This window comes from Phalacrocorax carbo, chromosome 3 (genome assembly GCF_963921805.1).
Source record: "Phalacrocorax carbo chromosome 3, bPhaCar2.1, whole genome shotgun sequence".
In the NCBI taxonomy this organism is placed as follows: domain Eukaryota; kingdom Metazoa; phylum Chordata; class Aves; order Suliformes; family Phalacrocoracidae; genus Phalacrocorax; species Phalacrocorax carbo.
Genome location: NC_087515.1, coordinates 42,344 through 1,188,398, shown reverse-complemented (window position 1 = coordinate 1,188,398; position 1,146,055 = coordinate 42,344). Strand labels below are relative to the sequence as shown.

Here is a 1,146,055-nt window from a genome sequence, read left to right as displayed (position 1 = left end):
CGCTGGCAGGGCTCGTCCTGCAAAGAGCGCAGCCTTGGCCGAGCGGGGTCCGTCTGCACGTACAGGAGCCCAGCGAGGTGCTGGAGCAGGGGGCGGGTTGGGAAGGGAAACCTGTGATTTCCACCCGGTTTTATAGGGTGGTTGCTCAGCTGGGATGCAAATGGACAGAGGAAGAGAAGGAGCGGAGAGGCATCCCATGCTTGCTTTTCTCCCTAAAACCATGACTCTCAGACCCTGGGGTGGGTAACTGGGCATGGGGGAGCCCTGGATTTGTCCCAGAAGCAGCCTCTCTGCAGTAAGGGATACCTTGCGGCATGCCGTGGTTGCTCCTGCTCGCTCAGTTTACACATAGCCGTGGACACCGAGGTTTGGGCTGACCCCAAACGGAGCACATTATCCAATAGCACATTCCCCCTTGGCTCAGTCTGTAATGAATCGTAGGGAGAGAGGCACCACTGGAGAATGAGGGGCATTGTGGCAGCATCGCATGTATCCCAAAAAATGAAATAAAATCAGGCTGTATTATAACAACTGTATTATATCAGGCTGATTTTTAATTAGGGCTATTAGAGGGATAGTCCTGCAGTCATTGAAATAAACGGGAACTATCTTTAAGCCTTAACCTTTTTAATCATCCCCGCATGGCATACCGGAGCTTGTGAATAGGAGCCTTTTGTTCCTCCAAAAACATCTAGCAGACAATTGCATGTGAAGGCATCATCTATATTTAATAGACAACCTGTCAAGAACCAGGCAGCTTGTTACCCTCAAGCCACATGCCTAGATAAAGGAGAGGGTGTCAGGCCAGATTTTCGAAGGCAACTGTGCTCACAAAGGCGAATTAAAGGCCTTGGGAGCTGTGTTTACTCAGCACCTCTGAAAATGGTGGCCTGGTGGCCACGATCCAGGTGCTATTGAATTCCCTGGAAGGGCTCCACTGGGCGTCAATGGGCGTTGGATCAGGCCCCATGGAGGCAGCGATGTCTCGAGGGAAATGTGACCTGAATTAATACAAATAAATAAATCTCTCTCTCTCTTTAACAGAAACCCAACTGTTTAAACTGTAAATGAACTATTTGGGACTTAATGTGTATTCATGAGTCAGGCAACAGTGTGAAGGCTAACAACTAAACTATGCTGGTAAACCACAAATCCTCTGAATCAATATTGTTCAGTTTACTGTACTAATAACGGCGAGTGGTGCTATATGCAGTGTTACTGGGACGGTGCTACAGCAGGTTGGGGTTTTTTTGCCCTTTGCATGTCCACAGTCAAAACAGACATAAAACACACCTTCAAAGTAAGGTGGGGTCCGACAAAAACATTTGAAGCACCACCATGTCCTCCGCAAGAGCACGGAGCTGCCAGCGCCTTGCTGGATGGGTGGTGCATCCCAGCTAGCTCCTGCTTAGGCTCCTTCTCTCCATCACACCCCTACCAGTGAGCATTTATCCCCAAAAAGTGAGGTGATCTACCTCTGATAGAAAAGGAGAGGTCGGTGGTCTTCCAGAGGAGAAAGGCTGATCACACGCTTTCTCCGAGCACTCCTGTTAAACGGTCTGAAACCTTTCTCTTTGCTCTTCCCTTTTCCTGGTGATACAGGGTGCCACAGCCCAAGAAGCGGTGTTTGGGGGTGCTGCCCACAAATTTTCGAGCCCAGAGGGGCAGCTGGAGCAGCAGAGGCATTCGCAGAGATAAGCCAGCAGTGAGGCTTACAGGCTCCAGGGGTGGAAGACCTTGCTGGCACCAAGGAGAGGGCTTCCATCCAGTATCCAGTTCACACACCCAAAGCACATTTTGGGCACAACAGCTAAAAGGCAGACTGTGAAAGCCATTTAAGTACCTGGAGAGGTGGGCAAACGCTGGAAGAAATTTGGAGGAACAGCAGGCTTTGCAAAAGATCTGGCACCTCACGATGTCCCGGTGGGAGGACGCAGGATTCCGTGTGTGTCGTGGTCAGCATCACTCGGCGCTTCCCAGCACCGATGCCTCCGCGCAGGAGGGTCCTGAGGGCTGCACCTGGGGAGGACAGGGATGCTCGGGGTGCGTAAGAAGGAGTCTGGGGCGTGAGTGACAAGGTGTGACTCTGGCAGGGTGTTTCTCATCTTCTCTTATTTTTCCTTCATGTCACTGGGATTTTGAGCCCCACCAGGGACATGACAGTAAGAGTGAGGACCAGCACATAGTTCTGCCTTACCACTAGATAAAACTGAAGCGTATGTTAACATGTGGCTCACCAAAAGTGCTTGGAAAATATTGAAATTATACAAGTTCCCCAGCACAGGAGTCAGTGATTTCCATAGCTCCACCAGGATTTCAGCTGGTTTCATTATATCTATGTATATACATTTCATTTACTTGAAAATCAAGGTAACTGTGTTGAGTTATAAACTAAATTAAGGGGAGGCTCCATGATGTGCCTGGAGTTTCCCGCCCGACTGCCTTCCCTGTAGGAAAAGCTCTTTGAAAGGCAAGAAATCAGAGCCCAGAATTAAACAAATCGTGCTTCTCTCCGGTTTTAACTTTTAAAAATATTTTTCTTTGGCTTGAGCAAGATCTAGCCACGCTCCCCTAGTCCTCGTTTAAATGCAAACCTATTTCAAACCCGTGTCCCCTGTATCGAATCTTTTGCCATATGCTCCCTCCAATGGGCAAAGGGCCTCAAAGCAAAGGCAGCAGAAAGGCTCCGACTTTCTGCTCTGGGACCCTATGGCAAACCTTACCTGGCCAAAAGAGCTGGGGCCAGTTTGGCTTTGACACCCAAGGGCTCAGCCGGCTTTTCCCTGCTTGCCCTGCTAAAAATCCACCTGAAAATGGTACTTTAATTGCAGAAGGAAGGATAAGTTTTGCTGGAGCTTGTTTAACCTCGGCCAATTCGTCCCGATGCAAGCTCAGGAGGTCTCAGGCCACTCACTTCTCTGTTTATTCTCCCGGGCTGGTTTTAGGGTACCTTTTTAGGATCCCTTGCCCACCCATCCCCATGATCACCTTCAAAGCCTTAGCCAGGACTTTCACTGCCTAAATAAACCATGACAAACCAGTTCTTCCTTTGAGAGCCAATATTTTATATATATTTAAAAAATCTGATGTGCAATCTTCATACGGCTACAAAATCACCTTGTACCTCCTGCCTCAGCCATAACTAACTTTTCAACACCCACAGCTGCAAAATGGGAACCTTTGGTTAATGAACAATGGGAAACCCATTGTTTGGCAGTTTTAGAGGCTAGGCAGAAAGAATGCACACTGTCAGCGTGGCTCTGGGTCTCAGGGGGAACAGATTAAGAGCACAGTGACCCACAAGCCGCCATCCAAAGCCAGCTTTCCTGTTAAAGCAACACGTGTGCTCGGACCGGTGCTTTTACCCCTCTGGGTTGCTCAGGTTTGTAATTTATGGCGCACTCAGAGCTTGAAATTTGGCTTGCAGAGGCGTCACGGTGCCTAAGGAGGCTGAATATAATCCCCAATCAATGTTATATCCTGGAAAGGGGGTGCACTTCTGAGATCCCCCCCAGACACAGGCGTGGGGTGGGGAAGAGCACATCACCCTGACCTGCCCATATGTTTGTTTGGCCAAGACATTATCCCATCCTCTTCCAAACTGCTGATGTATTTGACCTCTTCAGCATCCCGTGGCAGCAGAGTTCCTAATTCCTCATCGATACTGAAAGCGTATTTTTTCAGCGCTCCCCCCGGTTCGGTGTGGATTTGAAAGGCTCCTTTCTCCGGGCTGCTCTGCCCATGTGGCTAGATGTCTGCAGACAGACGGGTTTAATTGCGGGATCACGGCCTGTGTCATTACTCCTGGCATCCCGCGCTCCCAGGAACAATAGAGCTCCCTCTGCTAAAACAAGCACCTACAGCATTAGTTAAATCAAAGCCCTTTCAAACTGACCAATTCCCCCCAAGAAAATGCAGTTTTCCTATTAAGCCTGAAAGCAATTATCTGGGATTAGCATCAGATCAAAAGGGATTACTTCCAGTATTGTTTTCAAAACCCTCAGGGCTGGCAGAATTATGATACCGCACCGCCGGCGGCGGCGTGCCGAGCTGCAGCACCCCATCCGGCACCCCACCACGGCGGGGGGCTTTGGGTGTCCTGGGACAGCGGCGGGGTGATCCGGGGCACCTCAGCAGGCTCAGCTCTGATCCCTGTCCCCTCCCCTGGCGTCTTTGGCAAAGGATGAATCAGGATTTCTCAGGCATCTCTGCCCGACGGCTTGCCTAGCCTGCCCCCCCCGTGGAGGGTGTGATAGCAGCAGCAGCTACCGGGTACCCGCTGCGGGGGGGCATCGCTCTCGGTCCCAGCACCCGGGTGTGAAACCCCTGCCCTGGAGACCCCAGAGCTGCCCCCAGCTCTTCTGTCGAGCAGCTGGGCCCATCATGCTGACTGCCTCAGTTTCCCCACCTGTGAAAGGGTCAGGGGCTGTCGCAATCACCTCTGTGAAGCCCCTTGGGAACACCCGCTGAAGCACAGCACATAAAAGCCAAGTGTTTAACTTGCTGTACCTCAGAAGTGTAATTAAGACACCAGAATGTAATGGAAGGCTTCAGCAAGCAAAGGAGCCAAAGGTACTTTATAACATCTGCATCTCTCCTTAATCCTACCTGCAGCTCCTGGTGGCTGGTTATTGCATTGCCAAAATAACGTAAAAAGCAAGATCTGGGAAGCTGTGAAAGCTAAAATGGACGCAAGCATTACTTCAGGTAAGGCGCAGAGGGGCAGCGTGATCTCGGGGGCGAGGGGGCCTGGACCCCTGGCACCTCGCAGCCCACCGGCCCCGCACAGCAGCTCTCCTGGCTGATGCCCCTCGCGTCGCCTGCACGATTCGGTGGGGCAGGTCCCCGCAGGAGCCGTAGCTCCGCCGCAGGCTCGCTGGCTGGCGCGGGGCAGCTTTTCATCCTCCTTTCCCCGCCGCGGAGCAGGAGGCGAGGCTGGCTCGGGGCGATGCGGCGGGAGGGCGACCTGTGAGCGAAGCCCCCCCGGCAAGGCAGCGCCGCGAAGGAGAGGGTGTTGGGGTGGCACAGTGCAAAGGGTTATTATTAAACCAGCAGTGTCACGGCGCCTGCAGAGGTCTGGAGATAGAAGCCACACAGGCTCTGTGCAGGGAGGGGGATATTTTTTATTGGGCAGTTGGAAGAAAGGCAGGCTTTTGGGCTGGGTGAGCTGGGAAACTCCCGATTTCTCTGTTTGTATCGAGCAGGCTAATGAGACGGCTCAACTCTTAATATTTGGCCAATTTTATTTTTAGAGTTTGTTCCTTCTTTCCAACGTGAACAAACTCCCCTTGGCCGCACAAAGCAAGCCTGCATTTTAAAGGTTTGGGCGATACCACATTTGAAAACAGTTATTTTAGGAGCTTCCTGTGAATGCTATATAATTCAGCATTTTTGAGGCAAGGTTTAGTCTCGTCTTTATTAAACTTCTGGAAGTAAACAGAATACTATTAACTGCTGCAGTACAGCTCCTGCTGCATGTGCGAACCAGAGGATGCCAGCAGTGTGGGTGTCCGAGCCGCAGTGACGACCGGAGGGAGGACCCGGCGGGTCTTCGCCCCTGAGGCAGTCAGGGGCAATTTTCTAATGCCATGAATCTCGCTCAAGGCAGGCCAGAGCAGTACAGGGCAGGGCTTTAGGCCCCAGGACCCTGGAGGACCATCCAGAGGTTTGCAGCAGCCCAGAAGTCCTGGCGAGGAAGGCAGCCGCTACTCTGCGATGCTTTGGGAGGTGGGAAAGGGCTTTGCCTGTGACCTCCCGCTTTCTTCTTTCCTCTGAATCAGCAGATCGGGTTTTTTCCTGTTTTTAAGAAGTGTGCTTCTCTAGAAAAAAAGCTTTAAAAAAAAAATACTGCCCTTTGAGGCTCAACAGGGAGAGACTCGAAGGCCCAGGACATGCAGGGCTGCTAAAAGAAAAATAGGGAAATATCACACCTGCTTATAGATGGGTCAGAACTAACCTTTCTGAGTCAGGTTTAACGGCAAGGCCGCCGGGTCCTCTTCTCCTATCCCACCCTGCTATTTAGCAGTTCCTAGTCATGTGTGCCGGCACAGTTAGAGATCTCTAATTTTATTTCTCTCACAGAAAAGGAATGGTTCTTCTTTGCCCGGTGCCAGCAAGGTAATGAAAGTCAGTCTAATTTTTGTTTTAGAAAAAGCAATTTTCATAAATGGTGTTCCACTAATGGCTCATGATCACATATAAGCCCCACAGCAAATTACTCTTAATCCAGTTTGTCTGTGTTATGTTACCTGAGGGAAATAATATCAATCCTTTCTCTTTGCTAGCAAACTGTTCGCCGGGACTTCTCCAATATATATTAATCCCATCATTTATCTTTGTCAACTGAGAACAAAAATAATTTGTGGGAGAGTAAACAGAAGAGCATACAAGACAGGAGCTCAGCATTATTAAACAGCGGAAAGCAGGTGTTCACAAAACCGAGCTTATTTTTATTGCAAAAACTTGAGTAATTCTCCTTCTGCATCCGTGCATAGTAAACAAGAGTTGAGGGAGATTCTAGTATTTTAGGGGAGACCGAAATTTCATCACTGCAGGAGCAACGTACGAACAACCAAATACTTTGTGCAGCCTTTTTATTCGCCGTGAAATTTTTTCAGGGCGAAGGAACGAGCCGCCTCCTCTCCTGGCACCCTCGCTGGGCATCACTTGTTGGAAGAGATGCCTGGTCCCGACGCGGGGGAGGGCGGGAGGAGCCCCCCGGGTCGCAGCAGGGCTCTGAGCAGGGAGCGTTGGTGGTTCGAGTGCTTTTCGGTGCCGGGGGGGTGACGCCTCTGGTTGTCCCACGTGCTGGGAGCACTCCTGAGACAGGGCCCAGGGAACGGACCCCCGCCCTTCTCTGCCCTCCTCCCACAGCTCCTGTTTGGAGGCCGAGCCCATCCCCGGTGCTCTGGTGACAGTGCTGGGTGTCAGCGTGCTCCAACCCCGCCGAGATCTCCCCAGGGACACAAGCTCTTGGCTTCCTCTCCTCCCCCAGCATCCCCCACGTATTAAAGCATCACATCGCTTCTCATTCCCCATCCGTCCCAGGCAGGTGCACCGAGGAACCCTGTTTGGGAGCTTTTGTCTTATTTTCTCTGTTTTCTCTGGCACGGTGTCTCTGGATGATTGCTTCCCGTGACTTTGGAGATAACTTGTTTGGGTTTCTGTTGTTTTTTGGAGGAGGAAGCCCTGCCGTTAGCAGCACGCCTCTAATTGGGGCCGTTGACCTGCTCCGTGCTGCAGAAAGAGCTATTTTTCGTCTGGCTTAAATGGGGCTTTAAATAGAGTTTCATAATGAGCCTCATTACAGCAGGTACTCCAATGTAGTGGGGATTAAATTACCCGCGGCAGGTATTCCCCCCGGCCGCAGGCTGCCCGTGCGGCTGACGGCTCGCATGCCCGTGCACACCCGGACAGGGAGGACAGCCCAGGCGTCACCCCTCGCCCCATAAAGCATGGGCGAGGAATGAGCTTTCTCACGGGGTTGTCACCGGCAGTGTAGGGGAGCTGAGGGTGCTGTCAGGCCATGGGAGTTATGGGGTGCCGGACAGCAGTGGGTCACACACCCCTCATTCACCGATGGGGACATGCACCCCCTCCCCGAACAAATAAATTAAAAAACCCGTGGCCGTTCCTGGGGCATAAAGGCCGCTTTATTAAGCAGCAGCATCCATCAGCGCGTTTGATTAACTGCATCGGGGAGGGCGACCGAGCTGAGCACGCAGCCAGCAGGGACACGTCTCCGCAGCGCCGTTGGCTCGGGGACGCAGTGGGCATCTCGCACAAGCTGAGATGCCATGAGAAAATCCCAGAGCTCCCCCCTCTGACACGTCTTTTTTTTTTTTCCCCCCCCCTCTTGCCGGTTACGTTCATCCAAAACCTTGTCAAACAAACCATAATGCAAAATCAGAATGATCTCTTTCATACCTAGCCGGCTGTTTCGTGCAGCTGGAGGTGCAGTGCTCAGCACCGCATAGTTCCAGGCTCTTAAATAACAGAGCGAAGAAAGGTTTTGAAATGAAAACTCCTTTGCCAAACTTTTATTATCATTTTTTTGCCAAAAGACGTTTTCTCCAGCTGTCCGCTCCCGCGCCCCGGCAGCCCGCGTGCTCCAGCCAGGGTGGCTGGAGGCAGAGCTGCCCAGCCCGGCTTCCCCTGCGTGGCTGGGGCCAGGGTGTCCCCGGGCCACCGGGTGCCACCGGGCTGCAGGTCGGCGCTGGCAGCCCTGGCAGGGGCCGGGTGGCCCCGGGTGCGGCCGAAGGGCATCGCCTCTAGGACTGCAGCGCTGAAGCTGAGCGGCCTTGCGTGCCAAGGACAAGGTCTCGGGGGGGACCCGGAGCGGTGGCTCTGGCTTCCAGAGCTCGCTCCTGGGCCTGGGCTCATCAGGCGGCTGAGATTTAAGGGGGGGCGGGCAGCTGCCGCTCCGCGGGCCGGGCTCTGTTGCCTCGTGGGCTCCGGGAGCACAGGGGGGTCTGGGAGATGCTGTGCTCCCCCCACCTGGGGCCCGCAGGCTCACCCAACGTGTGCGCAAGGCGGCCGCTCTGAGCGTGCTGGTCCTTCGCCCTCGGAGTCACTAGGTGGCAACCTAAGGCATCCTTTGTGTTTGGAGAAGTCTTGCGGAAGATGGAAATGCCTCTGCTTCTGCCTCCGATCCGCTCCCCCTCCTTTTCTCTCCTTTTTTTTTTTTTTTTTTTTTTTAAATCCTGAATTACTGACAGACACCATAAAAACATCTCTTCCCCCTGCTCTCCATCGGCCGAGGGTGGAGGATGGTTCTGGATCTGCTTTATCCCAAGATTGCGCCCAGCAACGAGGCAAAGGCAAGCAGGTGACCACATGCTGTGCAAAGCCCAGAAACGATGAGGTTTCTGAGAGGAAAAATGTGATTGAGGGTAGAAAAGGGGGAGAAGAGTCCTTGGCTGGTCTCGCTGGCGAGGTAACAAACACTGGAAATCCCGGATTTGGGTCGTGTTGGGGAAGTCTGTGGCCAGCTTAATAGGAATCACTGGTTGGGTACACATTTTCAGTGTGGTTTTGCCTTTATTCCTTGCCCATATTTTGTGGGTTCTTTTTCAGGGCCTTTTCATAGAAATATCTGAAAATACTGACCTTTTTTTCTCCCCCCTCTAAAAAAGGATGGGCTTCTCTTCTAAAAGAGGATGTTCTGCCCAGGAGCACAGAGCTCATCACGCATTTGCAGCCTATAAAATGCAGCCAGGATTACAAGGAGGAATGCTTTTCCCCCCAAATTTCCTGTCAGCACTGACATAATTATCTTTCTTATCCCTGTAAGGGACGGTGACTCCTTTTAGTTAACTTGGACATGGAGAAGCCCCTTCCAGCTCAAACAGCAACCACCTCTCCACCCCACCAGCCACCAGCTGTGTCCCCCGAAGGGGAAGCTGCAGCTCCATCGCTCAATGACCCTTTGTTTATCCCACGGCCTGTCACTGCTTAATCCATCCACTCTCATGACTTCCCCCCTCCCCGTTGCTCTATTTGAAGCTTCAAATTTGTCCTGCCGTCACCTCGTGTGAGGAAAACACACAGAGCTGATCCTTGGTGCTGCGAAAGGCACGTGCTCCTGCATCGCCGCATCCTCCCTTAATCCCCTCCTGGTGCCCTTCTCTTAACTTCTGCTGGACACCGAGTCCTTCTCCCCAAAACACGGAGCCCCTTTGCAGTTCCCAGTCGCACCAGCCTTGACAATCATGAGCAGAAGGGAAACATCTCTCTTTGGCCAGGCCAGGTGGGAGGCAGGAGACGCGCTGCCCATCCCAGGACCCGCTGGCCAGGGGACGAAATCGCGGTCCCTCGGCAGCACATCCTTCCTGGGCATCGCCTGCCAGCAGGAGCTGAGCCGCTGCTTCCCTGCGAACCAGGCTGGAAAAACTCCACTGGCTTTACCATTTCTCCAGGCAGAGAAAGGAATCTATTTACACCTTCCTCTTATTTAATTTGGCTCCCAGCAGATCTGTTTTATAGGACTGTCTACTCTGGGAACAGGGATTTTTCAGAGGTTTTATTCTCTCCAGATGTTCTGACTGTCTTTGGTAACCCTGTTCTGGTGTGAATGTTAGGCAGCGTCCTCCCTCTTCACAGGGTGTGATTAGGTAAGACAGCTTGCTCCTGGGTAGAAACGTTAATCGCAAATGAGAGGGAGTTGTGATTCAGTGCGAAAGCTGGGCACAAAGTTTTACGAGACCTCAGACACTTCCCCTGTCCTCTGAACTGCGCTGAGAAGTCAAAATCTCAAAGGAAAAAGTTGGAGGGGACCGACAGCTTGAAAAGATTTTCGGATTCAACCAAAAAAAGGTTTGTTTTGAAGAGTTTCATTTGGCATTCAACCCCTTGAAAATATAATTAGGATGGTCACAATAATTCAGATTTTAGAAGAGAATAGCTTGGGCCGGCTGGTTTCCAACACCCTCGCCATACCTGTACTTAGCAGAAGCACGGCCAGCTATCGGGTATCACCCGAGTTGAGGGGACGGTTGGCTCAGTTACCCTATTGAAGAATAACCATCTTAAGGAAAACAACAACTCAATACTTTTACCCTGGCATGATCTGCTGCTTTTTTTTTTTTCTATCAGCCTTCATTGCCCAGAGGAGCCGACGCTCCACACAGGTGAGATGAGGTGGTTTGCTCCCGGGCCACGCGATGGCTTGATGGCAGGGCTAGGAGCCCCACCCGGCACGGCTCCAGCTTTCCGTCCCACCGCTTGTCCCAGCAGCGCGGTGAAAGCCCGTCTCTCGCTCGTGCCTCCGGTTCATGCCTCAGTGGCCGGTGCTCCTGGCCAAACCCGAGCCCCGGTGTAGACAAGACGAGGCACAACCGGAGCCGAGAGCTCCGGCCAGAGAAAACAGCCTTTGCTGGAGCACGGAGAGAGAATGGCCATTTATGGGTTTCAGGCTACAGAAATATGATCTTTTACTGGGTTTATAATGTGGAAATAGCCCGAAAAGACTGGATCTCTCAGACTGGGCATTTGGCTTTCGGACAAAGAGCCCCACACATCGTTACTTTGGCTTTGATTCCTCCCCCGATACAAAGGGCTGCTTTCTTAGTGTGTCTCTTGCTCCAGGATGGCCACCTCAACGTGCCGACCACTGTCCGGTTTCTCATGGTAATTAAGTGTGAGAGCGAAGAGGTTTTGGTCTGTTATCAGCCAAATGCCTCTTAGGCTTCATTCCTTGGTTGTTTAACTATGGTTCCCTCCCACACAAGCTGGGGAAGAACACAATAAGTAAGACACCCCCATATCCTTTCTGCCTCAGCCTTAGCCCTCAGTCATGTCTAGCTGGAGTTTCTAAGCCTTGCAGGCTTCGTCCCTGGGTCTTTACTCCCTCCATGCAGTCCAGGTTAGGAAAGGGCATGAAGGACCATGGTGAGATCTTCATCTGCCAAGGGAGTACAGAGTCCCCTGGCCCAACAGAGACAATCCTGCTCCTGGCTGCTGTAGGTGGGAGCTCAGCACCCTGCAGGAACACGTCGATGCTGGGACCCGCAGCTCTGCATCCTCACCCAGCACCTTCTCCCAGCTCTCAGACACCTGCAGCTGTGGACCAAGGACTCTGCTCCTCCCTGGTGCTCCCCTGCCCTGTTTAGAGCTCAAACGTTTCGCAAGAGGCACCATCTCTCTGGCACATGTGAGGACCGTCAGATTTAGGAGACGAAAGCTGGCAGCAAACAGGATCCTGGAAACTGAGTTGAATTTGCCTGGTTTTGGATCAGTTCACTCATTAACAAGCTGGAGCTTGTTTCTGGTGATACTGTACGCTTGCTCGTTCAGTATCACCCAATCTTTCTCCTGCTGCTACAGCACGAATATTTCTGTTTCCCTTCCCTGTACAGACCTGACTCCGTACCTCAAAGGACTATTTATTTTATAGGTTTTTTTCCAGGCAGATCACTGAAAAATATTCCCCAGCAGTTGTGCCAGGTTTCGATCACCAATCCTCGGGCAGAAGCACAGACAGCAGCTGTGGGACAATATAAACGATGTGCCGGAGTCCGGGCACGTTAGACAAAGCCCAGGGTGTGCCGTCCTTGGGACGATGTGATGTCCTTGGGATGATGCGATGTCCAAGTCCCTGGGCTGGACCAGAGCAGGTTTATTGAGCCCAGTGGAGGAGCCTCTCCATCTGCAAGTAAAAATCTAGTTCGTATGGGCTCTACGCTCGGAAGGCTGTCCTCGCTTCTTTCAACAGTAACGTTAACAGGGGGGTTTCAGCTGTTGGGATGCAAATAGAAAGATTTGTTATTTTCTGAAGATGCTATTTTTTATTAGAAACACATCACAGGGCAGGCTTCCTACGCAAAGACTTCTCATAACCCGCTTTAGCTTTGGGAAGAGTTGAAGTAATTTGTAGCTGGGTTAATAAAGAGCTGGCCAAGATCTTAAAATGATTCAGTTTTGCTTTATGCACTCATATTTATCTGACCTCAAAATACTGGCACGTGTGTGTATTGCATTGATAATTGTCGAATAGTTGTGTTTACAGAACCGCATAATCCTGGGGCCCCTCTTCTCCTTTCTGCTGATGTGCTGCTTCCACTAGGATCTAGACGTGATTGGCTTCGAACAAAGACGTGTACAAAGTACGCTGATTTTCTTTGTGAAACAGCTTCATATTCTTTTACGTCCTTCGGAGAGTCAGCCAGCTGCTTGCGATGCAGACGAATCCCTTCGCTGAAGCTTTCCTATGGCTAAAATTCATGTCAGATTTTGAAGCCGGCAGCTGCAGGTTAAGTATTTAGAAATACAGGTCTTCAGCACGGCTAAACAGGGGAAGAGCTCAAATATGCACAACGAAGGTGGCAGCCGCATTATCAAGCCGCAGTGCACGAGGCAGCACAGCGCACGGGGGGCTGAAAGCCTCACATCCCCTTTATTTGTATTTTTGGCAATTTTATTGCAGCCCATTTGGCTGGTGGGAAGACTGAGAGGGAGTCCAGGAGGAACCACAGAGAGCAGGCGTGATCCAGAAAGCACAACCTGTAAGGAAAGCTCCAACCCATCAGCGATGGTTCCTCAGTGGGCTGAAAAAAGACACGATAAACACGTAAGAAATTAATATGTCTGGTGGGTTCAGGAGCATCGCCCCTTCTCCCATTGCTCCTATGAGGACGGCAACCCGCAGCTGACAGGCAGACCACAGTACTGAGGCAGGGAAATTTTTATCCAGAGCTAAAATAACCCCTCGGGGAGTGCAGAAGGTGGGCTGGAGCCCTGGTGCATGGCCTGGGGGCTGCTGCCCGCTGACCCCCCCCCGGCCGGCTGCTCCTGGGCGCCTGTGCAGCAGCCCAGCCTCAGCAAGCATTTCAGGGCTCAGGGTTTCATATGAACTTTATTAGCTTCAGACAAGTTTTATTTCCTTTTGAATTTAGGAGACGGAATAAAACGTGATAAGCAGAATACAGGAAACTCTTGCGGCAGGAGGAAAAACTCTGGGAAGAAGTGGAGTTCAGGGTAATGAAACAGCTAGCGGGTGTTAGCACCAGCCCCAAACCAAAACCAGCCCCTTCCCCAGGGCCACGAGCCTGCAGAGGCTTTCCAGAGCGGCTGCTCCCCAGATCGCTCCCACCTGCAGGAAGCTTTCGGGGACGCCCGGTGGGGTTTGGGGTTTGTGGGGAGCCCGCTTTCCCGGGGCGACGTCCTGAGACCTCAGGCTGCCCCGAAGCCCGGCGGGCAGAGGGATGGGGACAGCGGGGTGGCACCTCCCTCCCCGTGCCCTTGCCTGGAGAAGGGGGGGGGGGGGGGGCGAGGCGGGTGGGTGACGCCCCTCCCCGCACACGCTCAGGCTGTTTCTCGGGGTAGAGGTATTTTTCGATGTTTTCAGCCTTTCTCAGCATAATCTCATTCCCACAAGTTCGCCCAGCCTCTCCTTGAAGCTGCATGAAGCTTCAGCAGCCGCGATGCCCGAGGGTCCCAGGTCACCAGCCGTCTCTTCAGCTCTGTGTGAAGTTGGGTCACCTCTTTTGTAGCTTCTCTGGTGTCTGGTGCTAGGGCTGAGCTCACGCTGCGTGGCTGGACTACCCCTCTTCAGCTCCTCCGAAGCCGCTGGGCACATCATCCGTCTCAGACACCAGCTCCTCTAATTTACTTGCACCAAAAGGTCCGGGAGTTATTTGGGGCAGGGGCAGGGGAATTACAGGAAAGCAGGCAGCGTGATCGCCAAAGCCGTGCTTCCTTTGGAGACCCAGCGAGCAAATCTTGGGGTGATGAACTCGGGGTTTCTCTCTACTTCCAAATCGATAGGTATGTGCGCTCTGAATCATATTCCTCAGCACAAAAGCGAAAAAGATGTGTCCTATCTTTGGCCAAAGAGAGAATGAAAATGAAAAAAAAAAAAAAAGAGTCAGTGATGTGCCAGAACTTTTACTTTTTATTAAAAACTTAAGTGCAGATGACGAGGAACCCACCTGTTTTTCATTTTTTTAATAAAAAGTCAAATAATCCCCACAAACAATTCCTTTGCAATGGTTTCAATATCGGAACCATAAAGATGAACTTTAAAGGCGCTTGTAAAAGAAAGAATATTACAATAATTTTAGTGCAAAACTCCAATATCATATTTTCTTTTATTTGAAAGAAAAAGGGGAAAGTACAGAAGATTTCTTTTTTCCTTTCTCAGGATGCAGCAGTTTCAGATAATCTATTTACTTACGAGAAGGGAAAAGAGAAGAGGAGGAGGAGGAGCGGGAAGCCGGGGACGCGGGCAGATGCTGAGTGGGAGGCGTGCTGCCCGCCTCGCACCAGCAGCATCCTCTCCCTCTCCTAAATCAGGAACCGGGTCCTCGGCTTCGCTGTGACCATGTGCTGCCTAATAAGGGCTGTGCTCCTTCCTCAGCCTCGCCCTCAGCGAAGGCAGAAATAGCATCTCCCTTGCCCGCCCACCTCCATGGGCTCACAGGTCTGGAGTGAATCGGTATTTCGAGATGCTCAGGTTCTGTACATGGGGAAAAGGGGCTCGAAATTGCTGGGGGAGGTGGGCAGAGAGAGAGATCACGGGGGCTGTGGTGGCTCACCTCCCTGTCCCGAGCAGGGCAGGCTAGAAAGCTTAACTGCCTGAAATTCCTCCCTAAACTCGAATCAATCCGAAACACAACCCAGCTCCCCATAAAAGCGCACTACTATTGCTTCTTTTTTTTTTTTTTTAAAAAAAAGGAAAATAAATTCATAACACTGAGAGAAAACAGCGTTACCCTAATCTGAACTTTTCCTCCCAAAGTGCCAGAAACATCATAAAATTTCTTGGGGATTATTGTGGACGGGGGATGCTCAGACCCCACCACCCACCTGGGATGCCGACAGGCAGCCGGAGACGGGGACAGGCTCTGCCGAGGGCACAGAGCAGGGGCTCGGTGGGGCCAAAGCCCCACGAGGAGCAGCAGGGCTGCCGACGAGGGGCTGCTCGCCCGCAGCATCCTCTGCAGCTCCCTGCCCGGGGCCGCGGGCAGTCGGCCTTACTCTGACACCAGAATTTTAAAACATATGAGAAACGATAAAGTAAACTTTAATCTTCTTTAAAATTTATTCCAAACTGAGGAATTAAAGCTGGTGAGGATTAGGAGGTGGTCAAAGGGTGCGTTTCAAAACTGCTGGAAATCCGAGGATTTAAAATATATTAGCAAACAGAAGCGAAGCTTTGGGAAAGCTGCGCGGGAGGGACCAGAGCCGGGAGCAAGCAGCATCCTCGCGCTGGCTGTGCCTGGCGTGAGGGACCACAGGAGGTGCGGGAGATGCTGGGCAGAGGGGCTTTTGCCAGCTCTGGCATGGTGCGTAAAGGGAGAAACGAGAATACGGGCTTAACTGGGGCAGAAATTCAGGCAGAAACAGAAAAGTGAGCCTGAACTGAGCGGCATAAGGGATCTAGGCTCGGAGAAAAAATGCAAGGCTGACCAGCAAAACGTGTTTTTGCCAGTGGCGGCAGAGGGTTTCTCTCTGTTTTATTCCCCAGTTCTCTAAATTTCTTTTTCTCTGTCCAAAATTGGTTTACCAGCTCTGATTTCCTGTTTCCATTTTGGCAAAAGAAACACTCACACAAAAATTCCTCTGCCAGGAGTCACGCTGAAAGCATCTTCAGGCAGAGGCTTGCTCAGCTCTCTCTGCTGGGGTGAGCTGGCAGTCGTGCCAGAGCAGCCTTTTTCATCTCCTCTGGAGGCTCCGAGGCCGAACAAGCGATGGTTTATAGACGTGTAAAATCACGGCAGCAGGCCGCCGGGCGCTTTGGGAGCTCGCCGTCCCCAAGCATCGCCGTAGGGCTGCAGAGGGGAGCCGCGCAGCGTGGGCGCACGCACAGCTGGACCTCCGCAGCACAGCCCCTGCCTGGGGGGGACCCCCCCGCTCCCCGCTCGTGCCACCCCTGCCCTGGGACCTGCGCTCGGGGCGCTCATAAACCGGTCCTGGAAGCTCAGTCAGCGGGGGAGGACGGGAGCTGGAGGAGGCTACGGGGTGGAGGCAAGAGGAAAGCGCTCTGCAGCCCCCGCACATCAGGAAGGGGCTGGTCAGAAACCTGCCGAGGATGGCTGGGCTGAGGAACAGTTAACGAGTCCTTGCAGTTTGGTCCAATTCCCTCATGTGCTTGAAAATGTGAAGCAATTTGCCTCCAGTGGTTTTGGGGCTATTCTCGTGATGTCCAGCTTTTTCCCAGATTTCCCGCTCCCGGAGTCGTGGGACGATGTGTGAACTCCTGCCTTCAGACACAGCGATGTTTTCCACCCTGTGGGTTGTGCAGGAAATTCTGGAAATAATTGAGGATGACAAGCATGAATTTTGCCAATGTGATTTATGCATATATATTTTTTTTTAAATCCTCCTGATCTCCAGCCCTCCCAGAAGCGTTTTACTGCCCTGAGGGCACTGGTGGGGATGAAGGCTGCCGCTCCAGCGGTGATGATAACTAACTGCGCGCTCCTTCTTACCCTTTCAACCTGCCCAGGCACCTGCGTTGTCCCGCCAGCAGCGAGCACAGCCATCCCGCCAAAATCATTCAATTAGGGACCCTGTGGAGATGTGTCAGCGAGCGGGGGGAGCCCGGCCCCCCCTTTGGGGGAGCCCGCTGCCAGGGAGGAGCGGGGCTCTTCCCCCCAGCCCCTCTCTGCTCACCACTTGTCCAAATAGTCGTAAATCACCAGCAAATTCCTGGGTCTGCTGCGGGGGTTTGGGCTTCAAAGGCGGTGAGGGGCAAACAGGAACCTTTCATTAACTGTGGGAAAAGCCTTCCTGAGCCTCGGACAGGGTTGAAAGTCCTTGCCAGGTATTTGAAGCAGTGGGAAAAAAGGGGGGGAACATAAAGAAGGGTACCAGCGACACCGTAACCTGCTTGTCTGGAGGTCTCGTCTGGTTTGCACGCCCGATAGTTTGTGGAAGGTGGCAAGGCGAGAGAGACGGGGCTCCACGTTTCTTGTACTGATGTGTTTGCATGCGTGTCATCCAGCTAAGCAGGAAGCTATCCAGCAGCACTTAGCTGCTCTTCATTGTTTTTTCATCCTTGGTTTTCCTCGTTTTGTTTTTATTTTTCAATATTAGGCTTTTTAATACTGCAGAGGAAGCACACGTTTCAACAGGAGTCTTAACCTCGAAGGGGCAACGTGGCGTCTTCAGCTGGGATTGTCATTTCCTTCCAGTGTGACCCCGGCCTCAGCTGTTTGACTTTTCAGGAATCAAGGTGAAGAAGAACAAACACGCGCCCAGACCAGGAAAATAAAAAAAAAAACAACTTAGAGTGCCTGAACTGTGCGGGTGCTGGAGGCCGATCTCCCTAGCTGCCAGCGAGCTGCTGGGGTTTGGAAAACTCATCAGTGGGCGGTCTGCCAGGGCTAAACCTTGGCGATGGGTGGTCACCAACAAAAAGCAGAGAAAGAGAAAGGAAAACGTCTACAAGCAGATGATTTTCCATGAGGTGATGGGTATCTGTTTTACTACACGGCGTAACTGCCGCCCTCCTGTTGAAAGATTAAATTATAGCGATGTAATGAGGAGCTGGAGGAGGGTCGGCTTTGGCCAGGGGCAGGATGCCTGCAGGTCCTCGATGTGTCCCCAGGCCACGTGCAGCTCAGCTGCAGCGGGCTCCGTGTGTCCAGGAGGCTTTGACATTGTCCCTGTAAAGGAGCGGCGGCACCTCCGTCAGGTGCATCTCCAGGGCCACCCGAAGCAGCTGATCGGTGATGGGGAAGGGCTGGCAGCCACCTGCCTGTGCCCCTGCTCTGCCGTGGCTGTAACACCTCCCGCAACTGCCTGTGCTCCATATATTTACTCCTTATATACGTTGTCCTATATATACACCCTGCCTACCCCCACCCCTGCTGCAAGCTGACCCTCTTTTGACCTAAGAAATAAAATCAACAGCCTTGAGGAAACTGCGAAGAAGGAAAACTTAAAAAGGAGAGCAAAATCCAGTGTGTTTCCCAAAATGTTGGGCTTTAAACATGGTGCCTGCTGCCCCCCTGCATGTGTGCGGCAAAGCGACTTCCGTAACCCCCCGGATACACAAAGGTTTTGGGTGTAGATGGTCTGGAGTTAGCAGAGGGTGCACAGCTGCCTGCGATTGCACTGAACAGAGCTTGGAGCAAATTAGCACCTGGAGTTACAAAAGGCATCAAGCACGTTCACGCCTCTGGACTGGGATTAACTTCATCAGCCCCTAAACTCCCAGCCACCTGGAGTTAGTCTGGATTTAGGGAAAGGCCCAGACTCCTCAAACTCTCCTGGGAAAAACCTAGCCTAAGTGTCAGGGAAGGGGTTAATCCTCCCACTCACCACACCTGTGCCTAATTCACCTTGTGCCAGGTTGCCTTGGAGCCTACTTAAACCCTCCCCAAGGTGCTCCCTGCTTGCTGTTGGTCTTAATGTTGGTGGCCATCCTCTGTGGAGGCTGGCTGTCCTCTGTGGAGGCTGGCTGTCCTCTGTGGAGGCTGGCTGTCCTCTGTGGAGGCTGGCTGTCCTCTGTGAGGCTGGCTGTCCTGCCTTGCGATGCCAGGGCTCAGCTGAACTGCCTCTGCTGCAGCTTTCCTTCGGTGAGGCACACTAAGAGCTGCAAAGCTGTGAGTGGAGGCTGCTGAAGGTGGTGCTGGCTCAGCAGGAGGAAAGGTTTTGAGGGAGATGATCCTGAAGTAGAGCCTGAGCAAAGGTAAGATGTGAAGATACAGGAAAAGGGAGATGCAGGTACAGGGAGGCTGCAAAAGGGCTGGTGACTAGGCTGCTGCTTGCAGCCAGGCTGGCTAAGAAAGTCTGAGCACGGCTTGCTGGAGAGGCAGTCACTGTGCTGCCTCCATGGAGCTGGTCTTGCCTCTAAAAACAGCATTGAAGAGCTGCTGGCTTGCTAGTTAAGGGGGCTGCAGCTCCTCTGTGTAGATGTGTGTAGTAGGTGTCAATGCTGGTGTTGCTCTGTGCTGCGAGGAGCCTGGCAGCGTGGTCCTACGGCTTGCAGGGAGGGGAGATGTGTAATAAAGCCACAGTGCTTCATGTGTTAGTCCAGGTTAGACTAAAGGTGCTGGCCTGGCTTAGCTGGGGTCTCCCCTTCTGCCTTTCCTCCAACAAACAGGCAGTTTTTCACCACAAGCCCCTGACACTTAAGAAAAGCTTCAGGCTCCCGTCTTGCAGATGGTAGAGCTTAAGTCATCTCTTCTTGCTAACGCAGCCCCGTTTGCAAAGTGCTTCAGTACCGAGGGCTTGCTGGTAGCGTCGGGAGGACACTGGCATGTGGTGGGGACACTGGGAGTGCGCAGAGGGCGTCTGCGCAGCCCAGCAAGGGGCATCGTGTCTGGATGGAGCACTGAGCTGTGCCGAGGGACGATGCTGCTGAGGCCTTCGTCCCCTCGCTGTCACCTCTGCAGGGGATGACCTGGAGGGGCAAGGCCACCACGAGCATCTGGAAATCCTGCTGCACTGTGCGTGGTGCTCCTGGGTTTAGGCTTACTTTTGTTAGCAAGCAATGGTGCTGTGGGTACGCTCGCTATTTTTTGTTTTTCTGGAAATAAGGAACAGCGACTTGCACTGAGTTTTTTGGAAGCTGGCCCAGGGTCTCCAGAGGACCTGGCTCTCAAATGCAGTGTTGTACAGTATAACTGAGTTTATTTTAGCAGACCCTATTCTCTGGGAAGTCTGGAGCCCTGTGCACTTGCACGCATGTGTATAAGGGCACCGGTTCCTGCAGCTCAGCTGTCTCGCTGCATCATGTTTCTTCCTGGCTCTGGGATTTTTGCCCTTGTTGGGGAGGGGGGGGAAGCATGCTACAAGGTGTAACCTTTCTGCTCTGGCTGCTGAGATTCCCCTTCCTGCCCGATGGATACTGTGGCTCGGCCGCTGCCTGCAGCAGGCACAGGGAAAACACCGCGCTTGGGGCGGCAGGACTAAGGAAGCCCTGTTTTGCAGAGATTTTGTGGCTTCGGAGGGACAGGGAGCAGGAACCACAGGCTGCTTTTCCTCTCCCTCCAGCAAACCCGTGTGATATCTCACTGAGTGGGGCGTGGGGTGTGCTGGGCTAATGGCCATGGTGTGGATGCTGTCGGCTCTCCGGGATGCGAACTGAGCATCCACCTGGTGCAGGCACGCAGCGTCCCTCCCCTTTTAGTAGGAACACTAATATAGGCTCTCTTCTCTGGACAATGGCTGGTTTGAGTTTTATTCCCCCCTAATTTGTTGAGCTCTAATTCTCTTTTCTGTCTGGCTAGAGCTGAACAGCAGACTGAAAAGCTACGGGGAGAGACTTTGGTTTCGGTGGAGAGATGTACACTTGAGAGATTACACAAACCTCATTTCTTTGGGAAGCCAGGCTGAAAACCCACAATACTTATTTTCTTAGAAAATAAACCACTCCAATACATCAACTGTCTGCGCATAGGCGGGACAATCACTGTTTAGCAAAATAACTATAATTTTCCCTTTTCTGTCCTTCCAAAATGACTCTTGTAGGCTTGGACCTCAAGCAGCCTATAAAATGCAGCTACCAAAAAAGCTCAGCATATGCAGATGCTGTTTATTACATTACTGCTGAGTGCTTCTGTGTCAGAGCTCCGAGTTCAGGGAAATCGGGCAATTGGGATTTTTATTCCAGATGTGTTTAACACCAGCTGCGGGGGCTGAGCCCCCTCGGTGGGGGGGGTGGGGGGGGGTAGGGCAGCGTGGCGGCTCCCTGCCCTCAGGGTTTGCACCCGAGGTGTGGTTAACGTGCAGATATGACACAATCGCTCGGTTCCTGAGGGATTTATTCAGGCGGGAGCGGCGCCATGCAATGTGGCTGCACTGCTGACAGCTCTGCTGACTGTCACGGAGGGCCTTCCCTGCCATGTGCAGACCAGGAGCTGCTCAGAGTTATCTTTCTGGGAGAAAGGGGTGGTCCAGGTCAGGAGAAAGTGATTGTCAGGACTCACAAAATCCTGATGCTGATCCTCTTGTGTGAGAATTAATTTAACTTGCCACTAAGCATGGGTATACTTGCGCAGACTTCTAGTTTCCCATTAAATACTTGTAGTAAAGGTTAGGAATTCAGTGCAAGGTGTCTTTAAAAAAAGCCCAACGACATTTATTACTGGTTTGAATGCAACTGGGAACAACAACTTCTGGCTCTTCACTTCAAGCTTGTATTTCTGATTGCTCTCTAGAAAAGAAACGGTGTTTTTGTTAGGTTTTGTGTCAGTTTTGCATTGCTCTAAGGGCCAGCACAAGGGGTTACCTTGCTCTGGGGGGGGGGGGGGGGTGGGAAAAAGGGTTTCAGACCGGCCAGGTTTGGAGGGGAGCCGAACTCAGCTCTGCCACCTCCTGGCTGCCGAACTTCACCCACAGCCTTGCTTCGAAGTCACGTCGATCAGCAATTTCTGACCCCGTTTGTGCCGACCCCGTCCTGTGCCTGATCCAGTGGCAACTGGCTTTGGCTTATTGCTCGCCAGCTCTGTCCTCGGCCACGGCCCGTGTCCCACAGCCCAGGCAAGAGCCGTGCCTGCGGGTGCCCATGGGAGCAAGGCGTGTGGAGAGCGTCCCGCTAAGCTCCCCAGGTGCCATGAAAATCTGTCTTTGGCTTTATTCTAGGCGTCAGGGCCCCCAAATTTAGGTGCTTGAACCCTTATGTACGTAAGAAATGGATCTCGCCCCAGATGAGGAAGGTTAAATGGGCTCCTCTGACTTTATGAGCTTGTAATATTCTAGGTTGCTTTCTGGTCCCTGATGACTTAATCGTGTTTTGTATTTGGTATAGAATTTGCAGGCAGTTAATGTTATTGGCAAAAGAGTAAATAAAAGGTAAATGGTGCCTGTGTTCTAAAAACAAATGCCACGCTGTTCAAAAAAGCACATAGGCACCCCAAAAATCTGCGTTTGCCTATGCAGAGGCTGAAGCTCTGCCCGGCCGCCTCCTCTTGAGCTGCGTTTTGTACCTATTCTCATTTGCCCAATTTAACCACAGTTATTCACTAGCCCAGGGGCAGCTGGTTAATGGCAGCGTGAAATCAGACTCTCCCCGCTGTCAGAGGAGGAATGTCTCCAGCGCTGGAGGTGGGATTAGGGTTTGCTATAGTCCTGCCTGGTAGGAAACCTCCTTCCTGGCAGCTCCCACCACCCCGCTCGGCTGCGTTCGTAAAAGTTGTTCCTATTATTTATACCGCTGAGCTTGGAGGGTAGTTGCTGTGCAGGCTGCTGAAGAGACCCAAGAGGCTCCAGTACTTTAAAAAGAGGGGGGGGGGGAGGGAAGAGGGGGGTGGGTGGGATGTCATCTAAGAAAGTGCAAGTCTGGCAAGAGATTTGAAAACAAGACAAATAAAAATAAGTGCTACTCCTGGTAAATCTGTCTATTAAAATTTCAATTTACCGGCCTGCATCCTTAGTTAGGGCTAATGGAGAAAACCATCTCAGTCCTTTCTGAGCTCCTTGTTTAGTGCGTATGTAGGCTTTTTTATTAGGTACCCCCATTGCAGTACTAAAACCTGAATTTTCCATGTGTGGAGGTCCCTTTGTGTTAAGCGTGAGACTGCGGCCTGTTGACGTCAGTAGCCAACTTGCCATTGATCTCAATAAAGCTGGGATTTCACCCAAAACAGCATTCTATACTCTCTGGATTTCGCAAACAGGAACTCATATATATATATATATAGAGAGAGAGAGAGAGAGCGCTTATTAGCTGGCATTGGTGTATTGAAGCCTAACCTTTATTTCTGAGGGCGTTCAGGACGCAGACGAGGTACAGGAATGCAGGCACGCAGTCGTGCCCAGCCTCTTCTGCTGCTTAGGCTCGCGTGCTCCGAGCCAGCTCTCCAGCATCAAGCCTGATGGGTGCCACAGCGAGAGCAGCTCAGCTTCTGCTCAAGCAGAATAAATAGGGCTGTAGCCACGCAGTCTGAGGGCCGGAGTGTTTCTAGATGTTCAGAGTTAGGTGGTGACTTCCACTGGGGGCTGAAGGGGGAAGAGGATCTGATCTGCTTGCTGCTCCATCATCCAGCTAGACTTCTGTTCAACCCAAGAGATATTGCTCATATTCACCTTTAGAACCTCATATATCTGAGTAGAAAAAAACCCAACACATTTACGCCTTGCCCAGGACGGGGCGGATCAGGGGTACAGCTTGCAGACCTGGTCCCTGCCTCGGAGACGTGCCCTTCATTTTTATCTCGATTTGAATGCTCGGAGGAGCAGGCTGGGGCTTGAGGTATGCGGTGTGCGTGTGCCTGCAGGAAATCGGTGTCAGAGCTGGGTTATGAAACAAGAGCTGCGTCCCAGCCTAGCGCTTTAACCACAAACCCGCAATCTCCAATAGACTATTTTTTTCCCTTGTGTCCAAAACCTATTCAAGTGTCTGGAGCAGCTGAACATCTGGTATCAACTGCTCATCCCAGCACTGGGTTTTGGAAAGAGGCGAAACCGCTGGAGTAGTCATATTCCAAACAGATGAGTTTATCCCTCTAACTGACCGTTTCGTTCCAGTTTCTTCTACATTTCTCACTCTTTTGCTGTCTGTCCTCTTCCAGGACCAGCCAAGCAATGTTTCTGAACAACTGGGGCTTTGTGCTGGACGAGGGGTAGGAGAGGATCACCGCTGGAGGTATAGTCGTTACGGAGATCAGGTAAGGGTTTCTCTCTCATGTTTTTGCTGCTGTTGTCTTTGTACCATGTTAAAAAAAAATAGCTCTGGCTTAGAGCAATGATTGGTTCAGCCCAGCCTCCCGTGACTGATACTGGTTGGTAATAAAAAAAATCAGGGACCGTGCATGAGACACATCAGATCCAGGGGCTCTACCTCTCCAGCTCCACACGACGGGCTACAGGCAGGAGCTGCTGCTCCCCTCTGCCTCGGGCTGCCCACCGCAGCCGGCTGGGGTCCAGGAGCGGCGGGAGCTACCGTGGGCGCATGCCTGGGGTGATACCCCCAGCCTCCGAGCGCATCCCCCGGCCGCTGCTGCTGCAAAGCCTAATGCTTGCGGGCGGGAGCAACCGCAGAGAGGGGTGTCGGCGTCGGTCCGCCCCGGTTTGGGGAGCGCGGGGCACGTGCCGCCAGCGCCCGGCGCTCCGGCCCTGCGCGCAGCCCGAGACCTTCAGCAGCCTGAAGGAATGACAGCGGGGCTGGGGCGTTACCGTACAGCCAGCAGCGTCCTTTCCACCTGGGGGAAACGTTTGCATCTTGATGTCTTTCACCCTAGTCCGGAGTGGAACGTCAGGCCACGCTTGTTTGGTGGCACAAGAAGTTCAGAATTATGTATGCTATAGGAAAGTCACCCGGTTCTCTGAACAAAATATTTAGGAGTATTCAAGCCTGAAACGCTCGGGCTCCAGGGACGTTTCTAAGTGAAATATTTCATTTTAAAATATCTTCTCATAAAATAAAGATAAAACATGGTTGAAGTTGGGTTTTTCCTGCAGAGATGTTGATTTTGATGGAACCGCCTATTCGTATTTTTTTAAAAAAGTGTTTTTCAGCAGAAAATGTCCCACCAACGGGACCGTTAGGAAATGACACCTGCGCTTCTGTGGGCACGCGCTGTTTGAGTGCGAAATCGATCTGTATTCTGTATTCAAACATCATCTCACCCAGGCAATGCTGCACGTGGGTTGTGTCTTAGGGAGCTGGAAGGGAGCGTTGCACTGAATTGTAGCTTAACAAGCTATAGCAGGGCTGGAACTGTGGCTGGTGGCTGTTACACAAATGCGATTCCGTGTTGTGAATATTACTGTAAGGATGCACAGGGGTGTCGGGGATCAAATAAGAATTAAAATTTTTTGCCTTGATTTCTTTTTTTTTTTAATATACCTTGCTTTGAAATAGGCGTCCTCCCATCTTCAGTCAGGGTCTCAGATTTAGGTATCTCCATTCATCGGTTTCAAAGTAAGAAGGTGGGAAAACAGCTCTGCTAAAATCTGCCTTGGGTTTTCTGTGGACTGTTACGGGGTCAGGATTTCGCCCTCTGCTGTGAGGCCACGCGAGCAGGACCCCCAGGGGCAGCTTCTGAGGCAGGAGGTTCATTGCTGCTTTACCTTGACCTTTGTTAGAGCCGAGGCTTGACTGCATCTCACCCGGAGCTCTCCAAGCCCAGTTTCTTGGTGTCGTCTGCCTGGTGCTTCCTCCTGGCTAGGTTCCACCAGCAAACAGCAGAGCGTGGGTGGAAGGAGGCTGCCTGAGGGTTGCACCACCGTCAGGTGGGGTTTTTGGGGCAGTAGATGCCGCAGCACGGAGCTGCGTGCAGCCCGGCTAGGAGGAGCAGACTTACGCGTGGGGTAACGGGGCGGTATCCTCCCGTCCCCATTTAAGGGGTGGGGACCATATGTTGATGTGACTCTTGCAGCCCTTCTGCCACGTCCCAGCTGTGCCCAGTGACCCTGGATGAGCAAGCTCAAAGCCAAGAGCAGGTATAGGATTGCATTGCTCTACCTGTGACTCCCTTCTCAAAACAAGGACCAGTCTTAATGCTGATAGACTGGAAGACCTCAAAGACACCAGTAAATAATCCTCCCCACATCAGTGTCCCTGTGCAGATGCTTAAGCCTCTGGGAGGGAGGAGATGAGGCTTTATTTAGAAGTGAATTAAGACCATGGTCTGGGCAGAAAGTGCAGCTGAGAGAATGAAGAGTGATTCGGGAAGCAAGATCCACCGGTGCCTCTCTTGGAAAACAGTTTTTATTTAACTTGAAAAACATGCCAATAACAGAAAGCATAACTCATCTCGTGAAAGTTATGGTTGGCTGTAAAAGAGAATACAGAAAATTTTCCTACTCAAGCTGAAATGTTTTTCTTTTAATTCTTTGGTATTCTCTCTGCAGTACTATAAACTCTAATTCATGTCTTGGCCTGGGCTGTAAGATCTAGCTGTGCTTAGCAGAACGGAGTCCGCTTTCAAAATTTTCAAGATTTCAAGTCACACACCTTCCACAGCATTAAAAACCACCATATGCCAGTTGGGGTTTTTTGCGTTTATGAGGCCTATGGCTTAGGGGAAAGGCAAAGAGGAAGATTGGAAGGTAAATAGCTAACTAAATGGGGTTTAAATGCTGCATGTTGTTTTAAATATCCCTTTTTTTAAAAAAAAAACACACCCTAATATTGTAAACTGAGATGGGTTCCAAGTTCAGGGGATTGCAGATGTCATTTATTTTCTTTCCAGGTAGTTCTCTTAGACCATGTAGTTCCGGCCGTGATTTAACGTCGCGAGGTTAAATGGAACCGTATGCAATTAGCCATTGGGCAATATAATGATGTGGATTTCAAAGCACATGGAGCCTCCCCCAATTTTTGTTAGGAAACGACTTCCTGTGAAGGTCCCTTACGTTTTTTAGGGCTACATAACCCATCCGCCTCATTTCCCCCTGGACCCCTGCCGTATGAAAAAGGAGTCTCTGCAGATCCTGGGCTTTCCTTGCCGGGCAGGGCTTGCTGCTGCGGGGGCCGGGGGGACCCGGGGCCGGGGGGACCCGGGGCCGGGGGCCAGGTCTGCTCGCGGAGCTGGATGAGGTGCTGCCCTGCCTTCCCGCCCCAGCCCCCGTGCGCCCCGCCATCTCGGGGTGGACCTGGCACTTTGGACGTGTCACCATCTTGGGCGTTGTTTTTGTTCTGAAACAGTGTGAAACAAATGCTTTGGAAACTTCCAAGAGAGTGAAAATAAATAAATCCCAGTTATGTTTTCATTCTGGTGTCTTGAAACCCACAGCATCATCTTAGATTTTTTTTTTTTTGCTTTCTTCAAACCATTGCATATCAGGATATCGCTTCCACTGGAGCATCTACTCCCTTTTGTGAGACACTAATTCCATGAAAAACTCTTTTTTTTTTTTTTTTTTCCCCCCCCCCCGAAAACAGGCTCTGACCCACACTTTCCAGTCCGCTCCGCATACAATATGTAACGTACTTACTGGGTGTATTGAGTAGAACTGCAGTGCCCTGGACAAATAAACACAGAGCACTAGATGTGGCTCGCTCTCTAGGTGGATGTTAGTTGCACATTATTACCGTGCTTGCAAAGTCAAAAGCTTGGACGTTTACTCTACAGGGTAACAGGACTTATTCCGCAGACTCATAATAAATCTTTTATAACCACATGTGGCTGAGTTATAAATATCTGCAAAGAGCGGGGGGGCGGAGAAAAGGCAGCCAGCATATAGAAAGGTGTCTTCGTGACTTTAAGGGCTTGATATTATTTTTAAGCATTTGATAGTGTTTTTGAGATGGGATACTTATTTTAGTGGGAAGGGTATATTTCAGAAGCGAAGGGGAATTACCTCAGAACCGGGAATATCGACAAACAGCCGGAAGAAACAGAAAACTATAGTATATAAGCCTTCAAAACATAAACCCCTTTAATTCTAGTTATGCGAAGAAACCTCTCTAGCACTTCTAGCCTCAAAGCCACAAGTTTAAAACCTTGGTGAGGCGCAAGTCTGACGGCCCCAGAGCCCCTTCCTTCCCCGGTCTGGGGTTTTCTGCCTCCAGCAACAGGCGGCTGCTGCAAGCCCTTGCCCTGGCTCCAGCGCGGCAAGAGCCGCTCGGCGAGCCCGTAAATGCTTTACTGGTAGACGGGGGAGAGGCACCAACAAAAGCTCAGGGGTGTTGAAGCACTTGGGGAAATTAGAATAACATAAGTAAATACCGAATTTTTTTTTTCATGGGGCTTGTTCTCAGGCTTCCTTCTCCGGGGCTGGGTGACCCTGGGCGCGTTTTGCGTCGGGGCAGGGGCAGCGCCCGCCTGAGCTGAGCGTTTGGGCGAGCACAAACATGATGCTCTCCGCCTTGCAGGAGCCCCCCATCCAGGGGAGATATCTGACCATAAGGTTTCCTAGAAGCTTGCCTGGACCCGGACCCTTTTGGGGTATAAAACTGGCATAGTTCTGATTATTTTATTTGTAGTCCTGGCTAAAAACGTGGTCTGTTTGCTTTCAGGAGATAGGCTGCCCTTGCGGACGCTCTCCTGGACGTGCTGCATCTCCGCTGCTGGATGGCCAGACCGTTGTTTTTCCAGCGACAGCTCATAGTTAATAATAACAAAATGAATGCAACAAAGAGCTCTCCTATGAGAAAAAAGAAAGAGCGCAGGCGAATGCTAGACAGCTATTCATCTGATGTTCATAATTCATAAAATATAGATCGTTTGCAAAGTAAATGATTTATCATAGAAAAATAAAGCATGGTTTCCTATAGGCTCCTTTTCAGAAACCTTGCATTTATTTACCTTCACAGCATGGCTGTTTGGAAAGCGTGTATCTCATGAAATATTAAACACGCTTTCTATTTTTGAAGAACTGTCAAGGTTTTGGGGGAATAGAAATAGAATTAGCTGAAAAGGAATCTGCCAAAGCTGCAAGTGAAGAGGAAAGTTACAGGTTTCTCTGTCTTCTAACGGGTCGGGGGAAACATTTTGCAAGTGTCGGTGAAACGTTGTGTGGTTTGGCGGTTGTCCCTGATCAGCCGCAGTCCAAAAGGCCGAGCCGCGTTGGTGCGGGATGGCTTCCCCGAGCTCCCGGGTTAGGACCCTGTGCTGGAGCGGCGTCGGGCCAAGGTCCCCGGTTGCTCCCGCGGGGGACGTGCCGCGGGAGGATTTACGGCCCGCGCTGCCTGCCGGCGTTGGGCTGAGCGTTCCTCTCGTTTCAGAGGCTAGCTGGGCTCATCTTACCCAAAGTATTTCAATATTAAAAACACAACAGCGCGTGATACCTTTCACTTGGCAGTGGAGCAGTCGGGGCTTTTAAAAGGCAGAGAAGTTTTGTTTCGGTGAGTCGGGCACTCGCTCGTTTCCAGGTGAACAAAATGCTTTTACAAGGGCCGATTTTAGCAAACCAGTTACTTAATTACGGAGAAAAGCGGCACCGCGAGCAGGACGCAATTTAATTTGGACAAACAGCTGTATGGTTTATTTGGGTTTTTTTTTTTTTTGTGAAGATATTTCCTCGCACATACTGAGTTTGTATTTGCACAGTGTTACATACCTAATTGACGAGCCGTAAGGAGCTCAGCGGTGTGAAATAAATACCACACGCTGTTAATGTTTGCCTTCCCGTATGGTCAGAAATGTCCTTTCTGGGCTGTTCGGATAAGCCCCTCTGATTGGAGCTTAATAGCTCCCCGTCCTTAATAAATGTTTATTTTTATAATTTTTAAAATTACTTTTTTATGTTTATAACACCTGGAAATGGCACCTTTTGCCGAATAAGACAGTCACCCTCTTTCTGGAGCGCGGGGCTCTCTGCCTCACCAAGGCACGAGCGGCGCTGGCGGACACAGGAATTTCTTCCAGAACTGGGAATTTCCTGGCAGTGGCTGGTTTAAGCGGCTTTATTCGGTGTATAAGTATCGTGGATTTACGTAGTGGAGTGTGGATTTTTTTTTTCAGTCTCTCAGATAAATGAAAACAGTATCTGATCGCCAACAGCCTCTGGAAACGTACGGGAGGCTGCATTTCTGTGATGGGGTTTGCATCAGGCAATGCGGTGCCAGGCTGCTAAATCAGAGTTTTGAGACTTCCAGCATAGCCATTAACTTCTTTTATACCCGTTGTATTAAGCGATGCTAATTGCTGTCAGCGTATCTTTGTTCTGCCAACTGCAGGCTGTCAATGGCAAGTGGTTTCAGAGTTTTTAGAGACTTTTCACGTCCGGTTGGATTCAGAATTGCTCAGAGCAGTGTTTTCCAAAGCACCTTAGTGTGCCTGCCTGCGGATTTAGTTTTTCTCATGAGCATTGTAATACCGTTCTGCTGAAGCCCCAGGTCTTGGAGTCGTGTTATCTGAGATTTTTCTCCTTTCAATTTAAAGTAATTTTCTAGTAATTTTGGTTAATAGAAATATGAAAAATGGGGAGGTTGGACAAGCTGAGCCTCTTCTATTTGAAGTTGAGCTGAACCCTTCGGGGGACGATGGATGTGCTGCTGTGGCCGGGAGAGTAACACAAGCGCGCTGCCCGACCTGCCTGTCGGAACCAGCACCGCCGGCGACGGGGGCGCATGGAGGGGTTGCCCTGGAGCAGGAGGGTGGTTTCTCCTGGAGGAAGGCTGGTCCTGTATAGCCTTCATCAGGACCGGTGTAGTTTCTAATTACTTTATATTGGGACTGGCACGTCTCCAGTGAGCGAGGGAGCTCAGGCTGGCCAATATCAGTTATTTATTAAGTGCTGGTATTAGGAGCTTGCGTGCCTCGGTCCCCCCCGAAATGGGGGTGGGCTCTGAAATTTGGCAATGGGCTTCCAGATGAAGCTGCCAAAATAATTCCATCGTTTCCCAGTGAATATGACATCCCGAATATCAGTGCGCCCTTCGGCCCGGGGGTCCCTTATGCTCTGTGCGTTATCGCCCAGGATACGACCCAGAAGACCAGTGCCCAATACTCTGTAATCAGTGCTGCCAGTTCATTCCCGGCTGTAACTCTGTGTATGTTTGTTTCTTACAGTGCAAAAACAATGTCTCTGCTGCCTTAATCACTCTTAGATATGCTGTTACGTGCTGAGGAAGAGGAGGGACTGCTAAGCCACTGTAGGAGGGACCGTTGTTGATATTTTTCCTATGCTAATCTTACATCTGGCTTTGCACAGCTTAAAATCCTCAGGAATAGGAAGGGGAAAGATTGAAAAATAAAATGAAATGACTGAAAAGCAGCTTTCCCCCCAAATTGCAGAGAGGATGGTCCGTTCCCAGGACCTCGTTTGTGCGGTTTCCTCAGTGGAACGTGAATGTTTGCCCAGGTCCTCTCTGTGCTGGCCAGCTGTCTGATGGGTTGGCCTGTACCGCCCGTCTGCGACTTCTCGGTAATGAACCGTCTGGTCCTCGGGGCAAAGCTTCCCTTAAAGCCGCTGAGAGTCTCTTGGGAGCGTGCCCTGCACATCTCCTTGGGGCTGCCGCAGCCACTGGGCACGACGCGAAGCCGTTCCTGAGCGCTCATAGCTTGGAGCTGGTGCACTGAAGTAAACTGGCTCTGATTTCAGTTTATTTTAAGACTCCGGGCTGCAAACCGAAGCTGTTAAGGTTTAATCTACTGACAGATGTGAATCAACGCCCTAGAAGGCTGGGCTCTGCGCTGGGACGGCTGAGGTACGAGCTCTCTGCTTCCAGGACGTCACCTCTGCCCACAGCGGGGATGGAGCCCCGGCTCCGCCACCCTCGGCGTCCTGCTGAGCACGGGGCTGCAAAAAGATGCCCTGCTGCCAAATCCCCCTCACAGGCAGGGAAAACCTCCCCGTGGGGTGCGAGAAGGGCTGATGAGCCTTTAGCCGCCCCAGTTCGTCAGGCCTGAATCCTGTTGCTCCTGGGAAGCGGCTGCTCCAGCCCTGAGTTTGCCATTATGGCACAGGCGGAGGGCTCTGGTTTTATTTTAAATGCAACTATTAGCTGGGTGTCAATGAGATCTGGATGATGCTTTGGAGAGAGGCTGGTTTCTGTAGGAGCAGGCTTAAGTCAAAGCAGTATGCCAGAAGGTCTGGTACTGAAGGCACCCACCCGGCCCTGCGGCGGGGGGTGGACGTGCTTAGCCTGTCATGTACAGTCATTGCCATGCGTGTCTTCCTACCTAAACTGATTTGTAATATGAAAAAGCAGAGTCAGGGTTTAGCCTTAGAGTTTCTCGTGTGCTGCGTTCAAAGGGATTCACTATGTGAGCCCAAACATGTGTTTCCTGCACCTGGTGGTCTTTAACTGGTTAAAACCCCTAAATGTTAAGTTATTGGTGGTAGTAACAAAAAAGTATTCTCCCTCTTCTACCAACGAGCATTCAGCCTGGAAGGCTGCGAGGGGGTGCGTGTTTCAGTCACCCTTATTGCGTCTGTCAGGCAAAGGCACGAGGTGTGTTTTACAGTCGAGCTGTGCCCGGAAAGAGAGGCTGCTCGACACCCGTTAGCACATGCAAAGCAGGGGAGGTGACACATCTGTCTGCACAAATTTGGATGTTTCCTGTGTCTGCGGAGATAAGCATCAAACGGGTAAAGCTCGACCCCTTTGGATAAAGGCGAAATTGCTGAAGTTGGAGGTGACGGACAAGGGGGGGGCGCGGGTACCTCGGCTGCGCCCGCGGCTTTGTCTTCGCGCCTGGAGCACCACCGCGAGCCAAGGCTTCAGCAAGGTGCCGCCTCGGCTCCCCGCTCTGGCAGGCAGACAGGGAGCCGTGCTTTATGCAATCTGGAAAGCTGTGCTAATGAAGATCTCTCCGGGCATATGGATCCCATTTGTAAGCAGCGGTGAGAATATCCAGGTCAGCCTGTATATGCTGGGGTGTCTGTCCGTCCATCTGTTTTCACACGACTGGCGAATGATGGAACCCTCCAGACCCAAAGGATCGTAAATCTCCGCGACGAGCGTGGCCGCTTTTCCCATCCGTCATAAAACAATGAATTAAATTCATGCCTGTCAAAATACGCCGCTGCGAGCTCGCCTTCTCCTGCGGCTGGAGGAATACAAAGCCCCATCTCATTGCCGTAATTTATGGCCTCCCGGGGAGATTTGGGTGATTAGGGCTTGGCCCACCAACACGCAGAAAAACAGTAGGAACTCCAATAACTCCAAATGGAAATCTTGGGTCAAATTTATCAAACAAATCAGAGAGAAATCTATTTCTGTTTGGAGAAGGAGGAGATATATTACATGTTTAGTAGACGAGTACAGCTCTGGAACATTTGGCTATTCGGTATTTGTGAGTTTTGGAATTTCTAGCTTAAATAGTATCACCAGAGGACATGTGATGTATTAGACATGAGCACATTTTTAGCCAAATAAAATATACAACTGCAAGCAAAGAGGTTTTTCAATGTTAACAACAACATATTTGTGCAAATGATGTAACCGAAAATTTTCTAGGTAGGACTTAAAAAAGCAGAGTTTTTTTTAATACTGGAAAAATACATCGGGGGGGGAAGGTAAAATATGTTAGAAGTGGATGACAACAAAACCAGAGCTTGGGGGGAGGAGAAGGTGATAAGGTGCTGTTATTCCACTTAGAATTATCCTGCCGGTTAATATTTGATATTTGGATAGACTCTTTTTTTAGATCAATCCTCTTTTTTTTTTTATCCTGAACAAGACCATTAATCTGAAACACGCACTGGCCGTCCAGCTTGCTGTTAGAGATGTGCTGAAAAACAAACACAGATAAGTGAGGGCGTGTGATGAAAGGCACGCGTGCTCCCACTCCGCCGGGGGCTCTTGGCACCCACCCCGGTGCCGGGGCTCCTTTGCGACCCCCGAGGATGCTCCTGGCACGTCGAAGCCCCCCCTTTCCCCGTAGGCGGGCAGCACAGTGATGCTCCCGGATGATAAGCTGGTGTGATAGCTGCCGTGCTGCAGCCTCGCTTGTCTGCCAGGCGCAGGGATGTTATTTATATGTGTTTTAACGGCAATGCCTGTGTGCGCCAGCAGCTGGAAGGGGGGAATCTGGTGGTTCCTGCTGCGGTAGGAACGAGTTATGGGGGGGGAACAGCGGAAGGAGAGGGAGCCTGGGGCAGTGCCGAGGCACGGCGTGTGCTGCAGGGACCCGGGGTGCACCGGGGGACGCGCCGTGCGCACGCATGTGCACGTGTGTATTTGCCTTAAGAAATTATTTAGCTGGTGGGACTGCCTGCCATGAGGCATGCAAGAACCAAGTGAGGTTTTACGGAGGATTTGCTATTCAAAGAGGCTGCAAGGATGTCCGTATCACCAAAAAAAAAAAAAAAATGTTAAGAGGGTTCTGGGAAGATGTTTGTTTGTTAGAGATTTATTGCTCTCTGTTGTGCTGTACCTGGGCTGGTGTCTCTGATCCATAACCTGTTGAAAACGCCCCACTGGGTTTTCTCTAAAGCCCGTGGACCTCAGAGACAGGCAGTGCCGCTTCTGTGCGACTCCAGCATCCCCATCAAGGGGCTCGCTGGCGTAGCCCCTCCGTAACAGGAGGCAGGGCTTGCCCAGCATCTGCAAGGATTGCAAGCACTTTACAGTAACACTCGAGTGCTGGGGCGGGGGATCCCAGCCCTAATTGCACTCCATTAGCCTCTGTAGGAGAAGTAAGCTGTGTAATCTAAAAGCACTGGTTTATTGGTTCACACTTCATAAACTAAGTTGCTGTTAGTTTTATTGCAGCCTGGGTTTTTCTCTTTAATGGGAGGGAAAGGTAGTTCTTTACATGACAGCCTCCATTACCTGTCCAAACTGCGCACAGGCTCCGCGCTGCAGCCTGCCCAGCTGCTTGTAAGGCTCTCTTAAATAGGAACACATGTTTGGAGGGGGGGAAGATTGCTGTTGCTCTTTCTGCAAGGCTGCTTTTTTTTTTTTTTCCTTTTTGCAAAGGCAGGGGTTATACAAGCTACTGTGCTTGCACCTCAGCAAAACCACAACAGGGGACCCGGGCAGGGTTCTGGGACTTAAGAAACAGCAGGAAAAAAGCTGGATGCATAAAGAAATGCTGCCCTAACGCAGATGGGAGCGTAGGGTAAGGCTATGAACAGCGCGGAGGATGTGCCGGCTCCCGCTGAGTTGCCGGGGCTCAGCCTTTTGGCAATATAGGCTGCTTATTTATATTTTATTTATGCAAGGCAGGAAATGCATTTTTCACTGTAGAAATATTTAATATTAAAAAGTTGTTCTTGTCCCAAACTGGGACAGAAAGTTGATTTCCAAAGAGCGCGCACACCCAAAACTTTTGGAGAGTAATGGTTCTGGGTTACTTCAACTGCTCGGTTTTGATCAGGTTAAAGTGTCTCCCTTCGCCCACCCCACATTATCATTTTTAGCACGTGTAATCGCCTTGCATCTAAAAAGGAAAATCCTTTGAACGCCAAATGATGTTTTTGGAAAGTAATGAAATAAATAAGATCAACATTTTTATTTTCAGAAGTTGTTTGTACCGGGGGTGGGGGGGGGGGGGGGAGGAAAAGTGTTGAAACTAACCCTTCGTCCTGAAAAACATGGATTTCAACAAATTGCAGATTCCTTCTGAAGTCCCGTCTTGTTGGGTGACCTTCCTCGTTCAGGAAGATGGCACAAAAACTGTTAGGAAGGGAACAGAAAACCACGCTGCAGAGGCGCAGGTAACCCGGGGAGCAGCGGTCGGCTCGTGGCTGAGGTGCTGTACGTATACCCTCTGCCTTCCAGTCCACAAAACCTGCCCCAAACTGGATACTGAACCGATCAGTGCGACGTGCGGGAGGAGAGGCTGAGGTGGTGCTGAGCAGATGCCACCAGGTTCTTTCAGGGCCTTTCTATACTCCAGAAAAGCCTCCCTGGGCCCACCCCACTGAGCCCCCGAGTACCCCTTCCCAGGTGGGGTGTTTTCCATCACGGGGCTCTGGCTCAGCTGTCGGTCGCTCTGCGCAGCTCGTGGCTCGCTTGCTGCAGTCGTCACAAAACCGCTTGGTAGGCGTCGTCTCTGCATGTGCTCCCTCCTTGTTCCCTCCCTCCCATCAGCAGAGGAAGGCAGCCGCGGGATTTTTTTTGCTGGTAGTGGGATGGAGCTTCGCAAGCAGACAGGGGTGATGAAGAAGAGCCCTAGGTTATCTGGGAAGGAGTATTTGCCTAGAGAGCGCTCCCAGTGCCAGTGGGAAAGCGTATTGAGGGGTGGTGGGGGAGTGACGTTGCTGCGGAAGACCAATGCAATTAATTTATACGGCAAAAGGAATTATTTGCAGTAGCGAGGAGAGGGAGGAACGGACGGAGAGCCATGCCTCTGATGAAAGAGTAGGTATTAATACAGAAAATAATTACAAGCACTATCAGGAAAGCAGACCGACCTCTGCGTGGCTTGAAATCCTGCTCGGTGTCTCGTGTACCCGTGAGGCGGGGCACCTCGCGGGGCTGCGGCGCACGGGAGCACCTGGCAGCTAACCTGCGAGTTACGTTACACAAGGCATCGGTTATTTACGACAGGCGTCTCCGAAAACGAAGGCAAGGGTCCCACGCCTGGCAGTAATTCCAGTATTTCGGAAATCGTTTAAGTGGGTGGTAGCCACGTGGAATCAAAGCTGCCACAAATCATTTCCAGCCGCCCCGAGCAGCAACCTGTGCCGACACCTCCGGCAAAGGTGTCCTGCTTGCGGGCGCCCGCCGGCCCCGCCGCGGGGCGTGCGGGGGGTGCGAGCGAGCGGCGCTGGGCGCGGTCCCAGGGGCGTCAAGGTCGGGGTGAAAGCAAACTAACTCTGAAACTGGCATGCTTTGAGTATCTCCCCTCTTTTTTTCTTTTTTTTTTTTTTTGACTCAACTGAAGTTCAAGCCGGTGGGAATTGCAGAAGACAAAGTTTTGGGAATGCAAAATGCAACGTGTTCCCTATTTCCGTAGAGTTGTTTGATGTAAATATCTCTTATTCTTCGCAACAGCCCACTGAGGGAACCAAAAAGCCCTTTTTAAATAGACGCAGATTTGTTTGTGACCTTTAAATTAATCCTTTAAGGATTTTGGGAAGGCACCAAACAAGGAAAAAGAGGTTCACAGCCTTTGAAGATGCTGAGGCAGTTCTTTAGCACAGATCTGTGAGGCGGCACCCAGCAAACCACCCTGGTGTATCTCGGTTCAGTGCCTGATGCGCCAGCGAACGGGACGAAAGCCCACGATTTAAAAATCATTATCCTGGATGAGAGCTTACAGCCTTTTAGTGATTTTGCTTTGCGCTTGCTTTGGGCACCCACAGTGCAAAATAGGCGAGTGCCGGCTCTGTTCGCGGGTGCCTGGAGTTCCAGGTCCTCCTGGGGGGTGCAGAAGCTCCAGGAGAACCTGCAAGACCCCGTGGTGAAACCCCAGCATCTGCAGAGTTTTTCTTTACTGAACAGACCGCGTAGCCAGAGGGGCACTGGGGAACCTCTTATCCAACATCTTTGCATTCATATTTGTTTAGATTGTCTTTTTTTCTTTTTTTCCTGGCAACGGTGTGATTTTAGCATCGCTCGTGCCACCACAACGCTTGCTAACTTTCCCATGCTAATGAAGCCACGGTGTAAATGGCTTTCTGAGCCTGCCTCCCGCTGGATTTTCAGATCCTTAGCTGGGAGAGAGAGCTTTGCGTAGCTTCCCTTCATGCTTTTTCTATAAATTCAGACAAATATGTCTAAGGTCTCCCATGCCGAGGGAGCAACACGGGCCTGCGTTGTCTAGACCTTCCCTGCCCACATAGACAATGTAGATGCTTTAGAGCATCAAGGATGCTTTATGTTCAGGGTAAAGCCCTCTGAAGCCAAGAGAGATAAAAACAAGGCAGCAAGGCTCCCAGAGTTCATTCTGACAGTTATTTTTAAAAATAACTCCTTATATTTACCTTTCTTACGTTAAACCACAGCAGAAAACACTTGTAACTCAATGTAAGACACTTACACTGTTCAGCTTCAGTCATGCAGCTCAGCCATACAAACGAGCTCCAGGTTTTATATGCAGTTCATTCTTCATGTTGCCTTTCTTGGCTTGTTTATGTTAGCTTAGCCTCCATCAAAATGATGTCTTAATTAAATCTGAAAAATGGACATTTGACTTTATTTTAAGTGATGATTTCATTCTGCCATGGGTATAAATTTAAGTTATACATAACAGACATGCACTCTGCACAGCTCATTCCTGTTTTATATATAGTATTTAAACGATAGCATTTTTTTTCCCCCCATATTTTTCAACTATTTGTTTGGAGAGAGGGGAAAAAAAAAAAAAGGCAAAACCCCAGCCAACCACCGCACTTTCAGCTCACATTGAAAGGAAAATCTGTACGCGATTTCTAGCCCCGTACCTGAGCGAGGAGTCTGTAATATATAACGTAATTCAGTATTTCTTTTGGAGAGTTAATGCTGGGAGTAACGGTACGTGTTCAAGCTGTCTCTGCTTGTGAACCTCAGCTTCTCCTGCGCGGGGCGTTAGCACCAAGGTGCCAGGTCTCACGGGCAGCGGGGAGCCCCGAAACACTGGGCCTGAGCTGCCCGTTCGGCTGTGGGTCACCGTCGCGCTCCCCCCGGCCACGAGGCTAATCCTCATACCGGGATTTTCCATGTCCTGCAAGGAAGGACACGTCCGCGGACCTCGGTGAGTGGCTAGGGGAGGAGGCGCAGCCTTGCACCCCTGTCGAGGGCTGCCGTTTAGCCCTGGGTTTTGTTTAAAGACGGTGTCATTTCAAAGCAAGCGCCAGGCTACAGGCTTCGCTTTACTGTTGGCGGAATTTGTGCATTTATGAGAAAATAAATGGCCCAGCTACAAAGTGCCTCCTCCTTCCTCCCGCAACTGTCCAAGTCCTGTTTGTGGGCATTCTGGATTATACGTTTCCAGCAACTGTGTCTGCTGTGCCTCTTGAACGATCCCTCCTCCGCCAAATAGAGAACAGAGGCCTTTAAAATGTGGAAAATTAAGAAAATGCAGAACACATCATTAAATCATATACTCAGGAAGCTGTGGCAATCTTTCCTTCCACTCACAGAAGGTCCACTATAAATGAAATCTATATTTTAATGATTTCCAGTTTGGATGCCCCCAATGTGCAATAGAGAACCTCCACTGTTTGCCGTAGAATGAAAGGGAAAATTGGGTGGTAAAAAGAAGAATGCTGCAGCTAATGCGGAACAGTTGCACGTTTATATTCCACATTGCCCTGAGCAAAACTCTTCCTTTTATTTTGGAGAAAAAGCAATTGCTTTCCTCCCTGGGTACAGCGGCTGCACTCACATTATGTTTACTCATCGGCTCTGACAGGTTTACCCGGAGCGACTTTTTGAACCAGCTGCTCTCCCAGCATCCACTGGCCTCGTGACTCTCGTAAGTGGCGGGGCAAAGGCATGTGACGCTCCTCTGGCCTCTCGAGATGCTAAGCAGGCCGGGGGGGGACCGCCGGCGATTTATTTTTTGCATAGCATTGCCAAGTGCAGGGGGCTGGAGTAACTCCGAACCCGGCTTTGCTGAGGTGCGTTGCAGGGTGCAGCATCCCTTAAGCCCTGCCGGCCGCTCCCCGGGGCAAAGCTGCTGCCCTGCAGGCGCAGCTCTGGCTTCTGCCGAGCAAGAACATCGGCACGTCCTACGCCGGGCGTTCAGGGCGAGACGTGGTTCATCGCTTCGTGTATTTGCCGCTTCAATGCGTTCGCTAGTCAAGTGCAGCGGGTCTGTGTTATGGGCTTGTTGCTGTCAACACTGGTTTTTATTTTTATTTGGCTGGCTAATAGGCTATTTGATTTTCTTCTAGAAGCATCAGATCTCACCAAAGATTTCCCTTGGAAAACTAGGGGCACAAAAAGCTAATTTCTTTATCTGTTTTCAGACAAAACAATTTGGTAGTCCTGTAACTATATATTTAGGTACGTGTACATACACGCATTTCCACGCTCCTTTTCCTAAACAAATGAGCTCACGAACATGTATCTTCTACTAAATTATCAGATATATGAACACTGTGTCTGACAAGGAATGGGCGTCATGTTGACATGTGCCACTAGCTGAGGAAAGGCTGCCAACAGGAAAAGAATGTAAACTGGAGCACTGAACGTTAAATACTCTTTCACTAAGTTTAAGCATTAACATATATTTAATACAAAAAAGTAAAAATCAAACTGTGGTCACAGGAACATGGTTTATTCGGTTTTTCTCAGTGTTTCAGTGCAAACTGATGGCGGTCTGGCGAAATGGCGTTTCTGGGGTCATTAGCCAGGCTAACGGTGGCAATGGGGCGCGGGGGCTCGGAGCCTGGGGAGCAGCCTGTGCCTCCTCCCCAAGGGGCAAGGACCTGCCCCCTCCGGGTCCCTCGGCTGCTGCCGGGTGCTGGCACGAGCCAGAGCTCTTCTGCTGAGGGCGTTGGTCACCCACCACGCCGGGCAGGAGCTGGGCTTCTCTGGCTTTGCTCTTTCCCAGCACAAACCACGTGAATTTTACTCGGCCGGTTGTGTCCGTTTTCCTTACTTCCCTGTTACCAGGCGCGCGGTTGCAGCTTTCCTCCGCTGGTTCGGGGCTGGCAGGGAAAGGATGCAGAGAGCAGCGAGCGCCCGTGGGTGTTTCTGCTGTATCTCCGCATCTTTGGGGCAAATCCTTCCCTTTGGGAAGGTACGGTTAGATTTAAGGCTTCCTCACTGCTGTGTGCTCTCCCAGCCTCGAGGACGCAGTCTCGATTTCTAGCCTGCTCCCTAAAAAGAAAATACTAAAAAAGGAAAAGGCAACACTTTTTTTTTTTATCGGTGCTGTTATGTCTAAGTCCATCGCGATAACCGTGCTGCGTAACGCGTTTCCAAAGGTTTTGTGGGCACACACGCGTCGCATCGCTCTTGGAACATACAATTATCCATCTTGGCCACTATTTCCCTTACTGGAAACACCACGATTCAGCCTCGTCTCTCTGAGCCTGTTGGTTTCCAGCCTCTGGTTTGGGATGGAATCACTCACTTCCCTACAGCCACGTCATCCTTGTGCTCAGCCCCTCGGGATTATTCCCCGGGTGAAGAGGGTGTAAATGCTGTGTGGGCGCGTTCCTGCCCTATTTCTGCAGCTCGGAGCTGGGCTTAGGTGTATGGCTTTGCGGGGAAGGTGTCTCAGGCTTTTCCCTGCTAACCAGTCTCGCATGCAAGTTATGGGACTGTGATGCTGCCCTCCCAGGGGGATCCAAGGGGAGGGATCCCACCCCAGGGAGGTTGTTCCCAGTATTTATTATTTGCATTGCAGTAATGCCTTGAAACCTCCTTCGTGGCATGTTGGGCTTTGTTTTTCATTCCAGGCAGCTTGGTGAGGGCAAGCACGCTCTGCTGAAAAAATAAGGAGGGGGGCAGGGGGAAAAAACAGCCAAACGACTCAGCGGTTGGACCTTGACTAGTCAGAATAAATTGATTTATATCAGCTGAATTGCATTGCTTTGGGTCCTGGGCAGGTGTAAATCAGCCCGATGCCAGCATGAAGGCATGGCATGGCATGTTCTGGGCTGCATGCGATGGGTCTTGCTGAGCCCTTGGCTTTCTTCCTCCTCTCTATTTCGGTTTCATTCACTCACATGCAAAATCCGGTGGGAAGCTGAAATGTTCAGAGACTCCAGAAATGTCCAGGAGTAACCTCTTGATGAGCAAAGTACTCCTTAACTCCATAAAGGAAGAAAAAAGAGTTGGGTTTTTGGGACGAGAGGTTACTAAATAGGAGGGAGGAGTGTGGATGTCATCTTGATTCAGGGGTTTGGATATTTTTTATAGTATTTCTGCTGAAAACCACTCAAGAAATCCAAGCTCTGTCGCACTGTTTGAAACTTGTTGTCTTCTGTTTTCAGGTCGATTGAATTATTTCTTGTTGAGTCCCTAACCTTCCTCTGAAGGGCAAACGGAATAAAGACTCTCTCTTCTGTCCTGTGGAAAATTACACAAAACCCAGAAAAGTGATTTTCTGGGGCTTGTGCGGTTTTGTGTAAAAGCCAGACAGTTTTCATTTACCCTGGCCCTCGGCGACTGGAGCTTGGTCCTGAATGACATGATTTAATGCCGATTGCTCAGTAGCATCTCTTCCTTGGCCAGTGGAAATCAGCGATTCCCCACTGGAGTCAGTGGGTTGTGGTTCCACACCAGCTGAAATATGGCCCTTGGAGAGTTCTGTAAGATGGGGGAAAAGACTTTGTAGGTGGTGGGTTGCCATTTGGAGGGGAGGAGAAGACCTCGGCGCTCTCCTGCAATGGGCAGTAGTGGTGGCCCTGGTGGGAGCGAAGCTCCTGTGATGGTCCTGAGCCCCCCCGGGGTGGGGTGTCCCCCCAGCGCTGCCGGTGGTCATAACGGGGAGGCCGTATTACTTCACAGCGGGAATAAGAAAGAAACTGGGGAAAGCATATAGCTTCAGATCTAGGCTCCTGGTGTATTTTCCAGCATGTCTTTGGAATTCCACCAAGTACAGAAAATCTATTCTCCCCCAGCTCACGCAAGGTGTTTGAGGTGGGGACCCGAATTTGCTAGCGATTCTGAAAGTGGGGCTAATTATTTTGGCAAATAGCAGGTGATGCAACACGCATTTTTTAGATCTAGATTAAAAGCAAAGCACCAGTCGTCCTAACTCAGAGTTAACAGAATTAGGTTGGACCTGGGGGGCTGGACTTCTGCATTCAGTTGCAAACAAAAATAAAGGCGTCTGTACACAAAGACGCTGTGTTTTGCTCTGTTTGAGGTCTGTAAGAGTCACTGTAGGAAAAAACAGGAGATAAGATTTTGATCGAGGCAGAGCATCTTGGTGTTTTCACCTCTCTCTGCTTCCGTCTTCCTTATAAAAGACTACCAGCTGCTCTTTGGCCAGGTAAGCTGCTGGTCTGCGGGTTAGCTCTGCCTGCTGGTGCCTGCTCTTCACCAGGCTTGACCCTGAAAGGTCCTTCCAAACACCAGATAGTTTTAGCTCTAGAAAAACCACTGGCCTGGGTGTGACCGTTTTAAAAACTGTGATTTTGTTTTTGGGGTTTTTTGGGGGTGGGGTATTTTTTAATTAATTTGAAAAGTGTAGACAAAATTATATCGGTCAGTGACTTAAGTCTAGCACCTCAAATCTCTTTCTTTTTTGTCTGAGTGGTTGCTAGAAAACTTTGGATTTGAAAACAAAACCTTGGTTTAGTGTTATTTCCTCTGCTTTTTTTATGACCAAAAAGGGAAACATTCAAAGGAAAGAGAGGGAGAGGAGGCAACGCAGAGGAAAAATTATGTAGCTTTTGTCCATAAGAAAACAGACTTTTTTTTTTTTTTTCGTTAAAATCACTTTTTTTGTAGCTCAAAGACTTCGGGCTGTGCTGAGGTCCAGAGACATTTGCAGTCGTACTGGTGCACTGTTCCCTTTTCTGTGGCTGCTCACAGGCGAATCCCCTTAACTGGAAACACAGCAACTAGACAATAATGGGGAACAGAGCCAAAAATTATCCAATGACAAAATATTTAGTAGCAGATAAAAAAACCCAAGGAACGCCTCAAAGGAACGCCTCATCTTAAACTTATTTTGGCCCAAATGCCATCCGCTTCACGAAGTCTTTTATGTTGCGGTTGTTTTCTCGTGTCGTTCCTTCTGGCAGATGTAAGAATTTCTCTATTCCATCTCGAGCGTGTTATCTAGCCTGCAAGCTCCGTCCGTGCTCTCTGACGTGTCCGCTTCTGCCACGGAACTTCATTGGAGTTGAGTGATGCATTAATTTTGTTGGCCAGATTTTGTTCTTTCCCTTGTAAAACCCGTCTCCTCCCGCGCTCGGCACGCGGCGCGGTACCTGCTGAATATCTGAGAGGCTGGGGATAAATCTAGCCTTTGATCTTCCACTTGTCGGAGGGGTATCGTGTGGTTCCTCCAGATTCAAGACAGATCCCTTTGCTTGGCAAACTGCTGTCCTACACGGGGTTAAAAAGATGATAGCACAACTGCACGGACTTGAAGGCGAGGGAGGGCTGAGCGCTTGCGTAACCAGAAGGGCAACATGTTCACAGGGATTAAAAAAGTAACCGAGGCGTTTATGACTTGAATTTCGCAGTGTCACCGGGATCTGTTCCTGACTTACTGGTTTAATGTAGGAAAAAGTCTCCGCGCCCTGGCTTGTGACACAGGGTCTCTCAGCTTTGCCCGGGGCAGCTCAGTAAATGATTTTCCCCAGCAGTCGGTCTCCTCCGCTGCACGGAGCGCCTTCCCTGCGCTCCTGGGGCGCGCGGTTCGGCCACGCTGCCTTCAGCAGGAGGAGCTGGTGAGATGCAGAGCGGGGCTGTCCGAGGAGGCGCTGAATTAGCCCAACCTAAAAGTGCCCAGGGCTGAGTAAAGCAAAGCTGCGGGTTTGCCTTAGGTGAGGATTTTCAAGAGCTGCCGCAAGGCGAGGAATTTTCTCCAGCCGATGCCGTGGCTGGAGCGGGCGTATGTTGCGGTGATGGAGGAAGCAGCAATGCCCCCAGGTGTCAGCTTTGGCTGGGATGCTCCTGTCCTGGCACCCACCCCAAAACTTCAGGATGCTGTTATTGTTCCGGGTCTGTATGGAGACAGCAGGGTGTCCTGTAGGGGTATCTCACACCGGTGCTACAAAGTGGGAGCAGCAGGCAGCAAACTTGGTCCCAGCCCCAGCCTTTTCCACCAGGACATCCAACTCTCAGTGCATGAGGCATCTTCCAGCGCAGGCGGCTGCAGCCACGTCCCCCTTTTTGACTAACAATCCTGGAGCACGTAGGCTTATAAGCGAACCACTATACATTGGACTTTGCATGAAGTAGAGAAGAGGAAAACCTCTGATTCCCTAGTCTGGACTTTTCAGAGGTTGGTGGTGTGATAAAAAGGCATGGGCTACTCCCTAACCCAGCCCTGGAAACGACACCCAAAGTGAGGGTGAGGAAGATGGTGACAAATAAGACTGATGCTTTTGTAGAGGTAGTGTAATTTATGGCTTGTCTCCAAGGGTCTGGGTATCTCAGAGGTGTGCAGGATAGTTTGCATCCTGCCTCCTGAGCTCCACAGCAGGGCAAAGGGCTCTGGGAGAATCGCTGCTTGCGAAAACTTTCAGCTCAACAGCTCGGACGGCGTGGACGCCAGGGGACACGAGGTGAGCAACTGCTGGAGCTTTTACCTCCCTGCGTTTTGCTCCGCAAAGTCCCGCCATCGTTTGCAACTCTGCTGCCTCTCCAAGTCATTAAGGCTCTTTTAATGGCATTAAGCCTGAGCTGGAAAGGTGTAACCTGGTCCAACAGTAATGCAGTCGGATGAAACCTGGGTGGAAAGCTGCCGCCGAGAGCGCAGCTGTGGAGCAGGGGTGCCAAGCGGTACAGGAGGTTTCCAGCGGCTACCAGGAGAGCAGCCCTCTGCGCTGATGAATATCTGCTCCAAAACACCGTCGGGAAGGCACGTGCCAAGATATTTGCACGTGACTGGGCAGCAGGTGTTGCTTAGAGGAAAGGTGACGCTTCAGAGCCAAGAGCAACAGCGGAGGCAGGGAAGAGCCCGTCCTTCCTCAATGCGTGCCAGTGTGTCAGCGACAGACGTGGCGGGGCGTCCCAGCAGCCCACCAGCACCACCTCGCCCCCCGTGCTCTGCTAGCTGCGGACACAGACGGACGCGATGCCAAGGAGCCGCGTAACAAACGGCGCTCGCAGGGCAGCCGCTCATTTCCACATTCCTTCCACCTTATTTTTCCGCGCCGTGGTGACCAAGAAGTGCACGATGTGCCCTAGCACGTGTTTCAAAGGCTCGGGTTTCCGTTTGGTGCTGCAGGTGTAGAAACCAAGACACTGGAGGAGGTTAAGCGGCTTGTCCCAGAGCAAGCCAGGAGGCAAGAAGCGACCCCTCGCTTGCTGGGTCCCTGCCTGATGCACCACGCACGAGACCCCGCCGTCACCGCTGCGCTGCAGGTGGAGCTGTGCCCCGCGGAGGCACCTGCGGTCGCATCGTTAACGCTAGTGGTGCTATTTCAGGGGACTGGACTTAACCAAACCGGTGCAAACCATTGCACTGACCCTATTAAAAATAACCACGCTTAAATACACGCACACAAGCATTCCCGTGCCCGAGTGCTCTTGGGAACGCTGCAGTCCAAGCTTTTGCAACTTTAGAAAGTGCCTTGACAACATTGGGTGTATTTTTTCTTAAAGCCCTGGTTTTTGAGTCATGTTGTTACACACAACTGGGTTTTTAACAAATGAAAGCCTCCAGGCTTCGTAGCTGTAGAGGAAAGCTTGAAAAGATCCGGAGTCAAAAATGGGAAGGAAAACGAAAAGAGCCCAGGATTTATTATTTTTCTTATTATTATTTGCCTGGTTTCTGAGCTTGTCTTCTATTTTCTTTGGAGCTAGCTCATGATTTTTGAACTCCTGGGGCTGACAGTACTAGAGCTGTGCTCCAGCAAAAGTGCCTGACAGCTGCATTTCTGCTCAAGCAGCTTTTACAGCCTGTGAGCAGGACAAAACAAACACATTTGTATTATTTCTGTTTTACTAGAGGCTGTACAAGGGAGTTGGTTTGTTTCCTCGGGGCTTTCTTTCCTGGTTGTAACACCCATTTTCCATCCCTGCTTCTCCACATTGAACGCAAGTCTCCTCATCCCACCGTGACGGAAGGGAGTAAATCCCTTTAAAGCTTTGAGCCTTTTTCCTGCAGGATGCTGAATGTAAGCAGGTAACACTCCCAGAGCTGAGAATTAAACCAGCAGCCCCTAAGCCCAAAAACGAGCTGCAGAGGCGTCGCCTTGGGCCGGCGCTGTGGGGTGGAGGGAGCTGTAGCCCGAAGCCCTTCCTGGGGGTACCCAAGCACCCCCAGCTGCGACGTGCCCAGCTTTGCATCGTCTGGGCAGGGTCCCGCGGTGTGAGTTGGTAGATGAATCTCGTGGCACAGTTCCTCCCCGACTGGGGACCTGGCTTGCTCCTTTGCCCATCCACACATCTTGAGATGAACCTATATTTTCCTACACTTAAACATGGTTAACCTGGACCTAAGCCCAAAAGTACATAATGTTACAAAATCTGCCAGTAATGCGGGGGAGAATTAAGCAAATCTACTACTTTCTTCTGGTATTTTTGTTATGAATCATGTTCATTACAGGACTGCTCACTGGAAGGCTTTAGGCTTTTTTCTTTTTTGGCCACTTTGTAGGTTTGGCAAACATCAGCGTCTATTGGGAGGGTGGGAGGGTCAGAGAAGACCAGTTGCTGCCCCTGGAGCTGTAGGAGATAAGACGTGATGGAGAAACGCAGCGAGGGCTCAGCTCAGAATTGGCAAAACGATTAAAATCCCAGTTTGTTACCAAAATGACTTTTCAAAGGCCACCTCCCAGCAAGATGGGAGGTGGATGCATTGACTTTCCGGAGGCTGGATAACGGCACCTGGAAACGCAGGGGCTCGGCTGGGTTTGAAGACATCTCTTGCAGTCGTGGGGCTCAGGCAGCTGGCGCTTTCACAAGGACACCAGACAGTCGGAGGTGCTCTGCAGAATTATTTAACGCTGGATGCGTTCGTCTTGGTGTCCTGACTTATGTGCTGAGCACGCGATGCGGGAGATATTGTGGTGTGGGAACTGGTTTGCAGAGGGATGCCTGCGCTTTGGGTCTAGTGAAGTAGTGTGGGGTTTAGAGCAATATTTGGTTTGGCAGCCTCTAGATCCATGTGATCCCTTGGATCCCCTTAAGAAACCATCTCAGCTGGCTGCCTGGTCTCACGAAGGGCTGACCCGGGTGCTTTTGGAGCAGCAAAACCCATCTCTAGGTCAGCTTTGTATTATTTCCCTTGTGTGTCAGTATGACAGATGGCATTTAAACGGAGGAAAAGAACCCAAGTGAAGGCTAAGTGAGAAGTTCATTGATTTTTATTTTTTTTTTCTTAAATTCTCCAAGAAAAAGCCTGGAGCTACAGGAGCATCATGCCAGAATGTCTTTTTACCACCTCCAGACCTAGATGTATGCTTGGCCCAGCAAAAGACATATTAAGTGCAATCAAGGAGCCGTCCCTCTACAAAAGACCATTGGAGGGGCAGGGGAGGATGCGCCCAAAGGCAGATGCCCAGGGAGGCACAGCAGCGCAATAGTTCATGCTACACCCCTGCGTTTAAGTGTTGCCGGAGTCCGTAGGAGACAATTCTGTGCCTGTGGATTGTATGGTTTGGGGAGTGACGGAGGAAAACGGCGAGCGTGTGATCAGAACTGCCAGCAGCAATTTAGACCCCGGTGGATGAAGTGGCAAAGCTTGGAGCCCGCTCGCTCCAGCGCCCGCTCTCGGCTGCGTCGGGCTAATTGAGGCGTCGCGGTTGACAGTGGCACGTATGGAATCAGTTATTGCAGATGCTAAAAATCAATTATTGGGTGTTTTTGCAGCTCTGAGCCCGGCTTGGCGTTGGGATCCTTTCTTTGGACTTTGTCTACACTAATCATTTTTATTGTCACAGCGAGGGAGGAGGAGGAAGAAAAATGAGTCCTTTACTACTGGTGGTGGGGATTTCTTAAAATATTAAGCTGATGCAAAAATGCCAAGCATCACAGCAGTAAAAATGTAAGCCACTAATAAAATAGAGTTAATGTTTCACAGCGCATAGGTTTCTCAGGGTTTCCTGCTGATTTCAAGTGACTTTGCTTTGGCCCGTAAATTTAGCCTTAAAGCAACATTCAGCGATTGTGTCATGACGAAGGTATTGGTGTATAACAATAAGCGATATAGTTGTGAAAGTAACTAATATCAATTACTTTGTCAATGCCAGGAGCTTTGCTAAAAGCTCAGAAGCCCTTTGTAGAAGACCCTGATCCCGGGGTGGTTTTGATTGACTCTGGGTGTTGTGATTTGCCTCCAGGGAAATCCACAGGCACCGGCACAGGAGCGGGTCCACTCGCAATGGGTAGAGGCACACTGATGAAATATAGGGCAAAAAAAGGCTATTTGCTTATTTTAATCATGTGGTTACCTTAATCTGCCCCTATCTAGGTAATAAGTGTGGAGTTCTCTTTAAGATCATGAAGTATATTCTTATGGCAGGTCCTGAGGTGAATAGTTACCCTCAACATCTATTTTTGCTTCCATTACTGAGATCTTTACCCGTCATTTAATTCGCAGTAGGCTGCAATCTGGCAGCCCAGATGTATTTCTTCTAATAGGGCAGAAAGTTTCTTAAAAAAAATCCTAAGCATGTTCTCTTAGATTTCCAGCTTCTTTCAAGGATTTGAAAACAAAACAAGAAACAACAACAACAACAAAAAACCCCCTTGTGCCCCTTGTTCATGCAGTAACTGGCTAATTTAATAAATTTGATCCTCCCTCGGGAGGGTTATAATTTTGTATTAATTTTAAGGAGGCTTGATGTGCTGCGGCTACTTCTAATAATACCGTGTCCTGTGAGATGTGGCAGCGGCCGAGCAAGGCGGGGGCTTTGGGGCAGCCTGGAGCAAAAAGAGACCTGAAACTGCATCGTGGGGGGGAAGATGGGGCATCGCCGGCCAGGCGTGACGGCGGGTCCCCGTGCGGCTCCCACCCTGCGGCGGGGGCTGCTCGGAGCATGGAGCTTCAAGGTGGCGTCTCCATCCGGGTAAGAGAGTTGAGGGCTTGGGGAGGAGCAGAGTGAAAGATGGAGTTTCCAGCTGATGGGAAATACCGTTTTCTTTCTTTTTATGTTTTTTTTTTTTTTTGGTGGGGTTCTTTTTTTGGGACAAGAAGTCAAACCATCGCACCCATTTGCCAAATGGAAACTCTCTTCCTTCCCAAAAGCAGAATTAATTTCGGAAAGACTGAAATGTTTTGCTTCGGCATTTCTGATCACTGTAAAGCGCTCTGACGTCTCCCCGCAGGAGGGGTTTTCTCTTGGATTTTTCCCTGATTGCGTTGGGTGGAATTTTCCATCCAGTACCACAGGATTAAAAAAAAAAAAAAAAATCAACTTTGGAAAAAAGCAAGGCTGGCCCCGGGAGCAGCATCTGGCTGAGGCTGGAGACCCGCTCCCCTGGGGAGGCCCTGGAGAAGGAGCTGGCCCAGGAGGGCAGCGAGGTCCGCGAGCCCCATGGGGACACCTCGGCCCAGGGGAAGCCGTGGCAGCTGCCTGCTGCTTCCCAAGCATCCCCGTCGTGCGCCTTAAATTCAGAAAATCCTTACCTTTTCTGAAGCTTCGTGTTTGCTGTGAGCAGTGGGCGCTGCCAGGCAGTGCCCATCTCTTCCCCTTCTCCGTGGGCTTCCTGTGGAGCGGGATGGGATGGGGTCCTTAGCAGGTGCGAGCAGATGTAGCTTCATTTCACCTTCACAGCTTCTGCCAGCACATCCTTTTTAGTCATTTTGTAAATAAGTAGATACACATCCACAAAATGACTTCATTAAAATCATTACTAGCCCAACTCATTTGTCAGAAGCAATGTGGACGTGCGCTTTTTTTTTACTAAGGTAAAATTGCAGGGTCTACCGTTCTCAAAAGGAAAAAAATAGCTTTTTAATTTTTTCTTAAAATAATGCATTCAGAAAAGATCCTCTGGTAATAAGGGTATTTTTTCCACTAAGATTGTATTTTCATTTTGTTTCCTGATCAAATCGTTTAGGAATCTCAATCAGCCCGCTTCAAAGCCCTTTCTGCCTCCTTCGGCTGCCCTGGCATATTAATGAATTTGAAGGAAATTGCTAGAGGCTGAGCTTTGTGTGTTATTGCTCTAGATCGGTTAAATTTTTGCTTTATTTGCTACCAACGGAAGAAATAGAAATACCAAATCATGATCAGACTGTGGTTTTAAAACATACCAGGGAGGTGAGAAGGTGTTTAGCTTTCCAGTGCGATGCCAGGCTCCGTTTCTTTCCTTTCCATCGCAGTCGCCGATGGTGAGCTCGGGATGCTTTAAAGCAGCAAGAAGTAAAACGTGGTGAATTATCTTTGCAAAAAGCCTGCGGGTGTTGTGTTGGCCACGGCCTTTCAGCTGTGTCCGTCCTGCAGAGGTGGCATCTGGCGCGTGGAGAGGTCGAGCTGAGCGTCCCTGTCCCGTTTAACTGTGCTGCTCTCGCCCAGCTCCATCAGCCCCTCGGCAGGTCCAAGGCTGGTCCCTCCAAGGTGATTTGCAAGGTGACCTGCTGGATGCTTTCTCTTGAAACACTGGGCTCTTCAAGAGCTGGCTGGGTTCTCATGTATCCAGCCATTATTTCACATTACTTGGCATCCGATTAAGAGAAGCAAAACTATAGGGGATAAAAAAATCCCATTAAGATACAAAAGAAATGTAAAGGAGAGACATTCTGAGCATGTAACTTTGTCTGAAATAATGATATGGAGCATCTTCTGTGAAGTCTCGGCTCCTTCTGGACAGGTTTCAGAGGCGAGAGCTGAAAATCATCAAAGAGCTTGAGACAAGTTCCTCTGCGGGGAGCACGGGACCCTCGGCGCTGTTAACCTGGAAAGGGAGGCGAGCTGCGCAGCAAAAGCACGCTCAGGGGGATTGGTCGGGAGGAAGCATCCCTCGTGCTTTTCACGGCGCCTGGGCTGTTTCTCCTTCTGGAGCATCGGTCTGTCTGCCCCGATAGGGTTCGCGTCGGGCTGTGAAGGCGTACGCAGAGGCTTTGGGAAATAGCCCCATGCTGCCAGCATCAGCCCCCGCTGCTGTGCTGCGATCGCCTCCGCAGCACCTCCCTTCGCCTCCGCCATCGCAGCCCTACCCAACCCACCCCAGGCACGCCAGGAGATACGGTGGGTGGCAAACAGGAGGGAACGAAGCCCGTGGATGAATGCCTCTGCTTTCTCTGGGCTCAGCTGAAGTGGGGAATTTCCAGACAAAAGCATCAGGTTTAGGCTTGTATAACGAGGTAAAAGGCTGAGTACTTTGGGGAAAATCAGAAAAAGTCCATCAGGGCTGGATTTAAACCAGCCGAGAGCCTCATTTAGCTCCCTCCACTGCAAAAATCACACTCTTGCCTTCTACCATTGCCATGGCTCTAGCTGTAAAAACTAATTATTTGGGGGTTGTGGAGCAAACCTAATCCACTAACCTCGAGAGCTGATGTCACGTCCCAGTTGTCCAAAATGTGCATTACTGGGTTGAGCAGCACCTCCAGGCACGTTCTGCTGTTCCTTTATCCCTTCTGGCATCTCAAATATTTACTTTCCTTTGCAGGTGGGAGGTAGGGAAGCCTCTGGCTGCACTGGGGGGCAGCGAAGAGGAGGAATAGCGTGTCTGCAAGCTGTGCGTTGCAGCTGGTACGGTGGGATGCGGACGTCCAGCGCAAACCACTCTTGGCGCGGCCTTTCCCCGGCCCTGTTCGTGTTTCCATATTATTTTCTGCAGTGGTCAGGCACCGCCGCGTTTTTGTACCTGGAACGGGTTTGTGCAGCGCTTTGAGCTTCTGGATGTACAAGTCACGTTGCAGATCAGAGCGCGACATCTCTGCAGTCACGTGTCTGCTCCTCTCATGGTCAACCTTCCTCCAAAAGCTGAGCTGCTCAGAGATAAAATTTAATTTTTCCCTGCAAAATGTTTCTTAAGCGCGCTTTGACATTTTTAGATAAAATCCTGGCTAGGTACTCTTTGGAGACACTGGGAAGTTCTGCTCGGATTTCAGTGGTGTCCTTCTGGAGCGACCTGTCTCGAGTTGGGGACAAAATGTGGGTGCTCTCGGCAGGTGTGTGTTGCTACCCTGTACTTTGAAAATGCCCAGCCAGAGCTCACCCCATAGCCTGTGGGCTTAGATGAGAAACGCAGTCTCCGTTTCAACAGAGTTTGGATCAGTCCCCAAAACAGCACATTTCTTGTTTGCATTTCACTTCCTCGCTGAAGATTAATCGATATAGTTCCCTGCTCAGCACAGGAATGAGGGTGGAAGGGAGAACTCAACTCAGCTTAACCCCCAGTGTTGAAATCCGTGTGAGGAATGCCTCGTTTTATTTTCCTAGCCTTTCTTATCCTGCTTTGCTCCTCCTGGGAGCTGTTTGCATGAGTGTTTTGGTGTCGTTCTATTTTTGCTAGCCTTCTCCTAATCCACCCAGCTCTGTGGGGTATATGAACATTTAACATAGTTTCATGTCATTTCCATGTTGATCTTGCACACTGGAATTTTATTTTAATGAATTACATGTATATTTTACTCATGAAAGCAGGCAAAATGCAGCTTAAAAGCGAGGAAAAAAACTATCAAAAACTCTAGATAGGCAAAGTGGGCAAAGCCTGCATGGTTTTGAGCACGCCACCATTGCCATCGATATTTTATCACTTACATCGTGGTTACAGTTAAAGGCATCTGCTGAGATCAACCTTTGGACGCATTGAATATGTAGTAATTCCCACACCGAAGAAAAGAAAACTATGGAGGGAACTTGCTCGCGCCATGGTACGTGCTGCCGAAGCGTAGGCGTTTTCAGGCACGGGCCAAGACCGGGGCCGATTTATAAGACGTTGTAATACAGTAGAGAATCGATAAAGGAAGGAGAAGAATATAGGTTTCTGTGGTCCCAAACCTATCTGAATAGTGGAAGTCCTCATGCTGACTCCAACCTGGCTGTGAATCAGAGCTACTCGCTAACGCCCGCACGGCAGCGCCTGCTTGTGGGGGTCTCCTGTCCTCGTGACGAGCAGAACCTCTTTGCAGTTGCCCCCGTGTCTGGCGGTCATGGCTGCATTGGAAGCCTACAGTCAGGAGAACAGTCCCCTGGCATGAGATGTTTCGAGTGCGTTCCGCTTCTCTTTCCCCCAGATGAGGAAGAGGAGGCATGTGGAAGCGTGGGTAATGTAAGCGGCTCATTTTTAGCTCTTGGGCGGAACGTCGTAGCGAGGCATCCGTGCTGCTTGAGGGTTTCGAGTGAAGAGCCCCGCTCCACGTGGGCTTGGCGGTACCATGACAGCATCCGTCCTCGTGATGCGCAGCATCCTTCCTCTGTGCCTGGGTGCCCGCAATGCCTTGTGGGACTCACAGGTGATAACGTGAGTTATGGATAAAAATACTGGGGGGGGGTGTTTCTTGTTGGTCACTTTGACTTTTTACGGCAAATCCAGGACCCCCAAAGTATTCGAGTCTCCTCAGCCTCTCCTCGCTCTTGCATTGTTCAAAAGGGAGATGGCAATGACAGTGCAGTGATCTGTGTTAATGTTAAGTTAATGAGAAAACATCTCCTGTCAAAACTCTTCGCATCCTGTTGTGAAAATCAATTCAACAAGATCACTTAAAGATTTTTTTCAAGCTTGATTGGGGTTTGTCGTTCTGCATTCATGCCTCATTTCCTAATAAAAGTCGCTGTAAAGACAATTTTCAGGAGCTTGTGCATAGTTTGAGCCAATAAACACAACCGGCATGAGCAGAATGGGAAAGTGAAATGCAAATCAAAGAGGGACGGATGGGAAAGAGCATTGTTTTGTTTGCTGGAGACGGGAGAGCTGGGATATTAATTGGAGAGGAATGCTTGGTCCTTGCCTGCTTCCCCTTCTCCGAATTTTGGAGTTTTAGCACTCTGTCTCATTCAAATCAGTAAGGCAGGAGTGGTACGTGATGCTCTAGTACCCCCTGGACAGCATCCACCGCATGTTTGAAGCTATTTCACACACGGCAGCTCTGAGTCTGTGCACTCCTCGTGGCCCCAGGCACCTTTGTCTTTCACGCATTTTCCCTCCCAAAAGTCCCGTGGGAAGGGGACATGCTGCCACCCATCTCACGGGCGAGCTGGTACCCGAGCCTAGTACTCCATCCATGGCACCCCTTTTCCTCCTCCACGTGTAAGCAACACACCAGCTGGCCAGGCTTATCCCACATTTCTGCCCTAGAGCCCCTTTTCTGGCCTTAGTAAGAACTCTCTGAGCTTTCCTGCTCTGTTGTCTTGGCAGTGTTGAAGATGCTCACGTTTATCCTTTGCTGCCCTCTTTTGCTTTCCAACAACCCAATACTTCAGCAGATTTATTTGATGTGACCCCTGAAGCGCACTTTTCTGACAGGGTGATAAACAGAATTTAAAAACAAAAAGAAAAAAAATCGGACACTGGCAGTGCTTTTAATTTAAAATTGCCAGATTACCCTAACGGAGCTGCCTGGGACACCTGCGTTATGTTGAGACCTTGAACGAGAGCATCTTCGTTTCAAAATCTGCCCAAACCAGCTTAACGCATTGGTGACACCAATATTGGCGTGTTGCAAATTCTGTGGTCAAAATCTATCCCAGTCTCCAGGTACCAAACCCAGCCAGGGCACCTGGGCTCAGGCTCCTCTGCAAGCCCTTGCTTGCCCTGCCAACACACACAGTGTTGGGCTGCTTTGCTGGGGAGGCTTTGAAAAGCGTTTATTGCCAATGGTCCAATTATTTTTTGCAAATCATGAATAGCAATGGCATTTTTGGCTTGTGACTCGACTGTAGCCATGAGAATTTTGGAAGACACCTCGCTCGTGCTAAGGCTGCTTACTTGCCTCACTGTCGAACAGGCAATGTGCCTGAAGCCTTCTAAACCTGGTTAGTTTAGTTTTTTTCTTTTTTAATAAATTTGATGTTTGTACCTCCATTGCTTTGTTCCTGGAAAGGGTTTGTCCCTTAACTGAACTGTGAAAACACAAAGTATTCTCAAGAGAAAGACAAACAGCCCCAGCGAAGAGAGTTGGGGTTGGACACAGCGGCTCAGAGAAAGGCATTTCAACCGGGTGTAATTACAGTTTCCTCTGGGGCTTGGGAGGGGTGGGTTTGCTGCCGGCCCCTTTGGGTGACCTGGCTCCCAAACTCTCCGCCTGCTACATGGGGACAGTAAGGCTGGAGCTGCTGGGGACCGCTTCCCGGGTGGCAGCTTCTCGTGTCGTGCAGCCCTGGCGATGTAACCTTGGGTACCGTCCTGCGGGGATGCAGGCATTTGCTGAAATATTACGGGAGTATTAAAACTACTGTCATTTGCACCTCCGTACTATAGGAAATTTTGTTTAATGATTAAAAAAAGGTCATTAAATGGCATCAAAATGCCCTTTTAATGCCTAAGTGGGCGCGCTATCGCTTACCCAGCTCATGAGTCGCTGGTTTTTTGCTGCTCCCTGTTTTGCAGGCTGGATGAAGACATTTGGTACCTGTTGGGGTAATTTACTGTCGCTGTGTTTGCTTTGGGTTCAGGCTGAGGTGACCCATGAAAGGCTGTGGCTCTCTTGGGGCAGTGGAATAATAAAGTACAGCCCTTCCTAAAGCTTTTTTTTTTTTTATCATCCAGTTATTTCTCACCATCCAGCACCATCTTGGAGAAGGCAGCTAGTTCTCCTGCATGACGTACTGTGTTTCTCTTCCTCCTTTTTCATTTTTCCTCCCTTTTTCCCATTTGCTGGATGAGTTGCTTCTTCCTCAGGTTTCTCTGACTTTTTATTTGCATTTCCCATCCTCCACAGGCCGTGCTTTTCCCTTGCAATACGAAAGGGCGCTTTGCAATACTGAAGATTTGGGCTGGTTTCTGCAAAAATACACCTGTGTTAAACATAACTGTACACTTGTAAGGACGGGAGGTTGGCTCTGAGGTCATGGATAAGCAGGCAGGTATGTTTTTGCAGCATAAATGCTCAAAAGTGCAAAACAGAATAAGCAACACTTCTTCTGTTGGCGTGTGGTAATTTGGGAGGACTCAACAGTGGCTTCCACAGCGCTTTCCAGGGGTTGCGGCCCCAAGGTTGTGAGAAAGGGCAGCGGGGAGAGGCCAACCTCCCCTTCCAGAGGCAGAGACAAGCCTGCGGCATCTGCTTCTGAAAGGCAGCAGCACTCCCAGGTGGAGTAAAATGTTTAAGGTGTTTAAAAAAAACCCAAAAAACCATTCACCATCCTGGTTGAAAATAAATCATCTTTAAGGCAGAGCTTAAGTGTTTAACCTTCGTCCTCCCCACACTACGGCCCCACGAGCAGCTTTGGAAAGAAATCAGGGAAGCTGCACTCTCACATGGAGGCAGGTGTCAGGAGAGTCTTCGCTGCACTGAACGATAAGTTGCTTCACAACATCTAGAAATGGTACAGCAATTTTACCGGTGAGCTCCTACAGATAATTGTAGAAGGGGTCTCCTTGCAGAGGCACGTGCTTGAGTTCTGCCCATAAAGCAGAGAGGGATGTTCCTGTCCCTGGACATAACACATGAGGTTTTGTCCGCTGGTGCTCCAGGGAGAGGGATTTTATGGTGTGAAACTCTAAGCGGGGCTCAAATAGTATTTTTAAACCCTTCCATATATTTATTGGAACCAGATTTTCCAATATTTCCAATATTTCCAACTGCAGTTGTACCTCTGTAGCAGGAAGCATGTCTTCGTTTGGCCTTTGCAAGCCCTTTTGTTGATGGGGCAGGCTGGATGTTTGTGGGTTGTTTTGTGGGGTTTTGTTTTGTTTGGTTGGGTTTTTTTCGAGAGACCAGATGGGGCGATTCAACAAAGTCGGTAAAGTTGCAACAGCGTCTGAAAATTATGCATCCGTCCTACTGAGCAGGCATGGAATGAGCTGCTTTTCTGTTCGCAAGAGAAAACAAAGCCCTTTCTGCATGTTTCTGTTATATTTGCGTGGAGCAAAATATGTATTTTTATCCGTGTTTAAAGGCGTCGTGGCAACAAAGGGTGGAACAAGTTTTGAGGTCACCGTGCAATGCTGCAGACCTTGCAACGGGAGCTAACTGTAACATCTTTCAAAGTGTTCTCCTGGGGTCCATATGTGTAGACTGGTAAAGCTGTTAACGTTCCCAATTAGGTTTTAATTTATCTTAGTTTCCTCAGCGTTGCCATTAAAAGTCACACCATACAGCCATTAAACCTTAACATTACAGTCGCAGAGTTTTGTCAGGTGCTGGCCAGCAAGTCTGTCTATAGATGGGCGGCAGAAACTGGACTTTAATTCCAGCTTTTAAAAAAAAAAACCTGTTTAAATGGGTCAGGAGAATTTACCCTGGACATCTGTTTGACGTATAATGTGAGGATATTTAAAAGTCTTTTAAGAAAAACAAATAAAGGCTTCCACATTCCCAAGGACAGAAACCATTTAATCTACTTGTACAGTCCTTTCAAGAATTTACCATTTTGGCAGGAGATATATGTCATTAAAGAAACAACCAATAAGATTTATTACGGCTAATTTATGTCTGTAACAGCTAAGACATGGTTTTGGGTAGTAGAGCTCACCACGGGCAGTATTTTCCTTCCTGCACATTCTTATTGTTTTAGTTTATTACAGCAGCACGTCTTGTGAGATCATTTATTGCTTAGCATGATGGTACGACGAAGCCATTTATTACTGGAAGACATCAACACATTGAGTGAGATCACTCCTTTTCCTTGGGGTCGGTGTACTGGAGGTGATGAAATCATGTATTTATCTACAACTTATTAGATGCATTTGATTGACTGGGGATCCGTTTTTGTTTAACCAACTGTGCTGATGAGGAAGTTTCTCGGTGTACCACCACAATGTTTCAAAACAGCCGTTAAAATAATTATCATAATATGGGACCACGGGGCAGCCCTGTAACACATGTTTGCAGCAAGAAGAGGACAGTTCTAGCAACTAAAAATATAAGCCAGATGGAAAACTCATCCAGCTCCAAGGGGGGAAAAAAGCTCAACCTGTTGTAGGTTTTTTTATAAATTGGGAATGGTACAGTAAATGTTTGGGATAACCCAAGTCACCAGTAGGTCTTTCCTGCCATTGCTGAACTTCTGACCTTATTTCCTTGGAGGGCTGTTAAAATGAAGTCAGAGGGCAAGCAGAGTTATTTGCCAGCACCGTTTTCACTTGTGTGGTCTAGAAAGTTAACAGATTTTTCCCCCCCTGCCCCCTTCCAAGAGACAGACGTGGTGATGAGGGGAAAGAAGAGATAGCTTAATTAACCTTGCCAAGTTATTCAGGGAGTCGGGAGCAGGGGAGACGAGCCTTTTGCAGCATCCTGTGGGATGCCAGGCTTCTCCGTGATGGTTTCAGCACGCAGGCTGGCTGGGTGACATACGTTACTGGGATGGAAATTGCTGCCTCTGCTGCTTCCCAAACAGCGTTTCCATCCCGCTGAGGAAGTCTTGTTTGTGGGTGGCTGAGGACAGCATTTTATGAGATTTTGGGTCTCCCTGCTGGTGTGACGGTAAATAGTGGCAGAGGGAGAGATTCGCTGCTCTGGTGTTTCAAATAGATGGGGAGAAGTCTGTGGTCAGGAGAGAGTTAATTCCCTTTGTGCTCCCCCTCAACTTGCAGACTGGCCAGGAGGGTGGTTTGCAGGATGCCGAGCATCTCGAGGCAGGAAAAGAGCACCACGAAGGAAACGGTTCCGCTTCTGGAGCAAGACTAGAGCCGGCAATATTTTTGACAACTTGGCACTTAAAGTGACCGTTTACTTGGCAGCTGGGCAACGAGTCAAAATAGAGAAAAACAAGCAAATAAGCTGGAGCACATCTCACGATGTCAGAAGATCATCTGAGGGCAAGGTCCTGTGAGCTGGAGCTGGCCTGGAGGCTGCACCAGACGTCAGTGTCTTCACCCCCTTGACCGTACACTGCAACCTCTCCTTACGTCTCCTTCCTGCTGATTGCGCTGCAAAGTCTTTTATGTGATCCTGGCATTCCTGGGACCTTGTCTGGAAACAAGCCGTGAGTGTTTCCAGGGTGCCACATTAATAATGATGGCTATCAAACCCTAGGTCATGCTTTTGGTGACTCTTTGGGAAGACGGCAGAGCGTGGAGATGGTGTTTCTGTATGGTCTTCTGGAAGGTGACACCTCTGGCGCCTCAATCAGATCCATAACCATCCCGCTCCTTTGCAGGTCGGTGTCTCTGACTCAGCTTCTGGGAAAAATGCCGCCAGCTGCCTTTTTCGCCTTGTTAGCATTACGTGGTGTCTCCCTAGGAAAATAGAGACCAAAGAGCAAGTGTCCGTAGTTCTTCTGTTTTGCAAGTACTCGTTACTCCAGGCTTCTCTAGAAATAGAGAGTTGTTGATGGCCATGGGTGAGCTGTGATAGTCTGTACTTGGGTACTGTTCAGTGCACCTGCTGCTGCAGAAAGAATGGGACCTTGTTTCTGGAGGCCAGAGATGTGGGCAGAAGGAAATGAGGCTGAGATCACCCCACACTGGGTTAAGCGGGTGCCTTTCCTAGGGGACACTGGGGCAAAGCAATAAAAGGAAGGCAGATGCCTACTGATGCCTCCATTCCCATGGCAAACCCAGTGAAGGAGAACACTTGAAGAAGACATCATCAGCCATTAGCTTTCCTTATTCCCTTCGTTCTGCTCTCAAAGCCATGCCCTGGGAGCCACCTTGGGCTTTTATGTCATTTGGAGGGAACCTGCTGGAAACCCGAACCGCTGCGTGCCATGGCTGGCGCCAGGTTCACCTGGGCTTTTTTTTTACCTCTTCATTTTCTGGCACAGTAGGTTTCCCTGTCAGTGCTCTGATATTCAAAATAATCATTATTAGCCTCTCTCAAACGGGCATGCTGCAGTTGCGTGGACCTCTCTGCTTAAACCCTTCTTAACAGGAGGGCGTTGCTTTTCCTTTTTAAGAGACTTTTTTTTCCATACTAAAATTGGATCGTAATTAAAGAATCCACATGTGCATACCATTCTGCAGATTGATTCATGAACTGCTACATTAATTGTTTCCTACCAACATCCGAGTTCGTTGTCTTTTCACTGCATCCCAACCTTGCTCTGAGCTCATTCCCCAGGTTACGAGCGTGGGAAGGCGACATTCCCAGGGCCGGAATTACCGCGCCGGCAGTATCAGGCACCCGTCGCTGGGAGGATGCTCGCATCCAGCCAGCCCGTGCACAGGTTAATATACTGCTCATCTGCGTCTAATCGCACGCGATGGTGATGAATTAGCATGAAAAGCGGCGGCAGCAGGCAATCCGAAATGGAGCTGAAGGGTAAATAACAGGCAGCATGTTTCATTTTATCGCTGCGCTCCGGCAAACAACAGACATATGTTCCCTGGCATGATACAGCTCCACGGCCCGAGGTAGATCATACGAACCACCAACTACTTTCAGCTGTGCCGGTGCGATGAAATGTTTCAGACATATGGTCCCAGGGCTAATCTGTACATAGACAATGCCTGGAAACAGGGAGAAGGCGTTTGGGAATGAATGGTACATGTAAGCGGATTCCCGGAGTCTGAGGCACGTGGGGGGCGCTGGGTATGGGATTGGGAGGGGGATACTGCTAGGATCCGGGTTCAGCAATTTGGGGATTCGGTGGCAAGCTTCAGTATTTCCCCCCCCAAAAAATCAAACCAAACAAAAACCCAAAACACCCCAAAAAACTATGCCCTTTGCAAAGGATGAGTTCTCTCCCCCTCTCCCAGCGTTTCAGCCCTGGGTCAATTCCCTTTGGAGCGATGCGATCGAGTGACAGCTCACCAGGACATGTGAGAAGTCCAAAGGTATCCCAGTGCCTTGCCTCTGGGTGTCACCAAAACATTGCAGTCCCGGTACTGACACCATGCATCGCACCTTCTTCGTGCACATCATTTGCTAGGGATTTGGGGAAAATCCTGGTGATCTGGCGATCTGTTGCATAAAAGGGAAGGCTTTTCCAAGGGTTTGCAGAATTATAATGGAAAGCCCAACCTGTCCATCTGTAGCAACTGGTGTTGGGGTGATTTGATGTCGCAAGGAAATGAAGCAGAGCCAAGGAGTTGGTCTGGAGCGGGAGCCCTCCTGGGCTAGCCCATCTAGGCCAGAGGGCTGGCTTAGGTGGGAGTGGAAGGACCACAGGAGCAACATCCCATTGTGTGAAGGTTTTGGGAAGAGTGTGAAAACTGAGCAAGTAAATAGGATATTTTTTTTTTCTCTCATGTTTTCCCAGCTTCTAGGTAATAAGCTAGTGTATATGTACTCTCCCAGCTGCATCAGACAAAAGGTCCTACTGTAATACTCTAATGGTCCCTTGGGACCTCAAAAATCACTGGTGTTACCTGGTTTGGGGTGGGTGGTTACAAATTTGGCTGTCTGTGTGCAGACCTCTCCTCGTAGCTTTGTAAATCCAAGGGTTTTGTGGCCTGAAGGTCTCAGCCATGCTTTGATGAATCTAATTTCTCATCCAGATGCAGTGATGCTCATGGGTCTGAAGGCAAGTTCTTAAATCAGGGTAGCTCAATATTCCTGGGGCGCACTTAAATCAGCTTTAAGTGACTTAATTCAACTCAGGCTGATTCCTTATCGATTTAAATGACTCATTTAATCTAAACTTTAATGTCAATCAATCTTTCTACCTTGCTGCTCTCATCTTCTGAGGCCAGAGAAATGGGATCCAGCTGTTTGTGTTTAGGTCTGTGAATGGCTGCCAAGGCGGAGAAATGTGGGTTTTTTCGGTGTGCAGTTATCCAAACATTCCAGAAGGTTAGCTTCCCGCGCAGGGAGGCGCACGGCATGGCATCCCTGACAAATAGGGCTGGAAGGGGTGTGGAGAGGTCTTCTCATCCAGCCCCACCGCAGAGCGGGCTCAGCGGCACCAAGCCCCTTCCTGGCACCCAGGGTCTTCTGCCGCCACAAGTGGTGGAGACCCAGGCAAGCTCTTGCTGAGTTTCTCTAACCCTTACAGCAGGTAGCTGCGTATCAAATCCGTATCCTCCTTGCTGCAACTTAAAACCATTATTTTTTTCTCTTCTCCATAGTGACGTGCAGAAGCTTCGTCCGTGCTGTTTTGCCGTAGCCTTTAATGCTTAACTGCTGTCCTGTCTCATCCCGGCTTTCTCTAAGCTGCACAACACCATTTGCTCTTCCCTACCTTCCTCGGGGGTCATGTTTTCCAGACCTCTGAGTGGTGCTGGTACGCTTCACCAGCTGTCTCCAATGGGTCCCTACCTTTCTCGAAGCCCAGGGCTTTGCAGAGCATGCAGTACTAGCCTCACCGTTGGTTTGAAAACTGAGCTGTGCAAAAGGGTAAGGACAAAACCACCACAAATACAAACGCGAAATGAAGCATTAGGGCTTTTAGTGAAGTATGGAAGCAACATATATCCCCAGAAACTCTTCCCTGGGTGGATTCAGCTGGTTCACAATTCTTAACCTCCAAAGTGTCGATGTCCAACACTAGACACCCGCATCTCAAATGTTTTGGGTAGATGGGCGACGGTGGGGTCCCTGGCCGGAGGTCAGTGCTCAGCCTAGCAGGCTGTACACCCTTCTCGCTGCTGAATATTGTGGGACAGACAATCGGAAACTTGTTGAGTGTTCCCGTTGGCATCTTGAATCGCGTTACCCACTGGCACAGGTGGCAACTGTTGGAGAATATCCAGAACCCTTCACGGAAACAGCTGATAAACCCATCCCAAAACGGGGACTCAGCTGTGTAGTTCCAATTCCAAGGAAAACAGCAAATGAGGAAATTACCTCCATAACTGGTGTAAAGAATTAGCAACAAGTGGCCGTATACATCATAGCTCAGGAAAAAAAAAGAACCCTAGGGATGAATTCATCCCGGGTCTCGTGTCAGCCAAGAGCTGAACCATTATGTCGGCGTTGCTCCTGGGGGGGTCTGAGAGGGCGTGCTGGAGACCATGGGATGGCACGCATGCCTCCAGCTCTGCACCATCCCGTGTACCTCCCTGAACGGGGCTGTCCTGAAACCTGAGAGCTCCCTTTCTGTTTCTCGGACGTGTGGCAGACCTCCTGAAGCCGGTTTCAATTGTGGTTGCAGCAAGAAGCACGCCTGAGTTGCAGCGCCCTGCCAGCCCAGCTCAGATACTTCTGAGATGGCACTTCTACTATAAATCTTCAACTCCCATCCTCTTTCTCCAGCATCCAAAAATTCCTTCTGAGCTGAAAATTGGCACATATGGTCTTGGCTGGGTAAGAACATTTTTCCACCAAATTTGAAAGGGGAAAAAATATTAGGTTCAGCTGGTTTTAATTTAGGAAATCAGTGGAGGGGGTGTACGTAGGTACTGAAATGTTCAAAATCTCTTGCCTACACACACCTTTTTGTTTGGTTGGTTTTTTTGTCCTCTGGGCCATTGAAACACGAAATATTCCCTTGTTCAGCCCAAGAAAAGAGCCAGGTAAGGTGAATCCACACCATCCCTCTGCGTTGTGACTTCGGGGCAATGTAAATCCTCCTGTTGCCCATACAGTTGCTGAAGCATTTCAAGGTGTTATTTTGTTTTTACGCAGGCAGGGCTGTACAGTTCTCCTTAATGGATACGTGGCATTTGTTTGTTAGTGCTGGCTGATTATGCATTTCTTGGGACAAAGGTCGGAATTTTAGTTCCTTGTGCCCTGTAGGAGCGCTTGCCTGTGGTACCAACCTCTGACCAGGTCTCGGGTTTTGTGGCCTCTTGGAAATTTAATTTTGGCTAAAAAACAGGCTGTGGGAAAGTCATCAAAGCACCCCTGTGAGCCGGCACGGTTGGGATGCTCACGGAGCATGAGCAGTTCCTGGATTCAGGGCTTCAGGGTAAACCAGCCATGTCCTGGAGCAATGATCTCGGGCTATTTCAGGGCATCAGGACCCTAAGGAGAGGGCTGGTGGGGTTTACTGGGGTCATAGCCCCTTCTCCCCGCAGGCTATAGATGCCTTCTGGCTGTTGCCAACAGCCTGCTGCTTTCCCATCCCGTCTCCTCCTCATTAAACGATGGAGGCTCACCACCTTCCCCAGCCCACGTCTTCTGTTGCTTCTCCGTCCTCAGCTTGCAGTCTCACCTGTGATTTATTGTCCTATCAGCTGTGGACCTAAAAACGGATGGTTGCCCCCCTGTCTGCATCCAGCATTCGCATCTCTGGAGGTTTATTGCCAGGGTCACACTCGGGTTGCTCTTGAAGAAGATCGTTTCTGTCATCCAGCAGGTCTCGCACTCTTCTCCCTCCGTTCCCTGGTTCTCAGTAGCACGTCTCGGACCTCTCCGGTCTCGAGCAGAGCCACATGCCTTGTGTCAGCGCTCTCAGTGATGGATGCAAATGTGATCACCTGGTTTTTTGTGGGTTTTCTTGTTTGTTTTGCTTTGGCTTTAAGCAGTAGCAAGGTACACTCCACCGAGGCTCCGTCAGCTCTTGGTTTTGGCTCTTCTGCAGACCTGCCGCTCTGCCAGATGCGTCCCTTCCCAAATTTCTGCAAATGACCTTGAAAAACTGGAGTAATGGATTTTTAAAAATGGCACTTGGTTGGGTCCTTCAGGCCCAGGTGCTGGGTACCGATGCAACGTGCAAGCCTGGCCAGCGGCAGGAGTTTGGCCAAGCTGGAGCTCGGCCAGCGCAGAGGAGTCTTGGCAATTTCATTTTTGGCACGGGCAATTAAAATAGTCTGTGTAATTCTAATAGTTTCCAAGCTATATCGGATTTTATTTGTGAGCTCTTAAAATTTTAGACTCTTTTGTCTCCAGTCCATGTGAAAAGTGGACAGTGCTGTATTTTAAGTATAATTATGTGGATTTGAAAGTTTCCTTTTTCATTCTTTTTACAGTCAGAGCCTTAAACGCTGCATGGGCTATAATCAGCTGCAAAACATATCCATGTGCGATGCACATGGCGAAAGTATTTCTGACTGCATCTCCGTCCCAACAGCACCGCTGCGCTCCGGAGCAGCCGGAACTTGGATTTCCGCTCCAGGAGAAATTCTTGCCTTTCACATGTTGTTTGCATGCTCGATCACAAAACGGCGCGTTTTTTGTTGGGTTTACTCCTTTCCTCCCACAAAACTATATTATAAAAATTGGATCAGTGAGAGCATTGTTTAGACAAAAAGTGAATCTTTCAAATTTTTGTGTTGGCTTAATTTTTATTTAGATATTTCAAAATGGTTTCCAAGGAGACCATCAAGGCATCCTGCTCTGATACACCCTCTTTCTTCTGGTGTTTTATAACAAACTTTGCAAAGGCAGCCTGGTCTCCTAGAAAGTTTCATTTTTTAACGAAAAGGCAGTCACTAATGGAAAACACTCCATCAAAATAATCTCGACAAACTTTGGCTGTATTCTCCCCAATTGCTGCTTCTGGTTTTAGATTACCACTGGTATCATAACTGGTATTTATTTAATATGGTGCTGTGTTTCTGAATAGCTAGTGGAAGAAAACCCCTGTCTGGGAGAAGAGCGTAGTAAAATAAGAGGAATTATTTGCTTTTTTTAAAAAAAAAAAAGAATGGATTAAAATAGAGGCATGTGGGTATGTCACTTGGGGAATCCTTATGCTCTAGACACACACGTATGTGTGCTCGGTCTCCCTTGGAAAGAAGGAAGTTCCCAAACTATTTAAAACCTTCCCAACAGACCTCCCACAAATGATAACTTCTTGAAAGCCCAAACATCTCCAAAGATGTACATGGCTTCAAAAGGGAATCCCCTCCAATGATTAGAACCGTACAGGCTCCCATCTGGATTCGAGCTCCAATAATAAGGGTCAGGACCTTGTCCATACATAGTAAAAAAAAATACTGTAAGAAAGCACTTTTTTAGTACTTCCAGATGTAGGGAGAACATTTTTCTTTTTGAAATACAATGAGAAAGCTTTGTCAGGCTTTTTTGGAAACAAATATATAGGCAAGCCCAGCGAAGAAAAACATTTTGCCAAATAGTAAAGACACGTTAGGGCAGGTGAGCTGAGGAGTTGGCAGCGTGACGACGTACCAAAGGCCAGCATATTTTTGAACTGTACTGTAAATGGGATTTATTTAAATCAAATGGGGAATCACATTTTAAATAGATTCATAGATTTTTCAGGCCAGAAGGGATCATTAAATTTTCTAGGCTTTTCTCCAGTCTAACCTAACCCATTGAATTTCCCCCCTCAGTTATTCCTGAGGGAAAAAAAAGAATAAGGAAAGGAAAAACCCCAATAACTTGCATTTGGATGACATCTTGGAAGACCTGCTTTAATCAGGCTTGGTATCGTGGCATCACAACTTCAAAAGCTGCAAGGTCCGCCACTCCAGCCGTCGTTCAGGTGGTGCGTCCCCACGTGCTTTGTCCCACGTTTGGGTTTGCCTGGCTTTAGCCTTCAGCCATTACTACTTTTTATCCCTTTTTCTTCATGCTAAACAAAAAGACCCAACCCAACCCTTTAAGCACACGGTATTTTCATTTCACAAAGGTATTTATCCACCGTAATCAAATCGCAGCCTGATCTTCTTTTTGATAAATGAAACAGCTTATGTTGCTTGAATCTCTCTGGTTTTAACTTAAGCCCTTGAATAATTCTTCTGGCTGTCCCACAAACTAAACCATTCAGGCGTGATCTGAAGCTCAGGTATGACTTCCTTTCAAAATGTGCCATGAGGAACACAATTAAATGAAAAGGGCACTTTCCGGAGAAAAAAGAACGTGTGTGTGTGTGTCTGCGGACAAGACAACATTGCATGCATTCGCAGTTTCAAACGTGGATAACTGGATGCACATGGAAAATAATTCCATTTTCTAGAAAAATTAAAATAAGCAAAAAATTTTTCTACACATTTGGAATTTGTCCTTGATTTTTTTTCAAAGCAGCTGAAGTAGAAGCATTTCTCTTTTTTTAGTTTCATTTTTATGAGGTTTTATATTTCATTATATACCACATGTTTTGCTTGGATTTTTTTCGTTCATGGGGTTTCCCTCTGCCTTTTTTCCTTTATTCCTATTTCAAGAATAGGAAAAGGAAAGGAAAGAAGAAAAGGAAATATTTTGTGCATTTTTAAGGGAAAGAAAAAGGACTTTATGCCTCTTTAAAAAAAAAAAAAAAGGCACTGGTTTCTTTAAAAGCTGCTTTGGTTGAAGGAGAAAGAGCATCTTAAGGGATTTTTTAAAATTTCCCCCGTTGTGGCTCCCCTAATCATACTGTGAAGCCCAGCAGCAGGGTGGCAGGCTTGCTGGGGTTTGATCATCACACCGGCAGGACAAGAGGGCTGGTCCCTGCGGAGGGATGGCATTCACCTTTCCCCTTCGGTCACCTTGCCTGGAGCATCCTCTTGCCCTTAACACCAAGCTTGAGCCAGAACACGGGAGATTTTGTCTGATGTGGGCTGGTTAAGGTCGTGGAAAGTTCCATGCGAGCTGAGTTCTACCACTTTTGCTCCCCTGGAGCGTAGCTCTGGGGCCGGACCGTGTTTGCAGGGTTGAGGTGGGACCAGGATGGCACATCACCAGGAGCACATCCCGGCAGCATCACCCAGCTCCATCCCCTGCTTCACAGGAGGAAACAAAGCTGGGATGCTGCAGCAGCTGGAGCCAAGGGAGCACCACGGTTGGTGCTGATCGCATGGTTGGTAGAACTGCTGCAGGTCAAAATATCCCCAGCTTTATCCAATTTTTTTGGCCTGGGAATTAGGATGGAGGCTTTATGCATGCGATTATGAGTTCACGTATGTCCAGGGCAGTAATAATTCCTGAAAGGGCTGCGAATCTGGAAAACTCAAGTATATACACAACACAAGGGTGCTGAAGAAGGATGACGTGTACTCTACAGGCAAATCTAGGTCAATTTGCTTAGCTCTGGAATTCAACTGCTCGCTTCGATGTCATCGATGTGATCAGCTCTGCCTGCCGGCTCTGGGAGCTTTGTGCCCTATTGCCGTAGGTGGGGATTTGTCGGGACAGCTGGTGGGGCGCAGTCGTGACGGTGAGACGAGAAAATGTTGTTGCAACTGCTGAAGGACAGGTTAAAAATGCTTGTTTTTCATGAGTCTAGTTAACCTCTCTCTCTTTATAAGGCAAGAGCAACAGGAGTGAAAGGGCCCGCCAGGTCACGGTGTGTTTGTGAAAGCTCAATTTCCTGGAAGCGTGGGACCTTATGAGACTTTTGGTTTTCATTTGTAAAAACACCGTGTTTCTAGCCCGCGTGACGGCCGAGCAAAGCTCGACAATATCATCTCTGTGGATTAGTGAGGCTCAAAAGGCATTGGGGAGTGAAAAGAGGAGCCTTTCAGGTGCCTTCGCTCTGCAGCCGATTCCACAAATGTTTGGGTCTTGACTCACCATTTTGAATGTTTTTAGACTTGGCAGTGCACATCTAGTAAGCGCCTTGTGGGATCCAATTCTTTCAGAGACGGTCTAGACTTTGCTGGTGTTTTGCTTGGTTTTGGTTGGATTGCTTTTTTTCGGTTGAATTTCTCTCTCCCCCACCCTCACCCCCCCCTTTATTTTTTTAACTGAAATGATCCTTGAAGATTCCTTGCTGTCGTCAGCCAAATACTGTCTTGGTTACTGACAAGTACTAGCAGAATATCTAAAGGAATATCAAAACCGATGGGCGCCTTTTGCAGCCTAGAATGAGGAGTGGTAACCTGCAGTGGATAGTCCAAGAGTTTATTGCAAATGGTTCATTTGTCTTGCCCGTTTCAGATTGAATGGTGTTCAGGAAAAAAACTGTAATTAGTGATGAATAGCTACTTGCATTTAACAGAAAACGTGCCTGAAAAATTAGTGCGCCGTTTAAAGGTACAATTCCCCTTACCTGAGATCTTCTCTGCCCCTGCCCATCCTGGGCTGGGAGAAGAATCACAGAATCCCAGACTGGCAGGGACTGGAAGGCACCTCTGGAGCCCATCCCGTCCCACCCCTGCTGGAGCAGGCACCCCCAGAGCAGGGGCACAGGGCTGCGTCCAGGCGGGGGGTGAATGTCCCCAGGGAAGGGACCCCACAGCCTCTCTGGGCAGCCTGTGCCCCTGCTCTGGCACCCGCACAGGGAAGGGGTTTGTCCTCATGTTCAGGGGGAACTTCCCGTGTCCCAGCTTGTGCCCGTGGCCCCTTGGCCTGGCGTTGGGCACCTCTGAAAAGAGCCCGGCCCCATCCCCCTGACACCCGCCCCTCAGATATTTATAGCCATTGATGAGATCCCCCCTCAGCCTTCTCTTCTCCAGGCTGAACAGACCCAGGTCTCTCAGCCTTTCCTCCCAAGGGAGGTGCTCCAGCCCCTGATCCCCTTGGCAGCTCTGCGCTGGCCTTGCTCCAGCAGCTCCCTGCCCTTCTTGCACTGGGGGGCCCAGACCTGGCCGCAGCCCCCCAGATGTGGCCTCATCCATCGCTTTCTGTGCAACTGCTAAGGGGAAGCACACTGCGGGACCCCGAGGCTCCCCGCCCGCGCCGGGGTGCTGCAGTGCCCCAAACCCTGCAGCCTCTTGCTGTGCAGGGATATTTTTATATAAAAAAAAGCCTGTACCACTTTCTGGCCTTTTTCTTCATCACAGTCCTGCCGATTCTGCTATAACCCGCATGCTAGTTTACTTAGTTTTGCTCTATCTTGGTTATCTGGGACAGTTTTATGCTGATTTTAAAAAAATAGCTTTTTAAATAATTAGCTTTTTTTTAATTGTGAGGGTTTTAGCTTTTCTTTACCTTTTCTGTTACCTTGAAGAGGAATTCTGAACTACCAATTCTGTAGATATTTTTAAATTTATACCCGTGCGTTGTATATGGTCTATATAGTCTTTAAAATTTGTACCTTATCCCAGGTCTTAAAATCAATTTTAGTTTAGTTTCCAGATGGAAACCAATGCAACCATGTTAGCGCCGTATCAATTCATAATATAAACTATTGCACGCCAGTTATACATGCATGTGATACAGCGTGCCTGCGTGTACACACGTGACCATTTAGAGCGTATCTCAAAAATGCGATTCGGTGTAGGAACGCGAGCAGCTTCCCCAGGAGAGGGGGGTTACCGCTTCCCCTCGCCGCCTTCTCCACGGGGCAGAGTTCCTTCTAACCGGGCCCCTGAGCAGAGCTCTCGCCGCTGTCGGGCCGCGGGCGGTAAAGGAGGCAGTGATGGAGAGCAACGACCGGCGCGGTGCCGCAGTCACCGTCCTTCCCTGCTTCGCTGAGATAAAAGGGTCAGGGTGCCAGCCGCCACACCTGCCCGAGCTGCAGCTCCTTCAGGCAATGCCCACTTCTGCCGGGGTCTCCTCATCTGCACCGAAACCTTGCAAGTCCTGCCTGCCCTGCCTTGCACCGCAGCCAGCCCCCCTTGCTTATCCAGGGAATTAACCCTCCCACCCAGGCTACCCACATCGTGCGCCTCGGTGACCGCAGCATCTTTCCCCCTCGGAGGAGCCCAGGCTTCCCTGCCTGCCTCCCTTCCCCAGCCCCATCCCTCTGCGCTCCTGCGGCTGCCTTCTCCCTCACGTCCAAAGTCTTGGTGACGGTGAGGCTCTTTTCCTGGCCTTCCCCCATCCGCTCCCTCCTCTCCTGTTCAGGGTCAGGTGGACTCATGCACCATCGCTTCCCGATTACCTTTTGTGCTTTCTCTTCGCCCTTGGAGGGGTTGGTTCCTACAAACAAGCACCAAGCTACCCTGCTACAACCTTCTGAGACCCTCCTTAAAACACACTGCGATACCTGCAGGGCACTTAGCGTGTTGTACAGCTTTTTAAAATGCAGTTAGAGCTGGTCTCAGATGCTCCTTTATTGCTTTTTATGTTATTTAGGAAAGCAAAAAAGGAAGCAAAGACCTAGCTGTGTAGATTCGCATTGCACTTGCAGTGCAGCTTTTGAGCTGGGAATTTGGTCTGCTGAGTCCAAAAGGTAAAATACCACACAGAAATAGTTTATACCCGCATTGTTGCATCTAATATTTAATTATGGAGTAGTTATGTTTGCTAAAAGCTCAAACCGTGCATCAGACAAGACCACACTGGCTAAGAAATGGAAAGGTGTGTTGTCTAGTGATGAATCCATGGAAGAGGCAGCATTTGCACACCCAGCTGGGGCAGCAGGTGCCATGGGAAGAGGCCACCGGTCCCGTGACCCCCACCACTGGCCATGGAGGCTGTCTGCTGCTCCAGTCTGGCACCACAACTGCTCTTTGGAGGCTGGATCAGCTCAATAGCTCTAGATTGCCGTAAGACCTCGTGAGTTGTGCCTTTGCCAACGAGATCTGCTTGGAGTAACCAGGAGGAGCTACGGTGGTGGATCTCAGCAGGCAGCAGCTACGTTAGCTACGGATTAACCTTGGCAAAACCACCCCAGCTCCCATGAAACACATCAGCCTGACTTTGCCTGGTAGGGAGGCCCCATCTCCAGCAAGTAACTCTCCAAATAGACTAAATGTCACTCAACGCAAGGAATTGACAGCAAATTTGCCTCTTCTAGCAGCAGTAACGGCTGCGAGCGTTTGGAATGGTCCTTACCCAGACTCTGTCCAGACCTAAACCAAACACATGCGGTTCAGTGGGAAGTGCTCGCCTCTTCTGTTCATGCTTTCTGACCTCTATTGCTGTCAGTCCCTATTACTGGAAAGGCCCTTACCTCTCCAGAAGCAGCTACTTTAGCTCAAACTCCTCTCTCAGAGGTAGCTGTAAAGCAGTAGAGGTTTTTTAGCGTAGCCTTTCACCACGAATACCATGGCTTATTTTTCTGAAGCCTCCCAAGCCTCCATGAATCAGCAGCTTTGCAATGCAGAGGGCAGATAATTGCAAAGGAAGTGTGTTTTTTCTATACCCATGCTGCTGTTTTGCATGCACGGAGCTGAGGTTTTAAAGCAAATGGTGGAGACGCAGTTGTTTCATCAACAAGTAGCTTGATTCTGCAAGAGTTAAAAGAAATACCCAGATTTTCTGCATTCCACTTCTTCAGCTTGATTTCAGCCTGTCTGGTTGCCTAGTCATGGATGGATTTCAAACTTTTGATTGAAATATGGACGGTATGTGATTTAATCGGTACTTGTTTTATCTGCAATGCTCCGTTTGAACTCTTTGTAGCATGCTGTATCTTGGCATGTTCAGACATGCTTCAAATTTGCCATCTGGTTTTGGAACCGAGTACCTGTTTCTTTTATGGTTGCAATCCATATCCCTCGGGGGGGTCTGTTTGTTTGCTTTACTGTTTTTTGATTTGGGATTCCGCTAAGGACAGAGCCCTCCTCTATCGCACCCGGGGAAGCAGCACAAGGGCAGCAAAGAGCTGCACGCAGACCGACGGGCAAAACTCAAAACCTTTTTGAAGCGTGGTTCGGATCTGCGTCCAAAAGTTTGGGACGCTTTTCTGAAACTCATCCAAACATATCTGAGACTCTTTGCGTTAGGAATTGGGTTAAAACCCAGGAGAATAGTCACTTTTTATTTTCTAATCCCCTCTCCAGAGTCGCTGTACTTACTGATTCTTGCAAAGCCCAGACTCCAGTGAAAAATCGTAATTCATGGGGGAGCTCAGTAACTCTCCCTCCGCTCTTGGAAGAAGTTGAGGTGGCCAGATGTATGCAGCCATTGTGGATGGGAGAATAGGGTGAAGTTAGGCCAACAGTCTTCCCCCACCATCTGGACTGTAAGTGGGACCTAAGCCACGGCAGTAGGACACAGAGATGTCACCCAACATAAGCCATCATCTCCTCTTTCTCTGCAAGCTGTGTGTTTTCTTTTGGTGTTTTACCACCAATAAATCACTCTCCTCTAGTTACGTCATATATGCACACACGTGCGCAGGCCTTAGATCTGCCCTGACACCTGCAGATCATCCAACCTGGTGATCTGGAGGTCCTCCACCCCTGGGGTTGCCCCTCCACACCTTGCTGGGGGAACGTGTTTATCAAACACGAGCGGCGTGATGCCTCATGGAGGAAACCTGCTGGCCTGCCCCGGGGTCCCCGGTGCCACCGGCAGGCTCGGAGCTCAGCAGGACCTGCTCCATCCGATCGGCAAACCTCAAAACCTTTGCCTGCCCTGGCTAAAAAGAAGCATAACTTGGAGCCGAACCGCACAGCCAAACCCAGAAATTAAATCAGGTAGGAAACAAGCTGTAATTTTCTCCAAGACTATGACCCAAGGAGCATCTGTGCGATGCTAAAATTTTATACTAAATCCTATGGTACTGATATATTAGCCTACGGTACTGAAATATTAGCCCCAGGCAGCGTAAATCAGAGCTGCGTTGCCAAAGCTCCCCGAGCCCTGCTGATTTACCCCATTATTGCCCGGCACGCTGACCTGCCCGAGGGTTTTAATCAGGTCTGAAGCAGCTGAAGTATATAGCCAATAAATTACCGTGTGTTCTTTGATAGCGTGGCAAAGGTTTCCTGGTTGAAGAGGTAGAATAGCTGAAATCAAACCATCAAAATACGGCCTCGCCGGCATTTTACCCCTTCAGCCTCAGTTCATCAAAAAGCCAGTAAAAGCCTCTGTGGATACTGCCTGGCTGCTACTTATTCTCCTCCTAATGAATGTGGAAATATCTATGGCACGTGGAATTTATGGATGAAGGAATTCCAGTTACCATCATTTCATCTCCGCTGTAATAAGGTGGGTTGCGGCTGACAGCCCTGTAAAATACTGCCAGCTCGCCAAAAAAACCATGAAAAAGGGTCGTCGGAGCCCGTCCAGCCTGCGTCCAGGGGGGGAAACCACCTTTAAACCTCCAGAAGATGTTTATAACATAGTACAGCTCCTGTTCCTCCACAGGCCTCTTCTGGAAGCCAAATGAAGGCGAACCAAATACTTTATTGAGTGGGCTCTGATGACCTTCGCTTATTTCTTTTTTTTTTTTTTTAAATGAGCAGATCTGTTTAAGGGAAAAAAAAAGTATATGAAAAACACAAACTAACTTCAGATGGTGAGTTTAACCTCCAGTGGTCTCATAGATTAAAAAACATTAAATCTTTTTATCTAAATTCTAATAAAAATCATGTCTCCCATGGTTTTAGTGACTGCTTCCAACTACACTTAAAAGCTTATTATTTTCAGGTCAGGTAGTGTGCGCTGCAAAACTTTTTGTACTCTTTTTTTTTTTCGTATTTTAAACTATTAATTTAAGGTTTGCTCTTACTGTAAACAAATACTTTGTTAAATATTCTTGCTTGTCACAATTCCAGCCAGGAAAATCTTCATGTTTAAAACGAAGCAACATCAAGTTTTAACTAAGAGAGGAGAAAATTTTAATGGCAAATCAAATCCATTGCACATTTACTTACTTTCTTTTGTACAGTGTAATAAATTGACCGTATTTTAATGTATTAGCTGAGAAAAACGATTTTTTTTTTTTAAAAAAATCTTCTAAAATTAATAAAGTATGGAAAGGGTCGAGGCAGCTTGACTTCATCCTCAGGTAGAAGCGTCCCCAGGGGTGATGCCGAGTTGTTGATTTCACCGGCTGGAAATGTCTCCGGAGCCGAAGGAAAACACACGCGTTCTCCAATAAAGGGAAATTCTGAAGGTTTTAGGGGAATTAACTGCAGATCCTGGCAAAGCTGAGATGGGCACAACTCGCTGGCTGAGTAGGCTTATTTTCAGATGAAAACCTGAAAGTTTCAGGTGACCACAGCTATTCATTAATTTGGTCTGGATTCAGCACAGCCTGATGGCAAAGGGGGTAAAATGAGAAAGGCAGTTTCAAGTTGTCAGTCTGGGGTGGGGGTTTTGCCTTTTTTTTTTTTTTTTAATATGTTTTGAAACACATATTGGTATCTTGAATTGTAATTCCAAAATGATGTTTTGAGTGAAAATGTAGTTAAAGTGAACGTTTTTGTTTGCTTGATTGTTTGCTTTTAGCATGCAAATGGGGAAAAACAATCCCCAATACAAAATTACTTTGTTTCATTTGGGTTGAAACAAGGCATTTAATCCAATTTAAACTCAAATGTTGCTTTTCTCCTTTTTTTCTTCTTTTTTTTTTTTTTTAAACCCACCGCTTTTTTTGCTTCTGGTTGGTGCAAAATAATTTCGGGCACGCCTGAGGTTTCATTTATTATTGTTCTCCTGGTTTGCCCACTCAACCGAAAATGCGATTATTCCTGTGGCTTTGTCGGGCGCAGTTTCGGGATGCGGGTGGGAGGGAGCAGCATCGCTCAGGAGAGCTGCGCTTGAGCCTGCCGGGGTGGGAGCCTGGTGGAGTTAAAAAAACCCCCAATGCTGCTGGATGGGGGAGGAAATCCATCCAGCTCTCTGGGCCAGCAAATCCCACGCGCCTCGGCCGGGGTCTCTGGTGGGTCCCTTACCCCTCTTGGCCTTGTCCGTTCCTCCCCTCGGCTAGCGGCGATGCTCTGGCGCTACGTCGAAATCATCATTAGGAGCTGGAGTGGCTCCGCAGCCGGCTCCTTCCACACCGCCGCTCCCCAGTTAGCCTACTGGTTGTGCAACGCTGCGTTGGAGCAGCCCCCGCTCAGCGCCCCGGCCTGGGATGGAAAGCCTTCCATCGCCATCCCCTGCCCTGACCGTGTTTTCTGGCCATTGCCAGAAGGCAAAAGGAAACGTCTCTTCTCGCTCTCCCCCGGTTCTACATTATTATTGACAATTTTCAACTGAACGGAACAGCCCAATTAATGGATTTAGATTCGTTCCCCACCTACTTAAAAAAAAATGCCTTTTTAATGGCCGTAGCCCCACTGGACAGGGAATTTTCCTTGAGTCCTGCTTTTCAGGTTGGTTTTGTGCAGTCCTGAGAGTGCTGATGTACCTCGCTTGCATGCATTGCTTCTCCCTTTTTCTTTTGCGGTAGCTAAAATCAGAACGTAACGAGGGGCGGCAAGAAGCCACGCGGTGCGCCGAGCTGTGTTTGACTTCCATCAAATACGTGACCCCCGTGTGGGTTATACGGAAAATACGGTATCAGGTCCATAACACCAGCAAGTGTTATTCGGCTGATAAATCTGGAGCTATCTGAACCTCGCCAGAGGTGTTCACCTAACGGGGCCGCGCCAGCGTAAGCCGCGTGGTGCCTCTCGGAGCAGCCCGCGGTCGGGGCAGGAGCAGGTTGCGGTGACACCTCCCGCCCTCCCTTCACAGCAGGGTGTCCCCAGACCTCTTGAAATCCTCTGGGCTCCATAAAACAAGAGCTAAACCAGGCTGTTTGGAGCCTCTCTTTACTCGAAAGGAAGCAAAAGTTAGCAGGAATAATGAAAATCTTAAAATAATTGGGTAAAAACACCAGCTGAGGTCCAGACCCCCTCTTTGGTGCAAATTCTGACCATTTCGGGAACCCATATTTCCCTCTTTAAACGTCGCTATTCCAACAACTAAACAACCCTTGCACTCAACAGAGGCATTTTACTGCCAGAAATATTGGGTAAAAAATTCTGACTTTCCATTCACGAGAGCATTTAAACAACACTTTACATCAAAGCCCTTTCATTCCCCGGCCGGAGGAGTTATAAATGGGGCTCGGAGCAATCGGTGCGGCTCCTGCCGCGGGACAGAGCGCTTCAAGCGCCTCGTGCTTTCAAATGCCACAACATTAATATCCACCATCCTGGAAGTTAAAAGAATATTTATACACGTACACATCACATTAATAATGCATCGATTGACTGCTCTTATATTTAGAAACTAATATATTAAAACAAATTACCAAGTGACAAAACTTTCTTGACAGGGGATGAAATATGTTGGTCTGCTTTATTGTACATTATATATATTATTTGAAATCAAGTAAATTCTTCCCATACTGGGACTTTTTAAAATAAAGCCTTCGTGTCTGATTCTCATTTATGCCCTGAGCTCTGTATACTCCCCTGTTCGTGTGAAGTGGCAACAGGGCAGATAAGAGCGATGTCTTTCAAAACTGAAGACTTTAAATCTCCTTATTTAGGATGTACTTGATGGGAGAAAATAACCTTCCGCCCTGCGTGTAGCCATGGCGAGGGCTGGATAGAAACGCTAAGATTTCAGGACCCCAATACTAAAATTTTGAAAGGTCTTTAGCGTAATCCTTTAATCTGTTTACTGTTAGATACAAGAGAAAATGCTTATTTACAAGAGTAAACATCTACTTCCATTTCAAATAGGAGTTTAATCTGTTTAGAGAAAGGCTTGGGAGGAAATAATTCAAAGTGCTTTAAAGATTAAGGTTATAATCTTTTTTTTTTTTTTTCCCTTCAAAGGAGATCACAGGCAACCTTCAGAGGAACCTGTATTCATTGAAATTAGCCTGAAAGTGTTTAAAATGCTCAATTATTTAACCTCGTCGCAGTAAACCTAAATGCGAGGTGGGCCAGTTTCTGCCTATTTCAGAGGGCCCGTAAGGGAGGCTGTGAAGCGTGTGGCCCCGCGGCGGGGGCGGTTTCCAGCCTGCAAACGTGTGCACGGTTCCAGCTGGTCACTTAAGCTTTATGGGCGGCTCTAACAGCCTAATTTTCAGAAGACTGCATGATTATGATATTATATTCCATTTTCAGTCCTGTATTTCAGTCATTAATATGTTCTGCAGCAAACATTAGTGATACTTTTGAAAGGGCTTAGTGCTTAAATGCTTGGTTTTCTTTTGAGTCTTTATTTAAATATACTTTTGATTAAAACCACCTGTCCTACCTGACAGCCCTTCCTCGCACCGCACATCGATTTCCGTGCAACACCTTCACCTGAGGACAGAATAAATCGACTCCCATTTACTGTAAATCTGCTTACCCTGGTGAAAACTGGGATAAAACCTGTTTTTAGAAGCAAAGGTGGGTGCGGAGCTCCCAGTGGCTCGGCGGGGGACCGGGACGGTGCGAAGCGGAGCTGCAGCGCCGGCCGGGTGGGAAGGATTTGGGCTTAACGTAGCCGCTTTCCTGCCCAGCCTCCTTCAAGGAGGCAGAGGGAGTAAGTGGCCAGCTCCAGAAATTTCTTGCCAGATGTGCCGGCACCTCCTGCCCTTGAGCTGCTGGAGCACTTGAGCACAGGCTTAACGTTTGGCTTCGGTGGTCCCGCTCACGCGCCCGCGGCCAAGCGCGTGCTTTCGCCACCTCCGCCAGGCTGAATCCTCCCAGAGCTAAACTCAAGCTCTCAAAGTCCGGGTTGGTGCTTCCTCCTTTCCATCCCCACCTAAGGGAATTTTACCTTCTCCTGAAAGGTCCTCCAGAAATGATCCTTTCAGGCTTAAGGGGTGTTCTCCCTCAGGCCCCAGGGCTCGGGCTGGGTGGTGAAGGCTGCCCGCTGCCTGTGAAGGGGCTTTTCACTACCCGGGAAGGTCTCTGAAGTTTTGGAGTGAGAAGGCTTGGTAACTCTGCGGGACTGAAACACAAACCTTGCTCCTCTTCTCCAAAACACCACGTCGGCAACGTGAAACATCAGCAGTGGGAACGTCACCATCTCCCACAGGAAAGCGGTATCGCATCAAGTGGCAAGGCTCAGAATTAAACCACCCATGAGAAAGGGTTCAGAGGCTGCGATAACGTGACTTGTCTCCCGTATTGACCAGCATCACATACCTTTTGCGTGCATGTTCTAAGCGATTCCCTTTAACCCTACTCACCGTGGGAGATACAGCAGCGTGGACAAGCGCCTGCCCACGGAGGTTCCGCAACCTTTTGTTACGACCCTTCTCTCATGCAGTCCAGATATTGTCCTCAGGCTTCTTAACCCTGTTGAAGCCGACAGCAAAACTGTCAGGAGTCTTAGTAGAACCAAGCGTTTATCAGGATCTCGGCAGCAGCGGCCACGTTATGATCTCATGGACCTACATTCAGCAGAAGCAGTCGCGTCCCTTTGCATTACGTCTGAATTTATCCCTGAATTTGCAGTCCTCGAGGTGCAAGTCGAGCGCTCCTGCCTCTTGGGTAGCTCCCTGCTCTCTGTGCTCCACGGAAGCGCCTCATCCCACAGCAAAGCTCAGGGAGCTTTAAAGAAAAAAATCAGGTTTTCCCCACACACACACTTCCTTTAGGTCAAAAAATTGGTGGTTATAAAAATAAACAGGGAGCACTGATGCCGAAGCGTCCCAGATATCTCAGTTATCTCCCAGCTTGCTCCTCTTGGCAAACCCAAAGATCAGGGCAGTCTTCCTCCAAGAGCCTTTGGGAGGAGGACACGGGCGGTTACGCGGATGTGGTGTTCACTGCTGATGCAGAGACACCCGCTGTGTCAGGTTTCGGGCTTTTGTGATGGACGAACACCTGTGTTCTTCTGGGGCAGTTGTAAAGCAGAAAGAATGAAACCCGGTCTGATCTCCATCCTTAAAAAAGTGATTTCCTTTCCTTTTTTCTTCAGGGGAGGTAAGATTGGAATAGGGGGGGACACCAGAAAACATACTCAATAAAACGTTCAATAAAGAATGTTTTGATTTGTTTGATTGAATTTTTATAGGCATGGGAGGTAGCAGCTTTGTTTTATTCGGTGTATGAAATGCCTTTTGATTTCTGCTCTGAATGGAGTGTTGTTCCTCCCCCTGCAGAGAGAGGCCATTGAGCACCACCAAGGGAAAACCACGGCCGAGGATGGGACCGTCAGGTGGACTTCCCTCCCCTCAGGTAAGCGTGGCTTTCTCCTCAATGCCGGCATTGCTCGATGTATGTGTTGCACCCAAGGATGGCTCACGGTGTTTACCTTCCCACGAGCCTTGGATGCGGTAATCCTGCGGCTTTCATTATTTTACTCCCATTGTAGTTACCCTGCGCTTGTAACGGGAGTCAGCACCGCGCAGAGATGGGAAACCCTGAGGAACGGCGGTGAATTCTTGGTAGAATCAGATAGTTTTATCTATTCCCACCCTGAACATGGACAACAAAAATAACCAGTGGAAGCAATGTCAAAAGCAAAATGAAACTCAGACAAAGTTTGAAATTAGTTTGACAAGAATGAAATTCAACATATTGCTACCAACGCCGCTGGAATTACAGAAGCATTTTGAACCGCTTCCCTGCCAGTCTGGGCTGAGGAGGGAATCTGGGCTGGGCAGGTAGAGCAGAGGTGCGCCAGGTCTGGCACCCCTGCGGATGCTTCACCCGCGCCCCTCGCCCGGCTTCCCTGCGCGCCCCGCAACTCACCCTCAGCTTTCACAGACACGGCAAGGAAGCACAGCGTTTTTAAGCAAGAAATTTTGGCGAACAGAGTTAGGTGAACAATCGAGAAACATCTGAAAATTCCGGCTGGGTATAACCACGGAGAGTTTTCACCGTACGAACCTGGGAAATGCAGTACGTGGAACAAACGTGTGAGGTTTGGTGGTACCGTTTTTGCAAAAAGCCCCCAATTTCAGCTTTCCTTTTTGATGGAAATTTCAATAATTCATGCCCATGTCAAAGGAGTGCAGTCCTCACTTTCCAACTGTGAAGAATTCCCCCGCTGAAGTGTGATCTAGCTCTTCCAGACTAAGTGATGGAGTCAGCAAGGTGAAAGTTAATTTCTTTGTAGTGAGGGTATAATTTAGAATCATTCTGGCTATGCTGAAGAAGCGGTGCCCTCCATTATTTACTTACAACATGCACATTAACATGCTTAACTAGAGCTCAACTTTATTAAACCAAGCTGCAGCACCAGCATATTCTTTAGTAAGTTTTGCAGCCTCCTCAGAGAGAATGATCCCACTTTATATTTTTTTTAACGCAGACCCAAAGTCACACTGATGTCAGTGAGGGATTTCTTACAAGGCAGTGAGTGAAGCTGTTATTCGCGCTCTTATCTGGGCCTAAAATCAGAGCAGAGCAGCAACGCACTTTTAAAATGTGCGAATATGGAATATTCACATGTAAGAAAGCATGGCCGGGAGCATGTGCCAGGTTTCATTTTGGTTTTGGAGTCAAATAGGAGCGATTACAGGGTGTGTGGTATTGTGGAACACGTCCAGATTTTTTTTAAGAGGGGCTGCTGATGCTTTTTTAAGACACAATCCCGCCCTGCGAAACGAGCGCCTTTCTTCACCACCTCTCCTGTAAAGCGAAGGGCTTCATCTCTGGACAGTGCCAGCAACAGGGCAGCGGGGTCTGGCCTCAGCTCCCTTTACCAGAAGAAATGAAACACGAGCCTGCATAAGACTTTAACATTTGGGGACAGGCTGAAGGAATGTTAACCATTTTAGATAAGTTTGTGTTGAAGAGCATCCTCAGTTTTATCAAGGAAAGTAAAGTGCCCTGGAACAGCCTAACAGTCCCAAAACACAGGACCCTGGAAGAGCGTTCGGCATGCTATTTTTGGCTGATTTTTCCTTTCTCCCCATTACAAACCACGGTCCTGAGCATTCACCCTTCCAGCCTCACGGCAAGCAATGGTGAGATCATGAAACTCACCCTGTGCCCCCCCCCATAGCGAGTACAGGAGGCTCAGGACAGGGCAAGGTCCCCTCCGTGGGAATCACTGCAGAAAGCGGGCCAGGTTTTCTCTTGGAGTTTGGCTTTAATCTCGTCGCTCCAAACACTGAGGTTATTTCCAACATCGCAATGAGCACTACAGGCAAAGCACGCAGGCTTACCTCTTATCTACCTGGGGAATGGATATGCGGGTTTCTATCGCACTCACCCTCCTTTTGTGGTAGCTTAATTAACATGCAAGGCAAAAGCCTGCACCTCTGCTCTGCAGAAATGATTTTTCAGTGAGCATAAATCGGTGGCTTGTGACAACCACGAGGGACAGGTGGCATTGCAGGCACCGAGAAGGGGCGCAGGCGGGTTTGCGTGTGGCGGGGTATGGGGTCAACGGTACCCTCAACATATGGAAAAGCCCATGTGGCGCGAAGTCCAGCGTTCCTTACTGCAGCTTCCAGATGAAGTGGGGCCGGGGCTGCAGCTTGTCCGGCGGCTGGGCAGCAGCATGCAGGAGGTGCTGATGCACAGCTGAGAAGCCCAAGGCACCCATCCTGCCCACGGGGACGGGGCTGCCTGGCAGGTACGGGAACAGGTTTTCCACCGTGGATGGGAAGAGGAGAAACCAATTACAGCAAGAACAGTTCCTACTGGAAACGGGTAGCAGCTTGCCAACAGCAGTGGAGAGGGGCACGTACGGAAGCTGTGACATTTCCAGCTAACCATTCAGTTAGTCCTTGAGGGTTGTTAAGCCCTATCGGGAATGACAAAGGGTATAGCTGGTCCTGGTTTGCAGCTGAGGGATAAACCCCCTGGTTTCTGGATGCCTTCTGGCATCCCGCCGCCGCAGGGAATGCGGAGCCACCGCCACCCCCCTGGTCAACACCAGCACATAGGGGGAGTTCAAGTGGTGCCTCTTGGCTTCTCCAGCGCCGCCTTGGCATGCTTAGGACACTTGGTGATTCTGCGTGATATAAAGACCCTGTAAAACGTCAGATTCTGCAGGGAGTCCACCTGTCCTAACGGGAGCAAAGCATACTGTAAAATAGCAAGATTCCCATGAGCCTCCGGCTCTCACCCCAGCCAGGGAGTTAATTCTCTGCGTCCTTCGGACCTATGCTCCTTCTACCCAGGCTCACTGCCTGCTTACTGAGGGCTAACTCAGAATCTCAGACCTCAGTATCTCAAGAGCGTTTCTTCAGCAGTGGCTGGAGCACAGGAAACCCGTGCTTGGTCCGCCTGGGTTTTTCCCCAACGTTTGACAAAGTGCATTTGTGGCCTTGCATTAGTCGCAGAATTAATCACGCCTGACAGGCCAAGTGCAGCCCCGTGCAAAAGGGCAGAGCTCCAGCGAGGCCAGCGGCTCCTGCCAGCTCTGCCCCGGCCTCGTCCATCTGAAGCCATTCTTTGCAAACTCTAATTTATTTTCTAGGCAGAGCGGGGGGGACTCATTTTTGGTGTGTCCCCTGGGCAGGTTTTTCATTTTTTAATCTGACTGGCAGGGTCAAGTGACAGAAATGCTTTTCTTTGGTGATGGACAGCAGAGAAAGGAAGCCTTTGTCAGCATGGAGCTGCCACTCTGTTTTGGTGACACCTTTCTTCCAGGCCTGCCAGCGAGGGTGAAAATGGCAGTGATTTGTTTGGTAACTCCTTATGGACATGCCTGTATTTCCACCGGGCAGGCCTATTTATAACCTGAGTTTATAACCCTCAGTTAGCCCCCAGCTGTACATAGCCTACCTATGCCATTAGGCTTGGAAAGGGTTGCAGCAATAGTTGTTGGATTTATTTTTTTTTTTTTAATTTGGCTGAAATTTTAACAGTGCCAGTGCAGTGTTGTTATTCTTTCCCTCCTTATTTGAATTGCATAACTCCCATTCCCTGTGTGCGTGTATCTGGTTTCTCTTGCCTGCCCAGAAGCCCGCAAGGTGGACAGGCTTTGCCACAACAACGTCCTGCAGCAAGAGCAACTTGGACCACGCTCTTCTTTCTTCCCTGCTCCCTGAAACGGGACGCGTGCAGTCCTGGAGCCTGCGTCCTGCAGCGGCTGCCACAAGCCCCAGCATCCGCCGGCTCTGACGCCCTGCGTGCCCCCAGGCCTGCCCTCCTGGCTTCCCTCTCCAGGGAATGCCTGCATCAAATCCGGGGTTTCCAAACGTCTAAAAACCCAGCGATAAGAATTACTTTTCCATGATCATGGGCTTTGATCAGAGTTGGGATGGTGGGTCCGGTGGGTTGGGTTTGCTGAGCAGATGTGGAGGACTTCTGCAAGAGCTGGCTCTGGAGTGGTCACCAAACTGGCCCTCCTGGCCACCAGGAATGGCCAGAGGTGTCACGCTCCTCGCACGCAAAGGCTCAGTGCGTGGTTCTTGTGTTTAACTTGAAATTACAGGGCTTTAAGTGCACACCCCCGGCAAAGCGTGTGTTAAAGCTGAGAAAGGATCATGACAGAAGCAATGCCTCAAGTGCATAATCCATTACTTCAGCTCAATTTTCCCTGAAATAAAACTTTCTTCAAGAAAAAATGGAACCTCTCTCACCTTCTGTGCAACAGGGAGCGTGATTTTTCTCACATGCCAAACATCAATAAAACCGAGAAGTCTTAGGAAAAACACCCTCTGAGTTCTCTGTAAATGTCCTCCCTTCAAGTGTGCCTGCCTTTTTTAAATGCCTGCTAAACCCACCTCCCTGCTTTTCTTCATCACGCTCCCAGTCCCTTTCCTTCTCCAGAAATAAATCTGAATGTCTCTTGAACTCATTTATACTGCTCGGTTGCCTTCCCCAGCCTAACTCGTTCCATATGGCTATTGCTCTTTGCGCGGAGCAGTTCTGCCTGGGTTCCCTCGTTTACTTCCAAGATTCTTAATTTTATGAACAATTTCCTAACAATCAGATCAATTAGAATGTGGAAAAGTCCTCCAAGGGAAGCGGTAGGATCCCTGTCACTGGTATAATGCAAATTTGGGCCAGACAAAGCAATTCCGCCCATCCTCTGCGGAACAATCCCTTGGATGGGCTGATCTAATAAAGCAGATATTTTCCATCTTTGCATTCCTGGGGCCTGATCCTCCTCCCAGTGACACCAGTGGCCACGCTTTCCCGGCTCTCCGGGGGAGAGGCTGGGTTCCCTCTGCCCATCACGCCAGGGCTTTGCCTTCTGCGCGCAGCTCTGCCTTTTTCCAGAGCGAGGGCCACGTGACGTGAAATCACTTTGGGTTATTTAGGCTTGCTTTCACAATTATAGCTGCTGCTGCTTTGCCATTCCTGGGGTTTTTTTTTTTCCTTATTTATTCTGAGTAATGCCTGACACATGCTTATTTCATGCTTCGTACCGATATATTTCAACGAAAGGCAAACATAAAGAATGAAACCAATACAGTTTTAATGGATCAAATACCATCTTACTAAAAACCACAATTTTCGAATCAACGTTTTTATTGAAACAGACTTTCATTTAGAGCAAAGCATCCTACTGAAACCCAACATTTTTTCAAACTCGTGTCCAACAGTCTCTTTTATTTTCCCATCTCAAACAGGTAATTTTCGAATCAGACCTATTATACCAAATCAATTTACATTTACCAAAAATATATAATTACAAGAATTAGCCCAAACCAACGTATTTTTTTAATCCTTCGCCTGTTAACGCAAACCACATATATCTGCAAGTAGGCATTCTTTCAGAGACCAGTGGAAATGTATTCCAAACAATGCATTCTTATTCAAATTCTTATACATTTTAATCAAAAAAATCTTGTATTATCTGCAACCAATATCTTCGAAGTCAGCCCATTTTATTTTGTTTAAGTCAGACCACTTTTACTAACCCCCTCGTTTATATGGAATTAATATAGTATGCGTATTGAATGTGATGCCTAATGACTTTGATATAATAACACAAGCAAGTTATTTTCAGTATATACATAACGAATGGCTCTATTGATGATATTTACCAAACCAAAACACATTTTTATTGAAGCCAGGAGGGATACCCAGCTTTTTTCCTGGCCTTGCATGGCCGAAGGGGATCGGGGTGGAAGACCAAAGGGCAGTGCTCGGGAAAGCCTATTCCCACCCTCCAAACGCCTGCTGTCTCAAGTAGCGCACAGGAGCACAGGGCGGTGATAGCGTATTTGCGCTGGAGACTCCCACGCGGTGTTACACCTTCCATAACCTCCAAAAAACCCACAAATGTGGGAGTTTCTGTGGCCACAGCTTGTACAGGAAAATTCTTATAGGACCACCTCCGTGGATGGTTGGGAGTTGTCTTCCAGCTGTGGGCCAGCAGAGATCGAGGCACTGGCCTCGCTGGACCTTCTCCATCCCTGAGATGTGGTGGTTGACAGGAGTTATATCTGCTCTCACCTTTCACTTCTTCTGGCTAAGAGGCAGCCTCTCCTTTCTCCGGGGTATCTTGGAGCTCTTCTCTGTCCCGGCTCTAGCCCCAGCTGAGCTTCCTTGCACGTGGATGACCAAATGCCTAAATTCTCTATTAAAGAAGGTCTCAACAGAGTCTTATAAAGCGCAATAAAATCTTCCTGTCCCGGGTAGGTTTGCGCCACATGATCTGTCCCCTCAGCTGTCTGCCTTTTGCTGCCTACGGCTGAAATTCAAGCCGTCACTTCCCATGACCAGGCTGATCTCGCCTAGCCTTGGCAGCCGTCTCAGAGTGAAATATTGGGTCTCACCTAGCACAGGAAGGACAGGCGCCTCCACAGGACGGGTCTTCTGGTCTTACCGTGCCTTGGGTCACCCTCGGGAGATGCTGGTCCTCCTCTAGGATGGCGAGAGGGAGCGGGCAGCAAGAGGTGCCTGCAGCTGGGTGGGCGGCCGCGCACCGCGGCACCCGGGGGTGAGCCGGCCCCTGGCTAGCTGGCACACGGGTGGTCCCAGCCACGCGGTACCCGGGGAGGGGGCGAGGGGCAGGCGGCTTCACGGCACCGGCAAGGCCCGGTCTCCATCCCTGCCGTGGCTTTTCCCGGTGGCTGATGAGGGTCTTGGCCTGGGGCTGGCGTTTCGGCCCCGGCCAGGCAGCGGGGAGGCTGGGAAGCTGGCCTGGCTAAATTCATTTACTCCTCTGCTTACTCCTTTATTATTTGAGGGGCTGAGCAGGCTTGGCAGTATTCTGGTATTTCAGCAAAATTAGATATTAATTTTCTCCTAAATGCTCTATAATTTTATTTTATTAAAACTTTTACAAGGAGAGAGAGAGAGTTTTCTTGCGCCATCCCAAATGGGTGCCAATAAAATCTTTATACCCTACCGCAGTCTCAGGTACTCCACGTTTGCAAAGGAAAATACGCTATGCAGAGAAATTGTGTTTTTTTAAATATATATTAGAGAAAGGATATAAAACTTTATTGGTGCTATATTTCCTATCCCTCTACTTCAGAAAGCCAACCTTCTCAAGTATTACACACCAAGTGCACAGTCCTGAAAGGGAGGAAAAGGGAAATAAACCTTTAGGTGAATGTGGGGATCTCTGAGAGCACTTCCAATAATTTTTACTGTGAAAATAATACCCTGATTTTAAGGTCTGGTGCCTTAGGAACCGAGACGGGTTTAAAGGAGAGCAGCCCAGGCATCTGCCCCTGCTTTGAGGGCTGGGAAGACCGTGCTGGGAAGGCAGCGCCACTTGGAAGGTGATGGGACTTTCCAAAGTACCTGCGCAAGCAGCGGGATTTTCCTCCTGCTTTTTAATCCCAGAGCTTTTGACACTGCTTAGGACAAACCGTCCCTTTCCCGTCGCCTCTTTCAGGCTGCGGGGGGGTTTTGCACAAAAAGGCTAATTCCCAGCTTGGATAGAGCTGGATGGTGGCGCTTGACTGAAACTAGCCAAGAATCTGGTCCTGCTTTCTAGTCTTTATTGGGAAAATTTGTTTACAGCTATATACAGGGTAAAGGAAGCTTGTGCAGCTCTTCTACAGCAGTTATTCACACAAAGCTTTAATATTTGATAATGTTATTTAATAAAATCTGTTACAAGGTTCTTAAATAACTCTTTATGACCCTTTTATGATTTATGTCATGACACATAACCTCGGGTGTATATATTTTATGTTATTACAGATGTGTAAACCGATATTAATTGTAGACATTTTCCCCTGAAGTATAAGAACTTTTTTTTTTCCCTCTTTTTCCCTTGGCCATATAACTAGACATATAATAATTTCTACAGAAGGTAAAACCAGCACATATAGTAAAAAATGGATGAAAAATGTTTGTGCAGCTCTGCCTTTCATTTTAAATGAATATAAATGTTCGTATATGTCATAAATTTAAGCTGCAAGTAAATTACTGCCAAGTTCTGAGCCCATCTCATGTTTGAATCCTGGAGTAAAATAGAAAACATTTGTTGAATCAGTCTGCTGAAAGCAGCAAGGAAATGATGTAATGTTTATGAAATATGCAGTTTTGATACAATCCAATTAGCACTCCTGGTTGCTCTCTAGCAGGCTTGCGGCAGGTTTGCTGGGGGGGCTGACCCCGCAGTCCCGTGCGACAGGGACGGCGCAGCATCCCCTCTCTCCAGGGGCTTTTACGGAGCGAACCCAGGAAGCTCACCTGGCGTGGCCGTGCCCGGCAAAACAGGGTCGGGACACGCCATAACGCCCCAGAGTAGAACTGCAGCATCAGGAGCTGCACCCCGGCTTTCTGAACCTACAGGATTTCCCATCCCGAAGTCCTCTCTGCAAATGATAACCCCAGCTGAGGAAGCCACAGCATCAAAAAGAAGGAGAATAAAGCCAAGATACCTTTCTCTTCAAATGCGATTTACAAAACATTTCAGCATCTGGAACAAGGGACATTAGTTTTGATTATTTCCTTATGATATTTATTCAATTTGTTATACTTAAAACTATTATTGTTTTCTATTCTATCTCTCCCTCACTCTGTTCTTCTCTTTCATCCCCATATTTCTGTTCATTTGTCAAGCATAGCTAAAGGGAAAAAAAAATCAGCGGCAGGGAAAAACAAAAATCAAAATATGTCATCATTGTGGCCTTTTTCGGTTTATGGCATTAAATGAACTGCCTGTCCAGGCATAAAAAATAAAGCAAGTATTTGAAGTTTGACATTATAACGACCAAAGGCAAAGCATGAAAGTGAGCCAGTAATCAAATAGTCGGGTAGAGCATTTACCCAAACCTCTGCTAATGACGGTGTAATACCGCTGACGGATGCGCTCGCGTGGCTGCCGTGCCATGGGCTGCACGCTGATGTGACGATAACCTGAACTCACGCTAAATATTGAATAAAAAGCAGCCATGCTCGGATGGCACCGGGAGACGAGCCTCACTGGGAGCTTCATAAACCAAAGCTGCTGAAATCAGCCTGATGCTGGCAGATGTGCTCAGCAGCTGGGTCCGGTGGCCGCCAGCCGCCTTGCTCGCCGCCCTGCACGGGTTCTACTGCATTGTCCCATCGGCCAAGAGGGCTCCTCTTGCCCTTCAGCGTGCCCGTCCTGAGGAAGGAGTGTCGGGGTCCTTCCCCACCAGGGAGTCTGCGGAAAAGCTCCTCAACAACCTGGGCCCATAATGGATTTTTCTGGCTCCCTGGCCAAACCAGACCAAAACCAAAACAAAACAAAAATTTAAAAAGCACATGTTGAATATCAGCTTTTGGGGCAAAAATATAAAACCCAAAACATGTCATGTTGGGTCAACCTGAATCATCATCTTTGATTCAAATCCGAAGCACTTTGTTTTGCTTTGCTGAGTTATTTAACTCTTTTGTTCTAACTTTTGTCTCTTAATTTGGGTCAGTTCAGAAATAAACAAATGCTGTTTGGAAACAAAAGGCCTAAAGGTTTTGCTTGGGAAATGTCAAATGTTTTAGCAAGTCTAAAGTGAAATGTTTTGACATTTTACAAAAGAAGAAGAAAGATACGTGCTCTTTTTTCAAGCTGAAATCAATAGTTGAATTTGACTTGAAAGTGCGACTAGTTTCTCTTTTCTTCTAAAACTCCATTTTTAAATTAAATTACTTTCAGTGGCAAAAAAAAAAAAAAAAAAAAAACCCACCCAAAAACCTCTGCTCAAGCGTAGGTCTTTTCTCCTGTTGCAAGGGAAGCCTCCAGAAAGCCCGTGCTCTCCTGCTCAGGTGCCCGAGCTGGACGCATGCTTCCTGCAGGACCAGGGCACTTACGGATCTTCCTTGTCCATCCAACAGCATTTCAGACCTAACAAAAAAACCCATCTCTCAATAACCACACGGGAGATGGCTCGTCTTTTTGGAGTGCGGACCTTGGCCGACACATCACCTGCAAATCACTGCAAATCCCTTCTTTCTCCTCCCGCGTGCCCTTGTTAACCCCTGCTCTCGTGAGACGGCCAGCTGTTTTGCCCAGGGAATAGCCAAGGTCTGCTAAGGTCGGTGCTGACTCTGGTGGCGTTTGCTACTTAAATGCATCTCGAATGTGCTCCTCTCTTTGCTGTTTTCTCCTCTTCACCGCCTGCACTTAGTGCAAGTTGGCCGGCTGCTCCATCCTGAGCGAGCAGTGTTTATTCAAGTCGGTTTACAGTGGCATGGGATAGAGCTGGGTGTTACAGCACACACTTAATAAATTACCAGCTGGTAAGAAATGTGTTTGGACAATGGGGAGAGACAAAAGCTGAGATAAAAAAGAGAAAAGTCATGCACGCTTTGGGGAAAGCAAACACAGTGCTGCCAGCATCCATCCCACGCGGGTCTAGGCTTGTGTTTTCTGCATCTCCCGCTCCTGGTCCAGCTAACCCTTTCTCTGGGCATTACCGTGGCAGAACAGGCCGAGAACATGTGAGAAACCCCTCTCAGGGTCAGGCCAGTCCCTGTTGCTATACAAATGCAGAAGAAAAGTCCAGCCGGGCTGGCACGGGTGGCCATCAGCCTACCTAGTCCCATGGGACCACACATCTCTCCAACCTCACCTGGTGCAACGCAGCGAGATTTGGTTTTTACAGCCCCAGGTGGGATTTGTAGTGAAAGAGCAGCAAAACTGTTGCAAACTAGTTAAGTCTGGCACCATGAAACACCGGTGCTGGTGCTCCGTCTCACCCTCCGGGTTAGCCCAGGTGCTGCAACGGGCTCTGGAGCTCTTTCATGCCTGCTGAAGCCATGCGTGAGGCTTCTTTGCTCCCCACCCAGGCAGAAGTGCAATTCCTCAGCTCCCGGCCGCTGGGAAAGTTTACTGTGGAACCTGATACCCTCCTAAAAGTCCTCCTTCGCCCCGGTGTCACTGCAGGTAGGGCTGGGTCAGAGGATTACTCTGGGGCTGGCCGCCACGCTCATTGTCCTCCGAAACATGATTGAATGGGGTAATTTAACCCTGAGGAGATAACAAACCATTGCGTCTGTACCAACAGCCATTATTAGCATTTCCCATGAAGCTGCCGGGTGTTGGTTTAAAGGGTCTTTTAACAAATTATCAGGATATCTGGCTCCTTCCAGGTGCTGAGTGTCCCTGTGACTCGGCTTCTCTCTGGTCATCGACTAAGAACAGGCAGGAAAGCGTTCATTGACACACCTGTCGGGCATTTGGAGGAGGGCTGGCGGGTGGTGGTACCACGTCTTGCACTCCAACGCACGTGGTCCATCCCGCTGGAGCAATTTTGCTCCTCAGATAATAGCTGCACTCAGGGAGCTTTATGAAGCATTTCTGCACCTTTCTGGGTACGTGCCAATGTTTTTCCTTCGAAGTGGGATTTAAATAGGTAGTAATTGCACCGGTTAAGGCTAATATTGATCATGCTGTACCAATCCATACCAAGAATTATGAAAAATACATCAGTCTAAGATTATACCTGTTAGCTCAGCTGGAAATCAGTCATCCCCTTTGCCAACTTTTATAGGTGGATGTCTTCCACAAGCAGCTGGGCATGTTAATCCGGGCTGCCTGATTATGATACGCCAGCAAATTTCCCAGCTGATGATAAGAAAGAGGCTAGCTGGAACTCCTTGACGGGTTAGCTGCAAAGTTATTTGCTCCTTATGCAAAACATGAGCATCGGCATCACACCCTCACTCTCTCTCATTTACTGCATCTGCCCAATCTTCCTTGACTGCCACCACTCCGGAGCGGAGAAGAACCAGCCGTGGCTAGACGGGATGGGGGCTCAGCCCCCCTGAGCTCACCAGCAGCAGCGGTGGGCTTTGGGTCTCACGCTGCAGTGGAATAACTGGGTTTGGTGGGCACCTTTTGGCCACCTGAAATAGCAGAGCTATTACAGCGGTCCCCACCTGTTCTCCCTCTCATTTCGGGAGGGCACCTACTCATGGCTCGAGCAGGCGCAGTGCAGCAGGTCTTTTTTGGGCTTTCATGAAGGCAGCTTTTTTCCCATGGATGGGTCTCCGTTGTGTAATTTCCCCAGGAATAACAGCCTCACCTTTTCTGCCTTCATAGCTGTGTCATTTTTGCGCATGTCCAGGAGAGGCTGGGTGCAACTGGTGGGGTGAAACGTGCAGGCTGTGACTGCCCTATACGGCCCCTTATCCTAAAGGGCAGCATCGCCTATGCCCTGGGGCTCCGAGCCCAGGCAAGACACCCGGCAGCAGGCACGGAGCGCTGGATACTTCGTTTCTCTGGAGGCAGAGGATTCACCAGCACCTATCTTCACAAAAGCCTGCAGACCTTAGATGAGAATTTTAATTTTGGCTCGCCTCAGATTCCCCAGCAGAAGAAATGCATTCTGCTCTGGGCAGCCATCGACCAGTGCAAATGTCCAGCATAAAACAGCATATCAGCATTATTAAGCAGGATGCTAGGCAACTTAATGGCCTGCTTTAATTAGGTAGAATTCGTCCAGCTTAAGTATTTTTCCATCTTCTGCTCAACCCATTTTATGATTTATCAATTACCTACTTCACGTATATCATGGGTTTCACTTTTTCACTCTGTAAATCATATTCCTGGCTGAAGAAATGGGTTGGGTTTTTTTTGCAATTGAAATTAAAAAAAAAAACCCAGCTCGTCTCTCTATATAAAAGGCAAAACACTGTCTGTGAAATATTAAAAACATTATTTACTATAGATGCAATTCAGCAATGAGTCAAGATCTGCAGGATGTCCGTGAGGTTATAGTGACCTTTCAAGGATAAACTGTATTAGGTATTAATCTTTCCTACAAATAGACCTGATTTCCATCAATAGGCAGTTCTTTTTCTTTTTCCCCTGCTAAGTATGCCACCCCTTTTGGAGAGAGCCTCTCCCCGTGGCACTGCTGGCATCTCATGGGTTGAGAGGAGCTGCCCTCCCATTCAAACACGGAGATGACTTTTCATTGACGATGGGAGGTTTCTGGGTGTCTCCCCCCGAGCCTTATTTTGTAAAGCACTTACTGAAACGCTGCCTGAAAAAACAAACACGGAGCTTAAATCCCTCGCCCGCATCCCGAGGGGACATCTCCATTCACTCCGGAGGGCACCGGCCCAGACTCCTGCTGTGCAAAGGCACGGCAACATAATTGCAATAGGCCCTGCAACAGCACTGCCAAATTAAAATTAAAATTTTGTAATTCTTTTCTTCTAATCGTCCATTGTATCCGATCCTGACCGAAGGCTTTAAAAAAAACCAGACCGCTGGGTAAAATCCTGGCTTCACGGAGGTCAACGGCAGAAAACGGAAGAAGCGGCTTAATGAGGTCACGGGCTCTCCCCATGTCTGTCACGGCATTATTTATGTTGTGGTTTAATGAGTGATTGTCTAATGCAGATGTGTAAATGACTCCAAATGAGACCGAGATCCCTGCGGTGGTTGGTGCTGTATGGAAATGTGGTATTCGGCTGCCTCTGTCCCAAAGACCTGGGCTTTAAGAGAAAAGACAGGGAGAAAATGCAATGACTCACGCATGAATTTTGAGCCAGGTGGTAAATTTTGCCAGTTTTCTGGTGCCACTCCTCTGGCTCGAACCCACCGCATCGGCGGGCAAAAGGGAATTATTACTTTGCAGAAATACCCCAAAACCAACAACGTCGCACAAGAACCCTGCACCAGAAGGGGCTAAAGGCTGAAGCCCACCACAAAAGCCCTCTACGTGGTGATTACAGCTCCATTTTATGGTCAGCAGGGTTATTGATCCATCAGCGTCTAATCAATAGGGACCAATTTAATGAACTGATGTGATAATTAAGTGGGGCTTTATGGGTTCAGTCCGGAACGTGACCGCTGGCGAAAATGGTTTTGACTCGAGGTTTTAAGATGGAGAATAAACCTTTCGCAAGAACAGAATCGCCCATTAAAGTTGCTGATATTGTGAAAAATGTTCATCCCATCCTCAGAAACGTACGTCCTTTACGTTTTAAAGAAGAATAACAGAAAACATTATCAAGAGCATTAGGGGGGCGTTCTCTGCCAGGAACCAGCCGGTTGCAAACACTTTCAAATGGAAACAACTCAGAAATTTCAAAAATGTTTGCAAAAAAAGACATTTTCACTTTTCAACCAACTCTGTTATTGATTTTCCTGGCTGAATGAGGAATGCTTGTTGAATTTTATGGAAACTGATAGTGGGACTATATGAAACTGGCCATAAAAGATAACAGATTTTGTTTTAAAGTCAGATAAAAGTTATAGTCCCATGTTATTTGGCATATGAATTTCCTATGATACCAATAAAAATGTTAGTTATAAAGCATTTCCTGAGGAATGGTTGTAACCCCAAATGATCATGGTTATTTGCTGAGGAAAATAGGTTTTATTCCGAACAATAAACCTATGCAGATTTATTAACCTGGGAAACACACGGCCATTTCATGTACCAATCCGGTTCGAGCTGATGGAATTAATAACACTGATATAATGAAAAATATCTTTTACACTCCGAAACCATTGCCTGCATAATGTCACACATAAAAGAGTTTACTTAGCAGCCCTTTAGCTCTATTTTCCCATTCTTCGCAGAAGTCTTCATTCACAATGGATTGGTGATATTTGCTGTGTATCAGATTACTGCAGCGCTATTCCCTGCAGATGAATGAAAGCCGAGCATGCACTAACAAGAAAAATACTCAGAAGATGAAAATTCGAAACAACCAAAAATGCCTTTCATGCTTTCGAGGTGACGGCAAGCGAGCCCGATGGGTGCTCGTGGTACCGCCAAACCCTCCCCGGCGAGCGGGCGGCGAGTGCCTCAGCCCGGCCCTGCTGCAAGCGTAGGTAGCCTGAGCCCCCCTGCAGCCCAACTCAGAAAATAGCTGGGGAGGAGACTGCAAGAAGAGTTAAGCCGCGCTTGTGCTGCGGCTCTGCGCTCACCTGGGAACCCGCCCGCTGGCTCGGCAGAGGGCTGGAGCGGGGCTGCGATAAATCTGTGGAGGCCGAGCCCTGACGGTAGGCGTCAGGAGCAGCGCGGCGGGTCTCTCCTGCTAAGATCTGTATTTTCCCTCCCCTATGAGGCCGCAGCCCTGACTGCAAAGCATAACTCTATTAATAAAGCCGCGCCGGAGGACGCACAGCCATAAAAGCTTCAGCCATCAGCGTCATCTCTTCTGATCAGCGGGCGGCAGGACTAGCTCCTGTCCTCCCGCGGGTTGGGGCGGCTGTGCTGTAAAGGGCTCCCAAGGCGCCTACGAAGGCTCGCCGTCGCCTGCCACCGGCTGCCTCCTGCCAGGGTTGCTCAGCATCGCCCGCCCCAGCTCGGGCAGCTCCGTCCTCTACAGCGACGTGTGGGTCCCAGGCGGCCGCCGAGCAAACTTCCCGCCGTGTGGGGACAGAGCTCCCCGAGTTGTTCTCCTGAGCCAATGAAGTCCTGCACGTTATCATGCAATTTTATCTTTTTTTTTTAAAAATGTAGGAATAGCTGTCTTTAAGAGACGCTGCAAACAGGCTTGCCCACTCAGTGGCTATCAGCTGCTGGCAGGGGGATATTTTTGGAGGGCAAAACCTAAAGCTAGGATGAGGACCCCCCCTTCGGGAAAGGGGCGATGGGTAAATCCTGAAATGGCCAGCTGAACGTAAGGCTTGCTGTAATTGGGCATTAAAGCCAGTGCAAAGATAAGAGTCAATTGGAAGAATAAGGCATTTTTTTCCCCAACAGCGCTTCTTTTAATTTTCCTTTGTTTCACCCTGAAACCGGCTACCACTGTTTAATTCATTCCACATTTCCCAAGGTTGAAGGCTGCCATCCCGAGCAGCAGCGTGCTCCACAAATGTTATTTCTTTCAGAGCACAGAACAGTAAGTGTTTTATCCCATCCTCAGGATGGTTGGAAGCGGTGTCAGTGGGATGGCAGAGAGCAGTTTTTTCCCCTGGGTTATCTCTCTTTTCAGAATAATTCACCTTAAAAACACCTCTGAAGCCATCACTGGAAAATCAGGTGGGAAACTCTATTTTACCTGATTTTCATACCTCCTTTCAGAACCCATCAGCTCTACTGAAGGCTGTGTTTACAGCGACCGGCGTTTTCTCCACGCGATTAGCCGAGCAGCCTTTAAAGCAGGGCTGCCCCGCGTGCAGGCAGAGCACTGACGCTCTCATCCCATGGACCTGGGGCGGGTAGGAGGACGCGTGGGGCACAGCTCCCGCCTGGCCCCATGGCCCAGCCCAGCTGAGGTCCTCTGATGCAGCAGGCACCTCCGCAGCCGGAGCCAACACACAGCGTCACCGAACACCCCCCAAAAAATACTATAGTCTCACCTGCCACGTGATGCCGGCAAACGGGAGGGAGAGGGTTAACAGAGGAATTTGGGTTTTGTACAAATCAACACGTTCTGCTTTTAAAAATGTATCTATATATAAAGAAAGGGGTGATCATGCTGGCTAAATTTCGCCTTTTCATAAAGCAGAGCCTAAGTCTACAGGCCACGTATTAAGCCAAACAGCATGTTTTCAGGTAATTAGTGTTTATAATCAGTTTGTAAAGCTAAAGTGACTCCAGATCACAATGCACTCAAGAAAAAAACACGTAGAAGAGATTTTTTTCTTTGCACATGCATGCAAATGCCAAATTAACATCTGCATACAATATATGCTCTGGTCAGACCCAAAATATTGTTGTGGTTATGGCCAATTCACTTAAAAGCCTATATGTTTAAAACCTCACATTAGTATGGATGAAATGTTTTCTGTTCCTTTAACTTTTTTTAGGGTTGGGGTTTTTTTTAAGTTAAAGTTTCACATTAATGGTACTTATAAACCACAGCTGTTTCACTGTACTGTATAACAATAGTGTTTTGTATCTGAGCAAGTTTGGAAATCTTCATGCTTACTCAATTCTTCCAAAACCAAAAGCAACCCCACTTGTTCCTTGAAATGGAAGAGGTATCTGTAGTGTTTGCAAAACAATTAGATTCTTGACAAGTTTTCATAAAGGCGATGTTTTGTTATTGCTTTGGAGATGAGATGAAATTCAATCTCAGAGTCAGATGAAATTTGACAATTTTGGCTCTGGGACCTTTTTTTTATTTCTTGTTATTGCTGCGGAGGAGGGAAGGCTGCGAGGGCTACTTCACTTGCACTGGAGGGTCTCTCCAGGGACGGAGGCACACCTCAGGTGCTGCAGAAAGGTGAGCAGTGACCCTGTCCTCGCCGGGGAGTGCAGCCGAGCCGCAGCCCGTTGGCTCATCCTGTACTGATTATAGCACCTACGTGTATTTTCACAGCGAAAGCATGAATCCTAGGAGCTCAAGCCCTGGGTGAAGCCAGCAGGTGAACTGCCTGCAGGTCCCCTCTGAGGAGCTTTAGCAGCAGGGACGAAAGGTCTGCAAAGACCCAGTGACTAATGGGTTTGTAATGCAAGGGTTTTTCCTGCATGGTCATCCTCACGAATGTGGTTTTCGGATGAGGGCTTGGAAGAGCACTTTGCCCTCCCAGGCTGTTTCCATTACGCCGTGTTTACTTTTCCCTGTCCTCTCGTGCCCCTGGCCGGCCTGTTTGCAGTGCCCGAGCTAGCATAGCAGGGTCTGCAGGGAGTTACCCTGTGTCCTGCCAGGCCACTGCGCTGCTGCCCGTCTCCAGCAGCGGGAGGTGTGCGTGCACACCCGCGTGCGACCCTGACCCACCCGCCTACCCCATTTATCCTGCGGGTAACCTCCAGCTTGGCTACTGGCCGTGGGTAGCCCTCGGCAAGGTCCAGCTTTGGCCAGCAAAGGTGGCTCGTTTCTTCCTTGCGGTGAAACGTCCATGCTAGGAGCAGCGAAGGGGACTTTAATGAGGTGGGGAAGCCGCTGGTGGCGCAAAAACAAATGTCTGTGCCAAGCGCCGCAAAAGCATCTTGGGAACGACCCAGCAGTAAAATGGCAGATGAAATTCATCAAACCTCTGCTAAGACCATCCTTAGGCGGGCACACAGGCGGCTACGGTTAGCATAGCAGTTTCCTACCGTCATGCCCAGACTTGCTGGTGACCTCTAGGCCACCCTGTAAGACCCACCCAGGACCCAGGTTGGGAAGGCCTTGTGTACGTACTGCTAAACCCTGAGTGCCTTTGCAAGCCCATGCAGCTACGGGACTCTTTGCTGCAGATTCTGGGTGTAGAGCTTGGCTTTGAGAGGCGTTGCTTGTGCTCGGCGGCCTTGGAGGTCTCTGGTTGACTCCACTGGTGACCACGGAAAGCGACAGGCATGCGTGAGGATGCATGCAGACAGGACACGTGCCACTCTTCCGCCAAAAACAGAGAGCAGATGAAGATCCTGACAGAGGGTATTTTATTCTCACATTCAAGGAGATTATAAAGCAGTTTGTTGGGTGGTTGGTTTTGGTTTGTTTTTTTCCCCAGCACATTTCATCTCTTTCTTCAAACCTCCAGTTTTCTGGGAGAGGTTTTGAAGTGGCCTCATTTGTAATCTGACCTCGCTTCTTGTCATATTTGCGTCATCGGCTCTGGGGGCCGTGCTAGGATGCTGACAAGTATTTCTAACTTTAAAATATGACTCTTTGGCAACCCAAAGAAGAAAAAAAGAAAAATACCCCGCTGTCTGACGAGTGTTTGTGCAGAAAAGGGAAGGGGGTTCATGGCACAACACAACTGTGACCAAGATTGTCCAAAGTTGCCTGGATCTCACCCTGGTTTATTCTTATTGCAGGCCCAGTTATTTTCTCCCATGGGCGAGCCCCTAGGGGCCAGCAGAAACTGCATCCCAGGAAATGTGAGGAGCTGGTGTTGCCGCTTGCTGCACAGGGAGCCGTGGGTCTGAACCCTGCGCATCTCCACAAGCCTCCGGTCTTCTTCTGGGCGTCAAGTGGGACAAGAAAAAGGCTACAGTCCTCTCCCAGCAGGTACCACCCCGCAGGACACGGGTGCAATCGGACCCTGTGGATGGCCCCACAGTCCTGCTGGGTCATGGCTGGCCCTTGGGTGTTGCAAATCCCAGGAGCAGCCCTGGGGCTTTATGTAAATGCATGAGGTTTAGGCAGGTCCAGCCAAGGCCACCGCAGCTGGGATCTGCTGGCCAGACCTCCTTTTTGGCAAAGGGAGGTCTTCCCTGTGGGAAGGGGCACAGAAACAGCGCTGGGTCAGAGCGGAGGCAATTACAGCTCCTAAGAAATAAGCAGGGACTATTTTAAGGCCACTTCCCATGGCTTAAAAAACCAACCCTGCCCATCCATCCCTCCCACCTCCCCTTCCTCGTGCAAATACCTTCTGGCCATCACAGCCCATGTGCCTGAGCAAGTGGTCTCAGAGAGGTCTCCTTTTCCATCTCTCATGAAGACCAGCTGCCCGATGGCTGAGACTGACCCAAATTAGCATCACCAAGGACACAGGCAGGCAGGGCTCGGCCACTGTGCGCCGCGCTCAGCAACAGCACGTAGCCCTGCCTTGGCTTTACAGGAGGAGAGCAGACAGGGACCAGCACAGCTCTTAAGGGCATATAATAGCAATCAGACACACAGGGTGGTCCTTTGATCTTCTCACGTGCTCACCTGTGAGCACTGCCCAGGTGGGGCTGCTTTCTGACCTGCCAAAGCCATAGCAGGCCTGTCTTGTAGCTTACAGCCACCACAGAGCTTTGTGTTTATCTTCCCCTCAAGACTATATGAAATTTTACATGATAAGTAACACTTTCTTGTAGTTTTCTCAACCATGAAGGGAAATCTGTTAGGGCTTTGTCAGAAACATTCTTTGTAATAAAGTTGAAATACCTGACGTTAGATCTCGTGCTCATAAGAAGGGATGCATCCTCACTGACTCGGTGGAGCTACGTGGATTTCTGTAGTCTTGATGATTAAAAAAAAATCAGTCCTATGTAAATTTACAAGTAATCTCTATTAATCCCTCTGTTCTTCAAGAGCCTCTTCACGAGCTGAGGGCTTTACATGCATGTAAGCATCTGCAAGGTTGAAACCGAAAGATGTTTCAGCCAGCCCCAAAATGAAAAACGTAAATATGGAATATTAAAAACAGATCTGCTCTAGAGAAGAACTTTGACATTGCCACAAATCTGAAGAAGAAAGGGAAAACTCTGGCATATAAATTCAGGATGACATCACTTTCTGAGAACCTGCTGCCAAAACAGTGCTATCTCTGGGAGAGCTTCAGTGAAAGCTTTTGTCGTCTTTGCCAGGTGAATATAACTTTGAGATAAAAAGGATAATAAGCTTTCATATTTAAACTGCAGGATGGGGGGCAGGGGGAGGGGGTATTACATTCATATCTGTAGCATCAAGTCAAGGAACAGAAGACTTGCCATCTTTGCACAAGTCATTGACCTTCCTTCCCCAACTTGCTCCAAAATCCGTTGACACACGATGCTTCTAAAAGGAGACCGAAAACCACAGCGCTCCTTGGTGGCTGAGTAACACCATACTTAGGGTTCAGCAAATTTTTCGCTTCAATTTATCAGCACCAACTTTCTACAAATTACTGAGAGGAGCCTTTTGTCAAAACTCTGACACTGCTGCTCTGCTTTAGTTCTTTCCCTGCATCAAGCAGCTTGGGAAGGGGGTGTCCAAAAAGGTAGAATGAAATGCAAAATTTCATTCTTTGCTGGAAAAGACCTTCTTATCGCGTGCAATCTTCGTAACTCGCTTCCTGCGGGAACCCTGCCTCAGCCCTGAGGGTGTTCCCTTGCAGCACTCTCCGTCCTCAGGAGCAAGCGGTCCGAGGTCCGTCGTGAGCCACTGCGGTTGCCTCCAGCACGGCGCAGCGAGCTGGCGGGGCAAGGCAGCCCCGGGGTCACCGCTGGGAGCACGCCCCTGCTGCAACAAGGTCTGAGGCTTCTATGTTGGGGGAGTCACGGAGAAAACAGCGGCTCACCTCTTTACCCTGGAATCCAGGGAGGAAACTGGGTTTTCTCTAGTTGTCCGCAGTGGACAGAGCTCGCACGTGTGCACAGTCTATACGCAGTCCCAGAGAACCCAAAGCAAAGGAAAGAAAAGCTACAAAAAGCTTATGGATCCCCTAACAACAGCATTCAAATAAAGGCTAATGCACGTGGTGGATTTGCAGCCACGCTCGGTTCAATCCTGGGCTGTTTTCTGTGACTACCTTTGCTGACCTCCACACACCACAGACCGATTCCTGATGGTGGTAGTTCCTTTCCCTCCAAAGCTTCAGATTATAAACATCTCTCAGCACCTCCAGGAAATAAAAGCCTGTTCTCCAGCCTCTCACTGTCAGAGCGGACGTCTTGGATACCAAGCAAGCAACATAAATATTGCAGCTGTACTAAGTGCTGATGTTAGCGGGGGCTTACATGAGCAGAATTACAACAGCAGAGATTATCACGGTCGCCCTTGGGACTCTCTGGGTAACACATCTGGTCCAGCAACATGCTTTTCTCTCCATGTAGGGGCTATATCAGCAGGGCTGCAGGCTCCGGGGATTTCTGTCCTAGAGCTGTCCCGCAGAGCTCAGCAGGGAGACACCAGGTGAAAGCTCTCCTGGGGTGACACGCAGCACCACGGTCATCTCTTTCTTGGGAAACTCTGGGTCTGCTCAATCTAATGCCAAAATTCCTGATGGTGTCCAAGGGGGCTAGGCTTTCACCCAGAGCTCTCTTCTCCTCTGAGATCTTGCTCAGGAGTGGTGAGGAGGCTGGGTTTTGGCTGCTCCAAGGAGACGAAGATTTAAGGTGTCAGCCAGCGTATTGCTGTCATGCAGAGCTCCGACGGAGAGCCAGGGGATCGGGCTGGTCCTGCTGCTGAGAGCAGGGGTTGCCGGAGCGATGGTAGCAGGGAACAGACGGGATGTTAAATCCACTGTACGCAGCAGCAGATGCCGCTTTACAACCAGCCCCTACACACAGGTATTGGTGGTGCTTCTTGTCACGGGCCAGCAGCAAAACCAGAGAGGACTTTGCAGAGCAGCTTTTGGAGAAACCGCTACGGGCGCTGTAAAGCTTTGGATGGAAAAGCCATCCAAGATACCTGCCCAAGACAAATCCCCCATCAGAAACGACAACCTCGGGAACGCTGAAGCAGGGATGCCAAAGGTGGATTGCCTGAAGTGAGGCAGAGATCCTGCTCGCTGTGCAAATGCCTTCGCTTTCTGGCAGAGCGCAGCCGGCCCAGGCACACGGGAGGAGGGTTTGTAACCAGAGCTGCCAGGGAGATGGACAGCCCAGGCAAGAGGGACCCAAGAGCAGGGGCCAGGTTTCAGAGGCATGAGCTTTCATGGGCTGTAGCCCAGCCTGGATAGTGTAAAGCTCGTCCTTGACTATCAGTGCTTTTAGCAATGCTTGTCTGAGGCACGTTTAGGTTTCATCACCTCACATGTTTGGATTCTCCCCCTGTCAAATATATTTGCTGTTCATTAAGGCAATTCAAATGAGGCTGGGTGACTGTCAGGGCAGGGATACGCTGGGATAGCCCCCAGCGTGGGAGACACATCTGCCGTAGTCGCGTTACTGAAGAAGTGAAAACCTGACGAGTGGAAAGCGCTGGAGGCTGCGAGGCATGGCTACGTGTGCCAGCAGGGCTTTACCTGTGGTCTGGCTGCAATCTGGCCGAGCTCACAAATCAAAGGGGTGAGAGGGAACTGCCTGGGAGGAGGATGAAAATTGCAGGCATACGGGTTTCTGGGGGAGGAAAAAATGATTTATTCATTTGGTTCGGGTCTCGAGTACAGGCTTCCCATGATGCAATCATTTTAAAGTCCATATTATTTTATTTACACTGCTGAGCTCCCACTCTGGAGCGCCCAAGCTCTGCCCAGAGATCTACCAGACCTGGGTGCAGCCTAAGAGTTAACCACTAGACTGGTGGCTCCTAACCTCAGTACTCTCTCAATGTAGAATCATAGTATCATAGAATTGTTAAGGTTGGAAAAGACCTCTGAGATCATCAAGACCAACTGTCAACCCAGCTCCTGCAGGCTTCCTAAACCATGCCCTGAAGTGCCACGTCTACACTTCTTTTAAATACCCCCAGGGACTGCGACTCCCCCACCTCTCCAGGCGGTCTGTGCCGGTGCCTGGCTGCTCTGTCAGTGAAGACATTTTTCCTAGTTTCCTCTATGTATATCTCTCAATGGATCTTCTCGAAGACTGATTTGGCTTGGAACAGTTATTAGGCATCTGAAGCTGTGTAAAATGAGGAGCTGAGCTGGGATTTTCCCCTTCGGCCATGGGCTGTGAGCAGCAAGGAAGGGTTACGGGGAAGGTCTCCACGGCAGTCGGCACCAGTGGAAACCTGCTGTTGGTCTAGGCTGGGTCCAGTCCAGTCCCCCATCTAAACCAAGCGAGCCGACTGCCTGAAGGGCTATTTATTAAGAGGAAACGTTACAAAGTGCCTGAGTGATCTGGGAATCAAAGTCCCATTTTCAAAAATGACTTAAGCAATTGTGGGAAGGTTTATAAATTCACAAATAATGGTTTGGTTTATAACTTCTGTCGAGAGCCAGTGAGAGCTGGGCACGTATTCTGTGTGTTCGCCTGGAAATGCTCCTCTAGGAGGATGAGGATTTAGTTACAAAGAACGCAAAGCATTTGAACCAATCTGATTTCGAAAATAGTATATGTAGGCTGTTTTCAAGCATAACTAGCATTTACTGAAAACTGACCCCGGTTTGAGGGCCAGCATGATCTCTGACGGTGCTGCTCAGCCAGGTGTCCATGGGCCTCCCCGGTGAGTTGCTAACATAGCCACACAAAGGAAAAAAAAGCTGCTGCAGGGAAGGTGCCTACAAAACCTCTCATAAAGAGAAAAGGTTACAGTCTAGAAAATAACAGTTCTAGCAAATCTATATCATCAGTCTAAAGCTTCTCTCCTTTGGTTATCTTCCAAGACCATCTGTATTTTCCTGTTGGTGCAATAGGATGACCGTAAGCGCATGGAGGCAAACACGGGGATTGTCACAAGTTGCATAGGCAGGGACTGGATCTGTGTGCATAAGTATCTGTAGAGATGTGTGTATATACACACACATATGTGTGTATGCAAATGTATGTGTACATGTCCGAGTATTTGCAGATGTAGATGTATGTGTATGTATATATATACACATGTATATTTGCATATGTATATATGTGTATATGTATCTATATATGTATGGATATAAGCATATCTGTGTGCATGTATGCGTGTATGTGTATTTATACGCTTCCCTAAGCACCCGCCACTGCTGCGGTCGGAGCCCGAGCAGGGAAGCAGCTGGATCTTGGAGCACATCAACCCCTGGCTCTTAACAACGAGCAAAACTCTGACTGTCACCTGCTGCTGGTGACCTGGGCTCGCCAGCCCGGACCTGGGACACCTGGGGTTATGAAGGGAAGGGGGTCCTGTTCTTTCCTGGGGTAACATCAGCACCGCTTGCTCTCCGCGGGCACCGCCTCTCCGCCAGGCAGGAGGGCGACGGGGAGGCAGACCTTGCGAGAGCGGCCGCGGCCTGTACGTATGCCAAACATCTGCTAGCCCCACTTCCACGGCACGGCTTCTTTCCAACCAGAGTGATGTTTTTAAATCTTTACAATTCTTAACATGCTAAAAAGAAAATAAATATGTGGTCCACCAGCGAGTCTCCAGTAACAAAGTACAGGTCTTTGAACGAGGTCTGTAACGTTCTCCATCCTGCTCCGCGCTCTCAAAAGAAACAGTGCTAAAGATATATGGGGCAGGTATAGCTGATGGAAACAGTTTCAACCTCATTTTTTTTCCCGTCAGAAAATGCCATTTCCTCAAAATTGACATGTTCTGAGGCATGGTATCGATTTTGACAAAACCGTCGCTGAAAAAGTGTCAGCGCGGATTGTTTCCACCCTCTCGCTTTGTTCGGATAAATTCAAAAAGTTCTGCTCCGATCAAGTCCAATTTTCTCTGGATTATGTCAGTCTGCCTGCTGCAGAGAGGAATTTGCTGTGAGGCCGGATTGCAGAGCGGCAGAGCAGGACTTCATGTTGCCCTGCTTGAGAGACTGATTTTATTTTGGGATTTGCCTGGGGTCTTTGCTCCCAGCTTATTTGTGGTGGGGAACGGATCAGCTGAGGTGTGCGGAGTGGACACTGAGCTCTCCCAGTTCCCCTGGAGATCCTCCACGTGGCCGCTGGCCTCAAGGCAGGACTCCACCAAAACACAGAATAACATCTTGCTGTTGGCAGTCTTGCAGCCAAACCCTGCGAATTCGCCAGAAGAGGAGTGATCCCCCTTCGCTGCTGGCCCGGGGAGCCAGGCAGCAGCTGGCCAGCAACAGGCTGCCTGTGCAGCATGTATGCAGCACGTCCAGCCCATTACCATGCATTAGGCACGTTGGAGGTTGCACTTTCACTAGAGAACTGACCTGTGTATGTACAGAGGCTGGTTTGCAGCCTGAAGCCGGGCAAAGCCGCTGCAGACGAGTGGCCACAACCTTCCTTTGCCATTCAAAAATGCTGTCTTCTTCCCTTTTCTTTTTCTGGAGCAAGCTAGGCAACGAGCCATCCTCCCAACTTTGGTAGGACACGGTCCTTGCAAGAGAAATTATCTATGAGCTATAGCCCGGGGGCCGGTTTCAAGGTATGAATTATCCACCTCGCAGCAACTTCCAGTCCCTCCACCCCTCAGAGCCCCTGTAAGTCCCACCCAGTCCCTCTAAGTTCCCCTTTCGTGCCATCTGTGTTCGGACCAGCCTGATTCCCCTCTGGACACAAGAAGGAAAGGCTGAGCGCTGGGTGGGGGGTGGCTTTCCCCTCCTCAGTTTCGATGTCCAGACCAGGCTTTGAACCCTGAACATCCTGGACTTCCAACTTGAGACAGCCATGCCCAGCTCCAAGGAATCTTCAGGGGCAATGATTATCATCATTACCACTATCAACATGGGCAAAACGATGTATTTTTTCCCTCATTTTCTCAGAACTCAGTGATCTACTGCAGCTGAAGCTCATTTTCCTTCCTCGTCACACTGTTTTTCTCCACTGCTAAAACATCAGCCTTAGGAAAGTGCTTGTTGTGGCAAATTTCCCCTGAAATAATGTATCATCCATTACATTTCCAGCTGGAAATACCTAAATTTCTAACTGGGAGTACCTGGTAATCTCAGTAGCACCTCTTGCTGCCAGAGCCATCAGCGCTCGTGTCCTGCTGCCAGCAGCAGCACCAGGACGCCCATTTTGCTCTGATAAATGCATCGGTGATTCAGAGAGCTCTGCTCAGACCAGGTGCAGCTGTCCCCCCTCGGCTGGGCTGGGCTGAGCCGGGTGCTGCTGTTTATGTAGCCGACAAGACGCAGCCTGTGCCGCAAGGCTCGCATCCCTGCGGCAGCGCAAGGCAGGAGTGTGGGGCTTGCTCCTGGGGGGACGCAGCAGGTACCAAGAGCATTTTCCCACCCAACAAGGTTTCTCCTTAACCCTCCTCGCTGGGGACACCAAGCCATGGTGTCCTTGACCTGCCGCAACAGGCACCAGCAGATCTGTATGGGGACTGGCCACTGGGTTGTGCTTTTCGATTGCTCCACCAGCACCACAGATTCTGCCTGGCAGGGAGATGGGGCGACAGGCTTCAGGGTGAGCTGCTGCAGGTCTGTACATGTATGCGGACAGCTGGTCCCAGACAGAGCCCGTCCAGCAATAGCATCAGTCAGGATGGCAAACTGATCCACTGCTTCCCTGTGAAAGCTCCTCTCTCACAGCAAAGCAGGGGGAGGAAAGGAAGACAGCTACCAGCTTTCAAAGACCTGAGTTAAATTCAATGGCCGAAACAATCCTCCCAAAAGTTGGGGTTTTTTTAATGAGAAAGTCCCTTCCCTAATCATAATTGTTAAAATTGCGTTTTTAATAAAGGCTACCGACAGTCAAACAGTCAAGAAAAGAACAGAAACCAGAAGCTTGGCTGCACGAAAGCCACTCCGCTGTTACCTGGCATGCTTCGCTCTGCTCCCCCGCCTGCCTGTCTTTGAGCAGCATCCCATGGATTGGTAAAGCACCTCTTCACAGCACCTCAGCTCTAAACACCTGCAGAAGAGCAGGTTTCTGCTGTGGCTGGGAATACACTCTGCGTGTCCCTCTGTTCCCGGCTGGAAAAGTGGCGGCTTCCCCGCCGGCTGCAGCAGGCTGCTGTTACGTGTTTGTGGAACAATAGGGTCTCCCTCTGGTGGCAAATTCCACCCGAGGTGAGCTGACATCGCAGGCAGGGATGGGGCTGCAGGACAGCAGAGCAGGCTTGCAGCCGGCTGCCCTGCTAGCGTGCGGCTGCGCAGCCCCGGCTCTCCGGCTGTGGGGTCAAAGGGGCTCATGGCCCCACTTGCCACTGGGTTCTGCCTGGGAACAGAGTGCCCAGGACGCCCCGGGCAACACCACTGGCACGAGCTTCCTGCAGAAGCCTCTGGAGGACCCGGCACATGATGCATCACATCACACGATGCATGCCATCACATGATGCATGCCATCACCGCACAGAAGCAGCCCAACCAGCCTCAGCCCCGGCTCCCTGCCCATACGCAGCGCTCCTTCGGCTGCCCGCGCCAGGCAAGTGCTTGCAAAGGGATGCGTTTGCCTTGGGGCTGCGGCGGATGCTAAGCATCAAGTTGTTGTTCGGGTTTTTGGCAGGTTCATGACAGCCTTGGAAGGGAATAACTCGGGCACTCGCACACCATCCCAGCAGTACACTAATTAAAAGGATCGGACTCTGCGCTGCATCTGTGTCTGACTCCAGCACTCATGTCTTGCTCACCCCAGACGTCCGTCCAACCCCCCCGGTCCCATCTCCATGGGGTGCGGGAGCACTGCCCCATCCCGCAGGGCCTGGGAGAGATGAGGGCTCACAGCTGGGTCCCCACACAACAGGGTGCTGTGAACAGAGCTAATACCAACGTGAGCATGGGGCGCTGGCAGGCAGGGGGGTTAGGGTGCATCCAGCCCTGAAGCACCCCAAGGATCTGGGCTGCAGGAGCCAGAAAGCGCTGCAGGGCTAGACACAGCTGGCAGAACAGAACAGACACCTATGGGACACGACACAGAATTTTCAGGCTATTTCAGCCTTTTTACGACATGCCGTCACCACAGTGGTGGGCATTCCCACTTACCCAGACCCCTCCGCAGCGTGGGAGCTCAGCACGGGTAAGCAGCTTCTCCCAGCTCCCCAGCAGAAGGGCTTTTTGGCAGCCCTATACAGATGATACACTAGTTTCTTCAGGCTTGTGAGCAGTAAGGTTTCAGCGCTGGGGATGTGAAGGGATCCTCTGACCTCCCAGACCAGCAGAGTCCGAGAGAGACAAGGCTTGGGCAGTCCCCATGTTCCCCTCTTCCCTGGGAGGGGTTGTATTTCCCCAGCTGCCACGGCGTTGGAGTGGACAGAGAGGCCGTGCGTGCTGTGTTCCAGCTTTAAGGGAGTTGCTGTCAGTCATCTGTTCCAAAGCTGCTCTGCCACATACTCGTATGTAGGATAAACCTGGCAGGGGACTAGCCAGAGCTGCGTGTCATCTGTTTCAGGTGACTCGTCCATCCTCGCATCCTCTAAAATGTAGTCAGTGACGGTTTGGTGGCAGATCTTGCCCTGGGACAGTAGTCTCGCCTACTTAAAATTCCCTCCTTTTCCCCCGTGCTTTGTAGTCGGTTGCAAAGACCAGCTCTAGCTGGAGACTTTGCAGCAGCAGAGGCAAAACTGAATTTTGCCACCCCGAGGTTGAAGGCAAAATAATTTCCTGGGGTGGGATGTCAAATCTGGCATCCTGCTCACTCACTCCCTCCCTCCCACAAAGACACACTCTGCGGAAAGCCAGGCGTGTATTCTCCTGCCAGGATATTTTCTCCCTGCCCTGCTGTAGGACCTTCCCCTTCTCCAGACAATGAAGGGACCGAAGCCAATGGCAGCGGCTGGTGGAGCCAGGGAATGCAAAAGCCCAGCGGAGCCCATCCTGAACGCGCCCCAGCCAGCTGGACAGGAGGGGGATAACGAACCCCGGTGTGTGGGCTGCGAGGGCCAGCCCTGCCGCCGGCCCCCTGCTCGCCCACGGCCAGGTGAGGCAGGTGGGAGCTGGCCCAGGGCTGGGAGGCAGCCACCAACCTCCCCTCCTGCACCCAGAGCCAGCATCAGGAGTGACGCAGCGGGGCCGCAGCATCCCCAGTGCAGGAGAACCCCAAATCTGCACATGCAATTAGGCATGGGGACAGGGCCCCCGGGCGGGTGGGTGCACAAATCCAGACCCTGACAGGTCTCTGCTGCTCACAGGCAACGGGCAGATGCCATCTGAGGCGGGGGGACACCAGGAGAAGCAGCGGTGCTCAGCCGGCCCCCAAGGGAAGGAGGTCAGCAGCATGTGCCCACGGTAGTCACTTTTTATTAAGGTTTGTTATTATAAAAATATATCATAAAACGTTGTGGCACATTTGTCCGTTTCCACTGTGGGGCAGAGGCACTGGAAGGCTCGGACGGAGCGGGCTCCATCACACGGCTGCTCTGACTGCGGCGTGGGGAAGCCAGAAACTGCTCCCTGGGGGAAAACGTGCTCCCTTGGGCTGGGACAGAGCTGGGGACGCTCCGAGCAATGGCTGGGGACGAGAGGCATTTGCTGCCCTGCATCCAACGGTCTTCGGGGACATGGGAAGGAGAAAGAAAAACTGAAAGCAAGGGGAAAAAAAAGGACAAAATAAAGAAGGAACGCTGAGTCTCTTCTGTCGCCCCTTTCCGACACGATGGAGGTAAAGCATCCCTCCGGGCAGCGTGCGTGAACGTCCCGACCGCGCTCCCCTGCGCGGGGATTTGCCGTGGGAGGATGTCACCTCTCACCGCCCGCACTGACTCCTCGTCCCGCAGGCACCTGCCGGAGGCGGCCGCGCTTCGGGTACAGTTCGGAGGCACTTCGGGCTTCGGTTACAGTTTGCAGGTGCTTATTCCAAGAGTCACTGTCTCTGGACTGCTGCTCCGCGGCTCTAGGAAGAGGAGGCTGGGATAGAGAGTCCATGGATGGCGTTTAGAGGGTCTGGAGATTTCCCCACAGGGCTGGCAGGCTTTCTGTCCACGGCTGCAAGATGGGTAGAGGGGGAGAAAAAACACCAGCAAGGCAGTGAATTTGTGGACTCGAAGCACGCCGCTGCAGCTAGGCATGTCCCACGTCTGCACACACAGATCTTCCTCCGACAGCCCCCCAACAGGCCCCCCCGTCCGCCTGCCCCCAGGAAAGCCACCCCTTCAGAAAGGGGCTGCCAGGCTCAGCATATTTGTCCCCTCCAGGGGAAACGGAGGGGAAAGGGGGGATGCGTTCCCTGAGCGAGAGGGACCACAGTGGTGACAGACACCCTCCGCAATCACCAGGGATCCGGGTCCGCCTGGGGAGGCGACCCGGCCCCATCCCAGCCGCACAGAGACCACGTCCCATGCCTGTGGTTGGGGTGCCCTGGGAGAGGGCTGTGCCGCGAAGGGGAAGGGCTCTGCGCAGCTCTAGGTGAATTCCTGGTGAGCTTCTCCCCCAGCCCAGCTCATCCCAGGCACAGCCTGGCCCGGGGAGCAGCGGGGTGCAGGGCCCCAGGCCGGGCCAGGCTCCGTGTGAGCCCGCACCTCCCACGCACCGGCCTCCGTGGGGAGGGGCTGCCAAGTGTCCCGGGGCGGCTCTGGGAGATTTTTCTGGGGACATAACGGCTGTGAAATCGGGAAAAGATATGAACCGGCGGGCGGAACTGCCCGGCCGAGGTCGTCCTTTTTTCCCTCTATTTCTTTCTTTCTTTGCTTCTCTCTCTTCCTCTCGCTTTCTTCTCTCTCTCCCCCTCCCCCCCCCCACCCCCCTCCGCCGTCTCCCCGGCGATGAGGGGCCCGGAAAGCGGCGAGCCCCGGCCGGAGCAGTGCGGGAGGGGTGCGGGGCCGCCCGCCGGCTCCGCCGCTCCCCCCGCGCCGGGTGACCGCCCGCCTCCCCCTGCTCCCCCAGCCCCCCCGCTCCGGGCGGGGAGCGGGGGTCGCTTCGCCGGAGAGTCCGATATTTGGTTTGTCCCTGATAAGAAGCGGCATCAGAAAACCGGTCCGAACGAAATGAAAAAGAAAAAAAGCTTTTAAAGGAAACAAAACAAAACAAAAACCCAAAACAAAACAAACAAGCAACAAAAAAAAAAAAACCAGAAAAACCCTGAATCAAACCCAAAAAAATTCGGAGACGTTTAAAGAAAGTCTGTGGGCCTTTCGGCAGAGGCAGCTTGAAAATTGGCAAGCCAGAAAACTCACACTCCAAGTCACTTAAAATACCTGGAAAAATGTACTAATTACGCGCAGGTCATCTTTTCTCCTTCCTTCGTTTTCTTTCCTTCCTTCTCTCTCTCTTTCCTTTTCCTTTCCTGCCTCTACCTCGCTTTCTCGCGCTCCGTTTCTCTATTTTTTCTAAACAACTGGTTTACAATTATCAATTTTCACCCATGGATACTCGCAACAACTCATTCCCGAGACAGCTGACGTTATAACACGCAGCAGGTTGTCGTCGTTAGATAGAAACGGTGACGGGTCGTATTGAAAAAAAAAAAAAAAACAACAAACAAACAAAAAACCAAATTTTAAAAAAAGGAAAAAAACCCAAAACCAACAATAACGGGATTGACTAATAAGTGGGAAATGAATTGCAAATGCGAAAAAAGAATAGAAAGTCTAATACCACGGAAAAGGAGAAACATATCGGCGGGGATTTTATATCCAGAACAGAGCTGGGATTTTTAAAACGAAACTGCCTATCAAGGAAATAAAGCTTCCATCAACGAAGGGGAACAATTAGCAGGCCGTAAAAGCAACGGCCCAATTAAGAGCCTCCAGCGCACACGTTCAGCTCGAACCCGGGCCGTTCGCGCAGGGAGTTCATCGTTAAACGCTCCCCACGGCGGGGGATTTTTAATGTTAATAATTCCTAGTCGGGGCTTCTGCCTCCCTGCGAGGCTCCTCGGGGAGATGGATGCCCGTAGTGCCTCCTCTTACCGGTGTGAATATTCGGAGGACCTGGGAAGAGCCGCGGGTCCTGCCCTGTCCCCCCGCACCCCGCAAATTCCGCCGAGAAACCCCTCTCTGTCGGGGGGGGGGGCGGTGAAAAGCGGAGGATTCGCCGTAAATCGTCGCCTTTCTCTGGCAGTTTCCAGCCAGTACGAGCGCAAACGACGAGGGAAAAAATTATTTCCAGTTTATAAACCCGATGTGCTGGGTGGGGGGGCCTGGACAGGGACCCACAGAATACTGCGGCGGGGAGCTCCTAGGGAGGACCGAGGGGTGGGCGAACCCGGGCCGGGGGGGGGGGGAGGAATTATGGCTATTTAAAATATTCAGCGAGGTAACCTCTGCCCGCCAAGACCCAGGGGAGGGAGTGGAGGGGATCCGCAGCCGCCCCCCGCCCCGCTCCGGGGGTGCCCCTGCTATCCCGCCCCCCCGTCCCGTCTCACCTTCCCTCCCGGGCTGCTTGAACGCCATCGCCGTGGCCAGGTCGCCGCCGTGCATCGCCACGCCGGGCCCGTGGTGGGCCAGGGGGCTCCCCTGGGGCGGCCAGGGGTGGCCCGGGGGGATGTAGCCGCCGGCAGGGCCGCCGTAGACGCCGTGCTGGTTGGAGGGGGGGTAGGCACAGGCCGGGAGAAAGGTGCCCACCGAGGAGAGCCCCGGGGCGGGCTGGGGGGACAGGCACAAAGAGACATGGAGGGTACGCGGGGAAATATCGCTCTGCGGGGACGGGGCATCGCCCAGCTGCGGGGGTGGGGGTCCGAACAACCCGCCCGGCTCTGGGGGCCCGCCTTGTGACCCCTCGGAGGGGGCGGCTAGCCCGGAGGGGGAATGGGGAGCAGCGAGAAATCGCAATACCACCCGCCGCGCCTTGTCCCCCTCGTCCCCCTCCCTCGTCTCTTCCTGCCCCCCCCCCCCCAGCGCGCCCCCTCCCCGTCCCCTCCTGCCCCCCCCCCCCAGCAGTTACCTGCGGGTATTTGATATCTCCTTCCATGGCAGCCTTGTCGATGCCGTTGACTGCCTGGGCCGGGGGGAAGGCCGCCCTGTTCACGCTGGGCCAGTCTTCCATTTTGGGGGGGTAGGCAGACCCCTCTGTGCCAGCCAGAGCCCCTGGGGGGGGGAAAGCCGGCCCCTCCGTTAGCATTAGCCCTCGCCCCCCCTCCTTGGACCCAGCTGCGGCCCGAGCAGGTTTCCTATCCCGGAGAGGGAACTGGGGTGAAACGGGGGGAAAAGCCGGGGTTTGCAAGTCCTTGTTAGTATAAACAAAAGTTGGGGGTGTGGGGATGGGGACACACAGATCCGCCAGCACCCCGGGGACACAGCCCTCACACCCTCACCCCGGGGCGGCCCGGGAAAGGCTCTGTCTTTACCTCCGAAATTAACTGTACCCCGGTTGGTACCGCACCGGGGGGAGAGGCTGCCCCCCCCCGCCCAAAGCCGGTCCCCCTGCCCGCCTTTCTACGCCCCCCCGTCATTTCCATGCTCCCGATAATTTAGGAGGCCCAATTTCTCTTCTGACGAAGGAGATTTATAAAAGTGACATCGGAATTTTAAAGATAAGTGATTGCACGGAGGGGAAACGCATGCGGTTGATTTACTTGGGAGTTTTGAAGGATAAAAGGACTCGCCCCCCCCCTCGCCGCGTCCCGTCCATCCCCCCCTCGGGGGCCGGCGCTCCCTTTGGCCCCCGCGGCCGCAGCCCGGCCGCCCTGCGCCTCTCCGCTCCTCCCGTCCTCCTCGGCTCGCTTTTTAAGAAAACTGGGGCGATTTCTCGGGGGGAGCTGTGTCCTTTTCCCGAGGTGGCTTCCTGCCTGCCTCCTTTCTTCTTTTTTGCCCCTTTTGCCTCTTCCCTGGATTGTTTTCTCCCCTTTTTAACCCCCTGCCATAATTTTTTTCTCCTTTCGCAAAGGGAAAGTCAGGGCTCCGAATTTGCGGTCGGCAATCTATCATCCCTACGAAAATATTTTCCACATTTTTCATAAAAAGTTCAAGATGTCTGAGCCTCGCCGCATCTGGCCCCACCGCCCCGTCCTGCCGAAGCGGGGTGCGGCGAGCAAAAAGAAAAAAAAACCAAACAAAAAAACCCCTACCTAATAAAGCAAAAAACGCGCCCCAAAACCCGGGTGGGGCGGGGAGGGAGCTGCTCGGCGGGAGGGCAAGGGGCCATCCCCCCCGCCCGGGTTTCGGGGGGCGCGGGTTTGGGCGCGGGGCCGGGGCGCGGTACCCACCCGTCTGCTCCACGAAGGTGCGGATGCCCAGGATGTTGGTGACGGAATGCGCCGAGGGCCAGGAGCGGGGCAGGCTGACGTGGGCCGCCGCCACGGGGGCAGCGGGGTGGCCCCCCACCTTGGCGGCCGGCGGGGCCATGGGGCCGGGATAGGGGTACTGGTAGATGTGGTTGTAGGGCAGGGCGGGCTGGGGGGGCGGCTGCTTGCCGCCGTCGTAGGGGCCGGGCTGGGAGAGGCTGCCGATTTTGTTGCGCAGGATCCTGCTGATGGAGCTGACCGAGGGCACGTTGTACTTGTCGCAGACGCCGTCCGCCAGCAGCCGGTCGCGGATCTCCCAGGCGAAGATGCCGGGGTCGCCCTGTTTGTAGTCTCGGATGTGCTTGACCACGTTGGGGGTGGTGACCCGCGGCTTGCTGCCGCCGATGGCCCCGGGCAGGATGGAGCCCGTCTCGTTGTACCGGGCCAGGATCTTGCTGACGCAGCCGTGGGAGACGCGGAGCTGGCGGCTGATGTCGCAGGGCCGGATGCCGAGCTGCGCCAGCTCCACGATCCGCAGCCGGATGGCGTTGGGCAGCGGCCGCCCGTTGACGAAGACGCCGCCCAGCTGGTTCACCTCCCCGTACGTGTGCTCTGCGGCGGGCCGGCGGGGCCGTTACCGGCCGGCGGCCCGCGGGGCGGCGGCGGAGGGATGCAGGGGTGGCGGGATGCAGGGGTGGCGGGATGGAGGGGTGGCGGGATGCAGGGGTGGCGGGATGCAGGGGTGGCGGGATGGACGGACAGAGGGATGGAGGGGTGGCGGGATGGAGGGATGGGGACGCGCCGCCGCGCAAGTCGTGGCCCCCGCGGGCAGCCCGGCCGGTGAGCGGGCGTGGGACAGAGACGGGGCTGTGGTGGGGAGGGGAAAGGGAAAGGAGAAGGAAAAGGGGGAGAAGGAGTGAAAAAGAAAGGGGAAGAGAAAGGGGAAGAAGGAGTGAAAAAAAAGAGAAAGGGGAAGAGAAAGGGGAAGAGAAAGGGGAAAAGAAAGGGGAAAAGAAAGGGGAAAAGAAAGGGGAAGAGAAAGGGGAAGAGAAAGGGGAAGAGAAAGGAAGATCAGGACGAGAGAGAAAGGAGAAAGACAAAACAGAAAAAGGGAGAAAGAAAGAAAGCAATAAAAGAGAAAGAAAAGGAGAAAGAAAGAAAACGCAAAAGGCAGAAAGAAAAAAGGAGAAACAAAGGGAAAAAAGAAGACGAGTTGGGAAAGAGAGCAACAACGAGAAGGGAAGAAAGAACCGAAAGAAGTTCCTCGCAGAGCAACGAAGAGGGACAGCAGCGGCGAGGAATGGGGGAGCCGAGAGCCTTCCCAGCCGGGCACGTCGTGCCGGACCCCCGCCCGCCGCCACCCCCGCCCGGAGGGCCGCGCCGCCGCCGGGCCGCTCGCCGGGGCCGGGTCGGGGTGTCGGGGCCCCGGCGGGCGGGGACGGGGGAGTTCGGCCCGGCAGCCCCCCCCCCCCCTCCCCGGGCCGGTCGCCCCCCCACAGCCCCCCACCCACACACACCCCTCTGCGAAGCGACCCGGCGGAGCCCGTCCCGCAGCCCACCCCGCGGCCGCCCGCGCTTACCCATCGCCCGGCGCCGGGGGAGCGCCGCTCCGCCCGGGGAGGGGGCACCGCCTGCCCGCCGCGCCGCAGCCCCAGCCCCAGCCCCGGCCCCGGCCCCGGCCGCCGCCGGCCCGGCATAGAGGGCCCGGGGAGCGGCGGAGGGCGGGCCGGCTGGGCGGGAGCCGGCGGCGGGGCGGCGGGGGTGTCCTGGCGGCGCCGGGCCGGTTCCCCGCTCGCGGGGAGCCCCCGCCGCTACTTGGGATCAATTTGACGTGGGAAACACGTCAATCTCGGCCGTCACGGTGGAGGCGCCGCCGCGGGCCGCCCATTGGCTCCCGCGCCGCTCCTAAATGGCCGCGGCCGCCGCTCCCCGCTGCGGAGGGAGGGGGGGGGATCAGAGGGGAGGGGGGGGACATAGCACCCTCCTCCCGCCCCCGCGGGGCCGGCGTCCCGCCACGGCCGGGGCTGCCCGCACCGTCCCCACGGGACCCCCCCACACACACCCACGGGCCCGTTTGAGGGATGCGGGAAGGCGGAGCGGGATCGGCCGAGGGGGTCCCCACGCCCCCTTCCCCCCCTCCTTGAGATGGCAAGGTGTGTCCCCCCCAGACCCCCTCTCCCCGCGCTCGGTCCCACGCAAGACGCGGACACGCGGGCCGGAACGCTTCACGGGCACCTGCCCCGCCTCCAGCCCCGACGGCAGCCGCGGGGCCGGGACCCACGGGCGGGGGGATAGCGCCGGGGGCTCCGGGGGAGGGGAGGTTGTGCTTTCGGGGGGAGCGGGCGGCTGCCGGTTGGCCCGGCGGCGAGGGACTGCTCCGGGCCGGGGCCGGACACCTTCCCCTGCAAACCTCCTGCCGCCCACCCGGCATCGAAATCCACGCATTTCTCACCCGAATAAGAACGCACGAAGGCAGCCTCGTAAAACGTGGATGGGGCGAGTGTTTGGGGGTTTTCCGTGTGGTCCCCTCCCCCCCAAGAAATGTCGATGGGAAGATCGTGAGTGTTTCTCTGCAAACGACTGAAAGGTGGCGGGGGGCGGGCGGGGGGAGAGGGGACAACCACCGCGCAGCCGGGCGCGGGCATCGCCTTTGCACCCGCATCGAAAAGTCGCTCCTCCTCGGGTTTTAAGTTGGGAGTGCGGGGGGGAGAGGCGGGCAGCGGCGGCGGGCAGCGGCGGGCGGGCAGCGCCCATCGCCCCGGCGTCCGGCCTCCCCGTCGGCAGCGCGGGCAGCGGCGGGCAGGAGAGGCAAACGGCGTCTCCTGCCAGGGCAGGGCATCCGTGGGGGGGCGGGCACGGGGAGAAGCCCCCACGCCGTGCCCACCCGGCCGCCCCATCCTCTCCTCTCGCACTCCCGCCCACCCCCGAGACCTGGGACCCCGCCGGGGTCGGGGCAGACGGCACCGCCTGAGCGTAGGAAATTGGTCATTGGGAAAAGAGAGGATCGATTAAAAAGCACCTGAGAACGGCAAAGGGGTGGGTGCCTCGCGTTTGCCTTCCACCCCACCCCGCCCGGTCCCCCCGGCTCCAGCCCCCTGGGGAGCGCCGTGGCGATGAGTTTGCCGTCCTCAGCCTCCGGCGGAGCGGGGCGGGAGCGGCTGCCGGCAGCCTGCGGGAAGGAGGCGATCGAAAGGCGGCCGAGGAAACTACATCTCCTTCTCCCTGCTTTGGTAATCCAACGGGACGATTTTTTCGGGGCGTTTGGAGGTCCCCCTCACGCCCGCGGATGAGCGTTTTTCCCCCGGGGGCCGTGCCCAGCCAGCAGCCGGGCTCGCCCGCCGCCGCCCCCCACCCGCCGCCGGGGGAGCTGCCCCCGCCGGGGTGAGGAGGAGGCCTGCCGGGGCACGGCGGGACTGGGGCTCCTGTAGCCCCCCGGTCCCCCCCACCGCCACTGCTTGCTGCTCGGGGGAGGCCCGGCGCAGCGGCAGCGTCCCCGGGCGACCCGACGGCGCGGCGGGGCCAGTAGCCCGTGGGCCTCCCGGGGACCCCCAGCCCGGACCCCCCACCCCAAGCCCACCCGCCCCTCCTCGGCCGAGCTAATCTTTTGTCTCCCTCTGTTGGAAAGCGCGGAGGAATCCGCCGGCTGCGGCTGGGCCCGCGGTGAGGGGCGGAGGGAGGGCAGGAGCCGCGGGAGCCGTGGGAGCCGTGGGAGCCCTCGGGAAAAGCCGCGGGACGAGCCCGGGCCGTGGGGGGCTCCGGCGCTGAGCTGCCCACCGCGCCCGCAGTGATGAACGAACGCGCGTGGCTGCGCCGGCTGAAGCCGCGCGCGCTCGGCCCCACGGCCCCGTGCACACGCCGCGTCCGGGTGGGTTTGTGCGCGCTCCTTCTCCTCCCGAGGGCCTCCCACCGTGAGGCGCACACGCACATCCGTGACCACAGCCAGCTCGCAGCCCTGCTCCGTGGGGATGGGGTGCTGGGGTGGGGGGGGGCTTTCCCTAGGTGCTTAAAGAAAAAAATACACCCACGCGGCAGCAGAAGCCGCCCCTCCGGCCGGCACCTGCTGCGGGAGAGCACCGCCCGGCGTGCGGCTCCCGCTCCTAGCCGCATCCCCCCGTGGCTCTTCCCCGCTCCCGTGGGCCGCGGGGAGGGGGTGAGGAGCTGCCCCGGTGGCCTTCGGCTCCGCAGGCTTCGAGCCGGGAAGACCAAGAGGATTTCGGCTTCGTTAGAGGGGTCGGGAGACGTGGCGGCGGGGCAGCCTTGTCCCGGCGGGAGGGTGTCCCCCCGGGCCGGCCGGGTGCGGGCGGGCGGGCGTGGAAACAGCGGGGAGGGAGCGGAGAGAGGAGAAAACGAGGAAGGAAAAGGAGAATAACATGAAGAGCGGAAAATAGAGAAGAAAACGAAGAAGAAGGAAAAGAAGAATCAAAAGAAAACGAAGAAGGAAAAGAAGAAGAAGGAAGAGAAGAGGTAGAAGAAGAAGGGAAAGAAAGAAAAAAAGAGACTAAAATAAAGAAAGAAAAAGGAAAAGAAAGAAAAAAAGAAGATAAACAGAAAAAGTAAGAAGAAAAGGGAAAAGAAAAAGAAAAGGAAAAACGAAAAGGAAAAAAGTAATAGGAAAAGGAGAAGGGACGAAGGAAGGGCAGGGGCTGGGGGAGCAGGGCCGGGCGGGGGCGGCGGGGCAGCCGGCGGGCAGGGATGCGGGCGGGGGGGATTTCTCTTCTCCCCCTCGCAGAGGGAAGGGGAAGGAGCCCCCACGAGCCACGGGCGGGTGGGCCCCATGTTCAGCCTAGCTGAGCCGAGCCGAGCCGAGCCGAGCCGGGCCCGCGGCGGGGCCGGCAGCCCCGGGGAGCCGCTCTCCCGCTGCTGATGCAGACCCGGCCCCGCAACGCCCCGCAGAGTCATTCCCAATATGCCCCAAATGCCCTTCGCGGTGCTCAGCGCCCTGCGGGCAGACGGGGTCCTCCAGCACCCCCAGACCCGCCAGCCCTCCCCGCCCGCCCCCCGACCTTGCTCCGAGATGGTTTTAATTTGCTCCGGCTCCTTTTTTCCCCTTGCACCCCCTCACCCTCCACTCCTCTCTCGGCCCTCTCGCTCTATCGGCGTTCCCTCCCGCCTCCGGTCTGCATTTAGCGCCGAGAGCTCCTGGAAAATATTAGGCTGGGGGTAAAGCCCTGGGTGGGGGGGAGTCCCCGTCCCCCGCGGAGCGGGGGCAGCAGCCCCGGGAGCCCCCAGCTCGGGAGGGTGGGCTGCCGCGATCCTCCGCCAGCGCCTCGCTCCTCGGCTCACAAACACATCAGCACCCGTTTGGTTTTTTTAAAAATAATTTTCTTTGCTCGCTGCTGCTGTGACGAAAAGCTCCGAAAAATCCCCTTATTCTAACCCTATTTGCAAAAGCCACTGGACATTTCTGTTTATTTTTATGCTGTGCCTTCCAAGGGGCTGAGCTTCGTCTGACAGATGCTCGAGTTTGCATCGTTGGTTTTGCTGGATAAAAATACGTATCAGCAGCGAAGCAGGTAGCTCCGAACGCTTTTTTTTTATTTATTTCAAATAGAAATATCAAGGATTATCGCTCTACTGCGGCAGCTGGCAATTAGTACAGTTAAAGGTAGAGGTTGCCGTGCGTTTCCCCATTATTTATTCCGCGCTCACTAATGAATCAGAAATGCCGCGGCTCTTAGAGGGGCTATTCAGTTTAGTCATGGTTATGGAGCTCATTTTCTGTCACGAGCAATCAAAACTGGAAAATCCTATTGCAGCGGGTTCAAAACGAGCGCCTGTTCACAAAAGGCACGCTGCAGAGCATAATGTTTCTCCCTCGCAAAGTGCAGTGCAATATTATCTGGGAGGCTGTGCGTGTGCTTTTTGTGTCAGAAGGATCACAAAATTACTTCTGACAATTTTTTTTTTTCTCGAGCCTTTTGGCGTTGGCTAAATATAGGGAGTTGAACAATCCCGCTGTCACGACAAAAAATGCTTTCTGTTTTCTGAAGGGAAGGCTTTGAGAGCTCAAAAAATAAAATAATTCTTCAAAGCTTAATGTGCTGTCTGAGCCATTTTGTTTAATCATGTATTTCAGTTTGGGAAAGGCCACAGGTTGAGTAATTAACAATTACTTGGTTTCATTTGTCAAAAGCAATTTAGCTGTGGAAAATATACTCTACTGCAAGCCAGAAGGCTCCTCAATTCCACGTGGGGAGAAAAAAAAATACCAAACCCCATGGATTTTTAGCTTTGGATTTTTTTTCCTAAAGACCAGATTTTTGATCACAGATTCTTAACCCGAAAATGAGAGCAGGGTCCTGGATCCTTCATAAAGGATGTGTAAATCATTGTTGGTCTGAGGACAACACAGATCATTTAGAATGACTGCCATCGCTTAAATAAATAGCAGTGGATATACCCCACCTTTTTTTTACTGACAGTATCATTATTTTCTTCTCCTTTTCTGCCCGTAAACAATTTCAGATCACTTGAAAGTCACTGCATGTGGATTTGAAATCTTCTAATGCCCTGAGAAGCACGTAGGCAGTGGGAAGATTTTTTTCAGCTACAGTCTGAATCCGCCTGTCTCCCGTCGGCTGTAGAGGTGCACAGTTGCAGGCCATCACCTTAGCTTGCTAGGTATTGAAATTCTAAAAATACAAAGCGATTTGAGAACCATATTAAACAACTCTCAAGGTCAGCGGCGTGCAGAGGTCTCGCTGGAGGGGAGGTTGGAGGGCTGTCAGTAGAAGCGAGCAAGTGGGATGGGGGCTGCCGGCTCTGGCTGTGTCTCAAAGAAGGGAGCAAACTGAACCCTCTTCCTTGCAAAGGCTTAATACTGCAAAAAAGACATCTGTCAGACGTATGCGAGGGGGACTGGCTCGCAGGAACGGCTTCATTAAACGGCAGGGTCGGTACTGAAATTCAGTTCAGCTGCCTGGGGATGGACCGGGCTGGACTGCCCCGGCTGCTCGCTGCAGGGAGGGAGGATGCAGCGGAGGGTCTCCGAGGACAGGAGCAAAGCACCACCGCATCGCAGCCTGGCAGCTCTGCGCTGTCTTCCCAGCAGAGGAGTGTGGGGAGGATGAAAGTGTGCACCCGTCCTTTAAAAAGCAGGTACGAAACCCTGATTCTGCACAGGACGGTGCTGCCCTCCCCACGCTCACACAGTCTCACACTGCCGGCCACAGTGGCATGGCGTGAGGGGCAAAAATCCCAAGCCCAGCAGCTGAGCGTCTCTCTTTTCTGCCTTTGTTAAGACTTAGATTCAAACCATTGTGGAAGCCACGCTCTGGCACGTAACATCGTTGCGCAGGCTCTGGGCAGGTGCCGTATCTGCTCGCAAGCAGTGGAGTTTGTCCCCGGGTCCTCGTCGTGTATGGCAGCGCCTGCCCTGCTTCCGTGGGTAGGAAAGGAGGTCTTGCTCCACAGCCACGCTGGCTGCAGGCCAGGAGGCTGTCCTTTTGTGTTATACAGCCGTCACGGGGGAATTCAGAGCTGAGGGTGTCACTCGGCTTCTTAATTTCCTCGGTGTGCTGAGCCCGTCATAAAAAGGCACCTTTCAACTTCTGCATTCCGGCCCTTTCTTCCCATCTTGTCTTTAGGACATACTGAAGACGTCGCCTGCACAGCCCCCTCCCGTGCTCTTCCTGGGGCAAGAGCAAACCTCCATCCCTCTTCTGCAAATGCTCATCCAGCCCCAGCACCACACTGTGCTGAGAACCCACAATCCTTGTGACTTGGGTGGGACCTGTAGGTGCTGTGAGAGACGACCAGCACCCTCTCAGATGAAGTCCTTGTCTCCTGGCTGGTCCCAACACCCCTGGAGTTGGCATCTGTCTCTGTTCACTTTGGTGAATATTTCTTTGGTCCCACAGTGCACTGAAAGAGAAACAAACAACAAAAAAAAAACCTAACCAAAACCCCAAATATCTTCCTTCAGATTAAGCTCTTGCTTAAAGTTGAGCCCCTATAGAAGGCTTTGCCTGACCGTAAATCTCTGCAATATCAGCTTATTAGCTTATGCCCAGCTTTGCAAACAAACACCGCACATGCTCGCTGACAGAGGGGATGAAGGGCTGCTAAACCTATTCCTTTGTTTTCTTATTGAAATGGTTTTCTCATGACCATAATGAAGTGGGAAGGCCGCACACTTGGCAAAGAGATGGATGTTAAGTTGTGCTGGTGGAAAAACACATCGAGTAGGCTGAAATAGCACCGGGTTGGCTTGTTGCATTTGGCACCGCGCATACAGAGAGCGGCTGCACGCTGAACGGAGCGCACGTGGCCCTGGGGGAAGAGGGGGGAATCTCCTCCTCATGGAAAATATTTCAGATGAGGTTCAGATACCTTTACTCACGCTTAAGTCAGCCAGGCTTTATGGCATGTGCCCTTCCAGCACATCACCCCTGGCTCTCAGAGATGGTCCTCCATCAGTTTTGTGCGGGAGCTTCTCATCCCTAGGGAGCCCTGGAGAAGGACCACAGTAGGAAAAGGAGGGGATGTACATCAGGATGACCCAAGCTAATGGTTTGGAAGAAAGGCAGGATAAATAATCCATCCAGACCCTACAGAGGAATAACATGTCCTGCCTTTCAGGCAGCAATGTGCTCCACGAACCTGAAGACGAGGTCTCACCTGGTAGCCAGGCTCTCCTCCTGGTGCAAGAGTCTGTGTCCATCTGAGGGGCAGCAAACACCAGCGGGACAGCTTCAGGGGGCAATCCTGGCACCTACCTCGCATGTCACCTCCTCTGCCGGCTGCAAAGACGAGCCTCAGGCCACTCGCTGGCAGCCGGGGCACAAGAAGGCGCCCTCCAGGTTAGTTTGCCTCCTGCGTCTTGCTCAGTGTCTGGCTTGGCGTTAGGGGTGGTGAAGGATGCAAAAGGTTAAATTTTGTACTGCTGGGCTATGAAAATAACGTATCTTCTGCAGCTCTTTATGACCTGGTGCCACATTTAATAGCTCTTAACAAGGGCGCTGTATGAGGCATGCACTCAGCGTGTTGTTCCAGCAAGCCAAGAGCTGTGTTTCACGGTGTTGTACCAAAGCGTTTCACAGAGTTCAGAGCCATTTAGTGGCAGGTAAACTCTTTTCAGGGATCATTTCACAGCAGAAACTTGTATCAATATGAAAATGCGCCGAGGTAGCAGGGCAAGAGCGAGGTGAGCGGCAGAGAACATTATAACCATCATAAAGACTCTGAGTAATCATCACAAAACTCTGTTTATTTCTCCCTGTATGTGGCACGGGGGATATAAAATGGGATTTATGGCACGTAAAGCTGTGAAGAGCTGCCTTGTCCATTCTAGCGGACTCCTTCAGCCCTGAAGCACCTCTGTGGGAACCGCTCCGGTGATGCTCCTTCTCCTCCTCCTCCCATGGGTGCAGCAGCTAAATCCTGCAGGCAGCATTTCACCCAACAGAGCCACGGGGAAGATGCGCTCACTGACCTGTAGTATTCGTTTCACACATCCCTAATGAAATACTGCCAGCTCCTAGAGCTGATTTGCCAGGTTTGCCCGTATTCTCCCTCCCTGCCGCCAGCCACAGCCACGCACCATGACCTGGGCACAAAGCTCCTGGGGGCAGCAGGATTTTTCTCCAGGTTTCATCTCAGCCAGGAACTCTGCATCGGGTTGCTCAGTGCAGCTCCAACACGGCACGGCTGGAGGGATGAGCTGCAGGTTGTAGGAGGGAAACCCAAACCCTCTGGCAGGAGGAAGGACCATCAGCTCCTCCCATCCCCTTTGCTCCGAGGGACATATTGTACATCGCGGTCCTTGGCCAGGCAAAGGTGGGGCTGGTGGCACAACCGTGGTCCTCTTCGCTGCCACAGAAGAGGGGAAGCCTGTGAAGAGTGATAATGCAGCTTCTGAGGAACTACTTTGAATGAGACTGGCAACAGCTGGAGCCCAATATGAGGAGATGAGCCTGTGTAAGACACTTTCCTACCCTTCCTGGTGACGCCAGCGTTTGTCCCAGTCTGATACACTGGGTTTATGCCCTGCTCCCTTAACAAAAGCACCCACAGATAGTGGCGGGTGCTGCACAGCTCTGGTACCAAACAGGGTCACACTTAGGCATTAATTATTTTGGAATAGAAGCAATTTCTCAGTTCTCCTTGTCTCCCTGACTCTACAGGGCTGGCAAGAGATGATAAAAGTAACCCCCCCCCCAAAAAATAGGGATTTATGTCCCTATGAATTGTTTTCATTGAAGTCCTTCTCCAGGGGAAAAAAAATACTTTGAGCAAAATGGGTCTTTTTGCAGGGTGTGGCTGTGAGTAGGAATGTTTTGAGATGCAAAAGATGGTTTTCTGACTGTGGGTTTTGGTTTTTTTTTTTTTACAGATGAGATAAGAGAAAATTACTAGTCCTGTATGGCTGGGAAAATTTTCTTTTAATTTCAGGGAAAAGCCAAAATATTTTTTGATCTCCCTGGTTTGGGTTTGATGGGGGGTGCTCAGTTAGTTTGCTCTGAAAGAGGGAAAAAATCCTCCTAGCTTGTTTCATTTCAAAATGTCCTGGAAAACAGACACAACATTTTGCAGTAAGCTTTTATAAAAACTATATTTGTGGCACCAGTCTGCAGCTGTGAGGGCATATGGAGTGGGAGAAGAGCTACTGAATAACATGATAGTGTTTTCACAGCCACTTCTTCAAACCACGATCTCACCTTCAATCATGCCCTGAAATGTTCCATCTCCTCCTGGCCCCTCCTCACCTCTGCCTCAGCTTTCATCCCTGCCAGGCAGAACCCAACCTCAGAGCTGGTTTCACTGGAAAATCTTGGAATATGATAAATACAGATATCATTTGAAATCAGATGTTGTGTGAGACTGGTTGCATCAGGTCAGATAAAAGGCCCTTAGCTCCCTGTCCCCAGAAATGGGCATAAAAAGACCCTTTCTCACTCTCTACCCTCCCAAGCAAGCTCCAGAATAGAGGGACTTGCTGATCTTTTTTGCATAACGCACCAATGGTTTTAACCTCCACAGATTTGTCTAATCCTATGAGCACCGGCGGCAGGAGGGGAGCTGGGAGATGAAAGCAGACCCGACCAGGACCTGACTGGGACTTGCAGTAATTTCATCGTGCAGGAAGCCAGGGACCTTCCAGGGAGCCTGCAATGACCTGGCAGCTCCCTCTTTCTGTTGAGCCCACGCCTGTGATACCAGCTCCTAAAGATTTCAAAAGAAACTTATTGTACATTACGCAAATGCTGCCGCTGCTCTCTGGTAACTTTCCTGGAACGGCGGCAGCGGGAAGGAGCGGCGGGCGTTGGAACGGGAACTTCTGCATCGCCGGCTGCCGTCGTCGGGATGGGGACCGCGGGCCGCAAGGGAAGAGCGGCTCCCTTCTGGAATCCCCCCTCTAAATCAAACACTGCTCCTGTAGGGAAAGCACACAGGTTGAGTTATGGCGTGTTATTGGCCATATGCAATGCCAGAAGGAACAACAGCGTAGCCATTTGCTGTTCCCTGATCTAACCTGGACAGCTCTGCTCTCCATGTTAAGGTTTACTTGCATGGTACGTATGGTCCCGTCTTCTGGCACAGACCTTATTTCCCTCCACTCTCCCTCTGCCTTTGCTCAATCCTCCTTCCCCAACAAAGCTTTAGCGGGTTAGCAGCAGCCCAGCCTCGCTGGCCCCATCGCCACCGGGACAGGCAGCTGCTGGCTCGGGCAAGGCCAGCCCCTGGCCCCCATGATGCGCCGAGTGCCAAACCCTGCCCGCTCCTCCCCACCCGAGGAAGCCGGCATCGCTATTGCAGAGCGGGGCTCCCCCTCAGCCCGGGCCAGCGAGATCCTCGTGGACAGCCGGGCCAGTAATTTGGATAAAATGTGAATGAAACAATGTAAGAAGAAAATATAAATACAATTTGTAAGGGCTGCACACAAACAATGCTTCCTGCTATTAATTCAAAGGCATCAATAGCTGAGTGCTTTCAGGGCACAGTATCTATTCTGTTTCCCATTTATATGCTAGAATTGTGGTAGATGTCAGGAGAATTTAATACACATGATGTAGGCATATGAATAAGCTGGATCCTTTTCTGGGAACAAGTATTCATAAGTCTCCATGTGGTTCCACATCTACAAAGACATGGGTATTTATTTCATGAGATCTGGACTCCATTTCAGGCAAGAAAAATCCCACTGAAGCCAATGGGGAATCTTTCTGTTCACGTCAATGGATCTCAGAGCCCTGATTCAGGAATGCACTTAAAACACATGCTTAACTTTAAAGCCAGGCTTAAGTCTCACTGAAGTCCATTAGATGTAAGCGTATGCTTTTGCTGAAAGATGAGGAATTTAGCCAATCATTTATGTGCTTACCTGAATCAGAGCTTGGCTCGTGCTCACAGCAGAGCAAAGCTGAGGCTCGTAAAAGAAATATTACAGAAATAGCACACATTTGAAGTTTTACGGGTCCAGGTTGTCGGTCTGTGTTATCCGGCCAGCCAGCGTTGGGGGAAAGGCTCTTTCACAGACGAAGGCAGGGTTCGACACGCATTTGCATCTGCTCCGATTTCCCTGAATTGCGTGGGTAAACACTGCCGGTTTGCATGGCCAGCAGCGAGCCTCTCGGTGCATGGCCCCGTGCCCGAGCCAGCAGCCCAGCCCGTTTCTGGGGAGGCTGCCTTGCCCTGCCCTTCCCCTCTCGGCCATCGTTTCCCCCACGTAAGTGAAGCCCAGTGGGTGATTTTCAGCACTCCCACCACAGCTCCCAGTTGCCCTTCTCTTGCCTTTAGGGTTTGGCCATGCTTTTTCACCAGAAAAAAGGCAATTTGCCCAAATGGCAGCACTTCCCCACAAACTACTGGGGTTTTTGGGGAGGGAGAAGGCCCTGCTGCGCAGGCTCCCGCCCCACCAGCACCTCGTGCCTCCCCACCACGTGGCCACTCCACACTTGCACCGGCTCTGCCCCACCGCTTCAGGGAGTAAGACACCTCTGCCTTCCACCAACAAGCACCCAGGTGTCGCAGGTTCACTCCTTGTTGGTGTGAAAGCACCAGTTCCTCCCCAAAACCCTTCCTCCAAAGCCAGCTGGCTTTGCCCGGGGAGCTGAGGGAAGCCCCAGCAGGTGTCACAGCCCCCCAGGGTAACAGTCCGGAGCAAGTTATTGCCCCCCCATGCACACGATATGATTTTGGGTGCACAAATGCAAGTCCAACCGGAGCCCGATGGCTTTGCACCCCGCCTTGGGTGCAAGCTGCTGCCAGCCAGGTTGCAGAGAAAGGGTGCGTGATTGGTAGCAAATAACAACTGCAGGTCAAAGAAACAAGTCTCCAGCTCAGGCAGGGTGAGGAGGGGGATTCCCTGGGCTGGCTGCGGGGTTGGACAGAGGGACTGGGAGAGCACAGGAGGGGAAACTCTCCGCAGAGATGGACATCACCTTGACCACTTCTGCTGTGTATATATTTTCCCTCTCCCAAGCCCTCACTCTGCCTTTTAGCAGCCTGCAGCTGACTGAGTGACCTGCTCTGGGCTCCAAGATTCAACATCTGCAGTGATTAATTTCCTCAGGATTAAGTTCCTCTGATTTAAAACAACAGATAATGGCTAATAAGGGGAAACATCCCTATCATAAACACTGCTTTGGCATTTACCATTTGAAATAATTTATATTCTCTGGTCTAGTGGGTTTGTATCACCAGACTTAATGACTGTTTCTGTTTAATTTTCAGATGCTTAATTGCAGTAGAACACTTCAACACCATTAAATTAAAACAAGCTACCAGCTTTTCCTTGCCTATGCTGCTGGCCTGGCTCCAAGTGACATTTAAAGCGATCTCAGATGTTTTATTCCTGCCACACAGGCTGCTCGCTTACGAACAAAAAGTGTGTGCGCGCATCGGGGCGGGGGGGTGCATAAAGCCACCAACATGGGACCATTAAAAACAATGTCCAGGCAGAAGAGAATTGGGATGAGGCTTGGTAGCCACAACTGCTGCCTCTTCTCCGGAGCGGACCTGCGGTACCCGGCCATGCTGATGGACGAGCTGCCACCGGGCAAAGGGTTTGGGGGCACGGAAGGACCCCAAAATGGGAGCAGACCCCAGAAAGGAGCCATCAGCCCCCTGCCTTGGCAGACCCCCCCCCCCCTTTGGCCTGATACAAGCCCTACTGGGACTTTGCTGGAAAAGATCCTCTTAAGGGGCTTTATCTCGGGCAATTTCACATCTTTGAGCAAATTTTCCAATGTGGAAGTACTTTGGGTTTCAGGTACCTATTAAAAAGGAGTAAGAGGAAATGGAGTTCCTCTATAAGTTAATATTCTTCGGTAATGGATGTTTAGAGTTAGTATGTGTCTTTACAACATCATTCATAGGGGTATTGTTTGCTTCTGACAGTTTTTCTTTTAAGATTAATGTGCTTATGAAAACCTTGTGCACTGCTCTATGAGGCAAGCTTGAAATCCATCAGCAATACCATCGCCATGACACAATGCTGGGAGAGCAAAGCAAATGACAAACAGAATCTGGTTTTTCAGAAACCAGTGTGTGTTGAAGAGAAATGATCTGAGGCAAAATTTGGCCTCTCTCCAGCCACCCTTCCTGTTCTGCTGTTGGCACTACCAGAGAAAAGGGAGAGAGTAAAAATACATGCGAGGGAGTGAAAGAAAACAAAATTAATTGGGGGGAAAAATAACTCAAACCTGCTAGTGTTTGGTCCCTTTTTAGCAAACAAGCATATGGAAAATTCATATAAAGTTTAAAGACTATTTCAGTCAAACATGCTTGTTACACATATAAATAATTTCATCAGAGATCAGCGGAAACAATGCAATTAGAGGCGAGTTGCATTTAGCATGTTGGGATCGCATCCAGTTGACGCGCATCCTTGCGAAAATTCAAACATCATGGACCAGGCCCTGAGCTACTCCAATTGCCAAAGCTGTGTTGATTTCTTTTTTTTTTTTTTTTTTTGCTGGGTTTTTAAATATTTGCTCACCCGACCCTGATTAGATGAGACAAGAGCCTGGCCTCACTGCTGCAGGAGACAAAGCGGCGGGCAGCACGAACACGCTGCGTTACATGTTACATGCTGTAGTTGGATGCAGGGAAGCTGAAAGCCTCGCAGGAGGTATGAAACCATCACTGGTAGGCAATGGTGGGACTCAGCCTGCCTAGCAGGGAACCGCAGGAGGAGGGCATGCCAATGTGCTGCTCTGTGGGGCCAAGTCCTTCCCATGCCCCCCACAACCATTCAGAGGCTTTGGGTGAAAATAGGTGAGTTAAGAAGAAAGTTAAATGTTGCTCTTACTTGGGCAAATGTGGCCTTGTATTCACACCTGCGTCCTGGTCATCTGTAGGAAGGAGACGACCATCCATGTCCCAGACAACCAGGGGCCTAGGTGAAGGCAGCACCCTCTGCTCAGTCCTCTCAGGGCTGGGAGAGACAGAAAAAGCCTTAAAATATTATTTGTGCCAGGTTACCTGATCCCAGCACCGGGTTGAATGTAAGAACAGCCTGGATTCAGCCTCTCGCACTCCTGTTTTCATCATTACCTCAAGAGGAGACAGAATACTCTCTTCTTCTTTCTATTACAGCTATCTGAAAAATAACACTTAAAACTAATTTCATTCTCCCGTATCCTTTAGCAGAGCAACAAGACAACACAGGAGGCGCAGATCTTGTCCTGTGCAGCCTCTCGCAATGAATCTGCTTTCCTGATGAAGGCTTGTGACACTGTATTTAATAAAGCCTCTAATAAACCCAAAAGTGATTAATTTTCCTCAGAAAGCCCAACAGTTGAAATCACCTGGGATCACCTCCCCATCTCCTCTAGGAACCTGAGCAGCTCTTTCAGCTTTCCAAGGGAAGGAGACTAGCAGGGGTAGGCCATCCATCCATCCCTCCCCTCTGTCTTTGTGATCCCCCACCGCTCAGTGCTCACCCACACACTTCACCATCCACTGGCAAACGTCAGCAGCAGCCTCAAAAATACTCATTTTTCTACCAGTGAGATGCAGGGGCTGGGGGAAACCCTGAGCTGTGCCCCCAGCCTGAGAAAGGGGCTCCCCCGAGCAGCGATGAGGACAAGGGAAAAGCCCCCAGAACTGCTTCTTACTGCTCTGTCCGCAGCAATTTTCATCAGACCAGGTTCACAGCTCCTGGCTGTGGGTGCCATCCACAGCCCTACCGAGGAGGAGGCTCCGCGCCAGAGAGCTTGCCCTGGCCAGCCAAAGAGGGAAGATGAGCAGAGAACCAAAAGCCCAGGAAGGGTGAACAAGTGCCCCAGGGTCGTTTATTAGACCAAAAAAAAAAAAAAAAAAAGGAAACTGGGAAAACTCCCTTTCCACCAGCCCGTTTTTTTTCCTCCATGGTCAGCTGCTACTACCTTGCACAGCACCAACACCATTGTCTCTTATTTAGGATGCTTGAGTCCCCAAACACAATCTGGTGCAGTCACAATGCCTGGTTCCCAGGGTAGATCAGTTGTGTGAGGGCTCTGGCTTCTGTTCTTCATGAGCCGCTCTGACCCTTCTCACTGCCCCGATCATCACTACTAGGATGGACGTTTGGAAAGCCGGACTGGCGCAGGCAGGGGGAGCACTGGATGAGAGCCACCACATCCACGCCTCCAGCTTCTGCTAAAAAATAACAGCAAGCAAATGCTGATTTGGTAGGAAAGGGACTCCTGAAGGGGATATCTTTCACCTTTTTGTGACTTCTTCCACAAATACGTTGTCCTTCAACACCTTTTTGTTGGCAAAAATCTCTGTCAATATAGCCTGAACTTCAAACTTGATACCATCGCCGTAGCAAGAGGAACCGGTTGCGCCAGAAGTGCCGTTGTAAGAGGTGTCTGTGTGGAAATCCAGCCTCCTGCCCCCAGCCCTGAGAGTGGGGCTTGGCTTGTGCTTTGCTTGGTGGAAGGGCATCTCTTATTGCATACATGCACAGATTCAGCCCGCTTGGGTGCAGGGTGGCCACGGTTCTCACAAGTGGCGGGTGATGTTGTGTTGCTCCATGAGGGGATTTCTAACATGAAATGCCTTTAAAGTACCCTGTTTCTGCCATATAGCAGAGCACAGAGAATTAGCCCATGGCTATGAAGATCCTATTGCCATGAAGGTGCTTTCTAGGGCCCTGGGACAGATGCCTAACCCGCCGACAGCATCTGTAGCCTTCCTTTCAAAAAGCAGAAGCCGGCAGCAAGTTCAAATGCATCCATGTAAAGAAGGAGGCAGCAGAAAGCTTATCCAGGGAAGAGCAGCCCTCAGTATACCAAACATTACAATACACTAAAAAACAGGCTCTAACATACTGCTTGAGTCCATTCTGGAACAAAAATACCTGTATGCTGCAGCACCTTTAGTCGTTGGGCAAATCTGGGCAGCCTGAAGGGAGCCACAACCCAAACCATACCTACAGGAGCTCAGAAAGCCACAGCTGGTAACAGCTGTGTGCTACACATCCAAAGTCTTGCACTGGCCTCAGTGCACACCACGGCCACATAACCATGAAGGAGCTTTTTGTCCAACAAAGCACACCTCTACGCTGGATCCCAGCCTGTTTAGTCCAGCGGTACAGGGGAAACCTTGCTAACCACCTAGTGACAAGGTCGGACAATGGCTGGACACCACAGCGAGCCCTCGAGGGACAAGAGCAATGCCAGGGGAAAAAGTCCAATGAGCAGAAAAAATGTTGTTCATTTCTTTAAACACTCACTCAAAAAGCTGCTGAAAAAAAAAGTATATAGATTTGCATTATAGCTTTTTTCATTTTGGTAATGTTACTGGACTTAAGGGGAAATGAAAAGCAGAGATGAAGGAGGTACCTTTATCTTATCAGCCATCATTTTTAGAAATGCAAAGGTCTGAAGTTTGAAAACGGAGATAAAGTTCAGCGGGGTTTCTTTGGCAAAAATTAGAAACATTAATGGATTGTCAGCACTACCCCCCACATGTGTATTTTCAGCAAAGATTTACATTTTTAAAATAAAGGGAAAAAAGTAATTTTTCACCAAAAATATATTTTGTCAGATTAAAAAAACTTGCGGATGGAGTTTTGGGTCTTTTTGTTGTTTGGGGGAGTGTCTTTGGGATGGTTACCAGCCCTGTGAGCCAGGCTTTCTCCCCACACAAACCTTCGGAGCAGGTCAGGGCACGTCGAGCCGGTTGTCAGAATCGACCGGAAAGTCTTGAAAGTCTTCTGAACTGGGAAAAGAGGTAAAAAAGAAAGGGCAGAAGCGTGCTGACAGCCTGGCCCGGGGCTGCGGCGCGGAGGGGCCGGCTGCGGCTCCCTCTAGCGCCGCTCCCCGAGAGGTGCCGGCCGGGCGCTGGGTACCAGGGGATGCTCTGAGCTGGCATCTTGGAGCAGGAAAGCTTCCTTTGCAGGGAACAATAAGCAGAGCTCACCCCAAGGAGCGTGCAGATGCGATTGCTATGCCCTGCTGGCAGTCTGCTCACGTCCACCCCTCAAAAACTCTGTTTCATTGACCCATTTGCAACGTTGTGCAAGAAGATCAGCCGGACTAGACCCTGCAGGGCGGCCAGGGCCTTCTCCAGCTCCTCCTGAGGACCCTGAGAGGTGATGGGCGGCACAGTTCTCATCCAACACCCACTCCCTGCCATGGTCTTTCTGTGGCGATTCCAAGAAAGGGTTAAAAACCATAGGAAATGAGAAGTCCAGGCCTCAGTTTACATACCTTATTATATACCTGTGTACTTGCCAACACACACAGAAGTGCTACATATCAAATATTTGCCCAGGGAATCCGATTCCATTCATCTGCAAAAAGGAACTGAAATAAATGAGAGGGGCTCATGTGTGCAGCCAATCCGAACCGCAATCAACGCCTGCACCAAAACGAATGCAACTCTGCTGGTTTACTTCTGCCAGACTCAAACCCAGCAAAATCAAACCAGGCTGCTTTGCTCTGCTCCACATGCAGCCTCTTCAGCCCCATCAACATCCCCTCCAAGGGAGAATTTTACAGCCACTGAGACCATCATCTTGGAGCAAGGGATGGTGTCAGGTACTAAAGCACAAGTCCTCATGGGCAAAGCATTTGTCCAGCAGGTCGGAGACTGCCCCAGGCCCTAAATCTCCTTCCTGGCGAGCAGCAGCTCCAGCCCACCGTCGCCTGGCTGGCGCTCACACGGCGAGGGCTGCCCGAAGGCCAGAGCTCACAGAGCATGCAGAGCTGCCTTGTTACAGGATCAACCTCCCTACACGGTGCCATCTCTACCCCTCCCCACACACACCCTGTACCACACAGCTCTCCAGGACAGGAGCTGGTCACAGGTTTAAGTGAGGGATGCCACGCTGAAACAGAGAGGTCCTTGCAGCAAGCCACCACCCTTCCCCACTCCCAAAAGCACTCCTGACCTCTCCCGCTGAGCCCGGCTGGCGTCCGCCTACACAGGAGCAGAAAAGCTCAGGGGCAGAAGATGAAGCCAAGATGAGAAATGATGGGCATCAAGAGAGCTCCTCACATCCCAGAGAGGAGCTGAGATAAACACAACCACGTGTGGCAGGTGGGGATAAAACACAGGAGAGGGACACCGAGGCCTCCCGGACCGTGGGGTGGGGAAGGTGGGTGCCCCTGTGGGACCTGGGCCCTGTGAGGGTGCTTCGCCCGCCAGCGATGCCGCAGCAGCACCGTGCAGCTTCGCAGCGTGCCGGGAGATGGCAATCTTCATCTTCCCTCCCCCTCCACCCAGGAAGGGAGCTGCAGGCCTGCTACAGAAACACGCAGGGAATAAAGCTATTAAACTCAATAGCCTTGCAGATAAGTCCTGCACAGAGAAACACCTCTTAAACATTTTTAAATGAATGGGGATTTATTTTTGTATTTAAAGCAATAACGTGTATTTGCCCTGCAGTGCATTATCTTCCTCTATATTCTCAAATAAACTACAGAAAATTAGAGTGTCTCTGTTATCTGTTTGCTATCTGCGGTAGGATTAGAGGCGTCATGAACTAAGCTTTGAATCAACAATGTTTTATTGGTTCATGTCACTAAAGGCTGGTTACAACCGAGCTAAATAAGACATCAAGCCTCCCTCCCACCTGCAGCCCGGGCTAAAGCACTGCGGACCCTTGTGCAGGCAGTTGTGGCTCCTCTTATTGGGTAGGGGAGAGGAAAAAGAGGTTTGCACCACGTTTTCCAGCATTCCCTCCCTTCCACGGGGGCAGGAAGGGCAGATGGCATTTCCCCTCCTGGGGAAGAAGGGGATGGCCACAGCACGCTTGTAACTGCCATGGCCAGGCTGAAAAAGCTTTAGTTTAATCACTGCTTCTCTGTCATGTTTCTAAAAATACTTAAATACAAAAAAGAAAGAAGGAACCTGGCTTCTGTACCCTGCCTTTTGGAGCCCCCCCCCAACACCACGGGTCCCTCTTACCTCTGGAGGGTGGAGGAGAGGGATAGGTTGCAGACACAACCACTCCACAAGTAAATGTTTGAGTCACAGCAAAACAGGAGGGCAAAGGTATGGGTTTGTAACCTCTGGAGATCTCTCTGACCATTGGCAGGCATCAGGACCAGCAGGAGCAGGTCTGCCAAAGCCCAGGGCCATTGGCAAGCTGATCTCCTTACCCTGCTCACCTCAGAGCAAGCTTTGGGCATATTAAAAATATGGTGAAAGGGTCATCCTTTTACCAGGCAACACCAGGCACCAGCCCCGACCTGCCTTCAGCAGCCACGGCTCCTGAGCAGGCTCCTTTTTGCCCCATAGTAAACTCATGTCTGGTTATTTCCAACCACTCAGAAACAGGGAGATGGCCCAAAAAGGGCAGCTGGGTCTGGGGCCAGGATGAAGATCTCCAGCAGCACCAGCGCTGCACGGACCTCGTGGTCCAGAAGCAGGGAAGTGATAAGCAGCGTGTTTGATTTATTCATCCCTGTTTGAGCAGCTTCCTGGCTTGGCTGCATGCCCCCCTGCCCCACTCTCCTGAGTTTCCAAGGAGAAAAGAAATATGGAGATTTAACTATTTTCACCTCCAGCTATTGAGTTGACTTCTCTTCTAGAAAGAGAGATGAGCAAAAAGCATCTTAATGGGAAAAAAAATTGGCAAATAAGCTGACTGCTATAGATTTTCCAGAATTATAAAGCAAAAGCACAAGTTTTTTAAAAAGGAAACAACATCTCTACAAGGGAGCCCTGAATTCCTCCCCCAGCTGGACTGCCAGGGATGCTGATTACTATAATGCTCTAAAAGAAATCTGATTTGCAGCTCCGATGGATACAGCCCACCGCTGCACTCACGTGAGAACACCCAGTGATGTGTTTGGTACCAGCTTTACTTTCCAGTCCCGTTTCTCCCAGCAGCTCCCAGAGCTGATGGCTGCAGCGCAGCAGGAAAAGTCACTAAGGACATTTGGGAAAGGAAACAGACAGATCATGACAAAAAGAAGGGGGAGAAGGAAAACGAAGAGAGAGGAGAGACATGCCCGACAAGCCTGGCAGAGCTGCCATCGTTTTGGTGCCGATCCCAGCTGGAGGTGCCCTTCCTCCCTCCTGTGCCACCCTGGTCCCATTTTCAGGCCCAACGAGGACAAACGATGCTTCATGCACAGCACAACACCCACCTCAGTGAGACCCCAGCTCCCCCCTGCCTGTCCCCATGCCCAGCCAGGGCAGCCCCTCGCTTCCCCACGTCCAAGCCCCAGGAGGAGTTTGCTAACCCACTGCCTTGCAACCAGAGCATCCCCCTCCCAGCAAAATGAGGCTCGCGGTGGTTGCAAATATAAGTTATACATCTTCCTCACCTGGCTGGCGAGGGGAAAGGGGGCACTTATTCCCAAAAACCTGGTCCCAAACACGTTGGTGGGGTTGTCCTTTCCGCCTTCCTACTAACTTTTTTTTTCTTTTAATTGCATAAATGCCATCCCATGACCCCATAAGCCACCCGGAAAACCAAGTCAGCTGAGCCGTGACGATTATGCACAAGAACCACAGTACTACTGTTCGGTATTTGGGCTCGGTGCATCGCTCTAGATAGTGAGTTTTCCTTCGCACTAAATAACCTTTGGTTCTGTGTGTATAAGAAATGCAGCTGGGCTGTTTCCTCAATAAGATGTCCTTACTTAGTTTTTCTATTACTGTTATCAGAGAGCATCAAAACAGACAGATGCATTTACTGTTTTCCATCAAAAGATAATAAAAAGAAACAGTTTATAAAATCAGATTATATGAAAAATTGCCTAATGATTATAATTTCTAAACCCACTGCTGAATAATGATGTATTCAAGAGTTGTCATCGAATGATGAAAGAAACCTAATATGAAAGATTTTCTCTATGAAGAATGACTACAGATGAATTGCACAGAGATACAATCCTCTGATAAAGGACAATAAGAGCCTCTAGAACACTTAATAATAGACTACTCAGGATGAATTGAGTATTGCAATAAAAGCCCATAAATTAAAAAGTTTCAAAATGATTTCTGATAAAAGACATGCCAAGGTGAAATAAAAAAAATTCCTTGAAATCAACAGATATACTGGCTACAGCACATTAGGTAACAGAAAATGCACTCTATAAACTGAGAATAATTGATTTTAAAGAGAATGCTATCACACTCTATACACAGCAAGCTTTTCCTCGCCAAAATCTTTTTCTGTAAGTCAAATCAGGGCTCAACATACGTGCGCTGGCTGCCTGGGGGGTGGCTGCTCCCGTGGGTGGGAGTGGATGCATTTCCACGTGCTTCTGAGCGCCCTGCACGAGCTGGCGCCGAGCTGGGAGCTCCGGGGCTCTGCGAGGAAGAGCCCGAGGGTGAGGGTTAGATCTGCAAACAAGGAGGAAAGCGGGGTTTAGGCATCCGAGAGTCCCTTCTCAGCGCAGGGCCCCCCGCACAGCTCCAACCTATGCTTAGATCGATGGAGCCCATTAGGCTTCTCTGGCTTTTAACACCAAAGGTCTTCCCAGCTTCCTGAAGCTTTCCAGCATCACCTCAGGCAGCAGCCGGGCACGGCAGGGCTCCCCCAGGTCATGGTGTGCCCCAGCACTGGCAAAAAGCCAAATGCAGCTGCATCCATGACCCCTGCACCGGTGATGGACCCTCCTGGCAGTGACGGCCAGGGAAAGGCCAGCGCCAGGCGAGGAGGCAGAGCCAGGACCCCGCGCTCTTCGTTCTCAGAGGCAAAGAAACCCAAAAAATGGGATTGAAGGTCTGCCCTTCCCTTGGACATCTCCTGCTAGGCTGATGGGCTGATCCCAGCACGGCAGAGGTCTGGAGGCACCTGGCTGCAACCCAGCTCGAGTGCCATGCTTGCAGCTGGTAGGCCTGCCAGGAGGAAGGTAGAGAACAGTTTTAGGATGTTAGACATGGTCTGTAATGCAGATGGCTGTACTTAAAATAGCCCTGCTCACTCGCTGTTGCACAGGGAACCGAGATGATTTATTATAAGCTGTGCCAGCATATATTATTCGTGTTGGAAGCAAGGAAAGGTCTTTGATATGTATCTGAAAAAGCTTCAAATCCATAAAAGAGATAAACTTGTATGAATAGTGTCACCCAGAGTATAGATGAAACTCTCAGACACATCTTCATATCACATAACGGAGTGTAGGACTACTATACTTATACAATCTGTGCATTAATTTCACTTAGAAGAGAAATTCATTACCATATCTCTACTGAGGAAGAGCTGACCCAGCTGGGGCTTTCCAGGCATGTTATTAAGGCTTTGTTTGCTTTTGATGTGCACCACAGCCCATGCTGGTGTGGACACCCTGGGAGCCCTGCTTACTGCAAACTTCCCTTTCAAACCCACTGGTTTTGGCTCAAAACGACATCAGGCCGCCCCAAATCCCACATCATTTAGGCAGTGAGTGAAGGAATGACAGGATCTGTCAAGGACCCCCTTGCTCCAGACTGAGCAGTTACATCCCCACAGGTCTCCTGCCAGCACTGGGATTAGACTGTGACTAATTACGGCTTTATTTCCTTTAATAAAGAGACACCCAAGTGTTCAGCACAATTGCAGCAGAAAACAATAATCATAAAGTCTCCCACTAAATGTCTGCAATTAGAGCATTCACTATTAATCGCGCTAATTAACCTCGCATGCTGGTGGAGCGGGCGCCGGGAGAAGTGGCTCCGGGGAGTTCCCCCGGCTGGCGGGAGCACGGTCCGCCGGGGCTGGCAGCATCGCGGAGCAAAGCCCCCTAAAGCATCCCGCTGCCACGCAGGACCAAAGCAGCCCCCGGAGAGCGATGGCAGCATCTTCCCCAGATTCCCCAAACTGCACAAACAATAAAGTTATGGCCAGGTGATTTTGCTGTCACTGGTTGCATGGGGAAAGCGATCGCTTGCCCATGACCATTCGATTAAAAGCAATTATTTGTGGAGACAAACTCAGGCCTAGGATACCTGAAAATGGGCTGGAGGCCTTACAGAAACCAAACCCCAGAGGAAGCGGAGCAGGTCAGTTCATCTCCGGCCAGCACACGCCCACGTCAGACACCCTACATCTTCAGCTCTACCTTCCTAGCTTGGATCTTGTTCAATTTTGGTTTGCTCGAGTTTTTTTTAATTTCTCTCAAATTATTTCTATTTTTAACTTACTAAACTCCAGGGGAAAAAAATCCTTTAACTTTCCTGTAGGCTCTCCAATTCTCACAGCTCATTCCCAGAGTATACAACACAATAAAAAAAGACGACAAACAAAAGTCGGGGAGACCAAGAGCCCGAGCATATCTCAGTAAAGCAGCCATTGTGCTTCAAGTAAGAGCACAGGCCTGCTTCATCTGGCAGCCAGGGACAGAATTAGAGAAGGAAATGTTTTCCAATTTCTCCTGTCTCCAGAAGAATCTAGCTTTATGTCACCTCGTTATTGCTCCTGCACTAACTGCTACCAAACCCCACTGAGCAGGCAGCAGAACAACACGGAAAGGGGACAGGAGAGCCCAGAACATTCTCATCCCAAACTTTCTGCACTAGCTTGCCTTAATTCACTCACAGCACACGGCCACAGGATTTGCTCCAGCCAAACACTCTTAATCCAGGGGTTCCCGAGACACAGATACCCCGGCACCCCCCAGCCGGTTGGGAAACACACTCTGCAAAAAGTGCTGGGCACAGATTTCAGCTTTCCAGCCTGCGCTGACTCCACCACATCCCTCCCAAGACCCCAGTGCTCGGGGAGAGGGGCTGCCTCAGCTCTCCAGCTTTGGACCAGTCTTGGAGCCATTTCTGGGAGAGGTTCAGTCCCTTTCTGCTTGGCTTTCTTAGGCAGAATATTCATATTTTCCCATCTGTGCCCTATTTTAAAGCCCTTTCTCTCCCTTCCTTCCTTTTTGACAGCAAATGTGAGGCTTTTGTTCCCATTCATTCTCTGGCCCTGATCCTGTGAAAAAAAAAAAAAATGCCACAGCATCTGAAGTGGCTGCACAGTGGGTAAAATCCTGGCTCCCTTGAAACCGAGAGTAAAACACCCATTCATTCCCCTCCGCCGTAGCGCTCACCCCGTGACTTCAATGGGACAAACTCACAGGGCATAAAGTTGTTTGTTGTCCCTTAAATGGCTCCATTGTCTATTGTTGGGGCTCTTTCCTGAGCTCTAAATCTTCCTTTAGCTCTGCTCTCCGCCTGTCCGAGGGCCCTAAGAGGAGAGGCACCCTCCAAACACAGCAAGTGCCTTCGCAGGGTCCTGGCGTTGCTCTGAGCAAGATGATATTTGTTTCCCTAAATACATTTTCTGCGCCCTCTGTGAGGGCCGTGAAAGGCCTTCCTCCCTTTATTAATGGTTTTGTGTTGTAGCAATAACAACGGTTTTTTCTTCGCCCCCCCCCCCCGAAGAATAGGGGCTATTTCGGCAGCCGGCTCAGCGACTCCCCACCGGCCTTGCTGCCCCCCAGCCCTGCCATCCACCTGCCAGGCAGGGCAGGCTGGCTGCGGCAGGGCTGCCAGAGAATTGCTCTGCTCCTCGAGCCCCAAAACAGGCAGAGCTGAGCTTTACAGTGCCAAATCCTGGTGACTGGAAGGGACTAAGGAAAAAGAGCTTTTACTAAGAGTACATGTAGTTGAATACATTAGGCATGGTTCCTCTCCAGAGCCTCGTGCCTGACGAAATCAGAGATAAAAGGTCCCGGTCCTTCAGAAATCAGCGTGCTTTCAAGAATGTGGCACTTGTGATAATTGCAGGAAGGGGGAAATAAAAATATCCCGGATCAGCTGGGATGATCCAGGCAGGTCTTTCTGGGAAATGCCTGAATCCGATTCGTTTCGAGGCACTCGGGAAGCGGGCAGAGTTGGCGTCAGCAGAGCCGCAGGGGAGCGGGAGGAAGGGGCGCGCAGCCCCCGCAGCCCGCACCGCACGCCCCGCGCCCTGCGACACTCGCCTGCGCCCAGAAGGTGTTTGGAGAGGATTCGGGGGAGGGGGGTTAAATGCCCGTTGTTGGGCGGCTGCAGCTGCCGGGCGGAGATGCGGGGACCTGCCACACGGTGTCAGCGGAGATCGCCGCATCGCCGGCCCCGCACCGGGCCCGCACCGGCCCTCCTCACCCACAGCCTGGGCGACGCCATCGGCGGGTGCAAGAGGGGTTTTGCTGTTTCCGCGCTCCCGATGAGCTTCCCGGCCCCACCTGCTGCGTCTCTTCTCTGACATCCCTTCGGCTTCGCTCCAGCTGCCCTGAAAACCCAGGGGTCCCACCGATCTCCTTCGCCGGGGTGCGGAGGCAGAGGCTTCCGGCAGCTTCCCAGTGTCTGGTCCTGTCCCAGGCAGTCCCAAAATGGAAAGGGTAAGGGACCAGCAAGGCTGTCCCAGACGGAGCTTTTCGGCCCCAGGCTATGCTGCACCAGTGACCCAAACCAGGTAACAAGCACTTGGCAATGCACAGGTAACCTCTGGCGGTGCTGCCTCCTCTCTGGTGTTTCCCCCTCACCCCTTTCCCTTTTTCTGCCCACTTCTTTCTATTCATTCCTTCTCCTCCGTACTTCTCGTCCCACCCATCTTCCGCTGCCAGCATCCCCAGAGCATCCCCAGCCTGGCCTTGCCCCCATGCTCCAAAAGGCTCCTTAGCATGGGGACACAGCCCAGGCAGCACAGCACAGCCGGGGCTGCTCTAGTTGCTGGGCAGTCTTAATTCAGTGCTTCTATTTCAATTCTTGCGTACTTACGTTTTTAGCTGACTGGTCAGTTAGATTGAGCCAAACAATTTTAATGGTGCTACAGCGGCATTAGGAGTGCTAAAGATGTAGCCCTCTGTGTAAAATAAACCATTATTGATTTACTCCAGGACTGTGTGGAAATACAGGTTTGAAACATAGCTTCCCAGTATTTCTTCTTGCCGACCTCACATTGAGAAACTGTAAGAGACGTTACCAAACAGACAGACCTTTTCAAGCAAAGTGTTGCTTTATACACTGGCTTTATCCTGGCACCACCAAGGCAGCGCTAAGAGAAAAGGTCAGAATGGTACCATGATACTTTTTTCTGTACAGAAGGGACTACAGAGCTGGCAGCATGGGTTTCACCGGGTATTTTCCTTAAATGAGATTTTTAGTAGCACTGAGCATTCACTACCACAAGCACTGACTCAAAGCAGCCCATAGGAAAGCTCTCCTGATGCCTACAGGAGTGCGGGCAGGACAATGTCAACATCCAAAAATTCATACCCAGTTTGAGCCTGGCTGCGCTGCCGGCGAGGTCTGAATCCCACAGCCCAGTACGCTCACCGAGACAGGCCAGGCTGCCAGCGAGGTCTGACGCCTGTGGTCCCACACCCTCACCCAAGCGGGTCACGCTCGCTGCCGAGCGCTGGGAGCATCCATCTCAGCCAAGGAGACCACACCATCAAGGGATTTCCCCTCGGCAGCCACAAAGGGCTCCTCCCCAGGCTCCTGCTTTGCATCCTGCACCACGACTGAAGCCACATCCAAAATCAGCCCCACGTATTGCCCTGACCTACTGAAGCGACCAGAGCCATTCCTGATACGTGGAGAGGAGGCGGCTGAGCCCCGACCCATGCGGGCGCCTGCACTGCCTGTGCTTTCACACCACTCCAGCTTCATCCCTCACCAGACACCTCATCCTGCACTGGCCTCCAGTGAGCGGTGAACAGCCAGGTCCCACCCTCTGCTGTCATGGGAGATGCTCAGAGAAGCCCCACGGCAGCTGAGGGTGGGCTGCATTCACAGCCTCCTGTGGCTTTGCACAGCCAGGGCTTGCCACAGGCCAGACAGTGCCTGCCTCTTCCATCTCACTCTTGTCCAAACAAGTAATAGAAAGCCCTGAAAAATAATGAGTTCTGCTGCAAACATAACACAGTTTTTAAAATGCAGTAGGTTTCTCTACACTCATCTTCAGGTGTCCATGCCCTTTGAATGCACCTACTTCAGCTTTCCACTACAGGCAGAGCTAGCAATTTCTCTCCCCTGTTAAACCAGAGCAGAGATCACACAAGAATATAATAGCAAAAATCCAACAAATGAGGCTCTAAAACTAGATGTGTATTCTGCGGTTTCCAATAAAAGGGATTAATAAGCCCCAGGTATTATTTTTATGGCCTTCAGGAATATGGAACTGGTTGAGCTGGGGCATCTGAACAGACACTTTGCCATCATAGAGACACAATGACTAAGAACAATTTCAGAGATTAAGTAAAGGCTAGAACTGCACCACCTCCAGCACAGTGAGGTCCCAGTTCATACCTTGATTCCCAAGTATTGACAAATACAAAAGCCGTTAGAGCAAACACGGTGACAAACAGCAATCAGCAGCATAACCCCACGCCTGGCTATAATGAAGCAGCACACATTTATGTCAGGTAGGAGTGTCTGGTGAACTTGTTTTGGAAGTTTGGAGTTTTCCTTCCATCCAAACTCCCCTTTGCTTTCCTGCCTCTGCCTTCCTTTCTCTGCCAGCTGCCTTCCCCTGCACCCCCGTTGTTTTCAGAGTCTGGTATTGGCCAAAACTCTGTTTTCCTGTAAAAGGGACCTGAGCTGCTCCAGGGAGAGTGAAATGCTGAGATCTCAGCCCACCCTTTGTCTGCCTGGGAGAGGCCAGGGCACTAAAGGCACTTAAAAAGAGCTGGGCACAAAATGCGCCATATCAGAGACTCCATCAGCTCTTCCCCCTGCGTTACTGCTGTCCAAACAGCCCCCTGCGGAACAAACCAAGATCCATGACACAACCACCAAACCCAGAGGTGGGCTGCGTCAGGATTTCCCTCCCGGCTATGTTATTGCTGACGGCTCAGGGCGCAGGTGGGTTAGGAGGGATGGGAGAGCACGGCCGTGCAGGGCCCAGGGGAGCCACACCGGGCAGCGGCTCTGTGCTGCCAAGGGCTCCCCACCTGAGTGTGGAGGGAAAGGGGACCAGCTGGCTTTGAAACATTCACTAGAAACTGAAAGAAAAAAGCCTGCATCTCTTTCCAGAGCAAAGAGCGGATGTTTTGCAGCAAACCAATTCTGTTTGGTTTCAACAAGAATGTATATATACTTTTGGTTGGAAAAGTTCTCCCCACACAGAATCTCAGTGGGCTAAATTGGAATTTTCACCTTGGGGCAGGCGAGCAGTTGGGATGGTGTGAAACGCTGCAAAGGGAGACAGGTGGAAAACCAGGCTAAGCCACGGCAGAATAATCTTTTGGCGTATCCACTGGGACTCTCTTCTCTCCAACGCCAGCATAAACACACTTCACATAATGCTATTCTCAGCCAGATTATTATCGGTGCACTCGCGCAGGCATAAAGAGGAGGTCTGCTCCACAACGAGACACCTTGAACAAACAGCGCGCTGAACCCTAACCTCCGCCAGCACAGCGCGCCGAGGGCAGGTCAGCACCGCTCCCCTGCCACCGGCACTGCTCCAACACAGAAGTTACAGCTCTGGCTTGTTACTGAGCCAACCAGCAGGAAAACATTTACACCAGCGAGCGTGAAAACGAGCTGCACCCCTTTGAGGCAGGCCGGTGTGATAGGAGTTAGGTTATTGTGGCCTTTTCGGTTAAAAAGAAGTGCTCTCCAAATCAAAATTGTTATAGCACTACAAAAACAACATCCAGAACATATACCTGTTTATAGGGGGCAAGAATTAAATCAAAGTGTGCTGCCTTTGCCTTGCAGAAAGCTGTTGAGATGCTGGAATTAAATCCAAACAATCTCCCAGACAGTAAAACAGTATCTTCAGTTATTAAGAAAGATTATAGCGTTACAAAGCCTATATTGTACAACGGGGCACTGGGGCTGGGTGATGGTCAGAGCTGACGGCAGGAGAGTCGTGCCATCTGACGGACCCTGTATAGCTTCTTACGGAGCAGTTACACACCTACTAGGGGAAAAAAATTTAATGTGCAGTGATTAACAGGCAGCAGGACTGCTATCAGTTTCCTTCTGCCTAAACGAGCGGGCTCCTGGTCACATGCCATCCCTCCTCTTCCTCCCACCGCCAGCCCATGCCTGAGCCCCCCACTGCCCCCCCCTTTCCCCACCGCCTTCCCAGCAGCGGCGACTTACGGAGAATGTGTCAAAGCACATTTCAGAGTAATATGGCTGGAGAGCCGCATTCAGATCGGCATGTTGTAATGTGTCTGACAACATTATATTCTGATCCAGCTCTTCACGTAACCTTCAATTTATTTCTAAGCCCCTGTGTTTATTTAACCGAATCTGTCTTCCGTCGTTTGGAGCAGTAGCACTCAACCTTTAAACAGCCCAAGAGCCACTTCAGCCTCGAACAGATGCAGAGAGCTCCTGAGTCAGGGAGTCACAAAAGAGCCCGGCGCATTGTGCCGCAGGCGCCGAGGCACACCGAGCCCCGTATTATTCATCGCGCCAGCGCTGGCACCTCGGCAGAGGTTGCGAATCGCACGGCTTTGCTCAGGGCCAGGAAGGGAGTGGGCGTTTCAAGGCTGGACCGTGTCAGCAAAGCAGCAGGCGAGGGTGGGCTCCAGCACAACAGCAGCCAGGTAGCGAGGTGCAGGACCTCTGCAGCTGGAGGGCTGTAAGGCTGGGGCTTCGATGCGGTGCCACGGATCTCTCCTGCAGCCTTGGAGAGCCAGGCTTTGGTGTTTGGGCATGCTAACCCATCCTTCACACGGTTACAGCTCCGGTCCCACCAAGGCACCCTCAGCGGCTACCAGCCCCAGTGTGCCAACACCAACCCACAGGCAGCTTTTGCAGAGGTGAGCTGCAGTATCACCATCTCTAACAGCAGGGAAGAAGATTGCTCAATTATCTGTGAGCATCATCACATCCTTGCAACACATTCGCCTCAGGAAAGGCCCCCTTTCCCCAAGCTTCTCGTTCTGCTACACAATACTTCCCAGCTACAAGAGGAACCCAAGACATACGCTGGACTGGTCTCAAGCGTGGTGCCATGGCCTCACTGATGCCCTGACATCCAGCAGTCCTCCCACGCCGCTGAGGCACCCCACCTGCCAGCAGCTACCTCCTAAGCATCATCCACATCCATGTGGCACAATCCATCAGGATTTTGGTCATTTGCTGCTGCGTTCCCTGAGAGGAGAGTCCCAAAAAGCTGGGAACCCTCCCCAGGTGCTTTCCAAAGCCAGGGCCTTTGGGAACCAGGATCAGCCCTTCCTTTGGCAGGGGCTGGGGAGGGGAAAGGAAAACTTCAGCTGTGACAAATCCACCTGCCCGTGTCTGTGCACTTGCCACCCAGAGAACAAAACCCCAATGATTTCCTATTGCTTTCTCTTTCAATTCACCAGAGTTTTGTGCTGGCTTTGGGTTCACCATGTATCGTTTAGAAACCTAACGCAATTTATAGGAAAGAACCTTGGCTTGCTTTTCTGTTTACTGTTCCCAAGCATAATGAAAATGTTAAAATGCTAAGTCACTTGACACCTGCCACCCCGGTAATGCACTTGCTTTACTTTTTTTGTAGTTACAAGAGTTTGTGAATATATTTAAAGCTCTTCAATTCACTTAAGTCGAGAAAGACATGCTGCATATTCAATGAAATGCCACAGTTGTGACATGTTCCATATCCTCCGCTGTGTTAAGTCTCTTCATTTATTCTTTTACAGACAGTCACAGAATTTATTCTGTTATGAATAAAATTATCTCTGATGTCCTTCAGAAAATAATGTAGGGCTTTTGACTGAATGCAGGTAGTTCAAGGAAAATATTCCAGGTGTCCAGGACATGAAGAACAAGTCATTGAACCTCTTTCATTGAGTCGTCATCTCTTCCTCTGCCTTGCACGCTGCACCCCCAGTTCCAGACAGGCTTCTGCTTTGGTGAATAATGATTAACAGCACCAAAGCCTCTAGTCTGCTGAATGCCAGTCCCATGCACCGGAGTGATGTGGGCTGCTGCATAAAAAAAAACGATGCCTGTGGTCCAAATTCTCCTCTGCTACCCGTGAAGCAAGTTGCCCAGTGAAACCACAGGGATTTGTAAGGACGAAGGAACCGCCTCTGCCCCGCTGCACATGACAGCTAATGTTTTCATGCTCTGGGTTGGCTCATTTCTTCTAAACCTTTCTAAGAGGCAGCCTGAGCTTCCTGGCCCCGGGTGGGAGTCAGCCAGGTTGCCGCTTTACCCGACGTACTGCATACCTCTAGCTTTGGTTTGGGTTTAGTGCTGGCACAATATGAAGCACCCCGGGAACCAGAGACGGGGGAGGCATCCCGAGGTGGGGAGCAAACCCCCGGGAAGAGGAGCGAGTGGGAGCTGGGTAGCTAGGGGAAGGCTGCCAGCTCAGCACACCACGCTAATTCCTGTTCAGCTGGCCAGGCAGAGCACATCAGGTGAGCAATTTGCTGCTGACTCATGCAAGTCTGTCTCTCCAGGGCAGCAGAGACCACAGCACATAATGAGGTACCCACCTGGGGAGCCTGGGATGCAGGGATAGGGTGGGAAGCAAAGGGCCAGGCTCCCCAAGGACTACAGCTGCCCAGCTGTAAGCGCGGTCACCCGCGATGTAGGTATTGCAGGAGGGAGGAGGCCGAAGTTGTGCGGTTTTGCTTCAGTCAGCAGCTCTGAGCCCTACAAGCACAAGCGACTCAAGGCAAGCCTTGCCTGGTGACTCTGCAGAGGGTGAGGGAAGTGATGCCTTTCCTTTGGCTTCTTGGGGTCTTGGTGGGCTTTTTTTATTTGATTTTTAGATATATTTTTTTTAAAGTAAGGATCCTGAACCTGTTTATGAGTTCGGTGGCAGCCAGGAGGGTAGAGTAACCCCCCGAACAAGCACCTACCTCCCCCGAGGGTGCCCCTACTAGGGATGCGCTGGATAAAACAGTGTCTAAATGCCTTTAATCTTGGACCAGCTTTATAACCAGGAAAAGCAACACTTCCAAGTACATTTACACTGATGCCTGAAGACTTCCCTCCACCCGCAGCTTCAGTTGCAGCTGCCAGCAGCTCCAGCCTCCTGGAAGTCAGAGCAAGAGTGGCTGGAGAAATGGGGGCCAATGAGCCTGATTTTCAGCCCTGGCCTTTAGAAACACCAGCCATTTTTTGCTGCTGCCTGAAGCATCCCCCTCTCCCAGGCTGCCTCTGCTTTACACACTTGAAATCATGCGCTCTCCTACCTGAGGTCACAAGTCCCACGGTGCTTCCAATTGTTTAATGTGACTAGGTACTTCTGTCTTTTGTAAGAATCTGAGCAAAAATAGCCCAAAAGTTGATCGTTGTATTAATTTGGAGTACAGATACATAGATGCTCTCTGAACAGCAGAATAAAAATGGGATATGGACTCATTTTTCTGTGCCTCACAATGTAATTTTTTCCTCTATTGTCAGCATCATTGTTGATCCTGAAATTATAGTGTCTGAGGAGTTATTCAACAGGAGACGTTCAACATGAAAAAAGAGTCTCAGAAAATAACTGCAACGAGAACATTTAAATAAACCCAGAGATTACAGAGGCAAAATACAAAAGTGACTCCAAGAAGCTCATTGGGTTTCATTCCACTATATTTGAGTGTTATCTGAGAGTGGGAGGAAAAAAATTCCAGATTGGGTAGGTACGATGAGAAAAAGCCCAGGCATCTCTCTCCCTACATCACAGCCTATTAATTACCCTCAGATTATAATGTGGGTCAGGCATTCAGCATTCAACTAAACCACTAGTCAAAAGCTTTATCAGCTTGCCTGCATCTCTGCTGCATGGAAGAGCTTGACTTTTGTGGAGGACTAGAGTAGAATTGCTCTTGTGTAGCTGACAGAGTGCTGGTGGATGGTTGGGTTTTATTTTCCTCCCCCCTTTTCTAGTTAATCTCCTCATTTTTAAGGTTGCCTGCTGATTTTCTTTGCACACTTAGCAGTAGAAGTAGAAGTAGGACACAATTCCCAGTTTCCCCCTACACCCCAAACAGTTGCAGCAAACTGATTCAGTAAGCCAAGCCCTGGAGATGAAGCCAGGCTTGCCAATGCCACGCTCCTCCCAGCAAAGCCAAGCAACCAGCACCTCCGCACACCCAGCAAGGAGCGTTTTAAAGGCACCCGGTTTTCTGAAGAACCTCTAAGCCAAAGTCCCCTGTCTGGCCAGTTTCTACCCAACAGCAGTTTCCCTCCTCTCTGCCTGTCACTTGAATCAGGGTTTTTTGAGACCACAGAATACCTTCCAGTCTGCCATGGGGGAGGAAATCCGACTGCTGTTGGTGTGAATAATATTTTGTGATAAGTAAATCTTTTAGGTTTACTTCCAATTTTTTTTTTTAAACATCAGGCTTTTATCTTAAAAAGAATCAACATTTCTCTGCCTTTGAAGAGCAGAACCCTCCTGATACTCATTACTTGACTCAGCTGTTCACTCAGGTCTTTTTCTTTGATGAAAAACTTTGGTTTACAGACAGTATTTAGCAACCTGATTAGTACATAATGTGACCTACTATTGGAATAAATGGGCTATGTAGCACTATCTCATAAGCAAAAGAGTTTGCTTAGCTGTACTAAGTGGGAAAAAAAAACCCCTTGAGAATCGTTACTGAACATAACTACTTTAAAAAAAGGGTAGGGGTAAAAACAACCAAAAACGGCATTTTCTCATTCCCACCTTGTTTCAAAGAAAAGGAGGATCAGACCACAACTTAGCACCTGCCCAAGACCTGCCAGCCTGTGGCTTGTCCTACTTCTTCCTGGGCTTGAAGTCCCAGCTACTTAAGTCTTAGCAGGGGGGAAAAAGTGCAAATCAATAAAGGCATCTCTACAGGAAAAAAGTCGGAGTTACCCCAAGGAGAAGGACCAATCAATATATCTTTCAATTATCACTGTGGCAAGGCTATGGTTAGCAATAGCTACAGCAACACTATTAGTTTCAATGTGTGTATAAACAAGAACCGCACAACACCTTGAGCCTGAGCATCCCAAGGAAGCAGCACAAGCTCACCACACCACTCAACTCCAGCAGCTCTATGTTTGCAGTTCCACCCGAAATGTGACCCCCACGGACCAGGCAGCAGCAGCCACGATATCTCAGGCAGCCCCACCAAGCAGGCAGGGGACACACTAGGGTCTTGTCAGCCAGGTTTTAGCAGGAAAAGAGACTTGGTATAAGTTGACTTTGGTGCAAAAGCTCCCCAGGGTTGCTTTATGCCTACAAGGAAGCATTTTGGGGCACTAGAAAAATATCCATCCATAAAGATGAAGAACATCAAATAGCCTCGCTAGCACATGCCACCTACCTCCACAGGCACAGCCCCCACCTCACTGAGCCACCCTAGCTACTGGGACATCCTCGTGGAAAGGAGCAGCAAATATCTGGGATTACACATTAGCCAGAGCAGCCGCACCAAGGTCCCCAGCAATAGGAACGGTTACGAGACAGAAGGAAAAAGCAGTCGGTCACACTGTTAATGTGTAACATCTGTGCCACCTTTACCTTGCCTTCTGCTCGCCTGCTTTTGGGTGTCAGCACTTGTCAGAAACCCCAGGGAGACAGCAGCTCAGGGAACAAAGCCTGAGCAAGTCCCGAGGCAGGGCTTATGTACCTCTCGGGCTTGTGGGTGGGCAGAGGGCAGGTGGCGAGGGAGGGGTGGGCAGCCTCGTTTGGCACCTGGCCGTGCCCTGCGTGCAAGGAGGACCCTTCCCCTGGGCTCAGGAGAGCCCTTGATAAGGGACACCTGGTGAAGTTTGCTCTCATGGAAGGTCCTTCTAATGCTCTTCTCAAGATGGTCCTGAGTCTGCAAACTCCTGCCAGGGCTGTCATAGACCTCAGAACCCCCTCTCTCCCTCTTTCCCCTGTTTGCAGACCCTTCTGCTCCCCACCCCCTCCCCAGATCAGCTCTCCTAGTGTTGGGCTTCAAGGTGCCGAGCTGTAGGGAACAGGGTTTGTCCATCCCCCCATCAAGGCAGCCCCTGCAAAAGCTGCACTGTTCCACCAGGCACAGAGCACAACTTTTCTTATCACTAGATTTGTATCCCGTTTCCATGGAAACAAAAGAAACCAGGCAGTAAGCCCCCTCCCAACCCAACTTTGAACAACCCTTGCAGTATTCTCTGTCATGTTGTTGCTTTGGATGTGTCATGTTTTTTCCCAGGGAGGTCCTTGAAACCCATGGCACTGTGGACCTGCTCCGGCCAGGGTTTCACTGCTGCCCGCCAGCATGCCGAGCACTGGACATGCCCAGGAGGGTCGGCAGTCGGTGCTTCCACTGTCACTGAGGTTTTGCTAAGGGAAGCCCAGGAAACGTCATTAGTGATGGGCAAGTTCAGCTGAAAAGTTATGAGAACAGATCAAAAATAAGCTAAGCAGCACTTTATTTCAGCTCCCAGATCCCTCAGAGTAGCCCTGTAGCCAGCCAGTCCCACCTCCACCAGCATTTTGGGGATATTAGGTCAAATCCTCCCTGGACACTTCCTGGGAAGCCACTGAAATGGGTGATGCCACTCCCATCTTACCAGCCACTCCTGCAATTTCTCCTTTGATGCCAGCCAGCACCGCAACCCACGTCAGCAGCATTCCCACCAACAGCCTCCCTGATCCCTACTGACAGTGATGCCACAGCCACGCTCCCATCCGCTCCTGCCGCGCCGGGGTCTGGGCGCCTGGAGATGGACGAGTGATTGATGGGGCGCCCGCGATACGCCACGGTGCGCTCCTTATCTGTGGCTTCCCGGTTGGTTCCCATGTCGCTCATGGAGTTTACGGCATCAATGTCATTTTCTTTCCCTTGGCTTTCTTTTTTTTAAACCTGTTTTTGTTCTTTCACGCCTATTCACGCACCTCGGTGAATCTATTTCATCTTCAGGATTAGTAAAATTGGGCAAACTATTCTGGGCAAGACCCATCTTTCCCAACTGTCCAGGGGAACCAGGTGAGTTTGAAGAGGTGGGTGCCTATTTTTCATGGCGGGTCTGCTGAGATCTAAATCTACCTAAAGCATCTTCCATAGGAATTTTTAGTCAAAAGTTGCAATGGCAAGTGTCATCCAAAAACTTGGGTGCACATAGAAGGACCAAGGTTAGCTATGGACAAAGAGAAGCGGATGGATGGGCTTTGTTAAGAGGGGAGTAGAAATTCAGTCTGGGTGGGAATATGATGGGCATCACCGTGAGATCCCTCCCTCTCCCCCTTTTTGAGCTGACAGCTCCTCCTCGCCATCGACATGGACCTTCACTTGAAAATACTGGGAGCCTTCCCCCGGTATGTGCTATGAGCAGCACTGGCTTTGCCAGGCAGGTGGGACCACCAGGACAAGCCAGCAGCATCCCCAGGGAGTCCCCAGCGCCTGTGCAAAGCTGCTGATGTTACAGAACCCCCTCCACTTCCCACCAGCCCCCCAGCACACCATATCCGATCACCAAGGGCTGGTGTGTGAGCACAGACGTCGTGACTTGAGGCTGCTATGTCCTCATCAGTCCCCCCAGCACCAGCCTCTGCATCCCACCAGCTCCCACCAATGCTTGCTCCTGCTCCTCCCCATTGCAACCCCCAGGAAAAAATAATATAAGAAAACAAAGGATGGATGCCCACTTCCAAACCAGACTTGGCCAAAAAGGGCAATTCACATCTACCTGTCCATAGGCTTCATTTTTCCCCTCCCCTCTTCCATCCAGCCAAGACACTATGAAAAAGAGCCAGAGTGACCCCCCGTCCCAGAGTGCGGGCTCTGCTGCTGCCAGATTGCGCTGTGTGCTCAAACCCGCAGGGACAGCCCGCAGCCATCTGTTAATCCCAGGTGTGTACACGCCGTGGCTCTGCTGGCAGAGATAGTCTGCTGGCTCCTCAAACACACCGGTCACCCGACTCGGCATGCGTGGGGGTTGTTAAAGCGGCGTGTGGATGTGCTGCCCTCTCCCATCTCCTCCATCACTGTCCCTGGCATCAAAGGCGTGAACATGTTGTCTTTTTTATTCATTATAAAAAAACCAGGCTGGAACAAGGGACAACTCAGACCAGACTCGACAGAAACTGCTCCTGTTCTTCACCAAAACCCGGCATGTCCTGACACACAGTGCCATATGAGCACTGAGCTCTCATCCTCTCCAGGAGAGAACGTCCTTCTGGTCTTTTTGAATTCCTTCACATTTGTGAAAGGAGTGTGTGTATGTACCAAAAGTGGAAATACATTCCTCCAGCCAGGGAAGCCGGGTTTATTTCAGCCTGAGCATCCCAAGCCCAGGCACCAACACTTTGATTTGCAAGAAAAGATTTGTCCCCACGTTTAGGGACCTCTCGGGAATGCTTGGGCTCACATCTGACCCAGCCTGTGCAGCCACCCCAGTCTCCAAATCTGGTCTTAACTGGCACAGATGCCCACAATCTCCAGGGACCACAGCCCAAAGTTCAGCTCCTGAGAAGGGGTTCCCCCGGAGCCCGTGGTTGCATGACAGCAGCCCACATGTCTTTAGGTCCCTTGGCTATACCCAAGGCTTCCCCTCCATGAGACCATCCTCTGTCCAGAGACCAGCCTCTGGACAGGCCAAAGCAATATGAGCTGGCTCAGAAACGCTGGGGATGGGCCCGCAGGAGCACAAGCCCACCCTGCGTGTTGTGCCGGTGCCATGCCCTGACTGCTTCAACCCAGCCTCCAGACATTGCTTCCCAGGGGCACTGGGGATCAGGCACGTGAAATGCTGGAAAGGTGTTATTAACAGGGCCAAGGTAGCCTGAAGTGGCTCAAAATCAGCACCAGCAGTAGCCAAGGGTTGTCACCTTACCCTTTGAGCAATGAGCAGGAGGAGGGCAGGCGGCCCCCCCACCCCTGCAGCTGGATGAGCCTGCTGAGAAGTTGGCTAAGCCTTGAAACAGGAGGAGGCCTTTCCCCTCCCCTGGGGTACACAGAGACACGTAACTCACAGCCCACCCAGAGCTAGGGGCACAAGGAGGTGCTGGTGAACTCTGCACAAGAGAAGTTGAGGCCTTCGCTGTAGATACTTGGAAATAACCATCCTGTAACAAGGTGGAGCCCGTCCCAACCTCTCCAAACTGGGGCCAGACCGTCCACCTCTCCGAGAGACTCTGCACAGGATATTTTAGGAGCAGGGTTTTCCACTCTTGCCTCCTTGAAATGGGCAGTGCATTGGGTGCGGGGAGGCAGGGCGATGGGAATGGGTGGGGGAAGCAGACAACTGCTCTCCAACGGAGCTGCTGAAGGAGGAGGGGATGGGGAGGGCTGAGCAGCAGCTTATCACTGGTTCACTGCCATTTATTCTCTCCCTGGAGCTGGAAGGGATCTGGCACCTCTTCCCAATGCATCCTCATGATTTGAGAGTCCAGCCTTCTCCAAAAAAAACATTACAGTTGTTGGGGCTGTTTAAGGAAAAGAACAATCCCACATAGAAAAGGTATCCTGGCCTCTGCTCTTCCACTTTTTTCCTGAAGCAACATTTCTTGACAATCCTACAACCAAATAAATATCTAAAAAGCTTCCCCTACCCATGAAACATACCCTCCGACAAAACCTCCCGGCCTGTTTTTACTCACCAATAAAGACTTAATTCCCACGATTGAGCAAAACGAGGCCCTGTGGGTTTGGTGTGGAAATCTCCATCGGTTTGGCTTTCAGCAGTCCTAGAGGACGGTGGGACACACACATCAGGTGCCAAAAAGCCCTCCAAAAAGGTTAACTTTCAGTAACGAACACAAAATGATTTTATTAATAAACCAGTGACTGCATGTTTACAGTACCATCGGAGCAACAACTTGTCACTGTCAGCAGGGACATCTGTGGGGCCCAGTCCCCCGCACTCCGTTGGGCGCTGCTTTGCCACTGGAACACCATCAGTAGGCAGGTGCAGAGTCACCAGCATCGCTGGGGCTGAGAGCCGTACCTCGCCAGGAGGTTTGCCGTCAGTGACCGGGCAGGGGCAGCAGCCTGAAGCCCAGGCTCGAATCAGGGTCCTGAAGGTGCAGCTTGCTGCTCCTGTAGCTATGTACCATCCTTCTCCTCCCCCATCTCCCCATCCAGCTGCTCCCAGCCTCATTCTCCCTCCCTCCTCAGGTCCCAGTTTGCTCCCCTTTGACCCTCCCTCACCTGCCTCAAATCCAGCTGTTGCACCCTTGCCTGTTTCCCACGCTCCTCCTCCTCCTCCTGCTGTATGTGTGGTGCTGGGGAGGCGGTGGGACCCGCTTCCCAGCCCGGGGCACAGCAGGCTCTGCCGCAGGGGACCTGCACGCCCCGTGCCTCTGCAAGCTCACACCTCTTACACAGATTTATAACCAAACATATAGCAGTGCAAGCTCAGATCCCTCTGCGCAGCTTTACCTGGGGATGTAGTGAGACACGTCCTGGACATCCGGGCTGAATTTCTTGTTATGAAACCTGAAGACTTTGCAGGTATGTAAATGAAGAAGTAGTTATTTACCTTTGTATTTTTATGTGGGCAACAGGATTTCCTCCCCCCCCCCCCCCCCCCCGCAGTTTCCCTCCCTCAGTCAGCAATCCGGGCACTTCTTTATCCAAGCAAAACAAGCTTGGCAAAGTTATTAATTGCTCTGAACAAGATCTGTATTGATTAGTGTAAGGATCAATCACTTTATCTGTGGGCAGCTCTGTTAGAGCTGCCTGTGACTGGGGTATTTAGCTGAGAGATATCTGCCCTGGGCCCTGGGGAGTTTCACAGAGGAGTCCAAGGTCTATCCAGTGCTTTTAAAAATACGGCAGGTGGTGGAGAGAATTCAGATGAGGTGAGATGGAGAAGGGCCCCCATGACCTTCCCTCTACCCCCAGCAGTCACCAGCAATGCCCCTTCAAGAGGACTTTGCACGTCGCCCTGGAGAGATGCGGGGAGCTTTCCTGAAAATGGAAAGCCGCAAGGGTTACGCCATTTGCAGACCCGCGGGGTTAAAATGAGGCAGTACAACCTTTTGGTGCATGGGGTTTGACTCCCAAGGAGCTGTGCTGGCTTCGCCCAGGCCCGGTGCAATGGACGGCTCCTGGGGGTGAGCAGCGGCCGCAGGGCTCACCTTGCAGCGGGGCTGCACTGGTGGCGTTTACCCCAGGCACAGCCTTTGGAAGGGAGATGGACTGCCAGGCTCGGATGCCCAGAAAGCCCTTCCAGCCAGCTGTAACCTCCTTGCATTCATGGGGGGTCATACCTTTCACAGAAGCCTCTTGCAGCCAGGTACCACTTTTCACCCCCAGCTTCAGGAAAGTCGGACAGCGCCGCCCCGCCCCCCCCCCCCGGCAGCTGAATCGACCCCCCTTTAGAAAAAAACCAAACACGTAAATAAATAAAATTACAATTTAAAAAAATGAAAACCAAAAAGGGGCAGCGGAGGGGGGCTGCAGCTGGAGCTGTCTCTGGCAACCCAGCTCTAATCTCTCGCAAACCCCCGCTATCAAAGCTTGGATCAGCATATCTAATGTAAACGAGCTTTCACACATAAATAACGTGCCACATCTGGCTATTTGGGTTTTATAGCGTCTTAGCTACCGAGCGATTTATAGAGGGCGAGCTTGTTAAAGAGCAGCCCGGGCTGGGCCGGGGGAAGTTGCGGGCTGCCCGAGGCGGTGCGGGGCGGGAGGTGTGAAGGAGCGAGGTGGGAGCGGTGGCCGAGTGCGGCTTTGGGCAGCGCACGCAGAAAGCGGCTTCTCCGCATCTTTGGGGAAGGGAGGGGGGGCGGGAGGAGGGCTCTGCCCCCCGGGGGAAGAGGGGCCGGCTCAGCGGCAGGGCCGGGGCAGGCTTAAAAGAGCCATCCAGGAACCGGCGTGTTTGCGCTTATAACCAATTTATTACCGCTGAACATATGGCCAGTATTTCGCCTGGCGTCACCCGCCGGGGAGGAAAGCAAACAGACCGCGCGATGTAAAGCCGGAGGAAGGAGCGGCCGCCCTGCACACGGCGGAGACAATGCGAGCGGCGGGGAGCGCCCAGCCCCCGCCCGCCTAGGGACCCCCGGCCCCCAGGTGAGCCCCGCCGCGGGGGGCAGGGGGGCGCCGCGCCCTCGCAGCCTAGGGGGTGTCGGGGGGACCCGCGGGAGAGCCGGGGCTCGGGAGCAGCAGGTGTGAAGGGGCTTGCGCGGGGGCGGGGGGGGGGTTGTCCGTGGGGGACGTGGGTCGAGCGGCGGCGCAGGTAGAAGTTGGTGCTGAGCGGCCGCCCGAGGAGCGGGGAAGGGCGGGGGGGACACATGGGGACGCGTCCCCCTGCCCCGACGGCGGGGTCCGCCGGCCCGGCCCGCCCACGCCCCCGGCCCCGGGTGGGCGCCCGGCCACCCCCGTGCGCGGCGGGGCCGGGGGAAAGCGCGGCCCCGCCGGGGCGCTCCGCCCGCCTGGCCCGGGGAGGGGGCAGCCGGGGGCGCTCCCCCCGCCGCCCCGGCGGCGGGACACTTCTCGGCTGCGACGGCAGAGTACGCCAGAGGACCGGGAATGGCCCCGGCCCCCGGCCCCCGCCGGCCCCGGCTCTGCCCGCCGCCCCGCTCCCTCCTCCGTGACTCCTTCTCTTCGCTTCCCCGGCGTTGCCCACGCCGCGCGTGTGCGCCACGACTCGGGCCCGAGCACCTGGGTCGGCTCCCCCCGGGTGGACCCTTCCCTAACCCTCTCCCGAAAAGGGCCTGACACACCCCACCCCCCTTCCCCCCGGTGCGGGCACCGGAGCATTCTTCGGAGGCTTCACACTAACCGCCGGCCCCCCCACTCGCGACGCACACCCACCAGCTACCTGCGCGCACGGCCGGGCTCCTCGCTAAGCCCTCCATGTTGTGCGTGCGGGTGCGAGAAGTAAATTCAGATAAGAAAGTGCTCCCGAGCACTAAATCCGCCGCATTCCCACCGCCCGCGGCGCCCGGGCCGGGCTTCCCCTCCCGAGGAGGAACGTCCCTGACAAAGCTTAATCTCGTTGGGACCCGCTTAATCATTAGAGAGACGAGAACGAATGCAGCCGGGGGGCTCCGGGGGGGTGGGGGGGAGCGAAACGTTTGCCCGGCAAATAAAACAGTTTATAATAGCCTGGAAAGGGAAGGGAGGCCCCGGGCCGGGCTTACAGCTTTCCCCGGGGGCGGGTTGGCGGGGGGGGGGAGGAATATAATAAGACAAATACCTGGGTCGGGGGGCTACGAGATGCGGGGGGCTCCCGGCTTTGTGCTCGCACGCATGGCCTTAACAAACTGCCTCCGCCACTATTGGCAATATTTTCAAAGATCTCATTAAAGTGCATTTATCAAAGCCCTAACATGTGCCCTCCGGCTCTGACATAACCCCGCTAGCCCCCAGGGAGGAGGGGGAAAAATCCCAATTTCTATTACAATTCGCCACCTCGGGAGGTTGGTTGGAGGGCAGGCTAGATCTAGATCTACAAATTTATAAGTAATATCGGTGAATTGGAAGGATTTCTCCGCCTTTGAAGCTTCGGGGAGAAGGAGATAGAGTAATCGTGAGAATAGGAAAGCTCATTTAGATTCCTATGTCCTGGAGAAGATTTAATTGTCTGTGGGAGAAAGGCAGGCCGGCGCCGGGATTTTGGGGGATGGCAGGGGCTTTCTCCTGAGCCTCGATGGGAAGGCTGGGGCCGGCTCCCTTTCTGCGTCCGGGGAAATCTTCTCCCCCTTTTTTTTCCCCCTTCTTTTTTTCTCTTTTCCCCCAAAACATCCTTAACGCCTTTGTCAATGCCATTTTTCCAGACATGAAAAGAGCTGGGAATTTCACCCCGCAGAAACTCCGAGCCCCGCACGTTACAATTAAGTTCTTGAAAGCGACGGAGGATTCAGAAGGCCCTGATTCCCCCTGATTTCAAGAAATATGATTTTTTTTTTTTCCCCTCCCCACTCCCTCCCTCCCGCGGCCGGGACGCCGGAACGCAGGGCAACCGGTCGGCGTGGGTCCCCGCTCTCTTTCCCACGGCCTGGCGTGGACGCGGCCCCGCCGAGCTGGCGGCATCTCCGCGGAGCTGCCGCTTTATCGCTGGGGGAAAAAAAAAAAAAAAAGGCAATTAAAAACCCTTCGTGCGGGGTTCTCGGAGGGTATATTTAGAAGCGAGAGTTCTATTTTGATTTTGGCGTTTCTGGTTGGTTTTTTAAATTATTTTTTATTTCATCACGACCCAAAGCCGCCGCTGTAAGGACGCGGCTCTCCTTTCCCCCGCCACACTTTAAAACAAAGAGAGTGTTGCTTACAGGAGATGCTCCTGGGGTGAATCTCCTAATAACAATTACCAGGAGCGACATCGGCTGCGCTTCCCTTTCCCTATTTATTTCAAGTGTAGCTCACGCTAAGAGATAAAATAAACCTGTCCCCCTAACAAAGGCTTTGTGTGGGCTTCGCTAATCCGTACCGAGCGGCAAGGTGCCGTCCTTTCTGTTTGTTTATTTGTGGTCTGGAGTGAAGGAAAACAATAGCTCGCACCTTTGGTCTAATCAAACAATAAACTAATCCACTTGACGGCTGTTATCGGAGATGGGATGCGGGGATGGCTTCGGGGTCAGAGCGGGGAGGGGCGGGATCACGGAAGACTCCGGTTTATATATCCCCCCAGTTATGTATTATTATATAGAACACACGTATAGCAGAGGGAGCGGCAGGCAGCGGGACGAAGGAGAAAGGCGGCGAAGCAAGCCAAGGCACCTCGCCGCTTAAAAACGCGACCCTGGTCCCGCCCGTGGCGTGGGGAGGCCCCGCACCGCCGGCCCGCCCGGCGCCCCGCACACGCCGCTGCCTCCCCGGGCCCCGCACTGCGGGGAGCCGCTCCCACGGGCCCTTCGCCCTCATCGGGCGTCTCATCCCCGGTCTTCAAACAGAAAAATCAAACCACCAATAAGCCTGAATGCCGTTGGGATGAACACCCGCCGTCCGGGGGGGGGGGAGGGGGGGGGGCGCTTCCCACGCAGCTCGGGGCGTGGGGGGGCAAACAGCGGGAGAGAGCGGGGGCGAACGGCAGGTGTTTAAGCTACCTGCGAAAGTAAACAGTTAAACACCCCCCCGCTGGCGGCGGCACTCGGCTTCAAGTGCAGCCACTCGGGCTGCCTACACGCACCGCGCCGCGGTCTCCCGTGGGCTTGTGCAAACAACCCTGCCGCCTGCGGGCCCCGCGGAACGGAGCTGGGGGGGACCCCCGGCAGTCTCTGCGGGCCCCCCCCGCCCGGCCACTCCCTCCGCGACGTGGCGCTGGAGCATCGCCCACGCACACACACACCCACCCGGCTGGTCCCGCGCGTGGGGAGGGCCGGGCAGGGCGGCCGGTGGGCTTCCAGCGGGGTGCCGGGAGGGGGACACGGCGGGGGAAGACACGAAGGCGGCAGGGGTGGACTGTCGCGATAGCCGCCGGGCTGCCGTCTGGTGTTCCCACACACACACCCCACGCAGCGCGGCCCCGGGCACGACCGGCGTGGGGCTGCGTCCCGGCCCCGCGACCCCTCCTGACGTCAAAGGCCCCGAGCGGCCCTCACGTCAGACCCCGCCGGTGACGTCACGGCGTCCCGGGCCGCGGAGGGGCGAGTGGCCTCGTCCCGTGGCGTTACCCGCGCGTGGGACCCCCCACATCCCCACCACCACCGGGCGGCGCGGAGCCGTGGGGAGGGGGGCCGCGGCCTCCGGGGCTTTGTGTGCCCACAAGGGACCATTGTTCCCGCGGGTTAGTGGGTGGCTGAACGGCCCGGCATCCTCCCGTGGGCACCCCCCGATCCCGCCGCCGTCGGGCCCCACGTCGCGAGGGGTTCGCAGGGCGCTGTGCCCTCGGCGTGACATTTCCGCGCCTGCCGCGGCTTGCGTGGGGGTCCTTTTCAGTTACTTTTTAAAAATTATTATTTATTACATTTATTATTATTATTATTATTACTACTCTTATTATTACTATTATTCCTGTTAAAGTCCGGCTGCTCAGCGCGGCCCAGGAGCGGAGCGGGCCGCCAGCCCCGCCGCCCCCGGGGACGCTCTGCCCGCCCCTCCGGCCTTGCCTTAGGCCGGGGTTCTTTAATTCGGGACGTTGTATCGTCGCCCTGTCGCCGTCGCGACTGTCACCGTTACGACGGCTATTTCACACACACACCCCCACACCCCCACGCCCCCCGTCCCCTCGCCGTCCAAGAAGGAATTAAAGCCCCATCCGAGCGAAACGCCGCCATCCCCTCTCTACGGGGTGACGGTGGGGGATAAATCCATCGATAAGCGCGAGATTTGCTGGAAATTAAAGCGATATGCCTGGTGCGCGCCCCAAGCCCCTCCCCCGGGAAAGGGGAGCGGGGGGGGGGAGCGCCCGCCCGAAGGGGTTCCCTCGATGTGGAGGAAGAACTCCGAAATGGATGAAGAGATAGCCATTGAGTGTGGTTGAATACCATGACAACTAGGAACAACCTCAGATTTATTCCCAACAGTTAGGACACATTGAAAGAGGGCGTCAATCACGTATTATTTCCCCACTGAAATAAATGCAAAAACTGCGCCGAGACAAAGGGTTCCAACAGAAGCCGGACATTTGTCTACATTGCGGACATTGTTTCCAGCTTAGCCATAGGGTTGTATTTGTGTTTGCGCGGGGCCGACCACCCAGGATGTGCTCAGGGGCTCGCTTAAAAAAAAAGGGGGGGGGGGAGAGAAAAAAAATCCCTGGGCATTGTCAGCCACATCACATACTTTATGGGAGGCAGGCTGGGGGCTGGGGACGGGAAGATGGGGGGAGCGGGGAGGGAGAGGAGGAGAAGGTGAGAATACATTGACGGGCGAACGGGAGGATCTCTGAGGGACCGTGTTCCTCCTCTTCCCACCGCCGCCAGCCCCAGTCCCGCTCCCTCCTCCTCGAAAGGAAAGTCGGTCAACTTTTCTTTCCCAGAAATAAAGGCGGTGGTGAGAAACCCCTTCCCAGACCTTAGACCACCCCCCTCTTGCTCCCCGCCCCGCACACCACCAGCATCCCCACGCACAAGCCCGTCCCGGGCCGCGTTCCGGCTGTGGGGCAGTTCGGGGAAGGGGAAAAGAAGGGGAAAGGGAAAAGGGAAGGGAAGAATGGAAAAGGAAGGGGGAAGGGAAAAGGGAGAGGGGAAAAGGGAGAGGGGAAAAGGGAGAGGGGAAAAGGGAGAGGGGAAAAGGGAGAGGGGAAAAGGGAGAGGGGAAAAGGGAGAGGGGGAAAGGGAGAGGGGGAAAGGGAAAGGGGGAAAGGGAAAGGGGGAAAGGGAAAGGGGGAAAGGGGGAAGGGGGAAAGGGAAAGGGGGAAGGGAAAGGGGGAAGGGAAAGGGGGAAAGGGAAAGGGGGAAAGGGAAAGGGGGAAAGGGAAAGGGGGAAAGGGGAAGGGGGAAAGGGGAAGGGGGAAAGGGGAAGGGGGAAAGGGGAAGGGGGAAAGGGGAAGGGGGAAAGGGAAAGGGGGAAAGGGAAAGGGGAAAAGGGAAAGGGGAAAAGGGAAAGGGGAAAAGGGAAAAGGGAAAGGAAAAGGTCCTTGGCCGGCGCAGGAAAGGGGAGGAAAAGGAAAATGAAAATAAAAGTTGGTGGCAGACAGATAGAGAGGGAAGAAGTTGAGGAGGGGGTGCTTGCAGCTCCGCGCCGGGCAGGGGGAGCCTCCGCGGCCGCGCAGCGCTGCTCCACTCCGCGCCGCTCGCCGGGACCCGCGGCCGGGGATGCTCCGGGGTTCCGCGGCTGTCGGCGCCGTGGGTGCGGGAACCTGGAGATCCGGCCTGCCAAAAGGCCCTTTTGGGAGGCAGACCCTCCTTTATCCCCCTCCTTCCCCAGGTCCTGAAAAAGAGAGAGCGGAAAAAACAGAAAAGGAGAAAAATGAATTCGGTTGTATTTGAAAGTCCGTTGGGCTCCAGCCCCTTAAATTAACCAAACGGGCTGGGTTTTATTCCCCTGGAAAAAGGAGACAAAATCAATGAGACCTCTTCAAATAAAGCCCCCACCCCCAGGTAATCACCTCCCGGATCTCTCCGGGTCGTGACTGACGATCGCATTTTGCCAGTTCGGTTAATTTCGGAGCAAACTAGAATCAATTACTCGCTGTTTAATTTCCAGCGTTCATCCTTAAGCCTCAACCAAAATATTGACCTAGGCGGTTTAGATAAGTTGGTCTCTTGCCATCTGAGCCGCCTCTCGTTTCGGTCCCGCGCGGGGCTTTGAGCGCGTCCCCGCGCAAAAAACCCGCTGCTCTCGGGGTTTGCGAGGGCGCGCAGGCTGCGCGGGAGGGGTGGGAAACCGCGCAAGCCGCCTCCCTTGCTCCTTATCACCCCCACCCCCCCCCATATATTTTTTTTTCCCACCTCCCTGCTTTTTAAGGCAATCGCTGGAAAACACACTTTGGAGTGTGCGGAATACCGGGCTGGTGTGCGAGGCTCTTTGTATGTAAATACCGTGGTTAAAAAAAAAGGAGAATCGCACCCTCCCTCTCCCGCCGACACACACACACACACACCCGCGGAAGGGCCCTCCCCACGCCGGTAATTAACTGACACGTTATACCACTCATCACCAATGGTGGAAGCTCGGAGCTCGCCCAAAACCCGCAATTTCACATCTGCAAACACTGTCTTCATCCACTTGACTTCCAAGACCCGCCCACACGTGGCCAACCTTTCGCGGGTTTAATGTATTTTTTTTTCTCCCTCCTCTCGGCAGGTTCATGTGTGGGGACCAGCCTTATATGGACTCTTCGCTCCAGCAATGGCTCGGTGGTTTCAAGCGGCAGGCACGGGTTCGGGGTGTTTAAACAAGATCCAGAAGTGATCTTTTTTTTCCTTTTCTTTTCTTTTTTTTTTTTTTTCATTTTTTTCCTTTTTTTTTTTTTTTTTTTTTTTGGCGTGTCTTTCCCCCTTTCCCCTGGAGTTACAAACTATTTCCGAAGCCAGCTGCTTCTCCCGCTCTCTGAATTTCCCCCGTGGCAGAACAAGCCCCTGAAAACCACCACCACAGACATCCACCGCGGTGGCCGGCGCTCCGCTTTTTTTTTTTTTCTGGCAAAAACCGCTTCGGTTATTTTCCAACATACCTATATTATTCTTTTTTGTTTTGTTTTGTTTTCCCCGCTCCACGCGTGCCGCCGCCCCGCAGCCTCCTCCCCCGGCTGCCGTGTGCGTGCGCGGCGTTACTGCCACCGCCGTTCCGCGTGTGCGCCCGTGACACGGCGGATCGGCGAAACTGCTCCTCCAGGGTCCCCCCCGTAAATTTGGCCGGAACATGTCTCTGACCAACACAAAGACGGGCTTTTCGGTGAAGGACATTCTGGACCTCCCCGACACCAACGATGAGGACGGCTCCGCCGCGGAGGGCGGCGAGGAGGAGAGCGAGGCGCCGGAGCCGCCCAAGAAAGCGGGAGTTTTGGGACAAACCCCCTTGGACACTGTTCAGACGCTGCCTTTGAAGAACCCTTTCTATGATAATAGCGATAATCCCTACACGCGCTGGCTGGCGAGCGCCGAGGGCATCCAATACTCCCGTGAGTACCGCGCAGCCCCGCGGACACGGCGAGCGGGCAGCCCCGCGCCCACCGCCCCACGCCCCGCGGGGGCTGCCCGGCGTAGGGGGGGGGGGGTCCCGCTGGCCACGGCTGGCTGAGCCCCGGCCGGAGCCCCCCGCACCCACTCACTCCCCACGGGGGGGGGAGGGAGGGAGCGGGGCTGCCCCGCGGGGCCGGGCGGCGGGAGGGCGGCGGGGGGGGCGGCGGGAGGGGGGGGGCGCAGCTCCGGCCCCCTCCCCACGCTGACCGGGGGCTCTCGGCCGGGCTCTCCGCAGTGCACGGACTGACGGCCGGCGCCGGCGGCCAGGACCCCTCCGCCAAATCGCCGGAACCGTCGGCTGACGAGTCTCCCGACAACGAGAAGGAGGCGGCGGGCGGCGGGGACGCGGGGAAGAAGAGGAAGAGGAGGGTGCTCTTCTCCAAGGCGCAGACCTACGAGCTGGAGCGGCGGTTCCGGCAGCAGCGGTACCTGTCGGCGCCGGAGCGGGAGCACCTGGCCAGCCTGATCCGCCTCACCCCCACCCAGGTGAAGATCTGGTTCCAGAACCACCGCTACAAGATGAAGCGGGCCCGGGCCGAGAAAGGTATGGAAGTGACTCCTCTTCCCTCCCCGCGGCGGGTGGCCGTGCCGGTCTTAGTCAGGGACGGCAAGCCCTGCCACACGCTCAAAGCTCAGGACTTGGCAGCCGCGACTTTCCAGACGGGAATCCCCTTCTCCGCCTATAGCGCCCAGTCTCTACAGCATATGCAATACAACGCCCAGTACAGCGCTACCAGCAACCCCCAGTACCCCACAGCACACCATTTGGTACAAGCTCAGCAATGGACTTGGTGAACGCTGGAGGGGAGCGCGCACGCACGCACACACGGCCCCCGCACACCCACGCAGATAAAAAAGGAGGAAAAACAAAAATAATACAAAAAAGAGAGAGAGAGAGAAAGAGACAGACTGATGCTCCAAAAATAAAATCAAAACTGCGGGGGGGAAGGAATGGAGAGGGAAACGCTATTATTATTATTATTATTATTGCTATTATTATTATTATTATGTTTTTTTTTCCCTCTCCCGTTTCTTTTCCCCTCCTTTTTTTTTGGGGGGGGGGGCTCGGTTTCATTTCGGGGGGAGGCGGGGGGAAGGGAGGGGAGGTGTTTTTGTGCGTCATTGTTTACAGAAATTTTTGCGCCATTCAGAGTGGTCCTGTCTACCTACAACTAAAATAAAAGGCGGGGGGGAGGGGTGGGGGGGAATCGTCACAATTACAAAAAAAAAAATAAAGAATAAAACCCCCCCGCTGCTCCTGTGGTTTTGTGAGGAACGTGCGTGCGCCCGGAGCGCGGCCCCGCAACGCCGCGCAGGGCACCCCGACACCACCGCCGCTCCCCTCCCGGGGCGATTTGCGGCGCCCCGGAACCCCCGACAACTATTAGCGGGCCTATTTTTATATCTCGTTGTGCTTATTGCTGCCGCCAGCAGCAGCCAAGGCTTTTATTTTGGTTTCTGGTTGGGGTTTTTTTTCTTTATTTGGGGTTTGCGCGCAACTATTCCCGAGTAACCACGAGCAGAGGAAAAAGAATCGCAGATTAAACCCTCCCCGCTCACCGCCGCGGGAAAGCGGGCTCATTGTGCGGGCTTTCCTAAGAATTTGAATTTTTTTTTTTAAAAGCTGCGTTTCACGGAAAAAAAAAAAAAAAGAAAAGCGAAGGTACCGCTAACAACGACGAACCGGTTTTGTTCGATTCCTCGGCAGGGCCGGCGCCCGCGGCCGCCTCCCCGCATCCCCCGGCGGCGTTTCGGCGGGGCTCAGCCCGGCTTGCGGCTGGGGGGGCCCGCGGGGAGACACGGCCGAGCAGGGCCCCACGGACACCCACACCCGCCGCCCCCCGCAACTTCTTTTTTTTCTCGAGGGAAAACGGCTTTTTTTTTTTTTTTCGGGGCAGCCGGGTTGAGCGAAGAACGGGGCGGAGCGGGGCGGAAGTATTTTAAATCTGTGATTGTGCTTTTATACACCCCAGCGCCCCCCGGTGCAGCTGGACCCCTCCGGCTGCGGAGTTTGGGGTACCACCTCACCACGATGCCCCCCTCCCCGGGCCGGGGGCCGTTTGCGCGGGGTTAGCCATGGGGGACGCGCCGGCGGCTAAGGAAAGTCGTGGGAAAGGGTTAACACCTGGGGCACCCCAAAAAAAAACCGGGTGAAGGGCGGGGATAAGGGAGAAGAAAGGGGTGGGCCGGGGTGAGGCGGGGACCCAGCCCAGCCCGGATGAAGTTAAGACCGGGTTCGGGCAGGCGCAGCCCCCGGCTCGGAGCGGGGTTAGGCAGAGCCGGGACAGCTGTGCGCTCCCCGCCCCGCCCTCCCCTGCCATTTTAGGGTGGGAAAGGTGCTTAAAAAGACCAAAGAAAAACAAAAACAAAAAACAACGGGGGGGGGGCTTGTCCGGTGTGATGGGGCCGGGGCCGGGGCCGGGGCCGGGGCCGAGCCGACCGTGGCCGGTTCGGTTCAACACCCGGAGCAAAGCCTCGGCCGGTACCGGCCGCCCGCACCCCGCCTCGCTGCAGCCGCCGCCGGCCACAAAGCCCGGGCCCAGCCTCCGCGCTCGGGATGGTTTGTTTTGTTGTGGTTTTTTTTTAATTCTTCCTTTTCCTCTTTTTTGTTTGTTTGTTTCCCCCATCCCGCCTCCCGCTCCTGCTCCCCGCCGGGTGAGCCCGCATCCGAACGGGCCGGGCCCGGGCAGCTGCTGAGCTCCGCGGCGGGGGCGGCGCCGGCAGCTCGGCTGCGCACCGGCGGAGCGCCCGCGGCTCCTGCCCGGGCCGGGCCCGCCGAGCAAGCCCGGGGGCCGCCTTTCCGTGCCCCAGCCGCGGGGCTACGCGGACGTGCGCAGGTTTTCCCCTCTCCAGCCCCGGCGTGCGAGCCAGGAGCGGGAGAGGGGGAAAAATGTCACCACCCCCCCTTTTTTTTTTTCTCCCCAGGCTCTGCTAAGTCTATAAAACCAGTTGTGTGGCCCTAACCTCCGTGGCCTTATATCTCCCATGCTGCCGGGCCAGCTCCGGGCAGTCTATCTTTGCACAATATACAGTAGACTTCACAAAACAGCACAATGGGGGAGGCAGGGAGGTGAGCATGTTAGAGGCGTGCATATTAAAGAGACGGAGGCAAAGGCAGCCAGGGCTGGGCCGGGCCGGGAGAGGAGGGGAAAAAAAAAAAAGGAGAGACACTTTGGGGGGGATGGACCCCTTCCCTGTGCCTCCCCCGCCTCGTTTTAGGGCTATTCAATTCATTTACGGGAGGCAGTCCATCTCGGAGTCAGGGAGCAGTGTCCTTTGCGTTTTGTTAGGGCTGTCACTCGTGCTCATTGTTAGGCATGTTCTACATGTTGTATCCCATATGGCCAGCTGGGCCGGGGGACCCCTCACAAAACCCAAATTGTGCCCAGCTTTCAAAACCAGCATTGTTGTCTGTGAAAGGAAGACGAATTAAAAATTCGTGCTATATCTATTCTGGAAAAAAAACGGGGGGGGGGGGGGGGAGACACAGGGAAAAAGAATCCCTCTCTCTTTCTCTCCCTCTCTCCTCTCTCCCTCTCTCTCTTTGAAGACTAACAGAGGCCCTCCTCTTCTCCCAGTTCCCGCTGACAAGTTTCTCTCTGATTTCACAGGAAATTAGCGTCCCCCCCGCCCCCAAAGGCCCAAGCGCGTCTCCCCCCGTAAAACACCAGGCGATGCCCGCTCCTGCGCCTCCGGCCCGCCGGCGGAGCTCCGCTGCCCGCCCTGCCCGCGGTGCCCGCCCTGCCCGCCCTGCCCGCGCTGCCCGCCCTGCCCGCGGCGCCCGCCCTGCCCGCGCTGCCCGCGGTGCCCGCCCTGCCCGCAATGCCCGCCCTGCCCGCGGGCTGCGGCGGGCAGCAGAACAAGGCTGCATTCAGGGCCGGTAATGTCATGCAGAGGCTGCCTCCCTGCGCGGCCCGGCCGTACCGCGCGGCGGGCTGGCACGTCCCGCTTCGCCCCCGGAGAAACGGCTCTTTCTTGTCGTAGCTCCTCGTTGTGCAAGGCAGGCCGTCGGGGGGGACGGAGGGGGGGACGGAGAGAGAGAAAGAGAGGCCAAAACAGAAAAAAAAAAAAAAAAAAAAAAAAGAAAAGGAAAAGAGAAGAAAGAAAGAAGAAAGAAGAAAGAAAAAGGAAAAGATAAAGGAAAATAAAAAGGAAAAAATAAAGTAAAAAGAAAAAAGCAAGAAAGGAAAAGAAAGAAGAAAGAACAAAAGAAAGAAAGAAAAAGAAGAGAAGAAAAAGACAAAGGATGAAAAAGAAATTTTAAAAAAGAAAGAAAAAATAGGAAAAAAGAAATATAAAAAAAGAAAGAAAAAGAGAACGAAAAAAGATAAAAAGAAAAAGAGAAAAGAAAAAGAAGAACTATAAAGAAAGAAAAAAGAGGAAAAAATAAAAAGAAAAAAAAAAAAGGAAAAAGGGGGAGACCGCCCCCCAGCCCGAGCCTCCCCGGCGGGTTCAGCAGCTCGGGCAGAGGCGGGGGGATGCGCGGCGCTGCGCGGGGACCTTGGCGGCACCTGCAGTATCTGCTGTCGGAGCGGGCCCGCAGCGCAGGGACGAGGCTTCGCCTGGGGGTCCGGCGCCTCGCCCGCCCCCTCCCCTCCCCGGGCGCCGCCAGAGCCGCCCGCGGGTTCGGATCGCGCTGCGAGGCACAGCCAACCTTTGGAGCTATTTCCCACCACCCTCCGCTCCCTGCCCTTCTTTTTCCCCCATTTTTCCCCCCCTTTTCTCCTTCCTCCACCCTCTTGTAGGGAAGAAACTATTTAGGCGCCTCAGATAACCTGATAATGAGCTGGAAGCCCCCTTAAGCCCTGGAAATAACTTACTTTCGTCACCTATTGACTGTTTGGCTTAGTTTGGAACCGGTGTGGATTTTTCGGGTCTTTTCAAGAGAGCCGGTCAATGAAAAGCTAATCCAATATTTACAAAGTATAAGGGCAATTCTCGGCGGTGTTTATTAAGGGGCCGGTGGGGAAGGGCTGCGGGGGGACACGGAGGGGGAGGGGGCTCCCCCCCCTTCCCCGGTGCGGCTGGAGAGGCGAGATAGGGCCCTGGGCGGCGATTTCAGGAAATCCGCACTTGTGGCTTCAGGAGCGCGATGGATGCTCTCCCCGCATCGCGTCCGTTATCCCGCATCTGCAAACAACCCCCCGCACCGCCCCCGCCAAGCGGCCCGCCGCTATCTCACCGAAAAGGAGAGCGTTTAAGGATTTATTGCTTTCCGCAGGGGGAGGGATTTATTTGATATTGGGTGTCCGTCCGTCCCCCTGCTCCTTCCCGCCGCGGTGCGGTGCGGTGCGGGGCCGGCGGCCGCGGGGAGGCAGCAGAGCCCCGCGCAGCCCGGCGGAGGGGTAGGGGGTGGGGGACCCACCGCCCCTCCGCGCGCCCCCCCCCCCCGGGGCCGGGGGTGTGGGTGGGTGGGGAACCCGGGGGAGGCGAGGCGATGTGCCCTGGCCCCCCTCCTTCCCGCCGGGGCCGCAGGAGGGCGCTGCCGGATAAGGGACGCGCCGTGGGGACCCCCCCCCCCACCCCCACCCCCGAGGGGTCCCACCCGTGGCCCGGAGCCCGCTCACAGCGTCACCCCGGGCGAAAGGCCCCTCCGACCACCCCCCGGTGACACGGCGGCGGTACGGGGAGTACGGACGGACACGGAGCAGCCCAGGGTTTGAGGGGCAACATCCCGCCAGCACCCCACCTCTCCCCACGGCACAGGGGGAGCATCACTCTGAGGGGCCCCGAGCCATGGCTTGGAAATACAGCGCAGAGCTCAAGGTGCGAAATCACAAGGTGAAAATATGCATCCTGTAATCCTTATGTGGGGCAAGAGAGCACGAGGTGGGGACCCCTGCCCCACACGGTGGTGGTACTGCTGCCCCTTCTGCCCCCACTGCCCCCAGGGGTCACGCAGACCCTTGAGACCCAGGAACCCATCTTTTTGGCAAACACTGTGTCTGCAAGTCCTAGGCAGGGTTTGGTGCAAAGCATTCACCACACCAGAAGAACAAACAAGCCCACGAGGGGTAGCACAGTGCTTCAGAGAGCTGAAGATGAAGTGATGGTGCAGACACAGTTTCCACCCAGCACTCCTGTCTCTTCTCACCCCTGCATGAAGACAGGGCGTGGGCAGTGCCAGGGACAGCTGCAGCTGCCTTGCTGCTTTTGAGCGCACCGGGGGCACCTGTGGCTCGCACGCTCAAAGAGAGAGTGGCACCTAAGCATGGCAGGTAGGTGCTTAAGGACAGCCCCTTTTATTTGAATGATCCAACTCAAAAGTGCTTTGGGAAAGGCCTAGTAAACAGTAGCCACTGGCTCCCCTTGCTGTGCCTTTAGCAAGTCTCCCCGCCACCAGCAGGTAGCCCGCTGCACCGTGCAATAGCCACAGGGATGCTCAGCTGTGATTTTTTCCTCCCTGTGCTACTTGGCTCATTGCGTTAGCCAAAACAAGCTTTAAAAGAGCATCAATACTCACGTTTTGTGTCAGAAAACAGGAGTCCAAGATATGGTTTTGTCCCTGCTTCTGTCTGAGCAGCAGGTTAAAAGCTCATAGCAAGCAAGTTCTGACACCTTTGTAAGAAAAAAAAATCCAGTCCTGGGAAAGTGTCAACTCTCAGTCCCACCAGCAGCGTTGTGTGCTCGCTCCTCCTTACAGTGACCTCCCCAGTAGGAAAGGCTTCAGGAGAAACAGATACAGCCTTCAAATAAAGTGCCGGGGCACGGGTTGGCACTGCTCCCCTCCATGCTACAGCCTCACTGAGGCATGGCCAGGGTTGCTCCACCATTCTCTCTGGGGCGGAGCATGACAAGCACTCTCCGAGACAGAGGTCTCCATTTCTTCCCCAGGACGTAATCCATTTCCAGCCCCAGAAAGATCCATTTTTCTTCACAGGCTCAACCATTCTGTGCTTATTTCTCACCAGGTGATGCATCACTAAATTCTGCATTTAATTCAGTGAACAGCAAGACTTTCATTCAGCAGGTTCACCATCCAGTGATGGAGAAATTGCTGGTTTTTGCAAAACAACCATTAACTAATGATACTTCCATATTAAAAAGCCAACAATTCTGGCTCTCTTAATTTTTTTTTTATATACATATATACACACACACACAAGAACACCTAGGAACACACAGAGAAGTGCCTGCTGGCTGGGGACACTGGGGTGAAGATGGGGTGAAGACTTCCCTGGCCAGCCACCCTCAAAGGTGTTCCCACCCACGATCCCTCCCCACGCAGCGCTGCTCCCACCTCGCGCAGCCGGTGCTGTGGCTTTGCAGAGGAGCTGGCCTGGCAGCCATCACTCACTGGGGGTGAAACTCAAGCATTTCGTCTTCTGCTGCTCCAGGGTGCTCGGACCTTACCTGAGGGGCAGCTGTCACCCCACTTCCCAACACAAAAAGCTTCAGAGGCAGCTTCCAGCACCAGCTCACCAGCCCAGGTTTCTTCATGCAGCCCACACCAGCTGGCCCAGGCGGTTGGACAGGAGGGACCTCCCCTCAGGGGTTCCCCCCACTCCTTTCAGGCAGCAGCCCCCTCCCTCTCCTCCTGGCCATAGCCACAGCTGGGACAGGTTGGTCCCCCAACACATTTGGATGACCAGCAGGTTGCACCTGGGGTGCTCCAGGTGCAAAGGACAAGTGCGTGGTTGGAAACCCAATGGGATTTAAGCCTGAGGAGTGGGTATGAGCTTGGGCACAGCATCTCCTGCAGGTGCCCAGGCCGAGCCCCAGCGCTCTGCGCATCTGTCCTGTGGATCAAAATGGGCACCAACACGCAGTACCCCTTGAGGTGCCACAGGGCCATACTGGCACACAAACCTGACAAATTATTTAAAGAAAGGTTTTATGCATTCAGCAAAAAATTTAAAACATGAGTTACCACATCTCCATTTTAGCGTTTAACATATTTTATTATTTTAACACAAATAATGTTTGAGCAGGTTGAGGTAAATGTGGGACACATAATAAGCCCTAGTTCCACTCCCATGTTTGGGATTTAACTGCTAGAAATCATGTCAATGCTATCAACAGAAAACATTCAAAATGTGACATAAAAATCCAAGAGCCCAGAGAAACTTGCCTTGAATTGTTGCAGATTCACTCAGAGTCCCTTGATTCTGCAGAGAAATCTGCTGTATTTCATGGGGTTGAGCACCATTTCAGGGAGAAAGTTATCCATGAGATAAAAACTTCAAGCAAAGCTGCTTAGAATAAATTGTGTAAAATCATATTATCACCACCACAGCTTGGTCTGGTCAAGTGGGCTGAACTATTTCAACTCTTTATGGAAAGAACAGGTGAAACAAGCCAGTGTATGTCTATTCTGATTGATTGTGGCTTTTTTTTAGCACAAAGAACACAAACCAAAAGTATATCAATCTAACTCAGAAACAAACATGCGAGGAATTAAAACATCTTAACATATCAAAACCCACTCTGACGACATGGCATACATAGGATGGGGGACTTAAAAGCACAGGATCCCAGTAGCACCTAAGGCTGTATCTGTAACTAGTAAACTACGCAGTACTGGTGGTCATTCCTTGGTACAGTGTGCCGTACAGCACCAGACTGCCAGGAGCGGCCCTGCCTCTTCCCTGGGTTACCGCAGCATCATTTCAGTGCCATCCCCGAGGTCGTGGCAGAGGCTGTGTCCCCCTGCCCTGCGGTCACACTGCCGATGTGAGCACTGACCAAGGGCGATGGAGGGGACACACAGGAGAGCTGCTCTCTCCCCACGACCTTCAGGACGCATTGTGGGCATCTAGCAGGAGAGAGTCTTTTGCAGGAAAAGTTTGTCTCCTGTCGTCCCAGACTGTAAAACCTGTCCCTGGAAAAATTCCCCAGTCACGGAGCTTCCCAGCTATTTTCTTATTCAGACTTTTTTTTCCCTGCTTCTTCATTTAAAGTTGTCCCGGAAAAGCCTGAAAGTCACTGACTCCTAAAAGAGACAAAGACACACCTGATTTGTTACCTAAGATCAGACCGAGTAATTCAGCTTCAATACCCTTTTGATAAAAATGGCCTTAAATCCCTCATATCCTCTATCCAAGGCTCAGCCCAGTCTTCATCCTCTCCTACACCACAGAGGACTTGGCACCATATCTCGCAGGGTAAAACAAGCTCCTGACCCTCTTTTGGTGCAGTTGTGACCTGCCCTGCTCTGTGTTCAGCAAGCCAAAGGGGTGCGGTGCTGCTCCCCAGGGAGCGCAGAGCCAGGTAACACTGCAAGTGAGGGATGCAACAGCAACGGCGTGGGACAGAGGAGGTGCCTGCAGTGAACTCAATGGGAGAGACGTGCTCTTTAAAAACATCTCACTGCTGCCTGGGCACAGACCAGACCCAGTCCCAACAGGCCCGTGGCAGCCCAGCACGTGGCTCTCCGCTGCATCTGCAGTGACAACCCCCCCACTTGTCAGATAAGGAAGCTCATGTCGTGCAGCGGCCATTGGGTTTGTTTATTCCTCTTCCTCCCCTTTACGCTTCTGCTTCCATAATCGCTCCAGTGGCTGAGAAAGTCCAGTCCGAGGTGCAGCTTTCCTTCCACAACCTGAGCACAAGCAGAAACATGCTCAAGTTCAGAAGATATGTCAGGAAATGTCCTGAAACATGTGCTTTTAAATAAAGCTGCAGCAAAGCAACCCTGGAGGTTTTTTCCCCCCAGGTATATTCCCACAAGCCAGCAGCAGCCGTAAGAGCCCAGTTAAAAGTATGTTGTAGCCCCCTTAACTGAACTGGGTGTAAATCACAGCCCACAGAGTGATCCTAGAAGGCCCATTTATATACAAAACAAGTGATTTCTAACTTGACCTTACTTTGCTCTAGAAGTGAGAAGAGATGCTGCCTTTGCCGAGATGTACGCAGAGCCTGGCATGCACCCAAGATTTTTGAGATTCCCACACTGCCTTCCTGCCGGGTGGGGAGAGGCAGTGGCTACATGTCAGACCCTCAAGTACCATGACAATAGGTGAGGAAGGAAAGGGAATTACTGGTGATTTTAGAGGTTTTCGCAGAGCCCAGATCAAGGGTTCTGTCCCGCCTCATGTTGCTTACGCTTCCATGCCAGGTAACGACACCTTTAGCATCCCCCAGCAAACCGTTAGAGATATTTAGGAAAAACCTTGCCTCTGCCAAGAACCGGCCCATGATTTGGAGAACTGAGATCTCTTCTTTCCTTCAACCCACCTCCTGGGCCGGTGTAGCAGCCAGTGGAAAGGGGACACTGGCAAGCAGCGTCACCTTACCCTGCGTCCCCACACTCAGCTCACATTGCCAGCGGTGGCCTGAAGCCCCTGGGGAGCCGAGCATGCCCTCCCAGGCAGGAGGTGGGAAAGGGTGACCTCAAACCCACCAAGTGGGCTGAGGAAGGGGAAAATGGTGTTGTGCATTCATTGCGGTCCGTTCCACCCGCACAGATCCTTTGCCACACTGATGCTGCCTTCACATGCTCGTCCATCATGACCACCAATAATATAAATTGCTATGTGCTTGTCTGTGTGACAGACATGGATTTACATACACATTGGAGAAAGGCAAGGAGAGCGGTGCTGGCAGCGCCGGACACCTCATTAACTTACTCCTGCCATGGCAGCATTGCAGCCAGGGTGAAAATACATTAGGTTCATGCAATTTTTGCCACCGATTGCCAAAGAGAAAGGTTTTAAATGTCAAAAGAGAGACTCACTCATGGCTTATGTGCTGCTTTTTGAAGTAATGGATAAATGCAGACCTTGCCTTTGATGGTCCCTTTCAGAGTTAGGTAACAGCTGGATGGAAATCCACTACAAAAGAAAATTCAATGTTATCATTAGTGGTGACTTTGGATAGCGGCTGTTCCCTGCATTTTTCAGAAGACTACTTGATTTGTCCCTCTCAAATGAGGCCACTTAAAACTCTATATTATGGACAAAACAGCAACTGAAACATCCCCAGCTTTTTGTATTTTGGCTCTCTTAAGGCAAGCGTTTCAGAATGAGGCAAAAATAAAACTCAAGCCAGAGTCAAAGAATGATCAAACTGATTAAGATGAGAAGAGAAAGAAAAACCAAGAGGGGATGGTCACCCAGTTGGTACCAGCAGGCATCCAACCACTCTTGGTGCATTTTGTGCTGGGTACTGCCCATATACAGTAACCATGTGACCCCTGCTTCCTAGATAAAGGCTTGGGAAACATAAATCGGTGAAGATAGATGGACTACAAAATTAATCTAAAATGACAAAGGAATGGTAATATTGAAAGTAATTTTGCCTTTTTGCAGTCCGGGACATTCAGGATTACTTCTTCTTCTCCATTCTTCTTGAACCAAGCACCTTTGTCTTTGCCTGTAAATAATAACAACCCAATTATTAAACTGCAGCCTCAGTGCTGCATGGTCCAATTTGACAGAAACCTGGCCAAAATTTGGTCTGTCCAAACTCACTCTGGAACAAATTAGTAGCAAATTAGTGACCGCCAGCTAGTACACGTGATCACAAAATCATGACATTGTCTCCACTGTGAGTATAAATTTTCAGAAGGGATTTAAAGAAGAAAAGGATTATGGCAGTGGTGTATCAGCTCTGTGAAAATGTTTCAAAGAGCATAGGAACATCAAGCTTGACCTATACCGATACGTATGGGTCCATCTCCTGCTGATCCCAAGTCCACCAAAGTCAGGACACCTATTACCAACATTCAAGAACACTATTGTCTTTGAACCACTTAGGAAAATATTTTTTTTCTGGACACCCCAGCATCCGTGAAGGAATAAATCGACTCAATGGCATGTTTTAAGCCATCTGGCCCAACATATCATTGGGTTTTTACCACTGTCATAAAACCCCTAAACCAGTCTAGACCTTCCATTCAGCTAAAACCACTGTGTAAGGATTTAAATAGGAACCTAAAAGTAATCACTGTTAAACTTTATTCCCCTTTCAGCTCAAACGTAAAGCTGAAGCTTGGCAGTAAACAAGATAAGACTGTTTTTCCGTAACCAGTCAATTTTGTTTGGCTTAAACTAAAATTCTAGGGCTGTCTTTTCATTTATAGCCATGCTTTGTATCTAGGTTAAGGACTTTAAAGTATGCTAAAGATAGGCTTTTGTTCTCCATCTACTTGCTTTTACCTCTCAGTTACTACTGAGGTCAGATCTTCAGCTAGTGGAAACCAGCATCTCTCCATTAGAGCCCGTGGGGTGTAACACTTGCTTCAGCTGAGAGCAAACTGCTACGAACGTGCTCTCTTCTTCACAAATCACCAGAGGTCACAGCTCCGGAGGAGCTCCTGGACAACTTTCTGTATAATTCACGATCGCTTCCTGGAGTAAATAACGCTTTCTGCCCTCCCCATATGCCTTCTGTTATTGTGCTCCTGCAAAGGCCCAGACAAATAAAAGTTTGATGTTTATTTTATTTTAAGAATGACTATTTACCCATCTTCCCTATTCTGCCCTTATCTTGTTTACTACCTCTTACAATAGCAAGAAGTCACTGCCGGGTAACCCCTTTCATTTCAGCCCTCTCCTTGGTAAGTAAGGATGCGTAGCCTTTGGTCACACCGTTTGCTCTGCAGCCGAGCTACGCAGTTTCACTGCGAGGAAAATGTGTCACACTTTCTTCAATTCTTCAGATAAAGTGCTGACATCTGACCCTTGTCACATCTCCAGCCTTCCATTGGGTTTGATCTGCCTCCTTAGCCTTAAATCACAGTCACCACGTGCACCGGTCAGGACTCATTTGCCGAACATCCTTCATCGGAGAGGGGCAACATGCCTGGTCACGGGCAGCAGGGGCCAGCTTTGTGCTGGTGGTGGAGGGGACCAGCCACCAGGGACACAGGGCTGGGGGTGCTGGGAGGGGATCCAGGACCAGCTCAGACTAAGAACAGTTCATCAGGCGAGGGCAGCTCCACCAACACAGTCATTATTCAGCTGTGTTTCATGCAATATAATTATTAATATAACAAAGAAACTGAAGCAAATGGGTCTTTGCTCATATTTAAAACAAAGGTTTTGGAAGTGTGAAAGACCTGGTTTTCAGGAGCACCACCAATAAAGCTTAAGTCATTGCATCGTCTGAAGAGACACTTGGCTATGCAAATCATGAGAAGTTTAGTCCCAGTGTCATCCCCTGTTCACACTATGGCTACATCAGGTAAATGCAGACAGTGGCACCCACCTGGGTTTTGGGAGGTTCCTGGTTCCATCTCAGCCACAGAAGAGCTGAGGAACTTTGTTGTTCCTCCTCCAGAGCAACATCAGAGCAGAGCTTGGGTTCACCCTCAAGCAGGTTCCTTGGCTGCCGCTGTGCTGATGCGACTGTGGCTCTCACCATGTCTCTTGGGATCACAAGAACAGGATAAGCAGCCTTCTCAGGATAAAGATTATCTGTGTGTGTTTACACCCTGCAACCATACCCATCTCCAGAACGTTTTTGTCAAAGCCTGTAGAACACATTAAAAAGCAATCAGGGAAAATAGCCCTCTCCTTGACAAGAAGGATCTTAGTCAACCCCACTACGGAGGGGATCAGCACTATGCTGTGGCCCCTTGCCAGAAACATAAACATAACTGGTTTCCTCCCCCACCTCCAAGAACTGGTAGTGGAGGGGGCTAAGCAGTGCTGTCAGGTGCCTTTTGCTCACATTAAATGGCTCTTCTGAGTTGGCTGGGTAGGATGCAAGTGTCCCCAGTGTTTCGGCAGGATGCAGCCCTCTGTGGTTTCCAGTCAGGCAATGCTGCAGGTGTTGAAGCTATCCTATCTCCTTAGCTTGGCTGCTTACAGCCTATGCGAGGGGATGTAGGACCCAATCAGCAGTTTGTGCTGCCTTGTGAAGCCCCAGTACCTCTGCTTTGGAAGTTATCCAAGCTGCAGACACATCCCCACGACTGTGAAAGGGTCAGTTATTTACAGAACTTGGCTAGACCGAGTGCAAGTAACCTTACTTAATTTACAATAAGCCATTACTGGAGCCAGGCTGGGGGAGATCCCACATGCTCTCTTCCATCAGCTCCTGCTTCTGGTCACCACCAGGGACAGTGGTAGGCTGTGGGGACCTCTCATGTGACTCATGCAAATAGCAATTATGCTCCTAAATATTCAGTTTCTACTTTCTTCAGCTTGGTTTTAAAGGCAAACAACAGCCTTTCTAGTTTTCATCAATTATTCATGGGCCACTTTAGATAGCCATCAAATATACAATCAAATTAAATTAACATATCTTGAGTTTTGTAACCCAAGATTTCCTGTTTCAGCCCACAGGATGCCTGCTTCTGTTTGGGTTGCCACTTAATCACGGTATAATATTTGTTTTGGCTTGGTTGTGTGTAAGAAGAGATTTATACGATTCCATCTGGCTGCAGCATGTTTGTCATCAGAGGATAAAAGCTACCCTTAACTCCTCTATAGGCTCTGTTAGTGTAACACCGTGCTGCTTTATGAAGCTTTGGAAATGAACACCAGAGTGGAGTAACTAAAAATACATGTAGCTATCTAGTTTGCTACACTGTTTATCAACCTTTTTAGTCTTTAACAAATAATACACGTCACTTGAGTCTTCTCCCACCTCTTAAATTGCCTACACAAAAACACACCGCTCTCAAAGAGGTAACTTGCAGTTACAGTAATCCTAGTTTTGTCTATGCCTCTCCAAAAACAAAATACAAGATGTGGTGCGATACAAGAGTTTCATCTGACTTTATTTAGGATGACTTCACCATCATTGTCAATATAGCTCTTTGGGGTCCCAAGATGAATAAGGGTCCCATCGTACTAGGTGTACGACACTCACAGCCGATTCAAAGACAGTGCCTGCCATCTTAGTCTAAAGAAGAGCTTGACTTGACATCCACTGGAATCAATGGAAAGACTCACATTGACTTCAGGAGACACTGAGTCAGGCTCTCAAAGGAAGACAAGGTACAAAAAGTGACTGATGGATACAGGCTTCACATTTATTGGCACTTGCAGATGTAACAAGGAGTTCTGAGAAGTCACAGATGGAAAAAAAATCAACAATAAAACTCTACAACATCATCTATAATCAAGTGTAAAATAAGTGGAAATAGCAGCAGTTTCAACACAAAGTACTTCCAGTGGTACTTGTTGGAGATCTGCTATCAACACGTTGGGGTTACAAAGGATAAGAGCAGAGACATTCACACAGCAGAGCTGGATTTGCAATGATTCAGTCATTGCAACAGCTCCTCTGGGAGGGAAAAAAAACCAAGAGGGAATGCGCCTTCCTGTTAATCCTACCTGCCACTCCTGACCGATGCCCCAGCGTGACTGCCTTGCTACCACCCCCCAATGGCCAGCTGGCACTCGTGTAACTGAGACGCTCTTCCACAGACATCCTCAAAAGGTCCTTCAGACCCAGTGAGACCTGAGGGTGAGGGGTACATCTCCCTGTTTGTAGGGGTCGTTTTTCCTGCGTACCTGTCATCAGCAGATTCCAGGCACACCTGTGACACAAGGGAGAGGACAGACACCCATTAGCATGATGTCCCTTCAAGCCAGTTCTCTTCTGACCAACAGCAGCACTCACCATGTCCCCGATGTCCGCACAGTGCACTTGCGGGATGCTTTTCCCTCCCCCCACAACATGCATGACTGTGACTGTGACATGCATGAGTGTGACAGCACTCTCGTGTCACCTGAAGGCATCACATCGTCCTCTCCTGTCACTGGCCGGAGAACCATGGTGTTTGCCATCAGGTCTGCAGCAGCACGAACGTGTCTCCCCTCCAACTCCTGCCAAGGCAGGCTTCTCCTGCTGACACCTGCTAGCAGCACGGTTGTGGGGTACTTTGGATAGCATCTTCCTCCTAGCATCAGCTCTGCCTTCCACCAAAGAGGCTCCTCAAATGTGAAGTTGAGCCTGGGACTTTGACTGCAGCCACATACAGAGACCAGGACCGCTCCTTCTAGCGGATCACCAGCAGACTCCTGCAAGTAAACATGTTAGCTTTCCATGCAGCAAGTCAAACCCCCCCACCCCACATGCCAGAGCAGTCCAGCCCTTACAAAGCCACAGGCTGTGAGACACGGTGCACATCTTTGCGTGCCACACACAGGCTCCCTTTCCTTTGCTGTGAGAACTGGGGTAATCCACAGCGCGTTCAAGAATAGCTGGTCTCCAGCGATAGGCAATAGTGACCACCCTCCTTCACCTGCATTCCCAGCAGGAGACCATGGGTCAGGAGGTTGCACCACCCAAGCTTCCCCTCCAACCTCTCAGCACCATATAGATGGGGCTTCAGCTTCCTCACCCACCCACATCACTGGCTTGGGGACTTGCAGTAGCCGTTGCATTGCATGGATGTACATCTGATAAAAGGGGGAGAAAGTCAATCCTTATCCATCTGTCAGGTCAAGTACAGAGGATGAACCAGCCTCCAAATAATAAGTGCAAAGAAACAGTGGGGCAGGTACCCTGGTACTTTCTCCTGTGGGACCACCAACACCTTCCTCGGAGGCTTTGCATGTCAACTCTGTGCTAGGTATTGCACCTATGTGCAGATAGAAAAGTTCCTGGAAAACCTCTTATCCTCAGTATTTTTGCATGGGTCCTTGCAACCAGCATGATTTCCTAGGGGAGAAAGAAAAAAAATAAAGTAAATTTAAAGTGTTATTTTAAAGAAGGGGAAGTAGATACCATCAGAAGGCAATTCGCTGAGCTGAGTAACAGCTGAACAGGAGAAGCTGTTTTACTCATTGAGTGGCATTTTAGGCACAATGGTTTACATTTTAGATAATTCAGCGTATCAACTGTGCAACAAAAGTAATTCAATGATACCATTTTCAGCCTTTGAGCAGAATGGATCTTAATTGCCAAAGAGACATTTTCCTTCATATCTCTGGATCTGTAGTTCATGATTTTTGTACTTTGAGCCTCAGAAAATTGCAGCTCTCTCCTGATTAAGTGCTTAATTGTGGTCAGTGCTTTTCAAAGTATTTTCAGCAGTTAGCTTAAGTTCCACTTCAGACACGCACTGTTATCGACTTCTTTATCAACTCGCACAATTTCCCTGCATCAAATGCTTTCTGAAGTATACTTGGTGGGCCTTGATCACATCCCTGTTTCACAGGGACTCAAGTGGAGAGCCACATGCCCGGAGAGCCGGACAGCACTCGCTAGCTCATGCTCCAGCAAGATGTTTTTCTACCTTCCTTCAAGGCCCTTTCTCATCTGAAGTGGCAGAGTTGCACTTCACCCTGGGAGGCACAGGCAGAATTGGCAGGCAGCTGCCTGAAACGCTGCCTGCCCAGCACCCACCGCAGGATCACACCGGGCACTGAGCCCTCGCCTGCCCTCTGCACGCAGAGCAGCAGCAGCCGAATCCCAACCATTTAGCTGGATTTGCCAGGAAACCAAAGGAATTTAACCATGATTTTAAGCCAGGAAACACAGGCTAGCATGGGATGTGCTGGACAGCAGCTAAAGTCTATGGATGCAGTGCTGAAAACATTCCCCTAGTTTTAAGACCTTGCTGTAAACTAGAAAATATAAGGGCTAAACCCCTCTTTTCCTCAACTCTGAAGCAGGTGACCAGTTAATACTATCAGTTCCTCACAGTGCAGGAGCTTTTGCAGATGCCCAGCAAGTCCAGTCTCCAGCTGCAAAAGGTCTACATGGGCTTGGAGTGCCCTTTGGACAAGGGTATGGGTAACCCTCACCCGAGAGCCTCTCCCAAGATAAACAATCGCCGTTTTCCCCATTAGTTTCAGACTAATGGGAGAGAATAGGCAAGGTAGCATTCACCTTGGTATAAAGAGGTACCTACCCCTTTGGCCAGGGTGTTGCTCCCAGAGCCATTCACCCCTGCAATGAATGCATTCCTGCTGTCACTGGCTTCATTGCAACAGTCCAGCTGCAGCCGAGGGTGATCTGGAGCTGCCCAAACGGCAAAGTCTGGTTAGTGCCAGCCTTTCAGACCAATAGCCAGAATGCCGGCTTGACCACAGTAGATCGGGTTGCATCAATATTGTTCCTACGTTTCGGCGCTGCAAATGTCTTCCTCCACAGCAAAGATAAGCCACAGCCGCTTACTGAACAGCGGCCAAGGGCAGCACACGCGGCGTGCTCTGCAAGCGCCGACGCAGGATCCCATTGGCAGGGCCTAATCACTGCTGCGCATCGGTAGGTGCCAACAAGGACTCAACGGCTTTGTCCCGGCCTCTTACGAGACCATGGGAACACGTTGGTGAAGGGTTTGAATTTCTAGCTTCACAGCACTGGGAAATTAAACCTGGTGTTCGAAGTCTGTTTAGAAACCTCGCAACAGGTCTCTGCAGATCACTGTCACATTTTAAAACGCGCGTTGTGTATTGTACCACTGGAAACTACCAAGTGCAGGTTACTGTTGGGGTAGAGCTCTCGCAAGGTTTTTCACAGCTGTGATAAAAGTCACACCGGCTGGTACATGTCAGACCTTAAAAACAGAGTATCTCAGCAGTCTAGAACTGCTTATGTTTGGGCAAATGTATTACAAATCAGCCTGGATCCTTACCTGCAGATGTTTGAGCAATCACCTTGCAACTGAGAGAAGTGGAAACAGTTCCTCATATCCCCCCAGAAACTCACATGAAACTGGACCCCTTCGGCAAGAAAATTGTTCCAGTTATTTATCCACCATGAAAGCCAGTACTTTCCTCTATTTCAAACCCAGTATAGTCTGGCAGCTTTTTGCTTTCAAGCAGCATGAAAGCCATCAACGCACAGGAGTGCTCAGGAACACACGACAGGGTCAAGCCTTGCATGACCAGAACTTAAAGCCCTTGTTTAAGCTCAGTCCCATGTCCCTGGTTTGCATAAGCAACAGCTATGATTGCTGAGGTAAACCGAACCCTTGCCCATGCAAGCAGCCAGGAACGACCACTGACAGGTTTTCTCTTCATTTGGACGGGCTTTGGCTCAGGAACTAAAAAGCCATTTTATATGGAAATACAACAGCTACTCACAGCCCAGAGTGAAACGCTGGATCTCTGCAGCACAGGGCTTATGCTGTAGTGATGGCTGGTTGTATCCAAGCTCCACCTTGGCTGGAGACAGGCTGCGCCTTGCACCACCGTGTGAGCAACACCATGCAGACAGGCACGCAACGGCTGGGAACAGCCCCAGCCTTGCCACACAATTAATTGCCTTCTCTATCCCCATTTTATGTGAATTTGCAAGAAGCTTTTGAAAAGTTTAATGGCTTCTCTGCACCATGGTTTTGAATTTAGTGTGTCAAGAAAAAGTCCCAGCACAGTTCAAGTCTCTCTGTGGGTACCCCACTGTGTCCTGAGCGGCTCAGTTCAACTGCACAGCTCCAAAAAGCTTTCCATAAATCAGATGTCAGGAATGGAGTTAACCAGACCTTATCTACATGTTCAGCCATGAAGTCAAAGAGCCTCAGCCTCATCACTTCATGGACACTTCATTATACCTGAGTCAATGATCACCTGCTAGGAAGAGCTGTGCATCTCATACGTCATGGTTCCTGAACAAGGATCACCCACAGCTCCCCAGAAAGTTTCCAGCTATGGGAAAACTTGTGAGGTTTAAGTCTACAGAAGCAGCAGATGACATTGCAAGTGGTGCCACAGGCTGACACTGAGATGATAGAGCTGCTAATGGTTAATATAATAATTTTTTCATTTCATTGTACATGAGAAAAGATAATTACTTTCAGGGTTTAAGAACTGAATGTGTTGATCCAAATGTAATCTCTGTATTTTAGCATTTGATTATTACATTAGAAATACAAATGTCAATGGGCTGTAGTAACCTAAGTTACCAGAATAAAAAAACCCCAGATGAGTTACTTAAATCACAGTACAGAGGGAAGAGCAGAAGCCAACAAGGGACTTGTAACATTTGTTAATTAAAAAAAAAAAAATTACTTCTGAAAAGCATTTCAGGAGCAGAGTTTTTGTTTTTCTTAAGTGATCCTTTTGCTGCCCCCAGAACAAGTAAAGGCCAGGACAACGCAGCCAGAAGGGAGAACTACAGACAGTTTCTGTTTCTTGATTGCCTGAACCAGAGATGAAGACTTGAATGGGTCATCTTCCACAGTGAGGAAGGTCCATGTTTTACAGCCCTTTAGCGACAGCCTAGCTGTAGCTGCTGACTCAGTCGTCACAAGTTAATACAAGAAATCCAAAATGCAGTCTTGGAGAGCAAGGTCTGAAAAATGCTTCACTGACGCTTCTCATGGGCTCAAAGACTGAAGATGGTTTTCTGTTTCTGTTCTCTTTTTTTTTCCAATCCATTTGGTATCTTGCTCTGGCGCCTCCTTTCATCTGGGTAAGCCCAAATGTGCTTGTTTGTCCCTCTTATCCTGAACCTTCTCTAATGGATCTGGCATGCAGAGAACCTTCTTTACACCCCAGCCCAATCCAGTGCAAAACCGACACAAATCTAATCAGCGGCCCCAACAGAGCAAAGCCCATCCATTAACTAGTTCAGAAATGAAGCATTGTCCTCCAGGAAGAGATTCCCTATTCTGAACTTCTTGCTAAAAGCCCCTAACACAAACTGGAAGCCAAGACTGTGTGTAATAGTTAATAACAAGAGCGTGCTGCCAAGAATTGATTCAAATTGTTATGATTTGCTGTTGAACAAGCTATTGCCTTGATTTCTCAGCAAAGTTCAAGTTTACAGCAGACTGATTAGTCCTGCTAACATTCCTGAAGCACCTACCGTTGTATGAAATTTTATTAAATTGCCAGCATCAACGGCTGTTCAAAGTTTGTGTGCCTTATTGCAATTGATGACAGCAAAATAAGGAAATAAAGAAAGGGGGAGGGAGGGGAACTCTGTTTGTTAAGGTTTTTTCTTTTTCCTTTTCAATAAAATGTCAACTCCATTATATAGATGTCAACTCCATTACTGTAATGCTCCTTCGGTAACCTCAACATGTAACTATCTGCTAATAAAACAAGTTTCTCAAAGGGAGTGCTGAGGGCAAGCATACCCGCTGTAGGTTTCAATCTGTTTAAGAAAATGCCTGTTTATCCCTGTAGGCACAAATACCATTTTCATTATTCTGTTTTTCTGCTTGTCCTTGTTGCCCAAAAATAAAAACTGCTCCTTATCCCAGGGAGCCTGTAGCGGGCACAGACCTGTTTTTGTTACAGGAGAAGCCAGAAAATATGAAGAGCAATGCCCAGCATGCTGGCAGGGCCGTAAAAAAAAGCTGCATTAGACAGCAGCAAAGATGGGAGAAACAGGAGCAGCTGCCCCAGGGTCCTGCTCCAGGCAGGACACCCCGTGATGTGCTGCCAAACCCTCTCAGGAACCTGCCCCAGGCAAACACCCCCCAGAAGCAGCAAGATCCAAAAGCCTGGGCAGCCCTACAGGCAGGACGCACCGTAACCATCAGCCCAGGAGCAATTTCAGCCATGTCACCAAACCCCTCGAGGGGCTTGGACAGGTTTGTGTGTTCGTGAGGTCAGGATACTTTCAGGAAGAGAAGACCAGGGGCATATGAAACCAGAGGCCATTTGTAAGCACCTTTCCCCCATAGCTCTTTTTTTTTTTTCTTTAAAAATCTGTTTTTAAATTAAAAAAAAACATGATGGGGAAGACCCTCACTCACCCTTTCCCAGGAAATAGCTGCAAGAAGCCTGGAGGTTGAGAGATTTCCTCCCTCAGTCTCAGGTTTGTTGGCTGTACACATCAATATGAAGACAAAGATGAGTACATATTTAAAGAAGAATAAAGAAATCCATTCCAGAACAGGAGTTGTTTAGATAATTGATTTCCCTTGGACTTACAAGCACTAAATAACACCCACTGAGCCACATCTCTGAGATAACCTTTTCCTTCAAATCTCTCTTCCAAAGGATTGGCCTTTGACAGAGGCATCTTTCAAAGTGCAAATCTAGCAAGCTTTAAGCCAGCTCATAGGTAAGACCTTTCTGAAAGAACGCGAAGATGATTCCTCAAGCAATTATTTTTCCTTAGTATCCTTTGCATAGAGAGAGCTAATTAACTGCCTGCCAGGTTCTGCAGATTCACAGTGAAAAATGAAGTAGTACAAATGTCATAATTAATTAGCAGTTTAATGCTAGAATGAACATAGCAAAGGTGTTATAAATATTCAAGCGGCAGGACCTCCACACCAGCATGCACTTGCTGTGCAAGCCTGCCCCGGCAGGGATGTTGTGTGGCATTTTGGATGCCAGGGACCACATGACAGGGCCCCAAATCACCATTCCTTAGCAGTAAGCTCAGCAGGAATCACAGAGGAATGAGAAATAACCTGTTATCTCCCACCTTGATGCTGTTGGCCACCTTCTCCCGAGGAGCCATGCGGGGGAAGCCCACGCCAGGCAGCGATCTCGCTGCTTGGACCCATACACCACCACAGGCTCTGCCCTGGTGGGTGCCAGCGCTCACGCTGGCTTGCACAGCCCCAAACCCCACTGCTTTCCAGAGAGGTAAGGTCAGTCCCACCTTCCCCCCCGGCCCTGGCTATCAGGTCATTTTGTTTCTGTATTTTTAGCGAGCACAATGGTGACGTGGACATCAGCAGCTTCCCAGCACCTCTTGCAACTCAGTTCCCACTTTGCATGGGGTAGATAGGAGGACACAGCCAGTTTTTGCACGTAAACCTGAAGCCTTCAAAAACCTCACATGGGAGGCAATTCCATCCCACAGACAGAAAAGGAGCACATCAGCACGCAGAGTTACCAGCTTCCCCATGGACTAACGCAGACAGGTTTTAGACCTGGGTCAAACCCAGTGCCTTACACCAGACATACAATGTGAATTAAAAACAAAAATAAAATAATGAAGACTGGCTCTTGGTAAGAGTGAGTACAAACACAAGAAACCCCCTGAGAAGACACTCACCCCTACCCTTGCCCTTGAGCAGGTATGCCCAGCCGCTTGCAGGCACTGGGGAGCATACTCACCCATATTGGGAGCCCAGCACAGGACAGCCCTGCATGGGACACCCTGCTGTGGGCTCTGGACCAGCCCTCATAAGCCTACAAGGCATGATGGAGCAGCCCAGGCACAGTTCCCATGCTAAAAATAAACAGCCCTGGGACTCAGGCACAGTTCCCACCCCGAATGGCCCAAGAACCCTGGAGCAGAGCAGGTTCCTGCAGAAAAAAAAAAATAAAAGTAAGAGGGGGGAATTTACAGGTGTCTGTTGCTCCTTTCAGGCATGGTGCTCAGGCACCCATGGCTCCCTCAGCCCCCCCCTCTTCCCCATCCACATGCAGATCTTCAGGGGTAAAGAATAAGCAGGTAAACAAAGGCACTCCGCCAGGCACCCACCTCCAGAGCATCCCAGGCAGTTGTGCCATCGTTGCCACCTGCTCTGCTCTGCTGGTTGTTGAAGGCAATGCTTCTTTTTAATGGCACTATCGCTTTGCAAACTGCAACTCCATGGTGACAAGCACCACCAGGAAACCTGTGACACTCATGGGTCAGAGCCTGCACATCACGTGTGGCAGCAAGGGAAGAAAACAATGAACTGGAGCAGTAACCCAGGGTATGAAAAAGAGGATAACCTTGAGGACGAGAAAACACACAGCAGAGAAGAGAAGGTCCTTAACTTAAGTTTCCTCTTTTTTAACCTAATGAAATCTTTTATTAACACAATCTGGAAGAGGCCAGCACCTCTTAAACATCTGCTTGGATGCCTTGTTCAAGTATCAAACTTCTCTTTCCTTTGCCTCTGCTGTTTTAACATACCTGGCCCATCAATTGCGTATTTCAGTACTTCAAAAATGTGACATTTCCAGCTTTTTTTTTTTCCCCCAAAGTGCTGCCTCCTGCAGGTGAGAGCAGTGAAATAATGGCTCGGTTGCATTCATCGTCATCAGGGTACCACACACCGTGAAGCTTAGCCTGTGAACGCCACTCTTCGGGATGCAGCAGCCTATTCCAGACACTAGGAAGGCATCAGCAGGGCACTCACCCCTCTGCAGCCTTCCAAACCCCAAAGCTCATTTCCCTGTGCAGCAGCTTTCTAGGCAGAGGTGGCTACAACAATAGGGATTCCTGTGGAGGGAACCTGGGAGATGCTTTTCCAGAGTGCCTTTTACCACCGCTTGCTCCTTTGAGAGCAGAACTAGTCTCCTCCAGGTCCACATAATTCATAAAACCAGTTTAACCAACTCCTCCTGACTCAGTCTTGAGCTGGCCAGTTACTGGCTCTGCTCCCCTCGATGCGGATCACCTCCATACCAGGCTGTCCCATAAACTTTCATATACATTGAGAGCCTCAAGATGCTGAACTACAGGCTCGCTGGATATAGAAGTCAGATTTAAAGAATGCCTGCGTGGCCTTTGCTGGCTCTGTGCAAGAGGCTGACCGAGGAACAGCACGGTGCTGTAATCGAGCTACTAGTCCTGTTCTGGCTGAGCCAGGCAGGGCAGCACAGCAGAGAATGGCGAGAGGGTAGCGTGGCTGCCCCGTGCTCAAACCAGAGCTGGCTTCACCCCAGGGGGATTTATGAAGTTATTCCAGTACCTGGAGGTGCTGACAGGCACCCAAGAAGGAAAGATGAGTCGGTACCTGGCTGCAGAGTGCACGGATGCTCTGGGTGGGTTGGAGAGGTCCAGCAGCACGAGACAGCAGCCTGAAGCGCCCAATGCCCTTGAAGAAAATACCTCCCAGTTAGGAACACGACTCCCATTGATTTTTCACCAGGGTTTATGGTCCTTCATGAGGTCTAAAGAACCCCACTCATACCACACAAACTGTTGGACAGGCCAGACACCTCCGAGCAGGCGCAGGGTAGCCTAAAGGCAAACCTTCCTCTGCACAGAAGGGCAGAGAAATGAGGTCACCAGGGCACAGAGACTCCCTCTCCCAGCCAAAGGGCACCTTGCACCCCACCGCCAGCCACCCCTGCTCTGCTCTGTCCATGTGACAGCACTCGGATGCAAGCTCACTTCGGTTAATATCAAGTGTTGCCTCTTGATTCCTAATAGCCAATACTGTAAGTCATCTCTACATGCATTGGCTTCCCTCAGTGTAATTTAATTAAAAGAAATAGCTCAGACATGGTTTCTTCTTCAGAAAACTGTCTTTCTGGTGCCTCCATTATCCCCTTCTGATTTCTTGAGAATATTTGTTCTTTTGTTGTGTATATTCCAGTCCTCCCACCGTAGGGAGTCAGAAGAACTGACTGGGGTGCCAGCACGCCACATGCATGCTCAGGTGCCCTTTGCAAGGTCCTGACTTGAGGTGGTCCAGCAGCAGAGCTGGCTGTCACATCACAGCTCCCGCAGGTCTGTCCCAGCAGGAAAGCCCTGCCATGTCACATCCCCAGCTCCTGCCACGCCAGGGGACAGGGCAGCAAGCCCCAGCGCTGCCGTGGGAGGTGCTGCTCTGCTGTGTGCTCCCCATCTCCCAAAACAGCCGAACCCCCGTTGCCACCAGGGAGGCAGCCTCACCTCACACCCTGTGGAAACGGCTACGTCCTCATCTCCTTGGTGGGACCAGCAGGAGCTGCTCCTCAGCTCCCCTTCACTTTGTCAGACCAGACAGGTGAGCCCCCCCCTTCACAGACAATTGTCACGGGGATAAACACCCTTAAAGCCCAGCTTCACAGCTGAGTGCCATCACCAGCACCCGCAGCCACGCTACTGATAAACGAAGCCCCACGGACCAGCTTCCCTCACTCTCCACATCACTGGGAATGCAATTCCATTTCCCCGTGCCAGGTCTTGCACCTATGCTGCCTGTCAGACATGCTCCTGCTCCACAGGGCTGGCACAGAAACCCTTCCTCCAAAAGAGGCGTTTTCTCCCCACTCTGGTAACCCCCTTGCCCTGCTCAGCCTCCTGGAGCCAGGGCTCCGAATAACTATGATTACTTCTAATTTTACAAGGAATATTTATTATTCTGGCTTCAAAAGTAATGGAGAGGATCCTTCAGAAAGTCCCTCTGCTTTGCGATTTCCTCACACGGTACCTAAATCTAACCCAAAGAGTCACCCTGACCACGTGCTAACCTAAGGGTGCCAACAAAGAAAACCAGGAGGTGTCATCAAATGAGCACGGAGGGGTTCTCATCTTTTTTTCCACTTCCAAAGAAAACTCATGCATTGTTAAATGCCTGTCTGGGTTTTGTTTAGAGCCAGCTCTGTGCCTGAAGACTGTCTAACTTCTCAACCTACTATCCAGGCTGGATATAGGCAGCCTTTGACTCCCAAGTAAAAAGCAATAAAATGAGAGGAAAAGGCTTCAAGCTGTGTCGGGGAGGTTTAGGTTGAATATTAGGAAAAATGTCTTCCCTGCCAGAGCGGTCAGGCCCTGGCACAGGCTGCCCAGAGAGGTGGGGGAGTCACCGTCCCAGGGGGTATTTATAAGACGTGTAGACGTACCACTTCAGGGCATGGTTTAGGAGGCCTGGGGGTGTTGGACTGATGGTTGGACTTGGTGATCCTAAAGGTCTTTTCCAACCTTAATGATTCTGTGATTCTTTAATCCTCCCTGGGTAACAAATCTTTTTGCAGTTTGCTAAATAAGTTGTTTGCATCATGGACTCCTGAGCATGCACAGAGGCCAGCGGCTGAGGGCCTCCCTCCACTCCAGAAGAGTTTAGCCTCCTCAATGGAAAGCAAGCCACAGCCATGAAACCCTCGGGCAGACGAGGGCCCAGCAGCTCCAGCAAACCTCAGGACAAACTGGGGGTCAGCGTTTTGCAAATCAGCAATGGTGTCAGACCTGACAGAGAGCTCAGCTCAGGTCTCTGGCCTGGGCACAAGAGAGAATGGATATGGTGAGACAAAAAAATTGGTGTTAAATTAGTAAAATACTTAAGTAAGGGGGCTCAGGGGAAACACTGAGCCTTTGTCAACAGAGGGAAGAAGCCACATGGATTTGGGTAGCCCTCACATCAGCAGAAAGCTCTCTCCTGGGTGAGAGAGCAGGACAGGAGAGGCAGCATTAAAATTCACCCCAACGTCTCAGAAGTGTATTAAAGCCCCCGCATCCTGTGCGCGCATCTAATCGAGCTGCTAAGGAGCATGAAGGTGTGTGATAATCCCTCTGCCATCTCTAAGCACAGCCCGGGCCAGGTACAACATCTGGACAGACAAACAGCCACGTCCCATGTCAAAGGGCTCCTCTTCCAGAGCCAGAAGCAGTTATAAGCAGCATGCAGCAGGAGGAAATGTCAAACAGCAACAGAAAATAACCCAAGCAGTAACACGGGCACCCAGATTTTACTGGCGTTCCCTTGCAGAGAAGTCATCGAGCCCCACACACTGCGGTGATGAGGAAAGCCAGCCTTGCTATTCAACCCTACTAATTAAAAAGGAAAGGAAAACAATATGGAATAAAAGAACACTGTATCAACAAAGAGAGAAGGGGAAGTTGGCCAGGAGGCTGCGGCACAGCACAAAGGAGCCAGCAGCAGCACAAGCCCGCTGCTAGCCAGAAGCGGTGCAGGGTTCAGTGAACCTTGCAGAAAAGGCTGGAACACCAAATAAATATTTACGTTCTGCTATTTGAGGAAAAGTGGGACAAGATGCTACTGTCCACAGCACTGGAATATTTTCTACTGCATCAATAATTAGGAAAACATTAGAAGTAGCTCTTGGATATTTCATTTAACTCAGAGGACCAACGTCCTCTGCACCCGAGAGCCCCACAGGAGACAGCTCTGTTCACTTCACCACATGTCACCATGCTTCTCTTGCCAGAAACTTTTCCCAGCCTGATCTGAGGACACAAAACATTTACCTGGAACCTCTGCAGCTGGAAACATCCCCTCCCACAGGCAGGAGGAAAACCGGCTTGTACTCCCTCGGCTGCAGAAGCTGCCACCCAAGCCCTGCACCAGGCAAAGCAGAAGGGGGCAGAGCCCACAGCAGGTCCTGGGGAGCACCTTGCCTGCCCATGGGCCTTAATAAACCTGTGTGTCTCCAGGCAGGAGTCAATCAAGGCACCTAATAACAGCCCACATCTGTGCGAGCTGCTAGCAGCCGGCCACAGCGACTCATCCCTGCGGGCTGCCAGCTCAGCGGCGCTCCACGGCAGGGCACCAACAGCTGGCCAGAAACACAAGGACCGGGAGCTGGCAGCCGAGTCGGGGCCCGTGAATGTGCAAAACACATCGGGGTGAACAATCTTGTCATTATTTCAATGAAAGGAAAACATGCTTAGTGGAGGTAACTGCTGATACCATCTACCCCAGGCCCAAGGGATTCACTGACTACAGGATCAGTGCCGGATGAAATCAATGTAATCCTCGTTAACAGGATCAGCAACCGAGCCCAGGCGATAGCTGTACCTACTGCCAACCCACAGGGTGTTTCTAGAGGGGTCTTGTGCTGCTCAGCATCTTTTCCAGTGGTTCAGAAGAAAATCTGAAAGGAATACTAGTATTTTCAGCCACCCTCCAAATTAACAGCATAGTAGATGGCTACAGGAAGAGTTTATTACCAAAAGGTGATCAGAGCCGTGCAACACCCAGCTGTGGCTGCACACCGTGGGCTTAAGGCAGCCAAATGCAGCACCCATGTGCCTGGGCACCAAGGGCAGAGGGGGGATGAACCCTCCTGGGCTCTCTCGAGGGCTCAGCCAGCCTATCCCACCACCCAGGTGATGGGATAGGCACTGCCCAAGCCATCAGCGAGGATGGGACAGGCACAGACAGCCAGATAGACATGTCCTCGCCCTGCAAGGCCGTGCCTGCTGGGAGCAGCAGGTGATGGGATGGATAGTTCAGGGCTCAGGAGGCAATTTCAGCACAACACACAGCATCTGTGAGGCACTGCAGACACCCTGCCTGCTGCAGGTGCTGGGAAAGGGCAAGAAAGGTTCCTCAGGGAAAAAGGCCCAAGGAAAAAAAACCCATCTGGCAAGCAGGACTTTCAGGGAAGGACTTGAGAAGTCCAATATGTTTAGTGGGTTTTTTGCCCAAAGAGTAACGTAAGGAAAACCTACAGTCGCAAGGAAAAATATTGTAAATGGTAACAGTCTGATGGTCATTGTCCTCATGGAAGGAAGGGAACCGCAGGGGTGGATAGATGTCCGGTGCAGTGAGAATAATGCGCGCCCCCCCGTAAGCCTGCCGGTGGCTTTAGTACAGCAAACCCCCCAAATCTGCAACAGCGTCTCCTGCAGCGGCCGGGCCCCGTGCGGCGGCACCGCCAGCCGTTCCTGCCGGCAAGCACCGCTCCCCCCGAGCAAACGCCCTCCCTGGCCATTAATTCCTGCCCACAATTACTTTTTAAGTGCTCGATTTCCCCTGGAAAGGGGGACGCGCACCCACCCGGGCACAGGCAGCGAGACCAACATCTGCAGCAGGAGCAGAGATCTCTTTATGTCGCATAAATATCTTTCTTTCCCTGTGAACAAGCCATTTAGTGACACTTAAAACTACTAAATCTGGGGTTTATGTGGAAATGATTTTAGAGTGCACTGGAAACCCCAGGTTCCTTTTTCAATCTAACAACGTCTTTAGAAAGCAATTCTTTAAGCCTCCATTTCCAAGACCCTTTTAATCTCTGCAAATTATTGGTAAGAGCTGAATCAAGGCAAACTGCCATCAACTGTGATCACAACACTGTAACTCGGCAATGAGCGACTATCGCTGATTATTTAGAAGAAACTATTGCTTTTAGGCAAGCTGCCACAGAAATAAATTAGCATTTATACTGGATTACTGAAAAACGCCAAAAAAAAATCAGCCTCTATCTATATGTCAATTGTGTCTTGCCAAGGTCAATATCTTTACTGTAATAGGCACGGTCTCAAATAGCAAGAACAACTTATGTGTGGAAATGAGCACCGTACGGCCAAAATGCGTCATTATTATCAGAAAGACAAACTGATCTCTGAAATAACATCTGCACTCCCGCAGCTTTAAATAAAGGTGACCTTCTGTGGAAGGTGTGTAATCAGGAAGCTAGGAAAATAATTCAAAAAAATTAAAACCTAATAGTTTGACTTCTCAGTAGGTTCTTCCCTATCACTGTCAGCGTTATTGCATTTGTTATGTCTTGTTTGAAAAAAAAATCTTCTTTTGAAACTACTTTGCTTGAAATCTGCAGCTTGATCCTCCCAGGCTATGGAAGGACATGGTCCATTTTTGCATGGCACTTCCACGTAACAACCGATTAAGTTAGAAAAATATACGTTCTGTAAATGAGGATGATTTTAAGAGATTGGTTTTTTGTGAAACACTTGCCATATCAACAGGGATTTCTTTACCACCAGTCCAGCACATTCTAATGAAATCAAACGCCTTCTCCCCATCAGAAAATCCAGTCACTAAAGTTGAACTGGAACAAAGGAGCGTGCTGGGTTTCTGCTAGAGTACAACAGCAAAGGGGAAAAAATCACCACGATACTTCGTTTTAATGGGGACCAAATATTTGATACTGGCCCTGCCGAAAGGAAAGGGCCAGTTTCAAGACAGTTCGGATGCCCGGTTTAAGAAATGAGGAAAGCCTCCATTACAATGTTACGCTTTTTATATAAAAAACACATGCTGCTGATGTGGGAAAAATTCTGGGGTGTTTTCAGAGGAAAACAAACAGGAGGAATTTTGTTGGCTGCATTTCTTTCAGCTCCCCCCAGGCTGTGCTTCCCCTTTAGCTCTGTGAGGGGATGCAGGGAGGGGCGGCCTCTGCCCCCCAGGAATTGGGGCCAGGGGTGTCCCCCAGTGGGCAGGGGACCAGGTCAGTCCCCGCTGCGCCCCCAGAGACCCGCCACAGACCTTGAGAGCCACTCCCAGCCCCGTCACTGGTGAAACGCCCCGCATCGCTCCTCGTCCCAGCTCCTCCAGCAGGAGTTTGGCCGTGGCTGCTGTGTTCAGGGTCATTCCTCTACCGGCTCCCCCTTCCTGGGCCGCTCTCTGGCTGAGCAGACCCGTAGTATTTCAATCCTTGCGCACAAGGTCCCCAGTTAAATGCTTCGGTGCATAAGCAGAGGCCACAGGTGCTTAAGCTGTGCCCATTGTGCGAGTCCTTACGGGCCACCTTCTTTGTGCCAGACCCTGAAGACCTGGGTCACACCTGCCAGGCTCATGGGTGTGGGGCCAGTCCTGCTCATCCCTTTACCTTATTTCTGTCTGGTTTGTTCCGAAAGCAGCGCTAAGGCCTCAGTGAGATCCCAAACACCCTGCCTGCCCCAGCAGCTTACACGGAATCATCCCCAGGCACCAGGAGCAGCCTGTCCCCTCCCTGACAAGGAGTGGGAGCGCCGCTCACCACCTCTCCCAGCCAGTCTCCATCCATCACCTCCCAGAGGTCTCACCTGCACGGAGCCCGGGGCGCTGCAGGGTCCTTGGTTTGCCAAGCTGCAGGTTAACCCCAGGGCTCTTTCCCCACAGGGCTGATGGGGGTCCCCCTCCCTCCTTCTGCAGGCTGGGGGTCCCGGGGGAGGCTCAGGCCCCGATCCCCATCCATCAGGGTGATGCCACCCACCCCGACAACAAAAGGGCACCTCTAAGTCCAGAGAAGACACAGTTTCCAGCAGCTCCAAAAGGGATGAAAAACTCTCTTCAAGGAAAAAAAAAAACCAACCAACAAACCCAAAATACAAGTATAAGAGTCAACCTTTTGAGGAAGACTCTGGTGAAGTAAGAGTTGAGCTCAGACGATGCTCAGCGCTGCAGGGTGCAGCACAGCTGTACCCTCAGCACCTGGAAATGCCCGGGATGGTGGGCATGGGCAGCGGGGGCTCTGCAGCAGGGCCCCGTCCCTCAGGGCGAGCGGGCAGAGCTGTGTCCCCCCGGGGTGCCCCGACGGGCAGGCGGGTCTCACTGGTGGGTCACCTGCCGCAGGGACAGAGTGCAGGGACAGAGGAGTGGCAGCAGGCCCTCTGCGCAGCAAACAACGGTGGGCAGCGACGCAGGGCAGGGGTTTTAAACATTTTTTTTGAAGCAGGGAGGGGGGAAACAGGCACAGGAAAAAATAAGGCAGGCACCAGGAATTCTGTCTGAACTGTGGGAAAATTGCAACTGAATAAAACGTTGCAGATAAAATTGATGGGGAGCGGGAGTATCAGACAGATGAGCAGCCAGAGCAGTAGTGCTTGCAGAGGTCTGAACTTGTGTAACTTCTGCCCTGCATCAGGGGTCTTCAGCATTTAAGGGGGGACAGCACAAACTTTAAGAAGCAGAACTGTCCTTGCCCTGATTTTTTCTGGTTTATTTTTCTCTGATGATCACCCTAGTGCTGGAGGTGCTTTGCCCAGCATCTTTCACCAAAGGGGTCAGGGAGAGGATGGGGCTCGGGGAGGGGAAGTGTCCGGCCCCAAGGTGTGGGACATTTCTGGCTCCCCAAAACGGGGCTCAGCCCCTCCTGGAGCAGGGCGAACATGGGGAATGGACAGATGGATGCACGCCCAGGGGGGTGCGGTGCAGGTGCTGCTTATTGCACACCCCAAGTTTTATCTGTTTGTACAGACAGCGCAGCTCTGCCGGTCCCCACTCGCAAGGGCTGTGCGTGGGCTCCTGCGGTGTTCGTGCAGGATCAGCTCGCCGCTGCTGCGGGGCTCGCCACCCGCCCCTACAGCGCTGGATAGGTGGAGCGCGGGGGATCCGCGCAGAGGTGCCGGGGGCTCTGGCTGCCCCCCGAGGGTCGGCACCGCCCGGCCGCCCCGTCGCGTCGCCCCCGGGGCAGTGAAAGCAGCGGCGGCCGGCAGCACCCCGCGGCTCCCCGCAGCGGGCGAGCCCCCGGCCCCGCGTCCGGGGTGGGGGAAGAAGGCAAGCCCGGCCTGCAAAGGGACCCCGGACCGCCCCCGCCGCTCCCTCCCGCCCGCCGGGAGCAGGAGGCAGCCCCGGCCGCAGCCCGCGACGGTCGCCGGGTCCCGCCGCAGGAGCCGCCGCAGCCGCAGCCCGGGGAAGGGGGAGCGCGTCCCGCCTGCCCCCCGGCCCCCAGCCACCGGGACGGGCGGCCCCGAGGGAGCATTTCGTTGTCTCAAAACCAGCGAACAAACGAACAACGACCGACCTCCCCCAGACAAACAAAAATACAAAGCCGCAAACGAAGCATCCCCCCTGAAAGGGCTCCCGGCGTCGCGCAGGTCCCCCGCCCCGGGCCCGCACCCCGGAGGCAGCGGCTCCGGCTGCGGGGCGCGGCAGCCCGGGGGTCCCTCCCGCCGCCCGAGGGGCCGGGACCAGCCCGCTGCCTCTCCCGGCCCGAGGCCGCCCGCCCCCGGGGAATCCGCCCGGCAGAGGGGTTTCCCCGGTTCCCGCCGTCGGGGCCGCCCCGTCGGGTTCGGGTCCGCGCCGCGGCCGTCCCGCTGCCCCGGGGACGGTGTATTTTGGGGGACACACACGACAGACAGGCAGGCAGGCAGGCAGGTGCGGTCCGCGCCCCCCCCCGCCTGTGCCGCGCAGCCCACCGCGGGTTGGGGGGGGGGGGAGGAGGGGGGTGCGGGCAGGTACTTACGGGCGAGGGCCGCGGGGCTCGGCCCGGGCCGGGGCCGCTCCGGCGCTGCCCCGGGGTGGCCGGGCTTAAGAGCCGTCGGTCGGGCGCAGGACAATGGCCGGGAGGAGGGGGCCGGGGAGGGCGGCGGGAGGCGGGGAGGGGACGGGGCCGCCCGCCGCCGCTCTCCCCCGCCGGGCTCGCTCGCTCCGCCCCCCCGCGTCTGGCGTAAACCCGGCGCCGGGCTAAAAGAAACGGCGAGCTACCGGCGCCCGGGGCTGGTGGCCGCCGCGCCTCGCCCGCGCACGGCTCGCCGGTGGCGGCGGCAGCGCCCGGCCCGTCCCGGCCCGCCGCGCCATGTCGCTGAGCCCCAAGCACACGACGCCCTTCTCGGTCACCGACATCCTCAGCCCCATGGAGGAGAGCTACAAGAAGTTCGGCGGCATGGACGGGGCGGGCGGGCTGGGCGCGCCCCTCGGGCCCTACCGCCAGCCGCCCGTGCCCCCCCCCGCCGCCGCCGCCGCCGCCGTGCCCCAGCACGTCGTGGCGGGCCCCACCGGGGCGGCCGCCTACCACATGCCCCACGGCGTGTCCCAGTTCCCGCACGGCGCCGTCGGGGGCTACTGCAACGGCGGGTTGGGCAACATGGGCGAGCTGCCCGCCTACCCCGAGGGGATGCGGAGCGGCGCGGCGGCGGGCGGCGGCTGGTACGGGGCCGGCGGCGACCCCCGCTACTCCAGCAGTAAGTGGGGGCGCGGGGCGGCGGGCGGCGGGCGGGCGGGGGGAGCCCCGAGGGGGCGGCCGCCGGCGCTGAGCCCCCTGTCCCGCTCAGTCTCCAGGTTCATGGGCCCGTCGGCAGGGATGAACGTGGCCGGGATGGGCGGCCTGAGCGGCATCGCCGAGGGCGCCAAGGCCATCGTGCCGCTCCACGCGGCCCCGCGGAGGAAGAGGAGGGTGCTCTTCTCCCAGGCGCAGGTCTACGAGCTGGAGCGGCGCTTCAAGCAGCAGAAGTACCTGTCGGCGCCGGAGCGGGAGCACCTGGCCAGCCTGATCCACCTCACCCCCACCCAGGTGAAGATCTGGTTCCAGAACCACCGCTACAAGATGAAGCGCCAGGCCAAGGACAAGGCGGCCGCCCAGCAGCTGCACCCCGACGGCGGCCTCTGCCAGCAGCACTCGCCGCGCCGCGTCGCCGTGCCCGTGCTGGTGAAGGACGGCAAGCCCTGCCCGCCGCCGGGCAGCGGCACCCCGGCCCCCGGGCAGCCCGCCGCCCCCCCGCCGCCCCCCGCCGCCCCCGCCGCCGCCCACCCGCACCCCGGCTCGCTGGGGCAGGCGGCCGACCTGGAGGAGCTCTCGCCCAGCCCGCCGGCCCTGCACGGCCCGGTCCCCCCCCTGGCCCCCATGGACTCGGCCGGCGTCGACTACAACGGCGGCATGGTCAGCCCCAACCTGCTCTACGGCAGGACGTGGTAATCCGTGGGCGTGGGGGTGTGTGTGTGTCCCGTGTGTCCCCCCCCAGCCCTCCGGGACAGGACCCTCCCGGCCCCGACGGCCGCGCCGGCCCGGCCCGGCGCCTGCTGGGAGCCCAGACGGCTGCCCGTGGGCCACCGCCTCCTCCGCGCCCCCACCCCGCCCGCGCCCTCCGGCTTCGCTTCGGGTTATTTTGCCTTTTTTTTTTTTTTTTTCTTTTTCTTTTTTTTTAACTTTCCGCGGTTTTGGAAACTTGGACCCGAAGGCAGAGCCGCAGCGGGGCGGGCGCGCAGACTCGTGGGCGCTGGGCTGCGGGCCTTGGTCTGCGCGGCTGCTTGCGGGTGTCCGTGGGTGTGTGGGGGGGTGTACGTGTTGGGGGGGGTGCGGGGGTGTGTGCGTGTGCGTGTCCGCGGCTCCGTGTCCCGTCCGCCTTCGCGCCGGTGTGCGCGGCCCCGGGACAGCCGCCCCGACGGGGCGCCCGGCAGGCGGGGGGGAGCTCGGAGGGGGTGCGGGGGGGGGGGGGGCACGGGGTTCCTCCCCCCCCGATGTCGGCTCCGGCCCCCCTCTTCTGGGCCGGGCACCGGCACCCAAACCCGACCGCACCCGGGAGCCCCCGCCGGTGCGCCTATACCTGACAGACCCCGTTGAACGCCAACAATAAATCTTCTGAAGTGCAACTTATCTCGGCAGAATTAATTTTATAAGGGTGCCCCTGAAGTGCAATTTCATTATTATTTGATTGAAGGGAAATTGAGTCGTAGCTCGAGGTGGCGGCGGCGGCCGCTGCCTTTCGGAGGACGGGGAGCGGCTGGAGCAAGAACATAAAGCAAACCGAAGCCTGGCAGCGGCGGGGGCCGCTCCGGCAGAAGAGCTCTCGGACGCCGGTGCTCAGATTTAAGGGGCAAAACCGTTTTTATCGTTATTATTAATTACCGCTTAGTAAATGAACGTACGCGCCCGGAGGCGCCGCAAAGCCCGGCACTTCGCGAAGCTTCCGACGAGCTGCCGCGATCCCGGAGACCCCCGGGACCCGCCGGGACCCCGCCGGGGCCGGGCACCGCTTCCCGCGGGGGAGGGGATCGGGCCCCGCCGCGGCCGCCGGCGGGAGGAGAAGGACGGCGAGCGGCGGGACAGCCCGGGGCCGCGGGGCTCGTCCCCTCGCCGCCTCCCCGAGGAAATCCAGCACACCGGGAAACCCCTCTCGGAAGTTTCCGTCAATTTTTCTCTCTTTTATTTTTTTTTTTTTTTCTACAATAAAAGGAAACCTTCTCAAGAGTTGGCTGCTTCGTTCTCGATGTACGCACAGATGCGGTTCCACCGCCCCGGGACAACCCCAAACCCCCGTTTTTCTGCATCTCTCTCTCTCCGCCGCCAAGGGGATTCCGTTCCGCGCTCCCCGCCGCCGCCCCGGCCCCGCCACCCCCGAGGGGCTCTGCTAGAGCCCGGCCCCTCCGGGGGCTCCCCGGCCCCGGAGCTCCACGCCGTGAAGGAGCGATTCTGGGGTGGAAAAACCCGGATTTGGGCCGCTGCGAGCCTCGGGGACCGGTTCAGGGGAAGCAGGGAATCCCCGCCGCTCCGAACCCAGGAGCCGTGGGGGGGTCCCCAAGGGGTCTGCTCCCTCGGGGGGATGGGGCGATGCGCAGGGCCCGCCGCAGCTCTCCCTGCTTCCACGGCCCGGCTCCCACGGCGGTCGGTTTGCAGGATGGGGATGGCCCCTGGGAAGGGGATGGGTCTGAGTCCCGTGGGGTGGGCGAGCCGCCCCCTCCAACCCCGGTAATGCAAGGTGGGAGCTTCAGGCTCAGCTCCGACTTGAAAAACATATATATATATAGAGGTAGAGTAGCTTCAGGAGTGCCAGGGACATCCTGTCCCCAAGGGCCATCCCCAAACACCCCAGCGGCCGCGGGTTCTGGGAGCTCTGGGACGCAGCAGGGCCATGCACCTGGGCAGGGGGATGCACAGGCAGCCGAAGCAAACGGCTCGTGGAGGGGCAGTGCCCCAGGGCCAGGCACCGCGTCCCACCCCTGTGCCACAGCGCAGAGGAACAGAAGCCCCCGGCCGCACACATTGCTCCAAGCCCTGCTCTGAGGGTCCAGGCGGGCACTGCTTCTCGCAGGGCCAAGGCAGGCTCCGCTCGGGAACGGCAGCCGGCTTTGAGACTCGCAGCTGTCAGCTGAGGAGGTGAAGAACTGGGCAAGGGGGAACCTGCAGGGACAAGCCCTTCCCAAAGCTGCCCCCCAGAATGTTTATCCAGCCCCATTTTTGCACCCTCTGCCCCAAAAAGCGGCAAGTGTGGGACAAAAGCCCACTCGCACGCCGGGTTTGTCCTTGGGAGCACGGGGCACCCTCGGCGGCACAAGGACAAGCCACCCAGCTCCTTCCTCCAGCCTCGCACTCAACCACCGCATTTGCATGAAAATTCACGTTCGCTGCTGGTTTTGTTCTGCTCGAAAAGCAAAATTACTTTTTTTGAGACCCAAATATTTTCCCCACAGAGCGAGAAGGCCATTGGCAAGGGCTGATGGCGTTTCCCAGCTCCGGGCAGGATGGCAACTCTTTGCATTACAATGAAGGATTCTGCTCCACCCTCAATCACTTGAAAATAATGAATCCAGTTTCATGATTTCTTCCTCCCAAGGTTACGTTGGTCTGGTCTTTTTCCTCGTTGCTGGTGATTAACATCTGGGCCCTCCAAGGAAGGGGCTGAAAAACTACTCACGGGAGCGCCGTGCCTTGCAACCCTGCGCAGGGGCAACAGCAAAGCTCTGAAGTTTACTGATGTATGAGATACGTGTGTTTAACAGAAGTCCGAGCGTGGCACAAGGGAAAGATGTTATATTAGCGCTAACGCTGATCATGTAACTGGAGGATCTCGTCTTTTTTTTTTTTTGTTTGATTAAACAAAGATTTTAAACGCTAGCGTAGAGGCTCTGTGGAATTATTTCCCAAGAAATTAACAGAAACCTGTGCACACAGGTATGGAAAAAGCAAATAAACCACTCGATACTGCTCAGAATTTCAAAAGCCACTTTATAAAGCAAATAAAAATATTTACTGATTTGGTACACGCACACAGAAAATCCCTAGAAAGAGTGCTAAAAATGAATGGAAACTGTCATTGGCAGCTATTTTAAATTATATATCAAAACAGACAAATACACCTTCCGTGCTTGTTTATGTTACAGTAACAGTCAAAAACAGGCACAAGTTGTAAAAGTTGAAATGTTTTACTTCAAAGTCCAAAAAAAACCCCAACAAAACCTCCCCTCTGTGAGAAATTCAAGGAAGCATCCGACACGGAATACCGACAGACGTGTCTTTAAACACCATGCTCTGCAGGCTGCCTGCTGTGTCTTCCCCAAGAGTTAATAAAATCCGATTTCTATGCATTCTTTAAAACTCCGGTCTGGTTTCAGGCTCTTATGCGTGAAGTAAAGGATGTTTGGAGTTCAGATTGACAGGCACGGCTAAGCACAGCTTGTATATGTAATAAAGACAAAACAGCACTTCTACCTCATCAAAAGTCTCACAGGCAAATTAGCAAGTCTAGTTTACTTGTATTTTGCCATACGCTATTTCCAAGCGACGTAGCCCCCCCCCCCCCCCCCCCCCCAATAATCAGTTTGGTAAGAAATGTGCACATTTAAAACAAGTATCATAGTTTAAAAACTACAAGGATATTTCTTAAGGATTCCATGCCCCCCGCCCCCCAATTAATAAAAGAACAAAACCAAAAATCCCAGACTTTTTCTATACTTAAAAAGAAAAAAAAAAAAGACAGAAATTAAAACTACAACAACAACAAAAACCCAAGTCAAGAGCTAATTCCAGCTGTATCTTCCTGAGGTAGGTGGTAGCGGGTAGGGCCTCCCGGGGCCGTATGCCTGCAAACAAACAAAAGCAAGCATTTATTTTTTGGATTAACATCACAGTAAACAAGTTAGCCGAGCTTGAGGCGCCATACGAAAATGAAACAATACATCCTTTGCACAGAAAGGTACCACAGGCCGAGCTGAACGGCTCTTATCGGATGCTCTCCTGAAAACACAAGCTTTAGCCTCCACCAGCGGAGAGCGGTTCTGTACGGCCTCAGCCGCGCCACGGGAGGAGCCACGCTTCTAAATCGGAAATAAATTCCCCAAAAGAGAGCACCGAGGGCAAGTTACTGCCGCGCTGTAACTCCTCTGCACGTTCTCTGCTTTCAGCAGTGCTGGAGGCAAAAAGGTACAGGGCGTTGAAGCCACACACGCACACACGAAGGGCAGGTCTGAAACGCAAGTTGCTAGTTCCTGCAGAAGCGCGGGGCTTTGCAGGACCCACGCTTACGCTTTACACCGAGTAACGATGCCTTTTTTGTGGACTAACGACAGCACCGATTTGAGATGCCCGATGCCTGCACACTGTTCGCAGCATTAGTCAGGTTTAGTTTTTGAGAAGAAAAAAATTATTTTCCCTCAACTACCAGCTTTCTGGTTTAGCTGTGAGTAATCTCACGCAAAAGCAGGGCAGATGTTTTTACAGAGAAGCATTTTAAGGAAAAAAAGAAAAAAACCAACCACCAAAAAACCCCAAACCCAACTGTATTTGTTACAGAAGCAGCATTTTTCAACACATTAATTTAAAAAAAAAACCTAATGTAAAAGATGTCTAAATTCCACCTTAGACTGTATTTTTGTATTTAAGTTTAGATGAGGCGTTCTGTACCTCAACTATTTGGTGAAAAATCTCTCAGAAAATTTCATAAGAAGCCCCCTTGAAACATTTAAAATTATTTCAAAGCCTGATATACCGCAGAGACCAGGAAGTTAATTAAACGAGATGCACCAACAACAGCTATAGGGCTCGCTTTGTTTCGTTTCTTACTCGAAGGGTTTTTCTGGTGGTGGGGGAAGAGGGGCTTCCCTTTATTTCTTTAAAAGAGAGATCCATCTCAGCCTGTCCTACGGGGAAACGGAAGAGGCAGCGAGGAGCAAACCTGTGACGGGAGGCTCGCCTCAGCCTGCCCATTAGACCCCGCTTGCAAAGGGCTCGCAGACGCGCGGAACACACCGCTTCCAGTACCAGGAAGGTTTTAAGTTTGTTTCCAGTTTGATTGTAATCAGTTATAAAGGGAAACAAATTGACTATACCCCTTGAAAGAAATCCTTCTAGTTACATAAATAGCACCAATTGCTGTAAGAATCACAATTCAGAGGCAGTGTGAGAGCTGCGCAGGACATCTATCTGGACATTCAGTTGTGTATTACTACAGACTAAAATAAAAATGTCAAACACCTGCACGACACCATCAAGACTATGAGTTTTCTGGAACAGCTGGAAGACACCAACAAATCCCCACTACCACTGAGCGACCCATATCCATGGCGGTTGCATTAATTTTGTAAGCACTTTGTAGCGGCGTGTTTATTAACCTCTTCAGACCATGTTGTGTATGCTGTAAAAAAAGAATTCAGAGGTGAAAGGGACCAAAGATAATTATTTATGCTGCTATGTGTCACCACTTCCACTTGAATCCCTTTTCAAGGCTTTAAAGCTTTGAAATTTACAGGCAGCAGCGCTAGATTCAATTATTGGTTTTGCACCCTAAACCCTTTAAGGTAGCTTCTAATTTTACTCCAGTGCTGCCAGCCCCGAGGGAATAATGACATCTAGAAGTTCATTTAAAAATAACAAAAAAAAGAGGCAACAAAAATTTAAAAGGCGCTTAAAAAAAACAGTTGGAAAGCAGCCCAACGGCCAAGGAGAATTTTGAAGGAACAAACTGACTTGAGCTGAAAGATTTGTCCTTAATGACCATCACATATCTGAATACAAATAAAACCGTCGTCACCACCCGGTTTTAACTTTGTTTGGTGATCCAGCAGACACATCCCGCACTAGTGACAGGTGGATCGCGTTTTGGGCAAGACTGCAGTGTTAGCAAACGGCAATATGCCTCCTACTTAATCATTCAGGTGGCAAACAGCTGGAGCTGGGAGGGCGGAGGTCCTCTGTCACTGCCAGGCTGCAGACGGCCGCGGTGCTGCCAGAGCCCACAGTTAGGGGAGAGCTTTCCAAACGAGAACTAACAGGGGATGCCCTCCCTGAGCCCACGCTGTGCTGGAACACAGCCGCCCATCACCTTTGTGATTCCGGCTGTAGCTGCTACACATGAAGATTTAAGGTTGGGAATGAACTAGTTTAAGCACCAATTCCTTTTGCAAATACATCCACCTAGGCAGCCCTGGGTAAAGGCTAGAGCAGAGTACAGCGTAGCAGACAGACTTTTTTCAAGTATCTATTCTCCAGCCCTAATTAAATACCACCCAGACTCCACCAGCACCAAAATCCTCCACTGATTTTTCTACATTATGACAGCAGCCCCTGTTACAGATTAGTGCAATTATGCATTTATTCCTTTGTCTCCAGTGTTTCGGGTAAACCTGTGTAACACAAAATGAAAGATTTCTGAAAACTGATCCTATCAATACACCTCATCCAAATTCGAAATACACTTCTAAAAAAAACCAAACCAACCACTGGGGAGTAGTTGGGCAGCACAGCCAGGATTCAAGCCCCACTGTTTCCCCAGGGTGGGATCACAATCCACCACATCCAGTTTTGCTTATAGCCAAACCAGTCCTAAAAGGATCCGTACTGGTAATGCCTCCCCTCTATACCTGGAGCAAGAGTGCACGATGGCATACTTGCCTCTCTTTTCCCTGTTTCTTGCTGCAAAACCAATACAACAACTGAACAAGCTGAAGACAATTCTTACTCCAGTCTTAAAAAAAGCCTCCTCTGCACTAAAAGCGCTTCAGGGTAGGAGTCGGGGCGGGGGGAGAAGGGACTCTCACTGCTGCTGCCAAGGCTTCAGCCGAACAAGAGTTTAAGAGTTGGGAGCGCTGGGGCAGCCTGCTTGCTGGCTATAGATCTTTTCAGCAGCACCATGTAATCCCGCAGTCGGCAGACAATGCTGAGAACGGTATTAGCAGCTCACAGGCTGCTTCTGCTGGGCTTCGGTCCTCACGAGCTGAACCAGGGAGAGAAGCACACGGCACTCTGCAACAAGCTTCCCCAGGAAAGGCCAAAGGCTCTTCTCTTACAAACTTGGTTCGACAGTACCTGTGTTTATTGTGTTAGCTGCCTCAAAGCCCCCACACCATAACAATGCCATGGTGCAAAAGTGGTTGTGACAGACAGCGCTACCTGAGTCTCCCGACCAGAACAGAAGAGAAAAACATAAAGCAGACAAAGAAATCAGAGAAGTGGTAAAAATGCTGTAAGGTGGCTTTCACAAATGCTTTATGACATTATGATTTAAATGGATTGTACTCGCAGTCCCCGCTGTATAAGCGAAGGAGACTGGGATATTATCCAATACGCACACTGCGGGACAGAATTTATACCTCTGTGAAAATGACCACGTGCTGCCAATAGCATGGAGAAACAGTCCCAGAAATCAAACACCAAATTTGACCACGTTTGTGCTGTACCGTGTAACATAAATGTTTGTGTACTCGGGAGATGGGCAGGCTGGGAAGAAGAGAAGAAAAAGAAGAGCGGACACTAAAAAGTGTCTTGTCTTGACCGCGTTTGTGAGAGGTGGCTGGACCAGGTCTCAACAGAAGGCAGATTTCAAACAGTCTGTGCCTTAGTTTCCATATAAAGGATTGGGAAACAGTGCTGTTACCAAGCAGCTGCGCACTCTTCCTCCTCTTTCCCCATTGCTGGTCAGTAACCTTCCCACCTCTGAGTAATTGTTCTGACTTACCAAAACAGCTACAGCACTTAAAAGTTAATATAGATACCTGAAATTTATTTTAAGCTAGTATATAGCATAGTACACATTCAAATTTCTAGTACAAGTGTATTTGCAGATTACGTTTTTACTGGGAATATACACACACAAAAATCACATAAGCAAAATCACCTGCTGTTTTCAAGAAGCATTTTAATTCTCTGGCATTTTCATAAACTGATGACAAAGTCACCTATAATTTCAGATGAGGTTCTCCTATCACGCTCACTTATTTTCATTTAACCGCACAAAGCTATTTTCACGTGTACTTTCACAGGCGTGTTTATTTCTCTGGCTACTAGAATCTAACATTTGCATTCAAGTAGTTTTTCAGCTAAGAGAAAGCCAATAAACACTCCAGGGGAAAAAAAATTAATGAAGTCCTAAGAATCTACATTTCCAACATACTGGGGAGAAACCCTTCTATCCCCAAAATCTGTAGTTGATAGATTTGCTTACAGAAGAGGAAGACTCTGGTTGAAATACTTGCCTTCAGATTATGTTTTCTCAGGCTGCAAGAAGTGCATGACTTGGTAGCATGTTTGATCTATGTACTTTTAACGAAAAGCAGTGGCAGGGCAGTCACAGCATGGGCCATTTGCCAGGGGTACCCACGGAGAGGCTGGACAAGGCTGGGAAGCTTACCTGTCAGTGCTCCTGCTGGTGACACAGCTACTGGGCTAAAACCAGCTCAGGAACGCCTACCAGTGCGGCATTCGCTCTCCATGGCCACACGTGAAGGCAGCCTTACTCAGGAGGAGAACAAAACCTGCATATGGGGCAATGTTTTCCTACCTGTCTTCCCCTGTCCATCCGATCTTCAGGCCTCTGTGGGTAGCTCATTGGTCCGCCCAGCCCCTGGTACTGGCTCGGCTGGTACTGATTTTGGGATTGCAGCATGCGGTTCCAGGCAAGAAGAGGAGCAGCCCCGGCAGTTCTGTGTAAAGAAGAAACATGCTGCAGCATGAACTTAGCTTCTAGAGAGTTTCACACCACAAAATCCAGATTTCTATGGTCTTCTATGATAAATGATTCAATCTCTTTCTGAGCGAAACACTGTCACATCAACTATGCCTGCAGCGGTACCGCAGATGGCCAAGTCGTTAGACATAAATCGGGGAGGGGGGAATATCTCCCAAGATTCTCCTACCAAAAGGCCACGTTTGCTTACTGCTTCCTTCACCACAGCTTGAAAGCTACAGAACCAGGTACAAGCGGGAAATTCAATTTTACAAATCAGAGGTTTTTCAAACTCCTTGGAAGGACCCCGTCCGGCTTTTATTTTAGGGGCAAATTTGCCAATTCATCCGCACTGATCTTGAACGTAGATTAAAACCCAGATACCTCCAAGTCAGCTAAATGTAACACACCATCCAGAGAGTAAACATGTGCGATACAGGAGAATGAGGCTTTCTTTTCTAAATGTCCAGACTCTTTCTGGGAGTCCATTCTTTCTAGTTAATTGCAGGTTGCAAATGAATTCTTACTGCGAGTATTCTGAATCTAGGGTAGGGGCCTTGGCTGTTTTTTCCCATCCATTATTCTGCTCAATATGTCAGAAGGTCTGATCGGGAAGAAACCTTTTCAAGTTCTATTGATGCCGTTTTCAATTGACCACGGTGACCTAGCAACATAAGCACTAATTGGCATGGACTGACTGACATTTGGTGTACAGTTTATATGGGAACGCAAATTCAACATCCATTATAACCCAGTTTGCCATCCCAGATTACTAACAGCAAGAAATGTTTTAATTGCCTTCAAGTACCTATTCTAACATTACAATTATAAAGCAACAGGTATAATACATCAAATCATTGTCTGATTAAAAATATTTAGAAAAATGACACAGCCATGATATAGTCTTTAAAGCTGAGGACGGGTAAGGGTACAATCCCTTACAGAATTCATAGCAGTTATGGTTTGCAGTACAAGGTATTGTTGTAAAGGAAAAACATTGGATAGTCGAGACAGTTAATCTTTTCTGACCCCTGTTTAAGACTGAGTCAGCTGAAGAGTGTGCTGCCAGCCTGCTAAGAGACAGGAGCAGCAGAGAGCACGAGCACTGCATTTCAGATGTACCTGCTGTGCCGCTGAACTGCAAGTTACTCTGTACGTCTTCATAGAGCCTTGCCTAGATTTGCTGGGTTAAACTGGCGGGACTTCAGCCTCGGAGGAGTAACCCTACCCAGAGGCTGATATATTCTTTGAAACACACCCGCAGGTCAGAGGGGAGGTGTGACTTTCCTGACCAAGGGAGGATTCGCAGCCAGCTGTACAATGTTGGGCAACCTGAGCTTGGGGCAACTGAGGGAGTGATGCTGGGAGAGGAAGGACTTTTAAACACACATTTCACCAGCTGGAACAGAGCCACAGCTGGAATCAAGACAGGTAAACTTAAGATTAAAATGAATGAGAACAGTCATTTTGGATGTGAAGGCTTTTGGTTTGGGATGCAGATTGCTTTTGGCTTCACACTAAAGCCTGCAAGACGGCTGCTCCACCTGGTCAGATTAAGACCTGCCTGAATTTTAGAAAGGCAAAGAAGCTCCTACCATCTCTAGAAGTGAAGTGCCTCAATCCCCGTTTATAAAAGTACAAGTCTTACCTGATGAATATGCAATTGGTAAATACGATGTGCAATACACGTACTAAAATTGAACATGCACAAAGGCTAAGTGGTAACACTGAACCGTGTGGTTTTTAGTTTTAGCTTCAGACGTATGTCTAGAAATGCACAATGTTGTCCAAATCGTTCCATTACAAGGAGCAACACTGTATTTAAAGTTAACAGCACATGACACTTTCAGGGACTAAACACTCAAGATCAGTATTCTAAGTAAGATATTCCTTCTGATTAAGTGTTTTGAGCACTAACTCCCCCCACCCCCATTATTTCTAGAAACCAGCAGACTCTCCAGGAAGAATACATTGCTCAGCCTTAAGGAAAACTACAGGGAATTACCTCTACAGCCCCAGCTCTAGGACTTCCATCAACAGTCACTCTGCCTCTACAACTCTGCTAACGTGCTCATGATAAATACCCTCAGCGACTGGTGATCACAGGCCAACACTTGCTACATGCCTGGAACGGGAAAGTTTGACACAAATTTCATTTTACATTAGTATGTTTTTGGCAGAGTTTAAACTTTTCGTTTAATGAAGTGCTGCTTAGTGAAAAGTTGGGATATTTAACAAATGAAACACATTAACACTAATAGCACTATTATGTCGGGGCATTTTTGCTTTGAGGCCATCTGAAAGAGCAAGATTGGTGACTTTCCGTTGGAACCACTACATATTCTAGAGGATAAACCTAGCAGGAAAGAAAAAATGAAAAGCTGCAACGCATTTTCTGATCTTAAAGCCGGAGAAGCAGCTTATACCTTTTTGCAGCTCTTAATTCACAGAACTATGTACTACTTTTAAAAAACAAGAATTTAGATTTTCATTTGGTGAACAGAAATCAGGAAATTACAGTCCCCGCAGCACTTGACTTCAGGTTCGTCTAGTGGATGCATTAATTGGTGATTCAAATTCCCCGAGGGTGGAGATTTGTACGCAGCAAAGTCGTGCCTCACGGGTAACAAAGAAAGAATTCTGCCACTTGGAATATCACACGAGTTGATATTGGCAAAGTCACTCAAGTGCACTATGCAGAGTTACGTTAACTTACGATTAAACCAAAGCACATACATAAAGGACAGCTAAAATACAACCTCAGGAAACTTTGCATAGTAACATATTTATTTGTTCCAACCTCTGCCCCTTTGGAAATCTCTTCTACAAGCAGGCTAAGCAAAAGGCTTTGCTTAACCAGAGTACAAATTTCCGTCAGCCAGGAAAGCAGGTAGCCAATATTATATAGATAACCTCTGAAAGATATCAGATCACCAGCACTGAAGGCAAAAGCATGAAATAAATCATCTGCAATCTCCAGTAACGCACCCCAGTCAGACCAGGGCCTGAACAGGACATGATGAAAGGTGTCCTCTTCAATGGCAACCCACCAATTTTATTTTATTTGTTGCACGCTGAATTGCATCACTAAATTTAAAAGTAAGAATTCTTATGCAGGAGACGAGATCATCTGGGTTCTGACGAAGCAGCAGCCTTATGCTGTTGGGTTTTTCCCACCCAGGCCTGTGAAGCAAGAGCTAGTATAGCCCCCACTGCTATACACTATCCCTGAAATAGCACAAAGGCTCAAAGCTTTCCTGGCAGGGGCAGGGCTCCTTGTTTATCCCATGCTTGATGTCGCAAATCAAGGATATCGTAGCCTCCTGTCAACCCACTTCATCTGAAAAGGCTGGAGCAGGGGCTGGCCTCTCCCTCAGTTACTTTCTTCCTGGGAGCAGAGGTGATGGAGAACAGAAATTCCTCGCTTGCTCTCCCCAGCAGCACCTTGTTGCTTGTGGAGCACCTGAAGCTGCAGCAGCAAGCGGGGACAGCCTTGGGGGTAGCAGTACAGGACACTGGCAGCTCCCAGGGAATTAACTGGGACACTGAAAAACCTCTTGTGGGTGGGGGTGGGGGCGGTTTCCAGTTCAACAGGTTCAGCCATTTTTTCCTGCACCAAGCCTATCTATATCCTTATGTTTCTGTTTAAACTTTTGCTTAAGTCTGCATGCTTATCTCTGTATGGCAACTAACTCAGTATCAGCCCTAAGCATCTGTTTGATTTGTTTCCCAAATCAAACACCTTCCAGGAACATGGCAAAATTACTCCTCCTCAGCACTGAAGCCATCAAGTTAGTGATTCTCATAAACCATCTGAGGTGTAACAAAGCACCGCCAGGGAGGTAAAGCACTGCAAATATACTGTCATCCCTCGAAAGCTAGAATGGCATTCTCCAAGCTTCTCTAAAGCTTATTTTCTAGGTGAAGATGATACACCTTCAATTTACAGTCACCCCAGGGGACACCAGTTCCCTCAAGGTTGGGAACTGAATGGTGAAGTCAGCACCGCAACACTAGAAGCACACTGGACGGGTCAGGAGATCGGATCGCAAACACCATCTGTCTGCAAAAATGCTCTAGAGTACTTGGGCAGCGTGCGGTCACTTCTAAAAATATTTGCACAAGCCAAGCACAGTAACCTCGTGACAGGAGTCTGATTAGAGACCCAGTCGATTATTACAATTGTAATAAAAATGTGTATTTCAAGTGAGAAACAAACAGAATTTCTAGCTGAAAAAAGTTATTTGTATGTGAATTGAGAAACTCTTCTGCTTTGCAAAAATCAACAGCCGGGTACAATGATAAAAGTATAGCACTGTAAAAGTAACAACAAGTTACAGACCAGTAGCGATATTTCACAAAATGGTAGCACGTAAATTGGATTTAATTAAGGTGTGGGAATAGCAGCTTCCATGGACAAAGTAATATTAAAGTTTGTAACGCAAGATTCATTTATAATGCAATATTCCACATTGACGTGGCACAGGACAAGGGAGCCAGACTTATTTCAATAGGGATCAAAATGGTTGCCATGGAAAGTGTGATTGCGGAGAGCTCAATAAATTCTCCCAAAGCTGATATTTTCAATGGTTAACATTTGCAAATAAAACCATGAAAAAAAAAACCCCCGTTGTGCCTCAGAGCAGAAACTTCAAAGATCTCATATACGCTCTCATTCCTCCATAAATATAAATAAATGTCATTATTCATGGCTTTCACAGGTACGCTGGAGTTTATAAAGTCCATCTGACTTAAGGACATACAACCTATCAATGAAGGAGCGCATGTAAAACATCCCTTATTATCAAACCATGTCACATTCCTTCTATTCGATGGCACTTATTGGACTGCAGATTCCATAATCCTTCCCTGAGTCCCTTCTGCATTTAATTCAGTTCAGTCTTAAGTAGTTAAAGAAACTGTTTTCAGTGGCAACTAATAACTACTGACCTACAGTGACACTGCCCTACAATAGGCTTGTCAGGCCTGAAAAACTTGTACCAAAGAAGCTGATTAGGACTTCAAGAGGTTTGTAGCAAGAATCAATGGCTAGTCTGTACTAATGCTGCGGTTGCGGCACAGAAATGATAAAAGTGGAACACCATTAGTTATGCCTCATTAAGCTCCACAGCCCTCCTAAAAAGAAATTTGTTTAGCCTGTCCAAAATCTAATGCAGTTTTAAGCTCTCTGTGTTCAATTTCATAGTATCTCAAAAGCTTCAATAAGATAAAGGCCAAACAACCAAGAACGGTACCAAAGCACCAACAGTAAAGTTAATTTTGAAGTCTGAGTTTTAATGGAAAGTGTTTTTGCCTTTTTTTAAAAATACAAACTACTCAAGCCTTTTAAAGGATGAACACCACATAGTGCACCCACAAAATATAAATAAATCATGGACATTAACTTAAAAAAAACAACCCTGCTGTACAGCATGATTTCAAATTTAAAGCACCAAAGTTCAAAACAAAGAAAATAAAATCTGTGAAGCCTGGCAGAACCCAGTACATCCTCCTGGCCACATTTCCCAAAACTTCAATCCCTCCTGCCTTACCTTTGTGGTGCCTGTTGAAACAAGGGCGTAGGACCTCGCCAAGACTCCTGGGGTCTAAGATCTAGAGGGTAAAAAAACCATTAAAATAAAAAGGAGCAAGTATACTTAAGGAGCTGTGCTCCGCTTACTCTTACACACGCCTGAGAACGTCTTTTAAGAAGTCAGACAGAAAAGCTCAAACTGGATATACATTTCACCAAGTCGTTGGTTACTCTTGCTGATTTCGATACAGCCCTTATGCCCATCAGTGGCAAGCTCAGTATTAAAGGCAACTTTTTTTTTTTTTAAAATATGTCCAATAAGCTTCAAGTTATAAGAAGAATGAATTTTATTTGCTAGAAGTAGCGCTGGTTAGTGCTTGGACACTTCACAGGTATCTTCTCTTGAGTTTTTAAAAATGCAGACCCATGTCTGTTACTGTAACAAGTGAAGACTTCATTTAACAATTACATTTCTTACAAGTACATTCATCACTACGCTGTATGAAAAAATATAGATACATACACTGCTGTGTCATCAACACACACCATGTTCATGAGCAACAAATACTTAATACTCAAAATATGTGCAAGTTTCCCTCTGATTAGGCTAAATTATTCTGTAAAGCAAATTAAACGAATGACCAGGGCATGTAATAAAGCGAGCAGTTCCACTTTATTAATATTTAAAAATAAATATATATATTCAAACTAGTTTATCCATATATAGTTAGGATATATTTAAAGATATTTAAAAGTTGACCTAGACAATGACAATAAAAATCAATTAATGATCTCTCAGATAATGTAATCAGACTGAATTAAACCTTTTCGGGTAAAAACTTGGCCAGAGACCTAGCACTGCCGTAATAAGAAGCTGCAGTGAAAAAGACCACCCACTTCTCAATTGTTTCTTCTACCCAAACTCACTCCTCACAAAGACATAGCAGTAACAACATTGCTTTAACAGGACATGCAATTAAACGGTTGTTGTTGTTCTAAATAAACTGGTCAGTAAACAGGATAAAAGAAACAGCTAATCAATAGCTCCCCGGCCAGCCCACAACACTCAAATTGTGCATCCATCAAAAGCTTCAGTTTCAGTGACACCTTTGATTATTTTCAATGGTGTTTAAGTGTGACCTAATTTCAACAGCTGGTTCCAGAAGTTGTCTAATGGACCTACTGGGATGGGACAGTAACGCCCTGTTAAACTGCCAATATTCAAGTACACGAAAGCTTCGCAATAATTTGAAAGAAGGCGGGGGGAGAGACAGAGTAAAAAAATCTGTGCCTCTCAACTCTGCGTGGATTGTCTGCAGGCTGTAATGGTCCGACCCGGACAGAAGCCTTTCAGGGCAGCACCCGAGCGCGCAGGGGAGCGTGCAGGCAGCCCCCGCTCAGGATAACACCGCTTCGTCAGGGGAAATAAATTCTGACCCCAGCAGCTCCGCTGTTCCCCCCGGGCCTCCTCTGGGCACAGCTAATCCAGCCTACCCAGCCCAGCAACCCCTGAGCTGCAGAGGGGCACAGCCTGCACCTTATTTATTAAACACTGCATGTATATACACACACACACATCAACCTATATACCTCTCCCTCTTTATATACACACAGACACCTATATACTGTTATCAGCTGGTGCTCATCATCAGGTACAACTGGTTATTTCATGTACACTGTGACCAAACCAGTCTAACGTCACAAGGACCGAAGGTGGATAGGTGGCACTTTTATACCGACCAGCCTGTGAATTACAAGGACTTTCATGTGCATAAATAGGTTGCACTAACACAATGCTTCAGTGATGCTGTGTTTGCTTTCCAATACAAGATTAGTGCAACACATGAAAACCCAGGCCCATAACACTGTCTTCAGCTACTTTGGGGGAAATGAGCAATTAAGCCACAAGATTAAACTGATGCTTAAGAAAAAAGTATAAAGATGAAATTGCTTTAAAAAATTTAAAAAATTTGGCAAAGCCCAAGCGTGTCACCATTTTCAATCAAAAAGTCTGAAGACTTTATTTCTAATAATTTCGAAGTTTCACAGACACCAGCACCACAGAAATATGTGCAATACAGAAGAACGGAGTTCTGCTAAAAATGTTTACAGATGCACAAACCCCCTCTATCTGTAGTTACTAACACCTGTAGTTCTTCACCTGCAGCCGCCAGGATCAGGGCTAGGTTTTGGCTGTCACCACAACCCGACCTGGCTTAGCTCTCCTTTTGCTTGCTGGGAGGCACACACTTCCAGAAAAACACCTCTCTATATTCCAGGAAGAATAACTGCCCCGTTTCCCCACCCTTCTCCTCTGTGCAGGCTGAGCTAGGCAAGACCCCCAAGCATCTGGGCAATTATACAGACTAATACAGCCTCTCCCTCGCTGACCCTCCCTGGTCAGAACTTCACAGTTTAATTGAAGTTTAACAACACACTTCCCATTCCACTGCCAGGGTCAAATGGTGCTCTGGTGAGAAACCCAGTGAGATGATACTGGTCTCGCTCCCGTACAGTGTTTGCGATTCATACAGACCCCTGCCTGAGGGCTAGTTAAAAACTTGTGTCCTATTTAATCCACTTTCCACCTGAAAATGAAAGGACCCAGCTCTCCTGCTGTAACCACATCTTTTTGCAGCTCTAGGGAACAGTTTAAGAAAGAGTTTAATGAAATCATCATAAAAACATTTAAAGCCACCTTATTACTGTTCATTTTTATGGCTTTGACAGAGAACAATCTTTGAGGGAAAAAGTGTGGAGCAGTGAATTACACTTCAAAAAGGTACAAAATTGGAGAAGAAATGACAATTAATATTTTCTTCAGTCTTCAAAACTTAGGCATTTCCTAGACCTATAAGGCCAAATAAACTGCCTTCTCTAGCAGCTCCTCAAGTAACAATTTATCTAATCAGTGTGGCAATCAAAGACGAGATTTTGTGTTTACTGATTGCACTAATCAAAATCACTTTTCAAATGCAGCTAATTGACAAGTTTACTGACTGAAATGAAAGTCACAAATCAGATACCCCGTGCTGCAGAAACCAAATATGCCATTCACAGAGTACTGCCATACTGCACTTGACTCCCCAAGTTATCAGCACAGACAATTATTCATCAACTGAAAATTGGCACATCACAGTCAAATCAGAGAACAACAGTAAGGAACACCCACAGCAGCCTCTTGAGGAAGAGATGGCACTTTGGTTGACCGCATTGCCCTTCTAGAGTCTAATTTTACTTCGTCATACATATAAAAACATAATACATAAAATGAAAAGTTGCTCTGAAGCAATCCTGCAAAATGCGGGAATTTTAACCGTATCAGCTCTAGTTTTTCAGGAATGTGTGGGTTCCGGATGCTTCCCAGTCCAAGTATGCCACAACATACAGCTGTTCTCTCACAGTTAAATAGCTGATGAATGCGACTCTGACACAAGAAATGACCTGCTCCATTAAAACTCAGCATATGCCTTCCCATTCCTTCTAATTTGATTTTCTAGTTGAAGATATCTGTGCTTGACAGAGACGTTTGTTCTTGAACTGAAGGGGGTGACTGCAAAAGACAAGATAGCTGTGCTGTCAGGTCTAGGACACCTTTTGGTCCTCCTAGACAGAACTCTGTCTGGGTGAAATTGGCCCACGTGCTCAATTCTGACCACAAATTTCTGCTGGAGCAAACGCACTGTCCGTGCAGACTGTTCCTGTTTAGTGAGATGACCACCACCTACTGCAGTGAGGTTCACAGAGCTGCTGACACGCTCCTGTCTTGACAGGTTTGCCTGACACTCGACCCACGCAATCCATAACCCAGGATGAGTAACCGTGTCCAGGTGTGGTCCCATTTGCAAAAGTGTCCTTCAGCGTCCATGTCAGGAAGACTAATTTCAGCAAAAATTTTGGGCTGTGACACTTGGAAGTATTCTTCTAACAGGGGTTTAAGCAAGGCTTTAACCCTTTTACCAGGGTCTCTACCTGGTAAAGGAGGAGTTAAGACACATGTGGCCACTAGGCACCGTACTTAGCTGTAAAGACTTCACATTGCAGTCAGTTTAAATCAGAAGTTAATTAAAGTTTAAGACTAATCTCCTAGGACAGCTTGGTATCATTAGTAGAGGAGGAGAAACACAACAAAATTAACTGACAAAGAACGCATCTGCAGCATGTTGCACTGCGCTCTCCCATGAAAACAGAGTGTGCCAGGAACCAGCCCTGGAGAGCAACGGCAGGCGCACAACCCCTGCTTGGTGAAAGCGCCTTTGTACGACGACTGCCGGCGGTGTGCGAGGCACCGCGCCGCAACGGCGGCCGGAGGGACCAGCAGGTTGACCTGGCACCTCTTTTTGCTGCACGAACAGGAAAGCACGAGATCAACCTCTGCCTAATGGAGAAAGCAGCATTAAAGGAAGCGACACAACAAGAGAAAGGGGGCAGGGGGTGCAGAAATAGAAAGCCTTGCTTTCAGATTTGCCAGGCACACCTGCAGAACAGCAACAGTGGATGCCCGAGGCAATCTGAGGGTAAGGATGGGGTAAGAGACATGGGGAGGAAGGGATGTGTGAAAGAAAGCCACCAGACAGTTTTTCTGAGGCCAACAGATGGACTGGGATTTCATATCAATCAGTGGATTCAAGCCTCCTCAATTTGAAAGAATGATGGCATTGGGGCATATTTGCATGTGGAGTGCTTCCTATACAACACAAGGTGCTCGGATGCCACGAGGACGAGAGCTTTCTAAGTACCTAATTGGCAAGATCAGCCCCATGTACGTACATAAGGCAGAGAAAACTGCTTTGAAATAAGTATTTCCCCGCGAAGTGTCAAGACTCGAGCTTCAGAAGATTTGAACAGCAGTACAGGGACTGATGGGTTCACAAATACTTTCTCTCTTACAAAAACCATGCACACATTTGCTTTTTGGAGAATAACACAAAAATGTGATGCCTGTCTGGTAGTTCTGCCTTCCCTTTCCCCGCATTGTTCTTTTTAGATCATATCTGGATCATCTAGATAATTTCTTGTTTGTTTAAAAAGAACGCACTTGTTTTCCTTTAATCAAAGTTAATAGCTCCAGGCTCTCATATTCAATCCACCTCTGCACTTAAACCAATCTGATTCCTCACACGCTACTCAACTGCACACTACACACTATTCCTGCACCCACTACTCAGCTACACTTCATCTACTTTGGGACTGGACAACAAGTTTAATTTAGAGTGTCCATCAATATTATTTATTTGCTGTTTCATATGCACCAAAAAAATGCAAGTCAAGTACAAAAAGGCCGACAGCTTTGCTATGCAGTAATCTGGTCTTCTCTATATGACAAACTGTTGGAGTTCAAACTTTATCTGTCAGCTGTTTAAACTTCAAAATATGTGCATAATTCAATATTGCAAGAATTCAGTTGAACAGTGAGACATTCTTCCTTTAGAGCACCTTTTTAGGCAGTTTAGCCAAGTTTCCTCCTGCCTCAATCCCACCATCACAAAAATGCAGCTCCTGGTCACAGGTGAAGAGACAGGACTCTTAACTAGCGTCCTTTTTGGGAGCCCTTCGCAAAAGCAATTTCTTCCCAGGATGAAGAACTCCACCTCAGGTTGCACAGGATTTTTATTTTCCTGCTTCCAGCAACCCACTTGTTCACCAAGCCAACAGCAGCAGCATCCCTGACCTCCTGACCATCTCCTGCCAGCTCCTTGCCAGAAGTTACAACACCTACTGCAGGCAGGAGAAGCCAGTACAGGACTGTGAGTTAGCAGTTTTGGTTCAGCCTGGTATCTGGGTCCTACAATCTCTCCGGATCCACCACCACACCTTATGCATTAGTTATTTTCTGTGGTCAGCATTCCCCTCTTGTTCTCTTCAGACACAAAGCACCAACCTCCTGCTAAGTCTGCTGATGCTGGTGGGGTTGAGATTCAGCCACATCCTGAAAACATTTGGATAACAGACACCAGGAATCCTTAGCAGACAAAGTGCTATTTTTCCTATTGCGTTTGAATACTGGGAGCAGTAATCAAAATGGAATCCCACTTACAGGCACATAATTACATTTTAGTACCTTTCACTATAGCAATTCCATAAAGGAAGAGCAACAGAGAACAGCAACACAAAGTTAATGAAGAGGGATGCCTGAATCCACTTTTTATTTGTAGTAGTGCAACAAACCAAGATGAAACCACAGTATTTTTCCAACCCCAAAATGTAGAAAGCAGAACCTACTTACTTGACAACAGTTTAGGAATCTGCTGCTGCCCACTCAGAAGCGGCCTGGCGTACGGGCTCCCGTAAGTTCCAAGAGGTACTGCATTGGCATACATCCCTGGCATCCCTCTTTCCCTTGGCATCGTATGGCTATTATGTGTAGAAATGGAAAGGAAAAAGAATAGGGTGTTTTTATGAATGCCACCTTACAGCACAGCTGCTCCCCAGCCCAGCTCTCTCCAGTGTGTCAGTGGAGATGTGCAAGCACAACGCAGTGACTCGCTTACAGATCAGGGCCCCAGGCACACCACAGACAAAGCACACGCTTTGTGAGCTGGGCCCAGCAAAAATTCTGAAGTTTCCATAGCAAACCGCAATAAGCGGAAAAACATGTACTTCCTGCAAACTGCGTAAGAGTCCAGTAAAACTGAACTGCTGTCACGTTTCCTAATGAGTGAGAGCTGATAGATGCGGGACCTGCCAATGTCGGTGCGTCAACGTCTGCCAGGCCTGTGCTGTTTTTCCTGTGCAGAACTGCATTCGTGTTAACACTTTGATGATTGTGCTTGCCACGCTGGACAGCAATTTAATGAGACATCGTATGTGATCAATAATGCAACTATACTTTTTTTTTATATAACTATGACATTGAAGAACAGAACATGGTTCACAAGCGTAGCGCTGGAACAATTATGCTTTCCAACACACAACTGGAGGGAAGGGTGTTGCTTTTTCTTCTTCCAGCTCCTCCAGAGCCATACGATGAAGAAGGGATTTTCTCTTCCCAAAAAGGCGCTCAGGTTCAGTTGCTCACAGGGTTTAGTTTTATTTGCTAGTATTACAGCCTCCTTTAAAACATTCTCTTTTCTGGCTCTGATAAACATATGGCTCCTTGCACCCCCCAGTAAGGAAAAGCATTTCATTTTATCTGTAATATATAACCCCAGTTCGTTCTCTCATCCTGCGCTCAGAAGCATCCTCGTACTACACTGCAGCTCCTGAGAAAGTTACTCAGACTTTTGGAGAACCTGTAAAAACTGGCAATGCCTTGAAAAATGGCAATCAAATGGCTCGTATGGTGTAACACGTGCTTCAAATAAGGGTTTTTAAAACCCATTTTTAAAAATGTAAAAGACATTACCGTCTTCATAATAATTTTAATTAATTATCACTTGTGTTCAACATTCTCATTGTACCTTCTGTACTTCAAGCGAGTATCCACAAAACACGTTGAAAAACCCCAATGGAAAAGCTAGTAAGATTTATTTAGTAGAAAAAAGCCAAACCCAAAAGCAAGAAGAATGCAAGGCATTATGGCAAAATCATTGTAACACACAGTTTTCATTGATACTGAATTTAAATATCACATGCACCTTATCTCTGACAGTCCAGCCCCACACTCTGCTGCTTTTTTTTTTTTTAATTAAAAAAAGCAATAAAGGAGTATAGCCACCCCAGTGAGGCAGTCAATAACAGTGCTGCCAGTCTTACCCTAAAGTTCTGAACACTGACTGGTCCAAATGGACTGGTTTTCTGTCTCGATTAAAACCCAGCTGCGGTCTCCAAGGCCTGCCATCATTGTTGTTTTTTTCCCAGTCTCCTGGCTTCAGAACTGGAGCAGGTTTCCTTAATATTAAAAATAGTTCCATAAATACTTATCAGTGCAAACACTCAGATTAATGAAGAAAATGGAATTATTTGAAAACTGACAACTAATACTTACTTTGCACCAGGTAACACAATAGCCTTGAAAACAAAGTCTTCATCAAACTGTGGATCTTTGAAAGAGATACTAGGAGAAAGTATTTGAGGATTAGCTTTACATGATAATTAAGACAAGCAAGATTAAAAAGTTTATTAACAGTGATGTACACAACAGAAAAGGTAAGATTCTAGAACCCACGACTTAAACTGCAAAATGCATTTCTTGCACATGGATATACTGGACTTGGATGTCTCAATTATTTTCCACAGGGTGTCCTTTTGCCTCCTCTCTATCAACAGCCAGTCCAAAAGAAAGTTTAATGCCCAGAAACAGTTAGTCTTATGTATGGTAACGAAAGCATCTTCTGCAGACCCTTGAGAACAAATCCTCTAGTCAAAGCACTGATGGTACTTAAGTTCAAAGGCTGCCACACTACAGACAGGAAGGATGCCAGCTTGCTGTGCAGTCTAGTCAGATTTGTACAGAACTTAGAAATGGGATTTCCTGGGCCAGGGAGTTTTTATCCTGAAAGGCAGCTTTGCAGTTGCATGCAGTTCCTGTGAAGGGATATACACCTATTTTCAGTGACACCTCGCAGACCCTGCATTTTGAGCTGTCCAGTATTAGACAAACTAAATAATACTAGAGTAAAAAGTGGCTGAAAGCTTAATTTCTGCTGGTACAATGCATTATGTAGCAGTTTGGGTTTGCTCTAGGAAAATTCATCCACACTCCTAGCAATTCCAGTCTCCTGGTGTAAGTACCCAGGTCTCAGATAGGTCCCACCAGGGACATGTTTGAAGTACACGGCACAACCTGCTTCCTGTTCTCTCTCTACCTACCGTTTGATATAGAAGAATGCTTGGGATGCCAAGAAAGATAAAAGCAAACTACTAAGCAGAACAATCTCACTCTTCCAGCTGAAATACATCTGCTTTTCAGCAGAGAATGAATGAGTCTCGACGGAAAGAAAATAATGGTCCCTTGGAAAATTCAGCCAAAGTCACAAGAACTGAAGAGCAGAATCATGACTGGTCATATTATCTCAAAGGACAGGATGAAAAATCCTTGCAATAGAGGAATGGACAGAAGCGCAAAACAATTCAAACCTCCTGACAGTGGCAGATGGAAAGCCAAAAACTACCTTTACCTCATCACTCAAAGTAACTAAATCCCCATTTCAGAACATCCTTTCCACAATACTCTGACAGGCCACAACGTAGCATTTCTTACTGCCTGTAGATAGGTGCGCTGGCTGAACCAAGTTTTTCCTCCAAGGAGGCAGACGGATCACAAGTGATTTTCAGTGTCTCAGGTATCTTATGTCGCTCAAGAAGCAAGACGTTACAGGCTCAAGCATCACATACCTGTTACACTGTGCGAGAAAGACCCTAAGCGAGAAAGACACACAACACTAGAGCTACAGGAATTTGCTGTCAAGTGCAAGAGTAATTAAAACCTTTGACCACAAGATTTACTCCTGGAAACTCTGCATTTTTTTTTATTCATTATGAAGTGTCTTATTATCCTCCCAAACATCACATTCAGGCAAAGTTAGTATTACTCCTTTACTTCTTAAGGACATGAAGCTTATGTTCTCAGGTATCCTCTGGGAATTGTTAGGAATAAAGATGGATAAAAATCCAAGAGACAGAAATGAAGAACTGGGAGACTTTCAATCAATACCCAGTTCTGTCTCAGAGACTTGCTCTCACAAACGTTTGGTTTTCTTTAATTTAAAAGGCTTGATACAGACTACCAAGTTCTGCAGGTGCTGTTCTTTGCTTGCCAAAGACCCAGCTGAGAGCAAGGAGAACAGCAACAGCAGGAAAGATGAGGTATTTCTGCAGAGATGAAACACGCTGGGTTTGATGCACTGAGAAACGACCACTTCAGACACCTGTGCAGGGCATGTCACCCCACGCACCGCTTAACCGCCCTAACCCAAGCCTGCTGTGTTACAACGCATCTTGGATTCAATTCTCACCAAAAACCAGAAATGTTTGAAGTAAAGCTTTATTTTTATGAGGAGATGGATTCTGTTGCAAATTCAACAACACAAAACACCAGAATAAACTGAGTTCTGACTGCTGTATTTTGTATGTCGTTGCATTAAAACCCAGACTTTACTTACCTGACCGCAGAATTCTGTGCGAGATCACGCAGCATTGGAACAGGAGACTCCACTGTCCTGGTAAAGAGAAAAACCTCTGTCAAAACATTGAGTAACATATGTCTCCCCATTTGCTCCACTTCCTCGATTGCTACCAATCTTGTTTCCCTATCAACTAAGCCTGGGACACATAAAAGAGATTTCAAAATTAACTTGCCTTTCCCCTAAATCAAACGTTTCTATAAGCAATGGAATTACTGAATCCTTTTCTTAACGTCATGACTTCTGCAGCTGAACTGTGTGGATTCTCCTGTGTCTAACAGTGGGTTCATACGCTTCCCACTATCCAGTGGCCTGTTTACAAACCTCAGTGCTATTCTGCACCTTGGGAACTTCCAGGTACTGCTAGGGTTTGACTGAAACAAGCCAACAGGTTCTAAGAAGGCAGGAGAGGACCAGAAAGACAGACGCACATGCAGACACCATGAAGACACAAACCTGCTTCACTAGGAAGAAAAAGGCTTTAAAAACAAATTCAGCAGCTGTCTTCCACAGCACTTAGAGTGTCCTTTCTAATTGAGATTTAACAGGCTGACATGCAGTTGCATCTTAACCCTTTCCTTCTTTCCTCCAGAAAACTTTACCCCTTCAATTCAAGCAAACACCACGCTCGAGAAAATGGCTCTTATCAACCAGAAACCAGCTTCCTTTGCCCACCCTGCTGAGCACACCTGTCACGACTCATCTCTCCCAGGGGTCCCAAGCTATATGCACGCTGGCTGAATTCAATACAAATCTGTTTAGCAAAGTAAGACTTATTCTGAAGTAGTGCTCTAAACGCCTGCTCACCTTCACAGAATTCCTAGCAAACTACTTCTCTAGGTAAAAAAAAAAATAAAATACCCATTTCTCAAGCCCTATCCAGGGAAGACAATGCCAGAAGAGTGTTCTGTTTCCTGCATTGCTATTCCCTCCAAAAACAGCTCTGACTTGCTCATATTCTTCGCAAGCCATGACAAGAATAGAGCAATGTATATTAGTAAGTGTGCACTAGGATACATTATCTGCCCAACAAAATAGGCACGTTTGTGCATTTAATGCAAATGAGTTACTGAACACCTGCTTATGCCCCTAAGCAAAGTTAGATAAATGAATGCATATCCTACAATGTGAAGATTAAACGAATAATTTCTCAAACTAAATGCATTACCTAGAAAACAAAAAATATTAGCATTTTTTGTATGTGTAGCTGGTAGCAGTCCTGAATTTAGTGCCACTGCCTAAATGGAAAGTGGCAAAAATATATCGCTCTGGATCTTCCTTTAATGCAATTAAGATTAGCATATAGAAAGCAGAATTGTTGGATTATTTTTTTTTAAACAGCACGCACTACTGTAAGTTACATCAGACTGCATTAAATTAACATTTGTACAGAAGCAGAGAAGCCAAAACAACACGACCATAGTGAATAGGGCCGCTGATCATGGCTGCTTTTACCTATTCAAGTTCAAACATTTCTAAATACATAAAAATCAGTCCCCCATAGATTAAATGACAAACAGCAAAAGATTCAGCAGCAACTAAATACACATATCAGAGCACTTTAAAGATTTCTGATGCTGCTTTAAAAACGTAGTTCTGAAATAAAAAAAATATAGGACTGTGGAATGAAAGGTTTACTTGCTTGGTTTTTCACCCGTGCTGATGATACTACACACCTACTACAAGCTAGCGGAAACCACGTTTAGCCTCAGAAGTAAATGCATTGCTTTGTCAGGAGTTTTAGGTTTCTCATTGTGGGCATAAAGATATTTTTATTTAAATGCAGACATAACTGAAAGAAATTCCCCTTAGCATCAAACAACCCGTACCAAAAGCCATACTCACTGGTCCGGAAGAACAGCATTTTCATTCAGTGTCAGCTTTCCCTGGATTCCATAGCACAGCTCTGGGGGTATATCCACTGGCTATGGAATAAAAACCAACTTTTCAGCTGAAGCACTTTATTAGACCTCCACCCTCACCATTTACACAGTCCCTTAAGAACAAGCACAGCCTACCTCTGTATTTTTGGTCTTGTACTGTTCTACGATAAAGTCACAAAGCGGATGGTGTTTTCCAACAAAGAGAACATCACCACCAAGGCTATTTCTTCTGCCTAGAAAAGGTGAAGAGAATGGGATAAGAGTTCAGAGCAAAGAGGGGAAGAAGGAATACAGCAGACCAGCACACCGTCCTGTTGACATCTCCACAAAAGAAAAGCCTTTCTGTGATTTAGGAGAAAGCTCTGAATGTTCCTTGACAGCATTGGAAAGAGTGTCTCTGCCCAGAACAGGACATTTCTGGTCACAAGGGTAGCTGGCAGACAGTAAAACAAGAGGAATCTTGTGTTCAATGGCAGGAACGTTGGATTTAGAACAGAGTAATGCTGAAGATACAGACAGGCTGGGTAAAAAAAGCCCCAACCCAACCTAAACCCCCCCAAAACCCACACAACTCCCAAGCAGTTTACCTGCAAGAACCAGATATTATTTTTGTACAAGGGAGAAAGTAACACGTACATTTGCCTATATAATCTGAACACAAAGCTTCACACATCATAACTGGACACAGCGAGCCTACTGGTCAGAATAGCCAATACACCGACCAAGTTTTACCATCAACTCTAACCTTGGAAACAGAGTTTATTCTTTTGATTGCAACATGTTAATTTAACAAATACTTGACAGTGTATACTGGTAGAAGCTTTTCATATGATTAATCTGCCATCTAATTTTCAGGTTAAATCTTACGCAGGTCTACTTGCGTAAAAGAGAAGTAAGTGAAAGCTACAAAACGAAACCCATCAAGGATCATTCCAATTAAGAGCACCATATAGGAAAAAGAGGCTACAGCCTGCCATAATTCAGTTCAACCAAACATCCCTTACACCTTGCACGTTTAGGGGGAAACACACTGGTAATAACAAGTTGTAACAAAATATCACAATCCTTACTTTCTTCAGGGGTGAGGTCAGGGTAGACTTCCTCCAGGGCAGCTCTAAGGCGTCGCTCATCAACAAATGGCAGTAATGCAACACCTGGTAAAACCAAAACATGATTTTTTTCACACTTGTTGGGGAAAAAAAGGAAGAAAAAAAAAAAAAAGAGAAGACACTAGCATGGAAAGCTCCAAGAAATTATTTACCCAAAAACCAAATGTTGCATCAGCCACAGAAAAGAAAACCCTACGCTTTCAGAGGTTGAGACCCTGCAGGCTGTTTAGAGAAAAGCAGTTCAGTGGTAGTGCAGGCTGCAAAGGGAAGCTTATCTCCAAGCACCCCTCCATCCTCCTCCTCCCCAGTCCTGGGTAGGCACTGGGAAGCAGTAACCTCTACCCACACCTGCCTCATTTAGAACAAGATGAGCTCAGTAAGAGAGTCACTATTTGTCTCGTTTGCTACAGATACTCCCCTGGCAGAACTCAACGCTACTTTATTCAAATTAATTTATTAAGAGACAACAATGGAAGAAATCACTCCCAGTTCAGCAATGAGGCAATACAGATATTATCCATCAGGGACTATTCCCACCAGCTATTAATTTCACTCTGAGATAACATGGAGGGTCCTCTCAGGATCAAAATCCCTCACTAGGCAGCACATCTCAGAGCCCGCTCAGTAATATCAGATGAAGCTGGAGAACAGCCTTCCCTGGTACACTCCAGTATATATTTTCTTCTATTATAAAATCCAAAAAAGCACTAACAAATTTACTATGAAAATTCTTCAAAGATTTACTTTGGTCACCTTTATTATCAGTTGGAATCTGGAATAATTATTTTAGTTTTTATTTTATTTCACAGAATCACAGGTTGTAAGGGACCTCAGGGATCACCTAGTCCAACCTTTCTAGGAAGAGCCCAGCCTAGACAAGACGGCCCAGCACCCTGTCCAGACGGCTCTTGAAGGTGCCCAACATGGCCGAGCCAACCCCTTCCCTGGGGAGATTATTCCAGTGGTGACTGGCCTCATTGTGAAAAATGTCCCCCTCATGCCCAATTGGAATCTCCCCAAGAGCAACTTGTGTCCATCCCCCTTGTCCTCTCCATGCGACTCCGTGTAAAAAGGGAGTCTCCATCTTCTTTGTAGCTGCCCCTCAAGTACTGGTACACCGTGATGAGATCCCCTCTGAGCCTCCTTTTCTCAAGGCTGAACAAACCCAGCTCTCCCAGCCTATCCTCATATGGCAGGCTTCCCAGCCCTTGGATCATCCTGGTGGCCCTTCTCTGGACCCCCTCCAGCCTGTCCACATCCTTTTTGTACAGCGGGGACCAGAACTGCACACAGGACTCCAGGTGTGGCCTGGCAAGCGCTGAGTAGAGCGGGATGATGACTCCTTTCTCTCTGCTGGCGATGCCCTTTTTGATGCAGCCCAGCATCCTGTTGGCCTTCTTGGCTGCAGCAGCCACTGTTAGCTCATGTTGAGCTTTCTGTCCCACCAGGACCCCCAGGTCCCTTCCCACAGAGCTGCTCTCCAGCCAGGGGGATCCCAGTCTGTGAACACTACCATGAACACTTACCATGAACACTAGAGCTTTTCCTGACCAAGATGACAGCAAAGGCTTTCTACTAAACTGATATTCACAGTTTCACATTTGTGCCTATACCAGCTCTACCAGCAGGCAGGTCTCAGACACATTTGTCATCACTCTAAAGTACAATATTCACAGAGACTTTGGACTCCCACGGACAGAGTCCCAATCTAGAACTTGGTCTGCCTGAAACACTTTTGCTCCGGAAGTTAGATCTTTACGTGGCTTTATAAGAACAAAAGCTTGTCCTGGAGCTGAAGGAAAGGGGACAACTTAAAACTTTACCTGAAGTGTAATTACACCAGAAGCTCGTACCCTCTCCTAACAAAACCAGTTTGGAACAAACCATAAAATGTTAGATGTGTCAGAAGTTTAACCGAATCGGAATTTTACTTTGCCTACTGTAAAATAACAAGGAGCAGAGCTGTACAGCCTGCTGTTGCCAACCTCACCAAACAAGAAATCTGCCCTGTCCCTGCTTATGAAGTATGAGGATAATCTTCACGCAGACTGACTGCTGCTTTATCAAAGACAGCACCAGACCTCAGCCATGTTCAGATTTTGGCTGGAACATCGCTACTTGTTAAGGGAAGCAGCGATAAGCCTACACTGGAAAACAAACAATTTATTTTCACCTTCACAACACACTGGTGGAATGACAACAAAACGGGAAGTGTTCATAACCCCAGAGATTGCAAAAAGGATCAATGCTGAGCCTCCAGAAGCATAATCACATCTCTGAAAGGAAGATCTTCAAACATTTCATTAAGGGGACAAGGTATACTAGATGCTTTTTAACCGTGATAGCCTGTACTTCCAGCTTGGAAAATATTTCTTGTCTCACAACTGCCTCTTAAGCATGAGAATTCCAGATGATAGTCCAGAACAGAGAATATATAACACAGTTAAGCACTAAATGAATCAAAAGTAACGTTACAGGTTGCTGAAGGCAACCTTGCTGAAGGGAGCTTTAGACTGCTTTAGACTGCTTGAGACTGCTTGAGACTGGAGGTGTGGTAACTGGACAAAAGGACCAAGGAAAGTTGCCAGAATTACAACAGGGGTAAGAGAGGGCTTCAAGTTATAGAGGGAAAACCTGCTATGCAACACGTCTCGTAATGCCTAGGAATACTCTCTTTGATTTGGGAACACTGTCCCAAGGTAAGATACTTGTGTATCTAACTGTGGCTATTTCAAAACATAGGTGAGCTGCCTTTGGGGAAGAACCACAGAATCATTGGTGGCAGCAGGAGCCTCTGGAGATCATCCACCCCTCTGCTCCAGCACGGTCACAGGCTGCTCAGGTTGCCCAGGACTGTGGCCAGCGGGGCTTGGAACATCTCCAAGGACAGGGAGACTCCACAGCCTCTCTGGGCAATGTGTTCCAGTGTCTGGCCACCCTCAGAGCAAAAATGTGCTTTCCTATGGCTCAGATGGAATTTCATGTGTTTCGTTTTGTGCCCCAATAATTATACCTATAATTGAGATGTTTACACTATTTAGCCAATAGTGTACCCAGCCACAAAATTTGGCAGAACTTTGAAATTAATATTCTCTAAAGAAAGAAGCTACATTAAACACTGTAGCTGGTTTTTCATTCTTTGTATGCATCCAAATATTTCTATATTCCCCAAAGCACTTTTTGCAAGGTACTAATGCATCAGAGGTACTAATCAGAACCTTCTGTTCTGATTGAACAGAACAAGAACCATTAATTAAATGCAAAGGAGACAAAATACAATTACACACTAAGGCAAATAAAAAAAAAATTAATCTAGTTCAGGACAAATTAACAAATCTAGAATGCTGAAATTACAAACAATCATTGCCAAACCTCAGCTACTGAACCATAAGAAATTACTCTGAAGAACAAATTATCAAAAACACACCTGCTGCAAAATACTTCTCCCCCACACCAAGTAACACAAGTTACCTGTGTGACTTGGTGTGTCACTATCTCACTAAGATAATTTTCCATTTTCTTCCTATTTTTACATAGTTTCTTAAGACTAAGGTCCATATAATATAGCTCAAAAAAGAAGAAACTTTAAATTTCACCTTGCCAAGCGTATTTCTTCCCATTTAAATCGATAGCAAAATCTTCAGGGTAGAAGTCAATTATGCTTGATTCCTGTATTTGAGAAATTAAAAAAACAGAACATGAAAGCCAATTATGACATTGATTCAGAATGCCATGGAGCACGGCGCTTCACAGAGGGCGAGCAAACACAAAGCTAAGGAGAGCACAAAGAACTTTGACTAACAGAAACAACTTTTATTAAATGCCACTTAAACACGAAGGTGGTAGGGCATTCCCATTACACAGAGTAGCAAAACAAGAAATTCAGCAGGATAGAATCATTCCAGATAACTGGGGAGCAGATACCCTAACCAGGTTAAGTTTTACGAGGTTTCTATGAGAAAGGAAACAATCGTACTAAACTGAGGAAATAATTTTTCCTCACTGAAACATCTGAATTCAAAGAATCACTTTTGAAGACCTTTGAAGAATCTCCATGGTCTACCAAAAAGCAGCAAGTCATGCTCACACAACTGCAGGACGGCATAACCTTATGGAGAGGAACACAACAAGGATTCTTACCGGATCTGTCATGAGCTTCCTCCACGTTGGTGGCAGAAAATTTCCACTTGCAGCTGGAAATACTCCCATAAGTTGTTCAAGAGGCTTAAACTGTTGAAATTGAACAAGATGATGTAGGACACTTCTAACGAGCTGTTAAGTCTTAAATAAATAAAGATGTCCTACCGGTTTTGAGCCTTTCTCAAAATCCGAAGGCATGTCTGCAATACCCTCAAAGTCAGAAGCAAATGGAGCGTAGTGAAAAGGGTAATACCAGTTCCAGGATGCACAGCCCTAGGATAAAGAAACAAAAAAACCAGACAAATCAGAAAAGTAAAAGAAAAAAAATAAAAATCACATAGCCCAGTCACTAAGGATGACAAAATTTAGCCCAGCATCAACTGGGAGAAAGGGGAGTCCCCATGATTAGAAAAGAAAGAGCTCTTGCCTCTAAAGGTACTCTGGACTTCAGGTTGGGACTTAACTTTTCATAGCCAGACTAGAGCGAGTGAGTTCACTGGACAGTGAATGGAGACCTCGGGCATTTCCTCGGCAGCACAGAACAGCAGATAGACTTCTATGCCAATACTCTTGCTATGTGCTAGGTCTGAGTCACTAAGGGAGACAGCCAAAGAGACAGGACCTAGCACCATAACGACACAACAGACCTTACAGCAGCATCTTAACCTTAGCTTCAGGACACTGTAACGTACCTCATGCCTTTTTCCTCCCCCTTGAGAAAAAACACACGAGCATGTGCACAAAGTCCAACACAACCGAGCACAAAAATTTATTGCAAAGGGTAGGAAATCACAGTCTATCCATACAGTTAACCAGTCGCTGGGGCTAAGCTGAGGAGCCTGTAAGAACTGGACACATTTTCAATTTGTGTAGAGTTGCTACCACATCCTGAGCAGGGAAGTACACAGAGATGACACAGAGGAGGAACTTCCAAGCTTTCCGTAATTGTACGGACGGCAGAAATCAAGCTGGGCAGAAAGCCATTACAGAGGTCTCAATAGGAACAGAAGTTGTGTTTTTCTGGCAGCACCCACTTTGCACTACTGTTTTTTCAATGCAAAATCCTACCGCTAACTTGGGAATGTGGGGGAGCAGAGAACCCTGATATGATACACTCTACAAGGTGTGAAAATGTGAACACTCTTTGTTGCAGGTTGAAAAGTATTCTGGTGTTAACTGTTGCTTTTCTAGTACAAGCACTAATACACACTTTGAGTAATATTTTGCGTCCGCCCCCCCCCCCCCCATTATTCATCTGTCTTGAATATCAGGAAATATAAAGTGCATTCACCTGAAAGACGCAAGATAATCCTCAAAAGGAGAAAAAGAGTAAACTCAAACACACCAGAACACAATGAGCTTTGTAAAGGAAACGTGGCTCTAGAAGGTTTAAGTCAAGTTTTCACCTCCTCAGCTATTTTTCTTAGCAGTACCACTTGAAAAAGCAGCCTACTATTTTGACTTCCAATTCTGCATAAGTAAATGCCAATGAAGCTCCTCCAGCAATATTTTTGGTATAAAATTACAGAGTCATTTGATGCAATTCTTCAGATGGTTTCAGTATGTTTCATGAGCCAGGTGGATTGGCTTCTCTTTTTTTTTTTCCCCTCTCCAAACAGATGTTCCCACCAGTGGAACATGCTCTGCATTATTAGCTTTTTATAAGAATAGAAAAGCACATGTATTCTGTCAGAAGTTTTATGGACCACAAGCAGTAGTTATTGGAAACAATTCGTATATGGTAAAAAGAAAAAAAAAAACCACACAACCAAAGAAAAACCCTCAAGCAAACCTATTTTGAAATTCCCCCGGTCCAACAGCTCCCTAATCTAACTTCCATATGGCACGAAGTGATTCCACTGCTGCGCCGCACCCATAGACTGCCCATGTATAGCAGGGTACAGAACCTTGCCCGCACATAGTCTGTTGTGCGGGTACAAACAGCAGACCGTGCAAGTATTCCATTGCTGCACTATTTTAAGTCTGCAATATAATTTTTACAAGGACTAGAGAGACTCTCCTTCTTTTTAGACTAATCTGAATATGAAGCAAAACAGCAAAAACAAAGCCCTAAACATTCGTGTACTTTCATCAAGTCTTCCTTTGGAGCACTTCTAAACTAGAAAATATTTCCTGTACAGTCACTTTTCCTCGAGTTCTTATTGGCACTCCGCCTCAATTTTCTTGGGAGCACTCTGGCACTCCCTGAAGTTGTCAACCTCACCGATTTATTTTCTTTGCAACTGTAACCATCTATCACTTCTATATGCATCAGTTGCTTCAGCCAGAATGTCTACAAACCCAGAAGGACAAGGAGTCTCCCTCATACACCTCAATAACTAGTTTGGTTTTACAAGCTGATCTGTTCATATTGTTTTAAGACAGGCATATGCCTCTCTTCCAGCTCCTATGCTTTTAAAGCCACAAGTCTCTCGACAGTGCAACTGCAGATGCAACCCCGGTTTGAACAGTTATAAAAGCACATGATATCTGCACAAGGCCATGGCCACTGACCAAAGCAATGAAGGCACAGCCCATGCATGCGTCTTTGAATAAAACAAACTTAATTCTACCATCTTCAAACGAGCATAAATAGTTCTGCCATATACTCCCCTCCTCTAAGCCCTTCAGTTTCCCTTAAACTCCAGACTGCCTTTTGCAGTGGTGTTGTACTACTATGACACCAAAGGTCACAGCAACAGTTTTCCAGAAAGTAAGACACCTACAGCTGATCTGAAGATTCATTTACACACTTGGGAGGCATGTGGGCACATACAGAGTTCTAGGACTATATTCAGCCACCCTTAACAGGAACACAGTTTGCCTTCAGCAGACCTCAACTGTGCGCAGGATAAGGGGCATTTCCACCTACAGAGGTGTCCAGGCGACATTTGTCCTTTGCAAAAGGAGACACTCAGGGATGTGGAGGCTCACATCTCCTGCAGATCAACTGCAACAGACTTACAAACCTTAAACTCTACGAATTTCCTCCACCATAACACGGAAGTCGGAGCCCAAACTCAGCTAATTAATACAGTGGAAGGAAATGGGACACAGTCCCTTTTTGTTCCCGGGGGGACAGGGGGAGGAAGAGTACACATTAAATAAACTCACTTTGAGGCTGCACAGGTTTTTGCAGGCACGCAAGGTATTTGCCCTGCCTGGCTCTAAGTTGGACAGGTGTGAGCCACCTATGCAAAAATGTGCCAATTTATCTCTGTGGCACTGCGTTCAAGCTACAAAGCCCTGCTGAAACAGATAAACTTTATCAGCTCGAGCACATTCTATTCCCAGGCCACACACAAAATGTAACTTACTTTGTCTTCAGGGCACGGAGCTAGTTATTAGCCATCGGTGCAACAAACCCCAATATGTCTAACTAATCTCTTGCCAATCTGACATCTCAATTATCAAAAGATTTAGATCAGATACAGATTACTTCAATCACAATACACTTCATGGAACATCATTACAATATATGAAGGAGACTGACAACTCTGTTCCTTTCAAATTCTTCCTAAGATTTCACAGGCTTTGCCCTTTGTTCACTCATTTAGTCATCTGCAATTTCACCGCGCATGGCTATGTATTGCAAAGGAAAAATATGCATCAGTCCTTAATAAGCTAACAAGCGCTGTTACTCTACAGTGAGAAACAAAAACTGCATTCAAATCTTGAGCATCAAATAGAATGGGCACCCATTTGTTTCAGACCTGTCTTAAAAAAACGCCACTGCTTTTCAAAAATGAGCAATGGATAATTATGATTTCCTGAAAAGAAACAGGGTGCAAGACACAGAAAGAAAACTGAAGTGTCAGAGAAGAAATTTTGAAGTACCTGGTAATAGTATCTGAGAACCCAGCAAAGCCCTTCCACATAGGACTGTACAACTTTACGACGGAATTTATCATCAGATGCATCAACATCAAATTTGTTTTTATAGTAGCGCTGTTTCCAACCAGTTTCCCATAACCTGGATAACAAACACAGATGTCAATACATGTTAATAAATGCACATTTACGTATCTGAATTACAATATAAGCCAAACTCACTTGCTACTTCAAGTTCCATTTTTATACAATTTAAATGAAAGCATAAAAACTGATAATCAGCAGCAAGAGAACAAAATCTGATGGCTGGCATCACAGAAAACCCAGATGAAATTCTGAAGCTACCATCCTGATATACACATCTTCAGAATACTTGTTAGGAGCAGGGTAGATGTGCCTGCTGCTGCCATCAGGATTTTTCAAAACAGCATTGTTCCTCAACAGCAATTTCATCCTTCTTATCGGGAACCTACTACCAAAACTGCCATTTGAACTTTGTTCTTTAACCCTTCCAACTACTAGAAAGAGAACAAACTCTCCCCCTTCATTCTTTTGTCTAATCTACCCTAGGCCAGAAATCTTTATCTTACTGGAATACCTTCTCATATCAAGTTTATTCCTCTCTTCTTAATATCCCTGTCAAGCAGAAAAGTGGTACAGTTTCTTTGCTACTCAAAGGAAAAAAAAAGTAAGCAAGTTAAAATAAGCAGTAGCAGCAGCTTGATTTCTATATTTTATTGCTGTTCAGACAAGCTATGATTTCCAGCAGCTATCTGCAACTCGGGAATCCCATGCTTGCTGACTCACGTCTGATGAGTTCCTTTTTACACAGGGATTTTCAATCTTTCATTTCAGAGATGGATGTTGGAGTCAAAAGAGCAATCTCAGACACCATTTATCCTTACTTCACACAGCTCCCCCTTATGTCTGTCTACAGATGGGGCAGGGGAAAACAACCATCTGAAACCCTCACTTCTAATGTGCAAAGTTAGGAAAAAAGTAGATAGCGTGCTATATTGTGCCACATTCCTAGCAAGAATATTCTGTGAAGATAAGTGGCAAACACAGACCATAGGTTCCTCTAAAAACTGAGTGGGCAGGGGAACACAGCTGCAGTGGGCACAGGCAGCAACAGGAATCACCGCCAACAAATGCCAGAGCTTTTCTTCCTTGGATGTTTTATCCGCTCACAACATCTGCGCGGTCCCTGTCATTCAACTGGTGACACGTCGGTTTGAGAGGACAGCTGTGCGGCAAGCAAGGAGCTGTTAGCACGCACATAAAACTTCGAGTTGTTAGTCCTAACAGACACAACATAATCGGGGGGAAATTCCAGTTCAGTTCAGAGACTGCCACTAAACAGGCAGCTTAAGTAATGGAAAGAGTAAGATCTACTTAACATTTGGTTCAATCTTGATATGCTTCAGAACTGACTTCCCATTAAAATTGTCTGGGTTGGTTTTGGGGGGTGTTTTCAGTTTTTTTGTTGGGGTTTTTGGTTTGCTTGTTTTAAATTTAAACCTATTATTCACCATAGTGCATGTATTTTACACACACGTATCTCAAAATTCACGTGAATTTCAGTATTTGAGTGAACCAGAGTAAAGCAAATTACAAATCTGATTTAGAAACGGATTAAATCAGATAATCCCTTAATTTTTTTTTTAAATCAGAATTTTATTCTCAACAATTCAAAACTTAGCATTGATTGTCACATCTGAAAATCATCATGCAAGATCCCTTTCCACAAAGGCTGTGACCACTTTAAATTACGTTCAGAATCTGAAGCACACACGTAGCCCGCAAGGTCAACTCAAACGTACACTTGTCAGAATCCCACAGAGCAGTGTATATATAGCATGCGAAGCCTTTAAGGGAGAACAAAGATCGATTCAGGCTTTTTTACATCTTTTTGGTTTTGTAAACCTTGCTTCTGTTTCAAGGTACCTTCCCAGTACAGGGATATTTTTTTAAAATCTGACCTGAGCTAGTTCAAAGATGATTCAAACTGATGAGGAGACAGAGAAGCCAAGAGATGTTTTCATGACTAAGAAAGCCAGGTGAGCAAGGACAGAGCGACTTGTGCTAAAGTCTTGAAGGACAGAGTCAAGATGATCTACAGTCTATGAGCATCTCACCCTAGATGCTCCCTGGCAGCTAGACACTTGCATAGATTTCACAAACCTTTTCTGTAACATAACAAAACCCAATCTGCTAGCTGACTAGAACTATTTGTTCTGGTTTTGAGGTCCTTCTAAATACAAAATATATTTTCACAAACAACTTTGTTGCATCTAGTACATTTATGCAGTTACAATGAGAAGCATAACATTATTTTCCACTCAGAAAAGGATCTGAATAAATATTCAGAGCTACAAAAGAGCTTAAATAACTGTGGATGAACGCAGCACATCTTTTGCTTGACAACACCAACCCTGTCAAAAATATTGCTACTCGTAAGTCACCATGATTCATTCACCCTAGTTGCTATAAAACGGTTAAGGCTTCTTTTGGAACGTCTGCTAAAATTCAAATGGAAAGCCACATTAAAATTTATCCTAATTTTAGATAAAAATTCTGCTTGCTTGATTAAAAAAACAAAACAATCCACTCAGATCTGCACATACAGGATAGAAAATAAGAATGAGAGCTTGAACACCTGCTATTTTAAGATCTGATGGGCTAGATGTCACAAATATGCCACCACAACAGTGCTGGACACTAGCAATCAGCACTTCACAGTGAAGCAACCCTTACTGTTCTGCCATGTCCACCTACGGCCCCTGACTCTACAGAACACAAAAACCTCCTGGTTGCATTTATCAGGGCAGAACCTTTAACAAAAAAATTATAAGGGCCTTCACCCTCAGCTTAGAGGGTGATAGCTTGATTTAGACCTTTGATAAACGCAGACTAGTGAGTCTGGTAATTCACTGTCAGTTAATTCTCATAAATTCCTATCCCTTAATCATCCAGGGATCAGCCGTCCTAAGACATTTAAAGAACTTGTCATAGACAAAACAGGGCCTGCTACAAATCGAAGATGGAGGAAAACATATTGCGATAGTCAAGATAAATAATGCTGCACACGTGAATGTAGCTGAATTTTATGGGTTAAATAGCTCAAAAATTCAACGGCAAAACAGTGGCATTCAGCTCACATAATCAAAGCTGAACAGTGAATGTCTAGCCAATCTAGTGCTTGGTCTCAAAGGACGTAGTGGCTTGGAGGATGAAAACCTGCACGCATACTAATCTAGATACTTAGATTTAACAGCTATAGCTTACACATCTCACTGGAATTTACTGAATATTCTAGCCCTCCACATTAATTACCGGTGGATAAAAAGATCATAGAAAAGCATCTGAAGGCACTGCTGCTCTAAGCTAAATGGCATTAATTAGACTGCATCTATTTCAGCAATTTGCTAACAAAGTGCTACAAAAAATGGCTTCACCTGATATTATCCTCTGGCTCAGGTTCGCTGTCACTATCTTCAGTTTTTCTCTTAATTCCTCCTGCCAGAGATGGGCTGCCATCAGAATTGAGGCTGGTATTTGGAGATGAAGTTGTCTAGGGTCAGAATTATTACAGATAAATAGAGGTGGGGGGAAAGTATTCATTAGGCATTTTAAATTCAAGTTAATTTTAACAGCTTTGTGACAATTACATGCATTATTTTTAGTTCCCCAAATACTCAAGGCAAAAGCTACACAACCTTTAAGCTATCAAGTCAAGTAGCAAAAGAAAAGAATAACACATCTTTGTATTACAAGGCAGGCATTGATACATACAGGCAAAAAATGCACTGTATTTGAGAAAGAAAAACGTGCAATAAACAAGACAGTATAAATTGATGAAACATGCAATTTTGGAATACTACTGGAGTCTCTAGTCCTACAGCTTATGTTACAGCTTCATTTCGCAGCAACAGTGAAAGACGCATATGCAGACTACTGTAAAAATGCTGCTTGTAATTCAGAACTGCCAGAAATACTCTAAGTTGCTTCACAACAGATCTTTTAAACTCCTTTCAAATTGATCTATCTTAATGTTACAGAGTCTAAAAGAAAATTCTCCCATTCCATAAAGGAACTCATTTGCTTACCCCATCTGCAAAAGTTTCAAGATTAAAAGGGAAGAATAACTGAAGTTATACTTCGAAAAAGCATATTGTATTTATTTAGACTTAAGAGACAGAACACACATCTTTATGAGGAAAAGGCCCTTTAATTTATTCACTGTTTGGATGAGGATTTATGCCCAGAAAGAAAATATTTGTCATAATTGTTACTTAAAGCTAACTTTAAATCAAGACTTCTAACAGAGCACTCAACTTATTTCAAGTCTTCCCTCACTTTTTAATACCTTTCCAAAAACTTCATCTAAGTTTCTCCTCTTCCCAGTGAAAAGCAGTGCTTTGGAAAGTGAAAGCAGCTGACATACACATCGCTATGCAAGCCACAAATTTCCAGAACAGATATCTATGTCTCCGTGTATATATAAATTCCAAAAAGAATATTACAAGACCTCTGGCTCAGGTATTTGGTTTGTGTCTCTCTCAAACCTAATGAGGAAGCTCCTAAACGCGTACTCACAAGGAGGTTTGACTCCACAAGCACCCAACAAGTTTGGGGAGAAGAGCTGCTGTATGAGACTCGGATGCATTCCCCTCACACGTGCCATCCCAGAACTATTTAACAAGCAGTATCATACCAAACATTAAAATAAAGAACAACATTTTATTTGAGCAGTCACACAAAAATTGGTTATTAAAAGTCACTTCCTTGAAAAATAAGTGTTTTGTTGTCCACTTCTCAAGACAGCTTGATGGGGTAGAGAAAAAGGTGTCCACGGTAACACAAGATGTGATTATTTCCCCTTCTATGTGTAAATACCTTTGAACATCTACTTACGGAGTTCTGTCTGTCATGCATTCTCATCTCAAAGGCGGCTTGTCTGGGGTTACTGATTGCCTGAGGACTAGATCGATTTCCCAGAGCTTGAGGGGAAAACTGTCCACCAGGAATGAAAGAAGGTTGATCCCTCTAAAAGATAAATACATACAAGTACACTGAAAATGCTGTGTAATCTCCGCAGCAGTGAGATGATGCTGTCTCACAACTTTCAGGTTAACATGTTATATAAAACAAGCATAATTTACTCAGTTCAGATTGCATTAGTTATGTTTAACATCTCAACCAGATATAACACTTACAAGTGAGACCCTTATATTCCTATAATTTATTAAGCTCTTAAAAACAAAACTAAACACCCAGACCAAACAAACCCTGCATTGTGTGCCCATGTTCTTTCTATGTGGGCTGAAAGGCAGTTTTTCAGGCACGTGAGACTTCATCTAACCTGCTGGGAAGAACGTGTTCTTTGTAAGCAAAGTGAATAACCTCTTCCGTTCTAATAAGGATAGTCAGAAAACATGCGATTTGTGAGTAGAAGAAAACTCAACATCATTCCAATAACAGAAGTTTAAAGAATTGGGCTTACATGGGTCAGAAAGGGCAAATCATTCCCACAACAGCTAATGCTTCTCTACTGCATTTGAGAGACATTTGGCAACACTGACTTGCTTGCAGGCAGAGCGTAAGATAACTAGTTTGGGGTAAGCCTTCCTTGCTCTTTTAGAAACATCTCTAATCGAGCAAATCCATTTAATGCAAACCGATGTAACGTATTCAAACCTAAACTCTTATGCCAAACTCCGTTGCCCTCAGCAACGTAACTGCTGAGATGACTTGTGTCAATGCATGGAAAAGCAATTTCTGTAATCATGGAAGTTCAGAGTTGTGTAGATTTGAAGGACACAACACACAGCTATCATCCAGTGCATTCAACACTCTCCCTCCTTTCCCTTTTAAGAAACCTTTAATATGCAATTCCTTCTTTCAAAGCTCAAGTCTACAAAAAAACCCGTGAAAAAATCCTTTAAAATAGTTTACACAGTTAAAATACAATGATTAAACTGCAGTTTCAACAGACACATCCACTGAAAGCTACAGTATATGTTTGAATTCTTGCTAGTTTTTGCATTGTGAAAGGAATTAATTTACCTTCATTCTTTTTCTTTTTTCTTTTTGCCGTCTTTTAAAGTTATCCTAAATAGAGAATAAAGAGAAATAAAGTCAGTCAAGCGTACAGATTTCTTGGAAAAATATTTCATTATAATCCTCTACCGACCAGAAGGCCACAAGGTTCTTACATAATGTTCTGAATAAGACAAAGGTAAATTCTTGTGTCTGTAAATCCAACAGAAACGAGATAGAATTTTATACCCTACCCTGAAAACCTGGGGCGGGGGGGGCGGAATATACCACCCATGTATTCAAAGTGCCACAATTTTGGTAATGGCTTATATCATCTACTAAGTTTAGCTATAGCCTTACTTGAAGGTGGAGGTAACAGCAGTGTCAAGGGACACAAGCTCCTTGCCTGCACTGGAACAGCCACCAGGGGAAAAAAAAAAAAGGTAGTAGGAGACACATTAAAGTCATAGAAACGGGAGAAAAAGAGGCTCAAGGAAAGATATTTCTTATTCCTGGGCTATGGAAACTGGAAACTTGATCATCAAATTGGCATTCCCACTTCAAGAGAGGTGCAGGCTGGGGCAATCGTAAATAAAACATTTTGCCAGCACTGACACGGTATTTTTTGACTGGAAAGTAAATACAACTCTGCTCTTTCTTTCACAAGGTGTTTTATCCCCCGTACTGAAAAGAATAAACTGGAATATGTCTGCAAAAACTGTAGAGACAGACCAAAAGAACAACAATTTATGGACATATTTCAAATGGCAGGCGGTACTGCAAGGCAAGAATGCACCTGGAATTCAAATTTAGTATTCCACCTACTCATGGCTTGCACTTCCACAGGTTGCAGCAAATTACAAAACAATTCCTTCTTCAGTTTTCATACCAGCTATTGAAAAAGACGCAGGCAGTAACAGAGTTCACATACACTTTTCACTTTGGCTAACAATTAGAAAAGCAGGCCTTGCAGTCCAGGAGAAGAAAATCAATGGGAAGTATGCGATTCTTTTTTGGGTATGGAGAAACTCACTAGAGATTATAACAAAAAAATTACAATGTTTGGGTTTTTTCTTATTCTGTTAAAAGAGTGTTACAGTCTAACAGTAACACATGTGATTAAAAGCGAACTCCAAGAACGTAACAAAAATTACATCATCATCTTTTCTCTTTTTGAAAATACTATCTTCAACTTCTCCAACAGCTAACATGATCATCTGGACCCGCTGCAGGTTGACAAAACCGCTTTCTGTGAGGTACCCCTGAAAATTAGAAAATAATATAGTTGAAAAGCAAGCCTATTTTTGTAGCAAACACCCACATATTTTTAAAGAAAAAGCAAAAAAATTTACCCCAGTTTTGTGCACCACATTTTTATATATGTTAACCAAGCGATCAATTGCTCCCTCCCTAAAAACAAACAAAAAAGCATGAGATTCTTGTAATTTAAGACCACAGAAGGTATACTTGCAGGAACAGAAAACATATATTCTCACCTACCTGATCTCCAAAGATGGCAGATGAGGAAGAAAGTCATTTCCCACAAAGAAGCACATAAAGACCCAGTCATCAACACTTCTTTCAAAATCAAAAGTGAAAGGCAAACTGGCCATAGTGAGTTCTCTTTCCAAATACTGCAACACACAAAATAAAGGACATTAGAAAACACTGTGTATCGAGTTTAAAAATATTATTTATATTATCAGACATAGTAACTGCTTCAACATACCTCTCGTAAAACACATAACCTGATGAAGATAAATTCTTGTTCAGCAACAGGAAGACTGTCTGCAAACTCATCGTGCTAAAATAAAAGGGAAGAGTTGCATTACATCCAAGCTCACCTCAAAGTTTCTCCAGCTCAGTTTTAAAGGCTTACTTTGAGAGGAGTTAAGAGATATACAAGTACGGTTTCTCAAGTTCTTACGACAAGCATGCATTTTGCTACTTTGCATATCTGTTAAGTTACTGACCATTGCCTCTCGCCAATGGAAATAAGAACAAAAAACCCAACAAAACACCACAGGCAAGGATGTCAGGTTTGGCGTAATACTTTTATGCTACGGAAGTACAATTTTTACTTATTAATGTAAGAGGAGAGCTAGGTAGTTTCAATAATATAATTGGCATTAAGTTTCAGCCAAAACCAACAGCAAGAACAATTTGAGGATCTCATTAAAACATAAATTAGCTTACAGACAAAAAGAATTTCTAGAAATAGCAGAATCCTTACCTTGCCTTGTTTTTCTCTGGGCAAACCTTGGCAATCCTTAACCTCGTGACCCATCTGGTTACAAAGACCACATGGCTTGGGTTTATTTGGTTTAAACTCTTCCCTAATTATGGTGAAGTTTGGTTCATGTGTAGCTAACCCAAGCATAATCAGATCAGCTACCAATCAAAAGAGAAAATATAATGAAGGATAAACATTGTCAAGCTTTTTAAAAAGTTCAGAAGCAAGGTATGTGCTGCCTTAAGCATGCATGAACACTGGTGTGCTTACCCACAAACTACCCCGCTAGCACCACTAAGTGGAAGTTAGCCCTTCAGCTACGGACAGGGCTAGATCTTTCCCCACGCGTTACACAAAGCTTTCAAAAACCTAACAAATACACTGGATTATTTACACAAATACAAGTGAAAGCTTACAAACTACAGCCCAACCCAATCACAAAACAGCACAAGCAAGCTTAATAGGGCATATTGCGAGCAAGACAGAACTCACCATCAGCCCCACACAGACAATGATGAGTGTTTGGGTCATGGTTTGGTTGAGCTATACAAAAGAAAATTACATTTAGTCAGAGCCAAGTAAAATAAATTATTACTGACCACATCTTAATTTAAAACAAAATGTTTACATTTATTTGAATGTTACCTCTTTGTCTTCTAATGTAATCCATAATTTTATGTTCACCTTCACCAGGAGCACTAGCATCAGACAAAATAACCTGTGAATAATTTAAAATAATGTAAACAATTTATGCCAGCACAGTAAAAAAACCCCAATTTATGTAGTTCATATACTGGATCTGACTTACGAATAGTTGAAATTCTAATCTGTAGTTTTAACTAAAATACTGTGATTCAAAATTGAAATTATTGAAGAGTTTGGAACCAGTGAATAGACCTTCATTTTTCTCTACTAATTCCAGGAGGAAGCTGACATATTGGTTCAAAGACCACTGAAATTATCACATCAATAACTAACATATTTGAAGTTTCCTGATAAATAATCAGGGCAATCGAAATACACACTAGAGAACTAGCAGACAAAGCAGATGTATGCCTCCTTCCCTTTAGATCTTCTAAACTCATAGATACACTGATACATTATCACGTTATACACTTCCTTACACCGATGTCCAGATGAACATTAGCGTTTATAAACTCATGTCTGACAGAGGGAATTAAGCAGAGTCAACTGCCCTCTAATTAGGCCACTTTAACAGTCAGCTTATGGAAAACAAAACAGACAGCTGCATCTGAGAAGACTGACCATTCTGCCCTCTCGCACAGAGCAAACACAGGGTTGTCAGAAATAAAACTCAGTGGGAGTGGAGTGGTTGGGGAACAGGAGGAGAGAATTTCAAAGTCCGTAAAGGCAAGAAAGCTAATGTGTATTATTTGTGTTGCCTGTGATCTATTGTCTCCCACCGTTAGGGTAACAGAGAAAATGCAGCCTACCTGAGATAGCAAACGAGTTAAAACAGTGAAAAGAACATATATACAGTCTATCTTGATGCTTCGCCCCAAAAAGAAGAAAAAGTATTCCTAAAACCCTGTCTCCTGTTATATCAAATTGTGGCTTCTACTATCAAATCTTTCCTTTGCTCTTAAATGAAATGAAAACAAATGGTGCTGTTAGATTGTGTTATTAGGATGAAATGTATCTATGAAGTCCCAGCAGAACGTGCAAGTTGGTCCGCTGTTAGTAACAGCACAGTGCCAGAAGATGAGACAAATCTGTTAAATTTATACACTTCAATCATATCCCAACCCAGCATAACACATCACCTTAATTTTCCTGAAGTATGAAACTGTGAAACTTACTGTCAAATTTTTCCACCCTGGGTCACTGTTCAAACGGTCAGCAATGTAATAGCGGAGACATTTAGCAAGATTGTCCATAAACTCAGTTCCCTAAAAAGTGACAGAAGAAAATAAATTAAACCTTCACTCAGACACTGGCAATTGCTGGTTAAAGTGCAAGATTACTTACCGGGGTAATGCAGTTGCTGTCAAATCTCTCTTTCACTTCTTCTGGAGGAAGAATGCCACCTAGAGCAATAAAAATATTTGACAGAAGTAAACCAATATGGAACATTAAAAACATTTTTGCATTATAAAAACCCAGATGGCTCCCCTGATAACAAGTAACACTCATTGAAAGTTAGTTTGTTTAAAAACAAATAAAAAAAACCCAAACAAAACCCAATCCCAAACAACAACAAAACTAGAACAGCTCTTACCATTACATTATCTCCATCTTAAAATAAGGTATTAGTACATTTGTCAATGTTGTTACTTCAGAAAAGTGATTTCACTACCTATTCTGTCAAAAGACTGAGAGAAATCTCAAAGAAACTGAGCTTGCTAAATGAGATAAAACATTAGGAAATAATTATTTTCTTACATATTCTCCCCTATGTTTCCACTATCTATTCACTTGGGCTCACAAACAGGGTTACACCAACTTCTCTCATCTCTGAGCTTCATAAAGGGTCTTCATAGTCTAGAAATGCTACAGGAAGAAGTGTTAAAAAAGTCTTTGTCCTCCCTTTTTAATCTCTGCCTAGGTCACACAATGGCCCTCTCGCTTGGGCTGCAACATTCATTCCTCTTACAGTCACCTGAATTAATTGCTCCAGCCCAGACAGCATGCTTCAGCTACACACACTCCTTTCACTCCAGTCATGTCACTGCCACCCCTACAGAGTTGCACTGACTTTGCTTCCTCATTGAGTTAGAGTTTCTGCTGTCAAGTAACTACCCTTGCCTGCAGTTCCTTATTCCTGTGCAGCAGTATTTTAATTCAATCCTTGCTTTTAAGCCTCAGCTCTCCTTTCATCAAGCCCTACAAATTTGTACTTCCTTCCATAAGAGTTTTGGTTAGTTTTCCGCTACTACATCTACATTTTTTTCTAAAGCAATGAGGAGTACTCTAAACAAATCCCTTTCAGGCAGGAGACAATAGAAATAAAAAAAAAAGTGATATTTTGTTTTATCTTAGATCTTAACTTTGAAAAACACGGATGCATGCTTCTGAGGTTTGCTATTCCCCCCCTTCTCCTAGTAATGCACAAATACATCCACTAAGCAAGACATCCCTTTTCCAGACCTTACTGAAGCATTCAAAACAAACAAGGTGACTCCCACTTGAAAAACGTCAGATATGGGCACAGTTCTACCTTTTGCCAGAATTTCTTGTCTTATTTTTTGCTTCTCTTCAGCAGCTTCCATGCCCTCCTTTGATGCTCTGAATCTTCTTGACCGCTGTTGATTCATTTTTGCACGTGGAGCCTAAAAAAGGGTATCATAATGCTTGGTTCAGTTGTTGCATCTGGACAATTGTTTCCTCTCTGGACAAGTCCTTTGAAATTGGCTGATCTGTGATTATACAGCCATTTAGCAAGACATCAGTCTGAACTATAACCAAAATGGGGATTTCTGTTGTCCCTCCCTCGTGTCACCACTAGCTCTCATACGGCAGCACAGGGAGCTGGACGTGCTTCTAAATAGGTAATAGTTTCTCCATGACGTAAGGCAGCAACACGCACAGCTGTACGCCCATCTCAAAAATGCACAATGCTTAAGGGTTCAAAGTTCCCCTCGCAAAATAAATGAAACTTACAGTGACATGTATCTGAGAAGCATTATTTATTACACACCCATTCTCCAACAAGAAACTCCTACAATTGTATTTGTAACTCTTTTGAAAATAAAAAAGACTAAAGCAGAGAGTAGTTAGCTATTACTTCTGGCAGGTATGTTGGGGTTTTTAAAAGGATACATCAATGTTCAGTTGTGATTACGTCTATGTACACACAGACCTTAGGAACTCCTACCCTTGAACTCACGTTAAAAATCTTTTTGCTTAATGATACTCATTTTACCTTTGAGAAACTGAAAAGCCTAAAGAAACCCCAAAGCTTAAGAGGCCCACCAGCAGCGCGCTAGGCCGTTTTGGCATCTCTCAGTGAGACTATGCAATCTGGGTAGAAAATACTCGGTAAAGCAAAGTTATTAAGAAAAGGTGGTAACTTTTATTAGACCGCTGATGTAGCACGGTGACATGGGATCAGGTATGGGGAAAGACAAGCTTTCAGCTTCAAACATGCCTTAAGGCTGGCCTGTGAAATATTCCACAGCACAATTCAGTCACTGCCCATTTTAAGTGCATCTGCTTAAACAGTTTTCTGGTCTTCCCCAGCCTATGGCATAAATTATTACTAAAGCCACAGAACAGTGGAACAGAAGTAGCTTCAGTGCGTTACTGTCTTACGGAAGTTTTCCGCTTTTCAGAAGCAAAGGTCAGACTGCAGTAGACTACGTTAGCCAGCTCATATAACCCTGTGGACAACAAAACCCATGAATACTTTGAATTACCCTCACCAAAATTAAACTAACAGTATAATTTACCAGTAGATTTTCATTTTAGAAAACTGTTTCCCAGAGGATCTTATCAGAGTGGATGGCATCAACCCTAACTTTACAAACAGCCATTACTGGGAACCAACTGTATCAATACTTACTACTCCATCTATGGCCATGTAAAGAAGTCGCCTTGGTCTTACAATGTTGAAGATCCTGTCAATATACTCAAAAATCGCAACCATCATTTCATCTTCATTTTTGGGCGCTGGCCTAAAACACAGAGCACTCAATTTAACATCTGAAATGCTATCAATAAATCCTATTTGTAAAGAGACAAAAAATCGCCTTACTTGTCTTCTGGGTGTGTACAGGGGTGAATTATACCGTTCATATCCAGATACAGGTTATCAAACTCCACCTCATTAGGGTTAGGTTTGCTTGTATCAATTGGAGCCTTGACGCCATTGCACTCTTTAGCCTGCGAACGCAGTCAAAACAAATATTTCGGTACTTGATTAGAGAAGTATCACAAATAACCAATATTAATGTACAGACTCATAAAAGTTTTTTCTACTGCCCTTGAGAAAAATAAAAATAGCAACAAGCTACCCACATAATTACCCAAAGATGCATGCTTTCACTACTAAAATAGCAGCTTTTTAAAAAGATGTTTATAAAATAGCACAACCAGAAGATATTATAATGAGTTACAGCAGAATTGGTTCATTTCTGTTGACCAGCTTGTATTGTAAAGAATAAGTCTCCATACCCCATATTGTTCAAGAAGGCAACTCCTTCTACTGCCAGGACCATACTGACTCCCTCAAAATCCAGCAAAAGGGACTTAGCAAAGTTTATAATATGATGCTATAACTTTAACATGAGAACCAAGAAGCATAAAAATCTTTCTGCTTTAAACACTTAGTTGCCCAGATTGACACATCCAAACAAACTTGCACCTCTGCCCTTTCTCACTGCAATCCGATTTTGAGTCACACAGCTCAGGGAGGCAGGGCAGTAAAAGTGATCCACCTACGGCTGATGACATGACAAGCTTCCCAAAGTATATCAGCACATCCTGGTGAGCAAAGGACAATGAGATTTAACTAGAAAGAGGCCTTTCCCCAAGATCGCTCTACACAAGGAAAGGAGATCCTTTCAGATCCCACCAGCGAAACCTCCAGTTTGGGTATATCTGTATTACTTTTCCTGCTGACTATCAAATGCACCGAGATGCTCAAACCTCTGGACCCTTCAACTCCTGCCTCTGAGTCTGTCCGTGGGTATATTTGAAATGCTAAATAAAACCCAGTCCTTACCTTCCACTTCCGCAAATAAGTAAACTTTTTACTCTAATGCTTCACTTCTACCAGTAGGCTTCTGCCTAATGAACATGAAACCCAGGCCCCACTGCAGATGGTAAACTTGACACTAAATTACAATCACCTTTAACCACCTATAGCCACCTATGTTCCCGTCCGTCTTTGACATTCCTGAACACTTACAACAAGCTATACAAGGTAAACCCAGAAATACAAAGAAAACAAATCTCAGCTGAACTGGAAGTAATAAATAATCCCACATTATTTTGTGTATGCTGTCATGTCAATTGCAAGTCACTGTTTGGTGGAAGAGGACAGCCTCTCTAATCAGCCCAGGGCAGAGATTGGCTTTGGCTCTGGAATACCTGTGTAACAAAAAAGCCCCATCCCCTTCTCTCAAGCTGTCAAAGCAAGCAGTTTTGAAACACTGCTGAGTGTTTCAAAGACTGGCTCCTCTACACAGCAGAGTAGCCAGCATGTTCAATTTTGTTTCCTCACCATACAGTCTTTTTTTTTTTTTTTAACATAAAAACCTCTGCATTAAACACCAACAGCATCAGTGATGGATGAGACATGAGCTGATCACAAGAAGTCAAATGCATTTTCAGAGACATTATGACTGGAAAGGGTTTTAACAGATCGCAGAGCTGGAATGAAAAGTACTCTTGAATAACTTGGCATAAAGAAAAAAGTGAATGTCATGTTATTATGTAAAGGTTGTGATCACAGGATTACGTGAGACAGGAGGGAAGCACGCGATACTGCTGGTCCTCTGATTCACGTGAAACTTCTCAGCAGCTGATGAACAAGCATCGAGCACTTCCTCTGAACTTGTATTTGCAGACTTGCTGCTTGCTACCTTTTTTTTAAATGAGTTTCCCACATCTCTTATACAGAGTCAAATCAATTGGATTTAAAAGGACTTCAATACAATTTCCCTGCTTAGAGTAGCAGCAGAACTAGCTGAACTTGTCCCAGTTTTAAAAGGCAAAATTTAAAACCTCTAAAGCTTTAAAGTAAGTCTTAATTCAGTATTCACATTTTTTATAGCCATAGGCATACAGAATTCTTGCAGGGCAATTTTTTGAAGTCATTTTTAAACAACTGAACACTAAGTCCCTCTGTTTCATTTTAAAACAGGTGAAATTTCTGCTAATTCACATCTTTGTTACACTACTCATCCAAACTAGTCAAATCCTGACAGACAAAACCTTGACCAGTGTTGGCTTTCTTTACTGAACTTTCTAGAACACGCAGACAGACAAAACCACATGGTTTTAGCAGAAACTAATTGTCAGGTGCAAACACTGTACTGTGGCTTGCAGTTCTAATAAAGTTACTCTGGGCAACCAAGACTTACAGTTTTAAAAGAAGAGCATGCATGCTGGTTTACATCAGATAACGGGACAAGAAGCTTGCCTTGTGTTCTACTTGATCTTTCGTCAAGCCTCTTGCCAGAGCTAACTGTGACTCAGAAGATATCAAAGGCTTATAACTATGTGATATGGAAAATAAAACTGCCCATCACAGATCTTATTTTCCGTTGTGAAGGTAAGGCAAAATGAGTATGATCTCTTTCAGATGGCTTCGAAAGCCATTCAGTTTTCATCTGCATACTGCTATGCCAGCAACTTTACCTCATAAACCTATCAGATTTTTAATGTAACAGCCTTGTAAAAGGTTTAAGTATCTGGGAGTGATATCTCTTGTGATATAACTAAACTGTTCGCTTTCAATCTACAGCCTCTTTTGAAACCATTGAAAATAGATCTTCAAATACGATACTTTAGTTGCAGCTTTATTAATTCGTATGAATTTGATTAAGAATATTCTCTCCTGGATTTTATATTATCTTCAAGATCTTCCTCTTATTCTTCCTGCTCAGCTTAAGAAGAAGATTAATCAGATTTAAGGAAAAGAAATCATCTAGTAAGGTAAGAGAACAAGGATCAACTTTTTAATATTTCAAAGAGACAAGCTACCAGGAGATACAGAATTTCTGATTAGAGAGATTTATAAGCAATCCTAAAATACACATAAAGCTGATTACATCATGAGAGAAGTTTAAATTCATCTAGAGTAAGACAAACTACAGCTTCTCACTACTGTCCCAGTCCTCTCTCACATTTATGACTAGATTTGAATATAAAATGGTAATGAATATGATTTATCCATGTGCTGTCCTTACCGTAATTGCAACCTGCTCTTAAGCTGGAGCAGAGCAACATGGATGAGGACATCAGGATCTGACACTTCAGTTATTTTATATGTCATATTTTTTTCTTTTTATTTTAGTAAAGAACATTTGCTATTACAAGCTCAATTAGTAAAAACCCCGCAGGACATACAATCACAAACTCAGTAAAACCAAGACTATGTATGCCTTTATTTTACCTTAACACTGGAGCAGTTTTGATTTAATAAAGATTAATCTAAATGTTTACAGATGTAATGAAAAAGTAAGTCTTCCACTCTTGGAGAAAACCATAGTTAATTGTTACAGACTGTAGATAGATCTGCTGCTCAAATTGTGACTGCTTTTAAATAGACAGGTCTTAAAGCATTATCCAGAAACAGCTGGATAGGCCTGTAAGACAAAAATATAAATCAGCTATTTGCAGTAAAGACAAAACTGTAAGAGGATCTACTTGATATTGCCAAAACTTTATTTGCACCCTTTTGATCAGAACACTGCTTCAAAACATCACAACTAAACTTCACCTCCGGGCCTCTGCTGTTACTGAGCGCCGAGGCTATCCTGCCAGCGGGGTCATAAAAGCGACAGAGCTGCTGCCTCCACAGTCTAACTTTACTACTGGAATGGACTTGATGAAGGAAAGGGGGGGTTTGGAGAACGAAGGGCTTGGACTGTACAGCCAGCCAATTGTGATGCTGAGTATAAGCAAAAGACCAAATAATTCATCTTTGTGAGTTCCCCACTTTGGCGAGAAGGGGATAAGGAAAATCAACTGGCATGATTTGAAGACAACAGGTAGGGTATGTGCACACACCTTCAAACGCTAGTTCTGTGAAGATCCACAGCCCCAGCTGGGAGAAGGCAGACTCCATGTCGAAATTCACATGCTCGATACGTGTAGCTGGTAGAGACCCATCATCCTCTAATTCTCCTCAACACCCTTGCCACCCACTTTTCCCTGGCAGACGTGACTCTGACACAGTGTCCCCGAAAGCCCTTTAAACTGAGGGTTACCCAGATCCTCAGAAGAGATTGCATCAGGGGCACAAAAACCAGGAGTTCAGTAAAGCTACCAGAACAATCACTGCTAGCTGCCAACAGCTTATTCCAAAGCAAGCATCCATATGAGTGGCTAATAAGCTATACTTGTAAACCCACAAACCGCCTTTTTCTGTAATAGTTCCCCCAGGCAAACAAATCCTCACATCTTATCTATCCACTGAAGTAAAAAATTCTCTTCTTGCAGCCACAGGTAAAATAAACTTCACACATCATGCTGAGAGAGGCTAACCAAAACCACAATTGTAATAAAAACAAGAGTAACTCAGTTTTAACTGTGTGACATTAGATTAAGCCAAATCTACGATTCAGTTTCATGACCTGAATCTGAAATGCAAACACCCTGACTGTAACAAGAACTGAATACTAAAACTCACCTGCCTACCATTTGCATACATTGACTTCTTGCTGAAGGCAGGCAGGTAATAACATGCAAAATAACAGTCAAAAAATCCCAGTGTCAATACATAATTATTCCTCTTTTCCCTTATCTTCTCTACCTTGCCCACACAATCCCATCTCCTTCACAGTACGGTGTTTCCCAAACATGAGGCACGTCTCTCCCAGGGAAGGATAGGGGATAGCAAAAAGGCAGAAGCCACAGCGCATGCTCAGCAGCAGGAAAATGAACTTTCAAAAACAGTATTACAAAGAAAAGCAGAACACAGCTAGTACAACCTGAGAAAAGATGACACAAATTATTTGGAAAAGTGTTCAGGAAAAGCATTTTGGGAAGCACGAACTCAAGAGTTCATCTTCTCAGAAAAACTTTGGCAAAGTTAGCCCTGAGGAGAATAACTTGTGGTGTTCACTGCCCTGTAAAGCTACTGCAGTGCAGCTGTCCAAATCCAACGCAAGTCTGTGCTGCCGCTGAAGGGAGGCACCCCGTCCTCCCTGTCGCCTTCCACCTCCTACCGCGTCCCTTAGGACGGCACAAGCATTCACGTGGCTGCAGAGACGTGCATGAAGGAACCAGCCTATCTGGTAACTGCCTAGCAAAAACAAAACCAAACATTATTTCACCTGCGTGACTTCCTTGAAAGGGCTCCCCAGATAACCACACAGACCTCAGTGCTGGTGCAAGGAAGACGATAAATATAAACCATCTGACCAGCCAGCTTAAAGCTATCAACAGACCCTATCTATTGTGAGTTATGGGTTAGTGAAGACCACCTGTGGAGTCCAGCAGCTAGCTTGCGACTAAGTCTTCACCAAAAAACATCCTCTGTTCCTACAAAAAGCCAGATTTTAGAGGATATCTTTGGAAAAATCAGCTCCCTGTTCGGGCAGGAGATATTTCTCCTATACTAGGAAATACAAGCAACAAGACAAGAAAAGCTGAAGCTGCTCAGGGTTAAAGAGCACAACTACAGACTTCTTTTAAGTCTTGGATGCAAGCATGCTATCCTGTGTTGGTGGCCACACACACAAAAAATAATCAGAGTAAAGTATGAAGCTGTGGAAAGACTAATACGTGAAAGAAGAAACTGACAAAAACAATTAGTAAGACCTGAAAATTATACAACTGAGAAGTAGTCAAATGCTAGGAGAATGAGCGCCATACGTACACCAAGATAGCACCTAGATCTCACAGAACACCATGCAGCTACAAAGGCCAGCCCAGCTCCTCCTCAGACACCTCACTCCTGCCCTCAACTCTTGCGTTGGCACAGTCTTTCCGGGGCCTGTATCACAAGCAGGGTCACAGAACCGATCTGCTTGCAGACAGGGTGGTTTCAGCGAGACAGGCGAGTTTCCAGACCCACAAGTATTTTTAACCATTTTCACTTGGATTTCCTTACTCTTTTCAAGACTTGCAGTTGCACTTTTACTTTCAACGAGTCCTAAAGCTTGCTTCAGCTTGTATTTTACAAAAGAGTTCTTGAAAAGGAGGAACTATGAAGAACATGCACAGAAACAAAACAAGAAACGGCAAAAAGCATCCCCACTACTCCCCATTCAATGCCAGTTTTGCCAAACACGTTCCTAAAACCCACTCTTTTTGCCTGAAGCAACGCAAAGGCGGAGGCCGGCATGCCGGGAGGGGCTCACGCTTCACTGAAGTGGCTGAAGGCTAGAGAATTGTGGGAGAAATAGAATCACAGCATGCCCTGAGCTGGAAGGGACCCACAAGGACCATCGAGCCCAGCTCCTGTCCCTGCACAGGACACCCCAAATTCACACCGTGTCTCTGAGGGCCTTGTCCAAGTGCTTCTGGAATATCGCCAGGCTGGTGCCGTGATGCCTCCCTGGGGAGCCTGTGCCAGGGCTCCACCACCCTCGGGGGGAAGAGCCTTCTCCTAATGCCCAGCCTAACCCTCCCCTGGCACATCTCCCTGCCATTCCCTCGGGGCCTAGGGAGCAATTGTAGCACAAGCCCGCCGTGGCACAAGCCCCCTTCCCTGCTCCAAAACCCCATTCCTCCCAGCTTGCTGCGTGCAGGAGTGTTAATTTCTCCTTCACACCGACTGCTTCCACCGAAATTAAAAGCACCCTGTCAGAAAAAAAACCCAAACTAGCAACTGAAAAAAACGAAACCAAAACACGCCCCCCCCCCCCCCAAAACCCAAACAAACCACAAACAAACCACAACAACCCCCCAACCCCTTTGAAAAGGCTCCCGGCGCGCCCGAGGGCGCAGGGAGGGGGCTGGCGGCAGCAGGGCCCAGCCAGGCGCTCGGTCCCAGCCAGCAACACCTCCCGAACCGCTCCGGCCCGGTGCAACGCCCGGGTGGTCGTCAGAGGGCCGGCGCCGGGGCGCGGCCCGCCTCACCTTCTCCTCCACGCAGTTGACGATGATGGAGGGGTACTTGCGGCTAAGCCAGCGGAAGAAGGCCGGGACCCCCATGGCAGCCCGGGGCGCGGCGGCGGCGGCGGCGGCGGCGGCGGCGGCACCTGGCGAGGCGGCGGGCAGCGCTTCCGGGGCAGGGAGCGGCGCGGGGCACCATGGGTGCGGGCGGCGCGTGCGCAGGCGGTGCGGCCGCCATCTTAGGGGTGCGCAGGCGCGGGGCGAGGGCAGCATGGCGGGTTGAGGGGAGGGTGGCCTGGCCCGGCTGTCCTTCGGGGGACACACACCCCCCCCCCGCCGCCTCACGGCGTGCCCTCAGGGCCCGCCGCCGCGCTTCGCCCCCAAACGTGTCGGGGAACAACTTATGGGCAAAGGTGGCAGCCTTAAGGCAGGCAGAAGGCAAAAGCTGGAGACCAGGCTGCTGTCGTAGCACTGCGTGCTCTCCTTGCCCTCACGCACTGCTCTGTGTGAAAACTTACCTTTGAATGACAGAAAACCGTGTTAAAAAATAGTCGCCTGCCAGTATGGGCTGGTTCCCTACTTCAGTGGGATGGTTTAGGCAGAAGACAGATGACAAAAGCAATGGAGAGCATGGCTGCTCTCCCACAGCTAATGCCACAGCTCATAAGTTCCCGTAGGCCTGCCTCCACAGTGAGGAAGCCAGGCTGGAGGGCGAGACACTGGAAGAGGCCTCTTCGCCTTGGGAAGGAGAAAGGGGACTGCTGGCAGGAGGGCGGAGGTGCAGCAGCGGAGGAGGGGACGGTGCCAGAAGCAGCGAGGGTCAAATTGGTCTGTGAGATTTCGTGACAATTGCAAGAGGCACCGTAAAGAACCCTGTCCCATCGCTTTGCCCATTGCATAAACAAATACTATTAAGTTAGCCATCTGACAGTGTTGAAATGGACTTAAACTGTCGGGTATTAAATGGGATTAACGTGAAGATTTTGTGCGCTGCTGTGTCCTGTCACTCTGCACCAGTTTCATTAGGAGGGCAGCGATGGGGGCGAGGACATGAAAAAGCAGCCTGGGAATCATTAACAAAAATAACAAAACCTCCGCAGTGCTTATGGAGTCAGTGCTGATGATTTTGGCAGGGGAGGGGAACCTTGCTAATTTGCTGTAGAACAAATTAACCCAATATTATATTTCTCATTATTCTTGGCCTCGCTTAGCTGTTGTTAGGCCGTTTTCTGTTGTCATTCCTCTTAACAAAATCTGTGACTTGAATGAATTTCCCTAGCAACTTTGTGTTGGCACCACATCTTGGTATCAGCCAAAGATTGTCCTTTATCTGTTCCTTATAAAACATACCCTGATTGAAGTTGCCTATTGTAGCATTCCTCCTCCTGGAATTTAGTGTAGAGTAAGACCGCTTAGTGTGAATGTTTTGTTTGTATTGTTTTTCTGATAATGCTAAAGAAAACAGAAGACAGTGGCACTGGCAAATGCAAATGAAACATGATCATCTTATCTTATAATTACTTGCGTAAACAAGTGCTGAAAAAAATTAATACTGCACCAAACATTTCCTTGAAAAGCCAATCTATATTTTGCTTAAAAACCAAAACAAACCATTACAAGTGTCCTAAAGCAAAACTGGTGCTGCGGAAGCTCAGGCCCTGGCGTCCCCGGTGAAGGAGCATACCTGGAAGGCACCAGGCGAACGCACAGCTGCTTGAAAGCAGGAGAGGGGAGGCAGAGGCAGCCGAGCAGGAGGGCTGCTGGTGGTCCAGGGTGTGCTGGCAAACTGAAAAAGACGAGTCTTGTGCAAGAAGCAGTAGCGGAAGCAACATAATCTGGTTGACACCCAGCAGGAACAGTGTCTGCCTAACATCCGATGTGGCGCAGGGGTGAGCGGCTCTCTCAGTCTGACCTTCTCTCCTGGGAAGTGACCGCCAGCGCCATTGGTTTCCCCGTCAGCGGCTGGTCTCTGCGCCCCGAGATCTCCTGAGTACAGCCACCACCTCTGTGCGTCTCACTGCTCTCCGCAGGGTCTCGGAGTCAGGGCTGCGTGCCCATGCGGACTCCATTTCAGCTCACCAGATAACGGCACTCATCTGGCGGTTTTTGTCAGCCCCTACGTGCTAACGTGTTTTTTGTGAGCAGATGCGCAGAGGCACAACCTGAAGGTTCAATTCACAGACATGTGCATATGATGTGCGAATAAAAAGAGCATAGCACCGAGTTGTTGCACAGGCACAGCGGGAACACGGGAAGACTTTTCGTTACAGTATTTCCATAGATGAGTGGCATGCTGATTTAAATCTGTCAGGGCTGTATTGGTTACAGTCCCCCTGTCCATCACCATCATCTGTCATCATCTTCGGGCTGCCAGTATGACAGCTGTGAAGGAGCGGAATAAAGTTGACTGGCAGAATGTTTTGCATCTAATGAGTCTGTGCACAATAAGAGTATAATAAATAATGCTCTGGAGGAACTCAGCTATCGCTAAACACCAAAAGAGAGATATTGCCTCAGCAGAAGCTCCCAAAGCCATCTGTCATCTGTCATGAGTTGCATGTCTGTGGCTGAGCTGGCCTGAGGGAACGGCAAGCACCAAAGGCTGCTGAGGGCGCCTTGTATTGTGCAAGGAGCTATAAAGTGCGCTGACATCAAGAACCCGGAATCACTCAGGAAGAGCTTAAAACTACAAAGGCACCGCGGATTTGGTGCAGTGTTACTTAGCAGCACGGGCTGCTGGAGGGGCTTTTTCCAGATGAACCTTGGTCTGACATTCACTGAAATATCCTGTAGCACTAGCCTCTGTGGTGTGCCGTACAGGCGCGCTTACGCATTGTGGATAGCTAGGGCCGTCAGGAGCGAGTTACCGTGGCTCCAGGACGATTGGGAAAAAGCAGCAAGGTGAGGTGCCCCAGGCGCAGCCCTTGGCGGTGGGTTCTGATACAGGTCTGCTGCGTGACCCTGCCTGCCGCATGCAAACGAAACCAAGCCTCCAACAAGACTACTGAGAAGGCCCTAAACCTACCTGGTGGCCTAACAAGAACAGTGGTGTGACAGGGTGCCAGCCCTTCTTGTCATATTGCCGTCACATTGCCAAGCTCGTTTTGGAGTGTCGCAATTCGCAGGACAGTCCTGGCATTCTCGCCCGCCCACCCCCTGAGGCTCCGATATCCAAGCTTGACCGGGGCTGGCCATAGCAGTGAAGAGCTGGGAGCTGTGCCAGCCCCTCCAGCAGCCCGGCCTGGCCCGTGCCATTGCCTGGCACGTGGGAATTGCTGCTTCGGGAAGCAGGAGAGCTCTGTGGTCCCCACAGGCTGCCTTCTCCGCGCCTCCTTGTGCACCTCCTGTCCCTTGACCAACTCGGCCATCCCACGGCACAGGGGCAGTGGTCCCACAGACATGGGGAGCTGGTGTGGTAAAACTGGGGAGGGCAGAGGGAGCTTTGCTGGTTTTCTGGCCGGGGCTGTATCAGCTAGCGAGCCTCCAAAGGGAGGGAGCGCAGGATCTTTCATCCAAAATAGCCTGTGGTTGAACGGGCACAGAAACTCCAGCATGGGGCAGGGGAGGACATTAAAGCCCTCAGTGAAGTCCAGCTTTTGTCCTTAAGTCGAGCCCAGCTGCCTGACATGACACCAGCCTGGTCACGCACGCACCCAGCTCCCTCCTTCCCGCAGCGGATGTTCCCGCTGCTGGGACATTCAGCACTGCACCATTGCCAACGTCTGGCTGAAACCCGCGAGATGAGGTGAGCCCACAGACACCCCTACTAAGGGTTTCTTCTCATTTTCAAGCTTTCCACAAGCCTTTATTTCATATTCTTGAGCCTGTTTCAGACTACTCGCGCTTTTCATTAAATTGGATAGTTTCCATTTTAAAATTGTTTTTGATGGACTGGGCCTGAAAGTTGGTGGCTGTACTCAAAGCTGCAGTGCTGCTTTGCAGTGGGGCTTAATTGGGGGGCTGTTTTCTGCTTTTCAACTTACCGTAATTATGAACAGATTTTTTTTTTTTTTAATACGTCCCCTGGTTTCTCCCTTCAGAAAGAAGATCTCGTGTTTAATGAACTTAATTTTAGATAAAAGGAATTAAAAGAAGAAAATTAAAAATGCATGAAGCTCCTAGAGTCATCCAATTACTGTGATGTCCATACAGCAATGCCAGCATGGATTTTACAAAGCAAGTAAAAGCAGAAAATCACTGGGACTCACCACATGTAAATGCCGCTCTGTTGCGAAACGTGCCAAATTAGAGATGTACATTTTATGCATTTCTTCTTCTTCATCTGTTGCAGAAGATAAAGATCAAACATGCCAGCCCGCCCCAGTAGCATATGTATGCATACCCAGAATGCTTGCTTGCTTTTTTCAAAACCACAGCTAGCTCTGGCCTTGAAATATTAGATTACATGCAGGCATCAGAAGGAGATGGTCTTTGCAGTCACAGTGCAACAAAAGCAGCGGCCAGGCTGGCCGGAGGAGGTGGCACCACTGAGCAGCTGCCAGGGAGATAGAGGCGTTAAATACTGCTCTCAATTAGTATAATTAAATACAATTCCAGATCGCTGCTGATCAGCTCCTCACCTGCGACGGCCCCTTCACCTCTGCCATGCAGAAGGGCTGCCCAGCACCCGCTGCGTCCCGTACTGGAGGGGCTCGCTGCGAGCGGGGGACTGCAGCCGTGTAGCTCCCAGCCCCAGCAACAAGGAGGGGGGACACTGAGGGACCCGGCACCCTCCCCGCAGACGGGGTTGTTTTATAGACAGCCCCCACCCTCTGAGGCGGTAATGCTCAGAGACGAACGCTGCACGAGCATCTCGGAGCAAGTGGGTGTTCTTGGGATGTACCTTCATTTCCCCCTCTGCCCCCAAAACGAATGTATCACAAAAGGCTCGGTCTCACAGGGCCGGATTGCCGTCAGATCAGGGAAACGCTTCGCAGTTAGGAGACAGCACACACGCAAGGAGGCCGGGGACAGTACCAAGTAATATTTATTTTGCATTTAAATTTTCTTTTACTATAAAGTGGTGAGCCGCACTTTAGAGAGTGGCACTCTCAATATGTACAAGATGATATTGCTCATTTCTTCCCAAAAGTGAAGGGGGGAGTCTTAATCATAGAAGTCATCAAATTCGTCTGCTTCGGTGCTGTGAGTTTGTGGGCGCAAAGCAGCCTCAATCTCGGAGCTGCTGTCGTCAGATTCACCCCAGAAAGCTGAAGGGGAGGAGAAAAACAAAATTACTAAATCATTTCTGTGTTTGCATCATTTATGCCAGAGATGTGGTCATTTTACAGCTCTCTGGAGGCAGGAGGACACCATGGCTGATAGAGGAGGCCAGAGTTGGGAAGACTGCAAGATCCAGGTGTGCGCTTCCATCGCAGCGTGCTGCCAACGCGTCACGGGCCGCGATGACAGAGCTGCTGCGGCTGCACAGTGGGCTCATTCAGAGGTCCCACTTCATTGTTCCTCAAGGTAGCTGGAGAGAACATTTCCACTCCAAGCAATTTACTTGACCAGCTGCTGCCTGAATTACAGCTTTGTCTATTATGTTCCACTTTCTCCCTCTACTTGACCCTGTGGTGAAGTCACAGTCAGAGCATGACATCACAGAGTTGGCATAAAAATGGCAATGATGTCACAAGTGAAAAATCACCACTTTGTGACAGGATCAACTATGGGCAAGACTGACTCCAAGGAACTGCATGGCTTTAACAAGCAGCTATGGGAAGCAGTGAACAGTTGCACCAAAATAAACAGAATCACATTTAAAGTCGGAGTGCCCGAGAGATTCCTCAAAATGCAAAGTCATTTGACCCACAGAGGAAAGTGAAAAGCGTGGCATGGGGGGAAGCAAGAGTCAAGGCCATGGTCACTTGCCGAGCTGCGCTGTCTGTTTGTCCAGACCGTGTTCAGAGGGCTGCACAATAGCTGCGACGCCCCAACTGAGGCGTAAGCCTCAGAAATAGGGAGAGGAAGGCTGTCATACCTCATACAGAAATTTCAGCTCGTGTTTGACTGAGGCACTCTTAACGCGCTCGGTGCTTTTGATGGCACAAGCTATATAAATATCTTATCTACAAATGCAGCAGCTGCATCTTTCATCCTATATCCCCGGCCCCCCGGGCTGCAGGTCTGCCCTCTGCCTGGCCAGGAACGGCAGAGCGGCGCCAGCTGAACACACAGGAAGAGAGCGGACAGGCCGAAAGGCTTCAAAACCCAAAACTCCCCAGTGGAGAAGGAAACGGGCTGGGGATGCGAGAGCACCTTTCAAGTGGCACCAAAGCAGCCATCGTTTATGGCGTCCTTCAGTCAGCTCAGATGCCACATCTCTAAAACACGTCCTGTGCCGTTCGGCACTGCAGAGCTCCCAAAGCCGAGCTCCAGGCAGAGCGCTCCCTGCTCCCCGCGCCGACTTCGCTTGCGGGAGGCTCCATTAGAGGGGGCTTCAGACACCAGTGGTTGTTACAGCGCTTAAACGAGAAAAATGAACCACGGGAGAATGAAAACAGGCAGGGCCCGAGCACCCAACCAATTTAAGGTAAAGCCTGGGCACTTGTGAAAAAACTTGTTCTGGATGCGCACGTGGGGTGTGCAGGCACCTTCGTGTGCCCACCTGCTCTAACTGTGCAACACACGCTGCTGCCACCCACTTCTGCAACCCGTGTTGGAAAGGGAGGTTAAGAAAACGCTGGGCTTTTCCTTCTCTAGGTTTTCTCCTACCTGCTGTTTGCTACTGTTTGATTTAAACGCTGAAGCAAAGATCACTGCTCCTTCCAAGTCATATGCAAAGACCACCACTCCTTCCACACCATATGTGCTACAAAACACATCCAGAATTTGTTGTCATCAACCATTTTCTGGCTCCTGTGCTGAGACAGGGAAATTCCACGCTTTCCCATCTCCTCATGCTCTTATTTCATACAGTTCCGTTGTGTCGTCCTTAACAATATAAATTACACTTGGACATGGATTTTAAATAGCATAGCATTCGCTTCTTACCTTTGGATCTGATAGCAGTTACCACTCCCTTCCTGGCTGCGGTCCTGTGAAAGACAAAGATTTCAAATAATAAGCACAATGTCACAAAATTAAAAGAACGTAAGTTGACTTTTAAAAAACAACAAACCTGTGAGATGGTTTAAAAAAAATATCAGTAACTTCTGTAACCACTTGGTTTTTTAAATAACTGTTTTAATCAAAGGTCTCTTCACCTTTGTGTCTTCTGAAAGGTGCAGAAATTAACATGCAGCAGGGATGCTGGTCCAGATGTTCAGGCAGCGTGAACTGGAGTCATTCCTTGGTAAGAGCGCCGATTTACACCGGCAGTGAATTAACGGTACAAAGGGTCAGAGCTCTGTCTATCTTTTGCAGCCTTTCAGATTAATGCAAAGAAAGTAAAGAAACCATCCAAACAAAAATAAAAGCACCCCCCACCGGCGCTGGCTGAACTTCCCCATCCCCTTCCTGCCAGCGCGCTCCTCCCGCCCAGCCGCTGGGTTCCCATAGCATCGCCCGCGCCCCTATGTAAATGTGCAATCTCCCAGCTGCCTTTGATCTACCTTGATGTATATGCAGTTGCGACTCTGCTCTGTTAAATGACGGCTCTTGTGTCTGGAGCATCACAGGCCCTTTTGAATCTCTCAAACAAGCTGGAATCATTTTGATCTTTTGTGTGTAGCGTGTGTATTGTGTTGGTGCTGTGAAATAATCACACAGGGGCAACGATGTAGGAGAATTAACTGTTGTATTAACAATCCCGCAATAAGCTCTAAAAATAAAGCTTTGGCTGATTTTAATAAGGAAGATCAAATAGGAGATATTTGTGACATTACTGGGCAAAGTAGTAAAATATAAGCATGTGTCAAGCTGCAATTTGAAGCTGTTGCCACAGTCAAAACAGGACTCGATCAGCTGTCAAAAGTTTCATACCATTTGCTGCATTTCATTTAAAGACGTGGCAGCCAGTACATAATTGCTTAAAGCGGGGATTTAAAAATATCCTAACTACTGTTGTGGAGGCATTTGTGAAGGAGATGCACAAAAAAAAAAAACCACCAGAGGTGATTTGTTTTGTGTCTTATACCACTGCATTCAGTAAGGATTTGGGACTGCAGCTGGAAAGCTAAAAAAGCGGGGGAAGTTTCATTACATTACAGCTACCTATGTTACGGAAGCTTGTCCCTTTACATAAGAGAAAGCTCATACTGTTTAAATCATACTCCTTCTCTGCAAGCCGTGAATGCCGTTAGCACACAGCCTCCCTCTTTGCAGATATACAAAAATTCCCAGACATCGAATATTAAATGTGGCCGAAGTTCAACCAAGTTACCAAACTGAGGCTTAAGTACTGGTAACAAGTAACAGTACTGAGTATGAACAGTGACAGAACTAATTATTAACTGAAGTAAAAAACTTTAAAATGTTAGCCTTCAAATGTCTGATGTTTTGTTAGTGTGCCATCAACACGCCCTTCCACTTTATTCAGAGCCAAGCCCTACGCTGCATTACCCTTCAACTTCTCGTTCAAATACATTTACTCGACTGTATTTTAACTCGGAGCCTCTGGGTTGAGTCCTGCAATATGTGAACGCCCTTAACTCTTGCTCACTTTGGTGAGATTTCATGACCCTCGGCATTTCCCAGGAGGTGCTCCAAGTATCCCAGGCTTAGCCCATAAAAATGTGCTCAAGAGGCTGCAACTCTGGTGGCTGCATCATTTTTCCCCTGGGTGTAGAGCAAGAAACCACTTGTTGCTGAGCTACAAATTGAGAGGTGACTCCTGTGGCAGACTGCACAAGAACCATTTTATCTTCAAGTAGTTCAGTAAAACAAGATCAGGCAGCTGGCGGCTACCGCTGCCACTGCCTGCTGCCTTGTCTCCCGTTGTCAAGAAGGGAGACACAGGAGGCTTCGTTATTCAGCCCTGCTGCGAGGTCCCGAGAAGGGATTTTTTTGCTCCGCTTCTCTCCGCGGTTCAAGCAAGCCCAGATCAAACATGAGAGTGTTAGTCACTTGGGCCCAGAGCCTCCGCCGTGCCGAGGACCGCCACACGCACAGCGTGGAGTGTGGGACTGCCAGCGGAGGACGACTGCCCGGGGCTCGGGTAGCTCAGACCTCTTGCGCAACTCGAAGCACTGCAAGGCACGCTAGGTCCAGCTGAAGGCAGGCGGTCGCACGGAGAAGTTGTGGACAAAGATCCCCACCGCTGCAGAAAGGTCTGGAAACTGTCCCTCGGCTGCCCCAGCTTCCCATGAAGGAAAAGGTCAATGCTGACAGGAAAGGGGGGAAGACAGATGTTTGTATTCTACCAAACCCCATCCATTTGTTGGGGTTCATCCTCCCAGGGCTAATCCTCTGTAGAATAGGACTCACACAACAGCACAGGGCTAGTGCTGCACACCGGGAGCCGGGCGTTAGTGCGACACAGCGGCCCATACTGGGAGGGATGGGGAACGAAGGCTGCCGCACACAGCGAAGCGCCTGGGGGGACAGGGAAGATGGAGCTAGGACGTCAGAAAGACCAGACTGGAAATTGCAGCTCTGCCAGACCAAGCCTGGAAAATGCTGCAAGATATCTTTTTAACAGGGAATAAAATCCTTGAATTATGTCTGAAGTGTTAGTCAAGGCTGCTAAGATGCAAGGAGACCTCTACATTGCAAAACGTTTGTATTCAGAAATCGACAAATTCAATCATGAAAGTTATCATCTGGCACACTGAGCGCACAATAACCGCACAGACCTCCGAGGAGAAATTTCAGGAGTATAAATGAAGTAAGGCCAGTTTCACTGCCTCGACTAATCCCCCGCCGTGACCCTTCGATATCCATTTACACATTTGCTTCTTCCCTAAAATAATTCCAAACTCAGCCCAGGCTCTAACAAAGAAAAAACCCAAACTAGTTTAACTTCAAAGGGCCTTTTAATCTCTCCTTTACTCTGATGAAATGGGCTTTTTGTACTGAAGATGCTGGCAGCAATAAGAAATGAAAAACCTCCGAGAAAATATTTTTCCCTCCACAAGGAAAATTAATATTAAGAGGAAAATACCAGACCAACAAGAGCCAAGTTAATAGAGGTGGCTCACTGAAAAATAGCAGAAAATGTTTGCTTTAGCCCAAATATCTTTTTGCTAAAGCACCTGTTGAACCTCTCTGTTTTAGTGTCAAGTGAAAAAAAGACTGCCAAACATTGGGGGTGGTGGGGGACACGATGGACACCCAGTTGCCAAAAAAAAGACAGACAGAAAAAAGACAAAGAAAACTACCAAAGCATCAGGGGGAAATAAAACCCCAACCAACGGACAAAACACACCCAAGCAGCAAGAGAGAAAAGCCCACCATCCAAATGCCAAGTTTTATCAGAAAAGCAAACACAATGCTGAGTGCAGCGGCCTCGGGGACACTGATACTCCGGCAGACCTTGTGAGAGGCTCGAAGCCGGTGCGCCTCCGTCCTGCACACGCGTTGCTGAGGCGGCACGCCACGCAACACAACTCCAGCATTTCTCTTTTGCAGGGGTGTGCTTATTAACCCTCGGAGAGAGAAGCGATGGAGCTTCTCCCCAGCAATACGTGAGGGTGCAGAGCCGCAGACCCATCTACCCATCTTTCAAAATCATATTTTGAAAACGTGTAAAAGCCTGGTGGTAGCGAGCGAGCCGGGCTGCTGGGCGGCACTGCCTCGGGTGTGACAGTCTCAGCTGGGTATCCCCCGTGATCGCACGCTTCCCTGCCAGTTCCCGCAGAAGCCTGGCAGCTCTGTCATTTTCTGCTGATTGTCTACTAGAAGTTGGGCGTCACGGAAGCATTCCCCGCCCTGGAAAGTCAGTATAAACTAAAACAATCCATTTGTCACACTAGAACTGGAGTAATAATATTGAATGTAAGTAATTACACTGCACATAGGACGACCTTTATTTTAGGATACAAAGATCTATACCGAGCTGCATTTAAGACCATTCTCTGTTTAGATATCATAGGCTGAAGAAAAAAAAAAAAAAATTCTTGCCTGGAGAAGCCTCTAACACAAAGACTGTATCACCGTGCTGTGATGAAACCGTGTCGGAAGAGCATAGGGCATTGCCGCAAAAATGAGCTCCCCATTTCCTCTGTGCTACAAAGGCAGTGAATTTAGGCCGGCGTTGCTGCCTCTCCCCACAAACCCTTCCTCACCCATATTCATAGAGCATCGCCACTGCAACATTACTATTTCAGCAACACCTGGATGTTCGGATTTAGGAAACAAAGCTCACAGAAATATCTGTAACATCAGAAAAACCTGCTGGAATTTGCAGCCAGCTTCGTACAGAAGTGCTCTGACCACGGGAAGAGCGGCAGGAGCGTAAAGCGGCCAGAGAGAGGCTGTTCCCGGGCGCCTCTCGGGCACGCCGTGCCCCTGCTCTCCCTGGATGCCCTGGTAAACGCCTCTCCCGAGCACTGCCAGCCCCAAACCCGGGGCGTCTCCCCCGAGCACCCCTCGGCACCGAAGCGGGCGGTGCCCCCAAAGCAGGGCCGGGCCGGTTTGCGGGGCGCGGGGGTTGCGCGGAGCCGGAGTGCCCCCCGATGGCCAGCCCGCTCGGCGCGGCAGCGGGCCCGGGCACGCATCGCCCCCGGCCTAGCGCGGAGGGCGAGTTATCAGCCGCCAACGTTTATTTGCATGTCATTACATCCGTGCTCAGTAAAGGCGGCTTTCGACTGAAAAACAGCCTTCGGAGACTGGACGGGATTGCTTCCAGAAGACGGGTTAATCAAAGTTTGAAATGCTTTACACCCTGTTTACGTCCTGGCAGGTTAAAATTGTTCTTTGGTTCTCAGTCAATAACACATCTTTGATCTCCAGATTATTTTGAAACAAGACAGCGCAAACAAGTCACAGGAAAATAAACTGCTTGCATCAAAAATTCGAATTACCCAGAAAGCTAGTGACCTCCACCGGCTGCATCCATCGCTACAGGACCGCGAAATGCCACACACATCGCCTGCTGCCCGCTCTCGCGGAGAGATTCAGTCCTGACTTCTGATACCTTTTCCCCCCAAGTAACCGTGTAATTTAACACGCTCTTTCCCACTGCAAAACACTAACTCTTCAAATGAAAGTTGCGTCTCCGTGCATGTAAATATTCCCTCGGTAAAGTAAGCGAAGCCAGGATAAAGTAGTTTTCTGGCTAAACGCGGAGCGGGACAATATCTGCGGGAGAAGAGGAAGCTCTGGCATGCACCTCAGAACAAAAGGGAACAAGTGGTCTTTACTCGGAGAGCAGCTTCCTATTAAGACTCACTCCTTCGTACATTATGCCTTTCATCCCCACTCAACCACAAAATGATTTTGCTGTAGGAAATACAATGGCAGAAAAAGATTTACATTGAAAGAATCTTTAATAATAAACTGTTGCAGATCTGCCTACTTCCCCGCGATTTATAATACAATAAACATCGGATTCTATTAAGTCTCATGCACTGAAGACATGCACTGAAAAACCGAATATGAAAGCCCTCAATTCTTCCCGTCTCCAGTACCATAATAGTGAAATGAGCATGTATAAATGTGCTAAGAGTATCTCTTTGCATCTTTTATAGCTTGTGTGTATTAATCTGTAAAGCTTATTAAGAAAGTCATTGCTATGCAAAGCAGCACCCAATCTCTTTCTCTTGCTTTTCAACAGAGCGCAGTGTTTAGCCAATAGGACCGGTCCCCGGCCCCTCATTCGGCATTCATAACATGCAACATTTACACAATGTATCTCTCAAAGGCTGCTGAATAGAAAGCCTTAATACTCATGTAAACAACTGCAAACCAATTACTTAATGAATCAGGCCCACACATAATGAGGTGCCAGACAAAGAGCTATAAATGCATTTTTGCGCCCGAGCCTCTGCTTTAAAGTAAAATCCCTCAGCTGTAGTTTGGGCTTAACTGGCACATCATAATTATTGTCTGGAGGACATCAGAGGAAGCCATTTTTTTATTTAGGTCCAGCAGGGTCTTTCGCGAGGTCACTCATCAGCTCAGTGACAAAACGGAGCAAAGAAGAATTTATAAAAAGTACCACGGCAGCGCCACACAGTTATGTTTATTCTCAAGTAGTGGGTTTCGAGACCACTTGTAAAAGCAATAAAGCCCGAGGAGTGACTGCGGTAAGCAGAGCGCTTACGTGTCGGCGGCGAAGGCCTCGCGCTTCGCCCTGGCCGCCCTCCCGTCCCTCCGTCTTCCTCACGGCTTTCGCCGCTCTCCGGCTTGGCGGAGTGGATGCCGGGCGGCCAAAAGCAAGGGTTGTTAATAAACTTCGGGTTTAGAAGGGCCAAACTATTTTTCACTCATTTAGAAAAAAAACCCCACGAACTTTAAGCCGTTATGATTTTTTTTTTTAAAGCGGCATCATCGTGTGCGTCAGCGCATGAATTGCACTTGCTTCGCAGCGCTGAAAGGCATGGAACTACAGGGCAGAATGAATTGTTTTTAAATCTATCACAAATAAGAATTTGAAAAAACGGCAAAAAAACGTACGCCGTATGAACAGCACCTGAAAAACGCAGCAGTCGCCAAACGCATTATTAGCGGGCATTTATACCCATTTTATTCGGACGCATAGCAGTGATCCTGGGAGCACGTTCTTCAGGGCCCGATCCTTCTCTTCCTGCTGACCTGGGCTTCAGCGAATGACTAAAATTTAGCATTTAAAAATTCATTTACAGAGGCACCCTTGCAATTCATAGCACTAGGTAGTATGACTTGGAACATAATTTTCAAACAAAGTTTCAGAAAATTTAAAAAGAAAAAAAAGAAGAAAAAAAGAGTTTGAACATAAGACTCTAAGAATTAATCCCGAACAACATCGCGAATGCCATTCATCAGTACCGTATTACAACTTGTATTTACGGTACTCAAAGACTTACAGAAATACTGGGATTTTAACACAAAGAGCAGAAGGACACTTGCAAAATCGGATAAAAGCAGCTAGAGAAAGATGGCGACGCCGTGCAAACAGGAGGAGTTAAAAATTTACCAAAATGCTGTGAAGTCTCTTGCTGAGCGCTACTGTCGGCAGTTCTCAGGCCGGGAGCCACGCCGCAGCCGCACCCACTTGCTGGGCTGTTCTAGTAAGAGCAGATAAGGATCTAAAGCCCAGCCAATATTTCACGAGATGGCTGTGTTATATCCGATTTTCTGCTGCTTCTTGACCACTAATTTGATTGCTGCTGTTTGATTACCGTTACATGCCAACGAAGAACACAAGGAACATCCAACAGAAGTGCTCAGGGACCCAAGCCAACTTTTTTATTTTTTTTATTTCCTTATGAAAAAAAACCAAACCCAAACTCAAACAAACCCCAAAAAACAAAACCAAACAAAAACCCCAAACCAAACAAAAACAAAAAAGAGCAAACGGCACCCTTTAGGTATATGTAAGATGATTAATTAAACATACTCAGTTTGGAAGCAAGACAGGCATGTTATAAATACCCCAGCATCAAACACTAAAAAAACCCCCGAACCCATGAGAAGTGTTATCCAGTTACAGCCAGTTTACATCTCGGATACACGGAGAAGAAACCCACCACTTTATTTCTTGGAGACTTTATGTTTTATGTCTGCCCCTTTCCTGACAACTCCTATTGTCTGGGCCCTGAGTAGCCCTACTGAGAGCAGCTGTACACGCTAATTTGTGGTTCACTGAGATGTCAATTGAGTCTTAAAATGAAAAAACAACAGCTGCAAAACAATACTTGGCTTTGGCACAAATATTTTCTAAGGTGTACTAAAGTTTAAGATGTTTTATTAGATAAACATAAATGTGAACCTTAACCTAGACCAAGTAAAAAAAATAAAATAATCGGAGCTTCAGCCATTTTCTCTTGGTGCTTCTCATTCTACAGAAGCATTTCGAATGTTAAAGGATTTAACAACTTTACCTTGAGAAGGGAGGAGTTCTTTCATTCGAAGAAGAACTAGTTTCTGAGTGCGTGTCTTGGCTTGCTTTTGCTTTGGAACTATTATTGCCACTGTCCCGACCTGTTAAGTAAAAACAGGAAAAACAGATTTTCAAATAATAATGGCTGGAGCCCACAGCAGTGTGCAGTCCCTGTCAGCAACACGCTCTTGCTTTCTCATAGATGCAACGAGGGCCACGCTCTTGGTTTGATGACAAAGTCGATAGGGGAGCGCGCACCACGCAGTTAACGGCATCTGCCTCAAGACTGTTTGCTCGCGGTTAGGTGGGAGCTAGGTAAAAACACAAGAAAACAAGACTCCCTCGCTATCAGTTAAGTTCTCCGATGATGATTTCTTGTGAGTAGTGACATTTGCACAAGTTTTACCTCATTTTAGAAAAAAAGAGAATCTCAATGTTTGCTCCAAGAGCAGTATTGCATCATGGCAGCTTTAAGCAAAACCTAAACGGGTCTTTTTACTTTTTTCTTCTATTACCCCTGAGTTCTCATTTACTTTAGTTAGTCAGGAAGCAAGGTTATTTTTATTCTCCTTCCCCTTAAATGTAGATATTTCAGAGAGTTACAGTTCTCTTAATATTATTTGATAGATCAGTATTTTCAACCTTTATCCTGAAACAGAGCTGCGTTTGGGAGACACAAATCTTGGGATTTTTATGACTTAAACAGCCAAACACCCAACTCTTTCAAAATCTTTTATCCACGCCTTCCTTTCCTTTCTCCCCACTCTGTGTATCTCATTTCCCTCCCGTAGAGATTTAAAATTGGGGGGGGGGGGGGGGGGGGGGGAAGAAGAGGTAAATTAATTCACTAAATTGTACAATTGCTCGTCTTTGTACTCATTTCCAAAGAACATGATGCTCAAGTACAAATCCCACTTTAAAAGGCTACTTTGCATATTTTATATATATATAGAGGGAGAGTACTGAACTTATAAACAAGCCTGAATTGTTACCAACTTCATTCCGACCCAGGACAATTCAGTATTTCTGTACATCTTGGACACTCCTACTTTCTAACTGGCTGTGTGCTTTACAGCCCACCCCAGCGGATCACACCGCTCTGCTCTCGGATTTCAGCGGCCGAGATCCTGCTCAGCCTCGGGCGCTTCCAGCAAAGAGGTGCAAGACGTCCGCTGGCACAGGAGGCGGCGGATCGCGGGCACAGGAGCTGCCCTGGCAGCGGCGTGCCGCTTTGCAGGAGCCTGACTGCTTCCAGAGAACGCATGAAGGAAAAAAGAAAAGTCAAGAATGGATGGGAAAAAATGAAAACAAGGGGGAAAAAGGGGGGGATGCCCCCCTTTCTCGTGATGTACACATGCAGAGGAGCAGAGACCTGCGGAGATCATGGAGGACGTCCTGGATGCAAGACTGATGGCAGCTCAGAGCTGCAGACTGAGCGACGTGGGCATGGACTGAGAAACCATGACCACAAAGGGATGAACGTTCATGCTTGTTTGTACACTACTTTGGGAATGCAAAAAAAAAAAAAGCTAATTTATTCTAATCGGGTCAGAACTCCCAGAAACTACTTTTCACTCCACAAGTAAAGCACTTAAACATAGGTGTATTTTTCAGGGGTCCTCCCGCTGGGATTCAAACTACAACACACAACGCAGCTGAGATTACGTGCTCACTTCTTGCCTGGGGATAGAGCAGGCTTTTCTCCAGGAGGGCATCCCTCTGCCTCGAGAAAGCCTTGCACAAAGCGAGTTGTGCCCGGCTAACAGAACCATAGGCCATAGACTCTGCAAACGTTCAAAATGCAGTTACGCGTGCCCTCAGACGTGGCTCCGGCGTGGCCAGGGTGCGCTCCTTGTGCGAAGGAGAACGTGAAGCAAACGCCTTCCGCACAAGTCATCAGCTCTAACCACCCTTCCCATTTCAGCCCTGCACGTGCAGTGGGACACATCCACCTCGTTACAGTCTGCGAATGGACTGGATGCTTCTCCCCCTTCCCAGGGGAGAGGGCTTCCAGAGCAGGTGGTGGCTTCAGAGGGTGCTGGCACGCCGGTTAAACGGCTGCATCTGATGTGTGCCTCTCAGCCTTTGCTTCAGGCTAAGCCTGGGAACCCCAGCCTGAGCAGTGACCCGATACCTAGCTTGCCGTTGACGGGTCCCCCGCAGCAGGGACGTATCTGCAAACACAGGAAAGTGCTTCTACCTGTGCAGAGTAACTGTCTGTGTTGCTGTTAAAGGCTCTTCCCATCCCTCAGGGCAGCTTCATGGAGCCCGTCTTTGATCCAGGCATACTCGCCATACCTTTCGAGCTGGCACTTCAAAGTCTGGGTCTTTGCCAGCTCTACCAACATGCGAGCTGGGCCACTGTTGTCGTGCAGCTCTCCTTATGGCTTTTGCACACGTGCCAGCCTCAAAAGAGCATTCCCCCATGCCTTCCGTGCCTGTGCTGGCTCCCCTCCCTTCACTACATCAAACAGTAGCACAAACTACTTGTTCGTCACCTTTAAGACCCTTCAGAGCCCAGCTTTGCCCTACCTGTCAATTACTATACAATGCTGGGCTATCAGTCCCCACTTCTGCCTTCGTTACACCAGGCTGCCTTGCCAATTAATCCAGTTGTTTCCCTTGAGCATCTTTTTGCTGACTTACATCCTATGTGCCCTACAGAAATGGGAGATCCTGCTAGGAACTCCTAAGCCCAGCAGCTCACCTCCCTGGAAAGCCTGCCGTGGCAATTCACCCGGGTTGTGGCACCCACAAAGCGCCTGACAACACGCAAGCAGTCAGTGTGCAGCGGCTGCTGCTTTGTGTGCTGAGCAGTCACCTGGCTCTTACCTCCTCTTCCCCACTCATTGCTTAATCCCCGTGCCTTCAACAACACGTCCGCCTTGTAAGCTGGCGGAAAGGAAGAGTCTCGGTTACAGACGTGCAGCACCAACAACAAAACCAGCCCAACCTGGGCGCACGGCAATACTTGCTTCACCCTTGTGAGAAAGCACCAGCCACTGGCGCAACGTGCAGGGCAGAGAAGGGAAGGTACAAGAAATATGCTGCTGGGAGGGAAAACTGTTAAGCACTTTGCTCCTGATAGAGCTGCATCGTGCCAGAAAACCCTTATGCAGATCAGTGTATTTCCTTCATAAAACAGATCGCCACGTTTAAGGTTAAATGCAACTTAGTTCAAAAAGACGCTTTTATTCTGGGGCGCACGTGTGTTTCTGTTGTTTGCTTTGCCAGAAGCATCTCCCTCGCCGTGCAGTAACAGCAAGGGCAGTCTCCCTGTCGCAGGCTGGGGACAGTGAGAGGCGTGTGGTGCTGAAACACAAATACACGTTTTGCCCTGACTGTGCAGCAGAACACGATAACCCTGGCGAGAAAGATGCATCAAGTGGAGAAGAGGGGAAAAAAACCCGGAAAGAAAGATGTGTTCAGAGCACAACGGCAGCGTGCAGACTGAAACCCTTGGATAAAAGAATTGCCAGCGCCACAGAAATCATTCAGGGGGGAGCAGCGGCACTGGGAAGCAGAAGCGGAGGCAGGAGGAGGGCTGCGGGCTGTGACAATGCTGCTCTGCTCCTGATGGCCGTCTCTCAACACCTCCTGGGCTGTACACAGGCTTGCTAAAAAGCACCTCTCCCTTCCCATCCGAATTTGGTAAATTCTTGATACAACGGGTAAGAGACAGATGCCATCTGCTTGACGTTCTCTTCCCAAGCGGCTTTTGGAAGGAGGGGCCTCACCACAGCACCAGCTCTTGTATTCCAGCGACACCCCAGAAGCAAGATAGGCGTGCAGGGGTGATGCTGTCTGGATGGGGTACTGCAAGCGTTTGCTCAGTCTGAAGGGCCCGCCCGTACTGCACGGCCACAACAGAAGAAGCTTGTTAAAACTCCATCTTTAAACTCAAACTGGGATGTTAATAATGGGAAGTTCTCAATCCAGCCGTCTGAGCAATACTGCGGCAGAATTGGGGCTGGCGTGTCCCAGGCGACACAGCTGTCCTCGCACCTTTTTCCCCTGTGCACTGTTCCTTCCACTCAGAACCAGCAAAGGATCCACAGTACCACTATTAATTAACACTCTTCAACTTTGAATAAATTGTGCAGTTGGCATGGGTCAAGGCAGCCTTCATGTCAGGTTTACAATTTTGTTCTGAACAAAATGGGTGTAGTTTTCTTCATTAGCCAACAATTCCGGGTAAAAAACCGCCACCGTTGCATAATGAACCACTATTATTTTGTTCTGCGGAACAGTTGAGGTGATCTTTAACCCAGAACATAGCGTACCAGCACAGAACTGAAAAGATATTTTCTGCATGCGTCCCTCCTGTGGCCGAGGTTGAAGCACCTATCAATTCATAGCCAAACATCTCAGCGGCTAAGAAGTGATGTAGTTTTCTGCAGATGAAAAGATGGAACGCTCTTGGCCTCGTACCTGCAATGTTTATATCTTGCCAATTGTATTACCTCTCTCGCAGAGGAAGAAGCTCACACTTTTTGAACATCAAAACCAGCATTAAAGCCCCTGACTGCAGCTAGAGTCCCAGCACAGAGAAGTCATCTGCAGACACCAAGTCATCTTTCTATGGACAACCTCCAAGTGCTTGACTCCGCCTGTCTGGAAGAGGGAAACCTAATTCACAAGGCTGCTGGTTTTTGGAATGCAGACTGGGAAAACAGAAATACCAGTGTGTTCACCCACAGCCTGAACGGTTTGTGAGAAAAACTGAAGTCTTCGACCTAAGCAACAAGGCACGTAAGCAAGCAGTAGGAATAGCGTAGTAGGTGATGCTCTACCAGGAAAGGAACAAAAGCACGTTGTTTGCCACTCAGAAGCTGTGAAGAGCTATCACCCATTATGTCCAATAACAATCAATAATTTCGTATGCAAACGGGGGTGGTTGGGGGGCAAACAGACCCCAGTGCTTTCGCAGACTCAGCCCAGACACGTGTCTGCATCTCCCCTCCGTACGCAAGTGAGAGCCCACACCAAAAGGAACTTTGCTTTTTCTCTGTACATTTATCAACAATAAAATAGTTAGCAGCTTGGGTATTTCAGCTGTCACTAGACTTCAAAGTCACTAATGCCTTGAAAGGAATTTTATCAGGATCAGCGGAGCCCACAAGCTGTGTAGTTTTACAGTTACCGCGGCAATAGTTATTGCATCCGCATTCAGAAGTCCTGGCAGGTCTGGGCTGCTGTACTGCTTGGTCCCGTACCGACACAGAGAACTGAATCATTCCTGCCCAGAGGAACTTGACATCGGAACAAGCTCCTCCACCACATTAACACTAATTACTGCGCTTGCTGATAATCTACAAAGAGCTATGGCGGATTAAAGGTGTGCTGTCAGCTGCCGTGCCTCGCAGAGGCTGCGCACACCGCTGCCTTGGGACCAGAGGCGTGAGTGCCGGCTGCATACGGGCTTGTAAACGCAGCGATTTCCCTCGCGATAGCACAAAAAACTTGCATACAGAGAGCAGAGAAAGGCTACCTGCAAATGTGATAGATGGATGTGCTTTTTCAGGAGCAAACAGATGGGAAAAATTGCCAAAATAAAACCTGAGCAGAACACTGCAGTAACCAGTATCCAGAAGTAGGTCAAATACTAACAAATATCTTCCCCCTTCCCTTAAATGGGGGGGAAAAGGCTAAATACTCTTACAATAAGATACCACGGTACGATGCTATCCTGTCAAGAGCAGACACTGGGGTGACCAGTGGAGTCAGGGAATCCCCGTGGGGCAAGCCATCCAGTGAGGATACTTCTAGAAGCTGCTGCCTCTGTTTAAAGTTCGAAGAACAATTTTCACGCAGAATTCATAACTATAAAAAGACTCTGAGGTTTTTCAGGAACTTAAGTGGAGCAGCGTAAAAATATCACCTCCTGGAGTACATAATCCAAACTAATTTAAGCAAAACGTACGATCTTTACGCTGTCCCAAGGTCAGGCCCCGCCAGCAGCAGCAATTAATCACGTACAGATGAACTTTTTCGTAACAGCAGCTGCAAATGGGTTGATATCAAATGAAGCGAAAAGTTGGGCAGACTTATTAACGCCTTTATTAGCGCACTCCAAGTGGAACCTCGGGAACCTTTTAACTTCAAGCTCAAAGGAGGACCTCACCGGGAAGGACGTGTGGGCGTGGGAAAAGTGCTGGCAGGATTATTGGCTCATTAAAGGTGACCTAAAAAGGAAAGCAGAATTGGATTTGCGTTCTTCCACGTTCCCTTATGATACACAAAGAAAGGTTAAATTTTTTTTCTCTTCTGAAGAGAGTTTTTCCTCCTTATTTCTACATTAGAGGTTTTATACCTGGAGAGTAGCTGGAAGGTGACATTCAAGACGTTGTGAAAGCAAAGCCTGATGAGCGGAAAAGTAACGCCGTTTTTATTCAAATGCTTTATAGCTTTAACGTCTGTTTAAATCACAGACATAAATGAAGGGTAGGGAGAGAATCTGGTTTTGTTAAAGATTTAACCAACCTCCCCCTTCAATAAAATCAGCAGTTCCCTACTCATAAATGAGACTCTTAAACAGTCATCCAGCAAAACAAAAAATAACGGATTTTTATCCTTTCTTTTTAATCTCGCGTTATTCACCTGCCTCAGGAACAGCAAAAGCACTGAACAATATATTTGCATGTCTTCCCAAGATAAAAAACAAAGCACCCATGAAGAAACTGAGAACGAGTCCACATATCCTCCCCTCTATCCTCATGTAACCTGGCATAAAATGAGATTGCTATTAACAGCTAACTCCTCTCTGGGCGAGACCATACACAAAACGCAATCCTTTTACAGACAATTATCACAACACGGCCTTCCGCAAGCTTAGGACAGGGTGCTAAGAAAGAAACCATCTTTAGGCTACGAGCCACGTTCCCCTGCGCCCCCAGTTGACTGTGGGTTTGAGAAGCTCACGTGTCCTGCCACGGATGGGAACAGCCCAGCAGAGGTTTCAGTCCAAGCCGAGCTCCGAGTGAAGTCAGCCCTCGCAGGGGCAGTTTCAGGTACCAGCACAGGCTGTCTCTAAGGGACATGTGACACCCCATCCCAGCTATGACTCTAAGCCCTCTTCCCCAAAGCCACGCAGCCATCTCCTTCCTCCCCTACAGGCATTGCAGAAAAAAATATAAATTATTTCTGGAATATTTAACAGAAAATTAAAATAAATGTTTTGGTTCTTTTTCTCTGTAACAGAAGTGAAAGAAAAAAACCACAGAACTAGAGAAGCCCTTGTAAAGCGCCATCCCAGAAGGCTGCTTGGAAGCACATCCACCCAGCTCTCACAACAAAGCCCACCAAAACCCAAAATGGTGTTCACACCAACACTTAACGCCCTTAAAGAATGCAGGAAGTACTGAAAAAAACCCAAAATTTGCATCCCTTAAGCTTAGAAAAAGTTGTATAGCAAAATGAGCGTGTATAGAATGGACATGAAGTATCAGTTGATCTAAAACCACAAGGCCAAGCCCTCAAACAAATCATCTGAGCCCAAAAGACAACGTGCGGAGATATTGCCTGTTTTAGGCACAGAACAATTTCAGAGCTCCAGGGCCACAGTCGACAGCAAATAATGGTGAGCAAAAAGGAAAAAAGCGCCAGGCTGGAAGGGCGAGGAGCCAGAAGGGAACGAGGAGCCCGGAGAAGATCATGGGCTGAAGATGAATGGAGATGAATCGCGCCTGAAAGGAGCAACTTTGCTTTCAAGTGAGATATGAAAAAGCCTCACCCCTAGAGACAACGCGACTGCTGGCTACCGGAAACACGCTGCAACGGAACAGTAAATACAGCAGGCTCAGAAAGAACGGATTTCAGGTTACTCGCTTCAGTGTTTAGGTTAGAGAGAGCTTCTCAGCATTTTTACAAATAGGAAGTATTAGTATTTGCATGCCCTTCGGTAAGAAAGCCACGGGAGAAGCAGGGAAGGGGGATGTCCGTGGAGGCTTGGCTTTTGACTAACTGACATCTAACACAGCAACCGGCCCCACAGACTGTCGGGGTCCCCCGCGGGAAAAACTGCAATAGAGACTCCCCTGACAAACCTGTGTGCAAAATGATAGCGAAAACCAGTACTGGTAAGTGATGAAATTCAGGGTGGGGAGAAGGAAACCAAAAGCACTGGCAGCTACAGAGATCCAAACTCAGGGGCCAGTATTCTTAAAAAAAAAAAAAAAAAAAAGAAAAAAATGCGTACGGGCGATGGCATTAGTCGAGGGAGTCCCCGTTCCTGACACTGTTCTCGCTGGCCCTTCTCTGCACTTTAGCCAACTTAAACCCCAATCCTCAAATTTGAATCCTCTTAAATTACAAACAAAACCGAACCAATCTCAAGATTTTGCAAAATTTTAGATTAATTTTCAAACAAGGAGTGTGTTTTGTTCCATGAAAAAGATTTAGGTGGCTTTCAGTTCCTCTGGAAATCAATGCAATTCATGCTTTAAAATACATTGCCGTACGTGACTGAAGGACATTTTAAGAAATGGGAAAATGGAAAGCATTCCACTCTCTAGGAAAAAAAAAAGATAAAGTCTAAGTTTTATTGGCTAACATAGGAATATTAGTGCTGCACTGTAATTCAGGAATACAAGAAGCACATTTTTATATTTTAGCTGCAAATTAGGCTCAAAAAGCAGCAGAGGAAAACCTCTATAGAGAAATGAATTGCTCTTCGAAAGACAGGTTATTCTGAAGCCGTAAAAGAGCAGAAAAGCAACAGCGAGCGTTGCATAAGCAGATGCCCTCGCACCTTTCTGTGGGAGTACACACCTGCATAAATAAACATTTAGCCAAACATCAAAATTTATAAGGAAGCAGCCCACCACTTTACAAAATCAGGCAAAAGCAAATTGAGACTCATTGCAAAGAGCCCTGCCCTGAATACTAATGTGCTATTGATACCCCAGGACCGAAAGGCAGCGACACCTCGGGATCCTAAGCCAGCCTCGTACATCTGCTGCGGGAGGATCTGAACACGTCTTGATAAAACCTTATTGCTAAAAATTTTGTGTTATCAGGCAGCTTTTGTAACAGAGGCAAAGGCACGGCTTCCTGGCTAGCAGGGTTTTTCCCTGCGCTTATTCTAATGATACACATTCAATTACTCGAGAAAAGAAAAGAATCAAATCAGGAACATCTGTAGTTTGCCATATAATTACTGGATCTTCCCCATGGAGACTGACCTTTGTAACACTGATACTGGGACCTGAAAGGCTAAATGACAGGATATTCACATGGTTTAAATGTATAACATGATTACAAGGAATTAAATAGGCGCTGTTATTTTCCATCTTGGTTTATGTTAACGTAAGCATGGACTTTATGATCTTACGTTTAATCTTTGCGCTCAGTATGTAGTAGCTGAATTTACTCACTATTAGTGGACCCAAACCACTAAAATGCCATGTTTTGATTATATAATCAAGTTGAATACTGGATTCGAGGTTAATATGCAGCCATTACTTTTACCTGTAATAGGAATCTTTTCGACCGCGCTTTCTTCCTTGCTCTCATCTTCACACCAGCTTGTGACTTCTGGATGTGAACACACCATAATGAAACACATTTCAAAGTCGCAGTGATCAGACTGGTTTGTTTGCTTTTAAGCCCTACTCCCTTTAATTTCTCACTTTTGTTATCTCTTGTTTATTGATCTAAACTATCCATTACCGTCCTTAAAAGAGGCGCCTACTGTGAACTTTCCTCGCATGCGAGGCTAGCCTGCCTCTCTGTAGCTTCCAGAGAAAAGGACAAGCTAACCAAATGTCTTAAATTATTTAAGACCCAATGGGATTTAGGAAACAAACAGCCCACAGTAACTCTGCGATCTCGTCCGGCAGCCCGACAGCAGCAGCGTATATCATACCGACTGCGGAAAATTAGTTTAAATCAAAGTCTCTGTCTCCTCCGTGGATAAAAGTCGCGTGAATTTAGGAGGCCTAAAGCAGTTTGTTTACATCTGCTGTGTAAAGAGCATTGCAACCTAATTGCCTGTCTCTTCCGGACTTTGATGTAAGGGATGCTCTGAGAGCAGACCGAGCAAGTTGCCATCGCCGGTTATTACGCCGGTCTAATATATTACTTCCTTATCTAAAGAAATTAACCAGGTTTTCACAAACGCGTTCACCTTCTAAGCTCTGAAACGGCACTGTGCCCCTTTCTCAGCACGAACCCTTTTATTTTTGAACATTTATTCTGCGGTCTGGCTTTATAATAAAAGGTGACAAATATATCCCACGATTTCTAAACAGCAGACATTTTTAAAATACATGCACACCTATATATCCTGTCTTAATAACTGCCACAAGCCTTGCTTTTCTACTCCTGCAGAAAACAGACAGTCACAACAGGCATCGCTCGTTTTAAGAAGTAACAAGAGTGACAACGATACCGAGACATTTAGGAAAATCCCCTGAAGTTCATGACAAATATACATTAATTTGGCAGTCGCTATAACCCGGTCCCCTGCAGATTTGGACAGAAAACACATCCGTACAGAGAAGGACAATAACTTGGAGCACGCAGCCAGCCCTTTTAACACTTGTTACCTTGTTCTCCCGCGCTGGTGAGCCGGGGAGCGTGTTTTGCCTGCTTTATTTCCCCACCGCCGTTTGGGATCGATGGCGAGCTGTAAGATGATTCATTACTCTGAATAGATGACCTATCCCCACACTCTTCTGGAAGCACCTCTCTCAACACCGGTAGAGCCTGCAGCATTAAAAAAAAAAAAAAAAAAAATAGCCGCAGCCCTATTATCCTTCGTCTCCAGCGTTTTCCAACATACATTTAGGCTAATCTATACTTCACGGTGTAATCTGTTTCCAGGGTGTTTTTTGTTAGATGTTAAATTACCTCCGAGTTAAATCGGCGCTAGCTCAGGAATTGCGTTCTGCCTTGAAGTAACACAAACTTTGAATTATTCTTTTAGTCACCAGTTTTTCTGGAAATTCTCAGTATTCCCTGCCTCATGCATTCAGGATAAGCCAAACAGAAGGGTCTATCAAATATGCTGCAACAGCAACAGCCTGAAAAGAAATCTCTCCGTTTCAGGCAGGCAGCAGTAAGGCAAGTCAACCCACAGCGTTAGCAACAGCTGCAGCGTACAACACCCCCGAGCGCGGTGAACCTGGAGGCAGAGAACCCGACGCCCAGCTTGCCCAGGCTAGCCTCAGCCAGGCACGGCTCCGGTTTTGAGCTGCGTTATTCCTGCATGTTTGTAAAGTTTGTTCTCCACTGCCTGTGCGTGCAGCCCTCTGCAGCAGCGCTCTTCAGACCTCCGCACCTAAACGTATCTTGGATGTAAAAAATTCAGTTGGAAGCCAGGACCTTTATGGGGAGCTGAACGTACCGTACATATGGCCGAGTTAAAAGCAGGCTTAAAATAAAGCAAGCACTTCTTAGGTTATCATTGACCTGTGCTAAAGTACCATGTGTGGCTTTATAAGGCTGTTCCTGAGAGCAGGAGAAATCACCCCTCCTGGCGTTTATTATTTCACAAAGAGCAGCAAAGGCTTTTTGGGCACCCTTCCTACCGTTTTCTTCCTCTTGGTTTTATTTTGTAACACAAAATATGGACTTGAGTCTTGAAAATCTACTGATTTTCTGCTCTAATTATCTAATAGTTTAATAAAAACAATTGTTTAATAAAACAATAAGCCTTCAGCGATGAGGACCAACCTCTCAGAGAGAACTCCAGGTTTCGTAACTTATTTCATATGTACAGACCCGAGAGTATGGAACAGCTTCAAGGCAGAACATTTTGGACTCAGGAAAAAAAATCTATTCTCGTACATCTGCCCCCTCCTCATGAACCCATATTTATTCAGGAGGCCAGAATGGCAGCTTTTCAGTCTTACACAAGCAGCTCACCAAGTTTTTTTTTTTCCTATTAAATTTATGTAGAGGAAGTCTCTATACAAAACCAATGCGAGCAAGCTGCTACTTCATCCAAACCCAGGGATTTTAAGTCTCATTTTCTTAATGTAAAGAATGCCTTAAATTACAGGCAGGGTTGGGAAGTCTTTGCTATTAAAAGGAATTAATTCCCATGTAGCAGTTTATCTCAGAGTGGATTTCTCACACCAGAAGTACTTTGTTTACTTATCTGCAGTACCATTTAACATCCAAATAGGCATGAAACGCCACCAACAGATATAAGCAACCCGTGTAAACTCTAACACCATAATTAATCCAGGCAGAAGGAAGGTTCCCACTGGGAGAACCGAAGCTCGGTGTTCGGCGGCACAGGGAGCAGGGTGACCCTGGGGTGGCCGACACTGCCATCAGGCCACGAGGACGTCTAACATGCTGCACCAGCCACGCAGGTCTTAATCTTACAGGAGCGCAACTGGGCTGAAAAGGGCACTGGGTTCCATGGCTTCCACAGCTAAGAGACTGTCCCACTGCCCAGAAAAGGTGTTCCTACCACGCCAGCTCCCTCTGGCCGCCCCACATCCACAGGAACAACGCCTGGTTTTCTTAACAGGGGTAATGGGAGAGGTCCATGAGAGAAGAGAAAAAATGATACTACGATGTAAGAGAATGGAAGACAGACATAATTTAGCGAGGAGAACAGGCAGGTGGCCAGACAGGCTCTGCAGACTGCTGGAATGGGCGAGACACTGAGGGCACTGGAGGTGGCCCTGCTGCGAACCTCCATGGACCACCAGCGCCGATGGGGATGGAGCTGACCCACTTGACGGGTCTGTTTGCACGGTCAGGAGCTCAAAGCTCCCCCCACGCCGCCACCCCCCTGCCTGGCTGCGCAGTACCATCAGCCAGCAGGGCTCTTGACAGATCTTTAAGCCCTGAGAGAATGAAGTCATCGACATGGGCCAAAATTCAAACTTTGGAGTTTAAATATTTAACTCCTTTGGCGCAGATCGCTTATGAGTTCACTACTACATTATATACATCTTTATGGTAAAGCAACTGTTCCTGTACATGCACATTGTGTAATTGATATTGATCCTGTTCTGTGCAACCTGCTTGGAAATAAGGGGTTTCAGCATAGGGGGTGCATCCTGGCATTACTTTTAATTGACTGGATCCACTTGGTAGGGAATATAAATGTTAAATGCATATGTGTGGGCCACAGTAACATGTAGCAATAAACAGATTAAGACTGCATATATTCACCCATAAAGCTTGCATTACTGAGCTTTGACTTTGTAAAAGTTTTTACGTGTAATTATAAATTTATTTTTGGTATTTGTTTATCTGTCACCAGTGCAATGATACCTTCCTCGCTCGTCTCTCCTACTTGCCTGAATGTTTTAAGGGCAGAATACAAATTACCTATCTACATACAGAAAAAGAAGTTACCCTGGGTATTACTGAAAGTGTACAACTGACTGAAATATTACATCTTCATTATTTGTTTCAAATGGTATTAAAACTAGAATATGGCAAAGCAGATCAAACTGCTTTTTAATTTCTCATTAAAAATTAGCAGAAAAATATTTTTTGCAAATATTTTCTGGAGCAGAGCACAGGGCCAGCTCCTTACCGGGGGCTGCCTGGTCGAGCTCCTGGCTCCCACCACAGGGGCAGTGCAGAAGCAGCTGGGACGTCACCCTGGTGCCAGAGTGCCAGCCCTCCTGGCACGGCTGCAGCTGGAGGCAGCGGGGTCGGAGCCCTGCCCTCCCCGGCCAGCCGGCCGCTCGCGGCTTGCTGTAAAAGACATCGGGGCACTCACAGGTCTGCTGAATGCCAGGGGTTTTTTTTTGTTGTTTTGTTTTGTTTAAGAGTTGGTTTATAACCTTTTGCATTAATGTTTAAAAAAAAAGAGCATGCTACTATTTGTAAAATGCTCTGTGTCTTCAGTGGATCAAACATAACTCTTTTTTTTTTTAAATATAATACATCATTCATGATAAAAAGCTACTAAGCCACAGAGAAAGACAGATGATATAAGCCTTGTGATAAATTTGCACCACAGCAAACGTGTGAGCTTGTTTAAATAAATAACTGGTTTGAAGGGCAGAAAGCAGACACCCTCCTGGAGACCTTAAAGAGACTGTTTTCTTCGTGGGATGGAGCGCTGTGCGTGTTTGCCCGAGACAACTAAAGAACTCCTATTCTCTCCTCACCCACCTCCTAAGCGCCTCCAAGGCTGATTAATGAGCACAGACTGCTTATCATTCCCCTTAGAGCCCACACGCCGGATCACCTCAGCAGCACAGGGCCCGTCTCGCCTTAACAGTGCAAATTAGTCTCTAGGTGTCATCGATTTAGATATTATTAGATGCAAGTGCCAACCTGGCCGTCCTGCGCCTTCTTGCTGGAAACCAGCAGGCTTTCAAACATCTCGGCCACTTCTTCCGTGAGCTGAACCTGGTGCTTTTTCAAGAACAAGGCATGGTTGCTCAGGCGAGTCTGCAGCACCTCCACATCCCACTGCTGGTCTGGCCTGAGAACAAACCCATACACCGTTAGTGGGACACCCCACGTACACGAGACTCGTGCAGGTGTCACGCTGCTCATTTATCTGGACAGGCGGGTCAACGTGCCGTGGGAAAAGCCATCACATATTTTGTCCTTAATTCCCAGGTTTTCTTTTAAAAATGTCCAAAGTGGAAAATATAAGAAGTCACCTGTGACTGCTGCAAATGTGGGGAGGACGGGCAGGGGCAATCAGCATCGTGTCTGTCCCCTGGGTCCGTCCTGAGACTCAGGATCAGGAGACATTAAACCTTCTCTGCAGCCGCTAGTCTCAGCCTTGGGCAGACCTCACTTACTCCATCAGGAACTCTGCTGGGCACCCACTTCCCCAGGCTTGTCTTTCCCCCCCCCCCAGAATTCTTTTTATTATTTTTGAGCAAAAGTGCCTTTTCTTTTAACACAGAAAATATAAATACTGCAGTCTTGTTTGCCAAAGATGTTTGTTTTTCCAGTTGCTCCAGTGAAGTTTCACAAACAGAGGAGTGAATTCCAATTAACTCCACAAGTGTTTGTCCCTAAGAAACCATTCAGGAAATACAACAACGTATTAGTGCTCGCAGGCATATCAGCCTCGAAAGGAGAACCAGGTATAGTTAAATAGACCATTCTTCAGCGCTTACAAGTGCCCCGATCCTGCTAACACTTGAGCATTGCTGAGCCTGTAACAGGGAGGAAGGTCTAGACAGAAGCTAAGTAAGAAAGAATGGAAATTGTTTTCATTACTGTATTAAAGAGACCTTAAAAAAAAAAAATCAATTCTCGCTTGTCCTTGTGGCATACGCACAGGAAAGAAAAAACCTATTTTGAATAACTGCAGTTTATTGGGTTTTTAAAGGCTATATGCATCTTCTGCTTCACAGAAAAATAATTTGCTTCTCAAAATTACATTCCCCATCCTTACGTGCCTGAGACTAGTGTTGAAGATCACAGAAATTACTGGCTAAGAGATCTCTGAAGTTAATATGTTTCCTTCCCTGCCAGAGCAGCCTGGGGTGGGCGATGCTGTGGACCGGGGAAGATGGGGGGACCTGGCCCAAGTCTGCCCAGCGGAATAAGATTCACTATCAGTGAATGAAAAGGAAAAAATAAATGAATTTGCTTAGCATTCTCATTTCGAGTCGCGCGGCTGCTGCCAAGATGCGTAAAGATCAGCACTCAGACGTCTTTATTTTCCAGCGCGATCGGAGGTCTGGCCCTGGGCCCGCTTTCTCTGCGCCAGAGAGGCAGAGCAGACTTGGGGAGGAAAGAAAAGAATGTTAATCACACCCACACACAAGTTTTGTGTCTGCGATACCTGCTTTGGTTTTCATCCGCCGCTCTACCGTTAGCGTTGAGTGTTTTCTCAGGTAGGAGGCATCCGTTCAGCACGCTCTGTAATAAAGCCCGAAGCTGATGAAGGACGACTGCTTCACAGGCTTCAAGGTCGTCGTCTTTCAGACTGCCAGCCCGATTACAAAAGCTACAAAATAAAGCAGGTATTACATGCAGTGTTTGCTTAAAGCCCAGACAGCCAGCATCGGTCTGGAGGCAGAACCTGTAACACCTCTCCTGGCTAATGGGATAACTGGTGGGACAGCCCAGAGGGACAAACGGCCGCGACACTCTCTGCGAAAGGTGCAGAGCAGGACAGGAAGGTCAAACCCAGGGCTTAGAAAATGCCAGGTTTAATCTCACACCTTCGCTTTTTGACAGGGAGAGAGGAACCTGTGCACGTCCACTCGGTGAAAGCGGTTCTGTGCCGTGGCCAAAGCGGTTATGCCGCAGGAACCCATCTCCAGCAGGAGGCTGGAGGGACCCGGTCGGTTTGGCAGCCCTTCCTCCCGATTCCCTGAAAATCCTCTAACCATCAAGTGCTTACGAGGATCCCAGTCTGCGGAGGCTGACATATAATTTTAGATAAAATTACAAAGCCATTCCCAGGTGTTGTAATGAAGAGCCCATGCTGCGGAGGGACAGCGAGGGCTCTCTGACCGCAGTTCTGTTAACACGTGCATTTTGGTGATTCTCTTTGCTCTTTTACCTCAATGAAGAAATTAATTTTTTAGGTATTGTTGTCTACCTCAGTAAATCATATTAGCATTACTAGCTAAGGGGATGCTGTCATTCTTGGAAATCAGTATTTACTTCACCTAAGGGATCTGTGGAGCAAGGCTGCAAAAAGTGCTACATTTAGGAAAGAGTATTTGTTGGAGTAATTTGTGTATGCGCTTCTAAGTGCCATATTTCAGCTCTCCGATGACATTAAAACGGTGGAAGGGGAGGGAGGCCTCTTAGCAACTAGGAATGTTTGTTTGCAGGAGCCCGCTTGCTCTTTGCACTGGCCATTTGTCACCGCAAGAGCGAGGACCCCGGCTCAAATCTCAACAGGCTCCTGCAGAGCTGCTCGGTAACAGCCCCTTGCCATTGCTCACCTGAATTCAATTAGCGGCGGTGTAAGCAATCAACAAAATTATTGCAAGCAAGCAAACAAGAATAAAGGGGATGGGGTTAAGGCGTAGGCAGCACTGCCCTCCCTCCTCCCCAGTTCCTGCCTGCTCTGCGAGGGCAGCAGAGAGGAGCAGCGTTAACCTGAGCAGCTCCGCCATCCCCATCGTCCCCACGTGCTCGCCCTGGTACAGCGCCCGGTGCTGGGGGCTCGTCCTCGTCACCACGTCTTCTATCAGCTGCAGCGCCCGGGGGAGCCCCAGTCCCGCCAGCATCCCACGGTGCCTGCGGATGGACGGCAAACAGGGCTTGAAGGGGCTTGAGCTGCGACAGGTACTTCAAACGCGTTCGCATCACATCGGTTGGAAAAACAAACACCCTCATTTCAGCTCTTCAAAACAAACAGCAAGCACCACATTGCTTGAGCTCTGTAGAAAGACAAAAGCACATGAGCAAACAAACCATCCGAAAACCAGCCAAGGCCTGAGATGCTGCATTGAAATTACCCTGCTGTGAGTTGTTTAATTCCTTCACCTCCACAGTCAGAATAAATCTGGTGACCACCTACAGGTACAGGGACATAACTGGGACCTCAGAGGGGTTTTGATGAAGCTGCACCTCTATAATGATGCAAATCAGGACTTAAACATTGAAACAATACAGCAGGCTAATCCTAGAACAGAGGTGTAGATGGCTATTCAGGTCCAGGCCGGCTGCCTGCTTTGTTGGGGACTTTCCAGGCCAGGTCTCCACCAGCGATGCCCCAGCTGGGCCTGCCCCCGCAGCGCCCCGCAGGCAACAAAGATTTTTTTTTTTTTTTTGTCAAATGAAGAAGCTGACACTTACAGAGTTAACCTCGGTTTACGCTCCCTCAAGTGAAAAGCTCTGCGCACGAAAACACGCGTCACTTTTGCAATCGTGTTAAGCTGTACTGAAAGTTGCGTTTTGCATCGGACTGTTGGGCAACAGCGAACAATTAAGCGGGAGCTGCTGTGCATTTAGTCCAGTTTCCTAGACATTTAATAAGCAAAACAATACCAGGGAGATCACATATGCAGTTAAACAGTGCTTTTTCTTTTCCCCCAGCCTTACAAACCCTGTATTTTAGCGGCCGGCTCGTTTCCCATTGTTTTCCTCCCGCTGGGTGGTCCTTCCAGGGTGCCACTCGAGAGGGATACAATAATAAAAAGGGAAGGGGAAGGAAGGGACACCAACATAAAGAAAAACAAAATGTATGACAATCTGCAGCAGGCTACGGATCAGAGGTCAGCAAACAAGAGGTCCTTCTCTTTTACAGGTTGCTTCCTGGAAACAGTCTGATTAAGCTGACAGCTTGAATTATGTGTTACATTTTGTAATGCACAATCCATCTGTGCTAAGTCCTCTTCAATGCAGCTGAAGCAGCACAGGCATAAGCTCTGCCTTTTTCCACCCCCTCAGCACAGGCCTTAAAATAGTCATCATCTTTCTCTGCGCTAATTCTCCGAGACCCTCTCCCCCCCTCCCGCTCCCCGGGTTTAAGCCCTTAAAGAAAAGGCTGGGTGCTGTAAGGAATGGTAAGAGGATACGGAGCCTTTCACCTCTGGCTCAGCAGCTCAGACCGGCAACAAGCAGCCAAGGACCGGAGCTATCGGGTGGCTTCACCCGGCGGGTGGGGAAATCGGGTGCCTTTACAGTGCCACTCAAACAGGGCAGGCAAGCCCCCCGCTCCCCAGTGGGCTCCCGGGCTGCAGACCTGAACGGATCGGGCTCTCGCAGGGGTCTGAGCTGGCAGGACGAGCCCGACGAGGCGCGTGTACAACCTCCAATCCACGCACCCACCAGTGGTCCTCCGGAACACAAATTCAGTTATCAAAAATGAGGTGGTTAGAAAATAAGGTAACAAAATCACAGCACCCCACCGACCTGCGACCAAGGCGCAAAGCTTATACTGAATAACCTTTCAGAGCAACGTCACCTTTCTTTGGTTAATAACCTGATAACGTTATCATGATAACCATTCCTCGGGCTGGAAAGGACAGTTTGAAATCAGGCTGAACTCACCCAGAAGTAAAATATAACCTGCAAACATTTACTGCAGGGAAAAAAACCCAACACTTAAAAAAAAAGACAACGGTATTTCTGCAGCAAGGTAGGAAAGGTGTTTTCTCCAAAAATATACACTTGTGACTGCCTGACCCGCAACAAGGATTTTGCTTTGCCTTTCGAGGGAGCTATGATCCCTGCGCACGAGCCCTCCGTTCCCCTCCGTCACTCGTACTAATTTCAAGGAAGGCACCAAAAGCATACGGATGGCCCAAAGACGACGGGCGAGGAACGGCGCTTTGCTCGGACGCCACAGCAACACCACTGCTGCGCTGGGAAAGTCCAAGCTACAGATATTTTAATTCAGAACAATAAATGTAAGTATTTGACAAGATTTCTGCCTATTCCTTCAGCCAGCGTAGGCATTTTGTAAGAGAAAAATCCACACGGGCTGAAGGGACATCGCAAGGCCTGTGAAATTATTTCTGTGAATCTGTGGCATGATATATTCAGACCAAAATAAAAGCTGCGTTCTCAGTTTGTGTAATTTATATAATTGAAATTCATGTACTAATTACTTGGAAACTCTTCCAAGTTTTCAGCTCGCGAATGATTTTGCAAGACGCGAGCGTGCGCGCTGCATTTCACAGCACTGGAAAGAGGGACTTGGAAAGCCCACCTGGCTACAAGCACAACAACGGAAGGGGCTGCTTAAACCTCCACAAGGCCTTCCGTGCCTGATATCTGTGAAATTTTTTCTGTGTTTTAATTTTCAGGCAAAACAAATTAAATTTGTTTCTTCTCTGCAGAAACAACTAACAATTCCATGGCCTTGAGAAACAGAGGTGTTCAGCCTGGGATAACATGAGAGGAAACCTGCACGCTCTGGTTTCAGTCCTGCTTCCAGCGCTAATGCGAGCAGTGAAACCTTTCGTATAATTTAGCTGGGCTTCAAGAGCATTGCACAATATTTTCATCAGTTTCTGAACAGCGAGGCATCACTAGCATCGACAGGGAGAGAACAAAAGGTTAAATTACCACCGCTCAGCTATGACTTCTCCAGCAAAGGCAGGCACTCTATGCAACTTCCCTACAAAGTGTTATGATTAACAGGTGTTATACAAAAGAAAAACTGGGTAAAAGCTATTTAGATGTAAATTAGATGATGTTTCCATAGCAAACAACAGACTGATGCAAATGCGAAATGATAAAGTTACAGAAGTGTATATTGATAGCCACGAGTTTCTGCTCAACTGTCAGCTATTAAAATACAGACTAATATTGAAATCAGAACCGAAGACGACATGAACATGAATGTAGGAGGAATAGATGCGTTAGGCAGATTAAGAAGCTGCAAACCACCAAAAAGGAAGAAAAACCCAACCGGCAAGAGTACTCCTCATTCTCCAGGGGTAAAAACGCTGCCAGGGGCGGCGCTTCCTGCCTTATGAGGGCATTGCAAGGCTGAAAATCCAGCCTAAACTGGTAATACAGCCCTCACTCCGGTGTTGCTGTTGGCAATAAAGCCCCACCACTTTCACACGATAGCGGAGGACAAGCCGTGCATCTGCGTCGCACTTTCCTCATTCTTTCTCTTGTTCTCTCTGCTCTTTCCAAACGAAATGCTCAAGAAATTTAACCAACTGGAAATTTTAATCCACACACAATATACTGTTTAGTAAATGATAAGTACTATTATATAAACTTGTTGAAATAAGAGTTGTGTACATTTAACACACATCTATTGCATTTTAACAACAAACATACTTAACTTGTCCAAGTCTGACCTGAATGAGTTACCTGAGGCTGTTTAGCACAGAGACAGCGAGATACCAAATAAATAGATAAGAAGCTTGCCCACCTGTATGGGACCTTGAGTGCCACGCATCAGCCCAGCTGTGAAAACAGCCTCCAGGGCACATGCTAACAAATGAGTACCAGCAGGGAGAACACAAGTAAGGACATACCCGTCTGGTGCTGAGCTGACTGAGGGCTCCTCCTGTGCTGTGGGGGGGCTTGGAGGTTGCAGCGGGGAGCCCTCCGCAGTGTGGGCACCCCCGCCCCGCTCCCAGCCGCTGCCTGGTGAGGCCGTTCCCTGCAGCATCACCTCCTTGGTGCTTGCGGGGACTGGGAGCTCAGCACTGCTCTCCCAGCTCGCCTCCTTACAAGTCCACCGGTTACTCAGGAGAGGCTTTGGTCCTGAAAGAGAAAAAACCTAAACCAATGTTATTCCCCAACTTCAGCAGGACCAAGGAGTACGTTGTAGCACAGGGAATTAAACTAAGATTACTTATGCTGTTTGTTCACCTCTTTCACATTACACGCATGAGGGAGCATCCCTCTGCTCTCCCTTCACTTTGGGTTTCCCTGCCTGCGGCCCCGTGTCCTTCTACGCTCCTCTCGCAAGGGGGAGTCCGGGGAGGCTCTGGGCCTCCACGCTCAGGCCTTCTGGGTTTGCAGCTCCCAGCGGGTGGGAGAAACTCGGCACTCCTCAATAAGCCATCACTGGCATGAAGACTACTTCACTAAATTGCCTCTGGAGGAACGACAAAACAGGAAAGCTGGAAAAAGCTTTTCTTAGGGAAAAAAAAGTGCACCCAAAGAGGATACCATCATTTACATTTTTAAACCCTGCAGAAGAAATACATGCCTGGAGGCTTTTAAACTCTGCACATTAATTGCCTTCTCTAGAAGAAGAGAGTACAGGGCTGAATCATGCTTCTAAGACAACAGATACATGCTACTTATCTTTTTATAGAATGCCAAAAGTTAATGGACCAGCTAGTGCTGTAACAAATTAGTATTGCTACAGAAATTCCCAGTTTTCCATAAAATTTACCACGGGTTTAAATTAACCAGCCTTCACGCACCTGCTAACGCTACAGCACCAGCATTTCCGCTTGTCTTGGTCACGGAGTTTCACTGGAACCGAATCGCTTAAGGCTTATGCCAAAGAGTAGCTGGTGCCGGGATGGGCTCCCTTCGCCTTGCTTCCAAATGCGTGAAGCAACTACATGCAACAGAAATGTCACCCACTACTGCACTTACTGGGAAGGGAGGATGGGGAGGAGCGGAGGGGTTTGCCCTCCAGTTTGGGGGGTGGGGAGAAAGGGGCCATTTTCTTGCTTCGTTAACCTGAGGGAAATGGGGTTTGTTCCTCCCTACGTTTTGTGCTGCCACCGCCGAGCAGGGGCCGGGGAGCAGCAGCAGAGGCTGGCGAGTGCCCCTGGGCAGCAGAGCGGGCAGCTCCAGGCACGGCGCAGCCAGGCGTCTCATCAGCTGCCATCGTTTGCAGCGCGGAAGGTCAAGCTTAGGAGAGCTGGAACAAGCCAGTCCCCTCCACACATTCAAACCTGGCCCACATTAGCCTGTTCACTTCACAACATGCGTTTGGCAGCAGAGACACATAAAAAGCCCCCCGGGCGGTCTGAGGTGATTACCGTGCCGTTTGACAAATAGCTCATTTTGATTTTGAGCCCAACCGTACAGTTTCTCTGAAGGCAGAGATACCGCATTCCAGAAATTAAATGGGTATTTCTTTCCCAGACACGATGCTGGCCACCTCAGCCTTCCCGTGGGGAGGAAGCGGCGCGCTGCAGAGCCGCAGGCAGAGCCCGGGGCTAACGTGAGCCAGGCTGGACCGGTCTCCTTCCCGTGCCAGTAGGACAGCCTTTCATTAAAACGGGAAAGTGGCAAATGCATCAGATGGAAGAAAATGAGAGGCAAATAAATTCTTTAGAGAAAAAAAAAAGGAATGGAAGAAAACCTCAAGACAGACTGCCAGAAAAACCCCAAGAAGCAGCACAGAAGATTGTCTGATGGGGATGCCGGCCCTCCTGTACAAAGAGAGCCACGATCATCACGGGAGAGCGGGAGTCCCTGCGTCGTTAGGGTTGCCATCGGTTTCTATTATAAAGAGCTCCATCTTAGCAATTGTCACGGGGCTTGGAAAACTAGCTGAAGTTGGAAATTGCTACGTTAACTGGCAAAGCAGGGGAGAATATTTCTGCAAGGTCTTAAAAAAAGGAATAAACTATTACTTAGCGACAAATCTTTGTCACTGCGACTTCAAACACACCACCATTATCATACTTCAAAGTAAGAAACCAAGCCAGTAAAATGGGAGAGAACATGTTTAGCCAAGATGGTGGGGAAAAAAAAAAGGAAAGAAAGAAAAGGCAGAGAAGTTGGGATGCAGCTTTCAAGGGAAGTGCATCTTGTCCCAGAGCAAGAGCATCTCGGCCAGGTCTGCACCGCCTTTCTCAGGAAAGCTGGGAACAAGGCAGAGAACCACCACCCTGGAGGAGTTAATCCAGCCACACGCGGGGACATACTGATCCTCAGCCCATGTTGCCAAATCCTGTGTTCAGAAATGGATGAGCTGTTGTGCACAAGCCTCTGAGGGAGAAGGAAACCAGCCCGAAATAGAAGTGATGTACTCTGCCAGTGAAGTAGGTTCACATTAAACCTCTTAAAACGAGGCTTAGACCACTTCAGGACAACTGTGGGCACAGCAGCAAAGAAATCTTTACTTTCTAATAGTGAACCTGCACAGCTCAGCCCCTAGCAAGCCTCACCAGACGAGCAGCTTGGAGGAAACAGAGCAAAGAAAAAAAAAAAGAGAAAAAAGAGTGTGCTGCTGTGCTTCAACTGAAGCACAACACACAAAGGGGAAACCAGCAGCCGTGGGCATCACTCTAGTTGGGATGAGCGTGGCACATGCCCTGCCGTACCTGGGACGCTTCCGTGTGGCCGTTCAGCCTCGGGAGCAGCTGCTTCGGGGCCAGATGCTGAGGAGATGAACTGCTCGGAGCCTTCCTCGCTGGCCACCAGGTCCTCGCGTCTCACGGCTCCCTCCACTGATGCATCACTCTCTAAATCGGCGCTTCTGCTCTCTGGACCAAGTCCTTCAAGTGCTGAAGAGCACGAAGGCCGGTTGGGCACCCAGCGGCTCGCTGTGGGCTGGGGGGGTTTCTGCTGCATGCCCAAGCCTCCGGCAGCCGAGACGGCTGATGTGGGGCGGCCCATAAAGACTGTTGCTGGATGATACAGTCCTCTTGGCACGGCTGGCCCGGTGCTAATTCCTGCCTGTCTTCCAACCCGTGGCATCTGAAACACACAGGTGGGGAGATGCCTTAAGGAAACAAACGGGCAGCGTGTTGCAAATGGAGCTTCTGGAGGATCACGTTAGTTTCTGGAGAGAAAAAGGTCACAGAATTCAAGTGGTTTGTATAGTATTAATATTACACAAATACTTGGCCTGCATTTCTTGCATCCTAGTGTGAAAACAAGGGCCCGGACCTCAGCTGAAGCTCTGTGAGCTAAAACAGCTGATGGCAAAAGCACACTGCACCCCCGGCCCGACTAAAAGGGACCGAAATAAACAAAGGACTCAAGCGAATCTAAAGAGCAACTGGTTTTTACCAACAGGCAAGCTTTTAAGATCAGATTCCTGCAAAGGCTTTTAAGACCCTGGACCAAAGCACAACATTTAGATCTACCCAGCAAAGTCACTGAAAACACCTTGAAGTTCCTGACTCGAGTGGAACCCTTGTACTCCACCTGAGCATGACCTCGCACAGCCACCAGCAGCCTGTGGTTTAGGTACCGCAGCACCCTGAAGCCAAGGCATGATCACTAGGACCCCGCTGCAGTGTCCGTGGCACAGCTGGCCTTTCTGGAGCCACCCGCAGCAGCTGCTCTGAGCAACCTCCTCCTGCCGCTCTTCTCATGGTCTTCTCTAGAAGACAGCAAGATGAGGAAGGGTCTCCAGAGAGCTTGAAATGTACATCTGCCATCACTTACTTGCCTATATATCCAGCTTTGCTCACAGCATCTCAACAAAGCAAATAAGAATGAGGCAAATCACCACTGTATTTATTCACTGTATTCCTTCTGCTCTTTCCTGTCTGTTAAATCACACCAAAGAGGAAGAACCGGCTACTCAGCTAACACCATGTAGATGAAATCGCATTTTCCACACGGCAACTTTGGGCACCGAGCAGAAACGTTTTAAATGGCACTTTCCTCCAAGAACTGTTGAACTTGCATAAAAATAGTTCCAACAGCATAGCCACTCCGCTTCTAAATCCCAGGGTTTTAATACTTGCCTTTTTTTCTTTGTAAACCTACTCAATCAGAACAATTTAGGAGGAGTGGCTACTGCCACCACTACTACTAAAAGGTCACCGCCAGTTTATGCAAAGCCAAAATTAGCTATCGTAATACCATTGTTCATACTAAGCAGGGCTTACTTTTCAGCCCCAAATCACAGCAGGACAATTTACAGTCACCTCCACACCTCTCTCCTCTCTTTCATTGCCTGACCTCTTCCCACCATACAAAGTCAGCTGCCAAGCCCAGCTTAAAGGAAACAAAGGCATCTTGTCTAGTCTGTGGCCAAGTTTCATTAAAAAAGCTCAAATTCCACGTAACAAGAAGCAGAACAAAAAGCCATGAAGTTATTTTAAGAAGGAGTAAAGGTTTGCTACTCAGATTAAGTTCACAGCTTATTCCATCACCACTGCTCTCGGGTTCCTCCTAATTACTTTTCGGGTCTTGGATTTGCTGCTTTAAAATGCATCTAGCAAGTACTTTTTGGATTTAGCAGCTCCTGGATGTAGTGTTCCAAAACAAATGCAATCCAAACAGGTATGAGTGCTTGGCAGAGTCATAGCAGACGCACATCTTTAAGAAGCTCTTTGATTGCAGAAAAAAAATAAGTCTCTTCACTGCCTTTGCATTCTCAAAGCAAAAGTATGACAGATAACGTTGGTCTAAGCACTGTTTTTACCACCAGAAACAAAACGGTAAAAGAAGTGTAGATGACTTACCTAAAACAGTCAACAAAATCACTGAACTTCATGGCACTCCAGCTGGGAGTTAAATGAAACCTCTGCACGAAGCACACTTACGATCCTCTTTTTGGTTGTGGAGCATGCAAGCTCCCCACTTCTTCCTCCAGTAACAAGTAGTCTTTTTTATTATCATTAAAGTGTTCTGAAGAGACCAAAGATAAGACAAAAATCCCTTCCATTAGGACTCAGGGAAGGGCCCAGTCGCCCCCAGCAGTTGACGCCCATGTGAAAGCTCAGGAGGTGAAGTTGAGCCAGAGGCTTGTCTCTTCCAGGTGACAGGTGCTACTCGCACCTGGTAAGAGCCCCCTCCTCAGGGAAGGATGCTCTGCCGCCCACAGGGGGTCCTGCGAGCTGCCCCCTGCCCCGTGTCCAACAGACATGGCAGTGCCAAGATGCACAAGTCCAAAACCTTCAAAAGACTTCAAGAAAGTGCTTTGAGGCTGAAGGAGCCAGACTGTGTTGCACGAAGGCTGCAGAAGCCCAGGTGACAGAGCTCTGCCAGCTGAGAAGGACCTCTTCAGTACGGGACCTCTCCTCCAACTTGTAACAGCAGGCTGCCGTTACACCAGGCTTCGGACTGGTGCTCAAGTCCCTTCCATGGAGGATCGTGGTTTTCTGGACAAACAGTGTCTGGGTGTATGATTTCTGAGCTTAAGGACTCCCATACAAACTGGGAGTCCAAAGGTATATATCCCGCGGCCCAGAGGAGTACCAGGTAGTCACGCTGTGTTTTGGGGGCACTGCGACACGGACCATCTCTGGCAGATCGGCTCTGTGATTGTCCTTCTCGGTCTCCGGGGCACACCACTGACGAGCTTACCACACCATCACTGGGGTCCTGACTAGCCTGAAGGAAACCGTTACGATACCGCTGCTGGGAAATAAAACCAGGTCCAAGCTGCGCTGATTTGCATTCTGGATATACCACCCGCTTGCTGCGACTGACTCGGTGCCACATCCCCGAGAACAAACTCCCATATTTTGGACGTAAGAATGAGCAGCTTTCAAGTGAGGTGAAGATGGTGGGAAATGGGCACGATCAGTCCGGAAAAAAATTGGAGTTACAGAGTGTGATCTGAGACACAGCACACAGACAAGGCAAACGCGACAAATTTAGTTGAAGTTACCTTTGTATTTAAGGAGGGAGATGAGAAGGAGGAAGACGGGAACAGGGCATGAGAGTCCGCTATCAAGCTATTAACTGCAATTCGACATAAAGTGACACATCTGGGTACGCGCCGAGTTCTTGTACTGTCCAAAACCCACTAACAGTTTTAAAAATCTAAGTCGCACCGTGAGCCTTTGATGTTCTGGTGTTCACGTAAACTATTCCATAGGTTAGAAATCACGTCTCCGACACAGACTGCTTTTAATTGAAGAATGCAGCATTCAGAAATAAACTCACCTTTTCACATACATCTGAATTGAAAACATAATTCACAAACTGCTGGAGGCCTGCTTATATAGGTCAAGGTTGCTTGGGTTCATTGCTTTGTGTATTACAGTTTAAAGAATGCTCTAAATTCAAGGTTTTTAACTTTTTAATCTATGGGGAAAACTTCCTATAAACTCAGATTAACGACTGCTAATGCACTGAAGAAAGAAAACCCCAAACCTTCCTCCTACTATAAAAACAAAATAGTGTGGCCTCTGTTTCTTTTCTGATAAGAGTCTTAAATACCAGACATTTAACTGCATAATAACATTTACTGGCAGCCAGGCAGGCTGCTTAGCAGATATATAAAGCAGGTAAAAGGAGAAAAAGTTAATTTCTTGGCTGAATGATTCCATCGGTAGCTATAGGGCAAACTAGAAAGTCTTTTAGTAAAGTAGCAGTTGATTCTTCTATCAATCTGCAGCACACATACTCTTCCAAGGAATGCATTAAATATGAAAATCATATCCCGTTATCATCTGTTTCCAGCTTTCAGCCCAGTAAGCTTTTCTTAATGAATGCTGTAGCCTAAGGGACAAGCATGCTGTTGGCTTTTCTGAATAATGGAGTGATGCTACCATTTTTGCTTATTACAATATCGACTAGCTGAGGGGGTTTCACACAGTCACAAGTGACTACTCTTGCCAGCATGCTCCAAGTTATTACAAGATGTTTTTAGACATTTCATCTAAAAGAGCTTTACTGCTTTTAGTGAAGAAAACAGCTATGGTCTTGAACTGTATCATTTATATGGAGATAGGAGGAGGGATTAGAAGCCTGCATTACTGCAGATATATAGCAGAATATATTTAAGTATTCCTTGTCAGTCTTTTTGTCTGTTGCTTAGATATGCAATCTCTTTCTGCTTCTTCTGAGAAAAGGTCAAAACGCACAAAATTATAAATACACCGTATGAATCGACTGCTGCATTTTTAAAAATATCGTTCATTAAGAATATTTCCTCCTCGGTCAAGACCATTTTCACACTGTTCGGCATAGGAATTATAAAAACCAACAGGGAGATGAATATAAACACTTAGAGTTCTCCCCCTTTTTAATTCTAGTTCTTTGGTTGGAGTAATTGCACTTTTTAGCCAGGTTGTTCTACTTCACTCAGGCACCAAACAGTATTTCACACTACAAATGCCACAGCAAAAATCCCCCCGCAAAGGCTGCTTAGCAATGCCTGCCTCTTCATGCAGCAGCTCAGAGGAAAGCGCATCGGTGGAATAAAACACATCCCCCCGACACACACACGCTTCTTTTGCGTTACCTGCTCGTTGCATTCTTCTTCCTCATCACCTTCTGCTGACAAGTTAGCCTCTTGAAGTGATAACACACTTTTAATTTCTCTTCCATACCATACCTAAACGTGAACAAATCCATTATATGAAATTGAAGGCCAAAAAAAAAACCACCCCAGAACAAATCAACAAACACTACTTTGCAAATTGTGCACTTTAACGTGTAATGTCCTGGCAGCTTTTTTTACTCGGACTAGATTTGAAAAGCCAGAGATCCCATTTTCTCCGATTTTTTCCACTCCCCTGAACAAATGACGTGGCCTGTACACAATCTGCGGCAGGTTTTTAATAGGCATTTATTCATTCACGTAATTTAGAATCCTACAAAAGAGTAATAACTTGTTGACTCAAATTTATTTCATCCCAACAAGTATTTGTAACGCCAAATTATTTCAGCTGTATCCAGACAACGACTCCACTGCTTTGGGGCGAAACGAGCGTTAGGATTTGCTTTTGTTTCACAAACATCATCTTACAACTCATTGAGCTGTTACGAGGAAAAGTATATGGCAGATGTTATAAAGAGCAACCCAGCATGAAAAGCAACTTGCTGTAGTGTTACTAACAAACAACTGCATAAACCAGCTTCACCTCCACTACATTGTTTAATTGACCAAATGTAATGCATTCATAGTAGGACTACTGCTTAAAAGCCAAGCACATGCAGCACCTATAATTAATGTTGTTTGTTAGTAATTGTAAACCCCAATAACAAGTTACATCGGCCCTGAATGAAAGCACTTCAATACCTATTCTGCATCAGGTAATATGCATGAAAATAAATCTTTAAAACAATTAACTTAACCAGCTCTGCACTTCACTCTGGTGGTCAATTCAGCAAGTCTGCTACTTCCCAGGTAACAGAAGCTGTTCATAAAATTGTAAACATGAAATCTGAAGACACACAAACTAACCACATGAGAATTAAAGGTGCTCAAAATGAACTCAAATGTAACTACTGGGTTTTCCCAAAAGCTTAAGTGATTTAATTTATAGTCCCAGAAATTACAGAACAAATTACAGACAAAAACACTGGGGGAAAAAAAGGCAATTCTTTCAGAAACAAAAGAACTTTTGTCAGCTACGGCCTGTAATAAACTGTGCACATAGTTAAGCACTCCTAAAGGGCATTCTCTCTCTCTCTCTCTCAAAAAAAAAAAGGAAATAGTAATAACTTCTTTCTGTGTACTTCCATGATAGATTAAACGATTACATGCTCCATAATTCTTACTCAGTCCACAATGAGGGGCCTTTTCATAACTGTTAACATAGAGGATATGCAATCTGTGCTTTGTTCAACAGCTCAGGAAAAGAAGTCTAACCTGGCAAAAATAAAATGGATGGCATAGAAACATCAAAATGGAAGCAACAAATGAAAACCCTGCATGCAGATCAGTCCATGGCACAACTGTGACTCACACCAGTATGTTGTAACAACCTACCACCAGTCAAACTGGCGTGCATTAGGGAAAAAATAATCTTTAAAAACAACACAGGAAACCTAGCATCTCGGCATACCCCCAGTCCTGCTCTGCTTTAAATAAAAACAAACAAAAAACAAAAAAAGAGGGTGTGTGTGTGGAAATCACACACACACAGGGCCAGGGCCAGTCTCTAAACTCTGTTACTAAGCCGAAGCACGGAAAAGCTGCTCTGAATGTCACCAGGCCCAACAGGCTTAAAAGAATTCCCAGGCACCATGGGATGCAACCACGGGATGCCAGCCAGCCCATTGGTTTATTAGAGTAAAATCAATTGCCACCGCAAGAAATAGCTACATCTTTTCCAGAGTGCTTCCAAAGGCAGGGAGGTCAGCTAACAGCCCCCCACGTCACCGGCTCGCTGCGCTGAAGCCAAGGACAGCACCTCCCAAATAGGAAACGTACGGGCAAACCTGCTGTTTCAGAGGGAGCGTTAACTGACACGAACGGGTCTCGCCACCCCATCTCAAATACCGCGCACAACAATCCTCCACGCGAACAGAGAAAAGCAGAGATTGGGCCGTTTACTTTCCTACGAACAACGGAAGGTTAACACATTGCAAGTCACAGCTGACACGGGGAGAGCTCTCTGGGGCCAGCGAGTTGTTGTTGTTCTTAATAAAAAAAGCAAGGAGATTTTCAATGAAATAAAAGACAACTAATTAAAAACCAATACAGTTTGAGGGTGGCATCGTTTTGGTTGGCTGGGTGTGTTGTTTTAACCACAGTACAAAATTACTGTATCGGGGCTGTTGTCGCATTACACTGATTTGACAAAAAGCTACAAGGATTCCGAAAGGACCAGACACCGCATTAGCGTTGACATCCATAGCTACAAGGACTGAAGATTTTTAGGAAGGACAAAGGCTCACACTTCAGGTCTTACATTCATCTACCGAAAGAAAGGAACTCTTCTAATGTAGGAACTGCATACAAAGGGTTTCTCGCCCTGTACTGTGAGGCAGCCAGTGAAAGCCAAACCAGACAGTAGGAAAAACAAAATACAAGATCAAGTACGTTGCTGCTTCTACATCCCCACTTCAGGCTAAGCTCTAATAACACTTCCTAGTGCAGTGTTTCCAGGGTGCATTAAGAGAAATGTTCAAAAAAGTATTTTAAAGTAAGGTTTGCTCATTTGTTTTTGAACTTCTACATCATTTTATACTTCTTCCCCTCCCGCTCCCCATTTTCATGTTGCAATCCCGTTGTTTCCTCCTCTTAGCTTTTTTCAGAAGTGCTTCCGTATTTCTTTTCACTTACTCGCTGCATCCAAGAACCTCAGCCACCCCGTGCTTTTCTTTCAGTCCCGTACCGCTGCCACACCTTCGTGTTTTCTGGACCCAGGCTTTTTAGACACCTCCTTTTAAGAGGCTCGCAGTCTAAGTTTTACTGTCTCAGATCAAGCTGTGTGTGCCCCTGGGCAGAATAAAGCAAACTGCATTCCAGAAATAAAATAGAATCATACCTGAGTTCTAGGCAGCCACACAAAAATAGGTGCTGTGTCAGTGCCACATCATGGGGGCTTAAAATGCCTCAAATAATTTGTTTCCTTCCCTCCTTACTGGAAGAAAGTTACAAAGGGGAGCAGCAGAGGGACAGAAACATCCCCTACCAAATATTTCTGGAGAATGCTACTGGTCTTAGAAAGCCGATATAAACACATTTCCCTCCCAGTTTTTGCCTCCTTGGAAACCTGACTCCATATATTATGGTGGCCTGAGCACGTCAGAACTTTATTTTTTTACAGCTGAGATCACTATCAGCTGAAATCACGTTGCAACACCCCAAATTCTTCTTCAGGGAACAACAAGGCAACGTATTAATAACATGATTCAGAAATCCTCAAAGCATGGCTGTTTCTTAGAGTAGCCTATTAAATTGAAAGTACTGGAAAATTAAGAGTCACCAAATTTTACTTTACCCTGAAAAAAAAAAAATCATAGCAATTCAGGCCCAGGGGTAACTGATCTTTTATCTCAACAGGAACAAAATTACTATAAATGCTTTTTTTACTTCCACAACTTTGTTTTTTCCCCTCCCGTGCTATTTGAGATATTAAGGTAGCCTGACTACACACTGGAGGTACAGAAATCCCACTGCATTACCACTTCTAGTCATCCCGGGGAGCAGGGGCTTGCCAGAAGACCAAGACTTTCCTCCAAAGAGAAAACACTGCAGAGTCGAGCTGACTTTTGCCAGCTGTTTCCACAAGGAGAATTACAGACCGAACCAACTGAAACAGGCGGGACAAATAGCAGAGGGCAGCTAATGTAGTTATTGAATGGTCACTTCCATTTGTCCTCCTGAGTGCTCTTATCCTTTCTTTTAAAACATAATGACCGTGCATATTTTCTACCCGTTGCAGTAATTTTTTAAGAAATGAGCCATTTCTAAACAGAACAGGCATGTATTAGTTCGACAGCCTCCTTCATACAGCTAGTTCATCCCAGTGTGAGCCCTCAAACTGATGACGCTCGGTGAGGCCGGCAGTAAGACCCCCTCTTTGCAAACGTAGGCCTTTGGGCTGACAGCAGTCAAAGCTGTGAGCAGAGAAAGGAAAAGCAGCTCATTTGCAGTCGTCTTTGTTAACAAAGAAGCTACAAAGATGACAGCAAGACGTACGTTCTGTTGGGTTTTAGCTCTTTTAAAGCAGCCATTTGGTACAACCACACTCCCACCACGTCAGCTGTGAGGCACAGTTCAAGTCTATGAGGTGATGAAACACTCATTGGGTTTTGCTTTCCCAGCCCAGGAGGTAAGTTTAAAACTTCCAGCTCTGAAGGCACATGAATCAAATGTCTTCGAGTAAATACAAAAACGTTACCAACGGCAAATTTCTGAGTGATGGAACAGGATGCTGGAGGAAGCAGTTCTTTCTCTTACCACTCTTCAAGTATTGCTAGTTGACGGCTTAGTAATAGAGCTAAGCAGGACCTCATTCTAGCTCAGCTTCAGTCCAGATAGTTCAAACACAGTAATTTGTTGTAGCAGAAGTTATTTACTCTTACACTTCCTCTGCTGATGAAGGCAGAGCGATCAGCATGGGCAAAGACTGACTATGGCTATTTAGGGCATTCACACCAGCAAAATGAAAAACAGGTCCTGAAATGACCTCCATGGAATGTATTTGGGTATTTTTAAGTAAAAAAAGCCTTACTAAAATACAGTTTTATAACAAGGTCTTTATGAAGATATTATAACTCAAGTCATCTTTTCGTCCTAACCTAGATACTGCTGGTTTATTATCTTATCACTAACGCTCCAAACACATGATCCATTTCCACATTTTTTTGATCTTGGCTCTCCCTCGCTTCCAAGGGACTCAGAAGCAACGCACGCTTTACTGTGGGCTAAACGTAGAGTTCTGTGAAGCGTTGCTGACTACCTCTGCAGCTACAGCAGGGTCTATTACATCATCTGTTGGCAGAGTTTGGGTTCATTTCAAATTCCCAAACATTACCGCTTTAAGCGCTCCAAAACATATGATGAGGTTTCACTAACACCTGAAGTCTCGATGTGCATAATACTCGGTCAAAACCAATTTGGCAACCCTGTAATAATAGTAAACACTAATGTATTAAGTCTTATAGAAAGTTACTTCCATCTTCCGAATCATCTCTGAGCTTGAAGTTTTCATATGAGCTTCAAAGTGGTCGAATTCCTGTAAAAAGGCCTGGTTTCGCCGAAGAGCTCCTTTTTGTCGTTCATCTATTTCTTTCAAATATTTTTTCAGCTTCATGTATTTTAGTTTCATTCTACAGGGGAAAAAGAAACCGTACTTTAAGAGTATGAAAATAAAACAAATGAATCTGCTACAATCACTTTTCTTCAGACACATACACACTAACACTAATGGAGGAGTTGCCCCTCCAGCCCCCCAGAAAGGAGGGGACACATTCTCCTGCACGACTGTCTAAAGCTGCATTATACAACTGACAGGATGGCCTCTGTGTAACCTCAGGTTTAAACAGGGGGTTTGGTGTTCAAAAGGATAAGTGTATTAAAAAACTCTTGTAAGTTTGTTTTAAGTAATTATGTTGTAGTGAATTCTATCACATTAAATCAATATGAAAATTGTATTTAGAAGAACGTGCTCTGAAAGTCACACAAATTGTAACATTAAGGCTGAGGTTTCACAACTGCTTTAAGCCAACCTAAACCCATGCTGCCACCACAAGGGGCATCTCACACCAAGCCTTTCTTTTTTTGTGCCAGTGCTAACTGCTACATGGCCACAGGGCAAATTAGGCCAAGAGTAATCCAGCTGAAAATCCATCTAAACCAGTTCTCACCCACCCAAAAACCAGACTCACTTTCAGCCAGACCTATTTGCTTATCTGATGACAGGACAGCCACCCAAGCAGCAGTGCCAACATAGGGAAATGTGAACCAGGGGCAGTCAGGAGCATCTTTTGGTCCCAATCTGCCTGCAGGCCTGCTTAAATCAGTAGTGAAATTGCAGCCTAAATTCCCTGAGCTGCCAATACTTTCAGAGAAACTCCAGTTTAAAACCTGTTAGTTTAAAATAAATCAAATAAAAACAGAAAACAAAGTACACGTGATGTTTCCCCACCTGTTCAGGCGTTTGTTTTTTTTTTTTCTTCTAAAATTTACATCTTAATTTTCTAACCAAAAGGCCCTCTTTCAGAAGAGGAGTTCCTAAGGCATTGGCCATTATTGCACCTAGCCCTCAGTCCCCTGAGCCAAGACAGAAAAGTCACCTCTGTGAGGTTTACAAAACCCAGTTGAGGAAAGGAACACTGGATGAGATACTTTTCTGCCCTCTTTTGTTGTTGGTTGTGACTTTTTTTTCTTTGGCTTATTGTTTAGGGCTTGGGGTTGTTGTTTTTTTTTCTTTTTTTTTCCCCAAACAGACTGTGTATGCAACTTACATTAAATAGATGATGCAGAAACAATCCAAGGCGCAGGACCAGAACCTGGAATATCCTCTAGGAACTGCTAAAACTTTCAGTCTGTAAGACCCTAGGAGTTTCTAGCATGAACTATGCTGCAGTGATTTTGCAAAAGTTGCATCAAACCAACTTACTTGCTAGTTATTACTAAGATAGTAACACTTCAGTATTAATAGAGTAAGGTAGTTATGTTACTGCTGAAGTTATTTCATAATTAACTTAGAGACACAAATCTTATGAACATAAATTTATTGTTATTTAAAAAACCCTTCAAGATAACACTCTAAAAGTATTCCATGCACCAAAGTCTTTGTAATAATAATAAAAAAAAACTTAAGAAGCTTTTAAATAGGCTTACAGGTATGCATCAGACTTTCTGTATTCCATCAGTTTTCTTTCTAATTCCAGCCTTTTGGCTTCACTGGAAGAAAGCAAAAAACATATAGTAAGATACAACCATTTCTCAACTGAAATTCTCAAAATGCAATAAATAAAGCATTTCCCAGAACATAAGCTTTTCAGAGCAGAGAGCACATTTTCGCTAGAGTGGTAGCCTTACAGACTGATCTGCCAGCCAAGCCTGTTAAAAAACCACTCCACCAAACCCTCAAAGCTTTTACTCCTCTCACTGTTCCTCACTGGAACAAGAGCTAGGTTGTTCTAAAGGGAAAAGATGCCTAAAAGTGTATACATGCACACAAGACCCACCAAAATAGCCAGAGACTTCTGCCCAGCTTCAGCTGCTTTTTCAAGTCCCTTCTCCAGCAGCCCCAGGAAGGGCTCAAAGCCCTGGGACTGGCAGTTCAGGAGCTCATCTCTCCCCATCTTCCCCACTCTGAGCCCCAGAGCAGACCACTTTCAGTGCAGGAAATACACAGCTGAACTTGCTCAAACGGCCAGCTCCCCAGAACCTCTCATAGGAATGCATCAACACGCTAAAACAGATTTCCAGAAAGTCCCACATCTTTCCTGGCTTACAGACCCACTGTGCTATCCCCGTATTCTATTTAACGATTAGAACTTATAATCAAGTACATACTTCACACTTGTGCATTAAAGCCAAATACATCTAGAGGCACACTAGCACTACCTGCCAGAACTTAAAGGGTAACAGATATAAGTAACCATCAAAAACATTTATGGTCGTGAAAATGCTATGAGGCCATCTGTATCAGCAAAGAGGGCAAGGGCATAGGCCCATGGGGATGATCAGACTGCTTAAGAACAAACTCCACACCTCGCCTACAATCTATTTCACAGAATCTATCTTCAAGAAGAGAAAGAGTAAAGCTGATATTATTTAGTAATTACAAATTGCATCTGAAGATGAGCAACCATCCCATGAGCAAAAATAATAATCAACTGGTGAAACAGAGGCTTCCAGCAGATTCACATCACAAACCCTGCAACCAAAGCAAGTACCCCAAGTTGCTTATTAAAAAATGATATCAAATTCTTATTAGCCAGGAAGGCTGTACTTGTGTGAGTGATACAGGCAGATACCCGGGATTGCATGCACCCATACGGCTAGGCATGCTTATCTACGGATTCGCACGCTCCCCTACAAACGTGTCCATGTCACAGCCACACGCATTTGCCTCCTCCTGCTTGCCCTCACAGAGGAAAGCAAGAGGAAACCAAAACAAACCCTTTCTGCTTCTTAGTCTGAGATCAAGGCATCCATTTTACCCATCTGATCCTGCCACTGCCTGAAACAAGATTAGGTTTTCATGTCATGTATGCAATTTAAAAGCCACGCTTCATCTGGGATCTCATCCTTTCAATTTCCTTTTACATGATGGACAGCTCAGCAAAAGCAGATTTCAAGATCTTGTTTTTACACTTCTAGAAGTAATTTTCATGACTCAATGAAGAACACTGATAGCCCAATGGATGTAGAAGCCGATGGATGTGAACTGCCATTGGCCCCAATCCCGTTTCTCATTCTCTGATACCACAGGTAGCACATCACACTCCTCAGCTCCTGGAAGATCGTTCCCTTTCTACCAGCTTGGCTTTTCAGAATCCCATTCGCGGGTCTGTTACACCTGTTTAGACAGCACATGAATATATAAGCAAGGTCTTCAAGAGACAAAGTGGGATAAAAAACATCAGGTAAGAGCCTCTCAGCACTTGAGTGTCGTCATTATGGATGCCTAGAAGGGTTACGCACAGCTTGTGGTGTTTTACAACGTGGCTCTGTCCAAGCACTGAATTAGAGGCAATCAAGACTTGACTTGTGGATTTGCTTGCCCAGGTTCTGGCAAGGTTCCAGCGGAGTTTCTTTGTGTCAGTGACAGAAGCGAAGCTTGCAGCAGTACAGGGATCATCCTTGGCTACTCCACTGCACCACCACCTCCTTTTTTACATGAAAAAGCTCTCAGCCTGAAACTTTTATTTGTTGATGCAGTTTTGCATTAGGTTACAGTGGTGCAAACAGGCAGTTATCTTTTTTTTTCTTAAATGGGCAAAAATAGCACACTTCAGAACTTTTTAAGGATCCAGGTGGCTCATTTTCAAACAACCCTGAATCTTCAGTCTGCAGAGAAAGAGTGTTACTTTGGGATCTGAGAGCAGAATTAAATTCCCTGGTCAGCCACAAGCTCTCTCTAATCTCTGGCATTTCACCAGGCATCGATCTGCAGGGATATCTGATCCCTCACCTCCCGTGTAAACCAGCAGGACTAAGATGCCTCAATATTTTTTTAAGATACCAGGCCTTAGTCTCTTTGTGCTTTGGTTCCGCTTCCATAATGTAGGAATAACAGTACTCCTGTCACGATACCCTGTTGAGATAAGTACATAGATGGTTGCACAACACTCGGGCACAATGCAACCTTCCCACGAAAGTAAGAAATGTTATTTTTACAGTTGCTTTTCTATACCAGCCTGACATTAAAATCAACTGTCAAGCACTGAGCTGCATCCACCTTACCAGCCTGGAGCCTGGCCAGAGCCTGCTCAAGCCTTAGCCAGCTGTGCTGGTCACCTGGGCGGGTTAGAGGAGGCCTGTTCAGCACCATCTACAGACAACCAACACCAGAAGATACTTCTGAAATCAATAATCCTACCCAGTTTACATTCTCTGTTCAGGACATCTCAGCCTTTGTACACCCTTACTGCAAATCACCCTTAGCGAAATATCTGGCCTCACTGTCTGAAAAGTGAAGCTAATTGCAAAGTTAGCCGCAGTGTTAAGTCCAGTACTTAATGATGTAAGCCGTTTACTTCATCGCCCACACCGCTCAAACACTGCCTTTCTCACCAGCAGCCACCGAGGATGAAGTGCTGAGTAATCACAGCATGGTCAGGTCTGTATAAAACACAGAAGGCAAACTGCCTACCCCATCTCGCTTACCTTAGAGACCTCAAACCTAATCCTCTATAATTCTGCACACAACAGACATCACTGACCTGCATACAGAGACCTACCATGCAGTACCCTCTACATTTAGATTGGACAAAGTACCAGTGTTAGGAAATAAAACATTGTCTAACAGAATTTACGTACATTTATGGGGTTTTTGCACAAGTCTCAAGGCAGTCCATGCTGACTATTTATCAGAAGCTTAATATGTGGTGGCTAATTTCTCAAGAACTTTGATATTTAAAGGAAAAAGAAAAGAGATTTATGAGAACAGGTGGAAAAGAAATATTCGTGAGAACTCCCTTCTAGTTGACCAAGTCAGATGGGGGACATAACCAAGCAGCAGCTTCCTCAAGCTCATGCACATACGGCTTGTTAGTAGCAGCTGATTGTTTGCTGAAGCACAACTGCACACTGAAAGCAGGACTGCAGTCAGCAGTGACACACCGTCGGGTACTTTGGGTCCGAGAACAGCCAGCCTCACATCAGATCAGCGCAGAACTCCAAAGCGGGACTTAAAAAGCTGAAATGCTCCAGTGATTTAACAAAAGTTTTTATATTTCACAGTTGAAAAAGTTGTTTAGATGAAAGGTATCACTTCGAGAAATTCTGAAGAGGCAACTGCCTCTGCAGCATCGTTCCCAGGGGCAAAAGCAGCGTGCAACTTGCAGCGTGGCATAAAAACTACTCTTTGCTTGTCAACACCACCAAGTACAAATACATCTTTTATTTTATATTTTAAAGGACGTACAACTGAAGTGTGCCAGGAAGAAAAGGTCTGTTTATTATCACAAGACCTGTTAAGCTGCGCCTCCAAAGGAAGCACAGCTTATGCAGTCATGCTGTCTTGCCTGCCTGTAACTCCCCTTTGCCAAGTAACTCCTGACTCTCTTGGTGCAGCTGAATCAGACAGGGGAGCTGACATCTGAAGTGCACTACATTCCCAGAGGCTTCAGAGGAGCTGAAGAGGGGTAGCACATTTGCGCAGCGTGAGCTCAGCCCTAGCTCAGGCAACAGAGAAGCTACAAAAGAGGTGGCCCAGCTTCACGAAGACAGGGCTTCCGGGAAGCACAAGACATCCCTGCTCCGAACGTGAGGGATATCTGCACACAAAGACAGAGTTTAAAGCAGCGTGCAGTCCAGATCGCTCAGATTTTAATCTGCCCTCTCCATTTTCTAACGCCACAATTTAGATAAAGTACCCTCCCCATCTAGGGCCCACATCTCTAATAATTCCTAGACAATAAAAGTATACTTTGTATATTCTTATCCGGTCTTGTGAACCGCAAGCTATTCCTGTTTTGTTTGCCAGTGGCCTTCCAGAGCAGAACAGGATATTGGTGAAGACATACACAGCGTTTCTGTAAAAACACTATCTAGATGTGAGGTTAGATTATTACGGCCATGGTGTTATTTTTTTCTGCTACTACTGTACGTTTGAGATGCCCGCACATGACCCAGAAACCAAAGCCTCCTGCTTTAGGCAGAAAACAGGTACTGCTTAAAAAAGGCCTTTGTAACAGCATGCCATACATGATCTCAGGAGACTTCCTCTAGCCAGGAAAAAACAACCACACCGATCACTGTGGTTATTGCAGTGAGTAACGGTCCGGGAGCATCACTAATCGCGCACGGCTTCAGAGGAGCTGACGGGTGGCCGAGACCCCCCAGGCCAAAGCCCTTCGGCGAGCTCGCCCCGCCACGCACGCTTGCTTTTTTCCTGAAAGTCAGGCCCGCCCTGCAAAGTGAAGCACCTGAAATAACTTTTAAAAAAAGAAAAGATTAAAAAGGTGTCTGTGGGAGGAACATCTGAATGCATCCACTCATCGACCAGCCAGCTCTGAAACACCACCATTTACATGATTCGCTTAAGCTGACAGGTACCCCTGCGAACACGGCCGGGGTGCTTCAGAAGGGCTCCTCAGGCCGCCAGAACAGGCCTGCGGCGCTCCCCGCGCCGCCCCGCAGGGAAGCCGCACAGCAGGGCGGCTGCCAACACAGGTGCCGGTGTTACCGATAAGCCGGGCTTAAGGACCCCCTCCTCCCGCCCCCCAAACCCAGCGAGCCGGCAGAGGATGGCGGAGTGCGGGAGGTGACATGGGCACCCGGGACGAGCCCCCCCCGCCCTGCGGACGGCTCCCGGGGCCGGCACCCCACCCCTCCGCCCCAGCCCGCTCTCTCCCAGCCCGCTATCGCGTTCCCAGGAGGGCGGGAACCCGCCCCCCCTACCCGGGGCGGGCTGAGGGAGGGGGCCGGGCCCGGCGGCGGGGCGGCCCGCGGTCTGCTCACCTGAGGCGGAGGCGGTGGAGGGAGCTGCCAGCGGGAGCGGGCCGGGGGTCCGGAGGCGGCCCAGGCCCGCTCATGCCGCCCTGTTTACGGCGGTGGCCACAGCGACGGCTCCCGCCCTGCACCGCGGCGGCCCCGCCCCGGAACTCCCCGCCCCGCGCGCGCGTCGCGTGGAGACGGGACGGGGCGGGGCGGGGCGCTTCCCGCCGCCCCGAGGCGCGGGCGGGGCTCGAGCCTTTCCCGCCCTCCCGCCTCAGGGGGCGGCGGGCTGCGGTACCTGTGCGCGTATAGAGGCGTGCACGCCCCCGCCCCTCTGTGCACCCGCACGCGGCGGGGCCGCCCCCGGGGCTGCAGCCGCGCCGCCCCGGCCGGGCCCGCTGGGCCTGCAGTGCCGGGGAGGGCGGCGCCTCTGTGTCCCTCGGAGGCTGCCCCGGCCCCAGCCCTTAAGGCGTTTTTAAGCCTTTAATGGCTTAAAACACAGCAGAGGACTAATGAGAGCGTGCCAGCGCGGGAGAGGGCAGGCGCGTGTCCGAGAGCTGCGAGAGGGCTCCCCACCCTCGCGTCGGAAACCTGCGGCATGAGTAGTCTGGGGACTGTTGGGATTTAAAGCATTTATTCCTAAATTGTTACTTCACCTGTTCATATAATATTACAAAATCTGTTACTTTAGGCATTACTGCGGCAGTTAAAATGACCGTAATGCCCAGTCAAGCCTCCGCGCTGGTGCTGGGCCCCAGCCTGTTCGGTAACCTGGGGTGAGGCAGCCATCTCCGTGTCTCTGGAAAAGGGGGGGAATAAGGACTTTGCAAGGCGCTAGGACGTTAATCCTAAAAATAATTGGGAGCTGCTGAACAGCTACACTAACAGAAGCCCCCCTTTAATGGTCTGTTTTACTGAGTTTATCGCATGCTCTGTTTTTCAGGAAAAAACTAACCAGAAAATGCAAATGGCTTATTTCTATATGTAGAGAAACCAAACATCTCAGGAAAATTCCCAGATTCCTCCTCCTCTGAATTGCCACTGTGTCTACCAGCAGAGCCTATTGAGGTCCTCTCACCAAAACCCATCGGTCAGTGGGAAAAGCCACACCGCCTCCAGGGAGCACTGGACCAGCCCCAACAAACCCCGCACTTACACTGAACAAAGTGGAAAAGAAAACCACAATTTTTAATTTTCAGATAAGAACTTGGATCCCTTCGAAAGGAAGTTGCCAAGTTAGTGCTCAGGTTCTAAGGCCCCAGTAAAGAAAGCTCAGTCGCCTACCAGAGGTTATTTGAATTTAAGGAGAAAAAACAGTACATCAATAGACAGAATTGCGGATAGCTATGAAACGCTTGAGCGTAATTAGAACAGCAGTCAGCATACAATTAGTACGAGACCATCATCGTAATTACCCTTGTGTCTGATGACTGCATCAGCTGTGGTTGCGGGGTAGCAGCAGCACGGCTGAGGACATGGCTCAAGCCACATGCCGGCGCTGGGGGGCTCCGGGGGCTCAAGAGCATCAGGAGGAGCTTTTGGACTCCTGTGGCGCTGCCCCATCCTGCGGGTTGGGGTTCCTCTGCCAGGTTTTGGTGTCATGTGATAGCGTTCCTTAGTGTTTTTCAACACCTTCAGCCTCAAACTCGGATAAACCAAATTTAAATGTAAAGCAAAAAGCTTTGTTGAATTGATGCAGCGGTACTTAACAGTCCCCAAATTGGCTTCTGTCACTTGAATAACTATAGCTGCTGCCTGGCTTAGCCTTCGCATATCCGCTATAAATAAATGCCTCAATAAGGTATGGAAGGCTTTAGCTCATGTAAGAGCTTACCTACTCAAGAAAACACATATACAAAGGCTTTGCAGATTTGGGAGCCTTTTATTATTGAATTCACATAAAGCGCACTCATAATAAAAGATGCACTCTTCTTTCTCACTTTTCTGTTTATTGAAAGCAAAGGCGTGTTATGGAGACCTCCATCACGGTGCGAATTCACATCTTCACAAGAACTGAGAGGTGAAATCTGGGTCTCAGCTCGCCTAAATTTCCAAATTGGGCATTTTTCCCCCCAGATCCTGACTTTGCAACCCAGGTCCATCACAGCGTGCCCTTTCCTTTAAAAATATGTGGGGGGAAAATAATGAGGGTTTGGCATCTTGGCTGCGGACACGATCCCCCGCCCTCTGCGAGAGTTACTTGTGGTACTATGCCTTCTCCGGAGCCTCTGTGCCAGCATGATGTTCCTGCTCAGTCATGGGGGCAGGTAAAATGGAAATAAAAAGGTTTTCAAGGTTGCTTCATAGTTAAATTGCCTTTTTTTTTTTTTTTTCCCCAGGAGGTCCCTCATAACAGCTCCCATTGCTAATATCGACATCAAAATAAATAGTCTCCCCTGTGACACCGAGGTGAGACACTAAAAACTTGTTATTTCAGAACGTCGGCCATGAACCGCGCTCTGTCAGGCTGAGGCGTACTTTGAATGCATCGCTGATTGTCCGTGCAGGGAACTGTCAAATGCTGTATGGTGTTTGAACAAGAAAACACTTTCATATACGACAATTTTGTTATTTTTCAAAACAGGCAAAGAATCTGGCTTTCTTAAGCCTCTACCAGTGACATACCAGGTTTGGTTCTGGAAGACTAAACGGCTTTTGAAAATATTTGTGCTCGCTAAAATAATATCAAAACTTTCAAACGCTTCTGGTGCTATCTAAAATTACGAGCACGTTATATTTACATACTGGAAAACCTTATTCCCAAACTAAGATTTGCAGGTTCCAGCTGAAAGGCATTGCTCTCCGCCTGACAGCTCAGCGCGGGAGGGGAGATTCACAGACCGCACAGTTTATTGCTTTAGGGGACTTTCCCAACCCCGGTAGTTTTGGTTTTGTTGGTTTTTTTAATTGCGGACCGCGGTGGAGCAGATGTGAGGGGCAGGGGTCTCCCGGGCGCTCGGTTGCTCGGTGGCCAGCGCTGCTGCTCGGGAGGAGGTGGGCTGCTCAGCATCTCCCGGCCGAGGGCCGTGCTTGGAGAGGCTGCCCGCCTCCCGCAGCATCTCCTGCTCCGAGCCTCTTCGCCGGGGAAACGAGGGTCGCCTCGCTGCGGAGGAGCTGGGCGGGAGCGCTGGGGGTCACCGTGACAGAGGAGATGGCGGCAAAACGGTCCTGGTGGGGAAGAGGGGGCGGGAGGGCTGCTCGGGAGGGGGGTCGGGCTGTAACGCTAGCGGGGAGGGCGTGGACGTGGCCTCGCCAGTGCCAGCTCTGCGGGCAACGGAGAGGGAAACCAGTGGAAGGAAAGCCGAAGTGGAAGAAAGAACAGCAGACAGGGCCAAACACCCTGAGGTTTTATTGCGCAAAAAAATAAGGAGATAAGAAGCCTTAGCCTGGGCCGCCCGAATATTTCCCATTTTGTTCCTCTCGCCCTTCGGTTCCGTGTCTCGGCGCAGGGCACGCGCCCACCCGCTGCCGCCCCGGGCCTGCGGCGTGATCCCCCGCGCCGACACTGACGGGCTCAAGAATAATCTTATTACTGACATCCCTGATAACTAACATCAGTGCCCCATCCCTGAAAGCCTACAAAGAGTGTTTTGTTTGTGCTCTCCCTTCAGTACTTAACACTCCTTTTAGATTGTTTTAATTTAATTTTAATGTAATCTGATAAGAGCTGTAAAACTGTCAAAGAAATCTGTCTCCTTCTGTCTTATTAAATACACTTTGAATTAAATTATGTTTTTTTCCCCAATAGCTGCCAAACGAAAGTAGCTCTTGATTCAGACGCAGGGATTGATGTGCACTAATCTTAACAGCTTTACACACTCTTTTTAATTTAGGGAGGAAGCCACGTGTGCTTTTAGCGTCCTGCTCCCCTCTGGAGCTGTAACAGTATCCCAGAAGGTGCAGAATTCACCTCATTGTGACGAGCATCTGGCCGCAGGGCGCTCACCTGCAGGAGAAAAAGGGAAGAAAGTGGAAAATAATATATCTTTGTAGGGGGAAAATGAAGGGGGCGAGGGACTGACAACGCCTCCAGGGCCGGCCCGCGTTGCTCCCTGCCGGCGGAAGGCTCGGCGGCCAGGTGCCACCCTGTGTCCCCACACTGCAGGGCACCGTCACGCTGCAGGGCACCGTCACGCTGCGCCCCACGGCGCCTGTGGCGGTTTGTGGGTGCCCTCCCTGCCACGAGAGCCTCACGGGTTCTGCACGCCGAAAGGGGCTGGCCCGGCCTCAGGCTACGTCCGCAGGACCCACAGGCTGGGGCCGCACCGTGGGAAACCGGGGTTAAAAATCATACATTTCTGCCTCTTCGGCTGTTGGGATCTTTCCAAAGATTTCTGCTGTAGTTTTTTCTGCCCTACTTATCTGCTCCATGCTTTTCCTTCCCAGGTGCTACAGACCGCCTGCCTGTCTCACCCTTGGTCTCTCCCCTCTCACCTGTCACCGACCCTCGGCTACATCTACCGGAGATCGCCGTCACGGGGTTCGCCGGTTCTTCTCCCAAGCACAGTATGTATCTGCTGCACATTGTCAGCCACGGCCTCTGATCTGAAGCCAGAAGAGGGAGGGGATGCTACTTGTTCCAGAAAAGATGGGAAACTCTTCATATAAAGCAGAAATTGTGGGTGCCCTCATGTAGGGTGCTTGGGACAGAGCCTCCCCCCGGTAGCCTCTGCATAACCCCCCCGCCTCGCACTGCTGCCGGAACGGTAACGATGGGGTTTTGCAGATGAAGGGCCCTCTCTGATTTTAGCCGAGTTTCACTTAATCTGAGAAACCCAAATGTTGCTTGACAATGTCTGGGTGAGAATAAACCAAATCACGGCTTCAAAAGCATTTAAGAGAAATCAGTGATGAAAAACAAAAGGGGCGATTAGCTGCAAGCACCGACGTGCGCAGCAGATGCGCGGATGAGACAGACGAGAGCCGGAACGTTTCAGCTTAGCTCCTTGCCACCATTTTGCTATTTCTGCCAAAGAGCAAACAGCAGGCTGGGGTTTGTGCGTGCCTTCGCTGGAAAGGGATTTGCTGAAACGCAGACTGTGATGCACTGGGAAGAGGTTTTTCCTCTCTGCGCTTGTTCAGTTTGTGAGAGCGACTGTCCGTCTAGCTAGCGCTTGCCCACAAGTCAGCACAGAACTGAATGCATTTTCTTTCTCTCTCTTTTTTTTTTCCCCCCTTTTCAATTAGATTCATAATACATGCCCTGGTAGCTATGTAAAAGACATAAAAAAATTTACATAATGCCCATATAAGTCTCTTTGTTAATGAATCAAGTCCCAAATGAAGAGCACTAATAATAGATTAGTAATCAAAGAGCAAATAACACCAGTGAACATATCTCAGCAGAGCAGTTGTGTGGATCCATTTCCGACTGTCGGTGTCGATGCATGGAAATCGTAATTAGCATGTTGAATTCAATGTTTAAATTTTAATAAATTTTAATATAATAAAATGCTTGTATTAAACGTTACAGTTCCTTGAAACCTGTTATTACTCGTCTCTGAGGCATACATAGAAAATACATTGTCTTACTGAAGACGGCGGTTTTTGCTGTTGACAGGACAGGTGAAACGAGTTCCTCCAGCAAGAACTTAACACAGAAGCCAACGATAATGGCTGATTAAATAAAAAACTTAAGAACAAGACTAGAGCATTTGAAACTATATAACGTTTATTAAGAATGTAAGGGTCCTATTCAAAGCCTATTGACATAATTGAAAAGTCTCTAGTAATGTCATTGTCAATGAATTTTGAATTAATCCTGGAGAATTTAGACACAAGCACATGCCATTGTTTACGGCTCCGTGTTGTTAATGAGCAACAGAAATGCCGTGGCACGGGGAGGGGAGCAGATTAGAGACCCTTTGCCGGGAAGTATTCTCCTCCCCAGCCACCTCAAAGTGCTTTTCGGGCCTCCTACACAGCACAGGAGGCTCCAGGACCAGAAGGGACCAGGTATGACCTGACTCAGGCTTTTCCAAGGCCAAGGATCTGGAGAGGATGTCTGGGAGACTTTGGGTCTCTCCTTCCCCAATAATTCACGGCCACTTCTGCTCCTAAGATGTAGACAGGAGGAATTAACCAGTCTCCATTTAAGTGTCTGCTGTTGTCTGAAGAGGAAAGAGGAGATTGACAGTGTTGAGTTTCCCCGTCCCTGGAGAAATGAGAACTGAATTTAGGCTTTCTCAGACGCGAGACAAGAGGCTGAATTGGAACGAGACCACTCAGAGCAGACCGTCAAAAGGCTCTATTCCCGTATTCTCTGAAATCACCTACGCCTTTCGCACCGGAGTGCCCGCACAACCACTGCTTCAATTTCTGTTGCGCAACCTGAAACAGTTCTGATGTATTTCTGTGCAGGAGGGACTCTTTTGTGCTGTTTTAGGTCACTATAGAACGTCTCTTTCAGGCCTGCAGTAACCAAAAAGGAAGCAGGAGGAAGATGATGGCTCACAAATGCGTGGCCAAACCCAGTCCCACAGCCGCCCGTTCGGGTCCTGCAGCGGGGAGCACTACGCCGCTGTGCAGGCTGCGGCTCCACCAGCCAACGCGCCGTAGCCCAGTGCGAGGCCGGGCCTGCCACGCATCGCAGACCTCGGCCACCGAGAGTTCAATTCCATTGCAAATCATGGGACGGAGAACATCCCTCAGGGGGCTCCCATTGGCCTCTGCCAGGCTCCCCAAATGGACAAAGGGCTGCGTGCCCGAGTGTCTCGCTGCCTGCTCTGTGCCCGCGCCCGCGGTGCTGCAGCAAGCCTACAGAGGCAACGTGGGGATTTTGCACCTGGGCATTTGCCTAGCCGCAGAAGCATCCCACCTCGCCTTCAACCCGCGGTCCTTTGCACCAAGTCGAGATCGTGACGCGTTTTTGCCAGCATCCTCTGTGTGGAAGCCAGCAGCTTCGTGGCCGCATCACTCCCAGCTCCCCGTCCCTTCCCCATCTCCAACGAGCGAGGCAGGCAGCGCAACCGCGGGTTGGCCAGTCGGCTCCATCTTCCTCCATCTCAGCGCTTGCTGCTGCTGCTGTTTGAAAGGACAGAGATCTGCCAGGCTCTTTCGTGGGCATTTTAACAAATGGGTGGATTAATCTCATGTACCAACTGAAATACTGAAAAAGTTTTTCTTCTGCAAGTCATAAAAAATTGAACGGAAAATATAAAATAACGGGGAAATTCTTTCAACTGAATTAGATAATGTTTTCCTTTTAGCGCCACATTTTATAGCGATCTGTTTTGAAGAGGTGCTTTCTGCGTTGACAGGGACGAGGCATTCAGTCAAGGTAAAAAGCCCGGAAGATCCAAAACCCCAGACTCAAAGGGAGAGCGTCTGGCCTATTGTCTGTTTTGATTAATGAAGCCTTTTGCATAGTGAGATAATACGATGTTTGCTGAGCAGGGAACGCTGCTGCGCAGCAGAAATATCAGAAGTATGAATAATATTCAATACGATAACGACATCAATAAGCTAATCTATGCATTACTGGATTCTGCTCAAAACCGCCTCAAATGATATTTGTTTATTTCATAATTGTCAGCCACTTTGATGCACTTGTCGTCAGGTTCAACAAGTGCTCCAAGCTACAAGGGTTTGAAACAAAGGGAAGCACTTGGGCGAGCCTTGCAGTTTAGTGCCGTTCGGGGCAAGGGAAACAAGATCCGGCGGCGGCTCCTCACCGCCGGCACGGGTAGCGAGGCGCTGCTCTTTAGGCAGACGTTGACAAACACAGAGTCCCTTGAGGACCCCTCTTTACTGTACACCAAAATATTTAAACCCTGAGAAGGACGTTTGTATTTCAGCACGAACGTTCGCAAGTCGTCAGTGACTCTTTAAAATAAAAGTGAGCAAATTGGTGAAACGGCAGTAGCAGCACACCCGGAAAATAAATGCCTCCCACTGAGCTAGAATTATGCGCAACCCTGAACTAACTGCTGGTCGCGTGTCATCTCCATTTTATTTTTACTTCTGCCTGAGGTTTGGGGCTGGACGGCTGGAGCCCATGAGGTGACGGAGAAGCTGGCTTCTCTTTCAGCAAGCGCTGCCTGCAGAGCCAGGCCAGATTTCACGGGGGGTAATAACGATACGCTGCTTCTCTGTCGCTGCCGTTTCTTTGAAACCCAGTTTCAAGCGGACACGGTATTTTTCACTTCCTGTCCCAAACCACCGTGGTTTATTAAGCATTTCCCCCTCTGTCCTGCGCAGATTGTTCTGGTGATGAACAAAAGGATGCATACGCATAAACCTTTTATTCATTTGCAAAGCAGGAGAACGAGCATAAGACAAATTAATTAAACCACGTCTGCTCAGAGCTCGGCATCGCTGGGCCCTGCCCTCTGCACTCCATTTAGCGTGTGCCACGGTAAATAATCATGCCAAAGAGAAACAGGAACCTGAAGCAGAAGCTGGCAAAAAAGCTTGCAAAGAGGTGGAAAATATTCCAACAGTGCATTTAGATAGTGCCCAAAATCTCATTTCAAACCTACTCTTGAGGAAATACGCGCGCCAGCTGGGTCAGCAGGTGGGCTCTGCGAGCAGCGAGGGCTCCAGGCTGAGTTTCGGGCTCCAGGTCCACACTGTTCTCACTGTTGGCAGACACACGTACCCTACGCGAGCCCTCCGAGCGCAGGGTGGCGGCCCGGAGGGTGCCCCGTTTCCCTTAGGAGGGTGCCCACGCTTCCTGAGCACCCCGACGCGGCCCTAAGCACTCGCCCCTCCAGCTGCCCCCCCTCGTGCAGCAGCCCCCGCCCCGAGTAACGTCGGGTGTTACACGGGGCAGGGCAAGGTGTCCCCCGGGGCAGCACAGAGAGGTGCAGCCTGCCACTGAACTTCTTAACGAGCAAGCCTTTATTCTTGCTCAATTAATACACTCCGCTCGCCTTTTTATGTTTTTTGTTTGCAGAAGTGCACGGATTTGCTGCGCCCCGAAGCGCCCGAGCCGCTAATCGCGAGTATCGCAAGGCCGGGGCGAAACGCGGGCTGGCCCCGCTCCGCCGCGGGAGCCGGGCCCCAGCGAGCCCCGGCCTGGGCGAGGGGGCTTGAAAAGAAAGGGGCGGGGGGGGGGGGGGGGGGGGAAGGAAAAGGAAAAAAGCAAACAGCCCAGGAACCCTCCCAGCTCCGAGCGAGCGACCGGAGGAAACCCTCCCCTCCCCGAGCGGCGCCGATGGCGTTTTGGGGAGCTGCTGGAGGAGAGCTCCCCTTCCCACCCGGGCTGCTCAAGGCTCTCGGGGTGAGGCAACCGGAGCCTTCATCCCCTCCTCCTCCTCCTCCTGCTGCACCGGCGGGGACCGAGCCGCGCCCGCCGGGCCGGGCTGGGCTCGGGCAGCGGCTCAGGTAGGTCCCGCTTGCTTTGCCTCCCCCTCCCGCCCTCACGTCTTGGGGTTCCCCCCCTCGTCGTTTCCCTCGAGTGATCGAATTCTGGTGATTTTATCGTTTCGGCAGCGCGGGCCCCGAGCAGGCAGCGAAAGACGCTCGCTCCCCTTCGGCAGGCGGGGGTTTAACAAAACCCGGGTGCGGCGGCGTTCCGGAGAGCGTCGCCTAACGCCGCGCCTACCCGGCTGGTCGCGGCTGCTCTCCCGGCGCCGGACGGGACCCACGATAATTCACGAACTGAGGCAGCGGATACGCGGGGAGCCGAGGGCTGGCCGGGGGGGCTTGAAAGTGGGGTGGGGGCGAGGGCACCCCCAAAGCTGCTCGGGGAGGGGGACACACGGCACGACGCCCGGCAGGCTGGGCTTTGGGGGGAAAACGATGGAGGATGGGCCGGTGCTCCGGGAGGGACCAGCTCTTCCCTCCGCCACCGAGGCGGGAGGGGGGTCGCGGCCCGGGCCCCCCTGGCTCCCCGCGGCAGAGCCCCAGCCCCCGCCGGCCGGGCAGCCCCGCCGCTGCCCCCCGCGCCGGGGCTCCCCGCCGAGGGGACGGGGCTCGGGCAGGGCTGGCTCCGCTCGTGCTGCCAGCAAAGCCCCCCGGGGGTCCCCCCGCCCGCTCCGTACCTGGGCTCCGGCGCGGCAGCTCCCCCGGCACGGCCAGCGGCGGTAACGCGGGGGTAGGGCTCTTCCCGAAGCCCTCCTGCAGAGCCCCCGGGGTGCTGGGGGGGGGGGGGCGGGCTGACCCCCACCTCGGCCCGGCCCCGGGACCCCCCCTCCCCCCGAGGGTGCGGGCGGTGGGGGTCCCACCGGTCCGGGGCGGGGGAGCCCGTCCTTCCCCGGTATCGATTCCAGCCCGGCGCTGATGGCGTTTAGGCCGGGATTGGGGTATAATGGAAATATCATCAGGAGACAATTACCTTTTCAGAGCATTCACTTCTCCTCCCAGACACTGTTATTTGAGAAATAGGATCATTTGATTTCATATTGCACTAAATAACACCCAGCCGTCTCAAATTGCCAGCTTCTTAAAAGCCACCCATTGGAATAAATTGCAGAGCGACTCTTTTGGCTCTGGCTTCTTTTTTTTCTCCCCCCCCTTCTCCTCTCCAGACCAGCCTTAGGGGGACGGGGCCGGGCACCGCGGCTGAGCCGCGCTCAGCAAAGCGCCGGCGCCCTTAATAGGCGCTTGAGTCGCTAAGCCCGACCTGCGCGGGTTTTGCTCGTCTTTTTCTCCCCCCCCCCCAACGCCGTGTTGATGCGTTTTCTTTTTTTTTCTTTTTTTTCTCTCCCATTTTAAAGCAAGATCTCCCCAGTCCCGCTGACGCCAAGGTGCGATGTGCCTTTAAAGCCATCAGTGCGCGCCTGCTAATCTGGTCATCACAGGCTTCATTATATCGGTATTAATGTCATCCGCGGATTACTAATTAGATTTGCGGGATAAATGAAATTACCCGAATGGGCTGCCCTGGGAGGGGGGGAGCGGAGAATCCGGCACTTCCCGGGATTTACGGCGGAAAAAAGAAGGAGAAAAAAAAAGGGAGGGGGAAATTTCCTTTTATTCCCCCCTCCCCGATTTTTTATTATTTTTGCTCCCCCGGGCCAGGCCCCCCCATCCCCGCGGCGGGGCTGGGACCCGCGTCCTAATCGTGTTCTCCTCCGACAGACACTAATCAAGTAATTTCCCAATCCCAGCCCCATCAAATTGCTCTTTAGCTGTTGAACTGTGGAGTTTTGCTCCTCTTTTCTCATGCTAATCAAGCCCATTCAGCATCTCTCTGTGAGGCTATTTGTAGTGGAATAAATCTCCTTGTTTGCCTGCTGCATGATTAATTGATATTGTTGTATGGCTTTTGTTTGGGCCGCGGAGAGCTGAAAGGCAGCGCATATTGGATGTGACGAAAGGAGCTTGAAACATCATTTCGCTGCTGAGGTCTCCCGGAGGTCGAGGGATAGACCGATCGCATTATTCACCCTATTTATTTATCCTTATTAGAAAATATGATGAAAGAATAAGGCCCGGAGTCTTTTTTAAACATTGACTAAACAGCGCATACACAACCCCAATTAAAAAAAGTGCCCAAGATGAGGCCTTTTCTCCATATTAGAAAAATAGCTCTTTTAAACGAGGACCAATTAAACCGTACTTCATTTTACCTGGGACCTCACAATGGACTTGACAACAAATTGCCTTTCTTCTTCGCTGTTAATTACCGGCGGGGTCCGCCACGCTCCGGCGGCCCGAAACCCTGCCCGGGTAGCCCACGCAAAGCCCACCGGACCCCGTCCCGCCCCCAGCAAAGCCCACCCCAGACTGGTGCAGGCCTCCAGCTGAAGGTGGCGGGAGCCAAGTCGGGCCCCTCCGTCCCCTCCTACCCAAGCGTGTGGAGCTATTTCAGCCTGGCCCTGGCCTCTGCGCCCCGGCCTCCATTCCCAGGCCTCCCCCGCGCCCCCCTGCCATTTTAAATACTGCATCTGTACTCCCAGGGGACACCGCTGCAACCAGGAGATTCAATTAAATAATCCCGCTCCTTTGCTTCTCCCACAAATGGCTTTTTTCCTCACCCAAATATTTCCAAGTTCCTTTTCAAAAAGGAGAAAAAAAAAAAAAAGAAACCAAAAAACCAAAGTGAAGAACAACAGGGAAAAAAAGAATGGGGGGGGGGGAGAAGAAGAAAAGAAAGAAACTGTTCTCCTTTCTTTTCCCTGTATGCAGGGTAATTGATAGGCTCTATCAGAGGTCAGGATTTGCATAAGAATTAAGAGCAGTAAATTAATTTAATATTCCATGCACATCTCCAATTATTCCTGCAGACCTTTGTCTCCACGGCTGGCAGAGAGAAGGTTCAGCTGCTCTTCAACCAAACAACATCTGTGCAGTTAATAATTTGATAAACAGCTCATACAAATAGTTTCTGAATTATCTGCCAACCCAATGACTATTCAGTTTTGAAACACTTGGCAAGGTCTGTGACGTGCGGTCGGGGCTTTGTAGCCCTGTTCCAGTGATTTAGCCGCCCGGGCAGACATTTTCCCTCCTTATCTCTCAAATATAATCAGCTACTCACAAAACATCCCCCCCCCATCAAAACCAATATGTAAAATAAGTAATTACCAGTAATTAATAAAAGCCCCCCGCCCCACCGCAGCGGAGGCGGAGGGGTGCTGGTGTGCGGGAGGGGGCTCGCACGTGCTGAGCGAACAGCCCGGTGCGTGCTGGGGCTGCCGCGGGGCCGGGGTCCGCGCCCCACCTCCGGGCTCCAGGTCTCCGTCGGGCTGCGTAAGGCTGTGTGGTTAGCGTGGGTGCCCGCCCGGGTGGGAGATGAATAGCTCTTGCCAGGTTTGGGCTCGGGCCCCCTTCCCTGGCGGCAGGACTGGCAGCCCCTCGGCTGCTTCCTTTCCTACACAGCAAACTGGGAAGGGGACAGGTTTTTCTGGAAGCCCTGGCTGTCCCCCTGCCTGGGTCTCGAAGGAGGAACAGCTGAAGGTAGCCCTGCTAAATCCAACTTTCAGCCTCAGGAGGGCATCCTGATTTTCACCCGCTGATTTCCAGGGGGAATCCAACCTCGCAAGACTGAGGTGGCTCCTTCATCCATCCCAGCACGGATGTAGAGGTCCAACTCCACGTTGGCCAACCACCACGCCTTCCGATACAACCCACGGGGATGCATCAAACCGCTGCGACAGCGCTAGACTCACCCGATTTATTGTTAAATGCGCACATTTAATGCACAACCAAAAACAATAATTACAGGCGTAATACCCAAACGCTCCGCTCTCCGCGGCGTAATCGGGACGTAACCTTGCACAGACACAGGCGGCCCTCGCTAATTTCCTCTTCTGCATGGCTTGTACTTTTAGCATTGCTTCTGGTACCTACTAATAAACGTGAGTGAATATGTGTAGAAAGAGAAGGATTTACATAGATATTGGGAACCCACTTGTAGTGAGCTCGGATCCAGTGAAACCGCGTGGCTAATGAAGATGAATGGAAGGGCTAATTTGTTCCAGTGTATTGCAATCTGCCGCCTTCATTTGCGGCGGGAGCGGAGCGGGCTGAGGAGCAGGTGCCGGCCGCCCGGCAGGATCCTGCCCGCCCCACCGCTGGTCTTTTAAACAAATTACCTTCCCAGCACAGCGGCCACGCTGTATTTCAAATTGCTGTTCCAGCGCCTGCATTCACGGGGCTAAATTGAACGTACAGAACTATTCCTTTTTCTGGTTAATGCAACACGCGCAGCAAAAGTGCTCGAAGCAATTGAAAACTACGCCCAAGTTTTGAGTAGGCTTGGCAAGAAGTGCTAGGCTCAGCGCCCTTGCACTGCAACCAGCGTACCTAGCACTGATCTTTAAATGCTGCAAACATTTTTCAGCGCAGGAGCCCAAATACCCGCTGTGCAACAGGGCTGTGTGCTGCCAGGGCAGCACACCCAGCAAGGCGAGCTGGGCGATGGCCACCCAAAACCCACGAGCGTCCGTGCGAGGAGAATTTGAGGAAGAGTTGCACTTCACACACTCGCACATTTGCTTTTCGGCCGTGCACTGTCGAGGGGGTCGTCCCCTGGGGTGGGCCGCAGGGAGCACGTTTCCAGCTCATGCTCCAGGAGCGCGGGTGGTTTTTTACACAGGGCAAGACACAGCCAGGGAATGCGGTTTCCAAACCTCTCCTCAGAGCTACGTGTAATTGTATTTGCCAGACAAATAACTGACCTTGTCCTTTGTCCCTGCCCCGGACTGTACATCCAATTACTCTGCTGGAGTGCAGTGGGAAGGAAAATTAAATTTGCACACTGGGTGCTGTTAATAAATCCCGTGGCCACCTCATTTTTCTGCTAATGAGCCTCTTGGTGAGGCCACCAAGGGGTAGCGTGTGGCATCTCCTGATGTGGTTCAGCTTCTCCCCTCTGCTCCCCCGGCCCCGAGGGAAGCCCTACCCCACCATCAGAGCTGCAGCACCCAGTCCCAAGAACACCGCCACGCCACCTGCCCCGAGCACCCAGCGGGTGCTGCCTGCGCAGGCGGGCTCCTGGCAGCGACGTGCTGCGAGGAGAGCTCCGAACGGCGGGCTGGTTTTCAAGTCCCTTCCAGTCGCTGGTGCGTCTGAAGAAGCTGCAGCTGGCCCGCGGGCACGGGAACGTTAGGAGCGGCCACGCAGAAGGATGGGCGTCCTCCCCAGCAGGACCACGGCAGAGCCGGTGGCCTCAGACAGCTCCCCTCGCCGCCACGCGCTGCTGCTCGACTGCCTTGAGTCGCTGCTGGTTCCTACGAGCCCCTGCCTATGCTTGCATTGCACAGCTTTGACAGCAGCTGGGGTAGCGTGGAGAGGCCAAAACCAGCCTACGCACTGCAGGAGGCACTGCTGAGTTTCAGAAGGGCAAAAAACTGCTGAAGGTGGGATGCAGGACTGCAGACTTGACAGTTCAGACCCTGCTAGAGGCATCAGTGTGCAAGTGCAACAGGGCAGGTGCTCCCACCTGGGCGGAGGGCGATGCTGCGATCCCCGCAGCACCCACAGGCACGCTCAGTTTAGGTGTGACCTTAAATGATACACGTGAGAAGATGCAAAGCGTTCCCTTGGTGATGCCGCTGCTTCTCACTGCCTTCAGGCATTAAACATCACTCCAAAATTAATAAAAAATTGATTTTAAAAAGATTATGAAGTTCTTCAGGCTAAAGGAAAGGTTAATGCTCCTCTCCATAGTCATGCAACTTTCATGTTTTGCTGTCATAAAGAGGAGCTGATTTTTCTCTCCCTTTTAAAGAGAAAATTTACACGATGAATAGGAATCCAGAAATAGTGACATAAACAGAAATGAAGGCATCAAGTGCCAAATTCAGACGGATGTCTGGGGCTTGATAAACCACTGCAGGCTTATCCCAGCATAAATAACGCCAGACTCAAGGCGACATTCGCCGGCTGTGTAGGACAGGCCAACTAGGGAACGACCTGGGGGAGGGAGACCCCAGCGCCGCAGGGGAGACCCTGCATTGAGGTTCAGCGGTCGCAGACCCAGTTCCTGCTGCTGACGGCTCATGCCAGGGCACGGTGCTACCCGACTGCAGCGCTGGATTCAGCAGCATCGCGCCAGCATAAGCCCCAAAGCTCACCGTGGTGAATCAGCCCCTTCAATATTCAGCACCTGCAGCTTCAGGGCTGCTCAGACCCGGGGATTTGCTGGTAAATGGATGCTTTTTTTTCTCCTTTCCAAAATTCAGATTCAAATCAATGCACTGTGCTGCCCCCAGAGCCCAAGGCCATTCTGACCTGAGACGGTGTTTTGTCCCAGCTCTAATTAAAAAACCACACATGCAAACCCTGTTTTTATTTTGGAAGCTAAACGTGCTGTTTTAAGAAATTCAAATCCCCAGTTTACAGCCCCGAATTCTGAACGCTCCGTGTTTAAGGAGGTAACCAGACCCCTAGCTGCTTTCTGTCACCCCAACAAGGGGCAACCCCCAGCTTCTCATACACTTCTGGTGGCACAGGGCAAGGTTTTAAGGCAGCCTTGGGCCTGGCACGGTGGGCTTTAAGGTCAGGAGGATGCAATGCTGGTTCCTGAGAGCCAGGACGCTGGAGACCCTGCTTCTTTGCTGTCGTCAGTTCACCCTTGAAGCTCTTAAGCCCCTTTGGTCCCTCAATTTAACCACAGCAAGAGGATTTCAACATTAACACTTGCCAAGCGGTATTAGGCAACTTAATTAATGTTTGCAGAGCTTTGAGCAGACAGTGCTATTCGTGCATAAATTTTGTCTTATCCCAGCCAGGCCACAAAACCCATGGAAATCCCGGCACTGCCACAGCAGCCAGATCCGTGGATGCACGGACGCACCACCTCTGCAAGGGGCTTCCTTCGGCACCTCAGGGGTGATGCATCCCGGGCAGCCGGAGCCCGAGGACAGCAGCGACGCTCAGGCTCCAGGAGCACAACTGCCCCCCAGCTCCTCCAGGAACCCCTCGGAGAGGCACCCACGCGCTGGCAGGCCCTGCACACCTTCCCTGTTTAAGATAATTGAGCAGAAACCAACTTTGCTCTGCTGGTCAAATATGCTCCATCACAGCTAATTCGAATAGGAAATACTTTTAAAGACAACCAGCTGTGAGGTGCAGATACAAAATAAACAAGCTACCGAACAGCTTCAGGTGCTGGGTTTTTTTTTTTGTTTGTTTGTTTGGTTTGTTTTAAAACCAATGCTCAGCCTGCAAAGGCGGGATAAGATGCTGCAGGGACACACCGTGGGATAAGGTACCGTGGGGACGCACAGCCTCTCACTCGCCCAACTCGACCATTCTGCACCAGCTCAAAAAAACAAACTCAATGTAAGGTCACCGCGGGTCTGGTTCAGGGGAGCATCCCCGGGCAGGCGAACACCCAACGGCTCTTTTGGGCAGCTCCGAGTTCACTCTCAAGTGTTTCCCCCAGAGAGACATTTAAGCAAGGCAACTGCGCGGGGAGCGAGTCCTTGGAGCGGTGCTCCTGGCACGGCGTGCCATTTGCACGCCCATCCGCATCGTCACCGAAGGCTGCTGACAACCAGCAGCAGAGGCAGTAAAAAGCAAATCAGGTCCGTGCCGACGGGTGCGCGTTAAGCCGCTTCCTCAGTGCCACTTTTTGGAGCAGTCTCTCTTTACAGACTTGCTAATCGAGTTGCGGTGCCACTCTTTTTTTATTGAGCCATAGAAGTGTCTGTAATGAGAGATTAAAATAGTAGTCGTGCCCTGTGATTTATTTTTTAAATTCTTCTGTCTACGCGCGTGTAAACTACACCAAGTCACCCGGCTGTAGAGCGCAGATAAATAATGCGTCGCAATATATTAAGCGAATGAGAATGCAAACCACAGAAAAATATGTAGAAGAGGAAAATGCATTTGCTGGGCGGTAAGTTATTGGACCTTTAGAGGCAGGGAAGGGAGAGGCTGGGGGGAGGTGGGTGGTGTTCGCTCCTGCCTTCCCTCCCGCAAATAAATCACCAGCCTCGCAGCGCTCGCGCCGAATAAAATATGACAGGTCTCTCTCGCAAGGCCGGCACGCAGCTCTGTAACAAGTCGCACCGCTCGCCATGCATACTGACTGCAAATTGGGTGGGTTATCAGACGCTGCCATAAAAAAAAAAACAAACCGCAAACCTCTTCCCCCAACTGATTATGAACCTCATGCATAGCAAATGACAGAGCAATAACGCTCGCATTGCCTGCAGCAGAGGTAAAAAAAAAAATAAAATATTTACAGACTGACAGGCTAATGGACACTTTCCCAAAGAGCGGTTAGAAAGAAGTAGTAAATGGGCCTGTGCTGATGCAGGGCAGCGGGCCTGGTCAGGGATCAAGACACACAGCACCATATCGGATAACATATAATTGGCAGGTCACATCCAAATGAGTGTAGTCATGCATCATCCGGAAGGCTTTTGCTGGTTATAAAGACACTTGTAAACAATTCAGCCGCTGAACATGGCAATAATATGTTGATCCGGCATGTAATGAGGTGTTCCTGGAATCAATAAACTAGTCATGAAGAGCAGGGAGCAAGGTCAGCGCCTGCCTTTTTGATGACCTTTCCTGGCTGGTAAGGACATCATATACTCTGAAGAGGACTTTTCTCATATTGCAGAAGGCGCCGAGTGTCAGAACTTCCATTCGCAGCAAGCAAATGAACAGCCGGGCTCTGCATGCTAATGAAGTCCAGGCTATTTTCCACCTTTTCATCTGCACATTATGCTCTTGACTTTGGAGAAGGTGGGAATTAGGTTGGACCCTCGTGTCAGACTGCCTGATGGCTCAGCTCCGGAAAACTGGTAATTGAAGCTGATGACTGATGCGGAGGAGGCCTGAATTTGGAAATAAACAGTTTCAAGCACTGCATGTCATTTCTAGAGAGACTGCTGAGTGAATGGAAATGAGCTCTGTTTCTCCAATCTAATGCAGTTTCTCAGCAGGAAAAACACCGTCTTTGAGACAACAATGCCAGTCATTAAGATTTAAATGTTCTGGCGATAACGTAAGGAATAGCACCTGCCTTCGCAAACAGCACTTATGGAAATGCCGCCCCACGCCAGGGTCTGGGCTTAATCTCCAGCCCCCCAGCGCCGGTCCTGGAGGAGCCGTGAGGCTCTGGACACCAGCGGCGGGGAGGGCACGCATGGCACTCGGCTGTCGGTAGCTGGGTCAAAACCCTGGAAAAAACACCAGCGACACCGAAAGCGTGGGTTTGGAAAATCCGTAACTGAAACACAACACTTACTGCGCGGCATCTGCGCGGTTTAACTGCTCTTCCCAAGCACATTTAGCAGCAGGCCTGCTGGCCTCGTCCTCCGCTGCTGCTGCTGCTCATGGGGCTGGCCTTAATTCACGTCAGCCCAGCCGCCAGCCCCGGAAAGATAAAAAAAATGGAGTTTCTAGACAAGGCACTTAACGGCCAATATTTTCAGACTCGAATATGAACGCTCTGCCATCCTAGCTGTTGGGAAATAACACTAAAAATGTTATGACCCCTTTCAAAATCCTACCTGGTGGTGTGAAACTGAGCAGAGCACCTTGTTTGCTGGGGCAGGGGCAGCGCGGCAGCCTCGCAAAGGTTTCCAGGGATTTGGAGCGTTGCTGTTGGGACACGACCGTTAGTTACCTATTCGTTACCTAAGGACATGCCTGGATCTGAATAAGCAGCTAGCTGTTTTTCTGCTGCCAGGGGAGCAATATTTTGGGTCTTGTTTGAAACAAGGATGAGCAGAGGCTCTGTCTGCCCCCTGAGGCCAGGCAGGATGGGGACCCACAGGCTCAGGGTTTCTCCACGCCAAGGTAACGCTGCTGGTATAAGCTGGGGCACGCTGCAGACTCCCCTTGGCACCCCGTGCAGAGGCCACTGTGCTCACCATCCCCGCACAAGCCCACCGGGCCGCTTCCCACTCCCCCAAACGGCTGCTCGCTGCCGAAAGTGGCCGTCTTTCCCCTCGGAGGTGGCTCCATCTCAGGAGTGGGTCTGTTTGTATAATAGTTTGCAACCCTTCAACATGAAAGGATATAGAAGGATGCAAGTTATTATTATGAAAATGAACCGAGCAACAGACAAAAATATTCAGAAGATGTAATCTGCCATCCCTACAATGCACTCGCGGAGAAGAGCACTTGGCAGGCAGAAGAGTAGTCGCCAGATACATTGCCTTTTGTTAAATTGCTTTTGCTCTGACAATGCCTTTTAAAACCACATGCAATCTTAATTTAAAATACCTAATACCTAAAGGTATAGGGGCCCAACGCTGGTCTCCAGTTTGGGATTTGTCCAAAGCAATTCCACTGGCTTAAGCACCACCATTCCTCATTTTAATCACACAACAAATGTGGGAGGCTGAGTTCCGCTTGTAAAGAAACTGTGGACCTGATCCAAACATCACCAAAAATCAATTGAGCAAATATTTATTTCTTTTAAGCAGCGAAGCCTGCCGGCCACCTCACGTTTGTCCAAACCTTTGTCATGTTCAGCCAGTAAGAAAGGCCCCCTCCCCAGGTAGTGAGCTTTATCACGCAAGATGGGGGCAAATGCAAAATTCAGCCTTTTTATTTTCGCATAGTTTTAGAAAATGGTTAAAAGTAAGGCATTCCTAAATACAGTAACGCAAGAAACTATTGCGTTATTTTCCAAGGACTGAGCAGTGGGGAAACAAAACCCAAAATAAACCAACCAGCGCTTTCACACCAGTTGGTCTTTCTCTCTTCTTGCCCTGTCGGGCTGCGCATCGTTGCCAACTCTTCACCAAAACACTGAGGCCGAGATCTCTAAAGACTGAAAGGTCCTGAAGGGTGCAGGAGCCAGTTCTGCACCCCTTAACCCAGTGCTTAATTAAACAGCCCCCAGCCCCCCACGGAGGCCCGTTAGGTGCCAGTTTTATCCCCCGACCACCTGAAGGGAGCCGAGAGGCTAGGAGCGAGCGGCAGCATCGCCGGCGGTGTCCGTCACGACGCGCAGGTGTGTGTCGAGGCAGGGAGGCGCCGCCTCTGGGCTCACCCCATCCATCGGCGCTCCTCCCGGCCTCCCAACTTCATTAATACCCCCCTTCCCTATGCTAATACCATCACAAAATTATGCAGACTGTTTATATTTCTTTACAGCCAGAACAGGCTGCTGACACGAATCAGCCATTAGCGATTCACACTGAGGAGTCTCCACTAATTGTGCAGAATGTAATTAGTGATTATGTAATATCTAAGCTCTTGCAACTGTCATTAATGTCCACTATTCACCAGAGATAGTTCTTACTGAATTAGAGAATGATTACTGCATGGTAAATCTACTTAATCCTAAATATGCTAATTAACACTGTATGCACTTTAGACAGTGGTTAAAAGCACTAGTAACCTCAAAAAAAGGTTGCAATACACCAGAATCTAAATTGCTTGCAATGGATTTTTCCTTCAAAAGGTAAATTTGTTTAATTAAACGGTATAGCAAACTGTTAGGCACAGCTATTGATTAGCGCAACCCAAGCAAGGGTTTTCTGTAACGGATCTAGTGAGGTGGCACCGCAGGAGCGCGATGCTTCGGCAGCACCCCCCGGGCCCGACACGGCCTCGGCAGCGCCTCGCGGCGAGGGGGGCTCCGCGCGTGCCCCTACACACGTGGGTGCTCCCGAACGGGCACGAGATCGCCGGCGGAGCCTGATGTAAAATAGCTTTCTGAAAGCTCTCCCTCCAGGATTAAATACCCTATTCCTTCGGTCATAAACCATAATATTACTGCAGGCAGATACAGTAGCCTCCCTCAATAAATTCTCACTTAGATCTTAATTTTAAGATTTATTTGTGTAAAACAGACTTTAGATATTAAATGCTACCTACTAAACAAACGGAATAAATAGAGAAATTGTACAGTTTTTTGAAACGCCCCTTTCGAATGCCTGGGGTGTTTAATGTATTCTGGTTTTCCATTTAAAAAAAAAAAAAAAAAAGATATGGCTGTCATGAACCCGGAGGATAATAGCATTTTGTGATTTATGAAGATTCTTCCTGCTTATATATTTTATATAAATAATACTCCTGCGTGTATCTCTGCACTCATTCATAATCAAAAGCTGCACAGGCTGTAAAAAGAGTTTGCGTAGTAACATATTTAAAATCAGCTTACAAAAATTGGATAACTAATATATCAGACGCAAAATAAGTCACTGTAGCAAGCATACCAAAAGGCAAATTAACAGCACAATGCAATCCACGACACACTTTTATCAGCAGAATGACACAACAAAAGAACACAAAACAAAAACTCCCACAAAAGGAAGTTCCTCAATAAAAAATAAGAAGTGAAAAGTATGATAAGAAATTAAGCACACTTCATTTACCTGGGCGTACTGAAGGCTTGCAGCCGATAAGGAGATTGCAAGGGCTCTTTGAAAGCTGTGCACCGCGGCGCGCACCGGCCCGACACCGCCTGGCTGATGCGGGGGACACCCGGTGGGAGCCGGGGGCCGGTCCTCGCTGCGCGGGCGGGCGCCGCGGGAGGGCCAGGCGCCCGCCCTGCCAGACCCGACGTTTTAGGGGGTGCAGATTCCACCCTAACAGCCGCTTTCTTCTGCGGGGGTCAGCAGCACCCCGTGCTAGCAGGAGCCAACGTGGGAAGCGCTGGCGGAGGGTGCCCCTGGGGTCAGGGCCTGGGTGAGGAGCGGACAACACTTTCTCCATGCGGAGGGAGATGCTCGACACCCAGGGAGCCACCCCGCCACGGCCACGCGACACCTCCGGCAGCACCCAGCCTGCGTCGATGTCAGCCCGTGCTGTCCAGATGCCGGGAGCACATGCCGGTCGCTGGGGACGAGGGGACACCCCCGGGAGCTGCCGCGTTCCTCAGCTGCGCTCACCCAGGGCGGCTGGAGGGGCTCTGCTCCCGCAGCACCTCCACCTCCCTGGGAAGGGCCTCCCGCTGCTCGCGGGAGACGACCAAAGGGGAGCTGCTCCGTGAAGCGACTCCAAAACCACCGCCCTGGGATTCGGGGCTTACGGTCCTTCTCACCCGGAGGAAAAAAAAATTGCTCTAGATTCAAATTCAGAACGCAGAACTTCAGACCGGTACGACGGCTTTAAAAGCTACGGCCTGGACCTCTGGCGATACTTTTGGATTCGTTCGTGTCTATTTAATTAAAAATACTTTAAAGCCCCACTAGTTTTGAACTCATGTCATCGCTGTTCTTAGCCACCGATCCACCTTGGGTCAAAGCCAGCCGGAGGATGCTCACGGGCCCTGTGGTGCCTGGTGGCTTTGTATATTTCAAATGGCCCGCTTCGGTGGGTTATGAGTGCGTTGAACATTTATATTCATTTTTTAATGAAAGTTTCAGGAAGGTTTAGACTAAGCAGACTCAGTAGGTATGGGTGACAGCCTTATAATCCAGTGACTTAACAGTCCCTACACATTCACTTTATATAGGAGCTATTACAGCCTATGGCATTGAAAAGGAGTCATCTCTGGCGCCTAAATAAAGATTTACACAGAAGGCCCGACCCTAATATTGAGTTAGAGGATTATTTTCAATCATCATTGTCAATACCATGGGCCCTGAACTCAGCAAACCCTCCCTGCCCTGGAAGAGGCTTGCAGGGTCAGCTCCATGTGTTTTAAATGCCCCTATACATACGGCAGCCTGTAATTACAAGATAAAAATATATGGGCAGAAGGGGGAAGGAACGCGGGTTAAGTCTGCGCGTTCACACATGGCATCCGTGAGCCACGGATGGCTCTTGCGTGGCTTTGAAAACCTGGGTGGCCTCTGCCCTGTTCCTCCTTCCCACGGGGGCTCACACAAGCCTCCCTTAAATCCCGCCACCCTCTGGGCAATGAGGTTTGTTGGGACTTTGTTGGCTTTCCCAAGATCCCCAGCTGCTGGAGCAGCACCTCCTGAGAAACTCAGCTTTTCTTTCTTTTTTAAAAAGAGAATTGCTAGCATGTGCAGGGATGCTAAAGTCCTCAACAGCCAACCAGGCAGCAAATACAAAAATAGCTTAAGTGTTTCAAAGTTACTATTTTTTTTTTTTAAATGCCATAAGCCCCGCTCCCAAATCCTGGATGCCGCCAGGAGAGGAAGCACTTCACTGTCATTAGCGGCACCAGCAGGCGAGTGAAGCAGAGTGCCCGAAGGCTCTCCGAAACACCTCGTTCCCCTCGCACATGCTCCCGCGCATCACTTTCCCGCTCCCCATGCTGCTGCAGTATCATCTCATTAACGCAGCACTTCCCAACTGGTAATAGTAACCCTGGCCTTAAATACCTCCGTGTAGCTACATTAATTCCTCAAACAGCGCTCTCACCTTTTAGAACGGTAAGCCACAGAAGACAGTCAATAGATGACGAGATAACGGTTGTTATTTCAGTCCCCCGTATGGCTGACGGGCTTTCTCCGCCACAACACAGCTCACTCCAAGGCGATAAGGCAAGCCCGTTATCGCAGCATCGCGCTCTCCTCGCCGGCGCCCGGGACTCCGGCTGCTGCTCCCCGTGCTGAGCCCTGCCGCTGGCTCCCGGGGAGGCGCGGCCGGCCGCGGGGGACAGATCCAGCCCAGGCATGACCAAGGTTAGCACCACCATCGCACGGGCAGCTGCAGGAATCCCGAGGGGACATCAGGGCTCCACATTGCCACCTGCGGGAACAGCCTCAGCACCTGGAGAGGACGCCTGGCTGCACCCAGAGGGCTTCCCCCCGCTCCAGCTTATTTGGCAAAACTTGTGTCTACTTCTGCCATTGCACGTCTCCAGCAGCGGCAGCCAACCCCGCTGCGAAGGCCAGCCAAGAAGCACTCTGCACCAGGGCTGGGTGCAGGGGGGGACCCCACCAGCAGCAGCTTGAGCAGTGCCTCTAAGCTGCTTCTAGCTCAGGGCTCCTGCTGCCTCCAGCACGCGAGGGACACATGCTCTGCATCCAGAGCTTGCTCAGCCACATAGCACATGCTGGATTAAGGAGCAGGGCTTGCTCAGGTCCGAGTTACCACACTCACCCTGGCTCCCAGCACCGCTGCAAACCCTCCTGCCCTTTGCTGATGCAGCTTCCCAACTCCAGCAGCACCTTCCAGTACTCGTGCCCTCCCTGAAGCCTGCTCGAGCCCCCCAGCAAAAGCCCTGCTGGCTTGCTCCCCTGGCTCGTACAAAACACAGCAGCACAGCCCTGCAGCTCCACGGTCCCCGGGAGCCCTGGACAGGGTCACAACAGCTACGCTACTCCTAGGAAAGAGGCTCAGACTATCCTAGCCCTGCCTGCTGGGCTGGCTTAAATAACTTTGCCATTTGCACCTGCTGATGCTCACCTGGGACTGAATTACACCTGCTCTAGAGACGCCCAGGCCCCCAGCCCCCTCCTCCTTCCCACCTGGAAGGCCTGGTGGGGCTGGAACTGAGCAAGAGCATCCCTCTTCCCAGCCTGGGGGCTGGCCTGCCCCCAGGTGAGGGGCTTCATGCCGGTCACGGGCCGAGCTAGCGAACGCTGGGGCAGGTCCTGAGCTCGCCTCGGCAAAGCTGGCGCTTGCTGCGCCGCTGGGCTGCAGTCCGGTGCAGCATGCACTGGCAGGGGTGTCGGGTCCCGCCTCCTGCTCCCCCCGGCTCGCTCGGGGGCATTGCACTAATGGCATTTGCTCCTTCGCCAATTTGTGGTCTCATCGCTGCCCACCAGAAAATCTCATCCTTCTACAGCTCTGCCTTTAGGTGTTTCGGCCAGAAGCCTTTCAGCAGGAAAGGCCAAATACTGTATTTCAGCTAAAGCTTGTACCCTATTGGTATTTTTCATTAGCAACCCCTAATTACTGCCAGAGCAACTTACAGGGGAACTGAGCAGTAGTATCACCAAAAAAGAGGAAACGGCCCAGCAGCACGGGTCTAACGCAGGCGGTGCAGGTGGGGGATGCTCTGAGGAAGGATGCCTTGGCTGGGGCTGGGCGAGCATGGGGACGCTGGCAGTGAGCGGGGGGACGCTGGCAGCAAGCAGGGGGATGCTGGCGGTGAGTACCCATGGCAGTGGTTCTCCCACTGTCTCAGCGTGCCCCCACCTGGCAGATCCACGGAGGGCTGCGGGGAGCAGCCCACACCTCTGGATGTGGCCTGGGGGGGATGATGGCACCCAAACCGCGAGGGGCCAGGGAAGGCACTGCCACAAGCACCGTCCCCGCCACGGTGTCCCAGCCAGATTTGCCAAGCCCCAGCGCTCGCAGAGGCTCGGTGCTGCCGGGCACGCTGCACCTCCCCACTGCCAGGAAGGGTTTCTCTCCTCTTTGCAGGGGGCGGGGGGCTGCAGAGCCCACCCCAGCCCTGGCCCCTGCTGCTCAGGAGCTGGCGATGCCTGTCCGCAGGAGCCATGCGGATGCAGAGCCCTGGGCAAGTCTGCGCCCTGAAAATGTCCAGTTTAGCCAACGTTTATTTTTCAGCAAAGTAAAATATTTCAGTGAGAAAAATGTGAATAATTTTTGGCTGTAAAATCACAGCCAGCACCTTCCCCTGGAAAGCCCAGCCCGCTCCTTCTCCCCGGAGGGCACCAGCATGGGCTCTGGATCAAGCAGCCCACACCGCTCCGAAGGAGGCAGGGAGGGACGAGGGACAACACGCGCTGTCCCAGCCCTCCAGCCAAGCTGCCATCCCACCAGCCTCTGGAGGCAGACCCGGGGATCGGGGCCCAAGGCAGGCAGTTTGCAAGACAGATAACAAGCGAGGAGGGGATCAAACCGACCGTGTGTGCCAGGCCTCTGCAGCTGTCCGCACACTTGGCGACAGCGACAAACGCAGAAGTCAGCTGGGGAAAGAAATGGAGCCTCCTCCTCCTGAAAATCTGCCACAGCTGCCGTAGCTGGTGGCCAGGCGTGTCCCTGGTGCGGGGGGCGGCGGGCACCGTGCACCAAGCACAGAGCCTGTGCCCTCCCTCCCCTGTATTCCCCTGCTGAGACGGGGCAGTGGTGCACGGGGAACCCGGGGCTCCCGCAATGGAGGCGCAGGACGGGTGTTGTGGGCAGCCTCACGGACAGGGCTGACCGGTACGGACAGGGCTGACCGGTACGGACAGGGCTCAGCAGTACGGACAGGGCTCACCAGTACGGACAGGGCTCACCAGTACGGATAGGGCTCACCAGTACGGACAGGGCTCACCAGTACGGACAGGGCTCAGCAGTACGGACAGGGCTCACCAGTATGGACAGGGCTGACCGGTACGGACAGGGCTGACCGGTACGGACAGGGCTCAGCAGTATGGACAGGGCTGACTGGTACGGATAGGGCTCACCAGTACGGACAGGGCTCACCGGTACGGACAGGGCTCAGCAGTACGGACAGGGCTGACTGGTACGGATAGGGCTCACCAGTACGGACAGGGCTCACCAGTACGGACAGGGATCAGCAGTACGGACAGGGCTGACTGGTACGGATAGGGCTCACCAGTACGGACAGGGCTCACCAGTACGGACAGGGCTCAGCAGTACGGACAGGGCTGACTGGTACGGATAGGGCTCAGCAGTACGGACAGGGCTCACCAGTACGGACAGGGCTCACCAGTACGGACAGGGCTGACTGGTACGGATAGGGCTCACCAGTACGGAAAGGGCTGACTGGTACGGATAGGGCTCAGCAGTACGGACAGGGCTCACCAGTACGGACAGGGCTGACTGGTACGGATAGGGCTCACCAGTACGGACAGGGCTCACCAGTACGGACAGGGCTGACTGGTACGGATAGGGCTCACCAGTACGGACAGGGCTCACCAGTACGGACAGGGCTGACCGGTACGGACAGGGCTCAGCAGTACGGACAGGGCTCAGCAGTACGGACAGGGCTCACCAGTACGGACAGGGCTGACTGGTACGGATAGGGCTCACCAGTACGGACAGGGCTCAGCAGTACGGACAGGGCTCACCAGTACGGACAGGGCTCACCAGTACGGATAGGGCTCACCAGTACGGACAGGGCTCACCAGTACGGACAGGGCTCAGCAGTACGGACAGGGCTCAGCAGTACGGACAGGGCTCACCAGAATGGACAGGGCTCAGCAGTACGGACAGGGCTCAGCAGTACGGACAGGGCTCACCAGAACGGACAGGGCTGACTGGTATGGATAGGGCTCACCAGTACGGACAGGGCTCACCAGTACGGACAGGGCTCACCAGAACGGACAGGGCTGACTGGTACGGATAGGGCTCACCAGTACGGACAGGGCTCAGCAGTACGGACAGGGCTCACCAGTACGGACAGGGCTGACTGGTACGGACAGGGCTCACCAGTATGGACAGGGCTCACCAGTACGGACAGGGCTCACCAGTACGGACAGGGCTCAGCAGTACGGACAGGGCTCACCAGAATGGACAGGGCTCAGCAGTACGGACAGGGCTCAGCAGTACGGACAGGGCTCACCAGTACAGACAGGGCTGACTGGTACGGATAGGGCTCACCAGTACGGACAGGGCTCAGCAGTACGGACAGGGCTCACCAGTACGGACAGGGCTGACTGGTACGGATAGGGCTCACCAGTACGGACAGGGCTCACCAGTACGGACAGGGCTGACTGGTACGGATAGGGCTCAGCAGTACGGACAGGGCTCACCAGTACGGACAGGGCTGACTGGTACGGACAGGGCTCACCAGTACGGACAGGGCTCAGCAGTACGGACAGGGCTCACCAGTACGGACAGGGCTGACTGGTACGGATAGGGCTCAGCAGTACGGACAGGGCTCACCAGTACAGACAGGGCTGACTGGTACGGATAGGGCTCACCAGTACGGACAGGGCTCAGCAGTACGGACAGGGCTCACCAGTACGGACAGGGCTCACCAGTACGGACAGGGCTGACTGGTACGGATAGGGCTCACCAGTACGGACAGGGCTGACTGGTACGGACAGGGCTCACCAGTATGGACAGGGCTCACCAGTACGGACAGGGCTCAGCAGTACGGACAGGGCTCACCAGTATGGACAGGGCTCACCAGAACGGACAGGGCTCACCAGTACGGACAGGGCTCAGCAGTACGGACAGGGCTCAGCAGTACGGACAGGGCTCACCAGTACGGACAGGGCTGACTGGTACGGACAGGGCTCACCAGTATGGACAGGGCTCACCAGTACGGACAGGGCTCACCAGAACGGACAGGGCTGACTGGTACGGATAGGGCTCACCAGTACGGACAGGGCTCAGCAGTATGGACAGGGCTGACTGGTACGGATAGGGCTCACCAGTACGGACAGGGCTCAGCAGTATGGACAGGGCTCAGCAGTACGGACAGGGCTCACCAGTACGGACAGGGCTCAGCAGTACGGACAGGGCTGACTGGTACGGATAGGGCTCAGCAGTATGGACAGGGCTCACCAGTACGGACAGGGCTGACTGGTACGGATAGGGCTCAGCAGTATGGACAGGGCTCACCAGTACGGACAGGGCTGACCAGTATGGATAGGGCTCACCAGTACGGAAAGGGCTGACTGGTACGGATAGGGCTCACCAGTACGGACAGGGCTCACCAGTACGGACAGGGCTGACTGGTACGGATAGGGCTCACCAGTACGGACAGGGCTCACCAGTACGGACAGGGCTCAGCAGTACGGACAGGGCTGACTGGTACGGATAGGGCTCAGCAGTATGGACAGGGCTCACCAGTACGGACAGGGCTGACCAGTATGGATAGGGCTCACCAGTACGGAAAGGGCTGACTGGTACGGATAGGGCTCAGCAGTACGGACAGGGCTCACCAGTACGGACAGGGCTGACTGGTACGGATAGGGCTCACCAGTACGGACAGGGCTCACCAGTACGGACAGGGCTGACTGGTACGGATAGGGCTCACCAGTACGGACAGGGCTCACCAGTACGGACAGGGCTGACTGGTACGGACAGGGCTCAGCAGTACGGACAGGGCTCACCAGTACGGACAGGGCTCACCAGAACGGACAGGGCTGACTGGTACGGATAGGGCTCACCAGTACGGACAGGGCTCACCAGTACGGACAGGGCTCACCAGTACGGACAGGGCTCAGCAGTACGGACAGGGCTCACCAGTACGGACAGGGCTCACCAGAACGGACAGGGCTGACTGGTACGGACAGGGCAACAGGCGGTTTTGAAGGCGAAGCATGAGCCACGTCGCTCACTGTAAACCACGGCTGTGCAAATACGCACATACACACACAGAGCTGTAGGTGTGCGTACATGCGCGGACGTATACACAGGTGCACACGCGTGTGCCTATGTGTCAACACAGGCTCTCGGCGGAGGGGACAGCTCATGGCTCCTGTGTTTTGTAATGACAATCACCAGTGAGGGAAATGAAAGAATTAGCCACACAATAAACCCCTAATTGCCTGGCAACAACATTTAGGCCCCATTAGGTAGATTTGTAACTGCTTCCAGAGAAATAAACTCCTGTGTCATTAGATAACAAGGAAAGAAATAGGTTATTTCCTTTTTGAAAGGTATGAAAGCTTCCAATTGCCTGATGTATTCGCTTAGTAGATTATTTTCTGTCATCTCAGTTAATTGAATTTTATCCATTGCTCTTAGAATTCCTCCCTTTCGTGTAAGGTTAAAAAGTTCAGAGGAGTCATATTTTTGAACCTCGTCCATTTATCGCATAAGTCAACTCCAGCTGCACAAAGTACGCCGGGGAAAACAGAGTAACAAAAAACTATGCAATAATTGCTTTTTAGCGTCCGGGTGAATTGGTGTCCGAAAAATTGTAACACATCGCTTTGCAAAACGGCATCCAGCTGGGATGTGTTGGGAGGAACTGGAAGATGTTTACTGCACCGGGCAACGCACTGCCTTTGGGAGGTCCCACGGACCGGCTGGTTGCATGACGGCCTTCACCTCTTCCACCAGAACACCAAACTGGAGACGCAGAATTAAATTAATTCCCTAAATGCCCCAAGGGCAGAGACCCCTCCCCACTGGCAGCCGACCCCGCGAGGTGCAGCGCCGGCTCTTCTCGCTGCTGAGACGGAGTGGCTGTGCATGCGGCTGGGAAGAGTGACAGCTTGGCAGCGCTTATCTCCCCGCATCGGCCGAGCGGCAGGTCACCGCCGGCACGCGGGTGCCTGGGGGGAGGATTTTCTCCTCGCCCTCATTGTTGGCCTCCATAGGACCAATTTCAAACCCGTCAAAATGTATTATGGCAAACCTCCTCTGAACAAAACCCGACATGCAGCCCTTCCAGGATGTCTCCTTGACATCCCTCAGCCCGGGAAGCCCTTCCCAGCACACACCATCACACATCATTCCGGCTCAGCTCTTCATGACAGCATTTCTCAGCTCCCTCACTTCTTTTTCCTTTGGTAGCAACATCAGCAATGCTCAGGCTTGCTTTTAAACACTGTGCAATCCCTTTCCCTCAAAATAACTGAGGAAAGAGACTGAGAAATCAGCTGGGCTGGCGATCACCCTTCCCAGCTGAGACCTGCCTGTGGGAAGTAACGCGGCTCCGGGCCGGCAGCCGTTCCGCCTGCCCCCCATCCCTCCTCTGCTGCTCCCGGAGCAGCGGGCAGCCATAAGCCGTGCCCCCCGAGGACGGGGAGTGCTGTTCCCTGCACAAGGCGGGGTATTTTTCCCCCTGCAGAATAAGCTGGTCTGAGGTAGTGGCATGGCACCCCTGAGCATGAGATGTGCGCACCAGAAACACATCCCAGGAACGTGTGCTAGGCAGGATGCTGAGCTGGCGGCAGCTCCTCTCCCTTCCCAGCGAGCAGAGCAGCTCATCCTGGCTAACGCCTTTGGAGTCGCTGCGCCCCGCAAGAGGCCACTTTTCTGCCAGGCCTTGTATCTCCGCCGGGGTAAAAGTCCCGGGGAAGAGCGAACGTGCACACAGATTAGACGTGCTGCCCCGTACCACATCAATAATATCACATTACGTGCCCACCTACGGGATGCAGACGAGACAGAGCGAGGGGGTGCCTGCGCCTGCTCTGTGGCCATACCGAAGCAGAGGTGTGGGTGTGCGTGAGGGGTGCCCCTGCCTAACACGCAGACACGGCGAGGTGGGTTTACTCTAGTCCCGCTCCTCTGGCAGCTGTGTCACCCCGTGCCATGCTCCCACCCCTCGCCCTGAGCACGGGCAGCGATGCCCAGCCCTCGCTTTCACACAGCCCCCTCACTTCTTTCTTTGCAAAGCATACCTAGGCAGGTGATCTTTATTTCTGAATAAATCCATAAGTCATTCCTCTCATTATCACTCAGGCCGCTGCTCTTAAACTTCCCCACTTTCTCCCCCCAGTTGCTCCCAGGTACTCCTGCGGAGCACCGGCACCTTCACAGCCTCCAGCCAGCGCTTCCTTGCGGGGAGCTGATAAGCAAAGTTAAAGTTTAATGGGGACGATGGGGAAGAGGCTGCTTCATTTTGATCATGTGCAATATTTGCTCTGCAGAACAGCACCGCCCTTAATGAAATGGAATTGCTTGGCCGCCGAAAGATTACCTAAATGATCGGTTGGTGACTCCAGAGCCGCTTGATTTTAAACACTTCTGAAAAGCCAGCTCCATTTTCTGCTTTGGTGCATACCAATTCCCCGCGCTGGCATATTAGAATAAATCAGCTCTGTCGGTAGGGCATTGTTATCCAGTTCCCAACTATTATAACATAGTTTCTATCAGAGCAGCTTTCTTCTCAGCCAGTCGAGTGGAATGATCCCTGAAAGCAGCGGTTTGTGGCAGAAACGTGCTCGCCTTTCTCCCCCCAAAGTCTCAGCATCGTCATAAATTTGTGATTGCCCACATGCACGGCAGCGGACAACGGGGCGGCTTAGGAGAGCTCGCGACTGGATAACAAGGACGTGGTAAAGTGCCTGGAAAGAGAGCGGGGCTTTGAAGTGCTGGGGAGGGAAGAAGCAACAGAAAGCCCAAAGAGGGGAAGAAAAAAATAAGTATGGAAAGATAACTAATCTGGAGCAGCCAAGCCCAAGGTAACACATCTTCCCAAAGGCTTTTCTGGGTCCTGCATGCATGCACGGGAGGCAGCAGTGCAGAAGAGCACCCTCCCCTGCCTGCCTTGACTGCTGGCATCCCACCCTTGCTCTTGTGCCCTGCTCCTGTGCCTGGTGCCCCTGCACCGACGCACAAGCAAACCTCCCGGTTATCACAGGTGAAGCTCAACTCTCAGGACGTTCAGGGCTCAGAGCCTTGATTTGCCACCACTTAGGGCTGGCAGGGCAGCAGCCATCACGCCCGGTCCCCAGGACTGGGTCTTTCAGGCTTAGGAGACCTGTTTTGGAGAGCTGGACCCCGGTCTGGTCTCTTTTTCAGCTGGTTTATTAAACTGCTGATGGGGACAGGGGAGACCCCACGGCACCGCCAGGCTTATGCGCATGGATGTGACCCGCTGCGTGCGTGGGATGGACGCCTGCTCCTCCCGTGCAGGGGGACAGAAGCGGGGCAGCAGGTCTGGGCTGAAAAGGTGACACAAAAACCAGACAGAGAAGGGGGAAAAGTGGAAGGAAAGAGCAGGGCTGCACTTTTCCAAGCTGTCTTGTTATTTTATTTGTTTTTAATTACACCCCAGAGCGCTGTGTATTGAGCATCCTTAATTAAAGAGGGAAGTGAAGAGCTGCAGGCGCTGGGGGAGCAGGAGAGCAAGGGGCGACGGCCGGACCCTGCTCTCCCCGTCGGCGCAGGCGGGAGGCCGGCTCGGCCCACGCCAGGGAAGACCCCATACCTCTGCCAGCACAGCCATTTGTGGGGATAACCCTGTAATCTACAGAAATCTGGGAATTATTATGGATATTACATAAATCAACTCCCCTGTGTCAATAAGGAAAAAACATTTTTAAAAGAAAAGCAGCTCAAAATTAACCCTGAGAGCATGGTTTTAACCCAGATCACCTTGGAAAAAGCAGCAGAGACAATGGTATGCATTCATTCCCTGTCCTTTATCATTTAAATAACCTGGCCTTCATTAGCTTCTGATGGATTGCTTTAAAATTGCTAAAACGGAGGTTTGTTTTTGATGTGTAGTTGCATTGATTCCTCCCCACCCCATTTTAATAAAAGGCATTTTATAGAGCGCCGAAGTGAACCAGGGTAAAACACCCTGGAGCTCCCAGTTTGGCCAACAGTGGGGTGTTTGCAAACCCGCGGGGGGTGCAGACCCACCCCGGACAGGCAGGAGCGGGCCCTGCCCGCACGCTGCAGGGGTCAGAGGGAGTTTGGGGAGGTGACACCGAGTCCACAGCAGCGAGACCCCCATGTCAGCGGCTGCGCTTTTACCACACAGCGGGTCCCAAAGCATGTGGGGCTCCTCGAGTCACACCAGAACAGAAAAGCAAAATAATGGCTGTCCAAGGCCCCATCCACAGCCACCGACATCGTCCTTGCAGGTGCTGCCAGCTCCGCTGACATCTCCAAGCGGATGGACTTGAAGGATGCATCTAAGCGGGATCACCAGCTCGTTGCTTGTTAGGAATAACGTGCTAAGCCCAGGGCAGCGCAGCAAAGCTAAGCTCACGGCGCCTTGCTGAGGAGCCCTGCCGGCTCCAGTGGGCTGCGGCTGGCACCCACCGGGGAGTAAAAACAGGTCATCAAACCTGGCCCAAGGCTGCCCAAAGCCTAGGGATCAAGAAATACAAATAACTGGCAGGAAAAACTGGTGGATATCACCAGCATGGGACTGTAAGCGCAGATGGGAAAATAGGGGCCTGGGGTTTCTCTCCTTGCAGCAGCGGGCTGCCCCAAACCCGTGGGCCTTCCCAAAGCCCACGGCCAACTGCACCTTCCCACTGTGAAAAAGTGCATCAGAATATTAAAATTCCTTCAACTCCCTGGCCCAGCCCTGCAGATCTTTCCAATAATGGGTGCTGAAGGCAGCAAAAGGCTTCTGCCGCGGGGATTTTGAGCAGTAAGCGAGAGGGCTGCCTTTTGGCTTCCCACAGAGGCCTTTGCAGGAGCCCGCGGGTTCCTGGTGTAGGTGGAACACGCGGGAAGGAGCAGCCGCCGCCAGCAGCCCTGCAGCTCCCTGGAAAAACTAAATACATCACCTAGCCCAAGGCTGCCTTTTAAACGTTTTATTAAGGAGTGAGCCCGGTGTCAGTAACTCAGTGTAACCTGCTAGAGCTGCGTGTCCACATTAACACACACAAAGCTGATAAACTCCCAGGGCTGGCTTATAAATCTGGACCAGCATTTGCATACAAGCAATCTGAAATCTGACCACTGGAATACATGTACATTTCTTTCTTAAAGGAGAAGGCCTGAGTTAATTAAAAATGTTTCTTTTACAAACAGCTCTGTTTTAAAGTCCTACTATATTTTCTTAGTTCATAGTTAACAAACATCTGGCCAGTTTTGCTCTCATATTAAGTAAACAGCAAACTTGCCAGCATCTTCAAGCCGGTCAGAATCAGGTCCCTGGGGAAGTGTCTCTGGACTAGCTCTTGCTACCCCACACTGTTTTTCCTTCTTAACACTCCTTCCTTTTCCTCTACATCCATCACTATTTGCAACGGCGCTGCCCTGCTGCCCGGGCCCCGGGAGAGGACGTCCCCATGCTGTGCCACCCTGTGGGTCGGGAGTCGGGGGGTAACTCCTGACCGTGGGCAGCTACACCTCCGAATGACAAAATGCTCCTTCTTCTCCTACCTGCTGACGGAAAACCTGGCTAGTTAAAGCCAGGGATGCTCCTGTGCGCGACTCTGCGACACCTGCGCACCAGGCACACCTCCAGCGGCGGGGCCAGTTGGCTCAGCCCGTGCTGTGGGCCTTCCCCGAGCCTCGGGCAGCTCCTCCCTTCGAAAACAGGCTCCTTCGGACGTGCCTTTCTGCCGGCTGCAGACCCAGCTCTGTTTTTCAGAGGAGGTAGTGGTACTACCTAAATAAAAAAACCAAAACAAAATAAAATTAAAAAAACTAAATTAAAATAGAATAAACTATCACCCCTTAGACCAGAAGCGGGTGCCCCCAGCAGCAAGGCGAGGGCAGGCGCTGGCCGGGCAGGGTGTTTGCCAACGGGCAGGGTGTTCGCGCGGAGCCCGGCGGGCAGCTCATGAGCAGGGTTTAACAGGGGCCGCACGCGTTGGCCAGAGAAGCCGCGCACACAGCCATCAAAGGGAGGGCACGCAACCTGCCTGAGTCGCCTAACGCTGCTCAAATAGGATTGCTGCCGGTGATGGACAGATCCTTATTTGTAAGTATTTAATGTTTCTTAGGAAGCACTTCTAAAAGAAATTGGTATGTAATGACAGCACTCACTGGAAAACAGGCCGATTATAAAATGCACTAACTTATCTGGTATTCATTTGAAAAGTAAATGGATGCAAGTAAAGGTGAGAGTTCACTACCAATTCAAATATTTTGCTTTAACAGGCTCTAGCACTCCTACTTTAATTCAAGCAGAAGCACAAGTATGAATAATCAAACTGGATGATGCTCATCAAAACCTTTGTGCCTTGCACCATTTCAAATGGTCATTGAAGCTTAATGGCAAAAAATTTACATTATTCCTTTAATTTGTATTCTGTTCCTTCCTTCTGAGTGATGTGATTGTGATTTTCTGTTGCCGGCTGTATTATTTTGATGCAAATGTTATGTGCTGCTACAGTCCAATTTCCTGCTTTGCCCTCCCCTTTTCTTCCCCCAGTAAAGAAACAACAGCTAAAATAGTTCAAAATTGGGGAGGGATTTTGAAATAGTTCCTTAACTACTGCTCCTAATTAAAGCAAACAATGCAGGGTCTTGAAGCACCCTGAAAAGCAGAAAATTAATTATTAGCTGAAGGGGGAGGGAAGTGGTTTTGCTCCCTGGACCTTCAAAAAAAAAAAAAGAAAGAAAAAAGAAAAAAGTGAGGGATCCCAATTCTGCCTACAAAAGAATTAGAAAAGAAAATTTGTAATTCAGTTAAAAACTCCTTTTGCTGGAACATAATCACCCAGGGATGAATGCTTTATTGAGAGGCATGGGGTTGCAAACCAAAGCCTTGCAAACAGGAGGCCCCCGGGGTGCTCACGGCACGTAATATATGCACCGACTAATTTATTGCGCTGTGACTAATTTCCATTCCTTGTGCTTAGAGTTGCCTTGCTAATTACAGGGATGTTTTCTTAACTTGGGTAATTGCGCTGCCCATGCGCCGCCCCCCGTACGCACCCCACGCGGGCTTTGATGCGCCCCCACGGGGCTGCTGCGGCGGGCGCCGCCCTAATTAGATTGGCTGCCTTAATTAAGGGAGATGTGGGGGTGTGTGTGGGGGTGGCGGCGCTGAGCCCCCCGCCATGCAGGCATGCGTGGGGCTTGTGCATCCCAAGGCTGCCCAGGCGTGCGGGGCAAAGCCAGGCCCAAGCCAGGCTTGCAAGGATGTACCCAAAACCAGAGCAGCCCCGTACCCCACATGCCACCATCACCCAAGCATCCGTCCCAGTCTCACATCCGTCCCAGCCTAGCATCCGTCCCAGCCTCGCATCCGTCCCAGCCTCACAACCATCCCAGCCTCACATCCGTCCCAGCCTCACATCCGTCCCAGCCTCACATCCGTCCCAGCCTAGCATCCATCCCAGCCTCACATCCGTCCCAGACTCACATCCGTCCCAGCCTCACATCCGTCCCAGCCTAGCATCCATCCCAGCCTCACATCCGTCCCAGCCTCACATCCGTCCCAGCCTCACATCCGTCCCAGCCTCGCATCCGTCCCAGCCTCGCATCCATCCCAGCCTCACATCCATCCCAGCCTCGCATCCTTCCCAGCCTCACATCCGTCCCAGCCTAGCATCCATCCCAGCCTCGCATCCATCCCAGCCTCGCATCCGTCCCAGCCTCACATCCGTCCCAGCCTCACATCCATCCCAGCCTCACATCCATCCCAGCCTAGCATCCATCCCAGCCTAGCATCCGTCCCAGCCTCGCATCCGTCCCAGCCTCACAACCATCCCAGCCTCACATCCGTCCCAGCCTCACATCCGTCCCAGCCTCACATCCGTCCCAGCCTAGCATCCATCCCAGCCTCACATCCGTCCCAGACTCACATCCGTCCCAGCCTCACATCCGTCCCAGCCTAGCATCCATCCCAGCCTCACATCCGTCCCAGCCTCACATCCGTCCCAGCCTCACATCCGTCCCAGCCTCGCATCCGTCCCAGCCTCGCATCCATCCCAGCCTCACATCCATCCCAGCCTCGCATCCTTCCCAGCCTCACATCCGTCCCAGCCTAGCATCCATCCCAGCCTCGCATCCATCCCAGCCTCGCATCCGTCCCAGCCTCACATCCGTCCCAGCCTCACATCCATCCCAGCCTCACATCCATCCCAGCCTAGCATCCATCCCAGCCTCGCATCCATCCCAGCCTCACATCCGTCCCAGCCTCACATCCGTCCCAGCCTCACATCCGTCCCAGCCTCGCATCCGTCCCAGTCTCACATCCATCCCAGCCTCACATCCGTCCCAGCCTCGCATCCATCCCAGCCTCACATCCATCCCAGCCTAGCATCCATCCCAGCCTCACATCCGTCCCAGCCTCACATCCGTCCCAGCCTAGCATCCGTCCCAGCCTCGCATCCGTCCCAGCCTCGCATCCGTCCCAGCCTCACATCCGTCCCAGCCTCGCATCCGTCCCAGCCTCGCATCCGTCCCAGCCTCGCATCCATCCCAGCCTCACATCCGTCCCAGCCTCGCATCCGTCCCAGCCTCGCATCCGTCCCAGCCTCACATCCATCCCAGCCTAGCATCCGTCCCAGCCTCACATCCGTCCCAGCCTCACATCCGTCCCAGCCTAGCATCCGTCCCAGCCTCACATCCATCCCAGCCTCACATCCATCCCAGCCTCACATCCGTCCCAGCCTCACATCCATCCCAGCCTCACATCCATCCCAGCCTCACATCCATCCCAGCCTCACATCCGTCCCAGCCTCACATCCATCCCAGCCTCACATCCATCCCAGCCTCACATCCATCCCAGCCTCACATCCGTCCCAGCCTCACATCCGTCCCAGCCTCACATCCGTCCCAGCCTCGCATCCATCCCAGCCTCACATCCATCCCAGCCTCACATCCGTCCCAGCCTCGCATCCGTCCCAGCCTCACATCCGTCCCAGCCTCACATCCATCCCAGCCTCACATCCGTCCCAGCCTCACATCCGTCCCAGCCTCACATCCGTCCCAGCCTCACATCCATCCCAGCCTCACATTCGTCCCAGCCTCACATCCGTCCCAGCCTAGCATCCGTCCCAGCCTCACATCCGTCCCAGCCTCACATCCGTCCCAGCCTCACATCCGTCCCAGCCTAGCATCCGTCCCAGACTCACATCCGTCCCAGCCTCGCATCCGTCCCAGACTCACATCCGTCCCAGCCTCGCATCCATCCCAGCCTAGCATCCGTCCCAGCCTCGCATCCATCCCAGCCTCGCATCCATCCCAGCCTCACATCCATCCCAGCCTCACATCCATCCCAGCCTAGCATCCATCCCAGCCTCACATCCGTCCCAGACTCACATCCGTCCCAGCCTCACATCCGTCCCAGCCTCACATCCATCCCAGCCTCACATCCATCCCAGCCTAGCATCCATCCCAGCCTCACATCCATCCCAGCCTCACATCCATCCCAGCCTAGCATCCATCCCAGCCTCACATCCATCCCAGCCTCGCATCCATCCCAGCCTCACATCCATCCCAGCCTCGCATCCATCCCAGCCTCACATCCGTCCCAGCCTCATATCCGTCCCAGCCTCACATGCATCCCAGCCTCACATCCATCCCAGCCTCGCATCCATCCCAGCCTCGCATCCGTCCCAGCCTCACATCCGTCCCAGCCTCACATCCGTCCCAGCCTCGCATCCATCCCAGCCTCGCATCCGTCCCAGCCTCACATCCGTCCCAGACTCACATCCGTCCCAGCCTAGCATCCATCCCAGCCTCACATCCGTCCCAGCCTCACATCCATCCCAGCCTCACATCCGTCCCAGACTCACATCCGTCCCAGCCTAGCATCCATCCCAGCCTCACATCCGTCGCAGCCTCACATCCATCCCAGCCTAGCATCCGTCCCAGCCTCACATCCGTCCCAGCCTCACATCCGTCCCAGCCTCACATCCATCCCAGCCTCACATCCGTCCCAGACTCACATCCGTCCCAGACTCACATCCGTCCCAGCCTCACATCCGTCCCAGCCTCACATCCATCCCAGCCTCGCATCCGTCCCAGCCTCACATCCGTCCCAGCCTCGCATCCGTCCCAGCCTCGCATCCGTCCCAGCCTCACATCCGTCCCAGCCTCACATCCATCCCAGCCTCACATCCATCCCAGCCTCACATCCATCCCAGCCTCGCATCCGTCCCAGCCTCGCATCCGTCCCAGCCTCACATCCGTCCCAGCCTCACATCCATTCCAGCCTCACATCCGTCCCAGCCTCACATCCGTCCCAGACTCACATCTGTCCCAGCCTAGCATCCATCCCAGCCTCACATCCGTCCCAGCCTCACATCCATCCCAGCCTCACATCCGTCCCAGACTCACATCCGTCCCAGCCTAGCATCCATCCCAGCCTCACATCCGTCGCAGCCTCACATCCATCCCAGCCTAGCATCCGTCCCAGCCTCACATCCGTCCCAGCCTCACATCCGTCCCAGCCTCACATCCATCCCAGCCTCACATCCGTCCCAGACTCACATCCGTCCCAGCCTCACATCCGTCCCAGACTCACATCCGTCCCAGCCTCGCATCCGTCCCAGCCTCACATCCATCCCAGCCTCGCATCCGTCCCAGCCTCGCATCCGTCCCAGCCTCACATCCGTCCCAGCCTCACATCCGTCCCAGCCTCACATCCATCCCAGCCTCGCATCCGTCCCAGCCTCGCATCCGTCCCAGCCTCACATCCGTCCCAGCCTCACATCCATCCCAGCCTCACATCCATCCCAGCCTCGCATCCGTCCCAGCCTCACATCCGTCCCAGCCTCACATCCATCCCAGCCTCACATCCATCCCAGCCTCGCATCCGTCCCAGCCTCGCATCCGTCCCAGCCTCACATCCGTCCCAGCCTCACATCCATCCCAGCCTCACATCCATCCCAGCCTCACATCCATCCCAGCCTCGCATCCGTCCCAGCCTAGCATCCATCCCAGCCTCACATCCGTCCCAGCCTCACATCCGTCCCAGCCTCACATCCGTCCCAGCCTAGCATCCATCCCAGCCTCACATCCGTCCCAGACTCACATCCGTCCCAGCCTCACATCCGTCCCAGCCTAGCATCCATCCCAGCCTCACATCCGTCCCAGCCTCACATCCGTCCCAGCCTCACATCCGTCCCAGCCTCGCATCCGTCCCAGCCTCGCATCCATCCCAGCCTCACATCCATCCCAGCCTCGCATCCTTCCCAGCCTCACATCCGTCCCAGCCTAGCATCCATCCCAGCCTCGCATCCATCCCAGCCTCGCATCCGTCCCAGCCTCACATCCGTCCCAGCCTCACATCCATCCCAGCCTCACATCCATCCCAGCCTAGCATCCATCCCAGCCTCGCATCCATCCCAGCCTCACATCCGTCCCAGCCTCACATCCGTCCCAGCCTCACATCCGTCCCAGCCTCGCATCCGTCCCAGTCTCACATCCATCCCAGCCTCACATCCGTCCCAGCCTCGCATCCATCCCAGCCTCACATCCATCCCAGCCTAGCATCCATCCCAGCCTCACATCCGTCCCAGCCTCACATCCGTCCCAGCCTAGCATCCGTCCCAGCCTCGCATCCGTCCCAGCCTCGCATCCGTCCCAGCCTCACATCCGTCCCAGCCTCGCATCCGTCCCAGCCTCGCATCCGTCCCAGCCTCGCATCCATCCCAGCCTCACATCCGTCCCAGCCTCGCATCCGTCCCAGCCTCGCATCCATCCCAGCCTCACATCCATCCCAGCCTAGCATCCATCCCAGCCTCACATTCGTCCCAGCCTCACATCCGTCCCAGCCTAGCATCCGTCCCAGCCTCACATCCATCCCAGCCTCACATCCATCCCAGCCTCACATCCGTCCCAGCCTCACATCCATCCCAGCCTCACATCCATCCCAGCCTCACATCCATCCCAGCCTCACATCCGTCCCAGCCTAGCATCCATCCCAGCCTCACATCCGTCCCAGCCTCACATCCGTCCCAGCCTAGCATCCATCCCAGCCTCACATCCGTCCCAGCCTCGCATCCGTCCCAGCCTCACATCCGTCCCAGCCTCACATCCGTCCCAGCCTCACATCCGTCCCAGCCTAGCATCCATCCCAGCCTCACATCCGTCCCAGCCTCACATCCATCCCAGCCTCACATCCGTCCCAGACTCACATCCGTCCCAGCCTAGCATCCATCCCAGCCTCACATCCGTCGCAGCCTCACATCCATCCCAGCCTAGCATCCGTCCCAGCCTCACATCCGTCCCAGCCTCACATCCGTCCCAGCCTCGCATCCATCCCAGCCTCACATCCATCCCAGCCTCACATCCGTCCCAGCCTCACATCCGTCCCAGCCTCACATCCGTCCCAGCCTCACATCCATCCCAGCCTCACATTCGTCCCAGCCTCACATCCGTCCCAGCCTAGCATCCGTCCCAGCCTCACATCCGTCCCAGCCTCACATCCGTCCCAGCCTCACATCCGTCCCAGCCTCACATCCGTCCCAGCCTAGCATCCGTCCCAGACTCACATCCGTCCCAGCCTCGCATCCGTCCCAGACTCACATCCGTCCCAGCCTCGCATCCATCCCAGCCTAGCATCCGTCCCAGCCTCGCATCCATCCCAGCCTCGCATCCATCCCAGCCTCACATCCATCCCAGCCTCACATCCATCCCAGCCTAGCATCCATCCCAGCCTCACATCCGTCCCAGACTCACATCCGTCCCAGCCTCACATCCGTCCCAGCCTCACATCCATCCCAGCCTCACATCCATCCCAGCCTAGCATCCATCCCAGCCTCACATCCATCCCAGCCTCACATCCATCCCAGCCTAGCATCCATCCCAGCCTCACATCCATCCCAGCCTCGCATCCATCCCAGCCTCACATCCGTCCCAGCCTCATATCCGTCCCAGCCTCACATGCATCCCAGCCTCACATCCATCCCAGCCTCGCATCCATCCCAGCCTCGCATCCGTCCCAGCCTCACATCCGTCCCAGCCTCACATCCGTCCCAGCCTCGCATCCATCCCAGCCTCGCATCCGTCCCAGCCTCACATCCGTCCCAGACTCACATCCGTCCCAGCCTAGCATCCATCCCAGCCTCACATCCGTCCCAGCCTCACATCCATCCCAGCCTCACATCCGTCCCAGACTCACATCCGTCCCAGCCTAGCATCCATCCCAGCCTCACATCCGTCGCAGCCTCACATCCATCCCAGCCTAGCATCCGTCCCAGCCTCACATCCGTCCCAGCCTCACATCCGTCCCAGCCTCACATCCATCCCAGCCTCACATCCGTCCCAGACTCACATCCGTCCCAGACTCACATCCGTCCCAGCCTCACATCCGTCCCAGCCTCACATCCATCCCAGCCTCGCATCCGTCCCAGCCTCACATCCATCCCAGCCTCGCATCCGTCCCAGCCTCGCATCCGTCCCAGCCTCACATCCATCCCAGCCTCACATCCATCCCAGCCTCACATCCATCCCAGCCTCGCATCCGTCCCAGCCTCGCATCCGTCCCAGCCTCACATCCGTCCCAGCCTCACATCCGTCCCAGCCTCACATCCGTCCCAGACTCACATCTGTCCCAGCCTAGCATCCATCCCAGCCTCACATCCGTCCCAGCCTCACATCCGTCCCAGCCTCACATCCGTCCCAGACTCACATCCGTCCCAGCCTAGCATCCATCCCAGCCTCACATCCGTCCCAGCCTCACATCCATCCCAGCCTAGCATCCGTCCCAGCCTCACATCCGTCCCAGCCTCACATCCGTCCCAGCCTCACATCCATCCCAGCCTCACATCCGTCCCAGACTCACATCCGTCCCAGCCTCACATCCGTCCCAGACTCACATCCGTCCCAGCCTCGCATCCGTCCCAGCCTCACATCCATCCCAGCCTCGCATCCGTCCCAGCCTCGCATCCGTCCCAGCCTCACATCCGTCCCAGCCTCACATCCGTCCCAGCCTCACATCCATCCCAGCCTCGCATCCGTCCCAGCCTCGCATCCGTCCCAGCCTCACATCCGTCCCAGCCTCACATCCATCCCAGCCTCACATCCATCCCAGCCTCGCATCCGTCCCAGCCTCGCATCCGTCCCAGCCTCACATCCGTCCCAGCCTCACATCCATCCCAGCCTCACATCCATCCCAGCCTCACATCCATCCCAGCCTCGCATCCGTCCCAGCCTCACACCTGTCCCAGCCTCACATCCGTCCCAGCCTCGCATCCGTCCCAGCCTCACATCCGTCCCAGCCTCACATCCGTCCCAGCCTCACATCCATCCCAGCCTCACATCCATCCCAGCCTCACATCCGTCCCAGCCTCACATCCATCCCAGCCTAGCATCCGTCCCAGCCTCACATCCGTCCCAGCCTCACATCCGTCCCAGCCTCACATCCGTCCCAGCCTCGCATCCGTCCCAGCCTCACATCCGTCCCAGCCTCACATCCGTCCCAGCCTCGCATCCGTCCCCTCCAACTTCATCCCCACGAGAGTGACTATGCAGGGCAGGGCTCCAGCCAGGAGCATCCCTAAAAATCAAACACGTGGGGGACGACCCATAGCATTTGTGCCACCATGTCGCTTGCTGTGTGTTAAGCCTATCTCCAAATCCACTGCCTTGGGCTGCCTTAATTTTATATGTGGAAGTCACTCATGCATTTAAAATTATTAGACAGATAATCACTTCCTTGAAATAATTTCAGCACTCATCTATAATAAAAAAGATTTCTTTCAAAGGACCCTTAGTTAAATGGGCTCAGTGCTACTTTCTGTATCACACAGGTCAATTTGATTCTGCTCTATACTCTCTATACAGCTAAACAATTGCTTTTCATAAACTGAAGAGCAGAGTGAAAGCAGCCTGTAATATCCATCCAGCGATGGCCTTGAACACTTTCGTTAATAAAAGCTTGACATCTGAATTTCTACTTCTTTATTCCTCCCTTATCAAAGAGTTGGTCAAGATTTCAGAAATTTAATGTCATATTAATAAATACTAATAACCTGGCAGTGAATGCCAGCAGGAAGACGACGAAGAAAAGGCACGAGCCCGCGGGGTGCAGCATCCCCTTGCCCGGCCCACGGGGTACCGCAGCTCGATGCCAGAGGATGGGCCGGGAGCTGGGGAAGCCTCGCGTGGAGGGATGGCAATGGAGACCGCACGGGACGCACCGCTTCCAGCCGGGACTCTCGCATCTCTGCAGGATTGGGCCACATCCATGTCACCCACCTCCCAAACGACTTTGCCAGGGAGGGACCACCCGCCAGGCAGCCCCGAGGCGTGGAGGGCCCCCAGATCTCACTCCAACCAGTGCAATTCCAGCCGTGGGCACCTGTGCTTTTCCAAGGTGACTTTAAGCCCTCATTAAGTCTGAAGATGCATTCCCCCACGAGTCTGGGAACTCCAACAGCTTGACGAAATGTAGTTATTTTCCTTTTACATTAAAATAAATAATTAAAGCATTTCAGCTCATCTTTAATGGCAACACGCTCTGCACCTAGGGTGAGACCTGGCTTCAGAGACCGCTGACATTAGAGACGCAGCCACTTGGGAAGGAAGAGATTCAGTTTCTCTACGACAAAATTAATTGAAATCAACACACAGGTAGGAATCACACGTGTGACACCCCACGCCTCGTGGGACTCTCTCCATCGCTGCCGGGCCTGCCCCCAGCGCGCATCCCCTCGCCACCCCCCGGGCAGCCGATCCGCTCGCCTCCCCATTAATTAACCCAACTCATGAACAGACCGGAGGGACTACCCATGTCTTCTAACAGGATTTGGTGCTTGGTTTTTTAAGTTAGACGGACTTCAAGCTCCCTGAAGCGTGTTGTGCAAACACAGAGATTCAGAAGTGCATTTTGCATACGATGGGCTGGGCAGGAAAGTTTTTTCTGGCTGGGCACATTTTCTTGTCTTTGCTATTTGTGACAAATCACAGTCCAAGGAAGGGGAAATTGCTTTGAGCTTGAGTTTTTAGAGAAAAAGATAACACCCCAGGCGATGGCCCACTGCCTGCTCCTGCCCCTGCGGTGTCCCGAGCCAGCACCCCTGCTCCTGCCCCTGCTGCAGTGCTGCTCATCTGTCCTTTGGGCTGGTGAAGATAAACCAAGATCAGCACAGCTCCCACCAGCGATGCGGAGCAGCAGACACCCTCCTCAAGAGCTCAGAGGTTTCCCTGAAGGCAAATTCAGCAGCCAGCCCTGCCCTCCAGTACAGGCACGTTAACTACAGTTGCTCAACCTGGTGCACCGACCTTACACCGGAGCGGCCCGCCGGCACCGAGCCGGCTGCCCGCTGGCACAGCCAAGCATTGCCGGCACGTGCTGGGCTTTGCCCACGAGGCGAGGGGGTGCCTCGCCCGCTCCCGCTCTGCCCTCGCACCGTGCTGCACCAACAAGCCGCCGAGGACCGAGCCGTGCTCGTGGCGCCGCGCTGTCGGGGCGGGGGATGCGCCCGCATCCGTCCTCGCACCCGTCCTGGGGTAGCAGCCTTGGCGCTAGCGCCGGAGGAGCGTACAACGCACCGAGGACGACACGGCGGCCCCGGGGCACGTGCGCTTGGGGGCACCCGGGGGTGCGGCGAGGCGCCTGCAGCTGTGTGCGTGCTGCTGCTGGGGCCCACGGAGGCGTGCGAGATGCTCACGTGTGTAAAGCATCTTCTCAGGCTCATGCTTTGCTGTGAAAAAGGAAATAAAAAGAGTCTCCCCCCACGAAGCTGCCTTCAGCGTCTCCTGTCTAATAACTTGGCATATTCACTTAATACAGCCCGGCTCCTTCCAAGTCGTTAGCGGCGGCAGGAGACACAGCCTGAACATTGACCTGGTTTGCTTGCCAAGACAGAGCAAAGAGAAACCTTCACATAATCATTTCCAAACATTAAAATGGCTCCATTGTCATTATAGCTGAGAGATTGAATTCGCCTCATCAAAGCGGCGTATGACAGGTGACTCAATAGGATGGTGCCAAGCGCGGAGGCAAGGAGATTAGCAGGGCACTGATATCATTATTTCCGCCTATCACAGATTCGGCAGGGAGGCAATTGTAATTTCTGGGCTTATTAGTCTGCATTCGGAGGAAAAAACCTAGTGATAAACCTCAGTGTGACAGCCAGGCATTTGTGCAGCAAGTGCTGTCATAGTGACACTTAGAAAATGCCAATGTGGATACGTTCTCATAATCCCCCCTAATAGAGGTTAAAGCATGGCACAAAGGCACTCTTATCAATGATCGGGACACTAATAACATTTGCATTTTTAAGTTAAATATAGTAAGTAAAGAGTAAGTCTCCTCTTTGCGGCTTTGGCAATTAACTCGGCACTGGAAGAATAAAAGCAAAGCAGACATTTCAGCCAGCCCGCTTCCTCCGTGGCGGGCGAGGATCCTCGGCGGGCTGGCGCTGCTGGGACGGCCACCGGCAGGCGAGGCGCCCCACAGCTCCCCACCTCGGCCCTCCGCGCTCGGGAGCAGATGACGAGGCCGGGGATGGGACCTGGCACAGCTGGGGGACAGGCAGCGCGTGGGGACCGCCGCTGAGCCGGGACGGGCAGAGGGATGCTCGCCCAGGGTGGGGGCTCCCGGGAGCTGGGGGGCAGCTTGCCCCGGGTGCTGCCCTTTCCCCCGAGGAGGGGAGATTATTCGGGTGCTTTTACAGACTTTTACAAGTGGTTTTGCTTTGGAGGGACAAAACTTTTGTGGGGGATTTTCCGCTCTGCAGCGCACGGTGGGCTTGGGTGTTCCATAATTGCCCCCGGACACAGCCCCAGCATGCGTGCTCTCCGCAGGAATTTCTTAAGGAAAAAAAAAATTACAGGTGGTAAACTGTTACTTTTCCACATTTAAATAAGAGACCAATTAAGAAGACTATGTAATTCGATTCTTGAGTGAGTGCCACTGAATTCAATTTGTTTCAGGTCAATGAATATAATGTGAAGTTATTAACAAAAAGGTCAGGGACTGCATATAAAATATACACACATGACACAGGCAGGAGTAATTAGTACACATTTCACATGTTCTGTTGCTCAGACATATGGTGTAGAAAATCTTAACAGGATTAGATGTTAATAAATGTTCCCCTCTCCCTCCCCCCCGCTCCCTATTTAAATGGGGTTTAGAGCTATTCCCCCCGGTGTTCCCGGAATCCACCGGAGGTTAAGGACCCACGGCTCGCACGCCAGTCCCGTGGCCAGCGCCGGTACCGGATCCTCGGCTCGCCAAACCCGGGCCTCTTTGGGACCTGCCCTGGATACCATCTCCTAGAAGCCAGTTCATGGCGTCTCCCACGGTGGGGGCTGAGCGGCGGGGACCTGCAGCACCCGCAGGCTGAGGAAGAAGAGGGGGAGAGCAGTGCCTCAGCTTTAACAACAGCTCTGACAGCGCGTCTACTATTCTGCTTCCTGGAAACGCAGGCTATTTTACCGCCCTTCCTCTCCCTGCCCTCAGCACGGCGGAGGACGAAGCCAGGAGGAAGGGGCGCGGGACTGCGACGGAGCCGGGCCCCTCTGCGCAGGCGCATCGCTCGGGGCCGGACTGACTCGATCCACGTGCCAGCACGTGCTGCGGCAGCGACACCCGCTCGGGGAGCCGGCGCCCCGCACCGTCCCCGTCCCCCGCTCCGCTGGCCGACAGGGTTACGCCGCTGTGGCATCTCACCTGCCCCCCACCGCCAGAGCCGCACGTGCGAGGCATTCGAACGCAGCGCGCAGGAGGGGACGCCGGCATGGCCTGGGCGAGAGAGGGGGCACCGCCGCGGTGGTGACGGAGGAGGGGGAGTCCCCTCTACATGCACAGGCAGGACAGTCCCTGCGGGAAGGGCTCTGCCTGCTCCTTCCACGCCCTCGGGGACCCTGCAGGCACTCCTGCACCAAGAATCACTACATTTCCCCAGGCAAATTTGCTACAAGTGCATATTTAATATGAAATTATTACATAAATAATAAACATTTGAAATTATTAGATGAACACTATGTTGAAGCAGTGATTGAAGTCACAAAAGTCTACGACACAGGAAAAAAAACAGAGGGATACAAAGCCCTACATGTTTTTGTGACTCCAAGCCTAAGTATCAAACACCTAGATCCTCTCTCAGGTAAGAAAGCAAGGATTTGGGCAAAACTCTCCTGGAAGTTACAGGAAGAAATCCCAAGATATGAGAACTCTGCTCAGCTTCTGTATCATATAAAGGGCTTTTTAAAAAACTTAACAAAGACAGAAAACACTGGAAAAATTCTGATTTGTGGCAGTCCTGCCCCATCTCCACAGCGAGGGAGGAAGGAGTCCCACTTATGCGCTGGTAGAGAGCCAACATCTCTGATTCTGCCTCTAATGTGCAGCACCTCCTCTCAGTTAGGCTCGAGTTAATATTCTTGAAAATTTTCAAACAGAAGATAATGTAAAGCTAAGTGCTTGAAGGAATAACCGCGTTGTTCTTTTTTAATGCAAACTAGCCTACCCACAGAAACCTAGAGATTTTCCAAACAGCCAAAGCTCAGTGAAGCCTTGCGAGCAGGCTGTACGTAAGGGACACACTGCAATGAAGCGAGGGTGTCCACAGGTACCCCTCCCCCTTACCCCCCCCAGGCAGGAGAGTCCCTGTGGTTACAGGTGCTGCGACTGCATGAGCCGAGCATCCCCAGCGAGTCCGGCGATCGGCCGCTTCCCTCACCCCTCCGCACCCCTTCGCACACCACACCCCTCCACATACTACACTCCTCACCCCTCACCACCCGCACCCCTCCACATGGTCGTCCCCTTCGGTCCGGCGGCTCCGAGCGCCCGCGGTCGCTTTGCTTGAGCCAGATCTCACGGCTCCTGCCAGGCGGTGAGCTGCACGGTGGCACTGGGAAAAGACAGTACTGTTTGCCGTCGGAAACATCATGTGAGAGCACACATCTCCATGCGTCAATTTTTTAAAAGTAAATTTTAGAGGCCAGGTCTGGGTTCAGACTAATTCAGCGAGATGCTGTCCTAAGCCGTGGCACAGAGCTGAATTTCTTTTTTATCACTCATGATCGAAATTAAACATCTTGGCATTGTGCACAGACCTGGAGAGTTGACATAATTTAGCTGGATGCTCCTCTGCACTTCTATTGATCACAGATAACAAAAAGTCGTGCTAATCATTTTTCAGATGAACGACCTTCCTGTGTTATGTGCCAAGTGCATCTCCCTTCCTCTCCCAGCCCCTGACGCAAGGGGGAAAGCCACAGCTCCCAGGCTGTCACCCCGCGGGAAAGCTGCTGCACGGCGAGTCCCCGTGGGGTGGGGAGATGCTCTCGGAGCTAGTGGCCCTTCGCCGCCTTCTCCCCGTCAAGGGACCACACACGCGCCCCTACAAAAGCCCTTCTAAAAGCCTGCTGAGCTGCATCTACACGTGTACATATTAACAGCAAAAAAACCCAACCCCGGCGGCCGCCTGGACCACGGGCACACCCCTAACACATGCGCTAAGAGCTGCCTCCCCCAGCCGAGGGCGCGCTCCCTGCGTCAGGCCAACACCCCCGTGTTGTACTACATATACGGTACGGCACGTAGGTGCCCTCATTTTTCCCCACTGGACAGACTCCTCCATTTAAGCCAACATTCATCTTAAGTCAGCAACACACCTATTTTTCTACTTACAGAGACTTAAGTTCCTCTTTTTTCACCAGATGCCAGAAGCTTAATCCATGCCTGGTTCCAGTATCAGGCTTGGGAAGCGAGATGTATTTGGGACTATGGAAACATCTTTACACGTGAATCGCTGCGATGGTTTTGGCATTAGCAGTGAGAGAAACGTTGCGAAGGACAGGTTAACTGATGCCTGGCAGCTTCCCCAGCACTTGCTGTGGGGAGCTAAATCTGATTTATAGAGATGCTCTGGTGTCCATTCAAATCTGCTTGAGATTCTTTACTGGGAAAAGATAATCGCGTTAATGAGCCAGATGTGTTTGCTTGCTCTGACATTTTTCTTCACATCTTCTGTTCAGAATGAAATATGCAACCAATTTCCCAAGTTATACTTTATCTCCAGTGTTGCCTGACGTGGTAAAAGAATTAAGTCATTTGTATATATTGGCTAATAATTGTTGTTTATTACTGACCTCGTTAACATAATCCTCAACTGGAGATATTTGTTTATTTTATTTTGCCCATGCATTGCTGTGTTGTTTCAGTATAACCGACTGCAGAAAGCAACAGGAACATGCATGAGCAAGAAACGGGGAGCTTCGATAATGGATCTGAAACACGCTACCGTACGGGTACAGCCCCACATATATAAGGCTTTAATATTTGTATGTAAAGAGTGACCTTTAAAGCAAGATTAGCTCATACAGGTTCAAGGGTGAATTAAACCTGAGACAAGTGTGTTGTTCAACATTGCCGTGGCCAGGTATTCAAGACAGGATCCTGTCTCCACAGCAATCCGCAGAACTCCTTGGATTTGCTCAGAGGAGACCCAAGTCAGTGCCTGTGACACATTTTGTCCTTCGCAAAAAAGGGAAAGGTGCATCGCTAGTTGTGGGGCAGCTGCCTCAGCACATCACACGCCGCCACCCACCCTGCCGCCGCCCCTCGCTTTTTGCGTCCGCTTCCCAGGTACCTTTTCCCGCGCCGTCCTCCCCATGAGGACGTGGAGGTGCCCATCAACACCCAGGAACAGCAGCCGCCGGGCTTCGCCCCGGGACTCCTGCCACGTGTCAGCCTCGCGGCACGGCGAAGCGTACAAAGCGCGGCTAGGCCAGGGCAAGGCTTTAATCAGCCACTGATTTCCCCCTCCTTCCAAAAATTGCAACATCACACGCTCATCTGTAAGAACAGAAGTGGGTGGAGAGGGAGAGGAAGGGCCAGCTCAGCAGTTTACTGAATATACCAGGGGCAGAGGTGGGGGGAAAAAGGCAAACGAATAATAAAAAAAAGATATTTTCTTTTTAATTAAGCAGTGACACCCCACCCCCCCCAAGTGGCCCATTTTCGCTCCCCATGATTTCCTGGTTTAAAAAGAAAAAAGAAGTAATTTATTTTTAGTTTTAGTTTGTCTTGAATATTGGAAGAAAATAAATAAAAAGAACAAATAAAAGCCAAATATCGATGCAAAGCCTTTGGATTTGATTCCCCCTCCCCTTTTCTCTTGTGTTTTCTTTTCTCACTGAAAAACACAACCAGCTTTTCACTAACTTGCGACGGGGCTCCCAGAACCTCTCCGTGACTTGAGCGAACCCGGAACGTCGCCCCTGACCCCTTCTGACAGCCCTACGTCTCAAGCCGGATTTTCAGTGAACGCCACTGGGATTTGCTCAGCGTTTCTGCAAACTGCCCTTAAAAGCCCGCGGCGAGCCCCCAGCCCCCCGCCGGCGGACAGAGGTGGACGCAGACCTCCCACGCGTCGGCCGCCGCTGCACGGTGCTGGTGCCGGCGGGGCTCCGGCCGCCGCCGCCGCTCCTAAGCCCCCTGGGCAGCCCCGCAGGCACGTGCGCCGCCGTCGGGGGGGCTCGAGGCTGGGGGCACTCAGCTCCCAGCAGCCGCGGGGTCAGCGCCTCCCAGCTCGGCAGGCTCTTACCACTCCTGTTCCCCGGCATTTCCATTAACTGAAGATTGCGAATGGGTCAGCAGATCTATACACTTTTTGTATTCCCTCTGCTTGGTTTATTTATTTCTTTTTTTTGCAGGATGCTGAATAACTAACCTTTTCTTCAATAGATAGATTTAAAAAAAAATAGGATCCATCGCACGGCAGCAGGATAGCCTTGCTCTGTTTTGACCTTTCTGAAATTAATTTCCCAATCTTAGCTTTCAAAATCAGAGATTGAAAAGACCTATTAGATCAGCCAATCCATCTTATCACTAGCACGGCAGCAAGCAGAGACCCCAGCTAAGTGCTCCTCTACACAGCGAAAATATTCTGGAATAAGATGGGGCATGAATTTAAAGCAAAACACCTGTTCCAGAATATTCTGCACGTGGACGCGTACTCTGGAGTAACCGCGGCTCTTCCTGAGTTTGCCCGGTTGACACCTGGAGGCAGTCACCGTAACAGAGACTGGGGGGGGAACAAAAATCCCATTTTAGGATAAGAGTACCTACCTCCAGAGCTTTTTTCTGGGGTAGCTAGGGGGGAATAACTCACCTGATCCCTTCTCCCCAGCCGGGGCTGTTGCTCAGAGGGCAGCATGCACCTGGGGAGGGGAGGGGAGGGGAGGCAAGGCAAGGCTGCTAACCCAGCTGCTCAGGGGAGAGCTGCCCCCAGCCCCTGCAGGTAAATTCACTCTCCACCTGCAGAATCAGTGATCACCTTAAAGGATTTAGGCCAGAAGGATGAAGTTCTAGTCTGCCGCTACTTAAAGAGCCTGTGATGTTACAACACACCTCTCCCAGGTTGCCATTTAGTACCTTTGCCACGTGGCACAGGTCTTCTCAGAGGATTGGAACTTCTCCATATAGCAAATAACTCAGCGCTTTGGGGTAAAACCCCAAAGCTCAAGGGTCTGCACTGCCCGTCCCTGGTGCCAGGAACCCAACGGCATGGCCAGGTCCTGCTGCCCTGACCAGCACTCCTGGCCTGGAGTGGGGCCCCCCGGGGAGGCCCCTCAGGGCAAGGGAGGGCTCCTGGAGCCCAGCAACCCTCTCCTCCTATTCCCCTTGTTTTACTAAATACCTCCTTACGCCACTTTTTGCAGCATTCCTCATTCTGCAGTCAGTATTGCTCTGTCCCAGCCCAGGGCTCTGGGGTTGCGTTTCAATGCCAACACTGCCAACCCTTGGGGAATACCCTGAGGGGACCCCGAAACACAGCTCTGGCCTGCAGACAGCCGGGGCGGGGGCGAGGGCAACGTCCCGCGGTGAAAGCGCCTGCCAGGACAGGGTTTAAGAGAAAGTGGTAACAGATTTCATAGGGGAGAGTTATAAAATGAGACACCCGAAGGAGATTTCTGGCTGGCTGACTGCCAGAACAATGAGGTTTTATGAAATGCCTTTAACCACACTAATACAACAATCTAATCCTTTTTTTAGAATCCTACAGAACTCTGCTCCAGCGACACTGTGCGAGCATCACGAGTGAGCCACCGCAGTACAGAACAGTGTTTTCCTCTCCATCCTCAGACGCCGTTGCTTTTCACGCGACAGGTCGGTGGTTATTTCACAGGCGGCGGTGCCCATCGGGGGGATCTGGCGGGGTCAGGCTGGGAAGCACCACGACCCACCACCCAGCAGCAGGGCGGGGCTGTCGCTATTGAAGGATGATAAACCTCTGGGTGGTGAAAAGGCAGCAGGGTTCGATAACGCCTCCGCTGGGGACTCACGGCAGTCAGGGATGACGAAGCCCTTTCTCGTCCGCGGCCTGGAGCTGAGCCTTGCTGCCGAAAGCAGGGCAGCAGCCGGCTCATCCCTCCGCGGCCGGCGGGACGCGGGTGCTCGCCAAGAGCGTGAGAGCCCACCCATCCGCAGCGGGGATGGGTCACCCTCCGCAGACCTTAGTCGCCGCCTCCAGCCTCTGCAAGCCCACCACCCGCCCTAGACGGCTGCAGCTGACACGAATCCTGCCCTTCCCTGCCCGACTGCGCCTGCGCGGCTCCAGCGTCCAAGCTGCGGCCTCCCAGGCAGCGTGCCTCCCCCGGCTCTCGGGAGCGGCTGCGGATGGCTGATGGCCTTTCAGAAGAGCAGAGCAGCGCCGAGGGGCATCCTGCTTCTCACGCAGAGCAAAACAATCTAGGCCAACGTAGCCTTGTGGTAAATCAGGTCTGGTCAAACCAACCGGGTTCTGACTTTGATGATGCTACAACTGTGGTTGATTAATAAAAAATCCCCAAATCGCCCCTGCCAGCCCAGAGCCGATGTGCGTGAAGCGTTTCACAGCAGCCTTGGGGGAAAATTTGCGCTGTAACGAACCGATTCATGTGCTGCGCACATTAAACAAGAGACACCTAGCAGACCTTGGAAAGTCGTCGAGGGGAGGAAATTGTTAGGAGGTCAGTGCCTTCTGGAGGGCCCTCGAGGATCGGCACAAAGCCTGGAGCCAGGGGTGCCGTCACCCAGGCCGGAGGGAAATCCTTTGGTGCAGACGGCAGAGGGGATCCCTCCAGCGGTACCGCGCCGAGCCCAGGTACGGCGCTTCCTCGTCAAAGGGATGCCACAGACACACACGTAAGGGAGGGGAGCCACCAGCGACGCGATTTATGCTGCCGGTAGTAAATGATATCAATGCTACCACGGGCCTCGGTCTGGGGGAGAGGAGAATGCATTCAAAAGTATTTGAAAGTGAGTTTCTTTCTATCAAATTAGATGGGAACAAGCCTCTGCCTAAACCTGCAGTAAGTGTATTCACAAAGAAGCTGTAAAATTTATATAAATAAATATATATATCAGTTTAAAGCCTTTTTACATTTTCTATCAAGCATTGCAGTTTGGTTGACAACTGCAAGTCTTTTTCCATTAAAATGCCTCTATTATGCCTCTGCAGTTACTGCCCTTCTTAAACATCATTGCATTGTGAGGAGCTGCCACTATATCCATACAATGGGGAGAATCAAGAGCACACAGATAAACTGGAGCTGCAAACTTTGCGCACTCAACAAGTCCTCTCCGCAGACAATTAGGGCCAAAAGATAAATATTGACACATTAGACTATTTTCCTCAATTTGTTTTTTTGTTGATCATCTGAGCGATCTGATGGGGCAAAATTCCACTTTTCCGATATCTCAGATTCTTGGCTAATAGAAACAAATAAAGTGAAAGCTTCTGTCCACAATGGGTTAGGAGAATCTATTGTCAGGAGGCACTAATCGGATTAAATTGGCTCCTGGCTCTATTGCTAGGAGGCTAACTCGTTCCTAAATTTCTCCCATCTCAAGGGGATGTGTCATTGTTGCCTTTTTTTTTTTTTTTTAACTGTTTAAATCTGACAGATAGAGAAATAAGGAACAGCTTGAGATGACGGCGGTGCCCGCTGCCCTGCGAACAAAGAGCGGGGCTGGTAGAGGTGCGGGCCTGGCGCCGTGGTCCGTGCTGGCCGGAGGGGCCGGCGGGGGCTGTGGTGGCTCCCGCAAGCCCCTTCTCCCGGCAGGAGCCGGCCTGGCACCCCCGCCGCCGTTCCCCTCTGGAAATGCCATTTAGACCCAAAAGCTAATGCACCCGGGCAGGGAAAAACCTCCCGCTTTCCATGCCGGGCTGGGCTCAGGTTGTTTCCCATTAGCATTTTAATATGCACCTCTGGCATCAGCCCCTTAAAAGAAGCAAACACGTTTATGCAAGCAGCCGAAAAAGACGGCCTTAAATAACGCCGCCTTTGGAGGGAGGCCCACGAGCCGCGAGGTACATTTTTGCCCACAGTCTGATAATTTTCAAAGCTATTGGCAACCTGGGAATTTTCCTGCCTTATCACCAGGGCTCAGCTAACTTCACTAACACTAATCAGAGCTGGAATCATTCATTCAAGGATTGCATGATCATGTTTTTCTTTAGCAGTGACAGCTGCCTGAGCCGTATTAGCAATGCAGATGAGTCAGCCTAATAGGTTAATGCAGAACACGCGAAAATTAGGTTTAATCCCCAGTGAAATAATCTAACATTTTCACATTTCTTGATGTTGGGATAGAGACATTGGTGGTGACTCAATTAGGTGTAATGTAGATCAAAGCAAATTTACCTTCTGGCTGAACCTTCCCCATAGTTTAGATAGAAGAATATAAGGGTTCTTTACTAATTGGGCAATGGCTGTGGGGAAAATTATATTAAAAGCGTGCGTACTGCAAGAATTGCGTTTCAGATTTGGACCAAGTAATGGCTGGGCTTGACAAACACCCAGGCACGTCCTTTTGCCAGAAACCAGCGTTCTGCGCGCAGCACCTTCCAACTCCCAGCTCTTTTCGATGCAACGCTTACAAATGAAGACATTTGGGTTGGGTTTGTGGTTTTTTTGTTTTTTTTTTTTACTCTATTCATTTTTAATGTCCCGTACTGAAATATCCCCAGTGAGGTTTGAAAGAGCTTGTATCATAAAAGAAGCATAAAGGAAAAAAAAAAAAAACCCACCAGTGTGTGTCTATCTAATGTTTTCATTCTTGGGGAATAACATATCAAACAGCAATCTCTTTCAGTCATAAAGGGAAGGAAACAAAAAATTACATGCCCTCAGTTGCCAAATTATTTTTTTGCCTTGACATCTTAATTCTTAATCCTTGTGTGTGGTCAAATCAGTCTACTATAGACAACCAATCAAGCAATTATTCCTAAATTATATTTGCCCAACTCACATTGATTGGTTATTCTTTTCTTATTGGGTAAGCTCATTAATTCTGAGCAGCTTGCTTATTATGCTTTCCACATCATTTTCTTTCTGAGCCTATCTACTCACACCAGCCTGCTGATGTTTCAAGATGCCATACAGAAAAAAAAGGCCGAGTGATCTATTGCATTGTCTCTTCCAGCAATTACAATTCACATTGCTGATTAACTTTGATGTGAAAACTAATGAGATAAGGCAAGTTATCAAGGCGGACCTGATCGTCATCTCATTTATAGAGCATTTGCCATCGGTGAATGACAAAAACTAATGAAGATGTATCTGACAGCAGGCTGAGCCGAGGCAGAATTTCGTTTCTCATCAGCAAGTGCTCTGCTTCGAACTCATCAGTCTATCTGAAACATGTGGAAATTAGCTTAATAATGAAAACACTTCATCCAAATAGACAAATGTTTACATTAAAATAGCTACATGATAAATAGATGTTAAAGATTTTATGCCTTCTTGAGTCTAAACAATGGAGCACAAAATATGTTCTCGTATTCACTAAATCATCCCTACAAACCTCCACACGTGCTGCTGTACCTGCAAGTTCCCCGCTTTATGGCTCAAAAATATTTCCGGGCTGCGCTTCGCCCTTTTGGAAACGTACGCTTTGGGCTGCAATTCATTACCTCCTGCGCAACGGTAGCTGGCAGAAAAAAGGCAGAAGGACCCGGCGACGACAGCAGAGGGTAATTGTCTCTGTTCGGTAGGGACCAGGACGAGGTCTGGGGGCGCGGAGCTCCCAAACGCACCTTTTTAACAGGAGTGTAAGAGAAGCAAAAGACGATGTACGCGGTGCCTCAGGAACAAATTTACACAATGTATAAAAGGTATAATTTTTTCCCAGACATAAAAATATAGTGCACGGATATAATTCATGTAAATACATCGACATTTCTTGCCCGAGCCACGGCTGCCAAAAAGTCTCCTGTAATATCAGTGTAGTTTAGGAATGTTCCTGATAAAAGGGAGGCGGGCAGAGCTACTCCCATTTTTAATATTGTGGCTTTGGTATCTTTATTTATGAGAGACTATTTCATATTTGTTGTGCATTATTTCACAGGCTTATACAATGTGCAAACGTATCCCCAGTCCATTTTTGTATGTGGAATAAAATATTCATTAATCACCTGGGATCAAAAAAACTGTTTTTAATAAAAAAATAAGGAAGACGTGCATCTGTAAGGCAGAACGGTGAAACTTGCGCTTTAAAAATTATTTTAGAAATTGTGTATGCTTCAGTTAAAATAAACAGTTGGTAAAAGATCCTTTTCCATTATGATCCCCCCCACCCCCGAAAAATAAAAAATACGGACACCCTATGCCACTGCCTCCTCCAGGAAAAACAACCCAAACACGTTACTACCAACGTAAGAGGAATTTAAAAATTGATTAAAAAAATTACTATTCAAGTGGACCGAAAAAAAATTACAGACTTTCCAGAAAAGCTGCGGGAGCACCTATAAATAATGTACACCGACAGCTCCGTGCACGCAGGCGGAGAAAGCTCAGACCCTGACCGAGTCACAAACGTAACGCCCGTGCAAGAGGCATCACGCCGGGGCCGTGCCGGGGCTTCCCGAGCCGCCGATGGGCGCAGCCCCCCCGAGCCCCCCAGCGCCGCTGCCAGAGCATCCCCACCCGCCCGGCCCGATCACAACACACTCACCAACTTTCGTTCCTTGTATTTTAAGGACATCTGAGGTCCAAACCCGAGATACCTTGAGCAGATTGGCATTGTGTGTCACAGATTAGCCCGCACAAAGAGCCCGCATCCCGGGAAAGTTAAAAGAAAAGCCTGTTATAAAGCGCTGGCAACAAATTACTACTTCAACACTGGATTAAATTTAAAAGCCCTTCACAGAGCCGCAGATAAATCCTATATATTAGAAGAAACCATAAAAGTACTTGTTCGAGAGCTAAAGGCACAAGTGGAAAGTTGACCCCAAAGATTTTTTTTTAATAGCCTGCTAAGTTTATAAAATTTCTCAAGATGTAGCGAGAGGGTTACGTTACTTCTATAACACTCAACAGCACAGAGCGAACACGAGCTGGTTCAGCCAATTAATGAAGTCAGACAAATCTGCAGCAATCAATGCAATTCATTAAATAAAATGACAGCCAGGTTTGTTGTCTGGTTTTTGTTGTGTTTTTTTGTTTGTTTGTTTGTTTGCCTTTTTTAAAATTTTTTTTTTTGCTTTTGCCCAGCCCAAGTGAAGCAGGAGGGCTTCTCTTTCACCAGTCACGCAAGCGGTGGGAAAAGCCTCGATCCCACCCCTGTTTTCCTTTTCGCAGGGAGCCATAAGCACAGGTACAGAGTGGCACATTCCTCCCAGCCTGGCGCCAGGCATTTACATGGAAATCCCCAGCAGCCTCACTGGACGCTGGGGATGCTCCCTCCGTGGTCGGCGCCCAGCATCTTCCTTTCGGTACATAAAAATACACGTGGTCTGTTTGTGTTTTATCTTTTCTTACGGCGCATCCATTATTTCATGTTTCTAAAATGCAGGGCTTGGGCACTGCAACCACTTCACTTGGTCGCCGGGTATGTATACATCCGTATATCTGCATGGAGGGACGTACAGAGAAAGGAATGCTGCTCCTCCCTCCCCCTCCCCGTCCTTTATCCCGGCAGCCTATTTTAATAAATAATTATAGGCAGCTAAAGGATTTGTTAATTCCAAAAGGTCTCCCCTTCACATTTCTCAGAGGTTCAGCTCAAGGAGACACCATGATAATAAGGCTGACTCGGGATCCCTACTTCACAATGTCATTCTGAGCTAGCATTTAAAATGAAAAAATATGTATATTATACCTAAAAGCATTACAAGGTTACAGGCTTGTCTCCGAGAATATTTAATGCTGCTGGGAAAGCAGCGCCGTTGCACTGAGGAGGAGGTAAAGGGGGAAAAGAAACGAGAGAAAAATCCTTTCTGAAATACAAGCTTAGAAAAAAGATGTTGGGCGCGAGCATGGAGTTCATTTGCATTTCCAATGACTAGCACTAATCCTCCGCTACCACGTTTATATTTTCTTATTACTTTCCCTAATTATCTTCTTTTTTTGTTGGTAGCTTTTTCTCCTCTCTCCATTCCCCACTCCTCCCCAGTCCCAAATACCCAGCGCATTGTTGTCTGGCTTGGGGCCGGACGACCAAGGGCTAACTGTGGCCCGCCCGCGCCGGTCCGTACGGTCCCTTAAAAACAGGGGGTGGGGGCAGGAGGCCCCCCCGTGCCACTGCCGCCAGCCCACCCCGGCCCCCGCAGCACCCCTCCCAGAGCCTGGGTGCCTGCCGCGGCAGCAGGGAGGCTCGCTTTGTCAGGGTCTGGTTTCGGGGGTCGAGTGAGAGCAGAGGATTTTTTGCCAGGTCCTTGGGGCTCGGTCCAGGCAGCGGGCCCCGTCCCGCTGGGGTTGGGGGGGGTGCCCCCCGGCCAGGGCTCAGGGACCTCCCCGGGACAGGGGAGGCTGCAGCTGCCCCGCAGCCCCCCGACAGCCGCCGCCGCCCCGGGAGCTGCCCCGGTAACTGCAGGTGGCACCACCGACTGAGGCTGGAAAGCAAACCAAACCAAACCCCGGCACAAAAGAGACAGCCGCCCAGCGCGGCTGTTACTGAAAAATTTAGCTTTATCGTCATATTGAGACCTTGCTAAAAACTAACGCAGTTTAATCTTTAAAGCCCTATTCAAAATGGCACTTAGCTAAGAGTTAGACATGAAACTGGAGCTATATCTTAACGTTAATATACATCCTCTATCTCTGACAAGTAAATTACATTACTAAATGCCTGTTTGAGACCAGCTACTAAACTGCTATTTCAATATTATCCTAAAATTTGTTAATAGCAGCTCTTTCAAATAAATTAAGCGATAATGAAAAAAAGTCCCGCTTTGAATTTATATATATTTCAGCAGAGAATAATGTTTTATTTAAAATAGTTACAGTGCGCCTTTTGATTTAGAGTTTAAAGTAAATAATATTTGTACATCTAAAACATACTCAAGACAAATGAAAAGCCTCTAGATGCTTTTGTATGAGATGCTGAAGAGCTCTACAAACTTAAAAGCACAACCTCAATTAAGCCCATCTTCATCTGGAAAAAAAATTAGCAACTGAAAGCTGAATATATTAGATAATGCACACTTGCAGAAGAGCATTCTCTTAGCAAAAAATTCTTGATAACCAACCTAAAGCTGGCCTTAGAGTTGCTCAATGCTAATTTTGTTTGAAACTGTTTAACTAACTATGAATAGATATCCATATTCAACAAAGACATAATTAATGGCAACCTTTTCTTCTGCTTAGAAGACATCATAACAAGCAGAAAAGTACAAAAAGATTTTTATAGTAACTAATTTAAGGACAAAGGGTTGACCTCTAGCATTTCATTAAATAAACTGAGCGAATAAAAGAAGAGTGACAGTATTCATCCTTGTTCAATTCAAGCAGCCAATTTCAAAATGCAAATCATAATCTGCAGATGTTGGAGCCTGATATATTTTTTTAAAATATCATTTGTTCAATTTAAGAACATCAGACATTTGAATTTTAAATAAAAATCAAAACCAATTCCCAGCTTCAGTTTTAGGCGTAGCGCGACCGTACGGTCGGTGCCGCGGAGGTCTGCGGGTTAGCCGGGGCTCCCCTCCCTCCCCAGCCGTTTGAAACTCGCCAGGCGAACCATTCATTTTATATATTATTTCCAAAACCTTTTAATGGAGAAGTTCTATTAAGCCGCACATTATTTCTGATTAGCACAGCCTGTAAGTGCTGCTGCATTTATAACCCGGGTGTGGAGGATGCGAGGAGCCACAAGCCCACCGAGCGCCTCCGTCCTTCCCGCCCGTGGGGACGCAGGACACGAGCCGAGGCAGCGCGCATCAGCCCGAGGGGCGCAGGGTGACGGACGCGGCTCCCGAACCGAGGTGACGGGGCTGCTCTACCCACGGGGAAGCGCATCCTTGCGCCGGTCTCCAAAGGCAGCAGGAGCTTGGAGCCCCTGCCTGGGGAGAGATGCGGTGGTGGACCCTGACCGGGGCACAGGTGGGAAACACCAAGGAGACGAATTTGCTCTGAATTTGGCAACACAGCCTCAAATCTCCGCAGCCTGGGCTGTCTCCCGGGTGCCAGGGGAGAAGGTGTGGAGGGAAGAGAGGAGGTTTTGGTTGGACTGTGGGTGATCTGCAATCGTTTACCTTGGGGGGAATTAAGTCTCAACCCGGCTCGACGCATAGCCCACGCTTGCCCCCCGCCCGGGTTCAGGGGCAGTTGAACACGTGCTGAAGCACGCCGCTCTGATGGGAGAGCCAAGGGGAGGCAGATATTACGCGCTTTGCCGGCTATGGATGCACAGCTTAAAGTCTGTCACATCTCTCAAGGGTTTTCTTCTTCACTTCCACGCTTTAATAAGGCTCTTTCAACATTTCTTACCTTAACAAACTGCAGTCACAGAAGAGATGCTACGAGATGCTTTTAACGTGTCTAAAGAGACCAGAAGATGCCCTGCCGCATCTGACACAACGGCAACACGCCTTCCTCTCTCCCCCATTTCTACATCAAATCCGACAGCTGTTTACAGGTTTGTGGAGGATAACCCACCGGGCACAGCATCACACGAGCCTGCAAAAATATAGAATTTCTCTCAGGAAATTGCTTTGGGGAGTTTGGAAGGGTTTGGGGGGAAGCAAGAGGTATTGTTTATTTTGACCATTACAACTCATAGACCCGCGGGGCGAGTTTCTGGCTTCGCTGAACTCGGCCGTAGGCTACAGTGGAGCAACGCTGAAGTCTGCTCAGCGAGCAGCTCCCTTCCTCCTGTATTAAAGGGAAAATATCCCCGGAACCCATCCCACAGACCTTAGGTACTGCTAAGTTACAGTGAAGAACATCATCTGTAAAAGCTTGTATACTAATTAAATTGCTGTTGATTAGAACTCATCAGCGATCCAGGGTACGTAACGAGGAACTGAAGCAAACAGTCAGGAGCCGCACTCGGGAGACGAGGGCAGAACTGCGCCGCGGCTGGCGGCTGGGGCCGTTTCACTCCAAGTAGAGCGGAGTCATTTCTGATATGCAAAGAGCAGTTTTTTTGCCAGACCCTTCAAAAAGGGCCGTTGAGGAGCGGCCAGCCCGCCCCGGCCCCGCTGGCGCTGGGCACGGGGAGCGAGGAAGGGCCCGGGTCTTGCCAAGCGCCTGCAACCCTCCTACACAAACAGACCCTGCAGCTGTCGCGGGGCGAAATAAATGACTTCCGGAGGTTACGGAGAATAAATGAATTCATTCATGCAAAAGTGAAGGGGACATTGTTTTCCTCCTCAAAAAAAAAAAAAAAAAATCCCCAACAACCTATATATTAAGGTATCAATGAACAACAAATTCATTCTGTTATGACACAGGAAATCTAAAACAGAATAGGCTGCAAAACAAACTCGATTTATCTTCGCCACACATGCAAAAGAAAAAATTTCTCTTGTTAGCTGTTCTGATTAGAGCGTTCTTTGACTGGTGGTTTTGGCTCACATGCCTCTTGACTAGCGCTTAGAATTCAAGCCACACATGGAGAATTTTTTGCCGGTGCTTTAGCGGTTGATGCTAACTTCTTAGATTAAGATTGTTTCCTTAGGTTTATCCTCTTCAGTGACAATGTGTGTACAATACGCCTTTAGAGCATATTTAAAATCAGGCTGCAGATGCACATAATCTCCGTCTTCCTGCATTACAAACAGGAGACATGGAGATTCGCTTTTTTAAAAGGGAGAAGAATTACTCATTCAGAGAGAAACCGAGCCTTTCGTTTTCACTTTGGCAACCTTCGTTTTAATATTAAAAAGAAAAAAGGCAAAACTGAAACTGGAAACGCAGACTCAGACCAGACCCTATTTCTCAAAGTAAGGCAGTAGCCAAGGGTGAGCAAGAGACCAAGCCACGTCCGCCAGCCCCTCGCCGTTTCCTCCCGTGTGCCAGGGGGCCTGGAAGCCTCCGGCACGCCTCAGCTCCATCCGCAGCCCTGAGCACCCCCGTCGGCTCCCAAACACATCTGGGCACACGTTCAGCCTGAGGGGACGCGGCACCCCCCGACGACCCCGGGAAGGACAGCGGTGCAGCGGGTGCTTCTGGCACAGCACCCTCTGCTTCCACATCCCCGGAAAACACACCACCCGTCCCGTCGCAGCCGCACGAGGGGCATGCCACGGGAACCGGGCGAGAGCTTCGCCCCGCTCCGGCTGTCACACAGCCCCCTTGGCCGACGCTCTGGGTACCTGCAGGGCTACGGCCCAGCACAGCAGCTCTCCGACCCACCCTGCTGCCGCGCAGAGCTGCTCCCTCCTGCCCTTCCGCACGCCCCCTCGGTACCTCGATGTACCCGGCCTTCCTGAACCCGCTCTGGTTTTCTGTTCCAACGCTGTAAACCCAAAGCGGGGCTGAGGAACAAAGCCCATGTGGCTCTTTTTTCTAAAACATTTATGCTTAGCTATTTTTACCAAGTAACATTAAAAAAAATTTAATATCTTAAAAATGAGCGCAATGAGTCGATCCTGCTATGGAAGTAGATTTGTACGCTTGCACGCAGCCGCAAGAAGCGCTCAGCTTGCAGGGGAATAATCCAAAACGTTTTAATTAGGGAAAGCAACAATAAATAGAAGAATATGATCTTGGATGAGAACACTTGAAAGTAAAAATAACTCATAAAGATGAGATACATTTGTGCTTGGAGGGGAGATCTCCCTCCAGAAGGGCAGACACGAGCATTTTTTGCCCTGCCCAGCAACCCCGAAAGAAGGCACAAAGCGTTCCCCAGCGCCAGCGTGCCCTCCCAAATCAAAGGGGCTCTTTAGGAGAACAAGCCCGGGCGATGCCCGGCGCATTAATGCAGAGCACATCTCTGAACCCATGTGCGGCCGCGCCAGGAGCCCACCCCTTCCGTCAACTGGTGACTTCCTAAGCGTCCCGGACAGCTGCGTGTCTGTCTGCACTGCCCCAAGACGCCTCGTCCTGCCCGGATTTCTTGGGACTGCCGGCTCCAGAGGGGGTCCCCAAGAAAGGCAGGATGCGCCCCCGGCTCCGCGCCAGGACACGGCCGGGGCTGGGGGGCCGGGGCCAGGCAGCACCGTCCTCCCCGGCCGCTTCTTTAAACCCATGTCACGCTCCCACAACAACTGCTCCTCTGTGCTTGTTTGAACTGTCCCTCCCAATTAGCGGTAATAAGTGACTCTGTAAAGATGAGCAAACACAGAGCATTCATTAGTCCCGCGGCCCCCTCCCTCGCTCCCGGCCCGGCAGCCCCAGGAGATCCCCAGGGCACCGCGCCGCCAGCGCCCGGAGGATGCTGAGCGCATCTCACTGGCCTCAACGAGTGCCGGCAAAAGGCAAATTAATGACAAGTCGCTCGAAGAGTTTGCCTGAAATTATTTTATTCTGCCCATCTACCCAAGAATTGATTACTCTCGGCCTGAAAATATGTCCAAATCAATACGCTAAAGCTAACAGCAAAAAAGACATGCTCTAGCCCCATTTATTTAATCCACTTTTTTTGAGGAATGGCACATAATTTACCGGGTAGCAATTGCTAAGCCTTTCCAGAGCAAGGACTAATGACAAGCTGTGGGAAACCTGCGCCTCCATCCATCTCCTGGCCGAGCCGCAGGTCCCGGCACCCACTGGTGATGACCTTGGTGGCAGCAAAGCCCCCCGCGGTGGCAGGATGTGCCATCTCACCGTCCCTGCCGGGCAGGCAGATAGGAAGATGGGGCACATTGCTCAGGGTGCCAGCCAAGGAAACAATTTCAGCCCTCCCCTTTAGATGAATGTTCTTAAAACAAGAACCCCCAAACACCAAAAAGGACGACCGGCTGCCCAAGATGGCATACCCCAATTTATTCATATTTGTTTGTCTCAGACGGGTTTCCACAGATATTGTGGCCTGCAGACAAATACTCACTCCAGGCAATTAAAACACAAAATAAACATTTAAAACCCACCTAGAAACGGCCTCGCATGCTGTTTTATGGCAGCAAACTCTAAGATAAAAATAACCACCCTACAGCTATTGCATGCGCAGGTAGGGCAAGTGTCTCACTCTCTCCTGAGCCAGCGCCCATCAGAACTCAGCAACAACTGAGCTACCTTTACAGAAAAGTAGGCGCACGCACCAGCATTAAAATCCCATGAAGTGACTGCCCAGCAGAGATATGGGGCTCTACGACAGGGCCAGCTGTGAAGGCAGGCACTTTCTTACAACTAGAACGCGTTTGTGGAGGGGACAGGCAGCATGCAGGCAGGGTTGCTGGCTCTCCCTGCAGACCTGGCTCTCACGTGGTAAGCTAAAACAACTTTGAAGTACACAGTAGGTGGGGGTGAGCTAGAAATGACGCTAAATGTACACAGCAGGAACGCTGAAATCACCTGAGCAACATCTGTGTCTGGACTCATCATTAGCAGAAAAATACATGCATTGCCCAGAGTGCCTGGATTGAGTTTCCAGAAATAAACAGCCCAAGGGAGACTTCACAGGACAACAACATGCCATGTTCTCGGGGGACTGAGACCCAGGCCTGGGGAAATTTCAGCACCATGTACTGCTTTCCATAGAAAACACTCAAAACCCACCTTGCAGATGACCCAAGAGCCTGCTGCTGACCAGCGGAGCAGCACCTGCAATGTGCCCCATTTGCGAATCCTCTGCATGCTCCACAGGGTCCTACATTTTCCAGGGCATTAGACTCTATCACCCCTCAAAAAGCTTCACCGCAGCTTTCATACTCCCTGACGGGGGGGAATGGATGGGCTTCTCGCTGGAGACCATCAGCATCACTCTCGAGCCGCCGGTGGGTGAAGTGCCTGCCCCAGCAGCCCCGCGATGCCCCGGAGGGCAGGGCAGCGACCAGGGAGCACAGCCTGTGCCTGTGGGTTTATCTTTACTTGCTTGAAACAGAGGTACAGTAGCACACCTATTTGTACACACATCTGCACGGACTCACACATGGCTACCCATGCACTGTCACAGGGAAATTCAACGAACGGACAATTCAGATTGCTTTAAACAAGCGAACTCAAGCCTTCCTACTCACTACAACCCCTTAAAGCGAACATCTTGTAAAACAAAGAAATAAAGCAGCAGAGCATTGTAAAATCAAAACCCAGAACTTGCTGGCTTCTCCAGCCAGGTAGTAACTTGGGCAAGCCCGTTCCCCGCCACGCCACGCCACGCCACGCGGGCTGGAGGCTGCTCGCAGCCGTGCCCGGGCAGCAGGGCCGTCCCTGCTCGGCTGGCATGGGCCTCGCACAGGACGGCCACCCTGGCAATGACAGCCACAGCAGCATCCCGCCGGGCGGGAGGCGGTGGCAAGGGCTGGGGGTGCAAGAGCTGTGCGGCGCACACAGCTACAGTGCTGCAGGTGCCCCCCGGGCTGGCCTCCCTGGCTCCCCCGCAGAAGCCGTCTCCCTCCAGCCTCTGGGCAGCCACAGCAGGGAAAGAAGGAGCCTGTTCTGTCTGGGGGTTTCTGACAAGTACCTCCCCAGCTGCTCTGCACAGCCCCTCCAGGGCATCATGTTCCCAAGCCTGCAGCAGTCCCGAGCTGGAAGAGAATTACTGTTGGCCCCATTTCACAGACGAGAGACTCTGACCTGGGGAGATGCCAGGGCAGGAGAGGGAGCCCAAGGAAAGAGCAAAACAAAACAGGGCTTGAAGCAAGACTTGTTGAACCCCAGCCCAGCTCCTCTGAGTCAGGGCAGGGGAAAAAAAGTGACTTTCTATTCTGAGAGAGGTTGTCCGCGCTCTGCATTTCTGGCACGGCAGCGAGCCCAGGGACACCTCAGCCAGGGACCACGTACAGGGGCTCAGCAGAGCCAGGAGAAGGGCTCCTTGCAGGGTGGCTGCAGCCCTGCTGATGTGCTGCCTTCAGCTGCAGTTGGCTTTGCTTAGAGGGGGTTCTTCTAGATTAAAAATGCTGGTTCTCTCCCATTCAGAGTGGGAACATTCATGAAAAGGGGTCATTCATGATAAATTTGAGAGTGCTGGGTAGGAAAAAAAAATCAGCTCAGAAAACAGCATCGCCTTTATTTTTTGGCACTGCCTCTGAGCCCCCAGGAGCTCCTCCATGGGCAACGCACCTCCTGCAGCAGCCTCAGCAAGGGCTCGGCGCAGCCCACGCTGCACCCAGCCTTTATCAGCTGTGTTTGCACGGCCTTACAGGCACAGGGCAGGGAGGCCAGAGTCGTAAAGTGAAAAGCGGTGGGGCCAGGGTACAAATTTCTTTACTCACCCCTCTTACATATTAACAGGCACAAATCCCCATATGTGGCTGCAATGTAAACTAGTTTTATTACTCAATAAAATATGTGAAACAAAATAAATGGTTTTGTCAAACACTATATCTCCTCAAATAATAATGCACCAGCTTAAAAAGAAAAACAACCGGCATTCATATTCTATTGCAAAGTTTTATTTCCCCTCCCAGAGGAGAGGGAAACAGGCATTTCAATTTTGAATTCAAATACTGTATAGGAATACAGTAACTATAGTTCTCAGAGGGTTTGTGCAAATGCCAGCAAAACAAAGCCCAAATCAAATTTATTAGCTGGTGGAGATCTCTAACAATTTTACACAGTGACTGATAAAGCCGTCTGGGAATTCCTTTCAACATTAAGTGATTTAAAGCCCCTACAGAAACTTCATTGTCTGTTACAATATATAAAGAGTTTATCAGTATCAAGTAATGCTAGAACAGCAGCGATCGGGTTGTTTATTATTGCCAGTGTATGCTTTCTTTAATCTGGAAAGCTTACCAGGAATCCTAATATCCAGAGTCCTGTGGAGAACTATAAAGGGAGAAAGCGAAAATTAATTAAGAACCACAGTCTGTGTTTTAAAGGAACTATCTGTATTTTGATTGCAAGGTTGAGATGCTCACTTCTACCGTAAGTGTGCTTGCAGAAAACGATACATATCTTATGCCCCCATTAGGATCAGCCATTAAATGCCCACAATCTGCTCGGCACAGGGCACGTGGGCGTGAGGAGGACTCCCAGCCCTGCAGACCCTGCAGTTTTTGGCCACAGCCACCTCCCACCGAAACAAACGGGTGCCAGAATCCGGCTGGTTTTGTGCTGCTGTGGCGCCAAGCCGCTTCCTCGGGAAAGCAGCGGCGAACGCAGCCCAGCTCCCGCTGTGGGGGGAGAAGCGCCCTTCCCGAGGACGGGCGGAGGAAGGAGGGCGAAGGCACAGCCGGTGCCTCCGCATCCCCTGCTCACGGACGGCGCTGCCCAGGCCAGCTCCTCCGGCACCGCTTTTGCAAGCAAAGCCAGAAATGCACAACTCCTCTAATTGCCGGATTTTTATCGTGCACATTCATAACTGTCATTTGCATTTTAGCCGTTACAATATCGGGGCGGGTGGGTATTTAATCAGTCATCATAGCTTACAAAGTCCTAAGTGAGAGAATATTTTTTGATTCTCTCTGCTTGTATCTAAACATTTCACAAACCCGACAGACAGTTCTTCATTTCAATTAGGGGAATGCTGATCATTAGCTAACTAATAAGGACCAATTTTCTGTCACAACTATTTCCTAATTAAATTCAAAACAGAGATTTCTAACCCAGATGGTCAGTGATGCTACAGATTTGTTTAAATTTGGTATCACAGTAACAAACTACTAATTAGGGTTTGTAAATACACCAATTCCCTTATGACTTAGTTGTTAGTAATGCATACAACCGGTTTATTAAAGCACTAATTGTGTCTGGCTTTACGTGGGCCTAACACATAATCCACTTATCACATACTGGTACCAACTCATTTTGAAGGGATTATGAATGAAATCATAAATGAGGTCTCGCATCCAGTTCCCCAGTATTGTTAATAAAGGTTTGGTGTCATATTTAGATGATTTTCTGCCTCTGATAGAGAGCGGCCCTGCAGCGATGCTGGTCCTCCGTTCTCCAAAGGGGCTTTAATGAAAAAGTTCTGGATACCGCTCCAGTGCCCAGAACAGGGGCTTCCGCCCCAGCTCTGCCAGTCAGCAAATCGTCACACCAGCCAAGCTCCTCAAAAGGAGCCCTGGTGCTTCCCGGAGAAGGCATTAAATCAACACCTAATCCCTGTTTATTTCCTGCTGAAGTCAAGCTGAGCACCTCCACGGGTCTGGGCCTTCCACAGGGGGCTCGCGAGAACCCCAGCCCTTTGCCCGAAGGCCAGAGACCTTCACCAGCACGAGCCTTGATCACCTTCTGGTGGAGGGATGGAGGGGATCTCCCGGTGCCAGCAAACCCCACCTGCCACGAGAGCTGGGTTTCCTCGCTCCCTGGCAGAGGGGCAGCCCTCCCTCAAAAGGCACCCCAAATTTGACTTCGTGGAAACATTCATTATGAAGAACACGAATCGGCAAAACACCGCTGCCGGGCCGCGCGGGCTGAACGCCCCCGGGCTGCCTTGGCTTTATCGACCGTGCGTGAAGTAGGAAATAAATGATAGATAACGGAATTGCAAGGTTATGTAAACATGGAGGGGGTTTTAGAAGAATCCTATTAAACCATAAAAGAAAAGCATGGATGGTTTATCACATCACTAAGACCCAAGAATGCATTAATAAATAGAATAATAGATAATGAACCATGGAGTACAAGGCTAAACTATCAGCTATTGTGAGGATCCTGTGACAGTATAAACAATGAAGGGGAAGAAAAAGCTTTGTTGGTCTGTCACCAGAACCTTGTAGTGTATCTTTTATAGCCCATTTTTAATGAATTCACAGCACCTATCAGTTATTCTCTGCCCAAATCCCTCATTTTCCTCCCTCTTGAATGTAAATTCCCATGCTCTGCGCTTCCTTCACCATGACTTCCCATGTCAAACTTTGGGTTTCTGCGGGTTTCAATAGCCTTTCAGCCAGAGCAAAACCAGATTTCAGCTTCTGCTTTCATATTTCCAAAGGGTTACTAGGACGTTAACAAAAGTGTTTTTTAATGCAAAGTAGGAGTACCTCTCAGCCCAGTTACATCCCTTGGTGCTTCTGTAACAGGAGCATGAATAATCAGGCAGGTCTAATTCAGCCCTAAGTGAGGATGCCCACAGACACGCCTGCAAGAGAGGAAGGAAAAAAAAAAAAGCATCGAAGCTGCTGCTAGTCTTACTGTTTTCCAGCCTTCTGCAAATAACACTGAGAATTGTTGGAGGGGACTTAAAATTAATTGAAGAGATAGTACCCTCTTTGTAGACACTGCTGAGACTCACTAACACTTTATTTTCATTGCACTGAGGTGTTTTTATCATGAAATAGGTACCCAGGATACATTTACTGTAGATTACTTTTATTTTTACTACAGCATCGTTAGAACAGAGGACTAAGGATACAGGGGTGACCACAACAAGCTCAACTGCAGTAAAAACCCTTGGTCTTGCCTCCGCTAGAATCTGAAACACTGATATGATGTCCAGGTAAAAAAACAAAATGCAAAGACGTTTTGCCGCTGTGCTGGCAGCTTTGTGGTACTTGGTGCTGTACCAACATCCTGCATGACTACACGCAGTCCCACCAAGCAAGGCTGTCAGAGAGAGAGGGGGGTCCATATTACAGGTGGGGGAACTGGGCACAGCAAGACAAACGCCCCAAAATCCAAAGTTATGTAGGCAGCAAAACCCACCTGAAGCAAAGGTCACCCAAGGAGCCTGCGCTGGGCCCAGGCTTTGAGGCTCACATTGGTAACTCCTTTTAACTCATTACTCTTCCCATTTCAAAAAGATGCTGCAAGTAGCCACCACAAGCCAGGCAGCTGTTGGCTTGCTCCTCACACTAAAAAAAGAGAATTGAAGAGACTTGAACAAAACCCAAGCAGCAATCAGTACTTTGGGTTTATTTGCCTTTTTTTTCCTGAGTAGTCACACCAGCGTTCACAGCAACATCCGACGCCTGTCCCAACGCATCCCCGTGTGCCCACAGGGCCCCCGGCAGAGCCGCCGCAGCAGGGGTGGCCGCCCCAGGGTGGGACGGCGGCCCGGGAGGCGGCTGCCCTCGCTCTCAGGTGGAGCTCCTGCAGGAGCCTTTCGCAGAGAGGCAGAGAGCAGGCGGCCGCCCTGCCGGGAGCACAGCCATGTGCTCAACAGGCTCTGGAAATAAGTGGAAGTCAAATAAGTTTGCCACTCTTTGTACCCCCTTTCAATATCTAGCTTTGATCAAAATCCTTGGATACTCAAGTGGTTGTTGACTTAATGTAGTAATGAGACATAGCCTTAAGTGAGACTATTTCCGTGCCCATTCAGCCTCTCCAAGAGCAAGAGATGCAGGAGGAAAAGCCTCTCCTGATCTCTGTGAGCTGGAGACAGCTCGGCAGAGCTCGGAGCAGAGGCCTGGCTCCAACTACCATGAGATGCTGCAGGAGGATCTATGCGGTCGCAGTTACACGAGATGCACTTATCTTCTTTCAGCAATACTGTCTTATTAGACCAGCACATGGTAACATCAAGAAATCAGCTGAAAACTCCTCCTCAGAAAGCTGCACCACCACGCTGCTCATGCCCAGAGCACCTCCAGAGATGGCCTAGGAGGAACACATTTAGAAACGTATATCCTTCCAGAACTCAAACACACGATGCCACGCCGTCCCTCAAGGGAGCCATGTACTGCAGGATTTGGGCACTGAGGGTGCCTGGGCCAGGGCTGTGGGCTTCTCACAGCATGTACGACCTGGAAGAAGTCATGCAACACCAGCCTCTCGCCAGTGAAAGCCAGTACATCCACTTTCAGAGAGGAGCACGCATTGATGAGGAGCGCTGCACACCAGCGAGGTGCCACTGTGCAAGGACCAGCCCCAGTTTTGGCTGTGGTGCTCTGGACAACGCACAGAACCTGCCTTTTCAGTGGGCACCTACAAGCGTCCGTTGGCACAGAGAGGACAACCCCGCGCTTTGTCCCCTGCAGGTGACGAGGGACACGTGCTCTGGGCCATGGGAACACAGTGCCCTGCCAGCGGCACAGACCTTCACATGCTGCCTCCGAAAAAATCCACAGCAAGGCTTTTAGATCTAAAGTTCTGAAATTCAAACTCATCTTCTCCTTCCAGGTACACAGCTGGGAAAAGGAAGCAGAAAGCAGAAGGCGCAGGTGAGGTTTCTCCAGGGAGGCATTTAACAAGCCAGCTTTATCGAAAGGAAAGCTATTACGGTGCCTCTGGAGCACCGACTTGCAGCACAGAGCAGGACTGATGCTTCAATCACGCTCTGTCTTCCAGCCGAGCTCCCTTTCCTACCTTCTCAACGCAGCAAGCAAGCTCTACTTTTGTGCTGGCACTGGGAAGCCAGACAAAGTTGATTCTAGAAGGGACAGCATGCTCCAGCCTACGCAAGGGTGTTTACCAACGCCCTGCAAGCGGCACGGCTCCTGCTCTGGGAGGGGACCCATGAAGTGGCTCCGCACCCCACATCTCTCGCCCCTTGCAAGGCAACTCACCCCAGCTGCCAGTCAAACTTCAGCTGGGGTCTGGACACCAGACACCATGGGCACCATTGCTCCTTCCTCGAGACCACTGGTGAAGAGGGTGGCATCATCCCAAGGAGATGGGCAGGCTTTCTACCCATTTACATCTCAGGCCCATAAAACAGAGAGAAGTAGAAAAGCGAGGCAGGAGGGAGGAAAGATTCCAGGAGCCTTGATAAAAACATCAAGCCCTCAGAAAAGTAAAAATTCTCAAACTGACAGGGAGCAGCTCAGCCAATTAGGTTTTTAATTCCCCTCGTTATGCACAGTCAGTCAATAAATTCTGCACCAAGCAGCTGCTCTAATTCTTAAGCCCATTAAGTCCTACATCTGATAGGCGGGAGGGAGGGGCTGCCGGGGGGCACATACGGCACTCCTTGAGATATGAAACATTTCCTCTTGTGCATCTGGGTCACCCCCACCCAGCCCCACTCCTAACGGGTATTTTATGAAGCCAGCGAATAAGAATTTATATAAATATACATGCCAGAGACACACACAACACATATGGAGAGAATAAATAGGTAACTGAATTAGATGCGCTGGGGGATTTTTGTTGGCGCTATAATGAAGCTGGAGAGCAGAGCCAGAGGGCTCGGGGGTATCCCTCGAGCCACAGCAGCACTTGCACCCTGGGAGGTGCCGGCGGAGGGAGCAGGGTGGCTCCCGCGCCATCGGATGCCCTCAGCCCTGACTCGACCACAGCACGAGCTGCGCAGAGCAGCACGCCCGCCAGCCTCCTGCCGCCCGTGCCGAGAAAGACGCGTTTAGCGTATGACCTACCTGATCTGCTTGGGTCACCTCTCACCAGAGCCGTGCCCTGGAAGAACCCAATTCCATCCTTTCCCAGCGAAGGGCTGTGGAGGTAACCCATCACCTGCAGCCACGTCAGGAGAGATGGCTGTTTGGACAAGTCCTACGTGTCCCATGCGCTCCCCACTCTGCCCACCGCAGCCTCCCACGGTCGGGGCCATCTCAGAGGTGTGCTATCAACAACACTGCCCAGCACGAGCCGGTATCTCGCCTCAGAGCTGAAAGGCAGATGGAGAGACCATCTGAAGATCCTCTTCATCAGCCTTGCTGCTGCCCATGACTCAGAGACCGCCCTACACAGCTATCCAGAGGGTCAAAGGACATGGCCATACCCGTCTTTGGTTCCTTCCCGTGCTTCAACCCAAGCTTCAGTGAAGCCGTTAGTCAGTCTGGGCTGCAGACGAGGCTTTTGCACCTCCACAGCAATGCACAGCCTTCTGGGGACAGGACAGTTAACCCGCTCTCTTGCTCCCCAACACACCCCCACGGAGGTGAAGCCACCACCCTTTCGCAGCAACACAGCAGTTCCCTCCTCACCCCTCCAACAAACCCGCATGAGTCAACCACCACCTGGCATTCTGGAGAACTATCCCCAAAGAGCTAGTGGTGTCTTTAGAGCAAGAGGAAAAAGAAACCACAAGACCTATCTCACCAGTGAGGTACAGGAGACTGCCTGGAAAGTCAGTAAGCGGAAGGACTGGGATGGGGCAACAGGATTTTGGTATCTGAAGTGGAGGGAAAGGATCCCAAAAGAGCTAATCAGGCAGCCAAGAGTGAAGAAAAACAGGATCAGAGATGAAGGAAGGGAGGAAGAAAATCATGAAGCAGTAAGGCAAGCCCAGAGAGGGCTGGATCTGACACAGTAAGGGACCAGAAGCTGCAACAGCAATTCCCAGAGTGAAGGGGCAGATGGCTTTAGCAGTGGTATCCGACTGACTGCAGAGATGAAAGGCAGGAGAGAAAAAGGGAATATATTGGGAGTGGAAAAGCGTTCAGCAGCCGAGACAATTTTGCTTGTTAATTGGCAACCAGCTAACACATTAATTACAAAGTTACTGTATGGTCAAGAAAAAAATTGGCAGAACAATTTGTATTCCTTCTGAAACGCACTCCTTGCTGAACAGACCTCGCTTTTGAAATGGCTGCTTCGGCTGCCATTAACATTCAGCACTTCAAGCGCCCAAAGTCTTGGGAGTCATCACAAAATGCAAATGAATATGACAGCAGCTGCATCCAGGCGAACCTGACAAGCAGCTTGCGCTGCGGACTTCCCCTCTTCCATGCTCTGGATTAAGCCATGGCCATCAAAAGCCTTCAATGAAAACACATCTTTTTATGAACGCGGGGTTGCCGTGCCAGCCGCATCATCCCTCGCGTGCTCTTGGCTACAGAAACCTGACCACAGCCGCTCAGGCAGCCTGGCTCCTGGCAGGGCTTCGACTGACAGCCACGGATTTAGTTACACAGCAAGAAACACACTCGCTAAATCATTTGCTAACTACTTATGAGCCAGGCCCTTGAAGACATTTCCACGCTCAGTGCCCGCTGATAGGAATGGGGACCTAAATATTTTCAGAGTTTGGACCTGGCTTCTGGGATTAAAAGCCGCCCCACTTTTAGCTGTGGAGCCCTTAGTAATCTCAGGTTAGTTTCAAAGATTAATTGCAGGACACATGCATCTAGCCAAAATTCATTCTTTATTCATCTTGGATAAAAATATGAAAATAAGCTACCCCCTGTAAATTGCATACCCTCTGCACAGCAGGAAACCAGTCCTCCTGCATTGGTCGTCTTTCCCTGTCAGCACGAAAAGGCACTAGAGGAGTAAGCAGCGACAAGCCCTTAAGCTTTAGTCAAGGCAAGGAGCATAAATGAAAGTTTGCTCGACTTGTGTGAAAATACAGGCTGCAAAGAGGCTGTTCCTATAATCCTATCCAGCCTAAAAATGTAATTTCCTTACTTCGAAGGCTGGTTGGAGCTGCTATTCATGTTTCAGCCCCCAGCCAAAGCCCGATCTCTCGCCAAAGGCGGTTTCTAGACTGGAAGTCAAACACAGGTTTTATTGTCGGGAATCAAATGGAGCCATCAGCACGTGCTAAAAGTTGCGGCAATCAAAGCCTTCCCGCGGCGCTGCGCTATCTCGCACCCGCCACACAGCTCCTGAAAGGCACAAACACAGCCTCGGTTTGAATCAAAACACCAAGTCAGGGGCCTGGAAGCCCGACCAGCCACAGTGAAGCCCCCCGACTTTCTCCACGCTGCATTACACATCAAGGGCAGCCCTCTCCACCCTTCCAAACCTGCTAAAGGTCAAAGGGGAAGCACGGCAAAACTCCAGTTTGTTGGGCAACTGCTACCAGCAGTGGCCCCCATTTATCTCAAATGAAAGAATATTTCACTCTTCCTTCAACTTTCCATCAGCTGGAGTTTGTTGGTGCACTTTTAGTTAAAAATCTCATTCCTGCAGCTGCCTCCCTAAAGTCCCTCAAGTTTTAGGAAGGCTGAAAGAACTTAATTTTTTTTTCTTTTTGACTGCTTGAGAGGAACAAGGCTTAGAAAGGGACCTCTGAACTTGTGCTTTGCTTTCCACAGGCACCGCAGAAACCTGCCAGGCAGGGTGGGAGCAGTGGTGGACCCCCATCCCAGTAAACCAGCAGCTTAGTGTAGAGGCAGCAACCCACTGAGGAATCAGTTTTATAACAGGGCTCCTGGCCTCTCTGCACACGTAAGGCTCTTCCCCCTTAGGAGATACTGAACAGATGATTACTTGAAATAAAATATTTACATGTTGAGCTTTGATTTACCCTTTCCCTCCTGCATGATTAGCATAGTCACTGTACAATGGCAAGGATCCTACCAACTCTTAGGCACTGATGACAGCCTCCTTTGGAGAAGGATGCTGTAAGGGTTACCCTCTGCTGCAGGCAAAGGCAAAGAGGGGTGGCTGCTGCAGTCACGTGCAGGTTGGGGGACTCTGGGGTCTCCAGCAGCCCAAGCAGCAGCCTCTTGACCTCTGCATTGGCACAGCTGTAGGGGAGGCAATTTCAAGTGGCTCTGAGCAATACCAGCACATTTTGCAGGCAGCAGTTTGCAAATGACAGCAAAATAGTCTCAGATTCATTCCAGATGCAACACCAATGTTACTGGAAGGCGTTTGGCCTTAAAGTTTTATTTGGGCTTCAGGAAGGGGGGATTGCTTACAGAAGCACACAGAATTCACCCAACTGGACAAGCAGAGTGTTAAGTCTTCCCCACTGAACATCAGCATGTGCTAAAAGGGACCATGTAAATTGGCTGCGAGCCTGTTGCCTTGGGAAATCAATATTTCTTGATGATCACTACCAGTGTGGAGACACTGCCTACATCAGCAGCCAGCCACAGGAAAGCCACTCTCCAACCCACTCCATGCAGTTAGTGAGATTCACTGTAATTAGCTCTGTAAGAGATGTGAAAGTAATAAATGGAACTAGCCACTGACTCAGTAAATTATTTTTATGCTTTCTTCCTTTTGGTTCTCATACTGCTGGAGTAAGCATCATTTTCATGCTTGAAATGAAACGGCATACATCTGCCTTAGGAAAGCGTGGGGCTGTGAGCAAGCAGCCTGACAGCCGATGCAGGGCAGAGGTGTTCAGAGGTGGGTTATGCAGCACCGCAGGGTCTACACCTGAGGAACGGTGAAGCCTCAGACACACACTTACAGAGCCCAGAAAGCCTCAGAAAAGAGCGTGTGGGTTCAAAGCTCCTTATAATATTTTGCACTTGGCTGGTAAATTTACTGCCTGAATGTGTTAAAGAACAAACCCATCTTACAAATTACAGTGCAGTAATTACAGGGCAGGTGAGCCAATCCGTCACGCACGGGGAAGAGGCAGCCCCTAGAGCTCCTCGGTCAAGGCAGGCGCACACCAGCCTCTCGGAGGTGACGTCTGGCTGGAGACGGGGATGCTGCAGAAATCCATTTGTGCGGGTGCGTGAACCCGGCGGCTCCCACAGCCAAGGGGGGAGCGGCTGCCCAGGCAGCCCTGAGCTCCGGGGCTTTCGAGGGGCTTCACGCCGCACACAAGGGGAGAGCGGCCAGCCTCCACTCCAACAGGTACCATGCCCACACCGTGCAGACGGATTTTCACATACATATGCAGCTCCTGTAAGCAGCATAGGCTCGCTGCTAATGGTACAGATCAGCAGTTGCTGCTCCGAGTACGTTAATTAGAAATGGCAGGACTGCAATCAGGTTAGTTGCCATCCCTTCACCTCACAGATCGTGACAGATTTTGCTACCAACCTTGCCAGATTTGCCCGCTCATTTTTCAAACTCCATTAGAAACACACTCTAGCAAGTTTATACAGAAAGGAGGATCTGCAGTGCCAGGTACATGTTCAGGGCTAGTAGCAAATGGCTTTAAAACCGTAGGAAGTTTGCCAAGGCCGGTTTATTCAATGTAATTAATCTGTCATCTTAAGAGCTGTCCCTTCTCACCAAAGATGCTCCCCAGACCCTGTCAGAACAGGGCCACACAACCGAGCTGGTGCTCAGCACAGTGCAGGGGCAGGACACGAGCGAGCCCCAGGAGCCCGGGGAAGCAAAGCCTTTGGAGGCAGTCTCCCCACGGGGACCTGAAACTTTCCAGGGGCAGATTCTGTTTTGGTGCTTCGCCTTCCCTGGCTGCACATTGCCCCCTCCCCTCTGCTGTGCCAAGGGGAGGCGAAACCCTTCGTGACCAGGGCCAGGTACCATTTCTCTTTAAGAGGCTGCACTACAAAAGTTGATTACAAAGAATTAACAAGTGCAAAATTAGCAAGTCTCCTCCCTTGCCTTACATATTTCCTCCACAAATCAGCTGACAATACAACGCCTCCCGCAAGAGACATCTCTACTCCTGGCCCCAAGAACACAGGGGTCTGGGATCAGCCTTTCCCCTACTACTGGATCAGCTGAAAATTAATGATTATACAGCTCGGCTTCTCTCACTTGCCTTCTAGGGTTTGAACTTGAAGCTCTCAATTTCTTCTCAACTCTGAGAATCAGGAATTAAGGGGAAGTTCAAATACAAGACAAAGATCACTTAACACTACAAATCTGAAAACTATACCTCAGAAGACCTCTGGCTGTAGTTAAAAGAGTCAATACTCCAAATCTTGAACTGTAATACTCACCATCGTGGTGGCAACACAGATTTGAGCATAGAAATATCTCTATCACTTCAGATTATTGAAGTTCATAAACTATCAGGAACTCAGGTTCCTGGTGGTCATTAGCATTAATTATTCTGAAATGCCCCACCCCTGAGAAGAAGAAGTGAATGAAGATGCTGTGATACACCAAGCAATTCACTGATACAGCATCTGCCTGTCAATTAGCCGTCTGCAGCAGAGAGCATTTTAATTAAATAGAACCAAAAAACTCGTTTGAAGTTCTAAGAAAATAGCCAGCAAACAATTGTCGAGGACAGTTCAAATGCATCTGTGCACTCACTGTATAATATTCATGCAGTATTACACTGTTATGATAAACGAAGCTAGAGATCAAAAGGAACAATAGTCTGTAATCAAGGATATCTGCATAATAGTTTTCCTGAAGGATGTTTGTGCAGGTGAGAAAGGAGTAAAGCATTGTTTCATCAAATAGTAATTCCCTTGTATCTCAGAATGAATCCCATTTGCTAGTTGGGGCATAATTCAATTAAAGGGGAGAATCCTACGAGAGCAAATGAAATCTGTTTGACTGGGATGCTGCAAATCACACCATGAAAGAAAATGGCATTTGGTCCTGACATTATGATTTATTTCCTAGTCAGTATCTTATAATTCCTACAAGATAAGCTAAGACTAGAAATTATCATGTGTACATGGGGGTTGTGTCTGATCCTCTTTATTTTCGCTTCTCAACTGCAGAACTGCATGTTTCAACCTTATCTTTTAAGAGGCCAGTAAAATAAATGGTAATATTTTCACAGAGGCAAAGCAACCCTTGCTCTGCACCCAAGGCAAGATCAGCTGGTGTAAGCCTGCCCTGTGGACAGAGAGGAGATTACAGCATGGTCAGAGCTAAGCCAAGGAGGTCCTGCTCCAGCACTGCCCATCCTGCACATCCCACCGCATGGGGAACCTGGGGACCTCTGCTAGCTTCACCCCAGCATCCTCACCCTGCCTGTTCGAGCAATCTCTCTGGAAACAGCAACCCTGGGCCAGACCCCAGGCTCCCGAGCTGTGGGGTGAGCAGCACCTTCCTCTGAGGAAGACCTTCCTCCCTAGATGTTGGCAGCTCACCAGCCGCACTGCTGGCTTTGGACATGAGCATCCATCGATTCAGCTTTGACTTTGCTCATAGCTTTCACCCATTAAAGAGCTGCTCTGAGACAATGGGAGACAAACTCCGCTGCTCTTCACTCTCCAGATGTCTCAAACATTTAGCCAGGTCCAGCAAGGGACCAGAGGGCCCCACCGCCAGGCCCAGATCCCAGGCTGGGCTCTCTTCCCCAACCCCACTCCCTGAAATCCACATGCCCCCTTTCCCCAAGAGGGTAGGTTACACCAAAGGAGCACTTTGCTCAATGAAGATGTCTCTCCTGCTATAGGCAAAAAGTCCCCAATGGGAAATCTCAGATGATTCTTATCTTTGAGCTTGCTGTCACAGCACCAGATGTCCTCACCAGTAAAGACTGAAGGCTCCCATAGACTCGAGTTCTGCAGATCTTCCTGGTGTTTGAAGCATTCTCCAAGGGCAAAACACCCACAAGGCAGGCCTAGGCTGCTTTGTTCCAGTTTGTGTGGGAGTTGAGTGTCACCACAAGGCCGCATTTGAACGCCCAAAGCTCCTACGAGTAATCTGAGTGGTTATGGATTGCTAGGAGCAGTCAAGTGTGAGACTCCAACCCAGCGTCCAAAGTTCAAGCAGTGACTGGAAACAGCCCTGTTGTGCTCTCGCAGGGGACGAGCAGTGAGTTTGCAATTTGGGTTTACAGCAGAGACCCCATTTTTGCCACAATTTGTAAATCCACGGATAACTGAGTATGCCATACTCTCATCAACCCTCCTGCTCCTAAACCCATCTGGGTGGAAGCCAAACAAAGAGCGAAGGTAGGCAAACTGACCTCCATTGAAAAGCAAGTTCAAGTGAATATTTGCCAACTCGGAGCAAGGCAGGTTTCCTACAGCCACAGCAGGACCGTGTCTGTTTGGGGTCTGCGCCCAGCAGCAGAACTGGAGCTCGCCAAGCTCTGAGGCTGAGGAGTAAAGATCAGCAGCAAAACTCCAACACAAGCTGCCACTGACTCGAGGCCACCATGAACTACTGAGGTTCAAAAAGGACGCATCATCCTCTTCAGACTTTCCAGAGCAGCACCTGCCTCAGACTGAGCTCAGATAAGAAAGTAAAGCCCCCACTCAATGACTCTGCACGTATCATGGGTCTGTGAAGCAGCATGCCCTGTGACGCTGGCTAGGTGGGGACATGCCCTCAGCCTTGCAGCGACCTGCACATCAGGAGGAAAGAGGCACACGGGGTGCCAGCCGCCCTGCCCCAGTGTCTGACAGCAGAGCACCCAGCGGGTCCCGACACCTGGCACAGCGCTCCGGCGTGCTGGGGGCTGTGCAGAGCCACCTGCAGCGAACGCCCATTCCAGCTAGCCGAGAGAAACGGGAAAGCGTACCTCCCAGGCTTCCCTGCCCCTCCTCCGGCACAGCCTGCCGGCCCCAGCGGGGCTCCCCAGGGCACCCAGAACAGCAGGATCCCCAGCAGCTAGGAAATCACAAGATAGGGCTGCCAGTCATCCTTGCCAGATAAAACCCGGGCTCAGGAGCCCTGCCTCGGTGAAGCACCACTGCCTGCCAGCCCAGGGACGCTGCCCGTGCCGGCTGGCCGCGCTCGGCCCACGTAGCCTGCCCACATTTTTCTCTCCTCCCTCGGCACTAGCCTTTAAGAGAACCTCAGCTCATCTCCTTGGCCACCAGCAGGAATGCCCGGGAGGGGGGATGTGTTTTGATGCCTCTGCCCTCCCTGGTAAGGATGTCAGGCCCCCCTAGTCTGCTAACAATTTGTGAATTCATTAGTCTGGCTAATGTAGCTCATTTCTTTTGCTGTTTATTTCACAGCCGCCTTTTTCACGGCAGTGGGGAGAAGCCATGCACAGTATTCCCAGCAACACTTGGTTACCTTTGGAGAGATTTTTAGTTAATTGACCCTCCTCCTCCTCCCAATTTGCTTTAAGGGTCTTAAAATCTCCCCCTTCTTGCCGTCAGGGGAGCATCTTTTCCTCTCCAGACCCTTGCTCACACTCCAAATACCCAAGCACAGGTAAACAGACATTTATTCTGGCCTGTCAGCAGGCAAGAAAAGCTAATTAAAATAGCTGTAGCACTGCTGCATGATATTGCAGTTCTGTGCAATTGGATCAGAAAGCCATTTGGCCAAAAATAAGTTGTATTTGAATTTATTATGTTTTTATTTTATGCAGTTCCCTTTACTGTTACTCCCCATAATATCTCTAATTATCATAAAAACGTCACCACTCCACATAAGTCTCTTTTCTTGTTGTTGCAGACTTTCCCGAGGAGCCATGTGCCCATACAAACTGCCTGATTTGCAAAGCCCTCTCGTTGAAGCCTGTTTTCTCCTAAGTGCACTAAGAAATTTATTAAACGATGCTTCCAGCTCTACTTGGTGTGAGCAGACAGGCTGGGGACACTGCAGCAGAGGAAAAGCCACCCCAATACGAACGGGAGAAAAAGAGAATTTTGAAAATCATCTTGTGCTTCACATTTCACCCCAGCGCCATTATCTGCCTGCGCTGCTTCCCTCAATCACTGCGTGAAGGAGCATTTCCAGGAGGTCAGCGGCAATGAACTACAAACTTGCATTTTGCATGGTACGCTGGGAGATGTGGATGTACCAAGTTACTTGAAGTTTTACTCCTGAACTGAAAGTTAATCTAAATTCGAGAACAAAAGTATTCCTATTTGTCCTTGCACGTCAAGGATTACGACTATTGAAAGTGTTTTCTATTATCAGCTTGTCACTTTCTCAGCTGCTTAATCTCCTTCTCTCTGCTACTCACTGCCTCCCTCTCACCAGCTCTCCCACCACCGGGGATGCTCAGCCAGCAGCCGGGGGGCCCTCCCGGGGTGCTCCCCACCACCGGGGATGCTCAGCCAGCAGCCGGGGGGCCCTCCCGGGGTGCTCCCCGCCACCGGGGATGCTCAGCCAGCAGCCGGGGGCCCCTCCCAGGGTGCTCCCCACCACCGGGGATGCTCAGCCAGCAGCCGGGGGCCCCTCCCGGCGTGCTCCCCACCACCGGGGATGCTCAGCCAGCAGCCGGGGGGCCCTCCCGGGGTGCTCCCCACCACCGGGGATGCTCAGCCAGCAGCCAGGGGCCCCTCCCGGGGTGCTCCCCGCCACCGGGGATGCTCAGCCAGCAACTGTGGGCCCTCCCGGGGTGCTCCCCACCACCAGGGATGCTCAGCCAGCAGCCGGGGGGCCCTCCCAGGGTGCTCCCCACCACCGGGGATGCTCAGCCAGCAGCCAGGGGGCCCTCCCAGGGTGCTCCCCACCACCGGGGATGCTCAGCCAGCAGCCGGGGGGCCCTCCCACTGGGGAGGCTCAGCCAGCAACTGTGGGCCCTCCTGGGGTGCTCCCCACCACCAGGGAGGCTCAGCCAGCAGCCGGGGGGCCCTCCCAGGGCAGCCAGTGGTCCATTCAGCTCCCTAACGACATCATTACCACAAGCTGAACATCAGCCTGACCCCACCACCCTGCAGGACCAGCACAAGGCATTGACAGGCCACCCAGCACTGCCGGGACCACCTGGCAGGTCACCAGGACCTCCCAGGCAAGGCAGGGCTGGAGTGCCCCCACGGCAGCCCATTCCCCAGAAGCAGCCCTGCCCCGCAGGGGGACACAGGAGGAGCTGCCCATGGAGCTGGAAGAAAATGCAGCACTGCCCTTTGGAAGCAGCCAACACCCCACCCGGGAGAAAACCTGTCCTCCGAAATGCCATCCTGCTCCCAGGCTCCTCACCTCCTTGCTCCACATCCAGAGGTGGGACCTCTTCCCTCTTAATGATTGGGCTTGAATCCTGACAGAGAAGCAGCACCCATCAAAAGTGATTCAAATACCTAAAACCTTTTACTAACAGATTTTTGACAAACACGGATATCTAGCAACACAAGCAAATGCAAGTGCTGCAGATCAAACACGCCTTGTTTCAACGATCTCATTCTGATCTCCGAACACCTTTCTGTAATTAAGGTTTCCCTTTTCACAGAATTTGTAACACTCATATACTGACAGAATAAGGCAGAACCTATGAAGAGCTCTAAGACACCCCGCGTGTTTTGGGAGCTTGGGCACCGATGCCACAGGCACTAATGGCTGGTGACAGCCCAGTGCTGTCACATTAGTCAGCACTGCAGCAAGCGAGCGTTATTTGCCCATCAGCCCCTGAAAACCATCGCCACGACCTGGGAAAGAGACAGGAGACATTTAACACGACTTGGATGAAGTCACCATCGAGCATCGTTATCTCAGACTGAAAGAAAAACAGTTCGTTTTTTCAACCTTCAGCAGAGGAATTCAGCGTTATCTCCCAGCTGACACAAGGAAATCTTAATGCAGCTATTATCTGAGAGCAAACTGATTTTGTAGTTTGCAAAATTAATAGTATTTAGCCCACTAGTTTCCGTAGTAACCAGCCCAGCCATCCATCCCTGCCTGCGACAAGGTCTCTTAAGCATTTCACATAGTACTTATCCATTTTCTTGCTCTCACCTCACTCTCACCTTTACTTTCAGCACAGAATGCAACACAATCCACTGCCACTAAAGACTAGGCTGAGAGTCAGATTAAAATTATCCCTGTTTGCCCTGACCTCTTTTCTCTGCAGGTGAGAGTGTCCCCATTCAGCAGCTAAATGAAGCAGAAATGATGGAGTGTTTGTTTTCCCTGACTTTTCCTCAGCTTGCCAGTAAATTTACAGCCACGAATATGAAGTGTTAATTTAATGTTCCCACTGAGCATCTCATTGTCAACAAAGGCTTCAAACCATAAGAGAGGAAAAGGTTAGCTCATGCAGAAAATGACCCTTATGGTTTGATTATCTTCTGGTCCAGACTAGCAGCAAGCAAAAAGCTAAGGGCTTTGACTTCCAGCTTAATGCATTTGATGGCAATAAACGGAACCTCTCTACCTCCGCGCCAAGAATCACCTGTAATGCTCACTTATTTGTCTGTGCAGGCAATCTCCGCAAAACCAAAAGGGAAGCGGGCCTCTCTTCTCGCTCCCACAACTAATTTGACAGAACCGAAAAGTTAAACCCTTCATTATCCCAAACTTAACGGAAGGGGCTTGCTCACTGGAGATTACAACAGAACATTAACGGTGGCATGAACCATGAAATTGCTTTCTTCACCTGGTGCTTCAAAACTTTAAGGCCTCGGCTTTGGCGACACGCAAAAAGTTCTTCCAGTGAGAAGTCATGGAAGGAAGAAAAAAAATTACAGTTTAAATAATCAAAGCCTTTTTGGACTTTTTGTGGCAGAATTATACATGCGGAAGGCTTTATTCCCAGCACATTAGTTCCTTTATCGGTAAAAGGAGCTTAATACTTGCTGGAAGTAATGTTTACTGAACTGACAGACCAACCAGAGCACAAGTGAGAGCCACAGTGTGCTCTTTACTGAACTAACACGGTCTCTTATCTTTACGGGAAAAAAGAGCCCTGACAATGGTGTGAAATAGTATATGAAAATTAAGACTTTATTATCAGATTATTTTTTTTTTTTCCGGACAGCTAAAACTAAGCTTGGAAGCAAGATGGAGATAACACATGCTTACATACACAGAGTGGAACTATTCGATGAGAAGACAAGTTAATTCAGCAACTTTTTGGTACCCTTGCAAACCCCACTAATGAAATTGGCAATTTCACAGACTGCTTGCATTCATTCCAAGCACAGCCACGCTGGTGTTTTCAAAACAATTAATAAGAATTATTCTAATATATCAAAGCCATCCGTCACATTAAATTAACTGGCCATTTACCAGGAGAAGCGCTCCCCGAGGCCTCCAGCCAAGGCAGAGGCAAGGCGCTGTGAATATGCATGCTGAAACACCTCCCGGCTACGCCACGGGACTTCGGGTGTTTGATGCGCCAGGCGCTTTAATGCATTTTAACGTGTCCAAAGCATCGCAGTTGACTGAACCAGAAAAGCCTGAAAGCAAATCGGAGCGTACAGTAACAAAACTGTCTGCTTTTTGTTCTTCCCGATCATACAGCGCTCCCATTCATTCAACAAAAACCCCTCTGTATTAATATTAGGTACGGGCCTGAACCAGAACACCAAGATGTTACAGGATCTACATGCAAAACCGAGACCCAAATTGGTTGGTCCTGTTGTCCCATCCCAACGGGACCCAGGCAAGCCGTCCAGGCACAAGCTGACAGGCTTGAAAATCCAGATGATGCGCTGCCACAGCCGCTTTCTGAAATTAAGTTCTTTTGTAAAAAGCCAGCTCTGCAACATTTGCATTTCTCAAACTAAGCAGAAACCTCTGTTAGTAGCCAAAATGTAAAAAGTCTCAACCCTACCCAGAAACTATTAACTTAATCCAACAAACATATTTTGCTATGAGCACAGGACACAGGCACGTTTTGAAAGCCCTATATTCAGACATGACTTGATTTGTGATAAAACCTTTTGAATTGCTATCATTCTGACTTCCACATCTTACTTGTATTCAAATATATAAGTAGAAGAAAATGTCACAAAGTACCAAAGCAGTGTTTCCAGTCCATCTCTTACCTGTACTAAGGCAGACAGGTATTTCAGAAGTCAGAGCTTAAGCACTGGAGTTTCATAAAGGACTTAAATGAGTTTCTCTGACTCATCCAACTGATTGTTTAGCTATTGGGAAGCAGCCCTTCGTGTCCCATACGAGCATCATTGAACTCATGGCCCCAGGAAAGCCAAGCTGCTCAGAAACAGGTGGAGCTGATGGGTCTCGTAGGGACATAAATACATTCACAAACAACAGTGGAAATTGAATTCAACAAGTCTTTTAATTGTATTTCCTTCAGTAATAAACAGACACAGAATCAGACACATTGAATGTGTCCCTTTTTTTCAAGTGCCTGCGAGAAATATAGGCGTGTTTGAAAAGAGACAGTTGCTTTTAGTTAAAAATGTATTATTCAGCATGTGCCATGACATGTTTAGAAACACCATGCTAGAGTTCACTAATGTTATACACAAACCCACCCTGCCGTTGGTAACCATTTGCCGGTCACATTGTCAGTTAACGGTAGTCATTTTGAAAGCAGCAATTCATTCTCTACAGTCCTTTCTTAACACAATTTTCAGCCTGCAATTTAGATGATAGGAAAATTACAACCCTGCTGCACTATATTATGTGATATAAATGTTATTGCAATTAAGCCAATGAGGAAAAATCCCAGAAAACAAAGATGTTTAGTTCATGATTTCTCCTTATTCCTTCCCCAAAACTCAAGCAGTTGTCAAAGGGTAGAAAAAAGGAAGCGTTTCCATTACAGAAGGCACCTGCAAACAGCAGGAGCTCAGGAGCAACATGAGCCCACAGATGACACAGTGGTTCTTCTCCAAACTCCCTAACGAGTTAGGTGTCTAGGGCATACGTGAGTGAGAACAGGTGCCATTTGAATAGTGAGGTATAGCCAAAAGAGGTCCAGATATCCAGGCATCCTTCTGGCAACGGAATAAGACACGCTGGATACCCCAGTGGGAATTTCCCACCAACTACACTGGAGTGTTTCACTCCTCACATTCTCAACATCCACCCAAGGTTTCCTTCTTCCAGCCACAGCTCCAAATGCATCTGAACTTTATGCACTGGAGGATTTGTATGTGTCTGGAATGCATAAGCCCAGGTAGCAAGGCAACACCTCCATGTCCAGAGTAGGAAAATGGCATAGATACATCAGGAGTAGAAGCATATAGCAGCTAAACCACATTTTCAGTTTTGGCTCGCTTGTTCCCTCCCACCCACCAGTCAAGGTAAATAGGAGGCACATTCGTGTTAAGTGCCCTCCACATTAAAGTCAATCAGCTATTTAACCACTCCTGGCCAACACACTGCCTGTCACCAGTCACTGGGTGAACCTTGCAAGGAAGAGATACCTGCGAATTATTTTGCTACTTTTGAAGTTTGATATGTATATGAACAGCATTTTTATATCAGCTAGGTTAAGTCTAATATAATACTGAACTACACATGGGGACACTTTAATTGCCACAGCAGCTCAGGCAAGGGCTTGTGTGAAGCCACAAGTTTGTGCTGAAGGACGGATGTCGAATTAGCCCCAGAAGGCTGAACCACCCCAAGCGGCACCAGGAGCCAGCGGTCACAGGCGTCAAGAAAAATCAACATCTTCCAGACTCCAGCTGCTCGGACACGGCACCAGGGACACAAGGATGTTACGCTCAGACCTTCACAAAACCCCAGCTAAAATCAATAAAGATCTCACCAAAACATGCTCATTGGTAAGAGTGCCAGGGGAAAACCAAACATATCCCAGACAAATTTCTTGCCCTGGACCACTACCACGACGTAACACAATTAGAAGACAGACCTGCGTGGTCCCGAGGCTGGACACAGGCCCCCAGTTTCACATGTAACGTATGGCAGGGCTCCTGTTTGGACAGACTCAGGAGGAAGCTTGTTTGTGACACCGGGTTCGCGCTGCAAACACCTTGCACCTTTAGCGATCTCAGGTGGGTGTCAAGCAGATGTTTAGTTACAGACATGTCAGACATATTAAACTACCTTTATTTCACTGTTCCTGAAGAGGAAAAAATAGAAGAAAAAAAAAGAGTCCTAGCATTCATCATTTACTCCAAGGTGCTGTAACCAGGTGGAAACTTGTCTTTTATATGCTGAACTGTGTCCATGAAAACACATTATCTTTAAGTGGGCACTGGAGGAACCACACACAACACTGACTTCTTCATGCCATCGCTAAGACTAGATACTTCAATCATTTGGAGATTTAAGTGGAGATTAGCGGACCTCACCCGCATCTTTCCCTGCCAATACAGGGTGTTTTAGACATGCTCTGCAGCAAAGCTCCTTACAACAGCAAAGCCACAAGGAAACCCAAACTCCTCCTAGTTTTGTCCTATTAAATAAGAGCAAGGACAGGCAGTTACTTGTGCCCTTCATAAACCAGAGCAGCTGTTCAGAGGTTCCCAGCGGACCAAAGAAAAGCCACCAGGAAGGCTGGTTTTGCCTGTTGGAGAGAACAGGCAATCTGATGAGGGTTTACCCTGGCTGCACCCCTGGAAATGCAGCAACATCAGCCGAGCTTTCTAGGAAACAGAAGATGACCTGTGCAGGTCAGCCTACACCATCAGTATCCACACCATCACGGACAGGCCAGCTAGCGAGATGCCAAGGTAGGACTGGCATCCCAACTGTGGTCCCAAGCCCATGCTAAGGCTTTTGCAGAAGCTGGTTCTCAGCCCAGAACCCACCTGTCCTGCACTCCAACACGCTATAGCCCACCTCACACTTGTGCTTTAATTTATCATACACCTCAGAGCACTTTGCAGAATAAGATGTCTGTCATGACCCCCATCCCGGACAAAATCAGAGGCCCAGAGAGGAATGTGCCAAATCCCGGGGCAGAGCCGCAGCTGCTCCGGTGGCTTCCAAAGGGCACTAAGCTTTTCCGCCCTAGACTGCAGATGCAAAGCCTGGCCAGCACCTGAGCAGAAATGCTATTTCCTCAGCAGTCAACAAGCTCAAACGCTAAGAAATATCCCGAGCAATTCTGCCATACAGGAGACCTGAGAAGCAAGACAGTTATTTCTTCCTTTTTGTTCTTCTTTTGGGCTCCCAGGCCTGGGCGCTGAAGGATTTCAGAGAGATTGGATACAATATGCGGCTTTGAACTTCCCTGAGCTTCCAGAAAGGCACAGACAGCTGTGGAAACCATTGGCCACAGATCATTCTGGGTGACAGGCAGGAGAGACCCTGTGGAAGGTGTCCACAACTCCGGTCATTCAGGAGACAGCAGAAGCCTCTTGCAGAAGCTGTAAGACCGGGTGCTTACCATACATGCCATTCAAGAGCAGGGCATGCCACTCGCACCCTCGCAGCTAGATGCTCCCCAGCCGTTCGAAATCCCTTTTTCTTCTGCCACGTGCCCAGGCCACGAGGGCAACCTGGCGGGGTACGCAGCCGCCGCCGGCGCTGCCTGGGCACGCCGCGCTGCAGCCACACATCCCTAATGGCTCTCTCCGATGTGCTGCCACGTCCGCCTGATTAGTTGTGGGTGATCTGAAATGTCAAACTATTAGCCTTGACAACTACTGCCAAGGTTACTATCGGCTGAAAATATCTTTTTAATAACGAAACTGTTTGTAAGTGGAAAAGGTGATGCTTAAAATACAAAGCAGTAATAACTATGAATTACTACAACAAACAGGAAAAAGCCTTTTGTTTTCAGTCAGCCTTTGAGGCATGTCCTGCCTGGTTCTTGAAAGGATCATGTCCTTGCAAGGCAATTTACAATATCATAATTAAGACAGCAGAAATGTTAAAGACAATAAAAAGCCTCCTACTGGAGTGTCCTCCCATCACACCTAACACACGGGTACCCGCACACCATCCTGCCACGGGTCTGTGACCTCTAACTCATACAAACTCTCCCATCCCCATCCAGGGGTGGGAATACCTGGAGGGAAAATAACTCCTCCCGCAGAGGGAAATGGGGACAGGGCTCTACACAGCATCCGCAGCCAACACAGCACTGAAGGAAATACCCACCCCGATTCAGGACAGGACAAAAGCAATCAGCCCTTCCTCAGATGCGTTTTACCCGAGTGGTTTCTTCTGAAACACGGCTATTTGCAAAGATGCATACGCTCCCTCTATTAGTGATTCTGGAACAGACAATTTGAAAATATTCCCAGCCAAAAAGAAACCCAAATGATGCTGCATTTAGCTACTGTTATGCTTGACATTTCTTATGATTTCTTGGAAAAACATTAATTTATTTGAAACAATTTTATACTTCATGCCAGTGCCACAGCAGGGAATAATCGCCACATTTCAAGCTCAAAGCAAGTCTCAGATACAGGAAAAAATTAAACAAGGATAAGAGCAAGAAACTGTTAATGATCAAAAATATTTTACTGCAGGTCCAACAACAAAGTCTGGAGGAGATAAGTCTGCGTGTGTACTAACATTATATAAAAAAGTGATTATTCAGCCATTCATGGGAACAGAGCTATTGATTCAAGTAACAAAGGACACTATGAACTGCAGTGTTTTTGCTCTTTTTAGCCTGGGAAAATTGATTTTCTTAAACTTTCCCTTGAACCTGCAGTAGGGTTTAATCTGAACCTAAAGGAGCCTTTTAAGAACTCCCATAAATTAAAAATATATCTCTTCATTTTGCATATTTTTGGTTCCTGCTGTTACAGCAGAAACCCGAGAAACCCTGGAGAAAGAGGCAGGAGGAAGTGGTAGTTGCATTTTGTTACAGTGTCACCAGCGTGTGTTTATACACATTAAAAACAACATGTAAATATTGAAGGTAAGTGAAGCAAAACATAAGACAGCTTAATGCTACTGCAAGTCTTAGACTGAAATTTAGCAGGAAAAGAGAAAGATGAAAGCTGTAAGAGTACAGTAGATAAGAGGCTCACCACAAATGATCTGTGAGCAAACAGAAGATGCAGAACTGCCAGGGAGTGATCTTTCCACCCTCCGGGCATGTTTTGCTCCGCAGACCAGGCAGGGAGGCGAAGATGCCCACAACAGCCGATACCAAACCTTTTTAACTTTCTTGTCTTGCTACAAATAGGTCGCAGGCACCAAGCAGCCATCCTCCTGGAACAGCAACAGGCAATGGCAGAAGCTAGATACAGGCTCGAGGCTAGCCCAGGTCTCTGATCCCACCCAGCTCTGAAGCCGGTCCCAAGGACCTCCACCAGCCCCTGCAGTGTGATCCCCTGGGCCTGAGCAGGGTGCAGGAGGGGACTCGCACCCACCCAGTGGGACGGCCCAGGTGAGAGGCAGGGGTTAAACGGGAGCATCTAGGGAGCAAATACTACCTGCTTTAGCAGTCATTGATACCAAGTCTCAGCCAGAGCACTTAATGAGGACGAGTCCTGGTAGATGTGCAGGTTAAATGTTGGAAGAGCACGTGGAGGGGGGCTTTGGTTCAAGCACCAATAAATCATCGCCCCAGCGACAGGCAGTCTGACCAGGGCGCTCAAGACCTGTGCCGTTCCAGCCCATGGCTTCCAAGAGACCAGTCACCTTTGGAACCACCAACAGTTAAAGGCGAGATGGTTGCCCAGCCTGACCACAACCAGCAATCTCTGCTTTTGCAGGTAACGGTATGAGCGAGCTCCTTGTCAGCATGCCTTGCGGGGAGCTGAGCGGCAGAATAACCTTGGCCTGAGCCAGCTCCTGCAGGCTGCCAGGGCCCCGAGGCACCAACCGCATCCTTAGCTCTGGGCATACGCCGCATCCCAGCGACAACAGCACCCGCGCCTCGCTAACCACAGACCAAGCACTCAGCACCCACTAGAGCTGTGCCCAGGGGCGCATGAGAAGCCACATGCAGTGGTGCTGGCACTGAAGCCCTCCTCTCCCGGCTCCCCTTTGCTTGGCTTTCCTCTCCAGGGTACTGCTACATGGGAGGGCCCACACGGGGCCAGGATGGGATGCCCACTGTCTGCATTGATGGGCAGCTCCCACCCCTGCAGCGCTGGGTCCCGTGAAGGTGCCGAGCACCCCGCGCGTCCCGCTCAGCACCCAGGGCCAACACAGCCACGTGTTCACACATGGTGTGCCAGCGCTGTTTACAGCTCCCGCACACCACCGCCTTTGTGGAGCCGCTGAAAAACCCCAGTGTGCTGTACTCTACTGTACACTTACATTGTTGTTTTTCCCCTCAATAAGGCAGTAAATGACCTTTTATTCAAACAACAATTCTTAAAACAAAACCAAAAACCGCCACCGACAGAAGATCTGTGAGCAGAGCAGGCTGATTTGTTATTTAAGTAGCAGCCAGCCCTGTGCGCTATGCAAACAAAACCCACACTCTGTGTTCTCACAAGCCTCCTGCTGACTTTGCAACTAATTTTGTTAGCAAGGAGAGCACACTGCACTGACATCAATGCATCAGTGAGACCAGCGATGTTTGTTCATAACTTTGTTACAAACATTGATCAATCGATTTTTGCCCATGTGAGGAGGGGAAAAGCCCGTAAACAAAACACAACACATATGGGAAGATATTTTTAATGACACAAAGGGCAATTAGGCACCCAACCTTCCAGTGAAATTAGGCTCCTTACAGCCCTCTGTGCTTTTAAAAGTCTTCCCCTTATGCTCAAAGGAAGCAAAATCTACTGTCAAGCCTCCAAAGAACAGACAAAAAATCAGCTGCAACCAAGAGAATAGTTAGTGGGCCTGCAAGAGGCATTTCTGAATGCACCAGAACAAAAAAGGCAGGTAAAGGCTCCTTGCAAAGTAAAGGAAACCCTATCCCACATGAACCATCTTCTCTAGCATGTATTATATTAATCCAGACACATCAAAATAGAGAAAACACTAATTAGCTATCAAAAATAATTAAGTGTTCTGTAAATAGTGGAACATGTGTATTTACTCAGCTACATCTCCTTAATGCTGATGCCCAGCCCCTTGGCTGTTAGCACCACAGCAATACTGTCAGGGCACATCTGAGATCTTGCAAGACACAATATCGACGACTCAGGAGAGGCAGATCATGCCCCAGGGGGACTGAAGTCTAAGTACACCAGGGAAAAAGGCAGAAGGTAAGCAGAAAGGATTTGGTCAAGGTGAATTGTGCAATAGCAAAACCAAGGAAAAGCCCTTAAGTCCAACATCCCATTCAGAGGCTCAGGTTGCTTAAATCCCATCCGCTGCGCACCGGTCCCGCAGGATGCGCCGCACGATCGAAGCTCTGCCACTCTTCAGATGCTTGCAGAACAGAGGTGCTCTTCTATAAAGCTCATGAATTAACTGCCAGAATCGGCTACCAAGGGACAACTTCATACCACCCTTCAAAGCCTCTTTCAGCAGCACAGTCCGCAGGTGTCGGTCAGTGACAGTGAAGCTGTCCTGTATTACAGCCCAGGTTGGACCCGCTGTCCCTTCTCACCCTCAGTTTATTTTCTGTAAGTATTATGTATGCATTTCAGCCATGAAATGTCAATGCCAGCGTTGGAATTTCTAGCTGACATCTGTCAAGGTGATGGCTACTAACAGCCTTCTCACTGCTGCATCAGGACTCACAGGCTTGATCTCCAGATAACTTCTCTTGAAGACCCTCTCATCTCTCTAGCTGTGTAAAAAGGACAGGAAAGTTTCAAACCAAGTTATGGAGCCAGGAGTCTTCCAGCTAGTTCCTTCCAACACTTGATAAAATACAGAAATGTGGTGCCTGGGTCCCTCCTAGCTAGCTGACTGTGCTACAGAGAAATCCTACGTATTAGCCCAACACAAACACACAAAATGTGGTCTGTGGAAGCTAACAAATGCAGACGTCAGTGGAAGGAATAATTACACAGCTAATTTAACAACGGGTACAGAAATAGCTCACCTGAACATGGGGAAAGTATTTTTATTCAGAGAGAACTCACCCATATTCCTCTTCTGGGCTGTCGGACCAATCTACGATTTTTAACTGCATTTACTTAGCCCACGGCTAGATGGCAGGACAGCACAGAGGGAACACCTGAGCCCCTCACCTAGCTGAGGCCAGACAGATTATCCCACAGCAAGATTCACCATGGCACAGCTCATTCAACTTCATTACTCATGATGCAAACACGCCTTAGGTATGTGAAACAAGTTGCTCATCCGAGCAGCCTGCTATTCCTGCAGACACCCAGCCACTAACACTATGGCTCTGTACAAAGGGAGCTACAGGACACAATCTGATCAGATCTAAGCAAAAATTTATCTCAGCATATTTCACCTGAGCTCCAGCTTTCAGCTTGTGCCAGCAATGTTAGATTTCATTTCCATGCCCAGAACTGCCGCCCGACCCCAGGTGGCTCCCCGGGATCCTGCTTGCCCTTTGCCCAATGAGTTCATCAACACTATGGAGAGAGATCCCTCCGACCACATGCCTGCACAGCACCTTGCACTGCAGTGTGGTGGTCCTGCCATCTTTAGGTGCGAGGACGCTGCAAATAAACAAACCCATCTTTAAGGTGAACACACATGAGGTATGTTGACCCCTTCAGTGAGAGCACAGCTGTAAAGCAGAACAGCTCAAACACAGCGTGACCCAGCAAAAGCACCCCGGGTACAGAAAAGGCAAGGGCTGCCGGAAACAGCTCCAAGGAAGATGGCATTTTGATTTAAGACCTATACAACAGCAGCCAAATGGAGAAGACAGACAAAACACATCTTCCAGAGTTTACTCTTGCAGCGTAACAGTTCACAATATTTACTTGACAAGTATTTGTGACCTTATTTCTCCCTTTGGAAAGAGCATGGTCTGCAGTTGCACTGGAACAGATGATCACCTGCTCATTAGCTGGCTCCCTGAGCAGGGAAATGCCACACAGACCCATGTCAGCACTCTCTAGCTGCTCCCCATACACAGCACACCGCTCAGAGAAGGTGCTCTGCCTGGGCTGCGTCCCTCCTGCAGCTGGGTGACATTTAGCTGGTCTCTGTAAGCCCCAGAGCTAGCGAGCATCTCGCTGTCAATCTCCCACACTCCATCTCTGGGGGCCGGCAAAAGCCAGGATCACAGCAGCCATCCCCTCTGCAGTCACTAACCATCTCCCTCAGCAGCCTATTTCCACAAAAATAGCAGAGCTCCTTCGCTTTGAGACCAGCTCTGCTGTCAGCTTTGCCTGGAACCGGCTGGGAAGAGGACGAGGTGGTGGCACTGGCTGCAGGCACAAGCAGGATTTTAAAGTCCTCCTTGATCAGATTAGTTCTCCTAGAGGTTTTGAGCACTTACACAATTATAAATACTTACAATTTTTATTTATAAGAATCAGCATAGCTAAAAAAATATCTGGAGGGCATTGACAAGAGAAAACATGACTGTTTCATAGATTAACTAGACAAGTACTTGCACCCTGTCTTGATTACAGCACCAGGTGCTCAGCTCCAGTAAACCAGCACATCCACAGGACTGACACTAGGGCTATTCTGGTTCGCACAGGCTGAGGATCCAGTCAATGAAGCACTAAGCAATATCATTCATCATAAAACGAGGGTCTTTGGGAGCCCTATATATGCATTTACTCCAGAGCTCCTCGCTTCAGACAGAGGCAGCACAGTTCATGCAGTCATCTGGCCCCCACCCAGCCTGGCTGCTTTAGCAGGAGTACAATATGTATTCTCCCCTTAGGCTATTTACTCACAGCTACAGATGTTGACATAACAAAGCGCTAAAGACAGACGGACAGAAGGGGAATAGTGTTGCAGCGCAGACACTAAGGGCTCTATTCTTCAGAAAAGAGCCTCTGACTTCCCCACCCAGCCCTGCAATTCATTTGAAAATCATCTGGGCTGCTGAGGCTTGCTTTCCTCTCCTGCAGGACACAGATGAATGTAAGTGAACATCATCTTTCTGTTTGTTTCTGTGCTGAACTAAGCCCTTATAAATCCACAGAAAAAGCAATTGTTTCAAATCAAGTGGCTAAAGCTCGTGGATGTATTGGGCAGTGTGCAACTTCGCCTCCTGTTGACCTGCCCCTACCAAGGAGCTGCACTGGGCAGAGCATCGCTTTTCACTAATATTATCCTCAGGGAGCCAGATTTAAAGGGCTGAGTTTTTCCACAGGACAAAAAACTTAAATGCCTTTTTTGGGGACAACGCCTTGCATCTTCAAAGCTTTGCAACTACACATGAAAAAGCTCAAACAGCAAAATATAAGCATTTTTAAAAACATGACCAGAAAAGCTGGGAAAGATAAGAGCCGGGGCTAGCCTGGGGCTCAGCAGGATGGGTGTCAGTGGCCTGTTCTACTGTCAGGCTGCCCAGCACAGCAGCAGCACACAGTGGTCCCCGTCACTGCACCTTCTCCCACACTGCTGGGAGATCGCTGCAGCAGGGTGGGTGCTGGGGTTTAGGACGCAAGAACCCAGAGCTGCTTTGTGAACATTTCCCAGTGGATTTGGAGAGAGCTTTCAGGAACAGGCTGGTGGTATTTTAGCTGCAAGTCCCCAGCACAATATCTGCGTAATGGTCAGAGGAGTGGAAACACCCACAGAAGGTGGCTGGTGCTGGATGGCCGCAGAGGTCAGCAAGGCTTTGTAAAAATCATGCTTCAGTGCTGCCCCGAGGTGCTCGGTACTCTTCTCCACATGGCCAAGATGCATAACTACATCTTTAAAGCTCTGTTTGGCTCATGCTATGATATAGGCAGTGACCCTGACATTAAGTCCATTTAGGAAAGCCCCAGACGCCCACCAAGCCCCACCAGGTTCAAGGAACCTAGGCACTCATGCACAGGCTCTTCGCATACAGCCAGCTGACTGCTTGGAAGCCTTGCTTCGCGAACCAGCTCTCCCCCAAGCACCATACAAGACAGAAAAGGGATTCTGTTTTTTAAACAGTTGCTTTTTTTAAGCTCCTCATGCAAACTAAAGTTCAGATCCCTCACAACTGGTGGGAAAAGATATTATTGCCTGGAACCATGCCCAGAAAAAACTCAAAGCTAAGCTTCCTTCTGACTCGGCTCCAGTGCCGGCTCCCATCACTCAGACATGATGCCACCTGGTGTTTACAGGCAGCAAAACCAGCCACTTCCCAGCAGCATCAGGGCTTCTCCTGGGCAGAGTTTGGAAGATATTCAGGGGGAATAAGCAGCACCCAGATTAGCAAACTCGCGGTAATTCACAGCATTTGTTCTACCAGAAGATTAACATTCCCCTTGCACAGCATTGACTCACAACCCATCAACATGTCTTAAAGATTTAGGTTGGGCTTCAAGGAGAACACGGGTAATAGTTAAACTCTTAATTTTGCTAACGGCTCCGTTGGATTGGGATTTGCAGGTTTTGGACTGCAGACATCCCCGCTGCCCAAGGGCTGTCCTGGCACAGCACACGGCACCGGAGCTGCCTCCCACCCCAGAGCCACACACTGCTGGTCCTGAAGGGGCTGTAAAGAGTCTTTTCAAAGAGCAAATAAATGAGTTCACTTCATAAAAAAAGCAGGGAACCAAGTATGCTCCTTCCCTCAGAGAAAGGGACCGAGTATGAAATAGGTCTGCTTTGCCAGACTTAAGAGTGGTTTTGTGGATAGGATTTCCCTAAAAAGATGACATCTCTCCTATTCAGAAGGTCATCACTAACCTTTCATCTGTTTCCTGCAGTCCATGCCTATGTTCCAGCAGGTTAAAGTGAGGTAAATTTTGCTCTATTTCTCACCAGCAATCATGCAACAAGAGACAAAAATCTGACTCTTCCCCACTGATGGATGCTTAATGGGAAGCCACCTTTCCTAAAGCCAGCGCCAGCCCTGTGCTTCCCCAGCCCTCAGCACCTGGCCAGCCCCTGAAGGCAGGCACCTCGCAGACAGCTTCCAGCCTGGGCACTGCTTTGGGGGCAGGGCAGGGAATTTGCCATCCCATGCCAAACACTCTGACTGCCCCTCTGACCTGCCATTGCCCTTGAACCTTGCATATTTTTAGCCCACCTTGGCACATCAGAGGTCCCAGCAGCCAGGCAGAGCTCCAGAACAGCAGATGTGGCTAACACAGGGGATGGCCAGTGGCCAGCAAACCCTGTGCAAGGGAGCACAAGGTCAACTGCCTGCAGGCAAGCCTGAGCCGCTCCGACTCACCACATCATCCCACAACATCACATATTCCTTCCCCGCTGCCAAGCAGTACCAAAGTCACAGCTGGGCACACGCTGCTCCTGCAGTGCAAGGATAACCCAGAAAATGGCTTTTGAGCTGCGCTCCCTTGAATTTAGCCAGTTTTGCCCTCCCCAAAGCAATAGAACAGGCAACAAACTCAGCACTCTTTAGGAGGAAACATCATTCAAGATTGTTTCCCAGCAACCCTGAGGATAATCCAGATGTGCAAATTGATTTACACTCGATAAACCCAGTTTGTCTCAATCATCAGTACACTACTGCTTAAATACACAGTGTATCAGTAGGTCCTGCTGCCCCCAGGAGATGTCCTTCCTCTGCCATGGGCTCCCCCTGGAAGCATTCCCCACCAAAAGCAAGGGAAGGTGGAGGGGAGGGGTCGGTGGGTCAAAAGCTGCAACGCTGTGCCCGTGCCCGATACCCGGCCAGAGCACCTAAGCAGGCTGCGTTGGAATAGATCTCCAAGTAGGAAACTGCCAGCACAAGAAAACATTTTCCAAATATTCAGCAGGGAACGTCTGAACCTAAAGCAAACATACAAATTTACTGAAGATATCCACCAGCGTGAAATAAAGTAGTAAGCAGAGAGATGTTCGCCCTTATAGGTTTTCTTTGTCTTGGAAAAACAAATTTACATTCTTACACTTGAAAAATCTTTCTAAAACAGAAGAGATGCTTGATATCTTGTACTAATGCCTGTAACAGGACAAGTGTCAATACAGTTGAATCTCAAGGCTGGATAATTTGATCTTCAAGGAGTGCCACGGCTTTCAGGCAGATTTGAGAGCACTTATTTCCTTGTGCACATTGCCACCTGGTGGCTTTCCTCCCAGCTCCTAGAAGAGGCCCCAAAATTCAGAGATGCAGCCAGAGCGCATGTGAAGTTATTTGGAAATGTTTTCATTTGCTCTATCACAACCTGCAGCTACAGAAATAACAGGCTACGAAATAACACTGCGCACAGTTTCACAGTTCAGAGGCAGCTTTATCAGCCCTTAATTCTATAGCAATATCTTCCTGGTTCCAGTTCATATCATCTAACGTTGTGGTAGGAAAATAAATCGGGGCACTAAAAAACTTTGCACATGGGATTATTTATAAAAACAGCAACTGCGTTTTTTACATTTCTCCTGTTTTTCTGCTAATTACTGTTTAACTTTAACAGGTATGTTGCTGCATAATTATTTGTTTGCAGAGGAGGGTGACACTGGTTTACAGAGCACAGACAACCGTGTAATTCCCCTGTAGCTACATGGTAATTATTGCGCTATTATAGAGTAATTAAACATTCAAATAAACATTAAAACAAGGATTCTGTACGGGAGCTGCCAACAACCGTAGGACAGAAAACCAAACAGTAATTCCAATTATAGTGTACTGTAGTGGTACTAACTCAAGCACATAGCTGACAGTCTATCATCTTTTATACTACAAAATTCTTGTAGCTCCTCTGGCTGCACGAGTGTCCGGCCTAATGACCGAGCAGAGATCTAATTTTGCAATTTCTCTACATGGGTTAATACTGAAAACAGTCCAAACGCTCCAAGGAAGTGTTCTCCAGAAGACCCTTCTCCATAGATGCTTTAGCCCTCCACAAAGCAAAGTCAGAACTGCTGCTGCCACCCAAGTCAGGGCCAGGGCAGCCCCGTACTACCGCCAACATCCCCACCAACACCGACCTCGGACAGGCTCCTCAAGCCATGTCCCAGCACTGCTCTGGCTACTGGCTCACACAGCTGGGGTTAGTGTGTATATTAAGACCAACTCTGTTCTACATTCATGTTTTATTTCATCTAGTTCCTGCTTAAACCTAACAAAATTCCCCACATTCCCTTTAATGCTGGAATTTAGCAGAATTCTTGTTTTGACATTTTAACTTCGCACATAGAAATTAGAGCCACATCCTACCCCTTCAGCAACCCACGCCTGGTGATGCCACACAAGCAAAACAGTCTGGCTTTGCCCAGGTTGGTTTCTTTAGAAGACAAGCCTAAATATTAACATACTCACATCCAGCTGTTAGTTAACTCTCCCAAATGAGGCCCAAACACAAAGTACTTTGTTACATGTCAGAGTCAAATTATTAAAAACATAATTTAAGTCCATGCCGAAGTGAGATCTCAGGACAGCGTGTATCATGTATAAGGACAGTACTTGACCAACTCAAAACTCAAAGGTTCCCCCCCCCTTGGCATGGGGAGACTTCCCCATGCATTTTTTTTTTTTTTTGCTTTTTTAGTGCTGCAAGGAAGACCATCAATAGGAAAATGGCTCTGCTCAGGAGCAGCCCAAATACTGCAGCTCCTGCATGTGCCACAAGTGAGCCCCGAGATAAAGCCCGCGTGCCCCCGCTGCACCACACAGCCCTCCTGACTCCTTCCCTGCAGCAAAGCAGGCACAAGCACACAAGTTTGTTGGAGGCACATCAGGCTGTCCAGTCTCTGGCAAATGTCGGGCTACAGAAAGTAAACTCATAGACAGATCTCGTTCAACTCCACCGCTGCTGACAGACGCAACTTAAACACCCCCAGCGTATCCCTACAGATCTTCTGGCACCTGATTCTCAGATCTCAGGAAATCGCCGCAGTCAGTGAGATGAACCATAGTTCATCTGACAGCGTGAGGTATCTACTCAGTTGAAATATTCTTGGTTCATCGTAACTAGTGAACCTGACAAGCAGATGGGACTTTCTGTACTGTATTTAAGCACAGATGCTCCTTATTGAGCAGAGAGGTATGTTCAAGACCAATCTATCCCTTCTGAGAAAACTTCTCTAAAATTGTGAGAGCATGCATGAGCTGGGGAATGAGGGGACCACAGGCAAGCAGGAGAGGGGCTCTAGTGAAGTCTGCAGGCGCGACCCAGGAACTGCATGTCACAACACGGAATTGTACCCTCAGATCACAGCACACCCTGGGAGAGGTAAGCTTTCGCAAGTAAACAAGTCGTATTTTCACTCCAAGTTTGCGTCCAGGCCTGTGAGCCAGCCTGGCTCAGGAGGACCTCCACCGTTAACATCCTTCCGTAAGGATGGCTATACCCTGCAGTACCGCTATGAGGGAAGTATTCGGGATCTCTGCCCTGTCATGCTTATTGAAAGGAACGCCTGCCCCAAAATAGCAGCTCACCTAATTTAGTCAGTAACTTTAACTGCAGAAGCATTTCTGTTATGTCCTGGCTTGTTACGATGACATGACTTTTACAATACTCCAACAAGATGCACAAAAACTGTTTTGGGGCAAGTTTGCATTATTTGTGCAAAAGCATTTTCCGTAACTAATTAACACACATATAGCACTTTTCCAACATGGATCTTAACATTTGATGAAGACAGACAAATACCATTAAGCCAAAAGCCATACCATAAATCATTTAAGACTAGGACTGAAACGCAGCAATTTCCACTTCCCTCGCAGCCTCCTCCATCAGGCGCGTTGCAGAGGCTTGGTCCTGCGCCCACCGCGGTCAGAGGGGAGCTCTGCCTCCATCGCGGGGGAACCTGGATCAGGGCCCGTGTGCGCTCAATGTGAAGGCACAGATTAATGGAAGTAATTTTACTCGCACTGCCTGCAAGCCCAGCAATTAGCTGTTCTTTGTAATAGTTCCCCCTTCCGATCACATGCTGCTATTACCAAAGCACATGCACTCATTTAAACCTTGCAGAGAAAAAGCCCCCTGCATATTTATAGAGGAGGAATAACCTTCCTAGTGACCAATAGAAATAAACAGATTTATTTTGACCACAGATTACCTCTACGATATGTACCAAGGCTCTACTGACCCTTGGCCCCCTTATTCCAGTTACAGACAAATCCTTGTGACACTGGGAAGCCGCATACTTTTAAAAGTATAATTTTATTACCTTTAATGCGTATATTTGTTAAGGTAGAATAATAATCCCAGCTACTGTTATCCTTTTTTCGCTCTGCCCCTTCACTTAGCAACGAGTCTGAGCGTTGCCAGCATTATTCTTGGCTTGCCAAGGAAACTATTTCTGTTCCTTGAATTTAATTTCCTAGCAGAGTTTAATTTATATTTTGTTGCATTATGGTTGTCATGAAAACCCTCCTTTCCCTGCTAATTACAAGGTATGCTGAAATCTCCTCCCACTCAGCAGATCACCAGCTGTTGAGGGGGCTGCAGCACTACCTCCATCCCCATGACTACACTCACATACTGTTGAGGACTACTTACTTGTAAGTGTACATGCAAAAAATAGTGTCTTCCCAGATTTTGTTCATTGGCATCTTGGAAGAGGCTTCTAAGGAAAAAGGTATTTTTCCACCTCTATACTGAAGATAAATCAATACTGATGAAGCCAAAACTCCCTGTAGAGGGAGCAGGCTCACCATCCCGTCACACCCAGGACTCTTCAGTCATTTCACCAGATGCCAGTGGAAATAATGCCTTTCAGATAAGCACATGGCATCTACCATCTAACTTATTTGCTGAACCTTGACAACTCTGCCAAGGTAGCTTGCTCGTTGGAAGAGAATTAAACAGGATTTCTGACTCGGGGCTCCAGGTTTCCTTATTCAGCACCACTGGTATGAAGCACCCCTGCAGATGTGTCCCAACACACAGAATTAGGAAATCCCTTTCCCACACTGCTAAACTTTTCTAGAATATTGGTCAAGTAGTGCTGGAAACAAGAGCATCAGGCAAAGGGACTCCAGGGGGTTCAGGCTACCTCACTGCCCCTCCAAGGACGCCCTGCACCAGAACATGCCGATTCACCTGGATACCACAGTGAAGGGGCAAACTCCCTCAGGAGACAGTTATTTTACATCTTACACCCTCCCCAGAGCTGGGAACCCTGAGCTGGTACAGCACTGCAGAGACCCCTTGCCGAGCCTCCGCACACTGCAGGTACAGCTGAGGCTCACCTGTACCACGGTCTCCAGAGCCCACGGTGCTTTGCTTCCAGATGAAGACAAGGTCACACGAGGGGCACCATCACGCATGCCAAGTGGGTGTCAACAGGATTTATTCCTTTTCAGCTGCCAGAAGAGAAGGAAAACACCTCTGTAACCTGAGCCCTGACCCATCAGCACCAGCCACACGCACACACCCACAGCCAGCACGGCAGAGGGGAACAACCGGCGCAGGGCAGGTACAAATGCACTTGTTCAGGAACTACTTTTAAACACAAAAACAACTCCAGGAGGCTCCTGGGGAGCTCTTGATGGCCTTCTCCAGTCAGCCTAGACTTCTTTGCTGCTCTATGGTGCTTCAGGACCCTTCAAAGCACCAAAACCTGCCGGTGCACACTCCACGCATGGTGTGTGAATTACATGGTGTTACTACAGCATTCAGCAGGGCTGGGGGCCATTCCGTCTCCCAGCCAGCACACAGCAGGAGGGACACTGTGGCTCCCATTAAGCCTGAGGTGCAAACAGGGTACCCTCACCCCACTGAGGTTAGCAGCGCCACTGAGCAAGGTGCTCTTTGCAAATACACACAGCAAGCGCATGAGGGAAGGGGAGGGAGGGGAGCAGAGAGCACCCGCAGCACCCAGCGCTCCCCAAGAGGGGCCAGAGCCCAGCCCAGGCAGTGGGCCAGCTGCAGGGGAGCAAGTAGCTGGTACAGCCCAAGGACCAGGGGAGAAACAAGCTGCAGTGTAGGTCCAAGATCCATCCAGGAGAAAGAATGAGGAAGCCAGCAGAGCCAAGCACAGAGACACCCCCAGCACCGCTCGAACGAAAGGAAGAGGTGCCTGACCCTGAGCTTAAATGGAGCTCCCGAATCAGTGGGCGGGGGCTGCGTGGGCAGGGGCCCAGGTGATGCTTGGCAGGGAACTCAGGCTTATTAGTGCCTGCAGCACTCCCCTATTGCCTTTCATTTGAGGCTTTACAAATTTCTGTCTCCTCTCCACGCAACACAAAATGCTGACAAAACTGGTGCAGGGGAAGGTGCAAATATAGCCTTTTCCCCTAAAATATGGCTTTCCCTATGTTAGGTGTAGCTGGGAAGTATATGCTAATAATTTGTCAAACACTGAACTGAAATTGTGGATAAGAATCATGTTTTTTGTCTAGAAAATTGAAAATGAAATAGTGTCTAAAACTGTAGCTATTACACAGCACATTATCTTGAAGGGCTTTGGTATAATTTAGATAAAACACCCTATCTCTTATTTCAGAAATGTCAACATCATTCTAAATGTACATGTGCTTTTCCCTTGCTTTTCTATGAAGACTTACAACTTAGGAGCCTTTTTCTCCTGTTGTCTCCATTTTCTTCTTAAATTGGCAAATGAGCATTCAATCTTTCAAAATTTCAGGTATGTTCTTATATGTGGGAAAAGTGCATGTTCAGAGATGCCCCTGAATGGCTCCATTATGTATGTTATCAGCAGTGGCATGCTACCAGAAATAAAATCTATGCATCTGGATGAAATGGAAAAAAATTAATACCAGGCTCCAGAACAAGGCTGAAATGTTTCACTTCCCTCCTGCACTCCTGATATTTATGTCGCACTTCATCCCTATCGCTCTGTACGTGGAGCAGTGGCGAGGAGGGGTGTGAGAGAGTGCCCCAGGATGGGGTCCTAGGCTGAAATGAGAACCCCCCCCCCCCGAAAAAGCTTCAGGCAATGTGACCAAAGGAAGCAGCTGGTTGCAGCTGGGCTGCGGCACTGTATTTTGGGAAAGGACTGGAGCGCCGGAACCCCCCTGAAGAGGCACTTCCCCTCAGGACTGTCTCTGCTTTGCACAGGGCTCCTTGCTGGGTTCAGTGCATCCCTGCAGACCCCCTGCGCGTGCCAGGGGCTATACCCCAGGGTCTGAGCTGGAGCTCCGGTGGGGAGCAGGACGTGCAGGAGTTTGGCACCACAGAGCCCTTAGACCTTTAGCCCCCGAAAGGTCACATCCTAAACCTGAGTGCGTTAAGAGCTGGGGACAACTGTTCCCCTCTAATAACCGCAGCGGCATGGCACAGGTCCACACACATCCGCACCCGCAGACCTCAGGCAGGGCAGACCAGTGCAAGAGCAAACGGCTTCTCGTCCTGCGTCAGCCAACCTAACCCCCCCTTCTTGCAGGGCTGCATGTCTCAGCCTGCTCCCAGACACCTCTGCCTCCCAGCCAGCCCCCACTTTTGCTCTCTGCACCTCTCTTCAAGTGCAGCCCCCCAGGGCGGACGCAGCTCTTCCGGAGCAAAAGTCCTCGCTGACGGCAAGGGGAGCAGAAGAATTACCTGCCACGTCTCACCTACTATTTGTTCCCCTAGCTGCGTCTGATTTTGGGGGAGGCTCTCACCCAAGAGCCTGGGATATCCACATTACCCTTCTTTCCTTGCCACAACTTCTTCAAACCCTGGGAAAGAGGGAAATATGCAAACTGAAACACCGGGAATTCCAGTTAAGCATACAAACCCCCTTTTTTCGGTGGTCAAACACTGGCCCAGGTTGCCTGGAGAGGCTGTGCAGTCTCCATCCTTGGACGTACTCAGAAGCCACCCAGGCACAGTCCTGAGCAACCTGCTCTGGGTGACCCTGCTTGAGCAGGGGTTGGACTAGATGTTCTGCAGAGGCACCTGCCAACATCAACCACTGTGTGGGCTTCTGGCTCATTGTTAGTTCATCGGGAAATCGGTATAATTAACATGAATTTTATCCATGTTTTGCCATCTCCAACCTCTGACCAGGTTCCAGGAGTGTTTCAGAGCCCCTGCTAATTGCCCTCCAATGGTTTTGTACCCTTCTCCTGGGAGAAAAAGCCTTCCTGTGATGGGAAGGGGAAAACAGGGTGCTGGCACAAAATACCATGGGGATGTGCCTCCTGGCACATGCTGGCAAGCACAGAAAGGGAGGAACGATCACACAAGCAGGGCTTTGTTGCAGCTGCATCAGTCTGCCCGGGTACCTGCTCCCCAGTGTGAAACGCCCGCGCGTGCCTGCAGCCGGAGGCGCGCGGCCGCTGTCGTAGCGGTGGGCTCACAGCACGGCTGGGTTTGGCTCTGTTTGCTTTGTACCGGAATCAGGCATTGGGCAAAAAGAACATGATTTTTTTTCCCCCAGCATGTTTACATTCTCATTTACTTCTATACAGGCTTCCCCTTCCTTGACCCAGGAGCTGGAGCACATCACACACAGCCCACCACTGTCGGAAACCACGCAGTACTGTGGAGGAAGGTTGCAGTACCCGTTTATCCTAATTAAAATGCCCCTTAGATGTATAAAGGTGCAGATTTACACAACTTGGCTGTTTGCTGTCACGAGCAAAGATGCAGTCACACATCAACACTTACCCTGAAGTACCTGTGATCGTCTACCCCTCTTTACAGCGTACTACATAAAGATGTTTTTAATTAGATTAAGACTGATCAAAAATACATAACGAATTACCAGTCTTCTTTTTATAAAGCCAAATGTTTTGTGAGATGAATACCATCCTGATTTAAACCTTTGCCTTAGCGTTCAGCAATTCCCCGTATTAACCGTTGCCATTTCCCACTTCGAAGTGCCATCGATAGCCCTGGGCACTGAGAGGCTGTTGCCAGCCCTCAAGGAGACACGGCAAGGAGACATGCAAGCTGCACCGCGCTTCTCCAGCGGTCCTGGTGAGCGAGGACGCCGAGGCACTGGAGGGAAGGGCAAACCTCCCAGCATGCATCATGGTGTGCAAGGACAGACCCCAGCCAGCCCCAGCTTGTAATGGTGCCCAGCTGCACGTCCGACATCCCCCTTTTCACCCTCCCTGCTCCCCAGCGCTCACTTTTCTCCTCTTTATTTCGGCTTACTGTCCCTGTTTGCCAGAGAACGATCGCCCCAGGCGCACGAACGGGCACGGGGCAGGACGGGACATTCCTGGGGAGAGGAGTGCGAGGCTGCCTGCAAGCGCTGCCTTCCCCGCTCTGAAGGAAGAAGAAGGGTTATGTGTGACAAGTGCGAGGGCTGCAGCAAGCTCCCCCCGAGCCAGGCTGCGGGCAGGGACCCCAGCGCATACGGGGAGAGCAGCCATCGACACTGCTGCCTTTGGCACCCACTTCTGCAACACCCGCCGCGAGCGCTGATGTGCCACTCGTGTCCCCAGGGTGGCGGAAAGCAGGCTGCGCCGCCAGCGCTGGCAGGGACGGCGAGTCCTGCGCAGGGGCCAAGGGATGGCTGCCGCCCCTGCGCACACGCCAGCAGCCTTTGCTCACCGCTCCTGCATACACAAACGGAATCAAACAAGGGCAATGTTTATAAGGATGCAAGTCTGCAGCTGCAATTTACAAGTTCATTAACAGCGTCTCTGCAAAGATCACTTTTTTTAATTGGAGTCCTAATTAGCAATGAATTCTCATTATTTTTCATTGAAATCCCAAAGAAGCTTTGGCACATTCTCTTTGTTCTTTTGAAAACTGGGAAGTGGAGAAGCCTAGGAGAGATAAAGAGGCAGCTGACGATATACTAGGGGGGTTGTTTTCCCCTCGAGCCATTCCTTCAGTTTAATACATTTTGCAACAATTTTACTTATTATTTATGATTTGAAGAAGTATTTCTGTAAAGAAACATTAACGCCATCACGGTTGATGGCTACTCTCTATCCTTCCCAGAAAGACGCGTCACTAGGCTAAGACGCACCCTGTAATGAGGCTGGGTTCTTCTTTCACTCGGGCAAAATCTCCATTGACTTCAAGAGGAATTTTACAAGTGCGGGGGCACAAATCCAGAAAGCGGCGATGAGAAAAGGTCTGCCTGAGAAACAGCAAAACAGCCCCCACAATTACAATCTGAGCAGGGAAATGTTAATCAGATGGAGAGGTTTGCCAACACCTTCATTAGCGCCAATAAGGTCAGGCCCCAGAGCGAGCATCTGGCACCGGGAACCGACCCTGGCACCTCGGGGTTGTTCAGAGTGAGCCGCAAGGACCGGCTGCCAGCGAAAGCTGAGGGAGAGGCTATTCCTAAAGCGGTGGGCGAGGTGCTTGGCACCACCGGGGCACCCAGCTCTCCCCAGAGACGAAGCCTCTTTTGCAGAGGCTCAGCTTTCCAGCCAGAGCAGCCGGTACCCAGGGCCATGCCGGCTGCTAGCGGGGAGCAGAGGCTCTACTGGCAGAGAGGGGCTTCCTTGCAGCCTGGGGTTACGGGGTCCCCAAAAGCCTCCAAGCGTTGGCTTGGCTCATTAAAATGAGTATGTGAATGCAGCAGTGTGCAAGGCAGCAGAATGAAACCTTTACATCACCTCGGAACCAACGTTTTGGTGTCACCCGGGTAAAACGAGGTTTTCCCTTATTGAAAACCGGCAATTAGCCCAGCTGAAGAAGCCACCATCCCTTGCTAGTTAGAGACACATCAACACTGTTTTTCTCAGACAGGCAAATACATGGGCTGAGAGGTTATTTAACGGCGTAGCAGCAGCACCCACGTCCCCAGGCAGAGAGGCAGCACTCACGCCTGGCTGCCGTTCCCTGACGATTCACCACAACTTTTGCCAGCTCTACTGCAAACGACTACGGCTGTATTGGGCTCTCTGACTGTACAAACACAGCTCTTGGAGGCCGAGCTGTGCCTCGCTCCTGAGTAATCCCCCAGATTTACTAGGCTGTGCTTATCTGGCACTCACTCTGCTAATTCTTCAAGAGACGTAAAAGTGAAAAGGAGCCCTTCAAGCAAGCATAAATATATTTTTTCCTTGGTTTTTGCCCCTTTTCATGGCCTAAGGGCCATGGTAGAGCCAAGAATCAGCCCTAGTAAATTTAACTACTCAGTTTTATTGCAACTCGTCTCACCCCAACCCTGCTAACAAGCAAATACCAAAAGAGAGATTTGTTTTCCTGGCAGAAGAAAGGCACAGTGCCCCGTGGCACCTCTCCCTCCCTCTGACCGGCACGGAAATCGGCTCACGTTTGGAGGCGCACCCTGCTCACAGCCGTGCCGCGGCACACGGGTGTCACCGGCGGGCTGCCGCCCATCGGGGGACCATGGAAGAGAAGCACGCCGAGCGATGGGTGACCTACGCACACTCCGGCGACCAGCGGATGTGGCACTGGGAAAGAGTCCAGCTGTTTGACTGTACCGGCACCTGCTCCAAACCCAGAAATGCTGCGGGCTCCTGCTAAATTTTGAGGTTTTTTTCTCAGAGGGATGGATAATCATCGCATTGTTCCCACAGTCCTTCTACAAATTGTTTTGATAATAAAGGACCTCGTGTGACATTAAGTACATTTTAATTACAACATTGTCTGTAATGCATATATCTAATTGCAAATAATTATTTTATCGTATTTTGTTGGTATGCCTGTTATATGCATCAGATATTATCTTCTGACTCAGTGGTACAGGTTAATTAAAATTTCTCTTTTAATATCGTTTCAAAGCTAACCACATAATTTCATCTGAACACCAGCTGTGTTGGTAAAAATTATTTTTTATTATTTTTTGTCATGCTTGTCCATGGAGGAAAACCTGAGCCATTTCTGAAGGCTATAATTACTGCACTGCTTTCTGCACTCATTTATTTGCAAAAGAAGAAAAGAAGGAAGAATTTGTGACACATCAGTGGCCAGCGGTTGCTTTGTGTGTTTCTGGTTTATGCTGAAGGTTTTTTTGTTCTCTCCTTCACGTACAAGAGAACTTGAGATCTTACCTTCAGAGAAGAATTTAACTTATTACACAGCCATTAGATAAAGTCTGGTTTGCCGATATAAATTTAACTCAGGCTTAAGTCAACCTGCACGGTCATTCTTGATGTTAACAAAGCTCAGCTTAAGGGTGATCCCAGCCAACTGTTTCCTACCTCATTTATTGTTCCTGAGAGTGACAAAGCGCAAACACAAGCTGAGAGAAAAATGAAAATATGAAATACCGTTGAGTCAAAAAAAGAGCTCTTAGGTTACAGATATGGCAATGTAAGAAGCAAAACAAGAAAGCTGAGCAGAGGACAAGGGGAAAGAGAAGACTCTTATTTCAATGGGAGAGCCTTTCAGCTGTAACTTGTACTAAAAAATGACCTGTACTTCTTACCCTCTGTGCATGATTTCTTCAGACTAGAAGTATTTCTGTAAGTCAGACTGTCAGCATCTCACTGCTATTTAAGACCGTACCGCTGACATATTCTGCCTGTCTGTTCAGAGTCAGCTCCTGGGAAGAGAGAGGGGCAAAGGCTGGTAGGGAGAGGGTTAAGACACGTCCCCAAAAGCCAGGATACAGCTAGGCAGCCAAAGGAGGGGAGCAGAGGCTCCCGGGACCTCCGCTGATGCCGGGCGGGCAGAGGTAAATGCCGCCAGGAGGAAATTGCTGGAGCTCTACCAAGACCATGAGTGACCTTTCCTCTTGGAGAGGGGTGAAGTAAACAACACTTATCTCAGATTTAGTGCAGTTGAGACAAGCAGCACGTTGTCTCTGTACCACGGCACATGGAGCAGGGAAGCAGAGTAGTGATTTTCCTGCTTTTACGGTGTAAGCCATCTCTGCTTTCTTAGTCCAGTCTCAAGTTGAGCTGTGACACCTCCTCGTGGAAGGATCTTGGCCAGGGCAGTAGGTTATGGGCTTTCACAATTTGCCATAAACCTCTTCAGCCTTTTGCAAGCATAGTTCGATCTCTCCCTAGTGGGTAGATATTTTTACTCCATGAAATTTCCTCGTTCTCCGTGCTGTTTCCCTTTGGTAGGCATCAAGGGACATGAAATTCACGTTCCTTGTCTTTTGGATTTTTTTTTCTGACCGTAGACATAAATTCTTCTCTTTCCCTCTATAAACAGTTAGAAATTCTGGCAGAAGGAAATCTGGTGTCTTTTTCTGACAGCATTTTTTTCCTGTCTATCATTTTTACTCTATCAATGACATTTCAATGCCTCATAAGCTGCAACGGTTCGAAATTTTCCATCAGATTTTTCCTAAATAGCCCAGCCCCAGAAGCTTCATTCCCATTTACTGCCAGATTTCCAGGGTCAGGAGCCTCTGAAAACCCAGTTCTCAACCACTACTCTGCTTAGAGAAGCTCCTGCTCCCTGCTTCACGCGTGGTTTATTTCAGCATAGTTTATTTCAGCGCTACCACCCACTGCTTGCCATCCTGCAGCCTACTGGAAGTTGCTCTCGAAATAGGGCCAGGGACAGATGCTGCCACCTCTCTGGAGGGCCACGGACCTTCTCCCTGCCGTGCCAGCCTCCCAGTCCCATGTCTCGCTTGCCGTGTGCAGGGGCTCACACCTGATGCTGTAGCTATGGCTGGATGGGAAAATTTCACAACTTTACGCTCGGATATCTGTATCTGGCGTTCAATTCCTCCACTGAATTTATACCTTTTGCAAACGACCAGATACAGCAGACACTCAAGCTGATGCCATGACTGAAGACCTTCAGGTGCTGTTACAGCCTATCCCCAAAGGAACCGGACGAAACGCTGCTGCTAGTCCCCAGTCCATACACTAACCTGCACGTTGCAGCACAGAACACTTTCAGCTTAAATTACAACTAAATCCCTCTGAGGAGGAAGCACTTTTGTGTACCAGAGAGTTCCGTCTGCTTTGCCTAAAGTAAATAATCAACTCCTGTGAAGTAAGTATTAAATAAGTAACTTATGCTAAATAATTAACTGTTTTCTGGGAAGCGTGTTGGCTGTAGCGTGCTTGTCTGAGAAGTCAGCACGCGTCTTCAGGAGACACCCTCCACAGATACTGTGCACCTTCGAACAGCTCTTCTCCGCCCCCCACATCAGCTGCGGCAGGGGTTGCACCTCTCCTGACTTCCCTTGCATTGCCAGTGCCTCCGACACTTCGGCATCTGTGTCATTCATTAATTCACCTGCAACAGGCAAAGGGACAATAAGAAACCTTTCAGTTGCCAGGTGAGAGTCACTGGGGGAGATCCTCAGCAAGTGTAAATGGACATGGCACTTTTGCTTTCATAAACCCAGCAAAACTCTGAACCTTTGCAGAAGTTGGTTCACAGAAAGCAGTTTGCAGGATCCCGACTTGGGAAAAGTCAGGTGTACATTAGAAATCAAGTACGAGCCGTATGGCTTCGAGTCTAAAGCAGTACCTTGTAGGTGCAGGGATCCATGCCTGCACACCCTATTAGGGACACTGTTAGGAAAACAAACCCATCAAACTCAGAGCCAGCTGGAAAAGTGTTTTACACAAGCTGAGTCATATCAAGACTGAGAGAGCCGAGTCTCATTTCCATACGCAGCACGCTGGCACAGCACCAAAGCTCTGCAAAGCAACCACACACTGCACCTAAGCTGGGAAGCATCAGGTGAGTTGATTCAAAGGTGGGAGTAAGAAGCTAGTGTGCCTTAATGGAAGTGTCAGACCAAGGATACAAAACAGGACACAAAAGAAGTAACTTCTAAACACAATTCGAAGCCTTTGGTCTGAAGGACAAATAATCAGTACCGGCACCCTATGCTAAGGAAATGATTATCTCACCCGTATGCTACTTAGGAGGCAAGCCTCTTTTATTCAATTTTCCCCTACCCTTTTTTCCGGGCTCATTTTAAAGTGTTATATTGACACAAGTAAGCAGAGAAGTTCCGTAATTTAATCTCTGTCATTAACATTTCAGACTCAACAGGAGAAGTAACCTTGCCTGTTCATCAAGTCCAGTGAAATTCAGGCAGCCGTATTTACAGCCGCAGCGGCGGGTTTTGCCTTTCCACAAACTCTGCAGCTAGACGCAGAGTTTCTTACCGCCGCTCGCCCTTGCTTATGGCAGGTAAGAAAACAGGACAGAGATGCCGGCCTGCTGTGGCTAAGGAGTTTAATGCATTAAGAGCATAGAAATGCAGGCCACCTCCTGCTTCTCCTGGCCCACCAAAGTGAAAACACTAAAGCACATGAGGCACATCCTGGTTTTTTGTTACTTTGGCTATGATTCTGTTCAATACATTTTGATATATGCTATGGTAAGTCACTTCTGCCTGACCATCAAAATGTGATTTGTGTCATCTTTCTGATGTGAAATTCACAAAGTTAGCATGCCTTCAAGACATTGACAAACCCCTGAGAGCCATAGCTGGCCTTCACCCCGCAGGACTGCCACGCTCTCACACAATGCATCAGAAAGAAATTTAGAGACTGAGCAAGGACAATGTGGGACATGTGCTTGTATCCTCAGGTCTTGGCTCAGTCGTCCGTGGCAAGGCGAGTGCGTAAGGCACAAGGGCCGGCAGGCTGTGCCTTCCAGGAGCCAGCACCAGGCCAGCGCTGGCTGCTGTGGAGTGGTCTCTAAAGGGATCGTAAGAGGCGCTGCCCTGGTCTCTCGCCAGGTCACTCTCTAACCACACACAGCAAACGGACGGCCCCGGGGCAGGAGAGGTGTCCTTGTGCCAGCACGCGGCTCTGTTCGGCTCGAGACCTTGCTGAGCTTTTTCTTTCCTTCGGACAGTGCCCAGGCCTAGGGCAGGCCTGACATCGGGAAGAGGCACAAGCAATCGGACGCACAGGGTGTGGGAGAACGTCCCTCCTCAGAGGGCGCAGTGGTGGACCTACTCTTTTGTGTCTTGGAGAATTTCAGGAAGCCTTTTCCTTCCCAAGGCAAAACTCTCCAGGGACAGCACTGCTCAGCATCCTCCCCTTCACATGGTCCGTGCCCCAGCGACCTGCTCCAGCAGAAAACGCGCAGGGGATGTGCCCTGTGCTGCTTCGTGGGCTCCAGTCAGCCAACAGCCCATGCCTGGGCAGCTGGCAGCTCAGAAGCAAGCACAGAAAACACAACCAAAGACCAATACTGCGCACTTTGCTTCTGCTCCCCCACCCTGGGCATCCCTCACAGTGTCCTAGAGGTGGCAAAGGCAGGGACTGAGCGCCAGTGGCACGGAGCAGCTGCGGGAAGAAGCAGGGCAATGCCTGCTGCGGGGCCTCACTGTTGGCATGACCCTGTTACTCCCTGGAAGTACCACGCTGTATCCAAGAGGGGAGGAACAAAATGCATGAGCCCTGCAATTCAGGGGTAGCACGCCTGCCTGTAGTGTAAACACATATTGATAATTTATGCTATTCTATTTTAGACTGGAAATGTGCTGCCCCTTACCTGTATTGCATGCAACAGGTGCCTGAAGTAGTAATAGCAGCTCTCCAGAGCAACAAGACCGCACCTGGCCAAGAGGGGCTGTGCCTCTGTAGGCAGGCTTTCCTCCTCAGGGCAGACGCTGCAGCAACATTATTTTCAAGGTCATACTTTTCCCTTTTGCCTGCAGGATCTTGGCTGCGCTATGACTTCCCAGAAATCCCCCCCGCACCGATGTGACGCAGGCCTTCCTCCACCGGAGCCAGCTCGAGCAGGGCTCTGCCCACCGCGTTATCCCAACGAACACACAGCTAAAAAGGCAGATTCCTGCACACGGGAGTGATTTCCCTAAATGAATAGCAAATCCATTTGCACCGCTGCCATGTGTATGTTTGTACGTTCAGCTCACTTCAGACGTCACATTGTGTTGTGACCTTTAAAAATTCAGTGCTGTGATAAGGGATTACTGCTTTGTCCCCTTAAGTGACTGCTTTATATAGATTTTACTTCAGAGCCTGAAAGCTGAATGACCAAACCTCTTTCAGGAAATTATTCTACCTTAAGCATCAACTTTCGGAAACGCATCATCTGACTTTCTGGGAAACTGCAACTGTTACACTGATAGAAAACACCAGTCATAGGATTTTACAAGTGGTGGCCCTGCACAGGCTGAAATCATTGCTGCAAGTTTACTGGCATTTCTGCTTTGCATTATGCTACGTCAACTCATGAATGAATATTCAAAAATTTATATTTTGTGCTGTTTTAACTAATAGGTTAAAGGTCAGTTGCACGTAATTCTGAGTTCCTAAAGGTATGTATTCATTCGGATGTATCTGCTTACCCAAAACTCAGAGGAGAAACTATTAAATTAGTTTTCACCTTGCTACTATATTGAGTGCTTGTTCCTCATAAAAGACAAAGGAATTTTACACCGTGAAGATTAGCCAACGTATGGTGATGCTTCTCCATGCAGAACAAAATAGTGCCGTATGTTATATGACGCAGGACATGCAGAAGAAAGTATGAGTTAGAACATCCACAGTTTATCATTCAGTTTTGTACTGTTGACGATTCATCTAATGCAAAGACATCTCAAAAATAAACATGAAAAATGTCACAAATCTTTAGAATAACTTCAATTTCTAAAAGCTTTTATTAGGCTGTGTATTTCCAACTAATTCACGCTCTGAAAACTGGGAGAAGAAACTTGCGAGGAGCAAAGCCTGTACGGAAGCATGTTAATTTTTGGGCGCTTCAAAGTTTTCCTCATCGCAGCCAAGTGGCCACAACCCCATTTCACGGGAATCCACTGAACAGTGCCGATGCTTGCCCCTTTACCGGCCTCCTTGTGTCTTATTTCAGAAGAGCCACTAGTGATACAGACATCAGATTTAGCCCTCATTTAAGCAGAAAGCACATTAACACCTCAACCGCAATGGCAGCAGGGTTGGATTTGGTCCACGTGCCCTGCACTAGGCTTTTCAAGGCTGCTGGAAACAAGAGGTGGCCTTCAAACCTCCTCTGGTTGCTTGCAGCTGGGTATCACAACACGTTCGCTCACCAGTGTCAACCCTCCAACCTCCAGATACGAATGTCTTGCCCAACAATCAACTCCCTGCCATCTATGTACAGCATCAGAGGCACTTTTTCATCTCTGCGGCTCACTGATGCACAAGAACTGTATTTACATAACCTTAATTCCGTGATTAAAGCACACAAGTAAAACCAAAACCCAAAACCACTCTAATTATGCTAATGTTAAACGATGCTGACTCACTGAGCTCTTCACACAACCGCATTTTCCAGGACCTAACAGGGAGAGAAAGGACTGCCCTCCTACAGCGCCGCAATTCAAGTCATGAAATCTATATTCTGTGGAGCTTTCCACGGGAAGAAATTCTGGCAAACTTTAAAACAGTGAGTGCCTAAAGCTATGCAATTAGGTGCTGAGCACCAAAATGCTTTCCTAGTTATCACAAAACTTATTAGACATTACAGCAGCTGTGTAATCACAATTGCTTTATCTACAGTAACAATGACTTTTTTTTTAACAAAGCAGAAAAAGACAAAACCATGGAATGATCAGAAATTGCCAGAAGAGACAAACTGAAAGTTGTTGTTTTTCTAAGTCAATTAAAATAAAAGGGAAAGAAAAAAAAAAGGAAAAAGAGCAAGCCAAGATTTTAGCCACGCGCTTCCTCAGCCAACTGCATATATTGATTTGTGGCAATGAAAGGGAAAAGCTGGAATGACCCAATTTGCTCTTCTCAGGAAGCTGCAGATACTCAATTTGCAACATGTGACCAAAAATTTTAGACAATTGTTGAAGATTTATAGCTTTTCTAGAATGAGACATTGTGTAAGAGCGTTATGGGAAGAATATGCAATATGAATTACTGTAAGCCTTCAACGGGCTCCAGAACAATAGACTGTTAGGCGACAATAAATCCTCTGCGTCTGATTCCAAGGTCGTGCGTTCAAATTTTTTTTGTATGAGGAAAGGATCAAATTTTTTTTTTAAATGCTGTGTGTCAGCGCTATTCCCCTTCCTATGACTCCAGGAAGCGAATGCTTAAAGAGCAGCAGGAATGCCACAAGGTCTGGCCACTCTACAGGGTAGCACTAGGACACACGGAAGGTCTTCACCTTCCAGAATCCAGCTGCGCTTCGAAGGGGGGAAAGCTATGCCACGGTCACAACCACGTCATGCAACCAGCAGCGCCCACAAACTCCCGCCGCTCGCTTATTTATCTGTTTGTTTTGCCAGGCTGATCTTCCCCCAGAGCAGTTCCCCGCTCTCGCCTGCCACGTGCCCATCCCAGGGATGCCGTCCCTCCCGCGGAGGGGCTGGGACCGCCCTTTCGCTAGCGGGACGTGTCCAGGGCTTGTTGATGAGTGGCTTTGGTGATTGCAGGCCTTTGCAGAAAAAACGATCCCTGAGAGGGCTCACAGGAAGTAAGATGGGGCAGTGATACGTTTTCCGGTCCTAACAATAGTCATTCTCGTGACATTTTATTTTTCTACGGTGATTCATGGCTGAAAGATAATTTCTATAAACATATGGCACGTAAATTAATAATAACTTTGTTAAAAACTAAGTAGCATATGTGCAATTTATTTCTCTGAAATGCTTTGTTTTCTTTTTTGGGACCTCATCCTGCCTTGGGACTTATTTACTTTTCTACCTGCGATTTTTACTGCGAGGATCTGAGGGCCTTCAACTGAAACCCTGCTGGCTTCTAATTCTGGGGCAAAACTGCTCTTGACATGTAGCTACGAATCCCCTCAGTCTTTGACCTCCCCTGTGTGCCACAGCAGTAAAGGCAGCTCTTGCTATTTACATACTTACAGCGCAAGCAGTTACTCAACACCTGGCGGTCTTTCCCGTGCAAAACCCGAGGGTCGCTGGGCGCCAGTTCCCAGCGCTGCCCCCGTCCCGCCGCGCGGCGCCCGCCGCCGGCGCTCACACCGCTCTCCCGCCTCCGCTGCGCCTCGCTGCCGACCACTGGGTTTCCCGCCCAGCGCGACCACCTCCGGTGGTGTCACCCGCCGCCGTCGGCGCGGCGGGAGGGCTGTGACCTCAGCGCCTCGACAGGAATGAGCTGGCTGCTAAACTGGAGGCCCGAGGTCGGTGCCAGGGGTGCCCAGGGGCGCCCGCGGCTGCCGCAGCAGGCTCGATCCCCGCGGGCGCCGGGGCGCCGCGAGGGCAGGAGGAGCCCGAGCCCCGCGGGCTGACAGGGGCTGACGACAGAGGGCCGCCTGGGCGGTGACGTCATGGCGACGCCGCGGTGACGCCACAGGCTCCCGGCGCGCCCCGCGCGCGGCCGCCCGCCGGCAGGCTGCCGGGGCATGTAGTCTTCCCGCGCGGCTGCGCAGTGCGGCGGCCGGGCGGGGGGCGGGAGGGCGGCGGGGCCGGCCGGTTCCCTGCTGGCACGGCCCACCCGGGCGGCGGCGGCGGCGGCGGAGGGCGCCGGGCTCGGACGCTGCCACCCTCCGCCCGCCCTCCTTCCCTCCCTCCCCGCATCCCGGGGCGGCGCGGCCGTAGCGGGCGGGGCTGTGGGAGCCCGTCCCCCGCACCTGCCCGGCCGCCGGGCCCTCAGTCCCTCCCGCGGACGGCAGCCGTGCGCGGCCCGCACCCGCCGCGGCCCCGGGGGGAAGCCCCTTCCCCTCAGCCGCCAGGCGGGTGCCGCCCGCCCGCCCCGAGCCGGGATGTTCTCCAGGAAGGGCCACGCCGATGTCAGGAAATCCACCCAGAAGGCGCTGGACCCCAAGCGGGACGTACTCACCCGCCTCAAGCACCTCCGGGCGCTGCTGGGTGAGTGGGGGGCGGCCGGCGGGGCGATCGCCCGCTTCCCGCCGCGCCGTGAGGAGCGGGGGGGGCGGGGCGGGGCGTCCCCCGCCCCCTGGCTGCCCTCGGGGCTTCGCCTCTGTGCTCGGGGTCTCCCCTCTCTTCCTGAGGAGACCCCGGGCCGGGGAGCCACCGGGGGCGCGATGGGGAGCCGCTCTCCCCTCCCCGGGGGCAGCTGCTGGCGGTGCCCGCTGGCCGCCTGGTAGAGCTTGGAGCCGCGGGCGGGCGCGCTCCCCCTCCGCTCCCCCTCCGCTCCCCCTCCGCTCCCCCTCCGCTCCCCCTCCGCTCCCCCTCCGCTCCCCCTCCGCTCCCCCTCCGCTCCCCCTCCGCTCCCCCTCCGCGCGTGTTTAACGCTCTTCGGGGCGGCTGGGCGAGGCGTCCTCAAGAGTAAAACGGCGATAAAAGCTTCTCGTAGGCAGCCCTTGCGGAAGGTACCCCTTTGTGCCTTAGGTTCCCTCAGCTTTCTTCGCGCTTCCTTTGCAGTCTGGGGGAGCTGCCTCAGCTCTCCCGGTTATGGCTGCTGAGAGGTAGCAGTGCGCGTCCTTCGCAAAGCTACAGGAGCTGTTAGAGAAAGTTCATGTTGCGTTTTGCTGCTCCTGGCTTTGGAAACGTGTCGTCCAGTGTCAGAGGTATTTGTGGTGCAGCATTGTTCGGGTACATGACAGTACATAAATGTATCTCCTGCAGGGTTCTTCTGAGGATCCATTCATAGAAAATCTGCTCTTGTCAACAACATTAATTGGGCGTGGGGGTGTGTGTTTGTTTGTTTTTTTAAAAAAAAACTTCAAAGGGGGTCATGTAATGGTATTTTGTGATGCCCTTCCCATGTCTGTGGCAAGGTGGACCTTCTCTCTGATGTTGCCTTACAGTTGAAGCCTTAACCCTGATCTGCCTATTCTGAACATTGAAACCGGTTGATGTATTTCAGCTGAGAGGTATGATTTGCAAGGATTTGGGTGGCCTTGTGCTCTCTGTTGGTCAGCAAACTGCAGGAGGAGAAGGCTCTCTTAAGAGCTTTTGCGCCCTGTCCCAGTTCAGGAGAAGCAGTGACAGTGTTAGTATTTGTTTATCTGATGTTCATCAGATCTGATGATCTGATTGTACTTCTTGTGTGCTGTAATCACTTTTTAGTCCACAGTTTCAGTCAAGTTTGGCAGGTGTGTAGGAGCCCCAAAGACATGCTGTTAAGGAGGTGTGAGAAGCAAGTGGCTGGAGGAGAGGGCAGCCTGAGGTTAGTGGCTCATGGAGAGAGAGCAGGAGCTGGGCACTCTATCTTCTGCTGAGGGGCTGCTCTCTGCTCCGCCCGCATTCGTGCATTCCCCTCCACCCCACTGCGTGCTTGCTTTTAGCACTGTGAAGGATGCGTGGAGGCAGAGCACCCGCCCAGGAGCAGCTCAGGCCTTGGAGAGCAAAGGTGCTCCCCTTCAGCCCTCTGCCTGGTACGTGCACCAGGCTGCAAGCCTTGCACTGAGGAACCTCGCTGTGGTTTGCAGTGTGGGCTCATAGGTGGTGCTCGAGATTGAGTTTGAGATTAAAAGCTTTTTCCTGTGGTGTTCCACTGATCAGAGAAAATACACAGAAGAAGTTCTGAATGTACGGTAGCAAAGCAAGGTGCTTTTGTGGTGTTCTCACTGAGCGTGATCCTCAGTGAGAATAGTAGCGATTAGTCTCCCTCGGGACGGTCCCTTTGAGAAAGTTGCGCATCATGAGAGCATGGAAATGAATGGGTAGCTCGTTATGGGCATCTTGCTGATTTTTTGGAGGATGTGTTTCTTACACGTGTGAGCAACCATCACTCTGATTTAAAGGTGTTCTTCCCTTGTGATCTTACTGCATTTAAGTAGCTACTCTGGAAAAGAGATTTTTTTTCTTGTGGGTAATTGGACAAAGTGCTGGACAAATGCATAAGTGATCCTTTGTCACGCTCTAAAAGTGGCCAGGTCTTGCTCATCTTTTGAGCAGCAGTACATGGGAGTTCGATGTGCTCAATCCATTGATACTTAAGCTTCACGATCTGGAGGCAGAAGTAGAGCAGTTCTGACCACTGTGCCTGGTGTTGGGAGACGAGAGGCTCACGTGTTAGTCCCTCAGCACCTGCAGTCTTCACTTTTTGTGTGAACAGCATTGAACCTTTGCTTTGGAGTTAGCTGCGAGTGACGGGCATCCGACTGCTCTGGTTATAAATTCCTCCTATTCTGTATGTGTGTAAAAAAAAAAAATCTCCATAGTTAGCAATCTGGTGGTCAGTTTTGTGTTAATCTCCCTCTGCAGACCAAATGTGTATGTTTTGTACTAGAAGTGTATAAAATATTTTCTTTGCTTGTTTTCATTTTTGTGTTGGTTTTGTGTTTTTTTGTTTGTTTTTGGTTTTTTTAATGGTACTATGTATCTAAGTGCCTAAGGGCAGGAATTTGAAAAGACAGGAGAAGATACCTTACCTGCATTGTGGTTTGCCTTTTAACTGTGTAGGTGCTATTGCTCACGTGCTGTACAAACACTATTATTATAATAACGTCATGTTTCACTGTAAAAAAAATTTGGGGAAATTCTTTGTTAATGAGGTGAGGTTTAGCAAGTTTTGTGAAACCACCCTGGGAAAGATTGGATTAAGAGACTGTAGGGCGAGCTCGCAGACCTTGCATCTCTTCCTCTTCCCCCAGCCTCACTAAAATAAACGGACTTGAAGAAATAAGAAATACAGCAACTTTCTGTTAATGTTCTCCTTTCAGCCTCTCGTAAAGACACACCTGACCTCAAGGCACGACTAGTTTAAGGTAAAATACTGGACTTGCTATGGTTATGCCCATTAAGATGCGAGTGTTGCGTTTTTGCGTGCCAGCGCGGTACAGAGGAGGTTGTCAGGCTCCTGTGACAGACCTGACGGGGGGCACAAATGGAAAAATACCCCTGTTAGTGTGACAAAATTAATTTATGTCCCAAAGCAGATGGTACAGAATGCAGTGTTGTCTGGCAGCTTTCTGTAAAGAGGGAAACCTTTTGCCCATGTGGCAAATGGGGTAAAAATACACCCGTCATTTCTCAGGAAATATCTTTTCTCCTGAGTGTCTGTTACATTTGGAGGTGGTGACCTGATTTTTTGATTAAACTTATTATTGAACATTGGTTTTAAGTGAGAATTGTTACCAGTGCCAGAGGGCTGGGTAGCATATTAGTGGCTTATTGGCTGAAGTGCTGTGAAATGATGGCTGGCTGTCTTCTAGCGGGCGGGCTTGATTGCAGGGGCTGTTGGAGCAGGCTCTGGTTATGCTCCGAGATGCCCGCTTTCCAGAGCGTCGGTGTAAACATTCTAGATAATATGGGAGTGGCTTTTTGAAGGTAATATCTTCATACGTATCTTTACAAGTGTGTGTTTTATGGTATTATTGAGTGCTGAAAATGAAGCAACACATGGTAAGAACTCCTGTATTTAAGGAAAATAAAGCTTTTGGTGTAAAGGCTCAAAAATAGTTGGATATTTCTTCCCCCCACCCCCTTCCCAGTGTGGCACTTCTGGGCTGGTGAGGGGTAGGAGTGTGCGTGCCTTAGTGTTCCTCCCACCCCAGTCATTTCACTCCCTGAACCCAGCTACTTCACTCGGGCCATAGTGGCACATGCTCTCAAAATAACTGTTCCTGTTTTTACGGTTCCTTAGGATGCCATCTTTTCTTCCTTTGTTAGCTTTAAATCACAGGAATTAAACTGTAAACAAAATGACAGTTATTCTTCTGAGATCCTACTGGTGTAGGAGGATAAAAATCAGAGAAGAGATGATAATAGGGGAGGGTTGAGGGAAAGGAATGTGTGTTTCTGTAAATAAGGGGTTATGTGAGCACCAGGGTCAATAACACCCACTTTTTCATTGCTTCAGGTCTCTTAGCTACCATCTGCCTAAGTTTGTCCAATACCCAAACTGAAAGAAAAGATTCCCGTTATATTTTTTGTTGCTTGTAACACCTCTCAAGTCTCTAATGTGCATTAGGATCTGAGTTCCTGCTGCTGTGGAGTAGTCTGCGTGCATGACAACACAAAACACAAACCAGAAAAATAACATTGAAGTGGATGTTTACTTGTGTTAGGTAAATGACCAGAAAATTTCCTTTATGTTTTTATTGCTATGAAGTTGTAGTAACTTTCAGAACTTTTGTAAAGTCAGTAGGAACTCTTTTTCCAAATACAATGTGTGGAAGTGTCACTAGCGTGGGCTTTTTTAGAATAGACTTGAAAAATAATGATCATATAAATGGTGGTGGTGACACAGAAGTTTGGCTTTTTCACACTGATTGGCTGTAAGCGAAGCCCTCTACACTCTTTCCCAGAATAGTTTCTATGGGACATTTTAGCATAAAAATACATCTTTGCTCTTTAAGACACTGTTTCTGTGGCTGGTCTTGGGTTAAAAAAATTTTTTTTTTTTTAATGGAAAGGTTTCTTTCAATGTTTTCTCCTCCAGTACAATTGAAATGTTTAGTTTAATGTCTTTGCATGGCTTAGTATATTTCCCTTGGATTTTTCTTCTGGCTTCAAAAATTGCTCTGTCATGACACAGTATCTTTTATGAATAATGGTGCAATGGGAACAACAGCTACTGTCTGCTGGGGTACTCCGGTAATCTAGATGACATCGCTGTTTGCTCATGCATAAAATGGGATGGACACGACTCTAAGTTTTTATTTCATGAAGGTGATGAGCATTTTCTTTATGGTGTTGTTATTGTTACTAATTTTGGAGTGTGATTTGCCTGAGAACTTTGTTGGTTGAGGGTGGAAATTCTGAAGTTGGTCTATAGGCAGTCTCTGAACAGACTCTGGTGATTCCAGTTGGCCACCACCATTCCCATTATGCTTAGAAATAAGGAAGAAACAGGAGCTTACCCATTGCTGCTGTTGAATATGCTGCGAGCTGCCTGGAAGATGGTGACAACAATTCAGTTGAATTAAGGGGCTGGATTTTCAATTTGTTTATACTGGATGATAACCTTGTTTTGAAAGTAGCACTGGTTTGGTGCAGTTGCCAAACCCAAATTGTTTTACAGACTTGTGGATAGCACTGATCCTGGACTTTGATATTTGCTGGGGTGGATTGTTAGACCGTGTACACGCTCACACTTGTTTTTGAGCATCCTGATGAACGAAATCGTGCATCAGAAGACTGGGTGCCAGCTGGAGTTCAAATTAATAGCGTGCGCTTCGGAGCCTGTGCTGTTGCACTTCGCTCCTGGGTGCATGCGTAAAAGCTGGGCTGTTTGCAGAGTTATAGTACTTTACGTGTATTTCAACCAGGTCATTGAAGAAACTGCCGTTTACATCCTGGACCGGGAAAGGGCAGCGTCTTGTGCTCTGGTGCCTGCGCTGGGAGTGCTGCTGCTAATGGAGGCGGGGTGCTGCTGTGTCCCTTGCTGTTACCCTCTTCTCCGCTGAGCAGTGGACAAGTATATGGTAGAGCTGGTATGGCCTCGCACAGACTTCGGTTTAGATTAAATATGGAATTCGTTTGGTTACCAAGTGCAGGCCTTAATTTACATTTTTTAAATAAAAAGATTAAGAAAACCCCCTGTGTATACCATTGAACTCCCTCAATCAAAAATGAGATGATAAAGGAGAGTAGTGGGGTTTTTAGTTATGGCACTCTCGGTTTGCACAGTTCTGTACAGCTTGATTAATACAAGCTTAGTAGAAATTTTCACGTAGAGACATTCAACGTGATTGCTTCCAAACTTGCTGAATTTAGAACAGCTGTTGTTCCTTAGATTTCATGTCAAATTTGAGGTGTTAATATTATGTTAATTGTTCTAATTTAAGGTTTTTTTGTAGTAATGGTATGTTTCTGTGCTGACATTCTTTTGAAAAAATGAAGGAAAAATTATCTTCTAGGCGTTTTTTTTTTTTAGCATCTAAAGCTCTAATCTGAAAGTGTGGGATGTGGTTTTGGGTTTCTTTTTTGTTCTTTTTTTCTTTTGGAAGGTAAGTAAAAATCATATGTCATTTCTGGGGCAAGGCTGGTAATAAAAGTTCATCATTAACCAGGGTATGGCTGCAGGGTTGTCTCTTCACTGCCTTTAACTTTTTAAGTACTTGAGATAAAGAAAAACCCCCAGGATTGAGGAACTTTGCATAAATAACATAAAGCCAAGTGACTTTGGAAGTTCATGAAATTAAGGGAGGATTTCTAACCTTAAATGACTGCAAGAAGATTTGGTAGTTAACAGAAAAACACAAGGAAAGCTGGTGCAGTAAGGACAGGATTGTTGTCCTCTCTAGAATTTTTTTAATATGAGGAAGAGTAATGGGAGCTAGGCAATAAACTCAGATTCTTATCAAATGGTACCAGAGTAGTTTTCTGCCCTAAATATTAAGCTTAAATGTTAAGGTGGGTCAGGGTGACTTGCAGTCATCTAATAAGCCAACTGTCTCACATTTTCTGTCAAAGAAATGTCACGTGTCCCCTCATGAATGTCTCGCCGTTTCCTATGCGTTGCCCTAAAAGCTGTCAAGTGTTAATTAGATGCATTAGCCAACGGATCACCTACCCACGTTTGGGGAATGGCGTTAGATTACGTGTGTTTTGGAAAGCCACTATGTATCTGGTGGCTGGTAACGCTTGCCAGGCTGTAGTGCTCAGGGTTTTGAGTTCACTAGGCGGCTGCTTTCAGCAGTAGTAATCTGAGAGCTGTTTATCAGTAAATATAAAAGTACAAATGTGAAAATATAACCAAATACCCGCAATTCAATCCCAACCTTGCTGTTTAATTTCCTTAAATGCTTATAAATACTTCTTCTGTCAATGTGATTTGCTAAAAGTCAGTATTTCGTCTTAGGATCTTAAACAGATAAATGGTGTGTGAAACTTTCCATCTGAAACACGGAATGAGCCTTATCCTGCTATAAGTTAAAGATATATAGTAGTGATCCAAGTTACTCTCTTAGGCTTCCTGCCAACTTTTAGTAAATCCTCTCAAGAAGCAGCCTTCCTTGTCACGGTCCCTGTTTGTCTGTGGTGAAACGGGTGGGAGAAGCTGGGCTGTGGGGGAGCCAAAGCGAGCGGAGCTTGTGAGGCTCGGGCGTGCTTGCCGTGGCGCTGCCTGTCTGGAGGTGCTTTCCCTACGAGCCAGCGTGACGTGGAGGGGAGACGGCTGGAAAGGGTGTTGCCACCAGCTGGGCTGGTGTTCCCACCAGCCGGCGATCGGCTCAGCGGGCAAAGACATCGCCTGCCTCTGCTGGGCCTAGGGGAGCAGGGTGAAGAAGCGGCTGTGGTCAGCGCCGCTTCCCGCTGCTCGTCACCGTGAACGCACATGGTGAAAGGGTAGAGAAATGGAGTTTTCTTAATGTATGCAGGAAAAAAAGAAGAATTAGTTTGGTGGTGAAATGCCCAAGACAGCCGTATCTCTGAGCATTGGAATTATTGGGGGTGTGGCTTATTGTATTTTTGATATTTGGTTTTTTAAGTGAAACGGGTGGTGGTGTCAGGATGACAACTTGCATGCAGAATTGCAAGAAAATCTTACTTTCCGAGTGAATATCTACTCTAAGGGCAGTAATGGGAGTATTGTTGGCCACTTTTAAGATTAGAAATTGTTTCCCCGTGTATCTTGCGAAGGAACGTAAGGAACAAAATAGCTCAGTAGGAAAAGGATGTAGCTGTAGGAATGCATGCTTACATCAGAATAACAGATGAGTCACCACTGAAATGCCACATGTATAGAAAAGGAGAATTTACTTTTTTTGATTAGGCAGTTCCTTTCTCCTCCTTTCACAATTTAAAGGGAGCGTTCCCTTTTTGTTTAGATTTTAATGACCTCATTCCTTCATATGCAATCCTCGTAAATGAAAGCCTTGTTTTCTCCTAGAGCTGTATTTAACAGAATGCATTCATAGAGAGGAATAATTGCACTTCGCTTGCAAATTCAAGACCAGTAGTTTATAGGAAACAAATATAATGTAAAAGAGTTTTCATGCACTAATTATTTCCCTAGTACAAGCAACCAAACAAAGCCTTGCTACTGAGCAGTTATTAATTTAAAAAAAAAGAAAAAAAAAAAAAAAAGGAAACAAACCAAAACATTGTCCAAGGCTAAAGTCATTCTTTCTTCTGTAGTTGTGTGATATTATTGGGTCTTCTTGTTGCAATCAGCTTTGTCGTCTTGATTAATGAATGGGTTTCTTGAGAGGTGAAACCTCAATGAGAAGACATGTTGTTAATAATCCTTGCCCTTTATCCTCTTAATTCTGGATGGAGTGATCTGTCTTTTCTTGACCAAGTCAGTTACCATAAAGAGCAAACAGGTTAAGCTAAAGCATGTTTTGCAAGTGTCAGGTTTAGAAAACATTGGATTTTTTTCTTCTTAAAAAAGAAACTTATTTCAAATGTTAGGCCTAAGTTAAGGCTTAGGGAAGTGATGCATGAGTGGGTTTCCGTTCTTTATATTTTTTTTTAATGAATTGGAAATATGATGTTTTCTGAATTGATTTGCTTGTCAGATAAATTGAAGAACTGGATTTTCAATTTGCATACAGATATCATTGCTGGTGTTTGGTTTTTTCCCAATAATAACTGCTTGTTTTGATGATGCAGATGCCATTTAGATAGCTAAGACAGATCCCATGGGTTTCTGGGTTTGTTGGGGGGCTTTTTGTTGTTTTTTTTAAACAAATGAACCTAAGCCACACTGCAAACTTTCATAAATTAAGTGAAAATGGAAACTTCCCTATTTTACTTGCAAGGAAGGAATAACAATTTAGTACAGAATATTTAATTTAGTCACTAAAATTGTTTTGTATTGTATTTATTTCATTATCTGATACTAAATTTGCATGAAGACAACAATTTTCAGCTTTCTCATGTTGTCTGATAACTCTGTTTGTTCCTCTTTTCAGATATTGTGGATGGAAGTGACCGGAAGCAATTTTTTGAGAACAACTATTCTCAAATTTATTTTATATTCTATGAAAACTTCATAACACTGGAAAATAGCTTGAAACAAAAAGGTAAGTTATAGAGTTTTGCCAGCAATTGTTGAGTCAGTTTTCCCTAACTATTCTCAAAAGCATTCTATTAGAGTTTAGCTAATGATTATGTAGTCCACAATTAGCTATATTTGCATTAACATTTTCATGCATTATTAATTAGTGTTAATATTTTAATTGTACGGTATAGAAGAGACGAGCATGGAAATTGCTCTGAAAGGTCCTACGTAACTGACAAGAATTTTAAACACATTTTCATGGCTAAGTGTCATTTCAGCACAAAAATCAGGTCTTGTGCATTTACATACATATCCTCTCGTCTTGTTTTGAAGTGTTGAAGGCTTTCATCCTACAGCTAAGCTTATGTCTGTTGGGCTGAAGCATTGTCAGAGATCCACAGACCAAATGCCAGCATTGAAGATATGTGGGTAGGAATAGCTGCTTGCCTGGAGATGAGCGCAGTGACAGCGCTTTGCAGGCCTGGGACTCTAGGTGTCCCTCATTCATAATCGAGAGAGGCACTGAAGTTTGGAAACATCTTGCTCTTTTGATGTTAGATAAAGGCAAAGAAAAACAAACAGAGTGCCACATCCTTGACTTCAGTTGAATAAGAACAGTGTGATTTCGCCATCTGCCTCGTACTTTGTATTTACGGCAAACAACATTGTTTTCTGTCTTGCAGGGAATAAATCACAAAGGGAGGAGCTGGACTCCATTCTCTTTGTTTTTGAAGTAAGTTTTCCATTCCATGAAACTAACTTTTATTTTAAATCTCACTGTCATTATATGCTTACTTACTGCTTCTCAATGAGGGGTGAAACCAGGTATCTATCAAATGAGAGTAGGTGTCCGTGACTATGCAAGGTGACAGGCAGAAAAGAACTAGGGCGTGCGTTATGTTTTCAGATACAACAACAATAAAATTTTTATTATGCAGTGGTAGTGTTCGTTGAATGAATATCCAGAGTTAAGAGATTTTATCAAAATGACCTGAAAATCATTCAGTAATATATCTGTCCTAAGGAACTGAGGATCAGCTCTTTGAAAATATCCTGTTGTTTTTCAGCAGAATTTGGGAGCAAGTGATCAGTAGTTGCATAGCCTCTGTTAAGCTGCAGCTGTCAACATAGTCTTTCTTCTTTTTTTTTTTTTTTTTTAAATTAAATCTGTTCTTGCTTCTCTATTTTACAGGGGGGCTAGTTATAAACAACAGTACTTTTCCTCTACGCTTTGTCAGTATGAAGTTCAGTGTTACGTTTATTTTGAATGTGTCACAGCAGGAGTTCGGGCTCTGCTCCTTTCAGATGGAGGCATCTATTATGACTGCAGTATTTGGTCTTGCAGCACAGGGAAAATAAAGGGATAAGAGTTGTCAACTACTGCATATCAGTTTGATCTGAGTGTGTGAAATGTGAATTTGTTTAACCTTTTGTTTGTTTTTTTTAAATTCAGTGCAGCATCTTTCACTTCCAGAAGCATATCCTTCCTTCCCAGCACTGGTGGTCATAGCATTTGCAGTGTCTAGGGAGGAAATATTAGCTAGTTAACTTTTGCATAATCAGGTGAGGATGTCTTTAATTTAAAGAAGAATAGGCTGTGATAGATAATTTTCCAAGGGACCTCTTTAATTAGAGATATTACCTTAAATATACTTGGCTGTGAGAAAATATCACTGGACCAGATGAAAGCCTAACATATAAAAAAGTTTTTATAATGCAGACCAGAAGTCTTCACATAAGCTCTTCCTGCCTCTGAACTCAGACATAGGTGGTGCCTTTAGTTATTTTCTTTAACAATTCATGAAGTAAATAATTGGCCTGATTTCTTTCTTAAAGAGAAATCAACAGAAGATGTATGTATTTACTTTTGTTAATCCAACTACTAACTTTTCACTTGAGTATTGCATCATAGAAATGTTATCTTTGTTTATATTGTGGGTTATTTTTTTGGTAGGGGTGGTAGAAGAAAACGCTTTCAATGGGACTCTAGAAATTGAAATTAAAACAAAGGTTAAATGTTCTCAACTCTTATCCCTCTCTCTGAAAATGGAAAAAAAACCCAACCCAAAAGAAAAACATCTGAAGTATATGGCTTCATTTGTTTGCATTAATATGTAGTTTGTAGTTAGAATAATATTTATATTGACATAAGAATGATGCTGTTCAGCCTAACATGCCCATAATACGAAAAATGGCTGTGAAAATCTTGACATGAAATTCTGGATTTTTGTGGTTTAATCTGAATTTTATGAGGTAGCAAGTTCCTCTCCCCTTTCTTCTCCTTCCTCCCTTAGCTCCTTAGCTCCAGGACTGCATTTTCAGACTGAAATTTGAAAACCAAATGGTGGTTTCTGCTACCTACAGTATTAGTAAAGGAGTCTGCTTTAGGATTTTGCATGAGGCAGTGTCAAGGAACATGAGCTCATATATCTGCTAGTACTGTATTTAGGGCAGGAGAAATTCCTCCTCTCTCCGTACCCCCAGCGGAGAAGGTATCACCGCACTTACTGAGCAAGGCTGTGCAGTTTAATTGGAGCTCATTAATACACTTACCCTGTGGTCTTGAATAAGTAATTAAATTTCTGCGGCTATGTCATTGAGTGGAAAAATAGCTAATGCTTATTTACCTGGTTAAAGTGAATAAATATGTTTTCCTGTGTCTTAAAAATGGGTAGCTAATAACTGTCTGTTTAATGCTGCTTAAAAACGTAAGGAGAGCATACTGTATGAAGAGGGAAAAAAATACGTAGTTATATATGAACAAAGTGTTGCTTTGGGTCCCGATCGAGGAGAATTATACCATAGCCTAGTTGTCACCAGCTTTGAGGAAGAACAAATTGTTTCAGATACTTGTGTGGAATTTGGAGCGATCCACTTCATCGTATTTTATCTCCTGGAAGTAAGTCTGCAATCCGTTTATAACTCTTGACGTTTGATAACTTAATGCATTGTAGGAAAACAGCTTTTTAGAGAGCCTTTTAATGCACAGAGCAAGAATAGATTAGTCTGAACACAGGGCAAGAAAAAATGTAAATGCCAAGTAATTAAACATTCATACTGTAAGCCATAGGAAACAAAACTAGCTGATTGTTAAGCTTGCCATGTTTAAGCCGATGTCAGTGTGAGCCAGAGGTTTCCTAGAGTTTTCTTCTAATTAGCTAAATAGGTAATTACTTAGGATTAACAAATCCTGAGTCCAGGTGCTGAGGGTTAACAGTTTTAAAAAAATAAATAAAAATATTTATGAAAGGAATTGACATCTGCCTTTTCTGGTATAGTTTGGTGGGTATTTTGCTGCTGTTCTCGAGTGACACCTAGTGTGTGTATTCAGCAAAAGGAACAAATGCCTTTTCTGCAAGTGCTCTGAAAGCTAAGTTGACTGGGTTGTAATTCACTGAAGTCTTAGTTTTACCTATCAGCTCTATAGCTTGACCACTCAACAATAACGTCAAACAACATATTAAAGAAGAAACATTAATCAAAGGGAGTAATATGAAAAGCTAACAGTTCATTTTGTAAGGTGCTTTCTTAAAATTAATATTACAGAGTTCTTGGGTCTAATTTTATATTCCCTAAGGTGCTTTGGCCTTGCTTTTTTCCAAATAGGTGGTCATTAAATTATACAGAAACTGATTATCTGTGTTATTTTTCCCTGTTTCAGCTAAAAGGCCAAAATGAGGCAAAAAAAGAAATTTGGATTTTCTCTGGAGAGGCGTAGTTATCTCCAGATTTGTAGTACATTTTCAGAACACGTTATTAGTTTCTTATATCACTGTTCTCTCTGATTTCGGGGCATTGTTTGTTGTAGCTGTCAGCTGAGCACTGTGTGTCACAGAACTCACAAAAGGTCGCTACATTTATGTAAGTTTTCTAGGTCTGTAACAGTATTTTATGCCATCATTTGATTGTGGAGGCTTGGAATTTGTAATATAAAGTATTTTTTTCTTGTAGCATCAGATACTAATTCCTCTGACACTGCATATTTTTTTTTTTTTTTGCATCTGTAGGGAAATAAGATCAGACTGATGGTTTTGATAAAATATAGATCAATTTCTTTCCATTCTCTGTAATTAGGCTTTATTAGTTAAGAATAGCCACTTCTTTCATGCTGATGCAGTCACAAAAATCATTACACTGATTTAACGCTTCCACTGTATGAAATATTTTATTATCAGAATTTTTCAGATGCTCTTTCTGATGTAGTAAAGCTTCCCAAAGTCACTTACAGTAGCTGCTCTTGTTGCTAGAAACTTTTCAGGTACTGTCAGCATAGTGCAGGCCTCGCCGCAGTTGTGTAGATAGCTGAGAAGATGGGGTAGGTCCTCCTGCAGATGGTACGTATGCTGGAAGCTTCTCGCTATGGATGGGTTTACTTGCGCATTTTTTACCAGTGCACATTAATATAACATAAAGTGCCCTTGTGTTTTACGGGTCCTTATTTATAAAAGCATCCTCTGATTTTTCATATAGCTCACACAGAGGTTTGTTTATGCTGTGCTCTCTTGATTTCTCAAAGTCCGTGCTTTGCATGGAACGTCATGTTTCTTGAACTTGGTGTAAACGTGAGCAGTGTGAGTCCCTGCGCCCAGACACAGAGTAAGCACAATTTTAATTTTTTTTTTTTTTTTTTAGAATCTACCAAATTATAACTCTGGAAGGGTCTCTAATGTAACTGCCACTGGCCTTGCAGTGATGATGCTTCCAGACCCTTTTATCTGTCAAGCCTAGCCTTTCCCTGTATGCCTCTTGCCCTGCTGAAATGAGGAGAGGCTAGCTGTGCTTATAAACAGCAATAGACAGAACGGTCTGTTTTGACCTTCCTTAGATTCAGCAGCAAAATTTTAATGTATCATTCCTAGGTCTGACTTGGAGTGCCCTGAGGATGTACACAGCAGGTGGATTTAAATATTAAGTGGATGTAAAATAGAATATAAGTGTGCTGATAACCTCTGCAGTATTTGATATAGACACTCAAACTCATGCTCTGCTTAGGCTTCTATAAAACACTAAGTGTTTTTCCAGACATAATAATCAATAAACTGTTAGACTTGCCCAACCATGCCCTGAGCTCTTTATTTTGTAGTGGTAGCTACTGGTTTTAATGCAATATTATTGTCCTTAGAATCACATCTAAATATAAACTCCAAATGGCCCCATACTCAGAAGATTAAGATGTGGTATAAATCCATTGAAACATGGATTGGTCCGCTCTCAGAATGTGAATGTGACGATTAGGGAAGCAGCTGTATAGCCTAAATTTATTACTGCAGATGTGCACAAGTTACTTGTTCTGCAAATGCTAATGATAATTCAGTATAGGTTTATAATTGGGTATAGTCTGTTAGCAACCCTTTTGAAAAGTAGATTACAGACCATACGCAGTAAATATACTGCATCTGTCAGAGGAACACCTGCTGTGGTGGTGAGTGACCAGATAGCTCTGTGCACTGACGCACTTTGGGAGCATAAGCTTCTTTTTTAGTACTGCCTAGCAATGCACATAAACGTAGTTTTTAAAATGTAGAACAACGGTTCATTCTGGGCTAAGGTTGCTGTGGGTATTTTAAATATCTAATTCTTTCACCACACTGTAGGCCTACTTTATATAGACTACTGCGTGAATTAGCAGTATTGGTTAAGCAGCTTAAAACAAATCTCAAAGCCAGTGGTGATTTTTAGCAGGTCGTTCTCAATTTCATAAAAACCTGCATCAGTGAAACTTTCAGCAGTTTTTGATTCATGACTCTTAGAAGACCCTTGTGCTGTGTTGCTATTTTTATGAATGTGCAAAAGGATGTTTATATCTGTAGCATTTTCTTAGGGTGGTTTGCTTATCTTAGGATGTTGCTCCTAATTACTTGCTACGTTTTGAGTAAAACTGAGTACAACTGAATTGTGCAGAAATAAATTGTACGTTGAAACTGGCCAATGTGAACAGTACTTGTAAAATTCCTTACAAAGAATAATAAAGCCAAGTTGTTGTTGAGTTTATTGCCACAGGTCCTGGTTTCTAATTTCTTGGGCTTATCCCCTTTATTTACCGTTTTTACTATTTGCATTTTCCTCATGTCTGTCCAGCTCAGTGGCTTAATTTCCCCATCTGTAGGTTATCTTAGACTTGAAAGCAAATTACCTGTAGGAGTTGCAGCTTTAAATTCAGGTTCTAGGTTCTGTTACAGCTTTTCAGTCGGTTCCCTTTGCCTACTGTGATTACCAGCTCTGCTGCACAACCTCAGGTCTGTCACACAGACTTGGTTGGCCAATTCTCAAGCTCAATAGAGTAAACAGGGCTTATTTGTTTATAACAATAAAATTCCTTATAGCCCTTCTTTCCTACACACAGAAAATGACTTTTTGAACTATCTACAGTTTGTTCTGCCATAATTCTGAGCAGTTCATCTATTAATGTAACATTGATGTTATTCTTACGGCATTCTGTTGTAAATTGTAACTCTTGCATATGTTCGACCTTGGAGATCTTGTTCTTCAATGTTATGCCTAGGGCAAGAATAAGTATTTGCGTGCTTTGGGCAGACGTTTTCCCCTCAATGAATAACTGTAAATAATTTATTGATGCTATTAATGGAGTTTCCCTTTATTTAGATAGTATGCCTGCAGCAGCTCAAACTTCATTAGGCTCTAGGCTTCACCTAAATAAGTGAATAATAGAAAAAAGAATAGGAAAATTTCTAAATTACTGCAGATTTTAGTAGTTGAACACTCTGAAACTCTTGTGGAGATGCCACCAAACAGGACTTGAACGTAGAGGCACGGGAGAGCTACTCTACGTTTGACTTGGCTTGAAGTAGATCCACCTGCCACTGACTAATAGAAACTCCTTACGGTGTACAGGTTGTATCAACAAACTAGTTTTTTTTTTTCTCATAATTCATCCTCCTGGAATGAACATTATCCTGGACTTGTCATTGACATCGCCTCTGAAAGCATGTCCAGTCAGCAAGAACACGTTTGTTTTGTTGTTATTTATCAAGAGACTCTGCATAGCGTGTTACAGAACAGCTTCTTGCAGCTCTGGGAGGCAGGCGACAACGCTTATCGTCTCACTTTTGTGTAAGTTAGGCTGGAAAACATCCAGGCTGTAGGGATCTTCAGTGTAGGATGTGGTAACAGCCTTAGCTTCCTCTGCGTTCTACAACAGGGTAGCGCAGCACACAGTAATAGGCACAAAGCTACCGATCATGACATGATTCAACAAAGCTGGCAAAAATAAAACGCTTCCTAAAAGAAATCGCAGTATTGGTTAAGTCAGAGTGAATCTGTTGAAATATAAACCTTGGTATCTTTTTATTTTACTTTGATAACATAGAGAGATATATCTTTCAAAAAGCAGCATCCTGTGTAAACTAAGATTTAAACGTAACATTATTCCTAGTCATGCAGGAAGTCCAGAAGAAAAAGAACTATGGATAATCAGTTAAAAGAACTGACAGATACCCTGATGTGTTGATCAGTAGTAATACCTAATTTCTATTTCAAGTGTGCTATAATGGATTACCATATAGATGCAGCAAAGCACTAAGCATTAAATAGATCTATGTGTTTTCTGAAAAAGCAATATTATTTCGCACTGTGGGGTTTCTTAAAATATTTCTTATTAGTGTACTGTGAAACTAGAAACACGATGTCAATAGCCAGTTTGGATTCACAGCGGTATTGCTAAAAGTCTAGGCTGGAGTGGAGGAAACTATCATTTGTTTTATAGGAATAGCAATGTGTGGGTTTTAGAACACCAGGGGTTGGGAGAGTGTAGAAAATGTTCTTGGAAATGCGAAGTTGAAAGGACAACGACTGGAGCTTGTTCATGACTTATGCAATCTTATGTCACACTGTAACACTGTCTAATGCACACGTGCAAAAATTACTAGAGAAGAGGCATCTAGCTATGGCTTTCAGTTACCTTGTAACGTGCGCAAGTTTTTATTGAATAGCTAAGACTTTTAACCACGCTAACTTATTTTGCATTGCAGGAGCAAGTGTGGGCTCTGAATTTGGATTATTTATATTTGTTCTCATCTGCTGCAAAGCTTTCATATCTTCATTAGGTAGCTGTGATGCAGTCTAATTTGTTTGTTTAGTTTTTTTGATGACTTCTGTTTACTGTTTGGTAGAGCAATGCAGGTGGTTAATCTTTGCATTTTTTCAAAGTGCATCCATATGTTCTATTTTTTCCTTGTTTTGAGATGCTGAAAAGGAGAACGGTGTGAGAAATTACTGAAGTGTCTCAATTTTTGCTGTATGAAAAGACATTGGGATATGGAAGCTTTCCTCTGATAGGAACCTCTGTCCTCATACTGTTTATTTCAACCCTTGAGTTGTTTTGATTCAGTCACCTGAGGCAGGTGTTTGATTCTGTGGTTTTTATTTTTTTTAAAGAAAAAGCCTGTAAGCACGTTCCTTTCTTCCCCAACCCTGCCCGGCTTCATGCAGTTTAAAGTTTAAGCTTGCTTCTCCTGGTGGTTGTTGCGCTCTGCAACAGCATTTGTTTTCCAGGTTTTCTCTGGGCATAACCTAAAGTTCGCTAACACTCGGATGCGAGAGTTGTAAGTTCTTTTTCAAAATGGGTCTTCATTATGCAGCTTTGCCACCTCGTCAGCTTACACAGCTTACACCTTATCATAGTTCACTTTCTGGAAGTGAACCGTGCGTTCAAGTTCAGGTGAAATTGTGTCACACAGAAGGTAGCGCCTTTGCTGCGTGCCATCGCGCCGCTGGCCTTTCCCAAATAACAGTTAACGCGCCTTGCGTCTTGTGAGGGGGGCGTAGGAAAACCCAGCTTCCTTCAATGGGCTGTTGTGTTTTGAAACAGCCAGCAAGTGGTGGTTATTTGTTTTGATCCTGAATCAGCTGGGATGTGTACACTGTAAAATTGCTCTAAGAACATTGCTGAAGCTTTGGGGAAATACGTATCAATTCTTTTGGCAGCTGAGGAAAATTTAGTTGTACATCATCAGATTACTTTCATTTGTAACACGTGAGTATGCCATGCCTGGTGTTGAAGTATACATCAGATGTCTAGTGAACTAGACATGTATTTTATAAACATAATTTTTGTTTTACAATAAAGAACTTTACTGTAATGTCTGAAATATACTAACATATGCATTTTCACTAGTAGTATTACCAGATTTTGACAAACTTCTAATAAAACGTACTGATACAGAAGTGGTGCTTGATTTTTTTTGAGGTTTAATACAATTGGTTCTCAAAAGTTAGTGTTTTGAAACAAATGAGAGAGAATTTACATCCAAAGGCAAGCTGAAGGTGTCTTGTTAGTGTGGCTTGCAAAAGGGAATTGGGTTTGCTCTGATGAGCTGCTGCACTAACCATGACTTAAACAATGGAAACAAAATATATGTGTTTTTGTCTGGTTTTCCATAATAAACATGAAGATGTGGGGGGGTTCCTCCCTGCGGTGTATTGTGACACCTGAGGCCAGACCATTTTTTGTTGCCAGTTTGTCGTAGGGTTTTGTTTAACGGAGCCTTTCCTCCTGCGCTTTGGGGTTCAGTATGGGACCAGCCCAGCGTGTGCCTGGATACAGGCCGAGCTCTGCACGCAGAGGGCCACCACCCTTGCAGTGACTTGAAGAATTCATGATATAGGTTAGAAGCTCCTTTCTGCCCTGTGCCAAATTAGGTTAAGATTAATATCAGAAATAGTCATGAGAAGTGGTGGGCTGCTAGTATTTCAATACTTAGATGGATAATGATAATTCTTTGTCTGTGGATCCTGCAATCTGATTGGCAGAAACGTGGTCCTTAACCAACAGGTAAAGCCGAAATGTGAATCACGGCCTCATTTTTTAGCCAGTCAGATCCTTCATCCCAAGCACGTTCCTCCTGCCCACGAACGGGGAGCTAGACCTCTGGCCACCAGCCTCCCACTCCTTCAGACCCTGCTGCCACTGTGTCCTGGGGAGGGAGCTGTGGGAGTAATGCTGAGACAGAATGCGACGAGAGCGTAGAAGGGATGTGCCCAATTTATATTTTTATTCTAAACAAACTTTTAGAAATGCCAAATACTATTTGGGGAGCATGTTCTATGGTAAAGATGCAAAGGAAGACCAGTCTGTGTGACCTGAGGTCTAGTTCCCTAAGTCTATGAACTTGTCGTGACTTCCATCTTCTGCCATGGAGAAAGGAATGTTCCATTTTCAAAGAGACTCTATTTTGAGTGCTGTATATAATTTCTGAAGCACTTTGTTGTCAAAAATAAAAAAGTCTGTCTTATTCCATCTCTCAAGCATACTATTTTAACAGCAATAATGATTCATGTGTTGGCCATCTCTGAAGGATTGCCTAAAATGCCAATTTTTGCTTTCTTGGCTGTGACGCTTTATTTCCTCTTGTCAGCTTTTATGTGCGAAAGACCAACAAATGGGTCACCGTTGCTTAAATGACTTGTCATTCGTTTTGCATCCTGCATGTAGTATCTCTGGAAACTTGATGGCGCTTTGTTGTGCAGAAGTTTGTTCAGTGATTTTGTTTGATAATTACCAGGAACTCTGACTGTTAGTTGTTTATAATGTTGTTTAACTTACTTTTAGTTCAAAACTAGATGTTGAAAATAATTTCCCTTTTAAATATATCTTAATTTCATATTTGAATGGCTGAAAAGTTGTAAGATCCAGACACATTTTCCTGTGAAATTAACATGAAACCATGTTTGTTAGCTTACTTCTTTTGAGAGGCTGAGCAGCAAGAAGTTAGCTGTCCTGTGGCACTAACACCTACCTGCTGAGCCCTAGTCTGTACTGCTAAGAGTTAAAAAGGAGAGAAAAAGGATGGGGGTGGGGTGGGTGGGGTGTCTTCGAGCCTGTTAACTTAATGTCCTTTAAAAGCTGTATTTGCCCAAGTAAGACCCCAAAACAGGTTTGTTTTATCCAGATTATTTAATAGCATTACCATCCACTGAACTGATGAAGGTCAACATTTGGTAGCCCCAACTGTTCTTCGCAACTAAGATTATAAGACTCTGTTCAGGAAAGCACTTAAGCATATGCGTAAATTGCTTTGCTTTGTCGGTGCCCTGTAGCGTTACAAGACTAAGGGGGAATGGGTTTGACCACAGCCTCTTTCTTTGTTTTTTTTCTGCCTCTGTTAGGATCAGTCCAAAACTACAGAGGCAGACAACTACCCATTATTCCACAGAAGTGCTTTATTAACTGCATGTGCTGTGAATTAAATTAGTCTAGCCTTGTGTAATTTGGCTTGGTTTCACTCACCAACTGAAACCACAGGTAAATCATCTCGCAGCAAAAATAACTGCACCGCTGTTCACCTCTGCCTTAGCCGAGAGATCAGACCCCATTAGCTGATGAAAAGACAGGCCTAAGCCACAGAAGCTCAAAATCTGGACTGTATCAATCTACCGGTAGTCATTACCAGACACTTCAGAAAAATGTAACCCAAAGCCAGCTGCTTAGAAATCTGTAACTTCATTAGAAATCAGTTGATATTCTGGAATACCAGGGCTTTGCAAGACAGTGGGAAAGTGAAAGCGCCTCCTGACAGTGTCATGGTATTTTATTCAGGACCATTGCAAGTGCCTTTCTCCGTAAGGAGAGAGTAGAGTAATGGGCAGGAGTCCTTACTATGATAGGTATTTGCTTTCTATTGTGTTCTCTCTGTACACATTACCATTTCATTTGTCTTGTGTATTAGTTTCTCTGTATCCTTTGAATGAGCCAGTTTATTATGGAAAATGTGACTATTTAGTTTTGTTTCCTGCAGAAAATATTGCAGCTGCTACCTGAGAGGATTTTTTATCGATGGCATTTTCGCAGTATAGGTAAGAAGGAATGGTTTAAAAACATTCTAGTACAAATAAAATCAATGTTTTCTGTAGTCACTTCCCATGTTCAGCAAGTCCTGTTAATCACAGAATCCCTAGTATCGCCCATACACAAATAGTACTTACGTACGAGATGTGCAGCTGAAAATTCTGGAACCATATGGAAAATCTTTTTACCTGCTACAACAGCTCTGTATGTTCCTCATTTTGTGTGGTTTTGGTTGCCTGCTTCATACTTATTTCACACAAATGCTTTTTAAAATTTTATATCCCTAGATTTGCCTGGGTTCTCTTTCATGTGCTAGAAGCTGTCAAGATAATGGGGGTTATAAACCAGCACACCTTTTTCTAATTACATCTCCCTTTGTATTCACAGGCTAACACCAAAAATTAAGACTGAGGAGGGTTGTGGAATCTGTGTGTGACCCTCTTGCAAATTTGCGTTATGATAGTCTTTTGCAAGGGATCATACATGAGATGCCCATACAAATCCGTACACGCTGCTCTTTGCCTAATGATAGATACTGTGCTGAACTTGGCCCTTGCCACCTCCTGGAAATTTATGCTGTAAAACTTATGCTGTGAATAGGTGGCTGTTTGGTGGTTGAGCACAGGCTGTGCTAAACTGAATGCAAACCGTTGGACTGGTGCAGTGAACAGGAGCTTAATTTCTTCTCTGATATTCCTGTACTCTCTGTGCAGTTTAATTCATTATTATTTGTGAAATGCTCAGCTGTCATGCTGTTGTGGGAACTAAATGAGGAACTAAATTTCTGGTTTAGAGCTGGGATAGTGAAGGCAAGATATTAAGGACAAAAGTATAAACTTTTTAGTAGCTCTTTCTGATCAATTTTTCTTTTAATGAGGTCCACAACTTTACTGGCCTTTATAGATAGAATTCTGAATACATGGTATTTCTGCATGTTTGGCCCCAGGTGTCTTTCACCGATTCTCATATAATGGAGGATTTGCCAAGCATCACAATAGAACATGAAGTTGGCCATGACAGACACCAGATACCTATGGATGGCATTCACTTGGTCAAACCGAGAGACCATCCCTCCTTTCCCCATGCTCCTGTGGTACCGACTGTACAGGTTCTAGCTTCTGCACTAGAGAGAAGACCTGGAGTTAGTAAAGCTTAAAGCTCTGGGTTTTTGGTTTTTTTTTTTTTTTTTTCCCTTAGTCTCCTGTCCCTTCTGCATGCTTTGTGGGGCAGGTGTTCTGTGGAAAAAGGCTTCATAAGCACGGAACTGAAGGTTGTATTGCAACACATCCATAAAAAAGAACAAAATAAAGTTGCCAAGTTATTTACAGCACACACTAAGAGTGCTTGGCTTAAAGCACTCCATGTTCTCCCACTAGAGTTGTTTTCTTTTAAGCATAAAGATAATAGATATCTAACAGGCCTGGTTTAGTCACTCGTGAACTTCGGAAATCTAAATAAGAAAAGCAGAGTTAATTTTTCTGAACATCTATTGTGTGTTTTAGAAGTTTTCTTACAGTTTGTATAGGAATTTCAACTAGATTTTAAAATCAGATTTGAACATTAATGCTATAGGGAAAAAAAGTTTTCTTGTCTTCAAACTAAAGATAGTTAACATTTTAATGATTTAAATATTCCCTGTGGCCTACAGTGCTTGTACAGTGAATGTTTTGACGCTGTGATCAAGTACAGGAGCCAGAAAGCAAAATTTATTCCTCTCGTCATTTGACCAGATCGAATAAAGCTAAAGTCAAATGGGTGCAGAAATACTGAAAGGTGGAGTACATTTATTTTGATAGTCACAGCACCTAGAACTACTTCATTGGATTTCCACTTGATAATTTCCTCTGAATTACACATCTTTGATTCACCCCTACCTTGAAAATTCGGCTTCTGAATACTACCAAAGTGCTCGCAATGTTTTGTTTTGCTCATTGTTACAGCAAATGTTATGCTGCTTCGGGGGGGTTATATTTCTTTTAAGTAGTACATTTTTGCTGTTGTTTGGTTTCCAGCACTATTTCATCAGCTGCCACATTTTTCATCAGAACAATGAATTTGCTGTTGCAGAAGAAATAATGATTGGAAGTTAAAGGTCAAGGAAAGGGCTGTTGTCACATTTCCAGTTAGCACCGACAAAAATAAGAGGCTACTTTACTATACTTTACTACCATTTTGTCTGAATTACTCCAGAACAAATTGGTTTTAGTCAGTTGTTTTATAGCTAATATATTTTTTATATTTATGCTTCTCTTGAATAGTCATATTTGGATAATTTTTTAGCTGTGTCCAATAAATAAGCTAGAAATTTGGCAGTGCAAGTATTTACAGCTGTACCTTGTGATTTGATTTTGCTTAAAGTTCACGTGCATTAATATGTATTTTCTCTATACGTTAATAATTGCCATTTAGTACTGTGAAATGGTGAGATCTTGAGGGAAGGACCACTGAGGGAAGGACCACACTTAAGGAATGTAAATAATTCACAAATCCAGGAGAAATAACGGCTGAGTGCTACAGCATGTTACTTTTCTTAGAATTGGCTTAAAAATGTTTTTTTAACTGAAGCATTTAATGTATACTCTCTAACTTTTAGGTCAGGCATTTGAAGTTAAGGGCAGTTAGCCTGATATTTCTAAAACCAGAGTAAAAATATTTTGCAACTTTAATAGTTGTGTTTTATAGGCAAGGCTGTAGTATAGATTTCTAGCATCTTTTTCTTGCCATTATTGTCAATATTACTGTATTTGAATGCATTAATCCTACAGATCGGGCTTATTGATGTTTCCAAATCTAGTAAGTCAAAATTTCCCCTAGATACCTTACTTTTAATGAAAATAACTGAGAATTTTTTATCTGACTGAAAACAAAGTCAAGATATATTTAATCTCCTAGCACTGATTATTGTAATTAGATTTGCTTTGGGTTTTTCCACCCCATAGTTTTCTTTTTCCTAAACGCCAGTGCACTAGCCACACGGTAAATGGCATTAAAGTAGCCTCTTCTGTAGTGTTTTTATAAAGAACACATTCTGGTGGAAAGTGACCATCTTAGTATGTGATACGTGCCTATTTAATTTTTCTAATGCAGGGTCGATTTTGAAGAAACTTTTGCACACTGGAAATTCTCTCAAGGTATTTCTCTTTGATGTATCCATATTTCTTTTCCCTTTAATCCTCAGGAAGCATATTAATTTACAGTTTTCCAATATCAGTGTTTCTCAGATTGTTAGGCTTTGTAATTTTACTTATTCACTTTTAATATTAAAATTACAATAAAATTTATTCTTTATTTTCTAAAGTCCTTTTGCTGTTCTAATGACCTTTGTCATTTGCTTAATACTTAATGCTAGAGAGATATGAAAAAATGTTTACTGTATTAAACATATTGATTTCTTGTTTGCCAAAGAGTTTTTAATCCATTTTTCTTTTTCTAAATATATTGCTAAAATCAAAATTGTGTCTTGTCAACAATAATGAAAAATAAATAAACTTAGTAAACCTCTGAATATTCTGCCTTAGGTGGTTTTGTTGCATCTTGGTTTCACGAGTATCTTCTGATCCCAGGGATGTCGAGGACAATAGCTTGCTGCGGCCTCTGTGGGGCCAAGATTTCAGACGTAGCAGGGCACGAGGTGTTGGCAGCTCCCTGGTTATGCGTTGCACTCGCTGTTGTACTTCCAGAGGCCCTTTTGTGACTGAGTCTTGAGACTAGCCAAGAGGCATTTGGCCCCAGGAGCTGCAGGAGTGGAACTAGAACTTTTTGGCCTCTGGCTGAAGTGGAGCAGTAATGCTGTCTCCTTGGAGTGCCGCCGCTTTGGGTGCGGCTTGCTCCCACCCTTCCCTGCTCCTGATTAAATTAATAGTGTGATTACTCTTGGAGTGATGGAAAGACTCACCGGCACATAGCTGGGATGAAAGTACTTCTGCATTTTCTTAACTAGTAAACTATGTTATGGTATTTATTTTAATATCTTTTTCTACAAAATCATCCCCTTGTAGATAAGATGTGAAGGAATCCGACTGTTTCTTCTCTGGCTTCAAGCGCTTCAGACTAACTGTGCAGAAGAGCAGATATTAATATTTGCATGCCTTGTGCCCGGCTTTCCACCCGTTATGTCGTCCCGAGGTCCCTGTACACTAGATAACCTCATTAGTCCTCCCGGTTCGGCAGATGGTGAGTTTACGAACAGAATTTCCAGTAGGGGTGTGCTGCCTCCCCCTCCACTGAGGTCGTTGAGGAGCTGTTGAGTTTCTTGTGAGGAAGATGTCACATGGTTGATACTATTTGCCTTTACAATTCAGAGGTGGATTGAATTCATCAAGCTACTGTATCTGTTGCAGCTGTATAGCCTTCTGATCTTGTCGTTCCGAGTTAAGAATGGTTGGGTTTCGTTTTGGTTTTTAACTGAGATGCAGCTATATGAACACATTAATTCAAAATAAGTAGGTGTGCAGGTTTACAGCTTATTGGGTAATCCGCAGTGATTGCTTGCGTTAACCCTTCCAAACTGCAGTAAATCAGAGGTTGGTGCCGTCCTCGATTAGATGCGGCAGGACTTGGGGAAATAGGGGGAAGCTGGACTTTGACTTTTTACAACTTTGTGGCTCATTAATGATTATATTCAAATTAATATTCTTATAGAAAATATCTTCTACTTCACTGTTTTCTGGTGTTCTATGTTTAAAATATTTTATTCTAGCTAAGATTTTTCCAGAAGAAATAACCCCACTTTTGCCAGCTGTCTCTGGAGAGAAGATGGCTGAAGACCAAACCTGCTATTTTCTTCAGCTACTGTTAAAATATATGGTAATTCAGGTGAGGAGGATATATGTTTTTAACTACTTGTATTTGGAGGAATGTACTTGTGGTAGAAAACTAAGCCCGCGCTGTATCTATGCAGAGCTGGTTTTGCCTGTCCCCCCCTCCACCCCCAGGAAGAAGCTGTCTTCTACGCTTCCTTATTCTTGTTTTTAAAAGGAAAATTGTCCCAAAGGTATTTCCTCGTGCCATTTTCTGTGAAAATAGGAAGTTTTTACACTTGTGATAAGGATTAATGAATGTTATCCAAACTGCAGGATAACTGACTTTTTTGAGTGCTTGTGGTTGCGTTTAGAAAATTGCTGTGGGGTAAAGATGCAGTTTGTTCTCTTTAGACACATACATAGTGGAGAAGACATGTAAAAGAGCATTGGAGAAAGATATAAAAAGGAGAGAAAGCCTCTGAGATTTTTTTAAAGGGATGCAAATAACATGTAAACAAACAATTTTAATTAGAAATAGATCAGATTAATCTGTACAGGAAAGAAATTAAGATAATGTATATATTTAAAAAGTACAAGTTAAGCAAAATTTTAAATAATGTGGAAACTGTATGGACAGTGAATGTTAAAGAACTCAGTATTTTAAAAAAAAGATAATGAAATAACTTGAGATACAACTTTTTTGTATATATATCAAAATGCAAGACCAAAATGATATTTGGAAGGGATTTTGTCATCTTGAATAAGTGTTTTATTTTGAAAAGTGGCTGTATGGAATTACCAGCTTCCTACTCAGCACTCTGTTTTACGTAGCAGAGCCTCACAACACTGTTCTTTTTATACTCTTATTACATGTTTGGGATCTAAAAAACTGACCACTAGAAATGCAATTACATTGTGGTTCATCAGCTTCCACTTCCCTGCGTTACTTGCTAGATGGGGGCACAGCTGGGCAGTAACCTTGCTACAGACAAGAGGTGAGATTAAAATAATCTGATGCAAGTGCAGAATGATCGCTGAGAGCCAGAACGTAGAGCAGATCTGCATCGTTAAGAAAATTTGTCTGGGGCTGGGTAGAATTTAATGAGTTGGTTTATTTACATAACAAATAAAATGATACAAAACTCAGTAGTCTTGTTTCCAAGCTCTACGTGTGTATTTTGCAACAGCAAGACAGTGCAAGTTCCACAATTTCTAGAGATCTGGAAAAAGATCTAGTACAGATCAAAGTAAGAAAATGTGTTTAAAAGAAAATAAGTAAATAAATAAATCTCATGTGACTGATGTATACAAGTCAGTTTTTCTTTACATTAATAAATTATCATCTTGGATATAGATTCAGCAAGCTTGTCATCTGTTATAGGCAATTGGACAGGCTTTCCTAAGAGTTTTTACTGGAAAAAAAAAAAAAAGAATCCTGTAGTTTTTTCATGTTGCTTAAAAAAAAGAAAGAAAAAAAAGAGGTGGGCCTGAATCTCAAGTACATGCCAAAAGATGAGCACTTCTAGTGCTCACCTGAGTTTCACAAACAGAGAAGTGATGTAAGGGACTAAAAGCCAGCTAGGTTTAAGTCATCAGTGCTTCATTGTAGAGATGTCTACTTTTACCTTCCTTATTTGAAATTGTATTGGCTTTTCTTATACAAACAAAGAAAACACACCTGTATAGGTTATGTGCAACTTACTCCAAACTGAAGGTGTTTTCATATGAAAGGAGCAACTCTTTGTTAAAATTTAGCACAATCTTCCAAGGAACTGTAGTTTAAAACTGTTGGTAAAAAGCATCTTGAAAGTACATGTGTGACTCTCTGGTGTTGATCTGTGCAAGAACTGAAGAGTATCTTTAAAAACAAACTTAGATGTCGGCCTCCCCCTTGTCAGTGGAATTTGCATGTGCCTTCAGACAGATTTTGCAAGGGAGTATTGCACGTGTGTGTGCAGCCGTACTAAACGTGGGCATTGAGTATGTTTCTGATGACAAACATACTTGTGATAAAAGCGTAGCCCGGAGTATCTTTGTCTAAATTTACAGGTAAGAAGCAAATTTGTTAAAAATGTTAATCTGAGATTTGCTGTGCTTCACTGCGTCAGAACAGCATAAATATGGTGGCTTCTAATGAGCTCGCTTTCTTTGATGCGCTCAAGCCCTCATGCTAATATCTGATATTCTCACTGCAGCTTGTAGAGCGTTTTGGGACAGTGATAATCTTCTGTGTCTCTTGTTAAAATGTAACTGTTTATCTTTTGTATTCAATGTGGAATGATTGTCAGTACAACACGTTAACTTAAAGGCTTTTGTTTGTTTCTCTTTAACTCCGTGACAAAGGCTGCAAGCTTAGAGTGGAAGAATAAGGAGAACCAAGACACTGGTTTTAAGTTTCTCTTTACCTTGTTTAGAAAATACTATCTTCCTCACTTGTTCCCATCTTTCACAAAGCTAACCAACCTCTACAAACCTGTTCTTGGTAAGTAGTGAATTTTGTCTTTGAAGCAGAAAAAGAAATAATGGTGACTTTTCTCAGTAGGATGTTACCTGCTGGCACATCACAACAGTTCTGTTGAATGGGGATATTTCCTCCCTTGTCTCGTGTTTTGATTTTTTTGTCCTAGCACAACTTTTGGTTTTCTGAGACAGTCTGGGAAGCTGCTGCGGCTCATCACGGCGTAAGGCCTGGCCTCATTCTCCTTCCCCAAGGACACTTCCATTTATATCGAGTGAGCGAGGACTCTGTAACTGTGATATGTGATGATGAAAGAACATGATCTCTGATGGGTTTTTTAGAGTCAGCAAGTTGCCTGAGTGTGAGGAAGTAGCTTGCTTAGTTATTTTACTTCTTGTTTCCTTGAAGAGAAAATGAACATGAAAGGCCATATGAAAGGAAATGGAGAGATACATCTACAGTTGTAGGATTAAAAGCATGTTATTTCAGAAACGCTCCTGTTTTTCATAATTTTCTACTGAACTATGTGTTAGAGTCCATAGGAATTGTGGTGGTAACACTCACCTGAGGTACTGCAGCTTCTTCATCATGCTTCCCCTCCCTCCTCTGACTTTTGACTCCTGTTCTTTGCAGTTTAATATTTAGTGTCTAAAATCACCTCGGCGCCACTTCAGCTGTGTTGTTCACAGCTAGAGCCCAGGCCTTCCCTGCTTTTTAGCTGTGTACAAGCGATTTTTCCCTAAATCGAAGCATCTGAATGAATTGTGACCCAACCTATCTCCCTTCGGCTATCTTCCCCTTCTTCCCATGTGTGTTCTTGCTTTTATTTCAGCTGGTACAGCGCTCTTTGCACCTGAGTTAACTTCTTCTGATGTGCTATGTGTCCTTTTTCTTGTTAATCTTTGGACTATTGAGTGTTCCAGAGCCACCTTTTCTTTCTTGTGGTACTTTTTAATTAATGAAACTCTGTGAAACTTATAAAATTACCTTACCTTGTAGCAGGAACAGTTCTTTTTTTCAGATTTGCCCTTTTTGCAGCCCTTCTCTTTTGCTTTCCTTTGTTTTATGTGATACAAATTATAACCTTCAGGAAAGATCTGTGCTTTTATGTTCTTGCTTTTCTTTAGCAGTAATAAAATTATGATAGAATATAAGTATTAATGTAATAAAGGCAGTCAGTCATTGCATCTGTTATTTCATACGGAGAAAACGTCGGTGGCATGTTCAATACATTCTAACCAGAGTCTGGAAGCAATTACAGTTTTTTAAGATTAGATTTTCTTTACATCTTCTCTTTTTATCTCACCAGATATTCCTGATATAAGACCAAGACCAGTATACATTACTGCAACACGAAACAATGAAAATGTCTATAGCACAAAAATCCCATATATGGCAGCTCGAGTTGTTTTTATTAAGTGGCTTGTTACCTTCTTTCTTGAAAAGAAATATTTAACTGCTGTTCAGAATACAAAAAACGGAGGAGAAATGCTCCCTAAAATTATTCAGGTGTGCTTTAAAGTTTACCTCTCCTTTCTTGTGTACATGCTAGCCTTGCAAACGATCACAATACACCGACAACTGAAGCAAGAAAGAAATGCTACCCCAAGTGAATAAGTTATGTACTTGATTATTTGATGAAGGAGGGAATCTCCAATGGAAACCCTTTAGTGATTTACTAGATTTTTTTTTTCATAACTGTTTCCCTGACCAGCTTCATCAGTGTTATGTTTAGACTTTTGGAATCTGTAAACTGTAATCTGTAAACTGTCAAAGTTATTTCTGTCATAGCCCATTTCCCAGCAACATCAAAGGCTGCTTTGTTTTCCTCTCGATTATAGCAGCTGTTTACAATGAGATACTAGAAAAATATTTCACTTCCCAATTGCTGGTTGAGACTTCTCTAGTATTAGGGACTTCACAATGAATTTTATAGAAATCGATGCTTTTTCTGTTAAGAGACTCTCCAGCTTTCTGTTAAAAATTTAGGATCAATGTCAGCTTGTATTCTTCTCTTGAGTTGTGGGTCAGTGTCAAATCTGGAGTCAGGGGAAAAGCATATGTTAACTATTGTGGTAGAACTGTATATTTTCATGTTAATTGTTTTTTGGAGTCCTTCACTGCAGAAGTCTGAAGTCCTAAACCAGCTAAGTGTAGCTCACCTACTGAAAGTGCTTTTTAAATTGATCTTTTTCTCATTGGAAATTCCACCTTTTGTGTAAACTGCCGTGCCAGTCCAACAGACATCGTCTGGAAAAAGAATATTTTTCTTTTCATTGATTTTAATAGACAGCTGACACCAAATAAATATTTAGGTTGCATAAAGGTATTGCTGCCCTCAAAGAGGAAACTGGTCACAAGTTATCGCTTAGCTGAAGCTGTGTGCCAGCTTTTGGCACATGTTGACTTCTCAGTGGCGTCGATGTTCGCCTCCCGTGGCCTGTGCCTCGCTAGTGTGGCTGAACCTTACCAAAAAAGTTCATTGTGGAAAGCAGTAGAGGTGTTACTGCTGCTCTGTTACTGCTCACTTGGCCGAACAGCGGGCGGCCTTATGAATGTGAATATCAAGCAGAACTGCATTTGGGCGACACTTTGAGTTAGTGTAAGTTGGGGTTCTTTTCCTGGGAACTCAAAAGCAGTTTTTTAGTCCTCTGTCTTCTCCTGACTGGATCATTTTGGCCAGACACGGTTCAGGATGTTGCAAAACACATGCAGTGCTAGAACAAAACCTGACAAAGTGTTGTCAGGAATATAATGTGCAAGAGTATGAGCCATGTATAGGGGTATAATCCATCTTTTCCCAAAAACGAAGGGACTTGGGGTTTCCTCTCCACAGTGCCTGTGGGTTCCTCTGCTCTCACCACTGCACCCCTCCCTCTTTTTTATCTTACCGAGAGGACAAGTCAGTCAGCTGTTCTGGGCTTGGGGGGGACGTTATGGAGAGGATACATTATTAGAGGGTTACATTATGTAGAGGGTAAGACCAAATTTCTTCCTGGATCTAGTAGTAGACTGAAAATTACACTTCCTGACTGCTGGGATCCCAGTGCATTGTGTGAAAACGAGCACTAGTATCTTGAGTTCTGTGTAAGTATTCCAGATTTTTGGTGTACACTATTTCAGTTCTTTAATTAGGCCTGTGTTTTCTTCTGTGTAGACTGTTGGTGTTGTAAACCAAGATAAAAGTGCAGAACTGGAAACTGGTATGTCTTACGCGAGCGAGCAGGAGAGAAGCCATTCCAACAGCAGCACCTTGTCCGACAGAAGGCTCAGCAATTCCAGCCTCTGCAGCATCGAAGAGCAGCACCGGACTGTCTATGAGATGGTGCAGAGGATCCTCTTATCCACTCGAGGATATGTTAACTTTGTCAATGAGGTGTTTCGACAGGTAAGTGTGTATGTTTAGTTGCTATTGTATATTTTTGTTTTTTTAAAGGAAAAGGCGTGCTATGAGAAAGAACACTGCGAAGGCTGTTGGTCAGGTTAACGGGTCAAACCTGATGCTAATCGTGCCGGCACCCTTCTAGTTTGGAGTCCTTCCTAGGTCCAGTTTTAATGATAAAATTATGGAATTTTTATAGGAATTTTATAGGAACTGAAGCTTGTTGCTGATGCCAGACAGCAACATGTGTGATTTGAATGGGCCACCTTATTTGTTCTTGGTATTATGATATAATTTAAAGGTGTGTAAAGAACTATTAACTTGCAAATTTATTATTTGAATCGATAAGATTCTTGTGATCAACGTCAGTAGTTAATGTCTATTTGAACACTGAAACATTGATTGCTTCCACTAGTATTTTTCATTAATTTGACATCTTTTCAGTTGTTTGGGATGATAACACTTGAAATACCTGGGGACCTACTGGAGAGTCCCAATCTTTTCTTTTTTCCTGGTACCAAGGTAGGAGTTAGTTGAAGCAGCAGTTCCAGGTGACACAAATGTGCAGATACGCTCCAGCATCTGAGTGAGCACAGATGCTTTACGATGAAGTATCTTGTGTAACACAGTTTGGAAACTGCTTGTACCAGTGCCTGTCAGTGGGATGGGTGGCATTTTGATGGGAAGGAGTACTTTTAAGCTAAGACCCGCTGGGACATGCTGCCCTCTCCTGGTGTTTGTTCAGTGTATGTAGGGTTAGACCAGCTTCCAGGGAACGAAGGCCAACGTGATGTGGTACTTTTCAATATGATCAGTGTTCATTAATTGAAACAGATAATGGTATTTAGATCCTTCCTGTGTTTTTCTCTTCCTCACAGGAATCTTACTAGTCACTGTGAATTCCTCTACTTTTTTTTTTGCTTTTCTTTTTTCTTTCTACCCTACTTTAAGCCTTTCTGAAAGCATTCTGTCTAGTGCCCGTTCATCCCACTGACGAGCTGCTGTTTTGCTAATATTCTAGCAGTTGGCTTCTGGCTTCTTCAGTTTTTGCATCGTTAATAAGTTGGTGGTGGCTGTGAAGCTATTTTCAGAAATTTCACATACTTGCTGTATGGCATATTTAAGCTTGCTTTTGCTAACCCTTCAATTTCTGTTGAAATCAGCTGTTGGATGTTGCACTTCATGCTGACTAGAGACAAGGGAGTGTATTATGTGATGCAAAGATTCCCCCGATCGAACAAGATACCTTTGTAATGTTTTTGCAGCTAAACTAGGTATAAGAAATGCTATAGTTTTTGACCCTGTTAATCATGGAGAGTGGGTAATCTCTTCACAGTTGAAAGGACTTACTTTTTAACATGAAAAATGCATTTTCATCTCTTTCAGTGGTTTTATAATATCGTGTGTATTGTTACAAAAATATCTTTTGTTGGCAAAATACACTTTTTTTTTTCCCCGTACCAGATGACATTTTCAGACATTGATTCATTGATTTCTGTGCCTGGCCACTGCAGTGCAGAGGTCTTCTGTCACTTTTTTTTACCTCCAGAAGTGTGGGGAAGCAGCTGGGCTAGCCCTCGAAAGCTGTTGGAGGGGACGTCTGTACAGAATGATTCCCAAATGCAGATATTGAGTAGCTTATTGAAAATAAATTCGTTGCGGTGATTTCCAAAACTGTAGTGAGAAGGGATCAAATGCAGGCCGCTGTGATCCTCATCACAACTTACTGTCTTGTCTCTACCTACACTTGCTGAAATGGCATTTCACACCTTATACTGCTGATGTAATCCGAAGTCGTCTTCTCCAGAAAGTGTAGCATAGTACCTAAGTTTAGCCTGCCAGACCACCCTGGCTAGTAATGGCTTGTGAGATGAATCGTGTTAGGCTAGACAGCTTGCGAGGAGCAAAACCAGCCTCGTTGTTTTGTCTGAACAAATACAACATGGAAGTAACGGGGAATTAATAGTTATGGAATTGTGAATGATGTAGGAATATGCATATGTTATTGATAACTACTTATAATACAGGCATAAAAGGAAAAATTGTCTCCTTTCTTTTTTGAGCCATATTACTTATGCGTGATGGTGGGTGGGTGTGTTTATATATGCATGCACATCTATGTCCTGTATATAGTAAAATCAGTTAACTTCTCAATTTAGGCTTTTTTATTGCCACCTTCTGATATATCTGCAACACGAAAAGTGGTTAAGGTATATCGAAAGTGGATATTGCAAGAGAAACCTGTGTTCATGGAGGAGCCAGATAGAAAGGAAGATATTCAGGACGCTGCTGTCAACTTAGAGGATTCATCGCTGCAAACAGACGGTAAACATGTATGGTATCAGCGTTACTTGCTTTATTCTGTTCACCTACAGTATATGATTTAAGTTTTAAACTTGCTCTCTAAAGGAGTAACAATTTTAAAAATGTGTGGAAAATCAGGATTAAAAAATGCTTTTAAGGTCCAGAAATGTAAATAAATCTTGTGTTCAGTAGCCCTTACTGAGCGCAGGGGAAGATTGCAGCTATTTTGAAAAATGTAATTTGTTGATTATTCCCTCTCTATACAAATATGATAGCAAGAACTTAATGGAATAAATACTAATACGTTCTGCAGTGTTAAGATTTGCACTGTCTGTTGGCCTAGTGCGTGTAGGACTGTTTCCTTTTGGTGGTAGTTACTTAAGAATTTGAAAATATGTACTGATTTGTATATGCTGGATGAAATATTTGGATTCAGACACCTTCATCTGGGAAATTAAAGTGCAGATACAAATTCTGTGCACCGTCTTTTTAATACCTCCCATATTGAACCATCAGTAAAAGTTGGCTTTGACACTGTTGGCACTGTGAAGCTATTTAAAGGGCAGTTTTGTTGTACTGAGAAGGAGGTTCGGGTTGTTAAAACATAGAATGACAAGGTTTTGGTAGATTATTTTTGTATGGGATTTATAGTTTTGCCAGGTTTAAATTCTAATACTACTGCAATCAGTGACTACAAAATGTGATGTAAAATACTTTAAGTAACATGGCTCTTAAAACTTTTATGAGCCCTTTAAATTGCAAATACTGTCTGTTTGTTCAGAGATTAAGAAATAATATTAAGAAATAATAAGAAATGAACATAGGCCATGACAGTTCTCCCTTTTTTGCTTTTGACGTTTTAAATGATTTTGAATGAATACGGTCATATTCCTTTCTGCTTTGGCACTAACTGAATCATGTTTTTGAAAGCTTTCCTCTGACCATTCGGGACATAAGCGCTCGTCCAGCTGGGGAAGAACGTACTCCTTCACCAGTGCTGTGAACAGAGGATGTGTATTAGAAGACGAGGACAAAAACGTTAAAGCTGGCGCTCAAGCTGCCTTACAGGTGTGGTGTATGGAAAGGTTGCAAGGCTGTAACTTATGTAATTGCGTGATTTACACTACAAATTGTCATATAGTCTCTGAGATTAAGGAAAACAACTACCAGCAGTTGATGTTTTTTGTAGGATACAACTTGGATGTCATTTACAACTCTTAAAATGTATATTAAACCATGTGGCCGTGTCTGAGAGCCAGATAGCTATTTTAAGACAGAAGGTTCATGTTTTTCCCTCCTGTGGGTACTAGGAGTTAATCAGAACTGCACAGCTGCTTTCATTGAACCTTGTTTTTTGGAAATACTGGTGGTTGCTCAAGTGTATAAGATCCGAGCAGCTGGAGGAATGGTACTCTCACCTGACTGAATAAAACCCACGATGCTGTGTAACGCATGCCTTTGTTGGGTCTGCAGTGCAACCTGACTTTTCGCTAGAATGATGTAGAAAGTGATAGGTAAAACATAAAACTTGCTCTAAGGAAAGTGAAAGGTTTGACTGGAGGAGGAGAAGTATTTTATTGTCAGTCTTGACTCTTTGTACTCCTGGCACTGTGTAAACTGACTGTAAATGCCTGTCTTGAAGGTATTCTTGACAAACTCTGCGAATGTTTTCTTACTGGAACCGTGCACTGAAGTCCCTGTGCTTTTGAAGGAGCAAGTTGATGCTTGCAAGGCAGTTCTGAGTATCTTTAGGCGCATGATAATGGAACTATCAATGAATAAAAAGACATGGTAAGCTTAATATATTCTGCATCATTTAAGGGAAAATGATCAACTTTTAAACTTTGTGGGAGATCGTTGGGTAGGATAAAGACTGGCTTTCTCAGGGGTAGACCTTATTCCCTAAGTCACGCTTGTGACTTGCCTCCGAATTGATTCATGAGATTTCAGGTTCTGCTGATTCTATGTCATCGTACTATTTGACTTCAAGGTTCTGGCTGGTATTTCCATTCCTGACTTCGCATTCTTGAAAGTTAGTTTTTACGGTCTACAACCAGCTAATGTTATTTTGTAAATGATCTGTGAAGTCTGAAGTGCGATCACATTGTCAATAAGTAAGGCTTACTGGAGAATTAAGAGGGGTTTTTCGTACATGAAAATTAACAAGTACAATCAATAGAACATGTGAACAGAAAGTACAATTTTGTTTTGGAACAGGGAGCAGATGTTACAGATACTCCTTAGAATAACAGAAGCTGTGATGCAGAAGCCGAAGGAAAACCAAATAAAGGATACGTTTGCCCAAAGCATGTCGGGATTACTTTTCCGAGTGAGTGTTTGGGGTTTGTTTGTTTGTTTGGGGGTTTTTAATGTTGTTTTCATTATGATTACCCGTAGTTTTCATCAAGTATTATTGCACAGTACTGTGAAACCTACTTGTAAAACACAAAAAATTTCTCGTTTGCAGTAATACTAGTCATCATTTTGTAAACTGTTCCTAACGGAGGGAGACAGATTCAGTTCAACTGCTTTGTTGCACCCGGATCTGTTCTTCAGGGCTGTGGTAGAAACTGCGGTAGGACAGGCAGGCACACAGTCTCTTTGTGGGATATCTTCAATGAGTATCTCTGAAGTGTAGCCTTGATGTAACTGCTTTCCTAGTTCAGCTGGCAAGACAAAACTGAATCACATTGAGATGAAAACATGCATACATGGTTTGTACTTTGCATGCTCAGCTGCAGTATCTGCGTCTGAGTGTCGCTGGCGTAGCTCCATCACTACAGGCGTTCTGTAGGTATAGGAGGCAGTTCTTCACTCCAGTATTATTATACACAGCGTATTATTTCAGTTTGCCAGGGGATGTATAGACCACCTGAAACAGCTTTTCTGAATGTTTAGATTTTCTTAGTAACTTTCTCAATTATTTACCCACTGATTTCTGGGAATGTTTTTTGATGAGAAATACTGTCTGTGCATAATCAGTGCTAATATGCAGGTCGGTGTTGCCCTCATCGGCGCGCGGGTGCACTGAATTCATCCTGACAGAAATGCATGAACTGTCACTTGTTTCTTTTCTCTCAGACCCTCATTGTGGCTTGGATCAGAGCAAACCTGAGCGTTTACATTTCTCGGGAGCTGTGGGATGAGCTGCTCAGCGTTCTGTCCGCCCTGACGGACTGGGAGGAGCTCATAAACGAGTGGGCCAATATCATGGACTCTCTAACAGCAGTGCTGGCAAGAACTGTGTATGGGGTGGAAATGACCAACTTACCCTTGGATAAGCTCAGTGAGCAAAAGGAAAAAAAGCAGAGAGGAAAAGGTTAGTCTCTGTGCTTCAGTGCTTTTTGTGTCACACAAGCTAAATATTTAGGATTAAACTTAATTTAATCTAACATTAAGCATTACTTAACCTAGTGTAAGAACCTGTTTAAGCAACTCTGAAGTGCTTTGGATTTCTGTATTCTCATCCTTCGTTGTGGATAGAAAGGTAATTGGGGTCAATAGAAGATAGCTATTTAGCCGTTTTTATTATGCCCTTAAAATCAGTCTTTCCTGTGTAGCGGAAATGAAATGTGGTTTCCTGTGCCATAGCCTGGCATAGTCATCAATGTAAAAATTCATTTCCATGTATTTTTATTGAACTTTATTAATTACGGAATTTCAGCTTCACTTATATGCCACCTTGCAATTGATGCACGTAGTTGAAGAAGCGATTGTTTTTTAAAAATAGTAAAAATGCATCCATGTTGTTGAAAAATACTAATATTTTAATGCCTGAGTGCTAGTTAGTCCATTCATACTTTAGGAAAAATAGGTGCCAAAGCATGCAATGCTATAGAAGTTTGTTTCGTTTGTCTCTAAGGTGGCATTTTAGAGCCTCAAAAGACAGCTGTAGTGGGGAGATCTTTTTCATTAAGCTGGAAAAGTCATCCTGAAGTTGTGGAGCCAATGAGATTCCGAAGTGCTACAACCTCTGGAGCCCCAGGAGTCGAGAAAGCGAGAAATATTGTTCGTCAAAGAGCAACAGGTTAGACAATAACTAAATGCTTGTGTTCCCAAACACTCCGTAACGCTCGAGTTTTAAATCTGCCTGTGTATTGTGGCTGCTTCCAAAAGTGACCCACGCAACTTGATAATCAAATGCCTGAACAGGGGTGTTGCATACCTGCGTCTGGAAGTCTTGGCCACTACCGGTATGAATAAAGAATCAAAGTATTTTTGAAAATTCTACATATATGCTTTTAAATATATTACAATTAATTGCAAGTTAGTCATGTGCAAGTTACGGTTTTTTGTAAAGAAGTGAAGTACATTCCTATTTTTATCCATTTATAAGAAAGCATTTATTAACATCAGTCAGATAATATATGTTGCTTCTGAATTTTCATACAGCTAGCTATTTACTGTGAGCACAAGGTAAACCAGATATTTAATAAACAATTTCATCCTTTTTTAGTTGCTTTATTTGCTTGCTTTTTATTGGCATGATGAGGTATGTATAGCATCTCCTTTTCCTTTTTTCTTCTCATGTTCACTTCTGGAAAGAGGAGAACAGGGGTGAGGAATGATGGGGGAATGTGTGAGACCCCAGGCATGGAAAAGATACCTGATTTTTCAAGCATTTCAGCAGCCTGAAGTTGATCTTTTCTTTTCTTTTTTTTTATTTCATGGTAGCATGTTTCTGTGTTCCAGTTCAATCAGCCGTGGATTAAAACTTGCCATAGACAATCTCCTGCTTTTGAAACGGAGATATTTTGCTGCACGGCTTCCTTCCTCATTCATAACAGATTAGTTTTGTTTCTTACCAAGAGAATTTGATGGTGATTTAGTATGTTTCTGTGGCTGCAAGCTTCATAACTTAGCCACAGTCTTCAGCTTAGATCACAAAATATTTTGGCACTGGAGTCAACTCATTCTTTATGTCTGTTTTACTTTTAAATTCAGTGAGTTCCTATTTGTGCTCCAGCAGAGAATTCTTTTTCTTATGCTACAGCATTTCTCCCCTAGACCTCTCACCAGAGCAGTAGAGAGAACCTGGAAGTATTGATCAGCAGGGATTTTACTTCACTGTGTACGTTTGAATTAAAGAAACTTCCTACCTTTAGTAAGAAGAGCTTATTTGGTAGGGAGCAAGTAGGTTGTCAGGTAGGAGGATGAACTTCATGTGTAAAAAGCCCTCAGTGTTTCATTTTGTGTCTCATGGTCATATAAAAAAGAATTATTCTTGCTTTCACGGGCTTTGTGATGATCAATGGCTCCCAAATCTGCAGGTGCAAAAAGCTTTATATTTGCACATGTGGGTTTTTTTTTCTAACAAACAGTGACCCCTTCTACGTGTTGCTATTTTGAAGAGAAATTCATTTAGATGCGTGTTCAAACTGCACTTATCTTCTACCTTCCCTCATGGCAACTTGAGAACTCTTAAAAACTTTCGTGTAACTTGTGTCCCTTTCATTGTCCTGTTCCAAAATGTGGAAAACAGGGCTCAGTACCCCAACACCAGAGTCCACAGGAAAACTGGGGGTGTAAGGAACTTCACCAAGTCTAACCTGCTGCTCAGAGCAGGGTCAGCTGTCTGTCAGACCAGGGGATGCGGGGCTTTAGCCAGTCTGGAGCTGGGAATCTAGTTTTAAAAGCAAAACCAGAGGCAGCTGTATCTTTAGATCGATTTTTGAGAAGTACACTATCCCATTTCTCAGATGAAAATGGATTGTTTTCAACAGGAGGAATGAATGTAAGAGGTAGCTGGTGTTTTGGGTTTTTGGGGGAGTGGTGCAGTGGTGTGGCATTGCTAGTACAGGGGAATTTCAGTAAGTTTTCCATTCTTTATTTAGAAGCTGCATGTACTGCTACAGATACTAAAGTGGAAAGACAAAAGGGTAAGGCGAATTAGCCCAGAGATAGGAATCATACGCTGACAAAATGAAATATTCCACATTGTGGAACTGCTGTGATTCAGAAATCGCTGATTATTGCACTTCTGATGTGTGAGCTACAGTTGCACACTGTTAACGTACAGCTTATAGGAAGTACTGCTGGGCTTAATGTTGTAAAACTATTTTTTTTTTTCAAAAGCTTTATATTTCATTGTATCATGACATTCAAAACCCCAAATATTTCATAATTTTTTCTGACATAACTGTTGCTTTATTTTTTCCTGGAAGCTAAGCGAAGCCAGTCTATCAGCAACTGTGTTCATCTTTATGAGGCTTTGCCAGCTACTAAAAGTGTACCTCTTCTGCTTCACACTGTGAGCTCTCTCTTACCTGGTATCTCTTACACTTCTTGCTCTCACAGACTGTCAGGTACTGTACTTTAAAGTCATCTTTTATATAAATGTTCTTTATATTTTTAAACTGCTGTCTGCCTACTCCCTTTCTGTCCCGTCGATTATTCTTTAGTACTGTGGAATGAGATGTTTTGCGCTGGTTCTTTTTCCCGTGCCTCAGATCTGTGCCAAACGTGCTGTTAAGTAATGGTAGCCGTTAAGAGATGAGCAAACTTAATGGGAGCGTGTCTTGTCCTTTTTCAGTGTTACAAAGGGTGGCAGAAAGTGGCTATTTCTAATGCCTTTGTTTTCAGTCACTGGGTTCATTGCCAAATAATCTTTTCGGGGAAAAGGAGGAGAGCAGTATCTTTTTCAAGGAACTGCTGTAGCAACTTAATTGAATGCTTGAATGTACGAGCTAGTGCAAGCAAAATATGCAAAGGAATGCAGCTGGCCGAGCTACTTGATTTAAAAGAAAAATCTCATTCGATCTGTGTTACACTCAGTTACAAATCGGTGCTTACAAATGTGTATTTCCTTTTCTTCTAAAGAATTATTCCAGTAATTATTGATTCCAGAAGGAAACCTGAAAGATTTGTCTGTGCCTCTTAGTTCTCAGATAGTGTTTGATTTGTGTTAGAATGTTTGTAGTCCTGCAAGCAATGCAGGTTTTGTCCATTTTAATATTAAAGGTTATTGTGAATTACAATTAGGTTTTTATTCCCTACTAAAATTTATTTTAATTTCTTAATAAAGAAATGTTTTTATTCTTCTTTACACTTTCAATTACTTGATTTATTAAAGGTTTCCAAGCAGTTGTTGAAGTTGTAATACAGTACAGACCAAATATACTAAGGTTTAGGAACACAAAAACTAAAGGCAGCTATCCAGATTCGGGCAGTTTAGTGGTTAATTAGACTGAAGTGGGCATATTTTTGCTCAAAAGTGTAGTAAATTTTTTTCTGGCTTTCGGTACAATTCTCGTCCTGTGGAACTTGCTGTTGTGAGGAATAAAGCTAGAACAAACCCTAAGCATACAACTTTGGATCTGAATCCTGTGCTGGTACCCAGACGTAGATGTGAAAACTGGCTGTAACGGCCTGAGAATACAAAGCCGCTTTGTCGCGGGGCGTTCAGCCTGTCACCTAGCCTGGACGCCTTGGTGGAGGCAGTGAGGTTGCCCTGCCGTGTCAGCAGGCTTCTTTATTTCTGTTTTCAGCTAGTAGGTCTCTGAAAATATGACTGTCTGTCACCTCCCACGTTTCTCTTCCTTGGGAAGGATTTCTGATGCTGGAGCCCTGACCGGAGCCGTTAGCTGCTGTAGCGAGGAAGGAAGACTGTTGTATGTGGTGCGTTATGGCTCTCTAGGGATGCCTGTTCCATGAAATATCTTTAGTGGCTTTGCATCTCATGCTGCCTATAGTTATCTTCAGCTGTGACATTGAAACTGTTTAGCTAGTGAATACGGGCATTGACCTGAAAGACAAATTTTTTAAATTATTAATTTATTGTTTTATTTATTGTTTTCTGTAAGACATTTAAAGTCAACGGTGATTCTTTCAGGTCAGTAAATACCAGAGCAGTTAGGTTTTGTGCATGTGTATTTGCATTGAGATAAATTTCTGAAATACAGGCAATGTTTACTAAGCATTTAAGTATTATTTAAACTCACTTGGCAGTGTATATAGAATGAACTGAGCACACGGTCCTCCTCCCGTGGGCGGCTGCTGCAACCTGTGTATGCTGGTTGGTAATCTCGCATCCCGAGGGGCTGGAGTTCCTGCTCCCTTCTGAGTAAGTGTGGCCTCAGTGTCAGTGCCTGCGGAAAGGAGGAGGAGAACAGAAAGGTGGTGGAAAGGTCACTTTTTCTTTAACGTGCATATTATATAACAATATGCTGAAAGAAATCAAGAAGACTTAATAATTCAGCCCGTGTTCTTTATTGAAAAAATAAATTATAGGGTTCTCGTAAGGGTTGCTACAGCAGCATTTTTCACAGCTTTTTAAAAAAGGGAAACAGCGCTGGCTGTGCAGATGGCACACCCTGCACAGCCTGGTGTTTCTGTCGGGTCAGCTTGGGTGGGTGTGTGGGCCGCCTCTTTGGCTGCTTTCCGGGGAAAGAGTTAGCAACTGCCTTGAGGATGGTAGGTGACATTAACCAGTGCCATGGCCATAACTAAAAGCACCACTGCTGAATGTGAGCGTACTTGATCCTGAGTGTTAGTGTCTTTTTTTCCCCCTAAGGCTAAGAGAAGTGCATTTCTAAAAGCATTGTGTTCCTAGCTCATCTCAAGAGCTCCTGTTGCTCCTTCCCCAGTATGTCAATTTACTTTCTCACTTGAGTTTTCATGCCTCTCTCTCTCTCCTCTCTTTTTATTTCTCATTTGCAGCTACAGCAAAAAGGTTTCATGATTCAGTTTGTCTTCACAAACTAAGCCCAAATCATGTGTAGCTCAGATCTTCTTTTACTCTGAATTGTTGCCATTTTTATTCTCCACTTCCCCTCTTTATGGAGGAAAAGTCAGTAAGCACAGTCATCTTTTCTGCGCTCTGCATTTATAGTAGTTTTGCTGCCTCTCCTCTATTCTTCCTGTTTTCAGAACAAACAAGGTCTAGTCTTGGTGTGTAGCACTGAAAGACATAGTTCTGTTCATGTGGCATCGTCCTGTCACCCTTCCTTGTACGCTCTGAAGCCCCAGAGTAATTTCTGTCCTGTTCCTGGACTGTTTACCACTTACACTGCTCGTACATCTCTCTAAACTTTACAGTTTTTCTAAGGACATTTTATAAAACTTAAATTATAACTTCTGTAACTAGGAGTTACATTATAGCTTTGTAACTTGGGAGTTTTAAATAACTTGAATGGGTCAGTTTTTCATATAGCTTCCTTAATTCTGAGGTCGTGCGAATACATTTTGTGTTTTAATTAAATCAACAGAACTTGAAGAATCTCAACAGCTGGAAAACTCAACAGGAACAGAAGCTATGGGCCTATTTGTAGACCAAGAGCAGCAGCTAACTCGAAGTAGCAGCACTTCAGATATTGCAGATCAGTTTCCATCTGATTTTTTTCAAGGTATTTTTGATAAAATATAGCGATACTGTACTTCTGAAGAAAAAGTGTTGAGCCTTGTTCAGCCTCATAAATGCTACTGTGGTTTCCAGCTCTGTTCTAAAATGGGTTTTATCTTGTTTTCTTAGTAATATATTGTTGGTATCTTGTTGAAAGAACTGGTTTTAAGAAGTTACAGACCAAAAATGCAGGACGTGACCTTTTATAAAGCAGGGCAGTTAAAAATAAAACCTTTGAATGTATGCATTTTGTGTGTAACTCTTAAACTATTTTCATAATCTGGCTGGCATTTAAATTTTGTGTATTGAAGCTAACAGTTCTACTTTTGTTGCTGTTGTGTATGTATGTTATGCTTACGAAAGATTTTTCAAAACATAATGTATTCCATTTTAATCTTGTATTTCTTAGCTATAAATATCAAAAGTGTATGTGTAAATGTAACTGAAGTTTTCATACAATTTGCTGTGTACTTTGGTCCCACAAATGTCTACTTCTTGTTTACTTTCTAAAATTTCTAGGTAAAAAGGCTGGGAGTTCTCACAATTTAACTTCTTCAGACTCCAAATCAGTTCAGGAAAATAAGGGAAATACAAAGAAGGAACTTGAAGCTGAGCAAGTAAGGCAACATAGAAAGTGATTAGATCCTAGCAATGTTTTATTTCTAATCAGATGCCTTCTAGTATTTAGAAACTCCAGCAACTGAAAGTGTGAAAAATCATTAATTGCATTTCTAGCGTGGGATCTGGCATTGAGCTGTGGCTGTTCATTATGCACGTCGGTATGACTGTCTGTGTCTCCTGATCTTGTCAGCTCCTTGTGCAGTTCTATGTAATTGGTTATATTCTAGTCTTATGCAAGACTTTTGTGCTATTTTTTACATTGAATGTAAACAAGAAGTTCATAATTTTAAAATATAAATAATTCATGGCTATTAGAGCTCCAGAACACTGGAATAAATGTTGGATGGCTTGAAGTGCTGGGGAAAATGCTTTCCTGCAGCACAGTTTGTATCCCCAGCTATGCACTGCAGATGTTGGTGTAAGTTAACGTTAAGATGGGCAAGCTTCATAAATTTTTAATGCAACTTTTGAATGAATGACAGAAATAATAAATGGCTGAGGCTGATCATCTTTGTGGAAGTATAATGCAATACAGCATGGAGGACTTCAAGCTGCATCTCCTCTTTGGACCTTGGCTCTCCCGTATGTCTAGGTCTAAAGTACCGTTAACACTTAGCTCTAGAAAGGAGAGGCAAGACATTGCTGCAGAGTGCTTTCTCCAATCGCTTCAGGAATAACAAAGTCTCTCAAAAAGGAAGGAAAACCTAGTCCGCATTGTGTGGCAGAGGAGAGGGAGAGCAGCTCAGTAGTAGGGGGAATTAAAAATTAACCTGTCTTCCCGTCCTATTTTAGTGGTGTGTGTGTTAAAATATTCACGAGCATATGCTGCCGGGCTGTTACCAGTATTGCACTTTCGCCCTTTTTGCAAGTGGAAGCTGGGGTCTGACCGTGTATTCACTGCGTAACTTGCTAATGTACCATGTGAACCAGTTTGACTCCGTATCACGACCCACTGAAGTATTGTCCCCCCTGAGCGCCAGATTTGCCAGGGAAGAAAGACCACTCTGCGGTTTGTCAGGCAGCGCAAGCGTGTGTTTCATGGGAAGGATGGTTGATTCTCTCCATTTTTTAAAAAAAAAAAAAAAGAGAGCTCCAATGTTAGATAATATAATAATAATTTCTACAAGCCAGTTGTCTCTTTGGTGGCGATAATTTGCTTGCTCTGATATATGCAGAAAGAAGAAACGGATTAATGTTTGGTCAGTGGAGCAGAAATTTCTTCAGGAAATTTATTTTAAAATAGTAATACTAATAACGGCAAGAAGCAAAATGGAATTTCAGAAATGTTAACTGAATTGAGGCATTTTAAAGTAGGGATTCCTTCAGCAGCTAAAGCTAGTATGCAGCTAGGGGGTAAGGAGTTGGGGCTTTTTGTGGCGTGTTTGCAATGGAAAACATGATGCTTTATTTTTCTGGCAGAAATGAAGTTTTGCTGTTATAGGTGACATGGAGTTGCAAGAAACGTGAATTTGAAGGTGATCTGCCAGATATCAAGAAAAACAATTATGCTTAGGGAGAGAGCAGAGCCATTTAGAAGCAGAAAATTGTCTGCAAGTTTTTCAGCAAGTAGGCTGTAAAACCATTTGGCGAAGGAAGAGGTGGTAAATGAAGCATCAGGTGTCTTTGTGTGGGTTGTTTAGCAACAGAGGAATGCCCTGACGTAAGAGGTGACTACTACTTTCTTCCTGAAAAATTTTTTTTGATACTTTTAAAAGTATGGAATTATTTCATATTTGTGGAAAAAAAAGTCCTGCTTGTTGGTATGAAAACTGAGTTCAAGAACAGGCGGATAACAACTGGGACTGAAAGCATGATGGTTTCCTTAAGACATTTAAAGATATTTGGGTAGTCTAAATAGTCATGAAAATATCTTGACTGAGTTGTAATTAATTTCTAATAACTGTGCATGTATCTTGAATTTGCTAAAATATAATGTCGTTCTCAAAACTGTAATAAGCTGAGATTAATATTTTTTTTTTCCCTCTGAAGGTACTAGTACAAAGAAGCAGTAGTACAGCTGAATTAGATTTGAAAGCAGACCTGGAGCAATCACAAGGAAATTACAGAGAGAGAGAAAAAAGTGAGTTCCAAGAAATACATTGTTTTTCTTAAGTGTTGTAGTTGGAATCAGTGTCGTAATTTTGTCTTGTTGCAGATATATTAGATGCTTTTCTCATCATGCTTTGCTAATGTAGCCTTTAAAAGCAGGGTGTGTGATCTTCATTAATCCCCTCCTTGCTTTAGGTGAAAGCGTTAGCAGTGACACATCCATTGGCTATAATAATGAAGTGGAGATCGCACTCATGCCCTGGCAAGCCGCTGAAGACGACCATGAAGTTAATGCGTCAGCAGATGGCTGTGTGGATCCTGATGCACCTCGCTGGCTTCAGCTTAGTCCTTCAGATACTGCAAATTTAACAGGTACTGTGGCCCAGAAAATGTATTTACTCTTTTAGACTTTTTATCTCAAAAAGGACTTTACACAGTTCGGTTTGCTTATAAAAAGTATGTTTCATTTGGCATATATCACCAAGTTTTGTTCATAGTGCTCATTCAGAAATGAGGTTTGAACACCCAGAGTTCAAAGAATTTGGATAATCAGATTGAAGCTGACATAGGTGCCGATAAATTGTGATCCAGAAAATGATCGCACAGTTGAAAACAATTGGGTTGCTTGCTGTGTCAAATTACTACTGATCAACTGAGATGTGATAGCTGATCACTTGTGCTCTCTTAGCCTGACCCAGTGTTCAAGAAAAATAAATTAAGTTAGATTTTAAGAGAATAGGGTTTATTCCATAGCAGAATGGTCTAAAGAAATTCCTTACTATAAATTTTAACTGATAGGAAATATCTTGTTAATTCACAATAACTCCTCTCATCTTAACCCTGTTACCCTCCTTATTTATACTTCAAAGTACACAATGCCTACACTCCAGTAGGATGTGGTAAGGGGCATTCTCAGGGAGTTAATTTGGAAGTAAAAGTCCTTTACCGTTTCATTTTATCTATAGTGTCTTTAACATATAACACCGCTGTGATTATTTATTGAAATATTTTCTTTGCAATTTGTAAAGGTACCTTCCCAGCTAATAATGCGAGTCAGAGACATTAGCTCGCTCACTCAATGCAGTAACATGAAACTGTCTTATAGGCTGGGTTTGCTAACAGATGTGTAGTTTCAAGGATATTTCTTCATAATCACTTTTTCTATGAAATATCTCCAATGAACCAGCACATCTAGTTCGACACGTGAGACTGCCACTGTACAAAAGGTAGCGTGTAATACAGTACACGGTGAGGAGGATTGTGTATGACAAGTTCATTGCTTTCCTTATGTCTGTGATACAGGGCGTTGCTCCTTTGTGCATACAAAGAGAATGAGCAATATAAAATAACCTGAAAGGTAAGGTAGACTACAAAGAAAAATGGGGTAACAAATGTATGATTGCCCAACAGAGCCGGTGTGCACCTACTGCATTTCTGGTTCTCACCCAGGCCGCAAGACTGTCTTGCTGTAGAAACCTCTGTAAGGCACAGAGATACTGTGATGCCACCACTGAACAGCACAGATGCAATTGTCCCTGGCGATAGGTCTGTTGAAGATCATTTGATGTGTTTAAGTAACGTCTGTTCTAACACTTTGGGAGCTCATAATGCTACAAGAAACAAAACAAAAAAAGCAAAAAGCAAAAAAAAATCCCAAAAGCTCTTTAAAAAATAAATTCAAGCAAACATAAAACCATATAAATTGGCTTTTATTTCGCTAACCTTCTTTGGGTTCTGGGAGGACAGAAGTGATTTCCCTCTGCCTGCGTGGTGGTTTCCTGCAACTTCCCGTGAAGCGCTGGCGGCTGAGCGCTGCAGGGTGCCACGCGGGACCAGGGCTCTGACTCTGCCTGCCGGCGGGCTGCTACATGCCTTCCCCTGGTCTGACAGAAGATAACGTAACAGCTCTTGTCATTAAAAATTTGCGCTTCAGTATGGAATTTTTCTTTTACTCTTTAAGTGTATTAATTCCATTATCTCGGCAGTCTTCACAAAACCCAGCTTTCCTTCTCAGTTTGCACACTGCTGTCTCAGGAACTGCTTCTGTATAAAGTGACAGTGCCTGGGCATGTTCTTCATCACTAGTAACGCGTACTTTTTAGTTCCTCTGTTCAGTTCCATTTCCAGGTCATTTTATACTGTGGGATCTTAAAAAACAAAGGACTCTTAGCAATGGAAACACTACGTGTAAAAGCCAGCTATTGACTGAATAAATCTTTCAGAGTACACGTATGTTCCATTTAACTGCATTTGCCTCCCTGCTAAAAAAACCCAACCCATGAGCGTGGGGGCAGTCCGATATCAAACTACCTGTAGCTGTGTCATCTCTGCGTGGAAACCCTTTAGCCTACATCTTCTGCCTTTTTTTTTCCTTTGAATCATGCGCTAGCTTGAGCAATGAAAGAGAGAGATGATTTGGTGGGAGAGAATACTTTTGAGATGGACAGCAGTTAGAAGGAGCAATGAACCTAATTTATTGACCAAATTTATGCTGTGTGCTGCATTTCTGATTAATGGAAATGGAACTTTTTAAAATTTACAGACAGTAGTGAATTCCTTGCTGATGACTGCAGTATAATTGCTGGTGGAAGCCTCCTCGGTTGGCATCCTGATTCTGCTGCTGTGTTATGGAGGAGGATCTTGGGAATTCTTGGAGATGTGAACAATATACAGTCACCGAAAATCCATGCAAAAGTTTTTGGGTATCTTTATGAGTTGTGGTATAAACTTGCAAAGGTATTGTATATAATGCTTACATCTAATTATAATGACTTTTGTTTTCTTCTAAAAATTAGTATTAAATGGTATTTAGTATTAGCATCTGGAACATAAGCATAAGGGTTGGAGGATTCCGTCCTAAAGACGGATAATCTGGTTTGATTTCCAGTAGGTATCCCCAGTAGAGAACGTTCCTGGTCAACGACAAGAGAATTTAGATGAGTTAATTTAAATGGGGTGAGGAAACAGTAGCAAAGAAAATAGAAGGCTAGAATAGAATACCACAAATATTGGTATTTGGTGTAAAAGCCACAGTATGACCTAAAATGGTAACGCTTGCTTAGGCTGTGGGGAGGCGCTATAGAACAAGCTTTCCTGCTAGTTTTGGCTTAAGTAGGAACCGTGCATAGCACAGGGTGTAGTGCATTTAAAGTAAATAAAATAAAATGAAAAGGTAATAATATGAACTAAAGAACATTAGTAAAGTATGCTACTGGTTTTATTGACTCTCTTCTCTTAAAAACATTAGATACGGGACAACCTTGCTATAAGTGTGGACAATCAGTCTACTCCCTCTCCTCCTGTCTTAATTCCTCCTCTCAGAATATTTGCATCGTGGTTGTTCAAGGTACGTTATTTCTAAAATTGTCACGTTAGTATTGTCATCTTTGTCAGTACTTAATTTGTGTACGTTTAGTTGAGTTTTAATTTTGACAATCACTGGATAAAATGATGAATACCCTCCGAAGGCTATTTGGACTCGACTCTATTTTAATAAATACACAAAACAGATTTGTTTTATGGAAAATCTGCTGAAGATACAGTTTTGCATTAGCTGGCTACTAGGAAAAAAAGTAACAATACAAGGTTTGTGCTCTTTTCAGGCAACCACCCTGCCAAATGAGTACAAGGAAGGCAAACTTCAGGCATACAGGCTGATCTGTGCTATGATGACGAGGCGTCAAGATGTTCTGCCAAACTCTGATTTCCTGGTTCATTTTTATTTTGTGATGCACCTCGGCTTAACAAATGAAGACCAGGTACAAGCTTTACTTGATCAAAAAAAAAATCTATTATGGTGTCCTGATGGAAATGTTTGTATCTTCGTATTTCAACACCCGAAGCAGAGAGGAAGCAAGGCTTTGCAGCAAGTGTTGCGTTAAATTATCCCATGTAGCCTAGTCTGCACCTCTCTTTAGGTTACTCACTCCTAACTTTCTCATTGCTCTCCCAGTTACAAATTTTTAAACAACTACTACTTACTTGTGACTTACTGTCACGACCGCATCACAGGTGCTTGTTGATGTTTCTTCCTCGGTTTCCTGACATTTGAGGAACAATCTGTGGTGAGATTCTGTCCATCTGCATTGCATGCTTCGTGGGTCAAGCTGGTCACGTTAAAAATGTTCAGATACTCAGCTGGTATTAAGCCTTGAGCTACACTGGGTGTTTGGTCAGTAAGTTTATCTTTGGTCCTGCCCAAGCGGGAGCCTCGTGTGTCCAGCAGCCGTACCACGTTCTTGTACGAGCCGTGATGCTGTGAAGTCGGTGCATCCAGAGCAGGTGCTGGAGTTGGTCTGTTGTTCACGTAATTTACAACTTCAGGGAGGCAGCGGTTACCCCCAGCTCACGTTACAGATGTGTTTACCTTCTGTCATAAGGCAAAACGCTAGACACCGTCTTGGGCGAAGGAGGGGCTGCGAAGAGCTGCATGGTAATTTATGCCTGCTCTCAGCACACCCTTTTGAATGCCCTGATCCGTTGCTTACAAGGACATCCTCAGAAATTAGAATGACTTGTGCTCTCTAGACTTTTCCCCTTCAAGACTTAGTCCTTTGGGGATGTTTAGAAGTGTCACACCAGCTCTTCTCAACTGGTGCAAAGGGGACTGAAGGGAAAACTGGGACAGGAGGTTATCTGACCACTGCAACCAAGAGGTGCTGCCAAAACATTCTGTTTCTGTGGGTAAATGTTGTTTCTAGGCTCTTGTGTCCTGGGTTGGACTGATTAATAAAGCACTCAGTGGGAGATGAGGAGAAGACTTAATCTGTTGAGATGTAAGAAGATTATTGGGCCACAGAAACAGCTGAAAACTTATAAAAACTATAAGAAATACTCTCTAAACAAAATAAAGGATATCTAAAAACTTTTCCATGTTTTTATAGCTGTAGGAGTGACTTTTCTTCCTTAAAAGAAATAGTCCCATGAAAGCAGTGGCAAGAGCAGTTCTGCAGATGCCAGCAGAGGGCACACAGACCCCTTGGTAAATCCTGTAGCGGTCACTCCTGTTGCTTCTAAGAATTATTTCTGGTGCCTTTAGTAAACTGGCAAGAAGAGTCTTGCACAGGTTTGGTTATTTCTGAGATAAAAGAGAGAAATGATGGATTGTTACTGGACCCATGTCCTCTGAATCTCAGTTCCCCTCCTGGAAAGCATTTGGAAAAACCTTTCTTTTAAACAGACAATGGTGGGTGGGCGGGGAGAATAGAAAGGAAAGAGTTTTCTTCTGGAAAAGAAAGATGGCATTTCCTCATGCTATCCAGACTTCAGACAGTTTAACACTGCTTCATGAGGTACAGAGTAATTTAATTCCCCTACAAAAAAAGTCTGTGTGATAACACCCACTGTGATCAGACCCCCTCAGTTTTAAAAACCACACAGCATTAAATCTGCTCACGTAAAACACACTACTCAAGAAACTTTAAAGCCTGATGTAGACCAGACTTCAAAAAAAAAAAAACATTTGAAAAAACAAACAGCCTTGAATCAATACAGCTGCCACTGCCAGAACAGGGCCATAGGGATGGAAAATGTCTGTAATTTTAAGACTAAGTTGTTTTCATCTACCCATTTCCGTGAAATGCCCAGTTTTTCAGAGGTGTTCAGCTGTCGGCAGTGCCTGTTTTCTAAGCTAAAGGGTGCATTACTTTTTGAAATCTGACCATTTCCTGGACAACCAAGTCCTACACAGAAACTGGGAGATTTTTAAAATGTGGGGTTGGTTGTTGTTGAACTGTTTCTCACCCTATTTATTGCATTTCGCTGTTGATAACAGCTCTGCAGATTTTAAGCCTCTTGCTCCATTGTACACGGGATTTCAGTCTGTGTGCGGAGTTGCAGTCCAGAAGTTAACGATGACGAAGCGGAGACTGCGTAGTGAAGGCAGAGCCCACACTGCACATCGTTCCGGGGCTTCCAGATACTCTGCACGCGGATTGATGTGCTCTTTTGTTCTTCCTTGCTGTGCTCGGTTTTGCGGTTGTTGCCTCTTGGTGGCACACTTGACCACAAGGTTTTTTTGTTACTGTCCTTCCAGTGTTGCTTTCCTTCGCTATGAAACCTGCTGAGGTGTTAACTCGTGGTGCTTTGGGACTGGGATTTTCACGGAAGTGATATGAAGCACGATCCTTACACCTATTTCCAGTATGATGAGTGTCACGGTGCTTGACGGGTGTTGAGACTAGTCAGGCAACTTGCGTGCCGAGGGTAACTACAAATGCAGGGAGGCATTGTATGAGGCAGAAATACCTCCTCCGATACGTGCAAGCGGTGGCAAAACATAAAGCGTGTGTGGTGAAGGACTTTGCTCTCAGAGGGTCTCACAGCTTCCTCTGAGAAACAGGATGATGTACAGTGAATGCAGCACAGTGCCAGTACTGATTTAGTCGTTCATGTACTTCAGTGATTTTTGGTATGTGCTGTTAGCTGATAAACTCCTTCTAAGAGCAGGTGTGATACCGTGGGGCACAAGGATCGCTGGAACGGGGATCCTAGTCCTTTGTAACAATGCAGAATCCCCCCCTGCCAGAGTGTGGCTTCTAGGATTCAAATCATTGCGTACCAAAATAAACTCGGTACAGATTTTTTTAGCACAGGTTGTTTCTGTTTGCTAAGCACACACATAAATTTCCCACTCTTAAAGAACATGAACAGGAGAAAGATGGGGGGGTGTTTCTCATGGGGGAATTTTCCTTCTGTATGTATGACTAGCACAACTTTAAAATTTATGGGGGAAAGCAACAGAAAGGTAGACCAACTCCAGGAAATCACTTCGGCTGCTTTAGAAGAGCTTTTTAAGTGGCTCCATAATTTAAAAAAATTATAGTCAGAAACCTCTTTGTCCTGAATGTGATTATCAATATTTTAGTTAGCATCAGAAATGTTTCTTTTTGAAACATATTTCTTTTTCTTCTGGTCCCTTAAGGATTCATTGTACAAAATTTCTGCTGTGTTGTGTAGATTTTGGTGTTGATAGAAAACCAAAATAAAACGTTTTTGAATATGGTTAGAAATGAATACAACATTATTCCTGGCAAGTGCCACCTGCCTTTGCAGGCTTGTCTCATGGGGTGTGTAAAAGAGCAATGTAGGGTTATATTTTATAGAAGGCTCCCGTGGCATTCTGAGTTCAAGGTGCAGCAATTAGCTTAGCCGCTGAGAAAGGAGGTAGCAAGGTAATGAGCTGCATCTAATTTGTCCGTGTGGAAGTGTCTGACAACAAACATCTCTGAAGAAGTGAACAATTCTCTGCAACGATTGCATCACCTTTCCAGGTGGGAGAAGTCATCACATAAACGGCCGTAAGTCGCAGTCTGGTGTTGTAATTACTTGCAGCTTGCGAGGGGGCCTGAGGTCAGGGGGCAAGGGACCGTCTGCGGGATGGTGATTCTCCTCCTGTGCCCCTCAAGTCAGTGGGCATTTTCCTGGTGCTGCAGCGAGCCCGGATTTTTTCCTACAGTTTTTTATGAATGAGGTTCATGAGGCTCACCACCTCCCTCCCAAACCTCCAGTGTGAAGGAAAGTGAATTCCGACCTTCACTACCACACCGTGGGCTAGGGAAGGCAGCTGTCCTCCAGTTGCTCCAATTCCTCACCTAGATTACGGGGAATCAGGAGATGTTCTTGGGGTGTGATTTTTAGGAGATGGCACGGGATAGCCTGTGGCAGTTTGGGTAGGCACAGCTGCCTTATGCTGCTAGGTGAGACTGAGGGTTGAACCCCCCCCGGCCCAGTGATTGCAACTGTACATGTCTTTTGATTTGGACAATAAAGGCAGCTTTTTAAACCAAAGTCTAATACAGCGGTGCACAAATTTTACGAATACCTGAACTGGGAAAGGAGATGTCTTTTGTTATTACTACTGCTACAGCAAGCAACCAGTAGCAATAATTTGCTTCATGAACTTGCAAACGTACACAAGTATCTCCTTGCTTGCTTGTTTTTGCTAAAGAACAAAACTACCAAAATAGAATTCCAAAATACTATTAACACTATTCAGCCCCCTTCTTAGAAAAGCAGCTATTGAGAGAATTCTGATTCATCAATTCTGGTACTTCTGGTACTTAAATAACCCTTTTGGATTGCTGGTGTTTTTCTCCTAAAAATTCTGTGGACTTTTGTGACACTGTCTTAATTTCTGCCTGAGTTTGCACTCTTAGTTTGAGGAGAGAATGTGGTGCAAGTTAGGTTCTTGCCTTGTAATCATGCTGTAAAAGAGGAGGCAGCTCTTTAGGATTTTCAAGGTTCAGACCTTTCTGTACAGTTATACTGGCTTGCCAGAGTATCTTCGGAATAGAGTGCTTGTATGTATAAGAAGGTATTAAGGAACGTAATTAACAGACTTCAGAAGTTCTCTGTGGAAAGAACAACTCTCAGAGAAGGAAAGAGACTGTGCTGATGGCCCTTTTTTTACTTTAGTGATGTTAAGGGCAGAAGAAACTTCAGATGTGGAAGGAAAAAAAAAAAGCCCAAACCCAAATGAGTTGACAGATGTCTTTGGTGATTAAATTTCAGCACATGCAGACGGGATGGCCTGCAGAACGCAGCCCAGCTGTGAGCAGAGAAGTTAACAGCTATGGTTTTAGCTCGATTCCTTTCAGTAGTAAAAGGATGACTTAGATGAAATACGCTACTAATGTACGTTATGTTTGTCTGTAAGCCTCTTAATTTGCTTAAAATACACTGTTGCTAATTACGGAAAGGAAGCCACACCAGTTAAGTAGAAAGCTTATGTAGAAACGACGACTATAGCTCTTTGCAGGAGAGATGGCTAATTTATAATATGAAGCATTTGTTAGTAGAGTTACTACCAGAGAAGCTGTATTAATTACCTATTTGTACTAACATTGATCTGAAGTTTAAAAAAAAAAAAAAAGTACTTGTGAGCTTTTATATCTTTCTGTTAAGTTCTTATTCGCCAGTGAGGGGCTGTGTACAACTTCTAGACTGCTCGGCCATTAGTGCCGTCGGCTGGGACATGTATTAGCTGGGCAGAGCATTGTCTTCCAAAGGTACAATGGATGAGCAGCTTTGCTTTTGTGCACTGGGGAGTAAGTACTACTTGCCCAGATTTCTGCCTGATAATGCTGCACATGAGGACCCTTAGTTGTACAGCCCTTAGTCGTACAGTGCTTCAGAAACCATAATGCATTTTAGATGCCTTTCCAGGCTGCCATTTAAAAGAAAATAATCATAATATAGTCTATTAAGGCTGAGATTCCCATATTTTAGTTTCTTGTGACTTTCTTCCAATGGCTACTGTGATTTTCTCCCTCTTTTAATCTCCCCCCTATCTCATTTTGTGTAGAAAATTTGCCTGTGCGCCCCCATTATGTGCTTTATGAGTGCTGTGAAATAGTGTTAACAGACAGCACGCTTCCAGTAGAGACAAAAATACAAATGGCAAGGTCTCGCAAGAAATCCTCCATACCCCCATACCCCTCTGCTCACTCAGAGTAGGATAAACTGGAAGTGCTGGAGAAAAATAGCTGCTAGGATTGACTGGAAGAAAGGGAAAACAAGGTAATCCTGATTGTAGGAGCTGTGCATTCTGGAACTATGTTGGTAGGGTTTTTTTGGTGGTGGTTTGGTTTTGGGTTAGTTGTGGTTTTTTTTTTTAATACTTTCGCTCTTTCTAAATTGCTTCCATCCCACCCAAATGTCTGTTTCATAGTCAGTGTTCTGTCTGTCAGTTCTGTATTCCCAGCAGTATCTTGCTGGAGCGCCCACTGCTCGTCAGCTCTTTCCCGAGGATTTCCTGAACCCTGGGCAGAATAGAAATCAGGTTTCTGAAGCAGCGGCAACATCTCCCTTCTTCCATTTAGCTTACACCTTTTCTTCTACCTCTCCAGTCGTCGTCGTAGCTCTGGGATCTCCCAAAGTATGTTTCTTTGTTAAGATGCCCCTGCAGTGCAATGCTGTTTCATCATCCGTCATCCTCAGCTCTCTCCCTGGCTTCCCCCTTTCCCTCTGCTTATTTCGACTGGGCTGTGTCTTCAGGAAACGTCCTTTTCCCTCTGCGTGCAGTTGTGCCTCTCTGCTTCAGGCATGTTTTACTTCAACTCCTTGACTAGCTGTTATCTTTATCTTTTATGCAGGGGGACATGATAAATTCTGAGAGTGACTATTTTAAGCAAATCGAGGTTTAACATATTTGCCATTTTGGGGGATGTTGTAATAAAAATGTGCAAAATGGAGGAATGCATGCAGAGGAGAAGGGACCATCTTGAAAACTGATAAACGCGCAGGTGAAAATGTAAAGTGCTGCTAATTGCCACCTAAGGGGGAGGACGGGCCTTCCTGCACCGCGGGGAGCTCCTTTACCTGTCCTCTGAGGTGCGCCCACGTTCCCTTCCCCCACGGCGGCTAACGTGGGGCTCTGCCGGCGCTTCAGCGCCGCCACCTTGGTTTCCTACAGTTGGAGACCTCGAAGCAGTGCTGCCACCGGCATTTGGAGAAATCCTCATGGCGGCACAGAGCCGTCTCAACATCCCAAGCAGCGCCACGGACCAGCTCTGGGTACCACGCCTCTGACCGCAAGCAAACGGGTTTTCAGATATTTCCCTGTCAGTGTGCATGAACTTAAAATATTTCTGCCAGTCTGAAGTGTATCCTTAATCCCAGTGGTCTCCTGTAATAATGGTTATGAACATACAGAACATACTCTAAGGGGAGAAACTTTAAAAATCTGGTTCACCCTGTGTGTTTGCCTGATCTCTGTTAATAGGGCGGCTGAGCACCTGTGTGTCAGCACGAGGGCTTTGGGCTGGGGTTTTTTGTTACTAATGGCTTTAAAAAGAGAACTTTCTAATGCAGTGTAGAGGGGAAGGAGCAATGAGCAGCAGGTGACTTACGCAGTAACCTGTCATCTCTAGCACTTGTGAATAACCTTATCCATGTTTTACAAATGCGGCGTTACTCTGGTTTTCAGCATCTCTCCCTGTTGCACTCCCGTCACAAGATACCTCAGGAAATGTAGCGTTTTTGGAGGTTAGATTTAAATGACGGATTGAAATGGATTTTTCTGACAAGCTAATTCTGTGCTTTCTGAGGGTGTCAAAATACATCAGTAATTTTTATTAACTTAACTTTCGACAAGTTAACTCTTACCAAAAAGGTAATGGTAGCTAGGGAAACTTGGAATAAATAAATGGAAGCATTTGTTCCTTGAAAATAAAAAAGGAAAATGAAGGATTTACCACTTAAGTCTTGTGTAAATTAATAACCCTTCCCGTGCTGTAAATTTCAGCCCCTAATGAGGAGTCTCTCAGGGAAGAACAGAGTGAACTTTAAGTGAAAAATCCATGTTGTTCCTGTTGAGGGACAATTGGAAACGTGATGAAGGCAGATGGCAGGCTATTTGGTTACACCTGTAATCTGCTAAAGCTTGAACAAAAATTAGGTGTAGAATATTTTTGCAATTGACCTTTCAGTGAACTTGCATAAATTTTTTTTACTTACTCAGTGGATGTTTATGACCTTATTATTTGGATTACTAGATTAACCTATACTGAAATATTATGCCATTTATAGGGTTAATGCATTTGAGAAGGACACGCATGTGATTGCCCCCTTCTCTCCCCTCCTCCCCATTTTTAACACTACAGAGCATCATTTTGAATTGAAATAGTCCATAATGGTCCTTTTTTTTTTCACTTTTCTTTAACAACGTGAACACTAAATTATAGCTGTGCAATTATGTAAACAATGGAAATGCTTCCAGAATGAATACTTCCTTTTAAATTTTCATTTTGTGTAATTGCTGAAAGGTTCGGAGCCATAATAAACCAAAATTATTTTACACATTTATCGTTCTAAAGGTCAATTATGAAAGAAGTAAAGAAACAACACTGTACAGAATGAGTAAACCAATTTCTATTGCCATCACCATATGTTTTTCTTATTGCTTGTGTTTTTTTCCCGTTACTGTGTACATAGCATTCAATTAAAGTGATTCATTTACTAGGCTGTAAGCTGCCGAGCAGAGTTTACATTTATAGAACAGCGCTTTGAAGGGAAGGAAACAACTCGCTTCTGTTTGAATTACCTGATTTTTGCAATATCACTGATAGGACATATGTTCTCACTTGGTGACTTTCTCATAAGCCCGAATCTTCTGATAAGCTCGCAATGCTCCTGAATTACTGCGCGAAATCACGCTTTTGCTGTTAGCTGGGTTGTGCGTGACAGTGTGCTAATTGGAACGCGGGGCAAAACTCGGGTCTCACCGGTGAGCGCCTTCCTGCGGCGTGGTTTCTCTCCGTCCGTGCTGTCTGGACTAAGCTCAAGTGCAGCAACAGTCTGTAGTCGGGACATATTCTGCCTTGTATTAACTTAAATGAAGTCGCTCAAACTATCACAGGTTTATACCGAAAAGCCCAAGGTGAAGGATGGCGGTGGGAGCTAAGGGAAGGCTAGGCCGGCCGCGTTTTTGTCTGGGCTTTTACGTGCTGGTACGCTGTTAAAAATTAACAGCTGTGTGTGTGGTGTCTCCGCAGCCTACATCTGCGCTGTCAGTTCATCAGTTTGAAGCGACGTAACAAAAAAGAGAAATAGGAGATTGTGTCATTAGCTCTTCGAAACAAATTTTTCAAAGGTTTCGTACTATGAAAAATGGGGGGTTTTTTTAGTAGTAGTAGTACATCTCATAAACAGCAAGTAGAATCGTGCAACCACATCCTGACTGCTCCTTGGAACGTGTGTGTTGTCACAGCCTTTGTTAACGTCGTGTTAGTTACGCTGTGCTGTAAACTCACAGGTATTAGTATACTAAAGTAGCGGGTTTGCAATCTCTCCGCGTTCTATACAAGGACTGTAGGTAAGGGTTGAGAGTCGATGAAGCCGGGTGATCGTTACAGAGGTATTTAACAGATGGGATTGATGGAGCGAGGACAGGAGTTAATGCAGTTGTTTGTAGCGGGTCTTTGTACTTCCTACATTCTGTTACCTTTCGGGCCAGGTTAGCACGGGCTCTTTTATTGTGGCATATGTCAACAGCAGTGTACGTCCATCTGCTGCTCTATAGCTTGATGCCCAATTCTTCAGAGACCAAACACATCCCAGTACCTGGCTCCGTTTGTAATTACAGGTGTGTCGTGTTGTGAGGAGCCGGGTGCGCTAATCAGACCCTTAATTATAAAAAGGTGGGTCTTTTGTTCTGCTCGGAGTGTGAGTTTACCACCCACTTTATGAGCTGCTGCATCCATCTGCTCTCTCTTTTTGAATGTTTGCGTTGACTGATATTGACTTTAAAATGTATCAAAGGAAGTGATTAAAACTAGTTTAAACATTAACTCGAGTGGCATTTTAGCTTATTCAGGAAAGTGAAAGCATTATCTGCTACTATGTTAAAAACTAGTATTATTGATTTAAAATATATAACAGAGTTATTTCGTAGGATGTTACTGCTGTAAATACTTAGGAGAACACTAAATAGGTTCTGTCCAGGTGTTTAGCAGTGCTTTGAGAAAATACTAGTGCAGTTAAAGCATATCTTTATATAGGGAAAAATGAGTTTGACTTTTTTAGTTTCTGATGTAGAAATCGAGCATATGGACACATTCTGGGACTAAATTTAAGTTCAAGCCTTCTTTAACACATCATAAAACCAGTAAAAATGGACACTGAAAGTGCTTTCCCTTTGCAACCTTCCTTTGAAATTTTATTGAGATTAAAAATAGTCTCTATTATTGAATAGAAAAAGCTTTATTTAATTCTTCAGAAAATATAATGTTGCAGGAAAGGATTATATAGATCTTGTGCCTAATTTTAAATCTGCTGAAGCCTTGTAGGAAGAAAATCTTAAATACAGAAACTTGGCTCTGATTTGGAGAGACCGTGAAGAATTGAAACACCCAAGGATTCAAGTTGAAACACATCTCTCAAATGTGCTCTTGTGTCACAGGGTAACGATGAGAGCAAGGCTGTGGTTGGTGGTCTATTCTTACACATAGAGTGCTACCTCTCAAAACCAAAAAACCCCTCTTCCTTCAAAAGTTTAGCAAAACTCTTCCCCCCACCCCCTCCCCAGCATATCTATATTTGCTATCTTAATTATTTAGAAGAAGAGTGACCTAAAATAATCTAGTTAGCATGTATTTGTCTGTGCTACCACGCTGCGTGTGATCACGTCTTGCGTTTGGCATCGCTGTACTTCTCAACTAGTCCAGAACAGCAGAGACATCCCGTATGAGCTGGAGCAGCCTGGCAGTAGTAAGCCACCTGCTGCCGGTTACCACCTTGAGCTCCCTCAGGGCGGAGGCAGCAGTCATTTGTGTCGTCTCCTGCTTTTATGGCCACAGGGTTTTGAGTAATGTGATTCTAGGAAATACCTCATTTGGAGTGGTGTGATGCTTCGTCTTAAATTGATTAATGGTTTGAATGTTTTGAATCCAAAGTCTTGAAGAGGAGGACAGGTCTTTTAAGCTTAGACATGAAGAGACATGGGTGTTTGTTTTGGGTTGTTTTTTTTAACAGGAATTCAAGAGTACAAATATTACCAAAATGCACTTTTCCTACTAAACAGACCTGCAGCAGAAAGTAGTGGTTGTACCGTGACGATCAGTTGCACGTAGAGCTGTGTGGCTCTGAATTACCCCCTTGATTAGTGTGGAACTGCTGGATTGCAGAGTTAAATCTTCTCAGTCCCTCCTTTTTCATTTTGGGCGCTTTTTGTGTTTCGCTTATTTCTTCTCAAACAGGTAACTTCTTTTTCAGGATATCTTAAATACTGTCATAAAGCACTGCCCACCTTGGTTTTTCTTCCTGGGCTTACCTGGCTTTACGATGCTGATAGGAGACTTCATTACGGCGGCGGCCAGGGTTCTGAGCACAGACATGCTGGAGGTGAGTGTGGCGATGCCCAGTGCCCCCGTCCCCCGAGAGCGCGCGCCTGCTAACGAGGTTCGGATGTCTCCACTCTAACAGGTGGTGACTCATTAGTGCGATGCGAAGCGGGGCTCTTGGGGCAGATACCGTGGCAGCTGATGTGTGAAATTGTGGGATAAGGTGACACACTAGTATTGCAAAGGTGTTTCATCAAAAGGCCAAAGTGTGAGAAATCATATCCTCGCTAATACTGCAGCACGCCTGTGCGCTAAAAGCAGGACTTGGATTTCAGAATCTCATTAGCTTTTTTCAGTGAGCCTGTATTGAAAATATGGCACTCTTTTGGTAATACAGAATTTCTTACTAAATATCAACAGAAATGTGATTCTAAATTATTAAATTAGTGAAGGATAAGTAAAATAGCAAATCAGTGCTGGGATGCCAAAATAAGGGTGAAGGTCTGGCAATCCCAGGAAAAACAGGAAAGCTTTGTTGTACATGAAACTCCCGTTTCTGTCCATTTTGGCCAAGTGCTTTTGCCGCTGCTCTTGACATTCGTGCAGCTGAGCGGGTGGCCCTGCACAGGGTCACAGCCCTCTCGTATTTCAGCAGGGCTGAAACAGTGAGCCCAGCCGCACTTTTTCCATTGCCCCTTAAAGAGTGTACAGCCATTAATTTTCTGACACCTCTTTAAGAAACTGATCAGCTTGATCATTGATCCAAAGCCTAAAGCACTAATAAGAAATGAAAACTCAACTTTCCACGGGGGGAAAAAAAAGACCAAACCCAAAAACATCACCTTCTATTTCTCCTACAAGCATAAAACTTAGCGTGCATTGCATCTTCAACATTACACAAGATTATATAGCAGTAGTTAATGCATTTATAGCTCATGCCATGTTGCTTTTGATGGTTTTATTGAAGTAGGAAAATCTCTATGCATTTTTATCGTGTGTACAGTCAGTGTGAGTGCATTGTGCTGTCCTTTGTGTCACGCAATCAGCTAACAGTAGTGCTGGTTTCATGCCTAAAATTCTCACTCAGCTTTTCTTTAGGTTGTTCTGTATTTTTTATTGACACCAAATCGCTGATAATTGAATTGTGTAATGACAGAGGAGGTACTGAAAATGTAGAATACGCTTAGGAGCGGGGCCAGGCCCCTGCTGGAGGAGACACTCAGCCTCAGAGAAAGAGCAGAGCAACAGAGCAAAAAGCATACGCAAGTCAGTGTCTGTCAGTCGCTGCTTTAATGCTGCTTTTGCTGTAGTTGTAAAGCAAAAGCTACCGGGACGTGCTCCTCAGGACACTTTCGGCGCTGCATTGCGAATACAGCACGTCCGGTATTTATGGTGGTAGACACTAGCCTCACAGTCTATGCCGCTTTCATAATTTTATGAAGAAGATGTTTTTGTTTGCTTTTCCTTCGTTAGGCTCCCCGTTCAGAAGCTCACACCATCCTTGGTTCTCTCGTTTGCTTTCCAAACATCTACCAAGAAATCCCACTCTTGCGGCCCATTTCAGAAGCCGGTGATATCATCGCAGGGACAGCAGATGTGAAGGTAAAGTCACGTTTTATTAGTAAATCCCTATGTAACCTAACATATTTTTACTATATTGTCGCTTCATTTTTACCATGCACTTCTTGTTTAAAAAATAAACCCCTCCTTCTCCTCAAAACCCCACAGCTGCACACATGATATGTGATTATTTGATAAGCATTGCTTTGCTTAACATGCACCATAAAATTAACAAAGCTTAGATACTGCAAATTACATTTTACTTTCAAGGAGAGTGAACTGGCTATGATCAAACGTGATGTTTTCCTGCCAGATGCCTGTCAGGTCAATTCATTAAATGATGTTCGTGGTATTATTTAAAGCGTCCGTTCATTGTATCTGTATATGAGCTTGTCCTGTAAGAGATGTGGGGTGTGCATAAGGGGACTTTTTTTTTTCCCTTATTAGTATTATAGTCAAGTGTTAAGAAATGCCACTATTAGAACTATCAACTTACATGAATGGCTTTTCCATGAGAATTAATTTCAGTGGGACACCCCGAGACATGAATCGTTTTGCTGGATGGAAGGCTTTGTAGTTTAATGACCTTCACAGCAATAGCTTGGTGGGAAAAATCACACACGTCACCCTATAAAGACCCAACAAAGGTGACCTGGAGCATCACTTGCAGGTGAAACTTGTCCAAATGCCCTCACAAAAGCCTCCATTACTTTTCCATGAACTGGAGGCACCACACGGACCCCCTGCACAAAGTTAGGTAAAGCTGGGGAGGAATCTCTTGAGTTCCTGGTGGCCGAGAGGGTAGAACCAGAGAGAACGCGGAACCTCAGCGCGCTTGGCTCCCATTCTTGCTTTCTTCATCAGGCCTCGGAGAGCCGTTGGAGGTGTGTTAAAACAGTCTTGATTTTTAAGTGTCTTTTTTTGTACTAAAAAATACACTAATTTTTCCAAAGCATGGCTTGCTTAGAACTTGATCATACAAACTACGGTGTTTTAGTGATCACCGCTCATCATTAGTAAACACCCGTCAACTCTGAAAACGAATTGATTTCCATCATGCTGCCTGTACGTGATTTTAAGTTGATTACATTTATCCACAAGGGCCCGTATATTTGAGTTGTAATCAGTGAGTATTTCTCCCTTGACAAAATAAAATTGGTGTGTAGTAAAAATGCTTTAAGAATGGAATGAGAATTAGTTATTTCACGTGCCACTATGTCAAAACTAAACAACTTTAAGCATCTTTTTCATACATCCATTTTATTTATTCTAACTTATTTTATTATTTTAGTGCTACCTCATAAATATTTTACTGAAGAACGCTACAGAGGAGCCAAGTGAAGCTGCAAGGTAAAATATCGAGTAAAAGAGATAACGGGAAAGTCTTTCTTGCTGCTGATTTTTTGGTGCTTGTACAGCTGAGATGTTACTACTGCCTCGTGGTTTGCTCCTGTTTGGATGAGTTATTCACTTTAGCCCTGTTGAGATGAGGTTCACTCCGCACCGTGAAGGTGCTGACCTGCTGTGTGACCTGAGAGAGGGGAAAAAGAGATCGCGTCTTTGTGCGTTTTTCTCTTTTTTTTCTAAATGTTCTTCTAAAACTTCTGACAGAACCACTTTTTCTTTTAAAAAAGGTGCATAGCTATTTGTGGCCTTGGAGTTTGGATATGCGAAGAACTAACGCAGTGTACGAACCATCCCCAAGTGAAGGAAGCCATCAATGTCATAGGTGTGACACTGAAGGTATTACTGTGACAGTCTCTGTGGTCGATAAACATTATGTAAAAAAAGGTATTTTCATATTTTTTTGAATAGCTGCTGGTTATATGGAGTATGATCTGCTGGTTTGTCTTTTCATTGCTTAAAGCACTGACAGGATGCTGCTTAACACGTGACTGCTCGGGACTTCTTGCGTAGGGTTCGTGATATGGCATTGGCCATCTTCACATGATGTCTCCTGGTTCTGGACCTTCGCATGTAATCTGTAGCTCGTTACATTCAGTGAGCATGGTTCAGACCCTTGTGGCTCCTGGGAGGTTGCTGAGGAGTATATGCACGGTTCTTCAGTATTGCCAAGGTGGTCTCCTATAAAAAAACCTGCAAAATATTTGCAAAAATAGCGTGTGATTATGTACCTAAAGAGCCTTTCCACAACAGACCAAATGAAGATTACATAGGTGATATCCAGGCTGCTGTTTCCTAATGCTGACATTGGGATTTTGCAACATTAACATTTTTTACTGCTTGTATAGGTGCAAAATAACTTTAAACGTAGTAAAACTGAATGCATTGTATTGTATCTGGATATTTTATGTGGCTTTTAATCATCTTTTCTTTTCTTCCAGTTTTCTAATAAGCTGGTAGCTCAAGTAGCCTGTGACGTTCTTCAGCTGCTGGTTTCTTACTGGCAAAAGCTTCAGAAGTACGAATCCTCTCTGTCCAGAAAAATTACTGAAGTACGTCACTTTCTTTAAAACGTCTGTATGGAAATCATTTGCAAAATTGTCTCAATTCCTTAGTCCTTACTTGAGCTACTGTAACTGTGACTTTATGTTACCTTTTTCTTTCTTTGCAGTTATTGTTAGATGTACCTTCTGTAGTCCTTGGACCAGTGTGCTTCTCTCGTTTGTAGTGATTTACTTCCAAAATCTCCATAAAACTTTCCGTTTCACTTGGACATTGAGTACAAGGGCAGTTAGATGCTCCTAAGAGAATTGCACCTTTTTTGTACCCTGTTCAAATGAAGCTCGTGTTCTATCTTTGTAGTGAAAGAAGTTAAATGTCTTTCTGGAACTCTGTTTACATTTCCATGTAGATCCTTGTGGCCACTATTGCATTTCTTTTGCCGAGTGCTGAATACTCCTCTGTGGAAGCAGATAAAAAGGTATGTCGGTGAAAGGAGCAGGCTCCATTCTTTGTGCTGTTCAGGGTGGTTATTAAATGAAGTCGCTTGGAACCAGAGTTGTTTTTTAAACTTTCAAACTCATACCTTTAATTTTGGGTGAATTTAACAGACTACACCTAAATGCCATGCTACATGTTTCTGTTTAGTTCATAGTTTCACTGCTGCTTTGCTTGTTGGATTGGTGTATGGCACTACCCATGAAAATGCTACTGGAGCCAGTGTCTGCTGGTGTTCTTGAAGATCAACATGCATCCAAAGCTCCTTTACTCGACTATATTTATAGAGTGAGTATGAAGAAAGAACATGATTGTGTCTAGATGTTTAAAGATGCCTCTCACAGATGTTGTCAGGCACAGAAGCGTTTTCAGTAAGCTGTAGATTATCATGAATCCTCACAGCGTGAGCAGAAGTCATACAGATGAGAAGTAAAGAATGTAAAATGATAAGACGATAACATCAGAGGTGTACAGGAGAGGGTGGTGAAGAGAGAAAGGTAAAATGCCTAAAACAATGAGTCAGGGAAAATCTTTGCAGAAATACTTGAATTATTTGAAATGGGCTGTTAAAGTACAAAATAAGTCCTGAAGTGAGCTGTTAAGTACAAAGTAAGTGCTGACAAAGGGTATTATTTTAAAAAGGCTGTATTTAGACACAGGTGTGTTTTTGTAGCATGTCCGAGTTTTCACAATGCACAAGCTATGGTGGGTCACTCCTCGCTGAGTGTTGAAGCGGGTACTGTAGTGTACGCTGCATTACCTCTTCAGCGTCATGCTTGTCTGCCTGCAGGTTCTGCACTGTTGTGTGAATGGCTCCAGCACGTATACTCAGCAAAGCCATTACGTGCTGAGTCTGGCAGACCTCTCGTCCAGTGATTACGACCCGTTTTTGCCACTGGGGAATGTCAGGAGCTCTGAGCCAGCCCAGTGCCACTCCTCCGTGGATCTGGGCAACCTGCTCACTGTCGCCGAGGGTAAGAGAGTTCACAGAGCATGGTGAGGACCAGCGTGTCAGCATTCAGCAGCTAGGAAATAAAGCTTTCCAGGTTATACCTCTTCTCTGAAAAGGCACTCCTCCTTACTGTGCGTAGCAATTGTGCCTTGAAAACTGGGCGGCGCCCTTTTTTTAATGAATTTCAGTTGCCTTTGTAATAGGATGTTCAAGTTTGTTGCTGTTGCTGACGTTGCACTCTACAAAGATCACAGGAAAAAGAAAATGACACTAAGGTGCTCTATAGCAAGAACCTTGTACAGAGGTGGGATAGACCAAGAAGCTGGTTTTGCCTTTGGTGCTACTCGTAATTCAGCATATAGAATTAAATCCGGCAAGTAAGATAAGCCCCAAATCAATCTTCTTTCAGAAGCACACAGCTGCCCTTGAATTTTGCAGTAGAAATGATTCTATTGTCGTAGATAATTTGCATGGTCCAAGAGATTCGAGAAGAACATGTATGATTTGGACCAAATTCTGCAGCTGCATGCATATGCCATTCCTGCCGATTCACAGTCTACCTGTGTCTAAAATGAAAAGAGATTATTTGGATTATGTTAATTACTTTATAAAGTCAACCTAAAAGTATGCATCCAAACATAGGAAATAATTTATCTCGAAGCGATTTGTCATAGACATCATCTTTATTTCAAACACTTGTTAAAAATAACCTTTAAAAGAATGGCTGCTCAACTATGAGTTAAGTCCAGTTTAAGTAATTTCATATGTTAATATGAATTAACGCATTTCTGCAGGAGAATCCAAAGTACAGATGCAACACGAAGTTGTGCGACATAATGCTGGATTGGCAGTGATGCCTAAAAATAGTAATTTCCAGGGTTTGATTCTGTAGAATTTTTCAGTCCCACAGCCTATTTTCTTTGGTTTTGTGTCATTGCTTTTAATTTTAACAAAAAGGTTAAAAACATTAAAACGCTTCTACACAGATTGCTTGCTGAGTAGGACGTGTTGTGAATAGTGAAAGATCAAGTTACATGTCAGGCACATCTTGTCATTTTAGGTAGAACGAGATGTTTCTCATCTTAGATGTGTTAGTGCCCTGCAAGTTCTTTGGTTTGCTTGTTTTTGAAAAAGATTCATTCAGATATCTAATCCAGGGGGATTCAGGAAAAGAATGAAAAGCCTTTTTTTAACGAGAGGAGGCTGAAAAATTTTGGCTTTTGGGGGCTAAAAGAAGGCTGAAAAGGGATATACTTGTTGCTTAAAAGTGCATTAGAAGGTATAAATGCCAAGGAAAGAGGAAAACACTATAAAGAAAAATGGGTTTAAACCGAATACGAAGGAAAACTGGAAATTCAAAGGTTTCTGCCTATAAAAGGGGTAATACTGTGGAAGAACATTCCAGTAGGAGAAGTGGAGGCACAATGTAACTCGGAGCACGATCGATTTATGAAATAACTGATGTGTTCACCTGCGCTGAGGGGAACATCTTGGGATCCAGCAAATCTCTTCCTGCCTCAGACAGCAAACTTTGCCACCATGCTGCTGGAGACCGAGAAGCATTGGTTTTTAGTTGCAACTCTGCTTCACCTTTGCTTCTTGTGTGGTCCCTCTCTTGCTACGATAGCTGTGGGGATGTCTGTGGGAATACAGGCGGTAAGGAGAAACACCGTAACCTGCCACCTGAAACCAGAGTGACAGCGGGCGCGGTGGCATCAGCGGGCAGGACTTTGCGTGTTGTGCGGAGTCCTGGATGGGACTGTAGTCGACATGTCAAAGGGCATGTGGTAAAATAAAATGAAATGTGTAACAGGTAGAATTCCTTGGAAAGCGATTATAAGTAGCTTCTGAACAGGAAGGATTAGGAAGACAGCTAAGGCAAGCTTCTGAAATATGACCGAAATTTGCAGGTGACCTCTTCAGTTACCTCTGGCTGCTTTTATTGATCTGTTGTCTTTCCGCTGATCCTTTTAGAGAAAAGGAGGAGGAACTTAGAATTGATACCTTTAACGGCGCGGATGGTTATGACTCACCTGGTGAATCACCTGAGCCACTACCCGCTCAGTGGAGGCCCTGCCATTCTCCACAGTCTCCTTAGCGAGAACCATGACAACTCCCACGTGGAGTCCTCCGAGCTGTCCTCAGAAGTCTTCCGGAGCCCCAACCTGCAGCTCTTCGTGTTTAACGACAGTACTCTCATATCTTACCTCCAAATCCCCGCAGAGAAGACGACGGACACTGAACCAGCAGCAGCCCCCTCGGACGTAAGGGTAATTGTCAGGGATATCTCGGGGAAGTACTCTTGGGATGGCCGAATATTGTACGGGCCTTTGGAGGGCTGCCTTCCGCGGCAGAGCGCAACGAACACATTTGTGATCTCGGGCAACCCTGAACACCACTTCATTTCCCAGAAAGACATTTCTCAGGTGGAAGAAGGAGAAGATGCTCTTGACCAATTGCTGGAAAAGATTGGTAACACCAGTCCTGAATGCCTTTCACATCCCCAGCGAAAGCTGAACGAGCCGTCGCCGCCACCCTTCGGTGTGAGCTACGACCAAGAGAATGCGATCACTGAAGCCTTGATGAGGCAGAGCGCCCAGGAAAAAGAGTATATATTTAAATGCAGCACGGACTTGAGTATGAAGGTGTCCCGCCAAGAAGAACCCTGTCCTGCTGAACCTCAGGCGTCCTTTTATTTCTGTCGGCTGTTGCTAAATGACTTGGGAATGAACTCCTGGGATAGAAGGTAGGAAGAGAAGATTCAGAACATGTTTACAGTACTAGTACTCTTCTCACTTCTCCCCCCAAACATGTATACACTTAAGAAAGCGAGAATTATACAGCTGGGTGGTAGTCAGAGCATACTTTTGAACTTTTACATATACCTGCTTCAGTGATTATTTTAACTAGACATCTGCAGATTGTTCATCATAATAATTAAAAAAAAAAATCATTTGAACCATGCTAATTTGGTTTCCTTCTCTTAGGCATTTCAATGAAAAAATACTGTGTCTGTACTGTGTGGCATTTTCCTTTAAATCTTGTTTTATATATTTATAGAAAAAGCTTTCATCTTCTTAAGAAAAATTCAAAGTTGCTGCGAGAACTGAAAAATCTGGATTCCCGCCAATGGTAGGTAATGTTTACTAAACACACCATTGATAAGGTCAGTGTTTCCAAAGAAAGAATAAGTATGTCACCAAAACCAAAACGTCATTAAAATTGCATGTGCTAGCAATACAAATATTTGTGTGAAAAATGGCTTGTTTGAGTTCTGTAGCCTGAATGGATGAGCTATTTTTACTGGTACTGTATACATAGAATTCAAAAGCAGTAGCCGATAATAAGACACAGCAACCTATTTCCTCTTTTCTGTAGTGGGGAGGGGAGGGAAGAAGTTGCAGAATTTTTTGTGACCTTGGCTCAGCTCCCACAAAGGACTACTTTCTGCAGGGGGATCCCTGTGTCAGGAGCCGCATTTCAAGGGTTAATCTCCATACAGCTCCTCTACAGCCGGGTAGTGGCAGAAGAACGTTCTGAATACTCTGTTTTACTTTTCATTCCTTGACATATAGCTATGTGAAAAATGTCTGCAGCCTTAGAGTTCTGATTTTCTTGTATCTCAACAATTTTCATATCAAATCCACTCAGCTTGTTTTCAAAGCAGCCAGCTGTCGCTGCCAGCCTTGTAAAACAATGCAGGATCGGAAAGTCAATAATGTTTTCTTCTTTCTCATATATCATCACCCTGTTTCTAAAATTCTGTAGGTCAAATCATGCTCCTCCCATTAACACCTGTGCAATCTTCCTGTCGTTGGCAAGGTTGCACAGATGTAAGCCATTAAACCCTGTAATTGGAACCTGGTCATCAATTCTTTTGCTGATGCACAGAAGGAATAGGCTTGTCTCCACTCTCTGAACTGTGGTGTGTCTGCAGCGTGGTCATGGGGGAAAAACTGGTGAAAATGTGTTTCTGCAACTGAAACTGGGTGACGTGTTTGTGTGCATAGAGGAAATGGACATGTAGAGTTAAACATCACCTACACGGGTGGTCACCTGTTCGTAGCTTTTGAGTGCAGGTGATATAAAAAAATCATTTTGAGCTAAAACTTCTTCAATTTTCATTTCTTTTTATATCTAATTGCAGCCGTGAAACTCACAAGATTGCAGTGTTTTACATTGCGGAAGGGCAGGAGGACAAATGTTCAATACTGTCCAACGCAAGGGGAAGCCAGGCGTATGAAGATTTTGTTGCTGGACTGGGCTGGGAGGTAATAGTCATAAAGATTAGGCAAGCGAACGTAGTTGACCTACGAAAATCAATGTAAGATGGTTAAAATAGGCAAATGGGAACAAAACTGCTTCTATCGCTGCATATTTTTTAAGTCTCAAAAAGAAAAAGGATAAATTATAATGCACACTAATATTTAGCAGTACTTAAAAGCTCACCTTTTTAGTGGAATTCTGTAAATCCACATACTACTTTGGATGGATACATCCTTCCTGTTGCTGATGGACAGGTGGTGCCGCAGTGGGTATTGCTGCTTTCCATATCATTAAGAGCTATAGCATAATTTTACCTTAACTGTAGTTCTTTTTAACTTTTCATGCAGTCAGAGCACTTACCCAACCGTATGACTGCTTTACGAAGGACAAAACCGTTTGGTTTTAGTTTGTGGTGTTGAAGTGGTGTGCCAGTAGGCTAAATGGCATGAACATTTATGGGGTTTGGGCATATATAGTAGCTGCATTTCATGTTTAAGCATTTAAGTGACATAAGGTCTGCAGGGAGAGGTAGCATCCTCAGACTGATGCAGCTGGGAAAACAAACGAGCTTTTGGAACCACGCTTGTCTCCAGAGAGCCATTTCTTCTGAATAATCTTCTAAAATAATATCTTCTAATGTTTTTCTTCCTGTACAAATCTTCAAGTTATTTTGCAGTTTTTCTGATTGTATTTTCTCTGCACTTTATAATTACTTCTTGCTGCGTGTGCTCTGAGTGGGCTTGCGAAGCTGCGCGTAGCCCTTAGAGCAGCTGCGCGTGACAGAATGCCTTTGCTTCCTTGCTGCTGTTTGCTGGAAGGAAGGTAAAATAGCCATGTAGGTAATGACTCAGTACCTAGTTAAGAGGTGTTTACTTTTAGTAAATGTCAAACACAGGAATGGGAAGCACAGTTCTAACGCAAAGATCACAAACCCGTAGGGGAACATTTCTTTTTCTCTGGGATGGCTACAGAGTTCTGGAGTGGTAAATTCACCAAGCCTTGATATATAAACAAATACTGACTATTCATCAGTCTTCTCAAATTTCTTCTAATTATAACTTTCAATCAATCAGGTTGATCTTTCAACACATGGTGGGTTTATGGGCGGCCTGCAGCGCAATGGTAGCACAGGACAAACGGCACCCTATTACGCTACCTCTACCGTGGAAATCATTTTTCACGTGTCTACAAGAATGCCGTCGGATTCAGATGATTCACTGACCAAAAAGGTAAACAATTTGCAGTGTATTTCAAAGCGTTGTCTGTGGTCTTCAAGTGCTTAAATTTAAGTTTAAACTGAAAACAGATTGTGCTAAGTGGTCCTAGCAGGCCGTCCTTGCTGTGCCACATGGTGGTCTGCAGCTACATTATCTGAATTAAATGGCATCTCAATTCTGGATTCTGAAACACAGTTAACATTTCCATGGTAGCCTCAGATACCACCATTAGCAGTAATATTAGCAATAATTTCATTTGTATGTTGTCTGCCTGCCAAGACTGTTGTAGTTTGGTAGAACAAAACAACCAAAAGCAGCATAATAAAACCTTACAGATGAATCGTCCAGCGTGTAACAGGAAAGAAGTGAAAGAGAAGTGACAAGCATAGTACCAAAAGCAGCCGGCTGATATTTAAAGCCATTATCCAGTTATTCACGAATCTGCCAAGCAGACTCTGCTTCAAAGGTGGCCAGAACCCAGCCCAAAATTTTGTTGGTATCAGTACTTAATCGTTTGTCTTTCCTAACAAGGAGTGATTTGAGATTATGGTGCTTGCCAACTGCTGCTTAGAGTCAAAGAAGATTTTAGGTGCATACCAAATCTTTGCCTTTTTAATTAGGATTGGCAACTTGTCCTACATCAGTTGTTAACGTGCATTAATAATGCTACTACAGCCATCCAGTCACCACGTGGTACTATTGTGCTCTGAAAATTATCTATAAAGATGTCACTGGGTGATTGTATTTGTCCGGTTAGCTTCCAAATAACACGTGGTTTTCCTTGAAATAAGGTGGAATTTCTGATTACCGGTCGTGAAGACTTGCCCAGCATTTAATAGTAAAGCTAAATGCTTTCTTTTTTATTGTGATATCTGTCATTTAAAAAAATTAAACAAAATTACATGTTTCTCTTTATGTATGCAATTCATTCTCTTTGTATTAGTGGATTTACATGGCTATGGGAAAAAGTGAAATCTGAGTACTTTAGGATAGCGAAGTCGGGCTGTGGTACGTACTAAGAGGCTGTATAGTCTGTCACTTTACCAAGGTAGGACTCCCTGTATTTTTATTGTTCCTGGCCAGTATTTATCTAGCTGCTAGTTAAAAGTCCAGTGATAAAAGCTTTATGGTTTCCCTAGGCAACGTATTCCTATGCTCCACTTTCTGTACCATGAGAAAATGTCGTGTAGCATCTACTTTGCTTCAATATAATCCCATTTATTCTTACTTAATTCCGCATAGATATGAATGAGAACAGCTCATTTTGCAGCAGACTTACTCATGGTGGAGAGCTGCTGCCATGTCTTTCCCAGTCTTATTTTTCCTACACAAATTTTGGTTGTTTAGTCTAATCTTCCCGTGTAAATCATCGTTCCTGGATTTTATGGAAGCATAGCAAAGGCAGTGAAAGATTGTCTAGCTGTTGAGTAATATATCACCTGGGAGAGGAGGAAGCAGAGTCTGACAGAGCTACCACAAGAGGTAAAAATGGGGTTTAATTGCAAACAGTCTATTTTACCAGTTCTCTGAATTCCCACCCACATTAGGGATTAACACAGACATTGACAGAGTCTGGTTATTCTATTTAATTGTCTTCCCTATGTTTGCTTTAAGATAATTTCTTCTTTGTGAGAAAGAAAAAGCAAAAGCATTTAGTAGTTGCCAGCCTCCAAGTCTTGAAGTGCTAGGAAACAAGGCCAGCTCCAGTACATATTATCCACAGAAAATGCCGCAAAGTAATTGCTTTAAGATTTAAAAAAAAAAAACCTTAAATCTGCTATAGGAATGGAACCCTGCAGGGATCAAACTGTGTATTCCTGTAAAGGAGGACCAAGCTCTGAGCAACCTAATGGCCCTCGGGAGCTGGCCCCACTGTAGGCAGTGGGTGGGACCAGATGACCTCCAGAGATCTTTGTTAATGTATAATCTCCCACGGTTCTGTCCTTCTGCACAGAATATTTTGTTTAATTTGTTACAGCTTTTTTGTAGGCAAGCATGTATTTCTGTGCAAATTAGCGTAGACGTCTTAACAAATTTTACAAAACTGCAGCTACGAGTGGAGGTAAGAAGCGTTTCAGAAGCACTGCAAGATTTCTGGAAGATTTATAGTTCTGTAATTCTTTGAAAATGCTGATGGATGAACGACCCTGCATTTGAAACCAGTGTTTTGAGCATGATTATATATCCAAACCATTTCTAAAGACAAGATTAAACATCCTGCCGGAACCCTTATAACCCTAAAGTGTCCATTTCTTGAAATTTCACTTGTGAACCTCAGCTGTGGAGGCTGTTTAGAAAATGGATAAAGGCAAGTACATTGACGCTTCAGCAGCAAAATTCCTCAGTCTGCAGAAGTTCCATGTTGATTTTGGCAACCTTTGCATGTGCAGACCACGGCCGGTGCGTGCACTTGAAACACGTCCCTGCCTGCAACGTACTCTTAAACAAGAGGAAAATGTATTTATTTCCCCCACCTGTCGATCCTGCGCTTGCGAATTCTGCAAGACCTGGTTAACAGAGTCACGATCAAGTGCGATGCTGCATCTGAGATCGTGGCGACTCTCAAGGTTGTCACAAGTACTCTAATACCTCCGCTGGCTCGCTGAACAGTTAGTGCATGCTGGGCTTAGGTCCTCACCTCAGGGTGTTGGGGCAGTATGGCCAGGTTAAAAAGATTATTTTGATGTTTATTGCTTGGTTCCGTTAATGCCTCTTTTTCCTAGCTGCGTGTGGGAGGAAGGCAGATTACAATGTTGTCGGTCAGTGCCCGCTCCATTTTAAAGTTTGCTGCGAGAGAACTGTGCATGGTGTCAGAGGACAATATTAGTGAGAAAACCTTATCCCATTGCCAATCAGGATGCGATGGGGGCCACAACTTCTCCTTGCCTTCCCCCTGCTTCCATCAGATAGGGTTGCATGGATACTAGCTGGGATCTAAGGCCCCCTTATCTCTGAAATCTCTGTCATTTCTGTGGTTTCTTCTCTGCTTATTTTGCCTACAGACAGGCGAAAAGAATTCAATACCAATCAGTGTGCTTGGCTCGCAAGCTCCAGAGCTGAACAGAAGGTCTTACCACCTGCTGGCCAAGGAAGTAGTACAGCAGGCCATAAATTCTGTGGGCTGGGGAATTAAGCAGATGCAGTAATTTTACTTAAATATGTTATTATGGTTCTTTATCTCTACTGAACACAAGAGGATAAATTCATTTCTGGTATAAATTCACAAGAAGAGCAGCACTTCCACTGAGTATGAACTTGGCCCCTTATTTTTGTGCAGTACAGTTGTAATTTGCAGTTTGTATGCCTTTGACATATACGCTGACATATTATATTGCTCATTGGGGGGGAGGAGAGAGAGAGGAAAAAAACCCTCTCCAAATAAGGCTTAGCCCTGAAAGAAATCTTTTCTAGTGGAAAACAAAATTCAGCTGCTATCTGTTGCTGCTGTATGGTTCAGCATCACTGCTTCTAAACTTTTTTTTTTTAATCTGGCTGTCTTGTGGCAGGAACGAAAATCAATCACAGTAACAGCATCCTACCTTCCCCTGTCTTGTTCTACATAAATTGTACTGAACGGTTTAAAAATGAGCTGCAAAATATAAGTGATTTATTCCATCTTCTCCATTGTCATAGCAGAACTTTTTCAATTCAGAGATCTGGTTGCAACCCCATACTGAACTCTTGCTCCTTCGCTGCAGAAATTTGTTAGCTACAGCTAGATTAGATTTTTAGCAGCTAATCTAACTGCTGTAGGGGTTTGCAAAGTGGGGACAGGGCTGTGCTATTGGATTTGTCCAATTCATTTGACTCCAGGACTATAATTGCACTTATGTCTTACAAGGCTTTTATAGCCTAGGGCTGGCGAGCAGCAGAAAAACAAATTGGCAGTGATACAGTAAGAGTGAAAGGGAATGAAAGGCACACATTATCAGTCTCCAGGCAGCACTGTTCTGGCAGGAAGTTTCGTGGTTAATTTACAAATAAAACTTAGATTTTAGGATGGGTACGCTGTCAGCCAGACAATGGGGATGTCAGGCCCGACTGTTCCTTAGCAAAAGTAGCAGCCATGCCTCCCCAAAAGCAGAAATTCTTCAGTCAAACAGACGACTCCTCTCTGGAGCCAGCTGGCTGTGTAATGCAATTAGCAGGGAAAGGAGGTCAGGCCATGAGGTGTGTACCGTGACCGGCGGCGGCGGCGGCGCGGTGCCTGGCAGGCAGCGTGCAGCCCGGCCGAGGCGGGGAGCCTGGAAAGCTATCTGCCCGAGCGAAGGGGAGCAGCGGCGCTCGGCGAGCCTCCCGGCGCGGAGGCGGGCTGCGCGGCTTCTGGAGCTGCTGGCTGCGCCCCGGCGCCCGCGCTGGGGCTGGGAAACGCGGGCCAGATACGATGAACGACGGCGTGACGCGTGTGGGCAGCTGTACGCTGACCCGGCTTCCAGGCGCTGAGTGCTCGGCGTAGCTGCGACACCAAGCCGTGGCGGTGCCTGAGCTTGGGCAGCTGAGAACGCGTGCACTTCGTTCGTGTTGGCCAAACTGCCCTTATGTGCAGCCTGAAAACCCGTGCGCTGTCAGCTCGCTCGGGGAGGAGAAGCAATTGCAATTTCCCTGAACGTTTGTAGAGAGATTGGTCAAGTCTGCAGTAAACTTAAAAAAAAAAAAATCTGACTGCTTGTGCTTGAGCCGGTCTGTTGTTTGGGTTTGCTTTTTAGCGTATATCTATTTCCTGGCTGCTTTGGGATTTATTTTTTTTTTAATATAGTTTTTTTTCTTCCCCCCAACCCCACCCCACCCACCCAAGCTTCATGGAGAGCATGGCAAGGGACTCTGGCTCCAAACGCATCGTCTGCGTTGCGTTGGACTTTAAGGAAATCTCGCTGGTGTCCTTCAGGGTACTGAGTCTACCCCACAGGTCATATTTGAATGAATAATACAGGAGAATAGCAGCTGGTTAGTTGTCACTGATAAGATTATCATAATGTTTATCAATTAAATTAACTTTCAATAACATTTTTGATTAATACTGATTTTATATTTGTAATGTTATACCTTATAAATATGATAATTAAGGATGCATGACCTCAAAACAATGGCAGTAGTAAGTCAAGCTTTAACAGGAGTTACTCTCACGCGATGAGGGTTGTAGCAAAGGTAGTAATTTATTATCACATGCTGTTTGCAAGATTTCGAGCTCATAGCCATCGCTTCCTGCTCAAACAAGCACAGCAAGCCTCAGTTGAGCTAACTTCTCCCTGGTTACTGAATTCTGTTCTCTTGGATGCGATATAAGTACAAAGCGCTTTGGGATTCTTCTGTATGAAAAGTATTTGATTGTTATCAGAATAGTTCCTTGTGATTTAAAAAGGGTCTCTTAAGCAGTGTTTGGACATATTTTGATTTCTATAGCGGCATGTGTGATTTATCGCTCCCAAAGCAATAGGCAAGGCAGTACAGAGCCTTTTCTTCACGGTTAGTCTCCGTAGAAAGACGAGCTGTGTTCAGCTTGTGAATTGCCCTGTGCGACCGGACAATTGCATCACCTTACAGAATTCTGTTTCCGTATGTATTTGGGCTCTCTGAAGCAGAGGTTGCTAAGTACCGCTGTCGTGGGCTTTCTCTGTGTTGCGAAGCTAGTGCCAGAACTCACTCCAGTATCAGGATGCGTTGGGTTCAGCCTGATAAATTGTGGGCACTGCTTACAAATACATCGCCGTTGGGCTGCTCTGAATACAGCTGGCGTGAGCCGGGTCCTTCCTTCGCTCAGCTTTCACAGAAAATTACAGCTCAGCTTCGGCTGTGCGCGGAATAGCCTTGGCAAACACTTAGGTCCTCAGTATGTATAACCTGTTGTGCACAAAGTCTTGTAGCCAGATGGATTTTTGGTTTTTTAAAGACTAAACTTTGCATCTTGCTTTTAATCGCTGTTACGGTGACCTAGCTGTATCTGTTCACAGAAAGTGAAATCAGGATGTTCGTCATACGTGTAAATTACCGCTTAGTTTTGCGTGTATCAGTCTGCACTGTGATGTTACCAACAGAAGTGTTTTCTTGGATGTTGCTTTATTTGTATAAGGCACAGAAATCAGGGCGACCATGAGAACAGTAATTTGTACTGATTTTTGTACGTGTAAGCTCTAGTAATAGTATTGTTAATGTGTCTGTGTTTTTATAAGACATAAATGATTTGCATTTTCTTCAAACAGAATTAAAAATATCTTTTATTCTTTGGTGTTTCATTTAAAATAAGCTGACAATCTATGTCACTCTATGAACTTAGCTTTATTTTACTCTGCTAGAGTATAAACTGTAGGCAAAGTTCGGTTTAACTTTTTGATTGTCATAATGTATTATGGTTTTGCCCTGTTTCGGTTACAACTAGGGTACAATTCGCCACCCAATATGTAGGAGTGAAGCCTTTACTTTTAAAGGCGCTACCTGGTCCTGAAAAGGGAAAATTGAGTGGCACAATATGGGCTGATCCAGGCGCGCTGAGATTACTTCGTTGTTATTTACCAAGGAAAATCATGACCTTTGTTTTTGTTTCTTTTTCTTCCTTCCCCACCCGCACGGAGACAGTGAAGAAGGCAGAGCTACGTTTTGGCTTCTTTGTTAGGTCTATTGTGCGCATTGTTCCAGGGGCTAGCACCGAATTGGGGGTGGGGGCGGGGGTGTCTTTTAAGCTGTAAGTGGGACTTAAATTCTCTTTATGCTTTGGGCTGGCATTCTGCATGTGGATTAAATTTTAACTTTAAAGCTTACAGTTGAAACTATTGTGTGTAGCTTGTACGTGATTGCCAAATACTTTTTGCCATCTGTTAGATCACCTCCAGTTCCTCCAGTAACAAAGCAAACACACAGGCTTTCAGATGCATTTTGTATATGTCACATTTAAATTTTATCCGTACTTTATGCAACTCTGCTCTAAATTAAAAAGGTAACTCCCGCAGTATTTCCCAGTCTTCTCTGATTCACGTTGCTCAGGTATTTTGCATACATTTTTCAAACAGAAGTCCTCTCTGGACAGAGTCAGGAAGGGAGATATTTTTAATGTAATAAATTCAGTAATAGTGGTTCACAATGGGAATCTTCTTGACATCCTGAGTCAAGGCAGTTCATATTTCTGTGACAGCTACCTTATTTTAGCTGGAATATGATGTTCTGTTGGTTAATGTTTTGTCCTAGTAATTCAGATTTCCATCTTAAATTATTGTAGGTAATGTACATTTACATAGCGCGCTAATGGCTAGTTTGATAATTACTTAATTAAGCCATCAGACAACAATGCGTTCTGAATGAAGCAAATTATTTAGCTGGTCTTTTCATGAGCAACTGGAGAAAAACAATATTTTAACTTTTTCTATAATGAAATATTTCTACTATTGAGCATTGTAATTCAATTTGTAAGCCATGACCTCTCATAAACTGTTGTTATCACTCTGATTAATAAAGAGCCAATTTGCTGTTGCAGCTTCGTCACTTGGGAAATGATGAGGTTCACATCGTCTGGTCGGAACACACCAGGAACTACCGCCGAGGCATTATACCAACCGATTTTGGAGATGTTTTAATCGTTATTTATCCAATGAAGAATCACATGTTTTTCATAGAGATAATGAAGAAACCGGAGGTATGTTTTGACTGCTTTACGGGGTCTGTCATATGTGTTATGCAAGTGACCAACTGTTTTGTTGCTTAAATAAAGCCCAGTGTTCTACGGTTTGGGGCGGGGGGTTCCCAGCAAGTACGAAATATAATCTGTCCATCTCAGTTTAAAGGCGTGCTGAGCAATGAGCTTTTATTTTAAAACCGGAATTATTAACAGCGATCAAAATGGCTACTAATTCATTTTATATTCATGCTTAGTGCTGAAAGAAATACTTCAGAATTCTCAACCTGTAGGAGTTATTGTACAAAGAACAATGTTTAAAATCACTGTGAATTTCCAATGTGCAGCAATAAAAGCAAAATAATAAAGATTTAGGGTGCTCATTTGCTATTAATTCACCCCATACGGCTTGGTTACCATCATACGTATGGTACCATGCATAACCTCACACGTTTTTGAGACCATCGTCATAATCTCACTCAATGGAATGAGGTAGGCATTGGATACCCTTATAGCAAACAAAATATTTGAGGTTTAGTATTTTGTGTTTAAATCATTGTTATGTGACCACATTTTAGACATTTTTTGGAAATAATGGATTTTTTTCTTTGCAAAATGTCAGGGGAGTGTGTGTATGTACATCTGTGCATGTCTAGAAAAAAAAGCTACTTTAATAAATGCTTTTCTGTTACATTATGGATGCAAAAATGTATACAAAATTTACGTTGTGAAACTAATCAGTGTGATAAATACCATTTCCCTTATATGAGGGACAATATTTGTCCAAGAGGAAAACGAGCTGTGGAAAAATGCGTACATCAGGTGACATATTTGCCATCTGTGTACAAGGATGTTTGAGCTGCGCATGACAGAGCTAGTAGATATTAACAACTAGTGGTTCGCCAGTAGGCATTTCAAACTTGAAAATTTTTTAGAGGTTGAAATAGTGGGGGGTTTCCTACACTTGATTTGGAGCTCTGCCGTTTACTTCTTGGGAATTTTAGCTTTTAATGTTCCGTCAGGAAAATCAGAATTTAGCGCTAACGAACATGCTTGAAAATTCTACAAGCCAATCGAGAAAAGCTATGTCATCTTACATATTAGTCAAAAATACCCGACGGGCAGAAAGAATAATAGCTAACTGGAAATTTAGTGTTATCCCTACATTTAAAGTACAAACCATTACAATGTAATAAAATTAATCCAGACATTTCCAGGGCAAGTGTGGCTGACCTTTTGTTCACCAGCTACTGACCTCAGGGTGAATGAAAGAGGCTTGCAGAGAGAAATGTCTGTTGTTTGGCTTCAGTCCCTGGTATTTAAATTGCATTCCCTAATCAAATGAAAAGGCTGTCCTCTCTATCAGGTTACAGAATCCATGGCAACATTTGGCCTTTTATATACATAATGTTAGCCTTTTTGTTTGCATCTAAGTAGAGACACCTGGAGCAATGTTAACATTAACCGATTTAGCATTAATAGCTTCATTATATAAGAATTTCTGATCAGATAGCTGTTACTTTTGTTATATTGCTTCAGCTTGTATTGTTTTCATTTTTTATCTCCCTGCTTGGCAACCGGGCAATGATTTGCAAATTTTTTTTGTCTTGATTAATTAAGCAATATAATTATCAGGAACCGTGATGCAGTCTTTGCTCGACAAAGCTTCTGAGAGAAGACAATAGTAAGTCTGTTAGTGTGAATGCATTCCACGCGTCACAGATGCATGAGGATATTCTGAACAATGAGACGAAAAGCTGCCTGCAAAAGAGGACAAAGAATGCCAGGCAGACTCTACACACTGCACATACCGCCAGGGACATACTGCGGGTTCCCTGGGACACAGATGCCTCGTTAGATTGCAGCTAGTCATCAGAGATTAATTCTCAGCCATTTGGTACAATAATTTACCCATTCCCCACTCTTTTAACTAGTGCTGCTTGCTATAGAGGGGAAGCCTTTGTGCTCAAAAGGTTTATTTAACCTTGCCTACTTTTACTGCATGCGACAGAAATAATTATTTTTACTCGGAAATTGTAATGAAGCAGGTGTTTGCAGTGGGCTGAATATTAGTTTTTGTTCTTGTGGATAACTTGCATTGACATTTGGAGTACTCAGGGAAGGGAATGTTTCCCTTTACTCTTTTTTCCTTTTTTTTTTTATTTGATTCCTGTCAAAGCATAATATATTTTTTGTAACAGTTCAAAACACTGTTCTCCTCAAGTGGGTATTTAATACCAACTTAGAGAGGAGTGCTGAGCAGGGAGCATGTCCCTCTGCATGCAGTTGGTCTCCCCCCCCCCCGAGCTCCTCGTTAGGGCAGAGCCCCTGTACAGATGGAAGCTGACGATATGCGAGTCCCATTGACTTTAATGACCCTCGGCGTGGCCGGTAGATCTGCTCGGGAATTAATAATTCCAAGCTTTGTGTCCACGCGGGCGTATGGTCCGGCTGCGTGTGTGCTCCTCGTATGACAGCGGGCTCGCGGAGCCCGAGCCTGCCGGGGAGCAGCGAGGTCCGCTGGCTTCGCCGCGGCTGTAAGGCAGGGCAGCGACGCCGTTGCGCGTCTCCAGAGGGTTAGCCCCGCACGTCGAAAAGCTACCAACCGCTCTGGGCAAACGCTGCTCTTGGCTCTGGTTTCACATGGGCTACGCTTGCTTTTCTCTGGCAACATAAAATCGGTCGCCCTCGAATGGAGCCGCTTCCACCCTTCGCATTGTTTTTTTCTTCCACCTGCCAGCGTGTGCCAGCTTTGGGTTGTGACGGAGGTGTGCTTCTTGACAAAACATGTGCCTAGGACCCGGTTCTTGACATCATCGGTTTGGTTATTTGAAGCGTGCTTCCTAGTTTCATGAAAGTCACTCCAAAGAGCACCCGCTGCACCTTTACCTCTGCACCGTGGGGACAGGGTTCAGGGATGCTAAGGAAGGCTCTCAGGTTTTACAGGTTCAGCTTGAATTAGCCTGTTTTTCTGTTTAAAAGGAGTTTTAGAGTAAAGTACAATTTGTTGCAGTTTGACTATTAAACTTCCAGAGAAAACAGTTATTAAACTGTTTGTTTTAAAGTGTCCCATTGGAGATATTTTTGATAAATTTGCTGGAGAGTGCCCACTAAAAGACTTTAAAAAACATGAGTGTGTGTATATACGTGTATGTATTTATATAGACACATCCATAAGGAGTATAAAATACACACGCCTTATCTCTATTTTAAGTATGTAAATCCTGTAATACTGTGTTAAGAAAATCTGCCGCACTCCCTAAATTCCAGGTGGTTTTGAAACGGTGAAACAGGGTCCTGCAAGCAAAAATGGCTTGTCAAAAAGCCTGACAATGAATTTCCCTGTACGGTAGCATACGTGAGCGCTAATCTGACTTTTAATATCTGGTATTTGTATGTTGGGATAATTGCAATACTGGTATGTACTTAACCTCCTTATCTGTACTTACATAAAAACATAGTTTTACATATTTTTTTCTCCTTTGTCAATACTTGTAAGCAGAGTATGTGTTTAATTTCACTTGGAAATCTTATTGTTTAAAGAGGAAAAACTTGATGCTCTAGAACACTATCACTTTGGTGGCATAGATTTTCTGGCTGTCACTTTTCTTCCCAACTGCCCCGAAAGTAAAGCTAACATTAAAAAAAAAAAAAAAAAAAGGCAAACCCACTATGGAAACATTTTACACTAATCTGTTTTTTGGGGGGCGGGTAATTATTTTAAGTAAAGGAATGACAAAATAACTGTGTGAAAAGACAGCTGTCATTTGCAGATGTTATATTAAAACCAAATTTCTTCTGTAATTCATTGCCACTTCTAATTAGAGGAATTCCCTAGATGCAGGGGATTTATATTATTCCCTTTGTCCATTTATTGAATGACTGTCACAGTCACCCAGAAGCAGTTGCAGAAGAATAATAGGGGGTATTTATTTATGTGATAAGCCTCTGTACAGATGGAAAAAAATCCATAGCTTAAATATTGATAATTGCTGCTAGCTTCTGTTCAGGGTTCTGCTTGGGGTTTGGTTGGTTGGTTTTCTGGGTTTGATGTTTGTTTGGGTTTTTTTGTTGGGGTTTTTCTTTTTTGTTCATTTTGAGTTTGTGAAAGGGAAATGAGTTCGACTACATGTAAATACTAAAATTTATTATTTATTCAAGCATTAAAATTTCCTGGGTTTGACACGGGAAAGTCTTATGTGTATGCAATTCCAGACATTTCTCACTTTTATTAAGTGTCTCTTTTACCTAGTATAGCCTTTATCTGGAGAGCCATATGTCACCAAACAGCATGATATGGTGGTTTCCTCTGGAGGTAACACTGACGGAGCAGTGTGTTAACACCGTGACGCGCCGTGCTGGGACAGACCTGTCTCTGCCCGTCCCAGCCGTGTTTACGGAGACTGCCTCTGAGAGGGGGTAGTTTTCCGCCATCCCCTCTGCTCTCCACAGACCCCATTAACTTGGACCAGCTCAATTTTGGTTTTTTTCTGTAGTGAAGTCCATGGAAGGAGTGTATAGAGGATTATCTGAAACAAATGCTTCTGTACAAAAACTCCTGCCAATGTCGGATACAACCAGTGAATCAGGGTCTCCTGTTGGGATGCAAGACAGAAACCAGCTCCCGATATCTGCTCAGAATGGAATCTTGGTTTCAAATTCATAGACAAATTTTGTTCATACGCATAACAAGCTCATGTTTACCCAGTGAATACTCTGTGAAATGTGCATATGCCTGTAAAGTATACTCATGGCAATTATGGGAGATTTAAAAACTTAAAAAATCAGGGCATTAATGTCACACTGGAAGTTCCAGTGTGGAAAACAATGTGGTCATACTGTTTTATGGCAAAATAATATACTGGTCTTCTGTAGTGGGTCTGACGCTTGTTTTTCCAGGCGTCAGTAATATGCAAGATACAGCAAGGGTACCCCCGCCCGACCTGCTGGCCTGGCTGGTGGTGGCTCTGCAGCTACAGCCTGTGGCGGCGATTTGTTTCTGCGTTCTCCTGCTGTACTTGCAGGAGTCTCCGTGCCGTGACTTAGAGGGGACCTAGAGCAAGCTCACGCTTGTAATGTAACCGAATAACTTCACTGTCTAGAGCAGGGTAGTGGGAAACTTGCCGCTTCTTGCCTCCCTGGCGCCTCTCTCCAGCAGCAGATGCCTTGCTGTGAACACCCCCAACCGCCTGGGAGTCGGGGATGTTGTTTCTGTTGGTGGTTTTGGAAGTTGCTCCTGTGCTCTACGCTAACCGTTCAGCTTCCCTTGGCTCAGCTTTACACGCCTTGTTTTTCTTCTGGGGTCCACAGGTGCCATTTTTCGGTCCTCTCTTCAGTGGAGCAATCGTGACTGCAAAGCTGCTGCCAAGCCTCATATGCGCCACGTGCATCAATGCCAGCAGAGCTGTCAAGTCGCTCATCCCGCTCTACCAGAGCTTGTATCCTTTCCTCCCGCTGGGGCAAGGCTCCCCTTGGTAGGGTTCTTGCTTCTAAATGTTCTTCCGCAGAGAGGTAAGCTGTAGTGAGAATCCTTCCCGTTTGATTTTGTTGGAAAAGGTCAAAGCTTTCTTCGCGTCAAGCTCAATGTTTTCAGTCGTTCACACCCAGTTGCTATCCAGTGTTTTAAAAATAAGATCATAACATGACAAGAATGTTCTCCCCAGCAGTTTCAGTCTCGCTGGTGGTGGACTTGGACTTAACACGGATGCTTTGAACTGTAAGTAATGATGATACTCGATTTTCTTCCACACTAACAGTAATTATCTACAGTGTGCATTAGGCTAATACACAGAGCTCAGTTGTATTCTTATCTTGATATTCAAAGAAGTAGTCCAACTGGCTCCGCTTGGACTTACTACGTCAATAAGGCAAATAGCGTTTGGCCACAGATACGGATGTTTCGGTTCCCGAATTCCAGTTTTATTCCAGCCCTGTCTGTATTTGGATGTTGTCAGAACACATTTCTAACAGTTGCTGGAGGACAACTAGATGGTATGCTTCTCTGCTGCAGAAATTGTAGCACAGACCTTTATTCTTGTCTGATATACAGACTAACAGCATTATTACTGGGTTTCACTTACTCTAGGATTTGCTCACAATGCCGTAATTATGCTAGAAACGTTATGAAGCTTGGTTTGTTAATCATATCGCTTCTCTCGGGGCCAACACTCACAGCATTTTCATTTATTTCGGGGAGCTTTTGACTTGAGTATTTTTCTCACCATATGACTTTGAGGAGGAGTTTGTCAATGAAATGTTTTGATCTTTGGAAGAACATTGATTAATTTGAGGCACGTGTTTTTAAAACAAAATATCCTCAAAATACTGTTGCGGTTTGTTGGGGTTTGTTTGTGGTTTGTTTTTTTTTAAGGGCTAAATTTTATGCAGTATACTTTGCAAAAGTCATCAGAAATTGAAAGTAGCGTTGTGGTTAAATAAATTTCTGTGCTACTCACTTCATTGTGTACTCGTTTCAAAACAAAGACAGTTGGTGGTTGTTGCGTAAGCAGCTGAACGCAATACATCAGCTGCAAAACGTGGCAGTACCTGACAGATGACTCAAAACTTGCCAAGTTTTCCACTTTTGTTTGATGAGAGAAATCTAGCTAATTACTAAAATTCTTCTATGCAGAATTCGGCTTAATCCATCTGCTTCTATAGTCAGTGTAATAATAAAATAGCAGCGTAGTAAATTTCACAGGGGTTACAAGAACGAAGAGATCCTATTGCCTCTCGCTGCTATCCCAGCACTTCGCTCCCAGTCGGAGCCCTCCAATTCCCCATCCTGCTCATCTTTTGCCTTCCAACCTTTGTGAGCGAGCAGTGCTCACCAGCCTGCTGCGCTCCTGCTCTGCAGCGGGGTCTCTCTCTGGGTCCCCCCTCGCCCCCAGGGAAACATGAGCAGCACAAATATGATAGCACATGCCGCTTCTCAGCATATGTTTGAGGGCTAGCTGAAACAGCATCTGTCCCCAGATTCTTTTCTTCCTTTTTTGTGCCTGCTTTTGCCCCAACGATATCTGTGGTGAATCAACTGCCACTTGTCTGTTTGATAAATGGAAGTGGATTGAGGAACTTCTGAAACTGGACAAAGATAATGTGGTGGGACGATCCCGTCAGGACAGCACCGGAGTGGGAGAGAAAGCTATCCACAGCTCTTACTATAGCTAATGAAACACTTTTTTTCTTAGAGCAAAGGGCAACAATAATTACTCCCTAGAAGCACAGAGAGATACTGACATTCTTAGCGAGCCAGAAATTGGCCTGTAAGCGTATGGATGTGTAAAGGTTGTGTTTGAACCTGTCCAAGGCAGTAACGCTGCGGTGTAGCTCCGAAGGGTGCACGCGCAGCGAGTGGCGCTGCTCGGGCGATCCGCTGCCGACCGCTACGGGGGGAGCGGGGGCAAGGCGGGCCTAGCAACTTGCACGGTGAATGGAAGAGCTCGGTAACTTTGTCCGACTGGAGATGCAGATAACCCGGAATTTCAGTAGAAGGGAGAAATGAAAAGCAGGTATCCCGGAAAATTAACGGGCGGTGTTTGGCACCACATTGGACGTAACCTTGCGGTTTGGGTGAGCGCGGAGACGCTTGCGTAAGGCAGAGCCGAGGAGCGGCCTGCCGCTTGTTTGTCACGCGGGTCACGTTAAAAGACAGCGTCCGTAATAAGAGTCAGTAGCTTAAAATGGTCTTGATTGAAGTGTGGTTAGAAACTGATTGGCGGCTTCATCTGGTGTAAATGGTTTGACAGCGATAAGGCACTGAGTCCACAGTGCTTGTGCTGGAGCAGCAGCAAGGTGTGAAATACCTGCTGGGGCCCCGCTCCAACCCGCGCAGCGCCCTTACCCTCGCTGCCGCCGTGCAAGGCGCGAGGGGAAGGAGGCGGCCGTGGCGCCCGCGGGGAGCGCTGCCTGCGCGGGGTCGCGTGCCGGGGAGCCGGGGCAGCATCTTGCCAGTAGTGACAGCTGAAGTCACTTGTTGGAAAGTCTGTAAACTCCGGTTACAGCTGCACTTGTCAGGGGCTTTAAGGGAAGTGTAATCAGCCACAGAGATTAATTTGCATCTCAATTAGGAAAGAGTCAGGAGGAAGCATAGGGTCTGTTGCTGGAAGGTTGTGGAAGAAATCTCATCAGGCACAAAAGGCTCCCAAGTCTCGGTGCTCCAGCGAGTGGAGGACAATATCCGAGTCCGGTTTCCATGGGGACCAGGACCGCAGAGCCGCGGGAGAATCTCGCTGTGCGCTGTAATCGCTTGGTCATGATGACACAAATTCCACTGTCGTACCCAAATACATTTTTCTGTTGGAAATCTCTTTGAAAATGAGGAAGGTAACTATAGCAGACTGCATCAGATGGGGTTTTTTAATCTATTTTTTATGTTTATGTAACTGTTCCCATTGTAAGAAATTCATTAAGGCGAGAGAAATATTAATTAAAAAATAATTAACTATATTTAAACTTCAGTTTAAATCCATTCTGGCTATAAGTTCTTTGTGCACGTCAGATGGCGTGCGATGGCGTTACACAGGAGCAGAACCAGGGTAGTTAATGCGTAGCTCAGTTGTCTTTTGAACAGTTAAAGCTCAGTTGTTTCTGTAGCTGCTGCAATGTTTACGTGGTCGTGGATGGGTGATTATACATGAGGATATGTTCAAAATAACCGTTTTTTCAGGAGTGCATTCATTCTTGGTGCAATGAAGCATTGAGGCTGAGCGGCTGCCGACCGTACTAATTGGTGCTCTCACCGTCCTTAAGTAACTGTTGAGTGCGAGGTAATGTGCTTCAGCAGCCTCACCCGTCTGCTTTTTCAGGCAATGATTTTTATTTCGAATATGCCAGTGTATTTTGGAGAAATCATAAACAAGGTGGCTGAAATTACGTACGAACAAGGAAGAATAATATTTAAACTTGCTAAAATTTGTTATATAAAATTGTATTTATTTTTGCAAGTTTTAGTTTTTGAGAGCATTAAAGCTACTTTTTTATGTGCTGGGGGAAGGAGGGAACAACTAATCTCACAGACAAATAATTATGTATCAAAACTGAAGTTCCTCTTAATTAAGCCCAGTTAAAGCAGAGGTTGCTAATTGTCAGTATTTAGGAGTAACGTGAGTCTATGAGCAGGATGCCTCAGGAGATGAGAGCAGGGACGAGAAGCAGTGCATTCGTAAGTTGGTGCTGGGGTAATTGTAGTGGGGTTGAGCAGGACCCCCTAAGCAAGGGGCTGTTCTGGTTCCAGTAATGCTGAATGTTTCCAAAAATTATATAAAACTGCATCTTTGTGCTCTCTTCGAGCTTATATTAAATTAGTTGTATGCTGGAAAGGATTTTTGAACACTTCTACATTCTGGAGTCCCAGTCGCCCTAAGCTGCAGTACCGCGCACCTCTGGGAGCTGGTCTTACCTGCAAAGCTGAATACTGGGGGAAAAGCAGGGGGCGTGTTTGAGTCTTTATTACAGGTCTGATTTACAGCTGCTGTTTAAGCTGACAGTTTCTAAGCTCTGGTGTTAGTAAACCTCCAAATATGAAAAATGTAACTAAGTCCGCAGGCGTCAGGCACTTTGGTCCGTAATTTAATGTTGGGCTCCAAAAAGACTTTGGGATTTGGGAATAGTGGTGTCTGAGCCAAAAGCTCCCCTCAGAACGTGTAGGGAAATGCAATTTTGACTACCCAGAATCCAGATTGTCTTTCAAAATGGAGTAACTGCCTTGCTCCTTGAATTGACTGCTCTTGGTTAGAGACTTATAAGTTGGTCTCACTTTTTCCTTATGAAATTTCATAACCAGGATGCTTAATCTTTCCCATGTCACGTGTTTCATAATAACAATAGTTGTAAACGTCCTGGATTCTTAGATCTTTTATCATCTTTAAAAAAAAAAAAAAGTGTAGTGCAAAGCTATCTCTGCAATTAAGACAGTCGTTCTTTCAATTGCATTGGCTGAAAGATTGTACCAGACCTGGTTTGTTTTAGAAAAATGTACAAGTGTAAGGCGGAGCAATGCTTTTTGAGCCTTTTTGTCTGCTGCTTAACTGGAAAGAAAAGCTGCTCAGAGTTTGAAAAATAGCCCCAGTGATGAAGAGGAAACGTTGGTGAATTGCTGTCGTGACCTGTGAAGTTTGTGCAGTGGCCCCGGGTACCTGAATGTAAACGCCTGCATCTCTGCTTCCACTCCGCTCCTGAAAAAAGCTGCTTTTAATTGAAAAATTATTTTGACATTAGCTGTAGTATCTGTCGTGGTTTAGCCCCAGTCAGCAAGCAAGCACCACGCAGCCGCTCGCTCACTCCCCCCTGGTGGGACGGGGGAGAGAACTGGAAGAGTAAAAGTGAGGCAGCTCATGGGTTGAGATAAAGGCAGTTTTACAGGTAAAGCAAAAGCTGCGCGCGGAAGCAAAGCAAAACAAGGAATTCATTCACTCCTTCCCACGGGCAGGCAGGCGCTCAGCCATCTCCAGGACAGCAGGGCTCCATCGCGCGTAACGGTTACTTGGGAAGACAAACGCCATCACTCCAAATGTCCCCCCTTCCTCCTTCTTCCCCATTTTGATATCCTGAGCAGGATGTCGTATGGTACGGGATATCCCGTGGGTCAGTTGGGGTCAGCTGTCCTGGCTGTGTCTCCTCCCAGCCTCTTGTGCACCCGGCAGAGCACGGAGAGCTCAAAGAGTCCTTGACCAGTGTAAGCGCTACTTAGCAACAGCCAAAACATCTCCGCATTATCACCGCTGTTTCCAGGAAAAATCCAAAACACAGCCCCATACCAGCTACTATGAAGAAATTTAACTCTAACCCAGCTGAAACCAGGACAGTATCTTACCACTTTTTTTTTGTTCTCCATCATTGCAAGCAACTCTCATACTTCCAGTCCCACCTGGTCTCACTAACTGAATTTGAAGAAAAGCAGGGTCTATTTTCACATGTCTGAACTGTTACCCTAGCTTCCCCCAGCTTTTTGTGTGCAGCCTACCGGAGGGTCTAAAACCTCCCCATCTGCAGGCACCACTTGGCTCCTTTCTTGTATTCTTCATTGATTTCTCCTAGTCTTTGAATTATTTTTTTTAGCAATTCAGGCTACCTGTATCTTCCTGTGAATGAGGAAATAGGGAGTTAGTTCCTGCTGGGGTTTATTGAGAATTAACATGTTTATAACTAAATTATCTTTTTAAGCAATCTCACTTTTACGATAACTGGCTTGGCCTTATGGAAAGAAAAGGGTTTTGTTCCCATTCTGCCTGTTGATTCTTGCATATTTTTTGTACTCTTACAGCATCTTGACTGGAGCACAGTGCTGCGTTACTCTACGGGGGCAGAAGAAATAACCGATGGGGTGGGCATGCAGACTCGTGTCGGTCAGCCACTACTTTTGCCGTCGAAACCATCCATTTCAGGCAGCTGTGCAAGTGTTCTTGGAGGTGTAATTCTAACAGATCTCTAATATAAGCTCCTGCCTTTTTCATTAATGTAAACAGAATTATGTAAGGGCTGACCTAAATATTCTTAGTCTGGTAAGATTCAAAAAAACTACCACAGTGGCAGGTTATGGTCTTGTTTCCAAAGTTGTTTGCGTTATTTGTTGTTCATTCAAAGAGGAAACCTGAAGCTCAAAGAGTTTTAAATTCTTCTTAAGTTTATCAGGGATGTTCATAGTACTTTGCTGCAGCGTAACACGTCTGTGTATTAGAGCAAACAAAAAGCACGATGAGGATGCATACGCTTTACATAATATCTGAGCACTGGATGTCACCATTTCCCTGCTTACGATTTGCAGTCCTGTTTGTGGGCCAGAAGAAAACACAGCCCTTGCTTTGGAGAAGTAACTTGATACATGAATAGCTCTTAAAAGTTTTCTCCACAGTAGTGAATATGGGATGCCTTCCTAACTATACCAGACAAGTAGTTCACTAGGATAAAATCAAAAGACCGTCTAAATCCATAACAAAAAAGGGTATCCGTAACGTCAGTGCATTCTGTTGCATCCAGATATTAACACATCTACTGTATATTAGTATGTCATGTCTGGAATCAAGAAGATTAAGCAAAGAACATCAACTTTGAATTCTGAATTAATTCCTTTTGTTGGTGTAAGCCAATTTCTGATTAACTTAATGTAGAGTGACTGATCTGCTTACCTGCTTTATCAGAGACTAAAAAAGAAAGATATTTGCTATGGCAGGCTTCATTGTGTGGACGGCGCTCGTATGTTTTGTAAGTGCCCGTAACGTCAGATGCCTGAAAACACATTTTGCATACCTTTCCAAATGCACTTTGCTGAGCTTGCGTTCAGAACGCTGCTTTGGTTATAAAGGGGTGTTCGGTCGTACCGTGAAAATAAAATAGAAAGCCTGTTACACTTTTTAGAGAAGGGTTGACAGTTTTGTTCCCTTTATTTCATCCGGAGAAGTTATGCCCTCAAGCTATATAGATGCTGTTAGAAATTACTATGAAATTCTAAAGCATGTGTCACAGGAGCTGTGACAATTTATATGACATGGCATCTGATGGTTTTCTGCCGACATGATCGGTCCTGGCTCGCGGGAGCGTTTGTCTGTAGTCGGTCCTCCGCCACTTTGTCTGCAGAGAGCAGCAGGTTTAACTTGCCGTCCCTCGCCTCTCTGAGGGCTGCCCTCGCGCGAGGGTTTGAGTTTCAGACAGAAGCATTTGGCCCTGCCGCAGCGGTCTCTGAGGGATGCTGATGGACGCGGCGGTGGCTGCGCGGGGTGGTGTAAAGCAGCACTGACCTTCATTCTGCAGCGCAGCTCCCCGCTGGAGCGGATCGATGGCCGAGCTGTCTGTCTCTGCGGCTGCCTTCCCTCCTCGCAGCAAGAACCTTCTCCAGGCGGCGATCGATGCCTCTAATCTGCTCCAGCCTGTAATAAGTCATGCGAGGCAAAGCTTTTAGGTGGCATTACATGGGATTGCGGAGGCGGCTCTTCAGCTCTTATTCATAGTACTCTTCATAGACTTGCGGAGAAATCTACTGCATCCCGCTTGTGAATATATAAAGGGTATATAATGCTTCTGCGGATTTAAACTTCACACGCTGCTGAACGATGTGTGGACACAGTGGTTTTAGATTTCTGTATTTTTGCGTGCGCATCTGTACGTACCTGTCCCTGCTCATAGTCCCTGGCTAGACGCACGTCTCGTGTACGCATCGCTGCGAGCTGCTGGTGAGCTTCACCGTTTTACAGACAGCACGGGGGGCAGCGGTGAAGTTTGCATGTTAACAATACGATTTATTTTTCTGCTGTAACATGGGGCATCGCTATTCTCCGCAGCTGGAAGCTGTAAAGATCACTGAGGGTTGCTGAGAAAGTCCCAAGCTAATTCTGTAGCAGAGTTTTAAACAGCACGGACTGCTGCCCCTCCTGATGATGATCTCTGTGCAGCAACTGTACTCTCCAGTAAGAGCAAACAAACCCCAGCAGTTTTAAAGGCTTTTATTTGCCGAGTGATTTAACGGGTAGTTAAAAAAATGAACCTGGGACTAAGTGACATCATGAATGTAATGCTTTTTTTTTTTTATGAAAAATGAATTCACTGTGTGAAATGTCAGAAATAGGAGGGGGGGGGAAAAAAAAACAAGCTATTTGAGAACAAGCTTCCTAAAATACACAGCCATAACCTCTTCAGCCCCTACCAAAGACTGGAAAGTCATGGTCTTGCTGGAAACAATCTAGTACATCGAGTATAAGCAGCAGGTCAGGACTGGGAGCTGGGAATTTGAATCCTAACTCTCCTCTGCCATGGAGAAGCTGCTGCTTTGAATGAAACACTTGGTTTCTTTATTCCATCAGTAATATTTTATTTGTTCATGAATAATTTTGCAGGAAACTGGGCTTTTTATAGAAGTGCTGCTTTAAACTTGTGGTCTAGTGCTGAATCAAACTTGGGTGAGCAGAAGGGTTTGTGTACCACTGCTGGGAGTAATGTTTATGAAGTTTAGATCTATAAAAGCACAATATAGTTCTTCGTATATTCACAAGCAAAATGCAGTCGATTTCTCTGCCAGTCTGCAAAGAGCACCGTGAGCAAGGGCTGCAGAGGGAGGCGTACGGATTCTGGGGTTGTACCGACTGGCCGATAGCTAGTAGGTGTTCACGGGGTGCCTAGCAGGGTGCTTAGAGCAGCCTGGCATTGGCCGCGTTTCTAGATTAACTGGCCGCTCACCTGCCGTCTGCCGGCTTTGGTGGCATCGCTCATGAAATACTTAGTCTGGTCAAGCTGACAGCGAGCAGAGTGTTTCTGCTGTTTCCTGTAAAAACAAAACAAGTTTATCAGGAGCGCAGTTTTGTTAGCGTAGCCATGGCTTACCCAGAGGGCTTCCGGGAGGTCCGTGATGGAAGTCTGCCTTCAGTTTGACTTCAACAACAAGCATCGAGGCAGTGTGGTACCGTTCTTTTGTTCCTAACAGATCTTTCACAGGAAGGTGTGAACTCAGGCTCCCTCTCTATATGTAGAGGTCCAAACACCTATTGCTCAGTGTTTTGTGTGTATCAGACAAAGAACCTCTCCCTTGTGTTTAATGAGGGGCTCTGTTTGAAGTTTGGCAGAAGCAAAATTGATACATTCAGGTTACTAATGAGTACTTCATTCAATCTTACAGGGATTTTTGGTGGTTTGGGGTGTTCTTCTGCTTATACACCAGACAAATTAAAGGGATTTGTGTGCTTTTATTTCCAAAGTAAGTTTTGATGATTTTGCTGTTCCACCCGTACTCACTTTGGGGAGGGATCTGTGTAGCTAAAAACCTCTGTTGTATCCTTTGGAAACTTGCTTCTGAACAGTCGCTTACACTTTGGATTTCCGGGGGGTTACGTTTGTTTGGCTTCTGTCACAAATGGGTGAAGAAAAAAAAGCAGAGCTTTATCTGAACGGACTTTAAGTGTAATTCAGGCTGTGCAGCCCTCTGACGGACAAAGCGCGCCTTGGCTTCGGCGCGAGTCTCGCCTGACCGAGGGTTGTCGTCTTGGCCCGCTCGCCGCGTTGCTGGCGAGAGCAGAGGTGACGCTTGTGTTTGAGCGGAGCAGGGCGCCCGGCCCCGAGCCCTTGGTGCGGCGCTGGGGGCCCAGCGGGCGCAGGGGAGCAGCAGCGGCGCGGTCCCGAGGCGCGGGCTGAGGTCTCCGAAACGTGGGCCGCGCGGGACCCAGCGGCCCCGGGGTCGCGCCCCTCTGCGGCGGGCTTTGTGCGCGCTCGCCGTCTCATTAGCATGCTGGCTCGCCGCCGCCGCTGCGGCGCGCTGGCTCCGCTAGCTCTGCTAGCGCTGCTGGCTTACCAGCTGTTCCTGCTGCTCGCGACAATGTCCAGCGTGTTCGGATCACCGGGTTCCTGCGCTCGCCGCCGCGCGCAGACAGCCTTTCCGCTGGGGATGCCCACGTGGCCGCCCGGCAGCAGCGGCACCGCATAAAGTAGCAGGCCCTCGCATGGCATATGGTGTCTGGATTCATACAAGATGCAAAACTATTCTGCCGCTAATGCACAATGACTCATAGCATTGCTAATTTTTCTAACAAAAGCCCACTTCCACACCCACACTTTTAACCCCTCAGGCTAAAAAGCCTCTTCTTTAGTTTCAAAGCCTTGGAAATGTAAGGAGGTGGCTTCTGGATCAATATATGAAACCCTATATTTATTTAAAGCATATGCAAGTTCTAACACTGATTTTACATTTCACTAAAACACAGTTTTTAAATCACTGCTATAACATACGGGGGGTTTTTTTTGTTTGTTTGTTCCAAAGTAGATTCATTTTCAAATGCTGGGAATTTTTTATTTTTTGGTAGTTACGTATTACAAAAATAGTCAGAAGTCAGCATAGGTAACAAAGTTATTTTCGTTTAAGAGAGAATCAAAGCAATGTAGGTAGTACTTCTACAGCGATCATATCTTACAGCATGAGTTACCGAGCTGCTTATTGTAAGACGCTTGCAATATCTGGCTATTTTTCCTATGCACTTGCTCTTCGGGGAGAAAAATAATACACTTTCCAACTAGAGGGAGCTGCTGGTATCGCTGCTGCTGATTCTTAACCTTCCAGTCTAATTCCTTTGTGCAGAACGTACAGCGATCGTTTCTACGTTTTAATAAAATTAAGTTAAATTACCCTGAGTAATTTAGATTAAAAGGATGCATCTTAATTCTTACAGTGTAATCATCAAATTAAACTGCAAAATTCAGAGAAAACTAAAGCACATCCTGGTCGCGTGGCACGCTGCATGAATGTGGAATTATATAGGTCATGAAAAGACTCGTTAGAAGAGAGTGAAAAGCTCAGGCTTGCTTACTGTTGTTACGAGACAAAAAGCATAAGGGAGGTATGAGGGGTAGGGAAGGGAGCGAGCGGCACGGCGGGGAGCTCCCCGCTCCCTCCACCGCAACAAAGGAACAAAGGGACCTGCGGTGAAAGATGAAGGTGGCCGAGCTCCGTGCTTCGGGCTCCCCGAGAGCAACTTGTTACAAGGAGCCCCTGCGGGCCGCGCTTCGTCGAGGTCAATGCTCCCGCGGGGAATGTTTTTAAGGAGAAGCCCTGGCTTCGGAAAGTCTTTGCTAGGGGATGGTTTGAGAGCTCTTGTGGGGCTGGTGGCTCCACAGCGGCCTGCTGCGGGGTTCCCAGCGGCTCCAGCGCGGTGCACCACGTCCTCGCGACGGCCCACGCCTGGGTGCCGCCCTCGGAAGCCGTGGTTTCGACGCAGCAAGGCAGTCCCTGTGCCCCTGACACCACGCGGTTGCCTCCGCGCGGGGGGTGAGAAGGCGCAAAGGGTGCACGAGGACCAGCTAGACGCGCGTGTGGGCGGTTTCGTGTGCGCGTCCCCAGCGATCGGGCTCTTGTGTTAATACAAATGTGTAATCGCCAACATAGGCTTACGTCTTTTTTCAAACTATTTCTTTTTCTTTTAAAGGAATCCTGACCTCAGTAGGTTTTTCATGAACCGTACATGCTGCCATCACTTCAGTCAAAAGTTAAGCAGTCATTTTCTGATCAGGAAAGATGTTTTTAGGTTTAGCTTTGAATTTTCTTAATCACTTTGTTTCTCTTTTGCTAAAAATGAGCTTCTGAATGGGGTGTTGACCATGCCTTGAGGACATGAGACTAGATCACCCCCTGACATCCATCCAACCTGACGTTTCTGTGCATCTGATGCTAAGAGGACGAGGTGCATAATTTTTGTGCCTCTTATATGAAAGCTACTTTAATGGGTAGCACCATAACTGTACATCATTTTTCAAAGAGGAAAGGGTTTCCCTCTACATGTGCTTGAAAAACTTTTGTAGTCATCCTGTTACTGGGGGCTTTTTTTATTAGGTTGGGGAGCTGAATGTGAAGACAGCAAGAGAGGAATAGGAGAAAGCTCCTCTTTCATGGTGGGTTTATTGGCTGATGTATTTAATTTGTATTTTTTCTTTCCTCAGTATCATACTTTTGTGTGTATTTCACAGTAAGATTAACTGTCAGGGTTCTAGTGTATAAACAGGAGCAGATGGCTTTTAATGATTTCTTAAATCTAATGCTAAGTAACAATCTAGTACATGTACAGCATTTTCTGTTAAAAAAAAATAATTCTCTGTTAATTTGCTGTTTTTTCGATACTTTCTCTGAATTGGCCTGGGCCAGCTTTTGGGTTTTTGTGGTGTGGGTTTTTGTGGGTTTGTGAGGGGTTTTTTTGCTGTGGGTTTTGTTTGGTTTGGTTTTTTTTTTTTGAGAGCCTGTAACTGTAACTTCTGCTGAACAGCTAGATTCGTTGTACCTATTTAGGATTATCCATCTTGTTCGTTTTCACCTGTGTAACAACACGGGTGATCTTATAAAGCCTAGCTAGCCTACAGTTGGTTGGCTTCCTTGAATGCAAGAGTCATTCTCCTGCCCACCTTTCAGCTGGGCAAGCAGTGCTGTTCAAGCAGCAGTTATTTCACTTAGAGATCTTAGTGTTATCACCATAACAAACAAACTTGGGGCTAGCTCAGCTATTCATTACTGCAAAGTCTTGGTACCAAAAATGCAGCATCGTGAAAGGGAAGTCATTAAACTCTAGAAAATAACCTCAAGCTAGCGCACATTTTTCTTCTCTCTTGTTCCTGAAAGGCCTTACCTTAACTTGTGCCGTCCCTGTGACCCTAAGGAACTTCCTGGTATTGAAAGCTGCCTCGCGGGGTGTTGCAGGGCTGTGTCTGCCAGAGTCACGCCATCGAGGCGAGAGAAGTGTAGCAGTACAGAGCAGGTGATAAAAGCAGAGAGCTGTTACTCTGGGGAACGGGGACTGAGGCTGATGTCCAGAGACTTATAAGTGAACTCCTCCCCTTAGTATTAATTTCTGTCTCCACCTTACCCCCTTCCTCTCCCCGCTGCCAGCATCTGTTACAGCTGGGAACTTTGAGGCTCTGAAAACACCATTTCCCACAGGCGGCTCCAGTGGTAAGAGGTAGAAGTGCCAGGGATTATTTTTCTGCCCTTAATTTTTAAATAAAGCTCCTTGTTACTTAAGGTTGGGAGCTGTAGGAATAACAGTTTTACACCCACACATATTGGTCTGAATAATCTCAACTAGACAGTTGTCCAAATAGCCACATGTTCTAATTGTACTGGTTTTAAACGGCCTCTGTACCTGATGTTTGACATCTCCACTCCACTGGGACAATAAAAAGAAACATCCGTGTCTTTATTTCCAGCAACATATTTAATGTGCGACAGAGAGTTCCCGTTCTCTCCATTTCTGTAACTGGCAGTTTTTCAGACCGTTGCCTTGCCTTGCTGTTGCTGACCCTTTAGGTACTGCAGAGCCCCCCACTCCTGCGGCTATCCAGTCCTCCAGGGCGTCGGAGAGGGACAGCGCGACCCTTACTGCTAAATCACCGAGCGTTTTTACGGGGTTGGCAGTAGAGGGGAATCGTTCCTATCCAGAAGAACCGTTTTAATTCAGAAACTGTTTTCTTTATAGGATTTCACAGAGCCTGTTGGGTTTTGTGCTCCAATGTTTTATGACTTGTTGCCATGATAATTCAGCTCATCTTACAGGTTTCTCTAATTGTGATTGATGTGTAATCATTCATTTTATTGAACCTCATTAAGGTCTGCGAACCTCTGTACCAACTTACAGTAATTAGAGCCCAGATAGCCATTCCATCTGTTCACAAGCACTGTTTAATTAATGAACTTTTAACGTGTTCTTTGCCTTGTAAAAGCCCTTAGTATTCTCAAGTTGTTGAATAGGATTTGCATGCCAGCATTTCCGTTTTGTTTTGTTTTGTTTTAAATACCACAGCAACACGCATTTTGGAATCCCAAAAGTCAACACACAAAGCACCAGGATCTCGGAAAGCAACGTGGAGAGGTTTTACTTTTAGTTTCAATTTTTCATGTCAATCACAGTATCGGTGAAACTGGTGCTTACAAATCAAAGGCTCACGTGGAATTTAGCATCCTTTTTAATGCCCAGAATAACAATTTTTAATCTTCCCTTGTCTTGTTGAAGAAGATATACAGGGACTGGTAACAAAATGGTTTTTTTGTTTTTTTTTCCTTTTAGCGCTTACTGGAAGAACATTAGAAATAGGATGTGTGCAGACAGGCGTTTTCCTCCCCTGGTATTGAATCTTTTTGTTACATTTAGAGCATCAGACTGAGACAGCTTTGGGTTTGGGCTTTTTGGTTTGGGTTTGGGTTTTGTTTGTTTGTTTTATAGTATTCAGTAAAATGAGATTTTAGGGTGGAGTGGAATCCACCAGTGCTGCTGGAGTTAGAGACTATTGTCATAATGGTCCAGAACTGCAAGAAAACAGTAGGACAGAAGCTCCTAAATACTTTTGGGTGTTTCTGCTGCTTTACCTCTGTGCATTTTGACTGTGCAGTAATGTGCTGAGTCAGTGATTCGTGCAGAATGAATAAATGGTGGCGCTTTTTTTAAAACAAAAGTAAATTTCAGTTTCCTGGTCAGGCAGAAGAGGCAATATTTCAGGAGTGTCAGGATTTTTAAGAAAAACAGTTTTAGAAGACTTCTGTATATTAAGAATCAAACAGTTGTGCTGAATGTGACTGTCACATTCCTCTCATGACCGACTTTGGAGCTAGCGAGATTAGTAAAGGAGAAAAAGGACACTTTTGCCTACGGCATTTTTGTGTTTGTGATCCGTTGCTGTTTTTTATATATGGCACGGTATTGTGGTGCTGTAGTTGTGCTTTACCTAATTTGGATTGATCTGTGTTTACCTTAATTCTTGTCCTGAATATTTAAGTCACACTGTTCAACTCCCTCAAAATCCCTTTCAGCATCCAAAGGCAGACCATCTGTCTGGTCCGGTCATTCTTTCCTCCCCCAGTACGTGTTTTAGCCGGTGCTTTGAGTAAGGCTGTGTCCCAGAGAAGCAAAATACAGAGTGAAACAGCAGTCTTGGGTATGGGGCTGAACCCAGTGTGTTTAGAAAAGTGAACCATATTGCCTGCTTTCTACATTGCAGACGATATTTGCGAAATTAGTATAAAGGGCCCCTGTTTTTTGTTGTACCTTCAGTGTCCTGTTCTGTAGCATCATGGCTGTCTGAGGTGAGGCACAGGCAAACTTTTCGATGCTGTGACAGTTCTCGGCCACGTTAATCTTTTGTGGGTTTTCCTCATGCCGCTGTCCTCTTTTGGACCAATTCTAACACGAATGTCGAGTGTTTTCATTGCCCTAAAAGAGAGATTTTCGAAATGGTTATTTGTAATTCCTTTTCCAATGTTTCCACATGCTAACTCATCCTCTCACCTCTGACCCCATGCTGTAACAGCCCATTTTGGTGAATCTAAGTGTGGTCTGCTGCTCCTTTTTAAAGGAACAGAGTAAAAGTAAGTTTTGCCTAAGGGTGAAGGGGGCGATCAGAGCCTCCCCGTCCGCGGTGTCACGCTGCAAGAGGTAACGATTCGATGGAGAGGGTATAGAGAGCTGCATCGCTGAGCCCTTCTCGCAGCGTCGGGTAGTATCGTGCTGCTGCCCTGTGCTCTTCTTTTCTGGAAGCGCTTCTCTATTGGCTTTGCTGAGCACAGAGCTGTCGAGATCAGAGTAGCTCCTAAGTGTTTGCTTCTCCGGGCTGAGTGACACAAGTCTTCTGCAGTGCGAGAAGATCTACATGCAGAATTCGCTGAGCTCACTACAGCAGAATGAGCGTGATTAATGTAATGTGTGTTGTACACCTATTTTAGCAGTATTTTCTTTTAAACCTATAAGCACGGGTCCTGTTCCACCGTTGGTTAGCCAAATAGGAGTGCTAAGTAAGCGAATTACACTTCAGGGTGTTCTGTGTTGGGTAACTGACTTTAAATAATACACACTTACCTGCAGATTTTAATATTGCCTGTATTTTGTTTACTACTAATTTCTTAATTTTTTAAAGATTAAAATATTTATAACAGTTTTCCTGTACGTTGCCCGTAAAATGTGTTTTACGTTATTTGGGTTTATTAAGAGAGATAAGGTGGCTGTTGTTCTATCAGTTGTTAAACATTATCGCATGTTAATCCATATTTTAAAAGTTCAAAGACTGTGCTAGCACGTCTTTCTCTGTTCTTTTTGCTGTTGGTAAAGATGTCCTCGTATCAAGCATTCACATTTGTGTGAAAAATAGAATTCAGTTCAATCCATGCATAGATTGTCAGGAAGATTAAAGTGTGCATCATGCAATTTTTCTTCTTTCAGAAAGGGGCCTTTGATGTGCTAATGTTCACTTTCTCTCTTTTCATTCAGAAGTGCTGGTCATTGTTTTGAGCTGCAGAACAGTATCTGCTTCATATAGGCAGCTTCTAATACCCTGGTAGCCCAACCTTGCTCACGGTAGCATAATATAAATATGCAATAATATTAATGGCATTATACACTGGGATCAGATAACGGTGTGCCTGCACAGATAAATACCACGGCAAAGCCAAGGCATTTATTGAAAATAGATGTTGCAAAAAGCCAAATGTTTAATTTCAAATAATCCACTTAACGTGTGTCGGCGTTACTGCTGTTATACCAAGTCATAGAATTTGGTTGTCAAATAGCAAGACGGCTTGGTGGTGCAATAAGCACCGAAGTCTGTTAAAATCACCCTCGAAGACAAGGCTGTAATGTATTTCCGAACTTAATTAGCAAGTGAAATTATTTGGATGGCCTCATCTTGTGCTGCAGTGGATATTTTCCAGCAAATGGATGAAATTTTGCAGGCTGCTCACAGGACCACCTCGCAGTTCCCGTAGCAGGGGAGTGATGTAGGTCGCGACACAGGCGTCATCACAAACTTGCATGGAGAAGGGCTACTCGTGCTGAAGACACCGATTCTCCTTTCGTTATTGACTAGGAAGAAATGGTTGACTGAATTCCTCGTGAAGATAAATACGGAAAGCGTTAGCGTGTAGCTGCGCAGGAGTTATTTCAGAGTTTATTACGTTCCGTAGGAGGCAGAATAGTTGACAATTGAGTGACAAAAACCTTCCTTTTAAAAACTGTGTGAAATTGGGTGGTCGAGTTTCGAGAGAGCAAGCTAAATAACGGTGAACTAGCCTCTGGTGGTGGATGTTGTAGGAGAGTGTCATCTAGTATGCAGAGCAGCTTTCTGCTCAAAAATCAGAAAATTTGCCCATTGTGTTTCTCAAGCAGTAGAAAACTCTAGCTTTTGAAAAGCTGTAATTATAAAAACAGTAAGTTGCAAATGAAACAGTAGAGTAGGACATGTTCAGAACTCTCACATTGCTTTTTATTTTAATTAAAAGATAAATTTTAATTAAAAGATGTTCATTCAGAAAGCTTATAGCTGGATAGGTATTTCATTGATAAGACTTAACAAAAATTGGAAGAAAACATGAATAAAGAAAAATCTTACATAATCCTGCACTTGAAATATTTTTCCAGTGAGGTACGACGGCAGCAGCATGCAGCGTGACTGCTGTGTAGCTTCTTCCCTAGGTCACGGTCCCTATAGATTTTCCTTCTCTGTTTGCTTCCACCAACTTTGATGCTTCATTAAAAATTCATCTCCTGCTCTCCCCCTTTCTCTCTGGGATCCCCGTGATCTCCTTTTATATCTGAGATGACTCAGCAGTGAAGGACTTCAAAGAACTTCAGAAACGTAGCTTAAAGGGCACTGGCTTCAAGAAATAGTGTCAACAGTAAGAACAGGATGCGTTTCAGTGGAAGCCAAGAACACGAGGCAAACCTGCCGGGTTTCTGCGCAGCCCGTGTCTGACGAGGGCTGCGCAACCCGGGCGCCTCTCGTGCCCGGAGCCGCTTGAACGGCCGGACCCCCGCGCGTCCCGCAGGCTCGCGCGCCCGGCGGGCAGCTCCTCGGCACACGCGCCTTGTTAGCATCCTTCGCCCAGCCTGAAAGCTGGAGGTGTGCTTCGAGGCACGTGCCGGGGAAGGGGCAGCCCTCCAGGTGACTTGCGGTCATCTTCAGCGCGGTTCAGAGGAGCATTTCTGCGCCGTCTGGAGCATGAGCTGTGTCAGAAAGCTCTGGCGGGAAGCAGGTGGCAAGGGCTGTGCAGAGCGGAACAGCTCTGCTCTTCCACTGGGGGCTCTTAGGTGGGTTTCTGTGATAGCCCTGGAGAAAGGGAGCAGAGCTGCAGGTTGTCGCCAGCTGTCATCCACCGCTGCTGCCTGGCGTTGGCTCACAGGGAGCGTGAGCAGGAGCTCCTTGGGCCTCTCGCGTAGGATTTCCGCTCCGCATCACAGCTTTCTCTACGGCGGCACGAGCTCGCTCGCTTGCCTTCTCAAATCAGATTAATTTTCCATTCTAACAAAGTGCTGCCGTTCCGTGAATCGGCCGTGATCTCCTCGTGGTGGGAGCGCGTGCTCCGTAACCCAGACACCTTGGCGATGGGCAGGAGCGGGAAGCCTTCGCCAGTGCCCCGTCGCTCGCACAGCAGAATTGCTGGCGGACGCTTTCCCTGGTGTCTTTGTGCGACCCCAATCTTCTGAGCCCCTGGGGGGTCTCCACCACGGGGACGGGTCGTCCCACCTGTGGCGTGCAGCTTGCACGGCCCAACCCCAGCCTGCCTCTAGTGCTGCAGTGAGCTTCAGCAGCTTTTAATTTGAAAACGCAAACTAAACGCCCGGATCTGGAAAGGGCTCCGGTGGCACTTCTGGTCTCTCTGACCACCTTGCTGGTTTTTCAGAGCCCTTCGCGTTGTTTCTGTAATCTCACTTCTGCCTACAGGCAGAAGCAGTTTTTCTCTTGTACTGTCTTGGGGCAGTTTTCAGCACTTCTGCTCTTGTTCCTCTGCGCATTGGATCGCCTGTATACAGTAGTCTGTCTTCTGACTGTGTCGTCTTCTCACAGTTTTTTGGTTGAAGTTAGTTTAAAACTGACCAGTCCTAGGCGTTAAGACAGCGACTGTCACCGAGGGCTGGGTAGCCAGCCGAACAGCCCTTTGGCATCCTCCCTAGCACTCTCCGTATTCACCATCATTTGTCTTGTGCCTGAATTGAGGACGTGGTCGTTTAAACAGTATATCATACGGCTCAGTCATTAACTCACCTCTTGCCCCATAATTAAATGTGATAAGACTCTATGGCCAAACTGAGTTAGTCAAAACCTATGGGGAAATTTTTTTAGAAAGAGTAGAACATTTAGAAGAAGTCAGCAACAGTGAAACCATTGCATTAACTTGCCTTGTTGTGAAGGGGTCGCTTACATTCTCAGTTTTGCTTCCTCCCCTCCCCACTCACCCACCACCCCCACTTTACAAGTAAAAAAAGCAGATTTCATAAACATGCCCCAGAATTTTAATTTACTCCCTTGGGGAAATGGAGAGACATCACAGCATGCACACCGGCTGAGCTACGCAATGAAAGGGGAACCCATTCCCCCCACTGAGAGGTCACTTCCAGGGAAAAAAAATGTTGTTTTAAATGCTGACTTAATCATCTGCTTTCGGGGATCAAATTTTCCTGAAACGGCCGTGTGCCCGTGACAATGCCGTGTGAGCAGACAGCGGTGGGTACGCACTGCCGTACCTGTTGCAGGCTGTGTGCTTGAAAGAGTATTTTAATTTAATGGATTTCAAGCAACATTATTCAAAGATCAACAAAAGGCATACTGTGTTATATGAATAAAAGATTTCCTCTGGATACTTGTTAACCCTACAATGCCTAGCTAATGTAATTGAAGTGCAACCACCTGGCAGGGAGCTTTCGCAGTCAGCTGCCAAGGAGGGCCCCGGACCGGAGTACCAGGTGTTGTGCCGTGCCTGCCTGATTGTCGCAGAGGGATAAACAGCATGATTGCGCCGGGCGGCTGGGGCGAGGAGCGGGGCCGGCTGCCAGCCAGGGACCCTGCTCCCGGGGCTCCCCGGTGGGCTCAGGTACAGCGGGAGCTAGGGGGGCTCGTACAGAACGAAAAGGGGGCAGCGCAGAAGTATTGCCTTGCCATTAAGCCCCCACAAGGCTCTCATGGCCTCAGGGTTCACAAAGAACTCCTTGGACGCGAAGATATTTTTTTTGATGTATTGTGTGTCTACTCAGAGCCCCGTGCCCAGGAGATCCCTTGCTCAGTCCCTGGGTCTGCTCTGCAACAGCTATAAACGCATCAGATTATAATTTTAAATACCCCCCCCTCTTTTTTTTTATTTAGAACTGGGACATTCCCACTGATTTCTTGGTGGTCTTTTTCTAATTTGTTCTTCCTTCCTATCCTCGAATGTAGAGCAATTTCCCAGCCTGTATCACTGCAGCAACAAGTACATTTAGTGTAGAGCATCTTGCAAATGGTGTCACTCGTAATGGATGTGATAATAAGCCCCATGGTTACCTATCCCTGATTGTAATGAATGTAAATTATCAAGTATAATAGACCTGAAACTGAGCCATTTAGTGTTAGTCCCAGAAATAATGAAAAGATCTGTAACAAACTACAAGGGGCAAAATTATTTTGTGTAATTATATTTTGTTCTGGCTGTAGCTGCCTGGCCCTTATGCTCTTATCAAACTGACAGTGATGATTTATTAACCTTTAGTAGGTGAAAAAAATATGATTATAAATTCATCCGAAAAGACTTTCCCTTAACCAAAGAGCAAGAATTTGAAGCAGAGGTTGCCCGTCCGTCGGTTATACCCAAGGCACGAAGGAGGCCTTTGTGCGCGTGTGATGGGAGGCGAAAGCCCACACCGGCCAATTCCAGGCGTCCCGCCTGTCCACGTGCTGCTCAGCCGCAGCTCGGCGCGGCCGGTCCCGCGCGCGAGGCCCTCTGGCCGTGGGGCACTATGCGCTCCCAGGACTCGGTGCCGCTGCGCTCCTGCCGGGGAGGGCGCGAGGCGGGAACCGCATAGCCATGAGAGGTATTTCCGCTTATTTTTTTTCTAGACTATGTGTTAAGATCCTTTATGGTATATTCTCTTTCAAAAGTAAACATTTATAAACATTTATAACTGCTTCACAGTTTGTGAAATCTTGTATTTTCGGAGAAGTTAAGCTTTCCAAGGATTTACATTTGGAAAACATTTAATTTTGAAGACCTGGAAACATCACTATTGAATAGGAAGAAATCAAATATACTTGTGCGAGTGATGAGCAATGGCGTAGCTCGCTACCTCTCACCAGGCTTGTACAGGACTTTTTACTCCTTCCTTTAAGGCGTGGATTCTCCCGTCAGCAAGATGTGTGTGAGATGCAGGTCAGTTTAGCAGACGGCTTGCTGCTCTCATTGTGGGCAAAAAGACGGATTCAGAACTAACTGAATTACAATTCTTGTTTCAATTTATTTTAAATCAAGAAAGGCACGCCCTTTTGTTCACGTTCATGTAGATAACAACGGTGGTCTGACTTGTCCTTGGCTTATATGCACCACTTAAATAACACTGGTGCATCCTGCTCAGAAACTTGAAATGCAGACTTTTAAGAGCACATTTGTAGGGAAGTGTAATCTCGGCTGATTTATGAGTCTGCAGTTCCCTGCCCCTGAAAGTTATATATGCGAAAACACAATTAAGTGTGGGCTCTTCCCTGTTTAACACAGATTTTCTAGGTAATTTTATTATCATCTCATCTCGCCGTTCGGCAGGGCTGCGTGTTTAGCTATCCGGTAGATTAGCAAGCAACTTAGGGCGTTGTGGCGAGAGCACGTTACACATGAATCACGCCCAGGCGTGCGTGGGCCTCGCCGCAAGGAGCGTTGTGGTTTCACGGAACCGCAGTCAGCGGTGCAGGCCTTCCCCAGGTAAGGCGGTTTTGACGTTTCTTTAGAGATGAGACCAGCCAGTTAACGGGGGAAGGTTCTGTGCCTCTGAAAGGTGTGTTGGGTCAGGATCGCTTGAAGGCGACCTCTCGCTCTGCGCGGTCTGGCGGGGTCTGTGGGAGCGGGGCGCGGTTTGGGTGGAGCGGCGCACGGCGCGGGAGCTGTGCTCGCCGCCCCGCGCCCGCGGGGACCCCCTCTGCCGCCCTGCTGCCCGCAAGGGTTGGCGCGCTCTGCCTCAAGCCATGCGTTGGTGCGTAGCTGGGCGAAGCGGATTCCTCTCTTCGGTTATGTCAACTATTTTGCAAGTGTTTTCCTGCCTTTGTGCGGCTTGTCGTATTTAAGCTGTCAGTAATTATACTTTGTCAACTTCCAAAGCATCCGGATTTCTGAAGTGAATGTGCAGGGAAGTATTTTGATAATTTCTGCTTGCTTTCCCTTATCTAAATGTAATGTTGAGACAAAAGTTGACTTCTGATTTACTGTCGCAAAATTATCTTACGAGATACGTAGTTGTCTTGAGAACTGTTCGTCAGGCTTACAAGAATTCTGAACCTGTCATTATCTCTCTCTTCCCCCCCCCTCTGGTTATTTAACTTTCAAAGCTGAGAATGACTTAGGTTGTTGCTGGTACATTCAGTTTTTGAATGGTTTTGAGTGTGCCATTATCCTTAACTGTATACTCACTTTGATACTGCTGTGATGAGCTTGAAAGTACAGGCTCTGAGGAAATGCAGTGACCTGTACCCTTTCTCAGGGTGCACGATATAACAGAGCGGGCTGAGGGGCAGAGCTGATACAGCAGTCGAATTTTTTAAGAGGCAGTGTACCAGTTTGGTGACATTTCTGACTTGAGGAGAACATGCTTGCATTTGGAGAATGTGATGGCAATAAGTGTAGCAATGCTAAAATATACTGAGAAGGGTTTAAATTTTAAAATTTTGAGATATAAGTGGCTACCAATAGCATTATGTCATCAACTGATGGCATTAATAAAATAAACTCACTGACCTTGCAGGCAAGTGTCTGCACCTTTCCTAAAAGTCTGAGTAAAAGGAAGATCTGGTCCAGCCAGCTGAGCATCCCCCCCAGCAGCTCCTTTGCATTTACGTGGCAGAATTGCAGCCCACCGCAGGGAGGTCCGCCGGCTGGCTGGGCTCCACCACCTTGGGATCTGGAGGTTCACAGGATCCCTCTGAGCTCCGCCTGGAATTTCATCACGGCGAGGCAGCGTGGATCCTGGCCGAGGGGCTAGCTGTGCTCCCAACACGCCTTCTTGCTTAATAAGCAGGCAGCTGCATTCTGTATCAGCTTTATTTCTGAGAGCCCTGAGGGTAAAGGTACATGTATAGGACATTACAGCAATCTAATCGTGAGGTACAGAGGCATAACTCACTGAAACAAGGTCCACAGGAAAGGGAAAAGGCCCTCTCCTTCCCTCCTATGTAGACTCAAAAAGTAATTGCTGCAGCTGCGGAAACCTCCAGGAACAGCCCGGCATTTAACGAGAAGGTGCAAGGCCTTCGCTTCGCCATGCCGCCGCCTTTATTTTCTGGTTACGGCTCCGAGTAAATACACCACAATCTGCTGCGCGTGTTTCAGGACCAAATTGTATTATCGGACTTGTCCAGAGGAAGTTGCGGCCGTATAGGAGAGCCATGTGATAAACAGCTCTTCTAATTCCTGCCTGCCTCACTTATCTCCATCAAGACTATTAATATTTCCAGCGTGTAAGCAGTTTCCAACAGCTGTCAAAGGCAAACAATAAGCTACCAGAAAAACTGTTTCTGCTTCTCCCCCGAACTCGATTCTCCAGCCAATATGTGTATATGGCCCAAAGCTAAAGATGCTAAAGTCCAAGACAAACCAAAGGTTTGGATATTTTGCAGTCTGCTACTGCTACCAAAACTGGATGCTTTATCTTATGAGAGAGAGAGAATTTCTAGCTGTGCAAAAATGAAACGAGTTCTACTTAAGATTTTAAAACTACAGAACTCCCAATCATTTAGAAAATCCGAATTAATGTCACTTATGTTTCTAAATGGAAGTGTTTTAAAAATACATCATTTACATTTTTTTTTTAAATTATTAAAACAGGAGAGACAGGAAATCTGTTAAGGAAAAAGGAAAAACCGAGAGACCTGAGTTATTCTTTAGTTCCTTAACGACAAAATCACCCTGTGTAACTCCTAAATACATTTCTCCGTCTCCCTGCACTTACGTTCTATGTAAAATAAAGGCAATAATGCATCCCATCTGTATGGCTTCCTCTCCTCTTAAGTGTAAAATGTTTGGACCCAGCTATCCTGCTTTGCAAACTGAAAAAAAATTAATAGCAGGGACGCAAAGTGCTCTGTACAAAATAGGTGAAGTGCCAGAGCATTCCTCGGCATATTTATCTGCGTGGATATAGCGATCTGTTCCTCACTTAGCGTGTTCTGGTCCTTCAGTTTTCATTAGGTCACCCAACTACCAGCGAGGGTCTCGCACTTGGGATATGCTGAAGGATACCCACGTGGCTTGGCCATCTGCGAGTGGTGAATTAATCACAAACGCTGGTGGACGATGTCTCTATGCTGCACATTCAGATAAGCTGTATTGGGCGATAGCACACACCAGGTCTGACTTTAATTAAATATTTGGTCCACACATGCTGCAAAAATTAGCGAGTTAACAATTTCCTCCGTAACCTGGCCCGCGGGGTGCAGCCTGCAGGCTCCGAGAGAGCACCCACGAAGGGCAGGAGGCAGATGCATGATATGAATAAACCCGCTAGTAGTGGTTTGTGGCTGTCGGGTTTGTAGCTCCAAACCAGCATCGCCGGCCCCTAAACGGCCTCTTCTCCTAAGGGTTCGGTCACTCGGTCGCTTTCTTCTCTGAAGAACGAGCATCACAAACGCTGACCACCCAGTGCAAACGGGCCTGGGCTTTTTCTCCACAAGGTTTTGGGGAGGCTTTTAATGCGGTACAGCATCTGTCTTCATAAGCTGTCATTTCTGCAGCCACTTGAATGATACCTCTGAAAGGAGTGCGTGTTGGGGAGGGACATCGATTCACGGCCTCGTATCTGGCTTTGGATTAGTCGGTCTTTATTGCTGTTATTACAGGGCTGTTTTCAACGGTTCTAAAGATTTGCCTGATAAAAGCTGTCAGGAGTTTTGCCATCCCTCTCAAAGGGTGGTACGGGTGACTTTTAATGGTTCTGAAGATCCTGCTGCTGCTGTTCGCAAACAGAAAACTATTAGAATACTGTTTCAGTGGAAAAATACTCCAGCTTTCAAAAGAAGCCTCCCTTGCCTGTAACACGTATACTGTAACAAAGAGGATAATAAAAGTAAAAGGGGATAGATAGTATTGCTGGTATGTGGCTGACAATAGTAGACTAGGGATAGCATATTATCCCTGTGTGTTCAAGCGGCCAATTTGAAGGAACTGGAAGGCATAAGTAAATGACAAATAATTGAACCTTTGTACCTTTGCCCTTTTCCTAAGATGTCCAAAAGTAACAGCTCATTAGTGGAATTACTGAAATAGGTGCATTTTGTTAGTGTTTGAATAAAATTAAGGCTGCAACAAAGCACGGGGGAAGCATTGCTCGGTAACATGTGACCTTTCCTCCAGTTATTTATCCCTTGGTGATCACCCCGTTTGTGGAACAAGCCAGATAATTGCAGAACATGAGCATCGGCAGCTGTACATACACTGATAAAATGGGACAGCTAGGGTGTTATAATGATCTCTCTGAAAATACGACCTAGGGATTTGCTTTCCGCAGTCGTCGGGCGGCTTTGCTTCTAGCCCCGCACGGCGAAGGCTCTGCATGGTGGCGGCTCCCTTTCATAAGCTCCCGCCCAGTGCATAGGCAAAGGTAAGACGTGGCCGGGCTCTGCTCTTAATGAGGCTCTTCTGAAGGTCCATCTCCTCCTGCAGCCTGCGCTGCCTCGGGCAGACCGCCAGATCTTGTGGGGCTCTCCCACCCACCTTTAATTTTGCAGTCTTGGGTTCTTTCCCTGGGTGAGTGCTTTGCTGGAGGAGATGGCCAGAAGGTGACTCGCCCCGCTGCGCTCAGGAGAGAGGGCCTCTCCGTCTCTCCGCTCTGGGGCACTGGGAAGGTGACTTTCAATTAGACCTGGGCAGCTTCTGTCCCTATAGGGTATCTGTCAGGATTGGGTAGGGAACTATATACAGAGAAAATATGTATCGTGGGAGTCATGCCCCACGAATTTGCTGGCCAAAAACTTGTGTAACTGAAGTCACGATAGTTCTTGCAATCCAGAACTAGCTTCTTTGTGTGCCCCGTGGAATGATTTACCAGTTGGGGCTTCTGCTGCGAGAACCGATAGCAGGTAATTATGTCATCATTTTAATCAATTGCAATATTTTAATCAAAGCCTTATCCGTATGGCGAAGCAGGGAGTGTGGCTGCTAAATGGACCTTGGATGTGCAGAGGGATGTCTGTTCAACGCAGAAGGTACGGTGACATCTTCCTGGGCACGGGTGCGTTTGGCAGTTTTGCCACGGGTTTGTGCGCTGCTGTAGTGTTTCGTTTCTGCTGTATTAGGAGCGATCTCAGTGACAGCACAGCTCTCACTCAGAGGTGAGGTCCATTTCTAACTTTTTTTTTTTCCCCAGCAGAGCAGGTATCTGTACAAACAGGAATACCCAATAGGAGACCGTCACAAGTACTCTATGTTAGAATTAAAAAAAGCTTCAGACAGGGACAAACATGGGTGCCGTTAAAGTAGAGAGTTGTATTATATCAGGAAAGTAACCCATTGTTCCTTCACTCCGGCTACGAAACGATCGCTCTGTAGTGGTACGATGTATTTGCTCCCAGGGGCTTCCCACAAGGAGGAGCAGTAGTAAATTAAGATGAAAGCTTGTTTTCTGCCTTATTCATAATAAATGCAAAATTCTTCCCTGAAGCACTTGGCATGACTAATGTGCCACATATTCTTGATATCCCAGAGCGGCAGGCGAGTGCTTCTGCCAGGCTGGTGGTTCGCAGCACACCTTGGGCAACGTGCTACCTAACGAGCAACGGGAGCCAAGAGCAAGCGCCAGAGCGGGGCTCCGCGCGGGAGAGCACGAGCCGGCGCGTTTTGCCTCAGGGCACCTTCGGTGTGGTTTTGCTGTTACGTTACTCGATTTCCACAGAGATGGTTTGAAACCATGTGAAACATGGTTTTGTTGTTGTTTCACTGTCCTCTTTAAAGCAATTAACGGCGACCGTCTGTGAGGAAACAAATGTATTGCGCAGCGCACGTTGGAAAATGTTGTAGCAGACTGCCGTGCTACTTGAAGCAATTACACGTTATTTTTTATTTTGTGTTATGGCGGTATCTGAAGCCCCATCTCCATCAGTCAGGACTGAGGTTCTTTTGTAATCCTGTGCAAAGACCCAGGTCTCATTTGGGGGGAGGGAGGTGGCAGAGCTCCAGACACGGTGCCAAGGCACTGGGCAAACGCTCCACAAATGAGAAATCCGTTTGAAAACCGCTCTGTGCCTGTCGGTTTCAGTGAGAGTCACGTCTCTCGTACACCAGGGCGTTCCGTGCTCCGGCCATCCCCCGCAACTGGAAATCCCCCGAGTCCCCCCAGCACAGCAGTAGAAGAGGGCTGCCTGTCTGTGCGATTCCGCACTGAGGGGCGGCAGAGCAGAGGAAAATTATGCTGCAGGGAGGGTGAGCTCTTGGTTTTGGCAGCAGAGGATCATCTGCCCGTTCTGGATAAGGAGGAGGAACAGCAGCCCTGGCACAGCCAGCCCCGCTCCGCTGAGGGAGAGCATGGAGCCCTGCCTCCCGCGGCTGCACCGCAGACAGATGGCCTTCTCGGGGGCTGGCCATGGGGCAGCGGAGCCAGGCTCGCCCCCCGCTCACACAGCCCGTTGGTTTGAGTTGGACGGTTACACAGAGTCGGCCTCATCCAGTACGTGCCTGACGTGTTACGTTGGCCAATTTAAGACCTGTGTCATTCTGTAAAGTTTTAATCTCAGGTGCTTTGGTTGAAAAAAAAAAAAAAAAAAAAGCACATAAATCTGCAGCTGTTGACAGGTATAGTTTAATTGCACCTGTTCAATGAAGGATATATGTTACTAAAATTCCCCCAAAACTTTTCAGTTAAATTTATGCAGTGGTGACGGTCACTAGACCGTAAATGATGGCAATCGAGCATATTGAGTTTCACACTGAAATTGCCTATCACAACATTTTAAAAGCACTGCAGCTCTGTCCTGCTCAGAGCTTGAGGAGGACAACTAGGTGCCTAAAGGTCATCTACCAATACATTTATATTAAGCTCAATTTTATGGTCCCTGCTTTATTCTGCTTTGGTAAGTCCCAAACATTTACGTTCTTGTTTGTTTTCAAAACCGCTATCAGGGTGTCAGGAGCAAACCCTTCTTGTGGAACCCTCTTTGGTTCTTATGTTACAAATTAGGAGGATACTGAAGTATGTGTAATAGTCAGGAATGGCTTATCAGGAGTTCTTTGGTACTGAAACCCTGAAAGGGCAGTCAGTAAAACAGAAGTTCACCACAGCCCTGTGTTTCCTCTGCCTTAGGGTCTGTCACGCCTGCCCAAGGAATCGGCTGTTTGCAAAACGGGTACTCCTGCTCTTGTCCACACACTACCTGTGTGATCACCTGCATAAGCACTGGTGAGGCTGGAAAGCCCTAGCGTAGATTTGGGAAACATCCTTTCTTGCGTTGAACAGTAAGTTCACAGATTTTCCCTTTCTTCAAGTCCCCCTAGTTGGGTGGAAGCAGGAGTTGGCACGTGGACATGCAGACAGCCTTGATGTCTGCTGGGCTGGAAAGAGCGGTCTACCTCTATGCTTTCAGCTTCTCCACTGGCCAGATGCCCCGAAAGCCCTTCTCAGGGTGGGATGCACATCACAGATGGGAATTGCAGTAGGTTCATGCCAACAGTCCGCATTAACTTCCCTGGCAGTCCCTCTGGAGCTGGAGGAACAGTTGTTTCAGTGTGTGCTCTCTGTGGGCCCGAGCGGTTGGGTTCCAGTCCCGGGACTAGAGCCCCTTGGCTTTGGCACGCAGCAAACAGCGAGCCGTGGAGCGCAGCCAGTCCGTTCTCCCTGTGCCTGTTCACAAACCCACAAATAATTTTGACTTTTATTTGCATGAAGAGGGTGTTGTGTCAACAAAATACACAGTTGTTTCCGTTTATTGGTGAGACTATATAAATGTTGCCAAAATGTTTTTATTTTCTAAAAATATTGTGGGGAAGGAATTGCTGGCCGCAACGGCCAGCGGTGGGGATCCCCTCAGCAGTGATGGGGAGCTGGTATTTTTGCTTGCGGTCAGCACAGAGTTAGGGTTAATAAGCAAAAGTTCGAAATTTTCAGGATCGGTTTGAATAATCATTTACTATATTCTCCTTTCTTCTAATATGTAGATTTATTTTTTAATGTTGCGTGTACGTGCAGAGAGGGAAACGTTGGACAGATCTTGACCCCAGGATGGCTCAGTTCACCTGCAGGACCCAGGTGACAGGGACTTTGAAGGCTCTTTGAAGTCTTCACATTTTAAAACGTGTGTCTGAAACTGGCTCTACGTTGTAGAGGCTGAATGCGGAAGGGGTGCTCGTAGGTCAGAGCCGTGCACTGGCTGGTACCTGCGTCTCCGGTGAATTTTCAAAAAGTTCTACCTTTTGTCGTCTTTCAGATTCTCCATCCGGAAGGAGGTCCTGCATGTGTTTCACCACAGAAGTTCACAGATCATCCTACTGCTTGCAGTAAGATGAAACGGTTTATCGCAAATAGCTAATCTTAGCGTTTTAAGGTTTTCTTCAAACAGCTTACGTTGTATGGCTGAACTATTAAAATAACTGATAAACTTATAAAGCAGTTTATAAAAGCTCATAATATTCAAATACTGAGATTTGATTGCTGTATTCAAATTGGAGCTAAATTCCTGCTCTCCCACAGTTATGTATATTCATGGCCAATAATTCAGGCCTTGCCGCGGCTCTCTACAACATTTAATATAAGCAATAAATGAAAATGCTTGTGCCCGTTGGAAACATTTTGCTGTGGAGTTTTGCCTTGGTAGAAGCAAAATGTAAAATAATGCAGTCGTTGACGAGGTGGGTCAAATTGCCATACATATTAAAAGAGGCGGCTTTTGATCAGCTCCTTTGAATGTCTGGTATAACTCCATTTATCTGAAGATCTCAGGGGACGCCCAAAACCTACAGATAAATGGGGGCTTAGTTAATCAGGGAAGCCAGCTGTCCAGCTCCTTCACCGGGGTAGGGTTCAAGATCACAACCCACCCTCTCTGCAGCCAGGCCGCCTTCAGAAAATGATTTGCATGCTTCGCTTCAGCAGTCTAGCCTTGAGGCTTCTGTAGAAAAGCCAGCCAGGCACTTCAGGCCTTCTCCGGGCCCTGCTCGACCCAGAGCATAGCAATGAGCTATGAGGAGCGGGATTCGCTGATGTATGTGGTGCGTTCTTTAAAAAGTAGTAGTTTATATGGCCCTCTGCGCATGTCGGCTTGAGCTGAACCATGCAGTGAGGCTTAGCGTCCGTGGGCATCTTCCTGTCAGATACGCTGTGCTGAAAGCCCACAGGACAGAGATGACAAATTTCATATTAAAAAGATTCAGCTTAACACTCAAACGCGTGTAAGTAAGTAAAATCGCATCGCTGGTTCTTAAGGATGAAGGCACCGCACATTTACAAGGGCTGCCGTTCTGACAGGTCAGGTATTGCACCAGTGATTACCTGGATGAAAGCGTTCTTACGCGGTGATAAATACGAAGCTTCTTGAGGCTGCAGTTGAAAACTACTGTTTCAGACCGCTCCTGTACAAATGGTCTTCAAATGCTGAGCCTTCTCCTCCGCCCCCCATCTCCCTCGCGTTCCTGTTCCTTGGGTACGTTATGTTCCCTCAGATCCTCAAAAGCCGTTGCTTGGGGCTGCGGGTGTCTGACAGGCGGCTGACGCAGCGATGCCTACAGCTTCCTGACATAAGCACAACTCGGGAGCAAACCGGCGGTTGTGTTTGCATGCGGGAAACGCGACTTGAGCCAGTTACAGAACAAAGACTTTGTGCGAGAGATTGGGCGGTATTCGTGATGCGTGCTGCTTTCTTGACCTGTGTTTACAGGCCGGAGGTATTCTTCAGAGGGTTCTTGCAGCTTGCTTATTGTGTTCCTAATGCCTGCATTGAAATTCCTAAACTTCGGTAAAACTTTAGTTGACCTTTTTTTTAAAAAATGAATCCAAACTGCTTTCCCTAATGCGTGTGTTAAAACAGAGATACTTTCCTTCAGTGCCTTAACGCTTTTTAGATCAGGCTGTAAGTGAAAATCAGCACGAGCATCTCGCTCGCTGCCCGTACGGCCGGACCACCGTGCTGCCAGGTGCTCCTGGCGCTCGTGCTTAGGGGAGCCTGCGAGAGGCGTAAGGAGCGCGCTGAGCCGCGAAGGGTGGTGGCGAAGCAGAGCCGGCTTATGCCGCGCTCGCCCTCGCCGAGTCTGTGCTGTCGGCACCTACTGCTGTCCGCTTTCTAATCCGCGAGAGCGACGCTGGATTGGGAGCGTCCTCGTACGCCTCTCAAGCTGCCGATCGATCTGCACAGCTTCCTGGACCTTGGCTTAAACTCAGCTCAGTGTGTTATTTTTCAGATGCCTCTCCTGTAGCTGCCCAGCTGTTTGGCTGAGTGTTTTTTTTCCCCGGTCTTTTGTGCGGTTAGGGGCATCTTCCATCTCATAAATAAGGATTTTACGAGACGTAAAGCTAACGCGGTCAAAATCTCCTCGCTCTCTTTTTCCGTGCAATATTTAGCAAAATCGGTACAAACTGCTGGTGTGTTAGCAGTTGTTCTGCGCATTGTATGCTTATGTGTTAGATGTGCAAGGTCTTTCATTAAACAGCAGGATATTATTAGGCATAGCATGAAAAGCCTTTATAGTCTCCCTGCCTTGTTTAAAGCCGGCCCACAAGCAGACCGCAGCCTAAAAGGCTGCGCAATGAATCGAGCGCTGATGGCCGGTCCGCAGGCTCAGGTGGTCGTCAGCCGCAAGTTTATCCGAGCCCTTTCAGCAATTTGTCACGCCTGGGTCTGTTCCCGCTGCGCCAGCACGTGCCAGCTCCGTGTCGAAGGGGCTGTTCGCCAGACGGCCGCGCAGCCCCCGCGTCCCGCTGTTAGCGGGGCCAGCGCTCGCCCGGCCGCGCGCTCCGCACCGCCCTGGCAACAGCCGAGCGCGCCGCGGAATATGCATCTTCGTAATGAGAAGTGAATGGCATCCGTCAGTCCCTTTAGAATAGGGCCCAGGCGTGTGCCTCCTCTCCTAGGAAGTTTGGCAGCCTATTCATTAACAAGAGTCATCAGGAGTTCAGCCCATAATAGGGAGGCCAGCCCCAAGCGCAGGCGGGCTAATGCTTGCGCTATCAGGAATGCGTTCTCCTGGGCTTAGGGAAAAGGGAGAGAAAAACTAAGCAAATAACGCTGTCAGCAGGTGCAAACTCTGAAATGCTACGTATTGATTTTCTTTCTTCAGGCTTCCACGGGAAGTTTGTAACAAGATTTATCACATTTCAATCGTCCTCCGCTAGCATTAAAAGCAAAATTCTTTTTTGTTCTTTTTTTTTTTTTTTTTTTCTTTTTTAGCACCGTGCCTATAGGAACTTGCGTACAATTAGGCCGCGCTTTGCTTATTCCCCTTGAGGAAGAACGCTAGACCGTCGTGGCCTATTTTTAAGTACCGCTTTCCTCTGCCAGTTTGTTTTGTTTTGTTGTTTTTGAAATACTGTTTCGGAGTGTTTTTGTTAATGTAGCGAAAGTCACAAATGGCACTTCAATATTAATTAGTAATGCTTTTCAATTTCAAATACCCTCACCTGCATTATGGTGTCACTGGCGTTACTCTCGCTGCTCCCGATTTCTAAATTTAAATTGGCCTTTGCTCCCGCGTAACAGCCTTGCAGAGTTAGAGTGCATTTCCCCGTAACACAAGCACAATGAGGATCTCAGAACTTTTGTTTTAGATGAGGAAGCAGAGAATGAGATGTCATACCGGCTCCTGCGAGCGTTAATTCATAAAGTCATACGTGAGGTTCTTCAGCCCATTGTAGGTTTGTTTCAGACGTTATCCTGTTATTGGGAGTGTATGATTCACCTTCTGAGAAAACAGAAGCTGCACACAAAAGGAAAAGATTTGCTTTCTCCGCTGTGAAAAGCTGCCGCAAGCAGGGGTCCTATTAAGACAGCTGGAAAGTTGCTTCAGCTTGTTACGCTTGTAAGTTTTATTGGTGACTGGTTTTTGATTACACATTTGAATGCTGTGTGTTCCAGGTTGCCGAGTTTTAATTAAAAGGAAATAGTCTTGATTTTAGATTGCTTTGTCATCTGCATTATGCAGACTATAATGCATGCAAGTTGTGGGGTGGTTTTTTCCAGGGTGCATCGTTTATTTGGGATACAGAAGGCTTTACACTTTCTAGCACCTGCCTTAAATATAAACTTCACACTTTCAGGAATTGTGTTCATTACGGTTAATTTCTTCTCAGAAGTGCAGTGATCAAATAAATATGGGGGGGGGGGTTGTTTCTCCTCTGCCCGGTAGCTTGTTTCTCCGATCTAATCAGTTTTCTAGTCTGACAGGGCCATTGTAGCAGGAATATTGTGTACCAGGAACTTTCTGTAATGCCACAGCTTGTCTCTTGAAGTTGGGTTTCGGTTTAAAAAAGCCTGCAGTCGGGGCGGGGGGGTTGTTTCTGCCCTCGGTAACTTTAGCAATCTGTCGGATCTCCTGAGTCACTGCCCTTGCCTCACGAAGGTATTACCCTTATTTTCAAGCCATTAAGTGTATTGACTCCTCATCACTCGCGCTCAGAACCGTTGAGCAGCACTGGGCGGTTTCGGTCCCCCCGTTCCCATGCCCGAGTACAGCCTGGTTAGTGTCACTCTGGGTCTGAAGTGCTGCTGTTCGTGGACATCGTGTAACAGCATTTTACTCTGCGCACACGTTTCCTTAACCTGGTCGTCGCAGTTATGAAGAAAGAGCTCTGTATCTCGAAGCAATAATCCAGAACCATAAAGAAGTAATGACATTTGAGGATTTTGCCGCTCAGGTTTTTTCTCCCTCTCCCAGCTACTCCCTCGGTGGAACTGGTGAGTCTCCGCACGTTATTCTTCTCTTTAGCGCTAAGAACCACTTGAGCAGCAGATGTACACCTGTTTTTTGTAGATAAATGCTTGCAAATTTAAGAAGACCGTTCTTCCCCTGAATCAACTAATGAATATCAAAAGGAATGATGACATTCATTTTAATTTGTTTTGCATCAGAGCTATTCACTCTGCTCCTTTCTTCAGCTATCCTGTTAACCCCCGAATCTAGCAAGGTTAATGAACTTTCTCTCAGTAATGTGCTCTGGTTCATTCAGGAGTGTGGGTTTCTTGCTGAGCTGGGAATATGTTGTTCAAAAGCTATGCCTGAATCGGTGCTTACTTATCGAAAAATAGTTCCTCGCAGTAGAAGCCGTTGCTACTAATGCTAAATGGGGATTATGCTGCTGAGATACCAGGGTCAGGGATTAATGCAAAAGAAATGTAAGAACGGTGTTCTGTTAGAAAATCAGAGCAGCGTGCAGTATGCTAACATTTCCCTTAAATATAGATGAGCAAATTTCAGGCTTCCTTCCAACACCTGGCCTGGAACCTCTTCGGGGCTTTTTCCATGTATGTATGGATATATGTCCGTGCGTGCGTGGATATGTATGCACGCACACATTAATGCCGCTCATCATTCATCAGCCCTCCTGAAAGATGAAAATGTGACGCTGGACTCGGTGAATTTATGCCTTATGTGCCCTGTCGAGATTTTAAGTTAGCACGCAGTCAGTGAGATAGGGACCGCTACTCTGCTCTTTTAATTGAGTTTAAGTAAATGACCCCTGAAAGGAAGCTTTGACTCTGAAATGCAGATTTCTGGTACCCTCAAGATTTGTTTTTCCAGCCTCCAGAAAGTATATGGTCACCGTGTGTTGGACTCCCTGACAAAGATTCCTTAATCCCTTTTTTACACTCAGAGGGTGAAACAGGCGCTTTCTAATTATTCCCTGCTACTCTTTCGGATTCTTTAATAGATTATTTCAAACCTATATACATGTTGCAGGACACCTGCTCTATTTCTCTTTAGCCTGACTTGTTAGCAAATATCTTCCATCTAAACTGAAAAATTGGAGGAAGAAATTAAATTTACTAAAATAAATCACTTACAAATAAAATCAGCCGTGCATCATTGTTTAACGTTACTGGCTCCAATCCTCGAGCTTTCAGAGCTTTGTTAGGAGATAAGAGGTATATGCATGTCCTTGCATTGGTCGCCAGTAGCAGCAGGCAGAAGGCTTTGGAGATAAGCAAGCTGGCAGGAGTAAAGGGGAACCGGTGCTATTTACATAATCGCGCCTCTGCTTCCTGGAGAGGCGTCAAGAAACACAGGGATGGCCTCTATTGATCTTTGTTGAACTGGAATACTAAACAACATTAGAAAAGCTTATAACTTAAAGCTTTGATTAATGTTTTCTACATTAAAAAGTAGAACAGCTGTGAATTAAATTCTTTTATACACCCTGCCAAAAGTCTGAGGCAAAAAAAAATTATCCGTTTCAATAGAAATGTAGATTTCATGCCCAGTGTTGTTAGCACTTTGAATCATTTATCTGTTGACGTATCGGCAAATAAAAATATAGATATATTGATGGATTTTAAATGTTTTGCTCTATGCGTGACTGTATTCAGTTTCAGCGTTCTTCTTGCAGCACAGAGTGATCTTTTGATATACATATTTAGTTCCCCAAGCAAGGACAGATTCATTTGATAATACTGTCGTCACACTTCCTAAAGTCTGTGAGACATTTTGTATGCCAAAAATATTTAAAATGTTTCCTAATATCTACCTAAGTTTTTCAGAACGCTGTTAAGTCATTCGTGCCTGAATGTGTTTTAAAGCTTCCAAGATTTTATTCATTTTTTAAGACCTGCCACAGTCAGGTCCTGATTTTTGGACTTCTGAAAGTCAGACTTTATTTCATGCTCTCAAAGCAACTGGAGGCCTGTCATGGCTTCTGGCATCAAAATCCTTGCTTCAGAGAGCCTCCTCGCCTCACCTACTGATTTACTTGCATATTTAGCCGAATATTACCGAGAGCTGTGTCAGTCGTTGCCATTAGCAAGTATTTTCCATCAAATGCCGTCCTGGCAATCGGCAGGGAGGCTGCGGACGCCAACCTCCCGGCTCCGCCGCCGCTGCCAGCGCGGGCAGCCGCCGCTCGGGCGAGTCCCCGTCCCAGGAGGAGGGAGCGCCTGCCTCAGCCTCGCCTGCTTCCCGCTGACGGTGGTTTAGGCTGGCGGGTCCTACCAACGCGCCGGCAGTGCCCGGAAGTAAAGCACCAGCCCGGGTGCGGTTTGGCTGAGATTGCAGCCGCCCGTTCGTCCCCGTTAATGATTAGAAAGGGATGAAAAACTCTTCTGGAGCCGCCAGTTCCCCCGTCGGCGCGGGCACAGCCGGGGGCGAGCAGGACGGTCGCGGGCTGTGAGCGGCGGCAGCCCTGCGTTTTGCAGCGTGCAGCCTGGCCCCCCGTGTCACGGGTGATTAGACCTCCTCCAGGCTTAGATTCACCTGTCCTGTGCCTGCAAAATCGGCCCTCTGCCGCCTAAGAAGTATGGATGGCATTTTTAATCACGTAAAAGGGGAATTTCTGCTCTCAGATAGAAAAAATGAATCACTGAGCAATAAATGTATGGAGCTGACACAGGTCTGTGCTTCCCCTTCTCAAGTAACAAGCCAGCTGATGCTACTAACCCTGACTAGCTTAAACTTTTCAGGTAAATGTAAGATTAATTCTCCTCTGATCTTAATACCACCAAATTGTAATCCTATCATCGCTGTGTATACGTGCGCACAATAGGAAGGGCCAATGAGTGGTATGCTCTTCATGAAAATTAAGATTGTTTTTAGTCGTTAACGCGGTATAAGAAGCAAATCAAGACCATCAGACGAACTGAATATGCAGCTGTTAATCACACACATTATTGGTGTATTATTAACGATGATCTGTTTATTTGAACTAAATGTTTTTGTTTTCTGATGCTGCCTTTAGGGATGCTTCCCCTAGATTCAGGTGGGACGTGGGTTTCCTGAAGAACGCCCTGGCTTAGTCTCCCGTATCACAAATAGTCTTGCAGGTGCTGCATTTTGTGCACAAAAACTGTCCAAGTGACCTCTTTTGCTGTTGTCAGAAGTGGAGCCTTAAACTCCCTGTATGTACCAGGGATAGCCCTGTGTATCTTCGGCGTTGAAAATGCAGCCTGGTAGGCAGAACGGACATCCCTGAACTCATTTAGGGGATGTGCAGATTAGGAACAAAAGATGAGAATACGGTCCTTTGTTGTTAAACTGGTACATTACATGCTGTATTTTAATTAGGCTGGGTATGAGAGTCAGCCCAGGAAATCCTCAGTAATCCAACATTATTGAATTATTCTTATCCTTTCCCTCTGCAGATTTCTCTCGTTTTAGAGGATGGGGTTTTAAGCTGCTATCTTCTTCTGTTCTTGCTCCCTCAGCCAAAAAGAAAAGCAGTCATTCAACAAAATACTTGTGTGTACTTTTAAAAAAAAAAAATCATAAAAATGAAGCAGGCACAAACAGCTACAAAAGCGTTCCAACTTTAATTACCTCTGCTGACTAAAAAGAGCGTGTTGTTTGTTTTTTTCATTTAAGATCAGAAGCCAGAATCGTGTTAACCCTTAGGAACTGGAAGTAGACGGGTATTCTAGAAAGGAAAAGGGATAGCTTTTCCACCAGAGAAGGATTTATAGTTGAGCGTTTTATACTTACAAGGGCAGATTTCCACTTTAAAGAGAGCCCACAAACCTGCTTTTCAGCAGCGTAGACTTGCAGTTAGTGCTTCAAAGGGTTAATTGAAATGGGCACACTTGACTGCTGAGAGGACTGATCTAATCACTGCCATATCCAAGTGCATCTGTTCACCATGAGGTCATTCTTGTGCATGCTAATGATTTGGAAAATAAAGCATAAATGCTTGACGTTATCAGAAAGGATATAGTGTAAATCTTTGCTTTTTTAGTTGCTAATGGCTATTGTGGAAGAAAACAGGCCGGCAAAATCATCTCGGATTATTGCTTTCCATTTTAATTTTTTTTTAAAGCATCGTTTTCAGTGGAGTGTCAGGAAAACTGTGCTGGAAAACTCTGACATGTGGTATCTGTTGATAAATGGATTCTTTAATGAATATTATAGCATTGCCCAGGAGCAACACTTGAGTTGAGGAACTATAGACGTTTTCAGCATTCCCTGGTTTTAAAGCCTTGGAAGCCATGCCTGCTTATTTACATAAAACTGAGATTTTGCAGCCTTTTTGTTGAAAAGGTGACACATGCTTTTCTTTTGTCTCCAGACTTTTACAGGCACGAATGTCTTGTAGAAAATACTTGCATGTACAACAGACGAGATTTGGTTTATTTTAAAACACTCCTTGCTAGGTGCTGAGCTTTATCTTCCCCACTTTAAAGCAAAAGGAATATTTCAAATGGCCATGTGATTTTAAAATATAATTTTGACTGAGACAAAACAAAACCTGGAGTAACTGTTGTCTCAAACAGACTTATGTTCTTTTTAATGCTAACTGAGCAGTGATTCCGTTCGGTTTTGTTTGGTTTTTCTGGGTTTGGTTTGTTTTTTTTTTTTTACTTCTATGTGCATTTTCCTTGAAAACCCATAGGATGTTTTGTCAGTTCTGTGTACGAGGTGGAGTAAGAGTCTGTCCAGGTTCTGTATAATATTTTTGCACATTTTTAGGGAATCCGCATAGAGCTGAATATTGAAAATACACACATCTGAGAACGAGTAGCTGTGCCATGGTATTACAGCATACGCAGCACATGCCAAGTGCTGGGTTTGATCAATATGACAGTGTTGCCTGAAACTGAAAAAAAAAAAAAAAAAAAAAAATAGTTTCTAGTAACTGGGACGTAGAAAATTCCAGACCGCCCTGGCAGCGAAGGGCCACTGCTCAGCTGCTTCCACCGCGAGAAGAGGTGGTGCTGAAACCATCTGGCAGTTGTGACCGGCTGGACCGGGACGCTGCGGCGGAGCCACACGCGGCGCTTGAACCTCAGCGCCGAGCCCTTCCTTCCCAGCGCCGGCGCCGCCCTTCAGCGCGGGAGGAGGCACGAGAAGCCGACGCGTTAGCGCAGGGCTCGGTGCGAGGTGCGCCAGCTTCCTTCTCGGTAGGTGAGCAGGAAAACGTGCCATCGTAGGTGCCCAACGCTGCCGTTGTAGAGGTTGTCCAGGCAGTGAACAAAGAGGAGAAGCTCAGGGAGGTGGAGCAGAGGAGTGGGAAGAGTTACCAAAGGAGGCAGGACTCAAGGTGTTTCTCTGGGGTCTTCCCCTCCCTGTGAAGAGTATTCAGGAGGAGGTGCAGGGACCTGGCCTGCTTCCCCTCTCTGTTTAATCCAGCTGATTCTTACAGCTGATGTTCAGCGAACTGGAGCATCCTTCACTGCTGGGTCAGCAGCCTGTTCCAGCCGGCTGTGGTCTTGGTTACCGGCTTTCCTGCCCCTCTTCCACAGAGCTACCACCCACCTGGACTTTGTCACCACCACAGGAACGCGCGGTGCTCGGCAACTGAACGCCGCGCTGGGTGGCTCTCAGCACCGCGCTGCCCTGTGCACCTAACTCCTAACGCATACTCGCCGGCAGAAACGGCAGGTCCGTAACTACCTCCGTCGCTGCCAGCCTCAGACACCTTGGCTCTGAAATATGGCGGTCTCCCACCACTGTGTTCCCCCCACGGCAGCTGCCAGCCCATCTAGGGAGTCGCTGAGGCTCTGCCTGCACCGCAGCGTCCCGAAGAGCCAGGGCCCGGTGGCCGATGGGCCCTGCCTGCCTGGTGAAATTGTCTCTTGGCCCATGGTAGCTGCTCGACAGCAGAGAACGAAAAGGTGCCAAATGAAATTTTCAATTGAATCAAGCATAATTACCTGATTTAATGAAGGAGGAAAGTCAGGATGTTCTGCAGAAACCCCAAATTCACCCTTTCTCCCCAGAGACGCCTTTGAGCGAGACACACGGAATGAATCCGTTCCCTATTTTCCATTACCTCCCTCCTTCCTGCGCATGCAGGGAAACCCACGTGAGCATCTTCAAATAACGTGACACAGCAATTCTGATCCGCTTTCTGGATCTTTTAATGGCAAAACTGAGAAATCACAATGATTTCTGTGACAACACATGGACGCTATAAACAAAGGCACGATTTTGCTGGAAGATGAAGCAGCGACCGAGTGGAGGCGCGTCCCTCCTCCCGCAGGAGCACTTGTTACAGTCGCAGAGACGACACCAGAAATCAAACACCGTTTTTCCTCTGTCGGACTCAGGCAGCGGTGTCTGCCTTGGAGTCGTTCATCTGCTCGTGCATTTAGCAGTCTGAAGAGTTTAAACACCTTGCTGGTAGTTATATACAAAGGAACAAAAGGGAAGCTCCTGCATCCTCGATACACCGGGGGACTGCTCCCGAGCCGCGGTCAGACCCTTTATGAGGGTGGTGCATCCTGACAGTATGATAGCTTGCATTTTTCATGAAAGAGAAATACTTTATTGAATTAGTAAAATTCTTAGGGTCCCTGTAAGGGTTAGAAATGGTCTATTATTAAGTAGAGATAGGGCAAAGTCATAGTAAATACCATAAATCATTGGGTGGCGTTAGCTCTGTACCCCCTATAGCTCCTCTGACTTGAACAGCCTGATGTAAACGAACACCCGGAGGACGAGGCCTGGTTCAGAAGCGTACGAGTCCGCGCAGATGGCGAGGAAGTTGCATCGTTACCTTGCAGCTCCCTGCAAAGCAGCCGCAGACCGCTGTGGGTACCGGGGCGGTCTCTCCCTTCGCCCACCACCTACGAGGGCATACGGCCTGGACCACCCCCCGCGGCTGGGGGGTGCTGGGGTTGCTTCTCCCTCAAGCCTGGTGTAACCTCAGGAGCTGCAGCGGAGCGGGTGTGAGAGCAACGTCAGGGCTCTCAGCCTGGGCCCTTTCTTTTTTCCATTTAATTGATTGTCTCGGAGGGAGCTCTCCCGGCTACGATCTCCAGGAGAGGAGATGGCAAGGGAGGGCTTCCTCCCCAGCAATCAGCGCTGGGATGGGAAAAAATATTAGCTTGACGGGCCTCTCTCTTCTGCCGGGTGACAGCTCCAGCTGCTCGAGCTGTCAGCTCGCGAGAGAGCTCCAGGCAATGTGGCCCCTTTGCATTTTCCCTCTGCGCTGACGCACGGCAGCCCTGCAGCCGCCGCGGGGAGAGGGCCCGGGCAGAGCCGTCCTGCCTGCCGCAGGCTGCCGGCGCCCGGGCGGGGGCTTCGGTGGTGGGTTAAGGCTGCCCACGTGTTGCGGGCCTGCGTGCAGAGGAGAAGTAACCGCTAACGCTTGCTGGGGTCCCGCTGGCTGGCTGGCCTCTGCGGAACTAACGAGTGGCCGCTCCAGGTCACCACCAAGGAGAACCTTGGTGTGCACGTTTAGGGTTTATTTCCAAATCTCTAAAGCAGTCAAGGCTGGGAACGTGATGGGGTCAGCACTCGTCGCCCGTGCTGGGAGCAGTGAGTGCTTTAGGGTTGTTTCTGCCCTTGATTTACCTGTAGTTTCAGGCTCTTCGTAATGCTTCAGTTACAGCTTTTCAAGGTACTACTTTTTTGATTTTTCACAACCAAACTACAGTGGAGCAAACCTCCTCGTTCACCGATGTTTCGGCTGTTGCAGCGCCTCACTTAGGGCCCGATGTGGTCAGGGGAAGCAGGTACAAACACTGCCCTTGACTTCTGCTGGCCCTGCAAGGGCAGCCTTCATCCCCCTCCACGCGAGGCCGTGCCTCTGGCGCGGGCTCGGGACGGTCAGCTCGAACATCCTCTCTGCGGCAGCGTTGCCGTGGGTTTGGGGGGAAAAGGGACTCTAAATTGAGCTTCATAGAAGGACTCTCCAAAGGTAACGGAGAAGTGAGGGTTCGTGCCATTGCCCAGCTGCAGCCTCCGGTGGCTGCCAGCCAGAACACCCGCCTGCGCTCCTGGGCATCCCCTCTGCCACTGCCGAGGTCGAACCACAGAGCCTTTGGGGTTTGCTTGCAGGCATAAGATAAATGAAAGATCTCGATGCAGCTTTAAAACAGCTGTTACTCGTAACAAAATAGGAAATATTTTAACAGCTCATACCAAACATGACAAGTCACCAAAGGGCCACGCGGTGTGAACGCAGTTCCAGCGTCCTTAATGCTGCTGGTTGTTGTATCTGCGTTTCAGGCCACTGAACGCGTGTGGGTCAGCGTGAGCACGGCCACTGCTTTTATTTAACGATAATTTCTGCAAAATACTCTCCCCTGAACATGCAGGCTCAGGATGCTGCTCATATTGTATTTTCAGCCTGTCCTTGTGAGTGGAAAGCAGAGCATGTCAAAATGCTAAGCGGATTTACTGGTATGACTCTCTCCGGAATTTTATTACCTTCACATTTACTGGGAAAGAAAACAAAGATTTCCACAGACCTGTCATGGCTGATAGGTTAATTAGAGGGGGTATAGGTCATGGTCTGTGTGAAAACTCCTTGGGTCTTCTCAAGTATAAAGCTTCAAAATCCATAATGATCACACATGATGTTGTGTTCCCTCTCTACACCCTGGGTTGTTACACGTTAAGACCCACCTTTCTTGGCTTTTTCCCATAAGATAGAAATGTTTACTGAGTATGAGCAGTAGCCTTGGCCGTAGTCAGCCAAATCGGTTCCTCCCAGGGGATCGGGAAAGGCCATCGCAGCGCTACGGGGTGCTGCTTTCCCCCCGTGCGCTAAGAGGGTGGGTGACCACAGCCCTGCTCGAGGAGGGGTTTGTTAGGCTTTGCTCGCCCCTCGCTAAAACCGCCTGGGTCCGGAGCAGGGCCCGGCTTCAGAGACAGCGCAGAGTAATTCTGTGGAGATCACGTCCCAAAAAATGAACCTAACTTCAGGATCCTGTGGCTGCCCTTCAAACGTGTGTGTTGTGAACGTGGCTAAAGGCTCAAAGGGTTCTACTTGCGCCTGGGGATGGGGCTGAGGGAAGGGCAGGCACAGGAGAGAGAGCAGCAGCCTTCCGCCTAGTTTTATCAAATAATTTCTGTGGGAAACATCCACAGCAGTGAGTCACTGTCTTTTCCATGAGATTTTCAGTACTGTTATAATACACAGGTTCCACCCTTTCTGTTGTTGTAGTTCTTAAAAGCAAACTCGGGAGCTTTGGAGCACAGCAGTAAGGATCCCGTACCTTGTAAAGCCGCGTGAGGTACCTGCTGTACTCCGTAAGTGCTGCTGCAGAACACATTATGAACTTGAAAAGCTGATTTTCGACCACAGAAACACTGTGGCCTTCTGGCAGGTTGGTTGACTTGGTTTGGGGGGAGAAAAAACCTCTCACGTTACTGGACCTGTGAGGGAGCCGACAGAGAAGGTGCTTTTGGTTTCAGTTTTCTGCATGTGGTGCCCCTGCGGAGCGTTCGGCCGGTTTTGGTGAGGAGTTGGACCCCCAGGAGCTGAGCTGCACGAAGGCGGCGCTCTGTGGCTCTTGTCCGGGGGAGGTCCCGCCTGCTTCCTCCATAGGCCGACCAAGAGGATGTTTCGCCATCATCGGCGCCGATATTGCTGTGCTTGTGCATACGCTGAAGAGCAGGGAGAGGGAGTTACTTTGCTTTCAGGACCGTTCATCTGCTTCACGAGGAGAAGAGAAATTGCTAAAAGATCATTTTTTCCTAGAGCACGTGGTGGTGGTGTCTGAGAGACCAGGATTGTTCTGTTTGGTAGATTTGATATTAAGAAAAGCTATCTCTAGCTTTCCAAAAGATAACTCTTCATTTGAAGTATGTTTTTATCCATATTACTAACCGATTTTTTAATCCCCTTCTGCAAGGAACATATTTTAAAATCGTAAGCCTTTGTCTCCATAAAGCCTTTGCACCCGTAAGAGGCCGCAGAGGCATCTGATCCGTCACGCGCGCGCGGGCGTACGACTGCCCGTGACGCGCTTTTGCACATGCAAAGGACTCTCCATTCATGGAAGTTTATGTGGCCCAGTGGTACCTACGTTGTTCACTTTCTGACTTTCTGGTTTCTTTAACCTGCCTATGGTGCAACAGAGCTTTAGGTCTCTGTGAAGCCGCAAATGTTACCCAGTTTGGAACTGTACGACCACTGACAGCGTTGGAAGCGCAGCTGAAATAAGAGGCTGCTGAAGCCCCCTTGAACCATATCGGCAAGTCTGGCAAAAGTTAAAGGCAGATTATTATTCCTTCCAATTTTTGCCAACGTTTCCTCCGTTTTTTCAATTGACAGACCAGCGGGGCAAGGCAGAGCGTGTGGGCACCCATTTCTCTCCAGGTCCCCCAGGGTATCGAGGTGACCTTTGTGTCGTGAGTTGCCCGTGCGGCTGGTGCCCTGCGTGTGCCAGGACGGCTGCGGCTGTTCCCGCTGCGCCGGGCGCCCGCAAGCAGCTGGCCTGACCTTCACGCAAGTGCGACGGGTGTGCTGTTCCTGTATTTATATGATTTTGTGTTCTCTCCCTTTAGATTAGAATATGTAATGGTCTCGTTACGGTAATTGCTGCAGGTAAGAGCGATGCTTCCCGCAGGCCCCGCTGCTGCTGGCGTTGTGCTCCATCACTAACAGCTCTCCTCCTCCTCCTCCTCCTCCTCCTCCTCCTGTGCTCAGCGTGCGGCTGCAGTGGCTCTGGGGCTCTCCGGGTCTGTCTCTGCCTGTCCCTGTCGCCACCGCCCCATCTCCTCCCACTCCCCGCACACCAAGCCCCGTGGGGCGCCCGCTGCTCCCTCCGGCTGCTGCCGGGCACGGCTGACACCGGCCCCTGCCGCGGTGGGAAGCGTTTTGGTCGCGGCTGGGCCTGTCCGCGTGGCTGTTTGGCCGGGGCACCACGGGACGTGAGCGGGGACGGGGCAGCCACCGGCGATGTGCTGGGTGCAACCCCTGGTCCCCGGCGGCGAGCGCCCGTGGGAGCCGCGTGGCATCACCTCCGTGGCGGTGCTCGCCCAGAAACCAGCACCACTCGTGGGAAAGAGTTGGTGCCCAGCTTCTGGTGTTTTTTTTCCCCCCTTTTGCAAATTTCACGTTTGGCCGAGTTGTAAATTTTAAGCACTCTGCAGAAACTGCTATTTTTTATTTTACTACACCATTGCGGAGCTGCTGCCTGGTTTCTACCACTTAGAATTGTGCATCGCCTGCGCACTCTCTGAAGCAAAAACCCCTGAACCTCCTCCGTATCACCGCAAAAAGAAAGAGAGCTACGCCTCTCACGAGCAGCTTCACGTCAATACAAGCACGACGCCGATTTTCCCGGGCACGTGCCGGCGGGTGTGCGCAGCCCTGCTGCTCTCCCTAGCGCGGCTGAGCGAGTGGAGCCTCGTCTCCGAACAAAGTTGCAGGCTCCCCTTGCGAGACAGCCAAGTAATTAGAGTTCGTGCCAGACAGCTTGCAAGTGGAATTATAATATTTGTATGAAAGCCTTTATCTTTTGTGGTTATTACTTGCTCACTCTGCAGCTGCTGTCTCCCTATCAATCAAGGCGGTTTCGGGGGAGCTTCAAGGTTGATTGCATAGCTAAGGACTCGCCAGAAGAAGGTTTGGACTGAAGGAATGTGCCGGCTCCCGAGGCGGGCGGATGCTGCGGGTGCTCCCGGAGCGAGGGGTGCCTCCCCTGCACCCCCGCCTCCTGCAGCCGCCCTGCTTTTCATATGCGCAGGCGATGCATTGTTCAGCGCTTGCATGAATATTGCTTGAGCTTGTCCATTTGGTGAAAACTGTATTATTTTGACCATCTGCCATTCTGCTTAACTGCAGGAATGTAAAGTACGACACCTCCCTCACAGCCCTTCCCTCCCCCCACGCTTTTCTCCCCACGAACAGCACCGCAGGTTTTGTTTTTAATCCCAAACCGACAGCTCCACATTTTTCACAGAAAATGCCTTTACACGCTAAGTCACATTTTTCACCTTTTTTTAATGTGATATTTCCCCTTCAGTCAATTGTCTTGAAGTATAAATCTGGTAAGTAAAGATTGTCTTTGAAATGCAAACGCCGGTTTGCAAACTGGCTGAGGGATTTCAAAGGAGCAAGAGGTGCTTTGGGTTTCGCTGCCACCAGACCTCAGCATTGTTCCCTTCGCTGCTTTGAGTCATTAAAATATCTGGAGTTAGCTAAAGCACGAGGGGAAAGTTTTAACCCTTGTGGTGAGGAAACGGAACGCGATGCTGCCTGTGCCCAGCAAACCCCGTGGAGTTACCCCCCGGCAGATCAGTGCAAGCTGTTAAAGCGCAGGGAGCGGGGCTGCCGCAGTTCCTAGTGATGGGGTGAGACAGGCGGTGGTGGTCGGTGTGAGGTTTAAAACACCCTGACTCCCTTGAGCCGCGTGTTGAGAACGCAGCTGAGTCAATGTGGGTCTTCGCCCTTAGAAGGCGGGTGAAGCCCCAGGTGCTTCGGTGCCTGGCAGAGCCCTGCGGCCAGACCGTGCCCACAGCTGCCCTCTCTGCCTCGCTAAACCCTGAGCGGTTTCCCGGCATGTTTCACAGGGGAAGGCTTGCCCTGCTCGCCACCGCCCGATGGGCAGTGCAACCATCGGCGGCAACAACCGAGGCACTGGCTGCCTGTTGGTGCATTTTCTGCACACTTGAGAGTCACCTGGGCTAACAAAGCGGAAGGGAGCATTAAAGACAGCCCTGTAATTGTCAGTCACATAAACTAACAGCAAATAAAGGCACAGCCTGAGACAGCTCATTGTCAATGGGAAATAGGTTTGTGCTGCAAAACACAACCGTCAGCCTGGGGTTTGGAGGCGGTTGCGTGGCTGCCAAGACTGGCCCGACCTTCAGCGGGGGCTCGGAGCCTCCCTCCCTTCTCCCCACAGGCCAGTAAGCACCCGGGCGCGAGGCTGTTCCTCCGTCCCACCCCTGTAAAAACCTTTCTGTTAAGACTGGAGAGAGAGAGAGAGAGAGAGAATTGTAACAGGGTTTAAAAATACCGTTCCCCAGGGGGGGTGATGAAATGACATTCACGCCAGGAAACGCCTTGGGACGGGTCAGAGCCCCAGCAGCAAGAGCAGGGCCAGGTTGCAGCATGCGCGCTGTATTCCTCCGAGCACCACTACAGCCGCGCAGGGCAGAGGCAGGAGCCGCGCACGTGCACACACCTCAGTTTATTCATTTAGTTGTTAGTTTAATAGCTGTATCCTCATCTGCTCTCATTCAGACAGCCTATTTAGTCCTGGCCTCTAGTCGTAATCGCCTGTGGGGAATAATTGAGATGTAACTTGATGTTGTTGAACAACAAAGTGTAAACACATGTAGACACTGCTACAGCCATCCAGGTTCCGCAGCCCACACGTACAGATCCTGAACGGTGGCCGTGAGTGCACTGACAGTGGTGGGCACTTACTGTCCTAAGTAGTGGAACTAATTAGAAAAAAATTGGGATTCTTTGGGTTTTTTATCAGAGGCTAAGACGCCTTCCAGGTAGAGTTTCCTGAAAGCAGTCATGCTGTGGAAACTTGCTCCAGCTCTCCGCAGTAGCTTAAATACGGAAGAGCTGTTTAGTGACACACAGACAAAAAAAAAAAAACAAACCAAAACTTTATATAACATGCACTTAGAAAAAGCATTTTCTGAATTCCATTATGTGGGTTTTGTAGGAGCTTGGAGCGAGCAGGGCCGGAGCATCTGCCCCCCCGGCGTGACAGCGCCTGCAGGCTCTGTGCGAACCGGCGCGCCCGGCCCGAATGGGGCTGCTGCCGGGGGCTCTCGCACACTCGCCTGGGCACTGCTGACTCTTTCTGGAAGCTGGCAAAGAGAAAATCCTTATTTTGCCAGGAAAGCACAGTATGGTGGTTCCTCAGCTGCCTGGGCCAAATTTCTGCTGTAACTGTCAAGCTGACCTGAGTGGTACCCAAGATTAATTTGGAAGAGGAGGTGGAGCGGGGCTGTGTTTGGCCAAGCAGGTACTCTGATGCAAAGACAGGCAGGGTGTTCCTTTCCTTACGTTATTTTTTCTCTCCCCATCCTGTTTTCCAGGCTGCCTCCCCACAAGCGCCAGCGCTGACCTTACTGTCACCATAGGCATAGAGCTAGCAGACCAGACCTCGCCCACGTTACCGCGCGCCTCGAAGAGCAGAGTCTCTGGGAAGCTTCGCCGCTCTGCCAGTGCTCTCAGCAAGTCTTCCAACTGAGGTGCTGCGGGAGCAGAACGCTGGCCAAGGGAACCCAAGAGACCTTAAAAATAGAGAAATTATTTACTGTGTCAGTAGAACTTACAATTTTGGACGAGCACGTGTTGAAGGGGACAGGCAAGGGCTTTGCTCTGTGAAATCGCAGTTGGCCCATGCTCAGATAGGCATGGCCGACAATGAGGTATCACCTGCCTTCTCATCAGGCACTTCCCTCGATCATTACCATCACAAAGAGGACGAAGGCGATGGGGGCTCTTGCCCTGGCGTGGCATCGGGCTGATGGCAGCACGCGCATCTCCCCGAGCACCCGCGCACAAGTACCGGTGTCGCACCAAGACACGACAAACCAGTACTGAAACGAGTTATTTAACGTAACTTTAGAGCATTGCTTTTAGTCATTCCAGTCAAAAATTGTGTATTAGGGAATTTTGCCTGAACAAAGGTTTCATATGACGAGCCACGTAACAAGTGTTCCCCTCCTTCTGGGTGCGGGCGAATGATGGAGGTGCTTCCCAGCCTGTGTTCAGCCTCTGCTGCCCTCCTGTTGTCTGCGGTCACCCAGCGCTGGCTCTGTGCGTGTAGCTGAGAATTAGTAATCGCCAAAGAGGCCATTTACCTGAAATTCAGGAGGGTTCCGCCCATTTCACAAAGTGGCGGCACCCGTGTTAAAATCTGTTGAATCATGGTATCCTGTTCAAGGCCACACGCCGCTACCTACTGTGTAAAATCCTGAAGCCGAGGATGCTCCGGCCGCCGCTCGGTCGTGTCCCGGCCAGCGGAGCGGAGCAGAGGACCAGGCTCCTCTCCGTCGTGCCGGTCAGGCGCCCGGCAGCGGTCGAGGTGTTATCGCTGGGGTGGCCGCATCCAGCGCAGGCGTGAGGTGGTGGTTAGCAGCTCCCGCACCACCTGGGTTCAACCACGTACCTTCATGTCTTCGCAATTGTTTTGGCAAGGAGCTCTCTCCCCAGCACTGGCTTTGGCTGCGGATTGCTGCGTCACTTGCAATAGCGTGTGCGATGGCTGCGTGCTGTGAACTACTCACTAGAAGAACAGAAATAACCAAATTCCTTTTTGAAGAGCAAATGCCACACATTTGGCATGACTGCTTCTCACCGTGGTTTGACTGGACGGCACACCTCTTGGGTAGCCTTCTCACCTTGTCGCACCATCAGGGCGTTAGTCTGCAACCTGAAGCACCTCTAGTTAGGATAAAATACACCTGAAGGCTTTTGAGGACGTACAGCACCCTCCTGGCACTCCGTAGCAAGCAAATCCTGTGTATGCAGTAGGAGATGTATTTCACTATACGTGTACCATAGGTTTCTAGGGGTGGTAACAACTTTTTATAGCTAAAACCAGAAGTCGGCTGAGAGACCTCCCGCAACCGCTCGGTGTGACCAAGGATGGCCAGACCACAGGCAGAAAGCCGTCGCTGCTCCGCCGCAAAGGGCCCCGTGAGATGCCGGGCGGCACGGAGCGGGAGCCTCCTCCGCTCAGCGGCCACCGGGGCTGGGCGCCACGTTCGGCCGGGGCTTCCGCGGCCCTCCTGGCACGCGCGGGCGAGGGGAGAAGCTGGCGGTGAAGCGAGTGATGTTGTCTTAACGTGATTTTTGGAATACCAGTGACTGCCCCTTCTCAAGTGTGGTGTCAGACCCCTCTGGCCTGCCGAACCCCGCTTAGGTCTGGGTCGCATTCTGGCTTTTTGGTCCACTTTTGTTTGGTGTGCTGCTCGGCATTCAGAGGCACGCCCTGGGATGTCACGTGCTTGTGTCAAGGGAAGGGGATTTGGTTTTCGGTGAAGCAAAACCCACCATACATTTTTTCTTTTTCCACACTTCTATCCGGGTGTTAACATGACCGTCTGCCTGTTGGCAGGTCAGCTGTGACTCCCCTGTACGTTCGGGGTCCCGGTTTATACCAACTGCCAGCAGCGTGGCGGTAGCTCGACACTTCGCCATGGGTTACACGGCGGGAGGAGCCGCCGGGCGCCCCTGCCCTGCCCGAGAGGGAGCTGGAGGCGCCGAGCGTGAACCTGGCCAGCAGGGCGGGACACGGGTGACGCTGCCGGCCGCTGGAAGGAGCCCCCTCCGCTAAGGGTTTTGGTGGCCATTTCTGTTTTCTGCCTCGTGTCTTGGTTCTGCTTTCTACTGATTGTGTGTCCGTAAAGGAAATTAGAAAATAAAAGGTGTCCTTTAATTTATTTTTTAATAAATTGGATAGGTGAGGTGGTCTTGTTCTTAGTTCTCCAATAAATGGTCTGAAATAATTTCAAAGGCATTCTTTCGAATAAAAGGAGACTTTTGTCGTTAGAGCAATACGCATCTGTAATTCAGGGAATAAAACACTGACGAAAATAGTATTTTCCTGATGTCAAACACCTTAAAATATTAATTTGTAAAAATGCAACTGTGGTTTTGTACTACAAACTGGATAACAAAGCTGTTCTGTCACCCCTTGCAAACTTAATAAATCTTGGCTCACAACAAGGCCCGTTCCGAGCAGCAGGCGGGCGCGGGCGGGTACTGCGCGGGGCGCGCAGCGCGGGGGAGGCGGGCAGCGGCGCCGTCTCCGGGCGGTGGTACTGGGCCGGCAGCCGGAGCCACCGGGCAGCATCCGGGCGGCTGCACGTGGGGCAGCTTCGGGGTCAGGGGTGAGCAGGGTGGGGATGCCCGCATTGAAGCCGGCGCCCGCGGGGCAGTAACACGGTGCCAGCGGCGCGGGGTTTGCCGCAGGGACGGCTGCTGCGTGCGGGGCCGGCGACATCGTTTCCAGACCTGAGTTCTGCTTGGCAAAACGTGTAAGCGCTAACGCCACACCACGACCAAACCGAAGGCACCCGACACGGTCACACCTCGCAGTCACCTGACTGTATTTTTAATCTGGGGGCCCTGGACACTCAGCAATGCTGCCCTTCCCGCCGCGTGCAGTGATGGCGGCGTCTGCCCCTGCACACGCTGCCACCAACCATGGGCTGAAAGGGAAAGAACAAACGGGTTGGTTGGGCTGAATTCTGCCAAGCCACTACTGAAAATCGCTTTTGTGTGCCTAAGGGACAGCTTCAGGGCAAACCGAGGATTTTTAACCTTGTCTTCTGAAGAATAAAAGTTTGTTGCAGAACTGTGTCCTTACTAAAGTGTCTTTACGTCTTTTGTCACCGTTTGTAGGGGTGGCCACCTGAAAGAGAGGCCGTGGAAGAGTTTTAAGCTTTGCAAGTGGTTCAGCCCAGGTGCTGCAGGCGCGGTTGCGCAGCGAGCAGCGCCCACCCCGTGGGCCAGGGCCGTTCACGCGCCACCAGCCTCAGCCCTTGCGGGAAGCTGAGCCCTGCACACGCACTCATAGGGCACACCGCTGCTACACACGGGTGCTGCTGGCCAAAAACCAGCTCTCCTTTTGCATCCCATGGCTACAGACCCTTTTTTTTAATCCGGGTGGGTGGGGGGGTGTCTGTCCTGTCCCCTGCCATGATGAGCCCTTTGCTATTGAATACCAGCAGCACGTCTGCAGCTCATACGTAGGGGCCTTCATTACAGCACTCGGGCAGCAAGGGCACGTGTAGTTGATCGCTATTTTTAAAGCCCTGGCCCTTTGGCTGGGCGGGTCGTGGCCCCTCCGGAGAGCGCTTCTGGAGTGCTCTGCTCCCGGCACACGGACCCTGCCGAGCATCCTCGGCGGCCGGGCAGGACAGCCGTGCCTGCATGACCCTGGCATTAGCTGCGGCCAGCGCTGAAGGGGCCTTGCAGCAGGTTGCTAATAACAATTACAGACCATTACAAAACCCCAGAAGACACTATTTATATACTATGCATTGCAAGAAATGCACGATGACAAGGCTTCCCTCGCTAAGCCGTGTAATGCCTTTCTGCTGAGCGATTTGCATGAGCATTAAACCCAATACGTTTCTAATGGTGATTTTGTACTCTGTGGAGACACTACTTAGGAAAATGGAGGCGGGGGGATTGTGCTCTCACTCATAATTATGTCAGGGGTGCTTAGGCATTATCGCACGCTTATGCCAGCAGGAATGCGAGGGGCTCATTTGGCAGTGGGAAAAGGCGCTTGGAAATGTCTGCGCCTTTGCTGGAAAGAGACAACAAAGTTCTGCCTTAAATGGCTTTCAGGTGCTTTAGTGAGAAATGGCGAATTAATCCGAACAGCTCCAGATAAAGCCCTGATTTTCTCTTATTTGTAGAAATAATTAACTCGCTGACTAGGCACTAGGACCCCAGATTTTGCCCACCTGACGCGAGGAGGCTCCCTGTCCCAGGCCCAGCACGGGCCACACACGTGATGGGCTTCATGAGCAGCCGGGAACCAGCCCCCTTCCCGACCGCTGGGGGTGAGGGACGTTTCTGCGGCCGTGGGGCGGCCGTGGGCCCCTGGTCGCAGGCTGGGGCATAATACAAATAATCTATGATCTATAATCTATACATTATATAACACATATGTGATATACATTATAAGATATACATTATATGATATACATTATACTAGATGCACTATATAATACATTGTATATTAGCCATACACTAACATTTGTTTAATAACAATAATAATTATTATAGTTATTAATTTAATCAAAATATGGATTGTAGGTTATCTATATACATTACATATACATTATGTATGTGTGTATAGATACACACGTGCAGACATACCTAGCATATAGATATATGCACACATTACTAGATAAACTATGACGATACTATATAAACTATAATATTGTCTTCATAACAGATATGCAGGATACTTTTATTTTAAAAATTATATAAGAAAAATTTTAATTATATAAATTATCTGTGACATATGAATAATATATGTACTAGATTGTATAATGAATTTATAATATATTATGCTATATCTTGCATAATGCATCTATAATTCCATCACAGAATACTTGATGCCCCAGGTACAATACAGCATATAATACACTATATATATGCATGTATATAGATTCTGCATAACATGTATGTATAATAGGTGTTATGTACGCATACATATGTGCACCTATGCGTACCCCTCTATGTGTACGTACACATGTGCATACCCAACAGTGCATTATATAATGCACACGCTTCACTCCGTAGTATAGTCCTACAAAGCTAATGAAAATTCCTGAGACAATATTATTTCATTATCTGAATGTTGATAATGTATCAGTAGTGACACATGCATATATAATAGTATGCACTGTATATAATGTATTATAATATGCATTATCTAATAGGCAGTAGACTTTATCCTATACATTAGATATTATGAAATAGGATATATTATAATACACGTTAATATAATATATTATGTGTGATATACTGTACTACATATTATGAAGTATGCTTATAGGCATAAAAGGAATATAATTGACATTTTATGTAGAATTCTAATTTATTATAGATAATAAATTCTATATTTCGTGTATTTGTATAATTAAAATAAAATTTTCCAGGTCAAAAGTCTAAGCCACCAGCCCATGCAGATGTTTGGCATTTTCCTCAGGTTTGGGTTTTTTTTTCTTTGAACTCACTGCGATAGATGTAACTGACTTAGGAAAACCTGCAAAATCAGCCAAGAAATGGTGCCTTGGCTCCTTACCCCGATAAATAACAAACCCCTCTGGGTGACGCTGAACGGGCCATTCCTCCTGCCGGCCATCGCCAAACCCCGCCAGGCCTCGGGCGCTGCCCTCCCAGCAGCCCCGCGGCGCAGGCAGAGTCTTTGCCCTGCTTTAAATTACCTTCCATAAACCAACTTCCCTGTCACATGAGAAAAGGTTTGAAAAATTAAGTTTGCCTAAAACTACCGTGGTCCTCAGGCCACGGGTAAGGCACGTGGAGCGCAGAGACAAGGCGGGGAACCGGCTTCAGGCGCTCTCGGCTTCCAAGCTGCAAGGGGGGGGTGATTATTAGTTAGAAACAGCAATTCTTTTCCAGAAGTAACAGGTGGTTTAACGGGCGCTGGCGCCCGGCTGCTAAACGTAATGCCCGGGTGACCGTACCGGGAGGACGTACTGCGTGCTGGCTCCCCTCTGCCGGTGCAGGGCCCCCTCGCCCCGCGCCAGCGACACCAGCACGGCCGTGCCACCACCCTGCCACAGCGTCTCCGCCCGGCTTCAGCCTCTCCCCGCCTGTGCTGATGGCGATGGCAAAATCAGAAGCTAGGGCCAGAGTATCACCGGGATGTTTATGCCTCTGCTAGACACCATATATCTTTTCAGCCGTGCACTTAGATTAAATAAGATTTTTTAAAGAAAAAGCCTGCCTGTGTCCTGCCCTGGAGCCTTTATCTGTAGGACAGCCCCGTGAAATGGAAGGCTGTTCCTGGCATGTCCATCTTTCTGATTAACATATCAAATGTTTCCACGAGGCAGACGTTTGTTATGCCGATTGTACACTAAATTTAATTAAAACCATTTAAAGCAGTAATGAGGCTTTTTATCTGCATGGAAGGATTTGAGATGTTTGAATGTAATGTGCAAACCATAGGCAGCACAGGCACCCTGGTCCTTCACCAAGGGAGACGCTGGGGCGCCCTGGGCAACACCCCACAGCACCCAGCTGCAGCAGCCCCGCTGGCCCACAACGCCCACCGGGACTCAGCACCCTCGCAGGCAGGCGAGGAGACAGGAGGCATGTCAGCACTGCCACCACGCGGCACCCTGCAGCACCCCACAGCACCCCACGGCACCCCGCGGCACCCTGCGGCACCCTGCAGCACCCCACGGCGCCCCGCAGCACCCCACGGCACCCTGCGGCACCCTGCAGCACCCCACGGCGCCCTGCAGCATCCCACAGCACCCCGCGGCACCCTGCAGCACCCCGCAGCACCCTGCAGCATCCCACAGCACCCTGCAGCACCCTGCAGCACCCTGCGGCACTCCGCGGCACCCTGCAGCACCCCATGGCACCCCATACCCCGCTGGGGACGGACAGACAGAATCGCCTGCGGCTCCATGAGTGGTTTCCCCACAAGCTCATTACAAAGCGATGCAGGTTTTAAACAGGTTTGTGTGGAGAAGGTCTGAAATCCAAAGCAAAAGCCTTGTCCCGGGCCCATTTCTGGGCCCAGCCTGGCCCTGGGACCTCTCCCACCCACCCAGCCAAGGAACAAAGCAGGCGACGCTTGGCGAGGCCGGGCAGCCTCCAGCCGCACAGCCAGCCCCAAAACCTCTGGCTGCGCCCAGGTGCGCTTCCCAGCCAGTGCTCCCAGCGAGGCAGCCGAAGGCTGCGCCCACTGCATTGATGGCTGCAAGCGACCATGTTGTTGATACCAAAGTTGCTAAAATACTACACTCAAGAAGCCGCATCACGGAGACTGTTCCTCCGCTAGCGGAGGTGCAGGAGCTGACACTGCCGACAGGAAAAGCTCTTCCCAGCGTCTTGCTAGCTCCGTGCCCACGGTTCAGTGACAGCGTTCGAGCTGCATTTTTCAGGACCCTGAAGGTTCCTGTAATTAATCTCCCTGGTTCCTTTCAGTTTGCAAACAATCCTTTTCAGACCATGTGTTCGGCTCTTTGTGTGCTCAGTGAGGAGGAAGGCTCCAGCGGTTTGCAAACCGGGCAAGCATCCCTGCCCGTTTGCACGGAGAGCGAGCAACCTCGGTACCTGCGCGCCAACTGCCTCCAAGAATTGGAAATCGCATCACAGTTGGGGTAGGATCAGCATTTTCCATGGTGCCCAAACCTGTTCCTGCTGGATGCATTGCGAGTCATCAGCAAATTGATTTGTTAGCTGACAGCAGGAGGCTTTGTTTGCACAGTGCTGGCCGGCCTGCACTGCCGGATGGTGAGAACATGGCACCAAAAAGGCAACACCTGCATTCCCAGAAGCTGCTGCGTGCGGCGCTGGTCAAGCTCTGGTTTCAGCTGCGCCGCTCAGCTCTTGGCGCATCCGCTGAGCTAGAAGTGGGCTTGAGGGGCTCATGGACATGGAGGTGGAGGCAGAGGAGCGCCGGGCCGGGGTCCCGCACTGGGGACAGTCCCCGTAAAGCCCCTGGGGCAGTTAGCGCCTCAGACTTCCAGTGACCTCTCCCAAAGCTGGGACAGCGGATGACAGGAGGGCCATGGTCCGAATGGCCCAGGAGCTCACTCTGCCAAGGCTGCTGCAGCCCAGTGACGCCAAAAGCAAGTCCCCTGTTTTACAGGGTGCCTGTGAACGGGGCCCAGTTCACAAAGTACTCCCGTTTCAGCTCTCCTTACTCCTCCCCAAAATACAAGCCTTTCCACTGCACCGTATGCTCCCATCAGCAGAAGATGCAAAAGCTTGGGTGCTGATGGCTACCCTGATGGTCCCCTACAGACCTGGGAATTTCTTCTGACCCCAACAGATTTTGTCTGACTCCTACTGGAACAGGCGTGAATTTACTTGACTTGGGAAACCGATACCAATACGAAGCCGTTGCTTTGTGGCCTGTTGGTGCCACGGGCTTTGAGCACAGATTTCAGCTGGGGTGGGCACTGATGTGAAGGTGTGGATGGAGCCGCTGGGCCTCTCTGAAGGATGCGCTGGGCATCAGTCTGCAAACAGCGCCCGGCAGCCCAAAGGCCTGCCACGCACACTGGCAAACTCCCTCGGGGAGCTGGAGCTCTGCTTTGTCTTGAGCAGAGAGACCAGCCTGCCCAGCCCGCGGACAGCTGTGACAGCCCCGTGTCTGGGGCTTTCCAAGGCCGGGGAAGCTGGGAAAAGCAAAACCACACTTCTTGCGAAGCATGTTTTGCTGCTTGTATCTCTGAAGCTGTTGAAGCCATGTTCTCTTTTCCAGTGTATCGTTTTACAGCTGAAACCACAGCTTCGCCTAGACCTGAAGTCAGTCCTGGCATAATGAAGTTGGTTTCCTAGGAATCAAGGGAGCGGGAGGGTACTAGCTTTGGTGCTTTTTAGCCTGACTGAACAAGAAAAAGATCTTTCTCTAGAAATATTTTCTTTCTCTAGAAGCTTTGCTACATCAAAAAAATACTCAGACATGTCCTGGGAAGCTTCCCTGCAGGAAACTCCAGGTCCCCTGCTGTCCCCACAGCGAAGCAGCTGCCTCTCAGACAAGAGCCTTTAGGTGAGTGAACAAGGCAGGAACAGGCTGGAAACCTCTTCCAGCAAGCAAAAGCCTCAAAGGCATCATCATCCCTGAGATGGAGCAAGTCAAAACACCCAAGCCACGACCTCTCAACCCAGACTCAGCCCTTAAAGCACCAGAAGGTGACCAGGCATTTGCATTCAGGGTCACCGAGCAGATCCACGTGCCATGCCACGAGGTTGGCTGCGCAGCTTCTCCTGCTGGCAAAGGGAGAGATCGTACGGCTGCACTGCCGCGCCTGTGAGAGGGGTTTCACTGACCCAGCACACGTCTTCCCCACTTACACTGATGTTGTAATAATTTTTGCTAAAAAAACTACTTTTTGACCAAACCCATGCAATCCCCACCTACAGACACAAGCCCTGCACCACCACCCACACGCATCTGGGGTGAAGACCCCAACCGCTGCTACTCAAAACGCCCGCAGGACCATGCCCATCCCCTGCAGAGCCCTGCCGCGGGCAATGGGACACTGCCGCCTCTCCCCTCCCAGGGTGAACTGGGGCGCTTTGCACCTTGTTTTCCCCCTGCCCCAGTCACTGCCCTGCGAGTTTTTTTCACACACTGGTGACCTCCCGTTCCAGAGGGGAGCCCAAGCACACCCGGTTTGCCAAAACCCTGTAGTTATTGAAGGACGCTGCAGAAATCCCAGCACAGGGGAGAGTGGGACCAGACAGGATCAGACTCTAGCCTTGAAACCAGGCACACAAAAGCTTGGTCTTCCTCACACGAGCCTCCCCAGTTCATAGCAAAAGCAGGATGCAGCTTTTCTACAGAGCCCCAGCCCCACACTGCCGAGTGCCAAGCACGGGAGAGCAACCCAAGCAAACCGCACATCCTCTTACAGGCAAGGATTTCTCCAAGCTCTCCGCTTCATCTCCCTCAGAGGTGTCCCCTGTCCCCACAGTTCCCCTGCAGTGCTTTCAGGGAAGGTCCCTGGAAGCTCCTCCACAGCTCTTCCCCGCAGCAGAGCTGGGGACAGACTGCGCCCGGTGACGGCTGCAGGCTCAGGGCAGGAGCCTGCAGCCCCCACGCACCCCTTCGTGGAGTGGAGCAGCCTTCCCCCAGGACTGGACACACCTCACCTCGCTCCTCTCCCCCCCTTTTAATTCCTTTTTAATTAATCTCAAAGGGTGCGGAGCAGGCTGGTGCCTGCCAGGGCACCCTGCCAGCTCAAACCCAGAGCCCGGCCCCAGCCCCTAGCTCCCCCCCGAGCCCCCCAGGGTCAGCCCGGCAGGGAGAGGACCAGGAGGCAGCAGGGGCACGCTTGAATTTGAAAATATTTTATTTGAATAGTAAATAATTATACAGTTGAAACAGTTCTATCGAAGCACTCTATAAATAGCTAACAGTTAAGAAAATAATGTGTGTAGAAAAAGAGATTGCATCTAAAAGTAAGAGCTGTCAGTTGCACAGGATAAAATGGTTAAGGTCATGTGTTATTCTAGGTATAAAAGTTAAAACCTTTTTAGCAGATCCCTTTAGAAAAAAAGATCTTCTAAAACGCACAGTGAAATGGCAGGCGGGGGAGACAAAAAAAGCGCATTAGAATATCTGCGATCAAATAATATCGATCTTCATAATTAATATAAATAAATAACGAATAAATAACATAATTACTTAAACCAACATATACAGATAGTCAACTCATGAGCTACCTTAGTAAGGGCAAAACGAACAAAAAACAGGAAGTTGGCATGTCACAGTTAAGGCAGTTTCTACAGCATTTTCTGGAGACCATCAACAGCAGAGTCAAGGCATTTGTGGCTATACTAAAGGAAATTCTCGTTTCTCCTCAAGCGGTTTGATCTGTTCACATTTAGAAAAACCGAAACGAACGAATAAACCAAAAAAAAAAAAAAACCAAAACCCAAAGAAAGAAAAAAAGAGAAGAGACCCCGGAAAGGTAAATGTAAAGCCAGATTCCAGCAGTTCGCAAGCCGTATTAAAGCTAATAGTGGGGCGAGTCCGACGCGCAGCGCTCGGCGGCGGCGGGGCGGCCCCGTCCCGGTCCCGGTCCCCGTCCCGGCCCCGGGAAGGCACGGCCGGCTCTAGCAGGCGGGGCGCAGCGGCACCTGGAGCAGGATGACCTGCCTGTTCTCGGAGGGGTGGCACTTGTTGATGTGCCGGGTGAGGCCGGGCGAGCTGTAGAAGGTGGCCGGGCAGTACTTGCAGGGGAAGACCTGGGCGGCGTGCAGGAGGCGGAGGTGCCGCTCCTGGCTGCTCTTGCTGGGGAAGGTCTCCCCGCACACGGGGCACAGGCGGCACTCGGCGGGCGGCGGCGCGGGCGGCTCCTCGGCGGCGGGCTCCGGGGCCGGGGCGGGCGCCGGGGCCGGGGCCGGGTGGCCCAGCAGGTGCTTGCGCAGGTAGGCCTGCCGGCGGAACCGCTTGGCGCAGCGGGGGCACTCGAAGAGCCCCTCCTCGGAGCCCGCCTCCGAGGCACCGCCGGGGCTCGGCGTGTCCCGCTCGCTGCCGCTGCCGCCCGCCTCCTTCGGCGGCTCCTCCGGCGGCGGCCTGCCCGCCTCGGGGCCGCCCTTGGCGGCGGGCGGGCGCGGCTTGTGCCAGCGGCGGTGGGAGGCGAGGTTGGCGGGGCAGGAGAAGACCTTGTCGCACTCGGGGCAGCGGTACTCCACCCGGACGATGCGGGAGCAGCGGTGCTGCGCCAGCGCGAAGGGGTCCCCGTACTCCTCCTTGCAGAGCTGGCAGATGAACTCGCCCAGCGGCCGGGCGCAGCCGCCCCGCGCCTTGGCCGGCGCCTCCACCGGGCCCTCCTTGATGCGCAGCCCCAGCACGGGCGACGTGGTCACCTCGTCCTCGAAGGTCAGCTTGCGGATCGCCTTCGCCTTCTTGCCCGACGGGGCCTTCTGTCGCCCGGGCTCGGCGGCACCGGGCGGACGCTTGGCGGGCGGCGGGCGGCCGGGGGCGGCCGGTGCGGGCGGCGCGGCCGGGGCTCCGCCGGGACCGGGAGCGGGAGCGGCGGCGGCGGCGGGGGCGGCGGGCGGCTCGGCGTGGCCGGCGGCGGCCCAGAGCTTGAGCTCGGCCGGAGCGAAGAGGAGCGGGTCCATGGTGCCGGGGACGGCCGGGGCGGGGAAGGACTCGGCCGAGACGGGGGAGCCCAGGCTGAAGCCGCGCTCCAGGTACTTGTCCCTGCTGACGGGCCGCGTGGGGCTGTACAGCGCCTGCACGGCGGCATCGGGTGTCCCGAACGGCACCGGCGCCGGCGGCGAGTCCCGGGGCGGCGGCGGCGGCGGCGCGGCGGCGACGGGGAGCGGCGGGCCGGCGGCCTCGCGGCAGCAGCGCGCCCGGTAGGAAACGGGCGTGGGCCGCCGGCTGCGCTTCACCAGGAAGCCGCGGGGCATCTTCGCGCCGCCTCCGCGCCGGCGGCGGCCGCGGCTCCCGCTCCTCGCTCTGCCCGCGGCGCCGCCGCCGCCGCCGCCTTTAAGCGGGCCGGGGCCATTGTTCGGGCCGGCGGCGGCAGAACGGGCCAATCAGCGGCGGCGGCGGCGGGCGGGGCGGGCGCACCTGAGCCCCGGGCCCCCCCACCGGCCCCCCCCCCGCCGGCGACGGCGGCACACGCCCGGCCCCGCCTCCCGCACGCTCCGCGCCCGCGCCCGCCGGCCCGGCACGCGCGGCCCTTTGTGTGCCGCCCCGCGCCCCGCCCCGCCCCGCCCCGCCCGGCTCCGCCCCGCCGCCCGGCACCCCCCCGCCGGCACCCCGGCGGGCTCGGCCGCCCCCGCCCCGGGCAGAGCGCGCCCGGAGCCGTGCGGCGGGGGGCAGGAAACTTGGCGCGGTAGCAGGAGTGGAGAGCGGCGTTCGGGCAGCCGCCGGCGGAGCGGTGCTGCCCGCCCTCGAGGGTGCCGGCGCGGCCCGTCGGTGCGGCGGGTGGGCTCTGCCCGCCACCGGCATCAGGTGGAAAAGGAAGGCGCAAAGCAAGCGCCTCCCGGGACCCCCCGCGGCCCGGCAGGAACCTGTTACACGGTGCGGGCTCCGCTGCCGCGGTGTTCGGGGGCCACAGTCCCCGAGCCCGGGCCGGCTCCCGGCACGGACGGGAGAGCGGCAGCGGCGCGGCTCCCGACGCGCGGGGCCGCCCCGGTCCCCCGCCCGCCACAGCGGGGTGCGAGGCCCCGAGAGGCGCCCGGCGCTGCCCGCGGGGTGCGGGTCCCGCCGGCCGGTCCCCGCAGCGCGGCGGGGCCGCGGCAGGTGCAGCCGCCGCGGGGCGAGCACCGGGCCGCGGCCCCGCTCCCCCTTAACCCTTTGTCTGCGGGACGGGGGCTGCGCGGCGGCCCACGCGGGAGCTCCGCGCCGCTCCGCGGGTCGCAGGTGGTGGCGGGGCGGGGGGAGCCCCCCCCCGCGGGTCCCGCGCGCCTTTGTAGGGGGCGGCGGGGCACGCGGGCGGCACGCGATGGCGGGCCGCCCCCCCCCCCCCCCCCCCGCCTCCGGCCCCGCTCACCGCCTTTGTGCGCCTCATTAGCATAAAGCTGCGCGACCCTCCCGGCGGGCGGCACAAAGGGGCGCGCAGAGCCCGCTGCGGGGGGGCGAGGGGGGGGCACCGGGGGCCGCCGCTCCCCGGGCACCCCGTCAGGCGGGCGGGCCGTGGGGGGGGTGCGGGGCCGCCCTGCCCTCCCAGCCCCCCCCGGCCTCCCGGTGGGACAGGCGTGCGGCGGGGCGGGGCGGCCCGCTGCGCATTAGCATACAGCTGCGGGCCCGCCGGGCACGCGCCGCCACCCCCCCGCCGGGGCTGCACACGGAGAACCCCGTCCCCATCCCCCCGCCCCGGGGCCGCACACCCCGGCCCCCCGCCAGGGCTGCTCGCCGGGATCGCCCCCCCCCCCCCCCCCACCCCCGCCCCGTTCACCCCCGAAACGGGGGGATGCCGCTGCCCGGCGGGCCCGGCGCGGCCGCCTCACCTGCCGTCGGCGGGGCCGGCGCGTAGACGGGCAGCTGGGCGCGGTGGCGGCGAAGGTAGCGGCGGACGGGCTCCGGCAGCGGTGGCGGGCAGGGGCTGCGCTCCTCGGCGTCCCGCGGGGGCGTCCCGGCGGCGGGGGGCGGCCCGGGCACCTGCAAGGCAGAGCCGTCAGGCGGCTGCACCCCGGGGTGCTCCCGGGGGCACGCGCGGCGGCGGGGACCGAAACGGCATGAAAACGTGGTTTCACGGTGAGGGAGAGACGTTTTTACGGGAGAGGGAGGGCGCGGAGCGAGGCTCGCCCCGGCGGCACCGGGCACGGGCAATGGGTGGCACGGGCACCGGCTCCGCGGGCTTCCCGCTTAACCGGCGCTGCCACCGGGGAGCAGTTCGAACCCTAGACCATTATTTCCTACTGAGGACAAGTGCCCTTTCTAGAAAACCTCGCGCCGCACATGTGTGCCCGCAGTTTGCTGTAATACTTCAACAGCTGATGTAGGTGCAAAAACCCAGCCCCGCCATCTGCATGTTTGCATAGCTGGGGCTCCGCATGTTGAAATAAACACATGTTGGCGATGCTGTGAAAGGGCAAACACTCCCCGCGCCGTGGCTCGGCTTGCAGCGACAGGCAAGAGCATCCCGGGTACCCGTCACAGGTACACCAAGTGCAGCGCTGGGGTGACAATTTCAACACATGGGCTAAAAACGTACTCCCTGTCCCAGCTGTGACTGACTGTGCTACACATGTACTACTTGCTACCAGCGACCGTTTCTGTAAATATTGTTCCTAAATGCATGAGGCTCGTTTCCAGCTTCTGTGGAAACTGTAACCAGAAATGCCTGACATCTGCGTGTTCACACTCATGGTTCTCAAACATCTCTTTCAAAGGTGTATTTTTCCCTCATTTCTACATTTCATCGCTAGCTTATCTGCACGCTGAAGTGAGCCGGAATACGAACAACAGGAAGCAGAGACAGTAGGTCTCTTGCCCCATGCAGAAATACAGCCAGTCCCGAGGCGTTTAAGCTATATTCTGTAAGTGCATGGTACCTACCGTGTATTTGGCAACGTGCCCAGAGGGAACACCCATGGAAAATCCATAAATGTGACATTTAGTAAATATCGTTAAAATCACTGTGAAGGAAATCCAAATAAAAACACAAAATGACAAATTTGCATTCAGATGCAGATACTGTCATCTGCGTTCACGCAAGCAATTCTGAACTCACGGAGGTGCTTTCAGTCCGTTCAGTGAGACTATCTTTGTGCACCGGGACTACTGCAACAAGAAAAGGGTAAGGCAAGCGAGCCTTTAATTTGCAGGGCACCAATTCCCCTTTCTCTAAAGCTGTTCATGCTTGCAGCACGCAAAATGTGCTTGAATGAGGGCAAGAAAACACTTCTCATCAGGCCTCCCGTTCTGCACAGAATTTAGTTTTGTGTTCTTTTATAGACAACTTCCAGGAGAATCTAAACCAAAAGTGCGCTGAGGTGCCTTCTGTGTCACAAGAGGAGGAAAACCGCACCTAGCCCTGCCGGGGGGAGGCAGGCTCCAGCGTTTGCGTGGCTACAGCCGTGACGTATGACAGCATGCCAGCCGGGGCCGTGGAATTGGGTGGGCAACAGGCTGCCCCACGTCCCTTCCTCTTGTCACCCTGCCTCCACTTACAGTTGATTCTGCTTATTTTCTGCACGGTTAACAGCTCTGTGAGCAAATAATTAAAAACAACGGCTGTCGCCTGGAGTTCCACTGAGTTAAGCAAAAGCAGCAGCGTGAGGAGAGGGTAAATGGGTCCCAAGTAGTGGGTTGGAAGTATCAAGACCCCAGACTGCAGATTGTGTTTGAGATCAGGCAGAAGTTCATCCCGGGGTGGGGGTGGGGCAGTTTTGGGGGTCACTGGAAATGTGCAGTTGGCAGTTCTGTTCGTGGGGCGCAGTGCTGTACCAGACTTTATGCCTCTCTGGATGGTACTAAGGCCAAAGCTGTAAACAGCTTTAGCAAACATTTTAATTTCATCCTTATTCAGGAAATCCACTTATCGCTGAAAAAGCCGGTTGCTTTCACTCCTTCAGCTACAAAAGCCATTCCCTGTGGGTAGATGGTGAAAAATCTACTTCTCATAGGCTCAGCTGAGGCAGGTTTAGGGTGGCCTGTAACGTATTCATATTAGGAAACATTAATTAAAAAGGGGATAACTGAACAAATACGCCTCCAGATTCTGCTGGGTAGCTGTACTAAACTGCACGTTTAATGCAAAAATGCTGTGAAGGAAAACAAAGCAACCTACAGTTGTGCCGGCAAATTGGAAAATACGCCTGAAGAACGAAAGTGAGCAACATGCCGTACTTGGTGACACCCCCCCCCGCCATGAGGCATAGGATCTGCTCAGGTTCCCAGAGGACATAGCTAAACAGAAATGTAAAGCGTTAGGAGAAAGATGGGAGAAGAAACCAAAGTGAACAACGCTAACAAATTATCTAAATAATAAAATGCACTCGCCAGCCATTTTTCTTACCTGTTCCGACATCAGGATTTGGCGCAGTTCCTTCTTGAGATCAATAAACCGATCGTGATAGATGGCCATGGACCAAGATTCTCTGAAGTAGCTGGTTAAAAAAAGAAGAAATTTAGTTATCTTGTGAACCTCTCATTAACCACTAATAAAGTATTTACCTGCTTTTTTGCCTTTATAAATTACAGTTCTGGACCCATCGTGATCGTTTGTTCATAAAATGCCTCCCGTAACAGCACGGTCAATCAATTCTTTTAATGGATGTTCCTGATGTACAGCCAGCTTCAGTAATTACATTTAAAGTGGCTTAATTCAGAGCTGTGGCAAGACCCAGTGAAGAATCCTGATTTTATCAGAATTTAAAAGCCTGAAGACCTGTAAAGAACGGTGTCTCCATTATCTGTCCTCATTTGAGAAAAGCAGATTGCAGGATTAACTGAACTGCTGCATAAACAAATTAAATTTGTGTAGACAATGACACAAATGTTGTTCATCATTAAGGTTTCTGGATTAATAAAGGCCAGAAAAACAGGCCACCACAGTGTTGCAATATGTTCTTTGCACTGCGCTGAAACTAAATTGAACCTGTCCTAGGAGGAAGCTCTTGTAACTTTTTCTTTCAGTGACAGCATTCGTGACAGCATTCTTCTGTGAAAAAGGAGTAAACGGATGGAGGGGACGTGACTCGATGTAGAACCTTGAGGCTGTAAATATAACTGTAGGCAGCTAGGTTACAGAGCTGTGATTTATTTCTCTTTCCTTTATAATGGAAAATAATTTTTACAGCTTCAGCGAGATCCTCTGTGTGTAATTCTTGTCCATGCTACCCGGAGTCAGGAGGGGCACCCAGTGGTGACTGCGCAGATGTCAGCAGGGTCACCCCCGCAGTTGTAAGATGGGTGCATTTGCGTGGCTGCGGCCAACGTTCTCGTCTTCGGAATGGCAGCAGCGCGCTTGGCGCTGCCGTCAGGAGTGCGCGTACCCTAACGCTCCAGTCAGTTGCGTGGTCTTAAAATGAACATCTGGATAAAGCAACTTAAAAGGCGCTGCCCAAGTTTAATAATTCTGGCACAGCTGTCTACAGAAAACTATTGCACAGTTTCCTTTTTGCAGAAGATTTTTTTTTAATTAATGTCAAATGGATTTCCCCCTCCCACTCTTTGAATGAAACAGCTCTCACTAATGCCCTGCACAATTAATACCACTCTGCACACCTGGCTGAACTTCGCTGGGTTTTTTACATACTCATCTCATCATAAGCTCTCTTCCCGCTTCCCACCGTGCCCCTTCATCTGCGTTTCTCTTTGTCTCGCAGGCTGGCTGGGGCTGCCTCTCCTAGAGTTGCACAGTGTCCGGCACAGTGGGGCTCTTTCCAATAGACATTCTCACAGTATAAATATTTATTGGCACCATTACAAATACTGCGTTCTTGCTGTGGTAAGTGCTGCCCAGCCTAGGAGCCTCTAGCAGTGCGTTACCATGGCTGACACTACCTATTCATTCGGATATGAAACGTCAGAAAAGATGAGCTCAGCTTTTTTAATTTAGCAATTATACACCTATAACGTGCAGAGAGCTCAAGAAAAGGATATCCCCCCCAATATTTAAAATCCCTTCAATTTCAGAAGAAAAACCGCACCCAACACTAACCTTTAACTCAATGTTGGCACTGGGTAGCAAAACAGGGAAAAGGGGGGTGTTATACAAGAATAGATGAAGATAATTAAAGACTCTCTATTTTTAGTGATACACCCTGCTAAAAGCCATGTTCCACTGGCCAAACATTTTGTTTTCAAGCTGGCACCTTAACTTCAATTCTAACCCTGACAAGGTGATTTCATCTCTTGATTGAGGCACATCTTTCAACTACCTTACCTTGGTTAAGTTGTTCACCTCCCTCGCTGAGATGTTGCATTAAATGATGTTCTCAAATGTGTCAGGGATGCTGCACGTTACCGCTACTACTACCAGCTCAGTCCATAACTGCATTTTTAACTGTTCCTGTCCACATTCACAGATTTGGAGCTCAAAATGTGTGGTGACACGTTTGCAATATTTAATGCAAATAGAATGTCCTTTTTTGGGGGCATGGAGAATGTCTTGTCTGTATTTCCTAGATGGGGTGCCAAGAGGAGGAGCTACCAGTAAACATAATTTACTCGCAGATTCCCTTTACTTCCCTTCACCTGAAGAAATGTAACCACCAATTTAAACATGCGCTTCACAGAAACAATTCACTTTCTTTGCCGGCTCTGCATTTTTATCTATTTATCTTTTCAGCTAGAATCACCTTTCTAAGCGGCACGTGGTGTTTTTCAGAAAGCAGATCTACATATGGCTGCTAAAGGGAAGTTTAATAATGAAAAAACCCATTTGAAGCCAAACCAACAAGTTGACTTTCTGAGGCTCATTCTGAATTTTATTACCACTTCAGCAGCAGTCCCTCAGGGCAAGCTGTAGAAGGCTTGAAAGTATAATGCTCTTCAGTATACAAGATGAAGCTGGCATGCTACCAACGGAGGCTCAAAGGCTCCTCAACTATCATGAGAACGGCATCTGCCACATGTGTTTGCACCATTTAGTCTTTCATAACCTGCCAGAGTGATCAGGCTAAATATGTACAAGATGACAATGTTTGCCAGGAGCATAACGGGTTTTCAAACTTGGTCACTTCCTAACGGGGATCCCCTGCTGGCAGACTTTTATATCGACAGAAGCTATCATGGGAAGGCATTTGTAACGAGATGGGATGAAACGGTCTCCTTTTGAAGACAATAAGTGACATCCTTTTTGTTGCTAGGAAGCTGGTCTTGCCTTTCATTGACAAACAATATTTAAAGTCTGTTCTGCCTCATTTGTGATGTGTAGCCTACATTTGATGAAAGGGAAGAAGGAGGAAGATATTTAGTGGCATCCTGCACAAAAGACACCGAATCTTTCCCTTTTCAAGAGGCAGAGCATTACATAAAGTGGACAAAGTTGGCCACTGCTAGCAAGCAAAAATGGAGTGTGCATGCACATGGCTTTCCGTTCGAGAGCTGTCTGTATTTATTCATGTATTTAAATTGCAATGACACACACCACTTTCAGAGAACAAGGCTTCTGCCGCTGTGCAAGCGAATGCTGAAGCTGCTGTACGTCTGCATAGAAGTGTAGTAGAGAATATTTACCATTTACTTTAGAGTACCAGTGTCCTGGCACTCCCAAGGAGAGACAGCGAGGACCCGACGCTGGCCTCTGGCAGTGTTTCTGCCATCTAAGCCTGGCCTAATGCCACGAGATGTGCCACTGACACCAAGAAGTTAAAGCCAGAGAATCCTAAAAATCAAATGAAAAACCCGCAGAATAACACACTCGGTTCATACAACAAAATAAAAAAGCAAGATATAAAGTTAAAAAAAAAAATCAATAATTGAATTTCTAATGAAGAATTTTAAATCCCATGACTGGAAAGTAATGGCGGAAAGGCGAAGACCAGCTCTGTGGAGTAAGCTTATCTCCTCTGGTAGATCTACTCTTTTATCACTAGTGAGCTTGGCATAACTGTAATACTCATACAGATCAGTTTTACCACTCCACTGAAATGTTTTCCAAACGTCTGCAAGCTGGGCTTCCCTTCATGAAAATGAAGCAAAGCAAGGCCCAAATAATATCCAGTTATATTATTAAAGATGGGCTTCTGAGGACCATTGTCGATTTCATCTTTATGTGTTTCATATTGGGTGCTTTTCTTGGAAAATCTCAGCTGAAATCCTCTCAAAAAAAAAAAATCACTGCTGGAAAGAGAAACTGAAAGCGGTGATATGAATGCAACCAACATGGCAAAAAACCCCAGAAACCAATTTTTTAAAAAAGGTTTGATTTTCTCATTCCTCTTATTGTGAAAGTAAATTTCATTATTACAGCCTGAGAAATAGTGTTTTTCTTCTTAATATGAGGATTGTAATATGTTTGTAATTACTTCCATTCCTTTTCTTGCTACTTCCATGAGCCTGATGACAGCAGAGATAACTGCTGCACTGCGGACAGGCCTGTGGGCACACCTTGTGCACTGGGAATGCAGGCCTGACGGCTCATTAAGCCATGTGGAATAATCCCTCCCCGCAGGTGAGTTTATCAAATTACCAGAGCGTGTGTGCACGCCGAGCCTGCCGTGCCCCAGCGCAGTATCCCGTTAAGGGAATTCAACCTGCAGCCCTAAGCAGCAGGCGCTCGCTGCGGCCTCGCCTGCACCCCCCGTGACCTCCCTCTCTGCGAGTCCGGGGCAAGGTGGGGATTTTCAAAAGCTCAGAGTGCAGCTGGGCACCCGTTCCTGTGACAATGCCTTCGAAAAATCCCTTTGCGGACTACTGGCATGGTATTAACTGCAGGTTTCGGGACGCTGTGTCTGTCCGTGTTCTTTTGCTACTCAGAGCTTTTTGGAAACAATAACAAAACCTAGTTCCACTCCTTGCATCCCTGCTCTCCCCACTCTTTCACTGACACGCATAAACTCAGAGGAAACAACTAAGTTCAGAAGCTCAGACAGTCTGTGAAGTGGTTTGAATCTGTGCAACTTTTGTTAAATGTCTCTAAATAATAATTTGAATATCTTGATTATGTAATAATCTCTTGAAATCACGTCCGTTTACTCACAAAGCAGTCTGCGATTCACTGTGACCTGCCCTACGTCCCATTAAATTCAGTGGGACTCTGGTCAGAGTTGGATCTTCCATCATCTGGCACTGTAAGCATATGCAGAGCAGCACATGGTTTTTGAGTACACAATACAAGGCAGAGTCATTGATAAACTTAATCTCCTGTTAATCTCTAAGTAGTACAGAGTCTCCTGTCCTCCCTGTAGCTTCCCACACTTAGTACAACATGGTGAATCTTCAAGCTGGATGTCCATTTTCCTGGGTTTAAATGTCTTTTTTTTTTTTTTTTTTTTAAAGAAAAAATGTAATGCTTGAAATGCAGAATCTCCAGCCTGTATCAGCTACATCTGGAAGATACTCTATCGGTTCCCAGATACTCACACCTCAGAATATTCAAAGTCATTGTTTAGCACATTTGGATTCTTTAAACTTGAATGACTTTGGCAGTTTATGGAAGCGGAGTTTCTCACTGGTGCTTTTGGCACACGATGGAAAAAGCTACCCAAATGCTGGTGCGCTTTTGCTGCAGTTACCTCATTCCTTCTTGGTTTCGCCACTATCAAGTCAGTAAGAAGAAAGCTGCTGCCATTACAAACACCATGAACCACACCAGAAGGACAAACACAGATGAAACTGAAGCAGCCGGTCCGCTGACACGGGCTCAAGTGTAATGCAATTATGCCAGGAGTGCCTATGAAGAGCAGGGAATTCCGCTTCCCGGGAGCGGGGAGAGTACTGCGGTGGGTTGGGATGCAGTGCAGTTCTGATTTCCAGGTCATTCTGACATTACTTCCCAAACACAGTTTGCAGATTAGCAAAAGTCTTTTCGCCAACACAAGTGCACATAAGAAGAAATGTCCCGCCTTGCTGGCAAAAGAGAAGATGTGTTGTTTTGGGGGCAACACATGGATGTTTTTAAGACGCTTAATTACAAAGGTATTATGATTCCAGTAAAAGATACGGAGTATTTCCAGATATACTTTGCATAGCTGGACCAGGAATTGTAAAATGTAAATGTAAAGACAATATAAATAAAACCACCGAGCATTTCCTGCTAAATACCATCTGACCAATAATTTTGAAAGACAGCTTATTTAGGTAAGTAAAAAGGGAGACTAATTTGTGTAAAATCCCATAAAGCACCACCTGAAAGCATTGTTCTTGGTCACAAAGAACATAAAGCGTTCCTGGTTTGCCGTTTCTTCAAATTCATTTCAACTGCTGAACAATCCAGCGAACACTGAACGCACAGCATGGTTGTAGCAAGAAAGCCATTTAACTCCTTGCTCTGTAGTTCTACTCACTGAACACCTGTTTGCCCGTGCATTTTGGCCACTCCTGTTAAATTCATGAATCTAGGACTCTCTGTTACTGCCCTGACCCAGTAATCAGTGAAATCAATAGTCTTATAGACAATGCATCTGTGATTCACTTCATCAGGCAGATTTACAAAATAATTATAGTGTTCACTAATTTATAAGCTGACATTTCTTTTGTACTTTTTGATAAGTAAATCATAGAAAGGAACCCTGTGCTTTTTTACCACTTTTAACAGAGCTATGACTAAACCAGCAATGTCTTGTCTTTGGCAGACAACTGGTATAAAGCCTGTGGTTTACAAAACCGTTTTTTCTGTAGCTGCAATAGCAAAACATAGTGCCGTGCAACTGATCCTGCAGTTCTTGCTCAAGAAAAATGGCCACTGCATCCAGACCTCATAGAGGACAACCCTGATCCCGCCAGGCCCAGGCCAAAACCTCACTGGGGCTACTGCAGAGACCTGCTGAACCTGGGGGGATGTGGGTCATGGTTTGCACGAGGTATTGCTTGCCAGCATCTTCACTTTGCAGAGGCCGGTTATCCATCATGACTGATAAATCCTTTCTGTTTTCTGCATTTTTAATATCCTGGAAATGTTACATTAAAGTGCCATTACCTGGAGGCACCATCAGAAAGCAGATCTTGGCAATACTCGCTTGGCGTTGAGATACTGCAGCCCTTGCCTATTCTAAGTATCCTCGAGAGATATTCTCCGTTATTTCAGCACTGGAATTTGGTAAAGTTTACTAGACAGTAGCAGTTATTATGTAGCTGATTCTCAATGAACTGCTCTTTAAACTTTCTAAATGCTGTGTGCTCTTTAAAATTGGTACAAAAACATTGCTGTCTGATCTTTCTATGAGGAAATTATGGCTGACCCTGAAATAAGGTTTATTGCGTTTTTTCACATAGTACTATTTCACACATAATGTGTTATGAAAAACAATTAAAAGGAAATTAAATCTGACGCACAAAATCAACAAATATGCTGTGTGCAGTGGTATGATTGCTCTTCTGCAATTACTTGTTTGTGAATTCAGAGTTCATTCATTCATAATGGTTTGCATAATTATTAACATGAATCAGCAACTTAGTGTGGTAAGATTCAGTTGACTACCCTTTCCTTACTAATTTGGACGTGGGGTTTCTAAGTAACGTAGCTCTGTTAGCAAGTTAGCTGCTCCTTAAAAACTACATTAATATATAGAAACCTAAAGCCACCTAACGGGGTCTACCATTCATATTGATTTGCTCTGTAAGTACCTTGGGGTTAGCATTTAATTCTGGCAGCGAAAAAGCTGTTAGTGCTTTGATATCCCTTCATGTGTTCCTCTTTCCTTATCCTGTCTCTCTCTTCATGAAAAGCACACAAATTTTCCTCTAATTAGGCTGCAAAGTGTACTGAGTAGCATTAGTCCCTCTCAGCCATGCTCACTACCTGCCACATTTCCTTTCTGGTTTTTTTCATCCCTGCAGAAAATAAGTCTCACCGTCTGCCTGATGAACAAAAGCCTAAGGTGGAATCCCTTAAATGTAATCACGGTGTGCTAATGGTATGGGATCCTGCAAATTCCAGACAGCAGTGCATTCTAGTATTTCTCTTAATGAACAAACACTCTTCATTTTTGAAAGTCTGGTTTAAAAACAGCTTTTCTGTGTAGCATTCGTTTCATGTTTAAATAATCGCTGATTAGCCAGGCTGTAAGTAATAAATCTATATTTTCCCCTGGTCCTTTTAAAAATAATACTCAAATAATGATTCAAGTAACTATTTGAGAACATCGGATGTTCTTCATTTTCCTAATTTACTTGTTATATTGTGAGATGTATTAGAGTTGCGTCAATAAACAGTCCAGTGGGGTGTTTCTGCTTAAACTCTCATTAAACAACACTGCTTAATAAATCACTTTCAGCCTAGTGCAAACAGTACTATGTTGTGTGAACTGAACTACTGAACTTAAGTGGAAAAGATTTAAATGGTTATTTTAAAAAAAGTAAAAGTTGTTCAGAACGCTCAAAATATTTTTGAGCATTTAGCTTGTACAGCTAATACGGAAAATGTAACAAGGGCATAAGTGACCAGGTTTGAAGAGGACAGCTAAGGACACGTCCAGTGATATTATTCACTTTTATATAGTTTCTGGGTGGAATTTTCCGAAGCATCTTAGTGAAAGGGAGTTTGACACCCTTCATGTATTTCTGCCGCACGTTTGGCAGTCTTGCATCCTATCGCGTATCGGTACCTGCTGCCGTTGAAGCTGTGCCGCTTTGGGAGGAGTAGCCCTTACTTCTTCCAGGGCGCTTAGCCTGTGGACAGCAACCCCCACCACGGCCAGGCTGCACGCGGGAGAAAGAGCATTCGCCTGTGTTTGTGTTGCCTTGCTAACAGCAGTGAATACAGATCTTCTCACAGACATCTGGGGTGGATCACCACAGATCGATGCACATGTAAGTTGCTCGCTCCCTTCACATACGAGCACTGGATCCTACCTGCTCTTCTGGCACTGGCAAGAAAAATTTCTTTGTCACTACATTTCAGCAAAATCCCGTGTACTTTTTGTCCCGTGCACAGGTATTGCCAGTCGTAAGCCGCCCTCCCAGCTCCTGCTTGCCAAAGAGCCTCTGCTTAATGTCTGCCAACGGGGGCCCCTCTCTACGGACCTGGCCCCTCGCATCGCCAGTCCCCAAACTGACCGCTGCAGGTTGGTGGACATATAAACCCCAGGTCTGGAGAACCCCAAAGCTTGCAGTGGAGATGAGACACTCTGAGTGCCCCTGCACCTTGCTGCAAATAGCTCTGCTATGGTGGGGGGTGCGGTGGCAAGTTCATCCTCCTCGTGGTGCTACCTGAGACCACTATGCAGGCCAGACAAATTGTCAGTGTGTTAGATATGTCCTTAAAATGTTGGAAACCAAGCTGTTAAAAAAAAAAAGTAACAAAGTCTTTCTGAGCTCAGCCTGGATGAGTGTGCCTGGAAGGTTTCTCCGCTAATCGTCCTTTAAAATACACGCTGCCTTCTTGGACTCCTTCACAGGACTGACCCTGTAACATTCCTCAGCTCTTAGCTGGAAAGCCTACGCATATATATACAGCAAAATCTGCACGTCAGCCTGTGTGCACCAAGATGGCTCCGTGATGCAAACTGAAGCATAGTAAGTACAGATGACTAAAAGCATACTTCTGGTAAGACCTAAATATAAACACAGTTATTCTGTGTTCTGTGTTATTCAAAACAATTCGATTGCTACACCATGCGTTAGTCTATCAGCATACTTTTCAAATTGTTAAATACCAGAAGAGCTTAACTTTGAGCATCTCACTAACTTCAGCATTATGCAGAGAGTGAACTTGGTGAATAGGTACAAGAAGGAACTTGAGAAAGGGATGGCTGAGCAACGCAACATTTCAGAGGGTGCCTTTTAGAAACTGACTGGCATAATGATGTTGCCTCTGACAGAACACTTCATCACTGTCAGCCCAAATCTGTGCCTCTCCCCCAGTGACGCTGCCTTTGCTGCACTTGCTGCCATGCAACAGTGGTACTCCTTTGCCTCGTCGTCAGTATTACTGCCACATTAATGTGGCGCAACCAGCATCCTCTGTAGGTCGTGACTGAAAACAAGTTCATTAATACAGTATTACAAAATCCCAAGTAAAAAACCACTCACACCTAATTTGATAAATAAGCTACTTAAGTATTCTAGAAACTAGTGGGTCAGATTTTTATGCATTATGTTACTAGATTTGGTTTTCATTAATGCCAAATGAAGCCTACATGAGGCACTTCTATCTCATATTAAAGGCATGATGCCAGTAAACATCCATTTGGTTGCCAAGTATCAGGAGACCCCTCTAATTACCCATTTTGTACTTAAGATGCAGCAGAGGGAGATTCCACCGCTCCGTGGACACGTTCCATAACTTGGCAACTGCCTTACAGTTGCCTTCATCTCAGGAGAATATAAAAGGGTGTAACTGGCTGGTTACATTCCTCCTTTGTGAAGCAGTATGGAGCACTGATGACCAGTAACAAGTCTGTAAGATTAAAACGAAAAGAAAAAATATTTCGGAGCTTCCTCCCCACCCTGCTCTTTTATCTGCTGCTATGGCAATGGAAAGAATTTGAAGGCTTTCAAGCGATCACTGGAGACCTCCGAGGGAAGGGAAGGAGTGTGGTATGGGGGATGCTTCATATGAAACTTCCGGAATTTGCTGTCTTTTTCGTTCAAGAGAAGTCTTCCCTGTTGGAGAGAGCCTCACTCTTGGGTACTCAAATTCCAGCTGAGCCTTTTTGAGATGCAACCTTATGGGAAATGAATAAAATTTGCAGAAAGGCCTTCCTGAAGCGGATTCCAAATCTGAGGAGTAATGGTGTTAAATTTCCAGGTGACACAAAGGGTTTGTATACAAAATCCTCAGCTTTAGGATACCGTGCCTTTGGTTCCTATGGTTTTCCCTGCCCTGACATGGGACAACTGCATGGTAAGACCCCTCTGCTCAGGAACGTAATGGCTGAAGGCCCCGATGGAGTGAGTACACATACCGTGGTGGCACGAGGCAGACAGAGGTGACCATTGCTGACGGCAATGGTGCCTTTTTCTTGTAGCACAATGACAAGTGAGGATGAGACTTTCCTTGGTTGGTACATGCTGCCTGTCCAAGGGCCTGACAATTTGCCCAGTAGACCCTGGCATCCTATAAAACAGTCAGAGGGATGAAGTGCATCCCACTGTCGTGCAGCCGGAAGAGACAGCTGGCTGACTGGATGTGGTCATCTTCTGGCTTAACAGCATATTTCCTCAGCTGCTGTTTGCATAGGTAGGGACAAAAGCATTGGCTCTTAAATTGGTGTTCAGCGAAGTAATGAACTGACCCCACACAGACACTGCTCTGAATTAAGCTGGAATATCTAACACCTATGAGAATCGGGCCCAAATATGGCTGCAGAAGCTTAGCTGTTGGCAGTTATTTTTGAAATAGACTAATATCTGTTATCACATTAATATCTATATCACTGGGATCACAGATAAGGCTGCTAGGTGTTCTGAGGAGCATTTATTTTAACTGTGCGGTTGTAGAGCTGCTCCAAGACCTCCTTTAATAATGTCTGTTCTACCTGTTTGCTAAAGAAGGAGAAAGAAAAAGGAACTTTAAAACTCTCTAGTTCCATCGGATACAGCGTTGGCCGGTTTAACTATGAGAGCTAAAAGCATTGTTTCAGTAAAAAAAATTAATTCAAGAGCATTTGAGGCTTTCAGAGAGCTGTGGAAATACTGTAATATGGAGGGGGAGTATCTAACTCACTAGAAGCTTACACTCTCAAGCACACTAGTGCATTTTGTAGCCAAGTGACTGTGGCAATATAGCCAGATGATTTTATGCTGGCTTCTTCAGTTACTGCTTGCTAGGTTGATGAATTTATGAACTTGAAGTCCTAAAGGGCAGCAGTCTGGACACACATCATCAGTGGTAGTGTGACTGGGGGCATCAGACTGTTGGTCTTGCCAGTCCAGGGGCTGAGGGGTGTCCTTCCTTGGCACAGGACTAGGCTGGAATGGCAGCCACTGGTAGACCCCTGCGAGCTGCACTGGGGTAGGGCAATGCACGCCCACCACCCTGCCTAGCTTCCTCCGCAAGGTACATCTAGTGCAGGGGAAGGGAGGAGGTGAGAGAAGTGATTTCAGTCTTTCATTTGGTTGTGGGTCAAGTCCTGCAGCTTTTAATCGTGTTGAACTCTTACTGAAATCAATGGAACTTTTCTCTCAGCAGAAGGAAATGTCATTTACCTCATTATTACCATTAGCTGCAGTTTCATGCGCACAACCGGAAGGGGTTACTTCTTCAAGTTAGCTGAATCTTGAGGGCCTGTTGTTAATGCTAATTTGAAAATGGCACTAGCACATTATGGTCAGGAAATCCGGTATCATGGGGTTAACTCTCAGCCCTTATACCGAACGCAAATCAGTGAGGAAACTCATTGCTAGGTGCAGTTTCTAATTATTTAAAAGACAATTTGCATGCTACACAGAAATAAATTAGCTCCCAGGTGACAGCTGTTCCACTGCGTCCATTCCTGGAACTAGACAACAAGCTGGGAAATCTAAATGCAGACCAGAAGATTGAAAAATTGTACTTTCTTGCCTTAAAGGAGGGCCCTCCCAAAAACAGAGGCATAAAAAGGAGGGGAATGAACGTTTCAAACCAGCACATTTAGAAGCTTAGCTAACAGACCACAACGTTTTCACAGTCTACATTTTCTTTTCACTGAGGGCACTTCACATCTTGCTAGAAGATACTGCAAATGGATGTAAGTGTCATGGGTACCAGTTTAGAAGGATTCTTTTCAAAGTCAGAGAGAAGTTCAGTCCTAACATCAGGTTTGTGTTCACACAGTCATGTGAGATCATTACAGCCCACATGAACACCACCCAAAACAGTTTTACTTTTTAACACACACATAGAAAGCAACAAATGCATTTTCATATTCCTTGCCAAAAGAAGACCAGACACCACTTTTTATCTACATAAAAGCCTCAAGACAAAATTCACCTCACAAGAGATGCTAAAACATTTTTAAATTTAATAGTTTTCTAATAGATAGTCTTCTCATGGCTAGGTTTTAACACCGTATATTGTTGCATATCGTACATATATATGTACATTGTATTATGTGGATGCATATGTGCTGGACATATGATATTATATATTATGAGACTACATTATATTGCCAGCCTTTTCCCATTGCTCTACCTCCTCCTGAAAGACTTAAATTTCCTGTGCCAGGTTGCTTTGTGCTAGGACTGTTACATGGAGACTACAGGCAGTTTGCTTCCTCCTCTCGCTGTCTTTTCCTTTTCTCACTAGTCCTTTCACTGCCTTGGCTGACTGCAAAGGGCTTTCCTTTACTGCAGTGGGTTGCTCTTCTGTCTCCCACCTGTTAAACCAGCTAGAGAACCTATCCTCCTCATAGTATAGACGTTTGTAACAGAAATATCAAGACTGATATGAATGGAAATGTACGCGTGTGTGCGTGCACGTGTGTGAAAGCACCAGAGGAAACACGCGAGCAAGGATTAAAGAACAGCACGTGTTAGCTGCTACAGAGCAACATATGTGATTTCATTCAAATGACCAAACAGTGAGAAGGAACAAACCTATCTAAAGATAAGGTATAAAGAAGATGAGAAACAGGACTGGAGGCAACAATATAACCAGATAACAAAAACCTGGCAACTGTAATTCAGGAATTTTGCCACAGGCTAATGAGAGGTGAGATAAAATAATGAGGCAAAAGGTCCCAAACAACATCCACATCTAAAGGCTGTAAAAGACAAGTCCAAAATTAGGTCATCATTACTAATTAAGAAGAGCTCAAGAGACCTGGTAAGTGGTGTCCCTCTGTGTGGCACGCTCATGATCCTGGCCAGACCACCCGGACAGGTCACGGTGCCTGTGAGTAGGTGGATGCGAGAGGACCCCAACCTCGCACAACTTCAGATCCTGGCAACCAAAGAGCAGTTAAGACACAGGCAGTCTTGCAGGAGCTGAGGACTCCCCCAGTGAGCGTATATGCTGTCATCAGATAAAGCTGCACTTCTTACTCTTACGATGTTGACTGACCTGATTCATCCTATTAACAGATCATCACTGGGATCTTCATCTCTCCTGAGATTTTTAAACTCTCTGTGGATGTTTAGAACTTGATCTTACTTGTAATCCCCCATCAGCTTGTGCACTGTGCGGGGATCCTATCGCGATCACAAGAGCAAGAGAGGCAAATATGTTCTTAATTTCTCTCATGAAGAAATAAGCTATCCATTCAGAAATTTAATGTCTCTTCAAAATCTGTGTGCGTAGCTTTTGAGAGCACAGGTGAGTGCAGCTGCAGTTGGGTCCTTGGGCTGGGCTACATGCCCGACACGCAGCAGCAGAGAGAAAGGGAACAAATGCTGGTTTTGTCAATGTCAGGAAAATACTGCTACCTGTGTTGGAGGCAGAAATCCCAAAGCAAGATGATTTATTCTTCCAGATGTTGATACTGGTGTGAAACTTGCTAGTAGATATAACAACTGACACTGTAACCACATCTGGGCAAACAACCAAGGTGTAAGTGTCTGGCAACATTTGTGGTTCACGGAAAAGATTAGGTCACAGCTGTGTTTGCATATTGTAACACCATGAAAAAGACTGATGATATCTTGGCACAACCTGAATATTGAGTTTCTTCCAGAGCTCAAAATGTATTAGCTGATCAGCATCAGCCGTGACAAGGAAAGAAAATTATCTGCCGCCTTAGCCCGTATCTCATACAGTTGTGTCATCCTCCTTCAGTTTCTACTTAACACCCGTTGACAACACACTGTTTATGCGAGCTTTACATTTGCTATGTGCCATTCCTCTCTTGTAAAACAAAACCAACATTTTCTGTAAATCAAAATCGATCCCTGTAGCAGCAATAATTCATAAGTTTCATGCTCCTCTCAGCAGAGGCATACAAAGGCCTTCTGAAGTGAAACTTGTAAAGTAGCATTTTTGCCCAAGAAACTTTTAAGCGGCGCAGTTGAAGTTTGGGTTCATCCCGTCTTTAAGTACGACATGAGAAGGAAAAAATGAGGAGCTAGACTGTAATATTTACAATGAGGAGAGAGTGCAGGAAGAGGACTGCAAAGCACATCAGAAGAATTGTGAGAGCTGCACATCCAGTCCCGGTGAAGCCCTGAGTCCTTTTCAGGGGAGTTCACCCTTTCAGACGGCAGCTGATAACACTGTTCTCAAAACAGGGCGTACAAACCAAGCTTTTGTCATTGACTGATTTCAGCAGAAATTCCCATTTCTCTGCCCTTAGCAGTGTACAGTGGCTTATCCGTTTTCTGGTGAAGCTTTTTGACACTGAACCAGCAGAAGGGCAAAAGGTAGAGAAAGAGGTACAGGAACTCAGAGGCTCGTAAGTCCCTGTCTCAAGATATCAGGTCTTCATTCCTACAGATTTTTCTGAACCGGTAAATTGCTGTTATCATGCACAGTTTCTTTTGTACCACAGCGCATACTTTACAGCAAACTTTTACAAACTGTTATCTAAGTAACATTGTTTAACCTGAAAATTTTGCTACCATTTATGCCTTTCTTCAATTCAGTTATAAATATAACAAAAGCAGACTTGGAGACTTCTAAGGCACCACTATCAGCATTGTAACATGATAAAAATTTACTGTTTGTTCCTGTGCTTGGCCTTCTGTTTCTAAACCAGCTTGTGTAATGCGGTACTTCACTTCTCTATCTGTGACAGTTTAGGTTCCCAATCCATCACTTATGTGGGATTTTTTAACATGAAAATCAAAATAAATGTATCAGCAAGTTCTTCTTTACCTCCTGCTTCAATTACATGTTCAAAGGATTCTACCCCATGAATGAAACTCAAGGCTAGGGGTTTTTTGTTGGGGTTTTTTTGTGGTTTTTTTTTCAGGTTTGGTTTTTTTTTTAAAGTTTGACCTCCAAAGCACTCGTTTTTACTGAGGCATAAGGAATAAAACAGGTTTGAATTTTTAGGCCAGGTAATTTTTTAAGATATGAAATTCTGGAGAAGTAGCAGAAGATTAAAAATACGGTAGATCACATTTTTTCAGATATTCCTCTCTCCATAATAAATTCTTTAATTAAGTTTGCATTTCCAAAAGCAATGAAAAATTTTTTCAGAGGAGGAGGCACATAAACCTTGGCTAGAAATAGCCAGGGTCTTCAGTCTCCCCCACCACTTGAGAGGACCTCAGTCCTTGCCTTGGAACACCTGGTCCCAGGAGTGCCCTGCGCTCGCTTGGGCACAGCAGGTGGAGGGGAGCACCTCAGAAAATCTGCAAGACCTGTTTCACTGCTGCAGAGAGCAGTGGTGGGAGAAGCCCTGCAAGCTGGACAGGGAAGCTCCACTAAATACACCGAGTCCTGACATAGCCTCCAGCTATAAAATTAAGTTAAAATAACTTCCTTACACAGAGAACACGCTCTAGAAAACAAACTTTAGGGTTTGTTTTATCACCCAATCAGCAGGCAAGTTGTTGAGGGTGACTATCATCATAAGTGATTTAGATCTCCCTAGAAACCTTTGGCTTGAAAATGTGATTCAAAGTGACAAAAATACTGACTTTTAAGAGCAACTTCTGAATATGAATCTTCAGTAAAAAGGATTGTTCGGGTTCAGCTTAATGAGTTAAGCCTACTGACTATTCTGAGCAAAAGTTATACTGAAACGCTCTTTCAGAAGAAAGATGGTTTAGTAAACCGCTGCTCCTTCTCTACATAAATCCGAGACACACAGCTCTCTCCAGGGGGGACTTCAAGGCTTGCATTACCACTGGTAATTTTGCCAAATAATGGAAAATATTTTTTTAAATCTATCTTTTCTTCTAAGGGAAAATAGCCAGGAGATAAACTGTAATAAAATAAAACCAAAATTCTGCCAGAGTGTAGATTTTATGCGCAATGTTGAATTTATCTTACCTGTAAAGATCTGTAATCTGCCCTTTGTTCCAGCGATAATGAAGATCATTAAGAAGACGCTCATGCTGTCCGTACAAGCAAATGTAGTTAGAGACAGGGAAGGGTTCCTTTGAAAAGCAGGTGATGCTATCTACCATACTGTATTTGTTCATATGCATCCTGAAATAATTCCCATGTCTTGCCTCTCCGGTTATAATCTCCATCCCCTGGAACAGAAAAATACAAGGAAAGCTGTGGAGGTGGAACAAACACCTGACTTGGCATACGTACAGGAGCAGCTAGTGTTTCCTAGCTGATATTTACTGTTTCTTAAAATCCACAACCCCTTTTTTGATCAAGAATACCCATTCCTGTTAACGTGGTTTATACAACAAGGCACTTTGCTATGGTTTGGACACAAAGATTTTCTGTGTGGTTTGGAGCTTGATTAACTGCACACAAAACTGCGGCACACAGTTGCGTGTGCAGCAAGGGCTTTGGTTGCTCAATCCTGAGTGCTCTTTGAGACACCTAAGGGATTCTGGCCCATCCGAACTGGGCTGGCAGTTATGACACAGGATCCATGGGAGACCTGTGACCTCCTGGAGCAGCAGCTGGAGGTCAGGAGTGATGCCCTGGGGCATCCCAAACAACACTAGATGCCTCTGTTTAGGCAAATGAATTGAAATCTGTTAATCCTAATTTATTATACAGAGTCCATGTTATTGCATACACATGGCATATCATAATTTACTAGAGGATACCATCCTGATGAATGAACATGCTGGTGTACTTTTACTCTCTCTCCAGATTTATAACTATACATACGTATTTGTGTGTCTACAGTGTATATATACGCATGTACTGTGTATGTGCAGAGTCCAAATTTATGGCACATCACAGAAGCTGCATGATTGTAGGCAGAGGGTTGATACTACTACATCAATCAGTTACAAGCAGACTTCAAAGTTACAACTCAAAGATTTATCACATACCAGTTCAGCATTTTTGGCTTTGTGCAGACATTTTCCAGTAGTCAGATGTGATGTGGTGGAACAGCCTCCCAAGGAAAGAAATACCAAGAAGGACCCTGCTCAGTTCTAAAACAAACTTCTACATTTTATAAATGGCACTATGTACTAGATGGTTGCCTGCAATGGCAGGAGGCTGGACTTGATCTCTTAGGATGTTTCATTCAGGCTATGTTCTAGGCTTTTAAATGGTGAATTACTATTGCTTTAAAAAATATATGCATATACTTACTTTACATATATATGCATATGTGTATGTGTCTATATGTACACACACACACATATATATGTGATTTAGAATTGCTCTCAGTGACTCCCTCTTGCTAATTTGAACAGGAGCTGACAAGTGTTGCTAACACCAACTCTACCATCAGTAAAAGAATAATAATAATGTTGGATGTTCATGCTCAAACAGTAGCATTTAGATTCAGCTAGTTACATCGATTGCTTAATAAAAGACAAAAATGTAAAAATTTGTTTCAAACCTCACATTGCAGTGGGATGATCAAATAGCTCGAAGCTATTTTTTAAAGCTGTATTCATGTTCCAGTTTGATGTATTTCTAAAACCTGTTGCTAGGCTACAGTAACCTTTGTTACTTCCACATCTCTCAGCTAATACATTTCACTAGCTTCTCTTACTTCTTCTTAGGAAATTCTTTTAGGATTTACATGAAGTTTCTGGAGTGGGTTTAGAGATGTTCCCTTTTCAGACAGCAGGTAATCAAAGCTGCAGCAAAAGAATTCTAATCATGTTCTAGCAATTTGGAGTGACAAAACCAATTTTTCTCTCTCTGATAGTCCTTCCTGCTTCCAAGTACATGCTGCTTTGGACAGCTCATCCTGCATCTGCAAAGCTGGAAAACAAGGTGAGCCGTGCTTTGATTCCTCCTCACAAAGCAAGGATTCCTTTTTTAAAAAAATAATTTATTTCTAAAGACCATTACTGTCTGAGTTTTTAAATCAGCACTGAAGTAGTCTTTTCAAAATTGCTCTTTACTTCAAGAATGGGCTTGATGCAGAAATCCCTGAGGAAAAATGTATAATCTGTGTGAAACAGGAGCTTGTCTAGGTGGATGGTCCTCTCTGACTTTAAAATAAATGAATCTAGTCCTTTTCTTGTTTCACAAGACTGGTTCTCCAGTAAGAGAAGCATCTCCATGTTTGTATTATGGGACAATCTCCTATGTACCCAACTGGGTGAAGTGCTTCCCTCTTCCCTGTTCAAAGGCAACTTTCATGGTTGCAGCACTAGCTATGTTCTAGCAGCAAAGTACGGAGTATCCCTTCCAGTGTATATTCTTTTCCTACTAGTCTAGAAATCAACTCAATTTCACTGATAGACTGTGGAGTTTTATCATTTGTATGCTTCTATAGCACCTTATTCCAGGGAGGAAAGAAGTTAAGCAGTTAGGCTGAGAGCATATTTTAGTGAAATCCAGCTAATGCTATCCTGCGTCCTCTATAGAAATTGTGCATCTTTTGAGAAAGCCACATATCAGAAAGTATGGAAATGAACAACTGAGAGGTTCAGTTAGTTATATGATTCATACTTGTTCACCAGCTGTACCTGATTTGTACGATGCACCAGGCTTAGCTGACTGGATATGTTCTTAGCAAATCCGATGGCAAATACCACCACTACCTTGATGTGCTGTGTGTTAAATACGTGCTAGGAACTTCAAAAGCAACATATTCCATATGACTGAGAAAACAACTTACCTTTCGCTACAGAATCAAGCAAAAAGAAAGCTATTCTGAGAAAGAGAGTACGAGGAAAAGCCAACATGATACATCCCAACCTGTGCTGAGACAGATGGCTCAGGAACCAGGCACAGTGCTGAGCCACTAATTCTGGAAAAAAAGGGTCAAGGAGTTGAGCTGCAGTGCTCCATTAGGGAGCTATTTGAGACCAAAGTGCCTCAAATAGTAATGAAGAGTTCAGGACATTAGGGCTTGACAAGTATTTCCTGCCTTCAAGGACCAAAAACCCCCTTCATGTTTGGGTTGATTTCATGGCAAAGGAATTAAGACCTGCACTAAAGTAGTTAATCAGGTAATCTTATCTGTATGTATTCCACATTTACAATATGACAGTGAATTTACATTAAAATAGATTAAATATTTTCAAATAATCACAGAGATTTGGTTTTATGTGATTTGTTCCATTCCAGAGTTTTCTGCTAAGTCCCAGCAGTGGAAGGTCTCTAATTCCACACTTAAACCCATGCTTACTCGGGGTATTGTTTAAGGTGCGTGGTACTTATGCATGTACCTGTGCTTTCCTAAGTAAGAACATCTTTCCAAATGGAGGACAAAACAAAGAAAAGTTAAATAATATAACTTACATGATCACACAGTGCAAGTTCTAAGTCCAAGCGGATGGGGATTTCGGGTTTGGAAATATGCAGGTAATTATAACCTCCAGGAAGAACACCTCCTGCCGTAAATGAAAATATGAGATCTATTAAATCATAAGCAAAGAAGAAAAGAAAGTATTTGTTTGCCCTCCTTCTCCCATAACCTTTTTTGTCTACTGAATGGCTCTAAAAAGAAAACAAGGGACTTATTTTGTTTTAGTGGATGTCATGTTACAAACTTTTTTTTGGTACTCTCTAATATTGGTACAATAGCCACACCTTGAAAAGTTCTGGTTGTAGTTTTATTGATTTTGAACTTGGAATAAAGACACTGAGTTCCACTGGAAACACTCCATGTTCACTGCACTACAAATGAGGGTTCAACTTGGTCCATTATTAGCAAAAACGTACCACGTAAGCTTTTATTGCAACTCGCCTCTCTCCACTGACTACATAAGGAGCTTTGAGGACTTTACTGCCGTTAGATGGCATCTCAGGTGAGGTGGACCTACCCTTATTATATAAGAGCAAAAATACCCAAAAGGGTATGAAAGTATGACAGAAATCCGTTTTGACATACCTTTAATTTTACACCCTTTGTACATGGGGATGAGCCTATCTGTGCCTTCTGGTGGTTTAGAAAAGGGCTTAGGGGTTGGATCAAAGAGATTCAGCATAGATGCAGCAAGCTCAAAGCCAATCTCTTTTGAATTGAAGTTGCTGTGTGTCCATTCATCTACATAATAACTCCTGGAGTACTTTGTTAAAGGACCTGCAGCCCTGATACTGACATCATTAGTATGGAATTCGGTATCGATCACAAGTCTTCCATCAAAAACAAGGCAAGCATCATTAATTGCCTTAAAGGTTTCATAATCCACTGCCCTGTAGGCAAAGCTAAAAAATGCCTGAAAAAGAAATGAAAATAAGTGTAGGTTATTATACATTAGTTACCGGCTAATTTAATAAATCAAAACCTACACTTCGTTCTGAATGTTATTTATTTTAAAAAAAACAAAAACACAAAATAAAGTGTGATTTTATATACCCAAATAAATCCTTCTGATCCAGTATATACAGCTTCTAAAATTAAAACAAAGACATTAGAGGGGAGAATTACTAAACTAGACTCATCCGGTTATGAGATGAGTTTTATTTTAAGAACTGTACTATTAACTATGTCAAATAGCCTGAGTGCATATTTTCTGTGTTAGTATGAACATATGAAATAGGCTCGAACCCTCTGAAGTTGGTTTTCTTCTTTCAAATGCTCAAGCCAAACTGGAAAACTAAGTAATAGAAAAGTACAATTTACTTTGCATTTTAGCAGGATAACTGTGTATTACAGATATTTTTCCAACTGTTGTGCCTGTTTACGAAACTACGTTACTATGGCTACCAGCCCAGGGATATTCAATGAAACGTAAAGATAGGAAATTCAAATCGTTCAGAGGGAATGTCATCCTCATTCGAACTACAGCGGCAGAATTAAAGCCAGTGGAAGCTGTGGAGGCCAAGACATCTGTGAGAGGTATAAAAGGACTGAATATTTGTATGAAAAGGAAAGCATTCAGATTTATGACATTTTACAGATTTATTGATATTACAGATTTATTGATAGTGATGTAGATTGTGGAAAGCATATCCAAACTTTGTCAGGACTAAAACACATCCCTAGCTATTCCAGATCTGGGCAATACTTGCTTTAGGAAGCAGACTAATCTGTACCTCCTTAGTTCTTGGGACTACTGCCCTTGCAGCAGCTGGGCCTGGCCACTCTCAGAGACTGCGCCAGGTCTAGGTGGACATCAGATCCATCTACATCACCCAGGCCAGCCCAGAGGAGGCTCTGTCTGGCAGTAAAGCACTCCGTGCATTTGGCAGTCAGTTACTGACTCTGGTAATGAGCACAGCAGATACCTATCCACTATGTTCTGGTTTGCAGGACTGACAAAAGATGTGACTTCCATTCTCTGAAAACACTGCCTGTGCTGTCTCGCTCCTTACAGAACTGGCCCTGAGGTAGGGATTTATCTTGGGACCAGCATTTACTGAAGTCATGAGCTTGTCTTCCCCATAGGAAGATTTCAAGGGTATTGAAAGAAAATCACCCTAAATCCTTAAATTCCTTCTGTAAGTCTCAAAGAAAAAAGCGAGTGGTAATTCCTTTCTTTTGTCTTCTTGTGGCACCTGCACAGTCCCTCTCCTGGGACATGAGGAAGCAGATCAGGCCTCATCTCCCCAAAACAGGAGCTGAGGCAGCACCACCACGACAAGCACTACAAAGCAGGCGGTGCTGGAAGCGGCCACCAATTCGACCTACGCGTTAGGCATCGGTGTGGAACAGATGTGCACACAGCACGTCATGCAAAATGTGCTGGATGCCTGAGGAGCCGCTTTGAAATCCAGCGCAGCGCGAGAGCGAGGACCACAGGGTCCTGCCACAGCCCTCGCCTTTTGTCTGCACGCTCTGCACAGACAGACTTTGCGCATTGATTAGCAGAGAGGAGCTTTCATATACATTTAGAGTCATGCACATCTGACGTTTCTCCTGATATGTGTCTTATTTGGTTTTCTACATTGCCTAAAAGTGACTTTAAAGAGGCAAAAGCCTGCCCAAAATCTGGAACCAAAAATGTGCTCACTGAGACAAAAGTGCCTACTCAGATGAAGCTGAGAGGTGCGCTGGGGAAGGTAAAACCTGCGTCACCTGGCTGTGTCTCAGTTCTGAAACACGAGAAATGAGGAGCAGGTCAGCGAGGCTGGGTCACTCCCCAGCTTGGAACTGGGGGGCACACGCACAGCAGAGTCCCTCAGCGCACCGCAGGCGGCAGAGGCGGGAGAAGCCACAACTACGAGCAGTGTCTTTGTAGTTGCCTCTTACACAGAACAAACTGAAAGCTGGCAGAACAAAGGCTCCAAAAACAGCGTAAAACTGGAGTGCACACTGGACATTAAGGGTTAAAAGTAATAAGAATGACACGGTTGAGAGATGTTTTAAACAACATCACAGTCTGCAGAGGGTACAGATGAAGACTGACCGTCTCATTGCTACAATATAGTTTGTGAAGCTCCAGAGCCTTTAAATAGAGCTTTCCCCTTCATCAGTGCCCTCAGCTTTTAAAATGATTAGATGACAAGTTGAATGTTGCTGCCCATCATCAAGAAATATTACTGTACAGGTTGAGGAAAGGGTGAAAACTTATCAGACGAGTATGCGTTACCTCACTGCCTTCATCTTGAGCAGCCTGAGACATAACTGTATCAGGGCAAACCATCAGCATCAGTAATAAGTCCTTCCCTTAGTGTCAGCCTCAGGGAGGACACTGTTGTGACCTGGGTAAAGGTATTACCCAATTATACCACCAAAGAGCTTTCCCGTGGACTAAGGGCAAGCATCAGATGCTCACAACCAGCTGGATGAGCCAGCCAGAAGAAAAGGCACAGGAGAGAGAAGCAGAGGGAGCTAGAAATTTTAGCAACGCTGGTACGGCAGAGATGCAGCAGCAGAGGAGCCAGGGCCTCTGAGCTTATTCGTATATAAAACAAGTAATGAACTACATGCAGTTAAGGGAATTCTAACCACCTAGTAGATCCAAAATCAGGGAAGCCGTGCCTGTGAGGGCAAGGGGACCACACAGCCCCATGTCTTGCCGGCTGACAGGCAGGACGGTGTCACTGGAGGGGAGGGGAGGGGGCGGCTGCAACCTCCAGGCTGGGAGCCATCTGTCAGCCCGGGAGGGGAGGGAGGGAGGCTGCCGCTTTAGGGAAAGAGGAGATTTTCTCCCGTTGTTTTTATCCTGCAGGACTCAACAAATTAAGCCCCCAAGAACTGCCAATCAACAGTTGATATTGGCTCAAATCCCAAAAGGCCCAGAGCTGCTGCAGCACCGATTCCTGCACAGCCTGCTCCCTTGCGAACGCAGCTGCCTTCCTGGCAAAGGCTGCTCTCCAGAGCCCTGTCCTCCTCTGAGCCTGTCCTCCCAGGCGGCTGAAAGCAGATACAGGAGCCATGCAAGACAGCTGAACCAGTTTTCGAGAATATAAAGCCCCTGACATCAGAAATAATTGCACGTCTTTCATCTTAGAGGCTGGGTAAGAGACCTCGAGAGGGAAGACCATGGCTGGAGGAAGGACGGGCACAGGGCAGGGGGCACAAAAGGGCAGGAGAAACAAACCACGAGGAAATGGGGGTCTTGAAGGAGTGGCAAAGGCCACACAGGCAAGGTGGTGGGGAAAAGAGGCAGGGCTGACGGGGAAGTGGTGAATTGAACAAGAACCACATAGAAATCTCTGTGGAAGGATGATAAAAATAGAAGGATTCTGGGGAAAGACGAGAGAAACTGAAGAGCTGCATACGAGGAGAGAGTGGGAGGAACATCACTGCTGATAGGGGACCAAAGTCAGGAGACCACTAGAGGACAAAGTGCTACGCAAGGTCTTTGCCTCCATCAGGAAGAGATTCACTATCCATATGTTAAAAAGAAAAGGGTTGGGAAAGCCCAATGCCTTAGAGCTCTCCAGTGCAGGGGAGCCGGTGGGGAGCTCTCCAGGGGAGGCATGCAGCTCTTCCTTTCCAGAATTCCAACAGACTTGCTGCACAAAGAAGCGGGCATGCAGCGGGGTGTGTTGAGGGGGCCATACGGCCTCCTATGGATGCACGTGTTTAAGTGACTCTACTAGAAGTGCTCACTCACATGGATTAGCCCAATAAAGAAAAACAGAACTATTCTGCCCGTTAGGAAAGGCTAAAGCCTGTCCCAGATCTCACAGTGGGGCCGTACCTGTGAGTGTACGTATAATTTACTTAGATATTGACACTACAGATGAACAAAAATGCAGTCATTAATGTAGAAGGAGAAAAATCTATTTATTTAAAATAAATTTTAATTAAGTTGCACAGTAGACCTCTCTATTCTAACATTATTGGCTTCTACTATGACTTAATTGAATCTTAATCAAGTGCACATAACTATAGACAGGAGTTGCTGTATGCATTCAAATAATAAAAGGATTTCTAGAATTATTTATAAAATTAATTAAAGAGTATTTGTCATTCAGTGGTGAACAACTATTTGTGAGTCAGGTGACTTAAATACATTATAATCCAAATCAGTCAGCGCATTAACAATGGTTTTATGTAGATTTCTAAAAAACAATCCTTTAGATTAACAAGTGAATGTTCAATCTTCTCGAGACAATGAGAAAATAGATAACCAACGAGGGACTATCTAAATCTGATGGTCTTTGTCTTAAAAAACAGACCGAAGGAAATACAATGAAAGCATATACTTACTGAACACTGCAATTTAAATGGTTTTGTATTAGTAGTGAAAGCAGCACATGTGATAGGGTCTGGGTCGTCGCCTTCGTTCCACTGTGCCAGGATACTGTCATAATAAACAGACACGCCAGCCTTTGACAGTGCCTCCTGAACAGCACTTTCGATTTCGTTGTTGTTAAGGCAAGTAACATTTGAGCTGAGTGGAGGCTGTACGAGATGTATGCGAGAACCATCAATTCCAAGAGATAAGAGGGTTTCTACCGTGGTGTAAATGTCAATTGTATTCCCATAGACAATGACGTTCCCTAAAGGGAAAAAGGGGGGAAAAAATTCTAAGATGTACAATGAAAACCTTATTAGTATAACTCAGATGATAATAACACAAAATTGCTCTCTTTGACCCTCTTATTTCTCTGATGCTATGAAGCAAACAATGCTACCTAGCAACAGTAGCTAAGATAATTTAGTGAAGAATCTGTACAAAACATCCCACAAAGTAGGCAAGTACTTAAATAGAAGTATGACATTCATTCTGACCCCATAATTTGAAATTATTTTGATTGAAAATCCTCTGGGGGAAAAAAAACCCAACAAACCATTTTTATTTTGTTCTCCCCTCCTTCCTCAATTTTACTCATTCAAAGGACTTATTCGGGGGAGAGGGAACAGGAGCAAATTAAATACATCATGCAGAGAAAACCCACAAACCGTGGAAAGACCAAGTTATAGAAAACAAGCCATTGTGCAATACGGGAGGTCACCGGTGCTGCCGCTTCCTTCCGCAAAAGCCTAATCTCCAGACAATGGAGACGCCCCTGCAGACGTACCCCTGTGCCGGCTGCTTCCTATCTGCCGGCTCGTCGCACCGAACTGCCCTGCTGAGGGGCACAGGCGGCTGATGCGCTCGACAGGGAGCGGCTGGCAGCTCTGCACTGCTCTTTGAAGACAGCTGCCTCCCTCCAGTGCATGTCAGAGAGTGCCCAAAACCTAAACGCCTCAAGTACGTGCTCTGAACCAGCCAGCCTCCATCCTTGCATGCTGCCTAGAAATCAGCAAGCTTGAGAGACATTTCTCATCAGTCGGTACAAAAACATCGTTTGGATGTTGCTGCTGCTTTTGCAGCGCTTTGTCACTACAGCAGAAACCACTATTTAAACCAGATCCATCTTTCCACCCACTGGGTGAAGGGAGCTCTGATTCAAACCCACATCTCCCACCTTCCAGGGGAGCGCCCTTAACTACAAAGCTGCAGGCTACACGGCAGGATCTTGCAAATTCTCCTTCTGAAGCGGTGCCACTTCAAACTGCATAGTTAAAGCTGAGAGCAAATACGTGAGGATGGGAAGGAAGCAGGTTCTGCGTGAGCATAATGTGACTCTCGAGCCTAATGGGTAAAGCCCTCCTGGCAAAAAGGGAGGCAGAGCTGGGATGCGTCGGAGCATCTGTGTGTTTTGTCTAAGGATGGTTTAATATAAAACACATAAACATTCCTCTGAGAAGGGGTTGAAACGTGCTCCTCTCCTCCCCGTTCCCTCTGTCTCCTTGCTTGGAACAGAAACATTTTTTCTGCTCTGTGACCCACTAAGCCTTCCAGTAATCCAAGCAAAACAGCACAGCTCTTGTAGGACAGGCTGGGAACTCCTTTCCCAGTGGCTAAGGACCCTTTGCTATGAGGGCCACAGCCAAGCTCCTGCCCAAGCACAGGAGGATCGAGCCCAGGCTTGCAGGCTTCTCCGTGCATGCAGCAGTAAGCATGCACACAGCCTCCAGCTCCGTGTCCGTGCTGTGTTCAACTGCCCCAGCAATTAGCTCAAGCTGCCAGGCCAAGGTAGATGGAGGAACACCCGGCCTGTGGATTTTGACAGACCTTCAGTAAGACATCAGCTCCCACACGCTAAGTCTGATGGGTGTTTCAGAATCTGATCTGTCAGCGCAAGGATGCATCGAATGCACATTCCCAGTGCATTTTATGTCCCATACATGGGCAGTGTTGCCGGTCAGCAGGTGCATTTATTGCTTTCTGGGAAATCCCTGGCAGAAATAGGAAATAACTGAGCCACACCTACACAAGCTAACATGTAAGCATCCTTGCAATAGAGGACATCACACACTCCAGCATGGAGCTGGGAGAAGGGAAATTGCAGAAAAGCAAACACCCTGCAAGTGTCGCTTTTCCAGGTAACATGTAAACCAGAAGAAAGCCAGTGCACAAACCCCAGGCCGTCCCGGGCTTGTCCAGTCTCAGATTGAAGCTGAGGGATAACACAGAGGATACAGGGCCTCATATGAGGAGACTGATGTTATGGCAGAAGTCTCTCTACAAGCTCTGTGAAAATAACTTGTAGCCTGGCATTGAAGGAAGAGCACAGGGTGGAATGTACTAAAGAAGAATCAGTGTTGAAATATATGAGGTGTTTCAGGAATGGCCGTAATTGACATAAACAGCAGCTGGCGCTGGCTCCCCACAGGCTACATAGCAGTAACTGCCATCAGAATTTGGAGAACCAGCTGACTTTCCTACATAACTGGCTTGATCTTGACTTTTGACAGCATTTATTTTCCTACATGGCACTGCAGTAAGCAGTGTTGAGCAGGTAAGAGGGTGCCTCGTGCAACTAACTTGCACGTTTATCTCGGCATTGGCATTTATGTCTCACTACAAGTGATAGCATCCCTTACAACCTAAATGTTATTATTTCATAGGCTAAACTAATTTCGCTGGGACCATGTTTTACTGCATGAGACAGAGCAATACTAGAGAGCATTCACAAAGACCCAGCTCCCAAGAATATTAATGATAAAAATTGTTAACAGATGTTCTATTATTCCCCTTTGACTACAAGGTTATTTTATTTGTCCCTATCAGTTTGGCTACTTGTAGCTGCTAAATAAACATATCTCTTCGTAACTGCCAGGGAAGAGAATTGCCCCATGATTGCACATGTTCAGAAATGATGGAAAGCATATTCTTACTGTTCACATCAATGATCAGAGGGACAGACCAATTTTACCTGCAAACGTATTCATCTGAAATTGTAAGAAGAAAGAGATCTTACTACTTTCATAAATATAACACAGAATATGTATCATGTGTGACAATGGGAATTCTGTCCAACGTGTACATTGCTAAGCTGACTTTCCAAGCCAGAAGAACCCTTTCTGTTGCTCATGCCTGCCAGGACACCTATCTGTAGGCAGTACTGTCCTCATGAGAGAGCCAAAAAAGAAGGAAGGCATAAGACTGATCCATTTTTTTCCCACTGCTGCGGCTGGGTGTAATGCAAGAATTAAACAAGCAGCACTAGTGGAGAAATACAAACTTTGATATATTCATTTTTAGTAATCTAATGTGGTAATAGTGCAGGTAAGAACGTGGTAGATGGATGCTGACAGCCTCACATTACATTTACACATTTTCAGTTAGCAAGGGCTGAAAAACATAAACAGCTGAAGAAGATGCAGTGGCTAGGGAAGGGGAACGAGAAGCGCTTACCAAAGGTGGAGCCTAGCAAAGCTTTCTTCTGACTCTAAGGCAAGCAAGTCTGGGCAACTGAGAGATCCTCAGTCCTCAGCCTCTTTGGAGGGAAGTTCAGTTACTGCATTATATGTTGGCATTTTTGTATATACAAGATCAGAATCAAGCCCTGCATTTCTCAAGGAAAATTAAAATTCTGTTTTATATGGTAATATTAAATACAGCTACATTAGATCAAGGAAAGCAATGCTCCTTTACTGACCTCTTGTAAATCAACAATTTACGGTTTCTGCTTATTACAACATTAGTGGCTTTTTAGATTACAGTGCTAGTAGTCTCGGAACTACAGATATTCATTATGGACTGAAATTATGTTCACTGGACAGATAGCAGTTCCTCAGGATGCTTTTATTATTTAACTACATGAAAATGTATCTATCTGTGAGTAAACATAATAATCTTCTACAGAAAAAAGCAGCCATAAATAAAGACTGTTAGAGTAGTTTTATCATTTATTACTAGAACGTCAGCATTCTGCGGCAGAGCGGGCTCATTCATTTTCCACAAGTGGAAGCACAAGATTTCAGTGACCCTAGCATGACCTGAATCTTTTTAGTTTGCAAAAGCTAAAGGAGAGAACCAGTAGCAGCTAAAGCATCAGTGGCTCTGGTTGGTGATTCATGCACTGGAATTTTAATGCGATAGTATTCCTACAAACATGCTTTTAATAAGGCAGTAAACTATGTTTAGGTAAAGAGAAAAAAATAATTGCTCCATTTTGGGCCATTAAAGCAGTTTTGTTCCTTACTTTTCTCCCATCCTACTTTTATTTTCATGGAAAGTGCAGAGCTAATAGGAGATGAATTTCAATTAGTCACAATTACTGATATAATAAGTTACATGCATTAGGCGGCTGGGTTTCATCAGAGAAGCCGCAGCGGCAGCCATCGGGGCTGGTGCTTGCCCTGCTCCCAGGCACTCGGCAGCATGAGGCCCTTCCGGAGCCGCCAGCAAAACCGGCTGGGGGCAAAGGCCTCCGGCCCCAGCTCGGGGGACCGCGCTGCAGCCAGCCGAGGAGCTGGCAGCGGCAGACGTGGCTCACTGCTTCTCCCACAGGCTCCTCGAGCAACACCTGCTGCCGAGCGCCGGCCAGCTTCTCAGGAGGTGCCGGGGGAGGAAGGCTGCAGCAACCACGCTGCCGCCCATTCTTGGTGGCGCAGTCACTGCCGGCAGCACTGTTGCTTCCACCATGGTGTGCACGCAACGCCTCCTGCCAGCACACGCTACTGGAGTGGTCCTGCTCTACTTACGGCCCACAAAAAAGCATCCACTGATTTCATCCAGAATGAAGTGGTACCCAGCACTCACAGAGGGAAGAAAAGCAATTAAAAACCCTACCGTAACTCTTAACTAAAAGCTGCTCTCAAAATCAGTGCCACCAAATGAAGATTTCATCCTATTAGGCTAAGACTCACATTGTGAAGTCCAGTGATTAACACTTTCCTTTAAAAAACCTCCAGAACTACAGGTGGTCTTGAAGGCACATTTGCCCTCCCTCATCCGGGCTCGTCTCCCACAGCCGGGCAGCTCCATGCCATCACCACGCTGGGTGCCCGTGGGAGCTGCTCCCTGCCCAAGCCCCAGGGCCAGCTACGTGGGACCCCAGGGGGGCTCACCCAGCAGCCACGACAGGAGAATGGGGCTTGGCCCAGCAGGCTCCAGACTGCTTTTGGTAAACATAGCAAATGGCCGAATAAGAGGAGCACAAATAGAAGAAAGTTGTGTGGACAAAAGACTGAGCATAAGCTGAGAATTATTACTGTATCTGAAAGGGAAGGATGAAATGTTTATTTCTGTGCAGCTACAATAACCAGCATATATAGTTTTACTAGCAACTTCACTTTCTTTAAATGTAAGCAAGTCCTATGTGTTAACATTTTGAATTCTAACATGTTTAAAGCAGGTTAGTAGGAATTTGACAAACAATACTTTAGAGTTTTGATGAGATGAAATATATGATGTGTAATATTACTATTTACTGAAGACGAAACTAGGATCTGGAGAATTCCAGAGATAAAAAGTAAACACAAACTTAAAACTCTGGTCATCCCAGTATAGCAGTAGCATGGCCTGTGGAGAGCTGACAGACATCCAAATCAATTGCTGAACTCCACAGGAGCCTTGCCTCTGCACCTCCATGAGCCCATCGCCTATTAGACTGTTTCCAGAATAGGCTAGGGGCTGAAAAGCAGACTCATTTTCAGAAAAAGTAGGGATCTTGGACACAGCTATGATCAAGCCTGAAAGAACAACATTCATAAGAAATATAGCTGGAAAAGAAGCAGGGTGAGTAGAAAAATGGAGGTGTTGCGTCTCCCACAGACCTCACCTCCAAAAAGTCCCTCCAGATGGGCCTCACTGGGAGTTGTGGATTTAGTTTGCAACTGAAGACCGGATAGCACCTAATTAAAATATCCAGCTTTAGACCACAACAGAAGTCAGCAGCAATGATGAAATTATTAATACTAACTTAAGATTAATAATAATAAAGGTGCTGTAAGACTGCCGTCTGCCTGAAGAGCAGCCCCCCCGGGCGCCTTGCGTCCCAGCCAGATCTCGGGCAGCGTCTCTGTGTAGGTGCACTGGAGCACATTCCAGGACTGGGCATGCACAGATTTACATGAAAGACTAGCAGCAGCGAACAGGAAAAACTAACAACCTCATCTGTTTATGCAAATGCAGCTGTGCGTATCAGCTGGACACTAGGTAAAACTGCGGGCAGGGGCTGGTACCAGCCGGAAAACAGGCGGAGCAGGACTGCTGAAGGGCTCTATTTACATGCCTGAGGCCAGGAAGCTGTTTGAGGAAAATGTGAGCAGAAACATTACCATATTTATTGTCTCCTGTCCTGATCACAGCAAAACTGGGAGGATGATAAAGAAACTTCCAGTGCCTTGAGAACTTCCCTGAAGGTCTGCCAAGCAGGACACGAACCTTGTAGGCCACACCAAATAACTACTGACTTTCGTTATGTTCTCTATGACCAAGCCAGGTAAACTAGATCTTTAAGGAAACGTCTGTTATTGCACTCAGTCAACAGGAACTTTCCACAAAGACAGCTTTCCTGCTCTGAACTCTGTCCTAACTCAGATCCGGCACACAGTCCTGACATTACGTGGATCCATTTACTGTTTGGTCTCTTTTTCTGTGGTGAGAAGTTCAATTCGGAAGCCTGGATGATTCCAGATATTTTCAGCAGTGTACGCATTCAGTGAAGGAACTAATGACTACATGACAATGCACACATGAACAGGCTGGGGAAATACAGGTATGGTGGACATCTGCGCAAATGTGTGATTTTACGGGTTGGAAAGAAAATCCTGGGAGCCTGCAGTTCTGTGTGAAAATCTGTAACTGATGCAACCAAATACAAAGATGACAGATACTGAAAAAACCCACTTCCTAATTTAGACCTGTTTTGTTTGTGTTACACCTCAAATCTAGATATTTTTCTATACAACAAACACACACATCCACTAATTAAATTATTATTTAACTGGCTAATTAATGACTCCAGCCAGATTTGCATTTGGGACTAATTTTGTTTTGTATAATAATTATAGATAATTAATCTATCTCAAGCCTTTCTTTCCTAGTTAAATATGCTGAGTATCAAAAATGACAACAAATTGTAAATTAATCTGGAAAACAAAGCATGGCAGATGAAAGACTTTGTTAGAATTAATCAGGCACCAATTATACCATTGAATTAAGGAAACAATAAGCCTAGAAAACATTTCTGTAAATGTGCGTGTGTTAATGAAAACCCTTACCTTCTGAGTTGACAACGTTTTCTTTCAGCCACTGCATTGCCTTTAAGCAGTCCTGGTCATCACTGAGAGTAAAATGATTGGAAGGGACTTTCCCTGTGTATCTTTGTGGCCACTTGCTCATGACTTCTTTGTTAGTTGGGAGTTTACTGATATCTGCTCCAGTGGGGGACAGGACCTGGAAGAAATGAATAAATGAGTGAATGAATATATGGCATGTATGTTGGAGAACCGTTAAGAAAGATTTTTAAAAAACAATGACACAAGCCATTGGACTACCTAAGGGTTGCTATCCTTGCACATCCTAACCCTTCTTAACATTCAGCAGTAGGAAGCACATCAGTGGTCGCAGAGAAAGCAGATTCACGCGAGCCTGAGTGCACACACAGAGGTACACACGCGTGCATATGGATTCTGTATTTCCTATGGGACACGGGTGGCCGTTTTAAAACAGCAGTGCCAGAACAAGTGAATAACAATACAGGCAAAACACAAGCGAAAGGGACTTCACAGCGAAGAGCATAAATGCCTAAATACGGCTGAAGGATCTCTGCAGCTATCTGAATAACATATACCTTTAAATGACACTCGAAAATTCTTTGTGCAGCAAGACTGCCTCCATCTTTTGTCAGCAAAAATCAGCTTTCTAAAATAAGAGAGATTTTGTCCCAGAGAAAGCAACCAAAACCTGCTTGATGGTTAAAATGCCAGATTCAGTAAAGTGTTAATTGTATAATGCTACTTTACAGTAACAAATTCAATCTGAATTATACAGAGCAAAAAAGAGAATATCAACTGTGGCTTCTACAGCATCAATGATTCATGTCCTGAACAATGTCCTCACTGCCAATTGGATCAACTGAAATGCTATTCAGTCAGGCATGACATCAAAAGATCTTACTTACCCAAAAAGTAAATCCTCTTAATCATAGTAAATAATGTTTTGCTAGGCATTAATTTGACTGCTTACCAAATAAGGAACAACTTATTAAAAATTATGGACTACAGCTCTGTGCATTAAACCAGAAACCAGATGATAAAAATAATTTCTTCCTATTTTTTGAGAATATATGACATTAGGTTTTCTTCTTGAAGGCAGATAAAACCCGAGTTTTCCCTTGCTTTCCTTATCTATCTTTCTCCTCCAGGTAGTTACTTCCCATAACTTATTCTGCAAGTCTGAGTTACCTCCAAACTTCTTTTTCCAGGAGCACTTACAGTCATTCATACCATACTTCAACTTTTGTTTCATCCCTGTTGAATAGTGAGTATGGACTGCTGTTTAAAGTGTGGCTCTACGCGAAGCGATTACAGAAGAACGGGGGCTTGCTTGCTCCACAACTCTGTTGCACATGTGCACTCCCGATTTCACTATGGGGCTGAACACACCTCACAGTCATGTTTGTGACTTACGGTGAACAGCACTGTAAACACCTGTAGACACCAGTTTGATCTCCTGATTTTAAAGGCAAAACGCCTTGGCTTGTGATTCCTATCCAAAACCAATCAGTCAGGCAAAATCACTGCAGACAACGGGGCTATACAAAAGACGGCCATTTGGTTTACATAGTTTGAAAGCCACGTGATGATACACACGGAAGAATGAACCCTGCCCGGGATCTGCCCGACACTGAGCCTGTATGGCTGGAGATGAGCTTGATTCCACATTTCACATGTGACTAAGGGTCTGCTTTAATCCCACTGGAAACTTAACTGTGTGCTACAGTAATATACAGCACCACGTATGTGCCTAGGCATGGTCGTCATGCGAGATGAGTAATTAATTTGATAAGGAATTCTCTCCACTGCCAAAACTAGGTCAAATGGTGTTAGACCAGCTGGAGTTAGGTCTCCTGTGGCTGGGGCCACATGTTATTTGGGCCTACTCATCAGCAGGTTTAATGGTCGTGGCCGCAAAAATACTGGCAGCTTTGCTTAGTATCTGATACTGAGCAGTGACACTGCTGATAGAAAATTTTGTAAAACCTCTCGTCTCCTCCAACTCCTAAAGCTGCACTGAAAGAGTACCTGCTACAGCGAAGGGCTGCAAACTTTCTGGTTATACCTCGCTAAGGGCTACTCTACTGCTTTGCTAACCACACAAACACTATTCACTGTAAAAACTGAATATGTTATTATGTTTTCACTCTGCACACAATCTTACCTGGTATTTCTGTCCCGTACAGAGAACAAGGTAGTCATATGGTACTTCTTTCTCGTTGGAAACAACTACATATTTGGCAGCGCGATTTATGCCAGTCATTTTACCAACCACAACGTTAACCCAGGAACAAAGTGACATCTGTGCATAATCTTCATCATTAAAACAGTGGCTGTGAAGAAAGAATATCTGTAAGTGACATTTCGGCAGCTGACAGCAGGCATTAATTAGACATCTGGTGAGTTAGCCGAAGTCCCCTAGTGGTTCAAGTCTGTTCTCTCGCTGTGAGTTTACGGCAGTCTATAGTAAAAGATTAGTCATTATGAAATACTCACTTACAAATTGACAACTTTCTGCTAAAACCAAACAATCCCTCCCAGCGTTGGGCCATACAACCACATAATTTAAAAAACGGAGTCAGAAATATATGCTTTATGCTGATTTTTCTTTGCAGGCTGGTGCGAGGAGCAGAGTTTTTTGCACCTGCGAAGACAATATTTTAACAGTCTAAATCTTTCTCCTACACAAGACTCCCTTATTAAGTTTTTTACCACTTTTGCTTCATTTGGTGTTAAATTTCACCAGTAGTGGCTATGGTGAGACACAAATGCAATGAAGGCATGGCTCGCATTTTAACATACAGTTCCAAACTATTAGTCCAAAAAGTTTAAAAATAAACAGAAAGCTAGAACAACGGTTGTCAGAGCTAGAAGTAAAAGGTAGAGATCTCAAATTTTCTCTTAGTGACCCCTTTCCAAATAAACTTTTCTGTAGCTGTACGCTTCTACGGGAGAACTTATCTTGGGCTGCATGTCTCCGGGACACAGGGCTCTACCCACCCTGGGGACAGTGATGCACAGACATCAATATGATGGATGCAAAATGTCCGTCTATTTGGCTGCGTCACACGCTTATATAGCTCTTGCGCTTCCTGTTCCTGCCACTCCTATGGGGAGGAGTCTGTCTTTCCGTCACATCCCGTGATCTTCCGGTCGCCGATCCCTGTCTATTCCCCTACACTTTTCCAACATGCAAGACTGAAAAAATCCGGAAACATTCTAAACTGACCCTCTACCCCCAAACTTTCAAAAGTCTCTAAGATGCACCTGAATTCCTCTGCAAGATGAACTGAGTATTTAAAGGAATAAAGGAGAAATTATCGGATAGGCTATCCAAAAGAAAACAAAGTTAGCAGGTAAATGACAGAGACACAAACAGTGCAGATGTGAAAAACATTATTCATCACTAATTTGTAACTGAACAACAATATATTCTTAGTGAACATGGGGAAGAAACTTTTTATCATTTCAAAGCAATTACCTCCAGTGCTAGGTAACAAACAATATAAAGGTTTGCCTGTTTTAAGGAGCAGAGCCTTGTCCTGCACAGTAGCTACTGTTTCTGGGGCTTTTTGTCCCTGAACATCACGGACTAAGGGTCGTCCAAATGAGATACCTCGACTGAAATCTGATTTTCAGGTTGGGTAGGGTGCACACCGAGCAGTACGCTCTGGCAGTGTTAATTCAATACAGTACCAAAAAACTAAGGAACCTAAAATCACTTGTCGATTTTGAAAATCTCAGGCAAGTCTTACTTTTGCAACTCTTACATTTCAGCGGCGTTACTTTTCAGTGTATCATATATACCCCCATGTATGATGGAAGTATCAAAGACCTGGAAGCTGCCTATTTAAATAGCCAATTTTGAAGCAAAATCCAAATGGGATAAAACCTCTTTTAATGCCTCAGTAATGAAAATTAAAATTATGTCCAAATGTCTTTTGTGACTCAGAGTATGTCCCCGCCCTGCCCAACTAAGCAAATACCAGGCTATTGTTGCATTTTTAGTACCCTATCTGCTTAACAGACTTCTGGAAAGACAAAGATTCCTGAAGATAAAATACTTCAATGCAGATGTACAATAGACACATCACTGTAAAATACATGGAGGACCAGAGAGAGAATATTTTCAATGAGGTCCGTTACGACTCTTGAACACCACTGAGTCTTGCAGTAGCCCATTATGAAAATACACAGTACATTGCTGGCCATTCTGCAAATCCAGCTAGGCTCAGCTCAACACCTCCTGTTACTGAAAATTTAAACTGGGAAAAATTCTATCAAATTAGGCTCTTTCAGTAGAATTGAAGACCAATGCTAATCCCAAACCCATTTATAGCTTTGTAGAGGGATGAACTCGCAGCATCTAGTGAAAAAGAGTCCAACAGGTTTTAAACAAGCAAAAACGATGAATGGCTGGTGTTACACAGATGTCTGGTTTATGAGAGCAGGGTGACATGGCAAGAACTTTACTTTCTGTTAATACTGAGTGATGAAAAGTATTCCACTTTCTTCCACAGGACTAAATGTAACGTGATTAAATAGAAGGAGACTCAGCTCATGTTCAAGCATTTGATGCCTTTCTATCATACCAGTGACTGCAGCAGGGAACACTGCAGAGAGACTCAGCACTAACAGCTGTTATTTTGCCATTAGTACCAGAACATACATCCTAAAACAGAGCTGATTGCTACACATTAATTGTTGTTACTGAGTTCCCAAAATTGTCATACCGGATGCCATAGAACAAAATCAAGTTGTTTTCATGACCTGAAGAATTTTAGGACTGAATGACCGAGCTTTCTGAGATGCTCTGCATCCTCTGTACTCACAAATAGCAGACGCAAATAAATAAGGGAAGAAAACCACTGCCAATTCCAAACTGTAATCACACAGAAATCTATAAATAAAATGGACATCAAGGACAGATGAGGGTTTTCAAAAGCACCTTTATAATTGAGGTGCACAGCTCCCGGGAGACTGACACTCCAAAATCACAGGGATGCTTTCAAAAATCATACCCTGCAGAGTTCAATTTTCACCCTTAATCTGCTTTCAAATTTTAACAGCTAATTCTGGTGAGGCAGCTATGAACTGTAACTTTCCGTCAGGAAAGACGTTTTGTTATTACAACTCTTTTTTACAGTATACTTAGGAAAAGAGTACATGCACTTATGTGAGCATATAACCCCTTCATTTATTAGATTTGTACTTAAACACATCCTTTTCTACAATAAAAAACCTAATTTGGGTAACTAATTATAAAAAATTCCTTGACAGGGCCAAATTCCAAATGAGATAAGGTGGTTTTAAACAGGTTCACATCATACCATTTTCATGTCTTTATAGAGATCTTATTTTTAAGGCTCAGCAAGCAGACATTGAGCTGTTCTGTCATTTGAAGTGCTGGCCCTTTAGCGCATTGCTGCTTACTGAGTAAAAGATCTGGTAAAAAACAATGTGCGGGTTCCAGTGTGTCACATGCCAAACCTAAATATAATACTAAGTTCATTTCCCAGCTACTAAAAAATAACCGATTCATTTTAATTCTATGCTTCTCAATGTCCAGAACACTCATGTTCCTGTCTACAGCGAGGATTCCTAGTCATTATTCCAAAACAAAAAATAAAACCATCAAAACAAATAAATTTAAATGAGAATTACGTACTGTGATTTTTAATGAGGTAAGATTTTATCCTACTAAGTGGAAGATATTTTACATACTGGCAAACAAGAAAACTCGTGAAATGTTTGACCACTCCCTAGACCCAAGCAACCTTTCACAATCTTCCCTTCAGCTGTTTTGCACCAGGGCCACGGCTCTGCTGGCCCAGGGGAGGTAAGCATAAGGGACAGCACTCTGGCTGGGACTGGAGATAGACTTCCACAGTCCAATCTCTGCCACACAAATAGTTCATGAGCAGCAGAACTGATGCAGCACAGTCCTTCCAAATTTATGAACAGCAATATTCCTACACTTTCCCTGGCATACTCAGCGAAATTCCCCCTATCAGTGGAGTCTGCCTCTCACTACATAGCCACTATAAGTAGATCACTGGTCACATTGCTAATATTAATTCTTTTGTTCAGCATTATTTGGAACAAAACTCATGGAAGTTAAAAAATAAAAAATATTTAAAAAGCAAGGACACATCTTTGGTAATTTTTCTTTAACCTGGCGATTTAAACAACCTAAAAAGTCTTGGAAGGCAGAGACCAGTGTCCTGGTATGATACAATGGATTGCTGTCCTGAAGCTACTGCTTTAGCAGTATTTCCCAGTAGCAATTTTATTCAACTTGTTTCACAGTGAATGCATGTTGTATAGACAGACTGGATTACTTTGAGGCTATCTGTCTATGTATCTATCTAAAATTTAGGACAAGTTCACAAAGAATTATAAAGTGTTAGGTTTTCCTTGGAAGCTATGGAAGTGTTTCGATATTAAATCAAACCTGTTAATTAAAAATCTTCTATGTTTGGAGCCCGGTAGGTCTTTTCCTGGAAGGCCATGAACTGAAATCAAGGTCAGATTGTTGAACTTCAGATGTGGACTGTGGAAAGAAAAACAAAATGACACAGTTCAGCCAGCATAAGGTTGCTGAAGCTCTGTTTGGTACAAGCATAATGTGAGTGCATTTCAATGTATGGTTATACACAGGGTTTATAGCTTAGCTTCCCAGTCCAGCACTGGGACTTTCGAGCCTTACAGCATCCAGCACAATATTGTCTCAGTCCCGACAGAGATATTTAGACTCTATCATGCAACTAACAAGCTCTGTTCCTAAGACCTTATGGCAGGACTTACCTCCCATGACTACAACAGGTGGTGTTAAGACCACTGAGTCTTTGCTCAAACACCTTTTGCTGTTCATAGCTCACCTTCTCTAAGCTGCAGGAAAGGAAAAAAGAATCCCTGATAACTAATAATTTGTCCGCTCCCTGCACAAGGTCCACTGAAATTAGGAGGGCACATCAAAGGAACAGCATAGATTTTAATTCCAAATTCAGGAGGATACAGGAAGTAATTCCTTTACACAAGCTAGGTACAAAGTGTTTTGTCATTTTGCTAAGATGTCTTTGGACCCTTTGGACACAGAAAGAATACTCTCCACCGCAGTTTCATTAACGCCAGAGTGTGTGTGTGTGCGTGGGGGGGGGGAACAAGACTGACAGTGTGTTGAACTAAATGTGATCTGACATTTAAAAACAAATAAATATTATGAGTGATTAAGCCTTCTAATCTTCAAGGCTTTCTGTAAGTTAAGTATGGATTGATGCAAATGGTACAAAGGAATCAGAATGTTTTTTATCAACCAATGTTCATTTGTTATTCATACGTTTAAAAAATATATTCAAACAAAGTTAAAGGTCATACTTAAACCACGGAATTTCAAGGTTATGGCTGCCCCTCTCAAAATGCATATTAATAGTTTAATTCTGGATTATGGATTATCTATGGTAAATCTCCATGCATACTCAGACTGAGTGCAATGTAATAAATAACCTTAATGTAACAGAGTGCATATATTTATACAGATTATGGGCCTGATTCTCATTTAAATTAAGGTCACTCTGCAGAGGTGGGTGTAAATAGATTTTGCTCTTCATTTATGGCCACATTATGCTGGCTGAGTGAAACAAAGTGGTCTTCATGTGGATGAGAGTTAGCCCTATACCTTAAACTGAATTTAAAGTGTGCAGAATGCCATCTGCGCTCATGGAGCACTCCTAGTGGGGTGCAAGTGTGAACAACTACAATAACTTTACACACCTAAATGGTATGACTCACTGACATTTAGTTTACATGTAATTATGAGGCAAATTACTACAACAGTACATGAGCATCCTAGACATTCTCCTATCCTGCCTACCCTCATAGCAATGAAGTTCCTTTTCAGCTTTGAGCTGAAATCATCTCTGTACTTGCTGCATGGCCTCTTGCCAATAGGTCTCCAAGTCCAGGTGCTACACTAACATGAAGTTTAAACTACGGCGACAATATTTAGGAGGAAAAAGTCACAAGCAAGCATCAGAAAAATGGCAGAATCAAGGTCCTAGGCAATGTTGTTATGCCTCTTTTGCATGATTGTACTAAGATGCACTTTATTGATCCAGTCACATACTGGTTTTTCTGCAGATGCTCTACGTCTATTTAGTCCATACACAGTCATCCAGTATTTCCACAGTCATATGGTATTTGATCAGTTCTTCCCCACTGAGCATGAGGCTTCAATTCAGACCTTTCACTCAGTACAATTTACTAACTAATGATTTACTTCTACCTCAGCGCTCCCATGGCATTCCCATATGCCCCAAACATTAATTCATGTTTCCCATTCATTAGTCTTGTAGGCATCAAAATGTTGATTAGCATCTCCTTAGAACACTGTGATGAAATGAGTCATATCTTTGATTCCCATTTTATATTGAGAAAAATCAAGGCACAAAGAAAATTGGATTAAAGCTATCAAAAAGGCACGCTGATGTTGGATGCAGAGCTGAAGAGACCCAGAAGCTGGTACCTGGCGCAGAGTGTGGGCACACTGCCCTCCTGGGTCCAAGGGGCCACAGAGCTCCAGCCATAACTTCATGCAAATAACGGACACCTTTTCAAACAGAGAAGTAAAATTCTTCTTCAGCTAAGAATCAAAATTTGTTATATGTTTAAGCACAGGCTGTCATTTGTGAAAATTATCAGAATCTTTAAATAAGAAAAAAAGACCCCTAGTATCTTGTATTATAAAAGCTGGATTTCAGAACTCTAGCGGGTATGCCTAACCTTAGGATTTTAAATATATATACAGGCACTTAAATACAAGCCCGAAAACTACAGGCAAACTGTCGGTGCTTACCCACGGTTACTGTCAGGCACTGGCACACAGAGTTACAGGGAGAAAACAAGTTTGAGTATTTTGACCAGTGACTGTTAAGCACGTTACCACACTCTATATTATTCTCCCATTTCCTCTATGTAGCATTATTACTTCTAGGCTAACGAAAGGATGGTTTATTTATTATGGCTTTGGTTCCTTACTGCTGCCTAAAAGCTCTTAACTGAAAAACAACAAAGGCTCTGACAAACAGGTAGTGCATGTTAGGAGAGTGTCTTATACGCTTCTAATACATACAACAATGCCTAATTATGAGGTATGAGAAAAGCAGAGGTTCCCACTTGGTGAAAAAGTCTTCAAGTTAAGAGCCTGAACCAATGCAACATTAAACAAGTGCACCTGCATTTTAGAAGCAAATAATTCCACCAGGGATTCATGTTGCTGTGGATACAAAGGGAAGAACAGCTCAAAGATACTGGTAAAGCAGGGAGGGATTAGAGTATCTAGGGAAATAAGTAAAAGGTATTGGGTTTCATTGCACTGTTCTAGCGGACAGCTACAAAAAAAAGTCTAAACACCCTTGTCCTCGAAATAAAATAGGATTGCCAATTTACTGTGAGCATAATCAAAGGAACAAACAAAACCAGTTTTAGTACATTACTTATCTATATGCTGGCGTTTGTGAACCTGCTAGTCCTTGCTAGTTTTTTCTGGATTTTTTGCCTGATGTCTTGCTACCTTTTTGTTTCTTGTGTGTGCAGTGTAATGACGAGCCTTAGGTGGTAGAAACTGCCTGAACAAATGATTTAATTAATTGCTTTCATTAAACCCTTCATTATCACAAGTAATAAGTCAAACCATTTTTGTTCCAAAAAAATAAAGTGCAGTGGTGTAGCCTACATTAACCCAAGCGTTTCAATTTATCTGAAATGAAGCAACATGCTTTTTTATTTTTCCAGTCATTTAAAAACACTAAAATAAAAAAGGGTGACAGAAGATAATGCTTTATCTGGCTACCAGAACTGGTAACTATGTGCACTATTCTCCTGTATGCATAATCTTTAAACGATAACTGTAATATCTGGAATTATGACCTACCCAAAAGTGACATCCTAACTACACTGTATCCCCAACTTTGCTGCAGCAGAGAATTTGCAACATAAAAATGGCAGCTCTACATCATTCTAAAAACGGTAACAAACAGTCCGTTTTCAGCACCAGGTGCTAAAAATTTAGATGTGATAAATTCTTGCCTTAACAAAACTTTAAAACCAGAGAAAACTCTGTCCTGCAACAAAAAAAAAAAAAAAAAAGGAACCTTAAGATTTTTCTGGGGAGGAAGGAGCCCAGAATGAGAGACGAGTCCCAGCAGGCAATAACCTGGTATTCAAGGTACAGAAACTCAAAGTGCCCAGCTGCAAGTCTTGCTGTAAAAGGCAGAGATAGACAGTAGTTCTCCTTTTCCCAAATAATACAACAATTTATCCAAAGTAGGACTTCTGCCCCCAAGGAAAGATCAGCACCCCAAACATTTCAAGAACAAAGTAATCGGGATGTGACTTGGAGAATAGACTTCTCCAAAAGATCTTCTAACAGATTTTCCAGCTCTACACAAAACTAGAAATGCTCAGCTTAACAAAGGCTGCAATTAGTAATAATAACACAGAAACCCCCCACTCATTCATACTTTCACTAACAGATAAATATCTTACTTAGCACTACAGACTTTGAGTAATTTTTACGAGTAACAAGTTTTCATATTGCCACTGTACTAAATCACTTTTGTCTGCTTGGACAAAGCCCATTGCTTTTGCTGGCAGAGCTGTGAAAGCCTTTACCCTTCTCTCCACTTCCCCCCACTCTCTGGGCAGCTATACATCTCAGACAGGCCTGAATCAACACAAAATCAAGTATGAAGATATGTGAAAACACAGCAAAACCATTCCCCTGTATGATGCTACGTGATGCCATTCTAGCAGTAGGAAGACTCTGCAACTGATCCTACACCACTTGGTTATTAAGCTTTTAGTAAGAGAGTCAGTAACAGAAGCAGCAGAAAGGGTTTATTGTTTGTATCAACAATTACCAACAGTGTCTGTTCTCAAGAACCTTATGTAAGTGCATCAATTACAGACCTGAGAACAGGATTTCAGCTTAACTGCTGACCAACAGATGTCCATCTAGAAGTTATCCCTCTTTAATTACGAGTAAACAAAGATAAGCCAGTTCCCCATTGGATCAACCTTAGGAAAAAGTGTTAAGATTGTGAATGAATTTGCTCAATGAAAGAAGGGATAACAATAAAGTCTTTACTGGGACACTTTTCAATGCAAGGGTCAAGAAAGGGGTTTTCCACATATTCGTTTGCTCTATGAACTGTGCCCATGACGACTCCTCCTTCCAAGACCAGCGACAGACGCATCAAGACCACCACCAGCTGAAATAAACAGGTAAGTGAATCTAATTGTCAGTAGCTCATATTTAATTCGACTGCCACTTTTGACACTGGGGACAGAAAATTCAGTTGCTTACTTCAGTGGGAGAATTCACATCTTTCTCTTCCCTGAACACGACTATTTCCATTCCAAGACAGGCCACAACACTGGTGAAACCCACCATCCTTTTTAATTTCAGAAAACACTCTTCTAAATTGCTCAGAACAAAGACTAAAAGGAAAATGTTTGGCTCCAATTTTGATTTAAAAAAAATTCAAGATGTTATTGCTTTAAAAACAAAAGAGCCGCTTTTTTTTGAATGACACCTCAGCAAAATGTTTCAGCATGTCCCAATTACTTCCTCCTGCTATCAAAACAACATTCTCCCTTCAAAAACTTACATTTTGATGAACCAGTGCTTTTTATTAAAGTGCTGTTTTTTCAGAAATGTCCCACCAGGTTTACCAGTGATTAATTTTATCAGATGCTGTATTCCAGAGAAGAGCAGCCTATAAGCCCAGGCCATGAAAGGCACTGCTGTCGCCACTTTTGACATCTTAGCAAGAATCCATTTAAAAGCGAAGTATTTACTTTGACCTTTGGTGAACACCCATCAAGGGTGCTGCGAGTGCTTCTCTGCAGCTGGCACCTCTTCCTCTTTGGGTCTCTCTCCAAACTTTGAACTTGATGGATTGATTCTACACAGGATTTGGAGGCACCTCCTTGGTGTTGAAGTCTAGCACCCACTATCACAAGGCCAAAAAAAACCCCAACCCAACCCCATCAAACAAAACAAAAAATCCCACAAACTTCCCATAAGCTTTGCAAGCACCATTTTGAAGATAACTACATTTTTTTGCCCCCACCATACCTACTGGAAGATGTTCTCTTTTCCACAGTGATAATTCTTCTCTCTAACTTCTGGCCCATATTTGTTGGGTGTCAATTTGTATCTACTTGAACTGGATAAGGACATCAATCACAAACTTAAATAGTGGTTTGGGGTTTTTTTTCATGTTTAAGATAGGCTTACTCTTGAAGGCTTCTGTTGCCCCTGGAATTGTCACTTTACCTCCTTTTGTTCAACGAGTATTTCCTGCTTCCTCCTTTGCCCTCACTAAAACCTGTGTCCCCTCTCCGACCCTAGCTCATGCGGTGTTCCTCCCCCGTAGCAGTCAACCCTTCTTCAACACCCCATCTCAAAAGCTGCTCCTCTCCAGTTAAATTTTGATTCTCCTCCTAGGGTAGAGCAATTAGTGCTCTCACTTTCTTCCTTTAAGTGGTTAGTCCTAGATTCCGTCCATGTTGTCATTTTCATGCTCTTCAGTCCTCTGTGCTGACCCTTTTCCTACACAATATAATGAAAAAGAGTAGCAACTCTGACTCTGCTGCATTTCAAATCTTTCATTATTTTCTCCTTTTTTAGGTAGCTTTACATCACCCCACGACCTTGATTTCTCCCTGAACATTACCAAACATGTCTTTTTCCAGTTTCTTCTTTCAGACTCCCATCCATAACATCACTCGTTTTTCTGAAACAACCCAGCCACCCTTCTGCCACTGCTTTCATCCCTTCTAACCACCTCTCATTTCCCAGCAACTGTTTTTGCTTTCCTCACCTATGTCAACTCAGCTTTCCCTATTCTTTTTTGCACCATTCTTCTCTAGTGATTGTGGCTCTTTACTGTAATTCAGTTGAGTCTTTTTTTCCTTTGTTAGACTAATTCTTTTCCACACTTTGCTTCTCAACCCATATTGACCTTTGCAATTTCACCACTAAGCTCTTCTCCCTCCCTTAACCACCTCTCATTAAGCTTTCTTCTCAGAAGTCTCTTTGCCTCTGCCTCTTGCCAGTACTTGCAAGGTGTATATACCAGGCTTTGAACGTGCGTATCAGTCAGCACATGTAACATTCAAACACTGGAGTAGAGCATTTCAGAGCAAACTTCTAACACAACTTAAATCTGCTTATTTACATATTTACCTATTTAGTCCTTTAGTGTAATATCACTTCAGGATCAAATGTGAACTGCCTTGACATTCTGCAGTAAGAAATGAGAAACACTGCGAGCATAAACTGAATTTTTGTAGCAAAGTACGAACTAAATTATGACATATCTGACAAACCATCTACAGATTTCGTAGGAGGATCTTTCAAAATACACAGTATTCACTCAAGATCTGTGGTATTTCCATGATCTAGCGTATAAAAATCAGCAAGGCAAAGTCCTTACAGTATGAATTGTTACGTGACAGAAGAGGAAAATCTGGAGAGCCCATACCAAATACATAGCTGAATCAGACAAACCCAGTATACTTATGTGGGAACATCCACAGCTACAAAGTTTACCAGATTAGCACCACCATCCCAAATGTAAGCTGGCTTTGAATTTGACCAAATTGAAGTACCATCCGACCACTGCTTTAGAGAGCATTTCCTTACTAAAATTTCAATTTCCATTCCAAAAATGCTTCAGCATTTCATCCTGTTCAAAGTATAAAACAGGGCAATTATTCTTCTAGACAGAAAATGAGGGATAGCTGATGATGGCCTTGGTAGTTGCAGTCTCTAGCTGTTTAAATCTAATCACCGGGCAGATTCAAAAATCGCAGTTGAGAGACATCAAAACCATTTTCCACAAATAAAGATACCATAAATTGAGCAGTAAAGCTAGAGTGTGGTGGAAATTTTGCTGTTTTGTCTGTACCTGTGTGAATTTTTCAGTGAATAACATACAGTGCAAATTCTAGCTTGTTATCAGGACATTTTTAATATTATTGGTCAATCACCCATGTTAAACTAAGGTGCTTTTTCTTTTTTTAATGGTTGTCTACTTACCAGACCCCAATTTTCCATATTATTGCAGAGGAGATTAATAGTTTGACTCTGTGATGTTGCTTGGTGCAGATTTGGCAATGCAGCCTTCACAGAGATGAATAAGTATGCATTCATCTCTTCACAGAGATGAAAAAGTAAGCCCATGGATGTGAAAAAATATACTTCCCTTGAATGTGAAGGACTTGAGATTTGTACTAGTTTTGTCCTAGCTCGTGGCCACAGACCATACATTCTCTTCCTGACAGCAAGAGCACGCAGAAAGAGAAGATACTCATAAAAGTTGCATGTTCTGAGGCACCACCCGCATGCTACACCCTCTTGACAGAAAGCTGGCAGCCCAGGAAGGACGGGGACACAGCTGGTGGAGGAGTCAGCTGGGCCAAAATTCCTGATCCCAAACATCTGCATGTAGCAGCTGCGGATCTGGGCCTCGCAGCACCTCCAGCCCTGGCAGCCTGACGAGCACAGCTGCCTCGCTGATATTGCATCCCTTAACGTAAAACAGCTCCAAGAGGGGCAGGACCACAAAGCCACGTAACGCCCGTCTCCTCACCAGGGCAACGTGATACTTCTCCAACAGCTCCTTCCCAAATGGCCCGTGCCCTGTAGCTCACGTGAAACTGAACATATACCGGGTTAATGCAGACGCACTACTGACCAGCGCGTTCTAGGGAGACAAACCACACAACATGATGTGTCAGAATTCACACCACAATGCAGTGTGCCTACATGCGTACTGGAAGCAATCAAGCCACAGCACTGTGGAGCTCCATCTACCCTAACCAATCCGCATTAGAAGTTTGGGGAACCCAGATAACCCAGCACGCAGTAAAGATTCACCATGTCATTACCGTGTCTTACGTACTCCCAGCTCTTATTTCAATGTAAACTGCATGCGGCCTCATCTCCTTCCTGGGATCTGGAGGGTAATCACGCCAATCCAGAAAAGGAACGTTAAAATTTCAGCTCATCAAGCATTCAGAAAAAACAAGCAAGTACCTTCAAATAGCGATCTTCATTTGTCACAGCCCTCACTCTGCCCCTTAAGAGTACCTATATATATATATATATGAACAGGAATCAAGTCTACACTAATCACTAGAGGGAAGGATCACAACTTAACCAGCCAACTGATTTTTTCTCCACTGTAGGAGTCTGAAGAGTCTTCTGTGCTTCAAAACCAACCCGGAGGCAGCTTACAGACTGCTCTGAGGAACTCAGTAGTTACACATCCACAACAGCTCTGGGAAACAAACTTGAAACCAAGAAAAATAAATACGAACAAAAGAGAAAGTACATCTCCTCCATCGCTTTAGTGGAGAACTGCAAAACCTAAATGCAGTGTATGCACTTGGAATGCTTATTTGTTTGCTTTGAACTGCATTGATCAGAGAGCTACCAGATGCTTTGGGTAGTCACGCTACCAAGCTCTGAACAGAGCTGCTGAAACAGCCACGCTAATGTCATATTTAGTCACCAGGAGAGGCATGATAAATACAAACTATAATTCTATAAAAATTCTTATGACTCATTTCAATTTTGAAACAGGCCTTGTATGAGAAAACTATTTCCAAGATCAGTTTTAATGCAACAAGAAGCTATGAGTATTCCTATATAAATAATAACAAAAGAAAATCTACAATTGCTTACAAATTTTAAGTGTGAAAGAGTAGTTTGGGCTCAGACAAATGTTTGCATATGTTTAAAGGGCAAGTACTTAAAGTTGAAATAATCTTACTTAAAACTGAAAACTGTCTCTAAAGCAAGAATATCACTATGAAATAACCACCTATCAATGCTAATTGAGTATCATTTTTTGGCAGAGGCATGTCAAATGGCTGTTAGGAAGGCTGATCTTGACCCATATCCTCTCCCCTGGTTTATGTCTGGTATCAGTCACTGACAGTGTTCATTGTGATCCTGACTGCGCAACAAGGCGAGATATGACCTATCTTATTTATCTCTGTCACGACTTGATCTCTATTCACCAGAAATGATGGAAGGCAACAATGTCTGAAGGACCCGGGCCCGGTGACACTGAACACATGGTTGACTACAACATTGTTCTGGATTTGCCTTGGTATGAAAAAAAGGCAGTCAAAAGGAAGCACATGTATATCAATTCATGTGGCAAAGATAGATAGTATAAAACAATGAAGATCACTAAACCATTCATTACATGTTAGCTCTGTGATCAGCAAGTAAGCACTAACTATTTAATTAGTCAACTAATTAGTGACAGGCAACATGGAAGGCTTCAGATGTTCTCAGACAAACGCAAAGATAAAAAGCCTAATTAAACAGCAAGCATTATGCTAACTATTGCCAAACAGGACAGATGTGCAGGATATTGTATAATACTGTGCTGCCAGATAACGGCAGTTGTAGCTGTTCCGTCAGAAACCGTGTTTTAAAAATCCCTGCTATTTCTAAGCTCATCTCAGACACCTTTAACTCACAAAGGGAGAAGCCATCCTGCAGACAAAACCCCACAGATTTACTGTGTTAGATTCTAATTCTACTTTAAGAAAAAAAGTTCAGCGCTTTGACAAAAATATACTTTGATCCATTTGCTTTTTAAAGGCAATAAGTATTTCAGTGCACCCACATGGAAAGGGAAATCTATTTCACAACATTTTCATACAAAATATTGTGATCTTGTCACTATTCATTTATTGCTATTTTGTGTAGCACATTATGTATATTTCCAACACCCTCAGAGAATAAGTCATTGTTTACACCAGAGGTTGGATTAAGGAGGTTTTCAAAATCATGGATTAAAAAGGGTTTTCCCTATAATCAGAAGACAATAACGCTTTCCACAGCTATATGCAAAGAGGTGGATAAACAGCTAATTGGTTCACTACACTGGAACCAATGACAAGATACTGCTGTGAGCAAGCTTTTTGCCTTCTTGCAGCCAAACTTCAATCACCTGCTGTCAGGGCATACTAGTTAGCATGCTGTTCCGTGAGTCACCCACCAGAATAAACTGCAAATGCTTTTTTTTCGTAACTTGTATGTTCTTCTGGGCTGCTGCTGCTGCCGCCGTGACTATCATTCTGAAATTATCAAAGAAAAAAAGAAGACACAAAAAACCCTGCCCTCCTGGTAAAATGAGGTTATTTTTTAAAGCATCTCAGTGCTTGGGAATATGAAGGGCTGGGCTGTAGCTTACATACATTTAGAGGAACACTGGTTTAACTGAGGACTATGCAGCTCAGCATCCCAAATTCTAGCTGTTCACACTTTTTAAAATAATGTATTTAACTGCAGTTGATATTTCTCCTGCTGAACCTCACCACCTCCAAGAACTGGTATTTGCAGAACTCTGAACTGAACCCATCACCCCTTTTCTCATATTCATAGGTACTCATATCCTTTACTCATGAAAACAGATTTTACGCTTGCAAATCATTTTCAGATAGAATTTTCACTGAATACTTGAAAATTGATTACTGAAAAGTTTTTTCATTTATGAAAATAGTATACGCATACTTGACCTCAGTGGGGATGACAAAAGGAGTTTTAAAAACTTCATTCAGTCCTAAATCAGACTCCTTTTTAGGGTCTTCATGTAATTTGTCAATGTTAGGGGCTCATAGTACTGCAGATATAAGTGGGGGGCAGGCACATATTTACTGGAATGTCTGATAAAACTCTTTTTCTTATAATTCCTACCCCAGACCAAGTCACTCAAGGAAAACTAAAAATAAAAGACTTGTATTTTAGCTTAACCCCTCTCTGGATTTTCTTTGATTTGATTCACTCCAACACTGGAAGGGCTTTCTCCCCACATCCTACAACAAAGGGGAGGCAGGAACGCCAGTCAGCGCTAACAGTTTGGAGGGCAGAGAACAATAGAGGCTGAGACTCTGTGTTGCTGGGCTGAGCTGCTTTTCCACAAGGGGAATATTTGTTCAGTTGCTACTTCTTGTTTAGGACTGGACATCACTCAGAGTTTACACCGCTTTAACAAATGGTCTGAGGCTGCTGCAATTTATAAGCCTTGTCTTAGTGCTAGAGAGTGACCTAAGTCCTGGCTTTGTGCAAAGGGAAGCATATAATTGCACTGCCCAGGAGGAGCCTCATGCAGGAATTGTGGGAATCACAATTCCTTCCCTGCTTGCCATGCTCCTGCAGGGAAGTTAATTACTGCAGCAATTTATGATGCATCTCACTCCCCCCTTTGCACAGCGTCTCAGCTCCACGGCCCAGCTTCTCACGTGTCGGACAGCAGCAGCCAAGGCGCAGCCTCCGCAGCCCTTTCGCACCTGTGCCTACTGACAGCGGCCGTGCACGAGGAGAAGGGAGGCCAGGCTCTGTCTGCATTACTGCCAGCGCTGCCACCTCCACCACATGTCTTTTCCTTGAATAAAAAATTCATAATGCATCCTAAAGAAAAGTTGCACTATAGCTGAAAACACACGTCTGCATGCGAAGACGCTCCAAGAAAAAAAAAATCAGCAGGAGATGTTTATTTGAATGGTGAAACACGAATAAGATCACCTTCATGGACCTAGAGTTAAAGCACAACGGATGCAATTCTCCAGGGCTCGGAGTACCCGGAGCCTTAGGAAGAAGCTTCCCCTACTGGCAGGTCGTTCCATGTACTCATTTGCACCAATGTGGGTGCACCAGTGCTGTGACTTCCGTGACAATCTCTGTTTCCAGAAACTCCAACCACAAGGTAACGAGCCACAGCGAAAGACCGAAGCAGCGTTTTGTAGGACAACAGTTCACGGCACACGGTCCCCCTTTGCAGCATGGTTCGGGTGGGTAAGAAGCGGTGCCCACGGCTGCTCCACGGCACTGCTGCAAGAGCGACAACACTGAAGTTCCCAGGAGCACTCTGCCGTGGCGGACGTGCCGCAAACTGCAGTGCCACTGCCCCAGCACAATGGGAGCGAGAGGCAGCCTGCTGCAGCTCTCAAGTGAGGAGAGGTAATTCGCATGATTATTTCTCTGCTCAGTGAAAAATATATTTCTTCAGTCTCAAACAAGTTGAAAACACTTGTAAAATCTAGTTCTAATAACTGTTATGTAGGCAAGTGAATTACATTTGTGTGTTTCCATGGTGACTGATAATGTAAAATAATTAAGTATGAAGAATAATGAGGAGAAAACTACTTCCTCTTTTTAAGGATTAGGGGCTTACAAATCGATTCAATGTAGCTATTTTTAGTGCATGTAACCTTTGCAAAGAATGTTAGAAAATTATGAGTAAATTAAACTAAATTGTATTAAAAGGCCTTCACACTGATCAGAAGACTATCTGCTGCTGATGTAAAAAAATTTTAAAAAATTTCCTACATTTACACATGTATTAATAAAAATTCTGTGACATTTTGCACTAAGTGCTGACTGCTCGCTTTTTGCGTTCTCAGAGCAATACTCAGTTCCTCTTAAGCGGGAGCGCTCCATTTGTGCGGCGCTGAAGACAAGCGCTCTCTCCTGTGTACAAGAAGGACATGTTCTCAGGAACGCTTTGCTAGAATATGGTACAAACAAAACTTCTGGCTGAAAGTCTTGGTGGAGGTATCTCAGAGGAGGATACCCATAAAGGACTGTCCCACAGACACAATACTACCTGCATGCCCTGTTCACTACAGAAGGACTTAGCTTCTGGCTGACAGACGTGTTTGGAGCCTAAACATGCTTTGTTTTTCCCTCTCAGTATTTTATACTGAAAGCATGGTAATAAACAGCATAGGATGAATAACGAGAAGGTGGCTAATAGTTCTAAAGGACATTTTTAACAGAATTTTGCATGGAACTGAAAGCATAAATGGTGCTGAGAATGACAGGATGAGAGGAAAATTATTGTACCCCAAGAAGGGATGCTCTACAGGAAGTCAGGAACTAAGAAAAGAGAGTATTTTTCCTTCACTGCTCCAGCAATATAATGACATCCATAAAGTGCTTCAACCTTTTCTCCTCTTGCCATATTGGTGTTTTGTTTTGTGATGTTATTAATGGTTGATACAGAAATACTAACTCTTGGCTTAACTGGAAAAGACAGGCAAAATTTTCAATTCTCTGCCAATGGTAAGTATGCCAGCCTCCCTTAAGTTTTAGCAGCGAACATTTTGCTGTAACAATTTTATATTCATTTCTGCAAGTCTTTCAAGACATTCCTAGTACTTATGCTTAAGCTATGGAGGAAAACAATTGCATAAAAGGAATTGCATTGTCACATGCACAGTCTGACTTCCTGACAACCCCCTAAAACTGGTGCGGAGGGGCCACCGGCACAGAAGGTGCAAGCAGAGAGATATCAGAGAGAGAGCACCCCTGTCCTAACTGTCAAAGTCTGTAGGACAGCAGAACGTGTCCACAAGTTTACTCTGGCTTAGACAGTGGAAGGCATAAAAACAGTTGCTTACATTTATTACCCTTCTCAAGCAGTCTACACCGTTTATATTTACTCCAGTTTGGATAACTCAGGGTAACCAGAGCAATTCAATTTGCAGTTCTACTGCTGAAAAATTCTTTAATGTACACTGATGGCCTGTGCTCTTGGTGGGCCACCAAGCAGGCTGGGGCTGCCAGAGAGCAGTGTCCTCTGCTAGACCTTTCCCTCACCCACTCAAGGGTCTACAGCAAAAATGGCAGAAGGGCCAGAAATTACAATTTTTTGGTTCCTGAACAATCCCAAACATCTAAAGCCTCATCAGAATCAAAGGTACCAAAAGGTGCTATAAGAATCAAAAGAATCACAGTGAGATACAACTCACCAAGCTGATGTCGTACATTTCTGCCCAGCTCTGAAATCACAGCATCACAGTGAGGTAAGAGAAGGGATGGATTCACACAGTGATTTGTGATCCCACTGGGCACAAACAGCTTTAAAGATCAATACTGCTTTGGAGCACACATGAAGGGCTATGGACTTAACCTCCACTTATCGGATTTTTGCGTAAGAACAACAGTCAAAGAGATTTTAAGTATGTGGAATTCCCATTTTCAGTGTGCCTTCACCTTGAGGTTCTAAGAGCAGCTTTGTCAGCACTTCTGAGTTCCAGAGTCAGCCAGGATGCAGGCAGGTATCCCTCTACATCTGCAGACACTCTGACCTGTAACATCCAGTACTTGGATACAGACTCAAAGCACGCTTCTAAAGGGAGGAAGCAAGCCCCTTCAAGCAAAAGGCAACATATTCTTCTCAGTAAAGGAAATCAAATTAAAAACGTACCAAAAAATGAGTGTTTCCAGAAAAGAGATTCCGACATCGGATGCACCAACCACCACAATTCTAGTGTTGATAGATGCTTTAGAATCCAGTACCAGCTTTCGGTTTATGTGGTTCAAAGAATAACTCAACTGTAAAAAATATGTAAAATGACATAGAAATGCATTAAAAAAAAAACCAGCAAAAGTCTGCTAAGAATCATTAAACCATCAGTGACATATTACCTTGCATTTATACAAAACTTATTACGGCTCACTGACATGACTACTACTGTGATTTCTCTGTGCACAGAACAAGATAACACAGTAGGTAAATGGTACCAAAATGTTGAAATATGTGCATGCCTGCTAGGTCACAGAAAATTAGCAGAGCTTAATGGTCTGGCTTCTGGTAAAGATGCTATGGAGTCCTTGTAAGACAGGAGAAAACACTGCCTCTTCTATAATTTACTACCATTTAGCTAACACCTGGGGAACATACATTTACATAATGTTAAGGCCATTTTTATACCTTCTAGAGCAGTTTTTTACTCTTGCTGTTTTATTTATGGAAATGGTTTTACTTGTAAATTAATTAGGAACTTATATCTTGAGTGTCTTTGTGTGTTTAATTGAAAACTCTCTTACAAAATGATAGAATTAACCTTCTTTTTTCTTAAATACAGAACAGCTACACTGAAAGCCAGGCTGTCAAATGAGTAAACTAGTATCTCAATGCCACTAGGATCAATACTCTGGCCAAAAATCTTACTATAAAGTTTTTAATTACTAGCTTCTCAGTTTCCATTCTTCTTAATGCATACGTTGGTTAAGACAATAAACTCCATGTATTTTTTTTTTAATTTGTGTCTCTAGGTCTCACTAGCTAAGAGAGATTCTCAAAATAAATATGCAAGAAAGGGTCAAGAGATAATATTGCATTTGACAATTTTTTTCCACCCTGAACTACATTTAGTTTTCAAATTTCTGATGAAAGACAGAGAAATACTTTCCATCTTGCGGCACCGCACCCTTTGCATTTTTCTTACTGCTTTGGGTTGTATACATTCACTTTCACACAATGCTTAATTGCACATTCATAAATGCACTGAAGAGACAAATAGAAAATGGAGCTACTTTTGCTATTTGTCAGACACTTCTATATATTTCTGCTGTGTCACTTCGGCAGGAAGCAATCTAAGACTTCTAACAGGTTTTCCTCTATTACAAATAGGAGACAAGAGGGCTAATCAAATTGAGTCCTCTAAATTCCCCCTATGAAATTACAGTAGAAAAATATTCTCTACATATTAGTTGACAGAGTAATTCAATATATGAAGAATAAGTATTTTATTTTAAAGCTATGGTAATGACATTGGCCTTCTCAAGAAGTACATGGCACACTGAGATCACCAAGAGATCTTTTATACCATGTCTTTGCAATGGTGGAGACCCAGAGCCGACAGTTCAGCATAGCCCTGCTACAGAAGGTGCAGAATTGTCTGTGTAACACACTAGAGTCCTGTCCCATACCTTAAGGAAGGATTATGGACCAATTACTTGCAAACTGTCATTGATGGATAGCAAGTAATTTAAACTGTGGCAAAATTAAATGTCTTCTTTAGTCAGGCAACATGATTTTTTACTGCCAGATAAATGTTCTTGCGGTTGCTGTTCATCACAGTGCAATGATGACATCCAGTGGTGAGCCAGATTCATCTCAGGGACTGGGCTTCACTAAGAAAATTCCAGAAGATGTCTTAAAAAGTAGACTAGCCCATGGTGGCTGCTTAACGAAGTCAAATGTGTGAAACCTAGCACGCACCCGCAGTCCCGCAGCCAGCCCTGCACCAAGGAACGACTTCACTAGCCAGGACTAAGCCACAGAACGACTGTAACGCTGCCCAAATTGTTGTAATGCAAGTCATCTACAAGGGTCTACGAACAAGCCTAACAATCTAATCCAGAGCCAGTGCTTTTTAACACGGCTAAACACTTCTTACAGCAGGATCTGCCAGTAAGAAGGGGTTTGATCATAAATGAAAATGTAACTATAATACTTCCACATTTCAGAAACTGAAAAAAACTTTTACATTTCATTGAAAATGTACACCACTGGAAGAGATTTTAAGAAATGAGGAGATCCAATGCCAATTATTAAAGGCATGCCCCACTGCTTAAAATAAAACTTGGACTCTGTTTTTTATAACATACTAAATGGGTACGCCCCGACTACAACGTCTGACATTGTTCTGCAAGCACTGTCACTTGCAGAGATCTCATGGCACCACAAACAGGCATTGAGGACGCTGTGCTTAAAGCCCTCATCTTGGTATTCAAATTCCTCGGGTTTGTGAACTCTGCAGACAAGAGCTCTGAGAGGCTTTTTTGTGCTGCACAGAGAGTTGCAACTTTCTAGAAAAGCAATGCCTTCTGGAGGAGACATTATTAGTGATGTTTTTGCTGAAATGTGGCTTCTAACTAAATTAATAAAATGATAAAAAGAACACAAAGAGAAACTACTTGTAACGTACCTAATCAACCAAAATAACCAGACAGGAATGTCAGCAGCTAATAGGATAAACCCAATAGACCTTACAGCAATGCCAAGTTCAAACATTTCCTACTACAGTGCTGTGTTGTTCAGTTTTGTTGGTTTTTGCGTGGTTTTTTTGTTGTGTGGTTTGTTTTTGGTTTTTTGTTGTTGTTGTTAAATGTACTCTAACAATGAAATACAAAGCAGTAATGCAATTTTCTATGGAAGAGTTGTATCTAATTTATGAAATGGCTTCTGTATCAATGATACAAAGGCAGCATATGAGTAGAATATAACCTTTTTTGTTCACCACACAATGGCCCCAACACCAACAGCTGTCATGCTTCAGAAATCACCTTTCTAACAGCTAAGTACACTAAATGGCCCCAGGGAGTAAGGAATTAGGTGGATTGGTCCCATAATACCACCTTATTTTAACAAAATGTCAGGACAAATGACTACATATGTTCCCCAGAGGAGTAATCAGACATCATAATTGATAGGTCAATAGCAAGCTCTAACTTGTTTATTCTGTATCCAATTTATTAAATAAAACGGCCATCATTAACTAATGTAAGGCAAAAAGCAATAATTGCCATTGTTAGAAAAGGCACACGTAGCTCTGAAAAAAAGTATTTTCTTTGACCATCAAAAAGATTATTTCCCCTCCTGGCCACCCTGGTATCTGCCAGCCTCAGCACCACACCACCTGTCACGATGCTCCCACCTGGGAGGGCAGAGGGCCATCTACGCCCTCAATTCCAACCCCTGACAGAGGTGGCCCTTCTTGATTAAACCAGAGGGGATGTTTTTTCTTGTGGAGAGCCAGTGTCATCCACTTAGGGGCCTTCAAACTCTAGCTCCATTAAAAATGCTTATGCGTTTCTCGGAACACTCCACTGAAAACACAAACCCTGAGCGTAAGTCATGTTTTCACTTAGAAGCTCACAGCACACTCTGTGCCAGAGTAGGATTAGTTTATAGCATTAAAAATTCACACACCCTTCTACCCTAAGTAACCCATGTAAAAAGACACATGAAATAGTTGTTTGGTTTTAGCCAATGCATTTGTATGCATTTTTCCCTTTGCACCTTCAAACCAGGTAAAGCACCGTATACTCACTGTGCGCGCCCAGATCTCCCCGCCGGGTAGCCACTCAGCTTGCATATTGCCTGGGAATGTGTTCATTGGGCATTTATCCGCCCAACAATATACATTGGTGGTACAAACTCAGACGGACAATATTTTGTAGCTCCTTCTAGTTTTGTTTTTAAACATTGGACCCTGGGCTATGTCGGATTTCTAAATTTATTTCTTGTAATTGCTCTACAATAGGTCTGGTTTTATAGCAAATTTAAACAGAAAAAATGGAAACTGAGCACCCAAAAATGAAAAACCAAGTTGGACAGAGGATTTCAACTTTGACAGAGGAGGAGCACTGCGATGTTCTGAATTTTTGTTGCTAAATATATCCTAGGAAAACATCGACAGTGTGACAAAGAGCTGTAACACTCATCACTGGAACTCTCCATGCAGAAGAATTTAGTCTTAGTTTTATTAGACTCTGAGGACTTGGGCCTTGTCCAGCTAAACACACTTAAGTGTTTGCTGAATTTTAAGTATGTTAAAGTGCCCCTGAATTCAGAAGGACTGCTCGGGGTACTGTGAGATAAAGAGGGGACTGACTCATTGGTTACGTACTCAGCATCTTCACAAGTCCCTCCTTACTACAGGAAGTAGCAGGGACCCACCCGGTGGGACCTTCCCAGCCCTCCCGTGGGGGATTCTACACCTGCCTGCGATGCTTTTGTTTTAATTTAGCATTTGTTTCTGGGAAACCTGCATGACAGCTACTGCTGTACAGGATCTACATAATTTGAACTCTTGTTAGTGTAAAAACCATCAGAAGGAGGAAAAATGATTAACAAAGCTGTTCCTAGATTAGTGCTGAGGTCAGCAACAGTGGCAGGCAAACAAGAAGGTGAACAGAGCTATTTTAATTTCAAGCTCCATTTGAATCACAAGAAAAAAAGAAAAAAATAAATGTTTACCAAGGAGATACAAACAAAAATTGTTGGAAATGCATGCTTTTTCTGCCTGCATTACTATTTTTTTTTCTAAATACCAGCTACATTCCAAAAAGTCTCATTAAGAATGTCTGTAAACATGTTTTCAAAAGCTGTTTTCAAGCATTCACGGATTTACACAAACACCAGAAATGGAAGGAAAAGGAAAAAGAAAAAGAAATACAACTGTGATGAAGACTGCTGCCTGAATTTTGTCATCTTTGTTAAAGAACACTTCTTTAGTAACTGTGGCTCCATAAAGCTGGTTTGCACAGATAATACCTAGCCTTTATACAATGTCTTCATCCATAGACCTCAAAGGCTGTCATGAATGAAGTCAGTATTATTATACCAATCTTCATATGGGTAAATGCTGACCTTCAGCTTCTGGAAGCAGTCTGGAACAGTCATGCCCAGTTGCTATCCCACAAGGTATTCTTGGAGGGAGGGGAAAGCAGGTAGTAAATAGAACTAATTTCTTTTTGGCCAAGATTTAAAAAAAAAAAATACAAAAATGTAGCAACATCCAGGAACTTCAGCCTGAAATACCTTTCAGATATCATCCTGCTGGACTCCCAGCATAAATGCAGAAGGAAATACAGGAGAGGTTGAGCTGGATGCCTCTCAATTCCATGTCAAATTTATATAAACCATCCCAGGTCTATTACACTTGACATCATGAAGCTAGACTGTTTTTATTCGAAAGACAATCCAGCTGTGCCCAAAGGCACAACGGCAAAACTGGAGCTTGCAATAATCATACAGTGCCTCTTGATACAATGCCAAAAGATTGTCCCACTGTCCCGCTCTTCAGAAGTCCTTGCAAAGGACTGACCTTGATAAGCTTAAAGCCTACAACGGAGAAACACATACGGCCAGTCACTGGGTAAAGGACTCCTATGAGAATGCTTTGCCTGTGCACAGTTTGCACAGGAACAACTGACCAAGAATAAAAGCCAGCAGCTTGCATTAGTCTCTGGAAATAGCCACCAGAACGGACACTGAGCCCATCCGCAGAGGCGGATAAACCAAAACCCACACTGCTCACCAGCGATGTTAGCTGGTCCCCAAGTCTCATTCCAGATGCTACCACCAATAATCACTCGGCCATCTGACTACAAGAATGGCCAATGCCTCCACCTTGCACACAAATCCAGCATCTACAAAGGTTCACTGTGCTGACAACACCCGGCAGACAGTACTTTTAACTGACAGCATTTCCCCTCGCAGCGGAAGCGCAACTGATGCCCTACACATCCGAACGCTGGACTGAACCCCTCCAGGCTGGTGACCACGTGCGCGCCCACGGAGCCCTGCCTGCCACACACCGCTGGTGGCCGCTGCGCCCCGGCAGCACCGCCTGGCTCCCCACCACCACCAAGGTGTCGCTGAGAGTGGCTGCTCGGGGGCACCATCCCACACCAAACCACTCCAAGGGAGCGTGACGCAGGCAGGCATGTGATGCCAGGCTGCTGCAAGCGGGCGGCTGCAGACCCGGCCCTGCCGAGGAGGACGGGGATGGCGCTGAGCCCTCGCCGCCTGTGCTGCTTTGTGCCTGCGCACATGGAGACGGGTCTGCTCTAGAGAGGCAGAGGTGCTTTGGGAAAGCTGTCATGGAAACCGTTCTGCTGGGGTACCTCTCTGGCACTCGTGCTGGCTCTGGCAGTTGAACTGAGGACCAGCAGCATCCCAGTGTACATTTCTGTGCGGCACTCTGCGGCATTGGTGATTACCCAGCAACAAGGCTCTGCAGCACAGGGACTGGGCACTTCAAGGAGGCAAACTTCCACTTGCTTTTTCCCTGCTGCCTCTCTGTGCTTCCCGATGTGGGTAAGAGGAGTCTGCTCTCACTATGCAGCGCTGCTTCTCCACATCCTAGCAGTATAAACAGTGCCAGCTCCTCTCAATGACATGCCTTCTCCCAGAGAACGCCATTCATCTATGACAGGTTAACAGTCATCTTGCTTTCCTGGCAAGGAAGGACACCTATAATTTCTATATTTCTGCAATTTCATGTTTTAGCTCCTCCAGGTAAAACTGCAGGAAAGTCAAACATCCTTCAGATTTGCCGGTGACTGTACCAACAATTCAACTGGTGGCAACTGCCCTGGAAGCTGGGCATTCAGGAGCTCCTGCCTCATCACACCCTTGAAATAGCAACCCTGGAAAACGATCGTAACCCGTACCTTTAAAGCAGACAGATGCTTCAGCCTACTAAGACTGCCATAAAAAGCTAATTGAATAACGTGAAAAAAACATGCCAAGCAATGTAGAAGTTGAAAACTGCCAAAATTAATAGTTTGTACTAAACACATAATTTATACAATCAATTTTGGTAACTCTCATCTTTAAACAGGTTATTAGAACAAATTTCCAAGACATCTGAACAACATTATTTTAATAGCCAGCCTAGCTTTCCTTGTTAGTCACGCAACCCTCAGTGCCTGATCACATCCTCCACCCCGCACTTCCAGAGGCAGAGACAGACGGTCCCAAGTCCGGGTCCAGCAAGTGGGTGCCTGCAGCTTGGTCCCTGTCGCTACACTGTGCCAAAACCAGGGGCATGGCGCTCTGCACTCCTGCACAGAGAAGGCTGGAGCCTGGAGGGTTCAAAGAGCATGCAAGTGCTTCCCAAGCATCAGGGCTGACAGAGAATTCGTTAAATCCTGTTTTTAGTGGCATAATCATTAGCACGCTATTAAGTCATTCCAACTAGGTAAATAAGTAGACTCACAACGACATAATTTAAATCAAAGCTCATTCGTCACTGACAGTTTCACAAGAGAAGTTGAGATCTAACAGTCTAAACCAAAGCCATTAAAAATTAATGGGAAAACACTCATTTATTCTAATTGGCTCTGAATGTAAATGGATATGGAAAATATTGCACTAGGGCCAGGGTCTGAGCAGCCAGCCAAAGACCATCATTGACTTAAACAATGTCTTCTTAACCTCTCGGGTTTATTTTACGGAGTTCTTGTGCCACCAGAGTACACATTGATTATACTGCTTCAGATAGAATAAAATAAAATAAAATTTGGAATTACCTATAAACAGCAAATTATACGTAACTGAGAACACCGCTAGCATTTCCAGACATTAAACTATTTTCTTCCACAATGAATGAAAGGACTTCCTTAAGCTTTGATTTTAAGCAAGTCCTGCTTCACGTCTCTGGTCCAGCTCCAAAAGGCACTACGAAAAAACCTGAACATCCCTTATGAGACTTAACTGGGGGAAAAAAAAACTCAGCACTGGCTGGCTCAGGAAGGTTTCCCTCTGAGGACTTCTCTTGAAAGAAGACACCACCACAATGCATCACAACTACCCCAACAGCCATTTTAAAACAGGATAGTGTGTGCTCTGGAAAGGGAGGAGGCAGAAGCACCTCTGTCCACTCTACCTATTCTGCATACAGACACGTGGCAACAGAGGTAGCATTTTCTAAATGTGCTAAATTCGTTGAAAAGTATAAGAGATGTATAAAATTAAAAGCTTTAAAAAAAATAAAATATAAGAATCATCATCTCATTTCATGCTGAAAACAATGAACACAAGGTAACTAAATTACAGTACTAGGATACAAGGCGGGATGGATTTGCAGCTTACTATAGAGCCATATTTTAGTGACAGCAGCTGTGGTTCTCCATTTTCTAATAGCGACCATTACCTTTCTTGGTAAAAAAATCCACACCCTCCTTACGAGCCTGAATTATGCTACTTCCAAAGTCAATCTACAAAATGCTTTGAAAAAGCTTTAAAACAAGTCTGACCTGTTTTTAAGCAGAATTGACTATTTTAGTTTGCTGCAAATGTCATTAACACCTGTATACTACTGACACCATGCTTTCAAAATAAAGATAGGTCATCTTACTTTTAATTTCACACATGCACATAAGTGGTAAACATTCAGAACATTTCTGTTAATGATGCCATCTGGTGCCTCCCATAATTGTGTAATATTCTGCCTTCCAAACAAGATGTAATGGCAGCAACACACAAAACCCACTGACATTTACAGTAAGGAAATTTATTATCAGCCATCAGTTCAGAATGGCTGTGTTTGCATGACTACTGGTGCTATAAAATCATCACCTTTACCAACCAAGTGGAGGTACAATAAATAATGGATTTTAATCCGTACACGTACTACAAAAGCATTAAAAATTCATTACTCAAACACAATAGCATCTTAAGCAACAGTTACTTCTTTAAAAATTAATACTACTTTCCTGGTTAAATGAAAACTACACACACCAAGCCTTTGTCTGTAATACCAGTGTGTTCATATACAAATTATAACATGTAGGAATGCTTCTGTTTTAACTTTGATATGTGAATCTTAACATTTAAAAAGCAGGGAATTCTCTTGCCCATCCTACCTAGGCTCTCTTTTCTATATTTATTCTCTGTTATCTTAGTAGAGGCTTAATGATTAAGAGGGAAAAAAAACCCAAAACCAAAAAACCTTTTGAATCTTAGCCACATTCAGCACATTCCAGTGCCTCAACTGAACTCATACAGAACTGATACCGAGCCAAAGTGAAACCTCCCATTACTACAGATTTTCTACAAAGTCAGAATACACTCTGTGCAAGGCACACAGCTATAAAGTAAAATAGCACCAACAGCTTTTCTTAACCACTTTTAGTAATTCAGTGCACTTTCAACTTCTATTACGGAGTACAGTTGGAGAGAAGGCATCTTCGGAAGCATGGCTACCTACTTCTGTGGTAATGCATACAGACTGCGATGGGAACGGATACTTCCCAGAAACTGCTGCTCCACGAGCTGCATGGAGATGTGCTCCTACACACATTTGCACTTCAGGCGGGCATGCACTCCAAAGTGAAGGCTTTGTGGCTTTATAGCACTTGTGTCTGTACCTGTCCGCTTCTTGACTTTTCTCTTTGGCTGCATAAGATGGAAAATACCTTGGTCCCTCAATTTCTTTCAACTGTTCGGTTAGAAGCAAAGAGCTTTGCTTCTTCAGAACAGATTGTTCTGTCATACACAGCCTTTCCCCCCCATGTTTTAAAATCACCTTATTTTAACTCTTTGTTCTTATTATCTTCTAAATGCAACTGAGCTAAGTTTTTCTAGCTACATTCTCTAGACCAGCTGGGGCTTGCAGGCATGTGCTGCAAACGTCCCTCCCTCTTCCTCTGCTTTCTGGCACCACGACAGCAAGGTGTTAACTGTCAGCATATCAGTTCCGAGTCCTTTCTACTTCTCTTCCTTGACAGGTCAGGGTAATTGATTATGCTCAGCTTGGGCTGCTGATCCAAAACATTCAAGATCCTGTTCAATTTTTTCAGTAAGAAGTACTGAGAAAGGTGTAGTCAGGTATGTCCCAACTGCACAGAGACATCAACACACAAGTAAAGAGTTAAGGCAACTTCTGATTAGCTGGCCTAAACATAAGAAGGTAGAAAATACAGAGAGTGAAATGCATCAAGAGTTTGCTGGGGGAGGCACTAACATCTAGAGAAGAGTTTCCTATGGAAACACTCAGATTTATCTGTTTTATTTTCCATCTTAAACAAGTGCCCCAAAAGTGAAAGTTTTTGTCAAGCTTGAAATTTTTTTAGATTTTAGTTTTACCTGATAGCTAAATTTTTTTTAGAAATCACAACAAGCATACAGGATGTATTTTATCCTATTTTAAAGTCCTGCAACATTACAACGGACATAAAAAAGCTCATTTAATAAAGTCTAGGACAGAACTTACACTTGCAACCCATTTGAGTATCTTCTGCAATATAAAGCGTATGTAGGAACATACACCTCGATGGAACAAGTCATAAGATTACTCTAAAAACAATGGTGTACTATTTTAAAATATTTTATAAATCTGCAGTGTTTTCTCTCATTGTACTTTTTTTTTTCTCAATTATTTTAAACTGTTTTCAGACCATTTATTCCTAGCACTTGCCATAAGCATCAGTGTGGAGTCACGTAAACACACAAAAATACACGCATACTGGCACTAAACACTATTATTAAGTTAGCAGTGCCTTGTATTTCAATTTCTTCTTGAATCTTATATTAACATTCACCACTTCTTCTGCGGTTAAGCTTCCATTTTTCCCAGATTACAAGCAGGAGGGCAAGTTTTCAGCCTTTTCTCATGTTCTGACCCCAAACAGTGTCATGTGGTAGCGCAGGGCTACACAGACAACATAAGAATATGGACAATAGGCCTGCTTTTCTTAGCTTCTCGGTTTTGCCAACCCCTTCTGGATGGTCCAGAGAGTCAGGGAGGCCACAGGCTACACACTCGCAAAACAGTACACACCACTGATAATGTGACAGCGAAAGCTCCATGACTGCTCTGAGGGGAAAAGAGGACAGTGAAAGTTTTGCTCAAAACAGTAAAGGCAAAAGCCCCTAGCACTGTTAGTAAGACTAACTCATTACAGATGAGTTAAGCACACTTCACCATCCTAATAGCAGTACAAGTCACATAACCTGTAAAGCAATGCAAGTGAAGGAGCAGCAGGATTCCACCTCCCACAGCTGACGCCACTGCTCAGAACAAAAGGGGACATGTTTTCATGCGCTGCATTACTGAATTCCATGTGCATGAGGTCTTTTCTTCAGATTCAAAACAGTATCTTGATAAAGTCCTCTGTGTGCTTTTCATCAGGGAAACCAACTTTCAACTAAGTTTCCTGAGGAAAAGTTATAATCTCCAATAGCAGATTAAAGTATGTAACATGCAAGTTATTTTTGTTTGCAGTTTGGCTTGTTTGGGTTTTGGGTTGTTTTTTGGGGGTTGGTTGGTTGGTTTTTTTAAATGAAGGGCTACCAAGAAAGCACACTGTTTAATCACACAGAAATGAAATCACAGCCTCTGAAGGAGTGCAGAACTCACTGCTGTACAGGCATTCTTCCCCTGAGTCATATCCTGGACATCTATCCAGTCATCCTGGCAAAACTCAACTCTTGAGCAAGTTTAAAGTCGACTAGCTCAGAGAATGCAAAGCTGGGCTGAGCATCTGTCTCCAGCTTTTTGCCTGACCCTCCTTCACTCACTACTTATTGCCATGATTTAAACATTTCCTGTAATGCACCTGTAGCACCACTTCAGAAGTACAGAATTAACTAAGAAAGTGTTGGGTTTGTTTGGGTTTTTTAAAAACAAATTTATAGCTCACTGCATGGGCTTCTGCAATGCTTTAATAATTGTTCTGTCTTCTTTTTATGAGCTGTAGCAGAACAGCTCTGAACTGTGCAATAAAGCCTGACAGCTTGAATGCGTCAATGAAATAAAAAAAAAAAATAAACCCAATAGCATGAATAATAATGAAAGGGCAGAAACAAGAAAATAATTCAACAGATGTGTGACATTTTTGTTCTTCATTGTGGATCAGTTATTCTTGTTAATTATATCACCTATTCTTCCCTTTTATTGATAATTACATGAAGCAGATGGATAACAGAATGCTCCCAGATGGTGAGAAAGCAAACAAGTTTATAAATTGTTTATTTATGAAGATGTCATCAAAAATTATTTAATTATCCATAGTTTTCTACTCCACCAGTAATTACATGCACCGTAAAGGCCAGCAGCACTTTATAAGATATCTAGTATTCTGTTGTAACCAACTGTTTTTTAACGTAAGATGACTGAAATGACTGACAGATGTGCAAAACACAATCATAATCTAATCTGTTTTAACACTGTGGGAATTAAGATTTTGAATCTTTGGATCTTCTGCCAACTGGCGCTTCAATACTGGTTACCGATTCAGAATTCAAAAATCAGAGATTTCCTTTTGATTTGGAACAGCTGTAGAAAGTGTTTGGTCTAATGAGCAGACAGGATCTTTTTCTGGTCTGTGTCATGAAACCCTAGGGCATGGCAGATGCATGGCCTGATGCAATTTTGAGCTAATATGTGGAACTCTCGATATGCTTGCTGCAGAGGCGTAGGCTTAACAGGCATCCCAAAGTCTGGGCACCTCCAGGACTAGATGCAAATAAGATCATTAGCATCTGTGCCATTCCAGAGGGCTGCAATTGGAGACAAGGGAGTTTAATGCCTCCCTCTCCGTGCCTTCTCAGTCAGTCCTCACCTGGTTTATCCAAATCTCTTTCAGAAGAGCAATGGGAGAGTTTTGTAGAAACAGACATAGAAAAATCAGCAGCAAAATATATTTGCCATCTCAAGGAGCGGGGTAAAAACATACTCTGTCATTAGCAGCTGTTATAGGAAGACATTACTATGTTCATAAGAATCTGCAGCCCTTTAGGAAATGGAGAACCACTGCTTGGGAAGTGACACATCTTCTGATGAAGAGATGAAGCAGCACAGACTTGTGGTTTAAGAGAGAATGGAAAAAACGCCTTGTGGTTGCCTTAAAAACCTATGCAAAGCTTTAATAAAAAGGCCAGGCAACAGGGAGAAGGAACGGGTAGGGTTCCTAAACTCTGCATTGCTTCAGACTCTCAGTCATTTCAACAATAACCAAAGAGGCAACACAAACCAAATGCCTGGTTTGGTTTGTGAAACAATATTGAACCGAGAGCAATATCACAAGGACACGGGGGGAACAGGGTGGCTAGAAAACTTCAGTTAAACAGTCGTTCAGGTAATGCTCAGTTATGTTCTTGTATGATAAATTTCTGGATTTTAAGATTAAATCTCTCTACTTTACATCTAGCTTTCCCAGAGACACTACAAGAAACAGCACCTGTGCTTTCTTAGACACCATGAAATACAGCTCACACTGCCTGCTAGAAGCAGGAGTGAGCAGGCCAGGAACCCACAGCAGGGCAGTACACAGGGCTTCCCCCCTTCGTGATTTTTCCAGACACTGCAGTAGAATAGAGAGATTTGACGTAGGGACAATGAGAACAAGATACCACAGATTATAATATTTCTGGTGCTCATCTGTCTGTAACAACCAATCCAGACCTGCAGGAAAACCACCTCTCCAGCACAGCCGAGATCCATCTGGACTGGCAACTCATGGGAATTAGCTGAGGGCAAAGCTTTTCTGATTTAGATTGCTGCTTTCGCTTCTGGCTTTGGAGGAAGGAAACTGGAAAGAGTCCTTGTGGGTCCTGGTTGAGTTATCTGTACTGGCTCGATATTTATGAGTGAATCTCTTCATGCTCACAAGCAGGCTGGAACGTATTAAAGAGATACACAAACTGATTGAGCCCTAGGGCTCCCACTGTGCACTCTCTCTAAGACACGAAGCTACTAATGGCCTACAGAGATATATATGCACAAATCAAGAGCTGTGCTTAGACACTGAATGCTGAGCCCCAAGCTGTTACTGGTGAAAAATAAATTTTGCAACATGAAAAGGAGAGAGATAGCTCAAAAAAGGCTGGAACAAGAGGAAGGCAGAAAGCTGAAAAAGCAGTAGATGAGAAGCAGATGTTGATGGCTAGATATCAAGGGGCATCTTGTGGGTATCAAAGCAAGAATTTTATTACCTCCATCGTAAGCGACAGATACTAAAGCAATTAATTAGGACAGGCAGCCAAATGAAAATTTTACATTTCTGAAATTGACTTGCATTTACTATCTTTGTATTGTAATTTCTGTGAAAAAATCCTGCCATCATTGCAGAGCTATCTGAAATGAGTTACAATAATAACCCGTCCTCCAGCTTTCAGGAACAAAGCAAGCATGGGTTAACGTCAGAAAGAAGTGCTTTTTAATACAAATCAGCCAAAACAAGCTTGGTGAGCTAGAACAGAGAAGTATGACAAAGAAATGAGGAGTGGTCTCAGCTACCTGGAATCCCTGCTTGCCCAAAGCTTTTAAGATCCTGCAAGATCCTGCCCCTATCTTGTTTAAAACCACCGTAACAAAGATGACAGCAGACATTTTCTACTTACTGCTATCCAGGGGCTTGCCTCAGACAACTTCTGACTAATTCCTACTCTAGCCTCTTTGCCTTTCACTTTTCTCCCTCCTCTCCATGCTTTCCTTAAGACATCATTTTTCCATTTCCCTTTTACTTCACTTCCTAGCCTGCTAGCATCTTCTACGACCAAAGTGTGTCTCACCTTCTCTCACAGTATCTTTAAAGGTGACAATTCTCAGCCTTTCCATTTTGCAGAGTTGTCACATTTAACTCCTTGATGGGATATTTTGCTCTTTGCAACACCAATTGTGTCTTTCTGTTACAGAGCATCCAAGCAGGCCTTTTGATCGCTACAAAAAGTTAGAATAATTTTGTGCCTACTGAAATTGGTTATATTAATTTTCTAAAATACACCTAATTTTATTTGCAACTTAGCTGCAGGATTTTGCAGGGAAAAGCAAGATTATTGATGGGGATCAGTCTTCCTTTCTGAAACACTAGAGTAGAGAGAGGACAAATGCCTGATGCCTGGCTACTACCAGAGCTAACAAACCATCCAAGATCCGAAAGCAGCACCAGCTTCTTCCTTTCATAAGTACACTCAGTCCCCTATGGTAGGTAAACTCTTAAGTTATAAAGCTTCCTCAACACATGGTGGCCAAAGGTCATTTCATTCACTCAACAGAAGAGTCAATTTAGCTTTGTATGGTTTCAAATTCTCGGTATTTGAGAAAACTACAGGCAGCAGTAGTGGCCTAGCTTTATCCTCAAGTTACCACCTAGGGATCAACCCCAGATGTCAGTTTTGATAGAACACAGTCTGTCAAAAATCTATAATTAATGCTGGCACATATGCATGGATACTTATACAGTGGCTAGCCTTTTTTCTTTTTTTTTCAGCAAAACTTTGTTAGTGAAATTCTCACACATTTTATTAAATAGAAACTTATTAAACTTTCCGGATTTTAAACAACGATGTCACTACCTGCAACTCTCAGAAATCCTCAGGAAGAACCTGGAACGGAGAAGACTACAGATTTGCGAATCTCTCAAACACAGGAAGTCTGTGATTTTTCCAGCTCCTACAAAACCGCTAAGATGAGCTCTTCCAGCAAGATAGCAACAGCTCATTTTAAAGGTAAAATAGGAAGTAGTTTAAAGAAAAGCATCAGATAGTTTATTCTGCATAGAAGAGGAACGCAGGGATGCGCACGTTGAGGGCAGACTGTTCAACAAAGTCAGACTCAGATCAATGGCCTCAGCCACGTTCTGGATTTTGCTTTGCCAACTGCTGCCTAATTAAGAGTTTTGGATGCCAAAAATTACTGACTAACTGTGAAAAGGACAGCACTAAAAATATTATATGGGAGCCCATCTCAGCCAACTGGAAGTTAGTAGACAGACATAAAGCAGCCTAATTATGTTTCTTTAGGAAATCACAGCTACTTCTGAGAATATCCATCACTAATGGTCTTTTTCCTAATATTTCAGCTCTGCTAGTTACTTTTGTGGGGAACCATCTACACATCGAATTTTAGTTACTTAAATAACTTACACCTTATTCTGTCTTACATTTTTAACAAATGAAATTTTAAGAGACTTTTAATTTAGAACCTCTGGACTGCATGAGTGCTATGCAAATAAGAACTGTTTGGTGGTAAAAACCTTCTCTTCCTTTGCTGTCAAATCATTCCTGGTATTTTGAAGTTCTCTGAGGGTATCTCATGCATGGAAGAAACCTGACTTTGGGAGTGAAAAATAAAAATTACTTAAGCAATTTCTACAGAAATAGTCAGAAGTGTGACATTGCCTTTTTCCACTTGCAGAGCATAATACCTAAAAAAACACTTACCAGGAAAAAGGGTAAACACCAAGTCAGAACATTTAAAACGTGTTGGGAGTTTGAAATTAACGTCATGAAAAAATATTGTCAAAATGTAAGCATTTAGTATGTAAATGTTATAGTTCAATGATTGCTGTTTATAATGCATTTGAAACTCAAGCTCAGAAGCAGCAATGGTTGTGCAGAAGCAAAGCTGGGATTGTAAGGGTATGGACACCATGTTCAATGTAATTAAGAAGCAACCTATCAACACTAAGATAGTAATGCTGCCCCATCTGCCAAACCCAGCACTAGTTGGCACTATGCTTCTTGCCTGCTGCTGCTTCTGTTACCCACCTGATCCTTGGAGACCTGCTCTGATGGAGCGTTTATGCCAAGCTCTTCCAGAGGATAGACAATCTGTCGTCTTGGTCGCACGGGAACCATGTAATGAAGGGCAGATGTCAGGGAATGGGCACAGGGATTCTGAAACTGAAAGACAGCGATCTATATTTCAGCAGAGAGAATGTCAGAACAGCGCACCACAGATGTCTGGTATATGGCTTTGCAAATACAAAATTCTTAGCTCTGTTGGCTAAATCTGAGAGAAAAATCAGCAAATAAACAAACATACTCAGAGCAGAGGAATGAATTGCAGATAATTCCTGACACTAATGAAGATAATTATGAGAGTAATTACATTACTATCTCTGTGGGAATGACAGATAAACAAGTGGTTTGGTTTATGGGATTTTTCAGCACAAGTATTTTCCCCAGGAGGATATTTTTCTCCATAGTGATCATGAATCAGCTTGATTTGACCTCATTAAGCTATGTTATCTGCTTACTGCTAACCTTTGCTTGTTTGGCAAAGAATGGTTATGAATTTATATAGAAATTCTACACCGACTAAAATGTCAATTTCATCCAAGTGATAAATGTTAATAAACCGGCATAAACTTGAAGTGAACAAACCCCTAACGCTAATGTGAATAGCATGGATCATTAGAAATAGCTGTATTCCATTTATTACAGCATGACTGGCTCTGTCATAACTCATGACATAAAAAGGGAAAAAAAAGAATTACAGGAAATAGAGAATGAACATTAATGCAAACTAAATTACACTGAAGCACCGCTCCATCCACAAATATTGAAAAAACTTGATGTTACTATGTTGAGGACTGAGTAACGTATCACATTTACCACTTACTAGAAAGCAATGATTAGCTTAAGTAACTTAAAGGAACTCTATAGCCTGGAAATAGAACAAACTGCAGTCATTAGTAAGATTTACCTTTCCTCTTCCATCCACTGCCACTAAACAGCATTTTTTTAAGTGCCTCTCAAGAATCCAAGAACCCAATGCCGTGCAAGGACATTGGCTCCTCAAGAGAACACTTAACAAAACTCCACAAAAGTGCACACTGGAGAAGCAAGAAAACACACCCTTCTGAAAATGTACCTGTGTCTAACCTGTCAAAATTCCTATGTTAAAAGCAGTGGCAGTTTCAAAAACATCAGTAAGCAACCTAAGTCACCAGAACAGAACTCATCTCGGTCACCACCTAGAAGCTAGGTGCTTACTTTAGCTAGCCATGCAGGCACCCCGCAGTGTTAGAGGGATGAGCATCTCCAGAGGGCAATTCTTCCCATCCTAAGATAGGCAGTCATGATTGATGGATGAGCTGTCCTCTGGATGCACCGTGTTTTCTCCATTAATGCTGGCAGGAGCCTAGGTGATTAGGCTCGGCCAGATAACAGCTTTAGATGGCTACACATCAATGAGTTGACATGTTTGAAAATTTTACTTTGTGTTCCCTTTTCTGACATGACACCGATGACATGACACATGCATGAGCATTTTTGAAAGAATCTTATTTTGCTTCCACAAATTACGTTCTTCCCGGAAATGGATCTTCTCCACAGTGTTAGGTTCTTACAGTTCTCCTGTGGCACTTGCAGAAACACAAGTCTCATTTTCAATGACATTGTGGTGCCCAGGTCCCACTGACTTGACGGAACACCGTCTAGAGTACCTAAATCACTTTTGAAGAGTTCTTATACACCACCTGGATGTGTTTTTCATAGTGTCCCCTTGCATTCGCTCATGCTAAGTTATGCCCAGTAACATCATTCTTTTTTTCTTCCCTGCCCTCCACTTCGTCCTGAATCTAAACAAACACCAGTACCTCTCAAAATTCATTATGCAGCTGAGCGGCAGTATGTGGGATGGTACAACTTGATCAGGTTCTATTATTAAACTACAACAGGAAATAAAATCATTGGTAAACATAAAGATACTATGTGTGCTTTTTACCTTTTCTTTTAAAACCTGATTGGTAACTGATTTGCAAGTGACAGAGATATACCAGGTGTGTTAGCATGTTAAAAGCAATTACATAAAAACTATTATGCTGGTCTCCTCAGCCGATGAGTTGTGAGTTTCTTGTTTCTTCACCTATACATCCAATACAAGGGCAAGAAGCGATGTCAAACCCAAACTACAGCTTACAACTCAGACACATGGTCCTACTTAGGCCGGAGTGGAAATCTTGGACACTTGCTACTTCATCCTAGAACCAATCTTTGGGAATGGACAGGCAAGGGCAGAAGCTTGACTGTCAGAACTACAGCACATTTATGGAGAGGGCTGACACAATGCACAGGCAACAGCAATACACAAACCTATGTGGGTAAGAAACAGATATACTTTTCCCAGAAACAAGTGAGGAGGAAGCAAACAAATTATTTCTCTACTGTGCTTCTCCCAGGGAAACTTACTAAGGTGTGTAACTTCAGACATCTAACATTTAGAGAACAGCTGCCCTCAGATTCTCTAAATTCAATTGAGAAACAGACATCTGCAAAGAGTGACTCAACTCAGAAGGAGCCACCCCCTAGGAAGAGATCCTCTCTCTTCACAGACTAGGTAAAGAGCCAAGGCCAAGCACGCTTCAAATTTCTGCTCCACCCCGTGCTTCCTGAAGACACTGCGTAAATCTGGACTCGCACGCACTGCTGAGCATGCTGTGGACTAATCCTACCATGCAACAGCTATGACCATGAGTGCAGATTATATCATGCAAGGAAAAAGTACAACGTGCTGCAGGTTGCTAAGAAAATTCCTGTTTACAGTCATTCACAGAAGCAAAGAGAAAAATAAAGTGAGCAAAGGTGACAATATTTAATATAAAAAGTACAGATAACTTTCTCCTTACCTTGCCTTCCACATACTGTGGATAAATAGGATAGTAAAGAGAAGATTTGTGGGCCAAGCGAAGAATCTCCTTTAGGAAGTGTTTTGTATAGTGACGAAATATAGGATTTAAGACAAAATGGAAAAGATGTCCATGCTCCTCTTGCTGGTGGTGATTAAAATGAATAAAATCTTCAATGTTGTAATGTGATCGAATATACTCAATATCCTGGAAAATAAGAATTTGGAATTCAGCAGTGATGAAACAGCTAAATATACAATACTTTAGCAAGTGCCGATGGGTTGCTTTCTGTCAATTAAGGAACTATATTTGAACACTGAAATTAAGTGCCTTTGAGAGTTATCCTCAATTAAAGCACACTAACTGAACATATTGTTCTTGAAAATATTTTCATTGTATCAAAACCTGCTCTTGCAGTTTACCCACAGTTATTTACAGGGAATGCATATTTGAACCTTTCACAACAATGTCTGATAGAAGTTAATAGACAGTCATGGAGGAAAAAAAAAAAAGAAAAAAGAAAACTACTCTGGTGTGCTGAGTTCAAATCCTCCTTTTTCAGTTTAAGTGTTTAAGGGAATTCTACAGGGAAAGTTGGGTAAGAAATGCCCTCCAACAAGTCTTCCCTGGTGAAGCGATGAGCTGAGATTTTTGCACATTTATACACTCAAGAGAAATTGTTATATCCTCTTATATCAATCCTCTTAATATAATTAAGAGCCAGTTTTGACAATAGGAGTGACTACTCTTCATTTTAAAAACTGAGCATTACAGCTGCTGGACAATCCAAAAACTACCTTCTCGGTAACAGCAGAATGCACAAAAGTAAGCCTTAAAGAACATTTACTTTTCAAGAATAATGTGCAGCATTCTTTTTTTTTGTACTCCATTAGAGCATATGCTTTTATTTATTTTGAAGTTGAGTGTGCAATCCATAATCACTCAGCATCTACTGTTGGGGAAAAAAGTTAAGAAAGCAAACCCAGAAGGACAACTACTACCCTTTGCAGTACACATGGCAAAACTGCTTATTGACTTTGGAAATTAGGGGGCAAAATAAGTGATAACAAACATACTCAGAGGCAGAATGGCTTTGTGCTAAAGAACCAAAGAGATGTAGGAGGCATACTTTCAGACGCATCAGCAGCTTCTTACAAATAACAGAATTTTATTTTTTTTAAAATCTTTGTGTCAATCATGATCTGTGAGAAGGAAAATAATCCAGTCTACATAGTCAGGAAAGAGAGAAAGGAAGTGTATAGAAGCAGTGTCTTTTACACATGCTTTCTGCTAGGTGCATATATAGTGGCAAGCATGAAACTCAGCCTTTAGTGTTGAGGGCTAAGTGTTACTTTTTTCACACAGCACAGAAATAGAATTTACCATTTCGTCTCTAATAACAGAAACGCCAACTATTTGATCCAAAACTTCTGCTATGAAAGCCTGCACTGGGGTCCCATCCTGCAAGGAAAAAGCAACATAGGCATGTTTTCTTTTTCATTACTAATCTTTCTTTTTAATCATAACTGTGTATTTCACCACACAATCACAGTTAAAATACTTTCCTCCTTGTCTCCAAAGCAGAGGGTTGCTGGTATAGGCCACAGGTTAGGTTAACTATCAAGTCAGGCTGAATACAGCCTATACCAGCTGTTGATACTGACTTGAGTGCCTATATACTACGCAGGGTACCCTAGCTTAGAGTAATGTAATAATTCTGGATGTATTTACCGGTATTTATTAATTCTCTTATATTTGCACCAAATACTCACCGGATCCCTGCGAGCCAGAGTAAATATCTTTAAGTCATTCAGTATACTTTCATTCAAGCTAAGGGTTTGAACGAGCATTTTGACAGCAAGGAGGTCATCAGTTGTTGCCTTTCTTACATTAAATGACCTATAAAAAAAATCCCAAACCATCAATTTCCCCAACAAGAACAAATTACTAACATTTGCATTATGCCTCGGTTCTTCAAATAGTAAGAGTATCTTCAAATGAGGATAAACTTAGGTAAATAAAATGCCTCTGATAAATATAAGTTGCCAATTAGCAATCACACAACAGTGACATGGTATAAAAACGTCCATGCAATATACACAACCAGCAACATGTTAGCTACAGACAGGAATATCCTGGCACTTACTAGGTTACACACTCTCTTACAGAACATCTTCCTACCCACCAGTTATTAAAAAAATTTACGTCATGGTGACAGTCTACAGCAGCTGAGGAACCCTCTCATGCTGCCTGTTAAAGGCATTGACCCTTCTTGGTTTAACAAGGCTCATATAACAAAGACTTACAGAGTGTTGTTCAAGGAACTGAACTACAACTTAATTTCCAAGAATTAAGTTCTTTCACCCAGAGTTAAAAACTTGCAATTCATATAGTATAGCTTCCATTCCTGTTGTTCTTGTTTTCAATTTGAACTTGTATGTGCTATTCTTCAGCTTAAGTCATAGTCACATTGAGACTGATTTTGCGGAATATGGTTTTAATGAATAGCACTAGTACCTTAAAAACACCGAGCCTAACAAACATCTGATATGTTATGGGAAATTTCACAGCTCAGTCTCATCGATCGTTTCCAACTCGATTATTTGAGTGCTCAAAAGCATACATCTAATTACTAAATTGCAAACTAATCCTGAACTTCTAAGCAAGTATCAGCTTAGTTTCCACATTTGTTCATGCATTTCCACAGAGTTAATTAGAAGATGAGGACTATGGTCAGCAAGACCAGCAGCATGGTTCACTCTGCAACCCATGAGCGTGCTATCTTCCTGCCACTCCACCAAGCCCAGCACACGAGTTTTTCTCCCTACCCATGTCCAAGAGAAGGCAGCTGTGCCAATAACGAACTACATTTTTAATTTGAGGAAAAACAGAACATGCAAAAATATTGAAACTTTCAAAAAAAACCCCAAAACCCCACAAAACCACTAGATCCACTCCAAGTATGAAATAGTAGGAAGGACTATCCAAGGTCTGTGCTCATTTCTCCTCCAGTAATGAATTAACTCATTCTAGATGCCCAATTCCTTCGACTGCTCAAAGACCAGGACACTATTATTATTATTATGCTTTTTAGTGAAAATTGAGGGAAAGTATCCATTAAGCATTTCAGCCTATGCCTTGTCATCTGTTATTTTTTCTCCTTCACTGTTAAGTAGCAGACCTATACTTCCATTTGCTGCACTCTTGCTTTTTGTGTACTTAACACTTTTTCTTATTCCTTTTACAACCTTTACTAATCAGTATCTCATTTTGTGCCTGTGCCTCTTCTGATTTTGCCCTTTCATGTCTTCATATTCCCCATCTTCTTACCCCTGTTTTTCTTTTAATCCATTTTCTGTGACTTCCTTTTCCACTCACACGCCTTTTGAAAGCCCTTGGTGCAAGTACAATATATCGATCTCTTACTTTTTCTTATTTTGGTTTTATCTAAGAGAGTATCTGCTGTTCTGCACTGAGTTTTTTGTTCTTCAGGAACTTTCCAAAAGCTTCATCTGGTTTCTTCCATAGCTTTTCTCATCCTGAACCTCAATGAAATGCTATTTTTCCTTACTTTCCTGCACAGCTGCAAGAGTGTTTCAAAAATGCTACTAATGACCCTATTCTGTTTTCATGGAAGGGCTGGTATCATTTGGAATACACACAATTTAATCAGAATTGTAAGGGGTTTTTTTAAAAAAACCTTGATAAGTTTCATTTTGACCAAAATCGCAAGAGGATGTATGACTACTGATCCTACTGGTGGATTACTGAACAGCTGTGACTGAGATTAACAGGAATTACTCCAGTGGCTTTCTCTTCAGCCAGCTGGATTCTGACATGGTACACAGAAGCCCAATCTCATCCCATGGTAAAAAGCTTCTGCATAGGTCCAAGAGTAGCTGGCCAGTTCCTGCATGAGCTATTTGTATACCATCAAAGGTGATTAAGTATGCAATTAAAACAGAAGTATTTCTCTGAAACCACGCAGTATTTAGCTACATTGAGACAAAAAAAATCTCTAACTGTGCCACAGTTTAAGCTTGGTGTTTGGGCCCGTATAGGCTTGTTATATAAACAAAGCATTGGAAAACCCATACCATGTAAGAGAAGTCATAGCAAGAGAGGTTTTGTGTCCCAGCTCACCAGTATTCCAGACTACAGAAGCATTCAAAGTATCACAGAAATTTAAAGGTATTGAATAAATGATTCAACACAAAAAAAATTGGAGAAATCATATGGAATAGATACTCATCAATGAGGTTACTGCTGTGTTCTGTATGTTCCAGAAATTCCTCTTACGAGAGTTACACCACATCTCCAGGAATTAAATTTACACCAGGCTTTCAAGTATCAATGTTAATACAACCTGACCCAAGTCCAAAGGGCCAAAAGCTGCACCACGTTTCTCTGTTGGCCTTGGTCCACAACTAGGTAACTTGAAGAATCTACTTGTCTGTACCAATGTTCATCTTCATTAAGTTAGTACTGTATATGCAAATTTAAAATGAATCTTCTCATTGCATTTCTTATTTTTACTTAAAGGAAACTATATATAGATGCTGGCAGTCAGAAGACTGCTTGCTTTTACGTTTTTAATTATATCACTTTTTGCTTCATTAAAAATAATGTCACTAACTACCTTATTTCACTGAAAATATAAGGCTATTCTATACTGTCTAGTATAGTGCTGTGAGGAGATACATCCGAGTAGGCTTAGGATTCATTCCAGAACAGGAAGCAAGAGAGCTGCAGTAATGCTGCTGAAGACTAAGTTATTTAGCTCTGCTCCTAATTGCTCCAGACACAGTCTTGTGCTATTCACCTACACTGTTTTGGGGACTCAAGCTACCATTTTTGCAAGACATACTGTGCAGAATACCAGCTTGATCTGAGGTAGCAAAGGAATCCCCATCTGGCGCTAGGTTGGATGAAGCAAGCATATTCCATAAAAATAGCTCAGAGTACATCATTTGTTGCCACGAGGCACATGACTCACTTGAGCAATCCCGCACGGTGGAACACATAAAGCTCATGACCAAGTCTGGAAGTAAAGAAGGGGATAGCTCGAACAAAATTCTGGATCAGGTAGAACTCTGGTACATGATGTGGCACGAGGATGATACAGAAGTCTTTGTCCTGAAAAAGAGTTGCAGACAATAAAAGCTCTTAGTGATCTCAGTGCAAGCTTTACACAGAAGCTTCTGACTAGAGGGGACAAAAAGAAAATAAACTGAACGCAGAGCTTACAATGTACTCCAAGTTTTGCTGTACTGCTTGATGCCTGGGCAGCACAAAGGAACGGATGAGCTCGACATTAAGCTGTCTCACAGAAACGAGTCTTCTAGCTCCCATAGTAAAGACTCATTAATTAATATCCTGATATTCCCTAGTGGTCCTTTTTTTCCACCCCCTCTCCCCCTTTTCTTCCTCAGTAGAACAGAATATTTCAGTTGGAAGGGACCTACAATGATCATCTAGTCTAACTGCCTAGTAGGAACATCATCTCTCTGCCCACACCTTTAGGGCTAACATTTTCCCCTAAAAGGTCCTTTTTTCTACCTCCCTATTCTTCTGCAGCAAAATTTTAGGACAACATATGTCTGTCTGGGATCTTTTTCACCTTTGCAGCCAGGTGAGACCATCAACTAGAGCAGTATGTCCTAAAACCCTGAACAAACAGCCAGTGCGTATGCACGGATTGACTTTGCACTGCACGCACAGTACACTAAATGAATGCAAGTTTGTACACGCGCAGTGAGGTCCAGCTTGTCCTGAAGTCGGTGCCACTGGCGTGCATGCGCTACAGCGTGCATATGCATAAAAGACACACCGTGTTGGCAGTCAATGTAATCATTCACAGACCTGTGCTGTAAAGGTTGCAGAGGTGCAAAGGAATGCAGGAATCTCAGTTGAACGCTCTCAGATGAAAGAGGGCATCCTCTGGAGATAAAACTGCACACCACAAATAACTTTATCCATCCCGACTGTTCAAGCACTCCTTTCCACCAGAGTCTCTCCCATCCCTTTTTACTGAATACATGCTTTAAGATAATCTCACTGCATACAGGGATGTTGGAGAACTCTTGACAATTCAGGAAGACACTTCATGCAGCATGATACATGCCGAGAGTCTCCCAAGTAGCACAGATCTGGAAGATGTTTCACCAGTTTAGTCTGGCTGATTATCCTATGGCATCTTTTCAGTAGAAAGATATTATGTGAACCTCACTCCTTTCCTTCTCTTTAAGCATGCTGTGTGATTAATTTTTCTTACTACACATGGTGACATTTTGTTTCAAGGAGTGACAGGTGCATTGTTGGACAGATAAATTACTTAGAAATCTGAAATGCATTCTGTCTTCACTTTCTCTGGGAATGTTCTTTGGTGTAAGCAGCATTTTTGAACATGCTGATATTCAGGGCCAAGTCTGTGCCTCTCGTCACCAGGACCTGGCTCTGAAGTATGCTACCGTGCAGTAATTTGTAGTGTAAATTTACAGCACACTGCAGTGTCCGTTAAGAATGTCTCAGACAGTGGACTTTGTTACTTCAGATAAAAGATTGATCACACAGGACATTAACATGAAATAGCTACTGCACCGTAAATTCACTTCCTTATTTGCTGCACATTAGCTTTGCCCTAAACAGAAACCTTCAGTGCCACTGTTTAGGCTACAGGTAAATACTATGGATTTCCTTAATACTGCTGTTTTCTAGGATTTAACTCCACCTCCTCTAGTGTATTTTCCCTGGTTTTATTTTTAATTTAGGTACAGTCACAATTTATGAATTATTTTAAAGGAGTTTGAAACATTTGCTTTCTAAACTTGCATCTCAGAAAAGTCCCTACAGAGCATAAACCAAGGACTCACGTACGCAGTATGCGAAGTCCAAAAGCAGCCAAGGAGAGGAGTCAAGCCCCTCAGGGTAACTCAGTGCAGGGTAACTAGCCATGGCGTACTCCTGCGAGTCTCCGACTTACTTGGGTACCACATCTAAATACTCTGGCTGGGGACTGCACTACCATCCCATCACGCGTACACACACATACAAACTTTAGTTATACGTACTGGAAAAAGCTTGAAAACATAATGCAAAAAATCCAGCGATCTGCAACCAAGAGTAAATATTGTTAAATAAAGTGCATATCAGACAGATCCTATACGCTTCAATATTTACAACCCCATAAGTGCAAGGAACATGTATTCACAGTTCTGCTAGCTCACCATTGATCCATTGCAGATGTTGCATGCTGCACATCAGTTGTTAACTTGCAGTGCATCACTATTAACAAGAATAAACCTGAATGTCTGAAATAATATCAAAACATTATGCTCTTCACTGAAAGAAAAAAGATTGACTGTCCTCATTTTGTTGACCCCAATATTTTTCAGAAGTCATTTGTGGACTGTCAGAGCAGCATTAGTATATAGTAAACATTAATCGAGGTTACAAACAGTTGTTGCTATGTTCCACAATATTTTCATCCAGTACCAAGAGTTCTGTCACTATCTGCTTGCTAAACCTATCCAATGCACTTTATCAGACTAACAGGAACATCAATACTTTGAAATTGTTTCTGAACACTTTACTTCTTTCCACTTCTCACCTACTGGTTTAGAGTAATTCCACTCTCTTTTCCATGGTGACAGTGAAATGTGACATTTGAGTTTAAAAAGACATGAGAAATCTAGCAAATTCTTGCTGTTTCTCTGATGTGTAAGGATATCAAAGAGCTCTAAACCCATCAAATAGAGTTACGCTGAAGCTTTATAAAATATTTTTCTGCTGTATAAAATGTGTCATCTGAAGAAATTCAATACAGATATATATTACCTAAAATTACTAATAAAACCCCTCCTCTCTCCAGACCTGTAATTAAGTTCCCTTTAATTACTTCACCAATAACATTACTGAATGAAAAGAAGAAATAATTTCTAATTAAAATATCTATGATTGAATAAAAACTTAAAAAAAAGAGCTATAAATACAGATCCGGATTGGGGTATTATATATTCACCTATATAATACATAACTATGACTAGTTAATAGAATAGCTAAATGTGGGAAAGGAAAATGGCATTGCAATGTAGTTTTCTATTCTCTGCTATCCAGCACCTTCTTGGCAACAGGGAACACAAGAATGAAGGTAGGCGATTTTTCAGGGGGCTTAAAAAGGTATCAAACAGCTACAGATAGACTAGCAATTTAGTTCCTTTGCATTTCACTTTCAATGCACTAGCAAGCCACAGAACAGCTCTAGATTTGAGAGACAGAAACATTTAGCAACTTCACAGGGTAACACAAATTCCCCAGCAGTAAACCCCCCTTAAGGGCTAAGATGCAGTCATACCTACACTTCAACCAAACTGTTATTTCTGGATCCACGCTGCACAGGGTCAGCAGTAACTCCTTCAGGACAAAATTCTGAGATACAGTCAGGATTACCTCATACCATCCTTTCAAACACGTACGCTTTTCTAATGTCTCTTTTACAAACAGGTGGATCAAGCAAATGTGCACTAAGGAAGCACACAAGCAAAATATTTGAAAACCCCAATATCTACAGATTCCTTAGCTTTGGGAAGAGGATCTTGCATGAGTGTTAATCTCAGGAGAAGTCTTCAGAAAGGAATGCTATCTTCTCCACAGATACCCATCTTGGAATCCAAACTGTTCCAGAGATGTCTCCAGGGAAAAAAGAACGGGACTGCAGTGTTCAGTGATAAACACTGTGGACATACCTTGAGCAGAAAGAACAATGGTGCATACGAAGGGCAGAACGACAGAAGAGGGCAAAAGAAGTGGCAGATCCTTATCCTAAGCACGATGCTATAAGCAGAGAACTCAACTAGTCTACGGAGAGGTTATTTCCTGACGTAGTTGCAAATCACTGCTTTGAACTGCTATTTCAGTATAATGGAGTCATTCCTGAGTAAGTCCCTCACCTCAGTATTATTTTAAATTAAAGTTATTTTGTTCTGGAATAATTATCTTGCTTAAATTTTATTTTAGACTAGATTGTCCATAAATTAACTATTCTGGAATGGACTCTGCAGTGTGATTGTTCTGTCATATGTACATTGATCAGTGTTTCTAAGCACACCACAGACTTCCAGCACTGCATCTCTCTCTCTTCCTAATGAATTTGAGCTGTATTACTCAGTAAATATGTACCAAGAAGGCTATGTGTTTGCTTTGCTTTGGTAACTCAGGATATTTGCATTTGTAGCAGATTCACAGTGTTTAATCCCTTTGAGTAGTCCCTCTCCTTAATCAAGAATCAGCTTAATAAATAGAATTAGTTTTCAAAGAGTTCTGATTTTTCTTCTTAATCAAGCTTACTCCTAAGTTTCCATTAGGCCAGCTAAGTTCAGATGCCGTCAGTCACCAATGACTACTACTACAGGTAAGAAAGACATTTTTTCAAATGGTACTACAGTTGTCAAGCTCATCTATAAAGTCCTTGCTACTAATACCTTGTGTCTCTAGAAATTACGTGTATTCTAAAGCATGGAAGATCTTGGGTGTGCTCAGCCTCTTTCTGCCTAGTTTTTTAAGTATCTACATGTTTTATCTTTCTTTCTAGGATGTATAAGCAAGAGCAGGGCTCATTTATAATCAGAAAGGGCCAATGTTCCTGGAGAGGCTTTTACTGATGTGACTGAGTATAGGTTCTCTCTTCAAGGGTGCAGAGAAATTAGGGGGGGAAAAAAAATTTCTAAACCACATTTGTAGACCTATTCTACTCCACCAGCATCTAAGATTTCAAGGTCAGCAGCAGCAATCATTTTAAGATAAAAAGCCTTTGTCTTCCCTCAACTGTAGTGGGTTCTAGAAAAAGGAATCACTTCTCTCAGTGATGGGAGACTGAGTGTATAGAAATCAGAACATCTAACTGCAGAGTTAAAAACAGCTTTACTGCCCCATGAGCAGAGATGACCAGTACCATAACATCTAGCTCTTTTCAGGGTTAGCCAGCTTCAGAATTAACATTCCTTCAGAGGAAGAACTGGCCGCCTTCTACAATTTCAACTAGCGTGTTTCTAACAAAAATAAATTCTTAATTTTTTGGCCACATGGTCCTACCAGAGATGGGAAGTTATAGCCGGAGGTTGAAAATTTCAGTAAGTTATTCATGAAGGTAAATGAGAAATGAAAAAAAGATGTCAGAAAAAACTCAACCTAACCACAGCAGGTACTGTCACTTTCAGATTTCTCCTAAAAATGTAACACTGAAAGTTGTTATTAAGATTAGGAAAGCAGTAACTCTTCATCCATACTTACCTAGTTTTATGCTTCTCATCAATACAAAACAGACGGATACAGAAAGCATTTGAAGCTCCTCTGTACACTGGACGAAAAGCATCTTCTTCAGTCTCAAGGAGGGGTGTTGCTGAGGCTTTGAAAGATTGGCCTCTGACATCATCTAATGGCAGCTCAGTATGGGAAACAGTAACGGTTCCATCTTTCTGCAATAATAGACAAATGGTCACTCACAACATTTCTGAAAATATTTTCATTTTTTAATTAAAAGGCCTTGCATCATTCCTATCTTGTAGTATTCCAAGCAGACACGCATTTTGACAAATACAGAAGTTCAAGGAGGTATTTTTAATGTGCTACCTAGCTGTTTCTGAAACACTAGATAAAAGTGGCTTTTAAAAAAATATACACATTCTTGCTGAAAAGCAATATATTCACAAACTATAGTTACCATTAGAATCCCTTTGTGAGGCAATAAAACATTTATCTTTCAGAAATGTTTCTATATAAAAATTTTATTTCAGATGCATATTGAAAATATATGAAAGTGAAAAAAACCCATGTTATGTTAAAGAAAATGGGATCAATGCAGAGAATAATGTGGAAACGGAAATGAACAATAATGGGAAGAAATCCTGAGCAGCTTTGATACAGTACTGAGAGAGAGACTAGAGACAGATGCAACCATTTAAAGTTTCTCAGGATAAATTCTCTGCTGATTTCTGCTACGCCAACACATTTCACAGTAACGCTTTTTTATCAAGTCAAGCTTCACTCAACAGAACAGGCACACATAGAACATGTACCCTTTAACTTCTACAAATTACAGGGGAAAACTGAAGCTATACTGCTGCTTTACAGCTTTGGTAGCTTTCCATCAGTAGTAGATATTTAGCTCAGTAACAGAGTCAAGTCAAAATCTCAGGACTCGCAGATCTTCAGAGTCATCTTGCCCTGCCTGTTACAGAAGGCTCCTCTGCAGAGGAGCCCACTCAAAGCTGTGCTTCCACATGCCTTTACTTAGCTGCAGACCTGCAAAAACAGGCCCCCAACCTTTTTTTCCTCTCAGTGCCACTTTATTCCCACCCCTGTGCTGTCTGGCTGTTCATGTGGAACGGGATGGGAAAACATCTCTGACTATGGCTATAACCACCTCCATCCAGATCCTAGCTAGAACAGGTTCTGATCTATGCACAACAGCAGATACAAATGCGGGCCCATGCAGAGGACAATGCAAGAGTGGAAATAGGCATTGCTTGTCCTAGTAACCTTTGCTTCAGCGTAGCGTTTAAAGTTATCAGCGTTGCTGTGTGCAGTGGTGTTACCTGTACAGCTGCATCCTGATCATGAATATGTTCAAAGTTCTGAGGTGAAACAGAGACTGTTTCTTGGCTTGTTTGGTTGCTTTTATCTTCATCTGAGTAATGAAAAAGAATAGATACATCAGGCTTAAAAATGCGAGCTTAACCCTCAGAATCACAGCAACAACTAAAGAATGTACCAGACTACCTCTATTGAAAGGTTCATTTTATTTTTTAACAACCACAGATAAAACAGACCCTCCTAGAGTTACTTGGCTAGAACTTCACTTGCTCTTGCTGAGCTTGAGCTTAAGGCAAAAATCAGAGAATTGCTTATTTTATGTAAATTGAACAAGACACAGTTTAGAAGCAACTCCTAACTCATGTATTAAATGCAATAAATCTTTACCCTATCTAAAGAGAAAAATATGACTCATTAGGGTATTGACTGGTATCTTAAACCCTGTGCCTGTTGCTAACTTATTTTCTGATAATCATAAGAAGGGCTCTTGATCCTCAGATTAGTCCTCCTGAAAAGACTGAAATTCAGAATAAATCCTAGTTAAGCCACAACCCTTACTTATTCACTCAAGCAGGGACAAGAAACAGGGATTGGAATTCCCTTCTCAGTTGCTAAACCTAACTAGCTCTCTAAACCCCATTACACTTCTTATAAAAGGTGGTTGCTTTTTCATCAATCTCTGTCAGCTTGTCTACTTCCTCCCCTTCCTCTGATCTAAGGATCTCTGCGTGACGGACCATCCTACCATCCTCAATAACATTCAATAACATTCTAGTCTAGTTCATTCCAACCTGAGTAATAATATTTCCGTGGGCAAACAGGTAACTAAGGTGATAGGATGGAATTACTTGTAGCCATCTGATGAATCGATATTTAAACAGGCTGCCATGATACATACATATACAATGCTATTTATATACTTTTACATATATATATATACACACACGTATACACACAGAGCATATACACACAGCATCCCTGGCCAAGTGCTTAAGCCAATTAAAGCAAGCATCTCTATGTTAGGGAGTTTATTTAACTATCACTATACACTTTGTTTTTTGGCTATTCAATCCCCCAGTGAGTGCCAAATCCAGAGTGGATATTTAAAATATTAAGAAGCCACAATAAAAATGTCAAAAGCCAATTTGGAACATGTATGATGCACTTTGTTTGATTTCGGTTACCTAACCTAACCTAAAATTGCATTAATTTTAATTAAAACTAATTAAAGATAAATTAGGTATCATCTAATGTTATGAACCAAAATTATTTTCACCATCAACCTGAGAAAAAAACCATTGTAATACTAGTGAATCCTACATATTACCCCAAATAACCACTAAAATTACTAAAGTGAAGTGTCAGCTGCTGTATTGTCAGCCCCTGAACATATCTTCAAGAGTTTTGCCATTCCTTAAAATGTCACCTCTGTAATTTTACAGATATGTTCACAGTTCATTTTTATATTTGAAAATAAAGCCTGAAAACAAGTTTTAACTAACAAACTCTTGAGGCGTAGGTATCGCAGCTGCAGAAAACCCATCAGGCCAGGACATGCTTGCATTCAAAAGCTTCAGTAACAAGGAAGTCAAAGTTTCTGAGCTCCAGGAAGAGGAAAGAAAACCTTCAGAAAATGCAGCACAACCAAATTCTTCACTCCTTTCTCCGAACTTTACCTTGGGAAAACCATCTAAGCTTCATTCACTGACATAAGCATTTCTTCATACAGTAATGAACTTTTTAAAAAACAAACAAAAAACCAACCCCCAAACCAAAACCCACCACACAAACCTCAAAGGTTTAAAACGATTTAGCCAAAAGTAATTTAGAAATCTGTTATCTGAAAATCTGTTTCTCTGTTAGTAGAAAAGAACGCAGATGCAATGCACAGGGCAAGGAGGAGCGCAGGGGTTAGAAATCATGGTTTCTCCAGGGGTATCACAGATGTGAGACTTCACAGAAATGATCAAATGTCATTTTGATTAACCCAGCTACATTTCTCATTATAAACAGCCTTGCAGGTGTCAGAAGTTAATTAATACAAGTCTCCTGTTGTCATGTAAATATTGATATGTTATTTCTGACTTTATACTAAAATGCAATCCCTTAATGGCTCCACCATCCCCTACTGTCAAAGGTAGCTGCATCCCTGTTTACATATACGCTGCACACAAGTGACTGGGAAGAACATGAATATTGTTGCACTAAATGAAGTAAGGAACATGAACAGAAAGAAAATCAAAATAATTCAGTGATTGCTGGGTTGTTAGCAGAGGTAACAGTCAGCAGGATCAAGAAGCCAGTTCACCATGAAGCCTGATGAAAAGCCCTTGAATCATTCCCACTGCATCATAATGTTTTCTAGCTACTAATTTGTGACACCATATAGAGTAACAACCAAATTACTGTAATTACCCTGAAATGTAAGTGGCATATCAATATTGTGTTAAAGACAGATTTTTGTATACGCTTTCACTATTATTCAGTATTACATTTTGAAAGGAAAAATAGTGTCAACCTGTGGTCTCTACTTACAAGCTAAAGAGCTTGAAAAAATATCCTTATTATGGTTTGGATTTTTTTTATGTGGGAACATAAAATTAGCCTACAAAGGAATGCAGCTTGCATTTTAAATTCTCAGCCTTCGAATTCATTAAAAGAAAGTCCACATCCTCTACTGATGTAAGGTGTCTAGTGAAAATTCACTGCCTTCACATCAAGGGACAATTTGGCAGCAAATTTCCAATACAGTAGCCTGCAGAAAGGGTGCAATCGTTAAAACAGCCGTCATATAATCATGCATGTGTTACGCAAATATAAACTATATGTGAGTGACACCATAATAAATTCCAAGTATATAGGTTGGCACTATATTGCCAAGGTCTAACGGGGACTACTGGGATGCAACTCTTATACAGGCTCTACATTTAACAAAGAAAAAACAAACAAAAAAACCAAAACAAACCCCAAACCCAAAAACAAAACCAAAAAAGAAACCACAAAACCAATCCAAAAACACCAAACCAAAAAACAGAGAGGAGGTGAACTGTGCTTATGAGTTGTTTGGTTTTTTTTTTCCTGTAAACTTCTTTATTAAAACAGTGGGCTTTTTTTTGTTTTTGTTTCTTTGCTTTAATTAAAAAAAAACCCACACCCACCAAAACAAAAAAAACCCACACCACACATATTATTGCTTTTTCTGGAAGTTTTCATGAATGAATACTGAAATTTATTTTGAGCCACATCTCGTGCAATAATGAAACCCAAATCATTCAGAGGGAAAGGGCTTTTCATTCAAGCTGCTTGAAAAATATGGACTTTTTGTTTATAGTCATAAGTCAAATGTGTAACAAGCAGTAAAAAGAAAAGCTGTTTATCAAATACCTCTCATAAACCACATATTTTCAATAAACCATAACAAACTTCTGTAGCTTGTGACAAGCTAATGCCTGATTGAACTGGTATTAGAAATTAGAGTAATCATAGTATACATTTGGGTTTTTCCCTAGTCCTTTTTCCTTTCTCTGAAATTCAACTACCACAGCCTTTAGTTTCACCTCTCTCTCTTTGGCCACACTGGGCAGGTATAAACAACAACTTAAAACGTTGCAGAACAATCAACACTTCAAAGTGTTACAATTGCTTGTTTATAGTCTAGATTGTGCAAAGCTACAACAATAATTTTAATTATTATTCAGTGATAACAGAATCAGTATTCCTGAGCAGTGTATAGCCATGCGCTAACTCTAACTTTACTGCTGAATTTCTAGTGGCTCTTTCTCTCTAGGAATAGTATCAGAGTCAGGCTCTTAGCTTACCATGCTCAAGCTCCTTCTCAGGAGTCTATCTTTGAGACCATCAGTGATTTGTGCACAAGCTATCTGAAAAAGTCTACAAATAATTCTCTCTTTCCCCAGAGCTGCCCTTGCCATTCTAAATACAGGGATATTCCTACTATTAAAAAAAAATCTTACCTGAAGGAAACGCACAGGATTGCAAACTAGTATCAACCACCAAAACTAACATAGTTTTTAAATGGAGATGAAAAAGAAGAGATAAACATGTGAGATTGCTAACCATGTTGCTTAATAAATTTCTGAAAAGCATTCAGATTCTAGATTGACAAGAGTCATAAGAACCTGAATAGAACAGTTGTTTATGCTAAGTTTTCACATTTAAAGCAAGTCTCATAGATTTCCTAAATGTTGGAAAATGTTTAACTTCCGTATAGTTAAAATCTATAACCACATACTCATTAAGAGGCTCAGCAGCACAGAATTTGCCACAAAATATGGGCCTACAGCTTGGAGTCCCTGGGCAAGGCAAGCACACAGAAGCATCTGAGGGTTTTAATGGGGCCAGGTAACAGCCACAGAACGGTTAAGGCTGGAAGGGAGCACTGAGGGTCACCTTGTGCAAGCCCCCTGCTCAGGCAGGGTCACCAAGGGCGGACTGCCCAGGACTGCATTCCAACTAGTTCTCAGAGGAGACTACTGCGAGTGACCTTTCTTCCTCCTTCAGTCTCATTTATGTTCCTATGTATGTCTGTCACCTATTTTGAAATAATACTCCTCAAGCTCCAGGAGCACAGAATGACAGATGAGGAGGTATCTGCCTTCCTTCATCTCTCATCTGCAAGATGCTTCTTTGCAGGGGAGGAGAAGTCCACAGGAGCAGCTGTAAGACCTTTTTTCTTTCCCTTTTCCGTTCCATGACTGTCAGCTCCGAGATACCAGCTGGTGACTGCTCTGTAGCTCCCTAGTCGCCTTTTTTGCCTGCTGCTTTGTGTTCAGACATATAAATACATAACAACTTAATGGTGGTTTTTTTAAATTCAATTACTGATAATTAGTAGATAGCAAAATGTTGCCCTTCTGCACAAAAATCCCTTTGACACTGAAAAATAAAGATGACAACTGTAAATCATTTACATGATGCTCCTGTTCTACAAACAGGTGACATATCCATGTTACTGTTTTTTATCATTTGCAGTCAGGTGGCTTGAGGATGCACTGTTGTATCATACTGAATATAAAAACAGAATAAAGAGACAGTCCCTGATCTCCCAAAATCTTGTAACCTAGAAGGCTGCAAACAATAAGCAAAGAGAGCAGGAGTCGTGCCACATGGAAATAAGATGACACAAGTTAATGGGACAACATAACAGCCACAGCTATCCAGCTGCTTAGCTACTGACAGACACCAGAACCATATTTCAAAATTAAGTTTTCAATTAATAGTACAACTGTAGCTAACCGATAGAAAATATACTTGATGCTTTAGCTTTCCGAAACTTGAAACCTAGGTTTATCCCATACCTGGTACAGACCAGCTTTCCACGAACAACTCTCTCATCTGAGTCAGCAACCAGGCCTATCACAATTTCTCTCCCAAATTAAAACACACCAGGTGACCATCTTCAAAATTGATACACTAAATTGTGTTTTCTTGATAGTAAACCTATATCCTCTTCCAATCTTTTGCAAAACCTACTCAGAAGCTAGAAATAAATGCACCTTGAATCTATCTATCATTTTAGAACACAGATACCTTCTTGAATGCTCGGCTTCTCTGGCATTTTGAGAATATCTTCAGGATGTGGTTTACAGAGTCCATGGAAAGGCCCTAAGTCAAAACACTCTTGAAACAAGGAAACATTTACTTGAGAGCATAAGCTCATGAATCCTACTGCAGTGTCGCCATCCTGAAATATAAAAGCAATGTCACACATACGTAAAAGTTGAGCTCGTGATTTTAGGATAGGACACAAATAACTGAAGAAAAAAATTGCCGAAACATAGAAGTTACAGCGTTACACCTCTGGTTGTGCATAACAGAAAAGTATAAACAAACTATTTTAGCAAAAGTTAAACATCCTTTTTTTTTTCCCCTTATGTGTATTACGCCCTCTATATTAGATGTTATAATTCCATTGTTAGCTATGACTTGCAGGAGCATTAGGATTATATATATAGACCAAATAATGACCTACTGTTTTAATGAAGTATTTGTTACAGTAAATGAAAAAACCCATACATTTTAACCCCATACCAAAAAGGTATGATTTTTCTTTGAAGGACAGCTAAAATAAAATCTGGATTTAGCTAGCCATGATGGGTGACGAATTACTAGACACCGCTTTGTAAATTAAATTGTGCTCAAACTCAGAAGTATATTTTACTTTCTTATGAAAATTATTAATTCAAGAAAGCAATTATATAGTATATAAACAGTATCTAATACAGTATACTGTACATATTATTTGCCACAATTACAAGCACTAAATGTTTTCAAGTTCTGAAAAAAACCCTAAGAACTAGTCTTTTAAAAAAAAAATGTCCTGGCAAGTATGAAAATTATAAGATCCCTGCAATGCTGAAATGGCCATTACTAAAAGTCTCCAGAAAGTTGCAGTCTTCAGAAACAAATACACTGTGAAAAAATGAGAATTGGTATGCTGGAGGCTTTTTTGCCTTTAAGCTAAGACACGTCTAGAAGAAGAAAGCTCTTTGATTTTTAGTACTATGTGCAACTTTCTGGTGAAATACACACAATCAAAATATTTTTTTTTCCTTAATACACTTAATGAAAGCCTCCTTTATAAACATAATCAAACTCAACAGCTGGATTTGTATAGCTGTTTTATCAGGCCATCAGCACTCCAATAAAAATAAAAATAATAAAAAAAACTTTAATTTTTTCCCTCTCAAACAACAAGTGATTGTTTGCCTTGTTTGCGTAACTGAACAAAAGCTGGGTCACTGCAGTTGTCTGGCTGCTATGTAATTTTAGGCCCAAGGCTCAGCAGAGGCTGATTAACCAATCCATCTACCATATGTGCAAAAAGAGGTTGCCAGCTTCATTCTCTGCAGGGAAAATTGGCATCTATCTTGGTTCGCATCGAGGTGTCTTTCCAATCTGCAGCAGCAGTGGCAAGCGTAAACTATGAGGGCCTGAAACACCTTTTGCTGCTATCATATTGAGCTATAAATGTACAATTGAAATGTATTATTTATAAAGGTAGCCATTCGTAATGTGCTTCTACACTAATGGTTTATTGTTTCCCATTTGGCTTCCAATGGTAGTGATTATGTGTCAAGGTTTTATAAAATCATTTGCTATAGAAAGGAGACTTCTGGAATTAAGTAGGTTATGTTGCCTATCAGCGTACTATACCATGCACAATTACTAATACAGGAATATATTAACAGGAATTTTCAGCAGGATAACTTAAATGAATTCCTAGGTTTCTGTCTTCAGTTCAGCAAAAATCTGACTACCTGAGCCAGGAGATGGAAAAAATCTTTAGCATTTTTAACTGTGAAAGTATTACTGGCTACTAGTTTTCACATGCAATATTAATTTTCAGCGGGAATGAAAACTGGTCATCTATAATGCAAACGTCTAAAATGGCAACATGGTTTCTTCAATATGGCCTGTTCCAGTTACTTGAAAAGAACCTATACAATCACTTGGAATTGCTACTTCATTTACTTAACAGGAGTTAAGTAAAGAAAGAAAAGGCACAAAAGAAAGGAAAGACACAAAATGCAAGGCATAGGGCACTGCATGTATGCAGATCATGAATTCTACCTTCCAAAAGTGAGCCTGGTTCTTTTTATTTGCTAAACCATCATTCACGTGCAACATCGCTGATGTTATGATTAGACAAAACCATGGCAGACTGACCTCACAAACAACAGCCTGATTTTCTTCATCTTGACATTCTATGAGATCAGCAAGGAAGTATTCACTATAGGTTTCCTTCAGAGTCTCACTCTGGCATGTCCAGATTGGCAGGAGATCATCATAATCCTCCAACCTACAAAAAAGCGATTAGGTACTGATACTTCTGTTCTACTCTGTTAGCATACAGACAGGTACTACAAATACCTGATCCAAAGCCTCCACCCGCAAATAAGTAATTTCACCTAGGACACATCCCCAGCACAACTAAGCTGGGAGCCTCTGCACCAGAGGAGAAAGAACCACTTCCAAAAGCCAGAACAACCCACCTCAGATCTGGATTGCCCAATGGAGATGCCTGTCTTTCCCTAACAAAATATGGGGGCAGCCCAGTTCAAGAATATCTTGCCTAAGGCAACTCAGACCAGGTGGACCTGGGCTTTAGGCCTCATAATATCTATATTCAGTGAGCCAAACCATCACTTGGTTAGAGTTGGCAGAGATCACAAAAAGCAACATCAGTGCAATTCAGGAAATCAGTCCTTTTGAAAAAAAAATATGTAAAAATTAGATCATTTTTGTATGGGAGAAACAGTGCTGAGTATTGGCTAAATGACTGTTATTCCACACAGCAGCGTGGGAGTCACCTGGCAGAAATCGCGCCATTATGCCTTTGTAAGGCCAAGTTAATGCTCCACCACTGAAGAAGATACAAAGGCCAAAGTGCAATTATTCCATCCCTTTGTCTCACGAAAGGCTTTCTGGAGCGGCGGGAACCTGCCGCACCAAGGCTCTGACCGCCTCTGCTACCCCAGCCCACCCTCCACGCTGCTGGCGCAGAACCTGCCTCAGCCCATGGTCCAGCCAGAGCCCAAGGTTCAGTGTCAGACACATAAGGCCCCATACTCCACAGGTTTTTATTTCAATAGGCAACAGGACTCTTTCCCATTAAATCACTTTCTAAAAATGTTAATTCTTATCCAGGGTCAACTTAAGTCTTAACAAGAAGTTTCTGTGCTTTTACCAATGCAGTGAAGGAATCCATTAGCCCTGTGTGCCGTGACCATGGCACAAGGGCCAATGGCAAAGGAGCTCTAACACAGAACTTTCAGCAAGGTGAAACCACTTTGTTATTTATCTATCTGAAAAATTCAATAATTAAGTAGTCCAACCAACAGCTCTGCAGCTAAAAACATGGTGAGAGAAGTGGGGTTGTGGTAGGCCATCAGAAGGAATGGCTTTTGCTCCTGGGCTGTGGAGTTACAGAAACCCTTTCTCCTCAGGGCTTCTGTAAGCAGGCTGCTACCGGACATGCTTTGGGTTACCTCAGATGTCACACGCACAAGGAGAAAGACGGGCCCCACAAGACACAGGAATTAAATGAAGCGCTTCAGACACAGGCATACGTTTACGCTTGCTGCGAGGAACAGCGGCCACCGCAGCCGCCTGCTGCTAGACAGCAGGTCGCCCCCCTCAGCGGCAGAGCGCTCAGGGGACGGCCCTGTCGGGGACGGCTGCCGCGGGCGGGCAAGCGCGGGCCCGCCGCTCCCGCCTCCTCCGGCGGGGCTCTCCTGACCTCTAGCGGCCGCCGCCGCCGCCGCCTCCGGGCGCGGGTGGACGGACGGACAGACGGACCCCGGCTGCCGAAAGGGCTGAGGAGTTCCCGCCCTGCGGCGGCCACAGGGCCCGCCCGAGCCCCGCAGGAGCCCCGCGGTTCCGAAGGTGGTCCCGACGCTCCCGCAGCCGTTACTGATCCCGCACAGCGCGGCCACGGCCTTGTCTAGGCCTTACTCGGGCCTGGCCTTGGCGCCGCCAGGGTACCCTCTCCTCTGCCTCCCCAAAATAAGATGTCAATAGAAAAATATTCTTAAATAGCTCACTTTTAAAGTGTTACATACTGTAGAAACATGCATCTGAAGATATTGGGAACAACTATTAATGCTTCCCACAGTTCTAGGAAAGCTTGTGTTTTGCTTCTGGCTCCTATTGCTCCAGTTTGTACGTGCTTGCATCTAAATATCTGTACCTGTAATTTGGAAATCTTAGTTCTGCATATCCAGCAATTCAGAACAACAAAATCAACTGATTCTCATTTCCACTCTTTACATGTTTCTGGTCTTGGAAGAAGCCTTAAAGTTAACACAACTGGGCCAAAAAAATGTATTCCTAATTTCATCAAGCACAGTCTGAGTTTCCAAGCACTGACTGACTCTAGCGTAAAACTGAAGGACAATTTAGGTGGTATCTAGATGGCTTTTGCAGCCCCCACACACCATAAAGAATGTGATGTTCTGTGTAGGATTACCTTTCTATTGGGGGCCAGCGACCCCTTTCATATGAACATTGTTTCTGCTTTTTGACTCTGGGGCTGTCTGCCTGAAAGCTCCCTTTCCCCCTACCCTGGCTGCTGCCATTGCCCCGCACAGTGCCGAGAGACGCCCTTGACCACCCCTCCGCCCCGAGGGAGTGCAGCGGGTGCTGGGGCATGATGGGCAGCCGGGACCAGGTGTCTGTCACACACACACCTTACTAACGGCCCTTTTGGCAGGGTGAATAAATGCTTAACTTGTGGCCTCCAGGGTGTCCCAAGCCACAGTACCGCTCCATCTGGCAGGAGGTTTAAATTATTTAATGCTGTTTCTGAAGGTCAGTCGCCAGATTCTTTCATATGGGCTTTAAGTTAAGAAAGCCAACCTGAGAAACCGGTGGAGATGAGTGTCATCACTGCCCACTCAAAGCCAAAAACAGCTGCCAGGGGTGACAAGTTTCCAAGCTCCATGCTTTTTCATTCCTTTTCACTGTTTAAGTGAGAGTCTTCATTGTAATAAGTTATACACAAAAATATTTAAAGTACAGAAAATATAATACACCATCAATTAGATGTAGAATTAATTCAAAAACTGCAACTAAAATGAACTTCCAAGAACAATGAAACCCTGTAAAAATTTACAGTCATTCACGTTCGCTATACCTCAAACCAAAAGAGTAGCCTTCCCCTCCTTCAGAGGCAGTATCTCAAGGGAAAAGCTGCACTAAGGTTTTCTATTACCAGAACTTCACTGCTTCAACACAATTAATTAGCATAGCAAATCTGATAATGTGTTATGAAACCTCAAACCAACCAAACCAATTTAGGGGTAAAGGAATGACACTGTACACTAATTGAAACCTGATGTTTGACTGGGGTAGATAATACACGCACACAGTCTCCAGACAGAACGTTCTGCTGATTGCCCCAAGTCCCTTACAGCATTCTGCTCCATAAAACACGACATGACACAAGGCCACGCATCAGGATGCAGATGGCAATTCTGCCGGGTCGTGGTGTGCAGAGAGACTGACCTCATGATAGCCATGGGGCTCCACATAAGCCCATTCATATCCCTGCACACAGGAAACTGGAGGAAGAGAATTAATTTTTATTTCTGCAATCCTCCACTAGCACCACAGTCTTAAAAAAAAAACAACCACCAACCCCAAAACAAAACAAAAAAAAAAACACAAAACACAATAGATTTTTAATATAAAAGTACTACAAAATTCCTAGGCTGTGAGAACAGGCACAATAAAGGCATTCCCGAGGGCTGCAAATTCACGAGTTCTTACATATATGGTACAAAACCAAGAACGACAGGATCTAAAGATAAGATATCATCAAGAAACTTAAATATAATAGCTTAGTGGACTATGTTCTGGCACACTACAGTTTTATTTCACTTATAGAGGTGAGATGGGGAATAACTTCAGAATTAATCGTTAAGCAAAGCATCAGTTTACAGCTTCTTTTTTCCCCTCCATAAGCAAGGGAAGAGGGAGCAGAGATTACCCTAATCTCTTGTCACTGACCCAGAACATGTTGCTAGGCAGGTGGCTGGGGACAACTTTCATAGATAAGTCGCTAAAGGGCTCCACTGAACGTTACTATGGATGCCAGTGAAGTACAAAGGTGAATACAGAGGAAAAGGAAAGGCAAAGCGCCTACTGCAAACACAATTTAGCTTACTCAGAGAATCTATTGATAGATGCTATTAAAGTATGAATTTTATATCACCGCATACTGTGTAATTTAAGAAAAAACAGCTTCCTGGTTAGCGTTCTAATAAAAAAAGCCTCCACCAAACAAAAGTAAATAATTCTATTATTCATAACAAACTACAGAAATCCCAGGCAAGATGGTATCCCTTGTGTGGGCTATTGGTATGGTCTATGTGACATTTCCAGTCATGTCAAAAATATTTCTATTGCTAATATCCAGTCACCATAAAAAAAAAAAATTTGTTTCAAATTAAATAAAAAACAAACATAATAGTTGGAATCAGGACATATGGAAAAACTTTAAATCCTCAGGAATTAATTGACCTACTGATAACTTCTCAGTATTAAGGTTCATTCACATACTGATAGATGGTAGACTCAAATGAAATACTCATGAAATGCCTACAAAGTTTAGACCAAGTTAGTTTGCAGCTCATTTTATAACATACTGAAATATCCAGACCTATAGCAGGATGGTGTGAAGTGGTCAAGGTCAGGCCTCAGTCCTTTTTCTTGAAATGCTCAAAAGTCAAGCGACAGGATATTGCAAACATTGACTAAAACTATAGCATGAAGAGCACAATCTGCAGACTTCTTTCAGGCCTCTTTGGCAAAATTAAGTATGTGCAGAACATCTCACTGAGAGACAGGCTTCTGTCAGAATCCAGTCCGAGATGTCAGTGTGAATTAACCCATAAACAAACAGGTGTGGATTTACAAGGCAGAGATACACGCCTAATGCGGCATTACCATCTGTTAGCACTGGTCGATAAGGACACCCCCCCAATCAGTATTGTATGATGTGGTGTCCCAGGGATGCGCGTTTCCCTGAAGTTCACTTCCCACTGCGAGGACCAGAAATACTAGTTTAATCATAATCCTGCTACATAACCACATAGCAACACTTATAAAACGAACAAAAGCAACTCCAGAACGAATCAGAATCAAATAAAATTATTACTTCATAAAGCATTACCCTACATGCACTCTTTCCATCGTGAAGAGGAAAACAACTGAACCAAAATGCAACAGGTACTAGTTACATTTCAACTACAAGGAAGCATCCACACAGCAATGACAGCATATACGGTCCAGCAACCTACACAGAAAAACGAAGGCCCCGTTGTGTCAGAAACTCCGCACTTATCATTTACTGTACCCAATGCTGGCACAAGCACAGAAAGCTGCCAGAATTCAAATGGCAGGAAAACAGAGAGTGGTAGTAGTCAGTATACAGGTAGACATCAACAGGCAAGGCTGCGAGAGAAACTTGCATGTCTGCCTGGTGTACACTGCAGGCAGCTGAGCAGATAGGAAAGAAAAAAATAATTCAGTCTAACTTTTCATGACATTTATGACCTGAATCCCAAAACAAGGGCAGGGCTGTGTTAAAGGCGCATTGCTCCAAACCATGCCCACTGAAACAGATGACATGATGGAAGGAAAAGGGTTACCCCGTTATTTTCTTAAGCTCTCTCAGCAACGCTCAGGAGGCCTGCTCCCCTGAAACTCTGGGACAGTGAATGTATGAAGTCCTTACACAGAAAAAACTGTACAAGAGATGAAAGAGGACTACTCTTTGTGTCAGACAGACTACTGGAACTAGGGATTCCTTGCTTTTATTTAATTCTTTTAGATAATAGGCCTTCCTATTTAGACTTTGCTCAACTGGTCGGAATATGACATAGCAAGAGAAAATTAAGAATAAGTTGGAATATGCTGCAAGAGACCTGGAAACTACTAAAATAAGCAGCAATGCAATTAAACCAGCAGAATCACAGAGCAATTATCACCAACAAACAATGTATTCTTTCTAGAGAGCAACCTAGTTTTAAAAAAAATACAATTGCTTTTGTGATGAAGTAGAATAAAAACAGCATAATCATAGAACTACTTAGGTTATCAAGGAAAACCACAACAGTTTAACTAAGATACTGATGCTGTAAACCAGAAAAGAAAATTCTTCAAATTAACCCAGACAGATCTGCTCATAGAAGCAGAAGGGAGAAACTACGTTACCTTGCTTTGCGAACGTACAGCTGCGGGTGATACCAATGCCTGGGGCACATAAGCAAGGTAAAGTTTGTACCCACTGCTGAACCTGGAGCAGTCATCATCTCTTCAAAGACATTTCCCATGTCTGGCTCTGTGAATGACAAAAATCTGTTAGGAGCAACAGAGAACCTCTGTTATGTTAGCTTTTAAATTATCAGCAAAATTGTTTTGAGGAAAATGGAGTTTTGAATTTAAAACACAGGTGGCATAATGCTCTAAGTCTTTTAGGGTAAGCAACAAAGCTGAAATGTCAGTAGTATACACATGTGAAGGAATTGTTACCGGATTCATTTGTTAATTAATCCAGCACCCCAAACCTGAATATACATGCCAAGTGGCCTATTAGTCATTGTCTCTCAAAGTACAAGCACTGATTTCAATCTCTTGACCCCATTCAGCCAGAAATCCTCAGAAAACTTGTAGGAATTTATTTTGGAGATCTTTGCTCCTGTTTGAGGTCCTATCTGTTTCTGGTAAACTAAAAGACTGCAGGAAGCGGATAGACTGCTGAATGGCCTGCTGGAGTGGACATGTAACCACATAAACCTCTTTTACAAGGTATGTCCATTAGAGGATACTTTAAGATTTTTTTATGTGTGTTTAGAAAACTGTAACTATTCTCAATATTTAAAAAAAAAAATCAAAGCAACCCACTAACACAGTGCATATTAACAATAATGAGATTTGATGCTGTTCTCATTATTTTAAGAATAAAATTGCATTAAATTCTTACCCAAATTTTCATCAGCTGGTATGAAGAGAAGTATAAACTGCAGTTCTGGTACTGCGATAAAAGCTCTCCTGGACAAATAGAATAAGTGTATTCAGTCTTTCATCATTACACCCATCAATCAGATACAGCACCTAGTCTTTTAATATACACCATTTTTTCCTCCAGTGTCTCTAATCTTCTTTCATGAGTCAGTATGGCTCAAAAATTAAAAATATTTTATGACAAATAAGAGCATATGAAATTCATCTGGGCATTTCTTTTACTTTTTTTTTCCCTACCTTATTTCTCTCAATTTCCTAATCCTTAGATTTCAAACATCCTCCTTTTTAGATCCGTCCCCCAGTGGTGAAAAAATTAAAGATGCCAGATCTCTGCTGGCAGGTCTCTGACCTGGCATCTGGATGAGCTGGTTTGACATGACAAGCTGACTGTAAATTCAACAGCAACAGCACCGAGTGCAATTCACGTTTATGTAAGCAGATTCTGAGTATACCAAATAACCTGAGCAATGGTTATATTTGAGTACTGAGCTAACACAGTCATATATTGTGCTGTTTGTACTGTATCATTTGCAGCCTTACCATATAATCAAGAGCTAACAAACCATCAATAGATTACCCAGGAACAAGCATACTCCAGAAACATCTACAGCTTTTTAAGCTTCCTGCGCAGTCATGCGCTTTGATTTCTACAAGTGGAAATTTAGGAAAAAGAAATATCAATCTGCCTTGCCACTGCAGTACTATGTCTGTGGAAAATTACAGCAAAGATACAACTAAACCATACCACTGTCTGGGAAGCGTACTTGGAACTGCAACAGCTTGCTTTCAAAGCCAACAGTGTACATTGATTAATGCAGGGTTATGTTTTATTACCTTCCGAGACTGTTTATAGAGATTTAATTTTGATCCAGTGATCACCTTAAAGCATTTTTAAATTCAATAGCCTCTCCAAATGATGGTAGAAGAGTGCCCATGCTACAGAAAGTCACGCATGAACTCACCTAACAATTTCTTGCGAACATCCAGCTGCATATTCTTCTTTTGCCACAAAGAGATGCATGAACAACGTGTTCAAAGGCTACAAAATGAGGAATGAAAATCTAAACACCATGCATCTAATATTTATTAAGTCAACCCAAGTAGTATTATGCACATTTATTTCCAATATATAAGATTTATACTCAAAATTAGTTGCTTCATGCATATAAGTAACTTGAAAGCATGTGTGGATAAAGTTATGTGATTAAAGGGCTTTTTTTAATATTAGGATTTGTACTTCTGTAATAATTTTGATTTACACTCAAGCTTAATACTGTTTGACTACAATATACATACATCATTTAACAGCATGAATTCCAGACTAACAACGCTTTAATTTAACCACAAAAATTAACAACTAAATCTTAAAAATATCTAATTTAACATTTGGCTGATAGAGGCATTCTTTCTAGGTTTAAAAAACCAAAAGCTCACATACTTCTCCCTCCTAAAATGTTTTTTCTTTAAAAGTAGTATGAAAACTTATAAAGCCTTAAGACTACATCATTAGACATATTGAAATACCCAGGCAGAAACAGGGCAGACTAAAAGACATCTTTCTCATATGCCTCCAGTTAACCTGGAAAATACTAGCAAAGGAAAACCCTTGTGCTGGAATGGAAGGTGCTGTTAATTCAGCTGTTTTCTCTTGCATATTAATTTCAAGTGCTGAGTCAATGAAGGTCTACCTGTAGATGAAACATTTCTACAAAAAATATTTTAAATGGGAAAATTTGAGGTCTTCTGAATAGCTCAATATTCAACTAAAACATTGTAAAATTATAATAAAATGGCACTGGTGGCTAGAGTCACCAATAAATTTCAGCAACTTTAGAGCAAGAATGATTTAGTAGAGGTTGCAGTATATAGACCTGCACAAAGACGACAGGCTACTGTAATGAATAAACATCAAAAGCCATTTCTAAAACACTCAGACTTTTCTTTTTTGTTTGTTTGGTTTCTAAATGCAAAAGGAAAAGGAAGAAGAAAAAAAAAAGTAAGGTTTTGTTTCTGAGGTCCAAGCAAGAGGCCCAGGAGGCAGGATTTGGCCTGTAACTGTTTCTGAATAGCGACAGTAACGAGGCAATCCTGTAAAGCATTTTCACTAATTAAATTCTGCACAAGTCAACTCCTAATTTAGACCTTGAAGCTATCTTATCATTTCTGTGCTCTAGGAAAAAGACTTGTCAACTAGACTTTTAAGAAATTCTACTCTCAGAAGATCTCCATCTTCTAAAGCACATCTGCATGGATTTAACGTGCAGTTAACCAATCATATTTCATCTAGTTATAACTCAGAATAGGTTCAGCTGTTTTGTCAGTGCAGAAGCATGAAACATGTACTAAATCTTCTGTACATATTTTAGAAAATAATCTCCATGCCAGAAAAAGGAGTTCTCCTTGTCAGTGTTCCAAAGGACCTTTCACTCATGTTTGTGAGTAGTAATTCCTAACATGCTCAAGCACTTTTTTTTTGTCTTTTCTCTTTGTATGCCCCTGCGCTCCGAAGTCAGCTGCAGCTTTGCTGCAAGAGATATTGTCAAGCAGACTGCCTGAGGAAGAGCTTGCAGAACTGACAGCACAGCATAACCCAACAGGAGCAGCTGCAGCTGCACAGTGAATGAAGTGGTTGTGCCTGCAATATGCCTGTACACAAAGTACTGTTCAAGTGACAAAGAAAACAGATTACAAGAAAATTACATGGTTTTTTTTCTATACTCCCTTTGGCTGTAATAATTTTCTTTCTTTTAACGGCACACTGCATTTTCAAATACAATTGCTGTATTTGTCAGTTTTTCCACAAGCCATTGCTTAACATCACCCAGAACAACATTGGAAAACTGATGAACAAACTGTCTAGAGATAATTTCAGTACTGCCAATACCTTATTCTGGCATGTGCTGCCTAGCTTGTGAGTGTTTATGGTTAACGTTTTCCATCTTTTCTCAACAATCACAGTCCAGTTCCTAGCTGGACTGAATGATGGGCAGGATCTGAATCCTGAACTTCTAAGTGCCTATTTCTAGTCCATAATTCCTAAGAGTAATTCCTAAGCTTGACCAAGGAGCCTGTATGAAAACACAGCAGAGAGCAGAAATCTCCACGCCAGCACCAAACAAGCTCACTCCAGAACCAAGACGCACATGTCAGCATGGTCCTTCAAGCAGGGGTACACTCCCTGTCCCTTATTCTTTCTTTGAAGCCATTAAATTTGCATTCAATTCTGTAAAATAGCAAAACTGTATTCCAAAAGGTGAGAAATTAGGACTCTAGTGCCCTTACAGCGAGAAGGACCTTAGAGCAAGGACTTCACCTCCCAGGTAAATGTTCTGTTAGACAACACCAGAGCTGGACAGGTTTTTGAACGAAAAATGTTGGTGACAGACAGCTAAGATTCACACTGCACTCAGTGCTAGCACAACGCATCAGACACATTCTGCACGTGTCTGGCAAAGAAAGAACTTGCCTTCCCTAACTACCGTCCTTACAGTTACCTTCAGGTACTGTAGTGGCAAAAGCACAGGTACTCGTGAACCTCTGAGCACCTGAGGGTTTCGTAAGGAATCTGATGATCACCTTCTTCAGCCTGAATGCCTCAAATCTACCTAACACAGATTTTAGATGCCTATGCATATTTTTCATACCTGAGCCCTAAATGAAAACTGAACTACAATCACACAATTTACTTACAGTGCATTTATTGTTAATGTAGTTTTCATGTAAGAATGATTCCCAATCAGACTGATCAATGACATTCCAATTTGGATAGTCCAGAAAGACAGCATGGGCTATAACCTCATTCTTCTCGCTGCAGAGCGTCAAAGCAAGATTTGATTTTTCTCTGTGAAAACAATTTAATTTTGCAGAAGTTGAAGAAACTACACAAAGGAAAGTGACTGTTAGTTCAGCCTGTTAGAATAGCATAATTAGCCATGTTCAAAAGTGCTCCCAGGATCAGGCCTCAATAAAACACTTCACTGCCCACATTCTAACTTGACATTACCCCTTCAATTCCAAGTATTTATTTAGTGTATTCTGACACTATAACAATTCACATGATTTTTCAAATCCTCAATTGCTATTAATTAGATATGCAAGGCTTAAATGCTCCCTCTTCTTTGCATGTTTCTACATACTTCTGTTTTTTCCCCAAATAGCTGGTATCCAAAGCATTTGCCATTAAGTGCAAGAAAAGTGACCCATCAGCAGTTCACAGTCTGTCTCTGCTGTTCATCACTGCACAGAAAAATGAAGTGCAGGAGGTCCATCACTATCTCTGCTGATGAAGATATGGTGACAGAAGACTTCTACAGCCACCCATTTCCACTAAGGATATTGCCATGAAAGCAGCTAGGATACAGACCCAAAATATGGAGGGTATTAGGTATCTTGGGAGCGTGAAAAGAAGAGGCGCATTGAAACTTATTTTATGCAGCTAGTGGCTGTCTCCCAAGGTAGAATAAAGCAAGGTAAAAAAAGAAACCTAATTCCTTTCATTAACAGGAAACTGGAAGAGAAGGAAAAGATTTAGACATACACAGAAAAAAAAAACAACAAAGAACAGTCACAGCCACAAAGTGATTAAAAACCCTAGTCCCTGCCCCTCTATCACTCACTCTCAACAGGATTCTGTTAGATGGAGCAGACAGCAGACACTGGAATCTGGTGGTTTCATCAGGTATGATTCAAAAGTGTTTCTTCTCAACTTTTATAAAAGGGAAGCTAGCCTAGAGTCAACTCTTGTCCACCATGCTGGCAGCAGCGATCCAAGTTTGCACTATGTCATGCATGACATAGACATATGACATGCATGTCAAGCAGATTTTCTTTCCTTTTTGTGAAGTCATTACGCAACGCCACCTAAAGGCTCATAATGTTTTCTGCCATTTGAAATATAACATAATTTAAGTTTCCTCCAAGAAAGGTAATATAATGTTCCTAAAATACTGTTACTTACAAAAGGTACATGACATCAATCCTTCCAAAAACTGCCTCTGTAGAATGGCTGAAGAGGCTGATAATATCTGAAACATCATGCGATTCTGTTCTTCTGGTACTGACCACTTCTGTATTTCCTCCTGAAGAAGTTATTGTAGTCATCTTACAAACTGCAAAAAGAAAGAAAGAAAACATCGCTGTTCTGGTGGATCCCACTGCAACCCATTGTTCAGCGTAGTTACTTGAAATGGATTTTTATATGAACTGTGAAGAAGTGTAATTTGGATGGATTCAAGTGTCTAGTTCCTGTAGACCTCCACATAAATACATACTGCCCGCAGATACATACAGCATGCAAACAGTGCACAAGTAGAAATGCAGCAGGCAATCATCCCTGTTGTATGTATTCAACATGCTATGCAGGAAACAAATGTTTTTAATAGGCTGCAAATTGCTTTTACATTTATTCATTTATAGGCATTTGCATGCTATCTATAAGAACAGTGCCCATCATTAATAATTTCAAACTTAAATCTACAGAGTTGGGAGGACCAGTTGCAAACAATCTGGATAAGAATGCCCTGGTAGCATTAAACAGCAATTTCAGGTGAGTTAAGTGTATTTTGTCCAAAACAGCTCCTCAGATTTCTTGTTAAGTCAACAGCGATGCTTAAGTTTCAGAAGGAATTGAAAACTCTATAGCTTCCCTGCCCAGAAAAAAACATTTTTTTGGTTCCACATTCACGGAATTTGCCAGGTCCAAGTGATTTATTCACACACCTAGCAATTTCAGAACGTGCAGGGGAAACAAACATTCAGACCATCTGTGACTATCACCTAACAGTTCATTTATCTTTCAGTTGTGTTGCTACTCGATACTGTAGCCTGTTGCAATACAATCAAGAATTAGCATGTAAAACAAATTGACCAAATACAACAACTTTTTGCAATTTCTTAAATAGGCTTGTGCAAAACATAGCATTACTAACTCAAAAAACTCTCAATAACCAACATACCTCAACCAGCAGAGCACTTGCACCAATCTACCAAACACAACAGCTATTTCTAACATTGGCTCCAAACCCATGTGTGATGCCCAATTATTAGGCCCCGCAGAACCCAACTAAAATGGGATAACAAAGGAAACCCTGAATTTTATACCTTTTAAGTACAGAGAAAGTAATGCATACAGCCACACCTTTCACAGACAGCCAAGATATAGTTACAGGTGACAGCACAGGTCTCAGTCATGCAAACATACACTTGCAAAGAGATCCCAGCACCAACCTGAGGCAAAATGGCCTCTGCAGGTTTTAATGTGTGCGCTTAGTAAACAGAATTGTGGTTACGTAGAAAGAACTAGCTAGAGCGTCCTTAGTAATAAGTATAACAATAACATCTAAAAGGAAAAAAATACTAGCTTGTGTAAGCTCTCAAATGTCTTAAGTTGTTAAGATTATATATAGTCTTCCTAGTGGAGTGGAAGGTAACTACACTCAGGGCTAAATAACAGGTAATTCTTAAAATGAGCAAAGAAAATGGCCACTTAGTTCACTTTTACATTTCATTAAGTGCAGACTGTGAGACTACTAAAATAGTTGGTTATTTTTTATTAATGTCAGCTCCATATATCAAAATAAACAGGAATTTTAAACTGTCATTAGCAAACTTCAGTCTAGCATTAAGACTACTTCAACTAAGAAGTTTGCCACATTCCCATATTCAACTCAATGCATTGAAAAAATGCCACCCCCGTCTCCCCTAGCTCCCCTTAACGGCCCTGAACACTCACGCAGCCATCACTGACAGAAAGGGGCATTTACCCATTAAAAATGTACCGTTTTCATAAGAAGATGCACTGTTCCTACAGCAACTCCTGCATTTCTACTACCAGAGAGCACACCGTAGGTGAGACCTGGAGCAGATGAAGAACCGCTTAGCGCTTAGAAGTTTCCTCCCTGCCTCCTCAAACACACGCGCTCTTTTCAAGCGCAAGTGAGACCCCCGTGTGGTGTTTTTAATCTTTCTGACTAAAAACACACCTAACGCATACCTACCACAGGCGCGCGCCTCGGGGCGCCCGACGGCTGGGAGGCGGCAGGGGGCACCCCCCCACACACCCCCGCCCGCGCCCGGAGCCCGCGGCGCGCCTCAGCGGCGGGGACGGCGCGGCCCCGGCCCCGGGGGGCGAGGCCGGCCCCCCATTCCGGAGCTCGGGCGGCCCGAAGGGAGGCTGCCGGCACTGGGCAGCGGGCAGGGCGCGCTACCCTGACAGGAGGGCGGGCGGGCCGGGACGGAGGGTAGCGCCCGCGCTGTAACGCCTCTGGGGCCGGGGTCGGCAGCGGGACCCCACTGCGCGCTACATGGAGGACTAACGGCCCTCACGGCCGCCCCCCACCCCCGCCGCGCCGCCAGGGGGCGCCGTCCCTCACCTTCCTCCCGCTGCCGCGGCGGGGAGGCCCCTTCCCGGCGCTCCGGAGCGGAGCGCAGCGGTGCGGGTAGGGACCGACTGACCGACCGACAGGCGCGGCGCGCCGCGCCGCCTCGCTGCCGGTGTCGGGACGCGCCGCCGTTACTCCGGCAACGACGCGCGCGCGCGGCGGCGCTGCGTGAGGTCAGAGGTGACGGAGCGGGGCTAGCACGGAGAGGCGGCAAGATGGCGTCTACGGCGGCCGGGAAGCAGCGGATCCCCAAAGTGGCGAAGGTGCTCGGGGAGGGGGCGGTGAAGGCGGCGGCGGGGGCGCGGAGGGCGGGCGAGGGGAGCGCCGGGAGCCCCGGAGCGGCCCGGCCCCGCGGCCTTCGGGCGGCGCACCCGGGGGTCTTCGCGGCCGCGCCGCGATGCGGAGGGACGGCCGGGCGGCCGCCGCGTCCCCCTGCGCCGCCGCCCCCGCCTCAGCGCCCCGGGCCGGCGCTGCCGGGACGGGCCTCGTCGGCCTCCGGGCCCTTCCTCAGTAACCACCGAGCATAGCACGGCCCCGGAGCGACTTAACCGCGGGGGGGATTCATGAGGTTTGCTTTGGGAGGAAAAAATGTTAATCCAGCCCCCTCACTTTACAGGTGAAAAATAAAGCACCTGCAGAAGTCCAGATCACAGCAGAACAGCTTTTAAGAGAAGCAAAAGAGAGAGAGCTTGAACTTCTTCCACCACCTCCGCAACAGAAGATCACAGATGTCGAAGAGCTAAATGACTATAAACTGCGGAAAAGGAAGGTAAGGAAAAAAACCACAGCCTAATCTTGATATCATAATAAAGCACTAAAATTTTACTATGTTTTAACTTAAACAAGGTACAGTCTATATGACTTGTGGATTGTCCAGATGAATAACAATTCTTTAAAAAAGCATTTTCCTAGAAAATGCTACTTTTGTGAAAAATTTTAAGTTGAACATGTGTTGTTTAACATAAGATTTGTTAGTACACATCTCGCATGTGACCACATTCAGTATGTTCAGAACAGTACAAGGGCAATTACATACATGATTTCTATGCAATTTCATTTCCATCACCATCATCTGGCCAGTCAGTGTGACAGAACATAGCAAGCTTTACAGTAATGCTGGTGGGCTTTCTACCTCAACTGTTTAAAAAACACTGTGTTTTCAAGTGATATTTCTGTTCTGTGTAATTACGATATTGCTTAGCACACTTTAGAACGCAACTTCCTACACTACCCGTGGTTATGTTTGATGATTGTCTTGAAGCTTCAGCATCTTGCATGTGAGATTTCGAGTATAATTTCCTCCTCCTTTATTTAAAGGAATTGCTTGTTTGTGCAGACTTATCTATGGTTTTGTTCTGCTTTTTCCTTTGATAGTTGCTGTCCTGGATCAGGAAAGCAAGCATATCCTAGCAGGGACCTTAAACATTTTCAGCATTCAGCAATTTTTTTGGATACAGACAGCATACACTAGGGCTGTCATTCCCTGAAGCATCTATGCGTATGTTCAGAACTGGTGACTCTTGTAGCACAGCGCAGCACCCCTGTACTCAGCCCTGAGCGGGTGTTTGTTTCCCTCCTTACTGTAGCAGCTAGGACACCCCGTAAAGACTTGGGGCCTTACCATGCCGGCTGATGGTGTACCTCACTCAGGCACAGGCAGAGCAACTGCAGTCAGATGATCAACACCACAGCGCTGCAAAAACAATGTTTGTTCCCTTTTTTTGTCTCTCATATGAATGGCAGTAACAAGCCAGCACGTTAACTGTGTTAAACCATGTTTAGCTACCTGTTAAATACCAATAGCGTTGATCCTGACAATAGCCACACACGAGACTGAAGATGCCCTCACCATTGCACTGAGCAGTGAAATGTGTCTAGCGCATTTGATGTGAGCATATTACATCCAGAGAATAAGGCAACTTGCTTTAAAGCAAAATTTAGAGCAGTAATACGTATAGGGCAAAGGCAACAAACTTGTGCTGGTACATCCAAGTATACTCAGAGTTGTCTGCAGTGACTGGGTTCCACCTGTCCAGGTAATGTTGCTATTGAAACGTTAAGCAGGAGATTAAAAACAAAAGGTAAGACTTCCGTGCTCTCCGTTATTTTCTCATCAGTATTTCAGGTATCAGGTTGCAGGAACTTGAGTTTAGTCCTATTCTGTCTGATCGATGCCTCTAGCTTCTGTTACACAATTTTTAGGAAGTGTTGTATTGAGTATGATTATTTACAACATCTGCATGGGTGTAAGACCTTTGGAGTTCATTCCAATAATATTAATATTCCGTAAGACTTTTATAACGAAGCTGGTCTGCACAGAGGGATTTTTTACTTACAGAAATAACTTTCTCCTCAGACTTTTGAAGATAACATAAGAAAAAACAGGACTGTTATCAGTAACTGGATAAAGTACGCACAATGGGAGGAAAGCCTAAAAGAAATACAGAGGTAATTATGATGCAGCTGCAGACATCCCTTCTAAACCTTTTAAGACACATCTTGACAAACACCATCAAAGTCTTGGAGGCACATTATATATGCAACTTACTTCTGTTTGCTTTCCAGAGCCCGTTCCATTTACGAGCGTGCTTTAGATGTAGACTACAGAAATGTCACACTCTGGCTGAAATATGCCGAAATGGAAATGAAGAACCGCCAGGTTAATCATGCCCGAAACATTTGGGATCGAGCCATTACCACCCTCCCCAGGGTGAACCAGTTCTGGTACGTTTGCAGAGAACGGAGCATTGCTTCTACCTCCAAAGACTGCAGATTGTTTTTCTATTTTGATACCGTGCAAAAGTGCATTGGTTTCTGTTTCTCTAAGTCTCCCAACTAGTCTGAAAAAAAGAGGAAGGCTTGAATTTGGGAAAGGTTTTGTACTTTCTGGTTATTGGGAGAGAAGGATGTTTGTGTGCCTGCATGCTGCCAATCACAACAGTATGTAGAGGCATTTCTGGGGTGCAAGTGGGGAAAAGGTGAAGAAACCTCAGTAATCTTATTAAGCACTCAAAAAATTCTTATAATTTATGCATTTACTATGTGATTGTAAAAACTTGATCTTGTTTTCTAAGGTATAAGTATACTTACATGGAAGAGATGTTGGGGAATGTTGCTGGATCGCGTCAGGTGTTTGAACGTTGGATGGAGTGGCAACCAGAGGAGCAAGCTTGGCATTCCTACATTAACTTTGAGCTGAGATACAAGGAGGTGGACAGGGCGCGTACCATTTATGAGAGATATATCCTTTTTAGTGCATTGCAACACCTGCCCAAGTTTAGGCCTGCATTCTTCATTTCTTTCTTATCTGTTCTATCTCCAGCTATATGCCTGTGCTCCTTTTTACTGGGGTGTGTTGGGAGTAAACCACCATGCTGAGAGGCAGCAGTAGGTATTAAAAGCACATTTAGTGTATGCCTCCAAATTCAGTTAAGTGAACGTACGTCCTGCCGCAACAGTGCATATTTAACAGCACTCATGCTTCCAGCTTTTTGGCAGTCATCATTTGTTTAAGATTTCTGCTCCTTAAACTTCTCCGTAACCCTTTGTCATGGTTCAGCCCCAGTCAGCAACTAAACACCACACATCCGCTCTCTTGCTCCCCTCACCCCTGTGGGATGGGGGAGAGAATCAGAAGAGCAAAAGCAAAAGAAAAAAAAAAAACTTGTGGGTTGAGATAAGAACAGTTTAATAATGTAAATAAAATAATGATAATAATGATAATATAATAAAAAGGAAAAGGGAAAAAGGGAAAAAACCAAAAAGAAACAATGCAACCACTCACCACCTGCCAACCAACGCTACTGAGCTGTGATTGCTGCCTCCCTCCCCCGGCCAGCCCCTCCCAGCTAACATACTGGGCGTGATGTTACATGATACGGAATATCCCTTTGGCCAGTTTGAACCCGCTCTCCTAGCTGTGCTCCCTCCCCTCCCACCTTCTTGTGTACCCGGCAGAGCATGGGAAGCTGGAAAAGTCCTTGACTAGTACAAGCACTGCCCAGCAACAACTAAACCATCAGTGTGTTATGAGCATTATTTTCATACTAAGTCCAAAGCACCGCACTATGCCAGCTACAGTGAAGAAAATTAAATCTATCCCCGATAAAACTAGGACACTTGCCTGATTTTTATCCTTTTTACATTTTTCTTTAAGTTCTCAGTAAAGACCTTTGCATGCTTAGAGCTGTTTTGACTTCCCAGTTGAGTTTTTTTACATATGCTATCCTCAGGAGTTGTTTCATATAGTCTGTGACCCTGCAGTCACTGGGAAGAATACAATTTGAATTGTCCAATTCAACCACCGCTGTTTCTTTAACACATCTCTACTTGTTATTGTTCATCCTGATGTTAAGAACTGGATCAAGTATGCCCGCTTCGAAGAGAAGCACAGTTATTTTGCTCATGCAAGGAAAGTATACGAGAGGGCGGTGGAGTTCTTTGGAGAAGAGCATATGGATGAGCACTTGTACGTGGCTTTCGCAAAATTTGAGGAGAACCAGAAAGAAGTAAGACCTTGATTATACATCAGACCAATACCAACCACCCCCACAAGATTTCTTCTTGAATGTCAAACTCAAGGCCACTTAACATTCACTGCAATACTAGGTTTTTCAGCACATTATGAGATACTGTTATTGTAGTCTGAGTTAAGACAACAATTTTTTTTGCTTAGCTTCTGTTTGCCTTTTGGTGACATCAAGGAAATGTGTTCTAAGCAAGCTGGTCATGAAATCTGCCAAGCCTAAGAATAATGTCGTCGGATCAAATATGTATCCTCAGATTTGTAAATGTGAGAGGTTATAGGCCTGCATAATAAAAAAAGCCCATGTTTTTCCCAGATGGTGTCTAACATGTCCAGGCCATTAAGGAATTGAATACATTCTGTGAACCCAAACCCACAACCTCTTAAAAATATTCTAGATATCTCAAACCTGTAAATGAATAAGACATGGTGGGTTTTGGTATTTATAGAAATTTTGTTTTCAAAGTTTACTTTTTAGGGAGATCTGTGTTAGGCCTATCCTAAAGCAATAATTTACATTGAGATATTCAATGATTTTGTGTTCTATTAAATACTTGCAAAAGTATTTAATTGTGTGGAGAGAAATTGTGGGGGAGGACAGAAGCTGCTTTGTAAGAATTGCTCAAATGATGTTTAATATTTTCAGTTTGAAAGAGTAAGGGTGATCTACAAGTATGCCTTGGATAGAATTCCAAAACAGGAGGCCCAGAACCTCTTCAAGAACTACACCATCTTTGAAAAGAAGTTCGGAGACAGAAGGGGAATTGAAGACATCATTGTCAGCAAAAGGAGATTCCAATATGAAGAGGAAGTGAAGGTATGTATTACAAATATCCTCTGGGCTCATTGTACATCCAGCTGCTGCTTAAGGTAGGTGAGTGTCTCATGATGTGAAGGCTGTCGCGTTTTAAGTTACCCTTGATACTCAGTCCAAGAAAGTACCAAGAGAATGCTGTTCTTTTTGGAGGTAGAATTCCATCCATGGGGTAGCGAATGATACTTGCATTTGCTGCTTTTCTGTTTCTGCATTCTAATGTAGATTGTGGATCTTAAGTTTCTGATTGAACTCAGAGCTTGGTACCCTTCACAGCCATCTTGGGGGATAATGCAGTTTAGCTTGTAATCTCACTTCTGCTATGCAGTAACTGTTGCAGGGCACCTCACCTGTGTGTAAATAGCTTTTCTTGAAAAACCGGGTATGGCACACCTATCTATAATTCACAGAGTACTGCATATTTCATTTCGTCTTCCCTTCTCACAGTTCAGTTTGTTTACCTTCACTTAAAGAATGTTTGTAGTTAAAATAAAAATAAATGCACTTTAACCCAAAAGCTCTAGATTAAGCATACCTAAGACTGACAGTTTTCATTAATATTCTGATGATCTATTTTAAAGGATAAATTCTGAATAAATACGGTGAAGAACAGAGTCTGTTATTTGTAGTTACTGAAGTTTCTTTTCCATTTCCTTGCTCCCATCTCTCTGGAAGGCAAATCCACATAATTACGATGCATGGTTTGACTACCTGAGGTTAGTTGAAAGTGACGCAGATGCCGAGACTGTCCGAGAGGTGTATGAAAGAGCCATCGCCAATGTTCCCCCAATTCAAGAGAAGAGACACTGGAAAAGATACATCTATCTTTGGATTAACTACGCATTGTATGAAGAGCTGGAGGCAAAGGCAAGTAGTAAGAAGTCAGGTTTTTTCTTTCCTTCCCGAGTATTTTCCTTGTATTCAATAGCCACATATATTTTAATAAGAAAACCAAGAACTAAACACACTGTCTTACTTGCTTTGTAAAACTAGCTACAGGCTTTGCTATTTAAGTACGGGGGTTTTTCCACCCCCCCTTAGTTTTTCCTTCCTATGCATAGGGGAAAAGAAACCCAACTCATCCAGAAACATGCTGATAATAAAAGCAAAAGTATGTCTTTCTAGCCCCATCTGAATTGCCCATTCTAGGCTGTTACCTGAACTTGTGGAATAGCTTTATATTTAACAAAACTATTTGTGAAGTTGTTACGTGAAGCAGTCAAATTCTTCCTGTTGTGGCCTTTTGGGGCCATGTAAGTATTTTTCCCTTGTTACCGGTCATGTATTATCATAGTTGCTCTTTAGTGCAGTGTACCTGTTAGTGTCTGTTTAAAGGAAAAAAACACTTTTTTCTCCACTCCAAATGGGGACACTCCTGGCTTTATTGTCCAATTCTTAGTGTTGAGTCTTGTTTTGAAAAGGTTACTCTTACTGATTCTCAGAAGTTACAATCTTTTAATTGGGCACACTAAGTAAATGAGTGTGTCGATATGTTAACTATACATGGTTCTAAGCAACTTGACTTAAAAATGTTGTTCTGCAGTTTTACAGTCATTGCACAATTCAAAATGTCATGCAATCTTAGCAGTGAACCAACTACTGAATTTTGCCTGTTCTTACAGGATGCAGAGCGAACCAGACAAGTGTATCAGGCGTGTGTCGAACTCATTCCCCACAAGAAGGTATGGCTCCTTCAGCAGCTTGTAATGAGTCTTGGATTAACTTCCCCAAGATAAGATCTTTCAGTTTTCTTTCCTGCCAAGGTTTAGGTGTGTAAGCAGCTGCAAACGGTTGCCAGCACATTCATGAAGACTTTTTTCTGGACTTCAAATATCTCTTCTGGTTTCTCACAATGTCTATCTTCCAAAATTGATAGGTTTTTTTCCCCCCTAAACTAAGGTGTTAGGTAGGTGTAATTTGCATCATCAATGGGAAATAGCATGCCATACATGGATAACAGATTTCCTCATACAGATGCAATGTAAGGGTTTCCTCCAGTATTTTCAAATTACTACATATGCTCTAAGAAGCTGAAATAATACATAGTTATAGAATAGTCCAGTATTATCAAGCAGCAGGGAAGAACTCTCATCTACTTTTTACTTACTTGCTTGCTTTCTTCAAGTTGATCCTTTTATAGCTGCTCTCAGCCAGTTGCTTATAGCCTTCACAGAATACTTGTTTTTCTGTTTTATGTGGGGTTGCCACCTTTTATTGCGACTGTTCCTAACTGTCTGCACAGTCCCAGCTGAGGGAGGTGCATTTGAGAAACCATCTTTTCAGGTGTGTATTCCCCATTACAGTTGGTCTTCAAGACCCATTTTTTGGTCTTGTGGGTTTTTTGCCAGTGAGCTTTAAATTATCCATGTGGCCAAACCCTTAAAACATTTAATCAGCATTGCCTTGGAATATCAAGAAATCTTAGTCATGTACTTCCTTTTCTAGTTTGTCGTTGTGTCATGTATATTAGGATTAATCTGTATTAATTGAGAGTTGATTAGCTGTTAATTGATTCAGCGATTGCTGATGTTTTACCAGTCAACTGATTAGTTAACAAACCATTTTTTTTTGTCTGAGAAGAATTCTGTCTGATCTGGTTTTGCTTTCATTCATGACAGAGTGTGTTGTCCTGTTCTAGAGAGGTTGTTTTGGGTTATGAACTCTCAACTTTTCAGCAGGAAAACACTGAGATCAAATGCAACATCTTGTATAGACAGAGTAACTATTTTTTTAAAGAATGCATGCAGTATTATTTACTAAGCTTCCAGCCGAAGCATCACATTGTTCTTTTTCTTTCAGTTTACATTTGCCAAAATATGGCTGCTATATGCACAATTTGAAATACGCCAGAAAAATCTTCCACTTGCCAGAAGAGCTTTGGTAAGCTTTTGTTGATTCCGTAATTGACTTTAATAGTAACAAGGGAACGGCATTAAAAGATCTTAAATTGTCCTTTATAAATTGCTGGTTTAATCCACTTAAATAAAGCATCCGAGAAGTCTGCAGGGATCAGTATTTACTGTCTTTACTGTCATGTATGATTTAAAAAGAAGCATAGCTTGATATGATGAATTAGCCACAGGCAGAAACGAATGCAGCTTTCTCGTTTCAGCTGACAAAACACACGTCTGAATGCAAGAGTACCCAAATCAGCTTAGTGCGCTTGGAAATTTTTAACTGCTGCTGATTTGTTTAAATCATACATCTACTAACAATAGCATTTTAAAAGGCTTTTAAATAAATAGGAGGTTTTGACTCTCAGAAATTAAGACCTGCTGAATAGAGTGTGTGAGTCCCAGCTACCAGGTTGCTGATAGAAGCAATCACGGGGACTTTGGGCAGGCTCAAGAGCGTCTGTGCAAATTCACTATGTGAATATCAGCATGTCAGAGAACAATGGAGTACATTTTGGCAGCAAAACCTTTTGAAATGAAAAACTTTCCCTTCAGTTCAGATATTCTAAATAAGCTTAGTGATAGCATTGGGAATTTTGAGAGAAAGCTGATACCGGTAACAATTGAGGTGGTTTGACTTTAAAGAGGAAACTGATGGAGTTTCCACCAAACCCATGGCGCAGAGTGGTAAGAGCATAAATGTGAATGGCCTTCCGTAGCTGACACTGGACCAAGTCTGTCCCCAAGGAGCGAGTAAAGCTTTGTCTCTTGAGCTGGACTCCTGCCCCTCACCAGGAAAATGTGAAGCAGAGGGGTTAAGTGCCTTGTGAGACTCTTACTGTCTCCCTGCAGGAGAAGGCAACCCTCTGTCCTGAAGCATGCTGCTGTTCTAGCTTGGCTTAAGACACCTTCGCTCAACATTACCGTAGTCACCAGTCAGCACCCTGCTTCTGGCTGACTTTTTTTTGGGGGGTAAATGCTATGGTAGATTCTGGAAAGGGTGCTTTGGCCAATCTAGAAATACCAGGTTTCCTCAGTTTCTTTCAGGCTTCTCTTTTGTTGGTCTTTTTGCTTGTTGTTTAATTTCTTTGACAGACTTTTTTTAGTAGGCCACCTTTTCCTTATTCTGGAAACCAGGTTTTGCTGCAGCAGCCATAATACTTTTCTGGGCTCGACCCAGATTTGTCAAGAAGTTTCTTTCTTTCTTTTGCAATGAATTGACTTTGAACCATGTCTCTGGCCTTGCTGCTGTCCTGAGACGAGGGTCCCACGCTGTCACCATGCAGAAGAGAAGGTCCAGCTCCTGATGCTCGATCTCTCATCAGCATGCATGCAGCACCTTGTTCTGCCTTATTTTCACTGGCTGCGGATGGTGTGTGGGTTCTTTGTTTTCCCATGGTCTGAGAGATGCTGGTACTTGGAGACAGGAAGCTAGCTGGAGCCTATGCCGCTTAAGAAAATAGTAATGGGGAGCATAAGGGGAAGAACTGAGCATATTTTGAAATAGAAGAGGCATTTGTAGAGCTGGAGGGCCATAATGGTGATCAAACTGATATTCTGAAGTGGTGGTTTCCTCCATTTTTAATAAGTACCAAGGTAATCAATGTGTAGGGAAGTTGTGCAGGAGAATCGTAGTAAGGGAATTTGGTCTCAAATTACTTAATTCACTTCAGCTTGAGGGAACAGAGGCTGCGGCGCTTAATAAATAATATTTGTCTACAGAAGTGACTCAAGTGAAGCTCACTACATACCTATCTCAGGTATGCCCATTCTTAACTCTTGCTTTAGAAGATTCCCAAACTGAGAATCAGAAACTGCTTTCTCACAGCTTGGCACCGTGGCTTAGGACAGACAGCTTTCCTCAGATGCTGAAGCATATCAAAAAGGAAATATTTTTTTAGGACATTATTCTCCATCTCTCCAGTACAGTAAGTCAGCAGGCAGGGAGCGTGGACAATCCTCTGTGCAATGATGAGTAGTGGTGGTGGGCTGGGGGACAGTTTCTCTTGATGTAATTTGTTTTATAAGATACTTGGGAACTGCATACCTGGAAGGCTGGCGCTATGCTTTCTTCAGCTTTTGTTGCAAGATGAAGTGTTCATTTGAGGAGCCAGGGTGAGTTTCAGCTAACACTTTGTGGGCAACCCATGTTATGTGGAAGTGTAACAGGTTAGAAGGTTTCCTGCTTTCACAGGTTTTGTTGGTGTCTGTGGATGCTCGTTTTGCAGACATCGATTGGATTTCACACCGGCCCTGACCAGAGTCTTAAAACACAAACTCTGCTCAAAAATGAATTTTAGTTCAAATACTGGAGAGTAAACAGGTGTTTAGAAAATAGAGTGGGTTTTTTACCTTGCAAGATCTTTAAGTGGTTTTTGTGGTTTTTTTGCTTAACAGGGGACATCCATAGGTAAATGTCCAAAGAACAAACTGTTTAAAGGTTATATTGAATTGGAGCTACAATTGCGAGAATTTGATCGTTGCCGAAAGCTGTATGAAAAATTCCTGGAGTTTGCACCGGAAAACTGCACATCATGGATTAAATTTGCTGAACTAGAGACCATTCTTGGCGATATTGATAGAGCCCGTGCGATATATGAGTTGGCTATTGGCCAGCCCCGGCTAGACATGCCAGAGGTAAGGGGGGAGATGAACTTTAGAGCTGGCACATTTTTAAGGTATTTATTACAAGCGTGGCTAATTAAAATGTAAATAATCTACCAGCTTGAGCAGAACTGCTTACCGTAGTGGCTTATCTTACGTCTCATTAATTTAGCATCTGTTTCTTAGCAGGGTACACAGGACTATAAAACCCACAATAAAACACGGAGAAAGAAGCATGCTTACAGGAGTAAGCTAAATGGATTACGGGCACAAGATTTGATATTACTTAGTCATAAGCCTAGCTTGTACGGTCAATAAATATTCAGATCTCTGAAACTTTTTTCAGAGAAATTCCACATTTATCTATGCTTTTCTTTTTTTTTTTTTCCTCCCATTATCTTAGTGCGCTGTGAACATAAGGAGAGACTTCTCTTTTGCAGGTTCTTTGGAAATCCTACATTGACTTTGAAATTGAGCAAGAAGAGTATGAGAAAACAAGAAGCCTTTACCGCAGATTACTTCAGCGGACACAGCATGTTAAGGTATGTATGGGTACCCAGAACACAGAATTGGTCTAGAATGTGGTTCATGGCGGGTGGAAACCCTCGACTGCTTTGATTGTGTGGCTTTTCCAAATCAACAGTGAACCTCAATTCAGTACTGTGCCTGTGCCATGAAATGGGGAAAGAAATTTCTAAATTACATGTAACAGGCATATCTTGCATGAAAGAAGGCTTTGCAGAAGGTTTCCAAGCAGCCCTCTTCCTGCTGAGCTGAGTAGCTTTGGAATTTTAGTTGCAAAAACATTGCAAGGGAAAAATAGTTGTGATTTTTCCAGTGTAGTTTGGTACCATAATTTGACCAAGTTCAGACGGATTTATCGTGACTCAAAACAACCGCAAGAAATTTGTCTGCATGGCTTATATGAGCATTCTGTCTGGCCAAAGTGAGGCAAATCTCACGCATGTGAAACAAACATGTACTTTTCATGAGCAGATACCTAGAAAATTCTTTAGACTTACACTGACATTTTCTTTTTTGGCTGTTTTGGTATTTTAAACTATCACTTAGCTATCAGACTTGAGAACGGAGGTTTCAGCTTGGTTTTGATTTGCCTTCACCACAGGTATGGATCAGCTTTGCACAGTTTGAGCTGTCTGCAGGAAGGGAGGAGAGTTTGTCAAGATGCCGGCAGATTTATGAAGAGGCTAATAAGGCAATGCGAAACTGCGAGGAGAAAGAGGAGAGAGTCATGCTTCTGGAATCCTGGAGAAACTTTGAAGAGGAGTTTGGAACTGATACCACTAAAGAGAGGATAGATAAACTTATGCCTGAAAAAATAAAGAAGAGGAGAAAACTGCAGGCTGAGGATGGGGTAAGAGGAAAAATGATGCAAGTAGGCACTTTGAATCCTTGGTGGCTTTATGCTGGGCTCTGGTACACAAAGCAAAGTCAGCTGTGATGGAGCTATAACTGCATACTGATTTTACCACAGTAATTGAAAACAAGCATTGGCCTGAAACACGTGCTGCTGAGCTCCTTGCTCTTGGGCAGGTTAGGTGGGCAATTGATTCAGAGTGAAATACTCATAACAAATGCTCAAGCCACCTTTACTGTAAACTCCTACCATGGACAAATCAAAGCAGCTCTAGGCAGTACTGTGCAGGTAGCGTTTGTTTCTTAACTTTCTTTGGGAAACTAGCCAGGCTGTTCATGCAATCTGCCTGCTCGTTGTGCACAGCAGAATTAGTGCCCTCTCACACCCATTCTGCTCGCTGGTTTCTGCTGCTATGGGTGGTCTAACAAACATTGATTTTAGTTTTATCTCACTGTTAGGCTTATTAGAAGCACCTTCTAATAGCTAACATTAACATGTAAATTAAACTTGCTTTGTGGCATTTTTTTCCCTAGTCTGATGCTGGCTGGGAGGAATACTACGATTATATTTTCCCAGAAGATACTGCCAATCAGCCTAATCTCAAACTACTCGCTATGGCTAAACTCTGGAAGAAACAGCAACAGGAGAGCGAAGCTGCGGAGATGGATCCAGACAAAGACATTGATGAAAGCCAGTCTTAATACATTGACTTTCCCCACCCCTTTTCTTGGGTATTGTACAGTATTTTCATTGAGAAATAAATGTATTGAAAAGTTTTACTATTACTGACTTGAGATGTTTTTTGTTTGGAAAAAAGCACCATCTTGGAGTTGATTCCCTTTCAATTTTGGACATCAACAGACTATTAAAGGTCATGGGGCAAGTGCAGGAGTCTGCAGCTATTACCAGTGAGCTGAGAACTGGAAGGACTGGATGGCAGCTGTTTTTAGCACAAGACCTACTGTTCTAAGGCTCCTACAAACATACCGCAGTGCTGCTTAAGGATATTAACATGCCAAGACAGCAGATGTACTTTCATTAATGAGAGAGAAGTCTCTAACCATTCCTGATTGATTTTTCCAGTAATTCTGTAAAATATGTATTGATCATGAGGGTAGTTGAAAACAATAAATCCTGTTGACTGCAGCCTGTTCAATTTCCTATCCAAGTAGGATTTTATCCCAGAAAACCTCTTTAGGAGGGACAGTAACAGAAGTTAAATATACTGAAATGAGCCCCTAGAAGACAAATCTGTAGAAATTAGTGCCACACAGTTAGTGTGTGTTTCAATAATTTAATGTCTTGGCAGCATATTTTGTAGAAAATAATCTACTGGGAAGTAAAGTAGAGGCAGTGTAAGTAGGATTCTCAATGTTTTTTGTATTTCACGGGGAAAAACATTGACCCTAAGCTTTCTCATCCGTAATTTCTTGGGGGAAGGATCATTTCTGTCCAACTGCTTGGGCTGGTCGCCTGGTTCAGGGGAAGTGGGGCAGCCTGCCCTTGCGGTGGGAGGGAGACCTGGGAGGCAGGGGTTGCTGTCCTGGGGCTTGGTCCCGTGGCTGGGGACCTTGTCCACCACGAAGAATGGTGATTTAAAACACAAAAAGGTTAAGTGTGCCACAACAGCCACCAGATCTATGAGTCAGGCCTTAACAAAGCTGCTGTTGACCGAAGACTGGGCAGTTACCACCGCCCCAGCCGCATCTGGCCTGTCCGGCTGTGGTCAGAGCAGCTGGTCAGCCCTGGGGCTATCCCTCGCACTGGCCAGGCCTGCCTGCAGCTGGAAATGCTTCCTTCCCCATGTGCCCCGTGGTCGGAAACCAGAGCCTCAGTCCTCACCATCTCCATAGCCGTTGTCATCCTCCCCGGGCTGACGCTTCTGAGCTTCTCCTTTTGGCCAGGTTTGGGGCAAGGCAACGTGCAGGGGATCACCCCAACGCTGCTAGGGGAGACCCAGAAAGGCCGTGGGGGATTTTGTGGCCCTGGAGGGGTGGTTAAGGGCAGGGGGCCCAGGTGGCTTTTCCTTGATCCTCCCCAGCCAGGGAAAGGGCTTGAGAAGCAGTGGAGGCGGTTGCAGGTTGCAGCTGCCCGCTTGCGCAGCTGGTGCCAATGAGAGCCTTCGGGCTTTTACCGCCAGAGCCCCCTTGGGTGGGAGAGATGGGATCCACCTGGCCGAGGAGACTGACAGGGAGCTTGCCACAGGCTGGCCAATCCAGCGAGAGGCTTTAAACTGGGAGTGAGAGGGTGGGAGGTGATGGCTGAACATGGGAGATGGGTGGTGGGCTGGGCTGCCAGGGTAGGGGCATGGGTGCTGTGGGTGAGGGGCCTTGGAGTCGGGCAGGAGGGTGCCTCTACCGTGGGTGCACCTGCAAGCAGGGGAGAGCCACGAGAGCAGCTCTCGCCCTTTTCTTGGGAAATCTGCAGGAGAGGGTGGCTGGTTGGAGCGCCCGGTACCCATCCTGCCTATGCAATGTGCTGCTCCATCGGGTAAGTCCATCCTGCTCTGTTTTGTCCCATGTTTGTTTATCTTGTTAACCTGGCTGGCAAGAAAAAGTTATTTTACTGGTGGGGACTGCCCTTGATCACTTGCTAACCATTATTCTACTGAGTTGAAAAAACAGGCATCTGGATTTTCAAGCTGGCTTGAAAATATGCTTCTATTTTCAAGCTTGATTATTGTGTTTTTTTATAACAGCACTGCAACTGGTGGCCACAATATGGCTGTATGTTTGCACCAATTATTCTTTCTCCCTAAATCCTCCTAAAATCCTGCATGGTAAAGCAGCGCTGTTTCATCATAACAACTGAGAGGAGCATACTGACAGGATAAAAATCTAGCTTATTTAAGTTTACAGTGGCTCTTATGCCTTCTGGGCTTCAATTTTGTCAGCGTCTTGGTGGTTTGGGGAGGCCATGGTTGCAATCCTGGTGCATCCCAGTAAGGGTGCACTGACCCTCCCATCCACCCTACCCCCAGCAGGCACCAGCCAGCAGCAGAGCCGCTCCTGCCTGCCCCAAGGCTGGGGAACTTGGAGACCTTGCGTGTCCTCGGGCCTCAGCAGACCTCGGAGCATCCCATGAAACCCACTTGTGGTCTGATGGGGACAGCTGAAGCGGTGTCTCTTCTGCAGCTGTTTTTCCTCAAGATTGTGAATTGCTGCCCACTAGCAGAAGAATGAAGGCTTGCATGTTAAAAGGGAGACCAGAAGAGAGAGGGTCCACAGGGCAGTGGTAGATAAAAATAAAATACAGCAGTGCTACAGTGACAGCAGACTTATCTTGAGCTGTCTTTGCTGAAACCTGGGGTGGCATCTGCATTGCTCATAAAGACAAATGTAGAAGTTAAATGAAGAACATCCAACAAAAGTAGGAGCAAGCTGATCCTCATGCTAATGTAACACATAAAGCATTGGGTATTTCTAATCACTTTGACTTGTATGCGATTTCCCTTTTCTCCTTAATGTCTGAAAAAATCCTGGAAGAACACGGATAGATTAAGTAGACATTTCCTTCTGCTGGAGAAGGCATCAGGGAAAAGCAGTACAGAAGAAGGGTTAGGGGATGAGTGTCACAGGACTGTTTTTAGCACAGGAATCTTAACTTGTCTTTCTGGGGATTCCTGCCTCTCTCCTGGTTTTCCAAGGTTAGATGTGCTTCTGTGAAGCACAAGGCCAGGGTCTGCTGGCACCTACTGCGCAGCACAAGCCCCTCTTTACGGTCCTTGGCTCCATCTCCCTAGTGCAGATATTGCTAAAACAGTGAGATTTGTTGGAGCCCCCTCCATGCTACCCATCCCCGTGTTTGCCCTGGAATGGCAAACCCTTCAACATCTCTGTCTTCTCGCTCTGCGTTTTCCACGGCTATTCTCCATTTAACTGCTCAGAATCTGGTTCTTTGAGATCTGGTTTTGTCTGTTTAAACCCTAAAACACCTGCAATGAGCAATGTGGACTGAGATGCTGAACACTACATCTCTAGCAGTAAAACTGTTCCACCCTTCAGAGCACTAATGAGATGTACAGGTTTAATTGATTTCTCAGGTCATGGCCATGTTTCCACCTCACTTCTCTCCCTCCTCACCCTGTTACGAGCTTGTCTTGAACGAGGCAAACAGGAGGTTTTTATTCCATAACGAGCTAAGCAAAAATTTATCTGCTAATGTAACTTTGTGTGGCCAAATGCTGCTACGGTCCAAGTATGTACTTCTGTCTCTTTGACACTGTGCACGAACACAGGGATGACTCTGTATGATTCTGACTTCTCACAAGTTTTATTAGAAGTGGCTTTAAGACATTCTCTAAGCATAAACGCTGTGCTTGCTGTAACCAAGCCATTTGTACAGGTTTTGACATTTCTCGAGGCTTGATTACATCTAAGGTGGTGGAAGAATGCAAAACGTGTGGGCTGCTATGCCAAGCTCACAGTACCACACACGTACAGCCGCGGCAGGCTGCCCACGGTGCCGGCATTTGCCTTTTTAGGCTCTTTCCCATTATGTCTCCTGAAGCTTCGGGGCAGGTTCCTGTGGGTTTTGTCCTCGTGGGCCTGACACGGCACCAGGCCCGCTGGGATGCGCTGCTGCGGCGGTGGCCCTGTGCTTGCAGGTCTGTCACCGCCCCTGCAGGGCTCTGAGCCATTGTCTCGGAGGTGGGGGGAATGTCCCGAGCTGTGACCCCCCTGGGCACCTTGACCGGGCCCCCGGCCACCCAGCCGGCGCCACTGGTCTCCCTCCTGGCAGCCGCGTCTAGGAGTGAGAGGTGAGAGGCCCAGAGCCCCTGGGGGAAAGGGGGTCTTTTGCTTCTGGAGTAGTAAATGGACACAGATTTCTGTCCTGTTTTCCCTCGAAAAACATGAGGCACCTGTAAAGCAAACACTTTGTGCCAGACGTCCTATGGTCTCCAAGAGTGCTTGGCTGAACTTACCCTTCTGTTACACTGGGCACAAAAGCGCTCTCTCAACAATTTCAGTATTAATCTTTTGCATACTTCAACAGAGGGGGTGGCAAGCTTAAGGCTCAGTTTTCCAGACATCTACAGTGATAGGTTTTTTCCTCCCATCAACTTTTCATTGCTGAAAGGGGACCGAATGTGGTCTGCCGGCATCTCTGCAGGCCTTGAAGTAGATCTCAGTTTAATGAGTAGGAAATGGCATTTGGCAGGAATCTGCTTAAGAGAGACCAATTCAGAAACATCCCATCCATGGGGAGAGTGAGACAGCAAAAGGAGCTCTCTTTATGACCGTGCCTTCAATATTGCGGGCTGGACTTTGAGCAAGACAGGTCTGTGGGCGCTGGTAGCTTGCCTTACCTGCCGTTACAGTGAGCAAGCTGAGGAAGGTGCCTGTGCCTCTAGTGCTCTCCTGGCAGGCAGCGGGCTGTGGATCGCCTCTGTTAGCAGCAGTGCCCACTGAAGTCCTTCCCCCTGTAAGCAATTCACGGCTCGGGGGCTGTCGGGACGCGGCAGCTGTCAGCTCGTGCCTGCAGCGTCCCTGTATGTTCTGCACTCCTGTGTACGATGTGGATTGCTTTCGTGGCCTGGCTCCCCTTTCTAACTTTTGGGGCCTTTCAGAGGCTAGAGGCTGCCCTTGACCCCATTCGGGAGGGGTCTGCCACTGCCCGCAGGGCTGTGAGCAGCAGTGCTGGCTACCAAGGAGGCAGCTGGGCTTTCGTTTTGATGGAGAAGAGATGACCTTCTGCAGGTCTGTGAAGATGGTGCTCCTCAGCTAATGATGTTGTGCTCTTAACACAGAAAGATTATGGCAGCCACAGTGATCCTAAAATGTGTTGTGGGAGTGAGTATGAGGCTTTCAAAGGCTGGTTGGTTCTCAGTGGAAACTCCATTTCCAGTCCAGTGGTGGTTTTGGAGACTGCAGAGTTCCTGTGCCTTGACAGCTTATCCTGTGAAGGGAAAGCAAAAAAATGCAGCACTCCTGTATTTAATAGCAACTCTTGTTTTATCACTGCATGTATGTATAAGACATTCTGATATATTTAAAATTTGTCTGCTAGCAATGAGGAGGAATGCAAAAATTAATGCATTTGTTAAAGTATATTGATGTAGTGGTTGGTTTTGCTCTGGGTCACTTATTTTAATCTGTCCTGCATATATATTATTATGTCTCTTAATTCCATCCTTATAAGCTGAAGTCCTTGAAGTTCTGTTTGCATCTTGATAAGCCATAGCTCTGGTAATAGCAATTTAGAGTCGGCAGAATTATTATTTTTTGTTACATGTGAACAGCTATGTACAAGCAAAGAAGCTGGCTGTACCGGTTTAATCAGGCATGTGTTCAGTTAACTTAAGGAGAGATAACCAACAGTTCAGCTGCACCAGCTGAAAGGTAATTTAGACGGACTGGTGCCACCTTTGCAGTTTCCTGAACTCCAGTGGATATCGACTCCAGAAGTGGGGAAAAACTGACTTGCATGTGTGACTTAAACTTTATTTTGTGAAGTTCTGTTCCCCATGCCCCCAGTGTGTAAGAGCAGGTGATTGATTTGGGGCAGAATATTAAAAATGACAGACTTGTACTGAAAAAGCAGCACAGCTGACTTGTGCTTTGGTGACAGGCAAGGGGGTAAGCCTGGGATCTCAGTCAGGGCAGCAACTGGGAAGACCCTTGTGGCAACAGGTCCCCCTGGGCATGGGGTATCTCTCTGGGGGGGACACAGCAAGCTCGGAGCTGGCCAATGCTCAGCTGGTGTATTGAGGTGAGGCATTTCTTGTCAATTACTGATGATGATCCTTCTTCTGGATTGCAAATCTCCTTTTATTTTTTATTTTTTAGCAACAAAAGTCAGCTTTGCCAGCAGGTGCTGCTCACAGCAGTGTTCGTGCTGACTGCCATGGATGCTGCTGTGCTTCTACCTCTCAGGTAGAATGACCTCTGACTTCTGTAGGCTTTTCGAGACGCAGTGAGAAAAAGCAAGCATGCTATTCCAGGTCTTACCTATGTTTGGCACTAGCTATTTCAGTTCTTCCCCTGCTTCCCCACTCTTTCCCCACCAGAGGAACGCCTCTGATGCCCAGCAGGCTGCTCAGTGCTTTGCTGTGCTCTGAAGGACAAGGCTGCAGTGAAATATAATTGTGCGTGTCAAAGTGGGGTTGAATTAAATTAGAGTGCACATCAAGAAACTGAGGACCTGGTTCTGGTAGGGGCTTTTCTGTCATCCGCCCTCTCCCTGACAGAGAGCTGTGCTGTCAGCAGCGTTGTTTCTTGTTCTTCTGGAGCATCTGTCTCCCGCAGCGCTCCGGAGCGCTGCCCCAGCGCAGAGGCTTCCCCCGCGTGTGTGAAACCGTCCCCTCCGCGCACGGAGATGCGGCCACGGCCGCCTCCCACGGCGCTCCCGAGGATGCTCACCTCTGACTGAAAGAGGACACGCTTTGGCAGATGCCTCCAGGTCCAGCTTCATGGTGCCTCAGATACCCTTTACTTCTGTCCTGTGTTTGGCCAGTGAAGTTTTAAAGGTCATTAATGCTCCAGTACAAGGGAGTGGTTTGATTTCTTTTCCTTTGTCTTCCCTGGGGACAGAAGTCAAGGGAACAGGCTAGTTTTACATACCTGAATTTGGGGCAGGTTTCTGTCAATACCTGGTGATCTGCATGACTTCTCAAAGCCGTTGTCACCTCACTGCTGTGCAATAGTCTCCCATGCACACAGCAAAGACCATTTTAAAATGTCTTATTATTTTCTGGCTTTAGCTATAACTCTTCCAAACCTGCTAGGGTGTAATTTGGTGATACTGGATCCTTAAAAGAAGGGCTGTCTGCTGAAAAAGAGCTACACAGTGCACTGAAGAACTACCCCAAAGCCAATTACAACTTTATTAAGCAGTACTTCATAGTGGTGTTCTAGATATCAGGTAGGATTAAACCACCACTAGATTGTCAGAACAGATACATAAGTGGTGTTTATGGGGGTATGACACATCCAATCTCTAGAAAGCAGTCAGATGGACAGAAAAAAAAGCTTTTTAATTAAAATTCTGGAGTTTTATTATAAAATTGGCTGTTGTACTTAGTATGGCATGGGAAAGCATAGCTAAATCGCACATCAGAAAATGTGCTGCAGAAGGTAACTTTTTAGGAAGAAGTTCATAAAAGTCCACATTCTTTTAAAAATCAAACTTTGCATTTTTTAAACTAACGCAACTATATTTTTCTGTCAGCTCTGCAGACAATCGAGAACCCAAACTGGTCGGCTACTCTGTTGCTGAAGCAAAATTCTGGTCAGAATCCCCTCTCTGGGTAGGTTTTATTCCTTGGTCAGGTCATTAATTAAAACAACCAAATCCCACGCTCTGAGCAGCTGCAGTGGGCAGATTTTATCCCAGTCTACAGCCTGTGCTTAGATTCCTTAATGTCTAATAAGGAATAAACTCTGGTACCTTTCCTTTGGAGGAGGGTGTCCCTCTCTACTTGTTTTCCTGGGAAGTTTGTAACCAAGCACCCCTGGTAGTGCCGTCCTCAGTTGAAAGTGGCCAGTGGAAAACTGGTGGGGGGTGGAGGGGTGCAGGGGCACATCAGCTGCATAAACTCTGCTCCCTGAGTGGTGTGGCCTAAAAAGACATGATTGTTTCTCTCAAAGGGAAAGGCAGTGCTTTTGAAAGCAGGACTGTGTGTTTAACTCAGATATGGAAAATATGTGAAGGGGGAAGGCAAGTCGTACAAGATCTATGGCTTTTTAAGCAGGGGTGGAATAGTGTGGTATCTCTGTATGGACAGGCTCCTCTCTGAGCAAACGGTGAAGTGCTGCAGCAGCGCAGTGCTGGCAGCAGCAGGAGGAGGGATAGGTGGAGATCAAGTTTTCTGGTATTTTTAGCACCATCTTAATTTGGGTCTATAATCACTCTTCCAGTCTGCTCATGCAGGGCACTGTGCAAGCTGGTGCTCACGGTGCCTTGTCTTTGTGTCACGGCACTGGGGGCACCAGGACCTGCAAATGTACCAGCCCTTGGCCTCTCCTCTTCCTCTTCCTCCTCCACCAAGGAAGGGACCTGCTGGGAAGACCATGGGAGGCCAGGGAGGCTCTGTGTGAAATCCATCCCCGGAGTAGCCGAGGCAGCCGGTGCTGCACCAAGCTGTCCCTGCTGCTCCGGCTGTCCCCCTCCCAGAGATGCAGCCCACGCTGGCTGACTTATCCGGGCATGCCGCGTTGGCTACCTTTCTTTCTAAAACAATGGATTATTGCCCTGGTTCTGTCAAAGTCACCACAAAAGCTGTTGCTTGCTGGACAAGATGTTGAGCAGGTAGTGGTTTAAGCAGTTAGAGCTAAGTGACAGACTGGGAAACACTGGAGCAGCCCGCAGAGACTTGGCAGTGTGGGGAAAGATGCTCGCAGGGTTCCTGACGCTTTCAGAGGGTGTATCGGCCACACGCCCCAGCCAGGGGTTGCTTTGGTGCTTTGATCCAATGAAAAACGAAACTTATTTAGAATATGAAGAACTATTTATCTTTTTGCAAAGTGTGATTTCAGAATAAGTATGGAAGATTTGGGTGTACTGTATAAAAATACTTATTATGAATACCTAGTTATAAACATAATTAATACTCAATATTGTAACTTAAACCATAATGTCCAGACTAGTGGTAACATCTTTGGCAAATTAACTACAGATCTGGAGATGCATTGCATTACTGACAGATGCCTTGATGTGCCAACTCTCAGCCATTCCCTTACGCAGAGGACACTGTAGCGTGTGAGCCCCTCCTAGGTATTTTTAAAAAAAGAAATCATCTTGTTGTTCTTTCTTTCTCACTTTAAAGGAAGGATAATTTGATTCTTTTTATTAGGATTTTTTTCTTTGTTGCACTAATTTGTTTTTCTGTTTGTGAGTCATTTGCTGGAGGTCGCTTCAGGCGAATAAATGGGTTTTACAGTTAGCAGCGAGAGGGGGAAGCTCCTCAGGGGCCAGTTCTCCTTGCAGGGGGAATGAGTCTGGCAACAGGGGCCCTGTCTCCTCTGTTGGGCTCTCCTGCATCCTACAGCCCCTGCCCTTGACCCAGCGCACCTGCCCCACCGCGGTGTTCTCGTGGGGCGGTAAGGCCACACACAGAGAGCTGCTTTCTGACCTCTGCAGGCAGCCTTGTGGGGCATTAACACAATGACCGTGACCTGACTTTCACAAGCTGGCATGGCGAGGACAGAAGGCAGAGAAGCAGTGTGGCGTATTTGCAGGATTTTGGCTGGTCGGATAGGCTGTTATCAGTTACACCCTCGGGATGTTTTTCAGAGAAGTATTTCTAGATTAGTTATAATGAGCTGCAGATCACAGCAAAGGGAGTAACCGAGATCAGCCTCAAAAACATCAGGTTAACACATAGGAATGGGAAGGTATTTTGATTTTTTTTAATCAAACTCTGGTTAAAATCTAACTGAATTTGGCTCTGAGGACTTAAATACGATACCCGGTTCTTTTTTTTTTTTTTTTTGTATTAAAAGATTTGCTACCTGTGGTCTGTGTACCCAGCACAAGAGTTTTGTTTTGGGAGCTGGAGGTTGCCCAGCTCAGCCGGCAGCTAATTGGTACTTAGAAGTCCCGATGCCTTGTCCTTTTGACTCTGACCACTTCGTGACCGGTGTCCACGCCCTGTGTAACGACAGGAGCGGCAGCAGACGCGAGTCACCTCCAGCAATGTATCCTGAGCTGTTCTGATGCCAGGTTGAGCGAGATCTCAAGTAGTAGCAGGAGCAATGGGATGGGTTGGGATGACCTAGATAGGACCACCGTTTCCATGGCAACTTCAGACCATGCAAGATGCCCTGTTTTGGGTGGCACAGGAGCCTCCAGCTGAAATCAGTGCTGCTCCCAGCCTGCTCAGGTGGGGCTCCCCTCCCGCCAGGAGGACCTGTACCCCCCTCACGGGCCATGGGGGAATGGCTCTGCAAATGGCCAACCAGGACCAGCTACATCTACCAGAAAAACTTCATTTCTCATATTACATCTTATACTATCCCACATTTGATTTAACCCACTAGTTATATTTATGAGGAGAGGGAGGGGCAGAGGTCTCTAGCAGACCCTGGACCCCCTCAGCAGCCACTGGGCAGCAGCCATCCAGCCTGTGGCTTTGCAGGCAGACCCGAACCCCTGCTGCCTCTGAAGCTTTGCTCCTCGCAGCGTCTTGGCCCTTGGCTGTGAGAGTGAGGTATTCTTCTGCTATCTCTCAGGCAAGTGCCAAGTGCTTCGTGTTCTGCTGTTTGACTCTCAGTAGCCTGTATTGGCTCTGGGACTCATGCTGCAGAATAGGTGTTGAAATATCTGTGACCATTTGTTTTCTGCCTTTTTACTTCTTTTCTGCAGAACTGCAGGATGTAATGTTTAAGTTATGAAACCCCAGTACCCTCCTGGTTTGTGCTTGGCCTGCCTGGATTTATCACCAGACTGTATGGAAAAGAAATGCTCCCACTGGAAAGGTTTCTGGCGGCAGAGAGGGGGAACATCCCACTGGTTAAATAATCCTCTGCTGTCCTGGGGTCGGGTGGGAGCCCCTGTGGTGCTGCCTGTGAAGTCGAGGAGCTTGGAGCAGGGGTGACCCTGCCAGGGTGAGGAGGGGTTGGGATGTCCCTGTGGAGGGACTGGGCTCTGCTGCTCATCCCGTTGCATGGGCCACACAGTCCCTGCTCCTTTCTGCACGGCTGTGCAAGGAAACGGGGCTTCTGCAGCTGTTTGTCCCCTCTCTTGCAGCTGCTGCAAGGTCTTCAGCTGGGTGCGACATGTTAGGGGCTTTTTTGGGTTATGAAATGCCTTTAAATCTTGCAAAAATCAAATTCTTGGGTAGAAGAGGGGATACTGAGCAGTGGGTTCATATAGTGGAAAGATAATCAGCTCACATTTTATCTGGCAGAGGAGGATTCATGAGGAGGGTGATGGAAAGACTTTGGGAATTAGGATGCACTTATTCTGGAACAGCTATTTAAAAACAGTCTTGTTCATGGAACTGCTTGTTTAAAAGAGGGCCGACTCCATCATTAGGTCAGGGTAAATATATTTTAGTCTGGAGCTTGTTGTGTGGTACAACTTAAACTGTCACAGCCTTGAAAGGCCCACCAGTCTAGCAACAGTTGCTGTAATATCAGGATCTGAAAATTATTGACATTCAAAGGCTACAGTCTGCTTTTTGTTTTTTAGAGAACATTTATTTCCTGACTCCTAATTCTGCTGGTTATCTTTCCTTAAGTCTTCTTTTTACCTGATTTTACAAAAATATCCCTCTTCATGAGGGATTTACGATATTTGTACTTTCATTCCGCTTCTGTAGATACAGTCAATAAAACACTGCTCTTGAAAGAAGATAAATGTTCGTCTGTGCTTGTAAGTTGTGTTTTCTTAATGGATAGTTTATCTGTTGCTACAAGAGCTCAAAAGCAAGATAAAACTGAGGGCCTCATACTGAAGATATTCTTCTTTGGTCCTAGCTGAGCATTGAATGAGCGGGAAGATGAGGGGCTGCTGTTGATAAGGGGTGGTTTGCTGTAGAGCAGTGTTTTGGTGAAAAGGAGGCTATTTAATGTGCTTCTGCCTAGATGTAGCAGGTGGACTTTTCCAAGCCTTGCCATCATGCCCGTGAAGGCCCCTGAGACCTCTGGAGCTCAGGCGAGCAGTTCCTCCAGCACTGCCAGGACATGCGGCCTTCTCTGATGCGACCCTAAAACCAGCTCTGTGTGAACTGGAGCAGGTAGGCTTGACTTGATGCCTGGGTAGGGCTGTGTGTGGACATCAGGCTGCTGATCTCTCCCTCTGCTACACGGTTGGGAAAGCTGCTTGGGGACAGTTTTGTTGTAATTGATCTGTTCAGGGGAAGGTGATTTTAGCAGAGTAATGCAAAAGCAATTTTGCTGAAACTTCTGACCGTGGAGACGAGCTAAACACTTGCCTGTGGTACAAAGCTTGCCACAGCCAGGCAAGGCTTGCTGCTCCCTCGGCAGCGTGGTGCATAGCAAGGGGTCATGCCTATAAACTCTGGTTTATTCCATCCTTCCATATGTCCACATCCCATCAGATGATGGGGATCCATAACCATAACCTTGAGTAACGCTATCATGAACTCCCTTCCCCAGTGGAAATACCAGTAAAGGAAAAGTTTGAAAAAACAGAACTTGCCAGAATTGCCTTGAAACATCCTGAAAGGTTATTGGCAAAGTTTAAAAAAAAAAAATGACTAACCTTGCTAACAGGGAGCATATGACTAAAACATCGGAGGTTAGAACACATTGGAATTAAATCTGTATAAACTAACAAGCTGTAAACAGCATGTCGCTGGTATTTCTGTTGCCTTAAATAGAAAAGGTATTTTGGTTTGGAGCTCATTTCCCTTTACCTCCAAATTCTGTGCTGTATCCTTCGGCGCTGTCTTACCCGCCTGACAGCGTGGCATCCGTCAGGCGTCCTCCCATCCTTCCTCTCTGTACACTTGTAGCATTGGCACAGAGTCCTCAGCCCAAACTGTGTAAGCAGCAGCGGCGGTAGCCCTGTCCTCGAGGCGAGGACAGTCTGCAGGTTTGAGCACTCGCATCCCCCCTTGGGGGAACAGGGCTGGTGCCTGGGGAAAGCTGGACGGCAGAGGAACACAGCAATCTGCTCGCCCCTCTGAACTCTGCGTCAGCCCTCAAAGGGCTCATGGTCGCTGTTTTCAGGCGCCACATCGGTGGGATGGTGTTGCCAAGGCTGAGGTCTGGCTGTGGTGCTTATGACAGGACTGGCCTGTTGCTTTTGCCACTCTGGCTCTTGGTGGGATGGGTAAGGACATATTCCCTCCGTGCCACCTAGCAAACACCCCTTCCCATGGCTTCTGTGCAGGTTCTGTGCTCTTCGCATGGCTCTGCTGCAGGTGTGGTGGCCACATCCTTTGAACAGCAGCACTTGTTGTTGCCCAGGGCGAGGGCATCAGTGGGAGGATGATGGCTGCATTTGCCTCTTGCTGCCTGGGGCTTTGGAAAGGAGCCCAGTGGTGTCTGGCTCTTGGGCAGATATGGTGAGACTTCTGTCTTGATCAATTAGTCCGGTGGGAGTCACTGATGCAAGGGTGGATGGATCACCAGAGGGTGGCAAGGATTCAGTTTGAAACGCAGAGCAGAGAGCACCGTTATCCCTGCCCTCCTCGCGTGGATGTGAATGTCCCACAGACCAGCAGGGCCATCAGCTCTTCTCCAATGACAGAGCCTGCTGGTGGCTGCGGTGGGGGCAAAACACTAGGGAAGATGTAGGTTTTCAGCCTTTCTCTTGCTTGAATTGCTTGTTTATTGTGAGTGTTTTAGTCTCTCTCCCTTCCTTCCCTTAACCTCATCCTTCACCAGCAAAGACGGGGCTTCATGTGCAGGGTGTGCGTAGAGCACCGTCCTCTCTCCTAAGGTAAGGTGACACCAAATATCTTTTGAGGCCCGTCCCTGACAACTTATGGACCAGACGGAAGTGTCTGAGAGTGTTTCAAACCGACTATGAGAACAGCAAAAGTAAAGGCTTACTTCCCTGCCTGCTGAAATGCGTTGTCCAATGTCATTGAATATGACCTTGAAGTATCGTGGCTTATTGCAGTTACGTGTGGCTGTAACTGGTAATCTGATCTTTATAATTCCTCAGTAACGGTGTCATTAGTGCAATGCTCAAATAATCCAAATGTAATTTTATATATTCATTGTGCCACAGAGCTGTAAATAAATTTTTTTCATAATTAATCCAGAAAATATATGTCCTCATACAATAAAAATTGCAGAGAGAGAGAGTATCCCAGCAACTTGTAAAACCTTGGTAAACAGCAGTGGCTACTACAGTTTAGTTTGCAAACTGGATTGGTCTTTATTAAATAGTAAGTAAATGATTTGGAAGTACGAAGTAAAGTAATATTTTCACATCACCAGTACCTGCTGGTTGCTGGGCCTCTTCTGAAGGAGAGACTTGTAAATGTATTAGAACTTTTTTGACATGTGAATGACATACATGGAGCAGCTGATGTTTTGCTGAGTTGTCAAGGCAGCTTTTTGCTAAGTCTGCACAAAGTTTTGCTTGAAAGGCAAACCAAAGCCATGGATTAGAAACTGCATAACAAAAGGGAGAATATAAAGGCATAAAATGGTGAAGGGTCAGTATAAAGATGCTGTGACTCTGTTCACAGCTGATAATAGTGATTACATTTCACTAGGGAAATCATAGGGTCTTAGCAGCAAGACTGCAGGATTCATACTGACAATTCTCTTCAGTAGAAAACAGAAAAAAATCTGAGCCATTACATGGGAATGTGAGCAAAATGGCTGAACATGTAATATTTGTATGGACAAATTCATTATAATATGGGTTAGCGTAGTCTTTCAGAGTTATAGATTGGGTATTTCTTTTTGTTCTTGGTTATGATACAGAAAACAAAAGGATTTTTGTTAACTGTCTACAGCAGCACTGCAGTTTTCAGTCTTAATCTGTGAAGTGGGTTTAGAGAGCTCCTTCTTGGAGCTGGGTATATCTGTTTGGGTAATATTGGAAAACACTGATTTTCGTGGAGAAAGAAAGGGCCTGTAGAAGTCACATCAACAGTTACTTTGCTGTGATATAACACCTGACAGAACTGGACTGAGAAGAAACATTCACCCTGCACACACCAACCTTGTAATTTGGGGAAGAGAGAAGGTTTGCCTGGTTTTCTTGCGCAGTGAGCCTTATATTGTTATGCAGGCATGTGTGAGTCCCCTTCTCCTTCCCTTGATAACGCCTGGACTGGCAGGCTGTTCTCAGCCAAATTCTGCAAAGGGTCACGGTCTCCAGGGACTGAAGTTCCTACAAGCTCCATGGAAACCAGGTGCCCCCTTGCATCCCTCAAGAGATGAGGGCATTGATGCAGGGGCATGACACTGGAAATGAGGCCATGCTTGTTCTGATGCACGGAGAAGGACTTGGGGATAACTCCTTGGCTGCTGGTAGAGATGCTCTGCTCAAACATGGTTATGATAAGGACATTTATCCCTGGGTAAGAGATAAGTGTCCTCTTATTGCTTCCTTATTTGTTCTTTTCATGCACAAACCTAAGGCAGCCTGCTTCTGGTGTTCCTTGTCTGTGGCTCTAACAGTGGGAGTGCTGGCGGACCATAAGGGCTCCCTCTGGGGCAAGGGGAGAGGAGCCAATTTCCCTGAGCAGCCAAGTATCGCATTATGACTCAAGCAGCCCACCGATCCCAGGGGTGATATCCTATTTTTAGAAAATGGTCCTCTGCCATGGAAACAGGCACGAATCTTGCTGGGAGTGCCATCTGAGAGCATGGGCTTTTGCTATTCATTATGGAACTACCACATGGCTTAAGCCTTGGTCTGCAGGGGGACACTGCCAATGCCCTGAACGAACTGGGGCAGTGGCTGTAGGATGAAATCCGGAGTTAGAGGTCACTGCTAAGACTAGCACATTTCTCTGCTATCCCCACGAAGCCTGATGTAGTGCTGAGATGAGGTTAGCTATGCCCAGCGTGCTTTTTGGTTTTCCTGTTTGGGGGAAGCCTGGGGTGGCAGAATTTGTCTGTGTTGTGAGGAATTTGTACCTAGTAAGAAGCGGCCAGACAGAAGTGGAGGAGGGAAAGGTTTAAAAAGTTGCTTGGGGAAACGACATGGTGACATCTCAAAAATAAAAACCTTTGAGAGTGTTATAGATAACTCTGGAATTCAAATTGGAAATGTTCTGTGCATTTTTAATACTTCTACTAGGAGAAGGAGTATAGCTGTTTTAATGTTTAATGCATGTACATAATTGAAGGCTGAACTGATCTCCATGGGCCCGTTTGTACCATTACTGTCCAGAAGGAAATAAATTAAATTCTATTTTAGACCATATTTTGGTTCCAGATGCTGCAGAGGGAGAGATCAGAAGGATGAATGCGTGGGGAGAGCGCTCTCCCTGAACCTGTCCTTATCCGTCCGGGGAAGCTGGCGGAGATGTGCGTGTGCTTGGTACAGTACAAGGGATAGGTGACAATGTGATGGCCCTTGGAAGGGTCACTGATTTGTAGGAGAGGATGTTCTCAAGTCACAGATTCACTAACTTAAATTTTAAATAGTAGGAGGGTTTTGATCATAGAAAACTAATTCCAGATACCTATCACTTAAAAAACCCAACCCTTACAACACTACGACCAAGAGTGTCTTCTCTCCTGAATATGAAGAAAACCCAAATCTAGTATTTTAACTGTTCCAATGCTTTTCAGTTAAAACATTTAATATAATGTAGCTGAAGGCATTTCAGCTCCCTAGAGATGCTTCAGTTTATACTCTCATATTAGGGTGGCATGGGGATTCTCTCGGTGTTGTGTGATCAGGAACACAGTGCTGGTGCTGTTGGTGTAATTACTTTTTTAGATTAGTTCAATACTTAAAATTATTTTGTCTTGATTATTTGCCTCTGGTTTCTGGTATTTCATATGCACTGTATCTTGGAAGTAAGAAGCACACTTATCATACTTGAAGTTTTATTAATAAAGGATGAGAGCTGGGGAGAGGAGTGTCTGCCTCCAGATGTGCAAAGATATTGATCATGGTACATTGCTGGTGATAAACTGGAAACTTCTGAGGCTGGGTCCATAGTGCCTCATGTTCTGGCTCTCCATTTCCTACCTCATTTTAAGGAGGGGATTTTCTACATCAGCTCTCTTCCTTGCTTCTCCCTGTATTTCCCTCTAGGCCAGCGCTGCCTCTCAGCGTTTTGCCACAGCAGCCCTCACTAGAGCTTGTTAAATGCACCCTGCGCAATGATGAAAAGGAGCTGCTGGAAGGGCCTGAAGCAGTTTCTCCAGATGTGGGCTGAGGCGATACCTGTGCAGCTTCCCCTCCTGCTGGGCTTGGAGCCGAGAGCCCCTGGTCCGTGGGATGTGCAGAGGCAGGTGGAAGTACCCGAGGGGGCAGCTGGACCTCTGTACCATCGTGGGTAGATGCCTTCTAGGCTGCAGGTGCACTGTTTGTCTTCTCCTTAGCTGCACAGCTCTTTAATATGCTCTCATTTGTACTTGCTTTACACTCCCACTTATTTTACGTATATTATATGAAAATAGCAGACTTACATATGCTTAATACATACACAACAACATACTTATTTTACACTTGGTAACGACCAGTTTTACCGGTGCCATCCAGCATGCCGTTTTTATGCTTTCAAATGCTCTGCAGCTTTCTTTGGACCTCCTGTAGTTTTTCCTTCCACTGGCTTTATGGTTAAGCAGCTTGATCATGGCTGAAACAGTGCTGCCTGGCTACTTGTTAATGGGAATACTGAGAACAGCGTTCCCGATCCTGTTAGCAGCCCCCGCAGTGCTGTACTTCTGCTGTTCCTCGTTGTCTGATTTCGGCATTTACTCCTCTGTTACTCAAAGCTGGAGCTTCCCTTATCTTTCCTGGTGTGGTTTAGTTGTTTGACCTCCTGTAGCTTTTCACATTAGGCTGGGAAAGGTTTGCCTTGTTTAAACCACTTCTGCTCAAGAAAATAAACCTGCAAGCCACATCAGATGCCAGGAGATAATCTGTTATTTAAATCTTCCTCCTTCACCCAAGGAATTTTGACTTGCCTAGCTGAATTGTCAGCTGGTACGTTTAAATGCTTGTCTTAGTGGGCCAGGTTTGGGTAGTAACGTTAACATAATGCACTCGGGATGTAGCTTAGTTAGAAACAAACAGCCAAACCCACAAAACCCGGTTGATGCAGACGAACACTGTTCTTCATCGGGAGTGCAGAGGATATTGAGGTTGAAATAACACCCAAATTTTAAAGGCCTTTTACAGGAGACATCTTATTCATAAGATTATTTTACATTTGACTGAAATGAAGTAATGGGTCCCCTGCATGGTCAGTGTCCCAGACGCCATATGTCCTCTGAGAGCAGGTGCGTGGGTCTCTGTCCTTAAAGGGTGTGCAGTCGCAGGTCCTGCTCCTCTGTAAGGCTCAGCACTGACCCTACACACAAACTAAGCCTGTTTGATGGCTGGTTTATTATTTTTTTTTAAATAAATGCTTCTGTATAAAAATCCTAGCCAGCAGGCTAACCCTCACTTAGAAAAGAAACAAAACCACACCACACTAAGACCCAAACAAGCAAACCCCCCCCTCCCCCCAACACTTGAAGTATGCTCTTTAATGCTTTGTTATGGCTACTTATTGGTCATAAACTTTGATTTTTGGTTATCCTGATTCTTTCCAAAACTTTGAATATTTGTTTTATAAAACCTTGCTATTAGAAAAACAATCATATTTTGTGAAGTCCTACAGATATTTTTCATGCAAAAGAGGGTTGCTGGGAAGCTGAGCAGGATGCTGTCTCTGTTGAATACCCCCCGCAGGACCTCTGAGGAGGTTGGGAAACAGACCAGAAATGAACGTGGTCAGCTGCATAGTGATCTGATTTCTAGTTGCTCTGGGTTGGAGGATGGAAAAGCTGGTTTGGAATTATCTGGGGTGTGGGTTAGCAATGCTTTGCTCACCTTCTGCGCTGGTTTGTTTCCCCTCTTCCCCCCCCCCCCCCCCCCCCTTATTTCATAATATATTCCTTTAGGAGAAAGTAATAAACACCTTGCGCAATTGCTCAAAATGTTTCAGGAAAAAAGCCAATAGGTAATTAGCATGGCAGTTCTGAGCAGATGTAATAATGTTCTTTTGGATTACGGGAACATTTTTGAGATCTATGATTAAGATAGTCTTGAGAGCTTGAGATGAGCGGTTGGGACTGGAAAACTTCTCTGACGTGCTGTGGGCTTTGGTATATAACACCATACAGAAGCACGCGATGGCGTTGTCAGTCCTTGCTGTCACTCACTTTGGCACAAGGATAACGTTCAGCAAAAGGCATGTGTGCAACCGCAGCCTTCCACGTCTGAAGGCGGCTCCAGATGCCTCCAGCCCCTCTTCCCACTCCTGCTGTTACACGGCCCTGTTCTTTCCATTGGTGATGCTTCTTGTTTTATTTTTCAGAGTTTTACTTGCTCAGCTGGGATTAAAACAAAAATTTGAAAGAATTTCAGTAGGAAAACTCCTATTTGAGTTCAGTTTGCATATTTACAGTAGTGTTCTAGATGGGAAATGTGATTTTTGTTCTCTTGCTGTGAGAATATCCCATCCCTGAATGAAATCTGCTTTGACAAAACAAACACTCTTGGCAGAAACAGATAAATTGCTGGACTCCTCTGAGTGACACGTGAACTGACCCTCTTGAGTATGTTCTGCTGAAGTACATATTGCCAAACAATCTTGAGAGAACAGCAGCACCCCATGGAAAAATAATTTTAGTCAATACTGTAACTGTCTGTGCAGTATCTCCTATTGCTCTGATTCTGAGTGCTTCAACAAGTGATTATTTCTACTGACATGGTATGTCTTTCATTTGTTATTACTTATGTCTGCAGAGTTATTTCAGTGCATAGGTGGGAAGTACACTAACTATTACATTTTAAGCCGTTGAATAAGTTTTTAAGAAATACCTTGCTAGCGCTTTCCCAGGAGGATGCGTGCTCCTTGGGCTGTAACAACCCAGCTGTCTCGGGCCAGCTGGAGCCTGTGCCCGCAGGGACAGCGGTTGGCTAAAGGAAGGCTTTGGGGAAAATATCAGATGTCCTTGTGTCTGCTGGGCTGGATGCAGCCATAACGTGGCTTGGGGACTGGGCGACTGAACTGTATTGTTAGCTCTGGAAACGCGAGCTTTGCGGGTTTTTTCTTCTCGATCTCCTGTCCTCCCAGAGATCGCTCAGCTGAGTTAACCTCAGGAGGTCCATCAAAGACACTGTTTCTGAGACAGTTTGTTCATCTGCAGCTGGGAGTATCTATAAAAGACTTTGTTTTAAAGCACTTAATCTAAACCCCTATGGGACTTTGCACTTTGTGCTGTGTTAATTTCTTGGTGGAGAGGCAAACCAGTCCTGCATATGGGTACTATCTGGGGACTCCCTTGCCACTGTGGAAGGGGCAGGGAGGAAGCATCCCCCTCTGCCCTGTGAGCTTTCCTGACAATTGCAAGGCAGGGCTCCAAAATGGGGCAAGCTGGGCGAGTCAGGGATCCCTGGTAAAAGCTGAGAGAAATGGGGTTTGTTTTAGTGAGATCTTGCTTGTTCACCATTCTTTAAGATGATTATTTGTTTCTTGGTAGAGCACTGACGGATGGTTTGCGGTTTTCCTGACTGTTTGGTTGCCTCCCCAAGGGCTCATCCATGTTCCTGAGCGTTTCCCCCCCTTTCTCAGAGGGATAGCTTTGTGCGTTTAGGTGAGCGATGCCCACTGTTACCGAAGCGATGTGTGCACTGGGGATCTGTAATGTGAAGTACTCGGCAAATATGGGGGAAAAGACTCTTTTCAAAGCAAATTCTATGATTTCACAGCCTTGACTGGCATCCTCCTTCTCTCCCTCCTTCCCTTTGCTTGCTCTGGTGAGGGCAGAAGCCGTGGGGAGCTGGGCTCGTGCAGGAGATGCTGGCTGCCTGCAGGCTGGACCACCCTCGCTACGCATGACGGCATCTTTGGAAAGTGCCTGGAAGACAGCGTGGACACTTGCTGCCCAGGTGGCTTGTAGCTGTCCTCCCTCTTGGGGTGTCAACGGGGACTCCTGGAAAGCAGTCTCCTTCCCCCGCTCCCCCTCCAGTCCTGCTGTGGGGCCAGTGGGCTGCTGTCCCAGGGAGGCTTGGTCCCAGTGTGATTGACTCCAGGCAGCAGAGACACACGTTTTATCGGGAGAAAGCTGCCTGGTAGCTGCATTGGGTTGGGTGGCTCTGTCTTAATAAAAGAAATAATATTATTGGGGCAAAAAAGCTGCCTGTATCTATCTATTTGTAAAAAAAAAAACCAAAAAAAAAAAACAAAAAAAAAAAACCCCAAAAACTTTCAGAAGAATTGGGCAACGAACTGAATAGACATATTCGGTGACATTAGAAGATTTGGTTTTCAAAGTTGCTGACCTTTTCAGCAGAGCTTTCTGATTTGTACCTGTTTACAGATTTACCTGCCTTCAGGTTGTAGATTACAGGATGGGTTTGAATCCATATAATTTTCCACCCAGTAATACCCTCAGCCCATTGTTCTGCTGCCCAGGGTGTCCTTATACTCTGCACTTCTCCGGGCTTCTTTAACATAGCAAGGTAAAGAAGCTTTAGATTACTGGAAGCCTGGATTTCGCGCCCTTCCAGTCGCGTTTGGGAGTATAGTTACTTCAAGGTTTGTGGAACAAACTTGGGTTGTCGTCTTATTCTGTGTTGCAAGCATTAAATTGAGACTGAGAAGAGCATGCAGAAAACGTCTGTGGAAGTCTGCTCTAAGAATGTACATTGATTTACATGAACACAAGAAACTAGAAGAGATTCAAATACTCCAAACTATATGAAAAGCATCAGCTTCTGGACCAGTCTTTCTGGCTAGAAAGACTATCTCTAAGATAATTAAATTGCCCTTTTAAACAATTTACGTGTTCAATTTTTAATCTTTCTTTTCCAGTCATGTGTAAATAGTACAAGAATAATATTAACTGCGTACCACTAGTACGCTGACTTTCTTGCTCCAAGCTATCAGACACAAAAGCACTGCAGGGCTGGTTTGTAAATTGAGTTGAATTTTTTTACATCCGTGTTATTCTGAGCTCTTATGTAAACACTTGGAACGCAATTTCTATATATACTCAGCTTGTTATGCAACTACCCTGTGCAGTGATGCCAAAGGGATTTAATTTTCTTATCGGTGGCTTTTAGAAGAAGTGATCAAGCATTCTTTCTGTGGAAAGCACAGAGAATGATAAAGTGAAAAACAATAATAAAAATGACAGAAAACAAGGACAACTACAAATTTAAAAAGGGGGAAAAAATTAAAATGTTCCCAAGTTACCAAACTATTTATGGTGGCTTTCACTGAATTCGTGATTACTGCTTCAGTACTACTTGACTACATTTGTTCTTTATGGAAATTATTGAATGGTTCAATATATACATCTGTTTTACAACCCGCACTGAATACATTCTTTATGCATTATTGATGAAACACGCTTATTTATAGCAGATGTTGTTTAGCAGGATAGCAATGGAAAGCACTGCTGGAAATGTGCTCCATCAGATCTCTGCGCTGGTGCTTTTTAAAGCGGTGATCAGCACGTCATGAGAGCGGTTATGGGAATGTGCTCCAGCGATGGGTAAGCTGCAGCAGTCTCTAGGTGCTCTCTGCAGGAGCAGCTCTGCAGCAATGGGACTTGGAGCTAGCCCGTTCTCTCCAGAAAACCTCCTGGAAATCAGGAAGCTACTTCACATGAAAATGGATTAAGTGAAATGGAATTAATTTTTCAATTAATTAATGTATTACATACTCAAACGAAAGCACTGAAGGAAGAACTAAGGCTGCAAAGCCAAATGCTATGACTGCTGAGGCTGCTATAGTAAAGTTCATGCAAGCCTTGGTGCACTTTTCTGTGCACCTCACAGCTGTCCCAGCAAAGCCACAGGTGAAATCCAGCTCTCCTGGTCCCGGACGAGCTCCTCTGACGCAAGGCAGCGCGCTCTTGCGTTCCCAAGTCACTGCCCGTGTAGAGCTCCTGCGCGACAAACTGAACCCAAGTACAGCCACGCAAACGCTGCCCATCCTGCCTGTAGGAGCTGGATTAGCAGCGTCCGTGCCATTTAATCCAGCATGCTGGCTGCAGGTGATTGGCTTGGTAAGAGTCCTTCAGCTGCAAGGGTCAGAGCTGCAACCGGAGGGCTCGCAGCGCACTGCCTGCGGAGTTTCAGCCTAAGTGGAAAACCAAAGGTTGAAAATACTGGAAATTTTAAAACAAAAAAAAACCTGGTGGATTTCTTTCTACATTAATATTTCCCCAGAAATATTTCTTAAAGGATTTTTTTAAACAAATGCTGCAGTGCTGTAGAGGAGCGAGACTGGAGTGGTGCTGGGTTGCGGTTGCTGACCTCTGTAGCCCGGCGCCGTCGGGAGTTACTCGAGAGGAAGCAGGCGCCGGAGCTGCGGTTCCTCTGCTGCCAGCCCCCTCCGGAGGGACGTGAGGTCTCCTGGGGGTGGACGTAGCGGAGGCACCGTCTCCGGGCCACCCAAGGCCTTGGTGGCTGAGACAGCCATAGCTCCCGCTCGAAGTGGCAGGTGTTGGCGTCAGCCTTTGAAGCGAAGGTTTTGTGTAGCGTCACTCTCGCACTTTGCGTTTTGCCTGAAATGAGCTTTGAAATGCCGGTGAGAGAGACTTCTAGCACGACTCTCATTGTGATTGCGCTTATTTCTGCCCATGCCCCTGCTGAGCTGAGCTCTGGGGGTTCATCGGCATGTGAGGTTGGCGGCCGAGCTGCTCCTGGGGCTGCGGGGGGCCCTGAGCTCTCCTGCAGGGCTCTGCTCGGGCTCGGTTCGGAGGCACTATTTTGGGTGACGTAGGTAGCCAGGAGTCACCTCCACCAGGAGCTGAACTTCAGCCGCTGAACTGGTCTAATTTAATACACATAGTTTTACATAGCTTTTGGAGCCAAAAGTCTATCATATCTGCTTAATCCTTCTTGAGTCAAAGCAAACACATACTAAGTGGATTTTAGAAATACCTGTAGTTTTACACATTTCTGTTTTCAAAGTAACTGTTGAAGTCAAAGGTTAAACTGCAGCGAAACCCTTTTCCTTTTCCCTCTGAAAGGATGGTAGGACAACAAGAGTGCATTGCTTGTCCTCTCAAAAGTGTTCTGGCTTTTCAGTCTGTGACTTTTAGTTTATTATGTAGTGCCTTGTAAAAGCAATAGAGCTGAATGCAAAGGCTTTTTGGTATTAATCATGAAGATTATCTGACAGCTGTTTTATCTTCACACAGATTTCCATCACTGTTCAGAATAGTACCATAATACCACATCATCCAATTATACATTTTTTTTTTTTTCTCTTTTTCATTAGGAATATGCCTTATCTAAATGCCTCCATGTAAACCTGTGAGTTTTTAGTTCATAACTGTGCAGAAAAAGTAGCTTATTTTCTGGTTCGCCTAATGTTTTCAGAGTGCCAGTATAATCTTTGCAGGCTTGGATGTTTAAGTTGCCATAGGCTGTGGGCAGGAAATAGATTTGCTTGTTCGTTCCTTCTCATAGCTGTTCTGAATGCAGAAAACTCTGAATTCCACTTAAAGGGGAGCTAAGATGGTTTCCTTTCACCTTCATTACTAATATAAACTTCTATAGTCGAAGAAGAAATACTTTACCCTTTTACCACTCATATCATGCTGCTCTTTCTGTATTTTGTCCTGTTTCAGTAACACAAATAGTTGTATTTAATTTTGTATTAAGTTTCTCTTGAATGTAATTAAATCCTGTCCCTCTGTTAATCCAGCAATCTAAGCAAACTCAATGTAGGAGCATCACAGGAGAACGCTTAATCCCCCTTCTTGTTTCTCTCCAATGTGTTTTTGACTTGTTTAAGTGTGGAATGGAGCATTTCTATACAGACGAGGTCAGGTATTGTCCTTCCGGATTTATTACCCAATTTAAGTTTATAAGTATTGCTAAAGCACATTCAGGTTTTGGGGAGTCTGCCTGTTTCCTATCTGAAGATTTTTAGGAGCGTCCCTGCAGGGAGAGCCCTCCGTCCCACGGTGTTCTGCGACCCCCGCCTTGGCGCTGAGGCCTTTCCTGGGTGTCGTGCCGCCAGCCAGCGTGCTCCCCTTGTGCTGCTGCACGGCTCCTGGGAGGACCCGCGCGTTCCGCTTCCCACCCTCAAAGCTGTGGTGGCGACTTTGGCAATATGACTCTAAAGGCAAGTCAGAAGAGTTTCAAATATATTTAGTCTTCATGACCTCCCTTTTCAAAGGGAAACCTTAAAGACTGGGGTCTCATCTCACCTCCTGGCAGGCTCGTCTTCACAAGAAATACACAGGTCGTGGTCTGAAGCGGAAATCCCCGTCCCGGAGAACACGTTGGGCATGCCTCTGTATTCAGGACACCAAGGACCTGTGAAGGGCGCTCGGCGCATGAGAGTTTCAGACGGGGAAAACTAACTGCACCAAAGCTCCAGAGAATTATTAGCATTGTGTTGTGGTTTTTTTTTTTTCAAGTTGGGACTGTGTGTGCCAGTCTGAGCATTTCTACAAAAGACAATTTCATTATGGAAGTGATGTGACCTCTCTGTCTCTGCAAAACCCCCTCTCTAAGTGCTGTCAGCCTTCCCGCTGGCAGCACTCAATTTCCAGGGCTCTGACTCTGTTGTGTGTTATTAAATTGTGTCAGGCTAAAATTTGGCAAAGGAGTTGTTGGACCAGTCTAAACCCTGACCTTTTCCAACACGGCTGTTGCTCTGTATCTCTGCCGACCCACTGGGGAGGGAGCCGTGCATGTCCCCATCAATACAGATGGTTTTGCTCGTGAACAGCCTCTCAGCAAGGTGAAATATCCATATTACGGTTGAAGCGGGAAGTTGCCTTCTGCAGACCGAGACCAGCCTTTTTGTGCAGTGCGATGAGAACAGCCTTTCAACGCTTGATGTCTCAGGATGCCGATGTCTCTTGTCACGCTCCAGCAATTCGGTGGTTGCACCAGACCAGCCGCTGACCCCAAAAGCAGTGGAGCGCAGGTTTTGGCCGCTGGCGAAGGAGCAAGTGTCTTCTCTGAACAGCTGACTCGTTTGGGGCTTTCAGTTCATGACACAGTGTTATTCCAGGCTACTGTCGCTCGAGGTGACGAGGATCAGCATTTGCTGCTTTACGTCTGAAATTATTTTCCTAGCAAGTTTTCAGGCTTAATCGCTCCTGCTCTGCCTGTAGTTAAGACAGTCTTAAAGGTTTGAGGGATGCTGACTCTAAACACGTGCATACATAATCCTGCCCGCAGGCAGTGTGTCATAGCTCAGCATGGGATGTCTGGTCTTGTGTTACTAACATGAACCTCTAACCCCCTGCATAGATGTAGCTCTGCCGCGTGCTGCTGGCCGGTCCTGGATCGCATCCGTGCAGGTGGGCCCCCGTGCCATGGGCCAGCGCTGCTCTGGGGACCCCGCTCTGAAATGTCAGCATCCCTCCAAAACGCCTCAAAGATCACATTTCAGACCACGGGTAAGAAGCTCGGGCGGTACCTGTACAGGTGTGCCAGCAGCAATCGTGGGGCAGTGGCTGCAAAAGGCTCACAATACTTCTGCGGGCGAGACGAAGAGCGTGCAGCACCGCCACTGTATACACAGCATTCAAGACATGCTTCACTGAGCCAGAATTGTGTCTGAAGTTCTATTGATTATACTATCAAACCTTAACCAATCTAACTTCTTTCAGCTCACATGCAACTCTGCCTTCTGAATATTTGTTAAATATCCTCTTAGATTACTTGAGCATTTTGAAAGCAAAGAACGGAAAAAATTGAGAAGTGTAATTCTTCTACGGCCTGTGTGATACAGATCAGTTGCTTTAAGTACAAAGAGATGCCAATTTAATCATGTCCTTTACATCTGAACTTTCGTTTGTAGACCGGTATATGCACTGGCTGGATAGCACACATGTATGTATGTATGCACAAATCCTCATTTATTTCAGTGTTCAGGTTTTAGACGGATAAAACTGTTCCTTCATTAAGCTTACCTTTAATTGGGTGTAATCTTAAAAATAAAGTAAAGCCTAAATCCTGTTCCTGATGAAATGGGAGTTAATACGGCTTTTTCGGTTAACCCCTTCCCTTATCAAAACTACTTGTGCCATTTTCCTTTGGGGTATGAGAGTAGGGCTATTGGAAAATGGTCAGTATAGGCATATTTGAAAGAGAAATGCAGCATGCCATCATGTCATAAGCCATTTCCACCTGCTGTCATACCACATATGAACAAATGTGTTATGAAGGTGGATGCTGCATCCCATGGGGCAAACTTCACAGTCTGAATACACAACTACTTCCCAAATCTGGGAAATCCAGGGCTTGCCATCTTAGGCCAGCTCACAACCTTCTCAAAGGAAAACAGCTCCTTTTGGGTTACTCCTGCCACATGTTACAGACTTTTCACTGAGTAATAAGAAAGAGGGAAAAGTTGGAGAAGAGTGGGTTTCATGCCATTCTGTAATCACAATTTACAGACGTAACTACGTTAAGAGGTACACAGAGCAGAAACTGCTTTCGGCACCCCTAACCGTGGGAAAGGGTCCCTGCTAGGATTCTGGCTACCAAAGGAAAAGGTACAGATGGCAAAGGGAAATAAATGTAAACGTATGTAGCTGTTTACAGGTGTGTTGCAGCGGGTGTGGCTGGGTGGCACCCTTGTGTTGGGAGGTACTCTGTAATTGCTGACTGCTATGTTGAGATTAATGAATTTTCATCTTGAATATGCAGTGCCTGCTAGTATAGTTTTTTAAATGCATACAAATCTACTTTTTGAAACCCAGCAGCTGTGCTTTCTGTTCTCTCAAGCATGTAGCTAAGGTGATGTGCCTTTTTTTCCCTGAAACATTTCTGTACTGTGAAGATCAATGAAATCCCCATTTCAACACCTGCATGATCCCAACAGCCTTTATATAAATAAGAACCAAATGCACAGAGACCCTGGGAGTTCTGTTAACTACAGTAGAATTAAGGCTCTGTAACTCTTGTTTCCCTTCCTACAAGCGTGCTGGCCTCCTCAACTACCTCTGCCACCCGTGAGCTGTGTCTGTAGGCTTGCTGGCAGGAGAGCAATGTGTGCGCTGGATGCATGGGTTACAGTAGTGCCCGTACCAGGCTGGGCTGCTCTCCCATGGGTGCACCTTGTCCCACATGGTTGGAATGAATTGGGTTTAGCCTGTGCAACAGCCAGGTAAGAGCAAGCTATGTGTGATGAGAGGCTACCTGCCCAGAACCTTGTCCGTGCAGCAGCCAGTGGCAGGTACCTGGGTGGGTGCATGGGAGCAGGATGGGGTCAGCGCTGCTGGGCGTCCTCCTGAGGTTCTGTGCCTGTGCCCAAGGCTCTTACCCGCCTGCAGGCCCCTTCTGCGGCTCTGCAGGCATCTTCCGCAATGTTCCTTAACTCTGCAGCAGCTATTGGGTTCTGGGAAGACTTCACCCCTGAAGACACCTGGGGGATTGTGGTGAAAGCCGTTGAGAAATACCGTAGAACACAGATACTGGCCAGGCTGATAAACTGCCCAAGTGAAGTGTCCGTGGTCACTTAAGGAGTTATTGATCTGTGGGGTCCCCAGAGCTTGCTGCAGCCTGCTCCTTTGAGAAATGGGGGAGAGGCAAAAGTGGCAGCTGGGTGTATTGTGCCTTGCCCCTCGTTAATATGGGAAGCCTCTGCTGCGGGGCAGCAGGCAGCACTAGCAGGAGGGTTTTCTCCAGTCCGACCTGAAATGGTGGTTTGAAACTCTGGGTGATGCTATGGAACATGCATCTCTCTCTCGGGAGAAGTTAAATCTATTCTTGTTGAAGGTCTTATGTACTGAATTGCTGATCTTGGGATATGGGGGTTGACTGAAAACTTTGAAGTGACAGAGCTGCTTCTAAAAAAGCAAAACGGAATGAGAGTTTGGAGGAACTCGGCTCCCCTTTTTTGGTCCTTGTGTTTCTGCTTTGCCACACTGGCAGATTGTGTTGGATGGAGATGCAGCTATGAAAAGTGGAGGGTTGTCTTCTGAATCCACATGCTTTTCATACTCAGAGGATGATCAGGTTTAGGATAATTCACAGGCTTCTCCAAATATCTGAAAATCTCATGTATTTTTTCCATTTCATTGATATACGCATTGTGAGTCTGAGTTGCCAACTTTATACAAATGCTGAAATTTATAATTTTAAAAAAACATTCTGTAATGATATTTTTATTTAATTGAATGTTTTCTCCCTCTCTTTGCTTTGTGAATAGCTGATGAAACCTGAGAAACAACAATAGAGAATAGAGATCAGAACAAAGGTGCCCTCTGGATCAAAGGGAGGAAGAGATGCCCCTGTGACAAGGATGACCTCAGTGAGCAGAAGCAGATGTGACTTGGGAAGGAGACGTCCAAATTGGGCCCCAGGTGCGGCTCTCGCTCTCTTTGCAGAGGCTGCACCTGGAGACTGTGGAGAATTGCCTGGGAAGTGCCAAAAGGTGAAACTGTGATAATCCTGTTAATTCTGGGCAGCTGGCAGGGCTGGGGGCAGGTCGCTTCCTCAACCTGCAGGGCTGCCTGCCGTTTGCTCAGCAGTAAGCTGCTGCAGAAGATTACAGCACTTGATTTTAGAGGCTCAGACGGTGCACAGTCTTTCTTTAGGTTGCTTAGCAGGGCTTGGGTTTCTTTTTTCCTTTCTGCATTTGCAAACGGTAGGAAATTTTGAAGAACGTGATGCAGTGTGGAGAGGAAGGGCTTTGCTGACACTGGCTCAAGACTTCACTTCCAGGGGTCCAGGGAGAGAGCCTCAGGACTGTGTACTCCTCGGGGAAGGGGGCAGAAATGTATCTCTGTACGTCATATTTCACGGTATTTTCTCAGGCTCATAAATAATGAATTGTATAGATCTGAGCCTTTCTCTCAAAACAGAACATCTAAATCTGGGCACTCAAAATGTAATTTACACTTGAAATTTGGAAAGCATCCATAATCCTACCCAATTCTAGATAGCAAACTTGCTCCTACATGCTTTTCCTAATCAGTGGAGTTTACTGAGTGTACTCACCTCTATTGACTAGAAAGCAAGCCTTGGGGTACTCTGCTCCTAACGCACCCCCCTGAAAGCAGGAGGAATGAACCTAGGCAGAAAAGGAGAGATGTGTTTCAAGCTTTTTTTTTAAAAAAACCAACTCATTAGCTCCCTGAAATCGATGAAAGTAGACAGTTTCTTTTTTAATCAATTTTTGCTAATGATGCGTGTATATTTTTACTTATTGGTTTCCTTATTTTACTTCAATTCTGCCAGAAGATTAATGTCAAAAACTCATAAAAACTGACAGTAAACAAACTACTGTTCATCAGAGTGCCTTGGTAACTTCTCCTGGGAATAAATTTCAGATTGTTTATATTCCAGCCCCAGGGATGTTCCAGTGCTGCTGCTTTCAAAAATATTGGAAATCCTTGGGTGCTCTTTATTTTTGTTCTTCAGGTGTCTAAATATGATGGTTGGGAATGAACAATGACACCCCTTTCCTTTTTAAAGAAAATCTTGCCTCCTGTATCTGGTATCATTCTGGCTCCAACTGTTGGCACTCGTTAATGTGGGTGTTCCTACTGGTGTGCATGAAAACAAACAGGCGAGTTCGGCGTCTTGTGAGTTTGGGGGGTTTTTACTTAGGGCTGCTTCACCCAACCTCACCAACTTGGTGACTGCTGGAAAGTCACAGCACCTGAGGATGCTCAGGCACAGCCACCACCAGCGAGAGCTGGGAAGCCCTGGGCTGGCCACAGCCTTTGTAGTCTCCTTAAAACTCAACCGTTGTCATCACGCAGAACTAGTTTGATGAAGGTCCATGTGTTTGTGGGCTGTGTAGTTAGCACGAGGAGGTGTATTTCTGCTTTGTCTGTTTGAAACAGAGCAAGGCACTTTCAATCAGCAATTTTCTTCTTGTCCCCATGTCATCTGTGGGTGAAGAGAACGATATTTGTGTATGGTGCAGAAGGGCTTGTGCTTTTCTTACTGGCAAAAACTACTTTGCTCTTCATTTAAGCACTTTGTAATACTTGTGTTTGGGCAGGTAACATGTCCAGCTTTTTCTTCTTCCTCTCCTGTAAGACCGCCTAGCTTTTTCTTGGTTGCAAAATGGCTATATACTGATGCTGGCTCTGGCATCTCCTGTTCTGTCAGTCGTACGTAAAGAGTGATGGCAGGGCAGGTGTTTCGACTGAAGGTTTTCCTCTTGCTCTTCACCATCTCAGAGGAAGGTTCCCAAACACCTCTGCATGTACAGACAACTGTCTGACATCCCTGTGACCTCCTAAAAGTTCAGTCGGGCCCTGTGAAATGTGGCTGTGCGGACCGGACACGGCTGCTCCCTTGTGACCCAGGGTCTGAGGCTTGGCTGGCACTGACCTGTATAAACCAGCCCCCATCCGCGACGGCTCCTCCTGCCCCCTGTCCACGTACCTGCCCTGCCGTAATTAGAGGTCTGGGTGGGAATCTGGCACTTTGTATCGGGCAGCAACACCTCTTCTGCAGAAAGAAAATAAAACTGAGCAGGAGTCTTGCACGCAGCTGTGCGGACTTACACCGTGCTGCCAACAACCAGAGCCTGGGAGTGGGCGCAAATGTCTTCTCCCTGCCTGGAGGAGTGTGTCTGTGAGCCGGGCCCTGCTGCCACTCTCTTCAGCTTGGCCCAGGAAATGTAAAATTTTGGTCTTCTGATGCAGTGGAGACTTAACTCAGAGCCCTGGGTCATGCTTTCTGGAGCGGGGGGAGACGGCTGTGTCTCTTCCTGCTGTTCCCAAACAGCCCCAGATATTGCAATACCCAAATAACACATAATCCCCAGGAACTGCAGAGGAAAACATTGTGAAAGCTGGAGGAGGACCAGAACCGCAGCTTCCTATTGTGGCTCCTGTACCTCCTGGCTGTGCCGCAGACCTCGGCCTGTGCGGATGCTCCCCAGCCCCTTCAACCCCCTCACCCTTTCTTAAACTGGCCCTGACTTTGAGCTGCCAAATATCCCTGCGTGCCCATATGGAAATAGTGCCCTGGTACTAAGAGTCACTTTTCTCTCATCTGGATAATTAATCCATCAGTTGGCTCTGAAGTTAGATCTTAACATTACCAAACTCTTAATCAAACCCTCCTTTCATATTCCTATACATGCTGTTCAGTCTGGTTTGTGATTTTTACAATCCAATATCAAATACTGCTCGGAAATCTGCTGGGATTTTTTCTTTATTTCTTTTTAAATCCACCAACTTCCCTGGTGGTCAGAGAATGGGGGGTGATTTCTCTTTTACAGAGGGTCATAGCATCTATATGACATTAACTTAAATGAATTTGCATAAGGTGGTGAGCAGACTGATGGGAAGAAGACAATTTCTTCAGGTTTTCCCTGAGCTCATTCCATTGTTTTCCCTGAGCTCATGGAGAGCAGCCTCACATGTGCAGGAAACGGGGCTGTTCGTTAACTGGACTGCGGTCAAAATTAGGTGGTTGTGTAATACAGCAGCTGGGATCAGATGGGTTCCTGCTCCCTCAGGCTTCATGCTCCACAGCAAGTAACTCATCGGTGCACCTTTCCAGTTCAGTGTTGGGCGCACATAGGTTCGCTGGGAAGGAGACGATAACCTCAGAAAATAAACCAAAAATGCACTGCTGCTTAGCAGCTGCTGGCCTTGTGGCTGTGCTGCTGAAATACAACACGTGGGGCTTTTCCTCACTGTTTCTGGGATGCAGGCTGAAAAAAGAAAATTTTGAGCAGTTCCATTTTTTCAACAGTGTTAAAGTATGGAAGCTGAACGTTTTAGGAATGTTAAAGTATTCAGCCCTAATTTTCATGCTATGACAGTAAGATACTTTTCTTTCTGTCAGCTGAAAGAATCCTGTTTTTTCCTTTGTCTAGAGTAACGTTTCTGTTTGCCTTCAGTGGTTTCCCATGAAAAAGCCCCAGTGGACCTTTTGAAGGGTTCACAGGAGACCTGGAAACCGTTTACCTCAGTGCCTTTCCCCGAGTACTATGGAAAATGGGGAAAGGGAAGCAAGGCATGAGAAACCCATGCAGCTGGATGTTGAAGTGACACAAGCCAGGCTGCTAGACCTGGTTCTCATGTGTTGTATCAGCAGTAAGAAGTCTTCAGGTAGCTGCCGGGTGCAGGATTCCTGTGGGCAGGCTGAGGCAGAACATGTGCTGTCAGTACATATGCTCCGCTTCAGAAATAAATCAGGGTTTTTCCTTAAACTTACGCTTCAGTTCTGAAAACTACCCAAGCACACTCATGTTCAGAGTCTTGCTCAACAGTGTCGTACGCTGGCTGTTTCCACGGCTGTCTGTGTATAGTGTGGTTTGTTGTTTGAACTCTACATCACACCACATTGGGCAGTCCACTTTTTCTACATGAATTAAGTTATTAATGGAAAAGGTCAGCTGCCAGTAACTTATCACGTGAAAAACATCCACTTTGTAAACTATTTTAAAAAAAACAGAAAAGACTTTAATAAACAACTGGTGCTAGGTGAGTGCCTGTTGCCCATTGCACATCGTTGCTCCATCCTTGGGATGTAGCCGGGTAGCTGATAGGGAGCACCAGGGGCCTGGGAGAGAGGGCAGCCCTTGGAAGCTGCGGGCTGACCGTGAGAGCCAAGAAGGGGCATGCGGCGAGCGTTCACGCCAAGGAAACTCCAGCTAAGCTGCGGCAGGCTGAAAGCAAAGCGTGCAATAGGCACTTGGGTCTTTGCATTCTTTCAGAGGTGGTGGTGCCTGTTAGTCTTTGCTGCAGTGGCTGTCTCCTTGCTGTGGTGCCTCCTGCAAACACAGAACTGCTGCAAAACGCCTAAATACCTCTGCATGTCTGTGCTGGGGTTGGGGTCTGTTGGGCAGGTCTGTGGTGTGTTGGTTTCTGAGGTCTAAGCGCAGGAGTGCCCCAGGAGGACACGTGCAGCCCTACCAGAGGCGTTGGCTGCCCAAAGCTGTGGAGCTGCTCAGATCTTTCTCCAGCTCTTTATGATGCAAAAATGCAGATCCCAGCCCCCACTTAGACAAATCCTAAATTCCAGATTTTGGCATTTTAGGGAAGCCAGAAACAAAAACTGTTTTTAAAAAATGGTGAAATGAATTTGTGGCCTAAAACCATTGGTGGCTGCTTTGTAGTGGGTTCAAAGGCAACTTCCATCTTGGGCAATCACGAAGTGCTTATGGCTGGGAAAGGCTGTGGTGGGACAGGCTGTTTGCCAGCCATGCCTTGGTCTTGTTCCTTTCCCTTGCCATCTGTTGTTGGACACCCTTGAGAAGATGCTAATGGCACAGCTGTCATTACCTAGGAATAAGGCGAATTCCTTGATGATTGTTGTCCTTAATCCAAATGCTCCTCATATTTACATTGCTGCAGAGCATGGGACAACTGTGGGTAGGGTGGGGTTTTTTTTTTCAGCTTTCTCCTTGCAGCTTTTTGCTTATAGCTACTTCCTTAGTAAACAATCGCTCATACCGATCGCAGGACAGGAGGGGTTCACAATCACACTGACTTGGCTTTTTAAAATATGGAAATGCAAGTAAAGGTTTGGCAGACCACAGCTGGCACGTAAAAGTGAGCCATAAATAGCCAGCTCACGGTGAAGGTTTTCATTTAATCTTGCCTTTTAGAACCTACATAATTCTAAAACTGGCCACTGCATGTAATTTATCTTGCATGAAGTTGCACCCTTGTTGCAACAGATGGTTTTTCACCTCCAGGTACAAGTGGTGTCTTTTGGGAAAGGGGAACTGGGAATTGCCCCTCCTCTGGTGCCTGGCTCCTTAGGAGCATCTGTACCGGGGAACAGAGCCTGCTGTCAAATTTGTGCTTAATAGGTTGCAGGAGGCAAATGCAGCCAGGAAGGCAGCAGCATGCCCACTGGGCAGGTACTGGGCAGGTGCTGGGCAGGTGCTGAGGAAACAAGACTCAAGCTCATCTCGTTTAACTGCACTCTCTTGCTTGCTCCAGCTCATCTGAAATCTCTCTGTCTGCTCTGCAGCTGAGACCGCAGAGCCCTCTCTGCATCCTGAAGGGTAGGCTGGCAGAGGGCAAACAAAACCAGGATAATAAATTTAAAATTAGAAAAAAAAATTAAAAGTAAATACTGATGCTTTTCAGGGGAGGCTCAGAAAGGCAGTTTCTATCCTGTGGCTCTTCTTGCTTGTAGTGAACTGCAAGCAAAAATGGGAACCCTTTAACACTGCGCTCTGCTTCCCTGCCCAGTGTGTTTGAGGCCGGACTTGTTTCCCATGCCCTGGTGAGGTCTTGCGTTCTCTTTGCGGCACAGACTGGGGTTTAAGTCAGAGGAACGTTTCTTCATCTTTCCTAATGCTGCAAATGATCTTGTTTAGTGAAAAGGCATGGTTGTGGGTTTTCTCAGGCATTTATAAATGTTGAGGGATGGAATTAACGAGCACTGAGTAAGCTGTTGCTCACTTAGCCCCTTTCCTACAGATTCCAGACCTCATTGCTGCTGCTGCTCCGTTTTCCTGCCCTGATTCACAGAGCAGGGAGCTTTGCCAGTGCCGGCTTTGTGATTCAGGGCTGTGACAAGAAGATGACTGGCAAAGAGGGTTGGAGGCAGTTTTTACCAGCTGTATATAAACAGCCCCCTTTTCATAGACCCTGCTGTGTCTTACCTCCAGGCACAGGCTGGCTACCCTTAGGCTAGAGCTGTAGGCAGAACCTATGGGGTGGATGGTTTGGGGTGCCCCGGCATCGACTGACCTGCAGTAACTCTGGAGCTTTGGGCACGCTGCTCAAGCTTTCCAACATCCCCTTGAGCTGGTGCCCCTGTCACGAGCCAGCCTCTGTGTGCTCCTTGCGCTGCTGTGGTCTTCTCACCTCCCGTTCCACAAAAGTCATCGCCTTCGGTAAAATGCGGAGGTAAAATGCCTTTGGGTGCCATGGCAATAATAAATAAGCCAAGTAAGGATGAGCATTACAGCCCTCGAGCAAAGAAACATCATTAGTCTGTGTGTTTGGTTATGGCTTCGGTTATTTACAGTTCGACATATTTTTTGGCAGTCTCTCCACACCTCCAGCGTAGCTGGGCTCTAACAAGCCCTTGTGCATTTACAGCGGACATGCTCATAAAATTACAGCAAGTGCTTCTTGGCAGGGTGTCTGCGAGCACCCCATCGTGCTCACGTGTAACAGACCTGCCAGAAAGGCACATTGAGTTTTCCTGCTTGAAATGCCCAGCAGGTATCAACGCAATATAAATCTGAATGCAAATATTTTCCATAACTTCTGTTTAAAGTACTGGCAAACAATGGAGCGGCTGCAAATTATTATGTATTGAAATTCACACTTGTACTTGAGCAATTTACTGGAGGTCTTATTTTTCTTTAAAAGTTATTTTTATTTTCTCAATAGACAATTCCTCAAGGAAATCTCCTTGGTAACCAGAAATCATGTTAGGGGTCCTATGAAAATGCACTGCTAGTTTTAGTTGACTTCTAGAAAAGACAATAATTTTAACAGTAAAAAATCCTAATCTGTAGGTATCTTGCAAATGTCTCACTTCAGATGCTGAATTGAAGGGCTACATTGCTCTAAACAGCAGAATTTTAAGGGTGGAATAGCGTGAAGAAATGATGCTACGACGATAGGCCAAAGGTATTTGGGAAAATGATTGGAGGTTTTTAATTTGATGTGTAAACACTAATGGATTAAAAGTGAAATAACTTATTGCTATTTATGTAAGTGCTCAAAAAGAAAAATCTGTGTGTCAAAATTAAGGCTGAATGGATGAGCTCTCAGTTTCCAATCTTAGGGGGCAGTGTGAGTAATGAATTAAAAATGGTCTGTTTTATAGAGATTGCAGTTCTTGGCGGATGCCTGTTTGAAACGTTGGCTGTAGCTTTCTATTCCACATTAGTGGCTGCACGATGACAGGTTTCGGTCTCAAAATCATACCACACTTCACTAAAATCCACCTCCTTTTGGTTTTGCCATAAACCAGTGTGGCTTCTACTCCATTTTAAAGCACACTTTAATATCATGCTAAAATGAAGTTTTCCAAAGCTGGATAGTGGCGCAGAGAAAAACCCTGCTGTGCTTCAGGGCATGCAACTGAGGTGGCAAAGAGGCTCCAGGGCCCTCGGGGCAGACTCTTCCCTCACCAGCACTACCTCCTCTCCAGTCTTTGGTCTGCTAGGCTCAATAAGCTGATTTCTTCTAATCCTTCCTTTAAAACTGGCCTCCTGTTCCCTTGTTTATCCAGAGAGGTTGTTGGGTGGGTTTGGGTTTTTTTTTATTTTTTTGTATCTTCTCTGCTGGAAATATAGATCTGGTGGCAACATTTCTGTCAAAGCTTCTTCCATTGGCGATGGCTCTCAGCCGCATGGGGGTTGTTACTTGGGAACATTTGGCTTGCAGAAATCCTGCCTCAGCTGAGAGTTAAACAAAAATGCTTTTTTGCACTTGCAAAATGCAGTTCCTATTCTGATGACAGATGACTTTCCACTTCCAGGCTGCTGTATTTCAGTAAAAAAAGAACGTTAAACACACATGTTCTGTGACAACCGCTTGTCCCAAAATGTCTAGTAGGGGAAAACTGTCCAATTCCTTACAAGAGGCAGGCATTCTGGTTTCCTGCAGTTGTCCTTCTGAAGGTAAGCAGCAGCATCAGGGCTCCTGTGAGCGCCGTGCTGTGCTCCCTGCCTGCCAGCGCCGGTCCCCGAACACAGTGCCCTCGCTGTGCTGCCCCGGCAGGAGCCGGCAGCGTGCCCTCACCTGCCTGGCACGCTGCACTTTCCCAAAGGACTGCGACATACGGAGGCTTCAGAACCACACATAATAGTGTCTGGAGAGCTCGTGGCTCGGAGCAGGAGAGGGCTCTCCTCCTGGCCGATGCAACTGGGGATCCTGTGAAGGTCTTTACCTGTGGTAATAAGGAAAGTTTGCAGAGTGAAAGCAACTCTGCTGAGACAGCGGTGTAGAGAGGGATGCTGGCATGAGCAGCTCAAAGCTGAAGTCTTTAAAACGGATTTACAGAAAGCCATAGCAAACTTCAGTGTGAGAAGAGTTACGTAGGGAGGAGAGACTCTGGACCCGAGCTTGCTCAAGGGAAGGCGTTGAAGCATTTTGCCTAATTTTCACTTAACAGCTGACAACATAGGTGGCTGCTCTGCCGGCACCAGCAGGAGAGATGCGCCCAGCCTTTGCCCCCAGCTCGGCTCTGCCCGGTCCCTGCGGAGAGGACAGTGTGTGCCCCTCGGGCTGTGCAGCTGGACGGGGGGATGCGGGGCTCCAGCAAGGAGCTGTCAGCATTGCCCACCTCCCCAGAAACTCGCTCTTCTGCCCCATCCTTCCTGGCTGGGTTTATTGAGTTGGATGCTATTTGAATGCGGCCTTGGGAAATGAATAGTGACAACTTCAGAAGAATGATTTAGGATGGAGAAAGGTGGATCCTCCAGTGTTGCCTCCACGAATCTCTGCTGTGCGTCCTTGCCGGAGAATGGGAGTCATGCAGGATGCTTCCGCTGGAGCAAATGAACACTATCTGACCTCAAAGCATTTAGGCTAGAAAAAAAAGAAGATTTTTAAGTCTTGAGGCTCTGGGGCAGCCTCTGATAGGGAAGCACAGCAAGATGCCCGCTCACTTGGCAGTGCCTCTCTGTCCTCTTATGTGAGGAGCCACCTGGCCCTGGCTGGCAGATCAGAGGGGGCTTGTGGCTGGCGAGACCCCTTCTGCTCCTCAGCAGCAAGGGAGGCACTCCAGCTTGCCTCCAGGGTAAATGAACAAGTTATGTTAATGTCAAAAAGCTCACGATGCAGGGTGACATTGGCTCGTCCCCAGCACGGATCATGTGGACAGGGCGCATCACTGCAGCCGAGTGACGTCCTGTCTGATTTCAGAGCTGGGATGGGAGGCTCAGGTGTCTGGGGATGCACGCTGGGACCACGGCACTTGGGTCAAACTAACGTGTCTGTGGGGCCTGCCGTGGCTCGTTGATGGATTCACCGATCAATCCAGATGATGGACTCTTTAATATTGTAGAAGGCATTAAACAGTGTGAAGCTGGAAGGGTACACCAGGTTTTTTGAGAGATCAGTTCTGGAGCTGGGCTGCAGCAGCTGTCTGGTGGAGCTGCCTGGCTCCAGTGCAGGTTTGTTTGCCTTCACTCCCAGCTTTCTCCTCTGCCTCGGGCTGTGGCTGGAGATGTGGGACCGAGCAAGAGCATGGTGCAAAGAGGGAATTGTCAGGATTGGGTTCGTGCAGCAAAGCCGTGGCCACGCTCTTAGCAGCACGCCTCTGTTGGCAGCTGTCACTGCGCACCTCTTGGCTGTGCCACTTTGCTTGCTTTTACGTAATTTTGCCCAGATCACTATTGGAGAAAAATGTCACTAATGAGGATTTGATTACCCCTGCGATCGCTTCTCTTGGGGTCCCTTCAGAGTGCGCAGGGTTGTCCCTTCCCCCTTCACTGAGCTTGCAAAGGGGCACTGCAGATCAAAGGGGGTAGCACTGTGAAACGAGCAGCCGGCTCGGGGTGCTGCGCGGAGGCTGTGACACTCCATCGGGATTAGGCAGCGTTGGCTGCAAACACCTTGTCAGCCAGGTACCAGCAGGCTGGTGTCTTCCTGGCTCGCTTTCTCCAGCCCATAGGAGCCGGGTTCCCAAAAACCAGCCGCCGAGGGAGGCGAGGCTGTGCTGCTCCTGCTGTGAAGTGGGTTCTCACTGCAAAGCACAGAAGCAGTAGTACCAGGTAAAGCTTTACAAGAGAAGGCAGGAATTAAACTCCTGGTAGCAAAGGTGCTCTGCCCCAGCCCTGCAGGGAGAGACTGACCCGGCTGGGAGCAGGCAGCCACGGGCATGCAGCAGCGCACAGCCCGTTCCTCTCCAGTGCCTGTTGGAGTCCCTTGTTAGAAAAATCCCTTTCCCCATGGCTGGCTTGCCATGCCTCAGCTTAGGACTGAGGGAAGCTTTTAGACTTCATTCCCACAATCTCTGCTCCTCTGGTCTCAAGGTACTTGTGAGAGAGCCTGCGCAGTGCGTCGGTCCCACGGCCAGTGGGACTAAGGGGTGCAAGATTTAGATCAGGTGCTGGACCTAAATTAGAAACCCTGTGCAAGTGGTGACGCTGCGTGCTTTGGAGTTCTCTGCTTGAGAATAAAATGCTCTTTCCTTCAAAGTGCACCGGTGGGCGAGTGGGCATGGTCTGGTCCAACAGGGTAGAGGAGACCGAATCATTCCGTCTGCCTCCTTTGTATCCTTTCCTGTGTCTTTTCCCCCAGTTACTTTTAATGCTTCTGGCTGAATTAAGTCAGCTTGTGACAAAGCACAAGGTGTTTGCAGAGGCAGGAACCCAAATTTCTGTAACAGCTGTTAACAAAGTCACAGATAACAGGATAAAGGAACTTTTGGAGGACTCGGGCCCACCATCTGCTCAAAACAAGGGAAGCCAAGATCAATTTAATGACAAGCCACAAGTTTTTCACCTACTTAGGGGCTACACAGGAGTATTTCGTGTGCCGCCCCTGGCCACCACTTGAGGACCGCCTGGCACGCCCTCATGGTCTGCGGGAGGCACTGTGGACATCCCATAAATGCTGTATCTTGCCCGCAAATGAAGTGAGCTGCTTGTCATCATCTGCTTAACTGAGGATGAGCTGAGTACGTTCGGTCCTTTCCTTGTTTCCTGTACCGTGGCTGGGAACATTCCCCCCATGGTGGGGCGTTCACAGAGGCTGCTGGGGGGACCTGGCCTCTTGCACCAGCAGCAACGCGGGATAGGGAGGCAAAAGTATTTAGTCTTTGAAATGTCTGAACAAAATGGCTTGATGTGGGTATTTTATTATTGTTGCTTTTTCCTTTTTTTTTTTTTTCCTCCAAAGAGCTATTCTGCTTCTATCCTTGTATTTTTGCTCTCTTGTTCTGAGCTAGTGAAACAGGTTTTTATCTCTGCTGTCTGTGTGGGTGTTGTCAGGTTTTGTATACTTTTACTGAAGAGTTTCACCACTAAAGATAAGTGTCCTTAACTAGCGATGAATAAATATAATTCTCCTGCTGCACTTCTTGTCAGGAAGCCTGACAATGGTTTCCAGGCCCAGGGCCGTATTTTGTTGGGGTGGAAGCCCAGCCTGCTTGGTTGCTTGTGGCTCAGCTCATCCCTGAGCTCAGCCGGGGAGAGGATGGAGGGGAACATGGCCACGCAGGACAGTGGCAGCTGGGTAGGCAGTAAACCCCTCCTTGAAATGCTTGTGCCCCTTCCAGACCCCTAAATACCCCAGACTCTGGCAGATAAACTGCTTGCCTTGAATAACAGTGTATTGAGGAGCATAAAGTTGTACCTCGGATGCCGTATAGAGGCTGTAGGTACATTTAGGCGGCATGGTTCTCTTGTATACTGTCTTCCTCAGGGAGAATTCTGGGGAGGAGGGGAGTTGGGTGTTATGGTGTGAATGTTGTGGATGAACAGTGCGAATGAAACACACCAGAAGCTGATGACACCAGCGGTGCCTTTTGAAAATCCAACAGGGGAAGGAATCAGAGCAGGATTCCTTTAAAAGTGCTGAGGTGGTGTTAGCCCAGACTGAAACGCTGCCATTCCTAGGGTTTTGCTGCTGATGTGTGGAAACATATGTTTGAGTGGGTATCCTTTCACGATGTGTTTTTCTAAGGTACTATTTTAACAGAGACGGCTGTGCATCCTGCTAGGATTACTTTCCAAATAATCTTCCTCATCTCTTAAAAACGGCTTGCACAGTGGCTTCTTAAAATTACTTAGCATAGGAAAATGAGGTCCAGCTTTTTCTCTTGGTGGCCAGAAGGACAGACTACTTCTATTACATTCAGCTTCCTAGCCAGTTGTCCGTCCACAGCCTGTGGTTTTTGCCTCCGCTTTTATGAAGTGTTGCTCTGAGTTAGCGCACTCGTGACCCCGGGAGCTGCGGGATGCTCTGGTGGATGCTGGCCGTGGCGAGCTGTGGTGCTCATGGGGGGTAGTTACAGCCAGGGCTGAGGGGCTGTAACACTGCCCTGTGGGAGGCTGGGGTCTGTCGTCCCTGGGGTCCATGTGATGGATGGTGGGGTTCAGCCGGGAGCATAGAAAAGCCCCGAACTGGTACAGGCTGAACTAGGATAAACACTGTGCAAAAAAAGAGAACTGACTTATTTTTCACCAAATTAAAGGTGCCATCTGCCACAATGCATTTTGAAACTCTGTGTTTAAAAATGTATGAAAATGAAAATACCTGACTCGTATGTTCTTTCAGTAAAACAATTAAAATTGTTTGAAGGTGTTGTGACAATATGCCTTACCTTTTCAAATATTCCTCAGGGATTTTTTTGGTTGTGGTTGGGTTTTTTTTGGTCCTCCCTCCCCGCTTCTTTATCTTACTGTACAATTGTATGAAATCAATGGTGTCATTGAAACTTCTTGGTTGGTAGAATCAGCTTTAAAAGCAGCTTTGGCTAACAGCATCTTTCTAAGCAGTCTTGCATAGATGTGGCTGGGAAGCAGGAGACTCTGATAGTGTGATGAATGCTTTCTGTGTCCAAGGAAGTAGTGCTGGGTGTAGATTTACCAGGAAATATTTAAAATTTACTAGGGACAATTTTCCTTAATTTCTCTGCTTTTTGCTGGCATCAGTGAGAGGCCCAGAGAATCATCTCTAGTTGTTCTTGTATTGATGGGGATTATTGAGGCAGTTTGCTCTCAGGCTAAATCTGATGCAGGACCAATTTGCCCTGCCTGCACAGGCATCCATGCCAGTGACCGTCCTGACCCCTGCGTGTGTTATCTTCTTGGCCTCGAGATGCAGAGAAGGAACAATTCAAAGGAACTTGCTGATATGCCTTGTTTTATCAGGGGTATCTCTGCCCGATCTCAAAGATTATCTGGTTCCTGTAACATGGGGGAGGTGTCACACAACTCTCCTGCTGCTCTCGCCTGTCTGCTTACAGAGGAATTCATGTCAGAAAATGGCTTTTACCCCTGCTCTTCCCGGCCCTCTGGGGATGCTGCCATCAGCTCACCTGTGCAAGATGCCTTTGGGAAGCAGCCGCCTCCCGATCCCAGGGGTCACCCTTGACCCGCAGGCTCCCAACCTGCAGAGGTGCTCATTAAACCACAGACTCCGTTAAACTTGCCCTGCCTTCCTCCTGGATGCCTCCCTAGCAAACGGAGGCCGTGGGCAGCACAGTCCGCCACTCTGGGCTGGTGAGGATGCGTCCTCTTGTGTGCAGGCCAGCCCGGGAAGGGCAGGGCGTATCTGCTGCTCACCATCCCTATTCAGCACCACCCAAAGGGCATCCACGTTTAGGGACTTGCTGCAGGGCCTGTGGCTTTCTGCTAGGGGCAGCAAGGAGGGAGAGGGCAGAGGAGCTGCAGGGGATGTCCTGCCCTGCACCCCGTTCTTAGCTCCTCTCCTCCCAGGTGACCTGTAACGGCCCATGGCCCATGCCAGCACACCAGCTTCTAGATGTCATCTGTCAAGTGAAGTGGAGCAAAACCACATGTGAGTTTGGGGATGGGGGGTGTCTCGGGGTTTGTGTTTTCTCTGTTCTCCCCTCCTCGCAAGCCTTAGCACTTCTCCCTTTCTCCAGACGGGGTGGCTTGCATGAGCAAACAGAAATAAATCTTAGCTGGAGCTTTGGGTTTTTATCCCTCTCTTCAGGACCAGACTTGTTCGGGTCTCTCCTGTGCATTGCGTGACTGACTCAAATTAAGGATTGAAGGCAGGGAATGAGGAATGATCCCCAGGGAATAAGAGTTTGAGCTGGAAACAACTCAATAATCCTGTGCAGTTTGCTCTTCATCGCTGTTCTGACCGTGTTTGCAAATAAATGCTGTGGTTGGGGCCCCAGGTGCAAGGCTCCAGAGCAGGTCTGGGGCACAGAGCCCCATTGCAGAGTGGAAATCATCCACAGCCTATGCTCTGGCCACCGCGGCTGCCCTGGTGCTGGCATTGCCCTTGGTGGTCCTGGGCGGCCAATGCATACACAGAGAGGAAAGAAACTGCTGGGTGTATGGAGCATTTCTGAGTCTAGGACCTGGCAGCTTCCCACCTGAGGAGGAAGGAACCCAATCCTGACCACCCTTTCAGGCAGATCCTCAGGTAGGAAAAGCAGCAAGGGTTTCTCTTTACTCTTTTAGGCTGGTTCTTGCATGAGACAGAGTTTATTAGCACATTTATGTTATGAAATAGACCTGTGCTTTTGACAAGGCTCTTGCATTGCCCTGCTGGATAGGCTGTACATCATGCACTGTATAAAAATAAATAAAAAATTAAAAAAAAAAAAACCCAACCTTGCTGAACTTGATGGCTTGGCCTAGCCTGACCTTCGGGCAAGGGAGTGGAGAGAGAAGAGTTTGTCCGGTGATGAAATTGTGCAGTAATTACAACGGGGACCTCCAAAGAGCAGTCATTGCAGTTTCGAGATGCAGTGCTCCCATTGATATTCCTTTGTTTGGTTTCCAGACCTGAACAAATCTCTCAGTAGGCACTTTTGAAGTGAACAAACAAAAAACTCTGGTTGGATCACTTGCTGTATTAGAGGGTATGTTTGTACTGTGCCATGGATAGCAAGGCAGTCTTTCTTCTTGCTTGTTCTCCCCACAAGTTCCTCTCGTCCTTTGAAGTGTGAGGTTTATTGTAGGTAAATAGCAAAAGCTCTCTAAAGCGTACCCTGCGTTTTCCCCTTGCTAGCAAAAGAAACCAACACTCCTGATGCCTGAAGAATTTAAACTTGCCAGACTCAGGAGAGACCTAGCTTGTCCCCTCACCAAACTCAAGACTACCTGCCATGGCTCTCCCTCCCTCCGGGCTGGAGCGAGGCTCTGAGCACTCGGCCGCAGGCAGGGCTGTGCTGGTGCTTAGGGACCAGTGGGGGGAAAAGGGGTGCTTGCAGGGGGTTGCAGGCCCCCAGGGCACCCCAGAGCAAGCGTATCCCACAGAGGCAGCACAAGGCTGCAAACCCGTGCTGTTCTGCACTGCCTCGCTTCTTGGCATTGCTTTTGTCTTCTATTTTCCTGCACTCGAAATAATCGCTGGTATACGCAGTCGAATCTAGTATGGATTACAGTAATTTGGAGGTGAAAGGCTTTTGGATGTTGCTCTGAATTCTTTTGTGTGTGAGGAGGGAACAAAACCCATCATTTAAACGTGGTGCAATAGAAACAAACATGGCCGCGAGGGCTTGCGCTGCCGGGGAAGCAGAGCTCTGTGGAAGCAGCCCTGGAAAGCAATCCATTAAATTGGATCCCGTTGCTTTTTGCATTCAGTTTAATGGGCAGCACTGGAGCCGTGACTCACTGGACCACCACCACTGTTGTCTAAAAATACCTCCAGAAAGCATTTCAGATTGATATTTCAGTGAGTCACCCTTCCCAACAAAAGGGCTTAAGGAAAACTTTGTGCACTGATGGAAATGACTCTCATCTCCTCAAGCGCAGCAGTGATTTGAAAAATAAAAAGCGAGCATTTTTCACATGTGCAGGACAGACGTTTTTAGAAAGCAGCAGGGAGCAGGTGGGACATGGTCATCCCGTCGCATCCATCTGCGCTGCCCGAGACTGGCTGTCACGCGGGGACCTCTGTCCCCACTGCATGGCCAGGCTTTCTCATCAGGTGCCGTACCGAGGCTTCGCCTTTGCTGGGCAAGAGGAACTCTAGTAACTTCTGCAGCCATTCTCAGATTTCTGGGGGGGAAATAGTACGTAGGCAGGATGAGAGAAAGCACTAAGTGGCGCATCATTGCGAGGCACGTTGCTAAAACCCTAACATGGAGCCATGGTAGGTTAAACACTGACTGTCTCCTCCAATGTAGAGACATGAGTCACTGCTCGGGTTCATGTGAGGTTCCAACGCTGCTTTGGGGGATTGCGCTTGTAAAGATGAGTATATACAGCTATTAATATTTGTTCTAGGAGCAGGGAAACAAACAAACAAGCCCAGTCCAGCAGAAACAATGCTCACCACAGTCACAGCCTCTCCTGCAGTTTTTTTTGGTGGAGGGTTTTCAGCCCAGATGATGCCTCCCTGAGCACAAGCAGCCTGGAGATCATGCTGTCCCGCAGGCGGGGAAGCTCCTGGGACAGCCTGTCCCAGATCTGGCGGAAGGCTCCTCTTGCTGCCCAGTGGATGGGCCTCCTCCACGAGCAAATGGGGATTTAAAGTGGAGGCTTAAACTGTTTATGCTGATAAAAAAAATAACGCTGCTTTCCTGTGCCAAATAATGAACGTCCAGTGACCCCAAGGGGGGCTCCTGACCGGTGCCAAAGAGGCTGTGAATAAGTTGCTCATCTTCCTAAAGCCCTCCCACAGACCGTAAGGAACACTTTTGGGGACTGGCAGGGTAATGCCTGCCAAATTCAGGTAACGCCATTTCCTCCTGTTTTGTTGGCGTGCCTCCTACCCAGGAGCCCACCACCTGAAAAATCTGCTGTTTGAGTGTTAATAATAGCTTTGGGAACAGTAGTTTTTCAGTATCGCTTCCAGCTTCTCACACGGTCTGTTTTTAAGCCTGGTACCTTGACACGGTGCTCCCCCTCTGCCCAACAGAAGCAGTGCTGGCTGAGAAGCAGCCTGTTGCTGTGGTTCAGTTTTGGTCCAGGGTCAGCAGGCAGCGAGAGAAATGCAATCCAAGGGTTGCAGGGGCTGAAAAGGGCATCTGAGTTATCATCTGCGTCTGCCAGCCACAAAGGAAAGTGGAAGGCATCCTCCTGTGGGCTTTGGCAGGACTCGGCCATCGTCTCCTGTCACCTTCCCTTTGGCTTGAGCTGCATGGGTTGTTCTTGGCAGCAGGTTCCCCAGCCTGAGATGTTGAGCTGTATAATACAAGTAAACAGGGCTGTAATTCTTCAGATTTATGTGCATATTCTTTCGGTGTGCCTGTGGTGCGAAACACCCTAGACAGCTTTGAAATTAAGAGTATAATTTGTTGTGCTATTCAGGTCACTTTCTGACATTACTTCAGTTCCTCGGCGTTTAATAGGGGTTACATTCCTTTTCAAAATAGTTCTAAAATGAAACACTGCTGTTTCTATGAATTTTTATTGTGGGTAGGAAAAGAATGGGATGGGTTGGGATCTTGCTAGCGGCAGTTTGTTAGGCCCAAGGAGGGGGTTTATAAATGAAAGGACAGTGAGGTGGTGGAATAAAGCTGTGGCAGATTTTAAGAGCAAATTAAGTAATTCTTTGCAAACATTAGGGTATAGTTACCCTTGCCTTCAGGCAAGAGGATGGGTGGGTCCCACCTCATCCCCTCTTCTGCGACTCCAGCTAGGTGTAGATTGTCCCTGGTTCTGTTCATAACCATGCTAGCAAGAAGCCACAGCAGCAAGCCTTTTCATTTACATGCAGAGTTCTGGAAAACTGTGCATCAACTGGTGAGATGGTACAGGGCACACGGAGGTACCTGCTCTTCAATGAAAACACAGGAGCTGATAAATCTTTTCCTGGTTTATCTGCCGAAAAGAGAAGGGAAACGGCAGGCCTCGCTTTTGCATGTGGATTTATTCCCTGTGCCGACTCTGTCGGCTGTTCTAGACAGAGCGCTGGTGTCCCAGTGTGGATACCAGCATCCTGAACATGCCGACTGCCTCCAGTATCTGTCTCCACTGTCCCTTCTACTGAGCAAATGGGAAAGAGAACTTCTCGTGTTGTCCAGAGAGGCCTCTGAGGGTCCCACAGTGGAATTCCTCCACCCCCTTGGAAGTACTGTCTGCTGAACAGAGACCTCGGCTTGAAGTACTTGGGCTTCTCTGAGTGCCAGGGGAGCAAACCTGTGAGCGTGGGTACTGGGAGGGGCTGGGGTCCTGGCGCTCTGCCACTGCTTTGGGGCTCTGGAGAACATCGTGGCACCCCCTGCGCTCCTGCAGAACAGGCAAATGATTGGAGATGTGTCGTGACTGCAGGGAGAGAAAAACACATCTCCCTGCCTGCTCTTGTTCCTGGAAAATGTCAGCAAACAAGCAAGTGACGCAGGGAGATGAGCCGTTTGTGGGTTTGAAACGACTTCTGGATGAAATTCTCTTGTAAGAGCGTTGGGGAAAATGCAGAGAAAGAACAAAATTTTTGTCTTAAATGAGAAAGGAGGTTGGCTCTTGGGAGCAGCTGTAAGGGGTGACAGCTCTTCAGTGGTGATGAGGCCATGCTCTTTCTCTCGGGACTGATGGTTTGTGTCTGTCCCTGCAAGAGTAGCTCGGTCATTCTGCTGGGTCCTTGTTCAGGAAAATCTTTAGGCAGGTCATCAAGCCTGGTGAGGAGTCTCCACGAGGACAACCTGTACATGCACCAGTGCTTTCCTGAAGAGGGAAATTTACCCCTGTGGATGTTAAAAATCCCTTTTCGGAGAGCTGTGCCTCTCCCAAGAGCCAGGCTGTGGGCAGGCAGCCTGCCAGGACTGAGCCCTGCCTGCGGCTGGCAGGTACGGAACGGGCAGGCAGAGCGTGCCTTTTTATAGTGAACAACATCCTGAGCAACACTCCGAGTCTGCTAAATCTCCATTTTTCCAGTGGAAAATCTTCTACTGGGGGAACTCTTGACCATTGTACGTCTCTGGACTGCGGAGAACTTGTCTCCCTGCTTAAGGAGGAGGAAGAGCGGCAGATGGCTGCGGTGGACCAGCTCCCTCCTGATGGGCAAAGCCCAAACCTTTGGTGGCTGCCTGTGAAAGAGCAGGTAATGGCTCTCACGGGCAAGGCTGCTGCCGGCTCTGCGGCGTTCCTCCTCCTCCACTGAGCCTGTGTCATTGATGTGAGCAGGAGGAGCTCCTCCTGGGTGGCTCTGCTGTGGCCCTGGAGCTGGGCACGCAGGGCTTGCATTGCAAGCGCTCTGCAGATACCGGTGCGGTGGTGGTGGGTGCTGCCTGCAGCTGGAAGACCACCCGGTGGCTCCCCGCAGCTGCGGTGGACGGGACACTGGCCAGACCTGGCAGAGAGCTGCCAAAAGCGGGGAGGGCAGAGCTACGGCTTGTTTGAAACTGCAGCAGCAGCCCCACGCAGCAATGCCTGCCGAGAAGGGAAGGGGGGAGCAGACAGGGAGGCTCCAGCTCCCAAACGGCCTGTCACGCCAGGGTGAAGGATGGGCTCGGCTTGACGTCCACAAAAGTCACCTGCCCCCCCGCCTCGAATGGGGCCAGTGCTCCCTGCCTGATCTGCCAGATGAAAGGCAGTAAATGCTCCTCTTCTCCTGGCGAGTGATGACCAGCCACGAGAGACTGCAAACAGCACGGGCTTCTGCTCCAAAGTCAGTGTTCAACAAGCTGTAACTCTGTGTAATTGAGCGCTTTGTCAGCAGAGTGGTTTTTGGTGATTCAGGGCAGCCGCATCACTTGATGCAGCTTCCTACCCATCCCTGGAGCTCCTCTGGCTTCACAGACACTTAAGTACAAACAGTTCCAAACTACCGATGGCGTGTGCAGCGGTGCCCGGAGCGGCCTGTCCTCCAGCCGCTCTCCATCAGCAGCGTGGGAAGCTGCACCGTGAGCCTGCCGCTCGGAGAAAGCGTCAGATGGGAGCCCGAGGCCGAGCGTTTTTGTAACGGTTTATTGGGACAGCTCTGGAAGCTGCCTCCTGGGTGCCCCTGTATGTTTCGGCCTATATATTTAATTTCTAATAAGTTTTTTTTTTCTTTTTCAGTCCATGTAAGCACCACGGTTTTGTGCAGTGTTTTTCCCAAGCCTGCTGCTTGGGATCTGGAACAACCCAACAGAATAACTCTTCCCTTGGTCTCCGTTTCTTAGCCAGAGCGTTGGGGTTACTGTACCCACCCAGGGATGCAGTCTGAGAGTCCCGCTGCAAGGATGCGGTGGGGAAGGTGGCACAGACCGGGAAGGGGGATGCCTGTGCACGCAGGGCCCCGTGCTGCTGAGGAACCCTCTGAGCGGCTTTGCTCCCTGCTGTTCCCTTCCCTGCGCTCCCCCCTGCCCGGGAGCGAAGGGATGAGCCCAGGGAGGACTCCTACCTCAGACCCTTCGGACAGCACTGCAGCCTGGGCACGGCCCAGAGAGATCATCAGGCGTGAAATACGGGGCCAGCATATACAAATATGGCAAGTGTGCAAAATGTATTGGAAATAACCTTATGAGGTAGGCTTGCTTTGGAGCAGAGTTAGCATACGGATCTGGTTACTTATTTGGCTTGCTCCCTGTGCTCCCAAGCAGTAGGAATGTAGTTTGTTCTTTTTAGCAGGGCATAAACATTCACGCTCTCCTTTCTGACCCTATCACTTTGATCTCCTCCATATACTTTTCTAGCAATGCCTACTGGCAATGGAAAAATGCATTAGCCTGTGCTAATTTGTTTTTCCTTTATATACAAGTGCACTGAGTCTTGGGAAATGGGACAGTGAAGTGGAATTGTGGAGCTGCAGGGCAAATCGGTGCATCTGTAACACCGTAATGAGGTTGTCAGTGCATGTTTGTGACGGGAGGCGGTGGAGATTTTGGGTCATGATACTTTTACTTCTTAAAAGGATTTGCTTTCTCCTCTTTGGTGCTAAATGGTTTTTGCCATCAGCAAAACAAACAAAAAAGGTGTCTAATTGCTCTGCCCTTTCTGAGGGCTGTTTAACATCATTAGAGAATATTAAGAGGAAAAAGAAACTTATGAAAGTTTGTAAGCATAATTCATGGGGCCAAACTGTGCGTGAGCATAAATCAGTTGCTCCTTTTCCGGATTCTTTCAGTCTATCACTTTTGAGCAGTAAATATTTTGTCTCACAGTATCTTTCCAGTTTCCTTTTTATTTCCCTGTGTGCGTAGTGCTAGAACCTGCATTAAGGTGAGCAAGCAGGAGTGCTTACATTTCCTTACCCTGCTCTGCATGCGCGTCGCCAGCCCAGAAGGTGCTCCCGGGAGCTGCAAGAGGGACGTCACCCAGGGTCGGCACTGGGAGGACGGCGTGGCACCCACCTCGGCAGCGCTGGTAGCAAGGCGGCAGCAGGGCTGTCCTGACCTGCGGGCTGGGACCAGGCAGCGCAGGGCTCTCCCGGAGCCAGGAAGGGTTTATGCGTAGCTTGTTCCTGTTCTCCTGGCCATCGCAATGTGCTGAGCCACAGACTTGCTGTTTCCTTAGTGACTGATGAATGGAAAAAAGGCGCAGGGAGGATTTTATGTTTTAAAGCATAGAAGTCCTGTGCCAGGATGGCTAACTGTGCTGTTAGCTGGCTGCAGCAGGCAGCAGCTTTCCTTAGAACAGAGAGCATGGTCTAAATTCCTGCCTGAGAGCAGGATGCAGGTTGACCCACTGATAGATGAGTGTGGGTCTGGCAGCCAGGCAGGTAAGACGGAGTGACTGATTCCTGTGCTCATTAAAAGTCATCATTTTTCCCTAGCTAACTTCAAAGGTAATTAAAATACTCTTCCATCTCCAGCTGCCTTAAATCCACAGGAAAACCATAACATGCAGGACCTGATGGCTGGAGCTGTGCTCAGGCCAGTGTGTCTGCAGCTGATGCAATTAGCAGAGGAGCCTTGGCTGTCCCGGGTTTGGACACACTGCACATCGTATTTCACTTCCGACATGCCTGCACGGGCATTTGAATTAAAGGCCTATTTCTGCATGCAGCTCCCTCGTACGTGCAGCAGCAATCATTTGCAGAACAAGAAGTCTCAATTTATCATCGCACCAAAACACTTCACAGGGGTGCTCTTGCACATATACCACGTGACGTGGCATTCAGGCAACCTTTCTTTTTTCTTTGCTTTTGTTGCCCTCAAATTGGATATTTATGCATTTAAAATACCACAAACAAGTTGGCAGTATATCACAGCTTTGCTTTGGTTTGGTTTCTTGATGGGTAACTCTTTGGGTTTGGGGTGTTTTTTTATTCATTAGGAAAAAGGTACCACTAGTAAGACTCCATTACTGTGTGTGATTTGACACTAGTGTCCCTGCTCCCCTGGATAATGCCAGAATACAAGGCACAACTAATCCACGATGCCCTGTTTCACGTGGGATCTGGCCTCCTGCCACCAAGGGGAGGTCAGAGATGCTCTAGCCAGCTCTGAAGGTGTAGTTGGGCACCTCTGCACAGGACAAAGCTCTGGGGAGACCTTTGGAAAGGGTATGCTCAAAGGCTGTGAAAATACGAGAGCATCCTAATGCTGAAAATTCTACAGCACCTCTATATTTCAGGACATCTTTTGGTCACTTCTCCACCCTCTTGCTGGTTCAAATAACCTAAGGAAAGTCCACCGTTTCGTTTCTATTTTGTTACAAAAATAATAGAAAAGGGTTTGTTCCTTGCATTGTTTTTATTTCAACTAACTTGAGGTCTCAAGTATGCGATCGCTCACTTGGGACATATCTCATTGCAGTCAAAGCACTAAAAGAGGATTCAAATACTATGATTTGGTTTCTGGTTTTTACAGCCTTAAGATCACAGCGATGTAAGAGAGAGTTTCCTGAATTCTTTGTCTCAACATCCCATATCTAGAAGGGGAATAATCCTTTTCTGTTTTGCAAGTCCTCAGACTTGAAATCTAAGGCAAAGAATATGAAGCATCTAATACAGTAAATTCCTGAGCTCAGCTAGCACTTTGCAACCTTTTGATGCTACTAAAAAAACGCATGGTGGAATTGCCCAGGAGGTAGCTTGCAGGAGGATTTTTGGATCACCCCGACACTTGAGATCTTTGTAACCTCTTTAGGGCTGAATTGCAATGAGAAGAAAAATGCAAATGTATTTTCCAACTTGGTAGTAGGCTGTTTGCTTTACTCCAATGTAGCGATGTGCTTCACCCAGCCACACGTAGATTGGGCTGAAACTTCACTTTTAACCAAGCACTGGGTGTAACCCAAAAGCCTGTCTGCTGTCCCGAGACTTTTACGGCTCCTGGGAAAGGGAGGGAGCTGCAGGCTTCAGTATTAATTATGGACATTGTGACTTCTGCAATCTGTCTTACTGATATAAGTTTAAAAAAAAAAAAACAACTAGTTAAAACTAATGTATCACTAAGGTAAATACATACTTGTGCCTGTAACTGAGATTTTTAAAGAGGAGTTCAGAGCTGTTTCCTATTATCACTACTAAAGATGATGCTTGATCAAGCAAGAATCGGAGGCTTAGTATTTCACAGGGTGCAAGCAGTCTATTCATTTAAGATACAGGTAGAAGCCTCCAATTTCAAAGCAATGAGTCCATAGGGAGTGCGATGTCAGGCTGCTGTCTTCCTCACATCGGTCTGTGGCCAGAGATGCTGAAGCACTTCACAGCAGCAATGGGCAGCAGCAGGATGACAGGAACAGGGCTGGAGGAGGAAGGTGCCGTGCTCAGGGAAGCCCCTCAGAGAATGTGCAGAGCCTGAAATCCCAGCTGCAAGCTTGCATCTTGCTCTGCCCCCTTGTTGCTCAAACCATCCTCCTGATTTTGCAGTGATGGACTCCGTCTTGGCGGTGAAGACGGACATCAAAGTCGTCATGCTTGTTTGGGAGGAGATGCACGTGGTGCCCGTGACGCTCTCCGGCGGCAGAGAGCTGCGCCCAGCGGAGCCCCTCGCTGCAGAGCCCAGGGACGAGGGCAGCCAGGCGCACACCTGGAGCGGGCGCAGAGGAGACGGCAGCCCTGCCACTGCCACGGCACACGCCTTTGGGAACCGGCAGCGTGCTGGTGGAGATCCAGAGGCCTGGAGCGTGGTTTTGATTAAGACCCGCTGTTTTCCCAGCACTCTTCCGAGACAGACACTGCTGTGGTTTGCAGCGTTTCTCACGGTGTGGGTGAACCAGGAGCTCCATGACTGCAGGCTCTGAGCTGGGTGGCTCCAGCAGCCTCTGCCAGCTCTTGGCCACACACTAGTGCAGGCTTAACCCATTTGTGGAGTCTCCGCTCATTAGCAGCATCGTTAGCGGTTGCAGGCAGTGCCTGCTTGCTCAGGAGGTGATCACAACACAACCTGGGCTGGTATGCGAGTGTCCCACAGGCAACCGCAGATGTAGCTTGGATTATCCTGGGCTCTGGCATGGGAAACTGTACGTTGCCCTTTAGCCAGCAGGCAGCTCTGCCTCTGCCTTGGGGCGCGTCTTCCTCCTCCTGCTTGTCCAGCTTCATTCATGGTGGCTATAAAGCACAGCAGTGTTCAGAGGTGTTAAGTACTTGTTGTTATCTATAGGTAATGGTGAACATTTGCTTTCTTCTCTAAATCTTGTTGTTCCTGCCATCACACCTTTGTCACTGCCAGGCTCTCAGCTGAAGCAGCTGTACTGAGGGTGAAAGGATAAATCATAAATGGACACTTTTTATCTAAAGTGAAAGGCTTAATCACAACGGGATGTTTTTGCCCCTGATCTCCAAGGTCGAGCAATAGTCTGAATTCATCCCTGTTAGAGCAGACTGAGTTGAGGATTGTGTCTAGTCATAGCATCCTACTATCTGACTTGTAATCAGGATCTATTTGTCCTATTATGACAGAAAATCCCCTGAGCCAGCTGCCCACGTAAAAACCAGGCCAGCAAAGCTCAGTCCATGCTGCTTGCAGGTTACAGTGTGCTAACATCCTGACCATACCTGCTGCTCTTTGGCTTGGTGCTATTTTTTCTTCTTCTCGGATCAGATTCTCTCTCGGCAGAAGATGCACTCTCAGATCCCAGCTTTGTGCAATAGGAGAATGTGAAGCCTTATAAAAAGCCTCTGCCTTCTTTTCTAATGCAGCTCTCATTGTCTTGGAAAACCAAACCAAGGAATTAGCAAAATCAAAACTATTAAAAGAGCCAAAAGTATTATTAAAACCACTACAGGCAACTCAGCTGCCTCTCTGTAAATAACAGCTTGCAGATGTGCAGAATGAAGTAACGGGCATTTTGCAATTCAGCTAAACTCCAAATGCTGAGTGTCACTGAGAGGAGAGTGGGCTTTGAGACGCAGCCCTGCTCTCCTGCCTGCCCTGGCCAGCTAGAAGAGACCATCGATTTCCTGCTGACTGTCCCTCTCCAGAGCTTCCCAGTGGCTGAGTCTCCAATACCCGGAGTGAGGTCTGTGGGACGTAGTGGCAGGGACTGGTGTTGGTGCCTGAAAGTAGCATTAGGCCTTCCGAGCGCCTGCCCGCCAGGTACACCCAGCTCTTATGGAAATGTGATGCCCACTGCTGCAGCTCTGCTCTTTTCTCGTGTTTGCCTTCCCACCCCTGCTCTGCCTGCCCTCTGCAGCAACGCGTCTCTGAATTTTATTCACTCAGAGGAGAACGTTTCTGGTTTGCATGCAAAAAAAAAAAAAAAAAAAAAAAAAAGCTGCTTTCATGCAACCTGCTTTGCAGAGTGAAGAGGGAAGGCTGGGACGGTGTTAGCATCCGAGCCCAGGGAAACCCCAGCCAGTTGCTGTCTGTGCAGTTGGTGCCCCCACGCCCTGCCATACCCTGCTCTGCTGCTGCACCAAGTGACACAAGCGGCGCTGACTCTCGGCTGCAAGCAGCTCCATGCTTGCCCGGCGATGACACCAGCTGATGGCTGGGAGAGGGCAGAGCTGACAGGCTCAAAGCACGGCAACCTGCAGTCTGCAAGCAATTTAATTAATTTCTCTGCTGCCCTGCGCCCACCACCCCTCCTTGCAGAGAGGTGCAAGGAGATGATCGTTATCTGCCCGAAACCCATGACGCTAGTTCATTGCCCTCTTTGCTTTGCTGTCTGGGACCGAAGCGCAACAGAAAACCTTCCAGGCTCCACATTGTAGGAAAAGGAGATGCTCTGCTGGTCAGCACTGCATCTGCTCAGCCTCACGCGATGCCAAGGGGGAACTAGCGCACGGCCATACCCTGTCATTTACAGCCCCTGCCCAGCCGGGGCTGCCACAAAGTCCCTGTCTCCCTGAGCCGCAAGATTGAGCGTGATGTTCACCTGCTTTTAAACAAGGTAATTTCCTATTCAGGGCAACAGAGAGATTTTGAAATGGTAGTGCCTATCTCTACCCCGCTCCCTCCTTTAAAGCTTGCAAAGCAGGAGGAAAGAGGCCCATTTTGTGAAGCCTCACAGTTCTTAAGTCAGCCTAAGGATTCTGGGGGCTTGACTCCTGATTTCTGAATAGCTGGGGCTGGCAGCTCTGCGTTTGTTGGCTTTCTGCCCAGACGACTAACTATAAAAAGACATGTTTGGATTTCTGCGATGTTCATCATCTATTTCAGAAAATACAGAGCATGTTTTCAGGCAGACCCAAATATGGCAATTGCAATGCCTCTTCTCTATCATCTCTCTCCGTTTGAGAGAAAAGAACCCCTCAGATTCCAACACCTTTTTCTTACCCCAGCCCACCCCTGACACCAGGGATACATCTACTGAGGCCGTTGAAACCATTCTAATTCTTACTATGTTGCTTATGATATTTTAGTACCTTTCTGAAAGTCCCAACTCTCCTGGGATTAGGAGGAGGTCTCTGATTTTGCACCTTAAAAAAAAAATCCACCACGTTTTCTGGGAAGAAAAATTTGGAGAAAAGAAAAACCTAGCCAATGCAGTAATGAGAAAAATAAATAGCTAAAACCCAAGAGGTTTATTTGTTTTCAAGCGTGCTAACACAAGGTATGAACCAGGTGGCTCACGAGGAGCACAGGCAGCATCAGGCTCTCCCTGCTGAGGGCACACAAGCTGGTGAGAAACCGCGTCTGAGCGCGATTCAGCTGCAGCCCAGGTGAGGAGTCACCCTCTGCCTCGGGGCTGCTGGAGGTGGAGAAGTTACCCATCCTTTCCCAGGCCACGCTGATGGGCTTGTCGTGGGATATTTTGTATGCAGCTTTATTCTGTTCACATCAAAGTACAATCACAGTGTAGGGAGAGGAAGAGATCAAACAGCCACTCCTTGTGCAGCCTGACACTTTGGTAACTAATGTTCTCCCGTAAGAAGTCCTTGTTGGAATAAACTGTTTTTCCTGCTAAGGCGAGGACCTGAAGAGCCCCCACGCTGGCCGGCGTGACAGCCCATTGCCCATCTCCTGCAACAGCCCTTCCCTCCCGTCTCCAGTGGGCAGCCCTGGGAGAAGGTGGATGTAAGCTGTGTGCCTTTGGGCACAGGTTAGTGGCAATGGGGCAGCTCCAGACCCCCGGCTGTGCCAGCCCTGGTGCAGCAGGGGCTCTGTGCCTCCTCTGCCCTCCATCTGCTGCTTTCTGCCAGGTTTTGTGCGCTGTGCCCCGGCAGGGGCCTTTTTCACAGCAGCGCTTGCTCTCATCCCTTCACGTTTATTCTGCTCCTCTCCCTGATCCTGGTCCCATGCCATGTCAGCCCTGTCAGGACCTTTGGTTGTCCAAGGAGTTGGCAAAACCCTTCAGTCCCCCCCCATGGCCATGGATGACTGTCATGGCACCGCGTTTCTCCCCCCCCCCCATCAGCTATCCCCACCAGCCTTTCCACCCCCTGGCAGAGGGAGGTTTCAGGGCCCTGCCAACTCCCTGCTCTCCCCATCTTCTGCCAAAGGTAGGCCAGGGGCATTGCCTTCCTCAAACAGTATATCCCAGAGGAGCAGGTCTGGGCAGGATGGGAAAAGTCTCACCAGCTCTACCACCTCCATCACAACAGCTTCCTACAGGTCCCCTGCTCTGGGGCTCCGTGTCCTCCCAAGGCAATCCCAACAGCTTTCCCCTTGCAAAGCTTTTCCTAATGTCTAGGCTGCACCTCCTTCGCTATGATTAACATCTGTTACCACTTGCCCCATTCACTGAGGCCACGGAAAACAAATTATTCACTTGTCTTTGTGGCAGCCTTTTATGTATTTAAAGCTTTCTATTGTAACCACCCCTCTTCTGCCCCCTCTACTTCTGTGCCCCAGCCTTCATTTTTGCTGGACTAAGCAGTCCCAGCTCCTTCAGCCTCCCCTGGTAGGTCATGTCTTCTGGGCCTCTGCTTGCAAAACCTCAGCAGCGTGAGGCTCGACGCAGTGCTTCCACCCTTAGCTGCGTGTCTCCGCTGGCATCAGTGCTAGCATTTTTAGGATGAGGGATGAAGGGGTTGCAGACTCACTTTGCATGGCAGGTTCTTCTGAAAACGGTCCTTTAGCCAAGGCTGAACAACATGGTGTCTGCAACCAGGTCTCCACCCTTAGGGAAAAGTGGAGAAGAAACTGGTCGTGGACAGTTGGCACGAGGCAAGGGAGGCGGATGTGCATTTTTAGCTTGTGTGTACGTATATATTTGTGTGTGTATGCATATAAATTAGAAATTGTGCTTTATTTTTTCCTATTAAAATATTCAGAGACTTGCTAAATCTTGCATTTCTATCCCATGAGATACAGGGAGCTTTAAAGTCTAAGTTCTTGTAGTCAAGAGGATTTAAATTCTCTTTTGTCAGATTTTTTTTGCTTTTTTCCAGTCATTTCTAGCCCTTCTGACTGAAGAGAATAACACTTGAAAAATGTGACTGACTACATGTTCAAGTAGCAGGAGGCAAAGAAAAGAATCCACTTATTCTCTTGAAAAAAACCCAACAACCCACTTATTTTTTCTAAGTCAAAGTACTGATTTTACTGTAGCTTGATTCATTACCACACAATACTCCAGCAACTGCTGCTCCCCAGCCTGGTGGCTGTCAGGCCTTATAACTACCTTAAGTTCTGACACATTAACTGGTTTACGGGTTTCTCCAGAGCAAAACAGTCTGGCAGCGTCTAGCTCTGCGAAGCAAGTCAGGCAGCCCCACCACCACGCCGCCACCGGGGAGCTGGGGTCAGCGCCCTGGGAGCGGGGCTTGCAGCACCCTGCTCCTGCCGATCCCAGCACGCGGGGCTGCAAACCCGGCTGTGCCTCCGGCGGTGCTGCACGCCGCGGGCTCTCCCCGCACCCCCAGACGCTAACGGCCCTGCGCTGCAAGATGGAGGGGTCGCTGCAACCAGGCTGGGAGCGGCCCGGGGCCGGGAAGGGTTTCCTACCCCTGCTGCTGTCACATCCCACGATGGCAGAGTAGGCATTGCTTTAATGGGCAACCAGGCACACAGTGCCTGGCCTCCTTAGGTGTCCGCCGTGCGTAAGGATCTCTGAATAGGTGAAATAAGTTGCAAGAGACCAGAAAAAAAGATACTGAGGTCAGGCCAGAAAGACTGCGTAAGTGGCATATGATGGGAGAAAACAGCAACGCACTGAAGAGAATAAGAGTAAGCATAAGCGAGACTGTGAGCAAACACAGGTTTCTCCCACTTGTCACCATTTTCAAACAGGGAAATTTGTCCCCTGCACGTGGCTGCGGCTGCAAAAGCTGCTCCCGCGTTCCAGCCAGGAGCGAGGGGGATCGGCGTGCGGCGAACCGGCCACGCTGACTCCTTGCGGCGCAGGGTGCTCCGCGGGCCCGAGCGGTTGCTTTGGGCTCCCCCGGGTGTGGGGGCTGCCCAGCACACGCTCGCGTTTGGCTGGAGCGAGAGGAGCCCCGGCTGCTCAGCCCGTCCCGCGCGGGACCTGCCTACACGCGGCGGCTGCCCTGCGGAAGCAGCTCGCCAGGTGGGAGAAGGCCACGTTTGTATTTAGCCAGCTTTTAACTGCCCAGGTGTTCCTGCATCCTCATCAAAGCAATTAACCACTGAGCCGCTCTGAGCAGGCAACAAGGGAGTTCTGGGAAAGCGAGGAAGCACGTTGGGGTCGATTTCTACCCCACCCCCCTTACAAAAAGAGAAGGAGCTAGGGTAGGAGAGTGCTCCAGTGCTATGTGGTGCCAGCTCTGGGCTGGTGGGCAGCTGTGTCACCCTGAGCAACTCAGTCTGTGGTTTCCTTACTGATGGTAAGTATTTTCTGTTTGTACTGCTGAGCAATGTGTTAGGCTGGGTGGCTGCTCTCTCCTCTAATTAATTAACTATTTGCTTATTTTAAAACTCCTGTTATTTCTTTTCTGCCTGTGATATCCAAGCAGTGATGAAGCAAGTGTGGCTTTAACCATCAGCAGGTATGTTGCAATAGCGATGGCTAATTGCTGTGTGACAGTAGTGTTGCTGAGCCACCACCAAGCCTGGACACACTGAGAAAGGCCAGCCCTGGCCTCGAGCAGTTGCAGGAGAGGAAAGTGTGAAGAGGAGAGTGTGGAGGGAGTTGTGGTGCAGGTTAGAACAAGGACATGGCAGAGCTGGGAATGGAAACTTGTTCTCCAGGCTCCTCAGCCCAAAGCCTTCCTATCCCACCTATCCTTGCCAGGACCTCATCCCTGGAGCAGGCTGGTGGAGCTCTGGGGTTTAAATGGGGAGAGGTTATAGCCCTTCCCACTGAGTGGAATGGGTCAGGGGCTGGTCATGCAAGCAGTTCTCCCGGCTGCTCCTGGCAGGGGAGAGGTGACAAATCCTTGGAGGTGGCTGTCACTGCTGCCAGCACCACGCATGCACGCCGGGCGGCTCGGAAAGGTAGCTCGGCGGGCTGGCGTGGGAGCAGGGCTCGGGCCAGGGCCGTGCTCCTCGGGAGCCCTTGTATGGTAGCAGTGTTTCGCAGAACAAACATTGGGATTTAGGTTCTTATTAATGTTTACTCCTTTTTATTATTTTCATAATTTGTTTCACAGTCGGTTGTTGTTGTTTTTCCTTTAATTGGCTTGCAGATAGTAGGAGATTAAATTAGTGGCTGTGCTCTGAGGAAGAAGTTCTGTGTAATTAGCATAGGCAGTGTTCGCTGGGATGAGTAAGTGCTTTAATTGCTTAATGATTACCACTTGCCTCTCCTACCCTCATGACAAACTGGCCTGAAACCACTTCCACATGGTATTCTTTTCTTAACCTTTGGCTTTTGAGAGCTCGGAGCAATAACATTCGCATGGCCAAGAATTAAGCGTCCCCTTCATTAAAAAGCAAAACCTGGTGAGCTGTCAGGTAGACTGCTGGCTCTACAATACCAAGCAGCCCTTGCCTGCTCAGTCAGTCACTTTGACCACGAGGTGGGCAAAGGTCCATGCAATAGACAATTTGCTTTTTCCATTCAGCCACTTAATTGCTCTACATACAAATTTCCACAAGCTTTCCTTGACATTACTTGAGGTCAGCAGAGCTTCTCCTGCTGAGAACCTCTGGAAGTGATTTGAAATGTCAGTCTGGAAGAGGGATTCCTGCCCAGTGGAGATGCAATGTTTCCACCTCAGATGCTGCACCACCTTTGAATGACCATAGCAAAACCTCTGCTGAAGGGCTCGGGTCATTAGCCGATCGTTAGGTGTGGTAATTCCTGGCTCTCAAAGGGGTTTTCAGAGTAACCTAGGTGTGTCTTGCTCGAGGTGGCCTGCTGTTGGCAATGTCTACTCTGAGCCTGTCATGCAATTACTGTGCTGCATTGACCCAGCAATTACACTTTAAAATTCAGACATCGTTAGACAGCTCTGTTATTTTAAGAGCTGCTATCCCAATATAGATCTAGCAGTTTGGGTCAAGATGTAGACGAGGTACAGGTATGTGGATTCAAGTGATGCTGCTCTAAATGTTACGCTCGTTCTGCTGTGGATGTGCTGCTAAACATCATGTGGAAAAGCTGTGTGGGTTTGGGGTTTTTTTTAGTTGGTTGGGGCTTGTTTGTTAACATCACACAATCGCAATCGAGGCTATGATGAACCACGGGAGGGTAGATGGACCATGCAGCTCCATTTCAAAGGTATGCAGCCACCTAATTTTTCTACCGCAGAGGTGGTACCCCCGGCTAACGTTACAGCATGTGATAACTTGTGGGCCACGAAAGATAAGAAAAAGCTCTTTGTTTGTCTGGTGAGGAAGCATTCACAGCTCTGCTGTAGGGCTCGAGAAACACAGTGCACAGCTCCGTTCTAGCTCTCTGTAAGCCAAGTGAATATAAGTAGACCAGGTGCAGTTTACGTGCATGGCCTTTGGCTAAGTTCACTATAAGCCTTTAGAAATTTGCTGTGAACTTAAACCTGAATATCAAACACTTTATCTGGAATTAATGGGGAGGGGGGGAAATCTTGTTTGTTAGAAGAAAGAATTGATAATATAGCACAGTGTCTATGTGAAAACTAGAACATTAGCAAAATATTACAGTATTCTAGCCCCAAATTCTAGGTGAGTCATGGTATGAGAGCATCTAGGAGCAGGTTCTGCACAAGGAATGGTGCCTTGCAGGCTGCCTGGAGCTGTCAGCCCCGCTGGGCTGGAGCTGGCTGCTGTGGTGAGCTTGCACAGACTTGGTCGCAAGGCTTTACTGGCACAGGAGGAGGGCAGGGGCCAAGCTGCAGGGGATGTGAAGGGGTGAGCCGCTACTTGGGAAAGCTCTTCCAAGAGCTGTGAGTATCCTCAGGGATGGGAGAGTGTGCTGTGCTCAGCGTGGGTGGGTGCAGGGAAACACCTGTGGCCGGGCACTGTTAAACTCTCACCAGGTAATGGCGTTGGCTCTGGAAAAGGATGTGGCTGCCACTGCAATGGTTCAATAAATATTCTCTTGGCCTTTTTGGATGGCAGTATTGTACTGAACGGAGATGCTAAGGTTGTGGCAAGATCCAAAGAAGGGAGTGGGTATCCCATGAATAGCAAGGACAAAGTGATTGTAATTAATGACCAAACCAGTTTTGGCTAGACACTAAAACTCCATGAAGCAGGGTTGAAAATAATCTTTCAAAGTTAGAGATTAGGATAAAATTTAACCTGGGGGAAACTATCTGACATCTGTCTTTAAGAGATTCATTTTGCCATGTGCTGTGCTGGCCCAGACCAGGGCTCTGATTTTAAAAACAACAACAACAACAACAAAAAAACCCAAACACAACCCAAAGAAAAACCCCAAACAAACTAAACAAAAACACCCCACAATTTTTGTTCATGCTGTTGTGCTGCAGCTTTCCACTTGGGGAAGAATAAAACAGTAAGTTTCTGTTCTCCCTAGCCTCCAAAATATAGGGGCTGACCTCCTGGAGGATGCAGTAGGTGTCCTTCTGCTCTCATCTTATCTCCCAGGATCTTTCATTGACTTAGCGCTCCACCCTAATGGCTGAGACCCGAGGGTCTGGTTTTAGTAGTTGGGTTTTCCCTAAATACCAGAAGTACCATTTAATCTTTGTCTCTTGCAGTGATTTACACTTCTTGAAAACAAAATTTAATCCTAGGTTAACAATAAATAGAAGTTATTTAGGGAATTACAGTTCAAAAACATGAAGCTTAAACACATGCACACGGGTACGCGTGCTCTGCTTTATGTGCACACAGACACGCACATGTATCTTCATGTTCATCCATGTGCAAGGCAATGGCTATCCCAGGAACCTCCCACGTGCTGCTTTTTAAGGAGGGCTGAGTGCACTGTCCAAGACAAATGGACTCTTATTATCATTTGTCTGTGGGCTAACATGCTGCCTGGGGGCAGATACCATTCACTGGCATTGGCCTCTTTTACTGTGCAAAAGAATAGTCCCCGGTGAGTTTTGACTTCACCCAGACCTGTGCGTGTCATTCAGCAGTGTCCGCTGAATCCTCTCTCCAGAGAGAGGCAAAACATCATATGCAATGTCAGATGGAGGAAGGGATATAAACCTCCCTACTCTGTAACATCCTGGGGATGGGGAAGTTATCACCCACCTGTACCTTTTGTGTTTTTTTTTTTTTAATCTTTTCCTGAGGCACCTGGCGCTGTCTCCGTCGAATGAAGGACATCATTCTAGACAGGCCTGATAAAGCCTGGTAATTCCTGGTTTTGCATCACACTTAAGGAGGCTACTTTTGTACAAAAGGATGGGGATCACCAGGCATGATCAGCAGCCGCCATGCTCTCTCCTGGGCCGCTAGCTCCCCGCCAGCGCTGGCGCAGCGGCCGGCCAGCCTCCGCAGGGCGCTGCCCGAGGCAGGGGCGAGAGCGGCTGCCGGTTCCCATTGCCGCTGGCTCACGTCACAGCGATGGAGGCTCCGCTCGGCAGGGCGGCAGCCAGAGAGGGTGGGCTGCAGGACTGGAGGCATCCCTGTCGGGAGTAAGGAGCAGCGCGCCAGCTGCAGAGAGGACACCGGAGGAGCAGTGTGACTTCTGCGCCGGCCCAAGGCCCCGCGGTGGCAGCAGGGGAGACTCTGATCGCCTGTGCTGACAGCAAGGGTCCTGCCCAAACTGCGCCGGTCGCCCCTCCGATGACCAAGGCGAAGCACTGAGTGCAGGATACGATACAAGTTGGGCTTGTGAGAAGAGTTAAACAGCTCTGTGTGGAAAAAGAGGGAGATGAGGAAGGGGGGGGTATAGCGAGGGCCCGGAGATGCTCCATGAGCAGGGGTCAGACCGGAGGGATGCGATGTGCAGCTTCTCTGGGGTAAGCTGTAAAGACAGCTGAGAAGTCATGGAAGCTGCAATGAGGAGGATGCTTTGAATATTGTAAAAACAGGCATTGAGAGCCAAATTTCTGAGATTAGATATTAGCTTAGGTTAAAAAAAAAAACCCTTCTTTTTTTCTTTCCCTCTCTTCCATGCAAGCACATATACCCCTTCTGCTGTTTTGTTTCACGCTGTCATATGCAGTACTTTTTTCTGCACTCGTGCTGTCAGGAAAAGTGCTGCTAATACAGATAACAGTTAAGAGGAAGGGACAGTTTATTTCTGGGCTGTCGTCAGTCTGGCTGTTGCAACTTCTCTGCTGCTCTGTCCTGCGATAGCCACAGACCTGTCCCAAGCTTTCCGTAGGAAATGGTAATGCAAGGTTTCTACCCTGCCTTGCCTGCTGTGGAATGGCTTTGCACCACTGCCAAATGGGTTGTGAAATGTCGCTGTGCTGCGCTGGCAGCGTTACCATCTAATGTGAACTTGCATTCAGAGCTGGTCTTCGAGAAAGCTGGAATACGGCCCTGTTCCTGGGACTGCCCAGTCCCATCCCGGCCCGGGCTGACTCCCGCAGCTCCATCCCGCTAATGTGCAGCAAGCACAGGGTGAATTAACCTAATTAAAGAAATGAGAACAAAGGGAAATGTGGAAGAGGAAAATAACTTCACATTTAATTTTAAAACTCCATCTCTGTAATTGGCTAAGATGATGTTCCCTTTGTCGGTTTCTTAAGAACAGCTACCTGCGTTTCTAGCCTTACCCACTGCACGTGGTTTGGGAAAGGGTAACGTCCAGCTATCGGTGTGCTTACGCGCTCCAGGCAAAGCTAAGACATCGAGTACTCACTAACCACAGTTGCAGACAGATTTTCCCATGTGGATATAAATCTAGAAACTCATTTCTTTTAAAACTGCAGGGCGCTGTGAGAGCTGAGCAGTTAGCTGGAAGCTTTCAGAAAGTGAGAAGTTTTGCTTGGGGCAGGGAGGGGTGGGGAAAGAACAGTTTGTTTATTGAGCCTGAGACATCCATTTGATGCACACCAGTTTCAGCAAACTTAAGCCAAACAAACAGAAAATTTCCAGGATGACCATATGTGTATTCCCTGGGATCTGGACTCTGGGAACAGTGTGGCCCTCGACTCCGGGGCTGCATCTCCTGGCAGTGAAATGGCCAGGAACATCAGTGTCACTGAGCAGGTCCAAGAAACCTCTGGTTCGCTGGAAACTTGAGATTTCAGCCTAAAACTGTGCAGCCAGAATTAAACCCATTCTGATCCTGGATGGGTCTTTTGACACTGGTTGTCTGGTTGTGTCAACTGTTTCCAGTGCAGCTTTTTTTTAAAATTTCTCCCACCCCAACCCTCCTGCCTTCCCCATGTTGGCTAACCAGTTTGGGGGTTTGTGGGTGGGTGTGTTCTGTTTTTTCTTGGGGTGTGTTGCGTTTTTTCATAGTCTTACATGGGTGATATGCAGAGAAGTTTCTTCATATTTACGCTACCAAGCCAGATTTCAATGGCTTTCTGAGAGGCACTTACAGGCACCACAGCTGCTCTTCAGTGGTTGCAAAATTGGTGACTTTTGAGAAAGTCATGGCATTGACGCTGGACTGGAGTTCTTTCACATGTCTTGCTCATTCCAAAAGATAATTTTTGGGATATACTTCCCAAAAATCAGAAATATTGGAAAAAATAGTTGTAGGATGGAAATAAATACACAAATGAATATGCAGAAGGTGAAATTTAGGTTGAAAGCATAAAATTATCTGAATTCTGGTTTAACTAGGACATTCCTTTTTCCAAAAAGTGCTTTCTTTGCCTAGAAACACCTGTGTTTCCTCAAGCTCTCCCATCTAAGCAACGCTTCTGTCTTGCTCTGCTTGCTTACAAAAACTGCCTGCAGGTCAAAGTGCAGGGGTGCTAATGCTGTTTATAAACAGCTGTTATTCTAGTCCTCTCCTAAACAGCCGTACTCGGAGAGGGATGTTTGTATGACTGCGTACATGTAAGGAGCTGGTGTGATAATATCAACAGACAAATGCGGAGGGGTGACAGAATCGTCTGCGAGGGGTTATCCCACCGGGGTGCTGATACCAGCTTCCTGCGCGTTCAGACCCCGGAATACGCAGAACTGCACGCGGAACCACGCTGTGAAACACCACCCAAAGCTTATTCAGCCCGCTCCTCGCCCCCTCTAACGCACTGCCCTGATGCACCTTACCGGAAAGTGGATGAAGGCGCATTCATTCTGCCCTGCTGTCAGTCAGCACTGCTGCGGAGAGGGTGAGGCACCCCTGCCTGCCCCACGCCACAGCCGAGCGCGTCGCTGCTCCTGAGCCGGGCGCAGCGTCTCCCGATGCGTTGCCAGACCGAGAACTACACACGGCCCTGACCGGAGTCTTGCTTATTTTTATTTTGTTTTGGAATTTGGGTTGAATTGGTGGGTTTATGCAGCTTTTTAGAGAGAAAAGGTTTGTCCCTGAGAGTTACTGCCCCTCCTATTGACAGAGGGGCGGGGTGGTGGAGAAAGCCCTGGGGAAGAGGCAGTCCTGCTGCAATTGCAAACGTTGGCCCTTGAAGATGAGCAGAGAGACTTGCAAACAGTGCACAGCAAGGCTTCCAGCAGTTGGCCTCGGGAGTGTATGCAAAGCGAAGGCACTTCCAGATCCTCAGCTGGTCTGAGGCTCTTTCCAGGCTCTCTAAAGCAGCGCCTTACTGCACTTGTTCCTTAGCGGGAGGGTGCCCCGTGCCAGGGGCGTGGGATGCCGGCGCGGAGGTCTGCTCGGTTCGAATTCACGCTGCTATTTCAAACACACTTGAAAAACTGTGCGTGGCTCACTTTTTTGTGCCCAGGGCTGAAAAGGGGTCGCCCGGCACCCTTCAGCCAGCACGCGGTTGGAGCAAAGCTAGCGCGGTCCCTGTACTGCATACCTGCTTACTGGACTGAAACACGATGGCGAGCTCAAATGTAACCCAGATCAGATGGTTGGCAATCGTGGGGCCACGGCCACTTCTTCCGACGGCCGGTGTGAGGGTATTCAAGTGCCGGGCTCTCGCAGCAGTTCTGGCTGGGGCTTACCTGTATCCTGAGACATCTGCGTCCGCAAAAGCCCATTATTTTGTGCACTTTCTGAAATACTGTGTTTAGGCGTTTCTGAATTCTGAAAAACCTTTGCGGGGTGGAAGGGAGCAACGCCAAAGTAAATTACTCCAATTGTCTCCCTTTTTTCTTCTCTTTTTAAGACAAGAATCTCAGCTTGGCATATGCAAGTTAAATACTGAAGGATGTTTTTATCTGAGGTGCAGTGATTTGTCTGTTTTTCTGATTCAATTGATATTATTGTAGCCAAGATCCTTTAGATAGCCTGGTAAGATGATGAGTAATACAGTGCAGTTCATGCCATCAGTTAGCTGAAAAAAAATTGTGAGTCAAAAATATTTGCATCTGAGCTTTCTAAATGTCTGGTAAAGCTCACTGGAAAAAAAAGAAGAGCATAAGACTAAATTACATGGCAGTTATTTCTAGAGAGTGGTGGAGTAGTGTTGATTTTGTACTATTAAGACTTTGTCAAAGAAAATAAATAGGCATGCCAGAAGAATATATGTGGGCTTTTTATTCAAAGCAAACAAAGGGAATTGCTATTTATATAACACGGCTGTAATGCTGGGAACAGTATATTAGCTGATTAGCAAAATGAAGTTCTTTGTACAGCTTCATCTGTACTTCTAAAATCATATCTCAGGAAAGGTGGATGACGCAGAGTGGGGGAGACCTCCTTTTCTCTCTTTGCTGTTCTTGGAGTAACAAATGATCTATTCCTCTGTGTCTGAGTCATTAGAAAGGCCCAAGGCCAAGCCGGCTTTGCTGTGTGGCTCTGTGTCTTTACCCAGGTAATCTTAGTCTTGTGCTCTCCCCCTGCTCCCCTGTGGGCACATCTGCTGTGCCATGCTCCCCTGCACTGACGGCTGCAGGCAGAGAGGCTCACTCCCCCTGGCCATGGGGAAGAGGGTGTCTGGGGTGTGCAATGCTGTCCCTGTGCTGCTGCCGCTGGGCCAGCTGATCTCAGGAGCAGGTGCCTAAACACGAGCATCCCATCCTCAGCCAGAAAAGCCTGGACTGTTTCAGTGAGCAGGGCTGGGTTTAAACACAGCTAGTCTGAATGTTCGATGTGCAATAAGGTACTCGGGTGAAATCAGTTTAACCCCTCCCAAAACAGAGACTCTGGTTCCGTGTCCACTTGCCATCCAGCCTGTGCTTCATGCAGGTTTTGGAGGATGGATGCTCTGGTTTTCGGGCATTACAGATGTCGTACTCAGCCGTGGAAGGCTGGCCCTACTGCTCCATCCTGCTGTTGGGTCTCAGAGTGATTTCCCACCCCAGGAGAGCCTCTGGGATGCTGAGGGGAGGAGAGCAGCAGCCGGGGTGTCAGGCAGCATGGCTCTGGAGCTCTGCTCGTGAGCAGCAACGATCCCCCCAGAGCTGGCTGAGTACAAAGGAGGAGGAGAGCCCTTGCCTAAGGATTTAATGAAACTGCTGAATTGCCAGATAACGGAAGGGTGCCGTGCTGGATAATTAACTCACAAAAAAGATATCTTGAGCACCAGAGTCTTTTTTTCAAAGGCTGGCTTTTACTTAAAATATTGTTGCCTTTGTAACTCTATGGCTTTGCTAGGAGCAGAAACCAAGGGCTCATTTACTTCCCTAATTAATGACATAACCTGTAATTATCCAAAACGTTACAGAAGATTGCCACAAAATGCATTACAAGCAGCTGACTGGATACCTGACTGCTCATCTGATCACTTTGAACAGGCGAGGTGGATTTGTCATGCTGAAGCGATTTCTATGGGAACATAGCCTGGGTGGCCTAGTTCTGTACCGTGACGTTGTCACATCACCGAGCCCTAGGGAAATGCAAAATGTTAGTGGCATCCCTGTAATAATGTCAAGAGGGAGGATGGTAATGCTTGTGATGGATAGGGAACAGGGTTCCTGCACGTGCCGAAACTTGGGGAGGAGCTACGGCATTTGCCTGAGGAAGGATCCCATTCCGCTTTCACAGGAGACTCAGTACGCGAGGGATTCAGCTGTTGCCTTTACGAAATGGGGGAGATCTGCCTCTGTTGCAGCTGGCCGTGCTGCCACGAGCTTTTGCAAGGGCAGGCCTGTGCTTGCTGTAGCTGCCTTTGTGCCAGCCAGACATGAGCCAGTCCTCATCCAAAGGCTGCGCAGGGTCATTAGGCTCCCGGAGGTGCCTGTGATATCAGCTTTGACAGCAGCTCATCTGGGTGCGAGTTTGCCAATGTCCACCCACTCAGCCCACTAGCAGCAAAAGTGCTGCTCTGTCTGAAAAACCTCGCCCAAAAGGCGTTTCAGACCTGGTGCAAGTGAGGGGACGTGTCCTCCTGTGCTTCCAGCAAAGAGGTGGAGACGGGGCTGCCGTTGGGACAGAGGCCAGGTTTTCTTTTTATCCTGAGAAATTCTCATTTTGTGGTGGATACGGATCTAACAGGACTTGCGTAGTGTGAACCTTGCAGTGACCGGTGGACTATGGTTTTTCTCAAGCAAGAATATTCCATCTTTATTGATGGTTCAGCTCTTTTACAGCTGGTGCTGTCCCTGTTTCTGTTCTTTGGAAGCAGACGCTTAGTTGGTGGTGTCTGGCATATCCACATAAGCTAGTGGAGAATTGCTCTCCTAATTAAGTTCCTGAGCATGGGAAATGGAGATGAGCCTACCATTTCTTTTTATTTTAATTAAGAAAAAAAGAAATCCGATGCTGACCAGAAGTTTAATTTTCTCTCCTGATTTTCTTTGCCCAGGCTCAAGTTTTGTTTTAAGGCAATTAGGAGCACAGAAATGTTTGTGGTAAACAGCCAGCATTACCTAACAAAATAATGGAGAAGCAGTCTTATCAATTAGTAGTTTAATGCCAGTAGCTTTTGGATCTTTTCTTTGAATATTTTTTTCTTTTTGTAAGAGTATTGCTTAAACTGTATTTAACTTCCATGGGGTCAGTTCTACTCTGATTTAAAGCAGCCTTAATATTATTTAAGTTTGGAAATGACTAGAGGTAAATCAAATTTAGGTCATTTTGCTTCTGAATAAGAACTTGCGCTGGGGGATTGAATGCAGTTTAACTAATCCACTTAAAGTCAAGCAGTGACTTAATTCAGGTTCTTTTTCTTGAGCATGTCTGCCTAGGTAAGACTGTACACTGCTTTCCAACCCACCCTTCCTTACCAGGGATGTGGTGACATGGTAGCCAGCGGGATTAAACTCTTACACCAGCTGAGTGCTAGGTCCTGAAGTGTGAAATCTTAAAAAGAAAGAGAGAAATTAAGTGAGAGAGAAATGAAGTTATTGTCTGGATGAGGCTTTACTTCTTTCATTTCTAAATAGCCAGAAGAAATACAGCACATATCTATTCAGGAAAAAAACCACAGTATATTGCACAAGAATTTGAAGCATACCCGGTAGAAACTTACTTGGCTACCCCTTAAGCTACACTTAATACACAGTTTGACAACTTCATCTTGTTGCTGGGGCTGTTGGGATGACCGTGCTGCCTGGCTTTCTGGCCTGGGAGTACGTGCCTGGCTTGGGGCATGAGGAGTCCCAGGAGCAGACCCCAGGGAGCCCCCGCTCGCTGGGCTTTGCACAAGGGCAGCTGGATAAGGTTCTCGGGATGACCTCGTGATTCCACCTGACTTTTAAAATCTGTTACTACTTTGTTTTCACAAAATACAGTGTCCTGATGCACATTAACTTAATGTACGTCGTGTTAAGTGTTACCAAAAATAATTAGGGCTAATTTGCCCCTGAAACAAATGAGCAGAGGCACATTTTGTGACGTAGCTGCCTTACTTTTTAATAGCGATTGCTCATGTAGTAAATGGTAAAGTGTTGCCTTTCACGTAAGGAGTTTCATTTATTAGCGCAAACGAATGAAAACCTGGTTGATTAATATGGAGCCTGATGCACCGCAGATTACCAATTTCTCCCTAAGTGTATCAGGGCTGATTTTGTTGCTTTTCCAGTACTACTGCTTTACTCATGCAGGACTGTCAGGGTTTTTCTTAGCAGTGGGCAGCTCAGCCCCATGGCCCTTCAGAGGGTGGCAACCTGATGGTGGGAGGCGTTATATGAAGCAGGATTTGAGGAATAACTGTAAGGCTTTGGAGGCGAGCGCCCAGCCTGGCCCCGGGGCACACGGGGAGCTCCATCCTGAGCTCGTGGCTGGCCTCACAGCGACATAATGACTCGCACTGCACTCCTGGTCTGAATTTGGGGATGTCTGGAAGTGGAGAGCACCTTTTAGTTACCCCTGCTCCTATCTCCTGGCCACTTAGTGCTGCCGGGGTACAGCAATGAGGGTCTGGCCAAGGGCTTCCCGAACCCCTGATGGTGTTGGGCGGCTCGTCCGCCTGAGGCTTGGCACAACAGGGCCGCTGATTTCGGGCCCTCACGCTGCAGCCCCCTGTTTGTGCCCCAGGCTCCAAACCAAGAAGTGGGGAGCGCCTGCTGGGGAGGCTTGGTCTCCGTGCATGGTGGGACCTTGCCATCTGGGCTGGACATGCCGGCTGTTTCCTGCCGCTCCCGATAGCACGTCTGGGATGGTGGCAGTTGCTGGCTGCAAACCAGATGGGGATTATCGGCTCCTCGCAGGGATGCTACTGGAGTGCCACGGCAGGAGTGCCCAGGCTGTCCTGCTCTCTGCTGTTAGAAGTGCCAGAGGTTTATACTGCGTTTTAAAAGTGTACTGAGTAATAAAGAGACTTTTAAAAAGAAAGTAGCACATCTGTACTTAGTTGGATATTAATTTCAGATAGTTTTAAAAAACAATTTTTATTTTAAGATAAAAATATTTTAAAGTACACTTGACTGTTACAGATACCAATTTTGAGGCATAGATGTATCTTAATCTAGTTAAACACAAGACTAAACAATAGGTAAGAGTACAGGTTTGCTATTAGTGTTTTATGGTAAAGCTGTGAAGTTTGTGGAAGTTACAAACTGATTCCTGTAACTTAACAGTATGGTCCTCACCTGTTGACATCTGAAGAATTTGGTCAAATATTTCAGCTAAATTAGGTTGAGACGGTATTGAGGAGATGAGACTGCAAGGAGCCTGTTTGTTTTTCTTCCACTACATGTATAAAAACTGGCTGTGAGAAGATGATATTTACTAGGTCTAAAATGCTGAAAGACTTGACCATAAGCAATTGAGTCTATTTCACTAGCAATATATAATAACTTTACTACAGCTTTAGTGTAACCAATCTGTTTGGAAGGCAAAACATGTTTTGATGAACTTGCTGCTATGTATCCATTTAAAGAAGTTTTAAATCATTTTTTAAAGTTTTAAAAGCTGTTTTGTACATATTTAACTTTGGCCCAATTAACAAGTGAAATACTCCATTAAGTAATGGAGCGGTTTAAATATGTGTGTGTAGACTCACTGTCTTCTGTTCTCCACAAAAAGGAAATGTTGGATTACACCAACCAGTGGAGTCTACTTGCCCTGTCTGTAGCTAAAAAAAAAACCCCAATCCACCACCACAAAACAGGCTAAAAAATGGATTTGTATTAAGAAGTGTTACTTGTTGATTTAAATTTATCAAAGTCACTTAAATTGAAATCAGCCTACTCTGGGGCACAGGGGAGCACTTTGTACAGAGGATGATGATGGTGCTGGGACTTGCTCTATCAGCAGTCGTCTGGGCAGCCCTTCTTGTTTTAGGCATAAAAGCCAGTGCCATGGAACCAATTAACTGACTGACAGGGTCCTCTGCTCCTGCACTTGCATCTCTTGCTCTTCACAGCCTGAATTGCAGATTGCTCCCCAGCTTTCTCTTTGACCCGCCTTGTCCCCTTGTCCCAAGGGACAGCACAAGAAGGCCAGGGCTCCCTTTCTCCCTTTGGAAGCATGGGGAAAATTTGCACAGATTTCCTTCACCTCATTCCCTTCTGGGATGTGAACAGGAGCAGCTCTCACTGCCCTTGGTCCGGCTACGGGTGATGGCGATCCAAAAACTCCCTGGCCAACAAGGTCTGGTCTCTTGTTTATTTTCATTGATGGGATTCCTCTCTTTTTCTATTCAGAATAGGTTTGTACTTGCTTTCTGAGGCCATATGTGCTATGGACTGGACAGCAATGGCCAATGCACCCAAATTTTCAGCGCAGTGAAAACCACTGAGTCTTAGTGATATACCTTAGCAGAGGCTATGACTGATGCATCAGACCTTATCATTGCTGGAGGAGTCAGGGTTCCCACGTGTTTAAGCCTGTGTTGTTCAGTGTAAGATGAATAAATCTGATATTTGCCACACTGAATGAAAGACTTTATTTTAACAAAGCTGGTAGAGGTGTATGTTAGAGACTGGAAATTCAATGTCCTATTTCATATGTCACGTTGGAGGCAAGTTTCTCAGTGAAAGGGCTTTTAGGTGGCTATGTTAGTTTGCATTACGCTGCCTACTCACTAGATGTCTCCAGGAGCAACATGCATGCTCTGAGATGCATTGCCTGATAAATCAGAGAGACTGAAATGGAGCTGGAACTGAGTCTGAGTAGGAGTTTATCAGTTTGCATGCTGTAACTGATTATTCTGGGGACAAAGAGCCAATCTCTACAGCACAAGTAGTCGTCTGCAGAGCACCACAGATGCACTACCCTGCTAGCATCTCTGGGGAGTCATGGGCAGGCTTTCAAGCAGTGTTGCTGTACTCCAGAGTGAGCTGGGTCACAGGCCGATTGTAATCGTTTGAACAAATTTGTGCTCAGCTGCTGAGAACTGGTGACAAATTTTGTTGAGTAACATGTTTATATGCAGAGAAGTGAGGGCTACCACTGGGCAGGAGGTAACACCCCCACTGAATCCCTCTGTCTTCTGTCAACTCAGGTGTGTTTCATTCACGGTTTAGGATGCTGATGAAGCTTCCTACATAAACTACTTCTCCATCTTCTGTATCTGGAATTAGGGAAAACCCGATAAGCAATAAACTATATATGTAGTCACAGGAAAGATGGGCACAGCGTCCTTCCAGTGACTTTAATTAAGCTACTTCAACTGGGCCAGTAAGTTTAGCTCAGGCAGCCAAGCAGCAACATTTCTTCTTATAATTGGGAATTATCTGATGAAGCTGCAGCACTGCAGTCTGATTGCATCATCTAATATGTGAAGTGCTGATGAGCCGGTTTCAGATACGGACCCATAGATTAGCCCAGGGATCTCTGCCACATACAGGTCCTTCCTGTGCTAAGGGAACAAACCACCCCTAGGGTTTAAAGCTTCTCCACTTCTCCTGTAGACCACGAGTTCCTCTGCTGCTAGCAGCAGCTATTTCCAGCCTTCACTAAATCCAGGCACACTACGAGATGGTGGAGGGAAAGGAAGATTTATCTGCTCTCTGAAGGAAAGCCACACAGTGGTCTGGGAGAGGCCACCAGGGTAACCCCAGAGCAGCTGATTCTGCAGCGCCAAGGCAATAAGGACCTTGGGAGGGGCCCTCTGATAGGACTTGCTGGAGATCCCAAGCTGAGCAACAGATACTGCTGCATTGCTGGGCTCGGAGCATGTGCTGAGCAGTCGTTGCTCTTTGCTTTCTCTTACCTGCGTAGAATAACAAGAAAAGCACTGTCCAGCATTACCAGGTCAGTGGGGAGGGCACAATTTGAGTCTGCAAGAAGACAGCTGCTATTTCTTATAGTTGCCTTGCTGCAGTTACTGCTCAATGTGTGGGCTAAAAGGAGGATAGTGAATTGGCTGAAGTGCAGGGCCCGGAGAGATGCAATCAGCAGTGTGGAGTCCAGCTGGCGGCTGCTGAAAGAGGCACTCCTTGCAGGTTGGTGCTGTTTGGTTTCTTTATGAAAGACCCAGGTGATGGCCAGAGCAAGCTCAAGGATGTTCCCAAGCTGGAGGAGCAGCTGAAATGCTGGAAGGCAGCCGGGCTGCCATTCAGAGGGACTGGGACAAGAAGTGGCCTGGCATGGAACAAGTGAGGCAGAATAAACTGCGGGAAGGGAGAAGGTGTGCAGCCTCTCCTGTGAGCCTGCCATGGCATCTGTGCTTCTCGTTTCCCTGGAGCAGCTCTGCAGCTCTGCAGCTGTCCTGGGCATGCACAGCTCTCAGAGGACAAAGTTCGCTGAGCCGCACTGCTGCCAAGCGGTGCACAGCTGGAAGTCATGATTCCCACGGCAGGTCCTCACCTGCCTCGTGACCCAGCAGCATGCCACGAGGCTTGATGCATCAGCAGGATTCAGATCTGCCTTACTCATAACCCATATCCTGAGTGCTGGGATGCCAGTGGCTTGGCGTGGCTTTGCCTGCGACGGTGACCCATATTGCATTAGCAGCTTGAGGCCCAGCCAGAGAGGCAGAGGAGAGAGTTTCTGTCATAAAGAGCTTATCAAGTCCTTGTGTTCAACAAGGAAGAAGCAGCGGAGTTCAGGAAAGGCAGCAAACAGAAGGTGCTTTCATACAGGCCAAGGGAAAAAAAATTGTGAGAAATCTGAGAGCTGTCGTCTGCGAGAGTGGGTCCCATGGGGACGGGGACACGCGAGGAAGATGGGGCAGAGCCTGGCATCCTGCTAGCGTCTCTGACCTGTGTTGCTTTTTGGAGGACAGCATTCCTCACTGACGGGCCACCGCAGGGGTTTTCAGCAGTAAAGGTGTAGGTGGATTGGTGGTGATCTGATCTTTATGTCAGATTTCTTGATGTACCTTTTCTAGTACCTTTACAAGCTGTAAACTGTGAACTCTGGATATACAAATGTTAGGATTAATTCTGACACCGCTATTCTCAATATTTACACAGTTAACGAGACTTCTTTTGCATTTCAGAATTTTTTTTGGCCTCAAACAACTTCCTGTGGCAAAAGGTCCTCCAGGGTAATTTCACTGTGTGTAATAGGACTTCATTTGCATTTGTTTTGCATTTTTTGCCCTTTAATTTTGTTAAATGTTGGTGTTTTCTAGTGCTATCAGGCAGGTAGAATAGCAGCTCTCAATGTGCTTTTCTATAGACCAGTTGCAGTTCTATAGCCTGGCACCAAAGCACGATGCAAAGAAAGAGACACACCACCAGCCTATTCTGTGTCTGCACGTGCTTGTGGACATGGAGCAGAGCGCAAGGGGACATCCGACAAGGAGATGCAGAATTGCTCACACTATGTGTAAACCAGATCATTGATTTGAGAACGAACAAGCTGGCTGCTGGAAAAGAAAAGAAAAGCAGAGTCATCCCGAGGCGTTCAGCAACGAGCTATGCAAGATGTAACCTCAAACCACGGGAAGCCCTGATATCCCATGAAGTAACAAATATTTTTCTATTAATACCAGCATTTTTATTGCCTCTTTCATCCTGAAAGAACTCTAGCTGGCTTTCATGCTTTGCAGGCTCAATTCAATAATTACTTCTCCTTGCCACTGAAACACAAGGTATTCCCAAAGATGTGTTGATAGCAGAGGCTTAACCACAGGGACAAGCCTGTGCAGTGGCCCCGGGAAGGGAGAGCGCTGCGTCCGTCTGAAGGCAGAGGAGGGTCTGGGCTAGGCAGGAACCAAGGGAAGCCGGAGGCAGTGACAGACCGCCGATGCTAGTAGGGTAGTGCCGGAGCAATGGCTCGATGTGGTAAGAGGAGACTGTTCTCTGCTGAAGTGGAAATGCTCGCAGTGCTCCTTGCAGGCTTCCCCTCTGGATGCCGGCCCAGGCAAGCGCTGCCTCTCCTGCGAGACCTGGCAGCGTCGTGTCTGCCGGCTCCGCTACCCCAGGAGAGGGCAAGGCACCCCTGCTGCCATGCAGAGGGCGAGCCTGGGCAGTGCCACCGCCAGCGCGACGGCGTGCAAGTGCTGCATGCCCCAGCCCGGGCACGGCTCCTGGGGCTCCGCAGCCGGGGCGCCCTGATAGGGGAGGGCTTTCCTGCTCCGTCCTGGCTGCCCTCAGTAGGGGAAAATAGCACCTAAAAAGGGGGGTGGGTGCTGGCGAAGAAAACATCTCCAAACCTCAAAATGGGACAAATATATACACATACAAATACAGTATGTATTATTTCTTTCGCCTGTTTGCTCCTGTATACATTTGTGAATCTTCAGTCAAGAAAAAGAGGACATGAAAAGCTTTAGAAAAATCTGTCTGAGAGAGTGCAGAAGAGGAGTAAGCCAGATGATACTGCCCTCCTTTAACCATCACAAAAAAAAAAAAAAAAGAAACCCAAAACTCCTCTGGGAGAAGACGAGTCCGAAATCAGCTCTGTCACAGCCCTGTTTATTTTCCTAAACAGCTGAAAGACTGAGAGCTCATCGCCTCTGCCCCTCCTGTACAATAGGCACCCCTGTCCCTGACATCAGGGGGCAACAGAAGTGCAAATGTTCTTGCTCATGCTTTTCAGACAGGGGAGAACTGCCAGCCTTCATAAGGAAGGCACCCAGCCTTCTCCAAGGGTATGACCTTAAGCTGTTTTATCTAAGCAGATGCAAACTTATTTAAATGCTCTTAAATGGTAACAGGCATAGCCTAAACTACTGTAAACTGTTTTTTATCAGCCGAGCAGCCTTTTGAACCACTTTGAACCCGGAGTACAAGCGCATGTGTGAAAGGAAATGATTTGTCATTGCTTTGTGTGGCACTGCCCATTAGCTGACCAAAGACATTGCACCTTGCAGCTGCTGGTCATCAGCTACAGTGATGCTGAGCTGCAGGGACAAAAGAGGAGCTTGCATGGGCTTCCTGACCTCCTCCAGTGCAAAGTCGTTTGCAGTTACCGAAACCAGTGTCACCAGCAAATGGCAATAAGATGGCTAAGGGCATAAGATGGGGGCAGAGGAGGGTTGCTCACACAAGCTTTCTGCTCACCAAGGTATCCCATGCAGGAAGGAAGGAGCAATCGCGAGTGGTAATCAGCAGTGTATTTGATGGCATCTTTGCAAACTGCAGAGAGGATATATGTTTAAGGCTTGTGGGTTAAACAGCTGGTTTAAGCCAGCCCCTCTTACTTTACAGGGGAGATGCAACTGTGCTCAGCCACTACAGCCCTGCTGATATAGCCTATTGCTTTTAATCTCGTACTTCAACTGTGCTCAACCACCACAGCCCTGCCAATAAACTGCTTAAAACACATGCATAACTATGCATCTCAGCTAATGCGTGAGATGGAAGGGTGAAACTTTCTGTGTAGACAAGAGACGTGGCGGGGTGGTACAGGAACTGTCCTGAAAAGTTAGGGCCCTAGACCAAAACCCAAAGCAAGGAAACCTGTTACTTCTTTCTGGTCTGCCTGGACTGTCTTGGATGGGTTCTCAACAGCAGTTTTGTGCGTGAATTGCAACAGCAGTAAAACTTGATGATTCTGCAATACAGATGCCCTGAGCTGGTCTCTGCAGGGAAAGTACTGCCCAGCCCCACTCTCAAGGCGTGCCCAGCACTGCAGGTGTTTGGGCAAGGCTCCAGGGTAGCTATCAAGGGCTGGTGTCCAGCCCCGGTTCGATCCTCTGAGCTGACTCGGGATACTGCCCACCAGTCAGAGCGCGCTATACCTGGCAGCTGGGACTCAGGCTGGCTGATGTCTACCTAAAGATGCTGCTCTACATTAATTCTAAATATTTTCCTCCAGAGTTGAAAGCTCTTTGTGAGCATAATCTGCCAGTCCAAACAGAAGAAAATCTCTATTTGGTCTGAGGAGCAGAACTTGGCATGGTTTGCAGGGGGAAATGCCAAGTACGCAAGGCTGTTTGCTCTCCTTGAAACAGTCACAACTGTTTCTTAGCGCCGCTAAGGCACATCTGGCTGTCGTCTCTGCACATCTGTATCCTGTGGTTTACACAGTTTTCTCCCGATGCTTTATGTGGTTTTATGCTATGATGAGGCTCTGGAAAGAACAAAAGCGCATCTTTTTGTCCCTCTGAGAGCCAGCTCTCTGGGAACGTTCCTAGGATCCTAGCAAAGCTAACGGGACCTCCTCTGGAGTCTGCAGCAAAGCATTTTCATGGCCCTTCCAGGAGAACGGTCTACATGGCAGCAGAGGTGTAGTAGGGGCTTGTGGGGAATCCACATGCATCAGCACAGCATTGCAGGAAAGGAAGACTTTCCTTAGCAGCTCTGTTCTCTTTCAGCCATAAGGTAGAGATTTAATGCGTGTTTGAATACCATTGCACTTAAGACTCGTAAGTCTTGTTAAGTACGGTCTGTCTTACGTTTGGACTGGTTACTGGCCAATAGGTCCAACAAGAGTTTCAGCCAGGCAGACCTTTAGCTGTTATTTCAGGAAGGATCCCACCATGAACAGGTACCCAGACACTGACTGGAACCTGTGAGCAACTGCTGAAAGAAGCAGCAGTTCCCTGTCCTCCAAAGACCATAATTATATAGGAGGAAATGTGCGTGTGTCTGGTATCTCCCTTCCTCAGCCCAGCTGATGCTGAAGCCAGCTAAATAGCATTTCCTTGCTCAGACTGCAGAAGGAACTCCAAAGAACATGGGGTGATTCTGCTACCTGCAACCCACCTCCAACAGTCACAGCGCCTCTAATACGCGTCTTTGCCGATAGGCATTCACAGAGTGCCGAGATCATCGGATTCTTTTTCTTGTTTTGAAGAGGTGGCATCTATGATCTGATGGTCTAAATGGAACACATTGTTAAGTTTCCCTGATGTCTAAATATTAGAAGATCAAGAGATGCTCCTTGAAGAGTCTTGAAATGGTCAGAAGAGGAGCAAGAGTGAAAAGAAAAAAGTGGAAGAGGTGATATAAAGCGAGCTGTATATTCAGCAGCACGTTAGTCTCATCTCTTCTTTCTTCAGCAGTTTTTTTCTTTTTTCTTGCAGAAGGCTTGTATAGAAGATAAATATAAGAGCTTTTCTCTCAGAAGAATAGCATCCATGGTGATTCCCTTCCTTCTATTTCTTCCTGCAGACAGATCAGTTCAAAGCCTGCTCCACCCACACGCTGGTTTATCAGTGGGAGAGAAGAGGGAATTCTCATCTTACACTCCCCTGAAAGGGAAATGTTTCACAAGATAGTACTTACTATGCTAGTAAGGAATTTGCTAAATTGCTTTGTGATTCTGAGTGGAAAAATCTGTTCCTAAGCTCATAGGTGTCCCAGATGTTCCCAGTCTTAATTCTCAACATAGCGAGCTTGCACCTTGGTGTTTACAGGCAGCTCTGCAGTGGGACCGAAAGGAGGCTTATGATGGTGGGGTGAACACTGGTATTGCAGTGACTCTCCGGGTCACATTTTTGAGCAGTTAGACTTCAAAAGGACACTTAAATTTGAAAGGAATACTTTGGGAGTACTGTCATAGTACTCTGCCATGTCAGCAATGGGGACGTTCGCCCCCAAACTCCTCTTACCCCAAAGCTGGTTGATTGCTTTCACACGGTATTGATCAAGAGCAAGCAATGAGACAGGCATGCTCTCTTTCATAAACCGTGGTGACTTACTGTAGCGTTTGACAGTGCACCAGGTTTCGGAGTTGTTTACCATGGGATAAAACCTGCCCTGCCAGGGGGAAGGGAGTGTATCCTACCTGGAAAAAACCCAAACCAAAACAAACCACTTCTTCCATAGCTACGTCCTAGTGTAGTTGTTCACTTACTCTGTTTACTGTCTGGATGGGAACTGGCTCTGCCTACCTGGGGCCAACAGGGACACCAGCACTTCTGAAGTTGTGTGTAGCAGCATGGTCGATAAATCTTTAAGAGCAATGTTGAAAACTGACATCCTGATTAAGTTCAGAATGGCAAGAAACCCTTGGAGGATAGGTTGGAAGCTGAGGGCGTAATGAGATGCCGACCCCGGAACGAGACCCTCTCTAATGAGAATGGTTAGTAACTAATCAAAAATATTGAGAGCGGTGTTGTTTTCTTTTTAGTTCTGTGTCTGTGTGCAGCTAGCCATAGCAACTCTCGGGTGATATTTAGACTATAGGAACAGAGGTATTTCTTCGACTTTCTTGTTCATCTAATCTGAAGATGGCTCTCCAGTCAAAAAAGTGTTTTGCTGTCAGGGGCAGAGCGAGACATGGGTGTATGTCGAAATGAGGATGCTGGATGGCTGCGGCTGTGCCTGTGTCCCAGAGTGTGCCTGCCAAGCGCCCGGTGCTGCTTCAGCCGGCTCGCACGGGCTTTGGTCACGCGCAGCACGGAAGAGCCTCCCCACGCTGAGGGCCACCTCCAAGTCGGTGCAGAGGGAGCAGAGCTGCTGTGTGCCTGTTGTGAGCGTTGCTGTCAGTCGTGGAGCTGCTGAGCTGGGACGGGCGAGGACCAGAAAGTGGTCTCCATGCTGTTGTCTGCGGTTTGGGTTTTTGTCAGAAGTATTTTAACTTGAGATGATGAAATGTCTGAAATATTTTTGGAGAGTTTCTGTTCTGTCATTGCATCAATCTCCTTCGATTTAATTCAGTGTGTTCGCATTGAAGACAGCGCTACCCATGCTCTCTCACTCTCTCCTCACTGATCTCAGCCAACGCCTCTCTGTCGCCAGCTCGCTTGCTAATGCTGCTGTCGGGATGTTAGCACCGGGGGGCTGGGAGGCCCGGGAAAGGTCCCGAACAGTGGCTCTGGTTTCAGGGATGATGGGTTCAAGCCCAGACTCTGCAGAGGTTTATTCTACTTCCTTAGGTAGACATGTCGTGTAACTCCAGCACCCTTCCTGAAGTGCAGGGATAATGGTGTTTCTTCACAACTGCAGGCCCCGCAGAGGCAGCTTCTTTCCTCGTGTGTGCGCAGTACTCTGGTTTCAGTGCAGCCAGTAGGTGTTTGCCTTAATGCTGCAATAATAGTTATGATTTTAAAGGGGGAGGAGGGATTGAGAGGTTCAGGCCAGCTCAGGTTTTTAAACCTGGGAGCCCAAGGAGTGGATGGATGAAGTGGCTGTGCATGGGCCGTCCTGTGCCATAGCTGGTGGCACAGCTCCCCGGCAGCGCGTGAACCCGGGCGCGGGCGCAGCCGGGCCGCCTGGCTTGCACCCACGCCCCTGCCCGGGCCTGCACCGGGGGAGTGGTGATTACAGTGCCTGCGGGAGGTCTGTCCTCGCCTGCTCTCACACAGGACCAGTTGGAAGGGCTGGTGGAGCGGGTGGTTGCTCACCCAGCAAAAAAGTACAGACGAGCGCGAGGGGGAAAAAACCCCACCAAACCCCATGGTGATAACGCTCTAGAGCGCGAGCGTGCGAAACGCAAAGGAACTGCGGTAAGGGCTGCCTCCTGCTCAGACCGGGGCATCACTGCCGAGAGGGGAGGGGGCACCGGCGCGCTGGGGGGTGTTTTGGTTTTAACGCTGTAACAGCAGGTAAAGGTTTTAGCCCGGAAGATGATGCTGAAAGTCCCCGTTTACCGCAGGAAAAGCAAGCTCAGGTGAGGGCTGCAGCCGCGGCTGTGGCGGGTCTGGCACCTGTGGCGGTGCGGCACGCCGGGCGCGGAGGGAAGGACGCCCGCCGAAGCGTGAGGGCGGCAGAAGGCTGCGCCCCCCCGGCCGCTGCACCCCGGGGGCGGCTGCGGGCGCGGGGCTCGGGGGGGGGGCGGCCGGGCGGCTCCAGCTCCCCGCCCCCTCTCCGCCCAGGAAGCCGCTGCGGACGCCGGCGGCGGGGAGGGGGCTGGGGGCCGCCCGGGAAGTTTGGGCCCCCGCCGGCCCATCCCTCCATCCCGCCCCATCCCGCCTGGCCGCGCCCGCTGCCCGCGCCGCGCAGGGGCGGTGGGTCGGCCGGCGCGCGGGGGGCGGGCAGGGGCGGCGCTGCGGCGCCCCGGCTCGGCTGGGCTCGGCTCGGCTGGGCTGGGCTCGGCGCGGCGCGGAGCAGCGGAGCGGCCGCGATGGGCGCCTCGGCGGCGGAGCGGCGGCGGCGGCGGCGGCGGGGGGAGCTGCTGCGGGGGCAGCTGGGCGCCCTGGCCGCCCTGGCCCTGCTCCTGGCCGGCTGCGCGGCCGGCCGCGGCGGTGAGTGTGCGGAGGGGCGGCGGGCAGGGCGCGGGGCCACCTGTGCGGGGTGAGCCCCCTCCCCCCTCCCCCCTCCTCCCCCCCGCGCGGCGCCGGGGAGGGGGCGGCCAAGCCCGCGGGGGCCGTACCGCGCCCGCCCGGGGGTCGTGCCGCGGCCGGAGCCCTCCCTGGGCCGGGGCGGTGTGCGCCGGGGTGGCGGCGGCCCCCGGGAGCGGAGAGAAACTTTGCGGGAGCGGCTGCCGCGGGGCCGGGGCCACCGGCTGCGGGCGGAGCGGGGCTCGGCAGAGCGGGTCCCTCCCGCGGCCGTGGGCTGCCGGCCCCCGTGGGGCAGGGCAGCCGCGTCCGGCTGTGGGGCGAGGGGGCGGTTTGAATGGGCTCCCATGGGCCATTTTGAAAGGAAGAGATTTTCGGAAGGGTGACGCTCGATCCTGGGGTTTGAGCGGCCGTCTGCTGCTTCATTTTGCAACCAGCTGTACGAGGAGGGTGATAGCAAGCAATTTATATTTTGCATTGCAAATATGTGAGTGTAAGCAGAATTTACGCAAGGCTTATTTTCCTTTAAGTGAAGGAGAGCGTACCCCTCCGTGACTTGAATTTGCTTTTTAAATAAACAGACGTGTCTTAAGGGTTTCGTGGTGTCCAGCATGGTGTAAGGAATGCTCTGATGTTTAGGAAAGCGCACAAACACCAGCTAAGACTTGAACGTGGCTTTTCTTATGGGGTATAACAATGCTTGGATGGGATTTTAAGATTTGGGACTTTAACACCCTTAAATTAATAAAATTTTCTCTTTTTTTTGTGCATATATTCTAAAAGTTACGCTTGTTTTTCATGAACATGGTGATTGCTTCTGAGAAGTAAGGCCAGGAAAGACAGACATGAGCATCATTGTAAGTAAAAAGGGGTATGCATGTGCTTGAGTACGTTTAAGTTTACCCACACAGCATACGCAGATCTGTGACGCTAGTACCAGTCCTTCTCTAACATAAACTCCAAAGACTGTCAGCGAGAAGGTGCTTTTTCTGGTGTACTCTGCCTCTCGTGCTGGTGGGGCCAGACCTGCACTCTCTTCCCGCTTTCTGTTGGTGGGAAACTGAGCTACCTGCAGCAGCGCAGGCTGGCTGCTTGCCTTCGCCACACAAAAAATTGTAGATTACGTGGCAGAGGCAAATTTCAGACGTACAGAGTGCATTCTTCTCTCTGAAGGGTAGTGGGGATTCCCATCCCGCGTTTTGCTCTCCTTGAACGCAGTTTTCCCGCTGATGCAGGAGGGAGCTCTGTCTGCTGATGAAAGGCGGCACAGGCTGAAAAGGTCTGTGCTGCAGGTGAGTTTGTCCGCGCCTTGCTTGAATCACCCGAAGTGCTCCCCCGCCGGCACAGGTAACTTTTGTTAGGGCTCTCACCGTTTTGCTTCAGTCTGGGAGAATACCTCATGTTATGATCAGAGTTAGCTTAAAATTAATCCGAGAGATGCGAAATAGTGTTTGGTGGAATAGACACAGCACCCCGTGCATCTGCTGCCTCGCAGAGCTGGGAGCAGCAAGGGGAAGAATCATTTCCCAGGTGGAAATTTTCCACAGCTCCCACTACATCCGCTGTTTCTTCGTGGGACCTGAGTGACCAGGCTTTCCTGGGAACCTTGCTTACAGCCAACAGCCTGGTGCTCTCTGGAGTCTGTGTCGTGATTAGGCAGGAGGTGGAAAGATATGTGATTTATTTTTCCCATGTTAAAATGTGTGGTTTAAGAACAAACGCAGACTTTTGACTAGACTGCAGTGCTTGTATACTAAATGGCATCTCCCTTCCCGCTCCCCTGGCAGGAGGCGGCAGCCTTACCCTGCGCTCCCAGGGTAGTTTTTCACCAGCGAGGGGGTGCAGTATTCAGAGTATATGCAGTGTACGCGGCTGACATGCAGCTTGCTCGCATCCTTGATGCCAGAAGGACTGATGGTGGCATGAAGCTGGGCATAGGTTTCATTGGGATGCAGTGGAGATGCTGGAGTGATTGCTGCTGCTGTAGAGCCTTTGCATTGAGGTGCAATCCAGCCCAGCAACCCTAGGCTTGAATCTCCTTTTTAGATGATACGTTCTTGCTTTTAACGCTGCTGTTTTTCTTAGTCAGTCTCTCAGTCTCCTTCCCCTCAGCCACCGTCTCTGCCACGGACTGGATCCGGAGGAGCACAGCTTTTTGAGTCACAGGGGACCTCTCTTCCCAGAGGAGTGTGAGGTGCCCAAGTCATATTCAGAAAGTGTGTGTACTTGCATCTACCCATAAGAACGAGGCTAGAGCTCTTCCTAAAGAGGCAGGTAACCACAGCATTTTAGTTGATAAACTAACTGTACTGGGCAACTCTAGAGGGTAGGGCACAAGATCTGAGTTTCTGTTCTGCTTTTCTGGGTGACTTAATCTGTCTCTGCCTTACTTGGCTGGGTCTCTAAAATGATGCCTTCTTTTCAAGTCACTTTGAGATCTCCTGATGCTAAATGATACGTGATAACAAAGTATTAAACATTATAATGTTTTTATGAAGGTTATTCCAAAGATCTTCATACTCCACAAGGCTCAGGCTTTCAAAAATGGATACAGTGCAAATTAAGAAGAAATCCAAGTTCACAAAGTCCATCTGGGCAGTGAATGTAGAGCTGGGGTGCCTCTTTCTCTCTCCCAGGCAGTATAAGTCCATGGTTATGCTCTGACATTAAGGAAGACATACTGGTAAATAAGAGGTGTAACCGAGGTCAAACACAGCCCTGTAGACTCAAAATACAGCTGCCAGCCACTGGACTGCCATACGCTTTTTGGTCTGCTGAAGGGGACTAGGGGTGAAGGAAGGTTACAGAAACATCTTATTAACTTGAAATGTATGAGTCGCTTCTGAAACTCTACCTGGCTCTGCCATCCTTGCAGAACGAAGCACGAAGTTGTGTGGGTTTTGTTTTGTTTCTTTTTTTTTTTTTTTCCCCTCTTCTCTCCCCCTCCCCTCCCATCAGCCTGACTCAAATTCCCTTCCGTAAAGAGAGGGAGGAGCGGAGAAGAGAGACTCCCTCATTATATGAGACCATCTTCCAAACTGTGATGATTCAGGTTTTTCAAGGGAGGCTTTTAGGCTGAGTCAGGCCTTTTACCAGTTTGCTGTCATGGACAGCAAAAATAGCAGGGGCATCAGTCAGTGGGATTTTTCTTTTCTTCTTCCTGTGTGCCTCCATTTTTGGCAGGATGGCAAGGAAAAGCTGGGTCTGATTCTGCAGCCCTTACTCATGGGGATGGGCACATCCAAGCAAATGGAGTTGCCTGCGTGATTCAAGCATGGAAGATTTGGGTTGCTTTTAAGTCTTGTTCTAACTTGATGGGAGTGAAGTGTTCGGAATGGTGGAGCAAGGCCTGCCAGGTGTGTTTTGACTAGCTCTGAGACTTACTTGCAAATTCAGAGCTCAGGCTGTTTTTACAGGACTGATAGGTGCCCAGTCCTTCTTGCAGGCTGCGGGGGGTTGAGAGCATCCATGTCACAGTAACAGACTTACAGAAGGCCTCTAAGCGATCCTGGGTGGCACGATGGGAGACAGGGAGCAAAGATCCCAGCGGGTTGGCCTTCCATCCCTGCTCTAGTTGGAGGAGCTCACAAGACTGGAATGAACCACGTAGGCTGTTTCCTCCTGACCGCTTTGTCACAGGCCCTGCCTCAAAGGGCTTTTCCTTACAGATCTCCTTGCTGCCAAAATAGCGTTGAAGAACCTTGGTGTGACAGATCCTGGTCCTCTAGCTGGGAATTAAGCAAAACCTCCCTGATTTCATTTGAATGTTTTGGTTTGTGCAAACCAAGAAACCCAAACCGAACTTTGGAGGTCATGCAATGAAAGCACAAAAGCAGTTGTTTTCCTCACCTCTTCAGTGAAGCGTAATCCTAGCTTCAGTGAGAGTAATCCTAGCCCAGATGTAATGCTGTAATCGTTGGACCCCTGGATATGGGAATTTACCCTCATAAACTAGGGAGAGGCATCAGGCCAGAGTGTGGTATGTGACCTCTGTGGCAGGGAGCTTGTTTGGCCTTGCAGGAAATGACTTGTTCATTTATTTAGTACTTGTTCAAGGTCCTGCACCAACAGCTGAGAGGGTGAAGTCCTCTATGGAGCAGTGTACAGCTCAGGGAGCAGCAGGGATGAGGCGTGCGGCCGGGCTTGGAAGGAGCATGGGGAAACGCGCTTAAAGATATGCTTAACTTTCAGCATCTGCCTGTGGTAGTGACAGAGGAAGTCTTGTACACCTGGCTGTGAATTTGTGCTTGCTTCAGGGCCTCCCTGAAGAACTGCCTTAAAAACGTCCAAATCACCGTACCTGCCAGTGTTTGGAGTCCGCTTAATTAAAATGTTATGGAAGTCCTGGGATGCGTGCCAGGCTGGTCAGCTTGCCAAAGCTGGGTGCCTGAGGTAAACTCCAGCATGGCACCTGAAATCACTGGATCTTGGTCCTCAGGATGTGGATGCAGGATGTTTGGGAGTTCCGGCTTCAGCAGGGCATGAAACCAAAAGGTTGCCGGCCTCCTCATGAACTGTGCTGCTCATAAACAGAGCAAATGTAAGGCTGTGAGACAGTATAATGCACAAACATTCAACAGTTGTTATTTCTTTAGTGCCCATTAAGGGGAGGGTGGGCTTGTGGCTCCACGTCTGCCTTTGCTGATAGAACTGTAAGTGCTCAGTCCTGCCCTCTCTGCTGCTTGTGGCTGCTCCTTCCCACTTTGCCTCCTTTTGCATGGGCTCTGGCATTTCGGAGGCCCTTAGCTGAGTCTCTTCAGCAAGCTAACCCAGCAGAAATCTAGTTTAGCATATATAAAGGCAGTTTTCTGCCACGTTGGCACCCTAAAATGACTTGTTGGGATGTCTTCGCAAGCCAGGGCTGAACAGAGAGCCCTTGGGTGGTGGCCACGGTCAGAATGGCAGAGCTTATGGTAAGGTGGGCATGGTTTGTCGGTTTTGCGTGAGCCCTTTTTTAGTAGTTCCCTCCTGCTGCTAATCTTAAACGGTCCTTATAGGTGAGAAGGCTGGCTGCTCGTGCTGCCCATTTTTGGTCAAAGATTCTCAAAAGGAAAGGCTTGGTTGGAGCTGTCATGTATTCATATGGCAGGTACTCGTGTCTGTAGCCTCCTGGGAGTGAGACTACAAAAAAAAGTCTGCCCTGTGCTGGGAGAGGGTCATTCAGGTGATCAGCAGCAGCCCTGCAACTGGGAAACTCCCCTCACCGCTGGAGCTGACCCTGCTTCTAAGCGTTAGTCTGCCCCAGGGCATTTTCCTCTGTTTTGTCTCTGTCCTTCTCTCTTTAAATTGGTTGCAACTCTATGGTAGCTAGAAAAATAATTTTTTTTCCTGGTTTCTGTGCCTTTGGAGTGGATTGTTACCCTTTCTAGCTTTCCTTTCCACAAGGAAGCATAGAAAATTTCGTTTTCTTAGAGCCTTCCCTAAGATAAGACTTGAAGAAAAGACCCAGGTCTCATCAAACCTGCCACTGAAAACTTTGGAGTTTTGTTTTTTCAAATGAAAACCACATGGGGTTCATGGAGCATAGAGCCTGAGGGATGCATCTTGTTACTGCCGTGCTGGCTCAGGGCTGTGCTTTGCCCCCTGTTCCAAGGCACACTTTTTTACAGCTGGCAACCAGGCAGTTGACTTGCAGTGGTGCATTTTTTGGAAAAAAAAAAAAAAAAAAGGGTGTTTGCTTTTTCCAGCCTTGCCTTCCGTGCCCTTCTCTAGAAAAGTCTTTAAGCATGTGATTTTCAAAAGCACTGGGGGTTTTCAAAAGCTTTGTTCTGCTCTAGGTCTTACCTGTAATACCACTACAAGTCAAGTCAGACCAATGCCAAGAGGGGTTGGTAACCTCATCCTAATTTTTTTCTGCTGCTGTGGCTTTATCGAAAGAAGCAGTGGGCATGCCCAGGTGTGGGCAGGATGTTTTATAGTCCTGCCACTTTAGTCGTCATGTCCTGTAGACCTGCTCTCAGAAGAGTAAGGTTATGCAGTGAGTAAATCTTTGTGGCTGGTCTGCATTACTCACAGCATCAAAGGGGAATACTGTGAAAATGAAAGCGGTAAATATGTGTAATTTGCCACTCATGGATGGATTCTTGGCTGACCGTAAATGGATGAAGGTGTTTTACCTCTGCCTCTCTGTGGAATTGTTGCTGGACTGTCAGGCTCTTCTCCAGCTCTGAACAGCCTGTCCTTGCTTTATTTACGGCCAAGGGCATCCTGATTCGGGATTTTGCAGTTAGCTACTTGAAGTCCCCAAGGGGCAGTTCCATCTCCCTTTATCATGTCTCCCAGCAAAGTTTGTTATCTTTTCTTGCATCGTCTTCTACAGAAGGTCAAGTCTCCAGAGCAGTCGGAAAAGCGCCTGTTCCAGCAAGACTTAGATCTGATTTTGTCAGCTTGGAAATTGATAGCAACGGAGCGGCCTGGGCATGGAGATGGCCATGGGATGACCCCACTGTACTCAGGGATTTTGGAGTGTGTTGAGGCCTCCATCACTTTGGCAATGGAGCCAACTACATCAAAGGAGCACCTGTACCTCTGTAAGACATTAAATGCATGTAGTCAATGTGTTTGTACCATAGCATGGCTGGATTTCAGCTTAACACTCAGATCTAAAAAGGAAATGGGTACAATCTCTAGATGCTAAGCTTTTCTTTAGGAGCAGGCTGGGAAAACTCTGAAAATGAGGGGATTTCTCTTTGTGTTGGATTGTTGAGGGTTAAGGAGGGACAAGGACGGAAAGGGAGCGGGATGGGCTGTTGCATCCAGCAACAGGGCTGATGAATAGAAGCCCACAGTAACTGGAGGCAACTCTAGGCTGGATTAAAAGCCAGAGCTTGTTGTGAAGATGTTTAAACTGAATTTTTTTTGGTGGTATCCCTGAGACTAGGAGCACTGCACAAGGTCTCCGGGGACAAGTCCTGGGTCTTCTGAAAACGGGAGGCGTTGAAGAGGAGTCCAGATGTGGTGTCCAGGGAGAAGGCTGTGTGGGACAGTACTTGCTGGGACTTCATTTGCCTTTTATGGACTTTTTTGGCTGAAGAGGTGGGGTTGAATGTCACGTGCCTATAAGCCTTGCCTGTGGGAAGCAGATAGTCCCCAGTTCCTGTCTGGGACCTGGAAACGGCCCGCAGGCCCAGAGAAGAGGGCAGTGGGAGCATGTCTCCTGTCATACCTCCCGCTCCACGCCGTCCTCTCACTCAGCTCTGCAGGCTGCCTTTGGCAGGTCAGGTCACAGATGCTGTGTTGGTGGATGTGAGCACGTGCGTCGGGAAGGGGATATACCTTTCGTAAAGGAAAAACACTCCTATGTACAAGGGAGTGTCAAAACTGGTTTGGAGGCACAGATTTTGTTGTTTTGAGACATTCCTTTGCTGAGCTGCGAGCCGAGCAGCTGTGCCAAGTGGCTGAGATTCACAGTCTGGTCTGACCTTTCTATACCTCCAGTAGTGTGTGCGGTACTTTGGCCACCAGCCATGTTTGTGTGTCCATAGGCAGTTAGGCCGTGATCCAGGGGGCGAGTGCTTGACTTGCAGCACGTGAAGTAATGTGGTTGACTTCAGGTGGGCTCGTGTGTGTACAAGGTTAACTGGATCCTTCCTCACTCGAGCCATTCCTCGGTCTACGGCCTTTTCAGAGGAAATGAGGCAAGTAAGCAAGTCCGCAAATTATAAAGTAGGGAAACTGAGGTACAAGAGGAGTTTGTGGGGTGCTCCTGGTACGGGAATGACAGAGCCCCAGGTGGAGCGCAGGTCTGCAGATGGGCTTGTGCATCAGTCCACAGGGTACTGACATGTCCATACGGGTCAACCCCTGGAAGTCTCTTGTGGCCCAATGGTGGCTGAGGGCTAAAAAGCGCGCAGCCAGGGCATTCTTTGTAAGTGCTGTGTATCTCATCTGTTGTGGTGGTGGAAGAGGAGAAAGATGTGTTTGGATGGTGCTGAGCTTGCTCTTCTAAAGAAAACTTCGGTATGCCAAGGCTCGTCCTCAGTGTTGGCTCCTGCAGCAGGCTTCACCTATCGAATGAGAACTGCAAACAAATTTTAATAGCTCAGTTAGGAAAGAGCCTGCTGAAGTCCAGGAAAGAATCTTTTTGATATGCAAGCCAAAAACATGCTAACTGAATTACAAACAACTGAAGGGTCTGCTATTAAAATAATTCTCATTCAGAGATAGACTTGGCTGTTGTTTTTTCCTAAGATGGGCAGAACATCCTGTAACATAAAGCAGGAGGAGAAACGAGCCTTACATGGACATTCCTTTCTCCTCTGAGAAGATCTGCCCTCCAATTCTTAGCACATCTCTTCGTGATAGGCGATTTGTATTTTGTTTCCAGCGCACAGGGAGAATGGGACAGAAAGAAAAATGAACATTGCACGTGCTGAGACAGTGCAACAGTTCATTTTAGGGGAAACATGAACATAAGCCATGACACGCAGTGATGTGTACTAAAAGGCTCAGAGCATTTGATTTCTGGTTTTAAAAAAGAGTAGGTTTGTGTCATGTGTAACTCCACAGGGTGGTGGCAAGTACAAAAGAGTTGTTAAATGCCTTACTTCCGTGCTCAGAAAGTGCCATGCAGTAGAGGAGCTGGTGAGGAGCCTGGCCGTGATCCTACTTGATGTATACATTCCGCTCCCATCTCTGCGGAAGGATGCCGTGGTGCTGCTGCAGGGCTCGGGACAGAGGGTGCTGTAGAGCCCTGCGGGCAGCAGCCTTGCCAAACTGCACAGCGAGAAGAATGTCGTTGATGGGGTGGCGTAAAGGCCTCCCGAGGATGTAGGGTGCTGGACAGCTGGGTGGACCTGTCCCTTGGCGTACGCTGCCATGGTTAAGATCTTTTGACTGAGCACAGGTTTTGCATCTCAGGTCCAGGTGAGCAGGGGCCATCCTGCCACGAGTGTACTGGTTAGTGCTACGGTTCCTGCAAAGCCCTGTTGTGAAAACTGAGCTATTAAAGACCCTTGTCCCAAAGAGCTTCCTTACAACCCAGCAAGCTGTTGTATATAGCTTGCTTGTTCAACAGGTGACATCGGTTGTGCTCATGGCAAGGTGTTGCTTGCTGTGAACTCCTCCTCAGAAAGCAGTATTGTTGGAGGGGAGGGAGAAGGAGAAGAGGTGATACTTAAAAAAAAAAACCCCTTAAGTTAATTTATTTTACTTTGTCAGCAGTAAAATTGAGTTTCATGTTCTTTGGGTTTATTCTTGCACTAAATCAGAGGAGGCAGCAAATCAAGCTTGTTCAGAAGTGGAGGAGTTTTCCAAGAACGTAACTTAGTAATGTGAAAGCCTCTTGAGTCAAAAAATGATCCAAAGAGAGGTGGTGGGAGTGCTGTCTTGGTGTTCCTTGCTGTGGGGAGTCCTATGGGCCTGGGAGACCTCAGGAGCCACCATTGTATGGACTGTAGCTGGCATTGCACCTCCCGCGGGAGTTGAGCCTGCAGAGACAGAGCTGATGCTGTGTCCCGGGTGAGGGAGACCTGCAAGAGGACTTACTCGAGAGGTACTTTCCTAACGATTTATCCTGGGACTGACTGCCTGGGCGCCTGACCGGTGACGCGTCCCGCGTGCTGCCCTCCAGGGTGTCTGTGCCACGCACCGGACCGAGCTGTGGGCAGCCTGGTGGTGTCCCCTGAACCGACGCGACCTCCTGGTATCCGTTCCCCTCCCAGATTTCCTGGGTGTCAGGTGTTTGGTCAGGTAAAATACATTTCTCATGGGTCGCAGCGCCCCGGGCCGGTTGGTGTCCGGCGAGACCAAGGAGGGGCGGCGGGTGCCGCTGCACCCGGAGGGGTGGGAGCCGCGTGTGGCTGCGTGGCCGGCAAGCCCCAGGGGCCCAGGTCACGGTGGGAAGGACCGCCGGAGGTCGGGCTGGACGGCAGTGCGGTGGCGGCGGGTCACGCGGGCGGGCGCTACCCATCGAGGTAAATCAGTGTGGGAAACTTTGACCTGGTTCTGCGTCAGAAGAAAGTCTTCCGCAGGCAAGGTAGTTTTCTTGCTAGGATGGATCTTAATGAAGGAATTGGTCTTTTTTCATCTTTATTTAGATCCTGTCAAGAGTTTCCCAGTCTTAGGCGCTTTCTGTGATGAAAAACACAAGATCTGGTGACTTCCAAGCCCCTCCTGAAATCCAGCCTTCCTGCAGGAGGGTATCAGGTGTTCGGCGGCTTGGTGTGATGAAGCAGCACTCTGACATGCTGCTGGTGATGAAAGCAAGTTGAGAGAGAAATTTGAGAAGATTTTGGAAAGATAATGAAACTTAAAAGGAGAAGAATGAAAAAAAAGCATCAGTCACCACACATTACTGTTTGCTAAAATTAAAATCCCTAGGGATTTTGTATCAGCTAATGCATAGCAGATTGTAAAATGAAATGACAGCGTTGGTGGGTTTGTTTTTAAAGCCTTGATCGTAAGGCTATTTAAAAAAAAATAACAGAGGCTTTTTGTTTCATTTTAGTGAAAACCATGTATTTTTCCAAGGGAAGCACAAGTTCTGTTAATCCCATTACCTGTCACTTGCGCATTTCCAAAGCATCTCACGCGCAGGGCTGCGTGCCGGTTGGCAGTACTGTTTGGATAGGGAGGCTCAGGACCTGAGGACTGTAGGACTAGAGTCTCAAATTGTTTAAATTGACTTTGGTGGCACGGTGCCAGCTGACACCAGCTGAGAATCTGGACAGAACAACTTACCCAAGGTCACCTCACAGGCTAAGAGCAGAGCAGTGAGTTAAACCTGGGTCTGCAGAATCTCACTTCAGGGTAAATAAGGCATACATGCTGCTTCTTGGGGGGTCCTGCTGTTCTTAAAGCTTTATAAAGAAAGGACAGTGTTAAACACTCGATTCTGGTATGATGTGGAGTACTACCCTTTTGTGCCAGGATCTCTGGTTAAAAATAGAAACTTTTTTTCCCTATAGTAGTATTTATTTCCTTAAAGTACTTTGGAAAGTTTCAGTTTGGGATTTTACTAGAAAGATGCCCCCCTTCTGTGTGAGTGAGGGTCTGCATTGAGCTGGGCCAGGCTCATTTCTCAGACAAGAAAGGCCGAGGTGCTGGTGTGCTGCTAGTGACTGGTACCTGTTTGGGCTTTGTGTCTGTCTCTTTCAGCAGGTAGGGAAACATTCCCCAGGTGAAAAGTGAGCAGTTTGGACAGTGGGTGCATTCACGTCACCTGCTTGTAGGGACAGGCTGCCTTTCCAGTCATCTGCCAAGGAGTCTCCACAAACTTCAGTCTAGGCTTAGTACAGAACCCCCCTTCGAAATGTTTCGGAAGGTACATATGCTAATGTCACCCTGACAGAATGTTTAAGGGCCACTCTAAAAATCCAGTGGTAGTTTTCTCTATTGATTTCAAAGGTGACAAAGGTCCTATTCTTTGAGGCCTTGCTTGGTTTTGGAATGGGGTTTTCATTAAATTATTTTCAAGGATGGGCATGACATGTCTCTGCTTACTATGTTTCTGAATATTGAGATGGCATCATAGACAGTGATATCTTCCTTGTGCTGTTTTCTCCATGGGGGAAATGGGAAAGATCAGGAAAGACAGGGCTGTTCTAGCTTTGGCCATCTGTAGTTACTCCTTAAGGTCTGTTTGGTCAGGCTTGCGTGAGAGGTTGGCAGCCCACCTCTGCACCATTGCACCGTTTCCCTCTCTTGCTCAGAGGCTCCCAGTGTGAAGCAGATGTTTACAGGTCTGTGCTGGACTCGCACCACTCTCAGCATCTGACTTGTGACGCGCAGTGTGCCCCTGAGGCGGAGCGGAGGGAGCCTCTTCCCAGCCGGGGCACCGCACCCCTGGGGAATTAGGAGAGTGCTCTGCCGAGTTGTGTGCCTTGGTTCAAGAGCTCTGCATCTCTGAGCGCCCTGCATTGGAGAGCTTGTGGTCGCTGTGTTTGACCAGGAGACAGACTCCTCTGAAGTGTGAGATTTCCCAGTGCGGATGCTAAACATACAAGTTAGTTCTGGTAAGTCAGTGAAGTTGCACAAAATATGAGTATTGATGATGATTGTACTTTTTTTCCTATACATTACCAGGACTCTTTAGCAAAGAGCTGAAACTAGTGTTTCCAAAATTATGGAGCGTGTTTCTTACAGAAGCTGAAATGTGGGAATTTACAAGGTGGTGCTTCTTTGAGTCCAGAGGTTCTTTCCTCTTTCTTTTCCTCCCCCGCTCCCCCCAAATCCCTTGAAAAGTTATTTCAGTAACCATCGTGTTGCTATGGATGTGGGAGAGAGAAGGGGACTGCATTAAAACGCAGGGTCTGCCAGCCAGGATGCGCAAGGCTGAACAGTCTGGTTCTTGCCGGAGGGAGTCGCACAGCTGATTTCCTCACGTGGGACTGTGAAAAGTGACCCTAATGGTACAAAGCAGAACCAAACAAGCTGGACACTAGCTGTGTTCTCCCTGCCCTGTTAGGTGGGCGTTACGGTGCATGAGTCCTCCCCACCGGCAGCTGGGAGCTGGGCTGTGCTAAGATGAGCTTGGGTCCGCAGGAATGAAGGACTGGCTCTCAGCTGGAGGAGGAAAGGACAAGGGACAACCTGAGCTAGCTCAGTGGTGACACCTGTTGACTGGGAAGATGGCTGTGCCAGTGATCTGAGGTTAGGGGGACCACGGGACACACGAAACACCAAGCCTTGGCTTGTATCATCAGCGTGAAAGGGAGTAGAGAAGGCAGCGTCTAGCAGTGCGTTTTTATTAGAAGAACCTGTTGTGGGGTGGAAGCTGCAGCAGGACACGTTTCACTTTCTCTAGGCGGACGAAGCTGCCAATTTTACTGTGGCTGATTAAAACGTGCATACCTCCAGTTCCGTGATTCCCATGGCTGGTGGGCTTTGTCCCTCTCCTTCCCGATTACCAGATTTATTTCTAGGTATGTTTGCTTGCTTCTAATAAGTATAAGAAAGAGATGTCCTGGGGCTTCCTTATATATTTGTCTGTAATTAAGGTAGGATTAATTGCTTAAAATTGTTTTTAAGGGCCTGTTATGAGATCAGCAGATAGGAGCATGGGATAAAATGCATAATGAATACATTATGTTATAAATAATGGAGACAGCCAGTGCACAGGCATCCCTGAAAGGTAATAGCTCTTTCAATATTTAATTAAGTGGGTACCATAGGGAAAACACTCTATGTCACTAAGGTAATTTTCAACCTGGCTTAGTGACACGTAGGTCAGCCTGAAACCTGCATGCAGCTGGGACCCCTGGTAGGCACAGTTCATGGTAATCGCAAGGAAATGTGTGTTGGCTGGAGAACTGGTGAGAAGCGATAACATTGAGGCTTGATACGAGATGCTCATAGCACCTGGAAGATTTGTTGGTACTAGTGCTCTCTCGAGAAAAGGAGCAGAGTTGCTGATGTAGCAGCATAGGAAGCCTGTGCTTCTGTCTGCTTTGTAGAAGAACCCAGCTGTCCAAGAGGACACCTGATGGACGTTCTCTCCTGCTCTTGGAGCCCGTTTGCCTGTGGCTAGCTCGTCATGGCACATCCAGACCAGATCCGCTTGCTGGCCAGTGGCAGAGAACAGGGTTGAGTGAAGGACCACAAGCACCCTAAACCGTCTAAAATGCTGTGTATGGGTTGCAAGCCTTCGCAGCCTTTCTTGAGCAACTCGTCGTGTTTCTTCCTGTGGCTCTTGCTGTCTGGTGTTGATTTTAGCCCCACGCACTGGGAACAAAAGAGGTGCATTAGTGCAGGGAATTAATTTTGTAGGGAAGAAGGCACAGCATCAATTATGAGGCCAGCGGCTGCCCTTCAGCATGTTCTTATCTGTGATAAAAGTTGGGTCTCATGGGCTTTCTGAACAGATACAGAAAAAGGGAGGTATTGCCCATCCGCAAGGCCTAGATTCACACCTGTGACCATAACGGCTCATTTCGCATTTCCCATCTCCTCCACCCTCTCATTCCATTATGTTTTATCCCCCATTCTTGTACTAGCTCCACTGCAATTTCACCCATGCCAGCATAGTGGGCAGTTAAATGAGACCCCTTAGTGCAAGGCCTGGGAGATTTGTGAGGGTTGCAAAAGCCCCGCCTGCCCTCCTGCGTGTCTCTCCAGGTTTCTCAGTGGAGTTTCCTGCTTTGTATATCCTTGTCTGGCTGTCAGTGAGTTTTCCTGAACTTCACAGCATGTAAAGAGCGCTTTTAGGGAGAGAATCCAGATTCAGTATCGTACAGTGGAGTTAAATACCAGAGCCAATGTATTCTTTGGGGCTGAGACCTTGTCTCCATGTTGCAAGTGCCTAGTGTGTTTCCACCACTATGGAAGCAGTAAATAATAACAATTAAACAAATAACACAGACTTTTGTAGTGTTATTGCAGGAAAGCAAAAAGGGAAGAGAGTTGTAAGGCAAAGGGAAGGGAGAAATAGTCTTTTTAACTTGAAAAACATGTTTGTATTGAAATTGGACACAAAAGCTCTCTTGTCCTTCTCGCTTGTTTATTTTTTTGCAAGATCCCATTTTTTCCCTTTATTTTTTGTGGACAAAAGCATGAAAAAAACGCCTCTTCTACTCTTTTGTGATGGGTCCCCTGGCATCAGAGCATTCTGGTGTTTAGATACCAGACTGGAAGCCAGGGCTTATGACAGTCTCTTCCTTTTTTCTTTTTTTTTTTTTTTTTTTTTCCCCCCGAAAGGGGTGGCTTATTTTTAGTGCTTGCAACACCCAGCTCACTGGAGGGACGCAGCAGGCCTGTTCCATCCATCATCCACGGGAGGGTCGTGTTCACTGAGGGAACAGGATCTGTGCCCGCCCTTCGTGCGTGTCGCGGATCCGTGCCGTTGCCCCGCGAGCCGAGGCAGCCCACGGGCCTCGGGGCGGCCAGCCCAGGCTCCCACCGCCGCGGTCTGGCTGCTGCGCTGCAGAGGCTGAAGGAGCGGCTCGGGGCCTGGCCGGGCGCGGGTGGCACCGGCTCCGCTGGGAGCTGGCACAGCGGTGTGGGGGAGAGGCGGAGGAGTCCCTTCTGCGCAGGTTCTGCCCTTCCTCATCTGAGGAATTCTCCTTGCTGTGCCGTGGGTGGATTTACACCCGTAGGACTCGTATCCTCCGCTGTTTGTCGTCTGTCCAGGTTGCAGCATCTCGCTCCTGGGACGCAGCTGAGAAAGGGCACACCTTTCCGGGGCGCAGGGCTGGGCCGCTGCGTGCGCGGAGGCTGAGCGACCCTGTCCCCCTCGGCAGGGAGCTCACCCCCGGAGCCTGGAGACCCCCGCCGTCCGCGGCGCGGGCTGGGGCCGGGGCGCCTTTGGCCACGGGCCCTGCCCTGCAGGGACGGCCGCCCTCTGGCACCTTGCTGGGAGGCACGCTGTTGGGTGCTGGGTCCTTTCACTGCAGTCCCCCTCCAGCCATGGCCTGCTGCCCATCCCAGTGGTCCCTGGGTGGGTGAAGCGCGCAGCGGGCCCTCAGCTTGCGGGGTGGATTCAACGCTGACTGTGCAGGTGAAGCGGTAAGGGTGACACTTTCAGTATGGTTTAGAATTGAAGTGGGGGAAAAGTCAGGGTTTCTTTTTTTTTTTTTGAAGTGGGGATGGGGGAGGAAGAGCTGCTGTGTTGTTTTCCCAGCATGTTTTTGAGGTATTTTCAGACTAAAGTTAATTCTGCAGAATTATATTTAGCTAAAAGTGTAAAAGAGGACAAACCAAACCAAAATAAAATGCTTTATTCCAGGTTGACTAAAACATTTCATCTGACCTAAAACTGTCTTTTCCCCCACTGCCTGTTCAGAATTCAGAGAGAAATAGATAAATGTGGGGGAAGGAGCGATGGATGTTCAGCTCCTAAACAAAAAAACCACAATCAAACCCCAGGTATTTGTCCCTGTCACGTGGGTTTGGAATGCAACTCATTTTTCACTGCTTTTTAATAGGTAAATATCTCCTCCAGAGAATTATGCTCTTACTGCAACACATTACCCAAGCCTTCCAAGAAATGAGGATCCCTTTGATAACAGGGAGATTCTCAATTACTGATTTTCAGCCATGTAAGGTCTTGATTTCCAGGTTCAAGCAGCCACAGGATCTTGGAACTGTATAAAAAGTAGCACTGTTACTGATGGAAAATCAGTTTAGGTTATTTTTAATTCATTGTAACTAATGTTTTCCGTACTGTCTACCATGAAGAAAGAAAATTGTTTTGCATGAGTTTGATCCGGTAGCCTGGGATAGCCTGGGTGACCTGTGGTGCAGCCACCTACGACACACCTTACAGCTGCGATTCTTGCCCTTGTTTCTTTTCTTCTGCTCTGAAGTCAGAGGCACCTTTTCTGTCGGTTTCGCTGCTCCGTCCAAAGTCCATGTTCTGGACAGTGGCCTGGGGAGGTTTTGAGCAGCGCTTTTGGATTGCCAGGAGCAGGGCGGCTTGGTGACTGAGTTGAGGCAGTTGCTGACACAAGAAGGGAGCTCGGTGGGGTTGGGTTTGGTGAAATGCAGAGAGAGGAAAGAACAGGGAGTCTGAATGCACTTTGGGATTGCCCAGCATCCCTTGCAGGGAGTGCAGCAAGGAGCTTGGGAAGGAGCTTGGATCAGGGAGAGGAGCTGCCCTGAGGATGTTTTAGGGAGGAGGGATTTATTGCCCATCTTCCTTTTATGCCTTTAAAAACTTCCTCTCTGTTTATTGGGGGCGGAAAAAAATGCTGGCATCTACAGCAGGGTAATGCAAAGGATGCTGCTTTATCGACTCCTGAAATTCACCTCTACAACAGCCACAGAAGCAGCAGGAGGCAAAAGCAGAGTTGCTGGCCAGCGTTAGGAGATTGTCCCATTTTTGGAACGTCATAGGGCAGAAGAAGCGGGCAACAGCTCTGTCAGGAAAGACGTACTGTGCCAGAGTGCAGTGGAAATCACGCCTGGCGGTCGGCTGCCGAGCAGCAGAGATAATATCAGCAGTGTCCAGACCTTTCATTTATAACAGGTGAAATGTTAATGAAATGAGAGTGCCAGTGGAAGAGTTAAGATACCCCTGAGAAATGAAAGCAGAGAATCAAGCTAAAAATATTAAGCGCTCTTGTATAGATCAGTGGGAAACTTGCCACCTTGTGTATCACGTGCGGTTTAAGTGGGGGCATAGAGGAACTTCCAAGGAAAAACCATGAAAGTTATTAGAGGCATGAAAAGATTATCGTAAGAAGAAAAACACTAGTCTAGAGAGGAGCTGAATCACAGGAGGCGTGATAGGGAGATTGAAAAAGCAGTATTTTTTTACCAGGTGCTAAACTGTTCCTTTTGCACGTATGGGTAAAGCAAGAAGGAGGAAACGGTCAATTTAATGGTCAGGCTGATATGAATAATAAAGAAAACATAATTTCTGCACAAACTGGTAATGAACAGTCAAGGAAGTCTGGAATAATTGCATACCCAATGACAATTTCTGGCACAGGACAGCGAACAGGGAATTTTATCTTCAGTTAACTAACGCTGTTCAGGATGGTGGAGAAGTGCATGCAGAAATCCGTGGGTTCTCCTGGAGTCTGTGCACTGCCTAAAAGATGAGTTATACCTTACGGTTGCTCTGAGGCGGAGGTGTTTTACTGGCCTGGAGAACCAGTAGACCTGAAAAGAATTAATGGTTAGGTTTTTAAAAAAACCCGCCTGCTTATTTTTAAATAAAAATCTGTATCAAAATTCCTGTTTTGTAGGAAGATAAAATGTCACAGAGCTCATAAATTTAGAGAAAAAACAATCTTCCATACTTCCTTGGTAATGAAAGAGACTTTTTCAGCTAATTTCTCGTCTGCTTTCCTTGAGGAAAAAGTGCTGTTGCTTTTGGCTTTATCTGTAACTTTTGGGGAAGTGAAGAGACAGGTAAAACGTGAACACATGCATTCTGTATAAGTAGTTACTTAAAATCAGTTTTGGGGAGCCTTTACAATTTTTGAAGCAAGCAAAAAAGGAGAAGCATGCTCAAGGCTAAAGCATCCTCTCCGCGCCTGGCTGAGCTGCCGATACGCCAGCACCTTTGGTAATCAGGGCGCGATGGCCGCGGCGGGGGCTCCAGGGCTGGCACAGTCACCAACGCACTGCCAGCACGTCGCTCCGCCGCCTCTGACGGTCCCTCTCGTGCAGTGAGCCCCGCTCCTCGCCACGTCGGCCGCAGCGATGAGGGGTGCTGCTGCTTAGGGAGAAGAACAAGGGAACTGCTCCATTGCTGTTTCACTGGAGAGCATGAGAGAACGCCTGCCTCCCCGGCAGTGGAACTCTCAGCGTGCATCACGCAGCAGCTAGGTTTCAGTCTGCCCTCCCAGTTACAGCGGCGCCTTCCTAAGCCACGCTGCGTATGCTGTGAAGCCTTTAGGTGTTGCGTCTCCCTTGTGCGAAGAACTGTACGAACACGTAGGGAGAAACAGGCCTTGCGCAGAGCTGAAGCAGGTGGAGGATTAAATTGGTGACAGAGACAGTGAGCATTTGGTTAAGGTCACAGCAAGTTTGTGGCAGGGTAGGAATTAAACTTCAGTCTCTTAAATCATTGCCTCATGCTCTGGCTACAGGCTCCAGTTTGTGTGTGGTTTACCTTTGCTTTGCCCAGCCACAGAGGAGAGTTTTGAAGGTATTTCTCTTTAAATGCCGCAGTGAGGAGTAGAAAATGTTATCTTTTGCAAAGATAGGTTTCTGTGCTGAGCTTTGCTGCGCGAAGCGCTGCAGGTAGCATCGGAGCTGCAGGTGCTGCCCAGCACCCCACCCACCATTAGAGATGCATGTGCCTGTGGGTGCCAGCCACAGTGCTGGGTGCTCTGGGTGTTCCCAGGTGCCTCTGTAGAGGTCAGGGGGGTGACCCCAGCCTCTGGCGGGGCAGGACCACCACCTGAAGTGGCTGAAGGCTTGATGAGCAATCACTGCCATGAGGGGGTTTCTAGAAAGCACTGCCTGACCTTAAAGTTCTCTTTGCCTTCAGGGTGGGAGCAGAGGAAGACTGGAGCAGAATGCATGTGGAAATTTCACTTTCAGATGGTAGGTAGCATTTCAGAGTTAAAAGAAGCCCAAAGTCACGTTTTTTGCTGTTATTCATGTTGTGCCGTGAGAGCTGTAGAGCTGTGTGACCTTCAGAGCCTGCCCTGCCTTCCCAACCAGCAGCTGGGCTGCGTTTGGAGCAGTGCTCCCAGCTGTTGCTTGTGAGCACCCATGATGGCTGGGAGGGGCAGCAGCTTCTTGGGCCCCTTGGTGGGCTCGCGTGCTCTTTGCTGGCAGGGGCTGGTAAGCCTCGGCCTTGAGGTGCACAGGAGTCTGCCTCGGCGGGGAGGACCGGGAGCCGACATGGGAGCATGGAGGCTGGGTTCTTCTCAGGTGGGTACCTGATCTTCTGCCTCGCTCCTCTGAGGGTGCATGTGATGGAAGAGGGGTATGGAGGAAGTATTTTGTGATATTGCGTGGGGTGTTTGAGGTTGGGGCAGGTTTCTGGGCTCAGAGAGTCAGCCTCTCTGATGTCTCTGAAGGGGTCTTCACACTGGCAGAGAGGAGAGCTTTGGACAAAGGCTATCTGTGTGGTCACTGCTGGTAGGAGAACTTGTAGTTCATCCCTCCAGGCCTGTGATCCTCCTCTGAGACTGGGCTGGATCTTTAATCCAGGTTGCATTTATTTCTGTAGCAGAGAGCGAGAAGTATTTGGATATAATTGTGTCTGGGAGGTTTTGGGGGGGGCTGCTTTTTTTATTCTACTAATGGTCACATAGAAAAATTGTAATAAAAGGGGGAGAAGGATACTGGGGAGGGGGTTGTGGTGAGAATTTAGGCCTTGTCTAAATTCACAGCCCCTTTTCGGCTGTGTGGGAGCTTAGGTGTGGCTGCCTTGCCTGTTGACAGAAAGGTGAAGTCGTGTGGGGTGGTTGTGTCTCCCCTGGAGATCCTTGGCCCTGCTTCAACAACTGATGAGGGCAGAGAAAGCTGGGGAGCAATGGATGCTTTGCATGGGTAGAGGACAGCTGGGCGCTGGTCTCTGCTCTAGTTAAAACTTAAGACCTCTCCTAGAGGAGCAACTTCCGTGGGGAAAAACTCCCCTGGCTGGTGGAGCCAGTCCTGGGCAATGGGATGGGCTGTGGCAGTGTTCCTGCCCCACGTTACCTGGGGGAGGGATTGAACCTGCCTCTCCCCCATCCCTGCCACATATTCTGGCTGTGGGGCCACATGGCATCGGTGCTACTTTCTTCTTGTTGCGTGTGGGATTATTTTTTTTTTTTTTGTGGCTGGCACTTGAGTTGCTGTGTAGTGATAAAACTGAAAAATCAGAAGTGCTTCATTCGACCAAAATTGTTTTTTCTGTCCCCCCCTTACAGAATTTCTGTGGAAGCAGGTGAAGGCTCAGGGACGGGTCCAAGACCGCAGCGGGCTATTGGTGGCAGGTGGGAGTTTGTGCGGAGGGGCTGGTAGGAAAGCAGGTGGTGGGAGGGGTGTGAAGGGGAGGAGGAGGCGGCAGTGGCTCGGCTGGGAAGGTGTGGGAGCCGTGCTGTGCACCAGTACCAGCCGGGCAGCGAGGTGAGAAGCGCTGGTAGGCTGCAGAGCCAGTCCCCTGGGGAAGGTGTGGGGTAGAGTGAATATCGTCACAAAGGTCTGGCTGAGCTTAATGGCTGTCGGCTGGAGAGCAAGTCTTGAGCAACGAACTACAAGAGAAGAAGTAGGAGAAATCCTGCAACTCTTCATCTGCCAAAGCCACAGGACCTTTTCCGTGGGGATTTCCATCCAGCTGTGTCTCCCGTTGTGTGTCCTGGCTGACGTCCTGGGCAGGCCCCCTCCCAGCACTGCTGGCTGGCATCTCTCAGTTTGGCATCTTCCACTGCTGGGTGAAAATGGGAAAGTCCTCATTCCTGCGTGGCACTAGCTTAATACCGGTCTTGCTAAGGGTCTGAAGATACTTCTGTAAGCCGCCTCTGCAGGTGCCTTCCCCTGCCTTCTGGTGCTGGCAGGCGCCTGGTTTGTGCAGCAGGCTCTACGTTTTGCCCCCACGCGTAGACTTCTTTGCGCTGTGACCCCTCGTGGTGCTACAGGTATGTGTAGAAATACAGCTTTTAATTCAGATGCAAAGAACAGGCTGCTCTTCAAAGCCAGGTGTGGGTTTTTGGTGTCGTGTCGTATCCGCCGGATACTCTAGTTATGGTCTTTGCTGCTGATGATTCTGAAAGGAAAGCATCTCCCACATCAGCCTACAAAGAAAGATCATCCCATTATGAAATGCTTGTGCAATCCCGAGCTCAGATTTCGCTGTGACAATCTCTGGCAGCTCTGATTGCACCAGTAGAAACCCATATACAGGGGCTGACGGACGCTCACCTGCCGGTCCGGGGGCCGGCAGCCGCAGGCAGCCCGACAGAGGTGTGGAAGGGCACCCCTGGAGCGATGCCATAATTTAGCTGGGTCTTGCTCTGCCGAGAGGATTCACCTGGTCTGCCTGGAGGTAACCACACCACTGCTCCCCACCTCTGCTGCCAGCTCAACAGGGGAGCTTGTGCTTGGTTGTTCCAGCTTTTTTCTTCCCCGGGACTATTTCTCTCTTGCATTCACTGTAGGAAACTCTCGGAGAGGGAGATAATTCAGCTAGTTGGAAGGGGTGTGTGTGAAACCAACCCTCCAAAACCACCACCATCAAAACAATAGATAAAAGGGGACAGACAAGAGAGGAGGGAGGGCAAGCATTTTTCAGAAGAGCTGTGCTGTTTTTGGCTTTGGCCAGCAGGATCTAGCAGTTTGCATAGAAAGTAGTTTGTTGTCAGCAAGAGCCGAGGATACCTGCCAGCTCTACGAAGCCGTTAGCAGCAATGCATTATGCTTGTGAAAGGCTGTGGTGACAGATCATCCCCTCGGCCGGGCCAGCCTCTGGCCTGTCAGCTCTTCGCCGCTCCAGCTTGCTGCTCATGAGCACCTTTCCTCCTCACTGTGTTTCCGCGCTTCAGCAGTATTGGGCCAAATCCTTCACTGCTGTAAGTCAGTTTCTGCACAGATGTTCAAGGAGTTATCCCAGTTTCCCCCCGATGAACGTCATGCCTGGGTATTTTTTTTTTTAATATCCCCACCCCCCACCCCACCCCCAACTAATTAAAAGTTTTCTTGTCTGCTGGCGGCCCCAGTTTGGATGAGAAGGGCTGCGATACACTCGTGTCGAGTTACTGCTGTACACCAGCCTGATCCAGGAGAGCTTTCCACGACCTTCCCTCAAGACCCCCGTTTGTCCATTTATCTTCCTCATAACTTTTTGTCGTTTTGTGATAATTAGGGGTGGTTTTGGAGGCTTGGATGAAATGACCAGGTCACTTCATGCTAGGTTCATGAAATGACCTTCTGATCTCAATGATGGGGACGTGAGGGGGCATTTTTTTTTTTTTATCTGCACCCTGGAGAGAAAGATGCTAATAAGTCTGTGGTGGCATACACTTGGCCTCAGGTTTAGTGTGTGCTTGCTGCGTTCGCTAGTTGTGCGCTCGGACAGTGCAGCGTGTCGGGCAGGGGCTGCCTGCGTACGGTGCCGTGCAGAGCGGTGTCCCATCCTGTCTGTAGCCACTCGGTGCTATTGGACCAGAAATAATGAAGGGGGCAGTTGTGCTTGTTTTTGTCACAAGAAAAAGATTTACAAGTGCTTTCTTCATCTGTGTAGGTGTGTTAAGTAAACCTTGGTCTTTGCTGGGGAGCCACCTGGCTGAGTGCAAGACAGGTAACTTCACGTCAGTGTAAAGCTGTTGTCTCCCCTCGCCTGTATCCTGCTTTCCAGAGGTGAGTTTGGGTGTTCTTGTCTCATTCAGCTGTCTAAGGTGCGTTGGCTGGCTGTGCAAAGGCCCCCCCGTGCTACCATCCAGCGGGAGCGTGGCTGGACCCCGAGCTCCACACCAGGTGCTTTGTCCCTGCTAGAAACTGGATGTGCGCTCCAAGGTCTGCCGTTCGTCTGGCTCGCTGGGGTTCCTGTGCCTCGATGCTGAGAATAAACACACTCCTCTGAGATCTGTGTGCAATTGGGAGCATCGATACATTACACAGTCCTATAAAGTAGTAGTCTCTTCATGCTGAAAAGTGCAGGCTGGGATGTGTTTAGCTGTGTTTCTGCTGTGCTGTAAGTTGCAAACTCCAGCCAGAGCCATCTGGAAAAGCGTAAGGAGCTCTTTAGTTCCCATGTGGAGATCTAGGTCACACCCACAGCATTTTCAGACGTTCTGAGCAATTTGATCAGTTCTTCTTTCCACTCTATTTCATTTTCATGATCATAAGTAGAACAGATCGGCAATCTTGCTAGAGAGCCTGTTCTCACCAGACTGCTGCCCCGGCTTGGCAGGGACAGGAGCTCCCAGCAAACACACACTAATGTGCTCCCTGTCTTATTTAAAGAGACATGGCCAGTGGAAGTGCGCACTGTCTGCATTGTCTTGTTGGTATTATGAAATGCAGTACAGGCACAAGGACAGGGGAAAATGACTCGTGTAGTTACTGTCCATGGGAATATCTCTGGGGGGAAGCACAAATAAGATTCACCAGAACCTGGCTTCTGAGCTGGTAATGTAAAACTGGTGCTGCGTAATTGGAGTTGTGGAAAATACCTTGTGGTGGCATTCAGTGCTTAAAAAAATAATTCACCCACTTTGAAATATGCTATGGTACAGACCTTTGGAAAAACTCTTTATTGCAGCAAAGTTTTTAAAGATGTCACAGTGTTATTTTATTATAAAGCCAGGAGCTAAAACATTAATAAGCAAAAATGTCTAATCTGTATACTGGCCTGAACTAAATGACAATGTAGCTAATGCAGGATGTTCAGTAGTCTTTACCCCTGCTGAGAAAATGGCAAAAAAAAAAAAAGGCTTTGACATGTTTCCCATTAAAAAACATCCAATTCTGAATAACTGCATTTTCAGAAAGAAAACTGTTAGCTTTTTTAATAACCTTTTCTACTTTTCCTTGGAAGGAAGGGCGTTGCTTATTCTTTGCTGTTTTCATAGCCTCTCTGCAGAATATCAGATTTTTGTCCTACATTTTGCTGTCTGTGATTTAGTGTATATTGAAATGAAAGGATGGGGCCCTTGTTTGGTGACACAAGGGCTCAAGCCCTGCAGCCTTTGGCAGCTGATGTGAATCTTCAAGTCAGTGTAAGTTTTGCCTTAGAACAAAGATTATTGCAGGATACAGTCAGAAACGAGGAGCCAAAAGCATGTGTTGCAAAAGGTTTGTTCCCAAGGAGAATTTGTGATTATTGCATCTGCTTTATTTGAAACTGTCCTGGGGATGTGATTGTACACTATTTATAGACCAGAATATACTTGTGCCTCTCCCACAAGTAAACCTGAGGTGCTGGTGCTCCTGCTGCTGCAGGTGTTGTGGCAGCCCAAGGTGGGACCCCACCAGTGCAGACCAGAAGGGGCCGTGGAAGCCAGAGAGGGTCCAGCCACCTGGCCATGGTGGTCCTGGCACGTGGTTCGTGCAGCCCTGTCGTGGTGGGATGCTACAGTGATGTCCCTGCTGCTGGGTGCTGCAGCACTTCTTGGTGGCGGTGGTTCTGCCTCATGCCAGCACCTGAAGCAGGGAGAGATGCTGCCAGGCCGGAGTGGCAGTGCCCCCTGCATCCAGCGGCATGGGTGAGCTCCCTGTTTTAAAGGCAGCCATGTGTGAAGGGTTAAACCGCAGCTGGTGGTTGGTTGCTCTTTCATTGAATCTGCCAAAACATGAATTCTGGCGTCTGAGGAGTTTTCTGCAAGGGCTGGTAGGAGCACAGCCTGTGCCTGTAGGGCAGGTGTCGAGCTGCCTCTGGCCATGCTGTGGGGAGGCTGGTGCTGGCACATGGGGAAATGTGGACACCATTTAATTGTCATAAAATGTCCTTGTTAGCAGGGTTAAAATCTTGATGTGTCCTTGTATTCACAGGGAAATCCTTGGAAGGCCAAACATTTGAAGAAGGCATCTCCTTTCATCTATAACTTCTATTTTCTGTTGCTCTGAGCCAAATGTGTTTTAGAGTGGAGATACCCAAGGCAGGATTTTGGGGTCAGCGGGTTGTGAGTCCTGCTGTGAGACAGCTGTCCCTGCTTAAACCTGGAGGTACCAAAGGAGAGCTTTTACTGGTGTAAGTCACAGCCATCCCATCAAGTTCAGCTGTGGACCAGTTCTGCTGCTATTTATGCTGATTTGTGTGAATTCTGAATGTAGCCTTTATAAACACTTTTATTGCCAAATTAAGCTTTTCCCCTTCCAAAGTCACCTCAAATGACTTTCTTCTTCTCTACCCCTCGCTTGGAAAAGTTTGCAATCTGAGAGAGAAAGGCGTTGTGGGTGGGGGGGGAGCAGCAGAGGTTTCTGCAGGAACTTCGGGGCCGTTGCAGCCGTTGCGGGTTCTCCCTCGTGCCTCTCCTCCATGCAGCGACGCACAACAAAGCATCGACTGCTTGGAGGAGAGCCTCTCTGCTCTGAAAACAGCTTGTATGTGGAACTGAAACTGGTTAGCTCAGATTACCAGAGTGTGTTTATTATTACGAGAGATGCCTGATGTTGCATTATTGCCTGTCTTCCTTCTGAGAAACAGAGTCTGCTTCTGTCAGTGATGTTTGTATGTTTGACTCGCAGCTTAAGTGCTTACCATGCTCACAGACTAAACAAACAGCATTCTCTAAAGTTTAGAGAATAGCAAGTACAAAGTGCTTGAGGCTTCAAATGATGATATTTAGTTTACCAGTTTACCAATACAAGTTAAATACTTTTTGCTTAGTAAACACAGGTGCTTAAGGCTGCCTGTGCAGTGGTGGTTCTTCCCCCAAATATGCACGCAGGCTGACCCTGGCATGTCTTGGGAGTGTTGGTCCCAGTCACTGCCGTTGGCCTGGGATGCAAGTTTCCAGGCAGCCCCTTCCCAAGGTTTGCCTCCCTTCTGGTAGCGTGACACGGGAGCTGCCCTGAGCAGACTGTGGTCTGGGCAAGCAGAGAAGTCTCGGGTTGACCACCTCGCACTCAATGGGATGAGTCCGAAAACCTAACAAAAGGGTTGGGACCTGCAGAGAACTTTTTACTTTACCCTTAAACACCCTCTGAGACATTGCCCCAAGATCTGAATCTCTGTTCCACTGCTCTTTGCTTGTGATCTGTCTCCAAAGTGCTGAACGAAGCTGGGAATAGTTCAGACTTAAAGGTGGTTTTGACACATCAGGCGTCGGGTGCGCTCTCCAGCCTCTGCGCAGACCCCCACTGCTGTGAATTCCCTGCGTGGAGTAAAGCCTGTCGTCTCCCGGTGGCCTCAAAACGCCCTAGATGTTTGGCAGACAACTGCATGTTCTTTCCAGTGGGCAGGACAGCCAGGCCCTGCTGCAACCTGAGTGCGTGCAGGAGAAAGGCCGTGGACAGTGTCAGTGATACGCACTTGAGGAGTAACTTGAGTACCAGTGTCCTTGTGAGAGAGCCCGTGTTCTGCCTGGTGGAAAGATGATGGATGGGTGGATGGAAATCTCTCTCAAATGCAGTTTGTTATGAGATGGGCTCAAGGTCTCTGTTGCAAGATAGCTGATTTGGTGCATGTGCCTGCTTGAAGTGGATGCCTTGGTGGCTTTAAAAAAAGGGTTTTTTTCTTCCTTGAATCTAAAACTATATAGGATGCGTGGAACTGACATGTGAGCACGTGCTTTCAGCCAATTAGGCAGACATGACACGTCCAAGGCTGGCCAGTGTTGTGCCAAGAATACAGTGGAAATCAGCCAGCTGTTTTTGTTGACATTGCTAAAATAGTTTCCCTTACCAGCACCAAGACAAAGCTGAAGCCGGGTGTAAAGCAAGGAGAGAGTCAGAAGTAGCCAGGCAAAGTAATGTGTTACCTTTTGTAGGATTAGTTGCTGCACGCTCGTACCTGAAACTACCCTGTGCCTTGTGAGTGTGCAGCTGGATCCAGTCCGTGAGTGTGGGTCCAAAGCAGCTATAGGACAACTGCAGTTTGTGCCGTGCTGCTGGTGGGAGCCAGGGTATAGTCGGTATAATGTGTCTTCACGTTCATTACATGCAAACTGGGTTTGGTACCCAGTGAGTTGACTTTCTGGTGTGTTTCTTGCCCAGAAGTCACTGCCTGCACTTGCTTCTCAATATTCTTTTCAGTTCCTTCTGGCTTCTCAAGGGCAGAGTCCTGGTGCTGGCTACTTTCATCCTTTGCTGGAGTCAAAGATGTGCCACTTCAGTCTCCTTATTTTATTACTCTTGCCTTCCAGATGGTGATTCTTATTTTACTGGGTTGATGGCCTAGGCATAGAGTTTTGGGGGTATTCTCAAGGGCAATCATATGTAGCACTGAAGCTTTGAGAGTGTGCAGCTGTTTTTCAGTCCAGTCTGGGTCATGCTGGCAAAGAAACCAGTGAGCAAAAGCAACGTGGCTGGTGTTGGAAAAATGAGAAGTCAGTAAATGTGTGCACGCTTCCCATTAGGAGGACGGGGCATGGCAAAGAGTATGCTCAGACCCCTCTGCCTAAAATGGTCAGCTCCCACTGGATGGGGGCTTATCCCTTTTTTTCAGTTTTATGTGAAGTCTGTGCCCCTGGTGATTATAGATGTTTCTTAATGGTTGGACGCAGGGAGGGCTACTGAAGTGACTTGGAGGCATGCTCTGGCCTCGGTGGGCTCGTGTTGGATGGGAATAACAGTGCAGTTGGGCTTAACAAGAACCATTTTGAGAACAAATATGGCTATACTCTCTTAAAGACATTTCCATCAGTTGTGCTCTGTGAGCAGAACCTGAAGGAAGCTGTAAATTTCATGTTTATAAATGAATGCTTCCCAATGTGTTGAAGAGCTGCCGCCTGCCCTGCAGTGAACAGGTTCAGGAGCGTTTCCACCGAAGTCATTAGACTTGAGCACAAGATATTGAGATGGATCCCTACTGACCACTTCAGTGAAAATAACTGTTCAGACTTTTATTGCAAAATGTAATTTGAAGATGGCGATGGCTCCTGTACCTCGGCCCCTCTCGATGCAGCCTCCCTGCTGCTGTTTCCTGACACAGCGTGCATTGCTGAGCTCTGCCCTTGCAGTCCCGAGGAATCTCACGCACGCTCTGCTGAGGCAGAGTTTTCCTAACACCTGTGTAGCGTTTTACTGATTCACAAAGAAGCCTATCTAACCTTTATGTCAAACACTCTGTTTCTGAGGCCTCGTTCAGCAGCAAACTGGATTGTAATCCTAAGCAGAAATGGCTTAAATGTTGTATAAGCATGTGCAAAATTCAGCTGGGTTTTGCTGGTACTTTACAACAGTGAAATGTCTACAGAAGTAATAAATTGAGGGTTTTTTTGTTGTTGGTGTGTGGTAGTTTGCGGTGGGGGGTGTGTGTGTGTGGCTTGGCTTTGTTTTTAGAGCAAAGCAGTGGATGGTACTCCAATTTTAAACTGGCCGAAGCTTACAACTTCTTGTGAAACCATAGGTGCTTTTCTAATATGAACCTTTGAAGTTGTGGAGGAATTAACCCGACTGCTGATGTTTTTGGGACTAACTGGGATGTGGAGCTAATGGCAGTGTACCTTTCCAGTGGGGTTAGAAACACCGCTGTTTCTAACCCAAGAGACACTGGGTACAAAATGCAAATGTTTTGGCTGCTTCAAGCATTCAGGAACAGAATTAGGAGTTGCCTTGCCTGTGCAGTCTCATCTATCTACTGCTCTTTTCCTTTAGGTTATGATGCCCTGAGTTATCCTGAGGAAAGTAATGACAAATGGAGTGGGAGACAGCTACTGCAAGCAAATGAAGGGAACACGACTGACATCCCAGAGGATGGGGGACAGCCATACGTCAGAAATTGCACTGAACCAGGTAGGAATGAAAGTTGCTTCTAGCTCCTTGGTCTTACAGTTGGCTTTTTTACTTCCAGATATCTGTTTTGGTATCACCTTTACTGCCAAAAACTTGTACTTATTAATTTTTAAATGCATAAACATACTTGTTGTTTTCCTTGTATGTGTGCACCATGTGGGTATTTCAAACTCTCTAAGCAGCTAGGGTTAAGAGGAGGACCTGCTGTCAGCTGGAGTACAAGACAATGTTTAATATGTACTAATAGCCAAGTGCTGAGATCATAAGAAGCATGTCTTCTGTGGTTCTTGCATAAACATTGCGTGCGGTTCTAGCAGTGGAATGAACATAGTGACAATGTGTGCTAATAGGATTATTATCTGAAAAATTAGTAGGTAGTCTTATTTAGTACAGGTACTTTCACCAGCAGTGGACCCAATGAAACCTAGTCTTCTGTGGCTTGAGGATGGGTTGATCTGCTGATGAGAAATAGGGCCCAGCTCATAACGTAGCTTTTTCCTCAGGGAGGGACTTTAGCAGGGTCCTCCTCATCTCCCTGACTCCTGTTCTTATGGAGCTTGTAGGAAGTTAATTTCATTGAAATTCTGCTGCTCTGTTATATTTTGTTGAAGTTGGTTAACATATTCCGAAGATTTTGGGGGAGGTGGGCACAAACACATCGGCTGTGTTCATATGCTTCATGCGTCCCACTTCCTCAGGAATCCACCAGCAGCCAGGATTAAGGCAGATTGGGTGGGGGAGGTTGTTTAACTGTAGGAGATGAGCTGATGTGCTTTTTGAATCTGCCTTCCTGAGCTATTTGGGGCTTTTTGTCTTTTTTTTTGTTGTTGTTTTATATTTCATTGTTCTTTTCACAGCAGAGCTTTGATGTAATTTCCTCAAAATTTGGGGTTGGGGAGGGGAAAGGTGTTTCGCCATTCTTCAGGACTTATGTAGGTTATGGGCCTCAAGGGAAATTCTAACAAATACGGTTCTTGCTGCACTTCTCTGCCTATAATTTTTCCTCCACTTAATAACATTGCGGGACAGATGGATGATTATGGTCTTTTTTAGACAGCAGAAACTAGTACAAAAATTATTCCTATTCAATTTTTCACTTGTTTGCGTATTTCCCATATAGTGCAGGTCCAGTCTTTCAGCCTCATGTCAGCATCTGTAGTAATCTTCCCCCCACTGCTCTTGGTACATCAGCACCTGCGGTCTCACCATCCTCAGCTATTTCTGCTGCCTTCATCAAGTGAGGTGGCCTATGGGAGATATGTGGGATTTTTTGTGGTGTGTGTTTTTCCTCCCCCTTTTCCAGAAGATAAAATGATAATTACTGAGTACATTGTATAATGTTCAGGAGAGAGAATGTAGAAGCACCTAAGTGAATTACCCTTTTTTTTCCTCTGGATTATCATGACATTACAACAGAATACATTCTGTAATAGCAAACTGATTAAAAGTACTGTAGAAAAGAAAGTAAACAAAAAATTTCAGGTCCTGTGTGGTGTTTTGTGGATTTCATTTGGACCATTATCATAGTGTAAATGTAAGTCATTAATGCTAGGCTGGATGGCAGTCAGAAATGTTTGAGTTGTCTTGGTTTGAACGGGACTCTGAAGTGTCTGTGAGTGTTATCTGTTGACTTCAGTGGACTGTAGGCCACCCGCAGCATACTTCAGTTCTGCTTTTCAGCAAACTGAGTAAAAGAGCTGGTATACTAATGCTGTAAATCGCATTAGTATGTTGTCTTGCCCTGAATGATTTTTGTGCTGTGTATGATAATGCAACATGAGACAGCAAAGTGATGTGCTTTGGGAAGGACTTCAGAATTTTCCTTTTTCCCTGCAACTCAGAATGATGCCAGGTTTCTCAATCCAGCGCAAAATGGGCCACCAGTCATGAGCTCATGCAACTTCTCCCGCTGCTCTTTTTCCTATGCCAAGAGTGAAACAGCCATTCAGGAGATTGAAATGGGACCTGATGATGGAACTGGGCTGCTGAGGTCAATCTAGTCTAATGCAAGCTTAACCATCATCCCAGCAGATTAGGATGAGGAGACCTTCAGCGCAGTTCCTAACAGCTTTCGTCTTTAAAAGCGTAGATAGGAATAGGGCGGTTCAAATCGGCGTACGGCTCTGACACTAGTAATTGTTGTTTTTAAACAAAGCTGATGGAAGGCTTGGTTCAACACCCTTCCAGGGCAGCACAGTCCTCCTTCCACTGGCTGTCTTAGTGTACTATCAGGCCCCCAAATAATATCTAGCTCTACAGGGACAACAGAAACCTGAACTGGTGCAGTAGTCAAGAAGCACAAGAGTTCACCAAGCGTGTCAGCCTTTGCCTTCTCTAAGTGCCTGCCTATACAGTGCTGCTGGAGGAAATTGAGGCAATTTGGCTAAAATTGTCATGTTGCTGAGCATAATTCACATATAGTGCATAACCTAACCATCGGGTATCTGTTGTTACTTGGGAATCAGCAGAGCTTAAACCTCCTTAGCATCCCCACAGGATGCGCACTTAATGTGTGTTTGGCCTTCAGGTGCTTCTCCTTTCCTTTGGTGAGTATTGGTAGGAAAATGCTGCCTGAAGAGACAACATTTTTTTCCCTGCCTACTTGTATAAACACCTACAGCTAGGCAAAAATGAGTGTTTTAAAAGCAGCTTCACCTCGTCTGTTGGGGGAGGGAAATAAAATGGCTCATTTGGAAGCGTTTTGTGGATTTTTGCAACACTTGGCTTTTGTAGTCTGTTGGCAGTAAACACATTTTTACATGCTAAAGGAAAGATCTTTTTTTCTTTAACTGCACGTGTATTTTCAGGCTCATTTGAAAGCTTGGCATGACATTTGCGAAGTGCTATTTTTATTTTCTAATGGTTTATCCAGTGGGCTATCTAGTAGCATTTTATCATCAGAACTGCTCTAAATACTGGGGGTTTTGCTCACTTTTCCTTTGAAACGTACATTATAGAAATATAAAGGAGTGAAATGGACAGAATCCAGCCTAAAGACCTTTTTCTGTAAATTTTTTTGTCCTCTTGTAATTTTTCACTCTGCTGTTCGAATTGCAGTGATAGCGTGGTCTTTTTGAGCAGTTACCTTTAAAACACGCTGCTTGTTCTGTGCTGCGTAGCCTTGATTCACTGTATTTTGAGCACTGCAGTATGGTGCTTGGAAATAAATCTTGCAAGGCTCGATCTGGAGAATGGTTGTTTCTGTATCAGGGTAGGAAGTAAGAGGCTATGTTTCCTTTCAAAAATCTGTTGAGCATAGCTGATGCAATGACGACATGGTAACCTTTCTTCTAGCTCCCTTGCCCTGTCAGCGTGGACAGAGGCGGTTAGCTGTTGTGCATATGCCTTGGTTAGGATTCAGCTCTGTGAGTGACTGGCTCTAGAAGCAGTTGCAAGCTGGTGCTCAGCTATGGATGATGTGGCAACAAAGTGTGCTCCCCAGAAAGGCAGGGAAAGCAGTAAGGCATGGCAAACAGATGAGATGAAATGCTAGCCTCAAAAGAGGACACCTCTCTTTGCAAGGCTGCTAGATTATTTTAGCTACTTGTGGGATCCGAGTACCTGCTGGTGGTATCTTCTGAAATGTCAATTTAAGCCTTATTGCTATGAGTCCTGTTAACAGAAAGAAGCTGAGACATATTCAGAATTTGCTCTGCCCTGATACTGTTGTTTTTTGCATTTGATTGTGTTGAGTGTTTGTGGAGGCAGAACAACAACCAAAAAAACCGCACTTTCTTTTCTAAAGAGCCTCTGCTCATTTGCCTCCTGCTCCTTTATTTTCCGGTCCTGTTAGCATATGTGCTTAGTCTATCCCTCTTGGATCCCTGGTGGCTCTTTGTGGGAGTATCTGACTGTGCTGTCATGCAGCAGATGTTCTTCTGGCCTCTCCTACCATCCTCTTGTCCTTGTATCCCCATGAAGGATGTGTAGAGCTAGAGGTGAACAAAAAAAAATTGGACAGTTTAGTCACAAAAAAGTGGTATTAACTAAAATATTTGCTGATTTTTGGCTAGGTTTGGGAAACAGTTCTAGCAAATACAAAAGATGATGAGGAAAGAGTGAGAAATACTCGTGTTACTTCAGGCAAAGAATCATTTAACCACCTTAGTCCTGTTTAGAAATATGACTCACCCACTAGAAGCCAACAGAAAGGCTTAAGCTGATTTAATGTTGAGCTTTGGGTCAGGTCCGTGTGCTACCAAAATCAGAGCTAGGTTTGCACATGAGAAATTTAGAGAAACTTGGTGTCAATTCACACCTGGTTTATCAGCTGTCATGAATGTGATAAGCTCATAGGCTGCATCAGGATGGGATGTAATGTGTCTAGAAGGTGATGTTGGAGGCTGCTTGACTGCGGCACGATGATGTCCCGGTGCCACCCCTCACTAGCTCCTCACTAGACTGACATATGCTCCCACTGGTGAGCTGTCATTGTGTTCCTCCCCCGGTGTGACTGCTTCCCATGTGCTTCGTTGCCCCTCCTGCCTCGGAAAGGCTGCAAATAAAGTAACAGTCCTGCTTAAGTGTGCCGTTGTAAAGTCATTATCAGTAATAGCAGGAAAGACGTGATTACTGCAAAAACGAAAGATCTCGGTATATTCGTTTAGACCCTCAGGCACAAAAGCGTTTAATTTAAACAGCCAAAGAAGTTTTTATGCAATTATTTCGTACATTTCCTCCTCTTACTTCCAAAGCAGCTTTCTCTTTTATCCATATTTCTCCAGTGAGTCATAGATTATGATAATGTAATTTGTAGTGCTTGGCTACAAAGTAGGTAACTCTTCCAGACTGCTTGCTTATGCTTGTTACAGTTTAGAGCCCTTTTTGTGTGGAACCACAAATCTTAGCCCACAAAACCCAAACGACCTCATGTGAATTTGTGCTTTCTGATCTCTTTCCCGTTAAATATTTGCTCCCCTCTGTTTTATGTACCCAGGCAGTGAGATTACCACAACCACCGCAGGTTTCTTGGTGACAGCTCGGCGGCCAAGCTCTGCCTGGTGCGTGGCGTGGCCCGAGGGCGGAAGGAGAAGAAAGCGTGGTCTGTTGTTGTACCTTTCTCCTCTTGCTGTGGGAGAGGAGTCTTGCCCTTGTGCTTTGGTGCCTGCACGGGCAGGCTGCGCTAGCAGTAAGCGCTCTCCCGGCTGATACGTCATCTCCAAAGTGGTGTTTTCTCTGTGTTAAAACAGGGCAGTGCAGTCCTCTTTCCTTGAGCTCACCCTGGGGTGTGGATGTGCTGAAGCACAGCCCGAGCACGCAGTTTTCAGCCGAAACAGTAGCAGTTGTCTCTGTGCTGGAAAGGAAACCATCTCTTTACCCTCATGCGTGCAAAGACTTCGGCATGTGCTCAGCTTTAGGTGGTCTGAGTTGTCCTGTGTTGTCATGCCCAGAATGACATCCAGAGAACACACACAGCGCACAAGATCTCTGTCTAGCTATAAACACGTGGCTGGTGCTAGAAGAGTCACTATAGCAGAAGAGTCCCTGCCCTAAAGACCTTCAGTGTTTCGGTGGAATAGGGATGGGAATGCTAGAAAAGTTAGTGCATTTATGCAGCTGTAAAACTCACTCAGTTGGATGAAGTTGAGGGCTTCTAATGTTCCTTGGTTTTCTCTGGGTTGCTTGTAGTCTACTTTTGGTGGATTGTCAGCGTTGTACAGATAAAACAGCCCAAGAGATCATGGCAGCGGCAGAAGTGCCTAGCAGATCCCCAAATTGTAGGGCAGTCCAAGGTGGGCTTGTGTGCTAGAAACAAGGTGTATTAAATGAAATACTCAGGCACTGAGTTTTAATGACTGGAGTTTGTCCTGAGATTCTAGGTCGAGTTTGTGCTTCCATGTATACAAGAGCACTTGGAGATATGTGTATCTGGGCAACAGTCTGAGTAGTGGGAGTAAAACCCGTTTGCATCGAGGCTGGAGAAGACGTGTAAATTAAATATGGGTAAGATGTGCTCATTCTTTTAGTGGAGCCTTGATATTTGGGCATGAAGGGTGATGGTGACCCTTTCATCTCTGTAGGTAACATGGCCTTCTTGCCTGTTGCCCTTTTTACCTGGAGATATGGTGACAGGCTTGGACTCTTTCCTTTGTGAGCATCCTTCTGCTTTTTGCCTCTAAGACGCAAGGAGTGGTGTCTTTACAAGCCTAGGTTTTGCTTTATTGGGTTGGGCTTGTGCATGGGAAATGGGAAGGCATAGAAAGACAGAACTCCTCTGGAAAGGTGCTAGAACTAGCTGCTGGCAGGGTGAGCAAGACTGCTGTTGCTCCGCCACTGCCAAGTTCAGGAAGGCCTTCTTCACGGATATAATATGCTATGTGAAGAATGATTTCCCCCTCCCCATCACCCCCCTATCTGAACTAAAATGCAATTTTTAAAAAAAGTTGCTTTCCTTCAAGCAAAATTGATTTTTTTCTAGCAAAACCGAAGGTAAAAACTTGTTTTGCTGAGCAAGTTACAAAACCTTACTTTCACCTGTGGAAACATTAGAAAAATAAATTGCTGTTAAGTTTAGTAACAAAATATAGAATATAGAAAAGACATTCTTCCTTCCCTCATGAATTTGACAGAAATTTGCCCAAACTTGTGCTCCTGCACTCCACTTCTGTCTGTTGACTGCTGTCTTCCACCCTCCCCCACAAAAAGAGAAGACTTGACAGAAGCCAGGAGTGTGATTCCTATGGAGCAGAGGCTGAGAGAGGAGTGCGTCGTGCTCACCAGGCACCAGCCTCTCCCACCTCTTGGGAGCGGATTGCTTATGCTCTGGCAAGGGTCATCCGCCCACTAAGGCAGATGTGAGTGGGTGCCACGAGGCTGGCGCTCAGGAGCTGGGGCCGCTCCGTGCCGTGGATGCTCTGTGGCAGCCGGGTGTCACCTGTGTGTGCTCTGTGGCCAGATGTGGCCACATCCCTTTCTCTCTGCCCACCTCCAGTTTCTCATCTAGGTTGAACTGGTTTGGGTGCCCAGTATTGTACTGATCCAAGGATTTCCAGTTTTGAGGACTCCAGTGTACTGTCAATTCACTCCCCACCCCCCTCCCTTGGTGCTTGCAAATTGGAGTTGTCGTTTGTCCCACCCCAGTATGGGAGTCCTGTTCCGGGGGCTTGGGGTCTGCAGTGCTAAAGCAGAAGTGCGCCCATGGCAGCGTTTTCTCCTACAGTAGCAGTGCAGAGCGTCAGGTATCATGCTTTGGGAGCAGGGAGTCACAAGTGATGCCACCAAATGGGTGGCATAGGGGGAACTTCCAGGGAGCAGCAGATCCTTGAACCTAGCAGGGAAAGGTTATGCCAAGAAATGTTTTTACAGGGAGGAGCCATTTACCATTGCAAGAGCTGGCCGAGGGAGTGGAAAATACAGCACCTCTGCTCTCCTTCAGGAGAAGCAGGGTGTCTTTCTCAATCATACTGTCCTGTCACGTGGAGGACACCAGCCGTGAGGTGGCGGTTGGCGAGCTGCACGCAGGAGGCTTGGGAAGCCTGGTGTTCTCATGGGCTGTGCCAGTGTAGCACACGTGCACAGGCTGAGGGCTGGGGTGGTGTTCTTACCCCTGCGACAGGCGGCGAGGGGTTGTGTGCTCCAGCGTAACAGCGGGAACGCTTGCCCTGCAGGGAGGGCACTGGCAGCCCGGCAGCGCCGCTTGCATCTGGGCTGGCCATGCGTGCACGTACGTACGGTGCTTGTTTGCTGCAGTGTCAGAACAATTATCCTCAGGCTGGGATTTGGCACTGCGAAGCTCCTAACTCTGGCGTTGCTTTGTGACTTGCTTTTGCTGCTTTATTTATAAACATGTTCAGCTGCTCTGGAGTTGAAGCTGAGCGAAGTGCACATTTGAATCAGCTTTGTTTGTGGCTGTGCTGGGGTCCCGCTGCAGGGTTTGCTTTCTGGGCTGTATTTTGCAGGGCCTTGATCTGTGGAACTGTTGGATTGCAGGATCTCTTTGAAATTAGGGGTGGTCACAAGTACTTTTTTAGGACTTTTCAGTCATCTAAGAGGGAAGAGCCCAAGTGTCGCTGAGTTCTGACGGCATATAGGCGAGCAGATTCCTTAGAACCAGCCACTCCAAGGCAGGACCTGTTGTGTACTTAAAACACAACTGTACCTGCACCACGTGCCAAAGGGGAAGCTCTGAACAATTGCTTTTTGCTTGGTACTTAAAAACTCTGAACTGATCTCCAAAATCCTTCAGTTCCCAGGAAAATAAGGCCCTCTGTGCATGCACAGGAGGCCAGTAGCATTTTTTTGCTGAAATTTTGCCAGTATTTCCATGTGATTCTGTATGCAACTCCAGGAGCTGAAGCTTTAGGGAGAAAAATAATACAAGCTCTGTGATTAAAATCAAGAGGTGGCAGTGCTATTTCCCGGTTTATCCTCAGTATGTTCTCTTGTGCTGATGAAATGCAAGAATTGGAAAAGGGAGGGGAGCTAAGCGGCAAAACAACAAAGTAAAACCCAAATCCTGAAATCACTCTCACCTCTAGGGTTTGTAGACAGATGAAAAAGGTGGTGAACTCTCATGAGTCCATAGTGCCCTCATCAGAAAGCTGCTGTTTATTTTTGCAGACTGCATCATTGAGTATGTATCAAACAGTTGTAATGAAACCACTACTTGTTCTAATAGAAAAGAATCTCATTAGACCCATTGGCTCCCAGCTTGTGAGTACTCGGCCTCCAGCCTTTTGCATTGCAACATGGCCGAGATGTGCACCAGTAGTCTGCAAAATCTCACCTACTGGGACTCATTTGCTTAATTGGCGATACTTGTGATTAGCATGTTCCCATTGTAATTGTTGTTTTCAGTAGAAATTACTGTATTGTCATATGCTAGCTAAGCAATAAGGGCCTTACAGAGTGTTTGTGGAAGATTTGAGTGTCATGCTGGGTGTTGAGTGAAGAATGCCAGAGGATAATTGACTGTTGCTACCCAAGAGGCATGTTAATAGTCTTGAGAAATGATGACACGTAAAAAAAAAAAAATCCTGGAGGGAACAAGGAACAGATCTTAATGTGTATACCTGCTGCTATCAAAGACACAGGAGGACATCATTTGAGAGCCAGTCAGAAGTGTGACCCAGTTTGCATGGGCATGGTAGCTCTTCCTAGTATCCCATTTATCAAGTCAGTGTTTTTGTTTTAGGCTGCCAGTAGGCTTTCCTGGCAAAACCTGAAATAGGGAATGCTGGACATGGAATTGCCAGCCAGGGGAATTTAGCAATAATAATGGTAGGTAGCACACAGCTGCAGTTCTCCTTACGGTCCGCATCTGATACCTTGAAGATGTTGTTTGGTGCCCATCAGTCCTTACTGCTTCAACCGCTTGTTCCGCTTTTCATCCCTGTCCCTCTAGGTGCATGGAGGCACCCACAGCCAAGCAGATTTGCCAGAATCCAAACCTTAATCTCTTGTATTTCACGGTGCTTTGCTAACAATAGGCTACTTAGTTATTTATTTAGTTTTTTTTCAAGTACAGTGCAAGGGCTTAGGGGAGAGATACACTCAGCTAAAACTGTGGACCGTGTAAGATAGGCATGAATAGGGCTACAGCTTCTGATCTCTTTTCTCTTTCTAGTCTTGATTTGGACTGTAATGAAATGACCCGCCTGCAACCTACTAGTCACCATTTAATTAAATTTGTTCTCTAGGGATTGCTAATCTAGCAGCCTTTGGCTGGTGCTAAATATTTCTAGATGTGAAATACTGACCCTGATGCTACCAGTCATGGTGAGAAAGCTTTGCCTCATATGTGCTTTTACTAAAGATCCTTTCAGGCCTGTGACTCGAGCATGGCCAGTGCAGGTGTTGGGATGCATCCCAGCTGGGAGGGGAGGGCTGTGCAGCTGCAGAGGGAGGTTTCTGGCATGCCCATGTCAATCTGGAGGAGGAGATGCGTTGCTGAACACATGTGGGGAGAGCAAAGGCAGGGGGGTGCTGTGCTGGCAAGCTGGTTTCTCTGCTGAAGGGGCATGGAGCCTAGGTGACCTGTGCCTGCCGGAGTGCCGTCTCATCTCTGTCAGACCAGAAATGCCCTGCACACTGAAGTGCTCTGCCTGCAGGTGTCCTGGTCACGGTCTGCTCTGGAGTGTGCTAAAAGTTTGAAACTTGTTTTGCTGTTCATGTAGACTTGCCAAACAAATAAGAAATAGACGTGGCAGCGAGCTTATCCAATGTAAAGCTGGTCTCTTTTATCCCCATCTTAAGTTCTTGTTTCCTTTTCAAAGAGATTGATTGGTCTGGATAAAGCATAGCCTTCAAACTATGAGCTTGTGGGATTCCAGTCTTATTTGATGGAGTGGGCCACAATAAAAATAGATGTATTTTTAAGAAGAAAGGAAATATGAGGTGGAGCACAGCTGTTTTGCAATGGAACTCAAATATTCCTCGGAAGATCTGATGGATTGCATTTGCACGCATAACTTCATGGGGGGCAAACACACTTTTTCAGTTACATCATCTCTAAAGGAGCGAGCTGTCTGCTTTATCTCTAGGAAAAAAATGCAGGTAGCAACTATCAATATTTTTTAGCACAAAGGGAGAAAATATTTTAAGTACATCATCAACCAGTTACTACAGTTATATAGCAAGAACCCATGTTTGGAAGAACAGCAGTGGAAGGGGGTGAACCCTCTTACCCTTTTTATGATTCTTTTTTCCCTTATGAAATGACTTTAAAATGCCCAGAACTTTTCTCACGTTTGTTTTTGGGGCTTTTTTTTCATTTGGTTGTGTGTTTTTCTTTATATCTTCAGGAAGGAGACTTGCTTCTTGACCTTCTAGCAAGCTTGGGTTACTCCTTTGGATAGTGTGTGTTGTGGAAAAGGCAGCAGAGTTTTAAAATACTGAAAAGGGGACCATTACTTCCAAATCTTTGCATTTAAAAGGTGTTAAGAAGCGAAGCAGGACTTCAGACATGGATAAATATTACATCATACCTTTCTGAACTGGGTTTTACTTTCTGATGCCTGAGGATGCCAGGCTACTGTAGTGCATCGCTCTAGTAATCTGAGAAGTCTTCTGTGAAGCCTGAGACCTGAATTTCTAAGGAGGAAGTGGGGGAAAAAAAAATTGTCAAGTCAGACTTACTCCTTTCTCTTGGAAGAAAATGTACTTGGAATTTTATATACTGAGCATGGAAAGCAGGAGTTTTGCAGGTTTTGGGGTTGGTAGCTGGGAAGAACCATTGTGGACCTCTTGGTGATGCTGGTCAACACCAGCAGTGGCCTCTCGTCTGCTGCAGGCTCCCCAGGGGAACGGGGATCTTGTTCTTGCTCGCAGAGGGGGTCTCTGGAAGGGATCGGTGGACCGAGTTGCTAGAGAGGTGTTTCCTCTTCCTGGCTGTGGCGTGGGTCTGCTGGGAGATGTGGGTCGGGTCCTCTCTGTGCCTCAGCATCATGATGGCACAGATAATATTGACTGCCAGTGTAGGGCATGGTTGGACCGTGCTGAATGAAAAGCACGGTGTAAGGAGTTAGTACCAGCTCAAAAATCCGTAAATTGCAAGTGATTGTGTTCATGATACTTTTTGGACCATCTTTCTGATCAAATCAGTGACTGACGCTTACTTAGCAGATGCAAGCTGCTCGATGCAGCATGGCCTCAGGGTATTACTGAAGTACGAATAACGACTCGCAGCTGTAATAAAAGTAAATGTGTACCAGATGTAGATGTCCTAGATTGGCCAGATACCAGAGTAGTTTCTTTTTTTTACGTACCTGAATTATTCTGTTGTGGTAAATGCAAATTCTCCACTTAAGCATTGAAAAATATATTGATGCATTTTTGTAAAATGTCATTATTCTCCCAGCATCCTATTTCCACCAAGCTCCTACTTTGTGAACATACTTCCTGCAACACTTTATTATGCTACTGGTTTCTCCCAGAGCGAGTGACAGCTGGGTTTTTAAAGTATTTTGGAGCTCTGAACAGATGCAAGTTCTTGTAGGGCTGCAGAAGTCTGCAAGCCATGGCTGTGCTGTAGCACAGCCGCAGATTTTGGGGGGAGGACTTCTGAATAATTCAAATTATGTTTCCTGTCTCTTGACAGTAGAGAGATTAAGTTGTCCACCTGTGGGCAAACTCCGGGCATATCCTTAGGTGATATGAGTCTGACATGCTCTGCTGAACTGTGCTGGCTTATATCAAGTGATGATTTAGCCCTTGATGACACAATGTTTTCAGCGGTCATTTGTGCAGGTAGGACAGACCCAGGTCCTGTGTGCAAAACTGGAGCAAAGAGGGTTTTTGGTAGGACCACAACAGCTATTCTGGGCCACCACATCGTTTCCCCCTTCCTAAAGCAGGGTAGGGACATGGCAGCAGCATCTGCCGCTCTGGCATGTGGTGCTGCCTCTGGGCTTTGCTGGTGCGGCAGTTTTTTGCATAACCATCCCATCCTCTTGGTCTGCCTGTTGTGAACCCAGAGCATCGAGCAGCAAGCAACTGAGGTTCGGTGCGCTTTGGCATCTCATAGACATTGAGCTCCTGGTTGGGCTTTCAGTGGTCCACTCGCCCTGTGCACCTTCCAGCAGCTCCTCCAGTCTGCGGTCCTTGTGATGGTAAGAGATGATGTGCAACTTGCAAAAATCTGTGTACTGGCTTTTGCTTTCAAAACAAATAAATACTCATAGTTGTGCAGTACCATAAGCCATATATCAAGGTAGAGGTAGAAATTTCCAGTTTGAGATTTGAGGCTCAAAAAGTAAGCTTGGCCTTTCTAGTAATTACCTAATTTCATTGGAGTCAACATTGGTATGGGCCATACTGGTATTGCCTTTAGTGAACCCAGGAACAGATTGGTGTGGGGTTTTTTGTTTTTTAAAGAAAGGAAAATCTATGCTACTATAAATTTTTGGTGGTTAAAAATCTTGGACTTGCAATACCAAAGAATTTGGGAATGAAGTAATTTGTTTTGGTGCCTGTTGACCCCAAGCCTTGTAAAATCCACTGTCCCTGGGACAGGCTGTGTGTTTCCTATTTTCATTAAAAATATTACGCATGGTTATGTACCTTGAATAATAATCTTCAAGTTTGGCTTTCTTTGCAGATGATATTGGTATGTCAAAGGCTTAAACCCCTCCAATTCTAGCTCAGGTTACATGAGGTTTGATATTCCAGCCCCAGCAAGACCTGCAAGAGGGCCTGCTTTGATGTTTCTCATTCCAGTGACTTGGTTTTGTTCGGAGTATGAAGCTTCTGATGACAGCACGTGGAGGACAGTATCCTTCCTAACCCAGATAATAAGTAGAGGTAATTTGCTCAGACTCCAGAAGAGGAAGCAAATGGACAGTGAGCAGGGGGAAGCAGGGCTGTAGGAAATGTCACCCCGGAAAAGTGCGTTTGGTGGTTATAAGCCATTGAAAAGGGAGGCCTGGGATGGAAACGGAAATTCAGTCCTACTGTAACGAGTTCTCTAGCTCAGGTGATTTTGTGTGAGTTTATGCAGACTTACTCAGTTGGATTTGGGAGGGTGCTTGGGGTGGGAGGCCGTTGCCTTTTATTTCTATTTTAAAATCAGGAACAGAAAACTTTGGTCTATGATGGAAAGCTGAAATTTTGTGTCGGTGTAGTTTCTATCTCCTGGGCCAGGCTCCGAGTGAACCTCTGCTGAGGCTCTTGCCCATGCATGCAGCGTGCCTGCGTTACTCCTGCGTGCAAATGGACGGCTTTCCGTCTCTCTCAGAAGCCGGGCTGCACCTTAACTCTGAGAAGCCTTCTAGCACAGGCAGAGGCTTGCAGCTTTCTGGCCTGACCCAGAGCCAGCCCGAGCGTCAAGTGCCCACTAATATTTAACCTCTAGTGAATGCCAGGGGAGCGCTCACAGAAAGAGGTGTGAAGCCTACATGAACACCAAACACATTCATTGCCTCCAGTGCATGCGGAAGGGATGGAGACTCGGCGGGGATGGATGGCTGTGTGCCCTCCGGTCAGACCGGACCCCCAGTCTTTTAGAAGCGTGGCTTTTATGGCCAAGGAAAGGCATCTCGCGGCAGCAAGGTGCAGCTCTGCTGGGGCAGCTGTTGTGGCAGCAGGTGCTTTCCTGGGGCGGTGCTGTAGTCGCCTCCGCTGGCCTGGGGAGCTGGTGCTGGCACAGCCCTGGGACGTGCTGCCTGCTCTGCTGGCACCGCTCTGCCGGGGAGTCCCCAGGCCTGCCTGAAAGGCACTGCCACTGCAAGATTAAAGGCTTGTCGGTGCTGAGCGGCCTTTTGTTTAACATGCGACCGCCGCTGAAGTGCGGGAAGTAGTGTCGGCGGGGCTGCTTGTTTGCAGAATGTCGCCAGGGATGGAAACGCCGGTAGGTTGGAAAAGAGGCCATGGAGAGAGCTGCGTCCGAGCTGAGCGGCGGGCCGTGCTCGGGCAGAGGCCTCTGGAGAGCGGCCTGGGCCAGAGCCACTTAAACAAGGCGTAATGGAGGAGCAAGCGGAGCCCAGAGGGACCGCCAGCCTCGGGGCCGTTGTCCTCCGTCCGCACCAGTGGCCTCGCTGTCTCTGCCCGGGGAGGCATGACCACCTTAGCGGGGTTTCGGTCAAAGGGAGCCCACCAGTGCGCTGCCCACTGCAGCCGGGCCGGGGCTGGCGGTGGTCAGCAGCAGCCCTCCTGCTGAGACCCATCCTGCAACTTTAGGCTTATTGAGGAGCAGTCCGCAATATAAATATATAAATTTTATCCTATTTTAAAGTCTCATTCTGCTGCCAGAGGGGTGGAGGGAATAAGATTGATAATGAAGAAAATCAGGGCGAATGGTTATAAGCACATGCTTTAAATTTCAGTGTGTCCGTGGTATTCTGCATATTGAACATGAATGTGTAAACGAGGGCCTCAAACCTTAATTTAAATTTTGGTGCCTTCAGGGGTGAAAGCTGATGTAACCCAGGACTAGTCTTTATTAGAGTTTCTGTTTTAAATTTGTTATTTTTACGCTATTACAGTAAAAAAAGAAAAATAACATCTGGCCCCATGTTACAAACTGGATTTTTGTTGCTTGTTTTTCAATTCTTGCCAGTAGTAAGTATTTAAAAATCAAAGGTCCAGATTTTCCACTGATGTAAGTTATTACTAGCTCCATTGACTTCATTGAGTTTACACTAGTTTTAAACAACCGAGGATCTAATACAACATCCCAAGTTGAGACTTAATGCGGTCAGGATGGAGTCTTTATCTGTCATTTGCATTTTAAACAGTGCTTAATTGTGTAGTTTTTATACACAGACACGTGCATAAACTCACTTATGCACGCACAGAATAATGGTTTTATATATTAATGTTGAAGCAGTTTAATTTAGCTCACAGCAGTGGGTAAAATAAAAGTATTTAATTAAAGTGGATTTTTTTCAGGGACTCCATAAAGAATTTTCCAGATTAGATATTGGTTACCCATATGTGCAAGTTCTTCATTATGTCCTTGCTGTCCCTGTTGGGAATTGCAGAGATGAGTTATTTTTCTTTTTTGAACCTCAGGCGGAAGGGCGGGTAGCTCCCTTGCTGCCTGTGCCGGTGGTGAGTGAGGAGGAGGTCAGGGAGAGCACTCCCACTGTGATCTGGGCAGTCCAGAAAGATTTGCACTCATGATAGGATCAAAGTCCTTTGTGCTAGGTGTGATAAAACCACACGGAAAGAGAAATCATCTTACAGCCTGAGTAGACAAGGTTTAAGGTAGGAGGTAAGAGGTAAAGCAAATGAAGCCCCGGGCTGGTTGAAAAGCCAGGGAGAGCAGCCTTGTTCTGTTCCCTAAATCAGCGCTGTTCTGCCCCAAAGCCTTGGTAGAGGTGATAGCTGTGATCCTTGTCAAGCGTGTTTGCAGCAGCCTGCCTACTCTGCCACAGAAATCTCGTGTGCTGGATGCTGAAGCTCAGGTAGCCCAGTGCCTCTTGTAACATTAACTTGTCAAGCATACAAATACAGAACTGCTGCTTCTCTGTCAGGTCGAGCCTTCTCCTGCCTTGTACAGGTCCTCCTGACTGATCTTGTCACTGTGCTGGCGGCTGAAGTTAGCGGCCAGGCGGTGCTGGGGCTTTCTGTCCGCACCAGAAGTTTCAGGAGCAGAAGGCATCCTGCACCCATGGGCACAAGGCTGGATGAGGAATCTGCCGGGAGCGTCAAAGGTTAGTTGCACAGCAGTGGTTTATGCATCTCTGCTGGAGGGGGGAGATGCTTCAGGACCTACCCTTTTCTAGATTTTATGTGTATATACATATGCATAAATAAAAGGAGAGGGGGATAAAAAAAAGTAGTCATGACTAGATAGTTGTATAGTTGTAACTGAAGACAATCCTGAGCCTGTAGCCTGATGAATACAGAAGCAGTGTTAATCCAGGCTTCTGGTGATGGACAGGCAGGTGCTGATGGGCTGAATGATCACTTCTAATTAGCACTCATTAATAGTCTCAGAGGAAAGTGAGTGGAGAGTTAGCTTCTGTGCTGATGACATGGACTTCCAGGTGACCTGAGCACTGTGATGCTCTGTCCTTCTGCAGCTTGGCAAGCTATCCGTGCCCTGGCTGAGTGACGTTACCTGCTCAAGCATCCTGGTAATTACCCACCACACCAGCTTCATCTAGTGAGGGGCTGTTATTAGTCATGAGCGAGAGATGCTGTCTTGCTATCTCTTAATTGATGGGAGAAGAAAAGGAAAGGAGGAGGTGAATAATTGTTTTGTGTTAAAGCAGGGATAATTACTGTTATAGAATTCCCCTAGAAAACAAAGCAGCAATTAATTTTTCATCGTCACAACTCAAATGCAGATCGGCAGAGTCACGGTTCACGGCTTCCTTTGGGCTGGGTTACGTGAAGGTGGTTGAGGAGTGAGCATTCACCTCCGGTCACTAGGAGCTCTGCCCTTTGGTGCCTGGTTGCATGGGTGGCTCCCTCAAAAGGATGCTGTTTCGGGTCTGTTGGGGCAGCTGCCAGCAGAAGCTAAACCTAATGCTCCATAAAACCTGGCTGTGAGCAGAGTGCCTTAGGGGACCCCTGGCCTTGTTCATGGTAAGATGTGGCCTTATCCGTGTGACACAACTGAATCAGCTGAATCCGTGTGACAACTGAATGTCTGAAGAAGGGCCGTGTCATAGGAAGAGGGGGGTTGCTCCATCTGACACCGTCTTCTGGCTCCACCTGTGTTCAGTGCCACATTCACAGGGAAAAATGCAAGAAGAGTGTGAGATGGTTTTACCACTGGGATTTAGGCTGCTGGACTGAGTGACACATACCTGGTATACTCTCGCGTCTCCCAGTAATTTGCAGCGTAATGAATCAGTGACTGGTTTCTCTGTATGAAACTCTCTTCATACTTTATTTTCTCAGAGAATTTGAGTGCTTTCTGAGCCCTGTGTGCGCCTTTCCCATCTGCAGATCTGTATGGCCAGGGCTTCACTGCTGAGCTGTGCCTATTGTGAGGAAGTCTCTCCGATGAAGGAAAAGGGAAGAGATAAATACGTATTTGCTGGGGGGGGGAGGGGGGCGGGGGGCACCAGCTAGCAGAGATGGTCTCTCACAGCGATCAGGAGGGCTCTCTTAGAGGACATCCTCTAGGGCAGTTGGTCACTGCAGGGACCCTTGGTGAGGCCAGGTGCTGGATGCAGGGATGCAGCAGCTTTCCTGTAGCCATAGCAACCATTGGGGATGCAGTGGTAACTGCTGGCATCCCTGACCAACAGGCATGGAGGAGAGGTGGAAATGAGTGTGGTTTTGAGGCCAGGCAATGAAATAACCCATAATAATCCAGGTGAACTGGGCAGACATGAGTAAGACACTGTAGTGTCTAGTGGGAATGCCCAGATGGTTGTGTTGCCAGGGTCATTTCTGGCACACCTTGGCGTGCCTCCACCTCAGGCAGTCAGGGACAGATTGATGGACACCAGGACTGGACTCCTCTGACTGGGAGGTGCCCTCTCTTGTTGCTTCTTACACAGATTTGTTGAACTCCTCTTTGAAACTGCCCATGTGTGGTTCAGAAATCCCTCTTGTGTAGACAAGGCTTTAGGTGCTCATCTTCCCCTGTTCAGGTGGGATGCTGGGCACCAGGTTTGCCTCCACTCCTCTCTGAGTGGGTAGCACACTGAAGCAAGGCCTGGACGGCTGTACGCCCAGCAGCACTAGCATCTGCAAACACTCTGGCAGCCCCCACAAAGCTGAAGGGTGGGCAAGGGATCAGCAAGGAAAGCTCAGAAGAGCGGTGGACAAGGGAGTGCAAATAAATGCCACCACATAAACTATGTCTTAAGGTGAGATTGTCAAATACCTACTGATCCTGAGGCTCCTGTGGGTAATGCTAAGACTCCCCCTTTCCCCGGTCCCCTTCCCCGGTAAGCAGGATTACAGATTTAATCAGGACGCAGGAGCTGACAAATATTTGGACGGGGCGATGGAAAGTTCCACTGAGCCACCACCACTTGTGTGCTGGGGGAAGCTGGCAATAGGGAAATCGAGCTGTTTGTGCAGCCTCCATACTTGAATTAATTTTATGTTCTGCTTGCATTTGGATTCCTCCTTTTGACATGTTTTTCCCCACTCCCTTTTTCTTTTTCTTAAAACATTCCAAGCAAAGCTTGTGTTAAAAGCCAGCACATCTCCTGCTCTCCCTCCACTGCATCCATGCTGAATGCATTTGGATTGAATCACTGTCTCCTGGGAAGGACTTGCAGGGATATTTAACTTCTCTTCAGTATAGAATTAATAAACAGGTTAGCATGCAGGAAAGAGAGAGGGCCTGGCAATCCATAGCTGTGTTATGTGTATATGTCGCTACTAATAATCTGCTCTGCCAAGTTTCCTTGAAACTGGTGGTGTTCGGGGATTACTGGAGGAGACCTTGGTGCACAGGCACATACGCATCCGTGTTCCCAAGCACACATGCACACAGTGTGAGTGCATAAGTCTTGTTTCCTCTGAAGACCAAATTGTACTGCTTTGCCCAGTAAGTGACAATGCCAGTAAAGATGGGATTGACGTTTTCCTGGCAGATTTTTCCATGTAGGAAATTCCCTGCTGTTCAGAGTCTATAAATCAGGATCAGATGGCCTTTTAAGGGAGTGTGCTGTCATTCAGTGTTTCCCTTGCTATTTTGATTTTGCAGATCTGTGACATCTTCCCAGTGGAGGTGCGACCTGCCTGCAGCAAATTCAACTAGAAAAAGACTTGCTTTCGCTCCTTTTCCCAGCCCTATTAAAGCAGGCTGTGGTCCCACAGAGCCCTCCCCAGCCAGCAGATTACAAACCGTTGGTTGCTGAACCACTAATTGCTGAAGCACTGGTCCAACCGCTGCCACAGGACTGCCAGGTGAAGCCTGGGCATCCGTTTTGTGAGAGGTCCCCCTGGGCACCCTGCCTATGAACTCAGTGCAAATAGGATGCTGCAAATCCCTGCTGAAACTCAGTCGAACAGAGGGGTGGTAGGCTTAAAGCAAAGCCTGTTGCCTAATTTCAGAGATATTTGCCAGCAGATAAGACTTGATTTACTGTCTTAATTTTCTACTCCCACAAGACTAGTGGAAATAACATGTCCTTTGCAGTTCATCTGTAAAACAGAGAAATATGTGAACTGTTAAAATGATGTTGCTGTAAGCGAGTTGATTAATGGAAAACTGGAATAAATAAGAGGTTTGTACTTGGTGCTTTGAAGGTAATAGGCTATATTCCTTGTCAAGTTTGTTACTTTGTGGTGATTACCATGTAGGTGCTGTGAATTGCAGAAGAGGGAGGTTATATAGCATACAGTACTGTGGCATACATATCCCCCTTGGAAAGGACGGGCTGTGGGAGACTCAGGAGCAGTTCGGGTTTATGTTGCCTGTCTGACAAGCTTTACTGCATGGTAGCAAAGTCTGGGATGCTCAGGCCTGTAAGAACGAGGTCGACTGAGATTCAGGGTAAACAGAAACTAACTGGAAGGTAGAGCCTGCTTCCTGCAAGCTGATTGACTTACAGGACCTCAGATGTGGTTGTCAGTGCAAATTCATCTTTATTTCTTGATGTGCTTAATGGCAGGTGCAGCGTAACAATGTTGGCCATCTAAATAAGATGCTGACACAGGCGAACAGAAACATACCGGGATATTGTGTAAATGTCTCTAAACTGTTTCTGTAGGGGTAAAAATAGTTACAGAAAAGTCAAATATTTCCCATTCTTGCTGTTATCTTTTTCCCCCTTTTTTTTTTTAAAGCATTTCATTGGTCTTTGAGTAATGCCATTTTGTTATCAAATCTACTTGAATTTTAAACAAAATAGATCTGCCTGCTTTTTAATTTTTGGATAAAAATACTTGAAATAGTTAAGTTCTAGCCCTGTAGAATTTGATTAAAAAAAAAAAAACCAAAAAAACCCCCAACAACATTGAATCACTGAAAATTGTCATTTGGCTTCTAGTCTAAGTATATTTTTCCAGTATGCGGCTGGTGATGCACTGCTTGGACAGGCTCGCCAGGTCTCCAGCACTGCCCTGTTTGCAGGTGGCGTTGCTCCAGCAGATTTGCTAAGCTAAGCAATGCTATGGCTTGTGGCACAAGGACTCTGTGTGCCTTCCCACGGGGCAGCGCTGGGTGGAGGGGTCTGGCGCAGGGCAGGGGCTCCATCCGTAGCAGGCGCCTGCGTGTAAGTCAGGACTTGCTAACAGCAGTGATTATAAAATGAGGCCAGGTGCTCCTTGCGCCATGTGGCTGTGAACTTGGGTGCCTGCTGCGAGCGAGCTGTGCCTGCAGTTCGGTACCAGCTCACGGGCTCTCCTTGCCAGATGCTGCACATCTGCTCAATGGCTTGGTGTGCTGTTCTGCTTTGGGTGACGAGCCTGCCAGAGCTGCGGTTTGGGCTCTGGGCAGTTATTTAGCCGAAAGGGCATGGTGTAGGCAAGCGCTCGCCGCTGACCTCAGCTTAGCACCAAGCAAAGGGGCTTGGAGAGGGCGCTTTGCCGGAGCCTTGTCTGCAGAGTGCCATTTGGTACACTGCAGCTCTTCTGCTTCCATGTCTTCATGTAAAGGTGTCTGTGTGCGGGTGTGATCGTTCCACGTACAGTGCAGACTCTTCCTATCCCCGGAGTGTCTGCTTGGGAGGCAGGGGAGTGAGGCCCAGGCTTTCAGAACAGCTCACCAGCTGCAAACTCCTGTCTGTAGGTTGAGGATGGCTGCAGAGAAAGCTGTGTTGTTCAAACTCTTTTCTAGGGGCTGCTGAAGCACAGTTGCTGGGCAGGCAGCAAGTTTCTGAAGTGGGAGATGAGGATAGCTCCATCACAGTTTTGGACAGAAATACTTCGCTTCCAACATTGGCTGCAGCTAACAACTTTGGAGAAGCATTAAATCCTGAAGCAATTAAATGTATCAGCAAAGCGGGGTATTTTTCTTTTGTGAAATACTTTGCCAGCTGTTGTTTATGGAAAAAAAAAAATCTAAATCCTTTTTCTGAGAACTGTTTTTAGATTTCTTTGTGTTTGGGGCTGACTTATACATTATGCATTAGCATGGGAAGGCAAAATATTCATTTACCAGTATGAATATTTAGAGGAAGAATAAGCGGGAATCAGTGAAAAGTGTATATGGGTAGTTTAGCCAGACATCCAGACCAACGTTACCGTTATTAGAAATGGTATAAAAATTAAATTGTAAGGGGACAATAAGACAATAAAATGGCCTTAAAATAACTTTTTCAGTTGCAGTTAAGATTATATTTAAGCCAAGTAGGTATCCCCATCAGTATCAGCTGACTCCTGAAGAAGGCAACCTGCTTCAGTGATGTACTGAAACACCTCTGGGAGGTCAGGCTTTGTGTGGGGCACGGGTTACTCTGGTTATTCCCTCTGTGCTGCCAGCTCTATGGCAGTAGGAGAAGCACCACTGCTGGAGCTAGAGTGACTCCTCTCCTACCAGTCCTTGTGCACTGGGTAGGACCACCGATCCTCACCTGCATTGCATCCCATTATAGGCAGTTTTTAGTTGTGGGAGTGCATGGAGGTTGCTTGAAAGCTGCTGGAAGGAATATGGATGGAACAGAAAAGCCATGGTGAGATCAGAGTTCACCTTCTGCCTACGTCTGTGCTACACCTCTGCATGCACAGCCTTGTGCTCTTCCCTGGACCCCACAGGCTAGTGCATGGAGACATCAAAAGTCTCATCCTATTCCTGGATTATCAGGATAACAGCAGTTCAGAAATTCCTCTGTTGTTGAAGGAGCTGCTTTCATGGAGCCCAAAGAAAGAGGGGAAAATGAATGTTTTGTAACTGGGTTGACTGTGTTTGGAAGAAACCAAGTAGGAGTCAGTTTTCTTTGCTTAAGTTTGCTGAATTATATTTTCTGCAATACTTCTTTTACAAAGCACTGTTCTGAGAAATACATGGTTCTTTATGCCATTCCCTTTTCATTTTGCTAGCAATGAAAGAATTTTGATTAGAGCCATTGGTAGGCAATATGTCATTGTTTTGTACGAGGCATGCCATAGGAATAATGCTGCTATAGAAGGAGGCCCCAGGCTTGGAGAAGTTAATTATATTGCTTGCTGATTGCAAAAAATTACCATCAAATGATAGTTTATGGGAGCTGGGCTATCTTAGGAACAAATGGTGTAAGTGGGTTGGAGCATTGCAAAAATAAACAATGGAGGGGAAAATAAATCCTTATGGTTCAGAACATCAGCTTCGAAACAATGGTTGTCGAAGTGACTTTTCCGTGGGAGCAGGTCTGTCGCTGCTCTGGCAAGCAGCTGGTATCAGCTGGTGGTGCAGGCAGCTGGACGCCTGCAGCCAGCCCCGCGGGCTGGGGCCGCATTCGCAGCAGGTGCTGGAGCAGGCAGCTTTGCTGAGCTTGCGGGGAACGCAGGCTCAACCCGCGTACGGAGCCTGTTGTTTCCCAGTGAGATAAGCCATGCATGGCTAGTTATGGGAGCTCACCTGACGCTGTCATCTCAACAGCCGCAGCAACTTGTGTTTTAGCTCCTGGCCCTTAAAATACTGAGAGATATACAGTGCTCCAGCAAACCTGTGAAAACTTTCTAGAGTTCCTGGGAGTTTTACCCCTGGATTTCAGAGGAGATAGTATTTTACCTGAAACTGCTGGTGGTGGTTTGCAAAGTTCATGCTAGGCTTGGGAAAGCAGTTGCAGGGGCGAGCGAGCGTGGGAATTCCTCCTCCTTGCTAGGGATGAGCGTGCACCCCGACTTAGGAGCTTTGCTCCACGTTGGGAGGTAGTGGCATGCATTCTTGAGCTGGAGCTGCCTGGGAAAATGTGATGTAGAGATAAAATGCCAAACCGGTATCTGCTGTTAAAGTGGAGCTGAAATAATTCAGGGTCACTTACAATAGCAGGCAATGGGCTCAACTCAAGAGTTCCTGGGTACCTTGTGTGCAGCAGGCCACATGTTTCATTGTTTAAAAAAAAAAAAAAAAAGGTGTTTCGCCACAGATGCCCAGGAAAAAAACAAAGAAAAACCAAACAAACAAAACCAGAACCTCAGGACTTGGCTGGAGATTATACATGAATTTGAATGAAATACAACTACCAGCAAGCAAACCAAGCCATGAAACCTGTGAGCAGTGTTTCAATGTGATGTGTATTAAAGAGGGAAGTTGCAAACCTTCCTAAACAGAATTGCTGTGGAAATGAGAGCTGACCTTTAGCAGTTGCAGAATAACACAATGTCCCGTTCCCTGGAAATGCTGCAGGAACATACGCAGTAAACAGTGATAAATAAAGGATTACAGACTGAGATTTTTCAGGGTTTTGCAGCTCTGCAGGAGCACTAGGACCAAAAAGACATGGGCGTTCGGGGGAGTCAGGTCGGTATATTTATGGAGGTGGTGAAAGCAAAGGAACCACGTGTGGCCCTTTGCCAGAGTGGTTGTGTGGGACAGACTTAGGGGCTGCCTGGCACATGTGAGGTGGTTGCTGAAGATGTCCTCATCATTTGGTGGTGCTTGGCCATTGCACTTCATTTCTAGGTGGGTTGGTGGCTGCTCTTTGCCATTTTGTCTCTGACTGTGGCTTTGCTTGTCCTGTTCTCACACTGAATAATGATAAAAATATCTGCAGGGCTGCACTTGGTCTAGCAGAGAACATAGTGGAGAAAACAAAGCAAAACCACCTTGGGCTTTTTGCCCCAGTAGAAAATGGAGAGTATTTTTCAGTTCTTAGAGGAGGATTCAAGTGAATCACATCTGGTCAGCAGGAAGCACATGGTCAAGCAGCAAGCCCAGAATCCAGAAGGGTTCGTGATTGTGCCTCCAGAAAGCATTACTCGACCCACAGCATGTCCTGAAATAGTAATGTTTTGATAATGTTTTGGGGGTAACTAAGCTGGAACATGTGTATAACTATTAAAATCGTGAATGCCAAAGAAGGGAATCCATGCTAAGCTCAAAAATACGGACTTATCATTTGATTTGAATAAATGTTACTATTGTAACTTGGTTTTGCTGCATTGTGCTATAGACTTTTTGGCAGGGATTTCATGGAGATGAAAAAACAGCAGTCCATTTAGTAAGATGGTTCCCTCAAGCCTTTTTGAGACTATTCTCTTAGTTTTGCCAAAGTGTATGTGATGCATTCTTCAGCAATCCATTTTGGGCGCTCCAGCCTCCCAGTGGAAACTGCACTGGAGGGTAAATGCAATGTGGGACAAACCAGATCTGCACCTCTCCCTGCAAAGGGTGATGAACTGTTTGTCAAGATGCTGTGGGACAGTCTCTGCCCCCAACGCTTTTCTGTCGTGCCAGGGTGTTGCTCTTACAGCTGAGCCCAGGCTCTGGTGGGAGAGGACAACAGCTGAGCCAGGCAGGTGTTGCCAGGGGTCCCTGCTGGTGCTTGCACGTTGTCCCTGGTCAGCCCACTGGGGTCGTTTTGTTTGGGTCCCTTGGCAGTCAGCAGTGGAGAAGACATGCCTCTGGGGTGCCGGGGCTGACGTGGGTGTCAGGGCTGCTCACCATGGCTGGCAGCATCCCCAGGCTGGGACACCCCAAACTCACCCTGCGTTTGCAGCATTGTCCCTTTGTCCTGTCCCCCTCCCTTGCTGAGGGGTCCCCGGTCACCCCCTCTTCTGTCTGATTTTTCCCGTGCTGGTCTTGCAGGAGGCATTCTCACCCCTGGTAGGGGAGAGTTTGCAGTCAGTGGACAAACAACAGTGTGTGGTTAGTTGCGAAGTAATTAGTACATCGGGGCAACAGTGGGTGTCACTTCACCCGGGTGCTGCGAAGAGCAAGGCTCAGGTGTCCCTGGTGCCTGTCCATTCACTGGGGCTGCCGCAGGGAGTTTTCCCAGGGTGCTGGAGATTTGCCTCTGAAAACTGGGGTGAAGAGCTGCAGGCTAAAACCAGTAAGAAAGGATTTGCCCCATCTACTTAGCTAGTCCTCACAGTTCAAGGAGAACGAAGTTCTGGCCATTTGTGTTTCAGTGGATGTAATTTGTATGATCTACATAAAGTCATAATTAGACATGGTGGCCCTTGAAATTAGGGCTTAGCAAAACGCTCCCAGTATTTTCTTGCTTTTACACATAGATACCAAACCCAGACACAATCATTTCACATCTCTGAGCACACAAAATCTGTTTATAGCCCTTATGTAAGGGTGTATCATAAATGCATTGGACAGAGAGGATGATTAAAAATGCAGAACCCTTTAATAGGGGGACTTTCTCAATTTCTTTGAGGGAAATAAAACCACAAGGGCATTCCCTTTGCTTACATTTTAAATTAACCCAAAGTTTAATTTGTTGCATTCATTTTAGTTCATCAGCTAGGCGAGGGTGAACTAGGGTGGAGATATGTCAGAAAATTAAGCTTTACCCTTGAGAAAAAAATGCAAAGCCTTACAGCTGCCATTACGCAGGAATTACAAGGCTGGTTATAAGGGAGAAAAAAGGAGATTTTTAAAGCCAGTAGATTTGTTCTTTTTACTTGCTTTCAGGTCTGGGAAACATTTTCAAGCTCTTTTCTGCAACCATGAGGACTCAGGAATGCTTTTTGATTGTTTGGTTGGTTTTGTGGTTTTGTATTTTTAACTTCCATGTGATGAAAACGGGTACGATCCTCCAGTCCTGTGAGGTGGCACAGAGCAAAGGCTGCCAGGCAGCCCCGTAGGGCAGGACAGCACGTGGCTCCTGCTGCTGCCTGGGGTGGGGACGAGGATGTGCCTCAGCGCTTGGCCAAAGGGAGCCAGGACCATGTGTCTCCTGAAGAGCCATGCCAAGCTGTTTAAAAGCTGTTGGAGGTTAGCACCTGGTTGGTTTGGGACAGTCTGTGGGATTTTCATTCAGTAGGGGAAGTCTCTTAGGTTCTGATGGGTTTTATTCTGCGGAGGTAAAGGAGCTGTGGTAGAAGCTCAGCTGTTGCACCCATAGGGAGAGATGAGGAGCCCGGGGAGCTGAAGGGCACCCGGGTGTCCTTAGCCATTTTTTTCCAGTTCTCCCAGATTTTGGTGTTGGGGGTACTGTGCACTCAGCAGAGGATGCTGGGCGCTGGTGCTGAGAGCCGCAGGCATATGGCAGTGGTAGGAGCAGTTTCCATGGTAACCTTTCAGCAGCATGACATCACCAGCACTGTCACATTTAAGCTTTTCAAGGCTTTTTGGATTTCAGGGATTACATAACTTTGAAGGGGTTAGGCTGGGGCTTGGATCTAATCAGTATTCAGGGTCTTAGTTGAATTAAATTTTTAAAAAAACAACCAACCACCAACAAAAAACAATCCAAACGCAGCCAGGTTTGGTGGCAGAAGTGGTTGCGGTGTGGGGGCAGCACCCGGCTGGGCAGGGGCTGAGCCGTGCGAGAGACGCGCCCTGCAAGGGAATAGCTGGGGTGGCTCCTGCAGCAGCCAGCCTTCCCAGTGGGGACCCGCGAGGCCGCAGCCATCGCCCGCGTGGGGATGCTAGCGATGGGGGCTTTGCTCCCCTCTTCTCCCTGGCAAGTCTGTGCTTAGCTGTGGTACCTGGACATTTGTCGCTCCTGTGCAGCCAGGCACAGCTTTGCCTGCTGCTGAGTCTTGGGGGACATGGGGTGGGGGGGGAGCAGGGGTTGCCCGTGGGAGTTGAGGAAAGGGAGCATGTTTGTTTGGAGAAAAGGGGTTGGACAAGCTGTATGCTGTCCCTGAGGTGGTGAAGATTTATGGAGATCCTTTTGGAGTCAAGACACTGGATTAGCTCTAATTCAGCCATGTTGGGGGTCAGGAAGTAATTTGGATTTATGTATGTAGTGGTGTGGTGTGTACACGGGTATGGCTGTTGTCCACTCCTCCAAAGCGATGAGTTGGCACTTCCAAGCAGCGTGCATGCTTTTACTGCAGCCGCAAACTGAGCCTCTAAAACATTCCTGTTGGGGCTGGGTACATCCTATTTTGACCATGGTATAGATGTGCAATGCGCCTGGTCAGGTCCTGCTTTCTTGAAGTGCAAGCTTCAAGGCTTCTTGTTCAACTTGGATGGGATCTGCAAGTGCTTGAGCCTTACGCAAGTTGGAGCCGTGCTGGGCTGTGGGCAGCTGCGCTGGGGGCAGAGGGAGCTGCTGACACCGCGTGGGCTGTGCTGTGCTCTGGGAGCTGCGTCAGTCAGCCAGTCACACAAATTGCAGTAACAGGAGCACTTTAAATAGCTCTCTTGAAAACAATTCTATGAATTCATCCTGCTGCCTGTAGGTGCTCTGCACAGTTCTGTGCACAGCTTTTGTTAAGCCTTCTGACAGAAGAAAATGTTTCAATAGAAGGAGAAAGCAAGAAGTTTGACGTAGTCCCTTTTTCCTCTGGTCAGCATCTGTGCCAGCATCCCTAAAACAGGTACCCAGATGGCTGGTACCCAGCTGTGTCTCCTAACGATTTTTGTAACAGAGTGTTCCCGTGTGATTGACTCTATTTTTTACGTTTATCCTGCTGGAAAATGCTGTATATTTCCCAGCTGCCAGCTCACTCCTAAATCTGTTTTGGGAGTCAGTTAAGTGAAAGATATGAGTTAAAAAGGTATTAGCAACAATATTCGTGTTTTCATCTTGTTAAGAAGTTAATCTTACCTAGTTTGTGCTTCTGATCAAACAAAGTGATGAGTCTACAGAAAACACCCACCTTTACAGGTAATTGTGTAGCCAAGCTGGAGTAAGGATCTGCCTGTCTGAGGCTATTCTGTGAGTGGTGGCGTCTGATGTGTGCAGCGGTTTGGGGAAAAGCAGGAAGAATGAGCACGCTCTCTTTCTCGCATCTCACCAAATACCTGGCCTAGGAGAATACTTAAACGTTTAGGATTTTAACAGGGCTTCAGTGCATGCTTAAGTAATTTCCCAGTCTGGAGATGCTTTAAAGTGCTGTTGAAGTCAGGGTGAGAACTTAATGCTTTTGAGGGGAAGAGATGGTGCATTTGCCTGCTTGCCTTTCAGCCCTTGTGTTGCCTTCAGTTAGTGATCTGAATACTTTAAGAACCCTTTCTAGTGCAGCTGTCAGGGAAGAGAAGCCCGACCATCCTTGCCTCTGCCTTCTGGCACAGATGATGTGCCTTACTCAGCGTGCGCGACTGGCGCGTTTCCAGTGCCTGACTCCTCCTGCTCCCCAGCCCCTCTTCTCTTGATATTTACTTTTTTCACACAGTTTGTGTGTGAGCAGTTCCACAGTTTGTGTCATCTCTGGATTTCCAGCACTGACATGGATTTGCGAAAGCAAGACCTTAAACTTTAGCATCTAAAGTGCTAGATAGGCACAAAAAATAAACAGCCCAGTTTTCAGACACACCAGGCACTCGGTCAGCTCCTGGGGAGTTCAGCACCGAGGGGACTGTGGTGTCTAACCAGGGTTTTAGCACCCTAATGTTATTTACCTTTTTTTCACTACTATGGGCAGTCAAAACTTGCACCCCGAGATACTCGGCACCAGAGGCAAAAAGGAGATTTCTTTTTTGCACCTATGTAGAGCAGTGGAAACGTGTCCAGGCACATAGTGGTGGTGATTTTGCTGTCCTAGAGGTACCAGCTGAAGGCAGGGCAGTGACTTTCACATGTGGTTGGGGTCTGGGTGGCAGAGTCCTCGCTTCTTCCAGAATAAGGGGGTTTGTCCTTTCTACATAACTTCTCTCGTTGGGCTTTCCTGTCGCCTGTGCCTCCATGTGATTCCCCCTGTCCTGACAGTGGTGGGGAGAGCACTAAGAGCACAAACGAAGGACTTGGTTCATCTTGTTCTGTAATTTCCGAATTGGATGACAGCTGGCTGCTAAGCTGAGGGTTGGTGGGTTTTTTCTTTATTTTTTTTTTTTCTGAGCAGAAGGATCTTCATCTTGTTTCTAGCTTTCTGTAATACTTTCTTAGCAGTTGATTGTATTCGCCTTTTTGCCAAATAATTTTTCATAAATGTGTACTTAAGGGAGATGCACTGTGGTTTTCTGTTAAATGCAACTTAATTTTTCTGAGACTTTCAAGACTGAAAATGTCTTGCAGGAGACTTTGAAATAATATAATAACATCTAGTGAGGCGATAAACCTTACAGATAATGCAGAGAAAGTCTTTGAAAGATGCTGGATTTGTTTTAAAACACAGTATAAGTGCTCCAAACTTGGGGTTCATGATTCAGCATTCTTAACGTTAATGATTTACAGCAATGAATGGCAAGTTAGTATTAGGTTTCTCTGGAACAAAAGGTTGCCTTGGTCTGAAACAAGTGACTTATCTTGAAATCTGACTGAGCAGAGAGAGGTACAGCATGGAAATGAGGGGAAAAACTGAAATCCAGTGTAAACCAGTATGTCAAATCCTTTGCAGAGGCTGGAAGGTTTTCTTGGGGAGTAATACAGAGCTGACAGTCCTCAGCTGACATGGCTAAATGCTGCTTGCGGGGAAAGGCAGCAAAATCCAACCGCAGAAAAGTGATGTGGTGATCCACTTTCTGCATGGTGTAGGATGTGCTTTGCCATGTGAGCTCTGTGTATGGGGCTGCATGGCGCTCGACCGCTGTGCGCCCCACAGGGTGAACGAAACCTCCCCTGCCTTCTCCAGCGGGACGTTTGGCTCTCCAGGCTGTGTGTTTGCTCCGGAGCTGCCTGCTTGCCGGGCGCGTTTGAGAGGGCTGTCGCAGGGGGCAACCCTGCCCTGACACAGCAGTGCTTCCCTAGGTACCAGGGGTTTCCAGTCCCAGGCTCCACCGTGGGAGCTGAGCACCCAACCCCACCTGATTCTGGAGGCTTTCACTGCATCTCTGCGTAAGACTGCTTGAAAGAGGTGTTCAGGAGCTCTGCTAAATTATGCTGCTCTTTATGCTGCACCTAAGCAGTTTCTAATGGTCTCTTAGAGTGTTTGACAGCTGCCCAGCTCCCAGGAGGAGGCATAGCTGTTGCCAGCAGGAAGCAAACAGTGCACGTCAATCTTTCTTGCAGTCTGTTGATATGTATTTTGCTCGTACTTTTGCAGCTACGCTCCAGAATAATACAGATAGTGACTGGGCCAGTTGTGTGATTTCCTGATGATGCTTAGGGAGAAGTGTGCCTGCCCTGTGTGGTTGTTTTCTGCCCAAACTCTGGTTCTAATTTCATTCTTCTCTTTGTTTTTGGTGGAAAGTATTTGCTAAAATCACTTACATCGTAGCATCTCTGCAGCAGGTGCGTGACAGTCTGTTGGTACCCGTGTGCAACACCAAGACAGTAAGGAACTGCTCGCTTGGCTGCAGAGAGTAGGATACTAAAGACCTCTCCTGATGTGGTTTCTCCCAGCCGGATCCATAAGCTCTTCTGCCTGCACCTGAGCTGGGCAGGTGTATGTGGGGCAGCTCTGCCTTCAAGCCACAGAAATGGGGCCGGTGCCTGCCAGGGCTTTCTGGCAGCTGGAATGGTTGGGTGTTTCTCCTGCCCTACATATTTACGGCTTTTTCAACAGGAACCAGCACAGAAAGCCCTAGTAAAGCGAGCTGCTTTGTTTATGTGCTTTCATGTTTACAAACTGTTCAGCTGCTTGGAGGGATGTGGCCTGAGCACTGGATTGCGGCTGTCCAGCAAAGCCCACAGATAAATGTGGAACCTGTCAGGGATGTCCCTTTACCAGTAGTGGGAGTTTGGCCAAGCTTCTTGCCTTGCAGATGGGTCCTGGGACTAAACAAAACGAGAGCATTTTCATCCGTGCAAAACGGGTTGTGTACCTGCTTTGCACTTCCCCTCCGACGTGTGTCAGAAGCGAGCTGAGGGGGATGGACCCTGATGGTTGCTTCTCCCATCAGCATCCACTCGTGTGCTGTGTCCTCCCGCTGACTCGCCGTGAGGGGCAGGCTTGCGGCATACCTTGGCTTCCCCTGCTGCCCTCTTCTCCAGGGAAGGGAAAGGCCTCAGGGTGTGAGGCTGTGTGTCTCGGTTTGTGTCCTGCTTCACGCTCCTCCTCCTCCCTACCATTGCAAAACCCTGGCAGAGACCTTGCTTCATATACAGATCCCACTCGCCAGGGCTCCCGCCATGCCCCCACCCCAGATTGCCATCCTCTTTCAGACACTTTCTCAGAGCCCTTGTGCTTTGCTGGAGGTATCTTCCTCCCAGCAGTGCTGTCTCTGGACAGGTCCTCCTCTCGCCTCCAGCCGTGGCCTCTGGCGTGGTGGGGTGTATCTGACCTCTCTTGCATTGCCATGCTGATGTCCCTGCAGACCTGTGAAAACCTGTTCAGAGAGGCTGTTCTTGAGCCTGGCCCCGCTGCTTCCTGGATGGTCGTGTTTGTTGATGCTTTAATTATGATTTATTATAGTATTAGCTTTTGAAAGAAGTGTCATAAACAGCTTGGTTAAAGGAGAATTGTTACCAAAATGGTTGGGGTAATAAGTGGAAAAGCATTTGTTCTTTTTCAAAGAGGAGTTGAAGGGTAGTGTTGCAGCTTTGGTAGTTTATGGAGTGCTACCTGAGAGAAGGCGGCTTTTAAGCTTGCCTTTTTTTTTTTTAAGCAAAGCACATTTATTTGTGTACGTCAAAAGACATATCATCTGGAAGAAGAGTGTCATACCTAGAATGATTCATAAACCAGATGGCATTTTACTGCCTATGGAGAGTTAATCTCCTACTCTGTCTTTTACCTGTAATTGCATAGGAAAGACAACTGTTATTTTAACGAAAAATTATTTTTAAACCCCCTCTTTTTTACTTAACTAATATCATTAGAGTCCACATAGAAAATTTTGATTTCCTAAATGAGAAATTCACATAACTGCCTCTGACACCCTTGTTCAGGAAGTTGTCCAGGCAGATAACAAAAAGGCTGCAACCTTTCTTTTCTCCAATAAAAGATTATGGCTATGGAAGATGAGGCTGAAAAATTTACTTTTTTTAAGGAGTGAAAAACGTTGCAATTGAATAATTGCATCCACCTTGGTTTGAGTGTAAGGACTGGTATGTTCACCAACATGGGTGTCAGTTTTCACATTTCAAGGCCACCCCTTTAGGAGCCAGCATCACCCAGTCCTCCCGTGCCAGCATCCTCCCGTGGACCGGAGAGCTGCCAGTGTCGGGGGCAGGTCCGGGGGGCTGGAGGCTCCATGCCCTGCCTGCTTGTGTGTCCTCTGCTTTGTAGCACTACAGACCATGGTAAAACCACAGCACTTGAATCAGTCTGGTTTTGTCCTGTCGGCCTTTTCCTACTGACAAAGCTGTTGTGCAAGATGTGGTCAGGGTCTCTTTTTTGTTTTGTTTTGTTTCAGGGGCTGTTGGGGGTGGGGGAGCTGATCAAAAATAGTTTCATATCTTGCAAAGGAGCAGGAGCAGAAGATGAACAGGAGCCACATTAGCAGACCCTAAGCCTGAAGTGAGGGACCTCTGCAATGGCTGCAAGAGACTGATGGCAAGTACTTGCTCGTCCTGCCAGAGCAGGGTGGGCTGGTCCTAAAGCGTTGCACGGCGCTTCTCTCTTGAACTGCCCTGAACTTCAGGGGGTGCGTGATGTCAGAAATCAGTGCTTCAGCATGGTTCACTTAGAGCTTTTATCTGATCTTCTGTTTTGTTCATATAGTCTGTCTGCTTGCCTTTACTGACATCAGCAACAGTTTTTCACTCCTGACAGGAACATAAGGAGGAGTAACTTGGGAAAGAGCCAGGTGGATTTTAACATGGCCTCAACAATATTATCTGGTCTCTGGTGATTTCCCAGTCTTCAAAATTTTGGTAGTGATGGAGAAGAGGAAAGACAGCTTGACTTTGAGACGTGGTCTGTGCTAGTTCTTCTGGCACGCAGACATTAGTCTTGGTTTTATGTGTAAGCTGAACATGTTGGATAGCCAAAAGGAATAAATGCCCAATCCATTGTTGGCTTTTGGGCCAGTGCCCACATCACCAAGCTTTGGGTGGTTCTGGAGGGTGATTCAGCTTGCCTGTTCTCTTATCGCCAAATGGAGAGTAGGGTGACCATGCAGTGTCTTTGAAGTGGATGTTATTAGACAAAATGCATCTTGAGGTCATAGGGATATAAGGAGTAGGTGGCTTTTTACAGGAGGGGGAAAGGATGAGAGGGCAAAGGCAAAGAAATCACAGCTGAGCAGCCATGGGGTTGGGTCTTGGTGCCGTTGTCTCAGAGCTAGCATTCATCCATCGAAGCAAGCAACATGTGTGGTCAGAGTGGCTTCAGCTGGGCAGTGAGGCTGGGTGTCTTGCTTTGTTGTCCAGAAAGTGGGGTGAGATCTGGAAGGCAGCTCCTCAAAATGCACCGTGTGCTTCTTCCGTGCTCTTCTCAGCTGGCTCTGGGACTGTCCCCACCACAATGCTTGTGTCATGGTGAGCAGGTGAGGGGTCATACCCCAGCCAGACTGTGTGCTGCTAGCACACCAGTCATCCAAATGGTTGTGGACCTAAGGTGATTTTATGCCATTTCTGAGCTCTGTGGTAAAGCAGAAGGGGAATAAATGAATCCCACAGGTAGTATCTGTACTATCTAACTGTGTGGCCCTAAAATTTTAGCCTCCTGCTGAAGCAGGCAGGCTGGAGACAATTTACTATAGGAGTTCATCAAGTTTTGGGTCTTGGGAATGGTCTCTTTTCATGCATTTGTTATTGGCTTTTGTACAGAAGTCAGAAGGCATGCAGTTGGGAGGTGTCATGAACTCGGAAGACTGGGCTATCGTTAAGGATGAGCACAACAGCCTTAGCTCTGTGGTGGGATTCAAAGCACAGCTTCTGCACGAAGGGAAGCGAGTTCTTGAGCTGTGTCACATGAAGCATTTCCAGCAGAGATCAGAAAGTGTTCGTGCTCCAGCCCACAACTCCAGTGAGACCTTGTTAAGACTACTCTGCAACGGTGTCATTGCACTAAGAGTAATTCAGACTGGAGCAGGCAAATGAGAAAATAGTGGGATCATCAGGGGACTGTGAAGGCTCAAAACAAGAAAACACCACCTTGGTCTTGTTTGGGTCAGCCTTGTAAAATAAGTGCTGTTTTTAAATACACAGGGATAAACACTAAACTGGTGGACAGGGTTGGCACAGGAACCAGTGGATATAAATTGGCAGTGAATAACTACAGGCTGGAAACCAGAAATTTCTTGTCACAAGATGGGTGTTCTGGAATAGCTTTCCAGAAGGAGTTGGGAGGGGAAACCAGACCAGTCCCAAACTGGAACCAGTAAGGTCCTAGCTTAAATCCAGTGATGTGCAGGAAGGCTCAGCAGGACTGGCCTTACACAGTATTAGGGAATGATAGTTGTATAGGCACCTAGAGACTAGAGCCCTAATATGTAGCAGCCTGCATGGATGCATGGCTGGAAGAGTCTCTGCCTTGCAAGCTGAAGGGTCTCAATGACCATATGGATTTTCTGTCAGATTTTGTATCTGAGCTGTAATGGCATCCCTGGGACAGCAGGAGAGAGTGCTGGGATCTTGGTACTTGGGTGGGAATGCATTTCTCTTTTGCTTACTGAAGTACCCTAAGGCAACAAAGTTGAGGGCAGCTTCAAGTAACCCCCATCGCCGTGTAGGCTAGTCACTTCCTATGCTGCTTGTGCTTAATCTCCCCAAAAAACCCCATTCTTTTCACTTTCAGTTCAGGGTCCCATGTGCTCACCCACGTGTTGAGTAACAGCTTGCAAATCATTATCTGATTGGCACCCAGCCATTAAACTTCCAGTGACCTGCCGGCTGATATTATTTTATGCGCTGCATTCTCCTGACATATCTCTGTTGAGCACGTTGTATTGTTTTCGGAATAAATATGAGGGTAAACAATAAAAACTGAAAACAACTGCCAAGGATGGAGGTGAAACATAAACTTCGTGACTGGTGTTGGAAATAGGATCTTTGGTCTGGCTGCCCTCTTTGGAAGGGGGCAGGTGTGCTTGAGCAGTGCCAAAACGAAGCACACTTGACCTTTGCCGTCCCTTGATGCCATCTTAAAAGGTGTTGTGTGCAGAATCCAGCTATTTTTGGTTCCTGCCCCACACAGCAAGTGCTGCATGTGAGCATCGCAGCCTGTAAAACCATAGGTCTCCTCCCGCTCTTTCTGCTGCGTGGTCTTCTCCTGTACTGCCCCACTGATTTGTGAACACAGATGTCTGGCATTTCCTTCAGGATTAAGGCAGGAGTCACAGCAACAGAGTTTATGATGAAGTCTATGCCATATCATAATTAGTATATTTAGGAGGTATAGAGAGCTGCTGCAGTGGGCCACACCAAAGATCTATTTTACCTGCTGTCCCAGCTCCAGCACAACAAATAGCTCTTCAGTGGTTGCATCCAGATTGTGGTGTTTAATAGGCACTGACAGGACCCGACTCCATGAATTAGTCCAATCCACTTTTTAAATGAATTTAAACTTCTTGGTCTTCACAGTACCCTGAAGTTAAATAACAACATAATCACTGTTAACAATCTATAAAATGCTGAATAGCAGGGAGCTGGGGTGGCTTTGTATGTCACTTAGGGCAAGTTAGCTATAGGACTAGCAACTGAAATCAATGAGCAGAGCATGAGTTTTGCGGCTTACCGTCCCAGCTCTGCCACCAGCCAGCTGGGTAAAACTGGGAGAACCCTTTTGCACAACTGTTCACTAAGAAAATACAAGTTGATCTTGCTGTCTGTGTGGGACCCAACACAGCGAGGTCCAGATCTTGGGTGAAGCCTCTTGATTCTTTCCTGAGGAATGAGTATGCTGACCATGCAGCTTTTCTGTCCTCAGGAGCATCACGGCCTGTCCTGGGTGCAGGAAGGTCTACCCTTTAAAATGTAAAGCCTTAAGTAAGCAGATGTGGCTAGCTCCAAGGGAGTCAAGGGTTGTTGGCATATAGCTGTAATGTCTGGGAGTTGGAAGAAAAAGGCAGATTGGTATTGCTAATGGCGCTCCCATGGCAGGTGAGGGTGGGCATGACATTACGATATAATACTGCAAATTGCGCAGCAGGCAGGAAATGACCAGCAACAGAGGTGCGATTCATGAGTGCTTCTAGATTACTGGTCTTGTGATTTTTAAGAGCTATTGCTTTTTTGTTTTGGGTGATGGGACCTCAGCAAAGAGTTTTGGGATTCCCTCCATGGCCTGGTGTCAGGGAGTTCATTGAGTGTCAGCTTGTGTATTGCCTCACTAGACAGCTTGACAAACGTTGGAATACTGCTTAAATGCAAATTTTTGTGTTAGGGTGTTTGGCTGGGTTTTTTTCTCCCACTTTAAACAGATCTGTCATTAGGGAAGTTTCAGCCACATCTGCTCACTGAAGTCCCTGAAATGGGAATGGCTAAAACTTCGTGAATCCCTTGAAAGTGTTTCCAGTCCCAGTTTAAATGAACTCATTATGTTTCAGCTTGGCAGCAATAAGAGGAACGATGGGGAAGAGAGAAAAATCTGAGAGTTAAAAGAGATTTCAAAAACACCTTAGGAAATGTTCCCAAACAACCACAAACCCTCCCTGGGGATCCTATCCACATATTAGCTCCAACTGCATATATCAAACAGTTCAAAAAGGAAAACTTGGCCACTGCAGCTCTCGGATGGAAAGAAAGCAGGCTGCGATGGAGTGCCAGGAAGTCTCATCCAGCGCAGGAAAAGCCACCATTGTGTTGGGCTGACCCAGTCACGAGTCAGGAAGCCTTTCAGGAAACTAATAGGAAAATGCATTAGGTGGGGATAGTAATACTTTCCCCATTTATCTTGCAAGGATGTTCTGCTTTACAGATTAATGCTTTCCCTATGGCTGTTGCAAGAATATTCTGCTTTTCTGAATTCCCATTCCAGCCTTGCTATGGGAAAATGGTGTTTTCATGGCCTATGACACAGCGTCGTAATGTACTTTGGAAAGAACATTTGCTGTGGTGTGTGATACATGCTAGTGCAAGCTGGCATTGCTCCATGGCAGCCCCCTAGTGAAACCCGCACAGTGGGCCAGGAGAAAAAAATCTGGTATGGTAAGGGAAAAGAGAAAACACGCTACCTTGCACAAGCGGTGGGGGAATTGTCTGGTGGCAACTGAAATAGAAAGTGGAGGGATGGACGTTTTGAAGGAAGAGCCTGTGCTTTGTATCATGCTTGACAGTATTGGGTTTTATCTCTGAAGGAGAAACGGGTTAGGATATGATTAAAGCAACCATGGCTGCCTCGATGGACAAAGCATTGACAGCTACTTTGGTATAACCTTAGAGCACCCTCAAAGAGGGAGAACTTTCCTCCGGAAGGCTTGGGAGGAGGCTTGAGTTAAAGACAGTGAAGTCAGTAACATTTTGAAACACATGCATTCTTGACTTCTAAAGTGGGCTGGCCTTTAATTCTGTACATTTTCTGTTTGGCATCTGTGATAGTGCTGCAGCTTGCCTTCCCTCCAGCATGTGCAATAGCGCCAGCTAGGATTAATTCCTTGTACCAGGATATGTTCTTGCTCTGATTTGTTTAAAAATATGGCAAGGAACTTTTTTCAATCCAGTCAAAGTATACAAATTGAGATGACTTTCAGTAGTTAGAGGGGGCCAAATCTTGCTCTCAGACTCGACACCAAATTACAGTATTGACAGCAAGCCAGGGCATTGGTCCCAAATTTCCATCACAGTATCTGACAACTGGAATGGGGCTGTATCCTCCCCTTCCTCCTTTAAGTGTGTGACTCGGATTCCTTGTCCCAGGTCATCTCACAGGGGTATGGCGCTCTGAAGCTCTGTGTCCGATGCTCCCAGCTCGCGTGGTCACCCTGGAGACCAGCCTTGTTTTGCCGTGTCTGACAGCACCCTTATTGCTGTGTCCACAACCGGTCCGAAGGGAGGGAACGCCATTGCAGGCTGCCCATTCCCCTGTTCATGCACTCCAGCAGACAGCTGTCCGTCATAAATTATTTTTTTGCTATATTTTTTCAAAAACAGGTCTTCTGATGAGGAGACACTCTCCAATGTCAGTACGCTGGCGGTCACCTCTTCCAGTGAGTGAGTACCTGGGAGTGGTAACCTGGTCATGAGCGGCTGCAGCAAGATGTATATTCGGGACTTCGGGTGTATTAAATCCTTCCCGTTCACAGGGAGCTATTTTTGCAAGTTTCCCTGCTGGAAGCCCCAGCCCCTGTAAGACTTCAGGTGTTCTCCTTTCCCCCACCCCCGCCCTTCCACGGGCTCCGTGTCTGATGAGCATCCCTTGGGTGCCTGGCGCAGCCCAGCTGCAGCTGTGCCACGTGGCCCGAGTGACCACAGTAGCAGAGGTGGTGATGGTGGGCAACCAGGACGAGCTGGTGCAAACCTGCTTCCAGCTCCGAGCAAGCAGAGAGCAAACATCCCAAGTTTGTGTAGGGCCTGCTCCAAACCCCACTGCAGCCAGTGGAAAAACTTCCCTTGGCTTCGGTCAGCTCTGGCAGGCTGATCCAGGGATGCTCAGCACGTGCGCGGGCACCCTCGCCATCGGCCGCGCTGCCGGTGAGGCGGGTGGGAAGCGACGAGCATGGCGAGCAGAGCACGGAGGGGTGGGCAAGAGGCTGCCGTGTGGAGGCACAGCCTTGCCTTTGTGCTTCAATGGCGAGAGACGATATTGCTGGGGAAGCGAGGGAGCGTGAATTTGCTGAAAGGGCTGGGCTGCCCCTGTGTTCTGCTGTGAGTCAGCGTTTGTGGGCTCCTTGTATCAGCTCAGCAGCTTAAAAGGGTGTTTGTTTAGTGTTCCCTCAGATGACTAATAATTAGCAAATGTTAATTGGAAGTTGCGGTCTAAGAAAGGAGTGTTTGTTTAAATGCTGTGATAAGAACAAGGGAACGAGAAGTTTTCAAATTGTATTTCCAAGTCTGCTGTTCCCTGCTGTTGTGATGTCTGGCAAGTTACTTAACCTCTCTCTATCTCACTGTACGCTCACTAAAGTGAGAACAATGATGCCTGTGCCGTGAGGGTGCTGCAGAGATTAGGCAATCCTTTGCAATACTTTTGGGAAATTTCAGTGGAAAGGAGCCTTAGAAGCGGAAGAAATTACTATTTGTGATCCAAATACTTTGTACCTTCTTGGCCAATTCTGAATTCACATCCTGCTTGTGATTGCTGTGTGCCCCAGTGCACTGCACAGCAGTCATTTTGGAGCTGGCTTTGTGAAAGAATTTGGAGGTGCAGTAATCCTGGCTGACACGGCAGCTTCAGGGGCTGTTTGCTTTCAAGGTTACCCTCTCTAAAATACCAGCCCTGGGTTATGACCTTGTTTTGTGACCCAGGTCTCCTTGCTTTGCTGTATGTCCACGTTGTCAGTAGAGGAGTGCTGTTCACTCTGGTTGCTGCTCTTATATAGTGGTTTTCCATTTTGTTGTGTTAAGTATGTGATGTTTCTTCCCATGCTTTAAATTCTTCCTCCAGCTCTGTGGCTGGGGCCAAGTCACACGTACAGCAGTCGACGCTCGTTACGAAGACCATCATTGCAGTGGTCCTTTTGTCCTTTCTGTTAGCCCGGCATCACAGTGGGATAACGTCATTACTGAGAGACATTATTTAATATATTGAAAACAGGGGATGAAGGCAGAGCTCAAGTCTTGCTCCTTTGGCCCAGTCCGGTTTCCTACGCTAGGGATGGAGTTGCTGGAGCTTAAGGAGGCAGCTTTCTTACTGCCAAGCATGTCTCAACTTTCTTCTTTGCTTTAAATAGCAACATATATTGTCCTTCTGGGCAGTGTTAATGGCCTGCCTTTGATCTCTGCCTAGTCACGGACCTTTCTTCAGGCGCGATAAAGTATTGTTTTGTATAGTCCCAGCCAGTAACGGCAGGACCTGGATCATACCCTTACTTGGGCAGACCTTGCTGCCCAAGCTGGTGGGTGACTGGCGAGGGCAAACAGGACTTAGACAGTGTGACCTGAAGGGTGCCTGGGCCTGAGAGAAGTGGCGATGAACAACCTGGAGCGAGGGCAGGGAGGTGCGTGGCTTACTTGGGCTGCACTGTCTATTGAAAGGAGATGTTTGGGTCTGTGACCAAGGAACCCTCCTGTTTTCCTGCTCGGGATCTGCTGTGGCTCCTTCAGTGAAGGATGGGGGGTCCAGCGGGGTATGCCTGGGGACCGCAGGGATGCAGGGCAGGGCAGCTGAGCTGGTCAGCTCCTCTCCCAGCGACTGCTTTCCTCTCCTGTTTTCTACTGATAACTAAAAATGCAGATAAATAAAGCAGATACTATATCTGGCCATATTTATCTTGTTCCGTAAAATAGCCAGGAGGATTTTCCTGGGTAAAGAGCTGTGGCTTTTGGTGTCATTAATATTCAGCTGCTCTTTGCTGATATTTGGCTTTGTTGAGACCTGCCTTACAAATACTGCTGATTCTTTGAGCAGAGTTTGCAGCAGAAAAACTGAAATCTCTGGTATTAAGTGACTGACAATATCAGTGCAATATTTTAATTTTCAACCTGGCCATAAAAACCACTTTCACTTTGGCTGATATAGGGTTCTGCCATCCTGAAGAACAGAGTTGGTGCCCACAGGGAACATCTCCTTTTACAGCGTTTGTGTTTCAGCTGGTAGGCAAATCAAAGGGGTTGCCAGTGACGGTAAGCAGGGCAATTGCAGGGGGTGGTGTGTGTTTCAGGGGCCTTGCTATATTTTCATTGTCATTAGGCTGTGTTTGTTTCAACAACCTTATTAAATTTTTGATGTTGATGTTTGCGCCCTGGTAAGGTTGTTGCTGCTCTGAAGATGGTATTCCTGATTCTGTGTTTGCTTTTTTTCTCCAAAAGCTGTTACTGAAGGAATCTAGAAAGAAGATGCGAGAGCCTCTGTGTGCATTGAAAAACGTAGTCTTGCATCACTAGAGAAAAGCTTTCCTGCAGATTTTGTCCCCAATTCATATTAATAATTATTTCTTTAACAGTCCTCTCTGTAAGTAGTTCTGCATTCATCTTGGATTATAGCAGCATGGATCCAATTCACAGGCTCCTTGCTGAGGTTTCCATATTGTGTTTGCCATAAAGCATATCTCCTTGAAGTAGTGTGGTTGCTGGCAGCAGGGGACTCAGAGATGCCAAGTTTAATCAAAGCCTTTCATTGCAAATGCAATTTTAGTTTATTTGGGATGACGAGAGTTTCTCACCGTGTGAACTTTCCAAAGGCAGCCCTGAGCAAAGGGGGAAGGCGTCAGGGAGCTGTGGTTGCTCCAGCTGCCCTGCACGCTGTGCATACCCCATGGGCGGCCGGCAAGGGGCCGGTGGGCACACGACTGGCACCAGCTGTGTCAGCAAGGCGAGTTAATCTTGGGGGAAAGGTGTGCAAAGGGCCATTACCCCTATCTGGACTGAGTGGGGGCCAATTTCTGCACCAGACCTGCTGTCATGTGCCTCCTCAGGTTGCCTGTTTTTGTTGTGTTGTTTTTTTTCCCCTTCTCAATCTGCCGTAATGTGGGCAGCAGTGGCTGTGCAGCTGGTGGGGGCAGCCACTGGGCAGGAGGGAGGTGGACAGGATGCTCGTCTTCCCCAGGCATCAGCAGAGGGAACTCGGTAGAGCGAATTGGCGTCCTGGAGCTGGGAGAAAGAGGAAAGAAAGTGGCAGGAGGTAAAAAGATTTATTTTTTAAAAAAATTTTATTTCCTGCTTGGATTGCAGAAAGGGCAAGGCTTGTGATGCACAGAGGGCAGCAGGTTATGATGTACAAAAAAGACCTGACTGCCCTCCCAGCATGTCTCAGCACTGGGATTACACAGGCTGCCCTAATTTGGGTAGCCCCCCCTCCCAGATTCAACAGGCTGTCTGCAGAAATGCAGGAGCAAACTGTGTTGCTAGTTCATGCAGAGGACTGGGATTAGTCTGCTAGACCCCTTCTCAGCACCTCTGTTTTCAACCCTATTACCCTGTAATATTTTTTTTCCTTCTGACTGATGTGAAATGCTAACCAGGGGAAGGAAATCCATTGCATTTTGAATGCCTCATGTGTCCAGGTTTTGTACCTTCAGCTATAAAGGAAAGGGATGTCTAATTTTTGACCTAGGAGGGATCTGACAGAATTTAGAAATGGCTCAGAGCTTGCAGGAGGAGGCATTAGAAGATGCTAATGAATGCACTAGTTTCAGGCAGGCCTGATATGTGCACTGGTACCTCAGTCTGCTTACACAAGGGAAGAACTGCCTTGCTGCTCATGATTCACTGCCTCTTCCTCCTGTTTGCATCCACTCTGCTCCCCTGCGAGCCGAACGGCTGATTGGACATATAATGTTCATTAGCTCACTGGCTTTTTAAGTCTCTAAAAATTCTGGCTGTGTTTCTGAGACACGGCAGGAGACTGCCAAGCAACGTGGTGTCATCTTCTCGTTTCCTCTTAAACGTCCCTGCATCTCGCCTATGCGACAGTGAACTCTCTTGCTACCCCATTGTGCTTTAGGAAATCCAGTGTAGCCCCAGAGATGCTGATAGCAGCACCGTGTATCAGTTGTAGATCATTTTTTCCTTCCTTCACCGACAAAATCTTTCTGAATTGGGACCTGTTTGGCTACTGTCTCACTCTCATCTTTGATAACACAGCTGTGCTTGGTGTATTTTGTCCTCCGCTTTCTTAGGCAGGGACGAGAGGGGTTCAAGGAAGAACCTTGGATCTGAAGCTAACCACATGATTACAAAGCTTACTGCTATGAAGAGTCACCTGACACACTTGTGACTAAGAAGGGTACGGCAGTGCTGCTAATATATGTGTCAGTATGCATGCTGGAGGTGTTGAGAAGTGTGCTGCGGAAGTCGATTCAAGTCTCACCATTGACTCCAGTGAGAGCAGAGCTGGTCCAGGAGCTGAGCATCTCACCAACCTGTAGGCACCCTCGTGTGGCACACCCTGTCTGGACCAGTCCCGCTGGCTGCCTCTGAAGGCTTCGCTTCTGGGGTAGCCTGCCTGGTGAGCGGAGGCTGGCTTTCAGCCCCCTACAGTTCAGTGAGACGAATCTGCTCCAAGCTCCTGAGAAACTCTCTTGCCTTTCAGTAATGCTTTTCCTCTGAAGCCATCTGGGTGTTTTGGAGGATCCTGCCATAAAGTGGGTTGTTAGCATGCACAGGAGTGCCTTGCCTGGCTGTAAGCAATCCCGTTTTCCAAGACCGCTCCAGCCACAGTATTCTTCACTGTTTCATGCCCATTTCCTAGGGATCTCGGTGGGAGCCGAGCGCTCAGCGGCCTTGCGCCGTGAAGCTTGGCAGTGTTTAGTGTTGCATTATGCCCTCTGTCTTTTACAAACATCCAGAGTTTCCGCTGGTGGCAGGACTTCCAGTCACTGCACACACAGATCTCCGCAAGTCCTCCCCGCATACATGACAGCCTGCAGGGAAGGCTGCCTTACACGCCTTATTCCCTGAGTGGAGACAGTTGCTGGTGACAAGCATGAGGCATGCAGTGGGAGACAGGCTCCTAATCCCCTCAGGCTCCTTGCCTTGGTTTTGACTGGCAAGCCAGCAGAAATGGTTGCTGCGCTCGGACTTCTGCATTGCTAGAATGAGACCTGGAAACATGCTGTTGGAGACTGCTTCGGGGCGCACAGTGTTTCTTAGCGGGTGCACCCGTGAAGTGGGAATGTTTGTGCAGGAGAGGGTGGGACGGCCTTTGAAAGGCTGTTTGCAGATTATTCACTGCAGAAAAGTGTAACAGTTATGCAAAGGTTATGCCACCAAGGGGTGCATGGTATTTAGCTGTGTGATTGCCACTGAAATCCATTGCCCTTCTAGCTAAACCTCCCTGAAGCATTTTGAAGTGCCTAGCATTTGTTCCCCGAGCATGACACAGGCATACAGGTCAGAAGAGGAAATTAGCATGTTCAGTTACCTCTTCGGTGCCGGTATCATTTTAGGGCTGGGGAAAGCCTCTTTCTCACATGCTGATTCACCAGAAACAACTCAAAGCCTGGCTTGTTTGCTGCAGCTGTTTATGGTGTATTACCTTTAAGTACCCACTTGCATCCCAAGGCCTGATTATGGCCTCCTTTGCTGGACCGCCTCAGCCATTTCTCCTCCCTGTGCCTTTGTGAGCCAGCGTGTTGCAAGGCCTCTGGCAATACAGTGCTTTGCTTCTAGCCTGATAAAATGGAGGAGATGCTTAGCATCCTTCTTGGCTTTGCTTTAAATGTGTTTTATCTCCTTATAGTCATTAAAACTAAAAGCCACATGTTATGCAAGTGGATTTTCCCCGTATTAGTGCTTTCAGGAGCCCTGGTCCACTTCTTATTGCAGCATGTGCAAACATTATAAAGAAATGGAGTTGCACTTGTGGGATTCAGTAAATTTGCAATATGAAATGCTTGAAGTTTAAACACTTGCATTTTTACCATGGATCAGGAAGGTCCCAAACATAATTTAGGAAGAGTGCTGTTGCAGATTTCCAGAGTGGGTCATAGGAATCGGCACTGTCCTCCGCAGGCGCCTGTACAGCAGGCAACAAGGTAACGCCCCGTTTTTCATGAAGTGCCCTATTAATTGTGTTTGCACATGCTTAAGACGGAATAGATGGATTTCATGTAAATTGGGATGCAGGCAACAGCCATGGCGTTTTCAGTTTGTACATAGCAAATATTTGGGTGCAGCAGCTGAAGGTAGTCGAGACCTCTGTGTGGGGGTCTCTCCTTAACCCAGCAGGGTGCCAGTGGAGTAGGTGGGTCTGTCATCCCAAGAGAGCATCCACAGCCTCCAGTGCAGGATGTGACCTAGCGGCCCTCGTTGCTGGTCTGTACAGTGTGCTTCTTACAGAGTCTCTGGCACTTGCTTAATGAAAAGCGGTGCATAATGGCAGACTCTTGTTGATTCGTCCATCCCTTCACCAGCCCCAGCCCTGCCGAACAGCAGGCAGGCTCTGTACAAAACATGTGTTTCTTGTCTTTTTTTTGGAGGGGAGATACAGCCCTTCAAACAAAGAAACTAACTTTCTGTGAGGATGGGAATGCTGCTTTTTTGGTGTTTTTTTTTTTTGTAAGGCAGGAGAGCAGAAGGGAGATAGAGTAATGAGGTGTGTGATGTTTGACATAAAAGCGGAAGGTATTAAATAAGGCTTCGATAGGAAAACATCTCTGTGGTGCTGCTGTTCTATCTCCAGCTGTAGCTGGAACTCTTTAAGTAATGAAGGCACCACCCTGGCAAGTGGACCTTTTGATGGCATAGGATTTACTATAGAAAAGAGAGGTGGGAGAGTTGCAAGAGTAGGAATAGTTTAAAACATCCTTCCAGACTGTCATGCTGTGCCAAGGTCCTCTTCCTGCCTGGTGGCTTTTCCTTCCTCAGCTGTGTGGCTGGCTGGTGGTACCTCTGAAACCGAGGCATGTCGAAGTAGCTCCATCTCACTCTGTACAGCTTCTCTCTCTCTTTTGGGAAAACCTGGGTAATTGTTGAAGGGCCAGTATCACTGGTGTGTCGTTGAAGCTGGCAGTGGGCAAAGCTCTGGAGGAGCATCAGAGTGCCTTTCTGGGCGTGCTCAGCGGGAGGAGAAGGCTTTCTTTGAACTCATCTGCCATCATAGGAACGCTTCTTATTTGTTGCTCAATAAATGTAGCCTCTTCCAGAGTAATGAAGTTGTAAGCGTATCCTCTGAAATAGATTGAAAGCTAGTTGGCTGTTGTAAGGTATAATCCCACTTTAAAGACTCTCTCATTTAAAAACATAATCTTATTTTAAGACTCTTGATATTACCACAGCAATGCTTCCATTTAGAGAGGAGGGGGAGGGAAAGAATATAATTGCGATTTAATAAAAAAAAAAAGGAAAAAAGATCCTAGTATCTTCATAAAACAGATGGTCCTTTCTCCAGCCACATGTAAAATAGTCCTGCCCATGTGGGGATTTACATGTAATTACAGCTGCCCTTGTAGTTTCCTCTTTTTTCCTTTCCTTTTTTATTTTCTCTAGAGAAAGGGGAAGCAAATCTTGTGTGCGTCGTTGCCCCTTCAGGCACTGAAGGCGTGACGGGCTTGCGGTCTACAGAGTGCCCTGTGGGCGTGCGTTCGTCTCGCGGGATTTCTTGTGCTCCGACCGACGTTCAGCCGAGAAGACGCACCAAGGAGGAAAACCCCTGCCCGGGTGGAACTCCACTGCGGGCTTGGAGCCTGCTGCCCAGCTCCCTGTTGTGTCACCACACTGAGCAAAGCCCCTTTGGTCAGGCTGTAGCCTCGGCTGTGCTGGGAACCACCCGTGGGAGCGCGCTTATGTGGCAATCTGAAGCTGCGTCCCAGGGGCCGCTTCAGAATGACCTGTTGTTCAGTGACTCTCACCACCTCTCCAGCCAGTCTGTCCGAGGGTCTGGTGGAGGGACGAGGGTTGCAGGTCCCTGGTGGGGAGCTGGATGCCTCCGTGCCCCAGGACTGTGACTCCCAAGTGCCCTGACGTCTGACTGAGGTTGCCACCTTCCTCTCAAATAGTGAGCCACCCAAAGGGCTCTGCTCTTAGCCAGTCCCCTTCAGCAGCACCTGCCATGAGGGTGCGCCATTGAGGGGGCCAAGGGGATCTTTGGCCTTGAGTTTGTGATGGCGTTATGTCAGAGGAGACCTCTAGGAGATCGAATAAGTGGGAGGCTGCCTTAGCATGACAGCTTAGGATGGAGGGCTTCCAGTAGGATGCACTGAAAGGGTACTTTTAGGAGAAAATGATTACTGGGGGCTCACTGGTAGCATCTTTGCTAAAGATGATTTGGGTAAGTTAGATGTATTCTATCCAACAGATGTGATGAAATTGACTTTGAAACACTTAATGAACTAGTCAGCCTTATCTCTAAACGTGTCTGCAGTTATTGCAGAGAATTTGTGGAGGACAGGCTATCTCTTGGGGCAGGAGGAGGGCAAACACGATGGGGAAAATGAGGTTTAAGGGAGTTAAGCAGCCAGGCAGCCTAGCTCAGATTGCTGAGGAGATATTAGAACAAATTATTAAACAATCGATTTGTAAGCTCTTAGAGGATAATAAAAACAATGAACATGGACTTAGCAAGCACACATCACATTGTAGCAGTCTAACATTTTTTTTGACGGGATTACTGGCCTCGTGCGGATGAGGAGGGAAGGAGCAGAGACTGTGTCTGGATTCCGCTCACGTAAGCGGTTCAGGGAAATACTGGAGTGGGTGCATGACTGTGAAGGAGCAGCGGAAGAGCAGTTCTCAGTGGTGTCCTGTAAACTGAAAGGTGTTTCAAGGGGATACCTATCCCAGGCTGCCTTGGTTACGGTTGGGTTCGGCATTTCTCACCATCCAACCTTTTGAATGCAGACAGTGCTTTGTGAAGTTTCCAAATCATGCCAAACTTCAAAGAGCTGGGACATCTCTGGGGGCAAGGCTTGGACTCAGTGACTTTGATAAACTGGATGATGTGTTTAAACATAATGAAAAACAAAAATGCAGTTACTAATAAATGAACGTGTGTGAAAGATTGCACTGAAGCATTGCAGGCACGAATGCAGAATAGTGGATGGTGCCTGGTTAAACAGCAGAATAAGATCCATGGATTGTGGTGGACTGCAGGCTGACCAGGGCAGCTGGCGGGCGGGTGCTCCGCATAGGAGGTGAGGCTCTGCTGACAGCTGGCAAGGCCTTGGCTGGGTCGTGCTGTGCAGTTTGAGTATCCCCTTGCACAGGCGGATGGGCGGGCTGGGGGCAGCCCCGAGTGCACTGCTAGAATGAGGTGAAGGTTAGAAAACCGTAATAAGTACCTAGTGTTGTGGGTTTGTTCAAGCTGGAAAAAGAAAAGGACAAAGAAGGGGGAGAGAGCAGGAGTGTGTGGGTAGGGAGCACAGCAAAAGTTGCCCTGTAAAAAAAGGTTCAGATGCCCATGATTTGTTCTCTGTGCAGGGAGGGCAAGAAAAAGCCAATTTAGTTTGCAGTGGGGCGGACTGATGTTGGACGTTAGGTAAAGTGTAACGAGTGGTCCATCGGTACTGACTGCCTTCCTCAGCCCAGCATCTGTACAAAGCACTTCCCTTCCTTCATGTTCCAGGAGTTGATGTCAGTGCTTGTTTGGAAGCTAAACCTTGTACAAGCCTAGGATAGGAGCTAAACATATCCTGTGCAACCTCTACAAGCTTGGTTTAGAAACACCTTTCATTTTATGCTTAGTCCTTAAGCCTGTGAGTAGTCCCAGCGTATTTATATCCTTGAAGGTAGTTACACATGTGCCCCAGCACACTGCTGAATGGGGATTAAATGTGTGTTGATGCACATACAGCTTGTTACAAGCTCGGATAATTACATGTGTTTTGGTTCAGAGAACTTTCCAGCTCAAGTGACCCATTTAGCGGCGCTCATAAGTGACACATCTTCACCGTACCATTATTTCTTTCAGCTTCTCTGCTTTCTCTCCTGAATTTCCTAGTGTTTGAACACAAAAAGAGCAGCAGTGGAAACCCCAGCCTGTGCTGTGTGCTGCACCAGCCACCTCAGTGCAAACGCTTGGAACAAGGGGCTCTGCAAGCTGAGTTGCTCTTGCAGTGTCATTTGGCACTTGTGCAGTTTTCTTTCCCTCCTTCTCTCGCTGACCGTAAATCATGTTTTCCATTGTCCTTCACCACTAAGTTGTGCAGCCTTTCGGCAGGTGTGGGGCTTGCAGGACAGGTGAGTTGATGGAGCAACCTTTCAAATCCCTAACTCCGGTTTCACAGTCACACTTAGGGTTTCATCGCAAGAGTCAGACAATTTAGTCAAAGATTAATTACATGGGAGGGGGGCATATAACTAATGGGGCAGGACTCTTCTGCAAGCCTCCTTAAGTCTGCACCAAGGGACTCATTTATACCAGTTGAGATTCTGCCCTGCAGCTGTGTCTTGTTTAGAAGGAAATAGGTGTGTGGAGGGAATAATACCAAAAATAAAATATTTCTGTGAATAAGAGTACGCTATTGCTGTCACCAGTCCTGAAAAGCTTTTCCTTGGATGCTTCAAAAATATGTAGAAGGGAAAAAGGATAAAACATTCTAAATAATGTCTCTCAAATGACAGCCATAGCTGCCAAAACATAAAGCTTCTTAGTAATGTTGTTACAATGTTGTTTTGGAATGATATTAAAGGTGTGAGCTCCAAAGGATGTAAAAATTAAAGAAAGGGGAAAACGGTCTTGAGGGAGTGATTTATTTATTTATGAACAAGAAAGGAGCTTTTCTTTGTCTCTTTTCAAACTTAGAAACAAGCAGGAAATCATGTTTGGCTTTCCCCAGTTTGCTAGGTTGGACTTCAGAAGACTCTTCTTCTGACGTAATGTCAGTCTCTGGCAAAATACTTCAGCTGGTATTTTTCAAGGAGATTGTGGAGTCTCCATCCTTGGAGAGGTCCAAAACCTGAGTGGACCCAGCCCTGGGCATCCTGCTCTGGGTGACCCTCCTCGAGCAGGGGTTGGACCAGACCACCTCCCGAGGTCCCTGCCAACCTCAAACCACTGTGTGATTTTGTGGTCTTGCTGAGCTGTGTGCAGGCACCAAATGTAGTTTCCGAGCTACAGCTGTTTCCCACGTGTTTCTGCTGTTTCTGCCGGGCGATCAATAGCTATCCTATAATGCAGTTGTCGCCTGAGTCTTTCACAGTCTTGATATAGTAATACCTTCTCAGAACAGTGGCTTCAGAGTAGCAGCTGGTGCCAGACTATTCTTCCCCTTATGATTTTGTCTTTTGCCTCAATAGGGCAATCATGAGTTTTCATGAGTTCCACATATTTCCATAACTTTAAGGCCAGACTGGCCCCAGGGGATGTAATCCTACATCATTTCAGTCAAAGCTTCCTGACTTCTGTTCAAAAGGCTTAATGACAGATATAGGCACATGTACACCTGCAGGGTGATGGCTATTGGTCAAGTTACTTCAAGAACCTCTTCGGGAAGAACAAGTTGACAGAGATTCACTGAAATCAAACCATCTAATTTTTGTGTCTGTTTTTCTCTTGGTGTGAGGGAGGTGGAGGGGTTACTTCTTCCTTTCTTCTTCTCCTTTCTGCCATCCCAGCAGACAACAGCAAATGCTTCTTCCATGTCAACACAGAAGGTGTATAAAAGTTTATGTATATAAAAAGATGTAAAAAATCTAACTTGTTACAGAGAGGAACAGTCGTTTCACCTCTTCTGTAGGAAAGTAGGGCTGTGTTCTGATTAAACCTTTAAGGTCAAGTCATTGCAGTAGGAGACTGCAAGTTGGGGGTAAAAGGAGCCGCTTTTGGTAATGAAAGCGGCATCCCAATCAGAGTCACCATCCGCCATGGGACTGTAGCAGTACTTGGGATGCAATCATTACCTGCTGATTTGTCAGTGTGCAGTTAGCACGGTGATGCGCATGTTTGCAGTGGCTTCCACCACTGAGAAGCTCTGCAGCAGTCTTGCCATTCTGCAACATGGCTTTGCTCTGGGGAGAGCATTCAGTAAATTGGAGGAAGGCGTATTTTAAGCATGGTTTGGGACACGGCTAGTCGAGAGGCGTACCAAAGCACCACCCTATCTTCAGGAGGCAGCGCCTGGACCTTCTTAGCAGCCTTGCATGGATGTGCTCAACAAAGCTGGCATCAGCATCATCATTTGTGAACTAATAAGCGTGAGGCATCCAGATGGCAGAAATAATGTGTGTATTGTAGCAAAGTGTAATGCTAACTCACAGTGATAATGCAATGTTCCTTGGGTATCGGTAGCAACATTCTGTTCTAAATGGTAATAAAGTGTGCATTTGCTTATTAGTAATGAATGTCAAGCCATTCACCATCATGGAAATATCCTATTTCCATGACTTTGATAAATAGCTGCTGAAGCTTATGAATTTTTAATAGTAGTCCTATATTTAGGGGCTTTCAGTTTCTGAGAGAGATAAAAGGCTCTTCAGAGATGGAGTTATGGAAGCGCCTTGTCTTCTGCAACTGCTGGTACCTATTTAAAGCCAGTGTGGTCTTTCTGATGTATGAATATTATGCTGAGATTGATTGATATGAATTTTATGCCGCAGATTAGGCTCTAAGGCTGCCTGTCACCATAAAGCAAAACGTGTAGCTGCAGAGGAACCTGCCATGTACTTTGCTTCATCTGCATGTGATGCTTGTTCACTTTTCCCCAATAATCATAGTATAAAACCAAATGCACTGATTCCCCTTTATCATGAGTCTCCCCTACTTCAGAAAATAAATATATGTAGTATTGCGTATGTATCATATCATGTATATCATTAGATACATGTGTGTGCATATAGGTGAGTACAGGCGCATACATAGCTGTGTGTGTAGCCTGTGTAAGATCTTTATATAGGCACATAAACAAAACTCGTGTCAGTTTGTGTTTCAGTGTCAGCCAGGAGAGCGATATGCACAGACGCAGGCAGAGTGAGCGTGTGCGAGGTGAACACACTCACTACAACATGACCGTCCTCTCCTGCCAGCTAGCAGGATTGTGGGGTTTGCAGTGCTCCTCCAGCTCACTGTAGTTCATCAGGGAATAAATGTAGTTAACCAGTGGTAAAACCACATAAGTTTATCTTTTTTGTGTAGAAACCAGCTAGAACAAAAATGGAAAAGCAAAACTGAAATCCGTAAGTGACGCTCCAGAGGAAAGGGCAGCCTGCAGCCCACCGTGACCCAGCTCTGCTGCACGTCGGAGGATAGCCCTCAGCCCACCTTCCTGCCAGGGCTACCGGGTGCTCACAGCAAAGCTTGTGCATGGATTTTCCAAGGATCCGGACCCTGACAGCTCTCACTTTCTGGCTGAATCCCCTAAACAGCACTGAGCTCTTCCATCAAGGGCGATCTTCTGGACAAAATGAGAGAAAGAGAGAAGAACGGCACCATGTAGGAAGTTTAGAAAGAGACAAAAATCCCTTGAGCTTCTTCCTGTAAAATTCAGAAGTTGAGATGTAGGGAACAAAAAGTGTGCACTTTGGGATGTCCTGGAGAGAGAGGAATCTAATTTTCACTGATCTTGGCACTTGACATTCAGTTTCAAAGAGGCATTGTGATAGACTTGCTGCTGGGGTCAGTTTGTAGCCGGCCACTGAAGTAAGTCATAGATCCTCCGTTAGTGCTAACTGCTGGAGCGCCCTCGGTTTAGACAGGGCCGTGTTGGTTTCTGCCAGTGGAGGACCTAGCTTGCTTCATCCAGTTCTTTCTGTGATCATCTCCGGCTTTCAGCTGGCTCAGAGTATGGTTTTGCAATTGCTGGAGACCATCCAAAGGTTCTCACGCTGTAACCAGCGACAACGAGCAAGCTATAAACGGCGTTCATGTGGTGAGCCCCAGGTTTGATGGCCTGCCCCATCCTGGGATCAGAAGGTGCTGGAAGGACTGTGGATGCAGTGTCCCCGTGGCTGGGCAGACAGCGCTTTGTGTTGTGCGGTCAGGGGCCGAAACAGAAACGTTGGTGCTTGGCCCTGAAACGAGTCTGGTTTCATCTGCTCACCAAAGCAAAGTAGAAGCTGTGTAAGGGCTCAGTTGGGAGGCCCTGGGCATTTACTTCATCTCCATAAATGGGAGCCCTGACTGTTTTTAGAAGGTAAGTGATCTATCAAGGTTCTTGAGACAGCATGTGTATCAGTCTTCACTGAAATGGTCATTGGCAAGCACATGATTAATGCATATAACATGAAGAAAAATGGTGAAATCTCAGCCTGAAGCAAGGGAAGAACTAGGGACGGGATAATTAGCTAGCTGAGAGGCCTCCCGATTGAGCCTGGACATGATAAACTTCATGGAGCAGTAGCCGAAGAATTGGATTAAATAATCCCCAAACCATTAGCAGATAACACTGAGGACCTGTCAGATGTGCAGGTAACATGAAGCATTGAAGGCCCTGGGGTACGTTTGGAGGAGCAGACTGGTATTCAGAAATCCTGATAAACAGAAAAGGGTCTGGAGAAGACGTGATGACGTCCGAAGGGCACAAGCAAGCGTGCTGTGCTGTGGGATAACCAGCCAGGCAGAGCTGACTGCAGCGCTCTCCCAGCGGCAGCTGAGGTTGCGGCTGATCACACACCGAGTTCAAACCAGCAACGTTGCGATGCCTTGGAAAAGGCAACCTATCATCCTGAGAAAGCAGGGATATAGCTTAGAAAAGTGAAAACAATTCTCTTTAAGATAGGTGGGGTTTATATTTTGCATAGGCAGAGTTCACTTTGTCTTGAGGTGACATCAGTCTGCTGTAGCGCTGTTTTCTGTGTTCCTCTGATTTGCAAAGGATCTGTGCGTATTCCCGCAGGTTCCTGTAAAAAACTACCTCCAGGTGCAAAAGTACAGCAAGAACACGGGGGAGCTGCACTGCTTCGTCACCTGAAAATCCCTCCCAACATGCTTTTTCACTGAAGGCAAAGGCACCAAACTTTTATGCAACATGTGCAAACGAGGATTTTCTCTCAGATGCACACATGACAAAGGCTGTCTGGATGACAAGAGAATGCTTTTTCATATGTTACTGAATGTGTTTGTGGGAATCTGGTCCTCTTCAGATAGGTTTTCATCAGCTCATTTCAGTGGTGGTTTATTTTAGCAGTATTGCCAATACTGCCATGGGTTGCAAGACTGGTTGCAGCAATCATCTTTTTAATTTGAGTGAATGCTACTTGTTTACATCCCCAAGAATCTCCTCTTAATGTACATTCATTAATCTATCAAAGTAAAGGATTACTCTTATTTCCCCCTTATAGATGCATTAGTTACGTATATAATTTTCACTTTGCAATCTTGGAATGGCAGGTTTTTGTGTCAGTTTTATATGCAAAGAACAAAAAGATGGATGTCTGAAGTATGTAGCTCACTCTGATTTGCTAAATATATTTACTTAAAAGATAAGTGCTTAAGCACCTTGCCAATGCTAGTGTTGGGATGGAAAAGGGAAAGGATAGCTTTGCTTCTGTTTTGACTGAGAAGGGAAGGGAGCAGATCCTTTGTGTGTCAGAAATATAAGCTTGAGGCAAAAATCTTAACAGGCTTTGGGGTCCTATACTTGGAAAAGCAAACTATCATTCATCCTGTGTGTATTGTATGCTGCAGTAAAGTAGCTGAAACAGAAAGAAGCAGCTTTCAAAGTTTGTTGCATAAGATGGTCTCATAAATCGACTTCAGAAATATTTGCTCTGCAGAGAATGGACTCAGATGCTGGCAGAGCAGACCCCAGGCACAGGCACTGGCACGTCCCAGCAGGACGGCACCGCGGGCCATGCCCAGAGCCGCCTTGCCCATGTGCAGCACGGGGGGCTGCCCGCAGCGCCTGCCTGCAGGGACCACCCTGCCCCTGGCTGATGGTGGGGAGGGTGGTTGGGCTTGGTGTCCTCCCCAGGGTGGCGAGGACGGCAGCTCTCCGACAAAGACCGGGCTGTCCTGCCTCGCACACTGGGCTCCTCTTTTCTAGGCCGGTCTGCTGGTAGAAAAGGCCATGTGGCCTCATTGTCCAGAATTAATCTCCAAATAATGTAAAACGCTGATTACATCAAAGTAAGAAAATAGTTAATGGGATGCCTAATGTAAAATAACAAAAAGATTGTAATAGCTTTAAGCATTTAGAAATTTGAGGGAGCTTAAGGAGCATTAGAGTTGCTACGCAGACGAGCCTGGACAGTTTAAACGCTGAAATTCATTTGCGGGCAACAAATCCCTGCAATGATGGCATGTGAGTGGCAGAGCCTGCAGCAGCTGTGAGGCTCAGCTCTGCTCCCCGGGGGCTAGGAGGGCAGGGGGAGTCTGGAGGGCTCCCAGGGCTGGGGCGGTGGGGCTGCCCTGTAGTAGTAGCGACTCCTAGCACTGTCCTTTCTGTCCCGCTTGGCCTGGAGAAGCGCTTTGGCCAGGCTTTGCTTGGCATCCTACCCTCGTGGGATCTCGCCATCCCCTTATGCACTCCTCCGACCTTGGGTGCTGGCCCTGCGCCACACTTCCAGGTACAGGCACTCTCCATCCTCTTGCTTGCAGTAACATTGCCATACATTTTACCTGGCGGTACTGGCTTTGGCTGACACAAGTTGAAGCTGCCTCCTCGGAAGAAGAGAGAGTAAGCAAGGGATAAGAGAGAAAAAAACATTTCAAAGCTGTCCAGAGGCATTTTTGGCCGTAGGCTTTTGCTGACCCCATCCCCTACTTAGATGCAAAAGGGGAAGGCCAAGGCTGAGACTTGAGCGCTTGGGGTTTCTTATAAAGACTTCTGAACCAGTAGCAAGGAAAGAGTTGACAGCTTTTCGATTTCTTCCTTGCTTTCTGCCTTTCCTGCTTAAAAAGGAGACTGTCAGCTTTTGGCGAAGGATGCAAGAATAAATAGGCAAAGTTGAAGCCTTCATTCCTGGGAGGTTAAATGTCAAATATCAGGGCTGCTTGTTCATTGAAGAACTTAAAGTCTGAACACCTCCAAACGTTACCCTGCTGCTCTGAAGTGGTACAGATCACTTACACCCATCTCAGGGTCAATTCTCGGGAAGTGAGTAGGGTGGGAGGCAGAAGAGCCTTTCTAAAAATGCCATCCCCCATCTACGAGGATGGGGCTACTCAGCAGGTGAGACACCTCTTCAGTTAGTCACTTCTGCTGTTGACTTGAAGCTGATGACTTCTGAAAGAGGGGTTAGAAACAAAGCCCGGGAGAGGAGCCCTGTAGGGTGAGGTTAATCACTGGTACGACACGGTGCTTTATGCAGGAGACATGGAGAATTCTGTCAGGAGCTGAACAGATGATCCCTGAGGTCCCTTCCGACCTGTGATTCTGTGATTCAGAGCTAGTGAGTGAGCTTTCGGCTGTGTCATGTTGTGAAATAAATTGGCGTAAACTGGACATTTTTCCATCATGCATCCTGTAATTAAACTTCATTATGCCTACTAGCACAACAAACTGGAAGCGACTAGTGTTTTGGAATTGCTTGTGCCTATGCAGACCTGTTGTGTACAAACTGGAATTGTTTTATTTAAAGCACTGCAAGCCCCTGTGTGCACCCTTCAGAACGTCTTTAAAAATGCTAGAGTTCATCCTTTGTAAAAGTAACTGAACTACTAGCATTTTAAAAATCAGTTTGGGGCTGCATTGGGATTTGTACTTTTTCAGCTAAACGAGTGAGGGATTACAGAGTTACTTTATACCAGAAGCAAAGTCAAGGTGGTTGTTATTAGGAGGGACACATTGTCTTCTGTGCATCTTGAAATGTAAAATTGAAGTTGTTTCTCTTAGGTGAAGGAGAAAGGGAGGCCTGGGAGGGGCCGGGACAGATGAAGCATCCTGCCTGATGTTGTGGGAATGTCAGTCAGTCCCAACTGTATGCTTGAAACGTGGAGCAAGGACATGATAACTAGGGACTCCTGAAGGCAGGATCAATAGCAAAATGGGGAGTATTGCTTTTGATGCTGACTTACGTCCCTTTGGCTTTTTCTGTGATTGCTCTCTGTGGAAAGTATACGCTATTTGAGGATAGTTCTAATAAAAAGTTATTTTTCCTCTTTCATGAGACACATTAGAGCAGATGTTGTAAGCTTCTGCCTTCTTGATACGGGCTCCTCTGTCGGCCATCAGTCCTGTCTGTCCCTCGACCTGGTGTCGGGGTGTGGAGCAGACCTCTGCTAAGTCATAATAGCGGTCTGGGTCTTTCTGTAGAGATCCTGCTCCACAGGTTGCCACAGATGTGGGAGAGCCAGAAGGCTGTAGGCAGCAAGTGGCTGGTTTCAGGCTAAGAAGGGTTGAACAGAGGTGCGTGTCTTGCCTTTCTCTGCCAGGGTGTGGGCAAGTCCCCTAAAAGGGCCCCTGGCAGATTTCAGAGGTGATCCCTTGTGATGTGCTGCCTGTTTTCTGTGCATCTGAGCCCCAGGAGCTGGCTAGCGCTGGGTGTCTGAAAGTCACCAGGAGCTGGTTTCGAGCCTAGGAAATCAGGTAGGCACGTGCTCGTCCCATATGAGGGGAAAGCCGCAGCTGCCCACGGTGGTGGCGGTACGTTCTCTGCTTGTTTGGCAAAAAGTTGGCTCCATCTGCCTCGTGTTTCAGCTGTGTGCCCCAGCTCCTGCTTGTGGCAAATCCAACAACTTGTGTGCGGGTCTGTGCTCGGGCAGAACGGGCTTCGTGGCACTGGGCACAGTGGTGGGGACGCTGGTGCTGGCTAACCCATGTCCCGTCTGTCCTGCAAGCGCCATCATGTGGCTGATACTTACAGGTGGATTGGTTTTTCAAAATAAGTGAATAAAGGGAGGGGAAAGCCCTGGTGTCTAATGACATGGACAGCTACATCTGCAGGTAGCCTGAGCTCGGTATGGCCGCTATGTGACCAGCGTCCTGCGCCTGGCAAAGGCGATGTCCGGGCTGGAGGGAGCATCTGCAGCAGGAAACGTTCCCGCACCACATGTTTAAGCTACAACTTTGACATGTTTTGGGCAAAGTCTCAAAAGTTTGTTTGCTTGCAGGAGGCTTTTTGGTTTGTGCTAATCCAGGTTCCCAGTCACCCTTATAGTGGGGATAGGGCTGAAGCATACCGGGGGGAATTTGGTCCCCTCCTTTAAACTCATGACACCTGTGCATCCAGTGCTTGGGGGTACTGAGAGATAAAAAAGTCCCTCCCTTTTCTCCCAAAGATAAGAAGTGACAGTTGTATCTGTTACTTTCCAGGTAGCTTTATAAAAGTGCTTCTTGTGAAAAATTGCCTTTTTTGGTTAGCCTACCTGTCAATATGAACATAATGTAAATATTTGTTCCCCAAAATAAAGCTAATGAAGAAGGGACTGTATTCTGTTCCCAATCAAAAGAAGTCCAGGAAGTCCAGAATAGCTGTAATTAAGCCAGCAAATTATTAGGAATTTCTGGCAGTTCATGTGAGGACAGGAGCTAGCCAGAGATTTGTTCTTTTCTTGCTGTGGTTTTGCTGAGAACCTTCCTCTTGCCAGTTATTTCTGACCAGAGTGTGTGGCTGATAATGGATAACTTCGCACAAGTATTGCATTTGTTAAGGGAAACATCTTGATCCAAGGCCATCTGTGCTCAGGCCCGCCCGTAAAACTTATAACTGGGCAATTCTGCCAATGCCTCCATGCATTTCCTTGTAGAAGCTTCTAGAAGCTGCTAGTGATGGGCGATGAGTGGGGAGGGGCACACACACAAACAAAGCAAAACAAAAACTAGTAGCATGTTCAAATGAAATGCAGAAATACGAAAGCTAAGAGATCCTGGAAAACAGTTGCCAGACTCTTGCTGTGACAGAAGTAAGTCTTCTACTGAACAAAAGAAAATATAACCTTCCCTTCAAAAGTCACTTGCTGTTGTTATTTGACTTAAACTCTCTCTGAACTGTATGCTGTTGCATATTATTATTTCTGATTTCTTCTCCTCTTGTGTTTAGAGGTATTTGCTTGTTGTCCTCAGATCTCAGATGCGCCTCTGACCTTGCAAGCTATTCATTTGCATTGAGGCCAAGGCAGAACATTTTTAACTTCATAAGGGCTCTGCTTGAATGTAGAGGTTTGTTCCTTCAAGGCTTCACTTTCTGCATCTGGGGAAGGTATCTGTTTCAGGGAAACCTCTTCTGGATCTGGCTCTTGTTTTGTGTGTGTACGCTTGGTGTAACGGAACAGCCGCATGATGGAGCAGGATTGGAGCCTGGAGGCACACTGCAGTGCAACACACAACAAAGTCTGTCGTCCCCCTTTTCTTTAGAATATGGGGTGCCCAGGGTTGAGCACCTCACATGTGCCTCATTTCAAAGGAAATGCACTTTGCAATTTCTGTACGACTCTGAACATCTGATACGTCGAACGTGTGAAAATCAGATGTGCGTGGAATTACACGCAGCTAGGCCGTCAAGTACACTAACAAAGCCATGCATGTTTTATACGTGTGTGTGTTTTACACATAAGTGAAACATCACTACAATGTAAAATCACAAGCTCGGTCAGAGCTTCCCTTCCTAGAATTGGTGCTACAAGGCAGAAATGGGGCTTCCTGGGAGATTTAATGAAGGGCGTTTGCATAGGTGGGTGGGTGGGGAAGCTCGCTATGCGTGGTGTTTTCAGTCAGTGACTTCTCATGAGTGCTTCCTCCAGAACAGGAAGGAGTGATGTTTGTTCTTACTTCCTGTGCAAATGAGCTGCCAGTTCTGAATTCCCCATGGTGCATATGGTTCATTATCTCCTACTCCCATTCCTCCGTCTTCTCCCTCCTTTCTTTCCTCCAGCCCATACATAACTTACCATACTCGAAAAAATACAGACCTCTCCCATTTTATTCATACCATGTCTGTTTTGTTTGGCTCATCCCACCAAGAGGCACCTGTAAACAGGTACTTGGCAAGGCTCAGCAGCTTCAGTTGTGATGCTGCCATCACTTTGGCTCTTGCCTCAATCTCTAACAGAGAGCTGATAAGATAACAGCAATCTGTAATTGCAGTGGGCATTTTGACTGGGCTGTTAGACTGCCCATTGGTAAGGGAAGCTAAAGATCAGTGAGGGGAAAAAAAAACATGTAGCATGGTGTAAGGTGATAACCGTAACTTCATCTAACTTCATTTAAGCTGCCAGTGCTGTTCCCCAAAGGCCCCACGCCTGCAGGCATCTCCACATGGCTTTGCGTGGCCATTTCCACACAGCCAGGCTTTGCATCTCATCCAGCCGATGAGCTCTGGCCTCTGGAGGATCCGCTCTCAGGGGAGCAGAAACAGACCCCCTGCGGGCAGGGATTGAGAAGGGAGGGGGTTTGGAAGGCTGGTCGGGCTGGTCTTGTGTTCCTGTTGATTAAAGTACAGAAATCCTTAAACAGATGCTTAATTATGCAGGTATTAGGGAGGGCAATTTTAGATCGATTTGATCACTGGAGAGCAGAAAAAAGCAAAGACCAGCCCAATGATGGCTGAGGATACCGGGGTCCTGTGGGCTCGCCTGCCTTGCAGAGGGGCTCTCTAGGGAAGGGGAGGCCAAAAAAAAACCAACCAACACTTAACTTGGATGGCAAGGCTCCCAGTCTGTGGTGTGTGTCTGGCCCAGAGGCAGGTCTGTTTTGCATTAAGCAGCTGCGTGTTTTAAGCTGTTGAAGTGACCAAAAGCTTGCAGTGGTGTCATGGAAAATACTGGGGTCGTTCCCTCATCTCTGCTTTGTGGATCTGTGATATGAAACCTTTTGTGACAACAGGCACGAGCTGGGAAGTACTCCGTGCTGGATCCTTTTCAAGGCCGCTTTGGGTGCAGAGGAGAGGCGACCTTCAGCGTGTTTGAGCAGGCAGGGACGCGTTACTTCCTTGCAGTGCTGCAGCAGGCTGGCGGGGTGGATGGAAACCTCTGGTCATGCTCGGCTCTTGCGCGGCGCGCTCCCCGGCGCGGTGGTGCAGGGGGCACCGGGCCAGCAAGGCTCCGCAGGACTGCAGGAGTGCGGGGAGCAAAAGTCATCGGCTCAGTGGAACGCACACGGCCACTATATTTTGTTTCAGAAAACAGCCCACCGTGCTGCCCATTCTGTGCGCATCAGACGTGCTAATTTAGGAAGAGCAGGGAGCGGCGGGGCGCCCAGAGCAGCTGCGTGCGGTTTCAGGGTCTCTCAGACGTGCACGGCTGTCTCAGCTCCGTGTCGCTGCTCCCGTGTGGGCATCAGCCCCTCTCCCAGTGGCGGTTTCCAGAAGGTGGCACAGAGAGGCCCCACACGCTCCTCCTCCAAAGAGGGGGACACAACGTCTCATGGCCTGTGGGTGTTTCTGACCTACCAGCAAGATTTGGCAGTGTCCTCTGCTGCTTCACCCCCAGTGCCGACACCGATAAGCCCCCCCCACTGCCCCATCTCCCGGACAGGTGGTTCAGCATCCTTTGGCCCTTCCAGTGAAGGAGGCGTTGAGGTGGGCTCTGAGACAGGACCACTACTAAGACCCCCGGGGCTGTGCACTGTGGCCACCCGGAGTCGGGGTAGCTCCCTCCTGCTCCCACAGTCCTCACCGCAGGAATCCCCTTATCTGGCCATGCAAAGCAGCATCACTTCTTGCGTCCCCTTGTCCAGTAAACCTGGGGTGGCCCCACGTCTCTTCATGCATACTCTCTCCCTTTAAAAGGTGACCCAGCACCCACCCAGCTGTGCTGCAGGGAAGATTTTGGCTGTCAGTCAGAGCTGGTCTGCAATGGGCTCGCTGACATTGACCTGTAGCAAGGCTTCCGGTCGTGACAGTAATGCTTGGGGCGCATTGTTACCGGCTGGTGCAGAGCCAGCCTGGAAAAATGTAAAAACGCTTTTGTTCAGCGTGTTTGCTGTCGGCATCCTTTGTGCTGGGCGTAATCCCGCTCCTCCTCTGCATGAGCAAATCAGCGTGCAGTAACGCAAGGAAGTGGAAGTGTGCCTAAGCTCATCGCAGCCTGAACATCCACCATGAATGTTTAATTTTTGGTAATTAGAAATTCAGTACTGTGAAGGTACAGAGAATGCTATCTGAACACCCATTGGTTGGTAAGAGCCGACCCTTGTAAAGCCGTCACAAGGTATGGGTCGGTGCTGTCAGCCATGGGGGGGATGCTGCGTGATTTATAATGGGGTGCTGCACCTCCACGCTGGTTCAGCTGTTTGTTTTCAGCAGCTAAGTGGTGACGTGAGTAGAACATTAGCAAAATGATTTATTATTGATATATCGGCATAGTTTGGCTCTCTTGGCTTTTGTATCATGCCACTGTAATGCAAACACCATTTTTACTTGGCAGAAAGTAAAACATTTACACATATTAAAAAAATGGTACTCTGCCCCCCCCCCGAGAGGATTTGACTGATCCTCATTGCTTTTAAAGACAACTAAAGATTTTTCACAGTTTTTTCCTTTTGTGTACCGTGTGATTTAAAGCTGTTCCCATGGGGTTTGGCTGCAGGGACTGGCGTGCTTTGGAGTGTGAGGGACATACTTCAGGGATGTAGCGGTTACTCTCCTGTATATTTGGTAGGGTCTGCAGCGCTGTTGGAGTTGATACTGTTCAGGGGTGCTGTTGGAGGTCAGGTAATTGGGCTAGGTGATGTGAAGGCAGGTGGTAAATGTAATGCTATTGCTAACTCTGAAGCAGTCAAAAACCTCGGGCTTGAGTTTAAAATCAAGATTTTGAGGATAGGGGTGGTAACTAATTGTTTTAGGGTATGTTTTTATTTCCCTGTGTAAAAAGTTGTTGGCATTGATTCAAAAAACATTATCAGGTCATATCACAAGGTCTACTTCACTAATATCTTTCCCTCATAGATGACAATAGTCAAAGTCAAAGAAAGCTATTGAGCAAACGTGGGGACAGTTCCTCATGCACTTTCCCCAGCTGCAGCTGTTTGCTGTAGGAGGACTGCCTGAGCCACAGGAACAATCTTTATGTTACTTGCCTTTGATGGACTACTTTTCTTCCATTGGCTTGTCAGTTTGCTTTGTGAAGCCACGGAAAACTCAGATTTGCAGCACCCTGTGACGACAAGCTGAGCTGCCTGTGTGCACTGTGGGAAGGGCTGCTGTGGCTGTCGACCTGCTTCCTCCTGGCCCCTCTCGTTCCTGCACCGGGAGAGTTGTTCCCTTTTCTCCCTCTCCTTGCCACTCAGTTTCAGAAACCCCTGCTTCACTCGGCCATTTTCAGGTTGAAGAGCTGGTCTCTATTCCAGTGCTTTGTGCTCAGCAGCTTGTCCATCCTCCTGGCCGATCTCTGAGCTGCTCTCTGAGCCTTCTGCAGCTGCACTGCATCCCTCCCAAGATGGGAAGACCAGCACGACAGGCACTGCCTAAGATACAGCACTGTGTGCATTTATGCAATGGCATAATGATGTTCAGTCGAATTCTCTGTTCCTATTGTGGTTGTTGCTAATGATGTATTTGCTTTCCTGTTGTGAGCTGGCACGCTCTGAGCACCTCGAGCTGGGCAAAGGAGCACACGATCAGTCATCTGGGCTTAGACAAGAGCTTGCACCCAGCTGCTTGGCACAGCTACATGTCTGTGTGTTTTTCCAGCTGCAAAAGGATAGTTGTCTCTGGGACTTCTGATGACAGCTGAAGTAGCATTGATATTGTGAATACCGACAGTCCCTAACTGTTGGAGTTGCATATATAAATCCTGGTTTCTAATCCAGCCCACTTAAGTAATTTTTTCAAGTGATGCCTTTCTATAGCCTTATCTTCTACCCTGTGTTTGGACGTGCAGCCCGCTTCTGAAGAGTTCTTTGGAAAGAAGCAGCCAAACAGGGGCCACTGGGCTTCCTGGAAAGCTGTATAGAAATACAGGCTGAGCCTCTTCCCACGAGGTATTTGGATGCTTTCGGGGTTGCAGTGCCTAGCACTGACGTGACTTACCTTTGGCCATGAAAGAATTAAGGGGACAGTGTGAGAAAATGAACCGAGTTTTTAAATTTCTGACAGTTTTCTTTGCTGATAATTCATTGCCTAGGCTGAACACCCTCAGTTTTTCCTGCTATGAAACCTATGGCAGATTTCCCAAGGGTGTTCTTATCCCTAGAGTAGGTACACTGGACAGCAATGTAAAGACTTATTTTAAAAATATGGGTAAGTTGTGGCTTTGAGAAGTATTGATCCAGTACAGTGTTGGGTGTCTTTTTTTTAAAAAGAATCCTTTTGGAAAGGTGGAAACATTAAATAGGAGAGGGAATGGAGTGGCAGGGAAAAAGGTTTTGAAAGGGTGACACTTCCTGCTGCCATCCAGAAGAATGGTACAGCAGCATCTCCTCTGCACATCTGTCGTTGGCACGGCGTGCAAACTGCCTGGAGTAGCTTGACTGTGCAGAACAGAGGCAAATTTGTATTGCGCCAGCAAATCCTCTGAACAGAGTGGTAATGCGGATCATTTTGTAAGTCAGCTAAAGCCAAGGCTGAACAGGGTTCCAATTTTAATGAATCGCACACTGATTGAGAATAAAAAGACAAGAATTTATTCCAACTCATTGTTTTATGACTAAAATAACTTTCCCCTGTCAAGCGTGGATACAAAATTTTCCTCTAAGTCTGGCGAGGGGGTATGTACTGCGATATGCTTGTGAATGCTGTTGTGTGAGCGAGCAGCAGCAGGTCCGCTGCTGCGCTGTACTTACTGGGGTTGTGCCGTGGGCTGCGGTAGGTGTCATACACCCCACTCTCGAAAGGTGCAGGCGCCCCGTTCTGCACAGCAGCTGCTACTGTCCAAATGTCTGAAGCCTTGCTCTTGGGCCTTCAGCTAATGTAAGAGCACAACTTTTTACACCTTCTGCTGATCTGCTCTTTTATTATTTAGCTTCTTTTACAAAGCTAATTCATGCCTTGCTAATAGTCATCTAGTTCCAGTTACTTCCAAATTAGAATAGTCCTAATATTTACTAGTAATTTTACAAGGTGCTTGTAAGAGATTGAACTGTACCCTAAAAAAAAGCATTGTGTTGCACTGCACACTCCTGTGCTTTGTTTTCTGAGAACAAACCTCTCATTCACTGGTAGCTAAAACTGAGGTGCGTGCACCCGAAGGCTGGAATTCACATGTCTGCAGTAGAAATGCTGTCAGCCCTGGATGCTGCAGTGCTGCTGCAAGGGTACGGGCCTGATCTTGGCAGCTAGCATTTTACCTAATGCCCATGCAGAAAATGTCTGTGGAGGCGCTGAGTTTGTGTGAAGATCCTGCCCTTCTGCATTTTGCAGGCCCAATAACTTCAAAGTCTGCAGGACAAGAGTGGATCAATTAGGCAGAAATCTTTAATTCTTTGAGTTTAGGTTCATTGACAGGGTGGTTGGTTTTTTTCCTGGTGCAATCAAAATAAGCCTGGCAAAATCTGCCCCTATTTTCTGTACAAAAGCTGAGGACTCTTTTAAGCAAAATAACAAACTGTATGAGCTTTTATACTAGCTAAATAGGGCAGCTGTTGTTGGAGTGGTATTCCAGCAACACCCTTTATTTCTTCTCAGAAAGGAGCTCCTGTGTTTTGCAAAGCTCTCCTCTTATCTGTGCTCATCTGCACCTGATACATCAAATAAAAATGCAGCAGATTTCAAATTTGCATACGTTATTTTATAATTGCATACATTCAAATGTAAGCCAGTAAAAGCGTTTGTGTTCAGAGGATGTCATAGAGAATGCAGCAATGGACACATTAGATTTTTCTCAAATAAGAAAGTGCATTTCATTACTGCGTGGCAGGGTAGGAACCTGAACCTGAGGGAAGATTAGATGTTTCTGCTGTGCACAGAAAGGATGGCTCGGATTCCCCATCTCTGCCAGTAGCAATAAGCTTATTCTATTTATATACTATGTTTTTTCTGTATGCTTTTACCTTAGGTGCACTTCACTCTCCTTGAACCTCCTAGAGACTCTTGATAAAGGGATTGGATTTTCATCGTCTCTGTCTGTTATGGATTGTAATGGTAAAATCTCCTAGGCAGCTGCAGAAGGGAGTGCAGGAGGGAGAGGGGAGCATATGTCTGTGTGTGTGTGTTAGCAAACCGTTTTGCAGATTGCTAAAAGCATGCCTCCCCATGTTTCCTTTGCGATGTCTTATGGTCTGGTGAATGGTGAGGAACGTTTCTTAAACCAAACTGTCGTGAAAACATTTGGTTTTCACGTGATGATATTTTGCTGAGGAAAGATGAATCCTTTCCAGCTGTTTTAACTTCATTGTCTTACATCTTCCATAATGTTTTGTGTTGGGTTTTGGTGGTGTGTTTTTTTTTTAACTCCTGTCTTTGTGCCGGTACCTGTCTGACTAGTTTCTTTAGCTTGCACACCTAAGCATGTTTTTGGCAGCTTTGTGTGTATCTGGCAGAGTACATGTGTTGGGGGTGGGAGGGTGAATGGCATCCTGGCAGCACTAGCTCTGCTTTGGAAGAAAACAGTTCCAACTCCTGGCAGGTGAATCCTGATTTGTTAGAAAAAGTCATTGCTAGTCCTCCTGAAGGGCCAAAACCTTCTGCTCCGCATGCAGTTCGGGCACCTGGCGTTTCTCTTGGGAGGTGCCGGCAGCCCCGGCCCTGCCTCCCCACCCCGTTCCCCCCCCGCCCGCCGGCTGCGCCCGGTCCCGGGCGGGCGACGTCAGGCGCGAGCCGATGCTGGCTTGCCGCGCCAGACGTCTCGGCAAGCTGTGGTGCGATGCCGTGTCTCCGTGGCCGTATCTGTGGTTTTGGCACTATTTGTGAGGCGTTCAAATGTATTGCTGGTGTTATTTCGTTAGAAGATGAATTTTAAAGGTGCTGCTCGTACTGCTCCTGTAGGTCCCGCTAGTTTGTTAGGACTCTTGTCATGTCGACTCAGCCCCAGTCAGCAACTACACACTCATTATAATGTCTACCAATGCATAGGGATACAAGTAATTACAGTATTAACAGGAGTCTTTGGTCAAAAGACCACTTATGTAAGGAAGAATGTTTTCCTCCTCAGAATACAGTGCTGTGGTGGAGCCCTTGCTTGTGTTAGTAACAAAATTAAGACATAGCTACCTTTTGTTCAGTTATTGCTTCAGAGGCCACAAAGCTGTGAGAGTGAGCCGGGTTCTTTTTCCATTTAATCATCTATGGAATTGCTAATTAAATTCCAATTGCTAGGGTTTTATTAATGACAGTGATGTGAAAGCCAGAAAAAACGCAGCTTGGTTTTTTTTCCAACCTGAGGCTGAATGTGCAGAACTGACCATTAGAAGAAAGCCATTATTTTAGTAATTACTTAGCAATTCAAATCTGGAATTACAGAGAAGCACTTGGAATGCCAGAACATCATCTTCACACTTGCTTTTCAGTTTATAACCAAAAGTCATTCCTGCAACCTAATTGGCAGACTGTCTTTACATGCTTTGTAATCCAATTAATATCCAGAACGGTAATAAAGCATTTAGTAAATGGAAGTAATTTGTCTTTAAACGACTTGCAACACCATGTTTGCAACAAAAGTTATCTGACTGTATTGCGTGCTCTTCTCAACTGTTATGCTGATTGCTTGACTTTGGAAAGAGAACCTCTAATCTAACAAAAATACTTTGCTCTAATGAAGGCACACTAATTTGCTGCGCTGTTTTCTGGGTTGGCATAGTGGGCTGTCATCTGTCCTGGTTGCTTGTTAGTGTGTCATGTCTAAGAGTTTATGACTCTGTTGGACTTAAACTGGGTGATAAAGCCAAGGTGAAGTGCAAACTCTCCTCTAGGTGCAAGCTCGTTACTTTGGAGCTGGTGCTGTTCTCTGCTGGGAAGAGGAAGGGGGCAAAAGCGTGAATGCTTGAGCAACCGGGAGGTAGGTCATGGCTCTGCTTCCATCACCTCTCGGCGCAGATTTCAAAATGTCCCTTTCTCCTCTCCTGATTGTTTAGAGAACTGCTCAAGTTAGGAAGTTGACATAATGGCCACCTAGCCCAGCATCCTGCTTCTGGAAGTGACTGGTAGGGGATGCTTAGGGAGAAGCGTAAGCAGCAGAGCATGTACAGATCATTTCTTCCGCCCATGCATACCCTTGCTGACTGCTCAAGATGGGGTTACAGTGACTGGAGTTTGCATTTAGATTACCACGCTTAATATCACCGACAGACAATAATCCATGGAGGATCTCTTTCTGGGCCTTTCCTACTTTGTTGCCTGTCACAGCATCCCTGGGGAATGAAATCCACCGTTTTATAACATGCCGTGTGGTAAAAGTACTTCTGCCTGTTTGCGAAATGTGCCGCCTTGTCATTTCAGACGGCGGAAGGAATTGGAGGGGGGTTACCGTCTTTAGCATGTCACCTTCTGACTATGTAGAATGCCTTCTTTCTTTTGTGTGAGCTGGGCTACAGCAAGGTGTTGTAGAGCGCTGAGGAGATTGTGGTCATGAGATCAGTGAGGTCAGAAACGGGATCTGCTTACCCTGCCAGTGGGCACCTTCACTGAGAGAAACAGCAGCTGATTTGGGCTGCTGGTTTTTTCCTTGCTCTATCATATCATTATTCGAAATAATTCTGTTTCAGCATGAAGTTTCTTCATGGTTCACTACTACCAACAGATGCTCTTTCTGAAGCTAATTAGACCACCGAGTCTGCCCGAGTCCTACAGCCTTACTGCAGAGTGAAGGCGTGTGTCCTTCATTTGGAGGAGTAACGGCCTTGCCTTTGAGTTTGCTGCAGGTAAAAAGCTGCTGTTGGGAACACATACAGGCCGTGCTGAGTCAGTCCTTGAAAGCCATCCTTGCGTTTATGTGGGCAATAGCTGTTGCCTTGCCACGGATCTGTGGATGAAGCCTGGCCCACAGGCTTGGCCATTTTACACAGACTACCTGATGGCCTTTGGCTGGGCAGAGCAAGAGCATGCGGGGAAGGTGGGAACTCTCACCCATTCTCATGGCACAGGGCATATCGTGGCTCCTTCACAGAAAACTTGCCACCAGCATTTCAGACACACGTTGGCCTGTTGAACCGTTGTCTTTGGGAGGACCTCAGCTTGCCTTTGCATGCACGGTTACAGCTCATGGGGCTTTGCAGTAACACTAAGCCTTCTTAATGGAAATCTTTGCAACTCCAAAGAGTTGCACCCTTGGTTTTTTTTGTCCCCAGATGCTTGATATCTTGGTCAAAACCTTGTTTCCATCACTACCACATACATCAGATGTCTTGTTCATGTTGAGGATATCTCTGAGGAGTCTGGGGGTAGAGAAAGGATTCATTTTGATCTGAAATCTCTGAATCTGCCCCTGTCCTGGACTGCGTCCCCTTTCAGCCACTGCCTGGCTATCTAACAGAGCAGGTTACTCTCAGAGTTTGCTGTACAGGGAAGTCTGGTATCTTGACGCTGTTACTAGTTCAGTGAGCACAGTGAGAGACACCAGGGCAGGGTAAAGAATGAAAACAGCTGAAACGTGGTTTGCCTGCTGTTGGGAAGGGCACTTGGGGGAAGTTGTTGCCGGTCTGGAGAGCATTAGGTCCTGATGCAGATGAGTACATGTTCCCTGTGCCCTACCAAAGGGAAGGTGGTGCCAGGGGCTCAGGGCTCAGATTTTACCCATCCATTTTGTGTACAAAACGGTAAGTCAGAAGTGCTTGGTGAGAGTGACCCATCGCCACCTACTCTGTATAATGCTGTTTCCCTTGAACATTTTCAGGAGAGTGCAGTGCTGTTCTCTTTGGATTTATCTGCCATCCCTAAGGTGTTATTGGGTACACGATGTTGTGGTTGCCTCAGAAGCAAATTACACAGTAAATATTCAGGGAAAGGCTGTAATTGCCAGAGGAAAAGTTAAGCTAAACTAACAGGGAAGAGAAACAAAGAGCTGCTGGGATGGTAGCCATAGGACTACTGCCCAGTGGAAGGGCTCGGGCGACTTTTCATTATGTTACTTAACAGTACGTGTGGTGGTTTTGAGTAGCGGATTAAACATTTGAGCTTTCTTTTTTACCCCTTTTTTGCAGCTCTCCATGAATTCCCCAATGACATCTTCACGAACGAGGACAGGAGACACGGAGCTGTGGTCCTGCACGTCCTGTGTGTAAGTTTTGTGACTTTGCATTTCTTCTCCTACCGGTGTGGCCAGGGCTCGGTGTGCTCACCACAGGCTGATGCTGCGTCCGGCCCGCAGGGGCTTCTGCTCTCGGTCACGGTCCAGATTGTGTTTTAGTAACTGCACTGAGAATAACATACTTCAGTTTTACATAAACGCCTTTTAAAATCCCTGCTGCAGCCTGTCAGCGCAGGTGCATGACATTGTGTGAGTAAACCCCTGTGAGTTACTTTACTTCAGCCAGACCGGCTTTGCTGAGGCCGTCGGGCAGCCCTGGTCCCCTGCCCTCCGCCCCCAGGTACGAGGATGCTGCGGGGTTGGCAGGTGGAGGGAGGACATTCATGTAATTGCCTTCAAAAATAAGTGAAATCTTAACCCCAGAAATCCTTGTGGCACCCCTTATGACATAGCTGTAGGAGAAAAGAATTAGAGAGGCTTTTCTATTTAAAAATATTATCAACTAGATTAAATAAAAAAAAAAAAAAAAACAACCTTTGGATCTCCAGAATTCTCCTGCGTAGTTAAGTTGCTAAAGCGAGTTTTTCTTCCTGAATATATTACAGAAAAGATCCTAACTTCTCATTCATGAGCTGCAGGGTGTCCTGGGTGCTCTTGGGAATTCTGGAGGACATCGGGGGGGCAAGGGGTTTGCCTCAAAGTTCAGCAATGTGCCAAAAAGGCTTTCATAGGTGCTATTTTAAAGACCTTACTAAAATAAGAAATTTATGCTATTTTGGGCTTGGAGTTTTGTGATCTCTGCCCCAAACAAGTCAGTGAAGGTGGTGTGCATGGATAAGGCTGAAATTAAAGATACTCAAGATAAATGTCTTTAAATAACCCTGGTCTGCCAGTCCACTAGCCACTTAGCTCGTGTTAGAGGGCCTTGCATTCAGCAGCTGCAGTACTCTCAGAGAGGGAAATACTCTCCCTCCAAATCTGTTCCTCGACTTTTGCTAGGTAGATGGAGACATTCTTTTCTTTTTTTAATGTTTTCTTCATTTAAGAACTGCCAAGTTGGTGGTACGTGGGGGGAAGAGGCATTCTTAAGCAGCCAAGAAAATACCTACTTCTAATGAATGTTTAAAACCGTTTAATAATTTTTAGTCACCATTAGCTATACAGAATGATTCATTACTTCTTTCTAAGTATAGATTAGATGGTATTACATGTTGTAATGTGAGTGCTCTGTGTTTTGATTTTTATTTTGGCTAAATGGCTGCAAAAAATTTGTTGAGTAACATCACTATTGACTTTGTCTGGCAAGCTCAAGGCTTCCAAGTTGCCATAGGAACATTGAGCTTTGAGATGTTTTGGAAAGTGAGCACTGGTCCCGAGCTGGATTTTTTAGCACTCACAAGAATACTCCCAAAAATTTGTATGAATGCTCTCTCAAAGTAGTGTCGTGCAGCAGCTGGTCACCCAGAGTCTCTCTGCAGTTGGTGGAAAGAGGGACCTGTAGAAGACCTTCAGCTCCTGCGCTGTAGGTATGGGGTGAGGCTGCAGGTTGCGTTTCACCTGCCTGGCTCTGGTCAAGTCTGCTGGCTCCCCCACGGACTGTGGGCTGCCTCTGCCCGGTGGCAGAGCCGGGTGGTCTGTCTGGCACCGCTGCACCCCTGTGTGCCGCAGCCCAGGGCTCTGTGCCGCAGGCGGCGGCTCTCGCGCACCCCTGGCGCTGGTGGTTATTGCGGTGCCCTCTTCTGAATGCCCAAATGTGGGGCTTGGGCTGGGCTTGAAAAGAGGCGCTGGGGATGGTGCTGGTGGGACTGCAGAGTAGGCCCACATGCTGTCCTGGAGACCCGTCCACACATCCCAGGCGGCCTTTGGTCTGCTCTTTCTGGCTTTCAGACGCTGGATTTCACGACTTCGGGGTCCGTTTCCCAGCCGCAGTCAGCGTGTCGCGTAGCACCGTCTGTGGGGTTGCACACCTACCTCGGCGCACGCCTCGGCCAGCGTGTGTTCGCATCCCGAGTGCCGACTGGTTGTCTCCTGGCAGTCAGTGCTCTGCGCCTCCAACAGTTTTTGTGTCCTGACAGGAAAAGGTCAGTGTTGGTCAGCTGTTAATTCAGGGAGCTATGTTAACTGCTCTAGATCCATACAGAAAGTGTGTAAACATTGTAATGTAGCCTTGAAAAATACTGGTAGGCTCTTGGCACCCTTGTGACTTTTCTGTGGGTAATGCAAAAAAGCGTTATGAGAGTTAAGAAGGGGATTAACTATATGAAGGTTAAATTCACATCTCTACTTGAAAAACAGCTAGGAGACTCCTGTGCAGCCACTCTAGGCAAACGATAATGATTATAGCAGCGCATTGCTACCCTGTAACCTCACATTTCTTAGGTTTTAACACAAAAATTATTTTTTAAAAATCTCTTGAGTTACAGGAATAAGTTTATAATGAGACCATTAAAAATATGAGTTGCTAAAATCATTCTTAATCTCTGTGTGATCCATACCCTGAACATGGTTTTCCAGGCTATTTAAAAGAGACAAGACCTGGAGTGTATTTTTTCATTGTTAGTAACAGTGAAATCACACAGTATTCTCATACAGTTGACTACATAAACTATGAGTTGGGTTATTTTCCAGTCTACTTCAAATTAGATTTGGGCTTCATAATTACTCTCAAGACAGTTTATTTTTCCATAGGCTTTTTTGTCAGTTCTGAATAAGCTGAACATACTTTTAACGTGTATCAAAGTGGGGTCTGGAGGACTGAAATTTCAGGATGAACCGTCTACTTCAGAGTAAAAAGAGAAATCCATTTTGAATGAGAACTAGACATAAGTATCTGCTGCCCCAACAGAGACATATCCCATTTCTTCCCCTCTAGCAAGCAGCAAGACAGATACCTCGGCCCGTCGGTGCTCCATCACTCTCCACAGTGGTTTTATTGGCCAAGAAAATTTATTGACCATGCTCCAGCTCATGCATCCCTGAGGTGCAGGACCCAGCTGGATTCCCCCTTTCTAGCACCGTGATACTTGGGGGGTGACCCCTCGGCAGCTGTCATGAGGTGTGTGAGTCCAAGACAGCGGGCATCAGCTGAGAAGTTTCCCAGTGCCTTTCTACCCTGAGCTGCCAGCTCCGTGAATCCCAAGGAAAGCTCCCCCAGGCTTCACTGTCTGTGGCCCTAGTCCAGCCCCGTGGGCCGCATGGGAGCAGAAGCAGCGATGACAAGTGCTTTGCCTTCTCCTATAGCAGAGTGACTGTTCGTAACCTACTGTCAAAAAAATGATACTTAGAGAAAACAGACAGCTGTCAGCATTTAGCAACCTGCCCCTTTAGTCTGGGTTGAAAGGAGTTGTCGTCGTATTGGGTGGAAAATATCTAATTGGGTTTTTTCCTTCCAGCAATACAGTTACCAAACACATGAACAAATTGGAGCATGCACAGAAATGCACTTCGTGGGGGAAAGAATATAGACACAGAGTCATGGTGTCTCCATTGAAATTTCTTTGCAGGTTTGAGGAAACCGGACTCTAAAGGGAGCTTTGTTAATGGCGGAGAGAACAACGGAGTGATGATTAGCAGGCTGTCATCATCACACTGCTTGTGTTTATTGACCTCCCCTTAAACTGTTCTTATTCATTTCAGTAAAAACTTACTCTTTCTCTTCTCCCTGTTTCCCCATACTTTCATGGTTTTTTTTCTGAAAGACGCCGAGGTACAGCTGGTTTAACTGAAAGCCAGAGAACCAGGGGGCAAATGCTATAAACTGGAGCCTTGGGGGAATGCAGTAGATGGCCTCTCAGGGGATTCCCAAGGCATGCTCTCCCTATTGTTTAACAGAAGTGAAAACAGGAAGACCCCAGCAGATCCCACAGTGGGGCTGTGCAGAACTACTTAATATAAACTGGTGCTTCATGAAGATGAAAGTTAAATCCCTGAACACTTCAAAAATCTAGGAAAAACTGGGCAGGAACGGTTTAGCAATAGGTTTAGGTCTGAGCTGAAAATACTTCAGTTTAAAGGAAAAGTGGTCCACTAAAAACGTATTACAGGTTTGGGGGCATATTGTTTAATTTCCTCCTAGATACTTCTTCGGAGCTCGTCAACTGATTGCTTCACTGCTATTAACTATTATCACGTGCTCTCTGAGAAGAGGGCATGCTGCTACGGACAGTGACATCCCCACTAGGTTGCTGCTTTGGGATGTTCAGTTTGGAGGGAGCCAGGGTCTGGATTTTGACAGTCTGGTGCTGTTCACTGCTAAAGGATCAAGCGTACAGCCTGCAATCCGGGAGCTCCCCAGCACTTGAGAGCTTCAACTTCATTTTGCTATCTTAATGTTGTTCCTAGGCATTCTCCTAGCATTTTACTGGCTTTTAGTTTGTTCCAGCAGCTGTGTACTGATGCCTGTGCAGACCCCCAGCCCTACTGCACTCAAGGACGCTGGGGCTATAGGCACCCATTATCTCCAGGAGACAGGGCAGGGAAATTGCTTTGCCAACTAATTTGTAAGGCTTTTGCTTACAGCAGAAGAAGGAGCATTTGGGTATCGCTGCAGGTTTACCTGGGAAAGCCTGATGGGATGGGCACTATATTCCTCCCTGCCCTGTCACAGCTCAGCTTTCATCTGCCCAGCTGCAGGCTCTGCCCTGGTCCCTGTGTTATCCCAGGCTTCTCAACAGTAAAGCGTTAGTTCCCCTTTCCCCAGCTTTCTCCAGGCAAATCTGGAGTGCGGTGCAGGACGCATTACGCTGCCAGTGTGGGGTCTGTGCTTGTGCGTGGTTGAGGTTGAGCTCCTCCTGGGGCAGAGCTAGGGCTCCGCACGCTGAGCAAGGGTCAGTGAGCGGTGTCTGCTCTTAGTGGTCCCTCACGCTTCTCATTTGCCATTGTTCGGTGTAGCCTAGCCGTGGGAACAGGGTGCAGCGGCGGGGCACCTACCGCCCTTGTGCAAGCTGCTCAGAAAAAGTAGGTCACTCTGGATGTACCCCAACTTTATTTCTGCACTGAGCCAAAAAACAGCTGCTTCTCATTTCTACAGCACAGAGCTGACTTGTTAGGGTGATGATTTTCCAGTGTCCTGGACATGCTTGCTTTAGCGATGCTCTGCAATACAGACAGCTTGCTGCTGAGCACATTGTGATACCATGGGCTGCTGCTCCAAGCAAGCTTGGACTATATGGGTCCCTTGTTTGGCTGGGTTCGGGGATGGGGGGTTTGGTTTGGGTTTTGTTTGTTTTGTTTTAATTTCTCTTCAATAATGGGGTTTTATATGGTTTTGCAATGCAGTTGGAATTAAGGAAAGCCCTATGCTTGGTTACAGTGGTTTCAGTGAAGGCCCTCCACTGTGCCTGCTCGCCTGGGGCAGGAGGTCTGTGTGGGGAGCAGCCAGGGACAGATGCCTCTTCCTTTCCTGGCTCTCTTGGGAAAAAGGCAGGGCTGTGGGAATTGCTGGCTCCTACAGCATTTAAGCTTTCTTATGAAAAGCTTCTTGCTTTAGCTCAGTAAAGCAAGTTTTAATCTGAGTATGATGACTGGCACAGGAAACTCAAAGGGCTGCTGGGCAAACATGAAAAATTATCATTTATGTACTGTGCAACAGAATATGTATTTCCAGTAAGATATTCAATCTTGTTTGATGCAGAGATTGCAATCACTTCTCTGACGCTTGTTTGTTAGAATCATATTTTTAAAATAGATCCTAATATAATACTTAATCTGCTATTTATCCTTTTATGCAGGGCCATTATATTTTAGTAATTTTTTAATATCCCGGAGAGGAAGAGTGACTTTTAAGTAGCTTGTCTGTTTAAAGACTTGCATGCCTTCAAGTTGAACACAACTGAATGATGCTGGGGCTGAGACTTATTTTTGTGTTCTGTCCATCACGTTGTCTCCTGTTGCCATTACACATGTCACGCTCCAGCTCTGCCCCAGTACACCTGCGTTCCCCCAACTTCTGCCTTTATCCCCAATGGCTGTTTTCAGGTGGAACAGGCTTCAGCAAGTGCTGCTCTGCTGCTTCCTTACCTGTGCTAAGCCTGCTGCCCCCATGGTGCCTGCAAGGACAGACTTGCATGTGTTGAACAAAGAAGCAGTGGGACTCTGCTGGACTCTCAAGTTAACTTAGATGGAAGCTGATACCACCTGATCAGCTGCAGAATGTTAAAGCCATGCTGTTTGCATTCCTCACAAGTGACATACAGACAGACTTGCTTGCCCTGATGCTGGCTGTATTCCTTCTTTCTACATAAAATAGCCTGGACTGGTGTCGGGGCTCCATTTTTACAAGTCTAACTTGACATAAAATTAAATTTTTTGTTGTGTTCTTGCTGGCCCAAACTCTAAACCTTATTTTGTTTTCTTTGTTTAAAAAAACAAACAAAAAACCCCACCAAAAAAAACCCAAACAACTTTCAAGGAAGTAACAGTTATTGTCCTCATGTGTTCACTTACCAAGAGTAGTTAGCTGCCAGTGTTTTAGTTTGTGAACCAAGCTGTTTTCTAGCCAGATACTCCTTAGAATTTGACACTTTATACTGTATTGCATGCAAGCCAGTTATATAAAATTAGGGAAGACTCCCAGCCAAAACCAGAATTGTGACAACAATGAGGTCATTAAAAATAAATGCTAAAGCATGTAAGTCGGTGTGGGTTCAGCTGATCTCTTCTATCAGCCTCATGTTAAAATTTGCTGAAGTCACCCGCAGTAATCTTACTGACTCCAGCAGGCTTTGGCTCAGTGCTTTGAGCAGACACAGCAGCATGGCGTTCCCCACCTACATCCAAGAGGATTAGAGAAAGCCTGATGGCAGTTTCTTCACATTCGCTTTTCTACTCCTTGCTCACTTCAGTCCCCTTTTTTCCTTTTCTCCTTGTACCTGATCCTACAAAAGTGTTAGCATGGGTAGACAAAAGAAAATTCCCGTCACCTTTCTGGGTTGTGGCTGTGCCCTTTAAAAATCAGAACACAGTGAAATGTAGCTTTTGTACTTGCCTGTGGTTACCGGGACATGGATATGCTTTGCCATTCCTGTTTGCACTGGAGACAGTGTAAACCCACCCCTCGCATCATTTGAATGCTCATTTAAAAACCCTTAGAAGGATTTTCCTAAACTTAAACTGATGGACATATTGCACCTGGTGTCCGTTCAGACTGGTCGCGTTCCTGGTGAGCACCACATACGAATCAGTGACTTCACGTGATCTGAAAAAGCGGTGGGAACAGAGAGGAGGCAAAGACTTGCGCGTGTGTGCCACGTGTGGAGGCAGATGCTGAAGTGACCTGGTTTGGCTTTTGAGCATGTGGGTTTTTTGGTTTGTTGTCTTCTCTCGCTCCCTATTGCCTTGCTCCTCTTTGGGAGAGCTTGGCTACCACAACAGCAGCAGATTGCAGGAAGCCCAAGCAGCCATATGATGCCCTGTGCTCTGTGACTGTAGATTCTGTGAAATATAGAGGGTGTGCTCAATTTATAGGGATGATGACATATAGATTAGTGTTCTTGAAAGGCATTGCTGTGTATTTGGGAAGGGAAATGATGGCATGAACCACGGCAGACTAATATGATTAGCAGATAAAAAATTCCAGGCTGAAGTTGGGCCCCTGTTATCCATCGTATTTCAATGGGATTTGGCCGTGTAACTCTCTGGGGCTGTTTCTGATCCTTCTTCCTATGATGCACAATGTCTGTGAGCCATTTGCTTCCTTTATCTCTTTTTATACAGTTATCTGCTGGTATCATGTCAGCACCTAGTGCTCCCTCTACAAGATCAAGGTCTCTGCTGCACCCAGCAGAGTTGTAGATGTGGATTTCGCTTACATTCCTGTTCCTCTGGGCCATTTTGCAATGTAAGAGTTTCATAAATTGTAAGTTACATTTATTCGTGTTTATGAGTAGTGGCAGAGGAGCACAGAACCTGTCTTAAGTGACAGTCTAGCACTGCATCTTCAAGAGGGTGTCAAAATCATCCATTATGATGAAATGACCATCTCTAATCCTGAAAAAAATATACTTGAATTGGTTTTGAGCTGCAAAAGTTTTTCATGGCTGAGATTTTCACAGAAGTTACTGGCTTTTCTGCAGCAAACTTGTAATCAAATTCTCTCAAGTTTGAATCTGGGGTTTTCGAGGTTTTGGAAGATTTAAACCTGTTCTTGGAAAATTAAAAAAACAAAAACCTAGAGGCCACTTTTATTGCTGCTTTTGCTCCAGAAGGAAGTAGTCTGGTCTCCTCCCATCACCTGAGCTTCAATGGTAAACTTCAAAGACAAACAAAGCAGGAGGATCTGTTGGTGATGTGATAATAATGCACTTTGATAGGATTAAGACACTGTTTTTCTACAAATATTGGCCACTTCTCTCAGTTACAGTTATTCACTGGAGCTACGCTACGTGTAAAAATAACTCTGTAGTGGTACACGGCAGGTGTTACAAAAAGGTGGAGCTGTCTTTGAACTTTAAAGCAGTTTTGTCTCACTTTGGGAGGTGGAAGAAGAATAATGTTGTAATGCCTGTGAGTGATACTGCAAAAAAGAAAGGGATTGATGCATGCTTACCTGCTTTATTGGACCAGATGCAAAAATTCTTCTTTCTTGGGCTGTTTGCATTCAGGCATGTTCAAGGCGGCTCTACAGGTGAGCAGCTCTGTCTTTAAAAAAAAAATTTTGAAAACCTACCCCAACTACATGCACTGAAAACCTAGCAAAATATTATGGAGATGTACATTTCCAGGGTGAGGGGGATTTACATGACCAAGTCAGACAAGGCGTGTAAACTCATGGCAGGATAGGAATGCAGGTGCCGTTGCGGGACTGCGAATGCTGTAAGCCGGCCCTTGGGCTGTGCTGTACACTACGCAAACCTGGCGGTGAGGCTCAGTTTGCCGTCGTGGTTAACGATACACGCTGCTCTGGAGCAGCACGCGTGTCTCTGCGGTGGCCTCGTGCTGCGTGGTGACGTGGGGGGGACGTCATTTCCTTCTGCACGTGGGAGAGGTGAGCCTGCTGGCCTGAGCCCAGGGTGCAGCCCCTCGCAGGGTCCTGCCTCTGCCAGAGGTGGCCATCGAGCTCCCAGAGGGGCAGCTGGAGAGAGAGCGAGCTCAGGCGCTCAACTCTCCTGCCTCACCTTGTGCAGCCTTTCTCGTCCCCTCTTTTTGGACACAACTGCTTTGTGCACAGCTGCTGGAGTGCGGTTTGTTCCAGGCTTATGCCCTGAGCCTTGCCTCTCTGTTTACGTGCCCAAAATGTAAGGATCTGTCTAGCGCACACACGCTTTCACAAGTACATAGCAATGAATAAAGCATTGCCAATACCGTAGTCTGCTGGGAAGGAGATCCAAGACAGTATTGTAGACTCTCTGTGGCTGGTTTTTGGTAGCACTCGCAGACAGATCGTTTCCTAGTTCCTGCGGGGATGGGAGCTGCAATAGACATGCTGCATACCTGACACTGAGGAGTGCTGTAAGGGGTGAGCGCTGGCCTGCCTTGCAGGCCTTCAGAGGGTGCGGTCATCCTCTCTTCTCTCCCGCTTCCCACCACTGCATAGGATGCTTGCCTTTAAAACTTTGCTGCGGCTCTCCTCTCCACAGCGTGTCCTCTGGCAACGTGAGCAGGGCTACACCGCTTGGGTGATGCCCTTATTCCTCTGGCTCTCCATATTTCTGGCTCTGTTCCTGTACCACAGGTCCAAGTTTCTGTGAGGTGGTGCAAGGGTAGCCTGGGTGGCCTCAGATAAGCCTGTGCCAGTAAACCAGAGCAGGCTGGGACGCAGGCACAAGCCTGGCTGTGATGGTGTGCTCTGTTAGGTAGCTGGCACACTTTTCACCTGGTTTTCCCCTATGCCAATGAGCATTTTCCTATCCAGTGCCGGGATGTGAGTCGAGGCAGGGGACAGAGATCCTTTCCTCTGGGCAGTACGAACCAGGTTACCCTTCTTGGGGAGGACAAGAGCTTAGCTACATGGGTGCAAGCCACGCTGTGCCGTTGGCCTATTGGAGCAGAGATGAGGCCCAAGCGTGTTCTGTTCAATAACACAGAAAGGGCTTTCTGTTCAATAATACAGAAATACAGAATACACAAATACAGATTAAATGCTGCTTGCATGAAATTGAGAAGTTGATTCGCTAGGTGTCTTTTCAAGTCTCGTGTTGCCCCTTGGGTTTCAGTCATTTGGAAGTTGTTCCTGTGTGGAGTTTAGCAAGAATTATCCCTGGGATCCCAGATCATGGCAGGGCACTTCAGTTACAGAAAACAAGCTCCTTTTCCGTTTTTCAAAACACTAGCATTTAAAAAGTTACTGCTTTAGGGTTTAGATTTTTATAGAATGCAATCATAAAAAAGCCTTGCGCTGTGGAACGGAGGAAAAAAAAGGAAGGAAAAAGCATTTAAGTGTGGCTTAGCAATATGCAGAGAATTAAAAAAAAAAAAAAGTATGATGACAGTAAAGTGTTGGCAGCTTTTGATAGCTCGTAAGAACTTTTGGATAAATACTTAGTGATCTTTCTGTTAAATCCCAGAGAGCCTCATGAATTCTTCCTGCAAGAGCATTTTATTTTTTAAAAAAGTATATACCAAAACAAACCTAAGATGAGTTGGGACACAGCAGTTTGTTTCTGCTTGACACTCTCCAGACTCAACATTTTCTCTTTTCTTTTGCAGGCTGTGTATATGTTTTATGCTTTGGCAATTGTCTGCGATGATTTCTTTGTCCCTTCGCTGGAAAAGATTTGCGAAGTAAGTATTAGAAGATGTTACTTAAGCTTGTGTGCTGCTTCAGCAGCAGTTTTCCTTGAGAGCCTCAGAACGTGATGGTAGTGTGTTTACTATTGTCTCAGAGCATTCCCCATGCTTCTTGTTTAGTTGCTCAACACTGCGTGTGTGCGTTGGCTCAGCTTTGTGTTCTCACTTGCAGGAGATGGGCTGGGAGTCTGCTGGGGGGTAAACTTGGCTGACGCTCCCTCTTAAAGCTACCAGTCCCCTCTCAAATAACAATTCCTATATATGCATTGTACCACTTCTTACAAATGGAGGCAATTTATAACATGGTGAAAAACACATTCTCTAGAGCAGTGATTCCCAACTCAGCCCCACGCTGCGGGCTCCCCGCCAGTGCTACCTGCAGCACATGTTTCCAGGTAATAAGCCCAGCAGAGCTTGTTAGCTTGTCCTGTGCTCTTCCACTCACTGCTGACATGCTCCTGCCTCTCTGGCTGAGAAACCATTAGGATCCAGCCGTCAGAGACTACAAGAGGGTTGGGACGTTGTTCGTTGCCCGTGTAGGGAACAGCGCTTTGGTTCAGTTATGGCTTCAGGCACTCACTTCTCCTGGGACTTGGAAGATGATAACCTTTTATTTGTTGACTTTTGCATGGAAATATTGATCCATGGGGTGTTTCTGAGCTTCATATGCCATAGCTTAAAACTTAGAAACCTCCCAAAATTCAGGCTGGGAAAGAAAAAATGCACAAGAGAATTTAGATGTATTAGTATTTAAAAACAAAACCAAAAAACCACCTGGGGAGGGAGAGATGCCAAGCTCTCGGCTGGCTGCCTGAGTGCTGGGTCCTGCCCCCGTGTGTGGTCCTGGCCCCGTGGGACAGAGGGGCTGTGCCTCCCCCCGCTCCCGCTGCCTGGCTGGAGAGGACCTGCACGCTGCTTGTGCGTCCGCGCCAGAGCTTACCAGCGCCCGGTGCAGCCACTGACAGGGAGTGCTGCCTAGCCAAGGTAGATGTGCCCTGAGCAGACCTACGCCAGAGCTGGGTTTGGCTGCTTGGACTTTAGAAATGAAGTCTTAGTTTGGGTTCAGGATGCTGCAGATGTGCAGTGCATATGCTTTCCAGGGCCTTTCGGCTTTGCTGATGCAGTGCCCAGCACAAGAGTTCACAGACTGACAGCTCTCCAGGTGCTCTGACCGTTCCTGCTGTTGCCTTGCGTTTGTGTGTCTTTGCAGATGTCTTTTCAAAAATGCTAGGCCCTACCCTTAGCTGATATAAATTAAAACCTCTGGTGATTTACCCCAGTTAGAAATCGTGGATCTTGTACCTTGCCTTCAAAGTCATGAGTTTCATACCTTATGTTGTGTTGCTATAAGTTGTAAAGCAGCAGGGACAGCTAGGTCAGCTGTAAAGAAGCTCTTGAACATTTCCAGCAATTGCAAGGGACTCTGTCCCTCTTTTGCTAAGGTTGGCATGCTGAAATTTTAGAAGATGAGGAGTACGTTTTAGCCTAAATCATCTCAGACAGCTACAGGGTGAACACAGACCACGCACCCGAAGTGGCTGTGAGCTCTCTCCAACGTCAGTCTCAGGCAATGAAATCTTTGCATGTAGGAAATATGGTTTAGTCTTGCCAGTTAGACGTCTCTGTCAGCTGGAGGAGATGTCTGCCGATCTGCCGGGCCGTAAGTGTCACTCATCAGGGCACAGGCTGTTCCTGGCCCAAGGAGGAGGTGTGGGAGATGGCAGGAGAAATCATTCATGCTGACAGCCCTGATGGAAATGGTCTCTAAACTAACCTGATATTTGTAGTTCAGCACCCTGCCATGCCAGCCTTTTTTGCATCATAAAAAAAAAAAGTCCCTAGGAGATCCCACTATTTTGGTGCATAGGTATTCAGGTAACTGAAGGGTGACAGCACAAGACAGGACAGCTTCTGTCCTGCAAAATTGCTGCACTGTCTAGGGCTGAATCTAGGCAAAGCTACTGCAAGGTTCAGGGGGAGGGAACGGAGAGGTTGATGTGGAAGTGGGGATGGGAGATGCTGGAGATAGAGATGTGCTGAGTGAGTTAACCTCCCCATGCTCGAGCAAGGGAACCCTGCTGGGAAACGTGGGTCTAGAGGGCCAGCTCAGGTCACTGTAAATGAACAAAACCCGAGCTGAGTAAGCAGTGTCCAGGACAGGCTTGTATTTTGGGCTGCCATTGGTATGCCCAAGGGCAGGCCTGCCACCCAGAGGGACAGAGGTGGGGGCAGGAAATTGAGGGAAATTATTATTTCTCTTGACTGAGTACTTGTTAAATCCCACCTACAAGTGTATTTTGATTAGTGGCCTTGCTTATGGCAGAGAGGTTTGACCTGGGACTGTGGAACGCTGGCTCCTGTGACAGCTCTGCCATGCACTCTCTGAGTGACCTCAGACAAGCTCCATCGCTTGTCCGCACCTCTGTTTCCTGCACTGCTCAGTAGAAATGTTGGTCCTTGACTGTATTTACAAATCGCGATAGGAAACACCATGCACAGCATTAACGGTTTCCAACTTCACCGGTGGTAAATCTAGTTATCGTAAACGAGAGCTCACAGACTGGAGAAGTTCCTCTCCTTTTACTGTCATTAGCTTTCTACAGGTGCAGGATCTGTGCATCTCTACGCGTGCCCCAGAAGGTTGGTTATAGAGGTACGAGTGTCAGAATTATGGTGCCATTGGTTCTTCTGACACGTTCTCAGATGTGTTTGGGTTTGTACAGACATCTGATGTCTAAAAAGCAAACACCGTCCCCCTGAGACTTTAACATAGTATTTACAGGCCCCTGGGTCCTAGAAGGCTGCTTTCAGTTGACCAGATCTTTACTTTTTGGTTCTTTGTTGTCTTCTCAATGGTACATAACAACGCGTTATGTGCTTGAACACGTCTGAACCATTGTGTTATCCAACACCACCAACAAAATATGATAACAAGTTTTATTCAATTCTGTGTGAAAGAGAAAGCTTAGCAACAGGACACTAGATCTAGTATATTTGTATTAAGAAGTTACTGTCCAGAAGAAAGAGACTGTGTCATTAGTGATTATCAAAATGGGTCAAGTAAATGGATCAGAATTTTGCTATCCCAGAAAAGGTTTTTCTCACCCCTTAGGTGACCTTCAGAGGCATTCAAGTCCTTTGATTTATGTATTTTATGCATAATTAAGCAGTTCTGTAATTACATGATAGCAAAAGAAATACACATTCCTGCTTTCTGATCCAACTACTTTTGATTTTATCAGACCAGAATGGCTTGTCTTCAAAACATCTAGCTTTTTGTGGTTTGTCTTTGATGTTAGCACTCAAGAACGTGTGGGAAAAGGCTTCAGTCACTTTGCAAGGCCTCTGCAGCCTTTGGTAGTACGCACACTTGCCTATTTTCCTAGGAAAGGGAAGGTTTTATTTGCTGCCCAGTGACAGCAGATGCTACCACCATTGCTCACACCAACCAATACTCTCCCCACGTAAAGACCGTGTGAAATGAGCAGGCTGACTTGGAGATCTTTGTGCAGGCAATGACTGCCTGAGTGTTCCTCCATCACCTGAGATAAGACCTGTGATGTTTTCAAGGGTGTTCACTTGTTTGTTAGTGCGCAAAACATAACGGAGAGAGAGGGAGGCGGAGAGAGCCCCTTGCCGGAACTCGTACCTAAGGTTGTACCGGGTATGGCAGTATCTGTAACACACTTAGTATGCAATGGTAATGATTTGCTGCTGACCTAAGATCTACCATCAGTTGTCCATCTAACGCCTCTGTTGTATCCATCACAAAAGAATTCAGACCTCCTGCCTGAAGGCTTTTTTTGGTCTTGGAGATCAAGCAATAGTTATTCAGCAGTTCCTCACAGTTTGGGTTAACTAATTCTAAAATGAATGCCCTTTTTCTGGCTTCGCTTCATCTAGTTTGGAAAGCAGTTGTTGAGTTAAACCAACAAGGCATTTGCGCTCCCAGATGTGTGTGTTGAGATGAGAATTTGTTCCAGAACTCTTGCTATGTTAGACATTCACATTCTGCCTTAGTTCAGATGTACTTACAGTAGAGCTTGGTTTTCATTTGTTTACTAAAACAGCTTGTACTTGTGTTTGCCCAGCTACTCGCTGTTGTTGGTGTTACAGAGTGTTTACATGATGCAGCTACCGTCACATGTCAATTGCGAACGTTTGTCTGCAGATACCAGAGGATACATTTTTGCCTCCTACATAGTGTGCTGTATCTTCTGCTCTATTGTATTGACTTAATCATCATATGTGTTGCAATAAATTGTCTGGGAGCTGTCCTCAAGGGAACCTACTACAGCTTTAAATTAAACCGTCCCCACAGAAAGTCCAGCACAGCTGGTTTCGTTGGCTGATGGTCTTTTCTTTGAGAAGACACCATTGAGTTGCAGGCCAACTATTGTGGGATGACTGTCTCTATATTCTTATAGAGACTCCTGCAGAAGAAACTGGCCTTTGGGGATCTACTTCTGCTCCTATGGACTTCTTCTATAATAGCTTTAGTCCTATTTACAATCATTTTCCATAATGCTATGTGTAATAAGGTTCCACAAGCTTTTATAGCAGTGCAGCAATGTCATGGTCTCCTGCTTAAAAAGCATTCCTGGTGAGGGCACATTCTTTCCTTTTTCCTTGTCCCTGTAACGTATGTACAAATTTTTTTATATGTGTCAGTGGATAAAGTTACCTTCTCTTACAGGCTTAGAATATCCTTTGTGGGATCTTTAATCCAGATAAGGTTGGTGGGAGGATTTCTGCAATCCTTGTCTCTGTGCAAATGTGCTTTGGTAACAGTAAAGTTGCAGAGAAACCCTGCACCACGACAGAGGGAAGAGGGGGAAGGAAGGCTTTCTACGTCCTGCTAGGCTGGGTGTGCTGCTGCAAACAGCCGGTTCTGCTAGGGAAGCATCCGCCTCACCCACAGCTGTTTTCCCCTTGCTTGGACAATGGCAGCCGCTGACTCGCACGCGTGCGAGCAAGCCAGATTTGTGTAGTAACAGCTCAGCAGTTTATGGCCGTATGGCAGGGGGTGGCTTTTTTTAGCTACTCATTAAACCATGGAAGGTGCCAGCAAGGCATGTGGTCTTTAACAGCCTTGTCGTGTTTGCTGAACAGTGACTTGTGCAGATGGAGCAGTGGGAAGCAGAAAACATAAAGGAAGTAATTAACCAAGTAAATCTTTGGAAACAGCATATGCTGATGAGGTTTTTCGTAGACTAGCGGGTCCTTTCCCCTCCAGAAACCCCCATTTTAGATAGTCCCTGGGCAGTGCTAGGGGAAGGCTGTAGGAGGTAAGTATCTTCCATGGTGACGCAAGTGACAGGGGCTGAGGAGAGGCTAAATGTCCGAGGCTGAAATGATACCAGGGAAGGTGGCTGGGGGTGAACCAAGCTTGAGCTCCAGCCCTGCCCTTTACAGGCCCAAATAGATGAGATAAGGTGTGTATTGTTGGGGTCATGGAGGAGACAAAGAGCTGTGACTGGTGAAACTGCCTCGCGGTTGTCCAGAGTACTGCCTTTCTCTCCTCTGTAAGGGGTATCACACCCACAACCTGCCCTCTCTGCAAGGAGATGCTAACTTAAGTAGCCAATGCCCGTGATAACTTTCACCTATATTTAAACTCTAGTAACATAAAACTTTATACACATTAGCAGTTTCCCACTCTTGGCAGACAGTTTAACATTTCTAGATGAATTCCTTCACCCTCTCAGTGTTGTAATCAATGACTCTGATGTGTTTTTCTGCAGCGCTTGCATCTTAGCGAAGATGTGGCTGGGGCAACTTTCATGGCAGCGGGAAGCTCTGCTCCTGAGTTGTTTACATCTGTCATAGGTAACTAACCTGCTGCTGCTTCTTGAAACCTCCTGGCTATTTTTCAGAGTTGAAATGGGATTGCTTAGCGCCTGTAACATTAGCTATAATACCTGGCCCTTCCCTCGTGGGCACTCACAGGACTAATTGTGAGGAATCCTCGCTAGATGAAGCAGCTCTGAAAAAGTGCCATTATCCCACAGCAGGGCTGCCTTGGAAGTGGTTTGATCTGATGCCATCAAACCAGGGCCAGTAGGCAGTTCACCTTAACTGTCCGTTATTCTACCTCACTGTAGCACAGCCAAACTGCACAGCGCTGAGCTCTGCACGTGCAGCCTTCTCCCCTCCTATCCACCCTCCCACGCTATCTGCCACTCCGCCTCCAGGATGTAGCGTGAAAGGATGCACATCCAGCCTCCTGGGTTGGTAACCAGGTGAACTCCTTGTGTCCTCAGCTGCAGGTTCTCTGCCATAATCTCCACGCTGGTTAGTCTCCTAACACCGCTTCCCTCTGGAAAAGCCAGAGTGGGGAGGAGAAGAGGATTTGAAATGCTTGAAAAGCAATTCTCTGCTTATGGGAATTGTGATCAAGGGATTCAGCAGTCATTAAGTGTGTGAAACCTGGGAAACCTGTGTGGTCTTTCAACAGCCTTGAGCTAAGAGGGGACTGCAGTCAGCTGTTATAAAATGATGCTGTATGTATGCTACCTCGTGCAAGGGGAAAGTGCCCTTGCAGTTCTACTCATCCACATCTCTATTGATAGGTGATCATCAGAGCAGCAGTTGGGAGGGTAAGGTGGGCACTCCATCACTGAGGAGGATTATTCTCAGCTTAGACCCTTAGATACTGTCTCTAGAAGATACTTCTATTTCAGTCACAGCTATCAGATGCAGAGCACAAATTAATTCACACAAAGCTGCATACTCTGCAGAGGTGTGTGATTATGCAAGCGAAGCCTCAAAATGTAGGAACTTAAATTGGACCAAGTTGGGATTGTACTCTGGTTAAGGATAGTGCAGTAGCAGGGTGAAAATAAAACCAGATTCCTTTGGGCAGCTTAGAGAAGCCCTAGCAGTCAGGTCATTATCTTGCTGTGGTATCATCTACCAGATCCTGGGTGTCACTTGGCAGGTGACTGCTTCTGTGTAACATGTTTCTGAGAAAAGGATAAAGTGGGGAAAAAAATTCTCCAGACTACACTGCCTGGATAAATACTGTTGAAACCTTAAAAGCAAGTGGTGAATTTAAACAGACTGACAGCTTAGCAAGAGATGGGATGTTATTTTTAGGCTGACTTCCTAAGGAAAGAATTTTGTGCAGCACCATGATGCATGTGTCTGTCAGTTCAGCCCCCTCACTGTTAACCTCGTTGTCCAATTTTAACCAAATTTGACAGAAGAGCTCTGAAAGGCGTATGTCACGTAGCCCCACAACTCATCCTGAGAGGCATCATTCAGCTTGCAAGTAGCTAGTGGCCAGGCAGCTCTGAAGCAGCTCCAGCTCAAGCTTCTGCTTGCCTATGGAAGCCGGTAGAGATGGTGATAATGGGAAGAGCAGAGTACTGGTGAGGGGATGTCTGACAGGAGATAGTTTCCTGCGGATTTGTGTCCAACCAGCTGCTCCCACGGAGCTTACTGCCTTTTATGATGTGTATTGCCATAATGTTGGATCGCAAGACCAGGAGGTTGGTCGCTTAGGCATGTCTGAGGTATTTGGTTTTCATTAGACAATCTGTCCAGCTCCCCTCAGAAAGCAAGTTCTGCGACCTTTATTCACCCTAGTACCTTTCTCTGAAAGTTGCCCTGTTAAATATGTGGAAAAAGTGCCAGTACTGGTACATGCCTGAAGACTCATTAATGGGGTGTGAGGTCTGCAATTTTTTGTGGAAAAATTCTGCTCTTTCCAACTTACACAGCTTGCCTTGAACTTGTTTTTCAGGTGTTTTTATCACAAAAGGAGACGTAGGTGTTGGAACCATCGTAGGCTCTGCTGTATTTAACATTCTCTGTATTATTGGCGTGTGTGGGCTTTTTGCAGGACAGGTAAGAGCATTTAATGATTCCTAACAGTTCTTGCTTCATCCTGTGCCTTGGCTGTACTGTGAAATCAGCTACCAGGTTCACAACCTTGCCCCAAATTTCTCTGGCTTTGTTCTTTTTAATAGGACCCTACGTTATTCCTCTTGCATTTTTGAAATGAAAAGCAGAACAGCAAATGTCAACTCAGGCGTTTTAAGCTGCCCAAGATATGTGGGTGGTCAAAGGAATAAAAGTTGGTTATTTAACACCTCCTCTTGGAAGCTATAGAAAAATGCGTTTTGATGTTTGTATCGGGTTCTTTCAGACCAAAGGAGCCAGGAAAGGTCTGTGCCTCTGGCTGGTAAAAATGCACTTCAGTGAGCCATGCAAGATGCCTCTGAAAGAACGATGACACTTGTGGAGCGTCACAAAAGGTGCTGCCTTTGTGCAAGAGTTTCAGATACGTGTGCTGAGCTGGCACAACGTTGTTGGTGACTGGCGTGACTTACAAAGTTGTGTGAGAAAGATACGGTCTTTGTTTGTAGTTTATCGCATTCTTTATATCCAGAATCACAGAATGGTTTATGTGGGAAGGAACCTCTGGAGGTCTCTGATCCAAAGCCCTCACCACCCTGACACCCCCAGCTCAAAGCAGGGCTAATTTCAAAGTTGGATCAGGTTGCTCAGGGCTTTCTGCAGTCAGGTTTTGAATACTTCCAAGGGTGCCCCAAATTTTTTCCTCACTAGAGTAAGGCTATCCACTCCTAGTATGATTTCTGTCTGTTTTCCAGTGTGTCAAACTACTTACGACAACACAAGCTATTCATCTGTAATTAAAGTAATTAAGTTGTGAGATCTGAGCTGCTGTTTGAATTGCAGACATGATTGACTGTATAATTAAATATCTGAATCTGCATTCACCTTAGCACTTGCCAACCTGCCCAGTATTTTTACAATCTCATAAAATGTTCTTTGAAATGTTACTGTGCAGACTTATTTGTAAAGAGGAGAAGCAGAATAATATTATCAATACATGGCAATAGGATAACTAGCTCCAGAAGAAGAACTTTAAAGAAGGGGCCTGTCTAACTTGGTCAGTGTGAGAAAGGATGCAGAGAGATTGGCCTTTCCTGGAAAAATTTGTAATCCAATTTTATTTGCATTGGCAATGAACTTTTTTAGGATGAAGGTGAACATTTTCACTATGGGGAGGCTTCAGGAGAAGCCTACAGTGGTACTTTTTAGCCACCTAAGCTCCCTTGATTTGCACGGGAACATGCAGCTCTATGCTGCACATGCTCAATAGGTTAGTGGTTCTACTGTATCTCTTATGTGAAAGCCCAGTTGATTCAGGCCAATTTTTAATGACCAGAGCTTTCCCAGGGCATGAAGCTGCGTTGCCTAGAGGGGAATCAGTGGGACTTTTTGCTCAGGTTGTTTTTCTCAAGCAAATGAAGATGATTAACTGTTTAGCACGATAGCTGAGGAGTGAATTCTGATTTTTACTCTCCACGGTATTGACTGCGTGCCTCAAACCTGCTAAGACACTAGCTACAAATCACAGCTTTCAGTGGAAAAGGTTTGCTAGAGTTTGGCAGTTGACAAGATTGTCAGTCTTCTCGAGAGACCGTTTACAGGTGGGAGATGTTTTTTTCTGAAGGATATAACACAGCTGAAATGCTCTTGTAAATGTCTTCAGCCTGCCAGGCCTGGTAGCTTTCAGAAGTTCATAGGGGGGATTGGCTGCTGTAAGGCATCCTAAGCATGGTCTGTGGGTCTCTTTCAAGCCAAGAACTGAGATTTGGACTGATTTGTCCCAACTTTCTTTTCCCTGGCTCTGCTAGTGATTTGTGTGAGGTTTTGTCAAGTCACTTAACCTCTATTTGCTGCAGTTCAACCCACAGAGGGTAGGTGAGATCTGGAATGATGGACGTCGCTGCATGGAATCATGATTTAAATGAGCAAGGAGGAAACCTCAGTTTAAATAATTCCAGTATTATAGAAAAAATCTGTTTCGGTTTGTGCTTTTCGTTTTTTCCCCACTCCCTACCCTTCACCAAAAAGTCATTTGCTTCTACTGGTGTGATACATCTTTTGTTACTATTAATAGGAAATTGGTTTTATTATCAATAGAGTCTCTGTAGATGCACTAACATAGGTGCTAAATATGGTTGTTGGTTGGATTTCAATTCTGATGGGGACCCGGATCTCAGTTTTGAGTTGCCTTGTAATGGGCCAGGTGAGCCTGGAGGCAGGCTGTCAGTTGAAGCTGCTTGCTATGCTCCAGCTCAGTTAGAGCAGGGTTTTCTCCTTTGAGCTCAGACCTGTGGAGTCAGCAGCTGGAGTCCTCTGATTTCCAGATGAGACCAGTGAGTCAATGGGCAGGGATTTACCAGCCAAATTTTGCTGTCTTGCGAGCCTCCCCCGAAGCTGCTCGGGACACTAACCTGTTTTCTGGGACTCCTGCCCTGGAAAGCAACATTCAGGCATCTTAGTCTGAGGCTGGAAGGTTTTGCCATTTGTCAGGTGGGAGGAGAGAATTAAGCCTGCTCCTGTGGCACTTTGAACCAGATGATGCTCATGTGGCCTTCATGTTCAGCAAAACCCATCATTAAATGCTCTGCTGTCAGGAGGTGGCTGCTCTGTTCCCCCTCTTTCTGTTTTACACGTGGGATGCCTCCAGCAGGGAAGGGACAATTTCAGGATGATCACACCACTGATTTGTGCAAGGGGAGTTGCAGAGGGGGTGGAGGTGATCTCACCCCTGCTTTCCTATAACACCTGCCAGCAGTAGCAGCAGTGTTCCAGCGAGAGCTTTCTGTGTGTTGATGGAGGGCAATTTGAAGCTGCAGTTGTGGTAGCGTGTTGGGATCCCGCTAGCTGGTCAGTATCTGACAGCACCAGATGCTGTTTGGATGCTGAGTTTCTTGGAGATAGGGGCAATCCAGGAGGTGGATGGAGAGCAGCACGGGCAGCTGACCTCAGTAAACCATAGCTCCATGGCAGGGCTGCTTCATCCCCTCCTGGGGTGCTCAGAGCTGGGGGAAGAAATATCTCTGTGCTGGAGATTACAGGGCAGCTGCCTGGTGGCGGAGTGCTTGGGAGTGCTGTATTGCCTGCGGACTAGGAAATCCAGAACTAAAACCTGCTGGGGACTTCTGCAGCATTTCCATAAGCACTCTTTATTTTTGCACTCTTTATTTTTGTTTGTTTTGTTTTTAACCAGTAAAAGGCTGGATTAAAAAGTACTGACCAGCTCTCTCCACGATATGTTTTATTTTTAAATTAGGTTGTAGTATATATGTGCTATGTTGGATGTATTATTCCTTGGCTTAAGAAAATACTGGGTTTGGCTACATGTAGCTTGTTTAAAAAAAAAAAGAAACAAACCCACAGCCCCAAAAAGCTGGTGTGCATTTCCTTGAACACCAACTCTAATTGACTATTTTTCTAAGCCTTTAATGGCTGCTAAGTGCACACTTCTCAGAATAAATCAGAATAGACATCCCACTGCTGGAACTGGAGAAGGAAGGTATGATGCCCATACCTCTATATGACAGTACACACCTAAAAACTGCATTAAAAGAGCATTGTTAAGGTTGAAAGTCAAACACTGAAAAGTTAGAAAATAGCAGTGTTAAGGTTCCTTGTGCAACCTTAATTTGCCCCCATGGTGTGTGTGCATTATTATACAGTCTTTAATTACAGGATCCCATGCTGGTTTCTCCACAGGGTCCCTGCCTCCTTCAGTGCACAGAATGGACTTTGCTCACTTAATGAGTAGCTATTCATTATTCTGTTTTCTCTTCATTGTTCAGTGTGTGCCCTTCTGCCTTATTTACCAGGCTCTATTCAAGCCCTGTTCCAAAGGCAGAAATATTAATTTCCTCTTGAACTTCTGCCGATCTCATCGCTATTGTATCTGAGCAGTTGATGAACAATTAATTAATTTTCCCCAAACCTCTGTGAGATGAAAGCATGTTTTAAAGATGGGGAAACAAAGCACAGAGAGATTGAATACAAAAGAATAACTTGTCATTTTAGGGGCCCATTAGAGCTGGCGTGGGCCCGGTTTTCCCCTGAATGTATAGCAACCTGTGGCATGTTCTTTGTTCCCTCTGGCTCCAGATGCTGCTCCACCTCAGCATTGCACAAGGATTTCCTTGCTGGGCTGACCTCTGTTTAAGTGGCCATCTCAATGTCCATACAGCCCAGCTCTCCTTGGGAGCATTCAGCTGTTTTAGCCATATGTGAGCCCCTTTTCTTCTAGGTCCCAGCTCATGTTCCACCTTCTGCAAGGGGACACATAGAACACCTCTGTCATCATGAGCGCTGCCTTCATCTCTGGGACCGTTCTTGACATGAATTAAGCAAGTGACTTAACTATCTCATCTGCTAACATTTAGTGTTTGCTTTTGCCAGTGTGATTGTGTTCCTTCTAAGTACCCAGACACTCCAGGTTTCTTTCTGTTCAGTCTGTCTCCCAACCCCTGCCTCGCCATTTCTCGAGGCTTGAGAGAAAAGCTTTCTCCAGACAGATTTTTCCATCAGATTATGGGTCCACCCTGCAGCTGTCTCCTAAGTGTCTAGCTTTACACAGGTCCCACAGTGGTCTAGATCCCTTCTCTTCTCACCACTCCTCTGCTCTGCAGCTCCTTGACCTGACTCCTCTTAACCTGGCTAACTTTATCTGTGCTAGGGAGGCACCTTTGGAGGTAGAGGAGCCTGATCTAGAGCCAGGGCAATCACATTTTCCACTGTTTTCACCTTCTCCACCAGCTGCAGACTTGGCAGTTCACGCTTGAGCACTTGTGATGCATCTGCCCTTACTCTGCCACGGCTAGGGGACTGCACCACCCCTGCTTTGTGATCCCAGCAGAGGCGCAGCCACCGTGAGAGGTGTCCTTCTGGGTACATCTCTGCAGTCATTAAAAGGCCTATAACAAGGTTCCCTTACCCAGCACAGCAAGTCTAAAATGGGAAGCCCCGCTGCAACCCTGTGCCCATGCGCTCTCCTTGCTTCAAACACCCAGCAGGTCTCGGGCTACGCTGTGTCTTGATTTGACACACTCCTACAGTGCTTGTCACCTCTGCCTTCAGAGCAGGAGGCTTCCCCATCCATGCTTGGCGTATGACGGAAATCGGCATTAAGAGCCATGGAGATCTCGGCCACTCTGCCTGCGGGCACCCAGGGTTTTGCTGCTAAGCCCTGCTTGTCTCTTGCCCAGGCTCACGTGGGAAGATGCTGCTGGGAGCTGGTGCTGTGTGAAGGGGAAAAATGCTTAATGCTTAGCAGTCAGTCTGAAATAGCTTGGGAGCACGCTGCCAGAAGCCCTCAAGCAAGGCAATAATTAGAAAAGCTTCTACTTTGTTTCTTTATTTATGTATTTAATTTTGAAATTTTAAGGAATTTATCACCTTGGTAGCACTAGAGCTCCAGTCCTGCAAGCAATTGCAGCCAAACTCATTTCTGCAGGTTGAGCTGCTTGCAGGATGGGTATCAAAAAGCTACACAACTTGTTTATACCATCTGCTGTTATGCCTCACTTTAGGGTTTCCAAATAACTGTGGCAGTGTTGTAATGCTCCTGAAGAGCTGCTCTCATGCTAAAAAACAATTGATGTAGATAAAAATCTGCTTTAATATATTGTTGTGCTCCTTTTTTCTTTGTGGCCCAAGCAGAAAGGACAAAGTTGGGCTGGAAAATGAATTGGTTTGAATGATGTCAACAGACTGGGGAGATCAACCATGTGGCTGTTTTGCGCCAGCCCAGAGCTGAAATTGTGTGTGTAACAAACTCTAGGGAAGGATTAACAAATGCAAGCAAGCAAAATTCCTTTAAACAACCATAAAAACATTTATGTTAGTGTTAAGTATTATAAACCCCTTGTCTCCTTTGCTTGTTTTTAAACAGTGTTGAAAATTTGAAAAAGTCTCAAATCCAGTATAAGTCGGAGACACCCCTACCTATCAGACCCTTAAGAGTTGGTGGGCTTCTTACTGATTTCAAAACCAAGATGGTTCTAGATTATACAAAAAAATATTTGTGCAATGGTTTGTTACTGAAAAGTAGAAAGGTGTGTTTCAGTAGCCTGAAAGTGACGTGATTTTCTCTTCCAATTAGTGTTGATGACACTTTGTGGATCACCAGTGAGGATTCTGGACTGGAGGGGTTGGTTTGTTTGTTTGTTTCTGTCTCTTCTCACTGATACGAAAAATTAGATCTCCTGAGGTCTGTATCCTTAGCACAGGAGGACCAGTTTTCAAAAAGTGCAGTTTTCAATCAGTGCAGACTTGCCTGCGTTTTTGATGGCTAAACCAAAACCTACCTGCAAGAGCTGTATTTTATAAACTAGCATCCACACTCTGAAAATCAGATCTCTATTTAAAATATCTTAAACTGGGCCTCTGGAAGCTGAAGAACTAAACCTCTGGTGCATTTTGAAATCTCTGTCCAAGGCATATTTAAGAGAGATAAATAAAGTTTGCCCATGTGAGTAGCTGAGTACAGCCCACTTCGCTGTAGCAGTGAGCCTTAGAAGCTTTTCCTTCTTTCTTCTTGCAAGTCACTCCAGCATTAAACAGTAATTTTTCATCTGCATGGCTTGATTTATTAATTACCATTTAACTGCTGTGTTTTTAATTTGAGTTCTAGTTTCTCTGTTTCACCTTTCCCCAGAACAAGGCAGGCTGCTCTGGGTAGAGCAGGGAACCATGTATGCTGGGTTGTGCCAGAGATGTTCTTGGTTTTTGAGAGGCTCTTCCAGTTATTTCTTCTGTCAAGGAGTCTAGTTGGTGGCCAGGCATCATTCCTCAATATACTGGAGTAAAAAAGGACTACCTTGACCATCTGACCTGCTTCCTTCTGCTCCAGTGGTATTCTTTTACCTGAGAAAATACACTAAATTCAGAAGGCTCTCCTCTGGCCAAGTCATGGTAAACCCTTGTGTAAGTCGGGGATGCCTCTCAGAATCATCTGCTCCCATGCACTCAGTTTTATCTCAGGTAGGTGTTACAAACAGTGAAGAGCTGAGACAAGGAAACCGAGCAGGGATTTAATAACCAGATAGAACATTGTTTATTGAAGAGACTGGGACTTTTGTAATCTATTTTTAACCTAGTTCTGTCATACAGTTGCATGCGTCTTAATCTTTTAAGCTTTAATTTCACTGACAAGTAATTCAGACTGGAGTCGTTGCTGACCCTTGGCTTTATGATTGTGCTCATGAGCTTTCTTTTTTTATTTCTCCTGGATTGTGGAGGAGTTTGGGGCGGGGAGAGTTGGAATGCTCTTTGTTTTTTTTTCTTTGTTGGTCTGTGACCATTGGTGGAAAACATGTTAAATTGTGGAGAAGTAGTTTAAGGAGAACATAGTGCCAACTGTTGGGACAGTGCACTGCTCTTTTAGTCTGGGGCACAATGGTTTTTTGTGCTGGCAACACTTTCTAGTGACTGTGGGCCTGCTCCTTCACTGATAGAAGTCACTTGAAAGCAGACTTGAAAGCAAGAAATAGAGTAATAAGCCAGACAAGGATCCAGCACTTAGACTTCCACTGAAGACAGAATTTGTCCCAGAAGTCAGGGCTGTGGTCCTGGTGGGAACATATTGCTGCTGGCACGGCCACGTGTATGTGAAACCCCAAGTATCAGAGGAGCCAAGGGAGGATGCTGGTGGTGTCGTTCCCACTGTCCTACAGAGTCAGGCAATCGGTAAGCACCTTAGACTGCAGACAGGGCAGGAAGATGTCAATGGAGTTTCATGACGGAGAGGGATCAGTTAATATAGAGATGCTGCACGGGGGTCCTCAAAGTTGAGAGGCTTTCTGTATGCCCTAGTAAGGTCCTTGCGCACTCCCAGAATAGAGAGGGTGCTCCCAGCTGTCGGGCCACCAGCAGAAGGCACCTGCTGCCTTGGCTGCCTTCCCTGCTGCTGTCTGGGCAGGCAGCTCAACGGGCTTCTCTCTTCACCCGTCTTTGTGTTTTATCAGAGCAATTGGGGAGGGTGTTCACCCACTGTAAAAGCAGGAGAGGGCTCTTTTTCCCTGGGGTTTTCCTGCTGGGATGTTTGGCAGTTGCGGGCTGCAGAGCAACTCCAAGTGATAAAGCAAAATTAGATTTCTTTCCAGCTCCCCCTTTAAGACAAGTGGTGTTATATTGGGAATTGGAGATTTGTGGATTTATAGCAAATTTGTAGTCGTTGTGTGAGCAAACGTGGTTTGTGTTAACCACGCAGTCTGTTAACCAGAAAACACTGAAGGTGACTTTGTCCTGTTCTCTGTGAGTGTCATGCCATGTCCCCACAATGCTGCTGCATAACATCAACCTGTGGTGGTGAACGAGCTCTGTCAGAGGTACCTGTCACACCATAACCCTTTCGGTTTCCTTTTGGAGAGGTCTGATGAGCTCTACAAGCATTTTGTCATTCCCAAAGTAACTTTATTTCCCAGAACTAGGCCAGCAGCATGTATGAAATAAGTATTCCTGCACTGGGTGCCAGTTTAGCAAAGTGGCTAATAAATGCTTAGATTGAAGCCCTGCTGCTTGCATCGTTTTTGTCCGGTGAGGTACACAAGCCTAGACTTCGTGGTCTCGGGGGCCTGGCATCTGCATCTAAGTCAAACCAGAAACTGCACAGTGAGGTCAGTGAGATTGGACTTACTGATGATTTTCTTTTTCTACTCCTAAGGTCCTTGTTGCTGTTGTGATAACACCTAGCAGTGTCAGTTGTGGATTAAAACTCCACGGTACTGTGTGTTGCACAGATGCAGAGCCAGAACATAGCTCTTGAGCCTGAAGGCTGTTGATCAGTGTACATGACAGGAGACAACAGGAGAGAGCGAGCGGGCAGGCGGGAAGGTGGAAGGAAACTCTGCCGGAGCAGCAATGTGGGTGCAGCGAGCCAGCTGCTTGACACGTAACAAGTGATATGTGGGCTGCGTGGGCACAAGAGGGGTTTGGCCTTGGTGGTGTGTTTATAGGAAGCTCCTTTCCAGTCCAGGGACGTCACTGATGATAGAGGACCAGAAGACCATCTTTTGCTTCAGGAAGATGTGATGGGGGCTGATGTAAAATGCGGATCAGATGCCAGAATGTCTGAATGGTGAACGATCCAGGACTGATCTGGCCATCGTGAAAGTTGCTGTGTGTTTTGTTTTGTTTTTTTTTTTTGGTATTAGCCTTTCAAAACCTTCTTCACAGAGTTACATCCAGTGGTAGGCAATCAGAAGAGTTCAAAATGGGTTCCTATCAGCATCAAAACAAGTTTGGTTCCTAACCTCCCTTAAACACTGTCACTGTTTGAGGTCAAGTTTTCTGTCAAAATTCACATACAGATCAACACCTTGGACTTAACCATTGGTAGGATTTTTTCTTATATCTGTAGTGTAAAAGCAAGGGAAATCACAAAATCTGTTTTTATGTCTGACAAGGACTGCCCAGTCTGAGGACACTGGGAAATGTTTACCCTGTGCACGCCTTTCTGTACCATGTCTACAGCTGTCCTTAAATTCTGCTGTGAATCCTGCTCAGAATTGCCCGCAGTCCAGGAGACTTCTGCAAATGCAGGTCTTTGGGGTCCTGCTGCCTTGGCTCTGCGGGAATCTAAGCTAAAAAGATACCGCTGATCTGAATAACTCATGGACAATTATGAGTACCAGTTGAGCAGGGAAATATTTTTGGCTTTGTCCTGACGTTTGGAGAGTGTCCACTGTTTCCATTCTGAGGATGTCACAGAGACGGATTACTGCCGCAGTAATGAAAATATCAAGAGCTGCTTTAAAAAGCAAATATTCTTGGGGAAATAATGAGAATAAATTGAGTTGGTCTGCAATGTACGAACCGGGAGCCGGAGTGACAGCTGAACCACTGGCTAACCAGTGGTAAAATTAGGGGGCTGGTAATTGGAAGGAAGCTTTCCTCCCAGTGAGTCTATTAGATCAGAGCTGCTCAGCAATTACTGGCTTAGAGAGACATGTATTTTAAGGCCTGGATTTTTTTTTTTGGCCTGACCCGTGCTCATATTCTATATTTCACTTAAGTTCAGTGGGGAGGGGTGTTTAGTATTGGTCAAAGCCCCGAGCAAGCCCAAATGCTACATTGTGGGATTCTGGTGTCTTTGCCAGGAGGTACTCAGTAAGGATTATGGTCAGGGGACTGAGCTGGATCCTCACTGTACAGTGTCCGGGGATGTGGGGACAGCTGTGACCCCAGCATGTCAACAGCAGGGAGACATCATGGTGGGGTGTAGAAGTGAGCGTCTCCATCTGCTCCCTAGCATTTGGTCCAGGACATCCTACTGTGCTGTTAGGTGCAGCACAGGAGCCTTTGGCTGATGTCGACTGCCTGCTGCTGGCTTTCCAGGAAGGCTGCACAGGCGGCAGTGGCTTTCCATGCAGGAACCTTATAAAATTTCAGCTGTCGCAGAGCAGTTCAGCATGCTAGGAGGGGGCATGGGATCAGGGACTCGTGCTGTGATGAGATAGTCCCTGGTGCATTTGCCTGGCAGTTTGGCAGCCAGCCTCACCTGTCCTTCACCTGCCCGATGGGGCTGTCCCAGCTGGAGCAGGAGGCTGCTCCAGCCAGCGCGGAGAGCTTTGCCTTTTCTGCGGTTTCTCACGCCTCTGCAGCTCTCTGACCCCAGCTCCTCACAAAACATCCAGAGGTGTTCGGACGTTGCTGTCACTGATGTTTCTGTTCCCTCCAGGGACCATAAAGTGGGAATAAGCGTGATTGACTCACAGGTTCATGTCTGAGTCTGGCAGATGATCACTGGAGGAACAGCAAGGGGGAAAAGTATACCCTGTGATCTCTGCTGTATTTGATTTGCAGCTAATGATTATTAGCTTCTGACTGACTGATTTGCTTATTGCAGATTGGATATAATAGTGCCTAAAACAAGGGAAGTTTTGTGAAAATTAACTTGCAGGTCCTGATGGTCAGGCAGTTCCTCTCTTTGTAAACAGTGCTGGAAGCAGCAGTATTTATCTTAAGAAATGTCTTCCTGCCTCATATCTTCATTAGAATTGCTATAGGACTGATACACTCAACAGCAAGAGAGAGGGAAAGTGTGTGCAGAATATTAAACATGCAGTTGCTATTTCCCACCTTCTTCTTGGTCATGACCTTTCAAAGAACACAAAGTCTGTAGCCTCTGAATCACAGATATCACCTTTAGTGCTCCCTTTGCTGTTTTCCTGGCAGCCAAACCCTGCCAGGTGTTGTGGGCTGCCTTGCGACAGGGAGCACCTGCCTCCACCCTGCCTGCATCCCCATGGGGCTATCTCCAGAGCTGGCTGGAGCTGGCAGAAACCCTGCCATCCCTTCTGGCAGGATTTGTCTTCTTCAGGGACAGGAAGGGTTGTGAGCCTGGTTTGTGGGACATTTTACTAAGCAGGCAAAGGAGATTTGGTTGAGATGAAATGACCTCAGAGAAGGTGTTGAAATGCATTGGAAAGGCCAGTAGTGTGGAAGGATGAGGCCATAAGTCACATGGCAGACATAGACGTGGATGAAGGTTGCACTCAGGAAGATGCAATTGAGATGCCAGGAAAAAGGTCCCACTGGTGAGGGCTGGGAGCCTCTGAGATCCTCCTTGGCTGATTCTGTGTCTGAATTATGGAGTCGGTCAAAGTGCCACCAGGAACTCACCGCTTTCTAAACCGTACTAAAGTCCTGGATATGGGATTTCTAGCCCATGCCTCTTAGCTGAGGCACAGCCCCGTGTTTTGCTGAGGGAATGATGCTGGTGAAAATGAGGCCTCCAAGTACCTCTGGGCAGGCTAATGAATGGTTTGCAGCAGCAAACGAAACAGGTGGATGCTGGTAAGTTGAATAACACTAGGGCAAAAAAGGAGATAAACAGAGAAAATCTGTCAAAACAGAGTTACATGTGAACAAGGTGGGTATGAGTGAGAAATGAACATAGTGCAACAGCTCAGTAAGTGTGTATCTCTGACATTTGTGGGTCCCCCATTTCTGAAGGGTTTCAGCCCTGTGCTGTCCCACATGCATTTATTCTCCAGTGCTGCTGCTGGGGAAAGAAATTCTTTTATCTCCTGTACAAGGAAGAGAGAGTGCTTAATTAACTCACCAGAGCTCAAACCATAGGGCTGGAGGCAGAACAAGGACTGCATTGCTTCAGTCCCAGGTGAACACTGCACCCTCCAGGCTAGCTCTCTTCTTTAGTATGACATATGTGGATATGTCTCCCAGGAAATGTGCAGTGTGTCTGTGGTGGCTTCCTGTTGAAAGTCATAGATGGATCTACAGTCTAATTTAATATAGAGATGAATACATATAAGGCAGTGTCACTCTCACATTAATATATGATGCTTCATTGATACCACAATCAGTGAGGATGAACAGGCAGGTGGCAGGATCCTTGTAATTACCTGAGCTGAGCAAGGAGTTCTTAAAATAATAAATGGCAAAGTTAAAAGGCAGAGCCTTTGGCTTGTCAAGGAAAATTGAGAAGCCCTGAGAAATCGGTTCCTGTCAGGGCTGTCCCAGAGAGTGAAGCCCTTGACAGATTCACCAAAGGCAGTCAGGGATATTTGGCTTTTCAGAAGTCAGGATTTCCCAGGCTGCTGTCAAGACAGGCAGAAAGAATTTGTCTTTTCTTGCTTTTCCATACAGATTGACAGATGCCAGAGCAGCACAAAACCTGAGGGGTCTTTTTAACTTCTCTGGTTTGAGCTGCTGTCTTATGAGGGGTGTTTCAGTTCGGTCGAATGGTCATGGGTCAGAGGAGAGTCCCTCAAGGTGTGGACTGTCCAGAGCAGTCTGCTGTGGCCACCAGCCCAGAGATTCATCTGGCTTACAGCCCACTTGCAAGTTGTCCCTGGAAGCATGAGCTGACTCCAAGGTCAACCACCAACTCTAGTCCTGGACCAGTTTCCAAGGGCTCAGAGGCTTGCCTGACATCACCCAACACGTGGGAGCAATCATTAACTGCATATATATCCACACACAGACATATGCAGGGCCTAAGGAGTGGGACCAGGAGTGAGCCATGGCATATCATGGTCCCCTGCTTGGGCTGGCAGAAGCTTGGTGGCTTATCTGGTGAGGGAGGTTGGGTGCTGCTGGTGTTCACCCCCCAAGAGATGTACATGCCCAGGAAGATGCCAGAGCTCTGTTGCAGGAGAGCTCTGTCTGTGTGGGAGAGACACACCATCTCTGTGGCAGACAGCAGCCCTGGCGAATTGGTGTGTCTTTGTAACGATGTAAGGGCTTCAATGAACTGCCCCAGAGGTTTGTTCATATTCCAGAAAAGCTCCATGATTTTTTAAGTGCCGTTTGTAGAAACTGTAAGAATCCCTTTATTTCTGTCTCATTCACATATGTATCTTCTTAACTGCTATGACTTTACAGATTTGAATTAACCTTAGACTGCATTTAGCCAAATAAAAAGCAGTGGAACCTATTAAATTTTACCTGAGCATGGTGAAGTAGATTTTATTCTTATTTCTACCCAGCACTGACACAGATGACAAACTGCTCATAACTTTAAATTTGCAAGTGAAGCGCAATTCTATCTTTAACATAAATGTCTGGCATACAAGGATCCATCCTTGTAGGCAGGTTTTGCTGTGTCCAATCAAGTCATTTCCCTCTCTCCCGAGTACCTGGTGGAGAAAGTCTCTCAGTCATTTCATGGAAGATATTTTAATTTTCTGCTTGGCTCGGCTGAGCAGCTGTGACTTCAGGATGATTGGTTGGATTTGCATAAGGTCATTACGATCCAATAATGATGTTTATCGCTAAGACATCTGCCATTTATATTCGTGCAGAGCAAGTAAAATTAAACCTCAACTAATATTACTGTTATTACCAATGCAGTTAATGACAATGAAACCCATTAACAAGTGAAGATTTCACAGTGGACTGTAGGTAATTCAACCCACCGGAGCGATAGTAGGCTGTGTGAGCACAGCAGGCTCTCTTTAAACGAATGCTGTTTTGGTTGTTACTGGGGTTGTGTTTGGACAGAGGAGCGACCGAGGTCCACACAATACTAAGTGGTATCACTACCACATTCTGGAACTGTGCATGTGTTGCATCTGGATGGGTGAATAGCAAAATCTGTATGCACCCTGAGGCTTCTCGCTTCCTCGTTTTCTTTAGCTGTGGCTCAGATACTTCAGCTGATAGGCTTTGCTGTGGCCTGTCTCTCTTCAGTGGGTTGCAGCAGTGCTTGGGTTTGGTTGCTGTGAGGTAAAAACCAGGGCTTTGTTGGGGACCAAATTCTGCAAACCACAGGGAAGTAAAGTGCTTCTGGATTTCATCTTCCCATCATCTTCAGGATGACAGCTGGTACCTGAGGTAGGGCCCTTCTTATTTTTGTATAATTCCAAATGCATAAGACATGTATTAACTACAAACTACTGCCAGTCTAATTTCCCTGAAAATCTGACCCCAATCTCCACCTGAGTGCACTACGTACTGTAACATTGGCCAACAGTTAATCATTTATCTTACTTTGACATGAGATCCTATTACATTATCGCAGGGCTGATTTGGAGTTGTGTCAAGGATTTGCTGAACGGTAGTGTCAGGAAAACAACACCTTCTGGAAGGGACCCCACCAGGCTTTAAAAGCTACCCCTCGGCTCCGAGAATAGCTCCTGCAAACCAGCAGTAGTGTCCAAGGAAGTTCCCACTGCATGTCTTGCTGCAGCTGATTGAAGATGCTGACACAGCGTGCTGCTGGCTGATTGTGATATTTCAGGGTGCCTGCAAGGTATCAGAGTGAGTAAGAGTTTCTTCAGTCAGCACAGACGAGCATTCAGAAACCAGATCCCAGCCTCTGTTAGGGTGGTATAAGAGCTTCCCTAATTGCTTCTGCGCAATCTATATCAAACAAGGGCAGCATGAAGACTGACCCAGATTCTCTGCTTCTGGATGCCTTTTGACAATCCCTTAAATGAGAATTTAAATGTATTGAATGAAAACTTGAGGGAGCAGCATCTGCTGTGGAACCACCCGGTTGCCTGCCTGCTCCTCTCATCCCCAGCCTTAGCAGAGCCTGGCAGTGGTACGTATTGCCTTGGCTTCCTGTGTCTGAGGAGCAGGGGAAAAACAGCAGCAGGGAAAAGGGGGTTTGTGTTTGCTGTCTGTTTTCTTCACCTGTCTTGCAGAATTGCCAGGTAAGGCTGTCTCAGTTTACAGTTATCTTTCACAATGTAGCTGACTCTTAGAAGAAAAAGAGCTTTGTGGCTCTCAGTACAGCCTCATCCAAACCTTGCGGAGTAAAATTCCAGACAGGTGATTAGTTTGGGAAGACCCTTGGACCCCAGAGCTGCATGGGAGGCCAACCCAAAATAGCGACCATGGTCAGTCACTAAGGAGCGTTTGCTTGGGGTGCAGTGCTGTAGGAGATGTGTTTGTATTAGAACTATGTCTAATGAATTAGAGTTGTTCTACCACTTCCCTTTAAAACTCATGAGAAACATTCATCTTTGTCCAAAAATGCATTCTGCTGAACAGCAGTCCATCTCTGTCAAGATCTAACGTCAATGAACCAAACTACACACAAGGAGTCAACAACACCATGTGCGCGTCAGCCAGGAAGGAGGTGTTTCCAGCTGTGAGGCACTGAGCACTGGATGCACTGTCGGCACATCTCTGTTGATCTCCATAGAGTCTTAAGGCTAATCGCCACAGGGATTGTCTTTAATCTTTTGACATCCTTGCCCATTAACAAATCAAGTTATTAGCTCTTAATACCTGAAAATCTAGACCTTCTGTGCCAGAGGGTAATAGAGAAGCAAGATTATGAAGACTGCTTCCAAAGCCTAGCATTTCCAGGCAGTGTTTGTAGCTGATCATTCAGCCCAAGAATGCCAAGCAAAGTAACGGGCCATGAGAGGGGGAGAAGCCCTGGAACAATTCAGAGTGAAAAAGATCCCGGAAGAACGTGGAGGGGCTTAGATAACGTTCAACATGGTTCCCCTGGAAAGTTGAGCAGAGAAAATATCCAGCAGCATATAGCTCTCTGGACTGCCTTGCTGCCTTCGTTGGCAGCAGCAGCACAAACATCCTTACTAAGGTAGCAGCAGCTGTGTTCTGCGTCACACACTTCATCTCAGGCCCATCACTGTAGTGGGGAGAGTAGGCGAGTGGCAAGCTTTAAAATAGCCAGCTGGATGGCCTCTGTCACCAGGTCTCTTCTGGATGGGAGAAGAGCTTCTGCACTACAAAGGGGAGAGAAATAATTTGGAAGAGCAAATGAGAAACCAAATACATACTATGGGTCATTTAGCCGTAGGAATGACGTTGCGGCATGCAGGTGAGTGTGCACTATGGGTCCTCATCTGTGTTGGGGTTGCTCTCATTTAAGCCTGGACTAAAGAGATCTTTTCAGCTCTGGGGATGCCAGATTTAGCCCCCAGTGTAGTAGTCAGGAGAGGGCTAATGGTCACTTGTCTGGGGTTTGAATTTCGAGTAGTTCCTTCAAATGGAGGGAATGTGTAACCTGGCAATCGGTGGTTTTACAATTGCCTCCTTACACTCAGCTCCCAAAAGACCAGCTCCACATTGGGTTACAGTATTGCTGATTTAAAACTCAAATTTGATCGTGTTTTTACCCAAGCTGATTGCTTCCCTGATTTCCTTTCTGTCTTAGTCTGCTAAACTGTTAACAGTGTGTTAAGATTTATGTGGAGTGCTTGGTTGCTGCAAGACTATATGGCACAACTTTGGCATTCAAGGTCTTGACGGTTATAACTAGACTACGTGAGTCTTGTCAGTAGGCTGAAAGTACTGCCATTTCCCTCAGTGCTAATTAGCTCCTTTTACCCTCGCTGCATGGTTACCTTATGTGCATGACTTTCCTATATCAGACTGCTCTTCCCAGTGATCAAATAGTTCAAAGACTTTAGTTAAATGACTCAAGCCCTAAGGAGAGCTGAGATTTAATCGCCCTGTAGTTATTGCATTAGGGAGACCTACTGGGATGTCTGTGAAATGTGAGCTGTCCATACAGGTCCCACGCACAAGCACGTTCCCTTCAATCCAACCTGAAATCAACGCAAGAGTCCTTGTGATTCCCACAATATCTTAGTCAATGACTTTATTGCACTAGGTCCCTGCTAGGTAGTTGCATTTAAGCATCTGGATCTTAATGTGCTCTTTCAGGTGTCAAAGAACAGAAGAGATACTAGCTTGACTCATAGTAACGGGGACATCCTGCTTGCACAAGTATGCTGTGCTGCATGTTTGACACCCCTTAAACCCAGGAGAGAGTTTATGAGAACAGCGACAGTTGCCAGCAAGCCTGCTCATGTGGGGTTTGTCTTTTGTTTCAGAAATGTTCTAACTTGTATTATGCAGATCTTAAGTTTACAGCTATAAAACCCCCACCGGCATCCATACTGAGAAGAGTGCATAGGACCTTAAGCAGTGTCATAAAAGCTGAGTGGAATAATGTAAAATTATTTTATAAACTGTCTTACAAAAATTGCTCAATCAAAATGAAGGGACCCACTATCTATAAGATGTGAGATTTAATTAAGGATCTCTGAATAGAAATATGAACCCAACTCCAGGTTTCTACATTTGGAAATTTCCGCCATAAAGCATCTCCATTCATCTATCCCTACATGCATTCAAATGTGTTGTCAGCCAGTAGAAATCTAATCTGACTCAAGGACTTTAAAGGCCTGCTTTTTTACTTTAGATAGGAGTTTCTTACATGTCAGTGGTTGCATAAAGAGACTCTACACTGGGAATGAATTACATCAACTTTAAAAAGCCATAGCATTAAGAGGCTGCAGAGATTTTTAAGTATCTTTTTATAGCATTTGTTTTCCTAGCAGTTCTGGAAAATTCTAATATTGTGAGAGTTAATATGCAGAGAAATCAGGGAAACTATTTGTGCTAGCACTCTGAAATAGGACCCTTTTTTAGATATCATAGAAATGAAAATGAAGTTACTGTTTGTTTGACTGAATTCAGGCACAAGCATGACTGGAGGTTGTGGTCAGAAAATTTGTTTATACATTCAGGGGCCAGATCCAAATCAGTGTAAATTAGCCATCTCCCATCTGCCTCCTTGTGGTTGGTTAACCACCTGTGAAGGTTGCAACCCACGGTGTTTGAAATGCACTCCAGAAATGGGAAATAAAGATTTGAGGAGAAGCTTCTACTGAGGGGACTCCCTGAGACTGCAAAAAATGTTGTAGTGAAGATGTTACCACCACATGACTGCTTTTAATCTGCCTTTTTGAATACCATTAATGAAGTTATATGCTAACTTATTCACTGGTACTTTCTTCTTCTAAGATCGGAATTGCAGGCTCGTTCAGCCTACAGTGACGATTCCTCATTTCTGTGGCTTTGGAAGGTGCTAAGTGAAATGAACTGCACAGCAATCTCATATTCTCTTCTGTTGCATAAAAATTCCTGGGTTTTGTTCTTAACACTCTGCTGCAGTATTAACTTGAGTTGTGTCCCAAAGCCTGTGCAAATGGACACAGAGCTGTGGTGATACCTGTCCGTGTGGTGGGTGAAGCTGTGGCTCTGCCGAGGTTCAGGCTAGCAGCGTGCTGGGATCTGGCTGCTCTGTGCTATCAGACTCTTGTTTTGCAGTGTGACTTCTGCTGCCCAACTTATCCTCCCCTGAATCAGTCAGCATGGGTCAAGTTGCCATTTTTAGAAAGGACAAGCCCATCATTCAGCAGTCAAAAATTCCTGGAATTTTTGCATGAGATGTATATTGTGTATGAGATGGCAGCAGCTGGACTCACAGTGGATGTAGGCATGTGGTGGTAGGACAAGGATGGGGAGGGACCACATCGCTAGGCAGCAGCTGGAGACTGTGCCTGGTAGTGCTCCCGTGCGTACTGGACCATTGCATACCTTGTGCTCTTGCTTAGCATCTCAGGCTGGTTTCCTCTCTCAAGGAAGGCAGGAGTCCCAGACTGAGGGAAATTAATACAATAAACAGATGTGGACTGTGGGGTGTGTGGAAGAAGTGGTTGTTGTCCTGTTCCAGAGACTTGACAGGGCTGTTCATCTCCTGTGACCATTCTCTGTTGAGACACTCATTGCTGAGTATCGGTGCTGGCATAGGAGGGCCATGCTGGTAAAGCTGAGCCCCTTCCTCCTGCCCTGACAGCAGCAGCACTCGCAGTGTCCTCTGTGGCAGGCTGCCCCACACCTGCCTGTGGTTCAGCCGCCCCTGGCTGCAGCACACAGCCAGACCTGGGGGACAGCTCAGCCTGTAGGGAATGTGGTGTGTGCGTGTGGGAGGGATTTCAGGGGGAAAGGGTATCAGGTAGCCAGCTCAGCTCATGGGAAACTACTCTGTCACCCATAAATACTTGAGACTTGATTCCCCTTTCCATGGCTTGGACAACACTGGTAAGATTTAGCATGGCTGTGACTGCATGGAAGTCATCTGCTGCCCATGGCCTTATACATTTTACTCTTCAAATTTGGCCATCCCCCCATCTCCCTATGGGCTGTTCCTCGAGCAGCTGCAGAAAGCCAGCGCGTCTCCTGGCTTGGATCTCCTCTTCATGTCCCAGCATGTGTGGGGTCAGCTTACACAGAATGATGGGCTTACCTTTGGCACACACTGTTAGCATGGCAGTCATGCTGGTGAGAGCCTGGCTGATACCCTCTCTTTGCCTGTTTTCCCAGGTCGTTGCACTGTCATCATGGAGTCTCTTGAGAGATTCAATCTACTATACACTGTCTGTTGTTGCACTCATTGTGGTAAGTTTTTGAAGGTGGTTTTTCTGTGGAAGCCCATGTGTCTACTGCCACCTGTAAAGGGAACCTGCTAAGAAATCATAATCTTGTAGCTAAGATCCTAGCTTCAGGAGTCATGTGGTTTTCTGCTTGTGGAATAATGTACTTGTGTCCTCCCTGGTTCTGTAGAAAACCTTGCCCCAAGGGTGGGAGATTGAGGAGTGTCCAGAGCACAGAGCGATAACTGGGGAGAAGTGCTGTGTCCCAGTGCAGCCGCAGGGTCCAGAGCTGAAACCCCATACTGCAGCCCTACCTGACAGTGACCCTCACATCTTCCAAAAATGATCTAACTGACCTGTAAGGAGGCAGCATTTGTGCCCAGAGGAAAGAGATCCTCAACAACTACAAAACATGAAAGTTAGTTTTTCCACACATAATTGGGGCAGGTATTGTTCAGTGCATACTAGCAGCAAATCCTCTAATGAAGGCTACAGTTTCAGAAATTCGTAGCGCTGCTCCTAATCTAGCTTTCGTCAAGCTCAGTAAGTACTCAGAATCTCTCAGAATCGGACTACACAGTGAAAAAAATGTTAGCAGAGGTGTTTAGATAAAGACAATGCCATCAGTGCAGCATTACCTTTGCAACCAATACCAAAAAATGTGAGGAAATATAAAAATGGAGTTTCCTGGTTAACAGTTGCTACTTTCTTTTCCTTTTTTTTTTTTTTTTTTTTTTCCCCCCTTTTTTCCTCCCTGGCCTAGTGTAGGACCCTAGGTTCCCTAAGAAAGGAAGGGTGGTTTTATGAGGTTAACTTCCATATGTAAGCAAGAATGGAACCTTAGAGTCAGAAGATGAAAACTTGCATTTCTGAAGTTTGCTCTCCTCCTATTAGTCACAGTTTCAAGAGTGTGTTTTGGTTTGCCTTCATTCTGCACACGCCCATATACTATACATATTCTGTAGGTACAAAGGCCTATATCTGTCTAATCTCAGAGGGTTTGCCTCAGCCTGTTTGTACTTTTTTTCCCCACACTGCAAGGTCATGCTTTTTTGCACCTGGTGAAAAATAACTTCTCTACAGAATTACTAGCAATGAGCTGGAAAGCAAACAATTTTTTTTTTTGCTTTGACAGTTTGACAGTAACCTCATACCAAAAACTGTATCTAAGCAACGAACTTGGCCACACCCACCTGTTGTAATAAATTACATTGCACGAGCTTAAAGACATCTAGCAGGCATTGTCTTAGTTTTCTCCACAGGAAGCACAGATGTGGGCAGCTGCCTGGCATTTAGCCTCCTGTTGTTTGGATTGGGTGTTTCACTTATTGCATGGTGGCAGACAGGTTAAAAATCTGATGAATCTGTCACAGTTTTTAAATTCTTAAAGCAAGGCAAGTTTTTCTCATGGCTGGTTTATCCTTGTGGTTGTCAGCTGCTTCAGGATCTTGAGAACCATTCTCTGTTTTATTGTGTCCAGTGCATCCCCGAAATTCCTAGCTACCTATCCTATGTAACAAGAGAGTTGTATGGCTCATTGAACAGGCAGCTCTGTTATCCTTAAGACTTTTCTTCTATACTTTATTTCTGTATAAGCTGTTCTTCATAATTACAGAACTGCAGAAGTCCTTTTCTTTTGGGAGTGTACCCCGTAATACCAGGATATTGTTACTTTTTTTTCTAAGCCTCAGGTTAGCTCCTCTCCAGATGAATGTCCCTTGTTCTGCTCATCTTATCAGCTGTGAGTTTCAGGGTCCTTCACGCAGCTGGGGCAGCAGGACTGTGCAGCTTCAGGCATTAACGAAGGCTTGAAGGCATTGCCAGAACTCTTATTCCTATGTCACAGCACTACATGGCTAACTGTGGCCTGGCAGTTGTGGAGCGCATCCCACTTCTCTTCAGCATTACTCCACATCAGTCATTGGAAATAACTTAAACACCTGTTAGAAAAAACAGAGAAAGATGGGAGGAAGGGAAAACATTTTAAATGGTTAAAAAATTAGCTCGCAGCTGATTTACCAACCCTTTTATATGCAATATTGCTCTCCAGTTGATGGCAAATGAGGATTTTTCCTTTCAAACACTGCTTCACTTTAAGAAGTTTCTCTTCCCCTTCACTCACCCAGGGACCCCTAGTTTCACAGTGGCTTGGATCTTTCCTGTCCTTTTAAGGCAGAATCAAATTTAGGTGGCAACACATTGTTATTCAAATATTGACTCTCATGTCCATGATGTCTCTACTGGGAGACAAGCTATGGGCTCGATGGAGAGCATAGCACAACCTGCGTGCCATTCCCCCTTTATTACATTTCTCTGCGCCTTAGAAGGCACTTACATGCTTTGCCATATAGGGATAATTTGCCATATCAGGGCATTGAGACTTTGCTGCAGCTGAAATACAGTCATCTTTCTTGAGGGATGATATCACTTGAGAAGGTTGCTTTCATAGTATTTTAAACAGCAGCTTGTGGTGCTGTATTATAAGTTGTACTCCACTGGTTTCTTTACTAATCATAAATATACCTGAGGGGAAATAAATACATTCCTGCCAATGTTGAGAGTCAGCAACTTTAAAAAGCTTGATATTCCGCTGGGTAAATCAATGTGACTTTATCTCCTTCCATTACCACTAGCAAGGGAATCGCAGTGCTGCAGTAATAAATAGCAGAGCAGTATGAACTCACCTGTTTGGTGGTCTGGGCCATTTGGTAAGAATGAGTGAACTCTAAATCACACAGAATAGAAGTGGATAAACTGCACTTACCATACTTACCTCACCTTAGTTCAGCCCTGTGATTTTTTTTTTTAAATCTTAAAATAATATTATAAAGCTATCTTGTTGTCTTGTACAGCTTGGCAAAACTGTTACTCCTTATTTCCCTTGAAAGGAGAAAGATGCCTGTGTATCTTGATTTGAAGGGACATGGTCAGAGTCATTAGTGACAGAAGTGGGATGGGTGCTATTTTTAATCACAAAGGTCAATGCACATGCTTTCCTGTCCCATTACACCAACACATTGTAACCTAAAACAGGCCATGTCAGATTGGATCAGGGTGACTGGGAGGTGTAAATTATAACACATGTAACATTTTGTGGTCATGTTTTCTTCCAATAACCAATGTAACTATTGCTTGATGCTGGCTGTCATGCAGGAGTTGCTATTTTCAGGCTATATAGGTGAAGTGTTTCACTGTGCTTTCAGAGGCTCATTCCCTTTCCCTCCCTTTTCTCCGGTGTGCTGTTGTGGATGTTTTCCTAGTGCAAATACAGCATTTCTGCGTCTCTGCGCAGCGTGGAGCTGAAAGCAGGTGCTTTGGAAGGACTGAATGGAAAGCAGGCTCCTCGCTGAGGCTGACTAGGTAGAGCAGCTGCCCTGGCTTCAGGTTCCTGTGTGCAACCCCAGCTCCAACATTTCAGAGAGGGCCCATGCTGCCAGGAAGGACTGGCCCTCCCAAGCACTCCCAATACAGGCCAGGCCGGCCCTCCCAGGTGCCCCGCATACAGGCCGGGCGGCCTGGGGCCCTCCCAGGTGCCCCGCATACAGGCCGGGCGGCCTGGCCGGCCCTCCCAGGTGCCCTGCATACAGGCCGGGCGGCCTGGGGCCCTCCCAGGTGCCCCGCATACAGGCCGGGCGGCCTGGGGCCCTCCCAGGTGCCCCGCATACAGGCCGGGCGGCCTGGCCGGCCCTCCCAGGTGCCCCGCATACAGGCCGGGCGGCCTGGCCGGCCCTCCCAGGTGCCCCGCATACAGGCCGGGCGGCCTGGCCGGCCCTCCCAGGTGCCCCGCATACAGGCCGGGCGGCCTGGCCGGCCCTCCCAGGTGCCCTGCATACAGGCCGGGCGGCCTGGCCGGCCCTCCCAGGTGCCCCGCATACAGGCCGGGCGGCCTGGGGCCCTCCCAGGTGCCCTGCATACAGGCCGGGCGGCCTGGCCGGCCCTCTGGCCCTCCTGCTGCTGCAGCAGCTGTAGCAGGTGGGCCATGGCACATGGGTTGAGCTGTGCTGATTCCCCCCACATTACAAGTGACAGCTGAGACCGGCAGCAAGAGTAGCCTGCCACAGATGTCCACCTGAGGTGGAAGGAGAACCGGAGACACAGGGGTGTTGCCAGCAAGGGAGGGTGGCAGCCCCCTCTGCTCCCAGCAGGGCTGGTGGTGGTGGAGAGTGGACTGGGGAAGGGCCCAGCTGTGGAGCACTGCAGCCACCTGCTGGTCACCTCCCAACATCTGCCTGTTCAGACCTTCCAGAAACCAGGCGTAGATGGGCAAACACCCTTCACCTCTTTGGCATAGTGTTGTTTCTTCCCCAACATGGAGCATCTTACACAGGAAGATACACTGACTATCACAGTAGTTAAAGTAAGCTAGCGTGGTGATCACGTAGATCTTGGGGAAATAATGCCTTGGGCCCAGTTTCTAGCCAGCAAAATTTTACAGCAGCTGTGGAGCTGGCTGTAAATCTACATACTGATTGCCCGGTTGCCACCCAAGAACAGGTCAGGGGAAGAGGACGTGTCTCTGGTGAGACCAGCCATGCAGTTCAGGGGCAGGTACAGCCCTTCTCTGACTCACTTCTGTTTTACCTGTAACCATTTCTGCTTTGCTGCTGCGATAGCCCCGGTTATGCAAGGATCCTGTTGTATTTGGGAAGGAGTTCCTTGCCTGCCTTTACTAGGAGAGAGAAACTAAGAGCTGAAAAGTTCAAACGCTGGACAGGAGGGCAGTGCCAAAACAGACCACAGTTTAATCCCATTGTCCTGGCCCTGGGTTGCTCTGCCCGCTCTGTTCCCTGCTCAGGTGATGAGCTATTTTCCACTGTGATTTCATGTGTAACATTCCTATTTTTAAACCTTCTCTCCACAGTTTATTTATGATGAAAAAGTTTCCTGGTAAGTGAATCCTTTTTCTTTTCATTTTTTCTGGTTATACCACAAAAGCTGCAATAAGTAGGGTTCATCAGGAGAGGAGGTGAAAGCTAAGAAGTTCTGCAGGGCGATTCAGGCAGCAGTTTCCTGCTGTGTGAGAAACCTCAGCACAAGATGGGCTAGAATAACTCATTTTCTGAGCCAGAGGCAAAAGCCTAGGAGAGCGTCACTCAGACTGTTTCCCAATACAGCAGTGGCAGCTGGTGCCCTCTGCCCACCCTGCAGCAGCCGGGGGATGGCAGTGCACTCAGCAGAGGCAGACCACTGCTTGAGTGCCAGTGTGCCAGGGATGTCAGCCGCCTGGGAATGGAAAGGGCCACCCAAGCATTTATAAATATGTGTGTTCCAATATTTGGATTTTTAATTAATAATTTAAAAAACAACAGCTCCTAATATTAAAGAGTGGATGACCTGTCTAAAGAAAAATATATATATGTTAATATCTCCATGAATGTACTTAAATATATTTTAATAGGTATGATAGGCTAGGAGGACTTCAAACACTTTTTAAAAAGTGTACTCTCAGTTGTTTTGCTTTCATGTTTTTTTTTTTCAGCACCTCTCAGGGCTTGTAGAGTGACAGCGGTAGCTTTGATTTCACTCACAGCCAGTATTATTTAGATTACAAGCACTAGGGGGAGTCAGGCTTTTTGGGTTGCATGTTTTCTTAAACTTGTTCTCACTGGGGGATTTATGTTTAATTTCAAAGAAGGATTTCTGAAACACTGAGTTTTGCAATGGCTTGTTTTTCTTTGTTTTGTTTTGTTTTTTTTAACTAAAATTGACTCAAGGCCCAATTGTGTTTGACTGTGCCCTTCAACTAAAACACATCAATGCAGAAGCAGAGTGTTGAACTGCCAGAAGCAGGGAATGAGATATTGATATGGTTAGTGCAATGTCTCAAAATCCTTAAAGAGAAAGTGGCCCATGAGTTTGAGTATATAGCAGTCTCATAATGGATGATTTCCATGAGGACTAGCGGTTTGCCATAGGGAAACTATGCAGATACAGTGTTTTAGTCAATGAAAAAGATTACCTAGAAACAAGTTCTAAAAGCCATATTCTATTTTGTTTTCACACAAATTTCATTAGTTTGATACAGAAACAGTGCAGAAAAAAACCTGATGATACCTAATCAGCAGTTTAAACTGCTGCCTGCTGCATTCTCAGTGGTTATGCAGCAGCAGTAGTGAAGGAGCAGCTGCCCCTTGTTCAGCTTGTCTCAGCATGATTGGTGTGCTTTAGAACGCACAAAAAGCCCAACAACCTGATTTACACCCACACAGGCAGAGTAGGATAGCTGCTCCCCTCCCTCTGCCACAGCACCCATAGCTATTGTCCTTGCAGAACTGTCAGTGTTCCGTGGGTGCGCAATTTGTTCACTGAACTACTGGGTTTAGTCACTTGTTCTTAGCTGATGGGTTGATTTGGCCAAGTAAAAGCAGAGCAGAAGTCAAGAAAACAAAGAAGGCATCACACGTAGATGTATGAACCATTTCTTTATGCATCCCCTTTTCTAGAGGTGTGTTAAGACAGCCCAAGGAGGCCTTTCTGGAAGTTTGTGGTGTGACAGATGGGGGAATGGCTGAACTCAGGCAGCTGACTGCTGTGCCCTGCTCTAATGTGTTTTCTATGTCATTCTTGTTTGCAGGTGGGAGTCCTTAGTCTTAGTGCTGATGTATGTCATCTACATCATTATCATGAAGTAAGTCAAATGCGCCCTTCGCTTGTTTAGATTGTAAGGTTCCCTCCTCCAGTGCATTTCCAGGGATTGCAAAGGTAGAGAGAACTGCAGCTTGCCAGCAGGGCTTCCATTGCATCACCCAGCTTGCACACCAGCAGCACCTCCTATAGCAGGGGTTAAAGCACCTTGCCCTGTCATGTACTTATCTGTAATTTATCCTGATGAGGCAGGAAGGGGCTGCTTCTCCCTGTACAGGTCTGAGGATCAGACATATAAAGGTGGATGGTGCTTTATGGATCTCACCCTGTGGGAACCAGCCAAGGCTAATGCAGCAAGTCTGTGGCAGAGCAGAGAACCAAATCCATCTCCAAGTCCCACCAAAGCAACCTCTTCTGACTTTGCTTTAGCATCCCTAGTCAGAAATAAACAGGTGGGAGATTCCAGTCTACTTCTTATGGGTACAAAACTCCACAGCAATTTGTTCTTGCTTGCTTGGAGACCCACGATAAAACTACAGCACAATCAACATTGATTTTCTGAGCATCTGACCTGTGTTAACTTCTTTCATGCAAGTCTGTGCTAAGAAAGCTAGTCTATTCTGCTGTTTGGTTTCCCTCCTCCTGCCTTGTTTTTAAAAGTCAGTGGAAAGGAAACCCAGATTTAAACTGGAACATTCAACAAAACCTACCAGCTGCCAAGCACACCAGTGGTCTTGTCTCAACAAGTAAGAGTAGAGTATTGTTTTGAAATGATGAATAGAGTAAATATTGTGAGAGCAATTCTCAGTGAGAACAGCAAAACACTCAGGCTGGGTTGAAGGGAACATGAGTCAGAATTCATCTCACTTCTAATAATTAGAAACTTTTTCTTTAACATGGAGGTTAGCTTCACCCTTGCAACAATTAACTGGCAAAACAGACAGTTGTAATGTCTGAATCTAGAATGTTGGTTTTTTTTTTCTGAAAGCAATGCTCAAGTATGAACAGATATTTCAGACCTGTTTGGATATAGCTGGGGAGGTTGTCAGGCTGGTTAGGGACCTCGGCCAGGTGTTCACAGTAGTCTACCCTTGCCTTTGAGTATCATGGTGAGATCCTCAGCCCATGTTTGTGTCAGCTCCTGGCTACTCTAACGAAAATAAGAAATAAAGGTGGTTTGTTTTTTTTTTTTCCCTCCCCGCCCACCAAAGTTGAGAGGGAACTTAGCATATGGTTTTGTGTTTCTGTGGTATGTCTTCACGGATAAAACAACACTCATGCTCAGGTGTGATGATGTGATAAATAAATTGGGATGATGACAAGTAATCATTATTTGCTATACAGAATATTAATTACATGTGATACATAAGCATACATGTCACTTAGGATTCATGTCTTGTATCTTTCATAGCCTTCTGGGTATGGAGAGGTTGCATTGTATACAATTTAGTTAAAGCTCTGGCATACTGTGGCTAGATTTCCTTAAAACCAGAGAGGTTTTCTTCCCTCCCTTAATAGGATCACACAGGATATGAGTCTAGGAAAGGAATAATGTCAAGAAATCCACATAGATGAAGCCAAGGTACATCTAGAGTTTGTTTTGTTTGTGCAGGTACAACTCAACCATACATCACTGCTTTGAAAGGAAGACAAAAAACTCTGCAAATATGGTGAACGGTTTAGCAAATAACACAGAAATGGATGATAACAGCAACTGCGATGCCACAGTGGTATTACTAAAGAAAGGTAACTGTTCCAGTAAGTCACCCTGCTTGCTTGCATCATTCTGAATGTTTACAAGTTTGTCCACTAGTTATGCAGTGTGGACAGCTTCTGTCTAATCAGCCGTGAAATAGGGAGGTGGCTCTTTTGTAACCCCCCCCCGCCAGATGGCCATGGCTCCTGTGCCCAGGGGCATGGCATGGTGACCCCAGCCACGGCATCCTTTGCTGCTGGAGGCAGCTCAGGCCTCCTCTGGGTAGTTCTTGCTGCTGGACAAGTGCCTGGCTGGAAGGACTCCTCCAGTTTCAAGCCTGACTTGCCCAGGGGCTACTTATTTAGACTGTTAGAGCCATGCCATTGTAAGTCCTGCTGTGGGCTTATACTAGCGTATGCTTCCCCCTCAAGTGAAGGGAGGGTGGGGACTCCGTTGGTCTAGGTAGCATGCTCTTACTGCACATGTTGTCTTGAATGTGCGCAACTTTTCCATGTAAATGATCTTTGAGTGGATTTCACTTTGGCTGAAATCTGCTCCCATTTGACTTCAGTCACAATCACACATAAAAATGATTGTATTTCTTCAGCTTAAAAAAATTCACCCACTCCATAGCTCAGCAGCAGTAGCTCGATGTGTGCATTTGCAAGCATGTGCTAAACTGTATTTACAGAAGATAATTTTTATTATCTTTGCAACAGACAACAAGCATGTGCAGTAACTGCTTGGGTTTTATATGCACCTATCATCAGGAATAACATCCCCTGCCTTCAGTCACTGGTTTAACCTGAGGAGGAGCTCTGTCTTGTCTAAAACAGTCCTGGTCTCTGACTACAGATGGGCTGCCCTTTTTGTTTCACTGGACTAAAAAAAATATTTTATAAAAATAGTTCTCTTTTCCTGCAAAGAGTGATTGAAAAACATAGTCTGTATACAGTAAGCACCTAAACATGAAACACAGAGGGGTTTATTTGCTGACATCAAACAACTGAGTCTGTGAGAGGCCAGCTATCATGTTATTGCTGTATTGCTGAGGGAAGGCTTTTGTGAGTGCTGTGCACACTGGTTTGGGGAAGCTGCTTTTATGGGAACAGCTATCTGTAACCTGGGGCTCTCAACAGCGAAACTGTGCTGGCAAAATGACTACACTCTGTGCCAGTAAAGCTAGACTGGTAAAACTCAGTAAGCATAAACACAGGCCATAGTCATCTAGGTTTACGCAGTGGCCTCAGGTTTATGCACAAATGAGGCAGTTCTGATTGCGGGATTTGGGTTAAATCTCCCCAGATTGCATCTTTGCATGACACTGCTCAGCTGCTGGTAATTTTTTGTTTTGGACACTTGCAGTTACTCAAACTGGCTGAGGAAGGAAGACAAAAGGATTGCTTCATTTCCTTGCAGATTGTTCCTGTATATACTTGGCAGTGGGCCACTGGAGGCCCAGATAGGCGAGTGGCGCTGCTGTGTACACCAGCCAGTAGCATGGGGTTGCAAACAGCATCCATTGCAACAGGTTGCCTGAGGGTTTCAGACACTACTGCCTGTTTTCCGAGGCCTTTTCTGAACAGAGGACCAAAAAGAATCAAACAGAAGGATTCCTGTGTTTGGGGCAGTTCCCCAAGTGCCATGCAGGAAATTCCAGCATGGAAAAAGTCACAAGGAAAAGCTGTCTGGCTGCTTTGATTTTTTTTTTTTTAATATGGATGTCCCCACTTATCTACCCCAATCCATGGAAACCTCCTCAGTCAGAAAAAAAAGTGACACTAAGGCCAAGGAAGTACTCTTCTGTAAGACTAACAATGATGGTAATACACAGTAATGCAATGAAACATTTGCCAGTGTTCAGCACTGATTTTAATAAACCAAAGCAGAAATGTGTCAGGGGTCAGGGAAGACCTCAGGTTTACCTGCTGCCAAGTCCCAGTCCTAGCCCAGAATTCACACCCGAGGTAGCATCCAGGCACAGAAAGGATGAACCCCAGCTGGAGCACAGTTCAGGTACCTGCCCCTGTCTTCTTGTTCCTTTGCTCCTGCACGTGCGATTGTTGCCAGGTTTGATTGCCCTTCCCAGCCATGAGCTGTGAGCCCAGGATGCAGGTACTTGCTTTTCATTTGCATTGGTACCCCACAGGAACACAGTGACAATTTCCTCACCCCTGTGTATGATTAATGGTGGGTGAGGCCAATATCCTCACACAAGTGTGTTTTCCCAAAAAGCAGGTTCATTTGCCCAGTGTGCAAAACACCAAACTGCACACAGAGTGGAGGTATTTTATTCAGTTCATTTTTTTGCAAAGATGGGTGCTAGGTGGTAACTCCACAAAAATAGCACACTGCACCAAGAAACTACAAGGCATTTATACAGTTCAATGTGTCAATAACAGCTAATATTCACACTCCCCAGCTAATAATTGGTTAGTTTCTTTCTCATTTCACCTTAAAGGTACAGCTCGCTTTAAATTTACCATGCATGCCCAGAGAGTAAGGGCCTTATTCAAGTAGGGGGTTTTCTGGCCTATGGGGATGATTTTTAGTATTATAATGAGGATAGTTCACCTAAATGACACTTAGTTTTAGTTCTTAACAACATCCCAGTTAGTTGTTCTCCTTGACTATATACTTTAGCACCCAGTTCTCAGCGTCTTCTGAGGTGCGATGTTCTCGTTTATCAGTCTCTCAGCTCTTTTCATGGATATAGTCATAAAACAAATGCTTCCCTGTCTCTCAGCTGCCTTCTCTGGCCGCCACATTCTTTTTTGCAAGACTCACATGGTACGTTGTTATTACTTAGAGGAAAATTCTATTTTCTTTGGGATATCAAGTGCAGATAATAACAGTGAATTTAATGCAGCTTTACTACACCACCATTTCTACCTTGGTGGAATAGCTGCTATGGAAGTAGTGATCTGCCTAACGCAGGCTTATGATGAATTGTGCAGAGCAGATTTAGTTCTCTGTAATGAGCACAAGTGGAGATACCATGTTGGCTATTTATTTAAAGACAGAAATGTAGGATGTGTAAGGACAGAGGAGGCATATTTTGAATGGCAGTAGCTGATGGAATGGTTCTTACAAAGGACTTCTGGAACTCACGGGTTTACTCTTCCAAGAGCCACATAGGGCAGAGAGAGAGAGAATTCTGGAAGAAGACCTCAGTTTATCTTTGTTTCTTGGCTGCAGGAAATTTCCACCGTAAAGCCTCAGTGATCATGGTGGATGAGCTGCTGTCTGCCTACCCACATCAGCTTTCTTTTTCCGAGGCTGGGCTCCGGATCATGATAACCAGCCACTTCCCTCCCAAAACACGTCTCTCCATGGCCAGCCGCATGTTAATCAATGAGGTATGTCTTTCTTTTATCTCCCTCCACCTCTGCTTCTCCTGAATTTGCCTTTTCCTTTAGCAGTGTTTGGGTCAAAATGGAACTCTTGTGTGTTTTCTGGATCCCTGATAGCATTTTCCCAGATTTTATCCTTCTGACACCAACGTTGGTAAATCATCCCTTGCTATCTGTCCCCATGGAGATTTTAGCAGAGGAAGTTTCAAGTCATCATGTGGTTAAGTTACCTGTAGCTGTTGCTCACAGGAGGTGCCGCCTGCGTTGATCTGACATTAATATCACTTGCACTTTAACAATATGGTACTCCATGGAGTCTGCACTTAGTCTGGCCCTTGTCTTAGAATACTCCTGCAGTCAATTCTGTAGCCACTGGTCCTTCTCTTCTAAAAGTTGTATCTGTGAAATTCAGTCATCTGCAAGCAAGCATTGCACTACACCTGATCAAAATTAATCCCTTTTGCTTTTAAAGCCAACTTTTTAAAGAACTGTGCACATCTCTCTTTCTCGTTCCTCCCTTTCTCTTTAAAAAATCACATTTAAAAAAAAATCTGTCTTTCAGCAAGAATTTTTGCCTGTATTTACAGAGACAAAGGCTGATCAACAGCAGGACTTACACCAATGGTGAGTCAGAAGTAGCGATTAAAATACCGATCAAGCACGTGGTTGAGAATGGAACAGGCCCCGGCAACTCTGCCGAGCGGGGTCTGAACAGCACACGGCGGGATGAAGATATGGCCGAGGCTGGGAACGAGACAGAGAATGAGAATGAGGATAATGAGAACAACGAAAATGATGAGGAAGAGGAAGAAGATGATGACGATGATGACCATGAAGGGCCATACACGCCTTTTGACCTACCCAGTAAGAAGCTCCCGGGTTTGTATTGTTCCAGAAAGCAAAACTCATTTTGGGTATGCCAGAAAGCATTGCAGATGTGTGTTGAGGTAGAAGTGCCTCTGAGAGCTCTGATCAGCCTGCACCTCCCAGCGTAGTTCCTGGTCACAGGTAAAAGATGAGAGGAACCGAGAAGCAGCAGGAACTTCTCAGGATGCAGACTGCTGGGCTTGGATGCACCTCTGCTGCAGCTTGTGTGTTGTCCCAGCACTGCTGCTGAAGTCAGAGGGGAGAAGCAGCAATCTCCATGGGGTGGTTCCTACCCCCAAAACCTGGGTCACCCTCTGGAGAGGCCTGTCTCTCTCTGCTAACTGCAGAGGAAGCTGAGGATGGTGGGGATGCCAGCAAAGTGCCTGAACATAGGTCAGATGCGTCTGCATCTAGCCCTTACCTTTGCTGGGAAATGAGGCATGCTCTTTCCTCGGTGGTAAGGTGTAGTGCTAGTGGAGACAAGGCAGCAATGGTGCTGATGTGGAGTGGTGACAAAAGAAGGTCCTAGGTGCCCCTGCTTCCTGCTGTTAACTAGGCACAGCCACAGTGTCTTCTCACTCTTTCTGGAGGGCTTAGAACAGATGTGTGACTTGTGAAAAGCCACGTGTGCCTCAGATTGCTAAGCATTGCACCTGCCGGATGGAGAGATTCCTTTTTTGCCAAGTCCCTCTTACCCCATCAGGGCTCTAGTCCCGGGACGATTATAGCATATCCCTGCCCTACCTATGACTCACACTTGCCACAGCTGGCAAGGTCTGCTGTGTTGCAGACAAGCCAAAATACTGTAGGGCCTGGTCCTGCCCTTCACAGGTGAAGATACATTTTTGAGAACTCATGTTCAGATCTCATTCAAACAGCATAGCTGTAGTTGGAGTAAGGGAAGAAAGTGGGCCTCAAGAGAGTAATCTGGATGTTCTGTGGACCATGACACTAGATTCATAGTATGGGAAAGGTTGGCGTGGACCTCCGGAGATCTCTGGTTCAAACCCCTACTCAGAGCAGGTTGCCCAAGGCTGCATCCAGTTGAGTTTTGATTACCTATAAGTATGGAGATCCCACAGTCTTTTTAGGTACCTGTTCCAGTGTTTGACCACCCTCATGGTAAGAAAAAAAAAAAAGAAAGTGCACAACTTAGGGTAGCATCTATTCTGAATTCCCCTTACTGCAAGTTGAGTCCATTGGCTCTTATAATTTCCTTGTGCATTTCTGTGAAGGGCCTGGCTCCATCTTTTCTGTACCCTCCCATTAGGTGGTTGAAGATGGATCTGATCTCTTTCCAGAACGTGCTTTTTATGTGGTACCTGTAAGAACTTGACCCAGGGAGGGTAGCAGGTATGCTCTGACCCATTACTTAACAAACTCTTGGGGAGGCACTTCATACTCCTTCCCTGTGCCCCTCTCTGCCCTCCCATCTCTGCCATCACACTGTGATCTTCTGAACAATGAAATGTCTTGTCATTATCTGTTTGAATAGCAGTTAGGCTGAGGTGACATTCTGGAGTAAAGCAGACTAGAATTGTGATTGTTTCCCTTTTTTGTTTTACAGCTGGCAAGACAGAAATCTTGAAGTGGCTCTTCACGTGGCCACTGAGTTTTGTCCTGTACTTCACAGTGCCCAACTGTAACAAACCCCACTTGGAAAAATGGTTCATGGTTACTTTTGCTTCTTCTACCCTCTGGATTGCAGCTTTCTCCTACATGATGGTGTGGATGGTACGTACCAACTAAAGCAGAAACCACAGCCTGGGAGAGGCCATGGAAGTGGGTTTTGTCAGCTTAGAGAAATGTGTAGTACATACCTGAATTTTTAAATGAGAAACCTTAAGTCTGCTTCCATTTCTATTAGACCTGTGCACACTGAGAGATGAAAATTAAGGGCCAGTAGTCATGGACTTTGAACTTGATTCAGGGCTGGAATTTCACTCAGATTCTTTAGCATGGGAAAAAATTACACTTGCACCAATTCAACACCTCCTAGTCGTGCAGGGCAGTGTAAAGAGGCCCTGATGCTAGTAAGAATCTGCCCTCAATAGCTTTTCCTTTTCTTGGAGCAAGCAAGCTTGAGACACAGAGTTGTGAATGATAACACTTTGAACTCAGCACAAATAAAAGCACGACATTCAGCCAAATTCTTGCACAACTACTCCAGTCAACATTATCCTAAATGTAGAAGGGGATAAATAACAATGAACACAAGAAAAGCCAAGCATAGTTGGCCAGTTCACAGGAGGGAAGTTTTGTGCACTGGCTGGATCACTGAGCCTGTTGGCTTGCTGCAGGCCTCATTACGTGGTACATGTAGGTGAAAAGCATAAGTTGTCCTCATTAGGATTACAGTAATACTGCAGCATGGATTGTGTTTATTTTGGGGTGGTCTGTACTCTTAAGCGGAACCAGGCAATGATGCGGCATTGGCATCAGGAGAGGGTCTAATAAGGGAAGTCTGTTTTTGGGCTGTTGCACTTGCGATGGAGTGCACGATCCATGGTCTGTCTCGGCATGGGACCCAAAGAGCATGGAGATACCTCACAAAAGCACTGGCCACTGCTTCCCTGCTGGGATGGGGAGGCAACAAAAAAATCTTCACAGCCTTCACAGTTCGTTCTTGTACTAAATGCCAAAATGAATGCCAGGCTTTTTCCTGCGAACCAATCAAAGCAGTTCCAGAAGAGGGGGGTTTGTTTTGTTTTGTTTTGTTTTCAATAACCCATGTTACCCAGATCAGGAAATAGAAAGTTACCTGTTTTCTTCTGCTTTTCACCTCGAGAATGAGGTGTTTTTCAAGAAAAAAGCTATCCTAGCTTTCATAGCTGAAATACCAGAGCCCACAGGGTCACTGTGCTGTTTCTAACATATGGTTCACATTTCTTGAAGTATGCTGCAGAGTTCAGAAGAGCAGTTAAACATGGCTAATAGGAAATGGGCATCATTAGACAAAGGCATCCAAAATTAAAAAATATTAATAATTAATTTATCATAGGCTGCATAGTAAGGAAAGAGGAAATTAAAGGTATCTCCTCTCTGCCAACAGTAATTGTTTGCAGTCACTTGGGGATATGTCCATGCATATGGCATTTTCATAGTATAATGAACCATGGGGTTGTTTTAGTGTCTGCTTAGCTATGTTTTGTATATAATAATGTCTGCAAACTTCAGCCAAAATCAGGAGACTGTTACACAGGGTCATGGGCCACCATGTAGTCTCTTTTCCAGGTTAGTGTCAGGAAAATTGTGGATGAAAGGTGTGAAGCAGTGTCATGGTTTTGGCTGGGATAGAGTTAATTTTCTTCACTGTAGCTGGTATAGTGCTGTGTTTTGGATTTAGTACGAGAATAATGTTGATAACACACTGATGTTTTAGTTGTTGTGAAGCAGTGCTTACACTAGTGAAGGACTTTTCCAGCTTCCCATGCTCTGCTGGGTGTACAAGAAGCCAGGAGGGGAGGGGGCACAGCCAAGACAGCTGATCCAAATTGGCCAGAGGGATATTCCATATCATATGATGTCATGCTCAGTATATTAACTGGGGGGAGTTGGCTGGGGGAAGCAGCGATCGTGGCTCAGGCACCGGTGGCATTGGTCAGCGGGTGGTGAGCAGTTGCATCGTTTGTTTATTTTTCCCCTGGGTTTCCTCTCTCTCTCTCTATGTTGTTGTTGTCCTAATATTATTACTATTATTACTATTACTATTTTATTTTAATTGTTAAACTGTTCTTATCTCAATCCATGAGTTTTCTTACTTTTGCTCTTCTGATTCTTTCCTCCATCCCACTGGGGTGGGGGGAGTGAGCGAGCGGCTGCGTGGTGCTTAGTTTTTGACTGGGGCTAAACCATGATGAGCAGCTAACCAATGAGGGTACATAGCAGGTTAGTGCTATCCTCTGCCAGGTGATGAATATACAAAAAAAGCCTGTCACTGCTTCTCTTAAAGAAAGTGTGAGTTTGCATTCAGCAATAAACTCTGTCTCACTGCGTGTTGCAGAATTGGGCCAAGCTGGTCTCTGATTTTAATTCTTGTAAACAGCTTGGTGGTTTATTTTCTCTCCTTAGGTGACAATCATTGGCTACACACTGGGAATTCCAGATGTGATCATGGGCATCACTTTCTTGGCAGCTGGAACCAGTGTGCCAGACTGCATGGCAAGCCTTATCGTAGCAAGGCAAGGTATGTTCATCACAGAGATGTCATACTGTTATGGAAGTGTTTCCTTTTGTCCTCTTCCTCTCCAGGTAGCACCGATGTGTCCTGAGTGTTAAAACATACAAAGCCCTTTTCCTGAGGCTGAAATTTAAAACAAGAACAAAGGAGGAAATTAATTGTGTTGCTATTGCAAAGCAGCTAACAGGTTCTTAATGACAGCATGAAACAAGTTTGGCACTATTGTCAACTTCAAGCCTTCCCCAAAAGTCACAACATTTTTCTTAATTTAAATATCAGTGGTATAGAAATGTTCAGAACATGGCATAAGGGTCTTTCAGGTCACTTCCCAGATTTTCTCCACAGTCATAAGGACTGGAAGATACTACTGTTTTTAAGGAAAACGTTGCCCCCTCCACTTTGTGACTCCAGTAACAGATGTTTTAAGAGAAAAAGCAAGCTGTCAGTACTGCTTTGGGGAACAAAAATAGTGGCTCTTCATTGAAATAACAGGCTACTTAGTCTACACACAGACCTATTCTAATCAGTCCAGTATCGAAACTCATGTGTCATGGTTACAGTAAAGCTTCAAAAGCCCCACTGAGCATGGCACAAGAGTGCCGGCAGGTCACAGCCAGTGGCCAGGGTCCCCACAGCAGTGGAGGATTAGTTGAGGGAGGTTCTTAGATGATCCTGGAAGGCAGATTCAGCCCCTTCAACCCTGCTGGCCTTGTATGATGGGTAGGGCAAAGGTGAAAGGGAAGGGATGGGGTGAGGGGTATTTACCTTAACTCTTTGCCTTAATCCATGGAAATTGTCTGGAGTAGCTCAGGTTAATCTATTTCTGTTTAAAAGGCTTTTCTGAGACATGTCTGATTGTACGTGGTTTCCTTTTCTGCAGGTATGGGGGACATGGCTGTGTCCAACTCCATCGGAAGCAATGTTTTTGATATTTTAATTGGCCTAGGCCTCCCATGGGCTTTGCAGACCCTAGCAGTGAATTATGGATCATACGTAAGTCCTACATTTGTTCACATTATTCTTTTTATTTATTGATTGATTTTTATAAAACAGATCTATTTAAGAAAAAAACCCGAAGTCCAAAATGCTGTCGACGGGTTTGGAAGAAACAAATAGTTTTGCTCTTAATATTTGGGAGAGGTAGCAATTAATTGTCAGTGGACATTCCCCATCCTTTGGAGGCCAAGTACTTCCATTTCCTCCTTAAAGGCAGCAGTCTGTCCTGAAATAAGCGAATTCACTAGAGTATACGGTATTTTCATGCACTTGAATATACTTCAAATAAGGAGTATGATCCTGTTTTTAATAAGACGGGGAATAAGCACGTAGGTGGAAAGTAAAGGATAGAGCAGACCTGTAGGGATTTTGCTAAAAAAAAAATAAAAATATCTAGCATTACTAAACTGTTAACAACACTGGAAGACGCAGGAAGCTGTTAACTGGATATTTCAGACTGTGACCATCATCAGGAAACACTGCAGAGCTTTCCTCTAGTTGGGTAGGAGAAAACCTACCCAACATCAATTAAACTGTCCTTTACTTCCCAAATGATAAAAAAACACACTCCCTTGCACTCCCAAAGTTGTTGCAAGCTCCCTTCTAAGAAGGAAGAGCAGGAAATGCTGTGAAGTCCCAGAGAGAAGTCACTGTTGCTATTGCTGCTAGCTGGACAATACTAAGATGGCAGTGTAGAACAGAGGAAAGATTCTTGATTACAATCACTCAGTGAATGCAAAGTTAAAAGAGTGGAGAATGACAGAATTGTTGAGGTTGGCAAGTACTTCTGGAGATCATCTAGTCCCCAACCTTCTGCTCAAAGCAGTGTCAGCTAGAGCAGGAGTCTTAGGACCATGTCCAGCTGGGTCTAGAATACCTCCAAGGATGGGGACTGCACAGCCACTCTCAGCAGCCTGTTACAGTGTTTGACCACTCTCACGGTAAGAAAGCATTCTTATGTTGAAATGGAATTTCTGTATTTAAAATTGTGTGTGTTGCCTCTTGTCCTTCAAACGGTTATCACTCAGAAGAGTCTGGCTGAACTTTCTCTATCTTCTCCCATCAGGTATTTATTCACATTGATAAGATCCCCATGAATCTTCTTTCTCTAGGCTGAACAGTCCCAGCTTTTTTAGCCTCTCTTTGTATGTCAGATGCTACAAGTCCCTTAAATCATCCTTGTGGGCCTTCACTGGACTTGCTCCAGTAAGTCGGTATCTTCCTAGTATTGTGGAGCCCAGAACTGGACCAAGCACTCCAGATGTGTCTCACCAGTGTTGAGTAGAGAAGGATCTTCCCCCTCGACCTGCAGGCAACACTTCTCCTAATGCAGACCAGGATGCTGTTGGTGCTCCATGCCACAAGGGTGCATTGTGGACTTCAGCTTGGTGTCTGCTAGGATCAACAGGTCTTTCTCTGCCAAGCTGCTTTTCAGCTGGTCAGCCCTAGAATGTACTGATGCATGGGTTATGCCTTACCAGGTGCAGGACTTTTTACCCCCCATTGTTGATGTTCATGAGTTTCCTGTCTGCTCATTTCTCCAGCCTGTCCAGGTCCCTCTGGATGGCAGCACAACCCTCTGGTGCATCAGCCACCCCTCCCAGTTTTGTATTGGCTGCAAACTTGCTGAGGGTGCCCTCTGCCCCATCATCCAGTTCATTAATAAAGACGTTAAGCAGTATTGAACCCTGGGCTAAACCACTAGTGACTGACCTCCAGCTGGACTTTGACTGCAGGGGTTTGGCTAGTTACCAGTCCACTCCACTGTCTACTTATTTAGTCTTGTTATTTCTGTTTGTCTATGAGGATGTTTGAGAGACATTGTCAAAAGCCTTTCTGAAGTCAACATAAACAATATCTGTTGCTCTCCTCTTGCCCAGCGAGTCCACCTCATCATAGAAGGCTATCAGGCTGGGTAAACATGATTTCCCTTTCATAAATCTATATGTCTATTTGCAATCACCTTCTTGTCCTTTGTATGTTTTGAAGTGGTTCCCAAGTTCGTTTGCTCCATCACCTTCCCAGGGATCAAGGTCAGGTTGACCAGACTGTGCAGTTCCTTGGATCTTCCTTCTTCTTGAATATAGAAGTGACAAAAGCAAGCAATGCTGTAGGAATAAAATCCCTTTCTTTAATGAGCAGCTTATCTGTAGCTCATCTATATTTTTGCAGAGAAGGATGAAAACAAGTGGCTGAACAGAAGAAGCCAGCTTTCATGGAGACATAACAATGTCACTACTGTTTTGCACACCCAAAATGTTCATTGTACAGTGTGATCACATGGTTAGAAAAGGCAGTCTTGGAAACAGCCCCACATTTAGCCAAGAGAGTTTCCTTAGTTTTTACTTGCAGTTCCTGGATTTCTCTCCAAATCCTTGGATAATTGGACATTAAAACAATATGAGCCGACCCTCCACCCCTCTCCAGTTATCAGTAGATAGTAGTTAAATTATTTAAGTATTACTAAGTTGCCAGAATAGGCTGGAGTTAGTTGAGTCAGGTGTAGCCTGGTGACAGCATTAAGACCTGCAAGGTGCTGTTCATTTTTCAGACAGCCCTGCCGATGTGCCTGGCACTGTGGTCAGCAGGGGCAGAAGATGGGGAGCTTCTGCTCACTGAGGTCCATAGGGCTGAGCCTTGGGCTACTTGTACGAGCAATCCCTGATCACTGGGTGGGAGTTCACAGGCTCAGGCCAACCTGCTTCTCTGCTAAATCTGACTGTGAGTCAGAAGCACTGGGTAACTTCTGAGCTAATAGTAATGATTTAGTACTTACTCCTTTGGTATTTGGCAGGATCCAGATTTGTCTTTGTAGCATCTCCTCCAAAAGAGGAACTTGTCAAAGCCATCGTGATGCCCCTGTAGTATGTACAAAGCAAAGGAGAGATTTGTAAAAGACAAAAAGTGCTTGCTTGATCATGATTACTTTTGCATAGCCATCCAAAACTATGATTGCCTTCTGGAATGTTTAATATAAGAGGACTGTGCAAAGTTAAGCTTTTGCTGAAAGTAGAGAGTAAATGCATTTTAATAAACAAGCTGTTAAGGCAGTAATAGCTTTTGTGGAAGCCAAAAAAAGTAGACTGTGATGTGAAAGTTCAGCTTTAATGGAAAAGAGCCTCCTAGAAGCCCCCTCCAGCCTTATTTTTCTGGAAGTCTAAACACTCGGGGCTTTTTCCAGAGTATGGTATTTCTCTAATATCCTACTCTGTAAAATCCCTATGTATCTCTTCTTCCAGGCTGCCTGACTCAGAATCCCCTGTGGCCAAATTTTGTTCCCTGTTAATGCTGTGTAGAGTTCTGACATGTTACAGTGCAGAAATGGAGAAGAGGTTCTGCTCCCTTTTTCTTTCCTTTTGTCTGCCTCCATGCTGCGGTGTGCACATGCATGTGGCAGCGTGGTGTCCCGTGACTCTGTGCATTCTGAACTTTCTCAGCCACATGCGGTAAAGTGGCTTCACACACTAACCAGCCAAGCAGCTGCTCCCAACAAGAAGCAGATTTATGGGGTTTCATTCTGAATGTGAAGAGCAGTCTCACTGCTAATGGTGCTTTCAACTGCTGTAGCACCCTTTGTAGGATGAGCTTGTGTTTGAGCCTTCCTTAAACTCCCAAAGGGCAGGTGGGTGTTTCAGAGCCCATTTTACAGATGGTGCATCTTAATTCAAGGTAAGCAGAGAGCTTTGGATGAGATGCATCCTGCAGGGTTGTGGCTGATTGTGAGACATCGATATATTGAAAGTGTTGTCCCACAAGGTCCCGGTTACTGCCTGGTTTTGTCATATGCCTAGCAGCAACCACAAAAGGCCCCATGCAGAATTAGCACTTCTTGTTTAAACAAGTTCACTCTATGAGATAGTGCCTGAGGGGGAAATATACAGCTCGTGATCTAAGAGATAAGACAGGAAAAGAGCAAGGGGGAACCTGTCAAAGAGAGATTAATGGACTTGCTGGTGGTCACACAGTAGGTGAGTGGCAAAACTGGAAATAGACTGAATCTCTTGAGATACATCCTGGTGCTGGGTTGCTAAATTGCAATCGTTTTCATTAAGTGCCTCTCCCACTTCTGGCTGCCCCTTTCCCAGGCCCATTGTCAATGGATGTTTCAGCTTATTATTTATTTTAGTCTTCCTTTCTTGTTACAAGAAAGGAATGGAAAACCATCTTTGGCTTCTCAGGCTGCATCTTAGAAGCACATGTCACCTGTTTTAGAGAAGGAAGTTCCTCTTCTTCTGTTTTCCTACTTTAAATGAAACATTTAAAGACATAGGTACACCACAAGTGGAGACTGCAGGGCAGTCACAGCCCCAGCCTGAACAGGGGGGCTGTACCTACACGATGCGATGTAGGAAGCTGGAACACCAGGCAGCAATTTGCAAAACCACTGTAAGCTCCAGGGCACTGATCCCCAATATCGTTCACCCTGTCTCACCTGTGTGTATGTTACCACGAACCAGATCTGTCTCAGTGTGATCATCAATGTGCAATACTGGATTTTTATTCTTTTCCTTCCAGTGCTGACTCGAGTCAGTCCAAACCCAAGCCAGAGAATGCTCCATCTCATGCTTCTCCAGGAAAATGTTAGTGTTGGTGCAGAGAAGAAAGGGTCTTCCTTTGCCTTCAACTCAGTCATCAGTCCCACAATTCTTGGTTTGGGGCAGGCCACTGATGCTTTTCCCTTAAAAAGGCAGATGTAGTCAGTATCAAACAGCTTCCACCTCAGATCCCTTCTGTTCCTACAATGTCTAGTTTCTAGCCCAACTATATGTTTATTATTTTAAGAATCCTTGTTATTTCTGGACACCCCTTTATGTCCAGACACTAACTCTGCTCTGAGCTTCCATCTCCACCACTCAGAGATCACTTGGCCACCCTCCTCCTGCAGCTCTGGCCTTTTGTTATCAACCATAGCTAATCTAGCATGCCAGCAGGACTTTTGGAGAAAAAGCAGCATTCCTCTGGACCTAGAGGGACCTTTAAATGAGTAGTTTCTCATCTCTTCCTGCTCTGAGTCCTTGACATGTTGCTGACTCTATAATCCTCTGTAGTCATCCTTCGCAGTGGCCCTGGCATATCCAGAGAGGAAGGACATTTGCTCCATGTCTTCCATCCAATTGCTTCCCTCTGGAATCTTTTTTTTGGATGTGAAGCTGTAGACCAGACGTCAGCCAGGAGTATTTTAGAGAACAGGAATTTTAGCCTAAGGATAAACAGCCATGTTAATTTATTAACATCAGCATTTGGGAGTATAATCCATCAGTCCTCTGCCTGGTAGCTTCAGCTAGTTTCAGCAAAATTTGACAGTACATTAGAAGTCTTAGAGACATTGCATTCCTTTCATGCAAAAACAGGCAGCTAGAAAGAGAAGGAGTAACACCAGTGCAAGCCTTGTTAGACATCAGAGAATCCAGAGGGAAGCAGACACTCAGGAAACAAACATCGAGACAGCAAGCATCACTGCTTCACTACTCATGGACCAGCTTGCTATTCACTGTTTTAATTCCAAGGCACTATGATGAATCTTATGGCATTAGGAGAAAGCAGGCCTTCACCTCTTCACAGCCAACATCTGTGTATCTGTTCCCTGCCCCATTCTGGCCCATGTGCCTACATATAGACCACCCTAAATCCTCGGAGGGAAGAGGGAGGGTAGGTTCGATGGATCTGTCAGTCATCGGGGCAAACTTTAAGGTCTAGGATAGCAACAGGATGGTAACTCTGAGTGTCTGCAGGGGTCCCTGCTTCCCACAGCATCACCCTTCACTTCTGTAGATGTTACTCCTCCTCCTGCTCTGGGGTACCAGACTCTTTCCAGCTGCCACGTTAGCATCTGCAGCATGATGTGCTGGTATCACTGTAGCAGCAGTGTGCACCTTGGCAGGTATTTAATGGATTAATTTATTGGCTGATCCCAAAAACCTGCGGATGGGCATAGCAGCAGGTGCATGCCGAAGCTACCAACTAGTCCCTCCAGCTTCCTGGAATAATTTGCATATATTGAGTGCATTTGCTCCCTGGTTTCATGACAGGGAGACTGGGCTGATTATGCTGTAGCAGAACAAAAGTGTCTGGTCTCTTCCAAAGCTCCTAACCTGTGCATTTCTTGCTTAATACCTTGAGTGTCTTTGTGCAGCAATCCATGTTGCATACTCCAGGGTATGTACCCTCTGCAAAGTGAATTGTGTGATACAGAGCAGACCAAGGATGTTTTCTTAGGAGTCTCAAAAAAGGTCCAGGAAGGAAATTCCATTGAAACACACAGGAATGCAGCACATGTCTGAAGTTCCAGTTTGTTCAGACCGCTGTCTCATAGCAAGACCTGAGGAATCCAGGTTTTACACTGAATTTCCACTGCCAGGCAGGGACACTGCAGGAGAAGGATCCCCAGACAGACAGACGACCTGCAGCCTTTTCAGCCAAGGGTCTGGAAACACAGCAAAGTCCTCCTAATATTCCTGAATGAGGTAATTTCTCTAATATTTGGACCCTGGAGTAAAACCAGTTTGGGTTTTGGCAATAGCTCCTTGTTTTTCCCTTCAGTAACTGCCAGAAAAGAACTAAGAATGGAATGGCTTTTATTTTATTTCCATTGTTTTTCCCTCTGCTGTTTAGTTTCAGCCTCTGTTATTTATTGCTTACAGGAGCTGCTTGGGAATAGCTGGAGCTGTAGCACCTTTGGTTTTGCTACACAAGAAGCAGGGAGATAGCCTCTGTTCAAATTCAGAGTAGATTTTGAACTTGCAAACCTTTCATGTGTGATCAGTTGAAAAAGAGCATTGTTACTGCTCGCTTTAGCTGCTAGGTACAAGGCAAACCTCAAAGGAGAGTTTGGGAATGTTGGTTTTTCCTCATTGCAGTATGAGGGAGCGCTTCATCTGCAGACAGTTCTCTCCTGGGGAAGAAGCATTTCCTATTCTTAAATGAACTGAGGCCCTTTTTCTGCTCTGCTAAAAACTGAAATGATATCCTCCTGTGAGTTTTGAATGTTTTGCTAGCCTTGTTTTCCCTGAACTTATACATTGTCACATACCCTGGGAAAACCTGTTCCATTGCCTCTTGCAGGAAATGCCACTTGTCTTGTGAGAGGCTGCTTTACTGATTTCTACCCTAATTTGACAGATCAAGGACACATTTTTCTTAAACTTTTGTACCAAATTTCAGAATCTTCTGAGCTCCTGTACTCACAGTTAGAAGTCACAGTAAGAAATAGGGCAGGCTACAGTGATAATCAGAGAAGTGGGAACATTCCTCAGTTAAAACTGTATTTCCAGAGCTGTAGACTTATGGGAAATTTGTGAAACAGCAGCAGGTAGTCCAAAATCAAATGCAGAAGAAGAAAGGATCCTTTAGGCAAGTGGAGAACTAAAATGAGAGAAACAAGAAATAAGTGAACAGTGGCTATTCAGCCTAATTCAGATTTTACTGTCTCAGAACCACTGAGCAATACTGTATAAAACAATTCATGGTTCTATATGATTACTTTTTGAGATAGATAGGTGGGCATTAGATTAGAAAAATGTTGAAGGGCTACTAGAGCTGGAAGGAAGGTTAAAAAAAGCAGCACACCTACTTGTGTGGCTTTTGTGATTCGCCATTGCTGTGGACAGAACGGCTGTGATTTAGAGTAACAGGAGGGGATTGTAGGACAACCTTTAGCATTAGCAGGTAGGATAAAACAGTAGGAAGTTGTTATACCTGGCTTTTTGTTCTGATGAGCAACCCCTGCTGTGCACCAATTAGTGCAATATGGTGCAGAGTTGCAGAGCCTTAGAGCAAATCTGAACCTGTCTCCTCTGAAACCATATGCTGTCTTTGTTGGTGATAAATAAATAATAGCAGTGTTTGCTAGAATTAAATGTTCTTGTTTTCTTTAATGTTTGGGGGTTTCCATTATATTTTCAGAGAACCATTTCCAGAGCTAGGCATTGGCTAGCCAAGACCTATGGCAGCGGTCCTCTGGTTACTCTCGATGCAAGAATTAAATACCTCAGTGCCCTCTAGCAGATTTGATAGAAGGGAATATGTGCTTATACCCCAGACAATGTGGGCTATTGGCTCAAGCCTACTTCCCTCAGCTGTGGTAAATGGGGAGTGCTCTAATGTGACCTGTGTGTTAGGAAAGTAACTGCTGGCTGATCTGACACTTGCAACTCCTTATACCACCAGTGCAAGGTTTACTGAAGAACATCTCTCCAAATCCTCAGGCTGCAGCCCCACCAAATGCGTGGCAGTGATTTTTATCTAGCTCCAAGGAGACCTTTCTTTATTGGAGTGAGAATATTTAGCAAAAAACATCCCTCAAAGACCAGACTACCATTGCATTTTGGACCTGAACAAATCCAGACAGTTTTCGGTTCTCTTCTCAATGTGAGCTATGAAGTCTGCAAGAAACTCAAAGCACTGTATTAGTCCAAGAAACCTTTACAGTAAGAGGTATCTGGGTAACAGGCTTAAACAGGAGTTACATCTACAGTGAGGGACATTTCTTACTGGTATAAATCAGCTTGCTCCAGGGCTGTCTCAGATAACCCAGAGATCCTGGGCACAATCCGTGAATGTACGCCATTCTCCACATGTGTGAAAGCCTAGTGAGGTCAGACTTGCTGTGTTTGCCAGAAAAGCAGTGCATCATACGCAGCTGGACTCCCTGCACACACCATGCAGAGCTGCTCTGTGCATAAGCAGCAAGCCAAATTAATTGGACTATTTGCATGCACATAGAGTTACTCTACAGCATGTATACTGCAAGTCCAGTATGTCTGGAATTACACCCAGCACCCATCTATGGTAATCCATCTTGCAGCCATCCCAGGGCAGATCTGCTTTGGGGACAGGCTTACATCAATGTCAGTTTATTCCATCTGTCTTTCTGTTGTTTTTCATTCAGTTTTTATTGTTTTACAACCCTTCTCACCTGTCATCTTTGTCCTTTTCTGTCCCTTTTCTGCCTGCTCCATGGCATGCATGCATCAACTCTTGAGCCACAGTGGAAACATCTGGAATTCTACACCACTTTTGTAGTGCTTTGAGCTCCCCAACAAGGTCTTTTACCCAAGAGTTGCACTTTTTATTCCAAGTCCAGCTGTGATATGTATGCAGTTCAGCCAAATGAGCTTCCTGACAAAGTGCATTCCACAGCTAGTATTTGCTCACCCAAGGAAACGACCCTTTGCTGTGTACATGGAAGGGTTTTAATCTTGCTGTCCCATGGCAGAGTGAAGTATTAGATGATGACCCTAATAAATGGTCCAATTTTTTGCAGAGAAAAAAGCACTGGAAAGTAAACACTGCACTAGAAAACACCCTTTCACCCCTCCCAGGAAATCCTTTCTTTCTGTGGGAATAGTCAAGCTCGTAAAGGAAAGTTCTTGTTATTTAGGTTAATTAATAGCTAATTGCTTTGCTCAACAGTGGGACCTGGGCTAGATCCCTGGCCACAAGCATTGCTAAATAAGCCCAAGTTCAGAACTGCTAACCTGGAGTGAAATTCAAGTGTTTCTGTGCAATAGCACTGCAAGGGAAAACTCGTGCTCATGCTGCTGAAGGGGATGCCATGTTTGCTTTGCCCATGTGGGATCAGCATGACGTGTTACTTTTACATTCATAAAGCTGTCATAAATAATAACCATACACTTTCTACTTTTGCATAATCCTTAATAGCGACTTTTATTCCCCTGAATGACCTCCAAAGAGGAGCCTTGCAGATAGTCCAAAGAAAGCAGCCCCAAACAACTCTCTTTGGAAGCACTGTCCTCAGCAAATTAGACACAGAGGCCTTTGGAATGATGTTCTTTCCAAGTGTCGGCTGGTTTTATGGAAGCTAATGATGTAACTGAGAAGCAGTGTCTGCACTTCAGGTTGAATTCAGACATTTTCCATGCTAAAATAATTCCAGCTGCTTCATTTGCTTCCTTTTCCTGTGGATTCATTTCCAATTGATGTATTTCATGCTGGCAGTTTTTACAGATGTTGGCATTGGTCAAACAGAATTCCTGATCAAACTCCAGAGGGGAATGTATTGTTAAATAGTATCTGTCTTTCCTAGCTAGCTGCTGCTCATTTTGGGTAGCAGAGAAGGTGGCTTTAAATTTGTATTTTAGTTACACAAAGTTAGTTTTGAATTGTTTTGCATTTTAGAATAGTTAAAATGGAAATCCAGGTTAGCTGTCATGTATGGACCATTCAGATTAGTGGAAGCAGGAGAAGAGGAGTGGATGCACGGGAGTGAACGAAGCGCAGTGGACTGGTCTGTCTCTAAAGGCAGCAGTAATGTGTGCACAAACCCCCCAGATTAGCTTCTCCTGGCTCCTTAGTGTAACAGGAAATACACTGGAGAGTATCAAAGGGAAAGGTCTTCTGGGTCAGAACCTGACATTGTCTCTCATCCCAAGAGTAGCTCTTGTTTCAGCAAGACTTTGAGGTTGGCTTGGGACTGGTGATGGAAGCTGCAGTTGCCTTAAAGACTGCTTCCATAGCTGCAAAAATACACTTCCTCCTGTCTGTCACTTACAACCTGCAGTTTACATTAACAGTGTGATCTTTACATTTTTCACTTTCAGTTATGCAGACAATCCCAAAATTGGCCTTCACACTCTGAAGCAATCCAAATCCTTCATTTCTTTGGACAGTCAGTCTAGTAAGAATATTGTATTTTACATGTAGTGGCCATAGGAATACAATGGTCCCACTGTACATATATACACTTACAACTTATGTCTTAGAAGAAGTCCTGTAATATCTTTAAGAACAAATTATTATCATGGCTGTAGCCCTTTTTATGATGGCAAAAATCAGTAAAGAAGGAAAATGTGCCATTTGTGTAAGCCAGTATTTTAACATACATGAAGATAACAGAAGGTCTCAGGCAGCAACAGAGGTCTGCAAATAGGTGGGACGCTTATGAGTGCAAATGCTATAACAATTCCAGTGTGTAGTAGCTGTGCAAGACCTATTCATGCTTATTACGATTTATTAGAAGTACAGCAATGCATTGTCCTGCTGAATCTTGAGCATGACAGGCGAAGAGAGAAATCCTTCCAGGACTGTCTCTTTGCAGCATGCTTGACTGTGTCTCCAACATGGATTTGCACAGAGGATCCTGGGTGTATGGAGCTCATTGCACACTCAGGTTTGCAAAATGTCAGAACCGATAATCGCTTCCATCTCTCCGGCAGTCGGACTTTTCCCTCAGTTTTCCTTGGGGAATGAAGCTAAATCATTACTCTGAATCTGGGAGCAGTATTTGGGTGAGAAGTTTTTACTGACCATGACGCAAAATTAGACAAGTGCCTCAGCAGTCTTGTGTTCATGAAATTGTAGTGCTGCTTAGCAGCAAATGAGCAATACCCACTTCTCTTGCAAATGGGTTTCTTTATAGTCTAACTGGAAGGATGCGAGCACTGAAAAGTGGCCAGTGATGAACTATGTACCATTATTTTCTCTGTTGACAGGAGAAAGTAATACAGCATAGATGTTTAGTTTGAATTGTTTATTGGACTAAAAACAGTTTAAAAAACAAGAAATATATCCAGCTGTTAGAAAAAAAAAATGTGTTGTTTGAGGTGGATGAACTTTTATTCTGGGAACTATTTTCTTGTCTACAGATCATTTGCAGGAATGGACTAATGCTTTTGCTTTTCCTTTTCTTTGTATACAAACATTGAACAAGCTGTGCAATTAAGAATTGGATTCCAGCCCATTTAAGGAAGATGGCTGCATTTAGTTTTGCTGTTTGACCTCAGCAGCTGAGTGGTATGACTGAAAGTACACCTGCGCTGCACAAAATCAAAGTCTACTAGACAAATAATAGCGATGTCCTTTTCTAAAGCATCCTTGAAAAGTACTTGTACATCATTTCTTGCTAAGATTGATCTCTGCCAGGAAACTTAAATAGTTGGTTACTACTTTAAATAGTAATTGGGTTTGGTGACTGTCAGTTGAAACTCAGCTTCACATAGGCCTTCATTGCACAGAGGTACAGGGAGGAATACAGTGGGCTGTGTTACCTTATAGTGGCCCTAAGATAATAATTGATATTAGGTGATCTAAAGATTTACAATTCAGGCACCCACCCCACAGCTTCCAGCTGCCCTGTTGCTTCCCTGGAGAAGCCAGCCTTCCCTAGGAGAAGTCTCCCTCACACAGTACCCCCTGCAGAAACGCCTTGAGGGACTCCACCTGAGTGCTCCCTTGACAATACTGCAGCTGATACTGTTTGAGAACATCATATGAAAATGCCCAAAGGGACAATGATTTAGCTCCCCAAGAGAAGAATGGGAAGCTGAGGAGAAGTGCAAGCCTAGCTGAGGAACTGGACTAGGGAGGTGGCTCTACTCCTTGTCGCCTTCCTATGTAGCTTTAGGTTTATGTCACATAAAATCATGTTTTTAAATGTATTTAGGTCTTAAATATGCAGATGAGTGGCTTTGGTTAGACTCCAAAGCCTCTAAAAATAGCAATTAAGTAGCTCCCCAGCTTTGAGGATCTGTATCTCAGGTTTCCACTTACACAGTGTAAGTAATTGTGGCTCTGCCATGGAGATGGCTACATCAGAGCCTGTGATGCACCTGGGTACCATAGTGCTGATATCTCTGCACAGCCCTGCAGGCAATAAGTCATCTCTTTGCCTTATTTGCTTCAGTGCTAAATAATGTTCATCCTGTGCTAGTGTGCTGTGATGCATTGATATTGATGATTTTCAGCAGCTGTAGGGTAATTGACTTGTTTCCTTCACTGAGGTGAGTAAGAGTAGGGAAGAAATTATGTGTTTGTGTGCGTCATTGTTCATTTTCCCCCACTGTGAAGCATTAATTGGTGACTGCAAAATTTTCTTTCCCCCATCCGTTCTTAAAGGACTCACATAGGAGTTAATTGCCAAAAAGAAAATTTCATATATACAACACTATAAGGGATGACAAAGCCCACGTGGGAGTGGAACAGTTTGAAATGCTGTCAGGTCCTAAGGACTCTAGTAATACCCCTCCTCCTTTGGCAAGAGGGAGAAGGCAAAATAGTCTGTGATGTAATGGTCTGACTTGGCATTTATGGCTTGCAAGCTGGTGCTTAGCAACTCTGCAGTTTAGGATTACAGAATTATCAGCAGAGAAATATTGTTGCTTGAAATTGTGACATGGTTTTATAAACTTCCTTCTTTTACAGATTCGGTTAAACAGCAGAGGACTTATCTATTCTGTTGGTCTCCTGCTGGCATCTGTTTTTGTCACAGTATGTATATAGTCTTTTGTTCTTAGTTTCCAAAAGAGTGATTTTTATAGACATTTTCTTCACCTGTTCCTTTCTCACCTCCAGCTGTAACAGTGGTTGTGAAGTCTGTTGTTAAGGGATAGGAATGGTCACTCCTATAGTAAACTTTCCCAAGACCTTAATCTGGCAGTTTACAGAAGCTACTACTGTCACAAGACGGCTCTCCTACTTGTATATTTTTCATGGGAGGAGCCTGGGAGAGCTATTAGTAATCATTAGTTACTTTTCATGCTAGAGTTGAAGCAGATCCTTTGATATATGAAAAGATCCATTTTCCTGTTGGACAGGTAGACAAAATGCTGTACAGTTTGCTTTGGCCCTCTGTAGGAACCTTCTGAAATAAAACACAGACCAGAACGAATAGTGCCTGCACATGACAATGTTTTTATTGAAATCAGTGACCCACATTCCCTGACCTGTCCAAGTCCAGCATAGCAGACCAGAAATGATAGACAGAAGAGGATTTATGTGACATCTTCTAAATCCTGAGACCAGTGGCTATAGGGAGTCCTCCTGTGCACTGCACACCAACGCAATTCCCATGTACTCAAAACTTTAGTCTCACAAGAGGTTTGTGTGGGAGCAAACTAAGCAAAGTCAAGCACAGCCTTAGACTGTGTGTCTCTAGATTGAGATGCAGAGGGGCACATGAAGCATTCTGAGTGAAGAAAAAGGAATCTGGCCTTTGGAAGTGTTTCTGATTGAATTAAATGGGATTGTTCTTGCCAAAATTAAATTCATTGCGGAAACTTAAGGCCCTTGTACCAGGACTCAAGGTGATGTAAGTCAGTGTGGCTTCAATGACTGTTGGGGGGGGGGGGGGGGGGGGGCTACTTTGATTTACTTCAGCTGTGGTTTTCAGCTCACTTGTTGCAGTACTTGCATTGTGATTGCTTCCAGGTGACCATGATCAGTAAAGGGACAGGCGTCATCATGCTCCTGTAATTGAGAAAGGGATTTACCTCTTTATTTGAAATGTTCCTGCTGTGGTGGCTTACTCTGTGTTTATTGTAGGTTTTTGGCGTCCACATGAACAAATGGAAACTGGATAAGAAGCTAGGGTGCGTGTGCCTTTCCCTTTACGGCATCTTCCTATGTTTCTCCATCATGACAGAATTCAATGTTTTCACTTTTGTGAACTTGCCAATGTGCAGAGATCACTAATGCAGGTGGCAGACTGTCGGGAGGAACTTCCTTCTTACCTGTGCAATACAAGCCACGGCTGGCATCTCCTGAATGCGGTGCGCCTCCAAGTCGTGACGTATATCCTGTTCACTGTTCATAGGACCCGTGGCCCCATCTAGGTGTGCCCTCTCCCTGATCCCCCACAACCTGGAAAAATCCTGCATTGATGTGAAGATTATTTTTTTCAACATTCTTGTGATTTCCTAGCTCAGTTTTTGAACAGTGTGACTGGGACTCTAGATGAACTGGCTGCTAACTGGCGTCAAGCCAGGCAAAACTGGTCTGCTACAATTCCTCCTTTTTTTAAGTTATTTGATGGAAGACTAATCTAATTTATGACTTAAGACTATTGCAACAATGCAGAAGAGGGTACATCATACAGGGGCTGATTTTCAAGGACAATCATGGGATTTTTTGTTGTTTGGCTTTTTTTTGTTGATTTTTTTGTTTGTTTATTTTGGTTTGGTTTTGTTCTGGTGGGGTTTGGGGGGTGGTGTTTGTTTTGCTTTGTTCCTTGTTTGGGGTTTGGTTTTTGTTTTTGTTTTTTTAATTGCCAGAGATCAACATCCTCTCTTGCAGCTTCTCCTTCTGAGACCTGGGTCTCCTGTAATGATCCAAAGGTCACAGGGCAGTGTAATATGGGAATACAATTCAAGGTACTCGGCACATGAGTGAATTTACTGCATATTAAAAGAAGATTGTCAAGGCAACAGACAGTGACTTTTTACCATAAATAATGAACCTTGTACAGGTGTGATGAGGAACGCAAGGTAAACGTGGATTCAAGGGGTAAACACTGCTACTGTTCTACTGCTAATGTTGGAGTTGTATTACTAGGGTGTTTATGGAATTTCCAAGCAATAGTTTGACTGCCAGCCCAGGAGGGCTACCAAGGAGGTGTTCTGGTTTTTAAGGATCTGCACGTGGAAAAGGAAGGTCAGAACTTTCTCTGCTTCATCAGATTTCTTGTTTCTGGGGGGATTCAATAGCTCTTATTTGTTCTGAGAAGGATATAAGTATGTGTCAGAACTTTTCTAAATGAGTTACAGACACTGGTTTCTTTAAAAGGAAAGAGGCATATTTTGCACAGACATAGTTACTGAAGTCATAATTTGCCACTCTTTAAAGAATACACTGGGCCTGGCCAGATATTTGTCTTCTTAAGCAGTTGAACTTACCTGATAACAGATCATGTGGATTCATCATCCCTCCTTTGGGAGGGAGGAAGACACAGAGAGAGATGGCACTTCTTAAAATGTGGAATATCTTCAACGCAGACTCGCTCACAGATCTTAAGTTATTGTGAAAGTTTAGCTATTCGTTGTTCCAATATCCCTGCTAGATTTTGTATAATTCTGTATTAATATGCAGGCAGATTCCACCCCATGAGAAAGACCATCACAGCTTCATTTGTATGTATTGATACTGTGGATTCTTGCCAGTGCTGGCTCTTGTATTTACTTTAAGCACTGATCACTTCTGATTCATTTGGTATGTTTTTCCTCTTTCTTGTATATGTTCTACTACAAAATGTATTAAGATACTACCAGCTAGGTGAATGTTTTTGTCTATGGTACAAACAGTGGCAAATATTGGTAGTAATGGCACAGCAAACACTACGTAAAAAAAAAAAAGAAAAACCAAAACACCAAACCCTAAACTATAACAGGGGGGAAAAAAGCCACTCCAACTTAAAACAAACAAACAAAAAAAAAAAAAAAAGGGAGCCCTATTCACAGACAGAAAGCCAATTTTTATTTCATTTGCACTTTTGGAAGTGATTTTTTCAGTTCAATTTTCATTGGACAAAATGTTGTAGATCAAAATATTTACACCTTGTGGTTTCCATTCAGTTCAGCACCTGATTTTCTCTTTTTGTTACTCTAAATGTGTGGAGGCACTGGCAGCTGTTGCACTGTGTATGTCAAAGAAATCCAGTGGAAAAAGCTGTGTACCGCTGGCCTTGGTGAACAAAGTGTGCTTGTGGATCCCTGGCAAGAAGAAGGAAGGGTCCAGGGACAGGCAGCAGAGAGAGTCAATGACATGCCTGCGTCATCGTTTTTCATTCTGGAAAACAATTGTGTTGCTACTTGCCAAGCTATGCAGCCTGTTGTTTTAGGAGCCTTCTCGAAGCTACGCCCGCTGGAAGTCCTCTTGCATTAGGAAGCCCACTGGACCTCCCTGCTGGATTTTTTTGTTGCTGTTGTTTCTTATTTTTGTTGTTGTAGAGAAGATTAATAATAACCACTAAAATGCCTAAATACTTCCTTAAATCAAACAATGTTAGCAACAATGTGGTACATTTCACTAAAATCCACCCCACAAACACACAGCTATGCTCTTGTAGCAAGATGCAGTTGTTCCTAAGCAGAGTGTTTCCTTGCTGACAGAAGGGACAGATTTGGGGAAGGGGAAAGAAAAAGTTTTTTAAAAAAAAAAAAAAAAGAGAGAAGTTTCACATCAGGGCCTATTATTACTTCTATTTTGAATATTTATACTGCTGCTCCAATGGAGCCAGTTGGATCTATTTCTACGAAATAGCCATTACCTAACCCGTGGCACAAAAACTGCATGAGTATTTTTTAGAAACTTTTCCTATTGGTGTGCATTAAATACTGTAGTATATCATAGCTTTGCATTGTGTGTAAAACCTGAAATACCTTGTTTTGACACTTGTGTGTTGTGCAAGAATGTTCTGCAAGTTGTTTATTCTAAGCAGAAGCAAAAGGAACATTGAACTGCCATTATTTGTGCCATATATGAATTGATAAGCACTTCCTATATTGACAGTTTCAGTGATGCGTGCTTACAATTTGCAACCAAATCAACCAGTGCAGACCTGGTTTGGAACAGGATAGACCAAATGAATGTGCGTTCTTATTTTTATCTCCAAAAGAGAGTGTCTCTCAAGTTTGTTAGCATAATCTAAGCCTGTCAAAAAGTCCCCAAAGCAAAAAACTTGACCAGTGTTTAGCATCCTTCCTGTATGACAAAACTCAGATAGACAGTTACATTCAAATGCAGTGCATATTAACAGCTTTACGCTATTGAGCCAAGCAGAGAACTGAGTCTGAGAGGTTCTCTTCTCTCGATATTAGATTCTGGAACCTGCTGCCTATGCATGGGGGGACAGCCAGCACCCAGCTTCGGCTTCCCAGCGAGCAGCTCTGCAGTGCCTGTTGCTGCCCAAGCTGCGGGCCTTCGTTGGCATGCGGGGCCACAGGAGCCCATCGAGGGCAGCTGCCCCTGCCCTGCACAGGCAACTGGGCTGACAGAGCCCCTGAAGGTGTGGGGTGGGACGGGGCCGTGGTGTGGTGGGACTGGGGCCATGGGTGTTTGGGGGTGACTGGGTGCAGGGAAGGAGGGAGCTGAGGCACAAAGGGGCTGTGGAGAGGCCCAGGGTTTGGGGGGCTAGGGGAAACCAGGGGTGAAGACAGGTTGGGTTGGGGTTTTTGAGTGTGGCTGTGATTCATTTGCATTTTTATTCTTCTGAAAGCAAGGGTCACCTTCATGTCTGAGGTTTCTCTGGACTTTGGACCAGTTGACTGTTTTTCTTTCCATTCCTAGCTGTTTCAGGTGATTCATAATGAGTATTTCAAATGGAGATTAAAGAGCCCTTTCCTCAGCGGAGAGCCCTTCGCTGTGGCTCTGACTTTGACCTGATTTAAATATGTGATCCCTTGCTAGTTTCAACTGTGCTCGACGTGTGGATGGCCTTCCTTTGACAGCGGTTCAGAGGCAGAACGATAAGATATGATACGATACGAGGAGGTGTTAAGACATGCTGGAAAAATTGCTTTTGTCCCTACCAAAGGTGAATTTCATCCTTGCCTTTTTTTCTTTTTCTTTTTTTTTTCCCCTTTTTTTTTTTTTTTTTTAAAATGTACTGCACTTTTTGGTAGATTATTTCTGCTATAGGAACACCAGCCTAAAATGGGTGCATGAGAGATTTTCACTGGTATAATTTGGGGTTTTTCCTGTGATCCCACTTGCCTGCCTTGTTTTCAGCTTTGTGTGCTCAGCTGAGGACATTGAAATCAATTGGTTAGCATGTTTTGGATTTGTGACATTAGTGCTTGCGAAAACAAATGCTCATTCTTAACATTCAGATAGATGCGTGACTGGCTTTTTTCTTGACAAACCAAATCAGGTAGAACAGCAATCTATTTTTAGAAAAACAACATTCAGTGTAGGTGGAGCAGCCTGAGGGTAATATTTAATATCCTGCTGTCAGAGCAGGAATTTTTATATGCCTTTTCCAAATAACCATATTAATACTTGTAAGATAAAATGTAGATTGAATATACTTTTTAGAAAACCATACCTTTCTGCTGATTGACAAATGTTTCTTATATCAGGATTTTTTGGAAGCCCTAATCCTTTCAGATAAAGCTCACAGAGATGCAACGGTGTAAGGTTTATTTATTTCCAAGTTGCACCACTGGAGCTTTAAACTTATTTAAATATATACTTTAAAAATCAATCTCAGTGGACCATGCTTAGCTAGACTTAAATATGCCCTGTATTCATGAATTTTCATTTGATCAGTAGCCACTGTAAGTTAGTCTAAAATAGACTTAAAGCCTGGTAAGAATGTCCATATTAGGTTTGTACAACTTTAACTGAATCAGTTTAAAGCCATGCTTTTAAGGAAAGCAGCAGAAGTTTGAATATTTGGAAGACTTCAGCCACTTCACTTCAAATTTAAGGAGCTACAGAGTTTGAGTATGCTGAATGGGTGTACCAAGTATAATGCAAGGCTTAAAGTCGAAGAGAGTTTTCAGTATTCACTGACTTGAGTGGAAGTTGACTTCTATTGAAATCAACGGCAAAACCTCAATGATTGTTTTGTAGGGTCAGTGTACATGTTTGCAGCAGTAAGTCCTGAAAAGGACTGTTGCACTTTGTTTTTTAAAGATGAATGAACCTTTTATTTTCTTATCCAAATAGATAAATGAATAACTTAATACAACTAGGCACCTTTAAGGGAATTTACATGGATATTCTGTTAGCACTTAGTGGCCTCAAATCTGAAGCGTATTTCATAAACGCATCTACTCCCACCCAAACTGCTCTGACTTGTTTGGCTGAATCTTCAGAATCAATCTCAAGTGTGGACAAATCCATGCCTTTTGGAAAAGTTTTCTTTATTCACAGGAAAGCAGTGGCGGAGTAAATGGCAATTTGTTTCATTGTGCACCAGGGGATATAATTTGGCTGTGAAATTTGTTGTTCACCGCCCTGAAACAGCCCAAGATCTAGGCCAAGTTATCCAAGTTTGGGCAGAAGCATCTAATTTCAGGAAAACTTCTAAAAAAGCACAATTTATTTAAAGCAGCAGATTTTGTAAAGTATTTATATAGTTAAAATTACTTTATCATGATATACTGTAGGTAGTTTTTTATTTTATTTTACTTTTTCTAATAGCCTTGCAGAACAAGTTTTAAACCTTCTACACTAAAACAACCTGACAGAAATCTTGTCAGTGTAATCTTCATCTGCCAGGTAGGATTTGAATGGTGCTAAAAGTCAACATGATAATTTTACAGCAACAATTTAACATAACCTTTTTATTGCTAGTTGAGGGAAAACAAAACATTGCATGCCTGAACCTATGAGGGCTGTTGTACTTGATTACAGATCTGCTCAAACGTTGAGCATTTGCCTCTGAGGTTTTCCATCAGCATGCCTGACAAGTGAAGCAAGGAGTTTGGACTCCCAGAGGAGTAGTTGCTGTTGCTGGACATTTTGTCTATCTCATGCAGTAATGAAAGGAGGGGGCTGCTAGTACACACCACACCTTGGCTACTGGTTACTGCCTGCTAGATTGGAAAGATACTTGCTTCTTTATTGTGATAGAAACACAGATTTCCCTTAGGACCAAGTCTTACTAATTCTGGTCAGTGTTGTCTCCTGGCTGATAGGTGCTGGAGTAGTTGAGGAAACAAGGTCTCTGTTCACTTCGTGAACATAGACACAAACATTTGGTTGTGGAAGGAGTTACCTGCAGAAACGTTTTGTGGAGTGAAGAGGCCTGTAGCAAAAGCAAGTTTTAGTAATCATAGGGATATGTAACTCTGCCATTAGGCATGAAAAATAAAGACCTCTGCACTTGTGCAGTGAGATTTACATACAACTAGTGGGGTCATTTCAGGAAAGCAGTCCCCTGGATAGCAAACCACCACATCTCTGAAGGAGACCTGCTGAAATAATTCCTGACAAAAAGCGATACCATCTGTGCACAGGTGCATGGCTACCATACGATCACTGTCATTTACTGAGTGTTGGAGTTTCAAAGTTTTAAAAGGGAAATAACCATGGGGTGGCAGGAGCACCAGTGTCTTTCATGTCCTCTGGGATATGTCTCTGTTCTGGGCAGCCTCTGGTTCCTGAGAAGGCTGGGCCTCAGGCAGCTCTCATCCCAGGTGGCATAGCTGTGCCCACTGTCCAGCAGCGCGCTGTGGGAGAGGCTGTCCCGGCAGCCGCAGACCATGCTGCCCTCAGCCGGCACCGTGCAGCTGGGACATACTTCTGAGCTCAGCTCTCACAGGGTCTCAGGGCCGCCCAAAGTGCTGCTCCCGAGGGGGGGGGGGGGGGTGCATGCTGCCTGCCATTCCTGGGTAATACCCACCCCAGCGCAAGGGGATGAGAGCAATTGCACCTCTTCCCTGGCCTGATTCAAGTCCTGGCATCCTTGGGCAGACTGTGCTCAGGCAGGCTCCTAAGTTGCAAGTCCGGAAGGTACCAGAGCCCTTGTTCAACACGAAGCACATGCCTTGTCATGCAGAGGTCTGTGTATTGAAAGCTAAGCACGTGCTTAAGTGTTTTGCTGAGAAAATTGGTTCAGTGAATCCAGATCTTTGGCATCAGCAGGGTTCATTTAAGTGCCCAACAAAAGCAGCACGTGCAGTCTAAGAGTGGGAGCAACTGCAGCAAAATGTTCCCATTGGGAGGCCAGAATAAGCCTTACTTATATGTAAGTATAGGAGGACTTCTGATAGAGATGAGATATGCAGACCCTGTATAAATGTTGGGACATGCCGTGAAATCTTTTTGAAAAGCAGACATCCCTGTACACCCAACAGCCACCTGATTGTTTCCTTAGGATTTTATCTTGCTCCTTGTGTTGCAAGGATTCAGGATTTTGCTTCCACTTTCTATCTCATAAGCTGAAACCCTCTGGCTTTGAAGGCTGACCCACGTCCTCAACACAGAATTCATGTGCTGGGCTAGCAGAGATAGGATGTAGATTTGATCCAGTAAATTTATGGGAGAAAATGCAAGGAGGTCTTTGCTTGGCACACCAATCTCAAAAACAACCTGACTCCAAAACAGTGTAGGCCTACTGTCTGCCTTTAAAATGCCCCAAACCATTGGAATAGCCAGTTGTTACACAGTACCTGGGAAGACTTTTCATAGGATGTCTTTTCAAAGACCCTTCAAATGGGAAATTTGCACGTAAGAGGATACTTTGTATCTTAAGTGGCCTCAAAATGAATGAAATGGATGCAACCCTGCTCAGTTCCGGTTATGCAAAGACATTATGCAATGAACATAATTGATCTGATTAAGTGATTATACATCTGACCTGGGCCTTTCACAGTTTAGGAAGCTAGACTATACTATACGATACTACTTTTACTGAGGGACTCAGTCATAAGTTCATTGGCAGATTTTTGGGATTACTTTTTAAAAATGTATGAATGTAGATTTATATTCAAGCAGCATATATATACACACACACTTTACCTAGTATGTCCACTGCTGTTAAAATAAAGCTCTGTAGTAACCAGCTGCCATCTGCATAGGAATAAAGCTCTATAATGGCAACTGCCAAGATGCTAAGTGTATCGGTATTTAAGATAGTCTTACACACATCTATTTATAAATGCAAGAGATGGTTACTAGTTTTTATTTGTTTCCATGTTGTATCAACAAGGTATGGTGAGTGGTGCATGGCAGTTGCAGATCTACAATATAGCAGGTCGAAAGCTTAAACAGCGTATCTTTGTACATTTAATAATATTTCTATTTGTAATTATGGTTAGTCATTTGAAATTCCAGTTGCATTTTCTATGTTTTTCAAAGACAGCTTTGAAAAAGAAAAAAGAGCATGCGCAAGACATTGAGGAGGTCAGGAAATTCTGCACTGAAGTATTTATACATCTTATTTATTTATTTATCAAACACTAAGAGCTGAGCCTCTGGTTCAAGAAAACCCTGTGCCGGCAGAAGATTTAGGGACCTAATTTCAGTACCCACCTGAAGCTAAGCGCAGGTTTTCCTGAATCACGGACCAAGCAGACTAAGCCATTAAAAGCATCATATTATCCTTTTGAGTGGCCACAAAAAGTGGCGAGACCTTTGTGGATGCTTCTTCTAACTTACACTAGTAGAGATGCTGAGGAACGCTGAGACACCCAAAGATGCTTCTGCAATGCTCACCTCTTGATCCGTAAGGGTAGAAATATATAAATAGAAAATACTGGTTGTGCTCTAATGTTTGTAACATCACTGTCACGAGGTACCACTTGCAATAATTAGAGTTCACATTTCATAAGATACCAATGAGTAGATTTTTTTAAAATTATCTTTAGTAATCTTCTTTTAGTAAGGAAGTAATCTTCTTCTGTCTAGTTTTCCCCAGCTCCCTTTAACACTAAATGGCTCTGGTTAAATGTGAAAATCTCTCTTTAAAACAGATGGCATGTGCTAGCAAATGCTTGGGTGAAGCTGACATTTATTGTCCCAGCTTTATGACAATTTTACATTTACAGTAGGCAAGGATCTCCACTTTGAAATCCTGCAGTAAAAATGGTTCCACCACTTGCAAATGCAGTACTTCCCTATTCCCACCGCGTTGTTTTGGTTTCAGGTAGGTCAGTAGATCTCCATTGTAGAAGAATGTATCACATCATTGCTATCGGTGTGAATCACAGTAGGGCTTGTTGTTGGGAAATATAAGAGCAATGATGGAGTCATTTTACAGACAGTGTATTGGGGGGAAGAAATCTGGAAGTCTGTATTTCATCAGCTCTTAAAGACTTGAGGGTTTTTCAGATGAGAAAAGAAAAAATTGGAAGATAAAGGCTGATTGCATAAAGTATTGCATCAGTCTTTCATAAATGTTTGCATAATGTTCAAGATTTGCATAAAGTGAGCTTCCACATTCTGTCAAGCACAGAGCTCAGCTGAGTCATTCATTCTAGATGCTCAGAAACAATCCTTTTCTTTCAGTAATTGTCACTGGTGGGTCAAAACCTGACGGTAACATACATCTCTGTATCTCAGAATTGTTTTGTGAAATTGCACAATGCTTAGGTCAAACGGGCAAGCACAGAACTTGAACTACAAGTTCTTGAAAGAAGCCAAAGCAAGATGTTTGTGGAATGACTTTGTTCTTAAGGATTTTTTTTTAAATGGATGACAGAAGCAAAGGGCACAAGGCATGGTTCTGTAATTATGCAGCACCTGTGGAGAGCAAGTGCAAACAAGGGTAATAGGGCATTGCAAAAAGCTGGTTATTGCGTAATTAGGATACTGGCAAGTTTTGCAGGGGCTGCATTTATGTGGAGGTTTGCCTGAATACTATTTGATCTTTACAGCTCTTGCCCTTCTGACGAAAGGTATTTCTTCCTGGTGAGACATACTGCATCCCTTTATCAGGGAGAGGGGGAGAGAGAGGGAGAGATATGCCAAAGACAGTGTCTCTGACTTGGTTCTTATCCTAGCTTCGCAAGTATGTGTTTTATCTGTTATGTAAATGATAGCAAAAGCATGCTAGTAGCAATCTGCATAGCTGAGAGATGAGCTGGTAGGCAGTGAACTTTGCCATGCATTGAAGATTTAGGGACAAACTCTACTTAATGTTCCCCCGACTAATAGTTTGACTTCACTGTCTGTTCCTGTAAAGCTGAGAATTGTTACTAGGTCCTTAATGCAGGCAGTATTTGTAAGAGATGACTGAAGGAATGATAGATTATGTTCCTCCTCAGATGGAATGCTTGTTTTCAACACTGAAACCAGACTAGGAAGATGTTTGTTCGAGTTTGGGGGATTTGGGGTTTTTTTTTTTTTGCTGTCTGCCAAAGTACCGTGCAATCTGAAATCCCTTGGTACAGTTTGGCAATGGTTCAGGTGTTCCTGTTGCTAGCGCATCTGTCAGAGCTTCAGCCAACGGGGACATGCAGGAGGGCAGGACTGGTGCTTCTTTTCAGTCTGTGGTTCATCTGGTCACAGACATGGGTGTGTGGCGAGCAGCCCCGCAGGGTGAAGTTCACTTCTGCCTGCAACCCCGGCACAAGCGTGGCAATGCAGATTCATACACTGGTAAATCAGGATTTCACTAGAACAAAACGGTTAGCAGATTGACCCGTTAATCCTCAGGTATGTTGCACAAGTTTCAGGGTCCCCTGCCCTCCCCCACACCTCCTCATCCTCCTCCTCCCCTGGCTTATCTAGCATTTTTTTGGACCAGGCTTTCATTAGCTCAGCACTTTTGATAGCTCCCATTTATGCACAAAGAAACATGGCTGAATTCTCAGAAGTGCTGGGCCCCTGCTCGCCACTGAAGGGCAACGGGTGTTGTTGGGCACAGGGTCTCTTGAGAAACTTCCCTTCGTTTTCTTTTTCTTGCAAGGGCTTTGCCCACCAGTGCCCCTGCGGTTGGGGTGAGTTTGCAGGTATGTACCTGTAAGAGAACAAGTCAGCTGGTGCAAGGGCAGCTGGTTTCTTTGCACATGGGGGGCTCTTTTAGCTCCTTCCAGCCTTTTGCAAAGCCAAGCCCAAACCGCTGTATTTACATGGCACTGTCCCTGACCTAATAAGCAATGTCAGAGCCAGTCTAGGTCTGCACCCTGTAGTCAGCTTTGCACCACCAAGGCATGCAGGGAGAGCCCCAGTGCCAGCGATTGGGGGGTGGCTTGGTGTGGTCAAGTCACCTCGTGGCCCAGCAGTTACGCTATTTAAGATCTGACAATTTCGTGGAGCTATTACGGAAAACTTGGTTTTGTACCATTACTAAACTCTTAGACTGCTGAATGCAATCCCTACTATGGCTTGTTCTAAAACAGACCCTGATGAAACCATGCGGATTTCTTTGAACTGTGTGCGTGATGAGTTTTCTACTTTATGGTGCAGTCACAGCATCAAAGCTGCAGGAAGCATAGCAATAAAAGTGACTGATACGAGTACCTTTTGATTTGGGATCAAATGACACCGTCTGGGTTCCTTTTCACTGAGTGGGAAGATTCTGTGATGCTTCTAACCATAAGGAAGAAAATGTAGGTTGAACTGAGTGCAAATGCACATATAATGTATGTTCATTTACATTTACAGCCAGCCAGAAAACAAAATAATCAGTGGTTTCTAGTAATATGATTCTACTCAAAGTAGCTTTTTATTAAGTCAGCTTAGAAGTGTTAAAATGGTGGAGCCACAGACAAAACATTTGTTACCTTTTGAAATTATTTACAATGGTTTTGTCGTACTTGTACAAGTATTATAAGGTCGGTCTTTCTGTATGTTTGTTTTACAACGTGTTGTAGAATAGTCTTCTATGCATAGCTGTTCCACTTGCCTGTGTAAGTTACAAATTTAACAGAAATTAAAGCATGCATTTTTCTCTGTTTGCTGGTAACCTATGAAATTAGAAACCTGTATTTCTGTGTTTTTAATGTGTTATAGTATAAACAAAATTCACAGCACTATTGTCTATGGAATATCAAAAAGTTTTATTAGAATGTTTTGTCATTTGATTTAATAATGTGTCAGACATCTACACTAAGACAATATAATGTTTATCAATAAAAATATCCTCTCTTTGTACTAACTTAACACTTCAGGGTGTGCTTGGATGTAGGAGTAGAGCACCCCTGTGGGTCACAATCCCAACGATTTATTTATTTCTGGCATAATTCTAAGAATACTTTGTGCCATTTGTTTGACCTCAGCATTGAATTTAGGGAATGAAGGAAGAAGAAAAGAGAGGTTTTATACTTTGTATTTCCTCTGCCACTTGATGTGCATTTGCTGTAAAGGTGCGTTCACCACAGTAGTTCATGTAGAAGTCGGCCAGCTTGTGTGACCTGTACATGTCAAGAGTCCATACAGAAACAAACGCTGAGGAAATTTTATTTGCTATTTTATAATGAGTCAAAATTCTGCTCTGTTACAACAATACAGATCTGAAATTACTGCACTGAAATTACTCTCTTCCAGACATATGGTAGTGGGGGTTGATTGTCACTCTCCCAGCTGGAAGGATTCTGTGCCTGTGAGAGTTCAGCCATTGACAGCCATGGTTATGAGATCCAGTCCTCCCTCCCAAGTTATTCCTGGAGTAATATTTTCAGTAATGCTTGGAATAATAATGAGGCGGTTCTACTAAAACGGTTCTGATGCAGCCAGCTTCCATTGCAGAAAGCTGCAGAAAACTGGTGGAAAGAGCTTGTTAGAAGACGTACTTCTAGACTAGTAAAATACTTGTGCTGCTTTTATGCACTGCACCAGCTGAGCAGATACTGTGGTTTCCCTACTAAATTTGAGCCTGCCTTGGTGACAGGACTCTCCTTGCTTCTGCCTCATCGCATGAGAAAGTTGGGACACTTCAGCTGGCCTCCCTTCCCATTATACTTCCTCTAAAAGAAGGGCTTGAGATCCTTGAATGAAAAAGCACATATTGGGACTGGCTACCTCACCTAAAATACCTTTGCTTATGTCTTTGTAACAGCCGCTGCCAAAATGATATCTTTCTTCTGAAGTACCCACTGTGTACACCAGAAGCAGTGGTATATCTTAGGCAGAAGAGGTTATTTATTTACATATCTGCAGCTAATTTCCAGGTGCAGAAGAGTCATGCGGTGCAGAAAAGGCACACATGCTGATCCCATGTCTCTGTCCATGAATACAGAGATGAGGTGCAGCCTTTGATGTTAATGCAGAAAATGTCTTTCATCAGTGCAAGCCCAGCAGTTGTCTTGAAAATATTTTCCATTGGTTCGATTGTTTGCTTTCCAACTCTGTCTGCTGGCATCCCAAAAGGTATGTTGGAATCCATACGGATGCTGCATCTCTGTAGAGACTTCCCCATGACTGGTTTTCTGCTGCAAAGATAATCTTGCTTTTCGTCACAATTTGGAGCCGTTCCAGTTGGCTGTTGGACTCTGAAGATACTCTTACTCCCTACCCCCTGCCAGGGTGATATTCCAAATATGCATCTTTTTTGATTCAGTCGTAGTAATCACAGATTACTTCACTTTAGAAAAATTTTGTGTAACTTACAGCCTGGAAAGTTAGAAATTGGTTTTCAGAGGTCAGGGGAGTGATTGAATTTCTAGCCACTTTCATTAAAGTTAGGAAAATCAGTGTGTTAACGCAAGCCATCATTGTTTCTGCTGGAGGAGTTATCGAATAATATGTATTTCATATTCATGTATTCACTTTTGCTTTTTTAGAAACCTGCTGTGTCATCTCTGCAGTTATTCTTCAGCCATTGCAAACCCTGCCTAAGCAAAGATGTGAATTTTTAGTGCAGAACAAAAAAATGAAACAGCAGAGCAGAAGTACAAAGTGGTGAAAAGAAAACTAACCCTCCTCTCCCACCTGGCCATCTTTATCCATCATACAGATGCAAAACTAGGGCACAAATCCTATTTATTTTCTATTTGGAGGTCGCTTCTCACTTGCTTTATGGAGGCCCAACTTGTGTCTTTTTCACCCCCAAAGCTATTTGCTTTGAATTACCACTTCCAGAGATGAGAGATCTTTTCTCTGTAAGTTGCAGGTAACAATCTCCCTCCAGCTTCTGCCCAATTGATTTTGACCTGTTTATTACATCCTTTTCTGCTTGAACAAAACTGCATCTGCCTGTGTTCCCAGACTAGTGTCCTCTGATTGATAACTCTGAAGTCTTCAGTCATCCCAAAATCATGTTTGCAAGAGGACTAATTAATTAATGTCTCTGCTGCTGTGGGAAATTTATTTCCTTCTTTGATTTAATCTTTTGAATAATATTAAAAAAAAAAAACACAAAACAACAAAAAAAAACCAAACACACAAATGAACCAAAAAACCCCAGAGATGCAGGTTTGTGACCTTTTGTTCCCTTTATACCACAGGGCAAATTGTACTATATGTACATCCACAATACATACCCTAACCTGTACCAGAGCATCAGGCTAATTTTTTCCTTCCAAAATGTAATTCTTAAAGCCAAGGAAAATCTGACACCATGCCCTGCTCCCTAAGCCTGCCTTTACCTGCCACAGTGCAGCTGGTGGTACCACTGCACGGCTGTCCACATCTGCGCTGTGGACCGCAGCACCTGGGGAACCGGGACTTCTGTCTCATGCCTGAGGAATTCAAGCACTTGCCTTTCCTTCTGGTAATCTAGTGAATGAGGTAGAGCTTGGAGACAAGCCTCCACCCAAAATGTTTTTTAGCCTGTTGGTACTTGCAGCCTCCCAGGACACAGGCAACCGAAAGCACGTGTGCTTGCAGAGCAGGACATCCTGCCCCCACTGCCTGGCATCCCAAACAAAGTGCAATGCCCGTTCAGTTGTGAAGAGCCATGGACAGAGCCGCCTGTCCATCCTGAGGTTATGCATCCCAGAAAAGCTGAGGCATTTCCATACAACTCTGTCACAGCCCTGGGGGTTCAGCTGCAGGCATCTCCCAGCTCAGTGGGCTGGCTAGTGAGGCTTCTCCCCACCCTTGCATGGGGTGCCGAGGCATTTTAACCACACCCTGGAGAACCGAGTGCTTAATGGCTAGGGCTTTTGGTGCCAAAATCCTTTATGAGGCAGCCTTCAGGTTGCTGGTGGGCTGCACAGCTCCTTGAAAGTGCAACTCCTAATCCTTGGCGCTGGGAGGTGGATGAACACAGGTACTCCCAGCACATTGTGCTTTCTAGAAAGCTCCTGAAGCAGAGGAAACATACGGCTGTGCCTCTTGAAAAGGAAGTATGCAGACACAGGACTTGGGACAAACTGCAGGTATGTTGATTTTGTGTATATTTTTCCTCCCTGCTGCAATGGTAGTTAGCCCTCTTAGCACAGCTGAGCATCTGCCGGCTTCCCCTCCAGCTGCTTTAAGTGGGCTGTAGCTAGAATTCAGAGAGAAGGAGGCTCATCTTCAACCTCTGACTGTCAGGAACAAATGGCACTCTGTAATTGGTGTGAGCCTTCTTCACAGTGCCAAGCAAATCGCTAGAGGAGAGGAGCATAGAATAAACAAAAACAATTAAATACCACAGCCTGGAGAGAGCAGGTGCAATGAAACCACTTCAAACCAGAGCAGTTGCTTACTGCACAAGAAGATTTACAAGTGAGCCTTGAAAGAATTAATGGGGAAAAAAAAAAAGTGGCATAATTAATGTATCAGCTGCAGTGGAAATGTCTCAAACAAGTAACATTAAAAAGAGAACTCTGCTTTGTGTGTGTGAACTTAAAACAACATTTGCCCTGCCTAAAATTCTTTTGTGCTGACTGCAGCAAGAGCTTGGACTTTACAAGTGTATTTTCTAATGTTGCAGAGCAATGCCATCTAGGGCATATAGACTTACAAATACCAACAGAAATGCTACCCATCCTTAGTGATAGAGCTTGCTGGGTTGAATATTAATAACCGGTTCATCACATATGCATTAGGCCTGTTGGGATTTGCTGTTGGGATACTGAAAATGTTCAGTATCTGCTTCCAGTTTTCCAGAGTATGCTCTGTGTAAGATATTAATGGATAGTTTTGTCTCAACTGGAAAATAATGAGTTTCTGTATGTACCTTATTTCCTGTGTAAATCCACTTGATAGCTTGCATCTGTGCAGCACAGCAGGGATTATCAATGGTCCCTCTAATCTTCAACTACTCAAGGACTTTGCTGTGGCTGTGATTAGAGCAGCGATACACTTGGACAGCAGATTAAACTATTAAATCTAACAGGCCAGATCTTGGCGTTCTTATTCAAAAGCTACTTACTCTGTTACTGAGATCCTCCCGTTCAAACCAAGCTGCCTGTAGAATATGGGTCTATGTTAACTGAAAATATCTCAAGAACCTGGCTCAGTCGCAGCTCTATCCTTGCTCCTGGCTGTTGCAGCTCTCCCCACACAGAAGATTAAGCACCGGATATAAGTAGGTAGCAATCTGCTAGGGTCAGTGGAGGTCTATGGCAATAACTACTTATGAACCTGGACTCACGTGTATTACATTTTCAGTACTATTTTGTCCTCTTGCTTCCTACAATTTAATTTCATAATGCTTGGCCTTTCTAAGGAACGGTAACAACATTTAGTGGCACTTTAGAACAATATCCTTTATCTCTGTAATGGATTTTCTTGTTCTACATACATAAATTTGATCCCCGCTGGAGAATAGCAAGGGCTTTAACTCTCAGATCAATCTCAGGGGATCCTTCAAACTGCAAGGCTGCACACCAGCTTCTGGACCAGCCAGCTTCTGCCCACTTCTGTAGGAGGTATGCTTGGAGCTGCTTGACCTCAGGTTATTGGCCTTGTGTGACTTAGCTGTTTTTACAAGCAGCTCCAAACTGAAGGCAAAATACATGACTATAACTTGAAAGCACATTGAGAAATGTTAATACTTCCACTAAAAAAGACAAGAGTTTCTAACATAGCTACAGGCATTTTTTTTCCCCTCCCCTTGAATAATGGCAGGCTTGTTGCTATCCCAGCAAAGGGAGGGCCCGATTTACCTCCAGGTTTGTAGCGGTCTGGTTTGGCTGCCAAGAGATAATAAAGCAAATGCCTGCTGCCACCTTAAATGGCGTTGCCTATGGGTGCAAAAATGCACACACACACACAGAGGCATAGTGAAGCAGTGGAGGTCTTGGGAGGCAATGGCCAGGTGTTAACAGTTTTAATTAAGAAGCAGAAATTACATTAGTAATTATATTTTTGTTGGGTCTAGTTAAACAGTGCGCTGTTAAAACATCATGCTGAAGTGACAAATAATTAGTTGACCACAGTTCTCCCTAGTGACCTGTTTTCCCAAAAATTTGCATGGTGTTTGTCACTTCTCATTGTAACTGGAGATCTGAAGCACAGTTGACTTCATTTAGCAGTTTTATGGCCAGGTTACAAACACTGGGGTTTTTTTCCCCTTTTTTCTTCTTCAGTAGCTTTGCAAAGATAAAAGGATGACTCATAATGATTACTTTCCTGCAAGTTAAGACAGTTGGGAGAGAAGGACTGGATATGCCAGCCTGTGTTTTCTGGAAGATGATGAGAGCGTGTATCACAACCACCGTAATGAAGGCAGAGGCTAGTTTACTGGTAGTAGCTGGTACTCGAGTGCTTTAAAACTGATGTCCAAACTTGAATCAACTCGAGTTGCAGTGCTTCAGTGGTGGGTCTGAGACAGCACCCATGATTCAGAATCCAAGTGGAGTGAGGAAGCAATTACCCAAATACAGGTCCTACCACCTCTTCCCTCCTCCCCACAGGGCATCACATAAAAAAGGTGCATGTTCAGTGGTGCAATCGGAGCCATCGTATGGCTCTGATTCTTCCTAAGTTCCTGAGGATTACTCACAGTTAGTGTCTGGCAGTCATCATCTCCCTGGCCAGAGATCTCGTCGCTACTCTCATGTCACTTTGGCTCAGGCTGTAAAGAAAAGAATAGCTTTTGGCACATACGCAGCTGGAATGAGCTTTCATTGGCAGCTGGAGGCTCAATATTGCACCTTCCCTTCTTGCTCCCTGATCTAATGAGGCTGCTGGTGAGGAGATGGTATCAGATGCCACAGCCCTCTCATCTTCCTTACACGGTGCTCAGAGAGGGCAGGACGTGTGTGGTGCCCCCGGGTTGCTCTTGGCCTGCACTTTGCAGGGGCTTTCTGAGAAACCTGGACTCCTGGTCCACATGCTCTTTGAGAGCTAGGATGTCAAACTGCTCCCACATCCCGGAACAGATATACATTTTATTTGAATACTGTTTTCAAAAAAAACCCAACTTCAAATTAAAGAAGGGGAAGGTAAAAATTAAGTACTACTGAGCTGAAAATGCAGTTATGCAGCATTTCCAGTTATTCATTTCCTGGCTGTCAGGAAGACGCATGAATACTAGCTGCTGTTGGATCTCTCATCAGAACCCCATGATGGAAATTCATCCTGATGTGGGGGAGTGTTGAAAAGCTGTTGGCCAGATCTCCCTTCATGAGACAAGGCTGAGAGGGTTGAACTTAAGAGCACAGCACCATGAAATAATAAAACAGTAATATCTTTCCATGGATGTAGTGACTAACAATCAAAAACAACTTGATTCCAGTCCTTTGCTATCAACCTTAAAGAAGGAAAAAAAAGAAACTGAAGGAGCACAAAGAGTGGCTCTGCAATGAGTACAGAAAATAGAAGACATACGTTTTTCTCCTTCCATTTTTGAGAGGATGTATGAAGATGCACAAGTGGATGGGGATTTGGCTAGATGCACAAGTGGAGAATTATGGCCTAGACAAGTGGTCTGTGCAGTGGGTGGGGAACTGGCTGACAGGCTGCACCCAAAGGGTGGTGGTAAATATCTCCTTTTCCAAGTGGCAACCTGTCACAAGTGGAGTCCCTCAGGGATCAATATTGGGCCCAATGTTATTCAACATCTTTATAAGTAAGTGATCTGGATAATGGGATCAAGTGTAGCCTGATGAAGTTTGCGGATGACCCAAGTTGAGTGGGGAAGCAGACACTCCAGAAGGGAGAGCTGCTCTGCAGGGAGATCTGGATAGGCTGGAAGAGTGGGCCAGCAAGAACCTTATGAAGTTCAACAAGGACAAGTGTAAGGTCCTGCACCTGGGAAAACATAATCTGGGAGTGCAGCACAGACTGGGATCCACCTGGCTGGAGAGCAGCTCTATGGAAAGGGACCTGGGGGTCCTGGTGGGATGAGAAGCTCAACATGAGCGAACAGTGGCTGCTGCAGCCAAGAAGGCCAACAGGGTGCTGGGTTGCATCAAAAAGAGCATCGCCAGCAGAGAGAAGTCATTATCCCGCTCTCCTCAGCGCTGGTCAGGCCACACTTGGAGTACTGTGTCCAGTTCTGGTCCCCTCTATACAAAAAGGATGTGGACAGGCTGGAAGGGGTCCAGAGAATGATCAAGATGATCCAAGGACTGGGAAGCTGCCATATGAGGATAGTCTGGGAGAACTGGGTTTGTTCATCCTTGAGAAAAGGAGGCTTAGAGGGGATCTCATCACCATGTACCAGTACTTAAGGGGTAGCTAAAAAGAAGATGGAGACTCCTTTTTACAGAGTCCCATGGAGAGGACATGGGGGAATGGACACAAGTTGCTCTTGGGGAGAGTCCGGTTGGACACCAGAGGGAAATTTTTCACAGTGAGGACAGTCACCATTGGAATAATCTCCCCAGGGAAGAGGTTGACTTGGCCACGTTGGACACCTTCAAGAGCCGTCTGGACAGGGTGCTGGGCCATCTTGTTTAGACTCTGCTCTTCCTAGAAAGGTTGGACTAGATGATCCCTGAGGTCCCTTCCAACCTGGGATTCTGGGATTCTGTGAAGGGACCTGGGGCTTTTTTCATAACATTTGTCCAGCCTGAATTTTATCCTGTTCATGTAGCCTTTAGTTCAATAAATACAAGAATGCTGTATACTTTAATAAATGCATGCTAATGCACTGCATTTAATGAGATAACCATTAGAAAGAGTTACTTGTTAAGAATCATGCAGGCAGAGCTGGGAAGGGAACTGAAATCTCTTGAAAACCAGGTTAATCCACAGGACTGTCTTTTTCAAGAAACATTCTCCAATATTATTGTCAAGCTTTTCACTGAGAGCAAGCAGGTAACAATCAAACATGACATGGGTGAACCTGCTAGGCTCATCTGAGTACCAAGGCAAGGTTTTACACAACAAAAACTTTTTCAGAATACGGTAATGAGGACGCAAAGCAAAGTGTGGTACTGGGAAACTACTGTATTGCCTCAGAAGGGAGAAATGACAAGTAAGGCCTAAGTCCCAGTTTCGAAGCTATTTCTTTGCCTGACTTTGGTGTCTGTGCATGTGGAAATGGCAAGAGGCAGCCATCAGCCAGAAATCAAAGGGTTCTGCCTTCAGCCTTCTCAAAACCCACCTTCAGGGATTAAGTCACATCCTTTTGCCTAGTCCATTCATTTAAACAGTGGCTCTGTCCAACAATTCAAACAGTTCCAGGCAGCAATAAGATTAACCCCTTTCTCATTTGCAGGATGTCAGCATCTCATCTCAGCAATTTCAGGCCCCAGCGACTTAAGTATCAGGTCTATTTTATTCTCATATTGGCAGGATCGCTCAGCTCAGGCAACCTGAAAGGACCAGGATCATTTTCCTACCCAGCTGCAGGGAACACCCTCACCTATAGTGGTGTTAGGTGTTTGATGCATTCACACCGAGCAGCACAACATGGCCAGGAGGTCTCTCTCAAAGGGGAAATTATTTCTTCAGGGGCAGAGGCAGCAAGATGGCTCCACCACATGTACCAGGCAGGCATGGGTTAGCAGTAGACCAAGCAAAGCTCACAGATAGCCGGCCTGAACGGCACCAGCAAGGCTATGTTGGAAAGGCTGCTTTTGGGCAATCCCCAGAGGTAGGAAGGAACAAGCATGGATTGTCCTGGCCTGGGATCCAGCTGCAAGTCTGCACCAGCTCTGCCTCACAGACCTGGGGAGCCGGAGCTCCCAGCTGCCTGGGACTTCTCCTGACACTCTCCGTCCACTCAGTTTTTTGAGGTTCATGGTGTCTCTCTTGTGGGTTTTGGCTGCATGAAGTTTTGGAGTATATGGCTTATAGGGTCAGGATAGCTGTCTACCTTGGCACTAGTAAATTCAGCACACGAAGTACTCTGTGACAGCAAAATTTTTATGAAGGTGGAATATTCTCTGGATCTGGAAAATGAAGAGATGGAACAAGCAGAGATTCTGCCTCACCATACATGGCAGGTTATGCCTGACCCCAGACAACTCAGGATCCCAATACCAGCCTTGCTACAGCTTTCAGAAAAACTAGTTGCTCAGTTCTATGGGTTTTGTTTGCTTGTTGGTTTATGGGTTTGTTGGGTGTTTTTTTTCTTCCCATGTGTGTAAGTATATATGTCCCCCTCTTCTCACTGTATGAAAAAGTCATTAGGAAAGCTTAGCAAAACAACTAGGTGTGTTCTGCTCTTAAGCAGTTTTTGCTGTACCTCCTTCATGCAGTTTGATTCTTGTCTCCCTCCTCTTTTGTTCTAAAGTACAGCTGAGTGCCAATGTTGTTTTGCAAATCAGAACAATAAATGTGACTTACAGCCCATAGTGGAATATGCACAATACTGCCAAGGAATAAGATTTAGAATGTACTGAAGCAATCACTGTCACGTGCTGTAAACTGAAATACACATCATGTTTTAAGGTGAGAAAAAATCACTCTGAAGTCATCAGTGAACATGACCAGGCTCTAGAGGACATGGGTGGATGCACCTCCACAGCTGGGAGACCGCACAAGTCTTTCTCTGGAGCAGCAGCAACATGTTCAGCATGCAGGAGATAGATCCCAGTGACTCATCTGCCTTTCCTGTAAAAAAGCACTGCAGTTTTGTTTCTCCCTCCTGCAGAGATCACTTGTGATGTGGCAGGCTTCTAGGATAGGAGGCAGTGGAAGAGGAAAGTCTCTTGACACGGAAATCTTGGCTACCACAAGAGAAACTAGCTAAAGGAATTAATAGTTGCTGTTCCTTGCTGTGGTTGCCAGCATGTGACAACAGATAAGCAAGTCTGGTTCCTAGCCCCTCAGTATCTACTCGAGACACTGGAGATCCCAGTAACGCTGTTTTCCTCTGTACTTGCAATGGAAATAAGAAACAGGTGTGTTAATTTTTAGAGATAAAGTCCATACTGTCCATGCCCAGTCAAAATCAAATTACATGGGAAAGCTTCCCTCACCTCACTGGGAGTATAATGCAGTGATGCAGAAGGCTCAGTACCATTTCTTGTCCAGACTAGTCAAGTCCTCTAGGGCCGACCACCAATGTTTAAAGCCGCCTCCGTGCACATCGGTCTCTGCCCTACACCTATATGATGACAAATAGAGCCCAGCCATTCAGGGCTTAGAAAAAAATCTGCTTTTCTGCAGGCTTACTGTATGTATAGAAAATCATGCTGAGCCAATGCTCACAGCTGGATTGAGGGGGGGTCTCAATCAGGGATAAGTAAGAAACGGAAGCCATGGAACTCGACCCAATATCTCAGGTACTTGAAAGGCTGTATGTGGCAAAGTCTTTCCCAGTAAACTTCCTGCAGTCCTTAGAGCTCAGTTCTGCTCCAGTTTGGCAGGGCTGGCTGTGTCCTAACCTGCCTCTCATTTACTGCCTCTTGTTTGCTCTCATTTTCCTCTGTGGCTGGCAGGCGCCTTACTGAACTGCTCCCAAATGCTTTTGGGTGGCAGCGGTGTCTCCCCCCTCTCTGTAAAAGGGTAGCCAAGGGCTCTGACAGCTGTGCCAAGCCAGGCACTGCAAATTGGACTTTAGGACCTTCTGCTAGGCTACCTGAATAAACGCCAGCAGCTTCCAGAGGTAGCAGGACTGAAAAGTCAATCACTGTAGCCCTTGTGAGAAATGCTTTTTAACGTCAAAGTTCTGTGTGGTATGCATGGCAGGTGGAGCAGAAAGGTTTCAAGTGGCCCTTGAGACACCTTGCAGGACTCACCACTGCTTTCACAACTGGCAAGCAGGATTACTTCAGCTGCCTCCAGCTCATGCCAGAAGTTTCACACCTCTCTGTCAAAAGACAGCTATAGATCACGTGAAAACTGCAGCCACAGAGGCTGCTCAGATGCATTAAGTGGTTACATCCATGAGCCAACCAAATCTCCTATGTCTGAAGATTAATGGCAACTTTCACAGCAGCCATGGATTAATGTAAATGTCACCACCTTGTAAATAAGACAGCATTGCTTTGTCCTGCTTCCTCAAAGCTAGGTAGGCATCCACCTTTCATTTTAATGGTCTGAATTTTGGAATTGCGATACCCCCTTTAAGTCGATTTTTCCACCACTGTGTTCGAATATGTTCCTAATCACGCTTGACGTGTCAGCTGCTGTCTTCAGTGTGGTTGCTAGCATTTTTAATGGGTGCTCTATTTACGGAGAAAGCAGCTGCCAGGCTGGAAGGAAAATCTTGTTCTCATTGCTTTGTTATTGAAATAACTCGCACTGAAGTAAATTTAATAAACTTATGAAACTCAGAGTGTTAGGATCCTGGAATGTACCATGAAACGTGGACATCCTGACGGCACCGATGCTGTGATTTATTTTCTCCGGTTCGTTAGCTGAAGTCAGTGAAAAAAGTATCTCGGACGAAGCTTACAGCTGGCCAAATAGGGTGTATGAGAAGGACGCGCCTTCCCGCCGAGAAGGTAACGGGGCAGGACGGGAGCGGGAGCTGGCACGGCCCCCGCAGGCTGCCAGCGCCCCGGCTCGGGGTGAAGCGGGCGGGACCGCGCCGCGGAGCGCAACGCCCGGCCCCTTGGCCGGCGGTAAGCCCGGCCGGTGGGAGAGCTGCCGGGGCGCGGCCGCGACCGGGCTCCGGGAGCGCCTCTGGAGCTCGCCCCGGCTCTCCGTCCCCGGGCTGTCCTTGACGCCGTTACCGGCCGGGAGAGAGCGGTGGCCGGAGGGCGGGACGGCGGAGGGGCAAGCGGCTCCGGGAAGCGCCCGCTGCCGCTGCCGCTGCCGCCCCGCGCAGCACCGCCCCCCGGTCCCCCGCGGCCCGAGCGGGGATCTCGCAGCCTGGCCGGCGGTGCAGGGCGCCCCGCGCCCGGCGGCCGCGAGGGGCGGGAGGCAGGCGCATGGCGCAGGCGCCTGGCCCCACGGGGGAGCCGGCTCCGGGCTGAGGGGAGGCGCGGCCCAAGCCCAGCGGCGCGGCGGGCACAAAGCCGCGGCCCCTCCCCGCGCCTGGGCACGGCCCGGCCGGCCGGGGTCGGCTCCGGCCCGCGCTGCCGGTGCGAGGTAGGCAGCGGGCGAGGCGCGGGCGGCCGCGGGGTCGCGGCGCGGCGGGCGAGGCGGGCGGCGTGCGTGTGCGGGCGGGCCGCGGGCGGGGCGGCGCTGTTGGGGGGAGCGCCGCGCGCGGGTTGGGGCTGGGGCTGAGCGGAGGGGCCCCGTGGGGCCGGGCCTGCGGCGGCCGCTTGAAACAGCCCCCACGAAAACACGCTGCCGAGAGGGCGGGCCGGGGGAAACGAGGGCCGCGGAGCAGGCCGGGGCCGCACGGTGCCGGGCGCGGGCTGAGCCCCGTTGGCTGCTGGTGCCGTGGGGTGCTGGAGGCGTCGCTGTCTGCCCCGCCGGGACGCAGGTGAGAAGCCGGGTTGCAGCCGGTGCTCTCTTCCTTGCCCCCTTCCCCGGCTGGGCTGCCGCCGCCGCCGCCTCCTCCGGTGGCTGCGGCCAAGGGAAGGCTGGGCCGGGCCCGTCTGCCACAGCAGTTGCCGGGGGACGCGCGCCAGCGGGCGACCCGCCTCTGGGGACCCCGCAGCCCGCCGGGCTGGGGACTAGTTGCTCCGTCCAGCCAGTCTCCCTCCTGCTGCTCTTCCCTTCTGTGTAACTAGGTCATCCAGACTTGGAAGGAGAAGCTTCGTGCGTGTTCGCAGTGCGGTGCTAACCCAGCTTCGGCCTGCGGGCCGGACAGCAGTACACGCTGTAAACAGTCCTTTAGCCAGGCTTAATAAAGTTCTCAGTCTGGGCATCTGTATCCCTTTTCTGACTGGAATAGGGGTTCCTGGGGCCCAAAAGATGGGGTTATGATGTATGTCTTTCCAGTTCCTCTTCTTAAATATTTCCTTGTAAATATTGTGGTAAAAGTTTATTTTAAGTCACATGGGTCTGACTTGATAGATATAAAAAAGCAGAAGGTGTACTTTTCTCCATAAGCTTGATTCCTTTGTCGTTTTATCCTTCCAAGCTACACAGCCCTCGTTTGTTTTTATTTGCTTATTTCCTAAAATGTAACTCTTAAGCCGTTTTAAGTAAGGAATATCTTTATTTGCCTTTGCCAGCACAGCTGTGTTGATACGGATTGTGCAAAACAACTTTTTCACCTGGTGTTTCTGTGTGGGCAAAAGCCCCTTGGGGGGTGAACAGGACAGTGCTTGTGGGAGTGCCCTTTCTGCATCAGAACACAGCTGGTGGGGGACAGCCAAGGGACCTGTCAAGTGACTGGAGTTAATTGTATTTGCAGCAGTGTGTATTTGCCCAGGTGTAGGCTGTAAGGCTGATGAGACAGTGCTTAGCAGGGCAGGTCCTTGGAGCTGTAGGCTCTACCACTCTGCAGCAACTCCCTCTCCAGTCCGGCTATGTGTGCACTGACTGTGAGTAATTCTGTGTTTTGCTGGGATAAAGTATGCCAGTATAGCAGTGGAACCAAGCTCTTGCCTTTCCGCAGGAGAGATCTATGTTAAGTTGCATTAGTTTTAGGTTTGTGTAGCTCTAAAAGCATTCAATTGTTAATAGCTTACCTGGGACCTGAATATTTAATTAGATGAAAGAAAGACTATGGTAAACAGAGTTGTCTGTTAATCACACAACTAAGCAAGAAAAGTTTGCTGTGATTCTGAAGACATTTGTATGGACCAGTTGCCTGTGTTTTTACCATATGTAATCCTAGGATGCATTTAAGCTCATTGAGAGGATTTGTATTCAGTCCACTGCTTCATTCTTTGTGTTCATTAGAGGCATAAACTAAGTAATAATTACAGAGAATATCAGCAATAATGACTCTTCTGAAAATGGTGATGGAACAGCCATGTGGAACAAGGTTCCTGTATGTTGCTAGGAATGCACTCACCAAATGGGTTTTGAGGCTGACTTTTTTCTTCAAGGGATTTCTGTAGGTTTCAGTCTGTTTATATTTGGTAAACTTGAAAATGCTTGGATTTTTTGTTTGGTTTTGCCCCTTGCCAGGTTTGGGTTCAGACAGTGGAAATAGGAAATGTTGGAAATAGGCTTCCAGGGTAAGGTGTCCCTCGTAGGTCAGTCTGTCAAGACTTGGTTGTGCCGTAGCTGTAATGTGGGTTTCCTCTCCTGCTAAGGCTTTAAAAGGACAGCTAGCATCAATGTTAGCCTGTGCTGAGAAATTGATCCTGGTAATCCTCATGATTTTGAGGTTGCTTGAAAACCTTCTGGTGGCTTGAGAAACTCTTGTGCCAAAGAAGGTGCAAACCCAGGAGTGCGTAGTCTCTGCTATTTAGAGCTTGGGTGGCCCAACTGTGGCTTGAGGTTTCGCTTTTTTCCCCAGAAGTTCAAATTGTCTTGTGCCAGGGCTAGGAGGCTGTGCTTCTGGCACAGCCGGGTAAGGTGTGTTGGGGGGCACTTGTGGCTGACTTTAGTGAATTGCCCGATTGCCTTGTTGCATGCCCAGCCAACTCGGTGTCCCTTGCTCTAGCTCTGAGGCCCTGCTGGGGTGTGTGGTCATGGTGTCTGTGTGAAACTCTGCTCCAGTGTACCCCTCTAGCTCACTGAAGCACCTAGTGTGTGATCAGCTGTGTGAGGGTTTTGGTGTGTGGCTAACAGGACCAGGAAAGCTGGCTTCTGTTGCTCTCAAGTATGTCTAATGGAGAAGACAACTAGCTCTTTTACCTAAGGCTCGGGGGCATTTTTGGATTGTTTCTAAAGATAGATCAAATGTAGTAATTGCTAAGGCACTGAATGAATAGTATGGTGACTGAATTTTTCCCAAGAGAGCTACTGTTTTTTAAAAAACAAAAAAGGCAGAACAGTGCTGTCATAGTAGCAGTTAAAGAGCTTCTGTTATCTACTAGACTAATGTAGCTGTCACATCGTAGTGATGAGTAATGTAATTCATCTCCCATCAGCAGGAGGGAATTGATAGAGTACTATATGAAGTAGGTATGGTCTTAGTTTTTTTCTTAACACAGCTTACCAAATGTCAGTCCCAGCTTATTAGCCATGTAGGATCAGGGGGGGCTCAGGATCAGGAGCTGAAAGGGGCTCAACAGCAAAACTGTGGTCTTACCTTCCAGACATAGTGACTCCAAGCACAGCGTGGAGCAACATACAGAAAACTGGTTCTGTGGTCATGTGTGTTGCAGGCTCCATGGTGGTGCAGGACTTGCCTGTGGCTCTAAATACTTGGCATGCCATTTAGATCCTGAAAATAAGAGGTTTATGTACCTCTAATCTGTAACTGGAGATTTATCAAGATGTCTCTCAAAAAACTCTGAAATTCCATACTTAAGGGTTGCCTAGGGAGAATGCTAAGCAGAGTCAAGTGTTGCCAGTTAAACCATTTGTTTTGTTCAGGTCACTTATTCAATTGGTAGTGTGTATTGGGAGAGGGGACAGAAGTGTAACTAAATATTCAGCACCCTGTGTTAAATTGAGTCATTGTGTAAAAAAACACAGTGGTGATATAGTAGGAATTGGACGAATGTGAGGCTCTAATTTCCAGTACGTGTCTTGGTTTAGACCACTGAAAATAAATTGTTCCTGAGACATAAAATGCTACAGCAAGATGCTTAATGCAATGCAGTTATCCCATAACTTCTTATGGAGCACATTATTGAGAGCTGGAAAGGATGTCGCATCCACTTCTTGGGATTTATGGTGCTTATGACCTAGAGTAGGACTACTTATGGTCATTAGTTTTATCTGATAGTCTAGCACCTGCAGGTACCCAATCCTAAGGCATGCTGGTTTAGCCTGCCATACTTGTTCAGGAGTCTGAGCATTTGTGGTTTGAGGAGAATAAGGAGAAAGGGGCTGGCAGGGATGTGGAATTTTCTTTGTGTCTCAGCTGCTGTGAGCCCCAACATGTTTTGTTTGTGGAAGGGCGCCTGCTACTGCTTCGCATTCTTGGCTGTAAGTCTGAAGTGCTTATGTGGTCCGATCCTGCTTTTGGTCAGCCTCGTGTGATACTTACCTGGCAGGGGAGACATTCTGTTCTATAACCCAGCCTGTTTTAATTGGGCGTAGAGGGCCGCTTGTAGATGGGCTGAGACAAACACATACCATCTTTCCTCTGCCTTCTTGTTCCACAACGCTGCTGCAGAAACGAAAGGTGATGAAGCACCTACCAGGCATCATGGCGAGTCTCAGCCCATGCTTGCCTCCACACTGGACATCTGGCCCTGAAAAGCACCCGCTCTCCTAGCTGATGATGTGGTTGGCAAGGCAGAGACAAATGTTCGTGCAGTGTAGAAGCACAAGTTCTTTTCTCATCCAGGCGCTACACTGCTTGACCCAGTCACGGCAGCTCTTGTGAAAAGCACGTGTAAAACACACACCGCAGCTCTGGAATAAGTGGTGATGTGGAGCCGCCCCATGAGAATACAGTACCAGGGAGGTGTTCGTGCAGCACGGGCGCTTTTGTGAGATGTCACCCCGTGGCCTGCAGTGCTTTGTCGGAGAGGGCAAGGGTCGACTCATTAAGCAGCAAACATTGTCCCGATGGGTGTGTTCCTCTGGCCTGCCCAGCTGAGCAGCAGTGGGCTTGCAGCTGTGGGGCTGGCTGGTGGTGGTAGAGGTGAGGGCCTGCACCCCCAGCAGTGCCTGTGGTATGGGCAGGCATGGCAGGCCCTGGGCTGGCCCTGTTGCTCTAGCACCTCTGGCCCAGCCTCCCCTTTGATGCCCTTCTTGTGGAAGCAGGGCTGGTCTGCCTTTCCCATTTGTAGGGCGCAATGGCCGAAAAGATCTCCTGGGCAGGAGCTGGGTGAGGAGGAGGAGGTTGGTGAAGGGGCTGGTGGCCAAGAGGGGAGCTGTTTGGCTTGGTGGCGGGTAGGGAGGTTACGCCAAAACCTGCGCCTGGCATCTGAGAAGGCGGAGGAAGTAGGGCAGGAGTATTAGTGACTACCTGTTTTCAGGCAAAAAAAAGAAAAAAGGCAGAATAATGTAGCATAGCATTCCCAGGATCTCTAATGATTGGAAAATCCATTGTTTCTGAGGATCATTCTTCAGTCAAAGGAGGGTAGAGCCAGTTCTTCTCTTTTGACAGTAAGTTTTATACTTACTGTTAACCTTAAGGGAGATGCTTCTGAATTTATGCTATTAGTTGTGAATGCTGAATCAGGCTCAAGAGCCTGGCTTTACCCTTGTAACTTTTTGTTGCCTTTTGTAGTTTTTGTATTCCTATGCATGTAAAATCCATGCATAACTCTTAAATAAAAATGAAAGTTTTGCAGGATGGCTGAAGCCATACTCCTCTCCATTTTGGTTTTACTTTTTTTCTCACATATTACTTAAAGCTCGCAGAAAGCTTTAAACATGTTCTCTAAGAAAAGTGACTAAAATTGATTGTCTCATAATTGCAGGACTGATAGTATATCCATTTATCTTGCTTAGGAGAAGTTGGGGAATTTTTTTTTTGTCTGCTAATCAGCCCAAGTTAGTTTGCATTGCAATTATTTGAAAATGGTCATCTGTTTACTGCAGTGCTTTGAAAAGAAGCTGGCTGATAAAGCAGGCGTGAATTTTTGGTGGTTTTGTTTTTCTGCCTTGAGATTGGCAGAGAAATTACACATGAAGGAAAAGAAATTGTGGAGCTGCAGTCACATTCTTGTGGTATTTTCATTGGCTTTTTCTGAAATGCTTTTCTAAACAGTCAAAAATTACTGGGCATTAATTACTGTTCTCTTTGAAGCTGATAGGTATTCTACCATCAGCATGAACGTGGAGAGAGGAGTATGATGATCTTGCCACGATAGAGTGAAAGCAGCAATAGGAAGTTATTGGAGTCCTACCAGTCCTCTGGAATAACAGTATTTTGTGATATGTAATTATAATTTGGAATTAGTGAACCCATTTGTGCTGGGTGTTGCGTGAAAAAAATGTTAATGATGCTGCACCATGGAGGATTCTGGTCTGCGAAGATGACATATAACAAGAGGGTAGGATGAGACAAAGGAAGTGCATTTTTCCTCCCGATCTTGGAACAGCGTTTCCAAGATAGCCTTGTAAGTGAAAGTTCTTGGAAGATGGCTTACCTGTGACTTGTCTCTGAAAAGTAAAAGCCCTACTTTGCACATAAGCAGGTGTTATCTTCCTGAGATCTGAGAAGTCTGAAAGCACTGAATCATTTTGTATGGTATTTAAAAACTAAGGGAAAAATCATTAGCAGCAAATGACTGTTGCTCCATTACAACCAGTGGAGCACTGCAGATTGACTCTGGTGAGGCATGCTAACCGTAATCTCCCCCAGACTCATGGGTACAGGCTTAGAGGCAGAAACAATTTTATTCTGAGGGGCTTTCCTCAAAAAATACCACTAGTCTGGCTCCTCCCTCCACCAGCTTCAGAATGTGAATGTCATCTGGCCAAACGCCCAGGACTAAACACAGTGTTCTAAACATGGTCTCACAAGTGGCTTGTAAAGGAAAAGGAAAAAACAAAAACCTTTTTGACTTTTAAAGTTGTGGTTTTTTTTCTTTTTTTAATCCAAAATGATGTCTTTGGCTTCTACTTTATATTTGCTGAATAGAAATCTGTGCTTTCCAGTAACTAACTCCAGGGCTCTTTGACCCTGACTTTGTTGAAACATACTTCCAACATGAAAACAACCCAAAGTCTAACTGGTTTTCCTTTCGCACATGATGTGTATTATATATGCTGACATTCCCTTTCTTAACTTGCCTGTGGATCCGTAGCCTTGCTTAATAGTTTCACTTAATGCATGATGCTTTTTGAGCATATGCCAAATTATGTATTTAAATACATTTGAGAACGAATGTATGCAAAGCAATGGAAATACGTGCTTTACTAACTTGACTGTGTTCCTCACTGAGCTTATGGTTCAGATGAAGACTTGAGTCATGGAGCATGTGAGGAAGGCAGAAGGCAGGTGTCAGTGTGTGATCAGAGCAGCACATTGTCTCAGGGCGTGGAGAAACATTACTTACCAAAGAAGAGTAGCCTCTTTTATCTTGTGCCCTGCCGATGCCTGTCAGGTGCTTCATGCAAAAACTCTGGCATGGGGTGGCTTCTCCTGTGTGGAGCAATGGACAGAATTGCCAGCTGTTGTTTTCCAGCTCAACCTGTGCCCCTGGGCTGATGTGGCAAGATGCTGCCTCTTAATCAAGCTTCATGCTGATTCTGTAAGTAAGCCTTGTGGTAACTTTAGCTTAGGAATTAAATAAGTCCAAGACTGAGGTCTGAGTATGCCTGCTGCCAGTTTTGGATCTGTTTGTGTAGGAAACTGCTCACCATTTTGGCAAAGAAGGTAAATTTTTCAACTGAATCCCCCTCCCCCTCACCCCAAAACTACAAACCAAAACCATAACCTTCACAAAAATAAACATGCGTCCTTTTGCCAGCTGGGGCCTTGGTGTGCTTTATGATGCATAACTTGCTGAGACTGTAATTTCTTAGGAAAACAGATATTGGCAACTGTGGGATGCCAACACTCAGTGAATCGTCATAATAACCTATTTAACTACAGCTGAGGATTTAAAAAATAATTTCTTCACAATGTTCACAGTAGTTAATGCAAGATGAGAAATCATAATTTGAATGCTTTGAACAGGTTCTTGCAGTGTGTTTGCTAAGGGCCATACCTGTTTGGTTTGCCTGTTCCAGAATCTTCCGGCTGCTTTGGATTATTTAAATTGTGCCTGCCTGTGTACCGCAGTATAACCCTAACTTTGTACATAGGCTTTACTAGCATCTATCTAGAGACAGCTGTTTGAAACGGTGGTTGAGTTTGGTTTTGGGAGGTGTGAGCAGAAATTATGCATTTTCAGTCCTGTGACTTTTACTGTTAGTAGTTTGAACTTGATTGACTTTAATAGTAGCTGCAGTAAAACTCATATTCTGAAGTGTTTCTCTGAACATGTGTTACACCTGGGAGTTGCTGCTGGAGTCTTCGTAAACTGCTTTTACATAATTGAAATTCTATGAAATTATCTTTGAGCCATGAGTAAACTTTTCCACTAGTGAAATACGCCAGACTTGTAAAACTGTTTAGTTAAGTCAATTAGGAATGTGGGTCAAGAGTCTACTAGCCCCTTTCCTGTGTCCCAGACAGGTGCCATCACTGCCTGCCTTGCCATGTGAGATGTAGACTGTGGCTCTGCGTAAAGTGGGGTAGATCAAGGAACTTTTAATACAATAAAAAAAAATGAACAAAAGTTATTTCATGGCAGCAATGTTTGAGTCTTACCAACTTGTCATGAGGAGTTATGCAGAAAGCCTTAGTTCTAACTTGTACCAGTGGTCTTCAACTTATGTAGTATATACTTTTTTGCAAACTGCATTGCTTGGAATTTTTGGCTTATTTGATCAGAGGGAAAAAATTAAGATTTGCCATCAAGTGAGCAGCTAGCTTTCCTTTGCCTAATTCTAATATTCTTTTCAGTGGTTCCGTAAAAATTCTTAATTTGTTGCACTGATAAATGCACAGCTCATCCATTGTGGCAGGAGTTCCCTACAAAGATATTCTCAGCATTTGTTTTGCAGTATGATCCTTAAATATTTAACTTTACGGCACCTTTTTTTTTCTAGAAGGTATGATCTGCCAAGATAAATATTTGGTTTGTTATAATGCAGACTCATTTTTTTGATGTCTGTATGAAAAACATTTCATCCCTTGGTACTTCATGAACGACGGGGCGTATGTGAGCTATCACTTTTAGTGTATTTCCCATATGGTTAACAGCTCTGGAAGCCAGGGAAGTGTTGTAGCTCTATCTTGCGTGCTTTGTTCCTTGCTAAAGATAGTATACTAGCATGTGCATACCCTTTTGGTGACATGCTGGGCATCTTTCTTTACTGGCGGTAGTCTTCTATTTGCCATGCTGTAGTCTAGACTTGAGAACCATTGCATTTACTACTCCACAGTGAGCTGGAGGCATTTTTTTTTTCTTAGTATCACAGCCTAAGAGCTATGTGTAAATTCAAACTTTTATTTAAGGTTTATTTCAGGCCAAGGAATACCTAATATTGTGTCAGTTTCACTGATGCTGTGTGTTGTTTTTGTAATGTCCTGCATTTTGCGTAGCATTTGAAGTTGTTTTACATGTTTTAAGAACAGGCAGTAGGTGACTGTTGTCTTTCAGTAGTTACTATTAATGTTCTAATAATGGCTAGAACATTATTAGTTCTAATGTCGACTGTCTAATAATAACGGTCCTGGCAAGCTTTTGGTCCCACCACTGGAGTACAGAATGTAAAACTAAGGAAAAAGTCTTGAGCCTTGGAATGAGCTGAGTATTAGATTTAACTCAGGATTGCTGGATGGAGAAACTAACTTGAAACTAGTGCAATGAAGAAAGTAGTCTTAATATCAACACATAGTTTCATACCACCTTTTCCTTCACAAAGGCACGTGTGTATCAGTGCAGTTTGAGCTAGGAGGCAATGCATTGGTTGTGATGGGAAGATTCCTTGGGTTTTTATTTTGTGCCTTCCAGTTCCCTTGCAGAGTGGGTGTCGTGTTCCCTGTGCAGTTCTGTCTGTGAGGATGTTTCCTTTCCAGGCAGGGACAGGCTTGTGATAACTCTGGTTACATGTGTTTCTTCTGTGTTGAGGTGGAGCATTATCTTTTGTCACAACAGAGTGGGAGGATAGCCTTTATTTCACTATTAGAAGTCTTAATTTGGAACATTTTACTAGAATCTGGTGTGTAAAAGGACAACGGATTTAAGAAAGGTAGATCCTAAGTTCAGCTCGTGCTCAGTAGGCTTTCCATTCAGCAAAGTGTTTAATTTCTGTATGTGTAATTGTAGCTGTGGATGGTCCATCAGTTTTTCTCTGTTCAAGCTTTTCCTAATTGATGTGCTTTCTTAAATGAGTGCTAATGCAGCATAGGCCAACAGATCACCTTTAACTCTTGAAACTATGGTAAAGAACTTGACAAAACTAAAACACCAAGTCTAGCAACTTACAGGTCATATACACTATCCCTGACATCTGTAAAGTCCTGTTTAGTCTGAATGTACAATCTCCAAAGAAAGATAGCTCATGTAAAGTTTTGGCAGAGATCACTATGTGTGATGCCTGTAGGGTGACTTTCTCAGCATTTTGTGGAATCCCTTGCTTTTCTTCATCCACTGTCCGGTGGCTAGCATAGAAAGCTTGTTGTCAGTTGAAAGCTTTTTTGTCTCAAGCTTGCCAGCTTTTAATTGAAGGCAATATGGTTAATTTCTTGGCTACTTAAATCCATTTCTAGGCTAGCATCTTTTCCCTGCCTTTCAAACAGTCATTAACCCCAGCGAGGCCTTAGACCTTCCTCTTTCAGATCCAGTTCAGCAAAGTACCTGCACTGGAGTCAGTGCCACTCTAGTGTGTTGAGTCCTTGGGTCTGTGTTGTTAATGTGTAGGCTAATTCCAAATTGCGCATATGGTGATGATTTAAATGTCAGACCTCCCAAGGCGACGTGTAAGCATCTTGAGTTATTGGAAGGTGTCTAAGTTATCATTTCTAGGGGCAGTTTATGAAGTTCCAGCTGTGGTGGTCATGAAATGGCAAATTAAACTGTTACTGTTCCAGGCCTGGATATGATATGGTGATGTTAGTGTAATTTCTATGTAGGTGTGAAATGTGCGAGTGCAGGGATAGGTATGTTTCTGTGTGAATTTAGGCATTTGAGGAGATTGGAGGGAGATGCTTTTTTTGTGGCGAGCAGCTAAGAAACATGGCAGCTGTTTGAAGGTACTTGTGGGCTTGGAATGCATTTCAGATTAACAAGCAGAAGTTGTCAAAAGTTCACTGAACACATAGGGTTCAAATAAGGAGCTATTGCTGCTGAATTCTGCAGTGCTGGTAACACAGGGTGGTCGGTGTTTGGTGCTGTACAAAGAAGCAATGGTAGAAAGCTTAGACTAACGTTACTGGCAGGATGGGCAAAGTGTGGAAGGAGAAACAGAATTGCAGAGTGAGAAGTGATTTAGATGTTTTAAAATCTGGGTCTCTTTCCACTCTGCATTGCTGAGCAATAGAGAGAGGGACCCACTGCAGGAGAGAAGGGGAAAAAAATTGGTCCTAGGCCCTTGAAGCTAATAAATGAGGGAAACATGAGCTGAATGCAGTCACGCTGGCAGCAGCTGCTTCTGCTACACTTTGAGTTGTAAAGGCAACTAAAAGAGCTTTGCTTCTGCTTGAACCCTGTAGTGGCATTAGGAAGCCCAACTGACGGTAACAGCATCTCTGGTCTGGTGAAGGAGGTGATAGGAAGAGTGGACTAGCAGTTCCTCTAGGGTTGTGCTTTCCTGGTTGTCAAGGGGTACTCAGCATCAAATGCCGGCTAATTACTTGGAAGGGGCAGGGGTGTTGGCCTCAGCAGAGTCTTTCTGGGCATTTCCACTTGCCCTGTGTGCAGGCCTTGGGGAAAATAATGAGGTATGCTTGATTCTTGTCTTTAGGAAGAAGCTGATACCAGCTCCCTGTTGGTCATTGTTCATGTTCACCTTCTCCTGTAGGGGCTGGGGTAGGACTTTGCAAGTAGGAGACGACACAGGACAGTGATCTTGCCAGTGTGGGGTCCTGGTCCACAAACTGTGAAAGATGTTTTTCTTCCTTGATTTGCCTTTTGGTGCTATGGTTTTGGAAGAAAGGTGGAATGGGAGAGAAATGAGTTTTAGGTGTGAATTGAGTTCCTCTAGCTGAGTAACAGCAGGTCCAGTTACTCACTCGGGAGATTTGTGACTCCCCAGAGATGTGGGTTTGTGTTTGTGCAAGGCATACGTCATCGCTGAGGTACAGAAGAAGAGAGAGAAATGAACTTGTTGATGTTTATTTAAAGAGTGGTTGATAGACTTCAAAGGGGGTTTTTCATGTTGCTGAATTTATACAAAGCTGTATAAAAATAACTGGCACAAGATGTAGAAACTATAATGTCATGTTAAGTCTTGAAACTCTGATCTGTAACAACAGGAACTATTTTCACCCATTGGCAGCTTTTTCTTTATTATCTGCAGGAAGAGAATGATGGAATTAGCTGTTAAACAGCTTATTTTTTTATTTGTAAAAGGACCAAGTAAACCTGTATCCCAGTACGCTTAGCCCAGCTCCCCATACACAATGGTTGCTGGTGTTTGTTACTAGAGTCATGGGAATCTTCTGGTATCAGTGTGTCAGCAAGAATTAAACCTAGAAAATATCTTGCCATCTGACTGCTGCCTCACTTTCAGTGTTTGATTGCATTTGATGCAGATCAGAAAGAAAACAGTGATGCTAACACTCTTGATCTGACCTATGTACATAACATAACACATTGATACAGTAAATGTGGAGTCACGAGCATGTTTTACTTCAGAATGGTCTGCCGCTGTCAGTACTTTGACCCAGTTTCACCATTTCAACAAAGGAGGCTTATATTCTTTTAAAACACTTATTTTGAAACACTGTCCCAGGAGAGAGAAAACAAATTGTTTACACAAGCGAGCTAATAGTGGAGAATTAAACACCCACACATCCTTCTTCAGGAGTTCCCCTCCTAGTAGTTTCTATGAACTCATAAATCCAGAGAGGAAGGATAAACTTTTGGTAGTAATCAAATGGGTCTTGATATGACTGCTGATGCCTGCTGGGGAAGCAAAGTTTGGCAAGGATGATATTCCCTCTACCACTGGGGGATCAAAAATAGGTTGGACAGAGAAGGGAAAACTGCTCCTCCTGAAATCTGGAGAGGACCTTCTTTCTTCATTGTCTGGATGAAGACAGCCTGGGAGAGGCTTTAAGCCTCTCTCTTTACTGTAAGAGCCAGTTGGTGTCTGTAGCATTAATACCTTCCCCTTCATATACGGGAATGTATATGTTCTGGTCTTTTGAGAGACTTGAGGAAGGAAGCAGTTAGGTGAGTTATTGGTGTGATGATCTTGGACCACCTTCTAAAATATAAATGTGGTGTTGGAAGAAGGGGGAGGGATGAGAAGGCTGCTCAAACCTGTGTAAAATGCCAGATCTTGGAGATGTCATATGATATGAAATACGCTTGTCTTTCCAGGATCCTTATGCGGATGGCTAGGGAGAAGGGGGTAGAAAAGGAGCAGAGCTCTAGTACAAAGTAGAAAACAGTGAAAATGCAAAATGTGAAGAGAATTGGGCTGGTGGGTGGAACACTTACAGGTACAGGGAAGAAAAGTGGCAAAGTCATGGGGTTTCATCCCCAGGGGTTCAGCTGCAAGTCTGAGGGCAAGTTGGGTGTAGGGGCTGGTGTAGGAAAGACGTGGGGCTGATGAAGATAAGCAGAATGAGAGAGGAGAGCTATTGATGGACAACCTGATGGAAAAAGAGAAGGCGACCAGGAAAGCAGCAGTAACTTTTGTTTGGTTGATGGATTGCAAGTCAGCAGTGACAGAAGGAGGAGCATTGAGATGATGGAGGTACCCAAGATGGTTATCGGAGGGAAAAGTTACAGGGAGAGGTCAGAGGACAGGAAGTGTGACCTGTGTTTGTGCAACTTGGAAGTTACACAGATTGAGACCCAAGCCAGGAAGCTTTTTTGAAGCTAACGTTGTTGGTCCCATGTTGTGTATATATAAAAAAGAAGGAAGAGGAGCGGAATTAACTTGGGACAGATATTTCAACAGCCTTCAGCTTTGAATTTCCTGGGTTTCATTGGTGTGTGTCATAACCTTTTTGTTTTCACTATTTAATATTTTGTTCCATAAGGAAATAGGTCAGAAGAAGAAATTATAAACTATGTTTATCAGAACAGTATGTCATATTTCATTTCTGTCATTTATTTGGTGAAACTATATTTAGAAACTAAATTGTAGATTCTAAATATGGGTACCTGACACTCCCTTGTCCCTCAAAAAGAAAGCATCTCCCAACTGAATCCCCTCAGCCCCCCAAATAAGAAGCAGTTTGGTTATATGAAAAAACCATAGATAGTTTTTCAGAGCATAGTTCATCAAAGTTGTGGGTGAATTTTCTCATAAAACAATCACTCTTTATAACCAGTCTCACAGACTTGTTCATTACGGGAGGAATGTACAGGTACCTCAAATGATGGAGGATTTAAACTTCCTAATTTTTCCAAATAGGTCAGGTAGGGACAATACCTTGTATTATGCCGTCTGCAGACTTTGTTCTGAAGAACTGTTATTGCCCCATTTATGCCTCCCCTCCTGCCCCCAGCCAGATCCTCGAGCAGGCAAGAAATAAAGACTGTTCAAATGAAGTTTGTTTTCTCCCTGGGTTCTTGTGTGGGTTTTTTTGTGTGGGTTTTTTTTTTTTCTTTTTTAAAATCCTAGTAACATTATGAAATAAGCCTAGACATTTCATTTCCTATGATGTGTGTATGGCATAGCTGAAAGGACAGTGAGAACGCTGTACGTTGGTGATTATCCTGCTTGCTGCAGACTTTTACGACAGTGAACTGACCCATAGGCATGGCTCACTCTGTTTTTTCCACTCTGCATAGGCAAACTATGGTTCAGGAACAAATTATACATTCTGGGCTTGATGGTAGCTTTTGCTCTACATAACACAGGTTAGCAGCACTGTGTTGTAGTAGCACAGGAGGTCTGAAGTCTCTAGTGGGGCAAATCCAGTTCATCAGTCTGTCTCCCTAAAGCCAAGACAGAAAGCTTGCGTCATTGTTTATGTGGAGTAGCTTATCTGTTTGTGGCTAGTGGATCCTAATGAGGTTAGGTCAGTGAAAACTCTCTCTGGTATAAACGTGTTTTGCTGTCTGCTATATTTACATGGGAGGTCTTTGTATAGAAAGCAATGCGTTTGGTTTAATTAAGCAAAAGATTTTCTTGTGGTCTTTTCTGTGCACAAAACAGTAAGTAGATCAAGGCATAAGCACTATTCCTAAAGTTTTTCTAGTGAAAATACTTTCTTTGGTTCATTGAGAAATAAATCTTTTACTTGGTACTCAACTTCATGGTTTGGTGTGTTTGTGCGCTGATTCTACACAAAGAGTTGGCAGCAATTTTGGAAGTGTGCTACAAAAAGTGGTGCTTAAAGCAGTTGGTTCTGCAAAAATAAATAGTGCTGAGTGAATAAAGAAGCAAACTCTGTAATGTCTATGTCTGTATGATGTGTAGGTGTTTAAAATGAACAGTGCAACCACAGAAACTTGCATGTGATTTTCCTCATATAGGCTGTGTGATTACATTACCCTCTTGGTCAGAAAGCAATAGTGGAGATGTAGCTAATGACATGCAAATACAATTGTTCTTGAACAAAAAGCAAATCCACAACTGCATAGCTTGAGTCCGCTCAAGTTAGTCACTTGATGCTGACGTGGTGTAATTCAGTATATAGGAAGCTCTGCATTCTTAAACAGACATGTTGAAAGCTGATCCTTTCAAGATCCAAGATTTCAGTGGATTTACACTAGCTGACCCAGAACACTTAGTCAACTTATGTGGGGGAGGGAAAAATGAAGTTTAATTGCTCTAATTTTTTTCCATTTATTTAACTGTCCTGGTTTTGGCTGGGCTAGAGTTAATTTTTTTTTTCCTAGTAGCTGGTATAGTGCTGTGTTTTGGATTTAGTATGAAAATAACATTGATAACACTGATGTTTTAGTTGTTGCTAAGCAGTGCTTACACTAGTCAAGAACTCTTCAGCTTCCCATGCTCTGCCCGGTGCACAAGAAGCCAGGAGGGGGCACAGCCAGGACAGCTGATCCAAACTGGCCAAAGGGATATTCCATACCATATGACATCATGCTCGGGATGTAAACTGGGGGGAGTTGGCCTGGGGGTGACTGCTGCTCGGGAGCTGGCTGGGCGTTGGTCGGTAAGTGGTGAGCAATTGCACTGTGCATCACTTACTTTGCATATTCTTTTATCATTAGTATTATTTCCCTTCCTTTTCTGTCCTGTTAAACTGTCTTTTTCTCAACCTGTGAATTCTACTTATCCCCGTCCCCAGTTCTCTCCCCCATCCCACTGCAGGGGAAGTGAGCAAATGGCTGTGTGGTGTTTAGTTGCCTGCCAGGTTAAACCACAACAGTAATATTAGATAAATGTCTGCATGTCGCTCACTAGGTGAGCTGCCAATTTCTTGTACACGTTTTCCAGGGGTAGATAAATAATAGTTGTGGTATGTTTAGTCAAATTGTTCCTGTAGAAAAAGGACACTCAAACTTCTATTGCTCCTGCTGGTATGTAGAGCTAATAGTACGTTAAATAATTGGCTCAAAGTTTAGAGCTTTCTGCATCTGGAGATGTTTTCTCACTCAGCCTGTGTATTTGTATACTCAGTGTGTATCATTTGCTAGTAAGAACAAAACTAAAAGTCTTAATTATTTAAGCTGATAGGCTTTTTGATTGTGCTTTCTATTGGGTTATGCAAATGTAGTATTTCCTGTGTGAAGGAAAGTAAAAATGGGTTTTAGAGAGGTGGGGGCTCCTGCCCCTGTGAGAAACGGAGAAAGAAAAATACTGCTTTTCCTCCGAGAACTTGTCCTTTCAAAAGAGCAAACAAAAAAAGCTCCCCCAAAAAGTGAAGCACCCTGCAATACAAATTATTTTATTATTTGTTGTGTATTAAATAGAAATCCAAGAAATAATGCAGTGGTGAATGGGAATAGACACACCTTTGAAGTCTTGGCAAAAACCAGAAGTAGGAAGGAGCCTCCCGAGGTCAGCTAATCCAGCCCTCCTTCCAGTCAGATCAGGGTGCTTGGGACCTTGGCCCACTGAGTTTTCAGTATCTCAGCCTCAGTGGGTCCCTTTTCCAGTGTTTGAATGCCCTTGTGGTAAAAATCTTTTTTTTCTTACGTCAAGTTGAAAGCTCGTGTGTTCCACTTTGCCCTTTAACTATTGTCCTTCTAGTAATGTGGTTCTGAGAAGAGTTTAGCTCTCTTCTCTACACCCTCCTCTTTGGTAGTTGTAGACAGCAATAACATCTCTCCTAGCAGAGCATTGCAGAACAAAAAAATTGTTGAAATGAGCCAAATCGGTGTAGCACTTCTTTGCAGTTTGGGGGTAGCGTGTGTGTGTGTGTCTCGGTGGAAATGAGTTTCCTTCACGTGCACTCCAGATATTCATTCTTCTCTTATGTGTTATCTTCCTATTTCTTTGTGATAAGTCCCACGCTTCTGATTGTACCTTTCTTTCCTCTGTTTACGCACTGATGATACTAAAGGGTTATCATACGTGACCACCATCAATACAGGATCTGAAAATGTCAGTGCTAAGTGGTTTAGTCCTTGGAAAAAAACTATTCCAAATTTTCATGGGAAAGAAAGACTAGTTTATATCAGAGTTCCCACCAAATCTGAGACCAGTTTCGTAAATCTTGAGAGGGCATTAACCACTGGGGCTTCTTGTCTTAATGGAACGGTGCATGGGGTCAAAGAGGGCACATATGCTTCCAGAAATCACAAAAACATCTTTCTCTTCTAAAGATGATGCCACACTGGTCAGATTTGTCTCATTTTTAGGAACACCTGTAATCCAAAAAGTCATTCAGATGCCCTCCTCGCCGTTGGACTAATTTTTTTAGAAGTGGCTGAAGAATGAAATATCAGCAGGATTTGCAAAGCAAGCCAACCTGGAGTGCTGGCTGTGTGAGTGCCAACACCAGCCGGTGCTGCAGACCGTGATGGCAGCTTTGTCCGCTGCTGCAAGCAGTGAAGGCTGTCACTTCCGCATTGGTGCTACTTTTTGTATTGTTAAGGTACCTTAACCTGCTGGCTAATATGTAATCACATAAGTGGGGACACTAATGTTGAGTACAGGCTTGCACAGCTACACTGTCCCGTGGGTTGTGTGTCATGGGATCTGTTATTGTGCAGCTCCCTGATACAGCGAACGTAGTTTTTTTGGTATACAGCTTGAGTTTATATGGTCCACAAAATTACTATTTCATGTAATATGCGAATAGCTTGAATAAAGAAAAAAGGGGTGACATTGTTGCTAACTAGTACTAAGGGGTAAATTGAGAAGTGGCCCAGGTGGTTATGTGTCTTAACAGTTTTTACCAAGAAATTCAAATATTATCCCTTACTGTGGACTCAGCTGAAGTAAAGCTTCTGTATACTTAACTGCCTAAACTTATTAGATGTAGAGGAAGAACAACCTGTGTACTGAAGAGTAGCAGCTGCTGTCACTGGGAGCTATATGAAAAGCAAGGTGTCAAGTGTAGTACGTTTCTGATGACCTGATTCCGTAGCTAATAGGTAAAACATTAGATCAGTGGGGGTCCAATGGCACAATTTACATATTTTCCTTTGACTATGTCACGTGGAAGATGAGCCTAAGGTCAACACCAGAATAAGAAAATGCTCTTTGTTCCCTAGTTAATCATTGCTTTGACATCTCGTGCTGTGCTGAAGTTGAGGTGCACAGCAAATGGCACTTTTGGCGTTTGTATTCAACTGACTCAGAGTGAGCAGTACAAGCTTTTAAGTAGAGTTTGGAATAACAGATATGCTCAGTGACTTATGGGTTTCTTACAGACTCTTCTTACTTACCATTTAGCGTGCTTTATACTGAACCTCGTTCCAGTACTTGTGGACATCAACGGAAACCTTACTATTGCTTTTATGAAACATAGGATGCATCTTCTTGGGTATTGGCTACCTCCTGAACAGTACTTTACTTCTTTTAACTACAGAGCTGAACAAAGAATAGTCTTTGCAAAACATTTCTTAGGGAATAATGAAACAGTTGCTTGCAATTATAAAATAGTTGTTATTTTCTTATAGGGAGATATCTAATAAGCAGATCAGTGGTGCAACAAACAAATAGAAAATGCTATTGCATTTCAATTGAAAGAAGCTATGTTTTGTCATTGTTGAGTAGCATACAAACTATTCAATTTTTGATTTTATTATTTTTTTAATAGTGAAGAGCCTAAAAGATATTTAGAGTTATCTATTAATTGAAAAAATATGCAGCTTTTGCAGTTCTCTTAAGGTCACTTTTCTATCTTGCAATCCATGGCTAATTTTTACTTTTAATGTCAAACAAACAACTTTTAGTTCTGTCTGCCCTCTCCCCACCCTTTCTGTCTGCTGCTTTGGGTAAACAAATGGAATCCTTTTCAACAAATTATGTGAAAAATAATTTTTCAAAAGCAATTTGTTTTGCCCTGTCTCTGAGAATTGAATTGATTTTTCTGGACATCAGCTGAAACTTACTGCTCATTATTTCTGAAAGCACTGAGCAAAATGAGCAAGAACTGATGTACATAATACTCTGCCACAGCGGAGAAATGTTTTAAAATGGAAGTCAGGTATGTTTTGGAGTGCTGTGGAAATTTAGCCATCTGATGTTTATAAAACACTTTGGACCTGACGATGAGTGCTAGAAATGCAATCTTTACTGCTTATGCCAACCTGAGTAATGTTATAGGACAGTACACGTAGTACACATAGTCTGTGATGCCTATTTCACTGCCTCTAAAACCATACGCTGAAAGTTTGTGTTAGCACTTGATAGACCTGAGAGAAGGTCTGTCAAGTGCAGGATGCTCTAAACAGTCCTTGACTGTGCAGAGAAGTTGTGCCTCTGTTATTAGACTAAGAAAATAGGCAAAATTAATTCCTGGCTGTTGCTCATAAGTCTCTGAGATAATTCATCAACATCTGGGGAGTTTGAGATTGAAATTATCTAAAGAGAACTTTCTGTGAGTTACTGATGTCCAATGTAAGAGGAGTGTGTTGGGTTGGTTGGTTTGGTTGTTGGGTTTTTTTTTTTTCTTAAGGCAGGTGAACACACTGACATTTCAGGTATATCTTGTGAGGTTTCAAGTTGCCCAGTGAATTTAAAGTACCAGAAGTCAATTTTGGTTGAAAAACAGTTACTATAAGCACGGAGCATCAGCTGCATCATCCTGGCTTTCACCTGTGGCTGGCCTGGCTCATTCTGTTGAATTTGAGAAGGTTTGATATGTTCCTGCTAATCTTTCTAAAGAGCATCTTTGTGGTTTAATGGAAGAAATGGCAAAGGCTAACTTCAGCTAGGGCAGCTCTGTCCCTAGGCTCTCCCTGTAGCCAGGGTGGGGAGAGACAGGTTTAGGGGACCTCTGTTTAAGGGTCTGTTCTGTGTCGTCTTCTCCAGAGTTAAGCTTTCTCTGCTGACTGAGGGGCATCCAAAAAAGACTGACCCTCTCTGAAAGCAAGGTAGTCCTTGTTATTGTCTTCTGGTGCAATATAAAAATCTACAAACAAGGAAAAGTAGAGCATTTCCAGTACTGAATTTGTTGCTTCAAACATGTATGCTTTAACCATTAGGTAAAGATACCTTGTATGCAAGAGCCCTCTTGCCATAGTATGGATGTAAGTTCAAGTTTGATCTGTTGTATTATGGCATTGCAGGATTTCTTTTCCAGTATGTTACAGATTAACAGAATAGTGATAGTGGAGAATATTGATCATTAAATAGTCCTAAAAATTTACAGATCTGGAGAACAGACAAATACCACAAAGTAGTTTTAAGAACGTTGGCGTATGTTTTGGCAAGTCCTTAAAAATGTAGGCGAAGGTATCACTTTCCTTCCATCAGGTTATTTTACCAGGAAAATCTTATTTATACTTTCTTCCCTGTCTTCTGAAGTTCTGCATATCTACAGATACAGTGCATGCATTTAATAAACAATGGTGTATGCTTTAGGTGTTGATTTTCAAAAGCATGCTGGAGTGTCCTTATCTGGCTCTCAGTAGAGTCAGTACACCTGTAATCTTTTTAAACACGGTGAACAGAAATCAAGGTGTATGTCAGTAATTGTTAGGTGCAAAAGAGTAAACTGTAGAAAAAGATGCTCTACCAGGTGCAGCTATCTAATACCAGAATAAGCATATCTAATCACTTAACCCTAGATCACGAAAATATTTGAGTAGATAGAAGTGTTTAAGCTATTGAACCAGCAGTAGGTCAGGTCTCAGCTTCCCACCTTGCTGCATGGAGGAATGGTATGTCTGGTCAGAGCTTTGCTTGGTGCCTCTGTCGAGGCAAGAAGGTAAGTCATGACATGAATGCTCCAACCCTCATCCTTCTCTGGATTAATGGGATGGAGATGGAAATGCTTTTCCCAGATGCCTAAAGCAACCCACAGCCAAGTCCAGCAGGTGGTTATCTTGTGCATCTCCATCTAGATGCAGGTGCTGTAACGCAGTGCTGTCTGCATTTGACTTGATGCTTCATTATGAATTCTGAAGCTTCTCCAGACCTCAAAGCTATATTGTAATTTAAGTGATTACCTTTTCTTGCTTCTTCCAGGAACTGCAGCTCAAACTTAAATGTTTTTTAAGAAGTTTGAAAACATATTTCTGAATGTTTTCACTTTTATTATTCACTGATTTTTGGTAGGAATAACAAATCAAAATTATTGAAATACTGCAAGAAATTCTCGTTTTGTGTGATAACCTTCTGAAAGGTTATCCAAATCAAAGCTGATATTATAAATGTATTTCTCTGACATGTCTAGAGGCAAAACAAGACATGAATGTATCAGTGTACAATCATTCTCTTATGAGGGATGTGGTACTATCCTTCACGATTAAATGCGGTGCCAAAGGAAATGACTTGGGTTATTATTCCTTTTCAGTAATGTGGAAAGTATGCCATGGCAGCAAGCAGGAAGAGAGGTTGCTTAGTGGAAGAGAAGGAAGAAGAAACTGTTTGGAAGGGGTGCAGAGAGACAGCGCTAGCAGCAAGCATAATCCTCTTGGTAGAGTGCCATGTTCAGCAAAGCTGAAGGATAGAATTTTCCAAGGCATTCAGTGTTTGCCTAATTCTACGCTCCTGTTGGAAAGAGTGATAGAATGTCTGTTCGTGTCAGTGGAAGCAGTCAGGCCAACAATTGTGCACTTTTCATATGGGTTTTCAGATGCTTTCATTTCTGCACTTGTGACTTCAGCATAGATTAAAGAAGTGAGTAGACAGCTGTGGGTGAGACAACATATCTATCCAAAATCTAATGGGACTTAAAACCTCTCTTGAGAGTGCCATGCTGAAACAAGTTCAAAGTAATTCCTTGTTATCCCTTAGTCTCTTAAAAGGCTGCCAGTAAGCAGGATCTGGAATCAAGGGGGGAAAATTAAGCCCGCAGGCAAAAGGTTGGTTGAGGTAGGAGTGATGACTGGTTGAAAACAGATGTAGAAAGATAAACATTCAAGTCTGGCAGTGGTGTTCCCACTTTAGATTAAGTCAGATAAATATACCAAGCCTGATGTACGGACTGGTTCACAGCCCCTGAAGATCTGAGTCTGTCCAGGTAGTAGTTTCTTACCATAGCATAGTGAGGTGAAGGAGTCCTTAGAAAGAAGGCTGTGATTTTAACAGTATTGTTATATTAACCAGGAAGATTAACGTTGATACTTCAGGATGCAAATGCAGGTGTTGGAAATGATCAGCCAAGGAAACTGAAAACAGACGTGACCTGCAATAAATAAGTTGGCAATGTTGGGAGCTGAAGAGTAACCTTTGCATGATACAGTTTGATATCTAGGAGAACATTACTCTCTGTAAATCAAACCTGTGAATGGGGTGGGGTGGGGAAGGGCGAGGGCAGTTTAGCTGTTTGTTTTAGGAAAGAGGGCTACTAGGAAAAGAGCAGCCATCCTGCGTCCAAGTGTGGGTCCATCTAGCCCATTATCCTCTTTGCTATGAGGAGGGTATGAGGTTACAATCCTGCAAACTCTTCATGGCACCTCCAAATGCTACACCTTGCTTCTCAAACTCATTTGTCTGTTCTTAAGGCATCACGTCTGCTTCCAGATTTGTAACTGCACCGCATGTTACCCCTGCATGAGCCAAGGTTGTGTTGAGCCCTGGCTAAGTTCTGGCTGTTGCCAGGGAGGTGGGCACTGGTGCTAGGAGCCCCAAAAGCTCATCTGCTTGAGGAGATCATAGACTTCTGCAGGCTCTGGGGTGACACTGGTGGCCAGGCTCTGGCCTCTTCTGTGCAGGCCTCCCAAGAAGTTCAGGAAGGCCCAGATGGCTGGGGCTGCCAGGCCAGGAGTGGACAAGTGCTCGGTGGCATTCTCAAGCTGCCCCAGCTGCAGGCATGCAAGGTAAGTCCCAGGAGTGGGGATGCTGAACGGTGCAGTCCATGCTCTAGGGGCTGGATCTCCTGCCTGCTTGCCTTGAAAAGGCATCAGTAGGAAAGGGGTGAAGGGCACTGATTTTGTGTCTTGGCTCGGGTGAAACCTCTGATTTGCAAAGTATCTGGATCCCTTGGCACGTCTCAAGACTCAGCTGTTCCTCTCTCACATCAACCATTTCACTGTGCTGTCTGCCTTCCAGGGGGCTGCTGAGCCCAGAACTGGGCCTTCCTCCAGGCAGCCCCTTCGCTGAGCAGCGTAGGCCTGTGTGGCACTTGCCTCTTGTCCCTGTTGCAAGCTGTTAGGGCAGTGGCCCTGCATGGAAACCTACTCTCCCAGCCTCCAGTAGGTTTCTGCACTGGTGATGTCCAGAGGCAGATGTCACTGTAGTGATTCTCAGTGATTGTACTAGTCCTGTCCTCTCCCAGTCTATGAAAACTCAGGTCTCAGATTAGCATTGTGAGTGAAATGAGAGACGAGATTTTGTCTGAAAGATGGGACTGTAGTGAAGTCCATGACGTTGCTGCTTTTCTGTAACTCCTGTTCGATGCTCAGGCTGTCTGAGTGACTGTCCTGGTACAGAGCTTGAACAAAACTGAGAAAGGGGCAAGGCAGTCCTACAGTGGGAGCTTCGGATCCTGATGAGACTGCTTGCTGCTGTAGTGGCCCAAGAGGCCCCTATTGCTGTGGGGGTATGTACAGTACCAAGAAACAAGGCTGAAGAGCGACAGTGCCTGATGTGACAAATGTAGCAATTGAAAAAACTTAGAGGCATAAAATGGTATGGCAGCATCTGGGATATAACTGAACCTTATTTCACTAATCAGAATATTTGCACATCATCTAATTCTGCTGGTTGCCTTTAACTACCTCATATCTTCTTTACAGCAAGAGTAATAATTTCCTTGGAGGAATTAGTGAGGTGTGTAACTGGTGGTAAATTCAGTGGTGTTGCATTTAAAATTTTGCAAAATGCATTAAGAGGCACACTGGGGGAGTAGTAAGCACAGTTCACCTGTGTGTGTTCATTCACAATTTCATTAATTTCATTCTTTCTGAAAAATTCATGTGTTGCATGTTCCTGCTTCTTTCTTAGTTTTTTTTGACAGAGTATTGCTTGAAAAGGTTTGCAAGCAATCATTCATGTCTCTTCTGCCTATGTGTGTAATGAGTGTCTACGTAAGGTTTTTTTAGCTCATTATGGGCAGAAATATTCTTGCTCACTGACAGCATACTGGTGGCAACCAGGCTTTCTTCAGGGGAGTAGCTCACACACTCACTGTGTTGAGGAGGTAGCGGAGAAAAAAGTAAAAACAGTGCTTGAAGAAAAAGGAGGCCGATCAGGGTATGTTTGTTATTTCCAAGCTTTTTCAAACATTTTAATTAAAATGACAAAATAAAAAAATATGACACTGTGTAAAGAGCGACGTGTCATTTTTGCTGTATGCATTACGTTTTCTACAAATAACATGCTCTTGCATTATTTGAAGGCAGGGGGAAGACTGTAAACCCTTTCTGCAGCCAGAAGAATGATGGAAGTTGGAATCCTTTTTGCATAATTGCCTCGCTTTTTGCTTGTGGATACAGCTGTGCTAACACAATGCAACATTTGAGTTGAGAGGTCTGCAAATCCTGGCACCAATGACAATTTTTAGACTGAGGCTCTTATTTGGTTGATTTTCAAAGTGCTCAGTTGTATCTATGTGTCCCTGGAAGTAGGCTTTCAGTTAACTTCTTGGAGGAAATACTTTCAAAAGGAAAAGTTTAATTTTGCCAAGAATCAGATAAGGTCCAAGTAATTAGACAAACCGGAGCTTTGTAGGTTAGAGATGAACACAACTCCTTCCATGGGGTAGTGCAAATGTGCTAGGAGAACAGGAAAATGAAATGCATGAGGACACTTAAATTTGCTGAAAATCGTAAGTTCTGTGTTTATCTCCTTGCATATTCTCAAGTGTAGGATTGCATTTTAGAAGTATTTTTTTTCACTTTTTAAAAAGGTAAAATGCATTTATCTGTCCTGTTTCTGGTTTCCAGTTTAACCCACCAGAAAATGAGTTCACTGAATCAATTGTATTAACACTATGTGTTTATAAATTGCTATTATAATTTGATTGTAATATGCTAATTCAGCATAGGTTATCAAGTACATATGTAGTCGGCTCTACATATCTTATGTGCACTTCTGTCATGAGATGGTAGGGATTCTATTTCAACTCATCTACTGCAACCCACTACTAGCAAAGTGGATGGCCTAAGGACTACATTGACAGCTATCAATCAGCGTTAGTCTTCTGACATCAGGTAACCTTTGCCAGTTTGTACTTAAGGTCTGGACTGATATTTTTTCCTGTTCTTCAATGGGTGCAGACTAGTGAAACGCCTTGTTTGCCTAAAGTAGTGTCTGTGAGTGTATATGCTCAGTGGTTGGGTGGCTTTTACAGATTGATAATGAAAGAGGACAGCCAGTTCCTTCAGTGGGATAATTCTGTAGGTTGGCCAGCAAAAGGAAGGCTGCAGATCTCTCCTCTTCCTTCAGTAACGGCGTTAACAGAGTCTCTTCCCTCATTCCTTTTGTCACAATTTGTAAACAGATATTCTTTTCCTCAGACAGATCTTGTTAGTTTGGCCAAGAGATCAAAAATCATAGTTAAGAACTAAGGAACAGGAAGCCAGAGCAGTTGCATAGCCTTGATTCCTTAGGAAACCGAGCACAGGTGAAGTAAGGATTGTGGGCAGGGACTTTTAAGTTCCCCAGATTGCTGTTGCCTTTGCTTTCTAGCTCAGGGGTGGAGTACAGACTGTCTTATCATTGCTGGGACTTTTAGCTAAAGAAAATGGGATGTTTTGCTCTGTAAATGCATGATTGGAATGAGAGGAGTAAAGGGAAGGATCCTGAGAAGTCCGGGAAGATAGTGATCAGCACTACTACAGTTAGGTATAACAACATACAAAATACCAAATAAAATTGCGGGAGAGGTAGGGAAGTAGGAGCTGTTTTGACAAGAAGTCAGAAGGCTCGGCTGCATCCAGGCACCTGAACGGTGCTCTGGCATTCCTGTGTAAATGAAAACCAGGAAGAGAAGGGAATGGAAGAAAGAAGGTGAAAAGCACCAGGTTTTTTTGAAACATGAAGCTTGCATGGGTGTTAGCATCCGTGGAGTAGCATTGCATTTCAGAGAAATTTGCCAACCAAGCAAATCATTCCTTTTCCCTCCCCTGTCTTGTCCTTTACACAGATGAGCTTTGTCTTTGATTTGAAGAGCTGTGGGAAGACAGCGCTACTTACAGGAGAGACTCATGTTGCTGGAAGGAAGCCACCCAAACATCAGAGCAGCAGGCAGTAGTCTAGCACCTGCTGCCCTTTGAGAGCTAAGAGCTGTGGAGACTGCTAAGTAGGTAAAGTACTGACTGCTTAAATGCAGAAGAGGCTACCTTCCAGATGGCTAGACAAAAGGGCACATGAATTATACAGTGATGACATTTTCAGATGGGTTTCTGAGCAGTCACCCAGGCAATGGCTAAGCAAATCTATCTAGACTCTCTGCCTCAATGCTCAAAACACAGAGGAAGGAGAAAATGCTTGTCTCTGGTATGTACAGAAGACAGCATGCTTTCCTGTCTTTCTCCATTGTCTTTCTCAATCAAAGATGGTAGATTTTTTCCTTTCTGACGGCCTCATACTGTCTGAACTCAACAAAGACATCTTCAGAGCAGTGGTTTTTCAGCCTGTTTTGGATCTCAGTAAGCATCAAATGTGGACAGCTGTGTAGAGAAATGACACCTCCAAACAGTAGGTTTGGTTTTATGCAGTTGTGTCTCTGTACCTTGTGGAGGTACCTCTGAACTCCGAGGTGGGAGACAGGTAGGGGCCAGCTTTCAGTTTTTGGAGTGTTGCACCCACTGCTGGCCATGCATTTTACCAGTGGCTGTTAATGTCTATTTGCATATTGTGTGGCCTAAAAAAAGAACATGCACAAAAAACCCAACAGTGTTTCCTACTCTGCTGCTTTTAATCAGAAATACCTAAAACCACTCAAACATGGAACAGTATTTAGGTTACCCTAAGTCAGTTTGAAATTACAGTGTAACCACAAAAGTTAGCATGGATTGGTTCACTAGCTATGTAGAGAGCTGAGAAGAGCAAGGATTTGAGCTCAGCGAGGCTTAGAGTTATGGTCATACTGATAGTAATAATATTACATAAAGAGTAACAATAATAGCAGCTATGGAAAAGTTCAGAGCTTCAGAGCCTCTTATAAGCAAAGTAAGCAGTGGTCTAGTCTGAGGCTCTCTTCTGACGTAGAGTGATACTGCTCTTTGAAGGGCAAACTATTTGCATGTTTGCATTCTTCTGTATATTTGAGTGTGGAAGCTTAAAAACTCTGTTTTGAGATAAAATGAATGTAAAAATCTTGGCATGGTCTTATCTTGACAATAGGCTTGCATGCAGATGTCCTTGTAGTTAAGTTTTTTTTTTAAAACAACCACCAAACCCAACAATTAAAAAACATTAGCTTTCCTGTGGAGGGGTTGTTGTTTGGAAATGTAATGATTAACTGAGACTAGAGGTGCAGATACAACTGCATGATCTTGCTCAGAAACCCGTAATGTAACTCATGTAAAATATTTTATTTTTCCCCCCTGTGGTATTGAATTTGGTGTTGCCATTAAGATGATAGCATCAACTTGGAAAACTGAATTCTTACTCCTTTTTGGGTTTCCTGGGTCTCCCTCTACCTTAAGTCTTTCAGGTGCAAATTCCCTTTTCAGAATTCATTGAAAGAAAACATTTTTATTTTATTATTAAAAAAAAGTCTTGTTTTAGTGCAACCTCTAGGTTGTTTAGAATAGCCAATATAAAATACCAGAAGTCTTTGAAATGCCTGATTCTCCCCGGAGCAGAACGACTGTTTTGTACCCTTGTGCATGTGGCAAATAAGTACATGGCTCAACTGATTTAATAGCACCTCTGAACCCACCAACTTCACTTTAATCTCTTATAGGATTGGTGCAATCAAATTATTTAGACAGACTTTAAGTAGAACAACACCAATCACAATGCTTCAGAGTCTCATGAGGAATGTATTCCTTTAAATATGCTGATTTACAAAGAAAGTGATTCCTTCCCTCTGCCCCCGTGCAGTTTTTTGTCTTGTCTTGGTCGAACTCTAGTGTTTGGCTTTCACAAGAATGCAGAATTCAAGATTTTTCTTTCAACCTTTAAAGTCTGCAAACTCTGCCTGGAAAACGGTCTGGTTCCTTAGCTTTCCCATCATGGCTGCTCCTTAACCAGAATCCGAGTGGAAAAATGTAACCTTCTCTAGTGCTCTTGTGGTATGACCTCTGGAAACAAGGGTGAACAATTTAAAGCTTCCTGCTACATGTTAAAACCAAGAGAAAATGTTTTTCTCCTGCCTCTGCTCCTTACTCTTTTCCAGTACTTGTGCTTGACATGGCTTTTCCTTTAATCTTTTTTTACTTTTAAGCTCCTTCCTCCTCCTTGGTTCTATTTACCCTTTTTGATGCCCTCTCCTAAGGCATTAGAGGGAAGCAGAAGCATGTGTGTACATGTGTGTGGGCAGGGGGGCAGGTATGCGTCAAATTCGGGTATTTAACACTCTGCATTCTCTGTCCCAGCTGGTTTGTTTTACTCAAGCTCCATCTGCAGCCATGCCGCTAAACTTGATTTTCACTGCTGCTCCCTGCCATTTATATTTTAATTTCTGCTTATATCAAGTCAAAACTTGTGCCTCTATCTTACTCTGTAACGTTTTGCACCTGCAATATTTGTCACTCAGGTAACTGGAACTTCTAACACAACTACCTACTATGTGGTCAGTAAATGTGTGCACAAGGAGAAAAGTTAGGCTATTTAAATACAATTGTAAGGTCACTGTTCAAAATCCTAGAAGGACTTTTTAGGCGTGGAACTTGGCTCCTGTTTAGTTCAGAAGTTTGTTCACAAATTACTGGTGTGAATTGGTTGTGACTTCAGAGGAGCTCTACTGATCAGCGGGAGATCACCCCCATGATATTTCTCATTATGTGTACATGCTCTAGTTATGCGTTTTCATATTCTTCTGGGTGTTAAACCATTCATTTAGTTTACCTGATAGTGGAAAATGCAGTTTCTTCCTAATTTCACCTTCAGTTTCTCACTTGGACATGACTCTCAGAAGACTTAATTGCATTTTAGGAACTTCAAGCAGGATAATTTTTTTTTTGGGGGGGGTGGGGGGGGTGGAGTTGGGTTTTATTTGTTTTGGCGGGGGTTGCCTTTGTTTTTTTTAACATTCCTGGTAATGTGTTTTCTCCCTTGTGGGTGACTTGTAGTTCCCCACCCCCACCCCCACTGGTCAGCCCTGTTAATATGGCAATATTTGAGAGCGATTGTAGTGACATCTAACATTTTGTTCTGTTTGTTTGCTTGACCTCAGCATGAAACAACAACAATCATGCTTTAGCATTCTTTTTTTAATGAGCACATTAAAATCTACTCAGATCAGTTGTGAAGAGAAGGGAGAAACATGGAACTCCAAGTAACACTGTCTTTTTGAAGCAATTTGTGGAAAAATAATAGACTAAAGGGATATGTAAGGACTCTGGTAGGAAATAAATGGCACTGTGTTGTTGACAGAAAGGGTTTTGGCAGAAGGCTTGTGACTGTTTCTGTGGCTTAGAAAGGAATTTCCTACAGACTGGACTAACCATTAAAAAATGTTTCTGCTTTTAGGAGTTCAAGGCATACAGTGGAATCTTCCATGGGAAGATGTCGTCTTTGACAATGAAAGCCCGTTGTCTGGACAAAAGAGGAAGTTTCTTTAAGGTAAATGGGATATTCATACAGAACACAAAGCACATGGGTTTATGTGCAGAATGTGCAGTACAGTCTGTGATACGTAGCAAGCCTTTTCTGTAAAATAGGAAGCATTTAGTCTGTTTTTACAGATGGCATTCGTGGTTAGATTACCATTCAGTTATTTCATGTGTATATTGTTTTCCTGTACACTGAATAGAATATTTGGTGTAAACCAGCTTGTGCCTTTCTTTGCTGCTAATGCTGAGAATGTAAGCTTTATTATGCATAGGCATAAAATTACTAGAGCTTTCATAAACTGGATTTCTATAGCTTAAGAATTGCAGTACAGGTTTATGAATTCCATTACTGGATTGAAAGTAGATTTAATTTCCTTGCCTATTTTAGGAAAAATTGATGGGGGCTCCTTGTTTGTGCGTAATCTGAACACTCACAAAAATACTATATTTGTATTCTCAAAGTATATTTCAGCCCATTCTGTGTTTTGGTGTTTTTTCTTTGTTTGGGGGTTTTGTTTAGTTGTTTTTTTTAAAGCCTAAGTGTGTCTCATTTGAAATGGACAAGAAGCTGATGCTTAGCTCACTGCCATACTCTCAAAAATCCAGGAAGTCAGATGGCTTTGTCTTCAGGTACCCACATACTTTAAAGGAGTCTAATGCTTCCTCCCTTAAGATACTCAGGCCAGCTTCCTGATGATACAGGCACCGAGAACTAGTAGTTCTGTTTTTGGCATGGATGTGCTTGTAGAGAGAAAACAGAAATAATTCAATTTAGTGCTTCTGGGGGCTGTTTTGAGATGTCTTGTGGTTTACAGCATACCTAATACAGCATATTCCAGTGAGAAATATGTTTTGGGTGAGAGCCCTTCTGTCTCCTCCCAATTCCATTCCACCACTGAACAGAGCTGATGCATGGTGATGTACGAAAGGGGCCAGGAAGGCAGGATGCAACATACACTCTCCTAATGCCCCTGGGAAACACCTGGGAGTACAGGCATGGGTGGAGGCCACTCCAGACTCGAGGTGGGGCTCAGAGCTGCAGGGAGGTAAAGGCCTCAGTGGAAGCATCTTCAAATACTCCCTGGAACTCTTCAGAAATGCATTTTTTCCTGGGTGTGAATATCTGATATTTGTCCCACTAACCTCATTACAGCTGGAAAATGGAACCTTGAGAACTGCATGAGAAAGGATGCTCTTTAGATTGGCTGCCTGCTGTCATTAGGTTTTGTGCATCTCCTGTGATCATCTTCATTTCTACATAGTTATAAATCGCTTCTGTGTCTGGGAACTTCTGTCAAGGATTGAACTTGATGACTTAATTTTACTTTTTCCCAGTATTTCCTGCAGAGTTAACTTGCATGATTGGCCCCAGATTTGCTCAGCAGTCGTAATTTAGCTCAGGCGTGAACAATTGCACTGCAAAAATAAGCATTGATCACCATGTCTTCTCTTCTGCCTCTTGTTCTGTGAGGGTTGTTAAGGCTTTGGGGGATCAGTCAGAGGGCTTTCAGGGCTGCGGTGAGCTTACTGTTTTCTAGGGGAATGTGGGAACATGTTTTGGTCTTTTTATATGACAGAGAGAAACTTTATGCAGTGGAGAGACTTTAGAGAACTATGATCTTTCAGGCTGGCATCACAAAAAGCAGAGGTGCAGTAGGAATTATCAGTATGGTTTTCAAAAGATGACTGAATCACATTAATGGTGTTTTATTTATGTATAATGGAGGAGGTCTGGAGGCTGTGCTGAAGTGTATTGTAGAGACAGCTGTAGTTAACATTTTCTTCCAGAAAAAATGGATTAGTTGATCTGAAATGTAGTTAACAAAGCCTTTGTGTGCACTGTGTGAGTACAGCTCTGAACACCATATACTTCTAGAGAGCAGGGCAGGGAAAATAGTGTCCAGGCAGTGCCACTTTATTGAGAGAATGCTGACCTATTAAACTGTGGTGTCCTACCACTGGCCAGGAAGAGATGTGTATTTTTGTGATGTGAGGAAAAGAGTAGTGTGTTGCATAAACCAGCTTGGGATCAGGGTTAAATAGAACAAATTTGTCTCTTCTGTGCTAGAATTTTGCGCTTTATATAATGCCAGGGTCGCAGTGGCTGTCTTGCTGGGCAAGTCTTTGCTCTAGGGAGCAATCAAAATTTACAAGTGCTTCTAAGCGCTGAATTGATTTACCTTGACCACTTCCCTTAGAATATTCACTGCCTGCTGTAGCTTCTTCCAGTGAAAGATGCTAATACTTGCTCGGTTTATATTAAGAGAAAGCATGCTGCTTTTCTTTCTTTCTTGTACTGCAGCAAATGTGATTGACCAGCCAAAAGCTCTAAGTAGTGGCAAGCAGCGCCACTTCACTGACTCTTCCTAGCTGCTGCCTCCTCTGTTGCTCCTAGTGCACCACACTTTCCTCGTGGGTCCTGTGCCCCACGTTTCAGGTGTTGCTGTTTCCATTCCCTCTGTTCCTCTGGGACAGAAATGCCATTCTTTTGCTGCCTGAATCTGACCCTAATGCTTGGGGGGGTGGGTTTCGTAGCAGATGATAAATACACTCATGACAGGCTGCAGACAAAGGAGAACCGAGCAAATGGTAGTTGGTGCCTTTAGCACACAGAGAGCTATAATGAACGCTGGTGCAGTGTGCAGAAACAGTTTCTGTGTTAGCAGCTTCATAATACTGTTGTAGTAACACGCGTACATGTTGAAGTGTTTGTTTCATGTGTTGCATGTTATCTTTATCTTAAGGCAATCTTACCAGGCCACTTTCTAGGAAACAAATGATCAGTGCTACAGTGACAGCATTTTTTCCTCTTTGGCTGGCCCAGAGTTTCATGTGGTCAGCAATAAACAGGGTCTGCTGGGGACAGGAATGGCTTATCAGTTTTGCAACACACTTTTGTTACATCTTGTACCTCATAAGCACAAACATCAACCTTGTTTGATGGCAGTCCACAGCCATCTAAGGAGAATGGTCATATCTTCAAATCAAGAAACTGTCTCACTTATGAGGAATATTTCTAGATTATCACTTATGCATGTGCTGAAGGAACCATGATGTCAGTGGGACTGTAAGCAAGTGCCCGTGTCATTTTCTGCAGTCCTTTGTATCTCCTTGTGTAAGTAATTCTTGTGTGGAAAATAGATGCTGGAATAGGTATTATGTGCACCTCCTGTTTGGGATGTCATGGTTGTAGTCACTCAAAATGATTAGGAACGTGGTATGCCTGAGCAATTTCAAGACACTGGACCAGGCGTTAAGAAGTATTTTCAATTAAGAAGCTAAAGGTGTCCTAAATTTTCTTAAGGACAGCCTGGCAGGAGAATGGCCTGATGAACAGTGGAAATAAAAGATGCCTCAAAGCTGCCTTTGCAGATGTCTCACCAACCCTGGGAAGCTGCACTGTTGGACCACTGTTCTGAACCTACAGCATTGAAATGGAAACTGCAGGCAGTCAGTGCATCCAGCCTCTGTGTAGTGTACCCAGTGTCTGTGTGTTGCACTTGTGTGTACAGTGAAATTACCTTCTTTCCCTCCCCCACATCTGTAAAATCATGGCAAGTTACGTTTGCTACAGCTGGACAAATGAGCAAAGAAAACGCTTGAGACATCAGACTTTTTTCAGTTTGTTGTTTTAATTTGCCTTGTCTACTTAGGAGACCTAGTAATTAAGATACAGCCTTTTACTCGTGCTGACCTGTACTTCAGAATGCTCTCTCAGATGCTCAGACTGTGTAGTCTGCTTCTGCACATGGCTGTCATGTTATGCTTGTTACTTTACGGTTGGCCAAGAAACCTTTAGCATGCTGGCGTGCAGTTTCTCAGGGTGCTTAAAAAGGGTATCTTACCATTCTCGGCAACATCTACAAGAAATTCATTGCCAAATACCAGTGGAAAGTTCCAACTTTACTTTCTGGTTCTTAAATAGTTCCTATTGCTGTAGCTTCTAACCATCTCTTAGGATTTTCACGTTCATTCTTTTGACTATTAGTACACCAGGAAAACAGTATTGTCCCCACTTTACAAAGAGCGAAGGTCTGGAATTTTATAGGCTAAATTCTCTGGAGTCTTTATACTTTCCAATTGATTAAGGTTCAGAGCCAGCAAGTGGTAAAAATGAAGCAAAGAGTGAGTTAGGCTAGGGTAATTCTGGGAATGAATAGCTTGCCAGTGGTTACAGAGTTAGTCTGTGGTAAAGCAAGGAACTGAGTATATGTCTCTGGCAGACATCCTTTTTACTGAACCATCATCCTTCTCATTGAAATGTTCCAACATTAATTGAACTGGCATCAGAGGTTTTACGCCATTAAAGCTTTTCTGTCCCAAAATCAAACATCAGGTAAAACTTCATAGCTTACTGATGAATAAGGCACTGAATAATGTTGTCTTGGGAATTCATAGCTCGCTATACAAAATAACCAGAAACTGCAGCCATGTATCAAAATATTTAATTGTATTCAGACCTTTGGACAAGTCCAGTAATAGCATTCCCAGTTTGGCTCGTCTCTGGCGCTTTGCCACCTCATCACACAGCGTGCTCTTTGAGGGTTGCTATGGTCTGCTTATCAAAACAGGAAGGAAAAGATGTGATGCCAAAGAGGATGCAGGTCTCCAGAAAGAATGAAAAACGAGATGCTAGCAGGAAGGGTGGTGGTGGTGGTAAGTGCTGAGGCTCATTTGTCCAGTCTGATGCTGATCCTTGCTGTCTTCAGCCTGTGTTCCGTTGCCAGATTAGAAGCACTGATCTTCCATTTTCCTCTTTAGCTGTTGTAAGTCTGAGGGCTTGGAAACATGCTGCAGTGATCAGCTTGGCCAACTCTTTCGTTGTGCTCTCAAAGATGGCAGTTTCATTAATTTTCTCTACGAGCTTATTTACATTCCAACACAAAAAATCACAGAAATTTGGTTGCTATGCAGTGATGGTTGAATGATTTTCTAAAAATGTCCTGAAACAGACATCAAGTCAAAGCTACCTGTCTTCCTCTTGGGACTGGGAAACTCTTCGTGAGTTGAATGAGTAAGACGACACGGAGCTATGCTGGGCTTCTGAGAGAGGCACCAGTCTGTGTCTGGTCCTGGGCATGTGCTTTCCCTGATGCACAGCAGTGATGAGCGCGTAGGCAGAGCAGCTTCAGAAAGGTGACTGTAGCTCCTTGGGAGCATGTTGCTTCTAGTGAACACACTTGCTCTGATTTTTGCTGCTTAGATGACATCCTGAAAGATAGCAAACATGAAAATGGAATATATGTTCTCTGGTGAGAGAGTGCTGGGAGCTCTGAGTTATGTTTGTGGTCTGTATGTAGGAATTACATTGTCAACCCTGCCAGCTTCTAAAAGCTGAGATCAGGCTTGTTGAACAAAGAATCAGTTGACAATAAGCATAGTGTGATACATTATGAAAGGAAATGTTGTGATTTAAGATGTTTGCATTACATCATTTCCTTCATGTATTTTAGAAATTTAAACAGTTACAGTACATGGGTGTTTGTGGCAATGTACTGTTTAGGGTAAGTTTGGTTAGGGAATACTGTACTGCGCTGCTATGAATTCATGTTGTCCGAGTCTGTCCTGGTTTTGGCTGGGACGGAGTTATTTTTCTTCCTAGTAGCTGGTATAGTGCTGTGTTTTGGGTTTAGCATGAGAATAATGTGGATAACACACTGATGTTTTGTTGCTAAGCGGTGCTTACACTAAATCAAGGACTTTTCAGCTTCTCATGCTCTACTGACTGAGAAGGCTGGAGATGCGCAAGAAGGCGGGAGGGGGCACAGCAGGGGCAGCTGACCCCAACTGGCCAAAGGGATATTCCAGACCATATGATGTCATGCTCAATATGTAAACTAGGGGAAAGCTGGCTGGGGCCACCGCCTAGGGACTGACCGAGCATTGGTTGGCAGGTGGTGAGCAATTGCATCGTGTGTCACTTGCTTTGTATACTCTTGCCTTGTTATTATTACTGTTTATTACTACTACTATTTTACTGTATTTTATTTCAATTCTTAAACTGTCTTTGTCTCAACCCACAAGTTTTCTCACTTTTACTCTTCTGATTCTGTTCCCCCCCCAATCCACTGGGGAGGAGGAGGGGAGTGAGCAAGCGGCTGTGTGGTGCTCAGTTGCTGGCTGGGGTTAAACCATGGCAGGGTCATAATTATTATTTGGGTTTACAGTGGTTGTGTTGTAGTTTCCTTTAACAGTACTTTATCAGAAATAAACTCCAAAGGAAAAACAGTAGACACAGAAATGGCTATTTATCACATTATATAAGGTCTCCTTTTGATTTGGATTTTTTTACTGTTAAATAATTCACCACCTGAGAAGATGTCATACTTTCAAATACGCTTCTTTTCATGTAAACCTCTTCTTTCTGTAGCATAGCAGGGTAATATAAATTTCATAGTCCTAAATAATCTGTGACAGATTTCTTCAGATTACTTTTTAAGTCTTGGGGTTTATGTATATTGTTTTCATGTTCATCTTGTTTTACACTAACGGGGCCTGCGACAAATACATCCATCTACTTCAGTTGTATTTCCTTTTGGAAACAGCCTCTTATGGTCTTGATTTCAATTCTGTTGAAAACAGTGGGTTACTTTTCCCATTATTTTCAGCAAAATAGGAATCGCAGTCTTTGTGAACAGGGAAATGTTTGAAGAATTCAAATATTCTGAGCCTTCCATTAAGAAGGCAGCAGCCTTCTGCTGCTGCTTGTTTTCTCAGTGTTGGATCTAATAATGGTACACACCCAGGATCCTTACTGCATTTTGTAGAAACATATTATTAACAGCTCATCCTGTATAATGCTAATCACTCAAGTATCACATGCACTGTGTAATGACCAGAAGCTTCATTGATCCTAAATATGTCAGAAATGACGTAATAAAATCATGAGTACACCTTATGTTGTTTGCTAGAAAATAATTTGCCAAGTACTATTGTATGTGTCAGTTAATTGCAAGAATGCCCAAATAATGCAACTCTAGAACCTTTTTGTTTGGCGTCCCCTCTCCTTTCTCTTTGTCTAAATCAGGAGAAGAGTAACTTTTTTACATGAAAAAATTAGGGAGGGCTAGTTGCCATTTTCAGAAAATATTGGCAGTTTATTTTTAATAAATAAGGTCTTTATTCCTAAAGATAAATGTTTTGGTTCAGGTGCAGTACCTGCTGGTAGCTGATGAGTCACAGTTTGATTGCAGAATTCTGGGAGACTTTGTAGGTCAGGTTTGGGTTTGATGCTCAGCACTTAACATAGCTTCCTTGTACAGGATGTGCTGACTTTTCAGAGTCTAAGGAAAGACTTCCCTGCGTCATGGAGGGTATGTAGTATACCCTAGAAATTTGGCCTGCAGAAGAGAACATAAGTGTAAGACTGCTTGAAACATGCCATTTTGTTTCCTTTCCCTTTAGGAAAGGAAAAATAAAGTTGCTAAACACAGAAAAATTCCTCTCAGAAAAGACAGTTTCTGACAAGTTCTCTTCAAGGCAGACATAAAAATTAGAAAGTGTTAAGATTACATCATCTCCAAGATGAAACTGTTCTGCATTGCTTGCCTTATATTATTCTGATTTAAAGTGTTTGAGTTAAAATCCATTTAAAAATACTTATTTTTAAGGACTTTAATCTTACATAAGCAAGTACCTTTCCCAGACACAGATGTAAAAGGCAATTGTGTTAAGGAGGCTGAATGTGGCAGCCGTATAAAAATAACTTCAAATAACTTCCAAAGATAAATTGGATATTGGAAAGCATCAGAAAACATGCTGCCATGGTTAGCTTTTAGATATAAGTCAACACAGGAACTAACCAAGGAACTGCAGTGTAGGAAGGTTATACAATAGTTAAATTCTTTTGCATTGTAGGTCCGTTCCATCTTCCAGGGTCAGGCTGATATATGAAATGATAGCATGAAGTGTGGAGTGTCACCTTGAATTTTTGAGCATGCTGTTAGTACAAGTTGGGTTAGAATTCTTTGCCGTAGTGCCTAGAGATTTTGTTTTCTGGGAGGGAGCTGTTTAATGAGACTTTTTTCTTTCAACTCTGGTCAAAGCCAGTTAACACAGTTAAGTCAGTTAACAGCCAGATAACAACACAGCAAGGCAGGTGTTGGGGTGTGGCTGAAAGCCTATGGGTGCTTCTGTGGAGAGTTCACGTTGCATACTTTTCAGGGAAAGATGGTGAAAAACTCTTGTGTAAACTGTTGGCCTGTGAGCCACTTAATCTCTGTGTGTCAGAGAACAGGGCACACTTGCTACTGTGATGGTTCTTTATGGCTACAATTGGTCTTGTGTGTGCAAAGACTAAGGTGATGTTGCCTATGAAGAGGAGATACTTACACAGAACAGACTCATCCTGTCAGTGGGTCTAGCAGCTTAGCTTTCATACAGTTACCAGCATAGGAAATTTTGTAGGGAAAGAGTTCTGGGCTGTGATGCTGGCATCTTACGAGTCAAAAGCAGCTGCTAATGTAACAGAGGGTTGCTCTGCTTTGCTTACCATTTCCCCTTTCTGTCTTTGCAGCAGAAGCATGTGCTTCCCATGCTGCTTTTCACAATACCTGCTGCGCCTAGCTGCCAAAATCTTCCTTGCCATCTTCACAGCTTCTACGAGTTGTTAACGCACAAATCCACTAGCTGCAGCTGCTGCGGTGGAGTGTGCAGTCAGCATCAGGCTGGCTTCTCGTGCCCAGCCTACAGAATCACCCTCCTCCTACTCCTGATCAGCTTCTCTGTACGGATGATTGACTACTTTGAAGAAGCCAGGGGATTGCCAAGCAGTCTGTCTCCCCTCTTAAGCGAAGGACTGACATTTGAAGGAAGGCTGCTGAGACACATCTGTTGCCAGACAGAGCTGACCATAATCCCTTTCAGTGCTTTGATGGTAATCCCTTGAAAAAGAATAGATGGTCAATTCCAGCTTGATTATTCTGAGATTGACTGTCTTCAAGATGGTTGTGTGACTGGCCTTAGGTTTTGCCATGCTCTGTGCAATGGAAGGAGCTGGGGGTGGAGTTGATTCCTCTGGTTTCATGTTCTTCTTGGGCCCTTTGTGATTCTCCCCACCCCCTCCCCCTCGCCCCCCATCTCCAGTTAGGCCCTGCAACAGGGGATCAGACAGGGTGACGAGTGCATTTAGCATTGGAGTAGAGTTATATTGCTAATTCAACGAAAAGGCTGCTCTGCTGACCTTATTCTTACTCAATATTGCACACATTAGAGCTCCTACCTACAGTAGGTCTGTTTCATTAACAGATGAATTACTTGATTAGTGTTTAATAATGTATTGAGCTTCGGGTAGTGATTTCCATCATGAGTTCGTATTTTAAATGGTCAAATATAGTTTCAGATAATTGTGAATCATTTGCTATCTATAATGAGACTCCAGGCAGTGACTCATGTGCTGGTAGCTGACCAGTGGTGCCTTCCTTCTGAGGTGGCTCCACGCCATCCAGGAAGCCCTAATATATATTTATAGCTGGCTAAATTGTTCATATTCGTGACTACTTGGTGCTTGAAAAACTTGACACTCTCACAGTGAATAGGAAGCATCTTCGGGGAATGCCATGATTTAAAACTAAAAACTGAGCCTTGTTTCATCTGTTAAGAAAGCTAATTTTTTTAGCCCTTACTGCAGGATGAAGCACATAAGGCAGTTCTGTTCCTGATGCGGCTCCGTTCATGACTCCACAGACAGTGTTAGAGCTTTTGTGCCTGTCTGGTGGGAGAAGAGAAAAGGCTGTAATCTGGTTGGTTCAAACAATAATTCAACCCACAGTTGTGTTCAGGTGCAACTTTGGAAAGGTTTTAACAGTGGCAGAGACTTGTTTTGGCAAGGAAGCGCTGCATGCTACCTTACTGTAGCACTTGGGAGGTTAGGAGATCTGAAAATTACTAAAAACTTCACAGTAGACAGAGAATTAATTCCATTTTACTCAGCTGCCAGAGCAACTAGGAGGATTTTGTCTGAGAAATCTACTGTTTGGAGGCTAATGTGGAAGGTGGAAATATAGTGCCCAGTGCAGCTGGGAAGAGAAAGATATTGCCTTCATTTAAGTCTGCCTACTTCTTAATCTAAAAGTTCAATTTCCTGGCACTAAAATCAATTAAAAATTGCAAGTCCTATGTTTATGTACTTGAAAAAGGGGCTAAGTTGAAACATGTTGCTCCTGAATGGAGGACAGGAAATATAGGGTAAGGAAGTGGTGAAATGTATGCTGAGATGCGGGTAAAGATGTGAGGGATAAGAGAGTAAAAAAAAAAAAAGTGAACAGAAGACTGTGCTGAGCAATCATGAGCTGTTTTAAGGAACTGAAATGAAAAGCTTCAGCAGAACCAAAAGAGATAAGGCTACAAAAGCTGTAAAGGCATAGCAAGACTTGCATCAGCAGTGTGTATATATGCAATAACTTGCATGGTTGTGTTTGACTATCTCACTGCACTCAGCAAACCTAATAATGAATGAAGACTGGGAAAATTTAGCAGGTGCTTAAAACTGAGTGGTTTTTTGCTTCTGTTTTGACATTGGAACTTCTCTTTAATAAAAAAAGCCCCTTGGCTCTGTGTTCCACTGTGAAGCACCATCAGTTATGAAATGTGATTTTAATTCAGGAAGAGGAAATCCTAATTAAAGTAATTGATAGGGTATAATTAAACCTGGAACAGATTTTGTTCACCAAAGGTATGCTCTGTTTTTTCATATACTTGTCACACTCCTTATTTTAAAAATTACAAATTGCGTATTTCTTTCTAGATACACATTTATTAGGGTTTTTTGACTTCTGCTTCATACATCTTGATACAAATAAGAAATCCATTGTGTCAGTATTTTGGAATGTCATTACTTATTTAGAACTAACTCGAAGGCACATTAATGTTTGCAACTAATTGAATACTTTAAGAGTGATTACTGTAGCTAGAGACTGTAATGGATTGCTCAACAGAGATTTAGGCTTAGTAGAACTGATCCTTCCACTTCTACTGCTTAGTCACTGCTTTGAGGAGAAATCTAATTTTTCTATCCCTTTACGCTTGTCAACTTGTCTGTTTTGAATCAACTGACTATTGAACTGAATTAGTGGATCTCTCTACAGGTACAGAAGGATTATTGTACAGGATTGCTGTTAAAAAAAAATGGCTAAGCACATCAGATGTAGTTTGGGTTTTAGCCAAAGAGTTTCTATAGATCAATTGCTTTTTTTTTAAACCTGAACAGCAATCCACCTGATTAAAAAAGGTATTTAAATTTAATTCTTTTAATGGTTGACTTGAAATCTTGGCATGGCTTGTCATTTCAAGTGTTATTTTAAAAAGAAAAACATTTAATTAAATATCCTGGGAGCTGTTTCTTAGACCATAACCTGCACGTGCCCACTCTGAATACAGTAAGTGTCAGCCCAAAAGCATATTTCCTGCTACTGAGTAGATGGCTGGAAGACCTGAGTGGTCTGAATTCCAGAAGTGTCCTGGTCAGGTTGCAGAGTTCTGGGTTGGCTGATCCAGTTATTGGCTAGTTTGGGGTGACTAAACTGGGGCATAGGTTCTCTGTACCAAGGTCAGCACAAACAGCCTGAAACTCTGGGCTATTTGCTGGGGTGGCTGAGCAGCAGGGCATGATTTCACGTTGGGGCTGATGGGATCTAGTGACTTGCTGAATGGGACAGGCTACTCCCAGCCTGGTGCTGTCCTCTGTTTCCTGGTGTCTGCTCTGGAGTTTATCAGATCCCCTCAGAGATTAGTTTCAGGCTCATTAAGCCAACAGAAAACTAACCAAAAGACAAAGTGAAAAAGTCTACCAACTTTTTAGCAAGCTGAAACAGCTAACAGGGCTAGATGAAGACCCGAGGGAAGAAGTAGAACCTCAATGTGTGGGAGCAGCACACCATAGCATGAAATTCCCCCTGTCAGGTCAGTGAGAGCAGCGGCTGTATTGCATTTCAGAGGATTACAAGAATAAATGTGTTAAGGATGGTGGTGCTAAGATGGCAGAGGCTTTAAAAGAGGAAAAATAAAGCAGTGTGATCTACAAGATACAGTAAGACGTGTACTGGCTAGAGCCTGGTACTGCTCTCTGAGCACCCAGGTCAAAGCTTCCCCCTAAGGTGATGCTGCTGCCCATAAGCACCATCAGACATGTGGCGATGTGATGGCTTTCTAGTGAGGCTCATGAGATGGCAGTGGCACGTGTATTTTTCACTGTCTAAAGCCGATGTGGGGGCTGGATTAATGCAAAAAGAGGAATGAATTTACCTGTGCCTAGCAAGGCACTTGGTGGCTCTTTTTTGGAGATGCTGTTTCATAATGCGCTGAGTGCTGCAGTAAGGTACAAGGCTGCTCTGTCAGGACAATGCAGGTTCCTCCTCCTGCTCCTTCTCATGGTCAGGAAGGCATTGCTCACATCTTGCCCCAGTGACTCGGTGGATTTTTGAGAGTCAGCAGGTGGAAAATCCTTGTAAACTGTAATGCTGATGGGACAGTATGGCTGGGAGCTCTGACCTTGACAGAAAGAATGGGTGGTATGGATGCAGTGTATGGTAATTCACTTTTTTTTTAATTGGTTAGAATAATGCTGCACAGCAAAGGAGGATGTGAATTTCTGAGGTAGAAGAAAACTTCCAATAAAACAGTATGGGAAAACCTTGCCTGTAATGTGTTGAAACTGTTGCTGTACTGAGCTACCTAATGCTGGTGGGATGCAGGGTCATGTGTTGTGGGCAACTACGAAGACAGTTCTAACTTGCACTGGAAAGCTGTTTTTACTTTGTCTGACAGGGCTTTTGTTTATCCTCTCTGAGGTGCGGGGGTAGTGATAGAGGAGATGGCATCACTGCAAACCTTTTCATTAGGTTTCACTACCGGCAGGAGAGGGGGAACACCACCTGGTTTTACATACTGTCATGGGGCAGTGTGTCAAGCAAATGCAATGCAGTTGCTGCAGTGAATGTCTAGGACAGCGTTCCTTGCAAACTTCATAGTTGGTTTCTGCTCAACAAAAAGCTTCCCAGACATCTGGCTAGCAAATGCTGTATTTCTCAGTGTACAGCTCTACTGCTAGTCTCGCCCACTTTAAAAAGAGTCCTTGCCTTCGTGTCCAAAATTAGAATTGTGTTCCACCGAAGCTAAAGTGCAAGGCAGTTCTCTTAATTGACTTTTCTGTTTGAGGGCAGTCCAAGACCTAATGTGAAAAGCAGCCGTCCATTTCCCTCTTGCTTTGTTACTTTTTATCCACCACAATATCATAATGATGGCTTAGTGTCCCTGATGAAATAACTCTTGCAGATGGAATTCTTTGAATTATATTTTTTCTTTTTATTTGAGAAAGTAAATGCTATGAATGATCAAATCATTTAGTTCTTTTAAGCTGTTGTAAAATACGTTGAGGCTGCAGATTTAATATATTTAAATAAAAAACCTAGTCAACCTGGAAGGTTTTGTACTGGCACAAATAAGGAATTATTCTTCCTCCAAGAATGATTATAAAAGGCCCCAACCCTTACTTTTTCCTTTGCAAAGGGAAGTCCAAATAGGATGTGATTGAACAAAACAAAAAAAAAGTAATCTCTGGTGACTAAACTTGCCTGGGCTTCTTTTCCACGCCTCTTCCACTCACTTGACGTCATCATATTTTTGTCCCTTTCTAGCTCATTGACACAATTGCCTCAGAAATCGGAGAACTGAAACAGGAGATGGTACAGACAGATCTCACAGTGGAAGATGAATCTGCTGATTTGCGAAGGTGATTAAAATCTTTATTTTCTTACTTCCTGGAGGTGTAGCGTGACAGGAATGTTTCCATTTTGCTCTCTTCTTGGGTGGCTTATGTCCTAGCAACATAGGGGGTGTAGGTAATCTTGCTTTTGATTCAAGGAGTTTGCCTTTGTGCAAAAGGGGTGCCACGATATTCAGTTGTTCTGTGTATTTGCCATAATATCTTCTAAAAGCAACTGAAGTTCTACTTCCTTGTTACAAAGCTTGGATACTGATGAATGTCTAAAGCAGGAAACTGCTAATGTTATTCCTATTGTCTATGGCAACGAGCTTTGCTTTCACACTGTAAAGACTAAAAATGTCCATTGCTTCCAGTGATTCTGTGAAGATTTGACATACAATAACATGATTTATTTATGTTCTCAGGTTAAGAAGTAAAGGATTGACTGTTATGAGCTGATACTTCTGTGGGTGATGGGTTTAAGATGACTTATGTCAGTTCTTGCACGTTAAAAAAAAATTAGGTAGATAGGGGCATTCCCTTAACCATAAAATGTTCTGAGATGCTTATTACAGTGCAGATGAAAGTTCTGGCTTTTCAAAATAGGTATTATGCTAAGGAGTTGTGAACTGTGGAAATCGGTAACGTTGAATTTGTACCTTTAAATGGGCATAGTGGGACCCCAGCATTTCGGCTTTGCTGTGGCTGTTGTGCTTGATTGATAATGTCTGTTAAATTGAATATCTTCCAGATGGCAATATTTTAATCATTGTTAACAAGGGAACACATTTTTGTACTTACTCTTGAAATATTTGTTGCAAGAGGAAAGCAGCTGATGCAGGTGTTCTGTTTTATCTGACTGCATAGTCTGGGCCAGCTCTGGAGCTGGTGGGCTTTGTTCTTCAAGGCAGTGAGTTAATGAAGTGGATAATAGTTTGTTATTTAGAATTAAATCCATGGGGTTTAGCTTATTTTTCTTTCTATAAATACTTCTCAAATGTGCTAAAAGTTACTAAAATGTATATAGAAATTATATAAATAAAACACTGAGCAGCACAAGTGGTAAAGAACATAAGACAGCTGAACTAATTAAAGAACGTGGCTATGCCCCTAGTTGCACATTATTCACATTTTAAAGCTTTTGGAAGCACATTTCTTTTACAGAGGCAGGAAGGATAATCTTTCCATTTCAATGGATACAGCTAATTAATTACAATGATCATTAGCTAATTTTCAGTCAAGAAAAGGCCTCTTGTATCTTTGAATACATCATATGCATGAAAGACTAAGATTTGCTAGGTCTAAAATCTTAGTAGATACACTTGGCTGGAAACAGTCAATTAAGTCTCCCCATTTTACAGATACAGGGGATTTTTTTAACTGATTTTTTTTAAACTGAATTTGTTAATTGAGTGCAAAATATATTTTTATTAAAATGTGTAAGCAAAACTAATGTTAAAAGGTGAATAATGCCATTTCCATCACTACTTAACCGACTTCAATTTCATACTGAAATAATACCTATCTAATAAAAAAGAAATAATTCTCTTCTGTCACTTTTAGGATGACAAATACAAAATCTGAATAAATAAGGTCAGTTTTTGTATGACTACATAATTCTGAACTGTGTGCTTCTGTGAAAGGAAGAAATTATATCAAAGTTGGTATAAACTATACAATTAGCTGTGTGCTGATATATTTCGTGTATATAGAACTACAGAGCAAGATTACAGTAATTTCAAATAAGGTTTTCCAGAGTTCTTATTTAAACAAGACTCCCCACAGGGATGTGTTTACTATCATAACTTTTTCTTTGTAGTTAACTTAAACTTTGTAATTAACGTAGGTTGCTCTTATTATTGTGTGTTTTGCTGTTCAGAAGTTGGTGTCTTAATGTGGCGTTTGGATTTGCATGTAGAGAAGATTGAGCTAAAAGGAATGTCTGTCTTCCTTGCTCATTTTCCACCTTAGCATGTATCTGCATGCACCCAGAACAGTTGTAGAAAGACAGTGGTTGCAAGAGCTCTCAGCTGCATTCAGACAAATAAGTACATGAAACTGTGTGTCTGCAACGTTAGTGGTGTGGTGTGTGGGTTTTGTTTGATCTTGTTGGTTTTGTGTTTCTTGGTTTGGGTTTGGGTTTTTTTTGCGGTTAATGTGGTGGCTTTCAAATTTATACTCCTCTCCCCAGTTATATTTTGGAATTGTCTCTTCTTTTTACATCTATGGCCCAAGTAATATTGAGAATAATTCAAGTAACCTAGCATACAACTTTGTCTTGTAAGTGTGTAAAAGCCAGGCAAAAAAGAGGCTTATAAAAATCTGTTTTGAGTGAGATGCTTACATCATTCATTTCAATACTCCGCGGTATTTGACACCTGGACTTTTTCCCAATGAAGATGCATATCTCAGTAATGCAAATGTGTGGAGCTGTCAGAAAAGGGCATAGATGGGATGAATTTCTGACCTGTGCTGTACTGATGACCTTCGAAAGGGTAACTAGAGAGCTTCTGCCTGCAATGGTAGCCCAGGTCCGTGCAGGATGGGGGAGCACACATGACGTGGCTGGTGGCATCCAGGTGGTCTTTCAGGAGGCCCTGGAGGGCCCTAGGACCCGTGCGTGTCTGTTGTCTTTGTGAATGGCGGGTCGGGGAAAAAGCTTCTTGTTGTCCCTCTGTAGGGAAGGCTGTAAAGCCCCGGTCTTCCTAGAGCATTTGGTTCCTGTGAAATGATTTGGGCATGCTTTGCTGGTGGTGGCAGCTGCCACAGCTTATTCCCTTCCTGCTCTGTTACCATGACAGAAACAAGGACAGAACTTTGCCCCCTCCCTCATGTTTTGCACTGGACAGCCCTCATGCCTGTGTCTTCTGCGTCTTTCCACAGCAGTTATTAACTTAAGCAGAGTTGCCTTCTGTGTCTTGCATGGTGAATTGCTTCTGTTATTGTTGATGGGCAAGTATCCAACAACCTTTTCCCCAGCAGCTTTGTCATGTCCCTTCAGCTGTAATGGGATGGAGAAGAAAGTGACAGCCCAGCTGCAGAGGAGTGGAGATAATGCTTAGCAGAGGCTCTGTGCCCTCTCCCAGCTAATGCTTGATGTGACTGTATAGGCTAGGCTGGTGCAGTTAAGGCCTGCTAGACTGCAGGATTTACAGAAATCCAGGCACTTCTGCAGTGGGGAGTCAAAGTGGGTTAAGTGTGGAGAGCCTTTGGTGGGACGGGAGCAAGGTTCACACTCATCTGCAATTTTAGAAAGATCAGTTCACCTACCTGTTGATGTTCTCTTTGACCTTGTGACTGGGAAAGAAACAACAGGAATGTTCCTTGCTGCTGAGTAACGGTGGGGTGGGAGAACAATTAATCAGGACACAGAGCTGTGTTTTGCCAACCTTTGCACCATGCCAAATAGTTGGCAGCAAGGCTTCGTAGGTTATGTTGCTGGGGAGATGCTGAGCATCCGACTGTCGTGGGCAGAGAGGAGAACTCTTCTTCTCCCTCTCCCTCCCCATGGGTAACGTGATGCTGGCCTAAAACCAGAGGGCAATCCAGGCAAAAAACGGAGTGAGGAAGTGTGGACATAGTCAAATATTGAACCTGGTCTCTTGCTATGACCCTCCTCCTGACTAGTGAGTGCATCTGGGATGACAGGCTAAACCTGGGGTTGTGCTTTCATTTGAGCTGATAACCAGCATTCTCCACAGTGTGGGAGCAGATTGAATACCTCAAATACTGATGGTCATCTATGTCCTTCCTACAGTTCCTCTCATGCTCACAGAAGGGTGGGTAAGGTCTTCCACAGAGGGGGTGGTGTGGGGGGGTGTAAACCCTACAGCAGCTGGCTTAGTTTAATTCAACACAGCAAACCCATGGAACAGCGGTGGTCATCCTGATAGGATGTGCATGCAAGCTGGATGCATTTCCACTGTGTCCATAATCCCAAAGAAGGAGAAGTCCGTTCCTTAGGCCAGCTTTTGTCAGTGCAGGAGGTTGGGGATGTTGGCAGTAGTTTCAGAGAGCAGATCTGCTCATTGTCCTAAGTACCACAAAAGAATGGGAGAAATATTAGAAGCTTAGGTTTTCCAAGGTTAGAGCAGGAGGCATAGATATGATCTGAGAGACCAAAAGAAAATCGCTTTAGCGAGCAGGAGGGCAGGAGCGTTTGCTTCACAGATATGCTATTGAGGTGTATGTTACAGCCCTGTGGGTACGGGAGAGGATCAGCCTGGTTACAGGCTTCAACCTGTTCCTTGTCCTTTTTACTGTGAGGTAAGTCTAACCAGGATGCAGCACAGCATTTTTTTATCTTGGCAGTTACCTCTGTTTACTTCCCACATGCTTATGGGTTTTCTTAAATCTGAGGAAACTTGCATGAATCATGTATTTTCTTTAGTTCATTGTGAGTTGTGTTGAAACTACTCTCCTACTGGAGAGGAACCAGTGTAGTACCACTGCATTAAAGTAGACCATCTGTGGAGGCTGATTTATGTTTCGATTTTTAGTTTCATGTGACCTAGTCAGATTTTCTTTACTTGGCAGTTAAAAAAATCCCAAAAGTAAAATGGGAGAGAGAATTGTCGCATAATATACAGCATATTTTGCTAGCGTTTAGGATACAGCAACTTCTTATTCCATATACCTGAATTAATCAGGTGATTGCGAGGAATTCAAAAGGTTGTTCTTTCCATGCCAGTGTTTCCAGAGAAGTTACACCACATCCCAGTCCCAAATAAGTTTACAGTCTAACTGTATGACATGACAAATTTCAAGAACTCCCATGCATCAGGGTTTGACTGTATGTTTAGTGCCCAGATCATTAATTAAAATAATGTTAAGAATAAAAAAACATCCCAGGTTACGATGCTTAGTAGTGTTGGACCATTGCAAATAGGCTGTCAAAACAGACCAATGGAGTTTTGACTGCGTTTATGTCCTGGACCTTGGAAAATGGCTTCTCATAGGTTGTATGTGGTTTGCCAGATGTGGCTTTTCCAAGCTATGATCTTGCCAGAGTTCACGAGCTCTAATCCTTCTCTCTTATTCAAATAATAAAAAAAAAGTTTTATTATCTTTCTTTAAGTGTTGTTTGTTTTTAGTTTACTGTCCTGTGAATTGCAAGAACATACTAGTACTGATCTAGCTGAGGTGCATTGGAGTAATTTGAACCGGTAGTGTTCAGGAGTGGCAGAAAGTCTTGTCATGATCAGATACTCTTAATCTTTCTTTGGCTTATTTCTTGAGGGGGCAAAAGCAGCTGCAGTACAGATGTGCATGTGGATCTAGGTCAGTAAGGTGTGGGCTCACATATTGCTTTCCTCCTCAGATCTGAGCATGTGGGAGGGATAGCACCTGGAGGTTCCAAAAACCCAACAGCTCCCTATTCAAATTAATCTTCCGATTTGTAATGGTTTGGGTATGTTTGACAACATTAAGCCATCCATACCGAAGAGAAACATTGTGACCCTATGTACGTGTGCAAACTCTTACTAGCTTTAGGTTGCTTTGTGGTAGCCAGCAGTGCCAGTCCTTGTAGCTGATAGCAGTTATGCACCTTCTTTTGCATGTGATCCAACTTTCTTTTGAGGGCAAAAAAAATTTCCCTCTGAAACATTCCCTCTGCAACACGTTTAGTTTCCATCTCTTGACCAAGTTATATCTAGTTGAGGCAGCAGCCACTCTTGGTGTGTAACTTCCGCGTTGCCACAGCTGTCTTTGGTTTGCAACATTGCTAAATGGCTCTGAAGGTGAGCGGAAAGTTTCTGAGCAATGTTTACTGGAGGGTACAGCTCATGAAAGCCCTTCTGTGATTTTGTGATTTGACTTTTGTGGAGATTCACACATTACAACAGTAGGTTCTGCTGGGACCGTGGTTGAAAGGGGAACCCAGGATTCCTATTGTGGCAGTTTCAGAGCCCTGTCATAAGTGATGTAAACACTACTTCACTTCTGCACGCAGGTTTCTGCCTATTTTGTGCCCCTTGAAGGCATATTGGCAGTTATTAACAGATTTTGACACTCGGGGAGGGAAGATCATCTGTATTTCAGATGCCTTGCAAACCTAAAAGGTGTCACATCATAAATAAGCAAACAGAGAAAGAGGACAAAAAGGGACATGTACACAGGTGATCTGGCAGTGGTAATGGATCCAAGTAATTAAAAGTTTGAATGACTATGCCTGTTCTTACCTGATCATTCAGTGAAAGTTCTCTATACCATTTACTTTCCTTTCTAGCCCTGTCCAGAGATGCTGCAAGTTGCTGACCAAAGCTAAACAAAAAAAAGCAGTTTGGTTGTTTGGGGGTTTTTGTTGTTTGGTCGGTGCATTTCAGTTTGGGTTTGGTGGGGGGTGTGCATGTGGGTTTTTGTTTGTTGTCTTTAAGTATTCAGTGCTCCTATGCTTGTGAAAGCTCTACCCCCTTGCTCTGGGTACAGTAGCTGGTGTAATGAAGGTGGTAAATGCTGTTAGTGATGCTTACTGCCTGTCCAAAACACAAAATTCAGAAGAGCTGCAAGACGGTTTGCAGTGGGAAATGCAGCTGCATTGCACTCTGCCGCTCAGGGCCTCCTCTGCCGTCAGAAAAGGTTTGTAGGAAGAGCACAACCTCTGTCTCTGACATCTTAGCGAGTCAGATCTTGAGCTTGCAGGGAGCTTTTTGTCTATGCTCAAATATTTTCATCAGGAAGCTGTTACCAGAGTGACTGTTCTGTAATGATTTTTAGCACTGGAAAAATCACAGGATGTACTTCTAGCTCAAAAATTAGGAATTTGAACAAGCAATGCATGTGTAATCGTACTGGGTGTTCTGTATTACATGAATGACGGCAAAGCTTTGTATAACAAAAGCAGCTCTCAAGTATTCTGCTTATGTGGATTTTAATGCATAACAAGTATCTGTAGTCTCCAAGAACTGTACTTCATTACTGGATTTAGCAGTGACTTTAGCTGCCCTGCCCCAAATAAATTTTAACCTGACATTAGTTTGCCACATTCACACTTAGCTTAGCCTTTATTGCTCATGAAGGAGTCCATCCAGAGCTAAAGGAATTACGAGCATAAATATACAATTCCTTACTTGCTTCTGATCTTGGGAAGTATAGTACTAAAATGCGAAGTAAGGACCTTTCACGGCAAAATGGCAAAAATTTAAATATTTAGAGAATTTAAAGCATGGACCATAAAAAATTGCTACCACTTAGGATGAGTTCTTAATGAAGCTGTGCCTTAGGGAGGGTTATTTGGGGGGCATTTAACCTTTTTTTTTCCCCCTCCTCCTTTTTTTTTTTTCCTGTTTTTTCTGCTTTTACTTTTCTCCTGACTGAGGTCTCTCACCGCTCGTTAGCAGAGGGGAACAAAGATGGATATGCAGCCACAAAGATGACAGGGCTAGTAGAGCAGAGATGGCAGTAGTCTGGGGATAAGGTGAAGGGATGCTCTTTTGTGGGCTTCTATTGTGAAAATAATCCTTACAAGCAAACACAGAAAGTGCTTGTGTTCAGTGCAGTGATTGCCAACAGGTAGTGTGTTGCTCCGTTGTCAGCATATTGAACAGATTTTTCTGGCAGGCAGGACAGAGGAAGACTTCTGTGGGTTGCACCTTTTGCAATCTATCTGGAAATAAAAATATCTGAATTGCATAAATACCTTTGAAGATAAGTTTCTCCAAATGGGAATATATCAAAGAGAGGAGGTGAAATGTTCAATCAATCGTGTGCATATACACCTGTATCTGAAGTTATTGCCAAATTTCAACAAGCTAATAGAAGAATGCAAAGGCTTATCTTAAAGCTAGCTGTTAAATTGACGACAAGTGAAAGAAAAATCTTGGAGATAAGAGAACTTTTGTGTATACTAATTACAAGAATTCCCAGTAGGAGAAATACCAGTCCAGGGAGCCAGTGGTGCCATTAGCTTTGTGATAACTCTGTTTGGTGAACTGAGTAATTGTTTATATGAGATTAGCATGTCTAATTTAATTTAAAAAAAAAAATTCACAGGCTAGTAAAGGACATGGATAATGTGTCTCCTGAGAAAAATGATGTAAAAAGCTGCCCCCGGGACTCTGGATATGACAGCCTATCCAACAAGCTAAGCATATTGGACAAGCTCCTCCATACTCACCCTGTGTGGCTGCAGCTTGGTCTGAACGATGGTGAAGCCATGGAAATTCTACAGGCTCAGCCTCCTGGGGTAAGAAGTATTTCAATTTATTTGATGCAAGTGTGAATTGTAAGCAAACAAACAAAACCCCCAAACGAAAAAGAAAAACCAAACTAGCCAACCAACACCTTCACCCCCATTTCTTTGTGCTTTGGATAATCCAGGGGAGGGTTTCCTGAGTGCTTGGCAGCTGGACCAGTTGGAGTGTAACCCATTGTCTGGGCTGATATGCTGGGGGGACTAGTTTGGGGTCTTCTGGAGGTGAGAACTAGACTGCTGCAGTTACAGCTCCAAAGCTGGACCTTGCTAACCAGGATTGTATGTAACAGATGTATTCCCCCATAATGAGAAGGCGATAGATAAATGGGAAAATACTGCATTTTATCCTTCACTAGTTCCTGCATTAAAGTTGCTATGATGGAAATCAGGCCCTCTTTGCTTGGATGAGGCTGATGGCATGTTCTTAATGCTGCCTCCATCCTGGTGCAGAAGGGTTGTATGAATGAGCTGGTGGGACAGGTGAGCACTCCACCATCAGTCTCCTTCAGAGTCTGCAGCTTGACTCAAGGCTTGGGATGTGCTGTGTTAAACTGAAAAGCTGGAGAAGGACGTAATGGACTTGGTGTCATGTATGTTACACAAGGGTGAGATGCTTTTCTAAATGTTCTGCTGCCGTTCTACGACCGAATAAAATTCTGAGACATTTCATATAAATCAGAGATCATGAAGTTGTTCTGGTGCCTTTTGTCTATAACCTGTCTCTATTTAGGCATCTGTGATGAAGCTAAAACCATGTCCTTTTGCCTTCATAACAGATATTTCTGGTTAGGAAATCTGCAAGACTGCAGAAGAAAGTAATCTCTCTGCGTCTGCCGAGTGACTGTGGGTTCTGCCTAAAAGAATTTGCAATAAGAGAAAGCACATACAGTAAGTTGAGTTACATACTTTGGCTATTTGTCACCCCGTATGAGCCAGGAGCACTCTGCATTGGTGAGACCCATGCAGAAGATATCCAAAGTCATGAAAATAGTGTCACAGACTGCCTACAATGCTCTCTGTGGAGGGCTCTGCGAATGGATCAGGCATATCCTGGAGAAGGCAAGATATGCAGAAATGCTTAAGTTTGTGCTAGACACAGCTGGAATATTTCTTTTATGTACCTTGCTGAATCCAGGATTTATTGATTATTATGGGTAGTTATCCTCTTCTGTAGAAATGCAGCCTATAATCTTGTCTGCTCTCAATGAAATGTCCTTCCATTTCCTTGTACTCAGGAGACTACTTGGATGCAACTCTGTCATGAGCTCTCTGTCCACAAATTTCAGTGTGTTGCTGTTGGGGATTTTTTAAAAATGTAGTAACTAAATGGATTTTAACCCTTTGGAACGGTTCCTTATGAGAGATCAATGATTTTTGCTTTTTTACCTCCAACTATATTTGTTCCCTGTTTTCTAATAGAAATGAGCAAATGTTAGAGTTCCAGACAGTTTTAAAACAATACTTCCCTAATCTCTTTAGAGGGAGGGTGAGAAAAATATGTTTGAGATATAGGAATGACAAAAGGAAGCTGCAGTGGGTGAGTGTATGTGGTGCAGAAACTGCAAGTGGAGCAAATGGTTCATTTTAACAAGAAAGTGAAAACTGGAGAAAATTGGCAAAAACTTCAGTTAAACTTTCCTGAAGTAGAGGGTGTGTAGTTAACTCCTATTTCTATTAGTAAACTGATAATTTTAGTGGAGTTTTTCCTTTTTACCTCTCTTTTCCCTGCCCCCAGCAACAAAAAGTTAGTTCAGTGTGTCTGGTTTCAGTTACAAACAAGGCATGGCAAAGAGAAAAGAAAGCTGTCAACGATAGGGTGTTTTTCTGGTTTTGGGGTTTTTTTAACCACAAGTAATCTCACATAAGTGAATTAATATTTGTGGAAAGCTGCTTGACTGGCAGTAGTACAGATGTATTTAATCTGTGTGATCTAAGGCTGTGTTTGTAGGCTTGTTAGACCAATGAAGTCCTTCTCTCGTCTAGAAAATAAAATATTGTCTTTCATGAATAAAATTTTACCACAAGGGGGAAGTATCTACTGGTGTTTTAACTCACCAGTCATAGCTGAGGTTTTAGCTGTAGTCAGGGATCTGAACACCCATCTTCTCTTAGCCTGCCCCCAGATCACCTGCATGCTTACTGTCTGCATTGTTAGTGTCTCTCAAAGAAATCCCTTTTTCCGGCCACATAAATGACAAGGCTGACCTGTCCTTCAGTGTAAAGGTTGCATCAAAGATCGGTACCTGACTTAAGTTTTCCACTGGTTCATGTGCACACTGTATAGTCAGTAGCACTGGAACCTTGCGTGGGGGAGCTGGCCTTACAGTACTGACAAAATTATACCTTCAGTACCTGCTGAGAGGTGTTGCTGAGGCATCCAAAGCTGCTGCATGGCTTTTGGTTTTCTCCACCAAGTCTGGGAGTCTGCCGTGTTTCAGTCCAGATGTCTGAAGTGTTTGCAGCAGTGGAAGTACTTTCCTTGGAAGATGGATTTCAAAAGCGTCCTGCTGATGGTGAAACAGCGACAGCGTGTGCACCACACCAGCCGGAGATTGACCCCCAAGATCTGGCTTTTCTAACTTAGGGATAGGCTGAAGCAATCACAGACTTCACATTCACCCCTTTGTAGAGTAAGGGACCAGCATTTGTGTCCTTCTGGGACCTGGCTTGTGCTACTGTTATATTTCGTAAATGCATTTCCCTCTGTTGTTCTAGTCTCAGTCATGTCCAGAGGTGAAAGATCTAGATGGTTTCACTCTAGGAGCTGCTTCTGCTTGATGTTTGTAATCACTGGGTGAGACTTGCCACTGGCATCAGAGCTTAACGTAAGTGACGTGGCAATTACTTCTGCGTCATCATTACTGTGAGCAAGTATTTCTATCAAGAAGAAACAGTGGTATGGAGTGGGAAAAAAATGAAAGGCATTGCTCTTGTCTTCCTCCCCCATTGTGCGAGGCAATGGCACGAAACAGTTGTCTTTTTTTTTAATGGGTTTTGAGGTTACATGGTTTTTTTCAAGTGAATGAAAATTTATCATCTCCCATTAGGTGCTAATACATCTGAGGAGAAGGCAAGTCAGTAGGATGGAATGCAAGCAGAGGAAATAAGAGATATTAAGTATATCAGTACGCTGGGCAAATAAAGCCTCAGTTATTGATTTATTGTTTACTAACAAAATATTGTTCTAATAACACTCGATCTGTTTCCCAGGAATTAAAACATGTTTGGAATACAAAAACAAACCCACCATCAAGACTATCAGTGTATTCTCAAAAATGTCATTAGCTGAGACTGTACTCCTCCACACAGTTTTCTCTCAACCAAACAGTAGCTAGTTTGTTAGTGCAAACTTTTGAATGTTATGCAAAAATTTGAGATGCCTTTTATTAAGCATTTCTAAGAAATGGTGGATAGATGTGTGATTCTGTCCCTCTTGTAACTTTCTTCACAGCATTTTCCTTGGAGGGGTCTGGAATAAGTTTTGCTGATCTATTCAGGCTCATTGCTTTCTACTGTATTAGCAGGTAAGATGGTGTTATGTTCTGAGTTGCATTTGCTAGACTGTCTTGAAAAAACAAGAGTCTCCAGAGTCTTAGAAGGTAATGGGAGAAATAAGAGATGAGAATTGGAAGTAAAAGGATCGTCTTGATCCTTTTACTGCAGCAAGGTTGCCAGTTAGTGCTGACGCTGGTGGTTTCTGCTGTGGGAAATGCTCACTAGGGATGTGCTTAGGTTGCTGTGCTTACTGTTTTTGTTTGTGGAGAAGCATCTAGACCCCCTTTGTTACTGGCCTCCATTTCACCGAGCTATATGCACATGTGATGAAAGAAGCATTTATACCACATAAGTAATTGGTCAGCACTCAAATGAGAAATGAGCTGAAACTGCATTTAAAAGCAATTTAATGATGGGAGAGTCCTTATCTTGTCACCCTTTCAGTTCTGCATGCTAGTCAGGCATGGTAAGTGCCTACTGGGAGCATGCAGCAAATTTAGATTTCTCTTTTTCATTTTTTTTACCCCGTTCTCTCTCTCCCTCCCTCCCTCCATCCTTTTTGCATTAGTTTATCCCTATTCTGTCACTGAAGGCTCCAAGTTGCCTCATGTTTGCTGAAAGTAAGCCCACAAACACAGAGTAGCTTGTTGCCTTGCTCATGAGCCTCATAACTGAGAGTCTTTCCCTGCAAGGTGGCTTTAGTTTTCTTAATGGTATTTCAGCGAGCCAAGGTGAATTTAGTATCCTGATGTAGTCAGGCCTCCCATTCAGGAAGCACGTACAAACTGCATAACCAGGCTCTTCACCTGTTTACTCTTCTGTTCCTTTTCTTGTTGCCCTTTGGGGAAGGGGAAGGAAGTGAAAAGAGCGGCGATCGCAACTTAGGCATGGTGTTAAGGCTTTCCTAGTGCATCTTCCTAAACACAACTTTAGCTGCAAACCCATCCAGAGATACCAGTAATAAATGCAACTTCAGCTGCAAACCTGTCCAGAGATTTCAGTAAAGGAAGCTCACTCTCTGATTGTGGGTATGCTTTTGGAAACAGATGCTTATTTCCCCATTCAGTGGAGAAACATCCAAAGTGTTTCTGTTTGCCTAATGATTCTTAAGTGGCAGCATCTACCCAGCATCCTTGTCCTCTTCAGGCAGCTGTCTAGTATTGCTGAGGCTGCAAGAGGAAAATGTATGGACTTCTTAGGGAAGCAGATAGGTAGCTGTTGTACAAAAGAGAGTACCATTTAGTACATCACAGCAAAACCAGGACAATTTCTGAAAACCAGAAGTGATTTCTTGCAGTACATACCCAGTCAGTTTGTATGAGGATTCACAAGTTACCTGTCTTTGTACTGAGTCCATGATGATGTTCTATACTCTAGATTGATTATCTGTGGCATGATGTTGCAGGTGTCTTTTCAAATACTTTTTAGCTGGTGAATCAGTCTCAGGCATATACTTGATTTGGATTTGAGTGGCATTCTGAGATCCTGTTTTTTCAACAAGTTAACATACAACATAGAGAATATTTATGGGATAAAAACCCACTATCTGTATTTCCACAGATGGTTGGCTTGTTCACAGAAAAAAGCAATTATGCTGACACCAGTTGTATGTAGGATTCCTGTCCTCCATTTGTTCTCATTTACTCTTAGTTACATAGGTACTTCTATAGATTTTTGCAGTTTAGCGTGCACTGTTGTTTGAGGGTATATTGGTACCACTTGGGCGGGCAAGAGGTATAGTATTGGTTGATGGTAGCACTCATATGATGTACGTATGATTAGGTGTGTCTTTCCCTTAAATCTCTGTCTGAAAGCTTTTTACACTGGATTTGGCTTATGTTGTTCATGCATTCAGGCATGTCCCTTTGTAAATATCCATTGAACTTCTAGTATGCATTGAAGAGAAACCACGTATGAGAATAACTTTTGAAGACTTCCTTAAATGAAGTGTGTTTTCAGCCTAGGACGGAGTAGCACCAAAACATCCTAGCTTAGATTTTTAGGGTAGCTGCCCAAGTACTCATCTAAATTTTTGTTCTGAGAACTGGAATGAAACTTTGAGAGCAATCAACAGCATATTCATAAAATAAGCTGCTTTGAAGGGTTAAGGGCAGATAACACTTTTGCATCTCACTAGAATGCTCATAAAAGATCAGGTATAAAAGCTTCTGCTGTAATGGGAGAAAATACTGGACAGCTCTATGAAAATAAGCCTAAAGAGAGCCCTGGGGACTTTCCCTTGCACTTCATGCCCCTTTCCAATGTAAAGGAGCCCTGGGGATGGTAATGTTTTCACTGTGTGCTGTGTGTTTAAGGTTCTTGCTGCCTGCCACAGCTCAAGAAGAAAATAAGAATCAGGGCTCAGCCACTGGCAGTGTTGAAAACAAATGCTTTTAAAACTCAATGTTGTAAAAATTATAATTGTTTTTCTCTTTGACAACAGGGATGTCCTTCCATTCACCCTGAAGTTGCCTCATGCTATTGCTGCAGCAAAGACAGAAGCTGAACTTGAAGAGATTGCTCAGCTTGGACTGAGTAAGTAGTTCTCTACATAAATGTCATTCCCTGTGGCATTGCTGTAAGCTTGAAGAAATAGTCTGTATCAGTAAGTAGTTCATATTGGTCAGTGGTGATACAGATTTTACTCGGATAAGCAGCTTCTCTTACAGGGAAGGCCAAACTTTGTACTTGCCAAATGGTGACCTTGGTGCTCTTCCTTCCTTCCATGCCTGCTGTGATATTTTTGTTAGAGTTGTTTCCTTCCTTTCTTCTCTCCCCTCTCCAGGCATCCCTTGAGCAAAGCAAGCCTTACAGTCCCCAGACAGAGGTTTGATATAGCTTCTCCTTCAAGGGCTAATCTTAGCTGCAGGCTCACATAGCAGGCACAAGCTTAATAATTTGCTGGAGTTGCCAGGAGAGTGTAGGAACTGAGGTTCACCGTTAATAAAAAATCTTTCAGATTGACACGTGATCTTAGAATGGTGATTTCTGAGGTCAGTGCCTCGATGCAGTAGCATATTAATAAAAGAAGTGGTGTATATCTAGGATCTGCAGAATGTATCCATGCACGCTGGTTCGGTGAAATTTTAAAAACAACAAAAGAAAATGCAAGGACATGTCCTTACCTTGCTTGACTGCTACAACCTAATACAGGCTCATGGTAAAATGTGCCTTGAGGTTGCAGGAGACACAAAGCCTGGTGGGATTTGAAACATGGACTCCACCCAGATGAATCGTTGAGCAACTCTTGCAAAGTGCTGAATGGCCTGATTTTGTTTTGCAGGAAGGGAGGGTTGACTGTCAGCAGTCTTTGTTCCAGTAGATTTTTTTTTTTTTAATCATATTTGATTTAGAAATGGATCCTCACTATTAGCATGAGGCTCTCTAGAACTATTTGGTGGGGCTTTGCAGCAAAGCCATACACAGGGAACTATTGCAATGCTTTGCATTTTGTTTTGCTGCAGTAGCAATGCAATTAAGGGATTTGTTTTAGAGAGGAGGCAAAAGACTTCACAGGTTATCTGCAAGTTTAGGTAATTAGATAGATGGAAGTATGGATTTTCATGGGGATAGAGGCGAACATGGAACTGTTGGATCAGGTGAACGTTTGGACAGGGCGGGGGAAAAAAGGTCTGATTGGGGTACAGTGTAGTGAAGACAGTCTCCCAGTGACACCTGGAAGCCCTAAAGTAACCTTAGGTGAGTTTCTATATAGATGATGATAATGGTGGTTTTGAGCGAGGTCTCCAGACTAACCACGCTGTCCTCAGCGCCAGAGAGCACCATGGCCTACTTGCTGCAGTTAGGTTTGCTCTTGAACAGTCTCCATCTATGTTGTGTGTGTTGTTTCTTTAAGCTAATATATTTGAAGGCTGAGGAGGAGACTGATGGATCAGTGTCCGTGTGGTTGGTGTATTTGGGATCAATTACTTACTGTATACCAGGTTAAGATCACAGTTTCTGTGAGCAAAAGCCAACAACAAATTTGAGATTTTGATGGAGTTTTAGGTATCAATGTGCAAAAGAGCGCACAGGGAAGTCAGCCCTTCAATGCTGTGGACCCAAGAGATGCCTTAAAAACTTCCAAGGGCCCGTCCTGTTAAGTGTGAGCTTTCCTCCAGCAACGTGTAGGCACAAACCACCCTCATCTGAATACGGAGGGTTGTAGCTCCTGTCAGAGCTCTGTTACACTGTAGGCTCAGAGGGAGAGCTGCACAAGGCAGGTCAACAGCATGTAGCCCAGCAAACTGCATCAGGAAGAACTGGTGGTAAAGGTTTCAAGGCTGTTTCCAACCTGTAAGGCTTCATGTGCTGAACATAAGATTCCCTGTCTCGGTCTCTTGTGTTTCACCTGCAGCGGTGCTTACGTACTGCGTGTTTGGAACAGCCCACATGCCAGGCACACTGGCCAGTCTGCTGAGGGCTATGCAGGCAGGATATGAGGTCATGGAGCAGGAAAGAAACAGCAGCGTTGCATGACTATGTAGAGAAATATGCCTGTGCCTACATATGTTCTCTGGCAGTGGCCTGCACCAGGGGCCATTTTCTGTCTTCTGCCCTGTAGGCAAGACACACCTGTCAGGGCACGGACAGGGGAGTGCTTGGCATTCCTGCAGTTGGGTGCAGGTGTCATTACTCAAGAGCCCAAATGAGGCATCTTTGACACTACAGGAAAAGGGGCCATGTCAAGATTGGCAAATTTTAGCAAAATCTCCCTCCTCTGGTATTCCAGTCTTATTTTAGTCCGATTGCTGTCTTCCTACTTTGAGGATCTAATGGGCTTTACTGTTGACTCAGTTTCACAAACATGCTGACTCTTTGGTGGGACAAGTGGAGAGGCTGCAGCTGAAACTTGCTGGTTTAGCACAGGTTTTCTCTACTGCTGGTGTGGGACTGCACATTCAGTCTATTTATGTGTTGCTGAGTGTCTAAAACATCTGACTAACTGTGTCACCATTGCAAAGGCAGGGCTGCAGGCCAGCACTCCTAAAGACATGTGAGCATTTGGTCTGTGTACCTAAAGATTATGCATGCACCCACCACAGCAAAATGTGAGCTGTCTTTTCATGTGTAGTTGCATTTGTTCACTAGCAAAAGAAACCAAACCAAAATTGTTGAGTTGCTGTAAGTGACCATCAGCTGGTGTAAATCAGCCTAAGTGTTGTCTTTAATGGGTGAGCTTATTAATACCAGCTGAGAATCTAGGTTTATTTCTCTTGAGTCAGATGAGTAGTTTGTTAATTTCAGTCTTAAGTTGGTAAGAATTACTTACAGTCTTCATTCCTTTCTTTGATGCTCAGTTTATTTTTAAGCTTACTTCAGTGGGCCGATTTGAAGCTACGCATTGGTCGTGATATTTATAAATGAGTAAGAGCAGTCCCAGGAGTGTAGTAGGAGGCTATATCTGGTGGTGTTTTTAAAGGTTCGCTTGGATTTTTTTATTTCTTGAATTAATAAAAACTGGTCTAAATTTCTTAATACTTGAAACTGGTGAAGTTGAGCTGAATGTTCTAAAAGCCATCTGCATGCTGGTTTGCATTCTTACGTTAATGCAATGATGATTTTCAGACTTTTGGAGCTCCCCAGCTAACAGCAACCCCCTGGATCCGTCAGCTCCCCGTAGGCCTGTGCCTTTGGGCAGTGCTTGTAAAGACTCGCGTCAGCTCTGCCTTATAAATGGAGTGCATTCTATACGAACCAGAACGCCTTCGGAGCTGGAGTGCAGCCAGACCAACGGAGCACTGTGTTTCATTAATCCCCTCTTCTTAAAAGTGCACAGCCAGGATGTCGGTGGAAGTCTGAAAAGGCAGAGCCCGAGAACTCAAGATGTGAATGGCACAGCGAGGCCTCGCTCCCCCCCGCCCCGGCCGCCACCACCTTCTATTAATAGCATCCTCACGAGTCCACAGATTTCCAGGACTATAAAGCAGGCGAGTATGCCAGAAACAGACAACCATAAGAAAGAGAGGGGCTTGGGTTTGCTGCAGAATAAACCAACCCCTATTCCACCTCCCCGGCTGAAGAAGCAGGCTGTTTGCTCAGAGGTGGAAGGTAGCTCAAAGACCACGGCAGTAATTCGACCTGGCTGCAGCTTGGTGAGTGTGCCCGAAGCTGCTGGTGTTCCAGGAGAAACCCTGCCTGAGCCGGCTCCAGCAGCTGCCAAAAAGACGGTAGCTACCAGCTCTGAGTCACACATACCGTGGAATGGAGGCAGGCAGAGACTGAGCGACATGAGCATTTCCACCTCCTCGTCTGACTCGCTGGACTTTGATCGGAGCATGCCGCTGTTTGGCTATGAGGGGGACACTAACAGCAGCCTGGAGGATTTTGAGGGGGAAAGCGACCAAGAGAGCATGGCACCACCTTTGAAGCCCAAGAAGAAAAGAAACAGTTCGTTTGTTCTCCCCAAGATTGTGAAATCTCAGCTACGGAAAGTCAGTGGAGTTTTCAGTTCCTTCATGACCCCTGAAAAGAGGATGATTAAGAAAATTGCAGAGATGTCCCGGGACAAACGCACTTACTTTGGATGCCTAGTGCAGGATTATGTCAGCTTTCTCCAGGAAAACAAGGAGTGCCATGTTTCGAGCACTGATATGCTGCAAACAATTCGGCAGTTCATGACCCAAGTCAAGAACTATTTGTCCCAAAGCTCCGAACTTGATCCCCCAATCGAATCGCTGATTCCTGAGGACCAAATAGGTAAGAGACTGTCCTGTGTTCTGGGGGAAGGTGAAAATGTATAACCTGTGATTATAGCAATAGTCTTTGTGTCAGTTTGGAAAGGTGGGGTTAATTTTGCTAGCAGAGTTGGAGCCATTGGGTATTTGAGTCTTAAAGCAAAACAACCCCACAGGCCTCCTACCCCCAATCACCCTAGCAGCTCAGAACTATGAAACAAAGTTGTACATTAAAAGTTATCCTTAAAACAGCTGCAGCGTGGACTTTTTACCTCTGATTATTACTTGAGGGGGTGGGGTAACTTTATTTTTTAGCTGCTTTATTGTTAACAGTACAGAATCCTTTATTTGCTGACACACGTATTTTAACCTGGATTGGGCTTGGACCAAAACTGTGCCAGTTTTAACCATATGGATTGTAGCTGTAAAACTAGAATTTAGTCAAAACCAGTGACAGTTAAGAGCAGAGAGATATTTCATAGCAACTTACTTTTGAAATAAATCTCATTCTTCCAAACATTCTCGTTCACTCCTAGCAAAGCTGCACTGTCACTACACTTGAAGCTAAATAAAAAGGGCTGCTAATATCAGGATTTCTATACCTCTCTGTTACATGTACGTGTTTATCAATGGTTGCAGATAAGCTATATGTTTGAATACATGTTTTAACAACAGAGACTTGTGTATCCACAAAAGTGAGTTCATTGTTGCTGCATAAAATCTCACTGCCCCTCTGTCTTGCAGTCTGAGCAGTATTTGTAAACGAGCCTATAAGCCGCATTTAGGAGGTAAACATCCCTCAGGACAGAATACTTTCCTTGTGAGCTCACTTCAGTCCTAATCTGCTTGTTTTTCTGCTGTACCCCAGTGTCCCAACAGTTGGCCCGGTGCAAACTTGGCAGATAGTTTTTTCTCTGGGACGAGAGGGTCATTTTATGTTGACATTTCTGTCTCTCCTTGATGAAGAGGAAGTGTTCCCATGTAATCTCAACTTCATTTGCACAAAGTCAAGCAAAAGTAATAAGCACTGCTAAAGCAAATATAGAATTAAGAGAAGTGTCCTCAAAATCAAGACTCTTTCAAAGACGTGTAATGGTCTCACTAGAATAACAATGAATGTTATGTGAAAGAAAAAACAGCGATTTGAGCAGTGGTGTAGGTGCATTTTCACCTAGATTTCTGCAGAGTACTGGATATTTGACCAAAAAAATACAGATCTAGTTTGCTTTTAATTTTGTGAAAGCTTGGTTTGACTTTTACTTTTCATTGTAAGGGTGTGGTTAAATCAGACTGTGGGTCTCTGGAGACTAGCAAAATGCTGCTTGCTTTTAAATGTTTCAGTAGTTTGAAGTAGCTTAAGCTATAAAACGTAATAACTAAACTACATCGGTTTTCTTCAGCGACAGAAAGTCTGGCTTTGACCATGTGATTAGATGCAATTAATTTATAAAGTGAGATGGTTTAAACAAAGAAAGAACTTGCTTTTGAATCATCTGCTGCCTATGGCTTGAGCCTGCAAACAACAACAGTGGATCCAGGAGCATCAGATGTTGCTGATATAAGCAGATAACTATGTGACAGCAAGATTTAGTCATCCCTATAGAGAACTTTTTATGATGTAGCCCTGCCTATTACCCGTGGTTTTGCTTGACTGTTTCGTTACAGAATTGCAGCCTGACTTTTAACTTTGTGAGTAGTCATTTATCCCCTCTTGTCAGTTTACACTTTTGTGGTGCAGGCTTTTTCTCTCAACGTGTCAGCCCAGGGCTGGGTGTGTGCTGCTGGGAAAATGCTCCTTCTTTCTGTTCATCATGTACTGTCCTGTGGCGGTGGCGAGTCGGTATCCGAGCTCAGAGGCTCTGGTCAGGCCTAGTGACCGCCGAGTTAGAGCGGGCCACATTGGCCGTGCCTTGCCGGGGACTCGCAGAAAGAGGTGCTGGGTGTATTTGTGTAACAGCAGCTTCACCCTGTGACTTGGACCCTGCAGCTGGTGCTGGCGGGGCAGGGAGTGAGCTTCTGGCAGAAAATGTTTGGGCCTCTCTGCTCCCCAGGCCAATCCTGCCTCTCTGGAGAGGAGCCAGAGGCCGTCCTTGCCTCCCTCTCCCACCCAGCAGAACTGCTGCTGCCAGTCGCCTGTTCTGGGCAGCCAGACTTCACCTTATCCTGCTGCTGTCTCCTGGATTTTGGTACGTGCTGGAGCAGCACCCCACCAGGCTTAGTGAAGCCCTTAGTATTTGGGACTTTCTTCTGTGTCTGCATAATGATCTTTGCATCATGTAGCTTTTCCTGTAGAACTGTATCACGGACTTCCCAGACTCTTGTAAGCAAACGACTTCTGTTGGGAGATCTTTTAAGTTTCTCAGACAGGGAGCATATCAAATTGTTTAACTTCTGCCAAATCATCAGGAGAATGTGCATCAGTGTTTCTGATTATTCCCGACAGGTGCCTCCTAATTGTAGCACTGTAGACTGCTAACTGTTCCTGAAACAATGGGATTCCCAGTGTTGGGACAGAATCAAGACTAAGGCACATGGCTTCTTATTGTTCAAGGTTGGATGCAAAGTGTTTTTTGTTTTGGTGTGTTTTGTGGTGTGGTTTTTTTTTTTTTAGTCATCCATACCTGAATATATATCTACAGAATAAAGACCTGGGCTGGTCAGAGGAGACCCTGATAGTCCACAGCTGCTTGAATAGCAAATGTTCTGGAGTTTTTGTTTGTGTTTCTTCTTTTCCTGGCTGTGAACAGGAAAGAGTCAAGTTGATTGTCATGGCTTTACCAGGTGATCACCAGGTGGGATCTGACACCTGAACAACTTCAGTCTCAATGTCCAAATCTGGGCCTAGCCCAGGAAATGACTGGTATAAATAATTTAGCACTAAGGTATTAACTGATAGTTAATATCAGTTATATCAGGGAAGGTGCCTGGGCAATACTGCCTGTTACTTGTTTTGGTATTTCTAATGCATAATGGATTTTTAAATATTGAATGTTAAAAGAGGCTTGAAGAGAATACGTTGGCCCCTTACTATGATGGGACATGCCATGTTGTGGGGACTTGGGTCTGTATGGAGGAGTCGCAGGCAGATGGAGCTGGAGGCTGTACAGAGGAGTATAGTCTGTTCCCCATGGGAGCTTGTGTGCCAGGCACACTGAGGGGAGGCTTCTCTGAGCAGCACTTTTGCCTTTGTATTCCTCTTGCTGAGAGGCAATGTTTTACTTCAGTACGTATGATATTTTATCATGTTAGCTTTAGGCCTGTTTCCCACTTATGAAGATAACTTTAAACCTGTTCTTGAAAGGACTGGTGATGCCCTTCTCCCACCTCCTCCATGATATCCTATGTGGGTTTTGTATGTGAGCTCTCTGCTTTATCATCCAAATTTTTAATGAAAAGTCTGAATAGACTAAAGCCCAGGGCTGACCTGCACGGTTTCTCTTTTCAAATACCTGTCTTGTTTGACAGTCAGCTGTTGATCATTTGGCTCTCAGTGCAGTATTTTATGCACCCATCTTATGGTAATTACAGCAAGACAAAATTCCCCTTGTTAGCTTATAGGAAAGTTGCATGGAATAGGGTTTTGGATCTTAAAAGATACAGCCCACCCTCTGCTCTCCTCTTCTCCACTGGTCCAGTTATCCTCTCAAAGGAATTAGAATGATATGCCACCATTTCTTCTTGAAAAACTCAGGTTGGCTGTTTTTTAGCACTGTGTTACTTTTTTGGTGCTTGTACATTTGTTTTGGTGTCCCATCCCCCTACCCTGTCATTCATCCTAGTATCTTTCTAATATCTCAAGGCCGATGAATGTGTCACCCAGTGCTCCCCCTTTATTAATGGAGTGGGGGTATAGGGTAAGTAGGAATCAGTGGTAAAAGTGCTGAGCAGAGGATTTAGTTCTCACTTTCCTGACCATCCTGGTGATTTGCTCAGTGACTTATTCCCTGCTCCTTTATTATTTCCTAAGAGAAGGCATGTATTTACCACACAGCTGTAGTGTGAGTTCTAATTAACTCACAGCTGATTAAAGCAAAACAAACCCAGCACAGAGTGTTCTGCGATTCATTGGTGTGCTTTTTTAAAGGTAAAATTAGGGGAGGTTTACCCTAGAGACCTTTCTTCCCTAGCTGCTCAACTTCTGCCACCGCCACCTATCCATCACCTACCTCAGTTCTACCTCTGTTTTCAGGCTTGTGCAGATTATCAAGGAGTGTGGGCTGTGTGAGGTCTTACTTTCAAGTCTTGCTCCTTTGGAGGAAATGTCCTTGTCCGTGCCATGGGCTAGGCATGTGTCACTGTAGACATCCACCAGGAACTGGACACACTCACATGAGCTGTCTTAAAATAGATCTGTATCAGTCATGCAAGTCTATGAACGTGCAAGATACTAGTACAATCCAGAACAAAGCAAATGCAGTGTAGTCAGGCATCCTGCACTTACATGCCATGGTGTTCCAAAGCAGCCTCCTGCTTTCAGCCTCCCAGGCCATGTCACTAGTGCAGGATTGAGCCTTTTCATGATGGTGTTCCCAGGCTCGCTCAGTCTCTTACTGAGCCTTTCCTTTACTCTTGAATGGTTTGGCCGTTGTAGATGATAAACAGGGCTTGTGTGTAAATCCAGGGGCTGAAAACTGACAGATAATCTCAGTGGGGCAACAACAGTTGGTAACAGGTAAACTGACAGCCTGGAAAAGGTGAGAGCATGCCTGCGATTTCAGGCAGCGAGGGTTGTAAAGAGGCAGCGTAAGGACACTTGCGATGACTAATCTGTTGTCCTCTGTAGATGCAGACTTGTGTGGTTTGCAGCAGCAAAACAAAATAGCATGTCAGCACAGGATACAGATGTGTTTCCACAAGTCACAACGAAACTAGCTGGCTGGCCTTTACAATTCATTTATCAAAGCATTTCCAGTTCCCATTTTGAGGCTAGAGGCTAATTATAAGTATCATTTCAGGAATGCTACATGGCGCTCAGCTTAAATGATATTTAATTTAAAAAAAAAACCAAAGAGCTTTTCTTTTCAGAACTTCAAAACCAACTCTTGGTTTTGGAGTATTAAGCATCCTGGGAGGATATTTGAAAATACTTTGCATATGCTGAAGTAAACAGGAATTTTTGTTACTGATTTGGATCTGAGAAATACACGGAGATGTTATTGTAAAGGATCAGTCCTCAATTCACCACCTAGGTGCTAACTTGCCTGCGGGACCCTCTTACACTTTTCGTGTTCATTAGAAGTTAAGAAGTGAAAGCTGCTGCTGGCTGGGAATTGTTTTGTGGGATAACGTCCAGAAACACCTTGCTCTGAAAGGGGCCAGTAATGGCACTTCAGAAGGAAAGAGTAAATAGTTGGATGGTCTGATCCCCAAGATGCTTATAGGTTTCATTTGACACTGAATATTGGTCTAAGACCCAGATCACAAGAAATACTGTCCTTCCAGGCTTTAATAATAACTACTTATATAAGTTTTATATTAATTAGGATATGTATGGGTGTTGACCATTTAAAAAAAAGTCCAGCGCTTATCAGTCTTGCGATGTTATTGGCCTCATCGGCTTGCTAGAATTTGCCACATTTTAATTTGAGGGCAGAACCTCCATGGTTCTTAAGTCTGTGCCAAGAATTCATAAAGGGGTTGTTTGGTTTGGTGGGGCTTTTTGGGGGTTTGTGGGTTTCTTCTTGTTGTTAGTTTTTGTTTTTTAAAACTGTTGTATCTTAGTCACTTCCTTGTTTGCTGGCTAGTTCTGTGCAAACATGCTGCATTGAAATGACAGTTTCAGTCTACCCTTACCAAGCCAAAGCAGTTAGTATCTCTTTGGAATCGCAGCTATATGCCCTTTATTTGATTTGTCTCCTATTAGCTGTAATATAGTCAGTGGACAGCTTTCCTGAAGGATGCTTTGCTATATATCCTGTCCTATTTTTATTTACCTGATCACATTAACAGCACAGAAGCCATTAGGAACAGCCTTCAACAATAAGTACTTGGACCCTGTGTGGAGCTTTGAGCACAGCTGTGTGAGCTATCTGCTCTCTTCCTCTGCTGCTTCAAATCAATTTAAGTTCCTGGAGAAAGTGTGAAATGTGGTCAAGTAAATTTCAAAGCAATTTCCAGGCACTGCTTTTGGAGCCTGTGATGAATTGCAAATATATAAGAAAGTCTCCTCGCCATCTTGCACAGCTGTAAAAATATGTGCAATTCATCTGTACAGGAAGCTGTGGGAGTGGCACTAACTTAATAAGGGTTGAGGGCACAAGACTTAAGGCTTCTACTTCTTGCCTACAGATAACAAACCTGGCCCCAGCCACAGACTGGGGCCCTGTGGAGGGATTTTTTCCTCGTGGCAGCATCCAGTTCCTGTAGCTCTGGGGAGGGACTGATACTGCAGGCAGCAGCTGAACCAGCTCTAGCCTGCAGCCTATAGGGATCAGTCACAGAAGCGTACTGAGTTTTCCCATCTACCATCGCAGGCTAGGTACTTCCTCACTGTCAGACCAAGGGCTCTAAGAATCACTGCTGAATTCTTTACAGTTTATTGAGCCTCCTGTGACCAAATGTCTTGCTGACCCCACTGTATTGAGATGAAGGATGGCTGACGCTAACTATTCATGTGCAGGACTTCCAGTGGAAGGCTGTGGAAGTTAAAATTTTGTGAGGTTAGAGAGTTCTCTAGCTGAACGTAATGTTTGGCAGCACTGACTGCTTTAACTTTGACTTAAACAAGACCAGGCAGTTGGAATGCAAACTGCAGCAGTGTTCCGCTTAGAAGCAAAGCAGTTGGTGTTTCTGGTATTTAAAAAAACTGAGCAGGCAGTAGAAATAAAGTAAGCCAAACTGTCAGACAAAAAAAAAAAAATTATCAGTGAAGCTAGCAAGGACCTTTCGTGTATCCTCTAGAAATTTGGCTAGCTAGCATACCCATGTGTGAGTTTTGTGCATTTTTCTTGGAAAAATATTTCTGCCCCATGAGCCCTGAGGATGGCTTTGGTGGCAAAGAGAGGCAGTTTCTGTCACTGTGCAGAAGGGTGATGCTTCTGCTTTCCTGACTGGGTTTGGTAGTGCTCTCAGTAGTGATTCTGTGGCTCTACCAACTAAGTAGATAAGGATCAGTCACTTGAAATGTTGCCACTGGTTACATATAATTGTCAGCTCTGGTCTGGCAGGAAGCTGGATCCACCCTTCACGCTGTGTGACAGGCCATCGAGAACACATGTCAGACTGGTTATGCCTTTACTGGTGGCGATAGGGAAATCTAGAAAATCAGAGGGCAAATGCTGCTCCTCAAGTTCACTCTTTCTGCCTTCCAGCAGCTCTCACAGTCTGTTATGAGAGCGAACCCAGATGCTTTTAAAGCATCCAGGAATGAAGCAGATATACCTTTGTCACCTCCATCAGGGTCTTGGGGCAGGGAAATAGCTACAGAAACCCCAGCAGAATTGAGATAGGGGAGATGGGAGCTCCCAATAGAGTTGGACATTTGGGAATCACATGCCAGGCAAACACAGAATAAATGCTACGTATGAAGCAAAGGCACTGTTAGAGGGAGTGTGTGCAGGGCACATTTGTGTGGGAAAGAGGTATGAAGGCCCAAAAGGAAAAATGGCTGAACACAAGTATAAAATAAATGAAAACATAAAGCAAAAGCAAGAAAACAGAAGTTGGTAACGCTTGTTTAGGGGTGGGGGTGTAAATCTCAAGCCTTAGAAACAGCCTGCAATTAAAAAAAAAAAAAAATGGGGGCAGAGGTGGGCAGAAAGAAAGTGAGTGTGGTCTAAGGAAAATGTAAGAACAGGCCAAGAACCTGGAAGGGGCATGAGGTTTAATGAAACTTTGAGTCACCACTAGCAGCAGGAATGTCTACTGCTAACTTGTATAAATGTGTGATCTAGCAGCAACAGAGTCTCTCCCCTTTCTGCTCCTGGTCCCTGTGCTCCCCTAGTACATCTGCCTACTCTAGGCTCTGATCCTGCCCTGTGTCAGGATGTTGGTGCAGTGGTCGGGTTGAAGGGTCCCCAGTTTTTCTGCATATGGTAAAAATAATTGATGTAAGCTAATATTAATATAAGCTATGTTGCCATAAGGATGCTGAGCAGGAGAGGAAATTAGCTTATCAAGGTTTGCAGAGAAACATTTAGCAAAGAACTTTCTCTGTTGATGTAGTTCATACTTCGGAAACAGAGAAAGACTGTTTAAAGGAAAACTTGAGTAGAACAAGAATTAAAAAAAAAAAAACAAACCCAACCAAAAAAAACCTGTTAGTGGTTACTGTGCCACATGCACGCTATTGCCAAACGAAGAACTTCAAACTTGATGACAAAGCTGTATGTAAGCTTGCATGATGAAATCCGAAGCTGGACAAACACAGCTTAGTTTTCATTTATAGTTTAAAGCCCATAATCTGTCCAAGTTCATAAAAATCTTGACAAAGTTGAGCCAAGTTTTAGGAGACCATGGCTGAGTTATAGTTTCTGATGGAAACTATGCAAAAACGATGGGCTTTTATGCCAAAGCAGGAAAAAAGTTATGGTTTTGACTGTGTTTTACTTCAAGTTTGGGAGTTAAAGACTAAGCTCAAAGTTTACTGGAGCTACAGCTTGCCTTTTCTTTTGCCTTTTTTTTTTTTGGAGAGCCTGCAGTTTATCTTTGTGGGTTTGGTTTTTTTGTTTTCGTTTTTTTTTTTTTAATTTACCACATTGCCATAAATGAAAACTGAATACAGATTCTGCTCTGCCTTTTGTTTTCTTGTTACCAAACATCTGGAAACTCCGCTTGTATAATAAATAGGCCTTAGCAAGTAGGTTTTGCTCTACAGTGTCTCTTTTGGGAACGGCTATATTAATATTGGCTCTGCCCTAGAGGAGGAAGTCAGCTGGACTTGTGTTTTCCCGTTGCAGATGTTGTCCTGGAGAAGGCCATGCATAAATGCATTCTGAAGCCGTTGAAGGGCCACATTGAAGCGATGTTGAAAGAGTTTCATACCGCGGATGGTTCCTGGAAACAGCTAAAGGAAAACCTGCAGCTGGTGCGGCAGAGGAACCCTCAGGAACTGGGTGTGTTTGTTCCAACACCAGACTTTGTGGACGTTGAAAAGATTAAAGTCAAGTTCATGACCATGCAGAAAATGTATTCACCTGAAAAGAAAGTCATGCTGCTGCTGAGAGTTTGCAAATTGATTTACACTGTTATGGAGAATAACTCAGGTATGGTGCTTCTCATGGTTCAAGTTCACTGATATTCCAAATCTAGGGTTGCCTTTTGGTGGAGGAATTTAGACCACCTGATTCTGCAGATACGTCTCCTTCTACTGGAGCTCTTGTAGCACCTCCGTGCCCTTTTGAGAGATATTTTTCCTCTCCACTGCTTTTCTGATACCTTTGATGCATCTGGCAGCATATCTTACAAACTCAGTGTGAAGCAGAGTTGTGAAGCAGCTTTAAAAACCAGCTTTGCTTAATTGTAGGCTTTTGAAGTTGTCTGTTAGAAAGGCTGTCCTGTAAGCCTTTCTGTATTTTTCTGGAAATTGTAATAGCGGTAACACCCTGTATGTAGCTATAGTAATTCAACAGCATGTATGCACTATGACAACTACAAGGGCTCTGTGTTAATGGGTGGAGGAAAGTAGCCTCTGATCTGTTATTTTTGGCTTGCTGTGCCTCTGGTCTCATTTAGACACTTCCTTTCATGTTTTTGGAACAGAAATAACTTCTATTTCTATACTGTAGCAAGAGTCCAAAAGTGACCCTGAAACCAAGATAATAAAATGGAACTATAGACCAGTAAGACCTGCTTGAGTAGTCAGTGGCACGATTAAAATCCGTGCTGGATGGCATGAATTCATAGGTGGAACTTGGTTGCCTGACGTCTTATCATACACTGCTGTGGTAGGTCACAAGCTAAGGTGAAGCAATGCTTGTGGTAGTGGGAGATTTTTTTTTTTCCCTAAGGAAGTATAAGCTGCTGCAGATGGTTGGTAGTTTTCTTTCTAAGTTAGCATCGAATGTGCACCTGGTTCCAGTGCTTTCTTTTGAGATTTGAGACAAATGTTGAAAGCTTGTGGCTGTCAAAGACCCCCAGGCACTTTCACAAGACGTAGGTCTGAGATCCTGCCCAGCTTGCTATTTCTGTGCAAAATCCTACATTTTGAAATGGATATAGAAATCCTGGCTTGAAGTGCTGTAAACTTTTTTCTCCATGCTGTGTTATCGCATTGGGTAAGGTATTTTCAACATGCAGAAGAAAAACATTGAGAGTCTGCTGCCAGTTAAGTGTTGCACTGAGGGGCTTGGGCTAAGATGTAGCAAATGCTTCTTGGGTTGTCTTGTTTGGTCATGTGAAGTTTTTTTTGTTAAAACAAACAAACAAAAAAAACCAACAAACCAACAACAACAAAAATATGAAAAAAAACCCCCACAAAACAACAACAACCAAAGGCATTGAGCCAGCAGCTGTTTGAGTATCTGCTTTGTCACATACTCTAGTAGTGTAATACCTGGAAGGTATGCCTTAGCTGCTGTAACTTCAGTTATCAGCCCTTCAGTCATCTGGAGTTTGACCAGAATTTAAGTTGGCTCCTGTTCTTGGTGGTTTTAAGTGACCATCACACCACTTCTGCAATCAACACAGTTAGGCCACGCCCAGAGATCTGGGGACACAGTATTTTCTAAACAGAAAGCTTAAATGCAATAAAAGTGATAGGAACACAGACAGACCTATGTACAGCATAGTCTCTGTGTGTTTAGTTGTATGCTGCCATTGATGATGATGCTTCACTGGCTAGCTGGGAATGATACGAGGCTTTGCTCACTGATATTTTTAACTGTGCTCTGTCAAGGAAATGAGCTGAGTTTTCATGTCAAATCTAATAGGCTTTTATATTCAGGCATCTCTGGGTTTCAAACTCAGAAACTGGTATTTGTGGCTGGATCCTTCCAGAAAGTGGATGTCATCTCTCCACATATAAAGAAAATGCCTATTCATTTCTTAGCCAGTGATAGAAGTGCAGGTGGAGGTCAGGCCAGACTGGCGTGGCAGCATTTTGTGAGTTGACCAGTTGAGCTGATGCCAAGGTGAGCCCAGTCTTTAAATTCCCTTGCATGCCTCAAGGTGTGCATCATCAGGTTTGTGCTTGTTAGAAGTACAGGATGAAGCTGGTGTTAGTCTCCTGTCCAGCGAGTGTCAGCTGATGTTCTCTTTGCTGCACATTGATAACAGGAGGCTCTAGAGTAATACAAACTTACTGGTCAGTGAAGGCAGCAAAACCATGGAAACTGGTAAAAGGTTGTGGTTTGTCTATCACTGTCTGTGTTCCCTTCAACCCAGGGAGGCTGTATGGAGCTGATGACTTCTTGCCTGTGTTGACATATGTACTAGCCCAATGTGATATGCTGGAACTGGATACTGAAATTGAATACATGATGGAGTTGCTGGATCCGTCTTTGCTGCATGGAGAAGGTAATCTATTAATTTAATTTTATTAGAATTGAGCAAAAGACTAGGGAAAGGGGGAATTCTCCCTCGTAGCGCAGTTGCTGTTAACCTTGTTTGAATAGGAATCCTTTCAAGGGGAGTCCTAAAGACAGCTATGTCAGCAGTGTAACAAGAGAATCTCATTGCTGTTTCAACCTTAACCAGCTTTCTCTTACTTTAGCTTGCAGAGCACAGGCCTGAGTGACCTGGGAATCTACTGATGTATACTGCCTTATGAGGGAATACATTGTTTTCAGCCAAGAAGGGGGAGGCATTGTGACTTAGCATGCAAACACGTACGCTGAGCAGGTGCCATATGTGTTTATCCTTCTGTGCCTGAAAATATCCTAAGAGTATTTATAGGGCTCAGCATTCAGTTAAATTGTGAGACACGTAATGGGACTTGGGTTAGGTGCTTTGTAAAAACTTCTGGGGGAATTCTATACAGGGGAGGTGCTTTTGAGAATATTGCCCCCCCCTTAGTGATCTTCGCTTCTTCCCAATGTCTACTTCTCACAGAGCATTTTTATGAGCCCCAGGAATATGTTTCCTAAGGTTTTCTTGAATGATGGCTGAAGTCTGCTAGAGGCAAGAAAATTTCCCTCCGTTCTGTTCTCATGGTAGTGTTTTTAACAAAGAGGTACTCTGCAAGCCCTTGGTAGCCCCATAATCTATCTGTTTATGAGGAAGTTTAAAGGTTCTTGTGACCAAGCTCAGCTGTGAGTTGAACTATATGTGTATGTTTCCCATTCCTGCTATCTTGGCTTGCTGAAATTGCTGTATCCTCTTACATGCCAGTATGCATGAGAGAATCATGCCAGGATTGGCAGTGCAGTTCAAATGTAATGTATTGTCCAATTTGTCTTATGGGTCTTGCATGTGTTTTATGTATTAAACTTGTTGCAAAGCTAAAGGCCAAGAGAATGCTATCAGTAATACACAAAATGCTACTGTGAGCATAGATTCTTTGAATCACTCCATGAATAGACTGTGCTCTTAATTGGACACTCCCACTCAAATAGTTTACTTTAAAAAAAAAAAAAAAAAAAGAGAGAGAGAGAAAGAAATGACAGCATGTCTTTTTGTTTCTCCTGGTGGTTGAGGTCTGTTACCTCCTGTTGAGACTCCTTTTACTTTGTGACCTGCAGCTTCTTCTGTACATTGGCCACTCTGTCCTGCCTTTAATTTGTTCCCCACTCATGTAATAAAGGTGAGGTATGAAGGACTGCACATGTCACCTCCTGAACTAGTCGGACGTTACGGGGAATGCTAAAAAGGTGACACACACAGTCTTCCTTTTAAAAACAGGCTCTTTGGGATGCGTCCAGGGTACAGATCACACACTCAGTCATTGCTTTGTTGCCACTAAGGGTGGTTGCTTTTAAGGTCCTGAACGGTGGTGGATTGTCTTTTACTTTGTTTAAACAGCTATGTTTATTTCATCCACACTTGAAGCTCAGGAAGAAAGCAAACCACTGTTTGGAAATTGTTTACAAAGTTGGAACAGGAGCTTTCTTCTAAAAACACTCAGGAGTAAAGGAGTGACACCGGTCATTTAAGTAACTAGCTATCCTTGGCACTAGTAGACCCACACTTAGATACTATTGTACCACTCAATAATATGGAGCACATGCAATGACTACATGTCTCCTAGCATCTAAGAACACACCATCCAGTATTTTGCAGGCCAGTGAGCTGTTTTTCTTTATCCACAAATATTTTGGCAATAGTGTACAGGGACTTTCATATATATATATATATGTATGTATATATATAAAAAGTGTTTGTACTTCTGACTAGACCAGTTGGAACTAGAGTGATGTCTGTGACCACTCTGAGAAGTTCTTCCCTTGGTGTCCTTCACAGGAGGCTATTACTTGACAAGCGCTTATGGAGCACTTTCACTGATCAAGAACTTCCAGGAAGAACAAGCTGCCCGACTGCTAAGTTCAGAAGCCAGAGATACTCTCCGGCAATGGCACAAGAGGAGAACAACTAACAGGATGATACCTTCAGTTGATGATTTTCAGGTAGAGCTTAAGGCTGAAGATAAAAACAGGGAATGATTGTTTTGTTGGAAATCCCCATTGGAGAGGTATCATTCATAATGATTCCCTTGGGGCCACAACGTAAGTGGAGTGAAGCGGCGCTGAGAATATGGCTGGGAAATCTGCCTCAGTTTTGAAGTCTTTGCGCTTTATAATAGAGTTTGATTATGATGGTCTAAAGAAAACACTAAATAATGGAACTTTCCCACCCTTCCTTCTATTTAAGTCATGCAGAGTGAGGACAAACTGAATCATATCTTAGATTCAGTTTCTTTGTATGCTTTACTGTTGAAAAGAGCAAATCCAGATTTCCAGTGGTATAAATCAACACAACTAATGGTGGCATACAGCAGGTAATAGAGAGACGAGGTGGGTGAAAAGCTTACTTAGAGTTTTAAAGTTTAAGTAAGGAGTGGAGTTCTGTACTATGGATGTCTTCACGTTTGCTTGTGTTTTTTTTTTTTCCCCCTCCCTTCCATTTCTTACTGCTCATTCAGAGTAAGGCAGTAACTTCAGCTGAAGAATAAGAAAACAGTTGGGATTACTTCATCTTTTAAAACCAGGCCTGCATGTCTTTCATATAGTATGCTGTTGATTGTCTGTGTCAGTTTGTGGACAGAAGCAAGGAGGATGTTGGAATCGAGAATAAAGAATTTACTCCTTTGCGTTCATAACACAACACAAATTTGCCAGAGGGGCTAATGACAGCCATCCATTAGTTATGACGTAGTTAAGAGCTTGACAGCTGAAGGTTGGGGATCATCAGGAGATAATGAAACCTTTCAGTTGAGGCTCCTTCTGCTTTATCATTGTCCAGGCAAGCAACTACAGCACAATGCTGAACAGGAAGGAGTTGGGAGAAGATGCAGTCTTCCATAATTTGCCTCTCAAGAAGAGGAGGACTTGTTAACAGAAATTCCAAACTGTGGCCAGCGCACCACGCTAGTCCATCTTACTGGGATCCATTTTATATTCCTGTTTACCTGTAGTTAGGTTATCAGATTCAAGCAGCTTGACTCGTTGTTGTTCCTAACAAAACACTACACTGTTCATAGCAAAATTAATCACCTTGTATTTCTGCTGGATGACTAAATGACAGAAGATTCTTTCAGCAGGATCTTACACTCTGTTTCACCTTCTCTTCCGCAGCAAATGATCTTTAGCCAAGCTAATTGTACAGCTGAATGCCATGCTGGATGCAGAAAGGTTGGGGAGAGGGCAGGGGAAGAGCTGGCACCAAGTGTGTCCAGTGCTTCTCCTTCTTGGCACCAAGTGTGTCCAGTGCTTCTCCTTCTTGGCACCAAGTGTGTCCAGTGCTTCTCCTTCTTGGCACCAAGTGTGTCCAGTGCTTCTCCTTCTATTGTGTCTTTCAAGAGAGAGCCTCGAATCAGTAAGATCGCACCACTTTCAGGCTACGCTGGGCACAAATTCAAGCATTTTGCCACCTGCTCAGAATGCTAGTTTTCCATCTCCTTTCTCCACGTCCTGCAGTCCTGAAATGGAGCGCCTTCCCCACAACCAACGTGTAACACCACTTGAACTCAGCTCATCTTTCCCACATTGAACCAGGATGTGATTGCTGCATTTCTGTGATGCAGTCGCACAGCCTTATCAGCTTTTGGGCCATGGAAGGCCTTCATCTTCCCTCCCTCAACAGGACAGAAAAGCAAACATTCCCATATTTTGATGATTAAATACAACTTCCTGATACTGCATAAATAATTTTGATACTTTGTATATGAGTAACAGGCATTTGTACAAACTTCAGCCTCTCCTTCAAGCAATCCTGTCCATCTAAAAGCACATGCATTTAAAACCAGATCTTCTGTGTGCTAGCTACATTAGAAATTAAAACTGTGGTGTGTTTTGCCTTATCGAGGGCTTTCTTTTTTAAATTTCTTCATGCTGGATAATAAAAATGATTAGTTCTGTTCAGTCAGGTTCAGTCCCAGTGGTTTAAATGCTGTTGCAAAGCTTCAGTGTATGGCTGTGAGCTGTCAAAAATACTTTTGTTAAAGACCAGAGTGCTCTTTGGAACTTAAGTTGTATGAACAATCTTCTCAGCCTTAGCTTTTAACAGCTTGTTTTTATGAAATGTGTTTTTTTACCATTGTGATTTAGCATGTTTAGTTTATTCAGCATACAAGTATAGGTACCAGCTCAGTCAATAAAAATGTCTTTCTCTCTGTCATTTTTTCCACCTCCTTTAATCTTACTGCTTTTTTGTCTTTAATTGCAGCTAATCTCTTCTGTAAAAAAGCACAGGGCAGCAGGCTGCTTTGTTCGTGTGTCCAAAAGTTGTTTGGGTTTTTTCTCCGCCCAGTTGTGGCTTTTTATTTTCCTTTTTAAATACTTTTTGAAAGGCAGCACTACATTTCTTCTTTGTAGGGCATGTTTAGAATTTATCAGTTATCAGAGTTGTGGGCATGTGTCAATTTCAACGGAGAAAAGATCCAGCTTTTGTCTAAAGATCATACAGATTTACTCTAATGTTGCAGAGTAAATTTTCTTGATGCATCCCTCTAAGCCTTATTCAAAAAAAGAAAATGCTGCCACATGAAACTTGGTTACATCAGGCTTAGATGGCACCAGTTAGTGTGATGAAAATGTCCTATGTGAGGATGGGATTACCTTTTGCATACTGCAGTGTAAGAGTGCAAACAGCTTATTGTGTAGTAACTTGTGGATCAACACCCTGGTGTGCTGCTGGCAGAGGCTTCCCCTCTGACTAACATACTGTGTGAAGATTCTGTTCTCTAGTATTGACCCAGCATGGCAGCATCATCTCTTGGGCATGCTGCCTCAGACATCTATTTTGCTTCACAGCATTTTCTTTCCTAGTAAGGCCAAACATCAAGTCCCATTAAAACCACTGGTGTTTTCCATGTGGTTTTAAGGCTGTATCTGTACCCTTAATTGCAGGGTTAGAACATAATCCAAGGAAAGGAAGATGTTGGCTTATGAATTTGTTATGCCCACCACCACAAGCTTGCCACTGTTTTACCATGCAATTCACAAGGTGGCCATACAGGAATCACCGGTGTGCGTTTTACAACTAGAACATGGAGAGGCTTGCTATTTGTTGCTGACTCTTCAGTTTTCAGAGAATGAGTTTTGTTTGTTTGAATTTCTAACGTGTGTTTTCTCATTCTGCAGAACTACCTTCGTGTTGCATTCCAGGAAGTTAACAGTGGATGTACAGGAAAGACCTTACTAGTAAGACCATATATCACTACTGAAGATGTATGTCAGCTTTGTGCTGAAAAGTTTAAAGTGGACAATCCAGAAGAATATAGACTGTTTCTTTTTGTTGATGACACCTGGCAGCAACTGACAGAGGATACCTACCCTCAGAAAATAAAGGCAGAGTTGCACAGCCGTCCACAACCCCAGGTCTTTCACTTCGTCTACAAGCGCATTAACAGTGATCCATATGGTGCCATTTTTCAAAACAACGATGACTCAGCTTCTTAAAACAGCAACTCATCATTTAAGTTCTGTTCCTTGTTAACTGCTGAAAACATCTTTGTTGGCTGCCTTCCTTAGGAGCTAAAACAGGTCTTAAACCATAAAACCTAGTAAAACACACGCAGACACTTCTAGCATTGCTTTTAAAAACCCAAGTAAACCATGCATATGGCCAGTTATGTGGAATATTCCATCAGCGTGTTTGAGTAAACAGCCCATGAGGCTGAATTTCTTGTACCACAGACTCTTTTGAAGCCTGTTATACTGTGGCCCTCTGCAGGTCTTTTGCTGTAGTGTGCAAAAGTCTATTTTCTTACACTCATCTTGTAGCCAAATGTCATTCTGATTTAAATATATGTATGCTAGACAAGTATTTTAGTAAACTGGCTGGTATGGGCTCAGTTTCACCAGCATGAGTTTGACAAGACTGTCCGATGCAGGGCATCAGTTAACTCATAATTACCTGGATGATTGCATCCTTTCCTAATTTTTTTTAATTACAGAAAATTGCCATGTTTTTTTATATATATATCATAGAAATTTTATAGCAGTTGCAGGTAAACTGTCAGGGTTGGTTTTTTAAATATTTTTTTAACTATAAAGTATTCTATAATTATGCATGTGATTTTAACATTTAATATACAAGAATAAATCTCTTGCTGGTTTTAGAGTACTGCATTAAAAGTCTCTGGTTTCTCTTCTTTTCCTGTAACAGGAGAGTTTTCATGAAACTTCTGTTATCTGTAAGAAGATTGTAACATTGGCACTGGCAATTTCAGTGCCTTTATCTGACCTTGATGTACTGTTATCTGGATTATTGTTTATATGCATTGTTTTAGGCAGAACTAGGGGGTTGAAGAGGAAATTGAAAGAAAAGGATGTAGAGAAGGGGCAGAGAAAGAATGCAGTAACCTAATTTGGGATTAAAATGTGTTAGTCTGCTGGTTCAGGCTCCTTGCAGAAAATAAGTGAAGGAGGTTGGTAAGGAACTCTTACGTAAGCAGTATTGTAGATTTGCAGAGGGATTTGACAGCACCTATCCCAGATAATACTTGTGTTAGCAGAGGATATGATATATGAGTATGGTGAAGGAGAACACTAACTATTTTGTATAGTCTGTCACCAATATCAAAATGTGTCTTGGACTGAAGAATATGTTGTAGCATTTCATCGTTCTAAGTTGCTCAGTAGGTGAGATGTGAAAGTCAGTCCTACATATGCAAACATAGATGGTATTAAACATGTGTGTTCTATAGATTTGTCCAAGATAGCTGATGCCATGGGTGATGCTCTGGACCCTACTTAAGTCAATTAGGGCTACTCTCTTCAGAGGGACATGGGGTTCTCCCCAAGTCTAGTGTGGGCAGAGCAGTGTAACGTAAGGCAGATGATTATAAAAATGTCATGAGCAGCATGCGTATTGTACAGACAGATCTGTAGTGGTTTTGTCAGTTTGCCATGTATCTGGAACCCCTGGCACATGTATTACCTTTTGTAAATGGTGAGTTTTGCACATAATAATACATTGTAATACTGAACTATAATTTGGGATGTTGTGTGCTGTGGTTTTTGGGGTGGGTTTTTCTTTTTTTTTTTTTAAAGGAATGGTTCACACTTGAATATTTTGTGTATCAGTAGACTCTGATGCTGCTTTTCATACTGCTTGGACCACTTTAAACTCTTTGCAAAGGGGGGATGCAGTAACGTTATTAGCCTAGTTAATGTGCTTGACCTGAACAGTGAGTAGAAGCAGCAGGCAGGTATCTTGACTGCTGACCCATTTCTTGCAAAGCGAAGACTGACATTCACTGCTAAAGAAAATTCCACTATTTTCATGTGATGGTGGCGCTGCTAGGGGATGGAAGGAGCAGGTCAGAGCAAGCTATTAAGAAACTCAGAATTTCAGGTGTGAAACAAAGGAAAGCAAAGAGTACAAAAAGGGAAATGTGTGCCCAAACCACCTCAAGATGAGTCCGCTGTCTATTCTTGTGCAATTGTTTGTTTTGAAAATTAGAACATTTTAGTCACTGTGCACAACACTTCTCACTTCTCATAATGCCAGGAAACAGGTGATACAAAAACTTCAGAAGGAATTTGGACTTGTAAAATTAAGCTATTCCATTTTCTCCAATGCGAGGTGTTGGATGTTATGACATACCAAAAAACAAGAAAAAGCTGATAGTTGAGGTGGTACCTTTTATAACTCCATCTTTTTGAAGTAGAGAAGTAACTGGAAAGGCTAAAAGGAAATAAAGCTTGGAGGTAATAAATCCCTAAATCTTAGTGATAAAAGAGGCTTAACAGAAAAGTTAACGGATTATTTGTGAATTCACAAAAAGCACCTACTGCAAAATCATAAAATGCCACCTGCAGCAGCTTACATCAAATCTAACTTGTCATTTCCCCATGCTGCTGCTCTATTTTTTCATCTTAAAGGCTGTCATCCTTCCTTGCAGTCTCGGCCTTCCAGGCAAGTCGTGCGTGCAGTGGATCGTTTTCTCCGCTGGAGTTTAACATCACAAACCGGCTGAGGCTGCGTTACCGGCGTGGGGGAGGCAGTTCCTGTTAAGTCCTGAAAACTAAGAGTGCACAGAACGCGCTGCGTGTAAATTGGCCGACTGGATGAGCCTGCTTAAACAAAACCAAAAGAAAAGTAACTCTGCTACTCTCGTAACTCCTGCCAGGACTGTGGAGATCGCGGGGGGGGGCGGGGAAGGGGGGGCGCAAAGGGAAAGTGACACCAATTAAGACTGCTGAGGAGGAGAGGAGGCCGTATTTTTCGTAAAATAGTGACTGCTAGAGTGTCTTCCTGAGAGCGCCCCTTTTGAAGGGGAAGATAAAGCTATGAGGACGCATCTCTCAGCCTCCGCTGCCGACGGTAGCTCGTGGGGGCTGCGTGTGCTCGTCCCGGGGGTCGCCACGGAGCTGTACCGGGGCGCTGCAGAAGCCGGCCCGGCCCCGCCCTCCGCCGCAGCCGCGCGCATCCCGCCCGACGGCCGCAGCGGAACGGGCGGGAGGGCGGCGGCCGCGCCGCAAAGGGCCGCCGCCATCATCATCATCATCATGACGATGCTTCGTGCCTTCGCCTGTAGCGAGCGACTCCGTCCCAGCAGTTCGCAGGCGCTGCCCGAGCCCCGCGCTCGGGCCGTGGCCGCCCGCCAGCGGCTCCCCCTTCTCTCGGGGGGAGCGCGGGGCGCTCCCTCGGCCAGCCGGTGGGGCCTAGGACCGGGCCGGGCCCCGCGTGAGCGTTGCTCTCCCCCAGCAGCAACCTGGGCCCGCTGGCGGAGACTGCGCCCTCCCCGCCGGGTGCCTGGTGGGGCCTGGCGCGGGCGGCAGCAGCTGACGACGGCTCAACCGAGCGCCGCGGCCCGGCGCCCTTCCGCCAGCAGCACCGGCGGTGTCCGGTGTCACCGGCTCGCGGGGTTGCCTGTGTGGGGGACTGTAACGCAGGAGCTTTTCTTCCTTTCGCACTTTCCAAATGCCTAACGGGGAAGAGGAGCGTTACCTACCATCTTCTGACTTCGTAAATGACTTAGGGTGGCAGGCAGGCCTCGTAGCAGTAGTTTGCGGTCTGATGTTTCTAGCGTGGCAAAGACCCTTGACACTGATCACATCCGCCCACATTTTACACGGGTGAATGTGTGCGTACAAGTGTTTCCCTAGCCCTGGGATTAAGTGCCTGCCCTGCGGTCTGATCCCATACGCTGCCAGTCATCGGTAAGTACAAATGCTGGGCTTGGGTGTTGTATTGTCCTGTAAGGGAAAGCTCTGGGCCTGGATGTTAGTTGCTTATTTGCTGTGGACTATTTGTGTTTTTCAGACCTCATTCTAAATAGAACTCTTGGTTTGTTTATTCGTGGGGTGGGGCAGAATAAGGGTCTTTGCAGTATTTTAACATAGTAAAGCTTAAAGCATTTGTGGTACAGAAGGTTTCTCTCTACTCCCTGCATCAGTTGCTTATTAGCAGTGACTGATAGAGGAGTACTGTGTGGAAGTGTGAATATTCATTAGTGAACTAACACTGGTTTGGTTCTGTGTAGAAAGGAGAGGAACTACAAGGAAGCTCCCCAGAACAACACCCCCTTTTTTATTTTTCTTAAACATAACATGTTTGCAGGGCCTTAGCTTTCTACTACTAGTGGATTGGTAAAGCTTCCCAAGCTCTATTTCCCTATAGTCACCAAAAATCTCCAGGGGTTGCCAGGATGGTGAGTTAGTCTTGGGCCTGTAGCCCTCCATTCCTCATTTTAGTCAGATCCTGAATTCCACTCAGTTGAAGACTCACAATTCCTTAAAATTTGGATTTGGAAGTAATTCCTCAAGCAATGAATTTGCAAAAAATATTATTTTTTTAACACTCGTCAAGAAGCTAATGTAATACTTGAGCAAAATGATATTTTTAGTAGTTGCTGAATCACTGAGTGATAACCTAGATGGCCCTGTTTGAGCCTTTACCACAGTTGTTGCAATGATTGTTTATATACTGCTCAGTTCTTTTGTAAAGATGTGTAGGTGTGGGTCATCATTCCAAAGGTGACACTGCTCTGATGCTCTTTGGCTAGGGAAGAATGGCATGGACATGTTACTGCTCTCTATGTTGCACCACAATTTCAACTGCTGGGTTTGGCTACTAAGTTGCTGGAACTGCTGGAAGAATTTTCAGAAAACTGAGTACTATACTTACCCTTAAATTTATCTTTTAAAGTAAGCTTTCTATAGACACCTGTCTATGGCTTAGATATTTGATTTGCATGAATCAGACCTAGAATTTTGCTTTAAGTAGCGTTCTGATTCACTGAAACTCCCCATAGTTAGAGAACAAGAATTAAAAACATTACTTGGCAGTTTAAGATCTTAGGGTTTCTGTGAAAGCTAACTTACCAGAATGAGTAAGAAGTAGCCTGAATTCCAATAGAGATACTGTATAAAAGGTCCTTTTCTTGACAGAAAAAGAGCTTCATGAAACGTCAAGGCTGTTTTCCCATAAGGCCTCCAACATACTTGTTCAGTAATCATAGGTTTTGTGCGATTCCCGCAGGCACGATCTTGAACAAATTTTGTACGGTAGATAGCATCTTAGCTTACTTTCTATCTTGTGTTTGGTCACTTGCACTTGCTGAAAATTTAATTTAGTGTCAGGTGAACCCCCAGGGAAATGTCCTCAATTCATGCTGGTAGGGTAACCCCATTGTAGTTAGTAAAATTGGAAAATAGTATGATGTTATGAAAAATTTGCCTTGTGAGGAGAAGGGCTGTCTCCTGTTAGGCAGCTGAATTTTGTGACTGACTCCACCACTCTACCCCACCATGAATTTTGAAGGAGGCAGTCCCTAAGCCAATGCAATCTAAAATGTGGATTTATTTTTTTTTTTTAATCATTTCTTACAGATATGAGGCTCATGTGGGTGTTTAGCTTGTCCTGTTCTTTCTGTTCATAATTCTGAACCTACTGCCTGGTATAAAAGAATGGTCATGACAAAAAGAAAATTAAATTTGAGCCTGTACTGGATTTTCCCCTTGGTAAAGGAGTGCATCTACTACTACAGTCTGAAAGATGTTTGATTAGCATACCACATCCTCAGACCTACTCTTGGTCTGATTACAAGTTATGGGTTATTGTTTAGAAACACATACACCTGCTATTCCTTACTGTGATTTTTTTGGGTTTTATTTTTTCAAAGAAAGGGTGGGTTTTTCGTCGATCTCTTTGTGAGAGTATCAAGTCGGGCTACAGTAAATACATATAAGCAACTAGGCTACAGTGTGTACTGGCCAGTATTAGAGTACTACTCTGCCAGCAATGGAGAGCCAGATGAAGTTGCATATGCTAAGGACTTGATCCGCCCCAAGATGACTGGAAAGAGGGTTCCTGGGTTGGTTTGCAACTGGGTTGGTTTGCAGATATGCAGCGTACCAGCTCCATGATGCCTCGAGTTCCCATTTATCACAGAGCCAGGCTGCGATGCCTCCATACCGCTGCACTCTCTGGATGACTCCTCTTAGAGTCAGTATGCGAAGTTCTCCTGGCATTGCTGACATCTATGGTTACTGGGGAACTTCCATGGAATGGATTCCTCACATATCAGCTGCACGTCACACTGACAGCTTCTTCAATGGTGTATCTTTTCTAAAAACATAAGTTTCACTTCTAAGTCACTTCCAGCAGTTATGTTTTCGACTTGTGCTAAAACCAGCGTTGTTAATGTGGCAATCTTTTGGTTGTTGCTAAGCAGCGCTTACACTAGGCAAGGACTTCTCCAGCTTCCCATGCCCTGCTGGATGTACAAGAAGCCGGGAGGGGAGGGGCACAGCCGGGACAGCTGAGCACTGACCGAGGGGATATTCCACACCATATGACATCATGCTCAGTATATAAAGCTCTGGGGGAAGAAGGAAGGAAGTGGGGCACGTTCTGAGTTACAGTCTTTGTCTTCCCAAGTAACCGTCATGTGTGATGGAGCCCCGCTTTCCTGGAGAGGGCCAAACACCTGCCTGCCGATGGTAAGGAGCGTGTGAATTCCTTGTTTTGCTTTGCTAGCGCGCACTGTCTGGAGCATGCTTTAGCCAGAGGCAAAACTACCTGCAGATGTAATGAGCAGGAGCTGTGATTAGCTGGAGCATCCTTCAGCTGGACTGCACACCCAGCATGGCTGAAGAGTGGCCAGGCACAGGCAGGGCTGTCCTCAGCAGGTGGCTCTGAGCAGCAGGTAGGTGAGTCATCCTGCCATCGGGGAGCCCGGCCTCTTCCCTCAGGGATTAAGTCCACGCCACTCACCTTTCTCTGTGTGGAGGGTCTCTCCTAGTCCTGTTTCCAAGGGCAGAAGTGAGGTGGGGGTGCCCCAGCTCTCCTGGGGCAGCCCCGCTGCGAGGGGGCATGGCAGAGGCAGCAGCACAAGGTGGCTGGTGGGAACTCATGGAGTGTCTGGCCTGGCCCCACACGGCCCCTCTGGCAGAATCGTCCCTGTGTTTTCACCATTGGCTGGGTGTGACAAACGGGTTCATTTTTTGCCGCCTCCTCTCTTAGTGTCAACTTCTGTGTCACGCGAAGAAAATCCTGCGTATCTGACTCTGCTTGCTGCTCGGGTCATTGAGCATATGGGGCTCGGGCAGCGGGGAGAAACGCTTGCGGGTTCAAGGACACTATGGGTAGTCAACATCAAACGCAGAGAAAAGGCAAATCTGCTGTGGCTGAAAAATTGCAGTCGGCAGAGCATGTTCTTGGACTGGTCCCTCAGTCGTTACAAATGTTCTCCGTTCAGGTTAAAGAAAGAAATCTAATCTGTGATAAATTAAGAGCTGCCTGTTAACCTTCTTTAGGGTCAAGTGTTTCTCTTCTGTTTGTTCCTACTAATCTTATGGCAAATTGGAGACAGCCTTTTATTTTTATAGGTGTCCTGGTTTCAGCTGGGGTAGAGTTGAATTTCTTCATAGTAGCTGGTATGGGGCTGTGTTTTGGATTTTTCCTGGAAACAGCGGTGATAATGCGGAGATGTTTTGGCTGTTGCTAAGTAGAGCTTACACTGGTCAAGGACTCTTTGAGCTCTCCGTGCTCTGCCGGGTGCACAAGGAGCTGGGAGGAGACACAGCCAGGACAGCTGACCCCAACTGACCCACGGGATATCCCATACCATATGACATCCTGCTCAGTGTATAAAAATGGGGAAGAAGGAAGGGGGGACATTTGGAGTAATGGCGTTTGTCTTCCCAAGTAACCGTTACGCGCGATGGAGCCCTGCTGTCCTGGTGATGGCTGAGCACCTGCCTGCCTGTGGGAAGGAGTGAATGAATTCCTTGTTTTGCTTTGCTTCCGCGCGCAGCTTTTGCTTTACCTGTAAAACTGCCTTTATCTCAACCCATGAGCTGCCTCACTTTTACTCTTCCAGTTCTCTCCCCCGTCCCACCAGGGGGGAGTGAGCGAGCGGCTGCGTGGTGCTTGCTTGCTGACTGGGGCTAAACCATGACAACAGGCATAACTAAATTTTTAGTGATCTGTGGCATCAGTATAGTTAACTTTTGAGCACATAGGTGCCAGTAGAAAGCTAGTGAATGAAACATGATGGCAACTGATGCTTAAACTTGAGCCTTACTCTTTTTGTTCGTTTGTTTCCATTAGAGTGTTGATGGCACGTTGTGCTCCGGCACAGCCTGCATGCTGTTCTGTGGAGCTTTCAACCTGTGACTTTAAGTAAAAAAGCTTGTTCTTCCAAAAAAGGATTAGTCATTCATAGGATTGAGGTGTAGGCTTGGAGAGCCTCTTAAGTACATGACCAGAATTACAGCCAAATTTCACTGAACGTTGCTGCTGTTGGTCTTCACTTTCCTTAATTTCCCCAATGCTCCATCGTGGTTCGGAGCTCTGAATCAGTTTCATTTGGTGTCTAACATGTTTTTTTCCCCAAGGAGAGGCTACGTTTTAAAGTTAATTAGTTTTCTCACAAGTGTGTCAGTCGATAAAATTGAGTTACGATTATTAAAACCACAAAGGTGACAGGAGTCTCACAGGTCATCTGCACGTCATGCTTTGACAAGACAAGATGCTGAGACAGGGATGAGCTCCAAAAGGACTGCTGAAAAGAAAAAAAAACCCACCCCACAAAGTCAGGGGTATTTTGTTTGTATTTGCAGCGTGGGTGGGATGGTTTTAACAAAAGAGTGCAGTGTTGGCTGGCAGCAGCCTGCAGAGCATTTTTGCTGCCTGATCTCTCCTTTTCTTCTCTTCCACTCCTCTTTCAGGGCTGTAATTGTCATTTGGATAGTTTTAGAAGAGCAGTTAAGTTCCTCGCCTGTGTCAACGTGCTGGTAATACCAGGAAGGTGAATGGTTGAACCGGTCGTGAATAACTTGGCTGTTTTTGCAGTTAATAAGGTCTTAAACTATCTTACAGTAGTACTTGAAAACCTTACTGAGATGCTAGCATCAGTACTAAAAGCAGTCAAGGTGACAGAAGAGAGATGGACAAAAGGGGACAGATAGGAATTGCTTCGGCAAAGATGGGCTGGGGGCGGTGCCGGCTCCCTCCCCTTAGCGACAGGCCCCGCCCCCTGGCAACGGCCCGGGGGGCGGTGCCGGCTCTCTCCCCTTAGCGACAGGCCCCGCCCCCTGGCAACGGCCCGGGGGGCGGTGCCGGCTCTCTCCCCTTAGCGACAGGCCCCGCCCCCTGGCAACGGCCCGGGGGGCGGTGCCGGCTCTCTCCCCTTAGCGACAGGCCCAGCCCCCTGGCAACGGCCCGGGGGGCGGTGCCGGCTCTCTCCCCTTAGCGACAGGCCCAGCCCCCTGGCAACGGCCCGGGGGGCGGTGCCGGCTCTCTCCCCTTAGCGACAGGCCCCGCCCCCTGGCAACGGCCCGGGGGGCGGTGCCGGCTCTCTCCCCTTAGCGACAGGCCCCGCCCCCTGGCAACGGCCCGGGGGGCGGTGCCGGCTCTCTCCCCTTAGCGACAGGCCCCGCCCCCCGGCAACGGCCCGAGCCTGTGTTTGCTCCGCTCGGGGGGGGGGCTCGGTTTGGGTGTTTTCTCTCCCCCCCCCTCCCGCGCCGGGAGCTCCAGGCGGCTCCCGTACGGCTCCCGGGGCCTTCACCCCTCGGGGGGCTCGGCCCGCCCCTTTCGCGGGGCGCTGTGGGAAGGGCGGGGGCGGGGCCCGGGGGTCGAAGAGCCCCAGCCGGGGCTCGGGCAGCTCTCGCTGCCCCCGGGCTCCTCTGGCGCCGGGGCTCCCGTGTTCCCTCGGGCGGTCGCAGCTCTGGGGCTGTCTCAGCCCCCCGGGCAGGCGTGCTCTGGCGTTTAGAGAAGCGGAGGCGTTGCCTGAGGTAAGGCTTCCAGAGCTTGGCACTCTTTGGCAGCAGCTGTACTAGAAAGGTCCCTTGTGGCCTGCTTTGCTTTTTTTCTCCCGGGATGCTGTTTTGGGCGCTGAGGGGGCGGTGAGGCGGTTTAGTGGTATGGTGTTCTGTTTGGGGTTTGGTTTTTGCTTTGCTGGTTTTCTTCCCCCTTGTGAGATCATTTTATTCGTTTATCATTTCACATTATCATTTACCCCGCGCCATTTCCGTCCCCTCTGGGCAGCAGCGGATCCGCCGCTCGAGGGCGAGGAGCTGGGCCGACAACGGGCCGCTGCAGACTCTGGTCAGGGTACGAGGCTGCTCCCTGGGGAGCCGGCGCAGGGGGCGCGGAGGTACGCGCGGGCACTTGTCGGTGCCCCTGACCGGTGAAGGGGAGGTTAAATTGTTAGAGTGCAAATAAACACATATTATTTAGGGAGGAGTCGTGACTCAATTTAATCGCAGCTATTACTGAACAAACCAGGCAGTCATTATTCCTAATCTGTAATTAAAAAAAATAAAGGCAGTCCTTTTTTATGCCATAAATAGAGTTGCGAGTCATTAATAGCTCAATCTAAATGCAGCCGTTATTAAATCAACTGCAGGCATTAATGACTCCTGATCAGAAACAAAATAAGGAAATTTTAGAATCTAGAATGAAAATCGACCCGGAAAGCTAAACTGGGAGCGGGTAGTACTGAAATTGTAACAGGGCTGTTAGAAAGTTCGGAGGCAGCGACAGCTCCTGCTTCCAACCCAAGCAGTAAACGAAGCTTTGGGTTCTTAAATGAAGAGAAATAAAGGTGAGCTGTTAAACACTGGCTGGGGTCAAGCGTAGCTATTAAGAAAATTTGCAGGTACGGGTGATTCCTGACCAGAACTAACAATTCCAGAAGATTTAGATTTAAAAATTACAGAGCTAATGGAGTGCCACAACCGCCCGGATGTAACCGCAGCCGCTTTGGGGGAATGCCCCAGCCCCCCCAGCCACCGCTATTAATTACTGCCAAGGAGAGCGAGAGTGAAAGTAGAAGCGGTGCATGTGAAACGCGAGCAGTACGCTTTTCCTAAGTCATCCCTTCGTGTCAGGAGAGGAAAGCAAATGGAAAGAAGATGTTTGCAGGGGGTCTGTGCTGGGTTACCTGCGCGTCTCTTCCGTGCATCCTTGAGGAGACATTTAGCTCCTGTTGGGCGCTCGCAGGTGGGGACAGGGCGAGCTGGAGGCAGGATCGGTGCCGGCACTGATAAAGGGATGGGCGACGAGCTGAGAGAAGAGGGGGCAAGGGCTGAAAAAGGGTCTCCAGTTCTGCAGGGAAGGCAGCGGGATGTGACTCGGCAACCGCTCTGACGAGTGCAGGGTCATTCGCTGCGATGAAGTCGGGGTCTGTGGCTGGCCCGGAGAGGCAGCAGAAATCCCAAACTCTTTGCGGGGGTACCGGCCAGATTAGGGCAACACCTGAACAGTAAAACCATTTAGGGGAAGCAGAGCTGGGCTGCACCGCGTGGCCAACCTCCCTCTTCTCCGTGAGTCCCAAAGGGGCAGCTCCAAGAATGTGCTGAGAATTAATGTCTTGCGCTAAAAATGAGACGCAAGTAGCACCCGCCCGTGAATTTTATTTTCTCTCTCGCTCTGCGGCTCCTGCCTGCTTGTCTCTCCTCAGTGCGCACCTGCACCTGTGCTCGGATGGGGCAGCTGAGGGAAGGTGCTGCCATCTCCCCAGCCCCGGCGGACCGCCCCTCAGCTGTGTCCTCTGTCAGGGAGCGTCGTCATCTCTCCTGCCCCCCAGAGCGTGTCCTGTAGTGGCAGACGCGCGGGCTTTTCCCTGCACGCGCATACGGGAAGGGAAGGGAAGGGAAGGGAAGCACAGTGAGAGCTGGGCTTGTCAAAGCGTAATGGGGGTGGTGGGAAGCGTAGCTAGAACCGGAGAGCTACAGCGCAAAAGCGAAGCGGACGGGACACAAAAGTAAAATGGTGCACAGGAATGCTGAGGAGAGAACTCCTGCAGCACACAGGAAATCAGTGTCAGAATCTATTTTCTTCTGACTGCCAAATTAAAAATAATGGCACGCTTTGCAACGCTAAGCTCGCTCTAATCGTCTGAACTGTTTCTTTCCAGCCCCCCACCGCCCCCAGCACACCGTTCAGCCTCCTCAGCCTGAAATGCCTTGTTTTCCTTCTTTTTTTTTTTTTCTTTTTAATGACAGGGCAACTTCTGTTCCCGAGGTGGTGCCTACAGTACAGCTATCTCTTCGAAGGCAGTTTGGTTTAGGTCAGAGAATGTTTAGCCTGGACTGAATCAGCCTCTGTGTTTATTTCTGGAAATCGTCGGTCCTGTGCATCAAGCCCGGAAAAAAGGAAATATGAACCAAAGGACGTGGGGCCTGCAGGGCTAGGAAAATATTTGAGAAGAGGTTCAGTGGGGAAATGACTGTTTGTCTGTGGGGCGTCCAGGCAAGCAACCCAGCTGCTAGAAAGCGGCGCTGTCCCCAGGGTGGCCTCGGCGGTCCCGTCGGAGTCGGGGGAACAAGGACAAGGCAGGGGGAAGCATCTGGCCTGCCGTGTGGACCGTGACTGTACAAAGCACGTGTGATGCACTGCAAGTTTACCTGTTTAAACTGTGAGTTAAAGAAGGTGTGCAGTTGCTTTGTAAACAGCCGACGCTCTAAAGCTACACCCATCTAATTGCTAGCTGTATTAAATCTATCGTATTGCTGTTTCTGCATTAAAAAAGAAAAAAACCAACACACCTATGTAAGCACTTCTAAGTACAATGGAAAACCACTGTTTAACGCGTGGCATGTGCGGGTGGTTTTTTTGGGGCGGGGGGGGTGGGGTGTATGACAAAAACCTGCGAGAGACACATGCACACACGCACATGTCATGTTTAGCGCTCACCTAAACCCAAAAAAGAAAATCCACTCTTTATTTTGCAGCATTAGCATTAGCTTCCAGCGCACAGCCTGAGCGCGCACCTCTGCTCTCACCGTCTGCTCCCTCTTCAACCGTGCGTGGCTGTCATCAGCTTGCACAGGCTTTGCTCGTGCAAGTTTCCGCGACGGCTTACGAGAAGGCAGGCAAACAGACCCAGCAAGACGCGTAGTGCCTTCCTCTATGGGCTCCGTCCAGCCTTTGTTAAAATGAGCAGAAAAGAAATCTGCTGCGGCCTTTGCCCTGACTGACTCTTACAGAGAGCATCTGACTTGACCCGCAGCAAAGCGATGCCCCAGGCAGCAGCACGTACTGGCGCGGACCGCGGTTTCACCCACCTGCTTTACTGCGCCGGTCCTCTCCCACGGCCGATGCCGCAGATGTGGCGCGGCCCACCCCCAGACCTCTTTACGAGGGTTCCCTGGGCTCTGCAAGTCGCCTGCTGGACGTGTTGCTGATTCAGGCACGGGCAAAGTCAGCTTCTTCGCTGGCCTCGGGCCAGGGCAGCCCCGTACCTGAGGGAAACTGAGAATATCTCCAGCGAGATCTCACCGGGAGGCTGGGACCTCGTCAGTAGGGGAGAAGGCCAAGCGACTGACACTGAAAGGGAGCTCTTTGCTAGGCTGTAGATCGTAAAGTTAAAAAAGAAAACAAACCTGCCTTTTTTAAAATGCCCCCCTTTGAGTCTGCCACGTTTGATACAGATTTTTTAAATTGCAGGGTCTATCTCCTACAGGCCTCATGCAAAGGGAAGCGAGTACCTCTGGCTCTCAGGACAAGGGGGTCCCTCAGGAGCCCAGGTGCTCACGCCAGCCGGCATCTGGCACAGCACAGGGCAGGAGCTTTGGCAGTAGTACGTGAGCTGAGAATGAGAGTCCGGCAGCGCCGCACGCTTCTCCTGTGAGTCGCCGAGGCTCGCGCGCTGTGCCTTCCGCAAATAAAAGGCCGGAAGAGTCAGCATTTCTGCTAGTTCCAGCCTCATCCGCACCCTCGTCGGTGTAGCTGTAAGCAAGCGTCCCGTAGCGACTGGGAGCGTGGCAGCTGGGCTTCCTGTGCTGCCTTAGGTTGTGCCCTTGGAGAGACCCTTCTCCGAGCCCCGTGAGCCCCGGGGTGGGTGGGCTGAGGTGCCGTTCAACGCTGAATAGGCACGAAGGCCTGTAAACAAAATGTATTTATATCGCACCCATACCCGGCAGCCAACCGCCGCTTTATTTACGTATTCTGCACCTCCTGCCGACGCTTTTAAACTTAGCCGATATTGCCGCAGTTTTCACTGACGGGGCAGGGGACTGCCACGCTGCAGGGGCAGTGTCTGGGTGTCTCCCACGGACACAGACGTCCTCAGCTGGGTAGGGACAGGGTGAGAGCTGGAACAACTCTGCTGACATGTACGGGCCGTCCCAGGGCAAGGCTCCTGGGTCTGGGGGCTGAAAGGCGAGCCGCGCTGGGTGGTTGGTGTGGGAGCTGTGGAGCAAGTAGGGGGGAAAAAAAGCAACAGGAAAAAAACATCCAAATGTTTCACAGCAGGTAGAAAGCTTGGCAGAAAGCAAACTGAATGCCGTAAAGACAAAAGCCGAAAGCCGGCTATCGACTGGACGAAAAGAGTCAGTGCCACGGAAGGAGGTTATTTCTTCCACTGACCGTAGGAGGCTTTTCTGTGAGAAAACACAACACCTCTTCTTTCGGCTACGGCGCGGTCCCGCAGCAGTAACGGGCCAGAGCGTGCGAGCGCCTCTGGCAGTATCGGTAACGGCCGGGGCACGGCCGAACGGCCAGCCCACCTTCCGCACAAGGAGAACACCGTTCCCCTGGAACGCCACGCAGACCCAGGACGGGTACGGCGGAGGCCGAGCCCAGGCGCCCCCATTGCCAAGGACCACCTTGGCCTCGCAGCGTCTCACGCTGCGGGGTGTTTTGCAGGCCGTGGCTAAGCTCAGGCCCCCTGCTCGTGGCTGCCCCCGGTCCCCCGGCGCCGGTCGGGCCCCAGCCCCCAGCGCGGTGCGGCGCAGGGCAGCGGCCCAGCAGGGCGGCCCCACGGGCCCCAGCCCGCACCCCCCCCCGTGCCTGCGGGCAGGGCCCCGCGGCCGCCGGCCCCTTCCTCCTCTGCTCGCTCCCGTCGCGGACGGCTCGGTACGTGTCACGAGCGGCAGCCCCGTTCAGCCGCTCCCGGAGGGCGCGCGGCTCTGCCCGGCCGTGACCGGGGCCCGCAGGGGTCTCTCGCTCGCCCGCTCGCCCCGAAAGGAGCCGGCCCCGAGCCGGCGCGTCCCGCCCCGCCCGGCCCTCGGCGCCCTCGCGAGCTGAGCGCGGCCCGGCCAGCAGGGGGCGCTGGCGCTCACCGGCTGGGCGCGGGGGCGGTCCGGCGCGGGGGCGGGGCCGGTGGGGGCCGGTCCTTCCGGCCGCCCTCTAAGGGCCGCCCCGCGGGGCCTGGGCTTCCGGTGGCGCGTGCGCGGCGGAGCGGAGGTGGGAGAGGTGCGTGGGGCGGCCGGGTCGCGAGGGGTCTCTTTGCGGTGCCGGGGCCCCTCTGCGGCCCGGCGTGGGAAGCCCGTGGCCGGCGGAGACTGCTCGGAGCTGGGCGGGGAGCGCCGCGGCAGTCCGGCCGCAGGCAGCCATCCCCTGCGGTGGCCGGCATCCCCTCGGGACTCCTGGAGGCCTGGCGGCTCCCGATCCTCGTCTGCGGCAGCCGCCTGAGAGAGCAGCGCGGCCGTAGCCGGGGGCCGGAGAGCGCTGGTGGGTGAGTTCGGGCAGCGGTGGGGGCTCCTTGTGGGCCGGGGGTGGGGGGGGCTCCTTGTGGGCCGGGGGTGGGGGGGGCTCCGTTCGGGCCCGACCCTGGGCCGGGCGGGGGGGGGCTCCGTCGCCGGCCCGGGCCGGGCTCGGTGCCGGGCGGGGGGAGCTCCGTCGCGCCGGGCCCGGGCCGGGCTCGATGCCGGGCGGGGGGAGCTCCGTCGCGCCGGGCCCGGGCCGGGCTCGATGCCGGGCGGGGGGAGCTCCGTCGCGCCGGGCCCGGGCCGGGCTCGATGCCGGGCGGGGGGAGCTCCGTCGCGCCGGGCCCGGGCCGGGCTCGATGCCGGGCGGGGGGAGCTCCGTCGCGCCGGGCCCGGGCCGGGCTCGATGCCGGGCGGGGGGAGCTCCGTCGCGCCGGGCCCGGGCCGGGCTCGATGCCGGGCGGGGGGAGCTCCGTCGCGCCGGGCCCGGGCCGGGCTCGATGCCGGGCGGGGGGAGCTCCGTCGCGCCGGGCCCGGGCCGGGCTCGATGCCGGGCGGGGGGAGCTCCGTCGCGCCGGGCCCGGGCCGGGCTCGATGCCGGGCGGGGGGAGCTCCGTCGCGCCGGGCCCGGGCCGGGCTCGATGCCGGGCGGGGGGAGCTCCGTCGCGCCGGGCCCGGGGCCGGGCGGGGGAGGAGGGGCTGGCTCCTCCGTCGCGCCGGGCCCGGGGCCGGGCGGGGGAGGGGGGGGGGCCGGCCCCTCCGTGCCGGCTCGGGGGGGGGCCGGCCCCTCCGTGCCGGCCCCGGGGCCGGGCGGGGGAGGGGGGGGGGCCGGCCCCTCCGTGCCGGCCCCGGGGCCGGGCGGGGGAGGGGGGGGCCGGCCCCTCCGTGCCGGCCCCGGGGCCGGGCGGGGGAGGGGGGGGGCCGGCCCCTCCGTGCCGGCCCCGGGGCCGGGCGGGGGAGGGGGGGGCCGGCCCCTCCGTGCCGGCCCCGGGGCCGGGCGGGGGAGGGGGGGGCCGGCCCCTCCGTGCCGGCCCCGGGGCCGGGCGGGGGAGGGGGGGGCCGGCCCCTCCGTGCCGGCCCCGGGGCCGGGCGGGGGAGGGGGGGGCCGGCCCCTCCGTGCCGGCCCCGGGGCCGGGCGGGGGAGGGGGGGGCCGGCCCCTCCGTGCCGGCCCCGGGGCCGGGCGGGGGAGGGGGGGGCCGGCCCCTCCGTGCCGGCCCCGGGGCCGGGCGGGGGAGGGGGGGGGCCGGCCCTTCCGTGCCGGCCCCGGGGCCGGGCGGGGGAGGGGGGGGCCGGGCGGGGGAGGGGGGGGCCGGCCCTTCCGTGCCGGCCCCGGGGCCGGGCGGGGGAGGGGGGGGCCGGGCGGGGGAGGGGGGGGCCGGCCCTTCCGTGCCGGCCCCGGGGCCGGGCGGGGGAGGACTCCGTGACCGGCCCGGGCCCGTGCTCGTGCTGGGGGGGGGCTCCGTGCCGAGCTCGGGCCCCGCAGAGAAGCCCTGGTCGGGCATCGTTCGCTTTTGCACAATGTAGGGCTTTCCCCGTTTATTTTCTGTGTACTGTGTTTTGGGCCACCTGAAACCCTTTGGCCGGGGAGGTTTGGTGCGGGGAGATGGCAGGTCTGGAGCCTGAAAGATCTCGGGTGGGGGGCGGGGGAGGTATTTTTGCCTTAAAACTCTGAGCCCACCTCGTGTGTCATGTCGTGAGTCTCGTGACTGTGGCAAATGGCTCAGTCGGGCGTTTTCTGATAAAAAACTTCTGAACGTGTGCGTGTGTAGGCACGGGGAGATTTGTGCAGGGTGACAGAGCCCCTTGTGCTTCTGTGCTAATGTCTGCCTGTTCTAGATCTCCAATGTTGGAAAGCCTTTGTTTAGTGCCTGGTTGTGCCTGCGTAACAAATGTTTTAGCTGCTGATGTGTTATACCTCTGCTGTGAACTTTTTCCTGGGTGGCTTGATTGTTTCTGGTTGTCCGTGTAAATCTAGGCAGCTATTTTCTGCCCGGTGGTGATGCCTATCGCTTTGGATAACAAAGGGCAGGAGAGCAATAAAGAAAAAGGTGATCCGTCTGCTGCAGCTCCTTGGAAACGATTCGTTCCTTAGTTTCTGCCCTTGGGTAGGTGTTGTGCTTTCCAGATAACGCAGCCTCTCCTGTGCCTGTCCACGCCGTGCATTTTTGTCCTGCCCTTGCTTGAAAAGGCTCTCCTTGCCTTCCTCCTCTCTGCTGCAGTTGGCTTAATCTCTCGCTGCTGCTGCTGCTGGAAGAGGGATAAAGGGAGTGTTGTCGATGGGGTTGTTAAAAGCTTTTTCGCGGGCTGTAACGCGCGGGGGGGGGCAACTCAGTACGGGGGAGGGGGGAGGATCAGGCTGCGGGGAAAATGGGAAACCAACATCACCTTCCCCTCCTACGGCGCAGCCCGGCCGCACGGCTCCCCGGGGATGCCCCTGCCCGCGGGTGTACCGTGTGTGCGCCCCCCGCGTGGGGCGGGGGACGACGACACACACCCCCACACCGTCGGCGGCACTGGGGCAACCCCTGCCCCAGGGCTCCGCGCTCGTACCCGGCTCTCCCCGCTCCGGCACGGCACGGGGCTGGACGCACCGAGGAGACCCCGGGGCGGCTTCTCGCGGCTGGGTGAGAACAGGGCCCGGCCCCGAGCAGCAGAGCGGGCACCGCCGGTAGCTCGGAGGAGCGGGGCCGGCTCGGCTCGAGGCGTCGGAGCGAAAAGGGACGAGAACCGGCCCGGAGCGTCCGGGGGTTGCGGGGGGGCGGCGGATGGTCCGGTGGCCGGGTTCGGCTCCGTGCCGGGCCGTGGGGCAGCCGGAGCCGCGCCGGGGGGCAGGTGAGGAGCCGCGTGCGTGGCTGGGCGCGCTGTGGGTCGGCGGGTTTCGGCTGTGGGGTCTCCCGGTCCGCGGAGTCCCCGGGGGGGGGGGGGTTGCGGGCAGCAGCGGCCCCGGGCCGAGCGCTGTCGTGGGTCGGTGGTTGGGTTTTGGGGCCGAGCCCGTGCCCGGCCGTGGGGAAGTAGGGGCAGCCCCACCCGGCTCTCGGCTGCTCCTCGTCGGGGTCGGGCGGCCGCGGCGACCCCGGCGGGGGCCCCTGCGGTGCCGGGCGGGTCCCCCCTTGCCCGCGAGGCAGGCAGGGACCCCGGCTGCTGCCGCCGCGGTTTGCTGGAGGCGGGCTGGGCCCGGCCCCCTGTGGGGTTGGGGTGCGGGCCCGGCGGTGCCGGGGAAACGAGGCCTGCGAGAGCAGGAGGAAAGCGCTGCCGGGCCGGCGCTGGGCTGCCCCGCCGGGGTGCGGGGCCGGGCCCGCGCAGTTCAGTTCCCGAGGCCTCCCCGACAGTGCCCGCGTGGGCCGTGGGGGTGCGGGGCTGCGGGGTGGCTGCGCTCTCCGCGGCCCTGAGCGTTGCCCGTGGGGACTGCGGAGGGGGCCGGGACGCAGCCAGGCTCAGCTGGTTTGGTCCCTGAGCGGGGAGAGCGCAGCTCTTCTGTTCCTGGGCCGTGAGAGCAGGCTCCTGTGGCTGACGCCGGGGCCCTGAAACAGATCGAGTCGTGCGTTTTGAGGGCCTGACCGAGGGGACTAAGTCGTGTGGTTTGGGGCTGAGGAGCAGAGGTCGAGTGCTGCATTTTTGGGACTTGAGAACAGGCTCAGCAGCTGGGCTTTTTCGCTCAGAAACGGTCCCAAAGTGAGCTGGTTTGGGGGCCAAAAGCAGAAGCCGGTTTGGCTGCTTGTGCAGGCTGGGGGGTTGGGGTGGGGTGGGGGCATTGGGGGCTGCAGGGGAAAGCAGGGGTTGGGCAGGGTACGCGGACCCTCCCCGGAGGTGGGGGTCCGGTCACATCGGACCCCGAAGTTCAGGAGGCCGGCATGCACCAGAGCGAACTCGCCACCTGAGGCGGGTCTCTGGAGGAAGGGTGCTTTTTGGATCCAGCGTAGCGCACCCTCTTTGGGTCCAGCTCTTCTTTCTGTGCTGCTTAGAATAGTTATTAACCAATTAATTAATCATACAAACTAAGTCACAGCAGCTCTATCGGCTCCATCGTGGTTCGGAGCTCTGAATCAGTTTCATTTGGTGTCTAACATGTTTTTTTTCCCCAAGGAGAGGCTAAGTTTCAAAGTTAGTTCTCACAAGTGTGTCAGTCGACAAAATTGAGTTATGATTATTAAAACCACAAAGGTGACAGGAGTCTCACAGATCTGGTCTATTTCTGAAAATGTATTCATCCCATGCAGATGTCGTCGGGATACAGATCATCTGCATCTTCATGCTCTGACAAGACAAGATGCTGAGACAGGGATGAGCTCCAGAAGGACTGCTGAAAAGAAAAAAAAAACCGTACTCCACAAAGTCATGGGGGGTGTTTTTTTTTGCGTTTGGGGGGGCGGGGTGGCTTTAACAAAAGAGTGCAGTGTTGGCTGGCAGCAGCCTGCAGGGCATTTTTGCTGCCTGATCTCTCCTTTTCTTCTCTTCCACTCCTCTTTCAGGGCTGTAATTGTCATTTGGATAGTTTTAGAAGAGCAGTTAAGTTCCTAGCCTGTGTCAATGTGCTGGTAATACCAGGAAGGTGAATGCTTGAACCGGTCGGGCGGGTGGGAATAACTTGGCTGCAGGTAGAACTTCTGAGGGAAGACCAGCAAAACCAGGAAGCAAATAGCAATTTCCCCAAAAATGTGCGGGTGTCAAACATGTAAAAGTTTCATTGCTGAATGTTTTTGGGAATATGTTCCAAATGGCTATTTTTGGTAAACATAAATTTTCAGGAGATTCAGGGTTGTGTGTGGCAAAACATGTCCCTCTGTTTTTGTGTCCTGCCGCACAAACGGCGGGCGGCAGGGCTCTTGTTCCCCGCTCTCGATATTGCCACAGCAGGGCTGTGATATTTAGACCTAAGTGGGGATGGGTTTAGGAATGGAAGGAGAGAGAACGCCTGTGTTCGGTAAGGGCTATGAATGCTGACCCTTTGTCTCCGTCTGCTGCTTTTCCTGTGCGGGTGATGAAGCAGTTTTACTTTACTCTGTTGTTCCTGGTCTAAATAGTTGCAAGGCTGTCGCCGCTGTGGGTGTGCAATTTGTGTTGCTGTGTTTCTGTGGAGTCCTAGCCACGGCTCGCTTCTAGTGTGGCCAAGGGTCAAGGTAGGGCTTTCAGCTTAAAGCTTCAGAAGCGCTGCGCGCTGAGATGGGTGTAGGTGAAACTGCTGTTGCGCCTGCAGCTGTGCTCGCAGGGATGCTGGGCGGCTCCGCATCAGACCGGCGAGGTGCGCGTGGACCTCCGTCGGGCTGCGCCCTGGGTGCGCGAGCGTGCTGTGTGTTTGCTGTTCCGGCTTGTACGTGCGAGGGCTTAACGTTTGATTTAACGCATTTCCTTTAACGGCAGGCTGTAGTTGGGCTCTAGATGGTATTCCTACGTGGGCGCAAGAGCTGTGGAATGGTTAAGCTGTTGCTGTGCCTCCAGGTGACTTGTTCAGTAACACTGTTTTTCCAGGTGCAGATGGATGAGTCGTGCAGAGCAACAGAGGAGAGCCCAGGGGAGCGCTGTAAGAAGGTGAGTCTGTGTAGTACTGGAGGGAAGATGTGACTGGTGGCTATAGGGCTCCATTATGGGTTTTACTCTTTTCTTTTTTTTGTGATCTGAGGGCGCTAAGCGATGAGCCGAGTGTGATCTGGGCCCTGGAGGTGAGTCAGGCAAGGTGACCGGTGCTTGGTGGGCTGGAGTAGGTGTTCTTTTTCAGGTTATTCAGGTTTTTTTTTCCCTTGTCTTCACTTTCCCATCCCAATTTGGGGCCGATTCCCTCAAACGGGGACTTCCCCCTGTGGGGCTGCTTATGCAGCCTGGGAGCTGCTGCCTGGGCACAAAAATACCTCAAACCCCCTGACTCTGGGTCTGCAACGGGGGGTGAAAAAAACAGAAAGAATTCTGGTGGAAAGAAAACAACTTGGGGCTTCTGGGAAAGCCAACTCCAGCTGGATTTGTGCAGCTGGAAAGGAAAAAAAGGGTGGTGGTGGGGAAGGAACAACCACCTAAAAGCACCCACCAACCATTCTCATGCACAAAACCGAAAGTGAAAATGACCATTTTCCGTAGGGCAAAAGCACAAAAAGTCCCCACAGAACTCAGTAGTTTGGAAAAGCAACCCCAATTATTACATTATGTAAAGAAGGCAGGGGAAAAAAAGAAAACCACAACGAAACCCTATCACAACCCTGATGCCACATGCCTACAAGCAGTTCCTGGGGCTTATTCTGCGGGGGTGGGGAACCCAACCTTGTTCCCCAGGTTTGCTGTGCTGCTTCTCCTCCCTCGGGCATGGGGGGGGGGGCGGGCGGTGGCATGGACAGTAGCAAGCACCAGATTTTTTTAAGCAGTCGAGAGGAAAGGACTGAAATGCTCGAGACGCTTTGCTGTTTGGTGCAGAGGCAATGAACGGTGCTGCCGGGGCTGCGAGGGGGAAAGGTGCAGAGGAATAGAAGCTCTGTGGATGCAGCCAAGTTACGGTTTCTGGATGGTATTAATCGAGAAGAGTAGTTCAGATAATGCTGCTGCCCAGCGACCAGAGTTGGGTACTGAGCCCGGGAGCCGCGCACGCGCGGTGGCGTCCCTGTGATCCGCATTGCTCTCTCCGCAGGTGACAGCCCTGCGATGCTGCGGTGCCTGCGAGGTGATGCCGCCGTGCTCGTTGCTGCTTCCCGGTAAGGAAGGGCCTCCTCCGCTCCTGCTGCAGCGTGGTGGTGTGTCGGACACGATTCCCTGTGTCGGGTGAGGCCTAGGGCTGCCGGCGAGGTGAGCGAGCCCCTTTGGTGGGTGCAGGGGTGTCTCCTTGTGTGCCTGCACTACTGGGGCTGGTGGGATGGGAAGCTTCAAACGACCTGCCGAGGCAGGCTTCTGGTATGGTAAAGGCGAGCGGGTGAGGGCAGCCCCAGGAGTTACCCGGGAGCTGATAGAAGGGAAGAGGGAAAGGAGGAGGAGGAGGAGGATGACCTTTTCCCCCTGCCCAGGGTGCAGAAGCTGGCCGACTCCCCAGCTCACCAGAGCTCCCCCTCAGCCTCCCCTGGCCCCCCTTGCCCCCCCGTGCTCCTGCCCCCAGCTCCGGCATGAGCGAGCTAGGCTACGTGCCTAGGAAGCCTCATCTCGTAAGAGCTGTGAGACACCCTTGTATTCTCTTCAGGTGGAGGATGGCCTGGAGTCTGGAGCTGCGGAAGAGGCAGGGAGGAGAGGAGGGGAAAGAAGCATCTGAACGGCTAAATTGTGCCAGCAGCGCTGAGAGCGAGAGTTGCGGTGAGTCCTGGGCCACTGGGGCCCCGTTGCCTCTCATGTGCGTCCTGGGCCCTCCCTGTCTCTCCCTTGGCCCCCTCTCTTTCCTTACCTGCTGCAAAATTATTTTTTTGGGTTTTTTTGCGTGCCCCCGCCCCTTCTTTCTCCATCTCACTCTGAGTGGCTCCCTGCCTCCCCGTCTTTTCGGCCTTCCCTCTCTCTGTCCTGTAGCCTGTGGCTACTTGTTCTTTCTCCGCCTCTCTCTGCCTGGCTCTCGCTCCGTTTTTTCTTTTATATTTATGGAGAGAGCATCGGGCGTCCTCCTGTCTTTGCAGGGCTGACCCTGAGGAAGTGTGGTCCGTCGGTCGATAGCATGAATATATATATATTTTGTGGGTGCACAAATCCTTTTCAGAGTGTCAGAGGATAAGGGTTTTGTTCTGTTCAGCGTAAACATTGTTCTGTTTGGTGTATTTGTCGAAGACGAGAGTTTAGTGGGGGAGGTAGTCAGCTCTCTGGCTGGTTTGAGGTGGGCTATACGTGTTTGTCGGTCACCTCTCACCTGCCAGTTGTTTTGAACTAGTTTTATCTGGTTTTCCTTGGGAGTCACAAGGGGTTTGGGGCTCCCCGGTGGCGGGTGCTGTGGCCAAAAGAGAGAGCAGGGTCACAGAGTGCTTCATTTATGGGGCTGGCCTCGGCCATCTCCTGCACAAACTTCTGGTATGTAGCGATCGGGATTTGATTTCCTGAAGGAGAGGATGATGGAGCTCATCATAAGAGCATAATCATTTTCTCTTCCTTTGGCAGTACGGGCACCCGAGGGCCAGCCTGCTTTTGAGGAACAGCATGAGGATGTCGGTGTCGATGCTCAGCAGTGGAAGGAAGCTTCTTTTGGAGGCCAAGAAGATGAAGTGGAGTGTGTATTTGTTGTGTTTGATTTTCATTGCGGGGATGGGGAGGGGTGGGACATGGAAAACGTGGTCCCAGGCAGGGGAGGTGTCTATGATGTGGGAGGCCGTGAGAGAGATCATGGACGCTGCTGGACAGGCGTTAGAACCCGTTGCTCAGGTTGGACGGACCCGGCAGAACCACCGCACCATCTTAAGTAACGCCTGCTCACATACTGAGATTTTGGTAGTTGCCCCCACATCCCCGTTGGCTTTTCCTCGTCGAGCTTGTATTTTGGCAAGAAGCGTCTCTCGTTAAGCGTTTGGGTCTAAGGGGTGTCCACGAGGCTACGTGGTGCCCATCCCCGTGAGGTTTTGTGACCATCAAGTGATATTCAGCATCCGTCTTATGCCCGTCTCCTGTAACTACTCTGCAGTTTTCACTTAAGGCTTGATAGCGCAGCGTTAGCTGAGGGCGGCATTTCCCGCGCTGGCCCCGCCACGCCGACGGCGTTTCCCCTGCCGGCCGCTGTCCGTTCCCTGTAACTGTGACTCTTGTCCTGGCAGAACCTTTGCCAAAGCCACCTTTGTGCTCCACAGCAGTCTGTTTTCTGTCTCGAGTATGTTTCTTTTCAGTATCGGCTACCCCAAAGCTGTGTACCGTTGGCTCAGGTCTCTCCGTGAGCTTCTGCGAGAAGAGAGAGCCTTCCTCTGTTTTTATCGATGCGTCTCCTGGGGTGGTTTTTTGTTGTCCTTTACAATTTAGTTTTGTCCCAGCTACTGAGGTGTTAATTTAGCTGCTTCGTACGGTTCCCGATACGCTTGTATATTTCCACGTTTCTTTTCATGTTTTTTGTCCTTTGAGACTGATTCGGTTCTGTTAAGGGACTGAGCAAGAGAGAGCGTTGAGGTGACTCCGAATGGTTGATGGTTTTACAGTAAATGATTTACTTTATAACCAGAGATAATTTTTGAGAAGGGGCTCTTAAAAGATTTCATTCTGCTTTGCCATTCCGCTGGCGTAGATGAGCCCCAGCCTTTCTTCGGGAGGCTCATTCTGCTCCTGGGCTTCTCTGGTACTGTTCCTTGAGTTGGTTGCAGGTTTTGAGCTGTCTAAGCTCTTTGGGTAGGTGTGTTTTGACATTTAGAGAGGGGGAGGTTTCTGGCTGAGGTAAGAGAGCAGTCAAAGTTGAGCAGCAGATATATATTAGGAAGTACACTTGTACGAGCTTTTGTTTTTCCTCGGGTCAGTAAGTTTGTGTTGGATGTTCAGGGGTAGCAAGATGGTCTAATAGTGTGTTTTGGATTGTTTGGTTTTGTGGGGGTGTTATGGTTTTGTCTGGGGTTTTTTTTGTGTTTTGTTTTTGTGTGTGGTAGGTTTTTTGTTTGGTTGGTTTTGCAGGAATTTTATGACTTGGCCGAGGGTAGAAGCGTATATTTTTCCCACCAGTTTTGCCTGTGTGTTGTGCAAGTTGTTGACGTCATCTCTCAATAGGACTGATGCTGAGATGCTGCGGTAGGGGTTAGGGTGAGCGTGTTGTACGCGTCTGTATGTGGAGCTCTAGCCTTCCTTCAGAAAGCAGCAGGGACGTAACGCATAGTGTGTGTCGGGTTACGGAACTGCTCGTCGCCTTTCCCGATCGCCCGCGGAGTACCACGTTGTCCCGAGAACCTTTGCAGCTTGCGGCAGGTCCCTCGTAGATTATAAGCATCAGGGCTTCCGTTATTTTGTGGGCCTGTAGAGAGCACGGAGTCTGCGGGAAGCCGGAAGGTGGGAGGTGCTCGCAGAGCGCGGGGCGGAGGTGGGAAGGGCAGCTCCCGAGGAGCGGCTGACAGAGGGGCTTTAGGGGTGCAGATACAGGGCAGGAGCTGTCGGGAAGGAGTGAGGTTCCTTCCCTGACAGTTCAGGAGGAGAGGAGGGGTTTTTGAAGTCTTGGTACCGGGGGATGGTTGGGAAAGGGGTGTTCAAGTGTTAGCTAATGGTCGCGTTCTGTGTGCAAGCAGCCTCCGGTAGCCCAGTCTCCTTCCCCGTACGTGTCAGCGCGGCCACTCGAGCGTGCTGTCTGCCGAGAGGTTCTCCACGCGGCTGTTCATGGAGTCGCCTAGGAGTGAGTTACCTACAAAGGGAGAGTGTGTCACTACACCAGCCACGCCCGTTTGCTTCCCGTACTGCTTTTGGTGTTTGCCCTATCGGTGTCCGCCTGTGCTTGAGTCATCTGACACAAACTGTAATTTTTGTGTGTTGCGTGGTTTGACTTTTTCTTGCAGTTTAAGTCATAGGTCTAGGGTTAAGCAGGACAGTCGAGCGAGGCGTGGCAGCAAAGGCGAGCAGATGGCGTCGTGTGCTGTGACGGGGCAGGCTGTGCGGTCAGTCGTCTGGGATTTCTGCCTTTGGGGTCTCTGTGTTGCCAAACAAGTCAGTCAAAAGGATTTGTTAGTTTGTTTTGCGTGGTGAGCTCTTGCTTTCGGAAAGCAGTGTCTAATATCTGTGTGCCTCTCCGTCTTTCCCCAGAAGTGGGCCCGGCATTGAAGGTGACGGTTCCCCAGCCATCGGGGATGGACCGAGTACGTGAGCAGGCGCCTGACGCGGCCACTGACCCGGGAGGCACGGATCGGGAGGTGAGGGAGCCGTGTTGGCATGGTAGGGGAAAGGATGAGTCTGGAATGTGGCTGTTGGTGGAGATGCACGGCAGGGAGCCGGACACGGGAGGGAGGGGGCGAACAGAGCATCGTGAGAAGGTAGGTCAGCACGTGACAACGGAGGGGTCGTGCAGTGCGAGCACCTATGTGACTAGTTAACGAAGGGACTCACAAAACTACATGCAAAGCGGGATGTCTGCCCCCAGCTCGTCGGGCAAGGTGAGCGATGAACAGGAAACCGTAGCAGCGGTTATTTTTGAGGTGTGGAATTGTTTGTGAGCGGGCGGCCGCTTCCAGGCGCAGCGGTCACCTTGTCTCTCTGGTTCTCTAGGCGCCGTAGGTGGCGGCGGCCACGACATCCAGCCTCATTAGAGCGTGGGCGAGCGGAAGTTCACGGCGCTTCCGAGGAGGCTGTCGTTGCGGAAGTGGCCGGCGTTGAGTGGTGCGACGCTGAGTGATGGCACCGCACGTTTGGAGATGAAGAGTGTCCGTGTGACCGCAGCCCCATCCTACGTAGCCTGTGTGGCCTTTTTAAAGGATGGCTTTTGAGCCCCCGGATTTGGAAGGGAAGCTGAGGGGCCGATGCGGTCTTTGTGCGGGTGGCCGGTCGGTTGGGGGAAGCGCAGGTGGGGCAGGCAGGGGTTGTCAAATCAGTGGAGGGGACTGTTCAGAGACCGGACACGTTTGGGCCGAGAGAGGTTGTGTTGTCCTTTCTGCAAAACAGAAGCATCTGCCAGGCAGGGGAGTTCCTGCCTGTGCTTGTGCTGTTGTGTGGATTTTGTAGTCTGTCTTTGTTCCTTACTGTACTCGGGTCTCGATGTGTCTGTTGTTCTCCGTGCTGAGCAGGCACCTAGGTAGCAATATTGAGGGTTTTGCAAGCCCTGGCTCATCGGCATAATGGTAACCGAGAGCTTCCTTTCTCGCATTTTAAGTCTACTGCATAGATTTGTCTTGTGTCTTAAATATTAGACCTTTATAGAAGGTCGTCTTTTTGCGGCGGTGGTTAAGGCGGCCTCAGTTCTGCTGCTGAAGAGCAGTCTGAATACGCAGGGCCCTTTTCTGGGACCTGTTCCCTGCACCTGAACGTTCTGAGGTCTTTAAGAGCGGCTCGTCGCTCGTGCATCGTCCTAGTTGTGGGTATATGGTTTTTTCGCAGGTGATGATGGTACGTGACATCTCCGCGGATGCTATAGCTGCTTCCTCGCTGCCCTGCAGATCTTCTCGCCCGGTGGCATCTCTGGGCCAGAAGTCCGTGGTCTCGGTGAGAATTTTCTTAGGTGCCGCGATCACGTTGCTTGTAGTATTTGTGAGCAGTGTCGGTCCGTGCACGTCGATGCCTGTGTCAGAGCTGCTCCTCCGCCTGGGGGTGTAGCAGTGGTAGAGCGGGGGAAAGAATAGCAATAAGAGTATATGGTTAATGTTAATGTGCGTAGACTGTTTTGGCAACGCCCGTACAACCCTCGTCGGAGCGAGTGGCCGTTGGCAGCGGGCGAGGACGGTAATTTCCGGGGCGTTTTGTGGGTGCCGAGGGGATGACCGTAGCCGTCTGGGAGAGGCAGCTAGAGTGCTAGCTGAGCAGAGGGCATCTCTCAGCTGTTCAAGCTTGTACGTGCGTGGGGCTTAACATTTGATTGAAGGTATTTCCTTTAATGGCATGCAGTAGTTGGGCTCTAGATGGTATTCCTACGTGGAAGCAAGACCTGTGGAATGGTTAAGCTGTTGCTGTGCGTCCAGGTGACTTGTTCTCTCATGCTGTCCTTGCAGAGGATGAAGATGGAGCTGTGCAGGGTGATAGAGCAGAGCTGAGTAGAGCACACTAAGGCGGCGGGTCCGTGTGCAGGATTAAAGGGAAGATGCGACTGAAGGCTATTTGAGGAGCATTTCAGGTGAGCTGGGTCGCAGTGAGGAGGCTCATGGGGCTGGTGACTTTGTTCTCTTTGCTCTCAGGAGCACAGCGCTATCCCTAGGGGCTGGCAAGGTTGTAATTGTGGGGCCGGCGCCCATCGGGTGCCTCTTTTTTTGCGTTACAGTTTAAAGTGTGGGTCACTCTGGTGTTTGAGGAGTTTCTGGGCAGTTGTTGTCTGCGGCGTCGTTCCCAGATGCATGAACAGCTCTGCTCTGTCGCTGTCCATTTTCAGGGAGCGTGATTTCTTTCCTGCATCCTTACAGTCTTAGGTCTTGTAGCTGGGCTTCTTGTGCCTCCTCCCTCTCAGTTTTGAGAGGAACTTCTTGTCACGGGCCCTGACGCTCTTCTAATCTTTTTGGATCGCGTTAGGGCCTCCTTGTGTCACTGTCAGGGTTCCGCAGGTCTTGTTGCTGGACGAGCTCTTCCGTCCAGTTGTCTCTCTGTTTGCCGAGAGCGTTCTCTCGTCTCGGAGGCGCGCAGTTTGTAGCGTTTCTCATAGCGTTGGTGTGTGCGTTTGAGTTTGTCTCGGACCGCCTTGCTGGCCCTGTAGAGTCGGGTAGGTGGCACAGCGATGAGAGGTTAGGGTTCATCTGTTGCTGTGCCAAGGCTGTTGGGGGAAAGGTTGTACCGTCATCTCGGATTGAGTGGCCCTCCTCAGCGGGCGAGGACCGTAATCACCGTGACATTTTGTGGGCTCGGAGGCCGTGACCGTAGCTATCTGGGAGAGGCAGCTAGAGTTCAGCTGAGCAGATTACCTCTGCAGGGTGTTCAAGCTTGTACGTGCGTAGGGCTTCATGTTTGAAGTCATATGTTTGTTTTAATGGCAGGTTATAGTCGGTCTTCAGGAACCGTTAAGGTACTGCTGTGCAACCAGGCGACTTGTTTGGTATTGGTTTTGGAGATGCCGAGGGACGAGTCGTGCAGGGCGATGGAGGGGAACTGAGGGGACCGATGTAAGCGGGTGAGTTGGTGCGTGGTGTATATAGAGGGAAGATGTGACCGATGGCTCTATGACTCCGTTGCTCCTTGCGTTTGTCTTTTGTTTTGGGTTTGAAGTAGCGTAGCAATGAGCAAAGGAAGCAAGGCGAGTGGTGATTGGTGGGCTGAAGTAGCAGCTCTTTTCTGAGGTGTTGTGTTGCTGGGGAAGTTATAAGCAACGCGCGTTGTTCGGGTGTTACGGACGGCGGGCGAGCTGGACACGGCACCTGGAAGTGGCGTAGGCTGGGAGGGAGGCTGTCGAGGGAAAGGGGTGCGAGACGGGGATCGGTGCGGGCAGGCTGTGGCATCGGGCAGCATCTCGGGAGGTGCCTTTTCGCTTGGCTTTTTGCAGGTGCCGCTGGCAGGCTCGGAGCGGTGCTGCCGCGTGCCTATGAGAGGTCTGAGAAGGTGGGGCAGCGGCCAGCATCTGAGACCAGAGAATGCTGTGGTCTGTCGTCGGGCTCTTCAGTTCTGTAGGTAACACGTGGGCCGTCTTTGGAACGGCGTATGAGCATTAGAAGCGAGCTGGGTAGTAACGAGGAAGTCACGGGGCGGTGATTTCTCACGAGCGTAACGGTAGTTTACTGTGTGTTGATACATTTGGTGCCACAAGCGATGACGGAAGCGGGGGGTGATGCTGGAATCTGTGCAGAGCAGGTGAGCCGATGGGCATGTTCGTTTTGATGAGGGGGGTGCTCTGGAAGAGATCTGTGTTGACCCGTGTGATACTTATTGCTGGCCCTGGTGTTTTTTGGGTTTTTGTTGTTGTTGTTTTTTTTTTTTTCACGTGATGAAGAGGCACCTGGCCACTGCGAGAATATCCTGGTTAGCTGGTGTGGTTCTTGTTGTGAAAGGATTCATAATCTGGCCCATCTGAAAGCCCCACAGTGTGACTTTTGTTAGGAAGAGATTTTGAAAAATTGAGATATTTCTTATTCAGTGAGGTTGCATTCTATGAACTTGCCATCAGAGTGCATCTTAGAGACAATGTCTTTGTCAGTAGAACTCACCAGCACAAGACTTGCAAAGTATTGGGGTTTTTTTTTAAGATAAAAAAAATCAATGGTCCTTGCGGAGATCCAAGCACAGCACATACTCCAAAGGTTGATGGCATTGGTAGTGCTTGGGTTCTCAGTTGTAACAGTCGAGATCCCATAAAAATACGGTTCCCCTGCATGCTTCGGTACAGCCAAACGCATTAGCATATCTGCCGGTCCTTCTTGGTAGCCCCATGTATTGCAACACTGGGGATTTGATTTGCGTGGGTTTTTTGTTGTGGTATTTTTTTTCCCCCAAAAGAAGTAAAACCGTATCGGGGATCTCTTCACTCACCGATTCCTCTGTCATAAATGAAAGTTTAAAAAAAGCTAACAGCGTCTGATTTACGACGTGACTTGCGCTGTTTCAGCTGTAACTGCCGAGCAGATGTAGGGTACGATTTATTAGGTGTAATTAAGCAGGTAGGTATTTGTCGTAAATATTTAACGAGGGGCGACTGAATGTTGGGGTGGGGGCGGTTTTTTCCCACCAGTATTTTGAGGGAGCGCTCTTAAGTATTTTATTTCAGTCTCGCTTTGGATGCGCGTTTCCCTGGCAGTTCAGCAGCATCTCTCGGGCGGGGCAGCTGGGCGGACGTCCCTCCCGACTCCATAACACGCCAAAACCCCCCAGTCACGTTGCTGCTGTGTATTTTGGAGATAGATAATCTTATGGCGCGCGTGAACGGCTGTGCGAGTTAAATGAACGCAGAAGGAAAATGGAAAGCTTTCAGAGCCTAGACGCTCATATTGGATGTGCGTAAACACGCGCCCGCCTTCTCAGCACAAAGTGCATTACTGAGATTTATTCTGAATTTTTTACGTTACTCTTTCAAGTTTGACACGCTTCGCTTCAGGCTTCATGGAGCCAGGCAGCAAGACGTGCGGCGGCAGGGCGAGGGCTGTAGCTGCTGCGGTGGATCTGTAAGCGGAGGTTCCGGTTCCGGTACAACTTTGCCCCGCAGCCTCACGGGGTTATCTCCCCGCAGCGGTGCCGTAAGGAAGGGATGAGACGTTTTCCAGCACCAGCCAGAGCGTTCAGTGTTACGCGAAGAATCTGTTCAAAACGGTATCGCTTAGTCTTAATACCGTTTTCAAGTGTTCCAGTCCCTCTAGCTTTTAAAGGAGGTGTTGTGTTTTGACATGACCCGTTTGCCCAGAATCTTGCTGCGGCTCAATTTCCTTCCTATCCCTTGTGCTGACTGAGCTCCTCCATTTTCTTCTGTGCTATTTTATTCACGTGCTGAAATATAGGTTGGGATTTCTGTTTTTCAGATGTCTTCTCAGTGTCTCGTGATGCTCAAGAGATGCCCCCCGGCCCGGGTTTGCCTGCCGGTCGTTAAGTGTGGTGAAGGTAAGGGGCCATCCCTCTGCCTGGGGGCTCCCGGCTCTGTCTCTAGCGGGTGCCCCGCAGGTGCGGCCGCGAGGGCTGCCTGGTGGGGAGAGTCGGGGCCCCCAGGGACCGGGGCTGTTTGTCGCCCCGGGGAGCCCGTCCCAGCGCGGGAACATGTCCGAGCAGAGCCCGAGAGAGACGTGACGCCGTCCTCTGGCACGCTCCTGCTCTGCTGTGGGGCGGCCGCCAGCCTGCGGACAGGGGCTGGGGGGGCTGCAGCTGTTTGGGGGGCTGCCCCACCTTTTAGATTTTAGCAGAGCTCCCCCTTTTCTGGGGGGTGTGGGGGTGTGTGTGTGTGTACCTTTGTAAATGGCACTATTAAAGTAATGAGCTGCAGGTTGGAGTAGATTCCCTTGTTTAGTGCCCTTCTTGGGGGTGAATAAAATTGGGGGGGGGGGGGGGGGGCGGTGTGATGATGTCATGCGGGGCGCCCCGGTGTCACTGGGGGAGCTGATAATGCGTCAGAGGAACAGGTGAGTGGGGGCGTCATGTAGGGGTTCCCCCCCAAAAAGGGGGGTTGCAGCCCCAAAATGCCTGAAAATTCAGGGGGGCTATTACAAAAACCTCTTATTTTAAAATCCCTTTATACATCTATCAATTAATATTACATGTCAATATATATAAAATAAGAACTTCTCTCTCCTATATTATATAACGTATTTCAGGATACAAAAATTCTACATCGAGATACAGGGTTTTAAAACACAAAAGTAACTCGACTGTCTAAATATCTAAATTAAACAATAAAGGAGTTTAAAATGAAGAAAAAGGACAGATGAAGGAATTCAAAGCAGAAGAAAGTCTGGCTAGAGCGAGCATCTACGCTTAGTGTGTGTTACATAGTCTAAGCAGATGTGTAATCTAAATAGAGGTTATATAGAGTGAAATAAGCCTAGGTATAACTGTAAGTAGATGTCTAAATAGAGAAGTCGAAAAAGATTGAAGTGTCAAAGGGTAAGTAAGCAGATAGCTAGCCTAAATAGGTGGTTTATATACGTGTTAATATGGAAGTCTGAACAGGTATGTGTAAATAGATATTCTGTGTAAGTGTAAATAGCCTAAGTAGGTGTAAGTGTAAATTTAATAGCTAAGTCTAAACAGGTGTTGTATGTAAATGTAAAATAGATAGTATATATAAACTATAGATGTACTCCGTAAGGATGTGTAAGTAGACACACAAGTGCAAATGTCTATGCTATATAAGGTTTTAAAATGCAAAGAAACCATGTTGATAGAGATGTTTATAGAGAGGCCCCCACCCCCCAATCAACTGAAGACACAAAAGTGCTTTCAAATGCTGCCCCTTTCCCGTTCTCCTTCTCCCATCCCGATTTGGGGCCGATTCCCCCAGGGACTTCCCCCTCTGGGGCTGCGCAGGCAGCCTGGGAGCTGCTGCCAGGGCAGACAAACACACCCAAAGCCCCCGAGTCTGGGTCTGCAATGGGGGGTGAAAAACCCCAAACAGCCAAAACACCCAAACAGGTTTGGGGGAAAGAAAATAATTGGGGGCTCCTGGGAAAGCCCACTCCTGCTGGGTTTGTGCAGCTGGAAAGGAGGGGGGGGGGGGGGGGAAGCGGTGGGGGGGTGGGGTGGGGTGGAACCCCACTAACCATTCTCGTGCACAAAACCAGGAGCAAAAATCACCGATTTCTTTGTTGTGGAAAGGGCCAAAGAGACCCAGAAGTGAACCGTTTGGAAAAGCAATCCCAACTTCGTTCCTTTGGCTTTTTTTGCTTTTCCATAAGGTAAAACCCCCAAAAACCCCAACAACAAAAAAAGCCAAGCCATCCAAACAGAAATCACCAACACCAAACGACCGCCCCCAAAAACCCCAAATTGGGGAAAATTTGGGGTGAAACACCGGCAGTTTGAGGGGCATTGCTGGGGCTTATCCGGAATGGATTCTCCGGAGTGGGTCGGTTATCTGGAGCGGATCATCTGCTGCAGGTGAGCCCAGGTGAGTTGCCCGTTGTGGATTATCCTGGGGGGACCCCCCTGGTGTCAGTCATCCCCATGCATGTTCCCCATGGCGTGTCTGCCCAGACATGCCCCTGTCCGGCAGTGTCCGCCTCCTCCCCCGCCCTCCCTCTGCGTGTGTCTGTGCCCTCCCAGACGCTGTCCCCTGAGATAGCCCCCCTGCATGACTTTTTTTCCCCGGTGACATTCCTCCCCCCCGCTTCCCCTGGCCTCCTGTTCTGTGCTCGCTGAAGCCTCGTGCTTACGCAGGATGAGCAGTGGCGAGGCGAGGCGCTGCCAAGCCAACGAAGCCCAAGGCTCAGCAGCGCACAACTCCTTTGCAGGGCAGCCGCTGGCATCTGGTCTGCCTGGCTGCCCTGTGCCCCGACGCACAGCTGCCCCCCTCACCCCGGGCAGCCTGCCTTCAGAAGGGCAGCTGTGTTCCCCTGATGGATTTTCTTCTTTAACCCTCCAGGACCTGTTGACTTGCTGCTCTCCCTGTCCCAGCCCTGATGCCGCAGGCCTACAGCAACTGATGGGGCTTACTCCGGGGGGGGTGTGGGGGTGGGAAAGGGGACCTTTTTCCCCAGGTGGTTTGTGCTGCTTCTCCTCCCTCGGGCGTGGGGTGGGGGCGAGTGGGGCAGGCGGGAGGACAGTGCGCATGCGCAGTGGCGCCTTTGCTGCTCTCTGCCGCCACCGTGCGACCAAGGCGCGGTACTGCAGGCGGGCAGCCGCGCATGCGCACTGGCCACCTGTTTTCTGCTCGCTGCTTTCACCGAGCGACCGAGCCCCGGGACTGCAGGCGGGAGCTCCGCTACCCTGGTAGAGATTTCCACCCGCCCCTTATCCGATCGCGGCAGTCACCGGTCGATCAAAACCGGGTACGGCAGACGGGAAGCCGCCCGTTCCCGAGGGGGAAGTTTTCCTCTGGCCGCTGCTGTTGCCGTGCAAGCAGATGCTGGTACTGCAGGCGGGCGGCCGCGCATGCGCAGTGGCGCCTTTTTCTGCTCTCTGCCGCCACCGTGCGGCCAAGGCGCGGTACTGCAGGCGGGCAGCCGCGCATGCGCAGTGGCGCCATTTTAGCGCTCTGCCGCCACCGTGCGGCCAAACCTCGGTACTGCAGGCGGGCAGCCGCGCATGCGCAGTGGCGCCATTTTAGCTCTCTGCCGCCACCGTGCGGCCAAACCTCGGTACTGCAGGCGGGCAGCGGCGCATGCGCAGTGGCGCCCTTTCCTGCTCTCTGCCGCCACCGTGCGACCAAACCGCGGTACTGCAGGCGGGCAGCGGCGCATGCGCAGTGGCGCCCTTTCCTGCTCTCTGCCGCCACCGTGCGACCAAACCGCGGTACTGCAGCCAGCAGCCGTGCACGGGCTGGAGCGACATTTCGCCGCGCTCACTTCTCCACGCCACTTAGTGACACCCCCCCCCCGCTACCTGGTGACGGCACCGTGGGGGCTGGAGCCGTGTACCACAGCCCTTAGCGACAGGTGTTGACCCCTTGCGATAGCCCGGTGAGGGTGGTGCTGATACTCCTCGCCACGCTCTTAGCAACGGGCCCCGCCCCCGGCGATGGGCGGGCAGGCGGTCTGATGGCTGACCCACCTGGCCCCACCCACCTTTGCGACAGGCCCCCTGGCAAGGGCCTGGTGGGGCGGGGCCGTGCTCCTGTGCTCCCCAGCACCCCCAGGTAGCAACAGGCCCCACCCCCTGGTGACAGCCTGGGGGTGTTGCTGGTGCTGCCTGGCCCCACCCTCCATAGCAAGAGGCCCTGCCCGTGGTGATGGTTCCAGGGGCATTGCCAGCGTCCCTTTGGACACACCCCCTTAGCGACAGGCCCAGCCCCCTGGCAACGGCCCGGGGGGCGGTGCCGGCTCTCTCCCCTTAGCGACAGGCCCAGCCCCATAGCAACGGCCCGAGGGGCGGTGCCGGCTCTCTCCCCTTAGCGACAGGCCCCGCCCCCTGGCAACGGCCCGGGGGGCGGTGCCGGCTCTCTCCCCTTAGCGACAGGCCCCGCCCCCTGGCAACGGCCCGGGGGGCGGTGCCGGCTCTCTCCCCTTAGCGACAGGCCCCGCCCCCTGGCAACGGCCCGGGGGGCGGTGCCGGCTCTCTCCCCTTAGCGACAGGCCCCACCCCCTGGCAACGGCCCGGGGGGCGGTGCCAGCTCTCTCCCTTAGCGACAGGCCCAGCCCCCTAGCAACGGCCCGGGGGGCGGTGCCGGCTCTCTCCCCTTAGCGACAGGCCCCACCCCCTGGCAACGGCCCGGGGGGCGGTGCCGGCTCTCTCCCCTTAGCGACAGGCCCAGCCCCCTAGCAACGGCCCGGGGGGCGGTGCCGGCTCTCTCCCCTTAGCGACAGGCCCCGCCCCCTGGCAACGGCCCGGGGGGCGGTGCCGGCTCTCTCCCCTTAGCGACAGGCCCCGCCCCCTGGCAACGGCCTGGGGGGCGGTGCCGGCTCTCTCCCCTTAGCGACAGGCCCAGCCCCCTAGCAACGGCCCGGGGGGCGGTGCCGGCTCTCTCCCCTTAGCGACAGGCCCCGCCCCCTGGCAACGGCCTGGGGGGCGGTGCCGGCTCTCTCCCCTTAGCGACAGGCCCCACCCCCTGGCAACGGCCCGGGGGGCGGTGCCGGCTCTCTCCCCTTAGCGACAGGCCCAGCCCCCTAGCAACGGCCCGGGGGGCGGTCCCGGCTCTCTCCCCTTAGCGACAGGCCCCGCCCCCTGGCAACGGCCCGAGGGGCGGTGCCGGCTCTCTCCCCTTAGCGACAGGCCCCGCCCCCTGGCAACGGCCCGGGGGGCGGTGCCGGCTCTCTCCCCTTAGCGACAGGCCCAGCCCCCTAGCAACGGCCCGGGGGGCGGTGCCGGCTCTCTCCCCTTAGCGACAGGCCCCGCCCCCTGGCAACGGCCCGGGGGGCGGTGCCGGCTCTCTCCCCTTAGCGACAGGCCCCGCCCCCTGGCAACGGCCCGGGGGGCGGTGCCGGCTCTCTCCCCTTAGCGACAGGCCCCGCCCCCTGGCAACGGCCCGGGGGGCGGTGCCGGCTCTCTCCCCTTAGCGACAGGCCCCGCCCCCTGGCAACGGCCCGGGGGGCGGTGCCGGCTCTCTCCCCGTAGCGACAGGCCCCGCCCCCCGGCAACGGCCCGAGCCTGTGTTTGCTCCGCTCGGGGGGGGGGCTCGGTTTGGGTGTTTTCTCTCCCCCCCCCTCCCGCGCCGGGAGCTCCAGGCGGCTCCCGTACGGCTCCCGGGGCCTTCACCCCTCGGGGGGCTCGGCCCGCCCCTTTCGCGGGGCGCTGTGGGAAGGGCGGGGGCGGGGCCCGGGGGTCGAAGAGCCCCAGCCGGGGCTCGGGCAGCTCTCGCTGCCCCCGGGCTCCTCTGGCGCCGGGGCTCCCGTGTTCCCTCGGGCGGTCGCAGCTCTGGGGCTGTCTCAGCCCCCCGGGCAGGCGTGCTCTGGCGTTTAGAGAAGCGGAGGCGTTGCCTGAGGTAAGGCTTCCAGAGCTTGGCGCTCTTTGGCAGCATCTGTACTAGAAAGGTCCCTTGTGGCCTGCTTTGCTTTTTTTCTCCCGGGATGCTGTTTTGGGCGCTGAGGGGGCGGTGAGGCGGTTTAGTGGTATGGTGTTCGGTTTGGGGTTTGGTTTTTGCTTTGCTGGTTTTCTTCCCCCTTGTGAGATCATTTTATTCGTTTATCATTTCACATTATCATTTACCCCGCGCCATTTCCGTCCCCTCTGGGCAGCAGCGGATCCGCCGCTCGAGGGCGAGGAGCTGGGCCGACAACGGGCCGCTGCAGACTCTGGTCAGGGTACGAGGCTGCTCCCTGGGGAGCCGGCGCAGGGGGCGCGGAGGTACGCGCGGGCACTTGTCGGTGCCCCTGACCGGTGAAGGGGAGGTTAAATTGTTAGAGTGCAAATAAACACATATTATTTAGGGAGGAGTCGTGACTCAATTTAATCGCAGCTATTACTGAACAAACCAGGCAGTCATTATTCCTAATCTGTAATTAAAAAAAATAAAGGCAGTCCTTTTTTATGCCATAAATAGAGTTGCGAGTCATTAATAGCTCAATCTAAATGCAGCCGTTATTAAATCAACTGCAGGCATTAATGACTCCTGATCAGAAACAAAATAAGGAAATTTTAGAATCTAGAATGAAAATCGACCCGGAAAGCTAAATTGGGAGCGGGTAGTACTGAAATTGTAACAGGGCTGTTAGAAAGTTCGGAGGCAGCGACAGCTCCTGCTTCCAACCCAAGCAGTAAACGAAGCTTTGGGTTCTTAAATGAAGAGAAATAAAGGTGAGCTGTTAAACAGTGGCTGGGGTCAAGCGTAGCTATTAAGAAAATTTGCAGGTACGGGTGATTCCTGACCAGAACTAACAATTCCAGAAGATTTAGATTTAAAAATTACAAAGCTAATGGAGTGCCACAACCGCCCGGATGTAACCGCAGCCGCTTTGGGGGAATGCCCCAGCCCCCCCCGCCACCGCTATTAATTACTGCCAAGGAGAGCGAGAGTGAAAGTAGAAGCGGTGCATGTGAAATGCGAGCAGTACGCTTTTCCTAAGTCATCCCTTCGTGTCAGGAGAGGAAAGCAAATGGAAAGAAGATGTTTGCAGGGGGTCTGTGCTGGGTTACCTGCGCGTCTCTTCCGTGCATCCTTGAGGAGACATTTAGCTCCTGTTGGGCGCTCGCAGGTGGGGACAGGGCGAGCTGGAGGCAGGATCGGTGCCGGCACTGGTAAAGGGACGGGCGACGAGCTGAGAGAAGAGGGGGCAAGGGCTGAAAAAGGGTCTCCAGTTCTGCAGGGAAGGCAGCGGGATGTGACTCGGCAACCGCTCTGACGAGTGCAGGGTCATTCGCTGCGATGAAGTCGGGGTCTGTGGCTGGCCCGGAGAGGCAGCAGAAATCCCAAACTCTTTGCGGGGGTACCGGCCAGATTAGGGCAACACCTGAACAGTAAAACCATTTAGGGGAAGCAGAGCTGGGCTGCACCGCGTGGCCAACCTCCCTCTTCTCCGTGAGTCCCAAAGGGGCAGCTCCAAGAATGTGCTGAGAATTAATGTCTTGCGCTAAAAATGAGACGCAAGTAGCACCCACCCGTGAATTTTATTTTCTCTCTCGCTCTGCGGCTCCTGCCTGCTTGTCTCTCCTCAGTGCTCACCTGCACCTGTGCTCGGATGGGGCAGCTGAGGGAAGGTGCTGCCATCTCCCCGGCCCCGGCGGACCGCCCCTCAGCTGTGTCCTCTGTCAGGGAGCGTCGTCATCTCTCCTGCCCCCCAGAGCGGGTCCTGTAGTGGCAGACGCGCGGGCTTTTCCCTGCACGCGCATACGGGAAGGGAAGGGAAGGGAAGGGAAGCACAGTGAGAGCTGGGCTTGTCAAAGCGTAATGGGGGTGGTGGGAAGCGTAGCTAGAACCGGAGAGCTACAGCACAAAAGCGAAGCGGACGGGACACAAAAGTAAAATGGTGCACAGGAATGCTGAGGAGAGAACTCCCGCAGCACGCAGGAAATCAGTGTCAGAATCTATTTTCTTCTGACTGCCGAATTAAAAATAATGGCACGCTTTGCAACGCCAAGCTCGCTCTAATCGTCTGAACTTTCTTTCCAACCCCCCACTGCCCCCAGCACACCGTTCAGCCTCCTCAGCCTGAAATGCCTTGTTTTTCTTCTTTTTTTTTTTTTTAATGACAGGGCAACTTCTGTTCCCGAGGTGGTGCCTACAGTACAGCTATCTCTTCGAAGGCAGTTTGGTTTAGGTCAGAGAATGTTTAGCCTGGACTGAATCAGCCTCTGTTTCTGTTTCTGGAAATCGTCGGTCCTGTGCATCAAGCCCGGAAAAAAGGAAATATGAACCAAAGGACCTGGGGCCTGCAGGGCTAGGAAAATATTTGAGAAGAGGTTCAGCGGGGAAATGACTGTTTGTCTGTGGGGCGTCCAGGCAAGCAACCCAGCTGCTAGAAAGCGGCGCTGTCCCCAGGGTGGCCTCGGCGGTCCCGTCGGAGTCGGGGGAACAAGGACAAGGCAGGGTGAAGCATCTGGCCTGCCGTGTGGACCGTGACTGTACAAAGCACGTGTGATGCACTGCAAGTTTACCTGTTTAAACTGTGAGTTAAAGAAGGTGTGCAGTTGCTTTGTAAACAGCCGACGCTCTAAAGCTACACCCATCTAATTGCTAGCTGTATTAAATCTATCGTATTGCTGTTTCTGCATTAAAAAAGAAAAAACCAACACACCTATGTAAGCACGTCTAAGTACAATGGAAAACCACTGTTTAACGCGTGGCATGTGCGGGTGGTTTTTTTGGGGCGGGGGGGTGGGGTGTATGACAAAAACCTGCGAGAGACACACGCACACACGCACATGTCATGTTTAGCGCTCACCTAAACCCAAAAAAGAAAATCCACTCTTTATTTTGCAGCATTAGCATTAGCTTCCAGCGCACAGCCTGAGCGCGCACCTCTGCTCTCACCGTCTGCTCCCTCTTCAACCGTGCGTGGCTGTCATCAGCTTGCACAGGCTTTGCTCGTGCAAGTTTCCGCGACGGCTTACGAGAAGGCAGGCAAACAGACCCAGCAAGACGCGTAGTGCCTTCCTCTAGGGGCTCCGTCCAGCCTTTGTTAAAATGAGCAGAAAAGACATCTGCTGCTGCCTTTGCCCTGACTGACTCTTACAGAGAGCATCTGACTTGACCTGCAGCAAAGCCATGCCCCAGGCAGCAGCACGTACTGGCGCGGACCGCGGTTTCACCCACCTGCTTTACTGCGCCGGTCCTCTCCCACGGCCGATGCCGCAGATGTGGCGCGGCCCACCCCCAGACCTCTTTACGAGGGTTCCCTGGGCTCTGCAAGTCGCCTGCTGGACGTGTTGCTGATTCAGGCACGGGCAAAGTCAGCTTCTTCGCTGGCCTCGGGCCAGGGCAGCCCCGTACCTGAGGGAAACTGAGAATATCTCCAGCGAGATCTCACCGGGAGGCTGGGACCTCGTCAGTAGGGGAGAAGGCCAAGCGACTGACACTGAAAGGGATCTCTTTGCTAGGCTGTAGATCGTAAAGTTAAAAAAGAAAACAAACCTGCCTTTTTTAAAATGCCCCCCTTTGAGTCTGCCACGTTTGATACAGATTTTTTAAATTGCAGGGTCTATCTCCTACAGGCCTCATGCAAAGGGAAGCGAGTACCTCTGGCTCTCAGGACAAGGGGGTCCCTCAGGAGCCCAGGTGCTCACGCCAGCCGGCATCTGGCACAGCACAGGGCAGGAGCTTTGGCAGTAGTACGTGAGCTGAGAATGAGAGTCCGGCAGCGCCGCACGCTTCTCCTGTGAGCCGCCGAGGCTCGCGCGCTGTGCCTTCCGCAAATAAAAGGCCAGAAGAGTCAGCATTTCTGCTAGTTCCAGCCTCATCCGCACCCTCGTCGGTGTAGCTGTAAGCAAGCGTCCCGTAGCGACTGGGAGCGTGGCAGCTGGGCTTCCTGCGCTGCCTTAGGTTGTGCCCTTGGAGAGACCCTTCTCCGAGCCCCGTGAGCCCCGGGGTGGGTGGGCTGCGGTGCCGTTCAACGCTGAATAGGCACGAAGGCCTGTAAACAAAATGTATTTATATCGCACCCGTACCCGGCAGCCAACCGCCGCTTTATTTACGTATTCTGCACCTCCTGCCGACGCTTTTAAACTTAGCCGATATTGCCGCAGTTTTCACTGACGGGGCAGGGGACTGCCACGCTGCAGGGGCAGTGTCTGGGTGTCTCCCACGGACACAGACGTCCTCAGCTGGGTAGGGACAGGGTGAGAGCTGGAACAACTCTGCTGACATGTACGGGCCGTCCCAGGGCAAGGCTCCTGGGTCTGGGGGCTGAAAGGCGAGCCGCGCTGGGTGGTTGGTGTGGGAGCTGTGGAGCAAGTAGGGGGGAAAAAAAGCAACAGGAAAAAAACATCCAAATGTTTCACAGCAGGTAGAAAGCTTGGCAGAAAGCAAACTGAATGCTGTAAAGACAAAAGCCGAAAGCCGGCTATGGACTGGATGAAAAGAGTCAGTGCCACGGAAGGAGGTTATTTCTTCCACTGACCGTAGGAGGCTTTTCTGTGAGAAAACACAACACCTCTTCTTTCGGCTACGGCGCGGTCCCGCAGCAGTAACGGGCCAGAGCGTGCGAGCGCCTCTGGCAGTATCGGTAACGGCCGGGGCACGGCCGAACGGCCAGCCCACCTTCCGCACAAGGAGAACACCGTTCCCCTGGAACGCCACGCAGACCCAGGACGGGTACGGCGGAGGCCGAGCCCAGGCGCCCCCATTGCCAAGGACCACCTTGGCCTCGCAGCGTCTCACGCTGCGGGGTGTTTTGCAGGCCGTGGCTAAGCTCAGGCCCCCTGCTCGTGGCTGCCCCCGGTCCCCCGGCGCCGGTCGGGCCCCAGCCCCCAGCGCGGTGCGGCGCAGGGCAGCGGCCCAGCAGGGCGGCCCCACGGGCCCCAGCCCGCACCCCCCCCCCGTGCCTGCGGGCAGGGCCCCGCGGCCGCCGGCCCCTTCCTCCTCTGCTCGCTCCCGTCGCGGACGGCTCGGTACGTGTCACGAGCGGCAGCCCCGTTCAGCCGCTCCCGGAGGGCGCGCGGCTCTGCCCGGCCGTGACCGGGGCCCGCAGGGGTCTCTCGCTCGCCCGCTCGCCCCGAAAGGAGCCGGCCCCGAGCCGGCGCGTCCCGCCCCGCCCGGCCCTCGGCGCCCTCGCGAGCTGAGCGCGGCCCGGCCAGCAGGGGGCGCTGGCGCTCACCGGCTGGGCGCGGGGGCGGTCCGGCGCGGGGGCGGGGCCGGTGGGGGCCGGTCCTTCCGGCCGCCCTCTAAGGGCCGCCCCGCGGGGCCCGGGCTTCCGGTGGCGCGTGCGCGGCGGAGCGGAGGTGGGAGAGGTGCGTGGGGCGGCCGGGTCGCGAGGGGTCTCTTTGCGGTGCCGGGGCCCCTCTGCGGCCCGGCGTGGGAAGCCCGTGGCCGGCGGAGACTGCTCGGAGCTGGGCGGGGAGCGCCGCGGCAGTCCGGCCGCAGGCAGCCATCCCCTGCGGTGGCCGGCATCCCCTCGGGACTCCTGGAGGCCTGGCGGCTCCCGATCCTCGTCTGCGGCAGCCGCCTGAGAGAGCAGCGCGGCCGTAGCCGGGGGCCGGAGAGCGCTGGTGGGTGAGTTCGGGCAGCGGTGGGGGCTCCTTGTGGGCCGGGGGTGGGGGGGGCTCCGTGCGGGCCCGACCCTGGGCCGGGCGGGGGGGGCTCCGTCGCGCCGGGCCTGGGCCGGGCTCGGTGCCGGGCGGGAGGAGCTCCGTCGCGCCGGGCCCGGGGCCGGGCGGGGCGGGGGACGCCTCCGTCGCGCCGGGCCCGGGGCCGGGCGGGTGAGGGGGGGGCTGGCTCCTCCGTGCCGGGCCCGGGGCCGGGCGGGGGAGGGGGGGGCTGGCTCCTCCGTGCCGGGCCCGGGGCCGGGCGGGGGAGGGGGGGGCTGGCTCCTCCGTGCCGGGCCCGGGGCCGGGCGGGGGAGGGGGGGGCTGGCTCCTCCGTGCCGGGCCCGGGGCCGGGCGGGGGAGGGGGGGGCTGGCTCCTCCGTGCCGGGCCCGGGGCCGGGCGGGGGAGGGGGGGGCTGGCTCCTCCGTGCCGGGCCCGGGGCCGGGCGGGGGAGGGGGGGGCTGGCTCCTCCGTGCCGGGCCCGGGGCCGGGCGGGGGAGGGGGGGGCTGGCTCCTCCGTGCCGGGCCCGGGGCCGGGCGGGGGAGGGGGGGGCTGGCTCCTCCGTGCCGGGCCCGGGGCCGGGCGGGTGAGGCGGGGGCTGGCTCCTCCGTGCCGGGCCCGGGGCCGGGCGGGGGAGGGGGGGGCTGGCTCCTCCGTGCCGGGCCCGGGGCCGGGCGGGGGAGGGGGGGGCTGGCTCCTCCGTGCCGGGCCCGGGGCCGGGCGGGGGAGGGGGGGGCTGGCTCCTCCGTGCCGGGCCCGGGGCCGGGCGGGGGAGGGGGGGGCTGGCTCCTCCGTGCCGGGCCCGGGGCCGGGCGGGGGAGGGGGGGGCTGGCTCCTCCGTGCCGGGCCCGGGGCCGGGCGGGGGAGGGGGGGGCTGGCTCCTCCGTGCCGGGCCCGGGGCCGGGCGGGGGAGGGGGGGGCTGGCTCCTCCGTGCCGGGCCCGGGGCCGGGCGGGGGAGGGGGGGGCTGGCTCCTCCGTGCCGGGCCCGGGGCCGGGCGGGGGAGGGGGGGGCTCCGTGACCGGCCCGGGCCCGTGCTCGTGCCGGGGGGGGGCTCCGTGCCGAGCCCGGGCCCCGCAGAGAAGCCCTGGTCGGGCATCGTTCGCTTTTGCACAATGTAGGGCTTTCCCCGTTTATTTTCTGTGTACTGTGTTTTGGGCCACCTGAAACCCTTTGGCCGGGGAGGTTTGGTGCGGGGAGATGGCAGGTCTGGAGCCTGAAAGATCTCGGGTGGGGGGCGGGGGAGGTATTTTTGCCTTAAAACTCTGGGCCCACCTCGTGTGTCATGTCGTGAGTCTCGTGACTGTGGCAAATGGCTCAGTCGGGCGTTTTCTGAAAATGTATTCATCCCATGCAGATGTCATCGGGATACAGATCATCTGCATCTTCATGCTCTGACAAGACAAGATGCTGAGACAGGGATGAGCTCCAGAAGGACTGCTGAAAAGAAGAAAAAACCGCACTCCACAAAGTCATGGGGTTTATTTTTGCGTTTGGGGGGGTGGGGTGGCTTTAACAAAAGAGTGCAGTGTTGGCTGGCAGCAGCCTGCAGGGCATTTTTGCTGCCTGATCTCTCCTTTTCTTCTCTTCCACTCCTCTTTCAGGGCTGTAATTGTCATTTGGATAGTTTTAGAAGAGCAGTTAAGTTCCTCACCTGTGTCAATGTGCTGGTAATACCAGGAAGGTGAACGCTTGAACCGGTCGGGCGGGTGGGAATAACTTGGCTGCAGGTAGAACTTCTGAGGGAAGACCAGCAAAACCAGGAAGCAAATAGCAAGTTCCCCAAAAATGTGCGGGTGTCAAACACGTAAGCGTTTCATTGCCGAATGTTTTTGGGAATATGTTCCAAATGGCTATTTTTGGTAAACATAAATTTTCAGGAGATTCAGGGTTGTGTGTGGCAAAACATGTCCCTCTGTTTTTGTGTCCTGCCGCACAAACGGCGGGCGGCAGGGCTCTTGTTCCCCGCTCTCGATATTGCCCCAGCAGGGCTGCGATATTTAGACCTAAGTGGGGATGGGTTTAGGAGTGGAAGGAGAGAGAACGCCTGTGTTCTGTAAGGGCTGTGAATGCTGACCCTTTGTCTCCGTCTGCCGCTTTTCCTGTGCGGGTGATGAAGCTGTTTTACTTTTCTCTGTTGTTCCTGGTCTAAATAGCTGCAAGGCTGTCGCCGCTGTGGGTGTGCAATTTGTGTTGCTGTGTTTCTGTGGAGTCCTAGCCACGGCTCGCTTCTAGTGTGGCCAAGGGTCAAGGTAGGGCTTTCAGCTTAAAGCTTCAGAAGCGCTGCGCGCTGGGATGGGTGTAGGTGAAACTGCTGTTGCGCCTGCAGCTGTGCTCGCAGGGATGCTGGGCGGCTCCGCATCAAACCGGCGAGGTGCCCGTGGACCTCCGTCGGGCTGCGCCCTGGGTGCGCGAGCGTGCCGTGTGTTTGCTGTTCCGGCTTGTACGTGCGAGGGCTTAACGTTTGATTTAACGCATTTCCTTTAACGGCAGGCTGTAGTTGGGCTCTAGATGGTATTCCTACGGGGGCGCAAGAGCTGTGGAATGGTTAAGCTGTTGCTGTGCCTCCAGGTGACTTGTTCAGTAACACTGTTTTTCCCGGTGCAGGTGGATGAGTCGTGCAGGGCAACGGAGGAGAGCCCAGGGGAGCGCTGGAAGAAGGTGAGTCTGTGCGTAGTACTGGAGGGAAGATGTGACTGGTGGCTATAGGGCTCCATTATGGGTTTTACTCTTTTTTTGTGTGTGATCTGAGGGTGCTAAGCGATGAGCCGAGCGTGATCTGGGCCCTGGAGGTGAGTCAGGCAAGGTGACCGGTGCTTGGTGGGCTGGAGTAGGTGTTCTTTTTCAGGTTATTCAGGTTTTTTTTTCCCTTGTCTTCACTTTCCCATCCCAATTTGGGGCCGATTCCCTCAAACGGGGACTTCCCCCTGTGGGGCTGCTTATGCAGCCTGGGAGCTGCTGCCTGGGCACAAAAATACCTCAAACCCCCTGACTCTGGGTCTGCAATGGGGGGTGAAAAAAACAGAAAGAATTCTGGTGGAAAGAAAACCACTTGGGGCTTCTGGGAAAGCCAACTCAGCTGGATTTGTGCAGCTGGAAAGGAAAAAAAGGGTGGTGGTGGGGAAGGAACAACCACCTAAAAGCACCCACCAACCATTCTCATGCACAAAACGGAAAGTGAAAATGACCATTTTTTGTAGGGCAAAAGCACAAAAAGTCCCCACAGAACTCAGTAGTTTGGAAAAGCAACCCCAATTATTACATTATGTAAAGAAGGCAGGGGAAAAAAAGAAAACCACAACAAAACCCTATCACAACCCTGATGCCACATGCCTACAAGCAGTTCCTGGGGCTTATTCTGCGGGGGTGGGGGACCCAACCTTGTTCCCCAGGTTTGCTGTGCTGCTTCTCCTCCCTCGGGCATGGGGGTGGGCGGGCAGTGGCATGGACAGTAGCAAGCACCAGATTTTTTTAAGCAGTCGAGAGGAAAGGACTGAAATGCTCGAGACGCTTTGCTGTTTGGTGCAGAGGCAATGAACGGTGCTGCCGGGGCTGCGAGGGGGAAAGGTGCAGAGGAATAGAAGCTCTGTGGATGCAGCCAAGTTACGGTTTCTGGATGGTATTAATCGAGAAGAGTAATTCAGATAATGCTGCTGCCCAGCGACCAGAGTTGGGTACTGAGCCCGGGAGCCGCGCACGCGCGGTGGCGTCCCTGTGATCCCCATTGCTCTCTCCGCAGGTGACAGCCCTGCGATGCTGCGGTGCCTGCGAGGTGATGCCGCCGTGCTCGTTGCTGCTTCCTGGTAAGGAAAGGCCTCCTCCGCTCCTGCTGCAGCGTGGTGGTGTGTCGGACACGATTCCCTGTGTCGGGTGAGGCCTAGGGCTGCCGGCGAGGTGAGCGAGCCCCTTTGGTGGGTGCAGGGGTGTCTCCTTGTGTGCCTGCACTACTGGGGCTGGTGGTATGGGAAGCTTCAAACGACCTGCCGAGGCAGGCTTCTGGTATGCTAAAGGCGAGCGGGTGAGGGCAGCCCCAGGAGTTACCCAGGAGCTGATAGAAGGGAAGAGGGAAAGGAGGAGGAGGAGGAGGAGGAGGATGACGACCTTTTCCCCCTGCCCAGGGTGCAGAAGATAGCCGACTCCCCAGCTCACCAGAGCTCCCCCTCAGCCTCCCCTGGCCCCCCTTGCCCCCCCGTGCTCCTGCCCCCAGCTCCGGCACGAGCGAGCTAGGCTACGTGCCTAGGAAGCCTCATCTCGTAAGAGCTGTAAGACACCCTTGTATTCTCTTCAGGTGGAGGATGGCCTAGAGTCTGGAGCTGCAGAAGAGGCAGGGAGGAGAGGAGGGGAAAGAAGCATCTGAACGGCTAAATTGTGCCAGCAGCGCTGAGAGCGAGAGTCGCGGTGAGTCCTGGGCCACTGGGGCCCCGTTGCCTCTCTTGTGCGTCCTGGGCCCTCCCTGTCTCTCCCCCCTGGCCCCCTCTCTTTCCTTACCTGCTGCAAAATTATTTTTAGGTTTTTTTTTTTGCGCCCCCCCACACCTTCTTTCTCCATCTCGCTCTGAGTGGCTCCCTGCCTCCCCGTCTTTTCAGGCCTCCCTCTCTCTGTCCTGTAGCCTGTGGCTACTTGTTCTTTCTCCGCCTCTCTCTGCCTGGCTCTGGCTCCGTTTTTTTTCATTCCTCCTGCTCTGTCCTGTAGCCGGTCGGTATTGTGTCTTTCTCTGGCTCTCTTGGTCTGACTCCCTGTGTTACCGAAAAAAGCGGTAAAATCGGAAATATCTATTCAACACCAATCTAGTATTAAAGAGCAGGCGTTCTTTATTCACGGCGCCAGATGCACGGGGGATCGCTCCTCCTGGCGTGCGTACCTCACACACCTTTCCCGTGCAATTTGTAGATCAAAATTTTACATACTCGTATATAGTCGTTATCGTCCTGTCTACTGATCGGTACAAACTGGCTCGTTCCGTATGTAAATCACTGCGCAGGCTCGGTGGTGGTCCGTGAGTCGGTGGTTGCGATCTCCCCCTGCCAGAATTGCCTTTTACCTTCTTGGCTCTTAATCTTGGCAGTCTTGGCTAGTTTTCTCAGTGCGCTACACGAAAGCGCGTTTTGTCATCCTTTTCTGACAGAAGCACGTTGTCTGTTGTTCTGCTGACATTAACGATCGCCTAGGGACTAAAATGCAGATCGACAGATGCGCTGATTCGTATGCTCCATGTTCCCGTAATGGAACACCGTCTCTGGTTGGTTGATTTCATCGCTTTGGTTACATTTCCCCCCTTTGGAAGTTTTGAAATAATCATTTTCTCAATACTTCCATCTTAGATCAATAATATTCCACTATGTCACTTCAGTGTTTGGTTCATCTTCTCAAAATTTTCACTTGATTGTGGTCTCTAGGGCATATGCAGGTTCCATTTTATACCCAAAATTTTATTAATTTGTTGAACTACCTCTGCAAAAAAATGTGGTCCTCTCCCAGAGGACATTCCTGTTGGCACTCTAAATCTTGGTATTATTTCTTTCAGCAACATTTTAACTACTACTCTAGCTTTGTTGGTGCAGCACGAGAAAGCTTCTGGCCAACTAGAAAATTTGTCCATCATCACTAACAAATACTGCTATATCTATTTTGTCTGGGTAACTCAGAGAACTTAATTTGCTAATAATTTCCGGGAGAATTTTTTGTTTTGTTACTCCTAAAGGTGGTTTCCTTTGGTTCAGGGGATTATTTCTAGGACAGATTGGACACTTAGCTACCATGGGTTTAATTATTCTTGTCATGCCTACACACGCTACAGATGCTTTTAAACTCAAAACCGTAGCATCTACACCCTAATGTGTTTGCTCATGCTTTTCTTTTGCAAGTTCTGTCATAACTTGTGGGGTTGTTATTATTATTACTTGTTTTTCTGGTGTTACCTACCATCTCTCTGTGTTTTGTGATGCTTCCAATTGTTCTGCTAATTGCTCATCCAATTTATTATAATAATCTCGGTTTCAACTTTGGAATTCCGATCTGTTTTACTGGTACTAGTGCAAGGATACCTTGCTCTGCAGTCCTCTTTGCAGCTTTATCTGTCAATCGTTTGCTTATGTTTACAGCCGTCTGGCCGAATTGATGAGCTTTGCAACGCTTTACCGCCACTTCTTTTGGTTTCTGCACGTCTTCCGGAAGTTGGAGAATGTCTTCTTTATGCTGTATCAATGATTCTTGGGCTGATGGCAGTCCTTTTTCCTTCCCAGTAGCTCCATGATCGTGGATCACACCAAATGCATGTTTGGAATCAGTCTAGATATTTATCCTTCGTCCTTCTGCCATTCGCAGAGCTCGCTTCAACGCTACCAATACTGCTTTCTGTGCTGAGGTGTTCGCAGGCAGCGCCCCTGACTCCATTCCCTCGGCGGTGATAACGACAGCATATCCGGCCATTCTCTTCTCGCCCAGAGCTGCTTCCATCTGTAAACAACTCCAGATCAGGATTTTCCCAGAGGTTTGTGTCTCAGGCCTGGTCTGCTGGAATAGACTTGTTCAATAGTTAGCAAGCGATCGTGTTCGAAATTGTCCGTAAGGTTTTCTGTTGTTAAAAACATAGCAGGATTCAGTATAGCAGTAGCCTTCGATTCCACATGGTCTTGTTCTAACAGAACAACTTGATATTTCAACATTCTGCTAAGGGATAGCCAACGACCCCCCTTTTGTTCTAAAACAGTCACCGCTATGTGCGGGACACATACTGTCATCTTTTGTCCCATTGTTAACTTTGGGGCTTCCTGGATCGGCAGCGCTGCTGTTGCCACTGCCCGTAAACATCCAGGCCATCTTTTACTCACGTGGTCGAGTTGTTTGGAGAAGTAGCCCACGGGTCTCTTCCAGGTTCCCAGTCGCTGTGTCAGCACTCCAAGGGCTAAATGTTGTCTTTCGTGGACAAACAGCTCAAAAGGTTTAGCGAAATCGGGTAGGCCTAATGCAGGGGCCATCACTGAGGCTCTTTTCAGTTCTTTGAATGCCGTTTGGCATCCGGGCGTCCAGGTTAAATATTTATCCTTTGATTCTTTCAGTGCCTCATATAATGGTTTTACATACAGTCTGTAGTTCAGAATCCAGAGCTGACGCTATTTCACTATTTTCAGAGAAGCTCTCAGTTCCTTCGGGCCGCAAGGTTCGGGAATTTGACAAATAGTTTCTTTCTTTTCACTTTCTAATTGTCTTTGTCTTTGAGATATTTCGAATCCTAAATAAATGGCTGTTGCTTCTCCTATTTGGGTTTTGTTTCTGGAAACTCCGCATCTTCCTTGGCCCAGAAAATTTAAAAATTTCAAAACATTATTCTTTACTTTCTGCCACTATCAGAATGTCGTCTGCATTCTGTAACAATATGCCTCTCCCTGGGTTCTGTTTTTTCTAGACATTTCTATATTTCTAATTTTTTTTCTTGCCAGCTGAGTCCCAAATATCGTAGGACTAATTTTAAATCCTTGTGGAAGTACGGTCCATGTTAGCTGTGTCTTTCATTCTGTGGTGGGGCTTTCCCATTCCAAAGCAAATAGGCTTTGACTTTTTATGCCTGGAGGTATGCAAAAGAAGGCATCCTTCAAATCTAGTACAGTAAACCATTTATGCTCCTCCTTTAAAAGAGGTCAGTAAAGTGTATGGATTAGCTACTACCGGATGTAGATCTTGGACCACCTGAGATATAGCCCTTAAATCGTGAACCAGCTAATACTCTTTGCCTCTAGATTTCTTTACTGGCGGCACAGGAGTACTATATTCTGATTCACATTCTATTAAGAGCTCATATTCTGAAAAAAATTTATAATTAACTTCTCTAATCCTTTTCGAGCCTCTCGCTTAATACGGTATTGTTTTTGTCTTACCGGCTTGGCTCCAGGCTTTAAGGTTACTTTTACCGGCTCTGCCCGCTTAGGTCGCTCCGGAGCTCCGCTCGCTCAAACCAAAGGAATTACTACGTTTTCCACTTCTTCGGGAACCTGTTCCTCCCTGGAGGAATCCTGTAACATAAACGCTCTCGCCTCTGTGGCTTTTGATTCTGTTCTGGTATTAGTAATTTAATCTCTCCATCTTTAAAAGTTACTCGAGCATCTAATTTACTTAATAGATCTCATCATAACAGAGGCAGTGGACATTCAGGCATATACAGAAACTGGTGAGTTGCCCATTGCTTCTCCAATTTAAACTTTAATGGCTCTAAGAAAGGCTAATTTTTCTTTGCCCTGTCGCACTAACAACACCTACTGGTTTATGATCAACTTTCTCTTTACGTGTATTCAATACCAAAGAAGTGGCTCCCGTATCTACCAAAAATTCTATTTCTTCATTCCCTAGCTTCAGTGTAACCAGGTGTTCAGCTAGGGTTGATTCCTCTGGTCTCCTTCATGCCAAGCTACTTCAAGCATTTTACCCAGATCTCTGGATTCAGGTTCTTCTAGTTTCTGAAGGTTTTTTTACTCCCCCCCCCCCCACCCCCCCCAATCTGGGGCTGATTGTCTTATGAATATAGAGACCAACTGAATTGCTTTTTCTGTTTTTTTCTGGGTTCAAATGAGTATATTTTCTGGTGGTCACCTTCAGCCTTTCCATAAAGGCTGAAGGGGGGGACTCCTTTAATTCTTGTCTCACTTAATAAATGGGTCAAAATTTATGGCTTTTGGCATTGCATGTCTTACTCCAAATAAAATCTGTCTCTGACATCTAGTCAACATTCCCCTGGGTCCTGGCTGATTAGGGTCCCACTCGGGATTTGTAGATGGAAAATTCTTATTCGTTGTTCTCTGTAAATTCCTGTTAGCATGTGCTCCCTGCACCTGCCTTCTGGCTGTATTCAATACTATTTTCTTGTCAGTTCCATCAAGTGAAGTATCCAGTATCACAAGTAGAGCAACACTTCAAGTTCTCACCACATTTTCCTCTTTTCAGAAACATTGCCGTAGAATCCTGTGGACATATCTCACGCTGTTTCTGCCACTCTGGATGATTCCACAGTGTAAAGAACAAATCAACATATGCCACTTCTTCCCATTTGCCTTCCCTTTTTACAAAACAACATTAATTGCAAGATGGTATGATATTGCAATGTCTCCTGTTCTGGCCATTCGTGCCCACCTTCCAATTGATACGTTGGGCACCAATGATTGCAATATTCAATTAATGGTTTCCGAGTTAGTGGGTCATCACCCCCGATGTCTTTCCAGTGCTTCAAAGTACATCCCAAAGGTGTTCTCTGTGGGATAGGTTTCTTACTCAGAAATGCTCCCATCTCCCAGTCGACTAGCAGTTGTGATAGTGCACTATCACAAATAGTAGTCAGAGGGACTCCAACCCCCGTTAGAGGTCTCACTGGGATCTGTAGCCCCCTGCTAGATATCCCTGGAGACTTCAACCCCCTGTTGAAGACCCCCCTACCCTCGGGTCCCGCTCCACAGGCTTTCGCCTAGCAGAGACTTACCAACCGAGGTACCTCTTGGCCCCAACCCTGCGTGGCTTTTGCCGCGCCTTACGGGCAGGCCTGTGGGACTCAAACCCACTATCCTATCCTATGTGGGAAGCTAACGCCACATATTATTCTACCTAAGTTTCTTCGTAAACGAATGCCTTGTTTACTTCAGTCCAGGGGATCTTTCTCAGAATTCTCTGGCCTGGGGATCGGAAGCTCTCCCCAAGAATTCCTTGGGGCTGGCTGCAGGTCCCACGGTCCTGCGGATCCGTCGAGATTCAAAAGCAGGTTCCCATCTGGGGTGCCAAAACTGTTACCAAAAAACACGGTAAAATCGGAAATATCTATTCAACACCAATCTAGTATTAAAGAGCAGGCGTTCTTTATTCACGGCGCCAGATGCACGGGGGATCGCTCCTCCTGGCGTGCGTACCTCACACACCTTTCCCGTAGAATTTGTAGATCAAAATTTTACGTATTCATACATATTCATTATCGTCCTGTCTACTGATCGGTACAAACTTGCTCGTTCCGTATGTAAATCGCTGCGCAGGCTCGGTGGTGGTCCGTGAGTCGGTGGTCGCAATCTCCCCCTGCCAGAATTGCCTTTTACCTTCTTGGCTCTTAATCTTGGCAGTCTTGGCTAGTTTTCTCAGTCCGCTACACGAAACCGCGTTTTGTCATCCGTTTCTGACAGAAGCACGTTGTCTGTTGTTCTGCTGACATTAACGATCGCCTAGGGACTAAAATGCAGATCGACAGATGCGCTGATTCGTACGCTCCGTGTTCCCGTAATGGAACACCGTCTCTGGTTGGTTGATTTCATCGCTTTGGTTACATTTCCCCCCTTTGGAAGTTTTGAAATAATCATTTTCTCAATACTTCCATCTTAGATCAATAATATTCCACTATGTCAGTTCAGTGTTTGGTTCATCTTCTCAAAATTTTCACTTGATTGTGGTCTCTAGGGCATATGCAGGTTCCATTTTATACCCAAAATTTTATTAATTTGTTGAACTACCTCTGCAAAAAAATGTGGTCCTCTCTCAGAGGACATTCCTGTTGGCACTCTAAATCTTGGTATTATTTCTTTCAGCAACATCTTAACTACTACTCTAGCTTTGTTGGTGCAGCACGAGAAAGCTTCTGGCCAACTAGAAAACTTGTCCATCAGCACTAACAAATACTGCTATATCTATTTTGTCTGGGTAACTCAGAAAACTTAATTTGCTAATAATTTCCGGGAGAATTTTTTGTTTTGTTACTCCTAAAGGTGGTTTCCTTTGGTTCAGGGGATTATTTCTAGGACAGATTGGACACTTAGCTACCATGGGTTTAACTGTTCTTGTCATGCCTACACACGCTACAGATGCTTTTAAACTCAAAACCGTAGCATCTACACCCTAATGTGTTTGCTCATGCTTTTCTTTTGCAAGTTCTGTCATAACTTGTGGGGTTGTTATTATTATTACTTGTTTTTCTGGTGTTACCTACCATCTCTGTGTTTTGTGATGCTTCCAATTGTTCTGCTAATTGCTCATCCAATTTATTATAATAATCTCGGTTTCAACTTTGGAATTCCGATCTGTTTTACTGGTACTAGTGCAAGGATACCTTGCTCTGCAGTCCTCTTTGCAGCTTTATCTGTCAATCGTTTGCTTATGTTTACAGCCGTCTGGCCGAATTGATGAGCTTTGCAACGCTTTACCGCCACTTCTTTTGGTTTCTGCACGTCTTCCGGAAGTTGGAGAATGTCTTCTTTATGCTGTATCAATGATTCTTGGGCTGATGGCAGTCCTTTTTCCTTCCCAGTAGCTCCATGATCGTGGATCACACCAAATGCATGTTTGGAATCAGTCTAGATATTTATCCTTCGTCCTTCTGCCATTCGCAGAGCTCGCTTCAACGCTACCAATACTGCTTTCTGTGCTGAGGTGTTCGCAGGCAGCGCCCCTGACTCCATTCCCTCGGCGGTGATAACGACAGCATATCCGGCCATTCTCTTCTCGCCCAGAGCTGCTTCCATCTGTAAACAACTCCAGATCAGGATTTTCCCAGAGGTTTGTGTCTCAGGCCTGGTCTGCTGGAATAGACTTGTTCAATAGTTAGCAAGCGATCGTGTTCGAAATTGTCCGTAAGGTTTTCTGTTGTTAAAAACATAGCAGGATTCAGTATAGCAGTAGTCTTCGATTCCACATGGTCTTGTTCTAACAGAACAACTTGATATTTCAACATTCTGCTAAGGGATAGCCAACGACCCCCCTTTTGTTCTAAAACAGTCACCGCTATGTGCGGGACACATACTGTCATCTTTTGTCCCATTGTTAACTTTGGGGCTTCCTGGATCGGCAGCGCTGCTGTTGCCACTGCCCGTAAACATCCAGGCCATCTTTTACTCACGTGGTCGAGTTGTTTGGAGAAGTAGCCCACGGGTCTCTTCCAGGTTCCCAGTCGCTGTGTCAGCACTCCAAGGGCTAAATGTTGTCTTTCGTGGACAAACAGCTCAAAAGGTTTAGCGAAATCGGGTAGGCCTAATGCAGGGGCCATCACTGAGGCTCTTTTCAGTTCTTTGAATGCCGTTTGGCATCCGGGCGTCCAGGTTAAATATTTATCCTTTGATTCTTTCAGTGCCTCATATAATGGTTTTACATACAGTCTGTAGTTCAGAATCCAGAGCTGACGCTATTTCACTATTTTCAGAAAAGCTCTCAGTTCCTTCGGGCCGCAAGGTTCGGGAATTTGACAAATAGTTTCTTTCTTTTCACTTTCTAATTGTCTTTGTCTTTGAGATATTTCGAATCCTAAATAAATGGCTGCTTCTTCTCCTATTTGGGTTTTGTTTCTGGAAACTCCGCATCTTCCTTGGCCCAGAAAATTTAAAAATTTCAAAACATTATTCTTTACTTTCTGCCACTATCAGAATGTCGTCTGCATTCTGTAACAATATGCCTCTCCCTGGGTTCTGTTTTTTCTAGACATTTCTATATTTCTAATTTTTTTTCTTGCCAGCTGAGTCCCAAATATCGTAGGACTAATTTTAAATCCTTGTGGAAGTACGGTCCATGTTAGCTGTGTCTTTCATTCTGTGGTGGGGCTTTCCCATTCCAAAGCAAATAGGCTTTGACTTTTTATGCCTGGAGGTATGCAAAAGAAGGCATCCTTCAAATCTAGTACAGTAAACCATTTATGCTCCTCCTTTAAAAGAGGTCAGTAAAGTGTATGGATTAGCTACTACCGGATGTAGATCTTGGACCACCTGAGATATAGCCCTTAAATCGTGAACCAGCTAATACTCTTTGCCTCTAGATTTCTTTACTGGCGGCACAGGAGTACTATATTCTGATTCACATTCTATTAAGAGCTCATATTCTGAAAAAAATTTATAATTAACTTCTCTAATCCTTTTCGAGCCTCTCGCTTAATACGGTATTGTTTTTGTCTTACCGGCTTGGCTCCAGGCTTTAAGGTTACTTTTACCGGCTCTGCCCGCTTAGGTCGCTCCGGAGCTCCGCTCGCTCAAACCAAAGGAATTACTACGTTTTCCACTTCTTCGGGAACCTGTTCCTCCCTGGAGGAATCCTGTAACATAAACGCTCTCGCCTCTGTGGCTTTTGATTCTGTTCTGGTATTAGTAATTTAATCTCTCCATCTTTAAAAGTTACTCGAGCATCTAATTTACTTAATAGATCTCATCATAACAGAGGCAGTGGACATTCAGGCATATACAGAAACTGGTGAGTTGCCCATTGCTTCTCCAATTTAAACTTTAATGGCTCTAAGAAAGGCTAATTTTTCTTTGCCCTGTCGCACTAACAACACCTACTGGTTTATGATCAACTTTCTCTTTACGTGTATTCAATACCAAAGAAGTGGCTCCCGTATCTACCAAAAATTCTATTTCTTCATTCCCTAGCTTCAGTGTAACCAGGTGTTCAGCTAGGGTTGATTCCTCTGGTCTCCTTCATGCCAAGCTACTTCAAGCATTTTACCCAGATCTCTGGATTCAGGTTCTTCTAGTTTCTGAAGGTTTTTTTACTCCCCCCCCCCACCCCCCCCAATCTGGGGCTGATTGTCTTATGAATATAGAGACCAACTGAATTGCTTTTTCTGTTTTTTTCTGGGTTCAAATGAGTATATTTTCTGGTGGTCACCTTCAGTCTTTCCATAAAGGCTGAAGGGGGGGACTCCTTTAATTCTTGTCTCACTTAATAAATGGGTCAAAATTTATGGCTTTTGGCATTGCATGTCTTACTCCAAATAAAATCTGTCTCTGACATCTAGTCAACATTCCCCTGGGTCCTGGCTGATTAGGGTCCCACTCGGGATTTGTAGATGGAAAATTCTTATTCGTTGTTCTCTGTAAATTCCTGTTAGCATGTGCTCCCTGCACCTGCCTTCTGGCTGTATTCAATACTATTTTCTTGTCAGTTCCATCAAGTGAAGTATCCAGTATCACAAGTAGAGCAACACTTCAAGTTCTCACCACATTTTCCTCTTTTCAGAAACATTGCCGTAGAATCCTGTGGACATATCTCACGCTGTTTCTGCCACTCTGGATGATTCCACAGTGTAAAGAACAAATCAACATATGCCACTTCTTCCCATTTGCCTTCCCTTTTTACAAAACAACATTAATTGCAAGATGGTATGATATTGCAATGTCTCCTGTTCTGGCCATTCGTGCCCACCTTCCAATTGATACGTTGGGCACCAATGATTGCAATATTCAATTAATGGTTTCCGAGTTAGTGGGTCATCACCCCCGATGTCTTTCCAGTGCTTCAAAGTACATCCCAAAGGTGTTCTCTGTGGGATAGGTTTCTTACTCAGAAATGCTCCCATCTCCCAGTCGACTAGCAGTTGTGATAGTGCACTATCACAAATAGTAGTCAGAGGGACTCCAACCCCCGTTAGAGGTCTCACTGGGATCTGTAGCCCCCTGCTAGATATCCCTGGAGACTTCAACCCCCTGTTGAAGACCCCCCTACCCTCGGGTCCCGCTCCACAGGCTTTCGCCTAGCAGAGACTTACCAACCGAGGTACCTCTTGGCCCCAACCCTGCGTGGCTTTTGCCGCGCCTTACGGGCAGGCCTGTGGGACTCAAACCCACTATCCTATCCTATGTGGGAAGCTAACGCCACATATTATTCTACCTAAGTTTCTTCGTAAACGAATGCCTTGTTTACTTCAGTCCAGGGGATCTTTCTCAGAATTCTCTGGCCTGGGGATCGGAAGCTCTCCCCAAGAATTCCTTGGGGCTGGCTGCAGGTCCCACGGTCCTGCGGATCCGTCGAGATTCAAAAGCAGGTTCCCATCTGGGGTGCCAAAACTGTTACCAAAAAACACGGTAAAATCGGAAATATCTATTCAACACCAATCTAGTATTAAAGAGCAGGCGTTCTTTATTCACGGCGCCAGATGCACGGGGGATCGCTTCTCCTGGCGTGCGTCCCTCACACACCTTTCCCGTAGAATTTGTAGATCAAAATTTTACGTATTCATACATATTCATTATCGTCCTGTCTACTGATCGGTACAAACTTGCTCGTTCCGTATGTAAATCACTGCGCAGGCTCGGTGGTGGTCCGTGAGTCGGTGGTCGCGATCTCCCCCTGCCAGAATTGCCTTTTACCTTCTTGGCTCTTAATCTTGGCAGTCTTGGCTAGTTTTCTCAGTCCGCTACACGAAACCGCGTTTTGTCATCCTTTTCTGACAGAAGCACGTTGTCTGTTGTTCTGCTGACATTAACGATCGCCTAGGGACTAAAATGCAGATCGACAGATGCGCTGATTCGTACGCTCCGTGTTCCCGTAATGGAACACCGTCTCTGGTTGGTTGATTTCATCGCTTTGGTTACACCTGTTCCTGTTGTTCAGTTTCTTCTTTTTTGGCTTTGTGTGATTCTCTCTGTGATTCTGTTTTTCTCTGCCTCGCTTTTCCCAGCTCCCCGTCCCTCACTTTGAATACCCGTTATCCTTCACCAGCTCACTCTCCCTTGGTTGCCATCCCCGTTTCTGAGTTCCTCCTGCTTTGCCACGTAGCCCGTGACTTTTTTCTTAATCTCTCTCTGTCTGCCTCAACGCTCCCGCCGCGCTTTTTAGTTCGTCTGCTCTGCTCTGTACCCTGCTACTGTTACTTGCCTGCCTGAGTTCTTCTCTGTCCAGCTCCCTTTCCCTATTCTTGAATTCCTGTTCTTCCTGCACCCGCCGCTGTTCCCTGTGATCTCCGTCTCCCTCTGTCCAGCTCCCTGTCCCTAGGTTTTAATTCCTGCCTCTGCCCGCCGTAGCCCGTCTAGATTTTTCTCTCGGCCTCTCTCTCTGTCCGGCTCCCCCTCTCTGTGTTCTAATTCCACGTTCTCTGTCACGTAGACCGTGCTGTTTGTTTGTCCTCATCTCTCTCTGTCCAGCTCCTTGCTGCTGTGTTTTATTTCTTCCCTCTCTGTCTGTCTTTGTAGCCCATTGCCGTTGTGTGTTTTTTTTTTTTTTTTCCTACTTGTTTCTTCATGTGTCTCTGTCTGCCTCCCAGTGCCTGATCTTTAATTCCTCCTTCCCTGTAGGCCGCTGTTCCTTTTTTCCATTCTACATTGTGTTCTCTTTGGTCTCCTGTTCTTATTCATCGATTCCCTCCTCGCCGCCCTGTGGCTTGTCCCCATTTTATTGTTGCGCCTCTCTCCCTCTCTCTGGCTTCTTGCCCCTGTTTTGAAAATTCCTCCCTCTCTTCTCTCTTCCCTGTTGGCCGTGTGATCTTCAGCCTTTCTCCATCTCTTTCTGCCCAGCTCTCTGTGTCTATTCATTAATTCTTCCCTCTCTGCCCTGTAGCCTGTAGCTTTTGTCCTTTCTCCATCTTGCTGTCTCTGGCTTCCCCATGACCCTGTTTTAGAATTGTTTCTCTCTCCTTTCTGTACGCATTGCGATTCCTTTTGCTCCCCATCTCCCTTTGTTTTGGGTGTTTTTTTTTGTTGTTGTTTCTCTGGCTCCCTGTCCCTAATTCTTAATTCTCTGCCTTCTCATGCGCTGTACCACGTAGCCCCATGGTTTGTTTTGTGGTGTTCCCTCCCCGGCCCCTTCCCTCCGTTGTTGGCTGTCTCGGCTCCCTGTCCCCGTGGCTTCATTCTTCCCTTTCTGCCCTGTTCTTGTCGCTTGTCTTGTCTGTCTCCATCGCGCTCGGTCCAGCTTCCTGCCCCTATTCTTCTTTCCTCCCTCGCTGTCGTGCTGCCTGCCCCAGGTTCTTTGTGCGTCTCCAGCCTGCTCCTCTTCCTTCTTTGTTGGTCTGTGTCCTGCTCTTCCCCCCTCTTTCTGCTGCCTCTCTTCCCCTCTCTCTGCTGCTTGTATCTCCACCTCCGTCAGGCTCCCTGTCCTTCTCTGGCCGTCCTGTTCCCTGCCTCGTGCCTTCTCACTACACGCACACACGCCCCCCCGCCCCCGTCCAGCTGGCTGCCGCTCTTCTCTTCTCTTCTCTCTTCCTACTGTCCTGTGCCCTGCTCCTCACCTTTGGCGGCCTCCCCCTCTGCCCAGCAGCCCGTCGCTCCAGGAGCCAGGCGACGGACGGTCCCTTTCCTGCCAAACGCGGACAAGCGCGTGCCGTGGTTTAGCCCCAGCTGGCAACTCTGCACCAGGGAGCTGCTTGCTCGCTCCACCCTCAGTGGGCTGGGGGAGAGAGCTGGAAGGGTAAAAGTGAGAAAAATCATGGGCTGAGATCAAGACTGTTTAATAGGTAAAGCAAAAGCTGTGCGTGGAAGCAAAGCAAGGAATTAATTCACTCCTCCTTTTCGGCGGGCAGGTGTTGAGCCACCTCTGGGAAAGCAGGGCTCTGTCATGTGTCATGGTTACTTAGGGAGAGAAATGCCGTAGCCCCCCCCCCCCCCCCCCCCCCCCAAGGACTCCCCCTTCTTCCCCCAGCTGCGTGTGCTGAGCATGATGTCAAATGGTATGGAATATCCCTTTGGTCAGTTAGCTGGGAAAGCTTTCCCAGCTGTCCCAGCCTACTTGCTGGTGGGGCACTGAGAGAACCAGAAGAGGCCCTGACTGTGGAAGCAGTGCTCAGCAAGAACCAAAACATCTCTACATTATTAACGGTGTTTTGAGCATAAATCCAAAACGTATCCCTTCCTAGCTACTGTGGAGAAAATGAGCACTATCCCAGCCACCACCAGCTCCGTGCGGCTGCGGCAACGGCGGCCGAGGTGGCCTTGGGGCAGGGGGAGCGTTGGGGACCCTGAGCCACGAATCGCTCCTGGGACTTGTTACGTGCGCGCCTGCACCAACACCTGCCCTCTCCTTTGGCCTGAGGGCTGCGTTTGCGCTCCCTTGGCGTGGGGCAAGGGGCTGTGATGGAGCCCGGGGAGGAGGTGGTGCACTGTGGGGGTGAGGGGAGGGGGCCCCCCGTTGCTGCTGCGCCTCAGCTGTGGGCGGGGTCTGGCTGGAGGAGCCCCAGGTGCGGGCAGTGGGGCTGGCGGTGCCGGCTCCTCCCTGGAAAAGGGGTGGTGCCCTGCTCCGGGGGGCCAGTGTGAGCCGAGGGCGGGGCGGAGCGGAGCTGTGGCCGAGCGTCAGCGGGCTGCGAGTGTAGCGAGGGAGGAGGTGAGCGGGGGCTGGGTGGGGGGCCGCTGCGTGCCGGGTCAAGCCCCGAGGAGGGCTGCGGCGGGGCAGCGGCGGGTCGGAGCGGGCGGTGGGGAGAGCGAGGCTGTGCTGAGGGCTCGGTGGGGCTTCCGGGTGCATCGGCGGGAGGGGCGGTGCCCCGCAGGGTGAGAGAGCGGGGAGGGCGGGCTCGCGGCGTGGCGGGAGCTGTGGTGGTGCGTGTGGCGGCTGGGCGGGCGGCCGTGTTGTGGCGCAGAGCATGGCGGGAGCTGTAGTCCTTGCGGCGGGGGGCTGCCGGGCGGCCGTGTTGTGGCGCAGAGCATGGCGGGAGCTGTAGTCCTTGTGGCGGGGGGCTGCCGGGCGGCCGTGTTGTGGCGCAGAGCATGGCGGGAGCTGTAGTCCTTGCGGCGGGGGGCTGCCGGGCGGCCGTGTTGTGGCGCAGAGCATGGCGGGAGCTGTAGTCCTTGCGGCGGGGGGCTGCCGGGCGGCCGTGTTGTGGCGCAGAGCGTGCCGGGAGCTGTAGTCCTTGCGGCGGGGGGCTGCCGGGCGGCCGTGTTGTGGCGCAGAGCGTGCCGGGAGCTGTAGTCCTGGCGCAGTGGCTGCCGGCCCTGTCACGTGGCTCGCCGGGGCGCGGCGGGAGGCGCGGTGTTCCGGCGCTCGGGTGCCGGGCGGCCGTGCCGCGTACGGTAGGCGCGGTGTATTTTTGGGGTTGGATTCGTGTTGATTTCTGGGGGCTTCCAGGTGCGGCCGCTCCCCGAGAAGCGGTGAGTTCCCCGGGAGCTGACAGAAGGGAAGAGGGAAAGGAGGAGGACCTTTTCCCCCTGCCCAGGGCGCAGACGATGGCCGCCGCCTCCCCGGCTCACCGGAGCTCCCGCTCAGCCTCCCCTGGCCCCCCCCTTGCCCCGTGCGCCTGCCCGCAGCCCCGGCACCTCCCCTGAAGTGTGCTGCGTAGCCCTTGGCCGCCCCCAGGCCCTGTCGTGAAGGCAGCGAGCCGGCCCTCGAGCGCACTGGATTCCCCCTCGGCGCAGGGGCCCTTAGCAGTAGCGCGGGGAAGGGGCGGTGTGTCCAGAAGCCCCTGCGCAAGGAGGGGCTTTGGCCAGGGTCGATCGACGGTAATGACGGTCGCTGTTTCTTCTTTCCCTCTCGCAGAGACCGTGCTGAGGACGTGGTTGTCTGTCCTTCCCCCGGGGATGCCGTTGACTGCGGCCGTCTCAGGCTTGCGTGGCTTCTCTCTGCCCGGCGTTGCCATCCTCGCAGCGCGGGGGCGAAAAGGGACACACAGAGCCCTTCCCGGCTGTGGACAGGAGCTGCCTCGGCTGAAGTTGGAGACGCCAACGAAAGGTAAAGCAGAAGAAACTGAAGGCGCTCTGGCTGCCAGCTGCCTTCCTGCCGCAGGCGAGAGAGAGCCTGTCCCTGCAGGTGAGGGAGGGAGGATCCCCCTTCGTAGCCCGCAGCGGGCCAGGCCACCAACGTGCACCGCAGGGTCTGTACGCGTAACCGGGAGTTGGGTACGGGCGTGTAGTGCACGAGCGAGCTAGGCTACGTGCCTAGGAAGCCTCATCTCGTAAGAGCGGTAAGACACCCGTGTATCCTCTTTAGGTGCAGGACGGCCTAGAGTCTGGAGCTGCAGAAGAGGCAGGGCGGAGAGGAGGGGAAAGAAGCATCTGAACGGCTAAATTGTGCCAGCAGCGCTGAGAGCGAGAGTCGCGGTGAGTCCTGGGCCACTGGGGCCCCGTTGCCTCTCTTGTGCATCCTGGGCCCTCCCTGTCTCTCCCCTGGCCCCCTCTCTTTCCTTACCTGCTGCAAAATGTTTTGTTTTTTTTTTTTTGGCGCCCCCCCGCCCCTTCTTTCTCCATCTCGCTCTGAGTGGCTCCCTGCCTCCCCGTCTTTTCAGGCCTCCCTCTCTCTGTCCTGTAGCCTGTGGCTACTTGTTCTTTCTCCGCCTCTCTCTGCCTGGCTCTGGCTCCGTTTTTATTTTTTTATTCCTCCTGCTCTGTCCTGTAGCCTGTCGGTATTTTGTCTTTCTCTGGCCCTCTTGGTCTGACTCCGTGTGTTACCGAAAAACGCGGTAAAATCGGAAACAACTCCTCAACGCCGATTTAGTATTAAAGAGCAGGCGTTCTTTATTCACGGCGCCGGATGCACGGGGGATCGCTCCTCCTGGCGTGCGTACCTCACACACCTTTCCCGTAGAATTTGTAGATCAAAATTTTACGTATTCATACATATTCATTATCGTCCTGTCTACTGATCGGTACAAACTGGCTCGTTCCGTATGTAAATCGCTGCGCAGGCTCGGTGGTGGTCCGTGAGTCGGTGGTCGCGATCTCCCCCTGCCAGAATTGCCTTTTACCTTCTTGGCTCTTAATCTTGGCAGTCTTGGCTAGTTTTCTCAGTGCGCTACACGAAACCGCGTTTTGTCATCCTTTTCTGACAGAAGCACGTTGTCTGTTGTTCTGCTGACATTAACGATCGCCTAGGGACTAAAATGCAGATCGACAGATGCGCTGATTCGTACGCTCCGTGTTCCCGTAATGGAACACCGTCTCTGGTTGGTTGACTTCATCGCTTTGGTTACACCTGTTCCTGTTGTTCAGTTTCTTCTTTTTTGGCTTTGTGTGATTCTCTCTGTGATTCTGTTTTTCTCTGCCTCGCTTTTCCCAGCTCCCCGTCCCTCACTTTGAATACCCGTTATCCTTCACCAGCTCACTCTCCCTTGGTTGCCATCCCCGTTTCTGAGTTCCTCCTGCTTTGCCACGTAGCCCGTGACTTTTTTCTTAATCTCTCTCTGTCTGCCTCAACGCTCCCGCCGCGCTTTTTAGTTCGTCTGCTCTGCTCTGTACCCTGCTACTGTTCTTGCCTTTCTGAGTTCTTCTCTGTCCAGCTCCCTTTCCCTATTCTCGAATTCCTGTTCTTCCTGCACCCGCCGCTGTTCCCTGTGATCTCCGTCTCTCTCTGTCCAGCTCCCTGTCCCTAGGTTTTAATTCCTGCCTCTGCCCGCCGTAGCCCGTCTAGATTTTTCTCTCGGCCTCTCTCTCTGTCCGGCTCCCCCTCTCTGTGTTCTAATTCCATGTTCTCTGTCACGTAGACCCGTGCTGTTTGTTTGTCCTCATCTCTCTCTGTCCAGCTCCTTGCTGCTATGTTTTATTTCTTCCCTCTCTGTCTGTCTTTGTAGCCCATTGCCGTTGTTTGTTTTTTTTTTTTTCCTACTTGTTTCTTCATGTGTCTCTGTCTGCCTCCCAGTGCCTGATCTTTAATTCCTCCTTCCCTGTAGGCCGCTGTTCCTTTTCTCCATTCTACATTGTGTTCTCTTTGGTCTCCTGTTCTTATTCATCGATTCCCTCCTCGCCGCCCTGTGGCTTGTCCCCATTTTATTGTTGCGCCTCTCTCCCTCTCTCTGGCTTCTTGCCCCTGTTTTGAAAATTCCTCCCTCTCTTCTCTCTTCCCTGTTGGCCGTGTGATCTTCAGCCTTTCTCCATCTCTTTCTGCCCAGCTCTCTGTGTCTATTCATTAATTCTTCCCTCTCTGCCCTGTAGCCTGTAGCTTTTGTCCTTTCTCCATCTTGCTGTCTCTGGCTTCCCCATGACCCTGTTTTAGAATTGTTTCTCTCTCCTTTCTGTACGCATTGCGATTCCTTTTGCTCCCCATCTCCCTTTGTTTTGGGTGGTTTTTTTTGTTGTTGTTTCTCTGGCTCCCTGTCCCTAATTCTTAATTCTCTGCCTTCTCATGCTCTGTACCACGTAGCCCCATGGTTTGTTTTGTGGTGTTCCCTCCCCGGCCCCTTCCCTCCGTTGTTGGCTGTCTCGGCTCCCTGTCCCCGTGGCTTCATTCTTCCCTTTCTGCCCTGTTCTTGTCGCTTGTCTTGTCTGTCTCCATCGCGCTCGGTCCAGCTTCCTGCCCCTATTCTTCTTTCCTCCCTCGCTGTCGTGCTGCCTGCCCCAGGTTCTTTGTGCGTCTCCAGCCTGCTCCTCTTCCTTCTTTGTTGGTCTGTGTCCTGCTCTTCCCCTCTCTCTGCTGCCTCTCTTCCCCTCTCTCTGCTGCCTCTCTTCCCCTCTCTCTGCTGCCTCTCTTCCCCTCTCTCTGCTGCCTCTCTTCCCCTCTCTCTGCTGCTTGTATCTCCACCTCCGTCAGGCTCCCTGTCCTTCTCTGGCCGTCCTGTTCCCTGCCTCGTGCCTTCTCACTACACGCACACACGCCCCCCCGCCCCCGTCCAGCTGGCTGCTGCTCTTCTCTTCTCTCTTCCTACTGTCCTGTGCCCTGCTCCTCACCTTTGGTGGCCTCCCCCTCTGCCCAGCAGCCCGTCGCTCCAGGAGCCGGGCGACGGACGGTCCCTTCCCTGCCAAACGCGGACAAGCGTGTGCCGTGGTTTAGCCCCAGCTGGCAACTCTGCACCAGGGAGCTGCTTGCTCGCTCCACCCTCAGTGGGCTGGGGGAGAGAGCTGGAAGGGTAAAAGTGAGAAAAATCATGGGCTGAGATCAAGGCTGTTTAATAGGTAAAGCAAAAGCTGTGCGTGGAAGCAAAGCAAGGAATTAATTCACTCCTCCTTTTCGGCGGGCAGGTGTTGAGCCACCTCTGGGAAAGCAGGGCTCTGTCATGTGTCATGGTTACTTAGGGAGAGAAATGCCGTAGCCCCCCCCCCCCCAAGGACTCCCCCTTCTTCCCCCAGCTGCGTGTGCTGAGCATGATGTCAAATGGTATGGAATATCCCTTTGGTCAGTTAGCTGGGAAAGCTTTCCCAGCTGTCCCAGCCTACTTGCTGGTGGGGCACTGAGAGAACCAGAAGAGGCCCTGACTGTGGAAGCAGTGCTCAGCAAGAACCAAAACATCTCTACATTATTAACGGTGTTTTGAGCATAAATCCAAAACGTATCCCTTCCTAGCTACTGTGGAGAAAATGAGCACTATCCCAGCCACCACCAGCTCCGTGCGGCTGCGGCAACGGCGGCCGAGGTGGCCTTGGGGCAGGGGGAGCGTTGGGGACCCTGAGCCACGAATCGCTCCTGGGACTTGTTACGTGCGTGCCTGCACCAACAGCTGCCCTCTCCTTTGGCCTGAGGGCTGCGTTTGCGCTCCCTTGGCGTGGGGCAAGGGGCTGTGACGGAGCCCAGGGGAGGAGGTGGTGCACTGTGGGGGTGAGGGGAGGGGGCCCCCCGTTGCTGCTGCGCCTCAGCTGTGGGCGGGGTCTGGCTGGAGGAGCCCCAGGTGCGGGCAGTGGGGCTGGCGGTGCCGGCTCCTCCCTGGAAAAGGGGTGGTGCCCTGCTCCGGGGGGCCAGTGTGAGCCGAGGGCGGGGCGGAGCGGAGCTGTGGCCGAGCGTCAGCGGGCTGCGAGTGTAGCGAGGGAGGAGGTGAGCGGGGGCTGGGTGGGGGGCCGCTGCGTGCCGGGTCAAGCCCCGAGGAGGGCTGCGGCGGGGCAGCGGCGGGTCGGAGCGGGCGGTGGGGAGAGCGAGGCTGTGCTGAGGGCTCGGTGGGGCTTCCGGGTGCATCGGCGGGAGGGACGGTGCCCCGCAGGGTGAGAGAGCGGGGAGGGCGGGCTCGCGGCGTGGCGGGAGCTGTGGTGGTGCGTCTGCCGGCTGGGCGGGCGGCCGTGTTGTGGCGCAGAGCATGGCGGGAGCTGTAGTCCTTGCGGCGGGGGGCTGCCGGGCGGCCGTGTTGTGGCGCAGAGCATGCCGGGAGCTGTAGTCCTTGTGTCGGGGGGCTCCCGGGCGGCCGTGTTGTGGCGCAGAGCATGCCGGGAGCTGTAGTCCTTGTGGCGCGCGGCTGCCGGGCGGCCGTGTTGTGGCGCAGAGCATGCCGGGAGCTGTAGTCCTGGCGCAGTGGCTGCCGGCCCTGTCACGTGGCTCGCCGGGGCGTGGCGGGAGGCGCGGTGTTCCGGCGCTCGGGTGCCGGGCGGCCGTGCCGCGTACGGTAGGCGCGGTGTATTTTTGGGGTTGGATTCGTGTTGATTTCTGGGGGCTTCCAGGTGCGGCCGCTCCCCGAGAAGCGGTGAGTTCCCCGGGAGCTGACAGAAGGGAAGAGGGAAAGGAGGAGGACCTTTTCCCCCTGCCCAGGGCGCAGACGATGGCCGCCGCCTCCCCGGCTCACCGGAGCTCCCGCTCAGCCTCCCCTGGCCCCCCCCTTGCCCCGTGCGCCTGCCCCCAGCCCCGGCACCTCCCCTGAAGCGTGCTGCGTAGCCCTTGGCCGCCCCCAGGCCCTGTCGTGAAGGCAGCGAGCCGGCCCTCGAGCGCACTGGATTCCCCCTCGGCGCAGGGGCCCTTAGCAGTAGCGCGGGGAAGGGGCGGTGTGTCCAGAAGCCCCTGCGCAAGGAGGGGCTTTGGCCAGGGTCGATCGACGGTAATGACGGTCGCTGTTTCTTCTTTCCCTCTCGCAGAGACCGTGCTGAGGACGTGGTTGTCTGTCCTTCCCCCGGGGATGCCGTTGACTGCGGCCGTCTCAGGCTTGCGTGGCTTCTCTCTGCCCGGCGTTGCCATCCTCGCAGCGCGGGGGCGAAAAGGGACACACAGAGCCCTTCCCGGCTGTGGACAGGAGCTGCCTCGGCTGAAGCTGGAGACGCCAACGAAAGGTAAAGCAGAAGAAACTGAAGGCGCTCTGGCTGCCAGCTGCCTTCCTGCCGCAGGCAAGATAGAGCCTGTCCCTGCAGGTGAGGGAGGGAGGATCCCCCTTCGTAGCCCGCAGCGGGCCAGGCCACCAACGTGCACCGCAGGGTCTGTACGCGTAACCGGGAGTTGGGTACGGGCGTGTAGTGCACGAGCGAGCTAGGCTACGTGCCTAGGAAGCCTCATCTCGTAAGAGCGGTAAGACACCCGTGTATCCTCTTTAGGTGCAGGACGGCCTAGAGTCTGGAGCTGCAGAAGAGGCAGGGCGGAGAGGAGGGGAAAGAAGCATCTGAACGGCTAAATTGTGCCAGCAGCGCTGAGAGCGAGAGTCGCGGTGAGTCCTGGGCCACTGGGGCCCCGTTGCCTCTCTTGTGCATCCTGGGCCCTCCCTGTCTCTCCCCTGGCCCCCTCTCTTTCCTTACCTGCTGCAAAATGTTTTGTTTTTTTTTTTTTGGCGCCCCCCCGCCCCTTCTTTCTCCATCTCGCTCTGAGTGGCTCCCTGCCTCCCCGTCTTTTCAGGCCTCCCTCTCTCTGTCCTGTAGCCTGTGGCTACTTGTTCTTTCTCCGCCTCTCTCTGCCTGGCTCTGGCTCCGTTTTTATTTTTTTATTCCTCCTGCTCTGTCCTGTAGCCTGTCGGTATTTTGTCTTTCTCTGGCCCTCTTGGTCTGACTCCGTGTGTTACCGAAAAACGCGGTAAAATCGGAAACAACTCCTCAACGCCGATTTAGTATTAAAGAGCAGGCGTTCTTTATTCACGGCGCCGGATGCACGGGGGATCGCTCCTCCTGGCGTGCGTACCTCACACACCTTTCCCGTAGAATTTGTAGATCAAAATTTTACGTATTCATACATATTCATTATCGTCCTGTCTACTGATCGGTACAAACTGGCTCGTTCCGTATGTAAATCGCTGCGCAGGCTCGGTGGTGGTCCGTGAGTCGGTGGTCGCAATCTCCCCCTGCCAGAATTGCCTTTTACCTTCTTGGCTCTTAATCTTGGCAGTCTTGGCTAGTTTTCTCAGTGCGCTACACGAAACCGCGTTTTGTCATCCTTTTCTGACAGAAGCACGTTGTCTGTTGTTCTGCTGACATTAACGATCGCCTAGGGACTAAAATGCAGATCGACAGATGCGCTGATTCGTACGCTCCGTGTTCCCGTAATGGAACACCGTCTCTGGTTGGTTGACTTCATCGCTTTGGTTACACCTGTTCCTGTTGTTCAGTTTCTTCTTTTTTGGCTTTGTGTGATTCTCTCTGTGATTCTGTTTTTCTCTGCCTCGCTTTTCCCAGCTCCCCGTCCCTCACTTTGAATACCCGTTATCCTTCACCAGCTCACTCTCCCTTGGTTGCCATCCCCGTTTCTGAGTTCCTCCTGCTTTGCCACGTAGCCCGTGACTTTTTTCTTAATCTCTCTCTGTCTGCCTCAACGCTCCCGCCGCGCTTTTTAGTTCGTCTGCTCTGCTCTGTACCCTGCTACTGTTCTTGCCTTTCTGAGTTCTTCTCTGTCCAGCTCCCTTTCCCTATTCTCGAATTCCTGTTCTTCCTGCACCCGCCGCTGTTCCCTGTGATCTCCGTCTCTCTCTGTCCAGCTCCCTGTCCCTAGGTTTTAATTCCTGCCTCTGCCCGCCGTAGCCCGTCTAGATTTTTCTCTCGGCCTCTCTCTCTGTCCGGCTCCCCCTCTCTGTGTTCTAATTCCATGTTCTCTGTCACGTAGACCCGTGCTGTTTGTTTGTCCTCATCTCTCTCTGTCCAGCTCCTTGCTGCTATGTTTTATTTCTTCCCTCTCTGTCTGTCTTTGTAGCCCATTGCCGTTGTTTGTTTTTTTTTTTTCCTACTTGTTTCTTCATGTGTCTCTGTCTGCCTCCCAGTGCCTGATCTTTAATTCCTCCTTCCCTGTAGGCCGCTGTTCCTTTTCTCCATTCTACATTGTGTTCTCTTTGGTCTCCTGTTCTTATTCATCGATTCCCTCCTCGCCGCCCTGTGGCTTGTCCCCATTTTATTGTTGCGCCTCTCTCCCTCTCTCTGGCTTCTTGCCCCTGTTTTGAAAATTCCTCCCTCTCTTCTTTCTTCCCTGTTGGCCGTGTGATCTTCAGCCTTTCTCCATCTCTTTCTGCCCAGCTCTCTGTGTCTATTCATTAATTCTTCCCTCTCTGCCCTGTAGCCTGTAGCTTTTGTCCTTTCTCCATCTTGCTGTCTCTGGCTTCCCCATGACCCTGTTTTAGAATTGTTTCTCTCTCCTTTCTGTACGCATTGCGATTCCTTTTGCTCCCCATCTCCCTTTGTTTTGGGTGTTTTTTTTTGTTGTTGTTTCTCTGGCTCCCTGTCCCTAATTCTTAATTCTCTGCCTTCTCATGCTCTGTACCACGTAGCCCCATGGTTTGTTTTGTGGTGTTCCCTCCCCGGCCCCTTCCCTCCGTTGTTGGCTGTCTCGGCTCCCTGTCCCCGTGGCTTCATTCTTCCCTTTCTGCCCTGTTCTTGTCGCTTGTCTTGTCTGTCTCCATCGCGCTCGGTCCAGCTTCCTGCCCCTATTCTTCTTTCCTCCCTCGCTGTCGTGCTGCCTGCCCCAGGTTCTTTGTGCGTCTCCAGCCTGCTCCTCTTCCTTCTTTGTTGGTCTGTGTCCTGCTCTTCCCCTCTCTCTGCTGCCTCTCTTCCCCTCTCTCTGCTGCCTCTCTTCCCCTCTCTCTGCTGCCTCTCTTCCCCTCTCTCTGCTGCCTCTCTTCCCCTCTCTCTGCTGCCTCTCTTCCCCTCTCTCTGCTGCCTCTCTTCCCCTCTCTCTGCTGCCTCTCTTCCCCTCTCTCTGCTGCCTCTCTTCCCCTCTCTCTGCTGCTTGTATCTCCACCTCCGTCAGGCTCCCTGTCCTTCTCTGGCCGTCCTGTTCCCTGCCTCGTGCCTTCTCACTACACGCACACACGCCCCCCCGCCCCCGTCCAGCTGGCTGCTGCTCTTCTCTTCTCTCTTCCTACTGTCCTGTGCCCTGCTCCTCACCTTTGGTGGCCTCCCCCTCTGCCCAGCAGCCCGTCGCTCCAGGAGCCGGGCGACGGACGGTCCCTTCCCTGCCAAACGCGGACAAGCGTGTGCCGTGGTTTAGCCCCAGCTGGCAACTCTGCACCAGGGAGCTGCTTGCTCGCTCCACCCTCAGTGGGCTGGGGGAGAGAGCTGGAAGGGTAAAAGTGAGAAAAATCATGGGCTGAGATCAAGGCTGTTTAATAGGTAAAGCAAAAGCTGTGCGTGGAAGCAAAGCAAGGAATTAATTCACTCCTCCTTTTCGGCGGGCAGGTGTTGAGCCACCTCTGGGAAAGCAGGGCTCTGTCATGTGTCATGGTTACTTAGGGAGAGAAATGCCGTAGCCCCCCCCCCCCCCCCCCCCAAGGACTCCCCCTTCTTCCCCCAGCTGCGTGTGCTGAGCATGATGTCAAATGGTATGGAATATCCCTTTGGTCAGTTAGCTGGGAAAGCTTTCCCAGCTGTCCCAGCCTACTTGCTGGTGGGGCACTGAGAGAACCAGAAGAGGCCCTGACTGTGGAAGCAGTGCTCAGCAAGAACCAAAACATCTCTACATTATTAACGGTGTTTTGAGCATAAATCCAAAACGTATCCCTTCCTAGCTACTGTGGAGAAAATGAGCACTATCCCAGCCACCACCAGCTCCGTGCGGCTGCGGCAACGGCGGCCGAGGTGGCCTTGGGGCAGGGGGAGCGTTGGGGACCCTGAGCCACGAATCGCTCCTGGGACTTGTTACGTGCGCGCCTGCACCAACAGCTGCCCTCTCCTTTGGCCTGAGGGCTGCGTTTGCGCTCCCTTGGCGTGGGGCAAGGGGCTGTGACGGAGCCCAGGGGAGGAGGTGGTGCACTGTGGGGGTGAGGGGAGGGGGCCCCCCGTTGCTGCTGCGCCTCAGCTGTGGGCGGGGTCTGGCTGGAGGAGCCCCAGGTGCGGGCAGTGGGGCTGGCGGTGCCGGCTCCTCCCTGGAAAAGGGGTGGTGCCCTGCTCCGGGGGGCCAGTGTGAGCCGAGGGCGGGGCGGAGCGGAGCTGTGGCCGAGCGTCAGCGGGCTGCGAGTGTAGCGAGGGAGGAGGTGAGCGGGGGCTGGGTGGGGGGCCGCTGCGTGCCGGGTCAAGCCCCGAGGAGGGCTGCGGCGGGGCAGCGGCGGGTCGGAGCGGGCGGTGGGGAGAGCGAGGCTGTGCTGAGGGCTCGGTGGGGCTTCCGGGTGCATCGGCGGGAGGGACGGTGCCCCGCAGGGTGAGAGAGCGGGGAGGGCGGGCTCGCGGCGTGGCGGGAGCTGTGGTGGTGCGTGTGGCGGCTGGGCGGGCGGCCGTGTTGTGGCGCAGAGCATGGCGGGAGCTGTAGTCCTTGCGGCGGGGGGCTGCCGGGCGGCCGTGTTGTGGCGCAGAGCATGGCGGGAGCTGTAGTCCTTGCGGCGGGGGGCTGCCGGGCGGCCGTGTTGTGGCGCAGAGCATGCCGGGAGCTGTAGTCCTTGTGGCGGGGGCTGCCGGGCGGCCGTGTTGTGGCGCAGAGCATGGCGGGAGCTGTAGTCCTTGTGGCGGGGGGCTGCCGGGCGGCCGTGTTGTGGCGCAGAGCATGCCGGGAGCTGTAGTCCTGGCGCAGTGGCTGCCGGCCCTGTCACGTGGCTCGCCGGGGCGCGGCGGGAGGCGCGGTGTTCCGGCGCTCGGGTGCCGGGCGGCCGTGCCGCGTACGGTAGGCGCGGTGTATTTTTGGGGTTGGATTCGTGTTGATTTCTGGGGGCTTCCAGGTGCGGCCGCTCCCCGAGAAGCGGTGAGTTCCCCGGGAGCTGACAGAAGGGAAGAGGGAAAGGAGGAGGACCTTTTCCCCCTGCCCAGGGCGCAGACGATGGCCGCCGCCTCCCCGGCTCACCGGAGCTCCCGCTCAGCCTCCCCTGGCCCCCCCCTTGCCCCGTGCGCCTGCCCGCAGCCCCGGCACCTCCCCTGAAGCGTGCTGCGTAGCCCTTGGCCGCCCCCAGGCCCTGTCGTGAAGGCAGCGAGCCGGCCCTCGAGCGCACTGGATTCCCCCTCGGCGCAGGGGCCCTTAGCAGTAGCGCGGGGAAGGGGCGGTGTGTCCAGAAGCCCCTGCGCAAGGAGGGGCTTTGGCCAGGGTCGATCGACGGTAATGACGGTCGCTGTTTCTTCTTTCCCTCTCGCAGAGACCGTGCTGAGGACGTGGTTGTCTGTCCTTCCCCCGGGGATGCCGTTGACTGCGGCCGTCTCAGGCTTGCGTGGCTTCTCTCTGCCCGGCGTTGCCATCCTCGCAGCGCGGGGGCGAAAAGGGACACACAGAGCCCTTCCCGGCTGTGGACAGGAGCTGCCTCGGCTGAAGCTGGAGACGCCAACGAAAGGTAAAGCAGAAGAAACTGAAGGCGCTCTGGCTGCCAGCTGCCTTCCTGCCGCAGGCGAGAGAGAGCCTGTCCCTGCAGGTGAGGGAGGGAGGATCCCCCTTCGTAGCCCGCAGCGGGCCAGGCCACCAACGTGCACCGCAGGGTCTGTACGCGTAACCGGGAGTTGGGTACGGGCGTGTAGTGCACGAGCGAGCTAGGCTACGTGCCTAGGAAGCCTCATCTCGTAAGAGCGGTAAGACACCCGTGTATCCTCTTTAGGTGCAGGACGGCCTAGAGTCTGGAGCTGCAGAAGAGGCAGGGCGGAGAGGAGGGGAAAGAAGCATCTGAACGGCTAAATTGTGCCAGCAGCGCTGAGAGCGAGAGTCGCGGTGAGTCCTGGGCCACTGGGGCCCCGTTGCCTCTCTTGTGCATCCTGGGCCCTCCCTGTCTCTCCCCTGGCCCCCTCTCTTTCCTTACCTGCTGCAAAATGTTTTGTTTTTTTTTTTTTGGCGCCCCCCCGCCCCTTCTTTCTCCATCTCGCTCTGAGTGGCTCCCTGCCTCCCCGTCTTTTCAGGCCTCCCTCTCTCTGTCCTGTAGCCTGTGGCTACTTGTTCTTTCTCCGCCTCTCTCTGCCTGGCTCTGGCTCCGTTTTTATTTTTTTATTCCTCCTGCTCTGTCCTGTAGCCTGTCGGTATTTTGTCTTTCTCTGGCCCTCTTGGTCTGACTCCGTGTGTTACCGAAAAACGCGGTAAAATCGGAAACAACTCAACGCCGATTTAGTATTAAAGAGCAGGCGTTCTTTATTCACGGCGCCGGATGCACGGGGGATCGCTCCTCCTGGCGTGCGTACCTCACACACCTTTCCCGTAGAATTTGTAGATCAAAATTTTACGTATTCATACATATTCATTATCGTCCTGTCTACTGATCGGTACAAACTGGCTCGTTCCGTATGTAAATCGCTGCGCAGGCTCGGTGGTGGTCCGTGAGTCGGTGGTCGCGATCTCCCCCTGCCAGAATTGCCTTTTACCTTCTTGGCTCTTAATCTTGGCAGTCTTGGCTAGTTTTCTCAGTGCGCTACACGAAACCGCGTTTTGTCATCCTTTTCTGACAGAAGCACGTTGTCTGTTGTTCTGCTGACATTAACGATCGCCTAGGGACTAAAATGCAGATCGACAGATGCGCTGATTCGTACGCTCCGTGTTCCCGTAATGGAACACCGTCTCTGGTTGGTTGACTTCATCGCTTTGGTTACACCTGTTCCTGTTGTTCAGTTTCTTCTTTTTTGGCTTTGTGTGATTCTCTCTGTGATTCTGTTTTTCTCTGCCTCGCTTTTCCCAGCTCCCCGTCCCTCACTTTGAATACCCGTTATCCTTCACCAGCTCACTCTCCCTTGGTTGCCATCCCCGTTTCTGAGTTCCTCCTGCTTTGCCACGTAGCCCGTGACTTTTTTCTTAATCTCTCTCTGTCTGCCTCAACGCTCCCGCCGCGCTTTTTAGTTCGTCTGCTCTGCTCTGTACCCTGCTACTGTTCTTGCCTTTCTGAGTTCTTCTCTGTCCAGCTCCCTTTCCCTATTCTCGAATTCCTGTTCTTCCTGCACCCGCCGCTGTTCCCTGTGATCTCCGTCTCTCTCTGTCCAGCTCCCTGTCCCTAGGTTTTAATTCCTGCCTCTGCCCGCCGTAGCCCGTCTAGATTTTTCTCTCGGCCTCTCTCTCTGTCCGGCTCCCCCTCTCTGTGTTCTAATTCCATGTTCTCTGTCACGTAGACCCGTGCTGTTTGTTTGTCCTCATCTCTCTCTGTCCAGCTCCTTGCTGCTATGTTTTATTTCTTCCCTCTCTGTCTGTCTTTGTAGCCCATTGCCGTTGTTTGTTTTTTTTTTTTTTCCTACTTGTTTCTTCATGTGTCTCTGTCTGCCTCCCAGTGCCTGATCTTTAATTCCTCCTTCCCTGTAGGCCGCTGTTCCTTTTCTCCATTCTACATTGTGTTCTCTTTGGTCTCCTGTTCTTATTCATCGATTCCCTCCTCGCCGCCCTGTGGCTTGTCCCCATTTTATTGTTGCGCCTCTCTCCCTCTCTCTGGCTTCTTGCCCCTGTTTTGAAAATTCCTCCCTCTCTTCTCTCTTCCCTGTTGGCCGTGTGATCTTCAGCCTTTCTCCATCTCTTTCTGCCCAGCTCTCTGTGTCTATTCATTAATTCTTCCCTCTCTGCCCTGTAGCCTGTAGCTTTTGTCCTTTCTCCATCTTGCTGTCTCTGGCTTCCCCATGACCCTGTTTTAGAATTGTTTCTCTCTCCTTTCTGTACGCATTGCGATTCCTTTTGCTCCCCATCTCCCTTTGTTTTGGGTGGTTTTTTTTGTTGTTGTTTCTCTGGCTCCCTGTCCCTAATTCTTAATTCTCTGCCTTCTCATGCTCTGTACCACGTAGCCCCATGGTTTGTTTTGTGGTGTTCCCTCCCCGGCCCCTTCCCTCCGTTGTTGGCTGTCTCGGCTCCCTGTCCCCGTGGCTTCATTCTTCCCTTTCTGCCCTGTTCTTGTCGCTTGTCTTGTCTGTCTCCATCGCGCTCGGTCCAGCTTCCTGCCCCTATTCTTCTTTCCTCCCTCGCTGTCGTGCTGCCTGCCCCAGGTTCTTTGTGCGTCTCCAGCCTGCTCCTCTTCCTTCTTTGTTGGTCTGTGTCCTGCTCTTCCCCTCTCTCTGCTGCCTCTCTTCCCCTCTCTCTGCTGCCTCTCTTCCCCTCTCTCTGCTGCCTCTCTTCCCCTCTCTCTGCTGCCTCTCTTCCCCTCTCTCTGCTGCCTCTCTTCCCCTCTCTCTGCTGCCTCTCTTCCCCTCTCTCTGCTGCTTGTATCTCCACCTCCGTCAGGCTCCCTGTCCTTCTCTGGCCGTCCTGTTCCCTGCCTCGTGCCTTCTCACTACACGCACACACGCCCCCCCGCCCCCGTCCAGCCGGCTGCTGCTCTTCTCTTCTCTCTTCCTACTGTCCTGTGCCCTGCTCCTCACCTTTGGTGGCCTCCCCCTCTGCCCAGCAGCCCGTCGCTCCAGGAGCCGGGCGACGGACGGTCCCTTCCCTGCCAAACGCAGACAAGCGTGTGCCGTGGTTTAGCCCCAGCTGGCAACTCTGCACCAGGGAGCTGCTTGCTCGCTCCACCCTCAGTGGGCTGGGGGAGAGAGCTGGAAGGGTAAAAGTGAGAAAAATCATGGGCTGAGATCAAGGCTGTTTAATAGGTAAAGCAAAAGCTGTGCGTGGAAGCAAAGCAAGGAATTAATTCACTCCTCCTTTTCGGCGGGCAGGTGTTGAGCCACCTCTGGGAAAGCAGGGCTCTGTCATGTGTCATGGTTACTTAGGGAGAGAAATGCCGTAGCCCCCCCCCCCCCCAAGGACTCCCCCTTCTTCCCCCAGCTGCGTGTGCTGAGCATGATGTCAAATGGTATGGAATATCCCTTTGGTCAGTTAGCTGGGAAAGCTTTCCCAGCTGTCCCAGCCTACTTGCTGGTGGGGCACTGAGAGAACCAGAAGAGGCCCTGACTGTGGAAGCAGTGCTCAGCAAGAACCAAAACATCTCTACATTATTAACGGTGTTTTGAGCATAAATCCAAAACGTATCCCTTCCTAGCTACTGTGGAGAAAATGAGCACTATCCCAGCCACCACCAGCTCCGTGCGGCTGCGGCAACGGCGGCCGAGGTGGCCTTGGGGCAGGGGGAGCGTTGGGGACCCTGAGCCACGAATCGCTCCTGGGACTTGTTACGTGCGCGCCTGCACCAACAGCTGCCCTCTCCTTTGGCCTGAGGGCTGCGTTTGCGCTCCCTTGGCGTGGGGCAAGGGGCTGTGACGGAGCCCAGGGGAGGAGGTGGTGCACTGTGGGGGTGAGGGGAGGGGGCCCCCCGTTGCTGCTGCGCCTCAGCTGTGGGCGGGGTCTGGCTGGAGGAGCCCCAGGTGCGGGCAGTGGGGCTGGCGGTGCCGGCTCCTCCCTGGAAAAGGGGTGGTGCCCTGCTCCGGGGGGCCAGTGTGAGCCGAGGGCGGGGCGGAGCGGAGCTGTGGCCGAGCGTCAGCGGGCTGCGAGTGTAGCGAGGGAGGAGGTGAGCGGGGGCTGGGTGGGGGGCCGCTGCGTGCCGGGTCAAGCCCCGAGGAGGGCTGCGGCGGGGCAGCGGCGGGTCGGAGCGGGCGGTGGGGAGAGCGAGGCTGTGCTGAGGGCTCGGTGGGGCTTCCGGGTGCATCGGCGGGAGGGACGGTGCCCCGCAGGGTGAGAGAGCGGGGAGGGCGGGCTCGCGGCGTGGCGGGAGCTGTGGTGGTGCGTGTGGCGGCTGGGCGGGCGGCCGTGTTGTGGCGCAGAGCATGGCGGGAGCTGTAGTCCTTGCGGCGGGGGGCTGCCGGGCGGCCGTGTTGTGGCGCAGAGCATGGCGGGAGCTGTAGTCCTGGCGCAGTGGCTGCCGGCCCTGTCACGTGGCTCGCCGGGGCGTGGCGGGAGGCGCGGTGTTCCGGCGCTCGGGTGCCGGGCGGCCGTGCCGCGTACGGTAGGCGCGGTGTATTTTTGGGGTTGGATTCGTGTTGATTTCTGGGGGCTTCCAGGTGCGGCCGCTCCCCGAGAAGCGGTGAGTTCCCCGGGAGCTGACAGAAGGGAAGAGGGAAAGGAGGAGGACCTTTTCCCCCTGCCCAGGGCGCAGACGATGGCCGCCGCCTCCCCGGCTCACCGGAGCTCCCGCTCAGCCTCCCCTGGCCCCCCCCTTGCCCCGTGCGCCTGCCCGCAGCCCCGGCACCTCCCCTGAAGCGTGCTGCGTAGCCCTTGGCCGCCCCCAGGCCCTGTCGTGAAGGCAGCGAGCCGGCCCTCGAGCGCACTGGATTCCCCCTCGGCGCAGGGGCCCTTAGCAGTAGCGCGGGGAAGGGGCGGTGTGTCCAGAAGCCCCTGCGCAAGGAGGGGCTTTGGCCAGGGTCGATCGACGGTAATGACGGTCGCTGTTTCTTCTTTCCCTCTCGCAGAGACCGTGCTGAGGACGTGGTTGTCTGTCCTTCCCCCGGGGATGCCGTTGACTGCGGCCGTCTCAGGCTTGCGTGGCTTCTCTCTGCCCGGCGTTGCCATCCTCGCAGCGCGGGGGCGAAAAGGGACACACAGAGCCCTTCCCGGCTGTGGACAGGAGCTGCCTCGGCTGAAGCTGGAGACGCCAACGAAAGGTAAAGCAGAAGAAACTGAAGGCGCTCTGGCTGCCAGCTGCCTTCCTGCCGCAGGCAAGATAGAGCCTGTCCCTGCAGGTGAGGGAGGGAGGATCCCCCTTCGTAGCCCGCAGCGGGCCAGGCCACCAACGTGCACCGCAGGGTCTGTACGCGTAACCGGGAGTTGGGTACGGGCGTGTAGTGCACGAGCGAGCTAGGCTACGTGCCTAGGAAGCCTCATCTCGTAAGAGCGGTAAGACACCCGTGTATCCTCTTTAGGTGCAGGACGGCCTAGAGTCTGGAGCTGCAGAAGAGGCAGGGCGGAGAGGAGGGGAAAGAAGCATCTGAACGGCTAAATTGTGCCAGCAGCGCTGAGAGCGAGAGTCGCGGTGAGTCCTGGGCCACTGGGGCCCCGTTGCCTCTCTTGTGCATCCTGGGCCCTCCCTGTCTCTCCCCTGGCCCCCTCTCTTTCCTTACCTGCTGCAAAATGTTTTGTTTTTTTTTTTTTTGGCGCCCCCCCGCCCCTTCTTTCTCCATCTCGCTCTGAGTGGCTCCCTGCCTCCCCGTCTTTTCAGGCCTCCCTCTCTCTGTCCTGTAGCCTGTGGCTACTTGTTCTTTCTCCGCCTCTCTCTGCCTGGCTCTGGCTCCGTTTTTATTTTTTTATTCCTCCTGCTCTGTCCTGTAGCCTGTCGGTATTTTGTCTTTCTCTGGCCCTCTTGGTCTGACTCCGTGTGTTACCGAAAAACGCGGTAAAATCGGAAACAACTCCTCAACGCCGATTTAGTATTAAAGAGCAGGCGTTCTTTATTCACGGCGCCGGATGCACGGGGGATCGCTCCTCCTGGCGTGCGTACCTCACACACCTTTCCCGTAGAATTTGTAGATCAAAATTTTACGTATTCATACATATTCATTATCGTCCTGTCTACTGATCGGTACAAACTGGCTCGTTCCGTATGTAAATCGCTGCGCAGGCTCGGTGGTGGTCCGTGAGTCGGTGGTCGCGATCTCCCCCTGCCAGAATTGCCTTTTACCTTCTTGGCTCTTAATCTTGGCAGTCTTGGCTAGTTTTCTCAGTGCGCTACACGAAACCGCGTTTTGTCATCCTTTTCTGACAGAAGCACGTTGTTTGTTGTTCTGCTGACATTAACGATCGCCTAGGGACTAAAATGCAGATCGACAGATGCGCTGATTCGTACGCTCCGTGTTCCCGTAATGGAACACCGTCTCTGGTTGGTTGACTTCATCGCTTTGGTTACACCTGTTCCTGTTGTTCAGTTTCTTCTTTTTTGGCTTTGTGTGATTCTCTCTGTGATTCTGTTTTTCTCTGCCTCGCTTTTCCCAGCTCCCCGTCCCTCACTTTGAATACCCGTTATCCTTCACCAGCTCACTCTCCCTTGGTTGCCATCCCCGTTTCTGAGTTCCTCCTGCTTTGCCACGTAGCCCGTGACTTTTTTCTTAATCTCTCTCTGTCTGCCTCAACGCTCCCGCCGCGCTTTTTAGTTCGTCTGCTCTGCTCTGTACCCTGCTACTGTTCTTGCCTTTCTGAGTTCTTCTCTGTCCAGCTCCCTTTCCCTATTCTCGAATTCCTGTTCTTCCTGCACCCGCCGCTGTTCCCTGTGATCTCCGTCTCTCTCTGTCCAGCTCCCTGTCCCTAGGTTTTAATTCCTGCCTCTGCCCGCCGTAGCCCGTCTAGATTTTTCTCTCGGCCTCTCTCTCTGTCCGGCTCCCCCTCTCTGTGTTCTAATTCCATGTTCTCTGTCACGTAGACCCGTGCTGTTTGTTTGTCCTCATCTCTCTCTGTCCAGCTCCTTGCTGCTATGTTTTATTTCTTCCCTCTCTGTCTGTCTTTGTAGCCCATTGCCGTTGTTTGTTTTTTTTTTTTTCCTACTTGTTTCTTCATGTGTCTCTGTCTGCCTCCCAGTGCCTGATCTTTAATTCCTCCTTCCCTGTAGGCCGCTGTTCCTTTTCTCCATTCTACATTGTGTTCTCTTTGGTCTCCTGTTCTTATTCATCGATTCCCTCCTCGCCGCCCTGTGGCTTGTCCCCATTTTATTGTTGCGCCTCTCTCCCTCTCTCTGGCTTCTTGCCCCTGTTTTGAAAATTCCTCCCTCTCTTCTTTCTTCCCTGTTGGCCGTGTGATCTTCAGCCTTTCTCCATCTCTTTCTGCCCAGCTCTCTGTGTCTATTCATTAATTCTTCCCTCTCTGCCCTGTAGCCTGTAGCTTTTGTCCTTTCTCCATCTTGCTGTCTCTGGCTTCCCCATGACCCTGTTTTAGAATTGTTTCTCTCTCCTTTCTGTACGCATTGCGATTCCTTTTGCTCCCCATCTCCCTTTGTTTTGGGTGGTTTTTTTTGTTGTTGTTTCTCTGGCTCCCTGTCCCTAATTCTTAATTCTCTGCCTTCTCATGCTCTGTACCACGTAGCCCCATGGTTTGTTTTGTGGTGTTCCCTCCCCGGCCCCTTCCCTCCGTTGTTGGCTGTCTCGGCTCCCTGTCCCCGTGGCTTCATTCTTCCCTTTCTGCCCTGTTCTTGTCGCTTGTCTTGTCTGTCTCCATCGCGCTCGGTCCAGCTTCCTGCCCCTATTCTTCTTTCCTCCCTCGCTGTCGTGCTGCCTGCCCCAGGTTCTTTGTGCGTCTCCAGCCTGCTCCTCTTCCTTCTTTGTTGGTCTGTGTCCTGCTCTTCCCTCTCTCTGCTGCCTCTCTTCCCCTCTCTCTGCTGCCTCTCTTCCCCTCTCTCTGCTGCCTCTCTTCCCCTCTCTCTGCTGCCTCTCTTCCCCTCTCTCTGCTGCCTCTCTTCCCCTCTCTCTGCTGCCTCTCTTCCCCTCTCTCTGCTGCCTCTCTTCCCCTCTCTCTGCTGCCTCTCTTCCCCTCTCTCTGCTGCCTCTCTTCCCCTCTCTCTGCTGCCTCTCTTCCCCTCTCTCTGCTGCTTGTATCTCCACCTCCGTCAGGCTCCCTGTCCTTCTCTGGCCGTCCTGTTCCCTGCCTCGTGCCTTCTCACTACACGCACACACGCCCCCCCGCCCCCGTCCAGCTGGCTGCTGCTCTTCTCTTCTCTCTTCCTACTGTCCTGTGCCCTGCTCCTCACCTTTGGTGGCCTCCCCCTCTGCCCAGCAGCCCGTCGCTCCAGGAGCCGGGCGACGGACGGTCCCTTCCCTGCCAAACGCGGACAAGCGTGTGCCGTGGTTTAGCCCCAGCTGGCAACTCTGCACCAGGGAGCTGCTTGCTCGCTCCACCCTCAGTGGGCTGGGGGAGAGAGCTGGAAGGGTAAAAGTGAGAAAAATCATGGGCTGAGATCAAGGCTGTTTAATAGGTAAAGCAAAAGCTGTGCGTGGAAGCAAAGCAAGGAATTAATTCACTCCTCCTTTTCGGCGGGCAGGTGTTGAGCCACCTCTGGGAAAGCAGGGCTCTGTCATGTGTCATGGTTACTTAGGGAGAGAAATGCCGTAGCCCCCCCCCCCCCCCCCCCCAAGGACTCCCCCTTCTTCCCCCAGCTGCGTGTGCTGAGCATGATGTCAAATGGTATGGAATATCCCTTTGGTCAGTTAGCTGGGAAAGCTTTCCCAGCTGTCCCAGCCTACTTGCTGGTGGGGCACTGAGAGAACCAGAAGAGGCCCTGACTGTGGAAGCAGTGCTCAGCAAGAACCAAAACATCTCTACATTATTAACGGTGTTTTGAGCATAAATCCAAAACGTATCCCTTCCTAGCTACTGTGGAGAAAATGAGCACTATCCCAGCCACCACCAGCTCCGTGCGGCTGCGGCAACGGCGGCCGAGGTGGCCTTGGGGCAGGGGGAGCGTTGGGGACCCTGAGCCACGAATCGCTCCTGGGACTTGTTACGTGCGCGCCTGCACCAACAGCTGCCCTCTCCTTTGGCCTGAGGGCTGCGTTTGCGCTCCCTTGGCGTGGGGCAAGGGGCTGTGACGGAGCCCAGGGGAGGAGGTGGTGCACTGTGGGGGTGAGGGGAGGGGGCCCCCCGTTGCTGCTGCGCCTCAGCTGTGGGCGGGGTCTGGCTGGAGGAGCCCCAGGTGCGGGCAGTGGGGCTGGCGGTGCCGGCTCCTCCCTGGAAAAGGGGTGGTGCCCTGCTCCGGGGGGCCAGTGTGAGCCGAGGGCGGGGCGGAGCGGAGCTGTGGCCGAGCGTCAGCGGGCTGCGAGTGTAGCGAGGGAGGAGGTGAGCGGGGGCTGGGTGGGGGGCCGCTGCGTGCCGGGTCAAGCCCCGAGGAGGGCTGCGGCGGGGCAGCGGCGGGTCGGAGCGGGCGGTGGGGAGAGCGAGGCTGTGCTGAGGGCTCGGTGGGGCTTCCGGGTGCATCGGCGGGAGGGGCGGTGCCCCGCAGGGTGAGAGAGCGGGGAGGGCGGGCTCGCGGCGTGGCGGGAGCTGTGGTGGTGCGTGTGGCGGCTGGGCGGGCGGCCGTGTTGTGGCGCAGAGCATGGCGGGAGCTGTAGTCCTTGTGGCGGGTGGCTGCCGGGCGGCCGTGTTGTGGCGCAGAGCATGCCGGGAGCTGTAGTCCTTGTGGCGGGGGGCTGCCGGGCGGCCGTGTTGTGGCGCAGAGCATGGCGGGAGCTGTAGTCCTTGTGGCGGGTGGCTGCCGGGCGGCCGTGTTGTGGCGCAGAGCATGCCGGGAGCTGTAGTCCTGGCGCAGTGGCTGCCGGCCCTGTCACGTGGCTCGCCGGGGCGTGGCGGGAGGCGCGGTGTTCCGGCGCTCGGGTGCCGGGCGGCCGTGCCGCGTACGGTAGGCGCGGTGTATTTTTGGGGTTGGATTCGTGTTGATTTCTGGGGGCTTCCAGGTGCGGCCGCTCCCCGAGAAGCGGTGAGTTCCCCGGGAGCTGACAGAAGGGAAGAGGGAAAGGAGGAGGACCTTTTCCCCCTGCCCAGGGCGCAGACGATGGCCGCCGCCTCCCCGGCTCACCGGAGCTCCCGCTCAGCCTCCCCTGGCCCCCCCCTTGCCCCGTGCGACTGCCCGCAGCCCCGGCACCTCCCCTGAAGCGTGCTGCGTAGCCCTTGGCCGCCCCCAGGCCCTGTCGTGAAGGCAGCGAGCCGGCCCTCGAGCGCACTGGATTCCCCCTCGGCGCAGGGGCCCTTAGCAGTAGCGCGGGGAAGGGGCGGTGTGTCCAGAAGCCCCTGCGCAAGGAGGGGCTTTGGCCAGGGTCGATCGACGGTAATGACGGTCGCTGTTTCTTCTTTCCCTCTCGCAGAGACCGTGCTGAGGACGTGGTTGTCTGTCCTTCCCCCGGGGATGCCGTTGACTGCGGCCGTCTCAGGCTTGCGTGGCTTCTCTCTGCCCGGCGTTGCCATCCTCGCAGCGCGGGGGCGAAAAGGGACACACAGAGCCCTTCCCGGCTGTGGACAGGAGCTGCCTCGGCTGAAGCTGGAGATGCCAACGAAAGGTAAAGCAGAAGAAACTGAAGGCGCTCTGGCTGCCAGCTGCCTTCCTGCCGCAGGCGAGAGAGAGCCTGTCCCTGCAGGTGAGGGAGGGAGGATCCCCCTTCGTAGCCCGCAGCGGGCCAGGCCACCAACGTGCACCGCAGGGTCTGTACGCGTAACCGGGAGTTGGGTACGGGCGTGTAGTGCACGAGCGAGCTAGGCTACGTGCCTAGGAAGCCTCATCTCGTAAGAGCGGTAAGACACCCGTGTATCCTCTTTAGGTGCAGGACGGCCTAGAGTCTGGAGCTGCAGAAGAGGCAGGGCGGAGAGGAGGGGAAAGAAGCATCTGAACGGCTAAATTGTGCCAGCAGCGCTGAGAGCGAGAGTCGCGGTGAGTCCTGGGCCACTGGGGCCCCGTTGCCTCTCTTGTGCATCCTGGGCCCTCCCTGTCTCTCCCCTGGCCCCCTCTCTTTCCTTACCTGCTGCAAAATGTTTTGTTTTTTTTTTTTTGGCGCCCCCCCGCCCCTTCTTTCTCCATCTTGCTCTGAGTGGCTCCCTGCCTCCCCGTCTTTTCAGGCCTCCCTCTCTCTGTCCTGTAGCCTGTGGCTACTTGTTCTTTCTCCGCCTCTCTCTGCCTGGCTCTGGCTCCGTTTTTATTTTTTTATTCCTCCTGCTCTGTCCTGTAGCCTGTCGGTATTTTGTCTTTCTCTGGCCCTCTTGGTCTGACTCCGTGTGTTACCGAAAAACGCGGTAAAATCGGAAACAACTCCTCAACGCCGATTTAGTATTAAAGAGCAGGCGTTCTTTATTCACGGCGCCGGATGCACGGGGGATCGCTCCTCCTGGCGTGCGTACCTCACACACCTTTCCCGTAGAATTTGTAGATCAAAATTTTACGTATTCATACATATTCATTATCGTCCTGTCTACTGATCGGTACAAACTGGCTCGTTCCGTATGTAAATCGCTGCGCAGGCTCGGTGGTGGTCCGTGAGTCGGTGGTCGCGATCTCCCCCTGCCAGAATTGCCTTTTACCTTCTTGGCTCTTAATCTTGGCAGTCTTGGCTAGTTTTCTCAGTGCGCTACACGAAACCGCGTTTTGTCATCCTTTTCTGACAGAAGCACGTTGTCTGTTGTTCTGCTGACATTAACGATCGCCTAGGGACTAAAATGCAGATCGACAGATGCGCTGATTCGTACGCTCCGTGTTCCCGTAATGGAACACCGTCTCTGGTTGGTTGACTTCATCGCTTTGGTTACACCTGTTCCTGTTGTTCAGTTTCTTCTTTTTTGGCTTTGTGTGATTCTCTCTGTGATTCTGTTTTTCTCTGCCTCGCTTTTCCCAGCTCCCCGTCCCTCACTTTGAATACCCGTTATCCTTCACCAGCTCACTCTCCCTTGGTTGCCATCCCCGTTTCTGAGTTCCTCCTGCTTTGCCACGTAGCCCGTGACTTTTTTCTTAATCTCTCTCTGTCTGCCTCAACGCTCCCGCCGCGCTTTTTAGTTTGTCTGCTCTGCTCTGTACCCTGCTACTGTTCTTGCCTTTCTGAGTTCTTCTCTGTCCAGCTCCCTTTCCCTATTCTCGAATTCCTGTTCTTCCTGCACCCGCCGCTGTTCCCTGTGATCTCCGTCTCTCTCTGTCCAGCTCCCTGTCCCTAGGTTTTAATTCCTGCCTCTGCCCGCCGTAGCCCGTCTAGATTTTTCTCTCGGCCTCTCTCTCTGTCCGGCTCCCCCTCTCTGTGTTCTAATTCCATGTTCTCTGTCACGTAGACCCGTGCTGTTTGTTTGTCCTCATCTCTCTCTGTCCAGCTCCTTGCTGCTATGTTTTATTTCTTCCCTCTCTGTCTGTCTTTGTAGCCCATTGCCGTTGTGTGGTTTTTTTTTTTTTTTTTCCTACTTGTTTCTTCATGTGTCTCTGTCTGCCTCCCAGTGCCTGATCTTTAATTCCTCCTTCCCTGTAGGCTGCTGTTCCTTTTCTCCATTCTACATTGTGTTCTCTTTGGTCTCCTGTTCTTATTCATCGATTCCCTCCTCGCCGCCCTGTGGCCTGTCCCCATTTTATTGTTGCGCCTCTCTCCCTCTCTCTGGCTTCTTGCCCCTGTTTTGAAAATTCCTCCCTCTCTTCTCTCTTCCCTGTTGGCCGTGTGATCTTCAGCCTTTCTCCATCTCTTTCTGCCCAGCTCTCTGTGTCTATTCATTAATTCTTCCCTCTCTGCCCTGTAGCCTGTAGCTTTTGTCCTTTCTCCATCTTGCTGTCTCTGGCTTCCCCATGACCCTGTTTTAGAATTGTTTCTCTCTCCTTTCTGTACGCATTGCGATTCCTTTTGCTCCCCATCGCCCTTTGTTTTGGGTGTTTTTTTGTTGTTTTTCTGGCTCCCTGTCCCTAATTGTTAATTCCCTCCCTGCTCATGCTCTGTACCACGTAGCCCCATGGTTTGTTTTGTGGTGTTCCCTCCCCGGCCCCTTCCCTCCGTTGTTGGCTGTCTCGGCTCCCTGTCCCCGTGGCTTCATTCTTCCCTCTCTGCCCTGTTCTTGTCGCTTGTCTTGTCTGTCTCCATCGCGCTCGGTCCAGCTTCCTGCCCCTATTCTTCTTTCCTCCCTCGCTGTCGTGCTGCCTGCCCCAGGTTCTCTGTGCGTCTCCAGCCTGCTCCTCTTCCTTCTTTGTTGGTCTGTGTCCTGCTCTTCCCTCTTTCTGCTGCCTCTCTTCCCCTCTCTCTGCTGCTTGTATCTCCACCTCCGTCAGGCTCCCTGTCCTTCTCTGGCCGTCCTGTTCCCTGCCTCGTGCCTTCTCACTACACGCACACACGCCCCCCCGCCCCCGTCCAGCTGGCTGCTGCTCTTCTCTTCTCTCTTCCTACTGTCCTGTGCCCTGCTCCTCACCTTTGGTGGCCTCCCCCTCTGCCCAGCAGCCCGTCGCTCCAGTAGCCAGGCGACGGACGGTCCCTTCCCTGCCAAACGCGGACAAGCGTGTGCCGTGGTTTAGCCCCAGCTGGCAACTCTGCACCAGGGAGCTGCTTGCTCGCTCCACCCTCAGTGGGCTGGGGGAGAGAGCTGGAAGGGTAAAAGTGAGAAAAATCATGGGCTGAGATCAAGGCTGTTTAATAGGTAAAGCAAAAGCTGTGCGTGGAAGCAAAGCAAGGAATTAATTCACTCCTCCTTTTCGGCGGGCAGGTGTTGAGCCACCTCTGGGAAAGCAGGGCTCTGTCATGTGTCATGGTTACTTAGGGAGAGAAATGCCGTAGCCCCCCCCCCCCCCCAAGGACTCCCCCTTCTTCCCCCAGCTGCGTGTGCTGAGCATGATGTCAAATGGTATGGAATATCCCTTTGGTCAGTTAGCTGGGAAAGCTTTCCCAGCTGTCCCAGCCTACTTGCTGGTGGGGCACTGAGAGAACCAGAAGAGGCCCTGACTGTGGAAGCAGTGCTCAGCAAGAACCAAAACATCTCTACATTATTAACGGTGTTTTGAGCATAAATCCAAAACGTATCCCTTCCTAGCCACTGTGGAGAAAATGAGCACTATCCCAGCCACCACCAGCTCCGTGCGGCTGCGGCAACGGCGGCCGAGGTGGCCTTGGGGCAGGGGGAGCGTTGGGGACCCTGAGCCACGAATCGCTCCTGGGACTTGTTACGTGCGCGCCTGCACAAACACCTGCCCTCTCCTTTGGCCTGAGGGCTGCGTTTGCGCTCCCTTGGCGTGGGGCAAGGGGCTGTGATGGAGCCCGGGGGAGGAGGTGGTGCACTGTGGGGGTGAGGGGAGGGGGCCCCCCGTTGCTGCTGCGCCTCAGCTGTGGGCGGGGTCTGGCTGGAGGAGCCCCAGGTGCGGGCAGTGGGGCTGGCGGTGCCGGCTCCTCCCTGGAAAAGGGGTGGTGCCCTGCTCCGGGGGGCCAGTGTGAGCCGAGGGCGGAGCGGAGCGGAGCTGTGGCCGAGCGTCAGCGGGCTGCGACTGTAGCGAGGGAGGAGGTGAGCGGGGGCTGGGTGGTGGGCCGCTGCGTCCCGGGTAAAGCCCCGAGGAGGGCTGCGGCGGGGCAGCGGCGGGTCGGAGCGGGCGGTGGGGAGAGCGAGGCTGTGCTGAGGGCTCGGTGGGGCTTCCGGGTGCATGGGCGGGAGGGACGGTGCCCCGCAGGGTGAGAGAGCGGGGAGGGCGGGCTCGCGGCGTGGCGGGAGCTGCGGTGGTGCGTCTGCCGGCTGGGCGGGCGGCCGTGTTGTGGCGCAGAGCATGGCGGGAGCTGTAGTCCTTGCGGCGGGGGGCTGCCGGGCGGCCGTGTTGTGGCGCAGAGCATGGCGGGAGCTGTAGTCCTTGTGGCGGGGGGCTGCCGTGCGGCCGTGTTGTGGCGCAGAGCATGCCGGGAGCTGTAGTCCTTGCGGCGGGGGGCTGCCGTGCGGCCGTGTTGTGGCGCAGAGCATGCCGGGAGCTGTAGTCCTTGTGTCGGGGGGCTGCCGGACGGCCGTGTTGTGGCGCAGAGCATGGCGGGAGCTGTAGTCCTTGTGGCGGGTGGCTGCCGGGCGGCCGTGTTGTGGCGCAGAGCATGGCGGGAGCTGTAGTCCTTGTGGCGGGTGGCTGCCGGGCGGCCGTGTTGTGGCGCAGAGCATGCCGGGAGCTGTAGTCCTTGTGGCGGGGGCTGCCGGGCGGCCGTGTTGTGGCGCAGAGCATGCCGGGAGCTGTAGTCCTGGCGCAGTGGCTGCCGGCCCTGTCACGTGGCTCGCCGGGGCGTGGCGGGAGGCGCTCGGGTGCCGGGCGGCCGTGCCGCGTACGGTAGGCGCGGTGTATTTTTGGGGTTGGATTCGTGTTGATTTCTGGGGGCTTCCAGGTGCGGCCGCTCCCCGGGAAGCGGTGAGTTCCCCGGGAGCTGACAGAAGGGAAGAGGGAAAGGAGGAGGACCTTTTCCCCCTGCCCAGGGCGCAGACGATGGCCGCCGCCTCCCCGGCTCACCGGAGCTCCCGCTCAGCCTCCCCTGGCCCCCCCCCTTGCCCCGTGCGCCTGCCCGCAGCCCCGGCACCTCCCCTGAAGTGTGCTGCGTAGCCCTTGGCCGCCCCCAGGCCCTGTCGTGAAGGCAGCGAGCCGGCCCTCGAGCGCACTGGATTCCCCCTCGGCGCAGGGGCCCTTAGCAGTAGCGCGGGGAAGGGGCGGTGTGTCCAGAAGCCCCTGCGCAAGGAGGGGCTTTGGCCAGGGTCGATCGACGGTAATGACGGTCGCTGTTTCTTCTTTCCCTCTCGCAGAGACCGTGCTGAGGACGTGGTTGTCTGTCCTTCCCCCGGGGATGCCGTTGACTGCGGCCGTCTCAGGCTTGCGTGGCTTCTCTCTGCCCGGCGTTGCCATCCTCGCAGCGCGGGGGCGAAAAGGGACACACAGAGCCCTTCCCGGCTGTGGACAGGAGCTGCCTCGGCTGAAGCTGGAGACGCCAACGAAAGGTAAAGCAGAAGAAACTGAAGGCGCTCTGGCTGCCAGCTGCCTTCCTGCCGCAGGCGAGAGAGAGCCTGTCCCTGCAGGTGAGGGAGGGAGGATCCCCCTTCGTAGCCCGCAGCGGGCCAGGCCACCAACGTGCACCGCAGGGTCTGTACGCGTAACCGGGAGTTGGGTACGGGCGTGTAGTGCACGAGCGAGCTAGGCTACGTGCCTAGGAAGCCTCATCTCGTAAGAGCGGTAAGACACCCGTGTATCCTCTTTAGGTGCAGGACGGCCTAGAGTCTGGAGCTGCAGAAGAGGCAGGGCGGAGAGGAGGGGAAAGAAGCATCTGAACGGCTAAATTGTGCCAGCAGCGCTGAGAGCGAGAGTCGCGGTGAGTCCTGGGCCACTGGGGCCCCGTTGCCTCTCTTGTGCATCCTGGGCCCTCCCTGTCTCTCCCCTGGCCCCCTCTCTTTCCTTACCTGCTGCAAAATGTTTTGTTTTTTTTTTTTTGGCGCCCCCCCGCCCCTTCTTTCTCCATCTCGCTCTGAGTGGCTCCCTGCCTCCCCGTCTTTTCAGGCCTCCCTCTCTCTGTCCTGTAGCCTGTGGCTACTTGTTCTTTCTCCGCCTCTCTCTGCCTGGCTCTGGCTCCGTTTTTATTTTTTTATTCCTCCTGCTCTGTCCTGTAGCCTGTCGGTATTTTGTCTTTCTCTGGCCCTCTTGGTCTGACTCCGTGTGTTACCGAAAAACACGGTAAAATCGGAAACAACTCCTCAACGCCGATTTAGTATTAAAGAGCAGGCGTTCTTTATTCACGGCGCCGGATGCACGGGGGATCGCTCCTCCTGGCGTGCGTACCTCACACACCTTTCCCGTAGAATTTGTAGATCAAAATTTTACGTATTCATACATATTCATTATCGTCCTGTCTACTGATCGGTACAAACTGGCTCGTTCCGTATGTAAATCGCTGCGCAGGCTCGGTGGTGGTCCGTGAGTCGGTGGTCGCGATCTCCCCCTGCCAGAATTGCCTTTTACCTTCTTGGCTCTTAATCTTGGCAGTCTTGGCTAGTTTTCTCAGTGCGCTACACGAAACCGCGTTTTGTCATCCTTTTCTGACAGAAGCACGTTGTCTGTTGTTCTGCTGACATTAACGATCGCCTAGGGACTAAAATGCAGATCGACAGATGCGCTGATTCGTACGCTCCGTGTTCCCGTAATGGAACACCGTCTCTGGTTGGTTGACTTCATCGCTTTGGTTACACCTGTTCCTGTTGTTCAGTTTCTTCTTTTTTGGCTTTGTGTGATTCTCTCTGTGATTCTGTTTTTCTCTGCCTCGCTTTTCCCAGCTCCCCGTCCCTCACTTTGAATACCCGTTATCCTTCACCAGCTCACTCTCCCTTGGTTGCCATCCCCGTTTCTGAGTTCCTCCTGCTTTGCCACGTAGCCCGTGACTTTTTTCTTAATCTCTCTCTGTCTGCCTCAACGCTCCCGCCGCGCTTTTTAGTTCGTCTGCTCTGCTCTGTACCCTGCTACTGTTCTTGCCTTTCTGAGTTCTTCTCTGTCCAGCTCCCTTTCCCTATTCTCGAATTCCTGTTCTTCCTGCACCCGCCGCTGTTCCCTGTGATCTCCGTCTCTCTCTGTCCAGCTCCCTGTCCCTAGGTTTTAATTCCTGCCTCTGCCCGCCGTAGCCCGTCTAGATTTTTCTCTCGGCCTCTCTCTCTGTCCGGCTCCCCCTCTCTGTGTTCTAATTCCACGTTCTCTGTCACGTAGACCCGTGCTGTTTGTTTGTCCTCATCTCTCTCTGTCCAGCTCCTTGCTGCTATGTTTTATTTCTTCCCTCTCTGTCTGTCTTTGTAGCCCATTGCCGTTGTTTGTTTTTTTTTTTTTTCCTACTTGTTTCTTCATGTGTCTCTGTCTGCCTCCCAGTGCCTGATCTTTAATTCCTCCTTCCCTGTAGGCTGCTGTTCCTTTTCTCCATTCTACATTGTGTTCTCTTTGGTCTCCTGTTCTTATTCATCGATTCCCTCCTCGCCGCCCTGTGGCCTGTCCCCATTTTATTGTTGCGCCTCTCTCCCTCTCTCTGGCTTCTTGCCCCTGTTTTGAAAATTCCTCCCTCTCTTCTCTCTTCCCTGTTGGCCGTGTGATCTTCAGCCTTTCTCCATCTCTTTCTGCCCAGCTCTCTGTGTCTATTCATTAATTCTTCCCTCTCTGCCCTGTAGCCTGTAGCTTTTGTCCTTTCTCCATCTTGCTGTCTCTGGCTTCCCCATGACCCTGTTTTAGAATTGTTTCTCTCTCCTTTCTGTACGCATTGCGATTCCTTTTGCTCCCCATCGCCCTTTGTTTTGGGTGTTTTTTTGTTGTTTTTCTGGCTCCCTGTCCCTAATTGTTAATTCCCTCCCTGCTCATGCTCTGTACCACGTAGCCCCATGGTTTGTTTTGTGGTGTTCCCTCCCCGGCCCCTTCCCTCCGTTGTTGGCTGTCTCGGCTCCCTGTCCCCGTGGCTTCATTCTTCCCTCTCTGCCCTGTTCTTGTCGCTTGTCTTGTCTGTCTCCATCGCGCTCGGTCCAGCTTCCTGCCCCTATTCTTCTTTCCTCCCTCGCTGTCGTGCTGCCTGCCCCAGGTTCTTTGTGCGTCTCCAGCCTGCTCCTCTTCCTTCTTTGTTGGTCTGTGTCCTGCTCTTCCCCTCTCTCTGCTGCCTCTCTTCCCCTCTCTCTGCTGCCTCTCTTCCCCTCTCTCTGCTGCCTCTCTTCCCCTCTCTCTGCTGCTTGTATCTCCACCTCCGTCAGGCTCCCTGTCCTTCTCTGGCCGTCCTGTTCCCTGCCTCGTGCCTTCTCACTACACGCACACACGCCCCCCGTCCCGTTCAGCTGGATGCTGCTGTTCTCTCCTCCTACTGTCCTGTGCTCGCCCTGGGCCCTGCTATCTTCCTCCTTTTCTTGCTTCTCGTCCTCATGTGCCCACCCTTGGGCTCCTCCTTGTCCTCATCGGCCCACCCTCTGGCCCCTCCCCCTCCTCCTCAGCCCGCCCTCGGGCCTGCTCTTGGGCCCTCTATCTTCCTCCTCGGGCCCCTCCTCCTCTTCCTCTGCCTGCCCTTGTGCACCTGCTCGTTGTCGTCCTCCTCCTCCTCCTCTGGCCCTCCCTTTGGTCTGACCTGTGCAGTGTGATAGAGCAGAGCTGAGTAGAGCACACTAAGGCAGCAGGTCCCTGTGCAGGATTAAAGGGAAGATGCAAGTGAAGGGTATTTGAGGAGCATTTCAGGTGAGTTGGGTTGCAGTGAGGAGGAGCATGGGGCTGGTGACTTCTTGCAAGGAGAGCGGTGATTTTGTGTCTTACGGTATCTCTAGGGGCTGCAAGTGATGACAACTGTCTAAGTCTGGAAGGGGCATAGAGCAGCTGAGCGGAACCCCGGGCTATATGTGAGGTGGGGATGATATGGGAAAGGTCCATGTTGACTGATGTGTTGCTGACTGACAGCACGGTTTGTTGTCTGTGGGTTGGGAGTTTGGGTTTTTTTTTTTTCTGAGAGTGAAGAGGCACCTGGCAACTGCAGGATTGATCTAGTGGGCTGCTGGTGTTTTTCTTGTTGAGGATGGATTGAGTGTCCCGGCCCTCTAAAAGCAGTGGTGGCCTTTTCTGGACTTGCTGTAGAGTAAGGAGGGGAATGCTGTGGGAAGTGTCTGTGGTGTGATGCTGATCGACAGCACTCTCCAGCCTTTTTTTTGGTTGTGTGTGGGGTTTTTTTTTTGGATGATGAGGAGGCACCTGGGACTGCAGGACAAATCCAGTGGTCTGACTGTGCTCTTCCTTCTTGAGGATGGATTGAGCTTCCTGGCCCTCTGAAAGCTAAGTTGAGGCAGGGGTGCTGGGGAAAGGGTCGGGGTAGGGTGGGGACAAGGTTGGCCACGGCAGGAAGGGGTTTTAAAGGTAGCCTAGGGGCGAGGGCTGTCCAGGAAGCAGTCCCCTTTGGGCAGGTAAGGGGAGCGAGTTCCTCTTCAGCATGGTGCTAGTTTGTGCTGGGCAGGGCTGTTCCGGGCTGCGTGTGTTGTGTAGTTTGTGTGGTGTGTGTTCGGCGTCTTAGACCTTTCTCGGGTCACGATGTTCTCTTTACTCTCAGGAGCACAGCACTATCCCTAGGGGCTGGCAAGGTTCTAATTGTGGGGCTGGCGCCCTTTGGGTGCTTCTTTTTTTGCGTGTTACAGTTTAAAGTGTGGATCGCTCTGTTGTTTGAGGAGTTTCTGGGCAGTTGTTGTCTGCGACATCGTTCCCAGATGCATGAACAGCTCTGCTCTGTCGCTGTCCATTTTCAAGGAGTGTAATTTCTTCCCTGCATCCTTATGTTCTTAGGTCTTGTAGCCGGGCTTCTTGTGCACCCTTCGTCTCAGTTTTGAGAGGAACTTCTTGTCACGGGCCCTGACGCTCTTCTAATCTTTTTGGATCGCGTTAGGGCCTCCTTGCGTCACTGCCAGGGTTCCGCAGGTCTTGTTGCTGGACGAGCTCTTCCGTCCAGTTGTCTCTCTGTTTGCCAAGAGCGTTCTCTCGTCTCGGAGGCGCGCAGTTTGTAGCGTTTCTCATAGCGTTGGTGTGTGCGTTTGAGTTTGTCTCGGACCGCCTTGCTGGCCCTGTAGAGTCGGGTAGGTGGCACAGCGATGAGAGGTTAGGGTTCATCTGTTGCTGTGCCAAGGCTGTTGGGGGAAAGGTTGTACCGTCATCTCGGATTGAGTGGCCCTCCTCAGCGAGCGAGGACCGTAATCACCGTGACATTTTGTGGGCTCGGAGGCCGTGACCGTAGCTATCTGGGAGAGGCGGCTAGAGTTCAGCTGAGCAGATTACCTCTGCAGGGTGTTCAAGCTTGTACGTGCGTAGGGCTTCATGTTTGATGTCATGTGTTTGTTTTAATGGCAGGTTATAGTCGGTCTTCAGGAACCGTTAAGGTACTGCTGTGCAACCAGGCGCCTTGTTTGGTACTGGTTTTGGAGATGCCGAGGGACGAGTCGTGCAGGGCGACGGAGGGGAACTGAGGGGACCGATGTAAGCGGGTGAGGTGGTGCGTGGTGTATATAGAGGGAAGATGTGACCGATGGCTCTATGACTCTGTTGCTCCTTGCGTTTGTCTTTTGTTTTGGGTTTGAAGTAGCGTAGCAATGAGCAAAGGAGGCAAGTCGAGCAAGGCGAGTGGTGATTGGTGGGCTGAAGTAGCAGCTCTTTTCTGAGGTGTTGTGTTGCTGGGGAAGTTATAAGCAACGCGCGTTGTTCGGGTGTTATGGACGGCGGGCGAGCTGGACACGGCACCTGGAAGTGGCGTAGGCTGGGAGGGAGGCTGTCGAGGGAAAGGGGTGCGAGACGGGGATCGGTGCGGGCAGGCTGTGGCATCGGGCAGCATCTCGGGAGGTGCCTTTTCGCTTGGCTTTTTGCAGGTGCCGCTGGCAGGCTCGGAGCGGTGCTGCCGCATGCCTATGAGAGGTCTGAGAAGGTGGGGCAGCGGCCAGCATCTGAGACCAGAGAATGCTGTGGTCCGTCGTCGAGCTCTTCAGTTCTGTAGGTAACACGTGGGCCGTCTTTGGAACGGCGTATGAGCATGAGAAGCGAGCTGGGTAGTAACGAGGAAGTCACGGGGCGGTGATTTCTCACGAGCGTAACGGTAGTTTACTGTGTGTTGATACATTTGGTGCCACAAGCGATGACGGAAGCGGGGGGTGATGCTGGAATCTGTGCAGAGCAGGTGAGCCGATGGGCATGTTCGTTTTGATGAGGGGGGTGCTCTGGAAGAGATCTGTGTTGACCCGTGTGATACTTATTGCTGGCCCTGGTGTTTTTTGGGGGTTTTTTTTGTTGTTTTTTTTTTCACGTGATGAAGAGGCACCTGGCCACTGCAAGAATATCCTAGTTAGCTGGTGTAGTTCTTGTTGTGAAAGGATTCATAATCTGACCCATCTGAAAGCCCCACAGTGTGACTTTTGTTAGGAAGAGATCTTGAAAAATTGAGATATTTCTTATTCAGTGAGGTTGCATTCTATGAACTTGCCATCAGAGTGCATCTTAGAGACAATGTCTTTGTCAGTAGAACTCACCAGCACAAGACTTGCGAAGTATTGCTTTTTTTTCTAAGATAAAAAAATCAATGGTCCTTGCGGAGATCCAAGCACAGCACATACTCCAAATGTTGATGGCATTGGTAGTGCTTGGGTTCTCAGTTGTAACAGTCGAGATCCCATAAAAATACGGTTCCCCTGCATGCTTCGGTACAGCCAAACGCATTAGCATATCTGCCGGTCCTTCTTGGTAGCCCCATGTATTGCAACACTGGGGATTTGATTTGCGTGGTTTTTTGTTGTGGTATTATTTTTTTCTGCAAAAAAGTAAAACTGTATTGGGGATCTCTTCACTCACCGATTCTTCTGTCATAAATGAAAGTTTAAAAAAAGCTAACATCGTCTGATGAACAATGTGACTTGCACTGTTTCAGCTGTAACTGCCGAGCAGATGTAGCGTACGATTTATTAGGTGTAATTAAGCAGGTAGGTATTTGTTGTAAATATTTAATGAGGGGTGACTGAATGTTGGGGTGGGGGGCGTTTTTTTTCCTGCCGGTATTTTGAGGGAGCGCTCTTAAG

General features: G+C 47.6%; 10 protein-coding genes and 5 long non-coding RNA genes across 50 annotated transcripts; 7 read left to right on the top strand and 8 right to left on the bottom strand.

Moving 5' to 3' along the window:
- Positions 1-109,116: 109,116 nt before the first annotated feature.
- PAX1 (paired box 1) lies at positions 109,117-115,554 on the bottom strand. The gene is made up of 5 exons (XM_064445460.1): positions 115,551-115,554; positions 113,953-114,582; positions 112,692-112,834; positions 112,174-112,393; positions 109,117-109,796 (listed from the first exon to the last, which is right to left on the bottom strand). The coding sequence occupies exons 1-5, from the start codon at positions 115,552-115,554 to the stop codon at positions 109,705-109,707; spliced, it is 1,089 nt and encodes a 362-aa protein (XP_064301530.1). The 3' UTR covers positions 109,117-109,704.
- Positions 115,555-156,013: 40,459 nt separating this feature from the next.
- Positions 156,014-164,719, top strand: NKX2-2 (NK2 homeobox 2). Of its 2 annotated transcripts, XM_064448589.1 has the most exons (3): positions 156,014-156,188; positions 162,807-163,623; positions 163,920-164,719. In XM_064448589.1, the coding sequence occupies exons 2-3, from the start codon at positions 163,365-163,367 to the stop codon at positions 164,477-164,479; spliced, it is 819 nt and encodes a 272-aa protein (XP_064304659.1). In that variant the 5' UTR covers positions 156,014-156,188; positions 162,807-163,364; the 3' UTR covers positions 164,480-164,719. The 2 variants fall into 2 exon arrangements, with proteins under 2 accessions (XP_064304659.1, XP_064304660.1); XM_064448590.1 differs by lacking the exon at positions 156,014-156,188 and having other exon boundaries at positions 162,540-163,623.
- Positions 164,720-197,349: 32,630 nt separating this feature from the next.
- NKX2-4 (NK2 homeobox 4) lies at positions 197,350-198,820 on the top strand. The gene is made up of 3 exons (XM_064448588.1): positions 197,350-197,734; positions 197,825-198,288; positions 198,325-198,820. Exons 1-3 carry the CDS (start codon positions 197,350-197,352, stop codon positions 198,463-198,465), a joined length of 990 nt encoding a protein of 329 aa, XP_064304658.1. The 3' UTR covers positions 198,466-198,820.
- Positions 198,821-201,472: 2,652 nt separating this feature from the next.
- XRN2 (5'-3' exoribonuclease 2) lies at positions 201,473-253,857 on the bottom strand. Its single transcript, XM_064445507.1, has 30 exons — positions 253,753-253,857; positions 246,752-246,879; positions 246,560-246,671; positions 245,216-245,327; positions 244,027-244,085; positions 243,858-243,947; positions 242,683-242,755; positions 242,530-242,580; positions 242,038-242,195; positions 241,534-241,608; positions 241,305-241,438; positions 241,157-241,214; positions 240,959-241,066; positions 239,832-239,876; positions 238,680-238,811; positions 237,221-237,336; positions 233,769-233,904; positions 230,097-230,204; positions 229,932-230,021; positions 229,388-229,460; positions 225,753-225,836; positions 224,818-224,915; positions 224,645-224,724; positions 222,779-222,835; positions 220,663-220,731; positions 220,431-220,565; positions 218,962-219,089; positions 212,755-212,815; positions 207,038-207,179; positions 201,473-202,346 (listed from the first exon to the last, which is right to left on the bottom strand). The coding sequence occupies exons 1-30, from the start codon at positions 253,825-253,827 to the stop codon at positions 202,284-202,286; spliced, it is 2,850 nt and encodes a 949-aa protein (XP_064301577.1). The 5' UTR covers positions 253,828-253,857; the 3' UTR covers positions 201,473-202,283.
- Positions 253,858-258,691: 4,834 nt separating this feature from the next.
- On the bottom strand, positions 258,692-428,279 carry KIZ (kizuna centrosomal protein). Of its 15 annotated transcripts, none has more exons than XM_064445517.1 (16): positions 428,191-428,264; positions 371,241-371,429; positions 344,055-344,283; positions 303,873-303,935; positions 302,200-302,356; positions 297,090-297,182; positions 292,258-292,633; positions 289,492-289,723; positions 285,644-285,784; positions 284,370-284,534; positions 282,893-283,043; positions 279,181-279,340; positions 278,102-278,167; positions 268,635-268,734; positions 260,725-260,768; positions 258,692-258,938 (listed from the first exon to the last, which is right to left on the bottom strand). In XM_064445517.1, exons 4-16 carry the CDS (start codon positions 303,899-303,901, stop codon positions 258,835-258,837), a joined length of 1,818 nt encoding a protein of 605 aa, XP_064301587.1. In that variant the 5' UTR covers positions 303,902-303,935; positions 344,055-344,283; positions 371,241-371,429; positions 428,191-428,264; the 3' UTR covers positions 258,692-258,834. The 15 variants fall into 15 exon arrangements, with proteins under 15 accessions (XP_064301587.1, XP_064301589.1, XP_064301585.1 ...); XM_064445519.1 differs by lacking the exons at positions 371,241-371,429; positions 428,191-428,264 and adding exons at positions 412,852-412,965; positions 427,254-427,634; XM_064445515.1 differs by lacking the exon at positions 428,191-428,264 and adding an exon at positions 427,254-427,634.
- RALGAPA2 (Ral GTPase activating protein catalytic subunit alpha 2) lies at positions 427,776-560,616 on the top strand. Of its 3 annotated transcripts, XM_064445503.1 has the most exons (41): positions 427,777-428,219; positions 437,123-437,233; positions 437,895-437,944; positions 448,965-449,022; positions 452,102-452,145; positions 453,013-453,187; positions 453,714-453,829; positions 456,100-456,238; positions 457,524-457,723; positions 459,372-459,602; positions 461,756-461,929; positions 462,831-462,968; positions 463,543-463,691; positions 464,118-464,229; positions 464,982-465,219; positions 465,763-465,927; positions 468,065-468,205; positions 471,107-471,244; positions 471,760-471,857; positions 473,851-473,941; positions 474,106-474,282; positions 476,453-476,646; positions 477,158-477,256; positions 477,513-477,668; positions 488,623-488,751; positions 490,164-490,292; positions 491,542-491,600; positions 491,885-491,993; positions 492,596-492,706; positions 493,066-493,134; positions 493,302-493,439; positions 493,942-494,125; positions 496,078-496,849; positions 497,164-497,235; positions 498,251-498,374; positions 499,443-499,598; positions 507,049-507,207; positions 512,497-512,624; positions 546,371-546,492; positions 556,976-557,015; positions 560,480-560,616. In XM_064445503.1, the coding sequence occupies exons 1-40, from the start codon at positions 428,114-428,116 to the stop codon at positions 556,978-556,980; spliced, it is 5,766 nt and encodes a 1,921-aa protein (XP_064301573.1). In that variant the 5' UTR covers positions 427,777-428,113; the 3' UTR covers positions 556,981-557,015; positions 560,480-560,616. The 3 variants fall into 3 exon arrangements, with proteins under 3 accessions (XP_064301574.1, XP_064301573.1, XP_064301572.1); XM_064445504.1 differs by lacking the exons at positions 546,371-546,492; positions 556,976-557,015; positions 560,480-560,616 and adding an exon at positions 533,203-533,516 and having other exon boundaries at positions 427,776-428,219; XM_064445502.1 differs by lacking the exons at positions 468,065-468,205; positions 556,976-557,015; positions 560,480-560,616 and adding an exon at positions 549,886-556,966.
- LOC135312406 (uncharacterized) lies at positions 468,977-486,437 on the bottom strand. The gene is made up of 3 exons (XR_010371914.1): positions 486,135-486,437; positions 469,841-469,987; positions 468,977-469,644 (listed from the first exon to the last, which is right to left on the bottom strand). It is a non-coding gene; the product is annotated as an uncharacterized LOC135312406 (long non-coding RNA).
- A 4,886-nt stretch (positions 560,617-565,502) lies between the features above and the next one.
- On the bottom strand, positions 565,503-683,863 carry CFAP61 (cilia and flagella associated protein 61). Its single transcript, XM_064445506.1, has 27 exons — positions 683,784-683,863; positions 681,371-681,521; positions 680,104-680,254; positions 677,376-677,452; positions 676,373-676,440; positions 675,604-675,730; positions 669,553-669,685; positions 667,414-667,567; positions 661,866-661,957; positions 660,562-660,746; positions 657,345-657,384; positions 655,271-655,410; positions 652,047-652,173; positions 651,658-651,735; positions 650,275-650,481; positions 647,411-647,545; positions 630,824-630,951; positions 615,976-616,074; positions 611,686-611,854; positions 609,525-609,699; positions 602,229-602,521; positions 597,513-597,840; positions 596,921-597,012; positions 593,564-593,769; positions 577,118-577,208; positions 574,605-574,755; positions 565,503-566,513 (listed from the first exon to the last, which is right to left on the bottom strand). The coding sequence occupies exons 2-27, from the start codon at positions 681,511-681,513 to the stop codon at positions 566,440-566,442; spliced, it is 3,663 nt and encodes a 1,220-aa protein (XP_064301576.1). The 5' UTR covers positions 681,514-681,521; positions 683,784-683,863; the 3' UTR covers positions 565,503-566,439.
- Positions 570,965-573,211, bottom strand: INSM1 (INSM transcriptional repressor 1). Its single transcript, XM_064445501.1, is given in 2 exon segments — positions 570,965-573,091; positions 573,094-573,211. Coding segments are annotated over 2 exon segments (1,404 nt in total). The 5' UTR covers positions 573,155-573,211; the 3' UTR covers positions 570,965-571,748.
- Positions 683,864-683,926: 63 nt separating the features above from the next.
- CRNKL1 (crooked neck pre-mRNA splicing factor 1) lies at positions 683,927-696,789 on the top strand. Its single transcript, XM_064445508.1, has 14 exons — positions 683,927-684,055; positions 684,409-684,561; positions 686,149-686,240; positions 686,358-686,516; positions 686,867-687,033; positions 688,122-688,300; positions 688,964-689,134; positions 689,807-689,998; positions 690,754-690,813; positions 691,931-692,011; positions 694,423-694,662; positions 695,070-695,171; positions 695,756-696,004; positions 696,541-696,789. The coding sequence occupies exons 1-14, from the start codon at positions 684,008-684,010 to the stop codon at positions 696,706-696,708; spliced, it is 2,061 nt and encodes a 686-aa protein (XP_064301578.1). The 5' UTR covers positions 683,927-684,007; the 3' UTR covers positions 696,709-696,789.
- Positions 696,790-779,313: 82,524 nt separating this feature from the next.
- On the top strand, positions 779,314-1,052,527 carry LOC104045786 (sodium/potassium/calcium exchanger 3). Of its 11 annotated transcripts, XM_064445489.1 has the most exons (27): positions 779,371-779,550; positions 808,165-808,302; positions 877,772-877,848; positions 888,463-888,537; positions 894,288-894,372; positions 896,291-896,394; positions 916,015-916,089; positions 920,926-920,951; positions 922,639-922,692; positions 924,262-924,407; positions 927,544-927,704; positions 928,286-928,577; positions 930,133-930,299; positions 932,637-932,751; positions 933,626-933,738; positions 1,001,851-1,001,943; positions 1,010,449-1,010,808; positions 1,015,565-1,015,659; positions 1,023,625-1,023,817; positions 1,024,603-1,024,714; positions 1,027,278-1,027,350; positions 1,029,765-1,029,856; positions 1,032,890-1,034,020; positions 1,042,896-1,043,201; positions 1,045,321-1,045,452; positions 1,047,334-1,047,497; positions 1,050,672-1,052,527. In XM_064445489.1, the coding sequence occupies exons 1-27, from the start codon at positions 779,430-779,432 to the stop codon at positions 1,050,987-1,050,989; spliced, it is 4,818 nt and encodes a 1,605-aa protein (XP_064301559.1). In that variant the 5' UTR covers positions 779,371-779,429; the 3' UTR covers positions 1,050,990-1,052,527. The 11 variants fall into 11 exon arrangements, with proteins under 11 accessions (XP_064301570.1, XP_064301559.1, XP_064301560.1 ...); XM_064445490.1 differs by lacking the exon at positions 1,010,449-1,010,808 and having other exon boundaries at positions 779,373-779,550; positions 924,262-924,395; positions 928,286-928,562; XM_064445500.1 differs by lacking the exons at positions 1,001,851-1,001,943; positions 1,010,449-1,010,808; positions 1,015,565-1,015,659; ... (7 more) ...; positions 1,047,334-1,047,497; positions 1,050,672-1,052,527 and adding exons at positions 946,900-946,965; positions 948,019-960,344 and having other exon boundaries at positions 779,314-779,550; positions 924,262-924,395; positions 928,286-928,562.
- Positions 1,052,528-1,073,961: 21,434 nt separating this feature from the next.
- LOC135312401 (uncharacterized) lies at positions 1,073,962-1,083,067 on the top strand. Of its 8 annotated transcripts, none has more exons than XR_010371906.1 (5): positions 1,073,962-1,074,566; positions 1,077,055-1,078,443; positions 1,078,947-1,079,068; positions 1,079,916-1,080,049; positions 1,080,419-1,080,540. It is a non-coding gene; the product is annotated as an uncharacterized LOC135312401 (long non-coding RNA). The 8 variants fall into 8 exon arrangements; XR_010371905.1 differs by lacking the exon at positions 1,080,419-1,080,540 and having other exon boundaries at positions 1,073,962-1,074,375; positions 1,074,463-1,074,760; positions 1,079,916-1,080,412; XR_010371903.1 differs by lacking the exon at positions 1,080,419-1,080,540 and having other exon boundaries at positions 1,073,964-1,074,375; positions 1,074,463-1,074,566; positions 1,079,916-1,080,412.
- Positions 1,083,068-1,087,636: 4,569 nt separating this feature from the next.
- LOC135312402 (uncharacterized) lies at positions 1,087,637-1,090,638 on the top strand. Of its 2 annotated transcripts, XR_010371911.1 has the most exons (3): positions 1,087,637-1,087,921; positions 1,088,175-1,088,283; positions 1,090,129-1,090,638. It is a non-coding gene; the product is annotated as an uncharacterized LOC135312402 (long non-coding RNA). The 2 variants fall into 2 exon arrangements; XR_010371910.1 differs by lacking the exon at positions 1,087,637-1,087,921 and having other exon boundaries at positions 1,087,932-1,088,283.
- Positions 1,090,639-1,115,444: 24,806 nt separating this feature from the next.
- On the bottom strand, positions 1,115,445-1,115,847 carry LOC135312403 (uncharacterized). The gene is made up of 2 exons (XR_010371912.1): positions 1,115,750-1,115,847; positions 1,115,445-1,115,657 (listed from the first exon to the last, which is right to left on the bottom strand). It is a non-coding gene; the product is annotated as an uncharacterized LOC135312403 (long non-coding RNA).
- Positions 1,115,848-1,126,039: 10,192 nt separating this feature from the next.
- LOC135312404 (uncharacterized) lies at positions 1,126,040-1,126,509 on the bottom strand. Its single transcript, XR_010371913.1, has 2 exons — positions 1,126,391-1,126,509; positions 1,126,040-1,126,252 (listed from the first exon to the last, which is right to left on the bottom strand). It is a non-coding gene; the product is annotated as an uncharacterized LOC135312404 (long non-coding RNA).
- Positions 1,126,510-1,146,055: the final 19,546 nt, after the last annotated feature.

What these genes read in the sequence shown, in the direction of transcription:
- LOC104045786 (XM_064445489.1), top strand. Translation starts at nt 779,430, where the DNA reads ATGGGCGCCTCGGCGGCGGAGCGGCGGCGGCGGCGGCGGCGGGGGGAG. An exon ending in GTTGTTTACATCTGTCATAG is followed by an intron (nt 894,373 to 896,290) that starts GTAACTAACCTG and finishes CTTGTTTTTCAG; the next exon opens with GTGTTTTTATCACAAAAGGA. An exon ending in CTGTTGTTGCACTCATTGTG is followed by an intron (nt 916,090 to 920,925) that starts GTAAGTTTTTGA and finishes TTCTCTCCACAG; the next exon opens with TTTATTTATGATGAAAAAGT.
- KIZ (XM_064445509.1), bottom strand. Translation starts at nt 309,244, where the DNA reads ATGAGCGGGCCTGGGCCGCCTCCGGACCCCCGGCCCGCTCCCGCTGGC. An exon ending in AGATGATTCGGAAGATGGAA is followed by an intron (nt 297,183 to 302,199) that starts GTAACTTTCTAT and finishes GTTCACGTTTAG; the next exon opens with GTATGGTATGGAAGAGAAAT. An exon ending in GGGATGGCGGAGCTGCTCAG is followed by an intron (nt 284,535 to 285,643) that starts GTTAACGCTGCT and finishes TTTATTTTGTAG; the next exon opens with CTTTTGTAATCGGGCTGGCA.
- RALGAPA2 (XM_064445502.1), top strand. Translation starts at nt 428,114, where the DNA reads ATGTTCTCCAGGAAGGGCCACGCCGATGTCAGGAAATCCACCCAGAAG. An exon ending in TCAATGAATAAAAAGACATG is followed by an intron (nt 463,692 to 464,117) that starts GTAAGCTTAATA and finishes GTTTTGGAACAG; the next exon opens with GGAGCAGATGTTACAGATAC. An exon ending in GCTTAACAAATGAAGACCAG is followed by an intron (nt 477,669 to 488,622) that starts GTACAAGCTTTA and finishes CTTCTTTTTCAG; the next exon opens with GATATCTTAAATACTGTCAT.
- NKX2-4 (XM_064448588.1), top strand. Translation starts at nt 197,350, where the DNA reads ATGTCGCTGAGCCCCAAGCACACGACGCCCTTCTCGGTCACCGACATC. An exon ending in CGACCCCCGCTACTCCAGCA is followed by an intron (nt 197,735 to 197,824) that starts GTAAGTGGGGGC and finishes TGTCCCGCTCAG; the next exon opens with TCTCCAGGTTCATGGGCCCG. An exon ending in CGCCGCCCCCCGCCGCCCCC is followed by an intron (nt 198,289 to 198,324) that starts GCCGCCGCCCAC and finishes TCGCTGGGGCAG; the next exon opens with GCGGCCGACCTGGAGGAGCT.
- CRNKL1 (XM_064445508.1), top strand. Translation starts at nt 684,008, where the DNA reads ATGGCGTCTACGGCGGCCGGGAAGCAGCGGATCCCCAAAGTGGCGAAG. An exon ending in GCGTACCATTTATGAGAGAT is followed by an intron (nt 687,034 to 688,121) that starts ATATCCTTTTTA and finishes ACACATCTCTAC; the next exon opens with TTGTTATTGTTCATCCTGAT. An exon ending in AATATGAAGAGGAAGTGAAG is followed by an intron (nt 689,135 to 689,806) that starts GTATGTATTACA and finishes TCTCTCTGGAAG; the next exon opens with GCAAATCCACATAATTACGA.
- CFAP61 (XM_064445506.1), bottom strand. Translation starts at nt 681,513, where the DNA reads ATGACTACAATAACTTCTTCAGGAGGAAATACAGAAGTGGTCAGTACC. An exon ending in GATGAGAAGCATAAAACTAG is followed by an intron (nt 657,385 to 660,561) that starts GTAAGTATGGAT and finishes TCTTGGTTGCAG; the next exon opens with ATCGCTGGATTTTTTGCATT. An exon ending in AGCAGGTCTCCAAGGATCAG is followed by an intron (nt 630,952 to 647,410) that starts GTGGGTAACAGA and finishes TATTTTTTACAG; the next exon opens with TTGAGTTATTCTTTGAACCA.
- PAX1 (XM_064445460.1), bottom strand. An exon ending in GAGATATCAAATACCCGCAG is followed by an intron (nt 112,394 to 112,691) that starts GTAACTGCTGGG and finishes CTGTCCCCCCAG; the next exon opens with CCCGCCCCGGGGCTCTCCTC. An exon ending in CAAGCAGCCCGGGAGGGAAG is followed by an intron (nt 109,797 to 112,173) that starts GTGAGACGGGAC and finishes CCCATCTTGCAG; the next exon opens with CCGTGGACAGAAAGCCTGCC.
- NKX2-2 (XM_064448589.1), top strand. Translation starts at nt 163,365, where the DNA reads ATGTCTCTGACCAACACAAAGACGGGCTTTTCGGTGAAGGACATTCTG. An exon ending in CGAGGGCATCCAATACTCCC is followed by an intron (nt 163,624 to 163,919) that starts GTGAGTACCGCG and finishes GGCTCTCCGCAG; the next exon opens with TGCACGGACTGACGGCCGGC.
- XRN2 (XM_064445507.1), bottom strand. Translation starts at nt 253,827, where the DNA reads ATGGGGGTCCCGGCCTTCTTCCGCTGGCTTAGCCGCAAGTACCCCTCC. An exon ending in AATGCTGTTCTTCCGGACCA is followed by an intron (nt 222,836 to 224,644) that starts GTGAGTATGGCT and finishes TCTCTTTACCAG; the next exon opens with GACAGTGGAGTCTCCTGTTC. An exon ending in TTTCAACAGGCACCACAAAG is followed by an intron (nt 207,180 to 212,754) that starts GTAAGGCAGGAG and finishes TTCTTTACACAG; the next exon opens with AACTGCCGGGGCTGCTCCTC.